At 37.3% G+C, this 1,153,433-nt stretch overlaps 5 protein-coding genes, 3 long non-coding RNA genes, 2 other non-coding genes and 6 pseudogenes across 26 annotated transcripts; 6 read left to right on the forward strand and 10 right to left on the reverse strand.

The window, feature by feature from the left end:
• Nucleotides 1-10,832: 10,832 nt before the first annotated feature.
• On the reverse strand, nucleotides 10,833-10,972 carry LOC120368362 (U8 small nucleolar RNA; annotated as a pseudogene).
• An 84,475-nt stretch (nucleotides 10,973-95,447) lies between these two features.
• Nucleotides 95,448-96,077, reverse strand: LOC120368342 (protein lin-28 homolog A pseudogene; annotated as a pseudogene).
• A 31,936-nt stretch (nucleotides 96,078-128,013) lies between these two features.
• ARHGEF26 (Rho guanine nucleotide exchange factor 26) lies at nucleotides 128,014-256,900 on the forward strand. 2 transcript variants are annotated; one of them, XM_010335753.3, is made up of 15 exons: nucleotides 128,014-128,172; nucleotides 128,558-129,682; nucleotides 130,974-131,013; nucleotides 136,265-136,410; nucleotides 156,785-156,841; nucleotides 160,166-160,326; nucleotides 199,830-199,982; nucleotides 203,063-203,192; nucleotides 206,812-206,886; nucleotides 215,953-216,042; nucleotides 223,607-223,761; nucleotides 237,251-237,460; nucleotides 251,825-251,892; nucleotides 253,529-253,633; nucleotides 254,394-256,900. In XM_010335753.3, exons 2-15 carry the CDS (start codon nucleotides 128,609-128,611, stop codon nucleotides 254,534-254,536), a joined length of 2,607 nt encoding a protein of 868 aa, XP_010334055.1. In that variant the 5' UTR covers nucleotides 128,014-128,172; nucleotides 128,558-128,608; the 3' UTR covers nucleotides 254,537-256,900. The 2 variants fall into 2 exon arrangements, with proteins under 2 accessions (XP_010334055.1, XP_003925066.1); XM_003925017.4 differs by having other exon boundaries at nucleotides 128,014-128,134.
• Nucleotides 256,901-261,056: 4,156 nt separating this feature from the next.
• DHX36 (DEAH-box helicase 36) lies at nucleotides 261,057-313,095 on the reverse strand. The gene is made up of 25 exons (XM_003925014.4): nucleotides 312,796-313,095; nucleotides 304,447-304,571; nucleotides 303,115-303,349; nucleotides 301,989-302,027; nucleotides 300,361-300,531; nucleotides 296,942-297,021; nucleotides 295,831-295,905; nucleotides 295,543-295,709; nucleotides 294,066-294,147; nucleotides 289,537-289,677; nucleotides 289,148-289,250; nucleotides 288,381-288,468; nucleotides 284,448-284,503; nucleotides 282,882-282,946; nucleotides 281,407-281,550; nucleotides 278,994-279,111; nucleotides 278,195-278,293; nucleotides 273,923-274,096; nucleotides 273,691-273,777; nucleotides 272,319-272,402; nucleotides 269,554-269,653; nucleotides 269,374-269,464; nucleotides 266,452-266,572; nucleotides 265,599-265,751; nucleotides 261,057-265,212 (listed from the first exon to the last, which is right to left on the reverse strand). The coding sequence occupies exons 1-25, from the start codon at nucleotides 313,045-313,047 to the stop codon at nucleotides 265,027-265,029; spliced, it is 3,036 nt and encodes a 1,011-aa protein (XP_003925063.2). The 5' UTR covers nucleotides 313,048-313,095; the 3' UTR covers nucleotides 261,057-265,026.
• On the forward strand, nucleotides 313,044-715,288 carry LOC141585592 (uncharacterized). Of its 4 annotated transcripts, none has more exons than XR_012519137.1 (5): nucleotides 313,044-313,280; nucleotides 328,613-328,730; nucleotides 380,817-380,896; nucleotides 450,929-450,980; nucleotides 451,990-452,281. It is a non-coding gene; the product is annotated as an uncharacterized LOC141585592 (long non-coding RNA). The 4 variants fall into 4 exon arrangements; XR_012519135.1 differs by lacking the exons at nucleotides 450,929-450,980; nucleotides 451,990-452,281 and adding exons at nucleotides 398,295-398,421; nucleotides 633,215-633,282 and having other exon boundaries at nucleotides 313,045-313,280; XR_012519134.1 differs by lacking the exons at nucleotides 450,929-450,980; nucleotides 451,990-452,281 and adding exons at nucleotides 398,295-398,421; nucleotides 697,252-715,288 and having other exon boundaries at nucleotides 313,046-313,280.
• LOC120368373 (small nucleolar RNA U13) lies at nucleotides 318,862-318,965 on the forward strand. The gene has a single exon (XR_005582528.1). It is a non-coding gene; the product is annotated as a small nucleolar RNA U13 (small nucleolar RNA).
• GPR149 (G protein-coupled receptor 149) lies at nucleotides 327,052-407,334 on the reverse strand. Its single transcript, XM_003925013.3, has 4 exons — nucleotides 405,802-407,334; nucleotides 404,717-404,909; nucleotides 398,316-398,764; nucleotides 327,052-327,648 (listed from the first exon to the last, which is right to left on the reverse strand). The coding sequence occupies exons 1-4, from the start codon at nucleotides 406,780-406,782 to the stop codon at nucleotides 327,076-327,078; spliced, it is 2,196 nt and encodes a 731-aa protein (XP_003925062.1). The 5' UTR covers nucleotides 406,783-407,334; the 3' UTR covers nucleotides 327,052-327,075.
• LOC104650893 (ATP-dependent RNA helicase DDX50-like) lies at nucleotides 342,957-346,611 on the reverse strand (annotated as a pseudogene).
• Nucleotides 583,698-584,571, reverse strand: LOC101047227 (uncharacterized; annotated as a pseudogene).
• Nucleotides 670,819-670,959, reverse strand: LOC120368394 (U4 spliceosomal RNA). Its single transcript, XR_005582542.1, has one exon. It is a non-coding gene; the product is annotated as a U4 spliceosomal RNA (small nuclear RNA).
• A 12,683-nt stretch (nucleotides 715,289-727,971) lies between the features above and the next one.
• Nucleotides 727,972-785,670, forward strand: LOC120368343 (uncharacterized). Of its 6 annotated transcripts, XR_012519143.1 has the most exons (7): nucleotides 727,972-744,450; nucleotides 750,492-751,760; nucleotides 754,479-754,617; nucleotides 758,419-758,464; nucleotides 775,078-775,315; nucleotides 776,689-776,753; nucleotides 778,652-785,670. It is a non-coding gene; the product is annotated as an uncharacterized LOC120368343 (long non-coding RNA). The 6 variants fall into 6 exon arrangements; XR_012519139.1 differs by having other exon boundaries at nucleotides 775,078-779,668; nucleotides 780,646-785,670; XR_012519141.1 differs by having other exon boundaries at nucleotides 775,078-776,753.
• On the reverse strand, nucleotides 785,334-795,377 carry LOC141585593 (uncharacterized). Its single transcript, XR_012519144.1, has 3 exons — nucleotides 795,147-795,377; nucleotides 788,879-788,934; nucleotides 785,334-787,065 (listed from the first exon to the last, which is right to left on the reverse strand). It is a non-coding gene; the product is annotated as an uncharacterized LOC141585593 (long non-coding RNA).
• A 21,476-nt stretch (nucleotides 795,378-816,853) lies between these two features.
• On the reverse strand, nucleotides 816,854-846,045 carry LOC141585595 (keratin, type II cytoskeletal 8 pseudogene; annotated as a pseudogene).
• MME (membrane metalloendopeptidase) lies at nucleotides 837,743-966,063 on the forward strand. 8 transcript variants are annotated; one of them, XM_074405524.1, is made up of 23 exons: nucleotides 837,743-837,759; nucleotides 882,564-882,733; nucleotides 883,781-883,816; nucleotides 912,727-912,888; nucleotides 914,200-914,280; nucleotides 914,379-914,474; nucleotides 914,582-914,700; nucleotides 916,458-916,523; nucleotides 928,812-928,946; nucleotides 930,954-931,055; nucleotides 933,132-933,268; nucleotides 933,378-933,471; nucleotides 934,564-934,692; nucleotides 935,486-935,584; nucleotides 938,561-938,641; nucleotides 939,951-940,054; nucleotides 947,011-947,069; nucleotides 953,566-953,685; nucleotides 955,180-955,313; nucleotides 955,418-955,483; nucleotides 959,102-959,197; nucleotides 959,527-959,603; nucleotides 964,842-966,063. In XM_074405524.1, exons 2-23 carry the CDS (start codon nucleotides 882,574-882,576, stop codon nucleotides 964,939-964,941), a joined length of 2,253 nt encoding a protein of 750 aa, XP_074261625.1. In that variant the 5' UTR covers nucleotides 837,743-837,759; nucleotides 882,564-882,573; the 3' UTR covers nucleotides 964,942-966,063. The 8 variants fall into 8 exon arrangements, with proteins under 8 accessions (XP_074261625.1, XP_003925058.1, XP_010334051.1 ...); XM_003925009.4 differs by lacking the exon at nucleotides 837,743-837,759 and adding an exon at nucleotides 877,730-877,932; XM_039480284.2 differs by lacking the exon at nucleotides 837,743-837,759 and adding an exon at nucleotides 878,062-878,148.
• A 10,709-nt stretch (nucleotides 966,064-976,772) lies between these two features.
• Nucleotides 976,773-1,024,618, forward strand: LOC120368313 (cystatin-B pseudogene; annotated as a pseudogene).
• An 11,039-nt stretch (nucleotides 1,024,619-1,035,657) lies between these two features.
• STRIT1 (small transmembrane regulator of ion transport 1) lies at nucleotides 1,035,658-1,039,433 on the reverse strand. The gene is made up of 3 exons (XM_039480307.2): nucleotides 1,039,337-1,039,433; nucleotides 1,036,342-1,036,440; nucleotides 1,035,658-1,036,248 (listed from the first exon to the last, which is right to left on the reverse strand). Exons 1-2 carry the CDS (start codon nucleotides 1,039,347-1,039,349, stop codon nucleotides 1,036,346-1,036,348), a joined length of 108 nt encoding a protein of 35 aa, XP_039336241.1. The 5' UTR covers nucleotides 1,039,350-1,039,433; the 3' UTR covers nucleotides 1,035,658-1,036,248; nucleotides 1,036,342-1,036,345.
• Between the last annotated feature and the right edge of the window lie 114,000 nt (nucleotides 1,039,434-1,153,433).

The following is a 1,153,433-nucleotide window of genomic DNA, read 5'->3' on the forward strand; positions in this document are numbered from 1 at the left end:
GTTGGGAAGGCATGATTGGTTTTAAAATATGAAGACATGAGATTTGGAGGGCCAGGGGCATAATAATATGATTTGGCTCTGTGTCTCCACCCAAATCTCATCCTGAATTGTACTTCCATAATTCTTGCACATTGTGGAAGGGACCTGGTGGGAGATAATTTGAATCATGGGGGCAGTTCCCCCATACTGTTCTCATGGTAGTGAATAAGTCTCACGAGAGCCAACAGTTTTATCGGTGGGTTCTGTTTTTGCGTCTTCCTCATTTTTTCTCTTGTCAACACCATGTAAAGAAGTGCCTTTTGCCTCCTGCCATGATTCAGAGGCCTCCCCAGTCATGTGGAACTGTAAATCCAATCAAACCTCTTTTTCTTCCCAATTTCAGTTATGTCTTTATCAGCAGCATGGAATAGACTAACACAGCCAACTAACAGATACAAAAATGCTCAGCATCACTAATGACTAGGGAAATGCAAATCAAAACCACAATGCAATACAACCTTACACCTGCAAGAATGACCATAATCAAAATACCAAAAAACAGTAGACATTGGTGTGGATGTAGTGATCAGGGAAAACTTCTACACTGCTGGTGGGAATGAAAGCTAGTACAGCTTATGTGGAAAAGAGCGTGGTGATTCCTTAAAGAATTAAAACTAGAACTACCATTTGATCTAGCAATCTCACTACTTGGTATCTACCCAGAGGAAAAGAAGTCATTTTATGAAAAAGATACTTGCACATACATGCTCATAGCAGTGCAATTCACAATTGCAAAATCGTAGAACCAATCCAAATGCCCACCAATCAATAAGTGAACAGAGAAATCGTGCTATATATATGTGATGGACTACTACTTAGCCATAAAAAGGAATGAATGAACAGCATTTGCAGCAATCTAGATGAGATTGGAGACTATTATTTTAAGTGAAGTAACTGATAAATAAAAACCAGACATTGTATGTTCTCACCGATATATGGGAGCTAAGCTATGAGGATTCAAAGGCATAAGAATGATACAATGGACTTTGGGGAGTTGGGGGCAAGAGAGGGAGGTGTGGAAGGGCTACAAGACTACAAATATAGTGCAGTGTATTCTGCTCAGGTAATAGCTGCACCATAATCTCACAAATCACCACTAAGGAACTTACTCATGTAACCAAACACCACCTGTACCCCAATAACTTAAGGAAAAAACGTAAAAATTAAAACAAATGAAAATTAAAATAAATAAATCTCCAATAGTCACAGCTTTTTATACCAGATTCATGTCTCATTATCAATCTGCATCTTTTGAGAACAATATTCCAGAAACTACAACTTCGGGTCTTTTTGTGATGTCATAAATCTGTACTTACTTTCTCTCTTACCCATGTGAGGTTTTTCGTGGTTTTTGTTTTGTTTTGTTTTTTCTTTGTATATTTGTTTTTAACTTGGTAGGTGTTACCCTGAAGTTGCTGGGCTACTATGGGGAGACCATATTCTCTTTCCTATCTTTTCCTTGAAACTTTTCAGGTACCTAAGAGGTTTTCAGGGTGTTTATTTATGAAGGCTTGCTTAAATATCTTTCATCTAGGATCTCAAAGCAGTTGGCTTCTCCAGCACTGCAAAGTCCTGGACTCCTTCTATTTACCACAATGCTTTATTCATTTCACCTCTTTTCTTATATCTTGCTGAAAGTCACCCATAGCACCCTGCACACATTGTTAATGTTCTGTTTTCCAACCACTTCCTTACCCTTGCTAACCTATATTACCAAATGTGGTAGTGTTAATATATTTTTACTCCATATAACATAGGTCACCATGTTCCCAGATTCCAATAAAGTCTCCCTGTCCCCTCTAGCTGACAGTGCAGCCAATGAAACACATTTCAGCTTTTGTTATTGCAGCATTCCTCTTCCTATGCCAAATTCTGTGTAATCAGAGTAGCAGTAAGTTTTGTTATCTTAAAAAAATTAACCTTGTGACCCTGAGAAAAGTGTATTTCTCACTTACACTATGTCCAATATGAATTTTTTCAATCCTCAAGAGCAGCTGTCTCAGATGTAGCTCCTTGTGCTCCACCATCTGAATGCAGGACTTGGTAACTGCTCTCACAGGTACAAAGATGGTGCTAGAAGTTATATTTTGACTCATCTATAGTTCGGTCTAGAAATAACGTAAGTATTTCTGCTCACAAGCCAGAGGTAGTGCTGGTTTTATGGCTCCAGCGAGCTGCATGGGGACTGGAGAATATGGAGAGCATGTAGCTATTTGTGAGTACTCCATGACTTGCCCAAACCTCGTTTGTGACAAATGTTTTGTGATACCCTCTTAACTTGCTTGAAAGAGATAATTACACACAATTTCGCCTGCCTGCAGATACAATACCTGTATTAGTTTGCAAGGCCTGTCATAACAAAATACCAAAAACTGATCGATTTAAAGAGCAGAAATTTATTTTCTCACAGTTCTGAAGGCTGGAAGTCCAAGATCAAGGTATCAGTTCACTTGGTTTCTCCTGAGGCCTTTCTTCCTGGCTTGCAGAAGGCCACCCTCCTACTGTGTCTTCACGTGGTCTTTTCTCTGTGTGTGCACATCCCTATTGCATCTTTTTCTTCTTAAGAGGCCATCAGTCATATTGGATTAGGGTCCTGCCCTAATGATGTCACCTAACCCCTTAATTACCTCCTTAAAGGCCCTATCACATTGGGGGTTGTGCTAGAGTTAGAATTTTAACATATGAATTTGAGAGGAAAACAAAATTCGGTCCACAAAAACATCAAACTAATCAGTATGAAGTCCTAACTATAGTACAAAAGGAAAATTTTTAAAAGTAAATTTATGACAAAATCGTATGTATTCTAATATGTAAATTATCAGACATCATTACAATAGAAGATATTTTGAAGTAGTCAGGTGATTGCATCTACTTATAATAAGAATATGTAGATTTCCGAAAAGAAAGATGATCAGAAGTCAACCATACAAAGTAGCTGGAAGAAGAAAAGAACAGCAACATGAGTAGCATTAGAATAAAACCTGACAAGATACGTATTAACGCACCAAAATTGTTTTTGTAAGATAAGGGAAAGAGGAAAATAACATGGAATAAAGTAAGGATAAATGCCAACATTAGTTACATGCTTTTGAAGTGGAAGAAGTAAGTGAAAGTAGGATATCCTCATGAATAAGCTAGGCTGTGTTTATAAGTCTAACGTTAAAAGCATCATTTTTTTATGACATGGGATAGAGCAAAAATATTATCATCTTTCCTGAGATTTCCCTACAGGTCGAAGCACACATTTAGTCTCAAAATTTACAAAGACTCCAGAAACCATAGCTTTTAATAGACAATGGAAAATAAAGGGTCATACTTTAAAAAAGGAATTTTAGTACAAAAGAGAATTAGTGTGCTAGGCCTTTGGAGACAGTATCAGAATAATGTTGAAAAGCAACAGGATCCCAAAAGCAATAACTAATTTCATTATGTAATTTCCAATATAGATATTTATTATTGTATCACTAAAAAAATGTGATGACTATAACACGATCAATAATTTTGTATTATCTCCTCAAACAGAAGCCTTATCTACCAGTTTCATAATATGAAACTCTCTTAAGAAACAATAAAATGTAGTGAAATCTTCATTCTTCATGTGATTTCATTAGGTAATATTCAATTTTAAGTTTATTCAAAAGAGTCTCTTATTTTCTCCATTGTGAATGAACATCACAGATAACAAAATACTCCAGATTTATTATCATGGTGATTTAATATCACGATCACTGTTGCTGTCAGTGAAACTATTTTCTGAAATGGTGAATAATTCGTGATAAAATTCCAAACAAAAAAAGTATAGTATTCACTGAATTAATATGGTAGTTTTCCTGAAAAATTCGGTATATAATAAACTCTTCTGAAAAATACTTAACATGTAAAATAGGTTTGTACTTAAATGATTTTAAATAGGTGCTTCACCCACATGAATGTCTGCCTGGGACATCTGAAAGTCATTCAGGACATACAAGATTGTTGAACAGGACTGTCCTGCACATTCCTGGAAATTAACCATGCCTGGACCCTACCTGCTAAATATCAGAAGCTTCTCACCATAACCGTGACAACCCAAAATACTACCATCAATTTCCAAAACACCCCCTTGGGGGCAGTGTAGCTCTGTTGAGAATCACTGTTCATCTCTAATTGGATACCGCTTTTGAAATCTCTGAATTTTTCTCTTTCTCCTCCATTATTCTTGCCACAAAACAGTGTATCTTTTTCAGGAAGGAACTCATGTCTCTCAGAAAGGAACTCATGTCTCAAGCCTCAATGCCCTCTAAGCTACTAAATACTTATTTCAAATATATTTATAAATACTATTTATAAATATAAATCTGAACTATTGCTTGAGATGGTATATGATTTTGCATAGAAGACCACCTTTCCACCTCTTGCCTCCACACCAAAATAGCAAAGATGTAATACAAGAAAATATGCAAATACATACTTATCTTCACACACAAATGACTCCAGAGGGAGAAAAAAAAATAGAAAAAGAAATACAGGGATATAAGCAGTAGCTCTGAAATCCAAAACAGGCAGACAGTTTTCACCTCTACTGTGACAAAAAGGATAGAAATCCTCAATCATCGTGGGGAAAGAGAGCAGACAGGCACACTGAGTCAAGCCAGATTGTCCTGCCATGAGGGTTTCCCCAACCCATTAACCAAAGTCAGTATATCAGCACTATTGGAGGCCTTCATAGCGCCATTGCCTAGAGTGGCCAAGAAAGAACAACAGGATCTGGACCAAATTTCTTATTACTAATCAGCATCAGCTCTGCAAACAAAAGTCTCGATCCACTAATATAAAACTGTTCTTGAATGGGGAACCCTGCTGAAACCAATGGAAGCATCAGGAACCAAGAGTCAGGAAGATGACTGAAAGACGAGGAAGGTATCGAGGGACACAGAATAAACTTCTGCATATGATGAACTTGCAAACTAAAATTCCAGAACACAGTCAAGCATAGTTCCTGACACCTGTAGTTGTAGCAAATTGGGAGGGCGAGGTGGGCAGATAGCTTGAGGCCAGGAGTTGGGACCAGCCTGGCCATAAGATGAAACCCTGTCTCTACTAAAAATACAAAAATTAGCTGAGTGTGGTGGCACACACCTGTAATCACAGCTACTCAGTGAGTTAAGTCATGAGAATCACCTGAACCCAGGAGGTGGAGATTGCAGCAAGCTAAGATCACACCACTGCACTCCAGCCTGGATGAGAGAGTGACACTTTTCTCAAAAACAAACAAACAAACAAATCAGAACACATAGAAGATTAAGATGAAAGATAGCCCCAATAATTGTAAAATATTCAACAAATGGGAAGACTCAATTCCAGGCAAATAAAAAATAATCTAAAAGTCTAGAAAAATGCTCTTAAAATTCTCAAAAGTTTCAAAAAAGGAATAACACCCAAAAAAGCCAAAATAAAAACTACGTAAAACAAGTAGCTATGCATCAAAGATAGGAGAGATCTTGAAAAAGCAGTAAGAAGAAAAAGAGAAGGAGAGGAATGATTAGGAGAAGCAGCTCTTAGTAATCCTATGAATTACAATTTTCATCATTATTATTAAAAAGTTTTAATTATATAAATCCTAGCCAAAGAGTATTAATGAATTGGAGGAGAATACAGAAAAATTAAATCAAAGCCAGCATAAAAATATCAAGTTTTTTTAAATATGAAAAGGATTTAAGAGTCCTGGAGGATAGACTAAAATGCTCCAACGTGATGCTAATCAGCATTCCCCACATGGAGATCAGGGAGGATGAATAAGAAGTGACAGCTGAAAATAAACTGCTGGTGATTTTTCTGAATTGCAGAAAAAGGTAATCTTCACAAATAAAGCTCATTCTTATTACTGAAAAGTTAAAAGTAAATACACACCTGGACATGCCTGGTATCAAGGCAAACAAGTAGAGCAGTGAAACAGATAGGAAGGATCCCCAAGTGACCCCATTTCTACATGGGCATTCAGTATGTAATACAGGGAATGGTACAGATTAGCCAGTTATTCTCAGCTTTGGTAGTTTAGTCACGTTGTTTGAGAAGAGGAACTCTCACTTCATATTTTAATACATTTAGGAATTTTTTGAGAATTAAAAGTTAAAATAAATTGCACCATCACTCTCCTACAGTTTCTCTGTAATCCTCACTATGTGAGTCTCTAAAATGCCTTATGAAACAGGCATTCTAAAATTTTTCACATCAATAAACCCTTGAGCCATTTGAGGAAAACCATCCCATTTTTAAAGTAGTGATAAAACAGAGAGCATGATGCCTGGATACAACTGAGAGAGTAACAGAAGAATAGTTTATGGCCAACATGATGAAACCCCGCCTCTATTAAAAATATTTTTAAAATAAAAATAAAATAATTAGCTGGGCATGGTAGCACGTGCCTGTAATCCCAGTTGCTAGGGAAGCTAAGGCAGGATAATCACTTGAATCCAGGAGGTGGAGGGTGAAGTGAGCCAAGATCATGCCATTGCACGCCAGCCCAGGTAGTGAAACTCCGTCTCAAGAAAATAAAAAAAAGAAGATAAAGCCCATTCTATATTTTGTGAAAAGTTACTATAATTACTACAAAAGGGAGATAAAGACAATCCATATAAGGGAACTTAAGTCGCAACTAAAATAAATAGTGCATAAAAAAATTAGAGGACCAATTTATGAAAGAGAAGACAGTATTATTATTATTTTTTTTACAAACTGTAAATGAAATCGAACTGAAATGTCTCAGGCAACTCTTAACAAAACTGTTTTTGAGTCTCTTATTTCTCTGAATTTTTTAACTTAAAATCAACTTTAAACATTACTATACAATGAAATAGAGCATCAGCATAGTCATGGCTTATTTGTGGTCTGATGAAAGGAATTTCAGCTAGACCCCTTCTTAGGGAAAATAGAAATATTCTTAGGAGCATAGAGACCACAGAAATTTCCATACCTGGAGATAGGTGGTTGGTTTAGGTACTGGAACATAGGGCATCAGACTTTCCACAGACCAAGAAAATATTTCACCTTAAAATATTTTTTGACATATTTCAAGATGACTATTCAGAGGGCTCAAAATACAAGAACCGCTGAAAATCTGTCTTTTGTGGGAAACTTGCATCTCTACAGAAAGTCTGCACTATTGCACCCAGGCTCTCTGACTGCCTCCCCTGTTTTGATTTAGGAAAGATTAACTGAGATCTTAAAGAAACATTCACTTTGTTTCAGGGCTGCTACTTCTGGGATTTTATCTGCATAACCAGACCATATTTGCTAGTCAGGCCTCCTTTCCTCTCCCTTCCATACCTGTTTTGCCGTGACCCAAACGCTATTTTTTTTAGGGTTTCAAGGTGATGTAAAGGTGTCAAAAATCTTCTTTTCTCTGAGATCTTATACTGAGATTTCATAAAGTCCTTCTGTACATGTTAATAAATTGGTATGCCTTTTCGCCTATTAAACTGCCTTTTGTGAGTTGATTTTCAGTTAACCTTCACAGAGTAAAGGAAAAGTTTTCCCTTGGTCCTGACACATTTTACAAGGAAGAGAAATTAGACAAGCTTCTAGAAGATAGTGTGGGCCAGCCAAACAGGAAGAAACCTGGAAGGAATGCAAACATACTCACACAAAAAACGTGTTTGTTCCACAAATTCACCTTCTTTTCCACAAGATAGCAACAGTGGAGGAGTCTGGAACCATAGTTCTGCATACTCTCACAGTGACTGGATTCCTGGAACATAGTTGGAGCGAATATCATGACAAAGTTTAAAAATCAAAAACTGCAGCTCAGCCCGTTCCCAGCTCAAACACAACTAAATCAAAAGAGGCAGCTGCACTAGATGTTGGAGGTTGGGCTAGTCACAGATGTACTCAATCTAGTTAAAGTGATGGCCCAATCTGGAACAACTCAACTGTGAAAGCAATCTGAGCAATCAGCTTCTCACCTTGTCTGAGAGATGAAACGCCTCTCTTGTTCTTCTTATCACAGTGTCTGGAACACAAACAGCCAATGAAAACAGAACTACAGATGACCCCATTACTTAAGGAGCAGGTAGAACTTAAAAACAATTATTGTTAATATATTAAAGAATAATATAGTAGGTAAAAAGTATTTGAGGAGAGAGAACCACATAGAATTCTACAACCACCCCCCAAAAAAAACCTGTACTGTATTTTACATTTCACAATGTACTGGATAAAATTAACAGCAAATTGCACACTGTAGATAAAACACTAAGTGAACTTGAAGACAGACCAATTGAAATTATATAAACAAAACAAAATAATTTGTAAGGAGAAAATTATCTGCATTCTGTAAGGTACATTTAAATAGTCTAACAGATGTATAATTAAGGGAAAGGGAATATAGCAGAAAAATATTTGGAAGAAATGGGACTATTTTGCACATTTGATGGGCAAAACCTCAAGTCACAGATGCATGAAGCCCAGCCAGTCCCAAGCACAATAAATATTTCGACAGAAACAACATCTACAAACATCATAGTCAAATTGCTAACTATGAAAGAAAATTTTTAAAATAGTTACTGAAGAAAGTCACAGTGCATATAGAAGGACAACAATATGAATAAGCAATGACTTTTCATTAGAAACAATGGCAGCCAGAAGACAATAAAATGACATCTGTAAAGTACTGGGGGGAAAAGCTATTTGCCTAAAATTCCACATCCATAAAAAATATATGTTAAAAAACAAGGTTAAATTGAAGTATTTACAGATAAAGGAAAGCTGAGATAATGTTTGCCAATGGTTTCATTTTACAAAAAGTACTTAACAAAGTTATTTAATTTGAAGGGATATTATGCTATATGAAAACTTGGAATTACACAGGGAAGTAAAAAGTAGAAATGGTAAATTTAAAGGCAAATAAAAAATACTCTTTTATTTAATTGTTTCGAAAATAATTGTTTACCTTAAAAACTACAGGACTGCATTATGGGGTTTATAATATAGATGGAAGTGTCATATAATAAAACAAAGGAGAGGAGGGGTAAATGTAGGTTCTTAAATTGCATGTGAAGTAGTATAATATTAATTCAGTGCAGAGTGTGTTAAAGATGCATATTGTAATACATCTTTATTGTAATGTAACCATTTATTAAAGGTTCCCAGAGCAAGCATTAATACATTTAAAAGAGGTATAGCAAAAAAGGAAATAAAATGGAACTTTAAAAAGCACTAGATTGAAAGTACTTTAAAAAGTATATAAAAGTACTTCTAAAGTATTGAAAGTACTTTTAAAAGAAATACATCTCCTTAGCATGGGGAGAAATGACAGATACAGGTGAGGGGACGGAAGGCAGCAAAGCACACTGCCATGTGTGTACCTATGCAACAATCTTGCATGTTCATCACATGTACCCCAAAACCTAAAATGCAATTAAAAAAAAAGAAAAAAAAAAAAAAAAAAAAAAAAAAAGAAATACATCTCTTAATGAGGATATAGTTTATAATTGGTTGGTAAAACTAATTATCAGTCTCCCATCACTGCTATAATGAATTACCTCAAAAACATAAATGTATTATCTTATACTCTATACATTGACACAATTCTCACTGGGCTAAAATCATGATATCAGCAGGACTACATTCCTCTCCGAAGGTTATGGGAGAATTCGTTTTATTTTTCTGGCTCGTTTCCTTTTTCCACTCATTTCTTGACTCATGAGCTCCTTCCTTCATTTTCAAAGACAGCAGCTCTCTGACTCTTTTTCTGGTCATCTCTGACTGATTACAGCTAGAAAATGTTCTCTGGTTTTAAAAATGTATGTGATTAAATTGGACCAAGTTGATAATCTCCTCATACCAAGTCCTTCACCTTAATCACATCTGCACAGTCTCTTTTGCCTTATAAGGTAGCATGTTCATAGGTTCTAAGGATTAGGATCACGATCTGGACATCTGTGGGAGCCATTATTCTGCTACCGCAATTGGCAAGGCAGTAGGACACAAACTCAGGCTCAAGTCTAGAAACAGAACTAAGCCAATAACTGGCTTGGTGTTTGAATCTGTAACATCACCAAAATTATATGAGTACAGAGGCACCAAAATACATTAAAACACTTGGTTCTTACTGGGGACCTGGAGCCTACCTGAAAACAGAAAAAAACTTATTAGAGAGGGCAAGCAGAAAAGGAGATAAAAGTGAGAAAGAAGCTACCATTCAAAATGAGGCTGCAAATCAAAATACTATGACCAAATTTAAAGCTCAGAAAGATAATCAGAAAAAATATATAACCAGAATGTTAATTTACTGAAGATAAAATTAATTTTATAAAAAAGACAAAGAATTTGTAATCAATCTATTACAGTATTTAACAAGTGAATCATATCCATAAAAGAAAGAATTAAAAAATAAGAAATTCAACTTGCAAAAATAAAAACATGGTATTATTTAAAAGAAGTAATTACATTTTTAAATGAACAGAGGTGAAAGTATGTCCAATGTAAATCTCATAGGAATATAAGAAAAGCATGAGAGAAACAAGCAGAAGTAATATTTAAAGAGATAATTATTCAAAAGAATAAAATAATAATAAAACCGTAATTGTCAAGGATGAAGAGTTAATCCTAAAAGCTTAATTAAATAACAAATTACCTTTAAAATGAACACAAATGAAACTCACAATGAGCACTGAAATTGCATTCCTAAATTAGATAAGGGCAATACAAGAAAATTATAAAACAATTACACTCATAAGCACAGATGCAAAAGTTCTTTTAAAATATAGCAAACAAAATTTAGCACTGTGTTTTTATTTGTTTATTTTTTAAGAAGTGTCAGATAGGAGCATTTGGGGCATTGCAAGTCCTGATTACATAGAAACGTTAATCACATTTCATGTGAACCCCAATCATCATGTTCTAATCTGCCCTGCAAAAGGAAGAACACATAAGTAACGATTCTCCCACCTGATGATCAGCGCAATGTTCTTAAAAGGACATCATAAACAAATAGAGTTTACTGAAGGACTGCAAAAATGGTGTGTCTTTAGGGAGTCTATTAATTTCAATATACCACATTGATAGAATAAAAGGGTAATATGTACAATTCTCAGTTGTTCATATATAGCAACTCAATAACAAAAATGACTTGGTAAAATGTAATCTCACTATATTAAAACAAAACAAAGCAGACAAACGATACCACTAGCAAACAAAGAAGGGACTGGTACTTTTCTAATCTGATGTATAATTGGGGTCCAGTCAATAAAATCCCACACCAAATTGTTCTGTAAGGAATTTAACATAGGGAACTAATTACAGAGGTGTGGAGAGAGCACAAAATCAGAAAAGGTGACCAACATTGATGAAGCAGGAAGCTATTATATTCCTAATGTGAGGTACAAAAGAAGGAGGTAGTGTAGGTAGAGGCCAAGACCTCAGGCCACCAGGCAAGGGCTGGATGTGTATAAACACTATCTGGTATGAACGAGAATCATGTAAAAATGAACTGTTTCTAGGAGGAGATGGAACTATTGACAGATCCTACCTGAAGAAACATCAAAAGTAGGAGAGAAAATTCCTGACTTTACTTTTTCTTCCACTCCAGTCTCCTAACAGTTCATTCTATTGACCAAACATAGCCAAAACCCAGTTGGGAGTGTTTGCAAAAGAAAGGCAGAGATCTAAGAACAAAGAGAGTAATGACCAACATAGTTGGATAAAGGATATCTATCAAGTAGCCAAACAAACTGAAGTCATTTCTTTAACATTAGAAACAAGACAAGAATATACTCATCACCACTTGTATTCAACAGCCTATTGGAAACAAATCCTAGAAATGTCTAGATAAACAAATGAAAAGATAGTAATAATTGGGAAAAAATATAAAAAACGGCCCTTATATTCTGACAATATCATTGTCCACACAGACAATCCAAGATAATTCTTAAACCTATTATTGAAATTGATGACCGAGTTTAGAAGGATTGCTGAATATATAATAAAGTCAATGAATAAAAATAGGCCTTCTGGGGATATAGTTAATGGGTACAAAAAAAACAAGAAAGACCTAGAATTTGCTAGCACAATAGGATGACTATGCTAAAAAGTAATTTAATTGCTCTTCTTAAAATAACTAAAAGGATATTAATATAAATGCTTGAGGTGATAGATACCCCATTTTCCCTGATATGATTCTTACACATTGCATGCCTGCATCAAAATATCTCATGTAACTCGTAAATATATACAACTACTATGTACCTATAAAAGTTAGAAATTTTTAAAAAAGCTCTCTATTACCATTAATAAGCAATTACACAACATAAAAGAAAAAGATACCATTCTCTATAGCAATACATCAAAGGGTACCTAAAAATAAAACTAACACAAACTATGCAAGACTTTTATGGAGAAATTTAGAAGACATTATTGAAGATCTGATTAAAACAATAGTGGTCTCTATTTATGAATCCCAGAGCTCCAGATCTTAAATTGTCAAATGTCCCCAAGTTAATATAAAAGTTTGATATAATTCCAGTTAAACTCCTAACAAGGTCTTTCATGCAATTTGATAAGTTTATCCTAAAATATGAAAGATCAAATAGGCAAAAACAATCAAGAAACAATTAATGAATAAGGACTAAAGATCAGATATGAAGACATTTATTTTAAAGTTTTGTCATTTAAGCTAGGAGAGCATTAGCAGAATAAACTAGCAGACCAGGAACAGAATAGAATCCAGCAAACAGACACGGGAATATATAGACTAGATACGTGATAGAAGTGGCATTGCCAATAATTCAGTAAATAGGGCTATGATAATTGGTTATCCAAAGGTAAAACATTAAATCATATGCTGTCCTATGCCATACTCCAAAATAAATCCCAAGGAATTAAAGCCAAAATGTTAAAAACAAAATTTTTAAATGTTTAAAAGAAAATATAGAATATGTTTATAACCTTGTTATAAAAAAGAACTTCTTAAACAATACAAATTACGTTGAGTCACAAAGGAAGATATTAATAAAGTGGACTTCAATACAACGAAAACTAAAGTCTGAAAGAAGGTATTTGTAGGATTTTACTGAACAAGAACTAGTGCCTAGAATAAATGTAAGAATTCCTAAAAATTAGTAAGAATAATATTAACAACTGAATTTTAAAATAGGTAAAGAATTGGAACATATTCAAGTCACAGAAGAGGAAATCTAAATGGCTAACAAACATATGAGAAGATAATCAAACTGACCAACAACCAGAAAAACACAAAATGAAAGAGTAACACTATTTCCCACCCATGAAATTAACAAAAATGTGGCGACCTGACAATACCAAGCTTTGGCAAATATGTTGAGAAGCAATCACAGAATTATAAAACTGGTGCAAATATCTTGAGAGCAACTTGTCAGTCGCTAATAAAATTGGATTACATACCCTGTATAACAAATTCTCCAACAGCTAGTGACATAAAGCAGTAATTATGCTCACAGCTTAGTTATAAAATGGATATATGTTAACATACATTCATTCAAAGGCCTACTATGTGACACTTCAAATGAACGAGCTAAAGCTATATGTGTCAACATAAATAAATCTCTAATATATATTTGGAGGGAAATAAGTTGCAAAAGAACATTTACTATAATACCATTTTTATTAAATATAAAACCATGAAAACAATGCACCAGGTTGCTGAAGACGAAATACTTACATGGTAAAAACTCACACATGAGAGAAATAAACACTAAATTCAGGATAATGGTTACCTTTGAAGAAGAAACGAGAAATAAAACTAAAGAAGGGCATACAGGGTATAGGGGATCTTAACTCTACAATGTTTAATTTCTTTATAATGTTTTTAAGGAAAGATAGCTGAAGAAAACATGCCAATATCTTAACATTTGTTGAAGCTTAGTTATATATGTACATCAGCTCATAATATTATTCTGCAAATGTGAAATATTTCTTAATTTTTAAAAAGAACTAAGATATGTAATTATACCCTATAACTAAAATGCTAAAAACTTATACATATTCAGGTAACAATAACTTTACAAGAATATGAGAAAATGTAAGCAGAGCTATTGAGAGAATATGTTGCCATTTTTATTTTCACTTCTATTGTTACAACAATCAATAACTACATAAAAGATCTATAGAACTTAGATGGATATACTGAAAAAAGTTAAAAGATCATTGGGGTTCCTGGTTGCTTTGGTTTTTATTCTCCCCTAAAAATGCTTAATCAAAATATAGTATATTTAGCTCAGTCTTAGACAATACTTTATCTGATCAATTAATTTAGGTAATCAACATAGATTAGTCTAAATAGAAGATAATCTTTTAAAAAAAATTTACATTATCCTTTTGACTGGACTACCCATAAATACTCTTTAGTCTATAAGCTACATACGCAGTCTTTTGTCTACAGAATATTAAATAAAATTTTAAATTTGAACCAAATGTGGCAAGAGCATTTTCATGGTCCTGTGTGTTTATTATAATAGACCATCAGACAAGCAAATTAGCTGACACAAAAACATCACTTCCAGGAAAGTTATTTCGGGAAAGCCCATGGATATTCCAATGGTTTCAAATTGCACAGTAGTCCCTCCAGACAGTTAATTGGCAACATATTTTATGTCACTCCTTCAGGCATCTGTGCTAGAACCTGTAGCAGCCAAAAGTCTATTTGCTTATATAAAAGCCTAAGTAATAGTTTGAGGTCATGCTGGGAAAACTCAGAGCCAATAAATTCAGTCCCACTGTACTTATGTCATGGCCTGCAGATGATTGTGCTGGCCCAAGGTGCCCATTTACGGTCCAACTGTACAACAGACTTATGAGAAAACACCGCAAAACTTAAAAATACCCATGCTATTATGTGTTTTCTTATGACACAGCCACCGCACTTGGAAGAGTCAACCATATTCCCAAGAGGAGACTGGCTTGGTTTGAGACAAGAACTGGGTGTGCCCAGCAGTGCCAGGCTGCCACCAGAAGGGAAGCCGTAGCTGACTTCAGAAAAATGTGTATCAGGAGTCAAGTAGAATCCCCGCCACAGAGTGAAGTTCAGGACACAGCGTAAAGCCCTAGTGATGTAGCAGACTGAGAAGAAAAAAGCCAGAACACAGGAGATAAATAAATTTAGCACCAACCCGTTTGTAAGGCAGGATCTCTGGGGCACAGAGATCAAGTCATTCAGGCATCGATTGTCAGTGTGCCAGGCTCTGTGCTGGGTGCTGGGCACAAGGACCTACTTTTGTTGTTCTTTTACCAGGGCCTAAGAATTACTATACCTTTAAGTGTAGGTAAAATTATTAAGAGTCTACAAGATACTGATAACAGATATTGTTACTGGTGAATTAAAGGTAACAATTAGGCAAGTGAAAAAACCTTTACAATCTTGAGTAATACTTGACTTTATTACTATGAGCTTATATTAGCTTAAGCATAATTTATAATTACATCGTTTCTTTAAAATAAATAAAATGCTTGCTCTACAATCACATCTTCAGATGTGTGAACTGAGGCCTAGAGACATGAAGTGACATAAATTTACATGTCGAATTAGTGCCAGAGCCAATGGTAGAACTTGGGGTCCCTTGTCCCAACCAGTGTTTTATGTTTTTGTGTTTGTTCTGTTTATGTTTACAGCTTTTGATCAAGATATATGCTGTAAATATAAACATATTCATCTGGATGTGAGCAGATTCCAGGAAACATTTTCTTAAATTTTGAGAATTCAGGGAGGAAACTATTTGATCTGTTTTATAAACTGCTTTTAAGGCATATTTTCATAATGTTCTATTTTAAAGACCAAAAAACTGTGTTGGTTTTAATAATCACATTTATATCTGAATTCTATAAATACTGCAAAGTAATAGGAACAGCATGCAGCCAATATTGCAGAAACATATGATTTAAAATTTGATAGAGAGCTTCAATTTTATAAGAACACAACAACATCAAAGCCTTGCTCAAGAAAAATGTTTTCAAGCTTCTTCAAAAATTGTCTCTAAAATGTCAGAAACAAGTCTAATTTACCAAATCATGCTGTCCAGCTGGGACTTTGCATCATTTTTTCCTGTCATATTGTTCCTGGGCCACATCAACCTTCACACTCTCCCACTGTTTGCCACTAGATTTCCTCAGCTGATTTCAGTCAATAATGACTGCATTCAAGGAGCCCTGCCCACATTCAGCTCTCGGGGATATTGATTTGAGATTCTCTTTTTTGCGTTTGCTTTAAATCCTCAGCCTTAATTTGTCTAAGCTTTTCTCTTCTATCTAATCTTATTTCTTGATGATTACATTTAGTCAGATAAAATTGTAAGTTGATAGGCTATATTTAAGATTCACAAAAATGTCATTACATTTTTTTTTCCATTTTTCTTTTACTTAATGTTCGTCAAAACTAAATGGGAGCTAGGTGCGGTGGCTCACACCTGTAATCCCAGCACTTTGGGAGGCTGAGGCAGGTGGATCACCTGAGGTCAAGAGTTAAAGACCAGCCTGCCCAACATGGTGAAACCCCGTCTCTGTTAAAAATATAAAAATTAGCTGGGTATGGTGACACACACCTGTAATCCCAGTTACTTGGGAGGCTGAGGCAGGAGAATTGCTTGAACCTGGGAGGCAGAGGTTGCAGTGAGCAGGGACAGTGCCACTGCACTCCAGCCTGGGAGACAAAGCAAGACACCGTCTCAAAAAAAAAAAAAAGAAAGAAAGAAAGAAAGAAAAATTAAGTGGGGATACTGATAATGTCTAAAATGTGTAGACTCCTAGACTCAATGCAGGCAATTAAGGGAACTCCTAGCAAAGGGCAAGAGATGACATCAAGGGAGCACGGCAGGAAGCACCAAGTGGGAAATCCAGCACGTGGTAAGGTTCAGTATTCAGAAGCAGGAAATAGAATAAGCAATGGTCAGCAAAGGAAGGCTGTCAGAGAGGTCCAGTAGCAACCACACTAAAGATATGAGTACCATATAGGAAATAATGATTATCAATGTTCACTGCCTACCTGATGTCTGTCTCCACTCCCTTTCTTTGCAAAAAGAAAAGAAAGAAAGAAAGTGGAGAAGAAAGAGGAGGAGGGGAAGAAAAAAGACTTAGAAGGAGAAAGAAAGAAGAAAAATGAAGGGGAAAATAAATAAGTGTTGTTTTAATATTGATGTCCCAGGTAAATGTTTTTATTTTTCAGCCTTTCCTATAGTGAGACATGGTTGTGTGGTACTGTCTGCCTGGAAAATTGTGTTAAAGGCCCTACTTCTTCACTCTTCCTGTGGCCATGTGGTTTGTCAAGGAAATTTGCTGTGCTCCCCAACTCTGACTCTGAGTTCATCCATGTAATTTGTTTTGGCCAATAGAATGATCCTTGCCAATTCTAAGCCTTGGCTTTTAAGAGGTTTCAAGAGGATTTGCATATATATACTTGCTTAATCTTGCACTTCTGTTCTGCTGGGATAGTCTCCCAGTTCCAGGAATAGGAAAAGAAAACAATGATGCAGAGCTGACACTTGAATAAAGGTGCCTCAACCAAGCCCAGCTTTATCCAGCCTAGGGCACAGTTTCCAGCTAATGTGCAAATACGTAAGTGAGCTCAGCAGAACTCAGCAGACCCACTTCCATTAGCACGGCCCCGATTAGCTGAATCCCAGATTATGATGTGTAAGTATTTATTGTTGTACGATATTGAGGTTTTGTAGTTGTTATGCATCAAAGACTAATATACTGATAAATAAGATGTGTAGATATCCAATAGCAGAGGAAGAAGAGATATTAAGAAACCTTTTGTTCCCTAAAACAAGAGTACTCCATCTACTCTTTCCCCATCTCTCTGCCTTAAATCAGACTTAATATCTGAAGGTGCAACAGTTATCTTGTGATCAAGTGTATATAAATAAAGATGTTGAAGATGGTGGGTCTGGTCTCTGATGAAGAAAAGGTCTGGTCTCTGATGCCATTGTGATGCAAAGTACAAGTCCTGGTTTATCTAATTTTGGATGAGGTATGAGACACGGAATATGAAACTCTGATTTGTTAAGCCACTGAAATTCAACATTTCTGTTATAGATAGCAAAAAGCATCCTTAACACAAGAATCAAAGCATGACTCCATTTCTGGATTGGGCACATTGTGGAAACAAGCAGAAATATACCAGCAAGTGGAAACAAATAGCAAAGATTAGAACAGGGAGCAGAGGAGATCCAACATGAGACCACAGTTTCTACTCTTTTAGAATTCATTGTTTCCAGTATGTGGTGATGGGACTGAGCCCAGAGAAAGAAAAGAGTGAAGCGCAAATGTAGAATCTAGCAGAAATAGGGACTCAAACAAATAATTACATTGACATCATCAGGTTTAATTTGACCAACTGGCCACACGTTTTAGGACCTCAGACTATTTGGAGCCTCAACGTTTTTCATTTCCTCTTTTAAAAGGATCTCATTACTCTTTTTTTTTCTAATACTTTTTCTTTCCCTTGTTCTTTTGATATCCGTATTCTTTTGAATTAGCATTGTTTTCATGACTTTCTTTTTTTATCTGTCAGTCCCATTATCTATTCAATACAACCCTTTTGCAATGAAATGTGGACTTTTACAAATAGAATTTAATTATTTAAAGTAGCACAGAAACGGCATAGCATGTTTTCATGTATTCACAAATTGTAAAAAGTGAATAGTAACTTAGAGTAACCAAAGATAATTTTTTTCTAAAATTAGTTGAAATTTCACATAAATCAATTTTAAGAAATCGTCACTGTGGTATGATTTCACTTCTGTGAACATACAAGTCAAATGTGGGCAAACATTTGAGAAATGACACAATGTCAAGCTTTTCCTGTCCCCTTTGCCAACATATTTTCCTGTAACTGGCTTGCCCTCAAGCTACTGGACAAATAGCCCTGACTTTCAAAAACTATGCTAGTTCTTCAACCTGCCAGACGGTTTAATAATGTTCTCTCCAAACATACTAATGTACAGAAAGACAAAGAGTTTATACTCAGATTCTTTTGTTGTTGTGGTTATTCAAAGCTAGTGTTTGGGATTTCATTAACACAAACAGAAAAATTTATTGAATATGTTCTACGTGTTTGCATTTGAGCCACGGCAGGAAAGAAAAACAGCAACATCCATGTGATTTTTTCTTGCTGCCTTGGGATCCTGGGGCCTTTGAGGATAATAACACAATAAATATAGGATAATTTAATGGATATAGACCTGAATTTATACACAGTTAAATAGATGTATTAATTAGGTTTCTTAGGCTGCAGGCAACAGAAAGTAACTCTTCGTAATTTGGTAGGGGAGAAAGTTACTAAAAAATCTATGAGGATAAGCCAGGAGTGGTGGCTCAGGCCTGTAATTCCAGCACTTTCGGAGGCCGAGGCCAAGAGTTTGCAACCCACCTGGCCAACATCGTGAAACCTCATCTCTACTAAAAATACAAAATTAGCCAGGTGCAGTGGCATGTGCCTGTAATCTGAGCTACTCAGGAGGCCAAGGCAGGAGAATCACTTGAACCTGGGTGGGGAAGGTTGCAGCGAGCCAAGACTGGGCCACTATACTCCTGCCTGCGAGACAGAGTGAGTGAGACTCCATCTCAAAAAAGAAAAAAATCTATAAGCATAGTTCAAAAACTTGAATAAAAAGCTACATAGAACAAGCCTTCAGGAAGGGCAGGAACTCAGGAAGCTCCAGGGATCTTAGTAGCAGTAATATGCTATTTCTTGAGAGCGTAAGTACCAAAAATAAATCAGTTCCAACTGGTTGTTCAGGAAAAGAGCATCCAATGCCTATGGAAGACTAAAGTACTACTGGTAAAGGGATTGATGGAGTTCCTCCAAAGGAAAGTTGAGGACTATTTCAAAAGTAGCAAGCCAAGAATGTTAAGCAAAATCAAGAATGTCACCATAACGATAAAATTACAAAGGCCCAGCTTCCATTTCCTAGAGGAGATGGAGGTACCAATAAGGAGAATAAAATGTTACAGAGAGATCTAAGAGCAAAGTGGAATTTGCATTCTTTTTTGTTTTGAGTCTCACTCTGCTGCCCAGGCTGGAGTGTAGTGGGCAATCTCAGCTCACTGCAATCTATGCCTCCCAGGTGCAAGTGATTCTCCTGCCTCAGCCTCCCAAGTAGCTGGATTACTGGCATGCGCCACTATGCCTGGCTAAGTTTTGTATTTTTAGTAGAGACAGGGTTTCATCATGATGGCCAAGCTGGTCTTGAACTCTTCACCTCAAATGATCTACCTGCCTCCTTGGTCTCCCAAAGTGCTGGAATTACAGGCATGGGCCACAGTGCCTGGCCAGGAATTTGCATTCTGTTCAAGGGATTCATTCACCTACTTTATTCCTCCTGATATAACGAACAGAAATTAGCATAAATCATCTCTAGACAGCAAAGGGGTACAGTGAAGCTTCTGTGATTGTTCTTCCTTGGAAGTACAATACTGGTATTTAAAACTCTTCTCCTTTAAACGCAGAATGCATGTAGCTTTCACATTAGAAATGGATGGTTTTGTTATATCATCTATATCATATGACTATTTCTAAACCTTTATTTTTATAAGTATAAACTAAAATGCAAAATGGGATGTGTTTTATAAATGCAAAGTTATTATTTCATTAAAATGGTGGGAGAAAATTAAATGCAGAGAATAGCACAATTAGAATAAATTAATAATTGTTTTAATATTCTTCTGGCTCCAAATCAGTATTTCCATATAATAACAGTGGAATGTACAATCAGGTATTAAATGCTAAGTCAATTAATCACATTAAAGGGGCTGATTTAAATGCCAAAAGGATTAACATGACCTTTCATTTATCAAGAATTGCTGGCATTTTGAAAAGAAAGGATTTAGAAAACCCTGTTTTGAACATACTTTAAGACTCTCAGGAATCATTTGAACTTGTTTCTTTTAAAGATAGTCTTCTCCTCCAATGCAATATTACAAAGAGAGCTAAATGCTTTTATGGAGAAACATTTAAGCATCCCTCAAAGTGAGAGAATCATGTGAACACTCAAAAGCTGTTTTGAAGGTGGACCGTGTGTGTGTGTGTGTGTGTGTGTGTGTGTGTGTGTGTCCCTAAGTGTCTCATTTAAATGTAACAGAATTTAAAATTCTTTTACGTTTGGACACAAACTTTGAGGGAGGGGAGAAGTTTCACCAGAAACCTGCTTTTTAGGAAATGTTTAAGAGTTAACTCATCCTAAAGGTGACAAAAGTGAAATGAGCCAGGGCCATGGCAGGCATGATTCCACGGCCGTCCTTGAAGACCATCTGCCCTGATTCTTGGACCTGTGAGTATGATCAGTTAACATGTCTGGATTATGTTCTTTTATTCAGCGAAGGGATTCTGTAGACTTAGTTAAAGTTACTAGTCAGTTCACTTTGAGTTAATCAAATGCAAAGTTATTTGAGTGGGCCTAATCTAATCACACAAACCCTTGAGAGGCAAAAAATTTTCTTTAGCTGGTAGCAGAAAAAGAAATCAGAGAGTCAAAGCACAAAAAGCAATCTATCCACTATTGGGGGCTGTAAGGATGGAGGGAGGGGACCATGGTCAAGAACTGGAGGGAGATCATGAGGAGTGACAGTGACCCAGTGGACGGTCAACAAGGGGATGTGGACTTCAGTTCTACAATCACAAGGATGCTAAATTCTGCCAACAATTTGAATGATCTTAGAAGCAGATTCTTCCTCAAAACTTGCAGATAAGAGCCCAGCCTGGCTTACCTTTGTTTTGACCTTGTGAGACCTTTGCAGAGAACCCAGTCTAGGGTGCCTACATCTACAGAACTATGAAATAATAAATGAGCATTGTTTTAAGTTGCTAAATTTGTGATTTGTTATACAACAATTGAAACTTCTACATGGGCATAAAATGAAAGTGTTCTTTATCAAGGAGGATGGCATGAGACTGTCATTTGAGTTTGTCTTCCAGTGCAAATGAGTCTCTGGATTCCTGTTTGAGTCCTATGGAGAAGAGGAGGATATTTGGGGTTAAATAGCTGCTGACCGTATTACATGATATAGATAGGACAAACATAAGCCAAAAAACTGAACTGCTTTGCACATAATGTGCCATGAAATAATTCAGAAAAAAAGTTGGAAGAGGGATGAAGCAAGATTACCAAATTTTTGGTAATAGTTTAATATATTTTTGAAGTTTCTGTATGATAACATATATTTCCATATAACATATTTCTATATGTTTCCATATGGCAAGATGTGTTTAAATATATATATGTATTATATAATAAACCTAATAGGCATTTAAAATTTCCAAAGAAACAACCGTGATAACCACTATAGGACCAAATATAGTAAGTTCCCAGAAGTCAGAGGGTAGATATAAATTAATTGAAAGAGAAAAGTACAACCGAAAGCAGGCTTTTGCCTATTTTACAAAAAAGACTTCCAGAAAAAAAAAAAAAAGTGGAGAAGCTTAAGAGTTTCTCCAAGCTTCGCAGCTGTGAGCTAGTTCTGGACAATGGTCACAGAGATTGACTGCAAGACTGCTGAGGCGCATCCAGTCAGTTTGCTGCATCCTACCCAGCCCTGATTCCTCCTCCCTGCTTGTACCATTCACAAGGCAATGGGCTACAGAACACAGGCAGAAGCAATGCCTGGAAGTGCTAGGGACAAAACAAAAGGAACCCAAGAGGCTACCAAGACCCAGGAAGAAGAAGGAAATCTTTATGGTCACTGGCATGTCGGGCCCCTCAATATGCCCTGCTCTACTTCATAAGCACTCAAAACAGGCTGCCATAAAGAGTATGACACTTAAATCCACAGAATAAAAGGAAATCTCAAATATAAAGATAAGCAATTTAAAACAACAAAACAAAACAAAACCAACACCATGAAAGTGAGGCACCAAAGAATAGTAGAATAAATAGCATCTGATGAAGACGAGTTAAAACAACAAAAGGATGAAAACTGTAAGTAAAGGGTAACATTCTATATTGAATCCAAGAGGATCCTTCTTCCATGAAAAAGCAACACATTTATTATAAAATACAATTATTCCAAAGAATGAAATGTACACATTTAATATTTATTTTTTAAATAATTATATACGTACAATAGGAAAAGCAAATAAGTTATGCTTATGTCATTAATAATTAAGATATTAGTGAAACAGAAAGTAAGCAAAAATTCTGTAGCACTCTAGAAAAAGTTTCACTAAACATCTCTTTTGAACTGGAAATACCAATATGCATATGTTTTTTAGCTGCATCTACTTAAAAGGCATAGGAGCAATGACAACCCAGTAGCAATGAAAATCCTGGAACCAGATTGAAGTCTTTGCTTTCTTTACTTTGTAAACATTTGTTTTTGCCCAGGATGGTCTCAAATTCCTGGGCTTAAGTGATCCTCTTGCCTCAGAGTCCCGAACAGCTGAGACTACAAGTGCATGCTCTGTGCCCATTGATGGAAACTGTCATCTTTAAATAACTTTTCCCACAAAAAGGATCCAGGTTTCTCTGAATAATGGACAGTTTTGTAAGTCTGGGGCAGAGACTGCACTAGATAGGCCTGGGACACATTGCTGTGCTAGAAAGCAAGAAAGCTATCAGACTACTAATATCATTTCAACAAAAACAATTCAGCTATCATTGACTAAAGAACATAAATTTGAACATCAAAAAAGAATTGTGACCATGATGGATAGAAAAACATCAAATATATAAAAATTCATAATTTCATAATAAAACTCCAAAATCCTATGCCTAAATTTTAGGAGTTGTTAGGACATGATTTTTTCTCCAGAAAACTGTGAAATCAATGAAATATCATTTACCTTATCTTTTACCTTAAAAACTATTCAGAAGGACCAAAACGTTGATAAGGGATGAGATCTCCTTTGCAGATTAGTATCTATTAGAAAAGAAACACTTTTACACTCCTAATAATTAATCTTATAGTATTCATTAATGGCTGCTAAAATTACTGATAAGGATCTTGATGATGACTGGATAGGCAGAAAATACCTGAATCCACCAGGGGATCCTAAGATCATAAAGACAGAAAGACGTACCTCTGTATTACAAACCTAGCCCCACTTATGTATAAATCTGGCCAAAATAAACTGGATCAGAATCCAATTAAGCAGCTAGATCAATATATTCACTTGCAGAAATTTCAAGTGATAGAAAAGCATGTTACATCATACCAGAAAAATGCAGTCAACAGAATCCACAGTATGGAAAAGTCTAAGGAGAAAAGTATTATTTCTGCAATAAACAAATAGTATTTTAAAAACAAGTGAGGACTGCAATAGAATAAAGGAATTTAAGAGGTAAATCAACCAAATCCAATGTGTTGACTTATTTGAAAAAAATCAACTGATACAGATACTCAAATTGTTCACGAACTAGGTGTTAAATATTGTCAAGGAATTATTAATTCTTTTGACTGATAATGGTGCTATAGTTAAATTTAAAAGAAAAATTCTTATCTATTAGAAATCTTTACATAATTAGCAAAAAAATGATTTGTCTGAATTTACTTTGAAAACTCCAACAAATATACACACACACACACACACACACACACACACACACATACACACACATATAGAGTGCATTTATGAGAATAGATATGTAGATCAGTCATGTATGGAAATAGTTAAAGTGAATAATAAAAGTCCTTGAGATTGGATAGTGTGTACATGGGGTTTCTTTATACACATCCAAAGACATATACACATGCACACACACAGAGATCTAATATTTCACTTAGAATGTAGCCCCAAAATGCCAAGAAAGAGGATAGATTGAAAAGTTTCAAAAATTTGAAAAGTTCCAAAGAAAATGGAAGGGAAAATAATAAAATTTTATTTTAATTTCAGAACATAAAAAGGCAAGAATATTTAAAGTTCTCATTAGAAAAAATAAAAATAATTCTTTCTGTGGGCCCATCATAGTGAAATTTCATGATGTCAGAAAAATCTGAAAATCCTCCAGAGAGGATAAAAGACCCAATAATGAGCAATAATTGGAGTGACATAGAACTTCTCATAGGTAAGAATGAATGCAAAGTAATGGAGAAATACCTTCAATAGTTAAAAGAGAAACAATTTTTGTTAGAATTTCAAATCATGAAAAAGCAAAATAAAGACATTTTCAGATACTAAAATGTAATTTTCACAAACTGTCTGAAAGATTAGCTAGAGAATTTAAGGAAAGAAAGAATTACAAAAGCCATGAGAAGTAATAATAATAATAATGTGTAACTAAAATACTAGATGATCTTTATATGGGCAGGAAAGAGAAGAAAAAATTGTACTTGGGTCCAATGGATAAGATCAACCCAACACAATTTGTAAAATTATGTTTCAACATGAGTTAAAGTTTTCATATTTAAAATATTAGTGCTAAAAAGAAAAGAACACATGATACTAAGTGTTGGTGAAGATGTGGAACAATTAGAACTTTCATACACTGCTGGTGAGAGTTCAGATTGGTACAATCACTTTGGGAAAGTGACCATGTCTACCACTATCGGATATATACATACCATATGACCCAATAATTTTATTTGTAGAAATATATCCAACATAAACTAGTACTAATATGCATTAAAGGACTTGTACTGCAGTATTCATGGCTGTATTATTTGTAATTGCCAAAACCTGAAAATTACCTGAAGGCCGTCAACAGTAGAATGCATAAATAAATTAGGGGGTAGTGATACAGCAGAGTACTATATAATAATGACAATGAATAAACTACAACTATGTGAAGCAATACAAATGTATTTCACCAACATAATGTCAGCAAGAAGAAAAGAGCTAAACAAAAATAAATACCGTAGGATTCCATTTATATAAAATTCAGAAACAGGAGAAACTAATCTTTTATGTTAGAAGTCAGGATAATGGTTATCTTGGGGAAAGGAGTTAGAACTGGAAGAGGTCTCAAGGAGGCCTCCAGGACACTACTAATATTCTGTTGTTTTGATTTAGGTGTGAAAAATCATCAAACTATATGTTTATGACTTCTTGCCTTGAAATCAAGAAAAATGTCAAATATTAAGGGAACTCCTGAAAATTAGAACTTACGAAAAATGTTCAACTTCCAAAGTGTGGATTCAGGTGAAAATAGAATGACTGGCCAACCCAATAAGAAGTAGAAAAGAAACCCCCAAGAAATTGAAATGATGATAAATTGAGAAAAAAAAAAAAAAGAAAGAAATGACAAAATAAGTCCAAACTTACCAATAATTCCCCCCAAAAGTGAAGGCTTTAAATTTAACTCATAAAAAAAACAGACATTCTCAGATACTGTACTGTTTACATGACATAAAGACCCATTTAAACAAAATAATGCAAAAGATTTAAGATTCCAAATGAGATAGAAACCAACAAGGAAATATTAGTTTTTTTAAAATCTGATATACTAGTATTTTTAAATAGCAAATAAAGCAGATTTCAAGACTTTGAAAAGGACAAAAAGGAGTATTTCAAATTTATGAAGGGAATAATTTCCCAAGAAGGAACAATAGTTAAGTGTAGTTTCAACATATATAAACAGAGAAATTGACAAATACAAAATCCTGTGAGGAAACTTCTTATGGGAATTCTCAAAGAGAAAATACACTTTTTTGTTTTTAAGAGACAGAGTCTGGCTCTGTTGCCCAGGCTGGAGTATAGTGACACAATATTACCTCACTGCAGCCTTGAAATCCTGGGATCAAGCAATCCTTCCACCTTAAGCCTCCTGAGTAGCTGCAACTATAGGTATGCACCATCATGCCCAGCTTATTTATTTTTATTTTTTGTAGAGATAAGATCTCACTTTGCTGTCAAGGCTGGTGTTAAACTCCTGGCCTCAAGCAATTCTCCCACCTTGGCTTCCCAAAGTGCTGGAATTAGCAGCATAAGCCACCACGCCCGGCTAAAAACATATATATTTTATTAAAATACGAGTAGAACATTTACAAAATATAATTACATACCACATAATTTTATTTCAAACCCTTAGAAAATAAAATTTAAAACTCTTTACCAAAGATAAGTGAAATCATCATATAATTATAGGTGTCTGTCTCAATCATGAATGAATAATTCATTACCATAATAAGTAGATTTTTTTTCTGTCGTAACTGCAGTCTTGTTTATTAAAGAAAAAAATTACATAAGACAATGATAATACTCTAATTATTGCTAAAAGCTGTCTGTATGAAAAAATTAAGTGAATGAAAAGAGATATGACCTAGGTCCCACAAATTTTCTTAATAAGTAGCCTTGTAAGAGAATCTTGGACTACATTGGTTTGCATATCAATCTTAGAAATCTCTAAATTCAATAATTTTTGACATATGAACTCTGGGGCAGAAGAGAGAAATTTCAGTATTATATTTTGAAAGCTATTTAGACATAAGAGATGCTAATGTTAGTTAATTCAGACACAGAACTAGTCAGGCAGCATATTAGTGCAACTCACAGTTCCACCACCAATATTGACTCTACTTTTCCTGTGTGTGTGTATACTGAGTACAATAAAGGCTCTTGTAACTGGTAACAATATAAGTAAGAGTATTTGGAGCAGCATGCCTTGAGGCTAATTCTATAGTGATAGAATACCACAGTTCTCTTGCTTTGCCACAAAGCATTGCCTAACATTAAACAGAACTTGAGTCTAAGTTTGGGCTCCTTTTTTGAGGCAAGAGGAATAATCTCGTAAAAAAATTTTCCCTAGGAAAAAAAAAAGACAGATGCTCAATTATAAATGGCGTCCTTATTTATTAAAATAAAAGAAGTATTCATTTTCACTGAACATGTTTTTGATTGTCGAGAAAATCTAGAATTGTATGTTCTGAAACCAATTCATACATTTTCTATAAGGCATTCATCTTTTATCCAGTTTTCATTTTTTTCTCCCAAGAATATAATACATTTGATTCACAACAACTTTACAAAAACATAATAGGCAATTTGATATTAGTCATTGAATTTCTTCCTCCTAATCATACATACTTTAGGAGCGAGCGACTGAACGAGAGAGAGAGAGAGAGAGAGAGAGAGAGAGAGAGAGAGAAACTATGTGTACATAGGTAGAGGTGTACTGGTTACTGTTTAACATCTGGCATCTCCCTGGAGGGATAAAAAGGTGCTGGTTTGTGACATTTGCTGGTTTCCATGGTGTAAATACTTCTTCTATGACTGATTTCAAGTTACCAACGTAATTCCTAAAAATCTAACACTCAGCTGTTATAAGCCAGTGCAGGCCAGTTTCAGCACACCAGTGGGGGAAATGCTTTAAAACCATCAAAATTGAATTGATGAAAGTGTCTGCATTTTGCTACTCTGATTATGCAGTTTAAGGTATATAATTTATGATAAATGTAATATTTTACATTCTGTTCAGTTTTTTTTTTAACTTAGGTAAAGTATTTGGCAACATAAATATCATCCTTTTATATCATCAGATCTCAAAGAGGGAAGGTTGACTATAATTACATATACACAAGTCAACAATATAAAAATTAGTAACTGCAGAATAAAAGCTATAAAACTACTCTGTTCAGCCAAAACCGTCATTTTCCAGTAATTCACCAAACAGGAGAGTCACCTGATAATTGTTCTCTTGGCCTTTTAGAAAATACAGAATCGGCCATGCGCGGTGGCTCAAGCCTGTAATCCCAGCACTTTGGGAGGCCGAGGCGGGTGGATCACAAGGTCAACATGGTGAAACCCCGTCTCTACTAAAAATACAAAAAAAAATTAGCTGGGCATGGTGGCACGTGCCTGTAATCCCAGCTACTCAGGAGGCTGAGGCAGGAGAATTGCCTGAGCCCAGGAGGCGGAGGTTGCGGTGAGCCGAGATAGCGCCATTGCACTCCAGCCTGGGTAACAAGAGCGAAACTCCGTCTCAAAAAAAAAAAAAGAAAAGAAAAAGAAAATACAGAATCGTTCATTTAGCCACATACATGGGGATCTATAAGAAAGGCGTTATTGTAGACATCAAGGGAATGGACACTTTTCAAAAAGGAAGCCCCACAAGTGCTACCATGGCAAACCTGGAAGAGTCTACAGTGTTACCCAGCATACTTTTGGTGGTGGTGTAAACAAACAAGGGCAGGATTCTTGCCAAGAGAATGCATGTGCATATTGAGCACATGAAGCACTCTGAGAGCTGAAAATAGCTTCCTGAAATGCGTGAAGAAAAATGATCAGAAAAAAAGCAAGCCAAAGTGAAAGGTACCTGGTGTCAGCCAGCTCCACCCAGAGAAGTACACTTTGTGGGAACTAACGGAGAGGAGTGTGAGCTGCTGGAAACTATTCCTTATGAATTCATGACATAATAGGTATAGAAAATTTTTTTAAAAAAACCTCTGAATTATAAAAAAGACATATATATATAATATATTTAAAACATATATATATATATAATACGTATGTATGTATTTATGTACACATACACACACAGAAAGGGCACTTGTAATTTTTTTTATTATACTTTAAGTTATGGAATACACGTGCAGAATGTGCAGGTTTGTTACATAGGCATACACGTGCCATAGTGGTTTGCTGCACCCATCAACTCAGTATCTGCATTAAGTACTTCTCCTAATGCTGTCCTTCCCCTAGCCTCCCATCCCCAATAGGCCCCAGTGCATGATGTTCTCCTCCCTGTGTCCATGTGTTCTCATTGTTCAACTCCTACTTATGAGTGAGAACATGTGGTGTTTGATTTTCTGTTTCTGTGCCAGTTTGCTGGGAATGATGGTTTCCAGCTTCATCCATGTCCCTGCAAAGGACATGAACTCATTTTTTATGGCTGCATAATATTCCATGGTGTATATGTGCCACATTTTCTTTATCCAGTCTATCACTGATGGGCATTTGGGTTGGTTCCAAGTCCTTGTTATTGTGAACAGTGCTGCAATAAACATACATGTGCATGTGTCTTTATAGTAGAATGATTTATAATTCTTTGCCCACCAACAGTGTAAAAGCATTCATAAAAAGCACTTTGGAAAGCAGAGCCTAAAGCCAATAAGTAGGTTTCTGTGGTGGTTTCTTTCTTTCTTTTTTTTTTTAAATGTGAGCAGATAATAACCATTATCTTCATGCTACTCAAATTTGAGAAGAGCTTTTCAAGCTGTATTCCAAAAACGCAACATTAAGTCATGCTGAGAGCTTTTCCTTTTAAACCAGGTAACAGCTTATTATACAGATGTGGGGAGATATCATTCAGCTATACTCCCAGCTACACTCCTGGCCTGAGTCACTCTGTCAAGCTTTGGATGATTTTCAAATATGAGCAATGATCTTACCGACATTTTCTTCCAACCTAGAATGGGCTCCTTTTAATTGGGAATCTAGAAGACATGAAATCTCATTTTCCCCCTAACTTATTGTACTATGTATCTGCTATTCAAATTTTTGAAAAAAGACATCATTTTCCACATGTTGAAAAATGTTGTTATATTCAATTTTATAAGTTATACAGCTTAAGCATCACTTATCAAAAATGCTTGGAACCAAAGGTATTTCAGATTTCAATTTTATTCAAATATTACAGTATTTGCATTCTATATTTACCCTGGTTAAACATCCCAAAAGCAAAAAACCCAAAATCTGAAATGCTCCAATGAGCATTTCCTTTGAATGTCATGTCAGTACTCAAAAGAGCTGAATTTTAGAACATTTCAGATTTTGAATTTTCAGATTTGAGATGCTCAGCCTGTACCAAAACACACACACATATAAAATATTAGAAGTTTTTCTATTCAAATTAATGTTCACCAAAAAAATGTGTTTTAAAAATAGAATTTTAAGAATAAAAGGAATTCAGATGCTGCCTCAAACATTAAGTAATACTGTCTGTTCATCTGACACTGCCATGGAATTATATAATTAGGTCGATATTCCATCTGTAGAAAGAACAAAGCAGACAAAGAGATAACAACTACAGTGATGATGACTAACACTTTTTGAAAACTTATATGTATCAATTCACATAAAGCTTTTAAATTGTATTTTTTAGGACTAATTAAGGTTATGTTTTACTAGTAGGACATACAAATGGTCAATTATAAAAATGAAATCAAAGAGTTTACAAACGATGGGTGTCAATCTTTTGCAATTATTAGGTTATTTTATTCAATTAGTTTCTCATATTTTATCATCTTTTCTGTAAATCTATGAAAATATTTACTTTTTAAAAAGTGATTGCTTCATTTTTCAGTACTCACAGCCATCATTTGGGGATACTTAATACTGGAGAATCTGTTTAATCAACTCAAGAAACATTAACAAAGTATCATTGTCAAACACTATGCCAAATCTCGAAGAGACCTCAGGCATCAAAAGTACTTGGGTTTGGTGTCATGAAATCTTTATATCTTTTTTTCCCCATGTAAGACTCAAAAGGGCCGGGCGTGGTGGTTCAAGCCTGTAATCCCAGCACTTTGGGAGGCCGAGGCGGGTGGATCACGAGGTCGAGAGATCGAGACCATCCTGGTCAACATGGTGAAACCCCGTCTCTACTAAAAATACAAAAAATTAGCTGGGCATGGTGGCGCGTGCCTGTAATCCCAGCTACTCAGGAGGCTGAGGCAGGAGAATTGCCTGAGCCCAGGAGGCGGAGGTTGCGGTGAGCCGAGATCGCGCCATTGCACTCCAGCCTGGGTAACAAGAGCGAAACTCCTCCTCCTCAAAAAAAAAAAAAAAAAAAAGACTCAAAAGAGGGTGTTGGATATTGCAGCAAATTAGTAATTTCAAAGCATAACTTACTTATGCTTTTAGCTATTAACTTAGGAGCAAAATAAATGATGTACATTGATTACTCAGTTGAGTTTCAAACATTAACTAGAAATACGTAAACACATGATTAAATTTCAAATGGACCATAAGAGTTAAAGTGCTCTAGTTATGTTGAAACATGTTTACCTAAACGTCAGTGACACTATTAATATCATTAAAATATCATAGTTTCCAAATAAGTGATCACCACCGACCGTTTTTTTATTTATGAGCTTAGTCATTTAACATATTTAATTTCTGCTATAATCAAAATGCTATCCATAAATAAATAACAAGAGGAAAATGTGTAAGCATATAGGCAGCAAGAAGGTTTACATCAGCAGTTTTCCAACTGAGATATAATCCTGAGGCTACTTAATACTTTCTATGGGATATAATGACAAAGACAGTTTTATGGAAATAATAGTTAAAATAATTCCCTTTCATAATTGCCCTTCTTCTCCTTCACAAAAGAAAGAAAACTACCTTAAAGGCATAAAAATCTCTGGGGCATCAGAACTATTTGAAATGTTGGTGTAGATATTTAAAAAATTAAGATTTGGTCCAGGAAATGCAGTACTTAAAAAAACAGAAGAAAATTAAGATTAGGTAACAAATCATTTTTTGCAGTTGAGGGAGTAATTAATTCATCAGTGATAGATCACTGAAAGTACTTTTGATATGAGACTACTAGTTAGTATTCTTCAGATAAACAGAACCAATAGGAGACAGAGATAAAGATAGAGACAGAGATAGATACAGAGACAGAGATAGAAATAAAGATAGAGATAGAGATAGATAGGGATAGAAAATTATCTTAAGGAATTGGGTCTTGCAATGGGACTGACAAGTCTGAAGTTTGTAAGGCTGACTGGCAGGCTGGAAATTCAGGTAAGAGTTAATATTGCAGTCTTGAAACAAAAATCTATAGAGCAGCCATCAGGCTGTAAACTTGGGCAGGGTTTCTATGCTGGCTGCAGTCTTGAAGTAGAATTGCTTCCTTTTTTGGAAGTCTTTGCTTAATAGTCTTTGCTGTTAAGGCCTGCAATAGAATAGATGAGGCTTAGCCACATTATTGTTGGCAACTTGCTTTACTCAAAGTGTAAGTGTTAATCACCTCTACAAATACCTTTACAGCAACATCTAGAGTAGTGTTTGACCAAATAACTGGGCACCGTAGCCTTGCCAAGGTGACACATAAAGTTAACCATAACAGAGATACATGTTTTTTGCATATATTGGCTTCAGTCAATAAAATTGCATGACATTACTGTAGCAAAACTTTCATTCTTACGTACTTACTTAAGTGAACACAAGGCTTCACCTCTAAGGAGCAGAAATAAAGCAAAGTTGACGCTCAACCCTTTCTAGCAATAAGTAATATTCATCCATGTCTATAATAAGTTAATTAGTTAAAACAATTATATCTGTCCTCCTAAGAAATGCATTTGCTTAATAATTATGTATCAAAATGTGTAATACATTAATGCCATTCAGGTCAATTTTATACTAATAACTATTATGAAAACTCCATCAAAAGAAACATTTAAACAGTTAGAACCTATGGACATGAATTTCAAAAATTAGTTCTAAATGAGTACTCCTATATTTATTGCTGAGTAATGTGATTAATAATGGATTTTAAGCTTAAAAATAAATTAGTTTACAATTCTAAGGCAGAAATACAAGTACAAAGAAAACTACAAGTGAAACAATAGAAAATTTTTAAGCATAAAAACATATTAAATTAAGAAACAATTCTGTGCGGGGGATGAAATGGAAATAAAAGAACAAATAAAACTACAAATGAAATTTCTGGTTTGAAAAGCGTGGTCTCGTAGTTTGAATGGGTTATAGCTAGTAACACATGCTATGATTTTTATGTTATATGGAGTGCTTTTAAAATGGCTTTATTCAAAAAGGTTAATATTTACATTTTACTGAAAATTACATTCCTTATTATTGTTTAAAGTTACGATAAGAAATTGTAATGTCCATTTAAATGTGCAGGAGGGTATATAGCTTTTAAAAATTATTTTAGCAGGTGTGTCAGAAAAAAATTAGAATACCACTGTCATTCACGATATGCCTTAAATATACAAAAGACCTTTCTGTCTAAAAATAACTCTGCTAAGTGGAGGAAATTTTTCAAATTATCAATTCTACAGAATATATTGCTACAACATAACTGAACCTTAGAGATCATCTCATGCAGGGTCATTATGAGAAAATTGGGCCAAGAAAAGGTGATAAAAGAGTCTCTTTGCCCACTCCAGTATCTTTGCCTACACTGTGATGTAGAGACCTCTTGCTGAGATGATTTGGCAAGGCATCCTGCTATGCAGACAAAAATGTAAGGGACAAATGGCCAGGCGTGGTGGCTGATGCCTGTTATCCCAGCACTTTGGGAGGCCGAGGCAGGTGGATCACGAGGTCAGGAGCTCAATACCAGCCTGGCCAACATGTTGAAATGTTTTTGCTAAAAATACAAAAATTAGCTGGGCATGGTGGTGCACATCTGTAATACCAGCTACTAAGGAAGCTGAGGCAGGATAATCGCTTAACCTGGGAGGTAGAGGTTGCAGTGAACCAAGATTGCACCACTGCACTACAGCCTGGGCAACAGAGCAAGACTCCATCTCAAAAAAAAAAAAAAAAAAAAAAAAAAAAGACAGTATCAGAATAGTATATGTGAACACTGTAATGGAATTTTATTAAGAAATTTTATTTACTTAGCATCTCCAAGTTTATCATTTTTTGCTAAGTATAGATTAAAAGTTTGTCCCTGAACGTTCAGAATTTAACAGATATTAATATGGACCCATTTGACAGTCTGATCCTGGCATATAAACTTCTGAAGCATAAAAAATGTCTGCTGAAGGTTATGCCCCTCAGATCCCAAATGCTGGAATTGAAGAAGCTGCTGATTGCTTTACCTAAGGTAAAGTGCTTAATATAATCATGACTAGGCTTTCTAAAAGAAAATATGGAGAAAAAAATCAAAATAGTATTGTATTTCTTTGTATCAGTTTAGTTTATACTGTGGTAGGTGATTATTTTATTTTCTGGGTTTTTTTTTTTCAAATTTTGTTTAACGGGATCATATTACTTTTACAATGGAAGATTGTTTTCAGAAATATTCAGAGTTTCTACGTTTCTACACATTTACAAAATTTGGGGAGTTTAGACTGAAAAGCAATGTCAGGGGAGGAGAAGATAATTTTTGAGCTTTAAATAGAGAACTACTAAGGGATATGAGGACTGACAAGAACTAAATATCAAGGCATTTATGCTTTTACATTTTCTATTTAATAGAATTATTTCATGTAATCAGTTGAAAAAGATATAAAGCCCCACCCTGTTGGGTTGTGACGCATTAGACTTAATCCCAGAGTAGTATCACTGTCAAAGAGGCACAATCCAAACCGACAAATAAGATTTGAATGGAATTTCATCCTTAGTAAAACCTCTGTAAAGACAGTAAAGGAGATCTATTTCTAAGCACTCAGCAAAATGTCACAGTTAGCGCATCTTGTTTTCCCTTCTCTTCTCCAGTGCTCTCAAATTCCACACCCACTAGAGCCTTTCATTTGCCAAAACCAAGGTAAGAGGCAAAAAAGAAAAGAAAAACAAATAAATAGATAAATAAATGTTTTCCCTTCAATCCCCAGTCTGAAATTATTTCTCTTTCCCAACTCATTGATTTGCTGAGATTCAACCACTTTGCTGGGTCCTCCTCACCTTTCCCTTTCTCGAGGTGGTGGTGGATATGGGTTAAATTGGGAGAATGGGAGTGGGCTGGGAGTTACAGGATTTCTGAATCATCTTGCTTCATCTTTACCTTTATAAAGAACATTTGCTCACAAAATCATAACAGCTGCACTGTATCATTTCCTACAACAACAACAAAAATCAAAACAACAACAAAAAATCAGTAGTAGTGAACGTTCACTTTCTTTAAAAAATGACGCTGACAAAAAAATCTCAGTCATCGAAACCCTATGAAGTGTATACTTCAGGGAAATGTGTGTTGATACGCACTCGCAACATGTCAGCATCACTCACGGCAGGGGTACAGATGCAGTCTGCAGAAGCATACAGAAGCCATATAGCCTGCTGGTAAAGATCCATCAGCGCCAGCCATTTGGTTTTTCTCATCTTTGCTTAGAAAATTTCTCTTTCAGCCACCACAACTGGGATATCTCTTGCTCAGTGGTAAATCACTTTTATTTCATAAAATGGCCTCTTAGAGCAGCTTTTAATCTATTTTACTACCAAGACAATCTGCCGGATCATGCTGATATCTTTAAGGTGACAGCACCCACTGCACAGTTCTCAGCCTCCTGGATCACACCACAGCCTCTCACTGCCTTCACTGCTGCAACATAGCAAATAGCAAATCATTCTTGCATTGCTGAAAAATAGTAATTTTTTAAAAACATTCAAAACAATTCAAAAAAAAGCATGAAAAAATTTTAAAATAATTTCAAGGCAATTTCATTGTTTGATATTTATTTTCTAGATAAATTATCTACGTAATTTAACCATTTATTCCTCCCCCTTTAAAAAAGCATAGAAAGAAAAAAAAGATATGAAAGGGAGGTAACTCTGAAGAAAGACACACAGTCAAGACACTCTATAGTGTGGCCTCTTGAAAATATATTCTCTCACTGCCTGAATTGTGTCATTGAAATAGCCAGACTACATAAAACTCCACTATTGGAGATACTTTGGGTTAATACATATTTTCTTTTAAAGCACAAACAATCTTGGAGTCTTATGTTTAAATCAGCTTATTTTCATGCTAAAAGGTAATTAGAAAGAGTTCATAAAAGATGGATTTTATTTGAGAGCTATGAAGGTTTTTGTAGGGAAGAAATAGGTAATATTGGAGCAAGGTAACCTTCCATGAGAAGGGCAATGTCAAAGATTATACTTATAAACCTAGGAAAGCATTGGAGAGAGAGTCGAAAGAGGTTGGAAAGTATGAGTAGGGAGATATGATACAAAAGATGCTCTGTGAGCATTATAATTTTACCCGGGGCAGTGTTTTGCCCTGGAAAAGAGAAGGCTATATCTTCTAGCACTGAATACTACCTGCAGACCCTCATCATGGACGAGTCCTCCTCCCTTTTTAGCTTCTATTCAATTATTCGCTTATACAACATTTATTCATAGTCCTCTGTTTATAAATTACAAGAAGAGTTAAATGGGGATTTTAGGGACTGGTTGATAAGCTAGCTATAGTCTACAGCTCTACTTCATGGGGAAATGTGCAACAAGTACCCCAATATATGAATCCAACTTATTGTGAGAAACGCATATAAGAAATAATTCAAAATATTTTTAGAAAGCAAACAGAAAAGGAAACAATATTATAAGTAGCTAAATAGAATGCATATTTTATTGTCCTATTGAAGCAATATATTCTTGCAGTCATTTATACAGTAATATAAATTAGTTTAATCTGACTGATTTTCTTCTAATTATTAGCTGATACTATTACCAGGAAGGGGAATTTTCATCTTGGTTTGAGATCCAGGCAGAAAACATAATTTTGTAACATGGATCACGTTTGGTGGTTTTACAGGCCAAGATACAGAGATGAAGAAAAACAAACAAAAATTTAGGGCAGTTTAAATCTAAAGATCTGCTGAAAACCCAGGAACTCAAAATGTTTTTGGACAAATAGACTATATATGATCCACTCAGGAGTGAAACATTAAATAGAGAGATATTCCTCCTTATTTTTATTTACTAGTGACTACTCCACAGAAAAAGAAGGGACGATTACTGGCTGGTGAATTTGAGGAAAAGTTGTCATAATCTATCATATCCTACCTGATACATTAACTCAGTCAGAACAAAAGAAGCAGAGGGAGAGGATTTTTATGGAGTTATAAAAAGTAATTCAATGCTAGCATTAAGTCTTTAAATAATTTTGTTGTTAAAAAGAATGAGAAACTGAGGCTTAAAATGACTTAACAAAATACATTTCACACCCTGAACTAGGCCCTCTATTTTAGACAAGTTGTATAATCTCTCAGTTAGTTTCCATTTAGAGACAGAAAAACACACTGGATTAGGTCATTAACAAGACACACACAGTGTAGTGCCTTCTCAGTATAAGCAACCATAAAAACTCATTATGGGGAAAAGTAAACCTGTCCTTCAACATTTCAGTTGCTGAATGTTGTGCTGAATTAGATTGCAAAGATTACATAATGTCTCTGAGGGTTGCAGGCCTTTCATCCTCTCAGCTGGCGTGGAAACTGCTAAGTACTCTCAAACAGCAAACTCGAATTAATATGTGCACATGTTCTATCACTTCATTTATACAACGCATCCTTGGCTTTAAGAAATAAACTTGATTACCTTTCTTTCAAATAATGTTTTGTCATTGTCCAAGACTAGGGGAAGTAAGTTCTGACTTAAAGAAATTTCAATTCCTGGAAAGACAAGTTCTCTTCAAAACGATCAGAAATGTAGAATATCAGAGTTCAAGAGATCTTAAGAGTATTTTTAGATGAAACCTCTTTTTTTTAGATGAAGCCAGTGAAGATCAGAAAATTATTTGTCCAGAATCACACACCTAGCTAATGAAAGAAGAGACACCAGGTCTTAGCCTTTTGAGTCTCAGGTTTACGTACTTACATACTAAAACTATGCTGTATAGTGTCCAGGGGACTTTTTAAAGTGAAATTCCCATATGACACTCCAGACAATTCATCAAAATCTCTAAGTGAGGAAACTTAGCTTCTGTATTTTTCTGAGTTTACCAGACAATCCTAATGTGGAACCAGTTTGGAAACCACTAGTCTAGAAAAAATCTATCATCTTTGGCAAGGACAAACAAATACCTGCCTTTCTCTAGCATGTCCTTGGTTCTTGGTATTCTTGGACCTATTGTCCTGGGTCTAACTGTTGATAGAAACCCCTTTCACTCTCAGAGGTGTTCCACTATGCATATCCCAAGCTACATCCTATCTTTAATCTATCTGACTTCTAAGCACTGAAATGACATCTCCAATGGCAAATGCAAAAGTCCCCCCTAAAGAGTTAAAAGGTTATAGCTGTGAGTCATGGTGCCAAAAAAGAATAAAATTTTTCAGCTACTCTGGAATTCTCCCCTTAAGAAAGAGATCTTTCTACGTCCATATTGAATTTTAGATTCCTAAGCTTAAGGTGACAATGTAGCCAAGTTTTGAAAGACTTTGGAAAGGCTAACTTTCTGAGATCTCCCTAAATTTAATGTTATAGGAGCTCCCTTAACAATGAATAGCAATTTATTAATATTAGATGCAGGAGTAATAGAGGAATTCTGACACAAAAGCAAGTTATTAACGAAAATGCCTATATTTGTGACACATCCAGAAAACTCATACGTACCATTCAAGGAATTGTTAACTTCCTGCTTGTTTTTTTAAAATCTCCATTTTTATATGTTGTTATTTATTTTAGTCAGAATATTTTCCATTCAAAATAACAGAAATGCAATTCAACTAGCATGTGGTAAAAATTAGTTTATTGACTATGTAAGTGGAAGGGAAAGAAATGGTCCCAGCATCAAACATTTTGTACCAACCTAACATATTCAGGACCAGATTACCAAGATCCTTTCCCCTTGAAACATCACAGTGTACTCCACACACACACATACACGCACAAACACACACACACACACACATACACACACACATATATATAATAATTGTGTATATATACATACAAAAATTTTGTTGACATGTAAATTTTGTATATATACATACAAAAATTTTTAAATGACATGTAATAATTGTGTGTATATATATACACACACAATTATTACATGTCAATTAAAAACAATAATTGCATATATATATACACAATTGTATATATATAAATTACTACATGTCAATTAAAAACAAAATTTTAATTGTGTATGTATGTATATACACAATTATTACATGTCAGTTAAAAGCAAAAATTTAAAAATTTGCCTTTTCCTCATGTTTCAGCTCTGCATCTGTCTAGGCGTGGACCTCATTCTCTCATATGGTTAGCAGACTGTACCCACATGATAAGCAGTTTCTACTGCTCTTAGATTCCTATCCTTCCAGTAAGGGGACCACAGAGGAAAGAGACAAATCCAACCTTGTTCCAATAGGAATATCCCAATGAGTTTGACTGATTGACCGATAACCAATGTATGCAGCCAGGAGAATAAGTGTTCCTCTTGGCCACGACTGAGTGTTATTTCCATCACCTGGGGTATATAATGAAAGGGCCTATTATATAAAGTAGGAAGATGCACATGGGAAAACTTATTGTGCACTTCAAAACAATAACTACCACATAATAATGCCACAATCTTCATAGAGCCTCAAAAAATACTTTAATAAATTAGTAGAGAAAATTTCAAAACATATTTAGGGATAAACTTGCTTGCTTCTAAATTCAAGGTAGGAGGTATGCTGGATGAAAAATGTAAAGCTTATTCTTCTAAATTCATTGTTCCAAATGCATTGAAATGGAGTGAGAGTGTGCTTTCTTCACATAAACACCTGAATCTCTATTAGGACGTTGCCATTAGAAACGCAGTTATATATGGGTGAAAAAGCAGCTGAAATCTCTCTTTTATTCTAATAGGATTCTGAGTCCAGATGGAGGAGCATTAAATTACACAGGAAGTCTAGAGAAGAATGAAATCCAGACCCAGGATGTCCTAACCCTTCGCTGACCCTTAAAAACAAAAACTGTGCAATTGGCACTTTAATGCTTTATATTCACTTATCAGGTGGTAGCAAGAATTTGTGGATTACTGAAATGGAGCCTGAAGAAAACAGGTCAAAAAAGGAAACATACTGTAGATATTTAATTCTTTCTCTGATAAATTTTAGAATATATTTCTTAGACCTTTGTCTCTGAGTTGGAACTACACTCAAATGTGAAAAGAAATATTGATTGAACACAGCTGGTGAGCATTTTAATATCACAGTCCAAGAGGACAAAGCAGGAGCCCGTGAACTCCTCTCCAGTATAATCTCTGTTTATCATCAGATGTTTTCATACATTCAGTTCTGCTCCAGGAATGCACTTTCAACACTTTGTAAATATGAAAAGTAAATGTAAATGAGTCCATAATTAATTTACAAAGAAGAAAACTGAGGGATGAAGAAGTTGGCCTCCTTCTGAGAATTTCAGTAAATTATTATGGAGCCTAAAAACCAGTTGCTAAAAGAGGATATGATCAGTGAATTTGCAATGTCAGAGAAGAAGGTATTTTTCCAAGCTCAGCTACTAACTACTGTACTCATTTCTATGCTTCAGGGAGCAACTTGTGATTATTTAGATCAATATTTCTCCAGGTTTCAAATGTTGGTATAAATGCACATTATTGGCTGTCACCCCATCTTTGCTGTTTTAGTATACCTGAAGGACTGCCCTAGAACCTTTATTTTAATAAGCATCCTCACGTATTTCTTTCTTTTTTTTTTTTTTTTTTTTGGAGACGGAGTTTCACTAGAGTGCAATGGTGCAACCTCGGCTCACCGCAACCTCTGCCTCCTGGGTTCAGGCAATTCTCCTGCCTCAGCCTCCTGAGTGGCTGGGATTACAGGCACGCACCACCATGCCCAGCTAATTTTTTTTGTATTTTTAGTAGAGACTGGGTTTCACCATGTTGACCAAACTGGTCTCGATCCCTTCGCCTTGTGATCCACCCGCCTCGGCCTCCCAAAGTGCTGGGATTACAGGCTTGAGCCACCGCTCCCAGCCACATATTTCTTAAGCAAGCTAAACTTTAAGAACTACTGCTTTCCTATTTATTATCAGTACACTATTTTTCAGCTCTAGTATGCGATTTATTTATCTCTTTATATTTAACAATTTTTGTTAGTATAGTAAATCTTCAATAAATTTTTTTCTCTTTTTTTTAAAATTTTACTTTAAGTTCTGGGGTACATGCACAGATCATGCAGCATTGTTACACAGGTATACACATGCCATGGTGGTTCACTGCTTCCATCCCTGTCACCTACATTTTTCCTAATGTTATCCCTCTACAATCTCCCCACCCATTGCTATCCCTCCCCAGCCTTCAAAGCCCCAAAAGACCCCAGTGTGTGATGTTCCCCTTCCTGTGTCCAAGTGTTCTCATTGCTCAATAGCCACTTATAAATGAGAACATGCAGTGTTTGGTTTTCTGTTCTTGTGTTAATTTGCTGAGAATGATGGTTTCCAGATTCATCCATGTCCCTGCAAAGGGCATGAACTCATCCCTTTTTATGGCTGCATAGTATTCCATGGTGTATACGTGCCATATTTTCTTTATCCAATCTATCTCTGATGGGCATTTGGGTTGGTTACAAGTCTTTGCTATTGTAAACAGTGCTGCAATGAACACACATGTGCATATGTCTTTATAAGAGAATGATTTATAATCCTTTGGGTATATGACCAGTAATGGGATTGCTGGGTCAAATGGTATTTCTATTTCTAAATCCTTGAGGAATCGTCACACTGTCTTCCACAATGGTTGAACTAATTTACACTCCCACCAACAGTGTAAAAGTGTTCCTATTTCTCCACATCCTCTCCAGCATTTGTGGTCTCCAGATTTTTTAATGATCGCCATTCTAACTGGTGTGAGATAGTATCTTAGTGTGCATTTCTCTAATGACCAGTGATGATGAGCACTTTTCATATGTTTTTTGGCCACATAAATGTCTTCTTTTGAAAAGTGTGTGTTCATATCTTTCACCTACTTTTTGATAGGGGGTGTTTGATGTGAATTCTTGTGAATTTGTTTTAGTTCTTTGTAGATTCTGGATATTAGCCCTTTGTCAGATGGGTAGCTTGCAAAAAAATTTTTCCCATTTTGTTGGTTGCTGATTCACTCTAATGATTGTTTCTTTTGCTGTGCAGAAGCTCTTAAGTTTAATTGGGTCCCATTTGTCTATTTTGGCTTTTGTTGCCATTGCTTTTGGTGTTTTTGTCATGAAGTCCTTGCCTATGCTTATGTCCTGAATGGTTTTGCCTAGGTTTTCTTCTAGGGTTTTTATGGTGTTAGGTCTTTGTTTAAATCTTCAATCCATCTGGAGGTAATTTTTCTATAAGGTGTAAGGAAGGAGTCCAGTTTAAGCTTTCTGCACTGGGCAAGCCAGTTTTCCCAACACCATTTATTAAACAGGGAATCCTTTCCCCATTGCTCGTTTTAGTCAGGTTTGTCAAAGGTCAGATCTTCATAGATGTGTGGCATTACTTCTGAGGCCTCTGTTCTGTTCCATTGGTCTATATATCTATTTTGGTACCAGTACAATGCTGTTTTGATTACTGTAGCCTTGTAGTATAGTTTGAAGCCAGGTAGTATGATGTCTCCAGCTTTGCTCTTTTTGCTTAGGATTGTCTTGGGTATGTGGGCTCTTTTTTGGTTCCATATGAAGTTTAAGGTGGTTTTTTCCAGTTATGTGAAGAAGTTCAATGGTAGTTTAATGGGGATAGCATTGAATCTATAAATTACTTTGGGTAGTATGGCCTTTTTCACGATATTGATTCTTCCTAACCATGAACATGGAATGTTTTTCCATCTTTACTGCTGGAATGTTTTTCCAGCAGTGGTTTGTAATTCTCCTTGAAGAGGTTCTTCACATCCTTTGTTAATTGTATTCCTAGGTATTTTATTCTCTTTGTGGCATTGTGATTGGGAGTTTGCTCATGATTTGGCTCTCTATTTGTCTGTTATTGGTGTATAGGAATGCTTGTAATTTTTGCACATTGATTTTGTATCCTGCGACTTCACTGAAGTTGCTTATCAGCTTAAGGAGATTTTGGGCTGAGACAATGGGGTCTTCTAAATGTACAATCATGTCGTCTGCAAATAGAGACAATTTGACTTTCTCTTTTCCTAATTGAATATGCTTTATTTCTTTTTCCTGCCTGATTGGTCTGACTTCCAATACTATGTTGAATAGAAATGATGAAAGAATGCACCCTTGTCTAGTGCCAGTTTTCAAAGGGAATTCTTCCAGTTTTTGCCCATTCAGTATGATATTGGCTGTGGGTTTGTCGTAAATAGCTTTTATTATTTTGAGATACGTTCCATCAATACCTAGTTTATTGAGAGTCTTTAGCATAAAGGGCTGTTAAATTTTGTCAAAGGCCTTCTCTGCATCTATTGTAAGAATCATGTGGTTTTTGTCTTTGGTTCTGTTTATGGGATGGATTACGTTTACAGATTTGCGTATCTTGAAACAGACTTTCATCCCTGGGATGAAGCCTACTTGTTCATGATGGATAAGGTTTTTGATGTGCTGTTGTATCCAGTTTGCCAGTATTATATTGAAGATTTTTGCATCAATGTTCATCATGGATATTAGCCTGAAATTTTCTTTAGTTGTATCTCTGCCAAGTTTTGGTATCAGGATGATGTTGGTCTCATAAAGTGAGTTAGGGAGTATTCCTTCTTTTTGTATTATTTAGAATAATTTCAGAAGGAATGGTACAAGCTCCTCTTTGTATGTCTGATAGAATTTGGCTGTGAACCTGTCTAGACCTGGACTTTTTTTTAGTTGGTAGGCTATTAATCACTGCCTCTAGTTCAGACCTTCTTATTGGTCTATTCAGGGATTCAACTTCTTTCTGGTTTAGTCTTCGGAGGGTGTATGTGTTCAGGAATGTATCCATTTCTTCTAGATTTACTGGTTTATGTGCATAGAGTTGTTTGTAGTAATCTCTGATAGTAGTTTGTATTTCTGTTGAATCAGTGGTGATATCCCCTTTATCGTTTTTTATTGCATCTATTTGATTCTTCTCTCTTTTCTTTTTTATTAGTCTGTCTAGTGGTCTATCTATTTTGTTGACCTTTAAAAAAAAACCAACTCCTGGATTTATTGATTTTTTGAAGGGTTCTTTGTGTCTCTGGCTCCTTCAGTTCTCCTCTAATCTTAGTTATTTCTTGTCTTCTGCTAGCTTTTGAAATTCTTTGATCTTGTTCCTCTAGCTCTTTTAGTTTGATGATAGGGTGTCAATTTTAGATCTTTCCACACTTTGTATATGGGCATTTAGTGCTATAAATTTCCCTCTAGACACTGCTTTAAATGGGTTCCACAGACTCTGGTACATTGTGTCTTCTTTCTCATTGGTTTTGAAGAACATCTTTATTTCTGCCTTCATTTCATTATTTATCCAGTAGTCATTCAGGAGCAGATTGTTCAGTTTCCATGTAGGTGTGCTGTTTTGAGTGAGTTTCTTAATCCTGAGTTCTACTTTGATTGCACTGTGGTCTGAGAGACTGGTTGCCATGATTTCTGTTCTTTTGCATTTGCTGAGGAGTAATTTACTTCCAATTATTGGTCAATTTTAGACTAAGTGTGATGTGGTGCTGAAAAGAATGTATAGTCTGTGGATTTGGGGTGAAGAATTCTGGTGACATCTATTAGGTCCACTTGGTCCAGATCTGAGTTCAAGTTCTGGATATCCTTGTTAATTTTCTGTCTTATTGATCTGTCTAATATTGACAGTGGAGTGTTAAAGTCTCCCACTATTATTGTGTGGGAGTCTAAATCTCTTTTAGGTCATTAAGAACTTGCTTTATGTATCTGGGTGCTCCTGTATTGGGTGTGCATATATTTAGGATCATTAGTTCTTCTTGTCGCATTGATCCTTTTACTATTATGTAATACCCTTCTTTGTCTCTTTGATCTTTGTTGGTTTAAAGTCCATTTTTATCAGAGATGAGTATTGCAACCCCTGATTTTTTTGCTCTCCATCTGCTTGGTAAATCTTCCTCCATCCCTTTATTTTGTGTCTATGTGTGTCTTTGCACGTGAGATGGGTTTCCTGAATACAGTACACTGATGGGTCTTCACATTTTATCCAATTTGCCAATCTGTGTCTTTTGATTGGGTCATTTAGCCCATTTACATTTAAGGTTAGTATTATTATGTATGAATTTGATCCTGCCATTTTGATGCTAGCTGGTTGTTTTGCCCATTAGTTGATGCAGTTTCTTCATTGCGTCAATGGTCTTTACCATTCGCTACATTTTTGCAGTGGCTGGTACTAATTGTTCCTTCCATGTTTCATGCTTCCTTCAGGAGCTCTAGCAAGGCAGGCATGGTGGTGATGAAATCTCTCAGCAATTGCTTGTCCATAAAGGATTTTATATCTCCTTCACTTATGAAGCTTAGCTTGGCTGGATATGAAATTCTGGTTTGAAAGTTCTTTTCTCTAAGCATGTTGACTATTGGCCCCAACTATCTTCTAGCCCATAGGGTTTCTGCTGAGAGATCCACTGTGAGTCTGATGGGCTTCCCATTGTGGGTAACCCAACCTTTCTCTCTGACTGCACTTAGCATTTTTTCCTTCATTTCAACCCTGGCGAATCTGATAATTATGTGCCTTGGAGTTGTTCTTCTTGAGGAATATCTTTGTGGTGTTCTCTGTATTTCCTGGATTTGAATATTGGCCTGCTTTTCTAGGTTGGGGAAGTCCTCCTGGATAATATCTTGAAGAGTGTTTTCCAGCTTGGATTTATTCTTCCTGTCACATGCAGATACACCGATCAAGCGTAGATTAGGTCTTTTCACATAGCCCCGTACTTCTTGGCAGCTTTGTTCATTTCTTTTCACTCTTTTTTCTCTAATCTTGCCTTCTCATTTTATTTCATTGAGTTGGTCTTCAATCTCTGATATCCTTTCTTCTGCTTAATTCATTCAGCTACTGAAACTTGTGTATGCTTCATGAAGTTCTCATGCTGTGTTTTTCAGTTCCATCAAGTTGTTTATGTTCTTTTCTAAGTTGGTTATTCTAGTTAGCATTTCGTCTAACCTTTTTTCAAGGTTCTTAGTTTCTTTGCATTGGATTGGTGCATGTTCTTTTAACTCAGAGAAGTTTGTTATTGCCCACCTTTTGAAGCATTCTTCTGTCATTTCATCAAACTCATCCTCCACCCAGTTTTGTTCTCTTGCTAGTGAGAAGCTGTGATCCCTTGGAGGAGGGGAAGCATTCTGGCTTTTGGTGATTTCATCCTTTTTGCACTGGTTTCTTCCCATCTTCATGGATTTATCTACCTTTGGTCTTTGAAGTTGGTGACTTTTTGGATGGGGTCTCTGAGTGGATGTCCCTTCTGTTGATGTTGAAGCTATTTCTTTCTGTTTCTTAGTTTTCCTTCTAACACTCAGGACTCTCTGCTGCAGGACTGCTGGAGGTCCATTCCAGACCCTGCTTGCCTGGGAATCACCCGCAGAAGCTGCAGAACAGTGAGGGTTGCTGCCTGTTCCTTCGTCTGGTATCTTCATCCCAGAAGGGCACCCAGCAGATGTCAGCCAGAGCTCTCCTCTGTGAGGTGTCTCTTTGGATATACAGGAGTCAGGGAGCCACTTGAGGAGGCAGTCTGTCCCTTATCAGAGGTCAAGTGCTGTCCTGGGAGCTCCTTTGTTCCATTCAGAGCTGCTGGGCAGGGGCATTTAAGTCTGCAGCAGTGGAACTCATAATCACCTCTTTTCCCAGGTGCTCTGTCCTGGGAAGGTGGGGCTTTATTTATAAGTCCCTGATGTGCTGCTGCTTTTTTTCAGAGAGTCCTGTCCAGCAAGGAGGGAGTCTAGTCACAGTCTGCCTGTGGAGGCATTGATGAGCTGCCATCGGCTCTTTCCTGCTGCTGTGTAAGCATCCTTGCAGTTTTGTTTACACAGGTAAGATTAGAACTGCCTCGGTGATGGCAGACTGCCTCAGTAATGGCAGACTGTCTCGGTAATGGCTGATTGCCTTGGTAATGGTGCACTGCCTTGGTAATGACAGACTGCCTCAGTAATGGTGGATGCCCTTTCCTCCACAGAGCTCAACCATCCCGGGTCAAGCTCAAACTGCTGGTGCTGGCTGTGAAACTCTCAAGCCAGTGCATTTCAGATTGCTGGTTTTTGTTGGGTTGGGAACTACCTAGCTGTATGACCTGGTTCCCTGCCTTCAGCCCCCTCTTTTTCGGAGTGATGTGTGGCTCTATCTTGCAGGCATTTCAGGTACTAGTTTAAATGACCATCCAGATTTCTGTGGCTTTTAGTGCTGGAAACCCACAGCACTTGTCAGCTGGTGGGAATCTCCTGGTCTGTGGGCCATAAAGACCATTGGGGAAGCACAGTATCTGAACCAGAGTGCTAAATGGCCAGAAAAGCCCCTGATGGCCTCTGGTGAGTGGGTGGGGGTTCCTTGGGTTTGCTGCACTTCCCAGGTGAGGCAGCACCCCACCCTGCCTCAGCTCACCCTCCCTGGGCTACACCCACTGTCCAACCAGTTCCATTGAGATGCACCTGGTACCTGAGTTGGAAATGCGGTGATCATTTGCCCTCTGTGTCACTCTTGCTAGGAACTGTGCTTCAGAGCTGATCTTATTCAGCCATCTTGGCAGAGCCCCAAAAGCAATAATAATCTATATTTAACTTTTAATGAAAACAACATTTGATCAGTTTTGCCTTTTGCTCCTTAAGAAACTTAGGAAAACATTCCTTAAGCATAATTCAAGGTATATCTAGCCTACCTGAGAAACATAAACAACAGTTCTCTATTTTTCATTCCACAAATATTGACTATTTTGTGATAAGTGCCACTCTCTGTAGTGAAGGTAGAACAATGACTGAATAGACAAAAATCACTGCTTCCATGGAATTTACATTTTAGTTGAAGAGAGGTTTCTAATAAGACTTAAAAGATGAAAGTATACAATATGTTAGATAATAATGTTTTATAAGGAATAAATAAAATAGAATATAGCAATAGGTAGCATATAGGTGCTGTGGTTTTAATGTAACCCATCTAAAACTTATGTGTTAGAAACTTGTTCCCCAGTGCAGCAGTGTTGAGAGAACAGGCTTAACGAGAGCCATTTAGATCATGAAGGTTCTGCCATGCCCCTATAAAAAGTATTCATGGGAGAGGGTTCTCTCTCTCTTGCTTTTCTGCAATGTGAGGACACAGCATTCCTCTCTGGAGGAAGCAGTGTGTGAGGTGCCATCTTGGAACCAGACAGACTAGGCTCTAACCTGGCAGCACCTTAATCTTAAACTTCCCAGCATACAGAACTGTGAGAGAATAAATTTCCATTCCTTATAAATTACCCAGTCTGTGGAATTCTGTCATAGCAACACAAAACAAACCAAGACAATAGGTGAGAAAAAAATAGTATTTGAAATTTTAGACAGGGCAATCAGGGAAGGTTCCACTAAAAAGGGAGCATTTAATTTCAGGCCTTAGAAGGTAAAGATGTGTGGATATTTGGGAAAGGAGAATTTCTGGCACAGAGACCAGCAAATGCAAAGATCCTGAAAGAGCAAAAGCATGCCTGATAAGGTAGAAGAAGACAGAAGAGATCAGCGTGGTTGGAGCAAAGTGATTGATAGAGCAGTGGAAAATACGGTCAGAGGGCTGGAGAAGGGCAGATCAAGTAGTATCTTACAGGTTCTTCTAAAGACTTTGGTTACATTATGAATGAGATGGGAATCTATTTGGACTCAAGATTTTGAACACTGTTCTTTTTATTCAGAAGGCAAAAGTAAGATACCATGGCTTAGAATGCAAACCCCTGACTCTGGAGGATTTTACTCCAGCAATACCTAGTTCACTGATTTGAGTCAAACCTGCTAAAGATAATGAAAACAACTAGCTAATATTTTTTAACTTCCTAAATGCATTAAAGAACTAAAAGTGCAATTAGGAATTATTAAATTTAGGAAAAAATTAGGAGAAAATAGGAATCTGAAGAGATGAGCCTAACATTCAAAACCACCCCACCAGTGGGCACTTGTAAATTTAAAAAAAAAAAAAAAAGATGATTAAAAGATTATGCAACACCTTTTACAACATCACTTGAATAGGAACATATAAGCAAAGCTGAGAAACCTAGAAAAGAATCCTCCATTTAATTTGGGATTCAGAAGGGCTGCAAACTGCATTCTATGAATAAGTGAACTGGAAATAATCAAAGAACTATATGGACTGCAAGATCTCTCTCTCTCTCTCTCTCTGCCATCAAATTTTCTGGGTAACACAGAATATCTCAAATCCTAAAATTAGATTTAGGAGATCCTAGATTAGTAATGCCACCAGGCACATAAAACAAACAAAAGTAAATCTTCCCTGGAGGAATTAACATCATCTTAGGCCTCAAATTATATTTATAAATAATTTTTTAAATACACTATGCAGCACCTAATCAAAGGTAATGAGAAACATGAGGAAACAAGATAACATAAACGAGATCTGGTACAAATAACAGTCAGCAGAAACATCCATAACATCTCCAGTTAGTAAAGTTGTTGGAAACGGCATATAAAACAATTACCATGTCTATGAAGTGAAGCTAAAAGGCCAACTTTTAAATTTCCAAAATGAACTGGAAACTATAAAAAGTAAGCATTGCTTATTTTAAAAAGAACAAATTTGATATTGAACATTCCCAATGCAAAGAATGATAAATGTTTGAGATTATGGAAATGATAATTACCCTAATCTGATCACTATACAGTATATGTATGGAAACATCACTAGTACCCCACAAATATGTACAATTATTACCTGTCAATTAATAAAAATAAAACAAACAAAAAGAAAATTCTATAACTAAAAATGCAAAGAAGCTAAATTAATAACTCAGTGAATGAGTTGAAGAATAGATTAAAGAAAGATAGAGGATAGATCAGGAAGAATTACTCACAATGATGCATAGAGAGATAACAATTTGAAAAATACAGTAAGGAGGGTTTGAGTCACAGAGAAAACAATGAAAGATCTAGCATACATTAAATTAGAGTTGTAATAAAAGATAAGAAGTTGGACAAAAATATTTACATAATATTGGCTAACAATTTTCCAAAATTGATAAAAGAAGCAGATAGAACTTTAAGAGACTACAGGGCAGATTAAAGAAAATTTATAAAGAGATACATCACAACAAAACATATAGTCAAATAAAAAAGAACAAAGCATCCAAAGGAGAAATAAAATATAAATTCTTTTCAAAAGAGCAACAGACTAACAGATGACTTTCCAAGAGCACCAGTGAATGAAAACTTAAACAGTAAAATGTCATTAACATACCAGTACAAACACAACTTTCCACTTAGATTTTTATACTTAGCAATATCATTCTTCAAAAATTAAAATGAAACACACACATTTTCAGATAATAAAAAATTGAGAATATTCAAAGTTAATTCAAAATCAACTTCCAGTAATAGTCAGAGATAAATGATCCTATAAACTTGCATCAGATAACAATTATAAAACTAAATTATAAAACATGAAAGATATTAAAAACCAAGCTGCCTAAAGTTACTAATTCTAAAAGCATAAATTAAAAAAAAATTGTGTGGAAGGGCTAAGAATTGTGAGCTCACTGTATAAAAAGCAAAGACACCCAAATGCAGAATCTGAACTACTTAAATGTCTGACTGATAACTAAATTATTCATAAATTTTGAGACTCCAGGAGACACCACAGAGAAGGCAGTAGGAAGAAAATGTATATTCTTGAGAAATATAGTGATACAGAGCAGAATCCATGAATTGGATGCTTTTCTTGAAAAAGCACATTCCTAACTGTGAAAAGTTCAAGTAGCAGAAAACCTAATGGTCAGAATACAGATCCCAAAGCAAACAAACCTGCAGGAAATTACTTGTATCTTAGAACCATTCCATGTTCTTTTTGCCCTATTCTAATGTCTTTGCACTGCTTTTAAAACCCAGTTCTCTGTGGGTTTTCTCTAAGCTGAAAAACTCAGTAGTTAGCCAAGTATTTTGGCACATGTGGAGCTCACTTCAGAGAGAGTTATGTCTATAAAAATATTCAAAAAATTGAAGAAAAATGTGGTATCAGTGAATAAATAGGCATTTTAAAGTGTTAACATTTGTACTTCTTCATCTTTAGAATTATTAACAATTTTTACTTCAATCAAGAGATATTTCTTAATATGAATAATAAAATATATAATATTATATTATAGAATATTCACATTATAATAAAAATTATTATGGTAATATTTATATTATTATAATATGAATATTATAAATATATATATTTCAACCAAGAAATAAATGTTGTTGTTAAATAATAACTGTAAAGCTGAAGAAGTACAAATGTTAAAACCATAAACTCTCCTAGATGGGCAAAACAACACATGAGAGATACCAAAAACCACAGAGAATTAGTCAACCGAATTTGTTGAACTAGTCAGTTAAATAAGAAAAAAGGAAAGAATAAAATGCCTAAAATTGATGAATTGAATTACATTAAAATGAAGAACTTCTATTCATCAAAAACACTGTTACTAAATATTCTCACTTATAAACAACTCTAAACAACAAGAACACATGGACACAAACGGGAAAAACAGACATTGGGGCCTACTTGGGAATGAAGGTGGGGAGGAGGGAGAGGATCAAAAACTACCTATGGGATATGATGCCTATCACCTGAGTGATGAAATAATCTGTACACAAAGCCTCTGTGACATGCAGTTTACCAATATATAGCAAACCTGCATGTGTGCCCCTAAACCTAAAATAAAAATTAAATTAAAGAAAAAACAAACCTGTTGAGGATGTAAAGAAAATTTCCCTCCATACTGTTGATGGAAAAAAAATGATGCAGCCAGTATGAAAAACTGTGGAGATTTGTCAAAAATTAAAAATGAGAATTACTATCCAGCAATCCCATTTCTGAAGACCTATCTAAAGTATGCAATGCAGGCCCTGGAAGAGATATTTGCACACCCATGTTTATTACTGCATTATTAATACAAGCCACAAGGTGGAAGCAACCCAAATGTCCCTTGACATGAGCAGCTAAAGAACATGTGGCATATATACAGAATGGAATATTATTCAATCTTAAAGAAGAAATCTTGTCACATTCTATGATAAAGATAAACCATGAGAATATTATATTAACTGAAAAATGTCAATAACAAAATAATAGATAATGTATGATTTTACTCATATGAAATAATCTTAAATAGCCAGTCTCATAGAAACAAAGTAGAATGATGTTTGTCAAGAACTAAGGATTGGGTAAAATGGGCAGTTGTTGCTTAAAGGGTATTAAGTTTTAGTTTTGCAAGATATAAAAGTTCTAGAGGTCTTTTGCATAACAATGTGAATATAGTTAACACTATTGAACTGTACACTTTAAAAGATTTAAAATGGTAAATTTTATGTTGCATGTGTTTACCAAAATTAAATGTAAAAACGTGTAACTAAAAAAAAAAAAAAACACCATAAAAGAATGAGAGAAAATATATAAATCAAACTGAGATCTCATATCAGGACTACATTAAAAACTTCTGCAAACTAATATGAAGGAGATACATCTATGTTAAAAAGCAAAAAGGAAACTTGAAAAGGAATTCGAAAGAGAGACATCCAAATGACTAGTAAGCAGAAAAATATTCTCAACCTCATTAGTAATCAAGAAAACATAAATTAAAGATAAAATATGTTCTCACTATATATTTATCAGACTGACTAAAATTAAAACAATGAAAATTCTCACTCTGCTGATGGAAATACAAGTTGGTAAAGAATTTGGAAAATTATTTGACATTAACTGCCAAAGTTGAACATGCACATATCCTGTCACTCAGCAATTCAACTTCTAATTATGTCCCCTGCATGTGCAACAGGAGACAGGTACCACGTGTTCAATAGTAACATATTTATAATAACCAAATACTGAAAACAACCTAAAAGTTCATTTAAAAAATGGAAGAATAAGTTGTAATATCCTCATTCCGTTGAATACCAAAAAACAATAAAAATGAAGAACTATAGAAACAATTAGGAGTAAATGAAATAAATTCCAAAGACAGAAGAGTCCTTCCTAGATGAGATGTTGATCCTGATCACCAGCTGTTTTCTTCTTTGTGGGTATTTGCTGGTTTCTCTTCTGCTGGTTTCTTTCTGCTTACATTTTGGCAGTTAAAATCTTTAGTTGAGACTTTGTTCTTAGCTCATATCAGGAATTGGCAGAGTTTTGGTGGCTTTGAGGAGCTCCTACAATAGATTAAAAAAATACAAAAGCCCAGCTTTTTGTAATTTTCTTTTCTTAAGAGACAAGATCTCCCTCTGTCACTCTGGCTGAAGCACAGTGGCACTATCATAGCTCACTGCAGCGTCCTCAAATTCCTGGGTTCGAGTAACCCCTCCACCTCATCCTCTTGAGTAGCTAGGACTACAGGCATGCCACCATACCCAGCTAAGCTTTTTTATTTTTTGTAGAGACAGGGTCTCTCTGTATTGGCGAGGATTATCCTAACTCCCAGTATTGCCCAGGATTACTCCTAACTTCCAGTGATCCTTCTATCTTGGCCTCCCAAAGTGCTGGGATCACAGGTATGAGCCACTGTGCCCAGCAATTATCTTTTTTCTATAATATCCTACTCTGATTTTAGTTTTAGCGTTTACTAGCCTGATAAGATGAGTTGAAGAATAGTCATTCTTTTTACATTCTACAGAAAAGTTTTAAAGCATTGGAATTAACTCCTTTATGAAGGCTTGATAGAACTCACTAGTAAAACTGTTGATGTCCAGTGTTTTCTTTCTGTGGGTATTTTTACTGCTTTAATTTATTTAATAGTCATATGAGTACTACATTTTTTATTCTTGAGTTTTGCTAAGTTATGCTTTTCCAGGAAATTATTCATTTTGTCTGTTTTTTTTAATATATTGGCATAAATTTGTTCAAAGAGATCTCTTACTCTCTTCTAAATACGTTAATTCTCCAGTGATAACATTTTTCTTTCATTTGCCATTTTATTATGGATATTTGCAAACATACTCAAAAGCAGAGATATTAGAGCAAACCAGGGTAGTAAGTCACTCTATAACTATTTCTATCTTTCCGTTTTGACTTTTTAGATCTTTTTGCACTTAAGATTTTTCTTGGAGATAACATACTAGATATTTTGTTTTTAATCCAACCTATCTTGGTCTTCTAATTGGAGATATTAGGCTTTTTTATTCTTCTTTTATAAGTTTAAGTTTCTAATTTAATTTTTTCTATAGTTCTGAAAATTACATACTCTATTTCTATTCGCTTTTTGGTTAACCTTAAGATTTTAATATGCAAACTCCTTTAATCTAAAATTTTTCAACATTTCAAACTTTCTCCCAAATACAAATATTTTACATTTAACCCTTTTTATACCCCTCATCATACATGTTAATTTTTCTAAATATTTATGTTCTATCATAATTTAACTACCCAAATCAAGTATGGCATTTATGTCATCCAATTTTTTTTCAGATTTACCCACATATTTCTCAGATATCTTTCTCACCAGTCCTTCTCGCATGCCTGAATTCCAACTCACGTTCTTCTTCAAGAATATCATATAAATGTTGAGATATAATTTATATACTATATTAGTTTCCTAGGACTGCTATAACAGATTATCACAAACATAGTGACTTCAAGCAGTAGAAATTTACTCTCTCACAGTTGCAGAGTCCAGAAGTTCAAAATCAAGTTGCTGTTAGGGCCAGCCTCCTTCCAAAGCCTCTTCAGGAGAATGAATCCTTGCTTGCCTCTTCTAGGGTTTCTGATAGCGTCCAGCATTCTTTGGCTTGTGGCAGCATAATTCCAAATTCTGCCTCCTTCTTCACAGTGGTCTTTTCTCTGTGTCTCTCTGTGTCCTTTCATTTTATAAAAACATCAGTCACTGAATTTGAGGTGCTAAATCCAGAATGATTTCTTGAGATCTTTATCTAATTGCATTTGCAAGGACCCCATTTCCAAATAAGATCAGATTCTGGGATTCTAGCTGGGCATGAATTCTGGGGGGACACTATTCGACCTCTACATGTACTGTACAATTCACCAACGTGTACACAATAAAATATAAAATTTAAAATTTTTTGTATATTTAGAATTCTATAACGATCTATACAATCAATTTCAGAATATTTTCATTGTCCCTAATAGCAACACTGTACTGTCAAATACATCTTTTAAATTTTTCTTTAGTGAGAAACTTAGGGGGTTGCAAATTTTTTCAGTTTTCCAAGTGTGAGAATATATTTATTTTGTACTCATTCTTAAAAATCAAGCAAAATTGGTCATCAGAGAAATGCAAATCAAAACCACATTGAGATACCATCTCACACCAGTTAGAATGGCGATCATTAAAAAATCGGGAAACAACAGATGCTGGAGAGGATGTGGAGAAATAGGAACACTTTTACACTGTTGGTGGGAATGTAAATTAATTCAACCATTGTGGAAGACAGTGTGGCGATTCCTCAAGGACCTAAAAATAGAAATCCCATTTGACCCAGCAATTCCATTACTGGGTATATATCCAAAGGATTATAAATCATTCTACTACAAGGACACGTGCACACGAATGTTCATTGCAGCACTGTTTACAATAGCAAAGACCTGGAACCAACCCAAATGCCCAACGATGATAGACTGGATAGGGAAAATGTGGTACATATACACCATGGAATATTATGCAGCCATCAAAAACGATGAGTTCACGTCCTTTATAGGGACATGGATGAACCTGGAAACCATCATTCTCAGCAAACTGACACAAGAGCAGAAAATCAAACACCGTATATTCTCGCTCATAGGCGGGTGTTGAACAATGAGAACACATGGACACAGGGAGGGGAGCACTACACACTGGGGTCTGTTGGGGGGAAATGGGGGAGGGGCGGGGGGTGGGGAGGTGGGAAGAGATATCATGGGGAGAAATGACAGATACAGGTGAGGGGACGGAAGGCAGCAAAGCACACTGCCATGTGTGTACCTATGCAACAATCTTGCATGTTCATCACATGTACCCCAAAACCTAAAATGCAATAAAAAAAAAAATCAAGCAAAATTTATAATTCTAGGTTGACATTTATTTTCTCTCAGCAGTTTAAATAAAATTCTACCATTTTCTGGATCTGTTATTGCTGTTGAGAAGTCTGCCATTGGTCTAATTGCCATTTCTTTGTAGCATCTGTCCTCTTTCTTTCGTTTTAAAATCTTTTCTTTATTTTTAGACTTCTGCAGTTTTACTACATGTTCAAGTATGATTAGAATTTGTTGTGATTATCAAATCTTTAGATTTGTATATTTCATCAAATTTTTTAAATTAGCCATTATATTTTTACAAATTGCTTCTTTTTATTTGTTTCTACTCTCCCCTTCTGGAGATAGACCCTGGTAGTGGGAAATCAGATTCCAATTAGCCCAACAGATTGTTCTGTTCTGGTCTCATTTTCAGCAGAGGGGTGGTACTGTACAATTCTGTGACTGACAGTCAAGCCAACTCAGAGATTCACCCTATTAGTCACAGAAGAACCTGTGGAGAAACATGAATGCCACAGTATAAAGCGATTTCCATGCCACCTGAGGAAAAGTTCAAAGCCCATGTTTTTCTGTAAATAGCAGGTATGTTAATACATCTGGAAAGAATACATCTTTCCAGATGTATTCTTTCCTGATGTATTAACATACCTGCTATTTACAGAAAGAACTGTGTTGCTATATTATGAATGAAGAGAAGTGTTTTTTGGAACTACTGCTTGGTCTTTAGATAAATATTTGAGTTTAGCAACTGATTTCTATTGGTTTTTTCCCTACATCTTCCAGAGTAAAAGTATTACAGAAATCCTGCCAATCACATTTTGCTGTTAAAGAAAAAACCCACAATATTACTTGAACAATTATTGTAGCCAATATCCCAGTATATAATTCTAGTTAATTACTGCCAGTTACTATGTTTTTTTCACAATATTTCTCTTTCAGGGAGCAAACCTCAGTCTTGGAATCAGACGTTTTCTTATTCATTATGCCAGAAATGAATTTTTAAAACACATTTTTAAAATAAACTATTACAAATCCAACTGTCTAAATGGAAGCTGTGTCTTTGTCATAAAACTTAGGATACTTGGAGACTATAATTTGAAAAACAGAAATCAAGTATGTCCCAGGGCTATGGTCCGTTTGTCAGAACATTTTCACATACATACTTTAATTTGATCTCTCTACATAATAAAAGATATTTACATATGTTTGGCAGAAGTTCTTGCTATATTAATGTGTGTTTTTCTTCTCTTTTTTCCAAGTATGGAGACAGTGTCTTTCTAATATCCTCTCCTAAGTGTGGTGGCCCCTGCCAGCTCTGCCCACAGAAAGCCCTTAAGTAGACTTAAATGGAAAACTCAGATAAGAAGAGACTGTTCCTGTGCTGGCAAAGCAATAATTTCATGGTCTGGAACCCAGATTTTTGGTCTGGTTCACATGCTTCCTAGAGAAGGTTATTACCTTTCAGGGCAATATGTTATTTCTGGGTGCTGATGTGGCTGGAAATACAAAGAACAACAAGCTCATCCCCAATCTGGAAGGAGATTCCCCTTTTCAGAGGCTGCCAAGACCCCTGAGACTGGCTGTGCCTCTGCCTGACAGTGAGGAGCTGTGCCTACATACTTGTGTCCCTGTCTTTTGTGTTTCTGCTCTGCTTTTGTGATGCTTCAGGAGTAAGCTGAGTCCAAGTTGTAGTTCTTACACATCCTCAAACCCAAATCAGATTCTACTGTCCAGTCCAGATGCTCGGGGATATTTGTAGGGCATGAAGCAAAAGCTGCTCCAAGGTAATTTTTTGTAAAAGTCTATCGCCACTAGAGATATTATGCTAGTTGTTCTAGGGTTTCTTTGAGGGCGAACGTGTGAGTCTGTGTTTTTGTTGGAGAGTGTGACATGGATGGTCTTGGACAACTGATGGAGAAGGCAGCCTGGAAGAGCTACATCTTGCTCCCTGGAAAGCCCAGGGTGGGTAGCAAGCCCACAGAGGAGTTTTACTCTACACATGGCACTGAAAACACAGAACTGCTGACTTTCAAGAGTCTGTGGGTGTGTGTGCTATGAACAGCAACCAAAAAGCGCTAGAAATTTGAGACCCTGCTTTCATTTCCTAAGCACCGCATATGCCTTCTGTATCATCCTAGGTTGGGGAAAGAGCCATGGTCAGGATTAATACCTTATTTCTCATCCACTTTTCAGAATGGAGAAACCAGGTCAGGATTCAAGTTAATTTAGAAAAAATAAAGTAGTGGATTTTTCCTGCAGATTAATATGGCTTATGATTAATACTATATAACATATATTTTTATAACTTATCTTTCAAACTGAGTAAAATTTCAAAACTATTATCTATAAATTACTCATGGTATACACATATATATACACACACAAATGCACACATAGGTATGTATGCACACAAAGGAATGTATTTTTCTTAATTCCATTTCTCTTTTGTGTGTTATTTATGTATTTTTCATTTTCCAAACTTTCAGACTTAGTATGGTCTTCACCCCCATGATCAAGATTCTCCTCTCTTTTTCTCATCTTTTGGAATATGATCATTACAAACTCTTTGGAGATGCATCTTTTCCACACTGTCCTTCATCTTCACATTCTTTACCTACCAAGAACCATTGATTACTGGCTCCACTCTCCTTATCTTTGGCTGTGGGATAGAGCTGCTATGCCTCCCCCTTCTGCATGATTTTCTTTTCTTTTAAACTGATACACTTTTCTTTCTTGCTTTGAAACTTTAAATATTTTACTGAAAAGATGTAGACTTCTTTTGTAAGAAGCTTAGTAGTGAAATGAAAGAAACGAGGTTCCAGTGAGCTGAGATCATGCCACTGCACTCCAGCCTGGGGGACAGAGCAAGACCATGTCTCAAAAAATAAATTATATATATATATATATATATATATATATGTATATATATATATGTATATGTATATATGTGTGTGTATATATAATTAAATAAATTAATAAGTTAGAGTTTACTGTAATAGCAAATTGATAAAAAAGATATGTTCAGCACAGGAGAGACATGAAAATGCTTCTCCTCCAAAGGAAATTAGTGAGTAGTGCAGGAGGCACTGATTATGAGAAAAAGGAATTGATAATTAAAGAGCCAACTCCTATGAGAGGCAAGAGGAAGTAATATCAAAGGTAACTTGAAAAAGAAGGGACATTTTAAAATTATAAGATGAGAATTATTAAAGATACAAAAAAAGTTAAATATATATTATTAAATATACAGAAATATTAAATATACAAAAATGTGATGTAAAATTGGAGGCAGTTAATGGGGTTCCTAGCACACTTGTTTCACTGTTCTCAACAGAGTAGGAGATATTGTCAGTGGCTAAGAATGAGCTCGGAGCTTAGCAAGTGGAAAAGGTTTGAAATAACTGTTCTGGGGAATTGTGAAGAAGTAACAATAATCGTAACAGTAACCACAACAATAAAGATAATAATGACATTGTAATATAATAATTGCAGTCTTCTCTTTTGTCTCTCCAGTTAACCTCAGCTTCTGTCATATCCTTCACTTCCTCCAGCTGTGTTCTTACGTCTAGGGTCTTTGTTCTGTCTGCTGCAAGCCTATTAGCCTCGTACTTTCCTCTTTTCATCCATTGGTTCTTCTATATTATTTTCCCTCTTTCTTTCCTCTTCTACTCACAAAGTCAAGTTCTACTGGTTCCTTTTATCTGCAAGTGCTTCCTTCTCCTTATGTTCTTGCTATACCTAACATTTAATTTCATCTTCACTTTTTCCCACATCCATTCCAACATCTATAACTTCCTTGTATAAATTTCTGAAGCCAAATCTACTGATTTTTCCTTCCTTTCAAGTCCCAAGGACTTTCTGTTTATTCATTTGGTAACCATTTTCATCTCAGTTATTTCACTTTACCTTCCCTTTTGTATTCTTAATGATAGGCCAGCTCTTCCTACCTCCTCTGCTCGTCCCAGGGTAATCTTGAGCATTGTCATAACTAGTCATCCTTTCTCAGACCCTACCACAGTCTCGTCTTCTAAAGAAGATACTGTCATGCTGTTTCCTCCATCCCAAAAGCTAATACTTGACAAGTAGGCAATTTCCCAAGCTCCACTAGAAGTACACTAACCTTAAACTTATTCTGCCCTTGCCACAATATTTTGATTCAAACTGGTTTCCCACCTTTTTTGAGATTAGTGATTTCTTTAAACGAGCCCTCGCAGCTCTTATAGTCAGGCTTTCCTTCTCAAAGATTAAGAACCATCTTCATACTTGGTTGGCTAAGTGAAGTGCTCCATAAATCCTCTAGCATACTGTAATTTCCTCACCCCTGAAACTGGAGGGGAAAAATATAAATCTAGCCTTTGATGCATTTGTGTTTGCTACCTGTGCTCTAATAGACTATTTTCTTAGCCAGATCTGTGGCAGAATACAGATGGCCTTAAATTCTCCAGTAGTCTTCTCATCAAGAGATGACTGGATCTATGTTCACGTCCCTAGAATGTGAATAGGTTATGTTCTTGCTTTGACCAATAGCATGTGGTAGAAATAACGCTGTTTCAGTTTCTGGACCCAGGCCTTAAAAGACTGACAGCTTCCACTTCTCTCTCAGAAGAGTCACTCCGGCCACCCTTAGCCACTGTAAAAATGTCAATCACCTGATAGAGACACCAAGTGGAAAAGTCTGAGGCCACCTGGAAAAGAAGGGCTCAACTGAGCATAGACTTCTAGCCTTACCTAAGAAGGTCTCAGACACGTTAGTAAAGCCTCCAGACCAGATCAGCACTCATAACACTGAATAACCCCAATAACCCCATAACACTGAGTAACCCCAGTCAATGCCATGTGGAGAAGAATCACCCAGCAACTTGCCTAAATTTCCAAACACAGGCATATGTTATGTGTAAAATTGCATATGTATGTGCATATATATATATAATACCTATATGCAAAATTATTACTGTCTGAAGCCACAGTTTGGGGATAATTTGTGATGTAATAATAGATGAAGGAGGGAAGTCTTACGGGCACACACAAAGGAATGCCACTCATGCACAAATAAAGTTCATTTGTTCCTCAATGACCTTAGTATAGAGTATATCCCCATTTTATAAATCAAGAAAATAGTAAGAGCACTGTAGAATCAGCATAGTATAAGGTTAAGAGAGTGAGGTTTAGAATTGAAGTACTATCTGGTATCAAAGACTGCCATTGTCACTTAACGGTTGCATAACTTTTTGAAACTGAATCGAGCTTCAGACAGTGTCCAAATGAGCATGTTGCATTGAGTTACATACCAAGTAGAAGGGATCTTATTCATTCTTTCTATTCAGTAGCACAAAAGGGTGACTATAGTCAATAATAGCTTAATAGTACATTTCAAAATAACTAAAAGAGTGTAATTAGATTGTTTATAACAGAAGGAATAAGTGCCTGAGAAGGCACATATCCCATTCTCTATAATGTGATTATTTCACATTGCATGCCATAGCAAAACATCTCAGGTACCCCATAAATATATATACCTACTATGTACCCACAAAAATTAAAAATTTTAAAAAATGTAAAAACTGGAAGGGATCTTGTGATCATCTAGTACAGTTTTTTCTTTTTTCTTTGTTGCCCAGGTTGGAGTGCAGTAGCACGATCTTGGTTCACTGCAACCTCCCCCTCCAGGGTTCAAGCAATTCTCCTGTCAGCCTCTCAAGTAGCTGGGATTACTGGTAAGGCACCTGCCACCATGCCCACTAATTTTTGTATTTTTAGTAGACATGGGGTTTCACCATGTTGGCCAGGCTGATCTCGAACTCCTGACCTCAGGTAATCCACCTGCCTCAGCCTCCCAAAATGCTGGGATTACAGGTGTGAGCCACTGCACCCAGCTAATCCAGTGGTTTTCAAACCATGCCCCTTCAGAAACTTTTGTGTGAAATACAAAACAGGATGCACAGCAGAGTCACCTGGAGCCAGATTCTAGAACAGTATGCTCCTTATAAAGAGTAGCAGGAAAGGAAGACCCCTTCTGTGATGCTCAAAAAAGTCGGGGGTGGGAGAGGTGGGAGGGAGACGGCAAGGAGAATTCTTCATGCCCTATCTCCTGACAAGCCCCAGTATGTGTTGTTCTCCCCCTCCGTGTGTCCACGTGTTCTCATCATTCAGCTAACATTTATAAGTGAGAACATATGGTGTATGGTTTTTGGTTCCTGCATTCATTTGCTGAGGATAATGGCTTCTAATTCCATCCATGTCCCTGCAAAGGACATGATCTTGTTCTGTTTTATGGTTGCAGTGTTCCATGGTGTATACATACCACATTTTCTTTATCCATTCTATCACTGATGGGCATTTGGTTGGTTCCAAGTCTTTGCTATTGTTGCAGCACTATTCACAAAAGAAATTTTCTTAAAAAGTATTGCTGCTCCATCAAAAACGATGAGTTTGCATCCTTTGTAGGGACATGGATCAACCTGGAAACCATCATTCTCAGCAAACTGACACAAGAGCAGAAAATCAAACACCGCATGTTCTCACTCATAGGCGGGTGTTGAGCAATGAGAACACATGGACACAGGAGGGGAGCACTACACGCTGGGGTCCATTGGGGGGAAATGCGGGAGGGATGGGGAGGTGGGGAGGTGGGAGGAGATAGCATGGGGAGAAATGACAGATACAGGTGAGGGGAAGGAAGGCAGCAAATCACACTGCCATGTGTGTACCTATGCAACAATCTTGCATGTTCTTCACATGTACCCCCAAATGTAAAATGCAATAAAAAAAATTATTGCTGCTAAAACAAAATAAACTAAAATACTAATGTTTACTATACCTATATTTTAAACTAGTACCCAAACCCCTAATTTCAAAGATGAAGAGCGCATCAGTGAAAGTGACTTTTGTCCAGAATACTCTTGCCCATTCTCTTCAGAAATTCCTGCTATATTCCTCAGTTCAGACAACGCTTCCTTCAAAAAGATTCCTTCCACTTTGTATGTTCACTTCTGTGACTGTTTCTGTGTCTTTCTCAACTTTTTAATCAAAGTGCTCACTGCTACATTTCACCAATTCTAAGATTCACATTTTTCATATTTTAATATTGCTAAAGTGAGGGTGCATGATTTAACTGATAACATCACCAACCAGTCATGACACAGTTGTGTAAAAACTTTCTACTGGGAGCTTCTGGTGACATCAAAAAAAGCATCAACGCATCAGAGATTCATTAAAATGCAGGTTCTTTGCAATGTAATGATGTGCTTAAATGTTTGTTTCTTCTGCTAGACTAGAAGCTGCAAAAATACAACCATATCTCTCTCATTCATTGGTAAACCTCCAATATCTGACACAAAATAAATTCTCAGTGAGCATATGCAGCATTAGCCAAGTAGATTTTACTTTCTATTCTCAGAATGAAGAAGTTGATAAAATATTTAAATATAAACAACAACAACAATTTTCTTTATAATTAAGACCTTTATTTTCAATGGGTAAAAGTCTCTTTATAAATTAGACACAATTACTTTAAGGGTAGTTTAGTATTTGACAGAGATAAACATACTGTAGCACAGAGAGACTGGCATCTTCAAACACTGCAAGTGGTTTTGTAGATTAGTGCCAAATTTTAGAAAGCAATTTTCCAATTTTATTAATAAGAACTGTTTGTATTATTTGTTAAAATCTGGTTCTGATTAACTTAAGCAAGAAGAAAGATTAAAAGGATAACTTTTTTTTTTTTTTTTTTTTGAAATGGAGTTTTGCTCTTGTTGCCCAGGCTGGAGTACAATGGCATGATCTCGGCTCACTGCAACCTCTGCCTCCCAGGTTCAAGTGAGTCTCCTACCTCAGCCTCCTGAGTAGCTGGGATTACAGGCATGCACTGCCACATCTGGCTAATTTTTTGTATTTTCAGCAGAAACGGGGTTTCTCCATGTTGTTCAGACTTGTCTCAAACTCTTGACCTCAGGTGATCCACCCACCTTGGCCTCCCAAAGTGCTGGGATTACAGTCATGAGCCACCACACCTGGCCAAGGGATCACTGTTGAAGAAATAATTGAACTACTGAAGGGCTATTCTGTGTAGAAATTAAGGACTAGGGATGCATACCAGAGTCACCTGGAACCAGATTTTGAAGCACAGTGCTGCTCACACAGAGCGTCAGGGGAGAAAGAGCCCTTCTGTGACACTCGAGACAGTGTGGAAGAAGTGGAGAATTCTTTAGTGAATGCCAGCTAATAGAGAAGGAATGATAAGACTTCGAAAATCACCATTTTATAAACCACAGTTTATAAATTGATTTAGTAACAATTTCTTGTGATCCTGTTGCAGAAGTCTATGTTCACAGATCTAGAGTGTCATCCCCGCAAACTTCTTACTAACTATAGAAAAAGAAAATACCTTTACAATGGGAAAGTATAGCAGTCAGCACCTTTAGCAGGTACTCTAACTTAGCTTCACCAGTAATGGGACACTTAATATTACTTACCTCTATATGTGATAGAATAAGAAATACAAAATATCACCCATGGAGTATTTGTTACAAAAATATCATCTTGCTTTTATACTAAAAAGTTGAAAAGAAACTAAAAATGCACAGTTCTCTTTACTTTAAAGTTACACTAGTGACTACTATATGAAGATTTTCAGTAATTTTACACATTTCCTCCCTGAAAATACATTAACATCTGAAAATATTTGTCTTCTTTGTATTTCTCCTCCAAATTGCTTTATTCATCATCATCTGCATATATGCTTTGGAAAAATGTTTGGAAAAAAATCCAATTGGCACTAAACTAGCCACTTTTACTTTAATAAATAGCAGATAACTAAATAATTTATTGATGTTAAATGCTCACCTCAAATTACAGTATTTATTTTAGAATGATGGGTGTGTGTATTGCTAATTCAATGTCTAAATAGTTTGATAAAATTGTTTCTTAAAATGCACCACGTAAAGCAATAACCAAGCTATTTTGCACCAATATACCCACTAATAAAAACTAAAAAATAACTAAATTAAATATAAAACATGTTTTATTGAGGCATCAAACAACTAACAAGCCAATAATAAATTGTAGGGACAAAACCTAGGATTGAAAGAAAGCTCAAAGAGGTAAGTCTGACATTTGAGACTCCTCTTTTCTTACAGGAGTCTGCTGACTTTAAAAGTGGCAACTAAGAGTCTGAGAAGCTGAGCATAGCCTTGAGCAGATTCCAGAGGCTGCTGAGACAGAAGCTAGGATTCTAGGATTTACCAAGAAAAGATAACTATGACAAAAATCAGGGTTTTGAATGGGACATGTAAGGGTTGCATCTAGGAATTAGGGTGAACAAAAATAGACCAGCACTAACAGACACTGAAGCCCAATTTTGAGTCATTACTGTACCTAACTGAATGTATGTTTAGCTAGGACTGCTAGTTCTGAATACTTGTGAGAAACAAAAGTAAATCTCTAGACGATAATATCTTCCACAATCTTAAAATAGCTCTACAAATTTTGAGATATACCATCTGGGACTCAATGAAAAATAACTGAACATATGAGAAGACAATAATCGATAATAAGAAACTGCAAGAAAAAAAGAAGACAGACTCCAGATTATAGATTTATTAGATGTAGTGAAAATAACTATGAGTAGTATTTTCAAGGAATTACAAGTTCAGGCTAAGAATTTTAGTAGATTTGAAAGCTATATAAAAAAAGAATCTAATGAATGGATTTAAGAACATATTAGACAAAGGTGAAAAGAGAATTAGTGAACTGAAAAGTAAGTAAAATGTTTCTTATTTTATATATAGAATATATGAAATACAGAGGCTCCCCAACCTACCATGGAGTTCCGTCCCAATAAACCTATCATAAGTTGAAATGACTGTAAGTCAAAAATGCATTTACTACACCTAACGTACTGAACATCATAGCTTAATTTAGTCTACTGTAAATGTGCTCAGAACACTTACATTAACCCTCCAATTAGGCAAAATCATCTAGCGCAAAACCTATTTTACAATAAAATAGTGTTGAATATTGTCCGCAGTGTATTAGTCAGTTCTTGTACTGCTATGAAAAAATACCTGAGACTGGGCAATTTATAAAGAAAAGAGATTTAATTGGTTCATGGTTCTTCGGGCTGTACAGGAAGTAAGGAAACATCTTCTTGGCTTCTGGGGAGGCCTTAGGAAACTTAAAATCATGGCTGAAGCCAAAGTGCAGGACCAGGACCACAAGAGAGTGGGGTGGTGCTACACATTTTTAAACAACTGGATCTCACAATAATTCACTCACTCACTATCACAAGAACAGCATTGAGGGGATGGTGCTAAACCATACCCATGATCCCATCGTCTCTCACCAGACCCTTCAATATTGAGGATTACAATTTGACATGAGATTTGGGCAGGGACACAGACCCAAAGCATATCACACAGTTAAGTATTTTGTAGATATGTTGGGATGCAAACACACAATAGTCAAAAAAAGCTGAGGATGTAGTGCACAGTTGTTCATGATCATATGGCTTACTGGAAGCCAAGCTTGTTCCCAATGCCCAGCAACACACATATTGCTAGTCCGGTATTGCTTTTATACCACTGTAAAGTCAAAAAACCGTTCAGTCAAACCATCCAGAGGATCTGTGTGTGTATCAGCAAGGCCTAATTATGATTCTTTATAATTTCATTAAAACGGGAATAGATAATCTAGCAGAAGCAGTATTTGAAGACATAATGATAAAAAATTGTCCAAAATTGACAAAACACATAAGGTCTTCAAAATAGAGCTTGGGAATACTCTAACTTCATTTACTTTAGTAAATGTATATGCTATTGTTTTCATGTATTTTAAATTCTGTATGTGTTTTCAACCCCAGAAAACATTATTTTCATTATAATTTTATTATTCAGTTTATATTTATTTAAATGTACGCACATTATTTCTACTCTCCACTACTCTTTATTTTTTTCCATATTTTCAAGTTTCCATCTGAACTCACTTTTTTCCAAAATAGGCTTTCTTAAGTATTTTCTTTTGATGCTTTGGTGGTGATTAATTCTAGTTTTTGTGTGTCTGAAAAGTTCTGCGTTCCTCCTTACTTATTGCCTTGTAAAGATTTAAGAATCCTTAAAATCCCAAGCAGGAAAATATATAAAAAGCTACACATAGCATGAAAATCTGAAAAGCAGTAAGAAAGAGTCAGATTACCATCAAAGAAGCAACAATGGGACTGGTAACTGATTTTTCCAGTGAAAACAATGAGAGCCTGGAATGAAATGATATCTCCAAAATGCTTTCTTAAAAATGTGGACAACTTAGATTCTATAACCAACAAGCATATTCTTCAAAAGTGGAGAGAGCTGGGCACAGTGGTATGTGCCTATAGTCCCATCTACTGGGGAGGCAGTGGTGGAAGAATTCCTTGAGCCCAGAAGTCTGAGGCTGAAGGGTACTATGATTATACTCGTAAATCATAGGGTGCCACTGCACCCTATTCTGGGCAGCATAGTAAGACTTTGTCTCAAAAGAAAAAAAAAAAGCAAAGTGGAAATAAGGACTTTTCAGACCCACAAACACTAGAATTAATTACTAGAAAACCACCTAAAAAGAAATACTAAAGAAAGTCTTTCTTCAAAAAAAGTGATTCCAGATGGAAACTTGAAAATATTGGAAGATACAGAGTAGTGAAGAGGAGAAATATGTGAATATATTTAGATGATAATTAACTGAATAAATAATAAAAATTAAAGTAAAAATAATGCTTTATGGGGTTCAAAATACATAGGGAATTAAAATACATAACACAATTGCATATAAATTATGAATGAAGTAAGTGAATTTAGAGTATTCCACATCTTGTGCATTATTTAGAAAGTGGCAAAAGAAGTAATTTATAATAGAAATTAATATTTAAAGATATATGTTTTGATCTCTAGGGTAACCACTAAAAGACTGATAAAAGAATTTATAACTATAAAGATGGCAAAGGGAGAAATGGAATAGAGAGTTTATCAGAGAGGAGGCAAAAAAATTGAAAAAGAAAGGAGAGATATGAAATGAGACAAAAACAAAGCAAATTGTAATATAGTGGACTTAACTTCAAATAAATCAGTAATTATATTAAATATAAACAAAGTAAATATTCTAATTAAAAGACAAAAATTGTCAGAGTGGATTAAGAAAGAAAAAACCTCTAAGCTACCTTCAAGAAACTAACCATATATAAAAATACACAGACATGTTAAAAGTAAAAGAATGGAACAACATATACCATGCAAACACTAACCAAAAAAAAAATTACTAGAGTAAAAGAGGAAGTTTAATAATGACTAAAGTTTCAATTCACTAAGAAGATACAATTCTATTTTGCACACACTTATAAAAAGGCCTCAAAATATATAAAACTATTAAATAATAAAAGATTTTAGAAAATGCAGTTTATTAAAATCAGTCAAAAACTAGTGCCTTCTAAATTTCCACTTTAGTAACAATGAGAAAAAATGGAAAAAAATCTTAATCTTTAAAAAAGAAGAAATTCAGCTTCTACATTTTGCATCTTAAATTCATATATTGAAAACCATTCTCATCACATTAGGTGACTTGAAAGGAAAAAAAATCCACAATCTGCCAAAATCTCCACAATGCTTCAAAAATTTTATTTGCTTAAACGTGATGACACATTTAAAGGCATAGCTACTCTCTTTTCTTAATTTTGAGAATAAACATATATTTGTGGTCCATGATGTTTAGAATGAGTCCATCTTCATGAACTAAAAGAAAGTATATCTTGAGTCTCCTACATGGTATTTTCTAAGCCATCACTGAACATCTCTATTATTTATTTGTGTATTTTGAGATGAGATCTTGCCATGTAGACCAGGCTGGTCTCAAACATCTGGCCTCAAGAAATCCTCCCATCTCAGCCTCCCAAAGTGCTGGGATTACAGGCGTGAACCACCATGCCCAGCCACTGAACATCTTCAGACAATAGTTTATGTTAATTTGTTTACAAGCTTTATACTTACTTAGGTTATCTACAAAAGTGAGGTTAATAGAACTATATGTCAACTATTATTATCAACAATCATATATATTGATTTGTTTTAGTGTCCCAGCGCACCTTATAATTTCTCCCCAAATTCAATGTCTTGCTAGTCCCATACAGGATGTGGCAAAGCCAAATTGGCTACAAAGAGCCCAGACAGAGATCTGAGATTAATTATGGTTTGGGGTAGGCAAGTAGTAGAATCCAGGGAGCTTCTGCTAATGCAAGGCAGTTGAGAAGCAGACACCTAGGCAGAGTCTAGAGTCTAGTCCATAGGGTGAGCAAGAATAGAATCGCTAAGCTGAAATGGTTATTGCTGATCCAAATCCACAGATGATTTTGTTCTCACTCTGTATAGGTAAATTTGGACCTATAGTCTTTCACCACTATAGGAAGCCCTGACAATATAATAACTACTTTATCTCCAAGAATGAAATATCTAGGAAATTGAATTGGTATTTGTTAGATTTTGAATTCTCAGTCCAGTTTTAAACTCCATTTCCGTAACCTTACTTGTCCAAACTCCTTTGTTATGTATCTAACTTTTGGCATCTACATAACCTGCATGATATTGGTTCTAAAGCAGTTAAATAAATTCCTGAGTTTTGCATATAGGAAAGGAAAGATGTTTAACAGACTTAGACAAGAATTACAGTAGCCTTACTGTTCCTACCCAGTGGGGGACCTTTTTTAGTTCAGACTCAAATTGCAAATTACTTTCCCACCACAAACATAAGTGAAATAAAGCCCCTCACATTGCAGCATGCATGTAGAATACAGAGGCAATAAACAGAGTATTGAAAAAGAAGCCAAAAGCTGCAATCCAGCAAATAAAAAGAGAATCCATTTCCAAGAGAATAAAATAGAATAAGCAGAAAGCATTAAACAGAAAGCACTGGATGGAAGCCACCTCCTTCAAAGACAATTGATAATGTCTCTATACTGAAAATAAACTCAGAGCAATGATAGATTTTTTAAAATCCTTCTGTAATTGGTCATTAAGACACAGACTTAAGGATATAACTTTCCTAGCACAAATAAACACGAGAGGAGACGTGCAGAACAACACAGACAACTCAAGAAAACAGGTCAGAGATAAATCTTTAGCTTTTCTTGGTTAAATGATTCGGCAATAATTTTAAAAAGAAGATGTGAACATTAATTTCTGGATTCATTCATTATTCATGCCTTATTATAAATACCACAGAATATATAGTTCTCATTTCAAAATATAGTTTAGCAATTTTCAATTAATTTCTCCTATTGCTGCCAAGATTTTTCACATTAAAAACTCTCCAACCTCAGTATAATTTATCAATACTAAATGGACACAAATATTTTGACCAAGATACCGCTGCCTAGAGAATCAAATGAGTTAAGAAACATACACATTGGGCTTTCATGGTGAGGAATCGAGACCAGTAATACATTTCATATTATTCAGGGGGATGAGCAAGGTTCTTCCAATTGCACACCAGACACTAGACCTATGGCAACCGAAAGAATTCCAATCTCCACCAAATGTTGATTCTGAAGCTTTTTTGAAAACTAATTTTTGAGCCTATATTCATCTCTAGCTACTTTTATTTGACTTTCTTTTCTTTTATGCAAAATGTTGGTAAGTTGCCAGATGGAATAAGTTGAAGAACATGTGAAAGATGCAGAAAAAGATAAAGAGAGAACAAACAAGTCTCACCAGTTATTTTGTATGAAGAAATCCATTAAGACCAATCTGCTATGTTACAATTTCATAGTGGCTGCATTCTTTTGCTTAAAGCCACACTCACTAAGTATCTCCTAAGACTTATCAATATACTTTCTTTTTTAATTTCTTGTGTTCTTCAACTACTTACTCTGATATAGAAACTGTAGACTTTGGAAAAATGAAGCTGCTGTCAAATCACAGCATAACAGAAAGAGAAGCAGGATCTTTCTCTTCTCTCATTGGCTTAACCCAATATCAAGCCAGAGGCCAGGGAGCCTGACTGATGTAATTCATAAAATTCTATTCTCAAGGCACAGAGTAGCATGGAGAAGCATGGACAGACAAACAGAGAATATCTATAATTCTCTCCCAGTTTTCTCTTTAAGTCTGACAACTTTCCTCAAATATAATTGTATTTTCTTCTGTCTGATCATTAAATGTTGGAATGTCATCGTCATTCTTAGGCCCTTCTGTCTTCTCACTTCACACTGTACACAGGAGAGATCCTTCATACTCATGGTTGCAATTACCACCTACACACCAATGATCCACAAATGTGCAATTCCAACCTCTCCCCCAAACATGAGACTGAAATATTCAAGTGCCTCTTGGACATCTCCTGTTTAGTGTTCCAAACTCAATATGTCCACAACCACCTTCATAATCTTCTCTAAATGGGACCCTCTTCCAGTACGTTTCCCCTTCCTACAAATAACTGCACTAGTCAGAACATTCAGCAATCCCAGAATCTTCTTCTTCACATTTGATATGCAATACATTACTATGCACAATGGTTCTGTCCTGAAAAACCTCTCAAATTGATCCACTACTGTTTATATTCACCACCCCCAAGGCCCAGGGACCTTTATCTGCACCAAGACTACTATTGGTCACCTTACTCCTACCTCCATGCTAATCTGTTTTCAACTTAGTAGCCAAAGTAATCTTTAAAAATACTCATAAGTCTGGCCATTTCACTGCCTTGCTCTAAAGCCTTTGATCATTTCTTAGTCCTCTGATCAGAACCTTATCATGGATCTACAAGGTTTCCTCTAGATTCTCTCCCTCCTTATGCTTTCTCACTCTCTGTGCTCTTGTCATACTGCCATTACTTCCTGAGAAAGGCTGAGCCTCTGCTTGCCGGAGGAGACTGTGTGTGGCTCCCTTTGAATGAAATGCTCTTTAATCCTTTGGTAACACAATTGCAACTCACCCTCCAGATCTTAGCTCAGACAAGTTGTAATTTTTCTAAGAGAAAGGTTTCTTGCCCCATCCCTCCAACCTAGTAGGCTCCCTTATAGCACTGTGTACCTTTCCTTCAAAGAACTTACCTCATTTCTTCATTTTAGTTTTTCTTGTTATTGTTGTTGTTTTGTAGACTGGGTCTTGCTCTGTTGCCCAGGCTGGAGTGCAGTGGTGTGATGAACACTTATTACAGCCTTGAACTCCTGGGATCAATTGATCTTCCCACCTCAACCTCCCAAGTAGCTAGGACTACAGGCTCATACCACCATGTCTGGCGAAATTTTTGTATGTTTTGTGGAGACAGGGTTTCACCACATTGCCCAGGCTGGTCTCAAATTCCTGGGCTCAAGTGAACCTCCCACCTTGGCCTCTCAAAGTGCTGGGATTACAGGTATGAGCCACTGCACCCAGCACTCATTTCTAATTTTAAATTTGTTTGGGGGTGAGTACTTGATTGGTATTCCCTGTCTTCAGTAGACTGTAAGACCCATGTGAACAGGATCGTTTCTACTTTGGCTTACAGTATTCATAGCACTTTGCCTAGCATACGGTACGTGATTGACAGATATAGCTGCTGAATAGAGGTGGAAATAGATGATTGGATGAGTGAATAAATGAATGAATGGAAATAGTCAACATTAATCCTGCAATTGGCAAGCACTGTCATTCCAGCTGGGAGGTCTTGGGTGGTGGCTAATACAAGAGACTGAGTCATGAAATGGAATGTAAAAACTGAATTTTTAATGATTTCAAGATTTGTATAAATAAGAAACTCTATTCAAGCGATCCCTGGGGTGGGCCCTGCCTCAGGCATGCTGGGACCTCAGCACCCCAGGCCAGAAGAAAAGACAAAGAGCCCAGGGCCTACAGCATACATCAGTTCAGGGCCTCCTTTGAGGTGAGGAGCTCAGGAAAACCGTCCAAGTTGCTTAGATTAACACTCAGATACTCAGAGCTGACAGAAAGTTTAACACAGAGTTCAGTTCCTGTTACAAAGAGCAGTCCTACAGGGGTTTGCCATACCTGTCAGTCAGCTGTAAAGACTTTCCAATCAGATAATACACACGAGAGCCTGGAGACAAAACAGAAAGGAAACTGGTCAAACTGGCTGTCTGATCAAATTGGCTCTCTTTACATGGCTGAGCGCTCTCATTTCAGGGAAACCATTTGTGCATCTCAATGTTCCTCACACCGATGCCAGCATTCTTTTTTATCACTTCCAAAATGTTTTCCAGCTCTCATGTAAATCCGGTCTATAATTCAGCAAAATTATTTTTAGGGGAAAAAAACACACTGTTTCATCTTTGAACCTAAAGTGAATAAAAATTTTAAAAACTTGTTTTGGAAATAGTACGATGACTTCTCTGTATCTGAATATACCAACTATGGGTGAAAATCAAAACCTGCAGCTAACAACTATAATTTGTAAGGTTGCATTGTTAGCCTGGGGAGCTGCCAAGGTTGTTTGGAACTAGGAATTTTTTTTAATGCATGACAACTGGTATTCTTTAACATCAGATAAATTGATTTTATCTATCTACAAAAAATTATCAAGTCTCAGACTCCCTAGCAAGTTGTGTTTTGTTTTTGTTTGTGAAACTTTTCGAGCTTTTATCCATTTTTTATGTCTATGATATTCCTACCTTGATGTGACCATTTTCAGTTATTAGCAGAGCCTGACTGGATGCACGCAGCATGCATACAGAGCGAAGGAAAGAAAGAAAGAACAGACCCAGGAAATGCCTTTCCTCGGAGGCATGATATTGCCAAGGCTCAGACTTGACTTTGCAGTTTTCCAAACTTGTCTCTGTTTCCATTAGCAACTGTGAAATACAACCAGCAGAGTGTTTCGCATTGAGACTGCTTTTGCCAGTAGGTTGTATAATTAGATTGAATGTGCTTAATCTCTCCTAGAGCTAAAACATGGAAAGATTTCATTTGATGAATGCAAAAAAATAAACAGTGGAAAGTATTTTAAACTGAAGCATTTGTGGGTTTCTAACATCAATACATAATGTCTTTTCCTGGTTTGGTTTCGGAAGTTACTCACTAGAACTGCTATGTCTAATGGTGAGGTTTGTAGAAAAATTTGTTGCGGTTGCTTCATACAATGGGGGCCAGAAGAAAAAGCGATTACATCATAATATCATTCATTAGAGAGTCCGGGGAAGGAAACAAAGCTGTCCCATTCAGTAAACGGCCCATGATGCTATGGCAATACGTTTGGCCTCATGGGGGAGAAGTGAACCAAAGTTGTCCCTCTATGATCCTGCAACTAATTAAGAAATATTTTGGCGTTCAAAATAATAAATAATGCAACAATGACTATTTTACATGTCTTAAAATTGTCAGACAAATTCTTTTGTGCTGACGAGGATCAGAGGAGATTTCTTGCAAGAAAATGTCAGTTGAGCTGAACCTTAAAAGAAATAAACAAATGCCCAAAGGCAAGAAGCACCAATGCCATCTAATTTTTGCGCTCGTCTAAAATTCCACTACAACAATCATCAAAGTATTTATTTTGAAAACAACAAGTAGATTTTGGGTGTTTTAGACTCGATTTTTTAAATTACGTTTAAATACCGGAAGTGATACTAACAGAACTCTAATTGCCTAAACTAATACAGAGTCCCATTTTTCAAGGTAAGTAAAGAGATTGGTTTTATTTTCCTTTAAATTTCACAGTCACATAGGTATGCCTTTTGGTGTTTGTTTGTTTGTTTTACCACAGGTAAGGATTAAATCAGTCTGAAATATGCTAGGTTTAAAAGCTTTACTTATCACATTTCATCTGAAGATGGCTTCACCATCCTAATACATCAAATACTTCATCTTCCATATATCTAATGTGTAGTTACTTCCCACTAGATACCATTTATGTCAAGAAGCTAAAAGTCTTTATTCAGACCTGTTCATCCCAAAACAGTCTTTCCTATACACACACACACACATTGTGGGAAAAGGAATAAAACTCTGCCCCCTGGTATCTCCTCATTGTCGTGCAGCTATTCCCTGAGAGCCCATGAAAAACTGCATCATCAAGAGTGACTGTGTGTTAACTTCACACAGTCTGATAAGCTCAGACTTACAAAATAACCCCCCATGACTGACTCCTCTGTGTGTGTGTGTGTGTGTGTGTGTATACGTATGCATAAATGAGGGATGGTGTTAGAGAAACTTCTCTTTCCCTTCGCTGGGCGGGGGCGCTCTTTGGGCACCTCCTCCACACCTCCACCTGGAGACCAGAGGGGTTTCAAACGCAATTCTGGCTGAGCTCTTTGAGCACCTCCTCCACTCAGGCCAGGTAAAATTCTTTGATCTTTCAGTGCAGGAAAGCCAGGTAGGGATCTTTTGTCCCAAACTTCCACATAAGCTCTGGGAGGCGGGAGCTCTGTAACTCAGGGATGTAAAACAAGTAGCCAATCAGCCATCAGAGTCAAAAATCAGTCAATCCAGAGGAAGTTTGAAATAACTCCCCTCATGGGACGAAAACATGATTGGGGAGGGAATAATTGAAGGGTTAAAACTTCAGCTGCTCCTACCTGGACGGATTCCTTCTCTGGGTCCCTTCCCACGACAGCATGGGAGCTGTCTTCTTTCTCTTTGTCCAAAAAATTGCTCTTCGGCAAAACTTTTTGGGTCCACGATTCGGACTGTAAGCTTCTGGGGCCCCTTTCCCCGTTCTTCTGGATTAGAGAGGCCAAGAGCCTACCAGCCGGCTACAGTCCTGTTTTCGTGGGGGTCTAGCTGTTAGGATTCCTGGTTTTCACCCAGGTAGCCCGGGATCAACTCAGCGTGGAAACCAGGCAATCCAGTTGAAGTTTTACTCTCCCGGTAACATAAATATATCTATACAGAGACAGTTATAGATATAGAGTAGTTGCCCAATCTCTCTTGACTGTCTCAGATGTAGAGAACACAACATGTTCCAAGTAAGCCTTTTTACAAGTACTAATTTCTTCAGTTAGCTGTCATTCAACAAACAACAGCACCTGCTGTGATTTCATACTTTTTAATTTTGAAATCAGATTATCTGGGGGTGGGACCTAAAGCATCAAGATTTTGACAGCTCTCAGGGAGAGGTAATATTCAACCAAGGAAGCTCCAAGAGAATGGGATTGTTGTGGGAGTTATTAAGAAATTATTTTAGGCAGACAGGAAGGAAAAGCGGTCCTTGGGAAGTTGTCATTTTTAAAACATCTCAGGAAAAGTTTCTTGTAAAGCCCTGGCTCTAAGAGCCAGCAAACTTTGATATGCAAATGCAGGCCATTAGAAACTGGGTCCACCCAGCATGGCTATTCCCGTGGCCTTCTTGCCCTTGCCTCACATGTGTCTGGTAGCATGGCCGCCCCACATATCCCCACATGTGTGGAACATCGTAGTGCTCTGTATTTGCATATTAAAAGGCTAGAGTGGGAGGGCCAGTTTTTTGCAGGCGACCTCAATGACAAGCCTGGTCAAACCAATCCCCTGAGCCCTATGCAAATCAGATACTGCCTCCTCCAGCCGTTGAATACAGCTGGCTGATATTACCTGAAAGCGGAGTTCCCTCCCTCGGCTTTGGAGCCCCCCTTCCCTCCGTCTCTGTACAAGGGAGCTTTATCTTTTTTTCTTCCCCCTTCTTTCTTGCCAATTAAACTCTCTGCTCCTTAAAACTACTCCACGGGTGTCCTTGTCATTTTTTTCTAATTCAACTGGAGATGAAGAACCTCGTGTTCCTCCACTCCTTGGAACCATATCAGGATCATGTCTGTCACTCTGTCTTGTTTGTTTAGTGGTAGATCACTAGCCCATGCACAGTGCCTAGGAATGGGAGGCTCTTTTAAAAATTAATTAATTAATCAATCAAATTGTGATTAATGAAAATAGCACATGGTTAATTAATAGAATTAATTGAGGTAACAGAAAAAGACTCAGTAGAATAGGAACCATCATTTGAAAAGTCTCATAATTTAATTCTGGTGACATAATCAACCTGCATTCCTCCACTGTCACAGCTGGGAATCACTAAATTGTTCTACACAATGTTAGAACTGGAAGGGCCTTAGAGATGAGTTGGTCATTGGCTTTCAGCTTGGGATCTGCCAAGCCCTCGAGTTTCCACTAAGAAACTAGGTTTCTTAGTGGAAACTCAAGGGTGGGCAAGGGGATGAGGGGAAGAGCAAGCAAGTGGGGACCCAGCCTCCATGTCATCTCTCCAACAGAGGAGCTTTGCTTTTATTCATTCATTCAGTAACTACTTGCTGAATATATACATTTCACCAGGTTTATGGTTATGCTAAGGAAACAGGAATGAGAAAAACAATTGCCATTCTTATAACTCAAAATTGCCATTGTTTTATTTGTTGAGTTCTACATTAAGATTTCTTCTGAAAAAGAGCTCTGCAGATAGATAGATGATAGATAGATAGATATGTAAACAAACTAAAGACCTACTTGTTCCTTTTATAAAGAAACTGAGATGAAGTGAATTACAGAATTAACTTGATAAAAAACATGTCAGAACCAAGAGTGAACACTACTTTCTCTATCACCAAGCCCAGCGTTCTATCCATATGACATGCCACATTATAGAAGTAGTGGTTTCATGGAAGAGCTGAGACTACACACAAGAACAGATTGCTACCAATCCCTTGTGGAACTTGGAGTCCTGTAAAAGTGGAACTGACAGTAGCTCAGTATATTGGTCAGCATAACTGGTTGCAAACCCCTGAAACACCAGCTCAGACTGGATTGAGCCATGCAGAGAACTTACTGATTTATGTAACTGAAAAGTCCAGAAGGAGGTGAGGAGGTACAGTTTCAGAAGATTGATCCGGTGATTTATACAAAGTGACTGGACTGTAGTTCCTGCCTCTTATTTCTCAGCAATATTTCCTTAGCAATGGCTCCATTCCCAACAGGCATTCTCTTTGAAGTCTTAAGAAGTTGTCCAGGCTACATGTTTTCAGCAGAAAAGAGAAAATCTGCTTCCCAAAACTGGAATCCCAGAACCTAATATTATGGATCCTAATTTATCTGTACCTATCGGGCTAATAAGCTGATGGGCTTAAGGTGACTGAGAGCTCTGAATTTGATTGTATCTGAATCTAACTGAGCAAACCAGTTAGCCAATGAGAATTCTAATGAGAAATATAAACTTTTAGAGTTTATTAAACATTCAGACGTAAACACTGAAACATAATAATGTTAGTGTTTCAGGATATGTTTTTCTTTGTTACAATATTAATGTATTGTTCAAATTTTTTATAATATTTAAATAACCAATGTAAAAAAGTTAGCAATATGCATTTGACTCTTATACATCCAAAGGTATTTTGTCTTGGTTATATGGTGGTTGATAAATAAAAACTGTAGACTTATTCACAACCTTTCCTCAAACTATGCACTTGCTCCTAAGTGCTAAATAGCCACAAACAAAACATACTGTTCTTGCTTATAAGTACAACTTCAGAAGTAAAAGATGGCACACTTGGTGTGAATGCTCAGTTGTTGCTTTTAATTATAAATACATTTAGAGTAACAGTTTTTTAATGTATTGACATGTAACAATATTTTGTTTTATTTTTTATGACACTTACATTAAGTTTACACTGACCCCATTGATAGTATCTGCCATCTCCTCTTCTGAAATTATAACATTTCTGAAATTGTACGAATTGGTAGAATTTATTTTATGTGTATATGTACAATCATAAGTTATTTTTAAATATTACTTTCTCCATTTTATTTCTTAGGCTTCTCTTAAGCTGACAGTTCAAATTTGAGGAAAAAAAATTAGTATCATTAGACATTCATAATATTTGTGAAGATATTTACAGTGTGGAAATCATAAAGAGGGTAACCTATCTTCATTGTCCTGTCTCCGAGTTAATCTTTTTTTTCATAATCTTTTTTGTTTGGCATTGCCACATAATGACTGAAAAGTGCCTCTTATGATCTTCACACCTGATAGATGAATGAGTGACTACATATACTGCAGAATGCAGGAGTGTTTGGGGAAGCCTAGCACAATCTATGGAAGATGTTTGTTCACTATTTGGTTGACTCTATGGTGAAGAGGTAATAATAGTTGACATTGCAAACACAATGTGCTTTGCATGTCTTTACACGTTCAAATCTTCACAATAACCTTATGAGGTATTATCTTAATTTCACAGATGAGGATTAGTTAACAAAAAGAGGCTAATGTTCTCACATGACTTTTCTAAATGTCCTTTATTCTTATCTGTCTAATCTGTCTAGTATTATTCTCTCAAATCATAGAAAATTGGTTCTCAACCCTACTCCTCATAAGGTAAACAGGATATATTTTAAAATAATGATTATCCTAAAATACAAAAGATCAATAATAGAAACTACAGGTGTAGATGTGAAGCAACTAGAATTTCCATTCTCAACAAGTAGGAATGTAAATAGGTACAATCACACTGGGAGAGTCAATTTGATCTAACAAGTTATTTGACATGTTGTAAGTAAATGGGTAGATTACCTCCATTGCTTTGATTTGCAATTATTTTAACTGTGAATAATGGCTGGTTCTGAATAGCTCTTGAGAACTACCAGACACTCCTGCTAGCACCCCAGAAAAGTAGGCCTTCCACCCTGTCACTGTTTACACAGCTGACACTCCCTTGATCCAACTTCTTTTCAAGATTCCCTGCTCTCAGACACCTTATTTTCTGTTTTCTGCCCTAAGCTCCTCCAGTAGCACTGACCTGATAATCAGTGCTACTATGACCTTTCCTTTTTATCTGTTACTTGTACCTTCCCTCCAGCTGACTGGCCTCAGCAGTTCTGGGTGAACTTTCTCCTGTGCCCCTACCTGGGTCCAAATCATTCATGGCCAGTGTTTCCCTGGGATCAACCCATGGTTCTAGGTCTCTTTGCTCAGAACAACCTAGAGACAGTTGAGTTTCACAGTAATTTTTTGGCAGAACTTCTCTAATAACAAGGATCATCTACCAGGCTTTATGTGAGACCTGGATATGCAGCCTGATAGTTGGTGCAAAAGTAATCACGGTTTCAGACCCTGAATTTTAAATTATTATAACTAGGCGCAAGCACATCTTTGTGAATCAAAATAGAAACCATTACAATTAACACATTTTTGCCAGTGAGAAGTAAGTTTTTTTATTCTTGTAACAAAAAAATCCATGCCCGGGGATTCAACGAACTCTTGGAAAGTATTCTTTGCATCCTGCTGGTTGTGGAAGCATTTTCCTTGAAAAATGTGTCGAGATGCTTGAAGAAGTGGTTAGAGAATGGTCAGGTGAATATAGCACGTGAGGCAAAACTTCATAGCCCAATTTATTCAACTTTTGAAGCACTGGTTGTGCCATGTACGATCAGGTGTTGTCCTGGCAGAAAAGTGGGACCTTTCTGTTGACCAATGCTGGCTGCAGGCTTTTCAGTCTTTGGTGCCTCTCAGCAATTTGCTGAGCTCATTTGCTGAGCATACTTCTCAGATGTAAAGGGTTCACCAGAATTCAGAGAGCTATAGTGAATCAGATCGGCAGCAGATCAACAAACAGTGACCATGACTTCTCTTTGGTAAAAGTTTGGGGTTGGGAAGTGCTTTGAAGTTCTTAGTCCAACCACTGAACTGGTCATCACATAAAATCTACTTTTCAGCACGTCACAATTGGATCGAGAAATGGTTCACTGTTGCTGTGTAGAATAAGAGAAGGCAACACTTCAAAATGACCATTTAAAAAAATTTTGGGTCAGCTCATGGGCACCCATTTAGCGAGCCTTTTTACCTTTCTAATTTGCTTCAAATGCCAAATGACAGTAGAACGGTCGACGTCAGAGTTCTTCAGGCACTTCTGTAGTTGTAAGAGGATCAGCTTCAATGATTGCTCTCAATTGATCATTGTCAACCTCCAGTGACAGGCCACTATACTCATCTTCAAGGCTCTCCTCTCTTTCATAACACTTCCTGAACCACCACTGTACTGAATGTTCCTTAGCAGTTCCTGGGCCAGATGTGTTGTTGATGTTGCAAGTTGTCTCTGCTGCTTTATGACTGACCCACTTTGAACTTGAATAAGAAAATCTGCTTTTTGTCTAACATCATTCTAATCATAAAATAAACGGCAAGTAATAAGTCATTAGCAAAAAAAAAATTCCCATTTATTTTAAAATGCTTTCCATTATCAAACAGCAAATTCCAACAATGCAAAAACCACAATTACTTTTGCACTCACCTAGTATTTTCGGTCTACCACAATCCTTGCTCAACATAAACTAGGCAAAATGTGTTTAATTGTGTTAAACACTGATCAGAAACATACACAAGTCAATTTGTAAACGTTTCTCAAAAATACTGATTTGCTATTATTAAATGAAAACACATCCTGGTTGATGTATGTAAATACAAATTACTCGAAGCTGGGTTTTTTTCCATTTGAATAAGTGTTGCAAAAGTGTCAAACAGAAAAGCTCTAAATAAACAGAGTTTTATATGAGCAAATTAAGAGAAGTATAAGAATTTCTGTTTAACAAAAGAAAAGAAAGAAAAAAATCCTTTTAAGGTAGATAATGATGTTATCAAGCTATTTACTTCTTAAACTTGTTTCTAGTAACTGATACCATAAAGAAGAGGAAAAGAGCTGAAGTATTTATTTTAAGATGTCATTATGAAGATTACTTAATAAAATAATAAATACATAGTAAAACAGCTTTAAAGATAGCCATTAGAAGAATACACAAAACCCAAGGACACATTGCTGATACAAAGCTTTCCTTGATGGACCCTTCCTGCCAAAATCCCTGTGTGTTTGTTGTCCAAAATAAAACTTGTGTATAAAATCCACCTTTCTATACACTAAACTCACTTAAGTTTCCATTCATGTGCATGAGGTAAGTGTAGTTCATTTTAGGATTCTCATCCTCCTAAAAAATAGTGGTTGCTGCATGTATTAGTCCATTCTCACACTACTATAAAGAAATACATGAAACTGGGTGATTTATAAAGAAAAGAGGTTTTAATTCACTCCTGGTTCCTCAAGCTGTACAGTAAGCATGGTAGCATTTGCTTCTGGGGAGGCCTTAGGGAGCTGCTACTTGTGGTGAAAGGCAAAGCAGGAGCGGGTGTCTTACAAGGCAGGAGCAGGACCAAGAGAGAGAGGGGAGAGGTACTACACACTTTAAACAACCAGATCTGACATTAACTCACTCCTAAGCCATTCATAAGAATTCCGCTCACATGATCCAATCACCTTTCACTAAGCCCCACCTCCAACACTGGGGGTTGCAATTTAATATGAGATTTGGTGGGGACACAGATTCAAACCATAACACTGAATGTCACAGTGTATCACATTGTGGAATGAATATATATATATATATATTTAATCAAGTGTATTAATTAATACTTTTTTAGTTGTGAGAGAATTCAATTTGGCATATGCAAAGAAAAAAATTAGGTGGGGGAGAGTAGAGTAAAAATTGATTTCCTCATGAGACTCAGTAGGTCAAGAGTACCTACCTGACAGGATTAGGTTGGCCATAGGGAATGACTGCATTTAAGAACCCAACCTTGTCTATGTGGTTCTCTCCATTCCTTGATTTTGCTTCTCTTTGTCTATATTGACTTTATTTTCTCCTACTATAGATGGCTTTCTCCTTGCCACATTGGAAGGAAAAGGATGACTGCAGACAGTGCCAGGTTTATATTATTCTAGTTAATTCACTAAAAGAGACATATTCTTTCTTCCAGTGTCCACATATAAAATTCTATGGCAGTGTGACAGAATCCAGCAGTTCTTGATTGACAGACATACCAGAAATGCATGGAGTGGAGGAATAACAGTTCACCAAATGAAAGGGAGATGCCATGACTCAAAGATGTGGGTGAGAAATAACGGCCAGAAAAAAACGACAGATGTTGGTTAAAAAAAAAAATCAGTGTGGCAGATTCCTAAGGTGCCAAGAGAATATGGATTCTCTTGATCCAGCTCTGAGTTTGCCTGTGGTAGATGGTTTCTGGCACACTGGTAGCTTCCCTTCTTGAGTTCCTGGTTTTACTCATTTATCTGCCTGACGGCCTTCTCTACACTGTGAAAACTTGCACCATCGCAGAGACTCATGACAAAGCATGCATGAGTTAACCACCAGGAATGGAGTCAATCCTCACTCAGAGAAGAGTGTGAATTGGTAGGTAAAATCCTAACCTTCTCAATGTCCAGTGGGAGAGTTCTGAGGTATGTTCAATATGCTTTCTTAGAATGTCTCTAGTGGAATTGAATTCCCGTTGCCTACAAAGATAGCTGGCTTATTTATACTTTTTATTGGTTCTTTTTCTTATTCTGTCTCCCTTCCTTGGCTGCCTGAATTTACATCCCAAATAAACCACCTCCACCCAAGTCCTTATGTCAAGGCTGGCTTTGTGGGGAGCCCAAAGAAACTTAACCACTCAATTTTCCAAATAATAACTACACTAGACACCAGGACTATAACACTAAACAATATAGGTATATTCTCTCTGGAAGATGATAGAAAAGAAATTTAACATTTTATTGTAATTACTATCATATTATTCTCATTGGCATTCTTGGCGTCAATTAAGATAAGGAGAATGATTGGTTACATAGGTTTACTTCACATAATATAGATATTGGCTAGAAAAGAAATTTAACTCTCAGACCACAGTGGAATAAAAATATAAATCAATACAAAGGAGATTTCTCAAAACCACTCAATTACCTGAAAATTAAACAACTTGCTCCTCAATGACTTTTGGGCAAATAACAAAATTAAGACAGAAATCAAAAAAGTATTTGAAATAACTGAAAACAGAGTAACAACATACCAAAATCTCTAGAATGCAGCAAAAGCAGTGCTAACAGGAAAGTTTATAGTGCTAAATACCAACATTAGAAAGTTAGGAAGGTCTCAAATTAATTATCTAATCACACCTAGAGGAAACTAGATAAACAATGATAAACTAACCCCAAAGCTAGCAGAAGAAAATAAATAACTAAAATTAGAGCAGAATTTAATGAAGTTGAGACCCATCCAAGAATCAATGGAATATCCACATAAAAGATCAATGTAACCAAAAGTTGGTTATTTGAAAAAATAAGCAAGGTTGATAGACTGCTAGCTAGATTAACAAAGAAAAAGAGGAGATTCAAATAAATATAATCAGAAAAGACAAGATCACATTACAACCAATCTCTTGAGAGACTACTATGAACATCTCTATTCACAGAAAATCTAAAGAAAATGGAAAACTTTCTGGAAATGCAAAACCTCCCAAGATTTAACCAGGAAGATATTAAAACCCTAAGCAGAACAATATTGAGTTCTGAAATTCAATCAGTAATAAAAAATTCTGCCAACCAAAAAAAGCCTCAGGCAAGATGGATACACAGCTGAATTCTACAAGATATAGAAAGAAGAGCTGGTACCAATATTACTGAAACTCTTTCAAAAAATCAAGGAAGAAGAAGTCCTTCATAATTCATTCTATGAATTCAGCATCACCCTGATACCAAAAACTGGCAAAGACCCAACAAATAAAGAAAATGAGAGACCAATATCCCTGATTAACATAGACACAAAAATCCTCAACAAAATACTAGCAAACCAAATCTAGCAGCGCATCAAAAAGTTAACTCACCATGATCAAGTAGACATCATTCCTGGGATGCTAGGTTAGTTCATCATACATAAATTAATAAATGCAATTCACCACATAAACAGAATTGAAGAAAAAATTACATATCATTTCAATAGACATGAAAAAAGCTTTTAATAAAATCTAACATCTCCTCATGATAAAAACCCTCAACATCTCCTCATGATAAAAACCCTCATCAAAGGAAAATACCTTAAAATAATGAGATCCATCTATGACAAAGCTACAGCCAACAACATACTAAATGGGCAAAAGCTGGAACCATTCCCTTTAAGAACTAGACTAAGACAAGAATGCCCAGTCTCACCACTCCTATTCAAAATAATTCCAAAAGTGCCAGCCAGAGCAATCAAGCAAGAGAAAGAAATAAAAGGCTTCCAAATAGGAAAAGAAGAATTCAAACTATCTCTCTTCATGGATGATATAATTCTATACCTACAGAACCTGAAAGACTCTGCCAAAAGGATCCTGGAATAAATGACTTCAGTATAGTTTCAGGATACAAAGTCAATGTACAAAAATCCATAACATTTCTATAAACCAATAACATTCAAGCTGAGAGCCAAATCAAGAACACAATCCCATTTACAGTAGCCACAGGCAAAAAAAAGTAAATATCCAAGAATACAGCTAACTAAGGAGGTGAAAAATCTCTACAAACAGAACCACAATACTGTTGAGAGGAATCATAGATAACATAAATAAATGGAAAAACATTTCATACTCATTGATTCAAATTATCAATATTATTTAAATGGCTGTACTGCCTAAAGAAATATACAGGTTCAAACTATTCCCATCAAACTACCAACATCATTTTTCACAGAATCAGAGAAAAAAAAAAAAAAAACTATTCTAAAACTCATATGGAACCAAAAAAGAGCCTGAAAAGCCAAAGCAATTCTAAACAAAAATAAAAAAAGCTGGAGGCATCTCATTACCCAACTTCAAACTACATTGTAAAACTACAGTAACGAAAACAGCATAGTACCAGTATAAAAATAGACACATAGATTAATGGAATAGAATAGAGAACCTGGAAATAAAGCCACACACCTACAGCCATCTAATCTTTGACAAAGGCAATAAAAACAAGCCCTGAGGAAAGGACTCCCTACTCAATAAATAGTGCTGTGGTAGCTGGCTAGCCATACGTAGAAGAGTTAAACTGGACTTCTGCCTTTTACCATACACAAAAATTAAATCAAGATGGATTAAAGATTTTATTTTAAGACCTCAAACTATAAGAATCCTAGAAGAAAACTTAGGGAACACCATTCTGGACATTGGCCTTGGTAAAGAATTTATGATTCAGTCCTCAAAAGCAATTTCAACAAAAACAAAAATTGACAAATTGGGGCCTAATTAACTGAAAGAGCTTCTGCACAGCAAAAGAAACTATCAACAGAGTGAACAAGCAGCCTATAGAATGGGAGAAAATATTTAAAACTATGCATCTGATAAAGGTCTAAAATCCAGAATCTATAAAGAACTTAAACAATTGAACACAAAAAACAAATAACACCACAATATCACCATTAAAAAGAGGGTGTGATGGTTACTATTAGGTGTCAATTTGATTGGATTGAAAAATGCCCAGATGGCTGGTAAAGAATTGTTTCTGGATGCGTCTGTGAGAGTGTTGCTAGAGGAGACTAACATTTCAGTCAGCAGAGTGGGAACAGAAGACCCACCCTCAATGAAGCTGAGCACTACCTAATCAGCTGCAAGCGCAGCTAGACCAAAGCAGGTGGAAGAATGTAGGTTGCCCTTGCTTGCTCAGACTTCTGGCTTGCTTCTTTATCCCGTGTGCTGGATGCTTATCCCATACTGGATCCTTCTGCTCTTCCTGCCCTTAAACATCAGACTCCAGGTTCTTCAGTCTTTGGACTCTGGGACTTGCATCATGACTTGCTGGGGGTGGCACTGTTGGCTTCCCTGATTTTGAGGCTTTCAGATTCAGACTGAGACACTATCAGCTTCTCTCTTCCCCAGCTTGCAGATGACCTGTCATGGGACTTCATCTTGCAATTGTGTCAGTCAATTATCCCTAATAAACTCCTATAGGATATATATATATACACACACACACACACACACACAGACACACACACACACACACACATACATCCTATTAGCTCTGTCCCTCTGGAGAACCCTGACTAGCACAGTGGGCAAAAGACATAAACAGACACTTCTTAAAATAAAACATACAAACAACCAACAAACATATGATGAAATGCTCCACATCACTAATCATCAGAGAACTGCAATTCAAAACCACAATGATATACCATCTCACACATGTCAGAATGGCTATTATTAACAAGTCAAAGACAACAGATGCTGGCAAGGCCTCAGAGTAAAGGGAACACTTGCATACTGTTGGTAATAGTGTAAATTATTTCAATCATTGTGGAAAGCAGTTTGGAGATTTCTCAGAGACCTTAAAACAGAACTACCATTTGATCCAACAATTCCATTACTGGGCATATATCCAAAAGAAAATAAACTGTTCTACCAAAAAGACATATGCACTCATATGTTCATCATAGCACTATTAATAATAGCAAAGGCGGCCAGGCATAGTGGCTTACGCCTGTAATCCCAGCACTATGGGAGGCCAAGGTGGGTGGATCACCTGAAATCAGGAGTTTGAGACCAACCTGACCTACATGGAGAAACCCTGTCTCTACTAAAAATACAAAATTAGCTAGTGTGGTGTCACAGGCCTGTAAGCTCAGCTACTTTGGAGGCTGAGGCAGGAGAATTGCTTGAACCCAGGAGGCGGAGGTTGCAGTGAGCCCAGGTTGCACCATTGCACTCCAGCCTGGGTGACAGAATGAGACTGTGTCTCAAATATAAAATAAAATAAAAACAAAATTAAAAAACAATAGCAAAGGCATAGAATCAATCTAGGTATCCATCAACAATGGATTAGATAAAGAAAATGTGGCACATATGCACCGTGGAATACCATGTAGCCATAAAAAAGAATGAAATCATGTCTCTCACAGCAACATGAATGCAGCTAGAGGCCAATATCCTAAGCTAAGTAATGCAGGAACAGAAAATTAAAAACCACATATTCTCATCTATAATTGGGAGCTAAACATTGGGTATTCCTGGAGATAAAGATGGCAAAAATAGACACTAGCAACTACTAGCGGGAAGATAGAAAGAGGGGGTCAAGGATTGAAAAACCAAGTAATGGGTACTATGATCACTACCTGGGAGATGGGATTGATATACCCCAAACCTCAGTATCATACAATATACCCATGTAAGAAATCTGTGCATGTACTCTCTGAATCTAAAATAAAAGTTAAAATTATTCTTTAAAAAAGAAGAAAGGGCAGACAGAATGAACTATGCCTTCAGGTTCATAAAAATAAATTTTCTTTTTTCAAACGTGGAAAAAATATTTTAACTATTTAATTTATTTATGTGTATTTATGTTTTCCTTGGGCATACATTATAGAATCAGAGTTTGGGTCCCACTCAAAACCTTTGTTCCCAATTCTAAGAATAAATCAACTCTGGCAGTGTTATAAATGAATTCAGGCCCAGCTTGTCTCTTAGCCCATCTTCTTCTCATCCAATTTGTTGTCCATCTGCAGATTCAATTTTCAGTGAAATTTGTGGCACAAATTCTAATCTTCAGCAAAAGAAATTTAAATAGCTCTTGCCGAGTACTTTGGGATTCAGAAGATTACCTCTGATCTTGGGTCTCACAAATCACAAGGCTTTGGTCTTAATCCTGAGACATGGGTGCCCACTGTGAATCATCTTCTAACAACCAAGCTTGTTCATCATCCCTGGCCAACAGCTAATGTATGCATTGTTTTCCAACCCAAATGGCTGCAACAAAAAGGAAGTGCATTTATCCAGGCAACTAAAGAGTCCAGAGGTAATGTTGTTCTTAGGTATCACACAATCCAAGGTTTACTATATCCTTAGAGTTTGTCTTCATTTCTCTGCAGGTTTCCAATTCTGCCCATCTTCTTCTGTTAGTCTTTTCCTTAAAATGGTTTCCTTCATGGTATCAAAACTGGCTACAATAGTGCCAAAGAAGGGACAGAGCATCTGCATTGCAGCCATCTTAGTAAAAGTCCTGACATTCACTATGGCCCTACCAGAGGGAGGGCAGAAGGAGGGGGTCAAGGATTGAAAAACCAAGTCATGGGTACTATGGTCACTACCTGGGAGACAGGATCAATCATACTCCAAACATCAGCTTAGGTTATGGACTATATGCAATTTCGCTTTGATTCTGTTTCTTTAGCTTTTTGTCTTAGTTATCTGCCTTCTTACCCCTGCTATTTAGCACTGGATCTTATCTTGTTCTTTCCAACTCTCTGCTCAGGATCTGGGTCCTGGGTCTACTGGTTAACTTTCCTAAAGGCAATTGTCTGGGTTTTTGACCATCAAACATCACTTGATTTCATCTTGACTCTGCCGCACAAATCTCCCAGGATGTCCTCTTGAAGCCCCAGTGCTTCCATTTTCTTTTACCATACTGTTTTGGCTACCCTGACTTGCTTGTTGGACTGATACCACTCAGCTCATGTGGCTAAGTCTGTTCACAGGCCAAGTGTCAGGTCTAGCTCCAGCTCCACTCTGTCTATTCTACCTGTCAGAGTTTGTCAAGTGCTGCTGGGCCAAACCTAAGGTACGTTAATTTTTTTTTTAATTCTCAAAACTATAGATTTAGAAAGAGGTAGAAATCTAATGAAAAGATAAAGAAAGCTACTCAAAATAATTTACAGATATTATTCTGAAAAATTTTAATTTAGATTTTTTTCTGGAAAGAACAATAGGAATTATAGAGTGATTTAAGAAAAGTAATTTTATTATTTACTAGTGACATTTTGAGCAAAGTATTTTCAAACAAATATGTTTAAGGTGGTAAAAGCAGAATGCTGCTGAATAACCTTTCAGATTCATAACAAATAGAACAGGGTTTAGAATAGGTTTAAATCATTTGCACATAGCTCATCTGTTTATTCAAGTCCATACTTCTAAAGCATTTGAAAACAGCTTGTTCTTTTTTTAACATCTTAAACATCTCATCTGCAGACTCATTTATTACATTAAGCTGCTTTAAAATATTTTTACCCCCTTTCAAATGGTTCAAAAATAAATTTTACCCCATGTCCCTTCTGGCTTACTATAAATTATAAATTGGCCAAAGCCAAAATGATAATATTTTATGGTACCAAGAACTAGCCTTTGGAAGCAGAATTGTGTGAGTGGCTGAAGTACACTAAGCAGTCAGTCTTCCAGTCCTGAGGATTGCGTCTTCCCACAGAGGTAAGTAGTTCCTCCTAAAATCTTGCTGTCTTATATATTTTATTAAAAGTAAAAAGGCCAAAAATAAAAGTTCCACCAGACTCAAAAATAATGTACTATAGTGATCGGCTCTTTCAAAACAGTGCAATCCTTTCCTTCCACGTTGCTCACATTGATTGATAAAGTGCTAATTAAACTAATTTGGCATCTGTGATTACACATTTGTTTAAGTTCCTTCTTAATCTGATATATCTGTACCAAGAACAAAACATGGTCTTTCTCAGAAAAAAATAAAGAGAAACAGAATTTTAGTTCCCCCTAAATCTTGAAGATTTTCAAATGCAACCATACATCTGAAAGATTTTCAAAGGTATTTCTAAAAATTATTTTACTGCTGAAATATGCATATAAACATCTTCTATTGGCTCCCAAGGATAAAAATATGTATCTTTTAAAAATAATGTACTAGGCTGCACATGGTGGCTCACGCCCGTAATGCCAGCACTTTAGGAGGCCAAGGCAGGTAGATCACTTGAGGCCAGGAGTTCAGGCACTCAGTCCCTAGTGCTCCTCATTATCTCCCTGACATAAACCAAGAATTCATTGCTATTTATATTAGCAGTGGTTTTCTTTTGGCATATAAATATTTTTCTATATTCATGGCTTTTGTGTGGTTTGTTTCACTTTGTTTTGTTTTGTTTTTAAGAGAAGGGTCTTACTCTGTTGCCCAAGCTGTAGTATAGTGGTACAATTATAGCTCACTGCAGTCTTGTACTCTAGACTCAAGTAATCCTCTTGCCTCAGCCTCCCAAGTAGCTGGGATTACAGGAATTCAAGACTAGCTTGGCCCAGACCCAGGAGTTGGAGACCAGCCTGGCCAGCGTGGTGAAACCCCATGTCTACTAAAAAAAAAAAAAATACAAAAATTAGCCAGGTCTGGTGACACACACCTATAATTCCAACTACTCCAGAGGCTGAGGCATGAGAATCACTTAAGCCTGGAAGCAGAGGTTTCAGTGAGCCAAGACCATGCCACTGCCCTCCCACCTGGGCAACAGAGCGAGACCCTATCTCAAATAAAATAAAATCAGCAGTCTTAACTGATGATAAAAGTCAGCCACATTTCCTAAGACTGAGAAGCAAGTAAGAGAATAAATGCAATGTCAATACTACTCAATGCTGGCTGAACAGACACTATGATAACTTCCAAATAATTTCTCCTGTCACATGACATGGCCATTTTCTTTCTTCCTTTCTTTCTTTTTTTTTTTTTTTTTTCTGAGACAGGGTCTTGCTCCATCACCCAGGCTAGAGTGCAGAGTGCAGTGGCACAGTCATGACTAACTGCTGTCTCGAACTCCTGGGCCCCAGTGATCTTCCCACCTCAGCCTTCTGAATAGCTAGGACTGCAGGTACATGCCAGCACAGTCAGCTAATTTTTGTAGAAATGGGATTTTGCCATGTTTCCCAAGCTGATCTTGAACTCCTGGGCTCAAGCAATCTGCCTACCTTGGCATCCCAAAGTGCTGGGATTACAGGTGTGAGCCACTGCACCAAGCAGACCTGGTTATTTTATAAGGAAATAAAATATTTAATTGGTAAACAAGCTTTTTATGCTTCCCCATTTTCACTTCTAAGAAAAAATATTAATATGATACAGGACAGGTGAGTCTGAAAATTGGCGCTTAGCCCAAGAGAGTTCTTGGCATACCCAGGAAAGGATTTAAGGATGAGGCAGTGGTGTGAGAGAGCAATCTTTTATTGAATGGTTCTGCTCCTTGCGGAGTAGGACTAACTCATAGTCAGGGTGCCCAGGGTTGGCAACGTATGGGCTGCTGGTGACTGCATTTATACCCACTTATACTCACTTTTAATTACATGCAAACTAAGGAGCAGGTTAGTGCAATTTGAGAGGTGGGTTATTTTGAACTTTTTTTTTTTTTGATAGTTTGAGTACCAATAAGTCTTTATTTATTCATTGTATTTTCCCAGGGAAAGGAGAAGGGAAGGGAAGAGTCAGCATGTGTTAATAAATGATTAGAAAATTGGAAAGGAAATACCCAGTACAGCAAAATCAACCATCAAATAAACACACCCCAGTGATGGGGTCACCAAAGCCCAAAGGGGCTCAATCTCCTGCAGTTTAGGAATGAGGGAAAGGGATCAGGAAAAGAACAGACAGGTACAGGCTTTCCTACCCTCCCTCCCATAAATTCAAGATTTTACACAAAGCTTTTGTTTCTAGCAGTAAACATGGAGTTACATTCGTTCGTCTCCTATTAAACAATCTTGTGGCCACTTTGACATAAGTTTCTAGCACCTGCATAAAAGTTCCTGAGTGACTTGGATATACATTCATATTCCCTTTCTTGGCCTCCTGACCCCACTTTCTACATGGAAGGCCCCCAATTGCATCTCTCTACTTTAGGATTAAAAATTAAGTAGGTTTGATCCATCTAAAATACAGCAGTGTCTTTTTTTTTTTTTTTTTTTTTTTTTTTTTTTTGAGACGGAGTCTTGCTCTGTCACCCAGGCTGAAGTGCAGTGGCGCGATCTCAACTTAACTGCAACCTCTACCTCCCAGTTTCAAGTGATTCCCCTGCCTCTGCCTCCCGAATAGCTGGAATTACAGGCACACACCATCATGCCTGGCTAATTTTTTGTATTTTAGTAGAGATGGGGTTTCACTGTGTTGGCCAGGATGGTCTTGAACTCCTGACCTCGTGATCCACCTACCTCGGCAGCCCAAAGTACTGGGACTACAGGCGTGAGGCACCACACCTGGCCTACAGCAGCGTCTTAAGTGTTTGTCATGAATACATCAAGAAATGGTTGGCCGGACATGGTGGCTCACCAAAACAAATGTATTGGTCTTGATTCAGGAGGTTGGAACAAGGAATGGAGGGTTTCTAGCTTCTTTCGGATTTTTGCATACATTGTTTAAAAGTTGTGGAGACACTCTAAGCATTAAATGTGTGAGCGTGGGTGTGTAGGTTTTCTTTTGGGGGTGAACAGAAAAGAGGGCAGGGTGGAAGACACGTTTTTGGGACAGAAGATCTGATCTGATAGGTAAAGAAGAATACAAAAGAAAGGATGGTTTGAGATCCCCACTTTAAGAAGAGGGCCCCCCAAACTAATGTTTCAGATCTTTTTGCCTGGAGCAGAACCTTCTGTCAAAGATGCTTTGGCTATTTTTCTCTCAATACAAAAAGAAGTTTGTAAACAAAACCCCAAAGAACAGGGAGAAAGACCAATACATTATATTTACACAAACTAGGCCACCTAGCAATCACCAAAGTAGTGAAGTCCTACAAAGCCCAGACAAATACAATAACTAGAGGGGGGCAGCATTTAGGGGAGACAAGAACCCAGGATCAGACACACACCACCCAATGTGTTCTATTGCATTTGTCCCGTTTCAACACAGTGAGGTAGGTTTGCGGTGATCTCACAGCATGTAAACGAAACCCCCTTTTCTCCTTTAGCTACCGTGACACTACTAATCACTACTGCAGCAGGGCAGGACACCGGCCCCAGGCACCACAAAGCCCTGCTCGTGTGTCTTCCTGGAACCCAAGAATTCTGACAGGTGAAGGATTTTAGACCTTTCTTCATGTAGCCATCCCTTGACAGCACAGGATTCAGTACAGGGGTACTGGTCTTAAAACTTATCCTTACCAACTCCGGTTTTATGAACACACACACCCTGTTGTGCATGGTAGTCCTCATCTAATGTGGTGAAGAATGGATCTGGGATGTAAAGCACGTCCTGTGCCCTAGGATTAGACAACCCTCACCTAATCTTGGCTTCCTCTCTGGGCCTTTCACCTGGCCCAGCCTCTCCTAGCCTCTGCACCGCCATTTCCTGTTTAGAGTAATTTCTAATCTTCCAGTAGGAGGCAATCAAGTCATGGGGCAACCCAGTTAAAACCTAGTCTCCCATAAAACATTTTCAAGGCAGAGGGGGTTTCAAGAGGACACGATGGCAGAAAAGCCAGCTCTCATTGGCAAAAATGAGGTAGTTCAATAGGCTGTGCACTCCAAATAGTTGCTCTCCACGGTGGCAAAAACAACAAAAAGTATTCCTGCTGTGCAGACCTGGAGCTGCTGCCGACTTATCCCTGAGATTGCTCATGTACCTGAGAATACAGTGCAGGAAATGAGGGCCTTAGATTAAAATATACAAAAATACAAAGCCAGAATATTTATATTAAGGAAAAAAAAGTTAAAATGCACAAGATACGTCATTCGCACACAGCTAGTGCAGTCGGCATCCTGGAGAAAGTGGGACCCAAGGTGCAGTATCCAAGGGAGCAAATAAATAAAATCACATTGACCCAGAATGGGGCGGAGTGAGTGTAGGAGCAGCAGGTCTGCAGCTATTCCCCCAAACACCCTTTTGGCCGTCATCACTACCCACTGCTTGGGACAGTTGCCAGCACCCTATCCCAAAAGTGGGTATGAGGATATAAGATGTGGGAAAAAAAAACTGCCTTATTCCTGAGAGATTCCCTTCCACAGAATGTAGTGGCTTGGCTCCATGAATCTGGTCTTATACTTAAATCATTTCACTCTGGCATGGGAATTATTATTATAAATCCTTCTTTAAAAGGAAAACAACTTCCCTAACCAGGCCACTTTCAAAAGCCAGAAATTCTGGGGATGGAGCCTCAGATAAAGCGTGCAGGTTGTAGGGTGATTCCCTCCTCCTGGTCGCCCCCAGAACCCTCAATTGCATTTGGACAGAGCATGGATGGAGTTTCTTTGACTCACCCTTTCCCCCAACCTAGAGGGAAGAAAGGGTGATGGTGTGAACCCCAGCCTGAGATATATAGCAGTGCCAACTAGCCCCAATGCACCCTATTCCCACTTTCTCCACTCTGCCTGCTCCTCGAAACTTCCTGATAGCAAAAGAATAGCCCCCACCCATTGGGGTTCAATTCTGGGCCTCCGGGAGCAGGGCAGGGCTGTGGATTTCTTCTTCTTCCTCCCGAAAGTATGTTGGCTTTCCCTGTGCGCTAGGGGCCTGCTGGGCCTTCAGTGGACATGAGGCTACCATATGGCTGATGCTCTGGCAGAAGTGGCACTTCTTGGGCTGGGGTGGCAGCTTGCATTCCTTGGCATGATGGTCTAGACCTCCACAGTTGTAGCACCTGTCTCCTTTTGATCTGTGCTTCTGCATGTTCTTCCCCTTTGGCCGCCTCTCACTCCCAATACAGAACACCCCACCAGGTCCAGTGACACGGATGGATTCCAGACCCTTGGCTGACTTCTTAAAGGTGAACTCCACAGCCTCACCCTCCTTCAAGCTCCGGAAGCCCTCCATGTGCAGCTTACTCTGGTGCACAAAGACGTCCACTGGGGGGTCGAGCGCGACCCCGGCGCGGGCGGTCATGGACAGGAAGCCGAACCCCATGCGCACGTTGAACCACTTACAGATGCCTGCACCGTGCAGCAGCTGAGGCTCGTCCGCCGCCCGGGCCACGTCCTCTGGCGCCTCCTCGGGCGCCTCTTCTGCCGCCTTGGCGCAGCCACCTGCAAACTGTTGGTTGGACACGGAGCCCATGGTAGTCGGCTGAGCCCGTGGCCCCGGGCCCCTGGTCGGGCGGCTGCTGGCCCCAGAGAAGTCTGGCCCCAGAGAAGTCCGAAGGCAAAGAGGTGGTTCGGAGAAGAGGCTGCTACATCTTCCCCCGCACCTATTTTGAACTTTCTAGGAAAGGGAAGTAACCTCCAGGTTGTTGCAATGGCATTTGCAAACTGTCATGGTGCTGGTCTTATGCTAATGAGCTATAAGGGCCACTAGGCATCATTTTTATCACCATCTGCTGGTTTCTTTACTTTATCCTGTCTGGACCAGATCCTGTTTTGGTCAGCAGGGTTGTGACCAGAATACAAGTCCTGCTGCTCTCCTACCTCTAATGCATTTATTGTTATCATCGCATGAAACTGAATAGGATACAGAATTATCACGTGTTTCTTTAACTTTCAATATATGTTTTAAGTGCTCACAATGACAGTTAAAGCAAATATTGAAAAATATGCATGTTGACCTTCTTAGGAGTTTTAAAGTTACTACTTAGCAATACAGTGTCACCTCCTCCAAGAAGGCCTGATGGACATAGGCTCTCTTAATCAGAGATGCTTTACTGCTTTACTGCTGCGCTTTCATCATACCTTGAACAGATCTGTCAGTGTATTTATCACACTATGTTATAATAATATGTTCATATGCCTATCTCCCAGCTAGGTTATAAGGGAAGGATTTTTACTGATGCCGATTAGGTACTATTCATACTGAATATACAAATCCTTAAGATAGGATTCTGTACTCTGGGACATCTCAGCCTTATGATCTGACTTGTAGGCATTCCCCACTACCCACAGAGATTACAAATCAACAAGCTTAGAATAGAAGAGGCTGGTACATACGTTGTCTTTGACTCACATTATATTTTAGAAAAATTTCAGCCAATATTTAAAATGTGAGTAATTTCAACAGATCTCAGGATTTCCGCTGCTCTTCAGAAATCTGAAGATCCGGCAGCACTTGGCCTGGTTTTTCATGTGGCATTTGTCAACTGCCACTGAGAAATAGTTGTTCCCTTGCACAGGGCATGTGCTTCTCAGCTTTTCTCAGTCCCTAGTGCTCCTCATTATCTCCCTGACATCAACAGCAAGAATCCATTGCTATTTATATTAGCAGTGATTTTCTTTTGGTATATAAATATTTTTCTATATTCATGGTTTTTGTTTGGTTTGTTTCACTTTGTTTTGTTTATAATGGAGTCTTACTCTGCTGCCCACGCTGCAGTACAGTGCTAAAGTTATAGCTCACTGCAGCCTCGAAATCCTGGGCTCAAGTAGTTCTCTTGTCTCAGCCTCCCAAGTAGCTGGGATTACAAGCACAGGCCTCCAGCCAGCTAATTTATTGTTTATTTATTTATTCTGTGTGTGTGGAGGCAGATTCTCACTTTGTTGCCCAGGCTGGTCTCAAACCCCTGGGTTCAACTGATCCTCCCTCCTTGGCTTCCCAAGGCGCTAGGATTACAGGCATGAGACACCATGCCAAGCCTATTCATGTTTTTTTCATCAAAAAAATAAAACCAAGAACAGACCAAGAGAGCCATGTGATTTTTAAAAATAAACAAACCTGCTTTATTTGTCTGCTTACCTGAACTTATTTCAATAACCTTCTGATCAACTCATGCAATACGTGGAGCAAGTGTGTGCTCCAGGATTTAACTGGTCTCCCCACCTCCATTTCTCCTCTATTCTAACCCATCACATATACCCTTATGGTGTCATCACTATTTTCTAACACCTATAATAGTAAAAGTGGTGGTAATAGTAGTAGGAGTAGTAATATCAACAGTAATAGCAACAGTAACAACAGCAGGAATAGTTAATATCTACTGAATGCTAATAATAACTAGTTGTTCTGCAGTGTCCTGTGTACATTACTTGCAGTAATATTTATTTATTTATTTATTTATTTATTTATTGAGATGAACTCTTACTCTATTGCCAGTCTGAAGTGCAGTGGCACGATCTCAGCTCACTGCAAACTCCGCCTCCTGGGTTCATGCAATTCCCCTGCCTTAGCCTCCTGAGTAGCTGGGACTACAGGCGTGCACCACCACACCCATGTAATTCTTTGTATTTTAGTAGAGATGAGGTTTCACCATGTTGGCCAGGATGATCTTGATCTCCTGACCTCATTATCTGCCCGCCTTGGCCTCCCAAAGTGCTGGGATTACAGGCATGAGCCATGGCACCTGGCCTAACATTTAATTCTTATGTCAACAGGCAAAGTCAAAGTAAGATTAATTATTACAGACTCTGAATGAACTCTGACCGATTCCATGCAGACACAACTCGATAGCCCCTTGCTTCATGCCTGCATCACATAGTTCACTTGTGCTCAGTGCTTCTCTGTTGTTGCTGATCATGCAGACCCCAACCAATTACGTTGTGCCACTCAGAAAAGCAGAGAATTCATGCCCCACCAGACAAAGCTTTGACCATCAAGTGATGGGAGTCAGTGGATAAATTCCTTCTCTCCGAATTGAGAGAAATCCTTCATAATTAAAATAAGTGGCAGCCAAGTGAATAACACACCCTCACATTGCACATCCTTCTCTTCCTGTCCCACTCCCCTCACCCCTGCTCCCAGGACTGCACTCCCTGTGATGTCCCAGCACCCGCATTTGCCTCAGGTTCTGCTTCCTGGGGAAATCCACACAGACCTTCTTCCACCCTTTTTTTGCTTACATTATTCATGTTGCCTTCAAAGACCACCTCATCATATTAGTCATTTTTTAATTGCAAGAGACAAAAAAAAAGAAAAAAAAAAAAAAAACCTTGAGTTAAGTTAGTCAAAGAAATTGAAAGGATTCTAGAATATTTTCCTTGGCAGGGGGAGGAGAGGGCTACAGTTGGGCCTCAGGAAAAGTGAAAACAGTGCTCTCTTGCACTCTCTCTCATTTTCATTTCCATTCTCATCTCTGCTCTTACAGACGTATTAGCTTCATTTTTTCTACAGTGGTCCAGTTTCTTCCCTGTGTTGTAGGAAATAGTAAACGAGAGTTCCCAGCACGTATTTCCCATGACTCCCATACATTGAGAGTTGACCACTTCTATTCCTTAGAATTCAAGTTGAAAACTCCCAACAGCCGATTTTAACTGATTTGGGTTCAGATGGGCCAGTGAGGAGTCAGGGAAGGAAAGTCACAGAGGATTGATATGGCCTTCAGGGCTCACCCCGTGGAATCTTTATGGGACAAGACTCTACCAGAACAAAGCCTGTCAATGCCCAGCCTGTGGTACTTCCTGCATGAACCTCCTCTGATCCTGAAAGTCATCATGTGGTAATTAAAACAGCATGGGCCACCACGTATTTAGCACAAAATGCCAACTCTGAATTCTTCCCAGGCAAATCATTCTGAGCCTCAGTTTCATTATCTGTGAGGCAGATAAAAAATGCCTATCATGTGAAAGAAGAAATGATTTTTAATGTGCCTAACATGTAATAGGTATTCAATAAATTCCATCAACCAAAATTAATATATATCTCTCCAGGTGCAATGGTTCATGCCTATAGTCTCAGCAACTCAGGAGGATTGTTTGACCCAGGAGTTGGAGGCTACAGTGAGCTATGATCACACCACTGCCCTCTAGCTTGAGCAACAAAGTGAGATCCTATCTCTTAAAAGAAAAAAAAAAAAAAGTAACATCTCCCTTGACCATTTACATAACATAACAAATATTTGCATCACTTTATGTCTTTGTCACCATTTCTTTGTGTATATTTTATCTCCCCTTTTTGATCAAATATTCCCTAAAGGCAATGAGTGTCTTATTTCTCTTCTTAGCTCTCTTAACCTTGCTATATTTTCCAACACATTGAAAGCGAAGAATAAATATTTATTAAAAGAGTAATTCAATCGTACTCTATAAAGTGATCTGGTTTTTATTTGTGGATTATTACCACTTTTTGAAAATGATTAATTCTTCCTCAGATTCAAGTAAATGTAAATCTTTTCTTAACTTTTAATGAGAAAAAACTCTCTTCCTCTCTCAAAACTTACTGAATACCTTCTATGTAGCAAGTACTGTTAGAGGTACTAATGATTGAAAAATGGATTCAATTCTCTCTGGCCTTAAAGAGTTGAATATTAACTTGTTGACACAGTTATTCAATTTTCAGATGTATTTTTCTATATAGTTAATTCCATATGTTCTTCATATACTGAAAAAATAAACATCTTCAGAATTGGCTTCCTTTCTATTCCACATTGCCTTCAGTTCCACACCCATGATGCAAGTGGAAACTGTTCATGTGTATTTGATTACATGAAGATGGCTTGTATATTTTCTTCTATTAATTACAGTGATTTTAAAATTTATAAACTATTTCCTTCTCCACCCCATTTGCCATATGCACACCATATTAGATACACATCTTTGGCTTAATACAACTAGAGCACAGAAATGTTTAATATATGCAAATAAAAAGTTTTAACCACATACATTTTCTGGGTTTTACATATAAAATTTGTTTCTCAAAATTTTAAAAGGTTTACTTATACAAACAATTTAAAGAACTCATTTTAAGTAAAGAATGACGAAGTCTTTAGTCAAACTAAGAAAGTCATTCTGTTACACCCTGTTTCACTCTTTAAGGCTGAAACCATGTTTTCTCTGACTCTTGTAATGCGTTCACCACAATTTTACCAGTCCTGTGTAATTGCAGGTTCTAGATGAAATAAAGAACCCCACCCACTCTGGACACCTTAAGCCAAATGAGCCTCACTTTGCCCATCCCAATGTGTGCTCCACGCTAGGAACTCCAAGCTGGTCTCCCTTTTCTCTCCTTTCTTTTATCAGGAAACCCCTTTATCATTTGTGATTAACACTACAAATCCCAACATCTGGTTCTAGACATCATTGGCATCCCTGGAGCTCACTCAACTGCAAAGGATTCCACAAAGAAATATGTACCTGTAGAGCCTCAAGAAGCCTTGGAGATTAAGAAGTCCTGGGCTTTCATTTTGCATGAGGAAAAAGCTCTAGCAAAATAAATACTGAATTGAATTTGGTTGACTTGCCAAAGTGAGCATACAAGTTAGTAAAGGAGCCTGCATGAATGACTACATAGCCTGTTTTAGGAGAAGGACCTACTGACCGCTAAACAGTAGCTATGCAGTCGGCCCTTCATATCCTGAAGGACTGGTTCCAAGACTCTTCCTTGAATGCCAAAGTCCACAGATGCTCACATCACTTATAAAAATGATGTAGCATTTGCATATAACCTATGCACATCCTCAAAACATATCTTGGGGTCTTGGTCCCACCCCACTCCAAGTGTTTCCATGGAGCTTCACACCCAAGCAGGCCTGCTTTTCCAGGCAGTATGCAAAGATTCATCTTCTTTCGTTTCCACCACCAGAACACCTGTATTTCCCAGTCTTCCCAGGCAAATTGGCTAAACCAATCCATCCTTCACTGTACATCATTGATTTAATCCTTGCAGGATGGATTGCTTGTTAAAAGAGGCGTTTTTCTTAGCCCTGATGACTGATTAATGATAGTACCAGTACCGGATTCGGTTGGGCCTTAGTAGCAGCTTTAAAGCTTCTGTTAAATAAATTCAGCTGGTGTATGCTTCAGAATTTTTATATAAGAAAGCTCAGCTGAGTCATCCCGCTTAGAAGAGGGTACTGTGGGGCTTTCAGTGAAGCTGCATTTGCCTAGCAAACTCGCTGTTTTTTTCATAGATTTTATAGGAAATTACTTGGAGTGGCTTTGGGGACAGTGAGAGAAACCAAGCTAAGTTGTCCCTTGACACATCAACAGATTATGCTACTTCTCGAAACTGAGTATCTGTTCTAAGGAGTATTTGGTCTAAAGAGCTGATCCAAAATATTTTTTCACTTTTTCACAAATTTCTGCCTTCCCAATCCTGGTCACAGTTGTCTTAACTTTTTCACGAAGTAAAAAACAATCGACATAACCCATGAGTGCTGCCCTGAAAACATTCTATACACGTCTAAAAGCAGTTTTAACAGAAGTAGAAAACAAAGCCAGTTTATGCAGAGCTGGCTCAACTTTTTTCCATTTTAAGAATGATGTGAAAAACAGAAAGTTAATATTATAAGACACACGTATTTTGCACACTTTGGAAGGAGGGAGTATGAAAAGCAGAGCTGAATGTATCAGACTGATAGCAGTCCGAGGCTCTGCCTGATTCCACCCTGACATACGGCCTGTAGCATCAGGTGGTAGGAGAAAAGATTTTGGGGGAGTGGGTCAATCCACATTTTAGCATAGAATCATTCACCTCAAAATAGCCAAATGGCCAGTCACTGTCACCGTTGCCAGGCCTCAGATAACTGGAGGAAGTTATAAATTTCTTGAAGCCTATGCTGAATCTTATTTGTAATATTGTTTTTCCCTTCTCTTCTCATTGAGAGCCAAGCATAAAATAATGTTTCCTAAATGGGAAAATAAAATACAGTTCTAAACTTAGTTTATTATCAATGCTTCCAAAAAACATATTATAGCAGGCAAGCCATTTCTCTAATCCATATAGTCTCAATTGGCCCAATTATTACAAAACACTATGCTTTCCATTAATATGTATATGCTCTTTTTGGCCTTTGTTAATTATGTGATTTTCACAATTTCCCATAATTATTTTTCACTAACATAAAAAGGAACAAAAATGATAGAATAAAAGAAGTGAAAATCAAAAAAAGTGCTTACATAAGCATTTTAGAAAAAATATGCCACTATATTTTCATATTTAAGCTTTTTTATATCATAAGTTTCTGAACTTATGTACATTTCCATATTTTATTAAAACATATTATATATGCTAAATTTTCATGATTAATAAACCAACAACATAAAATAGTTATTAAGCCCTCTCTGTAGCTCCATTGCCCAGAGACACCAGATAATCTTATAAAACCAGCTTGTTCACCATAGTTTGTAAGCCTGATCTGATGAATGTACAGCAATATTGTACCTGCCTGGCCTTGGGTCCAGATTTCAAGTTTGCACTCAAAGCTTCCTGGCAGAAGAAAAAAGCTAACACATGCCTGGCTTTACTATAACATACTCTTCCCACTTTGGGCTGCCATTCTGACTTCTGTTTCTCCCTTAATTTTTAAGCCCTTTTCAAGACCTTTTTCAGTGCATCTCTTAATGCTTCATTACTATAGGACTAGATTGGGCATATTCTTCCCATGGTTTAGCTGTTGGCATAGAGAATCATAGCAGTTGAGGATTCTCACTCTTCTACATAAGTAAGGTAGTATCTTGATCATCTTCATCTCCTTCATGGCCACAATAACGCCCTGCCCACCACCCTTCCATATACCTAGAAAAACTAGCTTTCTCCAAAATTCACTGACCTTTCTATAATTGCAAAGCTTAAGAGTTAGAAGCTTTAACTCTGGAGTTAGACTGTCAGGTTCAAACCCTGACTCTACCTCTTAACTGCTGTATGACCCTGGACAAATTAGCCTTCTAAGCCTTTGTTCCTCACTTGTATCATGGAGATGATGACTAAAAAAATATTGATGTTAAAAGGTTGTCACGAGGATTAGATGAGATAATATACGTAAAGCACCTAAACAACAGTGTACAATACAAGCTCTTAATAAATCGATGACTGCTACTATTCCCGTTTCACCTTGCATTTATTTAGGATATGTATTGCGTGTTACAGAGCCACAAGATTTACAAATGCAAGAAACTTGAAAATCAACTGGTCCAGGGTTAAACATACTCATATGCCTATAGAGCCAACACAGGCAATATAATTATGATTGAAACAAACTGGCAAGATGGAGGACAGTAGGGAGAACTGTGGTCACCTGGCTAGACAGCACTCTAGCTGCTACTCAGGGTGAAGCACATTGCTGTCACATGAGATCAGGAGCCCGGTATTACCAGATTTTCCAGTTTTTCAAGAGAAGCCAGAAATCCAGATTTGTATGTAATTCCAGTGTATAAATGTCTACAGTCAATTCAAACTCTTATAAAATGCTTTATTGGTTTTAAAAAAATGAAGCCTGGCAGCTTTTACACTACAGTCTCTAATCTAATTGCATCTCATATGGAAACTGAAAAAACAGAATTACAAAAAAAGAGGGTCATATGCCCAAGGATGTACACAACCAGCTAATGGCAAAACTGATAAAACTCATCTCCCAAGTCTAACTCCAGGGACCTCTTATGTCCTTCCCTATGGTGCTTTTTCCTTCGTTACATCTGTTTCTAATCTCACTAAATGCTGTTAATCTGTACTCTCCACTCCATTCTCATGGTGTTCATGCTCACTGGGTTGCAGTTGTATGATAAACTTTACACTGGAATTTCTGTCACTCCAATTCACCTTGGCTTGTTTGCTAAGATCAGACTGACCTTCTTAACATTAACCCTCACATTCCTGCTCTAAATTCTTCAAAAGTTCTTTATCACCACTGCATCAGTGCCAAGTACCCTGGCCTGTCATTCAATCATCTGGCCTCAAGTTGATTACCTTTTGCTTTCCTCAGGCCTCTGCACCTGGCCTGCATCCTGGCTGCTCCTTGAACAAGCTGTGTCACATTAACTCAGCATTTCCTAAAGTAAGATAAAAATAATGAGAGTGTATAATAAAACGAAAACAAAGAAACATACGTTGGATGTGTGTTCCACACCAATGCATTCTTCTTAAAGTATATAAAAGATACAGAGGAAAACTTCAAGAAAAACACAGAGGACCCTTTCAACAAGATGACGCCAAAAGCGAAGAAGGAAACTCCTGCCCCTCCTAAAGCCGAAGTTAAAGCAAAGGCTTTAAAGGCCAAGAAGGCAGTGTTGAAAGGTGTCCACAGCCACACACACAAAAAAAAGAAGATTCGCACGTCACCCACCTTCCAGTGGCCCAAGACACTGTGACTCCAGAGGCAGCCCAAATATCCTCGGAAGAGCACCCCCAGGAGAAAAAAACTTGACCACTACGCTATCATCAAGTTTCCACTGACCACTGAGTCTGCCATGAAGAAGATAGAAGACAACACACTTGTGTTCATTGTGGATGTTAAAGCCAACAAGCACCAGATCAAACAGGCTGTGAAGAAGCTCTGTGACACTCATGTGGCGAAGGCCAACACCCTGATTCGGCCTGATGGAGAGAAGAAGGCATATGTTTGACTGGCTCCTGATTACCATGCTTTGGATGTTGCCAACAAAATTGGGATCATCTAAACTGAGTCCAGCTGGCTAATTCTAAATATATGTATATCTTTTCACTATTAAAAAAAAAAAAAGAAGGAAAAACACATAGAGAAAAAACAGGTTACCTGCAAATTAATGATAATTAGACTCCTCACCCACAACAGAAGCTAAAAACCATGAGGTCATATTTCAAATGTTTGTGAAAAATTTACAATCTTATACAACAGCTGAAGTATTTCTTCCAGGTCTGAAAGAAAATACCTTTTTTTGTGAAAACGGAGCTTCACTCTGTCAACCAGGCTGCTGGGGTGTGGTGGCGGGATCTCAGCTCCCTGCAACTTCTGCCTCCCAGGTTCAAGCAATTCTTTTGCTTCAGCCTCCTGAGTAGCTGGGATTACAGGCACCTGCCACCATGCCCGGCTAATTTTTGTATTTTTAGTAGAGACGGAGTTTCACCATGTTGGCCGGGCTGGTCACGAACTCCTAACCTCAAGTGATCTATCTGCCTCAGCCTCCCTAGGTGCTGGGATTACAGGCATGAGCCTCTGCACCCAGCCAAGAAAATACTTTTTAGCCTTACAAAAGTTCAATGTGCCACTCATAGATCTCACCTAAAACAATTTTAAAATTATGTCTATATCTGTTAGTTTTCTATTACAGCATGACAAATTACCACAAATTTAACAGCTTAAAACAACATGTATTTATTACCTCACAGTTTCTTTTGGTCAGGAGTTCAGGTGTGTCTTAGCTGGGGTTTCTGCTTCAGGGTTTCTCACAGGCTATAATTAAGGTGATAGGCAAGGTGCATAATCATCCAAAGACTCAACTGGAAAATCAGGTCACCTAGGTGCTGGCAGGATTTGGTTTCTTCTGTGTTTTGAACCAAGAATCTTAGTTCCTTGTTGGCTGCCAGCCATAAGCTATCCTCAGTCCCTTATCACATGGACTTCTCCATGGAGTTGCTCACAGCATAGCAGCATCCTTTATAAAAGCCAGCAAGAGAGTCTGCTAGCTACCCAGAAGTTACCGTCTCTTGCAACCTAGTCGTAAAAATGGCAATCCATAACATTTGGTAAGTTCTATTGGTTAGAACTAGGCCAGCCCACACTCAAAGAAAGGGAATTATGCAAGGGCATAGGGACTGGAGGTAGCTTAAAGTCAGTCCACCACACTAGATCAAGAGAAAAAGAAAAAGACATGGATTATAAGAAAAATGGTTTTTATGTAATCTGCTTGATATTTGTTGTCATAGGTGGTTATACTTATTTTTTTAAGTCTCTCTGTACCTCCTAAGCTACTTTTTACTTGTTTTTTTCATTGTTATGTGAAAAATCACATTATTATTAGTGCATTCCAACATGGATAAGCAAAGCACAAAGAACTTAGGTATTGTGACTGGTGCTCCTTTCACAGTTCTTATACACTTGGATGGTACTTCAGTGTGTTTAAACAAGAAAGAAAGGGAGTTTATGGCTCAGGGTTATAAAAAGGTACTAAATTGAAATAAGCTTGATGCTCTTAAGGAAAAGTGCACAAGACATATGCACGACAATCAGCACAGGTAACTCCTTCTACCATGACAGCAGGGCAGGGAAGAAGGAATAGAAGATTTGCTTCCTGCCTGGTCCCACTGAAACCTCAGGAATGGAGGCGGTTTTTCCATTGGTGTTTGGCTGGAGTAGGGCAGGAATTGCCAAAAGGCTTTTCTGCTGTTAAGTCATTCTTTTCCCAGTCGTTCAGCAATGGAGATTTTTCTCTTTTGCCTACTGGCAGCTCCAGTGTGGAGACATCAGCCTCTCTGGATGATGTGAAAGCAATAACCTAAGAAACTCACCATCATGTCATCCTTCAAGTCTCAAGGTCCTAGACCATCTGCCTTATTCTTTCTACATTTTTTAGTCTCCCCATGACTGTTTGTTGTATTGTCTCTAGGGGTTTTTGGCTCTAGGATGGAGAACCGGGAAATAATGGGGCTACCCCATGTGGGCTCGAACATGATCCGTATTTTTAAATCAGTGTAACAAACACATTTTTAAAGGACACGTTTGAGATAATTCAAGGAATCTGAGTATCAACTGAAGATAAGGTGATAGAGGAATTATTTTTAATTTGATTGGATTTGGTTTGGTGTGATAATGGTATTGTGATTACATAAAGCCTTTAAATACAGATTTTTAAAAATCATTTTTCTTTATTCTTTGGATATGTCTTCTGAAGTATTTGAGGTGAAATTATTTGACATCAGGAAGTTCCTATAAACTACATCTACAATTAAAAAAAATTAGAACGAGAGAGAAAGAGGAAAAAAGAGGCTAGGGAGAGCAGCTCACACCTGTAATCCCAGCACTTTGGCAGGCTGTGGTGATAGAGTCATGTAAGCCCAAAAGTTTGAGACCAGCCTGGGCAGGATGGAGCAACCCTGTCTCTACAGAAATAAAAACTTACGAATTAGCTGGGAATGGCGGTGCATGCCTGCAGCCCTAGCTACTTGGGAGGCTGAAGTGGGAGAATCCCTTGAGCCCAGGCATTCAAAGCAGCAGTGAGCTACGATGGCACCAGTGCACTCCAACCTAGGACAAAGCAAAACTCTGTCTCAAAAAAGAAAAAAAGGAAAGATGGAAGAATAAAAAAAGGGAGAAGACAGATATCACAAGCAAGAAGCAAGCAAGTGTGTCAAGATGCTGGTAACTGTTGAATCTGACTGATGGGTAAATGGGAGTTATTATATGATTTCCTCTACTTTTAGTATGGCTAAACATTTTTATAATAAAAAGTTTTGTTTATTTAAAAAATCACACTGATAGTATTATGAAGAAAAGATTGGAAGGGGCAATCTAAAAACTGGGGATAGCAGTCAGAGGCAACTGCAGGTCATTTTGACTAGAGTGGTGGCAGTTGAAAAGGAAAAGAGATAAAAGAGTGAGCAAAAGATCTGGTAATTTGTGGCAATGGTTTGGAAAAAATATTTGAATGAGGATTAAGAATCAAGTATGATGGTCAGGTATCTGGTTTGTGTTATCTATGACAGAAAAGATGGGAGAAGGTACAATTTTGGTGCAAATAGGTGAGTAGGGGGAATTTGGTTTTGAATATGAGGAACAACCAAGTGGAGTGAGTTAGGCAGCATGCAATATAAAACCTTAGGCTTAGGAGCAAGGTCTAGATTGGAAGTAGTGCAGCACTGGAAATTGTTATATAAATGTTATATGAAACCATAAGAATGGGTAAGAGAGTTTAACATATAGAGGAAAAAATGGCTTAGGATAGAGCCCTAAGGGACTTGAGAATCTGCAAATCAGATAAAGGTCATTTTTCCTAAAAGTGGCCAAGCCACAGGAGTGCCTGGCATCCAGATCTTAGTTTCTAAATGCCATTCGTTCACTAGTTAATTAATTAGATGTGATAAGTTAATAAATAGGGTGGACCCGTAATCCAATATGACATACCTTTATAAGAAGAGAAAGGGACAGGCATGGTGAATCATACCTGTTATCCTAGCGCTTTGAAAGACTGAGGCAGGCAGATCACTTGAAGTCAGGGGTTTGAGATCAGCCTGACGAATATAGTGAAACACTGACTCTACTAAAATACAAAAATTAGCTTGGTGTGGCAGCACCCGCCTGTAATCCCAGCTACTAAGGAGAGTGAGGCAGAAGAACCATTCTAACCGAAGCAGCCAGAGGTTGCAGTGAGCCGAGATCATGCCACTGCATTCCAAACTGAGCGACAGAGCAAGACTGTCTCAAAAAAGAGAAAGGACACTGCCATTTGAGGCGGTAGCTTCAGTGGGAAGTCAGAGTGCCAACTGAGTGAAGAAAATATCCACCCATGGGAGAAATCCTGCATTGGTTCTCAGAGCTGAAGCAAGAGGGTGAACAGTAACATAAGCCACCAGACACAGAGTGTCGATGCCTGGGTGGAGTGGCAGGGAAAATGTTCATTGGCAACATTTAGGCAAGTTGATTAACTGAACATATTAAGGAATATAAGAACCAAGTTTCTCACTCAAAGAAAGGGAAATTAAAACAAAGGAAAAAAGACAACTAGAATTAATTCTGTGATGAACAGAAATTGGAGCTGTTGATAATAAACTTATGAATTTGAGTAATTATAGATAGATATAGAAGTATCTATATCTACATAAGCTCGTGTGTGTGCACATATGCATACATCTATATCTTAGCTTAGTTTTCTGAGAGACAGCAAGAGTACCTATTGCTAAGATCTTGTTTCTAAATACTACTCTCTATTAAAAGAAATCAAAAACTTCTTGGAAAAAATGGCAGATTCCAGGGCTGTAGAAGGAAAAGTACAAAATGATCAATTTTTGTGCTGAAAAAGTAATAGAAATGTATCAAAAGCACACAGACATCAACTTGCAGAAGTTATCATTGGCCAAACTGGGGAAACTTTCAATATTAAAATAATGATATTAACAAATTATAGTTCATTGAATAAAATAGAAACTACAAACCCTAAGAGATACAAGTAAATGAATACATTGAAAGTTTAATGAAGAGCAAGATATCTACATAGTTTTAAAGAACTCCCAACAAAACACTTATAAAATTATACCATGAAAAAGTAACTTTACAGTGAAGAAACCTGGCAGACAGCACCTTGATCAAGTAATAAAAGTGAAAAATATTATCAATGGGGCAAGTTAAAATCACGTGCACCTGAGAGGATGTAATGAGAACACAGCATCACTTCTGTGATATTCCTGCCAATGATATGTCACTTAAATATAATCCTGAGAAAACTTCAGACAAACCCATACTGAAGATTGTTCTACAAAATAACTGGCTAGTATCTTTGAAAGCATCAAGGTCATGAAAGTGGGAAAAAACTGAAAATTTTTTCTAGAGTGGAAGAAACTTGAGAGATATAACAATTAAGTGTAACACATGATCCTGAAATTGAGCCTTTTGAAAAAAAAAAAAAAGAACATTATTGGGACAACTGACAAAACGGGAATAAAGTCTGGAGTTTAGGTGATAGCAACCTATTAATGTTAGAAAACACATATTAAAATATCCAGGAAACACAGGGTGTTATATTGGTAACTTTCTTTTAAATGATCCATCAAAAAAGGTTTTTATACTTGCAACTTAAAGTCTGTTGATTGTTTTAAAATTTTTAAAACTTTTTGCATGTGAGGAACACTTCAAAACAGAGTACAGTGCAAAATACCAGGCTCTAGAAGATACAAGACCTCTGTACAAGGAATTTACAACTCAGCAAAGGGTTGAGACATGAACACCTGTGTACCTGGTAAATCAAATTGAGCCAAGGGTCAAATTTGACTGAAAATTCCTAGCAGAGTTCTTGCCATACAACATTTCACAATATGTATTAAGGAAGGTTAATATTCCTTAAAAAATATTGTCCTGACTTCATCCAACTGATTTGGAATACTGAATATATGAATTCTTTATATTTCAATCCAATTCCCTGGTAACTAGAGTGAAATTGAAGATATGGCCCAACAAAGTAAATTTATAAAGGAATTTTTAAGTGAAGAAAATAGAGCTCCAGAGAACAAAAATAAAGAACGCTTTGTTTTACACTAACTGTACCTGGTGCCAAAGTAGGATTTATTTTCCAAAATGGCAATCATCCCTCACAGAAAACTAATTTCTAAAATAGAAGAGGAACCTGAACCCAGAGTAAATTTGTTACAATGCTTTTCAAGACTCCTCATGGAACGACAGAAGAAACTGATCACTAGAGGGCACAGCTGTGTTGCTCTGAGGCATATACAAACAAGGAAATTTCTTCAATTTTATATCTAAATGAATTTATAACATCACTTCACCTTTGAAATACAGTAGATAGGTGAGTTCATTTCCGACAAGTTGGGCACAAGGCCTTTCCTGATACAGGTGATTTAGTGGCAGGGGAAAAATGCTGTCAGAAATTAAGACACTTTCTCATTTCTGGATTGTAATGTCATTTATATTTTTTTTCCGGTTCTCAGGTCATAGCTATTATGTTGTAGCATTTAAAATAGGGCGATGTGTCTACGTGTTTAAGTTCTATTTCATTATGAGGAAGGCATTTTGCTTTGTGTAACTGCTAGCCAGCACTGCAGACACCATTTCCTTGCTGGCAACTTTCCATTTATTTAAATCTTTGGACTTTCACTGGAAATTAAATTTGAAACTTTCTTCTTTTAAATAGCATCATCAGTTACTCAGAATGATCACTTCTATGCCACTCTTACTGCTGGATAGCGAAGCTGTGAAATCTTAGTGCCTAACAGGCTGTAGAGTTTTTTCTTAACTAGGATGTTTAGCAACCTGTGGTGTGTGGTATGTGGAAAGTGGTCTGAAAGCCATTCTGCTGTCAGTGCTACATACCCCACCTTCACCAGCCCAACACCTCTCTACACTCATACTTGCCCACTCCTCCACATACACCTTTCTCTGGTCCTTCTGAAAAATAACCCAACCGAAAACATTGGTAAAGCGTCTGAGCAATACAAGATGGAATAGAAAAAGGTAAAAATTTATGCACACATAAAAGGCTTATAAACTAGTTAGAAAGACAAAGCATGAAACTACAAAAAAGTTGCTAACACATGGCTATTTAATCAACAACTAAAATTATGTGTTTAGACGATGCAGTGGTTTATAATGTAATCCCAGCACTTTGGGATGCGAGCTGGGAGAATGGCAAGTCCAGGAGTTGGAGACCAACCTGGGCAACATGGCAGAAACCCATCTCTACAAAAAAAAAAAAAAAGAAAAGAAAAAAAATACAAACATTATCCGGGTGTAGTGCTGCACACCCGTGGTCTCAGCTACTCGGAAGGCTGAGACTTGTGGATCCATTGAGCCAGGGAGGACAAGTCTGCAGTGAGCATGATCGTGATACTGCAGTCCAGCCTGGGAGAAAGAGCGAAACCCTGTCTTAAAAAAAATGTTTTAACAGCCTATATTCTAAATTTCCAGTGCAGTATCAATATTCTGACTCATTGTCACTTCATGCGTTAAATAAATTTTAGCATAATATTTAGCTTTAGTATCTTTGCAGGCTCTGAATAACTGGATTAGAATACAAGTTTTGTCAACTATTGCATAAATTCAGATTTCTCATCTGTAAAATGGGAAAAGTAGTGCCTACCACTTAGAATTAACAGGAAGATTATGTTTTCTAGGATAACATACAGCAAGTATTTAGTGATAATGGACAATTACCTCATTGTTATATGTCAAAGTATATGTTCAAAACATTTTTTTGAGACACTCTAGCTCTGTCACCCAGCCTGGAGTGCAATGGCACAATCTTGACTCACTGCAACCTCCACCTCCCAGGTTCAAGAGATTCTCCTCCCTCAGCCTCCAAAGTAGCTGGGATTACAGGCACTGGCCACCACGCCCAGCTAATTTTTTTTTTTTTTTTTTTTTTTGTATTTTTAGTAGAGACAAAGTTTCATGTTCAAAAACTTTTATTGCAAAATTGTATTATTATGGCTACATATCAGGTACCCTGCAAAACTCTAGATAAAAATGAATTGCACAGTCATTGCCTTCAATGGGCTTACCATCTAATGTCAATACCAATATTAGTGTTATAAATATGCAATAGTATATTTATGTCATAAATGTATATAAGCATAAAAATACATATCCAAGAGGCTACTCCCAGATTTTTTTTAACCACTAGGGGTGCATAAGCAACAAACTTAGACTATTGACAGGTATATTAACAACTGATTATTGTACTGTGTTAAGAGATTCTGCAGTCACAGTGTGAATTAAGTATTATGGGAGCCCAGAGATGCATGATAAATCTGTACACTCTAATGTGTGGCTCAGAATTCACCATTCAGGAAAACACAAGAACAAAATTTCAAACAGGTGTAATAAGCATAAACTTTGGGTAAGACAAAGTTTTTGTGCTGAAATACTGACTCTACCACTTTTTAGCTGTGTGACCTCAGTTTACTTGTGTGTGTGTTTATGTGTGTGTAAACACTACTAACCATGCCAGGGCTGCCTGAGGATCTTTCGTTAAAAAAAAATCATAATAAAGATAATACTCATTAGCTGAGTGCAATTCTCTTGCTGTAGGTCTCTTTTCCCCTTCTCGTCTAAGGAGGATGCTCCTAACTAGATGTCTGCACACGCCAGGCTGACAAAGCACAGAAGGGTAACTGGAGTTTTGAATTCTTTTGTTATTACTGCTCCAAAGTCGTTTGTGGTTAATGCCTGGATTTTAGCCCCTTACGACCATTCACTTTACCTGAGTTTCTGAAACCTGCTGCTTACCTACATGGACTTCTGATCTCCTGTCTAGCTGAACTATTACTATCTATTGAAAACATTTCTTGGTTTTTGTACTCTCATCTCTCCCTAATCCTGCTTCTCCCTTCTTCTGGTAGCAGCACTATCGTTTCCTTTGGCAACTCATCTATTTCTCAGTCTGTGTGGCTCTGGAACTCTAGCCAATCACAGAAACTATCTTTCCCGCTAGAGAAACTGGGTCCAGGACGGAGTACAATGCAAGTCAAAGAGAGCTAGGTCCAAGACTTTTACTGGAACTTAGCAGGGCATACTGTCTCCTTCTTCTAGATTTTGAGCTGAAGTTGCCAGAGGTCACCATTAAGGAAGAACCTTACTGAGAGTGAAGCCAGTGGAGTAAACCAGAACCAAAAGACAGTAATTAAAAAAATACTGTCTGATATTTTTTGCTTTGTGAGGACTTTTTAAAGGGCCTGGATCCACCAAAATACCGATAGATTTTTCAGCATATGAGCCAATAATGCTTTTTCCATTAAGCCTGGTTCTGGGCTTTGATCACCTGCAACTGAAAGAGTCCTAATATTTCTGAAGCGTGTCAGCCAATGCAGTCTTCTAACTCACTTCATTTAATCCTGCCTGCCTTTCTAAACCAAAGTTCCAGCTTCGCTACCATCACTATTGACAACTTACTACAAAGTACAGAATAAACCCACCTGCTTTCTCAGATCTGTTACATCTATACTAATTTTGTCAATCTACACTGTGCTTACGGACTGCTTCTACACTCTGAAGCATACGGTAAAACCAAAGTAAGTTCAATCCATCAATTTCCTGCTATTTTTGAAAGGCACAGCCTTTAACTACCTCCTTGCACAATCTTAATGCTACTACTACTAATAATAATAACAGTAAGAATAATAGCTGCAAATTATCCAATATCTGCTGAGTAACAGGCACTACACCATTAGCGGGTTGTGTTTTGTGGGCTGCAATCATCATTGTTTAAAAATGGAGTAGGATGGAATAGAATCAAGTAGATTATAAAGAAATGGAATAAAAAAGAAAATATCAGAATGCATCCAATAGGCCAGGCGTGGTGGCTCACACCTGCAATCTCAGCACTCTGGAAGGCTAAGGCAGGCAGATTGCTTGAACTTAGGAGTTCTAGACCAGCTTGGGCAACATGGCAAAACCCAGTCTCTACAGAAAAATGCAAAATGAGTGAAGAAGCTTCTCTCCAAGTGGTTACTAAATGATGATTATGACGTGTGGTGCTTCTGGCACCTATCTTCCCCAGATGCCTAGAAAAAGTTGTCTGCTCCAGAAGTAGTCCACTACACCCAGAGGACGGAGATAAGCAGATCAAGAAATCTGAAGACATCATTGGCCCTGCATTCAGCAGTGCTTACATCAGCAACACACTTCTGAGTGACAAAAAAAAAAAAAAAAAAAAAAAAAAAAAAAAAAAGTTGTTGGTCAAGGACAGCTTGATTGGTTTTCTACTTCTATTGATTAGAAGAGTCCTGATTGCCACAGTTATAAAATGAGCAAAATTAACAGTATATATCTTGAGTTTGGAGTAGGGAGACATACAGTATGCCTCCCTACTGTGATCTACCCATCTGTGATCTACCAGATTTTGACAGTATGGAAATATTATATGGTAAATAGGGCAGGAATGGAGTTGAGTTGTAAAATAATATAAATAATAGTAGTTGTAAGAGAATGATGAATGCAAAATAACTCTAAGAAAGATATTCATTTTTAAAGGCAACATAATAAATTTAAATAAAGAGAGTGTGGAGACTCAGCTATGGTCTCAATTCTACTTCTAGAAGCTACATGTTCTTGGCCAATTCACATCACCTCTTAGGGACTTCATTTCCTCCTCTAAAAATCAGTACACTGAATAGTTTAATTCTGGAATCTCTTATACCTCTAAAATCTGTAAACCTAGCCTAGGAAAGTTATTGTGCTGTAACCTGTGTTTCAGGAAATGCTATTTCCTAATTAGGCCTGGGTTACTGTCTGTTGAAGCGAGCAAGGGTGATATTACACTGGATGTGGAAGTGTAATAAAGCATATTATGTTTGCTTTATTTTACCACTGATTTTTTTTCTACTCGTACTTAACAAGTCCAGGATTCAAATTTGCTAATTAAAAATATGATCTTATTAAATCTTTTAGGCCTTAATAAAGAGGAAAGAAGAATTTTCCATTGTTTGTAGTTTTATGTGCATATGGACTCCGAAGAGGAATTTCTGAAAAGTAGCTCTTGACCAAGCAGTTATTTCTTAGCCACAATTTACAACATTTTTGCCATATGGAGTCCAGGGTCAGTATTGGGTAAGCTCGATTGTTACCATATTGAGTGCATGTGTACAGTGGGTGGGCAAGTTCATAAGCAGGACCTTAGACAATGATTGCAGACTAACAAGTCTACAGAGACCAAAAGGTAACCTTTGCATGCAAAATACTCCAAAGAGGTCTGTAGAAGCCTGGAAAATGCATTCCTTGTCTGAAGTAGGCAACTGCTATTCAGCCCGTCTATTACTGCCATGAGGGAATGTGTGCTCAGCACTACCAAAGAGAGCATCTGATTCAAGAGAAGCCACAAATCTATATTTTTAATGCAAAATCTCCTGATTTTTAAAATATTGGCAACTTATTTAAAAATTTTAAAGTATTATGTGGACCAACAATGTGTGGTTCTAATAAAACTCATCTGTGATCTACCAGATTTTGACTTTTGTTCTAATAATTGTCCTAGAAGGCGTCAAACACTCAGAAGGAATGGTGGTTCCATATATCGTATGTGCTCAGATTTCCATCAAGATGACCAAATAGGAACAGCTCCCATGCACAGTTTCCAGCAAGAGCGACACAGAAGGCGGTGATCTCCGCATTTCTAACTGAGATGCATGGTCCATATATTGCACATGCATCGATTTAAGATGGATCATTACACTAAGGTGTTTTAAAAATAAATATTTTATATGGTTTTGTATTATTTATATGTTAGAGAGGTCTAGGGTCTGACTTTTAGTGTGCTTTCTGGAAAATCCACTGCTGAAATAGGAGAAAAATCAATAGTCACCCTTGACAAAAAGCTTTTGCTTATCTTTTAAAATATTTACTCTGAGTTCTGTGCCATGTTGTTTTTATATATAGGTATTTAAAGATGCAAAACGAAAGTTTGATAGAAACCAGAGTCTTTTTTTTTTTTTTTAATTACTAGGCTTTAAGTTCTGGGGTACATGTGCAGATCTTGCAGGATTGTTGCATAGGTACACACATGCCATCCACACATGCTGCCTCCATCCTCCCATCACCTACATCAGGCATTTCTCCCAATGTTATCCCTCCCCAATCTCCCCACCCACTGCTACCCCTCCCCTAACCCCTTAGTGAATCTGATGATTATGTGCCTTGGTGTTGCTCTTCTTGAGGAATATCTTTGTGGTGTTCTCTGTATTTCCTGAACTTGAATATTGGCCTGCCTTGCTAGGTTGAGGAAGTTCTTCTGAATAATATCTTGAAGAATGTTTTCTAGCTTGGATTCATTCTCTCTGTCACATTCAGGTACACCTATCAAATGTAGATTAGGTGTTTTCACATAATCCCATATTTCTTGGAGGCTTTGTTCATTTCTTTTCACTCTTTTTTCTCTAATCTTGTCTTCTTGTTTTAATTCATTGAGTTAATGTTCAATCTCTGATATCCTTTCTTCTGCTTGTTTGATTCAGCTATTGAAACTTGTGTATGCTTCGCAAAGTTCTTATATTTAATAAGTCAGATTCTGGGCTGAATTTGTCTATAGTCAATATATTTAAATTTTATTTTAAGTCAGTAATACATACACATGGCAAAATAAATAGATCAGCATGTGCAATTATGGACCATGCATCTCAGTTAGAAATGCGGAGATCACTGCCTTCTGTGTTGCTCTTGCTGGAAACTGTGCATGGGAGCTGTTCCTATTTGGTCATCTTGGTGGAAATCTGAGCACATACGATATATGGAACGTAATACCTTGCTTTCATTCAGGACCTACCTCCTCAAACCTGCTCCCCTTTACCACCACAGCCACAGTTAGCAGCTTGTTGTGTGTTCTTCAGAAGGTGTTGAATTATGCACAAACACATACGGATGATGTATGTGGTTCTATGTTTTAACTGTTCTGTGCTGCTAGGTTAATTTCATGAGCAGAGGCTACAAAGGAGGCTGTGATGACAAAATGACTGGCTCAGAACTAAGCCAGGTGAAGCTGAAAGGGGATCCCTGAAAAAGCCTCTGCAGTCCCAGGCTGGCTCCCTTGCTGGTGCAAGTAGCCTGAGAATTCCTGGGATGTTGCATGAAGGTGGCAATGCCCTCCAGTGGATCACAGGCTACACCCCTCCCACCTCAGCCCAGGCTTCAGAGTGAACATTTATGTAGAGGGCTTCACTGTGCACCTTCTCGCCCTCAAAAATAAAACGACTGCTGATGTCGAGCCACTTCTATTTCCTTCTAGATTTCTGGACACTTCCCTCTCCTCATCACCCACCATTTTGTCTATGGGATGTCACTGCCCTTCTGTGCTCAACTCCTTCTTTTGCCTGACCTACATTCAGCATAGCTTTCCTGGGTGCACACTTGAAGCAATTTCTTATCTCCTGTTAGCTCCTGCCCTACCACACCTGTGGTCTCCTATGGTTCAGGCTTCTTCACTGGCCCAACAGCCAGTACTCTGGGAAAGGTGTCCAGGTCCATAATGTCATCTGCTTGGGGGATCAAGTTAATATATACAGTGCATATTTTACAAATATGCCTCTATTCTGTACTAAAAGTCTCAAATAGGATTGCCAGTTTTAACAAATAAAAATACAGGATGCTTAGGTCAATTTCAATTTCAGACAAAGAGTGATTTTTTTTTTTTTTTTTTTTTTTTAGCATATAGCCGATGCAATCATCCTTCATCTGTATTTAATCTGCCAGTTCTATTTCCAAACCAGTTAAGCAGTTAAATTAAACAATCCTTCTAATCTGCATGTCTTTGGCCTAAAAACAAAGTTCTAATCCTCCTTTCAATGACTGTGGCCCATACACAGCAAAATGTCCCACCAATTTCAAAACTGGGCATTTTGAGTAGTCTTGGGTCAGTGCAGGAGGCATTTCAAAGCGGTTGCTAGGTGGCAGGTCTCAATTCTGGAAAGCATTTTTCACATTCTATTAGTACTGATGGGTGAGACGAGCTTGGTAGTCAGCCCAAATGTGTATGATTTAGAGAGCTTTACTTTGTTACTTTTTTTTTTTCTTCCAATTTAAAATCTATAGCAAATCCAGGTTCAAATAAAACCTAAAAAGTTTTGTCTTTTGAGCCAAATGCCAGAATGTCTAGGTAAACACAGAACCAAGTAATCACAGGCTTCATTTATTTCATCTATTTTTCTCTGCTGGACTTCTGAGGTAGATAAGACTAGGTTTCTTCCAAACAGATCTGGGCAGGAGAAAACTTGAAAGTATCGGCCAGTCTTAAGTATCCTCATGTGATTCCTGATATAAATTTACCTGAAAAATGGAGTGGACACAACAGATTTGTTTTTTAAATCTTGAGTTCTTTTGCAAACGTTAAACTGGTTGTACAAAAGGAACGGTGTGACATACCTTTGTTCAAATTACTTAACAAACTTTATGAAACAAGAGTCGTGATTCTATACGCTGTCTCGTTAATCCAGAGAAAGAGCAGGATCCAGGAAAGGATGGAAAAGAGGGAGTAATAGTGATGATAGCACCACAATCCAACTTCCCCAAAAAGTACCAGAACCCTGCTTAGAGCATGTTCATGCATGACTATTTCACCATTAAAATTGCATTAAGAGCAGACTCTAAATTAACCATAACAAAATTAAATCATATCTGCATCTTTGTTCAATAACGTGTTCTCTTTTACTATCCTTACCTCTACCAGGCATTGAGGGATGGGAACAAAGCAAAGAATCACACAAATTAAGAATTAGAAGGAATTTTACGTTTTTTTCATTGGTGCTCAGATTTTCCAAAGAAATAATTTAAATGTCTGTTAACAGGAAATTTGCTAATGGATTATGTAATATTAGGTGAAACCATATGAAATTCCTGATATTTGACTGCTTTTGACTTACAAAAATGGCAATTTTATTTGATCTATCTAATGCTCTGCAGCTATTAAAAATATATGGTAGTTTTATAAGTGTTGGCATGAAATGAATTATATTTAAGGTAACTTGTAAGGAACAGAGGATTATCAAAGGGTGCCAATGTGTAGTATGCATAGGGACATATATGCATACTTATGTCTATATACATCTGCAAATTTATAAAATACAATAAGCTGTTAACAATGGACAACTCTAGCAGGCCAATTTGGAAACTGGAGACAAGAGTGACAGAGATTTTTTACTTTTGTGCAGTCCCAATTTTTGCTACATGTACGTATTAAATATTTTAAAGCAAACACAAAACGAAAAACAAAGCAACAATGAAATCACTATTTAGAGAGGTAAAGCGTCTGTACAGGCCATACAGTGAGCTCATACTAGAGCATGTTGAACAAAGTGCGTGCTCGATTGCTTATTTCATTCCTACAATTCAAAGAACAAAAGCGAACAGCTTTTGGTGCCTGCCAGTTGTGGGAGCTGCTCTCCACTCTGACCTCATGGTTTACCTGGGATCTTAATGACTCTAGTTAAACAGAGACCTTCCCCCTCAAAACATGGTATCACTGCAGGTTCAATGCATCACCTTTGAATCATTCTCGCTGCTGTTGGGTTTCGGGTGAACATAGTGGATGCTGCAGGCAAGGACTGGGAGAATGAAGCTCTTCTCTGCTTGGTGAAGTCTTCTTCCCTTCCACCTGGCCGTGGAGAGTCCTCGGAGGCATTTTCAATGAGTCCAAACCCTTTTCTCATTATTATCTTTATTCTTTATCATGGAGTTAAAAATAACAGCCTTTTGTTCTACTTTTTTACTGTACAAGAGTGGAGGGAATAAATCAGAATTCAGTTTTTTGTGCACTTATCTGGCCAGGTCTCCCCTACTCTTTGCCTCCATCCCCATTTCCATGTCCCTACTTTCCTCCAACCATTAGATCAGCTATATCCAAATTATTCTAATCTATACTAGTGCTTCCAAACTGTGCTGGAGAGGAGGAACAACTTCATGTTGCAGCTGAAGAAACTGTGGTCTTAGAGATTAAATGATCTGTCTTCATTCCCACAGTTCAAAAGTGGTAAACACAAACTCAAACCCAGCTTCCTGATGTCCAGCCAAGTGTCCTCAGTCTTGAAACTAAAACTGTTTATTTCTCCCTTATCCTCCATCTACTGCCCTATTTTTCTCCTTCCTTTTAGTATCACAATTCTCACACCTGCAGGTAAGTTCCTAGGCTATTTTCTACTTGCCTTCTCCATAAGCCTTGACAGTTGGGTTCGGTACCCACCAAGAGTGATGGTGCAAGGGCACTAAGTGAGCAGCATCTTTAACATTCAATGCTATCTAAGGTTGGTCTTTCCTGATACGCCATGGCAAGGATCATGTATCTATTTTCTTCACCAATGTACCTATAGCTAGCCTAGGGCCAGATACCAACCAGGAGCTGAATAAATATTAGGTGACTGACAGGACTGCTGATCTGACTTTCCTTTTGGAAACTTCCTTTTTCAGGCTTTTGTGGTTTTCTTCCTACTTGGATGACACCCCTTGCTCCACCTCTTTTTCCTTATAACTTTGGGCATTTTCATCAATTGATCAACCTGTCCATTACTGAAACACTACTGAAGATAAAGAACCAGTCTGACTTGGGAGTGTTTATATTTGTGAAAAATATAAATACATAATGCAATCACAAACAATATAACAATATAGTGTAATAATTGTGAGCCAGGTTGTATGGCTTCTTAACCTCTCTGTGCTATATACTTAATTTTCCTGTGTATAAATGGATTATATATGAGGTAGTACTTCCTACCTCATAAGGTTGTTGTGAGGGTTAAATTATTATTATTATTATCTTTTTTTTTTTTTTTTTTTGAGATGAAGTTTTGCTCTTGTTGCCCAGGCTGGAAGGTAATGACGTGATCTCGGCTCACCACAACCTCTGCCTTCCAAGTTCAAGTGATTCTCCTGCCTCAGCTTCCCAAGTAGCTGGGATTACAGGCATGTGCCACCATGCCTAGCTAATTTTGTATTTTTAGTAGAGATGGAGGTTCTCCATGTTGATCAGGCTGGTCTCGAACTCCCAGCCTCAGGTGATCAGCCCGCTTTGGCCTCCCAAACTGCTGGGATTACAGGTGTGAGCCACCACGCCTGGCCAGGATTAAATTACATAAAATAGTTGAAGCACTTCAGAGAGGTTCTGTATAATGTAAGTGCTCATGAAGTGTTAACATATAATATATAAATGATTAATAACTGTTGTAGAAAGTCTCCTTTTAAGAAATTGTTTTTTCCCAAAGAGAGCTAGTCAGTTTTCAAAACCTCTTTTTCAGGTATGCTGTCCAGATTTTTCTTTTTCATTTTGACTTACCACTCCATTGTCTCAGGAATCACGGGGAGATTATCCTGTCCAGAACATTGAAGATCTGAGAAAGGGAGAACAGGAGCCTCAAATAACAGCCAGCATCAACCAGCTGTGAGGCATGTGAGTGAGGCTTTGTCCTCCTGACCCGGACAACCCCACAGCTGGCTGCCTTGCTGCCACATGAGAAGACCTAGGTAAGATCTAAGGAAGAACTGCCAAGCCAGCCCACAAAATGGTGAAAAATAACAAATAATAGAAGTTACTATTTTATGTCATTCAGTGTTGGGGTGGTGTGTTTCACAGCAAAATATAACCTAAGCAACACCTTTAATCCAGCTGTGCAGAGTGGATATGACAAAACCTGAGCATTACGTATATACACAAATATGTTTTATATATATCCAAATAGTTTTACAAATAGCGGTTTGCACTTTGCAAAACTTAAAGTAGTATATTTTGCATAATGTGTATAAAAACAGTTTTCTAAAAAAAATTTTTAATCACCTATTTTGAATTTTTTACAATTATATATCCATACCATTATTTTTGGTGGTTGCATTGCACATCATGGTTTATTAGCCAGTCCCTTGCTGATAGATATTTAGCCTGTTGCTAACTTTTGGACACTATAACAAAAGGTTTGGTTAAGTTAATCGACATTTTGGTTAAGTATCATCTAATTGCTCTCCAGAAAGATGTACCAGTTTACATTCTTACCATGAATGATTCAGAATTCTCTTTTGCCTGTGTTTTTACCAACAGTGGGTTTTGCCTTTTTAAAGGACAATCTTTGCTAATCTAATGGATGAAAAATTACCTCATTACTTCTTAAATTTTGTTTTTATTATTGAGGTTGAGTATATTTTGATGTATAGTGGGCACTCATGTCTTCTCCAAAATGCTTATTCTTATTCCATTCATTTTACAACTTTTGTTGTCCTATTCTTACAATTTGTGTATGATATAGTTATTTAACACTTTGTTATATATATGTTTAAACATTTATATATTTTTAATATATAATATATAAATATGTTTTTACTATATGATATATAAATATTTAAATATATATGCCAAAGTGTTAAATGGCTATATTATACACAAATCTATCTCTACGTATTTTGTATACATTTCAATATTTTTCTCTATTTCCTTCTAAGAGAAGATTTCCCTCAAAATTTGTGGGTGTATGTGGCTTTTCTTAACGCACAAATGTTAAAATTTTTAAATTGTTAAATCTGTCAATCTTATGTTTTTTAATTTCTAACACTGGTATCATGTTTATTTTTTAAAAGATGGCAAAGTTTAACTCTCTTCAAAGAGCATTATTAGTCCATTTTTACACTGCTATAAAGATACTACCCGAGATTAGGTAATCTATAAAGGAATGAGGTTCAATTGACTCTCAGTTCCATATGGCGGGGGAGGCCTCAGGAAACTTACACTCATGGCAGAAGGTGAAGAGGAAGCAAGAACTTTCTTCACATGGTGGCAAGAAAGAAGTGCAAGAAAGGGAAATGTCAGATGCTTACAAAACCATCAGATCTTTTGATAACTCATTCACTATCACAGGAACAACATGGAGGAAAGTGCCTCTATAATCCAATCACCTCCCTCCATGAACACATGGGGATTACACTTCGAGATGAGATCTGGGTGTGGACACAGAGCCAAACCACCAAATCATATCAGAGTAGACAGTTGCCATCTAGGTAAAATCTCAGTCTCTCAGTCTCTGTTGCATATCACATTCTATTCTTACCATATTCAGCCAAATTAATATCCCACAACTTCTAAATGCAAACTGTCTTTTGGTGAGCTTAGTTTCTTGTATGTCTTGATGCATGGGCTCTAGAGTAAAGAAAAAGTTGAGAATTCTGACTCAACCAATTATCAACAGTATGAGAAGAGCTTTTTGAGCTTTAGCTTCATATTTAAGCGGGCTCAGCACTAATGTGAAATTATGTGTACTAAACAATAAATGTTAACATATAGTTGGCACTTAATGAATACAGTTCTCCAGCCATCCCTTCATGTTTTTGCTTATCCTGGAACATCTTTCTATGACATCATTCCCCTCTTCTTCACCCTGCAATACTTTACCTACCCATCTGGGTGAGTTCTATAGAGACTCTTTCACAAAGGTTTCCATAGAACAGGGAGCTTACTATGCATCTTACGCAGTTTGTGTGTCCTATATTACCATTTTAATGTTTCAGTCATGTTTCATGAGCCAAACTGTAAGTTTCGGGAATATCTGTCCTAGTGCTTGGCATTTAAATGCACCCAATAAATATTTGCGGAATGCATAGACAAATTTTAAAAAGGTGCATGAGATGGGATATATTGGCAAATGTAATAAGACTCGCTAACAATTCGTGTTTAAAAATTAGCTTAATTAGGCTGGGCGCGGTGGCTCAAGCCTGTAATCCCAGCACTTTGGGAGGCCGAGGCAGGTGGATCACGAGGTCGAGAGATCGAGACCATCCTGTTCAACATGGTGAAACCCCGTCTCTACTAAAAATACAAAAAATTAGCTGGGCATGGTGGTGCATGCCTGTAATCCCAGCTACTCTGGAGGCTGAGGCAGGAGAATTGCCTGAACCCAGGAGGCGGAGGTTGTGGTGAGCCAAGATCGTGCCATTGCACTCCAGCCTGGGTAACAAGAGCGAAACTCCGTCTCAAAAAAAAAAAAAAAAATTTAGCCTAATTATTGTGCTTGGGACACAAAATTGGTGACTAATTTGGTTAATGTACCCATATGTATCTTGCATTATACCACTGAATATTCTAATAGTTCAATATACCACTGGAATATGCCACTGGTAAATATCATTTCTAATAGTTTATACTGTACTTCTTCAATTTTAAGAACAATTTGGTACCACGTTTTAATTTTTCTGAAACTCAGATGTGTCTTACTATCAAATAAACAGCTAGCGGCCAGGTGACAGTGATGATATAGTTGGCATTGCCTATTTGCGAACGTGGGCATAAATGGTCATCATTTCTACTAAATTCTATGAAATTTAGTCCTACATGTCTCAAAGCCATGTGCCAAGAAACACAATTGAAGGCAGGAGAAATTACCAGATGTGACAGTTTAGATGAAAGAAATTCTGAAGCAAAAAGAGGTTGATATAACTAATTCATGCATCATGCAGGACTATGGTAAAGGCATAAAACTACAATTTGTCAGAAACTCTCTCCTGGCCATTAACAGAGAAGCTGCATAGCTTGTAGTGACATACAACTCAGTTGAACAAGAAAATTATTTATTTAGTCAAATGGAATAGTGCCAGCATCACATCTGGAGAATGAGTGTCACTGTCTAGGAAGCAAATCCCAGAGACAAGACTGGAACATCCTTTAAAGAAATGGTGTACTATCAATGACATTGTGCAGAAAAACACACATATGAATGTTTCACATGAAAAGATATTCGGAAGAATTAGGCTCAATGTTTGGGACTTCAGTAAATTTATTTTGCTTATATTTTCCTTTCCCACATATGCACAGTACTGAACAACTCTATGTATAAGTGTCTAAGAGCACTCAGTAAATATAAAGTAAAAGTTCTATTTAATATCACATTTTGTCAGTTTAATTAGCAGCTCTTTTCCTTTCTTGGTGGCATATGTAATCGAAGATATCTTAAATTTGAATAGCTAATGATAAATTGAATAGGCACTAGGTCTGTCAGTTTGTAAATTTCCCTTAGTGAAGGACTAGAGTTGGTGTTTCGTTATTTTGGTAGGAATTTTGTTGTTTGTTAGAAATGAGGTAAGCAGATCCTATAAAGTCTTCACAAATATCAGTTACACTTGTTTGTAGAAGCAACAGAATTTCAAGAAAAGCCACCTTCTCATATCACCACTTATAGCTTCTTAATATAGGTCACAGGTTGCATCTGAATTAGGTAAACACTGCATTTGTCATTAGGCAACCACTTCTGAAATTAATTTATTTTTCCAATATAACAGCAATACATGTTTGTATAGAAAACACCCTATATTTAAAAAATGTCTATGTGTCTCTGTGTATGTAATTAGCCATATGTATTCCAACCAATTTGGAATATTTTTTAAAAAAAATTTCTTACACATTTTTGATGCCACTTCTACTCTTCTTCATCAAAATGTATCAGAGTAATATATCTTCATTGTACAGTACATTTTGTAAGCACAGAAAAATATAAAGAAGCATGAAACACATTATCCTTCATCTCACCACCCAGAGATCATGTCTTAATATTTTTGGCCATTGCATTCAATGTAGGGCAAAAACCGGCAGCACAACTTGCACACAGTGGATTCTCACTACATCCCTGCTGAATGCATGAATACTGAAAGAGAACTTGGAGAAGGGCCCATATGTCTTGCTAATAGAATCAATTATACAGCACTTATGGTCTAAAATTCTTTGTCTTCTCAAGTTTGCCTTCTTATTGTCACACAGCAGGAGCCTGGGCAAGACATAGCCATCTTTCTGCTATTTGGCAACCAAGCACGTTGGAAGGAATGGCCACTGTTTTCACTTCATTCCTGTCATTCATTCATTCTCATTGTTTAAATAAATATTAAGTGCCCACCATGTGCCTGAAATAAGGAGAAGAAAAAAAAAAAAACGACCTCTGCCCTCATGCAAATTACAAAGACAAAACAGACAATAAACATAAACACATAAATATATATATATGTATATATATATATATACAAAATTTGATAAGTGCAGAAATAGAAGGAACAAGTAGCTGGGAAAATAACCTGGGCGATGGTATAATTGAGGGGACAGAGAAGGCCTTTCTGAGGCAGTGACAAGTAAGAAGGTCAAGAAGGAACGAGAGAGAAGGTTCCTGAGGCTGTCAAACTTTGAATGTGGCCGAATATATCATCAGGGAGAAAGTGATGGCGGAGAGACCAGGCTGAAGAGGTAGGGCAGTAACTAGTCCAGTGTCTTGTAAGCCAAGGATTTTGATGTTTTTTTTTTTTTTTTTTTTTTTAGACAGAGTTTTGCTCTTGTTACCCAGGCTGGAGTGCAATGGCGCTATCTCGGCTCACCGCAACCTCCACCTCCTGGGTTCAGGCAATTCTCCTGCCTCAGCCTGCTGAGTAGCTGGGATTACAGGCACGCGCCACCACGCCCAGCTAGTTTTTTGTATTTTTAGTAGAGACGGGGTTTCACCATGTTGACCAGGATGGTCTCGATCTCTCGACCTCGTGATCCACCCGCCTCGGCCTCCCAAAATGCTGGGATTACAGGCTTGAGCCACCGCGCCCGGCGGATTTTGATTTTTATTCTATATACTGCTGGAAACCAATACTTTTCTTGTCGTGTAAATTGAGTTTACTTTTCATAGATAGCTTTCAAGATTCAAAGCATACTAGTACCAAAAATAATTATATGAAAACTCTCCCTCACTCCGGTTTCCTACCACCCAGTTTCCCTCTTCACAGCTGCTAGGCGTCTTTCCTACGGAAAGACTTTAGGCACAAACAAGCACATCAATCTGTTTATATTATAATGCATTTTCAGCAGCGGAACCAGCCCATCAGATAAGACCACCTGAATGCTGAAAGGGCATGACTCTGCATTTGAGCTCTGCACTGCTGCCCACGCATTTCACAAATTCTACGCCGCCGCGTTCTCGATTTTAACACGAGAACTCTAGGGTTCAGGGCTTCGTAAACTGCATTTCGGCAGGGCTCCATAGTTTGTTCTCACGCTGTGTCCCTCGGCAACGACCCCGCCCGCCTGCACTCCTGTGCCGCCGCCACCACCAGTCTGCAACTTCTAGCCGCAAACGCTGGAGCTCAGAACCCAGCTCAGGTGCGCTAGTCTGTTTCCCAGGGAGACTGGGGCCGACCGTAGGCACGCGGGGGCGGGAAGACAGCTTCTCGTGGCTGCCTCTGAGGCGGATCTGGGCGGAGCCGAAATGGGGGGGCGGGGCCAGGGGGGCGTAGTCAGGCGTGGGGGCGGGGCCGGCGCCGCCGTCGGCGGCCGCGCTCTCCTGAACTCTCGCGGCCGCGCTTAGGTCCCGGACCCGGGCCACCCACGGGGCAGTGGGTGCTCCTTGGCCCCGGACATTGCAAGCCCCAGAAGGTAAATTTGCCTGGGAGCCGAGCACCCGGAACACGAGGGTACGCACGATGAGGGCGGGCGACTGGATGGCGACAGAAGGGAGCGTCCCGCGGCGAGTTTCCCCGAGAAAGCCGAACTCGTCCCAAGTTTCTTGTGCCTCGGCTTGCACCCAGTGAATTGGTGGCGGGCTCGTTTGGTGCAGGTGGTCTTTTGGCGCGGGAGGGACGCGGAGGGGATTGGATTAATTCGCCTGGGCGGCAGCCCAGATTTCTGACCGGGAACGCGCACCGCTGTGGTGCAGTTTTTCCGGAGAAAGGGCGGGTAAAGTGCGGTGCAGTCGAGTCCTGCGCTCCAGCAGGGGGACCGCCGGACTCGAAGCGCGCGAGTCTGCCAGGCGTGCCGGGCTGTCGGGAGGCACAGTTCCATAACTTCTTTCCTCTTTAGGCAAGACTAACTTGGCGTTGCTCCTCCCGGGGCTGGCCTCGAGGCCGGGCTATGGACCGCGAGAGCGAGGTGGATTTTTCTAGCAACAGCATAACGCCTTTGTGGCGGAGGCGGTCGATCCCTCAGCCCCAGCTGCTGGGCCGGAGCAAGCCGAGGCCCCAGTCCTATCAGAGCCCCAACGGGTTGCTGATCACGGATTTCCCAGTGGAGGACCGAGGGACGCACCCTGCAGCGCAGATTCCCGCCCAGGTGCCCCCCGCTTCGGACAACAGGACGGTGCACAGGAGCCCCCTGCTTCTGGGCGCCCAGCAGAGAGCGGTGGCCAATGGTGGGATGGCTTCCCCGGAGTACAGGGCTGCCTCTCCTCGACTTCGACGACCCAAGTCACCCCAGGTCCCTAAAGCGGTGCCGGGCGGCTCCCCGAAGTCCCCAGCAAACGGCGTGGTGACCTCCCCTGCGCCGCCGCCGGTGCTGCGCCCCTCGCAGACTCCTAACGCGCCCGCCCCCTGCACCCCCGAGGAGGACCCAACGGGGTTGACTGCCAGCCCGGTGCCTTCTCCCACTGCAAATGGCCTTGCCGCTAATAACGACTCTCCTGGCTCGGGTTCTCAGTGTGGCCAGAAGGCTAAGGATCCCGAAAGGGGGCCCTCTCCTGCGCCCCAGAAAAGTTCTTCGGAACATAAACTCCCCCTCCAAAGGCTGCCCTCCCAGGAGAACGAGCTCCCCGAGAATCCTTCCGTGGTTTTGAGTACAAACAGTCCCGCCGCTCTCAAAGTGGGGAAGCAGCAGATCATTCCGAAGAGTCTGGCCTCAGAAATTAAACTTAGTAAATCCAGCAGTCAGAATGTGGAGCCCCACAAGAGGCTGCTTAAGGTGCGCAGCATGGTGGAGGGCCTAGGAGGACCCCTGGGTCACGCAGGGGAGGTGAGTGAGGTCGATAACGACGTGGATAGCCCAGGGTCTCTGCGGAGAGGCTTGCGGTCCACGTCTTATCGCAGGGCAGTGGTCAGTGGCTTTGATTTTGACAGTCCTACCAGCTCGAAGAAGAAGAACAGAATGTCCCAGCCTGTTCTGAAAGCAGTAATGGAAGACAAGGAGAGGTTTTCCAGTCTGGGAAGGATAAAGGTAAAAGTGGGCAGGAGTTGTGGGATGCCATTCACTAAACCAAAAGTAGATATGTTGGGGGTGGGGAGCGGGAGCATAGAGGAAACCAGAAGTCATTCCCTTATAATTCTGTGTTTTGCTGTTGATTACTAGTGTACATCCAGCTCTTGGCCAGTTTGATGCTGGCAGACACAGCAGAGTTTAATGCAACTCTGTGAGAAGAAGTGAAATTCATCACTTTTAACTTTCTAAGCTCCAGCAAAATTGGGGGGACAAAAAGGAAATATTTATGGCAGATTATTGGCTGAGTCTTGACCACTTTTAAATGAGATAGCTGAAAGGGGGAGGAGCATGCTTAGAATTGCACTCTTGACTGCTTCAAGCTGTCTGGTGTTTGCTTAGAGGTTTCAGTCAATGGTAGCTGTTATCACAGCTGATTCAGAAAAATACTGATTCCTGTTTGAGCCCGTTATTTTCTGCTTTTACTTACTGAATTGTTTTTTGAGTGGTTATTACACACCTGAAGTCATTCAGGTAAAATGTGAGTTTTAAAATCAATTGCCAGGATCATAAAAGACACATATTTTGTTATCCTTTTGCTTGCTTGTTTTTATCACCAGGCCTTTAGTTGTATGTTAGTCCCATTGTATGCTCATTCATCCTTGAGTGCATTTAACAAGTTGGTAGCTGAAGACGTCAGGTTAGGGTGACACTGTGTGGTACTGGTCACCTATATTGTCCCATTAGCTGCACTTACTAAAATATTACCAAGTATGACATAAAGAAATAGGAAAACTGAAGAGGGAAATTTTGGAGTGTGTGCTGCTTTCCGCAGAAACAAGACAGATTTCAGCAATAGGGCAGAGATTCTTTTTGGCAGCCACATTTTTTCTTGATTAATCAGAGCACTGGAACTAGTCTGTATAAATGTCACATGTAATACACAAGCAAGCCTGTTTTATTTTAGAGCCTATGGTCTTAAAGAAAATTACATAACATTTTATGTGTTTTTTCCAACTTTGCAAGTATAGCAAAGTTCAATTTAACAGTGATGGTTAATCACAAGTAAAATGAGCTGATCTGCTAGTCATTTGAGGATTCTCAATCTGTTTTGACAGGGTGTGGGGGATCTTGAACATTTTATTTCACTATTTCAGTGAATTATAGTAATCAACGGAGTGAACTGCTCTAGGGCTCAACTGCTGTGTGCTCTTGGAAATCTAATTAATGTAATGACAAAATAAAATAGCTGTATTTTCTATTTGGGTATTCATACAGTTTTCTTTTTCTTTTTGCTTTTCTTTTCTCTTAGAAAAAAATGCTGAAAGGACAAGGAACATTTGATGGGGAAGGTAAGCATTTAATTTTCCAAACTTTTATAGCTGTTTCAATGTGGAATACCAATTATAAGTGGAAATCTAGCTGCAGTAACAAAAATACTTAAGATGAGAATGTCCAACTTCTTCCCAAATTATACAGTCCAAACCTTCTCACCAAGCTAAATTTTTATCTAGCAGTACTAATGGTGAATATAGTTAATGGCATTTTTTATAGGCTGATAACTTTCTCAGTCAATGTCCTGGGATTTTTAATTCTTCTCTGCCTTGGCTCCAACCCCATGTCCCTCAAGGAAACAGAAAGAACAAGAACAAGCTCTAGCTTTTTAGTTAAAAATTCTGAGTTTGGCATTTAGATCTGAGGTCATATTTCTTTAGGTCACATTTCCTTTGACTTAATATTCTGCCCATATTTCCACAGTTTATTATCATTTCTGACTTCTTGTTTCTTTATCAAGTTTCAGTTTGGGGGAAATCTAGCTCTCCTGGCTGACAAAAACATTTTCTTAAGAATTTGTAACCCATATAGTATTTTTGTTAAGGATCTCAAAAATAACAGCAGCTTCAACCAGGTGTTCAAACCCTAATCAGATTATTGGACTTTCTGTAAATAGATGGGTCAAGTGTCAGCCAACTGGAAGAACATGAAGGGAGCAGTCCCAGCTGTAGCGCTTGTTGGGCTGGAGGGTCATGGTGGCAGTGAGGATAGTTAGTTTTTGCCTGTATTGAAGTGTGAAGATTTTCCAATCTTCAAAGAATAATGAAGAAAGGAATGCCCCTCTATAAGTCAAGCAAATATACAACCACCCAGAGTTATAAAATATGTAACCTTTGGTGATTGTCAAATAATTCCCTATATAATTTTTTACCAAGATGAGTTTCCCATTGGAGCATTTCAAAATGACTCATCTATAAAAATTCATTCACTGCACCAATCTTAGGAAACCCAGATATAGTATTTAGCTGGTTAGAATAAGTTCATCTCCCTAATTTTATAATTGAGGAAACCAGAAGATCTGAGAGGTTTGGTGACTTGTTTACTGTCACACCTAGTTACACAGCCAGTAGTAGGACATTGATCTAGTTCTTAGTCTAGTTTGCTGCCTCTTGTAGCACTCTGACTGTGAAGTGAACAGCATCTACCTAATATTTACCTAAGGAGATGCTGCTTTACATTCTCTGGAGTTTGGTATTATTTTTGTGAACTTTGCCTAAGAGAGTTTAAAATTTTTAGATTTTTTTAAAGTCAGAGAGTAGACTTCATTATAACTAGTTTTATTTTGTTTCCTTTTTATAGGAGTTGTTTCTGTTTATCCTCTCATTTCTTCTCAAATATAATGACCTAGAAATTTTTTTCACATATATGTACATGAGGAGTGCAGTATTCTTACAGTTAATGATTAACAAGAATATAACTCAGGAAACAATATGGCCAAATGGTGAGAATCTGTCCTATTGGAGCCAGGCAGACCTGGGTTCCTGTCCTGCTGCTCCTATTCATCAGTTGAGTGAAACTGAGAAAAACCCGTAATATCACTGGGCCGTCATTGAGCCACCTCATGTGTGAAATGAGGTTAATAATACTGTTGCCCACGTTGTTGTGCAAATGAATGAGAAATCTATCAACAATATTATGCATATACTTTGTGCCAACCACTGAGTAAAGACTACCGGGGACTCAGTTTTTACCCTCGTAATCTACTTTACATGGCATGACAATCAGAGATCAGTAAAGTCTTGCATAGACTCCAGTGTTACTTTAGTCGTAGTACATACAGAATAATCTATGGTTGATGAGAAAAGAGGGAGATGCTTGCTTGTTTTGGCAGATGGAAAAGGCAATTCAAACTCAAAATGTCCCAAACCAGACTCATAATCTTCCCCATCAAACCTGAATGTCTTCTGGTTTTCCCATTTCCTGCTTTCTGATTGTGAGACTTGCAGACCTAGGAAACATCCCTAACATCTCCATCTCTCTGCCCCCATATCCAGTCTTTCACCAGTCTGTTCTATGTTATATAATGCAAATCTCCACCACCTTTGATTGACTACCCCAATAGCATCTTAGTCTCCTAGGTAGTCAATGTTTTGCTCTCTAATCTACTCAAATATTTCCTTTTCTTGGAGTTCCATTGTGTTCAGGGAAGACATGCAATCATGACAGAAACTCAATCCTTTTGTACTTATGGTAAAATCCAGTTTTTAGCATTGCCTACAAATAATTCCTTGATTTGGATGGTCTGGTTGATCTCTCTAAACTCACCTGGTACACTGTGGCCACCAGATATACCCAAGCTTTAGCCACATTGACTTTTCCTAGTTCTTTTAAGATACATCCATGTATCACTTAATGATGAGGATACATTTTGAGAAATACATCCTTGGGCAAATTTTTTGTTGTGCAAACATCATAGAGCGTACTTACACAAACCAGATGGTATAGCCTAGGGTATTTGGTAGAGCCAATTGCTTCTAGGCAACAAACCTGTACAGCATGTTACTGTACTGAACAGGCATTTGTAACACAATGGTATTTGTATATCTAAACGTAGAAAAAGTACAGTAAAAATACAATATAAAAAATTAAAAATGGTACTTTCCTACCTAGACCTACTACCTTGAATGAAACTTTGGCTGTGAAAGTTGCTCTGGGTGAGTCAGTGAGTGAGTGGTGAGTGAATGCAAAAGCCTACCTAGAACATTACACTATTGTAGACTTTATAAATACTGTAGACTTAAGCTATGTTAAATTTATAAAACTTTTTTCTTCAATAATAAATTAAGTTTAGCTTACTGTAGCTTATTTTATAAAATTCTAAATTTTTAAAAACTTTTAAACTCTTTGGTTTTAACACTGCTTATAACACAAACACACTGTACAGCTATACAGAACTATTTTATTTCTTTACATACCTATTCCATAAGCTCTTTCCTATTGTAAAAAATTTTTATTTTTACTTTTTAAATTCTTTAGTTGAAACTAAACATATGCATTAGCCTAGGCCTGCACAGAGTCAGAATCATCAGTATCACTGTCTCCCATCTCAACATCTTGTCCCATAAGAAGGTCTTCGGGGACAATAACATGCATGAGCTGTCATCTCCCATGATAAGAATGTCTCCTGCTGGAAGACCTGCCTGAGGCTATTTTACAGTTAACTTTTTTTTAAAAAAAGTAGGAGTACATGCTAAAATAATGATAAAAAAGTATAGTAAATACATAAACCAGTAACAATTGATTATCAGGTATGAAATGTACATAATTCTCTGTGCTATTCTTTTATATGATTGGCAGTGTAATAGGTTTTTTACACCAGTATTACCATTTGAGTAATACTGGTACACTACAACTTTAAGATGGCTAGGTGATAGGAATTTTTTAGCTCCTTTATAATATATGGGACCACCATTGTGGATGCGATTTGGTTTGCCATTGATCAAAACAGTGTTATGCAGTGCATGACTGTATTATGTTTCCTCTTACGTACCCTTTAGAGCTTTTGTGTGTGCTTTTCCTATAGCTCCGTAGCTTCTCAGCTTTCAGATCTTAGAATTGCCTCATTGACCAAATACCCAACTGCCAGACTAGATCACACCCTACTGACAGTCTGTTTGCACCTGTATATAAATCCTTCAGTGTGTAGGCATGTATTCATGTAAGATCATTGTGTCCTCAAACCTATAGTGACTTGCCATCATATTTTGAGTAAAAATCAAAGTCCTTTCAGTGGCACTGAGGCAAGGCCCTACACGATTAGCCTTCTGCTCACCCTCAACTCCCATCTTTTTTTTTGAGACTGAGTCCAGTCTGGAGTGCAGTGGCATGATATTGGCTCACTGCAACCTCCGCCTCCCAGGTTTAAGCGATTCTCCTGCCTCAGCCTCCCGAGAACTGGGAGCACAGGGGCACACCACCACACCTGGCTAATTTACTGTATTTTTGACAGAGGCAGGGTTTCACTATGTTGCCCAGGCTGGTCTCAAACCCCTGACCTCAAGCAATCTGCCCACCTCAGCTTCCCAAAGTACTGAGATTACAGGTGTGAGCCACCACACCCAGCTTCAATTTCCATCATCTGTACCAGGCGTCCCCATACTATGGCCCGCGGGCTGCATGCGGCCCCCTGAGGCCATTTATCCGGCCCCCCGCCACACTTAAGGAAGGGGCACCTCTTTCATTGGTGGTCAGTGAGAGGAGCACTGTATGTGGTGGCCCTCCAATGGTCTGACGGACAGTGAACTGGCCCCCTGTGTAAAAAGTTTGGAGATGCCTGATCTGTACTTTCCACCCATTTTCTTGGTACTCCAGCCATGCAGTTGTTCTTGCTGCTCCTGGTATGTACAGACATACCAGGTAGACTCATACTCAGGGACTTTGGCTGTGACCCCTGATAAGATGCTCTTTGGGCACCAATTTTTCATCAGAGTCAATGTCAATGGCCTTTTCTTTATAGTTTTGATACAGGGGGCTCCCTTTCTCACCTCTTTTATGTCTTTAGTTGTCACCCAGTGAGGCCTTCCTAAACTATCTACATGCCCTCGTCCCAGCACTTTCCACCCCACTTCCCTGTTTTATTTTTCTTCATGATACTAACCGTCATCAAAAATACTATCAAAGTTACTTGCTTATTTATTGCAGTTCTCTCATGTTTAAAAACAGCTCATGTAGATTGAGATTTTTATTTCTTGTCTCTTATTGTATTCCAGGTGCTAAACTATTGCTGGTTCCCAGTAGGTGTTTTCTAAGTAACAGTGGAATGAATAAATGCATGAGTGAATTTGACAGCCTTTCTTATTAAACTGTTAGCTCATGAGAGGTGGATGAGGGCATGAGAGTTGTCTTTCTTTTGTTTTCCATTTTACTCTCCACCCCTGGCACATCATTGGTATACAATAAATGTTTGTTACATAGATAAATGAATGGTGATGGACCTTAAAGAAAAGGTAGGATCTAATTTAACCTGTATTACAGTGATTTAATAGGACTGACCGTCCTTCATGGGTCGTGGACAGAAACATGGAAACTTTGCTTTGTTGGCGTTCTCTGTATGGGTCCCTCCCTGTCTCCTATGGTGGAGTTTGAGATAGAGCTATGTGAATGAGAAAATCACTTTTCTATAATTATTCTTCAGGGACTAAATCTGTTTGTCTCTTTGTTGTTTATAAAATTGGAGGCCAAACATTGGGTACGTATGACATTTGTTTAGAACAAGTTGCATAATGATTGAGAACAATTTAGTGACACATAGGCCTTGTTTTCTTGCAGAAAATGCTGTCCTGTATCAGAACTACAAGGAAAAGGCCCTTGACATTGATTCTGATGAAGAGTCAGAGCCCAAAGAACAGAAGTCAGATGAAAAAATTGTGGTTCACCATAAGCCACTGAGATCCACATGGAGCCAGCTCTCTGCGGTGAGTGTTTACCTTTTTTTTCTATCTGTGGTAGGAAAAAAACAAGTTGTGGAAATTATGTGTGGATTTGGCTTTTGTTCTTTTCTGCCAGTGATCCTGTAACTCTAGATTGAAATGTTTCTCGAAACTCTGCCGGCATTAATGAGAACATGAACTTTGACATTTCTGATCAGGAAAATTAAGTTTGATAAAGTGCTTTGAGACTGATGTACTGTGAACTCTGGAAATTCTATGAGGTCTCTCTTTTTGTTAAATATAGTGTATTTATAGTGGTAATAATATAACCTGAACTTTGTCGTAATTATGGCTATATACATATATATGCATGTGCGTTTGTGTAGGTATGTATGTATATATACATGTATATAAGTACCTGTATGTGTATCTGTGCATAATAGAGAGCCAATTACAGTTCTTCCTTGGACATTTCTTTATTTGGTGGGCTATGGGGTCTTACTGTTGTGTAGGCTGGAGTACAGTGTCACGATCTTGGCTTACTGCCTTCTCCCAGGTTCACGTGATTCTCCTGCCTCAGCCTCCTGAGTAGCTGGGACTATAGTAGGCATGTGCCACCACATCTAGCTAATTTTTGTATTTTTAGAAGAGATTGGGTTTCACCAAGTTGGCCAGGCTGATCTCAAACTCCTGGTCTCAAGTGAGCCACCCGCCTCAGCCTCCCAAAGTGCTGGGATTAAAGGCATGAACCACCACATCTGGCCCTTCCTCTGGAAATTTAATTTGATATAGAAATGTTTGTATATTCTTAAAGCTGATTAATGAATGGTATTCTGTTCTATCTCCCTCTGTGCCTTTTTTGGGTGCCTGTTTCTGACACTTAATTTTGTGTTGATGAGTAATTTCTCCTCTCTGCCTCAAATGGCTTTTACTTTTTAACTGTGTATTTTTTTCCTACTGGCTTACAAAATGTCACAGTGTGATGCTAGGTTTACTTTTAAGAGTTTGGGCACAGCATTTCCAAGTATCTGATGAATTAGCAAGTAGAAAGGAATTCCCATGGCTGGCTTGGTTGGGGGGAACTTTGCATCAAAAACAAGCCAGTACACCTCCATGAGTCTTTAGGCAATATCAGGGCAGAGATGACAGAGGTGTTCGGAATCAGGAAATCTCATGTATTTAGAGAACCACCAGTGTAAGGAAAGGAGTTGTTGATGTTGGTGCTGTATAGCCAGGCCCATATGTGTGTATGTAAACGGTGGGAGGCAACTTCTGCTTCAAGCTCTACTTTGCCTCTTCTAACCTGTATTGGAATTCAAAATTCTATACACCAAACGCTTTCTCTCTGTCTTCTTCCCACCTCCTAATTTTGATCTCAGGGAATCAATTTATTTCCAGTGCCTCTGAGATATAGCATCCTTAGTATTATGCCAAAAATTAAAATACTCATAGTGGCAGGGCAAGTAGAATGAATATATGATGCTGGTATATGTAGGTGATAGAGAGTGGTGGGAGGTGTGGTCAACAGGCCTTACATAAATTGAGCAGCTACTACTTAGCTCAAACCAGGTGAGTGCAGGGGCTCAGTGTGACCAGATGTTCTAATAATTAGAAAAGAGAGTAACTTCTGTGATATTTTTAAAAGTTTTGCATGTGGTTAGGAGGTAAAAGCTAACCTCAGAATTGGTGTATTAGCAGCCTTATACCCTAATCTAATGATCTCATGATATGTGTATCCCAAAACAGATATGTGGAAAAGCTGGTAACAAGGTCCATTGAGACCATGTCAGCTTTAAATGGCTGTCATTCAGTTCCTTCAGTTGTTGGTAGGGACCATTTGGTAGAGGATCCAGAAGAAGAAAGAAGGCTGTGGATTTTTTGTTTTCTCTTTGTGGCAGCAACTGCGTTTGTTAGCACAGGCCTAAATCCTGCTGTTGGTCTCTGAAAGAATGGTAAAAAGAAATGTGGATTTTATGTCGGTTACACCCTGATCCCACTTAGCTTTAGCCCAAGAAACAGGCTGCCATATTTATGCCTCCTGGAGTTTGGCTTTTATATAGATGAACAAATGCACATACAATTAAATGATAGCGCATATCCTTCAGTTCAACTTTGTGGACATGGATTATTTTGGCAAAAAATAAATGATGTGTCTTTTGTAAACAATATTGATATCATACAACTATCTTGTAATAAAATGTAAAACTGTAAAGTGAGTTCTCACTTTAGTGTATGTTATCTTGGAGTTGAGTGTTCCCAGGAGGCTTGTGTGTATTTATTGTGTTGCTTGGCAATTACATTTAATGAAAGTAGCATGATTGGACTTCGCCACTTAGCATTGCTTAGGCGCCAGCTTGCACTTTCTTTGTGCCTTTTATGTATTCTTTTCATTTAAATTTTACTTTAATTTTTTTGTTATAAACTGCTTTAAACCTGTAGAAACATTAAAAAATAAAATAAAGGTAATCAATTTCTGTGTACATATCACTCAGATTGAACAAATGTTATTTAACATTATATGCTTCATTTTTTATTTTTTAAGACTGTATCAGAGAATCCCTCCTTCCTTTCCAGTTCTTTTCTCCTCCCTGCCTCTCCAGAGATAACCACTATCCCTGACCTTCTCTTCTTTCCTTCTCATGAGGATTTTCTGTCCACCAAAAAGATATAAACAGTTCTGGCTGTTAGGAAAGTAGGTATTTTAACACCAGAAAGCAACCATTACCTTTTTAGAAGTTTAACTGCTACTAAATTTTCAAGTTGCATTTAGGACCCTAAAGAGAAAAGGCTTCGTGAATTATTAATGATGTCAGGATGTTTCTCATAAGTGATCGGCGCCTTCATTTCTCTATCTGACCTCACTTGGTAGTGAAGCTGCAGCATTTAGGGTAGATCTCAGAAGACTTTCAACTTTAATATATATATTCAACTTAGAAATATTATATATGTGTGTGTATATATATGAAGTTGGAGGTCTATATATAAATATCTAGTATACTACATATTATATATTTTAATATCTAGTATAATATGTATGTATGTTAAACCTGGTATTATATGTATATTAAATACTAGGTTTAATATCTATATTATATTATGTATATTAAATGCTAGATTTAATATATATTATACTAGGTTTAAATATTAAACCTAATGTAATTAATATGTTAAACCTAGCATTTTATATATATATAAATATGTATATAAATCCTTCCATGCTTAACTTTTAATAATCAAAATAGTAGGGTAGCCCCTGTCTAATTTTGCATATAACATTTCAACACAAAACTCTTTTTAAAGTCAAGTCTTAATCCTAGAAAGAGAATAGGACAAAGGATTTTCTGGCAGTGGGTTAGGTCTCAATTTTGCATATACCTTCACTTTCTGCTAAGGAGCGGAGGGAGTGAGTACATATGTTCATTAGCACTGTTGATTGTCTTGTTTTCTAAAAAGTCTCTTATCTTTATTGCAAACACCTGCCTGCCTCCTGGGATGGTGAAACTGTCCTTATCAGTTGACTATAAAAAGCATTCAGTATGCTGAATACTTTTGAAGTACAGCAATTTGCAATAATTTATGGTTGTTATGTAAGACAGGTTTAACTGTAGTGTTGTCATTTTGGAGTAAAGGAGAATTAGAACTGCCTAAGAGGGATTTATTTAATTGGGCCTCAATAGAATAATGAATGATAGTCATTTACTTAACTGACCTGGGTTCTTGAATCTCAGGAAATGGGGATGAAGGCTTACTCTTCATTCACTTGATTTTCAAAGTATATCTGTTCTTAATTGAAGTACAGGATTTCTTCACTCTAGGGAATATAACTTTGTGTTGAGCATCAGGCCTTAGGGAACCTAAATGTATTTGAAATAATTTTTTTTTAACCTTATTTTAAGTTCAAGGGTACATATGCAGATTCGTTACATATGTAAACTTGTGTCATGGTAGTATGTTGTATAGATTATTTCATCGTGCAGGTATTAAGCCTAGTACCCATTAGTTGTTTTTCCTGATTCTCTCCCTACCACCTCCACCCTCCAGTAGGCCCCAGTGTGTATTCTTCCCCTCTTTGTGTTCATGTGTTCTCATCATTTAGCTTCCACTTAAAGGTTAGAACATGCAGCTTTTGGTTTTCTGTTCTTGCCTTAGTTTGCTGAGGATAATGGCCTCCAGCTTCATCCATGTCCCTGCAAAGGACATGATCTCATTCTTTTGTATAACTGCGTAGTATTCCATGGTGTATATGTACCACATTTTTAAAAAATCTAGTCAATCACTGATGGGCATTTAGGTTAATTCCATGTCTTTGCTATTGTGAATTGTGCTGCAATATGTATAAAGACACATATATGTGTATGTGTCTTTATAATAAAATGATGTACATTCCTTCGGCTGTATACCTAGTAATGAGATTGCTGGGTTGAACAATATTTCTGTCTTTAGGACTTTGAGGAATTATCACACTGTCTTCCACAATGGTTGAACTAATTTAGACTCCCACCAACAGTATATAAGCGTTCGTTTTTCTCAACAACCTCACAAGCATCTGTTATTTTTTATACTTTTTAGTAATAGCAATTCAGACTGGTGCGAGATGGTATCTCATTGTGGTTTTGATTTGCATTCCTTTAATGAGCTTTTTTTTTTCATAATTGTTGACTGCATGTATGTCTTCTTTTGAAAAGCGTCTGTTCACGTCCTTTGCCTACCTTTTAATGGGGTTGTTTTTTTCTTGTAAATTTGTTTAAGTTTCTTAAAGATACTGGATATTAGATCTTTCTCAGATGTATAGTTTGTAAACATTTTCTCCCATATTGTAGGTTGTCTGTATGTTGATAGTTTCTTTTGTTGTGCAGAAGCTCTTTATTTTAATTAGATCCCATTTGTCCATTTCTGATTTTGTTACCATTGCTTTTAGTGTCTTCATCATTAAATTTTTGCCTGTGCCTATGTCCTGAATGGTATTGCCTATGTTGTCTTCCAGGGTTTTTATAGTTTTGGGTTTTATATTTAAGTCTTTAATACAACTTGAGTTGGTTTTTGTATATGGGGTAAGGAAGGGGTCCAGTTGCAGTGTCCTGCATATGGCTAGCCAGTTACCCCAGCATCATTTATAGGGAATCCTTTCACCATTGCATGTTTTTGTCAGGTTTGTAGAACAACAGATAGTTGTAGGTGTGCAGCCTTATTTCTGGGCTCTCTATTCTGTTCCATTGGTCTGTGTCTGATTTTATACCAGTATCATGCTGTTTGGTTACTGTACCCCTGTAATACGTTTTAAAGTTGGGTAGGGTGATGCTTCCCACTTTGTTCTTTTTGTTTAGGGTTGTCTTGGCTATTTGGGCTCTTTTTTGGTTCCATACAGATTTTAAAATAGTTTTTCCAGTTTGTGAAGAGTCTCAATGGTAGTTTAATAGGAATAGCATTGAATGTATGAATTGCTTTGGACGGTATGGCCATTTTAATGATATTAATTCTTCCTATCCATGAACATGGAATATTTGTTTGTTTGTTTATGTCATCTCTATTTCTTTGTGCAGTGTTTTGTACTTCTTTTTGTAGAGATCTTTCACCTCCCTAATTAGCTATACTCCTAGGTATCTTATTTTTTTGTGGCAAAAAATGTGAATGACAGTTTGTTTCTGATTTGGCTCTTGGCTTGACTGTTGGTGTATAGGAATGCTAGTGATTTTGCAAACTAAATCACATTTTGATTTTTTATCCTGAGACTTTGCATAGAGGTGTTCATAATGTTTTCTGATGATTGTTTATATTTCTGTGGGGTCAGTGGTAATATTCCCCTTGTCCTGAAATAATAATGGTTATAGTTCCCAGTTTGGGTTGGTCATATGTGGAAGGGATTTGAGGTTTTGAAACCTCAGTGACTTTGAAAACTCAGTTTTGACCTCTGGAGATTTCTGGAACTCTGCTCAAAGACAAAAAACCTGCTGCACACAGGTAAATCACCCAGTGCCTCACCCAAAACAGTGGCACAAACATTAAACCAGCAGTTCTTGGATCTCTGGGAAAAGCATGTGGGTTTGAAGAAAAATATTGATTGTATTAGTCAGGGATGGAACACTATGTACTTGTTACAGTTAATGCCAGGTGTGTAATCAGATGAACTTCAGGTTTTCCCAAGTGTTCATTCATTAGTAGGACCTTGGAAGTATTTACTGTCTTTTCTTTTAAATAGTTTTTTTTTTTTTTTTTTTTTTGAGACGGAGTTTCGCTCTTGTTACCCAGGCTGGAGTGCAATGGCGCCATCTCGGTTCACCGCAACCTCCGCCTTCCGGGTTCAGGCAATTCTCCTGCCTCAGCCTCCTGAGTAGCTGGGATTACAGGCATGCGCCACCATGCCCAGCTAATTTTTTGTATTTTTAGTAGAGATGGGGCTTCACCCTGTTGAACAGGATGGTCTCGATCTCTTGACCTCGTGATCCACCCACCTCGGCCTCCCAAAGTGCTGGGATTACAGGCATGAGCCACCGTGCCCGGCCTTTAAATAGATTTTGATTGGAATTTTTGCTTTTCATCGTAACTACCCCTCCATGTCTCCAAGATCATGTACTGTGCATGTGCTAAGAAATGACTGTTGCAACACCAGTGTTTGTTAAGTTCAGTGATGGAACCAAAGCCATACTTGCCAGCTGTGCCATGACCCCATTTATTTGCTGTAGGGTGTGTTTGTGTAATTTCCATCACCTCAAAATGCCAGATTCCTTTGAAAAGGGTGTTCTCTGTTCAGCACCTAATAGAATGATCTTCTACTGCACTCTTCTTTTGTACTTGCTGACATGTGGCTTTATTAGTAATCTTAAGTCATTTGGAATGTTTGCTCAAAAATTTTGAACTTTGTAGTCAGAAATGGTTTGACTTTTTAATTAAAGTATTTTAATTAAATTATTTTAACTTAAAATAATTTAATTAAAATATTCGGCTGTGTGCTTAGTGTTGCTAACAGTGCAATTGGTGATCTAGAATTCAGACCTCAGTCTCTGGTTCTGGGCTCAGCTCTTAAGGCACACAGAATACCTGTGCAAGACTTTCTAGAATTGCAGGATGAGAAAGGAAGATTTGAAAAGCAGGGATTTTATTATAAATATCATTTCATTCCATTGAAAATACAGCAGACACTTAGTAGTTTGATGTGATGGAATTTATTATTTTAGAATTTTTACTGTGCTTATTGTGAAAGACATTCTATTTTCTAGTAAAAAATCAGAGCTCAACAAATGTAGTAAACCTGAATGTCATTCTGTTTGCAGAAATGCTTAATTTATTTAAACTTACTCTTTTCCCTAAATTTTCACATTTGTCTGAATTTTCAGTTTTTTTGTGACTTCTTGCATAAAATAGCAATTTCTGCAGTTATGTAATTTTTTTATTTACAGCTTGGCAACAGCAGTCTCATAAGATTATTTTTTACTTTAGATGGTGATTAAAGCCTTTTACCGTATCTTTTTTTCTGTGTATAAAATGTGGAAAATTATTTTCATTTTTTGTGGCTGGCTCACATTTAGCAATCATAGTATAAACAGAACTGCAGGCACACACTAGTCCACACTTTTAAGTTGGCCTGTGGGTCTTCTGGGATCCTTATGTCTTTGTAAACAGAAATAGAGGCCCATGTGCCTAGCCCTGAGACCCATGGTTTGGATATTTGTCCCCTCCACAACTCACATGGAAATTTAATTCCCGATGTAGCAATATTGAGAGGTGGAGCCTTTAAGAAGGGATTAGATCATGAGGGCTCTGCCTGCATGAATAGATTAACAGCCATAGATTAATGGGCTAACTTATTAGAGTTATCATGGGAGGGGAACTGGTGGCTTTATAGGAAGAGGAAGAGAGCCCTGAGCTAGCACATTAGTATGCTCAGACTCCTAGCCATATTATACCTTATACCACTTAGGGACTCTTCAGAGTGTCCCCACAGGCAAGAAGGCTCCCACCAAACGATGCCCCTCCGCCTGGAACTTCTTAGCCTCCATAACCGTAGGAAATAAATTCCTTTTTAAAATAAATTACCCAATTTCAGGTAGTCTGTTGTAAGCACCCAAAAGTGGACTAAGACCCTAATTAGAATTACTACTCTAGCTGAGAGGTAAAGATTGGGGACTACTTAGCTTGGGCCAGGGACTGGGCTCTGTGTTGTCTTGCTCTTTCTGTATAATTAGATTATGGCATTCTTATAACATTTCTGAAAGTTAACTTATGTAAACAATACATAATCTGTCCTTCATGTAGAGAATAATTCAAACATTTTGGACCAGGTGCAGTAGCTCCTACCTGTAATCCCAGAACTTTGCAAGGCTTAGGCACGAGGATCTCTTGAGCTCAGGAGTTTGAGACCATCCTGGGCAACACAGTGAGACACCCATCTCTAAAAAAAAGAATTGGGACATTTCAGATAAGACTGAAGTCTCTTGGTTATTTGTGCAATCCCAATCTGTCTTCCCTTCTCCATGGATAATGCTGCTCTCAATTTGGTAATACTCTTCTGAAAATCCACATATATACATTTAAGGAAACAATATAGATTACCCATATTTATGTAAATATACAGATTATTTAAATGTATGGCTTCTTTTCTGAACTATGTTGTGTTATAAATCATTTCATATCTACACATGATCTACAGTGTTTTAATTCTACATTAATATGTAGGATGGATATGCATTTAGCCATGTTTTTTGGGAGTGTTATACATGCTTTAAGAATCTAAAACAAATCATAAGACATAGGCTTTCTCTGTAGAAAAATGCATACATGTATACATGTAAAATTTTCATTTGGTTTTTTCAGTTTTAGTTGGAGGTATTTTTTTTTCTTGACTTTATTTCCAAATACTAGGAGCATTTGAGTGTAGCTTTTTATGTATTGAGTACAGTTTCCATGTTGTCAATATCAACTCAAAAAGTATTTCTTTATCTGAATTATTGCAGTGTTGGAACTTTCTGTAACCCCTAAAAATATAGACAGAGATTCAGGAAAAAACTACTCTAGTTGGAGCTGAGTAAAAAAAGGACAACCAAGTGGTAGATCTGCCAGTATTTATGTAAGTGATTCTTCTGAGAGAACAATGAAGTGTTGGGATGTGGGTGTATGTGCACCAGTTGCCCTAGGGTAGGTGGAGATCAGAAATAGCAGGTGCTCCAATAAAGTAGGAGGAGATGAAAACAGGGTTAGTTAATTTTTGTGGACATAACTACAAAAGCAGATGTTTCAACTACAAACATATAAGAGGGCCCAGACAGAGAAGATCTTCTTATTTTATTGAGAAGGAAATCAGTGAGAGAGATCAATGAATTCATTGTCTTCATCAAGGGCCTGTCTCCCATGAAGTTCTGTGGCAGGCCCTGGGGATAGAGCAAGAACAGACTCCACTTTGCATTCATGTCTTCATAGACACCCTGAATGGTGAGACAGATGTCAGATATCAAATCATCCCATAGATAAATGCATAATTACTACTGTGGTAAAGCTGTGAAGGACTTATTGGTGCTGCCGTAAGAACTGCTAGAGAAAAGCACCTGTCTGGGCAAGGGGCAGTCAGCAGAGAGGTGTCAGAGGAGGTGACATGAGCTGTCATCTGGAGGGTCCAGATAGGTGGTGGGACATGGTTAGGAAGTGGCAGGATAGAAGAGTCCTAGGCAGAGAAAATGTCATGTGCACAGACCCTTTGGGGTGATGGTGGGTAAGAGGAGTTTTGATAAGGCCAGTGTAGCTGGAATGTCTTGATCTCCTTTGTGGAATTTTCCTCATTCCTTTGTTCTCTAAATGTTGGAAGGTCCCTGGGCTCATCCTTGGGCCTCTTTTCTTACCTACGCTCGTGATGATTTTGTCAGTCTTGTACTTTGAAATGTATCATATACTCTGATGACTTCCAAGTTATTGCTTACTATGAAATCAAATTAAATTATGGACTTATTCTTAACTGGATAATTCTTTTGGGGAGATGGAAGGGATACATTCAAGAATAATATTCTTTAGGAATATAGTATAATTAGAAGAAAAGGCTCAGGGATGTTAAGGAGTTCTGAAGAATTGTGTGGAAAGGCTTTCTCTTTGGATTGTAGACTGATCTATGAGATTCTTGTATTTGCCCTGTTGACCTTAATTTATCCTCTTGTGAGGTCTCCTTCCTCAGTCCAAAGATGGAGCTATTTCTCAAGGTCACATCTACACAGTGGTTGGTCTCCATGATGATTAGAGGGTATTGTCACCTTCAGAATTGCTATTGAATCTTTAAATATGGAATCAATCCTTAAAGTTTGTACCCAAATTTTGTGGATTTATCTGGAGCACATGTAGTCTGTTGATTTTCTAGATTATTAATCTGTACCCTAATATCTTAAGATTATTAGGACGTTTATTATCTATATTTCTATTATTTTGGAGAGATAAGGACTATACAGTCAGTGGACAACTTCTGCAGAGGGAAATATTATTGACAGTAAAAAATATTGCAGATTATTTCCCTCTTTCTAGGAAATAAGCTTATCCAACTGTAATAACACAAAAATGGAGCAATTTCCACTTCTCATAGTTAGAAACCCTGCTTCTGGTAGTGGAGTACAAAGGAGTCTGATTGTTGTATGCCCAGCTAAGCAATGGGAAGCCCTTATACCCACATGGGTCCAAAGTCTCTGGATGAGCAGGCAGTGCAGTGATTTGCAGGATAGTTGTAGCTCTGGAAACTGCCATGGATCATCACAGTATTGATTTGTTTACATGTAGTTAAATTACTGACCAAATATTTTCAGGAGACTTATTGTATACCAGGATTGTGCTAGGTAATCTCAAATACAGTTTGTGTAGTCCTTATGACAATACCATGAGGGTAAGCACAAATTCTTTACTTTGTATCAAGTCAGCCAAGAGGCTAGGATGTTAAATATGGCTGCTAGTTAAGGTCTTGAGACTACTTGGAATAGCCTCTGAAGCGACCTAAAAAAACCTAAAGAAAAGGTTACATGTGCCTAGGACTCTGGAAGGGCAGGAACTATATTTTTCTCAGGTGCTCAGCCAATAATGTGACTGCAACTCTGCCTGTGGGCTCTCTTCTCTTCTCATGAATTGGCTTATTTTTCTTTTTACTATGCTTGCCTTTTTCCTGAATGCTCCTGCATACTCAGGATTTCTGAGTTCTTCCCTTTTTTTTTTTTTTTTTTTTTTTTGTTTTGTTTGTCTTTTGAGACAGAGTCTCATTCTGTTGCCCAGGCTGGAGTGCAGTAGCATGATTTTGGCTCACTGCAACCTCCACCTCCCAGGTTCAAGCGATTCTCCTGCCTCAGCCTCCTTAGGAGCTGGGATTACAGGCTCACACCACCATGCCTGGCTAATTTTTGTATTTTTAATAGAGACAGAGTTTTGTCATGTTGGTCAGGCTGGTCTTGAACTTCTGAGCTCAGGATTCACCTGCCTTGGCCTCCCAGAGTGGTGGGATGCCAGACATGAGCCACCACGCTCGGCCTCTGAGTTTTTGTAATTTACACTTGAGGCTACCTAACACAGCCCTGTCCTGCCCTCAGGTTACTCTTTCAGCTTCTATCGTGTGTTTGAAAGAATGTACACCAGAATGCCAAAGTGAGTGACATAGTTTAGCTGCCCAGTTTAATTCCTTGACAGAGAGGGATCATATTGGCTCAGCTACTTTTACCCTACTTAATAGGTCACTGGAACATGTATTGTCATTTGGCCAGTTGCTTAACTAACTCTGCTCCAGTCAGCTTTGGCCTCCGTGATCTATTATGGCATAAAATATAGTCCCTTGGGGCCGCTGCTTTTGCAGAAGCTGTGAGTAGAATGGCTTTTCTTGTAGAGAGGTCCTGGGAGTGTTACAGGACATGACTGACTTTTGTCTAGTGTAAATTTATACATCACAGAGTGGACATGGAAACCATGTCTTTATTAGCAACTTAACGTGATAAGTAATATGTTTTACCCAAGCAGTATGTGTGTCTGAACATATATATTTGTACATGCGTATGTGTGTATATATCTCAAACAAAGTTTATAAAACACTTCTGTTTGCAGTGTACTATAGTATTTTAAATTTTTTTCTGTTTTGTTACATTTAAATAGATAGCAATCACTTCACAATAAGACTTTTTTTTTTTTTTTTTTTTTTTTTTTGCATTCGCTACCAGTTTATAACTTGTAATTTGAACAGTGCTGATATCTGACTCCAGAATTCATTTGTTTTCCACTGCATTGTAGTGACGGGACAAACAAAACAAGGCTAAAACCCCACCTACCCTCCAGGAGCTTAGTTCCTAGAGCAGAAGACAATGGAAATGGCATGTCTAAATGATGTTTTGAAAGATTGTAGGACAGAATGCCAAAGTGAATTGACACAGTTGAAGTCACAGAAAGCAGTGAGGTGATGGTGAGAAAAGTTCTATGTATAGGATGTGACTTAAACTAGATGAGCTAGTTGGGCAGAAGCGTAGGAAATAAAAGTAATAAAGGTATAGATGGCTTGAATAAAGCTTTTCTTTTCTTTTCTTCTTTTTAAGTAGCAACAGGGTTTCACCATATTGGTCCAGGCTGGTCTGAAACTCCTGGCCTCAAGTGATCCACCTGCCTTGGCCTCCCATAGTGCTGGGATTTCAGGCGTGAGCCACCGCTGCTAACTAATAAAGCTTGATAGTAGGCAAAGGGAAGAAGAAAGACAGGAATTCTGTGTCTGTTTCTCACACCTCTGTACAATAAGATAATTCCTGTCCAAAGAAACCACTGCCTGCTTTGTATATCTAATGCAAAGCATCAGTTTACTCTATTACCCATTTTTCAGAATCAGGATTTGCTCAGGTTAGATTTTTATTGCAAAACCTCAGAAATTAACTTCAGTGTGCTGTTGTTCTGAGTAGCTTGTTATTTTGGAGTTTGTCATTCCTATACACTGGTCATTTTACAAAAATAGCAAACAAAAATAAAATAGCAACCAATATGTTGGCATCACCTTTAGAAACAGGTGTTCTCTTCTGCAAGAGAGGAACCTCAGACCTGTTCTCCGTTCCTTAACCCCTTGACTCATACCTTCACTATGTGTAAATAGCGACGTTCTCAGTTCCCCTGACTCTAACCGGCCTTTCTTCTTCCTTTATCTCTCATGCTTGCAGATCAGCCTGTCATCACTCATTTTCAGCACTGCCTCATAAGCCATTGTTCAGTTTGGACTTGATTAAAGTCTTTCTTTCTTATTGCCTCCCTTTACCTTAGCTTCTCATTTCTTTTATCTACAGGTGGTTATCTCTCATTTCTCTAGTTTTCCTTTGGGGCAGCAACAAAGAAATTGAGGTATTATTGGCATCCTTAAAAAGTTCTACGTGTCTTCTCTGCTTGTTTTGTTTCTTTTTTGGGAGAGGATGTTGAAGTATATTTTAGTTTTTGTAATTCAAAGTGTTGCTTTAATTAAAAAGCCACGACATGTTTATTACAGAAAAATCGGGAAGTATCAATAGATAAAAAGGAAAAAATTAATTGAAATCTCTCTTTCTATTCAATTACTATTAACACTTTGGTATATAACTTTTCAGATTTAAAAATATATATAGAGAGGGTTTGTCTTTTAAACAAAATCAATAATGTAGTAATAGTTTTGTCAATTTTTTCCCTTAATGATTTTTTTTTATTGCATTTTAGGTTTTGGGGTACATGTGAAGGACATGCAAGATTGTTGCATAGGTACACACATGGCAGTGTGGTTTGCTGCCTTCCTTCCCCTCACCTGTATCTGTCATTTCTCCCCATGCTACCTCTTCCCACCTCCCCACTCCCCGTCCCTCCCCCATTTCCCCCCAATGGACGCCAGTGTGTAGTGCTCCCCTCCCTGTGTCCATGTTTTAAATAACCTTTTCATGTTATTAAGCCTGCTGTTTTGTCACCTTTTTTTCTTACCAGTGTTGACTTTACATGTCATTCATGTCATTAAATATTCTTTTACAGTCACCTTTTTTTTTTTTTTGTGATAGAGTCTTGCTCTGTCACCCAGGCTGGAGTGCAGTGGTGTGATCTTGGCTCAGTGCAACCTCCACCTTCCTGGTTTAAGCAATTTTCCTGTTGCAGCCTCCCGAGTAGCTGGGACTACAGGCGTGCATCACCACGCCAGGCTAATTTTTTTTGTATTTTAGTAGACAGGGTTTCACCGTGTTGCCCAGGATGGTTGCGAACCCCTGAGTTCAGGCAATCCACCTGCATTGGCCTCCCAAAGTGCTGGGATTACAGGTGTGAGCCACCACAAGAGGCCTACAACAATCTTTTTAAAGCTCAAATACTAGTTCCTCAAATAAATGGATGTTTAGCTCTTTTAACCAGTTTCCTATTGTTTTTTTTTTGTTGTTGTTTTTTTTTTTTTTTTTTTTTTTTTTTTTGAGACGGAGTTTCGCTCTTGTTACCCAGGCTGGAGTGCAATGGCGCGATCTCGGCTCACCGCAATCTCCGCCTCCTGGGTTCAGGCAATTCTCCTGCCTCAGCCTCCTGAGTAGCTGGGATTACAGGCACGCACCACCATGCCCAGCTAATTTTTTGTATTTTTAGTAGAGACGGGGTTTCACCGTGTTGACCAGGATGGTCTCGATCTCTCGACCTCATGATCCACCCGCCTCGGCCTCCCAAAGTGCTGGGATTACAGGCTTGAGCCACCGCGCCCGGCCAGTTTCCTATTGTTAATCATGTGTTTGTTTCCAATTTTTCAATTTAAAATTCAAAATTTAAAGCTGATTAAGTTTTTTAAAATAATTATTTTTGAATTACTGAAGTAAAAGAAATACATTTTCTTGCTTAAAAAAATGAAACATAACAGTTAGGGTTGAGAGCTGCTTGACTTTACCACCATTCCCAACCCCTTAGCTATTAACCATTGCTATTAGTCTGGTCTGTTCCCCAGTATTTTATTCAATAGTGCACGTTTAAAAATTGTTAATCTTTTATTAAATTATAGAATTGCCCTTTACCCTGAATTTATTCCCTTTCATCCTTGCTACTTCTGTGTCATTAGCTTTTCATTTATATGTTAACCTCATTTTTGCTTCTTAATTTCTGATAGATGTATGAGAACTGCATCTCTTGCTCATTTGGGGGATAGAGAATAAATACATTTTGGTCCAGGCTCAGTAGCCCACAGCGGGGAATGCAAGTTCGAGAGAGCCACAAGTAAAAGAGAGGAATTTGTTTGGTGGTAGAAATGTCAGGATTAATCAACAAGTTAAATGACCAGGGAGTCCTGCTGACAGCTTCGCTTTCACTGCAGCAGAAGCCAGGAAGCCGATGGAGAGATGTTGTTTCTGGGCATTCAGGGCTAGGAACTTAATTTAGGGGAAGAGTCGCTTGCACAGCTCTTAAAAAACTCAGAAGTTTTAGAAGGCGGGGTACGACAGAGATTAAGAGCTCAGACTTTGGGGTAGACAGACAGGCCTGAGTTTGAATCTCAGCTTTCCACTTATTAGGATGAATGACTTAACTTTTCTCTGTCTCTGTTCTTTAATTGTAAACTAAGAATCGTAATCCCTTCCTCACAGAATTGTTATAGGGTTTAGATGCATGGAAGGAGCAGTAACTGGTTCATGGTAAACATTTGATATAATGGTAGTTTGAGAAATGAATTAACAACCAACCAGAACTGCGAGTCAGGAATTGACGAGACATGGGTAGCAAGCTAGTGAGTGCTGGCTGCAAATGAAGTAACACATGTTTATCTCCTAAATTGTACCAAGCACAACAGTTCATTCTTGTGCATTTAATTACCTGTCTGTGATTTGTATTCTCAGCCTCATGTCTGTATTGAAGTAAATTGGGTTCATTCAGGAATTCTGGCTCTGTCTGTAGATGGTGATGCAGGCCATAGAGGAGTAAATGTTCTAGCCTGCTTTATCTGAGTTTTACATCATTTTAGCAAACTTGACATTGCCTGCTTGAGGCAGAGCACTTGACATTTCTTGAGATCTGAACACTTTGTTGCAAATTACAGAATTAAGTTTAACAACAGGAGATCAGAGAGATCAGTTTTTTGAACAAATTAATTTGGAGGTCACTGACATATTACCTGATGCATTATAAAATTAAGTATATGGTTTTATTATATGTACCATTATCCTTCTACTTTTTGTTTTCTTAAAAAAAAGTATTCTCTCTTTCTGTTTACCCACCACTCCCCAGAAGGATGAGCCATCTTGACCTCGTATCTAGTGTTTAGTGATGCAGCTCTCTGGCCCTTTAAAATTTGTGTTTTGCGGTAGCTCATAACTAGGTAAGGTGATGTCTTAGAACCTTTCCTTGTGGATGTAGTGGGGCTAAAGAGAGCCTATTAGGTCCGGTTACAGAGGACACTCTTTCTGGACTCTGGCAGATTTTTCATTTTAAGGACTTCAAGCATACTCTCAAATTGCTGCTGTTCCCATGTTATTTAAAATGAAAGAACTCCAGCTCATTTGGAGCTAGTCGTCAGGGACGACTCAGGTTGCACTGAGTCTGTAGAAAGGATCTGAGAGTGATTGTGTCCTGTGGTATAATTTTACTTTGAAGTCCCTTCCCACTTGAGCTTTTGAGAAAAGAAGCTTGTAAGTAGAGAATCACCAAAAGACATGAAAAAGCTTATTTTCCGCAAGTGAGTAAACTCCATTGAGTCTTAGCTCAAATGGGTGTTCAGTATAAATTAGTGGTTTTTGGAGATAGGGTGATCTTGGGTTGTAAATCTAATGGAATTTTTAACTGGCTGCATTTCTGAGACTTTTTGGTTGGTGAGGCTTTCGGGGTCTTCCCATCTGTTTTCCCTAGCTGGTGGGCAAAAATAGAAGGAATGCACATTCATCTAGAAACAATATCAAGTCATGGAGGGCCTGAGAACATAACATAGAGGGCGTCAGAACATAAATATCCCAATTTGCTTCACAGAAAATGATTATCTGATAAGCCAAGAGACTGGTTCTAATGCAGGACTGGCTGTATCCATAGGTAAGTTCTGTATAAATGGCAATTTGAGGGCTCTATTTAGAGTTTAGAGAACTTGGCTCATAACCTATTCCAGTTAGTGGAGTCAAAGACCAAGAAATATTACATACACAAAGTTTATCATTCTTTTACACAGTTCTGCAAGGTAGAGATTCTTAATGTAACTGTGATGAGTGCAATAAGGGACTCATGGTCTAAAGCTTGTCTGTTCCTTTGTAGGGTATTTATCTGAGAAGCTCAGCTCTGCGAGGTACTTTTGTTTGGGCTGATAGCATAAATTGGGTAGCATATAAACAATAGAAATTTATTTCTCACAGTTTTGGAGGCTGGGAAGTCTGCAATCAAGAAAGATTTGATATTTGGCACGGGGCTGCTTTCTGACACGTAGTGCTTTCTTGTTAGGTTTTCACATGGTAGAAGGGTTAGGGGTTTCTCTGGAGCATATTTTAAAGGGTGTTAATCCCACTCATGGGGCAAAGCTTAATCCTTCCTGAAAGGCTCCACCTCCTAATACCGTCATCTTGGGGGTTAGGATTTCAGTATATGAATTTGGGAAGACACAGACGTTCAGACCATAGTACAAGGTATCAAAAGGGAAACCGGCATGATTTTAGATTGAGTGTCTAATAATTAACTTTTGGATCTATACTTTGGGAGTTTAGACGTTTACAAATTTAATAAACTATGTTTTGGGTCTAACTAGACAGTAACATATCCGTAGAGGAAGTATCTTGTCGTGTTCTGTATTAAGTTTAGCCAATTATTAATTTCCATCTCATTTTGGCATGTAAAATATATCAGTAGTAAAGATCACAGGTCAAGAATTTCAGCACCAATTATACAGTAAATTTGTAATTATGAATTTAAAACTATATTAGTGAGTTCTGTGCATTCACTATCTTAATAAGGCACAGATATATGCTCATATTTTTAACATGTCAAAACTGTAGTATTCTGTTGTTTAATTTTTATCCACTTAAAATGTTGATGATACTGACGTATGTTCATATATTCTCTTTAAAATTCAGAATCCACAGTTTTGAACAGTTTTGGGAATTGGCTGGATTATGTAAAATCAAGAACCTCACATTAAATTCAGTTCTTACTGCTTTGTTAAAAACTACTTTTGCAATTCTACTTGTTGATGACATATTTAAATAAGAAATTTCAACCAGTGAGGAATAAGAAAGTTCAAGTGAGGTTGCATTGGCCGTCTGAGTGTTTAAAGGAGTGTTGCTTTGGCTGTCTACGTGTTCCCATTTGTACCCAGCTGAAACTAGTATGAAATGTATATTTGTAAAATGAAGCCAGGCATGGTGGCTCAGGTCTGTAATCCCAGCACTTTGGGAGACTGAGGCAGGTAGATCATCTGAGGTCAGGAATTTGAGACCAGCAGGGCCAACTTGTTGAAACCCCCTCTTCACTAAAAATACAAATATTAGCTAGATGCATGGTGCATGCCTGTAATTCCAGGTACTCGGGAGGCTGAGGCAGGAAAATCAATTGAACCTGGAATGCAGAGGTTGCAGTGAGCCGAGATCATGCCACTACACTCCAGCCTGAGCAACAGAGAGACTGTCTCAAAAAATTAAAAGAATAAATAAAATAAATATGAAAAAGCATGTACAGTTTTGATTTCTGCCACTTTATGTACCAAGTAAGACTCACTGGGTTTAGAAGCTGGTAAATTATGTTTTCTTTCCCACAAATGGACACAATAGAAACCGTTGAAGAAATGTGATAAATTTGACAATACTTTAGATTCTCTTAGCAAAAATTGGTAAACTTCAAAAAGTGTGTAGATTTTAAGACTATAGGTTTAAATGTATGTTTGTCATGCTGAAAAAAGCCTGGAACTTCAAGTGATTTTTACTTAAGTTTATGGATAAGGTCACTGTTTCTGAATTTGGGAGTTTTCAGAGGCATTTCCTATTAAAAACTTCGTACACATTCTTTCCTCTTCTTTCCTTTCTTTTCCTTTTTTTTCTCCCTCCTTTCCTCTCTTCCTTTCTTCCTTCCTTGTTTCCACTTGATGTTATTCATCTACATTCTAATTCTCCCCTGAGTGTCTCTTCTCTGCCTTCTCCCAGTCTTCTTTGATGAAAAGGGGTCTCTTTTCAGTTCATTCTCTCCCCTCCTTGGTTTCATCTCTCCACCTTGCTCAGTCTCTGAAATCTTCTTGCCTGCTCATGACCTTCTACCCCCAAACACCTGCTCTAAGGTGCTACTTAATTTGGAGGTGACTGTGGAAGGAGGCCTCAGGTAGACAAAATGACTCCTTTGGGCCTTGGAGGAAGAACCTGGAGAGCCTATCCTGTTACAGAGCACGGAAGGATCGAGACAGGAGCACAGGCCCTGGTGCAGCAGCAGGGCAGCCAGCCATGAGGAACTGCTTTGTCATAACTTTAGAGCAAACTTTCAGGCTCCCCAAATGTGCAACACTTCAGATTTCTTAATCACCCTACAAGAATACGTCCCGGAATCTTTTTTCTATCACCAGAGTTTTGCTAGTTCCTTTCCGATGGCTTTTTTGTTAAAGGAATATTTTACTATCTGTCATGTTAATATTGGTGAAAGATTATAATTCTATATCTTAATACTTTTATCTTTTCCAAAACTACCTTCCCTTTCCCCTCAAAAGAGCAAGTACTTTAGTTGTGGGTTTGGCCTCTCTTTGGATAGGACAAAGTACTCTTAATTCCTCAGTAAACTAGCTGTCACCTATGTAGGCCGCTAAGCCCAGGTATTTCATTCTCCTCTCCTTAAGATTTTTGAGCCTGAACCCCATTTGGGTGGAGATGCCACTGGCATGAAAATTCTTGCTGGTGACTTCACCTGAAGAGATTGTGGGCATGGCATCAGTATATCCATCTGCCAGGACTTTAGGTCAGGCAGGAAATCCTGTGAAATTCCTGCTCAGGGTTAACCAAAGGGAGCAGCTCTGAAGGATTACTAAAGAATCCTTTTTAGCCATGAATTATTGCTGACAGGCTGACCCAGGGTCAGGATGGTGGGTAAAGCTAAGAACATTCCAAGATATGCTCGGATTAAAAAAAAAAAAAATTCCGAAAAAGAAACCCCACATGAAAACTGGTTCAGACTTGGTATTAGAAGGGGACTTAGTGATGCTAGCCCAACCCTAGAAACGGGGTGCCTTTTATAGAGAGCAGGGGGTCCCTAACCAATAATATTCACTAAAAGCATGAGCACTGGATTTGGACTGGCTTGGATGCAGGTCCTGGCCTTGTTAGACCTTTTAGCTATGTGCTCTTGGAGCCTAAGCCTCAGTTGTTACCCCCATTTGTGAAATGGGGAAAAGAACAGTACCAGCTTTCTAAAGTTTGTAAGAGGATTCAGTGGGAAGAAGGGTAGAAAATGCTTAGTATATTTTTTGGCACACTATAAATGTTTAGTAAATAAAGTATTAATAAATGCATCAAGTCTACTTTGCTTTTTCTCCTAGGTGAAAAGAAATGGATTATCTCAGACAGTAAGCCAGGAGGAAAGAAAGAGACAAGAGGTATGTTTCTACTGTGCAGCTGCTTTAGAGCTCTGAAGTTTGCATGTGGGTGTCTGCTCTTTTGTGTTTTCGTTTATTATGTGTACTTGTTCAGTGTTGTCCTTTGGAAATGTATTTGTTTAACAAAAGCATTAAGTGATAATTTTAAAGTAAGCCCCCAGAAAAGAAAAAAAATTTAAATATCTCAACATCACTCAGCATCATTTGATTTTAAACAGCAAAGCACCCGGTTCAGGTATTTAAACTGGGAGAAATATGATAAGAAATGAAACTAACATTAGCTCCTGGAACTGAAAACAGATGTTTATGGAAAAACTGGTATTCACATTAGTCTGTAGATAAATGTAGCCTATTTATGTTAGATACCATAGGTTAGGGAATGCTGGATGAAGGATATAAGGGACTCTGAACCCTCTTTGCAAGTAGTTTTCTATAAATCTCAAATTATACCAAATAAAAAGTTTATTTAGTAAAAGGTTAATAATGGAGTTTTACAACTTGAAGTTTAAATCAATGCAATTTGAGGAAATTGAATATTGGAATAATATTGTGAAGCTCTCAAAGCACTTTCCTCTTGCCTTATGTATATTAGTTTGTGTGTGTGTGTGTGTGTGTGTGTGTGTGTGTGTGTGTGTATATGTCAGGGCATATTTATAGATATAAATTGATTCCACAAAGGACACAAGGATGCCATTTTCTTTTTATATTGGCATGGAATAAAGCAAAATATAAGCGTGCAGTATAGCGCCATTTTTTCAAGTTTAAGAAAACACAGTAATACAGAACTTTGGTATACTCATCCACTGAGAATTAACAAATGTATAACAATTGTAATTTTCTCCATTTTTTTAAAGAAAATAAAACTGATAGTGTAGAAGGCCTACATTCTCTTTCTCAGTCTCATTCCCTTTCTTTCTTCCCCAGAGACAACTGTAACTATGAATTGGTACATATACTTCCAGCCTGTGTTTTAAAATTATGTATAACATAGACACACACATATTTGTGCATATATGTTAAAATGTATATATATGATATGATTCTGTGCATTTTTTTGGTTTTTACACTCAACATTGTTTTTGAGATTATTCATGTTAGTGCATATGAATCTAGATCATTCATTTCAATCATCATATAGTATTCTGTTCTATGGACATCACCTTTAAATATTTTTTATCTGTTTTTTCAATGCTGGACAGTAGGTGGGACTTTTTCCTTCATTGTTAACATTGTGACATAAACAAATTTTCCCTCTCCTTGTGGATAAATTTAAAAGCTCTTCCAAGATATTAATCCCATTTGAACATTTCTGTTCTTTTAAATCTTGTATATTTAAACCCTGCCTATTTCTATCATATTCTGAAAATATTTATTCAGACTTTCTATCCCTATATAGCTATTCCTACTTGCTATATATAACAGGTTTAACCTAATTTGCATTTAAATAGTTGATGGCATTATTGCAGGATATTTTAACAATTATTTTATTAAACTTATTATAATAAACTACCAGTTATTTACCATTTCCTGTGCCTTACTATAAATAGTTAATTATGTCTTTTTGCCCAGTTTGAGTATTTGGATTAGATGACCCACACTCTCCTTGATGTAATCAGAAGTAAAGAGTGAGCAGAGTAAGGGAAAAGAAAGAAAGGAGTGACTTTGGACAGCTGTCTGCTGTGACAATTCATTATGCACTGAGCATCTGTCTATCCACCAGACTTGAAACATACCTCAAAATTTATTTCAAGGAATTAATACAAAAGCCAACTGAATGAAACTTTATAACCCTAAGTGGCTTCTTTTGGAGATAGCAAAGGGTTTATTAGTTTGTGCCCTTCAAAAATGAATTAAAAGAAATTATTTAAAATGTTAAATTCAGCAATATTAATTTTTGGTTCTCAAAACCCTCAATTAACACTTAATCATATTAATTGAATTAGCATAGTTCAACATTGAAGAAGTGGAAAGTATCTTTGTTGTTGCAGATATTTTAAGTCATTCCAAGGCATCATATACATCAACACCTGAAATCCACTATTTATGATCCAGAAGGGAAATTTTTCTTTAATTTGCTTAGTGTGTAGTTTTTTGTGGGGGGTTTATTGTATTGATTGAAAAAAATCGCACAATATACAGGTTAAATAAGATTCTTAACATTCTTACTCTTTACTCTTCAGATAGTTACAACTAAGGCTAGATTAGTACATTTAACTAAGACCCAAGTCCCTAAACCTTAAAGAAGCTAAAAATGGAGGTGAACACTAAGATTAGCATTTCTAACCTGATTTATAAAATATGGAGCACCCATCAGCAGCTGGGTGTCCACCTGCTTGTGCCTTTCCTGCTCCCACCCAGCCACAGTAACCTCTGCTCTTTGGGGCAAGTACTTGAAGGGATAGAGCCCTGGAGATCAGGGTGATGAAGGCAGCGTTAACCAGGGAGCTTTCCAGGAAGGCTGTGGATCTCAGGCCTGCATTGTCCCTATATCCATTTTTAGAGGATCTGAATTTGATTTTGTTAAGGATCTAGATGAATTCCTTACACAGGGCGCTGGAGTCTTATCCACATATGTGGATTGGCGTTCTGTCATTAACACTTATCAGGAAAACCACTGTGTGCCTGTCACTGAGAGCCTCTGCAGAGAGTCCTTTGCTCCTTTTTGAGACACTGATGAAAGTAGAGTGTGACTTGTTGAACAGATGGAATTACTTTGAATTGTATGAGTTTATATAAGAGAATTCCTGTGGCTGATAAGAACCTTTTGAGGGTAGATACAGTCATACCAGAATATTTGCTGTTATTGACTGAAAATAAGTCAGTTTAAGCATAGGGAGAGTAAGAGCGTGACACACAAGAGGGAAGAGAAGGAAGGTGTGAGAAATTTTCTTTGCATCTCGAGAGATGTCATTAAATCCTTACTGTTCCTAAAGCAGTGTGCTTTGAAAGCAGGGCTGGAGGAGATGACTCCAAAGGTTAATTAATGTCACACTGAGATTTTATGACATGTCTTAGCTTCCTTCTGTAGATTCTACCCCGTGGCAAAGGCATGACCTCAGGATATGATGTCAAGGCATCCACATGCTTTCATTTTTTTCGTATTTACATTCCAGACAGTGAGTATTTTTGAGATTTGGGTAAATGTATACTATGTAAAGACAGTAGTTTGGTGATGTTGTTTCCTTACTGCTTCTCTTTTTGTACTTTCCAAGGTATTATACCTCAAAAATAGAGTATCTTGATATTCTTATAGCAAAATTATGAGCTATATTTAGTTCTCTAATTAAAACAATTAATAATACATTTCTTTTTCTTTATTACCAGGCTATCTTTGAAGTCATATCCTCTGAACATTCATATTTACTCAGCTTGGAGATCTTGATACGAATGTTTAAAAATTCTAAAGAACTGAGTGATACAATGACTAAAACTGAGAGGCACCATCTTTTCTCCAATATTACAGATGTCTGTGAGGCAAGCAAAAAGTAAGTGCACTGCAGTCTGCCTTTGGTCATGCCAGGAAGTTGCATACTAATAAACACTTTGTTATCTCTAAAGGAAGGCATTTAGGGTTATAAAGTTTCATTCAATTGGCTTTTGTCTTGATTCCTTGAAATAAATTTTGAAATATGTTTCAAGTTTGGTGGATAGACAGATGCTCAGTGTGCAATGAATTGTCACAGCAGACAGCTGTCCAAAATCACTTTATTCCTGCTCTTTCCTCCTTCTGCTTGCTCTTTACTTCTGATTACAACGAGGAGAAGATCTTGGTTTGGTGCTAGTCTGTGATATTTGTCCATTTCAGTAAAGAAAGAGTAAGCCTCAGGCTTAGGTCTTCTGTAGGCAATATCTGGCTATAATTTAATAATATATATTTCATCATATTTAAGGGTTTTTGCTTCACTTTTTGTCATGAAAAGTAGATAAAATCATAAACTTTTATGCATTCAAATTTATATTTAGCAATTGTTAAAATTTTGCCTATTTACTTAGCTATTATTTTTGCTTACATTTTTCCAAGTATATGCATAAGATGTTTTACTTAAAAATGCTTCAGTATTCAGTTCTTATGAATAAGGTCATTTTCTTACATAACTACATTGTTGTGGTCATACTTATGATCATGCTGCTTTTATGATTTTATTCCATTTAATTTTTCTGTGTGTAAGTAATAGATTCACATGTTTTAAAATTCCAAAAATACAAAAGACGCTATAGTAAAATGCCATTCATATACTGTTCCCTGGCCACCTGAAACACAACCAGAGTCAACATTTGCTTTCTCACATATTTTTTTTAGTAATACTTTTATGATTTTGTATTAAAATATATTTATATATTTTTTTTCTCATTTTTACTTGATTGTTACCATACTATAAATACTGTTCTCCTCGTTACTTTTTTTTAAACCACTGTCCTGGAGATTATAGCATGTCTGCACATTAAAAGTTTCCTCATTCTTTTTTATGTTTTTTTCCTTGCAATTATCGTTGAAGAAATCAGGTCATTTGTTATGTAGAATTTCCCAGGAGGCACATAATATATGGGTGGTGATCAATACCAGATCCATTAATTCATTAAGGATTGCAAAACAGTGTTACTCTAATTTATCATTCTTCATTCATTTATTAGCTGGAATATTTCTGTAAAGGAAAAGGTGCATCCATCTATTCATATACCCAGTGGTAAAGTTCACGTTATTCTATTTATTAATGCTCAAATTGTTCCATCTTTGATCTTAATAATTTTTTATTATTTCTATATGACATTTTAAGATGTTAAAGGACTATGTTTTACCATTCCGGCTCCAGGCCTGGAATCAGCCATTTCCCCAAAGATTTCTAGTGTCTTTTGAAATGAAGTGGTATTTTAAAACCTCGGTGAATACCAGGGATGCTCCTTGCTAACTGATTTTAGGCTCTTGCAGTAGATAGCCAGAAAAAAAGTTCAAATTTTTTCTCTACAAAACTAGATATATTCAAAGCCCATAGGCACTCCGAAGTAAAGTGTATATATTAAATATATACTTTATTGTATATCAATTATACCTCAATAAAGCTTAAAAAATAAAAAATTTCTATTCCTGTCCCCTCTACCCTGTTCCCTTTCCGTATACTCTCAAATACGTTATCATTGTTTTATAAAAGAAGCATATGCTATGTTTATGTATATGTATTCCTCTCGCTTTCTTTGATATGAAAGCATATTCCACTTATTTTTCTTAACCTCTTTATTCATGTAACAATATATATTAGAGGTTACTCCATAGTACTTTATAGAGATGTTTTACTCCTTTCTCCGGCTACAATAATTCTCCATCCAGCGACTTTAGTTTAGTAGTTTATTTATCCAGCCCCCATCTATGTGAGCATCAGGATTATTTTCAGTCTCACTGTTACAGAGAGTCTTGCTTTGTGCTTACACCCTGCTGTATTTTAGCCATTCTATCCTTGAGTTAGATTTCTAGAAATAGGATTGTTAGATCAAAGGGTAAATGCATATGCTATTTTGTAAGATACTGCCAAATTCTTCTTCAAAGCAATTGTGCCATTTTGCAGTACCACCAACAATAGATGAATGTTTGTTTCCCCAAAGCCTTTCTAGCAGAGTATGTGAGTAAACCTTTAGATTTTTGTCAATCTGGTAGGTAAGAAGGATTATCTGAGCATAGGTTCAGTTAGCATTTCTCTTACCAGCTTTTCCATATGAATGAGAGCCATCTGGAACATAGTATGTATCAGTAAGATATTATTAAACTAATATTCATGTATGATATTGATTCGATTTAAAATTTGCGATAAGCACTAACAGTACATCAACAAAAGTGAAGGAAGGAGGGAAGGAGGCTTTCTAATGCTCGCTGAAACAAGAATATTTGCTTTAACTAGATCAGCAGTGTTAACATGTAAGTTAGGCTTAACTAATCACAGAATTATCTGCTTAACAAGAAGGAGAGGGAAAAAGTATTAGCATTTTTTTCTGCTCATAGAGGCTGTTAGAGGCATCTTATCTGAAAAAGTTAATACAAGTAGAAATTATGAACATAACTGAATTTATCAAATACCAAAATATTAGTCCAGGGTATTCTCTGAAGCTTGAAGGCTGTGTAGGATAATTTATTTAGTTATTATTTTAGTTATCTTTTATGGAATACTTATCATTCATACCAAGCATCATGTTATAGCCTTTTCAATAGAGTATGTATGTACCACTAAATAGACTGCCCTCAGTGAACAAAGTCTTAGGATAAATAACAAAAGTATTAATGCAGTTCATGGTTAGTAGGCATGTAAAGATCATCACTAAGAGGTCAGGAAAATGGAAAGAAAATTCTAAAAGGTCTGTAATAGTAATATGGGTTTAGTTTAATGAGCTGTTTATACCTATATAATGTACAATTATGTAACCAATAAAATGCTTTAAAGGTATATTTAATAATATGTAGAAACTTTCCTAATATATTTTGATTGTAAAGCAAGTCTAAAAGTGGGATTTCATATGGTTTTGGATTTTTATTATTTGAAAGGTAATTTATCAAAACATAAAGGATAACTATCTTTAATGATAGAATTATGAGTTATTTTAATTTCTGTCTTTGTACTTTTCTGTAATTTCAGTTTTGACAATATACACAATGTTTATATAGTTAGAAAAGGAAACACAAGGAAAGGCCAAAAAAAACACAAAAAAACAAAAAAAACTAACAAACGTGAGTCCAGAATTAAAACAGGGGAAGTCACTGGACAAGCTTATGGTTAACCTTGAAATAAGTCATTTTATTTAAAGTATAGACTAAAATTTTACTTTGATTTCAATCATTTACAAAATTTAAATGATTTATGATTTTATGAAAAAGTTTTATTTCTGTCATAGCTTATAGTAAGGGTCTATTTTGAACATTTTTTTCTTTTTTTTAAAGAAAACTGAGATACTTTTCAGCTTCCACTAAAAAAAAAAACAAAGAAATATTCCTATTCTTTACATTTTTATTTTGTTTTCACTTCAGATGTAGTGCTTTAATTTGGATATCTGCTTTTGTGATAACTTGATCTCTGTTATATTTCAACTAGGAATGTTTAACTTTTACATGATAATCCTATATCTATCATAATAACTTACATTACAGAAGTGTATTTAATTTGGTTTGGAACACTCATTTCAGATACAGCCTTTTTGAAATTCACAGTACTTGGAAGATTTGCAAAGGCCATTTTATGATATAAGGCCTGCTTGTTGAACTTCAAGAGTAACTCCCAAGTATTGATAACTACTTAATATAATATTCATGAAAGAGTTTACAGTCCTAAGAAAATGCAAAATAAAATCTTTAATAAAATAAATGATCAGTATCTGAATTAGATACTACAGAGTAAGCATGGTATTGTTAAGTATGTCATAATCAGGGCTATCTTCATTGTTTTACTTTTACCTAATGAAAAATTATAGCTATAGGTGATAAGATAGTTGTGGTCAGAACATCCTTAACATCCAAATTAACAGTGTGGTGTCTCCCCCGCTTTATTGTGGCTTAGGTTGTTAACTGCCAATAAGTAACACTAAGAAGATTTATGTAAGTGGACACTATTTGAAAACAGACAAGCAGAGACAACAGTCATTCTGACTGTGTGTGTGTGTGTGTGTGTGTGTGTGTGTGTGTGTGTGTGTATCAGTAGTATGTCTCTGCAATTTTTTTTTCTTCTTTTAAAGAATTGTTCATTTCAGCTAACACCGAGGGCCTCCTATTCTTCAAGGCTCCGAAGTTCCAAAGCATTTCAGGTGGTGGCATCTACCCAGGGGCTGTTGGCCCTTAGGACCCATGGTGGTTAGTGAATACCTCAAATGTATTTGTAGAGGCATTTCAGGGCATTTTCCTTGAAATGGAAAGGTTCGGGTTTGGCTGGAGGTTATGAGCTTTTAAGTCCTTGGTTAGAAGGAGTGCAGGAGAGCAGATGGTAAAGGCCATTGTGTGCCCTGCTGAGGCATTTTCACCATTTCCTAAAGCCTATGTGGAAACATTTGCCAGTTAAGTAGGGGACTGATTTTGTGGCCTTGTGGAGAACAGTGTGGTGTTTGCATTAGCAGAGAGGTGAAAATGTTAAAAGATTTGTGGCAATCGAAGTAACACAGTTAGCTAGGGTGGAAACTGATAGGGGCTCAAAGAAATATTTGAAATATAGACTCTTGAGGACTTGCTGAAAAGGCAGGAAGGAATTTAGTTTGCCTCCCAGGTTTCTACCTAGTTTACTATGATTGTAGTTTGTATTAACTAGGATAGAAGACAAACAGGTTGGGGCTTAGTGAGGGAGACAAGGGATTCAGTTTGGGGCATGTTATATTTGAGTGACTGAAACATGAGGGTAAGGTATTTAGTTAAAAAAAGAAAAGCAGGTTAGAACTCCAGAAAAATCTTCAGTAGGGATGTTGATTTGAGTCATAGAGGTAGTTCTTGTCATTTTAAGTTTAAATGAGATAATTAGAGCTTGTAGTCATTGTAAGCAGTGGTGGTGGTATTTACCCCTGAAGGATACTTGGAAATGCATTTCTGATTGCCCCAGTAGACTTGGAGGGCTCTGTTGGTAGATGGGGGCCAGGGTGCCAGCCATTATAGCCATTATATACTTGGTAAAACAGTCCCAGATAAGCATGAATTATCCCACCCAAATGCCACTAAAGCCCCTTTGAGATACATAGATGGAGTAAAAAGAAGACTAAGGTCAGAATTTTGATATAGAAATATTTAAGGAGCCTGTATGTTGAGACAGAAATGAAGTAAAGAGGATAAGAAGAATTGCACAGTGTGCATGGACCTTTATCAAGTTATTTGGCTGTAAAGGGTTTGCCTCTCTTAATAACACCTTCCTGTTACCCTCTCTCTTCGTGCTGCAGCCTGACGATTGTTTTCTAACCCTCCTTAAAAGGAGAATGGGGGAGTTAGAATCCTACTGTTCTGTTTTTATCCCACCTAAGAAGGGTGACACACTTTCCTTTTGCATGGAATGATTAGAGCTAAATTCTTTAAATTTAGGTAGAACTTAGATGGCTTTGGGTCAATGTCAGGGAAAAAGCTGTTGACTTCCAAGTCTACTTCCTTCCTCTGTAACTGTACCAACTTTTTTCCCTGACTCAAATTTATGAACTATTCCTGGTTTCATGATCTCTTTGTCTTTTAAGGATCTCAGTTATCTTAAAAGCCTGATCATCTCTTGAAAAATGGAGTATTAGAGACCATCTTTCATTTAGAAATGAATCGGCTTAATTCATAACAAAACATCACACATAGTATATACTTTCCATATTTTCATATTTCCTTTGATTTCTTTTGGTTCTTTCTCCACAAATATATGGTTATGTAGGATAATTTATAGATGATTCCTGTGTTAATACAAAAAGACCTGTAAATGTGATTAACTTTCATTAATTTGCAGCAGAATATGATCTAATCCCAATTGTTTTTAAATTTAAGATACATCCCTATTAAGACTGATACTCAGGAAAAAAATTGTCTTTTGTACAAGACTGAATGTTAACCCTTCTCCCGTGTTTAGAAACTCTAAGGTCTAAATAAGTTCTTTTGTGTTAAAAGGTTTTCTGCAAAATGGAAATTAGATGAGTCTTTGCTTTGATGTTTCATAAAAAGATGTGTTTTTCCTCTCAATTCTGAGTTTCATTCTAAATATCTAGGTTTTGTTAACAATCCTGCATTTAATTTTTTTCAATAACAGAGTGTGCCGTTATTAGTACCCTATAAAAACATGCTGCCAAAGAACTTTGTAAGGTGCTTATTTCTCTTTTTCCAATTACAAAGTTAAAACATTGGTGTTTCTTTGGAAACCATTTAAAGCTAACACTGTGCTTGTCTTCAATTTCTGCAGAGTAGAGTAAAAATATCCATCAGTGTACTTTTGTGTCCTGAGGAACTGAATTTGTTCCCAACATATAATGAGCAGTGAATGCCAAATTCTCTGGTTTCTGCTTTGTGTAGCAGAGTAAATTACATTAATAGTAAACATACAAAATAGTACTTACCCAGCACTTGCTTCTCTAGAAGTTTTTTCCCTAATCTTAATCAGACTGTATTAAAATTGAAATATCCTATGACATTAAGAACTACTTCACATGCACGTTTTAATATTATTTTATGAAATTAGTTCATATTACCAAAAAATGACAATTTATTTAAATAATAGTACAGCATATCTACATTATGAAATATTTCTATTTGGTAATCAAAACTCTAAACTTTAATGCATGTGCAAATAACAGTAAACCTTCAAAAGTCTATAGTATTAATGTAAGCATTTCAACCTTCCTGACTAATTCTTAAAGCCAAATTTTAAAGGAAAAACACATTAAATTTAACTAGGTCAGAGAATATGGAACACTTTAAGTTGTAGAACCTGCTGAATTTTTGCCCTGAAGTAATGGCTGTTGCTATTTTGTGTTAGCAAACATTATTTTCTTACTCCATATATACTCAATGTAGGTTTACCACAGAATCTTTGGTAAATAAAGCCATTACCTTGTTTTCCTCAATATAGCAGAGAAACTTTATTCTTTCTAAAATCAATTTCTTCAACTGACAGTTAAAAGACAGTGACATTCAGAAGCCACTCTTTATAACACTTTTTGACTTTTTCTCTATCCTGAGGTGAATGATGAAGTTCATTTGAAATTCACCCAAAGTATTTTCACGGTATTTCAAAGTAAGTCTGTATGAGTATTCTAGTCCATGTTGTTCAGCTCTTATCAACAACCAGTGTCTGGACTAGTAGAAAAAGAAATAGGTAGTTACTTAGGTATTATTTCAAGTAAAGAAAGAAAGGCTAGCAATGTTTTTTAATAGATGCAGTCCTTTTGGGTAAGACTGCAGAAAAGCAGTGTGGGATTTGAAGTCTTTGAAAAACTGAACAGGAGGCCAGTTAAAGGTGACTGATTAGAGACATGCACTGTATTCATTCTCTTCTAAAATCCCAGTAAAAGTGATGGGAAGGTCAATACATAAGGATAAAGAAAATAAGAATAGAGGTCAGGTGCGGTGGCTAATGCCTGTAATCCCAGTACTTTGGGAGACCGAGGTGGGTGGATTATGAGGTCAGGAGTTTGAGACCAGTCTGGCCAACATGGTGAAATCCTGTCTCTACTAAAAATACCAATATTAGCCAGGTGTGGTGGTATGCACCTGCAATCCCAGCTACTCAGGAGGCTGAGGCAGGAGAATTGCTTGAACCCAGGAGGCGGAGGTTGCAGTGACCTGAGATTGTGCCAGCCTCGGCGACTGAGCAAGAGTCCATCTCAGAAAAAAAAAGAAAGAAAGAAAATAATAGAGACAACAGCAACAATATTTTAGAACCTGAAAAACCTGAGATGGATCCTGATTCAGGAAAGTGTAAATCTAGGCTGACGGTGAGGAAAACCAAAGATCAACTAGTTTTAACCTAGAATCTCTGAAAGGTGGTTTGCTCTTTTTTTTTTTTTGGTTCTTCCTTTACAAATCTATGGTTACTTGGAATAATTTATAGGTAATTGCTGTGTTAATAGAAAAAGACCTATAAATATTATTAACTTACATTAATTTGGTCTAGGACTAGGTTTAAGGTAATTCCTAGGTGCAGAAATTGATGATGAAGTTGGGTAAAGGTGTGACTAAAACTACAAGTTTCATGCAAGTCTATTTGAGAAGCAGCCAGACCCTAGATCCCCTATTTGGCTACCTAGCAAGATGATGACCATCTTTACCCCAGCAGCAGAGTAGCATAGGTGAACCCTGGACCAGGAGACCCAGATCCACATAAGGAGGGGAATGTTGTACAGGAAACAGATATAGTGGCAGTTGGCACCCACAGCCTTCTGCCCTACTCTCCTTTTGGAATGCTGGTAGCCAGGTGTGTGTGTATACTTTGCCCCTTTTTTGTCAAATGGTGATTGGCATAGTATAGGATAAATAATGTTTTATCATCTTTGTCAATGGTCTTTATGTTCAAATACGTTAGTATTAACATCATTTGCAGGAAACAATAAGTTGAGGATGACAGCAGAAATAAATAAAGCCTTGAACCTTAAAAAATACCCATTTTAGTAATAGGCAAGTACTTGTTGACTCTGAAGCTTAGTGTCTCTTTTTAATAAGGATGGTGGTATACTTAACCTTATAATGTTGTGAAGGTTAAATGATATACATAAAATGCTTAGCATAACACTAGGCAAGTTCTTTAATAGCAGTTATTTTGTTGATGTTATTACTATCATTTTTATCATCTATGTCTGGTATTCAGAAATGTCTCTGGATTTTGTATTTGTTGATATATATATATATATATATATATATATATATATATATATATATATATATACCTCTGCCAGCATTGGTCTAGGACTAAGTTAAAGAATAGGGCTTATTTTATGCAGCATTTATTGCAATGGTTTGCATGAGTTTATTTATTTTTATTTTTATTTTTTATTTTTGAGATGGAGTTTCGCTCTTGTTACGCAGGCTGGAGTACAATGGTGTGATCTAGGCTCACCGCAACCTCCGCCTCCTGGGTTCAAGCAGTTCTCCTGCCTCAGCCTCCCAAGTAGCTGGGATTACAGGCACGTGCCACCATGCCCAGCTGATTTTTCGTGTTTTTAGTAGAGACAGGGTTTCACCGTGTTGACCAGGATGGTCTCAATCTCTTTACCTCGTGATCCACCCGCCTCGGCCTCCCAAAGTGCTGGGATTACAGGCTTGAGCTACCACACCCGGCTGCATGAGTTTATTTTTAAAGATACTTGTGGCACAATATTACATTTTGGCATTGAGTGAATCCAAGTAAATAGATTCTTCCATAATCATAAAGCATTAATTGTGACCTAGATTAGGACTAAAACTTGAGCTATTTCTTCCAACCAGTTTGGTGTTTTATTTGTAAGTGGTAGATTCCTTGGATCAGTGCTTCTGAGCAGGCCCTGGCATGCTTCAGCTGCCAATTAGGCCATTCTCCTGGTCATTTTTTTGCAGGCATTTGGATCATTACATTTTATTTTGCCTTTTTGCATTTCCTTTGCAAGTTCTAAGTCTGTGGATTCTGAGTTGTCGCATGGAGATTTAAACTTGGATAATGAGCCTGGTTGAGACAGACTGAAGTGTTACCAACTTAGTCATTAGCTGTTATCAATCTTAAACTAGGGTAGAACTATATGGAAAAAGAAACAATGACTGGGGTTTAGCTGTAGTATTTCATCTGCATTGCATTTATAGCTGTGGATTTTGAATCGTTAGGTGGATTTTTGACTCTCTGCCAGTTGTGAGTAAAATAAGCAGGACCACACAGTTTTTCTGGCGGATGGAAAAGATTTTAATGTAAACTTTGTGTTCTAGCCAAGTTAAATCTAGCACTTGATTTAAGGGCAAGGGAGATGGTTGATGAATTAAGTTTCAAAAGCAAATATTTTAAAGCCTTCTAACTGCTTATCATGGGATGTTTTTTCTGATTGCTATGCATTAATTATTAGCATCTGGGCATCAGTTTTGTGCTTCTCCAAAACTTTTCTTATTTCATCTGATTTAATCCTTAATAGCATGCTGTGAAGTATGCCAAATCCTTGAGTAATGCTGTTTTGCTGTAATGTTGATGAAGAAAAAAAATGGATTCCCAGCCAGGGCCATTGCCTGTGTGGAGTTTGCATATTCTCCTGGTTTCTGCTTGGGTTTTCTCTAGGTACTCAGATTTCCTCCCACCTCCTGAAGATGTGCACATTAGGTGAATAGGCATGTCTGTGGTCCCAGTCTGAATGAATGTAGGTGTGTGAGAGTGCACTGTGATGAAAGGTGTCCTGTGCAGGGTTGGCTCTCACCTTGCTCCCTGAGCTGCCGAGATAGGCTCTGGCCTGATGTGACCCTGAACTGGAAGCAGGTGTTTGGGAAAGGAATGAATCAATGAATACAAATGATTGTGAAATACAGATTTGTATAATACATGATAATCATACCAATGCACTACAATAAATGATACTTTTAGAAAGTGCTCATTGAGCCACCTTGTTTGTGATTTTGAACTGCATAGTGGTAGGAGGTGCTCTTTCCAGTTTTCACTTTGCAAACATTTATCCTTTGATTTAACCCACCACCACTACAACTGCTGTCACTCACCGATTCACCAAAACTTGAGTAAATAATTATCTTGTTTTTTCCTTTCTTAAATGTATGTCTAGCTTATACTTATTTCAATGTTTAGAAGTGTTTTGGGTGTTAAATTTAGAAGTTTGGTGATGTTCTATTGACCAGAAATATCCTGTAAGAACTTTTGTTTATATAAATTAGCCTATGGTAAAATTAGTTTAGTTATACATTGTTTCACTTAAACAGTCGCAGCCCCCAAAACCTATCAACAACTTTGTGAGGGTTTACTGTGCTATCATTTCCCTTTTGCAGGTAAGGAGACTGAGGCTCAAATTAGTTATGTGGATTCGTTTAAAGTCATTCACCTGACTGGAATTGAACCTAGTTAGTTTTTTGATTCTTCACAATGTATTGGCATAGACTCTTGTTCAAAAATACATGTATATCTTGTGGCTGGGCGCGGTGGCTCACACTTGTAATCCCAGCATTTTGGGAGGCCAAGGCAGGCAGATTGCCTGAGCTCTGGAGTTTGAGACCAGTCTGACCAACATGACAAAACCTCTTCTCTACTAAAAATACAAAAAATTAGCCAGTATGGTTGTGCATGCCTGTAATCCCAGCTATTTGGGAGGCTGAGGCACGAGAATGACTTGAACCCAGGAGGCGGAGACTGTGGTGAGCCCAAAATATGCCAGTGTTCTCCAGCCTGGGGTGTGTGTGTGTGTGTGTGTGTGTGTGTAAATAAGTATTTTAACTGCATATATATATATATGTGCAGTTAAGCATTCCGTCTACAGAATTAATTTTTAATTTAAATTTTAATCTGCCAAGGGTTACACATCTGAAAATTATTTGAATTTGCTCATTTTGGTGTACCTCACCAATGGAGCTAGTCGAGGGAATGATTAGATTTTTATCTCATATTTGAATGACTTTGACCTCTTAGAATATGGAGACTTGAAAGCAAAGAGTATCTTGTTTTCTGTGACACAGCTGTGTGGCACATCATAAAGATCATTGTCTTATTTTCTTGTGAACAGTTCTTGAAGTGAAGAATATTGTCCACATCTTTAGCATAAGCAGTCTGTGCCTGTGTCCCAATGGTTGCAGTATTGCAGTATTCTCTAGAAATAACCTAATTAATTGTAAAAGTGTCCCATAATCTGAAGTATCTGGAGTTTGTATTGATTATCTTTTGCATGTATACTGTATATATATTTTCCTCAGATTAAAAAAATATCCAAATAACTTACACCAAACTCCTTAAGCTACTCTACAGTGATTTGAGGGAAAAAAGAAAATGTATGTTTGGAAAGTGCTAACTTAATTCTGATTATAATTTTGTGTTCTTTTGGTCTGAAAACTCTGTTTCCAAAGTAAACTTTTGTAGAAAATGATTTTGCAAATCTTTTTTAGGACTTAAAGGAAAGAGTTTATCTCTTAGGTGCTGATATAAATACTGAGCAATCTCACAGCAAAATATTTTAATTTTTTAGAGTGTCAACTTTGTGTAAAAGGCTATGAAAATATGATTTTCTTTAAAAATTCTGAAATCACCTTTTGTATGCTAAGAAGAAGGTGAATACTGTTTTAATATTAATTCAGTATATTACCGTTATCTAATTTTTTAAGAATGTGGATTAAATCATGTAAGCCTTGTTTTTTAATTTTATAAACATATTTATAAAAAAAATCACATTTCTGAGGAACATATGATGAATGGCATTTGTTAAAGAACTTAATAAATACTTTATCTATACAGTGTTTTCTCTGAATTTCAAAAAGTTTTCGGGAAATGACTTGGACTTTGAAAAAAATTTGATGGAAAGGTTCCATAGAAATGTCAAGATTGGCTGAGATTGACCTTGTCACTTGTGGGGGATTCAAACAAAGGTCCCTTTGTAACAAGAAAAATTGCCTCTGTATCGGGAGTTCATTGGAATTTCTTTTCTAACAGAGAAGAGTAGTATGAATAACCAGAACAGGACACAATAGGAATGTTTGTGTTCATCTGCTGAAGTTGTCCTGTGAGGTAGCTCCTACTTATTATTCTCTTGCATTTATGTTTGATACACATGACTTAGTTACAAATATTTAGGTATACGTTTGTGAATGTGTATAGACAGCTCTGAAAAAATCTGCTGTGAATAAGATGCTTTCCAAGGCATCCTCAACAAGCTTTCTTACAAGTTGAAATTTTGCTTAAAATTTCAAGTTGAATTCACTTGAAAAGACAGCAGGAGTGATTAAGCCACAAAATTATTCTCTTGGATTTATGTAAGTAGCATTAAGGATTTTTAGGAAGACTGGTTTAAAAAATCTATATTCCGCCGGGCGCGGTGGCTCAAGCCTGTAATCCCAGCACTTTCGGAGGCCGAGATGGGTAGATCACGAGGTCGAGAGATCAAGACCATCCTGGTCAACAAGGTGAAACCCCATCTCTACTAAAAATACAAAAAATTAGCTGGGCATGGTGGCGCGTGCCTGTAATCCCAGCTATTCAGGAGGCTGAGGCAGGAGAATTGCCTGAACCCAGGAGGCGGAGGTTGCGGTGAGCCGAGATCGCGCCATTGCACTCCAGCCTGGGTAACAAGAGCGAAACTCCGTCTCAAAAAAAAAAAAAAAAAAAAAAAAAACTATATTCCAGGTATAGATTTAATTACTTCATCTTTGATTTTTGGAGGATCTGATATAGTCATTTGAGAATCTATGTTTTTCAGGTTTTAAAAATATTAAATCTAGGGGTAGTTTGGTTTACCTCACTTATGTTTATGCCATTTTTAGGGATTAGTGTATGCCTCCTGTTTTGAACCTTTACTTATTTTTTTAACTCTTTTTCTTTTTCAGTCTTTTTTTTTTTTTTTTTTGGTCTTCCTGACCAATACCCACTTTACTTCCACAAAGCCGCTTTTGTGACCATAATATAATTTAATTTGTTTAGAATATCAGAATATTACTTTATCAGTTTACTAATAAATTTAGAAATTAGGATGTCATTTTATTAATAATTATGAGAAGGACACACTAAGTGATTTTCTGTTACTCATGAAGTACCTTTTCCAACGTAGAATGGGGAAAACAGTATAATTATTTAGAATTAAAACACTTTTTCTCTGCATACTGTTGAATAAAGCATATTTTTCTGGACTCTTTGAAGACCCCTGTATATAGAAACTCAGATGTTCAAACTGGAGAAACTTTTGCTTGCCTTTATTTTATTTCAGACTTTCCTGGCATGAACTAATTCCCAAATTTGAATACTAGTTTTTATTGATCACATTTCTTTTTCCTGAGACCTGCATAAGGAAGCTTAATCTCATTCTTAGGCAGGTGACTTTGTCCTGCATGACAGCTGCTAAGTGAGTTTTCCATCAGCATTGAACTCATGTTTATTGGAATAACTACATAATCTAAAGCCAGGGCCCTAAGGTCCTCACTTGCTGTGAGTCTGTTATCACCAGCTCACACTGGAGAATTCTTTTTCCTACCAGTGTTTTTTCTAGACAGTGAATTCTATCCATGGTATGTGGATTTGAAAGTTAATGTTTTAGAGAGTGAGCTTTGCAAACATTACCGTAGGCTCAGAATTCTGACTTACATCAGGGCCTGGATGCAGTGAAAGCCTACTGGGGATAGTTTGATAAAAATATAACATGTTGTACATGTTGCTACAGTATGTATGTATGTATGTATTGAGACAGAGCCTTTTTCTGTTGCCCAGGCTAGAGTGCAGTGGTGCAATCTCGGCTCACTGCAACCTCTGCATTTTGGGTTCCAGTGATTCTCCTGCCTCAGTCTCCTAAGTAGCTGAGACTACAGGTGTGTACCACCACCCTTGGCTATTTTTTTGTATTTTTAGTAGAAGCAGGGTTTCACCTTGTTAGCCAGGTTGGTCTTGATCTCCTGACTTTGTGATCCGCCTGCCTTGGCCTCCCAAAGTCGTGGGATTGATTATAGGCATGAACCACCGCATCCTGCCAGTATTTATTTTTAATGTGTGAAATAGTTGCTAGAGGTAGCAAACACGAATAACACCTGTGGATAGGAAGGTAATGCATGCAAATGGTTTTCTGTGAGTGAATGTCCACGCTCGGAAAAACAGATGGAGCAGAGAGCTTTATAAGGAGCTGCCTTTTCCTTTCCTCTGGAATTGTTGAACAACATCTTTGAGGAGAACATGACAGTATTTTGATAACTTTAGTGAGTATATTTATTTGAGTAAGGCTGGGGTTGTGTTGTAGGCTGTTTGGTGTGGTAAAAGTTTGAATTCTCCAGAGCTTCTTTCGATCCATTTGCAATGCCTGCGTTTTTTCTTGCACACTGTGAGCAGTGTGCATCCTCAGCAGGAGCTGCCTCAGTGCTTATCTATCTGGAGGAAGATACTCAGCTTTAATTAAAGAAACAGTAGTTGAGAGGGTCCACCTACAACCACTCAGAGTAATAAATGTACATGGTGGAAATTTGAAATACTGCCAAAAAGTATGCATTGAGCAACAAGTCCCCCATACGGCTGGTTTGAGGCATAGCTTCCAGAGATATTCTCTGCACATACAAGTATAATTTTTTAATGCAATGATTGTCTACCATACATACTGTTATGCACCAGTACCTATTTTAGTCCATCAAATAGCCAGAGTCTTAAATAAAGAGTAACACTGAGTATCTTTTTTTGATCTTTGTATGCTCCCCAAATAAGCCCAAGCTTTCTTTATGTAGTTTCTTCTGTGAAGGAACTTTAAATGAATAAGTCCACATGAGTTATAGACTTTATTTTATTGTGAAAATAGTCATTGCTCTGAATATGGGATTCTTACTGAGCATTACATCTTATTGTTTGATAAAATTTTTTAGGGTGAGAGCACCTGCTGTGTACCAGGCACTGTGTTAGGTATTGGAAATATAATAGTAAGCTTGACAAGCAAGGTCCTTGCCCTTGAGACCTGGGGGGATAAACCCACACAGAACAGGTGCCTGAGAAACAGAGTATTCCTCAAAGTAGGACCTTGGCCTGGATGGGGGAACTGAGAAGGTGACCTGTCCTTACCCCTCAATCTTCTTTCCTTCCCTCCCTCATCAAATTAATCTTAATTAGATTAATAGTCTTTAGTAGATGTTTTAATTCAAATATAATTCAATCTAGTCTCTAACTATATGTAGAAATACCATACTAGTCACATGTTAGTAATTATTTTATATTTGCAAGTAACTTCATTAAATGGGCACCTGGGATGTATGGAACAGCATAATAAACCAAGATTTCTGTACTGTAGTTAATTTGATTCTTTAGCTACGATATGAAAATTTTTATTTAAAGAAAAACAGAGCCTGGATTATGTCACAGCTCAAAATATGAAACATACTTCTAGTTTGAAGGCATAATTCTTGGATTTCCTTGCCTCTGAATGATTTCTAAATCTGAAAGATTTGAATCCTGTCAATTTATCTATCTTATGGAAAAGTCATCTGATCTATTCTTCAGGTTCACTAGAAACTGCTTTTACATCATGTCCCTATGTAACACTTTGTTTTGTGAAAATTTCTGTAACTCATGATTGCAGTTTTGCTTTTATAGTCTCCAGGTAATTTACTGAAAATAAGAAATAGAAATTGTAAAACCTATCAACTGTGTGATCATAGCTTGATTAAGATATAACTCACCTGCTGTTAATTAATTTATCTTCATAAGCCATGTGATACACCTGAGCTCATTTCACTCTTCTACTTTGTTCTATGATTAATCAACTACTTCTATGGAATTTTGGGATTGAGTTTAGAGGCCATATATCCCATTCTGTAATTTACAGACAGTACCCCAGATCTCACAGCTAATTAGGATTAGAACTAAGGCTAGAACCCAGGACTTCTAAGCCATTTTATAGGAAAGGGTGGTTCACTGTGTTTTTAATATGTCATATATTTACATGGCTTAAAAGTCCAAAAAGGCTGTGCACAGTGGCTCACGTCTATAATCCCAGCACTTCAGGAGATTGGGGTGGGTGGATTGCTTGAGCTCTGGAGTTTGAGACCAGCCTGGGCAACATGGTGAAACCCTGTCTCTACAAAATACACGAAAAATAGCCAGATATGGTGGCACATGCCTATAGTTCCAGCTACTCGGGAGGCTGAGGTGGGAGGATCATTTGAGCCCGGGAGGTGGAAGTTGCAGTGAACTGAGATCACTCCACTGCATGCAGTCCTGGATGACAGAGACTCTAGCTCAAAAAAAAAAAGAAAAAATGTCTAAAAATCGTCAAATGGCATCTATTTATACACTGAGAAGCCCACCCCCATTGACTCTGTTACCCTTCACCTTTGTTAATATGTTATATTAGATGTCTTGTTCATCCTTCTAGCATTTCCTTATGCAGAGATAGGCAAATAAAAATGGTTTCTTATTGTCCCACTTTTCTTTAAAAACGCAGCATGCTGACTGTATATGTTATTCTGCCTCTTTTTTTTTTCCTCTCAAGGAAGTTTACATTTAAGCTCCTGAGAAAAGTCAGTGTGCCTGCAGATCCCACTTCATTTTCTCTACTTAGATCAGAACCAGGTTGCTATATTTAGCCTAATTCTACCATATGAGAAATGTGGGATTGTTCTATGAAGACTGTAGTGAAAAACAAGATTAGAAATGGAAAGTAAAAGGTTGGAAATTATTGAAATTGCTATTAGAGAAGAAACCTAGAGAAGAAAAAGTTGTGCATTATTACTTTATAGACAAGAAAACGGGAGGCTCAGATGGAGGTGAAGTACTTTACCCACAGTCACCTGAGCACTCAGAGTCTCAATGGGGGCCTGCACTCAGATTAGCCTGCCAGTATTGAAGTCTCAATTCCCCATCTGCTGCAGGAGCCTGATACATTTGTGAGTGACAAATACAGTCGATATTTATTATTTGTAGATTCCATATTTGCAAATTTACCTATTTACTTAAATTTATTTGTAACCACAAATCAATACTTGCAGTAGTTTTGTGGTCATTCACGGTCATGCAAGCAGAGCAGCAAAAAATACGTTTCTTGAGATGTGTTTCCAGCTGAGGTTGAACAAGGCAGAGCTCTGTTTTTTCTCACACTGGAAACAAGAGTCCTTCTGATGGTCAATTTAGTGCCACGGTTTTTTTTATTTTTGTGCTTGTTATTGATCACTTTGCTGTTTAAAATGATCCCAAAGCATAGGCTAAACTGTATAGTGTTCCAAAGTACAAGAAGGCTGTAGTGTCTTACAGAGAAAATGTGTGTATTAGGCAAGCTTATAGTGCTATTATAAGTTAGAATTCTAGTGCTGTACTGCTGTTGGCATGAGTTCAATATTAACAAATCAATAATATGTCATAGTGATGTGACTGCAGTGCTAGTGCCATTGGCATGAGTTCATTGTTAATGAATCAACACCATATATATTAAATAAGGCATCTTTAAACAGAAACAGAAAACAAGGTTATGTATTGATCAGTTGGTGAAAATATCATGACCAGAGGCTTGTAGGAACCCATGCTGTTTCTACTAGTTCAGCATTCACTAATTCAGTGTTCACAGCAACTTCATGAAACATAACTTCTGAGAATAATGAGAATAGATAATAAATGCAAAACCAGAATTGACCAGCTTCCTGCTAGTTCTAGCTATGTTTCATTTCTTCTCATTCTACCCTAAGGTACAGCAGGAGTATTTAATTTAGATACAAGAAAAAAACACAACTGGCTGGGCATGGTGGCTCATGCCTGTAATCTCAGCACTTTACGAGGCCAAGGTGGGTGAATTGCTTGAGCCCAGGAGTTCAAGGCCAGCCTGGGCAACAGGGTGAAACCATATCTCTACTACAAAAAATAAAAAAATTGTGTGGGGTGTACTCCTGTAGTCCCAGCTACTCAGGAGCTGAGGTGGGAGTACTGCCTGAGCCCAAAAGAGGTCTAGGCTGCAGTGAGCTGTGATTGTGCCACTGCACTCCAGCCTAGGTAACAGAGTAAGACCCTGTCTCAAAAAGAAAAAGAAAAAGAACAAAGTACAACTTTCCATTAATGAGATAACTCGGGAATGTGAAATACAATATTTTAATTGCTTATTATAACACATTATAAAAATTGAGATTTTTTGAATGTTCCTAACAGTAGTGCTACCAATAGTATAGCATGGTGACTAAGATTGTCATCAGTCCACCTGAGTTCCAGTCCCTTCTTTACCATTTGTCCTGTGTGACCTTGAGCAAGATACCTAACATCTTTGTGTCTTAGCAGTCATGTGTCTAAAATGTAAATGATACTGCTAACTACTTCTTTGGGTTGTTATGGAAGTTAAATGAGTCAGTCTATGGAAAGCTGTTAGACTAGCTCCTGGTATACAGTTAGTGCTCTTTAAATGACTAGAGTAATTGCATCTCCTCATTTGCCTAGGATAATTTTAGTTGTTTAGGTGTGATTATTAGCTGCCCCTTTCATTATCAAAAGATACCCCAATTTGGAGGATAAGTTGTATGGTGACCCTCTAATGTGAGGATGATTCATAATTAACAGCTAATACTGAATTAGTGTCTATTTCTGTAAATTAGTGGCTACTTCTTGAAGAAGAAAAAGAAATCAGTGATCCCAACAGGATCATTTCAACATTTCTTCTTTAAGAAGTAAAAAGAAATCAATGATCCCAACAGGAATTTACTCCCTCTTCCTGGTTTTGGAGGGCTGCTTGGAGAAGAGAAATAGAAAAGGAACAGGTTGAGCATTCACATATGCATGATTGTGTGGCATTTCCTTATTTGTTTTTTTTGCTCAGTGAAAGAAAGTGGTCTAGAATCTGGTCCTGGCATAGAGATATTACACCTTTCCAACTAGTCAGCTCTTTCTCTAGTAGCCAGGAAAGACTTGTGGGAAATATATGTTATGTCTGAGAACAGTTTTAGGTTGTAGGAAAATTGAGCAGAAAGTACAAAGAGTTCACTTATACCCTCCGATGCTGCTCCTACCCCATATAGCATCTACCCTACTTACTATCAGCATCTCACACCAGAGTGGTACATTCGTTGTAATTGATGAAGCTATATTGACACATCACTATCACCTAAAGTGCATAATTTACATTATGGTTTGCTCTTGATGTTCTACACTCTGTGGAATGGATAAATGTGTAATGGCATGTATTCACCATTATAGTATCGTACAGAATCACTGCTCTAAATATCCTCTGTGTTCCACCTATTCATCCCCCCTCCCCTTAAGTGCCTGGCAACCAGTGATCTTTTCTATTATTTAAATAGTTTTGCCTTTTCTAATAGTATTGAGTTTTGCAGTAATTATTTGTCCCTTGTCCCACATGTACCTTTTGAGATGGCTGTGAGACTCAAGAGGCACTATTAAATAGGCAGGTAATAGTGTATTCAGCCAAGTAAGTAGGCTTGGACTTGGGCTGTTTGAAGGCTGGAGACGTATTTGGGAGTGGTTAGCATATAGATGGAATTTCACACAATGGTGCTGAATGAGATTATTGGAGAAAGACTGGAGATAGAGAAGAAAAAGCTGAGCACCAAGCCCTGGACCTTCCAACACTAAGATGTTAACAAGATGGCGATGGGAGAGGAGCTGGCCAAGAATGCTAAGACAGAGAAGCCAGTGGGAGTAGAAGAAAACCCAGGAGTATGGTGTGCTCTAGAAAGCAAGCAGGATATAATTTGTTTCTTCTTCTCGCATATTTATAAAGGAAGAAATCAACATGTCTCAAGAATGGTTTCAATCTCTTGTGGCGTTCTTTCGAAGATCAGTATTTTGCGCCATGTCGATGAGATACAGAGCTGTAAACAGAAAGGCTCTGCACAAGAAGCAGTTGCAATGGGCTCATTTTGGTTGTCATCAGTGTGAAAAGGATACACTTTTGGAACCCTAGAGTCTTGGCATGCTCTCTGTGCCTTCAGAAGATTATCAGAGTAATCAGCATCACTTTCAAAGAAGTGAAAAGTGAAGGGGAGGCAGAGCACTTCACTCTAAATGGCAGTAGATGCTGCCGAAGTTTCACAATAGCTGTGCAATATGAATGAGTCGTCTTCTTTCATTTGTTTTCAGAATGTAGAAAGCACAGGTTGTATTTAAAAATAGGCTAGCCTAGGAAGAGCCAGCTATGGCCGGACACTGTGGAACACACCTAAAATCCCAGTACTTTGGGAGGACAAGGCAGATGGATTGCTTGAGGCCAGTAGTTGAAGACCAATCTGGCCCACATGGCAAAACCCCATCTATACTAACAATACAACAATTAGCCAGGCTTGGTGGTGTGTGCCTGTAGTCCCAGTTACTCTGGAGGCTGAGGCATGAGAATCACTTGAACCCAGGAGGTAGGGGTTGCAGTGAGCGAAGATCACACCACTGTACTCCAGCCCGGGTAACAGAGCAAGACTCTGTCTCAAAAAACAAAACAACAACCACAACAACAAAACAAAACAAAACAGAGGAAGAGCCAGTCATATAGAACAGATAACATTTATTCTAAGGGGAACATGTTCATCCCTAAAATGTTTCTTCTTACAAAATGAACTGTCCCAGGGTTTTGTTTGGTCGTTTGTAGTTATTTGATTTATAAAAATAATTAGCTTTATAAACATAAATTGAATAAATAGTGTCCTCATTTTATAACTTCAAATTGTCATCATGTAAGGGATAGGCTGTGCAGTACCATTGTTGACTTTGAAGTAAAATGCTTGTTCAGGATCATAAGTACCAATTTTCACATATGCCGTAGCCAAAATCAACATTTAAGAAATGGTTAAGGTTTTACAGCAACGTTTACTTTATTATCAGAATATAGTGTATTCAGGCAAGTACTGTTAATACTTTTTCATAATCTTAATTATGCCATTTCAAGGGAATTTATTAGCAAGGTTTCCATGGATGATTCTTTGCATCACCCTTCATTCCCACGACCCCCCCCGCCGCCCCCATCTGCAACCGTCTACCTAAAAATTCGTTGTTACTGCCTTGGACTTTTGCCAGTATAGTATAAATAATTGGATTTAAATTCTGTTATAGTTTCTTCTGTCTCAGATTATGAATATGAGTTGATAAGATTTTTCTGCCAATTTTAATTCACCAAGATTGCATTAAAATTATGAAGAGATGATTGAATGTAATTTCTCTTCCCTTTACTCCTTCTGTAATTGAACTGTAAAAGTTCTCAATTAATTACAGTTCTTACAGAGATATCAATTATTGCAATTTGCAAACTCCAAAGCCTTTATAATGAAGGATAAACATTTTACAACCATACATTTGTCAACGTCTGCTGCTAATTGCAGCAATTAGTTAATTCTCATAGTTTTATGTTTTATAGATTAATGAAAGCTTGCTTTCTCCCCTCTCTTCATGTTAACATCAGAAACTTTTCAGGGGTAGGGAAGAGATTGATGGATACATGTATAAAACTATTTTTGATGAACAATCTGTTGCTTGTCTTAGCAACTAAACAAAAACCAGAGGTTGCAGAAGTTTGTTTATTCTTTTTTCTGCATATGTAGAGTGGAGGCTTGCAGGTTCCTGAAAAAAAAGAGCAAAAGTTTAATGAGTGCCTAAAAGCTCAGTTTGTTTCTCAATAAAACATAAATTTGGAGAGTTGAAATGAGTGATTTCAGAAACCTTTTTGGCTTGGATGAAAATTAGCATCTTCTCAAGTATTTCTTAGATGCCTTGTCATTTGATGATGATAATAATAGTACATACTACCATTTATTCAGCCCAGTGTACCAAGTACTGTGGTAAGTTCTTTTAGTACTTTGTTATTTAGTCCTTGCCACAATCTATGAGGGATATAGTATTATCTTTTTTAGCAGATGAGAAACAGAGGTTAAAGAAGTTGAATCCAAGTAAGTAAGTACTCAGATACTAAGTAGGAGCCAGAATTCAGATAAGATCTGACTCCAGAGCTCTTTCTACAGGGAGCTAAGTTCATATACCTGCCCTGGCAGCCAGGTTATGTAGCTGAGTAAAGCAAGATGGGTGTGAGATGGGTCTGAGCAGTGAGATCACCACAAACTGGGCTGTTAGTACGGCCCCAATCTTTCCAGCCATGGTGGAATGTGAGCTCAGCATTGCCAGATCTACTGATGTTTCAGAAAAAGTGGGAAATCTAGATGTATGGGTGCAGTTCCTTAATTTTTAAATGTTTGGAGTGAATTTAGGTTTTTAAAATACACGTGTAAGGCAGTTTCAACCCACAAGCCATCCATTTAAGAGCACTGTGTTGGCTTGATCTTTTGATCTGAATTAGCTTGATACAAAAGCTGGGGCTTGTGCCTATGCATGAAGTGGCACTCTTGAAGTTCCTTGGAGACCCTCTCAACAAATTCAGCAGGGTTTGTAGGGAAGAAGGGAAAATACATCTTAACAAATTATATTAAATATTAATATGCAATTTGAGGCATTGAGGAAATCCAGTTATATAACTCAATGATAAAACAGGCTTATCTTCATTTTCCTTCCTCTTAAAATTAATTGGGCAATCAGTTAAATAATATGCTTTTGTCAGACTTTTTATATCAGGGCACCTAAAGGATCAGGTAGATTTATCTTTTTTACAGTATTAACACAGAAGTAAAAACAAAGTAGCCTTTCTTTAAAAGAGTTAGGAAATATATACATACATATACATACTCATTTTTTTCTGACTTAAAAAAATAGTTAAGAACTTTGAGTTGGCTTGTCAAAGAAAACTGAGAAATTGCTTAAAATTAGAAAATATATAGATAAATATACTTTTTATAAGCATTGCAAAGAAAGATGATGAAGGAAACTTATTTTTATGTTCTGTCTCTAAAGGTTCTAGACATAGTGTAAGTGCCCTCAGCATGCAAGTCATGATTTACTAGGGTTGGGTCTCCTATATATAATGCTTTTAGCTTCTATGTTTTAGAAAAAATTGAACTTACCATTCTGTGTCATAAGAGTATAGGGTAAAGTTCAGATCTTGAAAGTCTAAGAAAATATGATGGCATCCCTTTCATCTTGTATTAAAGGTTCTATAAACCATAATGGTTAGATCTTTGACCTCTGTTCCTACAACTGCAGCTAGTCCTAAATCACAGTGTTTAAGCCCGACTTGGGCTGCACATGTAACTTAGTGTGGAAGCTGCGTATTGTAGACGATTTCCACTGTTGGAGAGGGAGGGCAGGCATTGTGGTAATTCTTTTTACCTTTTCATATGTTCATTAACATTTCAAGGAGATCAAATACTTCCCTCTTTTTCTACTGTTAAACTTCAAGCTAATATTAAAAGAGAAAAGAAAGTGCGAGGAATTAATGTACCACAACCTGGAGATTTGTAAAAGAAAAACCTTTAAAATTGTATTTTCAAAAATCTTGAGTCCTTTTAACATCCCTGTAGATAATTTGGTAAAGATAAACCGTATGTACTTTTTAATGAAGCTAATTTCCTCTGGTTTGTATCTCCTGAGAAATACTAATTTACAAATTAGAACCTACAAATGATTTTTGTTTTGTTTCAAAGACCACTTCCCAGGGAACAGTTCTCAATAACTGAAGGAGGGTGGTATAGTTCCCCCTTCAAAGGGAAGTATTGACACTGTATGTTTTGTTTTGTTTTAGAAAGAAGCCAGATGGTATTTATTTTGCATAGCTATAATAAGTTCTAAGGAAAGCACTTGGAAATGGTACTGATGTTTAACGGAAAGATGCATAAACCCACTTGGACACTATAAAGCATTATGCAACGTATAGTTAAGCTATTGAATGTAATGACAGGTAAGCATTCTGTGCTGGCTTTGTCATTAGCACAGGTGCCAAGGCATTTTGGGGCTCTGATGTTTTATAGAAACCAGAGTAGGTGCTGAAAACTCAGTCATGTGACCCTGGCAGGGCCAGGATCCCACAGGCGGCTATCCAGTGGTGCTTACCTTCTGTTCCTCAGGAGTATCTTTCTCCGTTCCCTTTAAACTGGAGACTATCACCCTGTGAACGGATCACAGTGCAGCCTTCCCCTGAGTAAAGGACAGATAGGCAGTTTCTTTAGTGTTTTTCACATTTCTGCACCTGACTGGGAGCCAGCTCTGCATTTGTGGCAGAAAGTGAAGATGGAGAGAATGTTTGGGAGCCACTCTTTGGTAGGGAAATGACAAAATGTCAGTGTATGTGTATATGGGCCAAAGTTAAGGTTAACTTTTTTTGGTAGTTTTAACTGCAGCTATTAAGAGGCAATTAAAAAAAAAAAAAAACAGGTAACGCTAGAAAAATGGCAAACTCCCTGAAAGTGTTTAAGTGATTACTTCTTTAAGAATCAGCTGCTCTGTGTCCTGGTGAGTGACATAGTCCTGGTGATTACTGTCAACATTCTTAGCAAGCAATGAAAGAAGATTTCACAATGACTCTGCTTCACAGGATGTAGGTGGGTCCAGGCATTTAGGCTGGCTGAGAGGCATAAAGTGGCTGAGAGGTGGTTGGGAAGAACTAAGGTGAGGCGTGCCTCTGTGTGCTTTACATGGAGGGTGTTGTATGGTTAGAAGCCAGTATTTAGAAATTTGGTTTGAAAAGCTGGGTCTGATTTTTCAGAGAAAAAGGGTAATGAGTCCAGAGACATTTTTAGGAGCAGATTTTGGTAGATTATTTTTACCCTTTTAAAAAAAATACTTTTTTTTTTTTTTTTTTTTTTTTTTAAATAAGATGAGGTTTTCCTATATTGCCCAGGCTAGTCTTGAACTCCTGGGCTCAAATAATCTTCTCACTTCAGCATCCTGAGTAGCTAAAATTATAGGCATACAAATCTGTGCCTGACTTGGTAGGTTCTTTAAAAGGAGATTGCTGCAAGAATAAAAGGGAGAAGAGTAAATACCATAAAAAGCCCGTTGCAGAAGATGTGTGCTTCAGAGCCAGGGTAGAGTAATAAGACAAGTGAGTGCCTGTATAAAACAGAACAGCACTGGTGAAATGTGACGGTTTATGGTTTATAAATTACTGACTGGCAGTAAGAAATGTAGATTTAAGAAGATACATACTATAGAAATTTCTCTAAAGAAATAACATGTTTTATCATTCTGTTAGCCGGGTGTAGTGGTACACGTCTGTAGTCCCAACTACTTGGAAGGCTGAGGCAGGGGAATCGCTTGAACCCGGGATGCGGGGGTTGCAGTGAGATGAGATCACGTCACTGTACTCCAGCCTGGGGGCAGAGACTCTGTTTAAAAAAAAAAAAAGAAACATATTTTATCATTCTAGACTTATTGTTATTAAACAAATTTAGAGGCTGCCAACACTTTGGTTATGGTCGAATACTAGGTAAGATTTTGGGATATGAAACATTTGACCATTCTGGACTAAGTTGACATGCATCGGACCTCTCCAAAAGCCTTGTAAGAGGGTATAAAATCAAACTTTCCTTAGCTTTATGTAAGTGAAACCATCATTTCCTCTTACTAGGATATCTTGCATGGTGATTAAGCAGAAGGATAACAGTTATGATGTGTTAAAGGTTGTGCAGGACTGGCTTTAGTGTGGACATAACTGTCTCTCACTGGTGTGACTAGGGTGGGGATATTCTGGCTAAATTCCCTCTCACTGACCCTGCAGAGATGCTTTACATTCCACATCTCTCAGCCATTTGGATCTATAGAGCGGTTTCAGATTGCCTTCCATCAGGCCTGGAATTCCCTGAAGGAACTTTAGGGTCTGCCAATTTGGGTGTCAGGGAAGCCAAACAACTGGGCTCTGGGCCTCCTGACCCCCAACTACAAGCAGAACAGCTCTCTTTTCTTGTGGAAGTCTTGGGACTTTTCATAAGATTCCCTTGAAAAGGGATGAAACTTACAAAATCTGCTATCTGGGGAAGCAGGAAAAGAGAATGCTCTGTTTGTGAACAGAACTAGCTGATGCCAGCCTTGGCCCTCCATCCATTTCCCTAGCTGCTGCACTTCTTATTAAAAGAGCTTTATTGAGATTACAATTCATCTGCCATACAGTTAACCCATTTAAATAGTATAATTCAATGATTTTTAGTATAGCCACAGAGCGTGCAACCATCACCACAATTTTAGGATTTTATCACCTCAAAAAGAAATGCCCTATCCATTAGCACTGACCCCTTATTTCCCCCCACACTTCCCCAGCTCTAGGCTGTTTCACCAGTCTACTTTCTGTTTCTATGGATTTCACTGTTCTGGATATTTCATACTAATATAAAATATAAAATATGATCTTTTATGACTGCTTTCTTTCACGTAGCATAAGGTTTTCAAGGTTTATCCGTATTGTAATGTGTAAGTAATTTCTTTTTGTTGCTGAATAATATGTTGTGTGGATATATTACATTTTATTTATCCACTAATTGATGGATATTGGGTTCTCTTTTTTATTTTGAATTACACTGCTATGAACATTTATGTTCAAATTTTTGTGTTTTAGATTTTCATTTTTCTTGGGTATATACTTGGGGTGGAATTGAAGGATCATATGGAAACTCTATGTTTAACATTTTGAGGAACTGCCAGCCTCTTCTCTTAAGTGGATATGTGCAGACTTGAAGCGGGCCTCCTTTGTACCTCCTTCTTTGTACCTCAGTTTAGCCTTTTCCAGCCCTGCATCCTGTCCTTCACCTTGCTCCCTCCAGGGTTACTTTTCTAATCACCCTAGTGATTCTGTTATTTTGAATCACCCCAGTGATTCTGTTACTTTGAAATGAATGGAAACTGCCTAATATGCCATTTCGAGTTCTGCACTGTCTAGACCCAGGCCCTGTTTCTAATTTCATTTAATAGTAATTTCTAAGTTCTTGTGTAGATGTTTTGTTATACAAACACTAGATATTTCATTATACAAGTCAGTGATTATTAAACTTATTTTTGTTACGGACCCCTTTAAAAATTTTCCAGTAGCCATACGTTTCTTGCTTCCTCAAAAAAAAAAAAACACAAAACACAAAAAACAAAAAACAAACGCAGGTATAATTGTGCTTACACAACAAACCTGGCATGCAAGTGCAGAGAGTTTATGATTGCCCTGACATCATTAGCAAACCATGAAGTTCACCACCCCATTGCCAGGGCACAGTCTGAGTTTTCTGTCTTTGTTCATACTACTCTCTCATCCCTCTCCCTTTTCTCCTGCCTGCTTCCTTCCTGCCGATTGCCTAATAAGAAACTTTCTTGCTTCTTAGAGTGTCTTTCAGAGAACCTGGAAAGGAAAGTGGTTTGGCTCCTTTTTCCACCATTGCTGCTCCATAGTTGTTTATGCAGGCCTGCAGCAGGGCCCTGAGGGAATTGAATAGAGAGGACTAGCCTCCTTGAGAACTAGACGGTGAGCACAGTGAAGACAGAGACTCTTGTTGGAATTGTCTTGAGCTGTGTGTTTTGTGTGTCTAGAATAGAGCCTGGTACATAGTAGGGATTCACTAAGTAGTCGCTGAAACAATGGGTAGGGAAGGGAACTGGGTCTGGAAACATCAGCTTTCTGGAATGGAAGAAGCTGTAGAGTAGGGCCCATGAGTAATGAGGGACACGTATGTAGATACTGGATGTTGGTTATTAGGAATGGAACAAGAGGTTAGAAGAGAGTTTCTGCAACAGATTAAGAGGATGTATTAGTTGTCTGTTGCTACTGTGACAAATTACCACAAACTTAGTGGTTTAAAACAATACGAATTTATTCTTTTGCAATTCTGAAGGTGGGAAATCTGAAATCAGTTTCACTGGGCTAAAGTCATGGAGTCACTAGGCTGTTTCCTTCTGGAGACTCTAGGGGAGAATCTGTTTTCTTGCTTTTTCCAACTTCTAGAAGTTATTTTCATATCTTGGCTTATGACTTTCTTCTGTCTTCAAAGCCTACTATGTACTGTCTTCTCTCTGACTTCTATTTTGCTTCTGACTCACCCTCCTACCTCCCTCTTATAAGGACGTCTGTGATTACTTTAAGCCCACCTGGATAATCCAGGATGACTTTCCCATCTCAGTATCATTATCACATCTGTAAAATCACCTTTACCATGTAAGATAACATATTCACAGGACATGGACATTTTTGAGATGATGGACATAAATAATGGACATGTACATGGCCATAATTTAGCCTGCCACAGAGGGCTCTAAAAATAAACATGGCACCCTTTGTGTTTTTGCCAAGTGTGCCTGTGCCTTGCTCAGGGCTTCTTAATTGCGACATGACTTCTTTCTCACAGTGATTACGCCAAGGCCAAGAACAGTGTTTGCATGTAAGGAAATGTTCCACCACTTCTCAGTTGCTGAGAACTGTTATTTGTCCCTGGTTCATTTCTCTCCCATGTGTAACACAGTGACTGGGGAGGTACCAACACAGAGGACTTAAAAAAGTCTGCACTGCATCCTCCTTTAATTTTGTCATTGATAAATACCTACTAAATTTTAAAAGTTGATGAGAAAGTGTTTACCTGTGATTCTGAGCAGATCTGGTGTATGGCAGGATTGTTACACCTGCCCACGAGACTTAATAGAAATACAGTATAGGAATGAGGCTTGCTGTCCTTGGACTGCATGAATTAGAATATGAAGAAAGCCTGCTGGCATTATTTAAAAGACCTGAAAATTCTATGAATTCATATAGAAGGGAAAGGCATTTTATTGCACTTTAAATGACAATTAATATTAATGAGTATGTACCGTGTGCCAAACATGTTCTAAGCACTTAACATGTTATAGTTCATTTAGTCAGCATGAGAACCTAATGAGATGATATCATTATTTTCCCATTTTGCAAATAAGGAAATAGACTTATGATGTAGGGACATAAAATTGCCTAAGGATACATGGCTAATAAAAGAGGGAGCCAGGATTTGAACCCAGGTGGTTTGGCTCCAGAGCTTGTACTTGCAACCAATAACCTGCTAACATTTTCCGAAGAGGTGATGTGCATAGTACATAATTAGCCTTGCTAGTGCTACAGTATGTATAGTGTGGCAGTCTGTGAAATGGACTTTGTCTGGAAGTGTATTCACTTATAGATATTATTATAGAGTTTACTCATGAGGTAACAGGTCCCATTTCTCCAGTACCAAAGGAAAAGGAAAACACAAAGGTTGGGAAAAAGAGAAGGTGGAAAGCCTGGTCTTTGGTGTTGAGGAGGTGATTTGGAAGCTTCATAAGCACACTTTCCTTCTTTTCATCTCACTATCTTTGATTTACAAGACCTTTTCTTCCTGGCATGCTTCCTTTTTCTCTTGGTTGCCAGTGGTCTTTCTTGGGCTGATTACTGTCTATAGTAGGACTGGATGGAGTTGACCCTGTCTTCTCCACTCGTTTGTTTTGTTTTAATAAATGAATAAATGGAAATTTATCATTTCCAAATCTACTTAAAATCAGGGCAAGGACTTGTTTACCCCATACATCTCTTATTATTCTGATGCTTGCTAATCTATGCTAATAACATTTAAAAAGAAAAGATTTTAAAGACTTTGATTAAAGTTGAAGGGGAGGATTGTGTGAAAGGGGTAAACTGTCAGCTGCTTCATAAGCTGGAGCAGGATTGGAAAATATCAGAGAGGAAATGAAATTCGATTTTCCTCATGTAGACAAGCATCATTTTTCTTAGGATATTATGGCTTAGGAAATTGACCTCTATAGAGTTTTTCAGAATTCTGTTTCCTGGTTCTTTTTTCTTTTCTTTTTTTTTTTTTTTTTTTAAATGAAACTGATGAAAGCCATAGAAAGCATGTCTTTTTTTCAGGAAGACAGCTTTTTTGGATGGGGTGGGATGGGGGTACATGTTTAGTAAAACAAAAGATACAAGGATTTGGGGCTCACTTTAAAGGTTATTTCTACCATTGGCTGAATTTGGAATTGAAATATGGGCACTGCCTAAAAAGGAATTGAAAATAGTGTCCAAAGAGAAATGTGTTCTTTCCTGTACTGATTTTTATCCCAGAATGACCAGTCCACAATAGGAAAGGGGGCTTTGGCATGTAGAGACTTTCCAAGCAGCAACTAAGAATCCACATTCTCCCAGTTTGTTTATAATTTATTATTTACACCCCAACTGCATCCATAAAAGGCTGAAGGAAGCTTACAATAAAATACATGTACTTAGTGAGGCTGTTTAAGTGGGACACAGAAAACAAGGCAGGGGTGAAGAGAGCAAGCATGTCTAACCACTTCTGGTAGTTACTATGAGTGAGGATTAAACAATACCCTTCCAGGCAGCCAAAATGAAAAGGTCACATAACTGGTTTTATAGCAACTGTATCCTAAAAAGAAATGTTCCTTAGAAGTCAGAAACCTTTCCTAGGGTTTGAGTTTTCAAGAATTTTTGCCAGGCAATGGATTAGCAAAACTGTTTTTGAAGATACAATCTCTGCATGGACGATGCTGTGTAAGGAGTGTGAACTTCCACGTGTGATATTTGCCAACCTGGTTCTGACAGCTAGGGAAGCTGGCCTCTCCACGGACCTCACCTCATCAGAGGTGATAATTTAACGTGGTTGTTAAATCATGCCTGGTAGATACTTGCTTTGTATTTTTTTCCTCATTGTTCTCCTTGGAAGAAGGCACTTTAATGGTGGGGCAAGGAGGAATAATAGGTACTTAGTATTGATTCATTCAACATATCTATTGAGTGTTTGCTCCTTGTTAGGCACTGGAGATCCCAGGGTGAACAGGCATACTTGTCTGTGTCTTCATGGTCATACATAAAATTAAAGGGCAGTTTTTATTAGATGGAAATTAAAAGTAAATTGAAAAATTCTCCATCGTAACCCAGAGCATCTCAGGCCCATGCATTCACAGACTCTTTTCTAAGAATGTTTTGATAGGAGTGCTGGCATATGTTTTCTGTCATTCATTATCCCTATTTCTGAGGAGTGTTATCCTCATGTCTGGGAGAAGTTAAAATATGGATGAATGCATTATTTGAATAGCACTGAAACAAAAGAATCAAATACTCAGGTTACCATGGGAACAAGTTTCTTTCTCTCCACATTATTTCTGTGAAGCAAGTTCAGACGATAAATACTTGAAATTGTCATTTTTAGGCAAAAACTCAGTCTTAATGGTATTAAAATTTCAAGGTCTTTTTTATACTGTTTTCCCATATTTGTATGGTCCTGTATATATTCCTTCTAGCAAATACATTATCAGTGAGAGGAAGGACTTAGTAAGTTGGAGCCTTAACTGATAGGGAAGTGTTGAAGGACACTTGGTTTTGTAGTCTCTCTTTGCCTCTTTCTCCCCTGGCCTCCAGCTCCCCTCTCCTTTGGGATTTGCCAGGTGCCTTGAACTGAAGGTGCCTGTGCAGAGCTGGATTTAAACGTAAGCAGGCTCTGTGTTGTGTGGTATTAAGGCTAAGAAAACCCTTTGATTCAAAGTCCTGAAAATACCCTTAGCTTTTGTCTTTTACCTCAGTCTCTTCTGCCACACATCCAGGCTGATCTTAAAGGTTTAACAGGATGATAGGAATTGTCTAACAAAAATCATTCTAGAGATTTTAAGGATCAAATAGTAGCTATCAGAATGGGAATGAGTGCTACCAGAGCATTTTTGTTTAGAATTTTTTTTCCCTCACATCTCAAACCACTTTTAATTTCTTATCCTCTTATCAATCCGGAGATACAATTTCAGAAGAAAAGGATAAAATAGAATGTGAGAAGACATACAGTCTACTGGAAAGGAAATCTCTTGAGACCTTTACCAGATCAGGGTACAGGTAGGATATTTTCTGATTGAGCAGCAACTGTCCTATAGTTTAGTGGAATTAATAGATTCCCTATCACTGTTAGTCTGGTGAAGGATTCATAGATGAGCTTCATCTTCTTCAGCATTGATTTTGATTGATTGTTAATGGCTGCCTGGAGTGCAAACTCTGCGTGTAGGCAGAGTGCCAGACAGTTACTGATGCCTGCCATGGGTTAGTGGTGGTGTGCTTGCCATGCTTTTACTTTCTCTGATCCAGTATATCAAAAGAAACTGAAATTGATCTTCAATGTCAATGTGACCACCAAAAAAAGTCCAAATGAAGCCCCAGATCTCACTTACCAGCAGCGGAATATAAATTCATCTCGGTAGAGTACAGAATGTTCTGTATTAGGAAAGTATTTCCAGCAGCACATACTTTGCTGCCACTTATCTGGAATATTTCTTTGTTTAGTGAAGATATTTTATTAAGTAACAGCAACTTAGACATGTGAAACCTGCCTGGTATGTTAGAAGTCTCCAGCCTAAGTGAATATGACCCTCTCTGGTGGGATACTGCAGCCATTTAGACTGACAGCTCGTTTAAGTGAGGGAGACGTCTAGGAATGAATTGAGTTTGCTTTAGGCAGATGGATATTAATGAAGTAAAAGTACCTTGAAAGGACGCCATTCTTAGGAGGGCACAGGACAGCGGCATTGATTATAACCAGACCTCCTTTTTTTCTGTGTTTCCAGAGCTAGAGCACTGAGTGTTGAGCTTGTTAGCCTCTCTGGCATCCTCCTAAATAGGATAAAGGAGGGGCTGGTCTGGCAGTTTTTTCAGAAAATGCAGCTGGCATTGAACAAATTCATACTGGACTGGGTCTCACATCAGTAATCTTAATTGAAGAATTGTAAAGGCTTGTGCTGAGAGTTCGTGTCTTCATTGGTGGTCCTTCCTGTACATACAGTTCTGGGAAGCCAACTTGTGGTCAATTAAATATATGTTGACTTATCAGTGAGAAAAGCAAGGTAGAGACTGACCCAATTTGTGGGTATTACTTTCCTAGCAAAATAACAATAGAACAACATTCTTTTACATGTTTCACCTTTATAATTTTCTATGTAAAACAATTAAATTTGATTTGTTTATATATTCACTTATTAAATATTTGACTATCTCCTATATTCCAGGTACTATGGCCAGGTCTGAGGTATATGTGTGTGTATGTATACCTGTATGTATAGTAGTGAACACAACAGACATGGCCCCATCCTCTAGACCTTACTAAGAGAGACAAAAGTAAAAAATTATAAAAGAATTAATTGCCATCATAGCAGGTACACTGAAGAAAAAGCATGGGGTTTTATGAATCATAGAACAAGACAGCTTAACCTATCCTGGTACGGTCAGGGAAAGCTTCCTAGAAGAGATGAAGTTTTATCTGATATATGAAGGATAAGTGGGGTTGATGAGGCAAAAAGGGCATCGAGAATAGGAGGGTCAAAATGAATAACCCCCAGAGAGCTTCACAGGGTACCCATAAGCCGATATTTGTTCACACTGTGTCAGCCAGGACCAGAGCACATTGCTGGCTGTGGTTCTCCTGATTATCTTTCTCGGAGGCTGCACCTAATATGGTTGCTGACCCTTCTGTTGTCTGCACATCTTGTCATGGCATAAATCTTACTGTGAATGTCTGCAGTTCGTTGATTTGTGTAATTTATTTACTGAGGCCATTCAACATTAGTCTTCTTGGAAAATGACCTTTTTCTTTTCAGTTCCAGCTGTTACTCTTCTTGCTGGATGTTTTGGTTGAGAGTTGGCCAATAGCAACAGGTGGGCAAGATCAGCTCACTGCTGAGACCTGAGGCAGCAGGTGTGTTGGGTCAAGCACAGGGTCTGGCTCTGGTTTCAAACTGAGTTGTGACATAAGCACTCTTTGCCTTGGTTTTCTTATCTGTAAAATGGGTATAATGACCATCTCATAAAGCAGGCTTGAGGATTAAATGAAATATGACAGTGTATGGGAAACACACAGCCGTGGGCCTGGCACTGTGATAGCGGCCATATTTATCAAGTGTTTGCTACTTGACATCCACCAAAGTCTATTGCTCTGTGCTAGACACATGAGAGAAGATTTTGTTGGTTGACTGATTAAAACAGGATTTTTTTTTTTTGGTCTGTATTAAATGAGTTTTAATCTCCTTTATGGATTGGTGAGCTCTACTGTACAGTCTTTTCAAGAGCTATCAGGAATGCTCATATTTGACATGCCAATTACATTACCAGTTGTACTTTGAGAAGGCTGTCAGTAATGGTATGAGGAGCATTGATACATCACCTCTGTAGGTCTTTTCTACCTACTACACAAGGGTGAAAGTGAACCTAACAAAAGTACATGGGCTGAGTGTATCAGAAACGGCTACCCCGCTGCTGGTTTTGTTTTTTCCTCAAAAATTCACTGCCACATTTAAGATCATCGCGTAATAAAGCAACCACAAAAAGCCTAAAGAATATTTAATCTCTGCAGTTTTTAAACACATTAGAAGAAAGGTTACCAGACCATAAGCAAGCTCCATATCAGGCTCTTTTTTCAAACATGGGTTTAGTTGAATCATCCTGAACTTCCTGGGATGTTGACCATTATCTGCACAGTTGAGAAGCTCACCTGGGCAGACTACAATCATTTAAAGAGTCCGTTTGAAGTATGGGTGTGATTTTGCTGGTGATGGTGAGTTAACAGTCAAACAGGTCTAACTCATGTTTCTGGTAAGGAGGGATGTTTCTAGGCAGCTTTTCCTGGTCCACAGAAGGTTTCTCTTTAGTGGTGAGATTGGAAAAGTTTTAGGGGAATAAAAAAGATAAAGGTTGTATAATGTGATTGATATAAAACATGAACATCTTGGTAATACTACAAAGAGGAAATAGTGAAAGTATTATCCTAGAAAAAAATTCATAAAACTGAAATATGTATTTCCATTAAAAAGTTGTCCTCTTAGTAAGCCAAATTATTTCATTCAAATTTCAACCAGGGAACCAGAATGCTTTTATTTTTGCTTCAGATTTGATTTGATTCACCACCATTCATGGTTCCCGAAATCATTCCTCATTTTTTAGTAATATTTTCTTGGTCTTTTTATAGCTACCTCACTTAGTAAAGTATGCAAATTTCCCAAAATAACCCATAGATTATTTAACATAGAAAGCTTTAAATTCTGTCTCAGTTATGTAAATTAAAAATAAAAGATGGGTGGTTTGGTTTATATTGAAGTGAGTAGCATAAACAGATATTTAATTGGTACCTTATTTTTAATATTGCACTTTGGCAAACCTTTTACAGTGATAAATGAAATTTTCCTTTTTCATTGAGAAAAGCCAAGTTACTGTTGTTTTTGGTTACATAGTTGCATTCCTTCAGGCTGGTAACAGTGTAAGCTAAAGACCAGAGATTGTAAGAGATATTTGTCTCAAGATAGTTATATCCTCGAATTATATGATAATGGCCTTATGAATGGTTTCTTCTTTTTTTCAATTTTCTTTGAACAATTTTCTTTACATTTGCATTACAAAACAGTTGGAATTAAATGACAGATATTCCATATTTATATGAAAACCAGCTAGAAATCAAGTAGTCTTAGCTATATAGTACCTAGAATTCCAGTTCCTCTGAAATTTCACAGATGTGTGTTTTTAGCTGTCCATTACACATCTCTAAGACAAAATTAAATGGTGCTCTTCCTGCTGCTTCTCCCTCTTCCTAAATCTCTGTCTTCGTTAAAGGTTTAAGAACACACTTTATTGCCAGGTGGAAACCTTGACCAGAAATCTCAGCATCTTCCTTGATTTCACATCTAATGACTTTCTTGAATCTATTAATTTTCTCTCCAGATTGTTTCCCTACTCTGTGTCCTCTCTTGATTTCCCACTGCCAGGCTTTATTGTCAGCTTGCCCGTATTAGCCACCTAACCGACCTGCTTGTCATCTGTCCCTCCCTAGTAGTAATCCATCCTTGCTCTGCTCTAGTTTTCTCAGATTTTCAGTGATTTATTGGCTTCTATATCTCCAGTGGTTTCTTCTTGTCTTCAGATTAATCCTAAACTTCCCAGCACACAGTATATAACCTTTGCAATGGAGCTCAAACCTGCTCTGCAGTCTTCTCCCTATGCCCTTGTTCCTCCTGGGGTCTATAGCTCAGCTCTACTAAACTTCCCAGTTTCCCCAACCAGACCCCACGTTGCTTCCTCTGCCTGTTGTGCCTCCTTTCCCTGCTCCTGTCATGTCATCCTTGGCACTGATGATCCAGCTTACACATTTCCTCACCTGTGTTGACCACGGAAGTGGTCACTCTGCCTTCTGAAGAGGCCTCTTTATCACCACTTTCTGACACCAAATGTGTGAGGTTTTTTTCTTTATACCAACCAATTATTCAACTCTCAAGACACCAATTGTGTGTCCTACAATTCCAGTCCTAAAATTTCAGTTCTGACATTAACCACCCTGAGTTCGCATCAGAATCCATAGCTTTAAGGTTTCAGTCCCGCAAGACTGCCTTCATTTAAGATGGCAGATGCAAGTATTGGGTCTACAGGTAACCCACACTTCTCTCCTACTTGGCTACAAAGTTGTGGGGGGGGTTCCCCTCTTTCAGGCCCTGATAATTTGCTAAAGTGGCTCACAGAACTCAGGCAGGTTTATTGTATAGGGTACAACTCAAGAACAGCCAAATACAAGAATTGTTATACGACAAGGCTGGAGTGGGTGCAGGTACTGCAGACCACCTCGTCCCTCTCAAGGGCCGGTTACCCTCCCAGCACCTCAAGGTGTTCATCATCTCTCCCTAACCCCATCAGTTAAGGGTTTTTGTGGAGGTTTCATTATATAGACTTAATTGATTAAATCATTGTTCCTTGGCAATTGAACTCAAACTCTTCTCTTCTGACTGGAGGTGGCCAGGAATGACTGAAAGTTCCAACCCTCCAGTCATGCCTTGGTCTTTCTGGTGATCAGAGCCATGCTGTAGCCAAGGATCCCCAGCTACCAGTCGTCTCACTGGCATACAAAAGACAATCCTATCACTCTAGAGATTCCAGGCATTTCAGGATCTGTGTTCCGAGAACCAGGGATGAAGAACAAATACTTATTTATTTTTATTATACCACACCTCTTCATAGATCCTGTATTGTAATTGGCAGCATGCCTCCCATCACACCACTGTGAGTGTTGGGAGGGAAGGGATCATTTCTTAACTAAATTTTGTTTAGTGAACTAATCTCTCCTTTACATAGAATTCAGTTTCTGTTTTGGTTCAGGTATTATGCTACTCTTTCTCTACATACACACACACACACACACACACACCCCTATACACACAGATACCCACACTGCCACAGCCACATACCCACACTGCCACACCCACACACATACTATTATTGGCACAGTGTGATTAAAATTCCACTGATAGATATATACCCAGAGACTTGAAAACAGACACACAAACAGATATTTGTATGCAGATGTTCATAGCAGCATTATTTCAGGTAGCCAAAAAGTGGAAACTACCCAAGTCTCCATCAGCAAATGAATGGGTAAACAATGGCTATCTATATGACATATGTAATTATTTATCAGGCGTCCCCAAACTTTTTACACAGGGGGCCAGTTCACTGTCCCTCAGAGCGTTGGAGGGCTGCCACATACCGTGCTCCTCTCACTGACCACCAATGAAAGAAGTGCCCCTTCCTGAAGTGTGGCGGGGGGCCGGATAAATGGCCTTAGGGGGCCACATGTGGCCCACGGGCCATAGTTTGGGGACGCCTGTTATATATCATATGTATGTGCATAGATATATATACTTGTATCTGTATACCTATCTTGGTGACCCTAAATTGCTATCTATTTGTATACTAAATCTGGTAACCCTGGCCGGCTGTGGTGGCTCACATCTGTAACCCCAACACTTTGGGAGGCCAAGGCAGGCAGATCACTTGAGGTAAGGAGTTTGAGACTAACCTGGCCAATATGGTGAAACCCCATCTCTGCTAAAAAAAAAAAAATACAAAAATTACCCAGGCATGGGGTACATGCCTGTAATCCCAGCTGCTCAGGAAGCTGAGGCAGGAGAATTGCCTAATTCCGGGAGGCAGAGGTTGCCTTGACCTGAGATCATGCAACTGTACTCTAGCCTGTGTAACAGAGTGAGGCTCTTTTGGAAATAAGGAAAGAAAAAAAGAGAGAGAGAGAAGAAAGAAGAGAGAGAGAGAAAGAGAAGAGAGAGAGAAAGAAGGAAAGAAGGAGAGGGGAGAGAGGAAGGGAAGGGAAGAAGGGAAGGGAGGGGAGGGGAGACCCTACATTGCAATCTGAATAAATTAGGGAGAAATTTAAATGCCATGCATATTATTGGATTTAAAATAATGTGATTGTTTTTATTTTGAGAGAAAAAAACATAGCATTAGATTTGTTTCAGACTTTTTTTTTTTTTTTTTTGAGATGGAGTCTCATTCTTTTGCCAGGCTGGAGTACAGTGGCACCATCTTGGCTCACTACAACCTCCACCTCCCGGATTCAAGCAATTCTTCTGCCTCAGCCTTCCAAATAGCCAGGACTACAGACACATGCCACCAGGCCAGCTAATTTTTGTATTTTTAGTGTACATGGGGTTTCACCATGTTGAGATCAAGAGATCAAGTCAGGGTGGTCTTGATCTCTTGACCTCGTGATCTGCCCTCCTGGGCCTCCCAAAGTGCTGGGATTACAGGCATGATCCACCTTACCCGGCCTCAGACTTATTTTTTAACCATTTATTTAGTTGTTTTGCTCATATACTTTTCAATATAATAAAATATGTAAGCATGAACTCACTCCCCTCCCCATATTTAAATAATTCTTAAAAAATAGTGAAATATATTTAGTCTAAAGTACCTGAATGGAGAGAAATGCCTCAGATTATCAATGTTTGAAGTCAAACACTCAAAGCAATAAATTGGGTTTTTTTGGTTTTGTCTTGTCTTGAACTCCTGGCCTCAAGTGATCTTCCTGCCTCAGCCTCCCAAAGTTCTGGGATATAGGTGTGAGCCACAATGCCCAGCCTCAAGGTGTATTAATACGATAGATTTAAACTTAGATAAAATTTTTATAGTTTTTAAACATATTTTTTAGTTGGTACTCTGTACTGTTGAATTTTCAAATCTCGTGTAATAGCATTACATGAGGATTATCTATTATCGCTGTTGCAGTGTATGAAAGAAGCATAAAATGTTTTTCCCCCCTTTGGTTTTTCAGGTTCTTTATAGAGTTGGAAGCAAGACATCAGAATAGTATCTTCATCGATGATATAAGTGACATTGTGGAAAAACACACAGCATCCACATTTGACCCATATGTGAAATACTGCACAAATGAAGTCTACCAACAACGAACGCTACAGAAATTGTTGTAAGCAAGCAATGCTGAATGCACAGTTTTAATAGTCTAACCGAGTTTTAATTAGGCTACATTGACAAATTAATTGATCTTTTGAAATATTTAGAAATGCCCCCTGATAGGCTATTTCCTGGAAGAGAAATGTTTAAGAGCATGACTTTCAGGGTGAGGGTGTTTAAGTAGAAAGATCTAGTGTGTAGAGAATTTTCTCTTTTAAAATGATAGTTTGTTATTGATGTTGTCTTTGTTTATTGTTTCTTTGTTTTTAATTGCTGCAAGACACAGAGGTGGTCCTCACTCCAAACCCACAGTCTTCTAAGCTTTTAACTGGCAAAAAGTGGTTTTCCTGAGACCTAGAGTGGATTCTTGAGTAGATTGAGCTAGAAGCTAAGATTCAGGGTTTTCTCTACCATTCTAATCTCTCTCCATTTAATTGTCAATGAGAATAAATTTTTTAAATAAAAATTGCTGATTATTCCCCACCCCCCTACCCAGGTAGTTAGATTTGAGGAGAAGGAAGTTCTGAAGGAAAGCAATAAAATAAAAAATAATAATGTTCTTGAAGATTTCAGTTGTGCAGGAAAAGACTCAAACATTAAATTTCCCGCCATATCTTTTCTTTTTGTCCTTTTTAGATTACTTAGAGTTTTGATGCGATACATATGTCCTCTGTGTCCTAAGAGAGTCAGCAATTGTTCAGTAATGCCTATATGTCTTTTGAAGGGTCCTGTTTATCACAAGTATCTGTTACAGCACAGTTGTGCACTGCTGTAAACCCGGTTTGGGAGCTTAATGGCTGTTACCTCCTGTGAGGTGTGGCATTTATGACCATAGTGTGAAGCTTTAGTCAACTTCTGTGCAAATATGTGAAACCTCTGTGGAGGAGAAGGGGTTGAGGGTGACTAACTTATGGCTGCTTGGAGAAATAGTCAAAGCCTCCAAGCTGGTAAGAGGGGCTGATGATGGCCCCCTTTCTCCTCCACATCTTCATGACATTTTCATATAGCCAGGGTGGAAAACACACAGCTGCCAAGCCCAAATGAGATTTTTAGTATAAAGCAGGGTTTGTTCGCAGAATTGACATTTTGGACTGGATAAGTCTTTGTGGTGGGCTGTCCTATGCATTGTACAATGCTTAAGGGCATCCCTGGCTTCTATCTGCCAGATGCCAAAAATGTCTCCAGACATTGCAACAGGTCCCCTGAGGGTAAAACCACACCCATCACTTCCCCTCTCCACAGAGGTTGCTCTGTAACTGTTAGAGAATGCAAATTCATATCTGAAAACAAAGTCTTGAATTAGAGATAAATTTGGGTTTCATTTTGTTTTGCAGGAGTTAAAAAAGATCAGTAGGTACTGCTGTATATCCTGTGACTCTTAAAGGTTCTTATCTTAATGATTGTAATGATAACATCATCTGCACTTTCACATGGGAATTAGTAGTTGTGTTTTCAGGGCCTTTGTTGCAGTTGATGTGGATCTGAGGTTAGAACAGTGCCTTTCAGTTCTAGCTGCAGGTAAGAAATGCCTTGGGCCTGGAAATGAGCAAATATACAGTTCCCGGAGTCCATCCCAGACTATTTAGTCAGCAGCTTTGGAAGATGAGGGAGGGGACTGGGACCTGAGAGATTTACATATGCAACTAGTTTAGAGTTTGTTTTTGTTTTCTTAACTTTCTAAAAATCTCAAAGCTTTCAGCAAAAGGAAACTTAAAACTTCTCAGCTTGAGAAAGTGGAAATGAAGTGTTTCTGTTTAATTTCATTTGCTATTCTGGTATTCTCCCCCTCCTGCTTTTAGTAGCAGCCTTGAACCAAATTATTTAATTTTCAAAATAACATTTAAAAAAATATGACTGCTATTGCCACTATCCTGCTTCCTCCTCCTCTCATAGGAGTATCGTATCCATCTAACTCCTGCCCTCCTTGCCTTGGAAAGTGGCAGTGGAACTCTCCACAGCTTCTCACAGGATGAAGTGAGAATAGAGTGAGAAGTGAGGGGACAAGAGTATCAGATTTAACATTAGAAAACTTAGGTTTGAGGTCTGGTGCGGTGGCTTACGCCTGTAATCCCAGCACTTTGGGAGGCCAAGTCAGGTGGATCACTTGTGGCCAAGAGTTTGAGACTAGTCTGGCCAACATGACGAAACCTCGTCTGTACTAATAATACCAAAAATTAGCTGAGCGTCATGGCGCACATCTGTAATCCCAGCTGCTTGTGAGCCTGAGGCAGAGAATTGCTTGAACCTGGGAGGCAGAGGCTGCAGTGAGCTGAGATCGCACCACTGCACTCCAGCCTAGGTGACAGTGAGACTCTATGTCAAAAAAAAAAAAAAAAAAAAAAAAAAAAAAGAAAACCTGGGTTTGACTTCTGTCTTTACCAGTTACTAAGTCATATTTACTCGGTGGGCTAGGCACCTTTCTGCGTTCCATTCTCTTACTGGAATCCCTATCTGGTCTTCTTAAAACTTATGTTGGTGGTTCCACATGAAAGAATATATGTCACAGTATCTCGCTAAGTTTCATCAAAATGTTACAGCAGCATTAATACTTTTCTTGCATTAACAGGAGAAAAAGAGGAATATTTTGACATGTCAGAAAGTTTCTGTCTCAGGAAGAGGATCTTTGTGGCCTAAAGCCTCTGAAGTCCAATCTAACTGATAGTTTCTTGTATCATTGTCTAGGGCTGGAGAAGTAGCTTAAAATATTATTTATGATCTTATTAATGCTATGTGTTTATTGATGATCAGATATAAGGCCTAGTCTGTATATTGATTTATGACCATATGCTCACCATTATGATACCATGACTTCTTCATTTGCTTACCTTCCACTTCTGTAAGTTTCTAACGCATACATGTTTTGCCTTATTGTTATTACTGTTAAGTGAAATCCACATCTTGTTATATTCAGCCTTGAAGGCAGACAAGCCATTGGTATTTGCCTGTGTGATTATGTGTTTAGGATGTTTTCATATATTTTTAAATAGTTGATACTATATGTATTTATCACAGTATTTTGTAGTACATTTTTATTTGCTCCTTAATTTGAGGAGGAAATATTTTGAAGTTTCTCTTTTCTTTGTTTTCCCTCAGAGCTACCAATCCATCCTTTAAGGAAGTATTGTCAAGGATTGAGTCCCATGAAGACTGTAGGAACTTACCCATGATCTCTTTTCTCATTCTCCCCATGCAGAGGGTGACCCGCCTTCCCCTGCTGATGGATGTAAGACATGACTGTGGCTTTTTTCTCTGTGGATAGCTGTGCTTCTATAAATCTGATTAAGAAAATTATTCTTATTCCACTTAAATTGATGCATATTTAAAGGTCTAAAAATCCCCCAATCAAGTGAGAAGGTGTTGTTTGTTTGGAAAGTCTCACCTGTATCTGACAGCTCTGGAAATTATCTTTCATTTAGGCTTCCGTGGTCATTCTAGAGAAATTGGATCTCATCACCCACTTACTCAACTTTTTTTGAAATAGAAAGAATTGTGGCTTCTTTAAGTCAAGAGGCCTGGATTCCAGTTCTAGCTAAGCCACGCATCCCCAAACTACGGCCCGTGGGCCGCATGTGGCCCCCCTGAGGCCATTTATCCGACCCCCTGCCGCACTTCAGGAAGGGGCACCTATTTCATTGGTGGTCAGTGGGAGGAGCACAATATGTGGCAACCTTCCAATGGTCTGAGGGACAGTGAGCTGGCCCCCTGTGTAAAAAGTTTGGGGACGCCTGAGCTAAGCCATTAGGCATGTGACCTTGAGCAACTCAGTTTCTTTGGGCCTAAGCTTCCTCAGACTGATCATTGAGATCCCTTCATCTATAATATTCCAAGGTACCCTGGGGCTTCCATTTCATACAGGAGTGAGAGTTTCTTCACCATGACAAAGCATAGTATTGCTTGGATCGTGCATTGTGCAAAGTGAGTGGGGAAAGCCCAGCATCCTTCTTGTGTTAGGCAGCACTCATGAAGGAAGCAAGTGTTTGACTTTGAATAATGACAACACATGACTGGGGCAAGCGAGTAGCCTGCTTAGTAGTACGTGCAGCTGGAAAGACAGGTAGGCCATGGGCAGGAGGACCTGCCACTGGCTACACTGGAGCTGCTGAGGCAGCAAAGAGAAAAACGGGGTGGCTTGACAGAGGTCCCATTCCAGCAGTGGACCACAGAGTGTCTTTTTGATCCAATTAGAAAATACTTTGTTAAAATCCTACTTTAAAATGGGATCACAATGTTGATATAAGGTCAACTTTTTACAAACCTGATTTTTACTAATCAAAACAAAGTAAAATATATATTAAAAATTATGATTAAGAATAAATTTCACATTCTGTATCCCATTGTAAATTCTAAAATATATTCTTTTAAAATTCTGAAATTTTGAAATGCGTAAAAGTGTGGGATCGTGAGCATTTGGTTGACTGCTGCAGTTTTGGAGAGGTTTTGTCAGATATTTCAGAACTCACAGCACCTTGTGCTCCTCAAGCTCACCTTGATCTACTGCCTTCACACCTTCTCCACCCATCACCTGTAATTCAGGAACATCCCTCCTTTGTACATATTGGGAAGCTTGCAGTTTTGAACATTTCACTTTCTGATTTTTTTGAGATCAGTATTTATCATGTCTAATGATAGAATGCAGCTGAGTTATCCAAATCAAATTTTGGCTTAAGAAGGAATCTTAGTCCATATAAGGAAATATTATTTCAAACGTTACTATTTTTTTAAACAAGAAGTGAGTTCCTTGTAAATATAACATTTATTGTAATGTCAGACTTTTGAATTTTCAGGTTGTCTTTTTCTTCTTCTGGAAATGCATTTTATTCCTCTTTGAGAAGTGGAATTAGAAAAACAAAAATAAATAAAATGCATTTTAAACATGTTTTCCACATTTTATATATACTGTGATCTTCAAGCCTTTTATATCCTCTTTAATTTTGAGAAAATTACTTGTATAGAATGGGACTCCACAATCTAACACATTATATTATACAGTGTTGGAGATTCATGCTGCGATTGCTCAGTAGGCTTTAGACATCTTTTGAGCCACAGACCCCTTTGAGATTCTGAGTAAAACGATATAGCATTTCTTCCCAGAGAATGTGTGTATGCACAGAATTTTATATAAAGTGTCAATATATGGACTCCAGCTAAGGATGCCTTCTCTCAGGGCTGTAAGCCAGTATTTTCATGCTGCTTTCATACCCATTAGTGGGTCATAAAACTGATTTTTGAATTATGAGCATACGTACATTGCTCATAAAGTGGTTAAACATTGTTTCACAAAATCCTGGTTCATTTATGTGTGCCTGTGTGCTTCTTGCAGTGTAAAAGTATTCTTATAGTGGGTCATAGTCAAAAAATATAAGAACCCCCACAGATGGTGCCCTCTGTGTTTCTCACATAGCTAAAAATCTACATGCCTAACTTTCAGATGTCTTGGCCTGGTGCTTCTCTACATTTAAGGGACCAGGACCTAGTGATTTGCTAATAGCCAGCTACTTTCTACCTCTGCCTGATTGCTATTGCCTTAATCTGTTTCTCGTGTGTGGAAATCTGGCCATTTAGGCAGAATATAAATGTACTTAAAATGATGTCTCTCCAATTTTACTTCATTGGAAATTTGGTTAAGCTTGTTAATTGAAATGAATGCTTTCAACAATTAAGTGGTTCCCTAGGCTTGGAATGTGTGTGTATAGCTTTAAAGTTATGTAATCAAATTTACCATGAATTGACCCTGTTTGAACCTGATTTTACTATCACAAATGAAATTTCTCAGTGTAAATATATCAACCGAAAACCTACCAGGCTTTTTTTTCCTTGCGGATTTTGTTTTTGTTGTTGTTATTTTTTCTTTGAGACTCTGTTGCCCAGGAGTGTAGTGGTGCAATCTCAACTCACTGCAGCCTCCACCTCCCAGGCTCAAGTGACCCTCCCACCTTAGCCTCCTGAGTAGCTGGGACCACAGGTGCACGCCACCATTCCTGACTAATTGTTTTGGGAGTCTTTCCATGTTGCCTGGCTGGTCTTGAACTCCTGGACTCAAGCAGTCTGCCCGCCTTGGCCTCCCAAAGTCCTGGGATTACAGATGTCATGAACAGCTGTGCCCAGCTGTTCTTTTTATTCATAATGTATCCTCTATAAATATAATTGCCTCTAATAATAATGATTATAATGGTGATAATTAAAGTAACTCTCATGTATTGAGGGCTTTCCATGTTACCCTGGCTGGTCTGAGTCTTTCCATGTTGCCCTGGTTGGTCTTGAACTCTTGGACTCAAGCAGTCTGCCCGCCTTGGCCTCCCAAAGTCCTGGGATTACAGATGTCATGTGTTCTTTTTATTCATAATGCATCCTCTATAAATTTAATTGCCTCTAATAATAATGATTATAATGGTGATAATTAAAGTAACTCTTATGTATTGAGGGCATACTGTATGCCAGGCACTCATAAAGAACTTTACATAAATTATCATTAAGGCTTGCAGCAACCTTGTGATATATTTGGCATCACCCCAGTTTTACAAATGAGGAAAGAGAGGCTTATATAGACAAAGTTGGTGACTTGCACAAGGTTGGATAATTAGTAAGGGGCAGACCTGAGATTTGAAACCAGGTTTGCCCATCTCTGAATTCTGTCTTCTTAACCATTCCCTGGATGGACTCGGATCCTGTGTTTAAAGATTATTTCCTGGTTTCTAAATAGGATTTTAATACTATCCTCATACGCATCCATAATACTGTGTTCGGCATTAACTGTGCTTGAGTAAGAGGATATGGCTGGACATTGGTTTAATTTACTTAATAAAATAAATCAATTAATTTTGTTCACTTTTACTTCATTACAGACTATCTGTCAAAAAACACCTAAGGACTCTCCGAAGTACGAAGTCTGCAAAAGGGCCTTGAAGGAAGTAAGCAAGGTAACTGTTGTGTGACAGTTTACTTATAAGACGGGAAACCATTCAATTACCTCAGAAGAAAGTATGTCTTGGCTTGATGCTGAAAACTGGTAGAGTCTCACTGCCATTTGCACAGCATTCTTTAGGTAGTTGGAAACCAAAACAATATTTGCTCTACTCAAGTGAAATTGGTATTTTTGCAGTTTCAGACAGTTTTGCTTTAAGGACCAATAGATTACCTTATTTTCTTTTGGTGGCTGAATAGCTGTTTGTTTATTTCTGATTCAGTAAATGTTTACTGAGTGTCAATCACTGAGCCAAATATGATGCCAGTTCTTGGAAATGCAGTGATGAGTGAGACACGTGTGGCCACTGCACTCGTGGAATGTGCAGTGGAAAGAGGAAGGCAGACGCTGAATAGAGTTACAATGAAGGATGGTGGATGATGTGATAGAGAAGGCCACAGTGGTGTCTAAACTGAGACCTAACACAGGAGTGGCTATGAGCCCAGGATTGGGGAAGAGAGTGTCCCAAGTATGTGTAGAGATCCAAAGGCAAGAAAATATTGGAGATTTTGAAAAACTGGAATGTTCTTTATGTGACCAGAATGCAATCTGAGAGACAGCACTAGGGAACCAGCTGTGTAGGCCCTTGTTATACATACTAGGCTGTTGGGTGCCTTATTCTAAGATGATGTAGAGGCCAAATTCATATGTTATGAAGATGATAGTGGGAATGGGACCAGTTCTGAGGCCAGTGGTATTTGATCAGGCAAGGGATGGTAGTGGCTTCTACCAATGTGATAGTAAGGTGGTGAGAAGTCTGCCTGTATGCTGGGGAGGTAGGCTTGGAGACTGATTGGGTAAGCACATTTCAGGACAGAAGTCAAGGAATATGTCTCTGGCTTGGGCAGCAAGGTGGATGCTCTTCTTCATCTGTAACATGAACATAGGGAAAAGTGGATAAGTTCCATTTGGGTCACGTTGTCATTGAGATTCCTGTAGAACACCGAAGTTGGCTAAATAAACAAGGCAGGAGCTCAGAGAGGAGACTGAACTGGAGACGCGGATTTGAGAATCATCAACATATGGACAATTGTTGAAGCTGGGAGAGTGGATGAGATTTCTTAGGGAGACTGTGTGGAATGAGAAGGGCAGTGAGCCTGAGCAATGACCATGAAGAATTCTGGCATTCATAATCTTATTTAGGAAAAAGGAGCCAGCAGAGTAAACTTAAAAAAAGAACAAAACAAAATAAAACATACCAGAGAAGAAGGAAAACCGTAATACTTTGGCAAATGGCAGATAGTTTGGTGGTCAACTCTGTGGTATGCTCCTGAAAGATAAAGTGAGGTAATGATTGAAGTTTTCCTTGGGTTTATTATCAGGTAGGTTATGTACTGGGGTTGGTGGTTGTGGGGAGGGTACCTGAGTTGAGTGTATTGAGAAGTGGGAGGGAGGTGTGAATATACAGCCAGCCAGCAGTGGTAGCTAAATGTCTAAGATTCATTCAGAGAGTGGAAAGAGAAAGAGCTGTAGTTGAAAGGAAAGTGAGAGAGGGTCTTTATTAGTTTATTTGTTTAAAGATTAGAAAAATGTAGGTAGGGTTAGCCACTGACAAAAATATCTAGCTGAGAGGAAGCAATAGAAAGCATAGGTGTCACTGAGGATACTGTATGAGGTTGGCACAGGAGCAGAGATAATGGTAGCATCAGAAGCTTCCTAAATGTCTTCAGTTACGTAGCCCTTTGTGAATTTGGCATGGCTTTGTACCACTTTTCTATGAAGTACTATTTCTTTTAGTCAGCTTTACATCAAGTCATCATTTTACTTATCCTCATCTTAAAATCATGGATTAAAACCATCCTCACTTAAAATCATGGCTTTTATAAGGTCATTTCTTTGAGACAGGGTCTCACTCTGTCACCCAGGCTGGAGTGCAGTGGCGTGATCTTGACTCATTGCAACTTCCACCTCCCAGGTTCAAGCAGTTCTCTGCCTCAGCCTCCTGAGTAGCTGGGATTACAGGTGCCCACCACCATGCCTGGCTAATTTTTGTATTTTTAATAGAGATGGGGTTTCACCATCTTGGCCAGGCTGGTCTTGAACTCCTGACCTCGTGATCCCTCAGCCTTGGCCCCCCAAAGTACTGGGATTACAGGTGTGAGCCAATGCGCCCAGCTACTAGTTGGTTATTTTTATAACATACATTTTTATATTAAGAGTAAGTGTATCTATGGCTGGGCATGGTGGCTCATGCCGGTAATCCCAGCATTTTGGAAGGCCAAGGCTGGTGGATCACCTGAGGTCAGGAGTTTGAGACCAGCCTGGCCAACATGGTGAAGCCCCATCTCTACGAAAAATACAAAAATTAGCTGGGCATGGTGGCAGGCACCTGTAATTCCAGCTACTCGGGAGGCTGAGGCATGAGAATTGCTTGAACCCAGGAGGTGGAGGTTGCAGTGAGCCAAGATTGCACCACTGCACTCCATGCACTCCACTCTGGGCAACAAGAGCAAAACTCCGTCTCCAAAACAAACAAACGAATAAGTTAAGTGTATCTGTGAGCCACTTAAATTCATCTCTTTCTCCCATTGGTGATCTGCACACCTATTTTGGGAACAGTAAATAAAGAAAGCCTGACAAGTGAGAAGTTATGTAAGGTACTACCGCCAATTGCTCTTCCTCCAAGACCTCAAGTCTTGTGCTGCCTTCCTAGAGGAGGAGTGGGGAGGTTAAGGGGGGAAAGTTTTTGGGAGAAACTACTAGAGAAGTTCTAGTCTTGGACATAAATGAGATTTTGACAAGTTTTGCCTGTTTGTTACCAAGAAATTGATGTAAAATAATTTGCAGAGAGAAAAAAATAGGAGGACACAAGTGGTTGATTGTTGAATTGAACCTGGAATCTTAATTTTTTTCGAGAATTTTACATCCAAGTTACAGTCGAATGCTACATTCCTTCAGGCATCTCTTGTTCACTTGATTGCATACTGGTTCTTTTCAGGAAAGACTGGCAAACATGTAATAGACTAGTGAATTGCCTTACCTTGATACTGTAAGTATGTAAAAGGCTATCATCTGAAGTGATACCAACCCAGTTACTTGCTTTCTCTGAAGGGCATCATTCCTTTCTCTCTATTGAGCATGACCTGTAAATATTTGAATTATTCCCTCAGTCTCCCAGTGTTACAGAGGAACTGAAATCATTAATATAGTCAGCTCAAGAATTAATCTTCTGTTTTATTTGTGAAGGTTACTGATGAGGTTGTATAGATTCTGGGAAAATAATATGATTATTTTCAGCAGAAAGAGTATGCATAGAGAGCGTTTATGATTCAGAATGAAAATGTAGAACTACATTTGTTTGCTTTACCTAAAATCAGAGAAATTGGGAGTTCCCAATATTTTATTTCAGAGAGTTAAATTTGATATGTCGAGGCCCAAGTTTTTAGAACCAGATACTGCCTTAATCTCTTGGGTAACTCTCTCTAAGTAGTTACTCATTCTTGGAAAAAAAAAAAAGTCAGACCTTTTTGGTAATTAAAATACTAATGCAGTTTATTTGCATGATGCAAATAATACTTCTTTGAAATTGCTCATGTATATTGCTGAAAAGACTGTGACAACTTCTTTAATTTAGGGCCTTGGAAAGACTTACTGACCTAGAAACAAGAGCTACAAGAAGTACATTTCTATAAAATGAAAAATGTGCTTTCCTCCTGATTTTCTGTTAACATGTTGGGGGGAGAGGATTTCTAGGGAATCTGATAATTTCCAGAGAATCCAATAATTCAGCTTATCTAGAGTGATGTGTACCATGTAAGGAATGGTGATCAAGAGATGGTCTTATGCCAAATGTATCTTCCCTGTTCTTTCCATCTGTTTACTCTCCCATGGAAAGAGAATGTCTGCTTTAACACTGACCTCATCAAAACTCTATTTAGAGTTGGAGATAGTGTTACATTATGAGCTTTTCTCCCAGAGGCAAAATAGTCAAGCTCTATTTAATCTTTTCCTATAACGTATTGCTTCGGCCATTTACAAAGAAGTACATGTGTGTGACAAATGGCCAACAAACATGAAAAAATGCTCGGCATCGCTAACTATAAATGCAAATTAAAACCACAATGAGGTACCACTTTACTCCTGCTAAAATGGCCCTAATTTAAATATCAAAAAGTAATAGATGTTGGTGTGGATGTGAAACATCTTTAGGTGAAGAAGAAAAGGAAACATCTTTAGGTAAAAAGGAAACACCTTTACCCTGATGGTGGGAATGTAAACTAGTACAACCAGTATGGAAAACAGTGTGGAGATTTCTTAAAGAACTAAAAGTAGAACTACCATTCAATCCAGCAGTCCCACTACTGGGCAAATACCCAAAGGAAAATAAGTCATTATATGAAAAAGACATTTGCATGCTCATGTTTATAGCAACACAATTTGCAGTTACAAAAATAAGGAACCAATCCAAATGTCCATCAGCCAATGAGTGGGTAAAGGAAATGTGTTATATATAGATATATACACCGTGAAATACTACTCAGCCATTTAAAAAAATAATAATGACATTTGCAGCAACTTGGATGGAGTTGGAGACCATTATTATAAGTGAAGTAACTCAGGAATGGAAAACCAAATATCATGTGTTCTAATTTATAAGTGGGAGCTAAACTATGAGGATGCAAAGGCGTGAGAATGATATAATGAATTTTTGGGGATTTGGGGGTAAGGGGGGAGGGTTGTGGGATAAAAGAGTACACATTGGGCACAGTATACAGTGCTCAGAGTACACCAGAATCTCATAAATCACCGCTAAGAACTTCTCCATGTGATCAAAAACCACCTGTTCCCTGAAAAGTATGGAAATAAATTTGTTTTATAAATAAGTAGATATGAAAGTATTTTAATTTTTTTAGTTAAAAATAATTCAATTATAATCTTTATTTTAAAATGCAGGGAGTTATTATTGACTGTAGTCACCCTGTTGTGCTATCATATAGAGCATATAGTAGGTCTTACTCATTTTATTTTTTGGTACCCATTAACAATACCCACCTCCTCCTCAGCTCCCCAATACCCTTCCTAGCCTCGGGTAAGCATTATTCTACTGCCTTATGTCCATGAGCTTATTTTTTTTTTAATTTTTAAATCCCACAAATGAGAACATACAATGCTTGTCTTTCTATTTCTGGCTTATTTCATTTTACATAATGATCTCCAGTTCCAGCCGTGTTGTTGCACATGACTAGATATCATTCTTTTTCATGGCTACATGGTACTCCATTGTATATGTGTACCACATTTTCTTTATTCATTCATCTATTGTTGGACACTTAGGTTTGCTTCTAGATCTTAGCTATTGTAAATAGTGCTGCAGCAAACATAAAAGTGCATCTCTTTGATATACTGATTTCCTTTCTTTGGGGTATATACCCAGTAGTAGGATTTCTGAATCATACAGTAATCAATTTTTAGTTTTTTAAGGAACCTCTAGACTGTACTCCACAGTGGTTGTACTAATTTACATTCCTACCATCAGTGTATGAGGGTTCCCTTTTCTCCACATCCTTGCCAGCGTTTGTTATTGCCTGTCTTTTGGATATAAGCCATTTTAACTGGAATAAGATGATATCTCGTAGTAGTTTTGATTTGAATTTCTTTAATTACCAGTGATGTTGAGCACCTTTTCATATGACTATTTGCCATTTGTATGTCTTCTTTTGAGAAAGGTCTGTTCAAATCTTTTGCCCATTTTTGATTGGATTATTAGATTTTTTTTCCTGTAGAGTTGTTTGAGCTGCTTATATTTTCTGATTATTAATCCCTTGTCAGATGGGTAGCTTCCTCCTATTCTAGGGGTTGTCTCTTCACTTTGTTGACTCTATCCTTTGCTCTGCAGAAGCCTTTTAACTTGATTTGATCCCATTTGTCCATTTTTGCTTTTGTTGCCTGTGGCTGTAGGGTATTTTTTAAGAAATTTTTGCCCAGACCAATGTCCTGGAGATTTTCTCTTATATTTTCTTGTAGTAGTTTCATAGTTTGAGGTCTTAGATTTAAGTCTTTAGTCCATTTTGATTTGATTTTTGTATATGGTAAGAAATAGGGGTGTGGTGTTATTATTCTGTGTATGGATATTCAGTTATCCCAGCACCATTTATTAAAGAGATTGTCTTTTCCTCAGTGTATGTTCTTGGCACCCTTGTCATAAATGAGTTCACTTTAGGTGTGTGGATTTGTTTCTAAGTTCTTTATTTCTGCTCCACTGGCCTATGTGTCTGTTTTTATGCCAGTTACCGTGCTGTTTTAGTTATTATAGCTCTGTAGTATAATTTGAAGTCAGGTAAAGTGACTCTTCCAATTTATTTACCTTTGCTTAGGACTGCTTTGGCTATTCTTGCTCTTTTGTGGTTCCATATAATTTCCAGATCATGTAGGGTCTTGCTAAGACTTGATTCTGAAAGCTTCAGGGAGCCTTTTAAGGATTTCTAGTGGAGTTGTTTTGTGATCAGATCTGAACTTAGAAAAACTGACATCTTATTTTTGGAGCCTGCATAATGTAGGACAGAAGTGAGGAAAAGAATTAAGAGGCCCCAAATCCAGGCAGCAAGAGGTCTGAGCCTGAGTTCAATGGCAAGGCAGGCAGAGAGAAGTGGGCAGCAGGACAGCATCATTAAGGAGACTTGGATTGTATGCAGAGGGCAAAGCAGAGGGAGGGGTCTGAGTGATGAGGGCTAAGTTTTCGGGGGAAGTGGATGATGCTAAGGTAAATCACTAATATAGACAGTGTGGAGCCTGGGGCAAGAGTGTGATGAAGGAGATGCTCAGGTTTGGTCATGCTGAATTTGAAATGGCTCTGGGACGTTCAAGAGGAGATTTCATATAGATAGTTGCATCCAGAGCCTAGGATATATATAGACAGAGTCTGGGAACATACATTTGGGAGCCATGAACGCATTCCCCAAGAGAAGTCAGAAAAATGTCCTAAGCAGCAAAAGCCTGATATGGTGCTTGGATTTCACTCTGGTATGCCCTGTTCCTTTCAGGGTATTACACTTTTAGGTTGCCTCTGCCTCACACCTGGATATTTCAGCTCTTAGCTTTGATCAGAGAGATAAAGCCATCAGTCCCCGCGTCAGTGAACTCACAGGCCAAAGCTAAAGATATGCTGTTATTGAAGACCGGTCTGCTCTCCAAATCTAAAAGCCAAGTGAGAATTAGAAATTGTTTAAGTGTCCATCAACAGGAAATAGAATAAATACATTGTGGAAAGTTCATCTAATTCTTGTAGCATAAATTGGATCATATCATTCCCCCACTGAAAACATGCTGGTGACTTCTTTTTGCACTTAGAATGCAATCCAGACACCTTAAGACCTTGCATGATCTGACCCTGGTCTATCTCTCTTGGCTTCCTCCCATGCCACCTTCCTTCATGCCAGGATCTTCTTTGACTTACTCAAACACTCACACGCTTTGCTTTCCCATCTCGTCCTTTGCTCATGGTGTTCCCTCTCCTTGAACCATCTTATCATTTAGTAGTAACTACTTCTCCTTCAGCTTTCTGCTTAAATGACCTCTCAGGAGAGGGTCTCTTAGATCCCTTCCAACTTCCTTCTCCCCTACTGCCCTTTTTTTTTAAAATCTATGATCTGAGTCTATGATTTATTTTCCTTTTGTCTGCCCTTCCATGAGGTTAGGGATTCTAAGTGTTACAGCCCTAGTACCTGAAACATAGTAGGTACTAAATAAAGATTTTTTTAATGAATGATACTTTAGAAGGGGAAATATTTTTGTCTTAGTTCAAGATCCTTTTAACAGAGTACCATAAACTGGGTGGTTTAAAGAACAGATATTTATCACTCACAGTTCTGGAGGCTGGGCAGTCCAAGATCAAGGTTTAGGCAGATCTGGTGTTGGCTGAAGGCTGGTTTCCTGGTTTGCAGATGGCCACCTTCTCCCTGTATCCTCCCATGGTGGAGAGGGAGCAGAGAGAATAAGAAAGCTATCCTGCCTCTTCTTACAATGGCACTAATCCCATTCATGAGGACTCCACTCTCATGACCTAATTACCTCCCGAAGCCTCTGCCTCCTAATATTATCACATTGGAGGTTAGGATTTCAACATGAATTTGGGGGAGACATATTTAGTCTGTAACAATTGATAAGTGAAAAAAGACACATAAGCATAGAATGATCATTTCCAAAAACAAAAAAATTTCTATACATATATGTATGTATGTATATGTTCCTATAAACATAGGGAAAAAAAGAGAAAGTATATAATCCAGTCTGTTTCCAACTACATCTGTGCAGTGGGAGTAAGTCAGGACCTTTTATGACCTATTTTATTTACTTCTGTATCATCATCATCATCATTTATTTATTTTTATAGTGGGCATCTATTACCTAACAAAGCAGAAATATTAAAAATAAATGAATTAAAATTTCCAATCCTTACTTTTAACAATCACATTTGTCTTTATGGCCAGTGACCCTTACATTATCTTTTTTTTTTTTTCAGGTTTTCCAGTTAATAAGAAATTGGAGATGCAAAATTCATTTTAATTTAGACCAGTGAATTAAGATTAGGTACTCGTTAAAGGACTGTGGAAGTCCTTTGTAGGACTTTGTAGATAATTTTGCTTTGTAGATAATTTAGCGCTTCCAGTGAAACTGAAATGTAACTGATGGCCTTAGCTTGGCGGTTGTTGAAGAATTGCTGACTGTTCTGCAACACTTTCCTCTTCAGCACTCAGTTTACTGGTCACATGCTTTACACAGCACTCTGCTTAGATTTTGCCTTTGAAGTTGACCATCTCCCTTCAGCTACTCTGATTTGGAAGAGGGAAGAAGGGTGTAGCTTTCCCTGAGATAGGGTGACCTTTTTTCCCCACTTTGTCTTCACATCCTAATCACACCACTTCTAACTGGGTATGAATGTGGTAACTGAAAAACTGTGAGTTCTGTGTTGGAAGTGAGTCTCTGGGGCTTCCCAAGTATTAGTTATTTCCTGTGAGAATTCTGCTTATGAAAGTGAGGTTTCTCTTCTTGACCTTTAACCCTCGTTACTCTTCTGTGTTCCCAGTTGGTTCGACTGTGCAATGAGGGCGCCCGCAAGATGGAAAGGACTGAGATGATGTACACAATTAACTCCCAGCTGGAATTTAAAATTAAGGTATTCTCCTACCTGTGTTTATCACTGTTCTTGTCTAAGTCTTCTCTAAATAGAGAGAGACAGTTGAGGGCAACAAAGTGGATAGGCATTTGCTTTTCAAAGCAGGACCATAAATTGATAAGAGAAAGCCTGGCAGAGGGAGTAGCAAATGCTTCAGGCAATTTTGCTTTTGTTTGTACCAGACACAGTGACCTTTCTCCAGGCCCTGAAGCCAGGCATTATCTAAGAAGCATTCTTTTTTCCTCAGGAAGACACCAAACTTAGGGGAATAGTTAATAGAATAAGGTAGCTAAAATAATAGAGTTTTATAATTGAAAGGAGATTTCTTCAGTATTCTCAAAACGTTCTAAAAAACAATGATATTCCATGAGCTGGACCAGTGTTCTCCTAAATTAAATAAGGATACTCCTCTTATTTACAAAGCAGATTGTTAATTGATAATTTTTTTCAAGTTTGTTTTTCTCCCATAACTTTTTTGATTGTGTGTGGCCTGTTATTCTTTGATACTACTCGTGAGCAGATGACAAGATGAAAAGAGAAAAAGAAAACGACAGTTAATGGCAAATCTAGGTCATGGCCATTCCTTTGTTGGCTCACGGCTGAGTTTTTAATGGGAAGTGAGTGCTCACGATTGTGATTCTATTTAGTTTTATAACATATAAATGTAATTAAACAATTTTAAATGACAGGTCATATTTTTCCCTAGTAAAAGTGTTTCTATTTAATGCAGTCAAATAATAGAGATCGGCATTTCATGGTATTCTGTAGAGAGCAGATTCTCTGCCATGTCATATAGTGTGAGGATTACTGCATGCTTCGGCAGCATGTATACTCAATTTGAAGATCACTGATATAGTACAGCTACACCATTTTATTTTATGAATGAGGAAAATAAACCCACAGAGTACTTGTCAACAGAGTCACTTGGCTAGTGGTGATAAAATCAGGACTAAGGTCCAGACATCCTGACTTGCAGGTCAGTGTAAACTCCTCTACTGTAACATCCTGACTGTAATGGTTTAGATGCAGAAACACAAACTGTAAAAGAGACGATGATATTTGCCAAAACAAGATACACACATGCATACAAATGCATGCACGCACACTTAAAATAGTTATAATGTTCTTGTACAGAAATTTACAGCAATTAAAAAACCCATTTTTTTGTTCTAATTTGTTTCTAAATATTTTGGAAAATATGTCTCACAACAGGTTTTTTTTGTTGTTGTTGTTGTTGTTGTTTTTTTAATTTCCTCCTTTTAAAAGATGCAAAACATTTCTATTTTTTCCCCCTTTTTCATTGAAAGTCAATTGGTATAAGATTACTTTAAGAAACTCTGGGCTGGGTGCAGTGGCTCATGCCTGTAATCCCAGCACTTTGGGAGGCTGAGGTGGGTGGATCACCTGGGGTCAGGAGTTCCAGACCACCTGGCCAACATAGCAAAACCCTGTCTCTACTAAAAATACAAAAATTAGCCAGGTGTGGTGGCAGGCACCTGTAATCCCAGCTATTTGGGAGGCTGAGACAGAAGAATCTCTTGAACCTGGGAGGCAGAGGTTGCAGTGAGCCAGGACCTAACACCACTGCACGCCAGCCCAGGCAACAGAGTGAGACTCCATCTCAAAAAAAAAAAAAAAAAGAAACTCTATCTGGAACCCAAAATTAATTTGTAATTGAAAAATGCTAATCCCAAGGATCATTAAAAGTAAGTGTTTAACATTAATTGAGTTCATGAGTTTTTGGTTGGTTGTTCTATTTTCATTCAATGATTAAAGTATTTGTGAGCCTAAAGTACAGATTTACAGTGGAGCCCCTAATTTAGAACTCTTAGAATTACTAATTAGTACTAATTAGAAATACTCTTAAAATCTTAGGACTTTATAACACAGTATGAATAACAATGGAAATTTCTACTTAATTCATTTTAATGATGAGAAAATAGAGGTTTAGTGAGGTTAAGTGATTTATCCAAGTACATGGCAAGTATTATAGAAATATAACAGATTTACGGAGCATCTTCCATGTGGAAGGCAATCGATAAACAAAAACATGATCCCTGCCCTCATAGTCTAGTAGAAAACTGCTGAAAATCAAAGGAGTCAGCAAAGTCGATAGCTGTCACAGTAGCTACAGGACTATGGAAAATACTGGAATGGAAGGGAAATGGACTAAGAGCAAGAGACAGAGAGATGGAGATGAAGGGCTTGGAGCAGTCTGATAAAGCTTCATGCCAGAGGTGTGTTTGATGTGAATCTTGAAAGGTGAGTTAGGAAGTGTCTTAGAGCAGAAACAAATGCACAATTTCTACTCCTGTGGCCCAGGAATTGTAAGTATTCAGTGTGGGTAGACTTGGGGTGTAAGAGGAGCAGGGTGGAGCTGCAGTAGCAGGCAAACACTTATGTGGACAGCCCTGTGTGCCAAGAGGAGGAGCTGAGTGAGATCATTTGGGAGCCACTGAAAAGTTCTAAGCAGGAAAGTGACACAATCAGATGTGTGTTTAGTAAAGACAGCTTCAACAATGGGGAAAGGTTTTCCAACTGATTCCAAATCCAGCAGTCATTAAAAGAAAAAAGTTCTAATTTATCTATCTATCTATCTATATATCTTTTTAAATTTCTCTCTAGAGGGAAAAAGACCATGAAAAAAGTGCAAAGGCAAATAGCAAACTGGTGTAAAAAATAGTTGCAACTCACATGTAGACAAAGGGTAAATATCCCCGGTGTATAAAATCAAAGTAATAAGAGAAGACCCACTAATCTATAAGCCAAGGAGCACGTAAGATTGCCAACAAACTACCAGAAGTTAGGGAAGAGGCCTAGAACAGATTCTTCTCTAGTACCTTCAGAAAGCCTGGCCGTGCTGACACTTTCATCTTGGCCTGTCCTCCAAAACTGTGAGACATAAATTTCTGTTGCATTAAAAAAAAAAAAAAAAAAAAAAAAAAAAAAAAAAAGCACCAGAAGACTTTTACCAGAAAAGGAAATCCAAATGATTATTAAAGTTTTGAAAAGATGCTTTATTTCACTCAGAAGAAAATTGCTAATTGATGATTAGCAGATAGTAAAATAAATGAACTTCACTTTTTAGGTTTATAAATAATTCAAAACTTTGATAATACATTTTGTTGGTGGAAATAGAACGTCATTTCTATATGTTGCTAGTGGGAAAGATTGTTACACTCCCAGTGGTGTGCAATTTGGCAATAACTATCAAAATTACAAGTGCAAGTTATTACAGCTCAGCAATTTTACTTCTAAGAATTTGTTCTACAGACATACTCATGAATGCATAAAATTATACACAGCTATTATAGTGGCGTTTATAATATTGAAAGATGAGGAAAAACATCTAAATATCAAAGGATTGATTAAATAAATTACAGTACACCCAAATAATGTGATACCACTCAGAATAAAGCAGAATTTGGGATAACTTTATGGAAAGTTTCTTATATATTATTCAATGGAAAAAGTAAGGCTTACATGTAAAAAATAATACAGTTTGCCTTTGCAGGTGAAATCTTTGGACAGATGCAGATGAAGCTAGTTATTAGTCATTACCTGTGGTGGGCAGTGGTCAGTTAGTGTGCCTTGTTGTGTCAACTGGATGGAGAGCCATCCACTCATTCAGAAAATTCAGGAGGAGGAACAAGTTTGGGGGTGATTAAGTTCTATTTTGGCCATATTTGGTTTATGGTATGGCCATAAGTGCTCCTATTATGAGAATATCGGTTGCAAATTTACTAAGTAGTGCCATTTTCACATTTGTCTGATTTAATTCTCACATGAACCCTATAAAGTATCCTATTATTAACTTCATTTTATGGATGAAGAACCTGAAGCTAGAGAGATTAAGTACTTTGCTCAAGGTTACATGCCAACATATCATAAAGTCTAGATTCAAATCTTTGGAGTCTACATTCTTAAAAATGACTATATAATAATGTGAATATTTTTCTAATTTGGAGGAAAATAAATTTTGTAGGGCATGTATATGTGTGTTTCATTTTCATTTCACACATGTTTTTCATTTTTAATTCTGTTTGTGAGTTTCTGAAAGACTGTCAAGTGCTAAACTGCAGTAATATGAGAGGAGTGGAAAGCATCCCTGGATTGGAACTTTGGAAGCTAGTATAAAGTTAGAGCACAGGCTCTGGAGCTGACCTGTCTGAGCTGCAGTAGCAGCTCTACCACTTACTAGCTGTACGACCTTGGCATCACTTGCCTTTTCATGTCTTGGTTTTCTGAAACCTAAAATGAAGCTGATTTAATACTTTCCCTCATGGAGTTATTTTGAAAATTAAATTATTTAAGAGATGTAAAGGATTGAAACAGACCTGATTTGTAGTAACAAGCAGCAAACATTATTGAGATGTTTATCAGAATAGTTAAATAGATGTTGCGGGTGCATTGAAGAATGAATGGGATATGAAGAAGTTGAAGCAGATTAGACTTTCATTCCAGAAACTGGACTATTAAGAGGATAAGGCAGTGATGAAATCTAGAGAATACACAAAGTCATGGGACCATGTTTAGTGAATAGTCTTCAGGGTAGTTTGCAGAAAAGGAGCCAGGAAGGAAGAGAATACTAATGACAGGGAAAGAAATCAAGGGAATAAGGCCTTAGAGCTGAAAGCAGAGTGTTGAAGACTGGAGAGCTTATCCTCTGAGATGAGAGGAAAGAAAATGATGGTTGTAGAGAAAAAGCTGGTCATTAAACCAAGAATATAAAAAACCCGAAATTAGTTTGTATCTCAAATCCAGTGTTTTTTTTTTCTCCATGAGAAAACAGCTTTCTTTAAAAGTTGCCTCTGTAGAATTGTAAAGAATTTTTATTTTTTTCTTGTGATGGGAAGTTTGACCTTATGAATAAGCCCATGGAGAAGTTGTGGGTTCTTAGGCTGCTTTATGAGACATACATTCAGTGTCACTGAATAGAGTGGTGGTGTATTAGTTTGCAGAAGGCTTTGCTGGTTGTCATATTGGGGTCTTGCTAATAATGGAAATCCAAGATATAACAGACAAAATGAAGAACTCTAAAGTGTTAAAAAGTCTTTATGCTATAGAGGACAGTTTGGTGGTTTCCCAAAAATCTAAACGTAAGAGCTACTATATGACCCAGCAGTTCCATTCCTGGGTATAGACCCAAGAGAACTGAAAAGAGATACTTCAAAATGTATACATGAATTTTCATGGTGGCATTATTCATAATAGCCAAGAAAGTGGAAATAACCCCAATCAATGGATGAACTGATAAACAAAATGTGGTATATGCAGACAGTCAAATATTTAGGCAGAGAAAGGAATAAAATTCTGATACATGCTATGTGGATGAACCTTGGAAATATTATGCTAGGTGAGAGAAAACAAATTCAAAGATCACATGTTGTATAATCCCATTTATATGACATGTCCAGTATAGACAAATCTGTGGAGTTAGAAAGTAGATTAGTAGTTGCCAGATGCTTAGGGGAGGAAGACTGGAGGATGACTGCTCAATGCATGTGGGATTTCTTTTTGAGGTAATGAAAATGTTCTAGAATTAGATAACGGTGATTATTAAACGCCATTGTGAACATACTACAAACCACCAAATTTTATGTAAATTTTATCTCAACATTAAAAAAAATTATTTCCTCTTCAGCAGCCCTTTTCTTTTCTTGCTGCCCTATAAAATTAGTTACATTTTATGCTGAGGCTAGATTTCTAGGATACTAGGTAAGAGAAAAAAGAATGAAGTCTTTGCTCCATAGGCATTATTTCAGTACTGTTCGGGATGTATCTTTGTTCATGATTTTTTTTTTTTTTTTTTTTTTTTTTTTCTAATTTCTAGTTCACACCTCAATTCTAGTCTCAGCACTTCCTTACTAGGGGAATTCACTCATGCTCACTTTGGGCTGTTCTGATTTCCTTTATTTTGATCATTTTAATATCTCTTCTTTAATAAAACCTGAGTTCAGTCTTCTAACAATAAATTTGAAACATACATTATATGTAATGTTGGACTTTGTTTTCAAAAGAAGCATAGATACATTGAAAGCCATTGTCAATTTTAGTGTTCAGAGGTAGAAATTTAGTTCTGCCCCTAGTGGAGTATGAGGACTGTGTAAAAACTAATCTGCTTTAAAAACAGTAAAACAATTAAAAAACCTTTCTTTCTCCATCCCCTAAATCAGAACAGTCACAGGGCAGCATGTAAACTAAAACTTAACCATAATACAGTCCTTGGTTCATCTTGTAGGGTTATACGCAATAGCAAGATAGTCCTGTGTTTCCTGTATTATGGCCCTTCAGCCAGACTTACCTTGACACAAGGTGACCTCTTGTATGTGCTGCCTAATCTGCTGGAGTTATCTAAGCAATCTGTTGACCTTTAAGGTCTCAGCCATCTCTATAGGGTAATTGTCTGATTTTGAGATTTAGGGGGTTGGAAACTCCATGAACTCCCTTAGTAGCCAGTTTCGAAAAGTTTGGGTTACCCATAATCTTTTATCTTCATTTTTGGACCTTCAGGAAAACAGTATATAAATGATAAGCAATCTTCGTCTAAAAGCTTTTTATAAAGTTTAAAGTAAATATGAAATCCTTTCTTAGACTTCTCATTTCCTCTCTAATATCCTCAATTTCCTTTAGCTATTTTTAATCATTATTTCCTGAAAAGGGTGATGTTTGATTACACCACATTTCTGCATTATGTTTTATGTGTCCAAGAACTTTTGCTTATTTTATGGATGTAGTCTTTTAAATCAGATCTTTGGCAGTAAACATTTCTGGTAACTTTAAAAAGAAAACTTTCTAGGGTAAAGATTGTTCTGTAGTTTTGAGAGTTTTCCAGTTGGCTTGCACAAGACTAAAGAAAATAAAAAATGCAGCATGTGATTTTTTTTAGATCCAGCCTTTTCTATGATACTCTGATGGATTATTTTGGAAGAACCTCATTTTCACAGCCATAAAGTGGTATGATGCTTTCAGGGACAAACTTCCATAAAGAAAGGTACCATGATCTTACAAACAGGTGCTCTCAAGAATATGGCTAGGTAGATAATTAGTAGACAAAAAAATAAATATGTGGGTTTTTTTTTTCTCTTGAAAAAAACCTTTTTAGTTCATAAAGTAAATGTAGACTTTTATATTTGTCTTATTAACCACGTTTTTTTCCCTGTATTTTTAGATTCTGATTTGAGATATTTAAAGTAACTAGTTGATTTTGATAGATTTTATTACTAGGTTTTTCAGTTTTATGTAACTCCTTACTTTTTCACTTGAGAGTTAATAGAAAGGTCATAATTTTTTATTGATCCAATAACATTTTCTCATTGAGTTTTAGTTTCATATTGGGAAGTTAATAGTTTTTTTTTTATATTGGACAATATATTGTTCATTTTTTTTTTTTGAAGAATGCACTGTACTTCTGTATTTTTATTTCAATTTTATATGTCTATAAAACAATGATACATACTGTGATAAGTATCATTTGTCTGAATGTCAGTTTTATATTTTACTTTCAGGAATCTTAAAAGGATTTTAATTTGGCTTTGGCCACTGAGTTTTTCTCTTTTTGTAGCCTTTTCCTTTAGTTTCCTCTTCCCGGTGGTTGGTAAAAAGAGGTGAATTGACAGCCTATGTAGAAGACACTGTGCTTTTCTCAAGAAGGACATCCAAGCAGCAAGTCTACTTCTTTCTCTTTAATGATGTGCTCATTATCACCAAGAAGAAGAGGTAAGTCTTTATCTGGTTGCTGACTAGACATCCAGTTTTAAAGTTCTCATCCAGATACCTGTTAGGGTGATCATCCTTTAAAAGCTAGAGGTGTTTTAACTACAGTTTCTACATACTGAATCATAATAGCATCTGTGGTTCATTCTTTAAATTGCTTATGTAGTTCAGATTTGAATCATTATCTGCATCATAATTCTTGCCAGTCTCTATTGAGCTTTTGCTGTGTGCAAGCCATTGTTCTAAGCATTTTGCACATTTATGTCATTCAATTCTTACAATATCCCTGGGAAGGCAGCATTGGTTTTCTTCTCATTCAGTGTTTTTCAGATTTCTTCTACCATAAAACCTTTGTGTAAAACAGAAAAAAAATTGGTCCAGTTGAGAACAGGCTGGGGAACAACTCTAGTGCTCCTCTTAGCTTAATTTAAAATGCACTTATTTTAATGATTCTTAGTCTAAGACATTCCCCTGTGACTGGGAAGGTGTCAGCCATACTCCCTTCTGAAGGGAGTAAAGTAAATCATTTGATTGGCAGAGTGTTTGTTCTTCTTACTTCAGATTTCTAGTTGTGTATTTTTGTCCAACTCTGGTGAGACGTCAATGAAGAATATTGTAAAAACCTTTTCTTTTTTTTTTTTTGAGACCGAGTTTTGCTCTTGTTACCCAGGCTGGAGTGCAGTGGCACGATCTCGGCTCACCGCAACCTCACCTCCTGGGTTCAGGCAATTCTCCTGCCTCAGCCTCCTGAGTAGCTGGGATTACAGGCACGCGCCACCATGCCCAGCTAATTTTTTGTGTTTTTAGTAGAGACGGGGTTTCACCATGTTGACCAGGATGGTCTCGATCTCTTGACCTCGTGATCCAGCCGCCTTGGCCTCCCAAAGTGCTGGGATTACAGGCGTGAGCCACCGCGCCCGGCGTAAAAACCTTTTCTTTGTAGTATTTCTTCTCTCAAACTGTTTCTCTTCTACACGCACACACCCTCAGCTCTGCCTTTCTCTGGGGGACATATTTTATTAAATGCACCCAATACCTGTGAGGTTCTACGTAAATATTCCACCTTTTCTAGAATACGAACTTAGAGTGGAAACATAAATCTGTGGTCTGTTATTTCCACATATGAGGGAAATAATGGTGGGCTGAATTGATGGCACGTGGTGAGAGCAGGGGTGGCCCTGGGGTGCAATTGAGGCAAGGTGAAGATAATTATAGAAACAGATCCCTATGAAACTACAAAATAAATGTCCAAATGTATCATGAAATATTTAATTAAATGCTGGTTCTGAGTTGCTGACTTTATAGCTTGAAAATTCAAACTAAATTGAAACAGATGAGCTTTTCTTTTTGTTCCTTTTAATCAGACCATATTATGAATTATTTCAGCCAAGTGGCTGTCTAGCTGAAATGAAAAGTTAGTATGGTCTTCCCTAAAAAGCCATAATATGAAATGATACATAAAATGCTGATAATTATTTTTCATACTTAGGAAAATACCGTTTCCATATCTCCAAGGAAAAATTATTTCTCTTACCTGGGGCAGTCTAAATAGTTCTAGTAGCTAAGTAAATTTTATAAACAAAGATTGGGGAAGAATTATAATTTTTATGTTTTTGTGTTTTGTTGGTTTCCTATGAGATAGCATTTTTCCTTGGCTTTCTCCAGAATGTTTTGTTTTTAGGGGAGAGTAATTATATATGTCTCTCCAAATGCCAGAACTCTTGACTTTTAACATCTTCCAGCTGTTGAAATATTTGTTCTGTCTCAGTGGACCGAGAGCTTTAACTAAACTTTTGATTTAAATGATAAAATGTACACTGACATTACCAAGCCAATGTTAAATATAAATGTAATATTAATTATGATGATTTTTGGTGACTTAATGAAAACACTAAAGGTATTTAAACCAGTAGAGTGCAACTTTTGTTCCTGAATTTGCACAGAACTAGTCAATAAATATAAACTATTGAAAGTTAGAATTAAGGTATATGCTATTCTATTTAGCGGCATACTTTGCCCTTCACAGATGGTTTTGCCATTATATTTAACATTGCTCTTCTACCTATCCCACATTTATTTGCTCAGGTAAATTTGAACTTGCATTATTAATAAAACAAAGATCAATGAATTTTTTTTTTTAAAGCAAGATACACAGCTTCAATGGAGAGGACAGCCTGAGTCCCTAACTTGGCCTTTACCAAAATGAATTTTCCTGCCTTGCCAGTTAGTTCATTATATTTCTAGGGTGCTCTTAGGGAATAGTATTGGAGACCTAAATTGTTTATGACCTGAGTATGTGGTGAGGTGACATGCAGACCACAGAAGCTTGATAAACAGACTTGGTTAAAAATGTACAGTATGCCTGACCATATTTACATGATAGCTTCAAGGAGGCGACTGCAAATGCTTTGCATGCCAGAGGCAACAGTAAAGGAGATACAACAACCCTGAGCAAGGCAGTAATTCAGGCTTGGCTACAAGTTACAGATAAAGGAAAATCACCTGTGCCAGTGCTTGAGGACTGATCTAGCCACCCACTGCCTAATTGTAATTCCAGGTTTCAGTCAAGGAACTTAGCTGCTGGGTTTCCAGTGGTTTTCATCTTCAGGGAGGTTTTTCAACTACTGGAAAGGGTTGCTCGGGAGGACAGTTACTCTTCCTCCTCTGATCCCGACTGGCAGATGGTTTATACTGAGCACATTCCATAGATTGCTGAGGTGTGTGGCCCCCTCCACTAGCTAGTGTATGTATCACTGCTAGTGCTTGTAAAGCTGGCTTGATGAGTGGCTGTGAGGATGTCTTTGTCAACAGGAATTTTCACTTTTTTTAGAACATTAAAAGAAAGTTTATTTTTATTTTTAATTATTTTTTGGAGACAGGACCTTGCTATGTTGCCCACACTACAGTGCAGTGGCTATTCACAGGCATGATCATAACACATTGCAGCCTCAGACTCCTGGGTTCAAGCAATCCTTCCACCTCAGCCTCCTAAGTAGCTGGGGCTATGGGTGCATACCTCACTCTTTAAAAGAAAATTTAATGTTTTCATTAACACTGAGCTGCTAATGAGTCACTATTAATAGTCTGGTTCTACCAAATTTCAAAAAGATACATGATTGACTACTCTGGATGAAAATATGAACACTTTGGTATTTGAAAGTTTGACGAAGTTATCTGGGTGCTACTGTAAGAGCAGACTTTTCAGCCTTGGCATGATGGATGTTTTGGGCATGAGGATTCTTTGTTGTAGGGGCTGTCCTGTGCAACGTAGGATGTTTTAGCAGCATTCCTAGTCCATGCCCACTGTTTGCTAGTAGCAGCCCCCTTCCCCGCTGGTTGTGACAACCAAAAATGTCTCTGGACATTTTTGCCTAATGTCTGCGTGAGGCAGATCACTGCTAATTGGAAACCACAATACTAGCATGGTAGTAAACCAAACCAGCTTTGCCTTTGGAGTAGTGAAGGTGTGTAAATCTATCAGACGGACACAGCAAGTATAGTAATATTGTATTATAAAAGTAATAGATTGTCAAGTTATACTCATAGATTAATGAATAACATTATAATATCCAATTTGTGCCTAATAATAACTTATAATATCTAAGACTTATGACAGACTATACCTTCATGTATAACCTTGTGCTCTAAGTACTGTTGTCCCTAGTTTTGAAATACAAAACTGAATCCAGACTTAACTAGATTCAAACTCCTAAAAGGTTTATTTGTAAGATATAGTCCCTTCTGTCTGTCTTTGGTCTTCTCTACCAATTTCACCTGAAGCTAAAAGCAAAATTTTCCTTCCTGTATTAGTTTCCTCATTGTGTTAGTTTCTTACAGCTGCTATATTGAAGTGCCACGAACAAAGTGAGTGGCTTAAGACAGACAGAATTTATTGTCTCACACTTCTGGAGGCCAGGATTATTTCCATTTCACAGATGAAGACACTGAGGAAAAGAGAGATGAAATATCTTTTTTAAGGTCTTTTAGCAGAGCCAGGATTCTAATCTGAGTCTTTGCTTCTAAAGGCTCAATTTCTTTATGTTCATTACTTCTTCGTTGTATTTTTCTAGAATAGTTCACTTTTCCCCTCATCCTATGAAGATATTGAGGGGAAAAGTATAGAAACGTACACCTTTTTTGTTTTGAGAAACATCTTTCCAAAGTAAGCTTTTGTTGAGTATTTTTATAGTTTTATGGGTTTTAGGAGAAAACTAGAACCAGTACCAAATCATATTTGTGAGTTTTACTCTACCATTTGCTAATCTAGCATCAGAAGCTGCAGAAGAGTTTCCCTTTCATAGAATTTCCTTCCTGCAGACTCAGATAGGAAATTTCTACTTCCTGATTTCTGGTGCCATAAATACTGTATATACTGACATAGCTTGAGCCCCATGACATGTTACAAGTTTTCAGGTTTCATAAAAACGTTTTCAAAGTTTTTAAATTTTTTTCAGGTTTTATAAAATTTTCTAAAATACGAACTACTGGGTTGTTATCATAAGGTCAAGGACTTAAGTTTGCATCTGTATTTTCCAAAGTAGTTTGAATACCCAGTGGCTTAAAGCTATGCAGGCTCCCTTGAAAGGTTCATGGCTTGGTTTGGTTCCATTTCTTGCTTTTTCCATGAGAAAGCTCTTCCCTATTATAGAAGGCGGAAATCATCTGACAACTCTCTTCATCTGCAGAATAAACTCCTTCCTAGGGAAATTAAGAGTATCTTGGTTAAAGGAAGGGCAGTAAGAATGATTGAAAGCTTTTTTATTCCTGGAACACATGAAACTTGGTTATTCCTGGCTGTTTTAGTATTGAGTTCTAAATTCAAGATGGCGAGATGGGGTGGAAAAGAAGAGAGCCCTGTTGCTTTTTTGCTCCTTTTTTTTTCCCGCTGTCCTGTGCACTCTTGATTCCTCTGATGTTACGAGGAATATTCCTCTGCATGTGTCAGGAGAGTTGGCTTTGCTGTTAAATGTTGAAAGTTGCCACTACTGAGAAGCACAATATCGATGCCTGGGGTCAGAAAGAACTGAGTTCAAATCCTGGGCAAGTTACTTCTCATCTCTCAGAGCCTCAGTGTTCTCTCTGTAATATGGGGATAATAACATCATCTTCATCATGGAGTTTCTGTGAGAATTAAATGGGATAATGCACATAAAGCTCTTACTACAGTGAATATGAATAGTCCTGCTAAGTAACTGATACGTGCTATCATTAAGATTATTTTTGATATTGTGTTTCTCTCTCTAAAGATTTTGCCATAAATCAAATTATTGCCCTTCTGCTTCTAGAATATTTTATTATTTAAAAAGATGATTTTAAACCTTTATATAATTGCTGCCTAGCTGAAGGTATGGTATACTCTGGGGCCAGACCTGAATTTATGGCCTCCAGAAAAAAAGCAGTTTGGGAATAAATGCCTTTAACTCTGTGCCTTTCCCTCTTCATGAAACCCATGTCAGGCAGCATGTGAGTGAGGAACAACTTTTGATCTACTTTTATTCTTTTATAAATTGGTGTAAATTGTGTACATGTTGTAGTAGCAGTTTTTTTTGCACTATTCCTCACAATGATTAGGAAACACTATAACATGGTGGTTGAAAAAAAGTAAAATAAATAGTAAATTTTTCCTTTCTGTTGGCATAAGTCAGTGGTGTGGTGTTCCTGAGTTGGAGTGTGGGGTTGCTCTATAATTTGGATAGCCTTGTTACCCACTTAAGAAGCTGCCTGCCTGCTCTTCAGGGCTTGCTTATTTCTGCTTATCCCAGGGAGAGAGCTTCAGTAAGGTGCTGACAGCCTCTCAGAACTGTTCATCTCCTCTTTGTCAAGGACTATGGGTTCAGAGCGTCCCTTGGGCAACCACAGAGGTGCTGGGCTGTGGCATCTGGTGGTCCATGGTAACAGGGATGGGGCTTCCTGGCCCTTTTCTGGGTCATTGGCTGTCTTTTTTGGTGGCAGTGAATCACAACAGATCCTTATCATATTGATGAATGGGGATCTCATCTCCACTATTTGTTATATTATTAACAATAAAATGGGATGTGTGTGGCATGTTTGTTAGACTTCAGAATTATCTTGAGGAACTGAGCAAGTAAGGCTATTTGAAATCAGTGTCTGGATAAATATTGTGCCTTGTTTTACTGGTCTGAGCACTTGCCAAATTGTAGATTTCTTGACATGAGTATTCAGCTCTAATTATGCTTGGTCCACCTGCAGATTTGCAAAACACATATAATTATCAGGCTTTTAACAAAATGCCACCAATTTAAATGGATGGCATTCTGTTGGGAAAATTGAAAAAAAAAACATTAGCTGACATTTTACTAAGTATTTACTGTAAGTCAGGCATGATTGTAAAAGCCTTAAATACACAATGAGGTAATAAATGTATTATCTCATTTAATCCTCTCAACAATCCAGTGAGTCTGATATCATTATTCCCATGCTACAGATGAGAAAACTAAAGCACAGAGCGGATCGGTAACTTCCTTGGGTTCACAAAGCCAGTGAGTGATAGAATTGGGTTTCTCAGACGTTCCAAATCGTGGCTGTACTTCTACCTGCTGTGCCATACTTCATTCCTTTAAAATTGTATAGTGTTCCACCAAAAACATGTTAGTAGTATAATTCCAAAACCAAGCTGTAAAATGGAAATCAACCTCAGTCATGTGAAAAAAATTTTTAATCTCTTGACTTAAAATAAATTTCAGCATAAATTCAATGTCCTTCATCTCAGCAAAGTTTGGCTAGTATTTAAGCACAAGATCAAGTATGAGGGTTTAGGAATCTTGTTTTTTAGAAGGGGACAAGTTGAAATCTACAGAACAGTTTTTCTCATACATATGGATGAATTTCCTTTGAGCTTATAAAACCCCAACTCCTGGGTATCCAGTTAAATTCCTCAGAGGGATTTAATGTAAGATAGTCTAGAAGAGGAGCTTGGAGATCGTTCCCAAAGAAGAATGACATAGAAAATTCACAAAAGGCATTAGAAGATGAGTTTTAGGATTCACAGTTGCCCAGTATCACTAGATTCTGTACACACACAAGGAGAAATAATGGCAAAATCCAGGTGTTTGCTCTGGTGGGGTGATGGACCGTGGTAGCCTTGGGAAGCCACTTCACTGACCTGTGAGCACAAGGATATGAAAAACGCAGGCAGTTGCTGACTAAGGAGACACTTGTCATGGCACCAGCACATTCTAGTAAAGATTTTTTTTTCAGGACAGAGAAGCTGTGTGAATGTTTTAAAGCCTATGGAAAGGCAAGTACTGAATAGGTAAAAATAAATGACATTATTTTGAGAATATATGTCAAAAATCATATAATATTGATGTTAGTGACAAATCTCAATAGCATCTTTCTTTTAAATTAAACGTTTCCACAACAGGAAAAACTGCAAGTGCTGCATGGGTTTCCATTTGTCAGATATGGACCATAAAAGGGAGTTCTAAAACAATGTGAGGGGGTGTGTGAGACTTGTACTTACAGCTGGGGCTAAGCGACATGGGTTGTGGGAAAACTGGCTTGTGCAGTCTCATCCTCTCCCTTGCCTCCCCATCACTGTCTTACCTTTCACCCTCCTGAGTTCATCTTGGTAAGTTAGCCTGTTTCCCATTCCTGTTCATCCGTGTTAAGTACCTAAAATGCTTGCTAATAAGGGTTAAGATGAGAACTTGCCCTAAGGTGGTATATACATGTTTAAACAGCACCTCTCTGACCACAAGGCAGGCCCTTGTAGGTCTGTATTTAGCAGAAAGACCTGTCTTGCCACTCACTTCTTCACAACTCTTACCCACCCAGAGCTTGAGTCCAAGGAAATACCCTGGTTTTAGGAGTGAGATTGGGATCCATTTTTAAAAATGATTTGATATGTTTCCTCAAACATCCTAATATTATTTATTGTTTAATCCATTATTATTTCAGAGATTTGAAATGTCACTTCTGTGATATGTCCTTGATTTCCAGACATGTCCGTGTCAACTCGTGAACCCACTATACTGCTTTACTAATCCATCAGTCAACTCATGCCTTTGTCCCAGTCTTCGAATTTCTGCAGCTTTATAGTATGTTTGAATACATCATAAGGCTAGTTTATTCTTTTTTTCCACAATCTTTCTGGCTATTTCTGCATGTTTATTTTTTTCTGTGGTTTATAATCAACTATTTCCATTCCCTGCCATCTCTCAAAAAATCCTGACTTGTGTTTTCATTGGATTGTGTTTAAATTATATATTAATTTAGGAAGAATTGATATCTATAATATCAAGCTATTCTATCCATTAATTTGGGTCTTCTTCTAAAGTTGTTTAAAATTGTCTATGTACAGAAGAAACCCGTTAAGTTTAATCCTAAATATATTACGGGTTTTGTGGCTGTCATAAAGTGATATCTTTATTTTATATTCTAACTGGGTGTTATTCATATATAGAAAAAGCCTTTTTTTTTTTTTTTTTTTGAGATGGAGTTTTGCTCTTGTTGCCCAGGCCAGAGTGCAATGGCACAATCTCAGCTCACCGCTACCTCCGCCTCCCAGGTACAAGCAATTGTCCTGCCTCAGCCTCCTGAGTAGCTAGGATTACAGGCATGCGCCACCATGCCCGGCTAATTTTGTATTTTTAGTAGAGACAGGGTTTCACCATGTTGGTCAGGCTGGTCTTGAACTCCCGATCTCAGGTGATCTGCCTGTTTTGGCTTCTCAAAGTGTGGGGATTACAGGTGTGAGCCACTGCACCCAGCAGAAAAAGCCATTTTTTAAAAACACCTAATCACTTTACTGAATTCAGTCTCACTTGATAGTATATTTTCAGTCAGTGATGTCATCTGCAAAGAATTAATTGTTAGAGGGCAGAAAAGGCCTTCCATTATCAGGACTTCAGCTGCTTCCTTAAGGAGCCACAGATACCTAGAGTGATGATAGCAGTCACATCTATGTATTTTTTATTAAATTATTTTTTTTAGTTGTAAAATGATTCAACCTTGTAAAAAATTATCAAACACGAACATACCTATCATCCATACTTAACAGATACTAACTTTTTGCCATATTAGAGTCAGATCCCTTTTTTAACAAAAAAATATATAAAACACTTCATATTGGCCAGGCGCAGTGGCTCAAGCCTATAATCCCAGCACTTTGGGAGACCAAGGTGGGTGGATTGCTTGAGGTCAGGAGTTCGAGACCAGCCTGGCCAACATGGTGAAACCCTGTCTTTAACAATAAAATAAAATAAAATAAAATAAAAAATAAAAAAAAATTAAAACACTTTAGATTACCTAAGTTTCTTCCACCATCAGCCCTTCTTCTTCCTCTTCCCCAGAGTACCTAGTCTGCTGATGTTGGCATCTCTTAATTCCTGTGCAAACTACTGTATATGCATATATGTAGCTTTGGTATTTAAAAAATGTCTGTAAGTTGTATGCAAATTTTAAATGCCTTCCTGATTTCAAGGTCATAAATATATGCTAAGTATGAAAATTCTAACCTTTATAGAAATTATGGGACAGAAACTTAAAGGGTTACATAGTAATCTCCTTAAGAAAGCCACTGCTCACAATAAGGTGTATCATTTTTCTGCCCTTGATGTTATGTTGCATATAGTAGAACCAAACACTGACCTGCTTAACAAAGAATGCCTTCCAGAGGAAGAACACAATTAGAATATGTGTTTATCATCATATCCTTTTCTCTACTAGTAGTTCTTTATTTTATTAAAAGCCAGAAAAGAAATCTCAACAAAGGTTACTAGGACCTTAAGTGGATTTCAACAGAGGAACCCATCCCTGTTTATACTCCAAGTAACAGATGTACATAGATTTGATTCAGTCGAAGCACCTGATAGGAGCCACTGCTTTCACAATGCAGACGCCTTGATGAGCAGCTGGTAAACTTGGAGCACATATAAGACAATCAAAGGAAGTCTCCATATAAACTTCTCCATGCAAGGAAAGATGGTTTTTCCATTTACCCTTTTCTGAGCACTTTAACTTCCTCGTTACATGTTCCAAATTGTTTCAGAGGCTATGTAAACCATATGTTTGTTAAATAATAGAGACAAATATGGGGAAGTCTGATTAGCATCAGCTTCCCTCAGGTCCACTTAGAAGTCCAGTGGACCAAAATCCTTGTTCAGGTGTATTTAATGACACACTTATGCAGATGTGTGGAAGTAAATACTTGAGGTGAAATCATATACCTATGATTAGAGCCGCCAGTTTATCATTCAAACTGGACATTTGAGAGGACTATAGGCATAAACTGAGCCCAGCAGCCACCCTGGCTCTTAATCAGTGACATTGTATTTGTCATTGCTTAAGAGAACAACCAATAAACGTTTAAAAACATCTACTTCTGTCTTTATCCCCAAAAGACAAAAATTTAAAGCGTTGATGGCTCTTGAATGAGAAAACAAAACTGGGTGGGCACAGTGGCTCATGCCTGTAATCCAAGCACTTTGGAAGGTCAATCACTTGAGGTTATGAGTTTCGGACCAGCCTGGCCAACATGGTGAAACCCTATCTCTACTAAAAATATAAAAATTAACCACGTGAGGTGGCACATGCCTGTAATCCCAGCTACATGGGAGGCTGAGGCAGGAGAATTGCTTAAACCTGGGTGGAGGTTGCATTGAGCTGAGTGCACCACTGCACTTCAGCCTGGTAACAGAGTGAGACTCCATCTCAAAAAACAAAACAAAAAAACCTTAAATAGTTTATTCATATTAGCTTATATTCATTTTCTGTAAACCCTTGGTTTTGAATTCTATTGGAATGACTTGATAGGTGAAACTACTTTATGTTGACAACTTTTTGGAACTTGAGTTATCTCAAATGATGACTTTTTAGCATATACATTTCTTTGATTTCTGTTTCTTTTGAAATACCTTGATACCTATGCACATGTCATTGTTTAGGGCCTTACCCCACGTTCACAATATTAGGTTGCTTCCATTTCTGTTTCTGAAGCAGTATTGTTTTTAAGTGGAAACAGGTGCCTTTGACTAACAGGTTATCTTTTTTAACTTGTAAATTGGACCAAAAGAGAATCAAGAGGCAGAGAGAAAATGGTAACAAGGAAGCCTCAGTTCATCCTTTTCTCTTGTTTTTGATGCTGTTGCTGTTGAAGTTTTGTTATGTTTGCTGCTTTACCTGGTTTTTGGGTTTTATCCTGAGTTCTGTACTGTTAAATGCATGTCTGATATAGTATCTATACAACATTATAAACTGTTCTATGCTGCTAAAAATTGACCGTTTTGTTTCTATAAACCTAGTCTTTTAAGAAATAACCATATTTGTTTGTAAAGCGTATTATTCAGCTTCCTCTTTGTAAACGTCACATCTGCTTTGATAAGTCTCATTTTGGATGTAACAAATATTTGACATATCCAAGTGTGGATATGCTGGTCTGTAGGCAATCTCAGGAGAGCTTTGGAGATAATCATGCCACACAAACTTTTAGTTAATACAGATTACTATCCTAGGAACAATTAGGCTTGATCAGAAGGCAGTATTTTGCTTTTATAGATAACTGCATTTACTGTTTTTTGAGGGGAGAGTCTATTAAACTAAATTTTAGAAAAGATTACAGTTTTTCAAGGAACGTTACAAGAGAGTGGTTGACAGATATCCACTGCTGAGTAAAATTACTTCCAAGAAATCTTGAGCAAAGTGTCCTGTTTTGAAATTCCTAGTGTACTTGATTAGGTACAAGGATTTTTATTTTCCCTAAGCTCCCCTGCCTTCATACATTTGCATTTCTTATTAAATGAGGTAATTATTTCATGTTCCTAGAGTATATTAGAATTTTATTGCATATTCATCCACTATGTGACAATTATTTATTGAGTGCTCCCATGTTTAGCTGCAAGGATGCGGGTGCAGAATGGAGGAAAAGCTGTATATAACCAGGTTTGGTATTTGCTAGGCAAGTACTATCAAGGAGATAAACATGTATGCAAGACATAACTAAGTGCCAAGAAATCCAAGCTAGGTAATTTAATATTGCAGGAACAAGAGGATATGAGGGAATTAAGGATGGTGGGGAAAGGTGGTAGAGTCAGTGGGTTGCAGGAACTGGTGGGTTAAATAATGGTTGGTGTTGAGGATTAGAGGAGGTGAGTTGTAAAGAAAGGCTGTGTTGGTTAGAGAGTGGTATGTTTGACACTGGCATTACAGAGAGGTGTAGTTGATTGTAATGACAAGGACTAAGGTACAACCATGGATTTGTGGCTGGAGTAGAAAACAAGATCATTGGAGGAGAGTAAGTCAGAGAACTGAGGGTACAGTGTAGTGGAAAGATCCTTTACATGGGAATTGAAGAAGGAAGTAGTGTTGGGGACTTGATGTAGATGACCAGAGAGAGAGAGAGAGAGGGAGAGCGAGAGAGAGACAGAGAGAGAGAGAGAGAGAGAGACAGAGAGAGAGAGAGAGAGAGAGAGAGAGAGAGTGTGTGTGTGTGTGTGTGTGTGTGTGAGAACAAGTATTGTGTACAGAGAGCCAGCAATGCAACTCAGGGGGGTGGATTGGGAATGATCCAGAGCTCTATAGATGACTGTGGTTATGAGTTAGAGACTGATGGCATGAGCTTCAAAGCTGATGATTTTTCGGGAGGAGGAAGTGATGATTGTATAGAAGCAAGAATAAAAACCAGGCAGGCAGAGAGCTCTCAGGAGATGCCTTGTCCTATAGGCAAAGCCAAGTTTCTTTTAAGGCAAGAATGTGAAGGGAAGGTTCAGGGATGGGGCCAAGTATTTAGAAGGCTTTACTGCATTCCCTAAATGAGGAAATTGCATTCCCAGAGGGCATAGTGGAAGGTGTTCAGGAACCAGCCCAGGAGTGGAAAAAGGTGGAGTGTAGGAGAATGAAGGATATTGTGGGGGGGAGGGGCGGGGCAGTCCTGAGCCTCAGTGGGAATAGAGGGTGTGATGGGATTAGTCCTGGTGGTTTCTGAAACAGGTAGTGAGGCTCTGGGTGTGGGACAGAAGAATGGGTTGGGTGTCTTGCCAGAAACAAGCAGACCTCTGGGGCTCTTCTCTCCAATGCATGGTAGTTGGAGATGGATGTTTTGGGGGTAAGGTCTTGTTACCCAGAGCATGAGTAGATTTGGGGCTTCTTTATTTTGCAAATGGAGATGTGGAAGCTGGGGAGGTATACCAGCTGCAGCATTACCAAGATGGATGCATGGATCACATAACAGTTCCAGGATGATGTCGAATGAAACTTAGAGGGTTTTATTTTTTATTTTTTTGTGTTGCTTTTATACTCGAAATGCAATTTAGTATTTACATACATAAAAATAGTAATTAGGTTTAATTGGAGGGGGTTACATTGAATCATAATCAGTAGATAGAATTCCAATTCATATTTTAAAATAAGTCATTCTCTCCATCTCCTTCCTGCCTACTCCTTGCCGTTTCCACCAAAATGTGCCTTGAAAACTGACAGTGTCACAGTCTTATCTGCTGAATAATTGTCATGTTCTTTTCCCTTTCCTTTATAGTGAAGAAAGTTACAACGTCAATGATTATTCCTTAAGAGATCAGCTATTGGTAGAATCTTGTGACAATGAAGAGCTTAATTCCTCTCCAGGGAAGAACAGCTCCACAATGCTTTATTCAAGACAGAGCTCTGCCAGTCACCTCTTTACTCTGACAGTTCTTAGTAACCATGCGAATGAGAAAGTGGAAATGCTGCTAGGAGCTGAGACCCAGTAAGTATATGTGGGAAAAGGATCCGGAATATCTGGTAGTATCTCCCTGACCTGATTTCCTTTGGTTTACAGACTCCCTAAAACAGCAGCTACTTTTCATGTTTTTGTTGAGCACCTACTGTTTGCTAAGCACTGCCACTGGGTGCTTTTTGCAGATGTTCTTTTCATTATAATCTTCTTACAGGAGATGAATGTTGTTATTTTTGTCCCTATAACTCCTGATAGGCTGGGCATGGTGGCTCACACCTATAATCCCAGCACTTTGGGAGGCTGAGGCAGATGGATCACCTGAGTTTGAGACCACATGACCAACATGGAGAAACCCTGATGTCTACTAAAAATAAATTAGCTGGGTGAGGTGGCACATACCTGTAATCCCAACTACTTGTGAGGCTGAGGTAGGAGAATCGATTGAATCTGGGAGGCGGAGGTTGCGGTGAGCCAAGACCTCGCCATTGCACTCTAGCCTAGGCAACAAGAGTGAAACTCTGTCTCAAAAATAATAAAAAAATAAAAAAATAAGTCCTGATAGATACACTGTGCTTTAGATGATGTTTTTATTTTTATAGAGTGGTTCAAGAATAATTTTACCTTTTTCATTGACAAAAAGATGACACACTATCCTTGGGGAATATGACTCAACTGGTAGTTTGAGTGTAGGCCATAAGCCTTCTTAGGTAATGGAATTGAGATCATTTCTCACTCACCTGCCTTCAACCAGAGAGCAGAAAGCCCAATGACTTCTGTCAAAAGAGCTACTCAGTTTACAAAAATATGCCAGTAAATCCTCTTTCTAATCCAGAGTTTATACAAGAGCAAAACAGGCATCCTGTTTGTGCCTGCAGTTTCTCTAGTGGTTAGGGTGTAGTTAGTTCTCATGTTGGATGAGCTGGGGTGGGTTTAACTTTCAAGTCCACCTCAGTGATTTTTTTGGGTCCACTTAGTGATTGTTGACCAATTTATTCGTTTGGAAATGAGAAACTTCCTTTTGCAATAATCATCAATATTCTGTTGGGTCAGAGAATGGAACAGTGGAAGGAAAGGAGAAATGCCCTAATTCTTTGTCCTCTCAGATTCCTGCCTTCTACTCCATCTCTGCCAAGGTTCCTAAATGGTGTGGTTAAAATGGATCAGCAGCTGGTGACTAACAACCCTAAAACTGTAGCAAGATCTTAGAGAAAGTGATCCCAAAGAGATATCTTTAAGAGTGATTATAGAGCTGGGCGTGGTGACCCGTGACTGTAATCCCAGTACTATGGGAGGCCGGGGCAGGTGGATCACCTGAGGTCAGGAGTTCGAGACCAGCCAGACCAGTATGGAGAAACCTCTACTAGAAATACAAAATTAGCCAGGTACATGCCTGTAATCCCAGCTACTTGGGAGGCTGAGGAAGGAGAATCACTTGAACCTTGGAAGTGGAGGTTGCCATGTAGCTGAGATCACACCATTGCGCTCCAGTCTGGGCAACAAGAGTGAAACTCTGCTTCAAAAAAAAAAAAAAAGAGTGATTTTAACAGTGTTCCTAGATGAATAAAGAGAATATCAAAGAAAAATTATTCAAAGACACTTGCTAAAGCACAGTAAGGCAGCTTTTATTCAAGACCATCCTAATAGGTTCAAGGACCATCGCAACAAGATCTTGCAGTGGGGGAGAGAGATTGGACTCAGCTCTGAATACAGCATGGTCAAGTGGGAATTTATAGCCATGGAGCAGGATGGAGATCCGTGGATGGAAAATTACTAAGAGGAAATATCAGGGTTAAGGGAGATTCTGGCTAAACTAACCGAACAGGATTCTTGCTGATGACAGGCCAGGATGATTAGACATCATAACCTGTGGGATGATGGAGAATAATGAATCTTATCAGATATTGAGGATGGGTTGAGAGATATTCTTGTGAAACTGACTTAGTAGAGTTCTTTGCTAAAACTGGATTTTATGAAGAACTGTACAGATGAGCCTGGGAGAAGGTACAGAAGTCTAACTAAAGTTTGGCCAAGCAAAGAATCTTTATCAAGAGACTTAAAAAAAAGTGAAAATTACAAGGCATCCACACAAAATGTCAAATTATTTAACATCTTTTGGCCCTAGAAGTAACATTTCACAGGCTGGAGAACACCAAGGACAGGTTGGTGAAAGCTATAGAATATTCCAAATGAACTGGAGAGTTTGGCAAGGTATTGAAAAAATAAATATATTTCATAAGGCTACAGCTACCGCAGATAGATTCCTCTGATGGATCTTGGCAAAGTAAATTAAAAGCCTTCTGGAAAAGATTCACCTTGTAGATTTCATCAAAAACATTCATAATTCATGGGAGGAGATCAACATACCAATATGAACAGGAGTTGGGAAAAGTCGATTCCAACTCTCATGGATAACTTTGAGGGGTTCAAGACCTCAGGAGGAAGCAACTACAGATGCAATGGAAATAGCGAGAGACTAGGTTTAGAAGAGAACCCTGAAGATGCAACTGAATTGCTGCAATCTCATAATAAAACTTGAACGAATGAGGAGTTGCTTCTTCAGGATGAGCAAAGAAAGTGAAGATGCCATGAACATCGTTGAAATGACAAGAAAGGATTTAGAATATTACATAAGCCGAACTGATAAAGCAGTGGCAAAGTTTGAGAGGATTGTCTCCAATGTTGCAAGAAGTTCTGCAGAGGGCAAAATACTATCAAACAGCATTGCATGCTATACAGAAACCTTTCAGGAATGAAAGAGTCAATCGATGTAGCAAACTTCATTGTCATCTTAATTTAAGAAACTACCACAGCAACCCAAACCTTCAGCAACCATCACCCTAGTTAGCAACCATCAAAAAAAAAAAAAAGAAAGCGAGCTTCATCCTCATCTGTTTGTTTACAAAGCAAAGAAATGCCTTTCTCTGAGTTCCTAGAGTTCTTCCACTGAAGGCGCTGAAAAGCGCTGATGGCATTCCAGGCGTGCCCCTCTATGTTTGTGGCTCAGGGGAGGTGAGCTTGGGTGGGAGTGTGCTTGCTGGTCTGTGAGGTGACCAACAAGTGATACACCCAAGACCAGGGCCAAGGGGAAGCATTGCTTGAACTCCAAAAGTGGTTTAAACCCCCTCACCAGTGAGGACAAACCTAGACTTCCTTTGTGTGGGGAAACATTTCTTAAAAACAGAATTTTTTGTATGCCTGTGCTTTGGATGTTATATGACCTTAAGGATGAGAACAGCTTAAACACTTGGGAGATTAGTACTTTCCAGTGTTACAGAGAATTCTCAGAAACTAGAGACTTCCCTTATCATTAGTAATGGTCAAAGTGTTGCTGGTTTTGCCTTGTGTTTTCCTTTTCTTCCAATTTACAAGGATTGTTTGTTTTCTTTATTCAGGCCTTGCCAACATCTCAACAGAGATTTTCCTGACTGTCTCATTCATAATTTTTGTAATCTCCACCACTCGTTTCTGAGATTATTCCAAGAGAGTAGGAGGTGAACTGACATGTTCAGTTTATTTCACGCCAAGGCTAGATCCTTTCCTGGGACATTCTGTAGTATTTGTTCCATCCTTTTGCCTTTCATTCTTGCCAAAGACTGAATAGTTGTTCATTTCCTCAATCAGACATGTTCTCAGAATATTTAGTCATGTCACTTGTAAACCCGTGGGTCTGACTCATATTTGCAGTTCTTTAATTAATAGCATGAGGACATTCCAGAAGGGGCATGGAACAGAGGTCTCCCTGGGTACAGAAGGAGTGACTCTCTCATTCTCTTTGCCCTCACCCTCAATTACAGTTGAGAAGTAAATAAATGGACTTTTTCTTTCTTTCTTTCTTTCTTTTTCTTTCTTTTTTTCTTTCTTTTTGTTTCTTTCTTTATTTCTCTCTCTCTGTCTTTCTCTCTCTCTGTCTCTCTCTCGCTCTCTCTTTTCTTTCTTTCTTTCTTTTTTTTGAGACGGGAGTTTAACTCTTGTTGCTCAGGCTGGAGTGCAATGGTGTGATCTTGGCTCACTTCAACCTCTGTCTCCCAGTTTAAAGTGATTCTCCTTCCTCAACCTCCTGAGTAGCTGGGATTACAGGCATGCACCACCATGCCCAGCTAATTTCTATTTTTAGTAGAGGCGGGTTTTCTCCACGTTGGTCAGGCTGGTCTTGAACTCCTGAACTCAGGTGATCGCTCACCTTGGCCTCCCAAAGTGCTGGGATTACAGATATGAGCCACTGCTCCCGGCCCCCAAACATGCTTTCCAGACATAAAATAGCATTGGTGTTGAAAAAATAGCAACCAAACACTCAACTTGCCTTAGGGGGAAAAAAAAAGACTATTTAAAAACTTGGCAAATTGTTACATGCCGTATTTGGAAATATAGCTCTGGGCTTCCTAGTTTTGAGCAGTTAGAGTTTTGATCTGCATAGAATGTGTTATTTGCTTCCAAGATTTGTGAAAGGCATCAATAAGTATATGTTGTTTAGGTTTTCTTTTATCTCTTATTTGATTAATATGGTTCATTGGCAATCTAGTTGAAAAAACAAGGTTTTCACTACTACTCTGGCCTGAAGTCATTGAAGAACTTAAGACCAGTCAGGTAAATCTTTTCACTACTTACTCTTTGACCTGTAGAATAATGAATTTTACACCTGAATATTTACCTCCTTTGAAAAACTAGAGGCCACCTGAGGATATTCAACATGTAAAACCAGCAGTAGGGGGCGTGCAGCTGTTTGGCACAAGAACAATTTAACTTCATAAGACAGTAAAATTGTGGAAGAAAAATCAGTGGCTTTGATTACATAAAGAATGCAGACATGCTCACCAAAAGGAGATGAGGCAAAGCGAGCATCTGGGATGTGCCAGCTACCAAGCCAGCTATAGAACATGACAAAGGGACCCATGGGTGTTTCTAGAGGAATATAGACTTTTGAGCTGAAGAAAGCATATAGATATAGGTGGTCAGACATTTTGGTTTTCCCAGAATCACTAGTTCAAGTTTAGGTCCATTTTCCTGGTGAAATTATGAATGATACTCTTTTTGACTCTCAGAAGGTTCTTGAAGAATGAAGTATATGGTGACCCTAATTACATATAATTATAATATTATAAAATAAAATAGAAATAAATTATAAACATATACACATATTTTTAATTAGATATATGGTTCAGCTCCCTCATTTTCTTCCCCTATGTGAAGTGAGACTCACAAAGGCCATACAGGGAGTGAGTTATTGCCAAAGCTGGAGATAGAATCTGGCCTTCTTGACAGTCTAGCACTGTTTCTAGTAATAAACTTTAATCTTTTTACAAAGAAGCTGCCAGCCAGTAGGCTACTCCACCCCTTCTTTGCTGCTCAGTGTGGCTTGTTCTAGATTTGGAAGGAAAACTCCAGGAAGTCAGTTACTATTAACTGTGAGAAACTACTAAAATACAGAACTTTTAAGTCCATAGACTTTATTATTTTTTATTTTATTTAATGATAAATATTTATTAAATATTTATTTAAGACAGAGTCTCACTTTGTCACTGGGGCTGGAGTGCAGTGGTACAATCTCGGCTCACTGCAACCTCCACCTCATGAGTTCAAGTGATTCTCCTGCTTCAGCCTCTCGAAGAGCTGGGATTCCAGGGCCCACCACCACACCTGGCTAATTTCTTTATTGTCAGTTGAAATGGGTTTTCACCATATTGGCCAGGCTGGTCTCAAACTCCTGACCCTCAAGTTATCTGCCCGCCTCAGCCTCCTAAAGTGCTGGGATTACAGGTGTAGCTGCTATGCCTGACCTAAATCCATAGGCTTTAAAAAGGAAAAAGTTTGTGGAAATCTAGATGTTAAATTGATGATCTTATGTGGGTAGGAAGATTTTATAATAAAATGCTAAATAGATATTGCATCCCCAAAATTATTTTCCATGTTAAACTTTCTTTTTTGTTCCTTTGCCTGTGTTTTTCATACTTCTTGGAATGCCCTCTTCAGGCCTCCTCAGATGGCCGGATACCTCCTCTTAGGGGCCATGTCAAGTATACCCTCTGCTGAGGAAGGCTGTCAGTACTGCGCACTGCAGTCTCATCCTGAGAATTCCCGGTGCTTGCTGTGTGTGCCAGTTTGTTCACTTTTCCCGTCATGTTTCCTGTCTCATCCATGGCCTCCGCTGCATGACTCCAAACTCCCAACCTGCTCCTACATCCTTCCTTCCCTTTACAGAACTTCTCAAGAGAATGGCCTTCATTTCTCCAGACTAATTAATTCAGTGGATTTCTTTTTTCAAGACAGTTTGGCTCTAATTGCCCAGGCTGGAGTGCCGTGGCACAGTCTTGGCTCACAGCAACCTCCGCCTCCTGGGTTCAAGCAATTCTCCTGCCTCAGCCTCCCAAGTAGCTGGGATTACAGGTGCCCACCACCACACCAGCTAATTTTTTGTATTTTTAGTAGAGATGGGATTTCATCATGTTGGCCAGGCTGGTCTCAAACTCCTGACCTCAGGTGATCTACCTGCCTCGGCCTCCCAAAGTGTTGGGAAGACAGGCGTGAGCCACCATACCCAGCCAATTCAGGAATTTGTTGGGCAGCTACTTTCTGTGAAGTGCTATTCTCAGTGCTGGGATGTAGCAGGGAACCATACAGAGATCAGATCCCCTTGGGCTTCCTGCTCTTAAGAAGGGTGACTTTGGATGGAAGCGAGCTTTTGCCAGTCTGCCTGGGCAAATGGCCTGCAATGAGCTGGGATGATAGGAAAGCATTTCTTCTTGATCCAATTAAAAATAAAGGATCATTTCAGGTAGTGGTAAGTGCAGTGAAGACTCCAAAGCTGGTGATGTGATCCGGAGTGAGTGCTAATTGGGGCGGGGGTGGGGATGTGCACTCTAACCTAGGTGGTACAGGAAGACTTCTCTTAAGAGGTGATGTTTGAGCTTTGAGTGAAAAGGAGGAGTCAACCCTTCTGCATTAGGAAAATGCAGAGCCAGAATGTTTCAGCCAAAGAGAATAGCAAATGGAAAACCTCTAAGGAAACAAGTTTAGTGTTCTCAAACTTGGCTTGAACGTGGAGAATGTGGCTGGAGCAGAATAAACCAGGGAGAGGGTAGTGGTCAATGGGCAACAAAAGCCAGTTCATCTAAGAGCAGAGCTACCCCAGTGCTGTCTGTGATCCATCAGTCCTCAGGCAGTTACCAGCCTGGTATGTGGGAAGCAGTTTGACGTTTTTGAAACATCAAAGCATGTGATGATTTTGACAATTAATTTATTTTTATTGTATTTCTAAAAACTCTTGGTCTGCAAGGGATTCAAGGGGTGGGGACTGGTTCTTTACCAGAGGTATTTCAAGAAGCACTGATTTAGAGCCACATAAACCATAGCAGGGAGTTGCAGGAACAACAAGGGCTCTGCGGCGGGGGACAGAAGTTTGTTTCAGTGGGACAGGCAATGAGAACCCTAACCCCAATCCTGTTGGAGTAGTCAAAGGGAGTCCCAGTGTTGGCTTGGACCATGGCTTATAAGAGGAGATAGAAATGTTATGTTTTGGAGATAAAAACAACAGGACCAATGAATGGATTGGATGAGTTGGGGTGGCAGTAAGTGGAAGAGAGGAATCGATGATATTTAGATTTTTGGCATGAGCTGCTGGCACCATATGTTGAGTTCCTTAATCAATCTTGGCATGGCCTCTTCCTCTGGCATCCTGCTGAGGCCTCTCCATCAGATTAACAGGCTTCCTACTTTCACACCCAGTAGTCCAGTCTTCCTCTTTGTTTACCTTTAGTATCCTTTAGTTTTATTGACCATCCAGCTCTTTCACGCTAACCCCTTTTTTTGAGGTTATTTTTTTCTCAGCCTCTTATCTTTGCTCTCTTAGTTTTCCTGTCACACCTATGACCATTTCTCTTCACTGTATGTTCAGAAATGCAGCCTGTCCAAAACCAAACATCAACACTGCCCGTGGTTTTCCCCAACACACACACACTTCTGTAAATGGTACTATCGGCACTGTTTTGCGTTATCCAGTCTGGAGACTGGGTGCTGTTTTTGATGCTTCTGTGTCAGAACAGATCCATCACTTGCCAGTTCTTCCTGTGTAAAGGTCTGTTTCATCTTTCCACGTGTTTCCATTCCACTGCCCGCTTCCTAGGTCAGTCACATCATATTGAACTACCCTGATAGCCTCCTAGCCATTCTCCTCTCCCATCAATACAGTACTGTTTTATCACTAATCCCTAAACTCAGCTCTAGTCTCGTCCTTTCCTTGCTTTATACACAGCGAGTGGGTTCCCAATAAATATTTTTGAGATTGACCCATAATTATTATAACTAGCTTTTCTCTATCCAAGACAAGGTGGAAGACTAACCAGGTGTGAAGAAAAGCTGCTTCCTATCTATTTACTGCCCTTTTTGTTAACTGCTGGAGCAAGTTTTTCCTGAATTTTATTTGTTTTTCAATGTTTGCTGTTAAGGATTCAGCCAAGTGTTTTTTAGAATATACATCTAAGTCATGTATACTGTGTTATAGCTGTTTATCCATTACAGGCCCTAAGTCATGGTATTATTAATGAGACAATAGTCTGTGAAAAATATAAAAGCCTACGCTGTATAAAAGGACAAAGAAAGAATGTTTTACTACTGTCATTCCTTTTCCCCTCTGGGCCTTTCAAGAGGAATGTGGGAGCCAGAGAGACCCCTTTGTCTGCCCTCATTAAAATGAAGCGCAGACAGCTGCAGCTGGCACACACAACAGGCTGTGGCAAGTGGAGTCCTTGGCTTCCTGCATTTGCAGTAACATTTAGATGTCATTTGGGTGTAGTGTGTACCATCAGAAAACATCTAGGGCGTGTTCATGATGAACGTAAACTGTCTTCACTCATTGTATTTCAGATATAGGATATAATTACCTTAGCCCATCATCAAATATCCGTCTCAAAACTTCTTCCCAGAGCTAGAAGCATAATGAATGTGGCTGGTGCTGTCAACCATCCAGACACCAATTCCTGGGCCTCCTGATAAAGGGGCATTGTTTGCAGGGAGTCTTTGAGCTTTTCCTGCTTCTGTTAATGATTTCATTAACAGGAAGTAAATGGAATGGAATAAAATTGTAAATAGTGTCTCTGACACAGTCATATACTTCATCCTTTAAGAAAAATCACAACATAAAAAGGACAGTTTGCATGGAAAAATTTTACTTATTGTAGGGCACAGGATTTTTTTCCTCATCAAATCTAAATTCTAAGCCCAATAATAATCTTACATTTATCTAGTGCCTGTCAAAGGACTTGATCTTATGTGATCCTCACACCAACCCCAATAGGACAAGAGGTCTTTTATCAGCAAGGAAACAGATCATTGACCCACTTCAGGTTAACTGAAGGATTCTGGACCAGACATTTTAGGTCCAAGCTAACATAATGTGATAAACGAGAAATAATTGATTTAACTATATAGCATGTGACAAAAATCTAAATTTTAGAAATCTTACTGGGCTAGGGATATTATTTTGCTTCAGGTAGATTTTTTAAAATTTAGCAAGTTGAGTTGGTATCTAGTTTTTTAAGGTCTTGTCTCATAGCATTTTTAATAACTTTTTTCATGCTATGGGTTTTCTTTTATGGATCAGTTTTCTGAACTAATCTAGTTGAATTGAATGTGTGAGGGAAAGAACAAAAACAACCATCTTCACAATCCTATTCTTTACAAAGGTTCGAAGGACTTTTTTCGAAGGCTGTGGTTATAGAAAATTCAGAAGGAACCACAGGTAGATGTGTAGGCTGTGAGAAGAAACACAAACGGTAACTGATCAAATGCCAGTTGGGAGGGATAAATGGAAGGTTAAAGAGCAACTAAGGGCTCTTTTTTTATGTTGCGAAATCAGGAAAACCCTGTTAGTGATGGAGTCCTCAGCCAGTGTTCTGTTCTGTGTAGTCTCACCTGCAGCCCTGCCTCTGTTACTTCAAAGCCTACTTCCTCCTTTTTCAGTCGGTATCTATCTTTTCTAGCTGATGCCTGGTGTTCCATAAGAAGTGAGACTTTGCGGTATCTTTAACTTTTGTGCAATTGAGTTTAAACCTACTACGCATAATTAATTATATGAGAGACAGGCCAAGGTGCTACCACAGCTGATAGGAAACCATAGAAACACCATTTCATGCCATGCAGAGAGAACTTGAGGGTTATGAAAAGACTGCATTTATGGATATATAAGTTAAAAGAGTCTCTTCTCAATTTAGTCTTTTTTCTCTGCCTAGGTGAAATGTTTTGGTAGAGTGCTGAATTTCAGCACACTGCTTGCTGTATTGGGTTTTGTGAGTGTTTTCTGTGTGTTCCTTTGTGTTGAGGGCTGTGAAGAGCAAGGGCCTCCAGTGTATTCACTGTGCACCCCCCACCCAACCCATGGCCTGTGCAGAGTTAATGTGGGTGAAGGAAGGAGTGGTCACGTTAGACTTGAAAGTTGATATGCTGGCCAGGCGTGGTGGCTCACGCCTGTAATGCCAATACTTTGTAAGGCCGAGGTGGGTAGATCATGAGGTCAGGAGTTTGAGACAAGCCTGGCCAAGATAGTGAAACTCCGTCTTTACTAAAAATACAAAAATTAGCCACGCATGGTGGTAATCCCAGCTACTTGGAGGCTGAGGCAGGAGAATTGCTTGAACGTGAGAAGTGGAGGTTGCAGTGAGCCGAGATCCCACCACTGCACTCTAGCCTGAGGGACAGAGCAAGACTCCGTCTCAAAAAAAAAAAAAAAAAAAAGATTAAAGAGAAAGTTGATATGCTGCATGCAGGTGGACTTTAGTGCAGCATTGTTTATTCTGTCATTTTGGGCAAAGGGAAAAGTCTATGAACTGGGTGTATAGTGGATTTTGAATTCATCTTGTTTCCTAATCGATATGACCCTGAAAAAACAGATGTCTGTGAGTGAGCCCTAGACTTGATACCTAAATTTAATAATGGTTAAGTCCATGCCCTGGTTTTTCCTGTCCTTTTGAATCCATCTTACAACAACTTAGTTCCTGCTTTAGAAATGTAGTGGTTTTTGCTTCATAGCTGGGGAAGATCCTTGGTAGGCTCTTGGAAGCCCCAAGGGAAGTCCCAAGGATTTGACAGCATCCAAGAATGGGGTGGGGACTGACTCAATTGAAGCAGTTTCAAGAAGCAGTGCCTTTCAGTGATGGCAACAAGAAGTGTCTTGTTCTGTCGTCTAGAGTCCCTGTGAGGGGCAGCCGTGTCTAAGGAATGCCATTAGCGTCCAGGCAGCATGCCACAGAAGTGAAAGATTTCATCTGGACTTCTGGAAACTGGCAGCAGGGCGAAGTCACTGCTGAGACTGGCCCCTCACTGCTAGCGATGGTGTCTCTGTACAGGAAGATCTGCCTCAATGGCTCCAAGTTGCTCTAAATTGCTCCAGGAAGACAGCAGTATGGGCTGTGTATAACTTGTTTGGTTATGGCATTGAGACACACAAATGGGTCATTTTAGATTTTTCTTGGTGAGCAACTCTTCCATTCATGAAGTATTAGTTTTTCAATTGGGTTTATACTTTGGAAATTCCATTTGAGCCTGAGTAAAAAATAGATCTTATTCCAAATAAAGAGATGATAGCAAAGATATAAGTGTTTGCCTGGGAATTATTTTACTTGAAGTTGTGCTTTGCTTATTTCTTACAGAACTATTGTACAGCCCTTTGTCCTGTGTTAGAGAGGTGTGTGTGTGTGTGTGTGTGTGTGTGTGCGCGTGCGTGTGTGTGTGTTTTGAGACAGTTTTACTCTGACTCAGGCTGGAGTACAGTGGCACAATCTTGGCTGACTGCAACCTCCACCTTCTGGGTTCAAGCAGTTCTCCTGCCTAAGCCTCCTGAGTAGCTGGAACTACAGGTGCCCACCACCATGCCTGGCTAATTTTGTTTGTATTTTTAGTAGAGGCAGGGTTTCACCATATTGGCTAGGCTGGTCTTGAACTCCTGACCTTGTGATCCACCTGCCAAGCGAGAGGTTTTAAAAGCAAGACAGACTCATTGGCTTCTATATACATTTTGCATATTACTACCTGACACAACAACTTGACCAAGGTCCAGCCTCATCTTAATCTTTGAAAAGTCTGTCTGGGCGTGGTGGCTCACGCCTGTATTCCTAGCACTTTGGGAGGCCGAGGGGGGGCGGATCATGAGGTAAGGAGTTTGAGATCAACCTGGCCAATATGGTGAAACCACATGTCTACTAAAAAAAAAAAAAAAATTAGCTGAGCATGGTGGCGGGTGCCTGTAATCCCACTACTCGGGAGGCTGAGGCAGGAGAATCATTTAAACCCGGGAAGTGGAGGTTGCAGTGAGCCAAGATCCTACCGTTGCACTCCAGCCTTGGCGACAGAGCGAGACTCTGTCTCAAAAAAAAAAAAAAAGAAAACGTCTATCTTTCAAGTTACCACAGTTTCCACCCTTCTTGCCTTCTATCATTATTTTGTAAACATCGGCTAGGTAACCCCACCTCTTTGATTTCAGACTGCCTGGGTTAGGTGCTTATCATACCAGACTTCTGTTGTCCTCTGAAAAAATAGAAATAATTTTGGTAATATTTTCTTTGCAAGATTGTTTTAAAAATTAGATGATACTTGGAATTGTTTAGTACCGTAGCTGACACATACATGCTTCAGAATATTATTTAGAACAAGGCCTAATTCCCGCCCTTCTGGAGTTTATAGCCTGGCAAGAGAAGCAGATGAGTCAGTAAATGATTGGACTCAATATGTGATGAGTTATAGGATTCATTAATTAGCAGATGTGTACTGAATCCCTGTTATGTGTCAGGCAGTGTTCTAGAGATAATGCAGTGAACCAAATGGATAAGCTGCCTGCTTTTCTGAGTCTTACTGTTGACCAGCAGTGTAATAGAATTGTGCAGAGGGGATGACAGGATTATCAGACTGGGTTGGGTATGGAAGGATGGCTTATGCATCAGAGGAGGCCCCTTGGAGGAAGTGAGCCTTGTGTTTTCAACATTGAGTGGGTATTTGCTGAGCAAAAGAAGCCAAATACAAAAGCGTACACACTAAAGGATTTCATCTGCAAAAAGTACAAAAGAGGCATGGTAATAGAAATTCCATGGTAAGGGAAAACAGAATAGCAGTTACCTTTGGACAGAGGTTATTGATTGGAAAGGGACAGAATGGAACTGTCCGGTGCATCCATGTCTTGGCAAGTAAACACTGTGCACACTTCAGTTTATGCTATGTGTTATTCCTCAATAAGAAATTTAAATTGCAATAATGAGTGGGCATATCTAGGTAAAAACAGAGGGAAGGAATAGGAAAGGCTGGGGCCAGGGTGCCGTGTTCCAGTGCGGTAAGTCCTCTCTGCCTGGATTAGAAGGATGCATGTGGGGATGAAGGTGGGGTGATAGCGACAAGCATCATTCAGGCTGCTATGAGAGATTAGACTTTTCGCCCCAAATGTTTGTCATGAAGGCATTTTTTCTTAAGAATATGGAGTGGCACAGTAGAAATTGACTTTGGTTTGAATCACTTGCCTCTGAACTTCTGTCTGATCTTTGCATCCTTCAAATGGGCTTTTGGGAGGATTATGTGACATAGTGGATGTCACGTATCCAAGACTGAGTAATCTATAAAGAAAAAAAGAGAAATAGTGGATGTCAAGTGTGGTGTCTGAATGTAGCATGTGTTTTATAAAAACAGAGATTTAAAAGCCTGTATATGGCGGGGACAGTATTCGTTGCAATTTTAATACTTGATTCTCAAAAAACTAGGGTAGCTGCATTAGGTAGAACAGTCCTTGCTTATCTGAAACTTTTGATACTTTAAATAATTTTTATGTAATTATAACTTAATATTATATTAAAAGTATTTGTCATTTTTTCTGTACTCATTAAACCATTTTAGGCATTTGGGAACAGTGTAAAAGTGGCCAAAGAATTTCTGTTTCAGTAAGGCTCATATTTGGCAAAGTTGTGTAAGGGATGACACAACTAAACATGTCAAGTTTCTCATCTTTTCTGAAAGGTTTGAGAGAGTGGGAAGGGAAGTAGGGAGGAAGTGGAGAAATTAGGATTTTTAAAAAATGAAACTTACTGCTTTTGAAATGTTAAACATCAAATTATGAGGATGCAAAATATCATTTGGGGATATAGTGTGTTTGTGTAATCAGCTCCTTATTAACGTTTACACTGTCATATGAGAATTTTCTTTTAATCAATAACAAGCCAAGTTCATTCAGAATCTTTTGACAATGATGACTAGTTTCTTGCTTATTTTAGATTTCCAGATTATCACTTTTAAACAACTCTCACCCTGTTTTACCGTACCTCTCTGGAGAAACTGTTTTCTGGAAATGGCTTTGCATTGACTGTCTAGAACACACTCCATTCTTTGTTTATACACCTTGAATCTTTCAGTTGGGTCTGCCTTCTGTTTTAGGAGTGAGCGAGCCCGCTGGATAACTGCCCTGGGACACAGCAGCGGAAAGCCGCCTGCAGACCGAACCTGTAAGTTCTCTCAAGGGGAAGCCCACTTGGGAACATGGATGGGCTCTGCCCCCTGCTGGACGCCGGATTACTAATGAGTTTACACCACCACAGTCCTTGCCTGTTTACTCCAAGGTTTCCTTCCTTCTGCTTTACACCAGAAGGGTATGATCCTTGCTTTGGAAGTCAAGGGGTCTGAATTCAAATCTAAGGTGCACTTCTTTGTTGTGGAAACATGGCAAATCATTGCTTAGCATTACAGAGCTATTTAACCATCTGCAAATCAGTTACACCATTATACACAACATGGGGTTATTGTGAAGATAAGTAATATATGTTAAAAGCCCTACATGAACTGTAAAGCTTTTAAATTTTTAGCTGTTATCAATGAGCAATATAGTTAATAATGTTTAAGCCTTCTCCATACTGAGAGTCTGAAAAGTATTTTTAATCTAAAAGAAAATTAACAATTCTTTTTGACCTTCTTAGAAAGTGTGTTTCATTAGAGAATTAAAAACTGGTGCAGTAAAGGGTGGTGGTGTGTGCTTATTAGCTTCCTAACTTTGATGCTGTGATTCCTTAGGTTATTACAGTTGGAAGGTCAAATCCAAAGAATTAGGACAAAACATTATCCTGGAATCCTCAAAAATTACAGCTTTAAGCTTAGATTAAAAGCTAAAATGGTCCTAAAGTTTCCTAAAATCAAGCTTTATATTAAAAAGCAAATTAAGAAGTCACATGTCAGCATTTCTGAGGAGGTCTAACATGTCTTTTAAGCTTTCGGTTGGAACTCCCTTTTTTTTGTTGGTGGTGTTTTTTTGAGATGGAGTCTCACTCTGTCTCCAGGCTGGAGTACGGTGGCGCAGTCTCAGCTCACTGCAACCTCCACATCCCAGGTTCAAGTGATTCTCTTGCCTCAGCCTCCTGAGTAGCTGGGACTACAGGTGTGTACCACCACACCCAGCTAATTTTTGTATTTTGTTTTTGTTTATTTATTTATTTATTTATTTATTTATTTATTTATTTTTGAGCTCCCACTGTGTGGGAAGGGATTCCAGAAAGTTGGAAATCCCGTATTTTGTTTTTAGTAGAGACAGGGTTTCACCATGTTGGCCAGGATGGTCTCAGTCTCTTGACCTTGTGATCCACTCGCCTCAGCCTCCCAAAGTGCTGGGCTTACAGGCATGGGCCACTGTGCACAGCCAGAACTCCTTTTATTTCTAAACTTTTTTGGAAGCAAGCCTTCATGTGCTGCTGCTGGGATGGGAAAACACTCTGATGAGATCCAGGAGAACTATGTCTATTGCAGATTTTTCATGGACTCAGCACATCAGCACCTCTCTCATGCCTCAGTTTTCCTAAGGCAAAATGGCTGTTTTCTGCTCCATTGTGTGACATGACTAATGACTCCTGATCAACCTGTTATTGAGGGGATTCATGCATCATAAAAGGTCTCTCAAATCTGAGGTTCTAAAATTCTAAAGCTTATAGCCAAGTAAGGGAATTGCTAGAAAAGATGTTCTGCTTGTTAGAAGCCCAACTTGTTTTCCTCAGTGTTGGTCCTGAGTTACAGAGAAAAATGAGTAAATGTGTACTGTTGGATTGCACGTGTTTTTTTCTCTGCTACTGGAAACTTAGTATGTCCTCTTTGCTGCAGCACTGACCCAGGTGGAAATCGTTAGGTCATTTACTGCCAAGCAGCCAGATGAACTCTCCCTGCAGGTGGCAGACGTTGTCCTCATCTATCAACGTGTCAGCGATGGTGAGTGGGAGCGTTCTTATGGGACACTCGTGGTCCAGGATTCAGAGTGCTATAGACCCGAGGAGTCTCATTTTGTCATCATTGCCTGTATTCCAAATCTTGATGCGTGAATGTTTGAGATTACATACATGTACTGCCTTCTCATCTCTAAGGCTAATTTTGTTGCTTCTCTGTTCTTACTCCTTTCCTCTTCCCAAGACTTTATTCCCCAAATCACTGGTTTACCAGAGGCCTCAAGATGACTTGGAAAGGTGTTTTGGGGACTCTGAAACATTTGCCTCTTCTCTTTTTGGGCTTTCCCTTCAGCTTTCTCATGTGCACCTGCCTCTCATCTATCTACACTTTATGATTCATCTAATTTGGTTTTGAGTGTAGATGCAGTCATCTGATTGGTTATTCAAAAGGAAACCGTGACGTTTTCTTTGTTCCCCAGTCCCCCGGTGACCTAGTTCTCATCTCCAAAGATTTGTCCTTTCAAAAAAATCATTTTTCCTGTTGTTCTTACCCAAAGCATCTCCTTTGCCAGCTCAGCCCCGGTTCAGATACTCAGCCTTCTCACTTCAGGGCCTCTGCTCAGGCTCTTTCCCTGGAATGTCATTCATTCCCCCTTGAAACCTTTCCCTGTTTCATTCTCCTTACCTTTCATCATCCATGGCACCTAGCCTGGAGAGCGATGCTGCCTCTCAGCTTTTTCATGTCCTCCTTGGCACCTGGCACACTCCAAATACTTGTTTGATGTGGGCTCTCTTCTTTTTCACAGGCTGGTATGAGGGGGAACGACTGCGAGATGGAGAAAGAGGCTGGTTTCCTATGGAATGTGCCAAGGAGATAACATGTCAAGCTATAATTGACAAGAATGTGGAGAGAATGGGACGCTTGCTAGGACTGGAGACCAACGTGTAGTCTCTCAGGTGGTCTTTTGTTACTGCAAGATTTGCACGACACATAGTGGGCTGGTTGGTTCTGGGCTAGTTTTCTTGTTAATTTTATCACAGCCTATTTAATTAAAAGAATGAAAACACTTGCCTTTAAGCTTGCCAGGTTGTTCTGCTCTCTCACGAGAAGAACTGTGGATACAGTTAGTTTGCACAGCTCAGTTTTTACCTATCCACACCCTTGCAGACCTCCTTAGAGGCTGAGCAGAATAGCTGAGCAATGCACTTCAGGGATCAGGTCATCTCTGCTCCTCCTAATTTCTCCGTGTTCTGGCATTAAAAAACACTATCATATCCTGGTTTTCTCTATCCTTGCCTTACTAAGGTTACTGTTTCTCTTTAAACACCCTTGTATGGTTTTCCCAGCATTAGCAAGATTTTATATCTGTCAGGAATGTCCAGTTTTGTAAATATTTTCCTTTTTTAAAAATCTGATTCTAATGCTTTGTTGACTTCAAAAGGAACTGGTAGAGTTCAGAAGGCGAGCTGTTGTATTTTTCTAAACCTATTCCCAGGAAAGGGACATTGACACTTGAAGTTTTGTCACTTTTCCTCATGAGAAGGAAAGTAGAAAGCCTTACTTTAAGGACTTTTTTTTTTTAAATCCATCTCACCCAACATTGGTTTTAGATAAGTATAGACTAATTAACCTAAACTACCTTTAACAACATAGAATTTAGATGGTTTCTCATATGTGAGAAAACCATGAATATAGGACAGGGGTCCTATTCCCCACCCTCTCGCCCCATGTCACCCAGGCTGGAGTGTGGTGGTGTGATCTTGGTTAACTGGGATCAAGTGATTCTTCTGCCTTGGCCTCCCAAGTAGCTGGGATTATAAGTATGCCAGCATGCCCAGCTAATTTTTGTATTTTTAGTAGAGACGGGGTTTTACCATGTTGGCCAGGCCGGTCTTGAACTCCTGACCTCGAGTGATTCGCCTGCCTCAGCCTCCCAAAGTGCTGAGATTACAGGTGTGAACCACCATGCCCAGCCTACTTTCTAATTAAAAAACTTCTCAAATGAGCTGATTAAAAAACCGACGTGAGGCTGCTTTGCCTTCAATAATACCTGGTTTTCAGCTGTTCCAGCTTGCTTCCAAGTAGAAATTAGCTGGAGCACACTATAGTAATCTCAAGAAAGGGAAAACTCGGCCTTAAAAGATACCAAGAAGTCAGCTTGACCTTAGTGGGAATCCATTCTAGTTGCACTAAAAGCCTTACTTGCTGTATTCAGAGTCTCTCTTAACTGTGAGTTTCTGTAGAACTTTACTTTTTCCACTAGTGCACAGAGGGAGAAAGATTATGTTAATAGTTGGTTTCATGGAGGTGATGAAGGTTGGGAGATTAAGATGGGGGAAATGATTTTTACTGGCAGCTATAGTCCCTCTCTGTTCTATTTTCTTTAACAAAGGGATAAAACCTAGCAAAGTGTACATTATTGGAAGACTCATGTACATATATATATATATATATATATATATATATATATATATATATGTGTGTGTGTGTGTGTGTGTGTGTATGTATGTATGTGTGTGTGTGTGTGTGACATATCCCAACTACTGTCTGCCAACTAGTTAAAATTGTAAAGTTACAGAAACCCAGTTGAGGGGTAAGTGTGCTTGGCTTACACACCCGGCACCCTGCCACCTTGGCAATGAGCCAGTGTGGGGCACTGGGGACTTTTAACCCTTGGATTGCTCTCTTTGACCTGTGCATACATTCTTAGTGTAAAAGACATTTCAGGTCTGAGTGACTTGAGGTCTGAGCAACTGTGTTAATAATAGCAATGGACCACAGTGGGATGTGTCTTGGGGTTTGCAAAACAAGAATTCTGTCTCTTCTTTAATAATGTCACAGATTTTTTATAGGAGAGGCTAACAGGTTGTAATTTAATGTCATGTTTTATTCAGGAAGGAAGGTAAATTTGTGCTTGCACGGGAATCATTTTGTATTATTTTTGCTAATACCCAGTTGAAGCTAAAAAGCAACTATATGAATTCTGTGAATTAATTTATAAAATGTTATACAGCTTTGGAAATATATGCATCTTATGAATCATAGTCTTATTTAGCAAGATCAATGCTGTGTATTAAAGTGTTGTTATATGGTAAGTATTTAACACATTCAGTTTTTGATTTCAACCGTGAATTGTTGTAACGTAACACAGTATTTTTATCAAACCTAGTTGTTTCTGTGAACACCTACCTGCTCCGAATTGTACATTGACTTCATTACTAAAGAACAACAATGTTCATTTTTGTCCCAGTAAATTGAGACTGCTTGTATACTTTCAGAAAAATATGTGAATTTATAAAGATTTTGTAGATACTTGTCCTTTTGTGCTGGTGTCATTTATTTTACTCCAGGTTGTTTTCAGTTAAGTATATAGTTTTCTGGATTTTTTGGCCAAATCAGTGTATTTTCTTTTTTAAAAGTTATTTTTTATTATACTTTTAAGTTCTGGGGTACATGTGCAGAACGTGTATGTTTGTTACACAGGTACATGTGCCATGGTGGTTTGCTGCTCCCATCAACCCCTCATCCACATTAGCTATTTCTCCTAATGCTATCCCTCCCCCTTCTCCCCACCCTCCAACAGGCCCCAGTCTATGATGTTCCCCTCCCTGTGTTCATGTGTTCTCATTGTTCGACTCCCGCCTATGAATGAGAAAATGCAGTGTTTGGTTTTCTGTTCTTGTGCTAGTTTGCTGAGAATGATGGTTTCCAATTTCATCATGTCCCTGCAAAGGACAACTCATCCTGCGTAGTATTCCATGGTGTATATATGCCACGTTTTCTTTATCCAGTCTATCACTGATGGGCATTTGGGATAGTTCCAAGTCTTTGCTATTGTGAACAGTGCCACAATAAACGTGTGAATGTGTGTTTATAGTAGAGTGATCTATAATCCTTTGGGTATATACCCAGTAATGGGATTGCTGGATCAAATGGTATTTCTATTTCTAGATCCTTAGGAATCGCCACACTGTTTTCCACAATGGTTAAACTAATTTACACTCCCAACAGTGTAAAAGCCATCCCTATTTCTCCACATCCTCTCCATCTGTTACGTCCTTTTTAATGAACTCCATTCTAACTGATGTGAGATGGTATCTCATTGTGGTTTTGATTTGCATTTCTCTAATGGCCAGTCATGACGAGCATTTTTTCGTATGTCTATTGGCTGCATAAATGTCTTCTTTTCAGAAGTGTCTGTTCGTATCCTTCACTCACTTTTTGATGGGGTTGTTTTCATAAATTTATTTGTAGATTCTGCATATTAGCAGTTTGTCAGATGGATAGCTTGCAAAATTTTTCTCCCATTCTGTAGGTTGCCTGTTTACTCTGATGATAGTTTCTTTTGCTGTGCAGCAGCTCTTTAATTAGATCCCATTTGTCAGTTTTGGCTTTTGTTGCCATTGATTTTCATGTTTTATTCATGAACTCTTGCCCATGACTGTGTCCTGGATGGTATTGCCTAGGTTTTCTTTCTAGGGTTGTTATGGTTTTAGGTCCTAGTTTAAGTCTTTAATCCATCTGGAGTTAGTTTTTGTGTAAGGTGTAAGGAAGGTGTTTCAGCTTTCTGCACATGGCTAGCCAGTTTTCCCAACACAATTTATTAAACAGGGAATCCTTTCCCCATTTGTTTTTGTCAGATTTGTCGAAGATCAGATGGTTGTAGACGTGTGGTGTTATTTCTGAGGCCTCTGTTCTGATCCAGTGGTCTATGTATCTATTTTGGTACCAGTACCATGATGTTTTGGTTACTGTAGTACAGTTTGTAGTATATTTTGAAGTCTGACTTCAAAGCCGAGGCCTCCAGCTTTATTCTTTTTGCTTAGGATTGTCTTGGCTATGCAGGCTCTTCTTTTGTTCCATATGAAATTTAAAGTTTTTTCCCATTCTATGAAGAAAGTCATTGGTAGCTTGATGGGGATAGCATTGAATCTATAAATTAATTTGGGCAGTATGGCCATTTTCACTATATTGATTATTCCTATCCATGAGCATGGAATGTTTTTCTATTTGTATGTGTCCTATTTCCTTGAGCAGTGGTTTGTAGTTCTCCTAGAAGAGGTCCTTCACATCTCTTGTAAGTTGTATTCCTAGGTATTTTATTCTGTTTGTAGCAGTTGTAAATGGGAGTTCACTCATGATTTGGCTCTGTTTGTCTGTTATTGGTGCATATGAATGCCTGTGATTTTTGTACATTGATTTTGTATCCTGAGACTTTGCTGAAGTTGTTTATCAGCTTAAGGAGATTTGGGGCTGAGATGATGGAGTCTTCTAAATATAAATCACGTCATGTGCAGGCAGAGATAATTTGACTTCTTTTCCTATTTTAATACCCTTTATTTATTCCTCTTGTCCAACTGCCCTGGCCAGAACTTCCAATACTATGTTGAACAGGAGTGTTGAGAGATGGTATCCTTGTCTTGTAACAGTTTTCAAAGAAAATGCTTCCAGTTTTTGCCCATTTAGTATGATACTGGCTATGGGTTTGTCATAAATGGCTATTATTTTGAGATACGTTTCATCAATACCCCTTGTGCTTCCTGGTTGAGGCGACGCCCTACCCTGGTTTGGCTCATCCTCTGTGGGCTGTCCTGCCCTGGTTTGGCTCATCCACTGTTCAGCTAGTCCCAGGGAGATGAACCGGGCACCTCAGCTGGAAATGCAGGACTCACCCACCATCTGCATTGATCTTGCTGGGAGCTGCAGATTGGAGCTGTTCCTATTTGGCCATGTTGCCAGCAATCTGAAAAATGTATTCTTTTTACAGATTACCCAGTTTTTGATATTGTTACAGCAAAAGAAAATGACTAAGACAGCAATTCACAATATTAACAAGCTAAAGAAAATAATCATATGGTTATTTTACCGATTGATGCAAAAAAATTTGGAAAAACAAACTATGGCTAAAAGTCATCTTCAATATTGTTTTATGCCATTTTAAATTTTGTAGTTACTGTGTATCTGTCAAAAGGAGCTTTTTGAGACAGTCTTGCTCTGTTGCCCAGGCTGGAGTGCTGTGGCTCACTGCAGCCCTGACCTCCCAGGTCAAGCAATCCTTCCACCTCAGTCTCCTGAGTAGCTGGGACTACAGGCACATGCTATCATACCTGGCTCATTTTTGTAAACTTTTAAAAAGACAGGGTTTCACCATGCTGCCCAGGCTGGTCTTGAACTCCTGGGCTCAAGTGAACCACCTGCCTTGGCCTTCCAAAGTGCTGAGATTATAGGCATGAGTCATCAGACCTGGCTAAAAGGATGTTTTATTTAATTTTGTTAAACTAAATTTAAAATTTTAAAATATTTAGAGATCTAGTATGTTGGCTTCCATTTTTATTCTTATCCAGACACCACAAAAACATTACGTCTGTTGTGCCTTTGCTTGAAAAACCAAGAAAAAAAAAATTGGCTTCTAGAACAAGTAAAAATAATGAAACTCTCTCATTTAACAAGAGAAACAGCCATTAAGAGAAAGTGAGGTGAATGGAAGCTATGGGAAAGATTAAGAATTGAAATATTTAACATAAATATACAGCTAGAAGGGCCAAAAAGATAAATGTCACCAAGGAATCACTTTTTCATTAATTTAAAGCTTTGTTAAAATTAATTTTATTCTCAACCACAATGTTCACTGTGTAAAGGTAATATAACACACAAGGACTCAGAAATAGAAAAATTCAACTCAAAAATTTATACCAGACCATTAAGATATGAATCAAATTTAAGAACCAGAAAAAAAGGTAGTAACAATTTAAAAGTTCCCTATCATCCACAGTAGACTGGCTCTACAGTGCTTCCATATCAGCTATTTTCCTTAGCTCTGACTTTTCCAATACCAGTAAATATTTTTTCTTATGTCCCATTCTTCACCTCATGACGAATATACAACCTCTTGCCTTCATAACTATGTAAAACTGGTGCTAGTCTCTCCTGGCACTTAATAACACTGGCTTAACTCTTACACTGTACCAACCAAGTCAAGAGCAGCAGCACATCTGGCCTTTATAAATGTCAAGGAATGTAAATAACTTTCTGGATCTCTAAAATTAATTAGTAATCCTCCTTATCCCTAGTCAGATACAGCCTTAAAACCTCAGTCATTTAACATATGAGATGAAAAATCAAAACCCACACAGAAATACTTAAGATAACTAAGGAAAACAGCAAACAACACAGGGAAAGATGCTCATCATTAATCACTTTAGGAATACAAATTAAACCCACAATGAGGTATGATTCCTCATTCACTAAAGGCTAAAACTAAAACAACAGCTAAAAATACCAGGTACTGGCAAGGATGTGGAACACTTTGATCCATCCCCCACAATGCTGTTGGGAATGTAAAATTTCAGCTAGTTCTGAAAACAGTTTAACAGCTTCTTATACAAACACACTTACCATATAATACCTTAAGCTTAGGTATTTACCGAAGAGAAAGGAAAACATATAACCACACAAAGACCTGTATACATATGTTCATAGCAGCTTTATTCGTAACAGCAAAAAAATGGAAAATGACTCAAATGTCCATCAATTGGTAAATGAATTAACAAACTGTGGTGTGATCATAAAATGCAAATACTAATAAATGATAAAACAAACTACTAATACATGTAACAATATCAGTATCTCTACAGTATTACGTTAAGTGAAAGAACATGAACACAAAAGACTATGTCTGACTCTGATTATCTGAAATTCTAGAAAAGGCAAAACAAATGTGACAAAAAGCAGTTCAATGGTTTGCCAGTGGGTAGAAGTGGGGGCAAGGGATAGACTACAAAGTGGAAAAAGGGAAATTTTTAGGTGAAAGAAATGTTCTGTACCAAGATTGTGGTGTTGGTAATTACATGACTATGTATTTGATAAAATTCGCTGAATTATATACTTAAATTGGTTAATTTTTATTATAAAGTAATACCTTAAAATTTATTATAAAATAATACCTAAAGTTTATATATATCAAAAGGGAACAATGGTAACATGATTTACTTTATATACTACATTTCCAACTATTCTCCAGTGAGGATGTACTGTTTTAAAATCAGAACAAAAATCCCATTAAAAACAATTAGCATATTATAAACATGAGTATACATGACCACAATGACTTATAAATAAATACAGACTCAGAGCTAAGAATAGAAAGAAATTTGCCACCACTTACATTGGGTAAAGAAGTACTAAAATTCCTCCTAAAGCTTTTGTATAATTCATAACTTTTAGGGGAAAACTTTGTTTTAAAAATGCAGTAAGGATAGAGAATGCCTTTCAATAATTGGTGTAAGTTCATCCAGAGCTTTTGCCCAAATTAATGAATTAGGAAGGTATCACATGTGCTCAATATTCAAAGATGCTTTTGAAAGATTATTCAGTAATTTATTTCTTTTGCTTTTCTCTGTTAAGTTTCTGTTTGAGGTTTCTTTTTTTCAAGAGTTATTCTCTGTATTGCTCAAAATGATGAAACAAACAGATTTTCCTTATTATCTTATTCTTTAAAACCACAAAAGAACAAACAGTTCTTAGACCTATTTTCTACTCAATAATGCCCTATTTTGTAAACAAAAGAAATAGAATTAAGTAGCACCTTGAATTAAAATTTCCATCCTGATCAGCTGTACAGAAGACAGAAATTGTAGGTAACAACTGCTTTAATCTCTGTGAACACCTCATTAATTAAATAATTCCTCCAGAATATTTTTCACATTCATATGAGAATTAAATATTGGTTTGCAAACACAGAACCAAATAACAATCTTTTTTACAGAATCTCTAAATCCTTTCTTCCAAGACCATTTTGGCCAATTTACTCAATTTAAACTGGATAATCAAAGCAAGGGGAAAAAAAGCACAAACATACACTTTCCTACAGAGCAAGAAAGACCAGATGGTCACCTCAACTTTAGAGGCAAAACCAGTATACTGTAATATTGTGACGTGACTCTAAGGCCAGAATTCAGTGAGAGACAGATCACTTTTAGATGACCAGCCAAGATAATGGACTTGGGACATAACATGTTATGTACATTCCCAGGATTGGGAGCAGTACCCAAACAAGTGCTGTTAACGTATCACTCTAGCATTATCAATACATCCCAGTCATTGTATGATCCTCTTAACTCCTTTGGTTTCCTTGCATTTATTGGAAGGCACATTAGAATTTGCATTTTTTAGAGTGCAGCCAAAATGCTTTTCCTTTTTCTTTCTGCAGCATGTCCAGCAGTTTTACACCTTCTGTCAGACATATAGGTTAAAACTCTTACACTGCAAAATCAATAGTATAATACCCAGTGATGGATAGGGTATGCTTCAGATTAGTATCCTTTTTAACAGGTTAAAAATACCCTACTAGGGGCTGGGCGCAGTGGCTCATCCCTGTAACGCCAGTACTTTGGGAAGCTGAGGTGGGTAGATCGCTTGAGCCCAGGAGTTCGAGACCAGCCTGGGCAACACGGTGAAATCCTGTCTCTACAAAAAATACAGAAATTATCTGGGTGTGGTGGTGCACACCTGTAGTCCCAGCTACTCAGGAAGCTGAGGCAGGAGGATCACTTGAACCCAGGAGGTGAAGGCTGCAGTGAACCAAGATCACACCACTGCACTACAGCCAGGGTGACAGGGCAAGACACCGTCTCCAAATATAAAACAACAACAACAACAAAACAAGCAAAAAACTAACAATATCCTTTTAAGTGGCTTAAACGATTGAAGGGTTATTATATCAAAATAAGTCCACATGTAGAACAGTTCTACAATGGGTTAATTCTGAAGCTTACCAGCATCATCAAAGACTCTGGTGACTTCTATCTTTCCACTGAGCCAACCTCAGTCTATGAGTCCATGTCCCCTTGTGATCATTAGTTGGCTGCAGCAGTTCCAACTATCAGAGTCAGACAAGACAATGTCCAGAGAGAGCAGGATTTTCTCCTCCAAGTCTATTAGTAAAACAATTCTCAGACAGCCCCTTGAAGATCACTAGGACATGTATGTACTCATGCTTTATCAATTATTCATAACGTGGATAAGACCACATGTGATTAGCTTAGAACAGCAAGATTCACTCTTGGGGAAAGGGTCCAACATATCTGGGCACAGAGCTGTGCAGACAGGAACACCTGAATAAAGCAAGAAGTGAGGGACAAAATGGTTGCTGGCCGGCAATCAACAGTATTTAACCCAATCTGATAGGGCTGAAAATATAAAGCATGTGTTGTCATACTACCTGCCTTGGCTAAGAAGGCAAGTAGTAATAACAAAAAAAAGGGTAGACATTACAAAATATTTCAGGGACAAATAACAACTAGATTCAGAGAGTACAGGCACTAACTAACCTATGTGCTTTACATGCATTAATGTATTTCATCCTCACAACTGTTACCTGTACAGTCGTCCCTCAGTATCTGTGGGAGACTGGTTTCCAACTCCTACCCCTCAAATACCAAAATCCATGGATGCTCAAGTCCTTTATATAAATGGCATAGTATTTGCATCTTAACTAGGAATATCCTCCCATATACTTCAAGTTGTCTCTAGATTATTTATAATAACTAATACAATGTAAATACATAAATAGCTGTTAAAACTGTATTGTTTAGGAATGGCAAGGAAAAAAGGTCTGCACATGTTCAGTACAGATATTACCATTCATTTCTTTTTTCCAAATACCTTCTATCCATGGTTGCTTGAATCCACAGACGTAGAATGCACGGATACGGAGGGTCAACTGTATATTACAGGTAAGGAAAAAGAGAAGCCAAGACACTGACTAAGTGACAGAGCTGAGACTGGAACTGCTCTCCATTGAGAGACTCACGCTCTCAACTGCTGTATTATGCTGCACAGGGTGATGCAAAAAGGGTACAAGTTTTAAAAATAGTAAAAATATCAAATCAACCAAGCCAAAGGTGGAAATATAGACACCAATCCAAGAAGTTGGCTGAGATTTAACATGCTACATTTTATTAAATACTGGGCTTTATTACAACAAATTCATTTACTTCTGATAGAAGTTTCATTTAAAAAAATGTGGCTGTGTTCAAATTCTTACTTGACACTGCTTTTTGGCTGAACATTCTATTTTTACTGGTGATATCATCAGTCATTATGAGCAAAAAGATTAATTTTGTGTAACAGAACAAAGGAATTTCTCAAGTGGTACAATACTAAATATATATAAAGGGAATATACTCCCAAAGAGTGGGCATGACCACAGCAGAATATATGATCAGAGAACATATTGCTTTTATAGTATATATATGTATATATATAAAATAGCTCCATATAACATCAAGTCATGCACATTAAGTCTTTACTACTTACTGAAGGTTTCTATCTTACACATGAAAACTGGTCATGTCCCAGGGTTTGGCGTCCAGCTAAAATTTAAACTATGATGGAGAATGGCTGTCAAACTGGCTTTTCAGACCACTCCTGAAAAGTTGTCAGCTGTAATATCCATCCTGGAATCGTGGTGGAAAGTTCCTGGGAGTTGCCTTTTCCTGTGTTTTGATCAAGTCTATAATAGCTGACAGCACTGCACAGTCTCTGGATTTAGTGTCATTCCAGTCTACAGGATGAGGACTTTCAATTTTCTCTTGCAGAAGAATATCTAGTTCCTTTCTTAATTCCTAAGGTTGGAAAAATTACACATGTTCAACAAAGGCAGCAGATATATTATCAAATAACATAATAAATGAAACTGATTTACCTGATACAAGGAGTTTCACAAGCAATGGCTCAAAAGCTAAAATATTTAGTGAGCAATCAATTAAAGTGTGGTTGTAAGTGAACAACTGAAGTGCAATTAAAATTCACACTGCAATCACACTGAGCCATTGAGAATGGCTGGTTTGTTACCCCGTCTAAAGACAATTAAGAAAAACCAGGAATCGTTTTTTTCAAAATTATTTGCCCAGCTGAAATAGAGCAAGAAATGTTAACATATGTAACATTTAAGCAAACCACATGACCACATGCTAACACTTAGATTAAAGATAATTCCATAGTCAGTCACCTTAACAAGATGGGCAATTCTTGCTGGAGACTGAAATATAATCCACTCATCTACAGCAATAGTTTCCTGATCATTATCCTTCTGGATGGAAATATCACCTCCAAAGAACAAGAGACAGTATGGGGAAATCTCTGTGCAGTCATACAAGTATATCTGTAATAAAAATTAAGTGAATTAATACTCTCTGGAGTCTGAAAAGATGACTACATAAATTCAACCATATTAATTAATGAGTACCTCCCTTCTAAAATATTTATTAACCTGCTATTGTAATTACAGAGATTAATTTGTAAGAAATATCATTTTAAATGAGCCATCTTTTAGGTTGGTATCTTATATTTTTGCTTCAAACATAGGTATCTTATATTTTTGCTTCAAACTAAGCACTACTCTTTGAACAAAGTATATTCTGAGTAACAAAACCAAAAGACTAATGTAGCCGGTTATTTTTACATGGTTTTTTATAAATCATCTCAAACTATTGTTCTAAAGAAAAAATATAAACAGAATCTCCATATGCTGAACAATACTTATAAGGTATACTGAGATGCTAACAATATTCGCTACACAATATAAACTACTGTACCTTATAAAATATGCCACTATTTCTTGAAAGCAAGTTCTGAAAGAAAATTATGCAAATCAAGTAACTGTTCTAATTAAAATACAAAGATCCATCATTACAGACCTGAAAATAAAAAGTATAAGTTGTCTGGGGAAAAAGTTACTCATGTCACAGGAATAAGAGGCAACAACAAAAAAAAATTTTGTATATAATTGTTAAAACTATACAATCATAAAAATACAATGAGACTGATCATCAGATCCTTAATTATTTTAAATGTTCACTTACACTGCTTGTTCTCATCTTTAGGTGATAGATAAGCCAGTTGTAGTGAAAGTCTGTTTGCTCCACATTAACAGATTTAGGATGAACAGAAACCAGTCCATCGGTTTTTGTGTAAACTTTTACCCTTTAAAAAAATTAAAATGCAGTTTGTTAAAAAGAAATCTTCTAGAGAATTTTTTTTTAAACTACTTAAAAAACTGATAGAAGGGCTTGGTAAAAACCAAAATACTCCAGAGAATAATTCAGCTTATTTTTGCAAAATAAAAATATTTATATTTGAGGACAGAGCATAATTTTCCTAAAAATATATAAAAAAATGCTATCAAGTATGAATATTTTACATCATGTAACTAATCTTCTTGCAGGTATAATCACTCAACATATGAGAAAACTGACAGAATATTATCTTCCTTAAGAATAAATAACAAAATATATAAAATAATTTAAGTGATTCATACCAAGAGAAGAGTCTATACATTTTACTGTGACAATCATGATATAGTTAAATAGCCCTTGATTTACAAAATAACTCTGTAAAATTCTGACTTAAAAATTTTACAGATGAATAAAAAATAAAAGTTAAGAATTCTCTTTAAATTCATGTTGACGGTTCTAATTCAATCTCACAAGTCCTAGGTCTTTTTTTTTTTTTTTTTTGGATAGTCATATACATTTTATCTCAATTCATGTCTTTAATATTATTCAACAGGGAGATGTTTAATAATTTATTTTAAATAGTTAATTACCTATATTAAATAAAAGCATAAAAGCTAATAATTCACTAATGTTTCCTATTTGTTTTTAGGAGGGTCTCTTTTGAAGTTTTTTTTTTGGGCGGAGTCTCCCTCTGTCACCCAGACTGCAGACTGGAGTGCAGTGGCCTCATCTCAGCTCACTACAGCCTCCACCTCTGAGGTTCCAGAGATTCTCTTACCTCAGCCTCCCAGGTAGCTGGGATTACAGATATGCATTACCACCATGCCCAGCTAATTCTTGCATTTTTAGTAGTAATGGGGTTTCACCAGGTTGGACAGGCTGGTCTTAAAGTCCTGATCTCAAGTGATCCACCCACCCCAGCCTCCCAAAGTGCTAGGATTACAGACAGGTGTGAGCCACCATGCCTGGTCTCTTTTGGAGTTCTAAGAATTCATAATACTTGTACCAAAATCATGAATCATAGTTATGAATACCTAGAATATGCATATGTAAATAAATAAACCAGAAATTATTTTTTCTCACTTCAAGTCAATTTACCAATACCATCCTGCAACCCTGCATATCTAGAGCAAAAGCTGGCATTTTCTTTCCTTTTTTTTTTCTTTTTTTGAGACAGGCTAGACTGTAGTAGCATGATCTCCTCTCACTATACAGTGGTGCAATCCTGACTCACTGCAACCTCTGCCTCCTGGGCTCAAGTGATCTGCCAGCCTCAGCTTCCTAAAGTGCTAGGATTACAGGAGTGAGCGACTGTCCTGGCCCAACAAATTTCCGTACAGGACCAGATAGTTTATATTTTAGGGTCTATATTAGGGGCTCTATAATTTCTGTCACTAACATTTAACTCTGCTCGTGTAGAAGGAAAGCAGAATAGACAACATGAAAAAAGAAATGGGCAGGGATGTGTTTCAACCAAAAAATGTACAAAAACAAGTTTTTGGCATATAGGTCAAAATTTGCTGACTCTTAGTCTGGACCAAAACAAAGCATCAGTCCAAAGAAAACATTTTTTCATAAAGCCCTCCCGGGATAGCAGGGAGGAAAATAAAATGAATTTCAGAGACTTTGTGTTAAGCTACCTGTAAAGTTAGGTAAACATTAAAAAAAAAAAAAATTGGCCAAGTATTGATTTTGAAAAAGTTACTTAAATCACTTGAAACGTTACAATCAAAATGATTACAATTAATCAGCTACCCATTACCTGTTATTTGGAATAGGGTTTCTTGACTTTAGTACTATTGACACACTATTATGACACCACAAGTATCTCCAGACACTGTCAAATGTCCCCTTTGGGGGCAAAATCACCCCAGTTGCCAACCATTGCCCAAGAACAATATCTGCACTTTGGCCTATCTTTAAAGTCTATTTTTTTTTTCCTGTTTATAATCACAGAATGCCAACTTTCATTTAACATCAGCTTAAATATTTTACATGTTACTACACAATAAATTTTAATGCCCACCTATGGAGATGCATTATAGCATTATAAAACCACAATTTCTCCATTGCTACTAAAAATCTATATTGTTTACAATATAGCTGTTAGGAAACATTTGAAATTACTTCCTTAAGACACATCTATTAAATTAAAAGCTCACTCATCCATGCACTGGGTCAGTGACTATTTTAATGACTCAATACATAATTCTAACCCAGAGTGCCTTCCAAAATAGTAGTAGCAATCATACTATTGGTCATTTGTGACTCTGAGTTTCTCTGTATCCTTTAGCTAGAATGAGCTCATTCTAGCTCATCTTCACTGTTGTCTCCATTTACTACTAAGGACTAACCTGTATATACATTATTATACTTTACTTCTCAAAATAGTGAAATTACAATTTTATTCAAAGAGCTAAGTTATCCATTTTATAAGAGGAAAAAATTTCTGAAACAAAATCTACTCTAAGTAATCTCTATCCAGGCACTGGTATTTATTAGCAGGCTGGCTTTTCTAATATCTACATTGGTATTATGTTGTAGCATTCTTTGTGAATAATAGGTGATCAGAGAAACAATTCCAGGATGTGTTGTGAGGGAAAATAATACCACTGCTGAACATAGTTCACCTTCTTTAAAATGATTAAATGAATAAGAATATAACCAACATATAAGAACACATTTATAATATAAGCCTGGTTACATAAGAGGATTTCAAAAGTTTAAGGAGAGAATTACAAGTAATTCATAACAATCTTCAATGCTTACATTTTTCTTTTTTTACCCAAATTAAGTCGAATTTTAGCAACTTTGGGATATAAACCAGCACAGATGACAGCTTTAATTATCTTCTCATTATCTATAGGGGGTGAGAAGGTAGAGGGAAAAAAGTAAAATACTGACACAACGGACAAAAGATACTTATTTACACTGCGTTTTCTGCTTTACCTGAATTTATATTAGATTCTGGATCTTTAGGATTTCTACTGCTTACAAATCCAGCTCCAAGAAGATGCTCAGCAAACTGTCCTTTCATATTATGCAGCATCTAGGAAGGAATGGCAGCAAATAGAACTAGAATACCTCTCACACAATGCAGATATCAAATATACATTAATACATAAATTGAGTTGTAAGCTATCCCTGCTTTATGAAAACACTTTTGCAAACATGTCTTAAAGTAAGGGTTGGCAAACTACAAAAGCTGTTTTTGTCAATAAAATTTTACTGGAACACAGCCATACCCATTCATCTACATGTGGCTCCTTTTGCACTGCAATGGCAGAGGTCAATGCTTGTAACTGAGATCATATGGCCTGTAAGCCTAAAATATTACCTACTGTTCACAGAAAAAGTTTGTATGCTGTAAGGAATAACCACTGATGTTTAAGGATTACTCCATTTTGCAAAAGATTAACACAATTTTAAAAATTATTCTCCACCTCCATTTAAAAAAATATAGAAAAGCATAAAAAAAACAACATCCATATTTCTATTACTGAGAATATGGTTAACAATGGCATGTAAGCTTAAGGTTTATTTTTTGCTTTTTTGAGGAAAAAAATGATACACGGCTTATTATAAAGCATTCGAATAATACAGAAAAGTACTTCCCTTGTCTAAATAGAATAAACAAGATTGCAGACACCCACTAAGCATATATACGGATAGAGGAAATGTATTCTAATAATGGAATCATAATACAGAAATAATTAATTTTATTAATAAAATAATACAACAATTAAAAAGAAAAGTTAAATAGAAATGAAAATGAATGACCAGAAGAATCTTAAATTTTCATAATCACAAGAAACATTTCCTAAGGAATTCCTATTAGATATTATGCAACATAAAGTTGGTTATATTTAAGTATATATCCCTTGTATGAAAGATGTGACTTTGGTTTCCCCACCTAATTTTCATTATACCTAACTTTCTTAGATATCTCCTGGTTTTTACTGCCATTATTTTATATTGTTTAGGATAATAATCTTTACATCCTATTTTGCACGTATAATTCCTACCACCATTTTATTAGCTCTATATTTAAATAATTCTAAAGTATACTACCAGCTGATTTAGTATGCACTTTCCATTCCTGAAATCTCCACTGTGGTTTCTCTTTTAATTAATAGGATCTCACCGTTGATGGGCTTTTCAAGAAGAGCTCAGGGGTATACTATTTCTTGAGCATGTTGTTGAATGCTTGTTTTTCTTTACACCTGAATTCATATCCTGACAGGTCATGACATTCTCAAACACTTGGATTCAGTTACCTTTTCATACTTCTGCTCATTTCATTTTTTCCATTTCAAAGAAATTTTCTTATATATGTCTTTAAATAAACATTCAATTACACAAGATTTCTATGCAGACACTAATATCTACTGTTCTCGTGATGGATCAGTCCCTATCTTGTTGTCTTTAAGATTTTACTTACTGCTTTAATTTTCTTCTTTTTTCAGGCACATCCATAAACTGATTACTTCAAGCTTTTTTCCTATGGCAATAACTTGTTTTTAAGGAAGGTCCATTCTATTCCTTGTGATTTTCTTTTGATCTTCAATTTGTTTTCTTAGCTCAGGAGTCTTTTCATTCATTCTATTGGTTTATTTTCTAACCTTTGTTTTGCTGAATTCACATTCTTATTAGCTATTCTGTATTATGAAACAGTTGTAAGGTGTTTTCTATTGAAACACAGTATTCCATTCTTTTTTTTTTCTTTTTTTCCAGAATTGTGGTTATCCTTTTTTTTCCCATTTTGCTAGTGACTGGGAACTTCTTTTTTTTTTTTTTTTTTTTTTTGAGACGGAGTTTCGCTCTTGTTGCCCAGGCTGGAGTGCAATGGCGCGATCTCGGCTCACCGCAACCTCCGCCTCCTGGGTTCAGGCAATTCTCCTGCCTCAGCCTCCCGAGTAGCTGGGATTACAGGCACGCGCCACCATGCCCAGCTGATTTTTTGTATTTTTAGTAGAGACGGGGTTTCACCATGTTGACCAGGATGGTCTCGATCTCTCGACCTCGTGATCCACCCACCTCGGCCTCCCAAAGTGCTGGGATTACAGGCTTGAGCCACCGCGCCCGGCCTGTGACTGGGAACTTCTGATTTGGTATGTTAGATTTTTTTGTTTACTACTTTGTAGATTTGTGAAAGGTCTAGTATCAAGGTTCATGTCACATAGCTGGAGTGTATGTGCACTAGGAAAAGATGAGGATATTTCTATTCCCATTGGCTTCAAATCTCTAGTTCAGTGTAGTCTAAAATGTGATGGCATGCCCTCTTTATTTTCTTCTGTTTTACAAATTCTTGCCTGCAGTGTTTCATTAAACCAGAAAACTTACAGATATCTATCCTACTGGATACTTTTCAACAGATTTTAGGAGTATTAGCAAAAATTCTCAGTTGAAATCATCAAAATGGCAACCAGAATGTGGGAATAGGAACAGAAATTGAATCTTACTATGCTTTGCTATTATACTCGAACTGGGGTTTCTTTTATCTGCCATTAGGTTTTTCTTATGTTGTTACACACCTTTACTTGTTCTGTTGCAGTTGACTTAAGAACGATCCCCCATTATTTTGTGTGGATATACAAATATACACAATTTCTATCTATTTGACTTTTTGCTATAGATCTAACTGTACAAAATGGATATATATATATTCTCTAATCTAGTATATATAATAGTTATTGCAAAACATTCACCATTACCTGCAGTGTGTTTGAAGACAGAAAATATTCCCAGCAATAGTCCTTTTCGTATCTGAAACCACGTCGCCTAGCTTCTTCCCAGCCCTATAGGGCAAAGAAATCCAGAATCTATATTGTTCCCCAAGGCCAAGATTACAGTTGGTTTCCCTCTTTTAGTGAAAGCTTAACCTTTTTCTAATATTTTTCTTTGTAAATAATTCTAAGAATTTTATAATTGAAAAACTAAAAACACATATGATCCCCATGATCCTAGTCCTTAAGGGATAACTGCCACTAAAGTTCCAAAGCTTTATACGATTAAGTATATATAGTAATATATATTATTTATGTAATTTTACACAAAATGGTATCCAAACTGTACATAATACACGAATCAAAAAGAGCACACTATCAAACTGACTTAAATGCTATTACAGATTTTCAAATTCACAAATTTTCTTTACAGTTTGCTTTTCTTTAGAGGAGGGAAATGGGGAAAAAGGAAAGACAAGGTGACTAAGCTCAAAGAAAAAAACATGAACTTTCCCATAATATACCATACGAAACAGAATGTAGAGCTAAAGAAAAAAGATACTACCTCTAAAAACCAAATTACATTTAAATTTTACCAAGACAGGTGATAAATGTACACCTATACACCTGGCTTTCGGGAGCAGAAAATGTCTCTCTAATCTTAATTATGTAGATGATTATGATCTTCTATTACATGCTAAATCTGAATACAGGATAGCTTATTAATAATAAAGAGACTGTCAGGAGTGTTAATAAGCCAAAGATACCAGGAAATTATTAAATACAAAATTTAAAAATAAACCATTTGTTCACTGTTACCAAAAACCACTATTTCCCCCAAAAGGGTAAAGGTAACGAGATATTACAAAATTGAAAATGAATTATAACTTTTTTCCAATGTTCACTAAATTTAAACATTCTCAGCAATTTATGCCTGATACTTATGATAATACAGATTTTGTTTCTCTGTTTCTTTTGAGATGGAGTCTCACTGTTACCCAGGCTGGAGTGCAGTGGCGTGATTTCAGCTCAATGCAACCTCCACACACCCAAGGTTCAAGCTATTCTCCTACCTCAGCCTCCTGAGTAGCTGGGATTACAGGCACCTGCCACCACGCCCAATAATTTTTCTATTTGTAGTAGAGACAGGGTTTTGCCATGTTACCCAGCCTGGTCTCAATCTCCTGACCTCAGGTGATCCACCTCCCTTAGCCTCCCAAAGTGCTAGAATTACAGGCATAAGCCACCATGCCTGGCCTTATGATAATACAGATTTCTAAAGGTTAAATATGCTCTTATTCAATTATTTGCATTTCACTTGTATAAACTGTCATAATCCAGAACAAGATATCTTTTTTACCTTAAATGCATTCACAACTGTTAAATGATCACTTCTAGTATCCTTTGCCAATTCCTTTCTTCTTGCATCTGCAATCTTTTCTTTTCCCTTAAAAAACAGTAGACATAGGCAATTTAAATTGTTCTGATGCTACAACAGAGAACAGCATTCTAATAAAATGTTAATAAAAAATATATCTAAGCAACTCCTGTTCATATCTAAAATAACTAGGTTTTATTTCCATTTTTCTTACCAATGGAATGACAAATGGATCTTTAAAACTGAGACTAGCAGCAATAGTGAGTACTGGGTCTAAGCAGCAGAACAGAGCTCCAAAAAGAATCATTTTTCCAATATGTGGCTCAACGGGTAATCGTGCCAAGTGGACTCCCAGAGGTGTCAATTCTTCCTGTTTATCCAAAGCATTCTGTAAAAAAAAAGAGTGTGGGTTTAAAACAGACCCTGTAGAGCATCACATTTAAAACAATTTTAGCTTGCTTTAAAAAGAATAACAACTCACTATTCTCTTTCCTAAGCCCAAATGACCAAATATTGTTCAGCTTTAGTTTTCTCTACATAAGTTGTGAGGTCAGCAAAGGTTACAAACTTATTTAAACAAAACCAAAATTAATGTACAACTTGGCTTTTCTGTGTTAAGAAATATCAGAAAGGACAAACTTTCAGTTAAATAAATAAAATCACCTAATAAAGTATACAAGTTGTAGGAAAAAACAACAAAAACAAAAGACATACTATTATACATTTAGAATGAATAACACATACTCCCTAGATTCCAGTAGTTTAGGTGACATGAGACAGAAAAACAAAAGAAAAAGGACACATTTAAAGCTCTGGAAAATGTGAGTGACTTCTGCTGATTTCCTAGGTCATCCGGTCCAACCAACCCACTATGGATAGCTAGAAAAGTAGCCCAAAGATACCATGGAGTTAACAAAGAATTATAAGTTAAGGGGTTAGGGAATGACAGACATCTAGGGAGGTGAGTGTAAAAGTTGGGGCCTCTTTTCCTGGCAGAAAGGAACATAAACCCTTGCTGATAAAAGCTACTCTCATGCCAAGCTTCAAATTTTTATCTACAAAGAATTTTGTAAACAGAATTTCCAGTGCACAATTAAAATAACTAGGCATACAGATGCAAACAAGAAAAAATAATAAAAGAAGCCATAAGCATCCCATCAGACACAGATTTTTCCTTTGAGATCTTTAAAAAAAATAATAATAATAAGGGTATTTTCTCCAAAAAATGTCTGATGGGACATTTTTGGAGAAAAAACCCTTATTATTATTATTTTTTAAAGACCTCTTTCAGTGAAAAGGAAAAAAACCATAAAACCCTCAATTTGTTTTCTGAACCTAGAAGATCTTGATGTCTAAATTTTACAAGGACATCTGAAAAAAACTAAATATGAAAATCAAAAAAACAAAATAATGGCAAATTGAATGCTATCAAGTTAGGTTTACTCCAAGAATAAATATTTATTTAATATTTGAAACATCAATGTAACTGAATACATGAACCAACTAAAGAAGTCATACTATAATCTCATCAGAAGCAGAAGACAGTTGATAAAACTGATTATCCATACAGGATAAAAATTTCTTAGTAAACAACATAATAAGAGCTCACACACACAACAACAAATCAACAAACATTATACTCTCAATGACTTGCTGATGGTTTTTCCTTTCAGAAGAACAAAACAAGAATACACACTATCATATCACTTCTGCTCAACACTGTATTAAGAATCCCAGAGACTTGAAAAGAATAAATAAAATTGTAATTATTTTAAAATGTGACTGTATATGCAGAAAAAAATCTACATAAAGTTATTCAAATAAGGGGACTTTACAGCATTAATGAATACAAGTCAGTATTCAAAAAGCAACTTTATTATCAGAAGCAAAAGATGAAATATTTAAAATCTAAATTATTTTAAATTTTAAAACATCTAAATAAAGACACATAAAACAAAGAAAACTCTAAAATACTGAGACTGAATGCCCAAATAAACAGAGGAATAGATGATGATCTTTTTGTTAAGACTCTATTAAAGATGTCAGCTCTCCTCAAACTGATTTATAAACTGAATTCAATCAAAAATGCATTTGGAAACATAAAGCACCAGAAAGGGCCAAGACACTCTGTTTTTAAAAAAATTTACTATTTTTATTATTATTTTTTAGAGATAGGGTCTTGTTCTGTCATCTGGGAAAGCAGTGGCACAGGAACAGCTTACTGCAACTCTCAAACTCCTGGGCTCACGCAATCCTCTAGAGTCAAGGTATTCTTAAAAAGAATGAAAGGGAGTGATTTGTTCTACCAGAGAGCAAGATTTATCATAAAGCTAGAGTAATAAGACAATGTGATACCAGCTGAGGAGAGAAAAACAGGCCAACAGATGAGAAATATGCCTAGAAACAGATACATAAATCCATAGACCTTGACCTACCAAAGACTACAGAACAAGAAAAAAGAGATGAACTTTTCTATAAATGGTGCTCAGTCAATGCTCTACATATGTAAAAACTTTTATTTTTACCTCAACCTCAACACACATCAACTGCAGATGCATTATAAACAAAAACAATAAATTTTTAAAAAACGTATATTTATGACCTCAGGAAAAGACTTATTAAAGGGCAAAAAGCAATCACCTTTGAGACTGATATATCTGACCACATTAAAATTAGGAATTTAGGCTAGGAGTGGTGGCTCACGCCTGCAATCCCAACACTTTGGGAGGTTGATGTGGGCAGATCACTTGAGGTCAGTAGTTCCAGACCAGCCTGGCCAACATGGTGAAACGCCATCTCTACTAAAAGTGCAAAAATTAGCCAGGCATGGTGGTAGACACCTGAAATCCTAGCCACTTGGGAGGCTGAGGTAGGAGAAAAGCTTGAACCTGGGAGGCGAAGGTTGCAGTGAGCTGAGATCACGCCACTGCACTCCAGCCTGCGTGACAGAGTGAGAGTCTCTCTCTTTGAACAACAACAACAATAAAAATTGTTTATCAAGGTATTAAAAAAAGGAAAGTTGAAAACAGATATGCAATATACAACCAATAAAAGGTTTAGATCAAGAGTACATAAGGAATGTGATGATCTAACAGAAAAACAGACACCAGCAATTTATAAGAGACTATACAATCGGATAATAAACATATAAAAGCTGCTGAAAAATTCAACAATAGTCATAGAAATGCAAATTAAAATCACTACACACCTACTGGCATGGTTAGAATAAAAGGCCGATTAATCCAAAGGATTGGTGAAGCCACAAAGCAATGGGAACTCTCACCCACCACTGGTAGGGGTTTAAGGGGTCTGCAACTTTGAAAAACTGTTGGGCATTATCTACCCAACTTATTCACAGATGTACCTTATAATCCAGTACACCGGGAAACACTGAATACTGAAGACTATTCATGCCAGCATGATACGTAATAGCCCAAAATTGTAAATAACAAAAGTGTCTTTGGTCAGTGGTCATAAAATAAAATAGGTTAAAATGAAAATAGGCCTGGTGCTGTGAGTCATGCCTATAATCCCAGCACTTTGGGAGGCTGAGGCGGGTGGATAACTTGAGGCCAAGAGTTCAAGACCAGCCTGGCAAACATGGCAAAACCCTACTAAAAATACCCAAAATTAGCTGGTTGTGGTGCTACACACCTGTAGTCCCAGCTACTCTGGAGGTTAGGGCAGGAGAATTGCTTGCACCCAGGAGGTGGAGGCTGCAGTGATTTGGGACGATGCCACTGCACTCCAGCCTGGGTGACAAAGTGAGACTCTCTCTCAAAAAAAGACAAATAAACCATAGCTAAAAGCAACAATACATTTGAATCTTATAATATTAAATAAAACAATCCAGAGCTCTGCTCCAAGAACAAAACAACAACCCACATTCTGTATGGGCTCATGTAAAGTTCATGTAAAGTTCGAAACAGGCAAAAGTGAACTCTTCATGAAGATGCATACTTGTATGTTAAAACCATCAATTAAAAAAAAGCAAGCCATTAGTCATGATAGAGGTTATCACTGAGATTAAAGGACAGTGGAGTAACTGAGAAAGGGTAGGAACGGGGCTTTTGGCATACTGGAAATGTTCTTCTTGATATAGGTAATTACTACACAGTCCTTTGTGATAAATCATTTAGCTGCACATTTTTGTTTTGTTCACCAGTAGTTAAAGACCAGTAACTTTAAAATGTCAAATTTTGTGTAACCTTAAATCAGGGCTACCGTGAAAAAAAAAAAATGTGCTGAAAGATCCTAGTGTTTTATGAATTATCACGACGGTATCATTTTATAACTTTCTAATGCCTATCTCATAAGCTGATAGTCCTAAACTGATAGTCAAATAGCAAATCAAATTTGGCACTGCATATTACTAATCTACTTTGCAGTAATGAGAGTAAACATATAATTAACTGGCTTACATGCTCTAGTATTCTAAATCTAAGTTAGAATTAAAAAAAACAAAAACACAAGAAGACAAATTTACCAGCTCCATCAGGTGTCTTATGGAGAGTAACACTGCCTCATTTGATGGGGGATCCATTAACCTACTCAGAAAATAAGCAATTCCACCTAGCCTTAAAATCTAGGGGGGAAGACAAATATAATTAAACACATATAATATTAATACATCAACATAACCACTTAGTCCTACCTGGGCTGACAACTCAAATAAAGCATCAAAATTTACACATGATTTTCAAGTTATTTTACATAAATGAATTAAAATTATACTTGTATTTCTATAAAAACATGTTGAAAGGCCTATATATATTACTACTTTGTATCAACTCTATTAATAGGAAAAGTAGCTGGCTAAAATCTCCATCAACAAGTTGATTACCCACTATCTTCAAAGTAAGGCTAACTATATCAAAAGACAGAAGATATTGAAAAAATTAAGTAGTTTATAATGAAGGATGACATTTTAACATGTAATAACCGTAGCTAATGTTTACTGAACACTTAATACATGCCAGGCATTGTTCTAAGAATTCTAGGAGGTTAATTTAATCAACCTGACCAATGTAACAGCACTAGCTTTTCTGGGGAGGAAGCAAGATCCAAACATAGGCAGCCTGCCTCCTCTAGAGCAGCATATAACTTAAAATTGTTTAATATACATTGGAAGGAAGTTTAAATACACAATTTACTAATGCACACACAACTAAATTGTGAGTTAATAATAATTATTTCCTGGAGATTAATACAATACTTTGTTCTATAAAAGATATTGAAAATGAGATCACTCCCATTCAGTTTCTTCATTCTCCCACCTAATTTACCTTTATTTGTAAACAAAGTTCCTCCAAAGGAGTTCTCAAAATTTCCGGCAGTTGATAGTCATCTAGAAGACTTGCTCTAAGACCATTATACAGATGATAACAATGACCAGGTTGAACTCTGAAGAAAAAAAAAAATATATAACAAAACACAACAAAGATGGACAGTTATCAATGACATTTTAGAACTCCAGAGAAAATAGCAGGTAGGGAAGTAGCCAATATCTATTTCTTATAAACCACATCATAGCTAATGTACATAATTATTTTTTCCTTTTTATGAATCATGTATTTCTTCTGTTTAGAAAAACTCTAAATTCTCTACCCTCTTGTCACAGTTTTAACAAAGATATACAGTAATTCCTCCCCATGCCAATAATTGGCTTCCCTATTTCTGACAGATTCCAGATTACTGTGCTCAGTAATAGCAGTCTAGATTAAGGCTAAGAACAGTAATCTCAAGTATGCTTGTGATCAATCATACTGCGTAATGAATCCTGGCATTATGCTAACCTGTCTATATTACTAAAAAACATTTTAAGTACTGCATATTCTATTTAATGAGCTCTCAGAGGGATGCTAAATGTTTTTGTTTTATGTTTGTAACTAGAGCCTTGAATGATATTTTTTGGACCATGGTAAAACTAGATGTGAAGAGGTGACCATATTCATGTATTCTCAGGCAGAATAAGTATTTTTATAGGCTCTTGCTGCTACAGGAATAAAAATGAATACTAAAAATCTTAGCTATTTCTGCCACAAGTCTATACAGACCCAATATCTACTATATAATATACCTGAACATCTCTCAATAAACACTAAAATAAGAGTACCTCTATTGAGAGCCATATGGCATAGCTTTTTCTGATCTCCAAAAATAATAAGGCTTTGCTAAAGAAATTTTTATCCATGGAGCCTAAAAGACTATTTTCTTTTTAAATTAAAACAGCAATTCCACAGTTAACCTCTCCCACAGTAATGAGGACGAAGGATTAGATAAAATGCGATACTCCATTAAATTAGTTCTATTATTGTTTCATGAAACATATCTAAGGTTTAGTATGTTTACTATAAATATATAAAGGTGTGCCAAAACCTGTTCACTATGGTGAATACTTTTTGATCAACATTTAGAGGTGATGGGTCTACATGGGACAACCTCAGTCTTTCTGGGTCCCTTATCAAGTTATTCCCTGATAACCGATTATTAGGAGGGTATACTTCTTTGACTAAACCATGCTTTTAGTTCAAAACCATCAACTATGTAATAAACTGTCTCGAAATCAAGTTATACTGAGATAATGTGCAAAGATTACAGCCAGTCAAAGCTTTATAGATATTGTACAAAGTTAAAACAAGGGGTTGATAAATGGTCTGTAAAGTTTTCTTTCAACTCTGCTTAAGTCTGTATCGAAAGATTAACGGGTATCTCTTGTTCTATCTGTAAGAGGCAAAAGAAAAAGCCATTTCTGCAAGTCCAGATGTGATTCTATCACTCATGTGAACAACAGCGTAGAAATACTGTGAAGTATACATTAAAGTCCAATTCTTCGCAAAAGTTCAAGACAAATCATTTTTTCTATCATTAAGAGATATTTTTAATTCTTAAGCTATTGTGACATGATGAGGAAAAATACTTTCCTTGTGCTTTGATAACTACTGATGAAAAATCAGTACTGCAATAAAACTCAGTGATTAGGGGCCTAGACTATGGAGTCAGAATGCCTAGATCAGGCGTCCCCAAACTGCGGCCCATGGGCCGCATGCGGCCCCCTGAGGCCATTTATCCGCCCCCCTGCCGCAGTTCAGGAAGGGGCGCCTCTTTCACTGGTGGTCAGTGAGAGGAGCACAGTATGTGGCGGCCCTCCAACGGTCTGAGGGACAGTGAACTGGCCCCCTGTGTAAAAAGTTTGGGGACGCCTGGCCTAGATTTAAATCCTGACTCTGTAATTCAGAAAGCTATGGGACTTCAGACAAGCCATGTAATTTCCTTGTACCTTAATTTCCTTATCCTTAAAATGGATATAATAACCTAACTCACAGTACTGTAGTGAGGGTTAAGAAAGTTAGTATGAACCAACAGTTTAGGAGATGACCTGACATTCATAAAGTATTAGTTGCTATTACTATTATGCAATATACACTTAAAAAAAAAAAGCCAACTATTAAAAGTAACATAACTTATTAACTAAACTTAGAAATTAAAGGCAAAAAATTCATAAAATAAAAAAACTGGGCAGATACTTTTCCAAAAAAAACTATGATTAAAACAACTTTATTTAAAAATGTTTTGCAGTAAGCTCAAAATAATATGAAAGGTAACTCTTCTAATACGTATCTTTAAATGCCAGCATCACATTTTGTTACCCCAAATTTTTGTGAGTACTAAAGGCTTTGGACAGAGTTCCCATCTTACCTTCCAGCTCGACCTTTCCTCTGTTTGGCATTAGCTTGACTAACCCACTCAGCGGACATAGTACTGATATTGTTCTGAGTATCAAAATGTGTCTCTTTTATTTTTCCTCCATCTATCACATAAACGACGTCATCTATGGTAATGCTGTTTGGAAAAGATATATAAAAGGTTAAAAAAAAAACACGTCAAAAGCACTATTAACCTATAAAGAACCTATAGATAGGGATTTCAGAGCATTTTTAAAATTGCATCAAATGATTTTAGCCATTCATGATTTTCACTATTCTTGACACTCACATATACCAATGTAACAGGGATCGAGTACCTAACAGTAGGCAGTGTCAGGCACTGTTTAAGTGACAGCGCAGTACTAGTTCTTCAGATTGTTATACTAAAGTCTTACTTTCCTACAGCCAAATATCACAGGTTGCCTCATACCTAGCTCTATGGGATCCCCAATGGCATGGTTTAATGTCAGCTTCCATAAAACAATCTATTTCAGACCGGATGCGGTGGCTCATGCCTATAATCCTAGGACTTTGGGAGGCTGAGGATGGTGCTTCATGAGGTCAGGAGTTTGAGACCAGCCTGGCCAAGACGGTGAAACCCTCTCTCTACGAAAAATACAAAAATTAGCCGGGTGCAGTGGCAGGTGCCTGTAATCCCAGCAACTTGGTAGGCTGAGACAAGAGAACTGCTTGAACTCAGAAGATGGAGGTTGTAGTGAGCCGAGATTGCACCACTGCATTCCAGCCTGGGTGACAGAGCAAGACTGGGTCTCAAAAAAACAAAACAAAACAATCTGTTTCAGTGATTAAACTATGTCTTAGTACCTCTAAGAGAATACAAGAAAATTTAAGGGCTGATGTACACTACCCCCAACCAGAATCAGGCAAAAGGATATTTACCTAAGTTCTCATGCTTCTTTAGGAAAACTTAAAACCCAACACTTAAAATGTTATTTCTGAGCTAGCATTACTATATGTTGCCAAAAAAAACCACCCACAAAACTGGCGATGCATGGTGACTCATGCCTGTAATCCCAGCACTTTGGGAGGCTGAGGCAGTAGGATTGTTTTGAGCCCAGGAGTTAGAGATCAGCCCGGGCAACAAAGTGAGATGCCACCTCTACAAAAAAAAAAAAAAAAAAAAAAAAAAAATCAGCCAGGTATGGTGGCACAAGCCTGCAGTCCAAGCTACATGGGAGGCTGAAGTGGAAGGATCACTTGAGCTGAGGAGGTCAAGGCTGCAATGAGTCATGATCACGCCACTGCACTCCAGCATGGGTGACAAAAATGAAACTTTGTCTCAAAAAAGCCCACAAAAAATAAAACTATGCTCACTGCCATAAAAAAGGCTTATTTTAAATAAATTACAAGGTATCTGACATGGAAAAAAGATTAAGGTATGTAAATACTTTGCAGTGTTTAAAACTTATATAATCATCAGTATTTGATATTTGAAACTATTTTTACCTAGTCTCTGCAATGTTGGTAGCAATTACTATTTTCCGAACACCAGGAGGGGTTCTTTTAAACACCTATAAAAATAAATACACCAGAATAAAAAAAATACACTAATTTCTAATACATTATTTCTGTAATTAGAGGAATTACTTCACTGTTCATTTTTAGCATTCTATGTTCATTCACTGACATATATACATCTAATGTTTATCAATGTATTTATAAAGTATAGATCACTTTCAATACTACAAAATACTCCTTTGGTAAACCAAACTAAATCTCCCACAGATGTCACAATCTTATTACAAATAACATTTCCAATGAGTTATCATTATTTAAATTTACAGTTTTTTAACAAAAGTTGGAGGTTATAAAGTAGAGGGAGGGATTATTTATGTTAAGAACAAGAATTATGAAATCAAACCTCCATGGGTAAAAATACTGAACAATCAGGCAGATGTCCAACCCACCAGAATAAATGTCAACTGTGCATCTGTACCAACCACTGTCTACTAGCTTGAGATCACACTGGAGTAAAAAAGAATTCTTTTTAAATGGGGAATTCTACAAATACTATCCTACAACCCCGACAATGTCACTAAAGTAGAAAGATAGGTAATCAAGGACCACTGGCAATAATGTAAAAAAAAAAAAAAAAGCATAAACTTTGTTTATAAAACTGGTAATCAACAGAGAAAATGTTTCACAGGCTATTCCCACACTCTCCAGCAAAAATAAACACACACACACACACACACACACACACACACACACACACACAATTTACTAGGTTATGGTGTCAAAGATGAATACTTTCACAGTGGATACTCTTTTAGTCTTTGGAATCAACAGTTTTCTTTCTTGCCCCCTCTTCTCTCAGGTATGTGCTCTGTATCTAATTCATGACTAAGGTACTAGCAACAAAAATATTAAAAGGGTCTCAAAGAAAAATAACACATTTTCTTATAAAAACAGAAAAGGTGAAACTTTTCAGGAAGAGGAGCAGGTTTTCTGATTAATATCATTTTGCAAGGGCCTACAAATACTATAGTTCATAACATTATCTTGCCTCTGAGAATGCAGTGTTCATTCTAATTAGGAAAATACCTGTATCTGACAGAACCAAAACATTCACAATACATGATTAAAACAAGAAATTTCATTACCTGTGAATATACTAATTTTGTTAAATTAAATCTCAAATTATCATCAAACTGTAATATGTCATAGATCATTAATTTCTAGGTTTGATTACTTTTAGTAGTACTCACATACCTTTTTCTCTTATTCAGGAAACCCAACCAAGTTACTGGTGAAACCAATTCTTTAAACTTTTCCCTAATGTAGACAAAACTAATCTCATTTTTGTGGGTTACCCACTGATATTCAAGTTTTTGAACAATCATCTCCTGAAGACTCATTTGCAAAGGTTGTCAAAGAAGTGTATCTTACATGAATTACTATTTGAAAATACTCCTTTAAAAAATAAAGGAAAATACGTGATGAGCAGTCCCTTAAAGCTTGCCTCAGTTTGAAAAACGGAATACATTTGTTAAATGGATCCATTTAACATACCTGCGTCTGGTTAACTGTAGGCATCAGTGAATGTAAAGGTATAATTAAAAATTTATCTGAAAATTAAAGAGAATTAAATTTCAAAATACTTGCAGAAAAGCTCCATCAAACACACGAGACAATGAATTCAGATGCTGAACCATATTAATTCTTTTTTTTGATAAGACATTGAACATTGTTTAATGAAAACAGCTAAACCATCTGAGTTACTGACAAATTACCTATGTGTTTAAGTGAACCACACAATTCTTAATTTATATTATTTCTACATACAAACAGACCAACTTAATTTCTTTATAGGCTTCTTTTCTGAGAGTTCCAACTTCGAGCTAACATCTTGTTAATTTATTTCACATTGATAAGCATTTTCCCCAAATTCTTAAAGAATCCTCAAAAGTTGGGAGTAATCTTTTCAAATTATACCAATAAAAGTTAAAGGAACAGCCAAAAATTCTGTTTAACATGAATATGTTTGTACACTTTGGGTGATCCTCACTATTTTTGTTTTGTTTTTTGAGACAGGGTCTCATTCTGTTGCTCAGGCTGGAGTGCAGTGGTGTAATCTTTGTTCACTACAACCTCTGCTCCTGGCCTCCACTGATCCTCCCATCTCAGCCTCCCAAGTAGCTCAGACTACAGGCATGCCCAACAATGGTTAGCTAAGTTTTGTATTTTGCCATGTTGTTCAGGCTGGTCTCCAACTCCTGAGCTCAAGCAATCCACCCACCTCAGCCTTCCGAAGTACTGGGATTATAGATTACAGGCATAGAGCCCTGTACCCGACAATTCTAACTATTTTAATCATACTGGGAACATCTAAATTTCTAGAGCAAATTGCTTATTAAATCCCCATGTCCTACTTAGAAAATAATAAAATAGTCCTCGTTAAAAATAATATAGTCCAAAAGTGACCCATAACAAAAATAAGAAATTCCTACTTTTTAAGTTTCCAAATGAAATAGCTCAAGCCCATTCATGATTATTAGCCAACAGAAAAAGTCTGGTGTAATACAGTGATGGGTGAAAGGAAGAGTATTAAGAAAGCAAGAGTTAACTGTGCATTTAACTATGGTTACAAAAATACAATCTGACTTAAATATCCCAATGATTCAAGTCAGCTATATTTCCCCAGAAAAGAACTGTTGTCATGTAAAAGAGATATGATGCTCCCCAAGGACTCTCTCTGATCGTGAAAAATTTTATGAATCTTAAAAAGTAGTAAATAGCTGCCAAGCAACTGATGTTGCTAAAAAAGAATGCTCTGAATTACTCGTCTCTGTGACAGCATGAAATAGTTCAACTATAATTATTCAAGCCAAAAACACTTCACTTGAATTGAATCAAGCCTTCAAATATAACTTCCAAGTTACAGGAAATACAGGTAAGAGGGTATCAAATGAAATGATAGCTAGCATAAAGAGTCAGACAAGTTCAAACAGTTGCACTTATTACAGTTGGCCTGGCCTCTTCCATGACCTGATTACCTACCATGAGGAAAACCAGGGAGTTGAGGGGAGCAATGTTCTAGAGCTAGATCAAAAGATAGATTGGTTTGACATTACCTGTAGTTTGAACAGGTTAGCTGTGAAAGATGCTTTTCAGAAAATGGGAAAATCTGATTATAGACTGGATTATAAAATGGTATTAAGGATTAGGTATGATAAAGACATTATGGTTATAGAGATAATTGCCTTTAGAGATTCTTGCTTATATATTTAAAAATAAAATGTGAAAGCTGCAATTGACTTAAAAAAAAAACTAGGACTGAAAAAATAATTGTTGGCACTGAAGTCATGGGTATATATAGGGTATTAATTAAGATTCTCTAGTTTTTTTATGTTTAAAAATGTTTCATTACAAAAAGCTAAAAAACTTCAAAGCCAGGGATAATAAAATTACAAACAATTTTGTTGAAGACATATAGTTGGGAAAAAAATTTTATATTGCTGACACCGTACAACTAAGAGAGTTAATGATAACAAAATCTACACTCTTATGAAAAGAAAAAAAACACGAAGTTGATAAGCATTCAATAAACTGAGTTTCGAAACTTAACTTCTCAGCTCAGAGTTAGGCCAATGTTCTCCTCTGTGACAGTGGCTAATACTTTCTTTCAACATAATTTGAGAAAAAACACTAAGTTTTGGAAAGATTTCCTTTAAAAGGAACTGAGCTGGTAGTGGAAGTATACATTTAACTCTTTCCTTGAGAATAATTCAAACTAGAAAGTCAATGAAGTCAATTACAATAATCTGTAATATCAAACCCTTTTCCCACTCCCCAGCACATACACTAAATGATAATGTCCTATCTTGGCATATGTCTTATCTTTATTGGTAAATATATGCACACATTTTTTAAAATTATAAGTACACTATACAATAATGTTTATGATGGAGGAAGGAAAGGCCAGAGTTAGAAGATTTAGCTAATAAAAAATCCCACTTGTTTGAAAAAAAAAAAAAAAATCCACTTGTCTAATCATGACTAATTTTTCTGTAGAGGAAAGTTATCACACAAAAAGAAAAAACAGTATTTCTTTTTTTTTTTTTTTTTTTTTTTGAGCCGGAGTTTCGCTCTTGTTACCCAGGCTGGAGTGCAATGGTACGATCTCGGCTCACCGCAACCTCCGCCTCCTGGGTTCAGGCAATTCTCCTGTCTCAGCCTCCTGAGTAGCTGGGATTACAGGCACGCACAACCATGCCCAGCTAATTTTTTGTATTTTTAGTAGAGACGGGGTTTCACTATGTTGACCAGGATGGTCTCGATCTCTTGACCTTGTGATCCACCCGCCTCGGCCTCCCAAAGTGCTGGGATTACAGGCTTGAGCCACCGCGCCCGGCTAAAACAGTATTTCTTTATAGAGAAATCAATTAGATCAAAATATTTTGCCAGCTAGATAGTAAATAACTGTAATTAGAGATGCTTTCAGAGCATGACAACAGGATTTAATAAATAAAAATATACTTTATTATTTCAGTCAATACAATTAGATCAAAATATTTTCTAGTACCTATAAAAATACATTTTGTCAAAAGCACTTCAACAGGGTGAGGTTAGAAATTATATTCAGAAGCCAAGCATGGTGGTTCAAGCCTGCAATCCCATCACTTTGGAAGGCTGAGGTGGGTGGATCACCTCTGGTCTGGAGTTCAAGACTAGCCTGGCCAACACAGTGAAACCCTGTCCCTACTAAAAACACAAAAAAATCACGAGGTATCGTGGCACATGCCTGTAATCCCAGCTACTCTGGAGGCTGAGGTAGGAGAACTGCTTGAACCCAGGAGACGGAGGTTGCAATGAGCTGAGATGATACCACTATACTCCAGCCTAGACAAAAGAGTGAGGCTTTGTCTCAAAATAAAAAACATTCAGAACTGTAAAAATTAGATAGAATTTGCTTTTTAGTTTTTATATTTGAAGTTAATGATTACTGAAAATACTACAAATTTTACAGAAAAAAACATTCTTATTCATTCCTCTAGAGTTTATATCTTTCAAAACATCCTGTTCACACAGGATCAAAATCACCTGAGGAATCTGTAAAAATTTCAGATGTTCAGGTCACCTTGTTAGATTCAGGGTGGGGGTCTAGGTATTTGAATCTTAAAGAAGCTCCATGAGTGATTCTGTTGTGTAGACAGAATTCAGAAAGACTGAGCTAATGGATTTCTTTTTTGCAGCAGTGTGTGAAAAAATGAAAAGCCCCACATACCTAAACTATTTTTTAAGAATAAATTTTATTAGGCAAATTGTGAAAAAGAAAGAAAATTAAATCATAACACTAAATAAAAAGCTTCACCTTCATCTGTGACCCAGAACTTGGTAGCTTCAGAAGCAACACTTCTTCAAATCAAAGGAAAAAATATACACATGCCACATATAATTCAAATACCATCCTTAGAATTACAGGAAAATACATTTACATAATACCTGATTTAAACATTACTTGTGACATCAAGAGATCATGTAAAGTGCTGATATTGTCCCAGCCTGGCAGAAAGACCAGTATCGCACCATCCTATATGAAGGGGAAATAACCATTACAAAGGATCACTTCGGCAAAATGCAGTAACAGTAAAATTGTGTGCACACTTAAGTCTCTATTAAAATTACACTAGCTCAGGATAATTTTTGTTAATTAAAAGTATATAACATTACTTTTACTATTTTTTAAAAATTATTGTTGTTTTTGAGACAGAGTCTTGCTTTGTTGCCCAGGCTGGAGTGCAATGGCACAATCCCAGATCACTGCAACATCTGCCTCCTGGGTTCTAGCGATTTTCATGCTCAGCCTCCGAAGTAGGGGATTTCAGGCCTACACCACCATGCCTGGCTAATTTTTGTATTTTTAGTAGAGACAGCGTTTTGCCACGTTGGCCAGGCTGGTCTCGAACTCCTGGCCTCAGATGATCCGCCTGCCTCCTAGAGTGCAGGGATTATTACACGTGTGAGCCACCACACCCAGCTAAACTCATTTTAAAAAAATGAGATTTATAATCCAGATATTTTATTTCTTTAATCTTTTCTTCCCACAGGTCAAATACCTAAATCTTTTGCTACTATGAGATGATTTCTAGTATCAAAAGTAATTTCTTCCGGTCTATTTATTAAACATTTAGGAAAATTGTAGTTTCATGCCCTTGATACATTGATAAAATTAAAATTATGTTAACTGAAGAAAGAAAAATAAAACTAACCTCTTCTTCCAAAACAATGTATCGGATAAGGGCAACAATCAAATTCAGATCAACTTTATCATCATCCATCATTTCTATAACATCTACAGTACTTGAAGAATACCTATCAAAGTTAAACACAGAGTCATGAAATAATCAATTTTTCTGTTAACTTGCTATAAAAACTTAAAATTAACTCAATCTGCAAATGGAGGAACATAATCTACAGATAGGAGAGAACTACCACGGTAATAGTGCTTAAAAGTCAAATCAGCACAGTATTTAGCTGCAATGAGAGAATCAAAATGCTCTCCTTCAAGTATGTACAGATTCAAGATGGCCTCAGCCCCCCACTTTCTGTTTTACTCATTTAGCCACTGATTTCTCACTTTCAAACAAAATAAACTTACCTTCTTCGCAGTTCCCTTACATAATCTGGCCAACGTTCTTTATATATTGCATCCTTTTCTTCTTTTTCTTGTCGATTTACATGCCCTTGCATGAAACCCCTCTTAAACTGGGATCTCTGTTCTTTTTGTTCTGGAACATATCTGAAATAAAAACATTCTTGGGTATCTTCACTTTTTAAAAACTTTAGCTTTAGTGAAAATCTGTGATATTTTACATTTAGGATTTTCAAAAAGGATTCTAAAGAACATTTTCATTATGCTTTTAAGTGAATGCTAGCTAAATTATCAGTCTGTTCATTAACATACAAAATCTGGTATTTTAGATAAAAATCATTCTCTATTGAAGTATATCAACCTATAGACCATTTTTAGTAGTCGAAATTTAAAAAAATACTAAAGTCACTTTTACCTTCAATTTTATGTTTGCTTTAGAACAAAAGTTAACATTAATGTAAGTCTGAAGTAACAGTTAATGTTTGCCTAATAGAAAGACTCAGATTTTAAAAACAAGCGTTTTTCTAAACGCGACCGCAAATGAGAATTGAATTCCTCAGGGAGCTTGTAAAATAGACTCCTAAATCCTATCCCTGATGATTTGGATTTGGTAGGTCTGCCTTGGGTCTGTTAATCTAAGAATTTTAATTAGTGCCCCCAAGAGATTCAGAAAGTATATCCTGATCTACAGACTCATGGTAGAGAACTATTTTATCCTGCTCAGTCACACAGTTATAGCTAATGGCAGATCCAGAATGATTCTACTACCATCCTACAGTGATTGCTAAAACGAGAGGGCACATTTGGACAATAATTCTACCTATCACTGTCAGTCCTGTAAGGCATAGGGGTATGAAAAGACAAAGAAAAATGAATCCATATTTTAACCCCAAGGCATCTCTGAGTTCAACTAGAGGACAGCATCTAGATGGAATTGGGGACGGGTTGCAATATGAACTCTGAAGTCAGAATTAAAATACTTGCTTGCTACTAACTAGCTGCATTAAACATCTGGCCTTTAATTGTCTTACTTGAGAGATTCAGAAAGGATCTGGATGTTTATAACTGTACTGGCATAAGATTTTTAAAAATGCGATAAAAGTAAAAAATAGTGATAAAGCCTCAGGTATAGCAGACACCCAGAAAGTGTTAATCCCCTTCCCTATTCAGTACCTGTGACCCAGGACTCCCCTAAGTCTTTGATACATACAGAGGAACCAACTTGAGGTAGGGCAACCTGAGACAGAGATTGGTCCTAGTCAGCAGGATGGACCCACAGTTTGCTCCCTTCCCAGAAATTGCAAAAGACGTAACCTTCAATCCTCCCAACCCCAATCACATATCATTGTGCCTTACTCTTGGTCTGGTCATTGTATTTTCTTTGCACCTCCCTGCTGTGCAGCACTCCTTCTGTGAAGAGGATAGTTGAGAGCTTCTGAGGAAAATCTCTAACCAAGGACTGTCCTCTTTCAACTCTGCTCTTAGAGCTGATCAGTAGATGGCACATGCACAAATATCATCTTTTTGCTTCAAGAGACTGCATGACTACAATTCCATATGCATTCCCTAACATCCTGGGAGCTTAAGAAAGCAAGTTACTTTCAGGTGACTTTAGATTACTGATTCTCAAAACTTTGTTTTCATTGTGGCCAAGTAGTTGCCCATTATTTTCCTGGCAAGCAATTGCTAAATGTCAATTGCTAAATGTGCCAGGATAGAAGTGGAACACACAGTAAAAGGTGGAAATGAAGAGGGAGTATACAGAAAATTTATGGCCGCTGATGACAATATCAGGACATGGAAGACCATTACATGCTGACTCCCAGAGGCTTTTGGTATGTTCTGTCTTCTTTGATGTATACATTTTCCTCTTCCTACTTTGACTTCCACTGTGTTCCAAACTAATATAATCTCATTTCCAATATACTCCTCACTTCCCTCAGACTTTACATATAATAGCTGTGTCTCCCTGCCTAAATTCTGAGAGTATACACCAAGCCTCTCCTTGCTTAATGCTCAGACCCTAGCACAGTGCAAGGCACAGAGTAAAGCTTAATAAACACTTATGAAATAAATGTCTGGTCAAAACTCAGCAGATTTTTCTTCACGTAAAAATGGTTGTAGGACTTTTGCTCTCACCTTCCACCCTCACTTCCTTGTTTTTGTAACAAGAGAACTTCAGAGTTTTGAAAAAATCTCATCCCAAGTGTTTCCAAATCTATCCCCCAATCCCCATTTTTTGAAACAGGGTCTCCCTCTGTCACCCAGGCTGGAGTGCAGTGGGGTGATCTCCACTTACTGCAACCTCCACCTCCCAGGCTCAAGAAATCCTCCCACTTAAGTGTCCCAAGTAGCTGGGACTATAAGCGCACGGCACCACACCCAGCTGATTTTTATATTTTTTGTAGAGGCGGTTTCGTCACGTTGCCCAGACTGGTCTTCAACTCCTGGGCTCAAGTGATCTGCCCCACCTCTGCCTAGCAAAGCAATGGGATTACAGAGATGAGCCACCATGCCTGGCTATCTTTTTTTCATTCAGATGTTTACAGTAGGTCAGCCACTGTGCTACATACTAGTTACTAAAATAAACAAGACAAAATCCTGGACGCTGCAAGTCTGAAATCTAGTTCAAGAGGCAAATATAGAGCGATACACTATACAACAAATAACATAAGGGTTATAAGAAATATGGCATATGTGTTGTAGGAATATAGATGAGAAAGAACTCAAGTCTGTGAGAAATATTAAGGCTTAATAAGCAATGAAGCTGGGATTTTTCTTATATAATCAATAGTTGACAAATGAAAGGTTGGAGAAGATGGCATATAAAGGTCTAAGAGGAAGAAAAACATTAACAGCTCAAATTTATAAATGAAAGGGCATGGCATGCCAAATATAACATTATGGAATGGTATACTTAGCACAGGTAGGCCATGAGATACATGACTGAGAAATGAGGCTACAAAAGAGGATGGGGACACACTGTAAAGGGCCTTGGAACGACCAGCTAAGGAATTTGAACCTAATCCTATGGAGCTGTGCTTCCCAGCCTTCTTCCCATCAAAGAATGCACATACAATTCTATACAAGCTCCTGGAGAAGTCTGCTAGCAGCAAAAGGCCAGTGGTCAGAATGCTGAGGGAATAAATAACTTGGGTATACCAGCTGAGATACTCTGTTACAGCCATGGCAAATCAAAAAAGGCTCTTAACAGTTTTTTAAAAAGATATCACATATGCAAGGAGCCTGCCCAGGAGACGAAAGCTCAGATGAACAAATTGTTTTCAGGAACATATATGGCAGCAATCCTGAGAGTGAAAACCACGGTACCAATAGAGGAACTATTAGCACAGGGAGGATAGTAAGGACCTTAGCAAAGAAATAAAAATGAGAAGGCTCAAGAAGAACGTTCCCAGAGTTTGTGTGTGTTTGAAGGCAAATACAAAATGATTTGGATTAACTTGGTTACTCAGTATGTAAAGCAGTTACCATACTCTGGTAGATAACTGCCTGATATATACTAGCTTTTTTGATTTATAGGTTAGAAAACTGAGTGGAGAATCATCATTAACCACTATAAAGCATACGAGGCAAGAAACATTATTTTATTTATTTTTTTGATAGGAGAATGGTAAGTACCAAATATAAGACAATGATTTAGGCTTGAGAAATGTTAGGTTCATGGCACCTGTGGTACGAGAATACTACTGAGTAGAAAGCCAGTTCAGAGATCAGAAGCTTCAGTTCTGAAGCTATATTGCTGAAAGCTATGAAAATATAGAATTACAGTCAGGGATATAAATAGGTTTGCACAGTGAAAACAAATGATTGAGAATCCTGGGGGAAATTATATTTAAAGGTTGGGCAATGGAAGCCAACAAAGGAAAGTGAAAGTCAGGTAGGAGAACCAGAAAAGGGGCTCAAACTCTAAGACAGAGGTTCCCAAACTTGCTGCCCAAGATCTTCAAAAAACACTGATGCCGGCCAGGCGTGGTGGCTCATGCCTATAATTTCAGCACTTTGGGAGGCCAAGGCAGGCAGATCAGTTGAGGTCAGGCGTTCAAGACCAGCCTGGTCAACATGGTGAAACCCCGTTTCTACTAAAAATACAGAAATTAGGCATGGTGGCACATGCCTATAATTCCAGTTATTTGGGAGGCTGAGGAAGAATAGCTTTAACCTGCAAGGCGGAGGTTGCAGTAAGTGGAGATCGCTCCACTTCACTCTAGGCTGGGTGACAGAGAATCTGTCTCAAAAAAAAAACCAAAAACAAAAACAAAAAATAAAAAACACTGATGCCTGACTATTGCCTCAGACATTGTAATGTAATTTAGGTAAGGAGTATAAACCAGACATTTGGATTTTAAAAAGCTCTGGGTAATTTTAATGTGCAGCCAAGTGTGTGAATACCTAATTCACAGAAAAATGTTTTACAAGGAAGTAGTCAACGGTGGATTTCTAAGACGAAAATTTGACATGAGAAAAGTGATATATTAGTACTTTTTTATTTTTTTTATTTCCTAATGTTTACTTACCTTATTTTTTCAATTATATCTTCCAAAAGATATTCCACAACCGGAAAGGTAAAACCAGGTATATGTATCATTGGACAGTTACCTATTATAGCAGACAAAATATAAGCACAAATTTGAACTCAAAGGTTAAAGAAATCAATATACTATAAATAGGACAATGACTCTATTACTTACTATTCTTAATTCCAGAAAAAGGTCCTGTAGCTTTTACAGTTCTACCCTATTTTTCCATGTCTACTTTAATTAAAAAGCAGCAGTCTAGTCTTCTCTCAATACCATTTTACTGCTACCAAACTGTACACACATCTCAGTTCTACAAAATAACACAGAATATCAAAGAATAGAGTTTTAAGTTGTACTCAAAATCCATTAGTTAGAAGTCTATTTTCTCTTCATCATTAACAAGATGGTACCATAAGAGAATATCCAGAATATCAAAGTTTTACGGAATTCTAGATAAGCATTACTACTTGCAGCACCCCGAATCAGTGGAGAAAAGTTATCAAAACAAGACCTAAACAAATACATTTTCACTATTTCAAAATTACTAATAAAAATATCACTTCAGCACTGTTATTTAAATGCTCTTTAAAAAAGCAGAACAAGCAGTACACACTGAAAACAAAAGCAAACATCACATCAGAGGTCAAAATATCTGAGCAGGTATCACTGGTCTGCCCAGGATGTGCATACATTTGAGCAAGGTATTCAATGCCAGTTCTTGAAGTTTCATTTAAAAATAACAATAATAACACCTACTCCAACTAATCTTACATGGTTTTGAGTATTAACTGGGATATATTTTAAATGACTTTTAAAGAGCTGATGACAAGAACATGTATTAAACACAACTATATTACGTTGTAATTCCCTCCTTTTCCCCTCCTTCTTTCACAATTATAAGCAGGAAAGACAGTCAGGATTAATTTTAAAAGAATGTGCTTTGCAGCTGGCCAAATCAAGAGTCAGCTTGTGAAAGCCTCTTAACTGCTCTAGGACTGCTTTCTCATCTGTAAAAATAGAAATAATAGTACCTACCTCATTAAGTATTATGAAGACTAAAGAAGACAAAGTGGCAACTATACTACCTGGAACACTGAAGGTGTTCCTTAAGTGGTCACTAGTAGTATTAGCAGCAAACTGCCACCCTAATCTGTGATAGTAGATAAAAGACACAGAAAAATTACAGAAAGAAGTTTATAAAATTATGCAAATCTGTGGTTTGACTTCAACGATGACATCTTAATTGCGTGGTGGTAGCAACAAGAAGCTACATGTCCTCACTATCAGAGATGACGCCACCATTTAAAAACAGACCGAATTGTCTAACCCATGACTGGAGGGTAGAATAATATTAAAATAAAATTAATTGCTAAACATTCATTTTGACTACTCTCTACCTAGTACCATATTAATTTTTTAAATTAAGTGGTTTTAGAGTACCTTTTCTGATGTAATAACTATACATTTTACTCACCAAAATATTCTGAAAACTTCTCCGCATTCAATGTTGCACTCATCAATATTACTTTCAAGTCAGATCGAAAATTGAGAAGATCTTTAACAACTGTCATTAAAACATCTGACTGCAGATTTCTTTCATGGATTTCATCAAGTATGATATGACTAACACTGGACAGATGCCTAAGGCAGAAGTGTGAAGTACAAAATTTTAAAACCATTTTTCTTTGACAACTAGTAAAATCCAATTTAACAATTACATCTTTTGATAATATTTATATTTCCTTAATTGAAACATACTCACGGGTCTGACTGGAGCCACTGAAGGATAATTCCTGTTGTACAGTATAAAATGGAACCCTGTTTCCTTGGCAACCGACTGTGAATGAAAGACATGAATAAGTAATTCATGGTTTTCTTTTCTAGTAATTAACTAGAGTACCACAAAGGTTTAAATCTTCAATTTTAGAAATGCTTTCAGTTTTAATGAAAATCTTCATACTTAATTAGTTATTCTAATTCTTCATACTTTTAGTTATAAGAACACCCACCACAATGGGGTAATATTATACATTATCTTGTTGTCACTGATACAATGTGAATTTCTTTTAAAAGACATGACCATTAACATTCAGACAACAACTGAATTATTTATGGGGCCTAAATATTTGGTTCGTAATTGGAAAGTTCACTCATTTGAAAAGGCAAATGGGTTAGACATGGTGGTTCAAACCTGTAATCCCAATACTTTGAGGCCGAGATGGGAGGGTTGCTTGAGCCCAAGAGCTCAAAACCAGCCTGGGCAACAAAGCAAGATTCAGTCTCAAAAAGTAAAAAGATTAGCCAGTCACGGTGGTGTGTGCTTGCAGTCCCAGCTACATGAGAGGCTGAAGTGGGAGGACTGCTAAGGCTGCAGAAAGTTGACTGAACCATTGAACTCCGGCCACAGCAAGAGTGACAACCTATCTCTAAAAAACATTAAGTAAATTAAAACATAAAAAGGCAAATGGAGTCCTAAGCTCCAGAAAAGGACGAAGTACGTACTGCACAGTGGAGTTGGATGGGGGTTAAGATAACAAAGTCAACAAATACAGTCAGTCAGAAGTGTGTGGAGGTGGTACAGAAAGGTTTAGAACACAATCTTTTCAGAGGGAGTAATGGTCTTTTAATATATGCCCAGGAAAAATGTTTATTTTTCTAATCATTCCAAATATAAAAGCACCATTTTAAAAACACAATCTAAGTCTGACTGGGGTTAAAAGATAAATTTGTGGCAGTAAGCCATCTCTGCTGCCATTATGTTAAATGTTAGTAATAGTAATAACCATCATAAAAATGGGGAATCTTTCTTCTGAATCTTCAGCTTCAGAATTTCACTAAAATCTACCTGTATATAAGAAGAGAACATTTCTTACCTCTGGAGACGAATTTGATATCCAGTGCTATTACCGTTGCCACAAGACTCTGCCCTTTCCGCAGCCACTCTTTCTGCAACCTTTAATTCAAACAAAATATAAAGAGAATATTAATTTTAGAACGAACATCCTAAATATCCATGAAAATCTAGGACTATTGAAAAATTTTTCTTCAGATTTTCAAATGAGTTTAAAAAAACAGCTATTAAAATCTAAGGTATCTAAAACAGTTGTGCCTTAAGAGCTGTTTATGTTTACTTCTCATTTCCTCTTACAAAGTCTTTTATGGCCAAGTTCTCTCATCACTATTTTCAAAGTGCCTTTCTATACATCCTCTCATTGATTTATACTTTTCTGGTCTTTTCTAAGAGTTGTAAATCAAGATTTAAACTTATAGAACTTGTGTGTAATTTGAAAAGAATTACATATTGATATTCTTCCCTTGTGTTTTTGTTTGTGGTAGGGACTGGCGTTGAATTTTTAGTTCTTGGTCATGTTTTCAAAGTTCTGACTGCCAAAAATAAGCTTTGGAAAAATTAAATGTTATAATCTAATATTGATTTGTATAACTAAAAGTAACTGACAGTTAGCTTGTGACAGAACAGTAATAAGAGGTTAGAAATAGAAAATGGCATAATTGCTAAGAAATAATACTTTAGAAGTAAAACTTTCCAATAAGTATATCTAGTATACACAGACAAACCACATTAATCTGTATACTTAAATTTCAACAGATCAGGGGAAAAAAGCAGCAAAAAAAATTACCTAGTTACCATTTCTTCCTACTGTCAGCATATATGGTAACTGCTATATATTAGTGAAAATATTTACATCCAGCTACATAATTGTGTTATGACAAAAGTGGTTTATTTTTCACCATTTTGTAATTTTATGCAATTTCCTGGAATATTGTCCCCCATAAAAGAGTGAAGACTACCTGAAACTAAACTAAAAATACCAGAAGAAAACCTAGGGAAAAACTCTTTTGGACACTGGTCTAGGCAAAGAATTTATGACTAAGACCTCAAAAGCACAGGCAACAAAAACAAAAATAGAAATAGGCAAATAAGAATTAAGAAGTTTCTATACAGCAAAAGAAATAATCAACAGAGTAAACAGATAATCTTCAGAATGGAAGAAAATATATGCAAACTACTCATCCAGCAGTGTAGAAGAATCCAGTATATACAAGAAACTCAAACAACAACAACAAAAGACAAATCATCCCATTAAAAGATGTGCAAAAGACAAGAACAGACATTTTTCCAAAGAAAATATATAAATGGCAAACAGGTATATGAAAAACACACATCATCACTAATCATTAGAGGCATTCAAATTAAAACCACAATGAGATATCATCTTATCCCAGTCAGAATGGCTACTATTAAAGAGTCAAAAAATACTAGATCTTGGCCAGGACATGGAGAAAAGAGAACTCTTATATACTGCTGGTGGGAACGTAAATTAGTATAACATCTACAGAAAACCATATGAAGATTTCTCAAAGAACTAAAAATGGAGCTATCATTTGATCCAGCAATCCCACTACTGGGTTTCTACCCAAAGGAAAAGAAACCAGTGTATCAAAAAAATACCTGCCTTGCATGTTTACCACAGTACTATTCACAATAGTAAAGATAAGGAATCAAACTAAGTACCCATAAATGGATGACTGGATAAGGAAAATGTGGTGTATATATATGTATACCACAATGGAATACTACTCAGTCATAAGAGTTAAACCATGTCAAAAAAGACATAGAAAGACAAATATCACATTTCTCATAAGTGGGTGCTAAAAACCAGGTATATATGGACATATTGTGTGGAATGACAAACAATGGAGACTCAGAAGAGAAGGCAGGAGAGGGACAGATGATGAGAGATTACTTAATAGGTACAATGTATATGATGTGGATGATAAATACCCTGGAAGCCCTCACTTAACCACTACATAATTTATGGATGTAACAAAATTGAACTTGTATCCCATAAATTTACACAATTTTTTTTAAAGGGGTGAAGACTACTGCTTTTTCTTTATAGTACTTCTTAGAAAGCAAAGCTTAAAACATTGTATTCACTGACAAACGCTTTCATAATTGGTAATACTTTTAATCACGGATTCTGTATTAAATGACTTAGATGTGATAAACAGCACTATCATTAAACCAAAGACAACCACAAATCTTTATAATTTATACACAGAATTATATAGCATAAATTCACCATGCAGGTGGAAATATGACAAGAAACCTCCAACACCTTTAAAAAATACATAATTCACATATTTAACTAGGTCATCTAACTAAAAACAACGGCTACAACAAAATCAATATACAGGTTGAGTATCCCTTAGCCAAAATGGTCAGGACCAGAAATGTTTTCGGTTTCAGATTTTGGAATATTTGCATTATACTTACCCTTGATAAGCATCCTAAATCTGAAAATAAAAATGTGAAATGCTCTATCTAATAAGCATTTCCATGTTGGTGCTCAAACAGTTCTGGATTTTCGAGTATTCTGGATTTCATATATTCAACCTGAAATAATAGTTACTTGTAACTGTTACTTATGCATACCTTCCCAAAATTTTGGACTTGACAAATCAGAAACAATACCTATTTTTCTCACAAAAAATTTCCTCTTACTGAGTAGCTGCATTCAAAAATGACTGACTATGGCTGGGCACAGTGGCCATAATCCCAGCACTTTGGGAGGCTAAAGTGGACAGATTACTTGAGCCCAGTAGTTCGGGATCAGCATGGGCAACATGGCAAAACCCCATCTCTACAAAAAACACAAATATTAGCTAAGTGTGGTGCCACGTGCGTATAGTACCACCTACTGGGGGGCTGAGGCAGGAGGATCACTTGAACCCAAGAGGCTGAGGCTGCACTGAGCCATGTAATCACCACTACACGCCAGCCTAAGTGACAAAGTAAGACCCTGTCTCAAAGACTAATAATAATAAATAAATCACTGACTATAGAAATGCAGCTTAAAAAAAAACAAGGTTTTCCCACTTTCACTACCATTCAGTATACTTACATACTGAAAAAATAAGAGAAGTTAAAAAAAAAATTAAATAACCAAAGAGTAAAATTTAAAGAATCAAATAATGGAGATTATTTGAACTTGTAATCAATTCTATAAACATTTAATCTACTTCATTCTTTCAAATACGTACTGAAATTTGCCTGGATATAAAGTTTATCTTGAATTCATAAACAATTTGTTAAGACAGAGATTACTCAATTTTTTGGCCTTTATTATTAAACATGACAAGCAAATATTTTCTTTCATAGTCACAAATCCTAAGCCTAATTAAGAATCACTCCACACCTTCAGAATCAGTAGGTTCTAGCAAGATTACTTTTAAAAAGACATTTTTAATAAGTTAAGAGATAACTTACCGAAATGGCACTAATTCTTCTTGGCTGAGTACAAACTATCCTGCAAGCAGATCCTTTTCCTCTTTCAATGTAGTTATCCAAAATGAACTGAGTCACTTGAGTGGTTTTGCCACAACCAGTTTCACCACTTATTACTGTTACTTGATGGTTATCAATTAAATTTACCAATTCCTATTTCAAAAGGGAAAATAAATAAAGATAATCACATGTTGACTAAGTCTGAAAAAAGATATTAAAAAAAAATCGACCAAACTGAAGATATTTATTTTTAACAAATGTATTAATGCTTTCTAAATGTTGCCATATGCAATACCGGCAGTTTGGGTATCCGGATCTACTACCCTACAAAAGATAAGCGCACCAAATTATAAAGAACAAAGCTAAAGCACTGTTAAAGAAAAACATACTGACATAAACAAGTTCCATGCAGAAGAATTAAAATAATGCTGATATGTGGGGCTACTGAGTACAGAAGCAAAATCCTTGCTTAAACAACTACTGAGGACATTATGAATTTATAGCATAATTCATAAATATGGCTTTGTCTGCAGAACAAGTTTTGAATGCCATTTTAGGAACAAGGAAAAGAATATCGTATTTTAAGATTAGTTCCTTTCAGTCATTAAATATCTAAACCAAAGCTATCTAGAAAACCTCGTATTTGGGGAAGACCTATTTTCTTAAAAATTGTATATATTAGTATTTCTAATAATAATATGCGCTGTATAAATAAAGTCATCTTACTACTTCAAAGGGATGATATGTGTTATTTTCATGTATAAAACAACTCAAAAACCTACCTTTTAAAAATTCCCCACTTAGGCCGGGCATGGTGGCCCACACCTGTAATCCCAGCACTTTGAGAGGCAGAGGCAGGCAGATCACGAGGTCAGGAGATGAGACCATCCTGGCCAACATGGTGAAACACAGTCTCTACTAAAAATATGAAACTTAGCTGGGCGTGGTAGTGTGCACCTATAATCCCGCTACTCAGGAAGCTGAGGCAGGAGTTGCAGGTTGCAGTGAGTCGAGATTGCGCGACTGTACTACAGCTTGGCAACAGAGTGAGAATCCCTCGCAAAAAAAAAAAAAAAAAAGTGCCCAATTATTAGAACATGTTATACGTATACATATATATGTATTTATCTATATATATATATATCAGAAAAAATTGTAAGTTTAAAACACTGAAATTATAGCTGGTAAATACTGAGAAATGAATGTGATTCATCCATTCAACAGATATGTATTTACCAGATGTCTTTAAAATGCCAGGTTATAGTGTAATAAATTACTGTATTTTTAGTAGTGCATTAATTTTAACTGAAGTGTTTGGTCTTGACATAAGTGTAAGGTATTTATCCAAAGTAACTTATAAGAGGAAATTTGACTTTTTACATTTCAAGGATTTCAGTTATGGACAAAAATAGGAGAAAACATCAGGAAAATTGTTTATGATCCTTTTTTTTTCTTTTTGTATTTAATGCAAAAGAATAAAATTAACTTCCAATACTATCTTGTAGAAGAAAATTCATTAATTCACATTTTTTGATATAGACCGTTTTTTAAAAAAAAAAATGTGTATTTAATTTGCAAATCAAATTAAATAGTGGAAAAAAGCACTTTACCTTTTGCATTCCATATGAAGGGAGCTTTTCTCTGAAATGCTGAAATTAAAAAAAAAGTTTTAAATTTTCACAAAACGTATGTAATCAAATTATAATCATGGTAACTAGGAAACATCACAGGGTAAATTTGCTAGAATCCAAATCTAAAACTATTTTTATTATCTTACGGCTTGTGTAAAAAAATCACAAAGAATAATTCACCAATTCCTTTTATGTATGAAACATTCAAAACCAGAACTCTAAAACATCCAGCAAAATGGAGACAATGCTTTAAAGTAAGTGGCAGTAAAGCACTAGGCCAGGCGCAGTATCTCTCACCTGCAGTCCCAGCACTTTGGGAGGTCGACGCAGGTGGATCACGAGGTTAGAAGCTCGAGATCAGCCTGGGCAATATGGTGAAACCCTATCTCTACTAAAAATATAACTTTCATCAGTGAGTCAACGGATCCTTTCTTTCCTATAGGAGGTGCAATATCCTTTCTTTATCAAAAACAGCAGTATGTATTTGCATATTAAAGATGTGGCCCTCAGAGTTTCCTCAGTAATTTCTCTTAATATATATACATACAGGCAACAACTTTATTACTCTATAGAACACCCACAAAGCATACAATTTTATGTTTTAACTGAAAGGGACCTTAAAATATCTTGCCTAGTGTAGAAAGAAAATATTAGAATTCAGAAGAATCTCGGGTCTTGTGATAGTCCTGTATTTGAAATGTTAGTGAACACAGTACATCACATAACTTTTGAAATATTTAATTTTATCATCTACAAAAGGAAAGAGATGTATTAAGTAATCTGGAACAAGTTCGACAATTTTAACTACCTTTACTGCCCAGGTAGAGCTGAAGAGTAACTTATTTTTCCACTTGCACTACCATTTCTCAACTATTTCTTGTCCTCACCCGATAAGGTTCTGTGGATGAGATAGAATACTGTAGTTTATGCATAACTTCCATCCCCACTGTTTTTCTCTACCATTTGAAAAGAAAATAATTCCCACAGAGGATGTCTTGTAGAGGATCTCACTAATCTATGCCATGCAGTTACCTCTAACTGTACATAGATTTTTATTAAGTGTAAGAAAAAAATGACAAAATATTTTTTGACATCTTTCCACTACCTGCATTTCAATATACCGAAGGTCATTTTTTTTCTTTTGTAAATCTTCCAATAATTGTTGGTCTAAAGTTCCATCGGGTTCATTTTCTTGCAAGAGATACTCAGAATCTCGATCAATATATGATTTGTTCCTGATTCTAAACACTTTTTTTTCTTGGTTTATCAACTTCGTTTCCTGGTTGTCAAGTTTCTTCTCTGAGCGTGGTGTGTTCTTAGTAGAAACTTCAGCACCGTATCTGTTTTAACAAAATGAGAATGGAAGAAAGGTCAGAAAAGAGCCACTCAAACCCTGGAACAAAACAAAACAAAACAAAACAAAACAAAAAGCTGTTTAAATATTTCAAAGTCATCCAAATCCAAAGCTTTTCTTTTCTCTTAGTACAGCAATTATGAAAATATACTTAGATTCTTATAACAAATTCAAATTTTTCTTCCCTTTAAACAGATACTACCAGATTAAGTTATTCCTTGTGGTAGTTAAAAATAAAAATCCGGCCGGGCGCGGTGGCTCAAGCCTGTAATCCCAGCACTTTGGGAGGCCGAGGCGGGCGGATCACGAGGTCAAGAGATCGAGACCATCCTGGTCAACATGGTGAAACCCCGTCTCTACTAAAAATACAAAAAATTAGCTGGGCATGGTGGCGCGTGCCTGTAATCCCAGCTACTCAGGAGGCTGAGGCAGGAGAATTGCCTGAACCCAGGAGGCGGAGGTGGCGGTGAGCCGAGATCGCGCCATTGCACTCCAGCCTGGGTAACAAGAGCGACACTCCGTCTCAAAAAAAATAAAAATTAAAAAAAAAAAAAAATAAAAATAAAAATCCATACAATAGTCATTCCTTTATTGTGGTTACTTACAGTGTTTTTCTTTTTCTGGTTTTCTTAAACTAGTTTAATATTGCAACATCTTTTTCCTTGCCGCCCTTTCTGAGCTATAACTAGGATGCTACATTATACAGTCCTTGAAACAGTCTACTAATTTTTCCTCTAAATGATACAGTTCTTATAACCTTTCTAAAACAGTAGCAATTACACTTCTTGCAGATCTCCCACACAGAATAATTTCATAAATACAAAGAGGACAGGTAGGAAGAACAATAAATAACAACTTAACATATCTCATATCCAGATTCACTATTACTCAAACCACTTAGCTTTCCTGTGGAAACATGCCATATAAATTTTTAAAAGTCATTTTCTAAAACTGTTTGATCTACATAAGAAAAAAGAAGTATGTCAAGGTTAAACTTCACTTAATGAAAAATATAAAGATGTTATTTTTACTGTTTAAGTGTTATTCTTTGCCTATTCTTTAAAAGAATACTTTTTGTCGTACCCATGATCCTCAGGAGCAAACCAGGATATCTGCGCTTCCGACTCTTTATCATTCTTCGCTTGAACGGAATTCAGTAGCTGCACAATTTGTTCTTCTCGTCGTTCATCCATGTGTACTACAGCTCTCTAGTTTGTGCAAAGAAAAAAGCATCTTTATCAACATAAGAAAGCATATGCAAAAATTATTTGATAAAGAAAATAAAGGCTAATACATGTTCAACAAATAAGTATAAAAGAAAGTTAACCACACTTGTCCTCTAGCCCAATCCCCATTCCCAGACCTAATTAATTAATGTTAAAATTTTGGTACACACCCCTCTACACCTTTTCTCACAAGCATCTATAAAATTAGCCCTAGTAAGATTCTCAAAGAAAGCTTATTTATGACTCTTCCTACAACTTTAGTTCCCTTACCCCTAACTCTCACAAACTAATTATTATGAATTTCTCCCTATCTTAAAATTTCAAAGTTACTAAAACTCAAATGGTTTAAGAAAAAAGTTGAAAACTGGAAATATTTTGGTTGCAATAAACATTTGAAAATTCTTACACTAAATAGAATAAATTGGTAAGGCTGAGCTCAGAAGGAGTAAATAAAATTGATCAGCATTCATAGGGTGATCCTACGCAGCAGGTGCTTCAAAGGATGAGAATAAAACACAACAGACTGGATAAAGATAAAGGTCCTTGGTGAATCATGAAAATTTTCAGAAACTTTAAATGCACACCTAAGAAATGTCCAAGGTGGAAAAAAAAAAAAAAAAAAAAAAAAGGCCAGTCGCAGTGGCTCATACCTGTAATCCCAGCACTTTGGGAGGCCAAGGTGGGCTGATCACAAGGTGAGGAGTTTGAGACCAGCCTGGCCAAGATGGTGAAACCCTGTCTCTACTAAAAACACAAAAACATTTGCTAGGCGTGGTGGCATGTGCCTGCAGTCCCAGCTACTCGGGAGGCTGAGGCAGTAGAATAGCCTAAAGCCAGGAGGCAGAGGTTGCAGTGTGCCGAGATCACGCCACTGTACTCCAGCCTGGGTGAGAGCGTGAGATTCCGTCTCCAAAAAAAAAAAAAAGCCACCAAAACCCAATTCTTTGGAGACTTTTGTATTTAGATATAATAAGTTGAAAACAGGATTCTTCAAAATCTACAGGCCTATAAACCTTATGTTCTAATGTGCACATAAATTCAAAGTCAAGAGGAAGTACACAAGGAGTGGTGAAAATCAGAGTTTATTAAGTTAAAGAACCAAAGGAGGAAGGTGAAAGTATAAATGAAAAGAAAATACTCAAAAAGCAAAAGAAAGAAACCATAGGACTTACTGACCATTTGGTGGAAGTAGGGGAGAGACAAAAGAGAAGGAAGAATCAAAGACAACTGTTTTCAAATTCAAGAGTGGATCCTGACACAACAGTTAAGATGAATCATTAGGAGGAGGCTGTTCTGTGATACCGTACATTTTTGTGAACATGTGGTGGGAATGGAGGTCAAAATAGGACACTAAGTTTGGATTTTATGCAATTAAGAACAATGATGAAATTTCCCAACTTGTAATAATGATTAGGCAGATGAATATATGGAACTGGATCTCTGGAGAGGCTTTGTTTTTAGAGTTATGATAGAAATTTTGCACTGTTCTGAAAGGTTGAAATCACAGAGACACAGGAGTTATCTCAATTTACAAATAATACCACCTCCAAAGATGAGGACACAAGGTTGACCAAGTCTGGCATTCATGGGGCCAAGGAAGGAAAGTAAGTCAGAAGAACAATCAAGAGAACAAGCAAAAGACTAGGAACACACAGTGACAAACCATCCCAACAATTGAAAAAAGGTGTTAAAAAAGGAGTCGGAAGTATAAAATTAACATAACTAAGGCAGACAACTGAAAAATTTACTACTGCATTCAACAACTAGGCAGTTGGAAATGATCTTCAAGGTATTTTTGGTTTTTGAGGGTTTTTTTTGTGGCAGGGAGAATAGGGGAAAGCAGGAGATAGGATAAGGAGACTGATGAAAGCATACGGCAATGTGTAAAATACTCTAAAATCTAGAGCAATAGATTTCAATTGTTTATTTTTTTCATAGCAATCCACAGTAAAACTAATGACCCAGTATACATATATATGAATAAGTTCAAAAATACTTTCCTTACCCTGTATAGTGTAACTATCTTCTCATTTTATCACAATTAAACAACACGAAAACAGCTGGTCATAACAAAGTTTAACATAGAGTTTGAAAACCCAGGGTGGGTGGAGGAGCATGCGTTCCAGGAGAACAAGACATAAGCATGTTTAAGACAAGAGAAAGGATTTTATCAGACATTCTAACTCTAATCAGTATTACATGCTTTGTGAAAGCTCAAATAAATTTACATGGATAGGAGGATAACCCAATTGGATAAAAATAAATCATTAGTGATAAAACAATAAACCTGAGGAAGCAAGGCAAATGAATTACACGTTATCTCCTTTTTTGAAGTGAAAATGAGTGGTTAATTACGGTTGTCAGGTTATAAAATGTCTCTACTAAAAGTCCTCTTAAGGTTTATTGATGTATCTGTTTAGAATATAACCTCTATCTGCTATTCTTACAGTTTTCAGTTTTCCATGTTAACTCACTACTCTGTTATTTTGATTAGTAAACAATTTCCTAGATTGACATTTCACAATAATACATTGCCTACCTCCTGCCCATAACACCACAAAAGATTATTCTAATGTTATGAGATTTCACGCTGGGAAAGGTGAATTACCAGGTAATGTAACATTCTAGAGAAAATAAACAGATCTACACAATCTTTCAGTCCAAACTATCACAACAAAATCAGTTTTCATTAAAAAGTCAACATCAGTTGGTAGTTTTTCAAGATTCCTTACACAATGCGTATGTACCAAGTAAGCATCTGCTAATCAATAAGGATTTAGTTGAATTGTAGTACACCAATTAAGAGTGGGTAGATCTTTCTGCAAGTGTACAAACAGGAAAGATGATGAAAGTATTAAATGAAAAAAGTCAGTTGTGTAGTTATTTTTATTACTATTAATTTAAAAATAGTTAATTCGCTCCCCATATCCCATACTTTTTGCAGTGTCTCTGCCAGATAGAATTCTGGCATATGGTATATGCCCAGAAAAGTCTGTCCATAGAATAAATGAATCTATCTTTTACAATGAATACATATTGAAAACATAATTTACACTCTAAATAAAAACATTTGTATTTTTAATGACTTTCTCCCCACAATGAGTTTTCGGACGTTGCAGACAGCAGAGAACGTATCTTAATTCCAAACTGGGATCTTGCCTTTTTGTAGGCTGCCTCCCTCCCACTCAACAACCTTCCGCGAGTTCTACCACATTTTACTTTATTTCTCTTTGCCCGGAGAATCTCAGAACACATTTTGTTTCACGACTATTTTCTTTTATCATTGAATTTTGATTATTTCCCGCTTTCTTGGACATTCTCAAATATCCTGCTTCTAGTTTTCAGTTCCTGGCAAGAGACCCTAAATGATGTCCACCAAATTTATCTTAACAGCTTTCTAATTATCTGCAACTACTTCAAACTGTCTCTGTAACAGGCCAATACCACCTTTCTGTTTGCCCTCAGCATTTCACACACAGTATTTCACAAAACAAAAGCCCTAAGAAGAAAAGGTCCTCAGTTGGTTATCATCAAACCTAAACACTCCTGTATCAGAATGTATCCTTTTTTCTTTCCTCAACCTGGGCTCTGCAGTCCAATTCCTTTCATGTCCTCAGGGACATCGCCTTCACTGAGATTTATCTTGCTTTCCTAAATTTCTAACGTTCCAGGAGACATTAGGCAGCTGACCGATATTTTCTGGTTTGCTTCTTTTAGTAATGAGGCTTCTTTTAGTAATCAAGCCTTCCTTGCTTGCTATAAACTGTTAAGATTTGGGGGCTAGTTATTATTTTAGCAAAATCTGGCCCACTCTGATTTCCTTTTCACTGGGTGTTTCCCATCAGGACATGACATGGTCAAATTTCTTCACCTTAGAAACAACAACAACAACAAAAATCCTCTCTTGAATTTGCCTACCCCCAACAACTACTGCCCTATTTTTCTTCCTCCTCTTGACAGCAAAACTGCTGGAAAATATTCCATTTCCTAATCTCTATTTCACTTGCCACCCTACTGCAATCTGGCTTTTACTTCCACAATGCCACAAAAAGGGCTTCCATTAAGATCATCAATGACCTTGTTGATAAATCCAATAGACATTCTCAGCTCTTAAGCCTTCCTGCATGCTTGCCCTTATCAATTACTTCCTCTTGAGATACTCTTCTCTCCTTCAAACACTACTCTTAGATTTCAAAACAACCCGCACCTTATTTTTCTCTTCTCTGGCTGATCTTTCCTAGATTCTTTTGCATCCTTCTTTTCCTCAGCCTGTCCCTTAAAATTTCATTTTCTGTATTGACAGCCTGAGTAATCTACAGACCAGCAACACTGGCATCATCTGGGATCCTGTAAGAAAAGCGGAATCTCTGGTCCCGCCAGCGTCCTACATTTTAACAAGATGCCAGGTGATTCGTGTGTACATTAAAGTCTGAGAAGCAATGGTCTACAGAATTCAGGCTGGGCCCACTCTGTTTCTCACGGTTCACTCCCACACTCCAACTACTATCCATGAGCCCATAACCTGTCAAACTTATTTCCAGTCTAGATTTCTAGGCATCACATCTACACAGCCCTCTCCTGCCTGCAAATCCTCATTTATATGCCCTATAACAATATCGAATCCATAGTGTCCGTGGCTGAGCCTATCATCTTCCTCCAACAAGCCTGATCCTTACATACAGGCATAAAGAGTCATCATGAACACTGTACTCGTCCTTTCAGATAAAATAAATCACAAAATTATTTTGGGTCTACCTCCTAAATCACTTTATCCACTTCCATTTCCACTGCCAACCTGCTAATTCCTGTCATTTCTCACCTTAGTTACTGCAAGGGCTACTTAACTGGTCTCCCTGAACCAGGACTGCCTCTCTTCAATCCATTCCTTTTACTGCTACCAGAGTGAATTAAAACATTTAAAATCCAGTCATTTCATTTTTTGTTTAAAATGTTTTAATGGCTTGCTACAGTATTTAGACAGAGTCAATATATCTCAAGGCCCTGCTTATTTTTCTAGCTCAGAGATTTTCAGATTGCTGTTTTTGAAATTATATTAAAGGATCATGACCAGGATTAATAGAGAGCAGATAAGTTCAAAAACAAACAAAAACCTTCAAAGCAATGTGCAGAGAATTAAATATTTCACAAAACTTTTCGTCTAGTTATACATATGTGTGTACTGAGTTGTAAATTCAAATATATTCGTTTCTTTTTGTGCAAAGTGGCCAACAAGTTTGAAATTGACTGCCTAACTTCATCTCATTACACTCACATCCATGTTCTTACGTTTTTCAGTTTCTTGAACTGAACATATGCTTCCTTGATCTCTATGTTGTGGCACATACTACTGCCTCTGCCTGGAATCTTTTGCCAAACTCCAAAACTTCAACCACACATGTTCATTCACTTTGCTATCTTTCAAGTTTCAGCTTAAGGGTTACTATACCTGAAAAATCTTCTAAATACCTTGATCTGAGTTATGTAATAACCCATATTCTCTAGCCCATGTCTCTAATAGAAGACAATGATATCGTCTTGCTCCTAACATAACACAATCTCTGTAGAACCTATATCTATTTTATTAATTAATAGGGTACTTAAGATACTGTTACAAAAATAATGTCCTCAATAAATATTTGTTGAAAGAACATTTGCTCAAGAATGCATCATTACAATGCATTCATTTTTGGCCAGGCACCAAGGCTCACGCCTGTAATCCCAGCACTTTGTGAGGCCAAAGCTTGTGGACCAACTGAGGTCAGGAGCTCAAGACCAGCCTGGCCAGCATGGCAAAACATTGTCTCTACTAAAAATACAAAAATTAGCCAGGTGTGGTGGCATGCACCTGTATTCCCAGCTACTCAGGAAACACAGGCTGCAGTGAGCTGAGATCACGCCACTGCACTCCAGTCTGGGCGACAAAGTGAGACTCCACCTTAAAAAAAAAAAGCATTCATTTTGAAAATACAGTACATGACTTGAAAAGCAAAAGCTACCGAAATTCTGACTGGGAAGCAATTACATCAGGCTAAAGGTGGTCAAAGGAAGAGCTGGGATGAGCCCACTGAAAAATACTCATATTTCAACAAGATGGAAAAGCACGTTTTAGATAGGAGAATGGTATGACACTGTAATAAAAAGTAAAAATAAAGTATGTTCACAAAAGCTATAATTACACCAGCCTGGGGACATGGGCTCAGAGAAATGTGCATAGTGGTAAACTTGTTATGTTGAAGCCATTATTACCAAGATTTCCAGAAATGTCAAGATGCAACTGAAATGTATTAAAATGAGACAGAAGTGACATGACTTCCAATCTCAAGTTCTGACTTAGGGAATGAAATGATCTAATTTTTCCTTTTAAAAGATCACCATAGGTGGCTCTGTGAAGCAAAGACAATGCAAAGCAGGAATGGAAGCTAGAAGACTAGTAAGAAGGCAAGAATAGAAAACAAACAGTGGTTTGATCTGTGTTAATTATTCTGGAGATAAGTGGTTAGATTTGGGATATATTAAGAAGGCAGAGCTTTGCTGAAATGAAGGGGAAGAAGCAAAGATAAATCCCATTTGGTCTGGCAAGTCAATAAACGGCCATGTCACCACTAAGAGGAGGATGGGAACGCAAGTAGGAATCAAAAGTTCCATTCATAACATCCACTGCACAATTGGCTATACCCTTCATGTGGAAACAATAATGAACAAATTTTCCTGTTATTTAACTTTTCCTCTGTTCAGGTATTATTTTCCAAGCTAGACTGTAAGCTCCTTGAATATCACATTTCTTCAAGTTCCTAGAGCAACATGCATAAAACCTTGTTTGAAGCAGAGCATAAATAAAAGTTGATAGTTACTTAGACATGCCTATTCTGATTTTCAAAAGCCAGTTTGCTCAATGAAAAATTTGGGGTGGTAAAAGAAATGGATTTGTTTATTAAAGTTTAAGTCATGAAAATAAATAGATAAGCACCCCCCCCACCCCCCGCCAAATACCTGAATGAAGATGACATGGTTAAAAGAAATAAAAGAAATGGAATGGTTTAAAAATAGTAGCCTAGGCCCGGCGCAGTGGCTCACGTTGGTTATCTCAGAACTACGGGAGGCCGCGGCGGGTGGATCATCTGAGATCAGGAGTTAAAGACCAGCCTGGCCAACATGGTGAAACCCGGTCACTACTAAAAGTAAAAAATTAGTCGGGGGTGGTGGGGGACACCTGTAATCTCAGCTACTTGGGAGGCTGAGGCAAGAGAATCATTTGAACCTGGGAAGCGGAGGTTGCAGTGAGCCGAAATGGCGCCATTGCACTCCAGCCTGGGTGAGATTTTGTCTCAGAAAAAAAAAAAAGCCTAAATGATGATTGAATTACACTCTATAATACATTTTATAAGGTGCTTTTAAAAAGGAAGTCAACAAAGGCCTATACTAAGAAAGCTCCCGCTTAACGGTAAAAATTTTTTATTAGAATGGGCCACTCGGAAAACTTTGTTTCCTTTACTACAGATTTTTAAAACTTTATTCTATTTTTTATTAGAATGGGCCACTCGGAAAACTTTGTTTTCTTTACTATAGATCTTTAAATCAACTTGACAATCACCTGAAGAGAGTAAGCCAAATCATCTCTGGAGATTCTTTTCACTTTCCTTTTCGAAGAGAACCTGACAATCAACAGAAATTTCCCCACCCAAACATAAAAAACAAAATCCTAGGTTTGTGGATAATTTTAACACTAATAATAAAAGCAATTTTTCTGAAAGATCCACATCCACAATAGTGTCTGCCTGCTGTTCCGCGCAAACCTATCTCTAAAATGTAGAAAGGTCGCTATTTGCTTCTTTACCAGGCAAAGACCTTAAAGTGACAATTATTCTTCTAAGGGAAAGGAAGGCCAAGAGAGACGACAACGACACTCCTAATAGTTAATTTCGGTTGGAACACGAATTTAACATTTGCTTTCTCACAGTTCTCAAGTCCTTTAAGCAAAGTGTATATTCAGCCTGCATAGATCCTGCCTGTTTTCGGTCAGATGCGCATGGTTAACATTAATTAGTACACCCGCTACAAGGAGCGCCAGCATAATATATTTGCGCCTCACTTACATTTCAGAAAGCACGTGCATCACTTAAGAAACAAAACCAGGAAAAAAGGGGCAGCGGGAGAGGGAAAAAAACCTGTCCTGCCTCATCCCTTCGACTGTCGAATTCGAGATTACCTCTTGCCTCTCCGCTTCCTTGTTCTTCTGTCCCTGTTTTCTTGCGTACCACAAGCCGATTTCGCGGCCTTTCAGGTGCCCGGGATGCCTGTCCCTGCCGCCTCGACCACCCCCACCTCCGCCGCCGCCGCCGCCACCTCCTCCGGAGCCTCGGCTCCCTCGGTGACCCCCTGTAGAACCGCCTCCATAGCCCCCACCGGCGCTGCGGGATCCCCCATCACGGCCCCAGTTCTGATGGTAGTCATAGCTCATTGTCCCGGCTACCGCTGGAAATGGCGTCCAGGTCCGGAAGCCACCGTACGTCCACTTCCGTTTTGCTTCCGTAGCGTAGCGTAAGAGGGCGGGCCATTTAGCGTCACAAACAGCGGTTTCTGGTGACGTCACGGGGGGGCGACTCCGGTGGTCTGAAGGGTGGCAGGGGTTAGGTTCTGTCAGAGTCCCGGAGTTGTTTACCTTTGTACCTCTGGAGCCGCAGCCAACCAAAGGTTCGTAGATTTTCTTTCCGTAGGCCCGGCAAGTGAGCCAATGGTTTTTGGCTTTACTTTGTTATTTCTCCTGATAAAATCCGCAGTTTTCTTCCACTTAGGTCCTAGGATAGTAAACGTTGACTGAAACAAAAGAACCCGGATGGGTGCGGTGGCTCACGCCTGTCATCCCAGCACTTTGGGAGGCGGAGTCGGGCGGCTTATAAATTCAGGAGTGAGGCGGGCAGCTCATAAGTTCAGGAGTGGGAGACCAGCCTGGCCAACGTGGTGAAACCCCGTCTCTACTGAAAATACAAAAATTAGCAGTGTGTGGTGGCGGGCGCCTGTAGTCCCAGTTGTTTGGGAGGCTGAGGCAGGAGAGTCGCTTGAACCCAGGAGGCGGAGGTTGTAGTGAGCCGAGATTTCGCCACTGTGAGCTCCAGCCTAGGCAACAGGCTGGAGACTCTCTGCCTCAAAAAACAAACAAAAACAAACAAAAAAGAACCTGTGGATAAATGCACCATCTTCTAAAAGTATCAAATGAGTTCTTAAGTCTTGAAAACAGCCTGACAATCTTTCAGATACATAATTGAAAATACCCCTACCTCCTTGAAAGTATTGTCACTATTTACTACGTTCATCCAATAGCATAAGATGAGTGTGTCTACCCAAATTCAGTGCAGAGCTCATAGGCAATGTAAATGAACTACTTTGAAGATTCATGTGTTCATTTGAAGCCATATACCGTTTATTAACCAGACCACTGAGTAAGTTTGTGCAAGCTGTTCTTGAATGATAAAGTAATTGGGCCACACAGGCTTGGATGTTCACCAGGAAATATCCACCTCATGTTACGGTTAACTGATGTAAAGGTGCTGGGAATACTCACTGAATAAAGCAAGTATGGCATGAGGTTTCATTTGCTTACAGTCTTAAGGGAAAGACAAAGGCTATCTTTATGCAGTGAATTAAGAAAAGGAAATGCTGTATACCAGGAAGAGGTCTATAATACACCATTGTGACCTAAAAATTATCTTGAACAAAGACATTTGAGTTTCTGAAATCTATCTGTCTAAACACAGAACCACCCAAAAGAATTCAAATCAATCTCCTTCCTGGGAGGGAAACCAGGGAAGACTGACTCTTATCACTGGAGGCTGGAAGTTGGCAACACACTTGAATTGACACTGTCACAAGGCTATCATATCTGGTATCTGTTTTAAGTTCCCATTTATTCTTACTAAAAGTCATTTGTTTTTTCCATAAGTGCTGTTTTCGCCTTCCCTTTTTAAGATGGTAGATAAGCCCCAAACTCTGCCTTCCTGAGTTACCTTCTTCTGTGAACTGTTTTATGTATATGGTTAAGTCTGTCTTTTCTTTTGCTAATCTGTTTTATCTCTTTAACTCTGGGGCCTGCAAACACTGACTCTGAGAGGACAAAGTATTTCCTCCCTAAGGGCCATGAGACATTACAGCAAAAGAATTTAATTTTGGAGTTAGGTGAGTTATGCAACAACTTTTTCGATAAGTAGACTTTTGCCAGACTAGCAGGTAGAAGAAAAGTATGACAGGTGAAAGGAACAATGTGTAAAGACAGATGATGATGTGAGACATTAGAGAGCTGAGACAACTACCCTGAAACTTAAAGACTCATGAAGAAGGCCAAAGAGGTAGATCTAGGGGTCTGATTATGGACAACCTTACATGCCACTTAAAGAATGGTGGTATGCTGTAAGCAGAGGAGTGATTATTTTGACTGCTTCAAGTGGAAATAGCAGAGACAAGAGTGGATACAGGGAAACTAATGTGCTGTGTGTTGTAGGGGAGGCAAAAATGGGATGACAGGGTATTATGAATGGAAAGAATTGGAATCAGGAGACATTGGAAGATAAAATTACTTAAATATGTTGATTCATTGAATGTAGAGAATTAGAAGGGCTAAATGGCTTGAAGTTTATGATTTGAAATATTAACACGTGGGGAGGTACATTATATCCTGAGATGAGAAATACAGGACAAGGAACATTTTGTGGGTGGGGAGCAGGAAGAGTTAATGTGCTTTATTTGTACATGTAGACTTTGAGGAGCCTATGAAACATACAAATGGAGTATCTGGAAAGCAGTTGGTTATGAGTTAAAAGCACAGAGGCTGGGTGTGGTGGCTTATACCTGTAATCCCAGTACTTTGGGAGGCTAAGGTGAGCAGATCACTGAGAGCCTGGCCAACATGGTGAGACCCTATCTCTACTAAAAATACAAAAATTAGCAAAGCATGATACACGCCTGTAATCCCAGCTACTCAGGAGGCTGAGGGAGGAGAATCACTTGAACCCAGGAAGTGGAGATTGCAGTGAGCCAAGATCATGCCACTACGTTCCAGCCTGGGCAACAGAGCTAGACTCTGTTTCAAAAAAAACAAAAGAGAGGGTAGGCTAAAATTTTGCATTTTGGGAGTTCTTGACAAATATGATTAAGGCCACAGGAATGAATAATTCCTATAAAAGCATTCCAGTTGGGTACTCCTGATATAAAAAGTATGTAAATTTTTTAATAGATGAGAGTGAGTAGGCATATTGAAGATGATAAGGGCAAAGTGGTAAGAAAATGGTGAGAGCGTTACGGGCTAAATCATTGTGTTCTTGCAAAATTCATTATGAAGCCCTAACTCCCAGTGTGGCTGTATTTAGAGATGAGAACTCTAAAAAATGTAATTAAAGCAAAATGAAATTGTAAAGGTGAGATCGTGATCCAATAGGTTTAGTGCCCTTTAAAAAGAGACATCGGCTGGGCGTGGTGGCTCATGCCTGCAATCCCAGCACTTTGGGAGGCCAAAGTAAGTGGATCACGAGATCAGGAGATCGAGACCATCAACTAAAAATACAAAAAATTAGCTGGGTGTGGTGGCAGGCATCTGTAATCCCAGTTACTGGGGGGAAGCTGAGACAGGAGTATCGCTTGAACCCAGGAGGCGGAGAGGTTGCAGTGAGCCGCCACTGCACTCCAGTTCAGGCAACGGTGGGAGACTCCGTCTCAGGAAAAAAAAAAAAAAATGCCATCGGAGAGCTTGTTCCTGCCTCTCAGAGGAAAGGCCATGTGAGGACAAAACAGCCTCTACACTCCAGAAATAGCTCTGTAAACCAAAAATAAAATTCTCTCTCTCTCTTTTTTTTTTTAGATGGATTCTTGCTCTGTTGCCCAGGCTGGAGTGCAGTGGCACAATCATAGCTCACTGCAGCCCCATCCTCCCTGGTTCAAGCAATCCTCTCACCTCAGCCCCCTAAAGTAGCTGGGACCATAGATGGGTACTGCCACATCCAGCTAATTTAAAAAAATTTTTGGTAGAGATGAGGTCTTCCTGATCTGTGTTGCCTGATCTGGTCTTGAACTCTTGGGCTCAAGCAGTCCTCTTGCTTCGGCTTCCTAAAGTGCTGGGATTACAGGTGTGAAACACCACACCTGGCCCCAAAATAAAATTGGAAGCCCTCCCAACCAACTGCATGGACCCGTCCTGTCAGCCAAGAGCATTCTAAAGTAAACTTGAAATACTAGTTCAGGCCATCATGGGAATGGGTGGTTGGATATGCCTCATTATAGCTTCCTTCCTTTGGAGTCAGGTATAGCTGACCAGCATTAACATTGAAGCAGAGACCTTAAGACTTACAGAACAGACTGTTTATGGCAGTCTGATATCAAATAACAGTAGGCCCTGAAAGAAAGCATTTTCCTCCAAAATATATTTCTTTGACATATTTTGATGGCCCTTCAAAGCTGTCTCTTATGGGGAAATCTACATTCTGTAGAGAATCTCTTTCCCTTTCCAAATCTCCCTGATCCATGAGAGAACTAAGAGTCTGGAACCTTTTTAAATTGGATAAGAAGTATTTACAATATCTGGAGACCTTATCCATGTAATAAGAACCTTGGTCTCCATGACTCCTTATCTTAACCCAGACAGTCCCTTCTGTTGATCCCAGTCTTTAGATAAACTCTTTAAATCAATCAGAAAATCTTTGAATTCACCTATGACCAGGAAACCCTCCCACTTTGAATTGTCCCACATTTCCATGTGGAACCAGTGTACCTCTTACATATATCAATTGATGTCTTATGTCTTCCTAAAATATATAGAACAAAGCTGTAGCCTGACCACCTTGAACACATGTTCTCAGTATCTCCTGGGACTGTGTCATGGGCCATGGTCATTGGTATTTGACGCAGAATAAATATCTTCAGATGTTTTAGTGTTTGACTCTTCATTGACAGCCCTCATTAGGAACTGAATTAGCTGGCACCTTGGTCTTGGACTTCCTTGTTTCCAGACTTTAAGAAACAAATGTTTGTTGTTTCAGCTGCCCAGGCTGTGGTATTTTGTTATGACAGCCCAAACAGACTAATATGGAGAGTAAGTGAGGAAGAGAATTAGTGTTTATTTGTCACTTAGCATTTGCATTTGCTAGGTATTGGACTAGGTGACAAGCATTTGTGGTTGGCAGAATAATGGCCCCAGATGTCTGTCTTTTTTTTTTTTTTTTTTTTTTAGGTGGGCTCTCACTCTGCTGCCCAGGATGGAATGCAGTGGCATGACCATGGCTTATTACAGCTTCCATCTCTCAGACTCAAGCAAACCTTTCACCTCAGCCTTCTAAGTAGCTAGGACTGCAGGTGTATACCACCATGCCTGGCTATTTTTTTTTTTTTATTATTTGTAGAGATGGGGTATTGCTATGTTGCCCAGGCTCGTCTTGAACTCCTGGGATCAAGTGATCCTCCCACCTCAACCTCCCAAAGTGCTGAGATTACGAGTGTGAGCCACTGTGCCTGGCTGAGATGTCCATGGAAACTCCCTGGAAACTGCGAATATATTACATGGCCAGGGGAAAGTAAGGTTGCTAATCAGCTGATGTGATAGTTAATTCTATTTGTCAAGTTAATTGGGCTAAGTGATACTCACAGAGATGGTAAAACATTATTTTAAACTGGGTCCGTGAGGGTGTTTCTGGAAAGGATTTGCATTTGAATTCATAGACTGAGTAAAGAAGATCACCCACATCAGTATAAGTGGGCTTCATCCAATCCATTGAGGGCTCAAGTAGAACAAAAATGTGGAAGGCGAATTTACTATCTCTTCTTGAGCTAGGGCATCCTTCCCGTTATTGGATATCAGCGCTCTTGGTTCTCAGGCCTTTAGGCTTGGGTTAGAACTATACCACCAGCTTTCCAAGGTCTCCAACTTATAGAAAGCATATTATAGGACTTCTCAGTCTCCGTAATCATGTGATCCAATCTCTCATGATATAGCTCATTTTCTGTGTATCTATGTCTGTCCTTTTAGTTTCTCTGAGAAACCCGATGAATGCAGCTGACTTTAAAATAGGGAGATATACTGAATTATTTGGGCGAGCCCTATGTAATTATAAGGGTCCTTAAAAGTGAAGGTGGCAGAACAGAAGGTCATAGTGATGTGACATAAGGGTTTGACTAGCTGTTGGTAGCTTTGAAGATGGAGGAAGGGGTCACAAGCAAATAATTCAGGCAGCTGCTAGAAACTGGAAAAGACAATAGATATTCCCTAGGGCTTCTGGAAAGAAACAGAACTATACTGATCCTTTCATAGTTCATGAGCATAATGATTGGGTATTCATGCGCATGTGTGAGATGTGCCACCCTCAAACCTTGTTACAGTATCAGCACATTGCTCATCCAACATGAAGAAAAATAAATAAAAAGAAATACAATTGTATCAACCCCTTGATTTTAGCCCAGTGAAGACTCTTGTCAAAACATTACGCTACAGAACTGTAAAATAGTAAATTTGTGTTAAGACTGTAGTAATTTTTTATGACAACTCTAGAAAAGTAGTACAATTTCTTATCTCATTTCACGCAATCCTCATGAGCGCCCCATAGAAAGTTTGCATTATCTCTATTTTCTGATAAATTGTTTTATTACCCTTCACCTCAAGTTTGCTGATCCTAGGTAGTTAGAAGTGTAAAATTACTATGTTTTCCATACTTCTTCAGCATGAAGTAGTACTTAAGGTATGCTTGAGATTGTTCTTTAGGCAAACACTTTGAACAAATGTCATTATAGTAAAAATCTGCACAAAAGGAAGATTTTCAATGAAAGACCTGAGAGATATTGATTGGAAGGAAAATGTCAATAGTTATCTCCTTTTTCTTAAACCCTCCCTTGATTGGAACCACAAAAATTTTTACATTACCTAATGCCAGAAAACAAATGGGATGGTTCATTGTAATTGCCGTTGTTCTTCTTACTGGTTCTCTGTTGTGTGCTGTTCTTTGAGCAGCCAACAAAAATGTATCTCTCAAATGTCGTCTTCACTAATGATGGGTTGGGCCAGAGAATGCATAGCTATTTTCAAAACCACAGCATTTGGTGTTGTGATTCTGCTCTCCCCCTCAACCCACTGTCTCCTCTGGAATGCAGCAAAAGTGAGCTGCACAGAACCACACCACCCTTGGAAGCTATCACAATTTCTTAATATTAGGGAATCTTTTATTCTACATCTTTTTTTTTTTTTTTTTGAGACGGAGTTTTGCTCTTGTTACCCAGGCTGGAGTGCAATGGCCCGATCTCGGCTCACCTAAACCTCCGCCTCCTGGGTTCAGGCAATTCTCCTGCCTCAGCCTCCTGAGTAGCTGGGATTACCGGCATGCGCCACCATGCCCAGCTAATTTTTTATATTTTTAGTAGAGACGGGGTTTCACCGTGTTGACCAGGATGGTCTCGATCTCTTGACCTCGTGATCCACCCGCCTCGGCCTCCCAAAGTGCTGGGATTACAGGCTTGAGCCACCGCGCCCAGCCTTATTCTACATCATTTTTTATTTGAATCCCGTGAAACAACTCTTATTTAATTTATTCATAGGTATAATATTCATGAAGGCATAGGGGTGATGGAGATTTTCTTCAGTGTTCTTGGAAAATGAAACCTTTAACCCCTAATTCCACTGGGAGGTGGGGATGCGGGACATGCTGATAAAGGTGCCCCTACCCTTCTGCAGAATGTAAAATTTGGCTATGGACTGGAACACCTACATATAGCGTCTCCATTTGGTTTCTCTGTGTGGCTTAGTTTGAGCCTCCTCACAGCATTGCAGCTATATTCAAAAGAAAGTGTCACCAAGCAAGGTGGAAGTACTTGACATTTGACATCTTTATGAACTAGCCTGAAATGGCATGTAACATCACTTCCACAGTGTTTTACTAGTTGGGACAGTTACAGATGTCTACCTAGGTTTAAGGACAGTTAGGGCCTTAGCATGCTGTGGGAGTAGAGCCAGAGTCCCATTAGCAGAGCAGGATGCAAGAATTAGAGACCCATCTGGGTAACATAGGGAGACCCTGTCTCTACAAAAAAATTAAAAAATTAGCCAGGCATGGTGGTGTGAAGCTTGTGGTCCCAGCTGTTTGGGAGGCTGAGGTGGGAGGATCACTGGAGACCAGGAGATCGAGGCTGCAGTGAGTGCTTTCATGCCACTTCACTCCAGCCTGAACAACAGAGTAAGACCCTGTCTTAGAAAAAATTAAAAAAAAAGAAGAAGGAGAACATGTAGTATGGAAGAAAAACAATTCTAAAATAGCACTATCCTAGGTGAACCAGATATCTCTGTGAACAAATGCCATGTCTGCCTACTAATTCCATCTGTTTCCCATAAAAAGGAAAACAGTGTGACTTTGTAAGGTCATAGGATTCCAAGATCCATATTAAATAACTTCTTGAGAGATTTCTGTAACATTTTCCTGTTAAAGCTACACAATCTCATTACATTGGTGGATTTTCCTCACCCAATTTAAGCATGCAGTCTTGGATCTTGGAAAAAAATATTGTGAAAGAGTGCTAAGAAATTATTTTTAATGAATAGAATTGTTTTTAATTTAAAAAAGATAATGAAAACACAGGGTCTTAAGCCTTCAATTATAAGTAGATATGTAACTCTACCACTCTTAACTAGATAACCAGGGCTTTGTCTAAACTCTAATAATTTTTTGACCCTGACATGAGAAAGTTTTCCGGGCTGGGCATGGTGGCTCATGCCTGCAATCCCAACACTTTGGGAGGCCGACGCAGGCGAATCACCTGAGGTCAAAAGTTTGAGACCAACCTGGCCAATGTGAAACCCCATCTCTACCAAAAATTAGCTGGGCGTGGTGGCAGGTGCCTGTAATCCCAGCTACTCGTAAGGCTGAAGCAGGAGAATTATTTGAACCTGGCAGGTGGAGGTTGCAGTGAGCCAAGATCATGCCACTGCATACTAGCCTGGGCGACAGAAAAAGAGTCTGTCTCAAAAAAAAAAAAAAAAAAGAAAGAAAGTTTTTGGAAGTTGTATTTCTACTAAGCGGTGGAGAATACAATTTACCTCTGAGGCATATTTTTTCCTTTATTCTTGAAAAATTACCCAGTGAGACTATGCATATGTGAAGGTAGAACAAAGGTCCTCTTCTCTAACAAAGTGTTTTAAAAGCAACGTGGCTCTGGGTATCTAAACTGCTCTATATCATATTGCAAAATACTGTGTTCAAAGTTGTTTTATATTTGGATCTTTGCTCAATTCTGGAAAGTGACTGCCTATTCTTGAGAGGAAGATATGTTTCTGTGTGTGTGTATGAATGTTTGTGTATGTGTATTCTCTTACGTATTTGAAATTAAGACTTCAAGACTGTAGCAAAGACTAGTGGATATGATCTTTTTTGTATATTAAGCTGTAGAAGAGATTTTATAAACTAACTTACATCTAGAGCAGTATAGTCAGAACTAGAGTGTTGACGTCACAGATTCAGGGTTAAGACCATACAGTTCAAAGTTGGGAAAATGTATCATTGTTCGATTAACTGTGTTCAGTGCCTCTGCCTCTGCAGCTTATAAAAATGGGCAGGGAGTGCTTTTTATGCCATTCTATTATGGCATAATTTGTGATTGTCTAGTTGGTATTAGGGCATGTAACAAAGACAGGCTAGCTAGCTCTTCACCATATTTTGGGTTCTTCTTCCTGTACACAGCTAGATGTATTTCCTAGTCTCCTTTGGAATCAACTGTGGCTCTGTATTTAGTTCTATCCAATAGCGTAAGCTGTAGTGACTGAGGTGCAGTTCTTTCAGGCCAGTCGTGCTAAGCACTCCAGTGCAGAATCCTTCATGTCCTTTTCCCATCTGTCAGCTGATGCAGATGAGCATAATGATTATAAGAACCATACATTAAAAATGTAAAACTCCATGAACCTAGACCCCTGAACCATATCTTAAAGAAGAAAGGCCCTACTCATAAAGGAACATTCATTTATTTGCTGCTGCTTCTCTTCAACTCTGCCTTCCAAATCTTGTACAAGTGTCCGTCATTGTTAGATGCTGAACTCAAAACTTTGCTGAAAAAAAGGGGCTTGGAAATAAAGTTTTCTGTCGTCTAGTCTCTGTGATACATAGAGGAGTTGAGAAACATTGAGATATTGCAGCATACTGACAGGAAATACATGTGATAATTGTTTTTCCCTCAAGCTACAGGCTTCATAGATAGGCTTTTAAGAAATGTGTAATTTTTTTCATGTTAACTAGGAAATCCTCTCCATTTATTGAATCATAATACAATTCTGATGCCATCTACTACTACCACCCTAAGCCAACATCATCTCTAGCCTAGACTACTAAAATAGCCTAACTGTTCTTTCTGCGGTGGTCTTTGTAACCTTATAGTTTTATAGACCCTTGCAATAGACAATCATTTTTGAAATGAGGTCATGTCACTTTTTTGCTCAGAACCCTCCAATAGCTTTTTACTTCATTTACAACAAGACTCAAAGTTCATAACTAGTCTGCAAGGCACTAATAATCTGTCTCCTCCTGCCATTATCTCCAACCACTTTCTCCCGTTTTCATTCAGCTGCATTGACGTAGACCTCCTTGATGGTTTCACAGAGCACAAAAGGCACACTCCTACTTCTGGATACTTGCTGTCCCCTTTGCTGAGACTGTGATTTCCCTAGATAATCACATAGCATGTTAACTCACTTTATTTGAGACTCTGATGAAATGTTACTTTATCAGTGAAGGCTTTTCTGACTAAATTATTGAAAAAAGCACTTTTCCCATCTTTTCCCCTTTGTTTTAATTTACTCTTTAGCCATTATTACCTTTGGTTCCTATTTTCCATCAATACACTTAAAACTATCATACGTATATGTTTACCACATACTTATCACTACCATATGTATATATGTAAATATGTAGAAAAGAACTTAACCTATCCAAAGAGAGGTTTGGCCTTTGTCCTCAGCTTCAGGGGAGGTAATTTCTAAGTCCTTGGAATGGTATGCCTGAAAAGAGTATCTTTGTCTGGGGGCCTTGGACCAGTAGATAGTAACAATGTGTTTTTGAGAGGGGACTGTGGGGACTAGAAAGAGACATCAGTTATGTGAGTAGTCAACCATGCTTACCCTTGCTCCTACAATGATGGAGCCCCAGTAAGGATTCTGGACACCAACGTTCAGTTGAGATTTTCTGCTTGGCAGTATTCTGTGCACGTTGTTACACATTGATGCCAAAGAAAGTAATGCTGTCCATGGCTCCATGGGGAGAATACCACAGAAGTCCCACATTTACAACTGTTCCTGGACTTGGCTCTATGACCTCTTCTTTAGGGTGATTTTAATCTGTATCCTTTCACTGTAATAAACCATAACTATGAGTATACAGTTTTCTGTGAATTCTGTGAGTCCTTCTAGTGAATTATTGAAACTAGCATTCGTTTTGGGAACTCCTTGAATTTGCGATTTGTGTCAGGAGTGAGGGCAGTCTTGTGTGGACTGTGTTCTCTGACTTCGTGGTTGTCTCAAACTCACAGTAAATATATATATATTTGTTTTGTTTGGGTTTTGTTCAAAAATTATAAAACCAAGTGCCTAGAGCAATTTTTAGTTATGTAATGGTCATTTATGAAATATTAGAATGAAGAAATGAATAAAAGTAGCTGAAAAGTATAAGAAATTAAGGAAAAGTTGATTTGTAAAATCCAGTATTACAGAACCACGTCAAGAAAAGCTTTAAAAATATACATAACTAAGTCTCTTTTTATTATATTTTAAGTAATACTGTGGCATTTGCTGTCTTCAAAATGATTTGCTTCTGTCAGTGACAACTCTCAGAAGTCTTAGGGATTATATATTAGGTGTTTCTACTATTAGGGCCTCTTGGGGATTACGTGTTGTGTTTGCAGTTTATAGGAGTCACCACCAGATGGTGATATTTTTATTAGGTAACAAGAAGTTTTGCCTTCAGATACACCAGTTTATAGAGAAAGATAGCTATACAAAACACAGTATTTATTAATAAGAAGAACAATATAACTATACAAGGGTAAGATATTTGGCTATATCACAAGATATCTATAAAGGTATTTCCTCTACTAGAAACACACTTTCATAATCAGGATCACTCTAATGAGTAAGAAGACTTAAGTAAACTTGTGTAGTTTCATCTTCCTCCTTTCCCTTAACAAGGATTTGGAATGCCATTCATGCTTCGGCACAGCTCTAGTAGATTTTTCTTGTATATTCAGCTATTTTTGGCTTGGAGTTGGAAGTGTTGCAGTTTAGTATATGATGCTGATTAGCTTTTCAAATTATAACTTTGGGTTTAAAATTCCTGGTGTTGTTTCAATGCAGCATAATTTTTATGTGTATCATTATACAGTTAATTTAGCAACGAAGGGCAATTAAATGGGAATATCCTGATTATTTTTCCAATTTCCCCAGTTTGAGCCCTTGTCCAGTTAAAATAAAATGAAAGGGAAAATGGGGATTATAGTCTTCTATCCAATTCTTATGCTCTTTAAACCTTAATTTCTGTTATAATCTGCATCCCATTCAAATTGCTGTGCAGTTATAAAGAATATGTTTGCCTTCAAATCTTTGGTATTGTCTTCAGTTTTATTGTAATCCTGTGTCTGATTTTCTTTTTCCCAGAAATTGCATTTTAAAGCAGCAATATCTTTCTTTCAGAAAATTGTGCATATAAGATTAAGATATCAAACCCTATCTTTTACAAAGCATTATTAGAATATTCCATTTTTCTTTTATGAGGATATTTAGTGCTATTGATTTATAATATCTGATTGATCTGTCCATTTGTCACTGTGTTAAAATAGCTGTTAATGTTGGTGATAGTCTTTTAAAATAAAATATATTTGTAATGAGAATACATTTGACTTTGAATTTATATGTTACACATTATTTGAGGTTTGCTTTACAGACATTAATGGTACTACATATGTTTCTCAAATTTAGATAGCTAGATATTGAGAAGTTAAAGATGGAGAAAGTCCATTGAGGTAATTATTTTGAAAATGACTTGTCTTTGGGGCAACAAAACATCCTCTGAAGATGAAACATTCTGAAACTCCATGTCAAGTAATTTTGAATTCTTATTCAACATAATGAAATAGAAACCAAAATAAACTATTCTAAAACACAATTTACTCAATCTGTAAATAAATAAATCAGTAAAATATGTGAGTAATGTGAGGGGCACAAAGTCTAAGACTATGTAAAATGCCAACTCAGTAACTTTGGAGAAGAAACTTTTAGGTGACACATTTCATATATGTTTACAGGAAGGTTTGAATAAAGCAATTTGAAGAAAAATCACTTTGTAAGTTTTGAAATACACATTACTGTTATTCTGACAAGGTGATTCCTGCATTTTTACAATCTAATGCATTTTAGAATGATCTTGAAATGTATACCTTACAGTCATTTAATAAAATAGGTTCAATTGTTTCTTTGAGATAACACGTCTTTAGAGAAGAAACAAAAAAAGCACCTAAACTTGTTGCAATATTTGAATATTTTCTATTTCAAGAATGACTAAGAAAGTTTGCCCAATCCACAGCTTTAAAGGCAAGACAATTTTGTTTAAGACTTAGGGGTTTTTCATCTGCTGTATCCAGAAGCCTACCATAGTTGGAAGCACCTCACAGAACCAAATCTGCCAGATTATTTTTTCCCAATTTCCACTCAAATTTTTTTTTTAAAAAGCAATTTTAGGGTAAAGTATACGATTACAAAGTTTTGAGTTAAAGATACTAATAATTCCACCTGTAAAATATAACATATTTGTTTTATGGGACAGTCTTGACATACTGAAAACATGAAAGGAAAACTGTTATAGGTAAGAAAGAAAGAAAAAAACACTCAGTAAACAATTTGTATTTGGTAGAAATGAAGGAAACAACTATTTATAGACTAGGAACATGCATGTTTCCCAGTTGGAAGCTAACTTCATTTTACAGAAGAATATAAAGCTAAAGCAGTTAAGTATAATAAGCTTGTTTTGCTAGCCACATTTAGGCAAGTTTCTTCAAATACAACTTGGAGTTTTGTTACATTTCTTCCATTCCCAGAATTTCCCTTTTTCCCCTTTGCATAAAAGGCCAACATTATGTGTAGAAACATATGCATGGAACAGTATATTCACTGAGTTTATACAATTTTCTGTTTACTCAGAGGTTGACAAACATGAGCAAAAACATTAGTAAACTAGGCCAAGATTTGATTTAGAAAAGATTTTTTAGAGATCAGGTAAGAAGCAAAATCTTTTAATTACCACAGTGTGTGATCATTAAGTAACACATCAAATGTACTTAAATGTTTACACTAGTTCCAGTTACTGCCACAAAAAAATTAACTATTAAATCAGGAAAGCTTATGTAAACCAACAAATAAAAGGAAATCGGTCTCATAACAAATATGTTAGTTTCACAGTTGATGTTGCAGATCCATTCTTGCTCCTGTTAGACCAAATAGCCACTAACTACCCTTGCTTTCTTCCTCTCTTTTTCTGTAAGCTTTATTTAACAATTGAATTTCCTCCTGGTAGCCATCCCTCTCTTGATGCTGTCTTTTACTGTTCTGCCTGTGTGCTTCCACGGTGTCTGGAATAGAGATGTTGATATCACCATCAGGATTACTTGTGGGTAAAAAGAGGGAGTATGAGGCTGTTTCCCCTAGATCACATGAAACAAATCTGTTTTCTTTCCTGGAGTAACGTAGGGATGGAGATCTGACTTGTGTGGAGGACTGGCTTATGTTACTAATGATTGATACTGTGTCCAAGGCCTCTTCATTATCGCAAATTTCAAGAACCTCCAAGTGTATTTTCACACTGGTGTCTGCAAATGCGGATGAAGAATCTTCTGAGTTTGGTTCATGGCCAACACTTTTGGATCGATAGACTTCTATTTTCTTAGAGGCTGGAGTTATTTTTTGCCCTTCTGCGCTTACTTCATAGGTAGAAAGAGATAGGGTTTTCCCTGTAGGTGCATGGAGAGACACAGTACCCTGGAATGCGCACAAGGGAATGGCAAGGGCACCACTGGAACGCTGGGAATAAAAACAAAAATTGTTAGTATTGAAAGCTCGTTTCTGAAATTGAGACATTTAGAAATTTACTTTGTTCATCAGAATGGTAAAGGTTTTCTATTTCAGATCAATTTTCCTAGAAACATTTTACAGATATGAGATTTAAATACTGTCACCAAAGCACCATAGCTGTTTCACCTAAGTCAAATCAGACATTTAATGAGAGTAGTTAGGAACCCTTATTTGAAGATGAGGGGCGTATTTCCCCATTTAAAGGCAAAGATACATACTGATGGGAAGCAATAGATGTTTTCAAAGGCAGAATCTGAACATACAATTGAATACATATTTACAATCTGAAATTGGTTTTACATTTTGGTTACATAGTTATATTAAAACATTTGCAAAAGTTGGAAGAAATGTAGACTGTTATCAATATGAACTTCTTTTTTCTGTTTAGTATGCCAAAGTAAATGATAATTGTGAAACTGTGACTTAAGGACAAAAAAATATTTCAACTGTTAAGTTTCAGCATACGTAAAAAGAACCAAATGTCACCAGAACTGTGCTACAGTGTGCTTACTTTTCCATAGAGAAATCAGTCATTAAAATAAACCCAATAATGAAGAACACTAGTCAACCTCTTTTAAAACTTGCCTGAAAGTGTAAACCTTTTCTAGTATGCTTTGTGTATTAAGATTTTTTTAAAAAAACTGTGCTTACCATTGAGAGGAGCTTCAGAAATGAAGAAAATAAGATGCTGTCTCTTAAAACCCCACAGGTGATTGGATGAGAAAGTTACGTAAAGAAGCAAAATAAAAATTGTAGTTCTAAATGTAGTAATGGAGAGATAGGGACCAAGTTCTATAAGGTCCAAGGAATGACTGTCGCAGGTAGGGAGATTTCATATGGGGAGGCACTTGAAATTGATCTTAAAAATCAAGAAAGGATTACAATTTTTTTTTTTTTTTTTTTTTTGAGACAGAGTCTTGCTCTGACATTGAGGGTAGAGTGCAATGGTGCTGTCGTGGCTCACTGCAACCTCCGCCTCCCAGGTTCAAGTGATTCTCCTGCCTCAGCCTCCCAAGTAGCTGCGACCACAGGTACGTGCCACCACACCTGGCTAATTTTTGTATTTTTAGTAGAGATGGAGTTTCACTGTGTTGGCCAGACTGGTCTCAAACTACTGACGTAGTGATCGTCCTGTCTTGGCCTCCCAAAGTGCTGGGATTACAGGTATCAGCCACTGTACCAGGCCAAGATTTACAATTTAAAAAGCCTTGCTTGCGAGTGATAAATCACCAGTTAAAAGGTTGTACTAAAAACTTTACATCCCGTGAAAACATTTTTGTCATCAAAGACTGAAACTTCTGTTTTTTTCCAAGTCAAAATTGACTGAAACATTATTCAGTCAGAAAATTTGACTGTCATTTAATAATATCATTCAATAATGTGACTTATAAATTTAAGAATATTATTTAATAATGTGAATTACAAATACAGCCTAAGAGATAGAGTTAATTTGAAAGCTGAACCTTCTGACATTTTACTTTATTACAGAATTAAAAATAAAAATAAAAAACCTCAAACTGGGTGCTTAAAAAATGTTTCTAAAACTTAATAATATAATGAAAAAACTGAGTTATTACACAGTACCCAGCAGTATAGGCATGGCTATCTTAAAGGAACTTTTGCTAGAGCTTTAACAGCATAATCACATCATTATATGTGCCAACTTGCATCACTGATAAATAGTTGATATAAAAGCAAAAGTAACAAAGAATTTTTCTGCACCTGATTTTATGCATCCACACAGTGCAGACTTCAATAACTCCCCCATGCTAACCTTACCTTAAAATGAACAAACAAGCTTTACTGAGTTATGAAATGACAGCTCATTAAAATTGGCATTTGAGAATTGCATAGTGCCAGAGTTTGGCTAAATATAAAGTCGTGACTTATCTGAAAGAGCACACAAAGTCTTGAGTTATTAAAATTATTTTGTGAAACATTCTTATTCAAACAAGTAGTCTTTATTTGAGAGTTACAGAGGTAAAACCGTAGACAACAACAATAAAAAATAAACAATGTGGTTAAAAAATGGTCAAGAAACTTGAATAGACATTTCTTGAAAGAAAATATGCAAATAGCTGAGAAGCACATAAAAAGATGCTCAGCGTCACTAATCATCAGACAAATGCAAGTCAAAACGATAATGAGATGCCACCTTACACCCATTAGTGTGGCTACTATTAAAAGAGAAAATAACAAATGTTGTTAAGGATGTGGAGAAATTGGAGCATGTGTGCACTTTCAGTGGGAATGTAAAATGATACAGTTGTTATAAAAAATAGTATGGCATTTTCTCAAAAGATTAAAAAATAAAATTACGAAGTGATTCAGGAATTGCACTTCTGGGCAGATGCTCAAAAGAATTGAAAATAGGATCTCAAAGAAATATTTGTTCATAGCAGCATTATTTATAATATGTAAAATATGAAAGCAACCCATATCCATTAATGAATAAATGGATAAGCAAAATATATATATGTATATATATACATATATGCATGTATATAATGGAATATTATTCGGTCTTGAAAGAAAATTTGGACATACGTTACAACATAGAACCTGAAAGGTATTAAGCTAAGTAAAATAAGCTAGTCACCGAAAGATATATACTGTATAAATAACTTCAGTTACATGAGGTCCTTAGAGTAGTCAAAATATGAAGACAAAAAGTATAATGATGGTTTCCAGGAGCTGTAGGGAAGAAGGAATGTAGAGTGATTGTTTGATGGGTAGAGTTTCCATTTTGAAAGCAGAAAAGAGTTCTGGAGATGAATGGTGGTGATAGTTACACAGCAATATAAATGTACTTAATACCCCAGACTGTACACTTAAAAATAGTTAATAAATTTTGTACATATTTTACCTCAATAAAAAACAAGGGAAAAACACAGAGTCATTATATAGAAATAGATCTAAGTGTACATCTTTATATTATGAATTCAAAATTGATAGGTTAGTTTTGGCAAAAAAGTAGTCACTTCAGTCATTGTAATTATGCTGGTTTTGAAAGAAGTAAATGTAAAAATTTGATTTGGTTTTAGATTTGTATAAGAACTGTAAGTGTTAAGAAGTTTACACCAATTTTATTTGTATATCTTTAAGCAAAATCACAGTAATTTGATTTAACAGTAAGGTTCATAAAGTTTTTTCCTTAACAAGGGACTTTTATGTTATTTAAGTTAGAGAAGCATTTCTCTAGGTAAAATAAAATAGGAGCTTACACTGAAAGAGTAGTAATAGGAATAGAGATACAAGGAGGAAGCTGACAGGATCCTCCACCTCTCTTCGGAATATGGAGCAAAGACTAATACAGAGTTAAAAGCTAAGAGAACAAACTAATTGAACCAGTATTACATACTAAGAAGCACTGGGTTAACTGGTAGGTCCGTAGCAATGGAATGATGGGACTTTCATACCTTAAGAGCCCATAGAATACAGAAATGCTCAAGCTCACAAGCAATTGCATGTCGATATGTTTGATGCTTCAATAGACCTAGGCCGGGTTATTATGAGACTATGGAATGGGGTGCCTAGGGGTGAGAAAAAAGATTTAAAAATCCTTCCCAGAGCATGGCTCAGTTTTTATGGATAATATCCATATTATTGTCTAACATTGCTCTAGAGGTCCTAGCTATGCAAAAATCAAGAAAAAAAGATATATATAGTGAGTAGGAAGAGACAGCATTATTATAATTTACAGATGAAACTATCTTTCTAGAAAATCCTAAAGAAGTAATTTAAAACTTAGGGAGTTAAGTAAGGCAGCTGAATTTTAGGTAAAAACCTTAAGAAATCAATAGCTGTTGCCAATCAAAAAATAATTTTAAAGAGGTATCATCTAAAATAGCAATAATACAAGTATGTGAGACTTTATGAAGAAAAAAACAATAATAAAAGAAATCTTGAATAAATAACAGAGAAAGAATAATGTTTCTACATAAAAAACTGTGTCGTGACTATGGCAGTTTTAATTTATTGATTTAATACAATATTAATAAAAGTTCAGTGAAATTTTATTTTGGAAGTTTCTCTTAAGATGTAATTGCAGGGATAAATGCTTGCAGATAACTAAGAAAACTTGGAAACAATAAGGTATATTCCTAAGTATAAATATTAATACAAATTGCTACAGCAGTTAATACGGGGTGTTAATCGCAAGATTTGCTAAATCCATGAAGGAAAACAGTCAAGAAAGTAGATAGAGTATACCCTGAAGATGGCATTTCAAAATAAGCAGGGTAATTATACTTTAAAAGCAAACAAAAAGCAGAATAAGTTATCCAAATAAACTTTTTACATATTATTGGTTATGCATTACAAAATTAAGTTAGTTACCTTTTTCATGTTACATGCAAAAAGTTTTTAAAAATTCTCAATAACACTTTTAAAGTGCTGAGTGAGTAAGATTTCATTCCAAATCTGGAATGAAAACTGGAAACCACAGAGTAAAAGATGGACAGATTTGATTGCAAAAAACTTTAAAATGTCTGTATATAAATATATACTGTAAACAAAAGTGAAAGACTAAAAGACAGCCTAGAAGAATATATTTGTAGTCTATATGGAGAATTCTTCTAAATCAGTAAGATAAACAATCTAGCAGAAAAGTGGAAAAGGGAAGTGGTGGGCAAAACAATTAAAGAAAAATAGAGAGTAAACAACATGAAAAGATGTGCAATTTTACCAATGTTTTATTTTATTATTATTATTTTTATTGAGTCAGAGTCTCGCTCTGTTACCCAGGCTGGAGTGCAGTGGTACATGTGATCTCGGATCACTGAAACCTTCACCTCCCAGGTTCAATTGATTCTCCTGCCTCAGCCTCTCCAGTAGCTGGGATTACAAGTGTACCCTACCACACCTGGCTAATTTTTATATTTTTAACAGAGATGGGGTTTTGCCATGTTAGCCAGGCTGTTCTTGAATTCCTGACTTCAGGTGATTCACCCTCCTTGGCCTCCCGAAGTGCTGGGATTACAGCTGTGGCCACCAAACCTGGCCTTACCAATAATTTTAATAGTGAGTAAAAACAATGGGTCTTTTTGGTTTTTCAGAATGCCCTCCATAAAAGATAAACAACAACAACAACAACAAACCCAGCAGAAATAAAAAGATCACTGCTTTTTTTAGAGTACATTTTGATCGTATTTGACTATAAAACAAAAACTACACATACTTACCATTTATCCTATGTCTGTGAGTTGGTTCCACCAAATATCAGAACATCGTAATAGTATGTTTATTTCAGTCCTGTTGTAAGCTCCAAATTAGAAACAGTCTAAAGGTCTACATTTAGAAAATAGCTGAGTAAATTGTGACACAGTTATGTATTGAAAAACTATCTTGAACAGGTGAGGTAAGGCTGTAAAGTTATGCCTTGGTAAAATAATTTCCATATATTTTAAGATATAAAAGCAAGCATATTGCAAAACAATGTGTACAGTATGATCTAGTTTTCTTGTTAAAAAGAATCACGAGAAATCAGCCTAGAAAATTAAGCATGTATAGGGATAAAAATAGATACACAGACATATAAGCATACCTATATATGACACGCATAGAAAAAAGTTTGAAAGGCTACACAACCAATTGTTTCCTCTGGGACTGAGTAGTGGCTGGGCATTTCACTTTCAGTATTTCTATAGTCCTAAATTATTTTCTTATTATCATTATTATTATTTTGATCAAGGAAGTTTAGTAGGTAGTGGGAGAGACAGAGATTACAAAATATTACTAGAAAGGCATCCAGGATGTAGGGGTAGGGTACTGAGTGTGTGTTGCAGATGCTGGTAGTCAGCCTCAGGGTTTCTCATGTGGAGTATGTGTTGCACTTGGGGTTTGTTCTATTTTTAGGTTAAGAGTCAGGAGACAAGCTGAGCTGGGGGTGCTATTTCAAAAATTTGTCCTAATGGTTTGGTTGACTAGAATCAGAGTCCCAATTGGGGTATAACTTATTTTCCATACACATTTTAAAAGAGTTGAGAGGCTGGGTGCAGTTGTTCATCCCTGTAATCCCAGCACTTTGGAGACTGAGGAAGTAGGTTTGCATAAGCCCAGAAATTTGAGATAAGCCTGGGCAATACAATGAGACCCTGTCTCCAAAACATTTTTTTAAATTAGGCAGGCATGGTCGTGTGTGTTTTTGTAGTATCAGCTACTGTGGAGCTTGAAGTGGGAGCATCACTTGAGCCCGGGAGATAAGAGACTGCAGTGAGCCAAGATCACGCCACTGCATTCCAGCCTGGGTGACAGAGTGAGACCTTGTCCCCCCTCCTCCCAAAAAAGAAAAAGAAAAAATATAGAGAATGGCACTTAGTAATAAAAATATTTTAAAATTATCTAAAAGGAAAAGTGATTAAAATAATCATATGGTTCTAGTAAGTCAAATATTTATAGCATTCTGAAAGTGTCCAGTGTCTGTAATAAGTCAGATTATCCTCACTAATTTTACTGGAAAACTGTTATAAATATTTGAGTAAATTTGAAATAAAGAGTCTCATCCCAGGAAACAATAACAAGAAACAAGGAAGTACTATACAACTTGAATGACAAACCACAATACAGCCAACAGATTTGAAAATCATTCAAAAAGTTTAAGAACAATTTCAAAGAGAGACTTAAAAGTAAAATGCAACAGAATCTTAACAGAAAATGAACATTAATTGAAAGAAGTAGAATATGATATGAAAACTGTTAATATTGGTTTAGTTTATCTTCATGTTTGTAATGAGTTGAACAGCATCCCCCTCCAAATTTGTGTCCCTGTGTAAACTGTGACTATGACCTTATTTGGAAATAAGGTTTTTGCACGTGTAAGCAAGTTACATGAGGTCATACTAATTAGGATGGGCCTTATCCAATGACTCTTATCCTTATAAGAAGTGGGAAATTTGGACACAGATGTACCTGGGGTAAGACAGTCATGTGAAGATGGAAGTAAGAATTGGAGTTATGCTGTTACCAGCTGAGGAACATCAAGGATTGCTGGGAGCCACGAGAAGCTAGGAAGAGACAAGAAAGGATTCTCCCCAAGAGCTTTCAGAGGGAGCATGGCCTTCCTTCCATCCTAATGTCAGGCTTCTGGTCTCTAGAAATGTGAGACAACACATTTTTGTTGTTTTCAACCATTTTAATTTGTGATAATTTGTTACAGCAGCCCTAGGAAACTAATTCAATCTTGTATGCAAACATGTACAAAAATACATTTGGAAAAAACTTCTTTTTAAAAATCCTACAATAGTCCATCTTTTTCTAGACACTGGGGCTATGTGGCCATTTCTGTCAAATCCACATGTAATGTAATCTCTTCAAAGGAAGTGAACATTCCCTTGTTGATCTTTATCTTCTCTGCTACCTACAACAGTGGCATATGACTGACCCTCAAAACTGTCTATTGAATGGATAAACAAAAGTGTGCATAAATTAGCAACACTGACCTTATGTCCTTTTCAGTTTCCATATTTTAACTTTTTGCACAAAAATAGGATCATCTTTTAAAATATTGCTGTTTAAAATTTATATTTAAACAGCCCTATATAATAAATGATGATAGTTACAAGTACATCAGAAGTTCATATTAGAACAGATTCTTTTTATAAAAATAAAATATGGCACAGGATTGTATGTGACAAAAGAATGATAGATTCAGAGAGCATAAAACGATTCATTTTGTAGTCTCTGCTTTCTTTTCATTTAAAAGTCTATGAATTAGCATATGCTGTCAGGAATAATGATAATCGATTATTGCTATATTCTTGAGTGTAGGTGGCAAGGAGCTTTTTTATTTGGTAACTAAAAGCAGTCTAAGCCACACAAATGCTCCAGGAGAAGAGAGCATGCCATGTAAACACATTAGCACACACAATCTGCTGTGATAATTGATTCAGACTTACTGACCTTGGGCACATTGAATGTTTTGATTTATTCACTATGAGGCTTCAGGTGAATTCAGGGTGAAATTATAATATAAAAAGAGTTGCTGCAAATTTTTCTCCTAAGAAGGTGAATTAGTCTGTTGATCATCTGAATCATTCAATTTTAGGAAGACATAATATAGCACCTAGGATCATGGCACTTATCAGAAACCAGGACATTTTAATTTCTTATTTTATAAAAAAGAAGAACTCATAGCCAGAGAGGTGACACACTTGCCCGAGGTCACATAGGCAGTATCAGGACTGGCATCAGGACTCAGGTTTCTTAACTGTCAGTTAAGAGCTCTTTCTGTTATTTGTATCATTTGTTATTTGTATTATTTGTGATTTGTATCATTTGTTATTTGTATTATTTGTTATTTAAAAGAAAAATGCTCTAGCTAAGAGTCAGTTGTAGGTTTTCTGCACTGGAAGCTAGAATTCTATCATTAACTCATGAGTAACCCAAATGACTGACAATTTTAATCTCAAACTCATATAGATAATCATTAGGCAGTTTAGGTGACTTTAGGCCTCTTAAAGTATAGACATTGAAGAATTTAAGTCCAGCAAGACCATCTAAGATGGTTAGTGGGGATAAGGACATTGAGAGGAGAAAAAATAGCAATAAGAACAAGAACTTTGTGAGAAAAACAAAAGTAGATTTTTTTTTTTTTTTTTTGAGACGGAGTTTCGCTCTTGTTGCCCAGGCTGGAGTGCAATGGCGCGATCTCGGCTCACCTAAACCTCCGCCTCCTGGGTTCAGGCAATTCTCCTGCCTCGGCCTCCTGAGTAGCTGGGATTACAGGCATGCGCCACCATGCCCAGCTGATTTTTTTGTATTTTTAGTAGAGACGGGGTTTCACCATGTTGACCAGGATGGTCTCGATCTCTTGACCTCGTGATCCACCCGCCTCAGCCTCCCAAAGTGCTGGGATTACAGGCTTGAGCCACCGTGCCCAGCCTAAAAGTAGATTTTTAATAATTTACTTTTTGGAATTTATTTTTTACTCAATATGAAAAACTATGTGGTTACTGTTTTTACATATTCAACTCCCAGGATATACCTTGTGTCATTCTGTCATTTTCATTTAAATGTTTAATGAAGCAAAATTAAAGAAAACACCTGTATTGCTCAAGGAAAGAGAACACAAAGGCCAGAAAATGAGGGCCTTCATCAAGGGTCTGTAAGAGGCAAGAAAAGTGCTAAGAATTTGAACACATTTCACATTTAATCCTCAAAGGCCTTCGAGCTACAAATTAAGGTTTTTCTTTTCTTTTTTCTTTTTTTTGAGATGGGGAGTCACTCTATCACCCAGGCTGGAGTCCACTGGCGCAATCTTGGCTGACTGCAATCTCTGCCTTCTGGGTTCAAGTGATTCTCATGCCTCAGCCTCCCGACTAGCTGGGATTATAGGTGTGTCCCACCATGCCTGGATAGTTTTTGTATTTTTAGTAGAGATGATGTTTTGGCATGTTGGCCAAGCTGATCTTGAATTCCTGATCTCAGGTAATCCGCCCACCTTGGCCTCCCAAAGTGTTGGGATTACAGGCATGAGCCACAACAGCCAGCCAGCTTGTTCTTTTTGATCATGAAAACTCTCACAGCTGAGTCACAGATTTAGGATTGATATCCATCCCCCCAAAATATTTACTGATCTTGCTGAACAAGAGCCATGTATTAACCTTCTTGCTAAGCACTTTCTAAGTACTTTCTTATTTAATATTCACAACAACCTTATAAAATAGAGATACTAATTATTCTGAATTCACAAATGATATAATTGAGTCATAGGGAGGTAATAAGGGAAATAAGTGAATATATATGAAGTGTCTAATATGTGCGTTTGGCATTTTACATGTTGTATTAGTCCATTCTCATGCTGCTAATAAAGACACATTCAAGACTAGGTAATTTATAAAGTAATGAGATTTAATTGACTCACAGTTCAGCATGGCTGGAGAGGCCTCAGGAAACTTACAGTAATGGGGGAAGGGGCACAAACACATCTCTTTTCACATGGTGGCAACAAGAAGTGCTGAGCAAAAGAGGGAAAAGCCCCTTATAAAACCATCAGATCTCAGGAGAATCCACTTACTATCATGAGAACAGCAGCATGGGGGTAACTGCCCCCATGATACAGGGTCCCTTCGATGACATATGGGGATTATGGGAACTATAAGATAAGATTTGGGTGGGGAGACTGCCAAATCATATTACATGTGAAATCTAATTGAATATAATCATGTGGATGGTAAACTTAGTTACATTTTTTCTATAAATTTTAAATGTGATTTTAGATCTTTCCTTGCTTCTCATGAGGGCATTTATTGCTGTAAATTTTCCTCTAGACACTGCTTTAAATGTGTCCCAGAGATTCTGGTACATTGTGTATTCGTTCTCATTAGTTTCAAAGAACATGTTTATTTCTGCCTTCATTTCATTGTTTATGCAGTCAACACTAAAGAGCCAGTTGTTCAGTTTCAATGAAGTTGTGTGGTTCTGAGTTACTGTCTTAATCCTGAGTTCTAATTTGATTGCACTGTGGTCTGAGAGACTGTTTGTTATGATTTCCATTCTTTTGCATTTACTGATGAGTGAGTTACTTCCAATTATGTGGTCAGTTTTAGAGTAGGTGCGATGTGGTGCTGATAAGAATGTATATTCTGTGGATTTGGGGTGGAGAGTTCTGTAGGTGTCTATTAGGTTTGCTTGGTCCAGATCTGAGTTCAAGTCCTGGATATGCTTGTTAATTTTCTGTCTCATTGATCTGTCTAATATTGACAGTGGAGTGTTAAAGTCTCCCACTCTTACTGTGTAGGAGTCTAAGTCTCTCTGTAGGTCATTAAGAACTTGCTTTATGTATCTCGGTGCTTCTGTAATGGGTGCATATATATTTAGGATAGTTAGCTCTTCTTGTTTTCTTGTTGCATTGATCCTTTTACCATTATGTAATGCCCTTCTTTGTCTCTTGTGACCTGTTTGTTTAAATCTATTTTATCAGAGACTAGTATTGCAATTCCTGCTTTTTATTTATTTTTTTTTTTGCTCTCCATTTGCTTGGTAAATCTTCCTCCATTCCTTTATTTTGAGCCTATGTGTGTCCTCGCACATGAGATGGGTTTCCTGAATGCTACATACCAATGAGTCTTGACTTTTAATACAATTTTCCAGTCCGTGTCTTTTGATTGGGGCATTTAGCCCATTTACATTTAAGTTTAATATTCTTATGTGTGAATTTGATCCTGCCATTTTGATGCTAGCTGGTTGTTTTGCCTCTTAGTTGATGCAGTTTCTTCATTATGTCTATAGTCTTTACCATTTGATACGTTTCTGGAGTGGCTGGTACTGGTTGTTCCTACACCGTATCATCGAAATTGAAAGAGCTAGAGGAGCAAGATAAAAAATACTCAAAAGCTAGCAGAAGACAAGAAATAACTAAGATCAGAGCAGAACTGAAGGAGATAGAGACACAAAAACCCTTCAAAAAAAAAATCAATAAATCCAGCAGCTGGTTTTTTGAAAAGATCAATAAAATAGGATGCTAGCCAGATTAATAAAAAAGAAAACAGAGAATCAAATAGATGCAATAAAAAATGATAAAGGGGATATCACCACCAATTCCACAGAAATACAAACTACCATCAGAGATTACTACAAACAACTCTATGCACATAAACCAGTAAATGTGAAAGAAATGGATAAATTCCTGGACACTTGCACCCTCCCAAGCCTAAACCAGGAAAAAGCTGAAACCCAGAATAGACCAATAACAAGGGCTAGATTGAGGCAGCAATTAATAGCCTGCCAACCAAAAAAAGCCCGGGTCCAGATGGATTCACAGCTGAATTCTACCAGACATACAAAGAGGATCTGGCACCACTCCTTCTGAAACTATTCCAAATTATCCAAAAAGAGAGATTCCTTCCCAAATCATTTTATGAGACCAACATCATCCTGATACCAAAACTTGGTAGAGACTCAACAAAAAAAGAAAACTCCAAGCCAATATCCATGATGAACATAAATGCAAAAATCTTCAATAAAATTCTGGCAAACCAGTATTTGATTGCAATAGCACTTCAAAAAGCTTATCCATCATCACCAAGTAGGCTTCATCCCAGGCATGCAAGGTTGGTTCAACATACGCAAGTCTGTAAACATGATCCACCACATAAATAGAACCAAAGACAAAAACCACATGATCATCTCAATAGATGCAGAGAAGTGCTTTGACAAAATTCAACAGCGCTTTATGCTAAAAACCCTCAATAAACTAGGTATAGATGGAACCTATATCAAAATAATAAAAGCTATTTACCACAAACCCACAGCCAATATCATACTGAATGGGCAAAAACTGGAAGCATTCCCTTTGAAACCTGGCACTAGACAAGGATGCCCTCTCTCACCACTCCCTATTCAATATAGTATTGAAAGTTCTAGCCTTTGAAAGTATCATAGGGGAGTACTACAAACACCTTTACACATTTAAATTTGACAACTTAAATGAAATAGGTTGATTCTTTGAAAAACACAAACTACTACAATGCACCTAATATGAAATAGATAATTTGAATAGCCATGTAATGATTAATGAATTCATAATTTCAAAACCCTCAAAAAGAAATCTCTCCAGGCTCACATGTTTTCTCTGGAGAAATCTAGCAAATATTTAAGTAAGGATTAATATAAATTCTGCACAATCTCTGACAGAAAATGTAAGGCAAGGGAATACTTCTAGATTCATTTCATAAACCTAGTTTTAACCTAATAATAAAACTCTACAGACAGTACAAAAATAAAACTATAGATTGTATCACTCATGAATATAGATGAAAGCATCCTTAACAAATATTAGCAAATAGAATTCAGTAATGTATAAAAAGAATTATGTACAATGATCAAGCGGGGTTTCTTTCAGAAATTCAAGGCTGCATCAATATTTATTTATTTATTCATTTATTTACTTACTATTTGAGATTGGGTCTTGCGCTGTCACCCAAGCTGAGTGCAGTGGCATGTTCACAGCTCACTGCAGCCTCCACCTCTATCTGTACAAAAAAATAAGAAAATTTAGCCAGGCATGGTGGTGCATGCCTGCTACTGAGTAAATCCCAGCTACTGAGGAGGCTGAGATGGGAGGATCATTTGAGCCTGGGGGTTTGAGGCTAACGTGAGCCATAATCATGGCTCTGCACTAAGCCTCAGTGACAGAGCTAAACCCTGTCTCAAAAATGAAAAGAAAAGGAAACAAAAATTGTATAGACCAGAAAGGAAGAAATGAAACTGTTGCAACTTGCAGATGACATAGTTGATTTATGTACAAAATAGCAGGGAATCGACAAAAGATCCTCAAGCTAATAATTGAGCTAAGCAAGGTCACAGGATATAACATACATGTAAAAATCATTTGTACTTCTGTGTACTAGCAATGAACACATGGACGTCAAAATTGAAAATGTAGTGTCATTTGCAATTGCTGAAACATTTAAATATTTAGGTGCAAATCTTATAAAACATATAGGACGAAAATATTGGAAACTACATGACACTTTAAAAAGTTGACAATCTAAATAAATGAAGAGACATGTTGTATTCATGGACTGGAAGATTTGACAATAAAGATACCAACTCTGTAGAAACTGATCTATACATTTAATATAATTCCTATCAAAATCCCAGCAAGATATTTTTGCAGATGTAGACAAGATTATTCTGAAATTGGAATGAAAAGGCACATGAACCAAAGTAGCTAAAATTATTTTGAAAAAATACATACAATTGATTTTTGGTATATGTGGGGAATTGGTTCCAGGACCTCCTGTGGATAGCAAAATCTTCAGATACTCAAGTCCCTTACGTAAAATGGCATAATATTTGTATATAATCCTCCCATATACTTTAAAATTATCTCTAGATGATTTATAATAGCTAATATCTCATAAATGCTCTGTCAATAGCTATTTACTATATTGTTTAGCGAATACTGACAAGAAGAAATTCTGTATATGTTTAGTACAGGCACAATTTTGTATTTGAATGTTTTTGATTCAAAGTTGGCTGAATTAATATATATAAACCCACAGATATGGAGAGTTGACTGTATAATTGGAGGAATTAGGCTAACTAGTTTCAATATAGCTAAAATTATCAAGATTGTATTGTTGGTAGAGGGACAGACACATATGAAAATGGAACAGAATAGAGAATCCAAATGTAGACTCACACAAATACACCCAATTGACTTTTTACAAAGGTACGAAAACAATTCAATGGAGGAAAGTTAGCCATTTCAACTAACAGTGCTAGGGCAATTAGACATCCACATGCAAAAACATTATAATAAGAAGCTAAAACTGTTTCACAGTTTATTCAAAAATTAACTTAAAATGAATCATAAACTTAAATGTAAAATGTAAAGCTAAACATTTTATTTGAAAAATATGGGAGAAAATATTTGAAATCTAAGGCTACAAAGGAGTTACTAGACTTGACACAAAAAGCATGATCCATAAAAGGATATTTGATAAACTGGACCTTATTAAATTAAAAACTTGTTTTGTAGAAATGCATATTTTGATTCAGGGGTCTATAGTTGAACCTGAGATTCTGTACTTACTAAAAGTTGCTAGATGATGCTAAAGCTGCTGGTGTAGGAACCATACTTTGAATAGCAAGAGATAGACAATCTGTTTGACGCCTTACAGACCTAAAAGTACAGGGATAATTTAATGGATGAATAAATGTTATTGTTTTATAGTGTTCACAATTTAGAAAAGTAGAGGAGATAATTTCAGTTGATGGAATAATAGAAACCCCTCAAAACCCAATTTTATAGCTGCATAAAATGAAAAACAAAATCTTATCTTTTCAAATGTCTTTAATTATCTAATATTTTAATGGCTTTTTCAAAGAGACAATAAAAGAAGGTTTTTTAATTCAAAGGTATAACTGGATAAGTAGATTTTTTTTACAACCATTCTTGTGAAATACTTTTTTTTTTTTTTTTTTTTTGAGACAGAGTCTTATTCTGTCGCCAGGCGCTAGGCTGGAGTATAGTGGCACACTCTTGGCTCACTGCAACCTCCACCTCCCGGGTTCAAGCAATTCTCCTGCCTCAGCCTCCCGAGTAGCTGGGACTACAGGTGCACACCACCATGCCCAGCTAATTTTTGTATTTTTAGTAGAGACGGGGTTTCACCATGTTGGTCAGGATGGTCACGATCTCTTGATTACAGGCTTGAGCCACCACGCCCGGCTGTGAAATACTTTTAAAAAAATACAACCAACTTCTTTGCTGCTTAGCAGACATATCCCTGAACTATGATGACCTAAATTTTGGTGGATAATGTACATGATTAGGCAGAAACAGGCAAGCTCACACTGGCACATTAACTATCAAATATTCAATCAAAACTCCATTTGTGGTCCCCACTTCTTGGTTGATTTCTATTCCCACTTCATCTTCTACCATCTTGTCGACTTCCTGAGTGATTCCCTGTCGACTCTTGTCTACCTGACTGGCCGCCAAATCGACCACCTGACTAGCCTGACCTGCCAACTCGCCCCTCCTCTGTCTGGAATTAGAAGATGTGTTACCATCTTCAATTTCAGATAATTTGGCTGGCACTGAGAGTATCCAGTCAGAATTCTACCAGTCTTTCTGTAACCTTTCTGACTCAATTGTAGGAACATCAGAGCAAACACCCATATTTCCTTTCAGGAGGCACATTCTGGTAATCTGAGACACTGTATTACTACTCAGCTTTCTATTAAGTTCTTTCCAAGCACAGCTGACATCCTGTATTTCCTCTAGGCTTTGCAGAGTCATGGTCACAAACCCCTTATGAGAGGTGATCAAAGATCATGGTTCAAAGCTTGATGCATCAGAAATGTGGGCTAAAGCTGCAGCCAGTGCATCTACTGCCCCTTTCTCTTCTGTCAGTCTCTGAGCTGATGGTTGGAAAAAATCAGCAGCATAAGAAATCAAAGCCAGAGACCTGATGGCATCCATGCTTTTAGATTTAACTAAATCCATTGTAGAAGGAACACTTACATGTTTAAAAGCAATTCTTGCTTTTTGTTCCACATGTCTTAGTTGACCTGTTTCTTTTCATTGATAAAACATACAAATCCCTGTCCATCCAGCTCTACCTGTTCATCCAGAGCAATGGATATAGGACCCAACATCCTGAGAAGGAGAACTTTGAATCACCAGGTCAACTTCAGGAATGTCCAAACCACAGGCAGTCACATTGGTTGCCACGAAGACTTTAAAACTACCTTCTCTGAAGCCTTTTAATGTAATTTCTCTTTGTGACTGCAATGTCCCCATGTAAACACTGGGCATTCTGTTTTATGTGTGGATTCATCGCCATTTCAGTTACATTCTTTTTGGTCTCACAAAAAACAATAGCCCACCTGCATATAAATTAGTTCAACCATTGCGGAAGGCAGTATGGTGATTCCTAAAGGACCTAGAAATAGAAATTCCATTTGACCCAGCAATCCCATTACTGGGTATATATCCAAGGGATTATAAATCGATTCTATTATATAGACACATGCACATGTATGTTAATTGCAGCACTGTTTACAATAGCAAAGACCTGGAACCAACCCAAATGCCCATCAATGATAGACTGGACAAGGAAAATGTGGCACATATACGCCATGGAATACTATGCAGCCATAAAAAACGATGAGTTCATGTCCTTTGTAGGGACATGGATGAATCTGGAAGCCATCATTCTTAGCAAACTGACACAAGAACAGAAAATCAAACACCACATGTTCTCACTCATAGGTGGGTGTTGAACCATGAGAACACATGGACACAGGGAGGAGAGCATCACATACTGGGGTCTTTTGGTGGGGGACTAGGGGAGGGACAGCGGTTGGTAGGGAGGTTGAGGAGGGATAACTTGGGGAGAAATGCCAGATATAGGTGTTGGGGGGATGGAGGCAGCAAACCACATTGCCATGTGTGTACCTATGCAACAATCCTTCATTAACTGCACATGTACCCCAGAACCTAAAGTACAGTAAAAAAATATTAAAAAAATAATAATAGCCCACGCTTCAGACCCACCGTAGACTTGAAGTACAAGTGACACTGGATGGCCAAATGTGCCACAGTAGTTTTAGCCTTTTCAGTCATTTTTCCAACAAGGTCAACCTGTTCATTTCTGGATTTCGTGTATTTTTTTTAGAACTTTTTTTTTTTTTTGAGACGGGGTTTCGCTCTTGTTACCCAGGCTGGAGTGCAATGGCACGATCTCGGCTCACCGCAACCTCTGCCCCCTGGGTTCAAGCAATTCTCCTGCCTCAGCCTCCCTAGTAGCTGGGACTACAGGCGTGCGCCACCATGCCCAGCTAATTTTTGTATTTTTAGTAGAGACGGGGTTTCACCATGTTGACCAGGATGGTCTCCATCTCTTGACCTCGTGATCCACCCGCCTCGGCCTCCCAAAGTGCTGGGATTACAGTAGAACTTTTTATACCCACTTGGGCACGTTGCAGAAAAAAGTATTCTGAGGATTGTCTTCAGAATCAGTTTTGTAGGATTCGTGAATAATATCTTCAGCTTGCTCAGCAAAACCTAAATCTAACATTTGATCCATTTCGTCAAGCACAACATGGCACAGTTTAGAGAGATCTGATCAACCACTCTCCAGGTGGTCTTTGATATGACCAGGGGTTTCCATCAAGATGTCAATACCATTTTAAATATGATTAATTTGGCTTTGATATGATGTTCCACCATCAAAACACACCATGCTGAGTTTCCTAGTTATATCTCTGAAGTCTTTGACTGCTTGGTCTGCCAGCTCCCTTGTTGGAGCCAAAACAAGTACCTTTGGTGAGTGGCTTTTTAAAATTGTTTCTTGATGTCTCTGGCATGCTTCAATCAAGGGACTAGCAAAAAAGAATATCTTTCCTGTTCCTGTCCATGCTTGAGCTGTTAAATCTTTTCCTTCATATACAGGAACAAAGGTCTTAACTTGAATAGGAAAGAGGTATATTACCCCTCGACCTTTCAGAAGCTGTATAGTCTCTTCAGAAATAGGAAAATTGGAGAAGGCTCCTTCTTTCTGTTCATGTGTTAAGGTCTTCTCTAGTTTATTATCACTTGGTTTATGAGTAGAACTATCTAAGGATGATACTCGCTTTGATTTTTTTTTCATATTCGTCAGTATCTCCATTTGGTAGATCTTTTCTTCTTGACTTATGAGATTTAGAGAATTATCTGAAAGTCTATTAAATCCTTCTTTAGGATTTAATCCTTCTGTCTCCATTTAGCTTTTCTTTCATTTTAGTTTTTTGGCCTTGGGAGCATCCAGGTCATCTGTAATGCTATTTTCTCTTGTTTCTGATTTTTCTTCTGAGTCATAATGGTGCCTTGACTTCCTGCTGTCACTCCAGCACTATGTAATGTGTTTTCAGCTTACCTTGTTTAAATCTTCATAACAGCCCTATAAGGGAAGTACAGGTCCATAATCCCTTATCCAAAACTGCAATATTCATAAAGCTCTTAGTGATAAGGTAAGAGGCGTAGATTCTGCTTTCTAAGGATATACAAAATAAGTCTCATTCTTTTGTTGAATGTCTGCCTTTGAATACTGCCACCTTAGCCACTTCAGCTGATTTCTTTTTTCCAGGTCAAATGTCTCCAGTAAAAATTTTACCTGTGCATTTTTTAGCATCTTGTGATCCTCTTGAGTGTTTCAGGATTTTTTTTTTTCCTTTTCCCTTTTCTTTTTGGAGGGCAATGGGGTGAGAGGAGGAAAGACTCTACAGCTCCTCTACAGGCTCCTTGAGAGCAGGGACCATTTCTCTACTTACTTAGTTTAAGCTTCTTGGTGTTCAGCAAAATGTGTGGTACAAATTAGGTTCAATAAATACATTTTGCCTCTCCTTTTGGCTCTCAGACTCCTCCAAGGGTGCTTGCAGCTCCATAATGTCCCCGCTCCAGAGGAGTTTCCCAGACATTACTAGCCACCACTGCCTCTCCAGGCACAATGGCCAGAACCACATATGGGCAGTGACAGCGTGAAAGGAAGTGGGTCTAATGCTTTATTCAAATGACACTGATATTGAAAATGATGAACCATTCTGATGAAAAACGATCAAATTTTTGCAAGAAACCTCATTTTACATTGCTTTTTGGCCAAACCATAAGATTCTGAAATGAATGCACCAAGAAGTCCTTAGGTTATAAAAAATTAAGGATGACTTCCATATGACTGTAATGTTAATAATTTTAACCCTTGTGAAAAAATCGTTTAAATTCATAGAGCCTTTATGGATAGCATGCATTATCTAAATCAATGGAATATTCTTCTCAGTTTTTTGTGTGTGCAAAATAAGAGTATAAGAAATTTTTGTGATACTTCTTATCTAGAAAGTAATTTGATAAGTTTAATATTTATCCCTTAAAAATATAAAATGTGGCATTATACTTTGGTAGTTTCTATTCTTGTCAGTGAAACTAAGCTGGGAATTAATTACATTTTCCATAAGTGTCTTACTTGTATCTTTCCAGATTAAAGTTGGCCAAGAAAGGAAGTTGCATGCTATTTTGAAAGTAGAAAAAGCAATGACTATAACCATTTGAAAATCTTTTCACAGGTAGAATCAGAGACAGGCAGAAGAAGGAGTACGAGACAGGGGCCAGCTTGTCATCCCTCCCTTCTGCTCCACATCTAGTTTTTCTTGACTCCTGGTATTGTTGACCAACAATGCCTCAGATCTACCCCAGATGTTTGGCTATGAGCCCACAGAGGTTGTGGTTACTCAGAGGCAACAGCCTTTCATAGATCACTCACAAATTTCCTCTTTGTGTTCCTAGTTTGTTGGCTAGACTTACTTGATTTCTCAAACTGACTGAGTGGTAACTCGTCTCTGCTTCTCAAACTTCTCTTCAAGTCCTCTCCTTTTCCAGCTTTATCCATGATTCTAAACTAAATCTCTTATTTGATAATACGCATAGCATTTTTGCTCCTCTGACTAAATTGTAATGGATATAAATTCCTAAGCAATGGAAGAGAAAACCTAACAAAATAATGAAGAAAAAAATATGATGATTTTAATTAATTCAAAAACCTAAACACATTTATGGATGAAGCTGGTGGAAGGTAGTCCAATCACAGAATCTTTCTCATCCAGTAAAATGAAGAAAGTGAACAGTCATAGATTCACTAGCAGCAACCAAATAAGGAGAGGGTCCAGTCTCATGCATAAGCTTCTAAGGGTGGTAGTCACCAGGCCGGGCATGGTGGCTCACACGTATAATTCTAGCACTTTTGGAGGCTGAGGCAGACAGATCACGAGGTCAAGAGATCAAGACCATCCTGGCCAACATGGTGAAACCCTGTCTCTACTAAAAATACAAAGTTTAGCTGGCGCGTGCCTGTAGTCCCAGCTACTCGGGAGGCTGAGGCAGAAGAATTGCTTGAATCCACTAGGCACAGGTTGCAGTGACCTGAGATAGCACCATTGCAACAGAGTGAGACTTCGTCTAAAAAAACAAAAAGAGTGGTGGTGGCCACCAAACGGAAACAAAATATTCATCCACTTCCATAAGCAGTTGCCCAGAAAGACGATTTGAAAAAATCCTGAGAATTCTTGCTCTGAGTGAATTCCATTTTGGCAAGAGGTGGCTTAAAGTAATGATTCTCAAAATGAGGGCTGCAGGCAGTTTCATGGAGTCTGTGGTTAAATCTGCTTTAATGAGTATACTAAGGCTTTATTTGCCATTTTCATTGTGTTAACATTTTCACCAATAGTACTAAAGCAATGATGGGTAAAACTGCTGGCAGTTTAACAAGAATCAAGGCAGTGGCACCACAATTTCTTAGTAGCCACTGTATATTTAATCTCTGCACATATAGATTAAAAAATAAACCAACAATTTCACTTAAGAATGTCCGTGATGAAGGTTTGTATTATGATTATCCCTGTTTTACAAATGAGGAAACTGAGATGCACAGATGTTAAGTATCTTTTTCAAGGTACTTACAGACAGTAAGTGGTAGAATTGGAATTCCAATCTGGGCAGTATGGCACCATAAAAGATAGATAGTACAATTCGATTCATTCATTCACTATATATGTATTTTTAAATAGATAGTACAATTCGATACCTTCATTCACTATATATATATTTTTAAATAGATAGTACAATTCGATTCATTCATTCACTATATATATATTTTTGAGTACCTAATATGAGCCAGATACTACTCCAGGGATTGGAGATACAAAATGATTTTCCATCTGTCCATCCAAACATCCATTCATTGTTCTTTCTGCGTATGTACATAGAGACCTATGTTAATTTCTGGGTAGTATAATTTTAGGTTAGATGCCTCTCTCTTTTTGGTAGTTTTCTGTACTGTGTGAATTTTACAAATAATGAGCATATGCTATTTTTACTAAAAATAATGAAATCACTATTTTTAAGACAAAACAGAATGTAACTAATTTATCTTTGGAAGAAAATACAAAGTAAAATTTCAAGTCTTAAGCTTAAAGCAGTATGAAAAGACTGCTCTGATCTTTATTCCACTTTTAAGTATTCTTTCTTCCCACTACTTACATAGCAACAGAATAGTATGTAGAAAATTGTTTTCTAAAACTGATTTAGAAGACAGTCTCCAAAATCTTCCCATCCCATACAGCAGATACTAAAGCAATTCTTTTTAAAATACATTATTACAAAGACTCCTTAGAAAAAATTAACTGAAAATTCTAGTGGTATTATTGGATCTCAAATAAAAAGAATACTAATGACAAGTTTATACATAGAACATCACTCATATGCACACTTTTCAGAAATTAGACACTTGCCTTCAGAGGAAATGAGATCTGTGAAAGTGAAAATGCTATATTCAACTAGTCTTCTTATTCCTGGGGAGAGAATAGCATACACATTTTAACAACATCGGGAATACATAAAAGTACTCATTCTAATAAAATCTACATGTTTCTGTGTAACCTGATTGATAGTGCTTTTTTAATTGATAGAATTACTAAGATATTTGCATTTAAATTTTTTCCCAGTTTTGGTTTTAATTCACATTCATTATTTATATAGTGGATAGGACAATCATATCCACTAATGCATATTTTAATTTTACAGAGTGAAAATTTGTGATGCTCTGAAGATTTTTTTTTTTTAATTGGGCCGGTACAGAGTGCTTTTTTTTCTTTTCTCTACAACAACTTGTTAGGGTTTCAGAATAAATTGGCTGTCCTAATGTGGAAGTCTAGGGCATCCACCTTCTTAGAACTAATGACTCTGTATTATAAAAAATTAGGGCCGGGCGCGGTGGCTCAAGCCTGTAATCCCAGCACTTTGGGAGGCCAAGGCGGGTGGATCACGAGGTCGAGAGATCGAGACCATCCTGGTCAACATGGTGAAACCCCGTCTCTACTAAAAATACAAAAAATTAGTTGGGCATGGTGGCACATGCCTGTAATCCCAGCTACTCAGGAGGCTGAGGCAGGAGAATTGCCTGAACCCAGGGGGCGGAGGTTGCGGTGAGCCGAGATCGCGCCATTGCACTCCAGCCTGGGTAACAAGAGCGAAACTCTGTCTCAAAAAAAAAAAAAAAAATTAAATACATTGATTGAGCCTAATTGTTCTTCAAGTGTCCAGACCTATAATCTTTATTCTTTAGAGCTGTTGTTTCCAAATGCCAGTCTCAGATTGGTGCTGAACTGACCACATAAAAATATAAGCAGAGCTTAGTAAAAAGATACATTTATAGTCTCACTTTGGGAGATTTTGACTTAGTAATTTAGAATTGGAAACCAAAATTTATATTTGTGAAGAGTTCTCCAGATGATTTTCATATATAGCCAGATTTGAGAGCCACTGACTTAGAATATCCTAAAAAATGATGACAGAGCTGTGATGTCAGATAGAGCAAACACTTTCTTGGTTGATTTACTGAACACATCAAGAAAGGACATGGGGGCCGGGCGCGGTGGCTCAAGCCTGTAATCCCAGCACTTTGGGAGGCCGAGGCGGGTGGATCACGAGGTCAAGAGATCGAGACCATCCTGGTCAACATGGTGAAACCCCATCTCTACTAAAAATATAAAACATTAGCTGGGCATGGTGGCACATGCCTGTAATCCTAACTACTCAGGAGGCTGAGGCAGGAGAATTGCCTGAACCCAGGAGGCGAGGTTGCGGTGAGCCGAGATCGCGCCATTGCACTCCAGCCTGGGTAACAAGAGTGAAACTCCGTCTCAAAAAAAAAGAAGAAAAATAAAGGACATGGAGAAATATCTTGCTAGATTTCCAATTTCTCCTGTTTCCCAAGTTGTGGTCAGAATTACAACTAAAGAAGCCAATAAACATTTGTGTTAGCTGAAACACTTAAAAACTATTAAAACTATTAAAAATATGAAAACTTCAGGGGGGAAAACATTTATCATGAAGCTAAAGAAGCTTAAGTTCCACAACCAATCATATGCGTGGACCACTCTGAATGCTGACTATCAATGAAAGTGGCAGTGCCTTGAGTGAGGAGTGGGATCCAGGTTGCAATCTAAATGCATTCTTTGTAAGTGTATTTGGGAAATGGTCTAAAGAGATTTCAGACAAAGTGTGTCTGAATCTCCAAGGCACCAATACACTTATTATGATTTTTTAAATTGTAAATATTCATTCTTTATATCTAATTTTGTATTCATGATTTGTGTACTTTTTCATACAGGTATCTTTCCTAAACATAGAATATTCAAGTCCTGTATAACCTGGATCCACTCCTGTGTCAACGGTCAATATTAAGGATTAAGTGCAGAAATATCAGGCCTATTTAGAGACAGTCCATTGGATAAAGATTACATGTGAGATCACTTGATAATACATATTACCAGATAATCCTTGAAGGATCTTCTAAGAAGGATTTGGGTAGAGAGTGCAGAGGTCTTGTAGAAAGAAAGAGCATAGCATATTCAAGGAAATAAAATTAATAGGTTTGAAAGTGAAGTACATAGTTAAGGGGGAGGTTGAGAAGAGATAAAGCCGTAGGAACCAATCACTTAAGCCACATTAATGAGTTTCAACCTAGTCTGTAAGGGGAAAGGAACTACCAAAGTGGCAACACACTTTTGGGTCCGCCTCTCACTGGGAGTTTTCTTTCTGTGGCTCAATAAGATTCTACTCAGCCTTACTCACTCTCCAGTGTTCATGTACCTTATTCCTCTTGGTCGTGGGACAAGAACCTGGAACTCACTGAACTGTAGGAGTGAAAGAGCTGTAATGCTCCTGTTGGCTAAACTGTGGGCAGCAGGAGTAAAAGAGCTGTAACTCTCCCTCCTGCTCGAGGAACAATGGGAGAGAAGAAACAAAACTGCTGGATGCCACTCCCTCCTGCTCACCAAGCTATGGGAGTGAAGAGGCAAAACCACTGGGTGCTACTGCCCCCTGCTTGCTGAACTATGAGAGTGAAAAAGCTGTAATAATCCCATTCGTGAGGGCAGAACCCTCAGATCTAATCACCTTTCAAAAGCCATATTTCTTAATACTATTATATTGAGGATTAAGTTACAACATCAGTTTTGGAGAAGACATGATTTAAACCATAACATTCCACTATTGTATCCTCAAAATTCATATTTTTCTCACATAAGAAATGCATCATTCCACCCCAGTAGCCCCCCAAAATCTGGTTTCAGAATCAACTTTAAAGTCTAAGTCCAAAGTCTTACCTAAATATCATCTAAAGCAGAAATGAGTGAGACTCAAGTTATGAGTGATCTCAGGCAAATTACTCTCCAGCTGTCAGCCTGTGAAATCAGATGATCTGCTTCCAAATGCAATGGTGGGATAGGAATGATACAGATATTTTGATCCCCAAAGGGAGAAATAGACAAGATAAAGAGGTAATAGGTTTTAAGTATGTCCAAAACCTAAAAGGGAAAGCAACATTTAATATTGAGTCTTGAGAATAATCTTCTTCAACTCTTATCTCCTGCCTTCTAGACACACTGAAATAGAAGTTGGGCTCCAAAGTCCCTGGGGGATCCTACTGCCATAGCTTTGCTGCGTGGTGCTCATGCAGCAGTTCTCATGAGTTGGAGTCAGGTGCCTGAAAGCTGAGATTGCACTCTGGCAGATCTAGAGTCCTGTAGTTTCAGGGTCAGCCTTACTCCCACAGCTTTAGGAGATGTTGCCTGAGTAGAGACTCTGTGGTGGCCCCACCTCCACTGCTCTGCTAGGCATTGCCCTGGTGGGGAGTTTTTGCAATGGCCCCACCCCATGACTCTGCTGGCATTGCTCTACTGGAGATTTTCTGCAGCCACCCTGCTCCTGTGGCATTTCTTTGCCTTGCCCCTGAGACTCTCTGAGTCATCCTTTGAAATCTAGGATGCCTAGATAACAATGCCTCCACAGCCTGTGCACTTTGCATGCTTGCAATATTAGCACCACTTCAATGATGAATGATGATGCCTTTTAACTCCACAGCTGGGGCAGCCAAGGAGCGGTTCACCAGAATATAGGGGAGCAGAGACTTCAGGTGTTCCTGGGTAGCAAGACCCACGATTCCACAGGTGTCCTGGGCCTCTGCTTGGAAACTTCTGCCTTGAAGGCTCTGGCATCCTTGGCCTGTGATTGGAGTGGTGGTTTCAAAGATCTCCAGAATGCCTTCAGAGTTATTCTTCCATTGTCTTGATCACTGGCATGTGGCTTTCCTCTATTCCTACTAATCTCCTTATCAAAGAGTAGCTTGGCCACATCCTGTTTTCCTTCCTCAACCAAACTTTTGTTCTTTATATAACCAAGCTGAAAGGTTTCTAGATCTTTACCTTCTGCTTTCCTTTTGATTATAAATTCTATCTTGAGCTAATTTCTCTCTTCTCACGCTTTACTATAAGCAGTTAAGAAAAGCCATGCACCACCCTGCATACTTTGCCTAGAGATTTCTTACATCAAATGACTTAGTTCATGGCCCTTAAATTTTGCCTTCCGCAAAGGATTAGGACATGATATAATTCAACAAGTTCTTTGCCACTTTGTAACAAAGATGACCTTTCCTTTAGTTTCCAATAAGTTATGCCTTATTTTCATCTGAGATGTCTTCAAAATGGTCTTTTCTCTCCATATTTCTACCCACAGTCTGTTCATGACCACTTAGATAATATCTAAGATGGAAGCTTTTATCCTGCTTTTCTCTTCTGATTCCTCACCAGAATTGCCCTTAATGCTCCATTCACAGCAATCTAGGCTTTTTCTAGCATGCACTTTAAAACTGGTCAAGCCTCTACCCATTTGCTACTTCCAAAGCTGTTTCCACATTTTCAGGTATTTGTTATAACACAATTTGTTATTACTTATGGTACTAATTTGTAAATCAAAAATAAAATCCTAAACCTTCAACCAAATGACTGGACCCTCTTTGGGCCAAAGTGATTCCCAGAGAAACTTGAAAAACTAAATTCTCAGCCTTGACAAAAATGGATGTCAGACATATCTTATTATACTCTCTTCTTATTGGAGTTTAGGCACATTGTCATTTAATGACCAGCATTGTTATTAAAATAGAGATCATAAGTCTGATCTCTTTGAGGCAAATTCCAACCTACTCTTGTACAGCATGGCATGATAGATAGCAGACCCTGAAGGAAATCAAAATGCTTTACTCCAAAATGTATTTCTTTGACATAATTTAAAATGCCCCTGCAAAGCTGCCTTTGGTGGGAGAAATTAGCATCTATAGATAATCTACATTAATGTAGTCAAGCCCTTCCCAGATTTAGGAAAGATTAAGAGTCTGGCACCTTTTAAGGTCCAAAAAGAGACATTTACATCTATTCTTTCTGAATGCTGTTACCTATAAGGCTTCATCTATATAACAAGAACTTTGGTCTCCGCAACTCCCCTTACCTTAACTCAGGAATTTCTTTCTACTCTCTTCGATTCTTTAGACAAAGCTTAATTCTTTTCAACCAATTGCCAGTCAAAAAAATCTTTGCATCTACCTCTGACCTGTAAGCCCTGGCTTTGAGATGTCCTGCCTTTCTGGGCCAAACCAATATATAGCTTACATGTATCGATTTATGTCTTTGTGACTTCCATCTCTCTAAAATCTATAAAAGCCAAACTTAACCACCTTGGGCACACTTTCTCAGGATTTCTTGAATCTCTTCCCCAGGACATGTTCACTTATATTGGCTCAGAATAAGTTTGGTTTTATTGTCAACAAATTGCCATCTTAGTTCATTTGTGCTGCTTTAACAGAATACCTGAGACTGGATAAAGAACAAATTTATTTGCTCACTCTTCTGGAGGCTGGGAAGTTCAAAATCAGAGCTCTGGCAGGATTGGTGTCTGGTGAATGCTGTGTTCTGCTTCCAAGATGGCACTTTGTTGCTACATCTTCCGGAGGAGTGAATGATATGATCTCACATGGCAGAAGGGAGGGAATGACAAGAGGATACTCCTTTAAACTCTTGAGTTGTTTTATTAAGTTGCATAAGGGCAAAGTCCTCATGACTTACCTTCCAAAGTTTACTACTATTATATTGGGGATTAAGTTTCAACATGAATTTTGAAGGGGACACCGTTATTTTCAAACCAGAGCAAGGGGTTCAAACCTAGAGACCAGAGAGCCAGTATGGAGGTCATGGAGAGAGAATGGTGATGAAGATAGATGTGAAACAGTGGCTATAGTGAGATATTGGTATATCAAGACATATTTAGGTTGTAGGATTTTGTCACTGCTTTGATGTGAGTTGTGACAGAGAAAGAGGAGTTAAGAACATAGACCAAGTATCTGACTTGGGCAACTGAATGATGATAGCATTATTTTCTGAGACAAGAAACATAAGAGAAAAGCAAGTTTGGGAGGATGGGATAGTGGATTCAGGAGAATATAATAAATTTAGTGTTGTAAGCTAAAATTGAGGTGAAATTTGATGCCCAATTGTAGAATTTCAGTGGCAGGAGATTAAGTTTGGGGCATGGGCTCAGGAGAGATTTTTTTCTGGAATATATATTTGAGTAAATATTTGGATATATATTTGAGATAAAATTGAATCAGGAGTTTGTATGAAATGAGAAGAGGGTACTAAGGAACATGGACATTTAAAGAATGGGAAGAGACAAGAGAGACAATAAAGGAGGCTGAGAAAAAGTGGGCCCAAGAGGCAGGAGGGTCATCAGGAATGTGTCATGTCATAGAAGTCAAGGACAGAGTAGAACAATGTCAAATGCTGCTTAGGCATCAGGTAGGATAAGAACTGAAAAGCTCATTGATCTCTGGAGGAGAGGGGAATACAAGATGAGCAATCAGTCTACTACAATGGAATCAATGCAAAGATGAACATACGCATTCTTTACTCCTGGGGGCCCATACTGGGACAGTGGCTGATGAAACCTACATTGAAAAGCACTTGAAGGTTTTAAAAGGAGCCCATGAGCTTTCATCACTGATTGCCAAGTACTTTAGTCAAATAGCCTGTGTTTTATCTGACAGTTCCAGTTTTATAAAATCTTCTCTTGTTATATTTGTTTATATTTGTCACAACCAATCATCAGATGCTTTTGTTCAAGGAAATATGGTGATCGTATATTTTAGGAATAGACATGATTAGAACAAGAGATACAACTTATCTTGTTTTCTACCTTCTTGTACTTAAAAAGCTTAGACAAGAACATACACGTATTTCATCTAAAATTGTCTGTCTTGTTCTACTTCTCTCAGGACACTCCTTTGTTCAGACATCTGTACTTCAAGTCTTCTGCACCAGTCTGATGTGTGAGATCTTAGATAAAGCTAATACACCATGAATAAAGTAGGTGATTGTTCATTGCTGTATTTATAGTGCCTGATACAGGCCTGACATATAGTAGGCACTTAATGTTTTTTCAGTTAATGGATGAAAGAAAAATAGAAAAAGCAATTTTGATTTTTGTGTCTAACAACAAACAAAACAACAAAAACAGCTATAGAAAATATCTTTTGGGTGCTTAGAGTTTGTTTGCCTGAGCAGTTTAAAAAATTTATAAGCTGTTTGAGAGTTCAATCATCTATCTAAATTAAACCACAAAAGCCAAGCCTTGCCTTTCCTTTCTCTTTCTTTCTCTCTCTTTCTTTTCTTTTTCCTTTCCTTCCTTTCTCTCTCTCTCTCTCTCTCTCTCTCTCTCTCTCTTTCTTCTCTTTTTCTTTCCTTTCTCAGAGTCTCTTTCTGTTGCCCAGGCTGCAGTGCAGTGGCACAGTCTTCACTGCAGCTTCTGTCTCAAGTTCAAGTGATTCTCGTGCCTCAGCCTCTTGATAGCTGGGATTACAGGTGTACTCCACAACGCCCAGATAATTTTTGTAGAGATGGGGTTTGCCATGTTGGCCAGGCTGGTATCGAACTCCTGGCCTCAAGTGATCTACCCACCTTGGCCTCCCAAAGTGCTGGGATTATAGGCATGAGTGACCACACCCAGTCCAAAAGTCTTAATATTCCCCAGGAATCCCCAAATGGCAGGTAGTTGGAGGTGAGGGCTCTTTAGTCCTCACAATACCTAGAAATAGAGGGATGTTTTAGACTGAAAATAAGGTTAGTCAAAATGCATGGAAATGTATATCCTGATTTTTTTTTAAAAGCAAAGAAGAGGAACATTGGCATGCCAAATTTATTTGGATTAGTATTTAGGTCCAAAGGGCATATATTAGAAGAAATCATTCTTGGCAAATCTTATAAAGCAAGGGAAGATTGAAAAGCAGCTGACTGCTGGCTTGCCTTGTGCTCTGATACCATCATTAATGAGGCAGCCTGTGGTCCTCAGAGAAACACTTGAAATGGGCTAAGCAAACCTACTGGCGTTTCCAGTAACCTACCCATCTATTCTAACAGACTGCTATTGCTGTTACTTAGCCTTGTTGCCTCTGCTAGTCTTCCAAGCTATATAACGTGGTACAGTTTGAGCAAAAATAAATATTTAGAATTAGTTATATGGCAGCTTTTGGCAGAGGTTTATTCCTGAAAATTCACATTTCATATGCTCCTTAAGAAATACTCAATATGTAATTCTAATAAAATGTTCATCCAAGAGCCACTTTTTAATATTACTTGCTTCCTTTTTTTTTATTTTTTCCTCTCCTTTTCTTTCAATAGTTTCATGCCAAAACATTAAATTTTGTACATGTATTATTTCAAATAACTGTAATCTTTTTATGAGAATTTTTCCCTCCCTGTTGAACTCTATTCAGTTTCATCATCATAGCCTACAATAGGGCATTTTTGTTGGTATTAACTCCATATAAATTCCTGTCCAAAGTACTTTCAGGCTATTTTGTCAAGCTGAAACTAAAACATTATTTTTACCAGAGGACCAGATGTTCCAGAATATAAATTTTAACATGCTGAATGAATCCTCATACTGAAATTTATAAGGAATCAAATTATGTTTTCTCATAACTCATATTCCCTAGTTGCTGTCAGTCTTATCAAACATTTTAACAGATGAATTATGTTGAAGATGGATTTTCATGCCCCTGATTATGGAAAGTATATAGTTAATTTTATATATCAACTTGGCTGGACTAAGAGATGTTCAGATAGCTGCTAACACATTATTTTTTTTTTGGTGGGGGCTGGTCATCTATGAGGGTATTTCTAGGAGGGTATTTCTAGAAGAGAGATGAGCATTTCAGTCAGTAGACCCAGCAAACAATGTTACTGTCACCAGTGCTGGTGGGCATCATCCAGTCCACTGAGGGCCTAATAGAATAAAAAGACATGGAAAACACAAATTTGTTCACTGTTTTAGCTGGGACATCCATCCTTCCCTGCTTTTAGGGCCTTTGGCCTCAAACTGAAACTTGTACCATCAGCTCCCCTGGTTCTCAGGCCTTCCGACTTGAACTGAATTATACTACTGGCTTTCCAACTTCTTCTGCTTCCAGATAGAAATTTGTGGGAGTTCTCAGCCTCCATAATCATGTGAGCCAAATCCTAAAATGAATCTATTAATCAGTCAACCTATCTGTCTATCTGTCATTTATCTACTTTTTCTCTAGGAAACCCTAGTTAATACAAAATATATACAAAATGTTCCTGTTTTTACTATGTATTTGTTAATTATTTAATTCAATCTTTAGAATTTTACCTTCCTAACAGTAGTGCATGTTTCATTTTTTAACCTCACCAACACTTATTACTGTACAATCTTTTTTATTGTAGCTATTTTTGTGGGTGTGTAGTGGTATCTCATTGTGGTTTTAATTTCTGTTTGTCTAATGATGTTGAGGATCTTTTTATGTGATTATTAGCCATTCTTATATCTTTGATAAAATATCCGTACAAATCTTTTCTCCATTTTAAAAACTGGCTAAATTAGATTGTCTTGTTTGTAAGAGTTCTTTATAAATTCTGGATATAAAAGTCCTTTATCAGATACACAATTTGCAAAGTTTTTTTTTTTTTTTTCCAGTTTATTTCTTATCTATTCACTTTTTTTTTTTTAATGGAGTTTCACTCTTGTTGATCAGGCTGGAGTGCAATGGCGCGATCTCGGTTCACTGCAACATCTGCCTCCCTAGTTCAAGCTATTCTCCTGCCTCTGCCTCTTGAGTAGTTGGGATTAAGGCATGCACCACCACGCCTAGCTAATTTTGTATTTTTAGTAGAGACAGAGTTTCTCCATGTTGGCCAGTCTGGTCTCAAACTCCTGTCCTCAGGTGATCCGCCCACCTTGGCCTCCAAAAGTGCTGGGATTACAGGTGTGAGCCACTGCGCCCGTCTCTATGCACTTTCTTAATGATGTCTTTGGGAGAACAAAGTTATTTGTCTACTTTCTTTTATAAATTAAATGTACTTATTTATTTTCTTTGATGTTAAACTTTACCAATTATTTTATGGATTGTGCTTTTGGTGTCATATCTAAGAACTCTTTCTAATACAGGGTCACAGAAATTTTTTACTAAATTTTCTTCTATATGTTTTGTATTTTAGTTCTTGAAGTTACATCTTTGATCCATTTTATTTTTTATGTATTGCATTTTTTTAACATATTGATATCCAAGTGTCCCAGCACCACTTGTTGAAAAGTCTGACCTTTACCTATTCAATTGTTTGGCATCTTTGTAAAAAACCGATTGCCCATAAATGTAAGAATTTATTTCTGCACTCTAATTCTGTTTCGTTAATAATATCTATATGTCTGTCTTTATGCCAGTCTTGAACTGATAATTATTATGTCTTTATAGTAAATTTTGAAGTCAAATAGTATGAGTCATATGACTCTATTTAATTTTTTCTTAAAATACAAGATTTAAACACAGGACAGATTTGGGGATATATATGTGTATGTGTGTTTCCTGTTCATCTTTTGGTAGAAACAAGCAGGCAAACCAACAAAAATAAACAACTCTCCCAACAAAACCCTTCTATTGTCTAGAGAATCAAAGAATTAGGCTCATATGATAAGTGAGTATATATTTGCTTTGGTACAGTTTACACTTGCTATTCATTAACACCTCTGACAAAATTCGTGTGTATGTGTGTGTGTGTGTAATGTGTGTGTGTGTGTGTGAGAGAGAGAGAGAGAGAGAGAGAGAGAGAGAGAGAGAGAGAGAAATTTCCCGTTGGCTAAACTTGCAAGTATCAGTGGTATCCAGTGAACTGGAACTAAGCTTTTATGTTGACAGTTTGCTTCCAGGAAGTTAATGGCATGCATTATATTGTACTGCAGAACACCTAAAATCGTAAAATTATTGTTTGGTGGAAAGGTTTCTATACTATTTGAATTGATCTCCATCTCTCCTAATCCGCATGGTTGTACCAGTTATTTAACAGAAATAAGAAAGAAAACAAAGTCAGCAAGAAAGGCACAAACAATATTTTGCAACAGAACTGCCTCTACACTATTCTTACATTTATGTGATTGCACTAAATTATTTATGAGGATTGTAAAAATAAAACAATATTATTTCACTTAAGGCATCATCTAGATTTTACAGGAAAAATGATAAAGAGATAATTATAATACTTCAATTGATTTCATTAAACTGTGCCCTCCTCTACCTCTCACTCAAAAGTTCCATCTATAATATGCCATGTTCAGCTTGTTGTTAAGAGATCATGCATAAGTATAGTATGGGCCATATAGAATGGAAATATTAAAGCATGAATAACCTGAACTTTAACTCATAAAGGTATTGATAGAACTATTTCATTAACTAGATACCTCCTTCATTATTAATACCAAGTGTCCAAGAAACCATGCCAAATCTGTTGCTGATCTTCTGAAAGCACTTTGTGATTCTCTTTGTACCTTAATTTAACTAAAATGCGTAGACAGTTGTTCATTATAGAATAAAAGCAAACATTTTTACTGATAACAATCATGTGGGCCCTGCTTTGGCTAAAAATAAATAGTCCTTCATCATGTGTTTCCTCAAATAAGATCTTTTATTCAGTAAAATCCCCTTTATTACCTTACCAGATCAATTTCTCCCTTATCAATTTTTCTTTTAGAAATGAATATTTCATATGTAATGTTCTGAAATAGTAACACATAATTTCTTTATCTCTCTCTCTCTCTCTCTCTCTCTCTCTCTCTCTCTCTCTTTCTCTTTCTCTTTTTCTTCTCCTCTCCTCTCATCTTTTCCTTCTTCCCTCCTTCCTCAGGTCTCACTATGTTGCCCAGGCTGGTCTCAAACTCCTGGGCTCAAGTGATCTTCCTGCCTCAGCCTCCCGAAGTGTTGGGATTACAGACATGAGCACTGCATCCAGCCCTATAAATTATTTCAAGGTCAAATTTTTTTTTTTTTTTTTTTCCATGAAAACCCACTAGCTTAACCACTTGCTATTAGGCCAGGTGACCAAATAAGTCCCACGCAAATTCAAGCTCAGTATCTTCTGAGACAAACCATTGTCAGCTATGGGGTTTTCTAAGGAGGAACATTAAAGCCAATGACCAGGCTCCATTAGCAGAAAGAGCCGAAGCAAAATTCTTATAGCTATTTTATTTTTTTGAATCCAGCAGATATTATGCTCAAAACCAGTATTTTCCAACTCAAGATATTCATCAGAATCTTTTTTTTTTTTTTTTTTTTTTTTTTTTTTTGAGACGGAGTTCCGCTCTTGTTACCCAGGCTGGAGTGCAATGGCGCGATCTCGGCTCACCGCAACCTCCGCCTCCTGGGTTCAGGCAATTCTCCTGCCTCAGCCTCCTGAGTAGCTGGGATTACAGGCACGCGCCACCATGCCCAGCTAATTTTTTGTATTTTTAGTAGAGATGGGGTTTCACCATGTTGACCAGGATGGTCTCGATCTCTCGACCTCGTGATCCACCCGCTTCGGCCTCCCAAAGTGCTGGGATTACAGGCTTGAGCCACCGCGCCCGGCCTCATCAGAATCTTTTAGAGAAAATTTTAAAAATACAATGATCAAGTTTCCACACTCAAAGTTTTTTTCATTTAATTGGACTATATGAACTGGACATCATTAAATAATTCTAACATGTAGTCAGTTTTAGAAAACCAGTATTATAAATAAATCCTCCAAAAGGCAGTTTAGAATGCTGTCATGATATATGCAATTGAAATATTTTTTTCCAGGTTAAAATACTTATACTGAATAAAAATGGATATGCTTGGAGAAGGTCACTGTAGACCATCATGGTGCAGTCACTGGACTCCAACACCTATTGCTATTCACATGATCTCCTCTGTTCCACCCATGTTGTCAATCTAATAGGAAATAACCCAAATAATTGATGCATTCTTTTTGCTCCTTATATACTTGTTTTTCTGATAACTATACCTTATACATGTGGCAGTTCAACAATTGCTACAATACTTTGATCTGAGAAATCAAGCTTTTTTAAACTAGCATTTTTCTTGAGTCCCAAGAAAAATAAGGTTTTACTATTTTAATGGCTATATTTACAAATTAATACAGCTCTGTTTTCAAGTTTATAGGGCCTAGTTTGTATTATAAATGGTAATTATTTTGAAGTGTTTCATACCATATCAGAAATCTCTAATTGCTTTAAGATATTTAATAGGGTTGTTATATCTGGTTGTGGTGGGGACGAGAATGTTCAAGGTAAAACAGACTTTAGGATTTATGGTGGAACCACCCTCACAACTTACCTAGGTCTATTTGAAGAAATAAAAGTAATGATTTAAAGTCCATTTATGAAAGACCAGGAAAGTCATGTTGTTAAGTCATAATGCTCAAAATTGAATTTGCTGATATACAGTATTTAAAAAAATATGTGATTACTTCCTAGCATAAATTGTTTAGGAATACATATTTGTCTTTATAAGGAAGGGAGAATATTATTCTTAACCCAGATGAATCAGTTAGATGTTAAAAATGATCTGCTTTCTTGCCCAACTACTTCTATCATACTCTAAATGATAAGGCTTTTTCTAATAGAGATAGTCTGCTAAAAGTCAGAGATTTGTTTCCACATAGTCTATCTTAGTATATATCCCTGGGAATTTTTAAGTTTTCTATCCCTTTTGCATGATTATGAAAGACTGGAAAACATTTAAAAATCTGGGTTTTGAAAGTAGAAGAGCATAGGCTGTTGGTTTTGACATAGCTTGAGATTCCCAAGTGATGTTGAGCAGGAGATTGGAAGAGAAGGAGTTGGGTCTTAGAGCTATGTGGCACATTTGGGTAGGGCAAGGTATCCAACAGTGGTGTTTCAGTCACATAAGTAAGACTCAGTTACTTCAGGGAATGGCATTTTCCATTCAACACCAGGTGCCAGATGTAGCAGAGCTCAACTAAGGTGGATGATGTGGGAAATGTTCAGAAATCCAGGAAGTCTGCTCATAAGTATAGAAGTATGAACACAGCACCCAGATGGCTTGAGAATACTTTGCAAAAGTCAATTTTCATAAAGCTAATTCATCAAAGGGTCAAATGTCAAATTACCACTTGATCGAATTTTTCAATTATCAAAATCTCATATTGAAAAATAGTCCTTTTGAATATCTTCAATAATATATTTTACTTAGCTGTATTTCAGATAATGTTCAAATTTATTAAATGCTGAAGTTCATAAGTCATTAAGTTTTCTTATGAATAAGTTCCTGAAGAATAGGTTTATGAGAACATTCGTATTTAATATACTCAAGAAAAATACATTCTTAATCATGTCTAACAAAATATGTCTTCAATGTAATCTGAACAAGAATATATCCAAATTCATTTAAAATACTCAAAATAAATGTTTTTAAAAACAAATTGTTGGCTTATTAGAAAATTTGTTACATTAAGTGAATTAGTCATTCAAAAAACTGCTCCTTCAGGGAACTGATTTTTGATGAACTGGTCTGTTTTCAATGTGAACTGAAATTAGTGGGGCAGGATTAGGGCTGGGATGAGGGTGGTGAGATCTGGAAAGAATACAGAATGGCTCTTTTTGAGAATGTAGTGAGGGCAGCCTAGGACATAGTGCCTGTGCCCATCACTGGGGCCAGCCTGGAGGAAAAGGGGTGCTATAATAAGCTCAGATAAATGGAGGCATTGGGCTTGAGGCTACTTATTTATATCCTGATAAAACCCAGATTGCTCAGAAAATAAATAGTGAGGCTGGATCTGTAGAAGATTAAATGAGCTGACCCAGCTGTGGGAGAACTGGGGAAGGCAGAAGCTGGGAAAACAGGAATAGGGCTGGGACAGTCCACTGAGCAGGCCAAATTTAAGCTACCTCAGACTTCAGATATCCTTTCTGCTTCTTTGAAGTCATGGTCAGTTCCATTATAGGAGGTTATTCAAGTAAGGTTTGGTTGAGATTGGGAGCACCTGATTCTATAGATTGCCTTTTTAGGAATTAACCAGTATTTCTAATTTTTACTTTGTGGCAGTACTTCACAGTGAATATGGGGCACACTGCTGGCCACATTGAAGTAGTTTAACAAAATGCTTGTTGACTTGATACAGTCATATGTGGATACTTGAAAACTCTTTTCAAGTCAATTATGGACATTTCCGTGACAAAGTTGTGATTTATACTTTGAATGGCAAATATCCCAGTGTTTAGAGTTCATGGGCATGTGCTTGAAAAACAGAGGTACTACAGTCATTCCTTGATATTTGAAGAGATGCTATGGTCTGGATGTTTGTGTCCCCCAAAACTTGTATGTTGATATTTTAACCCCCAAAGTTATGGTATTCGGGTGGGGCATTTTAAGAGGTGATTAGGTCATGAGGGTGGAGCCCTCATGAGTGGGATTAGTGCCCTCATAAAACAGCCCAAGGGATCTTGTTTGCCCTTCATGTGAAGACACTGAGAAGACGGCTGTCTCTGAACCAAAAGCAGGCTCTTACCAGACACTGACTTTACCAGTGCCATGATCTTGGACTTTTTAGCCTCCTGAACTGTGAGAAATAAATTTCTGTTGTTTATAAGCTATTAAGAGGGAATAAGCTATTTATAAGCTTATTTATGGTATTTGATTATAATAGCTGGATTCAACTAAGACAGGATGACAGAAATTTACATACAAGATATTGCATTGAAACAATGTCCTGTACACTTAGAGTGCTGAAAGTTAAAGGAGGTTTAGAAAACTGTGAAGATTAAAAAGCCCAGTCATTTTCATAAAGCCTCAGGTGAGATCTTATTTTCAGTAAACAAAATTCAAAAAGCAAAGTTATAAATAGCTATTACCAGTAAAGCAAAAGTATAGACATTTTCTCATAGCGTCTATATGTTCAGGCTCTTTAATTACATATAGCAGTAAGGAACACCTCAAACATGAGAAGAATTATTCAAGACCAGGGTTATTTGCCTCATCAATGACTATACCAATAATCAAGGTGCATATCTCTACAGCTGTTCTAAACAACAACAATGAGAAATACCAGCTGAGACAATTATATAGTAACCATGGAAGCCTAAACATTGTGTTGATGTGACTGGGATGGGGAAAACCCTAATTTTCTGGAGAGAGAAGCTTTTCGAAGTGGAATTTAGGAACTGTGCAATGTATGAAATAATTACAAAGTATAGCATTTTTGGGCTGAAAAAGACCTGAGGCTATTTAGTTCCAATCTTCCTGCTTTTCTCAAATGCCTCATTTTTCAGATGAGAAAACATGGGCAAAGATCCTGCTCACTGTTACACATATACAATTACTCAGTCCCACAGCCAGAGCTAGAGTCCAAAATCTACCCAGCAACAAGAAAGCCATCCAAAGTTCTGGGGTTTAAGTGCCCTTTTGTATAATTACTCTGTGCCAGGTTAGAGCTAATTTAGGGTTTGTGTTTGGAATTGTACCATCAGAATGGCCACTCTTTTTGGCTATGGAACAACTATAGAATAGTTACCCGTGCTTCTGGGCAGAAGGGGGCAAAATATGAATCAATGCTCTCTCTTCTTCATCTTAATTCTGGGCAAATTCTCCTATGGACTTTCTCCAAATGGATATATAAGTAAACTAAAGCCTTTGATAAATACCTTTTGTGTGTGATAGTGAGCATGACTGCTCTTCAGATACACTATATCTCAAAGGATATGAGTATGGTCCTTAAAGGATACAAGTGTGCAGTGAATATCTGAGCCTCTCTGTTGTGTTTGGATCTGTTTGTGCCTGGCGACTTGGTGTTTAGATATTTTTAGCTAGAGATGATTAGATTTTCAGCGAATTTGCTGAAAAGAAAGTTGTGCTATGTCTGCTCTATGACAGGGTGAAGGATGATGGAAGTGGAGATTATTTCACCTGGTTTTCTTCCCCAGTCCCTGGGAACCCTGTGAAGATAGGAAATCCAGAGTGGATTTTCATACTTTTTGTAATGGTTGTGAATGACACGAAGCTTAAAAATCAGAAGAGGCACTCTTACTTCAGGCACAACACTCTTGGGTACAAATGCTTTGTAAAATTTCAATAAACCAATCATTGCCCTTTTGTGAATTACTGCCTTGTCTTCTGGGGAGTGAGTAGGGCAAAAACAGAGTTGAAAGTGAATGCTGGAGTCTGACAATCTGGGCAGAATGTTGATTAGGCTTTTTACCAGCTGCGTGATTTTAAGGAAACTCCTTTTTGTTTGTTTGTTTTTATTATACAATCACATCTACACCTGAACTTCACTCTTAGGAGCTGTGTAAGAGACAATCACACACATCAAAAGATCAATGTGATAACTTCTACAATTTTCTATAACTCTCTGACTCTTCAAGTGTAGATAAGGGGAATGACTAATGGCTTGTGACAAATATTAGTTGAATGAATATATTATTAAATACACGTTTAACGAACAACAAGCATCTGATATTTGAAGGATATTTCATACTTTTAGCTTGTTTTACCTTAATATCTGGTGAAGTGAGTGTTTTTCATCCTCCTTTTAGTCAAGGAAATTGAGAGTCAAAAAGATGTCTAACAATAGTTGGGAATCAGGACTACCAATACCAGTTTTAACTAACTTATACAATTGCAAAGAGCTACACATCATTTCTAAAGACCCAAGGATGTGTCTACCTTTGTTTGCAACAGTACAGGCTCAGCCTGACAAGTTCTCAACAGAGATTCATGCCTGATCTCAAGAGCATACTCTATGGAGGAAGGTGGGTAGCACTGTCTCAGTGTGACTCTGTTGTCATAAGAAAGGGCTGTTTGTACAGACATTTAAAAAGAGAAGAGGTCCAAGGTTGAGCTTGTATTCATCTGCTTACCGAATAGGAAGCCCTTTGTAGTGCAAACCAATTTCTTCAGGCAACATGTGTCATCCCGTCAGGAGATACCACCTCCCACTCTGATTTCACCTAGGACCTGCCTTAGAGAGACTATGTGTTCTATGGACAAGTTATTACTATAAAAGACATTGCTGAAGAAAACACAAGATTAGGGACAAAAAAGAAGCAAAGCCACTATGGATTGAATTCTCACAGAGCCGAGGTTAAAATTTGGAAAGCTAAAAAATATTGTCATAATTTTTCTTGCAAAGCCATTCCCAATAATAAGACTTAAAGTATCTGAATAGAAGAGTCAATATTTTAAATATTTTATAATAATGTATGTATTTCCCTCCTTTTCATCTGGGATAAATTCAGCTTTTCTTTTTTGGAAGAAGGAGCTTAAGTACATTTTTCTTCTTTTTTCCCCCCATTAAGGGAAATAGCCAAGAGAATCTCAGGATTATGCTACAGTACATGTTAAAATTTAAAACCATTTACTGAATACGTATATAAAACAATGCCTATTCATGACAATTTTTAAACATATATTTTATACTGAAATGAAATGTGAAAAGTTCCTGGGCATTTCATGCTTTTGCGTGTTGAACATGTGCTTTTCCTCACCTTTTCTGCAGGATGAACTATTATTCCTTTCAAGGCTCGCAGTGAAAGCTGTAATGATTTCACTTCTCCTTTTGGCAAGATTACTTGTGCCTGTACACTTTACCACAAACTGTAGTACTCAATTTTCTTGAGATACTGTTACTATCTGTGCCCTCCTGTTTCTTCTGAGTTACTTGAGAGCAAGGGCCTTATTTGCCTCTGAATGTTTCAGACCCAGCCCTGGGCTCAATGAATATTTGTTAAGTGAATAATATAGTCCATGTCAGAAGTATACTCACGTTCTTCTCATGGCATCTGAGGTTGAAATGCAGTGACCTGACATAAGTTCAAACCTGTATAGGTTTGAGTATAGGTCAGATCCTGTCTCTTTCAGTTTTGGTAGAGTATGATTCAGTGAGCCTAAATTATTTCCCCAGTTCAATCATCTACTATCTCTGGATATCTTATTAAACTTCAAAAATCTGTGCCTTCTTCCATCTCATGGGAATGGTGAAAAATAAATGAGATCACATCTAAAGAACCAGGGCTTCTTATTAGAGTGTACATAATCATCATTATGTCATGCAAGCTCTGGGTACTCTCCAGAGTGCTAAAAAAATCTACCCTCAGGAAAAACAAAACAAATAAAAACTGGAAACATTTTTATTCTACCTCTGCTGTTTCTATTATTAAACAGTACATGTCTTGTGAACCTCTATGGCATGACCTTAAAAAACTGAAAAAAAAAGAATAAGACAAATAGCAGGAAAAACAAGCCTAAGCATAGCTTATTATTATTATTTTTTATGTGTGGGGACATTGATTTTTGTAACTTGCCTCAATGTGCAGAGATATTAAAAAAATAATTTTTGCCTATTTTGAATTGCAGGAAAGCAAACTCATATGTGAACTATACAGTTTCTAATAAAATACTTTATAAAAACACTGATTCTTCAGGTTATTTTAGAAAAGTATGCTTTAGTTATTGAGTTATTTAGAAAAATCCACTGATCTATGTTACCTTACATTTATAGTGTATTTACATTTGCTGTTTTGTCATCTGTAAAATTAGTTGTGAAAAATAAACTGTAAATTGATGAATAAACAGCATATATATCCTTATAAACTGTAGTTTGTGGGAAAAGTACCAATTTGGAATCCAGTTTTCCTTTTGCTTTTTTTAAGTGTGTCAGGAGAATTCAAACAATTTTTCTACATCTCTTTTCCCTTTGTCTGTCTCTCTTTTTCCCCAGCTTTCCACTGTTCTCTAAGCTACTATTTCTGCATTTTTTTTCTGAGTTTCTAAATACTTGAGCCTCCAATCGTGCCTTTACCTCCAATCATGAGGTCTAATTTAGGAGTAATTTTCTGGTGCCTTAGAAGCAGCATTCAGAAAGCATAGTCCTTGCCCTCTTCCTGGTAATGTCTGTAGAGCTGACAGGCAGGAACAGAAGCAGGCAGGCCATGATCCATTCCCTAACTCCATTCCAGCTGACTCGTAACTTGACTTCAGTCTGTCTGTATGTCCTGGAGGTTGACTATCCTAACACAGAACTTTATCATTCATGGCACAGGCACTGGAGAGCAGAATTCTTTCTGATAAATTGACCACTGTCAGAAAAACCAGGGTTATGGTAAACATTTCACAGATATTAAAAACACACACACACAAAGAATCACTTTGTCTGCATAAAAGCACTTCCTTCTGAATGGGAGTGGAAGTTAATCCAAGTGAGGAGGAAGAACAAATGGGTTTCCTCAAAGTTCCATAGAAAGATAATTACCTGTAGGAAAATATGCGAGAAAGTGGTTGAACCCCGGAGCATTCATTCATTCATTCTTATGGAGCAGGGGTCCCCAAACTTTTTACACAGGGGGCCAGTTCACTGTCCCTCAGACCGTTGGAGGGCCGGACTATGCAAGGTGTGACACCCTTCACAGCCAGCGCTGCTGCCTCCACTGTCCCAGACAGTGGTATACAGTGTCACAGGCCCAGCACCGCCTCCAGTGCTGTATACAGGGATGGCGGTGATCAGCCTGTGACACTGTGTATACAGCATCCTGGACATCTGCAGCAGCAGTGGGCCTCTTCTGTGGGAAGTCCACTGCTGCATGTTTCCCCTATTATAAGACACCACCTAAAAATAAGACAGCCCCCGTCTTTTGAGGGTAAAATTAATATAAGACAGAGTCTTATAATAGGGGAAACATGGTGTGTAGTAATGTTGGGGGAGACTTTTGGGCAAAGGGAGGTTATAGGGGCCATTATGTTGTTGTACATTTGTGGGAGTATGGGGGCCATTGTACTGTGTAGTAATGGTTATAGTGCTTTGCCTTTCTTCCTACTTCTGCTGTTATTTCACACTGCTTCCGGTGATGTGGGTTGCGACAGCCGCAGACTGGATGTGCGTCATATGACGCGCTTCCGGAGCCGTGACACGTGCATCCCGTGTCACCGGAAGTAGTACTGTACATGAGCGATGCCACGCTTTGTGGCACCACCACATACAGTGCTCCTCTCACTGACCACCAGTGAAAGAGGTGCCCCTTCCTGAAGTGCAGCAGGGGCTGGATAAATGGCCTCAGGGGGCCGTATGCAGCCCACAGGCCGTAGTTTGGGGACCCCTGTTACGGAGTATTAATTTCATACTAGGTACCATTACTAGCCTCTGCGAGAGACAAAGATTTGAAAATTCAGTCAGTAATGTCAGCAAGGTGGTAGCATAGAAGCCCTGGATCTTTCTTTCCTCCATGGAAACAATGTTCTACAATAAAATGCAGACTAATTTACTTTGTGAGAAATCCAGAAACTAGTCACAAGTCTCTTGCATCCTGGAGCAAGTGTAAAACTAACTACATGGAAACCAGTAAGAGAGAGGGGGACACCCTCTTGCCAAGGGCCCTACCCCTGGCATGGTACCATACAACTGGGGTAGATCCTAGCTTCCAGCTTCTCTCTGAGGAGGGAAGAAAAGGACAAGACAGTATATTCAGCATTTGAATTTTTTTGGAGGCCACCTGAGATACTGGCTTTTGTCTCACTTGCCTTGGAGGGCTGATGAAATCAGGCACACTATGGCCACCTGGGGCTACTGAGAATAATGACTGTGGTTTTGAAATGACAAGCTAACACATGAAGCAGCCCAGCTCAGCACAAGGGAAGCAAGCAGAAACAAACAAAATAGCTCCCAGTGTCTCTCTCGGAAGGGTGAGAAAAAAGAGGACACTGAATCCAATGCTCTAATATTTTTGGAGGGTTCCCAAAGCACTGAATTTTGTCTTGCCTGGCTTAGAGAATTAATGAAATCTGGCGTATTATAGTTACCTGGGAGCTACTGAGACCAGAGACTGTAGTTTGAAATAGTAAGTTAACATATACCACAGCCCCACTTCCTTGGTAAATGCCAAGTGAGTGGGTAGGAAAAAACCTTAGCTCCCAGCTTTTCCCTTGTGAGGGAAGAAAAGGATTGGATCATACTTCCAACAGTCTGATTGTGCTGAGGCCTCCCAGAGGCATTGACATCTGTCTTACCTGTCTTAGAACACTGATGAGATCTAGCATATTCTAGATGCCTGGTGGTCAGTGAGAACAAAGGCAGCAGTTTTATCTAGCATGAGGATTTGAGGGTCCCCTGGAATCTCTGGCTGGTCTGATTGATGATGGTTCTCTCCTGTACAAGGTCAGTCCATAAAGACTGGGAGTGGTGGTTGATTTGTCTAATGTGCAGACACAAACACAAAGAGTCAAGAATAAGGAAACAAGAAAGTATGTTCCAAACAAAGCAACGGGATAATCTTCCAGAAACCAACCCTAATGAAACAGAGATATGGTTTACCTGACAGAAAATTCATATAGAAAGGCCGGGCTCGGTGGCTCAAGCCTGTAATCCCAGCACTTTGGGAGGCCGAGACGGGTGGATCTTGAGGTCAAGAGATCGAGACCATCCTGGTCAACATGGTGAAACCCCATCTCTACTAAAAATACAAAAAATTAGCTGGGCGTGGTGGCGCATGCCTGTAATCCCAGCTACTCAGGAGGCTGAGGCAGGAGAATTGCCTGAACCCAGGAGGTGGAGGTTGTGGTGAGCCGAGATCGCACCATTGCACTCCAGCCTGGGTAACGAGAGCGAAACTCCGTCTCAAAAAGAAAAAAAAATGAAAATTCATATAGATGCTCATAAAGATGCTCAGTGAGTTCAGGAGACCAATGCATATAAACAAAAGGAGAATTTCAACAGAGATAGAAAATACAAGAAAATGCCAAACAAATCATAGAGATGAAGAATAAATAACTGAAATGAAAAATTAACTAGAGAAGTTCACCAGCAGACTAGATCAAACAGAAGACAGGATCAGTAAAATTCAAGACAGGTAACTGGCAATTATCCAGGTAGAAAAGCAGTAAGAAAAAATAATGAAAAAGAATGAAGAAAGCTTAAGGGACTCGTAGGATGCCATTGAGTGGACTAAAAACATTATGGGAGTGTAAGAAGAAGGATAAATAGAAATAAAGAGGCAGAAAGCTTATTCAAAGAAATAATAACTGAAAACTTCCCAAATCCAGGGAAGAAAATGAATACTCAGATCAAGGATGTTCCAAAAATTCAAATACAGTAAACTCAAAGAAATTCACAGGGAGATACATAATTAAACTGACTAAATTTGAAGACAAAGAATTTTGAAAGCAGCAAGAGAAAAGTCACTTATCCCATACAAGGAAATCTCTATGGGGTTATCAACAGATTTATCAGCAGAAACATTGCAGGCCAGAGGAGGTAGATGATAATAAATTCAAAGTGCTGAAAGAAAAGACCCCTGCTATGAATACCATACCTGATAAAAATGGTCCTTCAAAAATAAGGGAGAGAGAAAGACTTTCCTTCACAAATAAAATCTGAGGGAGTTCATCATTACTAGATCTGCCTACCAAGAAATGCTAAAGGAAGTTCTTCAAGTTAAAACAAAAGGAAGCTAAATAGCAATGATAAAATATATGAAAGTATAAAACTTGCTGGTAAGGGTAAATATAAAGACAAATACTATAATATAATACTGCAATGGTAGTGGGCAAACTTTCAATCATAGTATAAAAAAGTCAAAAGTACTAAAATAAGTATAACTATAAAATATTAATTGATACACATTGTAAAAAGATGTGAATCCTGACATCAAGAACATAACGTGTGGGGTAGGGGTAGGGGGAGAAGTAAAAATGTAGCTTTTGTATGCAGTTGAAGTTAAGTTGTTAAAAGCTTAGAACAAACTGTTATGACTATGACTTGTTTTATGCAAGCTTCATGGTACCCATGAAGAAAATACATGCAGAAGATGCACAAAAAGAAGAAAAAGAAATAAAAGTATAGCAATAAAAACAAAACAAAATACAAAAGAATACAGCAAGGAAAAAAAGATGAACAAAAGAACTACAAGGTAGTAAACAAACATGGCTATAGTAAGTAGTCCCTCATCAAAAGGAAGTACATTAATTACTTTAAAAAGATTAACTCCTCAATCAAAAGATATACTGTAGCTGAATGTATAAAAAAAACAAGATTCAACTTATGTTGGATCAGTTTATGTAAACTTAATACATTTGACAACTTATTAAGTTTACATACATTTACTTTAGGTTTAAGGATGCATCTAGGCTGAAAGTGAAGGGATGGAAAAAAATATGCTATGAATTTTAAACAAAAGAAAAACTGGCTATACTTATATTGGACAAAATAGACTTGAAGTCAAAACTGCCATGAGACAAAGAAAAACATTATACAAAGATAAAATGGTCAACTCACCAAAAAGATATAACAACTATAAATGTATATACATCCAACATCAGGGTACTTAAATATACAATGCAAAATTTAACAGAACTGATAAAGATATAAACAGTAATACGATAATTGTGAGAGACTTCAGTATCTCACTTACTGTAATACAGTGTTTGAAAAAAAATCAATAAGGAACAGGATCTGAACAACACTATAGACCAAATGAATCTAACAGATTTATACAAAACATTTCACCAAAGAGCAATAGAATATACATTTTCCTCATTGTACATGGAACAGCCTTCAGGATAAAGCACATGTTAGATCACAAGTAATGTCTTCACAGACTTAAAAAGACTGAAATCATACCAAGTATCTTTCCCAATCACAATAGAATAAAACTAGGTAATCAGCAGAAGAAACACTGGAAAATTTGCAAAATGTGGCAATTTAACACACCTTAAACAACCATTGGGTCAAAAAAGAAATCAAAAGGAAAATTACAAAGACAAATGAAAATAATAAAAAAATAATAATAACCTGAACTTAGGGGATGCAGCAAAAGAGGTACTAACAAAGAAGTTTATAGCAATCATTGTCTATATTTAAAAAGCAGGAAACTCTCAAATAAACAACGCAACTTCACATCTCAAGAAACTGAAAAAGAAAACCAAACTAAGATCAAAGTTAGCAGAAGGAAGGAAATAATAAATATTAAAACAAAAATAAATGAAATAGAGAATAAAAAAGTGACAGAAAAGTAGACAAAACTAAGAGTTTATTTTTTGAAGGAAGAAACAAAATAGACAAACCACTAGATAGATTAACTAAAAAGAGAAAAAAAAAGAGGGAAGATCCAAATAAAATTAAAAATAAAACAGGAGACATTACAACGGAGGGAACCAAACTATTAAGAAAAAGATTGTAGTAAACTACTATGAGCAGCTATATACCAATAAATTGGGTTACCTGGAAGAAATAGGTAAATTCTCAGAAACATACAAGATTGAGTCATAAAGAAACAGAAAATCTGAACAGACCTATACCCCGTGGAGGGATTGAAATTGTAATCAAAAACTTTCTACCAAAGAAAAGCCTAGAACCAAACGGCTTCAATAGTGAATTCTACCAAACATTCAAAAAAGAATTAATGCCAATTCTTCTTAATCTTTTCTAAAGAATTGAGGAAGATGGAACACTTTCAATCCCGTTTTATGAGGCCAGTACTATCCTGATATCAAAGCCAAACAAAAATATCAGAAGAAAACTACAGGCCAGTATCCTTGATGAACATAGATGCAAAAATCTTCAACAAAATACTGACAAACCAAATTCAGCAACTTACTAAGAAGATCAGTCACTCATGACAAACTGCAAGTTATCCCTGGAAGGCAAGTATAGTTCAACATATGAAAATCAATTAAGGTAATACACCACATTGACAGGATGAAAGATGAAAATCACATGATCTCAATAGATGCAAAAAAAAATTGTTAAAATTCAACATTCTTTCATGTTAAAAACCCTCAACAGACTAGAAATAGAGGGAAATTACCTTAACATGAAAAGGCCATTCATGAGATGACCATAGCTAACATTATACTCAATAGTGAAGAACTTTTAAAAGTGTTTTCTTTAAGATGAGGAACAAGGCAAGGATGCTCACTCTCACCACTTTTATTCAGCATAGTAGAGAAATCCTGGCCAGAGTAATTAGGCAAGAAAAAAAAAAAAAAAAGGCATGTAGGTGAGAAAGAAAAAAGCAAAGTTATCCATGCTTGCAGGTAGCATGATTTTATGTATAGAAAACCCTAAAGACTCTACCAAACTACTGTTATAATTAATAAATGACTCAGTAATGCAGGATATAAAATCAACATACAATAATTAGCTGTGTTTCTATACACTAACAGTGAGCTATCTGAAAAGGAAATTAGAAAAACAATCCTGTTTACAGTGCCATCAAAAATAATAAAATACACAGGAATAGCCTTACTAAGTAGATGAAAGACTAATATACTGAATCCTATAAACCACTGACAAAAATATTAAAGTATAGCCGGGCGCGGTGGCTCAAGCCTATAATCCCAGCACTTTGGGAGGCCGAGGCGGGTGGATCACGAGGTCGAGAGATCGAGACCATCCTGGTCATCATGGTGAAACCCCGTCTCTACTAAAAATACAAAAGCTGAGGCAGGAGAATTGCTTGAACCCAGGAGGCGGAGGTTGCGGTGAGCCGAGATCGCGCCATTGCACTCCAGCCTGGGTAACAAAAGCGAAACTCCGTCTCAAAAAAAAAAAAAAAAAAAAATTAAAGTATAAACAAATGAAAAGATATCCCAAGTTGATGTGTTGGAAGACAATATTGTTAAAATGTCTATATTACCTAAAGTAATGTGGAGATTCAATGCAATCCCTATCAAAATAACCCAGTTACACCTTTCACAGAAAGAGAAGAAATAGTTCTAAAATTTATATGGAATCACAAAAAACACAAAATAGCCAAAACAATTTCAAGAAGAGCAAAGCTGGAGGCATCACACTTCCTGATTTTCAAAATATATTACAAGGCTATTTGGTATATATTAATTTAATAATTAAATGAAATTTTAATATAGTAATTTAAACAGTATAGTACTGGCATAAAGAAGGACATACAGACCAATGGAACAGAATAGAGAGCCCAAAGTAAACCCACATGTATATAATCAACCAGTGTTTAAGAAGGGCACCAAGAATAAACAATGGGGAAAGCATCATTTTCTCAGTAATTGGTGCTGGGAAATTTGCACATCCACATGCAAAAGAATGAAAGTGGATCCTTGCTCAAAATGGTTTAAGTGCTAAACGTAAGTTCTGAAACTATAAAACTATTAGAAGAAAATAGAGGGAAAAAACTTTATGATGTTAGTATTGGCAGTGACTTCATGGATGTAACTCTAAAAGCATAGGCAACAAAATGAAAAACAGCCAAGTGGAAATACTTGAAACTAAAAAGCTTTTGTCCAGTAAGGAAAACAAATGGCATGCAATGGCTACCTACAGAATAGGAGAAAATATTTGTAAACCATGGTATCAGATAAGGGGTTAATTTGAAAATATATAAGGAACTCATACATCTCAATGCATAGAAAAAGCAACAATTAATAACCACCTTTTAAAAATATGCTCTGGGGTTGAATAGATGTTAGTCCAAGGAACACATACAAATGGCCCACAGATAGGTGATAAGATGCTCAACATCACTGATCATCAGAAAAATGCACATCAGAATTACAATGAGATACCACTTCACATATGTTAGGATGGCTATTGTAATGATTTTCTAATGGCATTCCAACCAGTAGTTTCCATCTACTATTTATCATTCTAGTTGACTCCTCCCTTCTTTATTTATAAAATAAATAATTGCCTTCTTACAGATTAGAAGGCAGAAATATATTGTCTTAGTTCAGCAGGTCTATAGTTCATATAAGTAAAAAGGTATAATGAGGAAATTTTTTTTTTTAATTGGAGTATTTTAGAATAGTTTGTGCTGGGATACTAACTTGCTAGAAAACCAGAAGAGATCTGAATATTGAGATACTGACCAAAAATAAAATAATAAAATAAAATAAAATAAATCAATTAATAATACCTCTAAGAAAAACTGACTTATTCTTAGAATGTGAGCAGAAAGTTAAGAAGGTAGATTTTGGGAAATATGTTTAAAATCAAATGTTACAGTAATTTCTACAGCAAAACTACAACCATGAATACCTTAAAAACACATACATTCTACCAAAGGTAATGTTTTCTAAACCTTTATATATATATATAATTTATATATGTAACATGTATAATTTATGTGTAACATATATGTAATTTATATATCCTGTAACCCTGGCACTTTGGGAGGTCAGGGCAGGAATATTGCTTGAGCCTAGGAGTTGAAGCCCAGCTGGGGCAACATAGTAAGACTCTATTTCTAAAAAATAAAATAAACATTAGCCACACATGGTGGTATGTGCCTGTAGTTTCAGCTGCTCAGGAGGCTGAGGTAGAAGGATCCTCAAGGCCAAAAGTTGGAGGCTTTGATGAGCTATGATTGTGCCACTGTACACCTGTACTCAAGCCTGGGTGAGAGAGAGAGACCGTGTCTCTCCTAAACAAACAAACAAAAAACAAAAGTGATTTCTTTATAGAAAAACACAGCCAGGGGATTCAAAATATTTAATATATGAAAGTGTATAATTTCTTGACCATCCAATATTTTTCCTGATTCCTTAGGCTCAGATAGAGGCAGCAGCAATCAAAAATTATAAATATACTAATGTGTGTCTAGTTTTGAACCTGTCTAAAAAGCACTGAGGTGGTCTGAATTCTGATTCTCATTGGAACCTTTTGTTTCAAGCAGATTTTTTTAATGTTGCCCAACTAAACTTTAACTTATATATCATATAAAATTATGTAAATTTTTTATTCAGGCCAACCCCCATTGTTTAAAGTAGAAAATGTTAGTTTAGTGTGGGATCAACATAACTATTCCCACTCTACAAGACAGGTAACAGACACTTCAGAAACAAATTCAAGCAGCTAATTAATTATTGAGGAATAGTAGAATTCACATGTTTTTTATTTCCATTATTAAGAAATTTTCATTTTTGTTTAAGACATTTCTAAAGCAATAGTATTCTTGAGTATAAATATATCTGATTAAACTACTTTTTTTTTGATTTATGACTTTTAACTTGTAGCAATGGGAGGTTTAAAATGCTTCTGTCTGTAGTTAGATGACTTTGTTACTCTTATTTTGCTTCAAAGTCTTCACAAATCTAAAATTTGATGTGACTTGGTATGAGAACATTATATAATTTGTTAGGGTGTCATTTTAAAAGAGTTTAACTTAAATATTATATAAATTGGTAGGGTATCATTTTTAGGGAGTTTAAATCTAAATTATATATAAAGGTAAACAAAATATGATTCTAAAAACACAATTAAAAGTAAAGCTTGATATCAACAAAATAATTTTAGGAATATAAATATTGCTTTTATTTATGTCTTTTTTTTGAGACGGAGTCTCTCTCTGTCACCCAGGCTGGAGTGCAGTAGTGCGATCTAGGCTCACTGAAACCTCCACCTCCCAGGTTCAAGCAGTTCTCTGCCTCAGCCTCCCAAGTCACTGTGATTACAGGCACCTGCCACCATGCCCTAAGAAATACAGTAATTTTTGTAGTTTTAGTAGAGACAAGGTTTCATCATCTTGGCCAGGCTGGTCTCGAACTCCTGACCTTGTGATCATCCCGCTGTGCTTCCCAAAGTGCTGGGATTACAGGCATGAACCACTGCACCCAGCCCCCAGGAGTATAAACGTTAAGATCAGACTTTATTATGTATGCAAGAACTTTGTAGGTGTGAGTTCCTTTTTCTCTTCCCTTTGTCTTTTTAACGTGTTAGCTCTTCATGAGTCATTTCTACTAGACTGGGGTAGTGAGGGATATAGAGGTTAAAAAAAAAAAGTAGATGGTCTTTTCTGTCAGTTATCTCCTTATTTTAAAAAATGGATTTTTTTTTGTCATTGTTGTTGTTTTAAGAGCAGTAACTATTGAGTCAGAAGACATGGCCTTGAGTTTAAAACTTATAATTCCAGCCTTGTAACTTGGGTGTTTGAGTCTTTCCCACTGATTTTTGTGTCTTTTGGATATGGTGAGAGGGAGGAGAGAAGTATGTATTGCTGAATTAGAGAATTTGAAATGGAAGCAAATCCAATCCCTATTACTTGGGAAAAGTTTAGAGTCAAACCAGGAAGACCAGGCAGCTAAACCAACCCTTCAGGTGAGGTGTCTGGTAAAGGACAGATTCATTAAGTGAAAAAAACAGAGCGAGAATCGGATTTTAAGAAGGATGGGAAAAGGTTATCCTAAGAGAGGGCAGAGAGGGAAAAAGCAGTCCAGGACAGCCAGCTTGGAGGGACTATGGCTTTTATGATCAGACTTTGGCCGTTTTTGCATGTATTTTATATTGTATTTTCTTAAAGAACGGAGTATGTCAGTAGTATGCTGGAGTCGGCTCAAACTGGCTCATGCAATTTTTAGAAATCTTGCAAGCTGATTATTAAAAATAAGTTATATAAACTTAAACTAAATTAAAAACAAAGGAAATAAATACTCAAAGCTCATCACTCCTAATTATTCTAATACATCTTGTTATTACTTATGTTCTTGAGATTATTTACATCTATTGTATCTGTATGTTGGTAATACTATATAAAATTGTATTGTTGTACATCACAAGTCCTAATATGTAGCATTTTCTGACTTGCATGGTATAAATACTCCCACCGTGGCTGATTTGAAACTCCCAATGTGACATCACTGAATGCAGACTTGGGAAGAGGTGCACAGGAAATTGTGTATTTGAAAATGATTACGTAATTCAATAAAGAAATCATATCATTGTTTAGCATATGCCTTAGTTATTTAATTTTTATCTTACTCATTAGTATATATAAATGTTAACCAACATTTATATTGTCAGTTGTAACTACAGTTTGGACATGGTTGTAAGATTTTTGTAAAAATCAACCAAAGCATTCTGTGAGAATCAGGTAGCTATAGGGAATTTACAATACAGAATATCTATGTTAATATTATTGGTAAATTATTTGCTACACATCCTTTATATTAGTAAAGGTTGTATAAGCTTATATATGTACACACACTTATATACATACACTTTTTCCCACAATGCGAGTTACAGTTGTTAAACATTTATCAACAGACCATTAGGATATTAATCTCAGTTCAACTGTCTATCAAAGCAGAAGAAAACATCTTCCCTGTCTATCTAGAAAGAGGATGAGATTAGGCAATATATATAAAAGTTTGTTATATACTGCTAAGTACTATACTAATAACAAGTAAGGTAATGATTAGGGGAAAACACCTTTCCTCTTCTGGTCCATTCAAGGTTTTAAAATGACACTATCTTGACTTTGTGAAACAAAAAAAGTTTCACTGGTGAAGAAAGTTGCTTGTAGTAAAATTGTGTCAATTTTCTCTATCTCTGATATTTTTCTTGCTTATTTTAATGGTCTTTTATCCTAAACTATAAAATAGTTCGTTCAGAATGGTTATTTCTATTTGCATCTGAATTGAAACCATTGTGTTTTTTTTCAATTTACACAGCTGAGAACAGGAAGCTTTGAGTACAATTTGAAAAGAAAGAAAGAAACAACGACAACCCTATAATATCATGGGGAAATGAGGTAAGCAGAATAATTACTAAAATTGAAATTTGGCTAAAATGACAAGTTCAGAAACCCAACTATTTCCATATGTGCTCTTGGATCTTAAATAATTAAAAATAGCCATGACTCATTTCATCAATGTAGGAATTGACTCAAAGAAACCAATATCATTTGTTCATGGGTGCTTATGATTATTACCACTTGATGACTTGGCAGACTGCAGGAAAATTGGATCAAGTCAAATCCGCTTAATTTTCATCATTTGCTCAAATTAAAGTACAAAATGATGTTTCATCCTATTCATAGAGCTGAATGTCACTCCAATAAACATAAGAGAAAGACCCTAATTACAACTGGAACACTTTTTTCCTCATTATGTTATAACTTTGATTTATAAAATGCAGACTAGTGTTATTCAATGTAAGAAGTTCATTAGAATCATTAATTTAAAAAAAAAAAAACTAAATGCTAGTACCAACCTGCTGGAATCCTCATTTGGTTATTTTGAATTTGGACTTGGTACTAGTATTTTCTTTTTAAGTGTTAATGTCTGGCTGGGTTTATGATATTTTCCTATAGTAAGTGCTTCTCCAGAGGTCAGGCTTATTAAAGGCTAGTCGGAGCTATTTATACCAGTAATGTGAATATCTTGTCAAAGATTCAGACTGCAATAATTTCTTCTTCATACTTTTGTAAAAAATGCTACAATTCTCATATAAAAGTTAAACTTAACTAATAGAAAATGAATTAGTACTGCTATAAATTAATATTTTTCACATAAAGAAGGTCAGTTACCACCTTTCTTCCCCCCAAAATGTTAAAAAAAAATTGTCAGTCATCACTTAGTGTAGTAAATATTATGTTTATCCTTAATCTAGGCTTGTAATCTTTCTAATCACTCTGTATTCTATTTGAACCTAAAATTCCAGATGAAACTCTAAGTTCAATATGGAATGTAAATCTTCTTATTGGAATCAGAATTCCCTCAGTGTTTTCAGGGCTGTTAGCAACTTTCCTCTGCTGTAGGGATCAATGGTCCAGTTAGTCACCTAAAACTCTTAGAAGTATTTGAAGGCATGGCCTAAGGTATCTTTGGTGCACTATTATTAGGAAGTCTTTGATATCCTTTGAGTTTCTTTATGAAAGAACAAGGAAACAACTTTATTACAAACATCTGAATCACCCCCACATTCCAGTTTGAAATACACAATTGCTTTCACTGAAATTTATTCAGTCATTCCACAGCATATTATAGAGCTCCTACTCTATGAAATACATGCGTATCTGAAGGTCACTAGTACTTCTGTACTATTCTCATATACGTGTGTTAATAATTGTATGTATTTGAAATTATTTACAAATGATCACAATATTAAATCCTCATAGTAGTTCTGTAAGCTTACTAAGGGTCAGAGATTATATTATTTGCCTTAAGTAATATTTCATATAATATGTAGTGGTTGTGTCAGTGGACAACAGAAGAGGATCTTGGTATCCTTTTCATTATTCTTCACTGGTGTTCTCAAAACCACTTCAATAAACATGCTCTCCAGTGAAAACCAGGGAGTTGCATAGGCAAAGCACTTTAAGTTAATTTCTCTAGACATCCCTTTCACAAGATTGTCATTCTGATGCTCTCTCTATATAGAAATCCTGGAGCCTCCCCTGGTAGCACTGTACTATGTTCTATTGAATTACATGACATCATCTCTGAGTAATTTCTGGTTCATTTTTATTGCAATGAATCAAAAGTTGTAAAACCACCTTCCTAAGATTACAGAATTAAGTTATATGCAGTTGATAAGAGTTATAGATAATGTTGAAATATTTGAAAGAAATTTAAGTCTCAGGCCTGCCTGTTTCCAAAGCCAATGCTCTAGCGGCAAAATTTCATGAGACTAGACACTACATCATAATTAGTGATTAAAACAAAGAATATTAAATATCATTTTATCAGAGTAATATTTGCTCCAAAATGAATGGACGCATGCTAGACTTTTACACTCAAATATTACAGAATGTTTTGTTGTTTCACAGAATGACAAATGTATTTGAGTCCTGGTTTTACCACTTAGTATTGTATGATTCATGAGAGAAAGAAGCTGGTTCAAGTTTTATCTTTATCCAAAAGGTAAAATTCAAAAAAACTATGAGCTTTTTTTCTGAGAAATTTTTCTCTTTTAATTCCTATGACTGCTTAAAATTGGTGAGTCTTATAAACTGCTAATAATTGTTACTAAGTGGTATTAATTTGCTTTTAGTGTTGATACTTTTCTAGCTTTACAGATAGTGCCACTGAACTAAATAAAGATTTCTAAATCACAGCTTAAGGTGTAGAAAAGGTGACTCTTTTTGAATAGAGATTATTTGTGAAGGTAGAGAGAGTCTGTGTTTGCCCAATGGCAAGGCAATGTTTTCCGGTGATTCTGCTGGGGTCTATTAAACTATAAAGCAAATCAGATGGCATATTTTTGCTTTTCTTTGCTGACAGTTTCATCTCACAGAGAGTACAGGAAGCAAGAGGGAACAGTTTTTTAGAATATAATTCTTATCAATATGGGATAAATAATTAGTGAAAGTAGAAGAGTTGGACACCTAAGGAGAAAAACAACTATGCATTCCTAGCGTATGTGATATCCAGAAGAAAAATGCTAAACATAGTAGGCTAGACACATTTAAACTTTTAGAAGGCAAATTTGGGGGGAGAAACAGAAAAAAAAAATTCCACATATGAGTGTCAAGACTGCAATTTTGGCTGTATAATCATAAGTGATCCAGTTAAGGAATAAAGGAAATTTTTATCTTTAAAATTAGTGCAGGTCAGGTCAGGCCTGAGGGAAACCTCTACAACAAATTATTCATTGCAAAAGATGGGAAGGTTAATATTAGGAAGTCTAAATGAATATAATAATCTGTGGCTTGCAAAAATACTAAAGTAACAATGTAGGTCTTTGGAAATTTATGTTTAGATCCAAAGGTCAAAAAAAGGAATAGGCCCACTGCTTATAGCTAATGCCGTCAAGTCAAGGGATGGCACAGAAGAAGCTGATACCCTCAGCTCCTAATTTGTTTTTATATTCTTTCTAAATGAATCTTAAAGCACTAAGAAAATATTTGTAAATATTAAGAAAGACAAATTTAAAATAAAAATAATGAGAGATCCTTGCTACTGTAGAAGTGCAAATTTCTGTCTGAAAGAATTATATGCAAAGTTAGTGTGAAAAGTCACTGTATGAATATGGTTGTTGCTGATATCCTTAAAACAAATGGGAACATTAAAACTGTGCAAATATTTTCAGTTTTTAAAATGGAAAGCAGTCCAGGCACCATGGCTCACACCTGTAATCTCAACACTTAGGAGGCTGAGGCAGGGGATCTTTTGAGCTCAGGAATTGGGGGCTATGATGAGCTATGATCACACCACTGTACTCCAAGCCTAGATGGCAGAGTGAGACACTGTCTCTAATAAAAAAAACAAATAAATAAAAATAAAATAGGAAGCAGTGAATTCAACAAAGTAGACAAGTGATATTTACATCAATTCCTGGAAAAAGTTTCTAAGATTCATGAAAATTTCTAAGATCTATCTTTCTAAGATGAAAAGACAGAGTTTGAGAGCCAAGAAAAAAAAAAAAAGCTGTAAGACCAGGACACAGTATGAATTATCTACAACTAAGTGTTTGTAGATTAATTCCTTTCTTCCTCAGTGTTGCTGTACATAACACTACGTAGACCTTCTGTGGTCTGTAAGTACATTGTACAATTTGGCTCTCACTGAAGTACAGCTAATTGTTTGAAAGTTTTCTTCACATATGTGCCTGTGAGGAACTTGAAAGTAGGAGGCTTATATCTTTATATCCACAGTGCGTCTATGAAAAATACTTACTGAATAAACTAACGGCAGATGAAAGGAATGCATTTGAAAATTTTATATTAGTGTTCTATTGAAGTGTCTTCTAATTTCCTAATAATATCCTTGTGAACAAAAGGGAGGAAAAATATATTGACTGCAAGAGCAACTAAGGAAATTAATAACTGTTGAAACCCAGAATATTAACCGTGTTTTTAAATAAATCAAAATGAATGAGAGGACTTGTTTCTAGTAGTGTATGTCAGGCTTCTGTCTTTGGCCCTGTCTTGATCCACAGTGAACAATTTTGATAGAAACATGAAGGATAACTTATTAAGTTCATGGTGACACAAACTTTAGAATGACAATATGGAAGTCAGATCTTAGGATCAGCATCTGAAAGCATTTTTTACAGCATTAGAAAAGATTATTGAAATTTAGGAAGAGTAGTCTAAAGGAAGTAGGATAAAATTTAACAGAGAGAAGACATATTTGGGTCCAAACAACAGATGACAAATGTACAACATGGGATGCTTTATGGCTAGGCAGTAGCATGGGCAAAAAGGGCTGGAGGGTGTTAGTGCTTCTTACGCTACACTTCGGTCATTAGGTTTGCAAAACTCATGCATGTTTTGTTAGCTTTAGTTTGTTTTGTTCTTTTTTAGTTAGAGGTAGAACCAGATTTCAGGGGTCTTGAAAGCTTATATAGCTTTGTTCTTTAAAAAGGTACAGAAATCTTCTTTTTGTTAATTTTATGAAAACATAATCCTACTTGGACACATTGATAGGGTTCCTCCCAGCCTTGGAAGAGACTAGTGCAAGCAAGAAGCCAAAAATTTAAGCTTCAGTGGCTTCATGGAAAATACAATTCTGTATGTAGTATTCTATTATAAAAATAATTTAAGGATATACTCTAATGTTGATGAACTTTTGGCATATGCCTAAATGCTAGTGCTATGAAAAAAAAGAGCTCCCAAAATGTAAATATGTTCTAGGTGGCACTCTCCAATAGAACTGCAATATGGTCATGTTCCATATGGATACTATTCAGTGTAGTAGTCACCAGCCACATCTGGTTACTGAGTACTTGAGCTGTGGTAGTGCACCTGAGGAACCAAGTTTTAAATTTAAAAAATGTTTAATTTATCTAGATATAAACAACCACATGTGACTAGTGGTTAGTGTATTGGACAGTATAATTCTAGGATGTGTAACCAAGAGTGTCATTGCTGAAGCATGAAGCATTAATATATTTAACTTTTGAAAATATTGCTAACCTATTTTACAAAGTGATTTTAACAATTTATCCTGCCAACAGTTTATATTTGTTTATGTTTTCCATATTCTCATTAACTCCTGAAATTTTCAGACTACATAATCTGAGCTAATGGTGTGAGTGTGCAGAGGTCACTCATTTATTTTAATTGAGATATCTTGATTATTAATGATATGGTATACCTTTACACAGGGCCGTAATTATGTGGATTTCCCTTTACACAAAGTACCAATTTAAATATTTTGCTCACATACTATTGGGTTGGCTGTCATTTCTTGTTGGGTTATTAGTGTTATTTATAAGTTATGTATTCTAAATATAAGTTCTGTGTTATATATTTTTCAGATATGCACACACAGAGTTTTAGAGAATAATACCCAAATCTCACTCAAGACAAATTAAACACTGTTCAACAATGTTTTAAGAGTGTTAGCCGATGTAATCAGACAAGGGAAATTAAACATAGGCATAAGAATTGATAAAGAAGTAGTAAAGCAATCTCTATTTGCAGATGATATGATACTATACCTAGAAATTTTTGATAATGATAAAATAAATTTAAACAATGAAAAGAATTCAGTAATGTGGCAGATATAAAATTAATGGGTATAAATCTATACCTTAAATATAGAAAAATAGTAGCCAGTAATAGGGCATAATAGTAGAGAAAAACCTCATTTATACTGAAGACAAAAAAGATTGAATACAGCCGGGCGTGGTGGCTCACACCTGTAATCCCAGCACTTTGGGAGGCTGAAGGGGGCAGATCATGAGGTCAGGAAATCAAGACCATTCCAGCTAACATGGTGAAACCCCGTCTCTACTAAAAATAAAAAATTAGCCAGGCATGGTGGCACACACCTGTAGTCCCAGCTACTCAGGAGGTAGAGGCAGGAGAGTCGTTGAACCCAGGAGGTGAAGGTTACAGTGAGCTGCACTCCAGCCTAGGCAACAGCACTAGACTCCGTCTCAAAAAAAAAAAAGATTGCATACATAGAAATAAACTTTAAAAAATACATAAAACTTACAGGAAGAAAACAAAATTTTTTACAGAAAAGATATGAGAATAGTCTAGAGCAAATGGAAAGACATCCCCTGTTCTTTGATAGGGCAACTTGACATTATAAAGATGTTAGTTCTCTCTGAGTTAATTTACACATCGAACACAATCCTGAGGAAGCTATTTTGTGGAGTTAGACAAGTTGAAATGAAACAACAAACAGGCAAGAATAGAAAAATACCAAAAATTATAGATGAATCATCCTGATCAGACATTAAAAGTCACTGTAATAGCCTCTAGTTAAAACAGTGAAGTGCCAGTTCAGGAGCAAATGGTTAGTGGAATAGAAAGCCCAGAGGCTGGGGGTGGTGGCTCATGCCTGTAATCCCCATACTTTGGGTGGATCACCTGAGGTCAGGAGTTTGAGACCAGCCTGACCAACATGATAAAACCCCATCTCTACTAAAAATACAAAAATTAGTCCAGCATTGTAGCACATGCCTGTAATCCCAGCTATTTGAGAGGCTGAGGGAGGAGAATTGCTTGAACTTGGGAGGCGGAGGTTGCAGTGAGCTAAGACTGCACCATTGCACTCCAGCTTGGGCATAACAGCCAACCTCTATCAAAAAAAGAAAGAAAGAAAAAAATAGAAATGTATAAGATAAACATTATAACTCACTGTGGATAATGATCTACCTTTAAATAAATAATATTTTTTAATAATGATAAGCAACCATTTGGAAAAAGTATATAATTATACCCATATCTTTCACCTAACACAAAACTAAATTCTGAATGCTTTTAGGATCAAAATAGAAATAATTAAGCCATACAAGTACTTAGAAGAAAGCATGGGTGAGTTCTATTTTAAATTGGATTTCTGGCTGGGTGCGGTGGCTCACACCTGTAATCCTAGCAATATGAGCGGCCAAGGTGGGTGGATTGTCTGAGCTCAGGTGTTCGAGACCCAGCCTGGACAACATGGTGAAATCCCATCTTTACTAAAATACAAAAAATTAGCTGGGTGTGGTGGTGTGCACCTGTAGTCTCAGCTCCTTGGGAAGCTGAGGCAGGAGAATCACTTGAACCCAGGAGGCAGAGGTTGCAGTGAGCCAAGATCGCGGCACTGCACTCCAGCCTTGGCGACAGAGTGAGACTTTGTCTCCAAAAATAAAAAATAAAATAAAATAAAATAAACTGGATTTCTAACTATTACTAAAAAAATCCAAATGCAATTAATAAAAAGATTGATAATTTTTATTATAAACAAATAAAAGATTGTGCATGGTAAAAATACCATAAAAATAAAAAGCCATCTGACAAATGATAAAAATATTTGTAACATAGTATATAATGGATGAAGAACTAATATTTCTAATATGTAAACAACTCTTAAAAATTAGAAGATGAAGAAAAGGAAATTCCTATAAAAATAGGAAAAATACAACAACAATTTATAAAAGAGAAAAAGATAGAAGTCCCTTAAATATATAAAAACTATTCAAGCTCTAGGAACACTTTGAGAGTGAGGCTGGAAATACAGACAAGAGCCTTATCTCAGGATACTTATTCTATGGGCAATGAAGAACCACTGACGGATTTTAAGCAAAAGACTGAGACAACATTTAGTCACTGATTTAACTTGGAACAATGCAAAAAAAAAAAAAAAAAAAAAAGAAAGAAAAAGAAAAAACAAAACAAAAAAATGGATGAGAGAGAAATGAGTTATTCTGCACTTTCTGGTTTGTGTAATCAGAAAAATGGATTCATTTAATGCATGAAATGAAATGAAGAGATGGTCTGACTTAAGAAACAAAATGCCAGTGATCTGCATGGGGAATCATGAAGAGGTACACATTAAGTTAGGGAAAAAAGTTCCGATTGGGACATCATAAGTTTCGAGATGCTCTTTTGCCTACTAGGTATGTCACTGTAAATAGGCTATTTTAACTCTCTAGTTTTCTCATTTACAAAATGGGATAATAAAGAGTTGATGTGAGGATTAAATAATTCAACACATTAAGAGTACTTGGAATAGTGCCTGGCATCTAGAAAGACCAAGAATGTTAACATGTATTGCTAGTATCATCAGCAGCACTGTATTTAACATAGTAGCAGTTAACATGTATTGCCAGTATCATCAGTTAGTATTGCTAGTTATTATTAACAGTTAATATTTATTGCTAATATAATCAGCAGAGCTGTATGGATACTAGTATTGCTAGTGTCATCAGCAGCAGTGTGTGGAGCTGCCTGTGGTAAACCCAACAAACTCATTTAATTTTCAGGGGATTATTTTCAGTGCTTTTCTTCCATGGCCTCCGGGTTGATCTTTGAACTCTCTTTTCTTTTGGCTTCCTAGAAAGGAGACATATGCCCTGTTCTTCTTGTATCTTCTCATTCTTTTTGATATTGATTCTTCCTGTACCCATCTTTCACATGTTAATGAGTCCAGCATTATGTATCTGGAGGTTGGACATTAAAAATTTTTGAATCCTTAAAATGGTATAAACGTGTTATGGGTTTTCTGTGACAGATCCACAGCCAACATAATACTGAATGGGGAAAAGTTGAAAGCATTCCCTCTGAGAACTGGAACAAGACAAGGATGCCCACTCTCACCACTCCTCTTCAACACAGTACTGGAAGTCCTAGCCAGAGCAGTCAGACAAGAGAAAGAAAGAAAGGGCATTCAAATTGGTAAAGAGCAAGTCAAACTGTCATTAGTTGCTGACAATATGATCATTTACTTTGAAAACCCTAAAGACTCCTCCAGAAAGCTCCTAGAACTGATAAAAGAATTCAGCAAAGTTTCTGGATACAAGATTAATGTACACAAATCAATAGCTCTGCTATACACCAATAGCAGCCAAGCTGAGAATCAAATCAAGAACTCAACCCCTTTCACCTTAGCTGCAAAACCAATAAACTACCTAGAAGTGACAGACTTCTATAAGGAAAACTACAGCACATTGCTGAAAGAGATCGTAGATGACACAAACAAATGGAAACACATCCTTTGCTCATGTATGGGTAGAATTAATATTGTGAAAATGACAGTACTTTCAAAATAAATCTACCAAGTCAATGCAATTCTCATTAAAATACCACCATCAGTCCTTCACAGAGCTAGAAAAAACAATCCTAAAATTAATGTGGAACCAAAAAAGAACCCACATACCCAAAGCAAGACTAAGCAAAAAGAACAAATTTGAAAGCATTATATCTCCCAACTTCAAACTACATTAAAAGGCCACACCCAAATAACATGGTACTAGTATAAAAATAGGCAGAGAGACCAACGGAACAGAATAGAGAACCCAGAAGTAAAACAACAGTCAACTGATCTTTAACAAAGCAAACAAAAACGAAGTGGGGAAAGGACACCCTATTCAACAAATGGTGCTGGGATAATTGGCAAGCCACATGTAGAAGAAAGAAACTGGATCCTCATCTTTCACCTTATATAAAACTCAACTCAAGATTGGTCAAGACTTTAATCTAGGACCTGAAGCCATAAAGATTCTATAGAATAAAATTGGAAAAAGCCTTGTAGATATTGACTTAGGCAAAGGCTTAATGACCAAGAACTCAAAAGCAAATGCAACAAAAATAAAAATAAATAAATGGGACTTAAGTAAACTAAAAAGTTTCTGCACTATGAAAGAAATAATAAGCAGAGTTAACAGACAAGTCACAGAGTGAGAAAAAAATGTTCACAATCTATACATCTGAAAAAGGACTAATATGTAGAATCTACAAAGAATTTAAACAAGTCATTAAGGAAAAAACAATCCTATCAAAAAGTGGGCTAAGGATATGAATAGACAATTCTCAAAAGAAGATACACACATGACCAGATGCACATAGAAAAATGCTCAACATCACTAATCATCAGGGAAATGCACATCAAAACCACAATGCCATACCGCCTCACTTTTTCAAAGAATGGCCATGCTCATAAAATAAAAAAATAATAGATGTTGTCAGGGATGTGGTAAAAAGGTAACACTTTTACACTGTTGGTTGTAATGTAAACTAGTACAATCACTATAGAAAACAGTATGGAGATTCCTTGAAGAACTAAAAGTGACCTACTATTTGATCCAGCGATCCCACTAGTAGGTATCTACCAAGAGGAAAAGAAGTCATTATACAAAAAAGATACTTACACATGCATGTTTACTGCAGCAGAATTTGCAGTTGCAAAAATATGGTACCAGCCCAAATGTCCATCAATCAGAGATGATAAAAAAAATTGTGATATATATATATATACATACATACATACATATATATACACCATGGAATACTGCATAATAAGGAACAAAATAATGGCATTCACTGCAACCTGCATGGAATTAGAGACTATTATTCTAAATGAAGCAACTCAGGAATGAAAAATCAAACATTGTATGTTCTCATGCATATGTGGGAGTTAAGTTATGGGGGGTGATTAGGGATTAAAAACTACACATTGGTTACAGTGTACACTACTGGGATGATGGGTGCACCAGAATCTCAGAAATCATCACTAAAGAACTTATTCATATCACCAAACAACACCTGTTTCCTAAAAACCTATTGCAATAAAAAGAAAAGAAAAATATGTGTTTACGTACATCAGGAATCACATATAAAATGTCTATCACAGCATTATTCATAATATGCAAAGACTGAAACAAAAAATGGTAGAAATAGAAAATTACCATCACGTAATAATTGTTGCAGGCAGTATTCATCACTGAATTCTAAAGTTAGTGGGTAAATTGTGATATGAAGCATAATATCTTCATAGTCTCAAAATGTCTCTCCACAAGATGCATGAAAATTACAAGGGAGAAAATAGAAACTTTACATGGAGAAATGTGGCAGACACCAATTTTATGAAGTTATCAAAGTTCACATCACTATCATAAGATGTATCAACATCATGTACCTTTTAATATGAAGCACTAGAAAAGACAAACATCACTTTTGTGATACTCATGCCTTTAAGTTTATCATTTGAAAACATAAGACCATTACAAATTGAGGGGTATTCCAAAAACAAAACAAAATTGGCCAGTAGTCTTCAAAAGAGTCAACATCATGCAAGACAAAGAAAGACTAAGAAGCTGTTACAAATTGGAGGTAAGGAGAGGTAGAAACAAGTACAATATATTATCAGGGATTAGATCCAGAACCACAAAGAGGACAATTGGTAAAACTGAAATAAAATTTAGAGATTAGTTAATAATTTCTTGATAATGGCATTGCATAGTATAACATGTTTACATTAGTGGAAACTGAATTAAAGATATATTGAAACTCTGTACTGTGTTTTGCAACTGTTTTGTAGGTCATATAGTCACAATAAAAAGTTTAAAAAATATAGTTAGTTCCTAGACACTTGAGTTCAAGTAGAGGGTAGCCTAGAAGAGATTCAAGCCATAGCTGGGTCATTTCAGTACACATCTTTTAGGTTTTCTTAAGCCAGGAGAGTTTTATGATAAGAATAACAGAATTCTTAGCTAACAGGTAAATCGTATGATTTCACACAAGCTTTAATCCAATGCCAATTCCCTTGAATTTGTAGATAGTGAGCAGTTAGAGCTATTTCACTTATTGCGGCAAATGATGCATGCTGTGAGGATCACAAAATGTACTATGAAGTATCTGAAGTAGTTTAGAATAAAATTCCCCTAGGTTCAACTTTGAAGACTTTATATACTTGAGAACAAATTTATATTCATGAATGAGTTTTCAGCCACACTTCAAATAGCCACTCTAAACTATTGACACAAAGGGCTGGAACAATTAAATTGAGGTTAAAGTTAGGCTGTTAAGTGGTGAAAAGCAGAACACATGTAGTACATGCAACAGGACCATTTTTTTTTTTTTTGGGTCAAACGTAAAAATATATGCATGGAAAAGAGCCTGACATTTTATACAACAAAATATAAACAGTGGCTAACTCTGGATAGGTGGAAGTGAGTTTTTACTTTGCTGATCAGCAATGTTTAGATTTTCTACAATAATTATATGTTAGTTAATAATCATAAAAACAATGAAGTTAATACTTTCTGAAAAGCTAGGCAGTGTAGCAAATTCTCAAGTTTTTGAACAGTGAGTGATAAACTAACCACTTCAAAATGGATGCAGTTAAAAATAAAGTACATTCCAGATAATCATTTTTGTTAAGATGACCGGGTTAATGCTATAAATAGAAGGTTTTAAGTGGATTTTTTCTACTATGGTCTTTTCAGTTAAAATGTCAAAAATTACACAGAGACAAGTTTAAGCATCTGCATTTTAAGCTAATAATATCATAGAAAACAGCAATATATGTGTCTAATTTTTAAATAGTTTATTTTTTTTAAGTGAAAAGAAAAGATGCACAGTTTTTAGGAAGAGGAAAGAGATATGCATATTGGGTACTTCCTTCTAGCCTTTTACTTTATGGGTCATATATTCAATGGAAAGAATTAATTTTGCCCTGCTCTTTAAACTCATGCCCATTCTCCAGCAATTAGAATCTAAAGCAGTGCTTTAAAATTGTAAATGTGCATATTAGCCAACTGAAGGATTTTGATTCTATAGGTCTGAGGTGGGACCTTAGTTTTACACCGAAATCATCTGGACGCTTATTGGGAATGCAGAATCGTGGATCCCATCTCATAACTAATCAATCAAAATCTACATTTTAATAAGATACTCATTTGACTTGTATGTACATTAAAATTTGAGAGCTGTTACGTAAAGAACTCAAAATAGTCTAGCTGGCTTTTGGTTTCTGTAGTTTCCTATGATAATTACTTAAATAATAATACTGTAAAAATACTACAGAAACCAGTGCTGCCACTAAACTCTGTTAACAGCTGATACAACATAACTTTAGAAAACTATTTTTAGACAGTTAAAACATTTGCCTTAAAATGAAAATTAAATTTCCTTGATTCTCAGGTGACTTTAAAATTAGTTCTTGTTGGTTTTATTTGTCCCTTAAACTAAGTGGTTATGTAGCAAATTTAAACACAATTCCCTTCCACCCCTACCCCCTGCTTTGTCTATCATTTGAGAAGGAATATTTCAGAATCTGTTTTTTTGTTTGTTTGTTTTGTTTGTTTGTTTTGTTTTGAGACAGAGTCTCACTCTGTCACCGGGCGCCAGGCTGGAGTGCAGTGGCACAATCTTGGCTCACTGCAATCTCTGCCTCCCGGGTTCAGGCAATTCTCCTGCCTCAGCCTCCTGAGTAACTGGGACTACAGGTGCACACCACCACGCCCAGCTAATTTTTGTATTTTTAGTTGAGATGGAGTTTCACCATGTTGGTCAGGATGATCTTGATCTCTTGACCTCATGATCCACCCACCTTGGCCTCCCAAAGTGCTGGGATTACAGGCTTGAGCCACCGCGCCCGGCCCAGAATCTGTTTTTAAAACATCCTACTGGCAAAATGGAGGAACTTACACCTTATAAATCCTATAATGATAGGATTGTAAATAGATTAAAAGTTACAGCATATCTACGTTTTTCATTCACAGAAATAAATGAGTCAGTTTCTGCAACTCTAAAACAAAACATTAAAAGGAAAGAAAATGGAATTCAGGGTAATTTTATGAACTTAGTATTAAAAGATAAAATAGAGTGATCACCCACAAGCCAGTCAATTATTTTATAAGTCAAATTTTTTTATTCTTAGATGACAAATTTTGGGGTTCTAGAACATCATCATTTCATTTCAGAAAGAGTCATACCAGTGGCTATCACATTAAGACTTTCTAACAAAAAAACTCTAACATTTCTGACTATTCTTTCTGAACTTTTAAAATGGTAAACTGCTTAGATTTCTACTTACTAGGGGTTCAAAAGAAGCAGTTGTATGGCTAGGTTAAAATTGAATTTCAGTCTTATGAATACCTTCAATTCTTGTAAATTTTATTGGACCACATTTAAATCTACTGAAGCCATTCTGTTACTATCATTTCTACACCTTAACCTTGATGTGATGATATTCTCACTCCTACCAGGACTTCCAAGAAAATATACTGAGAATTTGTTAACATAAACTCTAATTTAAAAAAGCAAAATGTGCAAATAAAGGAGAGCTCACTAAATATATTCAAAATCAAATCTGCTTTTTTATTGCATTTTATGTTTTGGGGTACATGTGAAGAACATGCAAGATCGTTGCATAGGTACACACATGGCAGTGTGATTTGCTGCCTTCCTCCCCTTCACCTATATCTGACATTTCTCCCCATGCTATCTCTCCCCACCTCCCCACCACCGTCCCTCCCCCATTTCCCCCCAACAGACCCCAGTGTGTAGTGCTCCCCTCCCTGTGTCCATGTGTTCTCATTGTTCAACACCCACCTGTGAGTGAGAATATGCGGTGTTTGATTTTCTGCTCTTGTGTCAGTTTGCTGAGAATGATGGTTTCCAGGTTCATTCATGTCCCTACAAAGGACACGAACTCACCGTTTTTGATGGCTGCGTAATATTCCATGGTGTTTAGGTACCACATTTTCCCTGTCCAGTCTATCATCGATGGGCATTTGGGTTGGTTCCAGGTCTTTGCTATTGTAAACAGTGCCACTATGAACATTGGTGTGTATGTGTCCTTACAGTAGAATGATTTATAATCCTTTGGGTATATACCCAGTAATGGGATTGCTGGGTCAAATGGAATTTCTATTTCTAGGTCCTTAAGGAATCGCTTTTAAAAAAAATCCCAAGAAAACATACTATCAAATGCAGTACCATTAGACACTAACTGATAAATTGAGCCTAAATGTTTGAAAGTACAACCATAAAACAATCAAAAGAAGTAGTGTTTTTTCCAGAGTAACTACAGTGTCTACCACACAGTTTAATGCATCACAACATAAGATACATATGTTAACATTGCTTTGAGAGAAGAAAAGGTCACTGGGAAGAAAAAGATAAAAATGAAAATATTTTCTAAGTCATCATCTACTTCCACATATTATTTGCTGCTGAAGGATAGGGCAAGAATTAAAAGCTGTCTTTGATCTTAGGGAAAGTTCTCATAAGGTATTCGATCTTAAATGAGTTTTTGCTAACATTTTAAATTACAGTGTCAACATTTTAAACTTTGTGATTTAAAATGTTTCATAGGATTTTGTAAAACTTTTTTAACTTAAAATTTTGTATTTGTATTCAAGGCTAAACTTAATGACCACAGGTACTTTTATTAAGGGAATACTAAAAATGTCTGTCTGTGGTTTAAGAATTTCTTTCCATTGTTTTAAAGTTTATGATAATATTTTATTAAATTTAATTCATCTCTGGAAATATGAAGTTTTACCTTTCCAGAATATTCTATTATCTATCTTACCACTAATCATTATTTTTTGTAGTGACCATTTCAGAGAAGTTTCCTGAACAACTTGATAATCATAGTTGTTTAAATATCTATATTTAACAAGTCAGTTTTTATAATTGAAAGATACCTGAATTGATCAAAGTTTTGTACTTTACATAAATCATTTTAATTTTTGATTTAAAGAATATTGTGGGTAAGTTGTGGTTCATCATTCTCCCAGGACAATGTACTTATGTGCAAGCATTGTCTGATTCTTTCACATTTCTAGTTATAGTTATTTGACTCTACCTTCCAAACTATAATCAAGATTTTTAAATGAGGGCATTAAGTTGTGGTATATTAGGTAATAAGTTTCACTGTTTTGATGAAATAAATAAGAAAATTGACCTACTTAGTAATGTTAAATGAATAAAAGCAGGGCCCAGAAGACTATATACAGCATGATACCATCTTTAGAAGGCTCAAAATTAGCAAAACTAAACAATATAGTATGTTAGAAGTACATACATTTGTGATAAAAGAATACAACAAAAAATATGACTAAGATTCTGGATGTTTGTAATCCATAATGAGTAATCACGAGTATGATATAGTTGACTAGCACAGAAGGTAGTTACAAGTTACTGGGATGGCCAAACACACGCGTGCTTGCACGCGCGCACACACACACACACATACACACACTTGCTTCATCATAAATATTACTTAACAATTTGTAAGTGCAAGAAAACTAAGAGGTTTAGATTATTCAGGAAAAAATTGGAGATGAAATTGTCAGAATTCCCCTCGTAGCTAGGGAAACACATTTTTCTAAACATATGGAGAATTGTGTTCTTTGACCTCTGCTTTTTACTGTATTATTTAATTTATGGCAAATATTTAGTGATATTTTCCTTTGATTCATAATCTCTCAACAATATGCACAATTGTCTCTTCTTGTATTTTGTACACCTTATTTTACTATTCAACTCTCTTTTTAAACAATGATATTAGGAGACTATTCATTTTACTTAATGAGGATGAAGAAAATCTCAAATTATTGCTTGTATTTATAGTTGGTGTTATGTGATGATACTTTTGATCAATGAACACATTATTCCTAGCAGTGTGTTTCTAAAATCATGCTTTTGATTCTAGAGATTTGGTGCATGTAGATTCTGATTTCCATTAACTCATGTAGAAAAAAGACTCTTTTTTCCTAGGAAATCAATAGTGTGGAAAGCAAGGGCAACTTAATTATCACATATGTGAGCTTGGGGAAAGAAAAATCTCATATCAGTATCACACTGCGATTTCAATAAATAAGAAGGATCCCTCACCATTTTAAGAAGGCTGAAATCTAGGAAAAAATGAGAAATTCAAGTGCAAATTCTTTTAGCTTTATAAAATATTATAAAACCATTTTTCCATATTTAATGAGATGGAACATTCATAGGGACTTGCAAATGCTCACCAGAATGTATTCTGGAATAATTTTTTTTTTCTGTTGGATACTGGAGGGATTAGTTCTAGTAAGACTGATAGACAAGCTGCCTAATATACTTTCAACAGGACAATACTTCTCACTGCTAGTTGTATAAATATTTGCCTTTACTTAAAAAATAAAACTTCCCTTAGAGTCTTATGAGATACCTTTGGAATGGAGAGGGGAAAAATAAAACCTACAAATTTAATTAATTTGAACCATGAGTTCTGAGGAATCAAGTCTGAATGTGTGCAGGTTGCTTGAGGTTAAAAAAGAGTGTCCTACCCTTCTTAAGGAGGCTGTTTAACCCTTCCTATTATAAAATGTATAGATTTTAAAAGAAAATGTATATACCTGATTAAAATAATTAAAAAGTCCTTGAATAGACAATTAGTTGAGGCAAGTGAAGTTAATGTTTGACTTGATTGAATGAAATAAGCAACTGAAAGCATTTTTCATGACTATCATGTTTAGTATCACTTTTAATTTAACAGGAAGAACAACCTTTACTGTACCTGACGAGGGGTTCTTTCGGATTTACTCCTACACCACTCCCAGTCTGAAAGATCTGGTTTCTGACTCTCTTCATGAGACAGTCTTCTTTCTGGCCCTTCAAAAAAGGTAGTTTCTTCATAGTTAATATCATCTCCTGTTTTGTCAGGAAACACACTCTTTTTGTTGTTGGAATCCTGTTGAGCTTCTGTAATATCAGTATTTGTGCATTTGTTGATGCCTCTTTGTGTGGAGCTGTCCAGAGAGGGTGTGGTGCTGATTTCTACTTTTATAGCATTGAAGATGTTACGGTCGTCTTCCTGAGGGTCGTTTGTATTTTCACACTCAGAGTTCATCAGGTTGTGATAGAATATGGAATTTTCATCATCATCATAGTAATCTTCATGTGCTATTTTATAAATCCCATAACTTTTTTGGAATGACAGATTGAATTCAAAGCCTTTTCTCTTGACTGAGTAAAAATAAAAACAACAGTCATGGCTAGTAAGGTAGATAAAAACAACATTGGATATATATAGCAAATAAAAATAGAAAGTGCATTCAACCTGATTATTATAATTTTAAAACTATCTACACTTACTTCTTGTCAATTAGGCAAAGAAATTATGCCTCATAAAATTATCCTATCGCCCTATGTCTAATTTTTCTCATTTACAGAATGAGGGTCTTGAAATACATACAATCTTAAAAACTCTTTCAACCTCTAAAGAAGTCTTAAATAACAAAAACTTAGCCATACGTTAGAAAATTCTCAAATACATTGTTTTAGCTTTCCTTAGTCTACCAATTATTTTGTACATTTCCTTATATTTTAGGATAAGATATATTATACATTTTATTTTTCTAGAAATTAATTATTAAGTAGCCTTAATATTATGTGAGTTACTTAGCTATGAATACCACCAATAAATATAACTGCTTTAAATATTTTGTTATATAATTTTTTGGCATTTATAGGTCTATAAATGCATACAATAAAAATTAGACCATGCCACAAAACAGCTTTTACATTCTAAAAAATAACAATGTAAAATGATTTTAAAAATGGTAAAAAAAATTAGATGGATTAATAATTTTTGTAAACTGAAGCACTTTACAATGTCTGTAAAGCTGATTATTACAAGAATAGTTTAGCAGGAATGCATCAAACTTTTTATGATTTAAATCAGATGAAATATGATATACTAGATATAGTACTATTAGTTGATGGAGTGATGAAAAGACAGAATAACAAGTAAGACAGAATGCAATTTTTAGAATAGCAAGCTGACAGAAAGTGATACCATTTTTATGTGTGAATGTCACTAAATACTAGATAATTTTTATATATTAAGAATAAAGTTGTATCAAGGTGGTAGACAAGATATAATTTAATGTTTTTGCTTTCATCTCTCAAAACATGGTTTGTTTCAAACAAATTTTCTACTTTGATAGCTCTGTGTTTTATAGGGAGACATTTAGCTGTCTCTGGTAGAATATATATATATATATATATATATATAACTGTAAGCTTTCTATGTAAAAAATAAGTAAAATTTGATTCATTTTGCAACACACCTTTGTGTCACTCATATGCTGATTCTATTACTGAAATGTTTCTCAGAATCCAAGATTTATAAACCAATTCTGCTGACTGAAAAATAAAAATTATCAGTATCATTCATTGTTGTTTGAGCCAGAACACAAACAAGAAAAATTTTGATTCAAAGAAAATATAAAAGTAGCAACAGATGTTCATATTTTTTATACTGTCTCACTTATATTTTTACTGACCTTTTCTAGTAACGTAGTCAAGTAAAGTTAAGTTATGCTGTTTAACTTGTTTTAACAGTGTGTAAGGTGAAGGAACTAAAACGATGTTTAAATTATTGATGGGTTTCTATGAAAAAATATATAAAGTGATAAATTGTCAATTCAAGGTTATTAAGAAAACAAATGCTATTATAAAATCCCAATTTTGTAATATAACATGATAAAATTGATATCTATGACTATAATTTTATTAGTTGCATATTATAATTTCAAACATATAAAGCAAAAATGAGTAATGTTTTTGAAGGAGTGTGCAGAATGTGTTAATGGAGACTTCACCTCCGTATCACAAGGGACAAGAGGCAGTCCGAGGTAGGCTATGAAAATAAAGGAGGATTATCATAGAGACCATGAAGTGATAGAACAGTCTGAGTCCGTTTTGTTCATCCATTATGTCGTTTAAAACACCAGCAACCTTACATAGTAAAAAACTTATTGATTCTACTTTGCACTGGAAAAAACAAGGGCTGACAGAGGAAACCTACTGAAGATTACTTACAGGTAAAATGATATGAATTTAAAGCTAACTGTTTTCAGAATTAGAGTTATTTACCTGTATGTGAAATTGCTTTATTGCTAATCAGGCACATGAAAGAAATATGTTAATGGCAGCAGAATTACACAATGTGCTGTTTTTAAGTCAGAGGAAATGCATTAATTTATGAAGTATAATTAATGAAAGCGTTTCTTGTTAGTGGCTCCTCACTTATGGCAAATTCTGACTGAGGTAACTAATGTACCTGAGACAATTTGAGATAATAGGTTATAACCATATCACAGATTTGACCACGTTAAGATGAGAAGCTGGTTGTAAGGAGTGAATCCCTATAAAAATACATTAAAACAACATGGTTAATAATCAAAACTATGTTGAAGAAAATATGAGAATCAGAGTCAAAACGAATCATCTTTAAGTTCCTTGAGGGTTAACTAGGTCTTTTTTTTTTAAATGAAGCAAGGACACAAAGAAAAGTGTCAATTAGGTAACATTAATTATTGACGAAGGCAAATGGAAAAGTTCTTCCTCCATCTAAAGCAGGATTCTCGTCTCTACCCACTTATGAGGAGATTAGGGATTGTGTTGTCAATAATTCTAATTTTTCAGACAAACCAGATTCATAGATTTGATATAAAATATCCTGATCTTAAAGTTTCGCTCCATAATTTAAATCAGTTAAAAGTAACTATAAAAATTGGTTAAAAAACAGATCTTAGAACCAAACTCACCTCATGGGTTATGGGTTGGGAATTTCTGTTTCTTATTGAGCATGCAGCACAGTGCTAGACACATAGTGACTTTTTTCCTAATAAATATTTATTTATTTATTGTGTGAATGAATGAATGAATGAATAAAGCAATCTGTAAGAATCATGCTTGGTGTTACGTGAATGGTTTGTTAGGTTAGCCTTGACTCAGTGATGCTAGCTGAATAAAATATGATTTCGAAGAAAAGATATCTCTAAAATACTGATTTATTTATAAGAGGAAGGCCTTGACAGTGTTACAGTTCCTGACTCTTACTTTTATGTCACTAAAAAAATCACAGTTGAGATTTTTTAAAACTTTTTTTTTTTTGTATTTTATGTGTGTGCCCATGAAAGTCAGAGATCTTTCATTGATTAATAACTTATAAGAAACTTAAAAGGCATCAGAATATTGTCCAGAATCTTTTGAACTCTATACTAAACATCTGAAAAATAAATATAATATTTTTGTTCTAGCAAACAAAATTGTCATTCTTCCAAAATCCTCATTAAAGGGTGAATTAGCTCTAGTCTTCTGCTTTTAATCACATCTTGCCAATTACAATTTTAGATGTAATTACATCAACTTATAAAAACAAAGAATTCTTCAGAGTAATGTTACTTATCATATACTATGATTTTGTGAAAAAAAAACAAGACCTAAAATCTGTTTTTAAAAAATATAATGTATTCGACATTTAACTGTTTAAAAACCATGTAAGGCAAGCAAAATGAGTCTGAAAGCCATATCCAACAAATATATCTACCGCCTGAGACCTCTATGTTAAAATCATTTGGAAAAAAAAAATCACTTTTGAAACACTAATAGTACAGATCCTTGTTGGAAACAGAAGAGGATGATTATTTCTGCAAATTATTTTCTACTATTCACATTCATTTTCTGGTTGCATGTCTCTTAGTTCCCATTTAGTGAAGTTGATATGTATAATTATATTTACATCTTCAGAATTAACCTATGGTAAATGTAAGTTAGGAAAAAAAAATTATTTCCCTCGCTTCTGAAGTTCACTGATAAAGGATGTAGAGAGGGACAAAAAGTTATAGACAAAAAGTTTAAACATAAAACTGGAACCATCGAAGAATTAAGATACTCTAGCTGATCAACCACCTGGCCCACCTAAGCACGTGCTACCTTTGGGGATTTCAAATTCTATTGTGTTATACTAGCAGTAGGAAAATTGATGGTGTCTTTCCAGATGGTAGAAACACATCATTGTTATTATTAGAATTTTCCGATATCACAGCCTGGGTCATAAAGGCGAATGGAGCCATTTGAACTATAAGCATCTTAAACTAAAGTTTCTCACAATGTTGTATTTGTGAAGCCATGTTTCTTTTTTTACAAGCCTTCTTATTTCAAGTCCTTCTTGGAATTTGAAAATAAACACAAATAAAAGCAATGGTAATTTTAGAAAAAAATATTATTTTGGTCTTGAAAGATACAATTTTCATTTCAAACCTGTGATAAGTGTGTGACTTGATTCTGCTAGCCTGCTGTAAGATTCTTCTGTCTGTGCAGTACAGAAAGTAGAATATTTCATAGGTCATTTATAAGAATAAGTCTGTTGTTTGCTTTGTTTTCAGCTTTGAGATGGGTGGTCCCCACTTCTTAAAAATGACTGCCTTCAACCAGTTCACTAAGACTTTTCATTTTCACTGGCACTAGACTCACCCTCTCACAATTTTATATGTTATAAGAAAGGGCTGGCTTACTAGTTTAGTGGCAAAATGTTAAGATTTGTTAGAATGTTAGAGTTTTGAGGCTTGTGAATTGTTTCCTTTATATGTTTTATAAGTGGCCCGTAAAGGTTTATTATTAATTTTCTCAGTTACTGTTGCTCTGGATATTAATCTTTAGAGACACATCATTATTATAAGTTCTAAGGTTATTTTAAAGACAAATGCATCTGCCATCTACTACTTAATGACATTCCTAACTATAAAAAATTTCCCGTCATTTTAAAATATGTAGACATTCTAAATTTTAAAAGCCATCACTATGACATATGAAAAATGGACAGTTCGTGGCTGATTATATAATATAACTTCGTTGTTGAATTGATTGCAGAGTATACTTTGATATTCTCTAGATATTATAACCCTAAAATAGTCTGAGATGGACTGTTTTTATTTAACCTTCTCTGTTAAAGAATAATATACTTGTGGCTGGGTGCCGTGGCTCATGCCTGTAATCCCAGCACTTTGGGAGGCCAAGGTGGGTTGGTCACCTGAGGTCAGGATTTTGAGAGCAGCCTGGCCAACAGGTGAAACCCTGTCTCTAAATAATAATAATAATAATAATAATAATAATAATAATATACTTGGATACTCTGAAAAAAGGACAATTAATAGAACAGTTAATGCAGCATACACTAATGGATTCTCAGATTTATTAAGTAATAGAACATCCTGTAGTCTGTCTGGAATAATAAAATGATATTCTTTGTCTTCCTGGTAGAGTCATAATATACAGCTCATTCTTCAACTTTTCCTGTCTTAGAATATGGAAACAATTATACTGTAGAGAGCTTTGGAATTGACCATGCCTTCCACTCTCTTTCTAGGTATACTCTTCGGAACACAGAATCTCTTTTAAGTAAATAACTTGGTTAGATTCATACATGAACACAACAGTAACAAGCTGTCACTTCTGTCTTTTTTTGAAACTGAGGGTTTTGTTTGTTTGGTCCATGTGTGTGTGGGGGGGGGAGGGTATGGGTGTGGGTGTGTGTGTGGCCTACACTTACAATTTGTTTTGAAACTGTTTTCAAGCACTCTGATTCCTTACTCTGAAAACTTTCCAAAACCTCGGAAGAATACAAGCAGTAAAACAACAAAAATGCCTTTCTTTACTGTTCCATTGCATAATAATGGGTTATAATGTAATGAGTTTTCAGCTCCTTTCAGAGGGTTAGTAATCCTTTGTCAAATGCAAGCTTCTTAACAGCAATACTACATCTCATTCTAGACTTGGGAGGGGAATTTATTTTCTATTCTGTGCTAACAACTATGTCACCATCCATATATCATCTAAGTGACTTCGTTGACATGGTGTGCTGAATGAATTCGTCTTTAACTTTTTTTACCTAAAATAATTATTCAGTGCTGTAAGCAATTCATGGGGTTTTTCAAAACCAGCATCATTTAAAATCTACCCCAAAAGATGGTAGTGATTATTTCATTTTATAATTTCTCCTCACTATTTACCATTTACATTTGTCCTTGGACTCTTCATTCTCTACTGAGGCAATTTTGTTAATAGACCTCTTTTCTAAATGTCACTAAATGCATATTGCTGCCAATCACGGTCATATTGAGGACTTACTTTTTTTTCCATCGGATGCCACTGCATATGCGTTCTGCCTGCAGTTGATGATGCAGCCACAGGGCAAGTGGGTCCAGCGTTTGGACAAGACAAACACTGGGGTTACAGTGGTGGCCAGCAGGGTAAGTAGAAAGCTGAGTGTCTCCAAGGGAAGGCTCTGAAACCCCATTACGTTCTGGACCGCCATGTGCATCTGCAAGGGCAAGAGAACTTTAGACCTAACCCAAAATCACACTATATACTTCTCAAGCCTTTTCCCCACGCACGCTGCCTCAGTTCCCTTTCCAGCGCCCTCTCCTGATTGAGAGCCGGAGCTCTGCTCCCGAGCTGGCGCCCTGTCCTTGGTGGTGGGCTCCTGGGAACGGCGGGACGCACCCCGCTGCTCCAGACAGCACAGGAATGGGAGGGGTTTCTGCTTTTGAGTGCGGGGTCTGCGCCCGCTGCCTATTCAAGATTCCACCAGAAAGGCACAGTCTACAACGTGGAGGACGCTAGCTAGGAAACAGGAGTCCGTGAAACCTGCATCTGATTCTCCAAATGGCCTTTGTCGCCTCCCTGGACCCTCACCTCTGCCCACGCGCTTGTCACAGCGGGGCGCCACTCTGCCATCTCTTATTTGGATTCGGCTTCCTCCTGGAGGGAGGAACAAAAGCCTGTTCTGTCTCCTCTGTTCGCCCTCCACAACTCATCTCTCTTCTATCCCGTCCTCACTAGGCGGGAATGGAACGGCAAGAAAGGGATTTAATTCCCTCTCCTTTTCTGAATACTGCCAGTTTTTGCTGTGTGAGTCAATATCCTTGGCCAGCACCGATCTGGAAAACTAAGTCGCCTGAGACAGAAAGCGCTCCCCACACCCCTGACTTTTGAAAGGAGGAGCATCTAGTAGTGAAGACTACACGGCCAACTAGCCCTGCCCCGAACTGCATTCCTCTAAGTGCGTCTCTAAAATCCAGCGAGATACACTTGGAAGCGGACTTCACTGTGCGTCTCTTGGTGACTCCCCAAACCAGCGACGCTGGTCCCAACACTAATTTACACTGTCTGGCACACACACACTCGCGCTTTGTGAGCAACTGCACTTTTACCATCATGGGCAGCCAAAGGACGACTTTGGTAAGCGCTAGGATCAAAGCGAAGCGCTTCTGCGCTATGCTCACGGTGTAGCTTCTGGTGCCATAGAGAGTCCCCCGGTTCTCACGCCTGCAGGCTCCAGCCCCTGCGGCAGCCGGTGCACCCGGTCGGAGCACCGGGTCCGAGCTCGAGGAGTATCCCCCAGAGCGCCGCAGACTAGGGGCCGGAGCATCCTCCGGGGATAGGGAAAGCACTCTCCCCATAGCAGGAGGGGTCCCAGGAGTGGAAACTCCACGGGAAATTTCCTGGTAGTTGGCGTGGAGTCTCGGCGGCTCCTCCGAACACAGCAACCGGTAAGTGAGTGGGACCGAGAAGCCCACGAGGATTCCGAGGGCCAAAGCGTACACGGTAGAGAGTAGCAGCACGTAGGAGCTGGAGCAGTCCACTAGGCAGCCCCAGGGCGTGTGCACGAAGGCGCCCCAGCCACACAGCGGGAGAGCGGAGAGCAGCAGACTGGCTGTCCATACCGTCAGCACCACGCTGACCACCTGGCCCGATCTTCTGGAGGCTGTCTGGCTCCCCACATCCCTGTGCATCGTGTAAAAGTTGTAAGAGACTAGGAGAGTAGCCTTCAAGTTGCTAGAGAGGCCCTGGCATAAATACAATAAGGCAGAGGTGGTGCACAGAAATTGGAAGTAACCGGGGACCTCGTTTGGCCACTGCAAAAACATGAAGATGGTCACCGATAAGACGCTCATGAGATCATCCACAGACCAGGAAGCCACAAGCATGGACACAACGGTTCTGTTCTGCATTTTCAGCAGGGAAATTAGTGAATAAATGCTGCCCACCAAGGCTGCAAAAGTCAGGAGACATGTCAAGCAAAAGAGATAGATATTCAGAGTTCCTGGCGGATTTAAAAGGTCCGTAGAATTATGATTCTCTTTCCACAGGCTAGAGTCATTTGTTGATAAGTTACTGAGAAATAAAGACATTGTCCTTGGTCAGTATTTAATTTTCCTTATCAACGAGTCTGGTAATTTTCTCAAAAGAAAGACCGGCTGCTGGAAATCAGATTTCATTTCTCCTACCAAGTTCCCCTCTAGAGAGTCTCCTGGTCAGTCCTGCAGGAAATGGTCGGGCATGTCTCCTTTAGATCTGACTCAAGCTATATTTAAAAATTAGGTTCCATTTCAAGCATCAAAAAAACTGAACAAACAACTTTTCAACATTCCAATTAAAAATAAAGCAAAAACTCCTTCCCACCATCAAGTTTCAGGCAAGAAAGCAAAAAGCTCTTCAGGTACATTGAAAGCCAATGGTGTCTGGATCCTTTGGGGTCCTTCTTATGGAGCAAAGCAGCTTGTAGCTTGAGATAATCAAACCCTGTTCACTTTTAAAAGCGATAAAATGATGCATTTGGTTCCAGAGCTGGATTCAAAAGCAGGAGATTGTCAGGTAGGTTTCAGCTTTGAAGGTAAAAAAAGAGAGAGAGGGCGAGCGCGAGCCAATGAGAGGGAGCTTGTGCACAGAATCCCATCTGAACCGCTGTTCTTCAATCAGCCTGTGATCCTCGGAGCTGCAGGAAGGAGGAGTCAGCTCCAAGCAGGAAAGAAGCAGGAAAAAGGAGGGGAGTTCAGTGTTGAACAAAATGATATACGTTTATCTTAGCCTGCCTCTTTCAAAGCAAGAAACAGCGTCCTTGCTAAGCTTCCCCTTTGGCTTTAACATGTAAACCTAGCCCAAATACTTGCTCAGGCTTGATGTGAACTACAAGTATCACCTGTGAGAGGTCTAAGCTATTCCAGTAACTCAGGGTCTGCTTTTATTCGTATATAGACTTCCTGCTTCATAATCCATTGGAGGAAGAATATCATCAATGCCATTTATAAGAATAAGATAGATCAGATTTCGTTTAAAAAATTAGTGTGCTTAAGATTGTCATTATAGTCCTCATTACTCTAAAAAGGATTGTACAGAATCTTTGGATAGAGTCACACTAGCTTTAGTTATTTATTTATAACTTTATTTTCTGTCGATGGCATCAAGTAAGCAGGCTGTCATTTGAATAAATGATATGTCTAACGATCTATAAAGTTGGATGATATCAAATAGGGTCTAAAAGGATCATCCGACAGCAAACATTTTTAACCAGAGTATTTGAGACATAGAATAGTTGTATCTCTGAATGGTCAGTTTTGCAAGATGAGTGATTTAGCAAAGAAGTAACTGACACAAGCACTTCTGGTTCAGCATTTCCCAGGATGCTTTAGGGTAGCATTCTCCTCAGCTCAGCCTCATGACCATATGGCTACATTCTCCCATATAGTGCTGGAGGTCTAAATAGAAACGGGAAGGAAAAGGAAAAAGTTGATATGATAATGATTTAGTAACTGGAAATAGTAATAGCACTTTGATCATTCTTATCATTTATTTCAATGATAACTGAAGTATCATTTTGAACCTGAATCTGTTCAAGTAGAAAATGATTACATTAGTCATTGCCAGCCACACCCTTCAATAAACACAGCAGGCATTTCACTTATCTTTATATGTTGATTGTTTGATTTTCCCCCTCATTCAGCAAATGGAAACAAAAACTACGTGTAACAGGTAGTTCAGCACTCTAGCTCTCCCTACTGAGAGTACAGACCGTGCATGGCTGTGTGAATAAGAAAGGTTGGGCATACATTCATTTTCAAATAATGTTGATTCAGAAAGCCTGATGAAAAACAAATCTTATTTTTGAAAATTTCAAAGTTCTGTGAAAAGCCATCCTGCTTCTTCTCACAAACCTTATTCTTTCTTGCCATAGCAAAAATATTATTCTTCAATATGGTATTGAGTCCTGAATTTTCAGTTAGGTTTAATAATAAGTCTCAGATTGTTAATATACAATAAATAGAAATTAATAATAGCTACCATAGTATGATTTCATGTCTGAGAACATTTCCCCTATTATTAATATCATTTTTGGGTTTTCCATTAAATATAAATTTGGAAAACAGATACTTAACTACCATGTTGTACTGTTCTCTGGGATATTACAGAAGAAGAAAGAATGTTTAGCACACTTCCAAAGATTGGTAGTAGAACTGCATCCGGGAGTGAGCTACTAGAAATACCTGAATTTGACTTCAGACTGTGCTATTGCTGGATAGGTAACCTAGGGCAAAAATTATTGTACTTTCTCTGGGTGTCTATTTCTGCTCTTTAAAACAAAGAGGTGTCTTAATCCATTTTGTGCTAAAATGGAATACACAGACTGTGAAATTTATAAAGAAAAAAAAATTCTCATAGTTCTGGAGGCTGGGAAATCCAATAGCAGGGTGCCAGAATCTCACCAAGTGCCTTATTGCTGCATCACCCCATGGTAGAAAGGAAAAGGAAAAGAGAGCATGAGAGAAAAAGATAGATAGATAGATAGATAGTTAGATAGACAGACAGACAAACAGATATATAGATTGCAAGAGGGGGCTGAACTCACTTTTTCTTTCCATTTTTTTTTTCAAGAGCCAGGATCTTGCTCTTTCACTCAGGTTGGAGTGCAGTGGTACCATCTGGCTCACCAAACCTCCAATTCCTGGGCTCAAGTAATTCTCCTGCCCCAGCTTCCCAAGTAGTTGTAACTACAGGTTTGAGATACCATGTCAAGTTATGTTTTATTTTATTTATTTTTTGTTTTTTTATTTTCGTATTTTTTAGAGGTGAGGTCTCACCTGGACTCAAGTGATCCACCCACTTCAGCCTCCTAAGGTGTTGGGATTATAGGTGTGAGTCTCTGCATATGGTCTCACTTTTATAACAAGCCCACTTTCTGTAACTAACACACTTCTGAGGTAATGGCATGAATTCACTTATGAGACCAGGAGCCTCATGATCAAATCATCTATTTTTAGGCTGTACTTTCCAAGGCTGTTGCACTTGTATTAAGTTTTCAACACATGAGCTTTGTGGAACACATTCAAAGCATAGTGAGGGGTTAAACTAGATTATTTTTAGAGACTTTTCCAGTTCTAAAATTAAATAATACAATTTTTAAAAGTTCAGGTTAACCTCATTTCTATTTTCTTTCCTGCATACTTCACAATAATCAACATTGTCATCTAATAAGAGTTGGAAGCCAGCAAGAGCTAATACTTGGCTTCTGCATGATTTTTCTTTCTCTGATAGCATAGAGGCTCTTGTCTATAGGATATAGTATAAGATTCAAGCAACCTGAAATCTCTGAGACAACTGAGAGATTAAGGCTTGTCCTGGAGGTCTATGTGAAGCTAAAGCAAGTTTCGTATGAATGAGAGGTAAAATATCTTGTGTAAATCACTGAATTTTGGGATTTGATTGTTACTGGATAATATCCTAGCTCATCCCAATATTGTTAGAGATATTATTGCTCCCCTTTCATAGGTGAGAAAACAGATCCATGAGAGATTAATTGATTTTCCCAAAGGCACACATTTATTAAATGGTAGAGTCAGATTTTAAAATTGTAGTTTAGTTCTGCATTCTCAATCATAACAGATACATATTTTCTTTATTTTAATTAATTAATTTATTTTTTAATTGTACTTTAGGTTCTGGGGTACATGCGCAGATCATGCAGGATTGTTGCATAGGTACACACATGGCAATGTGGTTTGCTGCCTCCATCCCTCCGTCACCTACATGTGGCATTTCTCCCCATGTTATTCCTCCCTGACCTTCCCACCCCACTGCTGTCCCTTCCTTGGCCCACTCAACAGACCCCAATGTGTGATGCTCCCCTCCCAGTGTCCCTGTGTTCTCACTGTTTACCACCCACCTTTGAGTAAGAACATATGGTGTTTGATTTTCTGTTCTTGTGTCAGTTTTCTGAGAATGATGGTTTCCAGATTCATCCATGCCCCTACAAAGGACATGAACTCATCATTTTTTATGGCTACATAGTATTTCATGGTGTGTATGTGCCACATTTTCCTTGTCTTGTCTATCGTCAATGGGCATTTGGGTTGGTTCCAGGTCTTTGCTATTGTAAACAGTGCCTCTATGAACATACGTGTGCATGTGTCTTTATAAAAGAACAATTTATAATCATTTGGGTGTATACTCAGTAATGGGATTGCTGCCTCAAATGTAATTTCTATTTCTAGGTCCTTGAGGAAGCCCTACACTGTCTTCCACAATGGTTGAACTACTTTACACTCCCACCAACAGTGTAAAAGTGTTCCTATTTCTCTACATCCTCTCCAGTATCTGTTGTCTCAAGATTTTTTTAATGATCGCCATTCTAACTGGGGTGAGATGATATCTCAGTGTGATTTTGATTTGTATTTCTCTGATAATCAGTGGTGATGAGCATTTATTCCTGTTTGTTGGTCTCATATATGTCTTCTTTTGAAAAATGTCTGTTCATATTCTTTGCCCACTTTTGGATGGGCTTGTTTGTTTTTTTCTTGTAAATCTGTTTTAGTTCTTTGTAGATTCTGGATATTAGCCCTTTGTCAGATGAGTATATTGCAAAAACATTTTCCCATTCTGTTGGTTGCCAGTTCACTCTAATGATTCTCTTGCTGAACAGAAGCTGTGTAGTTTAATTAGGTCTCATTTGTCTATTTTGGCTTTTGTTGCCAGTGCTTTTGGTGTTTTAGTCATGAAGTCCTTGCTATGCGTATGTCCTGAATGGTTTCACCTAGGTTTTCTTCTAGGTTTTTTATGGTGTGAGGTCTTATGTTTAAGTCTTTAATCCATCTGGAGTTAATTTTAGTGTAAGGTGTCAGGAAGTGGTCCAGTTTCTGCTTTGTGCATGTTGCTAGCCAGTTTTCCCAACACCATTTATTAAACAGGGAATCCTTTCCCCATTGCTTATTTTTGTCTGGTTTGTCAAAGATCAGATGGTTGTAGATGTGTGGCATTGCCTCCAAGGCCTCTGTTATGTTCCTTTGGTCTATATCTCTGTTTTGGTGCCAGTACCAAGCTGTTTTGATTACTGTAGCCTTGTAGTATAGTTTGAAGTCAGGTAGCATGATGCCTCTGGCTTTATTCTTTTTGCTTAGGATTGTCTTGGCTATGCGGGCTCTCTTTTGGTTATATATGAAGTTTAAGGTGTTTTTTTCCAGTTCTGTGAAGAAGGTCATTGGTAGCTTGATGAGAATAGCATTGAATCTATAAATTACTTTGGGCAGTATGGCTATTTTCACAATATCTATTCCTCCTAACCGTGAGCATGGAATGTTTTTCCATCTGTTTATGTCCCCTCTTATTTCGTTGAGCAGTGGTTTGTATTTCTCCTTGAAGAGGTCTTTTACATCCTTTGTTAGTTGTATTCCTAGGTATTTTATTCTCTTTGTAGCAATTGTGAATGGGAGTTTGCTCATGATTTGGCTCTTTGTTAGTCTGTTATTGGTGTATAGAAATGCTTGTGATTTCTGCACATTGATTTTTTATCCTGAGACTTTGCTGAAGTTGCTTATCAGTTTAAGATTTGGGGCTAAGATGATAGGGTCTTCTAAATATATAATCATGTCATCTGCAAATAGAGACAGTTTGACTTCCTCATTTCCTAACTGAATACCCTTTATTTTTTTTTCTTACCTAATTGTTTTGGCTAGAACTTCCAATACTTTATTGAATAGGAGTGGTGTGAGAGGGCATCCTTGTCTCGTGCCAGATTTCAATGGGAATGCTTCCAGTTTTTGTCCATTCAGTATGATACTGGCTGTAGGTTTGTAATAAATAGCTTTTATTATTTTGAGATATGTTTCTTCAATACCTAGTTTATTGAGAGTTTTTAGCATAACGAGCTGTTAAATTTTGTCGAAGGCCTTCTCTGCATCTATTGAGATGATCATGTGGTTTTTGTCTTTGGTTCTGTTTATGTGATGGATTACGTTTATAGGCTTGCTTATGTTGAACCAGCCTTGCATCCCCAGGATGAAGCCTAATTGTGATGGATAAGCTTTTTGATGTGCTGTTGCAGTTGGTTTGCCAGTATTTTATTGAAGATTTTTGCATCTATGTTCATCATGGATATTGGCCTGAAATTTTCTTTTTTTGTTGAGTCTCTGCTGGGTTTTGGTATCAGGATGATATTGATCTCATAAAATGTTTTGGAAAGGATTCCCTCTTTTTGTATTGTTTGGAATAGTTTCAGAGGAATGGTATCAACTCCTCTTTGTATGTATGGTAGAATTCAGCTGTAAACTCATCTGGACCTAGACTTTTTTGGTTGATAGACTATTAATTGCTGCCTCAACTACAGCCCTTGTTATAGGTCTGTTCAAGGTTTCAACTTCTTCTTGGTTTAGGTTTGGGAGGGTGCAAGTGTCCAGGAATTTACCCATTTCTTCTAGGTTTACCGGTTTATGTGCATAGAGTTGTTTGTAATAATCTCTGATAGTAGTTTGTATTTCTGTGGAACTGATGGTGATATCCTCTTTTTCATTTTTATTGCATCTATTTGATTCTTCTCCCTTTTCTTTTTTTATTAATCTGGCTAGCAGACTGTCTATTTTGTATATCTTTTCAAAAAACCAGCTCCTGGATTTATTGATTGTTTGAAGGGTTTTTTTTTTTTTTTTTTTTTTTTTTTTTGGTCTCTATCTCCTTCAGTTCTGCTCTGATCTTAGTTATTTTTTGTCTTCTGCTAGTTTTTGAGTTTTTTTTTTTTATCTTACTCGTCTAGGCCTTTCAATTTTGACAATAGCATGCTGATTTTAGATCTTTCCTCCATTCTCTGGTGGGCATTTATTGCTCTGAATTTCCCTCTAGACACTGCTTTAAATGTGTCTTAGAGATTCTCCTATGTTGTGTTTTTGTTCTTGTTGGTTTCAAAGAACATCTTTATTTCTGCCTTGATTTCATTGTTTATCCAGTCGACATTCAGGAGCAGGTTGTTCAGTTTCCATGAAGTTGTGGGGTTCTGAGTTGGTTTTTTAATTCTGAATTCTAATTTGACTGCACTGTGGTCTGAGAGACTGTTTGTTATGATTTCCATTCTTTTGCATTTGTTGAGGAGTGATTTAGTTCCAATTATGTGGTAATTTTAGAGTAGGTGCAATGCAGTGCTGAGAAGAATGTATGTTCTGTGGATTTGGGGTGGAGATTTCTGTAGACATCTAGTAGGTTCACTTGGTCCAGATCTATCAAGTTCTGGATATCCTTATTAATTTTCTGTCTCACTGACCTGTCTAATATTGACAGTGGAGTGTTAAAGTCTCCCAATATTATTGCATGGGAGTCTAAGTCTCTTTGTAGGTCATTAAGAACTTGCTTTATGTACCTGAGTGCTCCTGTATTGGGTGTGCATATATTTTGGGTAGTTAGCTCTTCTTGATGCATTGCTCCTTTTACCATTATGTAATACCCTTCTCTTTTGATCTTTGTTGATTTAAAGTCTATTTTATCAGATACTAGGATTGCAACTTTTGCTTTATTAGCTCTCCATTTGCTTGGTAGATCTTCCTCTATCCCTTTATTTTTAGCCTATGTGTGTTCTTGCACCTGAAATGGGCTTCCTGAATACAGTACACCAATGGGTCTTGACTTTTTATCCAGTTTGCCCATCTGTGTCTTTTGATTGGGGCATTTAGCCTATTTACATTTAGGTTAAGATTGTTATGTGTGAATTTGATCCTGCCATTTTGATGCTAGCTGGATGTTTTCCCTGTTAGTTGATGCATTTTCCTCATTGTGTTGATGGTCTTTACCATTTTTGGTACATTTTTGGAGTGGCTGGTACTGGTTGTTCCTTTCCTTGCTTATTGCTTCTTTCAGGACCTCTTGTAAGGCAGGCCTGATGGTGATGAAATCTCTCAGCAATTGCTTATCTGTAAAGGATTTTATTTCTCTTTCACTTATGAAGCTTAGTTTGGCTGGATATGAAATTCTGGGTTGAAAGTTCCATTCTTTAAGGATGTTGAATATTGGCCCCCACTCTCTTCTGGCTTGGAGGGTTTCTGAGGAGAGATCTGCTGTGAGTCTGATGGGCTTCCCTTTGTGGGTAATCTGATCTTTCTGGGTGCCCATAGCATTTTTTCCTTCATTCCAACCCTGGTGAATCTGAAGATTATGTGCCTTGGGGTTGATCTTCTTGAGGAATATCTTTGTGGTGTTGTTCTCTGTATTTCCTGGACTTCAATGGTGGCCTACCTTGCTAGGTTAGGGAGTTTTTCTTGTTTTATTGGACACCTAGTTTCTTCAGTATGTAAGCTTCTCTTAGAGCCACGTTTACCTCATTGTCTCAAGATGGCTGTCACGCATCCAGATGTCACAAGACAATGTCCAAATGCAGAAAAGTTCATTTGCCTTTGTAATGTCAAAGAACACCATTTACAAAATCTTACCACTAGATTTTCTGTCATGTATTATTGGCCAAAATTGCCTTGTAGGTCCATTCCCAAACCAGTCATGACAAGGCAAATGGGATTACTATGATTGGCTCTGTCTGACATCACATGATTCTAAGGTAGCCTCAGTGTTGTCTACTTTTTGTTGTTGTTGTTGTTGTTGGGAAAATACCCAAATTCAGCATACTGTGAAATAATTTCTTATTTTCATGTAGCTATATTCTAGTTTCTTCAGTTATGCTCATATAGGAGAGACAATCTAACCCAAGGTTAGGAACACAAACCGTTTCTTCATGTTCCTACTCTGTATCTGTTAGCAGTACCTCAGTTTTTCTAACTCTGTAGCAACTCCATAGGGCTATTGTGAGGACTAAGTGAGTTAATGTATGCAAAGTATTAGAATGGTGGCTGGTACATAGTAAGCTCTCAATACATGTCAACAAATTTTATTAGCTAAGGCAGAGACAAGGAGTGGAGAGAGGAGCTTCTGGCATAACTTCAGTTTACCAATTTCTAGGAAGATTCCAATTTGTATTTTCAGATGTACTCATTTTGGACTACATTAGTCAAACAGATAATAATAATAACCACTATTTATTGAACATCTTTGATGTGTAAGGAAATAGCTAGGAATTTTTTCTGTGTATTATTTATAACCTCATGTCTATTTTGTGAGGCAATGGTCATAGAAATATCATTTCCTTGTAATAACTTCTAATATGTTTTGAATTGTGATTCTAACCACAAAAATCAATCCAAATAAATGGCAACGAGGTCACAGTTAATGATTTTTAACAAAAGCAGTTTTTATTACGAAAAATACATACATTTGAAAGTGGAGGGAAGAGAATAATGAACTCCTATTACCCAACTTCAACGATGCTTAACTTATGGTCAGGCTTGTTTCATCTATGCTCCACCACTACTTTCTAGATTATTTTAAAGCAAATTCCAGATACCACGCCTTTTCATCAGGAAACATTTTAGAATGTATTGTATATTTCAAAGATAAACATTGCTTTTCAAAATCATACTATGACACAAAAATACTAAGTTTCTTATAATATCAGTTATCTAGACTGGATTTGTATTTCTTTAGTTGCTTCCTCTCTCTTTGATATGATAAGAAGTAATATTCTAGGTCCATTTTGCATGTTTGCTGCCCCCAAACTGGCAGAGAATTATTTTTTAGTGAAGGTAAGTTTCAGGGTCAGCTTATATTGATGGATAAAGTCATATAATCGATAATCTTGCAACGTAAGTGGTCAAAGAATATTTGGGGAAGAAATATGTTATTGGGGATTCTATTTTAAACCAGCGTTTGGGAAGTGAGCTATTGGGTGGTGATGAGCTCTACTGATTGTATGTTTTGGACTGAATGACGTTGAGTGGCTCCATTCAACTTCATAGATAATGTCACAGGTGGTCCCTGGCTCTGCTTACTGGAGGCTTTTCAGACTCATCTGTCCTCCTAACATGTTTAGTTCTATGCATAGACCTAGTGCCTTGGAACAACTTTTCATCTTTCTTCCTGACCCCTTTGAGTTTGATTCCATCTGCGAGTAGTTTATTTGGCATTGAACTGCCCTCCTTTGTAAATGTTATACTTCCCCTCTCCCTAGGCTTCTTACTGCACAGGGTAGGCTGGCCCCACCTCACTCCTCATCCAGAAAGGTCTGCCAGGACCCCAGCAAAGGCAGAACTTTGCCCTTTCTTATTCTTGAAGAGGATCTTGAAATTTTCTCAGTAGTATAATTCACAGTCAGTAATACATCTGAAAAGATGTTATCATGATGATTTCCCCCAGGTTTTTGTGAGAGGAGAAAGATACCACCTTTGGACTAATAGCATATCATTGGATTTTTTTTTTTTTTTTTTTTTTTTTTTTTTGAGACAGAGTGACAGTGTGTTGCTCAGGCTGGAGTGTAGTGACATGATCACAGCTCACTGCAGCCTTCATCTGCTGGGTTCAGGTGATTCTTCTACCTCAGCCTCCCAAGTAGTTGGGACTACAGGTGCATGCCACCATACTTGGCTAATTTTTTTTTTGAATATTTGTAGAAACAGGGTCTGACTATATTGCCTAGGTTGGCCTTGAACTCCTGGGCTCAAGTGATCCTCCTGCCTCAGACTCCCAGAGTGTTGGGATTACAGATGTGAGCCACTGAGTCTGGCTCCAGATATTTTTAAAGAATAACTTTCAACACATAAAAAAAGGAAATCTTTTAAATTAAAATCTTTCAACTTAGTTACTAGGTTTAAAGGAGAGGTGCTCAATCTGTCTAATTCTACTGTGGAAGACTTTTATCATACTCCAGTGTTTTGTTACTTTCCTATCCCCAAGAGGAACAGAAAATTTTATCATTGTCTTACATCACGTAAAAGTAAAACATGGGTCAAATATTTTCCTAACTATATAATTCTTCATTCATCATGAATAGCATATCTCTGAAGTGAGCTTGAGCTTAGTTTCCCAGAAAAATATTATGAGATCACATAATAATTATAGAGTCAATTAAGACAGATTTAAATAACATGATTTATTTGCCATAAGATAATCTGTAAGCAACAAGGCAAATTTCTCAAGAAATTGTAGCAGAGTCTGAGAAGACTGGCTGATAAAATAGGTGATTTTATGTCTAAGAAGACTCTCAAATCATACAAATGTCTTTTAAAACTTGACATTCTAAAGAAAGGTGGAAAAATAGCAACGTCAATCATGAAAAGATTATTTACTATCTGTCAGTTGCTATTAGATGTCTTAATCAGTTACTGAATTTAATCTTCACAATGGTCCAGAGGTATTCTCCTGTTATGCAGATCAGAGTAACATCTCAGAGAGGTTAATTATTACATGTTCTATCACTCAGTCTGTTAGTGGTGGAGCAGAAACTGAAAATCATATCTGTTTGAGTACAAAGTTCATAGTTCCATTAACACAACATTACCTCAAAATTGCCTTCAGAGCCCCAAAAAGTACTTATTTATTATGCCCTAACATCATTTCCTATTCCTATTGTACTCTACATTAAATAAAATCTCCTTTTTGATATTTATTTTAGTTGTTGAATACTAGTATAACATGACTAACCTTCAAAGTAATTATATTTTATATTTGCCATAATGTATGTGTTGCTAGCATTTGAAGAAAACATCAATTTTAATATTATCCGCACTTTATGTGAACCACTGTTAGATAAATTAATATATTCACATTTATTTCATAATGTTTTCAGATCAAAATACTTAATGAAATTTTCAAATACACTGTGGCAAGCTATAAAATAGAGCACAATTATATTGAGTTATAGTGTCTAAAAGCAGGATCTGTCAAAATGTCAAATAAGAAAAGGAAATGAAGCTGCATATACAATGCAAAAATCATTTATCCTTTATTAATCTGGGACACAAGTACTGTGAAGTACATAAAATACCTTTGGAGGAAAATTTGTATTGTCTTTGGGACCTCATTGATAAAATCATACATATTGATATTTAAAGATTGAAACTGAAATTTCTTTTTTTTTTATAGGCTAAAAACCTTGAATTTGATTCACAGAGAAAATACCAGTGGAGAATCACCACATAATACTTCTTAATTTGGATCCTAAATATGTTTTCCAGTAGTCAAACTAAAGTCAGTTTTATGTGATACCAGAATATCTCAATGTTGTTGAATACAGTAATATTTATTTATTTATTTATTTATTATACTTTATGTTCTGGGGTACATGTGCAGATTGTGCAGGTTTGTTAAATAGGTATACACGTTCCGTGGTAGTGGTTTGCTGCATCCATTTCCCTGTCATCTACATAAGGTATTTCTCCTAATACTATCTCTTCCCAATCTCCTCATCCCCTGTTATTCCCCCCTAGCCCCTCACCCTCCAGGACCCAGTATGTGATGTTCCCCTCCCTGTGTCCATGTGTTCTCATTGTTCAACACCCACTTATGAGTGAGAAGATGGGGGGTTTGGTTTTCTGTTCTTGTGTCAGTTTGCTGAGAATGATGGTTTCCAGTTTCATTCATGTCCCTGCAAAGGACATGAACTCATCTTTTTTATGGATGCATAGTATTCCATGGTGTATATGTGCCACACTTACTTTATCCATTCTATCATTAATGGGCATTTGGGTTGGTACCAAGTCTTTGCTATTGTGAACAGTGCCACAATAAACATACATGTACATGTGTCTTTATATTAGAATGATTTATAATCCTTTGGGTATATACCCAGTAATGGGATTGCTGGGTCAAATAGAATTTCTATTTCTAGATCCCTGAGGAATTTCCACACTGTCTTCCACAATGGTTGAATTAATTTACACTCCCACCAACAGTGTAAAAGTGTTATCATTTCTCTACACCCTCTCCAGCATCTGTTGTCTCCTGATTACTTAATGATCGCCATTCCAACTGGTGTGAGGTGGTATCTCAATGTGGTTTTGATTTGCATTTCTCTAATGATCAGTGATGATGAGATTCTTTTCATATGTTTGTTGGCTGCTTAAATGTCTTCTTTTGAAAAGTGTCTGTTCATATCCTGTTCCCACTTTTTGTTGGGGTAGTTTTTTTCTTGTAAATTTGTTTAAATTCTCTGTAGATTCTGGATATTAGCCTTTTGTCTGATGGATAGGTTGCAAGAATTTTTTTCCCATTCTGTTGATTGCCAGTTCACTCTATTGATAGTTTTCTTTGCTGTGCAGAAGCTCTTAAGTTTAATTTGATCCCACTTGTCTATTTTGGCTTTTGTTGCCATTGCTTTTAGTGCTTTAGTCATAAAATCTTTGCCCATGCCTATGTCCTGAATGGTATCGCCTAGGTTTTCTTCTAGAGTTTTTATGATGTTAGGCCTCATGTTTAAATATTTAATCCATCTAGAGTTAATTTTTGTATAAGGTGTAAGAAAGGGATCCAGTCTCAGCTTTCTGCTTATGGCTAACCAGTTTTCCCAACACCATTTATTAAATAAGGAATTCTTTCCCCATTGCTTGTTTTTGTCAGGTTTGCCAAAGATCAGATGGTTGTAGTTGTGTGGTGTTCCTTCTGAGGCCTCTGTTCTGTTCCTTTGGTCTACTTCTCTGTTTTGGTACCAGTACCATGCTGTTTTGATTATGGTAGCCTTGTAATATAGTTTGAAGTCAGGTAGTGTGATGCCTCAAGCTTTGTATTTTTTGCTTAGGTTTGTCTTGGCTGTGTGGGATCTTTTTTGGTTCTCATGAAGTTTAAAAGAGAGAGAGAAGATTCAAATAGATACAATAAAAAATGATAAAGGGGATATTGCCACTGATCCCATAGAAATACAAACTACCATGAGAGATTACTACAAACACCTCTATCCAGATAAACCAGTGAATATAGAAGAAATGGATAAATTCCTGGACACTTAATACCCTCCCAAGACTATACCAGAAAGAAGTCGAATCCCTGAATACACCAATAACAAGGTCTGAAGTAGAGGCAGCATTTAATAGCCTATCAACCCAAAAAAGTCTAGGACCAGATGGGTTCACAGCTGAATTCTACCTATGTACAAAGAGGAGCTGGTGCCACTCCTGAAACTATTCCAGACAATACAAAAAAGGTACTCATTTATGGGACCAACATCATCCTGATACCAAAATCTGGCAGAGACACAATTAAAAAAGAAAATTTCAGGCCAATAGCCATGATGAACACTGATGCAAAAATCTTCAATAAAATACTTGCAAACAGAATGCAACAGCACATCAAAAAGCTTATTCAACACAATCAAGTTGGCTTCATCCCAGGGATGCAAGGCCAGTTCAACATCTGCAAATCTATAAACATAATCCACCATGTAAACAGAACCAAAGACAAAAACCACACGATTATCTCAATAGATGCAGAGAATGCCTTTGACAAAATTTAACAGCCCTTTATGCTAACAACTCTCAATAAACTAGGTGTCGATGGAGTGTATCTCAAAATAATAAGAGTTATTTATGACAAACCCACAGCCAATATCATACTGAATGGGCAAAAGCTGGAATCATTCCCTTTGAAACCTGGCACAAGACAAGGATGCCGTCTCTCACCAGTCCTATTCAACATAGTATTGGAAGTTCTGTCTAGGGCCATCAGGCAAGAGAAGGAAATAAAAGGTATTCAAATAGGAAGAAAGGACATCAAATTGTCCCTGCTTGCAGATGACATGATTGTATATTTAGAAGACCCCATCGTCTCAGCCCAAAATCTTCTTAAGCTGATAAGCAACTTCAGCAAAGTCTCAGGATACAAAATCAATATGCAAAAATCACAAGCATTCCTATACAACAATAATAGACAGAGAGCCAAATCATGACAAACTTCCCTTCACAATTGCTAAAAAGAGAATAAAATACCTAGGAATACAACTAGCAAGGGATGTAAAGGACCTCTTCAAGGGAAACAACAAACCACTGCTCAAGGAAATAAGAGAGGACACAAAAAGATGGAAAAACATTCCATGTTCATGGTTAGGAAGACTCAATACAGTAAAAATGGCCAGACTGCCCCAAGTAATTAATACATTCAATGCTATCCCCATCAAGCTACCAATAACTTTCTTCACAGAATTGGAATACAGTAATTTTTTTTCTGGAAAATTCTTGATTAGATCTGCTAAAAAAGACACAGTTAATTACTAAGGGACTGAAATATTAGAAGAAAACATTCTGTTCTTTCAAAAGCATTTGTTGTAAGTTGTAATGAAAAGTTTTAATTGAATGCCATTGTTTTCATGGTTTATTATGAGATATTGCTACATCAGTGATGTTAAGTTCAAATAAAAAAGTACCTTTGATTCCCCAAAATATATGCATAGTAATAGTTCTTTAAATAATCAAGCAGTTTTTATTTAACAAATATTCATCTGAATAATTGACTTCCTTTTTCTTAGAATTATTTCTTTATCTAAAATATGATTGCAGGTTGTCAGCTAGGGGAAGCTTTATTATCTATATTTGTTTAGGGCAACCATACAAATTACCACAAACTTCGTGGTTTAAAATAACAGAAATGTATTCTCACAGTTCGGGGTGCTTAAAGTATGAAAGAAGGTGTAGTGCTGGCTGTATTCTCTCCAAAGTCTCCAGGGGAGAATTCTTCCTTGCCTTTTATAGCTTCTGATGGTGCCAAAGAATAGCTTGTTGCCGTATTACTCCAATCTCTACCTTTCCCTTCATATGACCTTCTCCCTTTCTCCCTGTGTCTATTGTCTGTGTGTTGCCTGTAAGTACAGTGGTCATTGGATTTAAGGCTCACCTGGATAATTCAGAGTGATCTCATCTTGAGATTCTTAATCACATCCGTAAAGACATTTTCTTTAATTAGGTCATATCCACAGATTCTGAGTTAGAATATAGAAATGTCTTCAATCCACTACACAAACTTAATGTTTATGAATGGGCTTTGGGGTCTGAAAGCTGTGGAATCAAATGCTTGTTCAACCACCCATTAGCTCTGTAATATTTGGCAAGTATATTGTGTATATTTGGAAATTATACTGATCATGAGTTGATGGACATAGGAATTTTGGTATTGATAATTGACCCTCTTACCTACTAAAATGAGTTTCTTTTGAAAATCCATATTCTACATGGTCACTGAATGATATCTCTGTGTAATTTGGCACTAATGACCACTCTCTTCTTCTTGAGCATCTTTATTGTGTTAGCTTCTTTCTAAAATAAAATTAATGATTATTATTGTTATTATTATTATTTTAGAGATGGGGTCTTGCTATGTTGGCCAGCCTGGCCTCAAACTCCTGGGCTCAAGTGATCCTCTGCCTCAGCCTTCTAAGCAGGTGGGACAACTGTCATGTGCTATTGTACCTATTTTTATGTGTCTCAGCTTCTAAAATGGTGTAGTTTCCTGATTATTCTACTACTATTCTGGCTGTTCTTTCCTCTTCTTGTGCTCCTATCCTGCCCCTTAAATATTAGTTTCTAAGGTTTCTAACATAGGCCTCTTTTTCAATTACCCTATATGCTTTCTCCAAGTGACTTAACCTATTTTGAGAACTTCAACTGACAACTGCCTGCTGATGATTGTGCAATCTACATCTTCAAATCAAATATTTCCCTTCAGCTAGAAACCTGTATGCATCTGCCTCCTAGGCTTTCATACCTAGATGTCCCACTTCTAACTAAGTCTTCATATACAAATTTAAAGCTAAACTATAACTTTTTTTTTTTTACATCTAGAAACCTATACCTTCTTTGTAGATGTACTATTATTCTTTAGTCATCTTGATTTACCAGTCGTTCCCCAAATATGTCCTGTTCTTTTGCCCATTCTTTATCCTTACACACACCTTTCTTTCATTTTGTAATTCTCTTTCTTATCTTGTGAACACCTGTTTATTTTTCAAGACTTAGCTTAAACATCATTTTATCCTTAAAGTGACCATTTCCTCTTTGCTCTATATCCTTACTGAATCTTATAACCTGCTTCTGTTACACCAAAAGGCATTTTTGAGGGCTGGTTTTTCTTCCGCATTCAACTATGAGCTCCATGAACGATAAGTAATCGTGCTCCGTTTATCTTTGTAACCTTTCTTTTCAGAATAGCATCTGACACATTGCCCTCAATAAGTGTTTGTTAAAATTATTTCTTAGGCCTACTAAAAGGACATCTTGCTGTCATTATTCTTATATTGTTCGTGGCTAGCTTATTCTTAAAAGCATTTAATGATAGTTATAATGGTTAACATTTATTGATAACATACTTATCACCAACATTCTGAAATTGCATATGTTTCTTTTGCATTTAGAGTTTATGGAAACAGCAAAACAGTCTGTGAGAGATGGATCGTAAAATTAAAGGGAGTTTAATTCGAAAGGAATTAGACAATGAGTCATTTTAAAGTAGTTTTTTTAAAATTCTGGCAACTAGATGTATAAATAAAAATTATATAAATAAATATAAATAAAAGTAGAGAATTTTATAGTTCCCACATTTCTGGAGGATAAATTAAATAGAAATAAAGACATACACATATACTCTTAAAATGGCCATGAATCACGTATTTTAGTGAACTGTTTTTTTCTGTAGATTTCTTAAAGCAGGCATAAAAATTTTCATTCTGAAGAGGCTCTTTAGTTTTCATTTACCATGTTTAAGTCAATTAATTGATGTATTTCAGAACATTCATCTTTATTTTTCATTGAGGTTTTGTCTTACTCCAGTCTGAAACATTCACATGGAAACTGTGTGGGCTAAAATGCTGAATTGTACTGTAAATCATTGTATGCTAATTAAATTCAGTATTATTGGAATCTTTTAGCTTCCTTTTTGCAGGAAGATATCTAAAGATAATTGGTGGACATGCTAGATTTGGGGAAACACTTAGGCCTCTGTGCATTATAAAAATAGAAAAATTTGGAGTACTAAGGCTGAATTTGTAGGAAAAAATGCCATCATTGATATTTGAAAAGTTTGTACATTTATTTTATCTTAGTAAAATTATTCGTAAAATGACAGTGTCTCAAACATTTTTGTACTGATAATGATGGTCTTTTATGTTAAGCAACTGATCACTTCCGAAGACAGGCGTCTATAGGCTGCTGACACACAGCATGGTGCAGTGCCATCTGTGTGGTGGTTAAAACAGAGGATCAATTTCAAACGGCAGCACCACCAAGTCCTTGACTGCCTTGTTGTTCTTGTCTGCCTGGGTCTTCTGCCACAGCATCTCCACAATGAGGTGGTCGGGGTTGATCTCCAGTTGCTTTTTGGCTGCCATGGTGGAGTTGTCCCGAAGTGCCTGGGCTTTCATGATCCTCTCCATATTGGCTGTCCTGCTGTAGGTGCTGGTCACAATGCAGTAGGGTGAAGACACAGGCTTATTGGAGATTGTCACCTTCTCAACCTTCTTATCAAAGATTTCTTTCATGAGCTTGCAGAGGTTATCAAATTTTGCCTTGCTCTCTTCCATTTTCTTCTCCTCCTCATCCTCGGGTAGCTCCAGACCATCCTTAGTAACTGAGACCAAGCTCTTTCCATCAAACTCTTTGAGCTGCTGCACACAGTATTTGTCTCAAGCTAGGTCTAGGTATTGATGAAGATGAAGTGGCAGCAGAGGAACCCAGTGCTGCAGTTCCTGATGAGATCCCCCCTCCCCTTGAGGGTGATGAGGATGTGTCTCACATGGAAGAAGTTGATTAGAAGTTCATAGTTGGAAAACTGCCCTTGTGTAGTGTCCCTATGGCTCCATTGCAGCCTCGCGTGCTCCTGCCCCAGCTGGCTCCTCTGCTGATGTCTGGTGTTCTCTCTTGTCCTTGTGTTGAAGGCAGGAAACAAGAGTGTCAAGCCTCGATTCCCTTCTTACTCTTGACAGCAGGAATGGCTGTTGTGTATTGTGGTTTTTACTATGTTTGTTCATTTTGTTCTGAATTAAAGTAGGCAAAATAAAGAATATACCATTTTTATACCAAAAAAAAAAAAAGCAACAAAGGGTCAGATTGCCATCTCAGTTTCCTCATCTGTAAAATGGAGAATGCATTGACAGTTGTCTTAAAAGATGTTTGTAAGAAAATAATGAAATCATCTTATATGAAGTCCCGAGGCCCTGTTATAAGTGCTCAAAGGTAACTTTTATTCCATTGCTATAATTCATGGCATTATTTTCATAGGTGATTTCTAGAAAGCTAACCCATTGCTTTCCTAATGCATCCTTAATGGCATTTCTTTTGAGAAAACCTAATAATATTTAGGCATTAAATTGAGCTGTGGCTGCCAGGCCTCAATTACGATGGGATTTCACTATGTTTTAGTGCCAATCCTCATTCTAGGTTAGCTTGGGGAAGGGTTTAGATGGCCAGGGAAGGCAATATTGAAGCAGTTTCCTTTTCAAAAGTAATGAATCTAAACTTTCCCAAAATAATTCATGCAAACATTTTAAAGCAATATTCTGATGTCTAGTGTGTAAAAGAAACTATCTAGTAAATAAGCCATTCTTTCAGTTTTCTGTATTGTGAAACTTTTTTGTGTGTATGTGTGGTTTTTTTATTTTGTTTTGTTTAATGATGGGGGTCTCACTATATAAACTGAGCAGTTTGAGGCCTACTCAGGCAGGTCTCAAACTCCTGGGCTCAAGCAATCCTCCTATCTCAGCCTCTTGAGTAACTGGGATTACAGGAATGTGCCACTGCACTTGGCTCTGTCCTAAGTAGAAAAATATATGAAACATGCAACAGATTCCTATTCTGCTTTTTAATATGTGAGATATTTTTAAGAACAAGATCTCTGGCACAGCATGAAGAGCTACAGTCACATTCTTTACACCTCTGGGAATCACTCCTGGGTTTGCCTTCCACGTTCCTTCCCTTTGTATGTACTTGCTCTGCTTTCAAGGTTATGGTTTCTCTCTTCTGTAACTATTCATATCATTTGTACCAGAGTCTTTCAGCTTAATTCTGGTTTCACCCTTAGACAGGCTCTCTTTCAATTTTTCCTTCTTTGGCCTTATGTTCCTCCAGACAGGGACCTTGGGATGTTCTGCCCCATCTTAAGGTCCCTGTTTGGAGACAGGACAATATAGTGAGACCCCATCTTTAAACAAAACAAGATAAAAAAGCCACACATACACAAAAGGAAGTTTTATAATACGGAAAACTGGAAGAATGGCAGTCTATTTACTAGATAGACTGTCTGTAGACAGGGAGTCAGTAAGTACTCCGAATCTTGGGTATTCCCAGGCTGGAGATTGTCCTGGAGAACTAAAAGCTCAAGTTCATTTTTCTGCAGATTAACCCAAGATTGTGTAAATAAAGCCTCCAGAGATAACTTAGACTGAACCAGGAGTAAAGTAGAGCTGACCCTGGGAGGCTGGATACCTTTTCTGGATAAGGTTACAAGAGTGTTACAAATACCACAGATGCTGCAGGTTGACCCAGCCTGAGTCTACACTTTTTAGACTTGGTTTGGAACTGTACAGCCCTCTTGATACGGTGAAACAAAGTATTGATGGCTATTTCTGAAGATCAGACTTGCAAGTATTGAGAAAATATTTAAAGAAGATGCCCTTACTGAGTGTTTTTGTTCCTCCAAACTTTTGATCAGTTTGCCCTGAGCCATCCAGTATTTCAGACTCAGTCCTCTTACAGCCAAAAATAAAATAAAATAAAATAACCCTCATAGCTTAGAGGTATACTTTTTTGAGGATTACCAAGCCCATCTGTAGTTGGCTTAATAAAAGATGCATGGGTCTCATTATGTTGCTAGTCTGAACTCTTAGGCTTAAGTGATTGTCCTGCCTCAGCCTCTGGAGTAGCTGGGACTATCGGCGCGTTCCACCACATCCGTCTTGTAATTGGCTTCTGTGGGACATAAAACTATGCTCTCCTAAGGCAATACCTATGTCACAATGAACAACTCTCTAGCCCCAGTCCAAATTACAATGGTCAATTACATAACTGGCAGAAACTTTTAGAATACACTATTTACTTCAAATATTGCATTGGTAGGTGGTAGGTTTTGAGTGAAATACAGAAAAATGTATAAATAATTCTTATGCTTGAACAGATGATTACCTATGAAAAGTCAAAGAAATAATTACATGACAAAACATGCATTCATGTTCCAAGAAATCAGAGAAGGAAGTAATTATTTCAGGTTGGTGGCAAATGGTTTCATGGGTGAATTAGATTCAACCTGAGGCTTAAATACTTCAGACAGTTTGTAGATATGTAAAACATTAGATGGGGAATATTCAGAAAAATTTACACTGTATATGGCACAAAGCTGTCTATGTTATCCCCGTGTTTAAAACCCTGTAATATTTTTTAGTTGTGCTTCTCAAACTTGAATGCATGCATGCAATTAAACTGATGACCTTGTTAACTGCAGATTCAGATTCAGTGGGTCTGCAGTGGAGTCTGATATTCCAAATTTCTAAGTTCACTACTGCTGCTGCTGCTGCACCTCAGATGAAACCTTGAAAGACAGAGAGCCAGACTAATAAAGAAAAGAAAGACGAATAGAATATATGCAATAAAAAACGATGAAGGGGTTATCACTACTGATTCCACAGAAATACAAACTACCATCAGAGATTACTACAAACAACTCTATGAACATAAACCAGTAAATCTAGACAAAATGGCCTAATTCCTGGACACTTACACCCTCCCAAGACTCACCCAGAAAGAAGTTTAATTCCTGAATAGACCAATAACAAGGTCAGAAGTTGAGGCAGCAATTAATAGCCTACCAACCAAAAAACATCCAGGTCCAGACGGGTTCACAGCCAAATTCTACAAAATGCACAAAGAGGAGCTGGTACCATTCCTTCTGAAACTATTCCAAATAAGAGAAAAAGAGGGAATACTCCCTAACTCATTTAATGGGACCAGTCTCATCCTGATACCAAAATCTGGCAGAGACACAATTAAAAAAGAAAATTTCAGGTCAATATCTATGATGAACATCTATGAAAAAATCTTCAACAAAATACTGGCAAACCAAATGCAACAACACATCAAAAAGCTTACCCATCATGATCAAGTAAACATCATCCCAGGGATGCAAGGCTTGTTCAACATATGCAAGTCTATAAACATAATCCACCATGTAAACAGAACCAAAGACAAAAACCACATTATCTCCATAGATGGAGAGAAAGTCTTCGACAACATTCAACAGCCTTTATGCTAAAAACTCTCAATAAATTAGGTATCGATGGAGTGTATCTCAAAATAATAAAAGCTGTTAATGACAAACCCACAGCCAATATCATACTGAATAAGCAAAAACTGGAAGCATTCCCTTTCAAAACTGGCACTAGACAAGGTTGCTGTCTCTCACCATTCCTATTCAGTATAGTATTGGAAGTTCTAGCCAGAGCAATCAGGCAAGAAAAAGAAGTAAATGATATTCAGTTAGGAAAAGAGGAAGTCAAATTGTCTCTGTTTGCTGACAACATAACTGTATATTTAGATGACCCCATTTTCACAGCCCAAAATCTCTTTAAGCTGATAAGCAACTTCAGCAAAATCTCAGGATACAAAATCAATGTGCAAAAATCGTAAGCATTCCTATACACACAGACAAACAGCGAAATCAATAGTGAATTCTCATTCACAATTGCTACAAAGAGAATAAAATACCTAGGAATACAACTAACAAGGGATGTGAAGGACCTCTTCAGGGAGAACTGCAAACCACTGCTCAAGGAAATAAGAAAGGACACAAACAGATGGAAAAACATTCCATGTTCATGGTTAGGAAGACTCAATACCGTGAAAATGGTCGTACTGCCCAAAGTAATTTATAGATTCAATTACTTTATAGCTATCCCCATCAAGCTACCATTGACCTTCTTCACAAAACTGGAAAAAACCACCTTAAACTTCATATGAAACCAAAAAAGAGCTCACATAGCCAAGACAAACCTAAGCAGAGAGAACAAAACTAGAGGCATCATGCTACCTGAGTTCAAACTATAGTATAAGGCTACAGTAATCAAAGCAGCATCGTACTGGTATCAATACAGAGATATAGACCAATGGAACAGAACAGAGGCCTCAGAAGTAATGCCACAGATCTACAACCATCTGATTTTCAACAAACTGGACAAAAACAAGCAATGAGGAAAGGATTGCCTGTTTAATAAATGGAGTTGGGAAAACTGGCTAGCCATGTGCAGAAAGCTGAAACTGGACCCCCTTTTTACACTTTACAAAAATTAACTCAAGATAGAGTAAAGATTTAAACATAAGACCTAACACCATAAAGACCCTAAAAGAAAACCTAGGCAATACCATTCAGGACGTAGGCATAGGCAAGGACTTTATGACTAAAACATCAAAAGCAATGACAACAAAAGCAAAAATAGACAAATGGGATCTAATTAAACTTAAGAGCTTCTACACAGCAAAAGAAACAATGACTAGAGTTAACTGGCAGCCAACAGAATGGGAAATAAAATCTGCAAGCTACTCATTTGACAAAGGGCCAATATCCAGAATCTACAAAGAAGTAAAACAAATTCACAAGAAAAACCAAACGACCCCATCAAAAAGCGGGCACAGGATATGAACAGACACTTTTCAAAAGAAGACATTTATGTGGCCAACAAACATGTAAAAAAAATGCTCCTTAATCACTGTCATTAGAGAAATGCAAATCAAAACCACATTGAGATACCATCTCATGCCAGCTAGAGTGGTGATCATTAAACTATCTAGAGACAACAGATGCTGGAGAGGATGTGGAGAAAAATGATCACTTTTACACTGTTGGTGGGAGGGTAAATTAATTCAACCATTGTGGAAGACAGTGTGACAATTCCTTAAGGATCTAGAAATAGAAATACCATTTGTTCCAGCAATCCCATTACTGGGTATATACCGAAAGGATTATAAATCATTCTATTATAAAGACACATGCACACATATGTTCATTGTGGCACTGTTTATGATAACAAAGACTTGGAACCAACCCAGACACCCATCAAATATAGACTGGTTAAAGAAAATATGGAACATATACAATGTGGAATACTATGCAGCCATAAAAAAGATGAGTTAATGTCCTTTGCAGGGACATTGATGAAACTGGAAACCATCATTCTCAGCAAACTGACACAAGAACAGAAAACCAAACACAGCATGTTATCACTCACAAGTAGGTGTTGAACAATGAGCACACATGGACACAGGGATGGGAACATCACATAGTGGGGTCTGTTGGGGGATAGGGGCCTAAGGGAAGGATAGCAGGGGTTGGGGAGATTGGGGAGGGATAACATTAGGAGAAATACCTAATGTAGGTGATGGGGGCATGGAGGCAGCAAACCACCTTGGCGTGTGTATACCTGTGTAACAATCCTGCAAGATCTGCCCATGTACCCCAGAAGTTAAAGTATAATAATAAAAAACAATGTACAGAGAACCACAAACGAAACAAAGAAAGAAAGACAAAGAGGACTAGTGCTGAGGAGTGGGGCAAACTACAGCCAATGAGCCAAATGGAGCCTGCCAAATGTTTTTGAAGTTTTATTGGAACAGAGGCACCTCTCTTTGTTTACCTATCATCTGTAACTACCTTTGCACTATGGTGGCAGCATTACATGCTGTGACAGAGACAGTATGGCCCAGAAAGCCTAAAATATTTGCTATCTTATTCTTTACAAAAAAGATTTGCCTACCTCTGGTATACACGGTAAGATAAAATACAAATACTCTAGGAGTGTATATGAGGACCAGCAAAAATTGTTTTCAGTCTATCTGCCCAAACTGTCTGCTCTGCCTCCTTATATACTTGACTGCCATATAATTAGCTTGCTGTTAACACACATCCTACATGTTTTTTTCTCATCTTTAAAAGCGTATACCACCTGAAAATATATTGAGCACATGATTTGGAAAGTAAACTAAAATTACTTAGTAAGTTTTTTCCATTTTTCCCAACTTTGCAGACATCCTCTAGAATATTACACATTCACAAACATACTGATGAATGAGAAGTGGATGACAGGAACAATAGCTGTGGGTAAAAAACAGTTGAAAATTTTCTGAAGCTTTTTTTTTTTTTTAATGGCAAGCTTGGAATTACACTCACATAGATGTGAATTATTATTCTGAATGATTATATCTGAATATTAGTTAAAAAATAGTGCTGTGTTTTCTGCAATTATGTTTCCCACAGGATTTAATGAAGTATTATGTAGCACACATATATTCACACACACACACACACACACACACACACACACACACACACAAACACACACACCCCTTGGAAAATTCTGGTTAAACAGATTTCTTTACTGTAGAAATTCTACAAGAAAGGGATTTAATATGCAGGCCTTCTTAAGATTATTCAGCTATAAAATCCTTTTGATGTGAGATATTATTTATTCTACAGTAGTATTGTGTGGGATACCAGTTGAACAATATTGTACTAGTATATAAATGTGCCACATATATATCACAGAATTATTACAATATTACCATAGAGGAAAGCTTTATATTCAGAGTTCTCTAAATGGTCGCCTGGCTTTACTGCTCAATAAATATGTGATCTTGGGTAAGTTTAATCTCTTGCAAATCAGTATTTCTTATATAAAATAATTCTGGCAGTCACTATATTAAAAGTTGTTAGAGGTAAATAAGATAGTGTAAGTTAAGTGCTTAGCCTGGCATCTGGCACATTATAACCAGTAGTAAATACTGTCTTTTTAATACTGCAATTATTAGCACAACTTGCATCTACTGTTCAGTTTCATCACTGCCAGTGTTTGCCATTACCTTTCTATTTTCCTGCTTTGAGCTGTGACCCGAAGTCATTGACTAGGATTTACCCCGACAAAAGCCTAGAAATTGCATACTGGCTTACTATATACTGATATAGATCTGTGTGGTAAAATCAGCTTTAATGTTAAACTGGAAACATTATACTTTGAAAATACTATGTTTCAGTACACTTTAGAAATACTTTTCACACAGTTATGGTGTATAGTAGCTAAACATATTACTATGGTCTTCTGAGATCCATGAGATAAAAAAGAATTTCTTATTTCATGAAAAGATGACAAGAATATTTCTTAACCTAGTACCTGAAATGTATCATTGTAAAATGACACAGAAAACCACACATTTCCAGAGAAGCTAGAAAAAACGTCTTGTTATTTATATAGTTGATATTGCTAGGATGCTAGGGAGTAAAGAAATCCTAAAAAAAAAATACAGACAGTCTTTCCTGTGGTATAGGCCTCTAGGAATTGGAAAAAAAACAAAAACAAAAAAACAAAAAAAACAGAGCAACTTATATTTATGTAGTTCTTAATACTATTATCAACAATAGAGCATAATAGTTTGTATTACATATTTCAAAACTCCTTTACTAATCTAATTGGATCATCAACTATATCTCTGTTCTGGGTAACCATAGATTTTCAAAATCGTACATAGATTTATTCTGGAAATTTGTAGATATGGGTAATATAGATGCTCCATTTTTTTTTCTAATATGCTCCATTTTTTAAAAGTAAGTTCTACTCTTTTAGCATTCACAAAATATTTATCTATTGTTGTTCAAATTTAGAGAGAAATGCAAGTCAAAAATCAGCATAAGAAGGTACTATAAACCCTCAAATCTAGGTGACCAAAACTGAAACTCTTAAATGAAAAATAGAGAGCAGTTAAAATCTATAGTTAAATAGTTGCAAATGAATTATTTATATCTTTTATAAATAACTGAAGCCTAAATATAATTCTTTTTTGTTTTCTATCCTGTGTATGATATTGATGTTTCTAGACTTGAGAATAGTCGTATTCTTTGGAATCACAATAACAACAAACTGGGTCAAGAAGGAATGACTGCCGAGGACCCATCTACAAATTCTGTCTTTGGCAAACCCTTTGACCTCTCTGAAGCCTAATTTCTCTAATATCAACTGTATGTTTACCACAATTTTATCGTGAGGATTAAAACAAATTAATGTATATGAAACAGAAATGAAAACCATAGATCACAAGATAAATCTTAAGCATGATGGTGGATCATAAACCATCTGAATTGTTTTTGATCCCCAATTTTTGCAACCCTGGCTTCTTCTCATTATTTAGGTTTTAACTTAAATATCTCCTCAGAAAGGGCTTCCCCAAAGAATTAATTGAAAGTAGAAATTCACTGTCTCTGCCAGTTACTCCTTGTCTGCTACCACTCATAACAATCTAAAATTAATACCAATTTTATACCACTCATAACAATCTAAAATTAATCCAAAATTAGCCTACTTTTCACTTATGTGTTAATTTTTTTTTTGTCCTGGTCCCCCGCCCCCATAATGTGAACTCCACGAGGCAGGGGGATTATTGTTAATTGCATTCACAGGGGGATTATTGTTAATTGCATTCATTGCTGACTTCCAGTGTCTGGGACATTGCAATGAGGACATGTGCCCTTCACAATCACTCTTGTTTCCATGAATGTCGATTCAAATGAATTTAGGTCTTGCAGCTGTGTCAAACTGAACATTTTCATATAACCTTCTATGTATTCAGTAACAAAAGGTCTTCAGACAGCAGCTCATTCCTGATGGCAAATCTTATCCAGAAGAGAATTGTTCTCTCTGTGGAGTCATTTTCATGTCAGATAGAGTCTCTACTCAAAATGCTGCACAGAATTCATCTATCTCCAGAGAACCAGAAGAGAGATTTATTTTTTGATTCTACCTGTAAAGTAGTTAAGATAATTTAGACCACTGTTTTGCTATTTCTCTCTCCAGAGTTATCCTGGAGTTAATAATTGTAAAAGCTAGGAGGTCAGTCTGGCACTCTCAGATGGCACAATTGTACTTCATAGGTTAAAAGGCTAGGTAGTTTATTCCTATTAAATAAAGGATCCTAAAGATTATGTGATTGGAGAGGTAAAATGTCCATGTCTTACAAAAGTAATGAATAAAACTCTGTCATTACAACCACTCATGAAGTCTCACACATCAAGCCTTCCATTGGCCTCTCTGGCTTTATGCCTAGTGCTCTTCCCGTCATTCCATCATCCCAGCCACGCTGGCCTCCTTGCTGTTCCTATAATCCTCAAAGAGATCCTAACATCAGGAAAACATAAGGCTTGCTCCCATGTACCTTCAGATTTTAGCTCAAATGTCGCCTTAGCAGAGACATCTTCCTGACCACCCTGTTTAAAATCACAAAACCCTGCTCAAAATCACAAAACCCTGCTCTGCACTCTACCTCCTTCCTTGCTTCTTTATTTTTTTCCCATAGCATTTATGACCATCTGACATACTTCATAATTTACTTGTTAATTTATTCATTTTGAACAAGGATTTTTGTATGTTCACTGCTAGGTACTTTTGGCACATGGTAGGTAAGTACATAATAAATATTTATTAAATTAATGAATAAATGAAAAAAGTAATATGCAAAAGAGTAGTATAATTTCAATACTTGAACTTCAAACAGTTCATTAAAATTGATTGTATATAGTTCTCCAGAACTTGAGGCTCGTTGTTAATTAGATTACTGCAAGGAACAAAAACCGTGGGTTTTTGTCCAGGATTTATTTTAAAAGACTGAGGGGGAAGTAAGGAAGAGGAAAAACAATCTGTGTAGGCATCCAGTAGTTGCTCATGGGAAGGGGATGTCATACAGACCACTGTCACTGACCTATTTCAGTAGGTCAGTAGGATGTTGTCACTGACCTGGTACAGTAGTTCTCAAACTGTGATGGTGTTTCAGAATCACCCAGGTGTTTATTAGAAACACAGTTTGCCTAGCCTCCTCCATCTTAAAGTCAGTAAGTCTCAATGGGCTCTGAGAATTTACATTTCTAATCAGTTCCCAGGTGATTCTCATGTTGCTAGATTAACCAGGGTCCACACTTTGAGTACCCTGACATAGTATAAAAGACACCCTATTGACCTTGGGGCACTCTAGGCCTATTGACTTAGTTCTTTCAGCCATGCCTCCATATTCCTGTTTGATCCCCTGATACCAGTTCTTATTTTTAATCTCAAGTCTTTGGCTCCTTATGAAATTTAGTGCATCGTGACTTCTGCTTTTTGCTTTTGCTCTCTGTGATTTCTGCCATTGTTCCACTTTGTGCCTGCTGACTTTGTCTGTGTCTCTCATTTGCATTTCCCTGGGGAGTTTAAGGGTTGGATTGAATATTCTAATCACTCTTCAGTAGAAAGTATCTCTGTAAGGTACAGCTCTCATAACAGATATCTCACATAGGCCCTCTGGGTCATATAAAGATGCTGCATTAGCAAGGTCACATGGAACAAAACATAATTACCTATGTGTAAGGCACCTCATGTATTTTTATTCAGATGGGATCTGTAAGAATGAAGGCATTTGAGGGTGTTCAGAAATGACCACTGTATGTGACAGACAACTGGCATGGAGTATCTGCTTCGAGGTGAACAGACAACTGGCATGGAGTATCTTTAATATTTTGAAATGGTGTAGAAAAGAGTGTCTGTATTTGACTGCCAAATTGGCAATAAATTAGACTAGTAATACTGGACAAATTTTTGTTTTTTTTCTGGCCTCCATTTCCCCGGTGACAACGTGAGAGAATTTGGCATGATGAACTTTAAGTTCCTTTCCATATGCGATGTGCTATGACTTGATGAATCTAATTTATTAGCATACATACATAGGTACATGACTAGGTCAGCCTCCATTTCCAGGTTGCTATGATGTAATTTATTACAGGTGAAAATTATATTCTACTTTCTTTAATTGCATGGATATAGAACCAACTTGCCTGGGTTTGAATTCTTGTTTTGCCATTTACTAGCCATATGACCTTGGGCAAATTATTTTGTCTGAGTGTCAATTTTCTTATCCATAAAATGAGGATTATAGCAATTTTCTTATAGTTTTATTGGATTAAATGAGTTATTACATATGAAAGTATAATAGAAATGAAAGTGTTTGAAAGGCTATCTGGCACATGGGAAAGATTACATAATTATCTTAAATTATTTTAATAAATTTCAATCAGTGCTATGTTTTGTCTAATTAATACACATGATTATAATATGCATAGGAATTTTACTTAGAATTGTGCTTAGACTATGAAGCCATCAGAAATTGTTTCATTAAAATGATACTGTAGTGAAGCCTCTGAAGTATTTTAGAAATACCTACATTCTTTTAAAATATATTTCTGAAAGCGAAGAGGCACATGACATTTTGTGAGAGACTAAACTGTAAGAACACTAAACAGCAAACTTTGCCAAAGGCTAGGGGTTGGTGGGGAGTGGGAAATTTTTCTACAAATGAGCATAGTGAAGCTTTTGTCAGTGATAGCAATATGCTGTATCTTGTGGTGATGGCTACATGATTAAATATGTTTGTAAAATTCATATACAAGAGAAAAGTAAATTTTTATTGTATCTGTATCATAGCTAAGTAAACCCCACTTTTACAAAGTGCTTCTCAGTGTGACATTTTGATAACGTGAGATTTTTAAACCACACGGCTGTATATAATTCTGACCTTGCACATTGATTTCCTCAACTTGCTTTTATTCTTATTTCAAGTGTTTGAAATATAACCTAAAATGTCAGTGGAAACCCTGCCACAGCTTCCTCCATCTTTGTGGGACCTCATATTTGGATTTTTCAGTATGTGGCCTCTTCTTATTAATACAACCTCTCTCGCTTCTGTAATTCAGCATGCCATTCTCTACTCGACCTTCATCTCTGCCTACTCTTTTCACCTGGGGCTCCTTAGGCTTTCACTCACTCAGAAAATGGAAGCAAAGAGACCTATGTGATATTTGCTGATGCTATTGTGAGTGGTACTGTTTTATAAATTGCTGCTACTGGTTTTCCGAAAAAGAAAAAAAAAAAGTTTTTGGAAGGCTGATGTCATACTCATTAACCTAACCAAACTTATTTAATATTTCACATATTATTTTTGATATTAAAAAAAATCTTATTCAAGGAACTTCTAGTTTGCTGAGCACTTTTTCATTGTTATAAATGGCTATCAAATTCTACAAAACTTTTTTTCTGTGTATTTGCTGAGATCACATGATTTTTCTTAATTTTGTTAATATACAAATTGATTTTCAAGTATTAAAGCAACCTTGCTTTCTTGCTATAAATCTATTCATTACATTTTATTAATTTTCTGTTTGTTGAATTTGACTTGTTACCATGTTGATTAGAATTTTTGTCTTTGTTCATGGATGAGGTTGGACTTGATTTTCTTTCCTTGTGGTTTTCTTGTTAGGTTTTAGTATCAAGATTATAATTGCCTTATAAAACAAGTGGGATGGTGCTGACCTTTTTTCCATATTCTAAAGGTTTTTGTAAGATTGGAGATAACTATTACTATTTCTTATATGTTTAGAAAAATTTACCAGGAAAGCCACCTTGGCCTAGAGTTTTAAGACAGGTTTTAAATTACGGATTTAATTTCTTTACTAGTCACAGGACTATTTATATTTTTGAAATTCTTCTTTATTTATATTGCTAGATAGTCTTTATTAGATTTTTTCATATTACATAAATTTTTAACATTTTATTAGCATAAAGTCATTTATAACATGCTCATACATTTTCAGTGTCTAAAGAATTTGTGGTAATATTTCCTTGGTTTTATGTGTTGTCTTTTCTGGGTTTTTTTGATTATTTATTCAACAGTTTTAACAACTTACTAGTTTTTTTTAAATAATCAAGCTGTGACTTTTTCAATTCCTTCTAATATTATTTAAAATTTTTTAAAGTATTTACTTCTTTTTTCTTGAGTTTATTTTTTTCTTTTATTCTCGAGATAGATGCTTAGTTCATTAATTTTCAAATTTTCTTTTCTAATTTGTGCATTTTCTTAAACACTTCTTTATCTGCATCACATAAATTTTGATAGTTAATCCATTATATAATTTTGTTATAATCAGATAAAAAGATTTTCTATTTTTTATACTTTAAATCATTATTTGATACATGGATAATTTAGTATTTCTTAATTTCTAAATATGTAGGCATTTTCTAGTTGTCTTTTTGTTATTGATTTCTAGCTTAACTTCACTGAAGCCAGATTTTAATTTTTTGAAGTTTGCCTTATGACCCAGCATAAGTTCAATTTTGATAAACAATATGCCTGAAAATAATGTTTTCTGCAGTTATTAGTTTTAGTGTCCCATATATATTTGTTTGTTCATATTTGTTTTTCATGTTTTCAAATCTTTTGTATCTTTTCTGATCCTGTCTCTTCTTGTATCATCAAATATTGAGGAAAATGTGTTAAATTTTTATGTTAATTGTGGATTTTAAAACATATTTGCAATTCTGGCAATAGTCATGGAAATTTTAAAATGTCACATCTTCTTGATGAACATTTTATTATAAAATGTCTTTATTTGTAGTAATTATTTTTGCCTTAAAGTATATTTGATCTAATACTTAAATACATATGTGTTTTCTTGATTAGTGTTTGCTGGCATATAATTTTTTATTTTGTTAATTTCATTTGTTACATATCTTTATATTTTACATTTGTTAAACAAGCTGTGTGTGCGCATGTGTATGTATGTATGTGCTATCCAGTCTGAAAAAGTTTTTAATGGAAAATTTCAACAGAGAATGTTAGCATTTTCACATATATATGCACCTATATTTTTTGCTAAATATATATTATTAATATTTTATTTCAGCCCATTTCAAAATAATGATTGTCAATATCATGCTACTTCATCCTTAAATATTTTATTCACATTCCAAGAATAAGGACATTTTCTTACTTAAGCACAGTACTATTATCACATCTAAAAAATGTAGCAAATTTTTCTGATAGTAGTATCTATATCTAGTCCATATTCAAATTTCTGCCAGTGTCCTAAAACTCTATTATAGCTTTCTTTTCAAATCAGAATTCAATAAATATTCATACTGTATTTGGCTATTATGTCTTTTTATTTTTTTGTATTTAAAATCTAGAACAACCTCTTCCAACCTAGCTTTTCTCTTATGATGCCAAGTTCTTTAAGAGATAAGGCTACTTATAGATTTGTCTGTGATATTATTTGACTTGTTTCTCTAACTCCTATATTTTGTGTTAATTTAAAGGGTTGGTTAGGTTCCTGTTAAGTATTCCATCATCTTCCAGATTTTATTTTTTCTGTGGAAAAGTCAAATGTCAGTTTACTATTGCTCTTTGTAGAAGAGTGGTTTTCAACCAGGTGTGATTTTTCCCCCCATTGAATATTTGATTGTCTGGAGACGTTTTCAGTTGCTTCAAGTTGGTGGGTGGGTATGTTGCTGACATTGGGTGCACAGAAGACAGGAATTCTGCTAAACATCTTGCAATCCCTCTACAACAAGGAATTATTCAATCTCAAATGTCAATCATGTTGAGGTTGAGAAACTCTGGCTTTAGAGTAACATTTACCTTTCTCTTTAGATTCTCTTAAGAGTATCTTTTTTCACTTAAAAAAAAATAGTTTCACTGCAGTGTAGCTATGTGTTTTGTTTTTGTCTATGTTTTTAATACTGCTCAGGGTTTGCTGGTCTTTTGGAATGTGTGGATTGGTGTCCACCATTAGTTTCGAAATATTCTCAGCCATTACCTCTTTAAGTATTGCTTTTGCTGAGGTATAGATCTAGGTTTTTTGGAATCTAAAACTTTTACAATTTTGTAACAACACTTAAATAAGAATACAAAGTTGATATGGTTTGGCTGTGTCCCCACGAAATCTCATCTTGAATTGTAGCTCCCAAAATCCCCGTAACTGAATTACTGGGACAGGTTTCTCCTGTGCTGTTCTCATAATAGTGTATAAGTCTCAGGAGATCTGACAACTTTATAAAGGGCAGTTCCCCTGCACATGCTTCTCTTGCCTGCTGCCATAACTGTGGGGCCTCCATACCTATGTGAAACTGTGAGTCCATTAAACCTCTTTTCCTTTGTAGATTACCCAGTGTCAGGTATCTCTTCATAACAGTATTAAAATGGACTAATACAAAAGTTAAGTACAAATTGTATTACTTATTTAATACAATAAAATAAATCTTAACAAATTTCAGAAATATTCAAAATATAACAAAGTCTTTTTAAAAATTCAAAAGATACTAATTGATTAACTGCCTGATTTTGGTATAATATTTTTCCTTTGTCCATTTTTGATTTTTTGGTTACCAATTTGGTAAGCCACTTTCTGTTTACATAACAATTATTTGGTAATAGCATTTCTGAATGAAGGAGTAAAAAAATAAATGTAGTCTTTCCTTCAGCATGATTAAACAAAGTTTTTAATTTATTATTTATATTTTGGAAAAATTTATTTTAGCTTCAATAAGAGAAATAGAGATGAGAAAGTGGAGCCAAAACCAAATATTCTAACAAGCTCCTCTGAGTAGTTTTACCATAAAAGTAAACAAATAAGTGAGGGACACAAAGTTACAGTAATTATTTTTGTTTGTTTGTTTGTTTGTTTGTTTGCTTCGAGGTGGAAGATATTAATAAACAGTTGTATGCCAATGGTAATAATTAAGTAGACAGGTGAGGAGATGGGAATTATTTCAAGAATGTAACCCTTACAGTTTTCTTATGAATATCTTACAGGAACTGGTATTTAATGCCCAAATGGTGGGGTTTGCCTTATCTGGCATGTTAAACATGGATCCACTGACTTCCAGGAAACCCATAGATAGGGTAAATAAAGTCTGTGAACTTGAATGGGCAAAATACAACATTTTTATTTTTACTAATCTCTAACTGAAATTTTAACATTTCCTTCAATATTAAATGTTGTCAACAAATCAGAATTAGCTACTAATACAGATTATTTTCAAATCACATAATAACTGTTGGAAATATCTTAAAATATCATTTTCTACACTCACTACATTAAAACAGGTAGCTATTAGACTGCCTGCTAAGTCATTTTATATTATACATTAATTAAAAAGAACATATATTACTAAATCACAATTTAAAAATAGATAACTGAATTTAAATAAAATCAGTTTCCTTTGTATTAATAGGCATTTCATTTTATGCATTGAGAACATTATTCTGAAAAAAGTCTGAAAGCTTCACCAGATTGCTAAAGGGTATCAGGGCACACAGAAAGGTTAAGAACACATGTGGTAACAGAAAGGAAGGCAATGAATATGAGCACAGAGGCAGGGACTTTAGCAGATTTGGTGCTGGAAATTGGAGATTTTTTTCCCTAATTGTTTCTAGTTTGCTCAGAGAAATAGAAGGCAAGGTCATTAGGAGGCAGTGAGAAAAATGGTGGGGGTCAAGAGAGATAATGAAAATTTGAGTATAAGAAAGAAGGTGTGAATTGGTTTTCTAAGAGAAGAAGAAAGCTAATTTACTAGGAGAATGAAGCAAGATTGCAGGACAGCACTGAGTGGCCACTTGTATTTTCAAAGTTGAATAGAGACCACAGTTGTGAGTCTTCCTTCTGCTCTGTTCAGCTGCTTGTATTCAGGTTCAGAGTAAGTAAAAAGTTGGTTTAACCAAGGTTAGGCCTTTACTAAATAGGAAGGTGGGCAGAGCATGGTGGCTCACCACTGTAATCCCAGCACATAGGGATGCCACAGCAGGTGTATCGCTTGAGCTCAGGAGTTCAAGACCAGCCTAGGCAACAAGGTGAAACCCCATCTCTTAAAAAATACAAAAATTAGCCAGGCACGATGGCACATACCTGTAGTCCCAGCTACTCAAAAGAGGCTAAGGTGGGAAGATTGAGCCCAGGAGGTCAGGGCTGCAGTAAGCTGAGATAGTGCTACTGCACTCCAGGATGGATGACAAAGTGAGACGCTCTCTTAAAAAGGAAAAAAAAAAAAAAAAAAAAAAAAGATGAAGGAAGAGAAGAGAGAGGAGTAAAGGAATTCATGATTTAAGTATGAGTATGATACTAAGATAAACTTTCAATATTCAGCTGGTTAATGAGAAAGATAAGAACGCAAAGGGTGTTATGGTCAGTGGTGGGGTCAAAGGATACTGTTTTCATAAAGTACATGAGATGTATAAAGTTAGGGATACTACAGGAAATAAAATAGAGAGGAGGTTAGAGAGAGTGAATGAAAAAAATTCTAATACAAATTGACACAAATTATGATTTCAGGGAGTGAAACACAAGTGAATATTTTGAGGAGGTTTATTAAGTTTAAACTCTAAAATTTTGACATTGTAATCAGCCCTGCTTTTCTTGACTCTCTCTTTTCTAAGTTTTCATACCGGACACTCCATATGGGCTCTGATCATTTCTCTGCCTCTGAGTTCTCCTGAAGTATGTAGTTGGCTTCCTTTTATATTTGAAAGGCCCATGCCCTTTAGTGTTATAGAATAGTAATAATGTCAATTAGTAAAACAGTGGCTGAGAATTAATATGTACTTTGTATTTGCTCTATTCTGTGAAATGTCTGGCACTTTTTGTCCCTTTTGCACACAATCCTGTGAAATATAGATGAACAAACTTATTTTGAAGAGGGAAATTAACAAGATTAGTGAGGTATAGGTAGCACCTGATGGCTATAAACACTTGATTTCTTCATGCTGTCACCTAGGCCAAGAGTCATAGTTAAACCATTTGTAGGATATATTTATATGGAAGCCTAAGTCTGGTCATTGATGGCTCCCTGGGGAAATCCACTCATGCTATTAAATACATGAAACATAAATCTTACTTAATTTTATTGTAGTTTATTAAATCAGCTGACACTTTTGTTTTTTTTCCTTTTATCCATCTTCCTCGAACCAGCAATTTCAATTTTAAGCAAATTTGAGACTATCCAAATTTTTTCCCCAAATCCTCCTGATCTGAATATCTGAAAGTTATTTTTGTCATTTTTTCTCTGCGATTGTTCTCAGTGTTATAATTTTTATAAGTTGTAACTTGTTTCCATATAGTGACAAAATGACCAGTTTATTATGAAATCCATGAAGGGAAAATATAATTTTCTGTTTAATCATGTGTATACCCAACATAAGATTTTTAAATGAACATTGGGTTGATTTTGGGCTTCCTGGATTCAACCTATGTATTATGAGGATAAAGCAGTCAATACAAAACATTTGGTTTGGCAGAACATACTAATTAATTCATCCCTGCATCAAACTACCCATTTATCCATTCATACATATATTCATTCAGAAACGTCTAAAGAATCCATGTCAGGGACTGTGCTAGTCACTGAAGATATAATGCAGGTCAAACTCAACTTTGTCTTCACAAAATATACTATATATGTCATGAGAGACAAAGAAAACAAAGACAACTAGAGTGGGAGGAGCTTTAGAGAGTGCTGCCGGACAGCATTCAGCTTGGAAAGCCTCATGCCTTCTCACAGCCTAAACTCTGATTCATATGTATGGAAAGGATGCTGTACAAGAAATAGCCCTGTTTCTAAAATTGCCCTAAGCCATTGAGAATCATTAGAGATCATCAGAGAACTTCAGAAAATGATGGGGCCCACTCCTACATATTTTCATTCAGTGGCTCTGAGGAGGATGTGAGATAGACCCAGTGCTGGTCTAAGCAGGACCTTTGTGGCTATTAGGGACTGGCATCTGTCTGATGAGTGTGACCACTTGGACAGTATGGCTTGACCATAAGGTGATAATGCTGAGATAGGCAGTCCCATGCCAGGGTGTGAGCTTGGCAAATGGAACACAGGATGGATTTTTTGCTCAGACACATTTGTGCAAGACCTAACACAGCAGAGCTGGGTCTAGACATCTGAAAACGCTCTCCATTTGTCATTGTTAAGTGTATCACTGTTCTAAATGTTCTCCTTAAGTGAATGTTGCCTGTAGGCCTCTGCCTCTCTAATCATTACATACATATGTGTCAGAGAACCAGAACTTCTGAGTGATTTTTTTCATTGGATATTTTCCATTGTTGTACAGAATTGAGCCCTCCCTGTCACCTTGTATCTATATGATGCCAAGTAATGAAATAAAATAAATGTTATCCACATATACACCATTCGCCTATTTCTAAGCTCCAGATTTCCCTAAAGTTTTCATGGTTGAATAAAATTAATAGCTTTAATTTAATGATACTAATTACAAAGTTAGTAAATTTGTTGCCTGTTCTGAAGTGATCACCATTTACTAAGTTCTGCCTGAGATGATTTGATAGTTGGTGATCACAAACACAAGGGTATGAAAAAATGAGTTCGTTGGCAAAATTAAGGACTAGCAAAGTTTTGATTATAAATTTCAGAGTATATTTATATTTTTTGAATTTTCCAGGTTATTTCTAGGTGGAATGGGGTAAATTTGTCAAATGTTAGTAACGAACAATACCAGAAAGAGCAACATAGAATTGATCAGGGAAATACTATATAGGTCCAACTAATGCATAGAATAAAAATGGCTTTGAATTCTCAGGGGAAAAAACATCAAGGATAATTACTTTTTAGACATTTGGGCTATTCCAGAGTTCTCTGTTCAAGACAAAGGTAATGATTTTGGAAAATAAATGTAACAGCTCAAAATAGCTCTCTTTTTAAAAAGACCTAAATGTAATAGTCATATTTTGAAAGCAGAGGTAGATTTTACACTTTAGAAAATGAAGCCAGAGTTCTAAAGAGGAAGAACAAAGGAGAAAAGAAATGTGCAGAAGGCAGTTAATAACCCTGATTAAAGTTATTGGAAAAATCTCAGGTCATAATTGAAAATGAATATATACCAGAAATAGGTCCTGCATTTCAAGCATCAAATAACTATAAGCTCGTATTCTTTTCCCCAAACTTTTGATATTGGTTTTTATTATTTTTTTCACTTTATAAAATATCGATGTATATTTTCTGGGGATAAATGAAATATTACTTTAATTTTGCTCTGTATTCTTCAACTAGAATTTAATTTTTTTACTGTCCAGTGTCATGGGCTTGATATTTATGAAAAAATACAAAGCTACCTATAATTACTTTCTTATTTATATTTTTAAAGAGATTAAAATATTAAAGTAAATAAAAGTTATTTCTCTAGAAAATTTTTATATAAAAAACTAGTATTTATTATTCAAACTATTAGAATATCTGTTTAACAAAATAGAATTATCCCCAGATTAATTGTGAGGTTACAAAGAATGGACTGGCTTCCCTATACCATAGTAGTTTTATAAAGGCTGGCAAATAAAGGGTGTCTAAAGTTAGTAATTTAAAATTCAAGACCAAATATGCCATCTGAAAAGCAGCCATTATTCTTCCAATGATTATTATTAGCTATTTACTGCATGCCAGGCTTTGTGAATATCAACATGAAGCAGGGGAATACTAGTGACTGCTCGTACAGTAGTTCTCAAATATCAGATGATTGATTAATTCAAAGCTAGAGTCACAGAGGTCTCTGTGGATCATATGAAACATGATCTCATTATAAAAATGTTTTAACAACCCCATTAAAAAGTGTACAAAGGACGTGAATAAACACTTCTCAAAAGAAGGCATAAATGAGGCCAATAAGCATATGAAAAAAACCACAACATCACTGATCATTAGAGAAATGTAAATGAAAACCAGAATGAGATATCATCTCACATCAATCAGAATGGTTATTATTAAAAAGTCAAAAATAACAGATGCTGGCGACGTTGCGAAGAAAAAGCAAGACTTAGATGCTATTGGTGGGAGCATAAATTTGTTCAACCATTGTGGAAGACAGTGTGGTGATTCCTAAAAGACCTTAAGGCAGAAATACCATTTGACCCAGTAATCCCATTACTGGATATATACTCAAATAAATAGAAATCATTTTATTCTAAAGACATATACATGCATATGTTCATTGCAGCAGTATTCACAATAGCCAAGACATGGAATCAATTTAAATGCCCATCAATGATACATTGGATTAAGAAAACGCAGTGCCTATGCACCATGGAATATTATGCAGCCATAAAAAGAATGAGATCATGTCCTTTGCAGGGACATGGATGGAGCTCAAGGCCATTATCCTTAGCAAACTAAGTGTGGGAATACTAACTAGGAGCAAAACGATGAGAACATAACGGATACAGAAAGGGGAACAACACACACTGGTATCTATCAGGGCTGGAGGGTAGGAGGAGGGAGAAGATCAGGAAAACCAATTAATGGGTTCTAGGCTTACTACCTGGGTGATGAAATAATCTGCACAATAACCCCCCATGGCACACATTTACCTATACAACACACCTGTACATATACCCCTGAACTTAAAAAGAAATCTTAAAAAAGAAAGTGTTTTAAATACAAATAGGTCCTTTCTCTTAGATCAATTGTGTATTATATTGGATTTAAAAACATGTTATTTTAAAATAGAAGAGAGATATAGAAAATCTTCACAAATAAATAGATAACTTTTTGAGTTATTAAAGTAAACACCCATACAGTCATCAGCAGGTTAAGAAACTTTGCCAGGATCTCCAGATGTCCATTCATGTCTGTAGGCCCCCAAAGGCTACCACTATCTCAACTTCTAAAGTAGTAACTTGGCTTTATTTATAGTGTTGTCACTGAGGTATTAATCTCTAGTTTAAAGTATAGTTTAGTCTTGTCATTAGAAATTTTATTTGCAGTGTTTTTTAAGTCTCTTTTAATTCATAGTTTCCCCTTTTATCCCTCTACCCCTCTAACCTTACATCTGCTGAAAGACTCAGGACCTTTGACATGCAGAGTTTCCCACTGTTAGATTTGGCTGACTGCATTTTCATGTCATACTTCACCAATGACCTCTGGTCCTTTGTAAATTAGTACCTGGAACCAGAGGCTCAATTAAATTCAAATTGGATCCCTTTGGCAAGACTCTAGGTGGTGGTGTGTTTCTTCAGATGACATGCAATATCTGCTCGTCTCTCACTTGTGATGTTAGGGATGGTAATGCCAGTGATCTTCAAGTGGTCTCTTGAGTCCTTTCAACAGGATCCTAGATACTTGTGAGAGCTTGCTCACTATACAATTTGACAAGATTTCCTAGTTCACCATATGCCCTTTCTGTCCCAAGCCTGGAATTAACCAGTTCTTCAAGAAGCTCTGGTTTCTTTTACTATGGAATGGCAATTGAAGACTACAGTCTGGGTGCAAGGAATATTCATTGCTACTGAGTAGGTCACTACTTCTGGGCATCTAGGTGGGCAGAAAACATTCATACATAGTTTTTAAAGAGAATACCTCATGACTTCATCCTGATATTTGCAATTTAAATTCGACTGCAGGATTTCCACGTAACTTCATTTATATTATACAAATAATCAGTTTCAAAATCACAGGGGATAGTAAAATTTCAAGCCCATTTATTTTATCTTACATCATATACACATCTGTCATAAAATAACAATGCTATACTATCATCCCCAACATAATAAACAAGGACAATTAAAATACCATTTGCAGCTGTGTGTGGTGGCTCATGGCGGTAATCTCAGCACTTTGGGAGGCCAAGGCGGGCAGATCACCCGAGGTCAGGAGTTTGAGACCAGCCTGACCAACATGGTGAAACCCCATCTCTACTAAAAATACAAAAATTAGCTAGGCATGGTGGCAGGCACCTGTAATCCCAAGTACTCAGGAAGCTGAGGCAGGAGAATCTCTTGAACCCAGGAGGCGGGGATTGCAGTGAGATTAGATTGCACCTTTGCACCCCAGCCTGGATGACGGGGAGACTCCACATCAAAAAAAAAATTATATGTATATAGACACACACATATACACATATATATGTCTATTGTATATGTATAATATTGTGTATATATTGTTTATATATATTATGTATATATAATACATACAATATACATATATATATATATATATGTATATATATATTGCTCATGGCCTTTTCATGCTCCACAATTTTTTAGAGTTACACTATATCTACATTGCCTGAACTTAATACCATTGCATACTGCAGTCTTTTTTTTTAACCCTCATTTAGTCTTAGTTCTAAAAGTAACTATATATTCTAGATGTTTAATTCTCTTTAGTCATTTTGTTGTCTGATGTTCATTCTCTACTACATTCCTTAGTAAGGGCTTATGGAAACAATATTCACTTCAGTCTTTCATGTTGGTAACTGTTTGTATCTAAAAGCCATGGTTCACATTTTCTTTCCTAGAATATCCTCCATTTTGTTGTGAAAAAAAGTGTGACTCTCGAAAAGTCTGCTAACAATGTAATATCTATGAGTCATGTGCTATTTTTGTTTCTTTTGCTTAGATGATCAATTTTTTTTCTTTTCTGTTAAAATCTAGTAGTTTTATTAGAATATGATTTCGTATTGGTTTTTCTATGTTGATAACCTCAAGTTTATAAACTGCTCTTTCAATATATAGATTCGAATTTATTTAAGGAAAGTCTTTTTTTTGAATTATATTTTTTTATTGATTCTGTTGTCTTTGTTTTTTTCTTCAGAGACTTATTTATACATATTTTAAAAACCTGTCTTAAATATTTACCACTTTCTCCTCAAATTTTAAAATATCTTCATCATGTTTATTTGATTTAAATTTTTTTTCTCCCTTTTCAGCAGGTATTTCTCGTAAGTTATTTTCTCATCATCTCAGTGTTTACTGACTTTTATGTTCCCTCTGATTTAATCTTCATTTTATATGTGTGTTTTTTTTTTTTAACCTTTTGAGCACTGCCATTTAATCTCTGAGGTTTTCTGATACTGATTTATATTTTTCTTTCACTGTTCTTTTACAGTTTTCTTTTAGCTCTGTATAAAACAGGATACTGTTTTGGGCATTGAGCATTATCTATAGGGATACCATCCTGATCCTTATTCTCTCTCTTTCTCTTTTTTTTCTTATAATAACTTCATATGATAACCTCTTCATGTAATAACCTCAATGCTTAATCTTTGCTCATGTTTAAGGGAAATTAGTTTTCCCAGCATTTTGGAAGAAAGTCCTGCTCAGATAGGTTTTCTACCTTCACAGCGCTCATTCTTTTCTTGTTTTTGTGTAGTGTTCAAAAATATGGCAACTTGCTTTCTGAGATTTCTTGACTCTCTTCCCCTTCCCCACTTTTATCTGTAGCTTCTATTTTCTTCATCTCCATTTCACATACCCTACTTGATTTTTATTCTGCTCCCAGTAGTTTATACTGAATGTGAGCAGTCTCTGAAGAGAAAGCCACGGCAAGTCCATTGCAAGGGTACACGTGGTATAGCGGCCAGACTTTTAATGAATCTTTTAAGCTCCCTTTATGGACTTCTTGTATTCATCCAGTGTTGAGTTAAGCAAAACCTCTCCAAATTTTAGTTATTTCCAAATCAGCCTACTGTGCTTTCCAGTGATGAGTTTTTGGCTCTTTTGGAATTTTGTTATTCTCAGGTCCATCAGATGCTTTGTTTTTTTCCTTCTCAAATGCAAATATCATCAAGTTTTGTGGCTGTATAGTCTGTCTTCACCTGCTTTTGTTTTTGACATTCCTGAGGATAGTCTGTTCCCTAATGTTGCCATGGTTGATTCTGTGTAGTTTTACTATCTATTTTTACATAGGGATTCAAAGCTTGTTGCTGCTACCATCCTCCCAGAATCCCTTTTACTAGATTTTGATATAATTTTTAGCCAATACTGAGTTATAATAAAAATGTGAAAGAAAACTATGACTGAAAAAATTGTATCCATTACTTATTATTATTTTACAAATCTGGGAAAATTAGATTTTACTTAATTTATATGAGCAAAGCCTCTTTTTTTACTCATCTCAGAAAACCTCTCTGGTGCTGAGACAGTAATATAGGGAAAATTGCTGCAGAAAATGGAATATATTAAAACTGTCCATGGTAAATGATTTACCTATAGTCAGAGAAATAGACTTCATGGTATTTTTGTCATGTAACTATCACAAAAATAAGAATTTAATTATCTGAAAAGAACCTACTTCTGAATGAGTTTTTTTTTTTAAGCAAACTATATTTCCAACTTCCTTGTGGAATACTTTGAAGGGAAAAGTAGAAAAGGTATTTCAAGGTTGTTATTTTTAAAACTAAAGATGCCAGTGAAGATAGCACGCTCTGGGGGGTTGAAATTGCCTTGCTGGATGAGTAAATTGAATAGCTTGGAAGGTAATATCATCCCTTTCAGGGCATGAGAATACATTCAGGAAATCAGTGATATTTCTACTAAAGATACTAAAGATATTATGCCTCATAAGAGTTAATGCAGTTTCTAGGGGAGGGAGGCAAAGCCCAATAAGCAAAAGTGTTCAACATATAATATCTCATCCCAGTCCTGGTGTTACCATTTATGGTCTGTGTCATCTTAGGCAACTTATTTAATGTTTTTAAGTCTTGAATTTATTACCTGTAAATATGCATTATATGAGACAATTTAAAACAATGGTAAATGTTATAATCTAAATACTAATTTTATTTACAGGGAATGGCTTAACACACCAAAACTGTACCTCTTTCTCAATTTCCAATCTGTGGTAAGTGGCATAGTACCTGTCCAATTGCCCAGACCAGAAGTTTTGAATATTTCTTCTCCTTCCTACTGGCAGCCAGCCAATCACTAGGGCCTACAAAATCTTCCTGGTCAATATTTCTCAACTACATATATTTATCACCACACCCACCATCACTAGTCTAGTTGAGGTCACCAATTGCTTTTCATCTAAATTGCTGCTAGAATTCAGCAATTTCCCTTCAGCATTTCCCTGTCTATAATTCTTACATTTTCTAAGAATAGTATCCATGGCATAGCCAGAGTGATCATTCAAATGTGCACAAGATTATGAAATCTTCCTCCTTTACCTCCCTTAAATAACAATTATTATATTCAGACAGATTTCCAGCTTTTTAACATGACTTGGAAGCTCTCCACCTGCCTATCCCATTTGTTACCATTTATAGTCCTTACTCACTACTCTGTAGCCCAGCAAACTAGTTTTGGTTTCCCAGAGGTGGTGTGTATTCCTCTGTCTCAGTGCCTTTGTCTGGAATATATAGGTCTTCCATGTCTCTCACGACCAACTGCTAGCCTTCCCTGAATCCCCAAATCTGAGTTGATCGTCTCTCTTATGTGTTCTCACTACAACCTAATTTATACTTATTTGCATTATTCTTGTCTGCTTAAATGCTTTCCTCATTTGAGGTCAATCTCCAATAAGTCAAAGGCTATAAAATAATCACCTTTGTATCTTTCGTTTCTCATGACAATATTTGTTGGATGCATGATTTACCCCATTGTGTAGTAAATTCATACTCTGTAAATGTAATGGTGAGCTGCCTTTTAGGCTTGATTAGGAGGTTATTCTGAACTAAACCACTTACACACAAAAAAAAGCTCCAACGTTTAAAGGTAGAAACACTCATTTCTGTCCCACTCTTACATAGATGATCAAATTAGTTTCTAATATTGTAGGAAAATCTCTGATAGACATCAGAATTATTGAGAAGATAATAATCTTCTCAATAACTCTTTTATTCCCTTTCTAGATATTAAGAAGAATTTATACACATTAATATGTGTGCCTTGGGGAGGAGGAGCCAAGATGGCTGAAAGAAGGGGCTCTGGTCTGCAACTCCCAGCAAGATCAGCCTAGAAGGCATATGATTTCTGCATTTTCAACTGAGGTACTCAGGTCACCTCATTGGGACTGGTTAGGCAGTGGGTGCAAACCCTGGAGGGTGAGCAGAAGCAGGGTGGGGAGTTGCTTCACTTGGGAAGTGCAAGGACCTGGGGGACTTCCCACCCCCAGCCAAGGGAAGCCATGAGGGACTGTGCTACCCGGCCCGGATACTATGCTTTTCCCATGGTTTTTGCAGTTTACAGATCAGAAGATTCTTTCATGTGCATAAACTACCAGGGGCCTGGGTTTCAAGCACAAAACTGGGAGGCTGTTTGGGCAGACACCGAGCTAGCTGCAGGAGGTTTTTTTGTACCCCAGTGGCACCTGGAACCCCAGTGAGACAAAGACATTCACTCCCCTGGAAAGGGCGCTGAAGCCAGGGAGCCAAGTAGATGCTGCTCAGTAGATGCGGCTCCCATGGAGCCCAGCAAGCTAAGAACCACTGGCTTGAAATTCTCGGGCCAGGTCTTGCTCAGTAGATGCTGCTCCCATGGAGCCCAGCAAGCTAAGAAACACTGGCTTGAAATTCTCACTGCCAGCTCAGTAGTCTGAAGTTGTCCTGGGACAATCCAGCTTGGTGGGGGGTGGGGCATCTGCCATTACTGAGGCTTGAGTAGTAGCTGGTTTTCCCCTGACAGTGCTAAGGAAGGCTGGGAGGTTTGGACTGGGCAGAATTCACCACAGTGTGGCAAAATGGCTGTGTCCAGACTGCTTCTCTAGATTCCTCCTCACTGGGCAGGGCGTCTCTGAAGGAAAGGCAGCTGCCTCAGTCAGAGGCTTACAGACAAAGCTCTCATCTCCCTGGGATGGAGCACCTGGGGGAAGGGGCAGCTGTGGATACAGCTCAAGTGGATTTAATTTTTTCTGCCTGCCAGCTCTGAAAAGAGCAGCTGATCCTGACAAGGATGAATCACCCAGCACAGGGCTCAAGCTCTGCTAAGGGACAGACTGCCTCTTGAAGTTGGTCCCTGACCTCCGTGCCTCCTGACTGGGAGACAACTCCCAACAGGGGTCGACAGATACCTCATACAAGATAGTGCTGGCTGGCATCAGGCTGGTGCCCCTCTGGGATGAAGCTTCCAGAAGAAGAAGCAGGCAGCAATATTTGCATTTTGCAGTATTGCACTGGCGATACCCAGGTGAAGAGAATCTGGAGTGGACTTCCAGCAAACTGCAGCAGACCTGCAGAAGAGGGGGACCTGACTGTTAGAGGGAAAACTAACAATCAGAAAGCAACAAACAACACCACCAAGTAAAAGGAGGACCCTCACACAAAAACTCCATCCAAAGGTCATTGGCCTCAAAGATCAAAAGTAGATAAATCCACAAAGATGACAAAAAACCAGCACAAAAAAAATACTGAAAATTCCCAAAACCAGAATGCCTCTTCTCCAAATGATCACAGCTCCTCTCCAGCAGGGGCACAAAACTAGACAGAGAATGAGATTGATGAATTGACAGAAGTGGGTTTCAGAAGGGAGGTAATAACAGACTCTTCTGAGCTAAAGGAGCATGTTCTAACCCAATGCAAGGAAGATAAGAACCTTGATAAAAGGTTACAAAAAATTCTTACTAGAATAACTAGTTTGGAGAGTAACATAAATGACATGATGGAGCTGAAAAACACAGCATTCATGATGCATACACAGGTATCAATCATTGAATCGATCAAGTGGAAGAAGGGATATGAGAGATTGAAGATCAACTTACTGAAATAAGGCATGAAGACAGGATTAGAGAAAAAGAATGAAAAGGAATGAACAAAGCCTCCAAGAAGTACAGGACTATGTGAAAAGACTAAACCTATGATTGATTGGTATACCTGAAAGTGATGAGGAGAATGGAACCATCTTGGAAAACACATGACAGGTTGGTATCCAGGAGAACTTCCCCACCCAAATCTCATCTTGAATAGTAGTCCCTATAATCACCATGTGTTATGGGAGGGACCTGGTGGAAGGCAAGTGAATCATGGGGTGGTTCCCCCTATGCTGCTGTTCTCATGATAGTAAATTCTCATGAGATCTGATGGTTTTATAAAAGGCTTTGCCCTGCTTCACGCTGCATTTCTCCTTGCTGCTGCCATGTGAAGAAAGCTGTGTTTGCTTCCCCTTCCACTATGATTGTAAGTTTCCTGAGGCCTCCCCAGCCATGCTGAACTTTGAGTCATTAAACCTCTTTCCTTTATAAATTATCCAGTCTCAGATATGTCTTTATTAGCAGCATGTGAACAGACTAATACAGGTTGGATATCCATAATGGGATTAGTGTATTTATAAGAAAAAGAAGAGAACAGAATGCGCTCTTCTCTCTCTCTCTCTCTCTCTCTCTCTCTCTCTCTCTCTCTCTGTCTCTCTCTCTCTCTCTCTCTCTTTCTCTCTGTGTCTCTCCTTCTCTCTCTCCCTCTCTCTCTCCCTCTGCCATGTGAGGACACAGTGAGAAGGCATCCAACTGGCAATTAGGAAAAGAAAGCCCTCACTGGGGAGCTGAATCAGTCAGCACCTTGATATTGAACTTCTCAGTCTTCAGAACTGTGTGAAATAAATTTCTGTTGTTTAAGCCTAAGCCCCCTGGTTTATGGTATTCTGCTATGCAGCTCCACTTGACTAATATACTTACTAAACAACCATTAATCATCATTGTATTAGTCTAAATGGAGGGCCAAATGAAATATATGTTTATAAGCAGAAAACCAGTGTGAACCTTTGGTACTTCTAAGGTGAGAAACTCCAAAATGTCAAAAACCAATTAAAGTAACCATTCATTTAAAAATATGTGTGCCAGCTCTCTACAAAAGGAGAAAAATAATGCTCCTTCTTATAGAGAAAACTTTTATTGACTATATTGTGCTCTGGGCCTTTCTCCCATTTCCCACATCTCCAAATTCCCCCTTTCAGGAATACAGCAATATATTTTATTAGATGAAGCCTACCTAGTGCAATTGTTCTTACTGTATGGCTCTCAGTACAGACAGTATTTTTCCACTAGTTTCATTACAACTTTTTTTCCCATTATTGGGATATCTGAGAGCACAGGAAATAAAAAGAACTTACTACCCTTTATATTACCGTAGAAAACTCTAAAGCCTATTCTAAAAATGTAATGTATCTTTTTGGTACTGAATATTTTGAAGAAATTTAAAAGACCATGCACTTAAAAATATAGATCCTCCACTTTATTCGTGTGTGTCTGACATTGTATGTGTTCTTGTTTCTGTAGAGATATCATCAAATGAACATCAGTTTGACAAGTAAATAAACATTGTCTTCAAAGCAATAGCAGTACTTTGGTGTTAGTATTGTGCTGATATCCATGGGCTCTGGGTAATTTTAAGAACTGAAAGTCAAGGAGGAACTCAGGAGGTTCATAAATGGAAAGAACACTGAGTTGAGAAGAGGACTGAATGTTAGGTCAAACTGTCACTGGCTGTGAATCTTTGAAAAATTTATGAATATATGAAGCAGTTTCCTCTCTTATTGAAGTGTCATTCCATATGAAATGCGAAGTCAAATAAAATAAGTCAACAGATATTGAGAACTAAAAGTTTTAAATTCATACAGTTTAAGCACTTCTAGAATATAGAAAAATCGAACTCCTGCTCAGTTACTGGATAACACCTTTAGTGGGACTCCAGTCAACCTGCCACCCTACGTGCTTCACACCATGGAGTCTTTCTCTTTTCTCTCTTGAAAATATCTGGTGAGGCAATTTTAAAAATTAATAATATGTACATTGTAACTGAGACCAAAAGGGATTATCCAGAATCATACTGTGTTTGTATGTGTTAACCTTGTACTTAAACTGATGTTCTATATGCAGTAGATAATATGCAACATAAAGTGTGAAGAACAGCTATCATTTACTGGCAAAATGATAATAAATATAGCAGATGCTTTTAGTGCTCTATTGATACCCTTGTCTTTGCCACTTTAGTGCAACCAAGCCCATTTTGTAACTTTCAGCACCTGTATGTCTTTGTCTGAGAGCCTTCTCTCTTGCTAGCATAGTCCAGTTTGTCATCACTATGTTACCTGAAGTAGGCTTGGAGTGCTGGCATACTAACACCCTTCTCTGTAGGCAGTCTTCAACATATTACTCACTGGAATTGATGTATACATGCTCCAGCTCCCTTGCACATAAGGGAACACTCTCAGATTTGTAATTTACGCTGACTCTGAATTTCTCCAAAGACATTAACCTCCAGTTGCCCACCCTTCTCTTTCTCATTTCTCCTCTCCCTTAATAATATTTCTTGTACCTCCTAAACAAATTAATTTTGCATTTGAGCTCTTCTCTCAGGTGTTTTTTTTATAGAAGAGCCTAAATGTTGGCCAGACTGGAGTGCAGTGGTATAATCTCGGCTCACTGCAATCTCCGCCTCCCTGGTTCAAGCGATTCTCCTGCCTCAGCCTCCCGGGTAGTTGGGATTATAGATGTGAGTCACCATGCCTGGCTAATTTTGTATTTTCAGTTGAGAAAGGGTTTCACCATGTTGGTCAGAGTGGTCTTGAACTCCTGACCTCAGTTGATCTCCTAGCTTTGGCCTTCCAAATTTAGAGATTACAGGCATGAGCCATTGCGCCCAGCCAAAATTGTACTTTATATTTTAAGTTATGTAAGTATTGATGCTCCTGGAGTCCTCTTCCTTTGCTTTGGGGAATAGAAGAAGCCACTCTTCATTCCTACCACTGTGGAGAGGGTAGGTGTGTGGTGATGGGAATAGTCTCTTTTTAAAAACCCTGAAGCACCCAAATGGGTAGTCTTCTTTCTCTTAGTCCTCCCCTTAAAATATCTTGGGATGTGGGTAGAGTCTTGCTTGTTAGGGTAGTCTTTGAACTGACATTTGTAAGTGGTTCTTGAAAGGAGATGGATGGCATAGGTTTGGTGGTTCTCTGAGCTCAGCATGTAGGACCTTTACCTAGGCTGCTGAAAAATCCCACTCAGCCTTCCAGAACAGGTCTATCTCTGGGTTAGACCATCTCCAGCACCAAGGTGAGAGGTTCTCAGAGAAATTCACAGGGATTTGGGAAAAACTTGTAGAGATAGGGACAATGGTCTTGGGACAAGGGTGAGCTAGGACAGTTGTGGAATAGGAACATGGGTAAGAGGTAAGGCAGCAGCATCATCGCGTGCCCTAGGGAGGTGTAGAACAGTTTCTGCCTGTTAGGCAGTAGAGAATTAGGTCCTAGGAAAGTTGTGGGAGGGGGGCTTGTTGGAGCCTGTGTCTTAAATGGTATTTCCTTGGCTAAGGAGATTGGAGGGTTGAAGGAGAGCATGGAGGACTCTCATAGACAGAATGGTATATGCAAAGGCATTGAGACTTAAAATACCTTATGCGTGCACTCTTGGAAAGCACTTCCACAGTCCTTGTTGAGTGGCACTACTGTTACCATTTATGGCATTGTGTATTTTAATTTTTAATTAGCAAATTGAAAAATAGTTCTAGATACCAACAATGACTAGAATTACGACCACTTCTTTAAAACTTGAGTAATAAAAGATCCTTCTTATAAGAAAAGAAAAAAACAAAAAATGACTGAACCTGAAAGCTGCCATGTGATGGCTGTTTAAGCCACAGCTTCTCTTCTAGCTTTTCTGACCTTTCCCCAAGATTCATGGTGATGCCAGTGCTTGTCATCTTCATTATCATTCATCTGTTCTCTCTGTAGGACATCCATGTCCGGATGTCAAGGCAGGGCAGCTGATTTGCAGTGTTAAGATGACTTTTATTCTGTTCTAGATGATGAGGATTGACTTTAGACAAAATGACTCATCACCTTCTACAGCCTTCCTGCTGTCATGGAAAACCTTAAATTTCATAAGCCTTTTGATTGGCATCATAGGAAAAGGATTGTTCAGCAGTAGGCCATCTTTTTAGTTATTTTTGCTTTTGTTTTCCAGCAAGACACCAGGAATTACATTTCCCAGCTATCTGGCACACTGAGTGTTAGTTCTTAACATGTTAGGTTTTACAACTCCATGGAACCCTGTTCTTGAAGCAAGTGTTCATCTGTCAAGAATCCTAAAGGAATGGTCACACCAGGCATAACCATCATTCTGTGAGAAGATTAATGTCACCTTGCCACCTGGATTTCTAAATCAGGATTGTGTTTTAATTTTTGCTTTATGTAGGGCCATCTCTCCTCTAAGTTGGAAATAAATATCCAACAAAAGAGAGAATGATTAAATTAGAATCTGTCACTCTATGTGTAACAAAAATGATTCTGAAAATTTCTTACAGAAAACTTGTTATTCTAATTACAATGTTAGCTGAAATCCTTATTCAAAATTGTATAATTGATTAATTAGAAATCAGTAGAAAAATGGATAAAATTGAAAAGCAAATAATCTTATTATTTCAAGTTAAAAATTATGAGAGTTAAAAACAGTTGCTTACGTAGGGCAAGAAATAGGTTAGCAAAGAGACAATATCAGGCAACACATATATCTGTCAGGCACAGGACTTGTATTCAGTATATATAAATAACTATACTGTTATTTATGTTCAGTGTTAAGAAGACACTCTATATCTCTTTCACACACACATATGTGTATAAACACACACACACACACACACAGAGCCTACTATGTGCTAGATGCTGTGCTAAGTTCTAGACATAAAGATTGAATAAGATGACACAATCCTCATTTTCATAAGTGATTCTTTCATATGATTCTGCTGGAGGCAAATACCTACTATGTGCTAGATGCTGTGCTAAGTTCTAGACATAAAGATTGAATAAGATGACACAATCCTCATTTTCATAAGTGATTCTTTCATATGATTCTGCTGAAAGCAAATATAAAACAGATAATTTTACAAATAAATAGCTGTTTAATTACAAAGCTAATAGACTGTCAAGGGAAAGCACATGTGTCAGGGAGACTAATTCTAATATGAAGGTTACAGAAGGGAAGTGGAAGCCAGATCATGCAGAGACTTGTAAGCCTTTAGTGGACTTTATTTTCAAATCAATAAGAAGTCATCAAATAAAGGCAGTGAAGAGATGAGCATTTCCAACAAGAGACTACTGAAGTCATTAGATGGTAGGGTCTTGCCTTAGTGTGTTGGTCTCTGAAAAAAATGAAGGAACATGTTAGAAAGTTGAGTATGCATCAGAGGGCCTGGTCATGATATCTTGGGATTTGAAATAACAGTTTTAATAAATAAAATATCACTTGTTGCCCTACATGTGCATTGCCTTTAAATCAATGATTCTTAATTTGAAATCTTTCTAAAGGAGTTTCATGTTTTGAGTATGAACATGTGGTGGACACTATTGCATTTTGTTTGAGGGAAGCAAGGCACCCCCACTAGATATTAATATATCTCAGCCTCTCTTGCAGCTAGGACTACCCATGTGACACATTCTGGCCAGTAGAATGTAGGCAGAAGTTACTGTGTAAGAGGAATGGACTCAACTGAAGAAAGCTTTTGCCCTTTGTACTTTCCTTTTTCCCTATCTGAAATACAGATTCATGTTGGAAGTGGAGCATATGTCTTGTGTAAGATGGCTGAGCAGAAAAGTGAAAGACCACAGGTCTGCTTGTATCGTGGAACTGCTATAACCGGTCCTATATTGCTTAACTCTGGGGGAAAAAATCTCCTACTTTGCTCAAGTAACTAGTCTGGTTTTCTTTTCTTCATTGTCAAGTTATATCTTAACTGGCAGAGTATATTTTCCCTCTGTGGAAAGGGTTCTCTTTTATCACATTTTTAAAGGGATTTATGATTCTTAAATAAAGAAAAACTTATTTTCTCACATGCATTAGTTAGAACATTATATTGGAATTCACAAAACAAATTAATCAGTGCATTGAAGCTTATATTTTCTAAAGAAATTTGTATCAGTCAGAATTTATTTATCTGAGAGGAGATAAATTGAGACTTCAGCATACATTTATTTCAACAACTGAAATATCCAAGTAAAGCAGTAATAGTTCTTCATAGAAAGTGACAAGAAACACTAATGATTTACTATATTTATATTATTCTTTTTATTTTTCAAGACACTTTAAAATGAAACGTGGACCTGTGCCTTGGTGACAATATTCAAAAGTGTATTGTGCCATCTAATAGCGTTTCCCACTTAAAATGTTTTCTTCTTTAATTTGCTAGTCAATATGTTCTACTAGAAGGAAAATCAAATTATTTCATAGTGCCAAGGTTAGAAGGAGCAGTAAAAGTCATCTATTGTCTAGACTACTGACTTGCTGTAAAATTTGGCTATAACTAAGCACACTGTTGGTCAAAAGTATCAAATGTGAAGATGAGGATTCATGAAAGGTGGAGTATTGCAGCGTGTCAGGGCAGGGTGAGGGGAGTGGAAGCAACTCATCTCAAGAAAACACAGCGGTCCCAGAGAGAATGAATAAAGAGAGGAAAAAGAAAGAACACATTTTCAGGTAGCAAAGCCCTGTCTCAGCAGGCTTGGTGAAGATGAAAGTGGAGGTACAGTATAGGAAGCTTTCTGTTTCAACTTGGAAATGCCTTGTCTTTTTTGTTTGTTTGTTCATTTATTGCTGCTTAGTTTCTGGGGGTCTTTGTCTCTCATTCTTAGAATAACCAGATGACTTAAAACTCTGGGTGGAGGCCATTGTCATCTGAGAGGGCTCTTATAGTAAGAAAGCTCCAACTCTGGCCATGAAAGCACTGATTCTGGCCATGCCGTTGGGCTGATTTTCTCACAGTTGTTTCCTCATTGATCACATAGGTGCTTAAGGGTTTAACATTTCAGAACGTCACAGCTAGAAGGGACCTTAGAAATTAGCCCAAAGTTTCCTAAACTCTATTATGTATATTACAAGACATTTTGTGAAGAAAAGGTTATGTTATCAACTGCGTTAGGTACTATTAGAGCTAAACAGATATTTTAGTGCAGACATCCAACAGTTTTCAATGTGTTTAATGTGCATTATGAATTTCTGATAGGGGAATATAGTATGCCAGGCTTCTCAAAATGTCTTTATCATGGATCACACTCTTTTTAGTCTAGAAATTTACTCACATGATTGGGGCACAGGATACACATTGAGAATGCTGATATAGTGGAAGCCACTTAATATTCTGTGGTTAGTATAGTAGTCATTTTGTCTTTGTACAAAATAATGTGTAAACTTTAGCTTTATAGCTCATACATGAATTTCTTTTAGGATGCATGTAAACTCCTTGGAGTTAGAAGATAAGGCCCTCAAGAACACTGGTGTAAGCAGGAAAATAAGGAACTGTTAAATAAAAATGCTTGTTGTTCTGCATGACAAAATATGGGGAATTGCCTTTTTTTCTTTTGAGAGATAAAGAGAATCTAGGGAAAAAGGAAACAGTGAGATGATACGAGGAAGGAAACCAGATGAGGTGAAGGGCTTGAGAAATGTCCCAGAATTAGGTTCTAAAGGACTGGAGGCTGCTTGCTATTTACTGTGAAGTTGCTCCTGTTGCTATAATTTAAACCTCCTCTGTCATTCTCAAGCTTTTAGGAAAGTCATTTTTGCCCACAAATGCAGTGTTTAAAAGAATATTTTCAGTGGAAATCCATGAAAGATCTGGGTTTCATATCTGTATCAAAGCACTGATAAATGGCAAAAGCATGTGTAAAAGCAGGAGTTGGGCAGGGATAACAGCATGAAAATATAAGACTGTGGGAATTTTCAGGATTTTTCTGGGGCATTAAATAAGGGATTTGAGTAGATTTTATTAGCAACTCAGTGATCAGAAGGACCCTACCTGACATTTAGGCATATATTACCAGCGTCATCAGATCTCAGTTGACATCTAGGGATATTGCACACATACATTATCATCACCCAGGCCAAGGGTAGGATGCATTGCTGCCAGAACTAATACAACAATAAATTGGGAGAAATAACTATAATAGAGGCTAGCTAACTTGTCACAAACCATTTCTTCTTTCTCCTTGGAACCAGCTAGACTATATTTCTTAGCTTGTCTTATAGTTAGGTGTGACCATATGACTGATTTCTAAGGAATGTAAGCAGAAATGATAGGTGCCACCTCCAGACCTTGCCCGTAGAAACCTTTCTCACAAAATTCTCTATACTCTTTCTCATTTGACCAATTTGATATAGCCAAGTGCTGTGACATTAAACACACTGCATGTAAATATGGAAAAACCACAAAGAAGAAAAAGCCAGGGCCTCCAATTTATCAGTTAGAAGAACACTGTGCATCAAAATAGCCATGTGAACTGGATTTGAGTAAGTGAAATGTTATTGATTTAATGCCTGTCAGCTTCAAGTTCAGTGTTTTTTGTTTTTTGTCTTTGTTTTTGTTTTTTTTAATATTACTCTGAAAATGGGTCTGGGCTCTTTAAATATTTTCCCACTGCTTTTGTTGCAATTGCTTTTGGTGTCTTTGTCATGAAATCTTTGCCCCTGCCTATGCTTTGGATAGTGTTGCCTAGATTTTCTTCTGGGGTTTTTATAGTTTTGGGTTTTATATTTAAGTCTTTAATTCATCTTGAGTTGATTTCTGTATATTGTGTAAGGAAGGAGTCTAGTTTCAATTTTCTCCATATGACTAACCAGTTCTCCCAGCACCATTTGTTAAATAGAGAAACCTTTACACATTGCTTGTTTTTGTCAGGTTTGTCAAAGATCAGATGGTTGTAGGTGTGCAGTCTTATTTCTGACTTCTCTGTTCTGTTCCATTGGTCTATGTGTGTGTTTTTGAACCAGTACCATGCTGTTTTGGTTACTATAGCCTTGTAGCATAGTTTGAAGTTGGGTAGTGTGATTCCTCCAGCTTTGTTGCTTTTGCTTAGGATTATTTTGGTTATTTGGATGCTTTTTGGTTTCATATGAATTTTAAAATGGTTTTTTTTTTTCAAATTCTGTGAAGACTGTCAATGGTAGTTTAATGGGAATAGCACTGAATTTATAAATTGCTTTGGGCAGTATGGCCATTTTCATGATATTAGTACTTCCTATCCATGAGCATGGAGTGTTTTTCCGTTTGTTTTTGTCATTTCTGATTTCTTTGAGAAGTGGTTTGTAGTTCTTCTTGAAGAGGCCCTTCACTTCCCTTTCTAGCTGTATTCCTATGTATTTTATTCTTTTTGTAGCAATTGTGAATGGGAGTATCCATGATTTGGCTCTTGGCTTGCCTACTGTTGTACACATTTTCTTTATCCATTTGTTTGTTGATGGACACTTCAGTAAATTCCCTATCATCACTATTGTAAATAATGCTGTGTGTTTATGGGCATGCACTTATCTTTTCAACATATTGACTTTATTTCCTTCGGTTAAACAACAAGGAGAGGAATTGCTGGATCATATGGTATTTGTTTTAAATTTTTTGAGGAAACTCTACACTGTTTTTTAGATAATGGTTGTACCAATTTATATTTCTACCAACAGTGTACAACAGTTTTCACTTCCATGCCAATGTTCTTTATTTTTTGCCTTTTTGCTAATGTTCATTCTACTTGGGATGAGGTGATGTTTCATTGCAGTATTTCCTTGATGATTGTGATGTCAAGCATATTCTCATGTACCTATTGGCCATCTATCTATATGTCTTCTTTATGAATATCTGTTCACGTCCTTTGGCCACTGAACAAAGAAATAAATACCTCTCTCTATATCTTCTTTATAAATACCTATTCAGGTCCTTTGGCTCCAGAAGCAAATAAATAAATAAATTTATTTACTTTTGATCACAAATCAATTTATTTGCTTTTTTGAGTTCGTTTATATTCTGGATATTAACTCCTTGCCAGATGCATAGTTTGAAAATATTTTCTCCCATTCTGTGGGTTGTCTCTTTACTCTGTTGATTATTTCCTTTGTGGTGCAGAAACTTTTTATTTAGATGTCATCCCATTTGTCTATATTTGCTTTTGTTGCCTGTGCTTTTGACTTCTAATCCAAAAATGCCCTTGCTCAGACCAATGCAGTGAAGGGTTTTTCTTTTTCTTTTTTTTTTCCTAGTAGTTTAATAGTATTGAGTCTTATATTTACACTTTTTATTTTTAGTTGGGTTTTGCATACAGTAAGATATAGGGACCCAGATTTTTCTACATGTAAATATCCAGCTTTCCCAGCACCATTTATTGAAGAATATACTTTCCCCAGTGTTCAGCATCTTTGTAAAATAATGTGGTTGTGAAGTGTGTGGATTTATTTCTGTGTTCTCATTTTGTTTTATGTGTCTATTTTTATGCCAGTACCATGCTGTTTTGGTTACTATAGTCTTGTAGAATGTTTTGAGGTCTGGCAGTACAATGCCCCAAGCTTTTTTTTTTTCCAAAATTACTTTAGCTGTTCAGAATCTTGTATATTTTCATATGAATTTTGAGATTATTTTCCTATTTCTATGAAGATATCATTGATATTTTGATAGAGATTACACTGAATATGTAAATCACATTGGAAAATATGAACATTTTTACAATATTAATTCTTCCAATTCATGAACGTAAGATATCTTTCCATTTATTTGTGTGATCTTCAATTTCTTTTATCAATGTTTTATAGTTTTATTGCCTAGACCTTTTATCTCCTTGGTTCAGTTTATTTCTAGGTATTTAATTTTTTGTAGCTATTATAAATGGGATCGTTTTATTAATTTTTTTCACATAGTTTTCTATTGGCATATAGAAACACTACTAATTTTTGTATTTTGATTTTATAGCCTGTAACTTTACTGAATTTATTTATTAGTTTTAATCATTTTTTCGTGAAGTTCTTAGGGTTTTCTATATACAACATAGGATCGTATCATCTACAAATGGACAATTTAACCTCCTCCTTTTCAATTTGGATGACCTTCATTTCTTTCTCTTGCTGAATTTCTCTGGAAATTGTCCAGTCTTTATGTATTTAATTTGATTGGAACTTCGAAGAGGTGGGAAATATTGAAACAGCATTTTTTTCCATAAAAAGTTTTTTTTTTTTTTTTTTTTTTTGAGACGGAGTTTCGCTCTTGTTACCCAAGCTGGAGTGCAATGGCGTGATCTCGGCTCACCGCAACCTCCGCTTCCTGGGCTCAGGCAATTCTCCTGCCTCAGCCTCCTGAGTAGCTGGGATTACAGGCACGTGCCACCACGCCCAGCTAGTTTTTTGTATTTTTAGTAGAGACGGGGCTTCACCATGTTGACCAGGATGATCTCGATCTCTCGACCTCGTGATCCACCCGCCTCGGCCTCCCAAAGTGCTGGGATTACAGGGTTGAGCCACCACGCCTGGCTCCATAAAAAGTTTTTAATTGTGGTAAAATATACATAGCATAAAATTTATCAAAAATAACTTTTTAAATGCATATTTTAGTGATGTAAGTATGTTTACATTGTTGTGCGACTATCATCACCACTCATCTCCAGAACTCTTTTTATCTTGTAAAACTGTACCCATTAAAAAATAACTCCACATGTTTCTTTTTCCTCAGCCCTTGGAAATCACCAATCTACTTTCTCTCTATATAAATTTGCCTACTCCAGGAAACATATGCACAGTATGAAAGGACAGTCTTCAATAAATGGTGCTGGGAAAATGGGCTATTCATATGCAGAAAAACGAAACTAGGCCTCTATATCTCACCATTTTGAGTTGCAAAAGCCAACTCAAAATGGATTAAAAGCTTAAATATAAGACCCAATCTACTCTCTATAAATTTGCCTACTCCAGGAAACTTACACACAGTTGTAGATGACATGACCAAACATACACACATACCACACACAAGTGTTTGTCATTTTGTGACTGGTTTATTTTATTTAGCATAATGTCCTCAAGGTTCATTCAAGTTGTATTATGTGCTAAAATTTTCTCCTTTTTTAAGTCTGACTAATGTTCCATTGTTTGTATTGCAAAAGCTGTCAGAATCAAAATAGAATAACTTGTGTTAAAACCCTGACAAATAGAGCCAGTGAAGGCCATGAAGAGAGCATTCTCATACATATATACCTGATGACAAGAATGATCAGAAAAGACTGCAAAAAACCACAACCTTGCAAAAAGGCCACGTATTCTTACAAAAAATTACTTGGGTGACAACATCTGCCCAAGTACTTTTTGTCCAACCTTGGACTGATGCCATCTTTGCTAATGATCATTGTGGTTAAGAATAATTATCTCAAAACAATTGTGTAGTCTTCATTTTGCCTTTTAAAACTTACCTCTTAACCTCTTTGAATATGCACAAAGTTTACCATGGCACACATATTGTCATTGCAATCCTCCTTCCAAGAAATATCTTTTTCCTTTAGAGAGCCTCTTGAACTATTAGTTAGTTTGACAGTATATACTGCATTTTGTTTATCCATTTAACAGTTGATATTTGGATTGCTTCCACCTTTTGGCTATGGTAACTAATGCTGGTATGAACATGGGTGTGAAAATATCTCTTGAGTTCCAGTTTTCAATTATTTTGGCTGTGTAGGCAGAAGTAAAATTGCTGGATAGTATGGTAATTTTATTTTTATTACTTTACTTAACAAACAGCATATTGTAACTCTTCTAGTTAATGTAAGGATCCTGAGTCAGTATATGATCACTAATACCTTCAGAAACAATGGAACGTTTTGAAGTAAGAAGCTACGCAATTGTGAAACTGACAGAAGAAAGGTATTTTTATGTACCTTCGCCAGAAGAGATTGTAATTAATTTCATACAACAACACTGCTTCTCTCAGGGCACCTGTCATTGAACTGCATTGTTAATTCATGAAGGTATAAACATGACAAGAATTAAAGTTTCCTACTGTTTATTAATGTCACTTTTCGAGCCCACTCTTGAACTCCTAAATCTGGGAGACTTAAACTCTGTCCATTCATCTTAATGCTCATCCCAAGACCATGGAGCCTATGCTATTACTAGTTAGGAGTACTTCAAGGAATATCCATTCAGTAGTTGGCTCTGCATCAAGTCAGCCATTTTATTCACAACCAAATTGTCTATGAGGCCACCAGTGTGAGTTTTAGTTTTATATTATTATTCAACCTAATAAAGCTGTATAGGCTCATTCAGCAAAATGTTATTAGCTTTAAGAAAGAATAAAGTATATGAGGCATACACATAAAAACAGTGCCATGGAGGCCACAAGCTCCCAGATGCTGCTTCATGGTCACTGTTTCCACATGGGATATGCTTCCATCATGCGGATTCAGAACTGGCAGATAGATATTTGAGTCCTATCAGCACAGGACAGCCCCAGGGGCTTGGATCTTTTCAATTTAAATACTTTGCCAGTCCCTTGTACCTGAAAAGATGTGGATTTAGTGCTCATTCTTTAATTTAGCTGTGGTCCATAATTTACCAGTTATATAATAGATAAACTGACAACCAGATACCATACGCTCAGGGACATTTATTTCCAATCAGACACGTTTTTTTTAAGTTGCTATTGCAAGAAGTTTGTCCAATGGTCAAGTTTTACAAAGTGTTCCTGTAACTAGAGGAGAGGGTTGAGAGTCTAGTGGTTAACCCATTCTTTCCAGTGTATTATCCAAAAGAGAAGGACTCACATCTTTTTTCTGTGACACAATTTTACATACTGTAATTTCAGTCACATCACTTTAACTTGTGTTCACAAATTTACAACCCAAAAGTCATCAACTTTTATTTAGAATCAGGGGGTACGTGTGCAGGTTTGTTACAAAGGTATATTGTGTAATGCTGAAGGTTGGAGTATGAATGAATCCATCACCCAAGAATTGATCATAATACCTAACAAGTAGATTTGCAACCCTTTCCCCACTTCCTCCTTCCTACTTCTTATATTCCCAAGTGTCTATTTTCCTATCTTTATGTCCATAGGTACTCAGTGTTTAGCTCCCAATTATAAGTGAGAACCTACAGTATTTGCTTTTCTGTTTCTGTGTTAATTAATTTAGGATAATGGCTTCCAGCTGCATCTACGTTGCTGGAAAAGACATGACTTCATTCTTTTTTTATGGTTACATAGTATTCCATCATGTATATGTACTACATTTTTTTAAAAAATCCAGTTCACTATTGATGAGCATTTAGGTGATTACAAGTCTTTGCTATTGTGAGTAGTGCTAATGATGAAAACATGTATGTGTCTTTTTGGTAGAACACTTTATTTTCTTTTGGGTATATACTAAGTAGTGGGATTGCTGGGTAGAATGGTAGTTCAACTCTTAGTTCTTTAAGAGATCTCCAAACTGTTCTTGATAGTAGCTAAACTAATTTACATTCCCACAAACAGTTGTTAAGTGTCCCTTTTTCTCCACAGCCTTGCCAACATCTGTTATTTTTTTACGTTAACAAAAGCCATTCTGACTGATGTGAGATAGTATCTCATGGTATTAATTTACATTTCTCTGATGATTAATGATAATGAGCATTTTTTCATGTTTGTTACCACTTATATGTCTTCTTTTGAGAAGTGTCTGTTCGCATTCTTTGCCCAGTTTTTCACTGGGTTGTTTTTTGCTTGTTAATTTCTTTAAGTTTTTTATAGAGTTTGGATATTAGACTTTTGTCAGATGCATAGATCTAACGTTTTCTCCCATTCTGTAGCTTGTTTGTTTACTTCCTTGATAGTTTCTTTTGCTGTGAAAAAACCCATTACTTTAATTAGAACCTGTGTGTCAACTTTTGTTTTTGTTACAATTGCTTTCGAGGATTTAGCCAAAAATTCTTTGCCAAAGCCATTATTGAGAAAATATTTCCTAAAATTTCTTCTAGGACTTTTATAGTTTGAGATTTTACATTTGAGTCTTTAATCCATCTAGAGTTAATTTTTGTATATGGTGATAGGTAAGTGTATTATCTCACCAGAACATGGTAATAGGGGTTACCCATCACCAGTTTTTATTCTTCTTCATATGGATAACCAGTTATCCCAGCACCATTTATTGAATAGGGAGTCTTCTCTATTGTTTATTTTTATCAACTTTGCTGAAGATCAGATGGTTGTAGGTATGGAACTTTATTTCTGGGTGTTCTATTCTGTTTCATTGGTCTATGTGTCTAGTTTTCCTGCCAGAGCCATGCTGTTTTGGTTACTGTAGACTTGTATAGTCTGAAGTCAGATAATGTAATGCCTCCAGCTTTGTTCTTTTTGCTTAGGATTGCTTTGGAATATTTTTTTGGGGGGACTCTTATTTGATTTCATATAAATTTTAGAGTAATTTTTTGAATTCTTTCAAAAATGATGTTGTTAGTTTAATAGGAATAGCATTGAATCTATAAATTACTTTAAAGCTATCTTAATTTCTATAAGGGTGGAACTGTGTTTTCACCAATTTTCCCAAGCCTTGTTACTGAATTTGAGACTTGTAGCAGGGGCTCTATGTCATCTGATCTTACAATTGTATCTACCTAACTGCCTGCCTACTTAAATAAACTCATGTTCGAGCAGATCTTTGGTCAAAGTATCCTTTCTCTAACCCTCACCATATGCCCATTTGATGAAAGTGTCATCACTGCTATGGCACACACAAATAGCGGCCTGCAACATCCATTCCTCTTTTCGGCCTTCCTGGTAAAGCCAGATTTATTTGTGTTTCTGCCCTTCCTCCCATGGATCAAAGTTAAAACCTGAATAATCTTCTTCCTCTTGATGATGATTGGTTTAACCCTTTCTAGAAAACGCTGCAAATATTTTTCTACTGAGATCTAAAGCAAAGGTAAGCTGATATGTGTAATCGCATTTAGCCCTCCCAATACCACCAACTAGATACTGTTAGCTACTTCTTTCATAGGCTAGAAAACTGAGATTGAAGATGCTGAATAATCATACCACTCAGTAACCGTTGAAATACATTGCACAAGTAATCTCATAGAGGATATAATATAGTAACATTATACCAAATCTGATATTGTTACATGGAGAAGCTTAAAGACATTTTTGATTCTTTTTCAAGTTAAATGAAGCTACACAATAAAATATATCAGATGCTGGGAATAGTATCAGATGGTGTTTCTTCCTTTGCAATTGCTGAACTCTGTACATCTCCATACATACCAAGTTCTCTCTCAGGACAGTATCCATGTTGTATCTCCAATTCTTAGCAAATAATTTGAATGCCTGCCCTTAATAAAATTGGTTAACTGACTAAAAGAGTAAATTTCAAAAATTTTGTTTTGCTTCTTCCTGAATGTATCAGACTGTAGTGCAGTTGAGTTCTTGAACCAAATGAAAAAAGCATAATAATACAAAACAAGATTTAATCATGAAATAAAACTGGCCTGCATTAAGGAAATGACTGGCCTTATCTAAATAGAACTATTTCAGTCTCCTAAGAGAAGCATCAGCTCAGTAAACAATGAGCTAATGATTAAAGATTACCATTTTACATGAAGATTGTCATTTACATAAGGATTATGATTTTAACTGATATTATCAAAGGTTTTATTTCTGTTACTTTTCCAATTGTCATCTTTTCTAAACAAATTTCCCAAGGCTAGGGAGAGGAAATATTAACATTTCTGTACAAAGGATTTCGTAAGTTTTAAAGTTAATTATATAAAGAACTCAAAAGTTATGTATTAGCTTTCATTTTATAGTCTTAAATGTTGATAAACCAAGCACAAATGTGTTCAAAATGTTGTTTCCTTTGTTGTTGTTGTTTGAGACGGAGTCTTGCTCTGACGCCCAGGGTGGAGTGCAGTGGTGCGATCTCGGTTCGCTGTAACCTCCGCCTCCTAGGTTCAAACAATTCTCGTGCCTCAGCCTCTGGAGGAGCTGGGATTACAGGTGCACGTGCCACTATGTCCAGCTAATTTTTGCATTTTTAATAGAGATGGGGTTTCATCATGTTGCTAGGCTGGTCTCAAACTCCTGGCCTCAAGTGATCCACCCTCCCCAGACTCCCAAAGTGCTGGTTTTACAGGAGTAAGCCACCTTGTCCAGCCTGTTGTTTCCTTTTCACTATTCCAGCAACCTCATAAAGTACAATACCAAGTAGTAATTTTGTATTAAAGTTTCTTATTATACTTGTAAAGACCTATCAAATTTACTAATTTCCTGTGACATTTGTAAAGATCTTAGACTTGAGGGTACGCTATACATCTTTCTTTTTAAAATTCTTTTTTCTAAACTTGGAAAAATTGAATCTTAATAAATAGCCATATTTATACCTAATCAATAATCTATTCATATATTTCATTTCAAAAATCAACATAATAAATTGTCATTTACCTGCCTTTACTACTACATTAACATAGAATATTTTCCTTAATTTCTAATTCATTTTGTAGTCAGCTTCTTCGTAATAGCTTTGGGAATGGCAAGCGGTGAGCTTCAATAAAGTATATTTTGCTACATTTTAAGAATGACAGGCATTGAATGTTCTGTTGTATTATTTAAGGTGATCATATCAAGTTTTCTTAAAAAGAATTTTTTTCTGTAGCCATATTGGCAGTGAGAACACTCATGAAGCAGTTTCCAAAATAATTTGCATCTGGGAGGGTTCCAGTGAATTTGCCAGTGGATAAACTGCTTATTACATTACAAAAATGTTTGTCTTCATTATAAGAATCTTGAATTATATGAAACGTTACTTAAGCTGAGATAAAAATCTAAATTCAGTCCAAATAGGGAAGTGATTAGACTTTTTGTTCCAGCCAATGGCAGTTTCCCTATATGCATAACAACCAACCATTTAGATCCTGCCCGGTAGCTTGCACAGCACACAGAGGTAGCCTGTAGCCTTTGTAACACTCTCTAAGTAAAGCGGGGATTTTTCATGTGTTTGCTCACCCTATTAATCTAGGGAACTGAGACATGCATTTATGAAGGTCTGTATGATGTCATGAATACCAGTATCTCTCTATCCAAGTTTCTCACATTAATTTAATACTAAAACAATACTCAAGTTAATTACTTTCCATTGAGCTGGCCTTGAATTGCACACAGGCATAGAAAATGTTGCTTAGCAGATGTGATTTCAGGAGCCTGGGGAAAAGCACTTTTTCAGAAAACAACACTGCAATTAAAAAGATGCAACCACCTGTTCTCTGATATTTGCAATGTTTTAAAAGTACACATGAATATAGATTCAAGGATTATATAGCTCTGAGAGTAATAAATTACTTTGATTTACACTAAATACCAATGGCAGATAGTGGATTGCTTTTGGAAAGCAATGGTGAGAAAGGACACCCCAATAGGCACCTCTGAGGAAAGTGGAACCACACAGGAGAAAAGGGCTGTGGAACAAGGCTGGGGGAGGCAATATCAATTACAAGTTTTGACACATAATTATACAAAATTCTGTATATTTCCAAATTTTAAAATATGTTGACATTTTGCCATATTTATTTCAGATCCTTTTTATTTTTTAATGATGAAAATAGAAGTTGAGGTCCCTGCCTTTCTTCCTCAGTGTCTGCCTCTTTGTCTGGAGCAATAATTGTGATGTTACTATAGAACTAGTTTGTATTTACTCTGCTTTTGTTGCCTACACATGTGTCCAAAACAAATGTGAAGTTGTTATTCTCTTTATTTTTTACAATTTATGTAACTGGTTTCAAATACTGACGTATTTTTCTACAACTTGCTTTTTTCACTCAGCATATTTTAAAGCCGTATCAACTGTACTGCAGCATTATATTCATTTGTTTTAATGCATCACAATGTACTATTCATCTCTTTCCCATGAACATTTAGATTATTTTCAAATTTTCAATATTTAGTAAATGTTGATGCAATAAACATTCGTGTCTCCTCTGCACTTGTGGAAAAGCCTATCTAGGAGTGCATATGCCCATTAGCTACTTTGCTAAATACTGACAAATTTCTCTTTGTGGCAGTTGTAATTGTTTTGTCGAATGGATAACAACTTGGACAGCTACAAACATTTTTTTTTTTTTCAAATCATGATTTGCAACTCTGTTCTTTTGAATCCTTTTTTCCACTAGGTAGTACATTTCTTAATGGTATTGTGGGTAGATCTTACAACTTTTTGGTTAATTTCAATAATTACAACTTATTTTATGCCAGTTAAGGCTTCAATATCACATCCTGTTCAGAATTATCCTACTCCCCATTAAAGTGAATAAATATGGCTTTAGGGACTTGTAGACAAGAGGGCAGCATGATCTGCTATTTCACTCTTAGCATCTTAGTGGCAAGGTGGAAGTGGTCAGGGCATGATCTACCTTCATAAAACTTCCTATCTCTGGCTCTATATCTCCATCTTTGAGGATAGGACAAATAGGATGGATGAAAGCAGAGATCTTACATAACTGATCTTCTTCAGGTGGTTGAGGAGTTTGTCTCACTGAGTTACTGTAATTCTACCTGCTGCTTGTTGCCTTCACTTGTGGGGTGTTAAGCACATAAAAAGTAAGCATGGTTTTTTTTTTTTTTTTGGATTGGTGTGCAGTTTACCCAGCCTCATTGTCATTGTCATCCAGAACCCTTTCAGAGAGGTAGCCATGACTACCTTCAATCCAGCTAGTTTTCCGTATTCTCAAATGCCTTTCCAAGAGAGCATCTTGCTTAGTTGGCCCTGTCTCCTTTCTCTAAGCTTTGTTCTGTAATGCACATTGCTGTTGGGACCACTGAGTTGCTTGTATGCAATTTGAGAGAAATATAAGTATAGGTTTGTCCTGATCCTTTTATTTTCAGGTATACTATATTATGGTGCCTACCCGCCCTTCTATTGCAGCCACTCTATCAAGCCTCCCTCCTTCAGAAATACTCAGGTGAGGAGCAGAGAACAGTCTCATTAATCATGTATGCCCTCAAACTCCAGGGAATATATATCAACAGAGCCCAAGAACTCCTTCACCATGCTTCACCCCCTTTCACTCCTACAATGATCCTAAGATTGAATGAGAATTCTGCAGCTTAGCAAGCCACCAGGTTGGGTGTGAGATGCCATTTTCCCCTTCTTGCTAGCACCCTGATATTATTATGTGATTTTCTTGGAATTTGCTTCCTTTATTTTGCGTTGGAGCAGGGAAGCTTTTCTTGCTTTTATGACAATAAGGGGGAAAATCAACAACATTGCATTTCCTGGAAGACCAAGGTTCATGATCTTTCTCTTCTCACTCTACTCCCCTGTCTTCTTAACCAAAGAATTGGAATAATTCCTGAAATAGAACCTTATTTATTAAATGTCAGAGAAGCTCTTCAGCTCCAGGTAGCTTTTCTTAGAATGTGGAACATGAGATCATTTTCTGTATTCTGTTCAGTGATTGGTCTATTCCTCTCCTGTCTGTCAAAGTGTTCCTGTTTCCCCACTGATTATCAGACTCTAAATTCTCGTCAATCTAATGGGTGTTTTGTTTTTCTTTTCTTGGTTAAAACACTTTTTCATTCTTATTTTCCATTCAGTTTTTTTCTTTGTGAATAATCTTTTTAATTTGTGTAAGCCTTTTCTTTTTGACTTGGTGTCTATAATCAAATGTGTAAGTTTTAAAAAGTATACTAATGTTTAAATGTTTCAAAATTTTCCCCCCAGTTTGTGTCTTGCCTTCTCTATACTATACTACAGTTTTATGTACATTTGAGCCCATGTTTAGGCCTCCTTTTCAGTTTTCTTGACCATCTTTTATATTCTTGTGCTGTAATATACTCTCTAGTTTTAAATAAACTAAAGCAGTATTGATATCTGGCATCTTCCTGTTTTTCAAATGCCTTGGTGGTTTTAGCCATTTATTCAGGCATATAAATGTTAGAATTAGTGTGTCAAGTTCCATAAAGAACACTAGTGAAACTTTTATTTAAATTACATTGATTTTCTAAATTAGTTTATAGAAAATTTTCTTCCTCAGAGTTTTCCCATCCATGCTCATTTATCTTCATTTCATGTCTTTTAGTGAACCTTCAATAATGTTTTATTTTCTTAGTAGAATTCCTACATATGTTATTATATCTATCCCTAGATACCTTTTAGCTTTTAAATCTTTATTTTCCTACACTTTCTCTGGGCATACCTGAGAGATCCTTCAGGTTCACTTCCAAACCACAACACAATAAAGCAAATAGCTCAATAAAGTGAGGTACACACAGTTTTTGGTTTCCCAATACATATGAAAGTGGTATTTACACTATACTGTAGCATGTTAAGTGTACCATAGCATTATATCTAAGTAAACAATGTAAATACCTTAATTAAAAGATAATTTATTGCTAAAAATTCTAAGAATCATCTGAGCCTTCAGGAAGTTGTAATTTTTTTTGTTGGTGGAGGGCCTTGCCTGGATGTTGATAGCTGCTGACTGATCTAGGTCGTAGTTGCTAAAAGTTTGGGGTGTGTGGAAATTTCTTAAAATTAGACAACAATGAAATTTGCTTTATCTATTGACACTTCCTTTCATAAAACATTTAACTAGCATGCATTGCTATTTGATAGCATTTTACCCACAGTCGAACTTATTTCAAATTGGAGTCAATTTTACCCACAATAGAAGTTATTTCAAATGAGAGTCAATCCTCTCGAGCCCTACTGCTGTTTTGTCAACTAAGTTTATGTAACATTCTAAGTTCCTTGTTGTCATATTAACCATGTTCACAGCATCTTCACCAGGAGTATATTCTATCCCAAAAAACTACTTTCTTTGCTCATCCATAAAAAGCAACTCTTCATCCACTGAAATGTTATTCAAGAGATTTCAGCAATTCAGTCACATCTTCAGGCTCCACTTCTAATTTTAGTTCTTTCACTATTTCCACCACATCTGCAGTTACTTTCTCCAGTAAAGTTTTGAACCTCTCAAAGTCATCCATAAGGGTTGGAATCAACTTATGCCAAACTCCTGTGAATGCTGATGTTCTGGCCTCCTCTCATGAATCACAAATGTTCTTAATGGCAGCTAGAATAGTCAATCCTTTCCAGAAGGTTTTGAAATTTACTTTGCCCAGACTCAATAGAGGAACCACTGCCTATGGCAGTTATAACCTTATGAAATGCATTTTTAAAATCATATGACTTGAAAGTAAAAATTACTTCTTGATCCACGGGCTGCAGAATGAATGTTGTGTTAGTAGGCACAAAAAACTAATCTCCCTGTACATCTGCATCGGAGCTGTTGAATGACTAAGTGCATTGTCAATGAGCAGTAATATTTTGAAAGAAATCTTTTTCTGAAAAGTAGATCTCACATTGGGCTTAAATATTTAGTAAGCTATGCTGTATAAATAGATGTGCTGTCACCCAGGCCTCGTTGTCCTTGTTGTTGCTTCTAGAGTGCAGGCACAGTAGATTTAGCATAATTTTTAAGGGCCTTAGGATTTGGGAATGGTAATGGCTTCAATTGGAAGTTGCCAGCTGCATTAGCCCGTAACAACAGGATCAACCGTCCTTTGAAGCTTTGAAGCCAAGCATTGACTTCTCTTCTCTAGCTATGAAAGTCATAGATTGCATTTTCTACCAATATAAGGCTGCTTCATGTAAACTGAAAATTTATTATTTAATGCAGCCACCTTCATCAATGATCTTAGAAGATCCTCTGATTAACTTGCTCCAGCTTCTACATCACCACTCGCTGCTTCGCCTTCCACTTTTATGTTATGAAAACAGCTTCTTAAATCTCATGAATCAACCTCTGCTTGCCTCCAGCTTTTCTTCTGCAGCTTTCTCACATCTCTCAGTTTTCATAAAATTGAAGAGTATTATGGCCTTGCTCAGGATTAAGATGAGGCTTTGGCTTCAGGGTGTATTGTGGCTGGTTTGATGTTTTATCTGGACCACTCAAACTTTCTTCATATCAGTAATAAGGCTGTTTTGCTTTCTTCTCATTCATGTGTTCACTGGAGTAGCACTTTTAATTTCCTTCAAGAACTTTTTTTTTTTTTTTTTTTTTTTTTTTTTGGCATTTACATCTGGCAGCCTGTTTGGTACAAGAAGCCTAGCTTTTGGCCTGTCACAGCTTTGAGTGTGCCTTTCTCACTAAACATAATCATTTCTAGTTTTTAATTTAAAGTGAAAGACATACAACTCTTCCTTCACTTGAACATTTAAGGCCATTAAGAGTTATTAATCAGTTTAATTTCAATATTGTGTTTCAGCAAAAGGGAGGCTCAAGGAGAGGAAGAGAGCTAGGGGAATGGCTGCTTAGTAGAGCAGTCAGAACACACACAGCATTCATCAATTAAGTTCATCATCTTATGTGGATGCGATTTGTGGTGCCCCAAGACAATTGCAGTAGTAACATCAAGGACCACTGATCTCTCAGGTACACCTTAATTGTTACTGACAATCTGAGGATCTCTCAGGCATGCATGCTTCTAATTGTTATTAACAGGGTGCAAGGCTAGTGATTTTCTATGTTGAGCTTATAGTTAATAACTCTGGTAAGTTCTTTTGTTACTTCTAATAATATGTCAATAAATGGGCCTTGCTCAGCAGCTCACACCTGTAATCCCAGCACTTTCGGAGGCCAAGGCAGGCGGATCACTTGAGGTTGGATGTTCAAAACCAACCTGGCCAACATGGTAAAACCCCATCTCTACTAAAAATACAAAAATTAGCCAGGCGTGGTAGCAGGCACCTGAAATCTCAGCTATTTGGGAGGCTGAGGCAGGAGAATTGCTTGAACCTGGAAGGCAGAAGTTGCAGGGAGCTGAGATCACACCACTGCACTCCAGCCTGGGTGACAGAGCAAGACTCCATCTCAAAAAAAGTCAATAAACTTTCTTAGATTTTCTATGTAGATAATGTTTGTCTTCAAATAATAGCATGATTCCTGTCTGGTTCCTGATTTGATAGAAACAGTTTCACCATAATATAAGAAATTTTCTTTGGGTTTTGCTTGGAAGTATGTCGAATCTGTGGATTGACTTATTGGTAATACATTTTATATTTTATTTCTCAAAGAACAAGAGAAATATCTGCCATATCCCCCTCTTTTTCTGCATTTATATTTATATTTAGGTCTTTTTAAAGTCATACATTGATCTTCTTTATGTCTACTAGTAAAGTTTTAAATTATCCCCCAAATGTTATGCATATTTTGATATGTGGCCAGAGGGAGACCCTTCAACTTGGTTTTTGAGTTCTTTTGACATGCTTTTAGTAGTCTCTGTTAACTGGTACATCACATGATACATGATCATTTTGTACATTTCTCATGTCAATTTGCCATCATCTTTTTCTCTAGGAAGTCCTAGTGTTTTTAGAATGAGAAGTTGTATTTCAAGGCCACTATCTGGATACTAATGGAATGCATTTAGTGTCTACTTTTATATTTGTAAAAGTTCTACTTAGTCCTTTTTTACGTCTGTTTATTTCATAAGCTTTGTATTGTTCTTAACATTTTTGTTTCTTGGTTCAGCTATCTAATCACTGAAAAGATACTCATTTTATATCTTTTCTAATTTAAAAAAAAATTTAAATGAAGTTATGGGTCTTTACTTCCACTATTTTTGCTGTATTTGCACTTTCACTCATGAATTATTATTCTATTGTGCTTTAACTTTTTTGTGTGTGTGAACTTATTTTTAATAAGGCTTAATTTTTTTTTTCCTGTGGAAATTCTTTGTAGCTTGAGTTGCAGTATTATCTCCATGGCTGGTTTTGCATTGTGTCTGTTATGCATTCCAAGGATATAACTGTTCTGGGGTGATTTTTTAAAACTATACTTTAAGTTCTCATGTGCAGAACATGCAGATTTGTTACATAGGTATACACATGCTGTGGTGGTGGTTTGCTTCATCCATTGCCCTGTCATCTATATTAGGTATTTCTCCTAATGCTATCCCTCCCCAATCCCCCAAACACCTGCAATTCCTCCCCTAGCCCCCCACCCCCCAGGCCCCAGTGTGTGATGTTTCCCTCTCTGTATTCATGTATTCTCATTGTTCAACACCTGCCTATGAGTGAGAACATGCAATGTTTGTTTTTCTGTTCTTGTGTCAGTTTGCTGAAAATGATGGTTTCCAGTTTCATCCATGTCCCTGCAAAGGACATGAACTCATCCTTTTTTATGGCTGCATAGTATTCCATGGTGTCTATGTGCCACATTTTTTTTATCCAGCCTATCACTGATGGGCATTTGGGTTGGTTCCAAGTCTTTGCAATTGTGAACAGTGCTACAGTAAGCATATGTGTGCATGTGTCTTTATAATAGAATGATTTATAATTTTTGGGATATTGACTCAATAGTGGGATTGCCGGGTCAAATGGCATTTCTATTTCTGGATCCTTGAGGAATCACCATACTGTCTTCCACAATGGTTGAATTAATTTACATTCCCACCAACAGAGTAAAAGCATTCCTATTTCTCCACATCCTGTCCAGCATCTGTTGTCTCCAGATTTTCTAATGATCACCATTCTAAGTGGTGTGAGGTGGTATCTCAATGTGGTTTGGATTTGCATTTCTCTAATGACCAGTGATGATGAGCTTTTTTAAAATGTTTGTTGGCTGCATAAATGTCTTCTTTGGAAAAGTGTCTGTTCATGTCCTTTGCCCACTTTTTGATGGGGTTGTTTTTTTCTTGTAAATTTGTTTAAGTTCTCTGTAGATTCTGGATAGTAGCCCTTTGTCAGATGGGTAGATTGTAAAAATTCTTTTCCCATTTTGTTGGTTGCCAGTTCACTCTGTTGATAGTTTCTTTTGCTGTGCCGAAGCTCTTAATCCCATTGTCTATTTTGGCTTTTGCTGCCATTGCTTTTGGTGTTTTAGTCATGAAGTCTTTGCCCATGCCTATGTCCTGAATTGCATTGCCTAGGTTTTCTTCTAGAGTTTTCATGGTGTTAGACCTCGTTAGGTGTTTAAATCTTTAATCCATCTGGTGTTAATTTTTGTATAAGGTATAAGGAAGGGGTCCAGTTTCAGCTTTCTGCACATGGCTAGTCAGTTTTCCCAACACCATTTATTAAATAAGGAATTCTTTCCCCATTGCTTGTTTCTGTCAGATTTGTCAAAAATCAGATGGTTGTAGTTGTGTGGTGTTTTTTCTGAGGCCTCTGTTCTGTTCCATTGGTCTCTATCTCTGTTTTGGTACCAGCACCATGCTGTTTTGATTACAGTAGCCTTATAATATAGTTTGAAGTCAGGTAGGGTGATGCCTTTAGCTTGGGTTTTTTTTGTTGTTTTTTTTTTTTCCCTTAGGATTGTCTTGACTATGTGGGCTCCTTTTTGGTTCCATATGAAGTTTAAGGTGGTTGTTTCCAATTCTGTGAAGGAAGTCATTGATGGGGATAGCACTGAATCTGTAAATTACTATGGGCAGTATGGCCATTTTCACGATATTGATTCTTCCTAACTGTGAGCACGGAATGTTTTTCCATCTGTTTGTGTCCTCTCTTATTTTCTTGAGCAGTGGCTGTAGTTCTCCTTGAAGAGATCCTTCACATCCCTTGTTAGTTGTATTCCTAGGTATTTTATTCTCTTTGTAGCAATTGTGAATGGGAGGTCACTCATGATTTGGCTCTGTTTGTCTATTATTGGTGTATAGGAATGCTTGCAATTTTTGCACATTGATTTTGTATCCTGAGACTTTGCTCAAGTTGCTTATCAGCTTAAGGAGATTTGGGGCTGAGAAAAGAGGGAAGATTCAAATAGATGCAATAAAAAATGATAAAGGGATATTGCCACTGATTCCACAGAAATACAGACTACCATCAGAGATTACTACAAACACTTCTTTGCAGATAAACCAGTAAATCTAGAAGAAATGAATAAATTCCTGGACACTTACACCCTCCCAAGACTAAACCAGGGAGAAGTTGAATTCCTGAATAGACCAATAACAAGGTCTGAAGTTGAGGCAGCAATTAATAGGCTACCAACCAAAAAATCCAGGGCCAGATGAGTTCATGGCCAAATTCTACCAGAGGCACAAAGAGGAGCTGGTACCATTCCTTCTGAAACTATTCCAAACAATACAAAAAAGAGGGAATCCTCCCTAACTCATTTTATGAGACCAACATCATCCTGTACCAAAACTTGGCAGAGACACAACTAAAAAAGAAAATTTCACGCCAATATCCATGATAAATATTGATGAAAAAGTTTTCAATAAAATACTGGCAAACCACATCCAAAAGCACATCAAAAAGCTTATTAATCATGATCAAGTCGGCTTCATCGCAGGGATGCAAGGCTAGTTCAACATTCGCAAATCTGTAAATGTAATCTATCACATAAACAGAACCAAAGACAAAACCCACATGATTATCTCAATAGATGCAGAGAATGCCTTTGACAAAATTAAACAGCCCTTTATGCTAAAAACTCTCAATAAACTAGGCATTGATGGATTGTATCTCAAAATAATAAGAGCTACTTGTGACAAACCTACAGCCAATATTACACTGAATGGGCAAAAGCTGGAATCATTCCCTTTGAAAACTGGCACAAGACAAGGATGCCTTCTCTCACCACTCTTATTCAACATAGTATTGGAATTTCTGGCTAGGATCATCAGGCAAAAGAAGGAAATAAAGTGTATTCGAATAGGAAGAGAAGATGTCAAATTGTTCCTGTTTGCAGATGACATGATTGTATATTTAGGGATGAATTTTATGTTAATCTTTTAGCTCAATGCAAAGCTAGGAGCTTGATGTTTAGCAGAAATTTTTTTTTCCTACCCAGAGTCCCAGCAGAGGTAGATGAGTTTTGCTGTATTTTCTCTTCTACAGTGAATGAATTTTTATGTGCCTATCCTTTTACTGAGTAGCTGAGACTTTATGGGGAATTCTCAGTTTTAATTTTCTACTTGGCAAAGGTCATAGACCTGGCTGACTGCCTCAGGTGGACTTTAAAACCAAGCCCCTAATTTTTTGGACTGATATGAGTCTGTCACCTTGAGAGAGGGAGCTACAACAACAGCACAAATCTTTTTTTTTAAATGACTTGAGAATGTGCATATTTCTTTTTTTATTTAAAAATTTTATTATTATTATTATACTTTAAGTTCTGAGATACATGTGACAATTTTGTCAACTTAATAGTTTATTGTGTTTAAGAGATGATTTTAGTCTCTTTGCATTATGGTTCATGCTGTATATTTTTTATGTCAATATTTATTATAATAAACTTATTCTTCCAGTAATAGCAGACTAGCTTGTTACAGACCAGATCTCTCACTGAAAGCAGCTAAAAAAGAAAGACTCATATATAGCGCATTTATCTGTTAGTATCAGAGAGCTATGAAGGGAATGAGGCTTGAGGGGCTAAGATTCTGGAGAGAATGAAAGCACAGAGAAGTGAGCATATGTTAAATGCTGGATTTTCTATACAACTATTTTCAACTCTAAAGCAGCAGCAGAGAAGTTAAACTGGTAAGAAATCAGTGGCCAAGAGGTTGAAAAGCTGGAGAGCTTGTGGCATTCCCAGATAGCTGCATAAAACAAATCAAAACAAAACTGGAGTTTAGGACCACCAAATAGATGAGGTGCTAATAACACACTAGGCTTTCAATCGTGGCCCTTAAGAAATAAAGTGAAGAAAAGAAGACCGAGCCTCAAAATGACTGAAGCCCAGACTGAAACAATGCAATATTTTAATGAATTAATGTGATCTGTTTCTAGTCAAATGCCTGCCAGAAGGAAAAGTAACACTCTGGTGGAAGATGACATCATTCAGGACTTAATCTTCATTTAATTATAGGCAACGTTAGTGAGTCAATTAAAAAAATAACCAAGCACGCACAAAGTAATTCATATATATACTGCATTTTTTGTTTTGTTATACATATGTGAATTATTATCTTATATGATGTATATGAGACATGATATATGCATTTAAATTTTTATCTTAAATATGAAAGTAGATTCACAGGAGATGTGAATATTGGAATTAATAGACACTGACTTTAAAATAGCTATTGTGAGTATATTCCAGAAAATATCAAGGGGGAAAAATTTAAGAAAGAATGGAACATGGTAAAAAATTAATTGAAAAATCTAGAACCAGTTTAAAAATACAATAATTGAAATTAAGAAATCAAGAAGTGGTCTTAACAGAAAATTAACTCACTTGAACAGAGAATTAGTATATTAGAAAATGGGTCAGAGGAAATACCTAGGCTAGATTACAGAGATATGAATAATATACAGGAGTGTATATCTGTAATAGATATGATAAGATTATGTTACATATGTAAATTAGGAATTCCAGAAAGTGAGTGGAGAAAGAATGTGACAAAAGCAGTATTTGAAAATTTAATATCCAGGAATTTTTTTCAAAATTGACTATAATGTCATAGATTCAAGAATTTCTGTGAGTTTTCAGCAGAGTAAATGCAGAAAACATCATGCCTCTATAGTAAAACTACTCAAAACCTTAAATAAAGGGAAACCTTACAAGCATTTCAAGAAGATGAATATATTACCTTCACAGGAGCAAAACTAAGGCTGACAGCTGATTTCTCAATAGAAATAAACGAGAGTAAGATGAAATCTTCCAAGTGCTGAGAAAAAATAACTGTCATCCTATAATTCTATAATAAGTAAAAATTTCCTTCAATAATGAAGGTAATGTAAAATATTTTTGGGAAAAAAAGACAGAGAGACTCTATCATCAGCAGACAGACATTAAAGGAAATATTAAAGGATGTTCTTTAGGCAGAAGAAAAATGATCCTGGTAGATGCAAGAAGGAATGTAAGTAAATATAAATAAATATTAATGGTTTAAAACATTTTTAAATGAATCATGATTATTCAAGAGACACACACACACACTTGCACATAGATGGCATTTAAATACATAAGAATTACCAAAGCAGGGGAGGTAAAAGGACGTGGAGTTAAAGTGTTCTATGATCTTTTCATTGTCTAGCAAGTTAAAAAACTATTAATTTTTATTAAAATTTTGTAAGGCAAGAAAGCATGTAATTTACATTTAGTGTTATTTTGATCCATTTACGTTTTTATCTATGATCTTTTTTACTTGTTTTATTATTGACCCATTAGTTTTTATGTTTCATTATGCCTCCTTTCTTGAATTTTTTAAGATTAATCAAATATATTTTACTACTTTCTTACCTTCTCTGTTAACTTGTCAGTCATACATTCCTTGCCTTTTTCTTTAGTTGTTAGCTTAAACCTTACTTCATGTATTCTTCTTGTCTTATATTTAGCGTAATAAAATTTATTATTTCTATCATTTTTCTGACAAGATTAAGAACTAAAGTCATTTATTGTACTGCCTCTTTTGGTGTTATAATGGTATACATTTTAATTCTATATACATTTTATAACCAGTAAACATTTATTATTATTAATTTTAATTTGCCCATATATTTGCCCTTTATGTCACTCTATATTTCTTTCTTCATTCCTTTGCTTCCATCTGGGATCATCTTTTAGTGCAGGTCTGCTGTTGACTAATTCTCTCATACTTGGCTTCACTGAAAATATCATTTCACTTAGGTTTAAGTTATTTGTCTTTCAGCAACTTAAATATCAAATCATTATCTTCTGGTTTCTATAATTTCCTTTAAAAATTCAACTGTCAGCTGGGCGTGGTGGCTCATGCCTGTAATCCCAGTGCCTTGGGAGTTCAAGATGAGTGGATCACCTTAAGGTCAGAAGTTCGAGACCAGTGTGGCCAACATGGTGAAACCATGTCTCTACTAAAAATAAAAAGTTAGCTGGCATGGTGGTACATGCTTGTAATCCCAGCTACTCAGGAGGCTGGGGCAGAAGAATTGCTTGAACCTGGGAGGTAGAGGTTGCAGTGAGCCAAGCTCATGCCACTGCACTTCAACCTCGGCAGCAGAGTGAGAATCTGTCTCAAAAACAAACAGACAAAACAAACAAACAAACAAAAAACAACTGTCAATCTTGTTTCTTCTTTGAAGGTAATGGATATGTTTTTCTTCCTTGGCCTGCTTCTAAAATATTTCTCTTTTTATTTAGCAGGTTTATTATGATGTATCTAGAAATGGTTTTCTTAGTATTTATCTTGCTTTAATTTTTCAGTGCTTATTACATTTATGGCTTGATGTTGTTCATCAATTTGAGAACATCCTTGGTCATTGTATCTTCAAATATGACCCCTGCCTTTTTCTCTCAATGCTGTTTCTGTGACCCCCATTATATTTATTGATGTTAAAATTTTCACTGTGTCCTAGATGTCCATAAGTCCTGTATCCTCTTTTTAAAATTTTCTCTTTTCTATTTCTCTTAAATAACTGAAATAACTCTCATGTCATTAATTGTATTTATTCACTCTTGTGTTCATTCTAATTTAGTCTATTTCTGAAGTAACTTTGCTTTTCTCCTAATTCTTCTTATATTATCTTTCTTTTGTATCTTCCATTTCTCTTAGCATCTTGTTTCTGTTTTTAAAATTCTTTTTTGTTGTTTTTTTATAACTGATACTTTTCTTAATATTTAAATTCTCATTTTGAAACAGTAGATTATGGTTTTACTTATACTTTTAATCTGTTACTTGAGTATGTGTATGTAGAAACATTATTCTGTTTGTTAATCTCTGTTTTTGTAACGACTTTTTTTTTTTTACCTTGATTAAAGAATTATACAACCTAGGTGACATAGCGAGACCCTGTAAAAAAATTAAAAATTAGCTGGGTGCAGGGGTGCACACCTGTAGTCCCAGTGACTTGAAAGGCTGAGAAAAGAGAATTTCTTGATCCCAGGAAGTCAAGTCTGCAGTGAGCTGTGATCTTGGCACTCCAACCTGGGCAACAGAGCAATAACCTGTTTCAGAAAAAAAATATGTTGCCTAGTTTTTTTTTTAATTTTTTTTTAAGATATGAGTTTTGCCTACTTTTGGGAGTGAAGGGTATCCAATATTGCATTTATGTCTCCATTTTGTTAGAGCAGAGGTTGGCAAACTTTTTATGTAAAGAGCCAGATAGTAAATACTTTATGCTTTGTTGGCTACATAAGGTTTCTGTCTCCTCTTCTTTCCCCTGTTTTTCTCCCACCTCTCCTTTCTTTTTTTTCTGTACCTTCCCTTCCTCCCCTTCTTTCTCTTTTATCTTCTTCTCCTTCTCTTCTTCGTCATAATCATCATCTTCTTCATCATCCTTTTTCCCTCCTCCCCTTTTCTTCCTTTCTTCCTTTTCTCCTCCTCTTCCACCTACTGCTTCTCCTTTCCTCTCCTCCCCAACTTCTTTTTGTCCTTTTCTTCTTTCCAGTCTTATTTTGTGGGGCCACAGGAAATGGACCACAGGCCACATTTGGCCATTGGGGGGTAGTTTGCTGACCCCTAACAACATTAAATAAATAAATCGAGATGGAATTATAACATCAAGGGTGTTAGAGCATTCCTTCCACTTTGCAAAGTGATTAAAATATGGTCTTATATTTTTAGATACTAAATTCTTCATTATTCTCCACCATTAAATGGATTTTCTCTTTCTTTATCTGTTCATATTTACCTGTGTTTTTAAATTTACATTCTACTACCAGCAATTTTCCTTCAAGTATAAAGCTTTGAAGTCAGATTTGTTAGTGCCAAGCATTTATGAGAATCAGAAAGCTCCAGTACCACTATAACATAGTCCATTATAATCTGCACTTGGCATGAATTTTAAAAGTTTCCACTGTAGTTTTTAGATTTGTGTGCTACACTTTCTGGAGGATACTTTTTTTCTGATTTTAGAATTTTCCTATTCTCAGAGCAAACAGAATACCACATGCCTTCTCTCCACTTCCTCCCACAGAAATGCGGACACCATGCACAATGCAGATTTCAGAGTTTTTACTATCTCCTTTTATTTTGATATCTGTGGGTGTATCTTGTCACCTAGTTTTGTTAGAGATGCTATTTATGGGTTTTTGTTTTGGCTTTTCTAGTTGCTCTGTTTCTATGAGGGTTTTTGGGAGATTCATAAATCAAGCCTTGGCTGTCAAAATAGTCCACACAACTTCCTCTCTGATTTGCTTTTTCAATAAAACAATCTGGCTTCTGTGTGGAGAAAAGACTATAGGAGACAAGTAACACTGACAGGAGAGAATGATGGCACAGAATATGGTACTTGTGTAGAAGTAGTGAGAAGTCATCAAATTTAGGAATCTCTTTTGATGCTTTCATTATTGTCTTACGCAGAGTTCTTTTCACCAGTCCAGCAATTCTATTTTACTGTAAATTTGTTCTGTGATTTTTGTTGGCTGATGGTCTCTCTTAGATGAGTGGTGTTTTTCTTTGTTGGCTCATTACAGCTCAGCTCTAGCTGTGGGTAGTCTTTTAAACCATGGGAGTTCCAGAGTTGGTGGAACGTAGAGAGGTTTCTATCCCCATAGCCCTCAGTTGCAAAGGCAAGAAGGATGTCTGCTGCCTGCTGAGAAACCTGGCAAAGCCTCTAGTTATTGTGTTCTTGTGCCTTCTAAACTTCAGGCACAGGAAAATTTATAGTAGTTCTCCCATGTACTCTTTCTAGGAACACTTGTCACATTCATAAGGGGCTGATGGCACATTTATTGCTGTAACTCTAAAGTGGCAAGATCTTTCCAGTTCCTGTTGCTTTCTATTCCTGACCTTGGCTTGACACTTGAATAAAGTTTTATAATAATTTTCTTTATAACAGGGTAAGCCCAAAGTCTCACTTCAATTAGAGATCGTGGGAGGCATTTGGCTATGGAAATCAAATAACTTAAAGTTGAGAGTGGAGGAGAAAGGTCACTATGCTACCATAATTTTCTCTTAAAAATCTTCTTTCTATCCTGAATAACTTCAACATCATCAGAACCTGATTAATCTTGTCTTAATGTGTATGTGGATTCAGCAGATTTGGTTAGTGGGTTGCCATTATGCTGTGTTTTCAAATTTGTTGATAATGGTATGGTGATTATGAAAATAACCATAGAAAATAGAACATTGTGTTTGAATCTGGATTTATCTATTAAAATTTATGGCTTGTTTGGAAATATAGGAAAACATGTCAGAATTGTTGTTCTCTAAGTGTTTATGGCCTCATTAAATGGATAGGATGCATGTGATTTTGAAAGAAAATTAAGAGAAGAAAGAAAAAAACCCTCCAGACAAAGCAGCACAAAGTTTTGTATGTGGTTTTATTCAAGTTCTGTAGAAATTGAGAGGACAGGCATGTAGCAAAACCTTAACTCATTACTTGGGATAGTCTTCATATTTTATATTGATATAGCTAGTCAATAGTTAAGTTTTTTTCTACAAACATGAATTTATTAAAACTGTGTGCTAGATACTGGTGATTCAGTAATAAGGGTAACACTGTCCCTCATTTCCAGAAATTCATGATTTGGAAGACTGCACTCAGGATTGCATCCATTTTGAATAGATTTTTTTCAGTCTTTGCCATAGTTTAGTTTGTGACCAACAGTACAATAGTATTGGTCATGTTTAAGAATGAGAGTTGTGATGGGGGAACAGAGCAAACAAACATAATAAGGAAAGAAAAAGCAGCAAAACTTTTGGTGTTTTAACAGCATTGCCCTTATTGTTGAATTGCCAGTGTCAGTTTCTGTTGAACAAAATCCCAGTGTTCATAATGGCTGCTGCTACCAAGGAAATCAGCAAATGTAGAAGTCCAGATTTGGTGGTGATTCTTTCAGTTGGATTTAGAAAGTTGCTATGAATGTGACAGTGTTGAAGTCTGTTTCTCAATATGTGGCAGTGCTAAGTATAGAGACAGAACTTCCATGCCATTCCTAGAGTTGACCTCGTTGTTAGAGTGTATATGGGAAATGGAAAACAATACTTTGACTTAGAAGTTATGATTCATGATTCACCAGTACATAGAGATTTTGTTTAGATGCAACTTCAATTATTTTTCAACTGAGTTATTTTGTAAACTTATTTTAAGCAATTGATTTTCCAGTAATAACACATTAATCTTTGTGATGTCAAAATCATTAATAATAAAATATTTGCATGTTGTTCTCTGAATAATATATAATTTCATTATGAGGCTAAATGACATGCATGCGTGTTAGCTGTTGACGATAATAACACTTATAAAGACAAATATGTGTTTTTATTTTCTTTCCTGTTTTTAAGGATCAATGAATTCTTCCTTTGTTTTTATTCTGCTTAACAATTCACTCTGATCCTCTATCAGATGTGGATAAATATGCCAAGAAAGGTCACTGAACTAAAAAGTATGGTGTTATATCCTAGAGAAAACTTGTACAGAAAGAAAATTTGTTTTTAGTTTCAGTTATGAAAGCATAATACTTAATTGTTCCTAAATATAATAGTGAATCCCCAAAAATGTATTTCACAGCTCATAGAGCTTTTTTGAGGTTTTTGGCCATGGTCTGTAAAAATCAATGGCTAACATGTTCAGATTTTTTTTTCTCACAAAGAAAAAAATCTATTTACTACCATAGTCATTTGTCTTACTCTTTCATGACTCATATCAAGGTATGGAATAAAATCAAGAACAATTCTTGACCTTTCTCAATGTGTTAATGCCTAATTTTTTTTTCAGAATACTACAAATACTTTCAAATTATAAGCATGTAAAAAATCTGCTTCAGCCTGAAATTATTCAGTGTCCCTGACAAAGGGGCCTTTGGCCACGTTAGAGTCATCATAATTTAAGTATAATCCTAAATATAATGCTGTATTTCCCTTTCCTACAATGGATAATATAAGAGTTCTTAAAGTACAAATTCATAACATAAAAAATTTTAAATGTTAAGAATTCAAAACATTGTATTTCTTCAATTGTTTCATGGTTGCCATGGCTTTAGAAGAAGCATTAAAGTATTCAAAAATCCTTTCAGTGATCCATGGCTTTTCTAAGAAGCCAACATTGCCGCTATAGTAGAACCAGAGGCTCTTAGTGGCTGTTGAAGCTTTGTTACTGCTGCCAGAACACAAAATAAAGGTCATAACTGAATTTCTTTAGAGAATCCTGTCTGCAACAGATCAACTATTGAATATTTATAATACACAGATAATGTTGGAAATTTGAAAAAAATATCTTTGAGACTGACTTTAGAGTTCATGTTTTTTTTCCTGATTTGCTCAATTTAAAAATCCTAAAGTAAAATTCCTGTCTATTTGTTTCAGGAAGATTATTCTGATCATCCTCTTTCTGAGGCCTCACTGTATCATAACCTCTGTGTCACTTGCATGCATATTCATCATCATTGACTTGTTTCTTAAGATAAGAAGCCATGCCATATTTATCCCGGTACTTTCATTGCCTGGTGAGTGCCTGCATCATAGTGAAGAAAGTAAATCTATGGAGTAAATCAACCTTAGGTTCAAATTCAGAAGGAACAACACATTGATAACAAAGAGAATAAGATACTCTTATGTAACTGTATATATTTCATCAGCTTACTTCCATGTGCGAATTATTTGTCATTCGTATGCTCTTAGAACTATCTTCATTCTCTCTGTTATGGATATATAGCTTCCTACCAAAGTCCTCCTACAAATAAAGAATTCCAATTTCCAGGGGCTGAAAGGTTAGTCTGAAGGGATTGTCATATTTGTAATATTTTTATGTTTGGTATTTTAAAAATAACATATAATTTCTCTTCTATTATATGTGTTTGTTTTATTATAGACATTATATAAAACATAATGTATAAAAATATAATTGCTTCATGTTTATTTGGTTATAAATTTTTTTTTCTAAATCTCTAAGTTTGATAATCTGGGCATATTCATTATACTTATCCTATGAACGCTTATACACTCTAACTCTGATAAACATGGCATTAGCATATATTTTTTTAAAGAGTCCATTTCCAGAACAAAGGTTATTTCTCAACAGTGTCTTGAATGATATTCTCACATAACAAATTGACAACCTTAGGCTTTTTCTGAGATTGAATTTCTTCTGAAATATTATATTAAAATTAAAATGAGAATTGATAAATTCAGATTTCTTGATTGATTAATCAGGATCTGAAATGTTATCCTATTTGGTGGACACGGAAACTATTAAAAAGATGATGGCAGTGAAAAAAAAAACAGAGTATGCTTTCAATTATCATTTATTAAATGGTTCATTTGTTCTTCACATCACTCATTCATCACATTGTCAAGCATCCAGGAAACTTATGACTCATTAGGAAAGACAGGCAAGAAGATGGCTCACTACAGTGTAAGACAGAATGTAAGTGCTATGACAAAGGGGTGAAAATCATGTTGTGGGAGTGCAGAGAGAATTGAGCATAGTGATGGATAATGGGGAAGGCTTTATGGAGCAAGGGGTATACACATGCTGGCAATTGGAGTGCTAGAATTTGGAGTTTGGGTAAGAAAATAACCACAAATCTTCTAGCAAGGGTCTGTCAAACTGTCTGTTGCAGCAAAAAAAAGGACATGAGATTAGGAAAAACATGTTTATTACATGTGGTTTGAATGTTATAGAAAATGGAGCACTTAAGTAGCCCTCAGTACAGTAGTCAAAGATATGGTAGTCTGGACACATTTTACAGCAGCAGTGTTACCATACCATATCTAAAATTCATGCATTTTGTCCTAAAAAGGGTAGGAGCTAGCTGGAAGAAAGTAGGAACTAAGAGATAACTATTTATTGGTGCAATCTATGATGTTTCATTAAGATTTTGAAGTTAACAGATTATTATTATCTAATAGACATCATTTCTTACTAATGCTGTAGCTATGTTCAATGTTACTGATGTGGCCATCTATCTATTCATGGTGTTTAGGGGCAACAATACTTGTGGGCTTTTCTGTATTGTTCAAAGGGAAGCTTTAGGGAAAGGAAGAACAGAGACTTACAGTAATAAGACATAAACAAAAGTGAGGTAGGTTGATGGGTAAAATACTAAAGAATGACCTAAATCATAATACCACATTTTCAGCATTTTTATATATTATAGTTTTCACATAAAGGTCTAGGTAAATGGGTGATGTGTTTATTTTCATTTGACAAATCATAATCAAGTGATTATTATATTGCATTCCAGTTAGTAGGCAACAGAGGCCTCACATGAACTAGATAGTGCTCCCTTGATCCTTTCATTAGAATTGTTCCTGCTGAGACTGAGTGACTGTCAGTCAGAGATGCCCTAATCTAGAGGGAATTTCTACTGCAGGTTGATTTAGATATTGTTTCACATCCTTGAAATTCTAAGAATCCCTGATTCTGTAACAAAAATTTCAACTTAGGCAGGAGCCTGTGAATTATGTAGAAAATGTTGGTGGATTTGGAAAATGTTCCGTCTGTAACAGGAGGAGAACTTAGACAGATGCTAGCTACACAAGGTAAAAGAGGAAAGAAAGTAGAACATAATTCAAAATTGTCCCTTGGTTAGTAGTATATTAAAGAAAATTCACATTTAAAAACTCAAGTAATGATTAAAATGGTGCCCAAAGTCTCATTTGGCAAGATACTAAATAATAGGAATTATTTTAATTTCTTAGTGATATCCCACTGTAACTATTTCTCTTCATTTCAAACCTTCAGAATAATTTTTGTCTATTTTCCTATATATATATACAAAAACACATTTTGATAACTGTGCAAAATTCATATTCTGTCCTTGACATATTGCAATTCTTTCAAATATAGAAAAAAAGCATAACTGTTGTGCTACAGTCACTTGGAAATACGTATTTCCATTAATTTTTCAGGGCTTGCCTTTGCAGGCTTCTGTTAACAGTGACTTCAAGGACAGCAACTCCAAGGACAGTTGCCAGCTGCAGTTTGAGTAAGTTTAGCACAGTCTTAACCCAATAAGCCTTGTGGATCTCAAGGGCTTCAGTCTTCTAAACCTCACAGTTTATATGGCAACCATTTTAAAGAGAAATGGTTGTAGAAAACACACACACACACACACACACACACACACACACACACACACACAGAGTAATTTAGAAACTACTAATTGTAAGCTGATTGTGACTGATTTTTCTTCTTGGTTCCTCATCACTTTTGCTGCAAGCCTTATACCTTTCTAATCCACTGCTATGTAATAACCTGTAATCATCAATTCTGGTAGCACCTAAGGAGGAAGTGATGAAAAAATGCTATTTATTTGTAGTTTTATATTTATTAAAAACAAGGCATTTCTGAAACTACTTTTAGGAAAAATTACATGTAGATAGATATAGATGTATGTATAGTCATTTATTTCTGAAGTTTCAAAAGAAAAACTCTCATTGGTAAAATCCATCTATGTTTTTGTGGTATTACTGATAAATCTCTTTAGTAAACCACTTGGCCCATAGCCAGAGTGCAAGCAGTCTAACCATAACCAAATAATAAGTCCCATGCCTCTCTTGTTTTTAGCCCCAACGTTGCTGCTGCTCTCGCAAATATCCCCAAGGTCTAAAAAAACGTAGATAATGGAGTCCTAGGTCTGAAAGCTTCCTCAGAAATTATCTGGAAAACCATTGTGCTGGAAAATGCATCTGTCTATGTCATTTCTAAAGAACTAAATCCAATTTTGGGACCTCCAAATGAAAATGTTCTATTTTTTGTTCTAGCTGAGTTGCTGATGAAAGCTTACTCTGCAGGGATATTATATTGAATGCTAGATAAAAATGCTTTTTTACCAGATAAAACTATTTTCCCAATCCATTCTACAAAAGTTTCTTTTAAAAATTAAGTTTTCTAGGCCATGGACAGAAAACTCTGTGATGCTTCATGATAATTAGAACAGTGCCTTTCAAGGGTTATTTCTTTCTATAAGGGTCTTTTTGAAAAGAAAACAAACAAACAAACAAAAAAAAAAACAACCCAGCATTAGTCAACTGAGTTTCTTTTATGCTGACATTGGAAAAGAGAAACATAGGTTAATCTGAAAGGGGGAACTAGAAGTGGCTAACGAAGTGATGTGTCCACTACAAAAGGATTTTGCTATGTTTTAGGCCTTTTCAGTATAGATTTTTTTTTCCCTAGATGATGGGATTGATGCAGCAAACCACCATGGCATGTCTATACATATGTAACAATTCTGCACGATCTGCACATGTACCCCAGAACTGAAGTATAAATAATAATAATAAAGAAGCTTAAAGTTTATAGGTCAATGCACAAGAAAAAAATGCAAATGAAAAGATGCCGTCTCTTTATTTTCCTGAGAAAAATATTTTTTACTCACAAAGCATGATTTCCAACCAAAAGAACTAGTATGCTCCATATTTCCTAAAGGAAATACCCAAAAAAGCTCATGTTTCCTTTTCATAATTTACCAACTTGAATAAAAAATCATTTCCTCCAAAATTTTAGTGTCTAAGATTACTGGCTATAAAAGAAGATTTTAAATAAGTTCAAAAAACTTTCTTAGTAGTTCTCAAGGTAAATAAAACCTATGTCAGGAAGAAATACCTGACATTACACAGTGGCAAAGTCAGCTGAGATATTTTATTATCCACCTAGAGGCTTGAGAAAATTTTATTTTCTTTAAAATGTTTGCTCAATAGAACATGCTGTAATACTTCTAAAGCTATTTGAAATGAATGGATCTAGAATCCCAGAAGAAGAAAAATGCATTTAACACATTGGAGATTGCATCCTGAAGACGGTCTTTTGTGTCAAAAGAGAATTGACCAGGAGAAGATTGAAACAGCTCACTCAGTTGAAGATGGGTAAAATAATTCCAATGGCTAGGAAAATAACCTGTCCCTTATCCTTTTTCCTATTATTCCTGATTACCCTGACTTATTACAGAAAATATTGAGATGTTTGACAGTGATCATAAAGCATGAGATCTCTAAGAAAAACACAGTCTAATTTTTTTCAAGAAATTTTGTATGAGGGTTATATCCATTGAAATCTCAGCAAGAGATAGCACACTCCAAAGGACAACTGAAAAGACTTCACTGAAGAGACTGTTCCCAAAGTATGGGCAGGGCTCAGGGAACCAATGGAATAGTGAAACACCCGGGAGTTGGCTAGAAATAGCAGGAAGCTATTACTATCCTTAGTCCAGAAAGGAGAAGGGAAGATGATAATTACATATTAGAATTCAGTGAGAGCTGTAGCCATGCGGAAAGGGTCTCAGCAGGAGCTGAGGCCTTAGGTATGGGGGAAAGCCACTGCTGAACCTTGGACCAGCAGGCAGAACACAGAAAATCAATACCTTAGCCTCTCTGTCTCTCCTTCTATCTTCTTTTCTCCTACTGGCTTCTCCCATTGACCAAACCCAACTAGAAATTGGAATGTAATAAAACTTGGCTGAAGCAACCTTTAGAGTTTACTTCTTCGGGCACAGAAGTCTGCTGAGTTGTTCTGGAAGGGCAAAGATTATCCAGCACAAGTATCTACTGTATGCCAGGCAATATATCAAATTTAGCATCATTGTTTTTTCTTGATCTTGTAACTAACTAGGGTGGTAGATTAGGAGGAAGTTATAGAAAGAATAGATTCCGATGTATAAAAAAATTTACAAATTTTCCTGTGATAGGTTTTTTTTTTTCCTATTGTTGTTGGGGCTTTTGTTGAGACAGGATCTTACTCTGTCACCCAGGATGGAGTGTAGTGGTGCAATCATAGCTCACAGCAGCCTTGACTTCCTGGGCTCAGTTGATCCTGCCATCTCAGCCTCCCAAGTAGCTGGGACTGCACTACAGGAACAAACCACCATGCCTGGTTAATTTTTGTATTTTTAGTGGAGCCGAGGTCTTGCCATGTTGCCAAGGCTGGTCTTGAACTACTGGGTTCAAGCAATCTCCTAGTTTCGGCCTTCCAAAGTCCTGAGATTACAGGTGGGAGCCACCACTCCTGACCTGTGACAGGGCCTAGCATTGAAGAGTATCTTTAAAACACTCTGGTAGAATGTTTTCCCACCCTCAGATGCAAGTTATTGAAGAACAATAACTTTCTTATTTGTCTTTGTTTTAGTGTCTGGTGTAGAGGATATATTCCCTAAGCAGATGTTGCACTTATGAAAGAACTTTAAAGACATTTAGTGTGAAAAAAAAGCCAAAGGGAAATACCCAGGATAGTTATTCTCAAGTATTTATGAGATTATGCCATTATATTGGAACAGTAGTACATTTTCTTTCTTTTAAGAAATGTCTAGAAATTACATGGAAGAAGAGGTTTTGCTCAATTTAAGAAAATTCTGAATATTAGAACTCTCCAGCTGAAATTAGAAAACTATGTGAAATAGGCTGACTCTGTTTCTTGAAGTACATAATAGAACAGGCTGGTTGTGTGCAAATATTCCTAAGGAAGGAGTCCCTGCATTGGACGTGACTGACATGTTTTGTCTTTTGAAATTATCGTTAGATTGCACATGACCTGTATTAACATTGAATTCTATGCTTTGATAAACTTTAAAGATTGATTTCAACTTTTTGAGTCTAGTATTATTTTAGTTTTCAAGTCTACTTCCTGTATACTCATATAGCAGCATTTTAAATCTCAATAGTTTTAAAGTTTTTCTTCTTGATTAGTTATATAATTTTTAGGTGCATGGTTTTATTTTCTGTTAAATTGATTCAATATTTGTTTATAGAGAAGCAGGATGAATAGCAGCTCAGCATAGTCTCCAGAACCAGCCTGCTTGAGTTCATATCTTGTCTTTATCACTCACCAGTTTTGTAAGCATGGGCAAATTATTTAATCTTGCTCTGCCTCAATGCATTTATCTGTAAAATGGGATAGCACCAGTACCTACCAAGAAGTTTGTTACCAGGATTAAAGGATTTGATACCTATAAGACGTTAGGTTAGTGGCAGACACTCAGCCAATACTGAATAAATATTTACTGCTACTGCTGCCATTATTACTACTACAGTAGCAGGACTTAAATTGCTTATGTTCATCAATTACATATGTTATCAAACTCTAAATATATTATTCACTTTATTCATTTTTATTTCATATGATTCTGCCTACTTAGTTAACTCAATTTAAGTTTGGTCTATACGTGGCAAGAGAAAGCTCTCATTAACAAGTTTCTATATTTCTCTCAAGATTTATTATTATGCACATACAACTAGGTAATGTATATTAACATGTCTATCATCTATCTATCTATCTATCTATCTATCTATCTATCAATCATCTATCTAAATATGAGGTGAAGGGATGAGACCATACATACTGTCTTCTTAATTTTCACTGGAAAATATGTTTTACTTCTCTTGTAAATAGGCAATGTCTGCTCTTTTTGCCTTAGGCCAAGCACTATGCCCAACTACTTTGTACTCAGTAAACATTCAATAATGTATTTGGAATAAACAAATATACTTTTGGGCTACCCTTTAATAATAGAGTAGCATTCCATTGTATGTATATACTACAATGTATTCATAATCTATTGTTGGAACATAAGCTGGTTTCAATTTTCATCATGATAAATGGTAAATATCCTTCTTTGAACATATTTGCATACTTTACCAATAATTTAACTAGATTTAAGTCCTAGATGTGAATTTCTGTGTTCAAAGTCATGCACTTTTCAAGGCAATATATATTTCATTTACTCTTTAGAAAGATTTCATAGTAACTAAAAGTAGTTTCATTTTCTATTTATCTAGTATCCTATTTGTATATTGAATTAATTTTCTCTTTCATGTCAGTTTCAGGATATGTTAATTTGATCCGAGAGACTTCAACCATTTCTCTAGTTTTCCATTATGTATATTTTATGTACATGATTCTTCCCTGATAATTACTTAGTGCATCTTTAATTTCTTTTAATATGTTGAAATGTTTAACACATTGCTTTTTATTTTCTAATCTACAAGGAATAATTAAGATTCTTACTATTTATCTGTAACATTTAATAAGGAAGACATGCATAATTTACTCTTCTGTGTTACACTTAATCGCTGTATGGAAATAGCTTTGAGCTATTCTGTATATCAAAGTATTTATATTAAGAATTATTTACTACAGAAGCATATTCATAATTATAAATTTTGTGCTTGTGGTGGCTATTTAGATCTCATCTGAAACATTAAAATCAATACACAAGGTAACATATTGGAAAATCAAACAATGAAATCCTTCCCATTTCCTGATTGGCCTTTTTACTTCACATAGCATTTTCAATTTGAGTTTCTAGGTAGGTTTGCTATCATATTCTCAAATCACTGTTGGATTTTGGAATCTTCAAGACAGAAAATATGATCTCTATTTTTAACCTGAAAGTGAGTTTCTACTTTAGATTTTTTTAAAGTTTCATGACATCCCTTGAGGTTACTCTAAGTACAGCTGAGATGATGTATGAAGGTAGCTGGGAGTCACAGCTTCAGACCTTTCTATTTGTTGATGCTTGTGGAAGGTGAAATGTAAATTATAAATGCTGTTTAAATTCAGATGCATGGTATTTCCTGTTCTCTCTTTGTCTGACTGGACCATTAAGCTATTGGAGGCAAATGTTGTTACATATAAATCTTTGAGAATCCACCTAATCTTTGCAAATCCAGAAGACCGTAAAATGGTTGCCAAATATAATAGGTTACATTTGTCCCTGTACTTGCTCTCAGTTTACCAAATTTTATATTCTTAACATTTTAAATTCAAATATAAAACCAAATATCACCTTCAGGAATAGACCAATAAAACATACTTAAAAACACTTTTAAATAAAATAAGTAAAATTGTTCTCAAAGAAAATTCATGATTTTGGCTTATTGTATCACCAGATATTTCTCCTTATTTTATTTTCACTTTGATCTTTTTATTATTCTTGAGTTGTTATTATTCAACTTCCGAGTCCATTTGAATTGGCAACAAAAGCCAAGTTTTCTTAAGCCACATTTTCCAATAAAGGATAGGCACTGATTATATTAATAGACTAAATTTTGATAATTTGACAGACAGTTACAATCAAACAAGTATTCAATGAAGACTTACCAAGCATTTATTATGTGCTAGGTATGGGGGGGTCCAGAAATTAAATGAATTTCTTCCTCCTAAGGAATTGCTTATGAGGAGAGAAAGATAGTTATGATAACATGTAACAACTCCTCTATTATAGTTATATTATGATTGCAAACACAAAGAATGAATATCTGTTCAGCATCAATTCTCAGACTGGCTTGAACTTGTGATTGCAACACAAACAATAAATGTCTGTTCAGCATCAAGGTTCAGACTGACTTGAGCCAGGGGCTGAATAGGGATTATGCAGATGAAGAATGAAAGATGAAATGGGTATCACCCAGGTGAAGAATGCAGACCAAGTGCAGGGTGGGTAGAAGAAAGAGCATGTGCAAAGTCATGAGAAAAAGAGGCATGCATGGCACTGGAAGTATTTCGAGTGGTAAAGTTGCACAAAAAGATAAGATTCTGTTTCTGGAAGATCTTGTATGATGTTGCATTTCTTGAAGTTGAAGGGTAGCTGTGAAAGATATTAAGCAGTGGAAGAGTGTGATCCATTTTGTGCATTTGGCTATCGCTCTGGCAGAAATGTAAAGAATCAGTGAAGGGGAAAGAAGGACACTGTGTAGCAATTCAGTCAAGAGCTGACAAGGGCTAAACTGGTACATTGGGAATAGAAATGGAACTTTGAGAGCAGGTTTGAGGGGTATGAAGGAAGTAGTAAAGTCAGGACTTAGTGACTAATTTCTTTCTTGGGCAACTGGATAAATGATGAGCTGTATTTTGAAATGGGGAACACAAAAATCAAGGCGATTATATGGATGATTAAATCCAGACTGAACACACTGAGTTTGTGATACCACTCATACATTCAATCATGGTGTTTTTAGGAAGTTGGGAATATGAATTTGGCAGGGAAGGAGAATAGATTCTGGAGATATTAAACAAAGTGAAACAGAAAACAATAACCTAATATTGGAATGAGAGCCCTTTCCCATAAGTTAGACTAGGACAGGATGAAATCACATTACTTCAGTTCCAGTACTGTGCTTTAGACAGAAAAGCTGTTCTTTAATTCCACATAGAAGATAATAAGGAAGTGCTCTCAGTGTGTCAAGGACACCAATACAGTTGACAGCACAAAAGATCCATGGTATGCTTCCTGGATGATTAAAACATGTTTTTATTCTTTGCTGTCTTTGTTTTGTGTTTTATCTAGAGAAGCAGAATGGCCTAAAATGTGACTTGGCTTTTTTATTTTTGCTTTACTGTTAAACAGGAGGCCCCATCTGTTAAAGCATAAATGTCAAGGCGAACATGTCAAATATGTGTGGTGTGTATAAAGAGGAGCCATCATCTATAAATTATAATGCTCTGGGGCTTCTGTCAAAACATAAGACTCTCAGATTTAGCAGCAAGCAGTTTTCAACTTATTAGCATTTCATTTCAAGAGGGAGGATAAAACCTCCATGAGATATACTAATAATCAAACCATGCATTCAGGTTGATGAAAATAACATAAAAAATAGGGAAGCAGCCAATCAATAACTTAAGAATGGGGGGGGGCATTTTAATAACTGAAGGTAGCCAACAAATGAATAAAGAAATGGCCATTTCAGTGGGACTCAATTGATAGGGTAGATAAGACTTCTCTGCTACATAAGACAGACCTGGCCAAATCTGGATTTGAATAAATATCTCCTCCTTTTTTTTTTCTTCGTAATTTTCTTTTTCAGTGTGAATAAAAACCCTGATTAGCTTTCTTTAATTTCATGTTCTGTTTATACAAGCTTTATTATACCTTGTTAAGCAACTCCAGGGCAAAGGGACCATTCATTAGTGGTTAAAAAAGTTTTATTTGTACACACACACATACACACACACACACACACACACACCCTGAAAGAAAATACACAGTAAATTGAGAGCCAAGCAATTAAAAATTAAAACAACTATGATATGTGATATTTTATTTGCTTATGTAGAAAATTGTAGAAATAACCTGATACTTAAAATTCTGTTTTTCTATAGTTCGTAAATTATGGATATTTATCCGTCTATTTCGGTTGGTTAAAATCAGGGCAAAAGCTAAGTATCCTGAAATAGTAATAGTAGTTGTTTCCAGTAAGTCTTGAATGGTTCAAGAGATGAGAAATTTTATAGTACAGCCTAAATTAGCGAAGAATTATAGGACTATAAAATCCATAATATTTAGAAATTAAAATAAGTAAGTTAGCAGTAAGCTGCTAAATTTATATGTAGCATGTGCATAGGGCATCTGCAGCCATCTATAAAATTGCTAGAGATGCAGAAGAAACTGAACAAAAACCTCTTAAGGAGACTAAATAGAAAACTCCAGTCAATATATTAAAGCTCATACACTGCTTCCAGTTAAAAGTGCTATTTTGGCTTATACGTGATTATGTGCCTTTTTCCCACCCAAAAGAAAAATTAGAAGTAGTAAATATGAAGTAAAGATGTCTATTGAGGAAGAATTACATTTTAGTAGAGAAGTAAAGAGCAGAGCATGGTTGAGATGGTAGGGGCCATGGAAAGGAATAATTCACACAAATCTAGTCAATAAGATTCTTAAAATTAAAATTTAAAAATTTTAGAAATAGAAATTTAAGAATTTTAGAAATAGAAATTTTAAGAATAATAGAAATAGAAATTGAAAATTAAGACAAAAGTTACACCCATTGAGTACCAGATGTGGAATCTGAAACACAGTGTTTTTTGTTTGTTTGTTTGTTTTTTAATGAGACCTATATTTGATTCCTTGCTTGATCACTTACTGGCAGCGTGACTTTATGTGCAATAAAATTTATGTACCCAAATGTCCTATTTATATAAAATTATGATACTAGTGCTACATTTCACTGATTCCAAGAAGCATATGTGTCTGCATTTTAATATTTAATAGAGATGTGTCATAATTTAACATTTAACATACTAATTTAATATTAGCATTTAATAGATATACATCTTACAGTTGATGGCATCTTGCCATTGCAGAGAAGTGGGCAGCTTTTGTGATGTTTGTGACTACCTGCCTAGGCACAAACTTGGTTTCTGCTATCATGACTGGACAGCCAAAGTCCATCAATGATGCAATCAGCCAACCAAATAAGGAAGAAATATGTCTCTTGGTTGTTGTCTTGAAGACTGTTATTGGCATCTTCTTGAAAGATCAAAAAAGCACCAGCATCAAAACTTGCGAAATAGGTGTCACTGGCTTGAAAGAAAATTTCTGAGACAGAAGGGGGCACTCTTCTGTGAAATGCACCACCCATGGTCCTAATGGTACAGAGATTACATTGGGTAGAAAAACAGGGACCTATTAGAGAAATGCAAATCAAAACCACATTGAGATGCCATCTCACACCAGTTAGAATGGCGATCATTAAAAAATCTGGAGACAACAGATGCTGGAGAGGATGTGGACAAATAGGAACAGTTTTACACTGTTGGTGGGAGTGTAAATTAATTCAACCATTGTGGAAGACAGTGTGGCGATTCCTCAATGACCTAAAAATAGAAATCTCATTTGACCCAGCAATCCTGTTACTGGATATATATCCAAAGGATTATAAATCATTCTACTATAAGGACACATGCACACGAATGTTCATTGCAGCACTGTTTACAATAGCAAAGACCTGGAACCAACCCAAATGCCCATCGACGATAGACTGTATAGGGAAAATGTGGTACATATACACCATGGAATATTACGCAGCATCAAAAACGATGAGTTTGCATCCTTTGTCGGGACATGGATGAACCTGGAAACCATCATTCTCAGCAAACTGACACGAGCAGAAAATCAAACACCGCATGTTCTCACTCATAGGCGGGTGTTGAACAATGAGAACATATGGACACAGGGAGGGGAGCACTACACGCTGGGGTCCGTTGGGGGGAAATGGGGGAGGGACGGGGAGGTGGGGAGGTGGGAAGAGGTAGCATGGGGAGAAATGACAGATACAGGTGAGGGGAAGGAAGGCAGCAAACCACACTGCCATGTGTGTACCTATGCAACAATCTTGCGTGTTCTTCACATGTACCCCAAAACCTAAAATGCAATAAAAATAAATAAATAAATAAAACTAAAATGAAAAAAAGAAAAAAGAAAAACAGGGACCTCTACAGGGCTGAGTTCAAAAGAGGGTCAGAAGAGGCAGGCCAATTATGAAGATAATTGAAAAAGTTCTTTAGCTAATTTACCCCACTTCTGTTATATCTTTTAAGTACACACAGAAGTGATATATAGTATACAAATTTATCCTTTAATATGTCTAAAAGAACCTTTTGAGTAAAAATTGTTGGCAATAAATCATTGTGTTTAATTGGTAGCTTTTATTTCTTTCTTAGTGCTACATTAAACAGTGGTGTCTTACAATCAATTGCATCTTATATTTAATGAGATATGGTATTTGAGAGAGTTGAAGAGTTTATAAGGAAAATGAAAGTGATTTGAAAGACTGGAAAACAATGACAAAATTTGGGGCAATTACAGTGAAAAGAGATGGTTGAAAGCTGGCTGAGGGAAAAGACATAGAAATGGACTCTAAATTTAGGTAATCCTGTTCAGAAATGCTCAAAGATCACCATTCTGTTCCAGCTTTTGTTTACATTTTCTGGAGCCTTGCCAGTTGCTACTGACGTAGAAAAAAGAAATAAAAATGTCAGCATTGGTATATGTATCTGCAGAGTCAATCGTGGAAAGCAGGTCACTTCAGTATGTTTGTTTGCAGGACTTCCTTATGAAAGAGAATGCAGATCACTGTATTTTACTTTAAGCATTTGTGATATACCTCTGAATATTAATATTAACTTATTTTATAAATGCAACTGAGTTCAACCTAGTAATAGAAATACCAGTTACATTTTGTTCAAAGTAAATACTACTGATACTACAAATTTAATAAATGATAATGTAGTATTTACATTTTGGAAATAGTATATATGAAGACCTTTAATTTTAAGTATAATTTTCTTGAAGTCTAGGATACATTTATAATTATCATTATAAAACGGTACATATGAAATATATACTATTTTGCAATCTAGGTTTTAAACATAATATAATATATAAGTATGTATAGCAGTATCTGTCTCTTTTAGGGACCGCTTTGTATTCCATTGCCTAGAAAAGCCATAATTTATTTAACTAATATTTATTAATGGATATAAAGATAGTCAACTGCTTGCTCTCATAAACAATGTTTCTATAAACAATTCTTGCAGCTTCATTTTTGTACACATTTGTTTACCTTTTCCTTAGGATAAATTTATACATAGGAGAAATTGATACATTAAAAGATATGTATGCTTATTTTGTATTCAGGATTACAGAATTTTTTTCTCCAAAAAGGCCATTTAAGATTTTGTTTGTCTAGCAGTATTTTGCAGAAGTGTAAATAATTTTACAGGACAGGTTAAAAATCTTATAAACTATAGTAGATTTACTACTGAAACCTTTTGGATTTAAACATGGAGTTGAAATTGTACCCTTCAGTTAGACAAGTAGGAGTTGGTTAGTTGTTTCTCATTGGGATGCTATTGGCATTTTGGCAGACACAAGTTGTAGGACTAGTCTGTGCCCTTCAGGAAATTACAATCCTGGCTCTAACCATTAAGTGCTCTGCAATGTCATTGTGATAAAGACAAACACTTTCAAATATTTCCAAATGCCTCCTGGGGCCAAGGAACCCAGTGGCATGAGGATGGTGTTCCAGGACTTGACAAGTTGGGGAAGGGTTTATTAAACTTAAATAGGACCTGTCTCTCTCTTGTAGTGCTTACAGAACAGATTCACTTTGGATATCTCATCCTGGGATATTCAGTGCTTAGTAACTACAACGCTTTTTGTAATCTAGGAATGCAGCCTTTTAGTCACCAAGTGGAGAATCCCAAAGCTTGTAAAATATTGTAGTACTCTTTTTAAATCATGATAATAAAAATATGTTATAAGAAATCTTTTTACCCCAGTAAAATAATTTGTTACCTTTGATCCATCACAATATAAATTGTAGAGGATGTGGTTATATGTGTTTGATATTTAGAAAATCCAAGATCATCTCCAGGTCTGAGTTTCACCTTTTTAGGCCCTGCTGAAAATACATATTGCTTCTGGCAAATTGAAATGCAAACTTGACTAACAGCCTCCTTCTACCATATGAAAATACTTTGTTCACATTTTTATCAGGTTGATAATAATGGTTGATAAATAATGAATTTGGGTTAACGTTATAGCTTTAAAATCAAACTGTCTCAGTTCAGATGTTGTTCAGTTTTTCTATATTTCACTCTCCGTATCTGAAAGATGCAAGAATCATTCCATTACTACTTCAAAGAATTACTTTTGAGACTGAGACCCATCTCTCACCTATAGAAAGCACTCAGTGGATGTTTGTTATCATCATTAATTGTTATTGTTACTGGTGGTGGCTTCGTGGTGTGTAGCTTAGCTGGAAATAATGCTTCCCAGAATCCCCTTTACTGCATGGCGTGGGTGTGGGCTGACCACAAGAGAAATCTGTATGCCCTTTGGAAGGGGAAAGTGAGGCAGCAGCCCTGTTTTGTTAGACACTGTTGCAGCTCACATTTGCTGTCTGGGCTCTGCTGTCATCCTCATAGGGCAGGGCACCATCAGCCTGACCCGTAGACCCTCTGACTCCTGCTTCTCTGACTGCAGGTGAATGTGTGTTAAGCTCTGTGAGGAAGTGTACCATTGTTCCTCCCAGAAAACCCGTCATCCAAACTGGAGGTTTGAAAACAATGAGAGACCAATGGAGGTTCTGGTTCTCCCAAGATAGCCATAGGTTCCTTGCTCATCCTCATAAATTCTAGCATTTTCTTATTTTCACATTCATCTTGCCTTTTGATTGCCAGCCATGTTGACTACAGGCAGACTCAGCAACAGGTTTTGGGCAATTCACTGAGGCTGCTTAACCAGCTTGCACAGTCACATCAAGTCCAATCTCTGTGATAAATTCCTTATAACTCTTACAGAGGCTCTGCTTTGCTAATCAAACCCAGTAACTTGTTCTTGTTATTTTGCTGCTGTGATGGGTAAACATCCTAGACCCAAGACTTATTTTGTTTTCATTTGTAATTCTGTATTATTAGAAGCTCTGAATATCTTTTGGAGTGTTCATTGGCCATTGGCATATAGTCTATGTTTGCCTATTTGTATTTTTCCAATTTTCCATTTATATTGTTATATAGGAGTACATTACAAGTTAAGGATATGAGAACTTTTGTAATATGAATTATATATGTTGTTTTTCTTTTTTTTAAACACTTAAGAAGTTTTATTGAAAATGATAAAAATACAGAAACACCAGATTCTCATTTTAAAGTAAAATTAACAGCATCTTCCAGAACAAAACTTTATTTTTTTATCATTGAGTTTTAGATTTTCTAAAAAAATTAAATCTGTCAAATCATACTACTTTATAAGTTCTAGTCTTGACTCTTGACTCTGTGCCTTCTTCAGCAAGATGATAGATAAATATTTATATATTTTTTTTAATTTGGAGGAAGTGTATCACCAAGTCCTTGATACATTATGGTAGGAACTTTTATTTATTCAGATAAAATGACTAAATATTTTGATTACTTTTGAATGGGCTTCCCTTATAATGAACATACACAGTTCTGTGAATGACAGCTGAAAACTACACAAACATTGCCAGTTTTACAAAATTAGAACAGCAGCTTTAGTAGTCAGCAAAACAAAATGAAAGAAACAAAAACTGAAAAACAAATGTATTCTTTGTATTTTGTGGAGCCAAGTTTGGAAAGAATATTAAAGACAATATAATCTAAACTCTCAGCCAAAAAAGAAAATTTCTGTTTTCCTTGCATAGTAGAGAAAAAGTAGTATCCTTTTCTCATCTCTCTCAAGATTCATAGCTGAGACACCTGTAATAAAAGACAGATTAACAAAACAAATACATGCAAATTTATTTAAGTTTTGTGTGACATGGAAACCTTCAGAAATGAACACCCAAAGAAACAGAATACAGAAAAGCCTATGTATTTTATTTTGTTTTATTTTTATTTATTTATTCATTTTTTTGACATGGAGTTTCACTCTTGTTGCCCAGGCTAAAGTACAATGGTATGATCTCAGCTCACCACAACCTCCCAGGTTCAAGCGATTCTCCTGCCTCAGCCTCCTGAGGAGCTGGGATTATGGGCATGTGCCACCCACACTCAGCTAATTTTGTATTTTTAGTTGAGATGGGGTTTCTCCATGTTGGTCAGGCTGGTCTTGAACTCCCAACCTCAGGTAATCTGCCTGCTTCCGCCTCCCAAAGTGCTGGAGTTACAGGCATAAGCCACTGTGCCTGGCCAAACATATTTATTTTATACTAAATTTAGTGAAAATGTTGTGAAATACAATTGGAAAAAAGCAGGTATGATATAATTGTAATAATCTGGGCCAGAGCCAGGCGGACTTAGCAAGGCCTGTTTGTTCGGATTCTTCTCTGCATCCCTGAGATAAGTATATTTCTTTCATCTGGGTATTGGGAGGGTACCTCTTGAATAAGGGTCTCAGGATCTACTTTGGAAGAAGGTGAGAGAATTCTTTTATGGCCTGCTTCAGGAGAGAAAGGTGAGAGAAGGTCAGAGAAACCATCTTGCTTTTTATGTTTTCTCAAATGCCAAGGTGTCATATAGTGGGGGCAGTGTGTCTTAAACGCCATCAGTTGATAGCTCATTCTAGTTTCAGTTACTAGAAATTCTTCCATAATTTCTATCTTGTTGGTTCTAGTTTTGTTATCTGAAGCCCTACAAGAGATGTCTACTATTTTCTATTCCACTCTATAGGTTTTAACTTTTTGAAGACAATTTTTGTAGTCTTAAGTTATATGTTTTCCAGTTCTTCAATCATATTCATTTGTTAATTTATTAAATAGATACTTACTGAACACATACTAGATGTTAAAGAATAGTCTAGATGTTGGATATATTACAGTGACTTAATACAGACCCCACTATAATGGAGCTTATGCTCAAGGAGTAAAGATCTCATATTACATAGTTTTTATACTCTTCAACACCTATTGACTCATTTTTGTTTTTTGTTTTTTGTTTTTTGTTTTTTGTTTTTTCAAGAGGCAGAGTCTCCCCCTGTTGCTCAGGCTGGTGCTCAGTGACACAAACATAGCTACTACAGCCTTGAACTCTTGAGCTCAAGTGATCTTCCATCCTCAGCCTCCTGAGTAGATGGGACTACAGGCACAGGCCACTACACTCACCAAATTTTTTAGTTTTGTAGAAATGGGGTCTCTCTGTTGACCAGGCTGGTTTAGAACTTCCTACCTCAAGTGAAACTCCTACCTCCACCTCCCAAAGTGCTGGGATTGATTATACATATGAGTCACCATGCCTAGCCCAATTTCTTCTTTAAATGCTTTTTCTGTAATAAACACAACATGATAGATACAAGATCTAACTAGTATAGCTATGGTGATGAACCATGTGTTCTTTGTTTACCTAGAAATACTTTTCTATTGAATGCAATTGCACTCCAACAAGTAAATCAACTTCAAATATAGTAGCAAGATGGGGTTAAATTTTAAACAGTAACATGAAGAAATGTTGTCTGATTACACTTCATAGTGTGTCAGAAGTTTACCAAAAAAAAAGAATTTGAGATCAGAAGTCAATAACACTATAGAGGTGGTGAGACTGCAGAACTTTTTAGTAAACCATCCTGTAACAGAACTAGATACTAAATTTTTAGTAAATACATAGAGACTAGAGCTATTACTGGAAGGGATCTGTCAATTTGATGTCTTTTTATTTTGCTTCAACTTTTATTTTAAGTTCCAGGGTACATGTGCAGGATGTGCAAGTTTGTTACGTAGGTAAGCATGTGCCACGTTGGTTTGCTTCACAGATCAGCCCATCGCCTTGATATTAAGACCAGCATCCATGAGCTATTCTTCCTGATGCTCTCCCTCCCCACCCCCGAGTATGCCCCAGTGTGTGTTGTTTCCTTCCTTGTGTCCATGTGTTCTCAAATTTGATGTCTTTTGACTTTATAATTGACCTGCTTCTTGTCTATGTTCTGCCCCACTTATATATGTCATGTAGTTTGAGGTTGTAGCCTTTGCATTATAATGATTCACACAAGTAGAATATGAGCCCATACTTTTACCGATTAAAGATTAAAGTGGTGATGATGAAGAAATTATTAAAGGGATCTGTGTCTTCAAGAATGAGTAAAAATGCTTATTGATAGAAAAATAGTGAGGCAGTTATAGGAGGAATAGAATTTCCCACTCCATATTCCTACTAGGGCAGCAATTACATATTAGGTACAGTTTTTCTCACTTTTTCCTTCACCACTTATGGTATTGAAACTCATTAGTTTAGAATGAGTTTAAATGAGAGAGGGTCGTTGGATAAGAATTTGGATTCCTGCTGCCTGTCTCTGAAGAGGAAAACAGAGAGCAGTTAACTGTAACTGGAAGTTCACTGACTTCGGCAGTAGCCTTTTGTACTAAGAAACTTCCCTAGGAAACAAATGAAAACACTTTCATACAGATTCCTGAAATGCTGATAGGTTCTGCTAATATTTCTATAGAAATGCCATATAAGAGGCCGGGTGCGGTGACCCAAGCCTGTAATCCTAGCACTTTGGGAGGCCGGGGAGGGTGGATCACGAGGTCAAGAGATCGAGACCATCCTGGTCAACATGGTGAAACCCCGTCTCTACTAAAAATACAAAAAAATTAGCTGGGCATGGTGGCGCGTGCCTGTAATCCCAGCTACTCAGGAGGCTGAGGCAGGAGAATTGCCTGAACCCAGGAGGCTGAGGTTGCGGTGAGCCAAGATCGCACCATTGCACTCCAGCCTGGGTAACAAGAGTGAAACTCTGTCTCAAAAAGAAAAAAAAAAAAAAAGAAAGAAAGAAATGCCATATAAGTAGAGGAGTCATTGCTTAGTATTCTCTCAAGAAACTGTTTTTCATCTCTTGAATAACTTCTTTAAGTTTCTCATGAAACAAGCACAAGAATTTTCCTCTATAAAACTGAATAGACAGATGGTTCGTTCAACTATGCAGTTATATAAATGTCCATGCCACACTATTTTGACACGTGGAACTCATAATAGGTTAAGTTATCCTGAAATTATTCAAGTTTCCATGGCAGGAAATAAAATTGTACGTTCTTTTAGTAAAGATTCAAAATAAAATATATCATTAACAAATATTTTAAAACCTATTCAAAAACGTGACGTTAAGATGATCATTTTAATGTTTCTTTTCCTTTTTTATTAATGTAGTATAGTATTCAATGATTAATATCTTTATATTTAAATTTAAATTTTAGTTAAATTTTATAATGGCTTGCCTTGTTTATAAAAATATTTTCAAACATTCATTTGTTCATTCATCATTTAACAGTTAGACTCACTAGCACTTAATGTTCCTAACCAATGTTAGGCACCATCGATGAAATGCAAAGTTCCAGTCATGGAGAAACTGGATAGGACAAAAATAATGCAAGACTGTGGAATGCACTGGTAACAGATGAATGGTTAATATCTGGGGCTGGAGAGCTAAGCAGAGATCATGAAGGTAACAAAGAGTTAGTGCTTCACCTCCAGGGTAGTGGGGAGGGAGCTCTTAAAGGGCTTAAGCAGGGATAACCTTGATTAGATTTATAATTGAGAAAGATTAGTTTGGGTGCCATGCAGAAAATGGATTGCCAGGAAACTGGAAGTGAAGACTAGTTAGAAAGCTGTTATAATTGTTTCAGCAATGATGACAGTGTCCACAGTAGGAAGAGGCAGCTGATAGACCAGTCTTCTCATCAGAGAATATGTGTAAGGTCAGGAGGGAATAGACATTGACATTGTTAGAAAAATAACCTTTAAGATGAGTTGAGGAGAAAGAACTCATAAAGAATACTAGAAAGGGTGGCCAGAGAAATGGGAGTAAAACCAGCAGATTGTTTTGGGGGTGTCTAAAACAAAATGTTATACTGCATTACTTACATACCTGAGAAGAAAAATGCTTTCATATATGTTAGATGAAAATAAAGTAGTGGCTCACTTTTAAAAATAAAGCAAAGCATCCAATAAGTTATCAGTATTATTTGGTTGATTGTGAATAAATTAGTAGTTTTTTGGGGAAAAGGAATTGGAGCAAACCTCCTTTATTGGAGACTCTGTCAGAGATTGTTTGGGGTTTGGTATCACTTTGCATGGGTAATGAGGCTAACATATCAGCATCATCATGTTATTCCAGTGATGCAATGATGATAAATGCAGAGTATGTGTGATAGTGCCAGAGTCTCTCTGTAATCAATCACTATCGTACAGTTATCTTCAGACATTTATTAACAACATTGAGACTTACTTTTAGCAGTCTATCATAGTCTATTTGAGTAAGAGGCTTCTAAATCCCAGCAGTTGTTTTCATTAGTTGATGGATTTTTGAGAAATAGACCATGTGCTCTATGCAAGTCAGAAGAGCCATTTACACTGTTATCCCAAGTGTTCACAGATCTGCAGGGAAAAGAAGCAGCAACAAAATTAATAAAGGACTACTTTTTAGTCAGACCTATATTTCAAATAACATTTTATGTATTATCTTTGTAGTTTTTATTAATAGTATCTACTATGTATGAACAAAATGTGATTTTTACAATTTCTGTCTTAATCAGTTTAGGTTGCTGTAACAGGACACCCTTGGCCAACTTGATTATACAACAATTTATTTCTTCAAATTCTGGAGGGTGAAAGTCTGTAATCAGGGTGTCAGCCGGGTTGGGTTCTTGATGAAGGCCCTCTTCCTGGTTTGCAGATGACCTCTTCTAGCAGTGTCCTTTCACAGAGAAAGATGAGAGCTCTTTCTTTTCTTATAAGGCACTAAGCACATCGTGGGGACCCCAACCTCATGATTTTATCTAAACCTACTGACCTCCCAAAGCCTTCACCTCCTAATACTATCCCATTGGGGGTTAGGATTTCAACATACCAATTCGGGAGGGATGCTAACATGCAGTCCATAAGAGTCACTATTCAGGAAATTCTTATAACAGTCCTGTGAAGTCAGTATTTGCAGTGTCTCCAGTTAACCAGCAAGGAACCAGAGGCCTACAAAGTGGTTCTCTTTATCCATATCGAGGTGGGAGAACGCGACTTCAAATGTGGGCCTTTTGACGCTCTAGTCCTTGGTCATTTGACTTTTTCAGTGTTTTTAAAACATTTTTGTGTTTGATTCCAGAACGCTGTCCATTAAAAAACTTAATCTGGAACAGTTCCTGCCCTGTTTCAAAGGTTCTGATGTACCTTTTCAGAATTTTTATGGCTCTTCAAAGCTAATTTTAAACTATGTGCAGGCCACTGAGCTTCCTCCTATTTAGATGAACTGGGGCTCTAGTGCAGAAAAATATGAAGAAAAGAAAAATCTAATTTAACATATTAATAATCTCTTAAAAGATTTATGTTTATTGAATACGATTCAGTATTATCCAGAAATTTTTAAAAAGTATATTTCTGTCATCACTTAATTTTTTAAATTTTTGAACAATTTTAAACTAGAAAAGTTGCAAAAATAGATCAGAAAGCTTTTTTATTTTCTTCATCCAGCTTTCCCTAATGTTAATATTATGCATAATCATAATTTATGTTTTTACATAGTACATTATTCGGAACCAGGGAATTAACATTGCTGCATTACTGTTAAGTAAACTATAGACTTTATTATTTTTCATCAGTTTTATCCATTAACATTCTTTTTCTGTTCCCTGATCCAATTCAGCATCCCACATTGCATTTAGTTATTATAGTTCTGCCCAGGGTCCTCCAATCGGTAACAATTCCTCATTCTTTCCTTGTCTTGACATTGTTTAAGAGTACTGATTGTTATTCTGTAGAATGTCCCTCAATTTGGGTATGACTGATGTTTTCTCCTGATTAGATTGATGTTATATGTTTTTGGCAAGGATGCTACAGAATTGATATTTTGCCCTTCTCAAGGAATTACACAAGGAGTGTATGAAGTCTTATTGTTGATGTTGTTGACCTTGATCACTAGGTAAGGCAGTATCTACCAGCTTTCTCCACTATAAGTTATTATTTTTCTTTTCCACTATGTTATTATTTTTCTTTCTCCACTCTAAGTTATTATTTTTCATTTCATTTCTATAGTCTCTTGGGGGAAAGATTTTGAGACTATGTAAATATCCTGTTTCTCCTGAAGCTTTCATTCATTAATTTTAGCATCAATAAGTAGATCTCGTTGGAAGCTATTACTGTGGCGTTGGCCTCATGATCATTTTCTATTTTCCTCATTCCTTTTACATTTATTAATTAGAATTCTAAATGGAAGAGGTTGCCCTTTCCCAGATTTATTCATTCAATTATTTGCATTTGTCAGAATGGACTCAAGGATATTTGTTTTATTCTATGGATGTAATCCAATGTCATTGTTGTTTATTTTATGGCTCCAATTATTCTGACTTTGATCATTGGGAGTTCCTTCAGCTCGCTCCTATGACATTTTTATATGCTACCCATCTGTCTTTCAGTATTTTTGTTGGAAAAACAAGATATTTGAGGCTCATCTTATAATTTCCCTGCCTCAGTCCTGGAATGAACTACTTTTCTAAGACGACTGTTTCTTTTTTTAGAGAATATATTCAGAAACCAAGATCCGTGTGTTAGGTGTGTGTCATTGCTTCTAGGCCCTTTCATTGGACAAAGTTAAGGAATACATGTATGTATACTAACCCAGGCATACATGCATTTTTATTTTTTTCTTTCTATATCTATCTGTTAAGCAAACAAACAAGTAGAAGTTTGTATTGAAACCTCAGCCAAGGGTCTATAGCTAAATTGATTGTATAAACTAATCTAAATGGAATCCTTAAATAATGAAATTTTCATGGTTGCTAACTCTAAGTGCACTAGGCTGTGAGTGAAAAATTTGTGCTTTCTTTTCAGATTTGCCAGAAATCAATTGTATCATCTTCATCTCTCCTTTTCTGCCACCTGAACTGTAAAAGCAGAATAACAATGCCTGCCCTATCTAAGTCATCGGAGTGACTTAGATTTAATAAAACCTGGATTCTGTCTACCCTTCTCTGTATTCCTTCATCCCTAGTCTTCTTCTATGCCTCCAGTCTTGTTCCCTTCAAAGCTGTCCTCTGCTCTGCAGTTAGAGTAATCTATCAGAAATTAAAATCAGGTTCCATTTCTATTCCTCTTTAAACTTTTCAATGGCTTTTTATCTGCTAAAAAAAAATAAGACCTAACTTGACAAGACAAACACGGCCCTCCATGGTCTGATTCTCTCCACTTCATGAGTATCATTGGTTATTTTCTACTTCCTATTTTAAGCTCTAATATTACAATGTTGCTTGAGATCATCTCTACCCCCTTACCAACAGCAGCCTTTCTTTCAGCTCTTTGCTTTTGTGATACTATTTGGCTACAGTCATATTGGAACACTTTTGACAGTATATTTTTAGTTAAATTTTACCTAAATTTAAAGGATCAATTAAATGTCATGCATATGTCTACTTTGTTATGTACTTGGTCAATTCAGTAAGTACTTTATGAGGTGGATGAGTTGTCAATTCTTTCTGTGACCACTTCCTCAGTACCTTGTCTGACACAGTAGTTTTTTCTAAAATTGCTCTTGATAAGGTCCTAATTGTCAAATCCATAGATACTTTTTGGTCCTTATTTAACTTCACTCTAAAAGTATTGGACACTAGAGGTAATTGGTGATTACCATGAATAACTACATGGTTTTCATGCAGAGGATCATAATAGTGCTGCATGATTATTGGGGATGCTTATTTGGGAGATGAGTAGTGCTGAGAGACAAGGGTGGAAGGGTAGACAAGGGCCATCTCTTATAGAAATCAGGAGGTCACAGTAAGGCGATCACATTTATCTTGAGAACCACAGATAACTGAGTAAAAGATTTAAATAAGGAAGCTGGTGTTTTAGGAACATAATTTATAGACATAAATGAATCTGACAAGAGTAGAAGGCAAGTGAAAATGGAAGAGGCAAAGACCAGAAGAAAGGAAAATTAGGTTGCTGCATAATCCTGGAGTAAGATCATGCTTTATATAAAGTAAGATACCAGAAGCATGGGGAAAAATTGATGTATTGGAGATAGTAAATAGAATCAACACAATCTGATGACGAATTGGAAGTGGACAATGAGAGATAGGAAAAAATAATAGTTTTTGTTTCTTATTAAGTGATAGAGGAATTTTCTGAGAATGGGAATATAAAAAGAGGAATGGCTTTGGGAGAATGAGATGGTGACTTTGTTTTTGGAAATGTTGTTTGAGATGCCTGTGGAACATCTAAATGAAGCCGTCCCATTGGCAACCTCATATATGTCTACAGCCGGAAACATATATGTGGGCAAGAGACACAGGTTTGGAAATCAAGGCATGTGGATGGTAGATGAATTCATGCCTGTTGATAAGATATCCTAGGATGTCTGTAGTGTGAAAAGGACTCTCCTTTTTATCTTACTGTGAATAGAAGCACCGTCTACCCATCTTACCCAGCTAGAAACCATGGAATAATGTTCAACTGTACTGTCATCATCTGTTCAACTCATTTTGATTCCATATCCTGCTTGAGTCCTCTTTATTCCAGTTGTTTTTGCTTAAGCTTGGGCTTATAGAATTTATTTCATGAACTACTTATTGTTCTTGCTGGTCTTCAAGCTGTCCACTTATATGCCTTATATCCTTGAAATATATACATTATTGATACTAAAAAGTTTAAGATATTTTTGAAAAGTATAAAGTGCTAAGGAAATATAAATTAATAAGTTTTACCTAAGGTTGAAATGTCCATTTTTGTTTTATAATGATTTATAGGTGAGACTAAACAAAAATATAGACATTTACTCCCTTTGTGAGCACCTAATGCCATCTATCATGAGTCTAAGCAAAACTGCCTCTCAGAGTAAGTTTTGGAGAAATATCTTCTTATCTGCAAGTGACATATGAAAGGTTATCTTATTAAGGGGATAAGAGCTGTTGTCCTGAGACAAGTGGGAACAGGAGTCAGAGAGGACTTATCAGAGTAATTGTGTATTTTGCACCAAATGTCTGATGTGATATTAGAGGCAGTAAGCCACAAAATTGCAATGGCCAGGAGCCAAATTGCATCCTCTAGTTGGTAGCCAGCTGCAAGATGGTGAGGAGCTTCTATATATGTCACCTCACCACCAGCCAGGACCTGATATGGCATATACAGTAGTTCTTTCACAAATGCTAAAATGGCTTGTAATTTAAGAGAATGGAGTAAGCAATAATTGTGGATATTGTAACAAACTTAACATTGTGCATAGAGAAAACCAAAAAACAGAAGATAAATTCCAAAGAGGAGTTTAATCCTTTTGTGAGTGTGTTGAAAGGCAGGACCTAGATAAAGGCAAGGATAGGGAAAATATTAAAACTAATTTTGACTTTAAAACAGTAGTCTTGCATAAAATTTCTTAGCCAATTGAGTAGATCTTCATTTTTTTCCTGCTACTTTAAATGCTCCTTTTCTTTGTATGAAATAGCTAGAGACAACTTGTTTTGTTTTTACACCATGAGACAGACAACACTGAAAAGCAGCAGAAAACAAAAATTTGCTTCAGACTCTAAATGGAAAACTTGCTTATGAATATGGTGGATTTTAGACTACTGAGATCACTGAACCACAACAGGAGAGTTGTGAATTTGGAGTAAAGTAACATAATGATATCCTTAACATTATTATTTGTTTATTCATTATCATATTTTTATTGTGAAATAAATATGCATCAGATACTGTAATTGATGGAGAGATACCATACTGTACAAAGCAAGGTCTCCTTCTTCAGAACACTTACATTCTAAAAAGGGAGATTGACCATAATTGGGTAAACAAATATATATTTTAATGTCAAGCAGTGATTGGTGCTCAAGTGAAAAGTGAAGCTACATATGGAAATAAAAAATAAAAGGGGAATTATTTTGCAAAAGAGACAAAATGCCCAACAGTACATCTAAGTTCATCAAAAAGTCTTCTAAGTATTTTACTTGTATATGTTGATTGAATATAATTTGTCCTTTGACACTGTATATTGCAATATGTGTAAAAATGAAATTCTTTCTCTTGTTCATTCTAAGGTTGTTGGCCTCTGATTTTTCTGAGCTGTAGTAGTGAAACATTTTAAACAAAAATAACATAAAAATATACAAACTGGCCAGCATGGTGGCTCACACGTGTAATCTCAGCATTTTGGGAGGCTGAGATGGACAGATCACTTGAGGTCAGCAGTTTGAGACCATCCTGGCCAACATGATGAAACCCCATTTCTACTAAAAACACAAATATTAGCCAGGCGTGGCGGTGCGTGCCTATTATCCCAGCTACTTGAGAAGCTGGGGCACAAGAATCACTTGAGCCTGGGAGGTAGATGTTGCAGTCAGCCAAGATTGTACCACTGCACTCCAGCCTGGGTGACAGAGCAAGACTCTGTCTCAAAAAAAAAAAAAAAAAGAAAAGAAAAGAAAAAGAAAAAGAAAAAGAAAAAAATATATATGTATATATATTTTTTGTATCTTGCAGAAGTCCTCATAAAAATATCATTGATGCCTATACAAATTACTGCATGGAATTATGTCCCTAGTTTTTATTTCCAGCAGCAGGAAGTACTTTAGTGCTTGGATTAAAATGTGAAGTGCACTCTCAGAGGGCTAAAGGCCTGAGTCAGGAAAGACAACTGTACTTTGGCTTCTGCAAGGTGAGGGGAGGCTGAGCAGAGTCCTGAATTCACTATGTATCCTCATCTTGGTTACATTTTGCAGTACTTTACACTTGTAATCACTTAATAGCTACGCCAGGGAAGTCTTTTAGGACTCAGTAAGAGCTGTCAATTTTTCCCTTAAAAAATGATGATTATACTTCCATGGAGTCTAGAGGTAGCACTGTTCAGTAGAAAGATAATGTGAGCCTTATATGTAGTCCAAAATTTCTAGCAGCCACATTAAAAAAGTAAAAAGAAACAGGTGAAATTAATCTTAGTAACATTTACTTTACCTCAACATATCTAAAAATTATCTTTTCAATATGAAATCAATATAAAAATTATTGTTTTTTTAATACTGTCTTTGAAGTCTAGTGTTTATATTACACTAAGACCATCCCAGTTTGAATTAGCCATATGTGAAGTGCTCAATAGACATGTATGACTAATGGCAACCATAATAGCACAGTTCCAGAAGCTTTTATGTTTTAAATCAACCTTCCTTTTAATTTACTTTATATTTTATTTATGAACATGTCGTAAGCCTCAGAAATTCTCTACATTTCTTCCATGTGTGTGCTCGTAACAGATCTATTTTGATCATAGAGGACATGGAGAGGTATACTAACTATGTTATTCCCTCCTCCTCAGCCCATCAGCTTTTGTCTGAAGCCAGAAGCAAATCAGGCTGGTGAATAATGGAACACTAACAATATTATTGATCAAAGGAATGTCCTTTGCACATCTAAGCCATTCAGGATCTCAAATACATGACATTCAGTCTGCAGTGGTTCTGTAATTACAAAAGTCAGTCGAATGCTATTGCTGAGAAAACAAGCAGCACGAAGGATTTTTGCTAGCTTAAATTATAAAATGTAGTTTTGTGAATAACATTAGGTGGTCTCTTGGAACTCAAAAACGAGATGGATAACAAAGAAATCAGGCAGGACATTACTCCATACCTTAGTCTGTTTGCTCATAAACTTTGCTGGACAATTGTCATTTCAAAGACTCAGCTCTAACAATGTCCTGCTTCTGAGTTCATTTGTTCTAAATATAATCATGAGAGAGAAAGAGGGAGAGTCTGCTTGGCCCAGGTGATGTCTGGAGTCCACTGCTGGACCATTCAGCTAAGAAAAGACTGCATGGTGATATATTAAAAATAATTATTGGAGGCCCAGCCTGGTAGATCAGAGATCATTCTCAGAAAAGGCAGAATCACTGGCGCTAACAATGTTTTGCTCCAAAGAATAGGCACTACAGGAGATGCTAACATTGAAATAATGTTTATGTTGCTAAATTCATGCCATAAATTTTGTTTACCATACTACTGACCTGTGCGTCTTTATCTGCATTGCCAAAGACATAGACAATGGTAGCATTCTTTGTATGAAAGCCTGACAGTACTGACTGTATTCTTTTTTTTTTTTTTTTTTTTTTTTGAGACAGAGTTTCGCTCTTGTTACCCAGGCTGGAGTGCAATGGCGCGATCTCGGCTCACCGCAACCTCCGCCTCCTGGGCTCAGGCAATTCTCCTGCCTCAGCCTCCTGAGTAGCTGGGATTACAGGCACGCACCACCATGCCCAGCTAATTTTCTGTATTTTTAGTAGAGACGGGGTTTCACCATGTTGACCAGGATGGTCTCGATCTCTTGACCTCGTGATCCACCCGCCTCGGCCTCCCAAAGTGCTGGGATTACAGGCTTGAGCCACCACGCCCGGCCAACTGTATTCTTATTTCTAAGAGTGTAGAGCTGGTTACATTTCAAAATAATGCAAGTGGCAACTTCATTTAAACATAGATTTAAGAAAGCAAGGAACTAGTATAACTGTAAAGAATAAATTAAAATTTCAGGATCTATCAAGTAAAAAGCATGAAAGACTACAGAAACAATATGGATTAAGAATGATTAATTCTAAAAAGAGATCCTTGAGTCATTTTAGAGGGGATTCTTGCTTCGTCTTTATTCTGCTAAATGTTTTTAGTAGCAATGATGCAACCTGTCATTATACTTATATTAATATGTATGTTTGTTTATTGTCTTCTCACCCCATTATCATTTAAACTCTATGACGGTAGAGCCTTCCACCTATTGCCATATTTCCTGCACGTAAAATAGTATTTGGCACGTAATGAGCACTAAATACATGATCGATAGATGAATTAACAGGTGAATAAAAATATTAAACTCTCTATTTTTGTTGTTGGTGTTGTTGTTAGGACCAAATAAAAATGTCATGTGGAGATTTAGAGCTGAAAGTTACCTTGGGAGTTATTTTAATTATCTTACTTTAAAACTTAAATAATTGAAGGCCTTGTAAATATGCCCTTGACCTAGGAGACTACAGGAAAAGATGAATCAAACACAGAAAGCCAGTAAATTAGTTCAACCATTGTGGAAGACAGTGTGACAATTCCTCAAGGATCTAGAGCCAGAAATACTGTTTGACCCAGTAATCCCATTAACTGGGTATATACCCAAAGGATTATAAATCATTCTACTATAAAAATACATGCACAGATATGTTTATGGCAGCACCATTTACAATAGCAAAGACTTGGAACCAATCCAAATCCTCATAAATGATAGACTAGATAAAGAAAATGTGGCACATACACACCATACAATACTATGCAGCCATAAAAAAGGATAAGTTCATGTCCTTTGCAAGGACATGGATGAAGCTGGAAGCCATCACTCTCAGCAAACTAACACAGACAACAGAAAACCAAATATGTTCTCACTCATAAGTGGAAGTGAACAATGAGAACACATGGATGCAGGGAGGGGAACATCACACATGGGGGCCTTTCGGGAGGTGTGGGGTAAGGGAAGGGAGAGCGTTAGGACAAATAGCTAAAATATGGGGGACTTAAAACCTAGATGCTGAGTCGATAGGTGCAGCAAACCACCATGGCACGTGTATACCTGTGTAACAAACCTGCACATTCTGCACATGTATCCCAGAACTTAAAGTAAAATAAAAAATAAAAAAGAATAAAAATGTACTATGCTAATGTCAAGTAAATTATAACTCATAAATAAGAAAATTGTTTAACCACTGCTTTTCTGGTTTCAACTCCTCACCAAGCACAGTTCTGCTCCAAACCCCTGAAGTACTGAATATGGACATGAATGTAAATAAAAAATGCGAATATAAAAAGGTAATTCAGAAATTAAAATTTGCGGCATCTGGGAAGCTCTCTCCAGAGGTTTCAAATATATGTTAAAATACATCAGTATTTTCTATGCCTAGGTTCTGTTCAAGCCAACATATGTGAAGTTACCAGAAGATCAAGGCATAATGTCATTAATTCTGTGCTTTAATGAGGCCCACCTGATAATCCAGGCTAATCTCACCATCTCAAGATGCTTAGTTTAGTCACTTCTGCAAAGTCTCTTTTACTATGTAAGGAAATATATTCCCAGATTCCAGAGATTATTAGGACATAGACATCTTTGGCTAGGGAATGGCATGGGGGCTGTCATTATAGTGTCTACCTCTCATCTCTAATAGAATAATATACAAATTAACCTCTTCCTCTTCAGATCTATAAATGGCTCATTCAATAGAAAGTTGTATTAGTCCATTCTCTTGCTGCTATAAGGATGTACTTGAGACTGGGTTATTTTTAAAGAAAAGGTTTAATTGACTCAGTTCTGTGGGGCTGAGGAGGCTTCAGGAAACTTACAATCATGGTGGAAGGGGAAGCAAACATATCCTTCTTCACATGGCAGCAGCAAGGAGAAGTGCAGAGTGAAGCAGGGAAAAGCCGCTTATAAAACTATCAGATCTCATGAGAACAGTATGGAGGTAACTGCTCCCATGATTCAGTTACCTCTCAGGAGTCCCTCCCATGAAATGTGGGGATTATGAGAACTACAGTTTAAGATGAGACTTGGGTGGGGACACAGCCAAACCATATCAAAAGTCAAACCCAATACTATGTTTAAAGAACAGCCAATAATCTCTTTTTATTTATTTTTGAGTTTCAGATATTTTTTTCTAACCATTCAAAATCTGGTTATGTTTTAGGGGAGTGTTATAAAGGCAAAAGTCACTAAGAACAACAGAAAAGAGATGCATTTTTAGAGAATAAGGTTATCACTTGGCAAAAAAAAATGCCCTGGCTTAAATTTGTTAAATAATTTTGTTGAACAGGTCTCATGGTTCTGTTGTGGTGATTATGTAGGTACTTCAAGAGACATGGAAAATATGACACAAGAGTGAGCAGTTCCCGTAAAACCCTATGTCCCACACTTTTGAAAAATTAGCACATCACAAAGAGAATACTCAGAATATCAGCTCAGTGTCTTAAGAAGAGTAACTCATAGCAGATGTTTTAAGAATGCTTTCTATTTTTGAAAGACTTCTTTCACAAACTAAAAAATGTTAAACAGTTGTGATATAAAGCTCTATGAACACGTTAATTAGTACTCAGTGTTGTAAGAAAATTTGGCAATTATATAGGAAAACAACTATTATGTTTCTAGCATGTGTAACTTCATTTGTGACCTGGCTTGGAGTGTCAACTTTGATTTATAATATTGTTTATTAATTAATTTTCAGAACATGAATTGTTAGATGGAAACTATTCTGTACTTGTATCACATAAATATTTTAAAATTAAAATTAAGTGAATATAAAAAATGAACATTTTGTAGTGAAGTTTTATGGATAACAATAAAAACCTCGTGAGGCAGCAATGTATCCTATTACATTTTATGTGTGTGGTTGGTTTACTGCACTCATAGTTAAAGCAATTCTTGTAGATCCTTCTACATGTCATATCTACTTATTTATTAGTAATTTTTAGCTGATGCTTGTGCTAGTGGTTACACGTTTGTGCCTTCCTGCTTTCTCTTCCTGTTGGAAATGAGAGGTAAACAACAGCATAGGATGGATCAGGACAGCACAAGTCTGTTTCTCTTACAATCTTCCACAATGCAAAAGGAAGGACTAAGTGGCTAGCCTACATAAATGCTGCTAGAATCTCCTTAATGGCTGCTGAATATTAGATACTTCAAATCCAACTTACATTTATGCAATAAGTAGCTTGTCATAAATGTAAACCTTCTAGGAGCCCATGAAGTGAGTACACAAAACACAGGGTTTGCAGGCATTTCTTAGGTTCAGCTGATAAATATTTGATCTTATTGAGCATGTAGAGAAAATGTAAAACCTTTGCTGAAAATCTAGTTCTAACAATTAGGGTTTCTTGTGCATTCTTATTCTAAATGTCTTTGAATTTATCATATTAAATGGCTAAGGAGGGAAAACAGGTTTTAAGTCTGTTACTGGAAATTACTTGGGATTTTTTTGGTGGGTGAACAATAAGTGTAATTGCCCTTGACAAGATGCTTTGATCTGCTGCTAGCAAATGGCAGAAAGCACTCTAATGTTCTTATTTTATTCCCAAGGCTCCGGTAATGATGGTAATGGACTTTGTAATAAACAGACTAAATGACATATCTTTTAATCATTACAATTCTCCTTCTAGCTCACAAGAATCTTACAAAATTATTAGTAAGAATTACTAGTAATTTTGTAAGATTCTTGTGAGCTAGAAGGAGAATTGGACGTATAATCATAAAGATATTTTATAAAGTGGAGGGAGAAGAGTGCTTTCACTTTCTCTGCAAAATATCCCTGAGCATTTACCTAATTCAACCATGTAAATGTGTGTGCATTAGTTTCCCCCTTCTCTCTTCTGCTTCTTATTCTTTACTCTGTCTCTGTACTCAAGTGATCATCATTACAAAATTTCCTGCATTTTTCAATGTTACCTTTAAAAATGTTATTCATTTAGTTCTCCATGTCATACTCTCTTCTCATTTTAAGAATAAGGAATATCAAAAATAAAGTAAGTGTTTTGCAATAGTTTTAAGAAATGGAAAGAGACTGAAAAAATTAAGGGAATAACAGTATAGCTTATTTAACATTTGTCTGTCACATGAAACATTAATCTGGGAATTATGTCCTTTCTTTTATTAAAAAAATGTCTGAAGAATTTGTGAGTAAATTAGAAACCACAGGGAATTGGAAAGAACTGGGCCTATCCATGATCTTCTTCTGAATTCATATTCTTGCATTTTGCAACTATTAAATATTTTCTCAAGATGCCCAAGAAATAGAAGAAAGGGCTAGGGATTCCAAAAGCGAGGACAGAAGGAAAGTTAAAACCTCTCTGGGTTTCAGTATTTATATATCTCTATTATTATTTTAAGCTGCATTTAACACTTCATTTTCACATTTAATAGATCTTTTCCCAGAAAAATTAATTACTGTGGAACAGGAGGCTTTCAATTTTGGACCAAATTTCCCAGAAGCCTTTGGAGTTTTCCAGGGAAAATTCAGTTAAAACAAGGGATATTCCTTGAAATCATACTTGGGACTAAGAAAGAAAAAAGTTTTAATCTGAGAAATCCATGTTCCCTTTAATTATCAGGTCCAGAGAGGATTGAAATGTGACAGCATGTGACAGCAGCCATCTAACTTCTCTCTTGAGGTAAATAATTACCTCTTGAAGTCACCTGCTATGTGGGCTCAAGACCAACTGATGCCAAGTAACTATAAAATACAATATGCTAGAACTATAACTTATGCCCAACAGTTCAACAATATATAGCCAGTCACAAATCAATGTTACCTCTGTAAACTAATGAGAATTCTTGTCAGACAACTTTGTATCAGCCCACTTCTTGTTTCCTTTAACCTCTAAAAACCCATTTGTACTAAAGACTGAACAGAGCATTCCCCAAGGCCACTTGGAAGCGTGTTCCAGGCAGCTGTCTTCAACTTTGACCCAAATAAACTATCCATGTTTAATGGAAACACAACATACTAAAACCTATGTGTATTGGGGTTTTCTAGAGAGACAGAACTAATAGGATAAATGTATATATAAAGGGAAGTTTATTGAGGAGTATTTACTCACATGATCACAAGGTAATCACTCACATGACCACAGTAGGCTGTCTGCAAGCTGAGGGGCAAGGAAGCTAGTCTGAGTTCCAAAACCTCAAAAGTAGGGAAGCTGACAGTGCAGCCTTCAGTCTGTGGTCAAAGGTTTAAGAGTCCCAAAGCTGAAGAACTTGGAGTCCAATATTTGAAGGAAGGATGTTGGAATTTACTCAGAGTGGCTTGCAAAATATTAGGGAAATATTAGGGGAAGTTAGATTATAGTCTCAAACTTTTTGGAAGGCTGAAAGGTTTTATTGGGACAGGCTGAGGGGAGCTGGTCCATTACATTAGGGAAAGGATAGGGATGATAAGATGCTTTCCCAGTTAAGTCTGTTTACCCCACATTTCTTTGTCTCTACTCTAACTGTTTACTCATGTAAACTTTGTACTGATGGTCCTCTCAGGGGGAGATCAAAGGGGAATTACTCATTAATGATGTTTACTCTGGGCCTCCAAACCTAAAGCTTTTATCATTCATAAAACCACTCTTTCAACCATGTTAATTATCCACAAGCATGTTGACTTAGAACCTGTTATGAAATCTTTACTGAATAAATGTGAGGATGTACAGGAGGTCTTTGTTGATTGGCTGTAGTCACCCTCTGAAAACAGCTGACAACTATCCCTAACCTACTTGAATCACTGAACCAGGTGTGAGAGGGCATTCATTCATCTGTCATCTGCCATTGAGTCAGTGTCTGCAGGACAGACCTACACAGGTGGTGATTGACATCTGAGCAGGAAGCATCCAGCACAGGAGAAAGATGTAGTCTGGAACACTAAGCTAGTCTAGTCCTTCCATATTCCTCTGCCTGTTTTTATCCTAGGTGCACTGGCAGCTGATTAGATCGTGCCCACTCAGATTGAGGGTGGGTCTACATCTCCCAGTTCACTGACTTAAATGTTAATCTCCTTTGTAACACTCTCAGAGAACACCCAGGAACAATACTGTGCATCCTTCAATCCAATGAAATTCAATATTCACTCAATATTAACCATCACACTATGGGATACAGCAAAAGTAGTACTCTGAGGGAAGTTTATAGCTATAAGTGGCTACATCAAAAAGAAAAAACTTCAAACAAACAATCTAGCAATGCATCTTAAAGAATTAGAAAAAGCAAGAGCAAACTGAACCCAAAATTAATAGAAGAAAATAAAGATCAGAGCAGAATTCAATGACATTAAAGTTAAAAAATATAAAAGATCAATGAAACAGAAAGTTGGTTTTTTGAAAAGTTAAGCAAAATTGACATACTTTTAGCCAGATTAAGAAAAAAGAGAGAATATCCAAAAAAATAAAATCAGATAAAAAAGGAGACATAACAATTCAGAAGATCATTAGCAGCAACTTTATATGAGCAATTATATGCCAATAAATTAGAAAACCTAGAGGAAATGGACAGTTTCCTAGATACGTAAACCTATGAAGATTGAATCAAGAAGAAATTCAAAACCTGAACAGACCAATAGCAAGTAATGAGATCAAAGCCCCAGTCCAAAGTCCCCTAGTAATGAAAAGCCTGGGACCTGATGGCTTCACTGCTGAATTCTACCATACATTTAAAGAAGTAATAACAATCCTACTCAAACTATTCCAAAAAGTAGAGGAGGATGTAAAACTTCCAAACTCATTCTAAGAGTCCAGTATTACCTGAATACCAAAACTATACAAAGACTCATAAAAAAGAGAAAGAAATAAAAACCAGAAAACAAGAAAGAAGGAAGGAAGGAAGGAAGGAAGGAAGGAGGGAAGGAAGGAAGGAAGGAAGGAAGGAAGGGAGGAAGGAAGGAAAGAAGGAAGGAAGGAAGAGAGGGAGGGAGGAAGGAAGGAAGGAAAAGAAAAAAGGAAAGAAAGAGAAAAAGAAAAAGGAAAGAAAGGAAAGAAAGAAAAGAGAAAGAAAGAGGAGGAAGGAAGGAAAGAAAGGTAACAAGAAAGAAAAGAAAAGAGAAAGAAAATTACAGACCAATATTTCTAATGAATATTGATGCAAAAATTCTCAACAAAATACTAGCAAACTGAATTCAAGGATATATTAAAACGATCATTTGTTATGACCAAGTGTGATTTTTCCCTGAGATACAAGGATGGCTCAACATATTCAATCAATGTGATATGTCATATTAACTGAATGAAAGATAAAAACCATATGGTCATTTCAATTGATAGTGAAAAAGCATTTGATAAAATCCAACATCCCTTCATAATTAAAACCCTCAACAAACCAAGGGAAAAGGAACATACCTCAACACAATAAAAGCCATGTACGGTAGACCCACAGCTTGTATTATACTGAATGGTAAAAACCTGAAGGTCTTTTCTTTAAGATGAGAAGACAAGGATGCCCACCATCACCACTGTTATTCGACATAGTATTGGAAGTCCTAGCTAGAGCAATTAGGCAAGAGAAAGATACAAAGGATACTCAAATTGGAAAAGAAGAAATCAAATTATCCTTGTTTGCAAATGATATGATCTTATATTTGGAAAAACTTAAAATTCTCCATAAGACAACTATTGGAATTGATGAACAAATTCAGTAAAGTTTCAGGATACAAAATCAACATAGAAAAATCAGTAGCATTTCTTTTTTTTAATTTTATTTTACTTTAAGTTCTGGGGTACATGTGCAGATCTTGCAGGATTGTTACATAGGTACACACATGCCATGGTGGTTTGCTGCCTCCATGCCCCATCACCTACATTAGGTATTTCTTTTAATATTATCTTTCTCCAATGTCCACAACCTCTGCTATCCCTCCCGTAGCCCTCCAACCCAAACAGTCCCCAATGTGTGATGTTCCCCTCCCTGCGTCCATGTGTTCTCATTGTTCAACAACCACTTATGAGTCAGAACATATGGTGTTTGGTTTTCAGTTCTCATGTCAGTTTGCTGAGAATGATGGTTTCCAGATTCATCTGTGTCCCTGAAAAGAACATGAACTCATTCTTTTTATGGCTGCATAGTATTCCATGGTGTATATGTGCCACATTTTCCTTGTCCAGTCTGTCATTAATGGGCATTTAGGTTGGTTCTAAGTCCTTGCTGTTGTAAACAGTGCTGCAATGAACATATGTGTGTATGTCTTTATAATAGAATTATTTATAATCCTTTGGATATATACATAGTAATGGGATTACTGCATCAAATAGTATTTCTATTTCTAGATCCTTGAGGAATTGCCACACTGTCTTCCACAATGGTTGAATTAATTTACCCTTGCACCAAAAGTGTAAAAGTGTTCCTATTTCTCTGCATCCTCTCTAGCATCTGTTGTCTCCAGGTGTTTTCATGGTTACCATTCTAACTGGCATGAGACGGTATCTCAATGTGGTTTTGATTTGCATTTCTCTAATGACCAGTGATGATGAGTATTTTTTCATATGTTCGTTGGCCATATAAATGTCTTCTTTTGAAAAGTGTCTGTTAATATGTGTCACCCACTTTTTGATGGGGCTGTCTGTTTTTTTTCTTGTGCATTTGTTTTAGTTCTTTGTAGATTCTGACATTAGCCCTTTGTCAGATGGATACCTTGCAAAAAAATTTTTCCCATTCTGTTTGTTGTCAGTTCACTCTAATAATTGTTTCTTTTTCTGTGCAGAAGCTCTTAAGTTTAATTAGATCCCATTTGTCTATTTTGGCTTTTGTTGCCATTGCTTTTGGTGTTTTAGTCATGAACTCCTTGCGTATGCCTATGTCCTGAATGGTATTGCCTAAGTTTTCTTCTAGGGTTTTTGTGGTATTAGGTCTTATGTTTAGCTCTTTAACCCATCTGGAGTTAATTTTAGTGTAAGGTGTAAGGAAGGGGTCCAGTTTCAGCTTTCTGCACATGGCTAGCCAGTTTTCCCAACACCATTTATTAAACAGGGAATCCTTTCCCCATTGCTTGTTTTTGTCAAGTTTGTCAAAGGTCAGATGGTTGTAGATCTGTGGCATTACTTCCAAGGTCTCTGTTCTGTTCCATTGGCCTATATCTCTGTTTTGGTACCAGTACCATACTGTTTTGATTACTGTAGCCTTGCAGTATAGTTTGAAGTCAGGTAGCACGATGCCTCCAGCTTTGTTTTATTTTATTTTATTTTTTCCTTAGGATTTTCTTACCTATGCAGGCTCTTTTTTGGTTCCCTATGGAGTTTAAGGTGTTTTTTTCCAGTTCTGTGAAGAGGGTCATAGGTAGCTTGATGGGGATAGTGTTGAATCTATAAATTACTTTGTGTAGTATGGCCATTTTATGATATTGATTCTTCTTAACCATGGGCATGGTATGTTTTTCCATCTGTTTTTTTTTCTCTCTTATTTCCTTGAGCAGTGGTTTGTAGTTCTCCTTGAAGAGATCCTTCATGTCCTTTGTTAATTGTATTCCTAGGTATTTTATTCTCTTTGTAGCAATTGTGAATGGGAGTTCACTCATTAACAGAATCAAAGACAAAAACCACATGATTATCTCAACAGATGAAGAGAAGCCCTTCGACAAAATTCAACAGCCCTTCTTGCCAAAAACTCAATAAACTAGTTATCGATGGAACACATCTCAAAATAATAAAAGCCATTTACCACACACCCACCACTAATGTACTAAATGGGCAAAAACTGGAAGCATTCCCTTTGAAAACTGGTGCTAGAGAAGGATGCCCTCTCTCACCATTCCTATTCTACATAGTATTGGAAGTTCTAGCCAGAGCAATCAGACAAGGAAAAGAAATAAAAGGGTATTCAATTAGGAAAAGAAGAAGTCAAGTTGTCTCTATTTGCAGATGACATGATTGTATATTTAGAAGACCCCATGATCTCAGCCCAAAATCTCCTTAAGATGATAAGCAACTTCAGCAATGTCTCAGGGTACAAAATCAATGCACGAAAATCACAAGCATTCCTATACACCAATAACAGACAGAGATCCAAATCGTGAGCAATTAGTAGCATTTCTATATGCCAACAGTGAACTATATGAAAAAGAAATTTTAAAAAGTAATAAATTTACAATGGCCACACATAAAATTAAATACCTAGGAATTGACTTAATCCAAAGTAGTCAAAGATCTCTATAATGCAAACTATAAGACACTGATGAAATAAATTGAATAGGACACTAAAAAAGGAAAAATATTCCATGTTTATAAATGGGAAGAGAAAAAATATTGTTAAAATGTCCATACTACCCAAAGCAATCTATAGATTCAATACAATCCCTATCAAAATACCAATGATATTCTTCACAGAAATAGAAAAAAGAATTCTAAAATTTATGTGAAACCACAAAAGACTCAGGATAACCAAAGGTATCCTAAGCAAAAAAAAAAAAATCTGGTGGAATCACATTATCTGATTTCAAATTATATTACAGAGTTAAAGTAACCAAAATCGCATTGTACTGGCATCAAAACAGATACGTAGATCAATGGAACAGAATGGAGAACTGAGAAACAAATCCATAAAAAGTGCAGTGAACTCACTTTTGACAAAGGTGGGGAGAGCATACACCACAGAAAAGACAGTCTCTTTAATAAATAGTGCTGGGAAAACTGGATATACACAGGAAGAAGAATGAAACTAGACCCCAATCTCTCACCTTGAACAAAAAATCAAATCAAAATGGATAAAAGACTTAAATTTAAGACCTCAAACTATGAAACTACTGCAGTAAAATATTGGGGAAAGTCTCCAGAACATTGGTCTGAGCAAAAAAATTTTGAAAAATACCCCACACAGGCAATCAAAGAAAACATAGACAAATGGAATCACATCAAGTTAAAAAGCTTCTGCACAGCAAAGGATACAGTCAACAAAGTGAAGAGACAACCCACAGAATGGGATTGTCTACTATCTATTTTAGTAGTTTACAAATATTAATAGCCAGGATATATAAGGGATCAATTGCTATTATTAATATAAAAGAAGTTCAAACAATTCTACAGGATGAAGTATAACAATCTGACCAGAAAAATGGGCAAAAGAACTGAATAGATATTTCTCAAAAAAAAATACATCTCATTAGTAAACAGGAATATGAAAAGGTGCTCAACATTACTGATCATCACAGAAATGCAAATCAAAACTACAATGAGATATCTCACCCCAGTTAAAATGACTTATATCCAAAAGACAGGCAATAGTAAATGCTGTTGAGGATGTGGAGAAAATGAAAGCCTTGTATACTGTTGATGGGAATGTAAATTAGTACAAGCACTATGGAGAACAGTTTGGAGGTTCCTCAAAAAATAAAAACTGAGCTACCATATCCAGCAATCCCACTGCTGCACATATACCCAAAAGAAAGGGAATCAGTATACTGAAGAGTTATCTGTACTTCTGTGTTTGTTGCAGCACTTTTAACTGTAGCTAAGATTTGGAAGCAACTTAAGTGTCCATGAGCAGATGAATGGATAAAGAAAATGTGGCACATATACACAATGGAATACTATTCAGCCATAAAAGAGAATGAGATCCAGTCATTTGCAACAGCATGAATAGAACTGGAGATCATTATGTTAAGGGAAATAAGCCAGGCATAGAAAAAAAAATGCCTGTTCTCATTTATTTGTGGAATCTAAAAATTAAAACACTTGAACTCATGGACTTAACTGTACATTTTTAAATAGTTTAATTGAACAAAATTTGTCTCAGTTACTTTTTTTAGGTTAACTGTAAATTATGCCAAGATAAAATAATCAGTTTTCTTATTTCTGTTTAAATTAGTGGTGTTCTTGCATATTAAGACAAAACTGCAATTTTTTTCTCATTGTTTTTGGCCACAACCTTCTTTAGCTTGACATACATCAAGAACTGTATAATAATGACAATAAAGCCAATACAGAGTGATCTAACAAGGTAATTTCTTTCAACATTTTTTTTTCCAAGCAGTTGTCAGTTGGTATTCATTAAAATAAACTTGCCACTTATTGAACCAGTTTTATGAGAAGAGAACAAGGATGAAAGCAAGAGAAATATGAATGATGCTTACAATTGGCAGTAACAGAAAATCTCACTCACAATAGCTTAAAGAACTACAAAAAAAAGAGAATCATCTAATTGACATAGAAAAAGTACTTTACAAAAAAATCAAACACCTGGTTATAATAAAAACGCTTAAAAAATAGCAGTAGAAAGGAACTTCCTCAACATGAAAAAAAGACATCAAAAACAACAACAGAAAAAACCACCCCAGCTGGGAGGCTGAGGCAGGAGAATTGCTTGAACCCAGGAGGCAGAGTTTGCAGTGTTCTGAGATTGGCCACTGCACTCCAGCCTGGGCGACAGAGGGAGATTCCACCTAAGAAAACAAGCCCTGCTAGCACGATATTCAATGCTGAAAGGCTGAGGGTTTTCCCCTTCAGATCAGGAACAAAACAAGGATGAACACATTTGCCACTGCTGTTTAGCACTAACTTGGAAGTCCTAACCAGAGTAATTAGGCAAGAAAAATAAATAAAAATTATATAACTTGGAAAGGAAGAAGTAAAATGATCTCTGTTCATATACAGCAGTATCCTAAATGTACATCTTGAAGAATGTAGACACATACACACACACACACACAATTAAAGCTAATAAATCTGGCAAAGTTGCAAAGCAAGATAAACATAAAAAACTCAGTTGTGTTTCTATACACTAACAAGAAACAACCTGCAAGGAAATTAAGGGAAAAAAAGTATAAGAACATCTAAAAGAATAAAATATCTAAGAATAAATCTCATTAAGAAGGTTGTATTAGTCCATTCAGGCTGTTACAGCAAAAATATAGACAGGGTGGCTTATCAACCACAGCAATTTATTTCACATAGTTCTAGTGGTTGAGAGGTCCAAAAGTTGGTGTCTGGTGAAGGACTGTGTGAAAGAAAAACATTTTTTTCTCCTTACTCTCACACTCAACAAAGAGAACTTCCATTATCAAATATTTGTTTATGTCTGTGGAGGGCAGTTTTCTCCACACATCAGGAAATTCTCCAGTGAACACCGACTGGTTGTACTATAGTTCAATTCAGTTCTGACACTAGCTATTAGAAAATAGCTAGTTGAGGCCTCAGTCCCACAAGACTGCCTCTACTTCAGACACCAATCAAAAGTAGTAGATTGTTACCTATACATCTGACTGGCCAGTTACAAACTGGCATTCTAGAGAACCCCCTCCTTAGGTTCAACTCAGTGAAACACTTCTTTACATTTATCAGTTTATTACAAAGGATATTACAGAAGATACAGATGAACAGCTGGATGAAGAGATAGATAAGGCAAGGTATAGAGGGTCTCGAAACTTCCATGCTCACTTTGAGCAAGCCACCCTCCCAGCACTTCAGTGTGTTCAGCAATTCAAAAGCTTTTCAAATTTTGTTATTCAAGAGTTTTTGTAAAGCACTCTCCAAGCCTTCTCACTTTCCCAGAGATTAGTGGGTAAGGTTGAAAGTTTCAACCTTCTACATTCTAACCACTTTGTCTTTCTGGTGGCTAACTCTATCCTGAGTCTGTCTAGGGATCTCACCTTTGTATGTAACTTTGTTAAAATAAACTCAGGAATTATCAGAAAGGCTCATTATGAACAATAAAAGATACTCCTATCACTCAGAAAATTTTAGGGATTTTAGGAGCTTTATGGCAGGAACAGGGGACAAAAACAAAATATATTTCATATTACACCACAGCCTGTTTGCTGTTCATAGATGGCATCTTCTCATTGTGCACATACATGGTTGAAGAGGCAAGACTGCTCTCTGGGGCTCCTTTATAAGGGCACTAATTCCATTCATGAGGGCTCAATCCTCATGACCTAATTACTTCCCATTGACCCCCTCTCCTAGTTCCATCACTCTGGAGACTTGGTTTGAGCATTTAAACTTTGGGAAGACACAAACATTCAGACCATAGCAGATGTGAACTACTTACAAACTGAAAACTAAAAACACTGCTGAAAGAAATTAAGGAAAGATCTAATTAAATAAAAAGATATCCCATATTCATGAATTGAAAGACAGTATAGTTAAGATGGCATTACTCCTCCAAATGATAGAGTCAATGTATAGATTCAATGTAATCTTTATCAAAATTCCAATGACCTTCTTAGTTGAAATGGAAAAGCCAATTCTCAAATTCATATTGGATTGCAGGGGTCTGAGAATAGCCAAAACAATATCAAAAAGAACAAAGAGGACACTTGCTTTCTTATTTTAAAATTTACTAAGAAAATACATAATCAAAATAGTGTGACATTGGCATAAGAACAGACATCTGGATCAGTGGAACAGAATTGAGAGTGCAGAAATAAACCCAAACAACTATGGCCAATTAATTTTCAACAAGGATGCCAAGACTATTCAATGGTGGAAAGAATGGTTTTTTCATCAAATAAAACTGAGACAACTGCATAACCACATGGAAAAGAACAAAGATGGATTGCTGCTTCACTCCATTTACAAGTGTCAACTCACAATGGAACAACAACCTAAATACAATAGCTCAATGTATGAAAATATTAGAAGAAAACATGGGGTAAATCTTCATGACCTCAGATTTGTAATAGATTTCTTGACATCAAAAGCATGAGCAACAAAAGAAAGAATGAATAAACTGGACTTCATAAATTTTTAAAACTTCTGTTTTTCAAAGGATGCAAGACAGTTTAAAGGAAAACCACAGAATGGGAGGAAATATTTGCAAATCATATATTTGGCAGGAGTTTAATATTCAGAATACATTTAAAAAATTCCTGTGAAAAAAGACAAATATCCCAATTTTAAAAATTAGCAGTGGACCTGATATTTCCCCAAAAAGATGTTTGAGTGGCCCACAAGTACATGAAATTTTTCAAGTTTTTTGGTTGTTAAGGAAATGCGAATCAAAACCACAATGAAATACTACTTTATAGCCTTAAGATGACTATAATTTTTTTAGAGGAGAAAATAACAAGCATTGGTGAGAATGTGGAGAATTAGAAAATCGTAATAGTATATTGCTGATGAGAATGTAAAATAGTGCAGCCTCTGTGGAATACAGTTTGGTGATTTTCCAAATGTTACACATATCATTACCACATGACCCAGAAATTACACTCTTATGTATATGACCAAGAGAAACAAAAATATGAACACACAGAAACTTGTACATGGATGCTAATATCAGAATTATTCATAAAAACCAAAAAGTGGAAACAATCCAAAAGTCCATTTGTAGATGAATAAACAAACTGTGGTATACATATGGAATAGAGTAATATTCCACCATAAAAAGCAGTGAAGAACTGATACATGCTTCAACTTGAACAAACCTTGAAACACTAAGTAAAAGAAGGCAGACACAAATGATCACACATAGTATGATTTCTTTTATATCAAATATTCAAGAGCAACAGTTTATAGAAACAGAAAGCAGATTAGTGATTGCCAGGGGATAGAGACGTGATTAGAATACATAGATTGTGATTAGAATAGAGATTGATTGTAAGGTGTGTAAATTTCACCTCAATTAAAAAAAAAAAAGTTATTACCTGAAAGCTTAGAGGTTGCGTTGGCTTTAGGTTCTGTTTGATCAGGGAGACTTGCCCTTCTGTGGTGCATCTGTTCCTGAAATTGACTTTCCACATGGGGGCAGTGACTTCCATTAAAAAACCCCAAACAGTCTTGCATGTTCTTCACATGTACCCCAAAACCTAAAATGCAATTAAAAAAAAAACCAGAAAAACAGAAAAAAAAACCCAAACATAATAAGGAAACAAATCAACAAAAATTTCAACACAGAACAAAGGACACTTTTCTTTATAGATTCTTAGTTAAATTCCTGAAATTCCCTTTGATCGGCTGAGCTTATGGAAATCTCTGGGCCAATCATTATGGCCAGGGTGATAGAATATCTTAATTGACTTAACCTTGGTCATGGGATCCATTTCTAGACCTGAGGTACAGCAGGTTTTCTTTCAACTTTTATTTTTTTAATAAAAATGAGAACTGTTAGAAAGGAAAAGGAAAAAAGGGTATTGTAATGCAACCAAGACATTATCAATATATGCATAACGGTAACATATATTCATTTAAAATGAAATTGTTTTTAGCTTCTTTAATCAGAAATAAATTCAGTATAACATTTTTAAAAGTGTGGGAAAGTTAGAAGTAACGTTTATAGAAATGTGGTTTATTTAGTAGGCTATGTCTGAATATTTTATTTGTACTCACAGTAACATGGTTGTTAATGTTTATAATAAACACCCTGAGATAATATAATATCTCAGAAAGCTGTCTGAATCAAATATCTTGTTCAGGACAAGATTTTTTTTCAAATTTTTTATTTCAAAATAATTTTAGATTAACAGGAGGTTGCAAAAAAATTGTACATGGAGCTTTTGTTTAAACTTCACCCAGTTTTATATAATATAATATCTCAGAAAGCTGTCTGAATCAAATATAATATCTCAGAAAGCTGTCTGAATCAAATATCTTGTTCAGGACAAGATTTTTTTTCAAATTTTTTATTTCAAAATAATTTTAGATTAACAGGAGGTTGCAAAAAAATTGTACATGGAGCTTTTGTTTAAACTTCACCCAGTTTTCTTGGATGGTAACATTTTGCAAAATTAGTAGTGCACTATTCAAATCAGGGAACTGACATTGGAACAATCTACAGAACTTATTCATATTTTACTAGTTTTACATGCACTCATTTTTGTGTATAACCTGATGCAATTTTTCTACATCTGGGTTCATGAAACTACCACAACAATCAAGATAAAGACCTGTTTCATCACGACAGTGGGATACTGTGAGATATGTATTTGACCTCTGCTCCTCATTCCTGAAATCTCCTAAAACCCTTGTAGATAGAGGAACTAGGAGAATCTTTATTCTAATATTTGGTCTTTCACCCTGGCTCCTGACACAGAGATCCTAAGTCTGAGTGAGAGGAGCATCTGATATAGAGCCCCTAAATGTCTTGAAATTCCCTAGATAAACAGAGGAACATCTTCTGTTCTAATGAGGTAACTCTGGGTAGGCTCCTGGATTGTCTCAGTTAGGGGCTGGTTGCCAGGGGAACCAAGCGTGTAATTAGAGAGCTGGAATTTTCAGGGGAGAGGAGAGATTGAAGTTGTTGAAAGCTGAGTTGATTATCAATACCCAGTCATGTATTCAATCATGCTTATGTATAGGAGAGACTGAAGTTGCTGAAAGTTGAGTTGATTATCAATACCCAGTCATGTATTCAATCATGCTTATGTATTAAAGTCTCCATAAAACCCCCAAAAGACAAGGTTTGAAGAGCTTCCAGTTTGTTGAACATGGGGAGGTACCTAGAGGGTGATGCACCCATAGAGGATGTGGAAGCTCTATGCTCCTTCCCACATAGTTTGTCCTACACATCTCTTCCACTTGGCCGTATATCTGTATCTTTTGTAATATCTGTTATAATAAATGAGCAAATGTAAGTAAACTGTTTCCCTGAGTTCTATGAGCCACTCTAGCAAATTAATCAAACCCAAGGAGGAGATCACAAGAACTCTGACTTAAAGCCAGAAAGAAGCACAGATCACAACTTGGGGCTTTGATTGGTATCTGAAGTGGGGGCACTTTTGTGGGACCGAGTCCCCACCGATGGGCTCTGTTGCTATCTCCAGGTAGATAGGGTCAGAGTTGAGTTAAATTTTAAAACACCCAGATGGTGTCCACTAGAGAATTGCTTGGTGTATGGGAAGATATTCCCACACATCTGGTGTGATGTGCTGTGTTGAGTGTTGTGTGAGGGCAGAGAAAAAATGTTATTTTTCCACCAACAAGACTCCCCTAGGTGATCCTTTTATAGCTACAATCACCCACGCCTTTAGCCCTCCTTAATCCTTGGCAACAACTATTCTGTTGTCATTTCTATAATCGTGTTATTTTAAGAATGTTTAAAAAGAATCATAGGGTATGTGACATTTTGAGATTAGCTTTTTCTGCTCAGAATAATTCTCTTAAGATCCATTAAAGTTGTTACGTGTATTAACAGTTTGACCTTTTTTATTTCATGATCTGGATGTCCCACAGTTCGTCTAACCATTCAGCATCAAAGGACATCTGGACGGTTTCCAGTTTTTATAAATAAAGGGACTATGAACAATTGTATACAAGTTTTTGTGTGAAAATACATGCTCATTTCTGTAGTATAAATGCCCAGAAGTTAATTCTCAAGGTCATATGGTAGTTGCATGTTTAGTTTTATTAAAAACTGCCAAACTGTTTTCTGGAGTGTCTGTATCATTTTACATTCCCAGCAGCAATGTATGATTGATCCAGTTTTCCCGCATCCTCATCAGTATTTAGTGTTACCATCATTGTTTAATTTAGCCATTCCGATAGGTATGTAGCAGTATCCCATTGTAGTTTTAATTTACATTTCCCTAATGGCTAATGTTATTTGCCATCTATGTAGCCTCTCTCCATGTCTTTTGTCCATTTTCTAATTGGACTCTTTTAACCATTGAGTTTTGAGAGTTCTTTATATATTCTAGATGCAAGGCCTTTGTTGAATATATGGTTTGAAAATATTTTCTTCAGTCTGTAGCTTATCTTTTCATTTGCTTCACTTGGCCTTTCAGAGAACAAAAGTTTTCATTTTGATGAGGTTCAAATTATCAAAATTTCCTTTCATCTATCATGTTTATACTGTCTTAAGGCACTTTTTAATAATTATATATTTTATACTTCTTTGAAAAATGGAAAATCTATGTGAAACATAGATGGACACTAAATGAATCCAAATTATGTAAAACGTATTATTCTTTCACTACCTAGAGTATTAAATATTCAATATTCAATATTGCATATTGAAGCAACATTTTAAATTACAGATGTTTAGTATGACATTGTGCTCCTTCTTAACCACATCTTTCAGGAGCACAAAGCAAAAATAATTTAGTTGTTCTTAAATAATATCTACAAAATACCTACTGCCAATTCACTGTGAAAAAATGACAAAAGACTATTTTTTAAAAGTATGATTTTTGTCTATTGAGGAATTATAAGCTGGTTGAAAATGAAAATTTAATTATAATAAACCCAATAAAATATAGGAGTATCAGTTAAACTTGAGTTTTAGATAAATAGCAGATATATTTTTAGAATAAGCATGTCCCAAATATTTCATGGGACACATTTAACTCAAAAGTTATTTGCTATTTTTCTAAAATTAAAATTCATCTGGGTATCCTGTATTTTTATTTGCAGCCTTAAATGTAGTATAAATTTTTTAATGTACAAGGTATAATAGGTTATTTATGAAGATCTCACAAATAATAGATGTTGAACAAATAACCTCTGTACATTTTAAACTCTATATTAAAATATTTTTTGTTCAGTGTAAGTGGCAATAGTAAAAGCATTTACATTAGAATAAAAAATCATAAAACTAGAATGAACCATCAAGATCACCCAGTTCAGTTCTCACAATTTACAGATGAGAAAACTGAGACTTAGAGTGCCACTGTAATTCTCTGGATAAAAGCAGGAATAGATACCCTCTTTCTAACTCAAATCAGTTTCAAAATTCCCCCACAATCTTAAAATGTATGACAAGTATAAGCATTTTATAGCCTATGGTACTTAGGGTCCCAGTAATTTGGAGCCATTGGATATTTCCCAAGACTTGACAGGACTCACTGCATCTTTATAGAAATCTAAATTAATATATCAAGTAAGTAGAGAAAAATAAAATACAAATGCTAGCTTCTATGAAGATAATATTTGCTTTGGGAGGGGACAGATATTAATTAAGATGTATTGATGAAATTATTGGAGTTTCCAAATGTGAGGGCAGAAAACAGAAGTCCCTTTAGTTTGTTTTCTATCGCTAAAATTACTATCACTAAATGAGAGCTAAAGTCATCAGAAATAAGAATCAAAAGAAGAATAATTTTAGTAAAGACATAATAATTTTAGTAAAGACATTTTCTATATCTAAGCATATTCTGCATGGCACCTATATGTCATGACTAGTTACGGGCTTGTAGGAGAATACTCTCTTCTATTCTCTCCTTTGGTCCAGTGTCTTTTCTTTCTTTTGTCTTCTTTCTAAAGTATTTTTAAAAATCTCTCCATTACTGTGAAAAAACATATTAGCAAAAGACTTTAGAGACATAATAAAAAATGTCTAACATGCACACACATTCTTTTAATATATGCTTTAGTTGTTAAGTCGGCCAAGACACAATTTATTAAATGTTCTTTATAAATATTCATAGGCTCACAGCTATAAACATAGAAAGGGTTAAAAATACGCAAGAAGAATTCAGTTTGGTGAAATGTAGAACTGTCAAATAAAGGCAGCCAGACACTGGAGAGCAAGAGATGATAGAAGAAGCAAAGCTGTAAAGGTCAGATCAGATTGTGAGATGAAGTAATGATGGGTTATTGAGCCTGTACAAATCTGTAGGGGAAAAACTCTGGCTGTGGAGTGTGGGAGGCAATGTTTTCTGCGTCCATCACTCGAAAGTTTACATCACCACAAATGCTAACCTCATTTGTATTTATTCACGTGATTTTCCTCTGTGTACTTCTGTTTTGCATACACATATTCCTTGGAAAGAAAACAAAGACTATGTTCTTTTTATGCTTTTCAGTTTATCCTTTTTTCCCTCTTCTTCAAAATTAGGAATTTATCTTTCCTAGCACTTTGCAAAATGTGTATCGTCCTTGCACAGGGAGACCTGGCTACTGAAGGAACAGTCAGTTTTTCGGCTTTTGTCTGATTAAGGGACAGTTGAGACACACAGCAATTGCACCTCTGTCTCTAGGGAGTTGCTGCTCATTCCAGTTGAACCACTTCTTACGTATTTTGATTTCTTTTATTGGGGTTCAGAAAGGACAGAGAAGCTATATTGTTAGGTTTCCCAAATCTATAGGGTTTAGGCTGTGTAGTCCTTCATCATCTGGACATTTAATTCAAAAAAAGAGCTTGGTAAGAATCCTAAAAACATCACTTTTCAAATTTGCCTGTCATGTTTTCTCATCTCTTTCTCAATTAATATAAATCTGTGGGAAAAGCCATATTTATCTTATGGAGGAATTTCTGTGGCAACAAAGAGCAGATCAAAACTGTTTATTTTATTTAACACTGTCATTTATTTTTCTGTCCCATGGGAAGCATTGTATATTTTAAAATATGAGTTCTGAATGTGATACAAAAAAGAAAAAAGTATATTCTTTTTTTTTTCCTTTTCCTTTAACTTTCAACATCATTTTGACTGCCCTCACCATTGCTAAACTGAGAGTTAAAGTGTCAGGGGACAAGGAAGGAGATTGTACGAGTAGTATTTATTTTTGCATTTTAATTTTTTTGTTGAACCTAAAACTAATAAAGCATAATTTAAAAATGGTTTAGCATTAGAAATCACGAGCCTACCTACATTTCTAGGATCTAAAATATGTATATATTTTAAATACAGTTGTACAAAATTATGGCAAATGCATGATATCTGGAAGTAGGGCATGATTAGACTGAAAAGTTAATAGATGCTGAAGATGAAAGATCACGAGTTCTCTCTTCTGTGAAATAGATTTTTGTACATGTAGCCACTTTAAAATGTTAGTTATATACCAGCTGATGTCATCAGAGTTACTAATATGCAAGTAAATGTACTACATGACTCAGCTGATGCTCAAAGCACTTGCAATGAAGCATTTTTCTTCTATTGACATATCTCTTTCTCTGTTATTTTCAAATAAATTAAAAGTTTAAAAGTAAGTGATTATTAGCATAGAAATGTGAAAAATTCCTAACTGGACACAAGAAGATAACTTTAATTTACTGAATGTAGAGTGGCTAGTAGGAGAGAAGATTCATCGAACAAAGTCTTTCTTAATTTTTACTGTGTATACAAATCACCAGAGAGAGATCTTGTTAAGATGAAGATTCTGAGTCAGCGATCTGGGGCAAAACCTGAGATTTTGCATTTCTGGCGTGTTCCCAGCATATGCCAATGCTGCTGGTCCTGGGATCATGATTTGAATATCAGGGATAACAAAACAAAGATGTTAATAAAATGCTAAACATGTAAGGAAGAACCATATTACAAATAGGCTAACACTAACATTTGTTTTACTTTATAATAATGAAGACAGCATAGTTTGGAAATTCTTGTTATGAAAACATTAAAAATTATTACATAGAGATTTTTTAATTTCCATCAATTTTATATTGATTGCTCTCTTTTAACAACTAGAATTTTTTTTTATTATTGCATTTTAGGTTTTGGGGTACATGTGAAGGACATGCAAAATTGTTGCATAGGTACACACATGGCAGTGTGGTTTGCTGTCTTCCGTCCCCTCACCTGTATCTGTCATTTCTCCCCATGCTATCTCTTCCCACCTCCCCACCCCCCCGTCCCTCCCCTATTTCCCCCCAACGGACCCCAGCTTGTAGTGCTCCCCTCCCTGTGTCCATGTGTTCTCATTGTTCAACACCCACCTATGAGTGAGAACATTCGGTGTTTGATTTTCTGCGCTTGTGTCAGTTTGCTGAGAATGATGGTTTCCAGGTTCATCCATGTCCCTACAAAGGATGCAAACTCATCGTTTTTGATGGCTGCATAATATTCCATGGTGTATATGTACCACATTTTCCCTATACAGTCTATCATTGATGGGCATTTGGGTTGGTTCCAGGTCTTTGCTATTGTAAACAGTGCTGCAATGAACATTCGTGTGCATGTGTCCTTATAGTAGAATGATTTATAATCCTTTGGATATATACCCAGTAATGGGATTGCTGCGTCAAATGGGATTTTTATTTTTAGGTCATTGAAGAATTGCCACACTGTCTTCCACAAAAACAAGCAATGGGGAAAGGACTCCCTGTTTAATAAATGGTGTTGGGAAAACTGGCTAGGCGTGGGCAGAAAGCAGAAACAGGACCCCTTCCTAACACGTTACACCAAAATTAACTCCAGATGGATTAAAGACTTAAACATCAGACCTAACACCATAAAAACCCTAGAAGAAAATCTAGGCAAAACCATTCAGGACATAGGCGTAGGCAAGGACTTTATGACCAAAACGCCAAAAGCAATGGCAACAAAAGCCAAAACAGACAAATGGGACCTAATCAAACTCCACAGCTTCTGCACGGCAAAAGAAACAGTCAGTAGAGTGAATCAGCAACCAACAGAATGGGAAAAAAATTTTTGCAGTCTACCCAACTGACAAGGGGCTGATATCCAGAATTTACGAAGAACTAAAACAGATCTACAAGAAAAAAACAAACAAGCCCATTTAAAAATGGGTGAAGGATATGAACAGACACTTTACAAAAGAAGACATACAGGAGACCAACAAACATATGAAAAAATGCTTATCATCACTGGTCATCAGAGAAATGCAAATCAAAACCATATTGAGATACCATCTCACACCAGTTAGAATGGCGATCATTAAAAAATCTGGAGACAACAGATGCTGGAGAGGATGTGGACAAATAGGAACAGTTTTACACTGTTGGTGGGAATGTAAATTAATTCAACCATTGTGGAAGACAGGGTGGTGATTCCTCAATGACCTAAAAATAGAAATCCCATTTGACCCAGCAATCCCATTACTGGGTATATATCCAAAGGATTATAAATCATTCTACTATAAGGACACATGCACACGAATGTTCATTGCAGCACTGTTCATGATAGCAAAGACCTGGAACCAACCCAAATGCCCAACGATGATAGACTGGATAGGGAAAATGTGGTACATATACACCATGGAATATTACGCAGCCATCAAAAACGATGAGTTTGCATCCTTTGTAGGGACATGGATGAACCTGGAAACCATCATTCTCAGCAAACTGACACAAGAGCAGAAAATCAAACACTGAATGTTCTCACTCATAGGCGGGTGTTGAACAATGAGAATACATGGACACAGGGAGGGGAGCACTACATGCTGGGGTCCGTTGGGGGGAAATGGGGGAGGGACGGGGGGGTGGGGAGGTGGGAAGAGATAGCATGGGGAGAAAGGACAGATACAGGCGAGGGGACAGAAGGCAGAAAACCACACTGCCATGTGTGTACCTATGCAACAGTCTTGCATGTTCTTCACATGTACCCCAAAACCTAAAATGCAATAAAAAAAAAAAACTATGTTTAGAAATCTTATGCTAAAAAAGCTCCTCCTAGACTTGGAGATATCTATAAGCACTAATGAAATAATCCTGTTCTAGCTGACCTGTAGTTTTTTAAAGAACTATTTTTCTCCCAAGTAATTACTTCTGAAAACATTCAAAGGGTTTAGAATTATTTCCTCAATATCCAAATTTAAAGAAGGTAGCATTATACAGAATACATCATTTTTGCTACCTCACAACTCAGCAATTCTGTCTGGTTTATTAATATTTCAACTCTCCTTTTTTATCTCTCGATTACATATTACAAATTATTCGTATCAGCATTTGGCTCACAATAGTTTAACAAGTCTCTAGGAAGTTCCAAATTTTCCCTCATCTTCTTGTCTTCTTTTGAGCCCTCCATGCTTTTTTATCCTCTGCCTGTTACATTCCAAAGTCACTTCCATATTTTCAGGTATCTTTATAGTACTCTACCTGGTCTCAGTACCAATTTTTTTGATTAGTCCATGCTTGCATTGCTATAAAGAAATGCCTACAACTGGGTAATTTATTAAGAAAAGAAGTTTAATTAGCTCACAGTTTCACAGGCTGTACAGGACACATGATTCTGGCATCTGCGCAGCTTCTGGGAGGCCTCAGGAAATGTACTATTATGGCAGATGGCAAAGGGGAAGCAGACACATCTTACATGGCTAGAACAGAAGGCAGAGGGAGATGGGGGAGGTCTTTCACACTATTAAATAACCAGATCACATGCAAACTCACTCACTTACTATCATGAAAACAGCACCAATTGGATGGTGGTAGCCCATTCAAGAGATCTCCACCCCACTGACCCAATCACCTCCCACCAGGCCCCACCTCCAAAACTGGGGATTACAATTCAACATGTGATTTGGTGGGGACACAGACCCAAAATCATACCATTGCATTAATCACTTTGCTATTCTTCAAACCTACCTTTGAGGATGTCAAACTTGCCATTCTTTTTGCTGCAAAGTTCTTGACCCAGTATTATTTTCTCCTTACTTCCTTTAAGTTTTGATTATATTACCTTTTCCAACAGACTATCCTGATAGAAAAGGCTATTGGGCTGTTATCTAAAGTTCCAGCTTGTACACCCAAACACACCCAATTTCCATATCCAACCTTATTTTTCTTATTTGCATTGCGCTTGCCGCCATTTAACATTCTTATTGTTTGCCTCTCCCTCCCTAAGGTCAGAGAGTGTTTTACTCACTAAGATATTGAATACATTTACAAAAGATCTTGTACATATTAAATGTTGAATTATTTGACAAAGGAAAAACTGACCATCGTTTTTGTTATAGTAAAGCCTTAGTTTTTACTAACTCAGAATTTGTAATTCTTCCTGAATTTATTTTATATTTATCCTTATATTTTCTATTAAAAATTGTAATTCCTTTGTAACTACATAACATTTCAAAAAGTTGGAATTGCAAAAAAAAACTAATCTCTTTAAGAGCTATTTAAAGCAATTTTTACTGAATTTTATATGTAGACAGTAAGTAAAAGGTTTATTTCTAGATGAAAACCCCTGCCTAAGATTTTGACAGTTATTAGTTGGTGTAATTATGTTTTACTGAAAGCAATAAAATTAGATTTGCTTTAAATTGGTGCATTCTTCAGCCTTGAACTAATTTTGGACTGGCCATCTCAGCTAATTGCTCTGCATTAAAGAGTGCTTACAATAATATTAAAGAAATCATATACAAATATAAAATGGAGTGTTGCAAGGATACATTCAGCTTTATACACCTCTGATATTCTAGGAGTCTGTGGTTCCTGATGAAAGACACTAATAACAGCCAGATTTCAGTGACCTTAAAAAAAGGAAATGGAACCAATGAACTAATAACAAAGCACTGTGACATTAAATGATGTCTGCAAAGCCTGAAAAACTTATAAATGCTATAAGGATTTAATAGTCATAGAAATCTGTCTCTTTAAGTCAATGTGCTGCCTCTACTGAGCAATGAAGCAGGTGGGAATTGTGAATAGACTTGAATTGTGTGTCCTGTGATGTCAGGGTTTACCCTGAACTCTTCATGCCTTGGGCAGTTCTCCATTGCATATGATGATATGTATTTTTCAATCAGTTGGGCAGGAGTATAGTGTATTTCTGGCCATGGGCCTATGATTCTGGGTTCATTACCATGGAATCAACACTGATAGTCAAGAGCACTCTAGTTTTTTCTATGTGGCACTTAAAGAAGTTAACTTTATTAAAAAAATAAATAAAAAGCTGGTAAGAATAAAGATCTCTCTATAATTTAAAAAGGCCCAGAGCTCCTCCCACTCTTCCTGAGAGAAATTACCTAACTGCTAATGTGCTATGCAAAGAAGCTTTCCAAACTGCCTACTGCCTAATTAGCTTTATTAAAAATACACATAAAACCCGTTTTGAGTGGTGGGTTTATTATCTAGAAAATGATACAAACACAGGATTACAGAATGAAAACAAGTAAACAAATACTCAACTTATCATAAAATTTGTTAGCATTAACCAAAAGAACATATTAGTATGTTGGTCTTACTTGTCAAATTGCCAAGCAGGTGGGAGGTTTCAATTGGTGTCTTTTATGAGCTCTTGGTTTGAAATGAAGAGTGTGTGAGCTTCCTTCCACCCCCGATCATTTTATGTTCATCTTAATTTTCACTTCTCAAAGATATTTCAGAGTGAGATGCTGTTTTTTTCCTTCCTCTTTCAAAGTTTCATCAATTAGTATTTGACATGTCTATGGAATGATAAGTCTTAGCATAATTAGAAAGCAAGAAAGCAATTTGCCTTTTACAGCCATATATTTGAAAAATTAATCGGTGCTTATAAGTCCTTCCTAATCTCCTGTTTTTCCCTAAAAAAATGAGTTTGTGTTCTAAAATTATGGAACTTAGAGAGTAATTGCAGTATGCATTGTAAATAGTAAATATGAGTTTAGCTGAATTAATTCTGTTCAGCATTTGGCCACCTGTTTCCACCATTGCTAACTACATGAACTCAGTCTAGATTGGATGTGAACTAATATATGCAATATTGTTATAAAACCTTCCAGATGCTACAAATTGAAGGTACTCTAACTGGTAAAAATACCCTCTCTGGAAGGACAGGGGATCAAATCCTGATTCTGTAGGAATGTGTCTTTCTGCATGGCATTCGGTAAATAAAACTTACCTTTGCTCTCTTAGTTTCTTCTTCTTAGCATAGATATAACAGTAGTACATTTAAAATAAATTGTAAGAATTATGGAGCATCCTGGCCGGGTGCGGTGGCTCATGCCTGTAATCCCAGCACTTTGGGAGGCCAAGGTGGATGGATCATGAGGTCAGAAGATTGAGAACATCCTGGCTAAAATGGTGAAACCCCCTCTTTACTAAAAATGCAAAAAATTAGCCAGGTGTGGTGGCATACGTCTGTAGTCACAGCTACTTGGGAGGCTGAGGCAGGAGAATCACTTGAACCTGGGAGGCGGAGGTTGCAGTAAGCCAAGATGGTACCACTACACTCCAGACTGGATGTCAGAGTGAGAGTTCATCTAAAAAAAAAAAAAAAAAAAAAAAAAAAAATTATGGAGCATCCTTGCATTGCACTCCACAAAGTTTGACCTTTATCATGATCTTCTCTTCTACTTCTGCTTTGGCCTTCAAAGGCTCTCCATTGACTTTTGATGCAGATACCAAGGACAGATTATAGCTATTTTCTGGTGTAATTGTCAGAAGAATAACATAAACCTTGGTAGCTGATAAGTATGGCAAAATATACCACTGATTTGTGGTTTTCTGGTTTTTTGAAATTTTCGGCCTTTTTGTGCTTTTTTTTTTTCCCTCATCTTCATGGATTTACCTACCTTTGGGCTTTGATATTGGTGACCTTCAGATGGGGTTTTGGTGTGGACCTCCTTTTTGTTGATGTCGATGCCTTTCCTTTCTGTTTGCTACTTTTCCTTCTAACAGGCCTCTCTGCTGCATGTCTGCTGGAGTTTGCTGGAGGTCAACTCCAGACCCTGTTTGCCTAGGTATCACCCACAGAGGCTGCAGAACAGCAAAGATTGCTGCCTGTTTCTTCTGCTGGAAGCTTTTTCCCAGAGGGTTACCCACCAGATGCCAACTGGAGCTCTCCTCTTTGAGGTGTTTGTTGACCCTTGCTGGGAGGTGTCTCCCAGTCAGGAGGCATGAAGGTCAGGGAACCACTTGAGTAGGCAGTCTGTCCCTTAGCAGAGCTCAAGCATGGTACTGGGAGATCCACTTCTCCCTTCAGAGCTGATAGACTGGCAAAATATTAAAGACATTAACTTCTACGAAAAGTTATAGATTAGTCTCAAACCTGGAAGGCCGAGAGGTTTTACTGGGGCAGGCCGAAGGCTGCCGGCTGGTCCATTAAGTTAGGGAGAAAATAGGGATGAGGCTTTCCCAATTAAGTCTGTTTACTCCACATCCCTTTGTCTGCACCTCAACTGTTTACTCCTGTAAACTTTGTGCTGAATCGCTCTCTCAGTGGCAGTTCAAAGAGGAATTACCTGTGTTTATCTGGGCCTGGAACCTAAAGCTTTTACAATTTGTATAACCATTCTTTTAACCATGTTAATTATCTGCAAGTGTGTTAACTTAGAACCTCTGTTATGAATAAAAGTGTGGACAAACAAAGGGGCTTGGTTGATTGGTTGCACTTTGCCCACTAAAAGCAGCCAGTAGCCAACCCTAGCCCACTTGAAACATTGTAATGGTGTGAGAGTGCATTCATTCATCCATTGTTAAGTCAGGATCTGCAGATCAGACTCCGCAGATGGTGAGCAATGTCTCAAATGATAGACTGGATATAGAAAATGTGGCACATTATGCACCATGGAATACTATGCAACCATAAAAAAGAATAAGTTCATGTCCTTTGCAGGGACATGGATGAAGCTGAAAACCCTCATTCTCATCAAACTAGCACAGGAAGGGAAAACCAAACACCACATGTTCTCTCTCATGAGTGGGAGTTGAACATTGAGACTACATGGACACAGGGCAGGGAATATCATACACCAGGGAATGTTGAGAGGTAGGGAGTTAGGGGAGGGATAATATTAGGAGAAATACCTAACGTAGATGACGATTAATGGGTGCAGCAAACCACCATGGCATGTGTACACCTATGTAACAAACCTGCATGTTTTCCAGAAGTTAAAGTATAATAATAATAATAAAAGCAGGCAGAGGAACATGGAAAGACTAAACTAGTTTGGTCTTCCGGCTTACAAAGAAAAAAAAGAAATGAAATGAAATGGGTTATATTACAACCAATACCAGATAAATACAAAAGATAATTCAAGGCTACTGTGAACACCTTTACATGCATAAACTAGAAAACCTTGGGAAGATAGATAAATTCCTGAAAATACACAACCCTCCTAGAGTAAAACAGGAAGAATTAGAAACTCTGAACAGATCAATAACAAGCAGAAGATTGAAATGATAATTTACAAATTGCCAACAAATAAAAGTTCAGGGACAGATGGATTCATAGCTGAATTCTATCAGATATTAAAAAAGAATTGGTACCAATCCTACTGACACTATTCCACAGGATAGAAAAAGAAGGAATACTCCCTAAATGGAGTAGTATCAGAGAAACTTTAATGTGTTCTTTCAATTCAACATTAAATAAACATGTCAAAGAGAAAGTATTATCCACCAGAATCCTATCTTCTCACAGTTGCTTTTCATTCTCCTTAAATGGCACCATCTCTTCTTCACTCTTGCCTGAAATTAATTTTTAACTTCTTTCCATCCAATGACGTCCCAACTCTTTTTTAAGAGTCTCCTGAAAGTCTCCTGTTGATGCACCTCCTTCATAAAACTGCCCAGATCAGCTCCTCTAGATTTCTGAAGCATAAGCACTTCAGAATTTGCTTCAGTTTCTTTCTCTTCCTATTTCATCTATGTCTTAACTTAGACTCGAGTGTATTGTATTGTCTTTCCACATCTAAACATCACTAGAGTAGCTTCTTTCTTGTCAATGGTCTTGAGCTTTACATGTGCTCTTAAAAAAAGTGTATTTTAGGATAAAAGACTACGCTATGGTTTAAAAAAAATTCATTTAATATCTGGGCAGACTTTGAAATAATAAAATTTAAACTTCGCCTGAAAAATTAAATATTTTCTTTCTTCAAGTTCATAAAAAAAGTTACTGAGATTCTAAACAAGTAAATGAATTAACAAATCATCTGCATGGCTCACATGCAGCTTTTAAAAAAATATAGCTTATATTAAAATGCTAATTTATACATTATTTATAACATCTATAATAACAGCTGTGGCAGACACTTAGACATATTTTATTTTATAGAAATCCAGGTGTTAGCTTTATTAAATCAAGTGAAAAACAGATGTTTAAAAGTGTTTTTAAGATTGCATAGCTTCACTTACATTTTATTAACCATAGATTATTCTAATCATAAAGAAAACTTAATTTACTTAAACTAATAAATATCCCATTTCCCGTTTAATCCCAGTTACACTGCATTTCATTTTTTACAATATATTGTAAACATTTTAGAATGTAAAACCAGTGTAAGTGGTATGCAAATTTACCCCCATCCTTTTTCATCTTTTTCTTTTTCCCATTCCTTGCTATAGTACCTTCCATTTTCTTGCTCAAAAAAAAAAAGACAAATAAAAAAAATAAAAATAAAAACCTTCAATGTTAACCAGAAAAAGCAGTGTTTTGCCTGTCTCTTAGGAAAATAAAAAAGTCTAACGTTTTCCCCCAGAAATGAGACTTGTAGTACTGCTGTTTTCATACATATTTCTTGGTTTCTGTGATTTTTTTGTTCCAAATAATTTTGCATTATTTATTAAGCATTTGAAAATTCATTTCTTTGCAAGCAGAGGGAATGATAAGCTTTTTAAATGTGCTACATTAGAGGCAGACGATCAAAGGCAATGGCTGGAAAGGCATATTGATGTTATCTCATTTAGCAGAAAAACAACAGATGGTTTCCCAAAAGATACACGGGGAGCTTAAAAAAACAGTTTTTACTGTGTTGGTAAAAGAATCAGGAAGTCTATAGCTACATGACAACATACTCTTATATCCTTGTATGTCTTTAAAATTGCTTCTTCTCTAGAAAACAGTAATCATGTTTGGCTATTTTATGAGAGCCATATGTGTCAGCATGATGTATGTGGGAAGAGAGTGAATGACAATGAGATATTCAAAATGCTCTCTAGGTAGCAGTTGTCTGAAGAAACAGGATGTTCCTTTTTTTAGTGAAATTCTTTCTAAGAAGTCATGAAGCTAATTGATTAATTTATTTTAGATTTTTTCCAACAACAGGAAGTTGAACATTTCATTCGTTTGCTACCATAGTCTTATATTCAGCAAATCCATTTGACTTTTGAAAAATCTACAACCAATTCTAAAATTCTCAGTTTTTTCAATATTGTGGTAGGCATTGAAATAGAGTAATTGTTCATATTCAAACATTCAAATTACCTGTCATAAAAATCTGCCAGTTTATTCTCTTTAATTGGCCTGTTCATGTACAGTAATGGAAAAATCCAGAGTAGGAAATCTTTAGACATATCCTGTGACTATGGTAGTGATGGTGGCAGAGGAGAATGTTTTATTTGAAATTTACTTGTAGTGAGGAGTTCCAAGAACTAGGAAGTTCAGTTTCTGATATGCAATTTTCTACAGGCAATACAACATAAATGTGGGTGGTTTTAACATGATTATGAATGAAGCATGTATGTATGAAATATTTCATTGGTAAGACATGACTTTATTAGACATGAACTATTGAAAGAGAATAAAGAATTATAGATGATGCTTCAATTAGTCCTGATCTGAATTTACATGTCATTACTCTCTCCTTGCTCACTCAACCTCAGCTATATTGACGTCCTTGCCATTACACAGAAACATCAGGCACACTCCTGTAGCAGTGCCCCTGAGCTTGGTATTCCTGCTTCTCTTCCTACAGACATTTCAAGAGAAGTCTTGCACTTTTTTTTTTCAGGCCTTTGCCTCAAGCTTATCTCCTCAGTAAGGATTTCTAGGACCTCTCTATTTAATGTTGTAACGTCTCTCATCTTCAACATGGTGTATGAATGGGAGCATGGGGAGCCTTTATAGATATGGGAGAATAAAGGAATGAGTTCTGTTTTGAACACATTAAAATAGAAATGTTCTAAAGGGAGATAGAAACACAAATCTGTATCTCTCTTTGCTGCACCTACTTCAAGAATAAAGCCTGTTCTTGGCAGATTGTCTATGTTCCAGGAAATGAAATCACCCTGAAGGATGTACAGTGATTGTGAAGGCCACAGAAGGGACCTGCAGAGAGACCTCAACTATACCAATGTAGCACTGAGTCTCCTTGGGAAGAGAAATAAGAGGCTCTGGGTTGATAAATGAAGGAGTACGAGAAAGGAGCTGGCTACCATTTGCACTATCTGTAGTCACGTATAGAACGTAACCAAGGGTGTCACACTGGGCTTTTGTTACAAAATGAAGTTTGCATGTGCTCACTTCCCCATCAAGGTTGTTATTCAGGAAAATGGTCTCTTGATGAAATCTGAAATTTCTTGGGTAAAAAAATATATCCACTTGTTTCAACTGGAGCCAGGCATTGCTTGTTCAATATTTCAAGCTCAGAACAGTGAGTTAATTCACAAAGAAAATGACAAGAATTTATATCAAATTCAGCTGCTTGGATTGAGCAAACCATAACAGATAAAAACAAGGATATCAGAAAAATTTTGGATGGTGTTAATGTCTCTGAAAAACAACAGTTGAGCATACTGATGAAAGATCTAAGAGTTGTCTTGAATAAAACAATAAGATGCTAGATGATTTTTAAGACCTATTAGTGATATTTTAAAGATGCACTAAAAGCTCTCTATTGGGAAAAAGAAATCTGTACCATAGGAAAGATATTAATTTTAATTGTACACTTTTAGCAGTTCTCAAAATAAAAGTAATATAGATATCAAAACTTATGCTTCAAGGCATAATAAAATGAGTATTTATGGCAACTAGAGAAGCCAAGTAAACTACAACAAAAAGTTTTAAGGTTTTTGGTTAGCTGCTGAAGCAAAACAGCATGGAGGAACTGGAATTCCAGGGGAAAAAATGGGGGTAATTTCAGAGGTAGACTGAGAAGCTATATACTTTCCTTTCTCTGGGGACATTTGCAGATTTTGGCTGAAGTGAATTGAAAGCTGAAATATGAGCTTGGTTAAGACAGAACTGCTGCTAAAGCACAGATAAATAATCACAGTTTTGGCAGCTATGTGGGTTAGAATAGCAAAATTGGGAGACCCGTGAGACCTCAAACATAGCCAATATTTGCCTCAAAAATTTACTATATTCTGAAGATATGTAGAACGAAAGTCTACAAGTCAATGCTGAAAAGCAGAATAGAAATTTCATTATTCTTAGTACTCAAGAGACAAAAGATTCACTAAAATCTCAATCAAAAGCCTATTGAAGGTCACACCATAGGAGCAGATATAAATCATAGGTAGACTGAGGCTTACCAAAACTGTATTCTAGTCTGAATGTAGTCTATGACTGGATGAAGGTGATCAGTTCTCCATTCTAGTTTCATAGCAGTTGAAAGACTAAATCCTTTCTGGTAAAAGATACCTTATGATAAAAATTTTGACTCTGCAGTTTCTTATTTATGCACAATATGTACATTCAATCAATTACTTGTCAATACATAGAGCAAACCAAGTAATAACCAAAGAAGGGAAAAAAATAGAAAACACAGACAGATTCATAAGTGATGTAGATATTGGAGTTAGCAGACAAGACCTTAAAATAGCTTTGATTAATATGTGCAAGAAATACCTAATGTAGATGATGGAGTGATGGATGCAGCAAGCCTCCATGGTACATGTATACCTATGTAACAAACCTGCACATTCTGCACATGTATCCCAGAACTTAAAGTATAATAATAATTTTAAAAGTACAAGAAAATATGATAAAATATGGACAAACCTAGTAAAATTATGAATAATACAAACAGAATTTGAAACTAAAAAAAGGAAAGTGACATTCTTAAACTAAAAATACACTATCTGGGGGAAAAAATGGAATGAATATATTTACCAGAATATCAGGCACAGATTAAGACAGGTTTGATAAACTCTAAGACAGGTCAATAGAAAATATCCAAACTGAAGTACTGAGAAAATAAATGAGGAAAGGACTTAGGAATATGTAAAAGACCAATAGTGTCAAAACATAACTAAAATTTCTAATACACATGCAGTTGGATTTTGAGAAGGAAAAGATTCGGGGATATGGCATCCTAAAAGCAAAGAACTGAGACTCCATCATAAATATTTTTAAGAGATAATGGCTCTACAATGATAAAAATTTATTAACCCACAGAGTTAAGAATAAGAGAATCAAAATCAGTATCAATACAAAGAAATGCTATCTGGCTATTATAGTATTTCTGTTAGAACCTACTTAGAAGAGAATTTTAAAAGCAGTTAAGAGGAAAATGACACATTAACTTTGAAAGTGGAGCAATTACACTTACAGCTGATTTCTCAAGAAAAGAAAGCCCAAAGACAATGAAATGATGTCTGAAATGTAGGAAGAAACAATGGTGCAAATGTAGAATGCCATACATAACAATCATATCCTTCAAAAATGAAGGTGATTGAGAGATTTTCAACAAAAACTGGGAAAGTTCATTCCCAGTAAGCCTGCTTTTAAAAAGATATTGAAAAAATTTCTTTGTTTGCCTTTAATTTTAATTTTACTTTAAGTTCTGGGATACATGTACAGAGTGTGCAGGTTTGTTAGATAGGTATACATGTGCCATGGTGGTATATATGTGCCATGGTGCTGCAGCTATCAACCCTTCATTTAGGTTTTAAGTCCTGCATGCATTAGGTATTTGTCCTAATGCTCTCTCTCTTCTTCCCCTGCCCCCCACTCCCAGAGAGGCTCTGGTGTGTGATGTTCCCCTCCCTGTCTCCATGTATTCTCATTGTTCAGCTCCCACTTATGAATGAGAACATGGGTCTTTGGTTTTCTGTTTCTGTGTTAGTTTGCTGAGAATGATGACTTCCAGCTTCATATATGTCCTTGCAAAGAATATGATCTCATTCTTTTTGATGACTGCATAGTATTCCATAGTGTATATGTGCCACATTTTCTTTATCTTGTCTATCATTAATAGGGGGTCCTTTTGGCAAAAGAAAATGAAACAGCAAAACATGGAAAAGAATGAAGAGTATCTGAAAGGATGAATCTGTGTATAAATATAAATAAATATTGATCGTATAAATAATACTAGTAATATCTTCTGCACATATATAGAAGTAATATCTTCTGCACATACATAGAAATATCTTCTGCACATATATAGAAATATAAATAAATGTTGATTATATAAAATAATACTAGTATATGTTCTGCACATATATAGAAGTAAAATTGACAATGATTACTTAAAAAGTGGGCAATGATATATGAAGTTAAAGTTTTCTAAGTTTCTAGCATTAATATGGAAGTGATAATTTGTATTAGAAAATTTTATGAAGAATATATGGTGTAATCCTAGAGAATAAAACATAAATAGAATAGTAAAACAATGTGTAACCAACAAATGTGGACTAAAAAATGGAAGAATAAAAATTTGCTTTGCCCAAGTGAAGACAAGAGAGTACAAAACCCAAAACATATCAAATTAAAAAAAGCAACAACAACACATTGTCTAATTGTAGACATGGACCTAACTCTGTCAGTAATGATATTAAATACAAATGGATTGAGTGTCACAAGGAAAATGCAAAGATTAAATTAAAAATACTTACATAATACAGAAAATACATGTTAAATATAAAAACACAGAAAAAGTATTTAAAACAGTAAAAAAGATAATTTCCCACAAACACTAATCAAAAGAAAACTCATATAGCTATACTAATATTCAAATAAAGCTGTCTTTAAGGGAGAAAGCATTACTAGAGATAAAGAGTGATACTTCACTAAGAGGTTAATATAACCAAAACATATCAAAATTTTAAATCTATGTGCCTCCAATAGCATGAATTCAAAATGGATAAAATATAATTAAACAGAAAAAGTAGATAAATTCATATAACAATGGAGACTTTAACACACCTCTTGCAGTATCTGATAGAAAGAAAATGTTTATAAATAAGTACACAGAAGATATAAACATAATTAAACCTTACCTAATTGGCACATATAGAATGCTACATCAAACAATGACAGATTTAACATTCTTTTTATGTACACGTTGTACAACATTGTTCTTATGCTCTGTATTGGTCATGGGTCTCTAGAGAAATAAAACCAATAGTACATGTATATAAAGAGATTCATTACAAAGAATTGGCTCACACAATTATATAAGCTGTCTAGTCTAAAATCTGTAAAGCTGAAGTCCCAGTTCAAGTACAAGCCTGGAAACTGCTGCAGAATCAGGAAGAGTTGATGTTACAGTTCAAAGGCTGTCAGACAGGAGAATTGTCTTCTACTCAAGGAAGGATCATTCTTTTGTTCTATTCAGGGCTTCAGCTGGGATGCAACCCACCACGTTGGGGAGGGCAATCTGGCCATTCAAAAGCACCCTCAGAGAAACACCAAGAATAATGTTTGACTAAGTATCTAGGTATCACATGGCCCAGTCAAATTGACATATAATATTAGCCATCATATGCCCAAGATAAAAATATGGTCCCTGTCTTCAGACCACCATGGTGCCAAGCTAGGAATCAGAAAGAGAAAGAGAACACAAATTATCAATAATACAAATGAAAATGCTACTTCACTGCAGATTCTAAAGACCTGAGAAAGATAAAAGTCCAGTTATTCTAATGAAATGGATTTCTAAAAATACACAACTTTCCAAAATTGACAACAAAGACACAGAAAATTTGAATAGTAGATATCTATTAAAGAAACTTAATTTGTTGTAAGTTTTTCTCACAAAGAAACTCCTCTACAGCTTAACTGGTGAATAATTTTCAAGTATGAAAAGAGAAATAAGAGTATTATTACACAAAATCTTCTAGATAACCAAAACAGAAAATTTCACAACCATTTTTATGAGGCCTACATAACCTTGATTCTAGAACCAGACAAAAATATTATAAGAATTACAACCCCGAAGAGCAGAAGTACTTAGAGGAATTAGGAATAAAAATGGAGGTGAGTAGGGCAGAAGGATAATAAGGAAAGAGAGCAACGGTAAGATTAGAGGGAAATAGGGGCCAGTCATGTAGGACCCTACAGGCCAGGGAAGGGGATTTGGAAATTAATTTAGAAGCAATAAGCATTGATTTATTCAAATTAATACGTTTGCACTCATTATCAGATTTCAGATCATAATTAATTTATCAAGGAGAAGGATTACCTAATATCACCATATGTGATATTGAAGATTGTTATTAAATCCTTTAAAATTTTTAAGAAACTATGCTTAAATAACTTTTTAATAAATAAAAATATAACTCAATATTGAATATTTTTATTTGTATATCATACTATGACAAATTTTAGTAATTAATATTTGTTTTGCTATATTTTTAAAGGTACTTGTAAGTTGGATTATTAAAAGGCACATTGCAGTCATCTCAATGTTGATCTAATGTTATTGACTGATTTCTCCCCTCTGGCACTATGAATTAAAAAGGTGTTCAGAAAAGTTTTCTTCTTTTCTGCTCTCATCTTGGTAACCCCTGTCTTTGTTCATCCCTACCTCTTTTCTTCCTTCTTTCATGGAATACAGCTTTGAGGTCAACACATAGCCACAAATATCAAAGGAAGCTCCCCTTACTTCTCAAGTATAATCCAACTAAGAATTTTAACAACTCACACAAGAAAAATTTATATCATCTGGCTCATTAATATAAAATATCCAAACATGACTCTAAGAATAATTCTGAAATTTTAAGCTATATTAGAAAACACTCTGGACAATTTTTTGTTCCACCTGACTGCAAAAGTATATTCCCTTTTATGAAATTGCTAAAATCAAAGCCATGATTGCCATCAATGTGATATATTCCGCATAGGTTGTGCTAAAGTTAACAAGTAAACCCTGAAATCTCTGCTTCTTAAATACAGTTAAGAGTTTACTTTCTGCCTTCACAATATATGGATCTTCTAGGTGACTCTTGGATCACTTTTAGGTGATCTTTCTGAGATGACCCAAAGATTTAGGCTTCTATCTGTGTCTAGTCTTTGCTCCTGACCATGTGGACAAATGAGAATGAGAAAGATCATGAGGACCTATCAGAACCTAGCACTATACATCTCTTCCACTAACACTACTTGCCCAGAGCTAATTATATGGTCCCATCTAAATGCACATGGTCTGGCAAACATCTTCCCATGTGCCCACAGAGGAAGAGGAATTAAAAAAAAATGACTTGGTGATCACATAGCATTATACTACCTTATGCTAAAAATGCACGTTTGATGAATAGCTCACAGGCATATAAGTTAATATTGAAGGCCACACAAATAAGATATCTGTTCTTATTTTTTCAAAAAATGAGTCATGCCATTGTGGTAGTGAGACAGGAGAGTTCCCTGGACACCTTTGTGGGACTTGGGACAGGGGTGTGGCTTACTTAAACACCTTGCAGGAGGGGGAGCATGCAGGCAAGTGGGTACTGGGACCAGGATGAATGCTTTTGGGCTCCAACTCCATGGTAGCATCTAGGGGTGTTTTACAATTAATGCCGTTTTAGAAGTTGCTATCCACAGATGGCTAAGTCTTAACCAGCACAGTGGAGAGTTAGGGTGACAGCTTTTCACACCCTGCCCTCTTGTCTGGCGTCCAGGAGGAATCAGATCACACTGACTTAAAGGATGGTGAATGCAGAGGATTTATTGAGTGATGGAGGTGGCTCTCAGCAGAATGGGGAGGTGGAAAGGGGATGGAGTGGACAGATAATATTTCAGCCTTCTGACCATCCTGTGGCCTCTTCAACATTCAGACACTTCTCTTCTCTCCTCTCCTGCACCATTTGGCTCCTTTGCCCATGGAGTTTGGGATTTTATGAACATAGGATGGGGGACATGATAGGCAAGGATGGTTTTGTGAAAAGCCACATTTGGGTGGGAAAACAGGAATGTAAAGTTTTCATTTAGGGCCATGGGCTTAAGCTTGTGGGTGGGGCCTTTGCCAGGGAACTGCCCTCTTCCACCCAGTATTTCCCTGCCTCTCGTCCATATCAGTAGGAGATAGAGTAAAGAAAGTTACAATAAAAAAACTATTCCTCATTATCATTGATAAATTGTTGGCCATTTATAACCACAGGTAAACTGAAATGAACAATAATCAGCATGATTTATTTTGCCTCTAGGCTAAACATACATCAAAACTCTAACTCTTAAAGACCTTTTTTAATCTCTGGGAGTATCCCAGGCTGCTTTGGAAAATAAGAGAAACCTCGAATAAATATACAAAGATCCACTGTCTTTTTCAGAAACAATGCCTGCATTGATTTTTTCTAGTAGTAAGTTATAGAGGCCTATACCTCAAAATAACCATTTCTTCCAGCTTCATATTAAGTAACAATGTAATACATTAAATATATATGCATAATATATAATAGATACTAAATATTAAGAGTTTACTTCCTGCCTTCCCAATATATGATGCATGTAAAGAGGATCTTCTAGGTGACTCCTAGGATCACTTCTAGGTGATCGTCCCGAGATGACCTAAAGAATTAAGCTTCTTCTGTGTCTACTGTCTTGGACCATGTGGACAAATGAGAATGAGAAAGATTATGAGAAAGATGATAATAATTAAATATCTGTTATGTATAATATAAATTTCTATTATATATAAACTATATATAATAGAATAATAAATATATATAAATTTAATTATATAGTATATATTTAAACATTTATGTATTTCTGGGAATTAAACAAAACTTTTATCTGCTATAGCACTAGAAGATAAAAAGTTGTAATAACTATGGCTGAAACAAACAAACAAAAACAACAACAACCAAACAATGAAACTAGAGCTAATGCCTGTCGAAACAATAACTTAATAGCAGGAAGTTAGCATGCAAAAAGTTCATTCTCTTATGAAAAGCTACTTTCTCTCTGCCTGCTGCAAGGGATGTCTGGGTAGAAACTCAAAGCACTAATTGCTTGAGTTTAGAAACTCCTGAGATTTATGTGTCAGAAGGTCAAAACACCAGTATAGGTAAATGAAGGCTCGTTAGCAAGAACTGGCAGTTGGGTTGTGGAGCTGCAGATATTTTGTATTAAATGAAAGGATTTAAAAAGAAAAACCCAAGGGAACAGTGAGTTAAAAGCTGGTGGCAAGAGGATGGCTTAGAACAAGGCAATCATTAAAATTCCTGTGGAATTAAGTTCATTAAAATAGTTAATAATGCTTTCTTACAACAGGCCTCAAAGTTGTATCCGATTTTTTTTTTTGGTTTGGATGCTCCTTCAGAGACAATAGTTTACTGCTGACTTTGCAGATATGTCTAATATGCAATTTTCCAAGTGTATACAGGGAAGGTTGTTGCAGACAAAGGCGGAAGACTGTAAACAGAGATCTTGCAGAATGTTTTCCTTTCTCTTCTTGACCCTTTATACATTTCTGCTGAAACTCAGAACTGGTTTTCTTACCTACCACTCTCCTTGTTGTTTTCTTTCTCTCCAGTGTGCTCTATTTCTGAACAAATAATGTAGAGCAAGTCGAGTAGCTGCCCTATCCTTCACAGCTTCCCAGTCCCAGAGGAAATAGTGCCAACTTACAGGCCCCCAGAAAAGAACATCTCCTTCAGAGTTAGGAGGCAGAAGGTCAATGTTAGTGCAGAGCACCTCTGTTTTAAAGTATTTGCAACCAGTGCCTTTTAAAATTCAAATTGTATTTTTAATTTATCTGTTATTGTAAGAGTGTTATGCTCACAAAAATTAAAACAAAAGCTGGGCCTGGTGGTTCATGCCTGTAATCCCATTACTTTAGGAGGCTGAGGCAGGTGGATCACTTGAGCTCAGGAGTTTGAGACCAGCCTGGGCAACATAGTGAGATGCCATGTCTACTAAAAATATAAAAATTAGCTGAGTGTGATGACATGTGCCTGTAGTCCTATTTACTCAGGAGGCTGAGGCACAAGAATCGCTTGCACTGAGGAAGTGAAGGTTGTAGTGAGCTAAGATCATGCCACTACACTGCAGCCTGGGCAGGAGTGAGACCTGGTCTTGAAAAATAAAATAAAATAAATATAGACCATAAACAACTATAATCTATCAAATGAAATTTATAACACAAATCTAGAAAGTATTAGTAATTCTTCCCTGCCTTTTCCTTTAATCTAAATAATTTGATATGAAGTCTGTTTCCAAAGGTAAGTGCTTACATATGTGTATTTGTAGCATCTATATGTACATTTATGCAATAATAAATTGAGCTGTAATTTATATACAATAAAATATACACATTTTAAGTGTGCAATTTAGTGACCTTTGACAAATGTATGTGATACAAATAGGAGATAGGGAAATACTGGGTAGAAGAGGGCAGTTCCCTGGCAAAGGACTCACCCTCAAGACTAGAAACCTGTGGCCCTAAATGAGAAAAGGCATTTCTGTTTCTGTGCCCAAAAGTTGCATTTTGGCCTGCCACACCCCTCCTATACTGTACCCATATAAACTCCAAGCCCCCAGCTCCGTAAGGAGATGAACAGAAGATCAGAAGATCAGAACAGCAGAACGGCATGGCAGAGAGAAGAGAAGGAGTGTTTGAACAATGAGCAGAGTTGAGCTGGCGGGGAGTTGGAAAGGAGATCAGCTGCTGGATGGCCAAACTCCAGAGAAAGATCATCTTCCTACTCCACGACTCAATAAAACCCACACATTCATCCTTCAAGTCCGTGTGTGGCCTGACTTTTCCTGGACGTTGGACAAGAACTTGGAATATAGAAAACTGTCACACTGGCCCTGTGCCCTTGGAAAAAGTAGAGGGTCTTCTGAGCTGTTTAATACTTAAGCTATATGTGGATGGCAAAGCTAAAAGAATACTCTGCTACATGCACCCACTTGGGCTTCAGGAGTTGCAGACACCCACCCCTGGATGCTACCATGGGGCCAGAGCCCAGGGGCACTCACCTTGGCTCCTGCACCTGCCTGTCTATGTGCTCTCCTTCCTGTAAGAGCTTTGAGTGCACAGCCAAGCTACACCCCTGTCACATGTCCTGCAAGGGGGATCAGGGAACTCTCCTGCTTCATATTTATCTGAATAATCATCACCTCAGTGAAGACATAAGTTCTATTACCCAAGGGCCCTTTCCAGCCAATTCTAACTGCTACTTCCCTCTACCCCAAGGTAATTACAACTCTAATTTCAAACATTATAAATTCGTTTTGCCTTGTCTTAAGTTTTATATACTTTTTTTATGATTTCCTTTGCTCAACATAATGCTTTTGGATTTTCTCTACATTGTCACATGTAGCAATATGTTGTTTCTTTTATTGGTCAAGTAATATTTCATTTTATATGAATACTACATTTTAAACCTCTTTTTCTCCAAGATGACAACTTTATTTGTTTATAATCACTTTTCTCTAATCCTTTAATTAGGTTGGATGCATTTTACAAATACACCAATGTCTATTGCTCCTAAAATAAATTACGAAATCCCCTTCCAAGGCCAGTGGGTTCCTGTAGGGCTGGCTCCTATTTCACTCCAACGTTATCTCTTTTCCTCTCTGGATTGTGATACTTCCTCCCTACTGGCCTTCATTTTTCTTATTGACTCTTCTAAGCTCCTGCTCTCTTCATGAAGGGTGACTTTGTGGTTTTCTCTGCCTGGAATCCTCTTTCCTCAGTTCTTTGCTTGCCTGAGTTTTTATCATCTGTATTAGTCTGTTCTCACACTGCTAATAAAAACATAACTGAGACTGGAGAATTTATAAAAGAAAGAGGTTTAATGAACTCATGCTTCCATATGACTTGGGAGCTTCACAATCATGGCAGGAGGCAAAGGAGAAGCAAAGGTATGTCTTACATGGTGGCAGGCAAGAGAGTGTGTGCAGAACTCCCATTTATAAAACTATCAGCTCTCATAAGACTGATTTACTACCACAAGAACAATATGGGGGAAACTGCCCCCATGATTCAGTTATCTCCACCTCGCCCAGTCCTTGACATGTGGGAATTATTAAAATTGAAGTTGAGATTTGGGTGGGGACACAGTCAAACCATATCATCATCCTTCAAGTTTCCACTCAAGTATCAGCTTCTCAGAAAAGATCACCCTAGCCTTCCAATTCAAAGTGGCCCCATCTTGACACACTGTTTGTTAATAGTACTTACTGGAATGCAGTCTGTGGTGAACATGCTCATCTTAGTTTACTTGATCACCATTCACTATCCCCTGGCACTTAGCGATATGCCTGGAGCAGAGCAGGCAGTGAAGAAGTTGGAATGATACAAGCACCACTGCCCAAATGACTAGTGTTTCCATCTAACATTGAAACATAATGACCAGCTCTCACACAAATTTAAATATTAATAGATAAGGAGAAAAGTAAATTCAGGAGAAATGACAGCAGAGGCATTTCACCTTTATTGAGATCTCATTTTTAGAAGAAAAAAATTCACACAATTTAAAAATCTATCCTTTTATGTATGACATTCAGCATTATGTTTCAAAATGAGAATACTTCACTGTAGCTGCATATTCATTGAGCATAAGCTCCACTTTTCTTTCCATATCTAAATGTACAGTTGTGTTTTAATTAAGGGTAATATCTTTCATTAGCGGCCTTTGGAAAATATTCCATTAATTAAAGGTGAGAAACAAATAGGTGACATTTACAAGGACACTACTATTCCAAAGCACATATGCCTGCTCTTATGAAAAGAGAACTATTTAAAGTCTCACAGTGTGGTGTTACTAATGGTCCTCAGCTGAGCAATCTTCTGAAAAGTACAATTTTGATTGGACTATAATTTACTTTTCTGTAGGTAATGGAGACAGGGTCAACTCATCAGAGAATACAGAAAAGGGGATGTGGGGGAGGGTAGTGGAGAGAGCAGCTGTTAGGTAAAGTGTAAGAAATGGGAAATAAAACCTCAAAAAAATTCTTCAGTTAACACACATAAGTGCAGCAAAAATACAGTCTTTGGATCCATAGTTTGAATTCACGGCTATTTGTAGGGGAAATTTTGCTAAGGCTAGTAGGTAAGCCAAATAATTTAATATCTAATATAGCCAGTGAACTTTGTATACTATGAAGCTAAAGTAGCTCCATAATATTATGGCAACATCTTTGGCAACTATTCCCAGACAAAAACAATTAAAGACTCCAAAGCTTCTCTTTTACATAGTCACTAATTAGTTCATGACATAATTTTTTTTCTAAATTTTTAAAATTTAATTTCTCATTCTAATGAATGACTTCAAGTATAGAGCTGATGTCATTTTGAAGATATTGCCCAGACACTTTATTTTTAAAGGTTACTAGAAACCTCACTTTAACTGAAGCAGTCGAGCAAGTTCCCTTTCCCTACTCCTGAAGGAAGCAGGAGATTTATTCTCAAGACAAATTGAACAAGAGAGGATGTAGATTAGGGCACACCAGGCTTGTCAGAGGGCAAGGGTGAGGAACCAGACAGAAAATAAGGAGGCAAATTGAATAGCTGCAAGTAGAACCATCAGTGCCCAAACCCAACCTCCTTTATTGCTGGTTCAAAGGAAATAGGCAGCTAAGCTTATCATCAACACACACACACACACACACACACACACACACACACACACACACACACTAGACTAGCAGCAGGAGCAGCACATCATCAGAATATTCATTTCTAGAGAAACTTCATGGTTCCAGATGAGAGACCAATTAATATATTACCCAAAGGTGAAAAAAATCTAGAAAAGAAACTCAAGAGGAGAGTAACACTTAAGAAACTAGCTGAAAAAAAAAAGAAACTCGAAAAAGAAAGAGGGAAAAAGAAGAAAGAAAAGAAGGAAGGAAAAGAGGAAAGAAGGAGGGAAGCAGGGAAAGAAGGAGGGAAGGGAAGGAAGGAAGGAAAGAAGGAGGGAAGGAAGGAAGGAAAGGAGAAAAGGGAGGAAGGGAAGGAAGGAAGGGGCAAGGAAGGGAGGAAGGAAGGAAAAAGAAAAGGGAGGAAGAAAGGAAGGAAGGAAGGAGGAAAGGGAGGAAGGAAAACCAAGCCAGAGAGTTAAGAGAAGCACCAAGAAAATAAACTATGGTGGTCAAGAAAAAAAATGACATTGCCCAGTGTCCAATGCTGAGGAAAGGATAAGCCAAATGAGAAAGGAAGCATGCCCACTAAATGTTGCCATCACCACCTGTATGTGTTTTGTTTTGTAACCTTTACAACAGCATTTTCTTTAGAGTAGTGTGTAGGGAAGTCAGAGTGCTGGTTGAGGAACAAGTGGCAAATTAGAATATTGAGGGAGGTAATGTAGACCATTCTTTCATTGTGTTTAGTTATAAAGCAGATGAGAGATTTGGCAAAGGGGCTGGAAGGAGTGGAGAGTTGGAATGAGTAAAGTTTAGTTGTTTTTTTGTTTGTATTTCGAATTTTGTTTTTAAGAAAGAGGTTTGTGGAGATCTAAGTTCTTATTAAAAGATGCAAGGAGAAAGAAGCAAGTTGACCAAAGTAAAGGAAGTTATTCATGAAGTTAGGTCATGGCACAGGTGGAACCAGAGCCCAGGTGGCAAGAAGAGTTGCAAGAGAGGCTTTACCCCTTTTCACTGAATAAGAGGAAAGGTTTGCAGACTTGGTAGCAGGAAGGCAAAGGAGATCCTTTTTCAAATTTCTGTTTTCTCTGTGAAGTGGCAAGATCACTTGTTAAGAATGAGAAACAGAACAAGGAATCAGAGGTTTCAGAGTAGTCAAGATAGAGAAGAGAAGCAAGAGTTGATAGGAAACTGACAACATTGCCAGTGTTAGCAGCTGACAGTGGAAGCTGAGTTTATGTACCCTGAATAAGCATTTCTGTGTAATGTTTCAATAGTCCAGTCAAAGGTTCATAAAAGGTGAGCAGTTTGGTGAATGTATTACCAGACAGTACAAGGGGAGGGCATTGAGGTGAAGAGTTTGAGATGTTAATAAGAACAGTAGAAATAATGCATCATTGATCCAAGTTTTTTAGGGAAGAAAATGAATGCAGGATAGAACTGATTAGGAAAATATTAAAAGAGTTCATGGATTAGTGATCAAAATGAGATAGAAAAATTGACATAGTGGAAGTAAACTGAACAGAAAATAAGGATCTTAGAAAATGGCACCTCCATAAACCCAGAGGTTGGCCTCAATTCCTTCACTATCCCTGAATCCACTCTATGATTGAGTCTCATTGGTTTCACAATCAAAGCGTTTTTCTAAACCTGTTTGCTTTTTACCTATCCTCTGCTAACACCCTTGTCTAAAGTACCATTAGACCACTGTGACATCCTGCTTACAGAGTCCTGCTCCCACTCTTGTCTCTCTGGTCTTCTCATAACTTCATCTCTAGTTAGTAGCCAGAGTGATCTTTTCTGAGTTTACTTTGTGCTCAATTGTTCCCAATCACACTTTTGATGAAATCTATATTCCTCACCGAGGCCTCCAAGACTCTAGAATACCTGCCCTGTAGACCTCTCTGATTTTTGTCTCCTACAACACTTACCACCAACAAGGAAGGCATGGAACTCAGAGGCTAGAATGTGGGATGGATGGTCCACATAACATTGAAGTAACAGAACGTGAAGGAAGTATGATGCAGTGAAAAGTTCCCCAGAGAGTTCACTTTTTGTTAAACCATTCATTTTAATAAAATTATAAAATGACTCAGGGAAAGCAATGGAAACATAACCACACTGCAAACCTTTTTGAAGGTATGGTCTACAACTTACTTATATTTATATTTCCAGCAATTAGCACATTGACTGGTAGCACAGGCACCCAATACGTTAAATAAATCAATGTGTAAATGAATACACAGAGGAGTTTTGCAGATGAGTGTGTTAGAATCCATTCTTCTTACCTGCCAAGCATCTATCTCTCTTTTCTGACTTTGCTTTGAGAAATAATCCAGTCTTCACTACATGTAGCTTCACTGGACTATTAGCCAAGGAGTCCTACTCACTCCTTGCAGGTAGCCCAGTTAAAGCCAGAGTTCTTTGGAGAATTTGAATCTTGACCAGAATGAGGTTGACATGGGAAAACTGTTGGAGCTGGTTCATGTCAATGGTAGCATCCTGAGATTTTCCTTAGTTCCTGCTCCCCAAATCCCTGGAACATCCTGCTTTTTGAGAGGTAGTTCTTCAACTTTTCCTTCACTATTGTGAATTGCATCATGGTATTCTAAGATATGCTTTCTTTTTGACTTCAGTTAAAAGGAGTTATTTTTTCTTGCTTGTAAGCAAAGAACCTTAACTGAAAATTGCAAATTTAAAGCACATTTATTTTAATAACTATTGAGTGCTGCTATGTGCCAAACATAATAGTACCAAAAACATTCAAAGGTTTATCGGAAAGAGTTCTTATCTTCAAACAACTTAAAAGTTTTTTTTTTTGTTTGTTTGTTTTTTGTTTTTGTTTTTGTTTTTTTAAGGGACATATGGAGTATGATCAAATAACTGTAAGACAAAATGGGTTTGTGGCATACAACATACAGGTGAAATGAAAAAGGAATTAAGGAAAGGGATCTGCTGAGTTAGGGCAATTATGGTAGAGCCAACACTTGGCTGAAGCTTTTAGGATTCCGGCATTCTAAGGAAAGGCATTGAGGATCCACAGAAGCATCACAGAGAGATGGGAAAGCATCAAGTAGAAGTGATGATCAGGAAGTAGATCAGTTTGCTACATTTATGAAGAAAATAATGAGCAATTAGTTTGCAAATAGTGGATTGAAGCTGAAAAGTCAAGCTAAGAAAAATCTAGTTTAGATTTTGTAGGCAATGGGGAACCAAAAGCATTATTTATGCAGAATTGTGCTGGGAAAAACAAGGCTTGCAAAGTCATATATGATGTACTGGAGCAAGAAAAAGATGAAAGTGAAGAGACAAATTCCAAGGTATTGCAATAGTCCAATCAAGGGATAATTAGCACCAGCATGAAGAAAATTTCAAATACTTTCTAATTGCTGATGGAAGTAAAGTTAGACTCAAAAAAGGCATTGAGACCCTGAGATGAATAAGATGCTGAAATTGATGTACAATATTCCACAGCTCTATATTTCAAATCATTTTTCTGCCTCCCACCCACCCTGAGTTTTCGTCGTCCGTCTCCAGCTACCCACACAACGTCCTCACTTGGAAAGACAAGTATTATCATAAACCAAAATGCCCAGAGACAAACTTAGTGCTCCTTTCATCCTCTACCCCCAAGTTGCTGCCTTTTATTTTTACCCTGCAAACTTAAAAAGTATCTCTGCCTCTTCTTGTCCTTTAGCTCTCATCAATCTCTACATCACATTAATTAGATAAAACCCTTATTCAATCATGACAGGTTCCCTGCAGCAGATTCCTAGTAAATCTCTCTGTTTCCATTTTCTCCCCACTAGATAGCAGAAGATCAATAAACTCTGTCTGAAGTTGATAAATTAATCTGGCAAGTATAACGCAGCTTTCACTGACATATAGATTTGCTAAAAACACCTTTTAAAAAATAATAACATTACTCCCATGTCAAGAAATTACAGTGGATCCTACTTGCCCCTGATTTTGGTGGGCAATAACTTTCTTCCTTTTGATTTCTTGAGGTCTACTAAGTTATCTGTGTCTGCCTGTGTGTTTGGGGATGGGGCTGTAGAGAGTGTGACTGTGGGCATGTGCACACACTGACAGGAGAGCCAAGGAAGAGCGAGAGTAAAGGAGCTGGGCTTCTTGAAGGTGAAGGCCACAGTCCCCAGCTAGACCGCATCTGATTAGACTTAAATATGGAGGGGAAAGAAGGAAACTAAAAAGGCATCCGCTGCACTTGTATCTACTAGGGTGAGCTCTGATGGGTTAAAATCCTCTGCTTATCTGTTTATTTATTTAACTACTTGGTTTTCAAAGATTTCTATGAATTGAACACATCTACACAATGTCCATACTTAATCCATATTACCCCAAAATGACTGACCCTATGTAACAGTAGGTGTTTTGAAAATACCTGTCCATGCACATATACACATGTCCCACCCCAGCTCTGCACACCTACACCCCAGCCCTGGCCCCGGCCTGGATCTGTTGTCTACAAGCCTTTTGTCAGTCAAAGAAGAAGCTCTGACTCTGCTTCTCCCCACTCCTGCCACCCACCCCCAACACCTGAAACCTGTAAGAAGACCACTTACCTTGGCCAATACAAGCGTGGGGCCTGGTCTCAGTCACACCCCTGCTGCCTCATGTCTGTGTACACTATCAATTAGAGTGTGTTTGTTTCTGTATTAGTCCTTTTCTGTGTTACTATAAAGAAATACCTGAGACTGAGTGTTTTATAAAGAAAAAAGGTTTAATTGGCTTAATTGGTTCATGACTCTGCAAGTTCTACTAGCATGGCACCAACATCTGCTCAGCTTCTGGCAAGGGCCTTAGGAAGCTTACGGTCATAGCAGAAGGTGAAGCAGGAGCAGGAGCATCAAATGGAGGGAGCAGGAGCAAGACATCAAGGAGAGAGTCCTGTACTCTTTTTTTTTTTTTTTTTTTTTTTTTTTTTTTGAGACGGAGTTTCACTCTTGTTACCCAGGCTGGAGTGCAATGGCACGATCTCGGCTCACCGCAACCTCCGCCTCCCAGGTTCAGGCAATTCTCCTGCCTCAGCCTCCTGAGTAGCTGGGATTACAGGCACGCGCCACCATGCCCAGCTAATTTTTTGTATTTTTAGTAGAGACGGGGTTTCACCATGTTGACCAGGATGGTCTCAATCTGTTGACCTCGTGATCCACCCGCCTCGGCCTCCCAAAGTGCTGGGATTACAGGCTTGAGCCACCGTGCCCGGCCGAGTCCTGTACTCTTAAACAATCAAATCTTGCATGAACTGAGCAAGAACTCACTTACACCAAGGAGACGGTAGTAATTCATTCGTGAGAGATCCACCCCCATGATCCAGTCATCTCCTACCAGGCTCCACTTACATCATGGGGAATCATTCACTCTAATGATAGTTTCTTTCGATTTTCAGAAGCTCCTTAGTTTAATTAGATCCCATTTGTCTATTTTGGCTTTTGTTGCCATTGCTTTTGGTGTTTTAGTCATGAAGTCCTTGCCCATGCCCATGTTTTGAATGGTATTGCCTAGGTTTTCTTCTAGGGTTTTTATGGTGTTAGGTCTCATGTTTAAATCTTTAATCCATCTGGAGTTAATTTTTGTATAAGGTATAAGAAAGGGATCCAGTTTCAGCTTTCTGCATATGGCTAGCCAGCTTTCCCAACACTATTAAGTAGGGAATCCTTTTTCCATTGCTTGTTTTTGTCAGGTTTGCCAAAGATCAGATGTGCAACCATCTGATTTCAACATGAGATTTGGAAGGGACAAATATCTAAACCATATCGGTTTCTTAACGAAAAATATATTCAGTCAAGTAACTGCAGGTTGCTTGACACCTAATCATCATCACCTGAAAATGAACTAGATCCATTCTGGTAGAAAAGAGATAGCCAAGAGTGATTTAATATGATTGTTAGTATAGTCTCTTAATGCTTACTCAGAGATTGATAATCTAAGATCAAAACAGTTTTGGCGTATTCAGTATCAGACAAATATTGATTTTAAAATGTTTTTAAAGTGATGTGTAATCATCTTTTGTGAATATATTTCAAAGACCATGTGATGGCAGTGCTCAGGTTTAGTCCTATCTGAAGTCAGGCTGACAGGACAGGAACACAGTGACAGTTTTCTTAACACTTAGCCCAGGTCCCTTGCATCTTACTGTAATTCTGTGCACTCTGGACCAGCTTAGGATGAAATGGTAATGTCCCCAAATTCAGTGAATTCAGAATTAACACAGATTCATAGGTATTTCAGATTGGCACTGTTTGCAGTGGGTGTAAGAATAGGATGATAGATGTGTTTGTTATAAGATAAAAAGTTTTAGTTGAATGCATGAATTTAGTAATTATAAGACTTTGAAGTATTCTTTTTAATTTAGAATAGATAGTCCATTTAGAAACACAGTTTTTAAAAAGCCTTGAAATAATTCTTAAGAAGCTCAGATTCAAGCCTCTGGTTCATGACTCAAATGTCTCCATGCTGGTGGTTTCTGACATCATCATTATTAAAACATGGCATTGCTTCTAACATCTGAGATGTCTTAAAGGGAAAATAAAAGACACAATGGAAACTATGACTGAAGCCACTCTTTAATGTTTAAACAAACCAACAAGCACACACATAGCAGGGTTTATACTGGGGCATCTGACTGTTATTTTTCATTCTATTCTTGCCTTGATTTTTTTCTTCTCTAATCACTGAACCATAATTCATCAGAACTACAAGGATGAACTTCACTGCAGTTACATTTCTTCCTGAGAAAAAAGAAATAGTTTACTGTGGCTATGACACACTTAATCTACAGTGCTTTAGCATATAAATGCAGGTTTTGTAAAAATAAAACTTCTAAATATCCATTTTTTACATCAGAATTCATTAAGGCTAATATTTATTCATTTATTCATTCCCCATAGATTTATTAGCTACCGAATGCCAGATGCCATATCAAGTACTGATATTCAGTGATTAGCATAAACATGTTCTAGCCCTCAAAATCATATGTAGCATTTACTATTGAAATTCTTGACTCAGTTATCAGCAAAGTTATTTATTCTTTTTCTCACATCTGCAACAGATTTATTTTTTTAAGGAATGGATTTTGAGAGTAAAAACATGAGCCAGAGAAGGTTGGAATAGAAAATAAATATGTATGTAAGCTGTTTTGCTAATTGTTTTATAACCACAATAAACTAGTACAGCGAATGCCCCATACAAAACACAATAAAGTTTCTAAAAAGAAGCCATTCTCTTAGCAAAACTGGAAATTCCAGTCTCTGGTATTTGGAATTTAGGCTGCAATCTCTTTTTTTTTTTTTTTTTTTTTTTTGATAGATCACCCGGTGTGTGGCGTAGGCCATGCTTTTAAGCATATTTGAACATAAAAATAGCCAACCAGGTAGAAGTAGATGGAGTGTTTGGTTTCATGTGTGACATAACTGCTTAAGATCCCCACCATGATGTAATACCAGATGGGATTGTACTTCCTGTCAAATACCTTCTGGATGTGGGCCACAATGTCCTTTTCTATGACATATGTTTCCAATGCCTGAGTAGCAGACTCCACTGAATTCTGCTGCATTTCTTCTAATGTGTCCACATTTTGCATTTTTAATCATGTGGTTTTCAAGGAGCAGGAGGTATCCCACTGCAAAAATTTCCTGGGGAAGATGCTAGATGTCCTGAAGAGGTGCTAGCATGGCTTAGGCCCAGTGGGAGCATCTCAGTTTATTCTTATGAATACACACACACACACACACACACACACACACAACATAGCTACATAGCTGGCTTTGGCTACTGGTGTCCTTTGTATTTCTGGGGGTTCTAAACTACAAATGTCAGTTGTAAGAGCAGGAGACAGACTTTTGTAAGTCACACAAATAAAGACAATACAATTTTAATGTAGATGAGTGCTACAGGGAATGGCATTTGAGTAGCCATAAGACCATATAAAAGAAAGAGAGAATGACTTGCCCCAGGAAGTGAGCAAGAAATTTGAGACTGAGAATACAGCACCTGCAAAAGTTTCATGTAGAGGGGAAAACAATGCCTTCCGAGACCTGACAGCAGTTTGGTATGGCCAAAGACGGAATGAGGAAATGATTTGAGAGAGTATCTGGGAAGTCAAAGAATAAAGCATGTTTTCTGCTTGCTCATTTTCCTCTTCACATGATTCCAGAGTTTGGAGTCATCTGCAGGGAAGAAGACAGTTACATAGTTTGTCAGCTGGGGTTTCTGGAGTGAGTTCTGCAAATATGTCTCTATCCAACTGGAGTATGGTCAGGCTCATAAAAAGTAACAACCATTGTCCTCAAACTTTCCTCCATTCCCCTAAGCCAAAATTGGAGAAACAGGGGATTTTGATTCCTTAAGAAAAGTAGAGTTCTTAATCACCGTTTGTTGTCCCCTGTCACACCACCATCTCACCCCCTGCGTACACATCAGGCCACCCATGATAGCAGAATAAGAGAAGTAAGCCTTACCCCAAGCTTCTCTGAGGTCAGCTGGGCTATTTACCATTGTCCACTGGGCTGAAAGAGCTAGTTGACCTCCAGGACATCAATACCACCAGTACCAAACAGCAAAGCTTTGAGGATAACAGCTATTGGACTCAGCTACAGGTGTGTGTGTGTGTGTGTGAATAAATTGACCTTTTTTTGTTTGCTCACAACAGAATGTCAAGAATATGTGCTATATATAATTGTGATTAAAGAAGGCTAGTAAATGTATTAATAAGTTGTTTAATATCTCCCCATCTATCTGCTGGAATGCAAACTCACCTAAAGATAGGGACCATGTCTTTCTCATTCATCACTGTAGTTCAGTAGAGTGCCTTGCATGTAGTAATCACTAAAACATTTTTTCTGTTATTAAAAGAATGTTGTCACTCCTCTGATGGGGAAAGTGAAGAAAGAGCATATGTGAAGGGAAAGATCAGAGACCTGGAGCTCCCGGACGAATATGAACCCTGGCTATGAAATAAAATTATTGAATTAAGGACTGCATTTTGAGGGACTAAGATTGCAGCGGAAGAAAAGACAGTGAGACAAGATAGACACAAACATAAAAACAATGTTTTGAGTCTAATATAGTAAATAAAAGCACAAAGAAATCTGGGACAATCAAGAGAAAAGGAATTTCCCTGGGGATATGTAGGATAGGTTAAAGTGGTTTAGGAAAGTCAAAGTGTGGCAAGTAGAACAAAGGCTATTGGGGAACACAAGGAGCGAGGAGGATGAAAAGAGTTGTGTGTGTGTGTGTGTGTGTCTGTGTGTGTGTGTGTGTGTGTGTGTGTGTGTGTGTGTGTATTAGTTCAGTGTTATGAGAAGCAAAAAGTCAAGCAGAGGATGAAACAACTAACAGGACCAAGAACGCCAAATAAGGTCTGTGATTTAGATGTATTATCAAGATGTAATACGGAGGCTGGATTTAAAGAATGACCAACAACAGGGAAGAAATTATACGATGAAAAGGGAGATGAAAATAAATGCTGGATAGGAGGAGAGACAAGATCCAGAATCTTGGGTAATTTTTATAATAACCCCTCTAGTGACTTGGGCAGTATTGATGGAGTGAATAAATGAATGAATCTATCAAACAACCAACTCATCAATGAATTAATGACAAAATTTACCTTTAGGAGCTTAGACAGCTAGAAGAAAAATGATAGGATTGCTAGTTGTTGAGGGTTAAAACAAAAACTTTAGATACCTTAAATGAAAGAAAAAAATACATATTTAAATTGTCATACATGCAACATATAAAGCACCTATAAGAACTTTCTTTTCTTTTCGTGTTTTCATCCATGGAGCACAGTGGCTAGAGAGTACTTTTGTGAATCTACAAAAGAGGGTATTCAAAAGCATTGAAATTATGTAGATCAAATTTGGTTTCCTTAGTAACTCTTTCACTTGAATTTGTGAAATTTTCAGTGTAATGGCTGTAAGACTATTGAATTTCAAATATAGTCTGATCCCTAAAGTTACATGTAATCTAAGTTTGTTATTCTAATTCTTATTTTCTAAAAAATAAAGTTGGCCATAACCCTATGTTGCTATAAATACCTGTCATTATAATGTATAGGACAACCCCAAGTTCAAGACAAGTTCCTTGGTTTTGGCTTAGAATCTTTGGTGTGTCAAATGGATATTTTGCAATTTTGCTTCCATTAATGTGTTCACCTTTATTCCTAATTTATAGCCAGAAAGTTAATCTTTATGTGTTCACCTTTATTCCTAATTTATAGCCAGAAAGTTAATCTTGCTCTAATGCCTGGAAAAGCTAAAAACATAAAGTCACGTAGCTAGTGAGTGAAGGAACCAAGACAAAAATTGCTTAGACTTGCTCTGGTTCTATTAGCATGCACTATCATTGTGCTCATAACATTAGAGTTTTGAATAAAATTAGATTAATTGAAAAATAGTTAATTTATCACTCTTCAAAGCTGCTCTCAAATCTGGCCTGATTATAATCATGAATACATTTGTGCTTTATTAATATTACATTATACAAATGAGCATTTATTATGCATAGCACTTCAGAACTTTGCTCTTTTGGAAATTTTTTAAACCGCCCTTAGAGTTATTTACCTAAGGCAGATGGCATTCTCTGCCCTTTTTTTAAGTGTAAGATTGTTTGATCTAAGGTAATGAGAAGCATCCCTTTGAGGTCTGAAGTCTATCTTCCACAATATAGAGGCATATATCAGAGGTAGGTTTCAAGATTTTAAATTGTTTATGGTCAAATAGCTTGTACATGGTAGACATTTATTAGTTGGCTGGTTTATTAGTAGATTTATCAACTGATTAAAATATAAATTGAATGCATTTATAATCTAGGTAAATCAATTAAATAAAATGTGTTTGGCCAAAAATAAACCAGAAATGATCAGTCATGGAATCTCAAGTTTTGTAATTTTCACTTTTAGGAATTGAAATCTTAAATGTTCAATTTGATTTATAGTGTGGAATAATGCTTGAAATGTCCCTTAAGAAAAGAAACACTAAATTAATTCATTTTTAAATAAATATTCATTGAATTAATGAATTGTATAAATATTTCTTTGCTATAGCTCTTTTAAATTCTAATTAGTTTTAATTCAAGTTTTATGATGAACTGTAGAATATAATGTCTATAAGATGTATAATAAATCATCTATTCAAAATATTTGCTTTTTTGGATTAAAAAAACTGGCCTCCAGAGTTAAAAATGGTCTGGGGGATGGGAGTCAAAATGATCCCTTCAATATTTATTTCAATCTAAGTTAGGCATGGTTATATAATTCATATTATATACATATATTAGTCAATATTAACTGTAGTGATTAATTTTGTGTGTCAACTTGGCTGAGTGATGTTGCTCAGATATTTGATCAAACAGTACTCTGGATGTTTTTGTGAGGATGTTTTTGGATGACATGTACATTTAAATTGGTAGGCTTTCAGTAAAGCAAATTGCCCTCTGTAATATAGGTAGGGCTTATCCAATCAATTTAAGGTCTGAGTCAAACAAAAGGGTGATATCCCCGAAGACAGAGGGAATTTTCCATCCGGGTACCTTCATTTAAAACATCAGCTTTTCCTGGCTCTACAGCTGACTCCCTTTAGATTTGAATTGCAACTCTCCTGACACTCCTACCTACCAACCTCTCCCATCTGATCTTGGACTCACGACGCCTCCTAATTAGGTGAGCCAATTCCTTAAAATAAATCTTTTTTATATAGATGCAAGTCCTATTGGTTCTGTTCCTCTTGGAGATTCCTGGCTAAAACACTAAAATTTTATTTAATAATTTTAGAAGCCATTTGTTTTTAAAGACTTCAATCATGTTATTCAGATAGAATCAAATGACAATCGATAGCAATTGAAAAGGAACAAATTGCTTCTTGAAATAGCGGTCAGGAAATTTGGGTGCTAAGCAGACACCTCTGTTTTTTCTTGGCTGAATGGTCTTGGATAAATCTTTTAATTACTTTGCACCTGTTTTCTCACCTACTACTCTATTTGCACAATTCAAGTTGTTTTCACACCTTTCATATTGTTAAGCAGCTTAGAGAGTGAGATGCTTGTATTTTTAGGTTAAAAATGAGGAAAATAGGGGTCTGTCCCCCAGAATGTCTCTCTTTCTGGCTATCCTGACTCACCTTCCTTCCGTTGAGGATGCCCACCTTCCAGATCAGCCTCAACCCTCTCAAAGAGCTGCTTGACTTTCATATTCTCTAATAGGTTGCTTCCATCTGTTTTTGCCACTTGTGGAGATCTTAAAGACAAAACTGATATTTGAATAATTTGTTCTCTTAAAATTACTGACATTAAAACGATTACAGCTATTTTTAATTTATCCATTCAGGTTGAATCAGGCATCATTTCAGTCATCTCCAGATGTAAATATGCATGATATAAATTAGAAAAAGCATGCCTTTATAGGAGGTTACTCTTCTTCTGCACAATTCCCTCTTATATTTGCAGTCTTTGTCTTCTTGTGCTGCATTTCTGCTCTTCTGCTTTATGTTGGTTACATGAACACATATGGGCATAGTCAAAAAACTTTCCATAACTGACTTTGTTGCCACTCTTTTTGCCACGTTTTGAGGTTAGTGAGCCTTTCTTTCAACCTGGGCTAAAGCTCTTACAAATACTGTCTGCCTTGCAAGCAGCCAAGAGTAACATGTTTCTTTGGCTCTATGACTAGCATGGGATCCCTAAATGGATCTGTGATCTTTGGTTTTGGGAAGGAAATGCTTCTTTTTTGTACAAAGAGAACAGCTTGTAGAGTCCATCAAATACTTCTGCTTCTTGTAGCCAAAGAGGTATTCTATCTCCTGCCGGAATATAAGTAAAGGAAGAAATACATTTATGAAGTATATGTTTGTGCTATGTCTTGTTGCCAACATCTTGGATTGTTTCTAATAGAAATAATGGCTTTTTAATAAGTTGGTGGATTTAAAGTTTTGCCTTTTTTTTTTTAAGTAAAGCTTGTGCCTTTCCTAGAAATTTAAGATATAAGTGTATTCTTACATGTTCATTTGAAATTTTAGTAGCCTATTATCAGATCATAAGTATTTTTAAACGAACAGTATTTCTTTTTTCTTTCCTTTTTTTTTTTTTTTTTTTTTTTTTTTTGAGACAGAGTTTCGCTCTTGTTACCCAGGCTGGAGTGCAATGGCGCGATCTCGGCTCACCGCAATCTCTGCCTCCCAGGTTCAGGCAATTCTCCTGCCTCAGCCTCCTGAGTAGCTGGAATTACAGGCACGCACCACCATGCCCAGCTAATTTTTTGTATTTTTAGTAGAGACAGGGTTTCACTATGTTGACCAGGATAGTCTCAATCTCTTGACCTCGTGATCCACCCGCCTCGGCCTCCCAAAGTGCTGAACAGTATTTCTTCACTACGCTTTTTGCCTTCCAAAGAGTTTACACCTTAGTCCTTACATATATCTTCACTCAGAAAACAATTATGTTGTCATATTATAATGGGAAAAATCTTTATTTGGAATATAAACTACTATAAAAGTTTATAGAGATTATATACCTGTTATCTGTCCTTCTTTAAGAAAGGCTTAATTACCCTAATTAAATTTAGGGGAAAACAGTTTCATTTCAAAATTTATATCTGAACAGTGTTCATACATTATAAAAAAGTTTAAATTGCAAAGACTAGATTTATATTTTATTTCTCTTTCTAAATGGTCTGTAGTACCTAATAAGTGTACTAACATTATTTTGAGGTCAAGAATTTTGAAATTCATAACAGATGGGTAGTTAATTTAGTAATTCTATCTCATGAAGTATAAGCTTGCATTGTGCTGGTTTTTTAATAGGCTTGCTATATAAGTAGAAAGAACATGGTTCAACTGGATACTCTGATATGTATGGGTATTATTCTTAGTGACATTTGTTTGCCATCCTTGTTGCTTGTGCTTCTTAAATGCAGGCTGAGGCGTAGTCTCTTTGCAAGTTTAGTAAAATGATCTACCTTTTTTTGCAGACTCTATTCAGAAGGTTAAAAAATTGATTATCTTTTACTTTTGTAACATTTTGAGTCAAGAAAGTTGCTGTTTTGAGATTAGCAATGATATTGTGAAAATAAATATTACTCAGATTTTATGTTTCTTAAAGTTCATTCTTATTTCACAAATGGATGTTTAAGAAATTCTGCATAATAAAGGCCACTAAGTGAGCTATATTATGGGCGCAATGTCTTTCACACCCAATTGAGTGTATTTTGAATACAGAGATTATTTTTATTTGCTTCTTAATCTTTTTCTTATACAGGGATCTAGAGTTCCTATTCTTAGAAGATGACTATAATGTGAAGCACATCTTTCTATTGCCTTATTTTTATTGCTTTTCTCCACAACAAGAATTGCTGATATGAGAATGAATATTTTTTATGCACTCAACTCAATAAAGAAGTTGAAAGGGGAAAAATGAGGAAAATGAGTTCTAAAAGACCTGAAAACAATTTGTTTAGAGTACCTGGAATACAAGGTCTTCCTGGATATTGAAACAAATGGGGTATAAAGTTTTGTTGGAAAGCAGCCAAGAGTAGGCATCAAAAGTCTTGAATTCTAGTCCTTATTTTGCCATCAAATGATGAACTTCTTGGAGATCTTTTAAAAATTATGGTGTGCAAAGGAATTCCCTACATCCTGGCACACACAAATATGTGAGGAAAATGAATGAATATTAATACTCCCTGTTTAATATTGAGAAATTTACTTAAACCTTCTAGGGTTCAATTTCTTCAAAGAAAATTAGGTGATTTAAAGCTTGGGAAATCTGTAATTGGATCTTTGCTAGAGTTCTTTCTTCCTCTAAAGTTTAGTGGCTCATCCTAAGTATTACTATGATGTTAAAACTATTATCTAACTTCAAATGTAAAACAGTCTGATTTTTAATACAGTTTGGCTATGATTTCTCCCATCCAAGTACTAACCAGGCCCGACCCTGCTTAGCTTCCGAGATCAGACGAGATCGGGCGCGTTCAGGGTGGTATGGCCGTAGACAGTTTGGCTATGATTTCTAAGTTTAGGGGCCACATTGCTTTTATCAATGTTAAATGCTTAATGACCCACTCATATATATTCATAGCTATACTTAAAATATGAATATACTCATGTATGAATTGAAGGAATAATGTTCCTTAGTTATTCAATGAAGTGCTGTTTCAAGATAGTTTTATTGAAGATTATAAAGATAACTTTTAAATAAATATATTCTAAAACTGTACTTATTTTTAATATTAGGAAACCCCAGTTTCAATTTCTGGACAACCAGAATCAAGACAATCAGATTGAATAACAGACTTATATCATACTTTTAAATATCCAGCATTCCTGGGTCAAGATACTCATTTTAATATCTTTTATAGATGACCTCTTCAAAATATTTTGACAGTAACATATTAAATCTAACTTGGAACGAAAGTTCTCCAAGGCCTTTTTCAGTTTTAAATTTTTATAAGGCTATGCTTATCTAAATTATAAAAATTTCAGTTGATTAATATTAATAGCAATTCTGTTCATCTTGAGTCTACATAGAAAAACATAGTGAAAATAAAAGTCTATACAGTTACAGTAATGGCTTGCTTATCTTGAAGTCATGTATTGATAACTTCAAGCATTCAGAAACTGTAAAATACATTTTAGAAGCAGGTAAAAATGGGAAATCAGATAAACTTATTTAAGGGCATGGAAAGCGGGAGTAAATAGACTTTGAATAAATACCTAGAACAACTTATTCTTATGTTTATTTCAGGTAATTATTCAGTTTACTTCTACTTTCTATTTACTTTACTTTCCATGCTCTTAAATAAGTTTATCCCATTTCAGAATAAATTAGAAGCAAAAAAGAAAAAATGGATGAAAAAAAGGACTGTTAGAGGTGAATGAGTACACTGAGCAGTAAAATGAGATATTTTGACGGTAAAAGAAGAAACCAAACATAATCCATTCAGTTGTCTCAAAGGCAGTATGTTATAGCACAGTTAACTAGTTGATGTTCATAGTTATGATGCATATAACATCGGGCCATTTCAGGCTAGCTTTGAAGGATTTTGTTTAGCACAGAATCCTACTGCTTAAAATAATTCAGAAGCAAATCCAAATAACAATAGCAGCTACAGATACAACACAGAACCTTGACAAAAATTTAAGTCTATTTCTAATGCCCTCCTCCAAACTTAGTCTTCTCTACTGAGCTCCTGCTAAGCATCCTGAGTGACTTTGACAGTTCCATAAATTAGCCATCCCTAAACTCTGAGTTCCCATGCTTCCTCATTCCTAGGAACTTCTCCTTTACCTTAGCTACCCCCTCAAGTAGTCATAACCTTTACTTTCTCATCAGCAAAAAACTGTTCACATTCATTATCACTTCCATATTACATTTTTATAATCACAATTTTCTTTCATTCCAACTTACATGCTCACATGCCCCCACTGCTACAGTTTTCTTTTTAATGTCAATGCAGTATCCAACCTATTAACAGCTCCAATTTCTTAATATCCATTAACCACTTCCTCTTTTCACTTTCCAACCCATTCATCTGCCTTCTATACACTTATACCCAGGTCAGCTCTGAAGGAGAAAATCCACCAACTGGACAGACTTAATAGCACTATTAATTTATAATCTCTAGCTTTAACTGAGAATTCAAATAGACGTAGCATTAAGTTTCTCTAAGAAGCTTACTTTCCCATTGTATGAGATAGCTATGAGGTAAATAACTTTTAAACAGAGAACTGCATATAGAAAACAATTTATCAAGGTTAGCTATTATTGTTATAATCATCATCATGCTTAGCATTTATAACAGTTTATAATTCTATATTTATGCATGGCATTGTTTGTTTAACATCTGGGTCTCCTACTAGACTTGAAGATTCATAATGGCAGTATTGTCTATTTAAGTTAATGCTGCATTGCTGGTATCTGGCAGAGAACTTATACACAATTCACATTGAACAATATTTGTAAAATAAGTGAATAAAAATAACCAGATTAGCAAATATTTTTATTTAATAATAGAAAAGTATGACATGTCTATAATGTTTCTTTCTCTTAACCTTCTATTTTTTACTCCATTGGGGTTGCTTGAAGTAGACTAATATTTCTGCTACAAACACTTAGAAAAGCTAGATATAAAACAAATAAGCTAAAAACCACAACTGTTTTAAAGAGAAAAGCCCTGAAGGCAACACACATGTGGGAGGCCAAGATCAGAGAGGAAAGGGAATCTTAGAGAGATGAACTGACATTCTCCATGCTACTTTTTCTCACAAGGCATTTTCCAATTCTTTTTAATGTCAATGCCTGTAAAGGCATAGGACAGAAGGCTGAGAGACCAAGCAGAAGAATACAGCTGAATCAGATAATTTAGTAGATATGTGGACCATCTCATGGTACTAAAGAGACATAGGAATTTAATTTGGAGCTCAACTTTCACCTCCAGATAGAGGAAGTAGATGCAGTTTTCCCCATTACCCCCACTCAGTGTAACTCCATATACATTATATCTAATGTATATATTATATACATGTATAAATATATATACATAATATATATTATACTTATTATAATATATAATGGAGAAATGAAAGCATGTGCCCATGTGAAGACTGACACACAAATATCACAGGAGCTTTATTTGTAACAGCCAAAAGCTAAAATCAACTCAATTTTTCTGAGAGTTTAGTGGATACACAAATGTGGTTTATCTGCACAGTGAAATACTCCTCAGGAATAAAAAGGAATACAAGAACATGCATAAATATCAAAAATAATTTTGCAGAGTAAAAGAAGCAAAAAAGATACCACATATTGTATGATTCCATTCATATAAAATGTTATTAAATACAAACATCATGACAGAAAACAATGGTTATTTAGGAATTGTAGATCAGGAAAGAATGGGAGGGAGGATTACAAAGTGGTAGGGGAAAACATGGATGATTTCACAGTTATATACATACTATATATCAAAATTTATCCAGTTATTTTGAATATATAGAGTTTATGTCAATTATATTTCAGTAAAGCTTCAAAAACTAATTTAGTATTTTTTTTTTTTTTTGAAACAGAGTCTTGCTCTTGCTGCCCAGGTTTGAGTACAGTGTCGTGAACTCAGCTCACTAGAACCTCCACCTCTGGGGTTCAAACCATTCTACTGCCTCAGCCTCCTGAGGAGCTAGTATTATTGGCACCTGCCACCATGCCTGGCTAATTTTTGTATTTTCAGTAGAGACGGGGTTTTGCCATGTTGTCCAGGATAGTCTCAAACTCCTGACCTCCAGTGAGCCACTCTCCTTGGCTTCCCAAAGTGTTGGGATTACAGGCATGAGCCGCTGTGCCCAGCCCCAATTCAACATTTTTACATATGCAAATTGTAATAAAGGGTCTACAAGCTTACACATTCAAATGATAACCATGTTGACCACTGGGAAAGAGACTGAAATTGGGGATAATAAAATAAATTTTTTCATTATTTTTAACATTTCAATGTATACAAGAGCATGCTCATTTTCACAAGTGAAATTAAAAGAAAATTATAAAATTTCTAAAATCAATTATATTATCTTCTCTGTGTGAGCCTGACTTAGAAAGTGACTAACTCTAAGAGGTGAAAGAGGAGAATGACATTCAGAAACAAGTTCACAGAAGAAATAATTCTTTATCTGAATCTTTTTTTTTTTTCCAGAAAAGTATATTTTTTATTCAAGTAACTGCAAATAGGAAACCAGAGGGGGAGGCCCAGGCTGGGACAAATCATGGCTACCCCTCCCTAAAAGAACAGGAAAAGGAGGTGGCTCCTACACCCTTTATGGTCGATTTGGGCCCCCTTGCTCACTCTGCTGCAGCATCCAAGGGGCAGGGCCCCACCTTCCCTGGGACTGGGGTAATCAGTTACCCAGCCTGCCATGCCCCAGCCCTTCTTCCCCACGAAGAGTATCTTGGGGCAGGGTATCGTGGGCAGAACAGGAGGCAATGAGGATGAACATTTGGGGCTGATAACAGCAGCAATGATGGATGTCAAAGAATGGAACATTGAACAAAAAACAACACAACTGTCCAGAGGTAGTTTGTGAACAGAGGAAAAATGGAACCAGACCTTGGGGGCAGGGAGGAGCAGGAGGGTTGGGAGTGGGCAGGGTGAGCTCCTTGTTATTGGTGCCCCATCTGAGGAGGGGGAAATGGCCAAGTGGCAGAAGCAAAGTAGCGTGGGGGGAACAGCCCTAGCCCACCTCAGGAGGTAGCCACAGGGCTCATGGACCTCAGCTGGACAATAAGTGACTGCATCTCCATCACGACAATATGTACTCAGATCCCAGGTGGAAGGCAAGGGGTCTGGGACCACAGTGAAGAGGGTGTAGGAGACTCATACCCCTCCTGCCTTCCTGTAGCCAAAGGGGGCTGTCCAACCTAGTGGAGGGACTAGGGAAGGTGGGGAAGGATGAAAGGTGTGAGCCCCATGTGGTGACAAAGACAGTTTGGCTGGGGGAATTCTGAGGGCCAGCACCCCCCTCCATTGGCCACATCTGCTGCTGCCAGGGCAGTGGAGTAGGGCATGCCAAGATGAGATGGGGATTGGGCCCCTTTTAAGGACAGGGGAACCCTCCCAGGCCCCACTATGGGAAGCCAGAGGGAACAGTAGAGGAGCAGAGAGGGTGCCCCCAAACCAAAAGCCCAGAGAGTAATGTCTCCGTCACCAAGGGAGTGGGGACGCAGCAGGTGCAGGGTGCGGCTAAGTGGAATGTTAGTATGTCCAGGAGGGCATGTGTGTATGCGTGGGTGGGCGGGGGAGTTGGGAACTGAGGCCAGGGTAAAACTGCTCCCCACTCAGCCCATGGAGGCCCTGCAGCACCTGGTGTGCTGTCTAGTGTGGTGAGGGCGCAGGTGGAAGATGGGGGTGGCGGCCGGAGGCTGTGGGGATGGTGGGCCTGGGGAAGGAGCGGGGGTGGTGGGGGCGGAGCAAAGCTGTCCAGTCCCAGAAGGAAGCTGCTCCTCCAACGAGGAGCAGGCAGCACACACGGTCACTGCTTCTCCTCCGAGGACTTCTGCGAAATGCCCTCCTCTTCCTCCTTCTCCCGGGTCTTGGCAGCGCCCTTGTTTTTGCTTCTCTTTGGTCGGCCCCGAGGTCTCAGGTGTTGGCACTTCAGTGGGCTCCTTCAGAGGATGCTTGATGGCCTGCCCCGGCCCCACTTCTCAGTGGCGTCCTTTTCCTGCTTGGAGGCCAAGGGCTGGCTGGACTTCGAGCTCGATTCGCTCATCTTCCCATCTCTAAGGAGCAGGTGGAAGAGTGATGGCTGGGATGGTCTTCTTGGAGCCGCGCCAGCGCCAGAAATAGCCCCCGCTCGGCGTCCCAATTAGAGGAGCCCTTTAACTGAATCTAAAGGATAAGTAGGATTCTCGGAGAAGGGAATGTTGAGATAAGAGGCAACACCAGGAAAGGTCTCCTGAGAGTCAGTGCAGGTGAGGCTGGAGCACCAGCTGAGAGGCGTGAGGGCTGTATAGTAAGGAGCCTGCAAGGTATGTGCGAACACTCACGGAAGGAAGGGTCAGCACTCTATGAGAAAGTCTAATGCTCTCAGGAAGTAATGGGCAGCTGCTGAAGAGCTGTAAGTAGAAACATCATACAATAAAATTTGTGTTTTTTAAACAATCTCTAGTGGCTCTGTGGAAGGAAGTTATGATCATTTGTATGGAGGAAAATGAGTTCTTTCAGTCAGTGAAATTCAGAAAAAGATGGATTCAAAAGATTATTAAAGTGTCATAAGGGCTCATGAGTGACTGGAAAGACAGCAGCTTAGAGATTGGGTGACTGGAGAAATTGCAGCCCAAACAGAGATAGAAGGAATCTTTCCATTGTGCTGTTATTTTTTGTTTTGTTTATTCCTTTAGGATTTAGTTTTGTGTGGTGGGAGTGATTTCTGAGGAAATGTTCTAGGCGGTTATAGGCACAGAGATTTGGGGGATTTTTGCAGTGTCTGTGGATGAACATAAGAGCCCAATATTTAGGAGAGACGTTGGGCTGCAAACCCACATCATGTGAGAATTAGCTGAAGGCAGGAGATTGGCTAGAAGCACCCAAGAAGAACACGCAGAAAGAATCTAGAAGCTAGCTAAGGGTAGAACCCTATAGGACAAAATGCTTAAAGTATAGGCAGAGAAAGAGAATTAAAAAGTGTGGTTGGGGCAGCTAAGATGAGATGAGGGAGCACTGAAGAGGTCAGGCATGTCTGCAGAGAGATAGGGCAAGGAGGGAGGGGATTCTTGGAACTGGCCAGTGGAAGTAGTTCGTGGGGCCTTGGAGAGGCTTTTTTTGGTAGCATGTGAGAATGGACGCCAGAGTAGAGACAGAAGAGCAGGGGACTGAGTTAAGCGAAGTCCTGGGGAGAAATGAGGGTGAATCAAGGGCATTGGCTCGGCTATTGAGCAGGAGGGTAGTGATTCAGGAAGCTGTAGCTCAGTGAGAAGGGGAAGTAAGGGGAATTGGGGAATTGCACAATGGATGGCTACCTTTGTTTGTTTGGTTTTGGTTTGTTATGGTTTTATTTTGAGATGGTAAGCTATTCTCCTAAGAGTGAAGACAGTAAATGTGAAGTAATACAATGTAAGATCTTAGAATAATGCTCAATAATATATGTGAGAGGGAGCTAAGAATAAATAAAAGTCGCACAGAAGCTTGAAAGGCCCAGCTGGCGTAGGAGACCTGTTTATAATGGCACCTGACTGACTCTTTGATGAGTTTAACCTGATCAGCTTTATTACTAAGCAGTGGTTCTTTGAACATTGAAATCACCTGGGGAGATTTAGCAAGAACTTTTGCCTAGATCACTTCCCCATACTCTGATTTAATAGGTATGGCCTGGGTAATTAGGAATTTTTAAAGCTCATTAGGTGATTATAATGTGCAGCCAAGATTGAGAGGCACAGCACTCAACACTCACTTCTTTAATTAGTTAAACCTGAACTGAACTCGAAGCATGGAACTTGGCTGGATTTAAACTAAAATGTGAAACTTGTATCTCAAAGATAAAAATAAATAAGTGTTGATGAAAGGGCTTCAGGAATTGTAAACATCCCAGTGCTGCAAACATTCAATTTTTAGTTTATATTTTTAGCATCCAGGCTTGCAGTCTTTGCATACCTGCCTCAGCAAAACTATTATAAATCTAAGGAAAATGTAAAACTACCTGTCAAATAATAAAACAGGATGAATGATGCTAAGTTTATATTTTCTATCTTTGAGTGATTGATGCAGATTCTGCATATATATTCAGCATTAGTACCCCCTTCTCATATTGTTTTTTTTAATAGAAAACAAATGCCGTATATAGTAATGGAATAAAAATGACAAAAGGTAATTTCAACATCATTATATAGTCTTGTAACTGAGGATTTTGACCTCAGTTTTGCAGGTTCACCTTGATATTCATCTTTCATTTTTACTCACCTTTGATACACCTGGTAAATTAACTCACTCTTACCAGTCTCAGGAAGAAGAGATTTGCAATACAAAATAATAGCTTATTAATTTACAATGAGAAATGGGATCCCCAATTGGCCACATTCTTGCTGGCCAATCAATCTATTTTCTTTCAATCAGAGAAAGTAATACTTCACTTACATGGAGGTCACATTATTCTATCTTAAGCATTTGAAAGAAAACCCAAGTTTTGTTTTGTTTTTAAATGTTCTTTAGAGCAGTTGGAATGGATTTTAGAAGGCACACACACTAAATCTTCAATAATTTTCTCATTGAATTGCCCCATGGTTCTTCATTCAAACATATTTTCAGATTTTGAACACTAATTCTAATTGTGATTACCTGGTTCTAATCAATCCACAGGTGGTTAGAAATAGAAAATTAAAAACAGAGGGGATTTCTAGAGAGAGTCACACCCCCAGGGGCAAAAAACAGCAGCTGACACTTAGGGAACAGGCACAAAAGACTACCAGCCCCACAAAGCCAGGCATAATCTCTCAATAAAGAGGTGTCATTTCATTCAAAGACCAGCAACCTAACATACTTCAAACTTCTCTGAGGCATAATGGAGACTCTAGACAATAAGGAAAAATAACTTCATATTACTTTCCTTACTTTTTCATTAATTTGGAGATGTTTTTGGGAGATCCTAAAAATTTTTACCCATCGATTTACCAATGTTCATATAGTAATGCTATTATCATGCCTGTGATGTCTAGAAACTTCAAAAAAACAAATGGTCAAAAAAGACTAGCATGGTATGTGCCCACAGAATATATTTATTGAGCACATTAGCATCCCCAAATGCACAGATTGCAGCAAGTTAAATATAAACGGGTTTGTAAACATAAGACAATCACAAGGAACAATTTGTCTTAATAACATTCAGAATTTTTTAAATATTTGAGAATCTTATGTGACAAATTAGAAGTTAGGGCCCAAATATGAAACACTACAGTATTTATTTTAAAAATACAAAGCAACAACATCAATTTCTGGAAATACAGGAAAGATAAAAGCACTGGATAAAATATAAACTTTTTAACTTTTATTTTCAGGGGTACATATACAGGTTTTTTTATATAGGTAAATTGTGTTTCATGGGGGTTTGGTGTACAGATTATTTTATTACTCAGGCAATAAGCATAGCACTCGATAGGTAATTTTTTCATCCTAAGCATCCTCCCACCCTCAACCCTGAAGTAGGCCCCAGTGTCTATTATTCCCTTTTTTGTCCATGTGTACTCAATGGTTAGCTTTCATTTGTAAGTGAGAACATTTGATATTTAGTTTTCTGTTCCTGCATTGGTTCACTTAGGATCATGACCTCCAGCTCTATCTATGTTGCTGTAAAGATCTTGTTCTTGTTTATGGCTACATAGTATTCTACAGTCTAGATGTACCACATTTTCACTATCCAGCCCACTGCTGATGGGCATCTAGGTTAATTCCATGTCTTTGCTATTGTAAATAGTGCTGCAGTGGACATAGGCAAGCATATGTCTTTACACAGAAGAATTTATAGTTCTTTGGGTATATACTCAGTAATGGGATTGCTGAGTCAACTGGGACTTCTGTTTTTAGCTTTTTGAGTAATTGCCACACTGTCTTCTACAATAGTTGAACTAATTTACACTCACACCAACAGTGTAAAAGCATTGCTTTTTCTTCACAACTTTGCCAGCATTTGTTGTTGCTGACTTTTTAATAATAGCCATTCTAACTGGTGTGAGATGGTATTTCACTGTGGCTTTGATTTGCATTTCTCTAATAATTAGTGATGTTGAACTGTTTTCATATGCTTTTTGGCCACATGTATGTCTTCTTTTGAGACACATCTGTTCATGTGCTTTGCCCACTTTTTAATAGGGTTGTTTTTTCTGGTAAATTTCTTTCAGTTCCTTATAGATGCTGGATATTGCACCTTGGTCAGATGCATAGTTTACGAATATTTTCTCCCAGTCTCTGGGTTGTCTGTTAACATTGTTGATAGTTTCTTTTGCTTTGCAGAAGCTCTTTCTCAAACATCAGAAATTCCCATATGAAATTCTATTTACCAGAATATATTGTTTCCTGAGTCTTACAAGTTGGCATTTCTTGTGCAAAGTTAATTTTATTCACTGAAATTTTTCTTTCCTTTATTTTATTTTTAAATTGACAAATAATTGTACATAGTCATTTGGTAATTAGTGATGTTTCAATACATATAACATATAGTGATCAAATCAGAGTAATTAGCATGTCTATTATCTCAAACATTTAACATTTATTTGTGTTAAGAACATTCAACATCCTCTTTCTAGCTATTTGAAACTATATTATTGTTAATAATGGTCATTTTGCAGTGATATAGAAGACTAGAACTCATTCATCTTATCTAGCTGTAATTTTGTGTTCTTTAAGAAGTCTCGTATCTCCCTCTTTCCTCTATCTTTCCTAATCTCTAGTATCCTCTGTTCTTCCTTTTACTTCTTTGAGATCAGCTTTCTTCAGCCTCCATATATGAGTGAGAACTTCAGTGTTCAACTTTTTTTTCACCCAACATAATGTCTTCCAGTTCCATTTATGTTGCCCTGAATGATGGGATTTCATTCTTTTTTTTTAATGGATAAATAATATTTCATGGTGTATATATACCACACTTTTTAAAAAATTCTGTTTATCTATTGCTGAACACACATTGGTTCTGTATTTTGACAATTGTTGATGCTGCTAAAATAAACATGAGGATACAGATATCTCTTCTACATAATTTCTCTCTCTCTGGATACATTTTCAATAGCCCAATAGTAGGATTGCTGGATCATAAGGTATTTTTATTTGTAGTTTATTTTATCAAGTAACTAATTATTTATTTTGAGACAAAATTTCACTCTGTTGCCCAGGTTGGAGTGCAGTGGCATGACTGCGGCTCATTGCAACCTCCGCTTCCTGGATTCCAGTGATTCTTCTGCTTCAGCCTTCTGAGTAGCTGGGATTACAGGTGTGTGCCACCATGCCTGAGTAATTTCTGTATTTTTTGTAGAGATTGGGTTTCACCACATTGGTCACACTGGTCTTGAACTCCTGACCTCAAGTAATCCACCTGCCTCAGCCTCCCAAAGTACTGGGATTCAAGGTGTGAGCCATTGCGCCCAGCCTCTATTTGTAGTTTTTTGAGAGACTCCCCCCAACACACATACTGTTCTTCATAGTAGCGGTACTAGCTTCCCACCAACAGTGTTTAAGAATTCCCTTTTCTCCACATCCTTCTCAGCATTTATTATTTTTGGTCTTTTTGATAATAGCCATAGTAACTAGGGTGCAATGATACCTCATTGTGATTTTTATTTGCATTCCCCTAATGATTAGTGATGTTAAAAATTTTTGTATTTGTTGGCTATCTGTATGTCTTCTTTTGAGAAATATATTTTCAGATAATTTGCCCATTTGTAATTGAATTGTTTGTTTTTCTGCTGTTAAGATGTGAGTTCTTTGTATATTGCTGATATTAATCTCCTGTCAGATGAGTAGTTGCAGATACTTTATTCTGTTCCATAGGTTGTCCTTTTTCTCTTTGCTTCGTTTGCTGTTCAGAAGGTTTTTAGTTTTATACAATCTCATGTGCATGTTATTGCTGTTGTTCCCTGTGCTTTTCAGGGCTTATTCATAAAATATTTTTTTTGGACCAATGTCCCGGAGCATTTTCCCTATCCTTTTAGTAGTTTTGGTATTACATTTATGTTCTTGATCCATTTTGAGTTGCTTTTTATATAGGGTAAGTGGTGGGGAGTTTAGCTTCATTCTTCTGCATATGGCTATCCTGTTTTCCCAGCATTATTTATTGAAGAGGCTGTCCTTTCCTCATTGAGGGTCTTTGGCACCTTTGTCAAAAACAAGTTGGCTGTAGATATGTGAATTAATTTCTGGGTTCTCTATTTTTTTCATTTGTCTATGTCTGTATGTTTATGCCAGTACCATGCTAATTTGGTGACAACAGCTTTGTAATATATTTTTAGGTCTAATAGTGTGATACCTACAGCTTTGTTAATTTTGCTCGGAGTCACTTTAAGCTATTTAGTGTCTTCTGTGGCTCCATATAAATTTTTAAATTGTTTTTTCTATTTCTGTGAAAAATGTCATTTGTATTTTGGCAGTGATTTCATTGCGTCTACAGAATGCTTTGGGTAGTATTGTCATTTTAACACTACTGGTTATTCCAATCTGTCACCATGAGATGTATTCCCATCTGTATCCCCTTCAATTTCTTTCACCAGTGTTTTGTAGTTTTACTTTTAGATGTTTTTCACCTCCTTGGTTAAATTTATTCCTAGTTATTTTGTTATTTATTTATTTATTTTTGGTAGCTATTTTAAATGGGATTGTCCTCTTGATTTTATTTTCAGCTAGTTTGTTGCTCATGTATAGAAATGCTAATGACTTTTGTATATTAATTTTGTATCCTGCAACTTTCTGAATTTGCTTAGCAGTTCTAAGAGTTTTCTGGTAGAGTCTTTCAGTTTTTCTCTGTATAAGATTATGTCATGTGAAAGCTGGGACAGTTTTGCTTCCTTATTTCCAATTTGGTTGTCCTTTATTTCTTTCTCTTGACTAATTTATCTGGGTACTATATTGTACCCAGATAAATTATAGTACTATAATTTTAGTACTATGTTGACTAAGTGGTGTGAGTGGTCATCTTTGTCTTGTTCCAGCTTTCAGAGGAAAAACATTCAGCTTTTCCTTGATCAGTAATATGTTAACGGTAGATTTGTCATATGTGGTCTTTATTATATTGATATATTTTCTTTCTATATGCAATTTATTAAGAGTTTTTATTATGAAATGTTGCTGAGTTTTATCAAATGCTTTTTCTGAATTTATTGAGACTGAAGGATGGTTTCTATCCTTCAGTCTGTTGATGTGATATTTGACTTTAATTGACTTGCATATGTTGAATTATTCTCACATTATTGGAATAAATCCCACTTGGAATTATTGGGATTTATGCAGTAAATACATTATTGGAATAGTGTATTTTCTTTTTGATGTATTCCTGTATTCATTTTGCTTATGTTTTGTTGAGAATATTTACAATTGTGTTCACCAGGGATCTTTCCTGTAGTTTTCTTTATATCTTTACTGCCTTTGTATCATTTCACAAGTGTCAGGGTTATGCTGACCCTTGTGAAATGAATTTTAAAGAACACCCTCTGATTCAGTTTTCTGGAATAGATTGAGACAAATTGATGTTACTTCTTCCTTCAGTGTTTGGCAGAATTCAGTAATGAAGTTATCCAGTTATAAACTTTTCTTTACTGGAAGATGTTTTGTTACTGATTCCATCTTGTTACTCGTTATGGGCCTGCTCAGATTTTCTATTTCTTCTTGATTCAATCTTTGTAGATTGTATGTATCCACTTATTTATTCATTTCCACTAGGTTTTTAAGTTTATTTGTGTATAGTTTTTCATAGTAGTCTCCAATTATCCTTTATATATCTGTGGTATCTAAGTAAAAAAGAAAGAGAACACCCAAATAAATAGTCAGAAATGAAAAAAATCCCAAATAAAGTCAGAAATGAAACTTTGAGTGTCCTCTTTCTTTTTCACATAGTCTAGCTGTTTGTCAATTTTCTTTAGTTTGTCAATGTTGTTTATCAGTTTTACAAAACCACAGCTTTTTGTTTTGTTGATCTTTAGTATTGTGTTTTAGTCTCAATTTCATTTATTTCTGCTCCAGTCTTTATTATTTCTTTCCTTCTACTACTTTGGGGTTTGTTTTATTCTGCTTTTCTAGTTCCTTGAGAGGTATTGTTAGGTTATTTATTTGAAATCTAGTTTTTTGATGTAGGTATTTATTGCCATAAAATTGCCTCTTAGTACTGCTTTTTCTGTGTGTCATAGGTTTTAATATGTTATGTTTCCATTTTTATTTGTTTCAAGATATCTCTTAACATTGTTCTTTTTTCTTCATTTGCTGATCATTTAGGAGCATATCATTTAATTTCCATATATTTATATAGTTTTGAAGGTTCTTGTTACTGATGTCTAGTTTTATTCGTTGTGGTCAGATAAGATACTTGATTTAATTTCCATTTTAAAAAATTTATTGAATATTGTTTAATATTCTAATGTATAGTCAATTCTGAAACATTGCTGATGTACTGATGAAAATTCTCATGTGCTGATGAAGAACATCTCTACTTTGTAGCTGTTGATTAAAATGCATTTGGTATAATGTACAATTTAAATCTGGTATTTCTTTGTTGATGTTCTACCTAAATGATCTGTCCAATGCAAATAGCGGGCTGTTGAATTCCCCAACTATTATTGTATTGGCAGTTATTTCTCCCTATAGATTCAATATTTGCTTTATATATCTGAGTGCTCTCATATTGGGTACATAGACATTTACAATTGTTATATTCTATTGCTGAATTTATTCCTTTATTACTTTATAATTTCCTTGTCTGTTTTTACTGCTTTTAACTTGCATTCTGTTTGGTCTGATATAACTGTTCTTATTTGTTTTTGGTTTCTATTTGCATGGAATATACTTTTCCATCCCTTATCTTTCAGTCTGTGTATCTTTTAAGGTGAGGTAAGTTTCCTGTAGGCAGCATGTAGTCAGGTCTGATTTTTATGTTCATTCAGACAGTCTTTATCTTTTAAATGGGAATTTAGCCTATTTAAATTCAGGGTTATTATTGATAGGTAATGACTTATTCCCATAATTTTATTGTTTTGGGTTGTTTTGTATATTATTTCTTTCCTATTTTCTCTGTTATTGCTTATTTTTGCAGCTGCGTGGTTTTCTGTAGTGAAAGAATTTATTTTTCTTTCTCTTTTGTGTAACAGCTCTACCAGTGCGTTTTATAGTTTTGCATGTTTTCATGTTTGGATTGAATCTATCTGGGGTTCTTGAAGCTTCCTGAACATGGATGTCATCTTTACCCCAAGACTTGAGAGGCTTTCTGCTATGATTTTATTAAATATGTTTTCATCACCAGTTTTCTTTTCTTCCCTTTCTGGAATGCATATAATGTGAGTTGATTTTTCTTTCTTTTTTTAGCTTAATGTGCTTAATGGTGTCCCATATATTCCGTAGGCTTTTAAAATTCTTCTGTATTATTTTTTCTTTTTTGTCTGTTTGTGTTATTTCAAAAGACTTGTATTCAAGTTCAAAAATTCTTTCTTCTGCTATATCTAGTTTGTTGTTGAAGCTCTTATTGTTATTTTCATTTCATTCATTAAATTATTTAGCCCTAGATTTCTGTTTGAGTCTTTTGTATAATAGCTATCTCTGTTGAATTTCTTATCCAAATCATAATTTTTTTTTGCCTGATTTCATTGAATTGTGTACATGTGTTCTCATGTGTCTCACTGATTTTTCTGACGGTTATTACTTTATATTATTTTTCTGGCTTTTTTATGATTAAGGTCTGTTGGAGAATTATTGTTTTTCTTTGCAGGTGACATTTTTTTTTTCATAGTTGATATGTCCCCCTATGTTCTTTTCTTTCTTTCTTTCTTTCTTTTTTCAACTTTGAAATTCTGAGATACATGTGATGGATATGCAGGTTTGTTATACAGGTAAACATGGGCCATGGTGGTTTGCTGCACAGATCAAGCCCAGCAACCATTAGCTCTTCTTCCCGATGCTCTCCCTCCCCCCCACACCCCGTGACAGGCTCCACTGTGTGTTGTTTCCTTCCATGTATCCATGCATCCTCATTATTCACCTCCCACTTATGAGTGAGAACATGCAGCATTTGGTTTTCTGTTCCTGCAGTAGTTTGCTTAGAATGACAGCTTCCAGTTCCATCCATGTCCCTGCAAAGGACATGATCTCATTTCCTTTTATGGCTGCATAGTATTTCATGGTGTATAGGTACCACATTTTCTTTACCCAGTCTATCATTGATGGGCTGACATGGAAGCAATGGGTTGATTCTATGTTGTAACTATTTCGAATAATGCTGCAATGAACACACACTTGCGTGTATCTCTATAATAGAATGATTTACATTCCTTTTGGTATATTCCCAGTAATGGGATTGCTGGGTCAAATGGTGTTTCTGCTTCTAGATCTTTGAGTAGTCATCACACCATATATTGTTATCTATGAATTCGGTGGGAAGGTGACTTCTTCCAATTTTATCGATCAGGTTTTTTTTTTGTTTTTTTTTTTTGTTTTTTTTTTTTTTTTCAAAACACTTATTTGTATGCATAGGTCTTAGGGTGTTGGTTTGGTGGGGTGCATTGGCCTACTACAGTAGTGTAGTCTCTGTAGTTTCTTCAGCTATAATTCACATTACTGGCATTTGTGAATTTCTCAGTGGCCTAGGATAAGAGAGTTTGTGGAAATAATAGTATGGCTTTGCCACAGGTATACTCACTGTGCCATTTTTAGGCCAGGGATGCATGTGGGCACATAGTGGCTAGGCTAATTTGGGGTCTGGCTTTCTGGGGTTTAAACCATTGGTCTGTTATTCTGACCATGAGCAAAATCACATGGTTGCTTTACTACCCTGGAGACATATTTGGTAGGAGCAACCTGCAGGGTTATTTGTCAGGCCCAGAATGTAGGCACATAGCTGCTGGCCAGCCTAGAAATATGTTTGTCAAGAGTGACCCACAGGCCTGTTCCTCAAGCCTGGACATGAGTTAAAGGCTGCTTGGTTAGACTCGGGGATAGGGGTATGAACATTGATTACAATCTGCTGGGCTGTTTTCAGGCCTGGTGTGCAGGTACAGGGATGCTCAGCTGGCCCAGGGGTATGTCTGCAAAAGGTGGCCCACGGGGCTACTATATAGGCCCAGGACATAGACACATGGCTGCTTGATTAGCTGGTGGTGGCCCACCAGAGGTGGCCTGTGAGTCTCTTTCTTGGGCTTGGAACTTGAGCACATAGCTGCTTGACCAGCCTGGTGGGATATGCCTGTTGGAGGGTGGCCCCGAAGGCTGTTTCTCAGGTCTGGGACATAGGTACGAGTCTGCTTTACTGCTTCAGGGTTACACACACTGGGGTTGGCCACAGGGATATTTTTCATGTCTGAAACATATGTGAAAGGTTACTTGGCCGGCTCAGGGATATGCTTATTGAGGGTAGACCACAGGACTGTTTCTCTGATCGAGGTCATGAACTCTTGGTTGCTTGGCTGTCCTAGGGGCATGCCTGCCACTGAAGGTCTATAGTACTGTTTCTCAGGACCTTACTTGGGGTGCAGAGCCATTGGGAAGGCCAGGGCATGTTTGCAGAGGGGCAGGGGATTATGGGGCTTTTTCTTAGGTCCTGAGCCCAGGTCCTTTGCTGGCTTAGTTGCATATCATCTGCTCAGAGACTCAGAGGCCTCTTAGGTGAAGGTGTACAGTGGTTTGGCCAGATCTAGGGTGAGTTTGCTTTGGGTGTGACTGCCATACCTTTCCTTTGGTTGGAAGTGAGGGTAGCAGAAGTTGGCTTTCCTGTTGTGTGAGACCAGAATCATAGCTGATCCCGGCCCCAGTCTCTGCACAGCTAGGGTTATGGTGTTCAGCCACTCACCTGGGCTTGGCATAATGAAGGTGGAGTCCCAGTGCTGGACAGTGGCTACTGCCCCAAGTAGGATGCACTCCTACTTGGTGTCTGTCTTAAGATGGTGCCACATTGCAGTGGCTTGGCTCACAACAGCTGGGGGCGGGAGGGTGGAAAATACGCACTTTGCGCTTCTCATCTAGGGCAGAGCAGCTCTGTGAATTCCTGGCAGCTCTCCAAACTGAGCTCTGGACTTGTGAGGACTGTGAGATTCTCCTGTAGGAAGGACTGTCAGTGTTTGTGGTAGTAATGGGGGCTGGTGGGAATCTCCTGCTTAACTTTTTCTCCAAAATGTGAAGTCCACCACCAGCCAGACATCATATCAGATTTCAGAGGTATGCAGGGTTGAAATCTGAAATTTAAAATTCATCCAGTGAACAGATCTTTTATTCCAGTGTTTACTTTGTAGGACAAAAAATAAATCATGAAGACTTCGTGCATTAAGGACATGACAGGCTGGACGTGGTGGGTCATGCCTGTAATCCTAGCACTTTGAGAGGCTGAGGCGGGCAGATCATATGAGCTCAGGAGTTCGAGACCAGCCTGGGCAACATGGCAAAACCCTGTCTCTACCAAAATGCAAAAATTAGCCAGGGGTTGCGTGCTCATCTATAGTCCCAATTTCTTGTGGGGTCTGAGGTGGGAGGATCGATTGAGCCTGGGAGGTGGAAGCTGCAGTGAGCTGACATTGTGTCACTGCACTTTAGCATGGGTGACAAAGTGAGACCTTGTCTCAAAAAAAAAGTTATGACAGATATTTTGACAGATATTTCCATATTTGAAACTATGTGAGAGAAAAGGATCAAAGATAGTTAATGAGTAAAAAGGCAAATGTTTGGATTTCCAGACATGGATGTCAATTTTACTTACTACGTTTTTATAAATTTTACAAACATTTACAGCACATTATTTGCTGGACACAGTTCTGGGTGACAAGGGAATCAACAGTAAGACATTGTCAGTGATCTTAGGAAACTCAGATAATCATGTAAGGAGAACACTGTGAAACTTTACTTCAGAAATAATTGTGATTAATTTTTCTCTTGGCTTCCCTCCAGTTTCTGCAAGAAGTGGGTTGCTTGGAAGAATACCTGTACTCTATGCTCTGTATCTTAGCAGTAGCTCTGACAAAAAGTGTTTTTACAAAATGTTGTTATTAAATGAAAGGTGGTCAAGATAACTTGTGCTCCATATTTTTAAGTCAGAAGAAAGTGAAAAATGATGGGTGAAAACTTCTGCAATAAGTCCCTGATGCAAAAATAACTATTTAATTTTTTACCAAAAAAGAAAATATATAATTCAACAGTCAGTTCACTGCAAGGCTGGGAGAATGGTTGGGGGAGTGGGGTAATATCAAGGCACTTACATTTCACACACTTCCCGTACTTCAGACTGTAGTTATAGAACCATGTCCTTATAACTGTGGACCAACCAAAAACCATAATGGTCCTACCTCCTTCTGAGCTCCTGCATTCTTCAGTCATCATCTACTCTCAGGCTCAACCAGAGTCACCCTATGTTATTCTCTAGTTAGCTATGGTTACCTCCATGAGAATAGGGAGTGTGTCTTTTTATACTCACCTGCACATATGAAGGCACTGAGAAAAAGTGGGTTCTCATTAATGTTAATTAAATTTAATTCTTCAACAGAATGTTAAAATTATAAATAGTAAAAATAAAAACTTTGAATTTTAGAAAAATGGTTCCTTTGGGTTATGCAACAATGCCTAAAAAGCAAGGACCTCTGATTCATTTTTTCTCCTAACCACCCAGCACTGTGCCTGACATAAAAAATTTAATAAAAGATTATTTGTTGGCTCAGTGATATATAAGTAACAAAATAAGATGCTATTAAAGATGTGTAGAAGAATATATGTCTAAAATCATTCTATGTTTTCAAGGAAATAGGTGATTTTAATTTGCTCAGCTAAGTAGATCTATACTTGAGTAATTATAACTCAGCATTAACTATAAAGAATAAATAATCAGAACTTTTGTTTATTTAGTACCATATTATCTTAAACATCATCACAGTATTTGCATGTAATGAACAATAACACACAGAATCAATATGCCACAATCTCTAGTAAGCCATAATAACAATAGAGAACTAAAAATTTGCTTAAGAGACTGGGATTATATGGGAAATGAATATTTCAGCACCAAATATTGGTGGTATTCATTCTTACAATACAAAATGAAAAGGTAAGGGCAAGGTTAAGCAGGAAAAAGGGATTCTGTTTTTGTCAGAAGTCTTTCAGAACAATTAGCTTTACCAATGAAATAATCAAGAGTTTTATTTACAGTGGCCAGTGATTGACTCTCTACTGAATTAACTTGAATCTTCTTTATCTATTGTAGCATTAATACTATAAAGTCACAGAAATGAAACAATAAGCCAATTAGGCATTTTAATTTTGCATATAAATTTGGTCACATCTCATGATCGTAGTCTTACAAAATCCATATTTAAATTGTAATTTTATTAATTTTTTATTTCTTCACTTTTCTGATAGAATTTGTCTCTAAAAGTTAGTGTACCTAGAATTCGTTCTCCCATCAGAAAAATTAAAGAAAAAAGTGGTAATTTATTTGGCTTGATATGTTATTACTGCATTTAAGAACATCAGAAAATTTTATTCCAAACCTTTTATACCCAGCATACTTTCCCTTTCAGGAAAAATATTATTCTTTATAAAGATGTTGATATAACATGTACTAATTTGAGAAGACATAGTACATTGTCACTTTAATACGTAGGTATTAACCCTTTTAAAAATTGTGCTTATTCTTAAAGAATATCTAAAATGACAATTCTTGCTTGCATTGAATTCTTCCCAGATTAAACCCTTGCCCAATTCCACCATTCACATTTTTCAGCCTATAGATTTCCCGTCTTTCAGTATGTCCAGTATTAGCCAGATGTGTTGTTTAAACTTGATACAGATAATAACATTTTTCTGCTCAAAACCCCACTAGCTTTCCATCTCACATAAAATAAAGATCAAAGCCTTTGTAATGTCCTACAAAGACCATGGTGTAGTGTACTCCTGTACCCTTTCTGATCTCATTTCCTACCTCTCTTCCTTTGCCGGCACCCTCCAGCATCCTGTTCTTTGAACATGCCTGTCCTACTCTCATCTCACAGTCACCACTATTACCTCTGCCTGGAATGCTTTACACTCATCTATCTGCATAGTTTCTCCCTTATTTTTCTCCAGGCTTCTGTTCAAATAAAGTTGTCTAATAAATTTTTCCCTGAACCAGCAATTCCCTCTATCAGAACTTTATTTCCCCTTCCTGCTTTACTTTTCTCCACAGCACTTATTACTAACTGACTCTGTAATATATTTTCCTGTTTATTGTCTGTTATGTGCCTCCTTCACTAGAACATAAGTTCCTCAAAGCAAGTACTTTTAAAATTTTTCTTTATTGCTATACCTTCAGTACATGTAAGAGCATCTAAATATAGGTGAAAATAAATATTTGTTGAATGAATGAATTTTTTATTGTAAATATAACTACTTATTAATACTTATAAAACACCACAATGTGGATATAGCATGGCATTTCTCTCTGAAATCAGTTTCTTATATATCTATGTTAAATAAACCCCAGTTATCTATCATTAATGAATTAAACTAATTACAGAGAAAATAATCTCAAATTTTGCATCTGACAAAGGTTTAATATATAGAATGTACAAGGAACTTAAACAATTAAACAAACAAATGACAAATATCCCCATTGACAGGTAGGCAAAGGACATGAACAGACACTTCTCAAAAAAAAAAAAAAAGACATACATGCAATCAACAAGCACATGAAAAAATGCTCAACATCATCACTAATCATGTTTTAGTCATGAAGTCTTGCCCATGCTATGTCCTGAATGGTATTGCCTAAGTTTTCTTCTAGGGTTTTTATAGTTTTATGTCTTACTTTTAAGTCTTTAATCCACCTTGAGTTAATTTTTGTATAAGGTGTAAGGAAGGAGTCCAGTTTCAGTTTTCTGCATATGACTAGCCAGTTTTCCCAGCACCATTTATTAAGTAGGGAATCCTTTCCTCATTGCTTGTTTTTGTCAGATTTGTCAAAGATCAGGTGGTTGTAGATGTTTGGCGTTATTTTTAGGCCTCTGTTCTGTTCCATTGGTCTATAGCTCTGTTTTGGTACCACTACCTTGCTGTTTTGGTTACTGTAGACTTCTAGTATATTTTGAAGTGAGGTAGCGTGCTGCCTCCAGCTTTATTCTTTTTGCTTACGATCATCTTGGCTATAAGGGCTCTTTTTTGGCTCCTGTGAAATTTAAAGTAGTTTTTTTCTAATTCTGTGAAGAAAGTCAATGGTAGCTTGATGGGGAAAGCATTGAATCTATAAATTACTTAGGGCAGTATGGCCGTTTTCACAATACTGATTCTTCCTATTCATAAGCATGAAATGTTTTTCTTTTGTTTGTGTCCTCTCTCATTTCCTTGCTCAGTGATTTGTAGTTCTCCTTAAAGAGGTCTTTCCCATTCCTTGTTAGTTGTATTCCTAGGTATTTTATTTTCTTTTTAGCAATTGTGAATAGGGGTTCAGTCATGGTTTGGTTCTTTGTCTGTTATTAATGTATAGGAATGCTTGTGATTTTTGCACATTGATTTTGTATCCTGAGACTTTCCTGAAGTTGCTTCTCAGCTTAAGGATAGTTTGGGCTGAGATGTTAAGGTTTTCTAAATATAGAATCATGTATTTGCAAACAGAGACAATCTGACTTTCTCTTTTCCTATTTGAATACCCTTTATTTCTTTCTCTTGTCTGACTGCCCTGGCCAGAACTTCCAATACTATGTTGAATAGGAGTGGTGACAGAGGCATCCTTGTCTTTTTCCAGTTTTCAAAGGAATGCTTCCAACTTTTGCCCATTCAGTGTGATATTGGCTGTGGGTTTGTCATAAGTAGCTCTTATTATTTTGAGATACATTCCATCAATACCAAGTTTTTAGAATGAAGGGTGTTGAATTTCCTTGAAGGCCTTTTCTGCATCTTTTGAGATAATCATGTGGTTTTTGTCATAGGTTCTGTTTATGTGATGGATTACATTTATTGATTTGCATATGTTGAACTAGCCTTGCATCCCATGGATGAAGCCATCTTGATCATCTTGGATAAGTTTTTAGATGTGCTGCTGGATTCACTTTGCCAGTATTTTGTTGAGGATTTTTGCATCAATGTTCATCAGGGATATTGGCCTGAAATTTTCTTTGTTGTTGTTGTTGTTGTTGTGTCTCTGCCAGGTTTTAGCATCAGGATGATGCTGGCCTCCTAAAATTAGTGAGTAGTTCCTTTTTTTCTCTCTTTTGTAATAGTTTCAGAAGGAATGGTACCAGCTCTTCTTTGTACCTCTGGTAGAATTTGTCTGTGAATCCATCTGGTCCTGGGCTTTTTTTGGTTGGTAGGCTATTAATTACTGCCTCAATTTCCAAACTTGTTATTGTTCTATTCAGGGATTCGACTTCTACCTGCTTTAATCTTGGAAGGGTGTATGTATCCAGGAATTTATCTATATCTTCTAGAGTTTCTAGTTTATTTGCATAGCGATGTTTATAGTATTCTTTGATAATAGTTTGTATTTCTGTGGGATCGGTGGTGATATCCCCTTTATCATTTTTATTGAGTGTATTTGATTCTTCTCTCTTTTCTTCTTTATTAGTCTGACTAGCTGTCTATCTATTTTGTTAATCTTTTCAAAAAACCAGCTTCTGAATTTATTGATGTTTTGAAGGGTTTTTCATGTCTCTGTCTCCTTCAGTTCTGCTTTGATCTTAGTTATTTCTTGCCTTCTGCTAGCTTTTCAATTTGTTTTCTCTTGCTTCACTAGTTCTTTCTATTGTGATGTTAGGGTGTCAATTTCAGAGCTTCTTGCTTTCTCCAGTGGACATTTAGTGCTATAAATTTCTCTCTAAACACTGCTTTAGCTGTGTCCCAGAGATTCTGGTACATTTTGTCTTTATTCTCATTGGTTTCAAATAACGTATTTATTTCTGCCTTAATTTTGCTATTTACCTAGTAGTCATTCAGGGATTTTCATGTAGTTAGGCGGGATTTTTTTCTTTCTTTCTTTTTTTTTTTTTTTTTTTTTTTTTGAGTTTCATGCTTGTTGCCCAGTCTGGAGTGCAATGGTGTGATCTTGGCTCACTGCAACCTCTGCCTCCTGGGTTCAAGCAATTTTCCTGCCTCAGCCTCCCAGGTATCTGGGATTACAGGCATGCACCACTATGCCCAGCTAATTTTGTATTTTTAGTAGAGATGGGGTTTCTCTATGTTGGTCAGGCTGGTCTCGAACTCCCAACATCAGGTGATCCACTCACCTTGGTCTCCCAAAGTGCTTGGATTACAGGTGTGAGCTGCCACGCCCAGCCAGTTGTGCAGTTTTGAGTTTCTTAATCCTGAGTTTAATTTAATTGCACTGTGCTCTGAGAGACTGTTATAATTTCTGTTATTTTGCATTTGCTGAGGAGTGTTTTGCTTCCAATTATGTGGTCAATTTTAGAATAAATGTGATGTGGTGCTGAGAAGAATATATATTCTGTTGACTTGGGGTGGAGAGTTTTGTAGGTGACTATTAGGTCCACTTGATCCAGAGCTGACTTCAAATCCTGAATATCTTTGTTAATTTTCTGTCTCATTGATCTGTCTAACATTGACAGTGGGGTGTTAAAGTCTCCCACAATTATTGTGGGGGAGTCAAAGTCTCTTTGTAGATCTCTAAGAACTTGCTTTATGAATCTGCATGCCTCTGTATTGGGTGCATATATATTTAGGATAGTTAGCTCTTCTTGTTGCCAACGGAATTATGTTCCCAGGAGGATTATGGCTGCCTCTGCTGTTTCATGCAGATCACCAGGGAACTAAGGGAAAGCCAGCAGTTACAGGCCTCACCCAGCTCTTATGCAACCCAAAGGCCCATCTCAGTCTCACAGTGCCCCCATCAATGGCACCAGGTTTGTTTCCACGCAGTGTGTGAGCAGGGCTGAGAATTTGTCCCATGCTACCAGCCCCCTGACTGAGGAAGTAAGCAGGACTTTTAGGTTTTATGCCTCCCAGGCTGCTGTGGCTTCTGTGCTGTGTCTGCACTCCAGATTCACCCCTGCCTCCAAGTTGTGACCAGGAAACCTTGTGTTAGGTTGAAATTGTTATAAAGTTTAGCTGGAAGTTTTCTTCTTCCTGTGGTCTTTTCCCAGTTCCTCTGGCAGCCCTCCCCAAGGATCTCTGCAAGGCAAAGTTAGAAATAGCTCCTCTGGGGACTGAGAGAACCCATGGGGCTCTTCCCACTGCTCCTTCTACCCCTGTATTTTATTCAGCTCTCTAAAATCATCTCACCTTCAGGTACAGTCAAATCCTTCTCTTGTGATGTGGACCTTCCAGTTCCTCAGTGAGGGTGTGTGTTCAGGGATAGACAATCCCCTTTTTACACTTTGGGCACTCACAGTTTTTGGGCTGTCTCCTGGATTCTGCAGGAGCAATCAACTTCCTTCAAAGGGTCTGTGAATTTTCTCAGCTTTTCTGGTATATTCCTGCAGTAGTTCTTGGAGCAAAAGTTCATAATGTGAGTCTCCACACACTACTCTCTCTGTCTGAATAGGAGCTGAAATTTAATTCTGCCTCCTATCTGCCATTTTTCTTTGCATTTCAAGAAGGTGTTTCTAGATGTATTACTGAGGATAAATGGAGGGTTCAGAAATTTGGAGTAGGGGAGTTGTCATAGTAAGAGAGAAGCACTGATGGCTGAACTGAAGTGATTTGTGAGAACAAAGCAGAGAGGGATAGGGAAATAGGGAATGATGTGGAGGGTAGAGATTCACCTGTGTATAGAGTATTGGTAGTTTAAAATCATTCATGGTGGAAACAGCCACACCACAGAAATTAGCAAACACAAAAATTGACTTTTTTTTTTTTTTTTTTTTTTGGAGATCTCTTGGTTAAGGATTTACCAAAACATATTACTGAGAATATATTTGGAATAGAAACAAATTTATTTTCTATATTTCTTTAGCTTGTAAATATAGTCATATGTTATGTTAATGGCACTCAAAGCAAACTACCTATTAAATTATTTTCATTATTAGAAGTCTTTTACAAAGACCATCCCTTCTCTCTGTTTTGCAAGAAAAAAAAGATAAAGGAGAAGAATTGTGGTTGGGGGTTATCACATGACTAGAAAAAGTGTTGAAAAGTCTTCTGCAGGTCTCTGCAGCTTCAGGCAGCTTCTGAGTTGTCAAATATGTTCATTTATATTGGCTCAGAGGGAGTTTATAATTGAAATTGTATACCATGTGAATTTTTTAGTTTTATAATATGAACAAGAAAAAAGAAATACATTCTAAAGAATGGGGTTATATTTAAGAATGTTGCCTGAAATACTAATCCCTGTAATAAAAAATAAAGGATAATACTATAATTTGAATGGATTTTGGGGGATGTATATGTTACAATTATTGATGTATGGGTCTATAGAAAGCCATTCATAAATAGATGTATTTACAATGTTGACCTGGTCTTTACATTATAAATACAGATAACTGCTTTTAGTGGCTATTTCTAATCATAAGTGCATTCATAATAGATTAGCTGAGGTTGCGATAAGCTGAGATCACGCCATTGCACTCCAGCCTGGGTAACAAGGGCAAAACTCCATCTCAAAAAACAAACAAACAAAAAACATGTTGTCCACAAGTAATACACATTATTATCAAATAATCAAATATCAATATAAAGAGAATAATTTTAGATGAAATTTATAGGTATGAAGTAGAGAAGGGTAGAAATTTACCTTTTTCCTGCCTGTCCCTGCTATTCCATTTTCTTTTTTTTTCTTTTTTTTTTTCTTTTTTTTTTTTTGAGACAGAGTTTCACTTTTGTTACCCAGGCTGGAGTGCAATGGCGAGATCTCGGCTCACCGCAACCTCCGCCTCCTGGGTTCAGGCAAGTCTCCTGCCTCAGCCTCCTGAGTAGCTGGGATTACAGGCACGCGCCACCATGCCCAGTTAATTTTTTGTATTTTTAGTAGAGACAGGGTTTCACCATGTTGACCAGGATGGTCTCGATCTCTTGACCTCGTGATCCACCCGCCTCGGCCTCCCAAAGTGCTGGGATTACAGGCTTGAGCCACTGCGCCTGGCCCCTGTGGACAACATTTTGAGAACCAGTGCTCTAAATTGAGATTCACCCATTGGGGATAGAGTTGAACTAAGTCCCCTGGAAGCATATTAACCTATCACTTGTGCAAGCCTATAGTTCTGTTAACAGGAACTATGGCATGATTGATGAGCAAGCAACTATTAACAACATGGTATATGATGGTTTTTTGTTTTTTGTTTTTGAGACAGAGTCTTGCTCTGTCACCAGGTGCCAGGCTGGAGTGCAGTGGCACAATCTTGGCTCACTGCAGCCTCCACTTCCTGGGTTCAAGCAAGTCTCATGCCTCAGCCTCCCAAGTAGCTGGGACTACAGGCACATGTCACCATGCCCAGCTAATTTTTGTACTTCCATGTTGGCCAGGATGGTCTCAATCTCTTGACCTCGTGATCTGCCAGCCTCCTACCCAAAGTGCCAGGATTATAGGCATGAGCCACCACGCCCAGCACCATGGTTTATGCATTTAAGATAAGCTTAGTTTATCAAGTAAAACTATTTTCTGTCTGGTGAAATAAGCCCTATGCCTGTCTGTAAAGTGAAATTTGAGAGGGGAAAATATACGTAGTATAAAATGTCTCACCTATTGCTATGAATTCAGTAATTTACAGCCTTATTCCCTTACTGGTTAGATCTATTTTAGTAGTATTCCCAGTTTTATTACTTACTATCTGTGGATTTAGGTAAGTTGCTTTGTCACTTTAGGTCTTAATTTTGTACCTTTAAAGTGGATACCTTGTAGCATGTTCTATTACATGGTTATGGATAAGTATACTCTGTTTCTAGCTAGAAAATAACTTAGTGCTCAGAATGCTTATGCTGAAGCCAAAAAATTGAAAGAAATATTTATTTAATCTTGATAAGAAGCCTAATAGGGCCACCATTAGTTGCTGTTAACATATAATTTAACAAACCTTGACTTCTATTATATGCTACCTTTGTACTTACCTGCTGTGGATGTAAGGATACGTTCAACTTCTGAGAGATTTGTGTAATAATTTCCTTTAGAAGTTAGCAACATATTGAAGGAAAGACTTTTGTCTCTATTTTTTTTTGAAATATGTGTTTCCAATTTGGTTTTTACTGAGAAAAAAATAGTGTCTCTTCAAGAGAACAACAGGTGACCTTTAAAAATAAAATGACTGAAGAACTATGTGTACTCAATGAAATTTGGATAATTTAACATTCAAAAATTAATTCAAGGGAGAACTCTTAAGTCTTCAAACAACCTTAGTGTGCTTTGAGAGCCCAGAGGTGAAGCATTGGAAAATATATTTCAACTAAAATAAGAAAAGGAATTTTTGTATTTTTTTTTAAATTAACCTTTATAGAATCCAGTAAAGTGCCCAAGCTCTTCTCTATTTCGTTTATCTGTTCAAATTTGTTTTATTCTTTGAAATGCCAATTTGAATCCTTCCTGTTTTATGCAGTTTCTCCTACCTTCTCCAAGCCTCGGGAGTTTAATTGTCCTCTGGATACCTACATTCTGTAGCAAGTATTTTAACATTTTATTCCATTGCGTATTGTTGCTTCATGACTTTTAATCTTGCTATATCTGGATTACAAATTTTTTTTGTTGAGAAATTATAAAGTATAGGTCTTTTACTGTTCTACATTGCTTAACACAGTGATGAGTACATAGTGGGTGCTTAGTAAATATGTGCTGCTTGTTTTTCAACTCTTTGTTATGGAAAACTTGAAAATAACATAATGAATCCAGAAATCCATCACTAGTTTCAACAATTACCAACTTATGACTAATTTTATCATCTCATCTTCATCCCTACATAGTTCCTGTCCCTGGATTGTTCTGAAGCACATGCCTAATATCATTTTATCTGTATTTCAGTATATTTATCCAAATATGAGAATTATTCTAAAGAATAGATCAATATTCAATTATACTTAAAAATAAGTATAATTACATGACAATATATAATATTTTGTCATTGTTCAAACGTTCCTTATCACATTTTGTTTTACAGTTTGTTGGAAGCAGGATCTATGTAAGATTCATATTACAATGAATATATGCCTCTTAACTCTCTAATCATCTCTAGGTTACCCTCTTTTTGAGGGACTGTGTTAGAGAAACTTCCAGGGTCAGCTAGGGGCTTTGTTCCCATTGCAGGGATTTTCCCGCCTCTGGCTCCTGAAGGTCAGGGTTCAGTGACTTAGCATTTTAAAAGAGTAACCAATCCAGGATTCAAAGATCAACAGATCCAGAGAAAGTTTGAAAAAAAAAAAAACCCTCTCAATGGATGAGAACAAGAAGGAGGAGGGAATAACTCAGGGGTATAAGCTCCAGCCGTCCAAGCTTGCAGCAGCACCCGCTCTGGGTCCCCTTTGATGGCATGGAAGCTGTCCTTTCTCTCTGCCTAATAAACTGCAGTACTGCACACTCGCATCAGTCCATGAATTCTATTTGAGCTGTAATACCCACCACAAAACTGAGGCTCCCTTCCCCATTTGTCGGGGTTGGAGAGGCCAAGAACCTGAGTTCCAGAAAATCTGGTGGCATCTAATACAGTTACATTATCATCCATTTTTTCCTGAGATTTATTTGTTGAAGAAAGAGAAAGTTTGTCCTATGGAGTTGCCAACATTCAGATTTTATTGAAAGTATCTCTGTTATGTTATCTAATAAATTTATCTGTTCTCTGCTTCTCAAACCATTGTAGTTAGATCTAAAGGCTTGATAGAATTCCAATTTTTTTCTTTTTCAAAACCACTTCATGGATGAAAAGTGTGTAATTCCATCTGGAGACACAGAATAACTGGTTGTCTCTTTATGATTTTAGCTGCCTTTGATGTTGATTGCATAAATTCATTCATTCATTAGAGTGGTGAAATTCAACATCTACTATTTGTTAGTTGGAATATTTTTTTAGAGGGAACATCCTCTAATCAAATTTGAGGGACATTTTATTACCATGACAAACAGTTCTTTTTTAAAAAAAAAATGCCCATCAATGATAGACTGGACAAAGAAAATGTGACACATATGTACCATAAAATACTATGTGGCCATAAAAAACTATGAGTTCGTGTCCTTTGTAGAGACATGGATGAATCTCGAAACCATCATTCTTAGCAAACTGACACAAGAACAGAAAACCAAACACTGCATGTTTTCACTCAGATGGGTGACAAGCAATGGAAACATTTGGGCACAGGGAAGGGAACAACACTCACTGGGGTAGATGTTGGGGTGTAGGGGAGTAGAGGGGAGGGACAGCGGGTGGAGGATCGAGGAGGATGGGGAGGGATAGCACAGGAAAAACGCCTGATGTAGGCCATGGGGGGATGGAGACAGCAAACCACAATGGCATGTATATACCTATGCAACAATCCTGCAGAATGTAGGAAGTGCACATGTACCCCAGAGCCCAAAGTACCAAAAAAAAAGGAAAATGATTTGTTCTTTAACTCTATTTACTCCCTTAATTGGTTCCCTAGCAGTCTCCAAAGGTGGTCAGTGAATTATTTTGAATCATTAGGATTTAAAGAACTTTCACATTGGCATCAAATTATCTCAACTGGCCAGTGAAGATCTCTTTGAGTTGACTTTAGAATATTTTTGACATAACCCCAGGAGTTTTTTATAGCCTCCTATTTATCTGATATGACAAGATACTCCAAAATCATCTTATACATTTCTTGAGATAAAATGTATAAGATGATTATACATTTTTTTTTTCTACTTATTAAACTTACTCTTATAAATTTATTTTTTTTTTCTTTTTTTATTGCATTTTAGGTTTGGGGGTACATGTGATGAACATGCAAGATTGTTGCATAGGTACACACATGGCAGTGTGCTTTGCTGCCTTTGATCTGGGAGCATTTCCATAAGGAGCTCTTTTTTTTTTTTTTTCCTTAGTAAGAAATGGTATTTATAGACCCAAGTCTGGTTGCTGGAATACTCATTGCTATTTGCTATTTGGTGAACAGAAGTAAGAGGATATATCATGCTGATGTTTTCAATTCAAATTCAGTTCCATAGGATTATTTTTCTAACTTCATCTCTCTTGCACCTGTATCTATCCTTTTTCTCCCAACCTGAAAACCCCGGTTCTCAATAATACCAACGTAAGTTCTAATTATCATTATCCCACTATACACAGACAGCTGTCTCAGAATTAGAGTACCAACAGTACTGTTGATTATTAAAAATAGGTTAAGCTTTTTCAGTTTTTCTTAACCTTATAATGTACCCAATTAGTGTTGTACAGTCAGAATCCTGTGTTTTAAAGTCAGTTAAAATTGTTTCTCACTAGTTATGCCACTGACTTGTTATGCAGTTAAGTGCATTTGCTTCATATTATCTTTTATGTTAAGGATTACTATATTTAGAAAATGTTTATAACTAGGTAAACATGTACAAGCTTTCATATTTCATAAATATGTACAAGCTTTCATATTTACATCTACAAAGCAAAACATATTTAGAAAAATCTAATTGATATTCTAATCCACTCTCCTATAGGATAAAGATAATTATAATTTATTCTCCCATTAAGTATATAATATAAATAATATGAATGTATTTAACATACATGTGTATATAATATATATAGATATATAAATACACAATAATTATATTTAATATCCCCCTTCTTGGACAAACAGTTGCATTATCTAAACACTTTTTTCTATTTTTCTTTTTCACTTAACATATCCTGGAGAACATCTCATAGTAAAATAAAGAAATACCCACACTGCTTTTGCAGCTGCTTAGTACCTTATTGTGTGTGTGTACCATATTTTTTTCAATCAACTTTCTATTGCTAGGAATTTAGTGTTATAATTGATAGACTTGGCTATACTCCTTTTCACACTTTACGAATGTATATTTGAGTTAAATTTCTACAAGAGGAATTGCTGTGTCACAAGGAAGATACATATGTAAGCAATAAGTACTGTAAATTTTCTTCCTTCCGAAATGAATAAATGGTGTCTCAGAATGGGATAATCTGCATTTTTTAAATTATAGTGGAGTCTGGGTATTTTTTTCATGTTGTCAAAGGCCATTTGCATTATATTTGCAAATTTTTTGTTTATGTTTCTAGTCCTTTTTTGTTTTATGTATTAGGTTGTTAACTTACTTGTGTGTGATGAATGTTGAGTTTTTTGCTCAATTTTTTGTTGTTTGTCTTTATGATGTTTTTGGTATACAAAGAGATTTTGAAGTTGTGTAATCAAACATTATTTTGCCTTATTGCTTTTGAATTCTGATCATAGTTGAGAAAATATTCTTCAAAGTTTCTACAGAAGAATGTTACAGTAGGTAGCTAGTTGGACATAAGCAGAACAGGAGAGGGCTCCTCCCTGCACGCCCACCAGGAATGTCAGGTGACCATTAAGTGATGATTAGGCAGTTGTTAACTGTCTCCCCAAAATAATAATTGGTCACAGCCAGTGCCAGGGAAAGGCAGTCTCTCAATGGATGGAAGACACCTGAAACTAGTGATCAGCAGCTTCCTGGAAAGATGTCAGGGTTTGGGGGAGTGGGATAAAGTATGTGTATTAAGATGCAAAATGGCAGAGTTTAACTGGTATATAACTTATTAGGGACATTTGACAGGTGAGGGAAAAATATCTCAAGGGAGCATGTGCACAACTTCTGTAAGCACACTGTGCATGCTTCTTCCCAAGTGCTAGCAGGACCCTGCACATGCAGACTGCCCACCCCAAGGGAGAAATCAGGGGAGAAGGGATGCAAGACCCTGAAGTATGCCAGTACATAAAATCCCAAGTGAAAAGGTCAAACTGCGCACTTGATCACTCAAGTCGCACACTTAGCCCTCTTTCAAATGTACTTTACTTCCTTTTCATTTCATTCTGAAGCAGGCGTCCCCAAACTACGGCCCGCGAGCCGCATGCGGCCCCCTGAGGTTATTTATCCAGCCCCCCGCCGCACTTCAGGAAGGGGCACCTCTTTCATTGGTGGTCAGTGAGAGAAGCACAGTATGTGGCGGCCCTCCAACGGTCTGAGAGACAGCGAACTGGCCCCCTGAGTAAAAAGTTTGGGGACGCCTGTTCTAAAGCTTTTTAATAAACTTTCACTCTTACTCTAAAATTTACCTTGTTCTCTCCTTCTGCCTTATGCCCTTCAGTTGAATTCTTTCTTCTGAGGAGGCAAGAACTGAGGTTGCTACAGACATGTAGGAATTTGCTGTCGGGGTAACACATTTTGTTGCCCGGAAGCTTGGATACATTCTGCTGCTAACAAGAATCAACTGGCATTTATTCTAGTCTTTATCCCTGTTCTATTTGAAATGCATCCTTTTGTACAGTATGAGGAATGGAACCAACTTAATCTTTTTCTGTATGTCTATCTTCTTACTTCAATAACAATATATTAAAAAGTTTACATTTTCCACACTGGATTTAGAAGCCATTTTGAATATGTGTTAAATTTGGAGAGCATTGCAATAGCAGGGCAAGGAGCTCAGAGAAACCTCCTTAGGGTCATATCTATTAAAAATAATTAAGAAAGTCAATAATTTTAAATCTCTAGAGATTGACCAAAGAGCTTACAACAAATTAAGAAGCATTTAGAAAAAAAAAAAGGAAAGTTGTTAAGAACAACTTTCAGGTAAGAAACTGTATTCTTACTTAATAGTCAAAATGTACAAAGACACAGCTTTGCCTTGGCTAACTGTATCCACTACCACTCCACCCAACTCCAGCTTGTTTCATTGGGCACAGATTGTTCCAGGTTGGGAGAAGAGGTATCTGAAAACCTCAAAGCTAGCAACAACCTGGTCTGACGAGAAGCTGAGTATCAACTGGCATGGAGTGTGAAGAAATTTATTTAACAATATTTGAAAACAATAGGGCAATCAGCTGGCAATTAGTTGAGGTTAAGAATAGCATGTGAAATCAATAATGACAAACCAGCGAAAAACTTAATGGGAAGATCGGGAAAAGACACAGTCAAGAGGGCAGACTAAAATCACAGTCATCCCTGGTGCTCAGGAACTGTTCATGCCCAAGGTTTTGCCTTCTGAAGAATGATGTCAGAACTGCATAGTAGGAGGGAAATAGTCTTCACTAAATCAGTTCAGCAAGTAAAATAAAATCTACAACAACAAATAAGGAAACAACATCAAGCATAGGAACAAGAATCAGCAGCAGAATTGCTACAATATGTTATAAAAACAATCCAGTTTTTAGGAAAAGATTCTGAGACATAAACAAAAAGGTGCAACCCACATTGAGGAAAAAAGCCAATAGAAAACTACTTATGAGAAAGTCTAAAGATTGGCCTTCTCCAAGATTTTAAAGCAGTCATATGAAAATACCAAAAACTAAGGAAAAATATGTTTAAACAATTCAAGAAAGATATGACAATGTCACATCAAATAGTAGAAATTATAGTACTAAAGGACCAGATGAAAATTCTAGAGTTCAAACTAGAGAGCTCAACAATAAGTTAGAGCTTGTAAAGAACAAACCCATGAACTTGAAGATAGAGTAATAGAGATTATACAATTTGAAAAAGAAAAAAATGAAGAAAAATAAAAATGAAGGGAGTCTCAAAGAAATGTGAAGTTATTAAGTGCATCAACATATGTGTAATGGAAGTACCAGAAAGGGGAAGAAAGAAGAAACAATTCTTTTAAAGAAATAATGACTGAAAACTTTCCATTGTCAGGTAAAACAGCAATCTGCACATTAATGAGGCTCAATAAGCTCCATGTAAAATAAAGAAGATCCATATCAAGACACATCAGAGGCTGGGTGTGGTGGCTTACGCCTGTAATCCCAGCAATTTGAGAGACCACGGCAGGCATATCACCTGAGGTCAGGAGTTCAAGTCCAGCCTAGCCAACATGGTGAAATCCCGTCTCTACAAAAATACAAAAATTAGCTGGGCATAATGGTGGGTACCTGTAATCCTAGCTACTCGGGAGGCTGAGTTGGGAAATTCTCTTGAACCTGGGAGGCAGAGTTTGCAGTGAGCCAAGATTGCACCATTGCACTCTAGCCTGGCAACAGAGACTCCATCTCAAAAAAAAAAAAAAAAAAAAAAAAGAGACACATCATAGTCAAAATGTACAAAGACAGATAGATCTTAAAAACTTCTAGAGAAGAATGACTTAGCAGATAAAAATGAATGCAGATAAGATTAATGCTGACTTCTCATCAGAAACAACGTGCTGAACATGAAAATATGACCATTAAGAATCATATTCGGCAAAACTGTCTTTGAGAAACAAAGGCAAAATAGAGACATTTTCAGATAAATAAATCTGAGAGAATTCATTGATAACAAATCTACCTTATAAGAAATACGAAAGGAAATTATTTAGGCTAAAGCAAGTGATCCCAGACAGTAATCCAACCTACAGAAGAAAAACAGAGAGTGCCTGTAAGGGTAATTACGTAGGTAATTATAAAAAGGCACTATCATTTCATACTTCTCCTTTCTTCTCTTTAAAAACAATTGCATTAAACTGTACATATATTGTTTGACCTATAACATACAGATATGTGACATATTTGACAATAACAGCATGAAGAAGGTAAGTGGGAACAAAGCTGTATTAGAGTAAGGAATCTCTTCAAATTCATAAGAACAAATGAAAAGCATCATAAATGATATATTAGAAGGCTAATATAAAAAACTGTAAATATAGTTGTTTTCCATTCTTTTAGTATCTTGAAAAGACATAAAATTATATAATATCACTTTGACAATATATTATTGAATTTGTCACAAATGTATGTATAACGTGTTTAATAAAAATAACACATAAAAATGGAAGACAGCTACATAGAAGTAAATTTTATATAACCTCAATAGAATTAATTAATCTAAATCTGAGGTAGATTTTGATAAGATGACTATTATAAGCCACAAAGCAATTACTAAAAATATAATTAAAAATATATTATTTGAACCATATTTAAAGAAATTAACACATTATATTAGAAAATATTTCCCAAGTACAAAAGAGAAAAAGAAGAAACAGAAACACAAACAAGATATGAGACAAATAGAAAACAAAAGGCAAAGAGGCAAACTTAAATCCAACCATATCAATAATAACATTAAATGTAAATTTATTAATTCAATCAAAAGGCAGAGATTATCAGTTTGGATTAAAAAATGAAGATTCAACTATAACCATATGCTGTCTACAGAAGACACAGTTTAAACTCAAAGATACAAATAGGCTCAAAGTAGGAAAACAGAAAAAAATATATAAACTGGAGAAACATGTACTAGAAAATAGAATAACAAAATCTCAAAAGTGAGTTCTTTTTATTTTTTTAAGACAGGGTCTCACTCTGCCCCCCAGGTTAGAGCCTACTGGTGCAATCACGGCTCACTGTAGCCTTAATATCCTGGTCTCAGGTGATTCTCCCACCTCTGCTTCCCGTGCAACTGGGACTACAGGCATCCATCACTATGCTCAGCTAATTTTGTGTATCTTTTGAAGAGGCGGGGTTTTACCATATTACCCAGAGTGGTCTTGAATTCCTAGGCTTAAGTGATCCACCCATCTTGGCCTCCCAAAGTACTGGGATTACAGGCATGAGTCATGGTGCCCAGCCAAAAGTCAGTTCTTTCAAAAGATCAGTAAAATTGACAAATAGAGAACACTCAAAATTTCTAAAATCAGGAATGAGGAAGTGAACCTCAGTACTTAGAAAGAAATTGCATAGGAATACTATGAACCACAGTATGCCTACAAATTAGATTACTTAGATTAAAGTGGATGAATTCTTAGAAATATGCAAACTATAAAACTGATTCAAGAATAAATAATCCAAATAGACAGTGTGTAGTGAGGTTGAACTAGTATTTTAAAAAATTTCCACAAAGAAAGACTAGGGCAGAAAACTTTATTGGTGAATTCTACCTAACATTTGAAGCAGAATTAATACCAACTCTACACAAACTCTTTCAAACAATACAAAAGAATACTAACTCATTCTCCAAGGCCGCTATTATTATCCTGACACCAAACCAGACAAAAACAGCACAGGAAATCTATAAAAAAAAATCTCTTAATGCAGAAATCTTTAAGATTATACTAGCAAACCAAATCTAGTAAAATACAAGGATTATATATCAAGGACAAGTAGTATTTATACTCTACAAGATTAGATTAACATAGAAAAATCAGTTAATGTTATATACCATATTAATAGAATAAAGAACAAAACTACATTATTATATCAATAGATGCAGGAAAGGCATTTTACAAAATACAATGCCCATTTATAATAAAAGCACTGAACAAACTAGGAATGGAAGGGAACTTCATCAACCTAAGAAAAGGCCTCTACAAAAAAAATAGCTAACCTCACACTTAATGTTGAATGTCAGAAGACAACAGTCTGTAACAAGGCAAAAATGTGTCCTCTTAACACTTCTCTTCAACATTGTCCTGGACATTGTAACCTGTTCAATTAGGTAAGAAAGAGAAACAAAAGTTATCCAGACTGGAAAGAAAGAAGTAAAGCTGTCTCTGTAGATGATATTCTTGTATACAGAAAATCCTAAGGAATCTACAAAGAAATTTTATCTTAATGATTACATTATTTCAGTAAGGTTGTGAGATACAAAATCAATACACAAAAATCAACTGTATTTCTATATACTAAAAATAAACAATCTGAAAATGAATTTAAGAAAATTCAATTTATAATAACATCAAAAATAATAAAGTACTTAGAAGTAAACATAAAGAAGTGCAAGTCTTACATACTAAAAACTATAAAACATGGCTGATTAAAATTAAAGAGTACCTAAATAAATGGGAAGACATCTCATAGTTATAAATTGGAACACTTAATGTTAATATGGCAATTCTTTTCAAATATTGATCTACAGCTTTAATGCAATTTTTAAAGTCACAGCTGACTTTTTTTGTGCAGAAATGGAGAATCTGAGTCAAAAATCTGTATGAAAATGCAAGGGATCCAGAAGAGTCAAAATAATTTCAAACAAAGCATAAAATTAGGATACATAGTTCAGGATTTCGAACTTTACTAAAATTCAAGGGAGTATGATACTAGCATGAGAATAGGTATGTATATCAATGAATATAATTGAAAGTACAGAAATAAGCCATTCCATTTTCTCTTAATCAATTTTCGATAAGGGTGCTAAGACCATTCAATGAGGAAAAATAATCTCTTCAGTAAATGGTGCTGAGACAACTAGATATCCACAGGCAAAAGATTGAAGTTAGACCCCTTCTTCTCACTAACAAAAAATTAACTCAAACTAGTACATAGACCTAATCATAAAAGGTAGTATCTATGCTTTTTAATTTACAGTGGGGTTGGATTTTAATAAATCCATCATAAGTTGAAAATATCACAAGTTTAAAAAGCAGTAAATATATCTAACCTATCAAACGTCATAGCTTAGCCTAGCCCACCCCACCTTGAATGTGCTCAGAACATTTACATTAGCCTACAATTGGACAAAATCATATCACACAAAGCTTATTTTATAATGTATTGAATGTCACATGCGCGTAATGTATTAAATACAGTACTAAAAGTGAAAAACAGAATAATAATATGAGCACTCTCCATTTATGATTTTTACTGAATGCATATGTGTCAAAAAATGTTAAACCATTTTAAGCTAGAGACAGTCTGCACTATAAAACTCAGGAGAAAACAAGAGGAGTAAATCTTCACTATTGTGAGTTAATACTTCTTACATATGATATCAAAAGCAAAGCAACAAATTTTAAAAAATACATAAATTAGATGTCATCAAAAGTAAAACTTCTGTGCTGCAAATGATACCATAAGGAAAGTGAAAGAACATTCCATAGAATGAGATAAAATATTCGTAAATTCTATATCTACCTGATAAGGAAATTTTACCCAGAATGTATTTTTAAAATTCTTACAACCCAATAATAGAAAATAATCCAGTTAAAAATTCAGCAAAGGATCCAAATAGACATTTCTCCAAAAAGATATAAAAATGCCCAATAAGTACATGAAAATATTCTCAACATCATTAGTTATTGGGGAAATGCAAATTTAAACCGTAGCAAGATACCATATCACATTTTGTGACATGTCTATAACAAAAACAATGGACAATAACAAACACTGGTGAGGATGTAGAAAAATTGGAGCAATTATTCATTCATGGGAATGTAAAGTGATGCAGCCACTTTCAAAAACAGTTTGTCAGTTCCTCAAAATGTTGAATATAGAGCTACGTGTGAACCAGCAATTCTACTAAATCCATACCCAAGAGAAATACAAAAATGTATTCTCAAAATCCTGTACATGAGATTTCATAGAAGCTTTCTTCACTGTATCCCCAAAATGAATAACATCCAAATATTCAGCAAGTGATGAATGGATAAATGAATGTGGTATACATCCATAATATAAGACTATTCTGCAATTAAAAAGAATGAAGTACTGATACATGCTATAGCATGGATGAACCTTCAAAACATTATGCTAAATGAAAAAAGCCAGTCACAAAATAGCACATGTAGTATGATTTCATTTTATATGAAATGTCTAAATATACAGAGACAGAAAAGTGGATTACTCATTGTCTAGGGTTGGGGCAGGATGTAAAGTAGTGACAAGTGACTGCTAATGGGTACAGGGCTTCCTTTTGTGGTGATAAAATGTTATAAAATTAGGATGTAGTGATGGTTGCACAAGTGTGAACATACCATAAATCATACAATTGTATACTTTAAATGGGAAAATTTTATGTTATATAAGTCATATATGTAATTATATAACCATAAACTGTTAATGAATTTTATATGTAAATTCATATGCAATTAGATCCATTTTTGAATTTTCTATCCTTTTCCATTGATGTATTTAATCAGAAATACCATACTGTTTCAACTGCAGAACTTGATAATATGTCTTAGAGTCTGCTATGCTTAGTTAGTCCTCATTGCATTTGTTACTTACAAATTTTTTCTGGCTATTCCTGCTTGTTTACATTTCCATTTGAGTTTTATAATCAATTTATCGTACTCCAGAACAAACCCCAAAAAATCTCACTAATTTTATTTTTACTAGTATTTTATTAAATTTTTGGTTTGTCTTGGGGAGTAAAAAAGCAGATCTATAAAACTTTTGTTGATTTTAGGCAGTTGGCACATACTTAATAGCATGTTTTAGCACAATAGAAGAAGGGCGAATTTTGTATATATGTAGTTTCAGGTTTCAGTTTGCTCCCTCATTAAACATGCAAACTTGAATAAATTGATTATTTTCTCTATACTAGAGTTTTCTCATTTAGAAAGTAAAAATAATAATATTGAAGATACTGGTTGTTTGGAGAATTAAACCCTCACAAGTGTGTATGTCTTTTGCTGTTCTTTTTTCTCTGATACATTTCCAGTGCTAGAATAGTGTCTGCTCCATAGTAGAAGCTGAATAAATGAATGAAATATCTATTAAAGTTCTCATCACATATTGGGTAATCAAATGTTAGTGCCTTTTAAAAATCTTTATTTTACAAACAATGCCAGCATCAAATTTACAATTGTATGTTAAGCAATTTTCTTTAGCTTTTCATATTATTGAAATATTTTAGACAAAAGCTAAGACTGAATGTTTTTCTCTGTTGTATCTATTTTATTTATTTTTATGTATGTGTTTATTTCTTTATATTTATTTTTGAGATGGGGGCCTTGCTATGTTTCCCAGGCTGATCTAGATCTCCTAGACTCAAGCGACCCTCCTGCCTCAGCCTCCCAAATTGCTGGGAGTTCAGACATAAGCTCAGACTCTCTGTGATGTTTGCAATGAAATTTTGATGTGGTTGAGTATGATTTTCTAAAGTTTATGTTTTAATTTTATATTTTCTTTAGTTTTATATAAGTAATAGCACTAAGTAGTTTCATTCTAAAAGCAACTCATGTAAATAATACATTAAGAGTGGCCTCAGAGAATAATGAAAAGAAAAGGCAGTAAATCTTATCTGTATCATCCATATGCATGACGCAAGTTAACACTGTGTGGGATTTGTAGCTGGAAGAAAATGCTCTCAACAGACATTTTAATTACTTGGACTTGTTCATGACTGAGGTCATGTTTGTTATTAAATAGTAAAATTTACACAGCAAATGATTGCCAAAAACAAAACAAAACAAAAATCCAGCCCTGAAAAACATCAGTACTCCATGAATTGGTAGCAAGAGTAGAATGACAAAATGACCAATACACCTGTGAATAAGATTCTCAGTAGTGGTAAAATTAATTTTTAATTGCTGTCTCTCTCTCTCAATAAATATTCTCTCTCTCTCTCTGTAAATGAAAATAACATATATTTAGAACATTCTATATAAAGAGAAAATATAGAATATTTTAAATATATAGACAGTAAAATATGTATTTAGAATAATTTAACATACTTAGAATATTCTAAATAAAGAGGGCAAATATAGATTATATATGTGTGTATATATATAGTGTGTGAAAGAGAGACAGATTGCTAAATTACAGTAAACACAGTTAATCTTTGTACAGATAAGAGTGCGGTAGAAAAATTCATGTTGATTTATTGATAGAAGCTCTAGCTTCTGACAATAATTGCTAGAACATCTGGCATCCTTAATAATCCTTAATACTGTGTATATTTATAAGAACAAGAATCTCTTCCTTTAATTAACTGTAACAATTCTCCTAATGGTGTCATGGAGGAATACCTAAACTAGTTATAAATATAACTACTTTTTTTTCTCAAAATGTCAAGGTTGTTTGTATAGCAGCCAACACTAATTGGCTTGAAGATAGGCTTCCTTCCTGGCCTTTGCCCTTCTGGTATAAAATTTTTCCTCCAAAATTCCTTTTTTTCATCCTCTTTTGGAAGGATTATTGTTATAATGGCACATACTTATGATGAGGTGCAAATCTCTATATAATTGTGATGTAGCAGAATGTGTAGACTTTGAAACCAAGGAAAAAAATTAAATTTGGATATTATTATATATTAACGGAATGACTGGGGCCAATCATTTAACTTTTCTAAACTTGAATTTCTTACTAAACTAACCAGCTGGTAATTTCTTCACCTATAAAGTCAAGGGTAATAACCTCTATGTCAACAAAGTTAATATCTTCTTAAATGCCTAACATCCTGCCTGACACAGAGTACATATTCAACTGGAGTTATTTTCATTAGCAGTGTTGCATCTGTATTTGTCAGGATCTGAAAGTGGCTTCCCCTGAATGGGCACTCTAGCTGCTATGTACGTTTCTTGAAAGTTGTTCGGGAGAAAGAAAACAAGGAAGTCAATGACTTCCTCATTGATAAATACACTGTTTAATTTTCAGACCTCACCTTAGCATTTGACACTGTTGGTGTCTCTTCAGAAACATGTTTGACCCATGTCTTCCAGAATGCTGGTTTTGCTCTTTCAGAATACTCCTTCTCCACCTCCTTTCCCTGTTGCTTCTCTTCTCAGCAACTTGATACCTATAGTTTGTAATGTCCCGAAAGTTTTTTTCTTTGATTTCCTTTTTTTTTCCTATACTCATTCCTTTGAAATCATACTCAGTTTCATATTTTCATGCTGATTATATCCTAGATTATAGCTCAGCTGAGCCCTTACACCTGAGCCTCAGGCTCAACTATCCAAATGCTGACTTATCTCAGTTTTGTCATTTATAAAGTGAGTTTGGTGATACTGTTCTGTGTTTTTCTAAATTCATTTTTTGACTATGAAAATGAATTTGTGAGTATTAGAAAACTCCAAAGATAATTCAAATATAAAGTCATGTTTATTCTTGTAGTACTTTTTATTTAACTTATGAATGTATTATTTTAACACCGTAGTACCTATGTTTTATAGTCAAAATAAGACAACTAATCTACTTCCTTCTATATTTTTCTACTACTTTTTGTTTAGATGTGCTGTTGTCACTAAATTGTTTGGAAACTTTTTAGTCATAATTTGCAGACTTCTACAAAGATTTTATTGTCCATATAGTTTTATGCAACTTATTGTAGCATGTTTCTTGTCACATATATTTACTTACTTTATTTTCTTTTAGTGATTCACCATAATGTGAATTTAAAGTTATTATTAATATTTTTCCCCCCAGAGGGCAGATTGGAGGCATTGTTAGCATGTCTTTCCCACTTGGAAAGGCAAAATAGTATGTAGAGATTCACAATGTGAATTTTTTTTCCAAACAACAACATAGGGACTTAACAGGAAAATGGAAAGAAACCACAGACCCTTTGAAAGAAGCAGCAGGCTGTAGCCTACACCATAAGCCAGACAGAAAACTGTAAGCCCCCAGAGTGTAAGGGGAGATAAAAATGCCTCCAGGATACACACTCGCACTGGGAAATCTGGCAATCCAGGCTATGAGGGAAGGCCTTAACACTACCCATTGCTCGAGCTGAGTTAATGAGCAGTGGGGAGTATGTAAGAAGGAGTGGCATTGAGACATGCCTTGTGCGTACTCCCAGTCTCCAGCACAGATGGAGGGAAGCCATTCTGATCCCACCTCACAGGGTACCTCACAGAAACCAGCCAGCTAACTCAGGCAGTAGTCAAAAGTCCCAAATGAGATTTGTGATATAATCTCAATTGGGAATGAACCCCCTTGGCCAGAACTGAGAGATGAATGGGAAGTGTGCTGTTACCACAGGTGCAAGAATTGAGCATCTCTGCTTCATGGACAAACTGGGAGGTATGTGGCCTGAGAGCCGTAGTTTCTGTCTCTGCAGGGAAGACTTACAACCTAGGGCAGTTTTGAGTTCTGAGTGCAGACTGCTTGGAGCCTAGCTAGCTGTTGCTAGTGGAACACTGGTATGTGAGATCAGCCTTGCCAAGCACATGGGGGCTGGGTGGGACTTACTATTGCCTGCTACTCCTCACTTTCTGTGAGGACTCTTCTGTGCAGCAGAGGCAGCTGTGCTCCTCCCTGGAACATTACCCCAGTGGCCAGAGAACTGCTCTCCAGTCCCTACTGGGTCTGCTGTTTGTGCCCACATGTGGGGAGCCAGAGCATGGAATTGCCTGACCCAGTCCCCACCTGGCTTTGCTCCTCCACTGACCATGGTAGCTTAACATAAAGGACAGCTCTATGGCCCCATTTATTGCCTAAGACACTATAGCACCTCCCAGGGGTAAGATAGGGCTAGCACAAATCCCACGCTACCACTGCCATTGGTGTTTTTTTGCAAGTCCCACCCCCTGGCTGGAGGCCAATTGACAAATCAATTACAGCATCTATAGGCACGATTACCAGTGTATTGGATGAAGCAAACTTGTGCTTGATCTCAGCTATTATCATTGCCTGAATCATCCTGGCTAACCAGAAGGTCCTGAGTCTCTCCATGTGACCAGTTCATCACTATTACAACTGGCATTTGCGAAAGCCAGTGCATTAAAGGTACTGGTAACCAAGGAATCCCACAGCATCAATGTCACTCTGCTGCTACTACCATCAGAGTTGGTGCTGGTGCCCACTGCTGAGAGACTTCAGGGAAGGTCACATCACTGGACCCCTCCCAGCATCAGCCTAGAGTGAGGCAGCCCCACTGGGTGACTAGACCCAGAAGAGCATCAGTATTCACAGTAATCTGACCCTAAGGTACTCCTACTCTGAGGGATAGGGAGAGTGCACCAAACCGAGGCAGCACCCTTTGGGACAAAAGAATTCAGATGGCAGGCCCTGAGCAACAGAACTTTCCACTTAGGAGAATTTTCTTTCACCAGAGGCACAAGTGCAGTGCTGGGCTCAACAGGAAAACTCGTCTTCTTCTCTTGAACAAGCAGACGGCCTCAGCGCTCATGAAAGGTCTTGGATAAGGGGCCTTCTCGTCTTTATCCACCACTGGAGACAGAGTTGGGCTTTTCCCAGTGGGACCACCATAATTCTTTACAGAACAAGAAAAACAATCCTGAAATGCATATGAAATTTAGAAAGAGCTTGCATAGCCAAACTAAGCAAAAGATTAAGCAAAAAGAACAAATCCAGAGGCATTACATTACTTGACTTCAAACTATACTATAAGGCCATAGTCACCAAAACAGCATGATACTGGTATAAAAACAAGCATATTAGACAAATGGAACAGAATAGCGAACCCAGAGATAAATTCAAATAATTTTAAGTTAATTTTGAAAAAATTAATAAAATGCATAGATCACTAGCTAGATAAATAAGAAAAGAGAGAAGAATCAAATAGACACAATAAAAAATGACAAAGGGGATATCAACACTGACCCCACAGAAATATATACAATTATCAGGCAATACTATAAACACCTCTATGCAAGTAAACTAGAAAATCCAAAAGAAATGGATAAATTTCTGAACACATACACCTTCCAAAGACTGAACCAGGAAGAAGTTGAATCCCTGAATAGAGCAATAACAAGTTCTGAAACTGAGGCAGTAATAAACAGCCTACTAACCAAAAAAGCCTGGGACCAGACGGAAGTACAACTGAATTCTACCAGATGTATAAACAGGAGCTGGTACCATTTCTTCTGAAACTATTCCAAACAATTGAAAAGGAAGGGCTCCTCCCTAACCTACTTTATGAGACCAGCATCATTCTGATATCAAAACTTGACAGAGATACAACAAAAAAACTTTGGGTCAGTATTCCTGATGAACACCAATCTAAAAATCCACAATGAAATTCTGGCAAACCAAATTTAGCAGCATATCAAACAGCTTATCCTCCACAATCAAGTCAGCTTCATCCCCAGGATGCAAGGCTGGTTCAATGTATGCAAATCAATTAATGTAATTCATCACTCAAACAACAGTAAAAACAAAAACCACATCATTATCTCAATAGAGGTAGAAAAGGCCTTCAAAAAAATTCAGCATCCCTTCATGTTAAAATCTCTCAATAAACTAGGTATTGGAAGAACATACCTAAAAATAGTAAAGGCCATTTATGACAAACACACAGCCAATATCAAACTGAATTGGAAAAAGCCGGAAGCATTCCCTTTGAAAACTAGCACAAGAAAAGGATACCCTCTCTCACCACTCCTATTCAACATAGTATTGAAATTTCTGGCCATGATAATCAGACAAGAGAAAGAAATAAAGTGTATTTAAATAGGAAGAGAGGAAATTAAACTGTCTCTATTTGCAGACAACAGGATCCTATATACAGAAAACCCCATCATTTTAACCTGAAAGCTTCTTAAACTAAGAAACTTTAGCAAAGTCTCAGGATACAAAATCAATGCTCAAATCACAAGCATTCCTATACACCAAAACCAGACAAACAGATAGTTAAATCACAAATGAAATGTCATTCACAGTTGTTACAAAGAGTATAAATCTCTAGGAAAACAGTTAACAAGGGACACGAAGGACCTTTTCAAGGAGAACTATAAACCACTGCTCAAGGAAATCAGAGAGGACACAAACAGATGGATAAACATTTCATGCTCATGAATAGAAAGAATCAATGTCATGAAAATTATATATTCATACTGTTCAAAGTTATTTATAGATTCAATGCTATTTTCATCAAACTACAATTGATATTCTTCAAACAATTTTTAAAAAATTATTTTAAAATTGATATAGAGCCAAGAAAGAGCCAGTATAACCAAGACAATCTTAAGCAAAAATAACAAAGCTGGAGGCATCATGCTACCCAACTTCAAACTATACTACAGTGCTACATGATATGGTTTGGCTGTGTCCCTACCCAAATCTCACCTTGAATTTTAATAATCCCCACGTGTCAAGGGCAAAGCCAGATGGAGATAATTGAATCATGGGGGAAGTTTTACCCATACTGTTCTTATGATAGTGAATAAGTCTCATGAGATCTGATGGTTTTATAAATGGGAGGTCCCCTGCACAAGCTCTCTTGCCTGCTGCCATGTGAGGCATGACTTTGCTCCTCATTCACCTTCCACCATGATTGTGAGGCCTCCCCAGCCATGTGGAACTGTGAGTCAATTAAACCTCTTTCATTCTTTCATTTATAAATTACTCACTTTTGGGTATGTCTTTATTAGCAGTGTGAGAACAGACTAATACACTACAGTAACCAAAACAGTATGGTACTGTTGCAAAAACAGATAAATAGACCAATGGAACAGAATAGAGAACTCAGAAATAAGACTCCCCATCTACAACCATCTGATCTTCAACAAACCTGACAAACACAAGCAATGGTGTATTATGCCGTTCTCACACTGCTGTGAAGAAATATCTGAGACCAGATAATTTATAAAGAGTTTCAATTGACTCATGGTTCCACTTGGTTGGGGAGGCCTCAGAAAACCAACAATCATGTCAGAAGGCACCTCTTCATAGGGCAGGAGGAGAGAGAATGAATGCCCAGTGAAGAGGAAAGCCCCTTATAAAACTATCAGATCTCATGAGAACTAACTTACTATCATGAGAACAGAATGGGGGAAACCATCCCATCATTCAGTTATCTCCATCTGATCCCACCCATAGCACATAGGAATTACATGGGAACTATAATTCAATATGAGATGTGGGTGTGGACACAGCCAAATTATATCAAATTGGGAAAGGATTACCTATTTAATAAATGGTGCTGGGAGAACTAGCTAGTCATATGTAGAAAATTGAAACTGGAGCCCTTCCAACCAACTGACCTTTGAGAAAGGATACAAAAACATAAACTGAGGAAAGGATACCCTATTCAATAAATGGCACTGGGAAAACTGGATAGCCTCATGTAGAAGAATAAATCTCAATCCCTGTACCTCAACATATTAAAAAATCAGCTTAGGATAGATGAAAAACTTAAATCTAAAACGTAGACTATAAAAGCCCTAGAAGAAAACCTAGGAAAACACCTCTAGACATTGGCAAAGACTTCATAACCAAGAACCTCAAAGCAAATGCAAGAAAAACAAAAATAAATAAATAGAACCTAATTAAACTGAAACACTTCTGCACAGCAAGAAAAAAATAATAATCAGTAGAATAAACAGAAAACCTGCAGAATGGGAAAAAATATTCATAATCTATATATGTACAAAGTACCAATTTTCAGAATCAACAAATAGGCCGGTCATCACACTAAAAATAAATAATCCCATCAAAAACTGGGCAAATGATATGAATAGGCATTCCTCAAAAGAAAATATACAAATGGCCAACAAACATATGAAAAAATACTAACTATCACTAACTATCAGGGAGATGCAAGTTAAAACCACAATTAGATATTTATACAATTTATTAATATATCCCAAAACTACTTGTACCCCTAAAGCTATCAAAATAATCAAATAAATAAACAAGGAATGATGGTTTGGATCATAAAGAGCCATGTTCATCTGTGGGGCTGGCAAAAAAGAAAACAGCATGAGGACAGTACTAAAGAAGTTACAATTAGCAACTGCAACCTTATACTCAAATGCAAAAATGAGGGTTAGAGTAGCTATGCATATATTTTCCTTGCTTTATTATGATATTTGTACATATTAACGAATCTTCCCATCTCCCTTTTCCTACTATTTAATGTAAAGTGTATTGGTACATGTGAATCTTATAATCAACCTTTAATAATATCAACCTTATCCACTTTAAGTAGCAAAATATCAAAAGGCGATTGTAATATTACTGGAAGATCAATAAACATTACTTCAAGATGAAAACAGTGACTTAAAGGATTTGGGATCTTCCTTTCTTTGGGAAATAATGAATGTATCTTACATAAGGGATAGTTACATTAGGTAGGTGGAAACATGTTGTTTCTGTTTCAGTTTGTCAGCTTAAATGTGGTTGGAGGATGTGTCAACACAGTGGCCGTCAAGGCACTGAGACTCATTCTGAGCCTTCTTTTTCCTGTTTGTTTGTTTATCATAAGGGGTACTACTGACCTGTGAAATGGAAGAAAGTCAGGTCTCAGAGACGATGACAAAGTCATCGCATCTTATTTTGTTTTCTATCTACCTAGCTGGAGAAAGCCCTACATGCTCATGTGTTTTCCAAAGACATGAATGCAGCACATCTAAGCTTTCTCCAGTACCTGAAGTCCAGCCTTCCAGCTATTTTCTCTGCTTCACCACTTGGCAGCGTTTGGAACCACATATGCCTTGGCCAACCCATGGCTGAGTGGGGCTGTGGCCATTCAGGGTGAAAGCCCTGAGGTTTTTAGGTTAAATGAGACTAGTTACGAAAGGGTTTTCAGATAGCTTTATCCGTTTAGGGAATTAAGTTCAGTGTGTTCTTTAGCTACCAGTGACTTGGTCCCTGATTCCTTAACTGTCTGCCTTTGGGGAGCACAGATTTGGTTGAACCACTGGCAAAAAGAAGTCTGGTACAATTAACAAGCAGCTGGCGTACAGCAGGCAGCTGTAATACAAAAATACAGGAAGATAAGGGCCACCATTGTTTTCTCTCTTCATTTTTACCCTGTAATCCTCCTCATCAGAGCCCACGGATGGGAGCTTTTATCACTTCAAGGAGTGCAAAATCAGAAATGGAAGGAAAAATTAATGATTATTTAAAAAGCTAATAACATAAAAATTAATAGTCCAGAAAAGATTTGAGAGGAGGTGGTATCCAGCAAAACCCATTTTTTTCTTTGTCCTTCAAATACATAAAAGTCCTCTTAGATGGGATTAGAAGAAAATTTGAGGAAACAGATAGATGCTGGCACATGTATGCATTTTGGGGTAGAGGATGGGAGCTTTGCCATCCTCTTCCTCAGATCTGACATAAAGAATAATAAAATAATGTGTGGATCTGAGAGTGAAAAGGACAAGTGCCCTGCTTCTGTCTTGTTTGCCTTGAAAGAGCCAGTTTCAGGGAATGTTTCCTTTTCCACAGTGGTAGAATAAGGCCAGCTGCATAGGGGCTTAGGTGTGGGACCAAGTGAAGCCTCAGAGAGCTTACATCCCCACCTGGCCAGAACACTTTTCTTGTGACGCTATTTGGATATGGCATTGCTTACTGAAAGATGGAAAGAATTCTATAAAGTGGCCGATTGGGTGGCGTGGATGCTGAGCTGGCAGCCAGGTGGTGGGTGCTGCCTCCTTGTGGATTACTGGGAGGGGAAATTCAAGACTGAGAAGTGGGCAGCACCCCCCATTCATTTCCCACCACTGAATACAGCTGAGATTCAGCTTCAGGGGAAAAAATCCCTGTGACTGAGTTTCAAACTTAAATGATGAGAAAATACTTTGAGTAGTCTACCTTTGAGTGACTATATTAGATGGAAATTCAAAACAGAAACCAAGTCCCTGTATAGGAAAACAAAATTAAATATCTGCATACCTAATATGTCAGCAAATATGTGGTGTGGTTATGATAATTGCATTCTGTTTCAATTATTATAATGAACCTACTTTTGCTTTAGTGAGAGATGGGGACATCCTTTTGTTTTAGTGAGAGATGGGAGAAAGTACTATTTTTATTTTTAGCAAATGCAAGTGTTATCTCAGCACTGGTGGGATTGAAGGGGGTGGGCGTTAAGTTTCTTGAACAGAGTTTCTCAAAATATTAGTATAGCATGCAATTCTAATAAGTAATACAACTATTTTGAAAGGTGTTTTTAAATTGGTGTTTAATAATTGTTTCATATATTTTAAAACACATATTATTCAACAGATTATTTACTTCACAATTGACTTCTTCAATTTGTCTAGTAAGTTCATAAAAATGCTAACATTAATCATATAGCTACTATATATTACATGTGTTCATTCACTTTTAAACAAGAAAGTTACTTTTTGTAAAATAATATATATAAATCATATATGTATTATTATTATTATCCTTACTATTCCCATTAGCAATATTCTCCTGATCTTCTTTTTCAATCCAGATGATTTCAAAGTACAAATTCTTTCTTTGAAAATAACTGTTTATTAGAAAACATATAGAAAATTTAATAAAATTAAACTAGCATTTTCCTAAGGGATTTGTAGAGCAGAAGTTTCATTTCAAATGCTGTTTTCACAAATGTCTGAAAAGTAGTTGGTTTTCATCAGCTTCTATTTTATCTTAAACAAAGTTAGACAAATGTCTTATATTATTTTTACTTGTTTTCTCACTGTAAGAATATCTTATTAAAGTTTCTTCTTATAACGAATATGTGATTCTAGAATGGCTAAGGAGACTCAGAATCCCTCATTATTATTTGTCTGTAAACTGTTAACTGAAAAGACTTTCTTGAAGAGAATATCACATAGCAACTGCCTGGAGAGAGGAAAGTTTGCCCAGAAAGCAGCTTGTGGTTTTTAGAAACCACATCTGTATCTACAATGTAGATTCAACCTGTCATTCCAAAATTGCAGTCCCTTGAGACCGTAATTTACTTTACAAGAGAAAATGTTTTGCTTTAACTCACATTAAAGCCTCCTTCTATGACAGAAAGACAATTATAATAATGAACAACATCCCATATCTGCCCTTCAGTCATTTTAGCAGACTATGTAAGCATATGTGCTACACTAGCTCTTGATCAGTCTGCCTACGGATGAGGTTCTTTTCCATTTTTCAATCATTTAGAGACATAAATTGCACATAATTCTTGGTACAGATGAAGATAAGCTGTGTTAGATCCATTTTTAATCACAAAGGATGGTTATTTATAAAATGTTGGTTCATGAGGGAGAATAAATGATCTTTATTAAAATGAAGGCAATTGCATGCTTCTAAAAATCTTAAAATAAATAATTCCAACATTACAGGAAGCAATATCACCCCTTGGCAAATCTTGATAGATTATTTATGCTTTTGGAATAGAGTCATCCAGGCATATGACAGTCCTTGATTAATAATGAATGTATATTCTGGATGATCATAGCACAGTATTATGTTACATAGCCAGCACTAATCGTTTGGAGTAGAAGAAGCAAATGTAGCTACTACTCTGTAATCAGAATAGATCAGCAAATGATGGCTCATCAGAGGAATGTGTACAATATAATCGTGATTCTTTATATTGATCTTATATAATGAAACAGAATAAAACCCATCTAGATTCTGCTGATTGGTTTGAAGACAATCTTATTGTAATCCCCTTAAAGAGATGGCCATGTTGGGTGGGCTTAAAAGGGGGACATGAACAAAAGAAAATGAGGAGGTGAACTCAACAAAATCGGGGTAAGCATGAGTGGGTATTTCAGACTTGTTCAGACTGCATTCCTCTCCTTTTTGTTCTTTTCAAGAATGTTGCCCAGGCTCTGTGATACCTTACATCTTTTTTTATCAATGGTTACTGCAGAGGGCATATTAAACTGACCTCAAAGTTTGGGTTTGCATTCATATCTATTCTGTTCACCATAGATATTTCATATCTAATAGACAAAATCATCTGTAATATCTTGTATTCTCTGAAGGTTTTTTGTGGCTGAGGTATGTTGATATGCAGAGCTGAAATTTTTGACATTCCCTGTGTTTACTCTGCATGATCGCTATAACCTTGGTGTATCCCTATCTATGAATGTAGCTCAAGTGCAGAGGAATGCAAGCACCAATCCTGGTATACCTAATGCCACGAATTCAGTTGCACATTGATGTGAAAGAAAAAGTTCACATAAGCCAGGCCCGATGGCCCATGCCTGTAGTTCCAGTGGTAAAGAGGTTGAGGGGAAAGGACTCCTTGAGTCCAGGAGTTTGAAGCCAGCCTGGGAAACCTAGTGAAAAATTCTGTCTGTTAAAAAACAGAAAGAGAGAAAGAGAGAAAGAGAGAGAGAGAGAGAGAGAGAGAAGAGAGAGGAGAGAGAGAAGTTATTTGTGCATTGGTAATGTTAAAACAAGTTTTGTAGAGAGATGAGAAAAAACACTACTGAACTTTAGGAAAATGTTGAATCTTTAGGTTCCTTCTTCCTATACTCACAATGCCCCTACAACAATTATAAGTGGATTTTGTTATTGTGATGGAATAAAATGGAAGTAACAGGAGGTTGTGAAAGTTGTTTCTATATGAATGAGGCTAAATACATATTAACCATCACAAAATTTATTCGTTAGAGCTAATCATGAGATATGACATGACTTTATAATGGTTTTGTGTCCAAAACCTATAAAGTTAGAATCGTTTCTGCTTTTACCAACTTAACCTGCCAATTAGGTGACATATCTGACTCAATTTGAGAAATTCTTATAAGGAAGTTGAAATAAAAAATTTGATAAGAAGTGAAAAGTATAACTTTCTTCTTGATTCCCCAAATAAGTTTTGGAGAAGCAATAGAAAGTAAGAAAAGAGCCCAGTCCAAGAGCCACTGAAGGCTTAGTCTCTCCCTCAAGCCTTCATTTTCTCTCTGTGTTGTCTTCCATTCACAGGAGTATATGGGAGGATCTATGCATTCATCCACACCCTCCTGATTCATTGAGTGCCTATATCCTCTTAGAAAAATGTGTCTCAATCATCTGTTAATCCCCATGGACTTCTCTTCAAACACCGTTTCAGTCAATAATGACACTTTATAAAGGCTTTTTGATGATAATGTTTTATAAGTGGTATAATGGATTAGGAGTAAAGAGAGATGATTTCTAATATTTTTCTCTTACTCATTTCTTTTGGAAATAGGATTTTCATATGTCAATTTCATGTTAAGAGGTGAAGGGTAAAACTTTATTTTAATGCAATTGCATGTGTTTGTGTATGTGTGTGTGTGTGGTTGTGCATGTTGAAAAAGTGCTTCATATTTTTAATGCCAAAATGTCCAAGCATTATCTACTTTGATGGTGTGATTTTAAGGTGATTGATGTTACATGTGAAAAGAAGATATTTTCATTTTATCCTATCTTCATTTTATTTCTTTTAAAGTTTCATTTTTTCATACATAGAGCTCCTATAATTTTCCAGTTTAAAATGTATCTTCTGTTATAGAAAATTTGCAAAGTATAGAAAAAACTGGCCTTACCACCAATTTACAAATAAAGTTGGACTTAATTTTTTGATTCTTAAAAGAGAGCATGGGGTCTATGGATAAGTGAGGTTTGCTTACAGCTTCAGACTCATGGTTGGTCTAGCCATTTTCTGTGGAAGTGCAGTCTTGACAGGATCAAGAAAGGCTGACTGACTACTAGAGACATTGCCATGACAGAGGCAATAACCTCTCTATGCCTCTGTTTTCTCCTCTGTAAAATAAAGATAATGTTTATTTCTAAAATGTATTGTGAAGATGAATTGAGCTAATATAGTAAGCAATTGTGCTTGATATTATTAAACATTCATTAATATTGAATGTAGATGCTACACTCATCATTCCAGTTGTGTTCTGAACATTCTTCTTTTAGCAACCAATTTCAATACTTTCATCTATGAATCCATATAAACCTTTTGGAATGGTATCTCTTTTCTCTCTGTATCACTGGTAAAGGAATGAGTGCCTCAGTTTTATGACTTTCTGTTGTTTATTTGCAGGACTTTTCAAAAACCAAGTATCTCCCCTTGTTCTTACTACTCTAGAATATGGTAAACTACTTAGTTTGACATTTGCTAAGTATCCGTCCAGTGAGCCTAGTGTTACAGTCATCTCTTTGCATGTCCTCAGATAAAAAGTTTCTTACAGCCTGCTTACAGGTTTTCCCTCTCCCATGCCTGTCTTTTGCCATTCCAACAACCATGAAATGCACTATCAGCAAATAGCATATAATGAATGGACCACGCACGACTTGGGGGAATTGATTTTAAGTTTTGTCAAAAGGCAAAAAAGATCTCAATGAGCAACTTTTGAAAAACATAGCTAGTAAGACCTAGCTGTAACCTCAACAGACTAGAATTTAATGTTACTGCTTTTTCTTACAGAATACCCAGAGATCTTTCAAAGCCACACAATAAATGTCTAGGAAGGTCGGTACATTAAAAAGCCTAGTAAGTGAGTTTTTTCTCTCTTCTTCCTTTGATGTACAGCTAAGGTGCTTTGCCAGTTGATTAAATCACTAGTGTCTGCTGCCCTTAGTACCACCCAGAGAGAACATTGTGAACATTTTCCTGAAAATTTCCCAGGCTTGAGACTGGCTTTATTTCCAGTGTTTTCTCAAATGCACAAATGAAAGTTTTATGTATTTTTTTCCTTTTTGAATATAAATCAGTAGTGGTTTTTTTTTTGACTATACAAAAGACATCTGTGTCATATAGAACTACAACAAATCAAAGGATATGCTATCTGCAACCAGGTAATTGATGAGAAAATGGATCCTTATGAACATTCGTCAGTGTTCAACATATCTAATACCTCCATTCCATAAGAACAGTTTCTTTGAAAAATCAGTAAAAGCAGTACATTTAACTAATTCTGTCTGCAATGCACTGTTTTTGATAGGCTCATTTCTTATCAGTAGGCCATTTTGTTTTCAAGTAGAACCAGATATTTCAAAATATTTAATTTTTATTTATATTAATGAAAATGTTAATTTTCTTTATAACAGACTTAAAATTTACATTGCTTTAGTCTGACCAAATAATTCTGCAATAGAGTTTATTTGCTTCTTAAATATTGGCTAGTGTACTTTAAATTACATGCTCTTGTAATAAATTATGAGACCATGCTGTGTGAGTATGTTGCATGAGCATGTGTGCTTTTAAAATCAAGGTCCCTTCATGTTTTGTTTCTACGTGATACCTCAATTAAATGGGATAAGTTTATTAAAACTATTGAAAATCAGAGAGGTATTTTTAAACAGATAAGACATTGAAACTTGTAAGTGATTTAAGTGTATAGATTATCCAGTGCAAATATGAACATCTATGTATTTTTCTGTTTTATAAGAAATAATTTCCACATTGGAAAGTCCCCTTTAAAAGAGACTTTCAAAATTTAAAAAAAAATCAAGAAATTTCGGCACTTAGCAAAATAGAGAAATGCTTCCTGAAATTCAAGGAAATAATCAGAAACATTTTGTTAGACTTTGTACACAGTACTGGTTACCATGGTCATATCAATTCAAGGTTGTTTAATGGCAAACAACATGAAAAACTGGCACAATGCAATAAAAAATAGAAACAATTCCAGGGATACTCTGGCATCCTTTAGTGAAGTCCTATTATAATCTGTTTGACTTTGTTTTAACCTTCTTCAGAATAACTATAAGCATGTGTGTCCCTGTGTCTGAGAGTAGGTTTTTAAATGCTCTAAAGACTGCTGATATTAATGAAAGATTATTAAAACTCCTAAACTCTCCGATTATAAAAATGCTCCTCAACTGTGTTTAGATTGAATGAGGAAAAGTTAAAGGGCCAGTGCAATCATAATTATGGCATGATGGCAATAAGTTTTAATGTTAATTAATTAATTCATTTAATTAGTACATCAATTTATTTATTTAATGTTGAGTATCTAGCGGGTAGTAAGTACCTCCTAAATACTAAATCTTTAAATATTAATGTGGCATTTTGTATAATCTTCAGAGGCTGGTCTAGTGGAAGAAAAGAATGTATGAAAAGTAACATAGATGACAAATGCAAAAAAAGAGATCTGTACAAGGAGCCACACAAACACAAAGAGTGAATGGAGTTTGGCATGAGAGGAATAGATAAGGGGAGGACATGGCAGGATTTCCAGAGGAGGTGTCATTTAAATAAGCCTTCCTTATTCTGTGTAATGAAAGGATAAAGGGCACTTAGAGAGAGAAGCTAATCTGAACAAAGTCATGATTTTTAGGTACAGCAGATATTCTGATGTGACTGGAAAAGACCAGATTAAGAAACATCAAGAAAAATAAGTTGTTTAGGGCTGGACTATAAGGTGACATATTTTGTGCTGCACTGAGGAATATGTTTTTGCTCATATAGGAAATCAGAAGCTATTAAATATTTAAAACAGAAAATAAACATTGGCACATATGTATTTTAGAAAAGTAAAGAGAGTATATGTGTAGATTGAAAGTGTAAGAACCTGGAAGTCTGGAGTTAGTCATGATGAGAGCCCAAGTTAGACACTGTTGTGTTAATAGAAAGAAGGGGAAGTTGTAGGGATTTCTTGGTGAACATGGGTGGGAAGAAGAGAGGTAGTCATAGACAACTGCAGTTTCTAATACCACAGGGATATAAAGGTTTTCTTAAGTAGAATCTGTCATTCTTGTCTAAGAAAGTTATATGAGTAATTGAAAACAAAATTAACTAGAATTTTTGGTATGAAAGTAGTTCAAGAAAAGCAGATGTTATTTATATTTTCATTTTAACCAATATTTTATTAGGCCAAATCCTTTTTTAAAGAACTGAAACACAAAAGTCCATCCTTGTTTAAAGAGTTCCAGCTTTCAGAGTAATGTAGAGGCTGAGTCTAGGATGGTGATGATGTTGTTGATGTTGGAGACAGTCATTTTAATATTATTGTAGCAGCTCAAATAAAAGGCCAAATATACTGCCAAATAACAAAGTTTTGAAACAATGAGGGCCTAAGAGAATAAAATTGAAAATATAGCTGGTAACATTAAGAACTAGAAACTAGGAAGAATGAATGTGGTGAAACCCCGCCATTACACTATGTAATACACAAGGTGATGAATATTGGAGTGTTTGATGACTGCCATAATATGAGCAAACTTAAAACCAAATTTTTAGGGACAGTGATCTCACTGTTACCCAGCTCACTGCAGCCTCAAACTTGGGGACACAAGCAATCCTCTAGCCTTAGCCTCTTAAGTATCTGGGACTACAGCTGCATGCCACTGTGCCCAATTAAGTTTTTAATTTTTTTTTAGAGATGGGGGTCTCCCTATAGTGCCCAGGCTGGTCTAGAACGTCTGGTCTCAAGTGATCCTCTATTTCAGCCTCCCAGAGCACTGAGAGAGGAGGTGGCTTTTAATAAGTTTAAGCATGTAATCTACTCTTCTTAATCCCACCCCGCAGAACTAGGCCTGCAGTAACAGATTGCCAGGGCACCCTCCTCTGACAAAATTGACCTTTTTTCATAGTCCAAGATGCAGTGGAATTATAGGGCTGTGCATGGAGCTTTTGTGAGCCTGAATGCTGCTCTCACTAAATGTGACAGGAAACACTGGCCTTTCATCCCTGGCAAGGTGAGGCATGTGAGCAGCAGTCGCTCCATAAAAATGTACTGGGAAACTACCTTCTAAATATAATCTTGATTTTGCTTCATGAGGAACAGGTCCTTTCCATTCTAGTTACGCATCTTTGAATGTTATTCAGGCCAAGTATGGAGAAAGAGCAACGTGGAAGCTGGTGGTGAGGACAGATGAAGCCCACTTATCTCTCAAATAAGGAGACAAGGACTTGATAGCTCAAAATTATATACTTAGTTTGCAAAAAGATGGTGCATATAGGCTTGATCTTCTCTTACATATATAAAGATAAGTTGGAATCCTTAGCATTTTGCATTTTTCTGCCTTCTTCAATTAACAGATAAATGCATGTGACCAGTCTGCTAACAGAATGTTCTCTTAATCTTTATCTAAACAAGAAAAATTATAACTATCAACAAAGCCAAAGGTCCCATTCATTGCTTCTAAATTACCTTTGAGTTATGTGATAAAACATGAATATATTATCTATGTAAAAAATTAAAACATTATAGATAAGACTAAAGTGCTATTTGATCATCTCTATCCTATTGAATTTTGAAACTGTGAACTTTTTTTTTTCGAATTTTTAAATTTTTTTGAGAAAGAGTCTTGCTCTGTTGCCCAAGCTGGAGTGCAGTGGCATGATCTTGGCTCACTGCAGCCTCTGCCTCCTGGGTTCCAGTGATTCTCCTGCCTCAGCCTCCTGGGTAGCTGGGATTACAGGCATCTGCCACCACACCTGGCTAATTTTGGTATTTTTAGTAGAGACAGGGTTTCACCATGTTGACCAGGCTGGTATCAAACTCTTGACCTCAGGTTATCCGCTCACCTTGGCCTCCCAAGTGCTGGTTTTACAACTGTGAGCCATTAAACTTATTTTTTGAGGTTAATTGTGTTTCCTCTTTACAATTATTGCATAGTGTATTCGTTTGGTATTTTACACAAAGTGTTTTTTTTTAATTTATATATTTTATTGCATTTTAGGTTTTGGGGTACATGTGAAGAACACGCAAGATTCTTGCATAGGTACATATTAGGCAATGTGGTTTGCTGCCTTCCTCCCCATCACCTATATCTGGCATTTCTCCCCATGTTATCCCCCACCAACTCCCCACACCTTGCTGTCCCTCCCCTAGTTCCCCCCAACAGAACCCAGTGTGTGATGCTTCCTTCCCTGTGTCCATGTGTTCTCGTTGTTCAACACCCACCTATGAGTGAGAACATACAATGTTTTATTTTCTGTTCTTGTGTCAGTTTGCTGAGAATGATGGTTTCCAGATTCATCCATGTCCCTAAAAATGACACGAACTCATCATTTTTTATGGCTGCATAGTATTCCATGATGTATATGTGCCACATTTTCCCTGTCCAGTCTATCATCGATGGGCATTTGGGTTGGTTCTAAGTCTTTTCTATTGTAAACAGTGCTGCACTGAACATTCGTGTGCATGTGTTCTTGTAACAGAACAATTTATAAGCCTTTGAATACATACCCAGCAATGGGATTGCTGGGTCAAATGGAATTTCAATTTCTAAGTCCTTGAGGAATCGCCACACTGTCTTCCACAATGTTGGACTAATTTACACTCCCACCAACAGTGTAACAGTGTTCCTATTTCTCTACATCCTCTCCAGCATCTGTTGTCTCCAGATTTTTTAATGATTGCTATTCTAACTGGCATGAGAGAGTCTCTCAGTGTAATTTTGATTAGCATTTCTCTAATGACCAGTGATGATGAGCATGTTTTCATATGTTTGTTGGCCTCATAGATGTCTTCTTTTGTAAAGTGTCTATTCATATCCTTCACCCACTTTTGAATGGGCTCGTTTGTTTTTTTCTTATAAATCTGTTTTAGTTCTTTGTAGATTCTGGATATTAGCCCTTCATCAGATGGGTAGATTGCAAAATTTTTTTCCCATTCTGTTGGTTGCCTATCATTCTAATGATTGTTTCTTTTGCTGTGCAGAAGCTCTGGAGTTTAATTAGGTCCCATTTGTCTATGTTGGCTTTCGTTGCCAATGCTTTTGGTGTTTAAGTCATGAAGTCCTTTTCTATGCCTATGTCCTGAATGGTTTTGCCTAGATTTTCTTCTAGGGTTTTTTAAGACCTCTGGAAAATTAAATATCTTTCATAATTTTAAGTTTGCTATAAGTAACTCAGTTTTGTTTGTTTTGTGATCCTGATAACTTCCTTATATGTAGCTCCATGGGGAAAATGTCAGAAAGTCAGAGAAAGAGGAGGTGACAGCTCACAGTTGGATACTGTGTTTGGGTTTTTCTCCAGAAGCAAAGGAATTCGTGGAGGTAGTACCTTTGCTAAGAAAAGTACATAGACATTCAGTAGACAAAAAATCTTAGGTTGACTACTGGATTCATTTTCTAGGGCTGCCTTAACAAAATACCACTAACTGGGTGGCTTAAAATAACAGAAATATAATCTACTGTCTGGAGGCTAGAAGTCCAAAATCAAGGTGTTGGCAGAACTGTTCTCCCTCTGAAACCTGGCGGGGAATGTTTTCTAGTCTCTTTCTAGCTTCCGGTGTTTGTTGGTATCTTTGGTGTTCCTTGGCTTGTTGTATTACTCTAATCCCCCATCTTCACATGAGATTCTCCCTGTGTCTCTTCACATTGCTTTCTCTCTGGGCATGTTTGTGTTTGTGTCCAAATTTCCTCTTTGGACAAGGATATTAGTTATATTGAATCCTAATGACCCCATCTTAGCTGGATCATACTTCCAATAACCCTTTTTCAAATAAGGCCACATTCTGAAGTACTTGGGATTAGAACTTATCTTTTTGGGGGTACACAATGTAGCACATACCAACTAGAAAAACGAAACCAGATAAATCCGTAGGCTATAAAAATAAAGTGTTCTTATCTAATAAGAGAACCTTAGAGAAAGTGGGTCTTTAATTAATAACAAAGGATTCTTTTCCAGAGGAGGGAAGCAATTCTGTTAAGTCTGCATGAAATGAATTAGGATTTTAATACGATTCTGATCTCTTGAAAGCCATATTTAGCATTAAGTGATTGATACCTCAAAAGATTTAATGTTATGGAAAATGAAAAACCATTAAACTACATTATACTATAAAATCATTGTGAAGAGTTATTATTCCTGTACTCAGGTAAGAGTAACTTGTGAAGAGCTTAAGTATGTCTTTGCTATAATGAATATTCATTTATTTTCTTCTGAAAAACTAAATCAACTTAAAGTATGCTATTTTTATTTCAGAATTTTGTAGTAAATTATGAAATATGTAATTTAGTCTGTGAATTTGTTTGTTTTTTGTTTTTTGTGTTTTTTTTGAAACGGAGTTTCACTCTTGTTACCCAGGCTGGAGTGCAATGGCGCGATCTCGGCTCACTGCAACCTCCACCTCCTGGGTTCAGGCAATTCTCCTGCCTCAGCCTCCTGAATAGCTGGGATTATAGGCATGCGCCACCATGCCCAGCTAATTTTTTGTATTTTTAGTAGAGACAGGGTTTCAACATGTTGACCAGGTTGGTCTCGATCTCTCGACCTTGTGATCCACCCGCCTCAGCCTCCCAAAGTGCTGGGATTACAGGCTTGAGCCACCGTTCCCGGCGTGAGTTTGTTTTTGAAAAATCTGTGTTTTAGCATTAACTAGACAACAAGATGAATGAACTGATATAAGCCTGACAGCTGTGAATGATTAATTCTGTGCATTGTCAATAAGTCCGTTCCATCCTCTAGAGATACGGCACAGTACTCAAGTGTAAATGGCTGACTTCCACATTACATGTCAGTGTTGAGTTTACTATGAAGAAATTCTAACTGGCATACCAACATTTGTTCTGTGCCCCATCAGTTTCACAAGTTGGTTTTTTGTTTGTTTGTTTTTATTTTGTTTTGTTTTTAGCAATGTTTCTAAGAAGCCCAGTCACCTTGAACACACTGATACTATACTGGCCTCTAGTTCACAAAAAAAGTTTTCAAATATGTTCTCTGTTCACAAGATGTGGGGTTTTCACACTGCCATAGATACAGTTCTATCCTACCTGTCCTGTAGGATATGTAGCTTTCATTATGTGAAGTCATCCTTACTGGCCAAATCTGGAATTGTGTCTCACCTTTCTTAAATTCTTGCTCTCTTATACCTCTTGTATTTCTTTTTAGTCACCTGGCCCATGCCCTTAATCCTTCTTTTAAACCCTCAACGCTCACTGTATGTTGAATCAGAGCATTTTAGGGGTTAATTTGTCTTATATACCATTTCTGTGGGAAGATATCTGCTGCATTCAGTCAATTTATAGGCTTAAGAATCACAGTCTTTCACTATGTCTTACATTTTTGAGGCTTTGGTTGAAAAGTCATTCAGTGAGAACAGATGGATACTTGAGTAGGTAAAGAGTATGATATGGCAACCAAATAAACTTAAAATTGATCCATCAGACTCATTTTAATTATATTTTGTTCTATAGTAATTGGAAATAAATGTCAAATGTCTGATTAAAATGACTGAAAGTCTTTTACTTTGAAAAAATCATTTGTTCACTTAATCTTGTGGGAAAAAAAACAGAACCAAACCTAAGGGAGACTATTCTGATGTGTCTCTGAAGATTTCTGAATGCCCTTTCCCTTTCAAAATTTTTTTTTTCTTTGAGCTAGGATACCACCTATGATATTTCACTTAAGTAAGGCCTTTCTGGAAGGGGATAGAGGGGCAAAAAATCATGGCTTGCAGATACCTTCTTCTGGCTAAGTGGAGAAGCTAAATGGTGGGAGATTCTGCAGAACAGTTATTTTGATGCCCAAAGGCAATGTCTTGGATATTTAGCCTGAAGCAAACCACTTGCATACTCCCACTTTTCCTCCACAGAGAACCCCCATTTCCTGAAATACTAACAATAAATTCCTTTTGTTTACCAGTATCCTCAGGAATCATTCTCATAGTATGTATTTATTTTTCTTTGTTTCTAGAGTTAGATACAATGCTCTGGAATTTTGGTTATATGTGGGATGCCAGCCAAGTCGGGAAGTGATTAAGGATAAGTAAAAAATAGTTTTAGAACATTGACCATTTTAGAAGCAGTCAGAGTAGGTTGGGGTCCTCAGTAGCAAAAGCTGAAGGCATGCCAGTGGGCCACATGAGGTACTGGGTCCAAGAGAGGGAGCAAAAGCCAGTTTAAACATTTTGCTGTTCAATCTGATCTGCACCTTCTCAAGCGAGAATTCTGTGCAATTGCCCTTTGAGGAGAAGCAGATGGAGGTGTGTCCAGTTTGAGAAAGGGAGTTTCCTGTCCTTTCCTTCACAGTGGAACTAGAAGAGCTATTCTCATGCCCATGCCTTCCAGATCTATTTCTTGATTTCCAGGATCTCTTACTAGACTCCCCTGTCACCTTGACATTACTTTCTCATGAAGAAACAGATAAGGGATAATTTTGCAGGAAAGGATTTCTGGGTGCTGAAAGAATGAATATAGGATTGCTTTTCTTCCAGAGCCCTACAAGCTGCTTGTACCTTTTGTGAATGATGGTAGGGGCTGCCACGTTCAGTCAACTACAGAGGTAAACAGAGAAATACGAAAGGAAGGGGTGAGGTGTTAGCTGAAAAACTACCTATTGAATACTGTGCTCACTACCTTGGTGACAGCATCATCTGTATCCCAAACCTCAGCATCATGCAATATACTCATATAACAACTGTGCACATGTACTGACTGAATCCAAATTTTTTTTAAAAACCAGATTTTTAAAAGAAAATAATATAATTTAAGTAATTCTTTTTAAGAGAAAGGGAAGTTAAACCTGCTGCAAAAGAACTGTAGGTATGCAAGTAAAAATTGAAAAAAATAGCTTAAAGTCTACAAATCTAATTTTGAGCCCCTATCTCCGTGAGTTGGTAGAAAGTTCAATTTGAAACTCTGTATTCCCTGGATTCTCATGAAGGGCCAAAACATTAAGGAGGCCCTATTGGGCACTGATACACTCTCTACCGGTTTTTTCATGAAGATAACTTCTGTACCAGCCTGCATTTTCTTTTCATGTCTCATATTCCAATGCTTCTTGATTATGCTTGGGGCATAAAAATTGGCAGTTCAATGAATAATTCTTCCATATTGTTAAAAATGTTTTGGCCGGGCGCGGTGGCTCAAGCCTGTAATCCCAGCACTTTGGGAGGCCGAGGCGGGTGGATCACGAGGTCAAGAGATCGAGACCATTCTGGTCAACATGGTGAAACCCCGTCTCTACTAAAAATACAAAAATTAGCTGGGCATGGTGGCGTGTGCCTGTAATCCCAGCTACTCAGGAGGCTGAGGCAGGAGAATTGCCTGAACCCAGGAGGCGGAGGTTGCGGTGAGCTGAGATGGCGCCATTGCACTCCAGCCTGGGTAACAAGAGCGAAACTCAGTCTCAAAAAAAATAAATAAATAAATAAATAAATAAAATAAAGTTTGTACTTTGTTTTTTTTTAAAAAAATCATTTTTAAAAAAAGTTTTTAAAACAAAAAAATTCAAGCTATTATATTTTGTTAAGAAAGTGGGGAGAAAAAAACCAAGAGGCCACTGTGCCTTTGTAAAGAAACAAAATAAAGTTTGTACTTTGTTTAAAAAAAAAGAAAAGAAAGAAACAAAATAAAGTTTGTACTTTGTTTTTTTTTTTTTTTTTTTTTTTTAAAAAAAACCCTTATAATTGAAGATCTTGTTCTTGGGCCTGTAACTGACTCCCCTGAAATTCCATTTAAAGTGCTGTGTTTATTTGCATTTCCTTGGGGAATTTGTCAATAGCTTTCCTTCATATTTCAAAACTCCTGTAAGAGCCCTATATAATTGCAACATTCTTCCAAGGGTTCCCCATTCTTAGTGGATTATCATGGCTGATTATGTTACTCAGCACTTTTAAGTATGAATTTATTCTCAGACAATGATCCTTATAAAACTGATGATTAAATTGGATGAAGCAGTTATTTTCAATAGCAGAATATAGAGGTCTAAAAATGTGTTTGCAGTTCTTGTAGTTACTGACATGAATTCTTTTGGATTCTGAGGTGATTTCGTGCATTTGTCTAGAAAACAAGAATCATAAATCGTTTATCTTTCTAAGTCATAAAAACGAATTGTGATGCATAATGATATTAAAATTCTATGAAAGAATGATATGACTGCAAAGTATTTCTATTACCAAGGACTCAGAGTCACACCTCTGTTACTTCACTTTTATGTCAAGAAGAACAAGGTCATTAAATGCAGTCCAGGTCACATGTTGCATTATCACTGGCTCAAGAGGATGCTACCTGTAAAGAACGCAGAACAATTTAGTACAACTGTTAAGAGCTAGCTGAAAGAGGATTTTAAAATGCAGAGGGTAATTTGACAAAATTGAAATCTTTTATAATAGCACTGCAAAGATTAAAATAATTATAGCACAAGATAATTCTGTCAGACTTTATCATTCCATTATTAACATCTGGAGATGTCATGAAGTAGATGTGGTATTCTACTGTAATTTCTACCAGCATGTGCTGTTGTTTCTTTCAATCAACCCAGCAAGGCAAAACTCACCCAAGTGCATTAGGTCCTCTTCTGACACATGATTTCTTTCAGTTATTTTAGAGCAGGAAATTTAATGGTGCTCTAGCACTCCCCTGTGACCAGCTGAGCATAACACCTCCAGGCACTCTATGCTTTCTTCTCATAAGTAAGTTTAATGACATTAATTTGGCAAAGCAATTTAAATTTCTCTATAATCTGTCTCTCTCTTCTTTACTCATGCTTACATAGGCATATACACCCACATCTGACTTAGTTATAAAATGCTTTCTAGTTGAAAGCAAAATATTTTCCTTTCATATGACACTAGAATGATAATTACTGCATTGTTGGTCATTGAACCAACAATTCTATAGCGAAATACCATGATAAATGAACAAAATCCTTCTAAGGCTTTTAATCAAAATATCTTCAATGAATATGAGGGTGTATCATAGTAAAGTTGTTATTGAATTGCATATGTATATTAAAGATATTTATTATAATGTGGCTGGCCTATTTTCAAATGATGACAAAATCAAGATACAGAAAATGATGATTCATTATTCTGGCAAAGTTTTAGAGTGTTGAAATATGCAGCCTTAGATTTAAAAAAGTAATATTCTCCAGCATTCCATAAATACTCAGGAAGCTGAAATTGGACCCAATTCTTCCATACTTCCAATAATCTGTTATCTTACCTAGATTTTATATTACCAAAAAAAAAAAAAAAGTTGGGAGAACACTGTGTAAAGCAGTTTGGAGATTTCTCAAAGAACTTAAAATACTACCATTTGACCCAGTAATCTTATTACTGGGTATATATCCAAAAGAAAACAAATTATTCTACCAAAACACACACACACACACACACACACACACGCATGCACACACACACGCACTCACATGTTCATCACAGCACTATTCACAGTAATAAGGACATGGAATCAACCTAGGTGCCCATCAACAGTGGACTGGAAAAAGAAAGGATAGTATACATATAGCATGGAATACTATCACAGCCATAAAAAAGAATGAAATCATGTTTTGAAACAATATGGAAGTAGCTGAAGGCCACATCTTAAGTGAACTAACACAGAAACAGAAAACCATATACTACATGTTCTCACTTAGCTTATAGGTAGCAGTGAACACAGAGAATGAAGTACTCAGACAATGCCAGATGAGCCTGGCAGGGAGAAACTCTTCTGAGAGAGTGCTGCTCCAAGATCCATCCGCCAAATGGGCTTGTTAAACCACAAACATCCACTAGATGGCTTTTTGAGGTCTGATACTGAGGCACATAGGACCTCGTAAAAGCACGTAAACTGCATTCTCAGGAGGCTGTTTTCAGCGTTTCTTATCACACATTCCAGTCCTGTTTTCAGGGTCAAGGAGTTACATTCTCATGCACAAATAACTTACACATAGTGCCTCAGTATTTTTTTCATGTCCCAACCTCAAATGCCTGCACCAGTTGCCCTGCACCTGGATATTTTTGCCAGGTGCCATGTAAGATATGCCTTTCACCTTTTGCCATGATTGTGAGGCTTCCCCAGTTACATGGAACTGTGAGTCCATCAAACCTCTTTTTCTTTGTAATTTACCCAGTCTTGAGTATGTCTTTATCAGCAACATGAAAATGGACATACAGAGGGGATGGAGGGAAATGTGGTGATGAGGGAACTCCGTTGATAGAGAGGAGAGCTGCCATGAAAGTGAAATACTAGAGAGAATCTAAACTATCAGAAGATGTTTAGAAAATTGTGTTGAAAAAAGCACTATGTTATCTAATCTTCTATGCTATTTCTAGAAGAAAGACTACTAAACAAAGAGTATTATTTTTCAGTTACCAAAATGAAATATAAGGGGCTTTTTTGAATACACTGAGACTAGACACAGTAGATGTAGATTTATAAATAAGACATAAGATTTATCAATAACTTTTGAATTTTTTATTTGAAGAAATATTTAAATATTTTAATGAGTTTATGATGTCATTTTTATTTACACTCGAGAGTAGAAAATATATATGTTTTTATCTTAAAATATGTAGTCTAGAGAATAGGACTAATATAAGTTTTTCTTGACTACTTCTGTGGAGAGTCCAGAAAACTTTTTTGAATAAAAGAATTCTCAATGTCACAGTTACTTTAGAAATAGTTTTGTTATGCGATTTTTAAAATATACTTAATGACTCAAGGAGTGTCAACCTACCATTTTTAAGCGTGTGTGTGTGTGTGTGTGCACACGCATGCACGTTTTCCCAGCCTTAAAAGCTTAAGGGACAATTTAGTTAAAATATCCAGAAAAATATTAAATTCATGACAAAGAAAGAATTAGGAAGCATATAATCTGCTCCTTTAAAAGAAGAGTAAGAATAAAGAGAGGCGGTAGTTGATAACATGAATTTTGAGTTACTTATGATATTTTTATTATAATTTCCTTATTGAAATATCAGTGCTGCTAGAGTCCATTCTGTACACATTTGGCCTAGGATGAAAGAACGTTCCCTAAAATTGCAACTAGAGCATCAAGATCCATTTTTATGTCTGAAAGCCAGATGGTGGAGTACAGTGGATAGTTTCCTATGGTGGGTAATTTTGTATAAGAAAAGTTAAAATTTTTCCATCTTCTTTTGTTAATGAAACTGTGAGTCATTGTCTTGGAGCCTGAGGAATAGAAGGAAGTGGGAAGAGCCACAATCTATGCCTGGACCCACCCGTGACTCATGGAGTATATTTGGACAAATCTGTAAATACTTCTCTGTTTTAGCATCATTAAAACATTGATTTATTAATTCACTCATTCATACATGAAACATTAGCAACTGTGAGTTGCCCACATATGAAGATGAAAAGCCATAGTTCTTCTGAAATCCACAGTCTGAGAAGAAAGTCAGATATGTAAACAAGTCATTGTAGTTCCTTGTGACAAGAATCTAATACATGTACTCAGTGTTGACTAGGACATGCTAGGGTAGGGTTCAGAGAAGAAGAAATACCCAGGTTGGTCTTGAAAAGTTTATTATAAGGGATTGGGAATAGAAGATTCCAAGTATAAGGCACAATATGTGCAAATACATGAAAACATGAAAGGGCATGGGGGAGGTACTGTAAATAGTTTAATATGAAAGCATAAGGTGGGTGGATGGGAGGCAATGAGGATGAAATTGGGGAGAGAAAACAGTGCCAAAGGTTGGAGGACATTATATGGTATGCAAAGAGTTTGGTTGAATGCTTTAATCAGGATAATAATGTAATCTTATTTCTGTTTTTCAAGATGATTACTTTGCTGGCCTTATGACAGATAGATGGCAAGGTGTAGAGAGAGTTAGACAACCCGTTTAGAAGTGAATTGCAATAATACAGGCAGAGGATGTTGTGACCCTGCACCAGAACAAGGGAAATGAAGAGACTGAAGCAGATATTAATGATGTTAAGGAAGTAAAATGTAAAGAAAACATGTAGAACCATTATAAATGGAAGGAATAAGGGGAATCTGGTAAAATACCTCCCAGATTTCTTGCTCACTTGACAGGTTACTTGCTCATGTCATTAACTTACTACTTGGAGAAAGGCAATGGATAATATTTATATGTGTTGAACTTTAGGTGGTAATAAAAAAATGGGAAATTTCATTTTTGTTTTTTCATGGAATTTTCTAAAGATTAACCAGTACCTTTTCTAGAGTCTGGAGTGAGTCCAATTAATATTATATTTACACACTTTTCTCTCATAGAAGATTTACCAATGGTCTTTTTCTAAAACTTCCTTTCTGTCCACTTTTTTTCCTTTATTTTAATTTTGGTCTTACAGGAGATGAATGTATGGCAGGCCAGAATTATTACTGAAAAATTTGGAGGATGACACCTACAAATAACTTTATAAGAAACCACTGTGGACTTTCACACTGCCACTAATTGTTGTCAGGTTTTTTTTTAAAGGAGTTTCTTTTGGTTGTTGTTACTATACTAAAAGGAAAAAGTCCTATTTGCCCATAGTTACACAATTCTTCTAAATGAATGGGTTTATCATGTTCAAAATGAGTTGATGTGTGATACTGACTTAGGTTTCTCCATAATTAAAAAAATTAATCCTCGTTTAAGGTTATTATTTTCATCCAGAGTAGAAAAGAAGAAAGGGAGGAGAGAGGGAAAGCTAAATAGTGAAAGAGATAAATAACAAAAACCTCCCCAAATCATATATGAAAATTGAATGAGAGGTTTATACTCTAATATTATTTTTTCTGGGTATTTTTCTATTTCTTGTTTACCCTCTGGAAAAAGAGCTCTGATTTAAGATTTTCTCTTTGAACATCTTTTGTCAGTAATCAAGCTGCCTTGAGTTGATTGCTCCAAATAAAATATTTCTGTCAATTTGGAATTAATTGTGAAAAGACATGAGATGCCATAAAACAATTCCATCCTTTAATATGACCACAAGAAAGAAATCAAATCATGGTTAATTCAATCCATAATAAGCTGACCACATTTTCTAAAGGGCAATATATTTATATACTCTAGTGTGTATTACATATGCTAAATTTTCAAAAATACCATCAGAAATACTTGGGTTTTTAGTCAAAAATTAAGCTAAAAATAAATATCTATTTTAAGAATCACCAGACAAAATATCTCTTTATATTTTCCAATTCAATATTCTTAAAGCATCAGCTTTCCTTTTTCTGCATCATTGCATCAGTTTTTAAATGCAATCAAGCTTCCATTATCTGAGACCTGATTAGCAAATTCTAATATTCCTGTTCTCTGTTCACCTCCTTCATCACGCCTCTCAAGAACATCACTATGATTTGATGAAAAAGTAGAAAAATTTGAAGTCAAATATTAATCAGTCTAATCTGCAATTTTAAGGGTACTACAAAAATATTTGGTATGGAGGACTTTGAAACTAAATACCAAGGCTAAGAAAAAAAAAGGGAGGGTGGTAAAAAAGAAAAAAGAAACAAACAAACAAAAAGCCCTAAAACCAAAATTTAAAACCACCACACCTGCCTTAATATAAGAACTTGAGTTATTGTTTGCTCACCATATGATATCAGCATAAATAGAGTTGGCTTTACCTAGTATGAGTGAAAAAGTATGTTTTTAGTATGGGACTTTCTATTCAATAGAAGTTATTGTCCTCTAGCTTCTCTGCTTTTTAACATATCACATAAATGTAAATTCATTATGGAAAGTATACATTGACAAAATAATGCAATTATTACAAAAACTGGTAGGTTACTTATTTAATATTTACTTATTCTCTCTCCTATACCTTTCTCTTGATTTTTTTTCTTCCTTTCTTAACATCATATTAATGATGTTAAGGAAGTAAAATGTAAAGTTTTTTTCTTCCTTCCTTTCTGTCCACCAACCTGCTTTACTTCTTTAAAAATGTAAAGGATAATATTTTTCAAATATTTATTTACTTCCAGTAGATACGGTTTAATTCATTTTAAGAAAACATGGACACAGGGAGGGGGATATCACACACTGGAGCCTGTCAGGGGGTGGGGGGCAAAGAGAGGGAGAGCATTAGGACAAATACCTAATGCATATGGGTCTTAACACCTAGATGATGGATTGATGGGCACAGCAAACCATCATGGCACATGTATACCTATGTAACAAACCTGCACATTCTGCACATGTAACCTAGAACTTAAAGTAAAATTTTAAAATTTGTTTCAAAATTTATAAAAAGGAACACAGTAAAATGCTATTAAATGTTGTGAGCAACAGAAGTCAATTCTGGTGGTGAAAGAATTTCCAGTGATAACTAATATAGACCTATAATATTTTGGTAGGTTTAATTGAATATAAAAGTATTGAGACTTCAAGTTTTATAGTAATAGATACTATTGTATTCTTAACAGATTGTAATACCAGAAGTTGTAACATATAATTTAATTTTATAACTTATTTTTTATTCAATCCAGTCGAAAAGATTTTTTTTAATTGGCTTTTTACAGAGCTTCTTTTGAGCCTCTCTTAAGTAGAATATCCCTGAAGATTTTATAGTGCATTATAGTTTACTACAATATGTGTTCTATGTTATATGTCTACAGTATATTATTTAAAATAATTTGTTTTCTATTCTAAAGTTAAAAGAATCAATTCAAATTATATATAACCAAATGGCTTTATCACTAAGTGATAAAGAGCATATGGTGTTAGCTAGTTCACCATTATCAAGTGAAGAAAAGGGTGATAAAAATAATAGCTTTACTCAGAAAAGATTAATGAGAAAATGAGGTTACCCTGACAAAAGGATTTGGATTTTCTCACACCTTTTAAAAAACCATGCATTTAATCATTTTTATCTGAGTCTATGTAATTTATAAAAAGAAACTAATTAGAATTGCTCTCCAAAATAACATTGTTAATGCCTCAGTGCCTTTTTCATATAATCGAAGTTGTACAAACATGTTTATGACAGAATTGTCTATTTCCAAATGTTTAAATGTTGTAATGATAAAACTGTTTAGACTTGAAATTTGGTAAGCTAATTCAAGTTAAGAAAAAGAGAATTTATAAGAAAACTTAAAAGAAAAATATGATTTTTTTCTCACAAAGCTGATGACAAAAAATATTCAGTTCCAGCAGGAAAAGCCCACCATTGCAGTGGGACTTAAACCGACACTGTATTTGTTGAAAAGAATACTGAATCAGGTGGCTAAAGACATAGGTACATCCTGAGTCAAGTTACTTTCCTTCCCATTGCTTCAGTTTTTTCATTATAAAATGAGAGTTTGTAAGAAATGATCCCAAATTCCAATTCATAACATCTGAATTCTTTTTTTAAAAAAATCATTTCCATGGGTTATTGGAGAACGGGTGGTGGTTGGTTACGTGCGTAAGTTCTTTAGTGGTGATTTGTGAGATTTTGGTGCACTCGTCACCTGAGCAGCATATACCGCACCCTATTTGTAGTCTTTTTTCCCTCGCCCACTCCCACTTTTCCCCCAAGTCCCCAAAGTCCATTGTATCATTCTCAGGCCTTTCCATCATATCTTTGCTCCCACATGTCAGGGAAAACATATGATGTTTGCTTTTCCACTCCTGAGTAACTTCACTTAAAATAATAGTTTCCAGTCTTATCCAGGTTGCCATGAATGCCATTCATTCACTCCTTTTTATGGGTGAGTAGTATTCCATCATATATATACTACAGTTTCTTCACTCACTCATTGACTAATGGGCATTTGGGCTGGTTCCACATTTTTGCAATTGCTAATTGTGCTGCTATAAACATGTGTGGAAGTATCTTTTTTGTAATATGACTCTTCCTCTGGGTAGATACCTAGTAGTAGGATTGCTACATCAAATAATAGTTCTACTTTTCGTTCTTTAAGGAATCTCCACCCTGTTTTCCATATTGGTTGTACTAGTTTATATTCCCACCAGCAGTGTAAAAGTGATCACCACATCCACGCCAAAATCTACTGTTTTTAATTTTTTGATTATGGCCATTCTTGGACTAGTAAGGTGGCATTGCATTGTGGTTTTGATTTGAATTTTCCTGATCATTAGGGATGGTGAGCATTTTAAAATATATTTGTTGGCCATTTGTATATATTATTTTGAAAATTGTCTATTCATGTCCTTAGCTCACTTTTTGATGGGATTGTTTTTTTGTAATTGTTGATTTGTTTAAGTTTGTTGTCAATTTTTGATATTAGGCCTTTGTCCAATGTATGATGGTAACATTTTTCTCTCATTCTGTAGGTTGTTTATTCTATGTATCTTTTTTGTTGTTGTTCCATTTGCTTTGGGTTCTTGATCATGAAATCTTTGCCTAAGCCAGTGTCTAGAAGGGCTTTTCCAATGTTATCTTCTAGAATTTTTGTAGTTTCAGATCTTAGATTTAAGTCCTTGATCCATCTGGAATTGATTTTTGTGTGAGGTGAGAGATGACGATCCAGTTTCATTCTCCTGTGGCTTGCCATTTATCTCAGCACCATTTGTGAAAAGGGTGTCCTTTTCCTGACTTTATGGTTTTGTTTGCTTTGTCAAAGCTCAGTTGACTGTAAGTATTTGGGTTTATGTCTGGGTTCTCTATTCTGTTCCATTGGTTTATGTTCCTATTTTTATACCAGTACTATGCTGTTTTAGTGAATATGGCCTTATAGTATAGTTTGAAATAGGTAATGTGATGTCTCCAGATTTGTTATTTTTGCTTAGTCTTGCTTTGGCTATGTAGGCTCTTTGTGATGAGTGATGGTGGTATTTTGATGGAAAATGTGTTGAATTCGTAGATTGCTTTTAGCAGTATGGTTATTTCTACAATACTGATTCTACCCATCCATAAGCATAGGATGTGTTCCCATTTGTTTGTGTTATCTGTGATTTCTTTCAGGAGCGTTTTGTAGTTTTTCTTGTAGAGGTCTTTTACCTGCTTAGGTAGGTATAATCCGAAGTTGTGGTTTTTTTTTTTGTTTTTTTTTTTTGGAGCTTTATGAAAAGAGTTGAGTTCTTGATCTGATTTGCATCTCGGTCCCTGTTGCTGTATAGCAGAGCTACTGATTTGTGTACATTAATTTTGTATCTGGGAACCTTGCTGAATTTCTTTGTCAGCTCTGGGAGCTTTCTGGAAGAGTCTTTAGGATTTTCTTATATATAAAATTGCATTTTAGGTTTTGGGGTATACGTGAAGAACATACAAGATTCTTGCATAGGTACATACTAGGCAATGTGGTTTGCTGCCTTCCTCCCCATCACCTATATCTGGCATTTCATCCAATGTTATCCCTCCCCAACTCCCCACCCCCTGCTGTCCCTCCTCTAGCTCCCCCCAACAGACCCCAGTGTGTGATGCTCCCCTCCCTGCGTCCATGTGTTCTCATTGTTCAACACCCACCTATGAGTGAGAACATGCGGTGTTTGATTTTCTGTTCTTTTGTCAGTTTGCTGAGAATTATGGTTTCCAGATTCATCCATGTCCCTACAAAGGACACAAACTCATCGTTTTTGATGACTGCATAATATTCCATGATGTATATGTGCCACATTTTCCCTGTCCAGTCTATCATTGATGGGTTGATTTCAAGTCTTTGCTATTGTAAACAGTGGTGCAATGAACATTGATGTGCATGTGTCCTTATAATAGAACAATTTATAATTGTTTGGATATATACCCCATAAGAGGATTGCTGGGTCAAATGGAATTTCAATTTCGAGGTCCTTGAGGAATCACCACACTGTCTTCCACAATGATTGAACTAATTTACACTCCCACCAACAGGGTAACAGTGTTCCTATTTCTCTACATCCTCTCCAGCATCTGTTGTCTACAGATTTTTTAATGATCACTGTTCTAACTGGTGTGAGATGGTATCTCAGTGTAGTTTTGATTTGCATTTCTCTAATGACCAGTGATGATGAGCATTTTTTCATACGTTTGTTGGCCTCATAGATGTCTTCTTTTGTAAAGTGTCTATTCATATCCTTCACCCACTTTTGAATGGGCTCATTTGTTTTTTCTTGTAAATCTGTTTTAGTTCTTTGTAGATTCTGGATATTAGCCCTTTGTCAGATGGGTAGATGGCACAATTTTTTTTCCTATTCTCTTGGTTGCCTATCACTCTAATGATTATTTCTTTTGCTGTGCAGAAGCTCTGGAGTTTAATTAGGTCCCATTTGTCTATGTTGGCTTTTGTTGCCAGTGCTTTTGGTGTTTTAATCATGAAGTCCTTTTCTATGCCTATGTCCTGAATGGTTTTGCTCAGATTTTCTTCTAACTCCAGATGGATTAAAGACTTAAACATAAGACCTAACACCATAAAAACCCTAGAAGAAAATGTCGTCTTTAGGATTTTCAAGGTGCATGATCATATCATCAGCAAAAAGTAACAGTTTGACTTCCTTTTTACTGAGGAAATAAAGGGCATTCAGATGCCTTTGTTTCTTTCTCTTGCGTGGTTGCTGTGGCTACGACTTCCAGTACTGTGTTGAAGATGAGTGGTGAGAGTGGGCATCCTTGTCTTGTTCCAGTTCTCAGAGAGAATGCTTTCAACTTTTCCCCATTCAGTATTATATTGACTGTGGGTGTATTATCGGTGGCTTTTATTACATTGAGCTATGTCCTTTGTATGCCAGTTTTGATGATATCTCTCATAAAGGGATGCTGGATTTTGTTGAAAGCTTTTTGTGCATCTGTTGAGATCATCATGTGATTTTTGTTTTTAATTTTGTTTATGTGGTGTATCACATTTATTGACTTGAGTATGTTAAACCCTCCCTGCACCCCTGTTGTAAACCCACTTGATCATGGTGAATTATCTTTTTGATATGTTGTTGGGTTTTGTTAGCTGGTATTTTGTTAAAGATTTTAGTAGCTATGTTCATCAAGGATATTGGTTTATGGTTTCCTTTTTTAGTTATGTCCTTTCCTGGGTTTTGGTAATAGGCTGATACTGGCTTCATAGAATGATCTAGGGTGGGTTTCCTCTTTCTCTATCTTGTGGAATAGTGTCAAAAGAATTGTTGCCAATTTTTCTTTGACTTTCTGATAGAATTCGCCTGTGAATCCATCTGGTCCTGGACCTTTTTTTGTTTGTTTGTTTGTCACTTTTTAATTGCCATTTCAATCTTGCATAAAATTAGAGAACGATAGAGCTTACAAGAAAGATTTCCCACACTTTGGGGAAATGTCCTAGCTCACCTTGATCTCTCCTCAAATAGAATCAGAAAATTAATGTGCTAGAACTAGCTTGTACTGGCTTCAAAGAGCCAGTTGTTAGCTTTTTAGGAATAATGCAAGCCTGTTTTTGTCATGTCAACAGTTTGAAACCAGCCATTATGGAGTTGCAAAGTACAATAATAATGGAAATGAAAAACTCTCTACAGAGGCTCAAGAGTACATTTGAGCAGGCAGAAGAATCATCAATGTTGAAGATAGATTAAAAAAAAAAAAAGATTAGGCAATCTGAAAACCAGAAAAAGAAAATGAAGAAAAATGAGAAGAGATTCTCAGATGAATCTGAGACACCATTGAGTGTACCAACATATGAGTAATGGAAGTACAAAAGGAGAGGAAAGAGGGAAAGGGCAACACAACAACAACAAAAATACTTGAAGAAGTAATGCCATTTACAATTTTTTTAAAGAATTAAGTACATAATAAACAAGGAAAAAAGTACATAGCTTTTATACTAAAAATTACAAAACTTTGTTGAATGAAATTAAATAGCTAAATTAATGGAAACACATCCTATGTTTGCGGATCAGAATACATTACTATTGCTAAAATGGCAGTACTCCCCAAATTAATCTGCAGATTTAATATAATCCCTATTAAAATTTCCAGAAATTGAGAAGTTGATTATAAAATATATTAAAAACCAAAGGATCCAAGGTAGCCAAAATTATCTAGAAAGAACAAAGTTGATGGACTCACACTTCCCAATTCCCAAACTTACTACAAAGCTAAAGTAATCAAGACAGTGTGGCTGGGTGCAGTGGCTCACATCCATAATTCCAGCATTTTGGGAGGCCAAGGAAGGTCCATCACTTGATTCCAAGAGTTTGAAACAGTCCTGGCCAACATAGTGAAACCCCATCTCTACTAAAATACAAAACTTAGCTGAACATGGTGGCACATACATGTAATTCCAGCTACTCAGGTGGCTTACATGGAGAGTCACCTGAGCCTGAAAAGTTGAGGCTGCAATGATCTGAGATTCTACCACTGTACTCCAGCCTGGGTGACAGAGAGAGACACTGTCTCAAAAATAAATACATACATAAATAAAAAGGAGAATGTGGCTCTGGTGTTCATGTGGACACATAGGTCAATGAAATAGAACCAATACTTTAGGAATGAACCTTTATATTTGTCATCAATTGCTTTTTGACAAGAGTGCCAAGATAGCTGAATTGGCACAAATAGGCCTTTTAACAAATGGTTTTGGGACAACCAGATAACTACATGCAAAATAATCAGATTGGGTCCCCTACTTTATTCACACCATATGCAAAAATTAACTCAACATGGATTATAGAACTAAATGTAAGAGCTAAAAATAGAAAACTCTGAGGAGAAAATTTCATAAGAGTAAATCTTAGGACCTTGGATTAAGTAACTTTTCTTAGGCATGACACCTAAAATACAAATAACAAAAATAAATAAATAAATTGAACTTTATCAAAATTAAGAACTTTTGTGCCTCAAGAGACACTATCAAGAATATGAAAAGACAGCCCACACAATGAGAAAAAATAATTGCAAATCATATATCTAATAAGAGGCTTGTATTCACAACATACATAAAGAACTCTACAATTCAATAGAAAACTCTACAATTCAATTTTAAAAATTGACAGTTGTACACTTTACATGATGAATTTTATGGTATGTGAAGCATATCTCAGTAAAGATTTTTTTAAAAAAGAAGAAGAAAGAACATCTTTCTGAAGACATTTTAGTGGTGATATTAAAGATATAACAACTGATGTTACAGGCACTGGTTATTGAAAGAGAAGATGGCCTCAGATCTGAGCTGGACTCCGGAGGCCCCCTGCTGGCATAGCCATTAACTATTTTGGAACAGGTAGACTTTCCAGGGGTTAGGGGCAGAAGCAATTTGCCAGTACACACAAGTATAGGCCCACAATCCTTAGGCTAAGCTTTTTAGAGCCCATTGTGTTTCAGAATTCAGAAATTGTTCAGATCTTATAAAGATACAGCTACTATATTCAACTACCAAGTTATAGAAAATAGATGGGCCCACAGCTTAAATTTTACCATGAATATTCAATCAGCAAACTTTAGTCTGTGGGACAATCTATAGGATGAATGCCTGGATGTCTTTAATAAATACCTTACAAAGTTAAAACAAAAACAAATGAAGAGGAAACTATTGTTTTTGAAAGACTTGAGATAAATTAACTAATGACAATAAAGTGAACCCACAGACTCCCAACCTCCCAGGGACCTTTCTCAATAAGCCATCCTCTACCTCTATCTTAATTTCAGGTTCTCTCCCCAATTAGATCCTTTCCATCAGCAATTTAAATGCTCAAAGCTTTTCAATCTTTAAAAAGCACTCTTCGATGCATCTCATTCTGAAATCTTACTAGTTGCTAGGTTTCTTAGTCTGTTTTCTGTCCCTTTTAGCAGACTATCTAAAACTAGATAATTTGCAAAGAAATGGAATTTATTTCTTACAGTTCTGAAGACCTGGGGATCCGATGTTAACTTGTGAAGGTCTTCTGCTGGTAAAGACTCTCTGTGTGTCCTGAAGTAGCACAGAGCATCACATGGTGAGAGGGTGGAGCGTTATAACATGCTCACTCAGGTCTTTTTCTCTTATTACAAAGCCACCAGTTCCCCTCCCATAATAACCCATTCGTCTATCAACCCATTAATCCATAAATGGATTAATCCATTCGTGATCCAATACCTCTTAAAGGTCCCACTTCTCAGTACTGCCACATTAGAGATTAAGTTTCAACATGAGCTTTGGAGGGGACATTTGAACCATAGCACTACATCTCAGCGTCTCTTTCCTCTGAATGTCTCTTTATCTGCATCTTTACTGCATTTCACTTAGTTTGGACTGCTGTGGTTTTTACCTGAATATATAGTTTCTATACAGATTTTCTGTCTTTTGTTCTTGCTCCCTGCCATGAACTGAAGTGCATCCCCTCAAAATGTGTATGTTGAAACCCTAACTACTAAAGAGATGATATTTAAAGGTAGGGCCTTTGAGAGGTAATTAGGTTTATATGAGGTCATGGGATGAGTACCCTTATAAGAAGAGGTAGAGAGACCAGCATACTTTCTTTCTCTCATCATGCAAGGACACAGCAAGAAGGCCACCATCTGTAATCCAGGAAGAAAGCCCTTACTGGGAACTGAATCAGTAGGCATCATGATCTTTAACTCAGCCTTCAGAACTATGAGAAATAAATGTCTGTTGATCATTGTCTTTCCTACAGTAAATAGATCACTAATTTTCCATTCTCACACACAAAAAAATTATTTTGCCTAGCATACTCCTACTGTGGCATAGATGAGCTTTCCAACCACTGGCACTCCTGCCAGTTGCCTTCCTAATACTTCATGTTCAGTCTCACCTCCTGACCTTTACATCTACTGATTACCCAAGACTCCCAACTTTAACTCGTTCTTCAGCTCTCAATTTAAATGTCACCTCCTCTGCAAGATTTTTCTGCCTCCACCACTTGACTGTCCTCCCAAAACACTTTGTGTTTACTAATTCAAGGCAAATTCGCAGTCTATTAAAATAGACTATTGCAAAGGAGAATCGTGCAGTGTTAATTTAAATGAATTAAACACATTGTTGTTTTGTAAAACAAGCAAGCTAATAAGCAAACAGTCTCTATCCCTCCCTCAACAAAACCAGAAATTCAAAAAAGTAAATTATTATTTGTATAACCTGCCCTTTAATTGGAAGAGAACTGTTTGATCTGGTGGGTAGTTGATATTTTTCAATGCTAAGAAAAGACAAAACAAACTAAATTAGGTTCACTGATAGTTGATACAGAATAAACATAATAATGACTGCAGTAATGACTACTACACTTTTAAAAATGAATTAAGAAGTCTTCAAAGAGATCTATTCAACACTAACTATTATCCCACATCTTTCTTGCTAATGGAATTCTGGTATTAGGAAATCATGAGTTTCACATTGAACTCCCGAGGTTTAGACATCAACTCTTAAACATCTAACCCAATTATAATTCTTTTCCCTTTGGAAGAGACCAGTTTGGGTATGAATGTGATAACAACACTTACCAATAATATGTAAAAAAAAAAAAAGTCTATTAGGAACATTGTGGAACTTACTAGCTCTTGAGAGCAAGTGATAACTCAAATTTTGGTTCAACACAAAAGCTTTATTCTAGCTTTCCCACTTTCTCCTTCTTCTCATGTATAGCTTGTAGGTAACCAATCTCAATAGTTTACTGACTGTACTTTCTATGTTTCTTTCTGGCCAAATTAGCTGATGCATGTGTATTCTCTTACTTAGTCTTTCTCACAAAAATGTAGCAATCATACATACTCTTTTACACTTTGCATGGTCTCATTTAATATTTGTAGCAATCCCCTAAGTCAGTTCAGTGAAGATCTTCCCTTTCTTTATAGCTATATGGTATCCCATTGTATACTATGTATATTATATCATAGTTTATTCAACCACTCTTTTATTTATGTTCATTAGATCCTTTCTAATATTTTACAGTGCAAATAATACTGCAACAGATAATTTTATACATATATATTTTATGGCTGGAGGGTGTGTCCTCCACATAATGGGTCAAAACATAATGTTTATGGCCGGGCGCAGTGGCTCAAGCCTGTAATCCCAGCACTTTGGGAGGCCAAGGCGGGTGGATCACAAGATCAAGAGATCAAGACCATCCTGGTCAACATGGTGAAACCCCGTCTCTAATAAAAATACAAAACATTAGCTGGGCATGGCGGCGCGTGCCTGTAATCCCAGCTACTCAGGAGGCTGAGGCAGGAGAATTGCCTGAACCCAGGAGGCGGAAGTTGCGGTGAGCGAAGATCTCGCCATTGCACTCCAGCCTGGGTAACAAGAGTGAAACGCTATCTCAAAAAAAACACAAAAAACATAATGTTTATTTAATTTGGTTAAACATGTTAAATTTCCTTCCAAAAAGTTAGTATGTGATTAATTTCTGTCAGCGATAAATTAGCATACCTATAGTCTTACAAATAGAATGCACTGTCCTACTTTTTTTTTGTTTTTGCCATTGTGATGGGTAGAAGATGGAAGGTAAAAAACATTATAGAGATGGAGACAGAGCAAGATAACCAAATAGAAGCCTCCATTCATTGTACTCCTGACAGGAACACCAAATTTAACAACATCTACACATAAAAGCACCTTCATAAGAACCAAAAATCAGGTGAGTGATCACAGTGCTTAGTACTAATTTTATATCACCGAAAGAGGCACAGAAGAGATGAAAAGACAGCCTTAAATCATTGACATCACTGCTCCTTCATTCCTTAGCAGTGGCTGAGTGGCACACAGAATTTCAGTTCTTAAGGGAAGGAGAATGCAATGATTGTGGGAATTTGCGTTGTAACTCAATGCTGCCCTTCACTGCAGAAAGGAACCCAGGTAAAATGCAGCATGCGTGCACACAGACAGACAGACAGACACACACACACACACACACACACACACACACACACACAAACACACACACACACGAGTATTTAAACTAGCCCTAGCCAGAAAAGAATTGTCCATCCCAGTGGTTGGAATTTGAGTTCCCACAAGCCTCACCACTATAGACTAAAGTGCTCTGAGACCCTAAATAAACTTCAAAGGCAGTCCAAGCAGCAAGGACTGCACTCCTAGGTAAGACCTGGTACTAGGCTTGGGAAGGAACATGACTTAGGAAGATGACAGCCAGTGGGGCCAAGGGAATGCTTATGCCACCCCTCCCCCAACCCCAGGCAGCACAGCTCCCAGCTCCAAAAGGGGCTCCTTCCTTCTGCTTGAAAAGAGGAGGAGGGAGAGTAAAGAGGACTTTGCCATGCAACTTGAGTACAAGCTCAGCCAGAGTAGGACAGGGCACCGGACACAGCCATGAGGCCCTAGCTCCTGGATGACATTTCTAGACATACTCTGGGCTAGAAGGGAAGAACTAGTCTTGGCAAGATGCATTGCCTGCTGACTAAAGAACACTTGGGCCCTGATAATCAGCAGCAGTAGTGAGGTAGTTCATACCATGGTTTTTGGGTGAGATTCTGAAATGTGCTGGCTACAGGTATGACCCAGAACATTCCCAGCTGTGGTGGCTGTGAGGACAGACTCCTTCTGCTTGAGGAAAGCAGAGGAAAATATAAAGAGGACTTGGTCTTGTGGCTTAGGTGCCAGTTCAGCCACTGTAGGGTAGAGCACCAAGCAGGCTCTTCGGGTTCCTGATTCCAGGCTTTGGCTCTTAGATGGCATTTCTGGACCTGCCATACCTGAGGGGAGCCCACTTCCCTGAAGGGTGAGTCTCAGTCCTGGCAGAACTTACCACCACCTGACTTAAGAGCTCTTGGGCCTTAAATGAACATAAACTGTAGCCTGGCAGTATTCCCATGGGCCTGTGGTAGTGGTGGCCATGAGGAGGGACTCCTCTGCCTGGAGAAAGAGAAGGGGATAGTAGAAAGAACTTTGTCCTGTGGTTTTGCTGCCAGTTCAGCCACAGCAGAATAGAGCACCAGGTAGATTTCTAATTTCCTAACTTTGGGCCCCGGCTCCCCAGTGGCATCTCCGGATCAGCCTGGGTCTGGGGTAACTTGCTGCCATTAAGGGAAAGACACAAGACTGGCTGGATTTTCCACCTGCTGATTGCAGAGCATTGGAGCCCTGAGTAAACATAGACAGTAGCCAGGTAGGGGTTACAGCAGGTCTTGTCTGAGCCCCAGTGTTGTTCTGGCTTCAGGTCTGACCCAGCAGTCCTTGCGGTGGTGACCATGGGGGTGCTTGTGTTACCTCTACCCCAGCTCCAGGCTGCTCAGCACACAGAGAGAAACGTTTTCTTTGGGGGAAAGTAAGGAAAGAGAACAAGAGTCTCTGCCAGAGAATTTTTCCAGATCTTACTGAAGACCACCAAAGCAATACCTCTACAAGACTGAAAGAGTCATATCACTACTGGGTTCAGAGTGCCCTCTAATGCAGATCTGGCTGTAGTGACCAAAAACTTAGATCACAACACCCAAGTCCCTTCATATACCTAAAAAGTTTCCCACAAAGGATGAGTAAAAGAAGTCCAGACTGTGAAGACAGTGGATATCTAACTCTTCAATGCCCAGACACCAATTAAATCCACAAACATCAAGACCATCCAGGGAAACATGGTCTCACCAAACTAATTAAATAAGGCACGAGAGACCAATGTCAGTATCCCAGAATATGTCATCTTACAGAGAATTCAAAATCGTTGTTTTAAGGAAGCTCAATGAAATTCAAGATAATACAGAGAAAGAATTCAAAATTCTATCACATAAATTTAACACAGAGAATAAAATAATTAAAAAATAATCAAGCAGAGAAATGCAATTCCCATATTGAATAATGCATTAGAGTGTCTTAATAGCAGAATGAATCAAGCAGAGGAAAGAATTAGTAAGCCTAGAGATAGGCTATTTGAAAATACAGGATTCAGTGTATGTTTTATCCTTGTAAATGTTCTGTGTGCCCCTGCGAAGTATACATTCTGCTCTGTTTGGGTAGATTCTTTTAAGTGGAATTAAGTCAAGTTATTTGATTATTTACTTTTCTGTATCCTTACTGATTTTCTATCTAGTTTCATATCCAGTGTAGTTTTGTTGACATCCTATCCCTTCCTGGGAAAAACGTTTTGCTTTAATTTGCAATTCAGTTCCTTTACACAATATAAATTTGTACTTGTTGACTTTTTCTTTGAGTCATTTATAGCAGCATTTGCCTGTTCCCTCATATGAGTAAAACAAAATACTTAACACATGTTTTATTTCTGTATAAGAGTGATGAGCTTATCTTTTTCTGAAAATTACCTTTTAAGAGAATACAGACATTCTCACTTATATACGTACTACCTATATCTGCTTTCATGTTACAACAGTGAAACTGAATTTTTGCAACAGAGACCACATGGCCTGTAAGGCCTAAGATATTTGCTAACTAGTATTTTCCAGAAAAATTTATCAACTACTCTTCTACATCATACCAACCATAGCCAAACTTCAGGAGTTCCAGTGAGGACTTCATTCTCCAACAGCTGTCTGATGTTTTACATTGCTAAAGTTACACAATTCAGGTTTAATCTTCAGTGATATCAAAGAAAGCAATTGGATATTTAACATACCAATTTAAATAATGACATTTGTGTCTGTATACAAAAATTAGCATTTAAAAATTCGTATCTTTCCATTGAATCATAAACTTCTTTATTGGATTTTTTTAAAAGAAACCATAGACTGATTTATTGAACGTACAAGAGTGAATTTTTATTTCTGGGCCTGGCTTTCCCAGTGAGCAAAGAGAACAAACATGTTGAACACCAAGGTTTCCCCCCATATTGCCATGTTTTAAAGGAGCATTAAGCTAAGAAAGACCATTAACAAGTGACTTGGAAGGTTAGTAGAATTTTTATCCTTGGTAATAAAAGTCGATCTTCTCAAGTGTTTATTTTGAGATTCAATTTTAAAGGGTTTTATATGAATAATCTAGAAAGCCTGTTGGTTTCTTGGTGAAAACATTATTGTTATCACTAGAGGGAGCTGGTTTTACATAAAATTAATGTATGTAGGCCTGTATCTAGGAAAAGACAAAAACACTTTGTGGTTCATGTTAAGAAAAAGAACAAAATTCTTTTCAAAATATTCTTTTTCTGGTAATGAATTGCACTTGTCAAAAAATTATAAACTGAAAGTTTTCCTCAAAGTACTGTAATCTCTGTTCCCATGAGAATTTTTGATACTCTGTGAAATGGAATAAACATTCTACGAGGTATCACTTAATTTTCACATAGTAGTAGTGATGTTTGTAGTCTTTTCATTGTTCTTTAAATTTATCCTACTTTAATTTACTTTAAAATAAAATTTCTTTACTTTAGTTTGAACAATATTCTAAGCAAAGTTTCAGAATAAGATTTTGGCTAAATTGTCTAGTTATTTAATATAAAAGATATTGACATTCCTGTGTTATTTTGAAATGCCTGATTTTCAGTGAGTGAAAAAATGAAAAGAATCATTAAGTATTTGCTTTAACTTAAGTACTTTCTTACAGGTAAGTATTACTGTATTGGTAGCTGTCTCAAGCTTGTGTAGGTAAATTTACGTAAATGTACATAGGTCACATTCAGAGTAGACTTACATGAGAACCAGATAAAATATTGGATCTCACAATGCATTACAATGCAAAGTCTAAGTAGGTTGCAATCAGGGTTCTCTAGAGTTTCCTGTACTTTCTTTACAACCAGTAATTCTTGCTAGAAGAACTGAATCCTCTATTTCTTCCAAGGAGATTGTGAATGTGTTGACCAGAAGTTACACATTATAAATAATTTTTCAGTATATGCAGAGCCTAAGCATCTATTTATTGGAAGTAGGAGTTGCCACTATGGCTTACAGGCAATTTGCCATTGCTTTTGTAAAATTTTATTGAAACACAGCCATGCCCAATCGTTTAAGCATTGTCTATGGCTGCTTTCAGGCTACAATTATAGAATTGAGTATTTGTGATGGGCACCTTAGACTCTGTAGAGTCTAAAATATTTATTATCTGTTCCTTTTTTAAAAAAAGTTTTCATATTTCCATAAAGTATTATAGTTAATAAATACATGTTGAGTGAGTAAATGGATGGATGGATGAATGAATGAACAAACAAGTTGAGTTGACCTGAATGTGTAGCAGAGGAAAAGCACTAATATATTAAAGAATCTGAGGCATACTTTGAGCTAAGCAAATTTACTCTTTTATAACTGTTCCTATTATTTTAATGTACATGATAAAATACCTATTTTTAAATAAATATCAAATCATACTCAATAACCAGTGGTTAACAATGAGGTTTGTTGTTGTGTCTGCTAAGAAGAACATGAACAGCTATTGCAGCCACAGTAGATTGTTCAGTGGGTTTTCTCTACAGAACTTGTTCACTTGAATCACAGTGGGTTTTCATGTAACTTGATAAATCTTTGTCAAGATTTTTAAGTGGAATAAAAAAAATGGTAAAATGTACAACTGGTAGAAATGGTTTTTTCTAATGTGGTCCCGAATGATGCCATCCTTTCACTCTCCTAGTGTGCTTTGATGAAGAAGGGACATAGAGGTCATTGAGGTCAATGGCAAATCAGCAAGAGCTGACAAGATGTGATTCGTGGCACTAAGAATGGCTAAGTACCACCAACCCCTCCAGACTATTTTCCAAATATTTTGGATTTTACAAAGACCAAAGACTTTGACCAAACTGTTTCTCTATCCACTCCATTTTTAGCTCTAAATTTATACTTCCAAAGCAACTTCAAACCAGGACTTCAGAATAACATATAGTTAAGCAATTTGAAGTGGTAGGAACCTATCCTTAAATTATATGTAGGCCTCTCAGCCCTTAGAACTGGAAGCTGGGAAGCTGATCACTGTTTTCACTGTCAGATTTCTAGTTGGAAGAGAGTGAGATTAAGGAAACCCAACCAAGTTAAATTCAGGCTTTTTTTTTTAACTTGATGTCCATGAGTGGAGTTTTGGAGGTCTTTGAAGTCTTAGAAATGGTATGTAAATTTTTATGTTATGTATATCTGTGTATATTGCTGGTATATAATGTTCATGATTTTACCAGAGTCTCAAAGGGTCCACAAAAACTTAATATGTAGAAAGCAATTTTTTTAAAAAGCTATTAAACAAATTATCTTCTGGAAAATGTAAGCTGTTCCACTTAATCTTCACAGCACTTCTGTAGATTGGCTAAGTGCCACAACCAATGGTTAACACAGATTCTAGAAACAGACTGCCAGAGTTCCAATATCAGTTCTGCCACTTATTAGCTATATGAACTGACTTTCTGTACTTCGTTACCTCATCTACAAAATGCAATAATAATAGCACCTATTCCATAGGGTTATTATGAGGAGTAAATGAGGTAGTATTTGTAAAGTACCTAGTCCTTGCTATAAGATAAATGCTGTGTGGGGGTGTGTGTCTGTGTGTGTGTGTGTGTGTGTGTGTGTGTGTGTGTGTGTGTGTGTGAAAAACACTGCATATTAATCCCTAGGGTTTAGATGATGAAACTGTAATAAGAGTTTTACCTAAAATCACATTGCTTGTAAGAGGAAGAAACAGGTCTAAAATTCAGAGGGTTTGTTTTGTTTTCTTTTGCTTCCATGTAAACCCTGCTAATCATTGGCCCTGATGAGTTCTGTGTATGCAGTGTCTTAGCTTCCATTTCCACTCTATCTCACCCTGTCCAGTGTTGTACTTCTAAAATCACTTTGTATGCATCTTCCACCATACTTTGCTCTCAAAACTTCAAAATTTCCCAGTTGTCTGATTTGAATCAAATTTTAATTTCCTGACAAGAGTTGATTAAGAATAAAACAAGGAATTGTTGGAACAATAATCCATAAGAGGTGGTAGATTACTAATGTAGTATTAAAGTAAAATTTATTTATTCAAACTTCTCTCCTAGAGAGTAATTTAAAATGAGATAGAGAGAAGTTCACCCACTCCTTCCCTCCTGCTGCATGTGCAGACACACACACATACACACATGCACATTCACAGACACACACACAAACACGCACATACCCCTCAGACAAACTCAGACTAAATTGCTCTGGCAAATTTTAGTGCTTTGCTTTTGCTAAAAGGAGTATCTAAATTTGTGGCAAATTCAATTTTTTCTGGACAAGAGAGGAGAGAGTGATCCCTATCACCTAATGATAAGGGGTTTCTTTATTTCTTCTCTACACAGCTGTTAAGCTGCAAGACCCTGAAATTATTAATCAAATACTTAAAGAATAAATGTTTGAAGGGATACCAATTATTAACTTACACAAGGTGACAAGCTTAGCATCCTTCCTGATTGCCCTCAAAGTCTTCATCTAGCCCCAAATCTGATCACAGGTTATAAAACCTTTGCTATACAATTCTGTCTCACCTGGACTACCTCATTGCCTGGAATAGAAGTCATGTCATCATTCCAATCCATTAGGTTCTTTCTGTCTCCTAGTTCTCATTCTTTCTCATCCAAGTTATCACAAATGAGGAGAATGGTTTTCTTTTCTATGACTACCAAATGCATTATGTAAAGTCCATTGGTAAAATCATTACCAAGAAATGTAGTTTTGAGTTCTGTTTTCCCACTTGTTTGTCACATTATCAAGAGAAATTTAAATAGATTTCTCTGAGCTTCATTGTCTTTTTTATCTATCAAACTAAAAAATAGCATCTATTTCAAGGGTTGATACAGAGTAAAATAATAGCATACAAAATATATCTTAGCATAGAGAAGCTGTTCAATAAATGCCAATTTGTTTCATGAAATTGTAGCTGAAGATTTATTGTATAAATATATTTTGTTATATTCTTGAGTATTTTACAGTTTTCACAGAGAACTTTTACATACATCATTGGATTTGCTCCTCATGATGATTCTGTGAAAAGAACTATGATCTTTATCCTACTGATACAGAAACTGTGAATGATAATGATTAAATGGTTTGCCCTCAACTACACACTTTCAGATCTGTGAGTGAAATATATGTCATTTTGAAAATTTTGTTAATATTTAAATTTATTTTTCATTCATTATAAGTGCCTATTTTTTGTTTGTTTACTTTTAAAATATTTTTAAATTGGCTTTAATTAGAAGTATTAATATAATCTATTTTCATAGTTAAGCAAAAAACTGAAAAGTGAATACATATAGGTCATTCCCCTTTCTAAGACTCTCCAAAGGGGCTTCTTTTATTTTTATTTTTTAAATAATTTCAACTTTTAGTTTCAGGAGATACATGTGCAAGTTTGTTACGTGGGAATATTGCATGATGCTGAGGTTTGGGATACAGAGGATCCTGTCACCAGATATGAGACATAGTACCTAATACATGGTTTTTCCGGCTTTGCCCTCCTCCCTCTCTACCACCTCTAGTAGTCCCCAATCTTTATTGCTGCCATGTTTATGTCCACGTGGGTTCAATGTTTAGCTTCCACTTAAAGGTGAGAACATGTGGTATTTGGTTGTCTGTTCCTGCATTAATTCACTTAGAATAATGGCTGCCAGCTGTATCCATGTTGCCACAAAGGATATGATTTCATTGTTTTTATGGCTGTGTAGTATTCTATGGTGTATACGTTTCACCCTTTCTTTATCCAGTCCACCATTGATGGGCACCTAGGTTGATTTCTGCTAGGGCATGTGTCTTTCTAGTAGTATAATTTATTATCTTTTAAATATATATACATATATTTGGTATTGTGTATATATATATATATATATATATATATATACACATATATATGTGTGTGTGTGTATATATATATATATATATAGAGAGAGAGAGAGAGAGAGAGAGAGAGAGAGAGATTGCTAGGTCAAATGGTAGTTCTCAGTTCTTTGAGTAATTTCCAAATTGCTTTCTACAGGGGTCAAACTAATTTACATTCCCAACAACCATGTATAAACATTCCCTTTTTTTCTGCAACCCAGCCAGCATCTGTTATTTTTTGACTTTTTAATATAGCCATTCTAGCTAGTATGAGGCAATGTCTCACTGAGGCTTTTATTTGCATTTCTCTAATGATTAGTGATGAGCATTTTTTATACATTTGTTGGTTGCTTGTATGTCTTCTTTTGAGAAATGTCCATTCATGTTCTTTGCCCATATTTTAATGCTGTTATTTGTTTTCTGTTTGTTGATTTAAGTTTCTTATAGATTACAGCTATCAGACCTTTCTCAGATGCATAGTTTGCAAGTATTTTCTCCCATTCTGTGTGTTGTCTGTTTACTCTGTTGATAGTTTCTTTTGCCATGAAAGAGCTTTTTAGTTTAATCAGATTCCATTTATCAGTTTGTGGTTTTGTTGTAATTACTTTTGAGGACTTGATTTAAAATAGTTTCCTATTCAAGTATACTATTTTAACACTTGAGAAAGTGTCACTGAATTAAATAGTGGTTGTTTGTTTCTTTACTTGTTCTTGAGACAGACTCATTCTGTTGTCTAGGCTGGTGTGCACTGGCACACCGTGGCTCACTGCAACCTCCGCCTTCTAGGTTCAAGTGATTCTCCTTCCTCGGCCTCCTGAGTAGCTGGGACCACAGGCACGTGCCACCATGCCCAGCTATTTTTTTTTTTTTATTTCCTAAGTAACCTGTTTAGGAAATAGGTTATTTCCTAAATTGTGTTTCCTTAAATATAACTGAGTGAATCTCAAATAATAGTGTGAGAATGTGTAACAGTGTGATATGATATCAAAAAAGCCTTGAAGTTTTCCCAAATGTTTTGCTTTCCATTCCCATAAATTTTTTTTGTTTCAATTAAAAATGGAGGACTGCAAATTGGAACTGCCAGAATCTAATGTCATAAGTTATTGTATATACAGTCACTCATAAAACTTTTATGCTTAGTACATTCTCTCCAACTGATAATTGCTTCCTGCTGTTTCCAAGAATTAATGTGAATAAAACATAAAGTATTGCCTTTTTCACATGATGGCTTTGGCTTCTCTCTTTCCATACATCCTTCTAAAAGAAAGGTTATTGAACATGTTATAAAACAAACGCTAAACTATGAGTGTCCTCTTTCCTTCCTTGGATAATGGCATCATTATTTATTGGCAGGTTATGTTGCAGGATCTTTGGCGTGTCACTTTTCTGGCCTGAAACCTCTGGCTGGTGGTGCCTTTGCTGAGTTTTGCTGGGGCCGACTGGGCTCATTCTGCCCACTCGGCCTGGCAGGCTATGCTCAGCTCACACTACCGACCTGGATCCCACACCTTCCAAGGGCAAGTCATATGTAGAAGAGCAAAGAGTATGTGAGTGAGTGTGGGGTTAGGCCACTCCACAGTCAGGCACACAGGCTGTTGCAGCAAAGCAGGAAGATCCAGGTGCCAGTAGGGGTGTCAGGTCTCTGCAAGGCTTCAGCTGGATTAGGTGCTCCACAAGCAGCTTCCTCAGCTGGCACCTGGGAATGCATTGACACCCAGAATCTTGGAGATGCCAGGCACTGCAGGACCCCAAAGAAGGAGTCACAGCCCTGGCTTGGGGAGCTCTTAAGTGTGGGCTCCCTAAAGGGTTGCAGGTCTTCTCTCTTCTCTTTCTCTGCAATGTGCCAAGCAAGGGACATGTTTCAGCCACTTGTGTTATACTCTTTTAGCTCTGCCTTTCATCGAGTTCCTAGTTCTTGTCCTGCAACCAAGAATAATGAGGTATATAGATAAGTAGAGAGTGAGCAAGATGAAGAGGAGCTTTATTGAGCAATAGAACAGCTCACAGGAGAGACCCCCAGTGGATAACTCCTTTCAACAGCCAGGGTGTCCCAGCTAGGAGTGTTCAGCTCCTAGCAGAGAGGAGGCCCTGGAGTGATTGCTCCTCTCTGCTGATGGCCATCCCAGTGTCTCCTGCTATCAGCAGATAGGGTAGCTCCTCTCTGCAGCTGGTCGTCTGTCATCTGCTTAACTATGGCCAAGCCCGGGCTTTTATGGCCTTCAGAGGGGAGGAAATGTATGCCAGTTGGTCCATGGGTAGCATTTCCCTTGCTTGCACTCATTCTCTCTCCTGCCACCCTGTGAAGAGGTATCTTCTGCCATGATTGTAAGTTTCCTGAGGCCTCCCCAGCCATGCAAAACTGAGTCAGTTAAATCTCTTTCCATTATAAATTACCCAGTCTCTGTTATTTCTTCCTAGTAGCATGAGAATTGACTAATACAGTAAATTGGTACTGAGAGTGGGGTGCTGCTATGAGGATACCTCAAAGTGTGGAAGTGACTTTGGAATTGGGTAACAGGCCGAGGATGGAAAAGGTTGGAGGGCTCAGAAGAAGACAGAAAAAATGTGGGAAAGTTTGGAACTTCCTAGAGACATGGAAGGCTCAGAAGACAGAAAGCTATGGGAAAATTTGGAACTTCTAGAGACTTATTGAATGGCTTTGACCAAAATGCCTACAGTGATATGGACAATGAAGTCCAGGCTGAGGTGGTCTCAGATGAATATGAGGAACTTGTTGAGAATTGGAATGTAGGTAACTTCTGCTGTGCTTTAGCAAACAGAGTCGTGGCATTTTATCCCTGCCCTAGAGATCTTCAGAACTTTGAACTTGAGAGAGGTGATTTAGGGCATCTAGCAGTAGAAATTTCATATATATATATATATATATATATATATATATATATATATATATATATTCAGTCTCCATAGAGACTGTCAAAAATTGCAAATACCGACTATATTTCAAGTCGTCATGGCGGGGTATTGGGAAAAGTTATCAATTAGCAATAATTGCACCTCAGATAAACCTCATTGGCTATGATACTGCCACTGCACAAAGCTAGCAGTAGAAATTTCTAAGCAGCGAAGCATTCAAAAGAAAGCAGAGCTTAAAAGTTTGAAAAATTAGAAGCCTAAAGATGCAACAGAAAAGAAAAATCCATTTTGGGGGGGAAAATTCAAGCTGGCTGCAGAAATTTGCTTAAGTAACAAGAGCCAAATATTAATCACAAAGACCATGGGGGAAAATATCTCCAGGGCATATCTCCATCATTTCATGGGCTGGGTCCAGGGCCGCCCTGCTGTGTGCAGCCTCAGGACTTGGTGTCCTGCATCCCAGCTGTTCCAGCCATGGCTAAAAAGGGTTAAGATACAGCTCAGGCCATTATTTCAGAGGGTACAAGCTCCAAGCCTTGGCAGCTTCAACATGATGTTGGTCCTACAGGTGCACAGAAGTCAAGAATTGAGGTTTGGGAACCTCCACCTAGGGTTCAGAGGATGTATAGAAATGACTGGATATTCAGGCAGAGTTTGCAGCAGGGGCAGAGCCCTCATGGAGAACCTCTGCTAGGGGAGTACAGAAAGGAAATGTGGAATTGAAACCCACACATAGAGTCCCCACTGGGCCACTTGTCTAGTGAATCTGTGAGAAGAGCGCCACTGTCCTCCAGGCTCCAGAATGGCAGAGCCACACCATGTGCCTGGAAAAGCCGCAGACATTCAACACCTGCCTGTACAAGCAGCTGGGAGGGGAAGTATACCCTGCAAAGCCATAGGTACAGAGCTGCCCAAGGCCATTGGAATCCTCTCTTGTATCAGTGTGTCCTGGATGTGATACATGAGGTCAAAGGAGATTGTTTTTTAACTTTAAGTTTTAATCACTGCTTTATTGGATTTTGAACTTGTATGGGACCTGTAGCCCCTTTGTTTTGACAATTTCTCCCATTTGAACAGGTGCATTTACCCAAGGCCTGTACCCCCATTGTAGATACAAAGTAACTGACTTGCTTTTGATTTTACAGGTTCCTAGGCAGAAGGGACTTGCCTTGTCTCATATTAGACTTTGGACTTTGACTTTTGGGTTAATGCTGGAATGAGTTAAGACTTTGCGGGACTGTTGGAATGGTATGATTATATTTTGAACTGTGAGGACATGAGATTTGGGAGGGGCCAGGGACAGAACGATATGGTTCGGCTCTGTGGCTCTACCCAAATTTCATCTTGAATTGTAATAATCTTCACGTGTCAAGGGCTGGAGCAGGTGTAGGTAATTGAATCAAGGGGGTGATTTCCCCCATGCCGCTCTTGTGTTAGTGAGAGTTCTCACTAGATCTGATGGTTTTATAAGCATCTGACCTTTCCCCTGCCTACATTCTCTCTCCTGCCACCCTGTGAAGAGATACCTTCTGCCATGACTATAAGTTTCTTGAGGTTTTCCCAGACATATGGAACCGTGAGTAAATGAAACCTTTTTCCCTTGTAAAGTACCCAGTCTCAGGTATTTTTTCATAGCAATGTGAGAACATATTAATACACTGGGACAACAGGAGGCACCACTTGCCAGCTGAATTCACACAGAAGTGTGACTGCTGGGCCAAAAGCTCTAGCAGGCATTGCCTGCCTGGCTACTCGTGGCAGGGTCGGGTAAGGTAAAACACTCTGCTCTCTAGGTGTTTCCTGGGACAACAGGAGACTGCACCCCCACCTGCTAAGCTGCATTCACACAGATCTGGAACCACTGAGCTGGAAGCTCTAGCAAGTGTTCCTCCTGGCTATCAGTGGCAGGTGGGTGGAGTCACATGCTTTGCCATTGGTGGTGTTTCTTGGGGCATCAGGAGACTGGGCCCTCCAACTGAGTTCACACAAAAGGGAAACTGCTTAGCTGGGAGCTCAGCTGCCAGTGAGGGAAGGGGTAAGGTGGCCGGCTGAGTTCAGGATGAAGCAGGACACTGGGTCATAAGCTGGCACCAAGCCCTGTCGAACAAGGGTGGGGGTGGTGGAACAGTCTTACAACTCCCAGACACCACAACTGTGGCCTCTACTGGGGCTATGGTGCTGGAGTTGGTCTGCTCTGGAGCCCAAGATTTGTAGTTCCCCTTGGACTCAAGAGTTGCCCTCGAAAAACATTCAGATTGCTCTCTGTCTCAGTCTAGAAGCATTGTGGGAGTGCGTGGAGTGGGAGCAGGGGGGTATAACATGTCGATATAAATGAGCCTGGCCCTTGATCCACTCAATTTCTTTTAGTTGGTACATTTAAGCCATTGGCATTCAAAGTAATTATTGACATAATTGTATTAATATCTACCATATTTCTTACCATGTTCTATTTGTTACCCCTAGTTTATTGCTCCTATGTTTTGTCTTCCATTTTTTTTCTACATTGGTGGTTTTAGTTGAGCATTTTATATAATTTGATCTTTCCTTTATATCAGTTATACTTCTCTTTTTCAGTTAGAACACAGTTTATTCTTTTTTAAATTTATATTTTATTCAATAGGTTTTGGGAAACAGGTGGTGTCTGGTACATACATAAGTTCTTAAGCGGTGATTTCTGATATTTTGGTGAAACCATCACCTGAGCAGTGTACACTGTACCCAATATGTAGTCTTTTATCCCTCACATCCCTCCCAGGCTTTCCCGAGTCTCCAAAGTCCACTGTATTATTCTTATGGCTTTGTGTTCTCATAGCTTAGTTCCTAACAATGAGTGAGAACACATGATGTATGGTTTTTTATTCTTTTCACGTGGAATAACAGCATCCAATTCCATTTGGGTTGTTGTGAATTCCATTATTTTGTTCCTTTTTATGGCTGAGTAGTATCTCATGGCATATGTATGTATGTGTGTGTGTGTATATATATATATATTTGTGTGTGCATATATGCATATGTATATACATATATGTATGTATATGTATATACATATATATACACACAAAAAAAAAACACACACACATACACACACACACACACACACATATAATTTGCTATAAACATGCATGTGCAAGTTTTTTTTTTATATTATGACTTCCTTTCCTCTGGGTAGATACCTAGTAGTGGAATAGCTGAATCAAATGGTAGGCCTACTTTTAGTTCTTCAAGGAATATCCACACTGTTTTCCATAGTTTACTTTCCTACCCAAAGTGTTCCCTTATTACTACATCCCTGTCAACATTTATTATTTTTTAATTTTTTGATTAACATTCTTGCAGCATTGTGGTTCTGATTTGCATTTTCCTGATCATTAGTGATGTTGAGCATTTTTCAAGTGCTTGTTGGCCGTTAGTATGTCTTCTCTTAAGAATTGTCTATTCGTGTGCTTATTGCAATTTTGGACGGCATTGCTTGTTTTTTTCCTGTGATTTGTTTGAATTCTTTGTAGATTCTGGACATTAGTCCTTTGTCAGATGTATAGATTGTGAAGATTTTCTCCCATTCTGTTGCTGTGCAGAAGCATTTTAGTTTAATTAACTCCCATCTGTTTATCTTTGTTTTTGTTACACTTGCTTTGGGGCTCTTGGTCACGACGTCTTTGCCTAAGCCAAAGTCTAGAAGGGTTTCTCTGATGTTATCTCCTAGAATTTGTATGGTTTCACGTCTGAGCTTTAAGTCTTTGATTGATCTTGAGTTGATTTTTGCCGTTATACCTCTTTTTAAAGAACTCTTTTAATCGTTGCCCTAGAGTTTGCAATAACATTTATAAATAATCCGAATCCACTCTTAAATAAAGACTACACAGGTAGTATGAGTACCTTATAATAAAACAATTCTAATTTCTCCCTCTTGTACCATATATCATTGCTGTCATTCATTTCACTTGTATGTAACATGCATAATCTATATAAAACCATACATAACAAAATACAGTGTTGCTATTATATTTTGAACAAATTTTTATCTATTAAATCAATTAAGAATAAGAAAATAAAAACTTACAGTGTAAACTTCATGTATTCCCTCTTTGCTCTTCTTTTCTTTATAAAAATCTGAGTTTCTAACCCAGATTATTTCTCTTCTTTCTAAAGAACTTCTTTTAACATTTCTTGAATGGCAGATAATTGACAACAGTTTTCAAATTTCATCATTTTTTGTTCGTGATAGTTTTTATTTTTCTTAACTTTTAAAGAATAACTTCACAAGATACAGAATTCTAGCTGGGTGTTCTGTGTGTTTTCTCTCTGTCCCCTCTCTCTCTCTCTCAATGTCCAATGCCAATACTTGCTTTGTTTCTTCAAATTGTGTTTTTTGCCTTTGGGTATGCTTCACAATTTTTTATTGATAGGTGGACATGATACACTGGTAAAAGAAACTGCTGTTAATAGGCCTTTAGTAATGTAGTGGTATGGTGGTGGGAAGGTGGTGTTTGGTACATAAATAAGTCCTGTGATTAGGCTTCAGTCTTTTGGTGACTCTGGACAGTGGACTTCATAAGTGCTCCTCAATTCTTCCACCCCCTCAGAGGGAACAGATAGTTACAGTAGGCTGAAGTTGGATATTTTCTTTTCCCCAAGTCAGTTAGGCTCTGATAAAACTGAAGCAGGTTAGCTCCGGATAAATAGTTCTCTTGAGGGCAGTACTTGTTAATAAGAGTGGTGTGCTCTGGCATATTTTGAAATTGTATAATTGTTTTTTTTCACCTCTGTCCTGCATAAGTAAAAGGAAATTTTTCTCCAATATTAACTATGAGAACCTGGTTGAGCTCTAGAAGTAAAACTCACAAAAACATACAGACCCTTCTATGGTTGCATCTCCCTGGAGTTATTTTTAATTTTCAGTCTTGTCCACACTTCACCTGCAGCGATTCATCAGTTACAGTTCAGATTTTCCTACTCTGGCACTAGTTCCTGTGACAGTTTCTGCTTGTGAATCTGTGTTCTCATAAGGAATGGTTCCTTGTATTCACCTGTCTCTCTCTCCAGTCTTAATGTTTGTGGTTTGCCCTGTGTCCTCACCTCTCTTGTGGGTCCAAAAAAGAGTTGTTAATTTTTCAGTCTGTTTAGCCTTTTACTTGTTGTTAGAAAGAAGTGGCAACATCCAATCTCCTCACGTGTGTGTATATTACTTTTAATCCCTACAAAAACTTCATATATTGTCCCATATTTTTTAACCCATGATGTGTGGCATTCAGGGAAGTTAAGTTACTTGCTTTCACTTAGAACCTGATTTATTTTATCTATGACTGCATTCTTATCTTACTCTCTGTGTTTCGGATTGATAAATTTCTCAGGACCAACAGAAACATAAAAACAATAACAAAATAATCAAAACAATACTATAAATATGAGACCATCTTCTAGAACTTTTAATATCACTGGAATATAGAATAAGATTTGGCCAGACTTCTTACTGTTATTTGTTTTTAGGTTAACCCCTCAAAGACCTAGTTATTTTTCACCTTCTGGTCACTCCCAATGCAGCTCATTCTACTACTCAACAAGTATATTTTTTGAAAGATGCCTTTATAAAACAAAGGAAGCCAAACAGGGCAGCCAATTCATAGAGGTTAACAATTTTTATTATTCAATGTGAATCATCAATGTAGTTTCCAGTCAGAAATGCTCATTCCAGAGTTGAAAATGTGAAACAGAAGTTCAGAAAACAGACCAAGGACACAAAACATAGCCTTTAATCTAGAGGGTTTGCTGAAAGGATGGGAGCCAATGGAAGCTTCAAGGAACTGAAAAGGACAGGATAAACCAGAGCTGTATGTATCACTGGAGGCAGCCTAGAAAGAGAAGTCATCAAAGGAACAGCAGCAGGAGAGGAAAGTGGTGCAGAAACTACAAAAGTCTTCAATAATGAGGAAATCAAGAGGGTCAATTTTTATAAAAAAGACAAGGAGGGTAAGAATTGAGAAAGTTCGAATTAACTTGTCAATTAGGAAGTAAGAAGTTATCTTTGAGAACGTGACTTTTGCAAAGTGCCTAAGCTTTGCATCATAATCATCCACTATTTAGTTCATTGGATTAAATAGAAAAATATTTGTAGACTTAAACTATAAACTGGAAAAGAATAAGCACAGTATAAACCAACATTTTTTTTGCCAGTATAAACCAACATTTGTCCAAAGGAAAAATGTAAAACAACTGTTTACCTTTAGTCTTTTTTATGCCAATTCCTTTCTGAAAGGTGCACTTCTTTCTCCGTAACTCTCAATGTAGAAACCTGTGTCCATTTCTAAAACTGTGTATCTGCTTCTTTCTTCATTATTTTTATTCATCCATCCATTCCTTTATTCATGAAGTAAAGAGTTATGTCATTTCTGCTTGTTACTTTCAATAATTCAATGAAAATATTTATGTTATTGAAGTTAAATATCTTTTATTTCTGCCAAAAGAAGTAGGAGCCAAATGGCAAAACTTTCTTTGAAGAGTCATAACAACATTATGTTTTATTTCCTATAATGTAGATTAAAAATAATAGAGTGAAAACAAAACTTAGAAAACCCCAACCAAAAAAGTTCTTTTCTAATAAAGAGGTTTGTTTTAGAGAACATTTATGGCTTTATCCTCGGGTTTAGTCAGAAGTTGTGTTGGCTAGATTTATGATGTTGACTTTTGTCATGGAATCAACAACCTCGTTATTCTAATATTTAATCTACTGGTTGAGCCAAAATGCTTCCCTATTCTTTTGTCACCTACCAAAATCTATTCAGAAAATGGTCACATTAGTCATCTATACTTTATTTTAGCTGGAAGTCAGAAAGAATATTTTCATTTTTAGTCTTCATTCCAACTTTTGAATAAAGAAGTCTTGTATCTTTAAGGAGTGTTAAGTATCATTAAGGAGGTAAGAAACAAACCCCACTATTTTCAAATAAGCCTTCCAGAGCCCCCATTATTATGCCATCAGAAAGTCAGATATCCCAACTACCTACTCCTTCCCTCTACAATGTGATAGTAGTGTTTATACAGCTGCTCTTTGCTCAGAAAAATAGCATAACGTAAAGAGGATACTTTCAGGAAAGCTTTAAAAATAATATAATCCTTTAGTTGGTCCTTTGAGAGCTCACTTGCTTTTAATTACTCATTTTGAATTGTGCACAATGATCTTAGTATACTAACCTGTTTTCTCTCAGTCTTTACATCTGAGAATTGTTTCTTTTCAAGATGATGCTATAACCAAAGATTTTTTAAGATTACCTCATAATTTTTTATTTAATGACCAAAATATGGCCATTTTCATTGGTATTCTAAAATGCCCTTTCTGTGGAAGTGATCAAAGCCTGTTTTGGGCAAGGTCAAATCTTAAATATGTGCTGTTATAAGTTTTAATTATTCATAAATTTTTAGCACTAGACCCTGGATATATCATCTATTGATATTAAAAATGTATTCTACTGTTCTTCATTTGACCCAAAACTGATTGTTTATTTAGCTACAACACACCATTTAACAAATACATACAACTCCTTTGAACTACTATCCTTAGTTTACAGTGCTTAAAGTTTCATTCATTTTGCCATATATTATTCTAGGAGATAACTGAGGTCCAATATGAAGTGTTTCAAAATCAACTTTCATGCAATCTTCCATATCGATTTTGCTTTCTATTTTATTTTCTGTATACTGCCAAAATGAAGTATATAAACACATGAATGAAATCTTACAAATTAAGTTGTTTTCATTTATTTAACAAACATTTACTGAGTAGGTTCTTTGGTATAATGCTATGATGGATGTTAGATGATGGTATGCCTGTCCTCATAAAGCCTGAAGCTATTAGAGCTACAACAAAACAAGACAAAAAGTTAAAATTTCTTGAGCACTTAGTATGTGGAAGCCATTTTTATAAGGGTCCTACATGTCATCTCCTTTACACATTTAATCCTCACAACTCTTTGTGGTAGGAACTATCATCAATCTCATTTTACAGATGAGGGAACTGCAGTACAGAGCTATTAAGTTGCTTTGTCACCCAGGTAGTAAGTGGTAGAGTCAAAATTTTAACTTACGCAGTCTGGCTTCACAACCTGAGCTCTTAAATAAAACAATCACATAAACAACCGTAAATCACCAGTATGCTAAGTGTTTTAAAGTAGAGCAATCTGCTGCAGCAAGAACATACAACACTTGATCTGGATGATTGGGAAACTGGTCAGTGACTGCTGAAATCTTAAAGGTAATTTGGAGTTGATGAGGCTCTTCTCTTTACTAATTGAGTATTCATGAGTAAAAGCCATTTCTTATTATTTTCCCCAATTCAGAGAGTAAAAGGCAATGGAAGGTAGTATTTAAATTGCCTAAAAGTGCTCAAGATATTCTTCTTAAAGCACAAACCACTTCTGAGTGGGAAGGCTTTCTCTTCTAAAGCCCAGTCCTGCTTTTCCTTTTCAGAGACCCTTATTGCAGTGATTCTATGGGAAATCAGTTTTTTAAAAATGATTCAAAATGGTGTAGAGTTTCTGGCTGCCTTCTAAGAGACTCTTGTCCCCTTGAGGATTAAGTGTGCACCTCAGCAAGAAGGATGCATATGGTTCAGTAGAAGGTGTCAACACCAAGCCATGAAGCTATGCTGTTTAGCATCTTGTATTATTGAAGCAAACATATCTAGTGATGTAGATGTAGATTATGTAATCTCTTTTTAAGGAAACATTGGCAGTAAACTTCAGTTATTTATTTAAAATAATTAATTCAAGTGATTTTAGGTTTTTGTAAGATCTTAAGAATTACTGGGAAGCTAAATTCTATTAACGACCTTAGAGATAAGAGACCACTTTGTGTATTTACTAAGAATGTGTTCTCTATCAGCCTCTTAAGATATTAAACAAAGATGAAACATATTCACATGTGAAAAGAGGGTTTGGATTTGAGCACTTTTCTGATACAAAAAAGTTTGAGTTTTGGAAATCTCTTTCTTGAAATGAAGAGTGTTGACATCTCAGACTCACTCTAATCAGACAGTCAATCCTTGCTTTCTGTGTTTGCTCCCCAAAGAGGCTCTTGGCAGAAAAAATGGGCACATCACTTTATAGTTTAGAGAATAGTTGCACAATCTTTATTATCTCAGTGCTCACAACAACTACATCACAAAGGAAAAGCAAGCATGTTGTGTTGATTGAGGTTATTTGCTCCTCCTCCTCTTCTTCTTGTTCTTGTTGTTCTTGTTCTTCTATTATTATTATTATCTTCATTGTACAAATTGGGAAACTCAGACACAGTGAAATGATCTGACCAAGATTATGATTCAAAGTAGAGAAGTATGCCTTATACTTAGGTCTTCTGCCTGTAAATACTATAAAATCCTCACTATTAATTAAATAATAAACAGTCACAGCACACTGGGTCAAGTAGGAGGTCAGCTTGTATTCAGCCTCTGCCCAATTAACAGCTCACCAAAATAGATACCAGTGGAGTCCATAGCTTGCCGAGCAACAGGTTTTAAACCCTTGGATTTCCTAAAGACCTTGTGTGGTGATGATAATGTTGGGTTTATATATTGCTTTCTAATAATTTAATAATGCAAAACAATTCAGAAATCTTACATGTTTCTTAAACTTAGTTTATAAGCAGATTTAGAGTGAAAAAGAATAGCATCCTTATTTTAATTAAATTCTCATTTTTCTATTAATTATTTTTTATTTTACTTAAGTAATATTAAATATGTAGTGGTATAGGGGAGGAAAAATAAGTTCTTAGCTAGGACTTTCTGTAACAAAAGACAGATCAACATGAGGAAAATAAGCAAGTTTAATAACATGTATCCCTTTTATGTACATGGAACATAATCCAGAAGAATGAGTAAATCTCTAGAGTTGATCTCAAAGAAGTGGCTTTGACTTCAAGTTTAAATATTATCATTCTTTACAACAAAAAAAGAAGGGTGTAGGGAAAGGCCTGGTTAAGATAGTTAAGATGAAATTGCCAAGAAAAGCATTGTAAAACAAAGGTAAGATTTGTTTTGCCATCTCCATTTATTATTTATTAAAAAGTCTCTAGTAGTTTAGTCATCCTTCTTTTCCTGGTGCAGAGAGAGAGAGGCATCCTTACAAATGGAGAGTTTCTTTGTACAAGTACATTTCTATTACAAAAAGATAACTTCTCAAAGCTTCTCTTGTGTTTGCCATTTTTTTACAATAACTAGCTCAAAATAATCCTTGTGCCAAAGAGACATATTTTTGAAGTGCCATATTCTGGTCTCCTACAGTTTTATTTTGGGGTGACATGTCCTGAATCCATTAGCACCCAGCATGTTTAATAGGCCAGGGTCCTTGGGGCTCACAGCCTAGTGGGGAGAGGGACAGGAAAATCAGTGAGGATAGTCCAGTGTGATGAGTGCTGTGATGGAGGTATCCAGGGCAGGAAAAGGAAGGTCATTTATGTCAGCTGGAAGTTGGTTAGGGAAAGCTTTACAGAATATGTGATCACAATATATTGCACCTGATTGTTTTTTAAAACGTTGTAAAAAATATTGTTTTAAAAAGAAAATAGTAGCTCTAACCTAGTCAGTTACTAGAGTACCTTGAATAAACCCTGTGTTTGGCAGGTCGTCACAGCAGGACAAGGGGACATCATGAGATTGGAGGGCAAAGCAGAGCTTAGCCATTGATGATTATCCCTGCTATCTCAAAATCCATCCCTCAAAGTCTTTTTATTTAGAATAAAGAAACAGGAAATACCTGGAAAGAGACAGAGAGAGGCCAATAGCATGGCAGAATAATAAATAGGATCCACGACTTTGAAGTGGACCAGGTACAGTCCCCTCACCTACCCCTCTTTAGGAGAGAAAGGAAAGAGAAGGAAATCCAGTGGATTGGACTGACACATTTGCTTCAGAACCTCTTTCAGTTTTTTAACTCTGCCTCCTTGCAGATTCTTCTCCTGCCTGCTTCTAGCATTTCAAAAGCTGTGCTATTTAAGTCAAACCTAATCCTCTGACTCCACCCAAAGCCACACAATCCTCATTACCATGGTAGTAAACTAAGGAAAACCATTTAGAAATGCTTCTGTTGCATTTCTGGATGGCAGCTCTTCTACTCTGTCTTCTTGATGTCTTCACATTTTATACCCAGTATGGAGTCACAAAAGACAAGCCACTTAGTAACTCCTGGACTCTATTGACTGAGCTCTTAATCTGTGCTTTTGGACCAACCAATGGAACTGATATTTGATGTTCATATTTGGGAACACTGTTAGCAAGTATATAAATCCTCAAATGCTTCCTTGAAGTATGTTACCACATAAAGACTCTAATAAGTTTTCTAAAAATTGTTAAAATGGGGCTATGATAGCAGAGTTTTCTCTGGTTTCTGGGAGCCACCGCTGGATTGCTCATTCAGCCTACACTTGCAGAACACTTGTATGTGACAGACACTGTGGGTACAAGGGTGACCCTCAAGGAGCTTACAGCTTAGTGAAGATGCAGACAAGTAGACACACTCCTTCAGCACATCCACCTCATTTTATAGGTAATGCCAGAAGGACAAATTGATGTGGATTATTAAACACAGAAATGGGGAAGCACATTTTTTTCTTCTTGGCCACAAAACTAGCATGTGAGCATTATTGAAGACAATTTACTGAGGCTTTACATGGGATGTCAAAAGAGGAGTGAAGTATTTTAATAATATCTATAGTTGGTATTTCTACTTGTATTTACATAGAATTACAAATAATCATATAAGCAAGAAAATTTTGAACAGAGTCTTTTGTTGTGAGGAAAGGAAGAAAAATGTACAAAAAGACCAAAGGCATATTAATCCTCATTAAGCATATAGAGGATTAAGTAAATTTATGTAACTCCTAGGTTTGTGTCTTTCTCCCTGTCACAGACAATCTCTAAAATGTCCCCCAATATCCCTGTCTCATGGTCCTCACACCCTTGCAAGTGGTACTCATACCTCTTCTTGAGTGTAGGCTGGGCTTGAATCTGTCTCTGCTTTCTTGCTTTGAGGGAAGCCAGTTGCTATGCTGTCAGCTGCCCTATGGAAAGACCCATGTGATAAGGAACTGAGAGAGTCCCTAGCCAACAGCCAGCAAAACACTGAGGCCCTGAGTCCAACAACCCATAAGAAATTGAATTTTAGCAACAAACGTGAGTGAGCTGGGAAGCACATCCTCCCTTAGCTGAGCCTTGAGGTGACTGCAGTCCCGAATGACATGAATGACACCTTGATTGCATCTTCATTAAAGGCCCTGAGCCAGCAGATCCAGCTAAACTGTACTGAAATTGCTGCTCCATGGAAACTGATTATAAATATTTATGGTCTCAAATCACTATGATTTGGGGGCAATTCGTTGTGGAACAATATATATGTAAGGCTACCCCCACTTCAACCTTTAATTGGACCTTGAAAGAAATAAAAAGTTGGTTTTTCAAGTCTCTGAGCATGTGAAGATAATTTATCTTTTCATAATCTTCCTTGCTTCTTCGGTTTTCCTTCTGTATACTTTACTACCAACTCTCCTAGTTCCTTCTTTCCACCAGGCATAGGGAGATACGTATGGAGTAGTACATAGTGCAAGGTATGCATGGGAGCGTTGGAAGCTTTGAGATCTGCACAAATTCTTCAGGACAAGACCCAGAAGTGTGCAAGATCTGGGGTGGAGGCATGGGCCAAGCCTGAAAAAGTCTCTTTCTGTCCACTTCCTCCAAAGCAATTCCATTTTTATTAATTTTACAAACAGATTCTGCATAAAATTTAATTTGAAAACAACATCTCAACTAAAAAGTTTGAAATGCTTGAAAAGCACCTGTCTAGCACTTATTCTTTCTAGACAAAGGACTAGGAGACAGCATGATCGCACAGTTCTCTGAGTTTCAGTTTCCTCATCTGTCTTCTGGAGATCATATGACCCATCTATGCCCATCACAGCATTATGGGAGGCTTCTATGTGAAGACTGAGAATGCCCTCTGTCCTTGTGCCCTGGATACTCTAGCTCAGATACCCCTTAGGGTTCCTTCTCCTATTCCATGCTGAAACTCTGGGTCTCCCTGACCTTCTGAATATCACTTTACCCTCCATCACTTTTTGTGTTCTATAACTCTGCTGTTGTTAATTCATCTCACTTATTACAGCCTGATATAGTTTGTATTTGTTTGAGATTTTTAAATTTGTTTTTCTTTCCTACCTTGCACTGCAATACAGGCTTCAAGAGGTCAAGGACTTTGTATATTTGGTTATATGCTATATACATTCTATATCATCAAGAGTTAGAACACTGCCTGACACCTAACATACTCAATAAATATTTTTTGAATGAAATGAATGAATGAATAAATGAAATGAAACAATGATCTGTGCCCTTAATGTGATATTCTAAAATAGGCTATTCTTCTTATCTAACTTTTCTTGGGTAACTGTATCTTTGGATACAAGTACAATAGTAACAGATTTACTCCACACCTCCGGAATAAGTTAATGCCTTTTCCCAATTTCAAATTAATTCAGGGTTTTCAAACCAACTAATCAGGATGTGCATTCTCTTTTGAATTTGATTTAAAAAAACACCTACATAGGATTAAGGAACAGCTGCCACTCTCTCCCCTTTCCCCCATATTTCAGCACACTGACATTATTACTTTGACGTATCCCTGAAGAATTTGTGGTGAGGTTCGCATGCCAACCCCATTTTACAACTCCCCCACCCTGTTGGTGTCTGGAGAGCTTCCAGACCCATGGCTGAGGAAAACAGAACTGAGGGGCAAAGAAGAAACAAAGTCACCCCATTATGTTTCCAAGACAGCATAATGTGAAGCTTTGTTTTATTACACAGTTTGAATTCCAAGATTAGGTTTGAGAAGTGGTTTGTGAGTAATTTTATATGAAATAAAACTAAAGAATGACAGCGTTGGTTAATTGTTTTTCCTGTTATAAAAAAAAAAGATTCAGAAAGATGATTTTAGATAAAAATTGCCAAACTTTTGAAAATGGGTTGAAATAATTTAAGATCAAATCATGCATTTTCTGAGTGTTTCTGTGTATATGAGTAGTGTAAATTACTAACTCAAAGTTTTAAAGTAGAAGTTTGTAAGAAACATTTTTAGAGTTGAAAACCATACTATATATTTTTCTCTCTGATGATTTCTTCCTTCATAGAGAATGAGAAATCTGATAGCTGCCTTTTCGTCTCTTTCTACATACTTTGTTTTCAAGGTGAAGCTCATTAGCACATAGCACAAGCTGAATTCTGATTTTCTACCTGCAGAGGATGAGCTGAAAGATGATGAGGATTAGCTCATTCTTGCGTAGGTGTGATCGGTGGATCCCTGAGAACTGACTCCTCAGCAAACCATTGTTACATTCATCCTTCCCCTCCTAATAGGACTGAGACTCAGCTAGTAGCACCAATTTAGGAATACTGGTTGTTTATAGTCAGTGTCCATTCTACTTGGGCTGGTATATGTTCACATTGGTGTTGCTCGTGTCATACTGGTTGTTAATTTTGTTTGTTTTAGACAGAATCTTGCTCTGTCAACCAAGCAGCAGTACAATGGCACGATGCTGACTCACTGCAACCTCTGCCTCCCAGGTTCAAGCAATTCTCCTGCCTCAGCCTCCCGAGTAGCTGGGACTACTACAGGCACCTACCACCGCACCTGGATCATTTGTGTATTTTTAGTAGAGATGGGGTTTCACCATGTTGGCCAGGCTAGTCTCAAACTTCTGACCTAAGGTGATCCACCAGCCTTGGCCTCCCAAAGTGCTGGGACTACAGGTGTGAGCCACTGCACCTGGCCTTGTTAAATATTTACAAGGCCCTGAATTTCCTTTGGAGTACAAGTGGTTTAGGAGACACTTAAGACTGATGACGTAACCTCAGCTGCAGGAATTGGTTTAGTGATGGGCAAGTAGCCTTAGCCAGTCCAGCCAGAGGGTATCTCAGACTCTGGTTGGGAATTCCAGGACACAAATGTTCCTTCTTTTTCTGGATGGTGTGTTGCGTGGTTGTGAAGTCTGCAGTCATTTCGTCACCATGAGGAAAACTAGTCTGAAGGGGAGGCTATTACATAGAGAATGATAGAATTGAGAGTATAATAGAAAATTATAAGCAGTCCTGTACAAATAGTACCTAAAGCTTACTATACCTCTAGACTTTTTGAGCTACATGAGCTAATATATTCCTTTTTGTAATTAAGGGCTTTCTGTAACTTGAAACAAAAATAATCCAAATGATAATGTAGGGATTTATCACTAAAGAGGATGAGGTACTATGAGGGAACTGTTTTCACAAATAGTATCTTTTGATGTCTAAGGACTTAATAATGGTGAAGAATTATTGGCAATAATTTGCTGAGTGCTAATTATTTCTCAATCACTTTACATTGTTATTAAGTTTAATACCCAAAATGGTCCTATGAGAATAAAAACATTATCCCATTTACTAGACAGGCCAAATAAAGCTCAGAGAAAATGCATTTTCAACATTAGGTAATCAAAGCAGAACTGACACCCAGCACTGCCTGACTCTACAATTTTACAATGGCTTCAGCCTCACATGCTACTACATCTTTCATTACGCTATTCTACTGCAGTTAACTGGATTGGGAAGGGTCTTGCCTGTCACACAGATGAGTTTTAAAGGCTTTTATTTTGGGAGGAGGAAGAGAGGACATGACACAGTATTGAAATCTATGACACTCTTCTCATGAAAAAAACATACTCGGCCAGGCATGGTGGCTCACACCTGTAATCCCAGCACTTTGGGAGGCTGAGGCAGATGGATCACCTGAGGTCAGGAATTCAAGACCAGCCTGGCCAATATGGTGAAAACCTATCTCTACTAAAAATACAAAAATTAGCTGGGTGTGGTGGCGGGCGCCTGTAATCTCAGCTGCACAGGAGGCTGAGGCAGGAGAAGTGCTAGAACCTGGGAGGCAGAGGTTGCAGTGAGCCAAGATTGGGCCACTGCACTGCATCCTGGGCAACAACAGCAAGACTTCATCTCAAAAATAAAAAAATACCTAATGCTCATTAGACAACCTGTTTGGTATAATTCCAGAGGATTCACAGAGGTCCATAAAGGCCATCCATGTCTGTCTTTATTGTTCCCACCCCCAGTTTCAGAACGCTAGGGTATGTTATTTGTAGACCCCTAGATTTTAAGTTAAATAATTACATAATCTGATTTGCACTCTGCAAACATAATTCTGGTGGCTATCAGAGAATAGGCTAGAAGGTGAGTGGCTCTAGGCAGGTATATGCATTAGCATTTTAGGACATAATTGTATCTGGGTGGCACTGAGAACATGAGAGTGGACTAAATCTCAGCAAGAGAGCCAAGGACACATGAAATGTGTGGAATGTGAAGCAAAAGGAAGAGTCCTGGCTGACTCCAAAATCCTTATATCTGGTATCTTAGCAGAGGCAGGGAATTAACAGGGAGAAGAAACAAAAATTGGTGTTCACAGAAAAAGAAATGAATTTAAACTATCAACATTGTGTTAGAGGACGTGATTTAGAATTAAGTGTTACATGACAACTATGCCTTGACTGATGTGAATAAACAGGGAGCAGAAAAGCACAGAGATGTTTCTGATATAAGAAACATTAACTAAGACGATGAAAAATTACCAAAAACACTGGGCCAAGGAAAGTTGAAAAGTGTGTTTGCTTTTTCTCAAGAGAATATTTCAATTTTTGTGCAATCTGCATTTCCCAGGTCACATTGATCTGGAAGTAAAAATAGAAACAGAGAAGCAGAAACAAACAATAATTTTCTCATTTGACTTTTTCTGCCATGTACCACACACTACACATGTGTATGGAAGCAGTGTCTTGACTGTTTCTGCCCTGGTTGTTGAGGTCATGCCTGAGTGCTGAAGTGCTCTGTTCAAGAGGCACATGGTGTTATGTTCTGCTCAGACTCCCATGTTCTGCTTTGTTGCATAATGTCAGCTCTTCTCCAGGACCACAAATGGTAAAGGATCCTCCTTTGCATCTTCCAAATCAATCCGTAGGTGATTAATTTTAGCACGAAAAAGGAGACAACTTCTTTAAAATTATGTTTTATTATATGACTGGCAGTCCTTTTCACTAACTGTCTTCATCCTTTCTTCCCCATCTCCCACCCACCCTACTCCAGATAAAAACTAGACAGATACTCCCTGGAATGCAAAATTGCTACACCCTCTCTAACTCTGATCTAGAAATTACTTTTCCTTCAGATGCTCTCTGGTATATCCTGCAAGTTGGCTGGTGAAACACCATACCAATGGGTATCTAGAAACCATCAGGAGTAAACTCCAGGGAGTTTATATCATGCTACATCTTGAGATGACACAATGATACAAATATGATATTGAAAGATACTGTTCGATGTTGTTACATAGTTACTGGTACAGAATTGGATTTCTGAAAATGTCAATGTACAACTTTTCTCTCCCAGCATTAACCACACAACAGCAACAATAACTACAATCACAGAAAAATTGCATTGATTTAATATCTGGATGTTTGTTATATAAATGTTTCAATCACCTCAGGGATCAGAATTATACACTGAAAACAGAAACCCAAGTCATCTTGGCCCTTTATTTATTCTGCCTCGTGAAACCATAGTGAGAGTGGGTGGCTTTGTTGACCTTTTAAAGCCAGATCTCACACGCATATTGCTAACAGTGTCCCGGGCTTCTCTGGTTTCACCTGCCATATTTGATGTCACTGGAGTACATGTTCATGGGGAGTTTCCTTGTGGACAACATCACCACATCACTAATTTTCTCTGAGTAAAGAAGTAAATTAAAATATAAAGCTGAAAAAATGTAAGTTTCAAGAAAAGAAAGCAAAATGTCTTATTATATAATTAGAAGCCAATTCAAAATTCACATTTGGAAGTATCCCAGTTATATGCCAGTTTAATCTCTGCCATAAGCTTCCTCAAGACTACAGATACCAAACATTTTAGATTTCACAACAGATTCTGAGTATCCTGTACCAAAAACAAGAAAGGAGTGTCAGAAAACATTTCAGCAAATCTGAAGCAGCTTGACAAAACAAGCAGAAAAAATTAGGAAGCAACAGCATTACATAGACAGCCAAGTATACTGGGAATCAGTCAGCAACAGAGATATACTTTCTGGAACAAATGCTTAAAACCAACTGTGAATGTGAAAGACAGGGATTCAAACACATGTGACAACTAGTGGTACAACTACAAATGTTCAAATGATACACTCTCCAGCAGGACTTTCACTACTTCTCAGACATTTCCAATCCACTGGGCACATACGTCCATCATTGTGGGGAAGGACATCTCCAATAAGCAATATTTCAGCAGCTATTGGTACAGATACATTGACAAATTCATGATTTCATCATTCGGTGTAGCAAAGGCTGCGTTTGTAGATTCAGGGACAGATACAGCTATTTCAAATATTTGAAAGAAAAATCTTAAAAACACATTCAAAGTGAGTCTGAGAAACAGAAGCCCAATTATCTGAGATCCAGGAAACTAGTGTTCTATGTTGCCTCTTTTTTTCTTTTTCAAATACGTCATGGTTCTTTGCATTTCTATTTGTTTTAAAGTCAGCTTATCAGTTTACACACACACACCCTATTGGGATTGCATCACATCTATAAATCACTATGGGGAGAAACTATATCTCTTTACAATTTTGAATCTTCCAATTCATTAACACTGATTAGCTCTCATTTATTTAGTTCTCCCTCCCTTATTTATTTAGATCTGTGTAAGTTTATTTCAGTGACAATTATATTTTCCTGTATATAGATCTTACACATCATTTGTGAAATTCATTTCTGAGCATTCATGTTTTTATGCACTTGCAAAAGAATTGTTTTTAAATTTTAACTATGTATTTGCTGCTGGTGTCAGAAATATAGTTAATTTCTGCCAATATTAACTTTGTATCCAGCAAGCTTCTTAACCTACCTATCAATTTTAATAATTTAATTGCAGATTATTTTTGATTTTTATAGATAAAATCATACTATGTGAAAGTCCAAATATTATATCTTTATTTATTTTTACTTCATCATACTGATGACTTCCAACGCAATATTGAATGACTCCATGGTAATTTTTGTGAAATTTCATTCACTGGACTTAAAACTTAGCCCATTTGAGAAAGGTGATGCTTTAAAATTATCGTCCTCCAAAAAATTATGATTGGGCTGTCATGGTTCTGTCACTCAAGAAATCAGTCAATATATAGGTGTCTGTGGATTCCTTATAGCAACTAACTTATGACTCAGTCATAAACTGTACTACAAGATAGAAGAATCATGTGAGCAACTTTTATTTCTAGAAATATATAGAAAATAAAACATGTTTTAATCATGGCACTGCTGGACTTACATTACATTTCTTTCCTCTTAAGAATTCACAGATTTTGAACACTAGATTTATCTTTAACATAGCCTTTAAGTGCTAAAGTATAAATTGATATTATGATCCCCCGTTTGGTTATAAACAAAATTAAGGTCAGCAACATGACTTCTTAAAATTTCAGAATACATGTGCAGGTTGGCTATATAGATAAATTGTGTGTTGTGGGGATTTGGTGTGCATATTATGTATTCACCCAGATAACAAGCATAGTACCCAATAGGTAGTTTTTCTATCCTCCTCCTCCTCCCACCTTCTACCCTCAAGTAGGCCCTGGTGTCTATTATTCTCTTCTTTTTGTCCATGTGTAGTCAGTATTTAGCTCCTACTTTTAAGTGAGAACATGCAGTGTTTGGTTTTCTGTTTCTGTGTTAGTTCACTTGGTATAACAGCCTCCAGCTCCATCCATGTTGCTGCAAAAGATATTATCTTGTTTTTTTATGGTAATGCAGTATTCCATTGTGTATATGTACCACATTTTCGTTACTCAGTCCACTGTTAATAGGCATGTAAGTTGAGTCTATATCTTTGATATTGTGAATAGTGCTGCAATGAACATCGGCATGCATGTGTCTTTATGGTAGATTCAGTTATATTCCATTTGGTACATATCCAATAATGGGACTGCTGGGTCAAATGGTAGTTCTAAGTTCTTTAAGAAATCACCAAGCTGCTTTCCAAAATGGCTGAATTAACTTACATTTTCATCAGCACCTTGGCTTCACAACCTCTGTTATTTTTTACTTTTTAATAATAGTCAATCTTATTGATGTAAGATGGTATTCCATTGTGGTTTTGACATGTATTTCTCTAACTATTTGTGAAGTTGAGTATTTTTTAATATACTTGTTAGCCACATAAATGTCTTCTTTTGAAAAGTGTCTGTTCATGTCCTTTGCTCACTTTTTAATGAGGTTATTTGGTTTTTGCTTGATAATTTAGGTTCCTTATACATTCTGGATATTAGACCTTTGAATGATAATTTTTTTCAGCTAACGACAGAGGCAGGATAGAACAGAATTCCTGAATCTCAGAAAGTTAGACTTCCCTTATCCAAATTCTCTTTCCATGTGGCTTTATGAACTTTCCCCTTAAATATTTGAAGTAATTACCTCTGTAAATCTGCAAAATCAACACCTCATTCTCTTAATTAATGTTGCTTTTTAGTAAGTCTTGATGCATAATGCTGTATGTCTAGAGAGGGTTTAGAAAGCAGATTCTCTCTGTTCTAGGATTTAGATCCTGCTTTGAGACTGTCCTGGTTTGTGTGTGTTTGGATGAATGGGAGAGAGGAAGACAAGCGATCTTTCTCAGGGACCAATCAGTATCTCAGTTTTCTTTGCTTCTTCTCTAAGTCATTTTCTTTCCCAGCGAAAATAGTCTCCAGAATGGAAAAAATCTGTGCTCTTTGAATAATCAATTCTTTCAAATCCATTTTTATGTTCTGAGTTTTCTCCTGTACTGTCTTGAGAGAGGCTTGTGAAATCCAAAGCTCTAAGATTTACTTCTGCTTTCTGTTGCATTAGTCCTCCCTTAAGATAATAAATTCTGATGACAGAATTGATGAAAAAGCAAAAATTATAAGGAAATGTTGAGGAGAAAACGAAATCATATCTCAAAATACTATCTTACCCAATTTGTCCAGAGTTCAAAAGGTAAACATAGGTCAAAGATAAACATCAGGAAGTCATAAGCAAACTGATGATAGATTAAATTAAAATGTATGAAAAGGTTTCTTGTAAATGTTATAGACTAAAATTAATTAAGTCCCCTTATCAGAAAGCTCATTTACTGTAATTTGCTCAACACTGGCCCAAAAAAGTTTTCAATCAGGAAAGTTAAAAAAGCTATGGCAGGGCATATCATTATCTCTCCAAGTCATTTTTTAATTAACTGCTTATATGTAATTATTATGGAACCTGTTTGGACCTAAATTCATGGAGATGACAAGTGGTTTTTAAATAAATACTTAGTGACTTCCTTTTTAGAATTCCTGCTTTAATGAAATCATCTAAAATTAACAGTATGCATGGTTTTAAAATGTTATGTTTAAATAAATGAAAACAAAAAAAGTAATATGAAAAATGGTGTTTTTATATGATTTGTATTACCATTTAGGATAGACACATAATCGGCTTAATCGTTTTTATAATTTTCTCCTTTTTTTTTTTTTTGAGAAGGAGTCTCTCACCCAGACTGGGGTTCAGTAGCACAATCTTGGCTCACTGCAATATCCACCTCCCGGGTTCAGGATATTCTCCTGCCTCAGCCTCCCGAGTAGCTGGGATTACAGGTGCACACCACCATGTCTGGCTAATTATTTTGTATTTTTAATGGAGACAGTGTTTCACCACCTTGGCCAAGATGGTCTCAAACTCCTGGCCTCAAGTGATCTACCTGCCTCAGCCTCCCAAAGTGCTGAGATTACAGGCATGGGCCTCAACACCTGGCTTAGTTTTCATAACTTAAAAATTATTTTTAAATAACTTATATTTAAATAAACTTGTATAAATAAATTCTTTTATGAGGAATTTTGTTGGAAACCAACAAAAGTGAAAAGTTTTCTAGTTTGTAAGTGGACTTCATAAAGTTCATGGAAAATGTGTACTAAGAAAAAAACTATACATGATTTCAAAATTTGTTGGCACCAGAATAAACTTGTACTAAATTGCTATAACATGTCTGAACAGGGTCTAGTTTAAGATACTAAGAAGGAATAGACATTAATTTGAAAAGAGCCCCTATCAGAACAACATGAATTCTGCTGAAATTAAAGTAAGAACAAACATCAAATTTACAGTGAAGCTTCTGGGGAAGAGTGGTAAAATCAATGATGCTTTACAAAAAGTTTATGGGGAAAATGCCCTAAAGAAGTCAGCAGTTTATAAATGGATAACTAATTTTCAATAGGCCTGAGATGATGTTGAATATGAAGCCCCTAGTGGCAGACCATCCACATTAATTTTTACGGAAAAAATTCGTCTTATTTGTATCCTAATTAAAGTGGATTGATGATTAACAGCAGAAACAAACACTATCAACATCTCAGTTGATTTAGCTTACACACTTATTAATGAAATAGTAAAGTTAAGCCAACTTTCCACTGAATGGGTGCCCATACCATTGCACTTAGATCAGCTGCAAACAATAGCAGAGCTTGCAATGGAAATTTTAAACAAGTAGAATCAAGATCCTGAAGCAATTTTTAAAAATGTGTAATAGGAGATGAACCATGCCTTTACCAGTATGATCCTGAAGATAAAGCACAATCAATGCATTGGCTACCAATAGGTAGAAGTGGTCCAGTCAAAGCAAAAGCAGACGAGTCAAGAGCAAAGGTCATGGAAACAGTTTTCTGGGGATGCTCAAGGCATCTTGCTTGTTGACTTTCTGGAAGACCAAACAACATTTGCTTATTATGAGATGTTTTGAGAAAGTTAGCCAAAGCTTTAACAAAAAAAAAGTCCAAGAAAGCTTTACCAGAGTCCTTCTCTACCACAACAATGCTTCTGCTTATTCCTTTCATCAAACAAGAGCAATTTTGTGATAGTCTCAATGGAAAATCATTAGGCATCCACCTTAAAGTCCTAATCTGGCTTCTTCTGTCTTCATTTTGTTTTCTAATCTTAAAAAAATCTGTAAAGGGTATCCATTTTTCTTCAGATAATAATATTTAAAAGACTGTATTGACATGGTTAAAGTCCCAGCATCCTCAGTTCTTTAGGGATAAGCTAAATGGCTGGTATCATCATGTACAAAAGTGTCTTGACCTTGATGAAGCTTATGTTGCCAAAAATGTTTATATTTGTCATTTTTATCTTTTAGTTCTCTTTTTTTTTCCACAAACTTTTTCAAGTCCCCTTGTGTTAAATTCTTTCATAGGCATAACTATGTAACCACATATCTGTGATGGCTACTCTATTATCTGTATTTTTGCTGTAGATTACAGATCCAGCTCTTTACTGATAAACCATCTACTCAAATGCCCAATATTTGAATAACCTTCTTATACACTCTCTTTTCCTCACCTCTCACACCTAACAAATTACTGAAGCTTCTTGATTTATTTCTAATTTATTCTTGATTTATAATAATAAATCAAGAAATTTATTTCTTGATTTATTCTTGAATCTCTTCATTTCTCTCCCTGTCTACTGTCAATATTCTAAATTGTTACCATAAAAAGTCTGAAAAACTACAAAAGATATCTCTAATTGCCCTCTTGTCACCCTCTGTTCTGTTATCCACATTGCAACCAACAACGGCTTTTTAAATTAAAAATGTAACCACTCCATTCTCTTGCTTAAAACACTTTCATTGTATCTTATTGCTCCCCATGTTAAAACACCACTTTGGGAGTCAGTCATCCAGAGCAGAATTAGGTATTCTTCATCAATCTAGATATTCTTAAATTCAATTGTAATTTTATTTTATTTCTTCCTCTTTATAAGAAAATAAACTGTGTTTTTCTTGTTTATTATTATATCCCCAATGCCTTTGCATAAGTGCAAATAAATTTTTGTTAACAACAGACTGAACAAATAAATTGGGTTTTGCACAGCCAATGCCTAGGGAGTTGGATGGTGACTCACCCCCGCTACCCGCTGTATAGTAATCACAATTAAAGTATGCTGCTCCCAAGTAGAGCATGACCTCCAATGACTAAGAAACTGAATTACGACTTAAACTCGATGACTTATATGTTAAAATATAGATCACAGAAATTTCTTTAAAGTCATAAATATTTTTCTATTATCAATGAAATAGTATAGAATGACCCAATTGTTGAGTATAGCTACATAACTATAGGTCTTCCTGAAGCTTGTCCACCTTATTGATTCCAGAACTCTTTATTTACTATGAGCTTTAGCTCCCTTAACCAGAGTTTCCTCAACAAAGGCTTTCTCACCTAACCAGCTTTATTAACATTTACTGCGTAGTCTCTCTCTAAGTCTTTTGCAAAGAGAAGCCACATTTTGGGTTGGGTGCAGTGGTTCACGCCTATAATCCCAGAACTTTGGGAGTCCAAGGTGTGCAGATCTCTTGAGGTCAGGAGTTCAAGACCAGCATGGCCAACATGGTGAGTTACTTGAACCCAGGAGGCAGAGGTAGCACTGACCTGAGATCATACCACTGCACTCCATCCTGGGCAACACAGCAAGACCCTGTCTCAAAACAAACAAACAAACAAACAAACAAACAAACAACAACAACAAAAACAAAAACAGAAGCCTTATTTTTTACCCATGAGACTGACAAGAAATCTTAGCTATGTTGTACATCTGCTCATCAGCAATACAAATATTTATTTGTAGGATATGCATCTTTTAATAAAAGCATCATTAATCTCCACAAGGACACCTCTCTGTTCTTTAGTTTTTGAAGAAAACTGCTTTAAGTTTTCCCTTCTATTTTCAAAGCAATGGCTTAGCTGAGAGTCATATGAAGTAGCTTTATATTTTTCTGTTTCCTCAGTAACCATAATGAGTAGGATTATGTGCTTCTCTTTCTTTTGATATAAATCTTCTTTGAGGACTGGAAAATACATGTCCAAGATATACCAGAGCATAATTTTCAAAACATATTGAAAGAGTAAAAAAATCTACATACAAGCAATTTCTTCATAAGTAGTCATTTCAGAATCTCAGCTCTCAGCAAGATGAATTTTCACCCTCAAAAATGTACTATCAGCTCTGCTTTAGATACAAATAAAGTGAGCCTCAGAAAAGATTTCTGAACATAAGATGTGGTGAGCAACTGTGACCTCTATTTCCATGGAAATCCTGCCATGACCATCATGGCCACAGGGGGCTCACAGTAATAGGCCCTCCTAATAAATAAGTCTTGGCTGACTAAAATGTTGTCAGTGTAAATACCACTATTCAGAAATAAATAATTAGATTTTTAAAATATACTCGTAAATATATTTTAGTGTTTGGATTTTTTTGTGTGTGTGTGGTTGTTGTTGCTGTTAATTTTAGAGACATGGCACTCGTCCTCCAGGAAAAAAAAAAAAAGAATAAAGAAGAGTGGCAAGTAGCAAAGAAGCAAGAAAATCTAAATGAGTTTGCATGGAGATGCTTCAGTTAAATATGTAAAAGCAGAGATCAGAGGTGAGGGCACTTCCGTTTGGAAGCAAGGAGGCTACAAAGTGGACAGATCCAAGAGACTCTAAGAGGAGGGAACAGAGGCAGAACTACAGGTGGTTCATGAGAGCAGGTGCCGGCTGCTAGGCCCACTGCCTTTCTTCTCTTTTAGCCCTTTTCCTGGTCTGCATTCTGCCCTCTGGTTTCCATCTAAATTCAGCTACATCCTCCATTTGCAGTTTTCATTCTGTTTCTCTGTTATCAGCATCTGTGTTGCTTCAGATGGTGCTTTCTCATGTCCTTGAAGCGTTTCCTGAGGTACAATTCCAACTGTTTGGATTCCAGGTGTCATTAATGCCAACCATTAATCAGACATGTATATCCTTGTCTCCCACAGAGTAATAGACTGTTTGTTTATGGTTCTGTCTAAAAGGACTCTCTGTAATGATGAAGCAGAGCTTTAATTGCTCCCAAAATGTATAATCATACCTTACACATTCCAGCCACAGAAAGTAATTTTCAAATAAGAGAATCATAAAATTCTATCACAAATTCCTTATCTATGTAAATAACTTGTACAGAAGCACAAGAGAACTAGCGTATCTTTAAAGAGATTGATTTACTTTAGAAATTTGACATGTTTGCAAAGCACTACTAATTTTCCATTTAATTGGCTTCAGAATTGCGTGCCTATCTGTTTATAGTGTACGACTTTCCTGCTTTGTATATATCTGTGTGCCTGTCTTTCCTTCATATCTAAGCTGCTAATTTTAAGAACAAGCTTTCTTATCTTCATATATATAACAAGAAAGCTATGAAGGGTACATTTAGATGACAGCTGCTTAATCACTGTACAATAAGACAAAGATATCCAGTGAATAACCAGGATAAAAACAGTTTTTTAGTAATATTTCAAATGATAGGTTTATTTATGGTTCTTACTTGAACTGAGTACTTTTTATTATTTTTTATTTTTAGACATCGGGATGTCACCATCTCTAAGTGTTGCCCAGATTGGCCTCCAGCTCCTGGACTCAAGTGATCCTCCTGCCTCCGCCTCCTGAGTAGCCCTACAGCTAAGTATTTTTAGGAACAGAGTCATCCCTGATCCATCTTGGTATTCCATAATTTACCTGGTACAATATAGGGCATTACATCCAGTGGCAAATAATTAAAATTTGTTGAACAAAAATATAATTTACCAAGTAAAAGAAAACCAGAAAATTAATGAGACTGACACCTTCTTACCTTTCCATATTAAATGCTTGCTTCAGTATTTGGCCAAGAGTAATCTTTCACAAATAGAGCAATTCATAAGTTGAGATGAAATATTGAAAGCATTATGTAAAAGTTTCCTTTAGAAAATATAATATGCAATTGATTTTTCTCTACTTGCTAAAAACACAAGTCTGCACCAAAAGGCTTTTGAGATGAGTAAATCAGGTTTCCATAGAAGCACATAAAGGTAATAGAAATGTTCTGTTCAGGAGTTTGCAAATGATATCATGCAGTTCCCACTTTGGAATGTGTATTTGTTACTTATATTGACTCTGCACTCAGATTACCTATAAATTCTTTACTTTTGTTGTAGGTGAAAAAAAAGTAAAACAAAATAGTGAACCATGTACACAAATGATTGATGAGGCTCTCCAATGCCAAATGGTTTGAAAGATTCAGTGATAAATGTCACTTAGCCTTACTCATACTAAACAGAAAAATCATAGTTCATCCTCCTATGAACATTCTGCTAATCTAAAAAGACCTTATGACTTAGAATTAAGAGGTAAACCATTTTTTTTCAGTCTCAGAATTACTAAATCGTTTACCTCAACACCACGATATGCGGAGGTAGAATTTCAGAAAAGGCGATGTTGGCAACTTAAAGGGGATCACTCGCCAATTGATCGATCACCTGTGTTAGTTTATGTACGATTTACAAAAAGTGTATATTCTTCTTATTCAGAATTATGAATTAATTGAACATAATGTTAAAGTTGGCCATAAATCAAGCTTTCTGCTAGGTTAGGTCATATCCAATGAATACTTGGGCTCTACCAAGTAATCATGGAGTTTCTGAAGGCATCTGTTGTTTTCTCTTCCCTACCGAAAAATACTTTGATAACAACAAAGGGAATACCCTTTTACAGTATCTGATGCTCAGTTACTTTCCATCAGTATTTTCAGCATGGATTTGATACATGCTAGTTGTTTCTTATGCATAGAATGGCATTTTAAGAAACTGCTTTTTGTTGAAAGAGATGTTTACGGTAAGATAGTGTAGGTATGAACACAACAATGAGTTTTAAGTAAAAAGTAAGCTGAGTTACATTGAAAGTTACAATTTTTACATTGTAATTCAACACTCCTAGTTTTCTGGAATGTGTCCAGATAGAAATATGTTTAAAATAAGTTTTTTTCCATTTCTTATACATTCTTCTTATATATTATTCTTTATATATATTCTTATAATGAGGACAAAAATCAAAGCTTTGTTAACTGTAACTGTATTTTTCCTATCATATTAGCTTGGGATATATTTTTAATTTTGTTGATATTTTGAATTCTAGTCCATTTTAGTGAGAATATTCTTGTCTAGGGGAGCAAATTCGTGAAGTTGTATGTACAACAGTTTTCTTGATGTTTGGGATCTAAACAGAAGTTGGCAAACTTTGTATGGCACATGTCCTAAGAATGTTTTCTCCATTTTTAAAGATTTGTTAATAATAAAATGAAGAATTATGTGATGAAAATTTCATATGTAGCCACAAAGCCTAAAATATTTACTATCTAGCCCTTTACATAAAAAATGTTTGCCAACTCCTGATCTTCCCTGCCTTTGGGATAATAATAGAAATATATCTCCAAATTTATCCAAAAGCCATTGTATCACACTGGTAGAAAATGCCTTAGGTGTAATTGATTCTTGTCTCAGATACATCCTCCTACACAAGTGGTCAGGTTATATTCGAATTGCTAGTTTCGTTATCTATGTTAGTGAAACAATACTTATTCCAGGATGTATCATCACTAAAATCTTCTATTTGCCAAAAAGTAGGCCTTCTGTATTACAAAGGAAGATGAATAATGAAAATGGTATCTTACATTGCATAACATTTCACTGTTTGTGAGGCACCTGGACTAGACTATATCAGAGAGCAGCCCTTGGGCAGGGCAGAGCAGGCTGAGTGCAAATGTGCACCTTCTCTTCATTCTACCTGACCATACCCTCAGCAAACTTAAAACTGTTGGCTTTACAACTCCTACCTGATGATCCTGGACACAGCCTCTACGGCCTTCTCCACACACTTCTCCTGACAGTTGGTCATTATTAATCAGTCACAGCTGTCAGCTAACAAGTGAGAGCTCTTTGCCACGTTGGCAACTAAGACTAAGTTGGGGGTTGGGGGAGGGCTGGGAAAGCTGGAACGGGGGTTCCGCAAGTGGTTGAGTTGGAGAAAGGGAAACCAGAAGGTAGACATATTCAAGCGGAGCAAGAGAAGAATGGAGATAGTAACTTTAAAGTGCAATAAATTAAGTTCCCTTTTGGGGCATGAACTGGCAAGTATTTTAGAGTTACATGTTAAAAATAGAATAGACATCTTAGCAAATGACAACACGACTTTAAGTTTCTGAAAGGCAGAAAACGAACTAGAAAAAGTTTTAAGACTCAAAGGTGGGGCCAAGAATGAGATAAAGAAGGAATAGGAACTAAAGAGATTGATCTGGAGGGATTTATGTGTGTATGCATGTACTTATGTTCCCTAGGCATTATCCTTAATGAAAGTGTAAGCAATACCCGCAATATGCATCCAATATTCAGTTTAGATCCTTAGGGGGGTAGAAATACAGGGTGTTCTTAAGAATCTCAGGAATGTTAGGGTACAGTAAAGTCAGAATAGGAAATTAAAAGGACCAAAAATGTCAACTGTCTATACAGGAAACTATCATAAACCTTTGTAGATGAGTTCAATGGTTTAGAAAGGCTGTATCACTTCACCAGAGAATACTCAATGTGTGGAACAGGTATGTAGTAATGAATACCTGGACTGCCCAGTAATTTTTTTCATTAATTAAATATTTTAATATGGAGCACTTCTCACAACTTAAAACTCTCCCCTACTGAAAAAGTATTTTGTATTTGAAAATACAAAAGTGTTTCTGAGTTATACCCCAGGAACTGTGGATGAAAATTGTCATACTATGATAAATTAAATGAAAACTGAGTTCTTGTAACAGCTTTGAAACAGTCCCAAGTGCTTCTAAATAACACTGATATTATAAAATAGGTCTAATGGGATATTAAAAAGACTGGTTGTTTCTGACACTACGATTAATAAGTAAAAACAGAACTGAAACAGTGATTGGCACCTAAATACAAATACTCCGGTCAGGTTTTTAAAAAAGAATTCATATAAATGATACAACCACACCTTTGAAAATGTGCAATATGTAGTATCCAAGTATTAGCCTTTCAGCTACTATGGAGTAATTACTTTGTCTTTCTTATGATTTCCAAAATGTAGATAAGGGAGCTTCACTGCATTTTCTAGAAGCCAAGCCTGGGTTTTGCCATCGTGACATGAATTCTGCCACAAATCAGAAATTTGCATTATTGGCAAAGCTACTCAAATATGGCAAGCTAATTAATACATTATATTGCAGCAAAGAGGCTTAGACAAATGATTACAATTACTTTCTAAAATGTAAAATTAATCATAATTTATCCTTACAATTGCTTGAATTGAACTGAGAAATAAAATAAATTATTCATCCTTGTAAGGCTGGTGGCAACAGACTCACTTCTTCAGATTTTTATGGCTCACTAGTTTTTCTGTTTCTGTTCCTGACTTTAATCTAGGTTACCACAGAGATTTGTGGTAAGCTAAGTTATCACAAATATGGGTTTGTTTATATGTCCGGAGATAATTGAAGTGGCTCTATAAGAATCATAAATTTGAAAATGTATGGCTTCAAGTTGCTTTGCAAGACCCATGCTGGTCATTAAAAGAAAAAATTAAACCATGTGTCTTCAATGAGTGAAAGAAATACTATATTCTAGATCAATGTCAGCCACTCGGAGAAAAATCAAGAAATTATATTTTTAACCCAAATACTCTAAAAATCTATTGCAAACTACACAATTTTATATAAAGTAAAACTACTAATGATACAAATCAGGGTAAGATTAAAGGTTTGAAAATTGATGTGTGCTATTCAAAATCCCCTGACAAGTTGAAGACTTTGACAAAACAATACAGGTCAAGCACAATACTGGCCACGACACCTGGGTAGTTGTTTGTATTTTTAGTAGAGACAGGGTTTCACTATGTTGGCCAGACTGGTCTCCAACTCCCAACCTCGTGATCCGTCTGCCTCAGCCTCCCAAAGTGCTGTGATTACAGGGCTGAGCCACTGCACCCAGCCAATCATTTTTTTTAAGTACAAATAATCTGAGTATACGAGATTCCTTATTTATACTTCAGATGAAGAAAACAGAACAAATTATGTGTCTTAAAATAAGTATTGATTGAAAGTCACCCTTATTTCTTGAGTGTGAAGTAATTGCATATGTATAGTGTATTGCTAATATGATTCAGAGAGAGAAGTGCTACAAATATTTCTGTAATGAGCATGGAGAATGAAAAATAGAGAAAAGGTCATGAAAGAGATTACTATGTTCATAAAAATCCATTTTTTTCCTCCTGGGCAATTAGCTATCATATGGTTAATCAACCTCTCTTATAGTTGCATGAGATTATGTGAGTTCTCACCATTGAAAGGTGGGCAAAATGATACATGTCATATCTAAGCCTGGTTACTATTAAAAGAAGACTCCTGATGATGATCTCTGCTTTCTCTTTTCCCTAATCTGCAAATAAGATGTAGACAAAATAGTAGAGGACTCTAAGGTCCTAAGGCAGGCACTGCTTCCTTCATTGAGAAAGTCTGGCTATGAATAATACATCAACAAAACTAAGCAGTATGCTTAGTTATACAGTTGATTTATATTCTGCCACAAGCTCCTTTTCTTTGCTGCAGACAGGCAATTTGTAGATTGTCCCACTTTGAACAGTACTGCCCTAGGAAGGCAAAAGCAAGTTGGATCCCTGAGTCACTTCTTAGAACAGACCACCAGACCAATCACAGCCATATTAGACTGTTACAAAAATAAGAAATAGACTGCTATTATTTCAGTGTAGTTACTAACATTATTGATTTTTTAAAAGCACTTATATTTTTCTTTTATTTTCTTTCTCCTTCCTTCCTTCCTTCCTTCCTTCCTTCCTTCCTTCCTTCCTTCCGTCCGTCCGTCCGTCCTTTTTCTTTTTTTGAAACGGAGTCTTACACCGTCGCCCGGACAGGAATGCAATGGCTCAATCTCAGCTCACTGCAACTTCCACCTCCTGGGTTCACAAGATTCTCCTGCCTCAGCCTCTTAAGTAGCTGGGATTACAGACACACACCACCACGGCCAGCTAAGTTTTTGTATTTTTGGTAGAGACAGGGTTTCACTATGTTGGCCAGACTGGTCTCAAACTCCTGACCTTGCGATTCCCCCACCTTGGCCTTCCAAAGTGCTGGGATTACAGGCTGAGCCATAGTGCCCAGCCAATGTGTATATTAAAAAGAAAAAAGATTCTATCATACAAATAAAATACATAGAACTTTCAGGTGATCTTAAAATGTTGACAAAAGTTTTTTGAATTCCACAAAGTGAAAATTAAGTCAAACGCATATTCTGACCATAAAAAATGAACTAGTATTTAATAAAAAGATTTGGTAAAGCTTAAGTAAATAAAAAGTAAAAACAAAATATTATCTTTAATAACTCTTTACTGAATTTGTTTATTTTAGTAATTTTTTGGTGGAGTCCTTAGTTGTTCCCAGATATGAAATCATATTATCTGCAAATGAGGATAATTTGGCTTCAATCTCCCTTTCCAATTTGGATGCCTTGTATTTGTTTCTCTTGGTGAGATTACTCTAGCTAGGAGTTTAGGTACTATGCTGAGTAACAGTGGTCAAAATTGGCATCTGTGTGTTCCAGATCTTAGAGGAAAGGTGTTCAGTTTTTTCCATTCAGTATGATACTAGCTATGAATCTGTCATATACAGCATTTATTATGCTAAGGTATGTTCCTTCTATACACCGTTTTTTTGTGAGCTTTTATAAAATGAAGGGATGTTGAATTTTGTCAAATGCTTTTTCAACATCAATTGAAATGATCATATGGGTTTTTGCCCTTTATTCTATTGATAAGATGTATCATATTGATACATTTGTGTATGTTGAACCATCTTTGCATTCCCTGGGATAAAATCCCACTTGGTCATGATGAATGACTTTTTTTAATGTGTTGTTGAATTAGGTTTGCAACTATTTTATTAAAGGTTTTTTTCATTCATGTTCATCAGAGATTTTGGCCTGTAGTTTTCTTCTTTTGACATGTCTTTGTCTATTTTTGGTATCAGGGTAATACTGAACTCATAGAATGAATTTGGAAGTATTCCTTTCTCCTCTATTTTTTTAGAATAATTTGAGTAGGATTGGTATAAGTTATTTAAATGTTTGGCAAAATTCAGCAGTTAAACTATAGGGTTCTGGGTATTCTTTACTGGGAAACTTTATTATAGCTTCAGTCTCATTACTTGTTATTGCAGTCTTCAGGTTCAGGATTTCTTTATGATATATTAGATTTCTTCAATTAAACAATGGTTCAATCTTGTTATGTTGTATGTGTCTAGGAATTTATTTTTTCTAATTTTTCCAGTTGGTTGGCATATAGTGGCTCGTAGTGGCCACTAACAATTCTTTGAATTTCTGTGGTCAATTGTAATGCCTTCTTTCACATTTCCTTTTTTATTTACTTGGATCTTGTCTTTCTTTATCTTGGCTAGTCTGGCTAAATATATGTCACTCTTTTTTAAAAAAAAACTTTTTATTTCATTGATTTTTGTATTGTTTTTTCATTTTAATTTCACTTATTTCTGCTCTGAATTTTATTACTTTTTCCTTTTACTAATTTTGGGTTTGTTTCACACTTGCTTTTCTATTTCTTTAAGATATATTAGGTTGTTTATGTGAAGTTCTTCTACTTTTTTTTGTATAGGTGCTTATTGTTATAAATGTTCCTCTTAGTGCTGCTCTCTCTGTATCCAACAGGTTGTGGCATGTTGTGTTTCCATGACCATTTCAATAACATTTTCAAGTTTCCTCTTAATTTATTCATTGATCCCCTGGTCATTCAGGAGCATACTTTTTAACTTCCATGTGTTTGGATACTTTCCAAAATTCCTCCTGTTATTTATTTCTAGTTTTGTTCCATTATGTTCAGATAAGATACTTGGCATAATTTCAATTTTTTTCATTTTTAAAGACTTGTTTTGTGGTCCAACATATGGTCTATTCTTGAGAATAATCCATGTGCTGAGAAGAACAATGTGTATTCTGTAGCTATTGGGTAAAATATTCTGTATGTGTGTATTAGATCCATTTGGTCTATAGTGCAGATTAAGTCTGATGTTTCTGTGTTGATTTTTCTGTCTGGATAATTTTTCCAATGCTGAAAATGGGGTGTTAAAGTATCCAGGTATTTCTGTGTTGAGGCCCGTCTTTCTCTTTAGGTCTAGTAATATTTGCATTATATATCTGAGTACTCCAGTGTTACTTGCATATATAATTACAATTATGATACCTTCTTGGTGAATTGACCCCTTTATCATTATATAGTGACCTATGTTGTCTCTTTTTGTAGTTTTTGCTGGTATCTACTTTGTCTGATATAGGCATAGCTACTCCCGTTCATTTTTTATTTTCATTTGCCTCATTATCTCTTCTCATGCCTTTATTTTCACTCTATGTGTGCCTGCCTTCTTTCTTCTCTTTCTTTCTTCTATTTCTTTTCTTTCCTCCCTTTCTCCTTCCCTCCTTCCTTCCTTCCTTTCTTCTTTTTTTCTTTCTCTATTTCTCTCTTTCTTTTCTTTCTTTCTCTTTCTCCCTTCTGATGTAGTGTCACTCTGTCACCCAGCCTGCAGTGGTGCAATCTGGGCTCACTGCAACTTCCACTGCCTGGGTTTCAGCAGTTATTGTGCCTCAGCTTCCTAAGTCGCTGCAACTACAGGCATGCACCACTACACACAGCTAATTTTCGTATTTTTAGTAGAGAAAGAGTTTCATCATGTTGACCAGGTGATCTTGAGCTCCTGACTCTCAAGTGATCCACACAGCTTGGCCTCTCAGAGTGCTGGGATTACAGGCATGAGACACTGCGCCTGGCCTATGTGTGTCTTTATAGGTTATGTGTGTTTCTCATAGGTAATAGATCAGTGGGTCTTTTTTTTTTTTAATCTATTCAGCCACTCTTTTCATTGGAGAGTTCCATTCATTTGCATTTAATGTTATTATTGATAAGAAAGGACTTACTCTTGCCATTTTGTTGTTTTCTGGTTTCTTTTTGTGTGTGTGGCCTTTCTTCCCTCCCTCTCTCCCTTTCTTCATTTCTTTCTTCATTTCTCCCTGTCTTTATTTTTGTGAAAGTTATTTTTCTCTGGTATTATGTTTTAATTTCTTGCTTTTCATTTTTTATGTATCTCTTGAAGGTTTTTGGATTTGAGGTTACCATGACGCTTGCAAATAACTTCTTATAACCCATTATTTTAAACTGATGACAACACTGGTGGCAAAAACAATGTAATTAACAAATAAAGAGAGAAACAAATTTTAAAAACTAAAGTTTAACTTCATTCTCCTCACTTTTTAAGTTTTTGTTTCTTGTATTTATATTTTGTTATTTTATGTTGAAAAGTTGTTGTGGTTATTATTTTTGATAGGTTTATTTTTTAGTCTTTCTACTCAAGATATGAGTAGTTTACACACCATAAATAGTGTTACAATATTCTGTACTTGGCTGTGTACTTACTACTACCAATGTGTTTTGTACCTTCAAATGAATTCTTATTTCTCATAACATCTCTTTCTTTAAGATTAAAGAACTCCTTTAACATTTCTTATAGGACAGGTCTGGTGTTGGTGAACTCTCTCAGCTTTTGTTTGTCTGGGAGTGTCTTTGTTTTTTTCTTCATGTTTATAGAATATTCTCACTGGCTATACCGTTCTAAGATAAAAGTCTTTCTTCAGCACTTTGAATACGTCATGCTACTTTCCCGTGGCCAATAAGGTTTCCACTGAGAAGCCCGCTGAGATGTATTGGAGCTTCATTGTAGGTTATTTGTTTCTTTTCTCTTGCTGCTATTAGAAAAATACTTTTTTTTCTTCTTAACCAAGCAGATTCTTTTTTCTTCTGCTTCTTTTTAATATTGATATTTTTCTCTAGGTTTGGAAAGTTCTCTGTTATTGTCCCTTTGAATAGACTTTCTACCCCTCTCTCTTTTTACCTCCTCTTTAACATAAATAACTGTTTTGTATGCCCTTTTGAGACTTTCTAGATCTTATAAACATGCTTCATTGTTTTTTATTCTTTTTTCTTTTATCTCTTTTTACTTTATATATTTAAATAGGCTGTCTTCAAGTTTACTACTTCTTTTTTCTGTTTGATCAATTATGCCGTTGACTCTAATACATTTTTCAGTATGGCATTGAATTTTTCAGCTTTGCAATTTCTGCTGGAGTTTTAAAACATCAGCAACCTAACACAGGAACAGAAAACCAAACACAGAATGTTCTCACTGATAGTGGGAGTTGAACAATGAAAACACATGGACACAGGTTGGGGGAGGACCATCACACATGCTGGGGGTTGCAAGGAAAGGGGAGAGAGAGCATTAGGACAAATACCTATTGTATGCCGGGCTTGAAACCTAAATGATGGGTTGATGAGTGCAGTAAACCACCATGACACATGTATACCTATGTAACAAATTTGCAATTCAGTACATGTATCCCAGAACTGAAAGTAAAATAAAACTTTAATTTTAATTTTAAAAATCTAAAAATATAGTATCTCAATTCCTTTATCTGATGTGATTCTGAATTCCTTCTCTGTGTTATGTAGAATTTCATTAAGTATTCTCAAAATGGCTATTTTGAATTTGTAGTCTGAAATTTCACAAATCTCTGTCACTCTAGGATTTATCACTGGTAGCTTCTTTAGTTCATTGTGCGAAGTTATGTTTTCCCGGATGGTGTTGAGTCTTGTGGATATTGGTTGATGTCTGGGCATTGAGGAACTAAATATTTATTGACATCTTCACAGTCTGGGCTAGTTGTACCCATGCTTCCCAGGAAGGCTTTCCAGGTATTCAAAGAAACTTGAGTGCTGTCATTTAAGTCTTTGGTCACTGCAGTCATATCTACATTAAGAGGCACCTCAAGGCTAGTCACACTGTGACTCTTGCTGACTCATAGGGGTACAATTTGGTGATCTTGAATAAGATCTGGAATAATTCTCTGGACTACCAGGCAGAGTTCTTGTTCTCTACCCTTACTTTCCCCAAAACAAATGGAATCTCTTTATGCTGAGCTGCCTAAAGCCAGGGAAGGGGTGATACAGCACCCCTGTGGTCACCCAGTAAAGATTGCTGGGTCAAACCTAAAGCCAGAATAGCACCTGATCCCACCCAAAGTGACCACTGCCTGTGTACCCCCAGTGTTCACTCAAGGCTCAAGACTCTTTGGTCAGCAGGTAGTGAAACCAGCCAGGTTTATGTCCTACCCTTCAGGGAAGCGAGCTCCTTCCTTGAGCAGGTTTGGTCCAGAAATGTTATCCAGGAGCCTGGACCTGGAGTTGGAAACCTTAGGAATCTACTTAGTGCTCTAAGCACAGATTCTGCTGTGGTTCATCTGGCACCCAATCCATAAGCCAGAGTCCTTCTGCTCTTCCTTCTTCGCCCCTGAAGCAGAAGACAGCTCTCCCCATGCACCACTGCCTCTGGCCCATGGAGAATACTGCTTGACTACCGCCAATGTTCACTCCAGACCCAAGGTGTCTTCATTTACCTTATGACAATGCTGCCAGGCCTGGGTCTCCTCCTTCAGGGAAGTGGGTTTCCCTCTGGCTTAGGATGAGTCCAAAATGCTATCCAAGTCCTGAAACTGAGGACCTCAAGAGCCCTCTTGGTGCTCTACCCTATTGTGGCTAAGGTGCAAGACAAAGCTCCCTTTACTCTTTCCCCTCCTTTCCTCAAACAGGAGTCTCTCCCCATAACCACCACAGCTGGGAATGTGCTGAGTCACAACTGAAGCCAGCATGGCAGTGGGTCTCATTCAAGGTTCACAGCATGTACTGCATGGCTACCACTTCTGATTATTCAAAGCCCATGGGCTCTTTAGTCAGCAAGTGATAAATATTTCCAATACTGTGTTCTTCCCTTCAAAGCAGCTGGTTCCCTTCTGGCCCAGGGTATATCTAGAAACATCATCCAGGAGCTAGGGCCTGTAATGGGAACTTCAAAACTCTGTCAAGTGTCCTAATCTACTGTAGCTGAGCTGGTATCCAAGTTGCAAGACAAAATCCTCTTTACTCTTCCCTCCTCCTCTTTTCAAGCAGAGGGAAGGAGTTTCTCCTAAAGCTGTGACCTGCACTGCCTAGGGTTGCGGGAGTGGTGACACAAGCACTTCCTTGGCTATCCTGGCTGGTGTCACTGAGTCACACAAACCCCATGTTCACTGACTCTAAGCCCAATAGAGCACCAGGACTTGCCCAGGTATTATAGTCTTTGTGGCCTAGATTGCCTTTCAAGTTTTTTTTAGAACCCCAGAGTGCTTTAGCTTGAGGTAGTAGGGCTAAAGAGAGAACTCAGCATCTGACTGCTAGGATGGATGATTCCCCTCTGGCTATGGCTGGTCCCAATGCTTTCTTTGTGAGTGCCAGCTGAATTCTGCACTGAGTCGCTTTCCACTGTGACAGGCAGCACTTAATTCAAATGTAATGCTGGCATTCACAAAGCCAGCATTATCTGGTTTTAATATTATATCAAGGATAGAGGCAGTGAAGAGGGTAGAAAAGACAGTCTTAAATTGTGAATACCACTCCTCCTCCCACCACCAGCAGCAGCCACATGGTTTGGAGAGAGAGTTGTGTGTCTTATCCAAGACCACCAAAGTTGTACCCCTGTGAATCAGCAAGAGTCACAGATACTGTGATCACTCATCTGAATTTTTGTTTCTATGGAGGTGCTTTCTTCCTTGGATAGTTGTTCCATTTGGTTTTCTTGTGGTGTCAGACAATTGCTACAGCGTTCTATTTGGCCATCTTGTTCCACCTCCCTCTCATAACTTTTTTATTTAGAAAAAAAAATCCTAAGGATTACAATCATTAAAAAAAAATAATAAAGGAAAAGGACTATGGTAGAGTTCAGGAATCTAGCACATATAACTAATGCTTATTAGCTGTATGTTCTAGGTTCCGAGATTTGATCCTCTTATGCTTTAATTTTCTCACTTGGAAATAATATATTACATAACAAAAATGGCATTGGTATGAAAAACATGAAATACACAGTTGGCAAAGAGTAGTGTTCAAAAAGTGTCAGATGTTAAGAAATAATTTGCCGGGCGCGGTGGCTCAAGCCTGTAATCCCAGCACTTTGGGAGGCCGAGGCGGGTGGATCACGAGGTCAAGAGATCGAGACCATCCTGGTCAACATGGTGAAACCCCGTCTCTACTAAAAATACAAAAAAAATTAGCTGGGCGTGGTGGCGCACGCCTGTAATCCCAGCTACTCAGGAGGCTGAGGCAGGAGAATTGCCTGAACCCAGGAGGCGGAGGTTGCGGTGAGCCGAGATCGCGCCATTGCACTCCAGCCTGGGTAACAAGAGTGAAACTCCGTCTCAAAAAAAAAAAAAAAAAAGAAATAATTTACAACATTCTTAAACTTTTCAGGCTAGTATAAATAAAAGTAAATTTTTCTTTGATATTTTACATCAATCTTGAATATTTCTGCTTTGGGTAATACTCATCTTGGAAAAATCAGAAGCAAGTTAAAACTAACTTTCTAAAACCAACTTCTACCTTCTGTGAAAATGGTAATTAATGGGCATTTATAAACATGAGAATAATCTAATCACACTTAGGAAGATTATCTAATGACAGAATAAACAGACTGGCAGGTGCAAAGACCTGGGTGAAGGAGTGATCAGGTAAAACTAGTAGGCGTTGCTGGAGGAGAAAGACAGGAGTCTTAGCTAGATGATAATGGAGAGGGCGAGTTCTTGAGTTGTTGTCTTCATAGATACCCCAATTTCCTCTATTGATTAGCCTACATGTTAAAAATGTGAAACCAAACTTTGTTCCATTTTGTTTACTCTTCAACATTTATAGGAATGAGTTGCAATACAGCTTTCCTCATTCATGCATAACATAGAAATCCTTATATGGAAAAGAAAGTAGATTTTTTAAAATTCATGGATAGAGAATGGTGCAATGACGTTTGAGCTGTAAGGGTATGTTGATAAGGAACTTGATGGTGTACACACTGCTTTGAAAAACATTACATTATTCTTGAGCCCTCATTTATCTCACATGGTAGGTAGGATCACAATGTGTTCTATTTTCAATACGAGTAATCTCAGGTTTAGAAAGTTTTAAATTAGTTACTCGAGATTATTTTATTAGTTAATGACACATCTAAGAGTTAAAATTACATATTTTGATTCCGTGTTCAATTTGCTACACTGTAGATTAAACACACCCCCATAAAGTAAATCATCAATCACAAGGGAGGATGGAAAAAGCATACACTCCACCTCACAATAAACACCAATTTTTTTAATTTTCGTGAATGAATGGATTGCTTGCATTGATTAAATTCACTTTTAAACATTTAAACTCTTTTTCATCATCTATATGGAGAATATCAATTTGTTAAAACACAGCTCATTCTGTGAAATGTCAGTTATTCACCCAAGACTATAAATAGCCTTCATGACAAACACTGAGTGACTTCTACTTCTTTCTTCAGACTTGATAAAAGAGTCCCTGTAATATATTAACAGTTAAATAGCATCATCAATAATCCTTAGGGGTCAGGGGAACCTATAATGTTTTATACTGCTTTTAACATTTTTCTCTGTAGAACAGATCTTAGTCTTTGAAGTTAGACATTTGTGAACAAAAAGCAACTTCAAATTATCATTATTTTATATTTTTATAATTCCCACTGCATATTTGTAAGAAAAGTTGACAACAAAGAACATTAATGTAGAAAATATGTGTTATTTTGAAACATTTCTACCATGTAGTCACAATAATAAAACAGGTTGATTTGATTTTCCTTGAACATTTTTTCTCTCCTAGAGAGAAGATATATATATAGAGAGAGATATAGATATAGATATAGATATAGATATATGTTTTCACTTTATTTTCCCCTCTCAAAAATGTTTCAGTTGGTTTCTTATTTAAAATATGTTTTTCAATCAGTAGAAAATACATATTTAATCAGTGGGTTATCAGATAGGTACTATTTAGTGCACAGAAGCACAAAATTTTTCTAAGCTGGAAAAATTAAGCTGTCAACCCCATAAAAGTTTGTTATCTCTTTTCTTCATAATGAGTATTGCCTTAAAGAGTATTTTCAAACCTTACTGAAGTTGAATATGGTTTTCTCTTTTTAAAACTCTTGTTTATATACTTCTTTGCTGAGTAGACAGAATGTGATGAATATAACTTATTTATTTCTCACTGGATTAAAGTTCATCAAAACAAATAATACAATTCCCACTAACAGTGTTGGAATCTGTGCAAAACCCCAAACACAAAAGAGACAGGCCCCTGACATCAGACAGGCAGCCCTGTTTTCTTCTATGACAGTAGTTTTAGACTCTTCCTCAAACTAGTTCTATGTATTTCTAAGTTTATAATTATCTAGATGATTTCATATTTTTAATATTGTAGCTTATATATTTACTTTTATTTCTAGTAAGTTATCTTTTATTTAAAAAGCTATATTTGTGTATGTTCATTTTGTTACTTTTCAAGAAAGCATATTTAACATTTTATCTAGAAAAGCGATCACTTCCTTTTGTTTAATAGTGAGGTATTTATTTTATTTTCTAATCCAATTGTCATGGCAATGATGCTCTTTAATGAAACTTTTCTGGTACAGAGTTTTAATACTAAACAATGACAGAACAGTCTTTCACAGTATGTAATAGATGTGCTGAGAAAAATGGTCTCAGATTTTTTTAGTTTTTACATTAAATTGAACAAGTTTCTTTTATACAGTGTCTCAGAGCTTTCATTGTGTTTTTTATATTTTATCAGTTTTAAGAAGGTCATTTAAAGTAGATAATTTCTCAAGTTTATTTGACCACCTTTCCTGTAATTAACCTTCTTAGATACACAGTTAAGTCCAACACAGACTATTAGTTTTACATATAGAATATATACCACATGTGTGTGTGTCAGGCACCAATCCATATAATCCATGTAGTTTTTTCCTACTAAACTTTTTTTTAAATCTTGACTTTTTAATGAGAGTGTTTTAAATTGAGTGTTACCAAATACTTCTAAGGAAATATGTGGGCGTGATTGTTGTCTTAGTTTGTTCCTGCTACTATAACAAAATATCTTTGACTGGGTAATTTATAAATAATGAAAATGTATTTCTCACAGTTCTGGAGGCTGGGGTGTTCAAGATCAATGCAGGAGCCAATTCAGTGGCCAGTAAGGGCTTATTCTCTATCTCACATGGCAGGAAAGAGAGCAAGGATGTGCCCTTTAACCTCTTTTATAATGGCACTAATTGAGCTCTCACTGGTTTGTTAACAAAACAAAACAAATGAAACTGTAAAATATTTTAAAGAGGTTTATTCTGAGCCAATAATAGTGATCGTAGCCTGGAGTAAACACAGATCTAAGAACCCTTGAGTAAGTCGTGCCGAGGTAGGTTAGTTGGATTTTATACATTTTGAGGAGACAGGAGTTACAGCCAAAACATAAATCAATACATGGAAGATATACATGGGTTCAGCCTGAAAAGCCAGGACATATCAAAATGGGGGCTTACAAGTCACAGGTGGATTTTAGGGATTCTTTTGTTCACAACTGGTTGAGAGTGGCTATTGTCTAAAGACCTGATGTCAGTAGAAAGGAATGCTTGAGTTAAGACAAGGGGATTTCAGGGGCCAAGGCCCTCACTATGCAGATGAAGCCTCATAGGTAATAGCCTTCAGAGAGAATAAGTAGAAAATGTCTCTCTTCAGACTTGTAAATGTGTCAGACTCTCAGTTAATGTTTTCTAGATCTCTGAAAGGCCTGGAAAGGAAATGCCTGGTCATATTAATAGAGATTCTCTTTAGATGCAAATTACCCCCACAAGATGGCTTTGTAGGGTCATTTAAAAATATATCAAATAAATATATTTTGGGGTAAAGTATTGCATTTCCTTCAAGGTCTGCTATCTATCATGTGATGCGATAACAGAGTCAGGTTGGAAAGTAAACTTTACATTATAGCAGGTTAATTTAAAACAAACAAAAAACACAGTTTTACGGTTTGTAGGGTGTGATTTTTAACCCTCACCTTGCATGGCCTTTGGTCTGTTTTATAATTTGCTAACTTGTTCCCACAAAGAGTCTGTTTTGTTAGTTTTCATATGCTCTCCATTTTAACCTTAATGCTAAACTCCAAAAGGCAGAGGATGTAACAAGACATGTCTGACTTCCCTTCTCACCAGCATGGCTGGAAATTCAGTTTTTCAGGTTTCCTTGGGGTCCCTTTGGCCAAGAAGGAGTCCCTTCAGCTGGCTGGGGGCTTAGTATTCTATTTTTGGTTTACAACTTAACCACTTCTTTTAAAAGTGATTAAATTGCCCCACCTTTTAATTCTATCACACTGGATATTAGGTGCCAACGTATGAATTCTAGAGGGACACCAATATTCAGACCTTAGCAATCGTATTTCCTTCACTCATCATAATAATAGTCATTTGTAGTGACAGATTGCCTAATAATAAATAAACTAGCATCCTTGGAATGAGGTTTTGTTGACTATGGATTTGTAAGGTTTTTCATGTATTCCTGAATTCTAATTGCTAATATTTTAGTTAGATACTTACATCGATATATATAAGCAGTACTGCACTAAAATTTTGCCCCTTTCTATTCTTATTGTAAAATATTGTTTGTAGGTTTTGGTGGACTTTGTTCAAAATATTGTGAAGACTGTTCCCTTTCTTCATGGTATCGAACAGTTAAAATCACTTAGAGGTTATTGTGGCTTGGAGCTGTAACAAATTAGAGGATGGACGTTAGATGGTTATTATTAGATAATTTTCTCATTTGTTTCCTTTTTCTTCATGACTTGTTTGTAATTTATGTTTTCCTAGAAATTTGTAGGTTTAGACCAGTTATTTTTCATTTACTATAAGATATGTGAAGCATATTTTCATCTCTTTTATGTCTTTTCTAATATGGTATAACTTTGTTATTTTTGTTTCAGCTCATGCTTTGTGTATGTGTTGGCATTTCCAATAAACTATTCTTAGATTTCTCATTTTGTCCTATTTGTTTTTTTGAGTTGGAGTCTTGCTCTGTCTCTCAGGCTAGAGTACAGTGGTGCGATCTCAACTCACTGCAACCTCTGCCTCCTGAGCGATTCTCCTGCCTCAGTCTCCCAAGTAGCTGGGATTACAGGTGCGAAACACCATGCCCAGCTAATTTTTGGATTTTAATAGAGTTGGGGTTTCACCATGTTGGCCAGGCTGATCTTGAACTACTGACCTCAGGTGATCCGCCTGACTCAGCCTCCCAAAGTGCTGGGATTACAGATGTGAATTAAGACACCCAGCCATTTTGTTCTTTTTTAGCCACCTCCAACCCTTTCTTTTTTTTTGCCATGATTTCTTCCTTATGGTGTTTTTCTAGTATTTATTTGATTGATCATTTCTATTTTTTCAGTTAAGTAATTGATATACTTTTCTTCTTATTTTGTAGTAAACATATTCAAAGCTATGGGTATTTCTGAGTACATCTATGAATTCCCCATAGGTGGATGATGATTTTTAATAATATTTTTCTATTTCGTTTTGTATTACAATCATGAGATCATTTTTGACCCAATGTTTATTTAGAAAATACTTTTAAAACTTTCAAGTGTTTGATATTAATTTTAATTTAATTTTCTAATTTATTTTTATTTTATTATGCTATAATTTTTAAAATCTCATTTTACTAGTTTTATATATTCCGATTTTTTGAGGTTTCCTTTCAGGTCTGATATACAGTAAATTTACATGAATGTTATAAGATAAGCCTTTGGAAAAAAAAGTTTATTCTCTTTTGAAGTAGTATAGATTTAAGTAAATATTAAATTAAGTTAAATTAGCTATAATTTGATCTTCTTTATATTTTCATTTATTTTTTTCTTGGTCAATAAAATATGGAGATAAATCTTTTAAAGTTCTTCATTTACTGTGTCTATATTTCTCATTGTATTTAACGTTATTCTTTGTTTGATATCTCTCAAACAGACTTTTCTCTCATTCCTTTCTATTCTATTTCTACGTTCTATTCCATTTCAATGAATGGTAAGACCATGAACCTAGTTCCTCAAACCAAAAATCAAAAGTTTTACCATCCAATCCAACACTAAGTCTTGATAACCGTCTCTCCACACAAATTCCAAATCTATCTACTTCCCACTCTTTCTACTTACACCATACTAATCTAAGCCCACTATCTCTTCTTGCCTAGGTTACTAAAATCAACTCTCAAGTGATCTTCTTGATTCTACTCCTGCTTCTCACATAAAACTCAGAATAATTTGTAGAAAATAAATAAGCTCATTAAACTCTCCTGCCCTCTTTGTTAAAACCTCCCAACAGATTTCTGTCCCAGCCTCAATTAGCTTAAGTCCTCACTTTAACTCTGCCTACAAAGTATGTAGATGTGACTTATGCCTTTGGCAGCAGTGACCATCTTCCCCTTCCCCTGCACACTTAACTACACTGGTCATCTCTTTCTTCCTCAGACAGTACAAGCTCATTCACATATTAGAGCATATCTGCTAGATAGTCCCACGTTCTGGAACGTACTTCTTCCTGTTTTGTGCATGGTTAATAATAGCATCCCAGAAATCCCTTGTCTGATAAATGATTGTATTATATCATCCTACGTTACATCTTCCTACAGCATTCTTTATTGCTAATTTCATACGTCTTTCTGCATCTCCACCAGAAGCTTTTTGACAGCAGGAATATTGACTCACTTTTCAAATTGTCCAGTAACAGAAAAATGCCTGACACATGGTAGACATTCAATATTTGTGTAATAAATAAAAGCTATAAAGTGCAAATAAAAGGAAACTTATGTTTTCTTATAAATTTGAATAATAAAAAGTAACTTTTTTCTCCAATTTAATGCTTTTGGCCTTAAATACAAGTTTGTCTGATATTAACATGAGAATTGCTTTTGTACATGATAAAATAACATAGATGGAGATTTATCTCCCACATTAAACAACTAGAACACCAGACAAAATACATAAAACAATGGTTTTCAAACACTGAACCACAGACAACTTAAGACAGTAATTCCTGAGAGAAGAAAAACGTGTGAGTTTAGATCTTTAAATACCCCAACATCAAGCAAGTTTCTGAGCAGTATTAGAAGGGGAACCTCAATAGAACTTGGCAATGTTGTTGAGTTGAAGAAATAGCATTTGATGTTCAAGAAAGTAAAGATGGATAGAATTTGTAAGGCAAACAAGCAGAGAGCAGAGAGCTGTGTAAGAGAGCCCTGATGTTGGCTCAAGGGTCCTCTCAAGTCTTTGGCTCAATGTTAATCTGCACCTGTGTAGAAGAAAACAGCCACAGGCTGGACAAAAAAACTGCTGGAAAGGAATAAACAGAATAATCCCCAGAGCTCACAAAAGGCCAAGCATAGTTTTGTGCTCCCAAAGGCCAGAGTGTAAAGTTTTTGTAATAAATGGGGCATCAATCAAGAGTCCTCAAAAAATCATTACCTCAGTAGTAGCCTTAGACTAGAGGTTCACCAGGACCTGCTCTAACAAACCTTAAAGGCAAGACTTGAAAAGATCAAATCGTTTTCATGTAATTTCCTGGTTCGAAAACAAGGACCAAAAATATTTAAAGGAATGCAGAAACTCCAACACCAAGTTTTATTACAAAGAAACAACAACCATACACACAAAAAATGAGATCCAGCACAAGAAACAGAAAGGGAAAAATATGCAGCATCCAGTCAAAACTTACCAGGCATGCAAAGAGGTCGGAAAATATGCCCATTGCCAGAAAGACAAAAGTGAATAGAAGCAGACCTCAAAATTACATAGATGACAAAATTAAGCAAGAATATTTGAAGAGTTATTGCAAAGATATAGTCAAGAAGGTAAAGAAAAGCATGAACATGATATGAAATGAAAGAAAAAGACAAATTAAAACTCTAAAGATGAAAAATAAAATACCTAAAATAAATAGTACACTGCATAAGACTGGAAAACTTGAAGACATAACAATAAAAACTACTAAAATAACATATAGAAGAAAGACTAAACAAAAATGAGTATGCCAGTGAACTATGGGTCAGTATCACACAGCCATATGTGTATTTTCAGTCCTGGGAAAGAAAAGAGCAGAATGAAATATTTAATGAACTAATGACCAGAATTTTTTTAAATTTGATGAAAACTGCAAACCCAAGATTTAAGAAGTTTGATGAACAAGCTGAAGAAATGTGAGCACTACATTGAAGCATATCATAATCAAATTGTTGAATAAAGCATGATTCTTACTGGTTTTTCATTTGATTTTGTTTGGAGCATTCTTTTATTTCTGAAATATTTACTTCTGGTTTCTTCCTTTAAAAATGCATATAATTAAGTTTCATTTTTTGAATGAGAATAATTATTTTAAAGGTGACTTTCATTTTCAGTTCTTATTAAAGAGGCATATTTCATTTGACACCTTCGTTTTGTATTTCCTTTGTTTTTGATAGTTTTCTATATAAACTATATTTTATTTTTTTCTCTACCCTGTGTGTACCTCATTGACACCCTCAACTGCTAGCCCATATCTCTAATCCCTACACATTCATATAAGTAATCTACAAGATACAAACTCTTTAACATTTTCCATTGGTGGTTACCTATTCAATATAGCTCTCTGTGAACTTGAGAGCTATATTTCCTGTGGGCACCTTAAACTCACCAGTATTTACATGTTTAGTTCCTTAGCTTGCCTATTTGTGAATTCCTTATTTTGATGCATGTTTTTCTGTCTGGAGTACATCTTTAAATAATTTCTTTTTTACAAGACTCATATGAGCTTTTAAAATCATGCATTGGAGCTTATTTTCAAAGTTTTCACAGGCAAAACACTTGATTTAATATTTAATTACTTGGATGTAATTTTATATTCAATACTTTTTAATAATATTGTTCTGTTGCTTTTTTTTTTTAACCCAAAATTGCTGAAAAGAAGTCTAATATAAACTCATTTGCTTACCTTTTAGGAATCTGCTTCTTCTACTGGGGAATGTATGATTTTTTAAATCATTGAGTATCAAATTCACCAGTGTAATCTCCTTCTTCTTCCAGCTATGGGCAGTGAGACCTCTAAATTATAGGGTCATTTTAATTAATTGAAGTATTTTTATCCTAGTATTTCATTGAATAGTTTTTTTCTCTTTTGTTTTTCAGATCATCAGTTATCCATATGTTGAATTCTTACGTCTATTTTACAATTCTTATTTTTAAAACATCCTTAGTATTTTAAAAGTTATATTCTGAAGTACATAACTAATTTTATTTTTTAAATTGTCAGTATGTGTTCTGGTTTTAAAAGTTCTTGTATATTGTAGTAATATTATTTCCATTATTTCTTGTCACTACTATTTTTAATTAATTCATCAACTAATCATTTTGTATCCAAAACTTTAAATTTTAGTATTCAGAAATTTTTTTCTTTAGTTTTCTTGATAATGCTGTACTGTTATAGTCTAAAGTTGCCTCTTATGGAATGCTGTATTCATTTTAAGCACTCTGGCTGTAGCAGTTTTTCTTTTGTATTTTGAGTATTTCTCCTCATAGCATCAGTAAAAGTAGTTGTCACTCTTCTTATTGCAACTCTTACCACTGCTTTTATGACTCCTGCAAATACAACGACACCCACCAACACCACCAAAAATTAATCCCTTTTGACTATTACTCCTTTATAGACCCGGTATCACTCAAGATCCTAACACAAAACAAAATTTGACAAATAAGATTCAAGAAACATTAACGTAGGAACTTAAGAGTTGTGGTCACGATTAAGGGAACCAGTAGAGGATATTGAGGGACCCAGAGATCAGCAACAACAGGGTGCTTTTACCACTCCATAGGCAGGAAGAGGTTCTTACTGAAGAACCAAGCTGGGGGCCAAACAGGAAATAAATTGCAGAGTCATGCATCGGACACCTTAATATATATTTTTTAATCTCCATAAAGAGATAAATGTTACCATTACCTTAATTTTACATATGAAGATACAAAGTATTATAAAATGTATACAAGAACACAGAGCTAAAAGCTTACAGATCTGGGCCTCTTTACAAGTCACTCTGACTTAAGTAAGTCCATATATGTCCTCACCTTCCCCAACAGCAACTAGTTTGTCAGATATTTACCGAGCTGCTTCTATGCCAGGCACTGCCAGAGGTATTAGACTTAACAATAAAGAGCAAAACCAGTATCATGGTTGCTTCACGCAACTTCTTTACCTTTGACCGAAGACAAATACATGTTCTGCTGTTTTCCCAAAGTTAATATGGATGACACCTCTGATTCTACTTAGAACTTTCTCATCAAAAGCAAAGTGATTTGTCTGCTGTTGGCATATGTTCTTATTTTCCTGCGTACCAAAGAATGGAAGACAGAGACTGGGCAGTGTAGTTGAAAAGATTTCTCCTGCTATTTCTCTTAAAATACGTTGGAAGTTCTGTCCCTAGAGCCAGCAAACCTGGATGAGGGCCCAATTGGCAGCATAACAGCACATATGGTGTTGCTGGAAACAGGTTTGTTCTCCTGCTTCAGTGTGTTAGCCCTTGGATGAGAAAGTCAACCAGACTTACATACTGTACTTTTGTTTTTAGGCCCTTGAGTGTGTGGTCACCTCTAGTCTAAAGTTTGTTTCACATTAGCCCTGATTCCAGATCTTACCCCTCCCAAGTAAGAAGCTGCTTAGCTTAGAGCTATCTCTCCTAGTCTGGCTGAGCAGCAGTTGGGAAATTGCCTTACAACAGACTCATGCCTAATGCCCATGTCTCTCTACCTGGTGGATATTCTTGGGGACCTTCATATTTATTTGTTTTCTCTGTAATGTCTCTATTTCCTTCTCTTATTTGCGATACTTCTGCTGTGTTGCAAAACTGGTGTCCTATATACATTCAATTGAAGTTGTGTCTTGTTGAAAATTATTGGATTTGTAGCATGAGGTTAAAACCTTTCTAAAGTTCAGCATAGATAGTTTTGGTCACTCTTATTTAGTTATTTTGGTTAAGTTTATTGCTATCAGGAAGGAAACTCTTATAAACATGACTTAATGTCTTGACATTTTCCACGTGTTTGAAAGAATAATTGATTTGGCTATAGCAAGCAAAGAATGGGACCACATGTCCAACCAGGTATCTAAATAAAGAGGAAAATAAGGATGTTAGGTGTAAGAGTTAAGATGAATAAATTCAGATTTTCTGTTCTTGGGTTTCAGATGAAAATAGGAAGTTAAAACAGAAATTTCCTGCATATAGCTGCAAATATGGGCTTGCACTCAAATTCTGTAACTGGCTTCAATGAGAAATGGGATAAAAAGAACAAACAGTAAATAATGAATATCTTGGGAGACAGTTACAGAGAGGGAACAAGAGCAGGATTCAGCAGAGGAGACAGAAAGGAAACTGATAAAATGTTGCACAGTAGTGTTTCATTTGATGTATTTTTAATTGAGTTTAATATCAAGAAATTATTTGAGTTACAGGTCTTTCCTGCTATCACTAACGTTTCTTCATTGAGTTACAGGTCTTTCCTGCTATCACTAACGTTTCTTCATTTTACACTTTGTATGTGTTTTATCTTTCCCAGTTCATTTAGGCATACTTCCATTAGTAAGGTAACATTTCTATAAGGTGACAATTCCAACTAGAAATCCCTATCAGAACAAACTTCAAGTATTGTGCAATGTAAAACCTCCATCATGGAATGAATGTTAATCATTTTCACAGGAAATATTTTTCTATTATAGACAAATTTATGTTTAGTGATTAGCACAGGAGCCTCTCCTTAATTAAAAGGCATTGCCAGACTATTTCTCTCTTAATGACTAGATAATTTTCATGCTGTTAATTCTCCATTGACAGCAATAGTTACAGCCAAGGTCTGTTGGTCACAAACGTCCTATCTATCAGACCTTTACCCTTTTATTCAATATACCTTAATTAAGCCTCTATAGCAGACCTTTATCTTTTTATTCAATATATCTTAATTAAGCCTCTATATTATGCCAGATGTTGAGAGCAATTCAAAGATAATGTGAGTGTCTCTATCTTCAAGGAGATTAGTATTCAGGGATTATTGATAGTCATTAGATTCCATTTTTGTCATTGTTTTATTTTACTAAAATCTTTCATTATCTCTGGAATCTATGTAGCAATATAGAAATAATCATTCTCATATGAGAAAATTTAATTAATTTACTCAAGGGAGAAAAGAAATGTGAAGTTAATGATAAGGGAAACTAACTCACATTTCATATTTGACTTGTCTCTCAGAAGCTGTATCTGGCTTTAACAGAATCATCTTTGATGAACATTAGCCTTGAGTAGAGTATGCTCTCCAATTAATTATATTTCTCAAAAGTTATAATTAATGGTTTCTTATTAAGTGAGCCAACACATAGAACTTCCTCTTGTCCAGCACAGTGCTAAACAAGAGAAAGAAATTTTTAAATAATTATGCCATAAATTGAGAACCAGAAGTAATATATAAAATAACTTAAATACACAGAGCATAGTCCTGATCATAACCTTGATTATGCACTGTTCTATTTTGAACTGGCTCAAATGTAATAGAGCAAACAATAAGGACAAATACAGGTGGGGCAGATTAAAATGTCGCGGAGAACAAAGAAGGGTGAAACCAATGTGGCCTGGAGTCGTGGAGAAAGTTTCCTTAAATTGCAACATATTGTTTTCTATTTAGTTTATCTTTATAAATTCTATTTTTCCCAGCTAGGTCCTTTAGATGCTTCAGTACTCATTATTTGACTCCTTTATAGTGTAGATTGAGTGCATAATTAATAGGTGAGAAGGCATTATTAAAGGCAGGTGGATAGGAAACCAAATAAGATCCCTATGAAAACACTGTGGAAAAGACTAAATGAAGAGGTGAATACATGACTTCCTTTTTAGAGCCACTTCCTCATTTTCACTAAACCCACTACCTGGATTCTTTCCAGCACTGAGCCTGCTGTGGGCCAGGGCTAATTTATCACGGTTATGTTCTGGTCATAATTCCAGAAATCTCAGGAAGTGTTATTCAGATGAACCCAGAAAACAATTATGTACTCTGTGCACATGTGTAACTAGACAATGATCAGAAATGACATTTTGTTGCAAAATGGCAAATTTGGATAGGATAAGTGAAATGTTTTTGATTCCTGAATCCTCTTTGGGCTAAACAAAATGACCAAATGCACATGCATGCAGGGCTAAAATGCTTTTAAATGCCCCTGACTTTAAGTTTGTTTTTTTCTTTTCTGTTTCTTTTTTTTTTTTTTTTGAGACGGAGTTTCGCTCTTGTTTCTAAAGCAGTTGGAACAAACTACTGCATTTTAATAGTCATAGTGGTGGCCACTAAGACATGAAGGTGCCTGTGCTCAACAAAGTCCTCTCCCAAGTCCTTCTCTATCCTTCTCCTGTCTCTGCCTTTCTGTGTTGCAGTCACACGTTTAAGTCAAAGGAGACCACCATGAGGAAATAAGAACAAGATAAAGGGAATCTTATCATTTCTCAGCTCTTGTGTGTAGAAACACTTTATATTTCTTCAGCGAAGTGAGTATATGGGTCAGGCTGCCCTCTTAGTTGAAATTGATGCTGACAGGTGATTCAGACAAAATAGGATATGAAATTTATTTTGGTAGATACATGTTATTTTTTTTCCAAAATGCATATAAACAATGTCAGTACATTTAAAACTTAAAGTCAGTATATAAAGTAGGTGTAGTAGTACCCCATTATAACTAGCTAGAAAAAAAAAAAAGACCCAACATAGAAGAGCCAGAGAATAAATGTAAAATTGTATGTTAATAACTATTAAATTATTAGTTAAAACAACTAATTAATAACCTTTTTTCTCTTATGTAAATGCATTCTTAAAAAATAATTTTTTAATAATTAATAATTCCAATTATTTCTATTGGAATAATAGTCTATTAGATTTATTACTATCTTCCAAAATGAAAACCATCCAGTTTCAACCTGTGGAATTCAGTTGCAGCAGCTGTACCATTAAAAGAAATAGGAAATTCAAACCCATGATGTTCATTGCTGGTTTCTGGTGGTTGTTATTTTAGCTGATTTGATTTGGACAATTGACACTGAACATCTTAAAACTCCTAAATCCCTTTCAGACTCTCTGAGTGAAAAATAGAAAAAGTAAGGGATAATTCAAAAATCCAACTAAAGAAAGTCAAGAAATTTTATGGGGCAAATAAAACATTTTGGTAAACCAAGAAGAGGCAAAAAGCAAGAGGGCATAAGAAAACCAGCAAGAAAAATTTTAAGTGGAGAGAAAAGATAGTAAAAACTAATGTTCTCACCAAGAGAAATAAAATCCATGGCACAAGGGAGTTGAAGTAAAAGAGAGGCTTCCAAGAAAAGGTAGGTATTCTCTGAAGTTAAAAGGAAGTTGCATGGAAGTCACACAGGTCTAGTCTCACTTGTTTACCACTAGTTATGTGACTTTCTGTAGGTTAATGATTCTATCTGGGTATCACTTTCACCTCTGTAAGATCACTTTCACCTCTGTAAGATCCCTTTTGCTTCAGAAATGTAAGCCCACTTCAAGTTCTCAAATTATTTCAGAGAAGACCTTGTCTATCTCTTTGTTTCTATGTTGCTAGAGTTAACCACTGAAAATTTAACAATAATGAACCAATGAAAAACAGCAAAGTACTATTTGAATACCACCAGTTTTAGAAGGTTAAAATAGTCAAGTAGGATGAATTGAGACCTTGTTTCTAGAGGTATATTTTCCCATATCTACTGACAATTCCCCTGTGTGTATGTGGCACCCTAATACTTTAAGAATGACTGATATGGACTGATATACCAGAAAAACTGAATATTTCCTTAATGTTCTTTGAATAAAATGAAAGCCAAAAAAAGAGAGAGATTAATGTGTTTATGATAAAGAAGGATTAAATGCAGATCATGCTTATGTAAAGAAATTATTCAAGGAGTTTATTTTATAAGTGTCATACTTCCACTTTGTTTTTAAGTATTTTATTTAGTGTTTCCATTTTGATTACTAGTCACATTGAAAAAGACATAATTCATGTGACATGCTTGCTAGAGGGTCTGGTACATGGGACGTGTTCAGTGAACATTAGCTTGTTAACCTAAAAGTGTGCTTATATTTCACAGCTTTTACCTTTCAGGTAAAAAGATGATCTAGCATGGGCACATTTATGCATTTAGCATAGGCATATTTATGCATTAGCAGTAAATAATAAGGAAATGGGATTGGGAAGAGGAAAAAGACATGGACATAGATACTATTAAAAGATTTTTTTGCCATAATTTGTTCTAGTTCTGTCTCTGCCAGTAATTAGTTTTTACAAACACTTCAGAATCCCATGTTCACAGCAGATAGGAATAATTGTTTAAATGTATGAATTAGAGTTTGATTTATCACAAAAGGAACTATCTTTTGGGATTATATTCTTTACCAGAATATGTAAAAAAAAAAAAAGGTTGCTTTATTATTTCATTTAGAAGAATATTTTCCCCTCATGTTAAGTTCAAAAGAAAATGGTAATGCTTTGTGAACAGAAAGCAGGTATCTGACAAGGTCTGGCTTTAAAAATAATAATGAAACTGGATACATGAAGCTCCTTCAGCATAAATGAATCCTCTATCATGAGGGAGAAGTTGGTGGAGGAATAAACAAAATTGCAAGGAAAATCTTGTTGTGGCTGGAAAAAAGATTATAACAGTTTAGGAAGATCTGAGAAAAATTGTGTCCTGATCTTTAGGTATGAATTTTAAGCACAAAAAACTGAAGCTGTGGAAACCCCAAGGCAGGTGAATGTGATTCAGAGTTATTTCTTAGATTAACAGAAAGTTAAAGTAACTTCTTCCTTTAAAATGATCTGGACAAGAATTGAATAGTTAGAGCACATCAAAGGGAGGAGCACTGAAAAGACACCTAATACTCACTGAGGTGCCTGATTTAGAAAAAGAGATCCTAGCCAGGTGCAGTGGCTCATGCCTGTAATCCCAGCACTTTGGGAGGCTGAGGCAAGCAGATCACCTGAGGTCAAGAGTTCAAGATCAGCCTGACCAACATGGTGAAACATCATCTCTACTAAAAATAAAAATATTAGCCAGGTGTGGTTGTGGGTGCCTGTAGTCCCAGCTACTCAGCAGCTGAGGCAGGAGAATCACTTGAACCCAGGAGGCGGAGGTTGCAGTAAGCCAAGATCACACCACTGTACTCAGCCTGGGCGACAGAGCTAGATGAAAGAAAGAAAGAAGGAAAGTAAGAAAGAAATTAAGAAAAGAAAGAAAAAGAAACACTAGTAAATAGGTAAGTGCTTAAAATATCAAGACACTAAACCACCAGAAAACTAGAAACATATCAAGTTCCAATGCTTTGCCATGCTAAAATCCAATAGGTGAAAGATAAACATCAGCATTAAAGTAGAATAAGGAAGCCCAAAGCTTGATTAATCAATGATTGACACAGTTGAATATGGGTGTAAGAAAAGATCCACATAGTGTTTTTTTGATATTAAAGAAATTGCTATAAAGTTTATTCAGCTGGTTCACAATTGTAGATGACAGGCACTATTTTGGGTCATAGGAGAATGCTGGATGACTCAAAGGTTTCTATTCCAAAGGAACTCAAAGTTTTGTGAGTTAAAACACAAAATGCTACAGCACTGAGTGATGGAGCTCCACATAGCCAAGGAAAGGAAAAAGTGCAGTGAATTCTCCTGCCTCCAGTGGCTCACGCCTATAATCCCAGCACTTTGGGAGGCCAAGTGGGTGGATCACAAGATCAGGAGTTTGACACCAGCCTGGTGAACATGGTGAAGCCCCATCTCTACTAAAAACACAAAAATTAGCTGGGTGTGGTGGCAGCACCTGTAATCCCAGCTACTCTGGAGGCTGAGGCAGGAAGGAGAATCAATTAAACCTGGGAGGCAGAGGCTGCAGTGAGCTGAGACCACACCACTGCACTCAGGGCAAGAGAGCAAGACTTTGTCTCAAAAAAAAAAAAAAAAAGATACTTCTCTGAGGGCTTAAATGATTGGACTCCATGGGAATGGTAAAGGAAAGAGAACATTAAGCATGACTTTGGTTTCTTTTTAGAGGGGTAAATGTTGCATCATGAAAGGGCTGATGAGAAGGAGAAAGTGACAGGTTTCTATTAAGACAGGCAGGGCTTGCAGCACCCGTGAGAAATCCTGGTAATTTTTTAGGAAGTCAGAAAGATCCAGACTGGAGATACAAATACTTCAAAGTGTCATAAAGGTAAACCTGAGAGTTTTATGTAAAGTATACCTAGAAATCTGTCTTGATTGGTGGAGTGAATGGCATTTCCTCGTGTACCATGGCTGAAGCATGGGCCCCCTTGCCAACTGAGCTCTTTTAACTGAAAACATTGACTCTTTGTTATCTTCTCTGCTGGAGGACAGTACTTCTCTGCACTGTCAAATAAACACAAACAACCACATTCCCCCACTTAATATGGTTAGGTTTAGTCATTTCCCAGGTATGTTATGTATGGCTGTGCTATGCTTTTCTTCCCCTCTTTAGGATGACAGCCCCTATTGCTTATAAGTTCAGTCTAATAGATTTATTATTTACATTATGCCAGGTACTGAGGTTGAAAAATGACTTATTCAATGACTTATGGGAGTTAGTTAAAAATCATGACAGTTAATGAAATGACCAAGTAAGTGTGTGTAGGAAAAAGATAAATAGAAGAAGACCAAGGATAGAATCCTGGGGAACACTGAGACATTGGAAACACCAGAACAGAGTTCCTTATAGTTTTCACAAAACAATACATGAGTGAATAAAGAACTAGGTAATCCAAAAATACATAATTAAATTTCCCTTAAAATAAGCATTCATTCAGTGCCTTTGTTTTTAATTAGAGGAGAAACATTTTCTAAACGTTGAGCTAGTTACTTTGAAATTTTAAGAATAGGATGGAATGCTTCATGACAAAATTAAGACATTTAGCCAAAAGTGATTCCTGTTGAAGATGGATTATGATTTGTCTTCAGGATTTACCTACAGAGAAAGGTAACAGAGTTTATTCACATAATAGGTTCATTTATTCCTTGAGAGCATGTAAGCAACTCAACTTAAAATTATTGTTCCCATACAGAGACACAGAAGAGGAGGCTATGTGAAGAGGGTGACAGAGAGATTGAAGTTATAAGATTATATATATATATATATATATATATATATATATATATATAGTGCAATTTTTTGTGAAACTTACTTGTTTTTATACTATTATTAACAAAGTAAGCTTCCCAAATGTTTACTCTTCTTTGTGTTCTGCAAAAATGCCTTCAGACATGGAGATTAAGCTGCAGACAGGTAGTTCAGAAAACAAATTTATTAGAGTACTGAAGTTTTTTTGCATGTTTTTAAGCCACTGATAACAAGTACAAAATTAAAGTTGTTTTGTTAAAGAAATATATTAAATGGAAAGGGCAATATATTCTTAAATGGCCAGCTCTAGCTCTATTCTGCATAAATAAAATTACTTTAACTTTTAATCATTTCTGTCATGAAAGGTTCTAGATTTCTTCACATAAACTCTATAGATCCACAGGACTAGAGGCATCCACTGCACACAAACCTTAGTCTGCTTTCCAGTTCTTACACTGAATAACCTTCTTATTTACTGGAACTTAAAGGTATTCTCCCAAAAATGTAACCTTTATAGTTCTGTTTAACAAAATATTCTAGGAAATAAAATACACTCAGATACATTTCATTTTATCTTGCTGTCTATGAAATATGTTCATCATTTAATTGTCTTAAAAATCTTTGAGTGAATCTCTTTAACACTTTTTCAGGTTTTCCAGCACAAATGCCAAATCATTTATTGCTTTAACTGAATTTATCTCACTTTAATCGGCATATTTCTATTTTTTATTTTTTATTTTTGTGGATACATAATAGATGCATATATTTATGGAGTACATCGGATGTTTTGATACAGGCATGTAGTGTGAAATAAGCACGTCAAGGAGAACGGAGTATCCATCCACTCAAGCACTTATACTTTGAGTTACAAACAATCCATTACAATGTCGATTGCAATGGACAATTAACTTATTATTGACTATAGTCACCCTGTTGCTCTATCAAATAGTAGATCTTATGCATCCTTTCTAACCGTTTTTTATACCCAGTAATCATCTCCACCACTATCACAAGCCTCAGCCTCTGGAAACCATCCTACTACTCTCTATGTCCTTGAGTTCAATTGTTTTGATTTCTAGATTCCCACAGGTAAGTGAGAGCATGCAAAGTTGCCTTTCTGTGCCTGGCTTATTTCACTTAATGATCTCCAGTTCTATCCATGTTGCTGCAAATGACTAGATCTCATTCTTTTTTTTTTAATGACTGAATAGTACTCCATTGTGTATATGTACCACCTTTTCTCTATCCATTCATCTGCTGATGGACACTTAGGTTGCTTCCAAATCTTAGAGATTGTACACAGTGCTGCAACAAACATAGAAGTGCAGATATCTCTTTGATACACTGATTTCCTTTCTTTTGAGCATATACCCAGCAATGGGGTTGCTGGATCATACAGTAGCTCTATTTTTAGTTTCTTGAGGAACATCCAAACTGTACATCATAGTGAGTATGAATTTACGTTCCTACTGACAGTGTTCAAGAATGCCCTTTTTTCCACTTCCTTGCCAGCATTTGTTATTGCCTATCTTTTGGCTATAAGCCCTTTTAATTGAGGTAAGATGATATCTCATTGTAGTTTTGACTTACATTTATCTGATGATCAATGATGTTGATAGGCCTGTTTGTCATTTCTATGCCTTCTTTTAAGAAAATGTCTATTCAGCCGGGCAAGGTGGCTCACACTTGTAATCCCAGCACTTTGGGAGGCTGAGGTGGGTGAATCATTTGAGGTCAGGAGTTCAAGATCAGCCTAGCCAACATGGTGAACCCTGTCTCTACTAAAAATACAAAAATTAGCTGGGCATTGTGGTGGGTGCCTGTAATCCCAGCTACTTATAAGGCTAATGCAGGTGAATCACTTGAACCCGGGAGGTGGAGGCTGTAGTGAGCTGAGATCATGGTACTACACTCCAGCCTGGACAACAGAGTAAGAATTTGTGTAAAAAAAAAGAAAGAAAGAAAAAAGAAAAGAAAGAAAAATAAATATCTGTTTAACTATTTTGCTCATTTTTTCATTGAACTGTCAGATTTTTTTCCTATAGACATAGTTGAACTCCTTATCTATTCTGGTTATTAATCCCTTGTCAGATGGATAGTTTGCAAATACTTTCTCCCATTCTCCGAATTGTCTCTTCACTTTATTGTTTCCTTTGCTGTGCAGAAATTTTTAACTTGATGTAATGTGTAAACAAAAATGTGTCTATTTTTGCTTTGATTGCCTGTGCTTGTGCAAGAAATTTTTGCCCAGATGCACAAGAAATTTTTGCCCAGATCTACAGCCTAGAGATTTTTTCCAATGTTTTCTTATAGTAGTTTTATAATTTGAGGTCTTAGATTTAAGTTTTTAATACATTTTGATTTGGCTTTTGTGTATGGCGAGAGATAGGTGTCTAGTTTCATTCTTCTGCATATAGATACCCAGTTTACCCAGCACCATTTATTGAAGAAACTGTCTTTTCCCAAGTGCATGTTCTTGGCAGCTTTTTTGAAAATGAGTTCACTGTAGATGTGTGGATTTGTTCTTGGGTTCTCTATTCTGTTTCATTGGTCTGTGTGTCTGTTTTTATGGCAGTACCATGCTGTTTCATTTACTATAGCCCTGTATTATAAGGTAATGTGATTCCTCTAGCTTTGTTTCTTTTGCTTAGGATAGCTTTGGCTACGCTGGGTCTTTTGTGGTTCCATATAAATATCAGGATTGTTTTTTCTATTTCCGATGGTATTTCTTTTTTTTTTTTTCTATCTGAGAAGAATGTCATTTGTCTGTTGATAGTGATTGCATTGTATCTGTATAGGCATATTTCTACACATAAAGAATCTGTCATTACAAAAATACTGTTTTCTAACCATGGGAGTTTTTATTCCATCAGTCTGTTACTCAGTGGTGATCTGTTGCTCCACGTACAGAGCTAGACAAGGCTGACATTTCTAAGGTACCAATGCCAACCTCCTTTTTAATGTGCTTTAGATTTAACTTGAACTAGCATTTGTTAAGTGTCTACTATATGTGAGTTATCCTGCTTTCTGTTTGCACACACACACAAGTATACGAATAGTCCTGAATGAGATTATATTACATAATAAGACTATTTACTACAATTTTATGAATGACACCAAAGTACAACAAAGGAAAGTGTAAGCTTATGTAAAAATTTGGCATGTTTCCAAATACCCTTCTGACTTTGGGTTTTAAAATATCCTTTATCCCAAGTATTAATCAATACAAATGATATAAAAACTACAATATTAGTTAATGCTCACCAAAAAGGCATTTTCAGAGCAGCTTCCAAAAGTCTCCAATAAAGAAGTCAGGTAGAGGTTTAATGAGTAAGCCTGAACGCCAGCATACAAAATATCTAAATATGCTTGAATATGACCAAAACACAGAAGACAGGAGGAGGCCATTTTTAAAAATGTCCTTTGATTGTTCAGACTTTTCCAATTGAAGAAATAAAGATTGAAAGGGGATACGTTAATTGTATATAGGCCGTGGCATCAAGCTTATATGTTAGAAATCAACCACACCTTTCCACATATAATACTAAATTTAAAATCACCAAAAACCTTAATATAAACATCCTCATGTTACTAAACCATATAAATGAAAAGTGATAATTTAAGTAGCTTTTTGGGTAGTTGAGGAATATAAAATATCCGTCACTTTTCTAATGTCCTAGTACTTATATCAAACATTTTGACCATCTTCTCCTTTTTCCTCTTTTCTCTCAGCATATACTCTCTTAACAATCACTAGGCTTCTATTACCACTATAGAACTCCTTGATCTATGATTCTATCCTGATGTCAGCCCAGCACTAATAAAAACCCTGCTCTACCTTTCCACTTTGATAGTCTACCTACACTTTAAGGTCAATATGCATCAAATTAATATATTCTCATCCCTTGAACATATACTCCTTCACATGTACATACAAATTTGGTTTATGGCACCATGAAAATCATCAATACTTATATTCAAATTGAATGTCAAGTGACATTGATTCTACAGTTAGCAGGTCTAAAATACATACCCTTTCGTAACTTCATTCTCATGATATTAATTCAAACCTTAATTATCATCCCTTGCCTTCACTAGTGCAAACTTCCTGTTTCCTTTTCTTTGCCTACTGTTAATCCCTGATTTAACATTTACAGCTCAAGCTACCTTTACAGCCTTACATCTCAGACTATTGTTTAATGGATACCAATTTTAGGAAGCAATCCCTTCTCACATTCTGGGGCAAGTGTCCCACTCCTTCTCCCTTTCCAGTCTAAACAAAAATATTCCTACCATATTCCAAGATATGATTTGAATGGGAACCCTCATGTTCTAATGGATTGTAATCTCCCTTCTCTCCAATATCTTCATTTAAGTCTTGTATTTTCTGCATTTTTACAATAAAAGTTTCTCTGTTATGTAGCCTAACCTCCAGCTAGAATGAAAATATTCACTTTAAAGCTCAACTCAATGTCATGTTTTCCAGAAGGCATTCCTGAATCTCCCACCTATGTATAAGTAATCTGCTTAGGCATAAGAGTTTATTTACATCTCTTTTGTGACACTCTAATATCTTTATAACTTCCATAACAATTATAGTATACATGCATAACTTTCTCCCCTTTTAAACTCTAAGCTCTTTGTTGATAAGGCCATATGTATTATAAATAACCAGTAAATGTTGAATAAATGAATGATTGAATAGATGAAGAGAAAAAAATTTCACAAAGGATTTTCTGTGCCTTTTATTTTTCACTCAGATGTTTGGCATCACAGAGGCACTTCCAAAAAGGAAATAAATTAATTGGTCATAAACAATGTTTTCTCTTAGCGTCCATTCAAATCATTGTGAGCCACAATGTTCTAACTGCATGTTTATGCTTCCTCAACTTTCATAGCCAAACACCTGCAGTTAACCAACCACACATACCGAAGTATTTTTAACATGACTCAAACTGATCTGGGGAATTGACAACTTCTCAACCTCCAGCTGAATACCAAGCTAAATGTCAGTAGTTTCACAGAGACTCTTTTAACGACGTGGGAAAGCCCGAGATTTCTCTTTTCTCATGAAGCAACACACTGGCCTGAGAAAGCTCTATCATATCTCTTCCACTGGATTAACAGTGCAGACATCTCTATTGTGGATAAACCAAAAAAATCTAGAAGTTCTGGAAGGTTTTACTTTCAAATGCTGTGTACCTATTATTGTACCAGACAACTAGGCTGAAAGAAAATGCAAGTGATCTTAGCTATTATCGTCACTCTCACAGACTCTCCTTCCATTTCAATCAATGTATTTCAAGCAAAAAATACTACTAAAATTCTTTTCCCCTTTAGAGCAGCAGTAATACCAACTATGCCACTATATATCACCTTTAAACAAGGCTCCATGACTTTCAAAATCCAAGTCAACACATCAGACATATTTCCTCTAATAACTTTATGTTTTAAGACACTCTAAGCTAGCTAAATACTTAGCTATATAGTCCAAGATTACTTCTCTAAAGCATTAATTCAAGCCAAATTTTTGTCCTATATAATACTGTTTTATAAGGTTTATAGTTACTTATTTTTGGGGGTGAGCAAATGGAATAGTACTTTATCACAGGCTTCGAATACCTTAAAACACCCGTGAGTAATTTATTATTTATAGCTCATATATTAATGAATGCATTTTATATGTGTGGGGTTATTAATAACCATGTAATAAAAAGAAAAAATATCAGTTATTTTGATCTGGAAAAATGCATATACATTTCTATACTGAGTAACAAGTTCAAAACAACATGTTTTTTAAGAGATTTGTATATAAGCATAACCAATATCAAAATTTAACTTCAAAAGTACTGAATATTTAGCATGCACATAATATCCCACTAAGTTTTGGGCAACAAAATATGTTGGACTTTTGCTTCTCCAGAGGCTCGCTGCACACTTTTGGGGTTTGTGTAAAAATAACTATTGTGTATTCTCAACCAGTTCCTTTAGTCACTTCTCCATGGCCCTTAGAACAAAAAAACAGATGCTCTCTATGAAAATTTCCTACCTTACCTGATCTAGGTTTTATTTCCTGACTTGTTTCTAAGGCCTCACATGCTTGAGATTGTTACTTTTGTGGTATCTTGAAGGACAGCAGAAATATTTCATCCCAAATCTGTGGTCTACCTGATACAAGATAGAAAATTTCTTCCATTTTTGTTTTATTGGGACTTTTTTTTTTAATGTCATGGGCACATTTGACAAACTGAAGGAAAAAGAAATACCAAAAACTCAGAATTCATTTGTAGGAGGATCTTCTTGCCACCTGGATGAAAGATTTCTCTCTAATCTTCCACTCATAGAAACTGCATTACAGTTTGATGCCACCTTCCACTTCTGAGTTTCTGTAATATATGAATCTCTATTTTTCTCTAATTTTGATATTGAATTGCAGGAAAAAGATTTTCATAAGCTGTAGGAGAGGGATTCAGGTAACTTTGAACCCATCTAGGCAGTCAACAAGGTTGTTTTGCCTAGAAATCTTTCTGAACTTCTCCCTGGGATCCCATACAACATGGTACAAGTTGAGTTTCCTGGGGACTTGGCTTTCTCCGGGTACTTTTGATCATCTGCACATGAAGCATTGTGCTGCTTCAGTCTCAAATTAGCCAAACACATGAAGGCCACCATTCCTTGAAACATAGATTAAAATAAAACAAAAACTGGTAGGCTATTGCCACAATTTAGATTCACAGCATTTAATTCAAAATGCATTTACTAAAGAGTTATGAAGTTCAAGACATTGAAGCTGACCTCAAAAAGTTTCACACATCAAGATAAGGTAGAGTATCAAAGAAACCTAGATGCCTCGTCCTTTTTGTCTATAGAGTAGAGAAGTTGGAACATATATTCTTAATTTTGTGTTTTGAGAGCTGGAAGCAAGATATTCATAGCCTTGAAAATAAATATAGGAGACTAGAAATAATATTGATTTTTAAGTCAGTGTAATAATTTAAAGACAAATATTCTTAGTAAATTTGAATTATTATTTATTACTACTATTACTTTCTACTTTACAACTAAAATAACTTTTTATCCCACCTGTGGGAATTTCAGAGCTCAAAGAGCAAACATGTATTGGGCAATTAATCCATGTCAGGGATTACACTAGGAATTAAACATACATCTTTTTGCTTAGCACAGTGCTCAGATTGATCTTGGCCTTGTAAAATGTTGATAGAGAAACTAGAAAGTTTTAATTCCTTTAGGTTTCCACAAAGTAACTTCTAGCTCTGTATAAAAGAAATTCCCAGAACATGAACCACATCCATCTTGAAACCAAAAAGCAAATGCTGATGAATTCTGAATTTCCAGCTGCCTAGGACTCACTTACCGAACTCCATTATCAGTGTTAATTGAAACCATGTAGGAGCCTGAGATAAAAGCAAAAAATAAAAGTGTGGATCTACATAAACCTAACAAAATATCCTCCTATATTTTGAACCAAGTGGGAAAGTTAACAAAAGTTCCACGATTAAAACAGTTTATACACAATTGTCAACCTTCGTAGACCCTCCTGGCAGAAGCCAAGATGATTGCACTGGCTGAGAACTGTGAGCTGATTGGAAACAACTGTTCCTGTTGCATAATAATGCAAGGTTGTCAGGCAGACAAACAAGATGTCTTTATTTACAATTTTGTTATTTTTGTCCTGAATTTTTGCATTAATTTTGATTTTTTAAATATTATATTAAAATACTATTTTCGAGCAGTATGGCCATTTTCAAGATATTGATTGTTCCTAACCATGAGCATGGAATGTTTTTCCATCTGTTTGTGTCCTCTTTTATTTTCTTGAGTAGTGGTTTGTAGTTCTCCTTGAAGATGTCCTTCACATCCCTAGGAATGTTTGTATTCATAGGAATTTTATTCTCTTTGTGGCAATTGTGAATGGGAGTTCACTCATGATTTGGCTCTCTGTTTGTCTATTATTGGTGTAAGGAATGCTTGTGATTTTTGCACATCGATTTTGTATGCTGAGACTTTGCTGAAGTTGCTTATCAGCTTCAGGAGATTTTGGGCTGAGACGATGGGGTTTTCTAAATACACAATCATGTCATCTGCAAACGGACAACCTGAAGTCCTCTCTTCCTATTTGAGGACCCTTTATTTCTCTCTTGCCTGATGGCCCTAGCCAGAACTTCCAATACTATGTTGAACAGGAGTGGTGAGAGAGGGCATCCTTGTCTTGTGCCAGTTTTCTAAGGGAATGCTTCCAGTTTTTGCTCATTCAGTATGATATTGACTGTGGGTTTGTCATACGTAGCTCTTATTATTTTGAGATATGATCCATCAATACCTAGTTTATGGAGAGTTTTTAGCATTAAGGGCTGTTGAATTTTATCAAAGGCCTTCTCTGCATCTACTGAGATAATCAAGTGGTTTTTGTCTTTGGTTCTGTTTATGTGATGGATTATATTTATAGATTTGTGTATGTTGAACCAGCCTTGCATCCCTGGGATGAAGCCTACTTGATCGTGATGGATACGCTTTTTGGCGTGCTTGCAATCAGTTTGCCAGTATTTGACTGAAGATTTTTGCATCGATGTTCATCATGGATATTGGCCTGAAATTTTCTTTTTTAGTTGCATTCCTGCCAGGTTTTAGTATCAGGATGATGTTGATCTCATAAAATGAGTTAGGGAGGATTCCCTCTTTTTGTATTGTTTGGAATAGTTTCAGAAGGAATGGTACCAACTCCTCTTTGTATCTCTGGTAGATTTTGGCTGTGAACCCGTCTGATCCTGGACTTTTTTTGATTGATAAGCTATTAATTGCTGCCTCAACTTCAGACCTTGCTGTTGGTCTATTCAGGAATTCAACTTCTTCCTGGTTTAGTCTTGGGAGGATATAAGTGTCCAGGAATTTATCCATTTCTTCTAGATTTACTTGTTTATTTGCATAGAGGTGTTTATAGTAATCTCTGATGGTAGTCTGTGTTTCTGTAGGATTGGTGGTGATATCCCCTTTATCATTTTTTATTGCATCTATTTGAATCTTCTCTCTTTGCTTTTTTATTAGTCTGGCTATTGGTCTGTTTTGTCGATCTTTTCAAAAAAACAGCTCCTGGATTTACTGATTTTTTGAAGGGTTTTTTTTTGTGTGTGTGTCTCTATCTCCTTCATTTCTGACTCAATCTTAGTTACTTCTTTCCTACTGCTAGCTTTTGAATTTGTTTGATCTTGCTCCTCTAGTTCTTTTAATTGTGACTTTAGGATGTCAATTTTTTATCTTTCCTCACTTCTCTTATGGGCATTTAGTGCTATAAATTTCCCTCTTAGAGGTATGTTTCCCAGAGATTCTGGTACATTGTGTCTTTGTTCTCATTGGTTTCAAAGGACATATTTATTTCTGCCTTCATTTCATTATTTATCCAGTAGTCATTCAGGAGCAGGTTGGCACATATACACCATGAAATACTATGCAGCCATAAAAAAGATGAGTTCATGTCCTTTGAAGGGACATGGATGAAACTGGAAACCATCATTCTCAGCAAACTGACACAAGAACAGAAAACCAAACACCGCTTGTTCTCACACGTAAGTGGGTGTTGAACAATGAGAACACAAGGTCACAGGGAGGTGAACATCACACACTAGGGCCTGGGGGTTGGGGGACTATGGGAGGAAGAGCAGAGAGTGGGGGGATTGGGAAGGGATAGCATTAGGAGAAACACCTAATGTAGGTGACGGAGATGACAGGGCGATGGATGCAGCAAACCACTTCCATGGCACATGTATACCTATGTAACATGCATGATCTGCATATGTGCCCCAGAACTTAAAGTATAATAAATAAATTAATTTTAAAAATACTATTTTCATTTCTGAGTGTTTTGATGCCTCCTTAAATTTGCTCTGAGGTAGCGATGCTAATCTCAGCTCAGCCCTGTTCATTATTGTAGTTTATCTAATGTTGGCTTCAGTTTCAAAACTGCTTTCTCATCCAGCCTGTTCATTGAACCAAGACTAGTTCTTGAGGCACAGTCGGGTGATTAAAAAGTCAGACAATGAATGGAAAATAAGCTTAAAAATGAACACTGTACTGCCTGTAATCCCTGCACTTTGGGATGCCAAGGTGGGAGGATCATCTGAAGTCAGGAGTTTCAGACCGGCCTGGCCAACATGGTGAAACCCCGTCTCTACTAAAAATACAAAAATTAGCCAAGCATGGTGGTGGGTGCCTGTATTCCTAGATACTTGGGAAACTGAGGCAGGAGAATCGCTCAAACCCAGGAGGCAGAGGTTGCAGTGAGCCGAGATCGTGCCACTGCACTTCAGCCTGGGTGACGAGAGAAAACTCCATCTCAAAAAAAAAAAAAAGAGATGAACACTGATAATGCAAAAAACTGAAAAAAAAAAAAACCCACAATATACTAAATATTTGAGAGTTAACTATATTTTCTTTACAATTATTTATTGGTGGCATTTTGAATTGTTTAATCTTATTTTAAGAGGTTGCTATTTAGTGATACTGTAACTCTTTCATATTTTCAGAAAGATTGTTATAACCATTGTTTTGTTTAAAGCCTTGTTGAGTATATTAAATCCCTACTGTAGATCTAAAGGAAATAATGTTTTTTAATTGAGTCATTAAAAATGACAAAAGTAATAGATTTTTAAATAAATTTTGTGCGTTATACTGTCAGAGTCCACTGAGTGATACAGAGGCCCTGGTTAACCTCACTTCTAGATTGTGCCAAGTGGAACATAATCACATCTAAAGCGACTGACTGAATACATTTTACTCAACTAAGTGGCCTGGATCAACTACAAAGATATATAGTGAAAGTTTGCTTTTCAATGAATGTTTTCTTCTTTTAAAAAAGTTCAGTGCTTATTATATATACATACTAGTCTCACTCAAAGACAGAAAAACATCTTTCAGTGCTTATTATATATACATACTAGTCTCACTCAAAGACAGAAAAACATCTTTCTCAGCATATTTGGTTTAATTCTGAGTGAAGGAACTACCCGTAGTAAACCAGCTGACAATGAATTCATCTGTTCTCAAGTTTCTAAATGTCCTTTTGTTTGCCAAGTTTCATTGCATTTATATAGCGCATCTTGCTATTATTTATGAAGAAGAAAATTACTGCTTTATTTTGTCCTGGGCATATGGCTTGTATACAGTTAACTCTGTCCTTCATTGTATAATGAATTTTTATTTTAATACTTTACATTATTAATAGCTTTTCCCCATTTTCTCCCTTTCTCTTTCCAAGGAGAGTAGACCCCTCTCTACCTTAACAATCTTGGTGAAACATTTTTAATTTCAGCCATCCAAAAAACAAAACATTTCAGGAATGTCTTTATAACTTTTTGTTTGCTGATAAATTAACTCATCACTAGCTTTAGAGTCAGATCTTGTTTGAACCCAACACCAACACTGACAAGCCAACTGACCCTATTCTAAGCAAATAACATTACCTCCCTGACCTCTTTTCTCGTCAGCTTTATGTGAATGTTATCTATCTCAAAGCCGAATTGTGGAAATTAAAGCAATAACCTATCTAATGTGCCTAGTACTTCTTACCAGCAATTTCAAATGGTTCAACTCAATGGCAAGGGTTCAACCGATTCTGGCTTCTGTGTTTTCCCTGGGAAGAGTCTGACTGGGCAAGAACTTCCAGGGTAGTTGGCTTGCCTGAGATTAAATGCAGCTTATCTCATGCAAAGTTCATAGAAAATAAGGTGAGCACCTAAGTATAAGGTATTTACCTTGATGGCCAACTAAGATGGTTAATTCTTTTTGCCTTTACTACAGGTTTTCATTAATTTTGACAGATATTCCACTAAAAGCTGGCCCTGCCTTATATTTTAGAGAACTTTCTAGAGGAAAAGAAAATTCTTTTCATTTCTTTAGTTGTTCTCCAGTTCTCCATGGGTCATATTGCTGAAGTACACAGGAACGTTTTTTCCTCTTTTTCTCTTTAGGAAAGCCCAAGATGGAATCTTAATTTCTTAAACACTGTTTTGTTAAATTCCTATCATAAATTTTCATGACCCATGATAAGAAAAGACTGGAGACCACAGGATGCTACTGCATACAGATAGCATTGTTGCTGAAAAGCAAATAAATAAAGTTAAATTGCTAACTTCAACATAGCCTTGGTTTGTATCTCAAACAACAAAGATATCTGAAAACTTTTTTTTTTAATTCCAACTTCTAGAGAGACTTTTTTTGCTTTCTTTAACAAAAGTAAACTTCCTTTCCTTTTACACATTGCCAGTAGGACAAATCCTCATCTTGTTACTACAACCTTTCAGTTCCCCGCCTTAGGGCAAAGCTGTTTGACATTATTGGAAGCTCCAAGTCTGGCCCAGAAATGTGGGGACAAGATGCAGGGATGAGATCGTGAATGAGGACATGAAATTTAATATTCATAAACTCAAATGTACTTTCCATGATGTTCAAATAGAGAAATAAAAATATATCAGCATTTCAGCAAAACATTTGTTATTCTTGCGAGCTTTATTATTTATTTATGCAGAAAGACAGTTGGCAGAGATACAAGGAAAAAGACTAGAAACTTGAACTGGGATTACAGATCCATTCCTGTTTTTCTCTCCAGGACTTAGTCTAACACTCTCACATGTTTTGTTTTCACAAATTTTTCAGTCCTTCTTCATCAGGTTTCACCACTGTGCATATCATATTTTTGTCAACCCAAAACATTATTGTGACACTCTGAAAACACTTTTTGAATCAAAGAGAAACTGGCACAGACTACTAACGAAACTAGTTAAGTTACATCAGCTTTTATAAATATCTTTTAATCACAAGTAATCTTTTGGTTAAATCCTTGTTCTTATAACTCAGGAATGATAGTTAATATTTTAATTATTGAAGTTTTGTGCTCACATTGATTACATTTAATTTAAATCTCAAATGGAATAGATTTGGGGGAATTATTATGATTCCTCTTCAACATCTCAAATAAAAATTTTTTGGCTGGCTGTGGTGGCTCATGCCTGTGATCCCAGCACTTTGGGAGGCCAAAGCAGGCAGATCACTTGAGGTCAGGAGTTCAAGAGCAGCCTGGCCAACATGGTGAAACCCTGTCTCTACTAAAAATACCAAAAAAAAAAAAAAAAAAAAATTAGCCAGTCATGTTGGAGTGCACCTGTAATCCCAGCTACTCTGGAGGTTGAAACAGGAGAATCACAAGCATGGGAGATGGAGGTTGCAGTGTGCCAAAGATTGCTCCTCTGCACTCCATCCAGCCTGGTCAACAGAGCAAGACTTTAGCTCAAAATATATATATATTTTTTTTTCTTCAGCCTTTGGAGGCAATTTCAACCTACCTAAAAATGTTAACAGGAATAGCTACCACTAGAATGACGTGGATTACTTTTTCTTTCTTTCTTTCTTTATACTATATTTCATTTTTTCCTCTGCACTTTTCAAACTTTCTACAAAATTGGCAATAAGTTTAAACTATTTTAATCAAATAAGATATAAACTAACTGTGTGTGTGTGTGTGACGGAATCTCGCTCTGTCACCTTGGCTGGAGTAGAGTGGCCTGATCTCAGCTCACTGCAACCTCCATCTGCAGGTTCAAGCAATTCTCCTGCCTCAGCTTCCTGAGTAGCTGGGATTACAGGTGTCCACCACCATAGCCAGATAAATTTTGTGTTTTTAGTAGAGATGGAGTTTCGCCATGTTGGCCAGGCCTGTCTCAAACTCCTGACTTCAGGTGATCCACCTGCCTGACCTCCCAAAGTGCTGGGATTACAAGCATGAGCCACTGTGCCTGGCCTAAACTAAGTTTCTTTTGGGACAAAATTTATCACAGTTCTGTGGAAAAAGTATGTTTTGTACAAGATTCTGAATGGAGATAGTGCTGTGAGTTGGCAGAGATGAGAAGAGAGAAGCAATGCTAAGAGAACAATGACAGATAAGGGTTACTTCACAGGAAGCATAATTTTGTGGACAACTTTGAAGCACATTGGAAAGAGCTCAGAACTTATGGAGAATAATATTCACTGTAATTTTCACAGCACAGGATATTGCAAGGTCCAAACTTGTGTATTATAATGATTCTTCCTATAGCAATATTTGCATAAGCTAGATATTCTGCTAATATATTTTCTTTGATTGATTGCTAGTTACTACTCTGTCTAGTTCATTGGATTTTGAACATTTCTGTTGAAAACTCACATATGAAATATATTTTATATATGGCAACCCAGCATACATAAGCATGCACACAAACACATTCACGTCGTATACCTAGATCTATATTAATATTTATATCCATATCAATACCCATATTTTTTGGTATATAAAATTGTTGTGCTGCAATATTTACACTTGCAACATGAAAACACTCCTGTTCTATTCCATTCTATTCTGTCCTTCTCTATTCTATCTTGCTCTATTCAATTATTTCCATTCCATTGTACTCCATTGTGACCTACTAAGGCCCATAGCTTGAAAAAAAAATGCTGGTTTAGTAAATGCTTAGGTGACAAAGTCCTTTTGCTTGAAAACGGAAGCATGGTAAATATTATAATATTTTGTTACTATAATATATTGTTGCAGCAGTCCCAACTTAATACAAAAAATAACCAGGCCTGTGGAAGTATAAAAATAAAATAATATTCTATAATTAGAACCATCATGGCTTGTCTTGGGACCTTTTGATGGGAACAAGAGAGAACTGAAAATTACTCATGTTATGTATCTAAAGGAACCGAAGCCAGTGACTTTGTGGGGAGTATTGGAAGTATCAGAAAAGGGTAATAATTTGAGGGTATGATGTGGCCCTTTACTCTTTATTTCAGACAGAAATTTTTGTACATTTATGTAGTTAAAAATGATCAAACTCTCAATGTGTCTTTTTCCCTATCTTAAAAAAAAAAGTTTATTTTCTATCAATTCATAAGTATTACACAGGGAGTTATTTTAATTTCCATGTCTTTCTTTGCCACAGTACTGAATATGATGTTCTATAAAAACATAGATGACAGACATGTTTAGAAAAAACAGCTTGTCTACTGAAACATTCTTCTTAAGAAGTTGCATGTGTACAGTTCTCTCCTCTTTATTCGCCAGCACTTAGTACAATTGAGAAGTCTCTTCTATTTGCAAGAAGAGGAGTTTGGTCTAAGACAGAACTTGGTTTAAATTCCAGCTCCTGACGCTTAACAGCCTTGGAATCTTGAGAAAGAGTGTAGTGTCTCAATTAGTCAGAATGTTTTCAGTGGTAAGTAACAGCATCTCAGATCAACCAGGTTTGGGCAAAAAGTGAAATCTAAGTCTAACATGACTGTGTCATTATCTTGCAAATAATGATTCCAGGCATCTATGACTCCTGCTTTCAGAGCTCTTTGTCTCTATTAGCTTTATTCTCAGTCTTACTATAAATCTCTGTGTTCGCAAAAAAAGGGCTCTAACTGCTCCAAACTTGTATTCTTCAGTTTAACAACTCCTAGAGAAAGAGAACTGCATTTCTAATTGTTTCAGAAAAATGCCCTGGGGCTAATGTTGATAGGTTCTAATTCATCTGAGTTGAGTCATATGCCCAAATCGGAACCAACTGCTGTAACAAAGGGGATGCAGTGCCTTCATTTGCTAAGCATGAACCACGAAACCACCCCTAGAACCTGGAGCGGATCCATCTATCTGAACCACAGGGGTGGAGATTAAGAATTCTCCAAAGGAGCCTGGGCGCAGTGGCTCAGGCCTGTAATCCCAGCACTTTGGGAGGCTGAGGTGGGCGGATCACAAGGCCAAGAGATCGAGACCATCCTGGCCAACATGGTGAAACCCCGTCTCTACTAGAAATACTGTACAAAAATTAGCCGGGCTTGGTGGCACCCGCCTGTGGTCCCAGCTACTCGTGAGGCTGAAGCAGAAGAATCGCTTGAACCCAGGAGGCGGAGGTTGCACTGAGCCGCGATTGCGCCACTGCACTCCAACCTGGCGACAGAGCAAGACTCCGTCTCAAAAAAAAAAAAAAAAAAAAAAAAAAAAAAAAAAAAATTCTCCAAAGGAAAATTAGAAAACCCTTGGAGAACAAGAGGCAAAAAATAATAGACTTCCACTTCATCTCATAAAGCTTTAGTTTCTTTATATCTAAAATGTGGATGAATTTTGAATAAGGCTGGTCTGAAGATTAGAAATAAGGAGAACATAAAAAACCTGGCAAAAGAGTAGTCAATGAGAGAGAAAATGAAAATAATAAAGCAAACAGAGCAAAATGGTAACAACAGGAGAATCTAGGTAAAAGGATACATTAGTTTTCCTTTTACTATTTTTATTTTTAAATGTTTGAAATTATTTCCATATAAAATATATTTTTCCATGTAAAAGAGTATGTCTAACCTCTGGTTTCCTTTTCCACATGTGAAGACCTTGGAAGTAGTGGCTGTGTCCTAACAACAAGTAAAAAAAAAAAACTGAACAAACTGAAAAAGCAACAACTCTTCTTGAATCTCAACCAAAGAGGAGGACGTGGAGCAGACCGCTGCCCTGAGAAGTGGAGAGACAGGTGGCTACAGAGAGTGCCAGAGCAGATGTGCAAGCTGAGACCTGAGGAAGCAGCGTGGGGGGAGGAAAACACAAAGGGCAGTGGGCAAATTTTGGGAGGTTCACGGTGGACACTTGTGAGAGAGAAAAACTCCAGGAGAACCCAGTCATAGGGAGGCCTCGACAATATTGTGAGGTTTATGTTCAGGAGATCAAGCAAAGTACCACAGTAAATGCCGGGGGGTGGGGGGGGGGGCTTGGTGGAGAGGGAGCGAGGGAATCTCCTCACACTTTTAGCAGAAAATGAACCATTTTGAAATTTATCAGAGTATTTTGTTCTTTTCTTTTTTTAAAAAAGACGGATTCTTGCTCTGTCACCCAGGCTGGAGTACAGTGGTACAGTCTCAGCTCACTGCAACCTCCATCTCCAGGGGTTCAAGTGATTCCCCTGCCTCAGCCTCCTGATTAGCTGGGACTACCGGTGCAGGCCACCACGCCCGGCTAATTTTTTGTATTTTAGTAGAGATGGGGTTTGGCCATGTCCAGGATGGTCTCAATCTCCTGACCTCATGATCCGCCTGCCTCGACCTCCCTAAGTGCTGGGATTACCAGCATGAGTCACCGTGCTTCTTAACAAGATCCTCAGGAGAAACTAGTTAACAAAAGTCTAACCTTCTGGGGCATGATCAGAGCCTAACTAACCTGGGGAAGGGAAATATCCAAATCCACTGAGCTCTAGGCTTTCACATAGAAGAAGGGAAATATCCAACTGTGCATCATCTAGCTTTCCATGTTGGGGAAAGGAAGATGCCCAACTCCAGCCTCCTCTATCCATAATGTTCCATTTAAATGAGGGGACTGGAAGGCACTTTGAAGCCACAGCCCAGAGGCACAGCCTCACTAAAAGACTTGAGACTTAATCAAAGGACTACAGAACACCTCTCCCCTCACACCTTATCACCACATAACTAAGGCCTACTTAACCAAATTATTTTTTACCCAGTAAATCATGTCTTCCTCTAAACAAAAAAATTGCAAGTTACAGTGTAAGGCAGTAAAGCAGTTTGGAGAGGCAGAATAAGTATCTGAACCAACCATATATGATGGCAATGTTGGAATTAAACCAATTATTTTTTAAAACTACAATACTACTTTTTAATATGATAATGGCTTTAATGCAAAAAGTAGACAGCATACAAAAAGGAATAGATAATATAAGCAGAGAGATGAAAATTCTAAGAAAGAATCAAAACAGAAATGCTAGATATCAAAAATGCATCTGCAAAAATAAAGCATGCCTTTAATGGTTTCATCAGTAAACTGGACAAGGCTGAGGAAAAACCCTTTTAGCCTGAGGATATGACCATAGAAACTTCCAAAACTGAAAAGCAAAGTGAAAAAAAAAAAAAAAAAAAAAAGAACAGACTATCCAAGCCCTATGGGACAACCATAAAACATGTAATCCATTCATAGCGAAAAAAGCCTGAAGGAGAAGAAAGAAACAGAACAAATATTTGAAAAAAGAATGACTAAAATTTTCCCAAGATTAATGTCAGACACCAAGTTATAAACTTAGGATGCTCAGAGAACATTAAACAGGATAAATGCCTCAAAAAACAACAGCTAGGCCTACTATATTCAAATTATAGAAAACGGAAGATAAAAACTTCTGAAAGAAGCCGGGGCAGGGAAAGTGGGAGTGGGGAATCTTATCTATAAAGCAGGGGTCCCCAGCCCTGGGCCAGAGACCTGTACTGGTCTGTGGCCTGGTAGGAACCGAGCTGCGCAGCAGCGGGTGAACGACAACAATCCAGCATTCCCGCCTGAGCTCCGCCTCCTGTCAGATCAGCCGCATTCGATTCTTGTAAGAGTGTGAACACTATTGTGAATTGCATATGCAAGGGATCTAGGTTGCACGCTGTTTATGAGAATCTAATTAATGCCTGATGATCTGAGGTGGAAGAGTTTGACCCCATCTGTGAAAAAATTATCTTCCATGAAACTGGTCCCTGATGTCAAAAGGTTGGGGGCTGCTTAGAGGAGCAAATTATATTTGACTTCTCAGAAACCATGCAAGCAAGAATAAAGTGGAATCAAATCTATGACATATTGAGAGGGAAAAAAAAAACCCACTAATCTAGAACCTCGTACCCTGTGAAATTATTCTTCAAAAATGAAGAAGAAATAAAGATTTTCTTAAACAAATAAAAATTGAGAGAATTTGTTGCCAGTAGGCCTGCCTTGCAAGAAATGTTAAAGGAAGGTCATCAGAAAGGAGGAAACTGACCTAGGTCAGAAACTTATATCTACATGAAGAAAATAAGACCAATAAAGAGAAGATAAGTCAAAGTAAGGAAAAAACTTTTCTGATTGTTGATTGATCTGATAATAATTTATTCAAAATAACAATGTTTTTGATTGTATATGCTTATGTATGATTATATATGAGTGAAATGAATTGACAGGAATGATACAAAGAATGTGATGAAGAAATTCAAATTATTTTTTAAGTTATTCACACTATCTCTGAAATGTTATCGTGTTATTTAAAAGTGGATTTGGACTAGATGTAGATGTTCATTGCAAGCACTAGAAAAATCTTTTTTAAAAATCAAAGAGAAAAATAACAAGCTAAAAAGGGAAAGAAAATGGATCTGTAAAATAATCAATTAAAACCACAAAAAGCCGAAGTAACAGGTGATAAAAACAGAAATAAAGAACAGAGGGGCCAGGCATGGTGGCTCATGCTTATAATACCAGTGCTTCGGGCAGCCAAGGCAGGAGTATTGCTTGAGGCCAGGAGTTTGAGACCAGCTTGGGCAGTATAGTGAGACACCATCTCTACAAAAAATTTAAAAATTAGCTCAGCATGGTGGCACATGCCTATAGTCTTAGCTACTCAAAAGGCTGAGGCAGGAGGATCACTTGAGCAGCGGAGTTTGAGGCCACATTGAGCTGTGATCATACTACTGCAGTTCACACTCAGTGACAGAGACCTCTGAAGAAGAAAAGAAAAAAAGAAAGAAAGCCTTGAAGAGAAAACAGTACAAATATGGTAGATATTAATACAACCATCACTTTGAACATCAATAGTTTAAATGTACTATATGTAAGACAAATTGAGTAGATTTTTTAAAATACCAAAATATATATTGTCTGCAAGAAGCCTCCTTTAAATATAAAGGCACATATAATTTAGAAGTAAATTAATAGAGAAAAATATGGCATATTAACACTAATTAGAAGAAAATGAAATAGGTGTATTAATTTCAGACAGACAAAGATGACTTCAAAGCAAGGAAAGTTATCTTGATAAAGAATAGCATTTCATAATGATAAAGGAATCAATTCTAATGATATCTAAGAATTCTTCATGTATAGTCACCTAATAACAGAGTGTCAAAACAGCTGAGGCAAACACTGATAGCACTGCAAAGGAGAAATAGGTGAATTCATTATAGCTGGAGACTTCAACATCCCTTTGTCAGAAATGGACAGATCTAGCAGGCATAAAATTAATAACAACCTAGTTGACCTAAACGACACCATCAGTCAACTGTACATAACTGACATCTATAGGTTATTTTATCAGGGAACAGCTACTTACAAAGTATTCTCAAACTTACATGAAACATTCATGAATATAGATCTTATTCTGGGCCATATGACACATCTTAACAAATTCAAAAGAATATAAATTAGGCAGTGTCTACTTTCAGACAAAATGAAATTAAACTAGAAATCAATAATAAAAAGATAACTGAAAATCCCACATCCCAAAATGCACACAAATTAAGCCACATGCTTTTTTTTTTTTTTTTTTTTTTAATACAAGGGTTTATTCAGTCACCCAAACTGAAGTTCAGTGGCATAATCATAGCTCACTGCATCCTCGAACTCCAGGGCTCAAGCAATCCTGCTTCAGCTTCCGAGTAGCTAGGAGTACAGGCACACACCACCATTCTGGGCTAATTTTTAAAATAATTTTTGTAGAGACAAGGTCTTGCCATGTTGCCCAGGCTGGTCAGCAACATGCTTTTAAATAACATGTGGGTCAAAAAAGAAATCTCAAAAGAAAATTTAAAATATGAAATTTATAAAATGGAGCAAAAACAGTGCTTAGAGGAAACTTTATGGTATTAAAATGCACGTTAGTTAAAAAAAAAAGCCCTAAAATCAATATTCTAAGTTCCTATCTCAGAAAACTAGAAAAAGAGCAGCAAATTAAATTCAAAGTAACCTATAAGAAAAAAAAAATAAGAATTAGAGCAAAACTCAAGTCAATGAAATTGAAAATAGGACATTAATAGAGAAAAAAACAAAATCAAAACCTGGTTCTTTGAAAAGAACCAGAAAAAAAAGTAAACACAAACTACTAATATCAGAAAAGAAAGATGTGACATCATTATAGAGCCTATAAACATTAAAAGGATCATAAAGGAATACTGTGAGCAACACATACACAAATGTGGTAACCTAGATAAAATGGAGCAATTTCTTGAAGAACACAATTTGCCAAAACTCACAGGAAAATAAATAGACAATTTGAATAGCCCTATATTAAGGAAATTGAATCAATAATAACATTCCCAAACAGAAAGCACCAGGACCAAATAGTTTGCTGATGAATTCTACAAAATATTTAGGAAGAAATGATACCAATTCTCTACAATTTCTTTCAGAGCAGAGAAGCAGAGGGAATACTTCCTAACTCATTTTATGAGGCCAATATTACCCTAATACCAAAACTGGACAAAGACATTAGAATAAAAACTACAAATCAATAAATTTTATGAAAACAGCTATAAAAATCCTCATTAAATCATATCAAACAATGTATATAAAATCATACATCATGACCAAGTGGGATTTATCCTAGCTATACAAGGCTGGTTCAACATTTGAAAATCAATTTTTGTATTCCATCACATCAACAAGCTAATAAATAAAAATATAATAAATAAATACATGAAAGGAACTTTCATTCATTGCTGGTGGGAGTGCAAAATGATATAGATACTGTTGAAGAGAGTTTGAGAGTTTCTACAAAATTGAACTTATACAATCTAGCAAATACATTTCTTGACATTTACATAAAGGAGTTGGAAAGTTATGTCCACACACATATACACACATGAATGCACATGCATGTTTATAACAGCCTTATTCATAGTTGCCAAAACTTGGAAACAACCAAGATATTTTTTAGTGGATGAAGAAATTAATAAACTGTGGTACACTCAGACATTAAAATATTATTCAGTGCTAAAAAGAAATGAAACAAAGATATGCAGGAATGCATATTATGCATAGTATATTAAGTGCATATTGTTAAGTGGAAGATGCCAATCTGAAAAATCTGTATGCTATACAATTTCAAGATTATCTTCTGGAAAAGCAAAACTATGTAGACTAAAAGATCAGTAGTTGCCAGGGGTTGCAGGAAGGAAGAAATGAATACATGGAACACAAATGATGTTAAGGGCAGTGAAAATAATCCATGTGGTACTGTAATTATGCATATGGATCTTCATATTTATATTTGTCTAAACCCATAGAATGTACAACACCAAGAACAAACTGTAATGTAAAGTACAGACTTTAGGTGATTATGATGTGTCAATGGGGGTTCATCAATTGCAACAATATGTGCTACTCTGGTGAAGGATGTTGATAAGGGAAGCCATGCATGTGTAGGGGCATGGAGTGTGGGAAATCTATGTTCTTCTCCTTAATTTTGCTATCAACTTAAAATACTCTAAATAAATAAGTAAACAAAAAGAGTAGGTTCTTGATAACTATTAATATTTCCTCCAAACCTGGCTCAGAAATATGTATCATTATGAAGATGGCTTTGTTTTGATCTTCCTGCATGTGTAGAACTTTACATTATTTTCAAAGGCAAATTAATAAAGATGTTGGTGCCAGGGCATTTAAACAAGTAATTTTAAAAAATTCTATGAAGCTAAGTAAAGCTAGAGATTCTGTCACATTCATAATATGTTATGACTTATCAAAAATATTATGAAATGTCAATCTCAGGAAATTCTATTTCTTTTCCAGAAAATTTCCAGAGCTCACTTGGAAAAATAATTTTTTTCTATCTATGAAGCTCCTGATATTAAATGAAGAAACCTAATCAGTCACTTAAGTGATAGAAGAGAAGAGGAGAAACAGGACCTGAAGGATATTCTAAGGATAAAGGAACAAGGGTTTTCCATTTTTTCTCAAAAGAGAAAGACAAGGAATTATAAAATATCTAGGAACAACGAGACCCATTTAGGAATTTTTTTTTTAATCACTCATATTTGAATTTACAAGAACAGAGTTCCCATGAGTCATAAAAAATGAGTGTAATACTGTGTGGAATCCTGATTTGTCTATGGATTTAAGTGAATTCCTGATGTTTCACATAATCAAATGTGGTTTGTACTGCATGATATAAAAAGCTCTAGAATCCCCCTTCTTGCTGAGAACTTAATGACTGTTGAATCCTCAAAGCTGAGAAGATGCAGGCTACACAAATCTTGAAATCACCAGATTCACCAGACCATGTTTAGGAAGCCATTTCTTATAGCTGGAAGCCAGCCAGCCATCCTGGGCTGTGGAAAACTTGACGACATTTACAGTGAGATTTGAGCAACTTGTGTAAAAGTGGATCTTGGGACACAATGTCAGTACGCTCAAGACTTACTATCACCAAGCACCATTTAGGTCACTTTTTACACTAATTATCTTACTCTGGGAAATGTGGGAAAAGGGCATTAAAAAAACAAGAGAAAAACCAAACAGAACGGTGAACAGAAAGCCCTAGAATCAGACTTGACTTGTCTTCATCTTTTTACCTGGGCCAACCTGACTGAAAGTTGACATTTCTCAAGGAAAAGAAAAGACAACTATGTCTGAATATCATAAATATTTGGACAAGCATTAAATATGGCAGCATTAATAATGATTCTACCTAGGTCCTGTTTTGTAAGTGGAAAAATTGAGACAAAACTGTTAAGTAATGTGGCTTTCATAGTACCTTAAAAAAAAAATGAGGACTCTAAGGTGAAGGAATTCAATTCTCTGAATTAGGAGGAAAAATAAATAAGTTTATACTTAGCAAAAATACAAAATACAGCCCAGATAAAAAGCAAATCGCCTTTAGATAACTGCGGAATCAAAAGTGTTAATAGTTGTTTCCAAATTCTGTGACTTATTGATTCTTAGTCTACCTCATTTGGTAGGACATCTCAGCAATGCATTTGTGGGCATTTATCTCCACATTCCTCCTGAATGAAGGCCAGAGGCAAATGAGAGGAATCAGAAAGCAGGAGAAAACATAAAGTAAGTATTTCCATTTTAAATTCCAGAATTTGGACATAAAAGGTTTTTGTGTAGTTTTGCCACATACAAGGTATATTTGTTGTGTTTTATATGTGTCTGTTCCTCTTTGATTTGGAAACACATTCTTAATCCCTGGAGTAAATTTGCACTCCACTGCTGTGTGTGCTGCCTTCACGGGATTATTTGTCCAGGTGCCGCTATTCAAGTCGTGGGCCTGTGACTCAAGTCAGGCTAATTATATTCTCCCTTGAAGGATTTGGACTATTGAATAAAGATGCAAAGACCTAAAACCCTGACAGGTGTTTAATTTTAAGACAGCAGAAACTCAGGCCAGGTGTGGCGGCTCATATCTGTAATCCCAGTGCTTTGAGAAGCCAAGGTGAGTGGATCACCTGAGGTCAGGAGTTTGAGACCAGCCTGGCCAACATGGCAAAACACTATCTCTACTGAAAATACAAAAATTAGCCAGGGATGGTGGTACATGCCTATAATCCCAGCTGCTTAGGGGGCTGAGGCAAAAGAGTAACTTGAACCCGTGAGGTGGAGGTTGCAGTGAGCCGTGATGGTTTCACCCCACTCCAGCCTGGGTGACACAGCAAGACTCTGTCTCAAAACAAAAACAAAAAACATGGAAGAAACTACCCACCATTTCCTGCCACTTCAATTTGTAGTGCCTATCTCTTGCTGGGTCTACAATTTACCCTTTTGTTCTAGAGAGTTAGCCAGCATCATTTCAATTAATGTATTAATATTTTTCATTTAAATCTCAGTCTTCAGGTTGCTCACAGCTTAGTAGGAAAGATGTTGGCTCTCAAGATTTTAGCACATTGTATGACACTTAGAAGACCTTCAGTAAATACTTTTTGAATGATTGTTATGATCAAGGTAAATGTTGGCTACATTGAAGTGTATAGATTATTATCTTACATTGTCTTGGAGTAGGTGTAGAGAAGGCTTACCAGAGGAGTGTCGTTGAAAAAGTCATGTTTTTAACCTCCCACAGAACCTTATAGAGAATAGGTATTCAATAAATATTTGAATCAAAAACATAAAATCCTACAAAAATCTGTTTCAGTAAATCTCAAATTGATACAGTTTTACTAATTTTTGTTACAACTGCTATGATCTGAATGTTTGTGTATCCCAAAAATTCATATGTTGGAAGCTAATCCCCATTGTGGTAGAATTAAGAAATGAGGCTTTGTGGGGTTGATTGAGTTATAAGAGCTCAATCCTAATGAATGGGATTAGTTCCTTTATGAAAGAAGCCTGAGGGAACTTGTCTCTCCTGCCACGTGAGGACATGGCAAAAAGGCACCATCTCCCTCACCAGACACTGAATTTGGTGGTTCCTTGATCTTGGACTTTCCAGCCTTAAGAACTGTAAGCAATAAATTTGTGCTACCTAGCCCAAGATATTTTGTTCTAGCAGCCCTAACAAAAACAATAACCCTTCTAAGATTTGTTATATTATACTGAATGAGATACCATAGATGGAGAAAAAAATTAAATCCTCCCAAAGTCAGGAGTTTTCATAACTTTTTTACTTCTGCCATCAAGTAAATATTACCATCCCCTGAAAGCAACAGAGCTGAGTTCTTTCTCATCTAGGTCTAAGGAATAACAAACATCCCTGCTTTCTTTGAATGCCAGAGCCAGTAACAGAAAAAACTGGTGCAAATTCTCAAGAGGAAATGCTAATTTGACCCCTTTCGACAAATGTTGACACTTGACAGCTCTGTGTTTTTAGAATCTGACACCAAGGGTGTTATCAGGGTATAGGAGGTCTTTTTGAGTTAAAAACAGGGCTCAAAGTTCTTTGATGAGAGCCAAAAGGCAGTCGGGGAACTGGAAATGTTTACTGGACCTATGTTAAGATTTGGAGAACTGTGCACAATATATATATCTATTTTTTGCCCATAACCTTCATAGTCTTTGCTTCTGAGCCTAAAATAACATTTTTTTTTTCTCTTTTGCTACCAAAGTAGAAGCATTTTGGGAAACTGTATATTTATGGAAAATATATCAAGAAAGACTTCAGAGCAGAATATTGCCAAGACTGTCACTTTAGGATAGTGCAAATAAATTAAAATATTCTTAAGAAAAAAAAAAAAAAAAAGGTAGAATTCTTTCTATTCTACTTAGACTTTTCTGAGTTTTATAAGCATTGAGTACTAGACTAACAAAGTATCCAAAGGAAGATTTAGATAATTTGGGACATGCCCTAACTGGAATACAGTCAGTCTCAGGATTTTGTCATTTGGGACAATTGACATGATAGTGTATGTCAGTTCTAGGACCAAACAGATGAACAACAGTCAAAGGATATGAGTTTGACCTTTTTTACATGAGAAAAATCATGTAATTTCTAAGTTTTGATTTCTTCAACTGTAAAAAGCTAGTAATAACTTGACATAGGGTTCTTATAAGAATTAAATAAAATAATATATGAAAGTATTTTGTTCAGTGTAAGCCACTATACAATGATAATAATGATGGTGTTACTCATCATAATGATAAACTGAAAGCAGCAAAACAAAATCACTTTAGAAGCAAGGATGCCTTTACAAATAGGGGAAGGAATTCAGTCCACATTAAAATCTTCAGGTTTATCTAGAGAGTCTGTACGATCTTTGTTGAGAATCTCTATTGTTGTGCCCTTTCCTGCAAAATCGAAGTTTTCTTCTGCCATTCTTTATGTTTTCTCATACCTTCTAGATGGAAGATTGAAGCCTAAACACAAGAAAAGAGAACAGTGTATGAGAGAACACAGAGACAGTGCTGTGGACATACATCAGAATTGGGATGGTCCCAGTTCTGCCCTTTGAAGATGACAGTATCAATTCCTGGAAGAAAGGTAAGCGAGAGGACAAGGGCTCTGGAATCCTGAGGAAGTTAAAGCTAGCAGTGGTTTTGCAGCTTCCTGACTATCTTCTGACTCCACTTATTCTTCCTGTTCCAGAACCTAAATGTGTCACCTTGGATCTTGTCAGGAAGTGACAACAAAGCTGATAAGTATATTCTTGAGATGCTGCAGTAGATGCAGGCCAAGTAACCTTTACGTCCCCTTCTAGGTCCAAGAGCAGAAATCTAGTATCTTTCACTCTCCAAGGAAACTTTCAGTGGTCTTGGAAATTGCACAGAACCCAAATGTCCTGGATGCTACCAATTACCAGTGTCAGATGTTTTACTATGACCTCTGATGGCCTCACCCTCACATTTGTCTCCCTCAGTACTTTAAGGTTTCTCTCTTGTTCCCACTACCTCTGCTACTAACTTTGTAAAAATACACAATATATAGCGCACTGATTTTTATTAGACCCAGTAGTCTTATTTATAAAAAATAAAAATAAGGAACCAGAAAAAAGGCCTCAGATGTATAATTAAGAGCTCTTAATTTTTCTATTTGCTCTGCTTGACGGACTAAAATTTAGATGTCTGAAGATTTAGCTAACCATTCTCTAGGTATGTCAACATCTCAAAATAACTGTTCACAGAGTACAAACCATTTTATTAAGTGAAAATTATTAAAAACAGGCAACTCCCTCCTTCAAATATTTTGGGATTCCCTTTGTGACCTAACATAATTAAAATTCCAACTGGTCAAATGCCATTTTATAAAATGGGTTTATCCAAGTTAACTTGTAAAAATATTTTTTCATTTATGTTATAAATTAATAAATTAGTTTGTTTTTGAGACAGAGTCTTGCCCTGTTGCCCAGGCTGGAGTGCAGCGGCATGACTGCAGCTCATAGCAACCTCTGCTTCCCGGGCTCAAGTTACTCTTCTGCCTCAACCTGCTGAGTAGCTGGGATTACAGGTGTATGCCACTATATTTGCCTAATTTTTGTATTTTTTGTAGAGACAGGGTTTCACCGTGTTGGTCAGGCTGGTCTCAAACTCCTGAGTTCAGGTGATCCGCCTGCCTTGATCCCAAAGTCCTGGGATTACAGGCGTTAGCCACCATGCCTAGCCTAGCACAGTTCACTTTTTGTTCAGCAATCATTTATTGAGGCGTTTCTATGTGCCAGGCAGTGTGTTGGTGTTGAGGGTATAATAACTAAAAAGACATGACCTCTGTCATAGGGGCACTCCCAGGTCAGTGGATGAACTTTTCCTGCGTAACTAACTCTTATTTTCTGGTTCCCACACTCCCTCCAAACTAAACCTTTCTTTCTTTTGCCACTTACATTCAGTTATCCCTTGCTCAGCTCAGAGACATTAGCTGAGAGCAATGTCTGAATACTTTGGAGTTTCTTGGAAACGGGGTGATATGGTTTGGCCCTCTGTACCCACTCAAATCTCATGTTGAATTTCCAGTATTGGATGAGGGACCTGGTGGGAGGTGATTGCATCATGGGGGTGGAGTTCCCCCTTGCTGTTCTTGTGATAGTGCGTTCTCAGGAGATCTGATTGTTTAAAAGTGTGGCACTTTCTTCTTCTTCTTCTCCTGTCTCTCCTGCTCCACCACCATAACACATGCTTGCTTCCCCTTCACCTTCTGCCATGATTGGAAGTTTCCTGAGGCCATGCTTGCTGTACAGTCTGTAATGCAGTTTTAAATGCCTGCTCTTCATAGAGTTTACATAAACATTTGGGAAGTTGGGGAGCAATATTAATTGATGGTTAAGAATATAGTCTTTAAGACCTGGGGTTAAGAATACAGTCTTTAAGACCTGGATTCCAGTCCCAGCTCGGCCACTTACTAGCTGTGTGATATTGAGGTAAAGAGAATTGAGCTGTAGGGTTCTCATTACAAAATGGGGATAATACTATCTACTTGATAGGATTGTCATCAGACATGGATGGCATGATATATGTGAAGTGCTTAACACCGTGTCTGGTATTTATTGGGCAACAAATAGTAGTTGCTGCTGACCCTAATTCAACTCTGCAGAGTTTGTAAAGTGGACCATAACTGTTACAAGAACAGGATTCCTCATGAGACTCACATAACTTCCTGAATATGGGTAGGCCAGAAATTCTCCGGGAACTGTTGAAATGTTTCCTTCCAGATCTGATGAATTCCAGGACTTGCAGAAAATGCAGAAGTGAAAATCATTAACTAACATCTGCAAAAATCATTATATATGAATGGGTGAATTTTGCGTTCATTCTCATTGAATCCCAACTATGTTTCAGTTCTTGGTAGGTAGTTTCCACATTTATTTTGTACGTTTGCCTTGGGCTTTGTTCAGATCTTTTTTCTATTGACATCAAGTTCCCCTGTGGCCTCACAAACTTGTTCTCCTATGTGGCATATGGAAGTTGAAGACTTGATTATGAAAAGACAAAGACAACTGATTGGAAGTAACTGTTATTTGACTTTACAGTTGGAAGAAAATGTGTGATTTGCTAGTGAATTTTCTTTTTCCTCTTTGTTTATTGAAGACTGAAGAGGATACTTTCTTCATTTTTCCTCTTGATCTTGTGCATTACTCCTTTCCACTCTAAAATAAGTGAAAGTAAAATTCATATTTATAAAACATGTTCAAACAAGCCTTCAGTACGGGGCAATAAAAGTGCACAAAGCCACTGAGCAGAATGTATAAGAAAATTTCACTACCAGTAATATAGAAAGCAAGGCCTTAATTTACATATGTGTGATAATTTGAATCCTAAAATTGAGTTGAATACTTTTATAAGTGAGGCTCACAGTTTTATTATTTAACTGACTTGCAAACCTTTTTTTCCCAATTTAAACTGAGTTGAAGGTCAGTCATGTTTAAAAGGCCAGAAAGACATAGACAAAAATCATTAGTCTCCCTTTCTGGGGCACAAATTAACTTTATAGCATCCACTTTATAGCATAGACCATGATTACTGCCTATGATTTAAAAATCTAGGAGAGTAATGATATTTTAAATAGGAGGGAGATATAATACATTCACTTGTAATTTTTAAAAATGAAGTAAGCTGAGAAAAGATACCAACATGTAAAAAAGCAAATAAGAAACCAGAATAACAATAGACAAGATGAAGCAAAATCAAATTTATAAAAGAGAATTGACTAGACTGCATAAAAAGGCAAAAATAAATCAAAATAATTGTATAAATTAGTAGGAAAAGACAAAATAGATTTTGATCAATACTTTAATAGAACAGAGATTAGGAGAATATATAAACCAAATAGGGGTGCGTGTGTGTGTGTGTGTGTGTGTGTGTGTGTGTGTGTGTTGTGTTCACTATATTAAGATGATGACACAAATTCAAAAGAATTAGAGTTATATCAAGCCAAATATAGTTCTCAAAATTAAAAAGCTGTGAAGTTCAGCATTCTATCCCTTTTTTACCTTTCTGGGCATGAAGTTGCTTCATGGGTCCTGTAGACTGATAGCTAGGTAGAGCTGGGTAGCAGACAGAGAATCCAGGTTTTTCCCTGTGACTCCAGGAAAAGTCTCCTGTCACTGTCTCAGCCTGTGAGAGACACCTATATCAGTAGACGTACCCTGCTCAGGGAACATGTGCCGAGTCTGTCCTGCAGACTCTGGCTGAGCAACAGATGAAAGGAGTTCACAGACACAGGTATTTTGCCTGTGAATGTGCTAGGGGACCTCAATAAGCGGGAGATGCTCGCATTTATTTAGTACAGATTTCATGACTAAGGCCAGGAGCAAACACCATTTGTGGGTAATTAACATTGTTGTTCCCTTTTCAGGGAGGAGTCATGCGTGTAGATGAGCAAAGTTCCATTTTAGGACAACGTGAGTAAACAAGCCATTTAGATAAACTCCCCTACATTCCCTTGTACTTAATCCTCTCCCTTTGCCTTATGGTAAGAACAGCCCTTTCAGCTCATTCTCCCCCAAGTATATGCAAAAATTTCAGCCTTCCAAGTAGTTGTGTCTTTTCTATCATTTTTCCTATCACCCTGACCGATTTCCTACAAATATGGGACCAAGAATCTATTGCTTCAGCCACACCCAGCAAGGGTGTGAGATGTGACCAATTTTACATCATTTTGGCAACAGCAGAAACCAGTCATTATGGTAATAAAGAAATTCATTTTTCAGATTCCATTTCACCTAATTTGAACAAACTTCATATTTTCTGCCTGTTCATAGTCAAGGCTGTATTTTTTCCCTCAAATACCAAAAAAAAAAAAATCCTTTTTTTGCATCCAAAAAAGGATGCAAAGCCTTTTGAAAATGTTTAGTTGTCATTAATTTTTTTTTAATGTTCAAATGCTTCAAATGTTCAAAGCTGAGTTAGATAGGGTTCTTTCAAGTGCACTGGGGGAAATGGAAATTAATATCAAGTAGTTCAATTTTATGATAAATAGAAAAATATAAATGTCATTGATAATAGCTCTAATGCACAATCTTGTGTTAATTTTTAATTTTATTGTAAAATTAACTGCATTTTTATATTCTTCATCTAATATCTTATTACATTGTGACTCTAATCCTAGATTATTGTTTTGATTTAATCTTTTTGTTCTGTTATCATTTTGAATGTTTTTTATTTCTAAGTAAATGAACACAAGGAGGACATTGATTTTTAAAGTACTAATTACATATCAGTGTCTTAATGTGTTTTCTTTATCAGACACCTCAACATTCCTTGCACATCTGAGACATCTCACCTTAAACTGCCTGTCTAGATAGCTCTCAATCTTCCACAGTGTCTGGAGTGTCATCAGTCACTAAGGAGGATGGATCTCTACCTTCTCATTTTCTTCTAGATGTTGCAAAGTTACCAAGCCTTCCTTTAAAAAATATTGCAGAGTTTGGTTTGGAAGAAAGTTGTGTCACTTTTGGCTGTTACTGGAAAAGTTTGTCATCACTTCAGTAATATTCTTCCTGGTTATTTCATATCTTGGCGTCCGTATGCCCTTCAAAAAACATAGTTAAGTAACAGAATTGAACTCTCCCAAGAATTCCTTAAGAATGCATTTTTGTTCTGAAAACTTTCTCCTTTAGATTTTATCCTCAGTTCAAAGCCTATTCTTGCAAATACTCTGTCAGAGAATGCACAGAAAATGTTTTTCAAGGCACAAATGTGTTTAAGGAAATTCACTGGTGGGACAAACATACTTAAGAGTCTCACAGAGATCCTAATAGGATGACCCAGTAGAAATCACTGGAGTACACAGTGTTGGAGAAAATTGCAGTCAGTCTATCAACAAAATTAATTGGATGTCTGGCCATGAACTAAGTGTTGACCTTATTCAGACACGAGAGAAGGTAGAATCACGTAACAGTCACTCACAAGGAATAGTTTGAGAGAAAACACAAATTCTTTGTATGGGAGTCAGATTTCTATAACTTGAATTTTTTTCTGAACTTGTAAGATAAAATAAGTTCTATGATATTTAAAGGGTCTTTCCAGCAACTCCTGACATTGCAAGATTCTAAAATGTTTTCTAGTACTTCTACAGAAACCACTCTTTCTTTTTTTTTATTGCATTTTATTTTAGGTTTTGAGGTACATGTGAAGAACATGCAAGATTGTTGCATAGGTACACACATAGCAGTGTGATTTGCTGCCTTCCTCCCCTTCACCTATATCTGGCATTTCTCCCCATGCTATCTCTCCCCAACTCCCCACCCCCCGCTGTCCCTCCCCTATCTCCCCCCAACAGACCCCGGTGTGCAGTGCTCCCCTCCCTGCATCCATGTGTTCTCATTGTTCAACACCCGCCTATGAGTGAGAACATGCGGTGTTTGATTTTCTGCTCTTGTGTCAGATTGCTGAGAATGATGAGAAACCACTCTTTCTTAACAAAACTATAATATTTTAACTAAATGTCTTGGCACAGAAAATGACTATGCAAGATACAAGTTAAATTAGAAGGAAAGAAAAAGTACATTAAGGAAAACAAAATTAAATTTGAAGTTGTATAATAATAATCATTTACATAGCATTTACTATGGGTTAGACACTTTTCTCAGCACTTCATATATTTTAACATGTTTCTTCCAAGAAGTTAATGAGCTGGATTTTAATACAAATCTCATTTTTATATGCAGAAAGCTGAACACACCTACCAGCTTAAGTTACAAAGAATAATGATTCAAACTTTGAGAGTCTGGTTCCAGAGCTTTGAATATCAGCATTATATTATACTGTCGCTTAATGCCCCTGATGGTGTTTCTACAGGTTTAAGAGCACAACTTTCTGGTCTGATATTTCCAAGTATAACTAAAACAAGTTATTTGTTGAATCAACATTGATTGACTAGACATATCAATGAGAATAGAAAAATTAATAAACAGTAGTGGGATGAGGAAAACCACAAGACAGCAAGCAAGCATGATGTACTATCAAAACAAAAATAGCAAGTAAATTCAAAATGCAATTAAAACTTATTATTAAAAACTAAACACGTAAACAGTGCCAGAAAAAAATACCCAAGCAAAATGTTAAAATATAATTCTTAGAGGAATAATATCAGGGGTGGAATAAAACTGGCTTTAGCTTTCTGGTGAAGGCCTTGGAGGTCAGAGTCATTATGCTGCATGGAAAAATAATTACTGAAGATGCCAACCAATTTGACTTAGGTCTATAGCACATAGACTCAGCATCAGCCAATCATTGCAAAGATATGTCTGTTCTAGCAAAGGTATAATTTTGTAGCAGATAAAATGCATATTAATAATAAGCTTTATTGTATTAAATTAGCAATGATACCAATATAATAATTCTTATGTTACTCACTGCATCACTAAGACTTACAATCACTGCTGTCAGTTTCAACTGCAAAGCTGTCCTAAAAACTTGCTTTTATTCATATAGAATGAGGTATTTCACTAGGCATTGGCTTAATCTGAATGTAGAAATCATATATTTTTAAAAATTAACACATGGGCCAGTTACAGTGGCTCATGCCTGTAATCTCAGCACTTTGGGAGGCTGAGATGAGCGCATCATAAAGTCACAAGTTCGAGACCATCCTGGCCAATATGGTGAAACCCCATCTCTACTAAAAATACAAAAAAATTAGCCAGGTGTGGTGGCACAAGCCTGTAATCCCAGCTACTCTGGAGGCTGAGGCAGAAGAATTGCTTGAATCTGGGAGGAAGAGGTTGCAATGAGCCGAGATTGTGCCACTGCACTCCAGCCTGGGCGACAGAGTGAGACTCTGTCTCAAACAACAATGACAAAAAAATTAACACATGAATAAGCTATTTCACTATGTTTGGATTAACCCTCTTATGATCAATATAGAAGGAAGTTGCTTTGACATGACTCCATAGTTCCTAGAAAAATGCTTAGCATATGCGGTAGGTGCTCAACCCATATTTCTTGCTTGAATGAATAAATAAAAGCATCTGACCAATAAGCAGAAAAGCTGACAGAATATGTTTCCCTTAAATATGATAACATAGAAACTTGAGTTACTCTACCTCTTATTAAAGTGAAATAAAAATAGAAGAGAATTCTGGTTTCTGGTGCAGCATATAAGGAACTTAGAAGTCATCACTCTGTCTTACAAACAAGTAAAAACCTAGGCAAACTGATAAATGAACAACTCTTCTTAGATCTGTCAGAGAAGTGAGATCACAAAGCAAGCCACTCCTCCCAAATTGAAGATATAGGTAAATTCAGAAAATCACAATTTACTGAAGCAAAAGCCTCTTCAGAAACCAGAACTGAAGTAAGAACCATAACTAACAAATTACTGAAGACTCAATGTGGGTAAAGCTGAGAGTTAAAAACTCTAGAGATACCTAGTTGTAGGAAACCCCTCAAGCTTCTGAGAGTTTCACCTCCAGGAGCTCTATCAGGTCGGCACCATAAATATTTGAGAAAAAAGCTTCTTGTTTCCAGCAGTGGGAGATAAAAGGTAACCACTCTGACATACCTCAAGCATTCTGCTTTTCTCAGAGCCTAACCCACTAGAATGTAATCAGAGCCTAACAAGCCCAGGAGAAGGCAATACTTAACTCGAGGTGTTTCTAGCCTTCCATGTGGGAAAAGGAAATACTCAGCTCCAGCTCCCTCTGCATCTCCTCCTTAATATTAACGTGGGAGGAAACCTGAGGAGCACTTCTGAAGCTCATGGCTCAGAGGCACAGATTTTCTAAAAGATGGAGATCTGCTGATAAGACTCTAAAAGGCCTTTTCTGCCCCCACACCTTACACCATAATACTAAAGGCCAATTTAATGCAGTTTATTTTACTCGATATATTATGTCCACCTCTCAACAAAAATTTACAAGGCATACTAAAAGAGAAAAATCACAGTGTGAAGAAATCAAATAAGCATCAGAAGCAGAGTCCAATGTAACAGGAATGCTAGACTTCTAACTTCAGGAATTATAAAAATCTATGATCCAAATACTAAGGGCTTTAATAAAGTAAGTAGATAACATGCAAGAAGGGATACATAATGTAAGCAGAAACAGAAATTCTAGGGCACGGTGATCCCAGTGCTTTGGGAGGCAGAGATCACAAGGTCAGGAGATCGAGACCATCCTGGATAACACGGTGAAACACCGTCTCTACTAAAAATACAAAAAATTAGCTGGGCATGATGGCATGCATCTGTAGTCCCAGCTACTCTAGAGGCTGAGGCAGGAGAATCACTTGAACCTGGGAGGCAGATGTTGTAGTGAGCTGAGATTGCACCACTGTACTCCAGCCTGGGCGATGGAGTGAGACTCCATCTAAAAAGAAAAAAGAAAGAGGGCCGGGTGCGGTGGCTCAAGCCTGTAATCCCAGCACTTTGGGAGGCCGAGGCGGGTGGATCACGAGGTCTAGAGATCGAGATCATCCTGGTCAACATGGTGAAACCCCGTCTCTACTAAAAATACAAAAAACTAGCTGGGCGTGGTGGCGCGTGCCTGTAATCCCAGCTACTTAGGAGGCTGAGGCAGGAGAATTGCCTGAGCCCAGGAGGCGGAGGTTGCGGTGAGCCGAGATCGCGCCATTGTACTCCAGCCTGGGCAACAAGAGCGAAACTCCATCTCAAAAAAAAAAAAAAAGAAAAAAGAAAAAAGAAAGAAAATAAATTCTATTCTAAGAGAGACACAATAGAGGCAATAGAAATTTTGACAAACTGAAAACAAAGAGAATAAAAAGACTGACTTAAAAAACTAGAAAAGAATGTTTAAGCACAGTGGGACAAATGCAAGAGACACAAATAGGAATAACTGGAATATTAGAGAAGAAGAAACAAAGGAACAGGATAAACATTTAAAGCAATAATGATTGTGAATTTCAAATTACTGTCAAATTATAGAAATGGGAAGCTTACAGAACACCAAGAAAGACAAATGCCCCACCACCCAAAATATTCCTAGTCCTATCGTATTCAAACTTCAGAAAATTAAAGATAGAGAAAGAAGATAGAGGGAAAATAAAACACTTTACCTATACAGGAGCAAAGAACCAGATGAAAATTCTCCCCAAGAACCATGCAAGTAAGCAGAGTATAGGACAATATTTAAAGTGTTGAGAAAAAAAAATACAAACCTAGAATTTTGTGCCCTGTGAAAATATCCTTGACAGGAAGGAGAAATAAAGACTTTCTCAGTCAAACAAAAATTGAGAGAATTGGTTGCCAGAACTGCCTTGCAAGGAATAAAAAAAGAAATTCATCAGAGGAAGGAAAATGATACAGTTTCAGAAACTACATAAAGGAAGAATGTCAGAGAATGAATAATTAAAGGTAAAACTTTTATTTTTCTGATTCTTAATTGATTTAACAGATAAGAGTTTATTCAAAATAATAACAAAGTATTTAATAATGCATACTTAAGTGCATATATATGCATAAGCCTATATATATGTAAATATGTGTAAGCTTATGAATAAGTGAAAACGAATGATAGCAATGACACATAAGACAAGAGGAAAGAATTATGATTATTTTGTTTTTATACAGTACTCACACTACTCCTTAAGTGATATTGTGTCATTTGAAAGTAGACTTAGATTAGTTGTAAATGTGTTACAAACTCTACAACACACACTAAAGAAATAAAATTTTTAAAAAGAGCTATACTTGATAACTAAGAAAATATAAAAAGTAGAATTATTTAAAATGCTTAATTAAAAGCAAAGGAAGCAAAGAAAAGTACAGTAGACAAATACGGGAAGATACAACAATGACAACAAATAGAAAACACTAATAACTAGGATATATATGAACCCAACTATATCAATTATCACTTTAAATGTCAATTGTCAATGGTCAAAATACACCAATTAAAAGACAATGATTGGCTAGGCACAGAGGCTTATGCCTGTAATGCCAATACTTTGAGAGGCTGAGGAGGGCACATTACTTGAGGTTAGGAGTTTAAGACCAGCCTGGCCAACATGGCGAAACTCCATCTCTACTGAAATAAAAAAAATTAGCCAGGTGTGGTGGCATGCACCTGTAATCACAGCTATGCTGGAAGCTGAGGCACAGGGAGTTACTTGAGCCAAGATTGTGTCACTGCACTCCAGCCTGGGCAACAGTGTGAGACTTCGTCTCAAAAAAAAAAAAAAAAAATTATTGTCAGAGTGAATCGAAAAACAAGATCCAACTGTGTGTTATCTACAACTTTAAGTATTAAAACACTTGCAAATTAAAAGTAAATGGAAGGTAGAAAACATACCATGCTACTACTAATCAACAGAAAACACAGCTATCATGTTTTAATTTATTAAATATGTTTTACTAATTTTAGACAGCACAGACTTCAAGCGAAGTTACAAGGGATGAAATGAGTATTACATAATGATTAAAAGGTCACTGCTTCTAGAAGATATAACAATCCATAAGGTATATACATCTAACTAAAGAATTTCAAACTATGTGAAGCAAAACTGATAGAACTAAAAGAATACACAAATGTATTATTATACTTGGAGACTATAATATTCTTTATTAATTTAACTTAATAACATTATTAATTTAATTGACAGATCTAGTAGGCAGAAAATCGGTAAAGACATATTTGAACTCAACAGCATCATCAATCAATCGACATCTGTAGATTAACATCATCCAACAATAGCAGATTATATGTTTTTCTAAAGTTCACATGGAACATTCAATAAAATACACCACAGTCTGTGTCATTAGAAACACCTCAAGAAATTTTAAACAATACAACTACAAATTGGAGTCTGCCCTGGGACCACAGTAGAATTAAAGTAGAAAACAATAACAGAAAGATAGCTGGGAAATACATGCAGAATCCCATGTATTTACCAAAATACATGCAGATTTTAAAAACCTTCCAAATTAAACATCAATCAAAGAAGAAATTTAAAGAGAAGTAAAAAAATATTTTGAACTAAATTAAAATGATAATACAGCTTACAAAAAATTTAGTTTTGAGCTAAATTAAAATGATAATACGGCTTACCAAAATTTGTGGGATATAGTGAAAACTGTGCTTGCAGGGAAATTTACAGCACCGAATGCATGTAATAGAAAAGAAGAAACATCTAAAAGTCAATAATCTAAAAAAGACAAAAGAGGACATTATATAACGATAATGGGGTCAGTTTGGCAAGATAATATAAGTATTGTAAATACATATACACCCCACAGTGCAGCATGCAGATATATAAAGCAAATATTATTAGAACTAAACAGAGAGATTGGCCCCAATAAAATAATGGCTGGGAGCTCCAACACACTACATACAGCATTTAAAAAATAAGACAGAAAACCAATAAGAAACATTGGACTTATTCTGCATTATAGACCAAATGGACCTAAACAGATATTTAGAAAATATTTCATTCAATGAAATAAGTATATTAAAATATGCTCTGCATCATATGTCATCAGAGAAAAGCAAATTGAAACAACAGTGAGATACCATTACTTGTATATTAGAATGTCCATAGTCCAAAATATTAACAACAACAAACACTGGTGAGGATGTGGAGCAACAGAAACTTTTATTCATTGTTGGTAGAAATGCAAAATGGTACAGTTAATTGCAAGACCGTTTGGCAGTTTCTTACAAAACTAAACATATTCATACCATGTATTTCACCAGTTGCACACTTGGTATTTATCCAAATGAGTTGAAAACACATCCAAACAAAAACACATACATATATGTTTATAGAAACTTTATTTATAATTATCAAAACTTGAAAGCAACCAAGATGTCCTTCAGGAGATGAATGGATTAATAAACTGTAGTACTTCCAGACAACAGAATATTATTCAGTGTTAAAAAGAAATAAAGTATCAAGCCATGAAAAGGCATGGAGGAAACTTAAACACATATTACTAAGTAAAAGACATCAGTCTGAAAAGAAGGTAACATTAAAGAGAAGGAAGAAAACAACAGGACTAGGAAGGAGACCAGTATGCCTGCATTTGAAAATTAATTTTAAAGCCATGAGACAATCAATTAAAATGATAGGATGAGCCTCAAAATTTACAAATCAGAGATTAGATTTACTGTGGTAAGAATTAAGGAGATGCTATCAACTATGGTGTTGATATGACATTTTTAAAAACTTACCAATCTAGCATTCTTTACCAAGGAAAAATATTTATTAAAACAAAGGTAAAATAAAGGCTTATTCAGACATACAAAATCTGAATTCATCACTAGCAGACTGCTTATTGCAAAAGAAAAAAAATTAAAGTTTATCAGCAGAAAAAAATGATACCAGATGAAAATGTGAATCTATATAAAGGAATAAAAGGCACTAGAAATGGTAAGTACATAAGTAATTAGAAAAACTTTTGTATTAGTCTGTTCTCACATTGCTGTAAAGAAATACCTGAGACTAGGCAATTTATAAAGAAAAGAGATTTAATCAGCTCATGGTTCTGCAGGCTGTATAGGAAGCATGACTGGGGAGGCCTCAGGAAACTTCCAATCATGGTAGAAAGTGAAGGGGAAGCAGACAAGTCTTCACATTGCCAGAGCAGGAGGAAGAGGGCAAGGGAGGAGGTGCCATTTTCCAGTGTCTTTATAGCAATGTCCCACTTCTTGGTGCCAACTTTCCGTATTAGTTTGTTCTTGCACTGCTATAAAGAAATATCTGCAACTGGGTAATTTATAAAGAAAAAAGATTTAATTGGCTTACGATTCTTCAGGCTGTACAGGAAGCATAGCTTAGGAGGCCTCAGGAAGCTTGCAATCATGGAAGAAAGTGAAGAGGAAGCAGGCATGTCTTCACATGGCCAGAGCCAAAGGAAGCTAGCAAGCAGGGAGGTGCCACACACTTTTAAAAAACCAAATCTAGGCCGGGCGTGGTGGCTCATGCCTGTAATCCCAGCACTTTGGGAGGCCGAGGCGGGTGGATTACGAGGTCAAGAGATCGAGACCACCCTGGTCAACATGGTGAAACCCCGTCTCTACTAAAAATACAAAAAAATAGCTGGGCATGGTGGCGCGTGCCTGTAATCCCAGCTACTCAGGAGGCTGAGGCAGGAGAATTGCCTGAACCCAGGAGGCGGAGGTTGCGGTGAGCCGAGATTGCGCCATTGCACTCCAGCCTTGGTAACAAGAGCAAAACTCCGTCTCACAAACAAACAAACAAACAAACAAACAAAAACAAATCTAACACTCACTCATTGTCACAAGAGCAGAACCGAGGGAGAAATATGATTTCATGATGCAAACACTTCCCATCAGGCCCAACATCCAACACTGAGGATTACGACTGGATGTGAGATTTGGTTAGGGACATAGAAACCCAAACTATATCAACTTTCTCATTTTTTTGAATGTCTTTTAAAAACTGTTAAAAGACAAAAAAAACGTGTATCACAGGATCTTAGGATCTACAATATATGTAGAAGTAAAATATATGACAATAATCTCACAAAGGCCAGGAGGGGACATATGAAAGTATACTGACCTGAGGTTCTTATTTTATATATATGTATATATGTGCAGTGGTATATATGGAAAGCTGTGATAAGTTAAAAATGTATACTCCAAAGTATGCATAACACATGCAGATAACACATAAACACATACACACAACAGTTAAAATTAATAAACCAAAAAAGTAAATAAAATAAAATAATTTTTTTAAAAATCCAAAAGAAGCCAGAAAATGTGGTAAAAGGTAATTAAAAGCATATGGAAAAACTGAAAACAAATAAGAATATGATAGACTTATATTCACCTATATCAGTAATTTCATTAATTATTAATGATCTATGCACTCCAATTAAAAGACAGAAGTTGTATTGAAAACAAACAAACAAAAAATGCTACCAAAAAGAAACTCTATATCACGCTACTGAGGGACTGTGTTAAAGAAACTTCTCTTTCTGGGTCTGTGAGGGGCGTGGTTTCAAAGGTAGGAATTTCCTGGCTCCACGCCTCCATCCAGAGACCAGAGGGTTTCAAATGTAAAGTTATTTGTCTGGGTTTCCCGCTGGGCAGGTAGGGTAAGCCAGGTGGGGCTCCTTTGTCCCAAAATCCCACTGAAAGTGGGGCTCCTTTGTCCCAAAATTCCACCAAAAGCTCTGGGAGGAGGGGGCTCTGTAACTCAAGGCTGTGGACCAAGTAGCCAATCTGATATCAGAGTCAAAGATCAATCACTCCAGTGGAAGTTTGAAAGAACTCTCATTAGACAAGAACATAAATGGAGAGGGAATAACTCAAGGGTTAAAACTTCAGCTGCTCCTTGCCTTCTCTGGGCTCTCCTCCGACAACAGCCTGGGAGCTGTCTCTCTCTGTCTCTCTCTGTCTCTCTCTGTCTCTGTCTCTCTCTGTCTCTGTATCTCTCTCTCTCTCTCTCTCTCTCTCTCTCTCTCTCTCTCTCTCTCTCTCTCTCTTTCTCTCTCTTTCTCTGTCTGATAAATCGCCCTTCCACAAAACTATTTGGGTCCACCATACTTATTTGAACAGCAAATTCACCATGCCTCCGGGGACCCTTTTTTTCAGATGGATTTTCAGATAGTTACAATTTTATAACAGATTTCATAACAGATTTCTCACATGTAATTGAATCGTGATTTTTTTTCTTGAAATGTAGTTATGATGTTCTTGAGAATTATTTGTGCTGAATATTAACATAATCTCAACTTGAGTTTTTCATATGAGAGAATCTTTAGACCACTTGTCTCTTTCATGAGGATGGATGTAGTTAGAAACTGATTAATATTTTCTGTAAATCTATCTAGCTAAGCACACATAAATGGCTATACATCCAGATTTATAAGGGACATCAAATAAGTGATAGCTTCACTCTCAGTCCTTCATGGGGGTATATTAGTCAGGGTTCTCAGAGAAATAGAACCAATACTATACATATATATATATATATATATATATATATATATATATATGGAGAGAGAGACAGAGGTATTTTTTAAAAATTGGCTCACACAATTCTGGGGCTTGATAAATTCAAAATCCGCAAGGTGGAGATTCTGTCAGGCTAAAGACCAGGGGAGAGTTGCAGCTTGAATCTGAAGGCAATCTGCTGGCAGAATTTATTCTTCCTTCAGGGAAGGTCAGTCTCTGTTCTATTAAGGCCTTTGACTGGTTGGATGAGGCCTATCCACACTATGAAAGGTAATCTGCTTTACATGAAATCCACCAATTTAAGTGTTAATCTCATACAAAACACACCCTCACCAAACATACAGAATAATGTTTGATGGATTGTCTGGTGCCTTAGCTCAGCCAAGTTTACATATAAAATTACCCATTGTAGTTTGGAGCTCATCCTTCTGATAAGATGGCCTCTACATCCTCACACATTGACCAAATGAGGGCTCCTAGGCCAATCCATGTCTCAAAAAGTAACAAACTAAAACATTTTATGTTTAAGATTAAACATGTTAGGCCTAGCCTGGTGGTTCATGCCTGTAATCCCAGCACTTTGGGAGGCCAAGGTGGGAGGATCGCCTGAGGTTGGGAATTCAAGACCATCTTGACCAACATGGAGAAACCCCATCACTACTAAAAATAAAAAATTAGCTGGGCATGGTGGTGCATGCTTGTAATCCCAGCTAACTCGGGAGGCTGAGGCAGGAGAATTGCTTGAACCTGGGAGGTGGAGGTTGCGGTGAGCCCAGATCGCCCCATTGCACTCAAGCCTGGACAACAAGAGTGAAACTCCCATCTCAAAAAAAAAAAAAAAAAGTTTAAACATGACACATAATGAGAATATGAAAATAATAGTCTAAATATTTTTAAATGCAAATAAAAGATATAATATTGTCTTCTAGCTACAATGGATTGTCTTTCAATATCTTCCAGTGTTTTCCTTCTAAATGATGCAGGGATTTTTTAAAAGCGCTACTGGTGTAAATGAATAAGGTTTGTCTTAGTTTATATAATTTGGTAAAATAAAATATTTGGTATTGATTATATTATAATTTAAAATACTGTTTTTCTAGTCAATTATTTTATTCATCTTAACTTGGCCGTTACCTAAGCTTTACTTTCAACTTTCTTAGAACCGAAGAGCTTAATTACACAATGATCTGGAAATTCATTTAATGCATGGGAAATTAAATTGTCTATGAAATATAAATGTATCCTTTTATAACATATAAAATACCCCATTGTTAAGTATTTCATGTGTTGTATTTCTTTTTTTTTTTTTTTTTTTTTAGATGGAGTTTCGCTCTTGTTACCCAGGCTGGAGTGCAATGGCGCGATCTCGGCTCACCGCAACCTCCGCCTCCTGGGTTCAGGCAATTCTCCTGCCCCAGCCTCCCGAGTAGCTGGGATTACAGGCACGTGCCACCATGCCCAGCTCATTTTTTTGTATTTTTAGTAGAGACGGGGTTTCACCATGTTGACCAGGACGGTCTCGATCTCTTGACCTCGTGATCCGCCCGCCTCGGCCTCCCAAAGTGCTGGGATTACAGGCGTGAGCCACTGCGCCCGGCCCGTGTTGTATTTCTTAAATAAAGTTTATATTTGGCAAATGGACATTTTAGGGGTCTGTATTTTAGGTAAGCAAGAATCTGCTGTTTAAATAACAAAAGGAAATGCATCTACCTTAGTCAACTGAAGTTTTAACAAACTCAGTTGCATTTCTATTAGGATTTTATTGTGAGAAATAGCTGATATCGTTATTTGCTTTTTCCTCTTTGGTGATTCAGTTTCACCTTTGTATATTCAGCAGTGGAGAAATGCTGTTGGCTGGACCACAGTTTTGATTTACATTTGGTCTCCTAGAATTTCATTATAATAGTCTTGTTTGGCATCCAAAGTCTATGTAAGTTCCAGTTTATATTCCTCCTCAGCTGAATAATTATACAAGTCACCACATTTCCATAATCTTTGCCAACATTTTCTTTCCTTTCAGTGGTAGTGGAAAGTAGTTTTTGTTCTGATTGTGTTTGTTTGCCAAGGGCATTATTACCAAGACTTGGTAAAGGCTCTGATTGGGCCACATATTCTTCAGCTGATTCCACTCATGCTCCTGGCCTTGACCAGTGCAGCTGGTTTGTTTGTTTAAACTCAGGAGTTATTTTTTCTCCCATTATGTGCTTTCATGAGCTGGAAAGTTTTAGAAAATAATTTTCTAATTAACCATAAGATCTTCTGAAAACTCGAAATGTAGCCAAAATAATTTCACTTGTTGAAAAACAAAATAGCATATGTTACAAGCTCAGTCTCTGGACCCTTGGGGTAGTCATATGGTTTTGAGTCCTGGTCCCACAACTTATTAACCTCTCTGTGCCCTTGTTACCTGGTCTTACAAATGGGGGAACTAATAGTACTCTAATTTAAAAGGTTGCTGTGAATAATACCTTCCACATTGTAAGTGCTGTTTGTTATAATGTGTTAGACATTATAATTTGTTATAATACTCTGTCTTTGGAGTAGGTAGTTCAATAAATTAAACCACTTGTCTATTTACTAAGCTCTCTAGTAGGCTAGTTAGTTGATTTAGTTAATGGAATGTTGCAATTTCCATACAGTTAGATAATTCCTTTACATTGAATGAATTAAAATTTAGAAGCATTAAGTAAGTTTAGTGATTCTCCTGGGAATAAATATTAATCATAAACCTAGATATCTTTAAGTTATATGCAAAATAATAGCTCACTCTTGAAAGTCATTAATTCAAGGTGGGCTGTAGTGGCAATTGCCTATGGTCCTAGCTATTTGGGAGTCTCACTTGAGACCAGGAGTTTGAGGCCGCAGTGCACTATGATTATTGTACCTGTGAATAACCACTGCATCCCAGCCTGGACAACATAGTAAGACCCCCATCTCCAAAAATAAATAAATGAAAGATTGTAAAGACAGCTCATGTTATTAGGATACAGTTTATAATATATGATTGCAATTACAGTCAGCCAGACCTTGCCTAGGCATTCTCAAGCTCAGTCACAGTTTTCATATTTTCATCACATCTATGGAATTAAATGCCTTGTTAATAATATATGTGTTGAGTTTAATTGTCTTTTAAAACTATTTTAAAAGATTACAATATAACTGAGCATTAACCAAAAAAATTATTGTATTTGTAATAAAGGATGGAAACAGAACATTGAGTATACGTTTGATACTGGAGAAGCAGAAATTTGTTCTTGAAAATATAGTCACAATTTTATTTTTTCTTGCAAAGCAATAATCCAGTGCTCTATAGAACCTAAGAAAGGATAGTACTTACAGGCATGAAAAGTTATGATATGGTTTGCTCCTAGAATACATGTAACTGCCCATAGACACTTTTTAGTAAGGCCAGTAATTTAGGGAGAAAAATCTACAGCTAATGTTGAAGAAATATTTAAAGAAATGCCATCTTCTCAGCTCTGGGGCAATACTGTGTTGAAAACACAGATGTTAACAACTCTAAGTTGAAAAGTGAGTCAGAAGTATTGGACTCAAATTGTAAAGAAGTTTAGGGAATATATTCTTCATTAATTTTTTTTTCAGAAAGAGAAAAAGAATAATAAGAAAAAGAATAAAGAAGAGGAAGAAAGAGAAAGAGGAAGAGGGAGAGAGAATAGGGGTATTGCTTTGTTGCCCGGGCTAGAATGCAGTCTAAATATGGGTATACCTATAATTGTCCTTAATAATGGAGACATGAAAGAAAATGAGGGAAGAGAGTAACAAACAAGGAGCCAACCTACATTTCGTTTAAACTTCTAAGTTGATATGATGTGGTACTGACAAGAGTGTATATTTTGTGTAAAATGGAGAGTTCTATAAATGTTATTTACATTTATTTGTTCCAGATCTGAGTTCAAGTCCTGGATACCGTTGTTAATTTTCTGTCTCATTGATCTGTCTAATATTAATGTTGAAGTCTCCCACTATTATTAGGTGGGAGTCTAAGTCTCTTTATAAGTCTTGTATGTCTGGGTATTCCTGTATTGGATGCGTAATTTTTTTTTTTAAGATGGAGTCTTGCTCTGTCACCAGTCTGGAGTGCAGTGGCGTGATCTCAGCTCACTACAACCTCCGCCTCCCAGGTTCAAGCAATTCTTCTGCCTCAGCCTCCCCAATAGCTGGGATTACAGGTGCCCACCACCAAGTATGGTTAATTTTTGTATTTTTTTTTTTTAGTAGAGACAGGGTTTCACCATGTTGGCCAGGCTGGTCTCAATCTCGTGACCTTGTGATCCACCCACCTCAGCCTCCCAAAGTGCTGGGATTACAGGTGTGAGCCACCACCCCTGGCCCTTCTTCATTAACGTTTTCCTTTTATACCCACATAGGAGTGATATGCACTTCTTTAAAATCGTGTTAAATCTAAAATAGCTCTTTCAATAAATATAAAAATTTAAAAACTAAGTGAGGCCAGGCGTGATGGCCCATGTCTCTAATCCCGGTACTTTGAGAGGCCAAGACAGGCAGATTATGAGGTCAGGAGTTCAAGACCAGCCTGACTAACATGGTGAAGCCCTGTCTCTACTAAAAATACAAAAAATTAGCTCGGCGTGGTGTTGCGCACCTGTAGTCCCAGCTACTTGGGAAGCTGAGGCAGGAGAATTGCTTGACCCTGAGAGGTGGAGGCTGCAGTGAGGTGAAATCACACCACTGTACTCCAGCCTGGGTGACAGAGTGAGACTCCACCTCAAAACAAAACAAAACAAAACAACAACAAAAAAAACCAAGTGATATAGAGACCTTATGGATAGCTTAATTGGTAGCATTATTTTCTTCTTTTGTATTAATATATAAAGATAATGGCACATGTTAAAGTGATGGAATCATATTTGATTAAATATAATAAGCATAAGTAACAGTAAAAACCTATCTATGGTAAAGGGCCTAGTTTCAATTTTCAATTCATCACAGGTATTTTATAAAGTACAAGAAAAATGAAATTTAAAAGATATGAAAGTATAATAAGCTAATTCTTTGAATTATTAGATATAACAAATGTAAAATTACCTTGTCAAATTGCCCTAAAATTTTCTAAGTGCTCACTCTCACTTTTTTAACTTATCTTGCCCCAGACCAGTAACAATCCATGGACCAGCAGTTTGTGGGCCACACTGAGTCGCTGATCTTTGGTGCTATTGAAGTGAAAACACTGAACATCAAATATTCTCAGGAATGGCTGGTGAAGTTCAGAAAAAGATAAACTTTAGGTTTTCTTTCTTATACACATCAACATGGTGTTTGATCTTTGTATGGAACTTTACAGTTTATGAAATACTTTCACCAGTGAAACCTTCCAGCTAAGTTGTCTGGGTAAGTTCAGGCTTTGATGCATACTCTCTACTATAAACACATATACAGGTTGGTAACAGAGAGACTAAAAAGACATAGGCCATCTCAAAAGCAAGTTCATCATTTTTATTGGGCAGAAACACAAAGCAAAAGCAGGTGCAGAACTCAAGGTAGACAATAGCAGTCAGGAGCTTAGCCCTTGTCAGTTAAAGAGCAGACAGCGTTCCATGCAAGAAGGCAACAGAAATACTCATTTCCCAAAGCTGGAGACTGCAGTGAGACTCCTGCCCTCATGAAAGGAAAAGACCAAAACCACTTCCGATTCAAGTCTGTAAGGAGCTGTGAGCCAGGAGGCCAGAGTGCAAAGACACCATTTTATGATTAGGTACTGGGTCATAAGCATACTTCCTGCAGGTTCCGGATTGGAACACCAATATCTTCAGTTGTCAAAAGGCTTATTTTTTGGCCATTGGCTCCGGTGTTTCCCCTCAACTACCTTGAGGGAAAGTGGGTGTGTAGAATGACTCCTATCACACAAATCAGAAAATTAAAGCTCAGAGAAGTTACCTCGGAGCACCCAGGACTAATGCCCAGCTTGCTGTGCTATTTCAAAAACGCAATCTGAGTTGTATAGTCGGAGTTAATGGAATCAGCAGTAGAAAACTTGTTCTTTCCTTAAAAATTGATGTTGTTGTTGTTTGTTTGAGACAGAGTCTTACCCTGTTGTCCAAGCTGGAGTGCAATGGCATGATCTCGGCTCACTGCAACTTCTACCTCCTGGTTTCAAGCGGTTCTTGTGCCTCAGCCTCCCAAGTAGCTGGGATTACAGGCACATGCCACCATGCCTGGCTAATTTTGTATTTTTAGTAGAGGCAGTGGCGGGTATGGGGAGTGGCATTGTTCACCATTTTGGATAGGCTGGACTCGAATTCCTGACCTCAAGTGATCCACCTGCCTCAGCCTCCCAAAGTGCTGGGATTATAGGCAAAGCCACTGTGACTGGCTGAAAATTCAGATATTTTTAAATTAAAACTGAATAGGTATTATAATTTGTGGCTTTTATAATTGTTTTCCCAAAGAATATCAGTTTTTATGATAAAATTTCAACAGTAGGTGGAGTAAATAAACTTTTGTCTCTTACAATTTAGTATATTGGTTTCTACATGGTATTATCAAATTCCAAGGTACAAGCAGTTTCCACCAAAAGGTCGATAGGATCTTCATATTTTATTAGATGGGGTGAAACCACTGACAAGGTGATCTACAGCCTCAACAGGAATTTTCAAACAGTTGAAAAAACAATTGAGAAATATATGCCAACATACATCCTGGAATTTTCAAAATAGTCCCAATTTCATATAACTTTATTTCTTCCTCTTACCTTTTCTTAACAGATTATGGATATGTGATTTAATTCCAATGGCTTTGTAAGATGCGCTATATAAATCAAGACAAACAGGTAAAAACTTTCATCAGATGTCTTAACTTTATTTATTTATTTATTTTGATTCAGAAGCTCTCGGCTACATTTAAGAGAGACCTCTGCAATCAAAGTACCAATCAACAGGTGTGTGGATTCAGCTTGAACAGATATGGAAATCAGTACAGGAAGCACAGTCATAATAGCAAGCATGGATAATCTTGTAAACTAAAGCCACCCTCACCAGTTACTTTTAAAAAAAATCCCTCTGAATTTACTTACTCCTCAACTTACTCCTAGCATCTGCCCATTTGTCTGTTGACAAATAATAAACATTTTCTTCTCTGGGCTCATCCTTCTTTATCCCCATCAACTGCTGTCTTCATCCAAGTAGCACAGTACCATAAAGGATATCATACTATTGTATTTCTTGAAATTATGTGTAGGATTTTGTTAGAACTTAGAGAAGATGTGGTTATGCTTTTTAATTTAAGAAGTATAGGGTCTGGCACAGTGGTTCACGGCTATAGTCCTAGCACTTTGGGAGGCTGAGGCGGGGAGATTGCCTGAGCTCAGGAGTTTGGGACCAGCCAGGGCAACACAGTGAAACCCCATCTCTACTAAATACAAAAAAATTAGCCAGGCATGGCAGCGTGCACCTGTAGTACCAGCTACTCAGGAGATTGAGGCAGGAGAATTGCTTGAATCCAGGAGGCGGAAGTTGCAGTGAGCTGAGATCGCACCACTGCACTCCAGCCCAGGCGACAGAATGAGACTCCATCTCAAAAAAAAAAAAAAGTCAATATAGGATTTTTCTTTATTCTTGTTCAATGCTTTCTTCTTCTCATTCTGACATTAAAAGTGATATTATATAGTCAAACTTTAGGAGTGTTTAGATGTACACATGTCTTACATACATGTATGTTTGACATAGTCTTATGTATCACTTGACACACAGTTCCTAGTTTGCACTTTGAGGATAAGTCGTCATCATTTTCATGCATACAGTGGAAGGGTAGGAAATGAGCACATCTTGATTTCTTGCACAGTGGATCAGACATGCCCTTAACCCTGAAATCCATTAGGGAAAGGATTCCACAGATATTAGCTCACTTAAAAATAGCTCATGCTTTAGGACAGTTTGTTTCTTTCAAGGTTGTAAGACTGGATAAATAATGTAGAGACTCTTAAAATGTCGAGTTTATGTCTTAGCAATTAAGAGTATTCAAAAATAAACCATAAATGCCTGTGATTTATATGTTTGGCAAAGCACTTATAAATTGAGGTTTGCTTTTTTCTTTCTTTAAATTCCAAAATGGGAATTCCTTGTCTCATTTAAGAAGTAGGAAAATGACTTGTTTGTTTGTTTTTCTTTTTCTCCATTATCTGTGTAGCTTTCCACAGAATTTTGGTGCATGGAGCCCATTTTCAAATAACATCTGCCAACTGTTCTTATAGATCAGATTATTTTAAGAAAAAGAAAGAAAGAAAATGGATTAGGTCGGTTATGACACCAGCTTATAACCAAAAATAATGGCTGAAATTAATGTGTTTCTAACTGTTTAAGCACCTAAGTGATGTTTAAACATCTCTCTGGATGTTTAAGAGAAACTTGCCAGAATTTGCTCAGTGCTAGTTCATTCCTGATTTAAAATACTCCATGCTTGCAGAAATCATCCAGCTCCAAATAAGCTATTAATTGCAACACAGATATTTATTTGTAGTTTTGTGGTTGGCATATATGTCTGGGTTCAGAACTCCCACTGCTTTGAAAAACACTTTACAATGTCTGCCAACTGACATTCATAGGTATATCATTATCTCTTATTTCCTAGGTTTGAAAGAGAAACTAAAAAAAACTTTTGTCAGATCTTTGCCTGTTTTTTGTTTTGTTTTGTTTTGTTTTGTTTTGTTTTGTTTTGTTTTTTTTAATTCAGAAGCTCTAGGTTACATCTGAGGAAGAGCCCCTGATTCATATATAGGAGTTAATAAATTAAGGCATCTATTCGATAAGCACTGTTAAATACCTCATATGTCATACAGTATTTTGGGTCCTGGTGATAAGACTGATAAGACATGACTCATACCCCCAAAGAGTATAAACAATTTAAATGGAAGAGAAGACTGCATAAACAAGTAAGTGGAATGAAGCTGACAGATCACTATTTTCACCATGTCCTCGCAGCTACTCCATTGCCCCACCAGGCACTATGGCTGATCACCATAGTCACATTCTGCTGGAAATTTCCTTTGGCACCCCAACAAGGGTCTAGGGCAGGAATTCTCAATGCCTGCTGTACACTAACTTCTCCTGGGAGGATTATTTAAATTATCAATGCCTAGATCCTGCTTGCAGCAGACTAATGGAAACCAAATCCTGAGGTTAGAGCCTGGGCATCAGTATTTTTGAAAACATACAAATGCTTCTGATGCACACTGAGTAATGAGAGCCACCCTGTGGGATGAAGTACCTGTCTCTCCCCTGTCATGTGTCCTCTGGTAAAGGGGCCACAGAAACTGTGCTGTGTGTGCCCCCTGGCTTAAAGAGGTTCTCTGGAGCCTTGAAAAAATTGCAGAGTAGAAGAAATATCTACATGAAATTTTTCTTAATATTCAAATTTGTAGTGATAGTACACAATTGGCCCTTGTACACATGGGTCTCTTAGGCCTAAATGCAATCAACCTCAGATAAAAAATATTTGGAAAAAATACAATAAAAAGTAATATAAATTTTTAAAATACAATATTAGAAATACTTAATAGTGCTTACATTGTATTACTTATTTTAAGTTATCTGGAGATGAATTAAAGTATACGGAGGATATTCCTGGGTTATTTGAAAATAATATACTATTTTATGTAAGGGATTTGAGCATTCATGGATTTCAGTATCTGCTGGGTTCCTGGAACCAGTCCCCGACAAATACCAAAGGAATGACTGTATACTCCTTCAGGTATGAGAAAATGCTGTTTCATTGTTATACTCTTATGTTATTTTAAGTGTGTGTTTTATAATGTGGTACATAAATAAGTGAAGTGTATATAATGGTGCATGCTCAAAACATTTTACTTATAGGGATGTGGGGTCAAAATTTTATAGAAGACTGTTTTCTTTTTAGCATTAATGACATTCTATAGTTTCTTACTTAAAATTGGCAATTTTTTTCTCATCTAAAAAAAAACTCTACAACCTATTCACTAAATGATTTCATATATAGACTATTAAAAACCAAAAAGTGGTTGATTTTTTTTTTGGCAAGTTGGTCTCCTGCTTCCCAGCGGTTGTTTTTTTTTTTTTTCAAATACTTAAATATTATATGTTTAAATACTAAATATTAGTATACATAGATAGAAAACAAAGAAAATTTTGTCTGTGAAATAACAATAACACAGTACACTTTAAAGTGACAGAAGGAGACTTTCCCAGATGTTTCTAATCTAACAGTGAAATAGCAATATGCATTTTAGCCAGGTGGAAGGCCTTAACTGAAACGTTTTTCTTCTTTAAGGATAATTTTGTAAACAGCATGCTCCTTAATTAAGCAACATCAAAATGCACATCTAAGTGACTCATTTCTACTATATTTGTGAGGGATTGAAAAAGGACTATAATTACTAATATCAGTTCCCTGCAAATAGTTTTATACACACACATACACACACACACATACACACACACCTTTTTCATTCTACACTGTGAATTATTTACCTCATTATACAACATAAGTTATTAAAACAAAGCAATTATACAAAGACTGAGTGGTCATGTTACAAAAACTTTGAATTTTATTGGAAAGTGGAAAAAAACATTTCCTGTGATTCTCAGATCAAAACTCCCTTGGGCCTCATCACAAGGCCTTTCAAAAGCAGCCCTTGACATTGAGGTAAGGAAATTTTGCCTACATAAGAAACTCTGCTCTGCTTTGTTTAGGAAGTGTTGACTGAAAAACTTCAGTTGGATCACATGGCCCGGAAATGCTGTGCCAGCTTGGACCTACTTTGAGTTTCCTTAAGAAACCTGGTATGTTTTAGTTCAAAGATGTGGAGACCTGTTGGCAACTCTTTGGAAGCATTTAACAAACTATATTAAGGCTACCTTCAGGCACTTCATTTATAAGCTGTAAGAGTTCTGGCTGTTTTCCCTTGAGTCTATTTTTCTAGAGAATACTTTTCTTCCATTAAATTCCATGTCACAGATAAAATAATTTTTTGTAAAACATACTCATTAATTTGCTTTTATCTAAATATCTATGCAAAGAAAGTTGTCTAAACTCTTCAAGCAGCTACTTGCATTAGAATGTCAATTTCTTTTCTAGATTTAGCTAATAGGTTGGGAATGTAAACTTGATTTTGGTTGCTAAAATTACTCTTTTTAGATCTTTCTAATCTCATAATTTTATTCTAAGCTAAGTTTTCTCTTCTCCTTCTCATCCTGTTTTCCTTGATCATCTTAGAAGGTGGACTTTCTGTTAAATTCTTTCTGCTTATGCATTACATATAAGAGGCATTTTTTTTAACATTGTAATCGCCATGGCCAACAAAGTCACTCCAGATCTTCCTTATGTATGTGCTGCCCCTTAGTAACAAAAGAAGAGCATCAAAGATTGTGCTTTTAGTAAACAATGAATTTAGAGTCAAATAATCTCTTAATGAAGAAATATAAGTAACTTTAAATTTATTTACAGTGAATTCTTTCAGTCTGTTACCGTTTTTTTAATGAATTTTTTAAGAGTTAGTCCTATGAAAATCACTCTATGGTAACTATACGAACAAATATGAATGAATTATTTTAAGGTCAGTCTAGGAACTGTTCACTTCCTTCATTAAATCCATTTTCCAAATTTGTTAGCACTTAATAACATTAGGGAGATGAGCCTACAGAAAGGCAGAGTATAAATATGGAGTCAAACAAATACTGCAAAGATATAATGAAGTTCAATATTAAATAACCTGCAATAGGCAAGGACTATGACAAAAGTTTCAAGAATAGGCCAAGATCAAAGAAGAAAAGATGAAAGAAGAAAAATCACCTTACAACATTTCAGTCAAAGGTATAGAGAAAAAAACAAAGCAACAGACTTTGCAAATAGCAGCCTATTACTCATAAGGCTGGTTTTGCATAGAGAAAAGTAACTTAAGCTATAATTTTCTGTTTTCACTGATCCTTTTTTTACATCAAAAACATATGCATACATGACATAACAATGTGTAACTTTGGAAACTTATGGAAATAATGTATATATTAAACTTTCTAAGAAAATCATATATGAAGGATGATGTAGTTTGAATGTTTGTTCCCTCAAAAATCTCATGTTAAAAGATAGACATTTCTTAAAAGAAAACAAATGGTCAACAAATATATTTTAAAAGGCTTAACATCACCAGTCATCAGGGAAATGCAAATCAAAACCTCAGTAAGGTATTATTTCACCCCAGTTAGAATGGCTGTTACCAAAACAACAAAAAATTTTAAAATGTTGGTGAGGATGCAGAGAATAGGGAACTCTTAAATACTGTTTGTGGGAATATAAGCTACTACAACCACTATGGTGAACAGCATGAAAGATCCTCAAAAATGACAAAAACAGCCACCATATGATCCAGCGATCCCAGTGCTGGGCACTTAACCAAAGGAAAGGAAATAATTATCACATGATGTTGGGGATCCACCGGCTCATCTTGCAACTGCCAAAAATATGATTTATATTTATAACTCCCTATTAAACATTTGTCTCTGAGAGAAAAATAATTATATCAGAGAGATATCTAAACCTCCATATTATGCCAACATTATTCATAATAGCCAAGATTAGAAATCAACATAAATGTCTAATAACAGATGAATGGATAAAAAAATGTGATATATGTATGTGTGTATGTATATATATGTATATGTACACACATACTGTAATACTATTCAGCAGTAGAAATTAATGAAATTCTGTTATTCATTACAACATGCATAAAGTGGGAGGAAATTATGTTAAATGAAATGTATTGAAATATTACTATGTACCCCATGAATAGGTACAGTTACAATTTGTCAATTTGAAACAGAATTTTTAAAACTTGTGAGAAACGAGAATGTCCAATGTCCAGAGAACTCTTTCTCTGAAGATTTTAAAGTAAAAAAGATTATATTTTGAGAAAAAAAGTATAGTCCCTTTTCTTCCTTAAAGTATAAGAATGTAAGAGATTATTACTCAAATACTTCCTAGAACAAAGATGACAAATTTAAAGCTCCTAAGCCCTACACCATCATGGCTATTCCATCACCACTGAGCCAAAATGGAGCACCATGATGTTTTTCAACTGAGCATTCCCAGCCATTTAACCTGTCAATAAGAGATATAGGAACTATTTCATTTTATTTATACACCACCCTTTTCCAGAACTAAAAAAAAAAAAAAAAAAAAAAAAATTAAGAAGGCTTGTGCTTCATAAAAAGGAATTATTGAAATAAAACAAAACAAAACTCTAACCATAAAGGAATGAATAACATATCCTGAAGAAATTTCCTCTTTCTCAAATTAAAAAGGCTTCAACCTTGAATTTTCAAAATAAACCCATCTCAGAGCTGCCACTCGGTTAGTGAAAACTATTAAGCTACAGACTTCGCATTGATGTTACTTATTCTCTATTGTGACCCATATAGCCCTACCCTATTTCTCTTCTGTTCTCTGTTTTTATTGGTCTTTGTTGGGTCACTTAGCTCAAGCTAAATGGAAAGAGTAGAAAAAGAGGCTTTCTTTTGCCTTCCTGTCAGCATGCAGGTATATAACCCCTCTGGAATCACAAAACCTACAGGTTGTTACACTCCAACCACCATAAATGACATCAGAACTGAGTTCATGTGAATACCAATTCTAACAGTATCTTTTAAAAATCAGGGCATGGTTTGTGCTTTGAGTAGAAAATGTTAGAAAAAGTACGTGTTGTGCCCCCCAATCTCTATCCCCATCCTACTTTCACCTTTTCTAGGTGAAAGGATATGTCAGGCATTAAGGTCAAATTCACACTGAAAGAGAGCTAACAGAAATAAAAAGACTGAAGGAGGGAGAAAGGGTGTTTATTAAACTTGGGGTCAAAAAAGGAGACAAATACTATTTATTATCTCCCCTTCTGTTGCAAGAAGAGGTCAAAGAGGCTGAAATGTTAGAAACTTTTGCTAGGTAAAAGGAAAGTATTTTGAAAACTGAAAAAAATAAATAAATAAAAAATAAAGGGGATGGTGGGAGAATAATTTCTCCATTGTGCTTTTTTAAGTATAGAGTTTTAGATGATGGGCATTTGTCTAAGACATTTTCAAGATTTCAAGAGACTTTATAAACCTGTGGAAGTGGATAAAAAGGTAGGCAGGCAGGTTAGGTGTGCTTTCAAATATACCAAAGAAGACCAAGATGGAGACTCTAGACTACGGGCAAAAGAATCACTGGGGGACTTCAGATGATCTCCTTACTTGTCCAGACAAATTTACCATTGGGAGAAAAGGCAGATTTCTGAAGAATTACTTTGCAGAAATAAAGATATTATCAGGCAGGAAAAGTCATGTTATGCTACAATGAAAAAACCTTGTTGACTTAAAATAATCAAGTTTTGTTTCTTGTTCAATCTATACATTCATCTACTCTGCTCATAATATTCATTCAGGCAACACCATGTCAAACATTAAGATGAGAGAAAAGAGAATTCTGAAGCTTCTCACTTTAGTTAACAAATGATTACCCTGGAAATATCATGTGCTACTTTTGCTCACAACTTATTATTCAGAACCAATCACAGGGCCCCACTCAGCCACAGTGAGGATGAAAGTTATGATCTCCTGTACCTGGAATAGAAGACGCGAAGCATTTAGGAATACAGCACTAATAACTACCTCAAGAGGGCATCCTCTTGTTTCTCAAGAACCTAAACAAGTATAATGGAGTCTCAGAGTCAAAAGAAGAAAATTTATAACATGCCTTCTGCTCGTAAGTATGGATATAAAACAGAAGTGGCATAGAGCATAAATAACCTCTAAGCTACCTGATTCCCCCACTTCTGGCATGCAAGATAAGGTTTATAAATACTTGGAGCATCTAGGAAATGGATTCCCTGGTATATGATTGATAGCTAGCTAGCTAGTTAGAAATGAAGGAGGCTAGACTAAGGGTTGAGAAAAAATTATTTTTTCTTCTCCTACAGATAGATAGAGCAAAGACATAATAGTATTTCATTAATATGGGCTGGATTGGGAGAAATACACACTGATTTTAGTCAAAGGTATATATTATTAAATATATCAAAATTAATGATTATTTTCAGAAAATATTGTCAATATTGCAAAATAATTAAGAGGAAATATTACATACAAAACCTCAATCAGATTTAGTTCGTATATATTGACTTAAATAAAAAGGAATGCAATACTTCCAAGAATTTGTCATATGTAGCCACAGACTTATAGACTCATTCATTGATGTCTCTTCACTACCAAACCATTGGTTTCACAGCCATCCAACTTTTCTTCAGACTGAAAAAGGAGTCAGTTAGCTTGCTGCGACATTTTATGATAAATTTATGGTTAGTCTATACTTTTAAATGATAAAAACTAATTTTAATTTGAAAAATAATGCATACTTTATCTAAGGTCATAAAAAACACATTGGTCATTGTCATTTATTCTCGCTTTACTCATGTTTTAGTTGTTTTCTATTGTGAGAATGATCAATTAAGACAGCAGAACTCTGAATAACATAATGAGAAAGGGAATCTATTGAGAGGATCACAGCCAGAACAGGAGGAGAAGCCTACAATGGGCTTTAAAGAAATAACACAAACTAGGACATCAAGAACCAGACCATTATACAGGAGTGAATTGGCTAGCATAGAATAAGGACACACCAATCATTGTTCAAGGTTTTGCATTGTTCTCCTCAAGAACATCTTAAAGCAAATGCTATTTAGCCTACTCAAAGTTATGTTTCCATCCCTTTGGTTAGAAAAGGTCAAGATACTCTGACTGACAGGCTTCTTAATCTTGCACACATTGAAGAAGAGATAATTTCTCAAAAAGGATGTGGGGTTTTTTTCCCCCAAGTCAAGGGAAAACAGCATAAGGAATACCAAATAAAATAGAAAATATCTACTATACTAGAGTCTGCTCCTAAGAACTCTAAAATTCAACAACATTCTTTTTAGGGGCATATATAAACTTCCTCATAAGGCTCATAGTGAAGCTAGATGATAAAGGACCTTGTATGTCAGGAGTTTGGAATTTTGCCAAGCAGGTTATGAGGTGCTACTGATTTGTGTTTGTGTGTTTATCTGCTTAACCACTAGCTGAAATGTCTGAAGTGGGTTATAGGAGTAAACCATAGGAAGTATTAAGAGAAAGACTAGATAGGCAGCTGGCAAAAATTGAGTCAAAGAAAAGTTGTAGGAACCTAATGTATGACAATATCAGTAGAACTAGGAAAGAGGAATCTGTATTAATTAGCATTTTCCATACAAAAAAAAACCACCCCAAAACTTATCGATTTAAAGCGACTACCACTTATTTATTTGACTGGTCCTCAACCACTGAGGTGGGGAAGTGAGTGAGATATCTGGCAATGTCTAAAAACATTTTTTGTTGTCACAACTGGGAATGAGGATACTGTAGTCATCTAGTTATTAGAAATCAGGTATGCTGCTAAACATTTTACAGTGCAAGGAAAGTACCTCTCCTCCCCAAGAATTATTCAGTCCAAAATGTCAATATTACCAAGGTTGAAAAACCTTGATTTAGCTTAAGACTCTACAGGTCATCAGAGTGGTTTGGGCTTCATTGGAATTCTGCTGATTTGGGCCATGCTCACCTGAACTCAACTTGCTGATTCATACATCTGTGGTCACCTATTAACAGTTGGTCAAGTGGGAGCTGGCTAAGCTGAAGGACTTAGCTCTAACAGCTCCATTTTGATCCCTGTGGTTTCTCATCCTCTGGAAGGATGATCAGGGATTGTTCACACAGTGAAGGCTACAAGAGATCAAGAAGAAATACGCAAGGCCTCTTGAGACCCAGCCTCAGAATGCACACTGTTGTGTGTGTCAGTCTCGTTCTATGAGCCAAAGCAAGTCACAAGGCCAGCCCAGAATTAAAGAGTGGAGAAATAGACTATATCTCTTGATGAAAGGGATGCCAACAAAATAATAATTGTTAATATTTTTATAATCTACCAAAGAGAGAATCTTGAAATAGCTAGAATATAGAATTAAAAATAGTTGGCAGCAGCTGGTAAAAGGAGAAAGATAGTGAAATTAAAATTACTAACCAGAGATCCATGATCAATTGAATCCTGTTTTTGCCACTCACCTCTCCACATGGTTCCTAGGGAAAAAAAAAAAATAGACACATAAAACAAAGCAAAGTAAAATTGACCCATTTTATTTCTCTCTGAAGAATTTGGCTCAAAAACCAATAGAGATGCATATTGGTCCATTCCCACACTGTTATAAATAACTATCGGAGACTGGGTAATTTATGAATAAAAGAAGTTTAATTGACTCAATGTTCCACAGCTTGTGCAGGAGGCATGGCTAGGGAGGCCTCAGGAAACTCAAGATTATGGTGGAAGGTGAAGGGAAAGCAAGCATGTCTTACATGACCAGGGCAGGAGAGAGAGAGTGAAGAGGGAAGTGCTACACACTTTTAAGCAACCAGATCTTGTGAGAACTCATTATCACAAGAACAGCAAGGGGGAAGTTCACCCCCATGATCTAGTAACTTTCCACCAGGTCCTTCCGCCAACATTGGGAATTACAATTCAACTACATGAGATTTGGGTGGAGATATAGAGCCAGACCTGGACTCTCCCAAATCTCATGGCCTCTTCACATTTCAAAACACAATCATGCTTTCTCAACAGTCCCCCAAAGTCATAACTCATTCCAGCATTAACTCAAAAGTACAAGTCCAAAGTCTCATCTGAGACAAGGCAAGTCCCTTCTGCCTATGAGCCTGTAAAATAAAAAACAAGTTAGTTACTTTCAAGATACAATGTGCATGCACGCATTGGGCAAATGCCCCCATTGCAAAAGGGAGAAATTGGCCAAAACAAAGGTGCTATAGGTTCCATCCAAGTCCAAAACCCAGCAGGGCAGTCATTAAATCTTAAAGCTCCAAAATTATCTCCTTTGACTCACTGTCTCACATACAGGCCACAGTGGTGCAAAGGGTGGGCTCCCAAGGCCTTGTGCAGCTCTGTCCATTGGCTCTGCAGGGTACAGGCCTTGTGGCTGCTTTCATGGACTGGCATTGAGTACCTAAAGTTCTCCCAGGTGCACAGTGCAAGCTGTGCACCATGCAAGCTATCCTGGGATCTGGAGAATGGTAGTATTCTCAAAGCTCCACTAGGCAATGCCCCACTGGGGACTCTCTGTGGGAGCTCCAACCCCACATATCCCCTCTGCACTGCCCTAGAAGAGGTTCTCCATGAGGGCTCCGCCCCTGCAGCAGATTTCTGCCTGGTCATCCAGGCATTTTCATACATCTTCTGAAATCTAGGCAGAGGCTCCCAAGACTCAACTTTTGTCTTCTGCACAGCCACAGGCCCAACACCACACAAAAACTGCCAAAGCTTGGGATTTGCACCCTCTGAAGCAACAGTCCAAGCTGTACCTTCGCCTCTTTTAGCTATGGCTGGAGCTGAAGCAGCCACAATGCAGGACACCACATCCAGAGGCTGCCTAGAGCAGCGACACCCTGGGCCTGGCCCGTGAAATCATTTTTTCCTTCCTAGGCCTCTAGGGCTTTGATGGGAGGGGCTGCCATGAAGGTCTCTGAAATGTCTTGAGGCATTTTTCCCATTTTCTTGGCTATCAATATTCGGCTCTTCTTTACTTAAGCAAATTGCTGAAGCCTTGAATTCCTCCCCTGAAAATGGGTTTTCCTTCCTACCACATGGTCAGGCTGCAAATTGTTCAAACTTTCCCTTATCTTCCTGTCTTATTCTAAACCTTCCAAAGTGTTCCATCCTCTGCCCATTACCCAGTTCCAAAATTTCTCCCACATTTTCAGGTATCTTTAGAGTAATGCCCCGCTTCTCTGATACCAGTTTTCTGTATTCATCTGTTCTCACAGTGCTATAAAGAACTACTTGAGACTGGGTAATTTATGAAGAAAAGAGGTTTAATTGACTCACAGTTCTGCAGGCTGGAAGAGGCTGAGGCTGCAGTGATCACACCAGTGCACTCCAGCCTAGGTGACAGAACAAGACCCTGTCTCAATAAATACATAAATAAATAAATGAGTCTCAGGCTCTACCAACTAAGCTTTCCAGGCAGTTAAATAATATTTGTATCCCTTTAAAGCTCTCCCACTCCTCATACACATTGAGTAAGAAAATTGGAGCAAGAAAATCAGGGCTTTTCCCTTCTCCACTATCTTGTAAACATTTGATAATGTTATTCCCCATCTGTAAGTTCTTGCTAGGTCATCTGATAAACACATATACCCAGAAGAGTCATAGTTTAGTCATTGCTTTGCATTTAACCCCTTAAACAGGCATTTGCATCTGCCCTCATACTTCTAGACACAAAGCGTTTCTAAGAAAGTTTAGACCCCGAGGAGGAAGAAAAGGGAAGTAAATGGAAAAGAGTGTCTCTCAGCATTTCTTCTCAAATCATATGTCACATCATTTACTCTGCTTATACTTTAATGCTGGTCCTGAATAACTGAAAAGGCTGCATTGTGTCTTGAATTTTAAAAAGTAACATAATATACAATCCATTCACCACATTAATTCAGGTGCAACCTTGGACAAATTGCTTTGAACAATTTCAGCCACTAGGCAAGTTTAACTGCAAAATGCTCCATTCTCCATGAGGGAAACCTCTGGGAAATACAGTGAATTTGAAACTTTAAGAGTAATTCAAATGTGTACAAAAAAGATAGAACAAAAATATGGTTTCTACAAAATTGGTTTAAAAATGCTATTCAAATTCCATTTAAAGTATCATTATTGTAATCTTTCTATTAAAAGATAAAACATGAGTGAAAATATTACATACTTTTCTAACCTTTGCTGATGCATAGGAATGCAATCTATTTTTTAAAGAACACAATCACTACTGTAATTCTTGAAAATACCAAGCTTTGAAATCCTCTTAGTTAAAAATAAAGTTTTGGGAGGGGACTGCCGAAGCATGCAAAGAAGAGTATAGAATTTTGCATTTTGTAAGTAATTTTAACATCTATTTTATAACGCCCTCACTTGTCAGAGCTAGCAGCAGACAACACTAGCTTTGTCCTTGGTTCTGCTTATAAAGGTGAAGGGACAGATGCATGCAGTATTTTAAAACCTAGAATCATGTTTTTCTCAGAATATGAAGGGAAAGTTTGACAATATTACACAGTTTCCAGTGACACTAAATGCATACCATTGCATTTTGTTTTTCACTCATAAAGCCCCAGGTATTCTGAGGGTCTAAAAATAGGAACAATAAGATTCATGGGACAACCCACGGTACACCTGGATCATTTGTTCACTTCAAAAACCACATTCTTTCTACATCTCTGTCTCAGTTTCTCTCTCCCTCTTGCACACACATGCACGCATGTTCTCTCTCTACACACACACACACATACACACACACACACACACACACACACACACACACACAGACGCAGAATTTCATAACTTCTCCCTGCTTTTTCCTCCCAAAGGAAAGCTGAAGAGCAGCCCCTTGTGCACTCCCTTGTAGGAGCAATATTGCCAAAAACTGATCAGGTTCAGGAGCGCATATTCGGCATTGCCCTTGTGAGGCCAGTTTACATGGGTAAAGTCTTTCAAGGATGCATTCTTCCCTCAGTACTGTAGGCTTCCTGGGAGTTCACCCATATATCATTCATTTGTCTCATCTTCTCTCCTCTCCTCTGCACTCCCATACCTTTCCTCTTTCTTCCCTGCCCTCTTTTCCTCCATGCTCCCATCCCCATAGGTGCAAATTTTTTCTACATTTGGAGAAAGTTTTTTCAGAGGAGAAAAAGCCAGAAGATTCTTCTCAACTCTGAGATTCTGGGATTCTGTGATTCAAGTCTTCGGAGCCTAATGATCCCAATTTGAACTGATGTACACTGGTAGGTGAAGTGATAGGACAGAGGAATAGATGCTGGAAACTGACAATGGATGTCTAAAGTCCTTCTATGACACTTGGCCTCATGAAACTGAAAAGTCTGTGCTGGAGAAGTCAGCTACTGTGTATGGGTAATTGTCCCCACTCTGGACGTTCAACCTCTACCTAGGCCACACCCTATTTCTAGAAAACTGTTATCATCACCCGATCATCAAGGTTATCTCCTTCCTTCCCTTACACAGTCTTTAGAATCCACCCCCCTCATGTTGCCTCTCCTATGTAACAAGAGAGCAAATAGCATACCTGCCCTGGGTTCTGTGTCCAATGTAAATTACTTATCTACTACTCTGCATATACATGGTCTCAATGAGCAAAGATGTGTTGTGCCCAGTTTCTATTTCTGAGCATGTAATTGAAAACCTATCAAACTGGGCCTCAGCAAAATTGGGAGGTAGAAAGTATGGGTCAAAGTGATCACATTTCCTGGGTGAGAAGACCATGAGCCAAGTTACATTAAAAGGCCTGGCAATCAGTTTCAAGGTGTTTAACATTCAATAGAGAAACTGCAAGAAAGTAGGAAAAGTTATACACATTTTAAAAGTTAACCCCTAAGTCGTCAGCCAGCTAAAATGCACTCTACATTGAAGCACACTTGAAACTCAAAAGTGTGCCCCGTGGACCAACAGCATCTCTTAGGAGCTTTTCAAAATGCAGAATCTTCCCTTGACTCCAGGAGTTCAAGGTGCCAGTGAGCCATGATCATGTCACTGCACTCCAGCCTGGGCAACAGAGCAAGACTCTGTCTCAAAAAAAAAAAAAAAAAGAAAGAAAGAAAGAAAAGAAAAAGAAAAAGTATAATCTTGAGCACCACCTAGGACTACTGGATCTAAATCTGTATTTTCAAAAGCTATCTAAGTGATTGGTATGTGACTTAAATCTTGTAAAAGACTTTCCAAGAACAGCAATCCTCAAAGTGTACTCTCCAGACCAGAAGCATCAATCATCATCAATGGAAACTTATTAAAAATGCAAAACCATATGTCACTCCAGACCTACTCAGTCTAAAATTTTGGAGTAAGGTCCAATAATCTGTGTTTTAACACACTGCAATGATTCTGATATATCCTCAGTCTGGAGAATTTCTGCCTATGGCCTTTTTCAATTTATATTAAAGAAGAGCCATCTTTTGACAAAAGTTAATTTAATTCTTTTTTTTTTTTTTTTTTTTTTTTTTTATCAAGTCTTGCTCTGTAACTAGGCTGGAATGCAGTGGTACAGTCTCAGCTCACTGCAACCTCTGACTCTCGGGGTCAAGTAATTCTCCTGCCTCAGCCTCCTCCCAAGTAGCTGGAATTACAAGCATGCACCACCACACCCAGGTAATTTTTGTATTTTTAGTAGAGACGGGGTTTCATCATGTTGGCCAGGCTGGTCTTGATCTCCTGAGCTGCTTTGGCCTCCCAAAGTGCTGGGATTACAGGCGTAAGCCACCACGCCCAGCCTAATTCTAAATGCTTTAAGTAACTAAGAGAACAATATACCTATCTGGACACTTTTTAAAATATTGTCAATGCCCACTAGTATTTTCCAAAGATATATCCATATGATTTTATTTAAGCACTAGTCAGAATCGATGAATGTGTTATGTTGAATACCATTTGCTAATTCATCTGGCATTTGGCAAAACCATATCACATTAATATGATGGATGATCCTGCTTCTTTGGAATGAGAAAACTTCCACATGGAGGCACAGTAATTATTCCTGAAGGAATGAACATAATGTAAACTGTCATTATGGATAAGTTTTGTGGGCAAAGGATGCCCAGGAGAAAGGCATTATGTTAAGCCTTTATTCCCAGCAGTGGAGCTCTGCAGCCTTGCTCTCACTTAAAGTCATTGACAGAGCTGCCTAGACCTTTCTGCCCTTTGTGGCTTAAGTCAACCGGTCAACCCACCTAGCAATTTTATTTCTAGAAATGTATATTCAACTATATCCCCAGATGAATATACAGACATATGTACAAGAACATTCATTACAGCATAGATTGTTGAAAACAAGCAAAATACCTACAGTCACATGGAGTAACTAATCAGAGCTAGTTCCCATGGGGAGGCCTCTGGTGTGCACCAGGAATCAGCTCTTTGTTTCCAGATTATGACAGAAACAAGTGTATCAGTCTCCTAGGGCTGCCATAATAAAATACTGCAGACTGGGTGGCTTAAACAACAGAAATTCGTTTTCTCACTGTTGTGGAGGTTAGAAGTCCAAGATCAAGGTGTCAATAGGTTTGATTTCCCCTCAGAATCCCTCCTTGGCTTGCAGACAACTGCCTTCTGACTGTGCCCTCACATGACCCTTCCTCCGTTGGTACACATCCCTGGTGTCTCTTCCTCTTCTTATAAGGATATCAGTTATATTGGATTAGGATACGTCCCTAACACCCTCATTTTAACCTCTTTAAAGACCTATCTCCAAATACATTCACATTCCAAGGTCCTGGGAAATGGAATTTTAACATACAAAATTTGGGGATACCATTCAGTCCGTGACAAACAGTCAGTCTTAGAGAGTAGCTGGGCCACAGAGGGTTATTTACTAAATGGTTTAGAAGTAGTTTAATATTTTTCAAAACTGGCACAGTTACCTTAGTAGGTAGTGGCTGACTATTAACCCTGGCATGGGCTCTGTGACAGTTGTAAAACCATGTTGTGAAAAACTCTAAAGGTTGCAGGAGCCCCTTCAGGGATCCCCAGGATTGAAGATTGAGGCTAAGTAGGTAGGCTCTGAGACTGTTTCTGGAATTTAGTTATTTTACATCTAGTAGACAAAATAATGTGCTATGGTTATAAACACAGAAGCTGGAATCAGAAAGAGTTTGCATTTATGTTTCTCACCTGTAAAATAAAAATGTTATAATAGTACCTATCCCTAAGATTACAAGCAATAAGATAATGATATAAAATGTTGATGATCTGCCAGACTCAAAGTAGATAGTCAATAAACAAGACATTATTGTACCTTTATATAAGCTTATTTTTCTAAATAGTCTTACACACACAAACACACACACACAGTGTTCCTTCTAACGGTTTTACTTGACCTCTAAAGACACTTTTAGCTCTAGCACTCTTATTCTAATTGATAGTCAGGCACGAGTAATTCACAATAAAGGATTGAGACTTTTAAACACATTTATTGTTTTAAATATAAAAATAAATAAGAAATAAATTGTACTTTCCTACTTTATGAGAATTCTTTTAGCAGTCATATTGCTTGATTTAACTGGTAAGTATTAAAATAACAGTGTAGTACTCACCTGATAAAACATTGCAACTTCTGTTAGATTGCTTTTTCTATGGTTATCATATTATTAAACTGCCATTTTGCAAATTGAATTAAGTAATATGTAATCATTAAAATAATGAAATATGTATTTTATGTACCAATATGGAATAATCTTAAAGATATATTAGTGACAAAAGCAAAGTACACAGAAATACTCACAGTATATGTTTTTTAAAAACATATTTTTATATTGTTTACTTTTTTTTACCATGTGTATAAATCACCTTTTGAAAAAAAAATAGATTTCCTTTCAGAGTAAAGTATAAAAGGAGAGAACAGATGCTCAAGGTTTCATTTTCAAACAGAAATCACAATCAACAGCAGCAGTAGCAGCTGCTATTTATCTGTATTTGATAAGAGCAAAGCAACAGATAGAAATGAAAAATAAACTAAATGAAAGGCATCTACAGAGATCAAATTCCAGGTAATTCCTTTCCCAGTTGCCTTTGTTGTACGTTCCAGAATAGTTTCTTAGTACTAAGAAATTCTGTGATTTAGTGGACACAACAAAAGATGTGGTATCAGACTGAACTGGATTCCAATTCTACTCTTCTGACTTTCTAGCTCTGCAAACACAGAAAAATGCTTTTACCTTCTGAACCTCATTTTTGTCAGCACACAAGCATCAAAATGCCCATCCTTTCACCACTCATACTGGTTTTGAGGCTTAACTGAAATTATATGTATACAAGTGCAAGGCAACCAATATAGAACAAATATGCTCACTTATCTCTTTCATAAATTCCTCTTTAGCTTGTAGGATACAGCTATACATTCATTAATTTATTCAATAATAACAAATAGACCCTTCTAAATACTGGAACTAAAATAGAAAGCAGAACACACTCCTTCTCTGCCCTCTTGAAGTATAGAGTTTTGCAGGAAGATAGAAGACAGAACACACATCCACCACATTAAATCGTGACAAATGCTATGATACAGATAGACAGGATACCCTAGAAATGCATATCAGGCACATCTACTCACCAAAGATGTCAGGGAAGGAATCTGGAGGAAGTTGTGTTCAAGTGAAGCCTAAGGAAAGATAGGAGTTCACTAAGTGACTCAGGAGAATGTCGTAGGCTTCCCACTGGCTTGGCTGACCCCTGGAAGATAAAGCCTAACCAGTGAACAGTGCAAGTTGAGAGCTCACAAAGCAGTTCCCCTTGCATTTAGCTTGTCACAGCCATTTTTTTCCATTCCTCTCATAAAAGTAGTTGTTGGACACAATCGAGACATGTGAAAACATCAGCTCAGAGAAAGGAAGTCGAAGGTCACATAGCTACTGAGTGATAAAGCCAAGATTTTGATTGGCTCTCACATTTCTGAAACACTCAATTGATGGAATTTTTATTTTTAATTATTTATTATTATTATATACTGATCAGTGGAGTGTGTCTTATGACATTAAAATTCTGACTCAGTACTGGGTAGGTCTAGGATTTCAGCCACACTGCAATACCTAGAAGAGCGCTTGGTGCATAATAAGTATTCAGTAAATATCTCCTGAGTGAATTAATAAGTCCCATGTTTGAAGGATCACTTAGAGGCATCCTTTGTCTTTTGAATAATTGAATTAATTCATGTTCCCATCCTTGAATTGAAATTAAAGCATTTTAAAGGTCTTAGAGAACTTCAGAATCCTCCCAAACCAGGGTGTTTTGAAACTGGATCGGGTCTTATTTCTTTCTACAAAATGCTAAAAAGGCATCATGGTATCTAAAGCCAACTCCATCAGGAAGTCCACCTGGGCTCTGAGATGTGTGAGAAGTGACACTGCACAACAGTCCAACTGAATCACTCAGGAAATAGGCCAAAGGTTAAAAATATATATATCATGTAAGAATTAGGAATTTACCTTAAGACATGGGTCCCTAGTATGATGTCAACATGACTCATTCATTTTGAGTTGGCTGAAGAAATTTTAGATGCATTTTGAAAGGTCATCTGGTTTTCCTCTTACAACATAGATTTGATCCTTGCACCATCCAAACCAAAGACTCCACTGCACTGAAAAATGTTCTAGCGATTAGAAAACAGAATCATCATGAGTTTTTTCTTTTCCTTTTACCTGAAACCTAGGTGTGAGGTGCTTGAAAAATTAGTTTTAATACATTAACCAAACACTAGTCCTTTCTGGAAAACTTTGCTCTTCTGGCATTGCACTGAGTGTACTTTGCCCTGTTTTAAGTCTGAGTAATCTAATCCTGGGAGGTAAATTAGGTCCTTTTAGTGGTCTATTGACTTTCTCCTACCCCTAAGGAAAAATTTATTTAATTATCTTTATGTGTTCCAAGAAAGCAAACTTCGAAACTGGCCAGTAAGCTCGTAAGAACCTAATGATGATCACGGCATGAGTTTCCATCAGCTTTTGGTGTTATTTTAACACATTCCAAATGTAGACTTAAGCTATTAGTGTGTGCTTGTGTTCTCTCCCTCTCTCTTTTTCTCTCTCTCCCCACCCATCTCTTTCTCTTCCTTAACATACAAACACATGCACACACAGCCACTTTCTCTTTCTCAATACACACAAACTTGAATATTCTATTTATTTTTCAGTTCTCCTTTCCTCTCAGAATTCCTTTCCTGACCCCCAAATCTAGATTCAGGTGTTCAGCTAATGCACACTTACTGCCGCTGCTAACTTGACTATCTCCACCCTAGTCTCAGACAATATGACGGACTGTTTTTGTAATTGGCCACTGTATCCCCTGCGTCTTGGCAAAGTACCTGGTATGTGAAAAGCACTAAATACATTTTTGTTAAATAAGGAAATGAATGAGTACAATTATCTAGCCCTCGTATGCTCAGATCTGTCAAAAGAAAAAGTTACAACAAATTTATCTTAAAGATCTCAATTGGCTTTACTGCAACTTTAGAATTGGGCAACACTTCATTCCATAAAATAGAATAAGTGTGCCAATAAGCTGAACAGAAGAGGTTGGTTTTATAGACAGAGAAGAACTGAAGAAAGCAGAAGTAAAGAACTAAAAGTGGTCATTTCAAAGCTATTTGCCTTGTAAGGCAAGAACGGGGAAACAATAGAGAAATATGGTTGCTTAACGTCAGGTTACTTCAGGTTACCTTTCCTATAAAGATTAAAGGCAGAGGAAACTTCTTTATCCTGTAGATTGAATCCAGTCTGTTTGAGAAATTAAGCTGTTATCGGTCCTATTGGGCTTCTACAAAGGTTAGATAACAACTCAGTTTTGGTTTGGTAACATAAAACCACAGCATGTGCGACTCCATTTTGATTTTTAGTCTGATTTGCTGAGGTCTAGTGTAGGAGCTTAGCTCAAAAAAATGGCCTCCTATAATTTTTTATTTACCTGAGATAAAAGGAAATATACAAATTCAATCAGTTCCTTGATGATTCTCTGTCAAGTCATTAATTTCCCCAGTAAAAAAAATAAATCCATCTGTTGCAATATGAAAATTTTCTTCCTAGAATCTCTGGAATGAACAGTCTTAGACCCAAATCCAAAAAATATATACAGTCAAGCTAACTCTATTTAATTAAATGTTTTCCATAAGTATTGAAAAATAACTTTTGAGCAATATGAATAGCTATTGTGTGCAAAAGTTAGGTAGAAGATAAATTCCTTATTTTTCAGTAATTCTGTATTTATAATATATACTTGTTTCACAAAACAAGAGAGAAACATACAGATTTTTTTTTACACCTGGTTTAATGGCTCTTCAGTATATGCCACTAACAAAAAGTTATTAGAAAGAAACAAAAGAAAATTCAAAATTCAGAATTGGCACAAAAAGATGGTCTTTGTTGCAAATGAGAAAATAACAGAAGTCAATTTCTACAGGTATGCACTAAAACATAGAGAAAATACAGTATATCATGATTTAGTCCCTAGTACCAGTTTTGAAAATCAAAACTTTATTTTATACCCCTGAATTTCACAAGATCACATACCAAGGAACACATGAGGTCCTCAGTTCTTGGAAACTAAGTCTGTGGTTTACCTCCCAAGGTCTCTCCCTGGTTTTTGTTATGACTGGCAACAGAAGCAGTGTTGGAAGCCCACTGCAGAATTAAGAATTTACACAATCTGAAACTGCTTATGTCAGGCCTTTCTTTGGGGTGAAAATAATATTCAAGAACTTTCAGCATGTGCTTACCACATCTGCACCCATTTTGGGTCAATCAGAAAAAAAAAAAAAAAAAAAACTGCTGGAAAGAAATAAGCCACCCATTCAAAAGTAAAAGCAGGGAAAGCCAGCTGCATACAAACCCTGCAGATTGTGCTGATGAGATCCATGGATGGGCAGAAAGAGCTGCTTCAGGAAAAGAAAATCTAACTTCTGAGCAAAAAGGCTCAGAACATAGATAGGACAAAAATGATCTCCATTAAAAGCAATTCCTAAGAATTCAGGGAAGGTGATTCATTCTATCCCCAAAGTAATCACAAAATAGTCTTTCTTTCTCATATGTATTGATTGATTCATTGATTGATGTCCCCCCTCATCATATTTTTTTGTTGAAAGGATTATGGAGAAGCACAAAGAAGCAAAGATTTAAAAAATCACTCACAATCTCATCACTTAGTAATACCTCTGTTGTATTTCCACGGATGGCTAAAATCTCACCCACAATTCCTCATGGCCATCAATAAATTAGAACAAGAACTTTTTCTATTAAACTTTATTCCAAGAGTTTATATCAGTTCTTTCTACAATCAAACCTCTTTCAGTATGAGTTTTTAATCAGCAAGACAAAACTCAGGATAGAATCTAGTGTATTCCATAGTTCAAATTGTTTAACAGCTTAAGTTTCTCTGCTGTACTAAGTGAGTGAATTGAGACACAATTATGCTGAAATTGGAATAGATCTGAATGTTTAGAGGAGTCCAAGAACACGCTGCTGTCTCAGAGATAAGAGGGAGACAGTTGAGTCCCAAGACACACCACTAGGGGCTAAATGATGAACCACCCTATGTCTGCAATTGATTTGCCTTCTTTGCGGTTTGCTCCTTAGGTTAGAGTTCCATGTTTAATTTTGGCATGATCCAGTTACTTTTCTCTTTCCCAAAGGCCACAGAGATCATCATTAACTAGTTATCTCTCAAAAGGTGTCATTCATTAATTAGGAGGTTGGGAAAGATCATCTAGATGCATTTGTACAAAATAACCCTGGTAAGAAATGGACTCTTCTGATGGTTATTCCATCTCAGGCACGTTATCTACATTATGTAATATACTCCTAAGAGTAGGTTAATTGTTACTATTAGGTGAAAAAATAAGACACAGGGAGAACAGTAACTAACACAAGACCATACTGTTAGTATGACCATACTGTTAATTTGACAGAAACAGGATCTAAAACTCCACATCCATGCTTTCCCCACTCTATAACCTTGCCTGGCTGGGGAGAACAAATCTCAGATATGCCTCTTTGATGATAAATGTCTGAGAATATATATATAAATAGATATATACGCAAACATATATATACACATGTATATAATGTGTATATACGTACACATGTATATAATGTGTGTGTGTGTGTGTGTGTGTATATATATATATATATATATATATATATATATATATATATGTATATCTCACAGTGACTCCAAATTTTTGTGTGTGTCAGGGTGGGGAGACAGGCTTGCTCTTTCTTCCAGGCTTGAGTACAGTGGTGCAATCTCGGCTCACTGCAATCTCTGCCTCCTGAGTTTAAGTGATTTTCCTGCCTCAGCCACCCAAGTAGCTGGGATTATAGGTGCACACCACCACACTGGCTATTTTTTGTATTTTTAGTAGAGATGGGGTTTCATCATGTTGGCCAGTCTCGTCTCAAATTCTTGACCTCAAGTGATCCACCTGCCTCAGCCTCCCAAAGTGCTAGGATTATAAGGCATGAACCACCATGCCCAGCTGACTCCAAAATTCTTGAGGTCCTATAACACCAAAGTCAAAATTCCCAGGAAATTTTTAGTAAAACACATCAATCTCATATCTGTATGTTATTTATGTAAGAATGACACCTCTATTTGTATGGTTTTCATGATACTTACACAAGAAAGTGAGGATGTGAACCATAAACACCATGAATACATAACATATTATTGTTTGAAGGGTCCTCAGGGCATTAGTTGACCAAAAAAGAAAAAAAAAAAAACACATACTCTGCAAACAATTAATTAATCAATATTGACAGTGAAGTTCAAAAATGTTTGTATTTCTTCTAAACTATCTAGTGAACACGCCTTTTAAATCTCACTAAATCCTTAACAATTTATAGAATTATTTTGTATCTTGACCACAAGTCTGTACACATACAAAACCCTGTTTTCTTTTTGTGAGATTTCCATAAGTCATCTTTCCCTAAACCTATCTAGGAATAGTATCCAGCAGCTCAAGTTATCATTAGTCAGTGCTGTGTGACATGGGATAATGCCTACTCCAGTCTCTCTACAAGCTAAAAAGAAAATCATTTGCTATATTCTCTTTGCTAGACCTCTGTATGCGCAGAGGGAGAGCAGATATGACTGGCCTGGTCAATAGAACTATTTACTTAGCTGATGGCATGAGTCGCCAAATGAGCTAAAATTGGACACATTAACTGATTTCTATCAATAATACCAATATACTTCCTGGATCAAAATCTTTACTAAGGTCTGAACTTTATAAGGGCTAACTGACATCTTCTTAAAAATTGTTCAACATGACATGTACTGGTTGATCCTGGGAAAATTACAGAAAATAAAGTTTAGGGTAATTGGGAAAATGGCTTTGGGGAAATGATTTATTATTTCCAATAAGGAAAGAGGAGGTGAAGAATGAAGTTTAAAAAGACAAGGAGAAGAACAAGAAAGGAAAATGGGAAAGAAGAAAGAGAGAGAAAGAGAGAATGAATCCCATGACAATTTAATTTGACCATCCACTATTGTATGCAAAGGCCCAAATAAGGTACTTGGGAGTCTACAAAGAAAAATAAAATAATTCCATGCAACAAATTCAACAATTATTTATGGAGCTAGAAAAGGAGCAACTATCTAATATACCTCAGCAACTGGAAATATATCTAAGATTACCTAAATGAAAAGTAAATCAGAAGTGTACTTGAAAAGTAATCTGCTAATTTAAACAAGTGTTAAAAGATTATGTTTTCTTAAGGAGCAATCTTGGTCTTTTCCTAAAACAGAACTGGGTGATGGCTGTTACCTGTGGCTAATCAGATTGGTTCAGAACCACCATGTACAAAGAACATTCCATCATCTGTTAGAAGGCCAACATCAAATAGACAATTTACTAAGGAGAGTAACTTTCCAGGGGTTTTCTGATTTTAGCATAATGAGGCACAAGAATAAATGAGCTGTAGTTTCCCACACTTAAGTTCTAAATTCACCTATGTTACTAATTGCCCTTGAGATAATTAGAGTCGAGGACCCAGCATTTATTTTTTATCTTAACAAGATTTTGATTCAATACATAATATTTTAAAATATTATTTTGAAAAAATTCTCTGAAATAATTATACAATGAACATGTAATTCTTAGATCTTTCTAGTTTGAATAAGTAAACATAAGTGTATTTCTGTTAAAAGGCTTAATACTGGGATGAGTCAAGAATGACTATAGTCATGAATCACTTAAGGACAAGGACATATTTGGAGAAATATATTATTAAGTGATTTTGATTTTGTTGTTGTATAAACATCATAGCATATAGTTACACAAACTTAGATGGTATAGCCTACTACACACCTAGGCTATGTGGTGAAGCCTATTGCCCCTTAGCTATAAACCTATACAGCATATTAGGGTACTGAATACTGCAGGCAATTATAACACAATGATAATTATTTGTCTACCTATATGTATCTACATATGAAATGTACAGTAAAAATTCCATAATATAATCTTATGGGACCATAGTTGTATATGTGGTTCATTGTTTACCAAAATGGCATTAGTGGCACCCGACTGTTTTGTAAACATCAAAGAGTAACTGGCTTATTAAAACTTCATTAAATTGCTCCTCTATCTTCTTGAGCATGTCCAAATATCTGCCAGCTAAGCTTCAAATTTATTTATTATTTTAAAGAATCACTACTATAAAACCACAGGAGTAATATCAAAAAAATGAAGCTACTGTTATGCACTGGTTTCCAAGTGAAGCATACAGCTATGTTTGGCTGAACAAAGTTCAAATATTTCTGCCCAGATTTATTCAAAACATGTTTCTAGTGCCACTGGGAAAGAAACTGTAACTGGAAAAGACAATAACTGGCATTATAAATAATGAATAAATGAGTACAAATTCCCAGGAAACACCTCATATTATTCTCTGTAAATCAAAAAGACATGTGGGTGAATTCATAACGTATATGAATTGATATATAAAGAAGATACATAGAGTTGATACATAAAGAAGAAAGAGAAAGGAGTCAAGCCTTTTTACTACAGCAAAGTACCACACAGCAAATATAAACAATAAGAGAATATAAGAGACAAAGAATATACAGAACAACCCAAAGACAATCAATGTAATAACAGGAATAAATCCTCACCGAATAGAAATAACCTTGAATGTAAAAGAATGAAATTCCCCATATAAAAGATACAGACTGGCTGAATGGATACAAAACAAAACTCAACTATACAAAAAAACATCAAATTTCAACCATACCATAGACCAAAAGGACCTAAAAGACATCTACTGGATATTTCACCTACGGCTGTGAATACACGTTTTATTTAGCACATGGAACATTCTCTAGGATTGACTATATGTTAGGACACAAAATGAGTCTCAAAAAATTAAAAATATTTAAAGTCATATTAAGTACCTTATCTTACCACAATAGAATAACAAGATAAATACTTTAAACTACAAATACGTGGAAATTAAATTTTCTTGGAAAAGTAATAGGTGAAGAAAAAATAAGAATAAAATTTTTAAATTCCTTGACACAAATGTAAATGGAAATACAGCATACCAACACCTATGGGACATACCAAAAGGAGTAGTAAGAGGAAAGTGTTAGCATAAAATGCCTACATCAAAAAAGCAGGAAGAATTTAAAAAAACAACCTAATAATGCACTTCAAGAAACTAGAAAAGTAAGAACAAGCCAAACTCAAAATTAGTAGAAGAAATAAGAAATAAATATATGAAAGGGCAGAAATAAAATTGAGACTAAAAAAATACAAAAGATCAATAAAATAAAGATTTTGGTTTTTGCAAAGGTAAACAAAATTGACAATTAGTTAAACTAAGAAGTAATTAGAGATGATCCAAATAAATAAAACCTGAAATAAAAAAGGAGACAACACAACAGATAGTTTCCCAACAAAGAAAAGTCCAAGAATGATGCTTTCACTGCTGAATTCTATCGAACCTTTAAAGAATTAATACCAACTATTCTCAAACTATTGCAAAAAATTGAAGCAGAGGGAATTCTTCCTAACCCATTTTATGAAGCCACCTGATATCAAAACAAGACTAGGGCACAACAACGAAAGAGAAAACCACAGGCCAATATCCCTAATGAACATAGAAATCAAAACCCTCAACAAAATTCTAGCACAACACATCAAAATAATAATACACTGTGATCAAGTGGTATTTATCCAGGAACACAAGCCTGATTCAACATATGCAAATCAATACACATCAAACATCTCACCAGTAGAATGAAGGACAAACACTATAAAATCACCCTAATAGATGCAGGAAAAAGCCTTTGATAACATTCAACAATACTTTTTAATAAAAACTCTAATAGGTAGAGAAGGAAAGCAGCTCCACATGATAAAGGCTATATATGACAAATCCACAGCTTAACATCTTACTGAACAGAGAAAAGTTAAAAGCTTTTCCTCTAAGAACTGGAAAAAAAAAAGGATTTCTATTCTCACCACTCTTACTTAACGTAGTACTGGAAGTCTTAGCCAGAGCAATTAGGCAAAAGAAATAAAGGGCATCCAAACTGGAAAGGAGGAAGTCAAGTTGTTGCTATTTGTAGATGACATAATCTTATATAGAGAAAATCCTAAAGACTACTATAAAATCATTAGAACTGATAAATGAATTTAGTAAAGTTGCAGGATACAAAATTAATATATAAAAATCAGCAGTGGGCCAGGCATGGTGGCTCATGCCTGTAATCTCAGCCCTATGGGAGGCTGAGGTGAGAGGATCACTAGAGGTCAGGGGTTCAAGACCAGCCTGGCCAAAATGACAAAACTCCATCTTTACTAAAAATATAAAAATTAACTGGGTGTGGTGGTAGGCACCTGTAATCCCAGCTACTCAAGAGGCTGAGTCAGGAGAATTGCTTGAACCCAGGAGGTGGAGGTTGCAGTGAACTGAGATTGCACCACTGCATTCCAGCTTGGGCAACAGAGTGAGACTCCATCTCAAAAAACAAAGCAAAACAAAAATCAGTAGTGTTTCTATACATGAACAAGAAAATAGCTGAAAAAGTAATCAAGAGGTAATTTCATTTATAGTAGCTACAATTTAAAAAAATAGAATACTTGCAAATAAATATTACCAAGGAGATGAAAGACCTCTGCAAGAAAAACTAAAAAAATGAAAGAAATTTAAAAGGATACAAACAAATGAAAAGACAGCTCATGCTCATAGATCAGAAGAATTAATATTGTTAAAATGACAATACTACTCAAAGAAATCTACAGATTCAATGAAATTGCTATGAAAATACCAATGACAGGCCAGGCGCAGTGGCTTATGCCTGTAGTCCCAGGACTTTGGGAGGCCAAGGTGGGTGAATCCACAGGTCAGGAGTTCAAGATCAGCCTGGCCAAGATGGTGAAACCCCATCTCTACTAAAAATACAAAAATTAGCCAGGCGTGATGGCAGTCACATGTAATCCCAGCAACTCAGGAAGCTGAGGCAGATAATTGCTTGAACCAGGAGGCGGAGGTTGCAGTGAGCTGAGATCGTTCAACTGCACTCCAGCCTGGGCGACAGAGTGAAAATATCTCAAAAACAAAAAACAAAACAAACACACACACACACACACACACACACACACACACACACACACACACAGAGAAAATATCAATGACATTTTTCACAGAAAGAGGAAAAAAATCCTAAAATACATATGGAAGCAAAAAAGACCCTAAAGAGCAACCCTGAGGAAAGAAAACAAAGCTGAAGGTATCATCCTCCCAAACCTCAAAATATACTACAAAGCTATAGCAACCAAACCAACATTCTACTGACACAAAAATAGATACACAGACCAAAAGAACAGAGTAGAAAACTCAGAGATTAAATCAGTACTTACAGCCAACTGGTATTTGAAAAAGGTGCTGAAAGCCCTCACTCGGGAAAGGATAGTCTGCACTATTTGATGCTGGGAAAACTGAGTATCTATATACGGAAGAATGAAACTAGACCTTCACATTTTACCCTACACAAAAGTCAACTCAAATTGGATAAAAACTTAAATGTGAGACCCAAAATGATAAAATTACTGGAAGAATACATAGGAGAAATGCTTCAGAACATTGGTCATAGGAAAGATTTAATGAAAAAGACTTTAAAAGCACAGGCAACAAAAGCATAAATAAACAAATGAGATTATATCAAACTGAAAACCTTCTGCACGGCAAAGGAAGCCATCAAAAGAGTGAAAAGACAACCTACAGAATCAGACAAATATTTGAAAACTAGTCATCTGACAGGGGATTGATGTTCAGAATATTCAAAGAACACATCTCACCAAGAAAAAAAAAAAAAACCCACAACAATCCAGTTAACAAGTGGGCAAATGATCTGAATAGACATTTCTCAAAAGAAGACAAATGGCTCACAAATATATGAAAAATACTTAACATTACAAATCATCAAGGAAATGCAAATCAAAACTGTACTGCAGTATAATCTCACTCCAGTTGATATGGCTATTATCAAAAAGACAAAAAGAATGCTGATGATGGTGCAAAGAAAAGGAAATTCATAGAAGCTGTCGGTGGGAATGTAAGCTAGTACAGCCACCGTGAGAACAGTGTGGAGGTCCCTCAAGAAACTACCAATAGAATTACCATATCATCCAGCAATTCCACTGCTAGGCATTTATCCAAAAGAGAAAAAAAATGTTGTATCAGAGACATCTGCACCTCCATGTTTATTGCAGCACTATTCACAATAGCCAAAATAATGGAATCAACCTAGGTGTACAACCACAGCTAAATAAATAAATAAATAATACATGATATGTGCACAATGAAATAGTATTCTGCCATAAAAAAAAAACAACAATGAAATCCTGTCATTTGCAGAAGTATAAATGGACCGGAAGGTATTATATTAATTGAAATAAGCCAGGAAGAGACAGTGAGACATCACGTATTCTCAACTCATATGTGGAAGCTGAAAAGTTGATTTTATAGAAGTGAAAAAAGTAGAACAGAGGACATCAGAGGCTGGCAAGTAAGGAAAGGAAGGAATAGAAAAGAGTTGTTAAAGGATAGAAAATTGCAACTAGATAGGAGGAATACATTCTAGTGTTCTGTAGCACTATAGAATGACTACAGTTAACAACAGCATATTACATAGTTTCAAATTGCTAGGAGGAGGATATTCAGTGCTCCCAGCATAAAGAAATAATAAATATTTGAGATTATGAATATGCTAATTACCCTGATCTGATCACTATACATTGCTTGTATCGAAATATTGCTATGTACTCCATAAATATGTGGAGATATATATATATATATAAATATAATTTTTTTTGTCCATTAAAAAATACAATGTCTTTAACAGAGTTAAAGAAATTAAAAGACCTTTAAATAAACATAATTGTATTTATAAAACAAAAAAAAAAGAAAAATATTATACTTTATCTCCATTTAACTGGCCAAAGTGCTTGGTTTTTGTTGTTGTTGTTTATTTTTTTGTTGTTTATTTACAACCCTGAAGTGGCAGTTTATGTTGACTTGAGAGTAATTATTTCCTTTGTCAATTTACTGTTTTCCTTGATATTGTTTATGATTAGGTCTGAGAAAATACCTAAATGCAGCTATGAGGCTCAGGGGATATAAACGTTATTAATATAGTGTGTTTGTGGGTAGGAGTTTCTCCACTTCCATAAGAAGCCTTTTAAAGTGTAAAGAATGTATAGCATTCCACTTAGTTTCCATATTCTTTTTAACAACTTACTTTCGATGAAATGAAATCAACGTGGATGTTTTCTTTCTGGATAATCAGGAGAAAGGCCATGCTCTCTCTTGTTAGATAATACTATCAGGACAGGAAAAATAAATCTTGGCAGAGCTATGGAGATAAATCCTCAAATGAAACTCAGATAAAGACACATGTAAACTTAGTAACTTTATATCATTTGCAGGGGATAAAAAGAAAAACAAATTTAAAAGGATCCAGTGAAAAATTTAAGACCAACCATTAAAGACAATTTTTTAAAAAGAAAATTCAGAAACACTGCCTTCCTGAGTGTGATTTCTGAAGAAAACATAATTTAAACATAAATATCTTTTGATAAATGGGTAAGTTATCACACTCAACATTGAAGGGATGTTTTTGTTTGTTTGTTTCTTTGAGATGGAGTTTCACTCTTGTTGCCCAGGCTGGAGTGCAATGGCACCATCTCAGCTCACTGCATCCTCTGCCTCCGGGTTCAAGTGATTCTCTTGCCTCAGCCTATAGAGTAGCTAGAATTACAGGCACATGCCACCATGCCCAGCTAATTTTGTATTTTTTAGTAGAGGGAGGGTTTCTCCAAGTTGATCAGGCTGGTCTCGAATTCCTGACCTCGGGTGATCTGCCCACCTTGGCCTTCCAAAAGTGCTAGGATTACAGGTGTGAGCCACTGCATCTGGCCAGCATTGGAGTTTTAAAATATTTTTCCACCTGTCCTCTGATAAAACAGTTAAGCCTGAAAAGGACCCTACAAAATTTCTTATTGTCAGGTTTATTTACTTTGCTTTGTAGCTCCAACACTTATCAAATGTTTTTAATATAATTAATTTATAATTATAATTTTTTTAGAATTTTCATCTAGAAAGAGAAAAGAAACATTGACCACTAAATATCTGTATTAGTCCCTAGGCTAGGCTGCACACAGCGGCAGTGGGAGTGGGATGATTCTGGCCCATGAAACCATTTTCCCTTCTAGAAGTCTGGGTCTGTGGTGGCAGGGGCTGCCATGAAAGTCTCTGATATGACTTGGAGACATCTTCCCTACTGTCTTGGTGAGCAACATTTGGCTCCTTGCTACTTAGGCAAATTTCTGCAGCAGGCTTGAATTTCTTTCCAGAAAATGGGTTGTTCTTTTCTATCACATTGTCAGGCTACAAATTTTCAAAATGTTTGTGTTCTGCTTCCACTTGAATGCTTTGCCTCTGAGAAATTTCTTCTGCAAGATGCCCTAAATCATCCCTCTCAAGTTCAAAGTTCCACAGATCTCTAGAAGAGGAGCAAAATGCTACCCATCTCTTTGCTAGAGCATAACAAGAATCATCTTTGCTCCAGTTCCCAAGAAGTTGCTCATCCTCATCTGAGACCACCTCAGCCTGGACTTCATTGTCCATTTCAAACTGTCAGCATTTTGGTCAAAGCCATTCAACAAGTCTCTAGGAAGTTCCAAACTTTCCCACATTTTTCTAATAAGCCCTCCAAATCATTCCAACCTCTGCCTGTTATGCTGTTCCAAAGTCACTTTCACATTTTGGGGTATTTTTACAGCAGTTCCCCACTCTCTATGGTACCAATTTACTGTGTTAGTCTGTGCTCATACTGCTAATGAAAACATACCCAAGACTGGGTAATTTATAAAGAAAAGAGGTTTACTTGACTCACAGTTCCACACACTTGGGGACGCCTCAAGAAACTTAGTCATAGCAGGAGAGGCAAACATGTCTTTCTTTATGTGGCGGCAGCAAGGAGAAGTAGAGAAGTGGGGAAAAAGTTTATCTCCAACCAGCTCCCTCCCATGACATGTGGTGATTATGGGAACAACAATTCAAGATAAGATTTGGGTGGGGACACAGCCAAACCATATAAATATTTTAATTATCCAAATATATCGAAAATACTCAGCTTAAGTCATGAAACGGAGAATTAGTAGGTAATATGCCAAATGTTGCCACCTTATTTGAAGAAGAAGGATTAGATCACCAGTATATTTCTCATTTCTGCATGTTTTTGAAAAACAAGTGTTGCAGTGGCTCAGACCTCAGACTTCAAGTCAGACAGGTGTGGATGTAAGTCCTAGCTCTGCCACTGAGTACTGTGACATTAGATGAATGTCTACACATCTCTAAGCCTCATCTGCAAATGGAATGCTAGTTATAACTCACTTATCAGCTTCTTGTAAAAATTTTACAAACAGAAACATGTAAAATATTTGACTGAAGTTCTGACGTATAGTACATATTTAACAAATGTCACTACTAAAGAGATTTCACATTTATAAATGCTTTACATGAAGTATAGTTTGAATTGGCTGGGTATGTTCCAAGATGCTAGGTTTCATTCATTCAACAAATACTTAGCCTGTCTACTATATATACTAAATATATATCTATGCTATATATATATATATATATATATATATATATATATATGCTAGATATATATCTGTGCTTCTATACATCTTTTGTCTAAGTCACTATATATCAAGAATAAAACTTTTACTAGCTTCCCGTTTCTCTTCTCCTCTTTCTTTCACTAGCTTTTGCTTTCCTTTTCTTTTTTTCTTGGGATAGCAGTTCTGAAAATGCAACGCTTGTTACTGTTGAAGGAAAATCTGTAGAGAAAAGCAGTCTAAATAAAATAACTGTTAGATTCTACCCATCAATGTTTTCAAAAATAAAAGATTGCTGCCCACCCTACCCACCATACCTGACCATCACTCCAGAAAAATAAACTAATACAAACTGTTATTACCAGTCTGGACCCTTATATTAGTCTGCTAGGGCTGCCATAACAAAATACCAAAGACTGAGCAGATTGTACAACAGAAAGTTATTTTCTCATAGCTGTGAAGGCTGGAAGTCCAAGATTAAAGTGCTATCAGTATTGGTTCCCGATGAGGACTCTCTTCTTGGCTTATAAACAGCTGCCTCTCACTGTGTTTTCCCATGGCCTTTCTTTGTGAGTGTGTGGTGAAAGAGACCTTTGGTGTCTCTTTTGCTTTCTTTTGTTTTTTTTTTGTTTGTTTGTTTGTTTGTTTTGTTTTGTTTTTGTTTTTTTTTTTGAGATGGAGTCTCTCTGTGTTGCCCGGGCTGAAGTGCAATGAATGGCATGATCACTGCAACCTCCATCTCCCAGGTTCAAGTGATTCTTCTGCCTCAGCCACCCTAGCAGCAAGGATCAGGCTCAGGCCACCACACCTGGCTAATTTTGGTATTTTTAGTAGAGACAGGTTTTGCCATGTTGACCATGCTGGTCTTGAACTACTGACCTCAGGTGATCCACCCACCCTGGCCTCCCAAAATGCTGAGATTACAAGCATGAGCCACGATGCTGGGCCTTCTCTTTCACTTTTTATGAGGACATTAGTTCTATCAGATTAATACCACCCTTACCACCTCACTTAACTTTACCTCTTTAAAGGCCTCATCTCCCAAGTATGGTCACATTGAGAGTTAGGGCTTCAACATATGAATTTGACGGGAACACAGTTCAGTTCATAACAGCTTGCTTTTTCCCATTACCAAGAGACCATATAAGCCCTTTCTCCCCCTGTATGCAAGCATCTTTTTGGGAAAAGGTGCAGAGAGGGAAAAGGCTCATTCAGGGGAAGAAAGCGATGGTAGATATCTGAAGTGGTTCAAATAATAAATTTATTTGTTGCACATTTTTAAACAAAAGATCAGGATATTTTTGGAAACTAAAGTATAACACTGATTTCTTAACTGCTTTCTTTCCCTCCATCTTAGTCAGTTTGGGCTGCCCTAACAAATATATCATAGATTGTGTGTGTGACTTAAATAATAAACATTTATTTTTCATGGGTCTGGGGGCTGGAAGTCCAAGATCAGGATGATGAGTTCTGGGTTGCAGACCGCTGACTTTTCCATGGATATTTGCATGGCAAACACAGGGAGTTAGCTAGCTTTCTGGCCTCTTCTTAGTATTGCCTCTAATGGCTCCACTTTCACGCCTACTTATCTCCTGAAAGCCTCACCTCCAAACACCATTACCTTGGGATTAGTCAACATAGGACTTTTGAGGAGACACAAACATTCAGTCCATTGCACTCTCTAATGAACTCTTATAGCATCTTCCTGTTTCATAACACCTGTGGTCTCCTACTTTGCAATATTTAGCTGTTTACATGTTTCATTTTTTTTTCTAAATATGCAGGTGTCTTGAAAATGAAATCTGTATCCAGTTATTTTATTCCTCATAGTAATTAACAGTGTTTCCAGAAAACAGTCTTTCACTGATTCAATGTATTTTGAGTCAATGCCTACCATATGCTAGCCTACTGCAGTTATGATGAGAATTTCCTAATAAATACATAAATGAACTTATAAATGAATTATAAAACATTTAAGAATAGTTGAAAAGCTGGAAATAACATATTCTTATCTACCTTTTAGATAGTTGTAAAGTATATTTAAATTCATCATCACTCCTGCCGAATATATGAGCAAACATATGGCTCAAAAATATTTTCTTTTTGGTTCTACATTACACAGAAGTTTTGCATGTAAAAATTCTAAATATGCTTTTTTACAATGAGGGAAGAATTAAATTTAAATTGCACAGCACGTCAGGATATGCCTGACGCATATCCATTGCATGGTAAATATAGTAATTCTACGTACCACTGGATAGCAGATTCCTTGAGGGTAGGAACTGGTTTCTTTTTTTCAATATAATCAATCTTTGTGATGGTTAATTTAATGTGTCAACTTGACTGGACTGAGGGATGGGATAAGCAGATAGCTGGTAAAACATTATATTTGGGTAGATATGTGAGGGTATTTCTGGAAGAAATTAGGATTTGAATAAGTAGTTTAAGTAAGAAAATTCACCCTCACCAGTGTGGGTGGGCATCTCTTAAGGGCCCATATAAAAGAAAAGGACAAATGAAGAGTGAATTTTCTCTCTCTTTGGAAGCTGGGGCACTCTCCTTCTTCTTCCCTTGAATGTCAGTGCTCCTGGTTCTCAGGCCTTCAGACTGACTTGAACTTACACTTATGGCTCTCCTGGTTCTTAGGTCTTTGGGCTTGGACCAGAACTATTTCCTGTTTTTCAATTTGCAGATGACAAATTATGGGACTTAGCTTTCATATCCCTTGAGCCAGTCTCATAACAAATTTCTTTCTCTATGTCTAGGCATGTCCTATTGGTCCTGTTTCTCTGTAGAACCCAAATATAATCCTCATAATCCCAGAAGTTTGTGTCTAATTTATCAGTTGTTCAAGAAATATTTATGGAATAGAATAAAACAGAACTGCCATCTGCCTGATTTCTCCTTTTAGAGTGGGAAAATACCACCTGAGTAGAAGATAAGTGTGACTATAAAATGAAACAATTTAAAGAAGCAATTAGGATCAGTTGAGCCCATGAGTTTGAGAACAGTCTGAGCAACATAATGAGACCCCATCTCAACAAAAATATTTTTTTAAATCAGCTAGGTGTGGTGCTGCACACCTGTAGTTCCTGCTACTCAGGAGGCTGAGATGGAAGGATTGCTTGCTTGAGGGGGGAGGCTTGCTTGAATCTGGGAGTTCAAGGCTGCAGTGAGCCATGATTGTGCCACTGCACTCCAGCCTCGGTGACAGAGCAAGATCCTGTCTCAAAAAGAAAAAAAAAAAAGCAATTATTCCTTCTTTGGGTGAGAACTGAGTGTTCTATACTGGATCTTACATGTTATTTTGTCTGTCATTTTAGCAATCATCCCAAGGAAAGATTCGTTTCCTCTTTCAGAGCAGGAGTTAGTTCTCAAAATTAGGAGCTAGGTTCCTCAGTGGATCTTCTGGATTTGAGGATAAAGTTTGGACGAGCTTGGGACTATAGGTACAGGTCTGACTTGAGCACAGTAAACCAAGTCAGGATAGCAGCAACTGCTGTGGGGCAGGGAGAGGGGAGGAAAACCGGATGTAGGAAAAGCAAGCATAAACCACGAGCGCAGAGTCAGCAATTTAGCAGGATCCAAAGTTTATAATGAGGAGGTTTTCCTGGTTTTGGTTTTGGAGAGATTATGTAGGGCTTTGGGGATGCTTAATTAACTGTATGGTTCCATTTCCTTTTCGTGGTCTCACTTTCTTCAAAAGAGTGTTTTGTGTGTGTCTTTAGAATTGGTGAATGAATGAATCTTATTTAATACCTGAGATTGTCAGTGAAGCACTGTCACACAATTTAGGCTTTAAAATCTGACAATGAATTGATTCTAGGTAAGGTGCTGGGCTTTTGTCGTTTAGAAAGCATCAATCGGCTGGGTGTGGTAGCTCACGCCTATAATCCCAGTACTTTGGAAGCCGAGGTGGGCAGATCACGAGGTCAGGAGTTCTAGACAAGCCTGGCTAGCATGGTGAAATCCCGTCTCTATTAAAGATACAAAAAATTAGCTAGGTGTGGTGGCACGCACCTGTAATCCCAGCTACTTGGCAGGTTGAGGCAGAAGAATTGCCTGAACCGGAGCGGCAGAGGTTGCAGTGAGCTGAGATCGAGCCATTGCACTCCAGTCTGGATGATAGGGTGAGACTCCCTCTTGGAAAAAAATAAAATAAAAAAATAAAAATAAATTTTAAGAAAAGAAAGCATCAATCAAGAAAACACCCAGGAGTCACTGGACACAACACTCTCCTGGAATCAGGGGGTGTAGGATGATGCTGAGGCCCAGCATGGTCTCAGTAGCACACATTCTGCAAGACGCCAAAGATTTTTTACTTGGCAAAACTTCAGTCCAGTTTCTTAATCTTCTGCTAGATCCTTCAGGTCACTTCATTGTAAAACCCATTTTTAGAAGAAAAAAAAAAAAAAAAACCCTGCTAAGTCTGTTTAGCAAGAACCTCTCATCCACCATATCTGATCAGGTTTACCCTCCATCATCTCTCAGGTGACGTCACCCAGGCTTGTCTTACGCAAGAATCCTGTTAGACTGGAATCCCCTTTACTTCTGATGTTTCCTCTTAGTCATTTTCTATCCAGGGACTCCCACACAGTTCCTTGGCTATAAATCCCTACTAGTTCCTGATGTATTCAGAGTTGAACATAATTGCTCCTCCAGACTGCAAGCCCTCATTGCAGTGACCCTTACACCTATGGCAATAGTCTTAAATAAATTCTTCCTTACCGTGCTGATAAAAAAGAGAGAGAGAAGAAAACAGAACTGAATATACTGAGAATATTGCTTAATATACGGCGACCTCTGTGTAACTGTTCTCACTTCCTTTTAACAGATTTCCTCACTATTAGCATAACCTTGGGGTGATCAAAACAGTAGCCACATGTAGCTATTTAATCCTTGAAGTATGACCAGCCCAAATCGAGAAGTGCCATAAATATAAAATACATACAAAATTTCAAAGATTTAGTTCAAAAAATAAAATCTTAATAATTTTAATATTGATTGCATGTTGAAATGACAATATTTTGTATATATTGGGTTAGAGAAAATGTACTTTAATTTCATGTTTCTATTTTTTAATGTGGGTTACTAGAAGATTTTATATATCTTAAGTAGCTAACACAATATTTACACTGTACAGTGCTAGTTTGACCTCTTCACTGATGTAGAATATTTTGCCTAAAATTATACTATATTATCATAGCATGGTAACAATTATTGTAACCTGATAAAATTTTTTAAACTTTATTTATATAAAATTCTTGGCCTCTTAAAAGCTTATTCACAGGTATAGAATGGGAATACCTGGTGCAGTTCAAACAACATATTATTTTAGCACCTATTTAAACAAATTGTTGAATATTTTGGAAATTCACAGTGTGACATAAAATAGTCCAATTATTATAATGTGGTTCCTTAACAATTACTTCCTTAAAGAGCACACAGTTGTGGGCCAGAAAAATTATAAATTCTGGCTCAGTGGCCTTTATACAGTATGCATGAATTAGAAACTAGATATTTTACAATAACTATCACTAAGAAAAGTGAAATTTGGGTTTCTGTAACAGCAAATTTTTGAGGAATTAAAGAAATAATGTTGAAATAATAAATCTTTAATAAGCTTTCAGATATTGTCTTAGTAAATTGGTATCTACATAAATGGCATTTCAAGGTTGCTGTAAGCACTTGGGTGAAGAAAAAATTAGCATCTTGTATATTTTTTCATTAGAGATAGTGATATGGTTAGGCCTCGTGTCCTCAAATCTAGTCTTGAATTTTAATTCCCATAATTTTCATGTGTCAAGGAAGAGACCAGGTAGAGTTCATTGAATAATGAGAACAGTTTCAATGCTGTTCTCACGATATTGAGTTCTCACGAGATCTGATGGTTTTAAAAGGGGCTCTTCATCCTTCACTCAGCACTTCTCCTTCCTGTTGCCTTGTGAAGAAGATGCCTTGCTTCACCTCCATCTTCCACCATGATTCTAAGTTTCCTGAGGCCTCACCAGCCATGCTGAACTGTAAGTCAGTATTTTAAACTTCTTTCCCTTATAAATTAAACAGTGTCAGGCAGTTCTTTATAGCCGTATTAAAACAGAATAATACAATAAATTGGTACCAAGAAAGTGGAGCACAGCTTTAAAGACATTTGAAAATGTGGAAGTGACTTTGGAACTAGGTGAGAGTTAGAGGTTGGAACAGTTTGGAGGGCTCAGAAGAAGACAGGAAGATGTGCGACAATTTGGAACTTCCTAGAGACTTGTTGAAGGGCTTTGACCAAAATGCTGATAGTAATATGGACAGTGAAGTCCAGGCTGAAGTGGTCTCATGGAGACGAGGAACTTGTTGGGAACTGGAGCAAAAGCGACTCTTGCTGTGCTTTAGCAAAGAGACTGGCAACATTTTCCCCTGCCCTATAAATCTGTGAAATTTTGAACTTGGCAGAGATGACTTAAGGTATCTGGCAGAAGAAATTTTTAAGCAACAAAGCATTCAAGAGGTGACTTGGGTCCCCCCACCACCCGCCTTATTTTGATTTTTATTTTTTGGAGTTTTACTCTGTCGCCAAGGCTGGAGTGCAGTGGTGCCATCTTGCCTCACTGCAACCTCTGTCTCCCAGGTTCAAGCAATTCTCCTGCCTCAGCCTCCTGAGTAGCTGGGATTATAGGCACCCACCACCATGCCCAGCTAATTGTTGCATTTTTACCAGAGACAAGGTTTCACCATGTTGGCCAGGCTGATCTTGAACTCCTGGCCTCAAGCAATCCACCCACCTCAGCCTCCCAAAGTGCTGCAATTACAGGGATTAGCCACTGTGCCCAGCTGACTTGGGTGTTTTTAAAAGTGTTTGGTTTTAGGCCAGGTGCGGTGGCTCATGCCTTAATCCCAGCACTTTGGGAGGCTGAGGCGGGTGGATCACGAGGTCAAGAGATCGAGACCATCCTGGTCAACATGGTGAAACCCCGTCTCTACTAAAAATACAAAAATTAGCTGGGCATGGTGGCGCATGCCTGTAGTCCCAGCTACTTGGGAGGCTGAAGCAGGAGAATTGCTTGAACACAGGAGGCGGAGGTTGCCGTGAGCCGAGATCGCACCATTGCACTCCAGCCTGGGTAACAAGAGCGAAACTCCGTCTCAAAAAAAAAAAATGTTTGGTTTTATTCATTCACAAAGACACGGTTTGAACTGGAACTTATGTTTAAAGGGGAAGCAGAGCATAAACGTTTGTGAAATTTGCAGCATTTTTTTTTTCCCCGAGCTAGCTGAGATTTTATTTTGGACCAAAAAAAAAGCCAATTGAATTGTTTTGCAGCTGGAGGCATGGGCAAGGCGGGGTCCCCAGGCAGTAAACTCCCCGCGGGTGGGCTGAGGGCTAGGGCTGAGCGTCGAGTGCGTCTCCTGTTTCCTGTGCTCCCCTGCACAGCGGCCTCCCTCCCAGACTCTGGGGCAGCCTCAGAAGGGGCAGGACGTCAGAGGACTCGGACACCAGCCTCCTATCGCGGATCTCAATCTTCTTCACAACCACAGCCTTGGTGGAGCTGGTGCGGCTGAAGGTGGAGCCCCCGCCAGAGCCAAAGCTGGAGCCCAGGCTGTAGCTGAGGCCGGGGCTTGTGAGGCCCCCATAGGCAGAGCTCAGACCACCTGCATAGCTGCTAGTGGTCTTCGTGTGGATGCTCATGTTCTGCATCCCGGGCTCCAGCCGGCTCTCCTCGCCCTCCAGTAGCTTGCAGTAGGTGGCGATCTCGTTGTCCAGGGCCAGTTTGACATTCATCAGCTCCTGGTAGTCACACAGCTGCCGTGCCATGTCCTGCCATGTCCTTTCCTTCCAGGAGGCCTAGAAGGAAAAAATGATTTCATGGACCAGTTCCAGGGCCTTGCTGCTTTGTGCAGTCTTGAGACTTGGTTCCCTATGTTCCGGCTGTGACTAAATGAGGCCAGCATATAGCTCAGGCCATTGCCTCAGAGGGTGCAAGCCCCAATCCTTGGCAGCTTACAAATGGGGTGAAGCCCTCATAGAGAACCTCTGCTAAGTGAGTGTGGAAGGGAAATGTGTGAGTCTCCACACAGAGTCCCCACTGGGGCACTGCTTAGTGGAGTGGTGAGAAGAGGGATACCATCCTCCAGAACCCAGAATGGTAGATCCACTGACAGCTTGCACCATGCCTGAAAAAGCCACAGACACTCAACACCAGCAATGAAAACAGCTGAGGCTGGGGCTTGTAACCTGCCACAGGGGCAGAGCGGAGCTGTCCAAGGCCATGGGAGCCCACTTCTCGCATCAGTGCGACCAGGATGTGAGACATGGAGTCAAACAAGATTATTCTGGAGCTTTAAGATTTGACTGCCCCACTGGATTTCAGACTTGCATGGGGCCTGCAGCCCCTTTGTTTTGGCTGATTTCTCCCATTTAAATAAGTGTGTTTATCCAATGGCTGTGCCCCCAGTGTACTAGGGAGTAACTAACTTGCTTCGTATTTTACAGGCTCATAGGCAGAAGGGACTTGCCTTGTCTCAGATAAGACTTTGGACTTGGACTTTTGGGTTAATGCTAGAATGAGTTAAGACTTTGGAGGACTGTTGGGAAGGCATGATTTGGTTTTGAAATGTGAAAAGGACATGAAATTTGGGAGGAGCCGGGGCTGAAATATATGGTCAGGCTTTGCATCCCCAACCAAATCTCATCTTTTATTGTTATCTCCATAATCTCCACGTGTCAAGGGAGAGACCAGGTGGAGGTAATTGAATCTTGGGGGCAGTTTTCCCCATGCTATTCTGGTAATAGTGAGTTCTCACAAGATCTGATGGCTTTATAAGGGGCTGTTTCTCCTTCACTAGACACCTCCTTCCTGCTTCCTTGTGAAGAATGTGCCTTGCTTCACTTTTGCCTTCTGCCATGATAGTAAGTTTCCTGATGCCTCCTCAGCCATGCTGAGCCATGAATCAATTAAACCTCTTGCCTTTATAAATTACCCAGTCTCAGGCAGTTCTTTATAAGAGTATGAAAATTGACTAATACAGAGAGTGACCTCCAAAACTCCCTTTATTTACTAAATATATTTCCATATATGTGGTAGCTTTCTTTCAATTTCTGCTATCAACAACTCCAAAAACCACTGACATCAGTTAACCTCAATCAAGAGGTAAGTAATCTGCATTAAGCATTTCATAATATATTTTCATATTAAATGCAGGAGTCATTTTCTTACTCCATCAGTATTAATAGGTACCCACTCCAATTAAATGCAATAATCAGGAAGTATTTCTATGTGCTAGTGTATCTCTCTTTGAGAGATATAATGATATCTCTTCCTGTGTCATCTGAAAAGGCTTAGATGCAATGAGAAGCTATTCTGCCACAGTTAAAAATGGAATTAAATCTGAGAGGAGTGTAAGAGTGAAGATACTAGTGAGAAAAAATAACAAGTGCAAAGACCATTTCAAAGTAGAGCAATCATTAGAAGTATAGAATAAAAGAAGGTACACTTGTCTTTTTAAAAAGGGAATGAAAAAGTGTCAGTTCTCAGAGATGAGTTCTTTAACCCCAGACAACTGTGAGCAGTTTGTCAACCACTCTGAAGTGTGGTGTGGAGTCAACTCCAGGGTCTCAGCCAGGTGCTTTGGGTACTGGTTTCCATGAGGCTAAAAGCGCAAGAGGGTATTCTGTCTCAAGGGCATCCTACCTGTCATTGCAGTCCAAATAATATCAAAACAGCTGAAAAGTAATTTTTACAAATTAAAAATGCTGCATTAATAGGCACCTTGGGTGGATAGGAAAAAAACAGATCAGCAAAAGCTATCAAATAAAAGTGTCCACATAGCATGTGGACAAAATGGTGCAAAAATCACCACTTTTTGCCATTGCTTTGAATCCTGGCTCCACAGTTTACCTTACCACCTTGGGCAATTCTTTTCACCTCTATGAAGCTCGGTTTCATGTTCTATAAAACAAAAGTAACACACAGTTTGTCCTCCATATTTGTGGATTTGTCATCTGTGGTTTCAACCAACCACAGATTGACAATATTTGGAGAAAAAGAATTCCACAAAGTTCCAGAAAGCAAAATTTGAGTTTACCTCACACCAAGTACTACAATGAATCCAGGGGAATGAAGTGATGTATAGGCATTGTATTAGGTGTTATAAATAATCTAGAGATGATTTAAAGTAGGAGAGAATATGTGTAGGTTATATGCAAATATTGTGTCATTTCGTATAAGAGACTTGAGCATCTGCAGATTTTGGTATCCGAAAGAGGTCCTGGAACAAATCCTCCATGAATACCAAGAGATGATGGTATCTAGGGTTTAAAGAAATCATGCTACTTAAAGTTTCTAGACTAGAATAGTTTTTTTTTGTTTGTTTGTTTTTGTTTGTTTTTTTTTTTTTTTTTTTTTTTTTTTTTTTTTTTAGAGAAAGTCTTGCTCTGTCACCCAGGCTGGATTGCAGTGGTGCAATCTCGGCTTTCTGCAACCTATAGGTTCAAGTGATTTTCCTGCCTCAGCCTCCTGAGAAGCTGGGCTACAGGCGCATGCCATCACACCCAGCTAATACTTGTATTTTTAGTAGAGATGAGTTTTCACCATGTTGGCCAGGCTGGTTTCAAACTCCTGACCTCAAGTAATCTACCCGCCTCAGTTTTTCAAAGTTCTGGAATTACAGGCATGAGCCACCATGCCTGGCCAGTAGACTATAATGTTCTTAATGTATATATTAGTATCTTGCTACAAAAGGAAACCATATCAATAAATATATTGATTAAAAACTTAAGGGATTGCTTTGCATTCACTCTTAACAATCTTTGTGATTTGGTATGGGAGAAATGTAATCATTTAGAAACTTCCTGGGCTCCTTCTTTGCACCTCATGTTTCCTTAAATGCCAGTCAGACAAGGACCTGGAACTGTCAGAGCTAGCCAGGAAGGTCAACTTGATCCATCAGCTGCAGTCTTCCTCACTACCCATCTTGACCAGTCAGACTTGTCTTCTGCTGTGGTTCCTACTCTGGAATTATTCTAATCTGGAGCTCTGGTTTCAGATCGTACTCTCACCCACAGTGAGAAGAGCTACTGCCCCAATTTCCTTGCCAGTCCTTCTTGTGAATCATCCTTTTTTTTTTTTTCCAGACAGAGTTTCACTCTTATTGCCCAGGCTAGAGTGCAATGGTGCAATCTTGGCTCACTTCATCCTCTGCCTCCCAGGTTCAAGTGACTCTTCTGCCTCAGCCTGCCGAATAGTTGGGATTATAGGCATGCACCACCACACCCAGCTAATTTTGCATTTTTAGTAGAGGCAGGGTTTCTCCATAATGATCAGGCTGGTCTTGAACTCCCGACCTCAGTTGATCTGCCCACCTCGGCCTCCCAAAGTGCTGGGATTACAGGCATGAGCCACTGCGCCTGGCTGTGAATTATCCTTTTGTCCGGCATATTCACAGTTACACATGACTGGCCCCCTAGTTACTTAGTAACATGCTCTGTTATCAGATCAACGGTCATGGTATTCCAGTGCTTGCATTCCAGTAATCCTTATTTTACATACTAATGGCCCCAAACCACAAGAGTAGTCATGCCAGCAATTTGAATTTTTTAAGAGAAGCTAGAAAGTGCTTTCTGTGAGTCTTGATTAATAAAAAAAAGTTTCATGTTCCAAGATTGCTAAAATGTATGGTAAGAACAAATCTTCTATCCATTAAACTGTGAAGAACAAAAAATAAATTTGTGCTATTGTACTTCAAACTGCAAAAGTTCTAGCCACAGTAAATGGTAAGTGTTTGGTTAAGATGGAAAAGGCATTAAATTTGTGATTGGAAGACATTAACAGAAATGTGTTCTGATTTACAGCAACAGGGTTTGGTACCGTATGAGATTTCAGGCATCCACTGGGGTTATCAGAATCCCTTGTGATATGGGGGAACTACTATATTAGCAAAAACCCAAAGTACACACTGGACTCCAAGCTCCTGGTGGAAACCTGTATTAGTCCATTTTCATACTGGTTTAAAGAACTGTGCAAGACTGGGTAATTTGTAAAGGAAAGAGGTTTAGTTGATTCACCGTTCAGCACGGCTAAGGAAGCCTCAGGAAACTTAGAATCATGGCAGAAGGCACAGGGGAAGCAAGGCACCTTCTTCACAGGGTGGCAGGAAGGAGAAGTGCCTAGCAAAGGAGAAAGAGCCTCTTATAAAACCACCACATCTCATGAGAACTCACTCACTATCACAAGAACACTGCGGGAGAAACTGTCCTCATGATTCAGTTACCTTCATCCCATCTTAAAAGTCGGGGGAGGTGGTTTAAGAATAGCAGTGAAAAAAAATGACTTCCTTCATAACTCTGAATTACATGTCTAAAAATTCACTAGCAGTGAGGAATTAGTCTGTGAGAAAGTAACAAAGACATACACCTAATGGAATCTAGTGACATATCACAAAAGCATAATTGTTACTAATTTATGGGTTTGAGGTCCTTTCTCTTTTCAGCCAGGAAAAGCAGTCTCACCAATTTCTGACCCCCTCCCATCCCAATGTGATTCTTCCACATCTCCTTTGAAAATGTCAGTAAAATGCTATAAACTCTTTGTTACATGGAATTGTGTGGAAACTGGATGTGCTGATTAATCTAAAAAATAATAAGCATTTTCTATATGTATATGTGACAAAATGATGACAAAACCACCTTGGAGTACCTTACATTTTCTCTAACAGCCCTGCAAAAGCTCCAAAGCTCCACAGTTGGTATTGAATGTCTCATCATTACTGTGCTATTGGTAGGCACATGTATCAGTTTATCAAGAGTTCTCAGGGCCTGGCACAGTGGCTCCTGCCTGTAATCCCAACACTTTGGGAGGCTAAGGCAGGCAGACCACCTGAGGTCAGGATTTCTAGACCAGCTTGACAACACAGCAAAACCCTGTCTCTACTAAAAATACAAAAAGAAAATTAGCGGGGTGTGGTGGTGTGCGCCTGTAATTCCAGTTTCTAGGCTAAGGTAGGAGAATCACTTAAATCCAGGAGGCAGAGGTTACAGTGAGCCTAGATCAGGCCATTGCATTCCAGCCTGGGAAATAAAAATGCAACTCCTTCTCAAAAAACAACAACAAAAAAAAGAGTTCTCACTGCTAGAATGTCAAGAAACAACAGCTATATTGTAGTTTTGCTTGTGCTACTTTTTTTAAATGTCACCATCTTTACAAGGCATATGGTAACGTTCCTCAAGTTATCCAAAGAGAGCAAAGCCTGATACTGATTAAATACTAAAGTTCCTTATAATGAATGTTCATGAAGCATGTGGATAAATGATACACATAGTGTGTTCTATGAAAACAAAATTAAAAAGAGAGATTTTCCTTTTTTAAAAATTTTGAGTTTTGTTTTGCTTTATTGTCTCTATAGGTTAAATTCTTCCCCTCCGTGATTTTTATCATAGTTATTCATAAATAACTATGGGTGGAAACTGGCTTAGTGGAGGAGGGGAGTAATCAAAGGAAATGGAGTAAGCTATATTGACTTATTACATTTCAGACTTCTTATCTGAAACCTCTAGTGAGTAATCAATAAGACCCTAAAATTTCTTCCAGGTTTCTGTAGAATGTTGTCTCCTAAACTCCCAAGAAAAGCCTTTTAGACCTTCTCTCTCTTATTAAACCTTCCTCAACCTTCCTTCACTGTCAGCCCCTGAGCATAATTCACACATCACTCACAGAATCCCTCCTCTGGGAAAATTTCCACACCTGACCTTCAGACTCCATGCAGGGACTCCCAGCTTCTCCTCCTTCCCACTTACCTTGTGAAAGGCCGACCCCTCCTCGTGTGCCTGGATTCCATTCCTTCTCACCCTCACAGGAATGCTGTTTCTTCATGCCTGTCCTCACAAGCCTCTCCCTTTCTACCATCTTATTTTCGTCAGCATAAAAACTTGTCCTAGTGACTGTGCTAAAAAACAATCTTTTCCCCCAAACATCTTCCTTTTCTCTGATCTCTGTCTTCAAATCCTCTCCATTCCTGAGCTTCTCTCCTCTCAGTTGCTGATGAGAAATTAGAAGGTAATAACAGGATGATAAGCGTCATCATATTTTGCTGCTCTCCTTCATAGCTAAATGTTCTTCTCTTTCTCGCCTTCTTCCACCTGCTTGTACACTCACTATCTTACTGAACTTGGCCAATTATTATAAATCTCCTTATTGACAAAACAAAAATGGCCATGGCAAAATATACGACTTCTGTTGATGAAAAGAGTCAAACTCTGTAAAATATTTGAAGAGATTTATTCTGAGCCAAATAGGGGTGACTGTAACAGACCTCGGGAGATCCCGAGAACATGTGCCCAAAGTTATTGGGGCACAGCCTAGTTTTATACATTAGGGAGACATGAGACATCAATCAAATACATGTAAGATACACATTGGATTGTTCTGGAAAGGTAGGACAAATCAAAAAGGGAAGAAGTGGCTTCAAGGATATAGGTAAATTTTTAAAATTTCTGATTAGCAATTAGTTGAAAGAGTTATTAACAATAAAAAGGAATGTTGGCTGGGTGCAGTGGCTCATGCCGGTAATCCCAGCACTTTGGGAGCCTGAAGCAGGTGGATCACAAGGTCAGGAGTTCAAGACTAGATAGTGAAAACCCACCTCCTCTAAAAATACAAAAATTAGCTGGGGGTGGTGGTGGGTGCCTATAATCCCAATTACTCAGGAGACTGAGGCAGAGAATCACTTCAACCCGGGAGGCAGAGGTTGCAGTAGGCCGAGATCACCTCCACTGCACTCCAGCCTGGGTGACAGAGTGAGCGTCCATCTCAAAAGAAAAAAGAAAGGAATGTCCAGGTTATGATAAAGGGTTGTAGTAACCAAAGTTTTATCATGCAGATGAAGTGTCCAGGTAGCAGACTTCAGAGAATAGATTGTAAATGTTTCTTATCCGACTTAAGGTCTGTGCTGATGTTAAATGCTGGTTGTATATAGCTCACTACCTTACTGAACCTGGCCAATTATTGTAAGTCTCCTTATTGCCAAAACAAATAATGGCCATGGTGTTTCATGAATTACAAAAGGGAGTAGGGTAAAATGAAGCACGTCTGACCCTCCCTTCCTGTCTTGGCTGAACCAGTTGTTCAGGTTTGGAATGCCCTCACTGAAAGAAAGTGTTCATTCAGGTGGTTGGGGGCCGTGGAATTTTATTTTTGGTTTACACTTCCGTTTGGTTTACATTTCCTCACCTCCCTACCTAGGCCACTCTAGCACAAGGCTCCCCTGTCCTTTGTGGGGTTTTTTTATTTTGATGCTTAGTAGCTTAAAACTATCACGCATGTCGCTCAGGTAAAGAGACCACCAGATAGGCTTTGTGTGGGCAACAAGGCCATTTAGTTCACGTTTGGGTGCAAGCGGGCCAAGTCTGAGAAAGGAGGTAGGCAAAGGGTGTAGGAGAGGGGATTGGTTATATAGGTTGGGACAAATGGTCAGCTAAAGGTGGTAATTTATCTTGGGGAGGGAAGGGCATCACAGGATGCATGATTACAAGGGTCGGGGTCATTTATTACAAACAGGCATGATCATAAGGGTGGAGGGTATCTGTTGCAGAGTGGAGGGTGCCGTAGATTACATAGGTACAGGGGTGGGGGTCTTGAGAAACCCAATGTCTGGGGGGGAAATTTTTGCAAGGCTGAACTGGAACAATGGGTGCAGCTTACAGAGCAATTAGTTGAGGCAGGAACAAGGTGTTTCACTTCTTTCTGTAGCCACCTGGTTATTTATGGTTACTTCAGACTTTTCTGGCTCCTGGGGACCATCCAGAGGTGTACGTGCAGGTCACCAAGGCTAAGATGGCCAGGCTTGGACTTAAAGGCGTAACAAAAACAACAATTTATTACTTTCTTTTACCGTTCTGGGGCTAATGGGCTCAACCAGGCACTCCTTGTTCGCCACACTTGGTAAAGTTGTAGACAAATCATGACTGTGGCTGGAGTCGCCTGAAGGCTTCTTTACTCATATTTTGGTGCCTGGGATAGGATGGCAGGGACAGTTAGGGGTTGGTGGGACATCTCTCTCCATTCCCCTTGCCATCTCCTTCTCTAATACTCTCCTTTCCAGTGTCCCGCAGGTGCCTTCTCCACATGGCTAGCTTAGGCTTCCTCAAAGCCCCAGCAGTCTCGGGATAGCTAGACTTCTTACATGGCAGCTGAATTCCAAGTTGCCTGAAAGGAAAATAAATTCTGGACACTCAAATTACTTAACCAAAGAGAAAAGTCAAGCTGAGAACTGCTTAGAGCAGACCTGCCTCCCAGGTTATCCATTCCTGAAATAGACAGCGACTAAGATCTTAAAAAAAAAAAAATGGTACAGACATCCCTTCCAAGAAATTTCCTTCTCGACAAAGGACAGACAGAACTCCAGATCATCCCACTCTTCACTGGGATAAATGCATAGTTGTCTCCTTTGGGAAGACTAATTTGAAACTCAAAAGATGGGTACAGGGTACACAGTTCGGGTGAAGGGTGAACCAAAATCTCAGAGATCACCACTAGAGAACTTATCCATGGAATCAAAAACCACCTGCACCCCCAAAACTATTGAAATAAAAATAAAATTAATTATTAAAAGAAAAAAAAAAGAAAGAAACTCAAAGCATGCAACTGTCTGTCTCTTACTTACCTATGACCTGGAAGCTCCAGCCTGACTTCAAGTTGCCCTGCCTTTCCAGATGGAACCAACATACACCTTGCATATACTGACTGGTGTGTCATGTCTTCCTAAAACGTGTAAAACCAAGCTGTGCCCAGACCACCTTGAGTCAGGACCTCCTGAGGCTCTGTCACAGGTATCTGTCCTCAACATTTTGCAAAAATAAACATCCTAAATTGACTGAGACCTGTCTCAAATATTTGGGGTTCACACTGGATACTTTATGTAAATCCATCCACACAGGCAGTAGTATAAGTAATATTATCCTTGACCAGAAAGACAATGTCAGTTGCTTTTTATTTGTCATATTGGATTCGGTAAGTATGGTTCGGTCCCTCACAAAACAGTGAACTCTTGTTTCTAGGTTGTACCCCAATGTCTTTGAGGCTCAATAAGTTTACATTGCTTTCTTTCATTTTTCAAAACCACATTATAAAGTAGAACAGTACTTCCTTTTGTTATCTGTAGTGGTGATTTCTTTCAAGAGTTATACATCACTGGGTCTGTCTGGATGGATGTACAATGATTACAGTCTGAAATTCTCTGAGAAGTAGACATTATTTCCATATTGTGGTCTACAGTGGATTCCAATTGTTAGTTTTTATTTGCTTGCAAGTTATTTCTCTTGACAAAGGCTATATTTAGCTGAACTATGTGATATGATTTGCAAATCCTCCTCCCTCGCACACACATATTTAAGTAATTGTTTCAAACAAAGGTTCATATTCATCCACTTTGTAAGGCAGGCTGAAGGTATAAGTAAAGTGGGAGTAGCTGTGTTTCTTTCTGCAAGTTAAGAAGTCCTTTAATATGAATAGTTAAGCAAATTCCTATAGGTGAAAATTATTCCTATCATCTGGCTTATGTGTTTGATTTCCTTACCATGCAAAGAGACAAACCCCTTCAGAAAGCCACCCACACAGAATAAAACTGCTATGAGAGGGTTCACTGCTTGTTTTGCTGTTGTTTCAGTGAAAATGATTCCAAATGATGGGTGTAAGCTAAATACAACTCCCCAGTAAATGAAAGTGTGTTGTCATGCTAATTGGAATAAACCTGTAGCACAATTTAGACCAGCAGAAAAACTTCAGTGAAACAGCCCTGAACCTAAAGTCAAAAGATGAGAGGGTCTAGCCTGAGTTCTGCCCGTTGCTTGCTGAATGACATTGCTTAAATAGCTTAACTTCTTGGCCTGGCATGGTGGCTCACGCCTGTAATCCTAGCACTTTGGGAGGCCGAGGTGGGCAGATCACAAGGTCAGGAGTTCAAGACCAGCCTGACAACATAGTAAAACCCGGTCTCTACTAAAAATACAAAAATTAGTGTGGTGGCATGTACCTGTAGTCCCAGCTACTCAGGAGGCTGAGGCAGGAGGATCACTAATCACTTGAACCTGGGAGGTGAAGGTTGCAGTGAGCCACACCATTGCACTGAGTGACAGAGTTAGACTGTCTCAAAAAAAAAAAAAAAAAAAAAAAAAAAAAAAAAGCTTAACTTCTCTGAGTCTCCTTTGTGAAACTGGGTTAAACTTAATGACTTTTGTTGTCCTATGTAGCTATTTTTTAAATACAATAATCAAAACTTTTTTTTTTTTGAGACAGAGTCTCTGTCACCAGGCTAGAGTGCTGCAATGGCGAGATCTTGGCTCACTGCAACCTCCATCTCTACAGTTCAAATGATTCTCCTGCCTCGGCTTCCAGAGTAGCTGGAACTACAGGTGGGTGCCACCACATCCAGCTAATCTTTGTATTTTTGGTAGAGACGGGGTTTCCCCATGTTGGCCAGGATGATCTCAATCTCTTGAACCCGTGATCCGCCCTCCTTGGCCTCCCAAAGTGCTGGGATTACAGGTGCCAGCCAATCAAAACGTTTTAATTATATTACCCAGCCAATCAAAACATTTTAATCACATTGTCTCTTTATGTATTGATATGTTCTTGGGTACTGGGTTTCAAGATGTGTATGCTTTTTAGTGATCAGAATAAGCATCAATATATCTAGGCTTTTTTTCCCCTTAATCACATTCCATTTGTTACACTCAATGCCTTAATTTTTTTGTCATCAAGTGGTTGCTTTTTCTTGCTATATTGTGTTAGTTTGCTAGGACTGCTATAACAAAATACCACAGACTGAGGGCTCTAACAATTGAAATTTATTTTCTCACAGTTCTGAAGTCCGAGGTCAAGGTGCCAGCAAGGCTGGTTTCTCCTGACACCTCCGTCCTGGGTCCCTCTCTTGCTACTTCTTCATATGGCCATCCCTCAGGGCACCCACGACCCTGGTATTTTCCTGTGTGTCTAAATTTTCTCTTCTTAAAAGGACACTAGTCATTGCATTAGGGGCCAGCCTTATTACCTTATTTTACCTCTTCAAAGTCCCTATCTTCAAATACAGTCACGCTCTGAGTTACTGGGCGTTAGGGCTTCAACACATGAGTTTTAGGGAGATGGAATCAGTCCATAACATATGTAATCTTTTTAAAATGTATTATTTCTTATCTTATTTAGTTTTAAAATGTTATTTATTTAAAAATTTTATTTTTGTAAAGATGGAGTCTCGTTATGTTGACCAGGCTGATCCTGAACTCTTGGCCTCAAGAGATCCTGCTGCCTCAGCCTCCCAAAGTGCTGAGATTATAGGTATGAGCCACTGCACCAGGCTCATGGCATATATATTCTAAGTCTTCTTTATATTAATATAGACTTTTCCAATAACATTTTAGTATCATTTTAAAATTATGGTGACTATTTAAAGTCTATTTAGAAGAAGAATAAAATATATACTTCTTCTAAATAGACTTTAAATAGTCACAATAATTTTAATTACATGAATCGATGCTTATAGGTCTTTATGAATACTCCTAGCAGATATATTCATTTTTTTCATGAAATTATATACTGCAATATTTTCATAATTTATTCTTCCTTCCTTATGATATCTGACAAAGAAATTTATTAATAGCTAGTCACTTTTAAACCAGCATCCTAGAATTCCTGGTATCACCTCTGGTATGATATAATCATATGCTCCCAATGGGTGCCTAATAAACACTTGGTAGATTAATTAATTTGATTCTATTGACTTATAGGAGACTAAAGGCCAGGAAAAATAGAGATCAGTATCTAGGATCACTGTATCTAGGATTCACCAGATCAGTATCTAGGATTCACTGCATAGCACAAAGTAACAATTCTCAAAATTTTACAGCAACAAATGCGGAGGATAATGCTCTCTGGTACATGTCCCTCTTGTTAGATGCACAGTTAAAGACCTCACTCTTGACTGGGCATGATGGCAGTAATCCCAGCACCTTGGGAGGCCAAGGTGGGTGGCTCACCTGAGGTTAGGAGTTTGAGGCCAGCCTGGTCAACATGGTAAAATTCATCCCTACTAAAAATACAAAAATTAGCCAGGCATGGTGGCTGGCACCTGTAGTCCCAGCTACTTGAAAAGCTGAAGCAGGAAAATCACATGAACCCAGGAGGCAGAGGTTGCAGTGAGTGGAGACTGCACCATTGCATTCCAGCCTGTGAGACAGAGCAAGACATTGTCAAAAGAAAAAAGAAAAAAAAAAAAAAAAACTCACTCTCGTGATGTGGCCTTGTCTCCTGCACATATAAATCATGTTACCATTAGGGAAAATTATGGGCATATGAATAGAATTGTGAGCCGGGCGTGGTGGCTCAAGCCTGTAATCCCAGCACTTTGGGAGGCTGAGGCGGGCGGATCACGAGGTCAAGAGATCAAGACCATCCTGGTCAACATGGTGAAACCCTGTCTCTACTAAAAATACAAAAAATTAGCTGGGCATGGTGGCGCGTACCTGTAATCCCAGCTACTCAGGAGGCTGAGGCAGGAGAATTGCCTGAACCCAGGAGGCAGAGGTTGCGGTGAGCCGAGATCGTGCCATTGCACTCCAGCCTGGGTAACAAGAGTGAAACTCCGTCTCAAAAAAAAAAAAAAAAAAAAGAATTGTGAAGGCAGTTTTTAGGCTCTCCACAGAATTTGTTGACAGTGTTAGGGTCTTTCTCCAGGGTTTTCCTGACCTTTAGAGGTTTGAGGAGCTTGGCTAGAATAGCCTGGCCTATCCCTGCAACCACTCAACCTCATCACTAGACAGGAGTGAAAACCAGTCAGTATTCTTTTTTTTTTTTTTTTTTTTTTTTTTTTGAGACCGAGTTTTGCCCTGTTGTCCAGGCTGGAGTGCAGTGGCATGATCTTGGGGCTCACTGCAGCCTCCACCTCCCAGGTTCAAGTGATTCTCCTGCCTCAGCCTCTCAAGTAGCTGGGATTACAGGTGCGTGCCACCATGTCTGGCTAATTTTTTGTATTTTTAGTAGAGACAGGTTTTCAACATGGATGGTCTCAATCTCCTAACCTTGTGATCTGCCTGCCTCGGCCTCCCAAAGTGCAGAGTCAGTACTCTTACTGGTGTCAGGATCATACTGGGAAGAGATTCTAGAGTACTATATGTAAGAAGAAGACATTTGGCTGGGTACGGTGGCTCACTCCTGTAATCCCAGCACTTTGGGAGGTTGAGGCGGGTGAATCACGAGGTCAGGAGTTCTAAACCAGCCTGACCAACATGGTGAGACCCCTTTTCTACTAAAAATATAAAAATTAGTCAGGCATGGTGGTGGGTACCTGTCATCCCAGCTACTGGAGAGGCTGAGGCAGAAGAATGGCCTGAACCTGGGAGGCGGAGGAAAAAAAGAAGACATTTAAGAAAACCTAAACACAGAACAGTCAATAAGTTGGGATACCCAAGAATGATTGCACTCACTTTGGTGGTGTTTGGCAAAGAATGCCAGTCATCTTGCACTGAGTACTTTTACAGAGCACAGACTCACACTGTTTCAGCTCACTTCCTCTCCACAGCTTCTTGAGAGAAGAGGGCAAGAGATCTTACCATGTCCATTTGACAGAGGATGAAGCTAAGGCTCAAAGAAGGTAAGGATTCCACATTGTAAATTCAAAGTTACAATGAGTAGTTGAGTAATTGAGAAGGCTGCAAACCTAAGTCTAACGACTTCCTGTTTTGCAATGTTTTCGCTAAGTTAAGGATTCAGAAGGAGAGTAAGTAGGAGTAATTGATGAGAAAGAAAAATATTGTCCTCTAGGAGGGGATATTGGTGTGTTTGCTGCCTTTTTAGCTGTTTTATTGGCAAAAGTGTTTCCTTGGGCAATGGGATTTAAAGTTTTTTGCTGTTCTTTACGGTGGACTCTTTATTAAGGGGGCATTGATAATAGAGGACCCCTGTGTGGTGAAAAATCCTCTTTCTATCCCTATGACAGCATGGTGATGTAGGATGTGGAAGGCGTATTTAGGGTCAGTATAGGTATTTACATGCAGTCCCTTAGAAAGAGTGAGAGCATGGGTTAAAGCAAGTAGTTCAGCTTGCTAAGAAGTAGTAGAGGGACGGAGTGTAGTAGCCTTAATGATAGATGAGTGAAATACAACCACATAACCAGCTTTAGCCGGTGCCAACTGACTGGGCTTTGAAGAACTGCCATAAACAAACCATGTGTGGTCTGGGTCTGCAATGGGAAAGAGAGAAATATGTGGAAATGGGGAGGATGCTATATGAATTAGGAAGATACAGTCATTGGGTTTAAGGCTTGTGTTTATGTTTGGTATTAGATGAGAGGCTGGATTAAAAATGGGACTGTGTGCAATAGTCACAGTGGGAGTTGCAATAAAGAGTGACTAGAGTTGGATAGGATGTGGGGCAGATAACAGATGTGGAAGATGCAAAGAGGAAGATGTGGAAGATGCAAAAGCCTGAAGACTGTGAGAGCTGTATAGAGTGAGTGAGGCAGAGCCTGTGATTTTGAAGGCCTTAAGAAGGAGTGGAGCAGAGACAGCTGCTGCACGTAGGCATGAGGGCCAACCCAGGACAGTGAGGTCGAGTTGTTTAGAGAGGAAGGCAGCAGGACATGGACCCGCTCTTGTGTAAGAACTCCAACAGCAGAACTCTGAATTTCAGCAGTGTACAAGGAAAAGGGTTGGGGCAAGTTGGTATAACAAAGAATGGGTTAAGTTAAGGGTTTTGTACAGGTAGTTGGAAATAATAGTTGTGATTACATGGAGCAGCCAAGGGAGCAGGAGGAATAGGCAGAGAAGTTACATGGGGTACCTTGAAAAATGAGGTTATTTATTTACTTTAGAAGAAGTTTGTTGGCAGCCGGGGGTGAAACCAGAAACAGAATGGAGGAAGAGGATAAAGCAGCAAGATAGACAGGAGCAGGGCCTTTAAGTTTCCTCAGGAATTCGGGTGAGTTTTAGAGAAGCTGGGGAGAGTACAGGGATTTGGCACCACAGGATGGATGGGAGGTGGTGTCCCGTACCCTAGGGTTAAGGTAGGGGGACACAGGGGGAGCTATTAAGGGAGGTATGGGTTCAGGGAGGAGGGCGGAAATGAGGTGTGGCTGTAGCCCAGGAATAGTTAAGGAGGCAGACAATTTTGTTAGGCAGACAATTTTCTTAGCCTAACAGGGGAACTGGATAAGTGGGGATGATTAGGAAAGAGTGTGGAAAGGAGTGCTGGCCTAATTGACACCAGATGTGGGGAGTTTGAGAGGTGTGGAGGCCTTGCCATTAATTCCCACAACAGTTATGGAGGCCAAGGAGACAGGTTAGTGTGGAGTGGGTGGCCCCCATATTGATTAAGAACTCTTACCCTCTTAACTCTCACCCTCCACGGTAACAATTACCCAAAGCTCGGCATTTGTGATGGTCCAGGGGGCCTCCAAGATGTTCAGACAGCGTCAGTCTTTAGCCGCCAAGCAGACGAGCAGTGACAGGAGTCGGACAGTCTGACTTTCCGTGGGGACTCACCACAGACAGGGCATGGCTTAGGAGGAATCCCACTGTGGGCATTCTTTAGCCCAGTGGCCAGGTTTCTAATACTTGAAGCAAGGTCCAGGAGGGGTCGCTGGACACTGCAGTCTGGGCGCTTTGAAGTCTTTGTGAACCGGTGTTGTGGCTGGGAATTGTCTTATGGCGGAGGCAAGCATTTGCAGTTCTGATATGCATTGCCACTTGGCTGCTTTCTCTCTATTGCTAAACACCTTGAAAGCGAGGTTAATTCAATCCTGTTGTGGAATTTGAGGGCCCGATTTTTTATTTCTGTAGCATTTTTAATGTTAGGGGCTGATTGGGTGATAAAATGGCTATTAAGCGTTCTTTAGAGGGGAGAGTAGAAGTAAGGATGACATTTAAGTTACTCCAGGTGAGATTATAGGACTGGGTGAAGTATTGGAGGATTTGGTGAAAAGGAGTCTAACTGTTGGCCAGTTTCGGAAAGGTTGGATAAAGAAAAAGGAGCATGCACCCTAACTATGCCTTAGGCTCCAGGCACCTTTCAAAGGCGAAATTTTGGGGCTGGGGTTGAGGAGTTAGCCACAGAACTAAACTGCAAGCCCAACCGCATATGAAGTGGGGCGGTGACAGGAGGGGCATAAAGAGGTGGGTTGTGGGCAGAGGAGGAGGAGGGAGGCTCTGAGGGGTTTAGGGCCTAGATTTGGGTCTGGTTTGGCCAGGCAGGGAGGAGAAAGGTAGGAAGGACTGATGGACAAGGAGAATTCTGAATCACTGGTGGAGGCAGGAGGAGCGGATGGAAGGGAGAGAAGGAAAATTTGGGATCGGTTACATTGAGAGCAGAGGTTAGGGAGGGATTGAAATGTAAAAAAGATGCCTGGATGTAGGGAATTTCAGACCATTTGCCCATTTGTTGGCAAAAATTGTCTAGGTCTTGCAGAATAGAAAAATTGAAAGTGCCATTTTTCTGTCCATTTAGAGCGATTGTCCAATTTATATTGTGGCCAAATGATATTGCAGAAGAAAATAAGATGCTTAGGTTTTAGGTCAGGTGATAGCTTGGAGAGGTTTGAGGTTTTTTAGAACACAAGCTAAGGGAGAGAAGGGAGGAATGGAGGGTGGGAGTTTGCCTATAGTTTAAAGCAGGTGTACCTAAACTACGGCCTGTGGGCCGCATGCAGCCCCCTGAGGCCATTTATCCCCCACCCCCCCCCGCCGCACTTCAGGAAGGGGCACCTCTTTCATTGGTGGTCAGTGAGAGGAGCACAGTATGTGGCGGCCCTCCAACAGTCTGAGGGACAGTGAACTGGCCCCCTGTGTAAAAAGTCTGGGGACGCCTGGTTTAAAGAGTGGTGGAGACAAGGAAAGTGAGTGCGTGACCAAGCAGTTTAGCAGGTGTCACAGACTAAACCTTGGCCTGTACCTGGAGTGAATCAGTCAAAGGGGGCATCCCACATGTTGATCCATCACCTATGAGTGAGTGCAAGTGAGTAACCAGAGCAGAGGTCTCCGCAAGATCAGTCACCGAGGGAAAACTGACTTTCTGGTTCCATGACCCACATGAGATTTTTTTCCAGTCATAACCTTCATGTAAAGTCCTATCTTTCTTGTCTCCGCTGAAAGGGAGAGGAAAATGAAACTGAGAGGAGGAAGAAACTGACAGGTAGTGAGAAGGGCTAAAGGAGAGACTGAGGCAAACGACTTACCTGATACGAGGATGGTGAGTGGATGTGTGGGCTGCTCTGATGAACCTACGTCATAGGTAGGTCTCTTCACAGAGGGACAGGGTTTTGGTCTCCTGAAGGAGTTCCCCCGCCCCAGGTTTTGGCACCAAATGTTAGGCGTGTCGCTCACTTAAAGAGACCACCACGCAGGCTTTGTGTGAGCAACATGGCTGTTTATTCACCCAGATGCTGAAAGGCTGAGTACAAAAAGAGAGTCAGCAGAGGGCAGTGGAAAAAGAGTTGATTTTATAGGTTGGGGAAAATGGTCAGTTAAAGGTGGCAATCTATCTTAGGGAGGGGAAGGGCATCACAGGATGCATGGTCTCAAGGGTAGGGGTCATCTATTACAAACAAGCATGATCATAAGGGTGGAGGGTATCAGTTGTGAGAAGAGGGGAGGGTGAGGTAAATTACATACTAACAGGGGTTGGGGTCCTGAGAAACCCAATGTACAGGAGGAAATTCTGCAAGGCTGAGCAGGAACAATTGTTGCAGGTTGCAGGTTGCAGGGGGAGAGCAATTAGTTGAGGGAGGAACAAGTTGTTTCAATTCTTTCTGTGGCCACCTGGTTACTTGTGGTTACTTCAGACTTTCTGGCTCCTGGGGACCATACAGAGGTGTACATGTGGGTCACCAAGGCTATAATGGCCAGTCTTGAACTTGGAGGCCTGACAAATATTTTTAGTTTCTGGGTAAGATTTTATTCTTTTACAAAATGATGGCTGGGTGTGGTGGCTTACACCTGTAATTCCAGCACCTTGGGAGGCTGAGGCAGGTGGATCACAAGGTCAAGAGTTCGAGACCAGCCTGGCCAAGATGGTAAAATCCCACTGCACTCCAGTCTGGTGACAGAGTGAGACTCTATCTCAAAAAAAAAAAATGCCTTAGATTAAAAATGATCATAAAAGAGTGAAACTACTATCATAAAGTATGTTATGCTGGGAAGTTCCTGAGAGAGATTTGCTGAAGACTGCCAATAGAAAAGGATAGGATCACAGAAAGTGGACTATTCTCTGCCCTCTCTCAGCATCCAGGCTTCAAGTTCTAATGAAGCTTGGGAAAGAGAATAGAGCTAAGGCAAAGAAAATGAACATGTTCTTTAGGGAAATGCGTAACTGAACTTAGAGTTGAGGTGGTCTGGATGACAGGCAAGGGTTGGAAGTAGCAACAAGAAAAACTCTCTTCCAAAGACCGTTCAAACTTGTTTGTGGAAGTGAGTGTCCGGTGCAGTGAGTTTACAACTTCAGAGGACAGCAAGATAAGAACACAAAGGCCTTCTTGGAAATAACTCAGAAACAAAAGCTGGGGATATGTGGAATGCGGTGGGAATACAAAAAGCCTTGTAGTTTTTAGTGTTGGGAACTGAGTGATATTATACATGCTTTTATCCACAGTTCCTGTCTCATAACTCTCATAGCCCTTGTTATAATGTTGAGGTGCCTCAGGCCTCAGAAAACAGGATCTCTCTCTCTCTCTCTCTCTCTCTCTCTCTCTCACCTTCCTCTCACCTCCTTTTATGTGACCGAGGCAGGGCTACAATCTGATTTTGGGTTATAAGACCCTCATTCCGGAGAGCATTCTGCCCCATACCCTGGAAGAAGGAATGCTGCACAGAAAGGTCAAGAAGAATCTGAGCAGACAGCCCTTGCTGGGTTTTCCCACTCGGCCTACTGGTACTAAATTATACCATTTTGTCCAATCGCATTTCTATGTGATTGTCAGTCATGCCTATCCAATGACGTCTTCATAAAAGGTCCAAAAAGACAGGGTTTGGAGGCTTCTGGATAGCTGAAAATGTGGAAGTTTACAAGAGTGGACAAGAATTGATCCACGCTGGGAGGGTGGCACACCCCAGTTTTGATCCACAAGGACAAAAGCTTCTGTGTCCAGGATCCTTCCAGACCTCACCCTTGCATCTCTTCTTCTGGGTATTTATTTGTATCCTTTAAAATATCTTTGTAATAAACTGGTAAATATAAGTTTCCCTGAGTTCTGTAAGCCACTCTGGAAAACTAAATCTCAAGAGAGGGCTGTTGGAACCCCAGTGGAAGCTGGTTGGTCATAACTTCTGGAGATTGGGTTTGTGACTGGTGTCTGAAGTGGGTGGGGGAAGTCTTGAGGACTGAGCCCTCAACCTGGGGATCCAAAGCTTTCTCCAGGTAGATAGTGTCAGAATTAAATTAGAGGAAACGCAGCTGGTGTCCTCTGCTTCGTGTGTGGGAAAAATCCCAAATACATTTTGTGAAAGAAGTCTGTGTCAAGGCCAGTCACGGTGCCTCACGCCTGTACTCCCAGCCCTTCGGGAGGCTGAGGCGGGTAGATCACTTGAGGTCAGGAATTCAAGATCAGCCTGGCCAACATGATGAAACCCTGTCTCTACTCAAAATAGCCAGGCATAGTGGCACATGCCTCTCATTTCAGCTACTTGGGAGGCTGAGGCAGGAGAATCACTTCAACCTGGGATGTCAGGGAGGTGGAGGTTGCAGTGAGCCAAGATTGTGCCATTGCCCAGCCTAGGCAACAAGAGCGAAACTTTGTCTCAGAAAAGAAAAAAAAAAAAAAGAAGAAGAAGAAGTCTGTGTCAATTGTTGTGGTGAGAGGAGAAAAAAACACACACACTGAATGTCGTTTTTTCCACATTCCCACTGAGTATGAAGAATGGTTGTTGATGGTTATCACTGGAGATTGAAAACTGGATTCCTTTTTCACCAGGAATTGGTGGTTGCCATGGTTGGGGATACAGCGTGATGGATCTGTGACTTGTTCCTCTGAAAGCTGGCCCAAGGTTGTACGTGTGTGAATCCGGGGGAATTTACACAGGCTCTTGGCTGTAAGTAGTTCAGTTTCATTTTTTAAATTTATTACTAACTGCTTAACTATAGTTGAAGCCTGAGAATCTTATCTGCATTGATACAACTTATGCTGTTAGCATTTCACTTTATGCAGCTCTTGCTCTTAATCCACTCCCCATGCCCTAACTTGAGGCTTAATTTGGTATATGCAATGATTTATGTTGTTTTCACAAGAATAATAAATAGGGCTGGCAGTTCGAAGACAGGACAATAAAGCTGTAAATAAAAAAGGGGAGTAGTGCCATTTAACCTTAGTTTTACTGATATCATTTTACATTTCCTGTTACATTATAATGGATATTATCAACATGTGTCTGTTTTGTTGATACTTTTTGCACTGATATTGCCCTGATTTGGTCATTTTTGGTGAACAACTTTAGAAATATGAGCATAAAATAGAAAAAAAAAACAAGTGTCATAGAGATACATTTCCTATAAAGGTGCATACTTATATGCACATAAAATTATATATGAATGCAGAACATGTTATATAATGAAAAATAAAAATGGTCCTGCCTATGGTAGAATTACTGCTGTAGGAAGTAGAGGGGAATTGCAGTGATATCTTTGGAAGCATAGGAAAGACCATTAAGCAACTCAAAACCATGCCACATAAAAAACAGCTGAAAAAGTGTGATTTTTCAACTTGAAGAAAATAGACCCACTGAACTTGATATCTGCCTCCAAATATGTGAAGTCTGTCTTACAGAATGAACAGGTTTGTTAGGTAGGGCCCCAGGGGCAGACAATGAGGGATGTATCTTCCAGAAAAATAGAGCAGAGTATCTGCAACACTCAAATCTCCGTCCCTGGCTCTGAGAGGAAAAACACCACCCGGGGTACAGCCCAGCCTTCTTCACTATATGCCTGCTAACAGAGAGGACAAAAGCATCTACTCAGCCAACTGTGCCAGCAACCAAAGATAAGCCCTGATGGGTTTGTGCTTTATTCTTCTAAAACTGGTGTCAGGGTGCACAGTAAGTGCATTCTGGAGAATTAGGGGAAATTTATAGGCAAAAGTAGAGACAAAGTAGATACTAACTAGTTTCAGATTTTGTTTTTCTTTTTCTTTCTTTTTTTTTTTTTTTTGAGACAGAATTTTGCTCTGTTGCTCAGGCTAGAGTGCAATGGCGCCATCTTGGCTCATTGCAACCTCTGCCTCCCGGGTTCAAGCAATTCTTCTGCCTCAGCCTCCCAAGTAGTTGGGATTACAGGTGTCCACCAACACTCGGATAATTTTTGTATTTTTAGTAGAGACAGGGTTTCACTATATTGGCCAGGCTGGTCTTGCACTCCTGATCTCAAGTGATCTGCCTGGTATCAGATTTTTGCAGAGACTAATAGATATCAAGTATCAGTTTTAGCAAACCATAAAAATATTAACAATCCCAAAGAAAAGCCAAGCATGGAAAGAAAGTACAGATTCTGCCCCTCTTTTGCTGGTGTAGCCATGGACATTTTAACAGCAGTTACATTGATCTGTTTTGCTCTAGGCACACTCCATGCATTTCCCTGGGGAAACTGCAGCAACCAGGATTGAATGCTTAGGGTTGGTTTGTTTGCTGGGGTGGTGATGGGGGTGTGGGTGGAGTTGTTTTAAGGAACACTCCCAGTTCAGTGTCTATTTTTCCATTCACTGAGGTCCTCACAGCTTGTCAGTCAGGAAACTCAAATGGGTTAAAATAGTGAACTCTGGAGCCAAGGTACTAGGGTTTAAATTTCACTTCTACACAATGATTGGTTTTTTAATTGTTATTATCACTAGTCCCTCAAGGTCAAAGGCAGAGTCAGACCATTATTTCCCTGTAAGAAAAATAAGCCTTAGCCAGGTGCAGTGGCTCATGCCTGTAATCCCAGCATGTTGGGAGGCCAAGGTGGGTGGATCACCTGAGATCAAGAATTCAAGACCAGTTTGGACAACATGGTGAAACCCCATCTCCACTAAATATGCAAAAATTAGCCAGGCATTGTGCTGCATGCCTGTAATCCAAACTACTTGGGAGACTAAGGGCAGGAGAATTGCTTGAACCTGGGAGGTGGAGGTTGCAGTGAGCCAAGATTGCGCCATTGCACTCCAGCCTGGGCAACAAGAGTAAAACTCTGTCTCAAAAAAAAAAAAAGGAAAGAAAAGAAAGAAAGCAAAAAAGAAAGAGAAAGAAGCCTCATAAGTAATACCCTAATCCAGCTATTTTGCTATCTGGGTGTGATTCTTGGTGAATAAAGCTATAGAAACACAGACATCCAGAAGCATGTTGATGATGGTTCCTAACCTCTCTTTCCTTTATGTCTTTAAACAGAACAAGAGTTTATGACAGATTTGCTACTTTATTCTGTCTATCTGACTACTCAGATAGTAACCATAATTTTAACAAGCATTGATTCAAATATTAAACTACCCAATAGATCTATCAGCCTGGATATCTTGCAAGCACCTCAATTTCAGCATCCCAGAAAGTATAGTCTCAGTCTTCTCTTTGCATTTCTAATATTTGTCAACATGCTTAGCCATTTCCAAAATCATTTTTAGTTTGGCAATGCTACCCTGCTAAATTTTTCTCAAATATATCTCTTCCTTTGACTCATTTTGGAACTGCCCTGATTCAGGGCTTCTTGACTTACTGTCTGGATTCCTGCTCTAATCTCTCAACGTTTCCTCTCAAGGTGGGTGGATCACCTAAGGTCAGGAGTTGGAGACCAGCCTGACCTTCTCTTCTGTATAACACTTCCCTCATCTATACAACCATAAAGAGGAGCTTTCTAAAATGTAGATATGATCTTAGACTCCTATTTCCTATAAAGTCTAAAGCCCTGGACGTGGTTTTTATGGTTCTTCATGGTTCCAATTAATCTTTCTAGTCCTGCCATTCCTTGCTGTTCTTGTTCAGCCTTGAAGGCTATTAGCAGATTTCTCCCAACCGCCTTCCCTGCCGTCAGCACACAGAGGACCAGGACCCTTCTGGGCCTTTGCTCATGCTACTTTCTTTACCTGAATGCTCTTTCTCCTGTCCCTGATCTGAAAACCTCTATTCAGTCTTAAAGGCCCAGCTCAAATATCACTGTTGTTAATTTTCTTTGTGTTAGGATTCTTCTATAGAACCCCTTAGCACTGGGCTTAGACAGCATTTTAGCATTTTAATAGCATTGAAGATAGAGCTGGCTTAAAGGCAACAGATTAAACACACAAATGATTTACTCTGACAATTAGATTAGGTGCTTTTTAAATTATATTATTTAGTTTTATGCATTTTAACCTTCGCAGCTAGCCCAATCCTAAGCACATGGTAGGTACTCAAAAATGTTTGTTGAGTGAATAAATAAAATAGATATTTTACCTCAAATATATTAATATTTTTACTTTTCATCATCACAATTGAGATGTACTTTTTGCCTGCTTTAAATAACCTGCTTACTAATTTATAGCAATCTATTAATGCATGGGTGAATATCACCCTAAAAAGATAATTCTGCCTTCTTTTTGAAGTGGCAATGGACTCAGCAAAAGGAAAGGGGTGAGGACCATCATTTATTCATTCATTTGATGCCTATTATCATGCACTGCTGTAGGTTCTGGAGATTCAGTGAAACAGACAACATTCCTATTCTCCAGGATCTTCTCTTCCATAAAGACACAACAGAAAAGAAACAAGTAAACAGACAAACAAGGTAGTTGTATTTAGTGATAAGTACTAAGAGAACCATAAAATGGAATAATGTGCACAACCTAATTAGGGGTGGGGAATACATGAGATTGGGTGGTACCTTGCTGCTGAAGTGAGACCTGAATGTTGAAAGGAGCCAGCCATGTAATGATCTGGTGATAGAGAGGACAGTTAGGGTAAAGCCTAAGGACAGGAATGAGAAAAAGGCAGGAGGCAATGTGGCTGCCCATATTTAGCAAGGGGATCACATGGTGTAGCGGATGCTTTCCATGGTTCTACATTTATGCCTGAGTATATCTTCAGAAGGCTGTGCACACTTGCTAGATGGGGAACAGATCCTCAGAGCAAGATAGCAGACTTCTCCAGGTCGTGTATCTTGGAAATGAAAGGTGTAATTATTCTAAAGGATTCTGACTTTCTCAAAGTTTAGGATCAAATGTCAGGCTAAAGTAAAATGATTTTAGATAGCATTACATCTTTATTGTCTATTGAAATGTTAACCTGAAGTAATCAAAAGGGTCAGAATCTATTTTTAAAGAGAATTCATTCAAGTCTAAATGTGCCTCTCTTGTACTTCTAGGGGTTTCTGTTTGTTACTTACAAGTTAGTTTGGGTTACAAAGACTTAATTTTAGTATTTTAAATTTGATTTGGGGAAGTATGGCAATATCAAAAGTTTAAAACACTTCGTATCAAAATAGGATCACAAGTTACAGTAAAATAAGTCAGTCATTTTGTAAAAGTGATCATTTAAAGGTTTCACAAAAAGCAAAATCTTTTAATCTTTGATAGAGAGGAGACCAAAGTTTTTAAACAAAGGCCTAATAAACACAACATGAGACCAAGAGAATCTGTCTCTTCCTCTGTCCAATTTTTTTACAGTTTATGCAAAAGGTAAGCACAATTTTTCTTAATATTTTTTGTTAATACTATATGAAAATCCTGTTCAAAGGAGGAAACCAACTTTTACTTTTGTATTAGTGTATTATCAATACTTAAGCCAATTTTAATAAAAACCCCCCTTTTTTTTGAGACAGAATCTCACTCTGTCATCAGACTGGAGTTCAGTGGCATGATCTCAGCTCACTACAACCTCTGCCTCCTGGATTCAAGCAATTCTCCTGCCTCAGCCTCCCAAGTAGCTGAGACTGCAGACATACACCACCACACCCAGCTAATTTTTGTATTTTTAGTAGAGGTGAGGTTTCACCATGTTGGCCAGGATGGGCACGATCTCTTTACCTCGTGATCTGCCTGCCTCAGCCTCCCAAAGTGCTGGGATTACAGTTGGGAGCCACTGTACCCATACCCAGCCAATAAAACCTTTAGAACAAATCCATTCAAAACCTTATATTACTTATATATTTTTTTCCATTTATTTATTTCCCCAACATTTTAGAACTTTTTAGTTTTATTCATTTCATACTCCTTTAATTTAAAATAATTTTTAAACAACCTCTTAAGTAGACAAATCACTTTTTTACTAAAAAACCACATTTTTATGTTTTAGTTTTTTCTAAAAATACATCATTTTTATATTTTCATACAAGATTCTTTTTCTTGTATCTAGTATTTAATTACATATATAATTAATTTGACTTACAGCCAAGTCAAGCAAGTATCAAAAATATAACAAAAGGAACAATCTATGACCTTAAATATCTATTAGAAACAGTGTAACCCTGTCTAACCAGTAGATCCTGGCAAAATGTCTGAATTATATTTAATACTAACAATTCTGAAAACATTTTTATGTTATTTTGGTAACAATTTTAAAACTAGTCCTACTTGCTAAGGATTACTAAAATCATGTGAACTAAAAGGCATTTGAGTTAGTTTCTATTTTTCTGATAAAATATTTAAGTACTTACTTTTTCTTTAAGCCAATTAATTATAGTTCTTTTCCATATTTTGATAGTGAAATATCACATACTCATGACATATATAAATATATAGATATATAGACATACAGACAGAAGTAGATGTTATAGCTTTAGAATATTCTTCATTCGCCAATTTTTAAATAACTGTTTTCTCTAGACTATCAAGGCCTAAGCAATTGTTAGTTAGGCAATCTTCAATTTGCATGCCCAAAGACATGACTTTTGGATGAACATTTACATACCAAAGGCACAGAAAGTAGATCTAAACACATTATTTGTTCAGATAAAGAAGGGAATAAGTAAAGATTCAATCAAGACAAAATTGCCGAAAAGAGTGTCTTAAGAAAGGTAAATTACCTAAACTTTAAGCCAATGTCTTCCCCATCGTAAAAGGTTCTACTGGTTTAGGTACAAGAGGGAGATGCCCTAACAAGTGGAGGTTTCCTTTGTAAGTGTGATTTTTTTCTTTTATATAGAATTTCAAAATAGCTCACTAAATACCAGAAACTCATATTTTAGAGACCAATCTACATATAGGTGGTCTTTTCAACTTTGCTTGTTTTTTTTTTTTTTTTTTTCATTAGATTATTGACTTCAGGGGTAGCCCTTTAATGAGTGGGGCAAGAAAAGCATTTTTTTTTCTTTTTCTCTCTCTTTTCTTTTTGAAATGAAGTTTCACTCTTGCTTCCCAAACTAGAATGCAATGGTGTGATCTCGGCTCACCGCAACCTCTACCTCCTAGGTGGGTTCAAGGGATTCTCCTGCCTCAGCCTCCCTATTAGCTGGGATTACAGGTATGCACCACCATGCCCTGCTAATTTTGTATTTTTAGTAGAGACGGAGTTTCACCATTTTGGTCAGGCTGGTCATGAACTTCTGACCTCAGGTTATCTGCCTGCCTTGGCTTCTCGAAGTGCTGGGATTACAGGTGTGAGCCACCATGCCCAGCAGAAAGCATTTTCTATACCTGGACTCAGTATAGATAGCTCTGAAAAGAAACAAGAATACTTTTCCTGAAAATTTCCTGAATCTTTTATAAACATTTTATCCAGCTTTTTTTCCTAGTTTAAACCAAGAGTATCTTTTCAAATGCCATACAAACCAATAAGTCTTAATAAAGGTTATGACTTAACTGATAATAAACTAGGCATCACCAAAAAGGTGCAAAGCAATCCTCACAAGATATAGAACCACACCAAAGACAGCTCGAAGAAAAAAAAGTTTTGCTAGCTGCAAATGGAGTACACCTCACGTTTCTGTCTGGCTATATTTCTACCATCTCAGCTTGTCAGCTAAGTGCCTATGCATGAAGGTCCAAAAGCCTTATATGCCCCAGAAATGGAAGGACCGGATATCAAAATCTGTCCATGGAAGAGAAAAATATCAATAACCAATAGGTACTCCAAAAGAATGAAAGTCATATAAGTAATTTAAAACACATGAAACTGGTTCCCTGACAGGGAATTGATCCTGGGCCACAGCCACAGCAGTACAGAATCTTAGCCACAGACTGCTGTGTGGAAAGCTTTCCTTTAAGTCCTACAGGGGACCCAAAAAGGACATTTTGAGATATAAGGGATTTTAACTTGTTTCAGATCTGAGTTCAGCTGTAATGTTGCTTAGCTAATCCCCTGGATGTTAACATTTTACAGACATGGTAAGCTTTTATCTTTAAGGGACTGCAAAGTTCAGCAGGGCATTTAAAGGGTATTATCTGATATTGGGTCAATAAATCATCAGTGCCATTTATTAATTCCAGTGTAGAAAAAGAAGTTGGATCTGTATTTTATAATTTCAGTAGTTTCATTTTCATTCTGTAGCAACTCTGTTTCTGCCCTCTGGTCCAAATTTAAATACATTTTTCCCTTTTGAGAGAAAGAAATGTGTGCAATATGGAATTCCAAAAATTTGCCTAAGAGATGTGTAGGAGTTGAGGGAACAAGCAAAAAGAGATAAGTTCAGATCATAGAGATAGAAGAAGGAGCAGTTGGAAGTAAAAGGGAGAAAGCTTTCATGTCTTTTTAAATTTAGAAATAGTTTTAGGCAATCTCTTGTAAAGAAATGACTTTATCAGAACGTCTTTTAGAAGCTTCTAAGTACCATTGAAAAATAGCTCTCTCAATTATTTTGTTTTTATTTTATAGCCAGCTTTTGTTTTTAATGAAACATGCATATAAACTAATGTAGGTATTTCAAAGGTACCCGATTTTTGCTACGGCTTAAGTAAAACCATTCTTCTAGATAATGATGGGCGATAACACCATGAATATTATATATAAATCTAACTGTCGTTTTTAAAGATAGATCTCTCCTTTAGAAGTATGATTGTCCATAATTTAGATTTTTCCTTTTGAATGACCAAAAAGACCTTGTAGGAGAAAGTTTGGTCATTCAAGGAGAAGTGTAGATTCATCAATAATATGACCAGTTTTAAAGATTACAAATTTTCCCTTAAGCCACAATTATTTCACTTTTTGTTTATAAAAAGAAGTTGTTTCTCCTTAACCAAGTTTCATCCAATAGAAAAGGTTGCAAACTCTAACAAGAAAGACATTCAAAACCTTAACCTCAGTAAAAAGTGAAAATTCCAAGTCTGCAGTTAGCAAAATCTCTAGATAATAGCCAGTGAAACTCCTACCTTAAAAGCAGAGATTCAATTCCAGCTCCACTGATTGTGAATTAGTTTGCTTGAAAACAGTCTGAATCTCAAACCCAAATCAGGGAGATATGAAATCTGAAAGGAGCCTCAACAGATGCCTACTGGCTCTGACAAGGTCAGATGAACAAAAACCATTCATGCTGGCACCAAGTCTCTAATTGTAGGCAAAATGACAGGGATCACTGGAGGGTTGCTTCTGGTCCCCCTGGGTCACAAAAATGTCAACCTGAAATAATCAAAAGGGTCAGAATCTAGTTTAAAGAGAATTTATTCAAACACAAAGTTTGAGGATAGACCATACAAGAAGAACAGATTGCAAAAAATTGAAGTCAATGTTTTGAAGCACAGCAGTTTGGAATCAGTTACATAGACACAGCTAGAGAAGCTTAACAGAATTTCAGCATCTTTCTGTGTAAGGCTTAATGCATAGTTACGATAATCTAATTAGCGGAGGTGGTCTTTTTCTTTTGGGAAAGGCATATTTAACATTCCACACTGAAGATGTAGCTGTCATGGAATCTTGTGTGGCATCTGGTCTGAGTTAGGTACAGGACAATAAAGGAGAAAGTTAATCTATAAGAAAGATCCATGATTGGAAGAGGGGAGATCTGGTTTCTGTCTCTTTTAGTCATTTACAGAACAAGAACATTAAAGAAGAGAGTTAAGCTATATTCTAAGAAGCAGAATTGCAAACATGTTATGTGACTCAGGCTCCAGGGCTTAACTTCCTCTTTGGCACAATAAATTTAGGGTGTCCTGAAATTTTATTTTATTTCACAATAAAACACTGTGAACATGATAAGAAGCAAATACAGTAAAATCCCTTAATATATTGCTGATATTAGAATAGACAATATTGCCCTGTTCAAGTTTAAATCCATTATATTAAGCTTTTCTTTATTTGCAAGTTATATGTTTCAAAAATTGTTTTCTATCATTCAAAACTATGGTAGAAACTATACAACAACAAGCTTCATTATAATGGAATTTTGATAGATCAAATGAAAATACTTATTGGTAAATTAAATTTAATAAAATTAAAACTTGGTTAACTGAGAGTATAAACTACTTGAATTTTTTTTACAGTTTAAAGATAAAATAAGAGGCTTCAATGTTAAAAGGCAACATTTGCTGGGTAAACATTGTTTTCTACTTGATGTTAGAACTTTCTATCAATTCTTCAAGGCTGAACCAGCAGATTAAACAAATAAGAAAATGCAGTCACCAAGCAATTGAGGGAATGTCAAAAGAGCAGGCAGTCTATAGTGAATACAATGAACAGATACACCTTTGTTTTATTTAAAAAGATTTAGCCCATCAGGGGTCAGTAACCACCAAAAGCCTAATTAAAATGTTAATGAAAATCCTATGTAACTTTCTTCCCTTGGACCAGAATAAACTTGAGGCAATATGGAATTTAATCACACCTACACTGGGAGACATTCCTTTAACCTAAGATATCAGTAGATTCAAAATTAGAGTATTATCTCAATTAATATATGCAGCACACTAGGCCAATTGCCTTAAAGAATTAGACCACAGATTTTTTAAATGTACAAAAGAAAAAAGACTACCTCCAAAGTCCTTTCTAAGAAGCATGACTTTCTTCTCAACTTAACAATAAGATGTAAGTTTTAAGGTCCGATTTTTTGACAAGTTTAAAATAGAAACCCTTTACCTATATAGCAAGTACCAGAGCACTGTAGCAACAGTTCATAAAGAGGATTTGGGTGAGTGTGTTCTCTGACCATCTAAGAAACTTATCACCAGTAAATTTCTGAGTCCCAGAATGTGCTTTGGTTGTTTTCTGACATTTATTTTCTGTCCAAGTATGCTTTTCCTGCTCAAGTGGAGATTCCCTGGCAATTATAAATAATTTACTTTATGCCCAAAAACCTCATTAGAAATACAGACCATGGTTATCAACTTGATTTTAGGAGCAAGAGATTGGAAGTGATGTTTTCCTGGCCTTGTGCAATCTGTCTCACTTTAGAAGAGGTATAGAGCCTTATTATTAACAAGGAAAAAAACAGTTTATAGAGTTTTTTGAATATGCCTTCGAGACCTGTGATTGTTTAGACTTCAGAAGGTTAAGAAGGAATATGATACAATTTGAGATTTGTATAAAGGACAAATGAAAAAGAACTGGGAGTTTTATTTTAAAATAACCCCCCTAGGGTCTTAATAAAATACGCAGCAGTCATTACTTGATATACTCACTGCCTCTTCTGCCCCTTCCTAACAAAACTGGAAGAACTTTAAAGAATCTTAACTTTATTTTACCCCATGGGTCCATGTCTGTTGGTCAGTTTGAAAATAAAGCTGAAAACAATAACCAAAGAAAGTTTGAATTTACATCCAGGATAATAAACGGGTTTCATATTCCTGACAAATTCAATTAGTGGTGGTGCCTGGAGTTCTGTGTTGAGCAGAATGGCAAAGTACGTTGGTTCAGTGAGAAAGAAGCCATGATGGATTTTATCATAGACTCAGGAAGGGAACGTAGCAGCACTCACACTATGCTTTTGCTAACTCTGATAAAGACATTCAAAGAAATCATGGAGATCGAATGTTTGTTTTAGAGAATCGTGATGGAGAAAAAATAAAACTTTCATACCAAAAAGGGAGAAAAGGTAAAATGTGTGTGTGTGTGTGTGTGTGTGTGTGTGTGTGTGTGTGTCTGTGTTTTCCATGTAATGCTTCCTTAGTAAAGTCATTCATATATTCATTAATTACATATGTATTTAGTGCTTATTTAATATTAATACTGTAATATCTATAACATATAATGTAAATATAAAATATTTCATATTTAATGTACTTGCCTACAAGGCACATTAAATATAAAATAATATAAACTATAAATTATATATAAATAATAATATAATAAATATTTATTGAGTGCATCATTCCAAGGTGATAGAGATATGATAGGAAACAAACTTCCCACACTATTATAATCCATGTGAGGAAAAATCAAGAAGGCAGTTGAACAAGTTAACATATTCTGGGAGTTACAATGGCTGGGAATTTTTTTTAAAAAGCAAAGAAAGGAAACAGATTATGGAGGGAGTGATTTCATATGAAGTGGTCAGGGAAGACTTCTCTAAGAAGGTGGCATTTGAGGAGATCATGAAAGAAGTGAGTGGCAGAGCTGAGTAGATATATGGTGGCAGGTACCCAGTTCAGGAAGGAGTGATGGGGGAGTATCCTTGATATGTTTAAGTTCGGTGTAGCTGGCCTGTAAAGAGTATTAAGGAGGGTGGAGGAGATAAGGTGAGAGAAGTGGAGGGGAGGGGCTACAGCTGGGAGCAGATGATGAGGGGCCTAGCTTCATTGTCTACTGTAAGAGAGGTGTCCCTTATTCTGAAACAGAAAGTTACCAGTGGAGAATTCTGAGCAGAGCAGTGACATGGATGACTTGGCTGCTGTTGAGAAAAACTGTGGCATGGAAGGAAAAGGGACAAAAATAGAAGAAAATACGCCATTTAGGAGGCTGCTGCAATAATCCAGGCAAAAATGATGGTGCCTTGAACCAGTATGGTTGTGTTGGAGGTGATGAGAAGGGATCGCATTGAGAATATATTTTGAATGTTAAGCAGATGGAATGTGCTAATGAATTGGAGGTGAGATGTGAGAGAAAGAGAAGAGTCCAGGAAGACTTCAGTATTTATGGCTGAGCAGCTAGTAAACTAGATGTGTCATATGCTAAGATAAGCAGAATTGTGAGAGTGGCATTTTTAGGAAGATCTCTGCTTAATCTTGGAATCGGTTAGATTTTTTAAATGTTTTAAATCAACTTCATTAGATATAATTTACAAACAATAAAATATACCAATTTAAGATGTTTAGTTTGATAAGTTTTGACAGTTGTGTGTTTTTATGTAACCATCGCTGCAATCAAGATTTAGAATTTTTTTTTCTTAACCTCAAACTTTGTCTTGAGTCCTATCCCAGTCAATTCCCAACCATCACAGGACCCAGGCAACAATTGATCTGATTTTTGTCCCTATACCTTAAATTGGTCTCTTCTAGCATTTCATATACATGTGATCATATAGTATGTAATTCCTTGGGTTGACTTCTTTCACTCAGAGTTATATTTTTATGATTTTATATATGTCATGTGTATCAGTGGTTCATTTCTTTTGTTGTTTGTTTTTTTATCATTGAGTTCTAAGAGTTCTTTCTATATCCTGGATATTACTCTCTTGTCAAATACATGCATAACAAATATTTTCTCCTAGTCTGTGGCTTGTCTTTCCTTTTGAATAGAACTTTTAATTTTGTTAAAGTTTAATTCATCAAATTTCTTCTATAGTTTGCATATCTTGTTTCCAAAAATCTTTTTACCTGTCCTAAGGTTGCAAAAACTTTCCCCTATGCCTTCTTCTAGAAGTTTTACAGTTTTAGTTTTCAGTTTAGGTCTATGATTCATTTCGAGTTAGTTTTTGTATACAGTGTGAAGCTTATTTTTTTCCAAATGGGTATCTTCTCCAGCACAATTTGTTGAAAATAGTTTACTTTCCCCATTGAATTACCTTGGTACCTTTAAAAAAATTCCATTGACCATAGATGTCAAAGTCTATTATTGGACTCTATTCTGCTGAATTTATCTATATGTGTAGTTGTCATGAAGCACTACACTGTCCTGAAGACTATAGTTTTATAGCAAGACTTGCTTTGACCCTCCAGGAAGTGGCTAATATCTGGATTTCCTCACTATCTGTTGATTGTCTTCTCAGTTCTACAATTTAAATGCATTAAGTTCTCTTTGTTCTAAATACTTGAAGTGGGTTATGTTTCTTAGGTTAAATCTGATCAATAGAAATTCTCACGAAATTGCTAGGTAAGTACTAGCCATTTTAATTATCCTCACTTTAGAGGAGGAAGTTGAAGTACAAAAATATTAAGTAATTTGCCCCTGTTGAAAGAGGCACAAAATGGTGGAGGCAAGATTCAAAGCCAGGCAGTCTTGCTCCAGAGCTTGTGCCTCTAACTTCTGCTCTGCTGCTGGAGGCATCATAGTACAGATGATATTCAAACTGAGTGAAATCACAGAGAATGGGTGTAGGAAGAGGGCAGTAGACTGAGTCCAGGGGAACTCAGTTATTTAAGTCTCAGAAAGATGAGGAAGAACTAACGAAGGAGGCTGTAAAGAAGCAATGAGTGAAGGCAGACAACCATGAGAAGGAATTGTCCTGGAAATCAGCGAGGAAAGTGTTTCAAGAGAAAAGGCAAAATCAGCTATGCCAAATGTTGCTAGAAGGTCAAGTTTTGTGAACCTTGGGAAAAGGTCATTGGCCACATGGGTTATTGATGCTCTTGATAGGACCAGTTTGGGTAGAATTGTGGGGGAAGAGTTAGCCCAATTAGAATGGGTTCGAGAGTGAATAAGAGGAGAGAAAATGAAGACAATTATACACCACTCTTTAGCTGTGTGGGTGTTGGGGAATGGGTGAGAGCTGTGGGTAGGGAGGGGAGAGATGCAGTCAGGTATGTGCAATGAAACAGATGATCTCATGAAAGAGAGAATATTGATAATGTAAACGCCGGAGATAGAAACCACACACGTTGAAGTGTTTCCAAACACCTAACTTTCTACATAGTGCCGTATGTTTTTCAATGATAAGAACATGAAGTGTAATTCCCCTCCCCACAAGAGTGTTACATCACACCATATCAGATCTACACATGTGAGTTATTGGCCTCAAGTACTGGACCCTAAAACGCTTATAAATCCAAGGTTTTGGACAAAAATATTGAGAACTTAGGTCCTGGCAGAGCTACACTCTGTCAGCTGCCTCTCTGAAGACCAAGAGCCCAATCTGTGGCAGGGCTACTCTCTGTCAGCCTCAGGCTACTCTCGGAAGCCTTGCCCACCAACCCTGGCACTGCTCACTAGTGTCTAGGACCTTGCTGGTCATTATGGAGGCACACCGTGTTTGTCAAACTGTTTCTTCCAAGAACCTCTCATAGAAAGGTCCACCTCGAACCTCTATTTGACTTTAGATCTACAGATGCTTGCTTCTATCCTGATTGAGCAACTAAAATTAATAATTGAATTCTAAATGAAATTAGAACTCACTCATGATGTGGTTAATATACAGTAGTCTCCCTTTACCTTTGGGGAATATGCTCCAAGACTCCCAGTGGATACCTAAAACAACAGATGGTACTGAACCCTATATACACTATGCACAAACTTTCTTATTTCTTCTTTATAATTTTCTAGGTAGAAGATTCATGTTTACCATAGATCTTAGCAATCTCAGCATACTTTTTTTTTCTTTCCTTATTAAGTTGACAACTTTCTCCTTTTCACTTAAAGGTAGCACTTTATGACCTCTCTTTTGAATATCTGGGTTGCCTATATCACTACTCTGGTGCTTTGGGGCATTATTAAGTAAAATACAGGCACCTCATTTATTGAGTGTATTCCCTGTGATATTTGTTCTCATTATTCTCCCCTACTTTGAGCATTGTGTGGAAGAAAAAGAAGAACCTCATTGTATGGCAATAAACCATGTGATTCATAAAACCACACTGTGATCTTCTTATTTTAACCACACAAAACATCTCAAGTTGGGCAGTACCCAAATTCATGCAGTGACAAATGAGGAAGGGGGCCAGACCCAATGCCAAGAGGAAGAATGAAGTGCAAGAGGAGGAAAAATAGCCCATTCCTAATGTCAGAATAAGGCAGAGGATATGGGAGCAAGGTGGTTTGACAGACGTTGTGGTGGGAAGGTGTGAAAGTCCTCCTCTAGTGGCTTCTATTTTCTTGGGAAAATAAGGAGTTAGATCATCAGTTGAGAGCGAAAAGAAGGAAGAAAGTTGTGGAGGCTTAACTAAAGTGGAAAAGGTATGAATTAGGAGACTGGAAAGTAAACTGACCAGGGATATACTGTAGAATTCCCCAGTGGCAGCACTAGAGACCTGTTCGAAGTTAATAATTGCAACTTTAAACTGAAATTCAGTCAGTTGATACTAAGTACCTTTCATTTTCTGACTGGCCACTTTTTTTTCTAATAATATAGTTGGAAAAGGATAATAAGACAGATCTCTGAATTTTAAAAACTGATCAAAGGAATCTCCATAAAATTTGCCAACGTAAAGCATAGTAGTCTATCAAGGATAATTTTATGATTTTATTAATTCACTTCAATTATGTAAAAGAACTCCTGGATTTTAGAAAATAAACAATTAGGTATTTAGGGGAATAAGAGATAATCATGTGAGCAGCTTACTCTTAAATGATTTAGAAAAAAAATGTAAGTATAAAATGAAATATATGTGTATTTTTTCCTTCCTGGTTTTATTAAGATATAATTAACAAATGAAAATTGTATCTACTTATGGTATACAAAATAATGTTTTGATATACGTATACATTTTGAAATGACTAAATCAAACTGATGAACATAATTTTGAAATGAAGATTTCTTTTTAACAAAATGCACATATAAAAAATAAAAGTCAGGGGAATATGTAACTTATGGCATTGGATACTTTAAACCCTACTATAGGCAGAGAAACAAAGTAACACCACTCATACTAAAAACAAAGTAGATGAACAAAGTGGGTTTTTTCCAAGGCCACTTGGATAAATTCTTGTACAGAGTAATCAGTCTATATAGGGCGTTGTGGAAGGGGAGGTTGATTGGCTTAATGCAGGATTTCTCACCTTAAGCACTCTTGACATTTTATGACCAGGTAATTCTCTGTTGTGAAGGTTGTCTGTGCATTATAGGTCAGATGGTTAGCGTTATCTCTGGTCACTACCTGCTACACACGAGTAGCAAACCTTCTCAAGTTGTGACAACCAAACATGTGCCCAGATATTTTCAAACATTCCTTGAAACAATATCACCCCTGATGAGAACTGATGCCTGAACAGACAGTTGTTTATTTGGAATATTAGAAGCTAGAATTAAATATATGTTTACATATACATATATACATAAATACATATATACAACACACAAACATATGTATTTATGTATACATAATATTGCATTTATGTGTATGTGTGTATATTTATGTATGTAGAAAGAGAGAGAAAGACTAAGAGAGAGAGTGAAACTGGACACAGTAGATTTAATAATTGTTAATATTTGGGAAAATATGGGTTGAAAGTAGGATTCGTTGAACTATTTTTGAAAATTTTCCATAAATTCAAAATAACGTCAAAAAAAAAAGACTAGCCTGTATTTAAAATGAAATGCATTTAGAAAGCTACTACAGTCTTATATTGCATTACCTTGATTCTCCCATAAAGTCTTATAATGTCATGATTCAGAAATTTTAGGAAACTATTACTCAGAATTTATATTTGAGAACAAAGTTAAGGCAAGACTGATGCTAGTTTGTTTTTAATTTGAGGTTTAAAGCGTCAAGGGAAATCTGTTATTGAGATACAAATTTCTATTACAAAGGAAGAACATAGTTATACTGGTTGTTATATGGACTCTATATATGCATTTTCCTCAGGACTCTGCACACAATGAAGAACATCTTACTCAACACAAAATTCTAGGACCCATCATTGATTCTTCTCCCTTACTCTCCACATCTAGTCTGTCAGGAAGTGCTGTTGATTTGATCCCTCAAATCTCTACTGAACCCTGAACCCTTCCCTTCTCTTTGTCTCTGTAATCATCAGTCTGGTCCGTGTCACTATGTTACTCCCCTGGAGACCTGTTTTCACTATTGCTCCTTCCCCTAATCCATCTACATAGCAACTAAGGTCATCTATTTAATATCACTCTGTTTAAATGCTTAAAATGTTCAGATGTGCTAGAATTTTGCAACATTGTATCTATAGTCAACAATAATGTATGGTTCACTTAAAAATTTGTTAAAAGAGTGGATTTCATGTTAAGTGTTATTACAACAATAAAATAAACAAAGAAAAATGTGGCATTTATTATAACACAAAGCTGGTTTACATCTTTCAAAAAATCTATTAAAATAAATTTTTAAAGAAAAATATTTTTTCATAAGGTTAATAAAGCTAATAAGAAAGAACAGTCAGGACAGGCAGTTGCCACTTTAATCTTGAAGATGGTGGTTCATATTGTCTTGCAGGGTATTTAAAGCACAGCGTCTTACCCAAATCCCTTCTGGAAATTGTCATAAAATCCTAGGGTCTCCATTTAAATAGAAGTGCACACAGTACAATAGCTTAGAGAAATTAATGAAAACAATAAGGAGTTCAATTTTAATAGAAGACAAAGAGCTACAGTGGAGAGAAAGGGAAAAGATAAAAACTTGAAATTCTTATGTACTATACCTTAAATATCAAATACCCAAGATGTGCAAATGAGCCTAAGTTACTGAAAGGTATGGTCATTTAGAGACAGAAAAGGAGATTGTCAATAACATGGTAGTGTCTCAAATCTGGGATGAAAATTCTAAATATTGCTAAGCTTTTATTGAATCACAAAGAAAGTTTCTTGAGATTGGACTTTGTCATTTTATAAGAACTCTAGCCTTTAAAAATTATTTTAACAAAAGAATATTTCGATTTAGGGTTTTAGAGAAATTAGGCAAATATAGTTGACTGTCTTAATGACCACGTTTTCTTCCATTTGCACTGAGATAATGTGGATAAACACTCAGGAATTGAGAGTTTTCCCCAATGCATCTTTCAAATTTTCCCATTGTGTAGAGTCTGAAAAATTGATGCAAACCAGTTCCTGATAATTTTTATAATGGAATTTCTTCCATCAGCTGGGCCAACTGTTTCTGTGTGTCTAGCTGATTACCTTTTAAGTGATATGAACCTACAGTTTCAAAAAAATTAGTAAGCCATAATGAAAAGAAACTGTCTTTCCCTATGTCATGCCCAGTCTTTTTCCTGAAAGGTAAGCAATTGAGAAGTTTCTTACAGCTCCATCAGGGAGTAGTGGAAAGATAGGTGCATTCGTGTATACACACATTTATACATATGTGCATAAATAAAAATAAATAAATAAATAATAATAACATATAATCTTTTTGTTATATGTTGTAACAAACATAGAAGTTTGGAAAACTAAAGTTGATTCCTATCTAATATTAACATTAAAATAATATCTACCTGTATCAAAAATTTTTAAATAACTATAAAATTACTGTAGGAAAAGTTGGGTAAACTCGTATATAATTTTAGTTATAGGGAAAACATTCTAAGCAGGGCAGGAAACACCAAAGCCATAAAGAAAAAGGTATAAAATGTTGAAAATTATACCATAAAAAGACTTTAAGTATTATTTTGTAAAAAATGAAATAAGAAAACAAAAAATGTGAGTATCCTGGAAAAGTGTTCATAATCTACAAATGGTGATTCTTCTATATTTACCAATGTGATATAGCCATCCTGGCTAACACAGTGAAACCTTGTCTCTGCTAAAAATACAAAAAAATTAGCCAGGCATCGAGGCATGTACCTGTCGTCCCAGCTGCTCGGGAGGCTGAGGCAGGAGAATCACTTGAACCCGAGAGGCAGAGGTTGCAGTGAGCAGAGATTGCGCCACTGTACTCCAGCCTGGGTGACAAAGCGGAACTGTCTCAAAAAATAAAAATAAATAAAAAATAAAACTACACACAATAAGATACAGTAATAAGTGGACAAACGAAAACTACTAACAACAAAATGCTAAATCTCACAAACATAATATTGAGCAAAAAAGAGATGTAAAAAATCTATTGTATTGGCTGGTGCTGTGGCTCATGCCTGTAATCCCAGCACTTTGGGAGGCCAAGGTGGGTGGATCACCTGAGGTGAGGAGTTCGAGACCAGCCTGGCCTACTTGGTGATATCCCACCTCTACAGAAATACAAAAATTAGCCAGGCATGGTTGTGTGTGCCCGTAATCCCAGCTACTCAGGAGGCTGATGCAGAAGAATTGCTTCAACCCAGGAGACGGAGGCTGCAGTGAGCCAAGATCATACCACTGCACTCCAGCCTGGAAGACAGAGGGAGACTCTGTCTCTCTGTCTATGTCTCTCTCTCTGTGTCTCTCTCTCTCTCTCTCTCTCTCTCGTTATACAAATTAAACAACTTGTATAAGCCCCTGTAAATAATGATAATAATAATAATAATTTCTCCATTTACATAAATTTAAAAAACAGGCAAAATTAGTCTGTGAAATTAAAAGTTAGGATAATTGTTACTCTTGGGAGAGGTAGATAATGACTAGAGAGGAGCCCAAAGAGTTCCCTGAGATACTAGCCATGTTCTGTTTCTTGATATCATTGCTAGTTATGTGAATGTTTAAACTTTGTGAAAATTAATTGAGAAGTACACTTATGACTTATTCATTTTTCTAATTGTATGCTGTGATTCAACATTGTAGGGTTGAATTTTAGGGATTTTGTATTTTTTTAAATTCAGTGCCTTAATTTACTCCTTCTGGTCAGGCCATTGCTTGTTTGTTTGTTTCTACTTTAACTGTTCTTAGAATGCAGTTCATCAATTCACTTATCATCATTCACCAACTGCCACTCTCAACCCCATCCCACCCAGTTTTTCTTTTCTGTTTTTAACTACAAATCATTGGTTCATAGAAAGGGAAATTGAATTCCACCTGCAGTATTCCAAATGCCTCTTCCCTCAGATAATGTTGTTTTATTTTCTCTTCTAGCATTCTTTATACTAGATCTCTAAACAGTTTTAAAGATCAGTTGATTTAGATGATTGCCGTAATTTTTCAGACTTCGTTACTCAGCTTGCCCCACTGTGGTGAGCCCTGATAGACTTGCCGGCCTCTGGTGCATTAAGGAAGTGACTTACAATTTATACTCTCAAAGTGTTTGATGTGTTTTCCCCAAGCTGACCAGGCACTTCTGGCATTCATTTTTCTTTCTTTCTTTTTTTTAAATTGTGGTGACTTTGTTGGGGAGGGAAGAGAGGAGTGACAGGAATAGAGATCAATGATATTTTTTAGGATCTAATTCATCTCCTCTCCCCATATTGCTTACAGGATGCGTGAAGAAGGAAATCTTCACTCTGCCTGTCATATTTTGCCTCGTTTTCCTTGTCTTGCTTATATATCTATATATTTGATTCTTCCTGCCATACTAACTTATTCTTTTGTACATATCTATAGTTGATGTTTTAAACTTATTATTTATTTATTTTGGAAGAGAAAGGTCTATGATACAACTTTTTTCCACCATCTTTCCCCAGAAAGCATAGGACAAGTTACATATTCTAAGGCACACTAGTAGAGAGTCCATATAAATAAATAAATAAACAACTTGTATAAACCCCTCTAAATAATGATAATAACAATAAATTCATACAGAAAGTAAAAAATGTTAATGAAGACTCACACAATATTTGACCCAAGGTGTTATGTAGTAGAATTCAATCAGTTTGGATGCAGAAGTAAAATGAACATCTCCCTCTCCTCAAAAGACATTTAAGCACCGAGTGTTTTCTCCTTGAAGGCATGCTAGTATCTTTCTTACTCTTCACTGCCCTACCCCTACCACTAGGACTCTGGACAAAGTCCAGTTCTAAATAAATATTTGTGACTGAATAAATGAATGGATGAAAGAGAATGTAATCTTAACAAATAAAATATAAACATGGTAGGTTAATGTTAGAAAAAAGAGAAAAACAGAAGAAACATCTCTTTACTATTCCTTTATACTTTTCAAAGCAACTTGCTGGCATCGTGCCAAAAAACAAATAAGCAACAAAGAACTTAATAATTTAGAAAAAGAAAAACCTAAGGAAAAAATATTAAAAATGCAACATTGGAATTGAATGAACAAATAAATAAGTTGAGAAAACCATAAAGGGACTCTTAAAATGAACAAAGAAATAAATTTTAAGCCTTACCAGGAAAGGATTGAAAACTAAAGCTCTACATTGATACATTTGAAAAATCTTAATATTTTGCCGATAGTAAATGTAATTTCCTAGTAAAACACCCATTTCCAAAACTATTCCATGAAGAAGAAGAATATGTGAACTTGTCAAAGTATTCTCTCAAAAAAGGCACAGGTTCCAAATAATTTCATAACTGAGTTATTTTAAATTCTTAAGGAATAAAAAATTCTTCTTCCTCTTAACTATTTCCAGATTATAGAAAAAGAAGGATTGGCCAGGTGTGGTGGCTCACACCTATAATCTCAGCACTTTGGGAGGCCAAGGTGAGCAGATCACTTGAGGTCAGGAGTTTGAGACCAGCCAGGCCAACATGGCAAAACCCCCTCTCTACTAGAAATACAAAAAATTATTCAGGCATGGTGGTGTGTACCTGTAATCCCAGCTACTCAGGAGGCTGAGGCTGGAGAATCACTTGAATCTGGAGGTCAGAGGTTGCAGTGAGCCAAGATCACACCACTGTACTCCAGCCTAGGCTACAGAGCAAAACTCTGTCTCAAAAAAAAAGGACTAAAAAAGAAAGGATCACTTCCAAATATACTTTATAAGATTAACAAATTGATACCAAAACCTGCCCAGAATGACATCAAAATAGCTGATATTTATAAAGAGCCTCTGTATACCAAGAACATTGTAAGTGTTCTAGAAATATAACTAATTATTCTGCAAAATACTTATGAGATTGAGCATTTCTCTCGTCTTATAGATGAGAAAATTTAGGGAAGTTAAATAACTTCTCCAGGATTCCACAGTTAGTAAACGGGGGGACAGAGATGGAATCTAGGTAACCTACATTGAGGAGACAAGCTATTAACCACTATACTGCATGTTTCCCATAGAAAATAGAAACTACAGGTCTATTTCATTTATGAATGATGATGCCACCATCTGAGATAATTTGCTAGCAAGTTTATTTCAAAAGGATATTAAATGGAAAAAAAATAAAATACATCTAAATCATGATGAAAGTAGGGTTTATTTAAGAAAATTAATAATAGTCTAATAGTGTAAGAATTATGTAATTCTTAAATTCCTGGTAAATTTGAATTTTATGTAGTCTAATCAATCACAAAACACACACACACACACACACACAGAACAGAAATTATCACTATTCACAAACAGCATAATAAACACAAAAATGAAAAAGTATTTTAAACAACACAAGTATTTGGTACAGGGGTTGCTGAGTAGATTTTGTTAGGCAGGCAACTAAACCCAGAGTTTCAAAGTAGGAGTTGTTATTCGGTTGATTACTCTTTTGAACAATAGCAATAAAAGTAGAGAGTAACCACAAATACTTTACTTGCCACTTAAAATTACTTTGGCCTACTAAGTCATAGATTACTGACTCTAGGAATAGATCTTCATACCTGCCCTTTGGGAGACTGGGGACAAGAATGACATGCCGAGAGGTTGCTGCAAAATTATGATTTCACAGCTGTGAGACAGCCTCTTTGATCTGCAAATGTCCTCCCTTTGAGCTTGCTGAAAGCTGAAACCCCATTATTAAAGATCCTTCTTGCTGGCTGGAAGTTTTCATACGGTGTTAAATGAAATACTTATGGTTAAGATGGTTTGGTTTATTAATTTTCAAATGGCATTTCTACCTTAGGACAGGTAATTAAGGGTAAATATATTGGTTTCTGTGGTCCTTAGTTTACTCATTTGTAAAATGAAGCAGTTTGGACAACATAATTTAAATCGTCTTCCAACTCTTACACTTCATGATCCTAGAGTCCTTGCAGTCTTCCTATGAAGCAGGTGCTTACTGTTGTGATGGAGCACAAGTCCTGAGCCCGTGATGATATCAAGAAGGAGCAAAATGCTGAGAATGGGGAAGTACAAGGGCAAGATTCAAGGAGAGTGGGTCACTTTAAGCTGCAATAACAGAATACCATTTCTCACCACAAAGAATTGCCGTAATAATTATTTTGCGGCTTAAACAATGAACACTTATTCCTCACAGTTCTGGAGGCTGAAAGTCTACAATCATAATTTCAGCATGGTTAGGTTCTTGGTGAGGGCCCTTTTTTCCTGGTTATGTTCTCACCTGGATTTCCTTGGTGAGTACATGCAGACGGGGGGCGGGGGGGGGGGGCTTTTGTTTTATTCCCTTTCTCTTCCTATAAGGATACTAATCCTATCATGGCGACTCCACCCTCACAACCTCATCTAATTACTTTCCTAAGACCCACCTCCTAACAATATCCCTTTGGAGTTTTTGTTTCACTGTATTAATTATGGGTGGACACAAGCATCAGTTAGAGGGCTAAAGAGAAATTCTGAATCTTTCAGAACTTTGAAGTATATGCATTATCGAATGATCATTTGCATGTAACATTTTTAAAAAGTGTATCAAGTTAAAAGGAGCTGTATAAATAAAAAGTATCAAGCATTCTTTATACAGCTTTATTCTGGGACAAGAAGTCACAGAGGGAATTCTAACACTGTAACAAACACATTACAAACTTGTATTTGTTAAAAATGAATTTTTATAGTGACTTTATATATCTCAACCTTACTAGACTTACTTCATAATTCTAACAATTTATCTGTAGGGTTTTTTTTTTTTTTTCTTGAGATGAAGTCTTGCTCTAATAATTTATCTGTAGGTTTTTTTTTGTTTTGTTTCGTTTTGTTTCCTGGAGATAGAGTCTTGCTCTGTCGCCACGCTGGAGTGTAGTGTCGTGATCTCGGCTCACTGCAACCTCTGACTCGCTGGTTCAAGCGATGCTCCTGGCTCAGCCTTACGAGTAGCTGGGATTACAGGAACGCGCCACCACACCCTGGTCTTTTTGTGTTTTTAGTAGAGACAGGGTTTCACCATATTGGCCAGGATGGTCTCGATCTTCTGACTTCGTGATCCCACTCAACCTCCCAAGTGCTGGGTTTACAGATGTGAGGCACTGCGCTTAGCCAGGTTTTGGTTTTTTTGTTTTGTTTTTGTTTTTTGTTTTTTTGTTTGTTTATTTTATTGTTTGAGACAGACTCTCTCTCTGTTGCCCAGGCTGGAGTGCAAGGACACTGTTTAACCCAGTAGAGTATCCTTTGGCAATTTCCTTAAAGACAGTCTCATTCGTGAAGTATGTGTGTGTGTTTCTGTTAAACCGCCACTTTGGACATTCTTTCATCAAGACACATAGAGCTGTAGCTAGTGTTTCTCTTGTTCTCTCCTTTTCTAGACTAAGACTTAATAGAAGGGAACATTCTATTTATCTCTATGTGTTAAGGACCTACTAGAATGGCTAGCATAGGTGTGTACTTAGTAAATATTTATGAAATAAAATGAATGAATTACCCTTCTTTTAAGTCCTAAAGACCCTACAGATATAAAGACAAATGGAGACACCTCCCCCAGCACCATCTATGGGAAAAGTGGAACAGGATATAGTCACACTCAGCCTTCAACAAAGAGCAGAGTATAGTTATCTTTAACTTTTCTTGGAATCTATATAAATAAAGTGAAATTTTGTCTCTTTATCTGTTAATATATAACAACAAAGAAAAAGTGGCATAATAGAGTCTTACCAACCACAAAGGTTAAGTTTCGGATTGCCTAACTTCAAACATGAGTTAGATGACTTAAGCTCATGTGGAGCCCTGGGAGGTGCCTTAAATAGACAGACAGTCAGTCACCCTCCAGAGCAGGCCATCGTGAAGTAAAGTGAGAGGGTGGGCGACTCATTAGGAGAAGCATTTCATACATCATATGACACTGTGGCCATGAAAGACAGTGGTTTCAAATACAGGCTCAAGTTGTAGAGATACACAGTAATGTTCTAAGTTGTTTGTAGTTGCTGTGCAGTGGAGCTTCTTCTCACACAGGGAATTCCATGAACTGTCTTTCAGGGTGAATAAGACAGGGATTTAATTACTTAAGTAAGTCAGGAGTGTTTAGCTATTCACTTAACAGAGCAAAGGACTGTTAGACAAAGAAGCTAATCTAGATGTTGTCTAGTCCAACTTTCATTTTATATGGAAGTGAAATTAATACAGTTTAAATAAATATTCTACAGCCCCAAAATTAATTTTTAAAGAGCATTTAATGACAGAAAATTAGCATTTTACAGTATTAGTTTTTTAAAGTATGTAACATTATGACAATCTAATTTTAAAAATAATGTGTATGAGCTTAGAAAAAGATTGAAAGAATATACAATAAAAGGAAATAATATGATGTGAATATGCATGATTATTGCCCTCTTTGTATTTTTTTTTGAAGTTTCCTGTTTTCTACAAATAAGTAATATGAGTTGCTCTGGTTGATTCCAGGGCTGGTTTCCTGAAACTTATTTGCTCACTCTCTCCTTGCCTACTCATTGCCCTCTCCTCAACCCAATAGTTGAGGCATCTCCCTGTAAATCCTAGTTTTCCATGGAATGAGTATAATGTGAAAGTAATTGGGCTAGCTGAGCATGGTGGCTCATGCTTATAATCCCAGGATTTTGGGAGGCTGAGGCAGGTTAATCAACAGAGGCCAGGAATTTGAGACCAGCCTGGCCAACATAGTAATATCCCATCTCTATTAAAAATACAAACAATTGGCCAGGCGCGGTGGCTCACGCCTGTAATCCCAGCACTTTGGGAGGCTGAGGCAGGTGGATCATGAGGTCAAGAGATCGAGACCATCCTGGTCAACATGGTGAAACCCCATCTCTACTAAAAATACAAAAATTAGCTGGGTGTGGTGGCGCCTGCCTGTAATCCCAGCTTGGGAGGCTGAGGCAGGAGAATTGCCTGAACCCAGGAGGCAGAGGTTGTGGTGAGCCAAGATTGCACCATTGCACTCCAGCCTGGGTAACAAGAGCGAAACTCCATCCCCCCACCCAAAAAAAATACAATTAGCTGGGTGTGGTGGCAGATGCCCATAATCCGAGCTACCAGGGAGGCTGAGGCAGGAGAGTTGCTAGAACCCGTGAGGCGGAGGTTGTGGTGAGCTGAGTTTATGCCATTGCATTTCAGCCTGGGCAACAAGAGCAAAACTCCATCTTAAAAAAAAAAAGTAATTGGGCTAAACATTAAATACTTTTTGTCCAAATTCAGCCATTTGCGTATATTGTAACAACTTTGATGAATCTGAATATCAATTGAATATTACTTATGTAATGTGTTTTCTATCAATTAATTCATTTTCTTTAACTAAGATACATGTTGTAATGACATTGTATTGCTGTCACTGATTGAATATCTAAGTCACTTACTATAAAAGTAAATACAATGAAAAAATAGAAAAAATTCTAGTTTGGTACTCTCATCTGCTGAAGGTCTAAGACTAAGGACTGCTCTCTCGAGAAATGTGATCAGCTATTGCTACAGAGGTGTTACACAAACATAATTTCTAAGTTGAGACTTTTTTTCTTGATATAAGTAAATGAATCTAGGAGAAGTCAAAATAGAATACCATTCTGATAGTGAGATTTATCCTTATATAATAACTCTGTATACCCCTACAACCATCTCATCTACCACCAGTAGAACTCGTAGCATGTTTTAGAAGTCACTGATTTAGAGACAATAGAGGAACCATGAGTAATAAGGCAGAATATTTAGGTTGGACTCATATAATGCATTTTCTGGATCTATATAATGTTGAAGAAAGTTATGCTTTTCTTGTGCTTCCAAAAGATTCTTCCAGAATTTAGTTATTTGGAAGAAAACACAGATAATTTTAAAATACCTCTCATTCGTAGATAAAATAGAGAGATTTTTGTAAGTTTTAAAAATTTATATAACAGATTTAACCTTTGCCATTTATTTTTATTTTAAAATACTTTTTGAACACTTCACCAAACGAGATATATGGATAACAAACAGAGACATGAAAAGATGCTTAACATCATTAGTCATTAAGGAAATGCAAATTAAAAACCATGAGACACTATCATAACACCAATTATAATGGCTAAAACTAAAAATTTTGGCCATACCAAATATTAACAAGAATGTGGGACAAATGGAATGCTTATACAATGTTGGTGAGAAAAATGCTACAACCACTTTGGAAAATAGTTTGGTACTTTGTTAAACAGTTAAACATTAATGCCATATGATTCAGCCATAGCACTTCTAGATATTTACCTAGGAAAAATGAAAGCATATGTCCATTTAGATACTTAAAAATGAATTTTCATAGCAGCTTTATTTGTAACAGCCCCAAGCTATAAATGATACAAATTTCTAACAAGTGAATTGATAAACAAACTAAGGTATATCAATTCAATGGAATACTATTTAATAATAAAAAAGAATGAACTAAAGCTACTATGTGGGTGAATATCAGCACAATTGTGCTGAGTGTAAAAAGGCAAAGAAAAAGAATATATACTGTGTAATTATATCTATTTAAAATTCTAGGAAATGCAAACTAGTATACAAACAATTTAGTAACAGAGAGGCAATCAATGGTTGGCTGAGATAAGAGATATGTGGGGAAGGGCAGCAGGGAGAGAGTACCAAGGTACAAAAGGTACTTTTGGAAGGTGATGGATAAATTTATTATCTTGATTGGATGACTCTTTCATGGGCATATACAAATAAATGTCACATTTTATTAAATTATATACTTAAATATGTGCAGTTTATTATTATATCAATTATGCCTTAATAAAGCTGCTGAAGCCAAAATCATTCCCCCCAAAACTTGAATATTTTAGGCTAGTCTGACAGGGCCTCGCTGTTGTCATGGTATCAGCTACATTTTTTTGTTTCTCTACTTTTCCCATTCTAACAGGCCTAGCACGTGTTAAAGGAGCACAAGTTTTATTAAGTTAGACTTAGCAAGCATAAAATCTAAAAATACAGAATTTTGCACACCTAGAGAGTTATTGAAAGTTTTTGAACATCTGAGTGAATAAAATATTCTGAGTTTCTATTTAATCAACCATGAAATAATGTGAACAATGAATTGAGATAAGGAAAAAATGAAATAGTGTCTTTTTAAGGGTAATGCTCAAAACAGTAGTATAATAATGCAGGAAAAATAAGAGAATAGAATTTCTGCTGGCTAATGTTGGCTTTGGAAATAAAACATAGGGAAAAGGATTCAAGGGATCCTGTGGAGATAAAAACGTTAAGATTTGGAAATTCATTGTTTGTTGGGGAGTAATAAAGGAGTCATCAAAGGCCACTGGGATGTGTCAAGCCTAGATGAACTGGAGCAACACTGAGCCTATAAAGTATATGGGTTCACAAGAGCAAGGGTTTGTGAAACTTTCTACAAATGAAAGGAAAAGTGGGAAATATGTTAGACTAATTGTTGTGGGTTTGGGAGTTGTCTGCCATGAGATTAAAGCTGAAATAATGAGTATGGATAAAAGCAGTCAAGCAAGAAATGGTAGAAAGAGAGAGATGAAAGGAGAAGAAAAGATGCTTTATTTAGTAAGCAAATGGAGGACGAAGAGGAAGGAGAGATCAGCACAATGTTGTAGAAGCTAAGAGAACTGAAAATTAAAGAAATAGATGTATTAAAGATTAAGAAAGGTCACGCGGCTAGAAATAAAGGAGAAAATTAAAGATGCTTTCAGTAAGAGGGATGAAAGAATTGATCAGCTTGGGGCAACTTGGAGTTAGGAGAGGTTTGTTAAGGACCCAGATGACTGAGCTCACTAGTGACTGGCTTGGAAGGAAAATGAACATCTTGTTAATTGAAGAGCACTAACCTGGTCCTTTTTCTTTGAGACACCTTCAAATAATAATTAGTATCATTCTTTGCTATAATGTGAGATTCTGCCTTAGCAAGTTATTGGTGATATTATAGGAAGAGAAACATTGTACTTTATGGAGAACCCTTCTTTCTTTTAATACCTACTTAAATAGTGACTGAAGAAATTAATATCATCCTGAATTCCTTAGCAGAAAGAAACGCACTGGGTTTTAAATGAATAGAAAGCAAAATCATCAGATTAATGGACTATGAATAGGCTCCATAACCTTCAGCTATTTTAATATCCTAGTACTCAACAAGAATGTGACTCCCCCGCCTTTGTCCATGTGATATCGGTCAACATCAACAGAAGGACCTTATTGAGAACTGCCTCCCTACCCAGCTCCAGAAGCAACAGGAAATTGGCATAACCACAGGGAACAGGAAGAGATTGTTTTCCCTTGGGAATGTAACTGCCGCCTCTACCAATAACCACTAGATAAGACAGGTGGACGAGGCAAACAGACAACTCTCCTATAACAATATAGTTAGCGTGATAGAGACAAAAGTAAGACAGACTGCATTGTTTAATGTTTTTGGAGCTATTTTTCAACTGTATACAATATCGCACTTGTCAAATGGGCCCTCTTAACACTTTTATTTCTTTTTGTGGCCTATTTTTTAAAATTTGCAGTCCATTAATGTGCATTGAATAAGCTTTTGTGAAATAACATCCCAAATCACTATACTTGAAAAGATTTCTTACATTAATAGCATCTTGTAACAAGGAGCAGTTCATTTCTTTAGGACTTGGCATTGAGATATTTTAAACGTTATAATGAAAGTATACACCAGAAGCCACTACGTACATACATCTGCATGAACAGACCAGAATGAGTTTTTTAAAGGGTTCTTTTTGCTTGGACTTACAGAATATAGGTAAATGCAATAATCTGAATTGGTAAGAATGCCAGTGGTAAGAATGACCACCTAATGAAAAGGATTAAGAATGATGGGGTTCAAGATAAGCTTTATCTTTGCAAAAGGATTGCTATGGTATAAAGCATAAATAAATAAAGCATGGAACATTAAAGTCTAAATTTTAGATATTTCTATTTCACCTGGCACTTTCCCTGGAAACATTATGGATCCAAGAGGAGTTGGGGATTGATTACATGTGGAATATGATCATTTCAAGACACAAACTTTCCCACTCAGGAGTTGCTTAGAAGCTACATTTCTTCATGTCTTGCTTGTCCTAGTTTTGACTATTTGAAATCAGCACCTCTGCCCTCAACATCAGAGTTAGAAAGAACCAGAGATTTAAAGGTATATCATGCCAAAACTGAATAGCTGAGAAAAAATCTGGGGTGTTTGAGTTTTTTTCCTGTGGCTGCTGCTGTGTAGTATTCAATACCCTGCTGTCGCCCCCACAGTCAGGGCCACAGCTGTCCACAGGAAATGCATCAGAGAGGTCTAATGTGAGTGAATCAGATGCACATGTTCCTTGGTATGTGGTGATGGGTATACCAAGGGCTCAAAATCAGCCCTCCCTCCAGGCCAGAATTGGTTCCAGGCTTATGAAAAGGGTCCACACAAGTTGTGCTGTGAAGCTACTCTCCTTTCCCCTTTCTCTATGTAGTGCCAGTAAAGGAATTTTAGTGTGTTGCTGGGATGAAACACACAATCATCTTGGGGACATGAGGGGAGGAGTGTATCTCTGTAACTGAGCTTAGCCACATCCTCATACAAGTGGCATATCCAGTGTGTCTGGGAGGGACTTTCCTGCTCCACAGTATCAGCACATGGAACAGTTTAGCCAAGGAATAGCCCCAATTCCGTGTTTTGAAATTTAATTTTCAGTCACTCTGCTATAGTCAATTGAAAAACTGCTTAGTGAGTGATTGTTTTCAAAATAATCATTTGGTAATTAGACGGTATTTTTTTCTGGAATGAAATTTGAAGGTATACTATTTCTGAGTCTTATTTATCCCATCATCACAGTTAATTATTGTATTTGGCATGTAACAAATAGATGTTTTACCAAATCGTCAGGAGCAGCAAACACCCCATTGTTATGATAGTAATGCGACAATTTCAACAAGACATCCATCATCCCATCCACAGCTCACCACCACCACTATCAAATGTTCCCTTTCTCAGTGAAGTAACAGATCTATTCAGTTGCCCAATACTGCAGGAGTCATTCTAGATCCTTTCTTCTTTACTTTTAATATGAAAAAGTCCCAAGTCCTACGGATTTGACCTCAAAAATCTCTCCAATTGCCTTAAATTACTTATTTATTTTTAAAACGTCTCTCATAAGAATCACCATCCCAGCGTTTAACAGATCTCCCTGCCTCTATCCTTTCCCATCCTCCTTATTCCCATCAATGCAACATAAGCATCGTAAAGGACACTCTGACCTTATTGTTCCATTGCACAAAATCCCACCATGCATAAAAGAGTAAACACTTTTCCATCACATGCAAATCTATTGTAAATACTTGTTTGCATTTTTCTTACCCACTAAACTGTGGATTGCCTGATTACATAATCATTACATCTTCTGTTTTCTTCTTATCTATAATGTTCTTCACAGAATTTGCTTGCTTTTTCATTCAACATTACTTTTCTCATTTGTTTAGCTACAACTGGTTATTTTGTATTCTGTGCAGTTCAGCTGCAGTTGATTTGTTTAGTTGGTTGGTTTGTTGATTTGTTTAGGGCAGTCGGTTATTTTGTATTCTGTGTGGTATTCTATTTTATGAATGTATTACAATTATCTATCCATTATCCTATCAATGAACTTTTGTGTTGTTTCTACTTTTTTGAAAATTATGACAGACTGTGCTAGTTCAGAATCTTGTGCATATCTGTAGGTTTTTTTCTAAGATTGTGTAGCTAAAGGTAAATTTGTTGGGTCATATGCTTCTTTAACAATTCTGGATAATATAAATGTTTTCCAAAATGGTTTACCTAAGTTTAGTTTTTTAAAAACTATGTTGGCCTATCAAAACTTTTATCAGCCTATAAAATGTAATGTTTAGAGTTACCATCTCCATGGAAATCAATAGGATCTCTGCTGGAAAAAGTTTATTTGCATGGTTTTAAGCAAGAATCATTTGTATTGTTATGTCTCCTACAAATTCACAAATTCCTAAATTAGTCAATTTTCATCACAACCAGTTTCCAACAAGGGCAACTTTTTCTGAGTTGTGGAATAGCTTGGTCAAAGAAAAGTCAACCAAAGGCACATATCCCAGTAGAATCACATAATCTCTGGAGGATCTACTAGCCAGGGATCTGCACACTACAGCCAGTCAGCCAGATCCAATAGTGGTCGGTGGCCCATTTCAGAGCCTGCAAACTAAAAAATGATTTCACATTTTAAAGAACAAACAGGCATTAAAATGAAGAATAAATGGAAATGACCACAGCACAGTAGATGCACAATCTCATTAATTAATAAGTAAATGCCAGTTAAAACTCCAATATAAAACCAAGTCTTACTCATCTGACTTCTTATATACCACTAATGAGAATATCAATTTAGGCATTAGCCAGTGGGTGAAGTCTATTAAGCCTTGTACATCACATTAATTTGCTGGAAATAGAATGTTTTAAACAATAGTAGTGGGTAATGATAAAACACAATGGCATAAATTTTTTTAAAAGTATCAATTTGCACAATCTGCCAGAAAAGAGAGAGAGAGAGAGAGAGAGAAAGAGAGAGAAAAAAACAGCATCCTTGTAAAGAGCAAAACTAATTATTGGCTGTCTTTTCAGTAGAAGTATGGGCATTGCCTAGCACAAGGGTAGCAAAACTTGCTCTGTATCAAGCCAGATAATAAATGTTTTAGGCTTTAGGCCGGGCGCGGTGGCTCAAGCCTGTAATCCCAGCACTTTGGGAGGCCGAGGAGGGTGGATCACGAGGTCGAGAGATCGAGACCATCCTGGTCAACATGGTGAAACCCCGTCTCTACTAAAAATACAAAAAATTAGCTGGGCATGGTGGCACGTGCCTGTAATCCCAGCTACTCAGGAGGCTGAGGCAGGAGAATTGCCTGAACCCAGGAGGCGGAGGTTGCGGTGAGCCGAGATCGCGCCATTGCACTCCAGCCTGGGTAACAAGAGTGAAACTCCGTCTCAAAAAATAAATAAATAAATAAATAAATAAATAAATAAATGTTTTAGGCTTTAAGGATGATTTAAGTATCTGTTACATATTCGTTTCTTCCCTTTCTTTTTTGTACAACCCCATTTTTAGGATATATCTAATATATTTATATTTATATCAATGACTATCTATCTGTGTATCTATCAGACTGTAGATGGGTCTTTTAAGGTTACATTTTCTCATTTTTTTCTCTTACAAAAATGCAATTAATTTTTTAATATTGAGCGTATATCAATCATATTACTCATAAATAGGAGTAATATTTTGCAGATTATGTTGGTTTTTCAGTATTGATGGTCATACGAGGTAATTTGTCATTATTTAATTAGTTCTTTCTTCTTTTCTATTCACTTCCCTTCATCTCTCTTTCCCTTTCCTCTCTTTTTTCTTTTTTCTTTTGAGATGGGATCTTGCTCTTGTTGCCCAGGCTGGAGTGTAATGGCATGGTCTCAGCCCGCAACAGCCTCCACCTCTTGGGTTCAAGTGATTCTCCTGCTTCAGCCTCCCAAATAGTTGGGATTGTAGGCATGAGCTACCATGCCCAGCTAAGTTTGTATTTTTAGTAGAGACAGGGTTTCTCCATGTTGGTCAGGCTGGTCTGGAACTCTCAACCTCAGGTGATCGACCAGCCTCGACCTCCCAAAGTACTAGGATTACAGGTGTGAGCCACCACTCCTGGACCTCTCTCTCTTTTCTAACTACACTGTCCAGACTTTCTAACATAATAATTACTATTGAACTCATATTTAATTTTAATAGGGTAAAAGAAAACTTTTTAGTTGTTTTTATGTACTACTTCAGTTTACTGTCTTAGGATTTGTTGTTTTCTTTTTCTAACTTCCTAAGTTATATGCTCACCTCATTAACTTTTAGCTATTTTTCCCTAAAATAAAATTATTTAAGGCTACAAATTTCCTTCTATTGATAGATACCTCAATTGACATGTATTGATGTCAATTGACATGATAGACAAGAAATATTTTTATTGTCACTCAGTTTTAGGTTTTTTCACTTCAATTATGATTTGCTCTTTATCTGTTTTGTTTTTGTTTTTGCTTGAGACAGAGTCTCACTCTGTTGCCGAGGCTGGAGTGCAGTGGTATGATCTCGGCTCACTGCAACCTCCACTTCTCGGGTTCAAGCAATTCTTCTGCCTCTGCCTCTTGAGTAGCTGGGATTACAGGCATGCACCACCATATCCGTCAAATTTTTGTCTTTTTAGTAGGGTGGTGGGTTTCTCCATGTTGGCCAGGCGGATCTTGAACTCCTGACCTCAGGTGATTCACCCACCTTGGCCTCCCAAAGAACTGGGATTACAGGCATGAGCCACCATGCCTGGCCAATTTACATGTTATTTTAAGGTGTTTGTGTACATTGTCTAACAATTTCTAGATGTATATGTGGTTTTAATTTATTTTTATTTAATCATATTAAGTTCCAAAAAATGTGTTATGAAAAGTCTTTGAGATTCACTGAGGCTTATTTTATAGTTTGGCTTATAGTCAATGTTTGTAAATGTTCCATTATTTGTTTGTATAGTCTCCAATTCTTGGGTGAAATGTTCTATATAATTCTATTAGATTATCTTTTAATATTGTTATCCACTTGATTTATCAAATATTGTGAAAGGTGTATTAAAATCACCCATTAATATGGTGAAATATCAGTTAACCCTTTTAATTCTTATTTTTTCTAGTATATACTTAAAATTTATGCTACTATATGTAATCAAGCTTATAATTTTATCATGCTGCTGAATTGATTACTTTCTTTTTTTTTTGGTAAAATTTTAGTCTTATTACAACCTTGCTATAACAGCAATCCTTGTTATATTCATTTGATATATTTTTTCCATTATTTTACTTTCAACTATTCTATAGTCTTATGTTTTAGGTGTGTCTCTTTTATACAGAAGACAGCTGGATTTTGTTTATTTGTTTGTTTTATGCCAATCTGTGTCTTCTAACTGGAGAATTTAGTCCAATTATATTTATTGCAATTAATATATTTTGATTTATTGCTAACATTTTATGTTATACTTCCTATGTTTTCTCCTCTAATACTTTTTCCTTTTTGTCATCCTTTAGATTGACTTGTGTTTATTTTTTTTTTCTTTCTGCAAAACTTGACCTTATGCTCTCTATTTTTATCTTTTCAGTGGTTTTAGTAATACTTTTTACATGCATAATTAACCTAATAAAGTCTAAAGTATACAATTAATCACTATCATTTTCCTCTCCAACAACATAAGGAAGGACTTCATTTTATTTATTTAGCCAGGGTCTCACTATGTTACTCAGGCCGGTCTCCAATTCTTGGGCTCAAGTGATTTTCCTGCCTCAGCTTCTTGAGTAGCTGGGGCTATAGGTGCACACCACCAGGCCTGATTGAGTCAAGACTTTTGATTGCTTTAATTCTAATTAAACTTTCCTGACTTACACTTGTCTGTTGTCTGGTTTTTTAGTTGATATTTTTTATCACTATAATTTTATTTTTGTTAATGTTTGCTTAGATTTATTCATATTATTACTATATTATTAGCTTATCATTATTTCTTGCATAGTAGATTTTCCATAAACTTATTTTGCTTCATAAATTCATTCTCAAGCAGTTCCTTTGGTTAGAGTCAGTGGTGGTTTTTCAATTTTTATTTGGGATAGTCTAACTGTGACTACTTTACCATAAATCTTTAACTTGGAAATACTCAGGCTACGCAATTAGTATAAATGCTAGCCCTACATCCATCTAAAGTCTGACCCAATCATGAATTCTTACAGAACGATTTTGTTGTAAATTTACCAAACTGAGTCATGACTGAAGAAAGCAAATATATTTATGTTTCTTGGGGGAGAGTGGGGGTGAGGAGTGGGAGTTGGGGCTGTGTTTCATTTTTTGTTAGCCCATCTTTTCACTTTGCTCTGGACTAGGCTTTGTATGAAGTCCCTTGGCACTTGCAAGTCCTGTTAAAGTGAAAGCTCTAGTCACTTAAGTCTGGTGAGGCCTCTTGAAATGGATAGATACCCCCAGGGCAGCTACTGTTTTTGGTACTCACATTTCTTTCTTGATTTTTTTTTTTTTGGTCGTGTTACAGGAAACGAGATCCTAATCCAGACCCCAAGAGAGAATTCTTCAACCTCTTGCAAGAAAGAATTCAGGATGAATCCATAAAGTGAAAGCAAGTTTATTAGGAAAGTAAAGGAATAAAGAATGGCTACTCTACAGGCAAAGTAGGAGCATAGGCGGTTTCACTGAGTATCCTTACAATTATTTCTTGATTATATGCCAAACAAGGGGTAGATTATGCATGAGTTTTCAGGGAAAGGGGCAGAGATTTCCTTGAACTGAGGGTCCCTCCCCTTTTTAGACTATATAGGGTAACTTTTGGATGTTGCTAAGACATTTGTAAACTGTCATGGCACTGGTGGTAGTGTCTTTTAGCATGCTAATATATTATAATTCACAAATAATGAGCAGTGAGGACCACCAGTGGTCATATTCATTGGTTTTGGTGGGTTTTGGCTGGCTTCTTTACATTGTCCACCTATTTGTGACCTAATTATCATGTGCAAACCAACCTCCTGTCTCATCCTATAATTAAGAATGTCTTACCTCCTAGGAATTCAGCCCAGCAAGTCTCAGCCTTATTTTACCTATCCCCTACTCAAGATGGAGTTGCTCTGGTCCAAATGCCTCTGACAGCTGTCCTTGTTTTTGGCTTCTAAGGTTTTCCTTTACTTGCCTACTGGCTCAGTGGTGCATATAAAAATGCACTATTACATTTATAAAGGACTTAAAAAATAATTTATCAAGCATTTGTGTCATATAAAGTGGCAGTTTTTAAGGATCTATTCTGCATATTGCTAGAACCAATGTATTCCACTCTTAATAAATTATGTATAATCACCAGGAGGATACTTTCTCTTCCATTCCTATAAGTAGCCAAACTGAGTGATCTCGGACCACCTCAGTCAGCCTCCCTTTTCTAGATTTAATTACTGTAAGTACTTGGGGCTCTTAATTAGATCCCTTAAAAAATTATTTCAAGCTTGCATAACTTTCTGGGAGGAGATTTAGTGTTCTTGATTAAAAAAAAAAAAGCCTAAGTTTCTAATGAACTTGGAGGAAATCAAGATATTGTAAGGCAGGTGTACAAGCCTGTAATTCAAGCTATCAGGAAGCTGAAGCGGGAGGATTGCTTGAGCCCAGAGTTAGAGACCAGTCTGGGCAACACAGTGAGACCTTCATCTAAAAAAACCAGAAAGAAAGAAAAGAAAAAAGAAAACAAAAAAAGAGTTGTTCTGGGAAACTAGTTACTAACCTATATTGTCAACTATCAGCTCAAAGTCAGAGTCTAAAAATAACTTTAAGTAGGCATTTGTCTCTTTCGGTACATTGTAAGTAAATCCCTTTTTTTCCTTTAAAATGCCCTCACCACCAGGCACGGTGGCCCACACCTGTATTCCCAGCACGTTGAGAGGCCAAAGCGGGTGGATCACAAGGTCAGGAGTTCAAGACTAGCCTGGCCAACATGGTGAAACTAAAATACAAAAATTAGCTGGGCATGGTGGCACATTCCTGTAATCCCAGCTACTTGGGAGGCTGAGGCAGGAGAATCACTTGAACTGGGACCCGGAGGTTTTAGCAGTGAACCGAGATTGCACCACTTCACTCCAGACTGGGCGACAGGTGAGACTCTGTTTCAAAAAAAAAAAAGAAAGCCCTCACCAAGAGTGAATCTTTGAATGGCTTCCTATGAGACTTTTTTTTTCCCATTTGCAACAAGATTGAAATAAATCGGTGACGTATGTTCATAACTGAAAAGTTTGAAAAGTTTTCATTAACAGCTCTTTAATTAAGAAAATTAAATCAATTATATTTTCAGTTTTCAGCTCTATGTTTAAAGGCACTATAAATAAATCAAACTGTCCTATTTCTACTAATATGAAGATATTCCTGAGCTGCAAAGGTATAACTATCACCTGGCAAAGCAAACTTTCCTATTACACTTAAAATTTTTGTGCAAATTGAAAAACATAACCTAGCTTGAAAAGTTTAAATGAAAAGGTTAAGATTAGGCATGTAAACTTAATTTGCATATTCTGTTGATATGTAAATTTTAACTGCCTTTGTCCCAGACACATCCCCAACAACAATTGTGTTAATCAGAAGAAATTGTATTAAACTGTAAATGGACATGACTCCATATGAAGAAACTGATAACAGACTACAGTAAAAAAGAGGAAAGATTTTTTTAAACTCAATTTTATTTATTGATGATCTTGTAAGGCTGAAATAACATTTTACTAATTTAGCTGGAGTAATAAAAACTAAGCAGTAAAGTATTAGAAGATCTAGATTTCTCACCAAATGAATGTGAGTAAATTCCCTTTCTAGACATCAATCATCTCTGTGAGATGAGGATAATGGTATCTCAGCATTTGAGTAAAATGAACTGGATTCAAATTCCAGTGGAGGTCGGGCGCACTTTGGGAGGCCGAGGCAGGTTGGTCACTGGAGCTCAGGAGTTCAAGAGCAGCCTGGCCAACATGGTGAAACTCTGTCTCTACTAAAAATACAAAAATTAGCCTGTCATGTTGGTGCGTGCCTGTAGTTTTAGCTCCTCGGGAGGCTGAGGCGAGAGAATCGCTTGAACCTGGGAGGCAGAGGCTGCAGTGAGCCGAGATCACTGCACTCTGACCTGGGTGACAGAGAGAGACTGTTGAGAAAAAAAAAAAAAAAGAAAGAAAGAAAAATTCCAGTTGACATGCTTTCCAGGGTGCTAGTCAAGCTCCGTATGCTCATTTGTGGGAGTAAAAACACCAATATTTTGGGATTGTTTTGAGGACTAAGTAGTGTCTGTACGATGCACAGATAAAGAGGAAATTATACAGACGTGAATAGCACTTGTTAAGTCTACACACTACATTTTTCTCCATATTAACCTAATTATTTAAAGATTGGTTCGCTTTTGAGGGAAATGTCTCTCCATTGTATTCCACTTATCTTATTAGCGTGAACTACCTACCTTTTCTCCTTGCTTTCCAGCTTTCTCTGCTATGAAAAAGATGTAAATTTTTTTAGTGCAAGGGGACTCCCCTCAAGCAGTAAATCATTTTGATATTTAAAACAGATTATTGCAAACCCATTTTTATTTCAGTATGAATTCCGCAGGGGAGTGTGAGTGTGTAGGGGTGTGTGTGTGTGTGTGTGTGTGTGTGTGTGTAATTACATGTGATTCAAAAGAGAAAAGGGATCAGTGTTAAAGATACTTGTATACTGGAAGCAAAAAAAAAAAAAAGTTCCTCTGAGCTCCTTGGCAATTATAGCTGCTAAAGGTAGCTTTTACAAAGAAACTGCCTTTGTGCCAGAAGTATTTCCTAGTTTGTATTTGCCCCTCTGAGGAGGTAATCGCTGTGTCTTGAGTGAAAGTGGTGTGCTGCCTGGCTGCATGAAACTGCTGAGGGCCTGGGCGCGTTACAGCTGATTTCGGTAGGTAGAGCAGGCACACTTTAGTTTATTTCTCTCTTTCTCACTCCCCACCCTCAACCTCCCAGATACACACGTTATAGGATTCCCTGGAGTCAGGAGGTGGGAGCGGAGAGTTTCAGTACACATCTTGACATCAGAGTGCTACGACCAAGAAAAAGAAAGGAAAGAAAGAGGGAAGAGGGTTGAAGAAAGCAGGAGCAAGGAAGGAAAGAAGGAAAAGGGGAGAGAGAGTAAGAAAAAAGAAAATGAGGCGGGGAGGGAGAGAGGAAATTTAAATGAAGAAGGAAGGATGCTTGGATTCCGGGAGGAAAGGGAGCAAGAAAGAGTGAAAGTAGAGGCACGCATTACAGTCTCGGGTCCGCAGGGGAGAGATGGAGCCCTCCCCAGCACAGAGAATCCCAGTGTATTGTTTTCTTGAAAGCCCCGAAGCTAAGCAATTCCAAGAATGTGTAGCAAAGCCCTTTTGGGAATGGAGCGGTGGGGTGTGGGGAGGATAGGACATTCTCCTTGCCACCGCCCGCCCCCCGTCGCCCCGGCCCCCTCACGCGAAGTGACTGGATTTGGGAGACCTAGCGGAAGCCTTCAGGTCACCCAGGGAACTGCTCCTCTCGCTGGTCCTGCAGCGGCGAGGCGGGCGGGGTGGTGAGAGCGCCGAGACGCGCGGGACGCGGAGATGAGCAAGTGGCGAAGCTGGACCGAGCGCCGGCTGGAGCGGCCGCCCAAGTCCTGGTGCGGGATCTGCTGAGAGGTCACGGTGAGTCTCTGCTGGTGCGGGTCGGAGGGATGCCCGGGCGGAGGCGGGTCCGGAACCTCCCCCAAGTCCGGCCTCAGCCCGGAGCCCGCGCCGACCGGGGCTCCCCGGCCGCCCGCTCGCCCGCCCGCCTGCCCGCCGCGGCCACCCGGCCCCGCGCGCTCATTGGTCGGGATGTGTCGGCTCCGCAGCCTCCAACTTCTCCCTCGAATCCCTCTGGTGAGTCCCGGGAGAGCGAGCAGAGGGAGAAGGGTCCAAAGGGCGCGAGCGCCCAGGGCGCTGGGAGCCCGTGGGACGGGCACGGGGAGGGCAGAGCCGGCCGAGGGGAGCGGCCGCCGCGAGGTGCGCGGAGCAGGGTCCGCCGCTGAGGTCCGGCGCCAGCCGAGCGCCCCAGACCCCGCGGGCCGCGGGCGGAGGAGGCGTGCCCTGGGAAAGAGCCGCTGCTGGGACCTGAGGAGTGAGGGGAGGGAGGGGGGCCGGGGGTGACCTGAGGAGGGCTCTGGGAGTCACGTCAGGTTGGCTCTTAAGGTTCATTTTCATAGTTCCCTGCGGCCTCTGCCTCGGGGAGTTTTGTTTTGTTACCGAGATCCGCGCTACCAGATTGCACCGGGGCTGATTTGGGGGCTGGGAATTTGCCGTTCTGCTGTACAGACACTGATTTTTTTTTTTCTTTTTAAAAAGCAAGGTTTGTTTTCATTTGGTTTATGTAGGATTTTCTCATTTGTAACTCACTTTTCTATTTTTACTTTTCTTAACTGGAAGATCTTTTCATTATCCCACCTCTTCATCTTGCTTTAAACCTGATTTCCTATTATATAATTTATGCTTAAATCGCACAAGGGTTGGTCGGTGCGGGTGGAGGTGTTCTTTTGTAGATGAAAGTTTAAGACTTCTTACTTAGTACTGTTTGAAAATAAGAGTAATTGCAACCAAATATCCTTCTTTAGCCTCTTGATCAAGTCGATTCCTCCCCCATGTATGATTCAAATGGCAATTTTATTAAACTGAAAACTAGTACCTGATTTGCAGCGTCAGCGTTTGGAAGCTGCTCATCGGCAAATCGACTGTCTGAAGGCGGGTAGCTTCATTCCCCGGCATTTTTGTGGGTTCCAGCACTTTCAAATATTGTCTGGTAGTTTCTTGGACTTAAAGCTGTGTCTTCGGTTGTAGAGCAGCACTACCCAGGGGAGTGATGTGGTTTGCACTTTGTAACCAGAACTCGGTATTTGAGGCCGGGAAACACCTAATTAATGTCTAGGAAACAAGAAGATGATTGATCCTGAGTACTTCTGTCCTCAGCTTCTGCAGACACAGTCTAAATATGGAAACTGTTTCTCCGTCTTCTCTTGCCTCAGTTTCCATAATGCAAACTGTAATTGCAAAGCACAGCTTCAGGGACCTACAGTCATAAGTTAATAATGTGCTATGAAGATGAAAATTGCTTAGCTAAGACTAAGTCTGTAAGTCTGTAAGTACAATTCCTTTTTAACACATCGGTTATCCAGGTTTTCTGCTTTGACTATCTGATATAGTTATGCGTATGCTCAACTGGTGTAAGAATTGCTGCTTTACATTGCTTTGAATTCAGTTTATACTTAAACAAAATAGTAATTTAATCTGTTGATAATGTTGTCAAGCTGAAGTTTGCAGGGTTCTTGTTATCTTAGACCTCCTAATTCTCTATTCTCTTCTGTGGTAGTGTCCACCTTTCCTTTTAAACTTTTTAACACATCTTCAGCTGAGGCGAAATATTTTAAGAATACAGGTATGTTTTTGCATACCCTGCTTTATATGGGATTACGAGTATCAACTTTTTATTTGTATTCTTTTGTATACTTATCCCCTTACTCCTCTCTTAAATGGGACTGGGTGTGGTTAAGTTGGATATTCAGATATCTGGGGGTTAGTGATATGTTCCACAGTGAGATTCCAGATACTGTCCCCTGATTTCTTAAAGAAAAATACTGAACCTTCCAGAATTAACTGGAAATGAATGACAAAGTTAATTTGGAGGTTAAACTTGCATCTTTTCTGCTTTTCTCCAATGCTTTTGAAAAAATGCTACTTAGGAGCAAAAGACTTCCTTGACGAATTTACAGAGTATTTACAAGAGGGGGAGATGGAGGAAGACTTTGCAGGTGATTCAAAGATTATATTGTTTTAATGCAGCTCATGTCACTGTCTTCATTTCTCTGGAACTGATTCTGCAGACTTAGGTGCTGAACCATTAAGAGCCCAGCTATTTCAGTACCCCAGTCTCAAGGGTAAGAAGGAGAAGCCAAGGGAAGATAAACTCAAAAGAGAGAAGGAAATGCCTACTCACTAGCTTTACTATGCAACAAGGCATGGAGTTGCCACAAAGCACCTGTAATTTAACCCTGAGGCTGCTTGGTTCACCTCTTCGCTTTACTTTACAGAGACACTGACTGCCATTTCTAAGGAAGAACTTTAAAAAAAAAAGGGGCATTTTTTACCGATAAACATTTCTCTACATTGTCTTCTGAAATATTACTAAAGCAGGGGGGAAGAATATTCAGGAAAGGGAAATACTTGAGCAAATGTGTTTAACATTCAGATGTTCTTTAGGACAATCAAGAAACATGGGGAGACTGAGAGAATTATTATTGTTTATCTCTCTGTAAGGTGTCCAGAGTATTATTTAATTTGTTCCCATCTTTTCTTTGCCCAACCAATAAACTATTAAAATAGGACTACAATCAATGCAATTCCATATCATAACCCCAGGGGTGGTGAGACTAAGCCAGCATGGCTTACATAACCATTAAGCAAGACATTTTAACATTCAGGTACATTACATTCCGCTTTTATTGAGCAGACAGCGTTTTCATTGTCTAATAAAATATTTTTATTTGATAGTCTGTCCTTGCTTATAGCCTCATGTAATCAAGCAGACAGTATGTTTCAGACTTTGTATCCAGAACTTTAAGGTCTAATTGTGGTGCACTTATTAATAATTCACTGGGAAGGTTAATTTTCTAGTTTTCTGCTGGGTCTCCCAGACCACACTTCAACTGTAAAATGTTTCTTCTTTCTCCTATGCCTCAGTTTCCATAAAACACACCCTTAGGGAATTGTGTGTATTCAATAAAGATCTTTAACTATAAGAGCATTTCTGAGCCATCACTTCATCCAAGAACCAAATTCTAAGAGTAATTTGTATTGAGCTATAAACAGCTAATCTGTTAATTTAAGGTGTTCTTTTATACAGTCATGCAGAAAAATAGAAATTCTGTGCTCTAATCCTTGGGGACTGATTGATAAAATATCACTAGGCCCCTGATGAAATTTAATATTTAGGCTTATATCTCCTTAATTTTCCCCCTAAATTTCTACAATAAGATCTAAATTAGCCTTTACTGCATGATGATACAGCTTTATTTTGAACAGTGACCAAATGTGTTCTTTACAAAGAATATTGACTAGTTGTATAGTCTTGAGCACTTGCCTGACTTCTCTGTGCCCTAGTTTCCTAATTATGCTATTCTGTGTCAGTTTCCACTTTTAGGCTAAAACTTTTTAACACATCTCTAGTTGAGATGAAAGATTTTTAAGAATCCAGGTATGTTGCTTGGTGCAGTGGCTCATGCCTGTAATCCCAGCTCTTTAGGAGGCCTATGCGGGCCGATCACAAGGTCAGGAGATAGAGACGATCCTGGTCAACACCCTGTCACTCCTGAAAATACAAAAAATAGCCAGGCATGGTAGTGCCTGTAGTCCCAGCTACTTGGGAGGCTGAGGCAGGAGAATCACTTGAACCTGGGAGGCGGAGGCTGCAGTGAGCCAAGATTGTGTGCCACTGTACTCCAGCCTGGGTGACAGGGCGAGACTCCATCTAAAAAAAAAAAAAAAAAAAAAAAAAAAGAATACAGGTATGTTTTGCACACCCTGCTTTATACAGGACGACAAGTATCAACTTTGTAATATTTTGCATTCTTTTGTTTACTTGTCTCCCTTACTCCCCTCTTAAATGGGATTGGGTGTGGTTAAGTTGGATATTCAGGATGTGTGACCATTTTCAGCGTGTTATCTAACCAGTTAATAGATACTTATATCAGTAATTTTGAACTGTAAAAATAAAAGTTGTTTTTATGACTAAAATAAACTACCTCATGTTTTCATTCCTTTTGCTGTTTATCTATATTAGTATTTCAAATGATTACTTAGTCAAAACCTCAAGGTATTAGTCATTGATTTTTGAGCTCATAAAAAAAAGCCACTGGAGCAAGATATAAAATTAACCATTGTTGTTAGTCCAGAGTTCAAAAGGGTGAGGTTAAAACTTTCTTAATGATGGTAGAGCAATTATTTGCTTATAAACTGCTGAAGCAATCCTACTTGAGTGTTCAACCAAGTCTCACTGTCTAATTTTGCTGAGATTTCCAGTGATATACCAAAAAAAAAAAAAATCCAAAAGATTGTGACTGAGACCTGTCAAATTCATTTGGCTCTATATTCTTCGCTTTCAGCAACACAATTTTGACTTCTCAACAGCAAAAATGTATTTCTAATTTAAAATAACTGAATCTTTTACTTTTATCCAGCCATATTAGGCATTTGAACGTTTTCTTTTTTATCTATGTGTTTTTAATTATCAGTATTTTCATTTTTTGCAGATTTTAGGTGATGGGCAGATCAGAAAGTCAGATGGATATAACTGATATCAACACTCCAAAGCCAAAGAAGAAACAGCGATGGACCCCACTAGAGATCAGCCTCTCGGTCCTTGTCTTGCTCCTCACCATCATAGCTGTGACAATGATCGCGCTCTATGCAACCTACGATGGTAAGTTACTCCCACACCTGTGCATCCATAAATGCAAAAGAGAAGGAAATCTTCCTCCATGCTTTTACCATCTATCTAATACATGAATGCATGTGTTAAGGATAGAGGCATTTAAAGACTGACAAAGAGATTCATTCATAGAATGTAACATGAGTATGTCAAACCAATTAACTCTGAAGTACAATACCTTTTATGTTGAGCTAAGTTATTAGTTGCAAGTATATTTAGGGCACTCATGCTTACTTATGAGGAATCTGATGTATAGTTTTTATTTGATTAAAATATACACAATTTTGTGGCCAGCTTTAGTAATAGTCATTAGTCAATTTTTGTTGTGTCATTGAAATTCTAAAGGTCTTCAAAGGAATTTAACAAATTTAATTCGAGTCTTGAAAGTTTTTTACAACAAAGATTAAAAAAGATTGGTTGTTTAATGGCAAAAAAAAAAAAAAAAAAGGCCGGGCTTGGTGGCTCAAGCCTGTAATCCCAGCACTTTGAGAGGCCGAGGCGGGTGGATCACAAGGTCAAGAGATCGAGACCAACGTGGTCAACATGGTGAAACCCCGTCTCTACTAAAAATACAAAAAATTAGCTGGGCATGGTGGCGCGTGCCTATAATCCCAGCTACTCAGGAGGCTGAGGCAGGAGAATTGCCTGAACCCAGGAGGCGGAGGTTGCGGTGAGCCGAGATCACACCATTGTACTCCAGCCTGTGTAACAAGAGCGAAACTCCGTCTCAAAAAAAAAAAAAAAAAAAAATTACCAAGCAAAAACAACTGATTATTTCAATTTAATATGCCTAGGACTTAGTTAGTAGAGAAGATATAATAACACATTTTTCTTCATAATCAAAGTTTTAAATTTAGATTTTACCTACTTTATTTTCTATATTTTCTCTAACCACTGATAATGACATATAATATTCAGTTTTTAGTTTTTGCTTTAAGGACTGCTTATTTAATTGGCAGTTTTTGAAAGAACAAAAGATAAGTAGAAAGTTAAAAATATGTGTTGCCAATGTTTATGCATATTTCCTCCTTTTCCTAGATGGTATTTGCAAGTCATCAGACTGCATAAAATCAGGTAAGAAATGGTTTTTACATGTAATAGTTATGCAGCTGATGTATAACATTTAAAATTAAGTGCTCATCTTCATTTGCTTTGTTTATACTTTTATTCATTTTATTTATGTGTCTGGCTCTTTTATTTATGTGTCTGGCTCTATAATCAAGGAAAATAAAAATGTATTTAAGTAGTAGATTAATTAACTTGTCTACTCTGAAAAATATATCACTGTTTTCAGCCCTGGGCTGTATGGCAGGGTAATAGAAAATTGTATCTCTATTTGTATGGAGCTTGCCATGTAGTTGGAGAAAGAAAATGAACACATATGAAACGGTAAGCATCATATATTGTGTTAAATTTCTCAGCGCACATCACTGGGTGAGTGAGAAGAAGGGAGTCAGATGTAGGCCTGTAAATATAGGCATAGAAATTAACATTTGGGGGGAACCTTGAAATGGGGCTAGAATTGAGATGTGGAGGTGCAGAAGAAGGAATTCCAAACACAACAGAAATAAAACTATGTTGTTGAGAAGTAGTAAGAATGCCTGCTTGTTGGAAGAGTGCATTATGGAGAACCTTGAAACTCCATGTTTATCCTTGATATTGTAATACAGGAGAAACAGATGTTTTTGAACAGGGGAGTGATCAGGTCAAAGGTGAAAGGTGATTCTGGGAATGTGAAGTTGGATGGATTGAGTGAAAAGGAGGACAGGCAGGTGAGGGCTGCTGCTGAACTCTAGGGGTTAGCAAAAAAGGTTGGCCTGTGGTGAGATAAGAGTGCTATTGAAATAATGGAAGGGAGAATTGGGTGACTCAATAGAACTGACTTGCTAAATAAAATGAATGAGTCGAGAATGATGCCAAGTTTTAAAACCCAAGGGAACTAAAAAGAATGGTGGCAGCCCACACAGAAATAGAGAGGTTATGAGGTGGATGTGGATATGTTTGGTCTAAGCCGTGGGTAACAGCCACATGAGGATAGACAGCAGGGAGGTAGCGATGAGGTTTAAAAAGCTGGAATTTGGATTTGGGATCTGTCAGTTTAGGAGTGATAGTGGAAGCCTTGGGAGTATTTGAGTTCTCAAAAGAAGAGAAGTTTAAGGGCTGAACTTAAGACATCAGTGATTAGAAGGGAAAAAAAAAATAAGAGCAGAAAACAGGAAAGTGTATGGAGCTATAGAAATCCTATCAATTAGAGTGCATTGAAAATGGGAGTATTTGTTCTTTCTTCAAGAAGAAGAAAGGTGGTAGCTAAGGGCAGCACCCTGGGATATGAACACAATGCTTCTGCCCTTTAACAAGAGATTCTAAACCTCCTTTCTAACGTCTGTGTGTCTTATAAGAAATAAACTGTCCCAAATAATTTTAAGCATTTTCTGCTGGATATTCTTTTTTTTGGCAGAGTCTTGCTCTCTCACCCAGGTTGGAATATAATGTTGTCATCACAGCTCACCGTAACCTTGATCTCCTGATCTCCTAGGCTCAAGGCATCCTCCTGCCTGAGCCTCCTGGGTAGCTGGGACTATAGGCACCTGCCACTACTTCTGGCTAGGCTTTTAACAATTTTTTTGTAGAGGAGGGGTGTCACTATGTTTCCCAGGCTTGGTCTTGAACTGCTGAGATCAAGCAATCCTCCAAAAGTGCTGAGATTTACAGGAATGAGCCACTGCACCCAGCCTTGGATATTCTTTACGTGGATTTTTGTTATTCACTGAACTTTGCAAAAGAATGATGGGAAAATATCTGGCAATTCTAAGTTGTAGTCTAATGTTCTGTGTCTGTGCCCTTTGCTTTTTTTGTATTGCTTTTTGATGGTTTTTTTGTTTTTTTTTTTTTTGGGGGGGGGTGCTCTGGGTCACAAGTGCAATGGCCAGACATCTTGAGATGTGATGTGGGGAACTTGAGGGAGACTTGATTTAGATGTTAGCCATTTGCTGCTCAATGTAAGATGCACTTTCTCCTTCCAAGTTTGTCTCAAAAACAGCTTCTTTATTCCCAGGGAAATGGCTGCACAGGTTGGTACCTTGGCTGGAAGATGTCCATGGTCATGTGCAAAAGTCAGCATGTGCTCAAGTTGTCAAAGTTAACATTTACTTCCTCCCCAAATCCTCCTATGCTTTCTCTCTCTACCAGCTACCCTATTAAATGCTCAGGCTGTCCTGCTTTGAGCAACTTCCACTTACGTATTGACTACTAAGGGTTAATTCCTCTGTCTCTAATGCACTTGACATGACTCTTCAGTATGTTAATCTATAGATTCTCTCTTCTCTCACTGTTTTTTCCTTTTTGTCTTCTTTTCCTTGAATTTTATTTTCAAAGGAGCTGGATTTTTTGACTAGGTAGGTGCATTTTTATAAACGACAAGTGATTTTGCCTCTGAGATCTAAGCAGGTTTCTCCTCCCAAGGAGCAATGTGACATTCAGAATCTGGAATCTTAAATGTGATTTACTGTTTAGAGATACGGTTTTTAAATAATGTTTGGCAAGTCTCAACTCTCTAAAATGTATTTAACCTGTATCCTTTAATTGTAGCTTAGAAATCAAACCAAATGTAAAACACCTTGCAGAACTGTATCTTGGCAGAGGAATGTATACAATAGAAATAACTTCTGTGGTAAACAAGGTTGCTATATAGCTGTGTATTTTTCTTCATTCTGTTGGTTCACAAGCCATTAGAATACTTATTCACATTGGTAGTTACTATTCTTCCTAGGAGAATAAATAAGATGACACACACTCTCATGGATAAACTCTTCATACTCACGCATGCGTACACACACACACACACACACACACACACACACACACACAGTCTTTTGCTGGTTAGGAGATCTTTTCTGCCACAGAAAATACAACTATTTATTTTAGAAGTTGTTGCAAACTAGGAAAACCCTAGAGGAAATCTTAGACAAAAGCAAGTATTAAAGTAGAATGACAAGAGTAAGAAAGGGAAATATGAAAGCTGAGCATGGTGGTTCACACCTGCAATCCCAGCACTTTGGGAGGCTGAGGTGGGTGGCTCACTTGAGGTCAGGAGTTGGAGACCAGCCCGGCCAGCATGGTGAAACCTGGTCTCTACTAAAAATACAAAAATTAGCTGGATTTGGTGGCACACGTCTATAATCCCAGTTACTAGGGAGGCTGAGGCAGGAGAATTGCTTGAGCCTGAGAGGCAGAGATTGCTGTGAGCTGAGATCATGCCACTCACTCCAGCCTAGGCAACAGACCGAGAATCCATCCCCCCCACCAAAAAAAAAGAAAAAAGAAAGAAAGAAAGAAAAAGGAAAGAAAGAAAGAAAAGAAAAATATGAATAGAAAGATGTTGAAAAAATCTATAATATCTTACCAGCAAGTCTATAGGGCACTTTAAGAGACTGAGTGGGTTCAATCCTGAGCTCAAAAATTCTTGAGAATGGGAAAAGTAAGTATTGATACTCATGGTGCTTCCATAAGTGAAAGATGGCCCCAATGCGAACTTTTCTCCCAGTAGAAGGGAATGTCACAGCAAATGTAGTTTTCTTTTTGATCCTTTGAAGTCAAGGAATAGAAGTCAAGCCATACCAAGACAGAAGTGAAATGTTGCAGAAGGCTGTTTCAAATCTGTTTGGTGTTACATATTTTAAATCTGAGCATCTAGGATTTAAATATTTATGATGTACATAAACTGATGTTTATGTATACTTTAAATTAACTTGCCCATATGTGTAATGTGTCAGTATGAAAGATTACACCAGACCTAAAATAAAACAAATACCACTTAAGAAATAACAACTTAAGGAGGGGATCAAAATGCTACAAAGTATTATTCATCACTTATTTACCCTATAAGATTGTCAAAAACTTAGAGTAATGGAGCTTGTATGTGATTTTGCAGACTTTTCTATGTAAGTCTAAATTCTAAAACTGACTTCCATTGCATTGTAACCTTCCTGTCTTAGATTTCAAGGAATCTTATGCTTTAAATCCAGGTTTCTTGAGTCAATCACTGTTGATATTTTTGTGCTATATAATTTTTTGTTGTGGGTGCTATTCTGTGTATTATAGGATATTTAGCAGAATCCCTGGCCTCTACCAACTAGATGTCCAGTTCTCTCCTGATTATGACAACTAGCAGTCCTCTCCTAGTTATGACAACCAAAAAATGTCTCTAGCCACTACCAAATGTACCCCAGGGGCAGCAAAGTCACTTGTGACTGGATACAACTGGTTTAAATGGTCTCAAGATGTTATCAGTGGTTCCTTCTTAATGGTAGGCAGAATAATGGACTTTCAAAGATATTCACATCCAATTCCCAGAGCCTCTGAGTATGTTACCTTACATGGCAACATGCCTGTAATCCCAGCACTTTAGAAGGCCCAGGTGGGCAGATCACTTGAGGTCAGGAGTTCAAGACCAGCCTGGTCAACATGGTGAAATTTGTCTACAAAAAAATACAAAAATTAGCCAGCATGGTGGCATGCACCTATAATCCAAGTTACTCAGGAGGCTGAGGCAGGAGAATTGCTTGAACCTGGGAGGCAGAGGTTGCAGTGAGCCAAGATGGCACCACTGCACTCCAGCCTGGGTGACAGAGCAAGACTCTATATCAAAAAAAAAAAAAAAAAAAAAAAAAAAAAAAAAAAAAAAGACAACAGAGAATTGAGGGGTCTGTAGAAGCATATGTTAGAAGTTAGAAGTGTGGCCCTTAATTATCCAGATGCCAGAGAGACCAAGTTAAGACATAATCAATAGAGTTTACAAGAGAGAGTGGACCACCTGTATAGTCATGCAGGTTGGACACTGCACATTTGTCGACGGCAGCCCTGAGAGACAGGCTTGTGGAACATTAAGACCTGGATGAAACACCTCTCTGAACTATCCACTCCTTTTATTTTAATTCTGCACATACCAAGGAAACTTTTTATGATTATTTAATTATTAATACAAGGAGAGGTGGTGTTCTGTTACTTGAAAGATATTTTCAGCATGGTGAGATAATGCACAGCAGTCCCCTCTTGTCCTCTGAGGATTCCCCCAAGACCCCAGTGGGTGCCTGATACTGGACTGAACCAATACTGAACCCTATATGTGCTGTATTTTTTCCTATATATAATACCTACCATAAAATTTAATTTATAAATTAGACACAGTAAGAGAGTAATAACAATAACTAATAAGAAAATAGAACAATTATAACAATATTCCAGCATTGCTACTCTTGTGCTTTGGGGCTATCATTAAGTAAAATAAGGGTTACTTGAACACAAACACTGTCATCCTGAATCAGTAGATACGATGATAATGGAGAAGATTTCTCAGTGACTTTCATCATGCTACTCAGAATGGTGCATGACTTAAGACATATGAGTTGTCTGTTTCTGGAATTTTCTATTTAATATATTGGACGGTAGTTGATCATGGGTAACTGAAACCATGGAAAGTGAAACCACAGCTAAGAGGAGACTACTGTATGCACATGCTGATTTAATTGTCAGTTTTATGTGCCTTGAGCTATGACCCTTGAACTGAAACGAAGTTTGCAAATGTCTGCAAGGGCTCGATCATGGTGATACCCTTGGTGACGTCTCTTGGCAACAGCTGACATTTGCCTGGCTACAACAAGGCATCTCTGCCTTATTGTGAACCATGGTCTCTACCTTCTTGTCTGTTATCACCTTGAAACCTCCATGAAGAAAAATAGCACAATTAGGTAAATACAGGAAGGACTGATGGCTAACTCGTAGGGGCTGCTGGCCCTGTAGCAGCCTTTCAGTGTAGGAAATGAGGCTATTTCATTATGTAATTAAGTTTAGAAAAAATACTTCATGGAATGAGAATGCAGCGGATATGTTAGTGGGAAGATTATAGAAGTACACCTTTGTTATTTTGACTGTGGCATGTGGCAATTCGCTTTGGGTGGCATCCCTGGCACAATTCTCATGAAAATTGCGTAGAGATATTACCTTACATTTCTGTAGTCAAAATTAGCATCTATCAATCAAATCCTTTCCAAGAAAGGGAATCAATTATGTGACAAATACACAAATATATAATGTGTTTTTTATCCTCCAGGGAAATTTTAAGCAAGTAGCACACCATCATTTTTTAATGAATGATCAAGAAATTGAAAACATAAAACACTGAATTAAGCAGTTAAAGGGAAAGAAAATTAGCAATGCCTGGTAAGCTAAGTAGTACTCCAAAGGTTTATTTTATAGCTACAGAAATTATCTACATATAGGGGGGTGGATACAAACTTACTTAGGTTGGAGTGAAGATCCTGGTTTGATATTTAACATTTTAGAATAAGAGATGTAGAAAGATTCCTCTTTAGTTTAAGGATTCCATTTTGTCCTACTCATAAGCAAATCCACAAGGTAGCAAGGTGCTTTCTGGTAAGCCTTTGATATGATATGAGGCTCAAGTTGATAAAATAGATAGATTACTTGAAGGAAATTGAAAAATACAGAATTTAAAAACCCATAAGAAGAACGTTGCACAAGCTTTTCAATCCTGTAGATTTTCATTCTTTTAAGACCATTTAGAAAAGGAGATTTTGTCAGGGGCTGGTGGTGGCTTGTTTTGATCCTATTTCTGAACTGACTGAAAATTAGCATACATTCTTTCTGTTCAAAACATCCTGGAAGGGCCACATATTAGTCAAGCCTTCTCCAGAGAATAGAACCAATGGTATATGCATATAAAGTCTCAGTTACTAAAGGCCCAAGGACCTGGAGTTCTGATGTCTGCCAACAGGAGAAGGGGGATTTCCCAATTCCAGAAGAAGGAGAGAATTTCCTCTCCCTCTGCCTTTTGTTTTATCTGGGTCCTCAACAGATTAAATGATGCTCAGCCACAATGCTGAGTGTGGATCTTCTCTATCTAATCCACTGATTCAAATGCCACTCTTTTCCATAAACACCCTCATGGAAACACCCAGAAATAATGCTTTAGAAATAATGCTTTATCAGCTATCTGGCTATCTCTTAACCTGGTCAAGCTGACACCTAAAATTAACCACTATAGGCTACAGTGAAAAGGATAGTCTCAACTGTGAGTGAGGATGTGGAGAAATTGAACCATCATACATTAATGGTGGGAATGTAAATTTTAGTACAACTGGATCAAAATGTTAGAAACATTTTGGAAAACAGTTTGGCAGTTTTTACAATATGTTAAATATATACCTTCCCTACAACCCAGCAATTCTACTCCTAGATATTACTTAAAAGAAATGAAAACACGTATCCTCGCAAGAGCTTTTTTGTGATTGTTCATTACAGCATTATATATAAAAGCCAAAACATGGAAAACATCCCAAATGCATATCAACAGGTGAATCAACAAAATGTCATATAACTATGAACTACAAATCACACAGCAATAAAATGGAGCAAACTACTGTTATGTCCAACAGTATAGATGAATGTCAAAAATATTATGCTAAGTGAAACAAGCCAGACAAACAAAAAAACCTGCATGTTGTAAAATTCAATTTATATGAAACTTCTGGAAGAGGCAAAACTATCGGGGTAGAAGAGAGAATATTGATTGCCTGAGGCTGGAGATGAAGCAGGGATTGGCTGCAAATGGGCATAAGGGAACTTCTTGGGATAATAAAAGTGTTCTAAAATTGGACTGTGACAGATTCTCAGCCTTTTGGCTAAAGATCAAGTGTAAATTGGATTGTGGTGATGGTTGAACAACTGTATAAATTTACCAAATATTATTGGGTGAATTTTATGGTGTTCAAATTAATAACCCAAAGATGCTAAAAAAAAAAAAAAAAAAAAAGAAAGAAAGAAAGAAAAAGAAAAATCACCCGCATCCTTTCCTCCATCTTTCCAATGTCTATTTTTACATAATTATCTTATGCTTTGATCTTAGGCTTGCTATTGTGTGTTGAGTCTATTGAGTTCCATTTTTGCAATTTAAGTGATTATTTGTAGTTTTCAACATCTATGAAATCTTCCCTAAATAAACACAAGCTTTTTAGTTTGAGTGAGCCTCTATTATTTAATTGTATTAGCATTATATTGATGAAAAGTCTCTGGAAATAGTAAATCAACTGGGAAGTTAAAATTATTTCAGGATTAGGTGTTGGAAGCCCTGTTTTTGACTCCCTGGGGTCTCACTTGCAGAGGAAGTGAAAGACATATGTGCCCAGGTGTACCAGCCATCTGGATCAAAGCCAGTGGTCTACCACAGAGCAATTAGCAGTTACTGCTTCTGGAAAAGTGTGTTGGTTTTTCACACGAGTGCTGTGAGATGTTTCCTTTTTCACCTTGACTGGTAGAAAGTCAAGAGCCAAATTTGAATTTAACTTGAAATTATAGGACCTCTTTGTATAAATTTGCTTCATCAGCTTTATTCCTGTTCCTCTTTTCTTTCTCATACAATGTATATTACTTTATTTTATGTAGCCCTTTAAGGCCACTTTGAATTCTTTTAGGAAGAATGTAGGTTAATAATTAGATGAACAGAATATAAATTCCAGCAAGAAATACATGTAGGAGAAGGGCTCTTAAATTATAAAGTTTGTTTCAAAGAGATGCGAGTGTTATGGGTAACAGAGGCACAATTTTTGGAAGCTTACTGCTTCTTTTTCCACTAAGCCAACTTTTAGCATGGGAGATCTAGGATGTAAGTTTTGGCCACATCCTGTGTTATTGGTATGTGTTCCTAATTCAGTCAGTTCAACTTTCTGCATTTCATTTTCCTTATCTACAAAATTGGAATTAAAAGTGTCTCATTTTACAGAGAAACAACAAAGACTAATGACAGCCTATTTCACGTCACACATCCTTCAGAAAGGTGCACTATAGGTGTAATGTACAGCTCTGATTCATTTAACATCTTATTTCATGAAAATCACAAATGCATTATTCATTTATTTATTTTTATGACAGAGTCTAGCCCTGTCACCCAGACTGGAATGCAGTGGCACAATCTCGGCTCACTGCAACCTCCGTCTCCCTCCCAGGTTCAAGCTATTCTCCTGCCTCAGCCTCCTGAGTAGCTGGGATTACAGGTGTGTGTCACCAGGCCCGGCTAATTTTTTGTATCTTTAGTAGAGACCGTGTTTCACTGTGTTGGCCACGCTGGTCTCAAACTCCTGACCTTGTGATCTGCCCGCCTCAGCCTCCCAAAGTGCTGGGATTACAGGTGTGAGCCAACACATCCGGCCTTCAAATGCAGTATTTAACCTTTTTTTCTTTTTTGAGAATCAAATAAAAATTAAATCAAAAGGCAAACTACGTGTGTGTGTGTGTGTGTGTGTGTGTGTGTGTGTATACATATATAGTCCAAAATGTGTTTATTTGGGTGGTTTCCCACTCATCTTGATTCAAAGTGCTTTTAGTGCTGCTTCCTCCTGAAAGAACATCCTTCTGTAAGCCTGGCTTTTCCTCTTGTAGGCTGGCAGAGGACAGTGGAGCAGCCAACGCACAAAACTATCATTTGTGCATGGCTAAAGACCGTGGTGATTTTATAGCATCCTGGGCATTTCACACCCAGGAAGTTGGAATTGGGCCTGTACACCAGGCATTTCTTCTTGTGTTTCCTCTTCTCTTCTGGAGAGGGATGAAGGAGAGCAAACAATATATTTTTAAAGAGGAAGTTATAGCCAGAGAGAGAGAAAAAAAAAAAAAGAAAGAAAGAAAAAGAGGCAGAATGTGGTGTATTTTAGGTATTCTCAGATAAAAATGTATCATTCTTTATTAACATTTTCTTTGATTGCTGTGCTCTTAGCATGGGGGTGATAGTTCAGGCTTTGCATCAATTAGAATGAGCACAATCAGAAATGAACACTTGAATCTGTGTTTCCTGTGAAGAAAAACCAACAGGCACACCTTAGTTTACAAACATAGTTACTCTGTGCTCACCCTTGCAGACCTTTGCCATTATCCCTTTTCTCACCACTGATTAATCCCTAAAAGTAAATAAGTTAGAGGCCTGCTTCAGGAGAATGACTAGATCCTTGGTATTCAATGTGCGGTCCATGGACCAGCAACAGCAGCAGCAGCAGCAGCAGCAGCAGCAGCAGCAGCAGCAGCAGTAGCAGCTGAGAACATGCAAAAATGCAGTGTTGGGCCCCACCTCAGACCTACTGCATCTGCAGCTGCACTTTCAGTAGCCCTTTCAGGTGATCTGTCTGCACAGTAAGGTTGAAAAGCACTAAATAATAGTAATTTTCAAATATGGTTGCTTATTACAATGGTTTGGGAAGCTTTTGAAATATACCCATGCTACTAAACTTTCTATTCTTCCTGGCACACAGAATTTCCATTTCTTCAGTAGAGTAGTTTCTGTCATATGTTAGGAGGAAAAGCAATTTAAGTAAATGAATAGATGTTAAGCAGTACAGGAATTGCCCGGACATTTGCATTTTTAAGGGAAGGTGCATATTGACCAACTGATTGCTTTAACAGGTTCAATTTCAGACTGTGTGCCCAGTGAAGACTTTAAGTTAGAGAGGAGAGATACTGAGCCTGATTTTCTGCTAATCATGGAGAAGCTGAACCTGGAATGTCTTCCTAAATTTCCCCAGTGTAATGCAGGCATGATGTTTCTGTAGAGACTTTAGAACAACTTTTTCCCTCATCCATTCATTCATTTATTCATTTATCTATTCATTAGTTAACTAATTTTATCTTTTACATTTTATTTTTTACTTTTTTAGAGGCAGGGTCTCCCTATGTTGCTCAGGCTGCCCTCAAGCTTCTGCGCTCAAGCAATTCACACGCCTCAACCTCCCAAGCAGCTGGGACTACAGGCACATCCCTCCATACCTGGCATTCATTTTTTTTTTCTTCACAAAAGCATTAATCAAGCACCTTCTAAACACTGAACATTAGACATTGGAATTATGAACTAAAATACCTCCTGCCCTCGGGAAAATGATAATCTGGTCAGTGTGAGAGACGTAAACAACATGGTTTGGTAAGTGCTATGATAGTGACAAGAAGATTGTATATGCTACAGATGCTCTGAGAGAGGAGCAGCTAAACCAGAGTGGGTCTGGGAGTGGGCAGCCAAAGTGATGGCAACGAGACCAGGAAGCCAGTCCCACCTCACCCGCTAAGTTCTGAAGGGTAGTTGGAGTGCCCAACCCATGGGAGCGGAGGACAGCATACGCATAGGCTGTATGCAAGATGGAGGCGAGAGCTCGGTGAGTGGTTCATGATGGCTGGGGTGTAGAGGCTAGCAAGATGTGATGCTGGAGAAGTAACCAGGGCCCAGGTCACAAAGGGTCTTATATGCCATGATAAACGGGCTGCAATATCTCCTGAAGTCTACAGAAAATGAGTAAAATTAAAATGCCACAGGGAGCATGTAAGGGATTTTAAACAGTGTGTGGCATTGTCGAGATTGGCTGCTGTCTAACTCAGGCCTGGTAAAGTGGAGGCAAAGATGTACCCAAATGAGGGAATAACATTTCAGTGCTCCTTGTATGTGAGAGAGCTTGGCAAGATTGGGAAACTGAAAGAATTTCTGTAAGGCTGTCATAGAGGGTGTGTCTGAAGATAGGAGAGGGGAGAAGAAGGAGAATTATTCACTACTGGCAAAAGAAATAAGCAGGAGTTGGATTTTGTAGTCTTTGTTCAAGTGAATGCAGTTCCTTCTAGTGGCACTGCGAAGTCACAGAAGGAAGGGTTTTAAAGGACGCATGACTTTGTCATAATTACTAAGAAAGATCACTGACTAGAACTAAGGAATGGCTGTGGGCAGGAAGCTGGGCTACTGCACTTATCTGGATGAGTGTTGTGGTTGCCTGGATTTGAATAGCAACAGTTTTTGTTGTTGCTGCTGTTGTTAGTTTGTTTGGAGATGGAGTCTCACACTGTCTCCCAGGCTGGAGTTCAGTGGTGCAATCATGGCTCACTACAGCCTCGACTTCCCCAGACTCAAGCAATCCTCCCACTTCAGCCTCCTGAGTAGCTGGGACTACGGGCACGTGCCACCATACTCCATTAAGTTTTGTAATTTTCTTTAGAGATGGGGTTTCCTCATGTTGCCCAGGCTGAGAAATTGATATATTTGTGAAATATTTACTGGGAAGTAGAATTCATAAGACCTAATGTTTGTGTAAATATGTGAGGTTGTGAAAAAAAATAGGTGAGCTTGTGAAAAAGAAGTGAGGGAAAGGTAACTCAAGTTTCTGGCTTGGTAAATTGGGTGGTAAGTTTGGCCGTTCACCAAGCTAGGGAACACTGAAGCACAGCTTATTGGGTAATAGGCTGGGACCAATGCAGTGAAGAGTTCACTTTGAGACACTGGTACATATTTGATGTGTTAGACTTCAGGGAAGATGGCGTTGGAAATAAAGATTCAAGGGTCATCAGCATGTGGATGATATGGTTGAGATTTCCTAGGGAAATGGAGAAGGGAATCCAGAATGGCATCACATAAAGCAACATTTAAAAATGAAAAGAGGAAGAAACTCCAAAAGAAACCGAGAAGTAGTATTCAGAGAGGTAGGAGGAAAATCAGCATTGGTAAAGAAAATAATGCGGATAATGTATATCGCTGTGAGGGAGATGTAAAGGAGAGTATGAAGACTAGAAAGGGTCCATGTGAGGAGTGGGCCATGCACACAGAATTGATGTGGAAGTGGAGGGCTGTAACTTGAAATGGCATTAAACCAGGCAGTTGTGGGGTTTCTCCAGTAATAGCTTCAACAGATATTGTTGGGCACTGTTTTAGATGCTAAAGTTACCCAGCACCTAAACACAAGAAACTCTTAAGCTAGAGTATACCAGAGGTTGTCCACAGGGTCTCTGATATTGCATAGCAAGATGGTAGAACTTACCCGTGGAAGGGAAGACTGCAAAAGGTGCCAGAGTCTTTTTTTTTTTTTTTTTTTTCACTCTTGTTGCCCAGGCTTCAGTGCAATGGCACAATCTCAGCTCACCGCAACCTCTGCCTCCCAGGTTCAAGCGATTCTCCTGCCTCAGCCTCCTGGGTAGCTGGGATTACAGGCATGTGCCACCACGCCCAGCTAAGTTTTTGTATTTTTAGTAATGATAGGGTTTCTCCATGTTGGTCAGGCTGGTCTTGAACTCCTCACTTCAGGTGATCTGTATACCTCGGCCTCTCAAAGTGCTGGGATTACAGGCGTGAGCCACCGTGTCATATCAAAGTCTTAAAGAAGTGGAGATTTATGCTTTTGGAGTCAGTAGAAGACAGAGATAAAGTAGGTGATGCTGGGATGGTCGACTGACAGAAACTTAAATAAGCTGAGTGGAGAGTATAGATTTGGCTACTGCAGAGTGATAACAGAAAATTAGTTTGGCTTTTCCATGTTGGGGCAAAGTGGAGGGATATGCCACCTGATGAGATTAGTTCATATGGGTTAGGATTTTCAGTACATGTGTTGTCATGTGTAATTATCACACAAAAGGGTAAGCAGCAACTAATAAGAAGAGGTGCTAGAGGGCCACCTGTCTGGCATATAGTGTGGAATTCCATTTGATAGAATTATTAATGAATTCCTTTCTACTCATTTTTATCTTTCTACTCTCCTAGATAAAAACTCAAAATGAAAATCAATGAGTTTTTATCTTAAAATGTTTTGTTTAAACTGTTCTCAGAGGTATAATCTTCCTTTAATCTTCCATTTCTTCAATCCAGAGGAGTCCAACTGTAGTGCCTTAACTGTGAAGCTAATGAAATGGGAGTTGGTCCACCTCGTAGACTAGACTAGGTGATTTTGAAGTTAAATTGAAGTCACCGAGCAAGTATCCAGTAGCCAGCAGTGAATTTGTTTCTCTGTGTTTGATGCTTAAGCAAAAACAAGCAAGCCAAGTATAAAAGGATGGATATGTCCCAGGCCTTAACTTCTAAGCAATTTTTTTTTTTGTTAATCAAGGCTTTTCTGAACTTCAAGGAAATTGTTATTTAAAGAATTCCCAAATCATTAAAGACTTCTAACAAGATATGCTTGAAGATTTGGTAATTACTTAAAAATACTTCCAGAGGCCGGGCGTGGTGGCTCAAGCCTGTAATCCCAGCACTTTGGGAGGCCGAGGCGGGTGGATCACAAGGTCAAGAGATCGAGACCAACCTGGTCAACATGGTGAAACCCCGTCTCTACTAAAAATACAAAAAAATTAGCTGGGCATGGTGGCGCGTGCCTATAATCCCAGCTACTCAGGAGGCTGAGGCAGGAGAATTGCCTGAACCCAGGAGGCAGAGGTTGTGGTGAGCCGAGATCGCGCCATTGCACTCCAGCCTGGGTAACAAGAGCGAAACTCCGTCTCACAAAAAAAAAAAAAAAAAAATACTTCCAGAAAAGAAAGCTTTTGTTACATTCTTTGGCTTTGTTTTCCAGAATAATGAAATTAGCTGAATGAAGTTAGGATGTTTCTGATACTTCTGCCAGTTTGACACTAAATGAATTATTTTCAAAACACATGTATATAGTAATTAATGCTATTACTTAGAAGCCAAGAAGCAAAATAGTAATAATTGTGTTTGTGACAGAGAAATAAATTTTAATCATGTTTGAGTGAATCAGATATACAAATAATATTATGATGCAAAATACACACAATCATTGACTCAACTATAAATTACTCAAAGCACTGTACATAATACTCTAGCAAGGATCTGACAATATGTTGAGAAGAAATGATTCAAGTGAAACCTTGAAAGTCACCTTAAAGAAACTCGCATAATGCAACTATGAATCTTTTAACAGCTCCTGTAAAACAGTAGAGCTGAATGCTATGGCACACACATGTAGTCTTAGCTACTCAGGAGACTGAGGCAGCAGGATCACTTGAGCCCAGGAGTTGGAGATTCGCCTGCACAATGTTGCAAGACCCCATCTCCAACAAACAAATCAATAAGTTCATAGCAAGAGGTGCTATGAAACTGTGTGATGTAGTTTGGATATTTGTCCTCGCCCAGATCTCATGTTGAATTAATCCTCAATGTTGGAGGTGGGGCCTGGTGGGAGCTATTTGGATCATGGAGGCAGATCCCTAATGACTTGGTGCTGTTTTGCAATAGAGAATGAGTTTTCATGAGATCTGGTTGCTTACAGTTGTGTGGCACCTCCCCACCCACTCTCTTTCTTCCTTTCTTGTCATGTGAGATGTCTGCTCCTCCTTTACCTTTGTCATAAGTAAAAGCTCCCTGAGGCCTCCTGAAAAGTAGATGCTGGGGTTATGCTTCCTGTAAAACCTGCAGAGCCATGACCCAATGCAACCTCTTCTCTTTATAAATTACTCAGTTTCAGGTTATTTCTTTATAACATTGCAAGAACAGCCTAATACACTTTGTATAGTGCATATCAACTATGGTAACAAAATGAAAACAAAGAAATGGGAAGCTCTGGAAAGTTGACAGATTGGTTGAGTTCCATATGGGACTCCAAGGGTCAGTTCCATTACAGGGCCAGGTACTCACTGGGGCCAAGGTCAGTAGCTCAAATGTCCCACATCCAGTCAGCCCCCCGCTCCTGGTGATCTGTCTCTGACACCAGCTCTAGTAAATAGGTTTCTGCCTTCTCCCTTGGGGATCTCACTCCTGGCTCATTCTCCAGTTCTGGAAAATGAGTTTCTTTTTTTTTTTTTTTTTTTTTCTGTCTTCTGGGACTGAAATCTAGCTTAGCTCCTAACCTCATGACCTTTTGCCAGACAGTGAAGAACTGAAGTTTCTTGGGTCAACGCACACCATCTGCTGGTTATAGCTCCCTCCTCACGCTGCCTGTGGGTGCCCTCCCTGTGTGGCTTCTTTCTGTTGCTTGTAGCTAGATACGTCTTCTGTTGATGGTCCTTTATAGTCTGACTAAACCAGGATTCAGTCTCACTGGTCTTGTCTAACCACTTCTACCAGAGTCCAGTTTATGTGAATGATGAATGTTTTATATCAAAAAGAAGATTTCGGCCGGGCGTGGTGGCTCAAGCCTGTAATCCCAGCACTTTGGGAGGCCGAGGCGGGTGGATCACGAGGTCGAGAGATCGAGAGCATCCTGGTCAACATGGTGAAACCCCGTTTCTACTAAAAATACAAAAAACTAGCTGGGCGTGGTGGCGCGTGCCTGTAATCCCAGCTACTTAGGAGGTTGAGGCAGGAGAATTGCCTGAGCCCAGGAGGCGGAGGTTGCGGTGAGCCGAGATCGCACCATTGCACTCCAGCCTGGGTAACAAGAGCGAAACTCCGTCTCAAAAAAAAAAAAAAGAAGAAGATTTCTTCATTTACTGAGGAGGGAACAGCTTCACTGATTTTGTATGCCAACACAGACAGCCAAGGAGCCTGCTTGCCCTTTACCTATCAGCCATCACACCTATTCATTTTCAAAACCTAGGAGGGGGAAATTGGTTTATTGTTTTGTTTATTTAGCAAAAGAACATCTAATTATATGAAGTTCAAAAAATTTTAGATCCTGCCTATCTGACTTTAAAATGAGCATTAAAAGTCATTTTTTATTTAGGGATAGAAACAATAAAAAGAAGCTAGTATCAGAATATTTTAAGATTCTGATACAGTGCATGTGTGGGTTTTAGTTTACAAATAGCAGATGGTGATGATTTACTACAAGAAGATGTAATTAATTGAGAATGAAGGATCCTTTTGGAGTGTCCATTATGGGCTAGTCATTGTGCTAGAGGTAGGAATTAGAATTCTTCCCCTGGGTGGAGGTATACTTAAAATTATTGCTTTTGTATTCTATGGATTACCTTGAAATATACTTTGAGTCATTTCTCAAAAATTGTGCATACCATACCGATCTGATAACTCATCGCATTGCTGATCTGAGGCTCTATCCCCTCACCTAACCATATGGCTATACATATTTGCAGTTCACAAGAACCCTGTCTGGATTCATGGAAAGAATTTGCTCGCACTTGGGCTTGAGAAAGCATAAGTCAACTTGGCAGGGCATGTGTTAACAAGATGATTTAGAGCTCTGCAACCAGCCATAACCATAAAGACAGCTTGGAATAAAAGGAAAGCTCTTCCCATGAGGGCTTCTAGGGCAAGGCTGCTGTTTCTTGCAACCTCAGCAAGAGCGAGGTCTCTTTCCCATGATCATATCCCTCCTGTTCATTGGGCAGGGTGACAAAGACCAGGCCTCTGCTTCTACCAGTCAACAACAGGCAGGGCTCCTGGCATGTCGAAACCTTGAGACCTATCTCTTCCTCCTTTATCCCTTCTTCAGAGGGTGGCCTACCTGTCCACACCTGCAGAGAGTCACTCTGCATACCAGGCTTCTTTTGGTTGCCTCTTTTGTCAAAAAATGTCACCTACTTTCTCCGTCTGGGATACAGCTCAGAACCTGACTCAAATATTTGTTGAATGGCCAAAGGAATGGATGAATTGCTCCTCTCTCCTCTGCCTTCGACTGGTAGCTCCTTCTTCATTCCCAGAGCATCCTATACACTTTACCTATAACCCATACCTCATTTGGTTTTAGTTGCTCAATGTCTGGGCTTTGTCCACTAAAATATAAGTTTTGACTGTTTCTATCTTATTCATTATTCTATTTCTAGCACCCAGCAATGTGTAAGTTATCAATAAATATTGATTGAATAAATATACTCTCAGGATCCCTATCTTGAAGTCACAAAATTATTGATGCCTATGCAAGATGATTTATAAGCACACCTGATACACAAATATAGCAGCAGCAAAGAAACATTTTCAGTCTAGCTGGGTCCTGCTTATGCAAGTTCAGACTTCTCAGTTCAGTATTTCTCTATCAAGCCTCCTCGGTTTAGCCCCTTTCTGTCTGATCCATCTTCTTTGCTAGCAATAAAGCCAATTACTCTCTTCTCAGTTGTCTAATTCACCCTGCTAATTCTACCCTCCTAAGCAAGAACTAGGTTAACGAGGAAACAGTTTTGGGATGTGTTTCTCTTTCCCACTATTTTCCTGTTTAAGGGAGAATTTCAACTAATTTTCTACTTGGGTAAGCATTTCCAGCTCTCTAAAGGCAAAGTCTCTATCAGAATGGTTTTACTTTTCCAACTCCAGTTGGTTCTGAATTCCTCCCTTTTCAATAATTTATTTCTTCTCTCCTTTAACCCTCTCTGCTCTCCTTCTCTTGAACACCATTGTTTAGCTAAGTGTTGCTGTTCTTCAACAACCACCATCCTGTAAGACTCCTCTAGCTCTGCTTACTTCATTCCTAACACACCAATTCAAATTCCTAGCCAGCTCACACATGCATGCATAAACTCATTTATGGAAGGACATCACAAGTGACTCCTTACCTCAGCTGAATAAAGTATGAGCTTTAGTTGTCAACTGAACACTGAGTAAGTTTGAGAATTGAAAATAAGACCCGAGCATCGCAAAACAATCTTTCATATCTGTATATAGTTACAATATAGGAGTTCACGTGCGTTAGAAAATAAACAGTCTTGTTTAAGGTGAAACCCTGCAAACTCTGTGAGAGCAGAGATTGCATCTGTTTATCACACCATGGTATGTTCAGTTCCTAACAGTGTTGGATATATAGAGGCCCTCAATATTTGTTGAAATTAAATGAAAAGTTTCACTCTTTTCATGCTTCACAAGAAGAAAATTCTTTGGAGAAAGCAAACAATTTAACATAATATTCTGAATCTTCTATGATAGAAAATAGCCATTCACTCAGTAAAAAACATAAACATATGGAGCCAAGCACTGCCTTGTGCCAATCAAATGTTTGGTTTATTAATCATTACTAAATTTATTAGTGCTCTCTAGAGAAGAGCCTTTTTAGAACTTGACATCATTTTAGGCAGCATTCAGGAAGCACCGTTGGCTCAGCTTCTCCTCTCGCTGTTGTCTTTTTGTACCACTCCCTAACCAAAATTGATGCAAAGGCAGGATGCTTTGTGTTACTCTCAGTAATTACATATTATTGAAGTTGGCTGGTTATTCTTGACCAACAACATGATCCAAAATAACACAATGTTTAAACCGGAGGAACATGGGTGTGGATCCTCCTTGCTCCCTCCTCAGAGTTGTCTGCCAGGGTCCAGGGAACTTGAGATCTACCTGAAGAGTGTTACCAAGGGAACAATGTAGCCTTTTCATGACCTTCTATAGCTTTAGTTTAAAAAAGGAACATTATCATCATTTGCTAACATTATAATCAACAGCAGATCTGATAATTCATTTTAAGTGATATACTGTATTTAAATTACGGTATAATCCCTAATAGCTTTTTGCCAGCAGAGTCTTTCAGGATTCAAAATGCAAATTGCACCTGAAGAAGAAACATTATTTTTAGACTTATGGCACTTTAACTTAACTGTAACACAGAGTACTTTTTTGTATTATTACAAAATAGAATATGTTTCTGCTGCAAATTCTGGAGGAATCCCTACTGGAAAATAATTGCCAGTCCTCCCTTGGCTCTGAGCCATTCATTGAAATGGGCTATGAGATAAGACTGAAGAATTTCACTAATTTCGGGAGTGCCAACTAAAGATTATTATTGTGAATCTATTAGCCATGAGATTTCTGTTATTATCTCAACAAGTTCTAAAATCCAAGGCCAAATGAGGTGAAAAAATTTATATGACTATATACATGTTATAGAGAAATTAAAATTTTAATTGGGTGTCAAGAAAAACAGTGGTTGCTCTATAACTTAATTTGGGTTCTCTCTCCCTCTCTGTAGACTTTCTGAAATTTTTTCAATGTTATTTAGAGTTAAGGCAAAATGATACTGTGGAAAAAGCATCAGCTTAAAATTAGACCTAGGATCAGCTTTAGATGAACTCCTTAAATTTGTGTTGGTGACCTTGAGTTTGTAACCACCTCATATCTAGATTTCCTTAAAATAGGAGTAATATGTCCTACTTTATAAAGCACTTCTAAGGAAGAAAAATGATCAAAACCCAAGGCAGTTTCACATAGTTTAAGAGCCCAGACACAGGCCATTGGGCTACTTGAATTAAAACCACAGCAATATCCTTTGCCAACTATGTGAACTTGGGCACAAATTGCTTACCCTCAATTTCTGTACTTGTAAAATGGGGGAAAATATAGTTACCATATAGGGTTAAAAGAAAACAAATATTAAAGAAAGGATTTTAAAAATTACTAGCATGAAGTAGGCACTTGGTGTTTGATGTATGTCAAGTGTTGGCTTCTATTGTTATTATTATTATATTTAAGCATCTTTGGCTAAACCCAAATGAAAATCCTATAATTTACCTTGTATATTTAAATATGATAGTGAATTTATCTGATAAAAAATGGATCCAGGTTGATCATTCATATGCTTGTGCCTATGTGTGTATATGCATATTTGTGTTGTATGTATAAGACCTATGCATTTAAGGTAAATTAGTCACATGTATATATGACATATTGTTATAAACTAATTACTCCTCAAACTAGAACAGCAAAAATAGGTCTCCTTACTTGAGATTGCAGCTGTACAGAGAAAATTCACTACGCTTGGAAACTTCCTTTACATCTACTTATGTAAGTCTGAACAGGATGGTTTCTTGGTACTCACCAATTAGACAAGTATAAGTCGTGACCTTGACTTTCTTGGAACATAACCACTGGTTGACAGGGAGTGTTTGAGTTAAATGATAAACTAGCAGTCCAGATTACACTCAGCATCTGGTATCCCCCACTCTCCATCTTTCTTCAACCAAGGCATCACAAAAGCAATTTGGGGGCAGGGATTTTCATTTAAAAATGGAAGAGTAGATTGTGGAAGTATCCTGAGTGTTGGTAATGAAAGCCATTTGGTTTTTATTAGCATTAGAGTCTATGTGCTTGCTAGTTTTCAGTCATTTTCTCTTCAAGAATGGTCCCCCTGATTCCAGTTTTCACATTGCTGCCTTTTGAATTGAATCCTTTGTGACCCATTGTGATTACATTGCATTTTCCTTGTGTTCTTTTAGAAAGTTCTGACTTTGTCTGAATTTTGGTTGGGGGGATGGTGGGAGGAGGGTGGCAGCAGGGGAATGGGGTCAGCTGTACTTGAAGAATGTTGTCAAAAGAGATTTTTAAATTGTAAAAAATTGCCTAAAAGTAATATCAAGTTTAGTGTCTGTTAATAAGCAAGCATTTACAACAGAAGTTTGGGTCAGAATGGGTGTCCTAAGGTCTTTACAAAGAGCATTTGCTTCTGGGTGCCCCAACATTTCTCTGACCTCTTTTGGACACTTCTAGAACAATTATAAGTCAGGCTAATTCTAATGATGTTACAATACTGGTGGTGTGTGTTTGGGGTTAGGAAGCTAAGAACTTAGGCAATTTGCAGACCTCAACAAGCTGAAAACAGTTTTGTTGATATACCATTTCCTAAACCTTAATTCAATGCAGATTAAGAATAGTCAATGTAGGAATTTTGTTATGGCACTGGGGTATATATGTAGTATATATGTTGTAAATAGATGCCTAAACTACTTAAAACATGGTTAATTTATAGTGACTAACAGTTTTTAAAATAGAGTAGTAATTGAGAAAGAAATTATTTGTACCATATTCCCACTTAATTTTCTTTCCTGTTTTGTACATTTTTCTAGATGTTTCAAAAAGCCCTAAAGAGAAAAGGAATATAAGCATGCTCATTACTCATTATTTCTGGATTCTGTGTTTTCTAATTCACCTGCTCCCTAAAATGTACTTATTACCCCCAAATCACTACTTGCAGCTCTTTCACAGTCATTTACAGAGGTGCACAGACTGGTGAAAAATCTTTGAGTCTTTCTACACACATGTACTCAGCTGAGGTTGAACAAGGGAGCCATAGACAAGGATGCTTTTTGTAGTCTATTTACTCAGCATTTTTTGCATTTTTATGCTTTTTGCTGATTATTTTACTGTTAAAATGCTTCCGCAACCATAATGTGGAAATGCTATCTAGTGTCTTGAGGCACAAGAAGGCTGTGATACGCCTTACAGAGAAATACATGCAATAGATAAACATCGTTCAGGCATCAGTTACAGTGCTGTTGGTGTGAGTTAAATGTTACTGAATCAACAAATATATTAAATAAGGTGTCTTTAAACAGAAACACACATAAAAAAGGCTATGTGTTAATCATCTGTGACCAGAAGCTCACGGGAACCTAACCTTGTATTTCCCCTAGGGTCAATAATTCAGTATTCACTAATTCAGTATAGTAGAGACTTTATATAGAACAAAACTCATACAAATAACAAGAATAAACCATACTTGTTTTGTAATTCCTGTGAAATCATTCATCCAGGAAACCCTCAATGACCTGCTAAGTAATGACTAACATTAAAAAATTAAACCCATAAAAGTGTACTACAGCACAAAACTTCATGCTATCTAGAGTATTCATTTGCTGTTTGTGACTATCATATTTATTTCAACTGTCTCCCGTTTATTGACTATTTCCCCAGGAGCACTGGACAATGCAGAAATTTCTTTAAGCCCTCCCTCACCCCCTCACCAGAAAACAAGCTTCCAGGGATTGTGCATATGTAAATATCAAAATAGTTGTTGTGTATAGTGCCAAAGTCTTATTTCCAGTAGGCAAACTGTTGGTAATGTTGGAAAGCAAGGGATGCAGATAAGAAAGGGGAGATCTTGTGGCTTGGAGGTCATTCAAAGGCAGACTTAAGGTTGCTTCTTTTTAAGGGAGACGTAGTGGGATCCCATGTAACTGGAATTTCATCATGTCTAATAGTGTCTAACAGAAAGATGGAATGCTATGCCTCAAGTTTCTCCTGAGATATCAACAAAAATGTTCCTTGGCCATCAGAGGAGAGAAGTGATTTTGAATATAGTACAGTTTTTGCTATTATAATTTCTCCAGAACCAGGCCTGTTGGTGCTTGTGGTTCTTGAGAAAGGAGGCCATGTAGGTAAAATTCAAGAGACCTATTTATCTGTAGGCACAAGAGCCCTGCTCAAGACTGGAGACAGTGAAAGATGAAGAAGGGAGGCATTTTCCCTGCACTATCCAGCTTCAGCACCCAGCGGGGACTGGATCATGGACAGGGTTTGGGTAGGAGGCTGTGGAGGCTAACGTCAGTGGAGCAGAGTGGAAGGAAGCCCTGGGGTCGTGGGCTTGTGCATGAGACACATGTGAGGTTCCCTGCAACACTTTGCCAGCTAATTAGGCTGAAGTCACTGCAAAACATAGGTTGCCATGATGTGAGCCCATTTGCATTTGCAGCCTGAAAAGGCAAAAGGAAATATTCCTACTTCACCTAAGTATGGGACTATACTTTTCTGATACTGGATCTGTTGGTCCTCATTTACATCTTTCTCTATTGTCTAATGCGGTAGTTCCCCCTGACTGCACATTAGACCCACTCTAGAAAGCCTTAAAAAATGTCTATACCCACCCCAAAGATTCTGAATGAATTGATCAAGAGTAGATCCTGGGCATCTGTGTGTCTAAAAGGCTTCTTAAGATGATTCACATGTTTAGCCAGGGTTGACAAGTACTGCCCTAAAACATATTGCTGAGATTTTTCACGCTCCATTTTCCAGTGTGCTCCAAAGACAACTTAGGCAAGATCCTGCTACATGTTCACTTCAAAAAGATGCACCCCTGCATGGGCCTTTGAGTGCACTCACCTGGAGTGGCCTCCATGCCGCTTCCTGTCTGCTTGCTCCGCTGTGAAGAATTTATCTGTGGACTCTCCAAGTCTTGATGCTGTATTTTGTCCTGCCTTTGTCCCAGCACAAATTGCTGGTAATAACTCTGACAGTAGGGAAGAAAGGCAGCTGTGGCTTCAGAGGGGCAGGAAGGAGAGGAAGTGAAGAAGGCAAGGCAAAGGAAGACTAAAAGGGTACTTGGGAAGGAGTAGAGAGGAGGGCTGTGCAAGGCGCTGCTTCTCTCATGCCCCTCACCAGCCTTCTGCATCCAAAGCAGGGAGGGAAGGGTGTGGGCTCAGAGCCAAATATGCTTAAGTACAAGTCCTGGGGCCCCATAATTAACTAGCTGCGTGACTTGGGAAAATTACTTAATCTTGTACAACTAAAAAGTGGTGGAACTCTGGGATTCAAAACAGGTCTGTCTGGCTTAAGAGCCCCAAACATTTTCCCAGTATGTATACAACATCTTCCAATCCATATGCACACAATACACCTTTCAGTGAGGAATACAGTAATTAATAATTTCCCAGATGGTAGTTGAACTTGTTTTTAAATTCCTATAGTCAAATAAGTTGGGAGAATGTTGCAAGAAGATTAGTTAGAAAGAAAATAGTGTCATTTATTATCAGCTCGAAACATTCAGAGTTGTCATTTGTAAGAAATAAGCTCATTATTAATAGAAAATTACTTTTCTTGACTTTGTGTGACCATTTTCTTAAATTAAAAATAAACGTTTTTCCCTCATTGCAAAAGCGATGCATGTACATCTAATACAAATTGGAAAATAAAGATAAGCAAATAATACAAAATTAAACACACTCATAATCCCTCCTCCCGGATCTAACTGCTATGAATATGTTAGTATATATTCTTCTAGATTTTCTGTTCTTTTATGCAGATTTTTAATCTGTATAAAATCTTTCACTTTACAACATCTGGTCAACAACATTCCATGTCAATACATTTGACTTTACTACATTTTCTTTTATATTTACTTATTAAGGTGAACAATTTTGTCTGATTTTAAACCACATTTGTTTACTCAGATGTCAGAGACCCACAGATATGGAAACATCTGAAGAGCCCAGGTTGGCTATGTGGAGAGGTTGAGTAATTCAAAACAAAGTACAAAACCTAAAAACAATTACAACCAGCTTGACAGTTGCACGTCTGTTTCCTATGGCCTTCTACCCACAAGTCTACACTGACTTCAAAGAAAAATCAGCACAGAGGAGGTCCGGAGGATAAGGTGCTAAAAGAGAATCAAACCCACAATAAGAGATTAAAGGAAGGTTGATCAAAGACCCAGCATAAAAGTACTAGCCTATGACTTGCCTTGGCCCATGGCCCCAAAATATTCATCAGAACAGAGAGCTCTCTTTGAAGTGATTGGATGTATCCATGCTCAGACAAGCTCTTTGGTCAAAGAGAAATTTAAAGAGTGGCCCTGGAAGGAGTTAGCAAAGTTGCCTCTTCCTTTCTTTTCTCTGCACAACCCTCACAGACTGAATACTGTTCCTTTGATTTGTTGTGCAGATGCAAGCCGTTTAACTGTACTGGGTATTCGGTGAGGAAATTCAACCTAGAAGAGGGAAAGGCTAAACTTTTTGCCTCCTGGAAGATGTGGGAAGTACAGTTGCATTTGCAGGACAGAGAATTTGTACCCCTGATCAGAGAACTGCAACCACTAGCCATCCTTTGTGTTCAGTGTTTAAGGAAAAGTGGCATTTCCAAATAGGCAGTAGGACTTGTTCATGACTATTGTTGTTCATTCTGCTTGTTCATACTTGTGCATTACTTTTATGAGTCGAGTTTATTGCTCTGTGGTGTTGTGACAGAAGCCATTCATCTCTCCAGAAAGGGGAAGAAAACAGAGGTCCCCCTCCAAATGGCACAGCCTTCACAACATTCAGTTTAAATGTTTTTAAGTATCTTAGAAGAGTTATGTGCTGCTGGGTGTGTTCTTAGAATGTCTGTAGTTAGCACTTCTTTCAGGCTCTAGTTTTCTGGTTTTTTACTTTACATAATAATCCTATGTATTTAGGATCTTTGTTTTTACCTTTCCCATTACCATATGGGTAAAACCCCATCTCTACTAAAAATACAAAAAGTTAGCTGGGCATGGTGGTGTGGGCTTGTAGCCTCAGCTACTCAGGAGGCTAAGGCATGAGAATTGCTTGAACCCAGCAGGTAGAGGTTGCATCGAGCTGAGATTGTGCCACCGCACTCCAGCCTGGGCAACAGAGCAAGACTCTGTCTCAAAAAAATAAAAAATAAAAAAAAAGTTCAAGGGAATTGCTTTTTTCCTATACCTTTTTAAGATCAGTTTTCTAGTCTTTAACTGAGGTGTTAAAGTTGGAGTTTTTACTGGCAAGTCTTGAGTGAGCACAGTGTTAGGCTCTGTGAGAGAGAAAATGCATTTTCTATTTTCACAGAGCCACAGTCCAGGTGAGGAGATAATGAGTTTGCATGCAAAAACTGAATATGTTGCCAACTGATACAGACTTTTGTCAGGCCAGTCTTTTATAAAGAAGGAGTATTTGGATTGGGCTTTGAAAATGCCTGAAATTTCAAAACATGAAATAATATGAAAGAATATTTATGAGTACGTGTTGGGGCCGGGTAACATGGTCAAAGTTACAGAGGCAGAAAACCATAAGGTGTCTCCTAGAAACTGAATATACTCACTTAACTGTGGCAGGTGGCTCATGTGAGAAAGTAGCAAAGGAGAAGCTTCATTAGTTCTATTAGTGTTCAAATGTGCTATGGAATCTGCATTTTAGTATGAATGCAAAAGGATGGTATTGAAAACTTTGGAGTGGAAAGTGATATTCTGAAGTATTTTGAGAACATTATTGTGCCTGTGGAGTGCAGAATGGACCTGGGTAAAAAGAGGCCTGGAGCCACAACTTGGTCAAAAGGGCACAAACAGAGTCTGAGAGAAAGAGGACTTGAGGCAGAATGGAAACAATGGGAAGGATAGAATGAATTCTGGAAGCAATGAACTGAGAATTGATTTGACCTCTGTGGAGAGGAGAGGGGAGGAGAGTGATGGGCTGTAAGAGAAGGTGATAAGAAGACTCATAGATGATTCAGTCACACATAAACATAATTGCACCCCTACTACCTAGGTGCTAGATGATGGGAATACAGAGAGATTAATCACATCAACAAAATAGCCAGATAGACAGGGTAGGTATTCACAGTGAAAAACTCAAAGTAGTCTCATCTAAACATTGAACATAGTGAGGCAATGAGCTCTCAGGAGTTGGGAGAATGAAATATTCCTTGAAGTTTGGAGTCACAGAAGCATCAGGGAAGAGATGGAGCATGAGCTGAATATTGAATGATGGGTAGAATTTGTAAAGAATGCAGGGAAGGAAGGCAGCAAACCACACTGCCATGTGTGTACCTATGCAACAATCTTGCATGTTCTTCACATGTACCCCAAAACCTAAAATGCAATTAAAAAAAAAGATTTAAATTAAAAAAAAAAAAGAATGGCAGGAGTAATCAAAGCTGTGGAATGAGGAGGATTAAAGTGAAGGCACAGGACTAAGAAAGCACAAGGAATGTTTGTGACATATTGAAGAGGCCCATCTGGTTGGAATAGAGTTTGCATAAAACACCAAAAGGGGAAAAGGGGAAGGTAGAGACATACATTTAATCTGGTAATGGTTTAGCAACCAAGTTAAAGATTTTGTTTTTATTTTTATTTTTGAGACAGATTCTTTCTCTGTCACCCAGGCTGGAGTGCAGTGGTGCGATCTTGTCTTGCTACAACCTTTGCCTCCTGAGTTCAAGTGATTCTCCCGCTACAGCCTCTAAGTAGCTGGGACAACAGGTGCCTGCCACTATGGCCAGCTAATTTTTGTATTTTTAGTAGAGTTGAGGTTTCACCACATGTTGGCCAGGCTGGTCTCGGACTCCCAAAGTGCTGGAATTGCAGGCGTGAGCCACTGTGCCTGGCCAAGAGTTTGTAATTTAACCTGGGAAATGTCAAGCCACTGACATTTTTCAGCAAGGTTGTGGCCAGTGTCAAAGAGTCTTTTTCGAAGTTTGGTCTGTGAAAGATGTGTAGGCTATATCAGGACGAAGAACTGGGTAACTTCTAGTCAAAAAGGAATGAAGATGTAAACCAGGTACCGATCAGAATAAGAGGTATGGAAAAGAGGCAACGGAATTACCAGTAAACCAAAGGAAAGAGAAATACCGTTTTGTCCAAGGTTTCAAACCCAGGAGGCTATGATAACAATTGTGCTGTATACTAAAGCATAAAAATCATGAGAAGACTGGTCTGGAAACAATCCTGAGAGTTTTGTATTAAAGAGCTGGGTCCTGAGGTGGCAGACAAGCAAACATGCCCAAAAGGTGGTTGAAAGTAGGGGCTTGAGGCTCAGCTGGAAAACATATTTATCGTACCAAGTTTAAAAAATCCATACAGCTCAGCAATTGTTTGAAGTTTTTAATTAATTAATTCAGAAAGTGAGGTGTTTTCAGAAGCTCATCTGAGAACTTATATTCTCTTGATACAGACAAATTCTCAATTGCTCTTTATTTTTATTGCAAAACAGTTCAACTTATATGAGATGGAAAGTGGAGAGGGCAGTAGCAGAATTTTCTTGGTTCCAGGTGTAGACGTTATGGGCATTGGGCCATATTCTCCTCTTCACTGGAAATAGTTCCTATTTTATACATCTTTCTATCAATTGCAGCTCTTAGCAGAGTCAGTGTCTTGATTATAAATACTCAGTCTTGGTTGATTTGCATTTTCATCATAGTCCTTAAAGAAAAAAGTGGACTTGAGAAAAACTAATAAGCTTACAGCCAGTTTTATAATGACAGACTCTATATAAACAAATGCAAATTGGATGTCAAATTTGAATTACAAAATTTATTTGAGCAAAGTCCAGGAAGTAATAACTGTGGCTTCAGATCCTTTCTAAAATGATAAAAATTCATTAACAATCTTCCATGGCTTGGAGTCTCAGAGACATTCAAAAGTCACAGCACTTTGAAGAGCAGAGTTGGCAACTAATGTTATCAGAGTGAAGAATGACATGCTAACCAAGATGGCCAACTCAAAGTAGACCTCTATTCTTTGTTCTTCTGAAATAGGAACTAGCCAGAAACTTATTCAGTGGTGGGGTCGGAAGGCTGTGGACCCAGGGTGGAGGGATGCATACAGTTCAAAATAAAATGAAGCAGCTATAGTAAAGGAAAAGAGAACTATACACAGACAGTATTCCTCATCCATCTGAATTGACTGTTACATAAAAAAGAAAACGGAGCTTCTGACAAATTGATAACAATCAAAAGGGCGCAACATGCCTTTTTCTCCTTTTAAGCTACATAAGAAATACACCCATCATTTTATCTAGTCTTTTCTCTGTTCTTGCAGCTGCTCGACTGATCCAAAACATGGATGCCACCGCTGAGCCTTGTACAGACTTTTTCAAATATGCCTGCGGAGGCTGGTTGAAACGCAATGTCATTCCCGAGACCAGCTCCCGTTATGGCAACTTTGACATTTTAAGAGATGAACTAGAAGTCGTTTTGAAAGGTTAGTAGAGATTGTATCTGTGCATCAAAGATTTCTCTCTTAATATATTCATTTTTTTAATATACAATTTTTAGCCATTACAGGGAATGTCACAAAAGATTAAAACATTAATAATCCTTCCAGGATTTGTGTACTGCTACCGAGTCACCCTGATAATGGCAGACACCAAAATTAATATGTTGACATCTCTTAGCATTCCTGCTTTCATTTGTAGGTATGCAAATGATAAAGCTGTATCATCCCTAGAAATGGCAGGTTTTTGTTTTTGTTTTGTTTTGTTTTGAGATGGAGTTTTGCTCTCATCACCCAGGCTGGGGTGCAATGGTGCTTTCTTGGCTCACTGCAACCTCTGCCTCCCAGGTTCAAGTGATTCTCCTGCCTCGGCCTCTCAAGTAGCTGGGACTATAGCACCCACTACCATACCCAGCTAATTTTTCATTTTTAGTAGAGATGGTGTTTCACCCTGTTGGCCAGGCTGGTCTCGAACTCCTGATCTCAGGTGATCCACCTGCCTCAGCCTCTCGAAGTGTGGAGTTACAGGCGTGAGCCATCATGCCCAACCAAGATGATAGTTTTGTGCCATTTTACAGAAGAAAAAAGTTTAAATGATTGCCACAAAAACCTACTTCTGTAGTCTCCCTACCCAAGCCCTATGTTAAAGTCACTGTAAGATGTTACTAAGATTTACCTTCCCAGCGTAAGCATATTCTAACCTGGCTACGATGCACTCCCTGGGAAGTTAGCAAAGTCTAGACAAGTCGCTACTATCCTCTCTTCCCTGTTCTCCCCTCTTCTAGAAGTTGCTTTGTAGAAAACCAATTTTTACTACTTTTTAACATCCAAACAAGTAAGACAATTCAATTCATTCATTTGGAGCATTAAAAGTACAATCACACAGATAATTATTTTCCAGCTATCAACAGGACTATTCATATTAAATTCCAAATTTCCTGTATTATTGTGTTTTTTTAAATCTCAATTTCAAGAAAAGTAACTGTTACCTATGGTAGAGCAGTATGCATCACTATTCATTTAAAAAAAAAAAAGATAATCTAGTCAAAAGGACTTTCATCTAAGTTGGCTGATTAAACTGACTCCCAGCTCTGTGCTAGGAATGATAATCTGGTAAAGGGTTTGGTTTTTCCTGTAAGGTTTCGGAACTAGGAGGAGGGAATGAATGTACCTCCAGAAAAGCAAAGTATTTTTACTGAACTCACCTTGCAAATGTTAATTACTGCAAATGAGCAATTACGTGTGCATAGTGCAAATGAGCAATTATGTTGATGTATTTTATTAAATGTCGTATTTCAGATGTCCTTCAAGAACCCAAAACTGAAGATATAGTAGCAGTGCAGAAAGCAAAAACATTGTATAGGTCTTGTATAAATGAATGTAAGTGCTCTTCATTTAATTTCGTTAGGAGTATGCATATATTGGTGCCAAACTATGCCTAGACTTCTAATTGAATTTATGTTTATTGTTTTCAAAAGCTGCTATTGATAGCAGAGGCGGAGAACCTCTACTCACACTGTTACCAGACATATATGGGTGGCCAGTAGCAACAGAAAACTGGGAGCAAAAATATGGTAAGGCAATTTTCCTACTTAAAAAAAAAATCCATGTGAAATTTGTGTTATAATAGCATTAATAAACTACAGCTTCTAAAGATATATTTTATCTTTTATTGCTTTAGGTGCTTCTTGGACAGCTGAAAAAGCTATTGCACAACTGAATTCTAAATATGGGAAAAAAGTCCTTTTTAATTTGTTTGTTGGCACTGACGATAAGAATTCTGTGAATCATGTAATTCATGTAAGTTTGTGTGGCAAATAACTAAAGTTATCTTTAAATTGTAATAAAACTTCCACACACATTGTTGTTATTGATACTTAGAAATAATGCTGTTTGCAATTGAATCGAGTAAGCAAGGAGGTGGTATATTCATGCTCTGCCCCAATACCTGGAGTCCCAATTTTGAAAGTATTTTCTTAATGCTGTGTTTTAGACATTCTCCTCTTGCTTCTGCTACCTCTATTGTACATGTCTCTCCCTTCACGAAACAAATGTTAAGAAGAGCTGCAGGCCCCTCCTATTCAGAAAAAGTCCCTGATTTCTTTGTATATTACTCGAAAGGAGTATACTTTGGTTTATAGAAGTAATGCAGGTCTGGAAACCAAAAAACAATAATTGCTTTTGAAAATAACATAGAAAAGGGATTTTTAAATGTATTTTTTTCTCACTAAAGAATGTCTGTACTTTTTTTCTCAATTCAGGAGAAACAAAATGCCTTTCTTTTAAAAAGGATTTATTTTATTTTTAAAAATGTAAACAATTTGATTTAGATGTCACCTAAGACTAGATTAACAAATATGTTTGGAATGTACTGAAAATTTTAATGAGTCTCTTTCTTTCTTTCTTTCTCTTTTTCTTTCTTTCTCTCTTTCTCCCTTTACCTCCCTCTCTTTTTCTCTCTCTTTCTCCCTCTCTCTCTTTCTTTCTCTCCTTCTCTCTTTTTTCTTTCTTTCTTCTTTCCTGTAAAAGAAATTATACCAAAAGTTGCAGGTTACCAAATTATACCTGTGTCCCTATAGCATAATCTTTATGGTCATTTTTATAGAAAATTTTTAAAGAAATTGAACCAAAATCTCCTTCAGTGGACTCTCTCTCTTCTGAAACTTTCTCTTTGCAGGATCACCTTGAGAGTCAGCGGGTAGGGAAGGATCGGGGCTCTTCATAATGGAGATATCTTCTGGCTCTTTCCATCCAGTTCTTTGGATTATGTTTCTTTTGTATTGACTTAGGCTCTCCACTGCTGCTAGGATTCTGTCTTTAACCCAGAAATGCTCTGTTTGGCCTCCACACTCATGTTGCCATGCAATGAGTAGGAAACAATCTCACAAAGCTGCAAGTATGCCCAGGCAGCTCTCACTTGGGTATTAAAGATGGACCAGACACATTAGCGCAGAACTGAGTTTCATCTTTTACATACTTAACTGATATCTGGGTCTGCTGAAGTTCTTCTGAGCAGAGCAACTTTGGGGAGAACCAAGAAGAAGGTGCCTCCATTCCCTTAAGGTAGAGAATCTTAAACATTTTCTGGCAAAAGTTGCATTAGTGGAAAGATTCTGGAGTTACCATAGAGGTTTTCCGCTTCTTCGCCCCTTCTCCCCATCCATCCAAATCAACTTGAGCACATTAGAATCTCAGGAAGCTGGGAAGTCCTGTGAATATGTAATTTAGAAATTCCCACTTCCTAGAATCTAACATGTTTTTGTTTACTTGCGCCTTCTGCTCTGCATTAAAAATCTCTCCCAGTAAATCGTTCGTTCATTTTCTTTGGTTTTCCTTAAATATCTGTAGCACGGTCCTCCAGATTATCTAACCTCCCATTAGTATAACACTTATAAGTAGTGTAGAAACCATTTCCTAATTTTGTATTAACTCAGTGTCTGATAGTTACCCCTATAAACAGCAGACTAGGATCTTTCACATACGTAAATAGGCAAGTTTGTATCTTTCTAACTTTTCTATATTTGCTGAATGATTTATTTTCTTTAAATTTTTTATAGGTTGACCAGCCTCGACTTGGCCTCCCTTCTAGAGATTACTATGAATGCACTGGAATCTATAAAGAGGTAAAAAGAAAAAAGAAAAAGACAATAACCAAAACCAAACGACAGACCAATCTGGTGTAAACTTACAAGTAATGAAAAAGATGAAGCCAAATTCAAATTTAGACCTCTTATGTTCTTCATTCAGGACAGGCACTTAAAGTCACACATAATAGTGAGTGGTCTTTGATAGAATGAACATTCTCAGTAGAATGAATGAAGGTATTTTACGAAACTAGGAAACTTGAAATTCCTTATTTGTATCTTGGTTTTTAGTATTTAAAACATATGACCTATTTTGAAAAGTTAATTTAAAATATTTTAATCCACCTGTAAACCAGATTATTTTAAAAATGAACAGATTTATCATGGGCTAGGGTGGTGCCAGTGAGAACCAGAGTAGGTCAGTGAGAGATACGGTCTACAGCATCCTTCTGGAACCTTCTGATTTGACTTTCAGAGAACAATGCAGATAGAGATAGTGAACTCAGACAAATCTTTGCAGTTAACTTGTGACTCTAACATTGGCCAGGTTGCCAGTGGGCATCATACCCTATAGTGGACGTTTGGATGTTCTGGAATGCTTTCTTATTGTCTCACAACCTTGCTTTTCTTGGGCTGATGTTCTCGTGCTCTTCTTACAGAAGTAAGGAACAACAGGAGACAAAACTAGTAATCTTACACATTGTTAGATGTTGGGGAAAGGTGTTGGTTCTACAAAGGTTTTTCTTGTAATTATTTTGTAGCTGAAAAGTAAGTTATCTTTGATGATCCTAATGGCTCACAGTGTAGTGACATAACTAAAATTACATTTTAGTTAAAATTAGTAGATAAGTATGTTTATGATTGGCATTTATTTTACCTAATTATGAAGTTCAAATAACATGGAATGAATTCACTGTAAGGTATCTTTTTGAGTGACTGCATAACCCCAAAATGAAGAAAAAGATATATTATCAAAGGCCACAATTAATAGCACAGCTAATTAGATTGGTGTGGGATATTTGAATTCAGTGCAATCTAGTTACTGTGTGGGGTCCAGCTATTGGCTTTAAGAGCTATGCAGCTGCTTTCTGTTACAGATTTGAAAGTAATTGAGGTATTTGGTTCACTACTATACATTTTTATCACTTATCAACTGGGATGCTTTTCATATTTAGGATTGTGTTCTTATATTGTATTTTTCAAATCCTAGGATACATAATTTTTTTTACATTTTAATGTTTCTGATATCAAGGTTTGCCTGGCAGTCAGTGTAGATATTTAAGGCAGTAAAAGGTTTTTTTTTTTTTTTAAGTTGTTAAGATGCTGTATTTGTGCATTTTATACTCAGTGCTGTACCATAATCTAGGACAGGTCACAAACTGGCAGTCTTTGGTTCAAATCTGATATAGAAGCACTTTTGTTTAACCTGTAGGTTTTTTTTAAATTTTGAATTAGTTGCCAATATTTTACAAAATTGAAAGATTTCACTCGAGAATCCAGATTTCTTAGTAAATCAGTAGAGTTTGAGCCCCTGGCTTGCATTCTTATATGGCAGCAATTGAGCAGAGTGGTGTTACGGTTGCTCCTTTTAAAAAGGGCATTTGTTCTCCAAGTTTGAACAGCCCTCTTCGACATGATTCATTGATTTATATTGACTTCTTGGCTCCTGTAGGCACTTGATTTTGCATATTAGTCTGGTCTTAGCTAAGCCACAGCAATAAAAACACTCACAAATATAGTAGCTCAAACAAGAGAGAAGTTCACTTCTGTCTCTCATGTCTGGAAGTAGGGAAGCTGTCCAGGTGAGGCAGGAAGCTCTGCTCCAGGGGAGTGTCTGGCAGCCAGCTTCCTTTTATGTCATTGCCCTAATATCAACCTCCTCTGGTGTTTCTCTTAGTCTCTTTGGTCAAAGTTGGTTCACCACTGCCCTGTTCACATGCCAGGCACAGGAAAAATAAAAGAGGAAAAGTGGTAGACAGATAGTTAACTTTTATGCAAATAGTGCAGAACTTGCTTACATTCCATTGATTAAAATGTTGTCATGTGGTCACAACTAAATATAAAGGAGGCAGAAAGTGTAGCCTTGAGCAGAATGGCCATGTCTGTGCCTTGTTAGAACTTGATTGGCAGAGAGGAAGGTTGTATCTTTTAAAAGAGGAGCACATATACTAATGTCATTTAGCAGGCTCTGCCACAGTTTACATTCCCTGATCTAGGGAATACTATATTTGTGATCAAGTAACACAGTGGTGATCAAATCTAGAATTAGTAATATGTTTATAGAGTTTATGGGTGGGAAATCTGAGGCTCAGAAGTTTGCCCTCAACATTCAGCAGAACAGTAGTATAGTGGCAAACTTTGGTCCTTGTCTCTTTTCCATTCTATTACATTATTACATCTTCCTCTTCTTCTCCTCCTCCTCCTCCTCCTCCTCCTCCCCCCCCCTCCTCCTTCTTCTTCTTCTTCCTTCTTCTTCTCCTTCTTCTTCTTCTTCTTGTTCTTGTTCTTCTTCTTCTTCTTTCTTCTTCTTCTTTCTTGCCCTTCTTCTTCTTCTCCTCCTCCTTCTCCTTCTCCTTCTCCTTCTCCTCCTCCTCCTTCTTCTTCTTCTTTTTCTTCTTCTTCTTCTTTCTTGCTTTGTCACCCAGGCTGGAGTGCAGTGGCATGATCTCGGCTCACTGCAGCCTCCACCTTTTGGGTTCAAGCAAGTTTCCTGCCTCAGCCTCCTGAGTAGCTGGGATTATAGGCATGCGCCACCACACCCAGGTAATTTTTTGTATTTTTAGTAGAGACGGGGTTTCATCATGTTGCTTGGGCTAGTCTTGAACCCCGAACCTCGTAATTTTCCCACCTTGGACTTCTAAAGTGCTGGGATTACAGGCGTGAGCCACCTCACCCAGCTACAACTTCTTAAGAGCTGGTACTTAGTAGAGTTCTTTAAATGAGCAAATGATAGAGAAAACTCACTTGCCCTAGCACTCACAGCCTGGAAGTTATTCTCAGCTTAAATTAGGTGCTCTTCAGCTGTCTGAATCAGACTAGCAAACACACAGCATGCTTCCTGCCTTGCTCCCCCTTCCATAGCTATGTACTTTGGGTGACATCCTTCTTTCCTGCTAACCTGAGATCTCAGAATCCTTCTCAAGGCAGTGCTCCAAACTGTAAACAACCTCTTTTCAGTGGAAGGGAGTTGCATATAAAATAAAATCTATGTGTCATCCCAGAAATGGGTAATTATCTGAATATTTCTTCACCCCCTCCCTCTTTTTGAATCCATTCTTTTGGGCATGGGGGTGAGTGTGTATAGTTACAGTAAGAATTCCAATGTTATCCTTATTCTTCCTATGATATTTGCTATTCTCTCCTAATCACTACCACTTGCAATCCTTTGGTTTCCCCTGCATCTCTAGCAAGCTATCAAATAAAAGTTAATTCTAGTTTTTCCACTACTCTGCCATCTTTGAAAAATGTCAGCCACCTTAAATATTTCTGTCATGTGTCTTAATGCTTCATGAACAAAAAATGATGAGAAGTGTGGAATAAAAAGATAACCTTCAGTAGAGGAGTAACGCATCTGGAAGAAGTCTTAGTATCAATGTGTCATTGACCTTCAATGATTTCCTCTCTTATAGGCTTTTATATGTTTTTTCCTTTGCCTAAAACTTGCCCCCACACATACCACCTGCCCACACTCGTTCCTCTATTATGGTTTACCTAGCATCCAGATTTCTATATACTTTTTATCTAATGTTGTTTTTTTCTACAAAACTATAAATTAAATGGAAACAATGCTTCCACTTCTTATCAACTATGAAAATAACCCCTACAATTACTAATTGTCCTTTTCCTTTTTTTCTGATACTTACCTCAGTTTCTGGCCCTTAAATGCTACATAATCAGTGAATGAATGATTGATGGGGAAGATGGCAGGGACAAGAGGAAAGAAAAGAAAGGACTCAATTTTTGGAAGCCCTTCTAGTTTCCTTCCCTTGATGTTGGGAAATAGGAGCTCTAGATCATCAACAGCTAATAGCATGCATTTCTTGAGCATTTTACGAACTGTATGTTCTCTTGTCTCTTTTCAATTCCCAGTTATTTCTTTGCTAAATTCAGTTTGCCTGAGGTATATTTATACATTCAATGGGTATCATACATTTGCAATTTATATTATTTCATGGAAAATAACCAAGAGAAGTTTTGAGAACTGGCATAGGGTCGCCAATGCTGTTGTCAAAGAAAAATGTCCTTAGACCATGGAAGGCTGGCTTCCTTGCCTTTCGTGTTAGCCTATAATTTTTAAACTTTAGCGTGGGGTCTGCCTTCTGCATATATGCCTCAGAGGCTGAGGATCAGAGAGGGTCACACCTCCTCCTCAGTCAGAAGTACCCTAATCATAGACCTCCTTGATAAAGTTATTAACTCAGCCCATTTCCCCAGGTGTTTGATCCTTCCTTCTGGGATACCCAGGTCATCCAGAGGAATCCTATTCCATAATCTTACAACCAAACTTCTTATCAACGATAAAAATAGCTCCTACAATGACTAAGAAAGATCATTTATTTACAGAAGTCCTTTTTTTTATTTTGATACCCTCATAATAGAATTTTTGTGTTGTAATATTTTATTATTACAATCTAGAAAGGAAAAGTGATACAGAACAGCTCCGTCTTATCAGTAAGGGGCCCACATTCACCATGTCTGCTCTTCCTAACAAACTGTTCTCAAACTGTTCTCATCAGGGGGCCTCTGTGCTGTATCTTTTGTTAAAGAAATGGAACCTGAGTTCTGAGGTATTCTGATTATCTGAAGAGATTACTTAATGACACACTGCTACCTCAAAGTACAGAAGTAGTGAGATTCAAAACAATTCTATTCCTTACAGGGATACAAATTTCTATGCTAGGAAAACAATACGAAAGATGTACATGGCCCAAAAACATAACCATTCCCATTCACAAAATGTTTAAATGAAAACATCCAGCCATTTTATGTGAAAAAGTTTTTATATATTGAGTCACTGAGAAGACTGAGGTCCTTAATTTTCTTAAGAAATCGCCCATCATCAGAAGAGTCTGAGCTCTCTATTGGGGGTGAGTTGGAATTGGTCTCAGAGCTTCCCTTTCTCTACTTCTTAGCTTATCAAGGGTAATTGTTATCTTACTTTGTTCTCCTTTATAGCGAAGTCTGAAGGTTAGGAATCTCCTTTATAGGGAAGTCTGAAGGTTGAGCATAATTAGATAATAGATATGTTTATGCTCTGCACTGATGTTCGTCTGAGAAGAAGGAATAAGCTAGGCTAGTGGTTTCCAACCCTAAGGATTACTTTGTTTTGTGCCAATAACCGGGTTCTGTGCAGAAACACCTCACATATACACACACTTCAAAAGCCATTGTGATTTATTTTACTTGTGGGTTTATATATCAGCAAAATATTTCTTTGAGTAGAACATTTCAGGGCTAAAAGAAAAGGGAGAAAACCACTGGGGCTAGAGTTTGAGAGCGTAGAAGCCACAGGGTATACTGCTGCAGGGCATGGCAAGAGAGGAGGCCAGAGTTATGAAGACGTTTAGAGCCTTCGCAAAATCTGGGGGTTCATAAAAATGGAGACATTTTAGGGATGAGGATAGAGGGCTTGGAACATTGGCACAATGGACTGAAGCCAGAACGCGATGACCCAGAGTCTGTGTGCCTCGATCAGATCAGAAAAGCCAGGAGAAGTCTCTACACTGTATGTACCCGGGAAAGAGCATAAGCTGAGATTTGCCGTCCTGTAGATGAGCAGGTACAAGCCAGAAATGAAATTTTAAAAGAGGGGATATTCTTTGTCCACTTACTCAGTGTATAAGCTGAGAGAATCTGTTCAGAACTTGAGCTACGGAAAGAAGTTCCGAGGAAATATAAAGTATAAAGTAAGAGAAACTTAATATATTTAAAATTTAACTTCATTTAAAAAAATCAACAGATCTTCATTGAGCTTATGCTATATGACAGATACTTTTCTAGGCAATAAAGATTCCAAGGAAACAAGGTGCTTGTTCTCATGAAATTCATGTTCTAATGGAAAGAGACAGACAATAAATAACCAGGTAAATAAGGAAATAAGACAAATTGTGAGTGTTATAAAGAAAATAAATCAAGGTGTTAGAATAATGAGTGACTGGGGTAAGGCATGGGTGATTCAGTTTGGCTTGTTTAAAGCATCTCTGGCTGCTGTTTGTAGAATGTGTTGTAATGGAACCAGAGAGATCAGAGAGGGCCATGTGGTAATTCAAGTGAAAGATAATGATGATAGCAATTCAGATAGAGAAATTTCAGCAGACCTAAGATAATGTTGTGTAGGTAGGTCTATCATTATAGGGAAACAGTTTGTGTACTTTAAACTGCTCGGCCTATATGTGCCAGGGTGATACGTGGCAGAGCTAGTCTCACTGCATAACACAGCTATGACATGATAAGATAGACCCTGCGAGGGAAACTGCTGACCTTGCTTTGTCCTTTTTGGACACCAGGTGACTAATAGTCAGAAGCTTTCACTCAGTCCAGTTATCTGTGCTTACGAAAACGAAAGGGAGCTTTTAAATATGAGACTTAGTGAATATGATGAGAATTTTTGATATCAACTGAACTTAGTTTGTGAAAAGAACTAGATGCAGTCCCACAAGCATGGAATAAACCTTATAATTTATAAAAGAAGTTGTACAAATCTTCAGGTTCTTTTTGATAACCTGATGAAAACCCCAAGCAGTCTCTATGCTAGTCCGAGTTTGGGTCCTCTTGGGTCTCATGGTTCTCCTGCTCTAGCGTCCTATTCGGCTGGAGGCTGTTTTTTATTTCCAGTGCCCAGGAATGGCTGTGTGACTGTATGTTTGCAGTCTGTTGGAGGGAACCAGGTATCTCTCTGTCGGCAACTGCACACCAGCTGACATGCTGCTTAAATTGAGAAATGTTTCTAAGCTTTTTTGATAGGAAATATGTCTTTCCTGCTTGGTCTCCCTGTGTTTTACCTTAACTTCTTGTGTAGCACTATTAAATATTCCCCAACATCAGTGGCCAAGAGTGCCACAGTTCTGTGATTACTCAGTCACTTCCTGCTCCACATTATGTAGGAAGATAGAACATTGATAAGAGCTGGGTATCTCAGAATCTTTTGAAATAAAATCCCTGATCCATAGATAGTTGGCTCGCTATGTTATCCAGATATCAATCTGACAGGAGAACTTTCTGTTCCTCCCTGGGTCTTGATTGTCATTCATTAGGAATGATATTAAAGTTTGAAGAACAGTAGTCAGATGGCATTCATTGCTCTCTTCTTCTTCAACGAATCTGACAAACATCAGGTTTTTTTCCAGGCAGGAAGAGCCTCATTTCTAAACAGGTAATTATAAATATCATTACCTGATTCAACAAAATGAAGGTAGTCCTAATTAGAGTAACTACCCATGATCTTGGGTGTTAGTAAATATCATCTCATTGGTAGCATGTGATTTTAAAATCCACAAAACTGCTATTAAATGGATTTTTACCCAGCTGTTTAAAATGGATCATCACCTTTGAAACTACTGTTACAAGTACTAGGATTTACAATTTTTGTGTTTTAAAGAAAAAGGCTACATAAATGTTTTAGTGGATTCTTTTTCACATAAGGAATCATAGATTTGCTATATCAAAGCTTCAAGAAAGCTACCTTATGACTATAAAAAATGAGAGCTGACTCTGGCCTCTGTTGTAATAACTAATTGCTCTTTCAGTCCCCCACACACAAAATTGAATTTCAATTTAAAAAGTATCTTGGCCATCTATATATGTTGACTAATTTCTTCCCAAATCATGACAATTATAATCATTTGGCATTTTCCGTATCTGGAAGTGTCATAAGAAAGAAAATTAAAATCTTAAGGTAGAATCACGTCTCGTACAAGGGATTTAGCACAGCAGTAACCTTAGAGTCTGACACTAGGGAAATCTGGAGTCAGGAAATATAGTCATGATACTAAGACATATGTTTTAATCCGTTATATTGGAGTAGCTATCAGGTAATGGAATTCATTAAAGGAAGTAGTATATTCCATGTAGCTATATTATTAAATACTCGAGCATCCCAGAAGCTAGTGATACTGTATGCTTCCAGTTTCCTAAGAAATTTGACCAGTTTAGCAAACTAGAAGCATCATCCAAAGTTCTGTGCTTGCCTTACACCAAAGTTCTATAGTCTTTAAATACATTGGGAATGATAAAGAGACTGGAGCAGAACCAGTTGGTTGAATCAGCAAAGTGCCCAAGATGATTACTGTTACTGTTTTTTCACCTCCTTAACAGAAAAGCATCCCGTATACAGAAAAATCTCAGTAGATTGATATTGAAAAATTGAAACTACCATTTTGATTATAGTCAGTAGTAATTCCCTGCTGAAGGTCAATTGATTTATACTCTTTGGGAATATAGTTAATTCAAAACACTGTATGCTTATGCTTTGAAATAGTTGGTCCCATGAGGTATGAACTCAGACCATTTATTTACTTCAAAGTGAAACAAAGATTCTGATTACCTTTAAAAAGAAAAAAAATTGGGTTGCTGAGAATATATGTAAAATTATCTTTTGATTTCTGTTATCTTAGTGATTAGGGTTTTATAAAAATATAATTTCAAGTTTTATTTTAGATTCAGAGGGTAAATTTGTAGGCTTTTTACATGGATATATTGCATGTACTGAGGTTTAGAATATGAATGACCCTATCACTGAGATAATGAGCATAGTACCCAATAGTTAGTTTTTCAGCCCTTGCTCCACTCTTTCCCTCTACCCTCTGGTAATCTTCAGCATCTCTTATTGCCATCTCTATGTCCATACTTACCCAACATTTAGCTCCTACTTATAAATTACAACATGTGGTATTTGGTTTTCTCTTCCTGCATTAATTCACTTAGGATAATGACCTCTAGCTGCATCCATATTGCTGCAACGGACATGATTTCATTCTTTTTTATGGCTGCATAGTATTCCAGGGTATATATGTACCACATTTTCTTTATCTAGTCTACCATTGATAGTTATCTAGGTTGATTCCATGTTGTTGCTATTGTGAATAGTACTGTGATTAACATATCAGTGCATATGTCTTTGGCAGAATGATTTATTTTCTTTCGGGTATATATCTAATAATGAGATTTCTGGTTCAAATGGTAGTTCTATTTTAAGTTCTTTGAGCAATCTCCAAAACTGCTTTCTGTAGTAGCGAAACTAGTTTGTATTCTTACCAATAGTGTGTAAGTGTTCCCTTTTCTCTGAAGCCTTGCCAGCATCTGTTCTTTTTGACTTTTGATAATGGCCATTCTGACCAGTGTGAGATGGTATCTCATTGTGGTTTAGATTTGTATTTCTCTGATGATTAGCTTTGTTTAACATTTTCTCATAATGTTTCTTGGCCATATGTATATCTTCCTTTAAGAAGTGTTTGTTCGTGTCTTTTCCTGCTTTTTAATGGGGCTGTTTGTTTTTTGCTTGTTGAATTGTTTAAGTTTCTTATAGATTCTGGATATTAGACTTTTCTTGGATGCCTAGTTTGAAAATGTTTTCTCCCATTCTGTAGGTTGTCTGTTGACTATGTTCATAGTTTCTTTTGCTGTGGCAGAAGCTGTATAGTTTAATTAGGTCCCACTTGTCAATATTTGTTTTTGTTGCAGTTGCTTTTGAGGACTTAGTGATAAATTCTTTCCCAAGGCTGGCATCCAGAAAGGTATTTCCTCTTTTGTTCTTGGACACTTAGAGTTTGAAGTCTTACATTTAAATCTTTAATCCATCTTGAGGTAATTTTTGTATAGGGTGAAAGATAGGGGTCCAGTTTTATTCTTCTGCATATGACTAGTCAGTTACCCTAACACCATTTCTGAATAAGGAGTCCTTTCCCTGTTGCTTATTTTTGTCAACTTTGCCAAAGATTACATGGCTGTAGGTGTGCTGCTTTACTTCCGTGTTTGTTCTCTATCCCATTCCATTGGTCTATGTGTCTATTTGTGTAGACAATGCTGTTTTGACTACTGTAGCATTATAATATAGTTTGAAGTCAGGTAATGTGATACCTCCAGTCCTGTTCTTGTTGCTTAGGATTACTTTGGCTATTTGGGTTCTTTTTGGTTGTATATGAATTTTAGAATTGTTTTTTCTAACTCTGGGGAAAATGACATTGGTAGTTTGATAAAAAGAGTGTTGAATCTGTTAAAACAAAAAGAGTGTTGAATCTGTATATTACTTTGGGCAGTATAGCCATTTTGACAATATTGATTCTTCCAATCCATGAGCATGAAATATTTTGCTATTTGTTTACTTCCTCTATGATTTCTTTCAGCACCGTTTTGTAGTCCTCCTTGTAGAAATATTTCATCTCATTAGTCACATATACTCTTAATTATTTTTGTAATGTGTATGTGTGTGCCTATTGCAAATGAGATTATGTTTTTGATTTGGCTCTCAGCTTGAACATTATTGGTAAATAGATATGCTGCCGATTTTTGTACACTGATTTTGAATCCTGAAATTTTTCTGAAGTTGTTTATGAGTTCCAGGAGCCCTTTGGCAGAGTCTTTAGGATTTTCTAGGTATTGAATCATATCATCAGTGCAAAGAGATAGTTTGACTTCTTTTTCTATTTGCATGATACCTATTTCTTTCTTTTGCCCAACTGCTCTGGCTAGGACTTCCAGTATGTGTTGAATAGGAGTGGAGAGAATGAACATCTTTGTCTTGTTTCAGTTCTCAAGGGGAATGCTTCCAGATTTTGCCTATTGTGTATGATGTTGGCTGTGGGTTTGTTAGAGATGATTCTTATTATTTTGAGGTATGTTTCTGCAATACCTAGGTTCTTAAGGGCTTTTATCATGAAAGGAAATTAGATTTCATTGAAGGCATTTCCCACATCTATTGAGATAATCCTGTGGTTTTTGTTTTTAATTCTGTTGATGTGGTGAAATCGATTAGGTTCTTAATGCAGATTCACAGATGAAAAATTGTTTGTTCTACTGAGTAGGAAATTCATGGATAGAGATCCTAGATAGATAGTCACAGCATTGTAGAATAGCCACGAAAAAACTGTTTACTTAGCATTTAGTGAAAGTCATGGAATACCAGTATGTAAACCTCTGGACTTACAAATTGATAATAATTTTGTACATTTCCCTTAAGTTCTTGCTTGATTGAATATTTCTATTTTCCTATTAGTTTTAGATTTGATTAATGGGTCATTGTAAATTCAGATGTATCTTTACACTCAAAATGAATATAAGGATGTCTCTTTCACTTCTAATTGATCAGTAAGGATGTAAAATACTCTTAGAACTGTGAAAATGTTAAAGCACATTATTGCACACTTTATAGCCATTCTTTGTATTTATCCTGCAAACAAGTCTTTGAAGCGTAGAAATCTCACCTATTCTTAATCACAATTGACTGCTGTACTAAATTTTAACGTGAGGTGTAATTGTAATGTGTTTTAATTGCCAATAGGTAATAATGGCTAATTAATAGCAATTGGTTCAGACCTAACAAAAGTGGTACTCTATTTCCTAGTGTTCTTACCATTCTGAACTTGAATAAACCATTTATATATTCTGTAAAATGTTAGTAATACAACTATTCTATAGTTTACTTTTGCAAATTAAGATGTATGTGAAGGTAAAATAAAAAGAATTTGAGTTCCTAGAAGAAAGCTAATATCTAAATCTATGGTATCTTATAGTGAAATCTTACAGTAACAGGAGCCATTTATGAAATTAACTAAAACCTACAGATGTGTGTTGGTGGAGCTCCTGACAACACAGCCTCATAGAAAAGAAACTGCTTGACTCGAGGAGACAGATAAAAAGGTGTCTGATTATATTATATGAGTTTTTGGTCACCTTTTCTGTGAATAGTTGAGAAAATAATCGTATATGAGCCCAGAAAACCTGAGAAAAAGAGATATGGTAAAGAAATGTATATTATTGATGGAAAAAAATAGTATGTTATTGCTTATCAAGTGTTTTGCTACTCCATTCTAATTACGGCAAAATAACTTGATGGAAAATTGAAAATTAGGAAGTCACCATAACCAAGTGGTTATACATTACTTAGTACTTTCACAGTGATACTTTATTGCTCTCCTTTAAGCTGTAATTCAAAGATGTATTGACTGTCTAAGAATCTGTGCAGGTCATTTCTTTAAGTATTTAGAAAAGGATTTTTATTTTACTAAGGATTAACTATTACCAAAAATTAATATTGAATTGAAAATAGATTTTAAATACTATGATGAATGTTTAGAAGGTTCTTCAACAGTTTATGCTATTTATTTCTTCCAGGCTTGTACAGCATATGTGGATTTTATGATTTCTGTGGCCAGATTGATTCGTCAGGAAGAAAAATTGCCCATCGATGAAAACCAGCTTGCTTTAGAAATGAATAAAGTTATGGAATTGGAAAAAGAAATTGCCAATGTAAAACACATTTTTTTTTCTGATACACTGAATAATGTCAACTGCTTTTTTTCCCCCTATCATATTTTAAGAGTAAAAGGTATAGCACTTTAACCAAGTAATAAAAATACATGGCTTGGTAATAGATCATTGAAAAGGAACTTTGAAACTAAAGAATTTTATAGTAAACTGGTTTCCTGACATTTAAAAGACACACTCAATTGGACAAATATTAAACTAGGAACACTTAATTGCCTATTATAAGTGGATTCCATCTGAATTCTACTATTTACAATCCAACTATTGTTGCATGCCCTTCAGACTAAGGGCAAATGCAAAGCTGTTTTAGTGTTTGTGTGTGTATGTGTATTTGTGTGTGTGTGTGTGTGTGTGTGTGTGTGTGTGTATAATATTACTTTATTTCAAAGTTTAAGTCACAGAGATTGTCTCTATTTCTTTGCTAAGAACTATTAACCCCTGAACATAACCATGTGGCACTGTGATACTACTGAGTTCAAACTGTCAGGCTGCTGAGCTGACAGAGGATAAAACAATAATTTCACAACAAAGCCCAAGATGTGTATTCCTGAATTTCTTCTGGCTCTAGATGAACCCTTGGAGTCTGAGTTGGCTTTTTCTTCCCTCATTATTCTTTGATACAGCATTGCAGTTTCAAGCGAGTGAACTCTGAGTCTAAGCAGCATCCAGGTTATTGATTAAATCCACGGTCAGAGTCAGTCTAGGACCCACAGAACTCTCTTTGTCATTGCAAACCACAACATGCATCCTTGACTCCTTGTGTGCTTGGCTCTGCCATCTAATCTCATCAGAATCTTGAAGAGTCAATATCTTGAAGGGCAATTTTAGCTTTCCTGGGGCTACATGAAACCAGAAATCTCCTATCAGAGCCAGGCTGTTTTTGGAGCTGCCGCTGGATGAATGGCATTTGGATGGGTTACATGTGGTTCTGTTCTGGAAACAGACTTGCTAGAGAACTATTTTCTGCTCTGGGTTTTGCCACTTGCACCTTCCCAGACCGTGCTCTTCTTTGACCAGCACTGGCTCTGGAGTAGTTGTCTTACCCCAGCATTACGTGTCTGTATTTACAGTCTTGTATTAGACCCTTGTATTAGATTGGCATGAAGTCTTAGTTATCTTTTAATCATTTATGCATCTCTAACAAAATCCAGCATAATATTTCACACAGCACATGCCCAATAAATAATTGTCTTCAACAAATAAATAGGTAAGTGACCTACAGGGGAAACTGGAGCTATTGTCACTGAGAAATAATTCCAATTTTAAGCCTTTACCTTTTGTCTCTTCTCACTTAAAATTGGTTTTAACTCATTTCAGCCACTAGTTGGGAAGTTGTATTGTAATTTTCTTTAAATTCAGTGAAAGAAATAAAATTGAATGCTGCTGCATGTAGAGCACTGAGCTGGTCAGGCAAGATGGGAAGACAGTTACGAAGGTCCATTATGTTCCCATTCTCAGATAACTTACAACCCAATTGCACTCTGTACTAGGAATTTTCTGTGTTACTTGCCATAAATTCTTGTAGAAACTGTTGCACTTTTTTTTTCCTGGCTGAATTTTATCTAGGACACTGAATGGTAATGGCGAAGATGGGAGAGAGAATATTTAAGAGGGAAATTGGAGATGACTATATCAAAGAAAGTTAGAATATGAAACAGCCACAGACACGACTGAACTGGCCATTAGCCATAGCCCATAAATATTAACCTATATGGCTTGGCAGTTGTCAAAATATAAAAGGTTTTTTGAAAAATTTTTAACTTGACACCACAGTCAAATCTCAATAATTGTTACTTCATAGAATTACTTCAAAAATCTCTTATATTTCCCTTTTTTTTTTTTTTGAAATGACAAAACAAATTACAAAAACAAGTACAGACTAGGACTTAACTCATGTTATACCTATTCTATATTTTTACCCCCATATATAGTTCTGTTTTTCTAAAGAATTCTTAATTCTAAAATTCTGATCAAAAATTAAATCCATAGGCTACAGCTAAACCTGAAGATCGCAATGATCCAATGTTGCTTTATAACAAGATGACACTGGCCCAGCTCCAAAACAACTTTTCACTAGAGATCAATGGGAAGGTAAGTGGTAAGTTTTATGTGCTCTCTTACTGTGCCGTGTTCTAAATTATAACATTGAAACACTGTTTCTAAAATTTGTCAAGTTTTTATTTATTGAAATAAATGGGACTTCAATAAGAATTTAGAAGACACGAGCCATTTGACTTCATGACAAGCCCTAAAAAAACTATTTGAAATTATTACATATACATCAGAGTAAATTCAGTGGTAAAATTTCTTTTCTTTCCCCTCTCCCCTCCACTCCCCTCTCCTTTCTTTTTGACAGAGTCTCACTCTGTTGCCCAGGCTGGAGTGCACTGACGCAATCTCAGCTCACTTCAACTTCTGCCTCACAGGCTCAAGCGATTCTCCTGCCTCCACCTCCCAAATAGCTGGGACTACAGGCATGCACCACCACATCTGGCTAATATTTGTATTTTTAGTAGAGATGAGGTTTGGCCAGTCTGGTCTCGAACTCCTGAGCTCAAGTGATCCGCCCACCTCAGCCTCCCAGTGTTAGGATTACAGGTGTGAGCCACCGTTCCCAGCTGGTAAAATTCCTTTTAAGGCAACTATAGCATAATACTAGAAACTCCCATAGAAAAGGGTTTGGAAAATACTAAAACTGAAAATCTTTCTGAGAGGCCATTATATAGTCATTAAACTTGGACAGTCACACAAAAAAAGCACTAGATTTCCTTTTAACTCCTAAAAAGGATGACTTATTCATAGAACTTCCCATGTTCTCATCAAGGCCATCTATAGAGGTGTTCAGAACAATAATTCAGAAATAGAACACAAATAAAATCTATCTCATAGATTCCATTTATAAACAGAAACTGACTTCTTTTTTCTTACCTAGTATCCAATAATCTCTTTTTGTGGCTATGCATTTATTCTTGTATATTACTTGATGCATACAGCCAGGAAATTAAGCAACATCCATGGGAAAATCTGCAAACTACCACATTCAGCAATGACATTATCTTTGGCACTAATTCTAGTTAACAAGGAATTTTCCAAAGGCATTAATTATTGGAGTAGGCGTCTTACACACAACTTTTTAATATAGTAAATGTTTAATAAATACGTTTTGAAAGAATGACCTAAACCATCAAAGGAAATGAGGAAAGGTGTATAGCATGGCACCCCATACTCAATAAATGATGTGTAATTGTGTTTGTGTGTGTATATATTGCATGTGTAAAATACAACCTAAGATATTGATGGTCTTAAACATTCTCAATTCCCATTTAGAAAGATAAGATTTCATCTTTTGGTAACTCCAAACTTAGCTTCTGAAGTATAAAAATGGCATGCCTGTAGACTCAAGGGTTGATAATTGAAAAGACGCGTTGTTCTTTGACTTCATAACATCACTGTACCACTACTATAACAATATGTTTTCATCTATAGTAGGATTTCCATTGATATGTGTTACTGTGTTTGAATGAATTATTTATTAATATCCACTTTTAAAAGATAAATACTTTTGATGAAACCTCATCTTTACTAAAAATACCAAAAAAAAAAATTAGCTGGGCATGGTGGCATGCACCTGTAATCCCACCTACTCAGGAGTTTGAGGCAGGGGAATTGCTTGAATCAAGGAGGTGAAGGTTGCAGTGAGCCTAGATCGTACCACTGCACTCTAGCCTGGGTGACAGAATGAGACTTCATCTCACACACACACACAAAAGATAAACACTTTATACACATGTCCACTTTTGCATAAACTGAAAAAGCTTTATTTTGAAATGTTTCTATTTTTATTTTCTATATTGGTTAGAGCAAGAAGATGACAGTAAGCCTAATTTCTAGTTATATGTTCGCTAAGCTTAGAGGCTTTGTTTTTGCTCTCAAATGGTTGGTTTAATTAAGCTACGTAAATAATCACGTTGCAGAACTAGGTTTTATTTTAAAACTGATTGAAACAATTGAGGAAGAATCCCAAGTGAATATCAAACTGATCATTGTGATAATTATGTGATGCAACTGACACCCTTTAACGTCCAACCCTGTAACTGTAACTGAATCTCTTGGTACCAGGAAGAGAAATCCCTAGTTTCTGAATCTTTCATGCCTGCTTTTTTCCAGCCATTCAGCTGGTCAAATTTCACAAATGAAATCATGTCAACTGTGAATATTAATATTCCAAATGAAGAAGATGTGGTTGTTTATGCTCCAGAATATTTAACCAAACTTCAGCCCATTCTTACCAAATATTCTGCCAGGTAGGTATGTCATAGTGCCCATGTCCTCAAAGTTTGCATTTCATATCACTCTTCAGAAACTTTGCAGCCTCATCTTTTCTGTTGCTGGGTGGTGGGTTTTTTTATACAGAGATCTTCAAAATTTAATGTCCTGGAGATTCATAATGGATCTTGTAAGCAGCCTCAGCCGAACCTACAAGGAGTCCAGAAATGCTTTCCGCAAGGTGAAGAAAAAATCTCTCTTTTCTTAAGACTTAAAGCATAAAGGGATACATGGTAATAAAAGCTTGCCATGTACGCTGCTAGGATGTGGTGAACTTTGTGAAGGGACAAAATTGGTTATCTTTCACATATTTAGGATATGTTGCCAAGAAAGATAAGTCTTCTTGGGCTTTGCCATCTTATAATAGTCTACATGGCACCGTGATTGCATTGTCCTGTGAGGATTTGCATTTGGTTATCTAAACAGTTCATGAAAGAATACTGTCTTGATTTTTTAAATAAAAATAATTTCAGCGTTATCTATCTCAATTAACTTGATTTTCAGGTGCTTATTGCACCCTGGACATATTCACAGATGGACTATATTGATGCGGGCAGTCTATTCAAAGGACACCTACCTGGAGTTTAAGACAAGACCTTTTCTTAGCCTATACTATGTTATGTAAACAGTCACTATTTTGGTACTATGGTGAGGGGAGTAGACAGTAGGGATTGAGGAAGGAGAGACTCTAGCAAACATATTAATTGGTGTCTTGGAAAGAAAATAACTGATTTATTGAAATTTTCAGGTTTTATCCTTGAAAAGAAACTGTAGACATATTTTTAAAACTGAAGAATGTAAAAATGCTACTGTGTTAAAGCTCCCTTACTTAGGTTATCCCATTATTCTTAAATTTATACACATACAGGTTTTCTGAGTACTCAGAGTTCAACTAAAACCTTGAAAAGCAGGAATGTGTTTTCTTGTATACCATATTTCCCCCATTGCATTTATTGAATATGACTTCACATTTAAGTTTGTGTAGTGGTTACAATGTTGTATTTTTTTTCTAATGCTTTCTACAATGATATTAACTTGTAATAGCCAAAAGTTCTACTGGGGCATCTACTGAAAATACGCCAGTTTTCAGAGCATATATAAGTAAACAGTCCATTTGGATCACATTTCATTATAGGCTAGGGACATGTGCCTTGTAAGGAGAAGTGATGAATATTTTAAGAACTTAGATGAGACATTTTTGAAATGTGTGCTGTTAATATGCTCCAGACCTGTCCTTCTGGTCAAACACCATTTCCTTTTTTCTCTTCTGTAGGCCCTTTATGGTACAACCTCAGAAACAGCAACTTGGAGACGTTGTGCAAACTATGTCAATGGGAATATGGAAAATGCCGTGGGGAGGCTTTATGTGGAAGCAGCATTTGCTGGAGAGAGTAAACACGTGGTAATGTTTTCAGAATAATACACTGTCAGTTATACATGACACTGTCAGTTTGTTCATGCTGATGGGTAATTACAGTTCTCCATCATTTGGCTAAAATTTTATTATTTTAGGCAGAGGACTTCTGAATCATAATATGCCATTGTTTCTCAATAAATCTTCCCTTGCCTTCCTCAAGAGTCTAGTTATGTTTCTGCTCCTAATAGTCCAAAACCAACTCACCATTTTCCAGAAGCAGTATATTCAGAGTGCCCAGTCACATGTTCGCATTATATAGTCATTTACAAACTCTTCTATTATCAAAATTTTCCCAAAATTATTAGCATTTTCTTGAAAACATAGAAAGGAACACAGGATTTATTTGGAGTATAAGAAATGTGCCTTATTTTTTGTTGTTATAGAAATGAAGATAATGGAATTTAATAGTATGGAATTTAATGAAAGAATTTATTGAAATGTCAATTTATCCTTAGCTAAACCACTAATAAAAATGACAGCACTAATATTTTATGTTAGTTCTTCCAGTATGATAGTGAAACTGTTACATTCTGAAAATGATTTTTACATTAATCCATATATTAAGACCTATTTAATCAAGAGTGTTGATAGCAGCAATGTTTCTTTAAAAATATAATGATCCCTTCTATCTATTAGCTTAGGTCACAGTTTGTCTATAAATTTACACTTGTTAACATATTATTAAGTCATACAAAGACAGCATGTTGCTCTATTTTAAAAAATCTATGTTACAAAGAATGAATTAATGGCCTATATTTGTCTTTTGTTCTGATTCAAGGTTGAGGACCTGATTGCACAGATCCGAGAAGTTTTTATTCAAACTTTAGATGACCTCACTTGGATGGATGCCGAGACAAAAAAGAGAGCTGAAGAAAAGGTAAAGAGCAGGCAGCTAACTAGAAAAGATTAACTTTAAAAACATTTAGAAAAAAATATAATCAAAGATTGCATAAAATCGTTTAAGCTCCTTCAAGATGCAGTGTTTCCAGGAAGAGTTTTTTTGAATAAAGATGTATTTCTATGATTTTAATCTTTTATCTCTGCAACCGATACTCTAGCAAGGTGAAAATATTAAGTTTCTGGGCTGGGTGCGGTGGCTCACGCCTGTAATCCCAGCACTTTGGGAGGCCGAGGCGGGTGGATCACGAGGTCGAGAGATCGAGACCATCCTGGTCAACATGGTGAAACCCCGTCTCTACTAAAAATACAAAAAATTAGCTGGGCGTGGTGGCACGTGCCTGTAATCCCAGCTACTCAGGAGGCTGAGGCAGGAGAATTGCCTGAACCCAGGAGGCGGAGGTTGCGGTGAGCCGAGATCGTGCCATTGTACTCCAGTCTGGGTAACAAGAGCGAAACTCCGTCTCAAAAAAAAAAAAAAAAGAAAAGAAAATATTAAGTTTCTGTTCAAGCAAATGTGCATTATTGGTGCATCATAAGATCATTAATTAAGGAGATGTTGAAGAAGCTTTTTATAGCTATTCCTGCCTACCCATAATGTGCAGCTATTATTGAGACTTTTACTGTCTTGCTTAAGAATAAGTCTAAGATATCCCAGGAAATCTTAGGTTTAAATTTACCCTGATCATTTGTCTTTAGAACATGTCCTGTGAGAACTCTGAACCTGCTTTATGAGCAGCATGCACATGCATCCTGACTAATCTCTGTAGTTAGGATGGCAGAAAAAGCAGACTATTTGGATTGATAGAGGAGACCATAATAAATTTATTTTAATAAGATAATCAGCCTCTGGTCTAGTTTTATTTTAGAATTAAATCACATGGAAGAACAATCTTTTTTCAGCTCTCAAAGAGCCCTGAGTGGGTTAGGCCTAAAATCTAGGCCCCCAGTATTGCTATCTTTTCAACACTCTGGCCAGCTCTTCAGATACTCAGGTTGGATTTGCTCCTTTCATGTCGCAGCTGTGCATGACATGGTTCTGCTTGGTGAAGCCAGTTGGATTGTTCTAGATCAGCATTTCCAGAGTTGTGTCACAAAATACTGGACATGCAAGTTGTTCCACAAGAGGCTCATGGTCAAAAGAGTTTGGTGAATACTTCCTGTAGGATGTCTTCCCTCATCTCACCCTAGGCTAGGCTACAGGCTGCTAGGGTGCGATTTTCTCATCATACTTCGGAGTTAATGTTTATTTCACTGCTTATCATTGCTGTTTACAATAAGCTATTTATTGGCAGGGGAGGGCAGAAAATACCATTTAGCATTATATCCTCAGCCCTTTAAAACATACCTGGCTCTTGGTAGACCACTGAAATATGTCGAATGAATAAATTGATAAATTAATTTCCCATCTTGGACATTTATAACAACCTACCTTTCTAACCTTAGAATCTAACCTATTTTTAATTGTAAGAAGTCCTGCAATAAAGAAATTTGCTTAATGTTTTTGCTACAGTGTTTTTACCCAAAGCAATTGACAATAAATTTTTTTGTATGTACTACCTTATACTTACTGTAAAATTTGTGTCCTTTAGGACACTCTCTAGGGAAATGTCTTACAGGAAATAAAGTTTCATTGAGTAGGGGCTGGTTTGTAATGACTGATGGTATAGAAACTTACAAGAAAATGTGCTTGGCCTTAGTGACTTCAGTAATACATATGAGGCCTGATCCACTGACTGGAGAAACCCTGGGGTCATGTAAAAGATTTGTAATAAAACCACATCCATTTGATGGCAAACCATGTAACTCAGAGATAGAGGTTAAACTCCCCATGAAAAATTTAAATTAATTAAATTATTTAAGAGTGATATGAAGTGGTAGAATCAGAAGTCAGATGTCATTGATAAAATCAAGAGAGAAATAAAATAAAAATATAAATAGCAAGTAGTAACCAAGTGATAATGAAATAATAAAATAAGTAAAATAAACCATTTTAAAATAATTAAAAATGAACATTAGAAATAGTGGTAAATAGGCCAGGTGCAATGACTCACTGGTGTAATCCCAGCACTTTGGGAGGCTGAGGCAGGCAGATTGCTTGAGCCCAAGAGTTTGTGACTAGCCTGGGCAACATGGCAAAATGCTGTCTCTATAAAAAATACAAAAATTATCTGGGTGTGGTGGTGCATGCCTGTAGTCCCAGCTGTTTGGGAGGCTGAGATGGGAAGATTACTTGAGCCTGGGAGGCGGAGAGTAAATTGCTCTACTGCACTTCAGCCTGGGCACCAGAGCAACACCTTGTCTCAAAAGAAAAAGAAAAAAAGAAACAAGATAGTAGTAAATACATAGTAAATATGAGCTGGAATAACAAGGAAAATTCTGTTTTCCACTTTTCTAATTAATGCCATTTATTGAACTTGAGAAGATAGGTACACTGACTTTAGAGAATAAAGGAGAACATTAAAACTCTAGGAACCAATATTTAGGAATAATATTAGCAGTAAACCTGTAGGCCCATATCTGTTTTCTCAGCCAAATCAACAAAGTGGAAAGATAATTATAACCTGCTAGAATGGAAGCTATTTTACTATATTACTCCTTCTTAGAAATTGAAAAAAAAAAGAAAAAGAAAAAGAAACCCTTTGAGAGAAAAAGTTTATAAAAGTACAAAATATGTAGAATAATGAGTTTTGTCAGTTTTCATGTTGGTTTTCTTGAGAAAGCTGCAGCCTATAAGGATAAGGCATTAGAAACTAAATTTCAAACCCATTTTTCATTTATTCTTAAACCTCCCCACAAAAAAAAGCCATTGCTATGATATCTGTTTAAGTATGTCAGACACTCATTTTATGAACAGTATGAATCAAGTTATTCAATTGCTAGTTATGGGCAGATTACAAGTTTGTATCTGAAAGTTGTATAATTATCTTCACATTCAATATTTTAATTTCCATAGGCCTTAGCAATTAAAGAAAGAATCGGCTATCCTGATGACATTATTTCAGATGATAACAAACTGAATAACGAGTACCTGGAGGTAAGTCTCTATAAAGAGTCTGGGCCACTGATACCTGAGGCTGGTGGTAGTGTCATTTTTAGCTATGGGGTGCCTGAAATTATGTGAAGTAGCCTAAAACCCCAGGTCTTATTATATAAAACCTTCAGTGTTAGCGCCAGAATTATATTTGTTTTAGCCTTTTTGTTTTCATTAGCCAGGATTATATTTGGTTATTGTTCATTTTGTTTCCATATATTCCATTTTAAGAACAGTAAGTAAAATCTGGTGTCCTTTAAAGAGTATCAAGGGATAGACATCAAGGTGGTGAACAAGAGGCAGATGCTCCTTATCATGTTTTACACAGGCTTCGAGTTTCCCTCCAGCTTCTAAGTTTTCTGTACTGGATAAACCAGTTCATGCTTACTCTATTTTAAAAGCAAACTAAACAAAACAAACCCTGATTTTGAGAACTAAAAACTATTTTGTTCTGCCCTGGTCATGTAACAGTTAAAAGAGCAGAGAGTTGCTTGAAGTCACGACAGTGCTGATTTCAGACTCAACCGAAAGTCCTGTTGCTAACTTTGTGGTCACCACACTACATGATACCCTGGTGACAGCAGGTGATCCTTGCCCAGTTCCCGGGATGACAATGATTTCTCATTCATTGATCACTAGTTTAGCATGGGGATTTGCAAGCCATACTGCCTTCTTCTCTTTCCATTTGCAGAAGAAACTTGACTTTCTCTTTTAAATGAGCTGGTTACAGCTTGTAAGCCCCAAGGGTCCTTACAGCAGGAGTGTAGTGGCTAGGAACAATTCAGAACCAAGCTCCTTCGTTCCAGATCCCAGTTCCAGCACTTATTTAAACTTGGGAAAGTGACTAAATTGTATCTCAGGTTCCTCGACTTTAAAAGGGGATAGGAACCCTTAGTTCATCTGTACTAAATGAGCATAATGTTAGATTCTATTAGTATAACAGAATTAAATGAGTATAATATATAATTTCAAGTACTTAGAACAGTACTTGGCACATGGTAAGTACTAAATAAGAATGTCCTATTGTCCGCCTGTGTTATGTGAGGATTAATGTCAATGTGAGGTTTGTCTGACACTGGTTTCCTTTGATTATTATAAAATAATAGACTGAATTCATGATTTGGTTAGAGTACTGACCTGTGATATACTAACAGAACTAGGTTAATTGGAACTACATCCTTTATTGGTAAGTTTTTTAATGCTCTCTGTTAACTTTATTGACTAATTTAAGAAAATATCCCCTATGTTTAAAGTAAAAATTTAGAAGACAATTGGTTTTAATATTTCCCCTGAAATCTTTTATGTAATCTAGTTGAACTACAAAGAAGATGAATACTTCGAGAACATAATTCAAAATTTGAAATTCAGCCAAAGTAAACAACTAAAGAAGCTCCGAGAAAAGGTGGACAAAGACGAGTGCGTATATTCCGGTTTCTAATCTGCTCATTTAGAAGCAGGCCTTTCCCTCCCTTTTTTGTTAGATTAAGTGAAAGAGCCTCAGTTAGAAAAATATTAAAAAGTACAACATACTCTTTTTATTAAGAACTTCTAAAAGCAACTAATTATGGTATACTAAAGATATGGATCAAGAATTTAACCAAATTAAAATATCTTTTTCATTAAGACATCATAAAATTTACCTCATTTCTTTAGTTCCTTCTTATATTATTGTCTGTCAGCTCAATTTATTTGTCAACAACATTCTCAAAAACACCTTAGCTGAAGTAAGCCAATCCATAGCTCCTTTAAGCCTTCTCTTAGGCCTTACTCTGTATCCAGAATTTTCTTCTGCTAACAGCCCCACCTTTTTTCTATCAGTCAATTCCACAACTCCATCCCCTTCAGAGATAGTTAATGTAAGACTTTTCTAAACCCTGTGGTAGTTAAATAGGAAATACCAAGAACGATTCTTATTCATAGTCTCCATATACTCTTAATCTCTGCTTATTAGTGACATCAGTACTTCATAAATAACTATTAGTTTAGAGTTTTTAACTATTTATTTTTTCTATTGAATAGATATATCTAACATATGTATTAGCATATGTGTTTATGCACTTAAATTTCTAGAACCACTTATATTGACTTTTTCTCCTTAGGCCCTTAGCCCCTAGAGAACAGGCCATAAAGTCTCAGCATCTAGCTGAGAATATCAGTTAAAACTAAATTAATGAGTGAGTGAGCAAGTGAAAAATAAACATACTAACTTAATTTGTGTGGTAACTAACACAATAACATGCCAAAGAGGTGCTTGGTTCATTCATGCATTCATTTATTCTTTCATGCATTTATTTATTTAATATTTTGAAACACGAAGTCCAGGTGTCATTGGGTACTGGGAGAATCAAAGGTGAACCTTGATTACATGACAAGAGCAGCAGGTAGACAGGACATGATGTAATAAACTGCACCACCAGGAGGGAAATGTCATGCCAAGAAAAGTACAAAGTGCTGTGGGCTTATTTGATGATAAGACTGTTCTGTTCTCAGCGAACCACGTACAGGTTGGACAAAACTGCTAATGGAAATGCCAGTACGTTTCAATCCTTACTCAACATGTTGAACTCTGGTAACACTGACGTGTCCTGACAGAGAGAGCAACTCTTTTGCTGACTTCTCAGTTTATGTTGGAACAAATCGTGTGTTGTCTGATGCTAAAAATGGGATTGCAAATATTATACAATGTTCAGTGTCCCATCTGGGAAAGAAAGAGTGTGGATACACATGCCTGGCGTTATAATCAAGTGACCATATCCTGTCACTCAGAACACACAAAAAGTTATGCAAAATAATTACCTGGGTGAATATGTAATCTGAGAGATTTCTTAGAAGTCTGTATATTTGTATTTCCTTAAAAATAGACATACTCAGATTTAGTAATTTTTAGCACTATAAAATATCTACAAATACTGTCAAATAGTATTTCTGAAATGGCCAAATTAATCAGTACCCATAGGACATCAGGAAATTTCTCCATACTTCTAAAAATAGTTGTTGAATTATTGCTTCATTTTTGCCATTTATGCTTCCATTAAGCCAACAAAGTCTGCAGATTTTCAATGTGTTTTGGGGTTGTAAGCAAAATATGTTTTATTGGCAAAAAGATTTCTGCTTTTTAGTTAGCATTTGATGAGGGACTCTATTTACTTTAGTTTAGCTTTATTTTCCAGAGGGGGAAGGGGAATTAGAAAAGGAAGCTGAACAGTTTAAAGATTGAAGTTTCAGGTAGTTCTTTTTAAAAACAAAATGAAACAAAAAGTATATCTTCAAACAACACAATTAAAAGGTCCTAAACTTCCATTTAAACTGAAACTGAACGAACTTTCCAAAAGAATTCTGATACGTTTATTTCAGTATAATCTCTTGAAAGGACAACATATAGTGGTGCACAGCTTCTGCTGCAATGTGCATTGCAATGGTGACCTCTGACTTCTTAGGGTCACCGGATAAAATGGGTCAGCCCTCTGGGAGCTTGGAGGACCCAATGATATACCAAGGCCCAAAGAGCTGAGTGCCTACTATGCTCCCACCACTGGTCTTAGCCCTAGGGATTCATTTGAGAACAAAACATGGAATATTCCTGCCTTCATGGAGTTACCTTCTCATGAGCTAGGTAGACAATAGTCTTATGTCAAGTTATGTAAGTACTGTTATATAGTATGGAATTGGTTTCAGTTCCTGGAAGTTCTCAGAATTACTTTAAATCAGGAGAAACGTCACCAAAGAAAATTCTGACAGAAGCAATCCACCCACTCATATGTCTCTGAAATTGGGAATTTCTCTGAATCTAGCGTACCAAGAGTGTGTGCACACATATGTGCATGTACACATATATGAGGCTAGCGAAGACAAAAAACATTATGCCTTACTGCCAAACAGAACTATACAGGAACAACTGGTAACATCTAAGAAAGAAGTAGTAATTTTCCATTACCTTTTGTTGAAAAAGAAGTGGCTTCTCCCAGGTTAGTGTCAGAATGAGAGTCTTAGCCTCAGACAGATTCAGGTAAGTCACTGGGAGTACTTCAGTTATGTTAACAACCATTATACAACAATAGAAGTTGTTTGATCCTACTATGCTTTTGTCTTTGTGTAAAAAGTTACACTTACAGGTCACTGGGAAGAGCCTGTGCTGTGGAGTCAGGGAATGAGGGGAGTAGACCTGAGTCAGAATTCCTGCTTTGCCTCCTAACCTCTGAACCTAGATTTTCTCTTTATAATCTGGTGATAATCACTTCGCTTTTGTCTTGCATGGTTGTGTTGTATGTTGTGTCATACACCTGGCACATAACTTAGGTGCTAGTTAAATAGTAACCCAGTGTGACATAGTAGCAAGAAATGATCATCTTCATTTTTAAAGAGGATGGCAAGAAAATGGCATTAATCCCTGTAATGAAATTTTGTGTATGATGCAGATCCACAGCTTAGGAGTAGATTTGAATGGAAGGTGAGCAGGTTCCTATTTTTCTTAGTTTAAATATTATTTTCCCAATTACATAACTTAGTTTGCATGTATATTAGGAAAGAGTTTAATAATCACATTGTGCCTCAGTTTCTGTACCTGCAAACATATTATATGGATGGTTTGAAAGATGAATGAAAGTATATGGAAAACTTTGAAGTCTTGATGAGAGAATACTGATAAACATAAAGAATTGCAGTGACGTTGTGATTCTAAGATAAGAATTCTTTCCACCCAGGGGACTGGAGGAAGACAGAGAAAAACTATCATATTGCACTGCTGATTTCAAATGAGTTGCTTTGAGACTACTAAATGCTGAGAAATTGAACACTTGCAGTAAAGGCGCATTAACAATTTCGTTGTTTTAAATTTTTAAGTTACACAAGAGTAGGTGAAAAAAAAATTTATTCTAGGTGCTTTTGCAATCTAGTGTGTTTATTATATCCAAAAGGCTATAGCATCAGTATGTTGTCTTCTGCTTTTCTTCCCAGCTATAAAAATGATTTCTGCACACTACTATGTGTGTGTGAAATTCATCAACACTAAGCTTCTTCAAGGTAATAAGAGTTAGAAAAGAAACACCTGGCTCCTCTGTCAAGCATATTTCAGTTCTATTCCCCACCCACATTGTTAGCTCAGCTTTGAGGAGCCATGCTGCTTCTAGTGGCCCCTCTTTGCTTTATTGCCGAATGCCCCCAAACAAGAATAAACTTACCTGATAAAATTATATCTCAGAAATTAAAAATACAGTTTCTTTCTTCCTGCTTCCCCACTCTTCGCTTCATACCACATACACCCCACGTTCATATACATACAGACCACTGGAGAAAGGATGAGACATGGAAGAACACAGTGCTTCATCTCTCAAGTCTGATAGTGCTCTGTGGAGGCTGTTAGTGTTTGGCCTGTACACTTCAAAGAGATCTTCAGGTAACCTACACCATCTATTATTTTAGGGCAAGAATCACCACCATTTCACTTTCTCTTCTGTGTGAATTTTCTCTTCTCTCTGTTGCCAGTCAGGGTCAAATTTGGACTGCATTCAAATCAAAAGAACTTACAGTTTTTGTTACATCACTGTTTAGTTGGCCCTGTTAATTTAGCTTTTACATCAACATTGTGAGATATTTCATGATTGACCACAAATATTAGACATTCAGTCTATAGCTGTTATCATCACCCTATTTAAGATGTAATGGTCTAATCATGATACTTCTAGTTCTGATCATTACCAGGGACAAAATGTCCTGTGCTTTTGGTAATTCCTCAGAGTGGTTTGAGGACACATCAAGAAAGATCTCAAAGAAGAAGAGGCAAATACCTATACACTCATGCTGTGTAAGCCCAACTGCCATAATTCTAATTTTATTTGAATGTTTGGTGGTCATAAATAGCTACCTATTTTCTTGAAGGTATAATTCACAGTGGACATTTTAATATGCAAAACTCTCCCTGCTGGAAAGTTACAAACATAAATGAAAATGCAGTCTTAAAGCCCTCAAAGTAATGTAACAGAAGAGCAGAAAAACACTAAAACAAAAGGTATAACATTTGTTTTTACAAAAGCAATAGACACAAGATGGATAATATATAAACCTCATTCATTTGTGTCCTACTTTTCTAATCTACTGTTACCTGAAACATTAGTTTCATATATCTAGTTCTTCCCCTCTGTAATAACAATTTAAACAATTTGGATTGGCACCTTTTCTATTTCAATATTCAGATTTTTGACTAGTCCAGACTCAAACAATCTGCAACTATTATTTGTAAGGACCTGTAAAAGCCCATGTAGAATTTACTGTCACTAAACCAGAAGTTCACAACTAAGAAACTGAACCCTAAAACCACTGGGATCTAGGTACCTTTTAAATTAACTTTTATAGCAATTAAAAACTATAAGCTATTTACATGTAAAATTTGCTGTCATGTTTGCTATGAAAATATCAAGGACACATCAGAATTACCTTTTTCAAATTATGCAAGGAACAACGTTTCCCCCTAGGAGTACTAAGAGCACATTTTCCATTTTGAACTTTTTGCCAGGCAGCTTGGTACCATATCTGAACCTGAATTATAGTAACTGTTTGAATATATATAAACATAGTCATAATATATTTTCTAATCATGATTTTTGTTTATATAAATATTTTCTTTTATAATATTTCTTAGTCACATAAATGAAATCTACTTGTTCTACATAGTTTCTGATCTCTCAGTGCTAGTCTAATATCCCTGGGTTTACATGTTTTTCTTGTGAGTTACCACAAATTATGTGGGAAGCAAATAGAGTTTAATTAAAATAAATAAAATTATATTGTTATAATCATCAACCTGCAAGAAATATTAAAATACTGCTGATGACTCAGCTTTGAGGAAATTAAGGAGGACTGATATATCAGTCCCCCCATCCTGTTTAAAAATGCTTTCTCAATTTAAAACAACAGCAGTCACAAACTAAGGAAGAAACACGTTGATCAATCATTCCTCCCCATCTCCAAGCTTATTTTCTTCCTTAAGAAAATTTCACAGAAATGTTAACTAGATTGTTTTTTAAAAGTCCCACATCCTTTATATAAAAAGTCTTATCAAGTTGTTGGAGAGAAACCCCATTCTTAGAATTTATCCATCAGTTGTTATTTATTGCCCTTTGCTAGTTATTTTTAAGAGATCAAAATAAAATTTACCTCTAACATCCCACAATAGTTACTGACATTGTAACTAAAGTGCTGATTTGGGCAGCTGACTTTGTACAGCTCACCTGCAAAGCAGGGTCTAGAAACAGTTCTGATATAACCTCATTGTACTAATTACTGTACATTTATTCTGTGAGTAGGGTAATAATAGTCTTACTAACAGTTGCCATGAAAGTAGAACAACTGCAGTGAAGCCATTAGTGGATGATATATGATTATCTTAAGTGCATTCATGTGAGCTGACATTTAAGAGGTTATTTGAAGTCAAGCAGTGTCCATTTTTCCAGTGAGTAAATAATGATATATGTAATAGTCTTATGAGAACTTTAATGCTGTTGCACAAAATTTTTAACACATGATTATTAATATGCAGTCTTCATAACATCTGAGCAGAAAGCCATGGGAACTTTGATTCCTAGCCTCATCACTCAAATTATCATGCAGGAGCCATTTTTTTCCATTTTCTCATTCATCCTATAGTTATTTATGCATTTTCCCATCTCCTCAACTGAACTATCATTTCCTGAAGTCAGGAACTGTATTTTATAACATCTCTAGATTTTATACAGAGCCTAAGACATGGTATAGACAGACAGACAGATAACTTTATTTAAGAATGACCTGGGTTTCGTTTTAAAGGCATACAAAAATATTTCTTGGCTCAATTAGCTGGAATGTGTTTTTTGAAAATACTTTTAAGTGGCAATAATCAGAGACATATTACTCTGAGACAACTACTTGAGATATCTTAGTTCCCAAAAAGTTTCTTTGTAAACCAGGAATTAATTACAGTATTTTTAATATACTTGAATCTGAAGTTTTGATGATCCACACTTCAGTATTCTGTCAACTGCTCCAGAATCGTTGTCATAGTTACCTAGTATCAGGAACATAAAGCTAAATAAATTTTAATGCAGTCTTAACCCATTGCAATTTCTAAAGTGATACATTTTAATAGGTTTTGCAACATCAGATGCCACCATAAAAATTCATGCAAATAAAAGATTACAGACTTGAATATATGCTGATGTTTTTCAAGAAATAGAAATACTTTCAAAAGAGCTCTCACTTCATGAGCCAATTTTTATTTGTTGATCATGTTTCAAACAGATAGGTAAGATTAATCCAGGAATAGTAATAATGCTTTAATTGTATGAGTGGATTGAATCAGATAATGCAGTATCATTTGTAATGAGTTCTTATGCTTTCTGCAGGTGGATAAGTGGAGCAGCTGTAGTCAATGCATTTTACTCTTCAGGAAGAAATCAGATAGGTAAGATGTATTCTTAAATAATTATTTAATATTTCTCTATTGTTCCCAACCTGTAGCACATTGTTTGACCAATTACAATACCTCTAAACAAGCATTGCTCAGGCTGAATTATTGATCTATTGAATACATTTCTTGAAAATAAATGCATCCATTAACTTTTTTCACTATAATAAAATTCAAATTAGTATAAATCACATTAAGTAGTTTTGTTTCTTTTTCAATATTCCTACTTATATCTAAAATAATTTATCATGTTTCTGAATACTTTTATTTTTAAGTATTTTTTAAGTCCCTTAAATATATCTATATAAAGTTATATTTATTTTAAGACTCACTAAGCATTAGCTTCTTAAAGTGGTTTAAGGTTTCAGGAGTCAACTTTTCACAGATCCAATCTTGGCAATTCTGTATGCTGGCTCTGTGAGAGATGGTCCTATTCTATGTCATCTTCCTTCAGGAAGGCTCCAATGGGTTGAGAAAGTTGGAAGCTCAGTTAAATTAGATTGAACTATTTGAAATTGTGTTTACCTAACCACATTGGATAAAAAAAGAAAAAAATAATAATATGGTCACTAGTAGTATTATTAAATACATATGCATAAATTAATACATGAGTAAATTATCATATATGATGAATAACTGAATGACATAATATGACAAAAATAGTTTTCTTTTCCTGGGAAGGCCTGAACATCTTTGAAATTTATATCACTTATCACATACCTTGGCCATTCTTTTTTCCAAGGGGATTTTAGCATTAGAAAGTACTCAGCTGATTCAGTACTGCCAAAAATATTCTAAACAAATAGTAGAGTAGACTTCTACCGGTGCCCTCAGGTTCTTCAGGTGCACTAGAATTAAGAGAGACGATAACCTCAGCATTATTCTAAACCATTCTTCTTATATCTCAGAGTCTGTTGTAAGCCTCATTTTTATTCAATTCTATTACCAATTAGATTAGAAATTATAAAAAAATCTTACAAGATATTTATCATTGGTTAAAAAAAACTAACCTTTAAATAAATTATATATTTTTATGTTAAAGTTTGATTATACCTTTCCCTACTGCTTTCAAGTCAAGAGTTAGATTAAGAAGTTATCTACATTTTCTTTTAGTATTTTTATTATTTCTATTTTTGGAGTAAAACCTTAATCCATTTGGAATTTACTTTGGGTATGTGACCTGAAAATGAATTATCTAAAGTACCCAGAAAAGATTGTTTTATATAACATATAAATAATAAGTAAGATATGTTTACTCGGGTTAAAATTACTTAGCTCAAAGTCTAAGCTAATGTTTTCTGCTAGGGCAATGATTGCTAAAACCCAGACCAGAATCTGCTTAATGATCAACTCTTCAGAACCTGTGCAGTCAGTCCTTTATAATATAGTCTTTGAAACCATTCAGATCTTCTTTTTAAATGCCTTTATCTCTAGAGGGTCTTCACTTTGAAGCCCTTTTTTAATATTCAGTAGTTAAATCAGTGTAAGATCTAATTCATTTGATACTGAGACAAATGGAATAATTAACTTTCAATGGAATTTCGAGTCAAAGTGAGGTAACTTAGACCCCTTAGCTCTGCATTAGGGCAGACTAAGGGATGCAGCTTCATTTCAGTCCAGCCCAGGGAGGACCCTGGATCCTATCAGACCTGGTGCTGATGCATCCTCAGTAGGACCACTCTGGCATGTTCAGTCCTTCAGCCCTTCTCTAGAGCAGGCTCAGGCATTTATGCCAAGACAGGAGCTTGTTGGATTATGAATTACTCCAAGTCCCTGGAGGTGGCTCAAAATGGGCCCAATTCAGAGATTCCCCAATCAGAGAAGAGATGAAAATATTTTCATTTTGAGTTTAATGTCCTGAAACCAAAGAAGCACACAGAAAAAGGAAAAAGAAGGTAAAAGTGGCCCAACATTTCACAAAATAAACATACTCCTCTGGCAAATCAAGAATGAACTATAATAACAATTCTGACTATTTAAAAAAGATGTTTTCAAAGATCCTTAAAGATCCAGTGGAAACATAAAATAAGAAAAATTGTCAAGCTCTTTTTATGTGCTTGTCGGCTTCTTGAACAGTAAAGAGGGGAGATCCTGGAAATGCACACTTTTTCTCTTTGAAAATTTAAATCTTCAAAGTGAGGATTGTCTTAACTAAAAATAGTTGAAGAGTCAAATCTCCATCTTTTTTCTTGATAGAAATGTGTATGTGGGCTGGGCGCGGTGACTCATGCTGTGATCCTAGCACTTTGGGAGGCTAAGGTGGGTGGATCAACTGAAGTCAGGAGTTCGAGACCAGCCTGATCCAACATGGTGAAATCCCATCTCTACTAAAAATACAAAAATTAGCCTGGCATGGTGGTGGTGCCTGTAATCCCAGCTACTCGGGAGGCTGAGGCAGGAGAATTGCTTGAACCCATGAGGCAGGGGTTGCAATGAGCTGAGATCATGCCACTGCACTCCAGTCTGAGTGACAGAGTGAGACTCTGTCTCAAAAAAAATGTTTATGTGTATACGAATACACACAGACATACCTATATACGTGTCTTCTTGCCACACTGTCTTAATGAATTTGGGATAATGTCCATTACAAAATTAGGGTTGGTATAGAATAGCATGTGCCACATAAATAACCCCCTCCCCACTACGCACACACATAGACATATAAATACTCCAGATTTGATTGCATATAATTTCTCTTGGGAATGATCATTTTATGTTATGTTAAAAAAATTGTTTTGTTATATAGAGACTTACTCATATCAGTAATTTCTACTTCTCAATTCAGTTTTCACCATTTCGTTAGAACTCACATATGTAGGCGACATTCCAATTTGTATGCATTCCTACCTCTTCATAGCAACAAAAAAGTCAATTTCCAAGAAAGAAGGCAAACTAAAAGTGCTTAATCCACTGTTCCTCTTCCTTGCATGTTTATTTCATGGCGCTCTAGAAGGCCTCCATGCTATAACATTAGGAAAGCTGCACTTGAATGTTTTGTCACATGGTTCTCTGTAAGTTCTAGGCACTCTTCTGTCATCATATTAAACCTTAAAATCTCAGTCAAGGAAATAATTAAATGTATCCTCCTTTTTCGTTAAAATTGCAGAAAGAATTTTTTAATTTTTTTTTTTTTCAGTTTCTCAAATGTATAAGTTCTTTAGTGTGTTCAGCCTGTGTGGAATATAAATACCTTGATATAGTTAAATTTTCTAAATTGTCTTATTCATTCTTAGGAGTTTTATTTTCAGACTTGAAAATTAAGACTATTTCCAAACACATTGTTACTCCATTTAATATAAAAAGAATGTTTAGGCTGTGCATGGTGGCTCATGCCTGTAATCCCAGTACTTTGGAAAGCTGAGGTGGGCTGACTACTTGAGCTCAGGAGTTGATACCAGCCTGGGCAACATGGTAAAACCCTGTCTCTACCAAAAACTTCAAAAAATTAACTGGGCATGTTGGTGTGCACCTGTGGTCCCAGCTACTTGAGAGGCTGAGGTGGGAGGATTTCTTGAGCCTGGAAGGTAAAGGTTGCAGTGAGCTGAGCCCATGCCACTGCACTCCAGCCTGGGTGACAGAGTAAGACCCTGTCCCCCGCCACCCACCAAAAAAGGATGTTTAATTATTTTCCACTAAAAAAAATTGCTTAATTGCTACCTTAGGCTTTATATGAAATATTCTAAAATTGAATTGCTAGCAGCCTTCAAAAAACAAACCACACAAGTTGTGATGGGGAAGGGAAAAAGGGAGAAGAGGAAACGCAATCTGTTGCTTCATAGACCAATGACTTATTTAATTAATGAACTTGTTGACAATCATGAACATAAAAAACGCACAACTAAGCAGCTGGTATAAACAACAGTTGTGATACCTACTAGTAACAGCAATAAGGCTAATGGGGAAAATCCTCCTTACAAAGATTTAGCTGACAAAGGAAAAGGGGAGGTCATATTTAGCAAAGCTGAACTTGAAGACTAATATTTAATAAGAACCATAAAAGTCTTATCACTTGCCTGAAGAATGGCATATCGGGGTGTAATTAAAGCAGCAAGATCTTTATAGTTAATATTTAGTCTTGATAGCATGTTTCATAACAGCATTTTATATAATGTATAATGGGTGGATTTTAGTCAAAGTACATAGTGTGGGAGATAGTATTCACTTTAAGTTAATAAAGTGCTGCACATAATTTTTATACTTTAAGCTAAAAATAATATCCTGGCTCTATTTAGCTCAGGCTGCTACACATGAGGTATAACTTTCATCAAAATTTCCTAAGAACAAAAGTACTTTTTTGTTGTGTCATTTGAATGTTATGGCAACTTTCCAAATTTTTGGAGAGGTCTGGAGAGCAATTAAATTGCTCAGCTAACTTTTAAAATATTCTCTGTAAATATCTAATATTTATCCCTGAAGCCCATGCTAGGTTATATTGTATTCAGGCCAACTGAAAGACCAAGAAATAACATTTGCTACTCTGTGTTGCCTAAAGCTTAAATTTCTTAAGGTCAGGGCCCTTCTTTTGCATTCTTAATGTCCTGCATAGGGGCTTTGCACTTAATATGTGTTGATACTGAAGGTTTTTTTTTTTTTAATTACAGAAAATAATGTTTCAGTTATTCAGGGGATACTAGAGTTTTAAGCCATTAAAGATAGAATTACTAAACAATGAACATTTAATTAATTTTAATTTCTTTCTAAGATCAAAGATTAATGATCTCTAAATAACATGACTGAAAATTTTACTAAACAGGGGAGGTAAATACTAATACAAGATGTAGATTATCTTTCCTTGGAATATATTTATATATGAGACACATTATTAGCGTATTTCAGAAATAATGAAATATATTTGGTCAGAGTATATATTACAGGAGAATACTGGAATGGGGTGGGGAGGGGAGGTATGACGGAGATGGAGACGTGGGTGAGGACCCTGGAGCCACAGGCCAGAAAGATGTGTTTACCTAGAGAGCAATGGTAAGTCTTCCAAAGATTTTTAGCAGGAGAGTGATGATACCCAGAGTTGTCTTTAATCTGGCTGCAGGATAGTGGAGACAGGAGAGAGGACCCTGGAGCCACAGGCCAGAAAGATGTGTTTAGCTAGAAAGCAATGGTAAGTCTTCCAAGGAGAGTGATGATGCCCGGAGTTGTCTTTAATCTGGCTGCAGGATAGATTCAGAGAGTAGATGAGATTTAGAATAGATTATAGTTGGGTGAGACAGGAAGTAGGAGACTGATTAGGAAATTAAGTCATTCTTGAGACAAGGAATGAGAGGATGTGTGAACAGAACAGTGACAGGAGGAGATAAACCAAAGATGCTTCTGAAAGCTACCTTACACGGCTTCTGCCTAAGCAGACTTGTAAAAGACTGTAAAAGAAAGGAGGCATCTAAGATAAATGGAAACATTTATTTCTGCTGATAGAGACCCTTCAAGTGCCATTAGCAGACATAATACAAAGACTGAGAGCGTAGAGGGGAAAATGAATTTGGTGTTTGATGCATTAAATGTAACAAGTTTGTGAGACATCTAAATGAAGGAAGTTAGCAAGTTAATGCAGATGTCAGGAAGACATATTGAAAACTACAATTCATTTATTTACTAAATACTTTAGGACACATTAGTAAGTTACAGTGAGCGTTCATTTGTTTATCATTGATTATTCATGGATGCACAATACATTTCCTGAGCACTGATTTTGTTCCAGGTGCTGTTCTAGTTTTACGTATTGTTCAATTTTAGACATTTAGATAATAAACTAGAAAAAAGTATGAAATAAAAAATAAACACATGTATATACAGACACACAAATCTGCTCTCAAAGGGCTAATATTTGAGGAGGTGGAAGAGATTGGGGCAGACAGGAAAAGGAAGGACTCTGGTCATAAAAAAAGAAATACATAGAATAAGAGGTAGTCATAAATGCCTTGATGAAAATAAGGTAAAGTTATGTGATTGAGGTATACCTTCAATTGAGTGGCAGTGTTTATTTAAGATATTCTTGTAGATGGATACAATTTCTGCAATAACATTAAAAATAATACTTGTGCTATTAAGTAACTATTTCTTCCAAATATTTATAAAGGGGAAAGGACCTTCTGAATGAAGGTTATAACTTCCCTTTGCTCCAAACTCCTTACAGCACAAAACAATCTTAAAAGCCATTGTAAAGTGAATGGTGATAATAAATCCTAGATTATTGCACCACTCCAGGATGAACTCTGTTGTCATCCATAAGAAAATGTCTGCATTGGCTGCATTGGTTTCTATTACAGAAGGTTTTTTTATATAACTAAGTGAAACTGACATAGTGAGCGGCAGTTTAGCAAGCACAAAGCCAACCCCAAGCCTGCTGTCACTGAATAACGCCATAGTGGCATGTGCCTGTAGTCCTGGCTACTGAGGAGGCTGAGGAGGGAGGAGTGTCTCTAAGAAAATAAAAATTAAAAAAAAATAGGCCACAAATAATCCCTATGTTCTCTCCTTGTAGTCTTCCCAGCTGGCATTCTGCAGCCCCCCTTCTTCAGTGCCCAGCAGTCCAACTCACTGAACTATGGGGGCATTGGCATGGTCATAGGGCATGAAATCACCCATGGCTTCGATGACAATGGTAGGTGCGGTTGATATTTTCCTTTGGCTGAGGCATATGCTCATAAATTGCATTAAGAGTTATTATAATTTATCAATACAAAACCGCATTTATTCAAACAGGAATGATTTCTTTATTTTTCACCACACTTTCAATTTTTCCTTCAAATTGTTGCTTAAGAAGATAAAAAATCTTATAGTGAGTGAAGTAATGTATGCTTTACACTCTGACAGAATGAAGCAAATATTCCTATTGAGAAAATACTATGGTATTTGTCAGCAGCAGCGAAAATGCTTGGTCTTAGTTTCCGGATTGTGTATGACTTATCTTGTCATACTCTTAAAGGACAGGCTGCCTGACTATGTCTTAAAATCAGATGTAAAATTAGAAAATATTGCCTCTCCAAGTACTCATAAGACTGTTAAGCTGCTTTGGGTCAAGGACTTTTTTGTTTTTTTGTTGTTGCTTTTTCCTATCTTGTATCTACTATCTAGTTCAAGTCTTTGCAAACAGTTAGGCACTTAAATGCTACCCTAAATGGCAAAATCAATTTAGAGTTTCAATCAAAGCTGAATTCCTGAGAAGAATAAAGACATGAAATATGTAAAAAGGTGGCAGTTGAATTTATGACAAGGTTCGTTCACAAACGGAAAGAAAGTAGAAAGAGAAAATAGGGAATAATCATCCCCATTTTAGAGAACCAGAGAAAGAAAAAGAGGCAGAAATGTTAGAATTCTTGAAAAGACATTACTAAGTGTCTATTAACTCAAACTATGTAACAGTCTTAACAGGTAGGTTCTAATACTGTTTCTGTTTTTCAAGTGGAAAAAGATAAAACCTCATGATAGATTTGCCCAAAGATACAAAACTAGGAACTGGTGAAGCAGGAGGTGAGTTCAAGTAGGATGGCTACATAGCCCTTTTCTTAATCACTACATCATAGATAAACATAAAAACAATGGTAATACTAGGTGTCAAAACACACGATAAATACAACTGGAGCTTAAAAGGGGGAAAGATCCATGTAGTTTATGGTTGGCAGGGAAGCTACAGGAGAGAAAGACTTTTTGTGTGTGTGCTTGAAGTTGAGGGAAACTGTGAGACCACAGCGTCCAATGAAGGAGTCAGGAATATGAAATTCATGCCAGAATAAAAATGTTGACTGTTTAAAATCTCGAAATATCAAACTGAACATACTTGGCTCAGGTAAAAACCATTCAACAGAACAAGGCATAATTTCAGGAATATTTTGGCTGGTGGCCTCATCTGAGGTATCAAGAGCCAAATGAGTGAAATGTCTGGGTCAATACTGAGGCACATCTACAAAGAGAGCTCTGGCAGTCCAGGCTTTGCCAGCTCTGTGAGGAGGAGGGATGACAGTTTTTCTCATCATCTGTCTTAATTTATTGTTCTGTCACACAGCAGTATTTCAGTCCTTGCACTTTGAATTAAAGATATCTTATGATAATTCTTGTTGTAATGAGTTCCCATTTCACTTAAATAAATCTATTACAGGCAGAAACTTCAACAAAGATGGAGACCTCGTTGACTGGTGGACTCAACAGTCTGCAAGTAACTTTAAAGAGCAATCCCAGTGCATGGTGTATCAGTATGGAAACTTTTCCTGGGACCTGGCAGGTGGACAGCACGTATGTCATTAGCATTCTCTTGAAAAGTTTTAGACATGTTCAATCTTAAATGTATTATTGGTGTTTTTTAAAAAACAATCTGAATAAAGTGTCTTTTTTAACAGCTCAATGGAATTAATACACTGGGAGAAAATATTGCCGATAATGGAGGTATTGGTCAAGCATACAGAGTAAGTTAAAAGATTTTCTTTCCATGTTAGTGATTTGGAGCATTTTTCATATTTAATAATTCATTTAAAACCTTTTGCAAAAAAAGAAACTCATATAAAGTAAGTAGTAAATGATGAATAGAAAATGGAAAAAATGTGAGGAGAAAGAGTTGTGAATATGCCAGCCATAAGGGTCAATACGTTGATGTGACAGAGCTGAACACTTAAGTTGGCAAAGAGCTAAAAAGAAGAGAAAACATGGAATATTATATCAGCCAAAATGAGAAGATATGCAAGTTCACAAAGGAGGCAACATTTTTCTAAGACATAATCTCTGAAATAATTTTTTTTTAGAAAAGATATTCCATAAGAAGGATTATTTCAGGGTCATTGACCAATAGAAGAAATGGGACCTTCCATTTTGTAGCAGGTGAAGTAGCATTTGGGAACAAAAATCAATGTAAACCACGGGCCTATTAAACCATAGTTCATATATGACACATTAAGGGACTAAAAGGATATGGTTCCAGCACATGGCCTTGTAGTCAACCACACTTTTATACACAGAGGAGTATTATCATTGGAGCATCCCTTAGAATCCCATTTAGCCTTCCATTTATTCTTGCATTCAACACATATTTATTGAGGCTTAATAGGTTTGGCATTATTCTAAGAACTAGAAATAAATCAATGAATGCTTTATAAAAGGTCGTTATTTGAGAATCTGAGCAATGGTTAAAAAATAGTCTAGTGGATGCCATGTACATATAAAAAAGCAGGGAATTTCATAAAAGGATGGAGGATTGATGGTCTAAGAAGCCACAGAGAGGAGTAAGGATGATTTTGAGTGTTTCTCTCAACTGTGAAGTAGCCCATATGTAGGAGAACAAGCAGAGTTTACTTGAGATGTCACACGGGACAAGTTGTCCCTAGGCTGGAATTAGGCTTCGCTAAGGCAAGGATGTATGGAATGATCAGTGGAGTGAATGAGGATGTAGAATCATTTGTTCATTATAGAAATGTTTGGTGTAGAGTGGAGGAGGAGAACATCGATGGTTGGGCCAGGGAAGAGGAAGCATCAGAGAAGTGTAGGAAGAGGTGACTGATGGGGCCTGCAATTTGTCAGTGACCAAGGATGATCAGAGTGTGAAGCTTGGGAGATTAAGTCTGCTACAAGATTTCCAAAAGAATGAGTCCCAGCCAGTTCCAGGGTTTGGAACTGATTGGGACTCTTTGAATGCTTAGTGATTTTTTACTTTTTCTTTTTTCTTTTTTGAGATTGAGTCTCAATCTTTTTGAGACTTTTTGCCCAGGCTGGAATACAGTGGCATGATCTTGGCTTACTGCAACCTCCACCTCCCAGGTTCAAGTGATTCTCCAGCCTCAGCCTCCTGAGAAATTGGAATTATAGGCACACACCACCACACCTGGCTAATTTTTGTATTTTTAGTAGAGATGGGATTTTGCCAGGCTGGTCTTGAACTCATGACAATCAAGCAATCAGCCTGCCTTGGCCTCCTAAAGTGCTGGGAATACAGGCGTGAGCAACCGCACCCAGCTGCATTTTACCTCTTTGGGTGCTGGATGTTCTTTGTTCCTATAAATATTCTTGAACTTCATTCTAGGATACAGTTAAATTCCTTGAAAATGGTTTGATTCTTTTGGGTCTTTCTCTTGTAACTTTGTTAGTTGGGAGGGGGTGAGGGTTCAGTCTAGGGACATTATTCCTGACTGCTGCGATAAGAATCTACTCTGAGAATCTTGGGGGTTTCCATTTCTTGTCTTGTGTAAGTACCAGACATTGTTCTGTCTAATCCTTTTGGGTGTGTTTTGCTCACACACATCTTTAGATCAAGACTAAGCTAAATGCTTGAGGGTGACCATCTGTAATCTCGGAGGTTCTCTATTTGTGTAGCTTTCTCCTCTTTAGTACCCTGTTCTTGGTGTCCCTGGACTCTCAGCTCCTTCTCCTCAACTGAAGGAGTCCGCCCGGCTCTGACTGGTTTTCTCCTATGATGTAGCCTGAAAACTCTCAGGACAAAAAGCTCAGCAGTCATAGGACTCACTTTATTTTTTCACCATCTCTCAGGGGTCATTCTCCTTTTTGTCTGATGTTCAACGTTATGGAAACCATTGTTTAAAATATTTTGCTCATCATTTGGTTATTTCAGCAAGAAGTTAAATCTAGTCCCTATCACTCCATCTTGGCTGGAAATAGAAGGCATTGGCACTCAATATTTCCATGTTGATTCTAACATGGGAATGATTGAGAATCACTGCTATAAAATCCAGCCAAAGTTGGGATTGATAGTACTTCCATGGAGATCCTCACCTAGACCAAGTACAGAATTGTAATGATGATGCCAATTACAATTGTGCAAATATTTTATTATGCTTTAAAAATATGTAAATTCTTAACATGTAATGCCTGCTCCCCGCCCCACCACCCCACTAGATTGCGAGCTCTCTAAGAGGGAGTAGGTGCAAGCCTTTCCCATATCCCCAGCATCTTTATGTAGTAGAGGTTCAGGCAGTGCGTAATGGCTCATGCCTGTAATCCCAGCACTTTGGGATGCCAAGGCAGGTGGTTCACCTGAGGTAAGGAGTTTGAGATCAGCCTGGCCAACATGGTGAAACTCCGTCTCTGCTAAAAATGCAAAAATTAGCTGGGTGTGGTGGTAAGTGCCTGTAATCCCAGCTACTCAGGAGGCTGAGACAGCAAAATCACTTTAATTCAGGAGGAGGAGGTCACAGTGAGCCAAGATTGTGCCATTGCACTCCAGCCTGGGCAACAAGAGAAAGACTCCATCTCAAAAAAAAAAAAAAACAAAAACAAAAAAAAAAAAACCATAGTAGAGGTTCAATAAACCTATGTTGATGGTAAGTAGGAAGAAATGAAATATATCTTCTATTCATCCAGTTGGTCACCTTCTAAAGGTGTATTAAATTGGAAATGACACATCTCAGAAAGTTTATTATCAATTCCTTCTGAAAGTGTATTTAGTAGAGGAAAACTCAGTTTTTTCAGTAGTACACATAAATCCTTAAGAACTAAGAGTACTTTCTGACATTCAGATTACCTAAATATTTTCCTCTGAATGTAACTGAGGCTCAGTCCATTTTGTCCTGTTTTCAAAAGACCAGAATAGTTGCATTTTATTATCCTCAGACTCATAGGAGACTGGGCCTCTAAGGGATCTCAAGAGAATCCTTTGACTTGGCAAGAATCACTCTAAGTCTGGTGAGTCTATTTTGGTAAGAGAGTAGTAACTAAGCTAATTGTAGGCTTCCTTGGCAATTCATTTGTCCTGACTAGCCTTATTTGTCAATTTATAAAACAACATTTAGATAAGCTTTTCATTACTTAAGTCATCCATTCATTCCATTGACATTTATTGATCATCTGACATGTGCCAGGCTCTTGTCATCTACTAATTATATCTTGTTCTTTTCAGAGCATTTGTAAATAAATTTGATTTGTCTTTCTAATTCATGAAATAGTTGTAAGTAACCATATCTAAATGTATTATTAGGGTGATTTTAATATAAAAAATTACTTGGTAACATAATCTTTTACATAGGTTTATATGTAACCTTAGGAATTATAATTATTGTTTTTCTATTTTATCCACTGCCTAGGCCTATCAGAATTATGTTAAAAAGAATGGTGAAGAAAAATTACTTCCTGGACTTGACCTAAATCACAAACAACTGTTCTTCTTGAATTTTGCACAGGTATTGTGTCTTTCTTGATTGATAGATATGAAAACCATTTTGAGTTATAATTTCACAGTAAGTTAGATATCACATGCTGAGTTCTCTTGTTTTAATCATTTGTGGCAGAGCATTTGACTTGATTCACTTTCATTGTTTATAATAGACTGTTGGATCATATTAATAATAAATAACTATGTTCCTGGTTGCCTTTCATTGAACATTAAGAGCTAATGGTTGAGGAATACAGAATTCCAGTTTAATTTTTCTCCCTCCCCTCAACCTGCTCAAACAAATAATCCTGGATTGAACCTGAGTGCATTCTTTGCTTTTTCTATTCCTATCTCTAGGTGTGGTGTGGAACTTATAGGCCAGAGTATGCGGTCAACTCCATTAAAACAGATGTGCACAGTCCAGGCAATTTCAGGTGCGTGGGTATGAACAGCAATATTGGGTCCATTGCTTCCACATTTGGAATTTAGCCTTTTCTAACTCCAATAGAATCAACAAAACACATCAGAGCATTTTACATAAGCATACCCTTGGCCACTCTTTTCCTTAGAACTTACATGTCTGAGTCTCAAGGCTTGATCAATTCCAATAAATATGTCAGCTCAGAACAGTGGCTCAATTTAAAGCTAGCACGAAGACATTTCTAAGAGGCTGTGAATGGTTTAGGCCCAGACCAAGGACCTCCAAACTGCAAAGAACAATTCCAACATAAAGGAAACTTTCTACTAATTAGAGATTCTTCAATATGGAATAACATTATTCCCAAAGCTTCAGGAAAAAGTACATTGAAGCAGAGGTCAGAGAACAGCCCATCAAGGACGCTAGAGAAAAATGCTCTATGGAGTGGAATATTGAGCTAGAAGAAGTTAAAGTCCCTCCCAAATTAAAAAAATCTAAGAAAGCAATGTTGAAGAGAGTCATTCTAACCAACATTTGAATGTTAATTGTAGATCCCATGTATTTGTTTTAGAACAGAATTCCTAATGCTCTCCTTTCCCATGTACTAGGACACCCAATCACTCATTTGTTGATCAACAACAGCTCTCAGGCCAGAAAGTTTGAAAAGGGGAAAAAAAAAAAAAAAACCTAAAACTTTTATAGGATGGTTGGAAAATGAAATTTGAGAACAAAAGAGAACTAATAGGCTAAATTTCAAAAGCCGTACATAAAATGAATGTGAACATACTTCCCAGATCATTTAATCCTGGAGAAAAAAACATATTCAATTATGGAGAAAAACATATCCAATTATGAAGCAATAAACTAGCACATTTAAAAATTAAAGAATTTACTCAGCTTGTTCTAGTATCATCATCATCATCATCATCATCCATCATCATCATCATCATCTAGTATTTGCCTGAACATTTCTTTCAACATTCATTCACTCAATAACTGCTTATGGTATGTTTATTATCTCTGTAATCCAAGCTAAATTTAGTTCTGCTAAATTTAGTTATTCAAATTAACTACTTGACAGATAATGAGTAACAAAAGTCACTGGATTAATTCCCATTGTGGTTTATTCAAGAAACTTTTAGTTTTAATTTTTTACACGTGGTCTTTTTCCTTACTAAAGTGAACTTAAACTTTGAAGTAAGAAACACTTGAGTTGCAACCATGGCTTTACCACTTACTGGCTGTTACTGTAACCTCTGTGCCTCAGTTTCTTGATATGTAAAATGAGGATTAAATTATCATAAGAGTTGCTAGAGGATTAATGTTAATATAAATGAATAGCCGTGTGTGTGTGTGTGTGTGTGTGTGTGTGTGTGTGTGTGTGTTAGAAAGTTCATACTAGGCTTATTTGTAGATAAGAGGTATGAACAGAATAAGAATTCTTATATAAGGCTGGGTACAGTGGCTCAAGCCTGTAATCATAGCACTTTGGGAGACCGAGGCAGGTGGATCATGAGGTCAAGAGATCGAGACCATCCTGGTCAACATGGTGAAACCCCGTCTCTTCGAAAAATACAAAACATTAGCTGGGCATGGTGGCATGTGCCTGTAATCCCAGCTACTCAGGAGGCTGAGGCAGAAGAATTGCCTGAACCCAGGAGGCGGAGGTTGCGGTGAGCCGAGATCGCGCCATTGCACTCCAGCCTGGGTAACAAAAGTGAAACTCCATCTCAAAAATAAAGAAGAATTCTTATATATTTTGCAATAGTCCCCTATCAGTCAAGGCCTTTTTCTTATGTTCTGCACAGTTCAGAATGTTAGTAACTGATCGGCGATTAAGTAAAATGTGGATAAGTATGTAACTTTTGTAGCTTCAATTTTAAACTGCAAACAGTATTTTGCTATAAACAAGTTAAATTATTTGTATCTTTAAGTTTTTGTTGTTGTTTCGGTTCCAAAGATCCCTCACTATTTTTCATTCATAATAAGAGAAGGGAGAGAGAGACAGAGAGAGTGAGAGAGAGAGAGAGAAAGAATGTGTGTGTGTGTGTGTGTGTGTGTGTGTGTGTGTGTGTGTGTGTTTGTGTGTGTTTTAAGGGTAAACGGAATGGCAACCTTTTGTCAAGGAAATTATTATTTTCTCTGGAGGTAAGGAGATTTTCTTGGCAAAAATTTGAGCTTACATTTAGTTTTGGAAACAGGCCACTTCCTGGCTGTACAAAGTAAAACAAATTTTTGAAGAACTTTAAAAACTAGTAGATATCAAGTTGCTATTTAAGAATTGTCCTTGGTGATTATATAGAAATTTTTCTGAATTAGAGAGAGATCTGTAACCTTATGCTTACATAGCCATAGTATTATAACAAAAGGCAAGATACACTTATACAAAACTGAATCCACAAAACCATATTTGCTATGTCTAACCTATCGTTGTTTTATTCTTCCTAACTAAAGCCTTATTTATGTACTTTAAAATAAATTTTAGAAGTTAAGGTAAGGCCGGGCGCGGTGGCTCAAGCCTGTAATCCCAGCACTTTGGGAGGCCGAGGCGGGTGGATCACAAGGTCGAGAGATCGAGACCATCCTGGTCAACATGGTGAAACCCCGTCTCTACTAAAAATACAAAAAATTAGCTGGGCATGGTGGCACGTGCCTGTAATCCCAGCTACTCAGGAGGCTGAGGCAGGAGAATTGCCTGAACCCAGGAGGTGGAGGTTGCAGTGAGCCGAGATCGCGCCATTGCACTCCAGCCTGGGTAACAAGAGCGAAACTCCGTCTCAAAAAAAAAAAAAAAAAAAAAAAAAAGCAGTTAAGGTAAAAGAATTTAATTCTGAGGATAGCAGCTAGCATTTATAAGCTTATAATTACCACCATACAACCTAATTTGTCAAGGGTTTGCCCTGCATATCTCCATGAACTAAAACATATGTCCATAAAAACCTAGGTGAATTTCAGTAATATTATTGTAATACCTAGTATATCTACCATCCTCAGAGAATGAGAGGCTGCAAATTAAATTTTAATTGGTAAAATTTATCTCTTTTAAGTATTAACAGTTTTATCTTAACCACTGGATTAAAAGTTCTCTGTTAAAAATACATTTCTACCTTCCTGCCCTAAAACAATATCCTGAAAAAAAAATCTAACCTTTTTAAAAATTTTAATGACATAGACTACTTTATGATCATTAGTTATGGTTCTACTGTTTATTAATGTATGAAGCTACATTCTTATACCAATTGTGATGCTATTTGACTTATTTTGGCTTTTTATTAGAGTTTTTCTGTGTGTTTGTTCCTTTCCTAGTTTTCTTTGCTATTATTGTATTGCCTGCCTTTAGTTTCCTAGTTCCTCAACTATTATTAGCTCAGAAAACATGTTGTTAAACTTAACAATATTATGCAGATATCTCTACAGGTAATCACTGTGACCAACCAGGTCACAGGTTCATTCATTCAATATGTACCGAGTCCTGTGCTGGGCAAGGGGGTGCAGCAGAGAGCAAGACTTACACAGCACAGTCTTCTCTCAGCATCTGTGGGGAATTGGTTCCAGGCTCCCTGCAGATACCAAAATTTGTAGATACTCAAGTCCTTGATATAAATGGTGTAGTATTTGCATATAACCTATACACCTTCTCCCTCCTGTACTTTGTCACCTCTATATTACTTATAATACCTAATACAATGTAAATACTACATAAATAGTTGTTATACTATATTGTTTAGAGATTAATGATAAGAAAAATAAGTCCTTTACATGTTCTGTACAGACACAATATTTCCCCCACATACGTTCAGCTGCATTTGGTTGAATCCACAGATGTGGAACGCAAGGATACAAAGGCTGTATTTTGCCCTTATAGACATTCATCTCGTGGGTGTATCTGGCAGTAAAAAGGGAGAACAAATCATTGTAAATGTGGTAAGTGCTTTGATAGGGATAGTCCCAGTGAGAGGGGTTAGTTTAGATGATATTCTAAGATGGCCAAGGAGGGGATATTTAAGCAAAGGCATGAGTTAGCCATGTACTGACTGGTGAGTACTTTCAGGGAGTGGGGTCTGCAGGTAGCAGCAGGCCCTGAAGAGGGACAGAGTTTGGCTAGTTTGAGAAACTGAAGGTAGGTCAGCGTAGTTTGAGCCTAAGGAGGAACAGGAAGAGAAATGTGCCACGAGGATAGAGAGGTAGACTGGGGCCGTCAGGAGGACACTGCAGGGCATGGGCAGGAGTTTACATTTCTTTCAAGTCCATGGAAGGTTTTAAATAAGAGATTATGGAACCTGATTTAAATTTTGAAGATCATTCTGACTGTGGTGTGGAGAATGGTTGGAGGGGAGAGAAGGGCTAAGATGTACACACAGTAGGACGCCTGCCATGTAGGGAGAGTTCCGTAAATCAAAATGGACTCACCTGTCACTTGCGCCTCGTATTTCCACCACTTCAGTCTCCCCTTGTCACTGGGCCCCTCCTCCCAACCTAAGCAAGCGTGATGGGCTGGCCTTCACAGCAAGAGAAGGAAAGGAGCTGCTTCAGGATACAGGGTGGGTGTGAAAACATCACCTCTGCATCAGCGCACTGACCCATGTCTCCCCTCAAATGCTGCTAGGTGCAGATAGTGAGGTGGACTGTGTTGTTTTTGCCCACTGGGATCAGAGATAAGAGGAAAGTGGCATTTTGCCAGCCCTTTCCAGTTATTTGAGCTGAATCCAGCTTCTGATATTTAAGGAGTCCTTTTTGAAAAATGGAAAATAATCCTCTGTCAAATCAACAAAGAATATCTATTTAAAGCCTATTATATGTAAGTTGTTATGTGAGCCCTTTCAAGACATTGTGAGAAATCATGATTATATTCTTTGACCAAACTGTTATTATAATACAACTCCAAATAACTGCATTTTCAAATGTGAATTATTCATTTGTTTTACAAACACATATAATGCTTACAAATTATGAACTCTCCACGACAACCTTAAGATGCATGTTCTATTGTGCAGAAACCGAGGCACAAAGAGGCAGGATTCAGCCGTGTGGTCTGTCTCCCACATCCGTGCTGTTAACTCCTGTACTTGATTACCTCTCCATTTAAAAATTCTGCTAATGAGAAGGAACTGACTCGTTGTACCAGGTTATTTTAAGTTTAACTTTAAATTCCAAATTCATTCACTTGACCTGCAGAGGGAAAGGCTACAGGGCTCCAGTGTGGTATGGACATGAGTATCACATAATGATGGTGACTTTTTTGTTTGCTTCAAAGGATTATTGGGACTTTGCAGAACTCTGCAGAGTTTTCAGAAGCTTTTCACTGCCGCAAGAATTCATACATGAATCCAGAAAAGAAATGCCGGGTTTGGTGATCTACAAAAGAAGCAGTGCTGTCCTTGGCTAGACTTGCCAACACCACAGAAATGGGAAACTCTCCTATCGAGAGAAAATGGGCCCTAGCAGTCACTGTAATGATGTGGGGGTAACTATCAGAGAGGAGAGCATCACAATACACATAATATTAGGTTGTTTTAGAAAAGGTGTGGAGGGAGGAAGGGGGTCTAAGGCCTATCAAGTCAATCACTTCTCACTGTGTAAATAATGCTTAATTTCTAAAGATAATATTACTGTTTATTTTGTTTCTCATATGATCTACCAGTTGCTGATGTCCCTAGAAAGCAATGCTAAACCTTTGAGGTAGGCTAGGATTTCTAATCAAAAGGGAAAAGAAGATGTTGAAGAACACAGTTAGGCACCAGAAGAACAGTGGTGACACTATAGTTTAAAACACATTGCCTAACTACCAGTTTTTACTTTTATTTGCAACATTTACAGCCCTTCAAAACCCTTCCAAAGAATTCTTACACACATTGGGGCCTTGGAGCTTATGTAGTTTTAAACTCATTTTGCCATACATCAGTTATTCATTCTGTGATCATTTATTTTAAGCATTCTTAGAGCAAAAAATGAATGTCTAAAATTGTTTTTTGTTGTATCTGCTTCGACTGATAATGAGATTCTTAAGGCTTCCTGCAATTTTCTAAGCAATTTCTTGCTCTGTCTCTCAAAACTTGGTCTTTTTAAGAGATTTATATAAATGTATAAATAATTTTTATATTTAATTATTAACTACATTTATGAGTAACTATTATTATAGGTAAACAATGCATATTGAAGTTTCAGCCCAAAATAAACAGTTGTGAACCAAGATCTGTAAAGTGATATACAGATGAAAATTTGAGACTTTTTAAACTTATAAATCATATTGATGAAAAACTTTAAGCACCAACTTTGGAGTAAAAATTGCCATTGAACAGTTGTCTAGAGATACATATACTTGTGGTTTTCTCATTGGACTTTGAAAGTTAAATCTGTCCCTGAGAGTGTCTCTGATAAAAGGACAAATCTGCATCTATGTAGCTCTGCATCTCCCGTCTTTTCAGGTTTATCATCAGATGGAAATATTTTGATAATAAATTGAAATTGTGAACTCATTACTCCCTAAGGCTTTGTGACAGCTGTCTAACTTTAGAAAGTACATTTCTGAATAGAAATGGGAGGCCTCTGATGGACCTCCTAGAATTCTAAATCACGAAGAGTTCTGGAAAAGCACTTGATAGGATTGATCTTTTGAGGCTTCTATTTTCTCTTTTCCTGTGTATTGACTATTTTAGTTCATTGCCTGATTAAGAGTTTACACAAGAGGTGGACTCCCGAAAGTCTTATTTTTCCTAAAGAAGATGAAAGCAAGGGAATTTCTATTTAAATGCTGAGTATTAGTTTCTTGTCTCTTGAAAATGCCCATTTGCCTTTTAAAAAATAGTTACAGAAATATCATAACATCTGTACATAAATTTCATAAAGTGTAAGTATACAGTTCAATCAACTTACTTTAAGTGGCCCTGTAGCCAGCACCTGTGAGAAACAGAGCAGTACTAGCACTCTAGGAGCACCTCCCTTGTCACTTGATTTCTCCCAGGACAACGACTATCCTGACTCCTAATATCATCCACTAACTTTGCCTGGTTTTGTCTTTTATATAGATAGAATCAATCAGTATATATTCTTTTGTGTCTGGTTTCTTTCTCTCAGCCTTACATTTGTGAGATTCCTCTGTATTGTTGTGCTGATTGTGGATCTTTTATTCTCACTGCAGAATAATATTCTCTTGTGGGACTTACTACAATTCATTCATCCTATCGTTCATGGGCACTGGAGAACTTTCCAGTGTGGCACTATTGCAAATAGTGCAACTATGAATGTACTGCATGTTTTCATCTTACTGAGCCTTTAATGTACATCTTTCCTCAAGTCCTTCCAAAAACTGTCATAAGTGTTGAAATTATAGTTTCAGGCCAACTATGGATAGCCTTACCTTTTCCTCCTTTATCACAACTAACAGGCAATTTCAGGTATACTTTTATCTATATTTCTTAAATAAATTTAAAACCTACCTAAGTGATATTTTTAGCTGGAGTAGTAGGAACTTCCAACTCTAATAAAATAGCTCTCTCTAGCTTATTTATTTTCATCATGTCAGAGCAGGTGAAGAGCCAGAAGTGATGAGTGACTAGTATGAGTTATAAAAAGCCACTAGACCCCTCACTGCTAGCTTTTTGACACATTAGGCTCCCATCCCAATGTTGGAACAACTCTCTGGTGCCTGGATTCCTTCTGCCTATAAATATAAGGTTTTCTGGGTCTAAATGATAAATAAGACAAAATAGCAATGCCTCCCTATCCCTCACACATCCAGATGTCATGAATTTTACATGGTACTCTTTTTGAGTTATATAGAGCCTTCGGATATCTCTAAAACACTACCAATTCTTTGGAGTTGTCACATCAGATAAGACATTAGCTGTAATCCTGCACATAAATCCAGTTCTCCCATGGCTGAGTTTTGGTTAAAGAAAGTCTAGAAGCTGAGACACAAAGTTGGGGGCTAATGAAACTCAGGAATGAGGTAGGAAGAAGCTCTTGGCACTACGTGTTGGCAAGGAGCCTCCATGCTACAGTGTTCGAGTGGATGCCAGATGCAGAGTGGAAAGGATGCTGTCCAAGGAGAAGAGTCCTTGTTCTGGTCCTTTTCTGCCACTCTTGCCAGGGTGACCTTGGGTATTTGCTATATTCTTTTCAGCCTCTGCTTTTCTCACCTAAATAAAAGAGAATTCGATTATATCCGTGGTTCTCAGCAAGAGAAGGAGTATGTGTCCAATGCTGCCTTACCGTGAATCTGTCTCCTAGTTACGAATCAGTGGGCAGGATAATCTGAAAACTCCCATTTAATTGTCTGAGTCAAATTAAACAAAATTTTAATCCAAATAACAAGTACCAAAGTTTTATCAAGTTTGGGTCTGTGCTGCTGTTACTAGTAAGCATTTAAGTGGGTCAAAAGCTTGCTAACTTTCTCAAAAGCATTTATCATTCCTGTTGCCACAGATGGAGCTCTCAACATACAAGATGTTTGTTATTTTGGAAAGAAGAAAGACTCTCTTCTCAAATTTTGCTAATCAGAAATTTTTATCGGTTTCCAGTCTCAAAAAGACAAAATAAAAACAACATTTTTAATACTGTTACTTTTATGCCTAGTCAACTCTGTTCCAAACTGCCAACTCCTGTGTAAATCTCTACCCCATTTACGTCTTGAAAAATGTGAAGACTAAATGGAGCTTTTATCTCTGTAATCTTGCACTTCCCACTAGCTTAAAGTTGAATTTTTAAAAAATGAATGATATAAACTTTGTATCTAATATGTCCTTGTTTTTCCCACCCTTTTTCAAAGATCATCGTGATTTTCTGATTGGATTTGTTTTCATGGCTGCCAAATGTTACAGAGAGTCACAGATGACCTAGGCAAAAGCCAAAAGTACGTGTCTTTGTCCATAGTCTCTAGGCTGAAGAACCTGACCATTTGGTTGGTCAGGTGGAGACAGGAGTCACATCTGACTGGTGTCAAAGTGGCACATGTTTATTGCATTATGATCTTACCTAACAATGTTTTCTTAATTTCAGCTTTGTATTTTGCATTTCCTCTAAAACAGTGAGAAACACTACTTTTATTTTCAACCTCATATACAAAATGTTGTGCTTCTATTTTGCTTGACAAAACATATCTTCTCAGTTGTACAAGGGATACCTGGCAGAAAAATAATTATTGGTTCTTGCCAGAAATAATGATGAGTTTCCAGCTTGGGAAGTATAGAAAGACGGGAAAGCCTAATGTATATGATAAATTTTTATACTCTGGATTTTCCTTCTACCCAGAAACTAACACTTTTTCAGGTATTAGGCATATTAGCATCTCAATTCACTCTTATAAATACACTTGATAGAATCTCCAATCTGACGTCTATTCTATATCCAGGAAGACACAAATGGAGTCAAGTATCTGGGTTATCATTTTACCTTGGTGTAAGTCCTTCATATGTGCCATGAATGCTCTATGTCCTCTGACATACAGCATCAAAGATGTAATGCTAAGATGTATGGCAGCTTTACAATGCCAAATAAATAGGAACTAACACACTAACTAACGCTGGGTACAATGGCTCATGCCTGCAATCCTAGCACTTTGGGAGTCTGATGCAGGAAGATTGTTTGAGCCCAGGAGTTCAAGACCAGCCTGGGCAATACAAGGAGACCCCATCTCTACAAAAAGTAAAATACAAAATTAGCCAGGCTTAGTGGCACATGCCTGTAGCCCCAGCTACTCCAGAGGCTGAGGTGAGAGGATCGCTTAATTAAGCTGGGGAGGTCAACACTGCAATGAGCTGTGATTACCCCACTGCATTCCAGCCTAGGCAAGAGAGCAATACGGTCTCAAAAAAAAACAGAAAACCTAACCAGCAGAAAATATTTAGATTTACTAAATGAAAATACAAAAAGGACACAATGTTCAATATACAACATCATACCAACTACGTTAAAATATTGTTCCATTAAAAAAAAAAGAGTTGGAAGAAAATATGCCAAAAATTAACCTGGGCTCTCTGAGATGGTAGTATTATAAGTGGCTCTAATTTTCCTTTTTTGGTTTTCTACATTTTAAGTTTTTCTGCAATAGGAAAATATTCCTCTTAAAAAGTCCCTTTTAAAATGTTACTTGGAAGGAAAAAGAAAAGGAATGTAAGAAGGGGAGTGAGGGAAAATTGACCCAAAAAGAGAAAATATAATCTCCCTGAATAAAAGGGTCGTTAATTCTTTTCAGGATCTATTCAATTTGATGTCTCAGGCCACTTAGATTCAAGGAAGTAGCTTTTGGTCCAGAGCTTGCCCCTGCCCAGGACAGGCCAGATCTGTTTATAGAGCGACTTTGACACACACTGCATAATAGAATAGAGGAAGTTGCTGGACCTAAGTGCTTCTGTGAGAACAAAGCATGTAATCTAGAGGAGGTTTGGGGCTTTTTCCTGAAAATGCTAAAAGGTTGACTGATCCAGCCACACTCTCCCACCTCCACTTAGTCCTCCGCACCTCCCCGACCCGCCCACAAAACTCAGCATTTGCCAAACCCTGACCCAGGTTGAGGATATAGTCTATGGCTGTAAAACACAAGCTAGTAGATTATGCAGTGATTCGGTCTGAATGCATCACCTGGTAGGCACCACAATTTACCTGGTGGTCAGATGCTAACATTTAGAGGTTGAATAGGAAGAAAACAGTAGGATACAGCCTCACTGCTTATATGTTTAAATCTGATAAGACTTTAGTTGCAAATGTGAAAGCCAAACTCGGGCTATGTGAGGCAAAACAGGAGATTTTGTTGACCTGCCTTACCAAATTATGGGGTAAGTGTGAGTACCTGGGCCTTCTTTCCCTGTGTCTGGTTTATTGTTGCAGACTTGCTCTCTCTAAAGTAAAGCCATGATGGTCGGCCACACTCAGGCTCAGAGATTCTCTATTTCCTCTCCCAGAGAAGGACCGATTTCTTATCACAGTACACATTTGACGAATCCTAGAGAAAAACCGATTGGCTTATTTTGGAAACTTGCCCACCCCTGTGGATAATGCATGGGGAATTGGGGAGGTGGTAGAAATTATGGTCTTTTATCTCCTATGGAGCCAAAGAAGGACGATTTCTCGAAAGAAGAAAAGCACCATTCCTAGAAGAAGGAAAAGAAAAAGACATTCAAAACACTAGTAATGACCAGATAATTCTGGAAAGCTTCACAAGCATTTCAAGTTGGATTATATTGTGCATATTACACTCAGAATAAACGTTGTCTTAACTTTCATTTTGTTTGTTCAAAAATAGGACATTTTACAGTTTAGTTAGATTTAATATTTAAGAAAATGAAGTCATTAATAGGGTGGGAAGGAAGAGCAGTGACATTTTATTGTGAGCTGGGCACACAATTTAGGTTGTTTGTATAAAGTGTTTATTTAAATAGCTAACCTGTGAGGTTAATGTTAAAACCTCTGTTTCATGAACGGTAAATTTAAGTTTGAGAGAGTTTAACTGATTTATCCAGATTCAGACAGTAAATGAGAAGACCAGGGACTAAACCAAGTTATTGAAGTGCAAAGCCTATGTAAATTTAATATCGAATCTGTACCTCACTATAAAATGCACTTAGTCTCACCAAATCAATTCATTACTTATAGCTAATTATTCTCAAAAGGTATATCTTTCTTAAGAAAAATGAATGAAAATTTGTTTTGTTTTGTTTTTGTTTTTTCTTTTTTTGAGACAGAGTCTTGCTCTGTCACCAGGCTGGAGTGCAGTGGCACGATCTTGGCTCACTGCCACCTCCACCTCCCAGGTTCAGGCAATCTTCCTGCCTCAGCCTTCCGAGTAGCTAAAACTACAGATGTGTGCCACCACACCAAGCTAATTTTTGTATTTTCCGTAAAGATGGGGTTTCACCATGTTGGCCAGGATGATCTCAATCTCTTGACTTCATGATCTGCCCACCTTGGCCTCCCAAAGTGCTGCAATTAACAGGCATGAGCCACTGCTCCCAGACAAAAGTAGTATGTTTTAAAATTCCTTTATTACTTATATTTTCCTATTTTAAAAGAAATATGTATTATTAAGTATTTTAAATAATTCTACCAATAAACATTTATTAAACATCTGTATGTTCAAGATACTATATTGGAAACACAAATAAAAGTAGAAAAGAAAAGGAAGATAAAGCAATATTGATTAGCCAACACTGTGCTTCTGTACGACATGTGTTCACTTATTCATTGATGAAACATTGAATACTATGTGTGGTTCACTATACCGTAGTCATTAGAAGATAAATGAAAACAGCTGTCCCTTTAATATAGTAGAGACACTAAAAATGTACATGAACATATGACACAGTTAAATACATAATATGCCAGGAGATAGAGAAAACAAAATTTTTAAATGGAGAATTTTCTTTCCTGCCATGGCGAAGACATCCTGGATGGGATAGAACATAACTTGCATTTGACAGTATGGCTGGGATTTTAGCAATCGAAGCAGGAGGTAAGGAAATATTCTGGTCTAAGTCTATCTCACATGCAAAATTAGAAAACAAAATAGGGAGAACCCCACAATTACTCTGTAGCAATGCTAACTCGAGAAGAATATAGCAAAGGGAAGTATAGGAAGTATACACTCTTGACACAGTTATTCATTATTTACAGTTGCCTTTTTGATGCCTATACCAAGAAAAGCCTTCCTTATGTATCTGAACATCATATGCTGCTCTCAGAGTTTATTCATGATCATTCTACTGCAAAAGATGTATTGAGGATTTCTTAGCATTTTGCTAGAAGTGTGATACAATAACATTTCATCCTTTTCCCAAGAATGTAGAGCTCTGCTTTTATTTTAGCCCTGTTGCTAATTCGTTGCACGGAGCAAATAACAAACCTCTCTGCATTTCTATTGTCTCATAATTAAAATCATAGTTAGGATCAAAGCCTTGTCAAAAATAGGAAGGCAGGCAGGTAGATTTTTGCAAACCGCACTCCTTGAGAGCGGCGAGAGATAGCAGAGTGCACAAGAACTAGTGTTGTGAAACAATCTGAATCCAGAGAGAGTCAGATAGACTTAAGGACACAGAGGGTCAAAGCAAAGACCCTCCATTTGGCTCCTCTAAGCCTCAATTTACTCCTCTGCAAAATGGTCATAATTACCTTCACCTCTCTGGGAAGGATACTGTACCTGTTGCCAACAAATTATATTTGGAACTGCATTAAAATTTAAGACCTTAACTCTTACCTATGACTTTTCCCTGGCATTAATTAAGCCCTATGGATCTTTGAAAATCAGGGCTTTTGGCTAAAAGACCAGAATTTTATTTTTTGTCTTTTTACCATATTAACTTTCAAATTGCTCGCAGTGAATCACTTGCTTGATCCCTTTTGAATCATTTTTCTCACTAGACACTCATGAAACAGAAAAGGCACAAAAAGTTCAATCCTTTAAATAGTAAGAGATTTCTTCAAAAGTTGAACAAAAGCAGGAACATACTCAAAACAAAATTGAAGTTTGTCTGTTTGTTTTGTTTTTGTTTTTGAGACGGAGTCTTGCTCTGTCACCCAGGCCGGAATGCAGTGTTACAATTTGGGCTCACTGCAACCTACACCTCCCAGGTTCAAGCGATTCTTCTGCCTCACCCTCAGCTGGGATTACAGGTGTGCACCATCATGCCTGGCTAATTTTTGCATTTTTGGTAGAGACAGGGTTTCGCCACGTTGGCCAGGCTGTTCTCAAACTCCTGACCTCAAGTGATCTGCTCGCCTTGGCCTCCCGAAGTGCTGGGATTACAGGTGTAAGCCAAGTGCCCAGCCCAAAAAAGTTTTGAGCAAGATGATAATTTGGGAGAAAACAGTCTATAGCATTATGAGATATCTTCACTTTGCTCAAAAAATGTCATTGGCCCAGAGATCTTGGGAAAACTGTATAACTCCTTTGAAACTTAGTTTGCTCAGAAAGGAACTCTGAAAATGTTAAATACATTTTTGCCGTTTAGGCATGTAGTAGGCAGAATAATGGTCCTCCAAAGATGTTCATGTGCTAACTCCCAAAAGCTATGAATATGTCAGAGTATACTGCATGTGGAACTAAAGGATGCAGGTGGAATAAAGGTTGCCAATCAGTTGGCATTAAGAAGATGAGAGTAGCCTGGATGATGCAGGTAGATAATAACCCAATGTAATAAGGGTTCTTAAAAGTGGAAGAGGTAGGCAGAAGAGAAAGTCAGAGTGATGTGATGTGAAGAGAGCTTGACCTGCTCTTGCTGACTTTGAGGATGGAGGAGAAGGGCCACAGGTCAAGGAATAAAGACAGCTTCTAGAGGCTGGAAAAGGCAATGAAATGGATTCTTTTCTGGAGCCCACAGAAAGAACCACAGTCCTTCTGGTACCGTTGTTTTGGCTCAGTAAGACCATGACAGATTTCTGACCTGTGGAACTGTTAAGATAAGTTTGCATGGTTTGGGGTCCACTCATATAGCAGCTACAGAAAACACATAGTATATCTTTCAGCAAATAATACTTTGTAATTACTTAAACCTTTTGAAAAGAATTCTAATCCAGAAATGATCTTCTAATGGTGAAGTATATGCAACGATAAAAACTGCATCTCAAATTGCTTACTGTTCTTCACTTACCTGTTTTTAAATGGTGACTATAGGAATACAATATTAATTTGAGATAATTAGAAATGAGTTGATATTATTTTAAGCTAAAATTAGTAGTCATAATTGATTCACTCATGTAAAGACTAAAACATTGGCCTTTTTTGTTTGTTTGTTTTTTGTTTTGTTTTTTGTTTGTTTGTTTGAGATGGAGTTTCGCTCTTATTACCCAGGCTGGAGTGCAATGGCGCAATCTCGGCTCACCGCAACCTCCACCTCCTGGGTTCAGGCAATTCTCCTGCCTAAGCCTCCTGAGTAGCTGGAATTACAGGCACGCACCACCATGCCCAGCTAAGTTTTGGTAATTTTAGTAGAGACGGGGTTTCACCAAGTTGACCAGGATGGTCTTGATCTCTTGACCTCGTGATCCACCCGCCTCAGCCTCCCAAAGTGCTGGGATTACAGGCTTGAGCCACCGCGCCCGGCAAACATTGGCCTTTATACAATAAACATAATTCGTCATACAGAGGTTAGATGTTTGGCAGTTAACAAGCCTTGCCTGTCACCTACCTTTCATCCCAGCATGCAAACTAGTTAACCACTGGGAGGAGCTTCCCTGTATAAGCACTAATATGTCAGGAAAATATTTATGGCTTTATCCACTAAAGTACATTAAATATAAATTGTTTAGGCAAAGCTTTGAGAAAATAGAAACCCAGGACCATAGAAATACTAATCATAAGGCACCCTTCAGATTTTACTGCACTTGGCACACTGCATTTTCCTGAAAGTTATTTATGTGTATTATTTTTACCTTAGGCAAGATAATAATGAATTGCTCTGTTCTAAGGAACTTCAGCACTTCAGCTTTAAACAGAATGTCATTAAAAAGATATATTCCAAATGCTTAAACATTATGAATAAAGAAGGATGGTCACACTGGCAAGTGTGTGCTGTCCTTAGTAACAACATAAAGAATGTTGCTGGTTTTTAGGTGTACAGCATCTATAAGTTCTTTATTTACATTGCTCAGGGTTTCCTCAACATTTGAGTTCTGTAGATAGCAAAATAAATGTATAAATCCCAGCTCATGGTCTGCTGGAGCCAGCCTCAACAGTTCATGAGAGCTGATTTGTTAGATTTTCAGGAATCCTGTGAGCTAGTTGATGTCGTACTGGTAGCTTGAATCAGCCAACACTATAAGTCAAGCTCAGTTGGCTTATTTTTCCCAGAGAATCAGCTGTTCAGCATTTTCTGGCACTTTACAAAGGCAATTTACAGTCCAGGAAATGAAACCGGGGTCATCATCTAATGCATGTACAATCTAGCACACTTCTTATCTTAGAGTAGGCTTGCATATTTGTGACAGACGGCTATAATTTTCTTATTCTTACAGAACTGGTATGCTAAAAATACTTTCCAACAGATGAAAGTCAAGTATCTTGAGGAAGAGGTGCCTTTTTCTACTTCACACAATGGCAATATGTGAGCTAATGCTAACCTGAGGGGTTAACCTAAGTCAGTGTTAGAGACTAAATGTTTATGTCCCCTATATTGATGTGAAACCTAATTCCTAATGAGGCAATATTATAGGGTGGAACCTTTGGGGGTGATTAGATCAAGAGAGTGGAACCTCCATGTTTGAGATTAGTGCCCTTATAAAAAAGACCCCAGAGAGATCCTTGGCTCTCTCTGCCATGTGAAGAAGCAATGAAAAGACAACCATCCATGAATCAAGATGAAGGCCCTCACCAGACACTGAATCTACTGGTGCTGTGATCTTGGACTTTCCAGCCTCCAGAACTATAAAAAAATTCTCTTATTTGTATGCCACTTAATCTACAATTTTCTGTAGTAGTAGCCTGTACTGACTTAAGATTATCAAAATAACTAGAATATGATACAGGATTCAGTAATGATGAAAGTGATGGAGGAATCAAATGAAGAAATTACATTTACCTGTGAATATTTGCAAAGGCTTTAGTGAAATGTGTCATTGAGGTAGGTTTTAAACATGGAAAGATTTTTTTCCCAAGAGTAAATGGTAGGATGGGAATTCCAAGAGAATAATACAACCTGAATCAACATTTGTAATTGGGACAGTACTTCAAGTCAGTTGAGTTATCTCAAACTAACCAGACAAAAAAAAATTTTTTTTTCAAGGTAATTCAGAGCCAAATGAGGGACATCTAGAATTTCAAACTAAGAAGTTTTAGTTTTGGAAGTGCGTTTGAAATTTTAAAGCCATATTTTCTGCCAAAAAAGAGGATTGTGCTCACATGAAAATAGAGACATGGTAGACAACACAAGAGCAGAGTTCATGTCTGTTTTCTTCACCATTGAACTTCAGGGCTTGTTACAGCACCAAGCACATTTTAGCACTCAGTTTCTTTTCTGTTTGGGAACTAGAAGCTGAGTTTATGCCATTGTCCTTAATTATGCTACCACAAAACACGCCTGTTGAAATATCTTCAGCACACACAACTAAGCCAATGCCTAACCATCTCTTGAGTCATTTTATTTAAAAAAATTTTGTATCCTTTCCTCTGGTAAAACATCTTACCAGATTAAAAGGCTAAGAAACAAGATTAGTGATGAGAAGAACATAATTAGAAAAATTGTTGACAGAAGGCTAGAACATGAGAAACTTGCTTAATAGTGTGGTTCTCATTCTGTCACAAAACTGCGAATCAGAAGCAGAAAATGGTACTCAAAGTGAGAACAAGTCAGAAAGGAAACTGAAGTTGGATGAAATGAGATATTTTAGTGAAGAGGCTAATAAAAATTAGTGAATATTTTATTTCAGCCTCAAGATTGCATGTCCCTGAATAGAAAGGGTGCTCACTCACTGGAGCCCTTCCCTCTTCTGGGAATCCTGGCAAATCAATGAGAGGACAAGTGTGGTGGGGCAGCAAGGATAACTGGCTTGAATCTCTACCTGATGAGGACGCGAGCACTAGATGAAACAGATCAAGAGCACTAACTGTGAGGTCTCTATTTATAAAACGATCAACAGAGACAGATGGCAGAGAAAGTGTCACAGTAAATGTCAAACAATCTGTCTTACATCATCATGTAGAGACAAATTCCAGGCCCTCGTAAGCTCCTCTTAAATATTTCTGAGAGTCCTACATGGCCCACACATAAGTCCCATATCAAACCAAGTTTAGGATCCTTGACCACTAAAGAATTCCTTGCTTTCCAACTCCAGTCTTCTGCAAAGATTTCCTCTGTTGATGCCAATTCCTGATGCAGCAGCTATGCTCCAGTGACCACAAAGGCAGCTACTGCTGCCAATCAACACCAAAGGGACAGCCACAGCTACCTGTCCCTAGTAATATATCTCTGAGCACGCTGATGCCAGACATTGATGGCATTGTCATCTGACCCAAGGACACAATCTCCTGTTACTGCCAACGATTCCAGCATAGAATCTTTCCATTGCATCAACTATGAGATTATTGAAATCTCATGTTCCTACATCTGACAGATTTTTATGGGGGGAGGGGAACATATCTCTGCCTATCATATTTATTTGCCTTTTTGCTGACTTTTTCACATAGGACTCAAATTTGAACTTATAATGGCATCCCAAGTGACAGACAATGCAGTGAGTTTAGAATCTTTTCCTTCCCAAACCAAACTTTTGAATTTCAACTCACTTCCCTTAGGTTGAATTATCTCCTATGAGGCTCCTCACTTCAGTCTGAAATTCCTATTGAGATGCCTCATCCCCTAGACAGGGCTGATACTCAGCTGGTATGTGCCTAGGTAGATGTGCCATCGTCCACAGCTGGCACCCATTCTGATTGATTGGTGTTAAATATTCTGGCTAACCCCCGATCTCCAGGTCTCCCTCAACCCTAGGGTAGACAGTGGAGGCTTACAGAATGCTACTTTAAAAAATATCAAAGGAAAGTGTTTTCCATGCCTTCATTTCTTAATAGTGGGGAAAATACAAGATTGCTACATCATATTAAATGTATTGACTGTTATTTGAGGAGATGTCAGTGCTTGTCACTTACAGATAAATACGCTGCAGTATAGTTCAGAATATGACAAAACTGATTCTGTCTGATACTGAAGCATGACTTAAAGGTTTGGAAGTGGTTTGTCAGGTAAAAACTACTAATTGTGTGTCTCAGCATCCACTCCCATCATTTTTTTTTTTTTTTTTTTTTTTGGTCACAGAATTCCTGAATTTTATCTGAGCACATAGCCAACCTGGCTAGAGACTACATTTTCCAGCCAGGAGTGGTCATGTAATTAGAATAGAATGTGAGATGAAGCTATATATACCACCTGGGTCACATCATTCAGGAATGAGGTTGCTTGTACTCCAAGGTGCAGCCTGGGCTTGACAAATGTGGTGCTAATGAGCCAGCCTCAAGCTGGGATGGTAAAGTAACAAGACAGAAAAAACCTGGGTCACTGGTCACCCTCACTGTGAACCTATTCTGGATTGCTGAAAGAGAAATAAACTCCCATCTTGTATGAGTTTGACTTGTTAACTTTGGGTTTTTTTGTTTTTGGTTTTGGTTTATTTAATTTTTGGTGGAAGAGGGCTGTCTCTTCGTTACAGCCACTTAGTCTGTGTGCTGACAAATACAAGAAGCTATCAGTCTCTGGAAGAAAGAAACGAATGTTTAAATATGTGTATATGAATGACCAGAGAAATGCCTGATAGAACTCCAGGGACTGTGTAGTCAACATGGAAATAATGTCTGTTTGGAGGAAAAACTGCAGGCTGAAACTTTAGATGTTAGCCATTAAAAGCTACACGGCAGTCTGGAAATCTATCCCATTCAGGATTTAAAAGACAAAAGATAATTATGTTAAAGACGTTTTCTAATCATGTCCTCTGTAGCTACTTCTCTCATATGACCTCCCAGCCAATCATAGTAAAATGAATGAATGAGTTAAATTTTTAAAGTAGTTGAATTTGTTGGGGGTGATTAATACTGGCTACTAAAACACATACTCCCAAAATTTAAAAACAAGATAAAAGTTTTGTTCTCCCTCACACAAAGTCCTATGCAACTGGTCAGGTTTCTTGGAAGGCTCTTCTCTAACCTGTGACTCCACTATCTGAACTCCTTCTAGTTATGATAGGCCATGATCATGACACTGCACATGATCCAGGGCTCAAGCAATCCTCCCACCTCCGCCCCCAAATAGCTGGGACTACAGGCGTGTGCCACCACACCTGGCTAATTTTTAATTTTTGTAAAGACAGTTTTCCCTATGTTACCCAGGCTGGTCTCAAACTCCCAAGCTCAAACAATTCTCCTGCCTTGGCCTCCCAGAGTGCTGGGATTACAGGCATGAGCCACTGTGCCCACCTTCTAGTACTTTTACTCACCATCTTGAAATTATTTTCTTCCCAACATGTCAATGGAGGAGGGTGATAGAGAGGGATCCTGGAGAAGACACAGAGCACCTTGAGCCTGGACCTAGAAGCAAGGACCCAAATTTTCACGTGCATTTTATTGATCAGAACTTATGACGTGCAAGACTGGGAAATGTGGGGAGTTCATGAATATTTGTAAGTGCTCAGCCTCTTCCACAGCAGTTATTTTGACTGCTCTAAAAAGCAACATCCTTAAACATTGGCTGTAATTTATTGTCCTTTTAACTGCTGCTCTCTGCACTTCTGTACTTCAGTTTTATAACGCTGCTTGCTGCAGTTAGGTACACCCTTAGGCGTAGTGCCTAACATATGCCAGTTAGGAAGGATCCAGAATAGTCCTCATTTTGCAATGTTGGTCTTAATTTTAAGGGAATTAAAATATTAAAATTTATTTTCTCATTTGATTTGAGATCTTTGGTTAAATGCTGAAATTGCATTCTTAGTTCCAACCCAGAGTATAGTTGGCCTTTTCAAGATACAGCTATGAACTGTTGTGTGATGGGCCAGGAGATACACATGTGCACTCACTCAGGCTATGTCCTTAACTGACTGAGCAAATTTGGGAGATTCACCCTCTTTGGACCCTATGTCCTCATCTGGGAGTCAATAAGCAAGCAAAACTCTGAAACTAGAAAGGATAGAGTGGAACTAGATGATTTCTGAGGTGTCTATCCCACCTAATTCAACGTATCTCTAATTTTAAATTTTATGTCTTAGAAACTAGGGCTTTTTAGGAGCTTCCTAGACCTTGTTCATTTTTACTTTTAGACACTCCATCCTATTTCATATTAACTATCAAAATGTACACAGATCCCACATAAAATATGGTTTATGTATAACTATACAAAAGTTTGCCTATGTTGGAGCCAATAACCTTTTCAAGTCTGAACTTTTTTTTTACTGATCTTAACACTGTGCCCATAGATCCTACTGATACATTGATCCTCCAGAGAAACACTCTACAGATTCTCACAAAATGGATTTCAGTACAGCTCAGTGGGTTCCACAATGCAGAATTCCTACAAAATAGAACAGATGTTAAAATACTTTATCCCTAAGAAACAGTGACCACACAAGTCACTACCCTCACTTCTGAAAACAAAAGAGCTGGAACGAGGATTGGCAGAAAGGGGACCCGCATGTGACAAGGAGGCCCAAAGGTATTTGAGCAATGCGGGCTCACAGCCTGATGGCTCATACACACTCTCAGAACATAACTGTGGAGAAAGCTGGGTGTATTTAAAACAGTTTAAAGATTTGAAAGGGAATTTTATATTGTGCGGAAACATTATTTACAGTAAGTAGTTAAGCCACAAGAAAATGGGAAGCAGATACCATAAAAATTAAAAATTATATGGGTTATTAGCCTAAACGGTCTCTGATCTGAACAAATTCAGCTGGTTGAACCCATCCTACCAAAGGTTAGACAGCTTGCTCAATCAATATGCCACACTGCCCTTCCCAGAGAGAGCTGTTGGTGACATGTAGATTGGCTGTATTACCCAGGAGGGCAATCCAGCTGCAGACATTACTGAGAGACTTGTGAAAACAGCAACACTTCTTCAAAAGAACTTTCTCTCCAGGGACCTTCCGTGTTTGAGCAGAAAGCAGGAAAATCATGGCCTGTAAACCTGCCTCAGCCTAGCCAGACAAGTATCCACTTACACTGTTCCTTTCCTAGGATTGTAACTCTTCCCTGATGAGTTATCTTGGAGGCAGTGCAGATAATCTGAACTGAGGAAGACTGTGGCAATCCAATAAATTCTTGTTAATAGGCTTACTGACATGCAGTGTCAAAATAAGATCACATTTGTGGCCATAAAGACTTCCAAAATTTCTGTCACCACTGGTTAACCTGGCGGCTAATAGGCTTAAGTATCACTTAGGTCTTCAGAAGGAAGATGGAGGCTGCTTCTTTCTTGACACTAATAAAACTGGGTATTTGTGCAATAAATGCCTGCAAGATACCAGCTTTAAGAAATATAAAACTAACATAATAATCTTTTGGTTTGTTTGAATGCCTGTAGCTTATGAACCTTGAAGAACAAACTTCGAATTACTTGGCATTCCCAGCTTTGAACATTATAAAATGACTTTGTTTTTTTTAATTCTAAGATCACAAAGTTGTCATGTAAGGCTAGTATTAAAAATTAGTGAAAAATATTTAAAAACCATGGCTCTTTCTGAAATCAACAGAATTTGGCAAGCATCTCACTAATTACAAACCTTTTGTAATTTGGAGTTAGGCCAAGCCATTAAAATAGTCTATATGAAACAGTCCAGGCTAATAAAAGAATAACCCAAAAATTAAGATGAACCCAAAATGAGGATACCAGCTGCCTAACACCTGGTAGTTAATAAAAACTGAAATCAAATGGTAAGAATAGCCAGAGGAATGGTTGAAGCATGTCAAGATAACTACAGACAAAGAAGGAACCCTGCAAAAAGAGAGAGTTCAAGTTTCCCCAGCTAATGAAGTCTATTGCAAACAATTCAAGTATAAATCACAGAAAATCTCAGCACCAACATTTAACTTAAATTTGATGGAAGTGGGTAAAAGCAGAAAGTCTATGCCCCATTTGTAAGTACATATGGAAAAATTGACGATTAAAAAATGTAAATGACCTTATTGTTATTTTTTTACTAACAACTTTAAAGGGAAAGAAAACAGAAATGGAAGTAAGGAAGAAAACCATGACCTTGAGCAAGTTATTCGTCTTCGCATGCTTCAGTTTTTCATCCAAATTGAAGAACTTGGACTAGGTGATGTCTAAAATCTGTTCCAGCTCCAACATTGCTTTTCATGAAAACACGTTTGAAGTCGCAGCATGACTAAATAAAGGGAATAATGTGTTACTGTGAACAATCAGAACCAGAGCCTGAGGGGAGCACATGCTTGCTTTATTTCTTATCATTAAATTAGGTCCATCATGCCTAAATTCAATGTTCTCTCCTTATTTCCATAACAGGACATTGTTACTCGTGCCTAGTAAACAACATGGCTGCCTTTAGGATATTGTACAAACGTATCTACTCATTTTTCAATGTGCTTTGCTTTGAAGTGTATTTTTCATGGGATAACCACAGCAAAAACATTTACCTTTGCCTTATCACAGTAATCACGTTTTAAGGAGCAAAATTTATTTATTTTTCTCCACTGGGACCAGTTGTAAGGCATTAAGTGAAGTGGGTCCTTAGAGCCCTACCCTCTTCGCCCATAGCTTTGAGAGCATCGTTTCCTCAAGTTCCCTACCTTTGGCTTCCCCAGTCCTCACATCCAGGAACCTGCCTTCCCCACACACAGAAGCACAAGCTTCCCATGGGAGGAAAAGACAAGTTTTTCAAAGGCAGACACCCATGCAGATCACAATGCCTGGCACAGAGTAAGAACTTAATAAATAGTTAGTAAATGACTCAAAGCGTTTTAGACCTAACAATTCTGACCTTATATTTTCTCAAGACTGCTGACTTACCTAATAAACAGTCCCACCCCTCAAGAGCCATTGGATGCCCATATGTTCAGGTGACAATCTCCTAGGTCACAGGAAAGCATTTGAAAAAGAACTGCTGAGACCAAATGCCTTTACCCTAAATTCCAGGATTCAGAATAGGAAGCAGAAGAGCAGTTCGGAATTCTTCAGGTTTTGCAATATACATTTTCCATAGTGCAGGCTCATCCTTCAGTGACTTATCTTTAAAAATTACAGTATGGGCCCTGTGCAGTGGCTCACGCCTGCAATCCCAGCACTTTGGAATGTGGAGGTAGGCCGATCACAAGGTCGGAAAATTGAGACCATCCTGCTTACATGGTGAAACTCCGTATCTACAAAAATAAAAATAAAAATAAAAAAATTTAAAAAATCAACCAAGCGTGGTGGCACAGGCCTATAGTCCCATCTACTCAGGAGGCTGAGGCAGGAGAATTGCTTGAACCTGCAAGGTGGGGGCTGCAGTGAGCCAAGATTGCACCACTGCACTCCAGCCTGAGTAACAGAGAGAGATTCCATCTCAAAAAAAAAAAAAAAAAAAAAAAAAAATACAGTATGAAACTATAAAATGTTCACTTATTTAAAGTCACTAGAATGGGCAATTTTAGGACTTACGGGACAGAATAAAGAAGAATGGAAAAAGAAGCAGGAGAAAAGGGAAGTCTTATGTTTGAGCTCTGCTAAATCACAGGTAAATTTCTGGGTACTTTACATAGATTGTCTCGTTTAAGCCTCAAGATATGAGATCTTCCCTTTACAAAGAAAACGAGGTTTGCAGAAGTTGGTTTGCTTAAGATTACTTAGCTGGAAAAACAGTAGAGCTAGGACTGAAATCAAGCTCTTTTGTTGTTGTTGTTGTTGTTGCTGCTGCTGCTGTTTATCTCTTTCAAAAAAGCTTTTCCGTTTGTGCTTAACTCAGGTATAACATAGCAGTCAAAGGAATCACAGTAAATCTGTATTCCCACAGCTCATGAAGCATTCAGTTTCTCTGCACTAGACATTGTAGTACTCTGTCCCTTCCGGGCCTAACTCAACATTTCCAAGAAATTTCTATTTCTTATTCACCTTACTTTACACTATTCCTTGACAATAACATGCAACTGTTATGATTTAAATTGCATCCTTCCAAAAGATGTTGAAGTCTTAACCCACAGTACCTGTGAATGTGACCATGTTTGGAAATAAGATCTTTGCAGATAAGGCAAGGTCATTAGGTAGCCCCTAATCCAGTATAACTCATGTCCTTATAAGAAGGGGAAATTTGGATGCTAAGACAGACATGCACACAGGGAGAATTCCCATGTGAAGGTGAAGGCAGAGATTGGGAAACCAAGTCAGGAAACACCAGAGACTGTCTACAAACCACCAGAAGAAGCCAGGTGAGAAGTATGGAACAAATGCTTCCTCACACCCTTGCTGACACCTTGATCTTGAACTTCTAGCCTCCAAAAGCCTGAGATAATTTTCTGTTGTTTGAGCCACCATGTTGGTTGGACAGCAGCACCAGGAAACAGACAGCCACCATTTAGTAAGCGCTAAGACACAGGGCAAAAGCAAATAGCTGCAAATTACATAACACAAAGTTATTAAGAAAAATTAAAACTTCAGAAGGCAAAAGGAATGCAATATTTGATCAATATTTATTCTACTGTGGTCACTATTTAGCAAATTAGGCAATCAGACATAACCAAGTATTTTAATTACATTAATTGCTTACAATATAAAAGCTTTTAGTCTGGTAAGTAATTTTAATGCTTCCTAGAACTGTATTTTCCGAGATTCATGCATGTGATATTGGCAAATGTATTTTTAATTCACGGAGAAAACTGATATTGCTCAGAAACTGAAAGATGTTTAACTAATAAAACTCAGTCATAAATTTCAGCTCAGTGCAGGCGGGTCATGATTCTGATGATCCAGGGAGTGAACAGTGACAGGCTTCACAGATACCTTTTCCTAGAGCCTTTGGGGCTAGCCCAACAGCCCAATCCTGGTCATACTTTCATATGCATTTATAGTTTGCTTTAAAAAGCGCAAAGGGAATAGAACTCAAACAGTGTGGAACGTAAGATTGTGTTTTAGTCAACCCAATTCAATTCGTTGGCAAATATTGAACTTCATTTGTGAATTACATGGAAATTGCCAGAGAGTTGAGATAACCATGCTTCCACTGTGCATCACATGATGTTAGCTGGCACCAAGAAAAGAAAAAGAGAACACAATCATAGGTCATATAGATCAGAACATTCTGTATTTTTCTGTAGGTATTTTTCATCAGTCATCAAACACCACATCTCTTCTGGCTCCCACTCATTGGAATACATTATTCAAGAAACTATTTAAAAATTAACTGAGCGACTATTACATTTTTACTTGTTCAACAAATACTTATTTTACTTCTAGTGTGGGCCAGGCACTGTGCTAGGACACCATGGTAAACAGAACTGATGTAATTTCTGCCCTCATAAAAACCACCCTTGAGCTCATGTGTAAATTTGTGTTTGGTACAAAGGGAGGGCTTAGAAATGTGATGTTCCCACAGAGGTTTATCATGTATTTTAACAGCCAGCCCTACATAGATCTCTCAATTGGCAGTACAACATAAAACACAGGATTAATGGCCCAATAGTGATATTAATAATTATACCTGAGTTAAGTAGAGAAGATTGTTGTTTGAAACAGACTCCCATTGATTTCCTGCCTGGAACCTCCTTCTTCTAGGAGGTGGCCCGTTCCCCATTCAACATCCATGACTAAAGCTGAGGCAGCTGTGTTTCAATGTGACCCTGCCCTCAAGATTATGCATATCACCCACAGTCATTGCTGATCTAACATGGATTGTGATAACTGCTATGACTGAGGTGAAACTCGGAAGCAGATAAACTTTTCCTGTTCCTTGAAATCTAGAGAAGATTGACATAAATCCCCATTTTTTTTTCCTGACTCATGAGTACCTGCAGCCTTGACTTTCTGCTCTGACAACTTCTTATTTTTGACTCTATGCCTTTTTAGTGTATATTTATTTCCACCACTTTTAAACCAAATATGCCTCTCCAAAATAAATAAAATAACATTTTCATGAGGCTTTCGAATGTGTGGCATACTTCACTGAAAGCTTTAGAAATACAGATGGGATGAACACTATAAGGATACAAATGCCCTGAAATTAGGTATTGATATCCCTGTTGTAAGTCTTTAAGCTGCTCTGCCATGTTCCTCAAGTATTTTCGCCCAGTCCCCTCTACTCAGTAATTCCTATTCATTTCTCATTCACAGACATTGGACCATTTATTTTATTGCCAGATCTTTTGCTAACATGTTACCTATTTTGAAGATTATGAAGACCTTTTCCTAAACAAAGGTGATTTCTTCCCTAAGAATAAAATTCTGTTACCTGATAATGAGCTTTTCTTTCTGTTTTTACTTCACTACAGATTATTTGTCAAGTACTTTAGGAAAATGTGAAAAGGAAAGTCTCCTCAACATGACTAACTAACAGTCATGTTGAGGAGACTTCAGTGAGGCGGCAACAGTTAGTTGGGTTTTCAAGGACTAACAAACTTCCTCAGGCTCATTTAAAAATGAGAAGAAGGGTGCCCTGAGTGGAAGGCATCACATAAGAAAGCATAGAGCAATGTGAGAATACACAGCAGGGCCAGGAGCCTTAAGTGATAGTCCAGGCATCTCCCAAGTAGAACTCCAAGTCAAAATGAAAAGGTACTTTATGGTAAGAGAGGGAGAGCTCTATAAAAGGGTCTTGAAAAAGCATAGATGAATGCATAGAAGTAAGGCTTTATTATGGATCCCCAAAACTTTTTGCTCATCATAAAGTGAAGAATCATTGTTTCAAGATATCAGCTTTAGAACTTTGTATCGATTCAGTGACACACATTAGGTACTTAGTATGTAATAGGCACACTGTTAAGAATTGACTATACAAGATAAATAAATGCTCTGAAAGCTAACGTACTAGGAAGAATCTAGTGCAGAACTTCCAACCCAGGGTGCTGGAAGGACATAACACCTGTACCTGTAAATCCATCAAGATATTGATCTCTTCAGTCTTTACCACAAGTAGGAGGAAACTGGAGTAGCCAGAATCGCTATCTGCTTCCAGCTACAAGCACAAATTTTCATTGACATGAGTCTGCAATGCAAATGTCTCATGCTGTGGATGCCTTTAAGAAGCACTGGCAGAGAATTATGATGCCATTGCACAAGTCTGGATGAGCTGGATCAAGCTGCTGCTGTGGTGATGGTAAAGAGCATATGGACTTGGGAGCTACATATGCGGCATAATCAACAGATGTTGCTAATTGAGTTCTTGTGGGAGGCAAGGATGAAGGAGGGGACAATGGATTCAGCTCGAGGTGTTTAGAAGGAGGGGCTTTTACAATGGGCCATCCATCAGGGAGGAGTAGAGCAAAGTTTGGAGAATTTAAAAAGGTTAAACCTGGTTCTTGGGGGAGAGATTTTATAGCCAAGAACTGGTGAGAAGTTCTGAATTGCAATGGTGTGTATTCTGTAAACTTTTCCTTTGAACCTCCCTAAAATATGAACATAGTCTTAACAGTGTCTCAGAAGGGGGCATCAGAATTGGGATTGTTATAGGACTTTCAGTTCAAAGCTCAAGTCGTTTAAGGTGAGAGTGGGGCTTTCAAAGTGAAGAATGAATTGGGATTCAGCAAAGTCTGTGACACAATAGTTTAAGATTGATAGATCCAGCAAGGCAAGGGCCTTAAAGCCAATCTTGATATGTATACAGTCTGATAAGCAAGATTTTGCCCAAATGAGCAGACTGCTGTCTTCAATTAGTTGATCTGTAGGGATTGGAGACAATAACAAAAAAATAGAAAAATTATTTATTGGATAGAGTATTTCTTCCCACCAATACAAAATTTTCCTGAAACGAATAACAAAATCATGTTGACTTAGATTATCTACAGTTTTGTTGTCATAAACAGTCTCAGTTATCACTCTCAACTTTCCAAAAAAAAGTTTTTTTATGTCTACGTCCAAGTAGGATGAACCTTAACTACTATGACGAGTTACTAGAATCTCCCCATCCATCTAAGACAAGAAATTCCTCAACAATATCCTGAGTAGCCACACCTACCTCTCCTCCATTCCTGGCTGCAAACATGGATTTTTGCAGCAAGGTAATGACTAGGAATAAGTGTTTTGTAAGTGATGTTGTGGATTGAGAACACAAGGAAATTAAAGACTGCAGGTATTTTTGTTTTGTTTTGTTTGAGGTGGAGTTTCGCTCTTGTCACCCAAGGAGTGCAATGGTATGATCTCGGCTCACTGCAACCTCTGCCTCCCAGATTCAAGCAATTCTTCTGCCTCAGCTTCCCAAGTAGCTGGGATTACAGGTGCCTGCCACCACACCCAGCTAATTTTTGTATTGTTAGCAGAGACAGAGTTCGCCATGTTAGTCAGGCTAGTCTCGAACTCCTGACCTCAGATGATCCACCCGCCTCAGCCTCCCAAAGTGATGGGCTTAACAGGCATGAGCCACTGTGCCTGCCAAAGGCAGCAGGTTTTCAGGGTTGGTCATTTTAACAGGCTGCAAGGCTGCTAGAGAAAATTATATAACACAGACTGCATGGTTCCCAACATCATGTGAGCTCTCGAAGCTATCTGGAATTTTTCTATATTCTCCTAATAGGTTTATTTCTCATTTTACGTGAAATGAATTTCATGCATTCTCCAGTTTCCTCATAACTCTAAACCAACTTTCCCTTTTACTCTCAGCATATGACCTTAGATAAAAGAGAATCAAGTGGATTTAGACTCAAGTTGAGTTACTGCCATCTAAGTTAAAACTTAGATGCAATGGCGTGATCTCGGCTCACCGCAACCTCTGCCTCCTGGGTTCAGGCAATTCTCCTGCCTCAGCCTCCTGAGTAGCTGGGATTACAGGCACAAGCCACTATGCCCAGCTAATTTTTTGTATTTTTAGTAGAGACGGGGTTTCACCATGTTGACCAGGATGGTCTCAATCTCTTGACCTCGGGATCCGCCCGCCTTGGCTTTCCAAAGTGCTGGAATTACAGGCGCGAGCCACCGTGCCCGGCCCCATTTTTTTTCTTTTATTATAGAGACAGGGCCTTACTATGTTGTCCAGGCTGGTCTCAAAGTACTGGTTTCAAGACATCCTTCCACCTTGGCCTCCCCAAGTGCTGAGATTACAGGGGTGAGCACCACATCAAGCCTGTAACATTTTTTTCTACCATTCAAAATCTTCCTTATCCTTTAACACAAGCTGAGATGTTTCTTATTCTGTGACACCTTCTGTAGTCCTCCATGGCAGAATTCAACTCTGTCTTCTCCGGCCCCCCAAGTTTCACATCCCCATTTAGAGTCCTCACCACAGTCTTCCTCATTCTGAGAGATATTTGATGTGTGTGTGGGACACTCCATAAGACTATGCATATTGTCTCCTGTGGAGCAAGGACTCTTTCAGGCATGTTATTGTCTCATACAGTAGATTTGGTAAATGCTCAATAAAAGATTTCTTGAAACTCGTCATGCTCAGTTGGGCAGGGGTTGAAGGAAGGAAAAGACAGGGGAGCATAATTTGATCTTCTTTCTAGAACTCAAGTATTTGAGTGTTTGATTATTAAAATCAGGAACTATAGTTTTCTCCACCAAATTAAGCAGCATGCCAGGCCAAATGACAATATGGCTTTAATATATTTTCAGATGATCACATAGAATATAATCTGTTTCATGTGATAGAACATTTCTCATGTCCTATGAGAAGAACAGAAAGAAGGAAAAACAAGACTGCAACATATCTGCATCAAAAAAGAAATATTTCTGCATTTGAAGAGGCAATTTTTCCTCATTTGTGATTATCTGCTCTTTCAGAACTCAAAGCAGCTACAGCATAAATCTTGGCACATCTGCCAGGATATTTATGACAATAAATCATAGTTTGTGCTAAATGTTTTGAAAGCAGTTTTCAGGTATCTGAGGCCTTCACATTTCTGCTACTTTTGTTTCACCCTGGCCTTAATTGTAAAATATCCTTCATGCTCCTAAGAAGCATGAATTTTTGCCATGTATTGCATCCATTTCCATTTAAAGCTCCAGGACACGATCCTCATTCTCCCATCCGTGACTGAACTAGGCTTTTTTCTTTTTTATTCAACTACTCATGCTGGTCCAATTAAGCAAGATTAGCTAACTCTTTGTTCCTGTTAATCTTTCTCTCCCAGGATGATTTGAACATTGTGGTTTTTTTAATTATTGAGAAAGCCCTGGGAGTTACCAAAAATAGACTCATTCATGTGAACAGTAAACAAAGTATGTTTGGATTCACACACAAATTTATGACTCTGGAAAGATCTTGAAGACCCAGATGGATTTTAAGAACTGTGTCTCCCAGTACTACTCTTAAACTAGATATGGTGATTAAGGGCAGACTGTGGTAGAGGTGGCCTGGATTCCGATCTAGCCACTGCTGCTTACAACTGGGTGGCCTTGGTAATTATTTAGCCTCTCTATAAGCCCCAGACACCATCAGTGAAATGGACAAAATAATTGCATCTACTTCAGAAGATTTTTGTGAAGATCAAACAGAATAATATGCTTGGCACACCCTCTGCAAATATTAGTTGCAATTTTTTTTTTTATTAATGAGAGCAACAAGGCTGAAACAGGGTAACACACAAATTAACTGAGAGAATACTTTTCCATAGTTTTAGAAATTTGTTAGACTTCTATACCTGCCAAATGCAAAGCTAAAATAAATGTGTGGAATTAAATGAAAATATTCAGAATTTTATGTTTAAACAGATAATTTTTAATACAATATCTGGGAACAAGAGTTATAAAGGAATTGGAAGCAGATGACTTCTAATTCTTTTATTTTTATAAAGACAACCTTAGAAGTAAAGCAATAAACAGCCAGGTCAAAACCAGTTTTTCAAGAATCTTTTGTTTTCATTAGAAACCTAAATTTAATAGGTTGAAAATTCAAATGTCTCCTGCCTCCCAACAGTGTATGTCATGGCTCAACACAGAGGTCACCCCACTCAGAGTAAGAGGCCCAGCTGAAAATAACAAAGGCCACTGAAAACCCAAACTGGACAAAGCAATAAACCTTTGCCTAAGAAAGAATTCACTTGGGAAGAGTGAGTAGGGGTCAGGATAAAAAGAAAAAGAAAAGAAAAGAAATATTTTTAAGGTGGGCGTACTTTACACAATGTACTTTGCTTTCTGTGTGTTCATTTTGTTTGGTCAAAGTTGGTGATGAATTTACATATATCACATGCAATAACCTGTGTTGGTTTTCTGAAGTATTGGGATAAACTATTAAATTAAATTTGAATGAGTTTTTCCTTAACTGTCATCCACAGAACTTGTTCTTAGACTATGAATAAATGTGCTAGGAGAAAGTGTAATAGCAGAAATAAGTTTAAAGTAGAGGTGTTCGTTATATGTATTAATCAGTACATCCAATGTTTTATTGTAGCACACAAAAATCTCTAAGATAGTCTGTAGTAAAGAAGTCTATTTTGGTTTCCTTAATCCAAGAATTATTTGAGCCCAGAATCCATTTTTCCCAGCACATCTTTTAGCATTTTAGGAAACAGTTTGCAGAATTCCAATATGGGGACACATTGTTTACATTTGGGCAGGGCCCAGCTTGCAATTCATTGAAAAGCTGTCAGGCCAAAACCTGAGAGGGTTCTATATATTAATGATAATGATAATAGATATCACTTACTGAGCACTTAGTAAATATTAGGGAAGATGCTTCTTCCTCACTCCCTACCTTTTATCCAGGAGGAGGATTTCTCTTAATACCTCTGGTCTCTTGTTCCACTCTTGACTCCTCCCTTGGGGGAGAGCTTTTATTAGGGAACAGCCATTGGCCAACCTTTCTCAGTAGAGTAGAAGTAACGTATCAAAAATGAAAGCAACCAAAGACATCAAGCCTCCTCTCTTTCCTCTGCATCTGAACCAAGGGTAATTAGTAACCTGGGTTAAGTAGTCCTTTAAAGCAAAATTTCCCTTAGGTGAACTGTTCCAAGTCTGAGAATGGGGATAGGCAGTTAGTAAGCCCATTCTGTTAGTCAAACTAAGTTGTGTCTTGCAACCTAGCCCTTATCATTGATAATGGTGATATTTTAGTTCTTCATGGAATAATTCTATTTTAACTCGTTCAGAACTTAGGCAACAAAGAGAGGTGTTATTTTGGGCCTCCTTTCAAAACCTCAATAGCATGTATCCTTTATTCTGCATGATCCTTTTAATGCATTATCTCATTTAATCCTCACAACAACCTTTAAAGGTAGATACTAATATATCCTTATTTTACAAATGAGAAAATTGAAAGAAAAATTCAGTAACTGATCAGAAGTGACTTACCAGAGATGACTGATTTTTGTCATTCATATGACATTATGCAAATACATAATTGTTGAGAAGACCACCACCTGCAGAGGTCTGTCCTGCAGATTCTGACTCAACGATGGATTTTAAAAATGCATTCTCACACCCATTGCAGTGATTCAAGTGGGCTAGGGATGGTCGTCGGCCGCTTTCAGAGGGCAAATGCAGCCAACCAATCTGTCCATCCTCACATTTATTCAACATGAATTTCATAACAGAGGTTCTAAGTCAACATTCTTGTGGATACCAAACATGGTTAAAAGAGTGGTTTTACGACTGATAAAAGTTTTAGGTTCTGGGGCCCAGAGTAAACACTATTAATGGGTAATTCCTTTTTGATCTTACCCGGAGAGGGCCATCCAGCACAAAGTTTACATGAGGAAACAGAGTAGAGACAAAGGGATGTGGGGTAAACAGACTTAATTGGGAAAGCCTCTTATCATCTCTATCTTTTTCCTTTCCTAATGTAATGAACTGGCTGCTTTCAGCCTGTCCCAATAAAACCTTTCAGCCTTCCAAAAGGTTTGAGACTAATCTATAACTTCATTAATATTTCCCTAGTATTTTGCCAGCCACCCCGAGCGAACCCCGACAAATTGTACTGTAACTAGTGCATCTGATAGGATTTTTTTTTTTAACCTCTCAATTCTTCCTCTATTGTATATATTGATCTGTAAGGCTAATCTTAGTTATATGGAATGATGAAGACAGAAAACGTACCCTTGGTAAATGAGTAACATATTCTGGTAAGGTCTAAATCAGAAATTCCAAATATACAGGAGCCCACAGATATGTTTCGTTTGGCTCCCAACCTGTTAAAGATTTGTATTAGTTATTAAAATATAGATTTAGAGCTTCTCTCAAAAAATGTAAAGATCTGGGCAACAATGAGCTGGAGCTAAAGAGCTGTTGTCCTCTTTGGATGGGTCATGTATAGCACAGTCACCTTGGGCCCCACTGTGTCACTTGGTTTATCTACTTTGCCCCCATTTGCTCTTGTAAACATTCAATTTGCAATCCTGGTGCCAGCTGGGTGGCCTTCTGCTCCCACCCATTCACTCCTGTGGAACATCAGGGCCATTGTAAGAATTCTGGAGGCTGGATGTCAATGTCTGTGACCAGGCCACTAACTGAATAGCAGGTGTCTTGATATGCAACAGCTGAACTATGAGTGACAGCTCTTCAGACTGGTGCACCGTTCAGTGTGGGTGCTCATTCCAATCCCTTAAGCAAAAATGTTCAAGTTGCACCCTGTGGAGACTTCAGGCAGTGAGAAGAGCAGTTGGACTCTCAGGGATCTGTGTCCACTACACCCTTGGTCTGGTTCTGCTTTAGGTATGCTATATCTGTGTAAATGTTCTTAAATTACGAGCTTCTGGCCAGGCACAGTGGCTCATGCCTATAATCCTAGCACTTTGGGAGGCCGAGGTAGATCACATAAGGTCAGGAGTTCAAGACCAGCCTGGCCAACATAACAAAACCCTGTCTCTACTAAAAATACAAAAATTAGCCAGGAATGGTGGTACATGCCTGCAATCTCAGCTACTCAGGAGGCTGAGGCAGGAGAATTGCTTGAACCCAGGAGGCAGAGGTTACAGGAGCTAAATACTCACTTTCTCCACCCACCTCACCTTGCATTTAGGAAAGGCCAAGTGATGCAGTTTAGATCAATGATGCAACAGAAAGTGTTGTCTAGGATTTGGGCAAAGGGATTTTTTTTAACCTTTTTCTTATGAAAGCAATAATTGCAACCGTTTTCTCCTTTTCATTCCCCTTGAACACATATGCTTGTGCCTGGGGCTTTGGAAGCAATTTTGTGAGACTGACTCTCCTAAGCGATGCCAGAGGCGTCTTCCTCCTGGTTACAGCACTGTGAAAATGTTTACTTGCAGCCAAAATACATAGTTGAAAAATAGTAACACCTTTTCTTTGTGGTTTTTAGCCTATTTGAAATAACATTTCAGTAGATGGATTTCTCTCTCTCAGAGAAAAAAAGTAAAGTCTTTAAACACACTGCTTGAGAAAGCATGGCTTGTCCCACTCTCACTCTGGAAAAATGCATCTAAAGGTCCCTGCATTTCATACATTACACCATTTTCTTCGAGAGTTTTCCTCTTTGTGGTTAGTGCGCTGTTTTCTATAGTTCCCTTCACTTTTCATCTGAACAAAATGTTATTTTGATATATGACACTATTCATCTGAGATCTGCCCATTCTTGCTTTTTCGCAGAGCCTTTATAATATTTTTTATATCTTGGATAGAAAACATAGTCATCTGGTTCATAAAATGAAACAGTACAGAAATTAATACAGTAAAAAGTCTTCTTCTCATTGTTCGATCCAAGTATTAAAAACGATTTTCAGATATCCCTTTTTCCAGTAAAACTATTAGCCATATGGTAATTGCAAAACAATGAAAAAGATGTCTCAAACCTACCAATCCCTGAATCCAATTTTCTCCCCTTATTCTCAACCGTTTTATTAGTTTCTTATTTATCACAGAGATTTCTTTTTAATTTCAAGATGTTTATTTTGAAAACCACACTTGTTTATATGTATACATCTTTGTATCTAGTAGCTAGTCAGTATTAATTCTTTATTGTCAACTTTTGTATGTTGAGAGTACTTAGTTGATATCAGTTCTCTTTTAGACCTCAGGCCCAACACTTCCTTTCTTTTTTTTTTTTTTTTCCTCTAATTTCCAATTGATATCTTAAGTTCATGGGTACATGTGCAGGTTTGTTACATAGGTAAACGTATCACAAAGATTTCTAATTCAAATACAAGGTAATGCGAATGTGCACTCTTCTCTCTTTTCTACACAAAGGTTAGCCTGCACATGTTGCTCTGAATCTTGCTTTATTTGGGTAACCATATATCTTGGAACCATTCCATATCCATGTATATGGTGTCCACATGTTTCTAGTGACAAAGTAGTATTCCATTTTGTGAGCTATTTAACCTGTCTTCTTTTGCTGGATACTTGGACCGTTTCCAACAAACAATGCTATAACAAATAACCTCGTTCATACGTCATCTTGCACAAGGGAAGGAATATCTGTAGGATAAATACCAGAAGTGACCTTGCTAAGCTAAAGGGTAAATGCAGTTGTGTTACCAGAAGGGGGTCCTGATCCAGACCCCAAGGGGGTCTTGGATCTTGTACAAGAAAGAATTCAAGGAAAATTCAGAGTAAAGTGAAAGCAAGTTTATTAAGAAAATAAAGGAATAAAAGAATGGCTATTCCACAGGCAGAGCAGCCCCGAGGGCTGCTAGTTGCCCACTTTTATGGTTATTTCTTGATTATAAGCTAAATGAGGGGTGGGTTATTTATGCCCCCCCTTTTCAGACCACATAAGGCAACTTCCTTACGTCGCCATGGCATTTCTAAACTATCATGTCGCTGGTGGGAGTGTAGCAGTGAGGACCACCAGAGGTCTCTTTTGTTGCCATCTTGATTTTGGTGGGTTTAGCCGGCCTCTTTACTGCAACCTGTTTTATCGGCAAGGTCTTTGTGACCTGTATCTTGTGTTGACTTCCTATGTCATCCTGTGACTTAGAATGCCTAACTGTCTGGGAATGCAGCTCTGCCGGTCTTAGCCCAATTTTACCTACCCCGTATTCAGGATGGAGTTGCCCTGGTTCAAACACCTCTGACAGCTGTAATTTTGATCGTTGGTATCAAATTGATCTCTACAGAACTTGTACCAATTTACGCTCCCACTCACAACAAAGGAATGTACCTGAAGAGAAACTTAGATTTTACCAGTTCACTATGTGAGAAATGATATCTTGATAAAATTTTAATTTAGATTTTTTTGTTATACAGAATAAATATTTTTTAATGTAGTTTCATTCCATTTTGCCTTCTGGGATACATGTGCAGGACATGCAAGTTAATAACCTGGGTAAAGGTGTGCCATGGTGGTTTGCTGCTCCTATCAACCCATCATCTAGGAATTAAGCCCCACAATCATTAGCTATTTATCCTGATGCTTTCCCTCACTCTTCTCCCCCACAACAGGTCCTAGTGTGTGTTGTTCCCCTCCCTGGCCACTGAGAATCCACACAGCTCTGTGCTTGGGACCCAAAGCCCTGATGGCATGGGTTCACGAAGGGGATCTCCCGATCTGTGGGTTGCGCAGATCTGTGGAAAAAGTGTGGTTTCCTGGGCAGGGTAGCATGATCACTCACCACCTCCCTTGGCTGGGAGTGGGAGCTCCCCTTGTCCTGTGTGGCTCCTAGATGGACTGTCGCACCACCTGGCTTTGCCTCACTCTTCATGGGTTGTGCCAACTGCCTAGTCAGTCGCAATGAGAGAACCCGGATACCCCAGTTCTCAGGACAAGATTCACTCTGTTATCTCCTTCTTCTCAGTGGGCGCTTCCAACCACAGCTGTTTCTAGTTGGCCATCTAGGCCTCTCCCTGAATAAACATCTTTTCATATGCTTTAGGGGCCATTTATATTTATCTTTTCTATATCCATTCATTTGTTTTGTTGATTTTTAAAAATTATATATACTTTTTAATTTAAAGAAACTCTATACAAATTAGGGATATTACTTTTCATTTATAAATAAACTGAGGATTTTTTCCCCAGTTCTTTGTTTTTTTAAACACTTTTCTGGTGAGGGTTTTGATGGGGGGGATCAAACAGAGATTTTTGGTTTTTACTTAGCTAATCTTTTATGGCATCTGAAATCTGAGTCATGGAAAGACCTTTCTTGTTCAAATATTATAACTCATTTAATGTTCTTTCAGTAATTGTATGGTTTTATTTTTTATACCTAAATTTTTGATACATTTAAAATTTATACCAGTAGACAATGTGAGCGATTAAACTTATTTTTTCCAGTTAGTTAAACAATTGTATCGACACCTATTACTGAGAAGTCCATATTTATAGAGTCTTAAAATATGAACTTTAAATGTCTGGCGAAATGTAGTGGAGTTTCATTACTTTCTAAGTTAAAATTCATAAAACAAAGGAGTTAGGTACCTACTGGTTTGTACACAATCTACTTGAAGATGAGAATGAAAAATTTAATTTTGCTCTGGAGATTCTGTCTTTAAATAAATAGACCGGAATTGGTATAGAAAGTTATGCAAGAAAAAATTAGTTTATGTTCAAGGAATATTGCTGTGATTTTTTATTATTTTCCATTTGCAGATTTAAGGCAAGATATTAGCAAAGATTATATATAAGACTCAAAGGAAAATAATGTACTTATATTATAAGTTAATAAACAACCTAAAATGGAATTTGATACAATTATGGCTCAGAAACATTTCTAGACCCCACCTTTAATCCAATGAATCAAAATATTAGGAGCTGGAAATACAGTATCTATTTTTATAATAAATTCCCAGATGATTATAATAAAGGCAGCTCGCATATCTAGGAACCTCTGACTTCTAGCCTGAAAAAAGGAAGGTCAGAAGCCAATTTTAGAACCACAAAGCTAGAAGGAATGGAAGACATGATCCAGCCCAACCCATTGTCTTTATTCCAGTTAAAGGATACTGGAATACTGGAAAACTATACATTGCATATGTTTGTATTCATTTAAGTAGTAAACTGCAAGATGTGGATTCTGGCCAGGTGCAGTGGCTCATACCTATAATCCCAGCACTTTGGGAGGTCAAGGAGGGTGGACCACCTGAGGTCAGGAGTTTGAGACCAGCCTGACCAATATGGTGAAACCCTGTCTCTACTAAAAATACAAAACGTAGCTGGATGTGGTGGTGTACACCTGTAGTCCCAGCTACTTGGGAGGCTGAGACAGGAGAATTGCTTGAACCCAGGAGGCGGAGGATGCAGTGAACTGAGATCGCACCGCTGCACTCCAGCCTGGGCAACAAAGTGAAACTCCATCTCAAAAAAAAAAAAAAAGCAGATTCTGCATTCCAGAAGAATTTGTGAAGAATTAGATCAGTGTCCTCTGGGATAGTCTGAGACAATGGAGATGCTGAGGTTCAAAGCAACTCTTTTAAGGAAGGGTGAATATTACATGGCCTAGTCTAGTATCCAAAAGTCTCAGTTATCCACAAATGCCATCACAAGCTCAGTTTCAAAGTCATCAGCCCAACAAGCTTAAAATACAAGTGATTATTTGCTCAGAATTCTTCAATTTGGGCAGAACTTGGTAGGAAGGGCTCATTTTTTTCCACATGATATTGACTGGGAACATTCATGCAACTCCTACCAGGATTAGAAAGCCCAAGCTGGCTTCTCTCTAGGTGGTCTCATTATTTGACAGTACAGCCCAATCTTCTTCCATGGTGGCTGGATACCAACAATGAGTACTCCAAGGAGGAGTGAAGAAAAGCTGATGGTCCTCTCAAGAGCCTGGACTGGAGCTGGCAAGGCATTACTTCCATCACATTCTATTAGTTAAAACAAATCATAAGCCCAGCCCAGATTCAAGAGAAGGAGAAAGAACTTCATCTCTTCAAAAACTCTGTGGGCATCATAATTTATGAATGGCCTTCCTTTAAAGTTGGGCCACTCTCCTCTTCTTTAAACACCAGCCTCCATATACTATATTCTCTCAGGATAAGCCTACGATAATTTATATGGACCTAAATTTGCAAAACAAAGATTTCCAGGCCTTCAAAGACAAAAAACTGCTAATACAATCTACCTGCCTTCCTCTAAGCAAAGGAGCCTGCAATTCTGGACAGAGATTTCTTATGAGAGAGAAATGCCCTTTCGGAAATGAGAAAACAGCAGCAAAAAAGTCAAGAAATTTATTATTTCAATAACTTCCCCAGTTATGGTCACATTCATTTTTAAATATAGTCTCTTTCTAATCTTCTTTTGTAATTTGGTATAGGTACAGGAAAACAAAACGTAATAATGTTTACAAAGTCGTATTTTGATAGTTTCAACTTCATTTATATTCAGACAGACTCTATCATACCTTTTAAAAGTAGCATAAAAACAATCCCCTTCTTAGTGTTTAAAAAAAAAAATGTATGGGTAGTCATTAGTACAGAAATTTAGCTCAAAATAGCTAAAGCAAAAAGGAAACTTCTTTGTTTCCTAAGTCTGGCAAATCAGTTAGGTCTGATTTCAAGTGTATACAGGTGTTCAAACATTGTCGTCACAACCCTTCATTTCCATTCTCTTGGCTACAGTTGTCCATCCGCTGGCTTTATTCCCTCCTGCTTGAAGGGAGCTTCCTCTGTATAACTGGAAAGATAGTTGCCAGCAGCCTAACATCATTTTCTTCAGGCTTAGCTACTCCCAGAAAAAAATAACTTCTCTCCCCACCCTAATAACAATCCTAGGGAAGTCTTTAATTTTACTATTCAGGTGACATGCTCACCTTTGGATGAATTACTTTCCCAGAAGGGTAGTGTAGTAGAGAGAATAGCAACTCCCCAAAGATGTCCACATTCTAATCTCTACAACCTATGAATTTGTTAGTTTACACAGCAAAAAGGACTTTGCAGATGTGATTAAGTTAAAGACTTTGAGATGGGAAGTTTATCTCGAATTATCCAGGTGTGTCCAATATAATCGTAGGAGAAAAATGCAGGAGATGTCAAAAAGAGGAGGTATTGTGATAATGGAAGCAGAGGCAGAGATTGTAGTGATGCACTTTGAAGATGAAAGAAGGAGCCCCAAGCCAAGGATATAGATGGTCTGTAGAAGCAGGAAAAGCCAAGGAAACAGATTCTCCGCTACAGCCTCCAGAAGGGACTAGCCCTGCTGACACCTAGAGTTCAGCCCAGTGAAGCTGATTTTAGACTCTGGCCTCCTGAACTATAAAAGAGCAAATTTGTATTTTCTTAAGTCACTAAGTTTGTGGTGATTTGTTACAACAACATGAAAAGTCATCAGGGGTTTCCTGGTTTGGCTCAGTTTAGTTTTCAAGCATTGATCTCTAGTCAAGGAAGGGGATAGAATTGGCCAGGGATGGTGGAAGTGGAAGTACATAATTGATAGTATAGCCAAGACCACAGAAATTCAGGCTACATGAAATCTCCCCATAGTGAAATTGTTTTGTCACAAGAGGAAGTAGATAGGAAAGAAGGCTTAATAAATAAAGTTAACAAGGAAACAATTCCACAAACAGTAATTTTAACTCAAAAGTTAAAATGCCGAATCAGGTGGAAGACAGGAAGTAAGCAAGGAAACAACATTAGGGCTTACAACTGGGCGGAACAGTCAAAAATCCACAGCTGCAGCAGCAAAGGTTTCCCTGCTCTAATGTCCTGAAAGACAGAAAATTGTAAAGATCAGCCCATGTCTTAGAAACAGTCATACCTAAATTCAAACCTACTACTAAGAGCTGGTACTTTTATCTTGGTTTTCAACAATAAAGTGAAAGGGCTGGTTCTTCATAAACTCTTCCACAATGAATACCTACTGTCACAGAAGAGAAGTGAATGAACGGATACAAAGAATCTGCGAGCTTCGCAAGGAACCCTAGACTCATGAAAATTTTCTTGAATATTATCTTCATCATTTAAAATTCAGACCATTTGCTTTCATATAAAAATAATATGTTAAAAGTCCTGCAAGTTAAATTACTCTTTTTCTGTTCTAAAATATTTCAGTTATTTGATGCTCCAGAAAGGTTTACCAGTTTTATTCTAGCTTCAGATACTCTAATTTATATGACTTACGTGGCATGTGTACCCCAATTATGGTACCAGGATCAAGACTCTGCTAGATTTCCAATTCTAAGACAATCACCACAGGTCTGCTGTCCCCATTGTCACTCACCAGGCCCCTGAGATGGGAGAAGTATTATCAGCAACAGTAAGAGTTGAATTGTGTTGATGAAGAAGCTGCTGCCAGGCTTCCATCAGAAAACAGTTCAGGGCAGCACAAAGGGAGGGTTGAAGGTTTTGTGGTTTAAAATATGTCTGCAGTTTCTTTGACATTCCACCCACGAAATTCTGGTGTTCTATATCACCAGAAGATAACTACAGTTAACATATATTTTATAAAGTTTCAAATAGATAGATGGAGTGTATTGAATGTTACCAACAAAAAGAAATGATAAATGTTTGAGAGGATAGAAATGCTAATTACCCTGATATGAACACTGCACGTTGTATGTATCAAAACATTTCTATGTACCCCACAAATATGTATGATGATTATGTATCAATTCTAAAAACTGGAAAAAAAAGTAGATTCTATGTCTTCTTCCACTGAAATAAGGCAAGTCTTTACAAGAAACCATGGAACTTCTGAAGCAAAGTTAGAAAGGGCAACACAGCTTCCACCTGGCTCTCTCCTTCTTGGGATGCTTGCCCTTGGTACCCAGCTGCCACTGTGTGAGGAAATCCAAGGCACATGGAGAGGTAGCATATAACACCCCCCAGTAAGATTTCTGCTATAGCCAGCATTCACTGCCAGACATGTAAGTGAGGAAGCCTTTGAGAGGATTCCAGCAGTAGCAATTGTTGAGAGAGCCTTTGAGCTGACTCCAGACCGAGTCGCTGCCTGATTGCGCCCACAGAGAGACCTTGAGCAAGAACGGCCTAACTATTCAGCTCACAGAGCCAAGAGAGGTAATAATAAATTACTGTTGTTTTACACCACTAAGTTTATGCAGCAACAGATATCCAAACATATCTGTAGAACTGAATTCCTGGATAGGAACAAGGGTACAATATGCAGCTCAGGTAACATAACCTTCACATGTCCGAGGCCCAGATTTTACCACTGCACCTCTGATGCAGTGTTCCATGTTGGATTGGAATGTGGCTGTTTACGTCTCCACTCCCTGTCCGGAATATGGTAGACATTTCATAAATGTATAGGGGAAAGGGAGTGAGAGGATGGCAGAGGCTATGATCTGACCCCAGATCATGAGAACAATAATCCCAGGAATCTACTAAAATCTTTTATAGTTGAATTTGATGAATAGCTCCAAGTAGTGCAATGTGGCCGAAGGTGCTAGTGGTGACGCCAACACCATCACTTACCAATGGAATGGCCATGTACTTCATATTCCAGAGAACATTTCTTACATTAGGATACAGGAAGCAATCAGCAGGGCATATATATCTTCTAAGAGTACCAATTTCACTTTAATTGTTCTCTGTACACATTTTAATTGAAGATCTATCATATTCTAGACATAAACATAAGCAATTTAAAATAAAATTTTATATTAAGTGCAAATGCATAATGGAGAAGGCAAATTACTATGAATTTTTTAAGAAACAGAGGGCAAGGCAGGTGAATCACAAGGTCAAGAGATGGAGACCATCCTGGCCAACATGATGAAACCCCGTTTCTACTAAAAATACAAAAAATTAGCTGTGCGTGGTGGCGTGCGGCTGTAGCCCCAGCTACTCGAGAGGCTGAGGCAGGAGAATTACTTGAACCTAGGAGGCAGAGGTTGCAGTGAGCCAAAATTGCGCCACTGCACTCCAGCCTGGCGCCTGGTGATGGTGCAAGACTCTTGTCTCAAAAGAAAGAAAGAAAGAAAGAAAGAAACAGACAAAAAAATATTCATCCTTGCAGTGGCATCATACTAAATCCCTGGCATCTCAAAGGTAGGTGTTCACTCTCCTCAGTGGTTAGGAGTGCAGAGTATAAGAAATCCTCATTTAAAATATAAACAAAAATGTTTTTGTTATAATGTCTTCCTGTACCAAAAGTCAAAAATTGGTAGCCAAAGGCCTTAATCTGCAGGTGTGCCTTGTACGAACCACAGAGTAATTTGTTTTATTACAGCTTGAATTGACAGCCAATATTTAAGACTCAGTGATTTCATTTGCTATGCTGACTTTCTGGCTTATTATGAAAAAAAAAAAAAAAAAAAAAAAAAAAAAAAAAAAAAAAAAAAAAAAAACCTGGAAGAGCTAGCATCCTTGAGACCACATCCTCATATGGCCACAACAGCTGATGCTGGGCTTCTGCTCCCCCATTCAGATTAGTTAAAGACCTGGTCCCAGTAGCCCTTTCCACACCACCAACCAGACCCATGGGCCTCCTTTTCTTGCCCATGTTACCTGCCTGGTCCTAGGAAGTATTGAATGTGCGCCCTTGTTCCCGACTGACACTGAATCACTTGGGTCATTTTCCAGTATTTAACACTGTCTTCTCTCACTTCAATGTTTCTAATTTTCAAGACTCTAGTCTTCATAGTCAGATTCAGAAATTGAGCCCTCTCTGCTCAAGTCACAAATCAGAGAACCACAGAGCTAGAATGGACCTACTTTTCTGATCATGTTTTAGGATTCTGAAGGCAGCCGCATAATCACAGGGATCAGAAAGAGCCCCAGGTTCACCTGACTTACACTTGAGGAAAGAATCAGGATTAAAATATACATCTTCCCCAAGCGCAGGTCCCGAGAAAATCAGGCAAAGAGAGAATAAAAGAAGGTTAGACCAGGTTATTTCAGAGCATACACTCTTATCACAGGGCACAGACTCCATCCCACAGTCGGGAAAGGAGAAGACAGGATCCCAACTGTCTTTAGATTCTGGCAAGAATGAGTAGGCGTGGCCTCTTCGGCAGGACAAACTGAAAAATGGATCCCAAGTTTCCATAGCACTCTCTGTGCGTGGTTGTCATTGTATCCACCTTCAGGACAGTGAACATTCACCATGAGTCATGGTTTTGCTTTCTGGGCCCATTAGCCTGTGGTCTGGCAGGAATCGAGGTTTTGCTTTCTGGGACCATTAGCCTGTGGTCTGGCAGGAATCGAGGTCTGTGATTTTGCAACAGCTGTTCATGTCACCTGGAAAGGCAACTGAGCATGCAATGGGATAATTTTTATCAACTCATGAGCCCTGGCTTTGCCTGCCAAAAGGCCATGTTTCTCAGCTAGGAAAATTGTATTCATATCTGGAACGAGTATAGAGTCTTAAATGCCTTAAATGCCAGGATCAAATTCTTACTTTATGCTACATAGTCCTAAATTATTCTCATAGTCTCTAATTCAAATTTAAGGCATACTAACTCCTAAAGGGCACAGCTATAACATCTTTTCAAATACTACTGTAACTTAGAGCGAATCTTCAGCAAACAGGGTGGAGATGAAGACTCATTCTATCTCTTTAACTTAAAATTACTTTCTTAAAATGACTTTCTGATGGCATCACGGAGCAGCCACCCTGTTCTCTATTTAGGACTTTAATACATACACTTCTCTTGAGCAACTGTTCCAAGCTCGTCCATGTCACCTTTTAGCTCTGGTCTCTTCAAATCTCATTTTTGACCCATCTTCTGGACACATCTCCCTAGCCCATGATGTTACATTTGCCTTTCTCTGGGACCCTTCCAGCTTCTCCACAGAGAGAGACACAGTGTCCTTTGGACTGCAGCCATGGGAGAAACACTGACTCCATGATGACCACAGGCACTGCCTGTTCCCTGAAAACAGCACTCAGCAGTGACAGAAGGATGCCACGGGGGACTGCTCACTCCCTTCTTGCTGTGGGAAACCCTATGAGCATGTGTGGGATAATAAAACCAGCCAATTTCATCAGCAGGTGCTGCATGAAAACTTAACAACATACTTAGATAGCAGGTCAAAGATCTGAGCCATAGTCAAGTTCTGAAAGATAATTAAGTGAAAATCTAACAAATTTGTCAGTAACAACTAACTGGGAACTCATCAAGAGCTTCTCATGTAAATACCTTCAAAATAACATGCTTATTTTGAAAGCGGAGGTTTCAAGGCAAAAAGTATTTACGTGTGTGGAATATGAGAAGAGTGGAGTGAAATATTTTATTTGGGTCATTATCTAGTAAGATTATCTGCTGTTTTCAGATTCAAAAATAGTGTTAACAGAAAATTCTAGATACAATTAATTGTGGTAAATGTGTGTGGTTGTCAGTTTTTGATATGCAGTGATCTACTTTTAATACTGCTTCTTGGTCTCATCCACTCTGAGCCTGTTATCGCAAAGTACTGCTCCAACACTAATAATTCTTTTCTAATTACTGTCTCTATTTTTTTAACTTTTATTTTAGGTTCAGGGGCCCATGGGCAGGTTTGTTGTATAGGTAAATTGTGTGTTGCAGGGATTTGGTGTACAGATTATTTCATCACCCAGGTAATCAGCATAGTACCCGATGGGTTTTCTGATCCTCGCCCTCCTCCCACTCTCTACCCTCAAGTAGGCCTCGATGTCTGTTGTTCCCTTTTTTGTGTCCACATGTACTCAATGGTTAGCTCCCACTTACAAATAAGAATGTACAATATTTGGTTTTCTGTTCCCATGTTAGTTTGCTTAGCATAATAGCCTCTAGCTCCAGCCATATTGCTGTGTAGGACATGCTCTCATTCTTTTCATGGTTGCATAGTATTCCATGGTATGTAAGTACCACATTTTCTTTATTCAGTTTACCATTGATGGGCATTCCAGTTGATTCCATGTCTTTGCTGTTGTAAATAGTGCTGTGATGAACATACACATGCATGTGTCTTTATGGCAGAAAAATTTACATTCTTTTGGGTATAAAACCAATAATGGGATAGATGAGTCAAATGGTAGTTCCCTTTTTTCGTGCTTTGAGAAATTACCTCACTGGTTTCTACGATAGCTGTACTAGTTTGCATTCCCACCAGCAATGTATTTGCATTCCCTTTTCTCCATAAACTCACCAACATCTGTTCTTCTTTGACTTTTTATAGTAGCTATTCTGACTGGCATGAGATGGTGTATCATTGTGGTTTGATGTGCATTACTGTAATGATTAATGATGCTGATAATTTTTTCATGTTTTTTGGCCACATGTATGGTCTTCTTCTGAAAAGTGTCTGTTCATGCCCTTTGCCCACTTTTAATGGAGTTGTTTGTTTTCTGCTTGTAAATTTGTTTAAGTTCTTTATAGATTCTGTATATTAGACCTTTGTTGGATGTATAGTTTGCAAGTATTTTCTCCCATTCTGTAGGTTGTCTGCTTATTCTGTTGATAGCTTCTTTTGCTGTTCAGAAGCTCTTTGTCAATTTTCATTTTTATTGCAATTGCTCTTGGTATATTCATCATGCAATCTTTGCCAGGTTCTGTGTCCAAAATGGTATTTTTTAGGTTATCTTTCAGGGTTTTTATAGTTTTACATTTTACATTTAAATCTGCAATCAATTTGAATTGCTTTTTGTATATGGTGAAAAAGAAGGGTCCAGTTTCAAACATCTGCATATGGCTAGCTCGTTATCTCAGCACCATTTATTGACTAGGTAGTCCCCATTGGTTTTGTTTTCAATTTTGTCAAAGATCAGATGGTTGTAGGTGTGACATTGTTTCTGGGCTCTCTATTCCATTCTATTAGACTATGTTATCTGTTTTTGTACTGGTACCATGCTGTTTTGGTTACTGTAAACTTGTAGTATAGTATGAAGTTGGATAATGTGATATCTCCAGCTTTGTTCTTTTTTGTAGGATTACCTTGGCTATTTGGACTCTTTTGGAATCCAATATGAATTTTTAATTTTTTTCTAATAATGTGAAGAATATCACTTGTAGTTTGATAGAAATAGCCTTGAATCTGTAAATTGCTTGGGTAGTATGGCCATTTTAATGATATTAATTCTTCCTATCCATGGAATATTTTTTCATTTGTTTGTGTCATCTCTGATTTCTTTGACCTGTGTTTTATAATTCTCATTGTAGAGATGTTTCACTTCCCTACATAGCTGTATTCCTAGGTATTTTACTCTTTTTGTGTCTATTGTAAATAGGATTGCATTTTTGATTTGGCTCTCAGCTTGGATGTTGTTGGTGTAGGAATCTACTGACTTATGTACACTGATTTTGTATACTGAAGTTGCTTATCAGATGAATGATCTTTTGGGAAAAGACTGAGGTTTTCCAGTTATAGAATCACATTATTTGCAAACAGAAGTTGTTTGTATTCCTCTCCTTCTGTCTTATTTCTTTCTCTTGCCTCATTGCTCTGGCTAAGATTTCCAGTACTATATTAAATAGTAGTAGTGAAAGAAGGCAATCTTGTCTTGTTCCAGTTTTCAAGGAGAATGCTTCCACCTTTTGCCCATTCAGTATAATGTTGGCTGTAGGTTTGTCATAGATGGCTTCTACCATTTTCAAGCATGTTCCATCAATGTCTAATTTGTTGAGGGGTTTTAATGTGAAGGGATGCTGAATTTTATCAAAAGCCTTTTTTGCATCTATTGAGATGGCCACGTGATTTTGTTTTTAGTTCTGTTTATGTAATGAATCACATTTATTCATTTGCATATGTTGAACCAACCTTGCATACCAGGAATAAAGCCTACATGACCGTGGTGGGATAGCTTTTTGATCGTTTACTATTAATTTGTTTAAATAATTTTAAATCATATTATTTTGTTTATAACAAAATAATCATTTATGTTTTAGTATTTCAATATTTTTGCATCTATGCAAAAAATATTATTTTTGCATCTATGTTCACCAGGGATATTGGCCTGAAGTTTTTGTTGTTGTTGCTGTGTCTCTGCCAGGTGTAGGTATCAGGATGATGCTGGCCTCATAGAATTAATTGGGGGGGATTCCTATCTGCACAATTTTTTGGAATAGTTTTAGTAGGAATGGTACCAGATCTTCTTTATACATCTGGTAGCATTTAGCTGTGAATCCATCTGGTCCTAGGCATTTTCTCATTAGTGCACTTTTTGTTCAATTTCAGAACTCATTATTAATCTGTTCAAGGATTTGATTTGTTTCTGGTTCAGTCTGGGGAGGTTGTATGTTTCCTAAAATTTATTAGTTTTTTCTAAGTTTTCTAGCTTGTGTGCATAGAGGTGTCCGAAGTAGTCTCTGAGGGTTTTCCCTATTTCTGCGGGGTCAGTGGTAATGTCACTTTTGTCATTTCTCACTGTTCATTTAGATCTCTCTTTTTTTCTTTATTAGTCTAGCTAGAGGTCTACCTGTATTACTAATTATTAAAAAACCAACTTCCAGATTTATTGATCTTTTGTATGGTTTTTTGTGTCTCAAATTTTCGTCAGTTCAGCTCTTATTTAGGTTATGTCTTGCCTTATGCTAGCTTTGGGGCTGGTTACCTCTTGTTTCTCTAGCTGTGATGTTAGGTTGTTAATTTGAGATCTTTCTGACTTGTTGATGTATGCTGTAAACTTCCCTCTTAACATTGTTCTGTCTGTGTCCCGGAAATTCTGTTACATTGTAACTTTTGTTCTCATTAGTTTCAAAGAATTTGATTTCTGCTTTAATTTCATTATTTACCAAGAAGTCATTCAGGAACACTTTCATGTAATTGTATGGTTTGGAGCAATTTTCTTAGCAATGACTTCTATTTTTATTGTGCTGTGCTCTGAAGGTCTGGTTGGTATGATTTGGTTTTTTTTTTAATTTGCTGAGGATTGTTTTATGCTGGATTGTGTGGTTGATTTTAGAGTGTGTGCCATGTGCATATGAGAAGAATTCTGTTGTTTTGGGGTGGAGAGTTCTGTAAATGTCTATTAGTTCCATTTGGTCAAATGCCAAGTCAAGTCCCAATTATCTTTGTTAGTTTTCTGCCTCAGTGATATGTCTGATACTGTAAGTGGGGTGTTAAAGTTCCTCACTGTTGTTGTGTGGTTATCTAAGTCTCCTCGTAGGTCTCTAAGAAGTTGCTTTATAAATCTGAGTGCTCCTATGTTGGGTGTGTATATATTTAGAATAGCTAGGTCTTCTTACTGAATTGAGCCCTTTATCATTAGGTAATCTCCTTCTTTGTCTTTTTTGCTCTTTGTTGGTTTAAAGTCTGCTTTGTCTGAAACTAGGATAGTAACCTCTGCTTTTTTCTGCTTTCCATTTGCTTGGTAGATTTTTCTCCAACCTTTATTTTGAGTATATTGACTTGATTGCATGTGAGATGGGTATCTTGAAGATGGCATATTGTTGAGCTTTGCTTCTTTATCCAACTTGTCCCTCTGTGTCTTTTAATTGGGGCATTTAGCTTGTTTACATTCAAGGTTAGTATGGATATGTGCAGATTTGATCCTGTCATTGTGTTGCTAACTGGTTATTAGGCAGATTTATTGGTGTGATTGCTTTATAGTGTCACTGGTCTACCTATTTAAGTGCGTTTTTGTAATGACGAGTAATGGTCTTTCTTTCCATATTTAGTACCTTCTCTTGTAAGTCAGATCTGATGGCAAAGAATTCCCTTAGCGTTTTCTTCTCTGAAAAAGATCTTATTTCTCCTTAGCTTATGAAGCTTAGTTTGGCTAAATATGAAATTCTCTGTTGGAAATTCTTTTTTTAAGAATGCTGAATATAGGCCTCCAATCTTTTCTGGTTTGTAGGGTTTCTGCAGAAAGATCTTTTGTTAGCCTGATTGGATTCCCTTTGTAGGTGACCTGCTCCTTTTCTCTAGCTACCTTCAACGTTTTTTCTTTCATTTTGACCTTGGAAAATCTGAGAATTGTGTCTTGGGGATGGTCTTCTTGTGTAGTATTTCACAGGTGTTCACTGCATTTTCTGAATTTGAATGTTGACCTCTCTTGCAAAGTTGGGGAAATATTCATGAATGATATCGTGAAATACGTTTTCCAATTTGCTTGCTTTCTCTTCCACCCTTTCAGGGATGTCAATGAGTCACAGATTAGTGTACTTCCAAGCTCACCTTGGCTGGGCTGTCTGCTCCTCATTTCAGTGCTGGGTGCCACAGGCTTAGGGCCTCTTGGGCTCTGGGACGAGGTGCAGTGGAAGACAAGGCCGTTATGAGGTCACTCCAGAGTTGCCTAGCACTGTTGCCACCTCATGGTCTCCAGCATCCAAGGAGAGTGTGGGCAGCTGGTGCCAGGTCCTCCTCCTCGTCCTCCTTTTCTTCCTCCTCTTTATTCTTTTCTTCCTTTCCTCCTCCTCCTGTCTATTGCAGAGCAGCAGAGAGCAAAGGAGCTAGAAAAGGGTGAAATCAGTTCTTTTTCTGTGACTTTTTTGCTTTGCTTTTAAGTTCTTTAAGGCTTTTGGTCTTGAGTCCTAGAAAAGATGCAAATAATTCTGAAAGGATCAAAACTTTTAATATTTTCAGTGGATATTTCAGGCAAAAAAAACCTATAGGATGGATTGACTGAAGTAGAGAATAAAAAGAAGATTCAGGAGTGGCCATGGGGAGGCAAAGAGAGAGAAAGGAGTGGAGAGTGTGTGTGAGTGTGTGTGTGAATGTGTGTGTGTGAGTGTGTGTATGTGTGTGTGAGAGGGCGAGAAAGCAGGGGAGGGAGAGAAAGAGTGGAAATTCTAGAAAGGAATTACCTCTTCTTCCATTCAACTACTTCACTGTTTTGTCAAAATCTAGCACTGCCTCCAAGGTCTCCTGCAACTCACCCACCTACCCCTCTTATTCCATCCTATTCAACTTCTAAACTAAGAGGAAAGCCTGAGCTAGATGCCTATGCATCAATCAGAGAAGCCATACTGAGAAGAGTAAACAGGGAAACTGTATGTAGCTGAACACTACATAGTGGCAAAGAATAATTGCTTGGTTCCAAGAAGGGCCTGTCCTGTACAAATCAGGCCAGAATTAGCCTGTTTCCAGGACACTTGGGGGTCATTAGTCCCAGAAAAGGAATCATTGCATTTGATCCTATGAAAAGCCAAGCATGCTCTCCTGATGAAACAGCATGCCAGCAGATTCGAATATTGTTCTAAGACAAAGGGGAACATATGGGAACTATTCTGAGGAGGATATAAAGTCATAATTATCCCACAGATTGACCCAGGCAATTTAATCATTGCAAGGGCAATGTAGAAGAAGAGCATCTTATTAATATAATTTTCCTTTTTCTTTAACACAACTGGTCATTCTTTTCAAATTATGCTGTGTGGGTCCAACAAAGAGCAGCAGAGGAAATGCTTGCTTTTGATTAAATGCATTATTGGTTTCTTTGAAAAGGAAATTATCCTCAAAAACATAATATATTTTGTTTACAGAAATAACCTCAAAAGTAAAGCTCAGAAGAATTTCACACCAGGAATCTCAACGTTTCAAAGAAGAAAGAATAGGCGAGAGTTGAAAATTCTTTTCCATAATATTGTATGTCTGGAAAAACTTAACACTTTTAAGAAAAAATGGCATGAGTAAAACAATGGTGTAAAAACTCCTTTTTTTCAAAAACATATACACATGTATGATTTGGAGAGAACATTTGCTTTTGTCAAATGTGTCAGAGCCCTCCACTGGGTGCACTGATACTACTCATCTCAGCCTTCATGGCAGAATGAGTTCTAGTAGAATCATGCATATGCTAACCAACATTAAGGAGTCATCTGTGTTCCCTTAATATTAGCATATTTCTCTCCCCTAGGAAAGGGTATAGATGAGAGTGAAAGTTAAAAAGAAGGAACTGTAAGACCTAAACAAGACCATATTCTTGGCTCTCACTTAGAATGAATCAAAATAGTTGAAGCAATAGCACAGGCATTTGCTAAGTACCCATGCTCAACAGTCTACCAAAAAAGATTTATTAACATCTCATGAAACTAAATCATGAAACGTCTGCATCAAAACCATATTTGTATTCGTAATTATTCTATTTGGTCCACTACCAAATCATACATGTGTATGTGTTTTTCAAAAAAAAAAAAAAAAGAGGACTAATACCATTGTTTTATTCATGCCATTTTAAAATAAAATGTTAAGTTTCACCAGACGTACAATATTGAGAAGAATATTTTTCAACTCTTGTCTACCCTTTCTTTTTTAAAAAGTTGAGATTCCTGGTGTAAAATTCTTCTGAACTTTATTTTTGAGGTTATTTATGTAAATAAACTAAAATGTATTATGTTTTGCAGATATTTTTTCTCTCAACTAAAACAACTATTTTAATCAGTATTTAGCAAGAAAATATCTACCTGTTTCATCTTCACTGGTTATTTCCACAAAATGGAAAGAATGACTGTCTAAATGGTAGTTATATCTCATGAGATGTTTAAGCAAAGGGGAAAAATATATGAAAAAGAATATTATATTTTGCCTGGACCACCAGAATGACAATAAAAATTTATTATGCTGGAATGTAATGCCATGGTATCCAAACAGGAGCTGCTGAGATATTGGTCCATACTGAGAGGACCACAGCCCCTGGCTCCATGAATTCAGATGCCATCTTGTCCTGGGATTTTAAGCCAAATGATATTGTTTAGACTGTACCTTAGAACCAGATATCCCTAAGAAGGCAAATTATTAAGAGAGACCTACCAAGGATTCTAATCTACTTTGGTCAGTGTCACTCAGTTTGACATCGACTGTTGCTGGGAGCTAAACAGAACGTACTTCAAGATGACTAACAAAAGTCCAGGGAACTCAAGTATTTGAATTCAGAAAAGCCACTTTATTGTGGCAGCCAAAAACAATGTAGATTTCTTGATGTAGACTTACCCCAAATCCAACAAAATAAGAATTAGGAAACACCAGTTAAAGTATATGAATGGCTTTGATGTAGATAGCAGAAGAAGTAAATCCAGTAAGCATTTGTTATTTTGAAATGCTGAGTCACAGGCTAAAGAAGGGCTTAGATAAAATCATGGTTTGTGGATCCATAATATTAAGAAGAGATGGTGACATTTGGTATGCATTTTGTGGTTGATATCAATAAGGTTAATAACATCCTTCTATAAAACAGGACTTGTTTCTTAGAGTTTCAAAAGGACTGAAAGGTCATATGGTTCAGTCTCCTAATTTTAGAGAAAAAAAAATAAGGCCTTTAGAGGCTAAGACTTGAATAAGATCCCACAGTGAGCTAATGACTCAAACTAGGTGCCAGACCAAGGCACTGATTCTCAGTGGTGATACTTTTCTCCAGAGCGGTATTTCCCAAATTGTGCACCTCAAATTTCTTGGTGTGATTAAACATACACACACAAACACACACACACACACACACACACACACACACACACACACACACACCTTATCTATCTATATCTTTTCTTAGTGATTCACAATGTCACATGCACCCTTTATCTATCTATCTATCTATCTATCTATCTATCTATCTATATCTTTTCCTAGTGATTCACAATGTACATTATCTTATTTAAAAATCTGAGTAATCTTTTAGTAAAGATATCTGTTTAAGGTTACTAAGCTCAACTCTTCCCAAACTTATTTGATCATGAAGCCATTTTTGCCACTCAATAATTTGTTAACATCTCATGAAACTAAATCATGAAACGTCTGCATCAAAACCTCATTCGTATTCATAATTATTCTATTTGGTCCACTGGTTCATTTTTTTTCAACCTGGTTAATTCAAGCTAGAAAGATTAGCAGCAAATAAAAATAGATACTTAAATAAAACCCCAACAGTTTCATTCATTCAACCAACTCATCACAGTAACAATGAAATCCCAAGGTTACATGTACACAGACCAGCTGCATGGCACAGAGCCAATGGTGATCTCTATATTTTTATACAATTGCAAATCAGTTCAGCATTGCCCCACTTTTTTCAAAGGCAGATGGTCATAACATTAAATGTATACCAACTGATTTAAAGAAAATTGTCTTTGACATTACAGACTTTTTTTTTGTATAAAACAGAAAATGAGTATCCTATACAACAGAGTTATGTCTGTAGGTTTTTGTTGTATCAAGTGTACACTTAGCTTTAACGGTGAATCTTTATCTCTAAATAAAATGAAAGGAAATTCAAGTCAATATCTTATAGAGATTTATAAAAGCTTCATTCTATTTTAAAACATATTCATCAGTTCCTGTGGCATTGTCATTTCACCTTTGCAAAATGAGAATATTAGGCTGTCAAACTGGTATGGAAATTCTAAAATTCTTAAGTGTTTATATAATCTTCTGGCTTAAGAGAACAGATCTGGAAAGACATCATTTGCGTTTGTCAAATGTGGCAGAGCCTTCTCATGCTACTCACCTCATTCCTCATGGCAGAATGATTTATAGTAGAATCATGCATATGTCAACCGACATTGAAGAGTCATCTGAGTTCCCTTGAGATTAGTACATTTCTCCCTCTCTCTCTCTCTCTCTCTCTCTCTCTCTCTCACACACACACACACACACACACACACACACACACACACATACACAAATGCTTGGAAGGTACTTGACAGACTCTAATGATTAATTTTATGTATCAACTTAACTAGATCGAGGGGTGCCCAGAGAGCTGGCAAAACATTATTTTGGGGTATGTCTGTGAAGGTGTTTCTGGAAGACATTAGCAGTTGAATAAGTAAACTGAGTAAAGAAGATCCATCCTCTTTGGATGGATGTGGCAGCCATCATCTAATCCATTAAGAGTCTGGATATAACAGAAAAGTAGAGAAAGAACTAATTTTCTCTCTACCCTGAACCCTGTCCCCTGATCTGGTACATCCATCTTCTCTTGCCCTCAGACATCAGTGCTACTGGTTCTTGGGTCTTTGGACTCCAAGATTTATACCAGTGCCTCCTTTCTTAATGTTCAGTCCTTTGCCTACTCCTCATTCTCAGTCCTTCAACCTTGAACTGGGAGTTGAACTGTCAGCTCCCCTGGCTCTCAAGCCTTCAGACTTGAAGTACATTATATCATCGGCTTTCCTCCTTCTCCAGCTTGATGATGGCATATCATGGGACTTCTTAGCCTCCATAATCTTGTGAACACATTTCCATAATGTGTGTGTGTGTGTGTGTGTGTGTGTGTGTGTGTGTGTGTGTGTATGTATGTATACACATATCCTATTGATTCTGTTCTCTAGAGAATCCTGACTGACTGATACAGACTTTGGTACTGACAATGGTTCTTAAAAAAAAAAAAAATAGAATTTTAAGTATGACTCTTCTGAGTTGATTTTGGGTTTTCCAGGATTAGCTCTCTAATTAGATTTTAAAATGTTAATGACTTTAATTTCTAGTAGTGAAAAAAGGCACTGACTTTCTATGGCATGATCTGGTTATAGAGATATGCAAAATATCTGCACTGGATATTCCTAATCAAACACTTATACGAAGTAAGGAACTGGGTACTCTGTTAACCTTCTCAGATGGAGGCGCAAGACCTTATTTTATGACTGAGTGAATTACAACACAAGCTAAACTCCCAGCTTCACAGCTTGTCTACTATTATAGTGAAGATATTCATTGGGAATAAATAGGATCCTGTAAGTTGAGATGGGGACATATGGAAAGACACAATGAGGTTGGGGACATTGAGACCTAAATTTCGGTAAATCTTCTTTGCCAGTGGAAGAGGTCTCTTTACCCCTAGCAAAAGCAGTCCCCAGTGGTGTCAGCCTCTCTGCCTCCATCTGAGCAGATTGAGCCTGCATTGCCTGAGGAAATGGTAATGGCCTCCCATAAGGCAGTTGCCATTCAAGACAGTATCAGTTCTCCTCAGAACCCACCCCTACCCCTTTTTGCTTCTAGACCTATAACTAGACTCAAGTCCCAGCAGACTCATGAGGAGGTACATTACACTCCAAAAGAACTACTTATGTTTTTAATTTATACAAGCAGAAATCAAGGGAACCCATATGGGAATGGATATTAATGGTGTAAAATAATGGTAGAAGGAGCAGAAAATTGGATGAGGCTGAGTTGATTGATATAGGCCCACGAAGCAGAGATTCTGCATTTACTGACATAGCTCAGAGAGTAAGAAAAGGCTCTATCTGTCTGGTGGTTGGTTGGCTGAAACATGGTTCAAAAGACAGCCTACCTGCCTAATCTCCTTTGCTTTAATATAGATGAAGGGATTCAAAAGCTTAGAGAAATTGGAATGTCAGAGTGAATTTCTCATTTAAGACCTACATTTTACTAAATTTATTTTGAGAAATACATTTATGAGATCCCTAGCATCATTGAAGACATCCGTGATTGTTCTTCTTTGTAGGCCAGACCTTGGAGTGTGAACTACAGTCACTCAATTGGAAAACCTAAATGCAATGGAAGTAATCGAATCCCAAGCCAGTACTTAACTGCCAGAGGCAAGGTGACTGTAGTTACCATAAAGGACAACAGCAATCAGAATAGTCTGATTCTCAGGGAACTATGAGGATGGCTAGTTAATAATGTGTTCCTAGAAGTGAAATAGGAAGAATACTAAATTCTTACTTGATTCTGTAGAAGCAGATAGCGAATAAAAGTCCATCTCATACAGACAGAGAGTCACAGACCTTCAGTTAACTCCCAGACTTGAGCCACTTTGCAGACCCAGAACTCCTTGAATGAGGAGAGACTGGGTGCCCTCTAAGGAAGAACCCTGGTACACTACCAAAATTTTATACTGTTAATTTTTCTCTCTGCTTTCCCTAAGGGGACCTATGGCCTCTTAAAAGAGTAACTGTGCATTGAAGAAAAAGAAATAATCAGATCTTTGAATAACTGTTGGACAATGGTTCTCAACTAAAGTTGTGAAAGTTTACTTTTGAATGATGTGGGGTTTGGGGTGCTAATCCCTGCACAATTGAAAATCAGCACAAAACTTTTGACTCCCAAAAAACTTAACTACTAGTAGACTACTGTTAACCAGAAGCCTTACCAATAACATAATCAATTAACACATATTTTGTATGTTATATGTATCATATACTGTATTCTCACAATAAAGCTAGAAAATACGTTATTAAGAAAGATCACAAGGAAGAGAAAATATATTTACTATTCATTTAAGCAGGAGTGGCTCATCATAAAGACCTTCATCCTCATCTTTATGTCAAGTAGGCTGAGCAGGAGGAGATAGAGGAGCCAGTTGGTATTGCTGACTTAGAGGCAGAGGCAGAAGAGGTGGAGGAGGTAGAAGGAAGGCAGGAGAGGCTGTCATATTCGGTGTAACTTTGAGAAAATACACTGTAATTTCTGATATTTTTCCTTTTTCAACTCTAAAAATGTTTCTTTATGGTACCAAACCTTCTTTCACTGTTCGCTTTAGGTTCAATGACCATAAAAGTCCATATCATAAAAGAAGTCAAAAAGTAATCTTAAATAATCAGAATATTGCTGCCAGATTGTCTCATGTACATTTGTTTCTTGGCATTACTTCTTCTATGTCTCTTCCTCATCATCTGGCACTGATCAAGTCATCTTTTGTTAATTCCTCTAGTGTGTCTATTCATGATTGAATTTCTTCAAAATCTGTATTTGGAAATCCTTCTTTATGCCTCATCTTTTTGCCTTATCCACAATCTCTTTCATGAGTTCCTTGATTGGCTCTGTTGTAAATCCTATAAAGTCATCCACACTTTGACAGTTTTCTCCAGCAGGAATTTATTTCAGGCTTAATGGCTTTTGTGGTTTTTTCTCTAACAATGATGGCATCTTTAATAGAGTGATACTTCCAGACTTTAATGATGTTCTCTTTAAGTTATCTTTTATAGTGTTGACAATTCTTTCCATAGAGCAGCATGTGTGATGAAGCTTAAAATTCTTTATGACATTATGATCGAGAGGCTGACTTACAGATGTTGTCTTTGGGGGAAAGTAGATCACTTTGAGAACTTCATTGCTGAACTCATTGGATTTTGGGTGGCCAAGGGCATTGTCTCATATCAAAAGAACTTTCAGACCTCAAGGACAAATTATCAGTGGAACTAAACCAGAGAAAAGAGTTCTTGTTGTCTAGGTCTTCTTGTTGTACAATCAAAGGCTGGCAGCTGGTGTTTAATTATTCTCTTTAAGGCTTAGAGTTAGAGGCTTTATAGATAAGGGTAGTCTTGATTATAAACTTGATTTCATTTACACAAAACAGTAGTGTTAGCCTATTCCTTCTTGCCTTAAATCCTGGTTATCACTTATCTTTCTTACAAATACGTGTCCTTTGTGGCTTTTTTTTTTTTCTACAATGGGACTTTTTGTCTGCATCTAAAGCCTATTCAGGCAGATATCCTTTCTCTTCAGTGACTTTCTTAATGACTCTTAGAAACTTGTCTGCTCCCTCTTGGTTGGGAGAAGCTGCTTCTCCTGTTATCTTGATTTTTTTTTTTTAAGCCAAACTGCTTTCTAAAATTATCAAACAATCCTTCGCTAGCTAATTTCTTCAGATCCTTCACCTTTGCTTTAAGTTGTCATGTAATGACTTTGCTTTTTCTCAAATCATATCAGACTTTATAGGTATGCCTTTCTTGTAGCAATCCTGCACTCACATAAAAACTACATTTTCAGTACAAAATAAAAGGATATTTTACAAAAAATGCAAAATTTTTAGCATGCTGAAGTAGCTGCAGCAAGGGCTTTATGAATTCTCTCTCCCTCTCTTTCTTCCTTTCTCTGTCTTTTTACTATGATTCTTACACTGGATTCATTTATCTTGAAATGATGGACAACAGCTGCAGAACTCAATCTATGGTGCATATCAAATAATTAAATTTTTCTTGTAATGTTATAACTTTTCTCTGTGTCCTAGAAGCACTTGTAGCATCACTAGTGGCAGTTTTTATGGGTCCTGTGGTGTTATTCAAGGTTTACAGTATTGCACTAAACACAATGAATAACAAGAGAAAACTGTGAGACATCACTTTTTACTGTAATATGCAATTTACTAGAGAGATTAACTGCTTATGTAGTGAGAATTAGTATCGCATGGTGTTTTAATAAGATACAATACTTGTGCTCACCACAACAGCAACAAGAGATGGCTACAAAATTATTACAGCAGTATAGTGTATACTATAGTTAATTTATGCAGCTATAATGTAATACTGATCTTTTTATTTATTTACATTTCTCTCAACTGCTAGTGGTGCCATGTAGTGTAAGTTTGTGCATAAATTTAACTTTTTATAACAGATTTGTATATATTTTATGGTAATAAATGATAAAGTATACTAGCATCTATATATATTTTATGAATTCATCACATACTTAAGTTTTTCTTAATTATTTTTTTTTCCTTTTGAGATGGATTCTTGCTCTGTTGCCTAGGCTGGAGTGTAGTGGCAAGATCTTGACTCACTGCAGCCTCCACCTCCTGGTTTCAAGTGATTTTCCTGCCTCAGCCTCCCAAGGAGCTGGGATTACAGACATGTGCCAGCATGCCCAGTGGTATTTTTTGTATTTTCAGTACAGATGGGGTTTCACCATGTTAGCCAGGCTGGTCTCAAATTCCTGACCTCATATGACCCACCCACCTCAGGCACCCAAAGTGCTGGGATTAGAGACTTGAGCCACCATACCCAGCCTTTTTCTTAATTTTTATTTTTATATTTCCATTCTATGCAGTTAATCTTCAGGTTTTTTTTTGAATTGTTGCATATCTTCAAACATTTTTAATGCATTTGTTGAAAAAAATCCACATATGCCGGGCGCGGTGGCTCAAGCCTGTAATCCCAGCACTTTGGGAGGCCGAAGCGGGTGGATCACGAGGTCGAGAGATCGAGACCATCCTGGTCAACATGGTGAAACCCCGTCTCTACTAAAAGTGCAAAAAATTAGCTGGGCATGGTGGCACGTGCCTGTAATCCCAGCTACTCAGGAGGCTGAGGCAGGAGAATTGCCTGACCCCAGGAGGCAGAGGTTGCGGTGAGCCGAGATCGCGCCATTGCACTCCAGCCTGGGTAACAAGGGCGAAACTCCGTCTCAAAAAAAAAAAAAAAAAAAAAAAAAAAGAATCCACATATAAGTGGACTTGTGTAGTTCAAACTCATATTGTTCAAGGGTCAGCTGTATATTAATTCTGGGAGACCCATAACGTCACTCCAGTCAGAATAGGTAGAGGCTTACAGAGGTCAGGTGATCAATGTAGTTTTAGCTTAAATCTGTCTCACAGTGGATTTGGTGAGTTCCAGAACCCATCCTGTGGTTATTTCTTCAAATCCAGACTGCATAATTGGAACAAACATACTTAGCAGCTAGAGTTTCCAAATTGGTTCTCTTGCCTATTATGGGGAGAAAGGCCAAATGAAAGCCATATAACTGCTTCTACCTAGGAAAATGGTAAATATATATATATATATATATATATATATATATATATATATATATATAAAATTCTTGGAGGATTGAAATGGTTAGTGTCACTATTAAGGACATGAAATATGCAGGAGTAGTGATCCCACAACATCCTCATAATCCTCCATTTGACCTGTACTGAAGACAGTTGACAGATCTTGGAGAATTATTGTCAGCTTAACCAAGTGGTGATTCCAATTGCAGTTAGTATGCCAGATGTGGTTTCATTGCTAGAGCAAAATAACACATCTCCCTTGGTATCTGGTATGCAGCTATTAACATGGCAAATGACTTTTTACCTATACCTGTCCATAAAGCTCAGAAGTAGTTTGGTTTCAGCTGGCAAGGTCAGTAATCCACCTTCTCTTTTCTACTTTGGGAGCTTGGGAGCATATCAACTCTCCAGCCATATGTCGTAATACAGTTTGCAGGGATCTTGATTGTCTTTCCCTTCCACAAGCTATCACTCTGGTCCACTACACTGATGACATTCTGCTGATTGGACCTAGTGCCTGGGAGGCAGCAACTACTCTAGACTTATTGTTAAGGCATTTGCATGTCAGAGGGTAGAAAATAAATCTGACTAAAATTCAGCAGCCTTTATCTCAGCTGAATATCTAGGGGGTCCAGTGGTATGGGCCATATGAAGATATCTCTTCTAAGATGGATAAGTTGTTGTGCCTGGCCTCATCTACAACAAAAAATAAAGAGGCACGATGCTTAGTGGGCCTACTAGGACTTTGGAGGCAACATATTCCCCATTTTAGTGTGTTACTCTGGTGTATTTACCAAGTGACCTATGAAGCTGCTAGTTTTTAGTGGGATCTTGACCAAAAAGAAGGCTCTGAAAGGTCCAGTCTGCCATGCAAGCAGCTCTGCCCCTTGGGCCATATGCATCCTTATCTTTAAGCACCATTGGTGCTTAAAGTGTCAGTAGCAGATAAGGATGCTGTTTGGAGCCTTTGGCAAGCCTCCATAGGTAAATTGCAGTTCCGGCCTTTAGGTTTTTGGAACAAGGCCCTCCTATCACGTGCAGATAACTATTCTGTTTTGAGTAACAGCTCTTTTCCTGTTACTGGGCCTTAATAGAAACTGAATGCTGAACCATGGGCCATCATGAGTCCAAGGAACCTGACCTACCTTTGATGAACTGGGTGTTAGATGACCCTCTAAGTTATAAAGTTAAGTATGCACAGCAAAACTGCATTATGAAATGGAAGGGGAGTATATCTGATTAGGCCCAAGTAGGCTCTGAAGTCACAAGTAAGTTACATGAGGAAGTGATACAGGTAGGTAGTCATGGTCCCCACTCCTGCTTCACTGCCTGCACCTGTGCCCTGTACCTATGATCTTATGGGGATTTCCCTACAATAAGTTAACAGACGAAGAGAAAACTTGGGCCTAGTTTATCGATGTCTCTGCATGATACACAGGTACTATCTGAAAGTGGATGGCTTCAGCATTACAGCCTGGTTTTGGGACATCCCTGAAACACACTGGTGAAGGAAAATGTCCCCTATCCCTGTGGGCAGAACTTCTGGCATTGCATCTGGTTGTGTACTTTGCTTGGAAGGAGAAATGGCCACATGTGTGATTATATACTGATTCGTGGGCTGTAACCACTGGTTGGCCTGGATGAAACTTGGAAGGAACATAATTGGAAAATTGATGATAACAAAATTGAGGGTGGCCGGGTGCTGTGGTTCATGCCTGTAATTCCAGCACTTTGGGAGCCTGAGGTAAGGAGATCACAAGGTCAGGAGTTCGAAATCAGCCTGGCCAACATGGTGTAACCCAGTATCTACTAAAAAAACAAAAATTAGATAACTTCGGTGGTGCGTTCCTATAGTTCCAGCTACTCAGGAGGCTGAGGCAGGAGAATCGCTTGAACCCAGGAGGTAGAGGTTGCCATGAGCTGAGATCATGCCATTGCACTCCAGCCTGGGTGAAAGAGCAACACTCTGTCTCAAAAAAAAAAAAAAAATTGGGGCAGAGGTATATGAATAGACCTCTTCTGGGGAAGGGATTAATGCATTTTTAACTATACACAGGATAGTTGTATTATGTTAGGTAGAATTATAACCTCATTATTGTGTTTATTTTGAGATCAAATATGGTTTAAGGGATTGACAAGGAATAGACTTGTGACAAGGAATGGACTTGTGATGTTTAATTTTATGTGTCAGCTTGACTGGGCTAAGGGATGTCCATATAGCTAGCAAAATATGATTTCTAGGCGTATCTGCAAGGGTGTCTCCAGAAGACATTAGCATTTAATTCACTGGACTGAATAAAGAAGATTCATCCTCATCAATGTGGGTAGGCATCCTCCAATCATTGCAGGCCTAGATAAAATAAAAAGATGGAGAAAAGGTGAACTGTCTCTTTCCCTGAGCTAGGACATGCATCTTCTCCTACTCTCAGACATCAGAGTTCCTGATTCTCAGACCTTCTTCCACCCTCTCAGTTCTTGGGCCTTTAACCTCAGACTGGAATTTATGTCACCAGCTACTCTAGAGTCAGGCTTTTGCACTCAGACAGAATTACACTACTGACTTTCCTGTTCTCCAGTCTGCAAATGCCATATCATGGGATTTCTCAGCCTCCACAATCTCATGAGCCAAATCCCATAATAAATCTACTCATATATATCTCTATATAGTCTATTTGTTGTTTCCCTAACTAATACACAGGCCTCTGGGCTTAAACTGTATTAGGACATTTTAATGAACTAGTATGTTAACATTTACAAGTAAATTAGTACATTTAGTAATTTTAGGAGCTTTAAACATCAGCCTAGACCAAATTCTGTCCAAGCTTCATCTGTTAGCAATCTGTATTCATTTCGGTTCCCCATAGTTCATTCTTCTTGAGAGAACTGCTAAGTTAAATAGAAAAGCACCTAAACTCATGTAATTATCACAGTCTAATATTGCTAAATTGCACCCCATGGGACAATTTAAGAGGAAATTACATTTTTATCTCCAATGAATGGACCAATGTTATGGCTTATTTTATAGCAACAATTCTTTTGCCTTTGCTTATCTCTGCCCCTGAGTTGATATTTTTAGACTGAGGTGAAAAAGATTAATTGCTATAATCTTATCCTTAATATTGCTTTTTTGTATATTTCCTTACATATAATTTGTGCTGTAAGAATTAGAGGATAATAAGTTTGTTAATAAGCACTAATTTTCTCTACAGTTTCATAGGAAATGTTCTGAGTTTCAAATAATTTACAAAACTTACAGCAATTGTCTTTGAGGAGTGATTTCCCTCTATCTGCCTCATAGAATAGCTGAGATCAACCTTGATTGCCTTTTAAGTCAAGTAAACTGGAGGACAGGCTGCCCAGTATCTTAGTTCTTCTAAGACTGCTTGCAATCCAGAAAGTCTGAACAGTGTGATGATGAAGGCTGTTAAGATCAGGTAAAAATGAAGTTCTTCAAACTAATTTATTCTTTTGAAACTAACCAATTAGAATATTTCTCAATAGAAGTATTGAGTTTAACCATGTCTAAATAATGAATACAAGTTTGGTGATATTTTTACTGTTTTCTGCTATAAAAGACAATTATAGAAGTACCAATTTCTATTGAGACTGTTAGAGAGATATTATTTGATTCAATAGTTTTGAGATGATGTTCCTACATTTTTAAATACCTGATGTTCTTCCTACTTGTATTCAGTATCCATTTTAAAATTATGCCTCCGTTTTAAAGCATGATCTTTCCAAGTCAGAGCTATTCTGTTTCACTCTTACTAAGCAGCTAAAATCTACTCTTTTTCACTTGCACTCTGCTTCATGTCCCTCTTCTCTACAATTTCTTAATGTTGGATAATGCCAGGACTCATTGTGGAACATTATGAGCTACTTTTCTGTCTACACTTACTACTTTGGTTATCTCATCGGGGCATCAAATGCTATCTATGTGCTAGTAGCTCCCAAATTTATAGTTTCAGTTCAGTCTTCATTCCGAAATTCCAAACTCTTATATCCAAATTCCTAGTCAACAGTCTACCTGTATTTATAATAAAAATCTAAAACTGAGTCCCCTCGCCGAGCCCCTCCGCCGCGCAGCCGGCCACCGCCGAGACCCAGAATATCGCCGACTAGGTGAGGTCCCAGCTTGAAGAAAAAGAACACAAGTTCCCCGTGTTTAAGGCTGTGTCCTTCAGGAGCCAGGTGGTTGTGGGGACGAACTACTTCATCAAGGTGCATGTCGGTGACGAGGAATTTGTCCACTTGCGAGTATTCCAGAGTCTCCCTCACGAAAACAAGCCCTTGACCTTGTCTAACTTCCAGACCAACAAAGCCAAGCAGGATGAGCTGTCCTATTTCTGACCCTGACTTTGGACAGGGTCCCTCTGCCAGAAGGCTGGTAATTAAGGGATTCTGCGTCGACTGGAGCGTGCACTTGGGATCAAAAATGAGCATCTCCTGGCTGCGCCCCTGGGGTGGAAGAGGCCGGATGCAACAGCTGCTCTGGCATTTCTGTTCCTAAATTTCACTGGGTTGATTTTTTTCCCCCTTCCAATCAGGAATCTTAATTACTTTCAAAATATTTTCAAAAAATATATATTTTTAAAATAAAAAAATCTAAAACCATGTACAAGCTGAATTAATACTTTTGAGATGATGTTCCTACATCTTAAAATACCTGCTATTCTTCCCACTGGTATTTCATAGCCATTTTTAAATTACATCTCCATTTTTAAAAAAGTCCTCACTCTGAAATTCCAAACTCTTAGTCTAGAGTTCCACTTACATTTCCATAATAATAAAAATCTAACATTTACCATGTCAAAGACTGAATTCTTGCAAAAGCTACTTAACCTAAAGCCTTTCTCTTCTCAGTTGGTGTCAGCTTTGTTCTTTCAATTGTCTAAACCGTAAGTCAATCTGGACTTCTCTTTTTCTCACACCTCATACCCAATCTAACTGGATATTGAGTTGGTTCTATCATCAAAATTGATCCAAATAACAGTATGAACTCAGGTTTATTTTAGTATATATACAGACAGGTGAATACATAAATAAACATAGTTGCATATATACATGAAGTGGTAAGTGAAAGAATACCCCCTCTTCAAATATATTTACATTCTGATCTTGGGAAAATGTGAATTTATTACTTTATGTGACAAAAGGGACTTTGCAGATGTGATTAAGTCAAGAGCCTTGAGATAGGGAGATTAACCTGCATTATCTGGATTATCTGGGTGGCTCCAACGTAATTTTTTTTTTTTTTTTTGAGACGAAGTTTCTTTGTCACCCAGGCTGAAGGGCAATGCCACGATCTCAGCTCACTGCAAATTCCCCTCCTGGGTTCAAGTGATTCTCCTGCCTCAGCCTTCTGAGTATCTGAGACTATAGGCACCCACCACCACGCCTGGCTAATTTTTGTATATTTAGTAGAGACAGGGTTTCACCATGTTGACAAAGCTGGTCTTGAACTCCTGATGTCAGATGATCTGCCCGCCTTGGCCTCCCAAAGTGCTGGGATTACAGACCTGAGCCACCACGCCCCGCCCTTCTGGGTTATTTCAATCGTCCTTGCAGGTCTCTGCTCAGTGCCCCTCACCCACCACCTGTAAGTCTTAAATCTACTCACAACAAATCAAGCAGAGTTACTCCTTTAAAATGTAAATAAATTATGTAACTCTTTTGTTCAAAACCCTCAGCTGGCTCCCTATTTCCCTCAAAGCAAAAGCCCAACGTCCTTACGGTGACACACCAGTCCCTAATGATTATTTTGCCCCCGTGCTTGCTCTAACCTCATTTCCTACCACTGCAGACCGCATTCTCTAGGTTCCCACATGCTGGCCTCCTCCCTATTCCTGGAAAATACAGACACATAGGCCTTGGATCTATTTGCTCCCATGGCCTGAAGCACATTTTCAGGTATCTTCCTTCCTGGTCCACTCCCTTACCTCCTTTCCTGGACAAAGATTTTTATATTGCGAAGATACCCAAATCTCTGCAATCTGTATCTCCCAACCGTTTGCTAACTTTTCTCCTTCCCAAAGCATGTTTAGTGTTTTCTGTAAATCGGGGTTTTTCCTTTCATATTATTGTTTGCTGTTTGTTTCTCCTGATTAGAATGTAAATTTCCCTCCATGGATAAAGGAATCTTTGTCTTTTTTTATCCACTGATAATCCCAAGTACCTAGGAACAGTATCTGGCACATAGCAAATGCATAACAAATTGTTAAATTGAGTTTAAACTGACACATTAAGGTCCCTGGGGCTGTGAAACAACCTTCAAGTAGTGTCAGAACACCTAAAAACTTTTATATAATTTTTTTCTTTTTAAGTCCATGTTCATTTAAATATAGCCAATGCCTCAGGTTGAGATAGGGTGACCAACGATCCTGGTTCACCCCAAAATGAGGCATTTCCATGAACTATTTAAGTTCAGTCTTTGCAAGGGATGCCACACCAGCCAGTAGGGTATTTAGACACTAACCCCAAAGAAGGATGGCTCAGGAATCTGCCCATGGCTCAATACTTAGGAAAACGCTCCATCTTGCACCCACCATCGCTATAGCCACCAGAGAAAGGGGTAATTAAATGCCAGCTCAGAGGACATAGCCGGAAAATTATACCTCACCCACATCTTGTTTATTTTTAAAAATTAATATATACCATTTTAAAAACAGGAATTTCACATTAAAGATAAGATTTTTTCAGCTTCTCTTGAAAAATGGCAAGATCTGGTAACACTGGTCTCAAGTTCTCCCATGCTAAAAATTGTTACCAAATCTTCAGTCTCTGGCCACGCGTGGTGGCTCATGCCTGTAATCCCACCAACACTTTGGGAGGCCGAGGTGGGCAGATCATGAGGTCAGGAGTTTGAGACTAGCCTGACCAACATGGTAAAACACCATGTCTCTACTAAAAATACAAAAATTAGCCAGGCATGGTGGAGTGCTCCTGTAATCCCGGCTACTCAGGAAGATGAGGCAGGAGAATCGCTTGAACCCGGGAGGCAAAGGTTGCAGTGGGCTGAGATCACTGCACTCCAGCCTGGCGACAGAACGAGACTCCGTCTCAAAAAAAAAGAAGAAAAAAAAATCTTCAATCTCCACCTAGTCAGTTTTACTCTCTCCCTCACCTGAGCCCTGCAGGGATTTGAATTCATAACGCAAGCTTTAGCCGAAAGGCAGAACAGAAGAAAAAATGCTTTAGGAATGAATGATTCACATTTCAGCTCCAAAAATAGTAAATTGTTTAGATAAATGTTTAGAGTTTTATCTACTTGGTGTTTGACAATACCACAGAATTTCAGTGGTATTACAATATAAAAATATAAGTTTTAAAACATATAGATGATGTTGTTTAAAGGAAATCAATAAAAGAGAACCTATGCCTAAATCTTTAATTTTACAGTTACAGTTTTTAGAAGCCCCAAATAAATAATGTTCACTAAGCTAGAAAGAAAGAAATGTCTATTTCTTTATTATGTCTGTTTTTGAGGAAAAGGAATGGGGGAATTTATGCAAACCAGAAAGTTATTATCTTCTCTTGGAAGGGGAAAAAAACACATAGAAATGTCATTTTCTTTTCTATGCATCAGATGAAAGGAAATCAGTAACACTTGCTTTACTTATATTGACTTTTTATCCAAATACCCAAGAGTCCTGCAAAATAGTACTCTTAGATCAAAAAAGTATATATTACATTAGTTTCTCTGGTTTTTTATGCTTTAATTTCTTTTCAATCGGCAGCTGTCTTGGATTTGCTCTTGCATATATTTCTTAGCTTAATGCTAAGTGAAATCAGATAAGGAAATAAAATCAAGCCATTGTAAAAAGATCTCAAAACCTACCTAAATCTAAACGGTGTTAGAAACCCTACTTTGATTTTCTAAAGTCTGACTCAAAGCAAATAACTTTATCATACTGTACACTTTTATTTTCTTTTATCTACTCTGAAGTTCATATTTATCTAGAAATATATGCAATTCCAGCAGTCAGAATTAAATAATATTCCTATTTATTTAATACATATCATTTTCTTGAGATAGGCTTTAAATATATTTCCTTAGTGTAATAGACAATAGCATAAACTGAAAGCTGCAGTGTAAACATGTCTGTTTTGTTTCACCAGACAATATTCTTTGAAATGTGAGTTTCAATGGATCACAGCAGGAAGGAATACACTCTTCGTTTGTTGGCACAGTTGTCACTATTCCCTATTTTCTTACACTGATTTTATACTACCTATGCCACTTTGCTGCCCCAAAGACATGTGAATTTATGACTCATGAATTATCAGTGAATGTGACTACAAAGGAAATCCAACTGGATGCGGTGGTTCATGCTGTAATCCTAGCACTTTGGGAGGCCAAGGTGGGTGGATCAGCTGAGGTCAGGAGTTCGAGACCAGCCTGATCAAATGATGAAACCCCATCTCTACTAAAAAATACAAAAAATTAGTCAGGCATGGTGTCACATGCCAGTCATCTCAACTACTTGAGAGACTGAGGCAGGAGAATCGCTTGACCCAGGAGGTGGAGGTTGCAGTGAGCCGAGATCGCACCATTGCACTCCAGCTTGGGCAACAAAAATGAAACTCCGTCTCAAAATACATATATACATAAAAAGAAACCCACGGATTTCAAGGAACAGATTTTGTCAGTTTTTCATAGACACATGGCAGGCTCCCTGAGACACCAAAAAATTGTAATTCAGCTTGCTTTCTCAATAGGGAGGCTTGTGGTCTGGGGCAAGTTCTCAGCCCTGGTCACAGGCTGCCTGGAAATGGACTTGGGCTGTTGGTGGGGCATGGTGGGAGTGAGACCAGCCTTTAAGACTGTTACTGTGTGGGAGTGCAGTGAGGCCTGTGACTGCCAGTTTCCCCCCACTTCCCTGGCAACCTGTATGACCCAGCAGAGGTAGCCCTACTCCCCCTGGAAATATAACTCCATTGGACTGGAAACCAAACCCCATCCCTGGCAGCAGCCACAGCAAATCCCACCCAAGGAGAGGCTGAGCTCAGGCACATCTATCCCTGCCCCAACCTGGTGGTCTTTCTCTACCTGGCCTGGTAGCCAAAAACAATGGTCATAATCATGTGGGAGTTCTATGGCCCTGCCCCACCACCTGAGAAACCTGAAGACCTAATCAGGCATCCATAGGGCAAGTTTGCATCCTCCCTATAGGAGTGCAGCTAATGCACTCTTCAAAGTGCCACCTTCTGGCTGGAAGCCAACCAACACAAAACCAGCACACTCAACAAAATCACACCTGAGAATCCCCACAGAGTCCACTTCACTCCCCTGCTACCTCCACCTGAGCAGGCGCTGGTATCCACAGCTGCAAAACCTGAAAATTGATCACATTACAGGATTCTTTGCAGACACTCCTAGTACCAGTCCAGAGCCTGGTAGCTCGGTAGCTCACTGGGGGCTAAACCTGGAAGAGCAAAAATAATCACTACAGTTTGGCTCTCAGGAAGCCCCCATTCCTAGGGGAAGGGGGAGAACACCACATCAAAGCAGCACTCCATAAGACAAATACTCTGAACAGCAGCCCTTGAATCTCAGATCTTCCCTCTGGCAAGTCTACCTAAATGAGAAGGAACAAGGAAAACAATTCTGGTAATACAACAAAGCAAGGTTCTTTAGTACTCTCAAAAGATCATACCAGATCACCAGCAATGGATCCAAACCAAGACAAAATCTCTTAATTTTCAGTAAAAGAGTTCAGAAGGTCGATTGCTGAGCTAATCAAGGAGGCACCAGAGAAAGGTAAAGTCCAACTTAAAGAAATCAAAAACATGATATAGGATATGAAAGGAAAATTCTTCAGTGAAATAGATAGCATAAATATAAAAACAATCACAACTTCTGGAAATCAAAGACACACTTAGAGAAATACAAAATGCACTAGAAATTCTCGGAAATCGAATTGAACACGCAGAAGAAAGAATTTCAGAGCTCAAAGACAAGGCTTTCAAATTAACCCAATCCATCAAAGACAAAGAAAAAATAATTTTAAAAAATGAATAAAGCCTCCAAGAAGTTTGGGACTATGTTAAACATCCAAACCCAAGGATAATTGATATTTCTGAGGCAGAAGAGAAATCTATGTTTGGAAAGCATATTTGAAGGAATAATCGAGGAAAATTTCCCCAGCCTTGCTAGAGATCGAACCATCCAAATATAAGAAGCTCAAAGAACACCTGGGAAATTCATTGCAAAAAATCATTACCTAGGCAGAGTGTCATCAGGTTATCCAAAGTCAAGATGAATGAAAGAATCTTACGAGCTGTGAGGCAAAAGTATAGGTAACTTATGAAGGAAAACCTATCAAATTAACAGCAGATTTCTCAGCAGAAACCCTACAAGCTAAAAGAGATTGGAGTTCTATCTCTAGCCTCCTTAAACAAAACAATTATCAGGCAAGAATTTTGTGTCTAGCAAAACTAAGCTTCATAAACAAAGGAAAGATACCGTCTTTTCCAGACAAACAAATGCTGAGAGAATTCACTACTACCAAGCCAGCGCTGCAAGAGCTGCTAAAAGGAGCTCTAAATCTTGAAACAAATCCTCAAAATACACCAAAACAAACCCTCCTTAAAGCATAAATCACAGGATCTATATAACAATAACACAATGTTTAAAAAAAAAAAAGAGAGACTCAGGCAACAAATAGCAAGATTAATAGAATGGTACCTCACATCTCAATACTAACATTGAATGTAAATGATCTAAATGCTCCACTTAAAAGATACAAAATTGCAAAATGAATAAGAATTCATCAACCAAGTTTCTGCTGTCTTCAGGAGACTCACTTAACACATACAAACTCACATAAAAAGGTAAAGGGGTGGAAAAGATATTCCATGCAAATGGACACCAAAAGCAAGCAGGAGTAGCTATTCTTATATCAGACAAAACAAATTTTAAAGCAACAGCAATTAAAAAAGACAAAGAGCCGGGTGTGGTGGCTCATGCCTGTAATCCCAGCCCTTTGAGAGGCCAAGGCAGGTGGATCACCTGAGGTCAGGTGAAACCCAGTTTCTACTAAAAATACAAAAATTAGCCAGGTGTGGTGGCAGGTGCCTGTAATCTCAGCTACTCAGGAAGCTGAGGCACAAGAATTGCTTGAACCCCGGAGGAGGAGGTTGCAGTAAGCTGAGATCACGTGGTTGCACTCCAGCCTTAGCTTCAGAAAGTAGGAAACACTTAAGGAGCTACTTAACCCAAGGTATCTTTTCTATAGATTTCAGGGGGTTCATAAACATCTTGAAGTAGTATCTGCAATGTTTTATGAATATTTGGTTTCTGGGAGAGCTTATAGCTTTCACAGATTTCTCATTAAAGTGCTCAAGAAAATAAAGAGATTATTATTAAAGAGCTCAAGAAAATAAAGAGATTATCTAATTTACTCAAAACGATTTTTTTTTTTAAAGTGGCTGGTTTTTAATACCTGACAAACCTGTATAAGCATCAGATAAAAGGGTTCAAGGCAGTGGTGTGCTGTTAAAGGTTTAGGAGCTGGCTATTCAGCAAAAAGAAGTCCTAACATAGAGCATTTACTGATTTCTGTGATGTACATACTCCACCATGACCAGTTTCAAGCTACAGATGAGACATTGACTAATACAAAATTCCTGAAGATATTAACGATCAGCTTCTAGAAGCCTGTAGGAGTCAACTCCAGCAAGACCTCTGATTGAAGGTGAATTGGTCTTTCTCAGGTCTGCAGAAAACTTAAATTAGGGCAATTCGTTAATGAAATTGGTCGAGCCTAATTTTGTGTACATTTTCTGCTTAAATTTTGTAAATATTTCTCTAAATGTAATATATTTAAGAAGCAATTTTGAAGTGTTTAGCAAGTTTAAAAATCAGAATCAATGAATACAGCGAAAGCTTTTTCTAACTTTTTGATAAGAGGATTATTTACATAGAGAAATTAATCGAATGGAAGATAGTGTAAAAGTTCTGAGGAAGAAATCAACTCCCTTCTAGAACAGTGGTTCTCAAAATACAGATCTCAGGGCAGCAGCAGCAGCATCACCTGAAAACTTGTTAGAAATTAAATTCACAAGCTCCCACCCCAGATCTGAATCAGAAACTCTGAGAATGATATCCAGCTATCTGTGTTTTAACAAATTCTCCCACAGATGCCAATGCGCACTAAAGTCTGAGCACCATTTCTCTAAAACAATGGTTCTTAAATTTTAGTGTGTCCAAGTGTCCCTGAAGGAATTTGTTAAAATGCAGATTTCTGGTCCCAGTGCACACCTGCTGAATCAGAATCTCTCGGGATGAGGTTCAGGAACAGCACTGTGTTTTATTTTATGTAATTTTGCTCTATTTTATTTCTTGTATAAGCTATAGTTTGCAACACAGAGTCATCGAGAAGAAAAAAGAAACTTCTTATAAAAATTTTTAAATATTCACAGAAGTAGAATAAGGAGTATAATAAATCCTTATGAGATCAGCACTCATCTTAAGAAAATGTCAGCATTTTGCCTCTTATTAATGTTCCCCATTTCATTTTTCAGTCTGTTTTCTACATGATTTTTTTTTTTTTTTTTGGAGATGGAGTCTCACTCTATCACCCAGGCTGGAGTACAGTGGCACAATCTTGGCTCACTGCAACCTCCGCCTCCTGGTTTCAAGCAATTCCCTGACTCAGCCTCTGGAGTAGCTGGGATAAAATGCACCCAGCACCATGCCTGGCTAATTTTTGTATTTTTGGTAGAGACAGGTTTCACCATCTTGGCCAGGCTGGTCTTGAACTCCTGACCTCATGATCCACCTGCCTCAGCCTCCCAAAGTGCTGGGATTACAAGTGTGAGCCACCACGCCCAGCCTCTACAGGAATATTTTAAGGTAAAGACATCCTAATATCTAATCAAACATTATTTTAGTATTATCTCTAACAGATAAGAGTCTTTTCTATTGCCAAGTCAATATTATAGTGTCTTAGTACATTTTATATTGCTAAAAGGAATACCTGAGGCTGGGTGATTTATAAAGAAAAGAGTTATAATAAGCTCATTCCACAGCCATATAAGAAGCATGGTGTTGACATCTTGCTCAGCTTATGGTGAGGACTTTTATGCTGAGTCAAAACATGGCAGAGGTCAAAGGGTAAGCAGCCATGTGTGAAGAGGGACCAAGCCCAAGGGGCATTCTGGCTTTATAACAACCCGCTTTCTAAGGAGCCACTCTAGTCTCTAGAGAGTGAGAACTCACTCATTACCAAGAGAAAGGCACTAAGCCATTCATGAGGGAACCATCCCTGTGACCCAAACACTTCTCACTCACTAGGCCCCACCTTCCAGAATTGCCACACTGGGAATGAAATTTCAATATGAGATTTGGTGCAGAAAAACAAATCATGTTCAAATCCTAACATGCAATGTATAGAATTAATAACAATTTCCTAATATCTTTATCACAGACATGCAAAAATGTGTCTTTTGTAGTTGATTCATGTACTGCATTTGTTGGCTATCCTTTTAAGCCTTTTTTATTCTGTAATAGTTTCTCCTTTCCCACCATCCCCCCCCTCCCCCAGCCTTTTTTTGTGAGATGGAGTTTCACTCTTGTTGCCCATGTGCAATCTCAGCTCACTGCAACTTCCACCTCACAGGTTCAAGCAATTCTCCTGCCTCAGCCTCCCAAGTAGCTGGGATTACAGGCATGTGCCACCATGCCCAGCTAATTTTGTATTTTTATACAGGGTTTTACCATGTTGGTCAGGCTGGTCTCAGAACTCCTGGCCTCAAGTCATCCACCCGCCTCAGCCTCCCAAAGTGCTGGGATTACAGGCCTGAGCCTCCTTGCCCGGCCCCACCTCACTTCTTAATGCTAGTTATTTGTTGGAAAAACCAGATCATGTGTCCTTTATAATTTTCCACACTTTGGACTTGGCAGAATATATCCTCATGATTTGTTTAGAGTAGCCTTTTAGATTGATCCAGAAACTTGTTCTGCTTCAGGTTTACTTCTTTTGGTAAGAATACTTCATAGGTGGCACTCTGTACATTCCACCATATTCTGTCAGGAGGCACACAATGTTAAGTTGTAATATTTTTGGTGATGTTAAATTGATGAGTGGGTACAGCTATAATCATACTAATCCATTTACTATGAAATTGCAAATTACATTGTACATTTTCTGCCCCAGACTAGGGCAGGGATCTCTGCCTCCTTTGAGTGGAGACTGGACTCAGAGACTGGACTCATTCCTCCTAGGCTTTTCCAATGGATGGAGTTTGGATAGACTTTCTTTTAGTTTATACAGATATTTGCAATTCAAATTTAATATCACCAATTATTTACTTGACATTTATGTTGATGATATGAATTTCAAACCAACACTATCAATATTATCACAAACAAAAAGACTACTGAATATGTTAAGATTTTTATCCCATAAGAAGTGTACAGTCAAATATACTATGTTTTTTGTTTTTGTTTTTGTTTTTGTTTTTAAGATGGGGTTTCACCATGTTGGTCAGGCTGTTCTTGAACTCCCAACCTCAGATGATCCGCCCACCTTGGCCTCCAAAGTGCTTGGATTACAGGCGTGAGCCACCACGCCCAGCCCAAATATACTATGTTTTAAGAATACTTGAAAGGTGTCTTTTCTCTGTGTGGCTATGCTACAACTTGACACATTGGTATAGCCCCTTTTTCTCTCATATAAAAGGCAGCATACATTGTCCTATACCTGGCTTCTTCACTTAACACTTTGTCCTAGAAAGCTCATCATAGCAGTATCTAGAAATCCTTTTCATTTCTTTTTACAACTGCAGAAGTACTACATAGACATACCATAGTTTATTCAATTAGTCCCTTATTAATAGATATTTGGCTTATTTCCATGTTTTTTTGTGTTTTTTTTTTTAAGACAGAGTTTCACTCTTGTTGCCCAGGCTGGAGTACAATAGTGCAATCTTGGCTCACCTGCCTCCCACATTCAAGCAATTCTCCTGCCTCAGCCTTCTGAGTAGCTGGGATTACAGGCATGAGCCACTCTACCTGGCTGATTTTGTATTTTTAGTAGAGACGGGATTTTCCCATGTTGGTCAGGCTGGTCTCAAATTTCTGACTTTAGGTGATGTGCCTACCTGGCCTCCCAAAGTGCTGGGATTATAGGTGTGAGCCACTGTGCCTGGCCTTATTTCCAGGTTTTTGCTAAACAAATTATTCCAGAATAAATAGCCTTGCATATAAGCCATTTTGTAGTTTTGCTCACGTATCTGTGGAAATTACCATATTCCAAGAAGAGGGATCGCTGAGTCAAAAATTAAATATATATGTAATTTTAATAGATAAGTACTGCCAAACACCCCCCAAAATGTACCATTATGAATTCCCAAAGACAATGCATGAGAATTCCACACAGCCTACCAACACATATGTTGTCAAACATCTTTATTTTTTTCCCATCTGGTAAGTGAGTGATGGTTCCTCAGTGTAGTTTTAGTTACACGTCTCTTTTTGCAAACAAGAGGATAAGGGCCAAGTGTACTTTTACATTATATGTTCTGTGAATTGTCTGTTTTTATCTCTAGCCCCGTTTTTTGCAGAGACGGGGTCTTTCTCTGTCATCTACGCAGGTCTCCAGTTTCTGGGCTCAAGAGATCCTCCCAAAGTACTGGAATTACAGGCATGAGCCACCGTGCACAGCCTTAGCCCATTTTCTCTATAGTTTTTTTCCAGAAGGCAGGGGGTAGAATTTTTTGTAATGTGATTAAATTTATCAAACTTTTTTGATGATACATGCATTTTTCATTATAAACATTTTTCTCACTCAGAATATAGAGAAAATCACTCATAATTTCTTTTTGTCCTGAAAAAATTCTTATGCACGCCAAAGTGCCAGTTTATAATACAAGTTTGTAAAGTGATGTCAAATATTGCATTATGTAACATGAGACATTTAATAATCAGTCATGTTCATGGCCTCTTAACTCTTCCAAATGATGTCAGTCTGCTATCTTCTTGCCTGAATGACAAAACATTCCATTAGTAAAATAGAAAAGATTGTTTCTGGAATAATTTGTACTATAAATAAACACTCAATTATCAAAACCTTTACCTTTCTAGGAGAAGACAACATAAATCATTATGATGCAGCCCACAATCCAGCCTATCAGAAGAAGAATAGGAACCAGAAGGTGTGAAAATGTAGACTCTGCTTTAAAATAAGAGAAAACAGGTTAAGTTGGCCACTTTGGAATTAAATTTTCTGAGTCAAGAGAATAAAAGGAATCTGGTAATGTCAAGAAAAAAGTATACACTCCCTAGTCATACTCATACATAAATATTTTTTCTTTCCTACAGAGAATATGTATGACTGTCATAAACCCTGGGTATTCTAAATCAAACCATGGGTCTTCTACTGTTTTGTGACCTTGGACGATTCTGACCTTGAACTGGGAAAATATCGATAATAAAACTTGTGCTATCTGCCTCCTGGAATAGTTTTGAAGGTCGAATGACGTAACATATGTGCAAAGTTTGTAAACTCTAACCCCCATGTGTGTTTAATGTATACAGAACACATTCATACATTTGTGCAATAACACATAGAGCAGCTATTTATAGAAAAAACAATCTAATACAACTCTGAGACATTCCCACTAAAGTAAATAATTATAACACAAGAAAAGGTGTTGAGAACTGTTCTTGGCCTCAATAGCTGGATGTAATTTTAAATATCACAGGGAAAGGAAAGCTTCATACATTATATAACCATTCTTGACTACAGAAAAGAATTTCTATTTTTAAAAATTGTTAATATAACAACCAGCACTGAACCTGAATCAATGGGCAGTAATAATCCAACACACACATAAATGGCTTTGATTATATATGATTCCTCCCGTCCCTCCTATTTATACTCTTACCTATAAAAAGCAGTTTATACAAGTATCTCTTTAAGTATTCACTGCATTTCAATCTTGTTCTTTCAAGCAAACACACACACGCACACACACAGAAATCCACACATACGTCACACAAAAAGATTTAGAAAGAGCACAGAAAAACATTCCATAGAATTAATGTCCCTGTTAAGGACTCAGATACATTCTTTTTTTTTTTTTTTTTTTTTTTTTTTTGAGACACACAGTCTCACTCTGTCACCAGGTGCCAGGCTGGAGTGCAGTGCCACAATCTTGGCTCACTGCAACCTCTGCCTCCTGGGTTCAAGCAATTCTGCCCCCTCAGCCTCCCGAGTAGCTGGGACTACAGGCGCACACCACCACGACCAGCTAATTTTTGTATTTTTTAGTAGAGATGGGGTTTCACCATGTTGGCCAGGATGGTCTGGATCTCTTGACCTCCTGATCCACCCACCTCGGCCTCTCAAAGTGCTGGGATTACAGGCGTAAGCCACCATGCCCGGCCCTCAGATACATTCTTAATTGCAAAACACAATTAGAGCTTATGCCATTGGTTAACAAAGAGAATGTATATTCTTAGCAATTGTACTCCTGTTACAATTTCCATCACTTTAAAATGTGAAAGCTTAAAAAATGCTATTAAAATAAAATCTTCAGAAGATGAGACACTTTTAAAATTAGAAGAAACTCTTATAAAAGCAAACTTTCTGAAGTGGAACTGAATTTTAATAGTTTAAATCTATTTTTCCAAAAATGCTAGAGTCTCTCTTAACTGACAAAACTCAACATGCTCTTCTTGCTTCTCCATCTCGCTGTGACCTTGCATAAGGCATTAAGCACTAAATGGAAAACACTTCTCTTTACTTGACATGTGGTTTGCTTAAGGATAAAGCAAACAACATGAGATGCCCTTTACTCTCATTTGGACGAAAGCCTTTTTATGAATTAAGGTACCACTACAATGAACTACATAGCAGTAATTTTTTTGAAAGTCCACGTATGCGGCTTTGTGCTTTTCTCAAAGAACTTGAAAATTAATATTAATTGTGCATTTATATTGTGCATTTATATTTTATGAATGCATATTTAATAAAATTTAACATAAGGATATCTTAATAAAATTTACATATCACAAAACCCTAAAAGTAAATATCTCATTATTTACTTTCCTTGTAAAACAGTACCAGTAGCATTGACTGGAAATTTTAACACTCCATGTATATATTCCATTAGTGTTTTTTTAACTAATATTTTCAACTTTACTAACACCTGTAGAATTGTTTGAAAATTGGAATACGTAAGAGCACAACATACTTTGCATATGTCACTTATATTACTAGTAGAAATAATAAGAAAACATCTCTTTAAACAAGAAGTGCAATTGCAAAATGCTTCTCTCTTGTCCAGTTCTGAGCACATCAAAGTAGTTATAGCTGGAAGTGTTCTTGAGGACACTGTGCTCCAGAAAAGACTGTCCAGGTTAAACACCTGGTGCCACCACTCTTTAGTGATCATGGATAAGTTACTAAACTGCTATGTCTCAGTTTTCTTATCTATAAAATGGGGATGATGATGCTATGCATATTTCACAAGTTCACTGTCAAGATTAAAAGCAAAAATTCCTGTAAATATTTTAAAACTATTTAATAGATAAAATATATATTCAACCTATTTTGACAAATTAGAATCAATTATTTTATATAATTATACAACATAAATACAAAAAAGTGTTTAAAAAACAGAAAAAGTTAGATGTGGAACAGATGACTCAGCCCAATATTCTCATTCTACTGTCAGAAAACAGACTCAGAGAGATAGAGAGACTTCTCCAAACTCACATAGCCATTTGCTAGCAGATCTGACACAGAACTTAACTGTCTTCAATTCTGGTTCAGAATTGAAATCAGAACTGACTTCTAACTCACCTTTCAAAATAAGCATAAACAAAATTAAGCTGTTTTGCTTTGTTGAGCATTTTTAAATTATGCATAACCTATAGGTCTGATCCATAAATTGTATATTTAATGCATTTTTTGCATATAATATACATGTAGTATTATACATGGTTAATCGTCGTTTAGAATAGATACCACATTTTTTAGAATGACTGGGAAACACCAAGAGACATAAATAAACCAAAGTCAATAAGCCTTTTTTGCCAGGAGAATCCAGTGCCTTAAATCTTACCTTTTTCAGCCATTATTCTTGTTGGTGAGTGGCTTGCTCAGGCCTCACTTACCTCTTTGTTTTTGTTATCCAGCGTCTCTTTGAACTTTAAATAGAGGGAAATCTGAAGAGTGTGGCAGCTGCCCGTCTCCTGGCTGCCAATTGTCTGCAGAGTGATGTAAGTCATTGGAAAGAAGAACACCTCTGGCTCTTCCTTATCCTGTTATTATGGAGAAAACAAGGGGCTACGTGACCCAAGCAATTAGGTAAGCTGAATTATCCTAATGCAGAGATTCACAGGTTTTTAATTTGCACAGTGCCTTCAGATAATGTGAAGAAAATGTTCTGTAAAGGGGGTGTGCAGAGAAAAAACAAACTTCCACCTAGACGAGTGCTATCAGGGAGAAGGGTGATACATAGAAATAAATGATTTTGATGTTGGAGAGACTTAGGTTCAAATTCCAGCTTTTTCTGTAATGAAAGCCAAGTTCCTTAACCTGAGAATCAGCTTCTTTAATTTTAAAATGAGGATAATAATACCTACCCATGGGACTTGCATAAAGTTGAAATGAAAGTCTGTATGAAATCTAGACAGTTCTTTATCACATTACAGATGGAAATGTTAAATGAAATAGTGCCCCTTTCTTTGAACTATTCTAAAATCAAAAAATGTTAATATAAATGTACTAGAAACTAAAACAATACAGAAGTTGTGGCATTGCCTAGAATTTTTAGAAAGCAGTCGTAAGCTTGTTGTTTTTATTAGCAATGTATAAATATGTATAGGATATTTCATTTTTCAAAGTCCAAACTGGTTTATGCAACTGACCTAGATTATTCTCTATATTCCTATTGGAATAACTTTAATTTGTGACTCTGGATGGAAAAGTTTTACAGAGTGACCCTGTGGCCATCTCCCAAAAAACCTGACCATCTCCCAAAAAAATCTGACAAAAAATTTGATCAGGTCTTGCCTGATCAAATTTCTCTCCACAGAGTTTTAAGAGTGATATTTCCCTGCATATGACCATATTCCATCACTTCTCAAAATCCACTGTTGATTCTTCATCTCCTAGACAATAAAAATCTGAACTCCTTGTTTAGACACCTAGAAAGCCTTATTTCTCTGCTCTTCCATTTGCAGTGATAACTTCAGTGACCCTGAACTCAAATGCTGTTCTTCAGTGACCCTGAAAGAACAGCATTCTTTGAATTCAGAATCCTCCTACTCCCACAGGCAAGAACATTGACTTCCTACCTCAAATAATGTACCTATAGATTAGAATGTGCAGCCAAAACTCTGGCACATTTATTATCATTTATGCCAAGTTGTCATCTCTCGCCTCAGTCTGTCTCTCAATGTATTACATAATATTGAAAAAAAATGCCTGGCTATATCAGGTAAGAAGAAGAACTAGTATTGTTTATGCAACAAAACCCCTTGCTTACCTGCTAAATTTGAGTATTTTTTCAATATTAAATAATAATACATTAAACAAAGGTTAATTGAGGGCAAAAGAGAGAGAAGAAATAAAAATGTTCATTGATCTAATTTAAATATAAAAAATTTTAATTTAATGAGTTCAAATGAACACTAATTATCTTAAGAAAAAAATGACATTCAAAACAAACAGTGTTGTACCCACAAAGAGCGAAAACATACATACCAAAATAAAATAATTTGCCTAAAACATATGAAAAGGTTTTTATATTTTAAACACTCATTTCCATTTCAATTATATTAAGCTTTCTTCTTGACATGAAATCGACTATTATTAACATTATTGCTGTCAATTTGGATTTGAGGAGGGATTAGATTATAATTCATCATTTATTTTCTTCACTTTTCTATAGAAAGAAGGGAAAAAACTAATTCAATGAATGTAAATATCTCAGACTTCAGAAAAGAATTCAATCTAGAATCTCATTTCCTTGGTTATACCATCAGTAAATTTTTTTTAAATAAATGTTTTATAATAGTTAATCAGGAAAGGAAGTTTCATTCATTAATAGACAGATTTTACTTTGAGCTCATAAACCCAAGGGTCTATATTTGACCACTTTCTAACCTTTCTCTTAGGACATACTAATTAGGTACATTTTCTACTTCTACTTTAACATGTTCTCTTAAACATTTTGCTCTCTAAACCCTTATTCTCAAGGTGACATTAGATTCTTCTGAGATATGTGAGCTAAAAAACTTGAATATTTGGTTCCTTCTTTAAAATACTTAAGAATTCTTCACTTTTTAAATATTTTTAACTACCAGTGTCTGGAATTATAGTATATAGACCAGACCATGGTAGATGGTCAATGAATCTTTACTTCATGGCTGGCTGACTGGATGGGTGGATGTAATAATAAATGCTATATAAGGTAGCTTAGTTTGCACTCTAAACAAAGGTTTACTTATGGCAATACCTAAAAGAGTAATAAGTAATTAAATGGTCTTAACTATATTCTAGTCTTATAATATGTGCATGTATAGACAATACAGTGTATTTAATTACTGGTAACATTAGAATAATCTATATATAAGAATATAAACAAATAAAAGAGAGTGACATCTGTAAAAATAGAGAAATGGGGGCCTCCAAAATATCTCTCCTACGTAAGAGCACCAAGAAAGCTGTCTAAATTTTTTGAATCAATTTTTCAGAATTCTGGAAATTAACCAAAGACTTACAGCAACTGGGGGAGCCAGCATTTCAGTAGGAACAGCAAGTTTTGTGATGTTTGAATTTAGTCTATTCTGACCCTCCTCTCTCCAGCTTTGAAGTAGCCTTGAAAATCAATATCCAATAATCTCCATGAAAACTAGCAGCCTAGCAGCCACCAGAGGAGACAGAGTAGAACAGAACTCTTTCAAAGTCTCAGTTTTAGAAGACAGTAACTATTTGACCTGTCTGGTGGTTCTCTCAAAGATCTCACCTGCAAGGCTATCTTTACTTAATCAGACTCAGAAAAAGTACCCACTCCCAGGGCATTTGTTGAAAACAATTCAAGGCAATTGTCTAACATCACAGTTCGCTAGATAACAGAGTGAACTGTAGGCTAATTAAAAAGCTTAAAAGGAGAATCTAGGGAATGAGATGTCAATAGTGGTTTGGAAAGTTTCACATATCTTTGAGAATCTAGAAGACTACATGCATATGTTCAGCCATGGGCATGACCTCATGGCTGTGGGTATGCTTAGGAGAGGCCCGAAGAGGCCCTTACCTTTCACCTCTGGCAAACTTTGAGGCTCAAAATGGAAAACAAAGGGTAAAGCAAAGGGTAAAGCAGTTGTCAACTACATGGCTGAGTGTTAAAGGCATGACTCAACATGTACAAAGAGCCCATCATCAAAGTCTGGGAGACATATTAGTTACAGGCATTTAAAGAAATATTTGCCCAATCATTAGTGGATAACAAAACTAATTGAGTGAAAACTTTAGTGGTCATATACAGCAAAGAATACAAATTGTACAAAATCAGTTCAGAAAGTCCCTAAGCAAATGAACAATAATAACAACAACAAAGACCAATGACAACAAACTCTTAGGAGGAGGAAGAATCTGATTTTAAGAGTTGACATTATTTAAAATGACCAATTTTCAACAAAAAAGTTATGAGATATGCAAAGGAACAGATAACTATGGCCCATACACAGAGGTTAAAAAAAAATCCATCAAAAGAAACTGTTTCTGTGAAAGTCTATAAATTAGACTGACTAATAAAGACTTTACATCAGGTATTTTAACTATTTTCAAATAACTTTTAAAAAAAAGCAAGAGAATGCCATCTCAGCAAAAAGAATCCAAGTAGAGAGAAAAATGAAATGAAAATTTTACTAGAAGCTCAATAGCAGATTTGAGCAGGCAGATGTAAGAATCAGTTAACCTGAAGACAGTTTGAGATTATTCAGTACAAGAAACCAAAAGAAAAAATAATAGTAAACAGAACCTTAGAGCTCTGTGAGACACCACCAAGCATATCAACATATGCTTAGAGAATATGAGAACCCTAAAAGAAGAAAAAGAGTAAGAGCAGAAAAAAATATTTGAATAAATCATGGCCAAAATCTTCCCAAATTTGTGAAAAGTGTTAACGTACATATTCAAGAAACTCAATTAATTCTAGGTAGAATAAACCCAAATTCTAGGTAGAATAAAACCAATACTTAAACACAAAATCTCTGTCAAGAACCAAAGACAGGTCGGGTGCAGTGACTCATGCCTGTAATCCTAGCACTTTGGGAGGTTGAGGCAGGTGGATCACTTGAGGTCACGGGTCAAGACCAGCCTTGCCAACATGGTGAAACCCCATGTCTACTAAAAATACAAAAATTAGCCAGGTGTGGTGTGGCACACATCTGTAATTCCGGCTACTCAGGAGGTTGAGGCACAAGAATCACTTGAACCTGGGAGGTGGACATTGCAGTGAGCCAAGTTTATGCCACTGCACTTCAGCCTGGGTGACAGAGTGAGACTCTGTCAAAAAAAAAAAAAAAAAAAAAAAAAAAGGAAGGAAGGAAGGGAGGGAGGGAGGAAGAAAATAAAAGAAAAGAAACAAACACAAAGAGAAAATCTTGAAAGCATCAAAAGAAAACTGACTCATTTGTAAGGGATACTCAACAACATTTACAGCTGATTTCTCAATAAAAGCCATGAAGCTTAGAAGTCAGTGTAATGACATTAAAAGAAAATTATTGTCAAACAAAAGTTCTATAACAAGCAAGACAATCTTCAAAAAGTAAATTAAAAATTATGACATTCCCAGATAAACCAAAACTGAGATAATTTGTTGCTAGCAAAGCTGCCCTGCAAGAAATACAAAAAGGAAAAGGAATCCTTTCAGAATTAAATAAGAGGTCACTAGACAGTAACTCAAATCCACATAAAAAAATAAAGAACAACTCTACAGGTAACTACATAGAAAAATAGGATAAATGTATTTTTTTTGTTTATAACTTTTTTTTCTTCTAACTAATTTAAAAGACAACTACAATAATTATAAATCTGTACTGGTGGCATGCAATATATAATAATGTAATTTAAATTAAAATGACAACACAAAAAAGGGAATGGAGTTCTACAGAAGCAAAGATGTTGTGAACTAAGTTGGTGTTAATCCAAATCAGATTGTAATCCCTAGTGCAACTGCTAAGAAAATAACTCCAAGAAAATATAGCAAAAGAAATTACAAAATAATTAAAATGATACACTATAAAATATCAATTAACACAAAACAAGACAGTAATGAAGGAACAGAGAAACAAAAAGATGACATACATAAAACAAACAGTAGTTGTAAATCCTTCTTTATATGTAATTGCATTTAAATGGATTAACCACTCCAAATACAAGATAAGAATGGCAGAATGGATTTTTAAAAGTGATCCAATTATAAGCTATCTATAAGAGAGGGTTTAGATTCAAAGACACAAATAGGTTGAGAGCAAAAAGGTGTAAAAATACATATCTTGCAAATTATAATCAAAAGAGATCTGAACAACTGTACTAATATTAAATGGAATAGATTTTAAGAAAAAAATTACTAGAAACAAAGAAATATATTTTCTAATGATAAAAGAATCAATTATAAACATACATGTACCTAAAAACAGAGCCCCAAAATACATGAAGAAAGACTGACAAAATTGAAGCAAATAGGCAATTCAACAATAACAGCTGAAATAATATTCTGCTTCCAATAATGGACCGAAAAACTAGACAGAATATCAGCAATAGGGAACTTGAACAATGCTATAAACCAACAGAAACTAATACATATTTATTGCATATGATAATAAACAGTAACAGAATACACATTCTTCAGAAGAAAATTTGGCAAATTCACAATTATATAAAAAATAAATAACACTTTCATCAAGAAGGGGAACCAGGGATGAGCCAGAGCAAGTTGTGTGTTTACGACGGATCTAGCTAACTAATGTGGTTTTGATAGGCTGAATGAAACTTTTCCATATTATCAACTTTTGTTGACTGAGTTGTATGAAGGAATTTATGTTCAAAGTCCCATAAAATTCAGCAAATTGCAATCGAATGTATTGAGAAATGTATTAATACGTTCTTGCCTTGTATAAAAAAACTACCTGAGACTGGGTAATTTATGAATAAAAGAGGTTTAATCAACTCACAGTTCTGCAAGCTGTACAGGAATCATGGCTAAGGAAGCCTCGGGAAACTTACAATCATGATGGAAGGTGAAGGGAAAGCAGGCACATCTTCACATGGTGTAGCAGGAGAGAGAAAACAAAGGGAGAAGAGTGGCACACTTTTAAATAACTCACAAGAATAGCAAGAAGGAAGTCCAGCCCTATGATACAGTCACCTCTCACCAAGCCCTCTTCCAACATTGAGGATTAGAATTCAACATGAGATTTGGATGGGGACACAGAGCCAAACCATATCAAGCAAGTTTATTTGTTCTGAGATAACCAAATGTAAAATGTATTGGGATTAACGAATAAGAGACAACAAAATACCAAGGACTACGGCCAGACACAGTGTGTTACACCTGTAATCCCAGCATTTTTAGAGGCTGAGGAGGGTGGATGGCTTGAGCTCAGGAGTTTGAGACCAGCCTGGGCAACATGGCAAAACCCCATCTCTGCAAAAAGTTAAAAAATTAACTGGGTGTGGTGGTATGTGCACCTATAGCCCCAGCCACTGGGAGGCTAAAGTGGCAGGATGGCAGGATCACTTGCAACCAGGAGGTCGACCAGCCCAGACAACAGAGTGAAACCCTGTCTCAAAAAAAAAAAAAAAAAAAAAAAAAAAAAAAAAAAAAAAGTCGCAGGCTACCTGATCTCCCTCCTCGGAGAGTCCTCTTTGCATTTCACAGAGAAGAAAGAGTGGCTGGAAACAAAAGGCTAAGAGTGGCTGGAAACAAAAGGCAGCACTATGTTAGTGACAAGAACAGGGATTTGGGATCAAGTTTGTATCTCTGGTAATAGCTGTATGAACTTTAACAGTCACATGGGCTCTCTGATTCTACTTCCTCATTTGGAAAATGATAAGTGTAGCATGCAGTATTAGAGATAAACATATACAAAATTCTCAGCACCAGCCTAACACAGAGTAGATTCCCAATGCATGGTAGTTGTTATCATTAAGCCAAGATAAACAGGGGCAAAGAGGAAGGAGAAGCGGTATCTACAAAGAACCAGATATCCCCCTGTGCATGCTTCCAAGATCATTTTGAGGGTCATCTAAGAGGAATCATATCTACTGATCATTAGGCCAGGACATAAAGGGGATTGTAGGAGTCCATTTTTCAACTCCCTGCTCATTCTTCAAGCTGCTTTTGATTGATTGCAGACTGCATTTCTCTCTGAAACAACTCATTTCTAAATCACTAAGACATTTCTAAGATCATTAAGACAAGATCCTGTGACTTCTGTGTTATTAAGCCAACAAACATTTCTTAGTCCTGATATTATTTGACCTCTTGGCATTGCTTGATTCCGTTGGTTACTTTCTCCTTCTTGAAATTATCCCTTCTCTTGGCTTCTGTGGCATCAGAATCTTCTGACCCTTTCCATTTTTGACTGTGCATTCTTAGTCTTACAGGTTTATCCTCATCCAATTGTCAAAACATGTTGTGTTTTGTTATGGACAGAGGGAGGGGAACAAGACAGTCCAAGGTCTGTCAGGTGGTGGGGGGGAAAGGGGAGGCAGAACATTAGGACAAATATCTAAAGCAAAAGGGACTTAAAACCCAGATGACGAGTTGATAGGTGCAGCAAACCACCATGGCACATACATACCTATGTAACAAACCTGCACGTTCTGCACATGTATCCCGGAACTTAAAGTAAAATAAAAAAATAAAATAACATATTGTGTTTTGTAAGTTAAGTTCAATAGGATACCGGAACACGCAAATAACAGAGGCAATATACTGGTATGTGTGTATGTTGTAGGGGTCCAGCAGCGGCCTGCACATGTGCAGCTCAGGCTTCAGGCTCAGCAAACAGCATACACAAAGCTGCCGGCTCTACATGTATGCCAGTGGCTGGGACAGTCCAGAGGTGAGGAGAAGCAAGGGAGTGGAGCCAGGCTGGGACCTGGGTACAGAATGATGGTAGTGATGGCAGTAATAGCAGCAGCAGCAGCAGCAGAAATACCAGGACAGGAACTGCTGGTGCTTAGGTAGTAAATTTCAACAGTATATTATAGAATCTTCAGTTTAAAAAGCTGTTCAATCTTGCAAGACAAACATCCGCAAGCTTAAAAATAGAAGTTAAATTCTAAAATTATCACGTTTGATGGAAAATAACACTATTATCATATTAAGCATTGGATAAACCAAGTATAAATGAGGTAAACTATTTTTAAATTAATTTTTTGTAACTGAAGATATAGCAATAGAATGCATAACAGATATTTTGAAATATATACAAATTAGAAACTTTCTTGTACACCCTCCACAAGTTATGGAAAACATCAGAGGAAATAATGAAATGTCATTGTATAAACTTACATTTAAAATTAAATTCAGACTTACACAAAATTTGTACAAAGAATTACATCTTTTTCTAGAAAAAACAAGTCATCAGCTCTAGATGTACTGAAAATTATATTTTGACCTAATTTATCAGAAATTTATCCTAATTTGTTGCAACCTATAAAATACTCTTAACAGCTCCAGTAATCATTGCATTAGCAGAAAGATCTTCTTAAATTAAAATTGTCAAAAATGATTTGTGATGTTGAAATTGCCAAAATCAATTAATGCTGTGTTCAATTATATCGACTGAAAATCAGGGAGGGATGGTGAAAGGAGGGAGAGCATCAGGAAAAACAGTTAATGGATGCTGGGCCTAATACCTAGGCAACAGGATGATCTGTGCAGCAAACCCGCATGTTACAAACCTACACATCCTGCATGTGTACCACTGAACTTAAAATAAAAGTTGAAGAAAAAAAGAAGGAAGCTGGGCGTGGTGGTTAATGCCTGTAATCCCAGCACTTTGGGAGGCCAAGGCAAGAGGATCATGGGGTTAGGAGTTTAAGGCCTTTCTGACCAACATGGTAAAACCTCATCTCTACTAAAGATACAAAAAATTAGCTGGGCATGGTGGCACTTGCTTATAATCCCAGCTACTCAGGAAGCTGTGGTAGGAAAATCACTTGAACCTGGGAGGCAGAGGTTGCAGTGAGCCGAGATCACACTGCTGTACTCCAGCCTGGGCGGCAGGGTGAGACTCTCTCTCAAACAAAAATAAAAAGGAAAGAGAAAAAGGAAATAATGTCGCTAAAAATTTAAATTTGCATGAACACCTCTATGTGAATTTGCAAAAATGTGAGCCAGAAATCTTACGACAATCATGATATCATATTATTAAGAATTATGGCTGGGTGCAGTGGCTCATGCCTGTAATCCCAGCGCTTCAGGAGGCCGAGGCAGGTGGATCACGAGGTCAAGAGATTGAGATCATCCTGGCCAACATAGTGAAACCCCATCTCTACTAAAATATAAAAATTATCTGGGCGTGGTGGTGCCCACCTGTAGTTCCAGCTACTCGGGAGGCTGAAGCAGGAGAATTGCTTCAACCCTGGAGGCGGAGCTTGCAGTGAGCCAAAATCGTGCCACTGCACTCCAGCCTGGCACCTGGCAACAGAGTGAGACTCTGTCTCAAAAAAGAAAAAAAAAAAGGATTATATATTGTACTACATAAAATATGACAGCAAAAATATTATTTTTGCAATGTGTACATTTATGTTACTCATTTATATTGGCTATACCTATTGCATTTTGAAACTCACTGAATATTTTTAAAGGAAAAAGTTTTATATTTTAATTTTTTGTTGGTTTTTTTTTTTTTTTTGAGATGGAGTCTTATTCTGTCACCAGGCTGGAGTGCTGTGACACGATTTCATCTCACTGCAGCCTCCACTTTCCAGATGCAACCACCTCCCAAGTAGCTGGGACTACAGGCACGCACCACCATGCCCAGCTAATTTTTTGTGTTTTTGGTAGAGATTAGGATTCACCATGTTGGCCAGGATGGTCTCAATCTCCTGACCTCATGATCCACCTACCTTGGTCTCCCAAAGTGCTGGGATTACAGGCATGAGCCACCAAGCCCTGCCATATTTTAGTATATTTAATATATTTTTAGGTGGTGTTGTTTTTTTAACAAAGAGCCCCAAATTTTTATTTTCCACTCAGCCCTGCAAATTTTGTAGGCAACCTTGATTCCTTCCATAAAGGAAGGAGAGAGTAGGGTGGTAAGAATCTGGGCCATCCACATCCCTTTCTCCCTCGATTCCTTTAACCACAGCCTCTCTCTGTCACATGTAACCCCTGAACATGTCATGTATCATATATAACTCCTGAACACATCGTGCCATCATGTATGATATATAATCCCTGAGCATACCATGTCATGTGTCATATGTAACCCCTGAACACACTAAGCCATGTATGATATGGCCTCATATTTTGGGGTTGTGGTTCTAAAAAGTTTAGAAACCTCTCCTCTAGTCCAACCACACACATAGGAAAAACAAACTAATGCATAGGAAGGTGAGTTGATTTTTCTAACCTAGGGTTTGTCTGAAAATAACCTCCCCCACCATTCTGCTTTCTTGGTATCCATGACTCCATCATGGTGATATGATATGTTCAGGAATTGAATATACACATAGCATGGTGTATTGGAGGTTAAGATACATGATGTGAGGCGTTCAGGCATTGTATACGAAACCCCTTTCTCTGGAACCCATTTTGAAGACCCCTATTATTATCCTACTTTAAAGCATAAAAGTTGAAAAAGGTTGGCTGGGGTATGCCCAAAAGTGAGCATTTATCTATCTATTTCTTATTCTAAAAGATATGACCTAATCTTAAAGCGATTTGCAAAGCAGCTAATAAAATATGCTTTCAACCTAAATTTTCTATTTTCCTAATGTTTTAATATTGATAAAGACAGACATAACATAGAATGTTGTCTTAGTGTCATTCTTATCATAGTGCTCATGTTCTTGGAGTCTGGTATCAGCAAGCTTCCTCTAAAGCAGAAGTAAAAAGGGTTACTACTTCAGATAGATGTTTATTGACTGAGTTGGATGGTTTCATCCTCCAGAGAAACCCTGTGCTTCAGAGAAGTGTTGGCTGTGAAAAAGAATTATTTGCAAAGACCTGATAGATTCCAACATTCTTAAAAATACAAACTAACGCCGGGCGCGGTGGCTCAAGCCTGTAATTCGAGCACTTTGGGAGGCCGAGGCGGGTGGATCACGAGGTCGAGAGAGCAAGACCATCCTGGTCAACATGGTGAAACCCCGTCTCTACTAAAAATACAAAAAAATTAGCTGGGCATGGTGGCACGTGCCTGTAATTCCAGCTACTCAGGAGGCTGAGGCAGGAGAATTGCCTGAACCCAGGAGGCGGAGGTTTCGGTGAGCCGAGATCGCGCCATTGCACTCCAGCCTGGGTAACAAGAGCGAAACTCCGTTTCAAAAAAAAAAAAAAAAAAATACAAACTAACTCATTTCTGGGTTATAACAAAGGGTACAAGGTCTGTGGAGTTACAGAGACTGGAGTTCAAAATGCTGCTCCACTAGCTAATATTTGTGGGACCAGGTTACTGTCAAAAAAAATTCTCCAAACTGGGAAAAAAGGTGGAACAGATCTTTTCAGTATCATATGGGGGCAAACGTCTCCTAGGATTGTCTAGACCGGTAATTAGTTTATCTCATTTTTACTGTTGATTAAAGGTCTCATATTAGGGAATTTACTGATTAATTTTCAGGGTTTTGTCCAGTAGAAATGCAAACAATTTCCAACCAGTGGAACAGACAACCTAAAATATTGATGGCTTGTTGGACAGTAACCAGTTTTACACCTGGCTCAGCAATTTTATCTTAACATTTCTTTGTTAAGTTGCTAATAACTGCCATCACTTCTTAAATGCTCTTTGAACTGGTTATGACATCTTACCTGTTCTCTCATTAATTAATTAGTTCAATAAAATATTTGACATATGTCCTTTTTATATTTACCTGGGAGTCATGATTTTATCCTTTTGAAAATCATACTCTAACATGCCTTAACTCTTTTTGCCTCAGTTTCTCTATCTATAAAATGGAAAAGACCTACTTTATAAGGTTTTTGTGATAATTAAGAGACAGGATTTGTAAGGCACTGAGCATAGAACCTGTTGCTAAGTAAATGCACATGAGGCCTTACACTGTCAATGTGAATCTAAAGAGAGTATTTAAGGCAGCTGGAATCAGGGTCAGGGTTATCACTGTTCACCTTCAGCTTCTTTCCTAAACACTCACATACACTGGATTTTATAAACTTGCCTGAAACAACTTCTCCTCTTTTTTTTTTTTTTTTTTAAATTTTACTGGGAAACTTCTCTTTTATAATCACATTCTTTAAAATCTTATTTGCTGACCCTTTGCTAATTATATACCTCACACCTCATGGAAATAATGTTCAATGGGAACTACATGTAAGTGGCAGAGCTAGGTGACCTTCGTCACTGGAAGCTTTCCAGTGCTAGTTTCCAGGAGGACTCAGGCAGGCATAGGGTTCAAAAACCCGTAACTGTCAATCAAGTAAATGTAAAGATAGAGAATGTTTTCCTCAGGAACTACACAACAGCATTTCCATACTCAAATGGTAAAATTATTCAAGATGTAAAAGAGTGACATTAAAGATGACATTTTCTTTACTTTACTTTTTTTTTTTTTTTTTTTTGAGACAGAGTCTCACTCTGTTGCCCAGGCTGGAGTGTAGTGGCGCCATCTTGGCTCACTGCAACCTCTGCCTCCCAGGTTCAAGCGATTCTCCTGCGTCAGCCTCCTGAGTAGCTGGGATTACAGGTGTGTGCCACCATGTCTGGCTAATTTTTGTATATTTTTAGTAGAAACAGGGTTTCACCAGGTTGGTCAGGCTGGTCTCAAACTCCTAACCTCATGATCCTCCCACCTTGGTCTCCCAAAGTGCTTAAATTATAGGCGTGAGCCACCATGCCTGGCCTAAGGATGACATTTTCAATGAAAGATGTGCTAAAGAAATAAATTTAGTTGTGAACACATTCCATAAACTGTTTTCTTTAATTTGTGCCTCTCCCTGAGAGCTCTCAAAACTAGAGAGTCCTCATATACTTGAATTTCTAGTGTTTCCCTTTTGCTGCTAAAATATATGCTCTCTTTCCCACCCTCTTTCCCCAAATAAAAGGAGCCTCAAATTTACCTGTCAGAGTCCAAGTACACCTTAAAGGTTGAGGAAGCCTGGCTAATTCTCTCCACATGCTGACAAAGTTTCTACTGTTTGGAGCTCAGGTGAGTTCCCAGGAACCCCAGTTTTTTGAAACTCTGTACACAGAGTAGCAGAATTACTCTTCTCCCCAACACCCATTCTGTGAAATCTGTGAGAAATATATAGGGTCAAATAGCAAAAACAAAAAACAAAAAACAAAACAAAAAAAACACCACAGAAGACAAATAGCTAAGTAACAGCACTTTACTACTCAGAACTCCCAAATAAACTGTTGTAAATCCTAAAGTTGCTAGCTATAAAAGAGCAATTTAACCAATGAAAGTCAAAGCAGCGAAGAATCACCATGCTTGTAAGAACAGAACTGACCTTGGCCAGCACAACACGCGCTTTGTTACAAGGACTGTTTTGTTTTCTTAGCCCTTTGGACGTGTGTGTAGTTCCTGGACCTGTCCTCACCTCGTAGCCAACATGGCCCCTGATAGTAGGAAAGCAGTGGCCCAGCACAGTGCTCTCAGGGACTGGGATGCCAGAGTTCCCCCTTAGCCTCATGAGTCAGAACAGCAGGAGACACCACAGAATCTGGAAGAGTCATTCTATGGACAACTCCATCTCCTACACCCAGTCCTTGTCATCTGCATCCTGGTTCCTAAAACTGTTGTAATAGGAGACAAAATCTCTCATTCTATAGATAATGTTATAACTTATAAATTTGCAGTTTTATCTTTATTGTATACTAAATTTCTCTACATATTAGAGTCTATTTTCCAACACTTTATTATGAAATTTTTAAGCATACAGCAATGTTGAGATAATTTTATATAATTACATAATTTTTCATATATGTAACCTTCTAGCCATCTTGTTTTCTGGTTTTCTTATTTGTTTCAAAATGAATTGCAGATAGCAGCATACTTCCCTCCAAATACTTTAGTATATATATCATTAGATTCTAGTCCAATATTTTTTTTTGTTTTTTTCTTTCAAGAGAAACTATATACAATGAAATGTACAAATCTTAACTGTACATTCAATGGATTTTCACAAAGGCATACATCTTTATAACCCAAACTCCTATCAAGATATAAAACTGCTGGAAATCATCATTCTCAGCAAATTGACACAGAAACAGAAAACCAAACACTACACTTTCTCACTGGTAAGTGGGACTTGAATAATGAGAACACATGGACACAGGGAGGGGAACATCACACACAAATTGCAAAATATAAAATACATTTTAAAAAGAAAAGGAAACTTTTAACCTTATGTGCCGAGCAAATTCCGGGTCTAGAAAACATAATGCTAGTCCTAGATTACTTATAGATTAAAAAAAAAAAAAGCACCCGCAAAAATAGTAGAATATAAAAACAAATTAATGTTTTAAAGTACCCTGGGAAAAAGAATTTTCAGCAAAGTACAAAAATTTAAAGCATTCCTCTCTTTAATTTTGTAATTCTTTACTGTAGAACAGCTTAAAATGTCAGGTATGTTTTAAGTAAAAGAACTGATAACTGAGCAAGGAAACATAATTTGGATCATAAAATTCTGGCTTTAATAAAAATTCCTTAAACAGTGAAGATAAATTCACCTATGGGCATTGTCTCTCTTAATGACACCTATGACCATAGTACAAGAGAACATTAAAACTAAAATTCATTTATCTGAACCTTTGAGAATGGTTAGTTTTGATGAATTGGTAGATTCAATAGCGCAGTCCTTGCTAAAATCATTTTCTGACATTGATAGAGCAAAGACCTTTGGGCCAGACTACCTGTGTTAGAATTCCAAATCTTTCTTGTACCTCCCTGGTGACTTTTACCAGATAATTTAACCTCTTTTGCCTCCATTTTCTTATCTGTAAAATTGGTTTCAGAAATCTTATGTGGCAGGATGTTGTGAGAATTAAGTTAATGTTTGTCATGTACCTAAAACAACACCTGGCATCTAGTAAAGCTCTTGATTATTGTTATCTCTTATTAATATTTGTTTGTGATGCATTACAGAATTAATTTATCCTTCCAACTAATTCTCTTAGCATTGATGATTCTTTCTTACAGTAACTCAGTTGCAATAAACCCTTCCATCTTTTTGTTCTGCCATTATTATGTTATTAGGTTTCTGCCATTATCATATGAGCTCCAGAAATGCCCATCACTCAGGAATCATTCTAGAGTTCTAATATGAGAAAAGTTTTTGATAACTTATCTTTCTTTTCTTTTTTTTTAATAAAATACATACTCTGCTATTTTAGACCCTAGGTATTCATTTCAATTCTTTTCTATGCTACCTAATAAGCTATTTTTTTTAAGTAAGAATACATGCACTTTATATAAAAACACTGCTCACCCCTCAAATTTCTGTATTTACATGCATTTCTCATAATTTTCTTGAACATAGGCAGTTTTGATTTTTCTCAGCACCTTTAGTGTGAGATATGGACAGCGAATACCCAAAACCCTATTACCTAGGTTAAAATGCCTTGGGAGACATGAACAGACTCATAGGCACCATACATCAGTCATACTGCAACTTTTACTATCTCACTATGCAATAGCCCGTTAACGTTCAATACAATTTTAAAAAGATGTGGGTAATATAAACATTATCTTTCTCTCCAGGCATAAAAATAACCACATTTAAAGAAAATATTTGGAAAAAAAAAAAAAAGATGAGACTTAGGAATTAGGATTATGTATCCCAGAGACAAGATTACGATGGAAGGCTTCACGTTTATGAGGGGTTATTATGTAGAAAATAGAAACCAGCTTTTCTCTATCTCTAAAGAATCCCAAAGAGAGGGCTAAACCTCAGCATGAAGTAATAGGTTAAGTATGAAGAAGAATTTCCTGATGGTGAGAGTGAAATATTGGAAGAAAGCTCTTAGGGGAATACCTGGAAATCTGAAAAAATGTTAAAAAGTAGAATGATGATTTTCCTGGCCTATTCTCTGTATTTGAAACCTACAAAAGCCTTGTGCTTATATGAAATACAAAGTAACATATCTATATTTCTCATTATGCATCTCAAACATGCTAAAGCATTACCTGTTTATGGAACTGTGTGCTGTATCTATTTTCTATATATGGTATACAATTCATATTTTGTTTTCTTCCATGGTTCTAGTGATGCAATTTGGGAAGAGCATAGGCCTCAGAATCAGCCATATTTTGGCAGCTATCCTAGCACTACTATTTGAATTCAGAGATCTTGCATAATCTTTCTGAGATTTGGTCTTCTATTATAATGGACAATAATTAAGGAATAAACTAGTCAATGTATTAGTGTCACAAATACAAGGTTAGGGCATAGTAGTTAATACATATTACTTAAAATGTATTTTAAAACATGTGCATATACACATATGCATGCATTAAATAGGAATACTTTATAAACAAAACTCCAACACAGTGAGCCATGGTCATGCCAAAAAGAAAAGCTCCAACATATAAGAAACAAAAGCCCCTGAATAGATTCATAAATACATAATATCTTACATTAAAATCTTTGTTCTGTGAAACATTTTACTGCATGATTTACTTTATTTTATTTTTGAGACAGTCTTGCCCTGTCACCTAGGCTAGAGAGCAGTGACGCAATCATGACGCACTGCAGCCTCAACCTCCTGGGTTCAAGCAGTCCTCCTACCTTAGTTTCCTATGTAGCTCAGACCACAGGCATGTGCCACCATGCCCAGCTAATTTAAAAAAATGTTTTGTAGAAATGGGGTCTTACTATGTTGCTCATGATGGTCTCAAACTCCTGGGCTCAAGCAATATGGCCCCCTTAGCTGGAATTACAGGTGTGAGCCACTATGTTGGTGGAATCCTCTTAAAAAGCAAAATGCCACCTGGAAATTTATTTATTTTTTGAAACGGAGTTTTGCTCTTGTTGCTCAGGCTGGAGTGTAATGGCTTGATCTTGGCTCACTGCAACCTCTGCCTCCCGGATTCAAGTGATTCTCTTGCCTTAGCTTCCCAAGTAGCTGGGATTACAGGTATCCGCCATACGCCTGGCTAATTTTTTGTGTTTTCAGTAGAGACAGGATTTCACCATATTGGCCAGGCTGGTCCTGAACTCCTGGCCTCAGGTGATCTGCCTGCCTCAGCCTCCGAAAGTGCTGGGATTACCGGTATGAGCCACTGTGCCTGGCATCACTTAGATATTTTTTAAATTTTCTGAAACAATTACTTGGTTAAAGAGAAAATCAAACTTTGAAGGTCAGAATATCTAGAAAATATAATTAATTAAAAGCATTACATGTTAGAACTCAAGGGATACAGTTAATGCTGTGTTCAGAGAAAAAATATATAACCCTAAATGTTTTCACAGTAAACAAGAACAAATGAGAACAAATAAATGAAGCATCACATTTTTAAAATTAGACAAAGAACAAGAAATTAAACCTAGGAAAAATTAAAGAACAAATAAAAATAAAAGGAAACATTAAGGAAATGTAAACAGAAAAAACAAGAAATGAAGAAATACATTCAAGAGCTAGTTTTGAAAAACTAGTTAAAGCAAACAACCCACAGAGTGGGAGAAAATCTTCACAATTTATACACCTGACAAAAGACTAATATCCAGAATCTACAAGGAACTCAAACAAATCAGCAAGAAAAACAAACAAACAAAAAATCCCACCAAAAAGTGGGCTAAGGACATGAATAGACAGTTTTCAAAAGAAGATCTACAAATGGCCAACATCAAAATGCAGATATACAAAATGCTCAACATCACTAATTATCGGGGAAATGCAAATCAAATCTACAATGTCATACCACCTCACTCCTGCAAGAATGACCATAATCAAAAAATATTAGGTGTTGGTGTGGATGTGGTGAAAACAGAACATTTTTACACTGCTGATGAGAATATAAACTAGTACAACCACTGTGGAAAAGAGTGAGGATATTCCTTAAAGAACTAAAAGTAGATCTACCATTTGATCCAGCAATCCCACTATTAAGTATCTACTCAGAGGAAAAAGTCATTATATGTAAAAGATACTTCACGCACATCTTTATAACAGCACAATTTACAATTACAAAAATATGGAACCAGCCCAAATGCCCAACAATCAATGAGTGGATAAAGAAAATGTGATATATACACATACTCAGCCATAAAAAGGAATGAAATAATGGCATTCACAGCAACCTGGATGGAATTGGAGACTATTATTCTAAGTGAAGTAACTCAGGAATGGAAAAGCAAACACTGTATGTTCTCACTCATATGTGGAAGCTAAGCTCTGAGGACTCAAAGGCCTAAGAATGATACATTAGACTTCGGGAACTTGGGAGAAAAAGTGGGTGTTGGAGAGAAATAAAAGACTGCTCACTGGGTACAGTGTACACAGCTTGGGTGATGGATGCACCAAGCTCAGAAATCACCACTGAAGTACTTATCCATGTAACCAGACCACCTGTTCCCCACAAACCTATTGAAATTTAAAAAGAAAAAGAAAAACTAGTTTAAAAAAAGCAAAGCACAATACACAAAATAAGAAATGAGGATAGAGAAATTAGTACGAATACAGAGGAAATGGGAATAATTGACTCTTCAACTAAAATGAAGTGAAGTGAAATAATTTTACAAAAAGGTAAATTGATGAAACCATCTCAGAAGAGGAAGGTCATTTAGTATATTTAGAGATCATTGACTAAAAAGAGACAGATAAAAGTTGTTAAAAGCACTAATGCTGGCTGGGCGTGGTGGCTTACGCCTGCAATCCCAGCACTGTGGCAGGCTGAGACGGGCGGATCACGAGGTCAGGCGTTTGAGACCAGACTGACCAACATGGTGAAACCCCGTCTTTACTAAAAATATAAAAATTGGCTGGGCATGGTAGCGTGCACCTGCAGTCCCACTACTCAGGAGGCTGAGGCAGGAGAATTGCTTGAATCCGGGAGGTGGAGGCTGCAGTTAGCTGAGATCACGCCACTGCACTCCAGCCTGGGTAAAAAAGCAAGACTCTTGTCTCAAAAACAAAAAATTTGCTGCAACAACATCTTCAAAATGTCTACTAAATGCAATGGCAACTAAATAATTTTTTTAGTTCACTTGTATTACAAATCTTATGTAAATGTGTTGTTCAGATTTCAGACATTTGACTTTCAAACAGATTTTTCAGAAGCTAATTATATTAAAAAGTGGGAGACTCTCTGGTATAAAACTTTTAAAAATACTAAATATTACTGTATATGTTAAGCTAGTGGTCTTTAAATAGTGGCAATTTTGCACCAAATGGCATATTTGAAATGTCTGGAGACATTTTTGATTGCCATGCTGGGGAAGGTGGTGAAACTGGCATCTGTTGAATACAGGCCAGGGAAGCTGCTCAACATCCTACAAAGCACAGGACAGCCCCCACAACAAGGATCTACCTAGTCCAATATGTCAATAGCGCTGAGGTTGAGAAACCCCGATGTAGGTAAAATACAAGCTGTAAAATACAAACAACCATACCATCACTGCAGCTTAACACATCAAAAGTTTATTGCCCCTGTAATAATCCCATGTGGGTTGGCAGTGGGAGTCTCTGCTCCTTATATACATACAGGAATCTAGGTTTGTTTTGTTTTGTTTTGTTTTTTTGAGACAGAGTTTCGCTCTTGTTACCCAGGCTGGAGTGCAATGGTGCGATCTCGGCTCACCACAACCTCCGCCTCCTGGGTTCAGGTAATTCTCCTGCCTCAGCCTCCTGAGAAGCTGGGATTACAGGCATGTGCCACCATGCCCAGCTACTGTTTTGTATTTTTAGTAGAGACGGGGTTTCACCATGTTGACCAGGATGGTCTCGATCTCTTGACCTCGTGATCCACCCGCCTCGGCCTCCCAAAGTGCTGGGATTACAGGCTTGAGCCACCGCGCCCGGCCAATAGGAATCTAGGTTTTATCTATCCAGTGACCCCTCCAAACCGTAAGGCTTCGGAATCTTCCACCAGATCTTTCTGGAAAGCCAAGAAAGAAAAGGGGCCTGTAGAGAAATGCATGGGAGACCTTTTGGGCTTTCCCTGGAGGTGGTGTGTATATCAATTCTACCCACATTCCATTGTCCAGAAGTCAGTCACATGCCTCTATCTAATGCCAAGGGAGGCACGGAAATGTAGTCTAGCTGTGTGTCGAAGAAGGGGAAACAAGTTTGATGAGTATCTACCCAGTCTCTACCACCACATCTTAGTTATCTTTGTGTCTAACAAAACGCTTGGCTCACAAGTGCTTAATAATCATAAATTAACAAAATTAACACAAAAAAAATCATCAATACAAAGCAATATTGTCTTTTTTAAAAAATAGGAACTAGAATCTGAAACTAACATTTAATATGAGGTCATCTGCAAAATTTATTTTAAATAATACATGTCTTACCATAATGAAATATAATAGGATAACCAGATTTTTGAGCACTATGTTTAAAATCCAAATGTGTGTGTATGTATATATATATATATATATATATATGTGTGTGTGCGTGTGTGTGTGTGTGTCATTTGATGTTTATTTTATATTTTCAAACTCTTATTACCTATATTAGCTAGCATAACCTGTATTTCTTATCTAATTTATTTTAAATATTTCTTCTTTGTGAATTTTTAATTGCTCAAATTTTTAAACATAAAGCATGCAGCATTTTATATGAACAGCAAAATTTTTGTAAAATTAATGTACAATTAGATATTGGCTTTCCACATACTATTCCTACAAGCAAGAGAGACAAAACAGCAACCATAACCAACAGAATAATGTTGTAAGTGTTTTGACCTTTTGACATCTTTAGAGTTTTTTGTTGTTGTTGTTGTTGTTGTTTTTGAGACGGAGTTTCGCTCTTGTTACCCAGGCTGGAGTGCAATGGCGCGATCTCGGCTCACCGCAACCTCCGCCTCCTGGGTTCAGGCAATTCTCCTGCCTCAGCCTCCTGAGTAGCTGGGATTACAGGCACGCACAACCATGCCCAGCTAATTTTTTGTATTTTTAGTAGAGACAGGGTTTCACCTTGTTGGATGGTCTCGATCTCTCGACCTCGTGATCCACCCGCTTCGGCCTCCCAAAGTGCTGGGATTACAGGCTTGAGCCACCGCGCCCGGCCTAGAGTTATTTTTAAAGCAGTTAATTCCACGTGCCTCCTTCTTTAAAAAAAGGAAAAAGAAAAGAAAAGAAAAGAAAAAAGGCAAATGTATAAATTGTGAGTCTTGCGTCATATCCCTAATGTCAACAATCTGGCATTTCCAGGTCCAAATGAATGTTTATTTCTAGAAGGAAGAAAAATAAATTTTTAATACTATCAGAGGATAAATCAAATTACTAGGCAACCACCTTTTTAACCAACTACATAGACATTGTTCTGAAATTAACAGTTGGATTTAGTTTAGCAATGAATAGTGATGAATAGATCAAATACAACCAGATTCAACAACTTCTATTCTGTATTTCTCTCTTGATTCCTTTCTAAATTCCCAAGTTCCTCTCACTAATGGATTGCTTATGATATGCTAAGGAGTTAATCAACAGTATAGAGTAAGGGTAGAAATAGAATGTGATCATGATGAAATTGCGGCATTCCATTGCAGAGGTGATAAAAATGTAGGGTACCTCATAAATATTTCTGATCCATTTGCTTAGAAGGATGGAAGTATTTATGGTTAGGAAATCTCTGGCTATAAAAAAGCATTCCAGTTTATTCTATGCTATCAAGTAGCCTTTTGTTAAAGTAGAGTTTTATGGATAAGTTATTTCTGGAAAACCTGCCTTTGGAACATTAGTAATGCAATAAATTCCATCCAGCCCATCTAGGCTATTTGGGGAATAACTATGTCTAAATGAGCCAAAAGCATTTCACCAAAGATATTGTATTATATTCAGAGGCCTATATATGGTCTTCTTGGTCCTTATCTTTTTGAAATTAGTAATGGTAGATAAACTCATGATAGGAGTTTTCTTTATTTAAAGAATTGTAATCAAAATATCACACAACAAAATTACCTGAACAAAGATTTGTAGTTGAATCAAGGAACTGAACTGATCTTAATTAGCTATAAAATCACAATGCAGCTCATGAAAATAGCATGTGGGATTCATGAAAATATGTTCCTATCTTGAATCCTTTGGTATGAAGTTTATGTCATATGTTTTCAAAATTGTATGGGCATTCTGGAATCTATAAATACATGGTGCATTTCTGGTTTGCTTTCAAATTAGGCTATAAACTCACTGGCATAGAGATTGAGTACAAGAGGCAGTTCGTCTTTGAAGTCAGATGTCTTGAGTTTCAGTAATGGCTCTTCCACCTAATAGCTGTGTGGCCTTGGGCAAATTACATAGCAATCCTGGCATTATAAAAGAACGACAATAAAATGCCTATTTTAGAAGATTAAGTTATTGCAAATAATGTTCTTAGAATAATATCTGGAACATAGTAAGACCCCAATACATGTTTGCTACTATTATGGTTATTTTCTTTCTATATGTTCCCACACACAGCGTTGAGCAGATTATTGGCCCACAGGAGGCACTTGGTATATATTTACTGAATAAATCAGTGATAGCGTGTCTTACATGGTTATCTTATGACCATGGGACACATGGTACTATCCTAGTGTGGGAAGTGAAAGGGACTGGAAATCAGAGAGAACCAATAACCCAGTTTATTAGAAATACATGACTACAAAGCATCCAAAAAAATTAGACATATAAACTTTTCTAAGTTTTGGCTTTTTTCTTCTGTTAAATGAAGACAAGAATATTCTTATAAGAGCATTGTAAAAATTAGGAACAATATATGGTGAGCATTGGCAAAAATGTTTGGCACTCAATAAATAATAGTTACTACTAACCTGTGCAGGCTGGCACTAAAAAGAACGACAACGCTGTCTACAAATATGATTCCCTTCACTCCACTACATTTGTAAATGTCTACCCAGTACAAGGCAAGGTGCTGGTGACTGGGGATGGAAAGATAAAATGACATGATTTCTGTGTCTCATACTACGTTGAGAAGTAAGTTTTTTTTTAAGTTGATAAAATAGATAATTTTATGCAGAAGCATAAATTTTCTTTTTATCTTTTTTTTTTTACTTTTTTTTTTTTTAATTGTAGAGATGGAGTTTTGCCATGTTGCCCAGACCAGTCTCGAACTCCTGAGCTCAAGTTATCTGCCTGCCTTAGCATCCCAAAGTGCTGGGATTACAGGCATGAGCCACTGTGCCTGGCCCAGAAGCATAAATTTTTGAAAGTGACCCAAAAATAAGTAGAAAGGCAGAAACATAGATCAACCATATTACATACTACAACATACTACAACCATATTGTAGTAGACCATGGCCAGGCCTGACTCATTAAAACCTTGAGTAAGTACAAGGATACAGTGAAAAATTTTAAACTGGGTTATATTATAAGATGCTATGTAGATGCTAGGTGCCTCGATGGTAATAGATTGAAAATTTTTAGTGGTACTAAAAAATTTGTAAATCTTATACGAAGAAGATGGATAGCATGGTCCAAATTGAAATGTGTCCTTTTTTAGTATAGGCCTCTATATGCTGATATGTACCCACCTACATTCCCCCAGCACATAAGGTGTTATCAGGCAGTCAGCTCCCAGAGACAGCTTCTTCAACCTAGTAGACCCTTTCCTACATGTGGACTACTGAGGCCACCAGACAGCAGCATACTTGCATGAGAAACAAGGACAGTGCCAGAAAGCCCAATTCATGCACATCACCACGAATCCTTGAATCCATGAATCTTTGCATCCTCTCAACTGCTTGTTTGCTGGTTAAAAAGTCAAACACAGAAAAATGCATTTTGCTTAAGAAAGTTGTATTGCTCAAGATACAATTCTTATCAATCCTCAAATGCTGGCCAGCTTATGTTGTCTGGCTCATCTTATCATAGAAGAAACTGAAAGAAGTACAAATTATTTGCACATTATAGCAATTTTCAATGCACTGGAAAAAAATATCTAAAGTTTTGGATTTCATTTACAAAGCTAGAAAGCTTCAAAAATATCATACTCAAAAAACAAAGCTATAGGTCAGCATTTTCAAAACTGATCCATAAACCTCTTTTTGATAGATATTAATAAATGGTGACACCAAAAAAAGATTTTGTGATCAAATAATTTAGATCAATGCTACACACAATATCCCTTTCTTAAAGACTCATAATACATTTTTATATAAAATATTTTGAGAAGTCCTACAGTAAAGAATCAATTTAAGAATTTCTCAAACTTATTTGACTGTAAGCTCTCACTCTCTTTTTTATGACCCATAATTTTCTACAACCAAAGAAAACACAGCAAAACAGTAATAACCAAATCAATTTGGAAACATATCAGATTTCATCAGGACAACAGACATAGGCCATATTTCTTGCCTCTAAATATTAATAATGAATATGTAACACTTCATACGTCTGACGAATACTTAGGTGATTCTTTCATTTATTCATTTGTATATTAGATTATCATTTAGATTTTTCAAGGGGTATATTATTCCCTTAAATATCAGCATTAATGCAATTTATATTTACGTTTGGTTTTTCTTCATTGGCTCTGAGAGACACAAGTAAAATGTGGAGGAGCTGGAATTAGAGAAAAACATTGATCAAACTAGGTTAGAGAGGATAAGAAATAGAAATTATTTTCTGAAACTCCTAACCAGAGTCCCCTTATATTTAATGTCCAAGTGGAAGCATTGATTAAATAGAATGGCTTCCAAGAAAGATTATGGGAACCTAGTAAAATTCTTTTACAAGGCCACTCTCTGAACTCTATAAATAGCATATGTGTCTCACATGCTATTTGAACACTTAGCTTTTTTCCCCCATGCCATAGACATGGTGCCTTTTTGCTAGGTTCATGATGGCAGGGCAGACTTTAACTGCAACTGTTTTCGTAGAGCCTTCATAGTGGGTGTTAATGACACAGTATTCTTTGCCCCAGTCTGAACATTATGACTCTAATACTATGAATTCATACAGATGGCTGGCATTTGATAAAGGAAACCATCTATTATACAAACTATATTGAGCTATGAACATCTTGAGTTTTGAGAAATCCAAATTAAAGGTATCAAAAATTACATTCTATGTACAAAAATTTTGGGAGCTTCAGTTTAAAATAAATTTTAAGATGCATCTTTATTTCAATTCTGCCTAGCCATGATTTTGGTTCATAAGACAAAGTTGTTCATTCCTTCATTTACTAGAGAAATAGAATTGCTATTTAATTGGTATATGTACATACCAATTGAAATTTCTGGCTGTCATTTTGATGAAAAGTCCATTTTGTTTGCTAATTTCTAAATCTTGTAAGAGATCATAATACTAAAACCCCAACATTTTCTTTAAAAGGCAGATGTCAAAAATCTAAGTTGAATATCTTTTTTGGCTTGGTTAAAAGGTGGACAAAAGTTACCAAGTTCAATTATGACCTAAAACAACCCCTAACATAAAGAAAATAGAAAAATCAACATTTCATACTAAGTTTGTGGCATGGACACATGAGCTAGTACTAATTAACACCAGCTTAGGCTGTCTCTTTCGATGTTTCATTTTTTTTATAGTTGTCATTTGAATCACAACAATGAAGAAATAAATAATTAATCATAAGACAAAAATCCAGTTACGTATGTGTTCAGCTACATTAATTGTTTCTATGAAACCAAGGTCAAGCATTTTAAAATTTCATTCTCATGAAGATAAGAAAGACAAGCGAGCTAAATCATACATAGAAACGATTTAAAAAGTCAAGGATTATTAAATTGAGCAGTATCTTGTAATTGTTGAAAGACTGATCCAATATGTCAAAAGAGGGAATGAGGCTTTAAAGATACTTGTAGTAAGTAAAAGAAGTCATTTTACCCAGAATTATAAAATTATGCCTATTTATTCTTTTTTTTAGGTGTTAGACACAGAGTAAAAAATACAAACATATAATGTGTAGGGAACATGGGGTGCCAGAACGCAGGGAACCAGCCCCACATCACACCTATGCATACCCTTAGTTTGGTGGTGACAAAGGAATGAGAAAAAGACAGATTAAGAGAGAAAGTGGGACCAAGAGGCCATCACTCATTACTGGAGGAGACAGTGAAGGCCCTGAGTCCTGATCATCCACACTATTTATTGTTTACAATAACTTTGATCTGTAGGGTAGGGGTGGAGGGATGGTGGGGAGAGGGTGAGGTGATGGTGGAGTGAATCAATGAGCTGAAACTGGTATGTCATTCTAAAGATTAATAACAGGGGAGGTTTGGGAGTTTCACAAAACAAGAACATGTGGTTATCTTTACCTTATAATCTATGTATAACTGGTGGAACGTGGGCCTTACAAGGAACCTACAAGTCTGGCTATGTCATAGTGCTATGGAGGGGTTTCATGTCCGTGAGCACAATGTTTATGGTAACAGAGCCTAAATCACCCCATACGGGAACATGAGGCATGGAGAGGCCTTCCTCCTCAGAGGCCTCCTGTGGCCTTCTGCAGTTTGTTGTTCCTTGTTTATATGTTAATCATAACCAGTTTATGTAGGCACTCTGTAAGTCCTTTCTCCTTTGCTGCTTTTCCCAACATTAGTGTATTGGATTAAGATTCTGGGCAGCCAACACCCACCTTTTCAGAAGAGTTCATCTTGCTAGGGATCCAGTGTAGACACTAGAGAAGATGGTACACCATTAAATGGGAGAAGGGTCCTGCTTTGGTCTGTCCCTGAAAAACAGAGGCTTAGGCTGAGATTAGCCTGCAAGGAGGCTTACTGGGAAGGACTCTGGGGAACAATACCTGTAAGGAAGAAGTGAAAGCAGGACTGAGTAGAGGAAAAGGTGACTGATGATGTGGCAGTGATGAAGGTCTTGGCTGAACTTCCATGAATTGTATGGGAAGCCATAGAAGCAGGACAGCCCTTCAGAGTCGTTGAAACTTGAGGCAAGGGAATCAGGCCTTCATACCTCCATGTTGACCAGTCATGTGGATCATACTGAGGAGGGGACAGAAACTGAACCGAGACCACCCCTTTTGGCCAAAAGCAGTGCCTGAGGAAGAACTCAGCTATGAACAGTCAGCATACAGCACTCAGGGCAGCTGGTGGAACAAAGGGATCCTGGTGGTGTACAGAGCACCTCCTGCCACTCCCTAGAGTGGGGACTGTTACTAATAAGTGATATTGAGCTGCAAGAATTCCTGACATTAGTAAAATGCAATGAGAAATTGATTTTATGCTTGTCTACTCAGGTAAAATCCAAACAAGAGAACTCATCAGGACAAAAAAATAAAAGCTGGAGTATAAGTTTCAGAAAAACAAAAATAGATGTAAAGCAATTCTAGGATAACTGAATCCGCAGAAGTCTCACATTAGGTGTGTATTTAGCTTCTCTCCCTCCCACACATGCACATGCACTATAGACCTTGTGATCCTTAAGCCAAGAAAATTTAGTCCAGCAATACTGCTGGTCAGAGAAATACAACATCATACTCATAAACAAACATCAAATGAAGAACTCTCCATGCCCTCTCTTATTCAGGCCAGAATGAAAACCACACACTTGTAGATAAGTAGTATGAATGTGTAGGGGCTTTGGCTTAGTGACAGCATTTTATTTCCCCTATTATTGTGTTGGCTGCTGAAATGGTCCCAAACACCTAATTCAAATAAAATGTAAAATGGTTCTGATTTCTCATTGTCTGCACTGCATTTCAACTGGAATATTCTGCCACCGACTCAAACTTAAAATGGCCCATGCCAGCCTCCTCACCAAATTTACTCAGAGTTTTTTTCAAATTAATAACCTAGTACAGACAAGATAGGTGCCTGATGCTTAGGTTGCGTTTCTGCTAAAACAAACCTGAAAAGCAGAAAATAATTGCTTTTAAGTCAAAGGTATAAAATGTTAGTTTTATTGAGGTATACTTGACACATAAAGATTGTATATATTTAAGGTGTGCAATGTGACTTTCTGAAATATGTACACATGTATACATTGTAAAATGATTACCACAATCAAGCTAATTAATATACTCATTACCACACAATTATCATTTTGTGTATGTACGGTGAGAAAATGCAAGATGAACTCTCTTAGCAAATTTCAAGTATACAACAGAGTATTATTCATTATGGTCACCATACTGTATATTAGATTGCCAGAATTTCTTCATCCCATGTAACCGAAACTTTGTACATTTTTATCATTATTTCCTTATCTCCCCACCAACACCCCCAGCTCCCAGCAACCACCATTCCACTCTCTGAGTTTAGCATTTTTAGATTCCATATAAAAGTACAATCATGCAATATTTGTCTTTCTTTCTCTAGCTTATTTCACTTTTCATAAAGTCCTCTCAGGTTAATTCATGTTGTCAAAAATGGTAGCATTTCCATTTGTTTGTTTGTTTGTTTGTTTAGGCTGAATACACACATACACACACGTCACATTTTTAATCCATTCATCTGTTGATGAACACTTAGGTTGTTTCTATATCTTGGCTATTGTGAAAAATGCTGCAATAAACATGGGTGTACAGATATGTCTTTGAGATACCGATTTTATTTCCTTTGGGTATACCACCCAGAAGTAGAATTGCTGGCTTATATGCTAATTCTGTTTTTAATTTTTTTTTTTTTCGAGACATAGTTTTACTCTGTCACCCTGGCTAGAGTGCAGTGGTATAAACACCATTCACTGCAGCCTCGACCTCCCAGGCTCAAAGGATCCTCCCATCTCAGCCTGTCAAGTAGCTGGGAGAACAGGCTCACACCACCACATCCAGCTAATTTTGTTTTTCTTGGTAGAGATGGGGTCTTGCCATGTTGCCCAGGCTGACCTGGAACTCCTGGACTCAAGTGATCCTATTCAGGTTCTCAGTTCATTTTTAAATCTAGTTATTTTGTTTTTTGCAATTGAGTAGTTTTCATTCCTTTCCTTATCAGATAAACAATTTGCAGATATTCTCTCCTGTTCTGTAAGCTGTCTTTCAATTGATTTTTAGTGACACACAAATTTTGAGTAAAAGCATAGGTGAAAAATAAATTGCGCATTTTTCTCAACCAGAAACTTTTTCTTTTTTCAAGGCTAATATACACAGATAGTTTCAGAATCATTCATACCCAAAATATATTCAACAAGCTGTTATGCATAAAGCACAGTTTCACAGCAAGAAAGAATTTTAGATAATCTATTTCAACCTACCCATTTTACAGATAAGGAAAGGGAAATGGAAGTCACTCAACAATGGACCTAGAGTTAATTAGTAGCCACTGCCACACAGAACCCAACTCTCAAAACGCTGTTTTTGTACAATAAGCTCCATTCACATTTCAGGAAGCTTCAGTGTGTCCTTCTTTTCTATCATCACTGCAATTAATGAATATTTAATCTGATAGAAGATTGTGGTTCCTAATGTCCCGTTCAATACTAATGTTAAATGTTTAGCTGCTTTAGCTTTCGGAAAAGAATACAGAAAACTGTGGTCAGATTTTATATCTTTAGTAAACCTGGTTCCATATTTTGTATAGGTCATAAAGCTAGGAAATGTGGTTACCTGGTCACAAAAGTTAAATCCATTGAATATAGCCTCTTTACCTAGGCCCCAGACCCATGGAAAAGAGCTGATCCCATGAGACTCCAGTGCTGAGTGAAGCGGCAGCTCTAATAACCTCCAGCAATGTTCTGCCTGGAAAGAGTTTGCAACTTTTAAAAGAATGCATGGCCTAAAGCCAGCACTTGATCATATAGCATGAAAAAATTAAAACCAGAATATAGTTTCAAATTCTGTAAGGCATTTTAAATGACTGGCTGACCCTGCATTATAATTTTCATTATTGTTTTCCTACTTTATTCAGAACAGAATTTTGTGTTGGGATTCTAAAAGAAATACAAGTAGAAAAAAATCCATAACCGTACATCTTCCAGCCTCTAAAAGTTGTCTTTATTTATCACTTTTTGCTTTTATTCTGTATCTTACCAAAAATCACACATATGTACACACACATATATATACATATATATGTTAGACGCTGCTGGCTAACATACTTAATATACTATCTACAGTAGATTAGCTAATTCCCTGCCCATGAAGGGCAAGTTAAAAGTTCAACTGCAGTAAGAGTCAGTTCACCTTTCACTCTGATCTGTGACCCTAGACAGTATTCCAGAACCTAACTATCCCTCTAATAAAAACCAATAGGAAAACCCCATGCAAGAGTGAATGACCTCCTAACACTACCGGAAAATATCTCCAATGACACATCTTCATCTAGAGACCAGCAGCACCTTCTTTTTTGTTTTTTTCACATGGATAATGCTATATATGCATTTTTTTTTTCACATGGATAATGCTATATATGCATTTTTTTTAATTTTCACATGGATAAAACTACATATGCATTGTTTTTTGTTGTTGTTTTTCTGGTTTGTTTTTTTAACAGCAGCTTCTTTACATATAACAGGTAGTAACACTGACATTTCTTTAAAACCAGCTGCATTCCATGCCTTACCCTGGACCCTGGGAATGCAGCAATGAGAAAGTCAGACCCAGTCCCTGCCTTTTTAGAACTGCATTCTAATTTCTGCTTCTTCCAGAAAGTCTGTTGAAAATTTCAGATAATCTTGATTTCTTTCTTCTCTGAGCTTCCATAGCACTTAGTATCTATTACTGAATATCAGACCACTTTATACTGGTATTTTATGTGTTTCACTTTCGTTCATTCCTGCAACACTAATCTCCTTTCCCCAGTGAGATTACAAATGCCTAGAAATCAAGGAACTTTTACATTTTCTGTTAAACATAATGCTTAACACAAGAGTAGTCACTCCAGTTCAGCGGTTGCCTTTTTACTGCTGTTATTTAGCTAAAAGAAAATTACAGGTAAAAAAGACTAAGCAGTTTTAATACAATTTTGAGGACTTTAAATGACATGAACTAGTAAGTAATATATTCATACATAAATATTTAATTCAAAATCTCTCTATAGCATTAAATGAAAAAGCAAATTCTTATCGCCATATATGCATAGAAAAAAGAGGTAGATATCAAAATAGTATGTTAAATCATATGAAATTATGGATTTTGTTGTTTGATCAGTCCATACGGTTAAGCCCAATATAAATTCAGCTTGGTTATAGTAGAATTCAATTTTCTTCGTATTTTAGGGTACTTTATTTTCCTATGGTAAACATTTATTTTAAATGAGAAAAACAATTTAAAATTACTCTGATTTGTGAAATACTCTAATAAGGAATTCCTTTTTGAAATCTGTGAAAAGATGGCCACAGGAAGTCTGACATCTGGCATCCTAAAGACTTGGGATTTGCTGCATTAGATCTACCTCAATGGCCCTTGAAAAGGTGGCTCTTTGGTGTCTAACCCCCTCTAGTGAGCAGATGGAGAATACTCCATTTATTCTTGTAATTACACTTGAACACAGAGGATCTCTGCAACTGATACCAGCACAGCTACTAATAGTTTTTAATTGCAAAAAATTATGATTGTTAGTGTGAATTTCTATAGAAGCTCGGTTTTCATTTTTTGTGAGTCAAATGAGTACACTGTTTCTATTATTGATAGGTACAGCCTTTACCTTCAATTCAATTTGAATGGCAAAGACTCAACATAAAGAATGATATAACATTTAAGGACATCAGGGGTTAACTGGATTATCTATCACCTTTATAACTTCAATGCAGCCAGTCTGTATTACCTATGGCACATGCCACAGGAATAATGCTGACATGACTGACAGGAAGAACCAAATACATAGCCTAGAACAGGAGGGCTCAGGGTGATCATTAAATGCTACACAACGGAGCTGGGGCCTGTGCCACATGGTTTTCAATGTTAATATTTATTCAGAAATTGGATAAATGTCATTCGTTTATATAAATTCAATATAGCCAGTTGGTTCTTTGCATTTTAATTGTTACTATTCCTTTGAACTTATGCTGTGAGTTTAGATTTACTGTGCAAATTTCAATTTGATGAATTAAATAAACGAACACCTAAAGATATGTATTCATTTATAATTTGTACCTCACTCCCTCCTAAATTTACTATCCATTACTTTCTAAGGTTGAATTTCTTCTGGTGAAGATCTTTTTCTAACGCCATTCCCTAGATAACTCCCCTTCCCCGCAGAAAGGTCCTAAGCAGCAACTCTTCCCATCACTCGCTTCCTTTACACTGAGAGGGCTCTTTGTGAGATATAAGCCACAGGATGAAAACATCTCACCTTATCTATTTGTGTTGGTTCAACACATATTTACTATAGTCCTATTGTAAAAATCTGGATCAATATTCTAGTTCTGAGCAATTATCCTGCAGAGCCTAGCAGGTGATGAGAATAAATATACCCAATCACCCAGAGGTTTCCTTCTGGGGAAAGTAAGACTGGGGGAGCTAACCAAAGCCAAGCACCATGCACCCAAATCTTAGCAAGCATAACTATAGCCACCAGTTATCTGGGTGTGTCACAAGACATTCTTTTCTCTCCCTTGTTGGAGGAGAACTTAATTCCGCAGCTTCCCCTTAGCATTAGGCTTATGATAAGGAGTCTATGCAACCCAGTAAGACACATTTTTGTCCCAAACTCAATTCCAAGCTTCGAGTTAAAGCCTTAGGAAAGAAAACTGGATCTAATGGATCTACAGGTAGATGATAACAGAAGTTACAAGGCACAGCACAGGTGAGCATGGCTAATTCCTATCGATTAAGTTTCCCATTTCATGGATAAAGGTCATGCTAGTATCCATGGTATAAATGACATCTAGGGAACTCCAAGGCTACTGGCAGTAGAGGGGGACAGAGATATAGGTGGGAGTGGATAATCCCTATTCTCTCTTTTAAAAAAAAAAAAATTTTTAAGATGGGGTTTCACCATGTTGGTCAGGCTGGTCTTGAACTCCCGACCTCAGGTGATCCACCCGCCTTGGCCTCCAAAGTGCTTGGATTACAGGTGTGAGCCACTACGCCTGGCCGATAATCCCTATTCTCTAGGCTCTACCTGCTTCATGGGTGCAAGCCTCTTTGGCACCCATGGGTGGTACCTGCCAAGGTCACCAGGACTCAGGGATGCAAGAAACAAAGAGTGAAGGAGGGTGCTCTTCCTTTTCTCCTTGACATACCCCAGGTATTTGCTACGAAGGGAAGGGAACCAGGAATATCTGCCTTCCTTTTTCTAGATGGGTAGCCATTCATCTTCAGTCTGTACACCTTTTAAATGCATCCCAAATCCCTGGGACTCCTTTGAAATAACACCTCCTTTTTTCCCTTCTCCTCCTCTGTCCTCTCCCAGCCGTTAGGCAACTGTGGCTCCATACTATGGGACACTCACCTCAGATGCTTCCTCCAAACTGGAAAGAGTTAATTTCCCAAACCTTAAGTTGGTGGATTTAAGATTGGGCTCAGGAGAAAGGAACCCAGAAGCCCAATGTGCTGGCAAAAAGATAAAGGGGTTTTTGTTTTTGTTTTTGTTTTTTGAGACAGAGTCTTGCTGTGTCGCCAGGCTGGAATGCAGTGGCGCCATCTCAGCTCACTGCAACCTCCGTCTCCTGGGTTCCAGCGATTCTCCTGCCTCAGTTTCCCACTGGGACTATAGGCATGCACCACTATGCCCAACTAATTTTTGTATTTTTAGTAGAGATGGGATTTCACTGTGTTGGCCAGGATGCTCTCAATCTCTTGACCTCATGATCTGCCCGCCGTGATGGGAAGGGGAATGGTACATGCCTCATTATTTTCTCCTCCCTTGGAATTCAGACAGAACCCACCAGCATTAACAGCAAAACAGAGATCTTAAGACTGACATCACAGACTCTTTGTAGAATAAGACAGCAAATTCCAACCTAACTCTAGTATAACATCACATGACAAGTAGCAGGCCCTGAAAGTCTCAAAGTATTTTACCCCAAAATATATTTATTTGACATATTTTGAAATAGCCCTGCAAAGCCGTCCCTTGTGGGGAAAGTCTACATTCTGTAGAAAATCCCCTTCCCTCCCTAGGTCTTTTCCTAATCCAGGAGAGGTTTAACTAAGAGTCTGGCACCTTTAGATTCTGGTGAAAGACTTTTACCATCTATTCCCTCTGAAGCCTGCTACCTGGAAGCTTCATTTATATAACACGAACATAGGTCTCCACAATCCCTTATCTTAACCCAGACACTCCTTTCTATTGATTCCACATTTTTAGACAATAACTTAAGTCTTTCAACCACTTACCAATGAGAAAGTATTTGACACCACTTATGACCTGTAAACCCTATCCCTATCCCCACTTCAAGTTGTGCCATCTTTCCAGACCAAATCACTGTACATCTCACATGTATTGTTACATGTATTGATTGATGCCTGCCGATGACTTCTGTCCCCCTAAAATGTATAAAATCAAATGTAACCCAGCAACCTAGGGTCCATGTTCTCAGTACCTCTTGAGAGTGCCTCAAGCCACGGTCACTCACATTTGGCTCAGAATAAGACTCTTCAAATATTGTACAGAGTTTGGCTTTTTTCATCAATACAGGTGTCATTTAATCTCTATTTTTTGGTTTCCTTACCTGTAGAATATATACCTTAAAGAAATGTCAAGAGGAATACATGAGATAATGTTTATAAGTTCAGTGGGAGACTGTACTGTTTGTCGACGATTTTTAGTGAGGCGCCCTCTATACATTTAGGAAATGTCTAGCACACAACAGTTCTTTAGTCCCATCTTCACCATCACCTTAGAGTTGCTGTGCTTTGTGCTATTATGTAAGTGAAGCATTATCATGGGTAAAAGTGATTTATAAACTATAAAAACTTATGCAAATGTTATATTGCTAATAGTTTACTTACTCTGAGGTGTTACTCTTCCCAAGGTATATTTACATTTTATTTGAAGACAATTTTTTTTTTTTTGAGGCAGTCTCTCTCTCTTGCCCAGGCTGGAGTGCAATGGTGTGATCTCAGCTCACTGCAACCTCCACCTCCTGGGTTCAAGTATTCTCTGCCTCAACCTCTAGAGTAGCTGGGATTGCAGGCATGCACCACCACACTCAGCTGATTTTTATATTTTTAGTAGAGATGGGGTTTCACCATCTTGCCCAGGCTGGTCTTGAACTCCTGATCTCATGATCCACCTGCCTCAGTCTCCCAAAGTACTGGGATTACAAGCGTGAGCCACCAAGCCTGGCCAAAATCTTAAGCTAAAACTGACGGAAATTTGGAATGTTGGAAATTTACATGCCAGTCCAATATGTCGGGGAGAGAAAACGAAAAGTGGATGATCTCCTCAGTGTCCCCTCAGAACATTCTAGGTAGGAAGAATAAATCGACTTTATAACTCTCTCTATATAACAGCAACATAGAGTGACAACACAGGCCCTGGAGGTCTGCAGCAGGGCTATGCTTTATGCAATGAAGAATTAGACACCTTCTGAAAAACAACTTGTGTTTTGCACTAAATCTCCAGGAGGGAAGGAATGCCTGGCCATGAAGCACCAAGAACCATGAATCCAGAGCTTATCACCATGAGCTTGGTCCTATCTGACCTACCAAATCAGAAACAGAGTTAGTTTCTAGAAAAGGAACTCTGGGGCCGGGCGCGGTGGCTCATGCCTGTAATCCAAGTGCTTTGGAGGCCAAGGCAGGCGGATCACCTGAAGTCAGGAGTTCAAGACCAGCCTGACCAACATGGTGAAACCCATCTTAAAAAAAAAAAAGAAAGAAAGAAAGTTAGTTGCAGAGGTAGATGGGTCCAAACAATTTCTTACAAAAAACAAGATGCTACACTTGATTTTAGTCAAAAGACCAAGAGGTAGTTATGTATGTCAATGTAGTTCATAAGTTGTAACAAATGTACCACTTTGTGGAGGTGTGGATAGTCGGGGAGGCTGTGCATTTGCAGGGGCTGATGTTGTATGGGAACTCTCTGTACCTTCTGCTCAATTTTGCTTTGAACCTTACCTGTTCTAAAAAATAGACTTTTTTGTTACATGTACATATTAGTCTTTGAGCATCTCAGGCCCCCTTGTATCTCCAGCATCACACCTGTAGGCACACATGTACAGGCACCCTCATGATCTCAATCACAGGGTGCTGAGCCTGCTTCCCTCTCAGATGTGCTCTCCCGTCAGACAATTGGGAAAGGATCATGCACTTTAAGGATAAGAATCATTCACTATCAAAGCAACCAAATTTTATACCAGAAGTGTAATTTGGGGAGGCCAGAGAAGAGATGCAGCTGAAAATAAGTCACATGGCTGGAGAGAGGCAGATCCAGCTGAAATTCATGCCTCCTTATTGCTGCCACCCCACACACCACACTGCAGCCTGGTGGCAGCTAGCATTTAGTCTTGGGTCTAGGGCAAATACGAGTCCCAGGAGAATTAGCCACATACGCTGTTTGAAGATGAGAAGCTTCAGTAAATTTCGCCTATTTGGAGTTCATGCAATACTGATTCCAGCAGATAGCAATGAAGGACTTTCTAATTTCTACACCTGGGTGAGAAACCCAGTTTATGCTCTTAAATCATTAAAGCAGTTTTTGTTTTGATCTAATATAAACAGTTTTGTTCTGATCTAACTTTTTACAGTACTGAGGGACTGTGTTAAGGAAAACCGAGCCCACAAGGGGTGTGGTTTCAAAGGAAGGAATTTTCCAGCGCCACGCCTCCATCAACGTTTCCATCAGGGAACCTAAACGCTTTGTCTGACTTTGCCGGGCACAGACTAGGTAGAAATTCCAGGTGTGCTTCTTTGTTCACAAAGCCCAGCTCCAGGAGGAAGGGCCTCTGTTGCGTACCTAACAGCCAAGGCAGTCAAAGATCAATCACTCCTTCTAGCGGAAGTTTGAAAGAACTCTCATTGAACAAGAACATGAATGGGGCGGAAATAACTCCAAGGTTTAAAACCCACTGCTCCTTACCTATACGGATTCCTCCCTTGGATCTCCTCCCACTGCAGAATGGGAGCTCTCTCTCTCCTTCTCTCTCTCTCTCTCTCTCTCTCTCTCTCTCTCTCTCTCTGCCTAATAAATCACTCTTTGCAAAACTGTTTGGGTCCACAATATTTATTCAAACGGTAAGCTCAGGGTACCTCCAGGGCCCCTTCCCCCATTCTTGGGGCAAGAGAGGTCAAGAAACATCAGATCAGGAAACTGGAAGCCTCTTTGGGAGGCCCCACAGCTCTGCTCCGATCACATCTTTGGTGAGCGCAGAGAGGGAGCTGAGCCCTTGCACCCTGCCCCAGTTACAGTACCATTGTTCAGGTACAAGAAAAAAAATAAGGCCTTGATCCTTCTCTTCTGAATGACATTTTTTCCTTTTTTGACAATAAAAGATCTGAAACCCAAGTTTATTAATAATTTGATAAAAATGTGTTCTACTCTTGCTCTGAGCAGGCTCAGAGGAGGCCGCCATGGGAGGATATTGAGGACAACAGTACATGATATCCCATCAGATAAAAACTGAAGAGTCTGGTCTATCCATGCAGATACATTCAAAAAAAGTTCAACAACTAGATTTTCAAGATACTGGGTTTTTAACAATACTTGCTTACTTTTGACTGTAAATCTGAACATTTAACAAAATCATGAAGGTGATTGGACCATGCAATTCCCAGATCTGGCTGAGGCTTTTCAAAACCCTCATCCAGATATTTTGAGTTACTAGAACAAAATAGGGGCTAAGATATGTGAATCTGATCAACGTGCTGTCAGGTTTGGGATCTTCTGATGACCTTTGATGTCTCTTCCAACACCAAAGCCCCTTGTTACTGTGAAAGACCATCCAGGGCAACAGAGCCAACTCCTATTGGGCCACTTATCTGCTCAGCCAAAGCCAGAGCTTAGAGTCCTGAGAGTCCTGAGAGTCCTGAGAGTCATGAAAGCAGACTATTTGAAAATAGACATGAGTTTTTTATTCTGCACATGGATCTTGAAATGTATAATGTATACACATATGTATATAAACAGTAAGATGTATCAACCAAAGGTGGTAATCAATACTAAGATTAGAAAATGCTATTGATACCATCTTCAAAAGTGATCCACTATTTCAGTCTTTCAGAAACCAACATATGGAGCGAATTGATTTTTGAAGAAACACCAACATTTATCATTATCAAACAGAAACCAACATGATGCATAATATTGTTCATCTGTTTCACTTGCAAGTCATAAGAGCAATGAGAATTAGCATATATTCAATTTTCAGGGAACCAATTTAAGCCCCAAACAAACAGCACAAAGCTCTGTAACTTAGATGGAAATATTTATTAAAACTGTCAAGGGTAACACACTTAAGGATGAAAGTAAACTACAGAGGATGCCTTCTTCTCATCTGCTCATAGCCATATTTCCCCTGGTTCTGTGCTTGTCAATTCAAGATTGCTAAGTTCCAATGAGTTATTTGTTTGTTTTGATGGAAATACCTTGGATTCTTTTGATGGGGAGTTGGGGCTGTTTGTTTCGGAAATAAAAATAACAACGTAATACTACTAATTATTAGCAGATTTCTTTTTACATGTAAACTCCTAAAGAATCCACTTGAGGAATATACTGTATTTATGTACATTTTAGGGTAATGGTCTTCAGCTCTGATGTTCTCCTTCCATTTCCTGCAGCCATCTCTATCTCTTGGTATTTGCGGTGTATTCCTGATTTGTGATAACTTAATTTGCCTTTGTTTTGTTGTTTTGTGTGAGGCATATCCTGGTAGACAACTGTTCACAGGCTGTGTCCTCTCCCCAGATTAAACAAAAGGGACTGTTAGATACAAGATCTTAGTTAACATTGATGCTTAAAGATCTGAGGTGCCATCCTGCCTCTCTTCCTTAGAGGAAGGGGATATGAGAAATAGACGGGGTCCATTTGGCCTGGGAACCCACCAACTGAGCATTTACCTGGCTCCTGAATTTATAATTGAGATTGTAATATTTAGTCAATTTCATTGTCAGTGGTTATAATGTCAACATTGAGTCCTTGGCATGTGGAATAAGGGATGTCACGGTGGAGAAGGTCAGATTAAAGCCTCTGAAACTGTCCCCCTCAAATTACAAAAAAAGTTACATTATACACTAAGGGCAAAGGAATGGCGTAAGTCAACGCCACCCTTAAGGATCTGAAAGATTCAGGAGTGGTTGTCTTCATGTTATCTTCATTTAATTTTCCAGCATGGCCCCTGAAGAAATCAGATAGATTCTAGAATAAACTATTGAAAACATAGCCATACAGTAGCCCCAATTGCATCTGCTGTGCCCGGTGTGGTGTTTTTCTAGAGCAGGTTAACACAGCCTAAGGTGCGCAGGTATGCAGCCATTGACTTGTCAAATATGGGTTTGTTTTTTTTTTTTCTATTCCAGTCAGAAAAGTATGTCAAAAATAGTTTGCAGTCACATGAAACAGGCAGCACTGTGTTTTTACAATTTGCTCCAGAGCTGTGTTAACTCCCCTGTTGCTGGTTGGAATATATCACAGAGACATCTGGAGTACCTGCACATCCAACAGAGAATCACAGTGATGCATTACACATGTGACGTTACGCTAATTTGTCTGGACGAGTAAGAAGTCAAGCAGACTGGAGGCCCTAGTAAGACTCATGCACTAAGGAGAGTTGAAGATAAGACTTACAAAGATTCAAGGGGCTACATCAGAAAACATTTGGGGGTTGAGTGTTGGGCATGCCAGTAGATCTTCAAAGTGAAAGACACATTATTGCATCTTACACCTATCCTGAAGTAAAGAGCTCAATGACCTAAGGTTCTGAATGTGGAATATTACACACCTGAAAATACTCCTCCAGCCTGTCTACCAGGTGACACAAAAGGCTGCTGAACTTGAGTGAGGCCTGGGGAAGAAGAAAGCTCTGCAGGAGGTCCAGGTTATAGCAGTACAAATTAGCATAATGTCATATATGTAATGTATCACTGTGATTCTCTGTTGGATGTCCGTTCTCTTATGGATGTCCCTGATACTTGGGCCTTGAGCCAGAAAGCCTTACAGTGTTAAAGATTCTGGTAGTGAGAAAGATGCTATGTGGAATGTATGGTAGGCTCCAATGAAGGATGGCAACAAGGCTCTGAGGGTCTGGAGCAGGGCCATGCCATATGCAGTGAATTATTAGACACCTTTTGAAAAACAACTCCTGCTTTGTTCTTGAACTCCAGAAAAGAAGTAATTCTTGGCCACGGGGACACCAAGCACCCATGCATCCAAAACTTATCAGCATAAACTTGATCCTATCAGACCTACCAAATCCTAATGTCAAGCGGGCCCAGCAGCAATTCATCACAAGATGAAAATAAGCAAGATCAGAGGGCCACTAAAAATGAACAAGGCCGGGTATGGTGGTTCATGCCTGTAATCCCAACACTTTGGGAGTTGGAGGCAGACAGATCGCTTGAGGTCAGAAGTTCAAGACCAGCTTGGCCAATATGGTGAAACTCCATCTCTATTAAAAATACAAAAATTACCACATTGAGATACCATCTCACACCAGTTAGAATGGCGATCATTAAAAAATCGGGAAACAACAGATGCTGGAGAGGATGTGGAGAAGTAGGAACAATTTTACACTGTTGGTGGGAATGTAAATTAATTCAACCATTGTGGAAGACAGTGTGGCGATTCCTCAAGGACCTAAAAATAGAAATCCCATTTGACCCAGCAATCCCATTACTGGGTATATATCCAAAGGATTATAAATCATTCTACTACAAGGACACGTGCACACGAATGTTCATTGCAGCACTGTTTACAATAGCAAAGACCTGGAACCAACCCAAATGCCCAAAGATGATAGACTGGATAGGGAAAATGTGGTACATATACACCATGGAATATTATGCAGCCATCAAAAACGATGAGTTCACGTCCTTTATAGGGACATGGATGAACCTGGAAACCATCATTCTCAGCAAACTGACACAAGAGCAGAAAATCAAACACCGTATATTCTCGCTCATAGGCGGGTGTTGAACAATGAGAACACATGGACACAGGGAGGGGAGCACTACACACTGGGGTCCGTTGGGGGGAAATGGGGGAGGGGCGGGGGGTGGGGAGGTGGGAAGAGATAGCATGGGGAGAAATGACAGATACAGGTGAGGGGACGGAAGGCAGCAAAGCACACTGCCATGTGTGTACCTATGCAACAATCTTGCATGTTCATCACATGTACCCCAAAACCTAAAATGCAATAAAAAAAAAAAAAAATACAAAAATTAGCTGAGTGTGATGGCACACGCATGTCATCTCAGCTACTTAGGAAGCTGAGGCAGGAGAATCACTTGAACCCGGTAGATGGATGTTGTAGTGAGCCAAGATTGTGCCACTGCACTCCAGCCTAGGTGAGGAGACTCCAACTCAAAACAAAAAACAAAAAACAAACAAACAAACAAAAAACAAGATCAGAAGGCCTAAGCAAGCTCTTAAACAGGTAGTTCAGGCACCCTTGTCAACCACCATGCCATTTCAGCCCAAACCTACAGCCATGTGGGGAATCACTTAGGTGCAGCTGACAATAGACTGGTTCAGTAGGTGGCACAAGATGAAAGTGAATAGTAGCTCCGTTGTAGCCTCACTCATATAAGTCCTTCAAAGAACAGTTTCAGGTGCCCTGGATGTCATCAGAACCAGAAAATAATCTGGCCCATGGAAGCTCAACACTGGCCATGTAACCAGGTTTTGGGGGTGTGGGGGAGGCACAGCTCCCCCGAGAGAATGCTGTAGGTTCTTGGTCTCCATCCTCTCAAGAATGAAAGAGGGAACCACAGCAAGTGCGTGGTAAGCTTGTAAATGCCAGACCCAAGAACTGTTGCAGAAAAGTTATTTATTTTAGGTAGAAAAAGAGAAAAAAGGACAAGAGAGAAATACTTCCACACAAGAGAGTGAGTGTATGTGGAAGGGGATCCATATATGGAGTCCAAAGGGATGTGGGAAAAGGGGACTTTTAACCTAGAAGGAACCCCCACCTTCTCTAAGACCCCAGGCCAATGAAAGGAGTTCCTTAGAACTTCCGCTGGAGTGATTGACTTTTGACCCTTTCTCGTGCCCACAAAAATTAAAACAGAGACCATTAAATCTCCCGGATGGAGAGAGATGAGAGTGGGCATGGTGCTGGGAAGTTCTTGCCCTTAAAACTACACCCCCTTGTGGACCCAGAAAGAGAACACATTCCCACAGCCACACCAGACCCACACTGAAAGAATTTATTTTTCAATTGACTGAGACCCACAATCATTGTCACAGGTGTTCATTATCCAGCAGATGGTATCTTTTTTATATTAACCGGCAACCTGAAAGTCGGGCAGCCAAGCTGCCCTCAAGCTGATAGCAATTGATGTTTTTCAGAATCCCAAATCTCTTCAGTTTCTAATATCATCATCTTTATCTGCTGAGAGTGTAAAGCTTTTATGTTGGGTTTTAAATGAGTTTTTTCCAGAAGCCCACAAGCAGCCTAGGATGCACACACATCCCTAGCAATTCACGGAACAAATACAAAGCCTCTTCCCATGTTAATTACATTAAGATGAAGGAGATCTAGCTGGAAGAAACTCAAAAAGAAGCCTGAAAAGTGGTAAACAAAGAGACTCTATTCCTTTTGTAAAATTGATTCAGAAAAGGCATTACATTTTTACATAGAAGAAGATAAATGAGTAGTCATTTCAATTACACCATTTTTAGGAACCCAGTCCCACACCTACTTTTATACCATCTAACCAACTTCATTAGCTTTCTGGTTATAACGTTCTTTTGCTGCCACCTTTTTGGAATAATCACTTTTCAAACAGAATCATACTGACATGTAACACCCATCTTTGTGACATGGCCGTTGCCCTGCTGCAGCACTTTGTGCGAAGTCTGACATGTGCTGCCTCTTCTGGCTAATTCATCTTAACCGAACCTGACAGGAAAGGAACAAAACCTTTCTGTTTCCTGTCCAGGAAGTAGTGCACACCGCCAAGGCCAAATCATTCTGCTTTCTTAATCCTGTCTTCACTTAGCATGTGGTAAGAAACAAGATAGCTTTACTGAACTGACTCTGGGCAAAATTGTCAACCAGTTCAAGAGAAATTTGTAGCTGAATAGAATCATGGAATTCACCCAGAATAATCCTTGTATTTTGCAAATTGATAGCCTGATTCCTAAGTAATGGATGAGACTTCTGCAAGGCTACTCAGCTACAGAGCAGACAATACCAGAAGGAGTGTCATTACAGCAATACATTCAGCCAAAACAAAGTCATCAGCTGAATAAGCTAGATTGACCTAGAAATCCACCCTCCCAATTACTGCCTCCCACGCAGCCTTACTTTTTTTTTCCTCTTGTTACTGACTCTCTGCTCTATCTTTGCCTCCCCCTAGCTGGTTCCAGTTGTTTCTTCTGGCGTGTGGTATCAGTTAGGATCTGCTTAAGAGAAAAGCGATCATGCTAGTATTTTTAAAAGAGGGTATTTAGGCCGGGCGCGGTGGCTCAAGCCTATAATCCCAGCACTTTGGGAGGCCAAGGCGGGTGGATCACGAGGTCAAGAGATCGAGACCATCCCGGTCAACATAGTGAAACCCCGTCTCTACTAAAAATACAAAAAATTAGCTGGGCATGGTGGCACGTGCCTGTAATCCCAGCTACTCAGGAGGCTGAGGCAGGAGAATTGCCTGAACCCAGGGGGCGGAGGTTGCAGTGCGCCGAGATCGCGCCATTGCACTCCAGCCTGGGTAACAAGAGCGAAACTCCGTCTCAAAAAAAAAAAAAAAAAAAAAAAAAAAAGAGGGTATTTAATTCAGCAGTGTGGTTAGATTGTTGGTGGAACGCTGAAACAGCAAAAAATAGCACACCAAAATAACCCAGAGATTAGTAAGTGCAGGAAGCAGCTACAACCCCAAGTGGGGGAATGACAGGAAAAAAATGATGTCACCAGAGTCTCAGAGAAGAGCTCCTCATGAGGCAGGAGCACCAGCAGCCATGGCTCTAGCTTTCAGCTGGCACCTCATGGCTGGTGCCTGCATCTATGAAGAAACTGCCATGTTGGTTGTTGCTGGACAAATTATTCCAATAGGAGTTATATACTACTGTTAAAGAAAACAGATTGTGAAAAGAAACCATTTTATAGTATGTATGGGGGAAAGAGAACTGTTTTCGCCTTCTGTGCTCTTAATACTCAACACAGATCATTTCTGGTCATCAAAATGTGTGGGTTTTTCCCAAACCAAGCAATTCTCCAGCAACTGCTGAGTGCCCTACAATTCAATTCCATTCTGACACTAACCAGAATTAGTGCGGACCCTGCAGCTAAAAGGCTCAGTTGTGTAAGACTGCACCCCAAGGTCAGATGCAAATTGTACGTAGTGGGCTCTCAGATTACCATAATTTCTGTCCAATTTGCCGAAAAATCAGAGGTGGCCCTGCTGACACCTTGATTTCACACTTCTGGCCTCCCGAACTGTGAGATAATAAATTTTTGTGGTTTTTAAGCCACCCATTTTGTGGTACTTTGGTGCAACAGCCCCAGGAAATGAATATACCTGGCCATTTAGGTTGGATGTTGCATACTGTAAATTTTATGTTTGGGGTTGCTGGATTTTGTCATATTCCATTAAGGAGTATTGGATTTTTTTCTAGTATGCAGAACGTGTTACATAGAATTGTTACGTAGAAACAATTTATCCTTTCGAAAGTAGCTTTTAAATTTCATCAGGATGGGTCACAAGAACTATCTAGGGCAAGTTTAGCCCTGCTACTAAGGCAACATCTTTTCTTTGAATCAATGACCAGGTCTTAGAAATTCCCCCCACTTTGGCTAACAGGAATATGAACTATTTCCAGCCCAGAGTGAGCTCCAGAAATCTTTTGCTTTTTCAGGGTCTTTTTCTGGCCTTGTGTAGTTTCTTCTCACCCCTGCATAGATCAGAACTCAGCCAAAGACTAGAGAAGATGGTGTGCACTTCTTGGGAACTCTCCATATAACTCCTTCTTCTCTGGTATTCTGTCCAGCAAATTCTAGGCACCTATTCTCCCAGAATTCCAATTTTCATCTCTTCAACTCCACAAGACTTCCAAACTCTGTAGGGGTCTCCCTCTCAGCACTATAGCCTGAAATAGCCTTTACACAATAAGCTGGGTCAGTTGTAAGACTCATCTTGACTGTTTTTTTGTCATAAATCACGTCCTCCACTGCCTCTTGGCCAATGCCTGGAAACCTTTGTTTCATGTATATTCTGCAGGGCTTTTCTTTCTTTTTTTTTTTAATTGTTGGAAAATAAATGAATCCAGTTCCTGTTACATCATCAAAGCTAGAAGTAAAGTATGTTGTTTATTTTTTAAGTAAACAAGAATACTATGTTTTGAAAAGTTACAATTTTTTTCCTTCTTAGTAACTGGAGGGCACACCCTTCTACTTTACAGTAATGTGTGATATATCATGTGTCTTTTTGGCACCAATAGATTTTCTGTCAAGTCTCTAAGAAAGAGAAATCTAAAAATTTAAACAGAGCTTGGCAGATCAGACCCAGGAACCCCAATCTCAATAAACACCTTGTGTCTTTGATGACTGTTAGATGCAAACTGGTTACAGAAACCACATTCTGCTTTTTAAGTGATTTCATCAGCCAAGCAGAATGACAGGCTTTCAAACTAGTCAAGAAGTACAAACCTTGTGATTCCCATCTTTGAAACAATCTTAGCTTTCTCAGTGCCATGGTGGGCCCTGGGGCAGGATTTGGGGGAGTGAAGCCAGAGAGTATTCAGATGACAGTTGAAAGCAGATTTCTTGTATGGTGTGGTATGTGGTGCAATAATTAGAAAGCAGGAAATTCACTTAAGAGTAAGCTGGGGAAAAGCACCACTCTCTTCTAAACATATGCTAAATTACATGGACTTTATATAAACATCCCAATCTCTAAAAGCTGAGATTTTTATAGCAATTTATAAATTACAAAACATTACCACATGTATTTATTTCCTTCAAACCATCCACAGTCTTCTATTTCTCAGCTGATGGCAATTCCATTTTCCGTACACTCAAGCCAAAAGCCCTGAGCTCATTGGTTCCTCTTTCTCCCTTACACACCTTCCTATCCAGTCCATCAGCAAGTCAAGTAAAGTCTAACTATAAAATAGAACTAGATGCAATCTAGTCTAGCACGAAAGCAGCATTGTTCGGTAAGATGTTGATATACATTCTCTCAATTAATGCATGTGGCAAGAACAAGTATACCCACGGGTGCTAACTAACCTTTGCCTATATGGTCATGTGCAACTCTTGTTTTTGGTGGATAGCAATAATCTATGGAGCAATTTGAGGTTAGTCAGGGTGAGCTACTGCCCCACACTCTTATAACAAAAGCAATGCTGACATGCATAATGATATGTATTGACCAAACATTAGTAGGCAGCCCAAAACAGCTCTCATAAAATGTGTATAAACCTCCAAAGAGTTCCAACCGCCTGGATCTCTTTTAGGTTTCCTGAGAAGTTCACCTGAGGTGGACAAAACAACATTCCAGAGGCAAGATTCTGTTAGCCTTGTAAACAGCATCAAGCAGCCAGAATCCTCTTAAACCAATGGGACAAGGGACCATTTAGAGATTAAACGTAGAGTGTCTTCCCTAAGGACATAGGCTACAGGATTCCCCAGGTTTTTTACCTTGTTCATGCAAGGGAAAGGGTACAGCCCATCTTTGTATCTGGACTATTTAAACTTCACAAAGGAGAAGCCATTTCTGACATTCATTATTAGGCAACAGGTCCCCATTTTAATCAATAATAACACAGTTCTGACATTCAGTTTCCTAATTACCATAGCCTTGGTTTGATTAAGATACGATGACAAAGCTTATGGTAACATCTGGCATGGGACTACTATATTCTAGTAACTGATTACCCCTGTGGTGTGAATTCTTTACTAGGGCAAATCTATGCCCCTAGATTTAAAGTTTGAAGTAACCAGCACACACCAATTTAACAATATCCGCAGGGAATATACTAGATTAGAGATCTTGCAGCACATAGCTGTGAGTTAACTGACACCTTAACAAAAAGTATAGTGCCTCCTGTGTTCAGTAGACAAGCATCAAGGCAGAGTAATTCTTAAAAGAATTTTCTTTTTCTGTTTCTTTTTCTTTTTACAGCCACACTATTGATCAATTCCTGGCATCACCTAACATGCATATGGTAGACACCAAAAATCCAATCATAAAGAATTGGAAGGCCGGGCGCAGTGGCTCACGCCTGTAATCCCAACACTTTGGGAGGCCGAGGTGGGTGGATCACGAGGTCGAGAGATCGAGACCATCCTGGTCAACGTGGTGAAACCCCGTCTCTACTAAAAATACAAAAAATTAGCTGGGCATGGTGGCTCGTGCCTGTAATCACAGCTACTCAGGAGGCTGAGGCAGGAGAATTGCCTGAACCCAGGAGGCGGAGGTTGCGGTGAGCCGAGATCGCGCCATTGCACTCCAGCCTAGGTAACAAGAGCGAAACTCCGTCTCAAAAAAAAAAAATTGGAAGGGCTGGAATGTCATCTTAAAATTTCATAAATATGAGTAACTGCCCTTCTCCCCACCAAAAACTTTTTATGTCTGTGGGCAGAAGTGAAGAAAAATAAAATGGCCTTTTTACAAAATTGGAAAATTTCTAATCTAGAACATATAGAATAGGAGCAATCAGAATCCCAAATGTCAATTATCATTATACTTTTTAAATTCTTTTTTTTTTTTTTTTTTTTTGGTGTTTTATAACTTCAGTGAATCTGTTGTAAATGTAGAATAATTAACTTTTCTATTTAAAAGGTAGGCTGGGGGCAGTGGCTCACACCTGTAATCCCAGCACTTTGGGAGTCTGAGGCTGGCAGATCACCTAAGGTCAGAAGTTCGAAAATAGCGTGGCCAACATGGCAAAACCCTATCTCTAGTAAAAATACCAAAATTAGCCAGGTGTAGTGGTATGTGCCTTTAGTCCCAGTGACTGGGAAGGCTGAGGCAGGAGAATCACTTGAACCTGGGAGGCGGAGATTGCAGTAAGCTGAGATTGTGCCACTGCACTCCAGCCTGGGTGAAAGAGCAAGATTCCATCTCAAAAAATTAAATTAAATTAAAATTAAAATTAAAAAGTAATAATATGTGCCTCATAAATATATACACCTATATACCCAAGAAAAATAAAAATAAAAAATTTAAAAGAAAAAAGCAATATGTTTGTGGTCAAACTAGATTAAAAATATTCTTTTCACCAGGCATGGTGGCTCACACCTGTAATCCCAGCACTTTGGGAGGCCAAGGAGGGCAGATCACAAGATCAGGAGATCAAGACCACCGTGGCCAACATAATGAAACCCCGTATCTACTAAAAATACAAAAATTAGCTGAGTGTGGTGACACACACCTGTAGTCCCAGCTACTCCAGAGACTGAGGCAGGAGAATCGCTTGAACCCAGGAGGTGGAGGCTGCCATGAGCCGAGATCGCACCACTGCACTCCAGCCTGGCAACAGAGACTCTGTCTCGGGGAAAAAAAAAAAAAAAAATTCTTTTCATGTTTTTTATTGTTCATTTTTATGTTTTTATTATTTTTTATTTTTGCATTTGCTAAAATGTCTGAGCAAATAGAAGCATCAGATAAGTCAGATGTGTATTTCAATGCAAAAATTATTCATTATACTTGAGTCAATGATATTCCCCACAGAAAATTCTGCCTATCACTATCAATCTAAAAAACATTGCTCTATCAAGCCATGTTATCCAGGGAGAGTTGAAAAAAAAAAATCTTTCTTGATTTGGGCCTCTTTGATAAAGGTACTAACCCCATTCATGAAAGCTCTGCCCTGATGACCTAATCACTTCCCAAATACCCCACCTCCTAATGCTATCACCTTGGGGTTTAGGATTTCAACATATAAATTGGATTCCAACATTTAAATTGGGGGAACACATTTAGATCATATAGACTATTTAAAAATAATGCTGTAGTAAATATTCATGCACAAGTTTTTCTGTGGACATATGTTTCCATTTCTCTTGGCTATATACCTAGGAGTAGAATTTCTGGGTCATATAGTAACCCTGTGTTTAATCATTTAAGAAAGTACCAGACTGTTTTCCAAAATGGCTGCACCATTCTACATTTCCACCAACCGTATATGCATGTTTTGATCTCTCCACATCCTCACCAATGCCTGCTATTATTTAACTTTTCAATTTTAGCTAGCCGTAGTTATGAAGTACTGACTCTTGGTTTTTATTTGCATTTCCCTAATGGCTAATTATATCAAGCATCTTTTCATGTGCTTGTTCACCATTTATGTACCTTCCTTGGAGAAATGTCTATTCAGATTCTTTGTCCATTTTTAATCAGATTATTCAATTTTTCATTATTGAGTTTTACAAGTTCTTTATATATTGTGGATACTACATATCAGATATATGACTTGCAAGCTTGCAAATATTTTCTGTCATTCTGTGGGTTGTCATTTCATTTTCTTGATGGTGTCCTTTGAAGCATAAAAGTTTTAAATTTTGATGAAGTTCTATTTATCTATTTTTTCTTTGATTGTCTGTGTTTTTGCTGTCAGATTTAGGAATCTTTTGTCAAATCCAAAGTCATAAAGGGCTTCTTCTAAGAATATTATAGTTATAACACTTACCTGTTGGTCTTTTATTCATTGTGAGTTAATTTTTGTATATGGTATGAGGTAGGGTTCAATTTCCGTATCTTGCACGTGGCTCTCTGATTGTCCCAACTTCTTTCATTGAAATGAATTTTTTTCCCCATTGAATGGTCTTGGTATCTTTCTCAAAAATTAGTTAGATGTATGGTTTATTTCTGGATTCTCAATTTTATTTCAGTAATCTGTAGATCTATCCTTGTGTCAGTACCACACCGTCTTGATTACCACTGTTTTGTAGTAAGCTTGTACTCAGGAAATATGAGTCTTCCAACTTTGTTTTTTTAAAGATTGTTTTGTATATTAGAATTATCTTGCCTATTTCTACAGAGAATTTGACTTCTTTTTTCTTTTCTTTTCTTTTCTTTTTTTCTTTTTTTTAACAGAGTTTCACTTTGTCACACAGGCTGGAGTGCAGTTGCACAATCTTGGCTCAATGCAACTTCCACCTTTCAGGTTCAAGAGGTTCTCATGCTTCGGTCTTCAAGTAGCTAGGACTACAGGCACATGCCACAACATCCAGCTAATTTTTGTCTTTTTTTAGTAGAGATAGGATTTTGCCATCTACTGGTCTCGTTGGCCAGGCTGGTCTCGAACTCTTGACCTCAAGTGATCCTCCTGCTTCAGCCTCCCAAAATGCTGGGATTATAGGAGTCAGTCACTGTTCCCAGCCAGAATTTGACTTCTTCCCTGAAATAAATATGTAGCTAATAAAATGCATTCCATCTTAATACTTGAAAGGTATTTTAGGCCAGGTATGGTGGCCCACACTTATAATCTCAGCACTTTCGGAGGCCAAGGTGGGAGAATTGTTTGAGTTATGGAGTTTGAGACCAGCCCAGACAATATAATGAGACCTCATCTACAAAACAAAATTACTGGGCATGGTAGTGTGCACCTGTGGTCCTAGCTACTTAGGAGGCTGAGGTGGGAGGATTGCTTGAGCCAGGAGTTCAAGGCTACAACTGAGCTATGATCATCCCACTCCACTCCAGCCTGGTCAACAGAGCAAGACACTGTCTCCAAAAAAAAGGCAAAAAAAAAAAAAAAAAAAAAAAAAAAAGATATTTTAAAGTCAGACAAACCAATTAGGCAGAGCAGATACTTTATATTTTTGGCAAGAGCATGTAAGAAAATGAAAAACATTTTTATAATCTGTCAGCCAGGCAGTATTATCAGAAAATTCAACGTTGTCTTCCTGGAAAGGGAATTAACTCTTAAACAATCAAAGAGGCCGGGCGTGGTGGCTCACGCTTATAATCCCAGCACTTTGGGAGGCTGAGACAGGTGGATCATGAGATCAGGAGATTGACACCATCCTGGTCAACATGGTGAAACCCCGTCTCTACTAAAAGTACAAAAAATTAGCTGGGCATGGTGACACGTGCCTGTAATCCCAGCTACTCAGGAGGCTGAGGCAGGAGAATTGCCTGAATCCAGGAGGCGGAGGTTGCGGTGAGCCGAGATCGCACCATTGCACTCCAGCCTGGGCAACAAGAGCGAAACTCCGTCTAAAAAAAAAAAATCAAAGAAGCATATCCAGGTTTCTACTATGTTAATGAGGAGATAACTCATCACTTACTCCAATGCCCTAAATCCAGTCTTCCTACATAGGTCTAATACATATGGAGCAGACACCTCATTTAGAAATGTTTGCTCTCCTTGCTGCTGGGTGGAAGAGGATCTTAGAATAATAACTGAGCTGATTTTGTTTGGATTTTAAAACTTTAGTGTAGTAAATTTACATTCCAAAAGGAAAACATTACGTTTTGAGGAGGCTGATAGCTTTAGAAAATTAATGTTTTCACCAGAGCATGGTGGCTCACGCCTGTAATCCCAGCACTTTGGGAGGCCAAGGTGGGCAGATCACAAGGTCAGGAGTTTGAGACCAGCCTGGCCAGCATAGCAAAACCCCATCTCTACCAAAAATACAAAAATTAGCCGGGCATGGTGGCAGGTGCCTGTAATCCCTGCTACTCAGGAGGCTGAGGTAGGAGAATCACTTGAACCCAGAAGGCAGAGGTTGTAGGGAGCCAAGATCATGCCATTGCACTCCAGCCTGGGCAACAAGAGCAAGACTCCATCTCAAAAAAATAAAAAAGAAAATTAATGTTTTCTTGGCTTCTGACTGAGCTGGTTTATATCAATTTTGTATAAATACGTATTATTGTTGAGTAAATTATTAATTTGTCCTGAAAGGAAGAGCTCTAAATACTAAAGGAGTTTTTTCTAGCTCATTTTACTCCAAAATTTCCAGAAACACTAAATTCTGAAATATTTCAATGATACACCTTGTTGTTGTTGTTTTTTTAATCAATGAAAACATTCAACTATAGTCCAACCCATCTCTCTATTCCACAAGGTGTACCCAAAGAATAATTCTTCAGAGGATGAAAGTAATCCATGTACATATAAACCAACGAGAATAGAAGAAGTTAATGTCATCTATTCAATAAAAAAAATCACAAATGTAAATGGTTATTTGCATTATTTCTGTTCTTTTCCTCTAAATTCCTATTCTAGGAATGTATTTATTTCAATGTAGAAAGTGGACTTTTATTCTTGCAATCTTAGAATCACTTTTAATTTTTCTCAAGGAAAGTAAAACTGCAAGTGATCTCTGTTTTTTGCAAGAGCTGTTTTCTGACAATAAGCATAAAACACATTTGGCTTTTTATTTTATGCTCCTCACCAGGACTGGACATTTATGACCAAGACATGCTACAACGCTACAGTGACAACTCATCCTATAGCTACTTTAATCAGCAGAATTATGTGTCAAGTTCAGTGGCTACAAAAGAGTTGAACAGTATTGGGATCCATTTTGGTGATATTATTCTTTAGCTATGTGATTTAGAGCAGGTTAATCTGATTCCATGTTTTCATCTTTACAAACAGGATAAAAATATCCATCTTACAGCATTTCTCTGGAAAGAAAAAAGAGAAAAGGAAGGAAGGAAGAAGGAAGAAAGGAAGTAGGGAGGGAGAGAAGTAGAGAGGGAGGGAAGTGGGAAAGGGAGAAGGGTGATGGAAGTGGGGAGGGGGAGGAGAGAGAGGAGGAAGGAGAGGGAGGAGGGGCTGGAGGGAGGGAGGATTGAAGGAAGGAAGGAAGGAAGGCAGGAAGGAAAGAAGGAAGGAGGGGAGGGAGGGAGGGAGTAACTGCATACTCTTCAACCTACAACAAGATCATAAAATATTCCAACCAGAATCGTATCTTGATGCAAGCTACCTCTATACTCTTAATTGTAGATATAATGCAAAAAAAAAAAAAAAAAAAAAAGCTCAGTTCTTTCTTATGACTTAAAGTTAATGCTTTAATTTTACTTTTTAAAACAGACATAACGTTGAGAAATGATTCTAATCATTCCAAGTCACTAACACAGATATTAACACAAATAAATATTTAGGGAAGATTCTATTGCAGATTTTTCTGATATTCTTCAAGGAGCAGGCAGAGACTACTCAAATCATTCATTTCTAAAAATAACCGGCATTTCTCATTTTAAGCCACTAGATGGCGAACTATACCTAAGTAAACCAAAGAATGTGCCTAAAGTAGAAAATTGAATCGGGTTAAAATAAGCCTTGTCAAGTTGACACATCCATGACATCTGAAACGGAGAAAGCTGGAGCGTGCTGGAAACCATCATCTTTTTGACTGTTAAAAAATGATTTGGGCAATTATTTTGAACCACATAGTACAGTGTATTCATTTCCTAGGGTTGTTACATTACTGCAGAGTGGCTTAAAACTGCAAAAATTCATTATCCCACCGTTTTGGAGGCTAGAAGCCAGAAACCAAGGTGATGTTTTTTGTTTTTTTGGTTTTTTTGCTTCTTGAGGCTCTACAAAAGAATCGGTTTCATGCTCCTAATTGGGTGTAGGACACGGTACTTCCAAATACGGCACCTTGGCATTTGAGAAAATAGCAGAAGCAGGAAAGTCACTCTCACATTCCCACTTTCTCCCTGAGGCAGGTCATAAACCCCAGTTTGAGAGATGCCCTCCCTATACTCACAAGAAAGAAAAATCCTTATCTCTGAAGACACAGGGACACAGAGAAGAATCTGAAAAGGTTTTGCTAAGTTTTCCCAAATTTATAATCCTTAGGTGGTACATTTTTATCAAACCTTACTTCTCCACAACTGTCTACTTCTCCATCAACCTAGTATTAAAATACCCTGTTTCTTTGGACCTTTATTTCTTAATGCTCCTGTGTCACATAAAGCTCGTATCAAATAAATGTGTATGCTCTTCTCTTGTTCATCTATCTTTTGTTATAGGGGCTTCAGCCGTGAAGCAAGCAATTGGCAAAGAAAAGAAATATTTTTTCCCTTTTTCTAGCTTCTAGTCATTGCCGGCAATCCCTGGCATTCCTTAGCTTGTAGACCCATCACTCCAATCTGCCTGTCTTCATATGCTGTTCTTCTTCATGTGTCTTTATGTCACCACATAGCCTTCTTATAAGGACACCAGCCATTGGGTTTAGAGCCTAGTCTAATCTAGTATGACTTCATGTTAACTAATGATATTTGCAATGACCTTATTTCCAAAAAAGGTCACATTCTGAAGTTCCAGTTAGACACAAGTTTAGGGGAACAGCATCCTCAGTGCAACACCCAAGCTGTGTAGGCAGGTTTGGAGCCTACATGAAAGCCTACAGCTGTGAGACTCACAGACAAGTTATGTAACCTGCCTAAGCACTATGTCTTCATCTTAAAAAATAAATATTAATAGAAAAATAATAATAGTAACAACATTTGCCTTGTAGCACTGTTGTGAGAATTAGATGAGGTAATGCATGCAATGAATTTAGTGTCAGACACATAGTAAGTGCTCAATGAATATTAGTTATTATTATTATTATTGTTGTTGTTATTGCAATTCAAAAACAAGTCTTCTTACCTTATGCTTCACACCAGAGCCCGAAACAGAAAGCTCTCTGGTAGTACACCCAAATTTTGACTAAATGATGAAGAGGGCAAAAGGCATCTCCTGAAAGACCAGTCTTCTGTTTCTGTACACTTTCTCCTCCAGGAAAGGACACTAGAGCCCCTGTGTCTTCATTTTCTTTTAATCATATATTTCTTAATTTTACTGGGTCTACTTTCCAAAAAGGATTTGCAATAGTAATGTCCTTGCATTCTCTCCCTGCTTTCTCTGAATGTGCCATAGGAAAGGTCTTTACCTGGAAGAGCTGAGGACCAATGCTCAGCAGTGTTTCACGAAGCAGGCGACAAGGGAAGGACAAAGTGCAGCTGGCTGTCCAGCCTGCTGCAGAATCAGCTCGGGATAGGCAAGCCAAGTCCTGCCCAAGGACATGGAAGGGCAGGAATGGGCTGAGGCTTGAGCAGGACAGGATAGGTTATAACAAAACAACCACCCTTGGGGGCTGAAACCAGAAGTGGATCTGGTGGACAAAAATGATGCTTCAGGGGAAGGAGCCCTCCAAGGCCCTCAGGAAGGATGGAGGCTAGGGATAGCCTGAGAATCAGCCAGTTGGAAGAAGCATGGTTTCCAGAAAGAAGTAGGTACTAAAGAAGCAGTAAGTGATGACTAAAAGTCTCTTTCCAGAGCCCCTTGGATCAGTGGAGACCCAGACTCTGAGAATTTCCATGCAGATGTCCCATGGGCACCTCTACTTTCATACCCTAAAAGCAAACCTATCAGCTCTGCCAGAGACCTGCTCAGCTTCTGCTTCCCTTTCTCAGAGAGGGTTCCACCATGTCCCCAGGCTCATCAGCCAGAAGCCAGCAGTCATCTAGGACCCATCCCTTGCCCTCATGTCCCATGTTCTGTGGGTTTGACACCTTCAGAGTTGCTTGAATCCATCACCTTTGCCTCTGCCTCTTCCCATTGCCTGCAGAATACAGTCTTCATTATAGAACACAAGGCTTCCATGCTCTGAGCCCTGTCTCCCTTTCCAATTCCACCTTCCTGTTTCTCCACAGCCCCATTAGACTGTGATTAACAGAAGTGACTGCTGAGTGAATATATGAAAGAATAAATGCATCACCACAAACAGGAAGAGGTTTGAAGTTTCCTAAGGGATAAGATATATGTTCACAAATATTTTGCTGTCAAATTCTACCTTTTAATAAAACACTCTGGAGTTTTCTTATTAGACGGACAGTTCATTGTGAATTTAAAAGGGTCCTATTCACTGTGAGAATACAGATTGTCTTTTCCAGCCATCACACAATAATATTTTCAATATTACTTATTGAATGGCAGGATCTAAACTCTCAGGCCCTAGGGACTTCAAGTTTTCCTCCAAGGCTGGGTCTTTGGCATGGGTACTGACAACCGTCTTATATGTGATAGAAGCAGAGATGACTAATATGGATTAACACTCCCTGTGCCTTCAGGAAGATACCCAAGATCAGGGAATTCCAATCTAGGAGCAGGAACTAGGAGAAGGAACTGAGGGCCAGAGCAGAAACAACATGTGAAGGAAGGAGACAGGCAGGGAGCAGGTGGGGAGTAGGGGAGCTAAAGTTGATGCATGGATAGATAGAGCCTGTTGCAAAAGCCCAAGAGGCCAAGCTCAGACAGGTTAAGTCAGGTAAGATATTAAGACATCAGAGACTAGGTGCAGTGGCTCTTGCCTGTAATACCAGCACTTTGGGAGGTTGAGGCAGGCAGACTGCTTGAGCCCAGGAGTTTGAGACCAGCCTGGGCAACATGGCAAAACACCATCTCTACAAAAAAATACAAAAAAATTAGCAAGGGCCAGGAGCGGTGGCTCAAGCCTGTAATCCCAGCACTTTGGGAGGCCGAGGCGGGTGGATCACGACGTCAAGAGACCGTCCTGGTCAATATGGTGAAACCCCGTCTCTACTAAAAATACAAAAAAATTAGCTGGGCATGGTGGCACATACCTGTAATCCCAGCTACTCAGGAGGCTGAGGCAGGAGAATTGCCTGAACCCAGGAGGCGGAGGTTGCGGTGAGCCGAGATCGCGCCACTGCACTCCAGCCTGGGTAACAAGAGCGAAACTCTGTCTTAAAAAAAAAAAAAAAAAAAATTAGCAAGGTGTGGTGACACATGCCTGTAGTCCCAGTTACTCATTGCGATTGGAGAATTGCTTGAGCCCAAAAGGTCGAGGCTGCAGGGAGTCATGATTGCACCACTACATTCCAGCCTGCATGATAGGGTGAGACTCTGTCTCTGGTGGGGTGTGGGAGGTGGAAAGACTTCAGAAAGAGGTTAAAGTGCTGAACTCCACAAGGCAGAGGCAGACAATTCCCACAGTGCTCTGTATGGGTCTTGTTAGGGACAGGATTGTGCCTGCCCACCCCAAATTCATATGCTGAAGCCCTAGTCCCAGTGCAATGATGATGCAGGATGTTTCCTTGACCCCTTTGTGGAACTTCTGACAGGGGTGTCCCATTTACTCAGCCCACTGTGCTCAACCAGAGAGAGCATGTGAGCAAATGAGTATGGGACCTGGCTGGCTGCTTGAGTGCTGGCAGGAGCAAACTTTGGACAGGTCCTCCCTGCTGCAGCATCCACGTGGGGCTGCCTGCAACTCCAAAACCCAAGAGTATATATTACAATGCTCTCTAAGCACTGTCGTCCACGGACAGCAGTGTGTTATCCGCTTAGTGGGCCCTTTGCCTGGTCATGTGGGGCAGGTGCCCTTCCCCAGCGAGAGCAAAAGGCCAGTGTAACAGACTTTTCAGTTACCCAGAAATGTAACCAAACTCATTAACCACCTCATGGTGTGTCCCAAACTCTTGTCCAATGCCCAAAAATAATAAGGTCATGTGGGTGAATTGAAGGATGGTGCATGAGAAGAATTTTACTGAGTGGTGGAAGCAGATCTCAGTGGAGAGGGGAGCTGAAAACGGGCAGAAAGGCCAGGTCACTTTCCCCTGAAGTCGAGTTGCCTCTCTGCCTCTCTCTTTCAAAGTCAAGCTGCCTCTCCCCAATATCCAGCCACTTCTCCTCTCTACCAGCGGATTCTGGGGTATTTATAGGCACAGGATGGGGAGGGCGGGGTGAGCTGCAAGTAGTTTTGGAAAAAGCAGTATTTGTTTGGTAAAAAGACATTATTCAGAAAGAACCAATCAGGAGAGAGCAGGTGAATAGGAATGGAAGTTCTCACTTTGGGCCACGAGTTTCAGGCTACTTTTGGCTTGAAGGTGGTGTTTCCACTTAGGATAGGGCCTTTAGGCAGGTAATTAAACTTAAATGAGATCACATGATGGAGACATCATGTGACAGGACTGGTATTTTATAAGAAGAGGAAAAATGCCAGAGATCTCTCTCTCTTTCTCTATACCAGGTGCACAAAGGAAAGGCTATGTGAGGACACAGTGAGAAGGCGGCTGTGATATAGTAAGAAATATATATTTGGTTTTTGTCCCTGGTTTTTAGCACACAGTTTCTAAAACCCTTGGAATTTCCTAAGTGACTAGGGTAAGAGGAGTATCTTTTGTTATTCAGAATAAGCCTCTTTTAACCATGTCTGAGTTTATGCTAAGGAGGTGACCCTGGGAGGATGAGAGCTGGTTGGCAGGAGAACCAATTACACAGTTAGAGAGTTAGAACATTCAGCTGTATCCCCAAACCTCCAGGAAAGAAAGAGGGGCTCCTGGTATAGTCATGTGTCACAAAACAACATTTTGGTCAATATCAGTCCACAGGATTATAATGCCATATTTTTACTGTACCTTTTCTATGTTTAGGTATACAAATACTCATTCTGTTATAGCTGCCTACAGTGTAGCAACATGCTACATAGGTTTGTAGCCTAGAAGCAATAGGCAATACGATATAGCCTAGGTTTGCGGTAGGCTATACCACCTAGATTTTCCTAAGTACACTCTATCATGTTTGCTCAAACACCAAATTGTCTGACATTTCTCAAAATGTATCCACAATGCCTGACTGTAATTTAATCAGTTATGCCTACTTAATGAAGCCTCCACAAGAACCCTAAACAATGGAGATTGCAGAGCTTCAGGATTGATGAATGCATCCATGTGCTGAGAGGGTGATACACCCCAACTCAAAGAGACAGAAGTGCCTAGGCTCAGGACCCTTGCAGATCTTAGAGAACTCTTCACTTGGTTGTTAAGCTGTATGTTTTGTAATATCGTTTGTAGTAAACCAGTAAACATGAATGTTTTCTGAATTATGTGAGCTCTTCTAGCAAATTATCAAGTCCAAGAGGAGGGTCAAGGGAATGCCTGATTTGTAGCCAAGTTGGACAGAAGTGTGGGTTACCTGGAGACCCACTATGCGTGATGGAATCTGAAGCGAGGAGCAGGCTTGTGGAACTGAACCCCTTGACCTACCAGATCTGCTCCTAGCAGAGCAGAATCAACTCCTGGTATTAATGTCAGAATTGACTTAAATTTTAGGACACCTAGCTGACTAGAGAACTGCTGGAGTGGAAAACCATACATTTGGTGTCAAAAGAAGTGTTGTGTGACTAGAAAACTTTATTTTTCTTTTATAAGCCTTCTGAAATTTAATTGAGTTAAATTGTAGGACAAACAGAAAATTGGAGAATTGCTTAGTGTGGAAACCCACACATTTAGTGTCAAAAGAAATATTGTCTATGTAGATAAACAAATTTTTTCTTTTAGCAGCCATTTGCAAGTCAACAGACAGTCCTCACAGAAAACCAAATTTGCTGGCACCTTGATCTTGGACTTACAGCCTCCAGAACTGTGAGGAAAAATAGATTTCTGTTGTTTAAGCCATTTGTAATGGCAGCCTGAGCAGAGTAATATAGATCTCTTTTGAAGGACCATGTTCTGCCCCCTTCCTCCCTGGGTAAGTAGCACTCTTATCTTCCTGTAGTAGATGCACAATGTGGTTCCTGCAGAAGACAGCCACACACACACACACACACACACACACACACACACACACACACACACACGTGATCAAAGAATGAATCTATATCTACAAGCATGGATTTCTGAGCATCAATCAAGCACATTGAGGGAAAGTATCCTGGAATTATGCCTATGTGTGCCAACAATAAGGCCACATCACTCTGTGGAAGAATTATTTAGGGACCTCAAAAGACAGAGCATGAATCTAGTGACTTATCTAGTTCTAGAACTCAGAGACATCAAGATGGTCATATTTTGCCAAACGACTGATTTCTGAGTGTTAGTCTGGGTTCTTACTTGTTCTTCACCAATTTTCTGTCTGATCTATACTGGGCTGCTTCTACTTTAAGACAAACAGTCTAAGCTCCATGAATATAAGGCTTCTTGGTTCCATTTATGCTTCATTTTAAGGATTTGGAAAATTAGGACCACAATGAAACCGGACATCGCTTGATCGCTGGCATGTCTGATAAATGCATAGCCCCTTCCATCTTTTTTCTTTTTACAACAAATGGTCTTTAACGGAATTATTGATTATACTCCATAAAGATCCAATTAGGAACATTATTTCCTCCAGTCAATCATTTTTGTTTTCTCCCCATAACCTGAAAACATTTATTTCTCTTTCTGCTGAAAGTTAATGAAGCCTGTCTTACTCCCTTCAGGCTGCCACAAAAAAAATGCCATAAACTCGGTGGTTCATAAACAATAGAAATTTATTTCTCACAGTTCCAGAGGCTGAGAAGTCCAAGATCGAGGCACTGGCAGATTGAGTGTCTGGTGAGGACCTTCTTCCTCATAAATGGCACCTTGCTGTGTCCTCATGTGGTGAAAGAGTGAATGAGATCCCTCTGGCTTCTTCTATAATGGCACTATCCCATTCTTGAGAGCTCTGCCCTTATGACCTAATCACCTCCTAGTTCCATCATATTGGGGTTAAAATTTTAACAGATGAATGCGAGAACATAAACACTCAGTTCATTGTAAAACCAGACACCAAAACATTTTTTAAAACTGTTTTATCAGTAAACATACAAGCTAATGTCTGCCCCAACAAACATCCTAACAATGCACATATAAAACGATCCTGCAGTTAAACCTCATGCATGTAGAAGACTGGATACAGTTTTCCCTCTGCTTGTGAGCAGTGACAGTGCTTTGATTTTTGGCCACTACTAAAAGTAATTATGTTTTCTGTTTAATGATCCTGTATTATTGCAGAAATTTTGCATCGTTAATAAAGAATGCTTCGACAATTGGCTTTTGTGTTCAAGGTAGAGACTTGTAAAGAAAACCAAAAATATTTTACCTAAGAATACGCTTATTTAAAATATTTTGAGAAGGCTATTCAGAGGGCCTGCAGACAGGAATAGCCCTAACAAGCTGCCTTTTGTGGAGAAGATTTGCATCCATAGAGAAAAATCTACATTAATTAAAAGAAAACTTGGCTTTCTCTGAATCTCTCCCCCTTATCTGGATCTAGGAAAAATTAACTCAATCACAGACTACCATCTATTCTTTCTGAGAAGTGGGTTTTCATCTACGTAATAATACAACCTTTGCCCCATGCCTTTCTTTCTTTCTCCCTCCCATAACCTGTCTTGCCATTTTCCAAATGCCTATTATTTCCATAACCTCAAAATGATATAAAAATGTCAGCCATCTGGCCCTTTTTTTGAGTTTTTATATTTTGCACAACTCTTGTGCATATTAATAAATTTTGCATGCATTTCCTCCTATTTATCTGCCTTCTGTCAATTGATTTTCAGCAAACCTTCAGAGGGTGAAGGGGATAATTTCCCTTGGACCCTATAGTTTTGGTGACCATGGCAGGACAGCCAGAGTAAGAGAAAATCATTTACAGACTAGTCTCAGGTGTAGTGACTCTGATGTATTTTTTGGTATGAATGCTCATATTGTTTGACTTTTTCCTCCCAGAAATCATCTTTATTTTTTCCTTTGTTTCCATCCTCTGTGTCACTTGTCATAAAGTACCTTTTGCCTTGTTTTATGTCCTTGAGGCCTTAACCTGTGACCAAATGGAACTGCTCTCTTTTGGTGTCCACCATCTGAGGGTGTAACTTTTGATTCACATCTAGTGGTCATTGTGAAAGTAAAACAGGAAATGTTCCCTTATCCCCCTAGCAGGGTGTGTGATGAGGGTGTGGCTCACTTCTTCCATGCCCCTCTGCTCAAACTTCTATGGGGAGTACGCAGATTGGCAAGTCATGGGGATCTGACCCCACAGCAGTGGCTCGGGGTAAATGTTTACAGCTGAAGCCCCACCGGGCGTGTGTTACAGGATGCTCTTTCAGTTTAGCCATCCACAAGTGGCTTGTGTCAGTCAGCTCAATTATACCGCTGCCTTATTGCAAGGACAGAGGGCTTTCCATATCCTAGGATTTCTTGCCTTGGTGTACTGGAAGAATTGGATCACACGTGGGCTTGGAGAATGAATGCAAGGTTTTATTGAGTCGAAGTAGCTCTCAGCAGTTAGGGGAGCTGGAAGGGAGATGGAGTGGGAAGGTGGTTTTCCCCTGGAGTTGGGCTGCTCAGCAGCCAAGCTCCCCTCCAACCATCTGGTCCAAACTGGGGCATTCCATCGGTGGATGGCCTGTCAGCCAGACGGCATCTGTTGGTGTGTTCTTACACCAGTGCGTTCCTCTTGATATCCAGCCACCTGTGTCTTCTACTGGTGTGTTCCTCTTGACGTCTAGCTGCTTGTGTGTGTGCCCATTAGGATCTCAGGAGTTGTATAGGCACAGGATGGGGATGTGGCAGGCCAGGATGGTCTTGGGAAATGCAACATTTAAGCACGAAAACAGAAATGCCTGTCCTTATCTAGGCCCATGGTCACAGACTGGAGGTGGAGCCCTGGCCAGGGACCTGCCCTTCTCTACCCAGCACTTCCCTGCCTGCCCCCCGTCCCCATCCCATATCAAAAGGACTAGGAATCCCTAGACAGACAAGATATTAAGAAGCACACTCTTTGTTCAGAATGTGCCAAGCTCGCCGGGCGTGGTGGCTCAAGCCTGTAATCCCAGCACTTTGGGAGGCCGAGGCAGGTGGATCACAAGGTCGAGAGATCGAGACCAACCTGGTCAACATGGTGAAACCCTGTCTCTACTAAAAATACAAAAAATTAGCTGGGCATGGTGGCGCGTGCCTGTAATCCCAGCTACTCAGGAGGCTGAGGCAGGAGAACTGCCTGAACCCAGGAGGCAGAGGTTGCGGTGAGCCGAGATCGCGCCATTGCACTCCAGCCTGGGTAACAAGAGCGAAACTCCGTCTCAAAAAAAAAAAAAAGAATGTGCCAAGCTCTCAGGGGAGTTTGCCTTAATAAGAATGCGGTGGCTCACACCTGTAATCTCAGCACTTTGGGAGGCCAAAGTGGGTGGATCACCTTAGGTAAGGAGTTAATACCAGCCTGACCAACATGGCAAAACCCCATCTCTATTAAAAACACAAAAATTAGCCAGGTGTGGTGGCATACACCTGTAATCCCAGCTACTTGGAAGGCTGAGGCAGGAGAATTGCTTGAGCCCGGGAGGGGGATATTGCAGTGAGCTGAGATTGTGCCACTATACTCCAGCCTAGGTGACAGAGGGAGACTCCGTCTGGAAAAAAAAAAAGAAGAAGAAGAATTCCCATTCATAAGGGGCTTTTGTTGTGTCAATTCTTGTTGCCTGAATAGGCCTGAGAAAGTCCAATCCCAATCCCAGGGGGTATACCCAGTGGCACAGATTAAGCAGTCTGTGACTGGCAAGCCCCCAGAAATTTGTGGGATACTAGAGACACCATGTGCACAAACAACATCCTTAACCACGTGCGACAACAAGAGTCGTTTGTTATCTTAGCTTATTCCTGGGAGTAAATTTTTGAGGATCTCATAGGGTACTGTATCTTCTGCACCCATTTTTAAAACACCACTTAAGTCCATGGTGTTCGAACTTTGAAGAGTTACCTCTGGGACCTCCCATAAAAAATGTTTATTGGCTTGAGTAACTTATGAAATAAATTAATGGACTATATTTAAAAGAAAACTCTTTAGAGAGCTCTTATCTTAAATAGCCATCCTATTGGCATCTATAGAAAAATACAAAAGAAATATAGCCTTTAAAACTCTATTGTCAAGATTCCAAAAAGGCAGAAATCAGATTTAAAACAAAGTTAAAACCCTATGTATGCACAAACTGCCTGCTCTGGATTCCCTGTGGGATTTGCAAAAAGGACTCTCCAGCCTGTATTCTAGTGGCAAGGATTCCACGCTTTCACTGACGCTGCCCAGGTTTGATTCCCAGACCGGAAACCAGTCCCTTAGAGATTTAAGTCCTTTAACCCAGGAGGAAAAAAGAAACATTGATAAGTGAGGAGAGAAAGATCACCTAGCGACCATCAAGCAGGCCACCGACAGACCAAAAAAAAAAATCCTTATTTGTGGAATTTAGAAGTAATTAGACTTCCCTATTATCTAAAGTCAGCACCTGGTTCCAGGCTTCTTTTCAACTTACAATTTACAAGAAACTAGAATTTCTACGCACCTCCAAAATGCATGCATGCCAAACTCATTGTGCAACCCTTGCCGACATTAAGGCATCAAAGTGCCTACAAATGTAATCATTTATCATGCAAATTACCCTTCAGCTTCCGCTTGAAGGTCTCTAAACACCCCTAAAGAAAAAGCCACCATGCTGTGCTCAGTCTTCTCTTGCTGAGGCGCCCCACTGCACTCTTCTGCAGCGTTCCTTCTTTCTAATAAAATTTTCTTTTTTCAAACTCATACCGTTGTCAGTAAATTCTTCTTGTCAACTCGCAAGTCAACCACTTTCCAATGCCAGGGCTCCGACACTTCTCCCAGCAATAAGAATTAGTTTGGATTACTTATTTTGAATTTATATTTGTGTGTCTCTTGACTTTCTGATGTTCTCATTTCTTATTGATTATTTTCCCTTCCATGGACAGCTGTTGTTTTCCTGTTTGTCTCTAAGTCTCTCTCTGTCTTTTTTTTCATCGAGTAGCTGTGTGGGTAACTCTGCATCTTGTGAGGACCGCTTTTTTATACAGTTTTTAGATGCCTCATGCATCCTTGGTTAAGGTTTTGGTTTCTAGTCACTGGGAAATTACCTTTGGTTTAAAAGAAAAGAGACAAAGTTCAAAAGCCAGAAATATTGGCTTCGTTCTGGCTAAAAACTGCTAATGAGAGATTCAAAAGATTTTTTGAATTCTATGAGCAAAAGTCAGCTTAATTAAAGCTAATACCCAGACTATATATATTTTTAGACATTTCTATTCTCCTTTGGATCCTATTTCTCCCATGGGAATTTTTTTAATTCAACTGAAACCCCTTTTTAATTGTATGTTCGGCTCCTCTGCTTGTTTTCTTTCTTGGCAAGATTTTTGCTTAAAGAATGTAAAATTTGCCGGGCGCGGTGACTCACGCCTGTAATCCCAGCACTTTGGGAGGCCAAGGCGGGTGGATCACGAGGTCAAGAGATCGAGACCATCCTGGTCAACATGGTGAAATCCCATCTCTCCTAAAAATACAAAAAAAAAAAAAAAATTAGCTGGGCATGGTGGCACGTGCCTGTAATCCCAGCTACTCAGGAGGCTGAGGCAGGAGAATTGCCTGAACCCAGGAGGTGGAGGTTGCGGTGAGCCGAGATCGCACCATTGCACTCCAGCCTGGGTAACAAGAGCAAAACTCTGTCTCAAAAAAAAAAAAAAAAAAAAAAAAAAAATGTCAAATTTCATTGGCCTTTTTTTGAGAATTTGAGGTCTCCCCAGACTGGCTCCTCTAAGACTCATTCTTCCATTTGCTCGTATCCCTCTTTTTGCTGTGATCTTCCATTCATTTCCCTTTAATCATTGATATGTTCTCCTTCAAGACCCTATTTTCTTCATTTGGTGGTAAATGGATGAAAAATTGCTAAAAAGAAATATGAGAATTTTAGTTATCACATAAAAGAATCTGTAAGAAATGTTTAGTAACTCTGATATGTCTTTGAGAAACAGCTAAGGTATCATTGGCCCCTTTATAGGTCCTCTGTCTTCCTCACAAAACCCAGAGTCATGAGTGGTCTGGTCCTGTTTGTTAATGGACTCTGTCCTGAACAATAATTGAGTTAAGAAACAGAAACTAAGTTTAAAAGCCACCTATCAAACTAAATATCCAAAGTACAACCTTGCGGCCTTCAGCTGGCTATTTTTTAACTCCTGGTAGAAGTTATGTTCATTTATAAAGAAAACCTCAATTTATAAGGGTCTCTTTCTCTCTCTCTCTGCACCTAAATCACTAGCAACTTTTACAATGGGAAAGGCATTGGCTTAAAAGTTTACATAACAAATTTTACCTTTGTCTAAAGTAGTTTTTCTGACTATCTTGCCTTAACTGAGCCTTACCTATGTCATTCTTTGTCTTGGCAAATAATGTTTAGATCTAAGTTCTGTGTCTTTGAGATATAAATTTTCCACCTTATTTCGCCTAAGAGTCATTCCTTTAGAAGTACAAATTTAGGATCGCCTACCTAACAATTGCTTAGGGCAATGAAACAGGTAATCAGAACGTTGATGGTATGAATAGGGGAAAGAAACTAGAAGCTGGCTAATGAAATCTATAAGATCTGCTTCTGTCTATGTGTCCATGTCTGTCCATGTGTCTTACATGTATGTAATATGTCTATGTGATCTGAGATGTTATCTGGTAAATAAAGCTAGTTTCAAAATTGTTTAAAATAACTACTATTATTTCCACAGTGACCTGTGATCCTATTTTTATAAGATGTTTTAAACTTTTTATGTATGACAGGCTTTCCAAAAATCAAATTTTAAATTCCAGATTAAGTTGGGTTTTTTTGTTGGTTTTGGTTTTGGTTTTTTTTTTTTTTTTTTTTTTTGAGATGGAGTCTTGCTCTGTCACCAGGCTGGAGTGCAGTGGTACAATCTTGGCTCACTGCAACCTCTGCCTCCTGGGTTCAAGCGATTCTTCTGCCTCAGCCTCCTGAGTAGTTGGAACCACAGGCATGCCCCACCATGCCCCGCTAAATTTTTCTGTATTCTTAGTAGAGGCGAGGTTTCACCATGTTGGCCAGGATGGTCTCAATCTCTTGACCTCGTGATCCGCCCACCTCGGCCTCCCAGAGTGCTGTAATTACAGGTGTGAGCCACCATGCCTGGCCCCAGGTTTCTTTCTTTCTTTTTTTTTTTTTTGAGACAGAGTTTCGCTCTTGTTGCCCAGGCTGGAGTGCAATGGTGCATTCTCGGCTCACCGCAATCTCCACCTCCTGGGTTCAAGCAATTCTCCTGTCTCAGCCTCCCAAGTAGCTGGGATTACAGGCATGTGCCACCACGTCCGGCTAATGTTTTGCATTTTCAGTAGAGACGGGGTTTCACCATGTTGGCCAAGATGGTCTCAATCTCTTCACCTCGTGATCAACCCTCCTCGGCCTCCCAAAGTGCTGGGATTACAGGCGTGAGCCACCGTGTCTGGACCCCAGATTTCTTTCTTAATTAAATGTTTAACTATGGCCATTATAAGTTTTGAGGTCCACAGTAAATTGTATTCTGATACATTTTTTCTAAAATCTCTTTGCAAATCTTAAAATTTTGTGTTTTCAAGGAGGTTCAGAAAAAAGACTGCAATGAGTTCTTTTTTTTTTTTTTTTTGAGACAGAGTTTCGCTTTTGTCACCCAGGATGGAGTGCAATGGCACAATCTCAGCTCACTGCAACCTCAGCTTCCCAGGTCCAGGAGATTCTGCTTCAGCCTCCTGAGTAGCTGGGATTACAGGTGTTTGCTACCATGCCCAGCCAATTTTTTGTATTTTTAGTAGAGACAGCCTTCACCATGTTGGCCAGGCTGGTCTTGAACTCCTGATCTCAGGTGATCCAGCTGCCTCAGCCTCCCAAAGTTCTGGGATTACAGATGTTAGCCATCGCGCCCAGTCTGAGTACTCTTAAACACAGGTTTCTGACAACTTTGAGATCACACCATTGGACAGAGTATCAATTTCAAAAACTCTAATTTAAAAAAACCTGGATTCATAAAATTACTGACCTGACAGCAAGCAGAAAAGAATTAATTACATGTGACTAAACTAATGAAGAACTAAAGTAATTGCTTTTGTTGTTGTTGTTGTTGAAACGTTGCCCATTCTTGTTTTCCAGAGTCAAGAAAACTTTTTTTCTTTTAAGCTATTTATAACTTGCATAAATTAGGTAAAGTATACTTTCGTGAGCAAAATTGAAACATTTACCTTTCTCTCTACCTGATCCCCCCAGAATTTAAAAACTATTCTTGAATATTCTCATTTTACACAATATGACTATCTTCATAAGTTCAGTAAGAATCTGTTTCTTTTGTAACAAGAAACACAGTTAGACACACTGATTATTTTAACCAATGCTTTGACCTAAAAATTCTATTTTCAGTTGTGACCAGATGGCTTTGAGGACTTGATTTCACTTTATGAAGCCAATAGACTTTTAAAAAGACTAGCCTAGTACCTTGTCTTCAAAGTTCCCTTATAAGATTCCTGACTTTGCAGTAAGTAAAGAATAGCACTTTTTGACAGGCTCAGGAAATTCAAGATATTGGGGCCATCAAGAAGAAAGGAATTCTCTCAATTCTTGCAGAAATTACGGACACAGTATCTGGCTTGGCTTCTTAGCCTCAAGAAAATGTTTAAAGTCTAGTCTGAAGTTCCTTATGAGAAAGTTTCATCAAAGCCAACTTAAAAAGAACCTATATGAGGCCAGGCCCGGTGGCTAACGTTTGTAATCCCAGCACTTTGGGAGGCTGAGGCAGGCAGATCACCTGAAGTCAGGAGTTCAAGACCAGCCTGGTCAACATGGTAAAACTCCGTCTACTAAAAGTACGAAAACAAGCCAGGCGTGGTAGCAAGTGCCTGTAATCCCAGCTACTTGGGAGGTGGACACAGGAGAATTGCTTGAACCTGGGAGGCAGAGACTGTAGTGAGTAGAAATCACACCACTGCACTCCAGCCTGGGCAACAGAGCGAGATTATGTCTCAAAAAAAAAAAAAAAAAAAAGAGCCTATATGGCTAATTGATATTCTTGCTACACTTTATGCAAATAATCAGGACAATTATAAGACTAAAACTTATTTTGCAAATAAACTGCTCTTATTTTCATTTATCCTTGGTAGAATGGGGACTGGAGAGAGAACAATTATGTTTCAAAAAAACTGATAGTATATTTGTTATTAAAGTCTAGCTCATTGGGTTTTTTGTTTGTTTTCTTTTTGAGACAGAGTCTTGCTCTGTCATCCAGGCTGGGCTCAAGAGATCTTCCCACTTCAGCCTCTCAAGCCGCTAAAAGAACAGGCACATGCCACCATGCCTGGCTGACTGATTGTTTTTTGCAGAGATGCAGTCTCACTACATTGTCCAGATAGGGCTTGAACACCTAGGCTCAAGCGATCCTTTTGCCTCAGCTTCTCAAAGTGTTGGGGTTACAGGTGTGAGCCACCATGCCCAGCCACATTGAGTTTTTTGAGGTTTCATTATTGACCTGCAATCTGGACTAAGTCCTAAGTTTTTAATGCTCTCCAATATCTGATTGTGACTCTCTGGACACATTTTCAATTTTTCTCCTGCTCTTCTGACTTAAAATTATTAGAAATCAGAAGTTTGTTCTTCTTAAGCCCCACAAACTGACGCTAAACAACTTGATTTAAAGTTTGGGAGAAGGCCAGGCGTGGTGGCTCAAGCCTGTAATCCCAGCACTTTGGGAGGCCGAGGCGGGTGGATCACGAGGTCAAGAGATCGAGACCATCCTGGTCAACATGGTGAAACCCCGTCTCTACTAAAAATACAAAAAAATTAGCTGGGCATGGTGGCACATGCCTGTAATCCCAGCTACTCAGGAAGCTAAGGCAGGAGAATTGCCTGAACCCAGGAGGAGGAGGTTACGTTGAGCCAAGATCACGCCATTGCACTCCAGCCTGGGTAACAAGAGTGAAACTCCGTCTCAAAAAAAATAAATAAATAAAAATAAAAAATAAAGTTTGGGAGAAATTGGGGCAGTGCAGTGGCTCACATCTGTAATCCCAGCCATTTGGGAGGCCAAGGCGAATGGATCACCTGAGGTCAGAAGTTTGAGACCAGCCTGACCAACATGGTGAAACCCTGTCCCTTTAAAAAAATAAAAAATAAAAAATTTGGAGAAATCATCACAGTAACTTATATACAGTCTTTATGCCTGTTGATATATGGACTACTCAAAAAGTTCATGGGAATACCTGATTTAAAATACAATGCAGGAAAATCTGTCAGATGGCCACTGCCTGTCCATTCCAACTGAAGGTCTGTTTGCCTGCATCATATACAGAGGCCTAGCTTTGACAGCCCCTCTGGAAAACCACCTCCTAAAACAAGACACAGCTGTAAAGGAACTAATCTGTTCTCAGGACTAATAGACTGATTCAAGAAGATGTGGGCTGCTTGTTCCAATCTGTCTTTATCCTTCTCCTTTGCTAATTTTTATCTCACAACCTTTAATCCAAATCTCTCCATAATTACCAATCCTACTTTTGATATGTGAATATTTCACCCCAAAATATACTTCTTTGACACATTTCAAGAGGACTATTTAGAAGGCTTGCAGGCAGGAAAAGCCCTGAAAAGTTGCCTTTTGTGGAGGAGATTTGCATTTGCAGAGAAAAATCTACATTACTGAAATAAATAGCCAGGCTTTCTCTGAGGTTCTCTGTCTTCGCCAGGTCTAGGAAAAATTAACTCAACCATAGGCTACTATCTATTCTTTCTGAGAGCTGCTGTCTGTGAGGGTTCATCTACATAACATGCCTTTCCTCTCTCTTCCTCCCATAGCCTGTCTTATCATACTTCAAGACTCTGTTCTTTCTGTAACCTCAAGATGGTATAAAAGCATCAATCATTTGGCCCTTTCTTGGAGTTTGCATATTTCTTATGGCTACTGTGCGCACATGTTCATGTTGATACATTTTATACATCTTTTCTTCTATTAATCTGCTTTTTGTCAGTTAATTTTCAGCAAACCTTCAGAGGGTGAAGGGAGTGTTTTCCATTGGCCCCTACACCTGAGCCAAAATGATTAACCTACCATTTCACAAACTTTAAAAGATGCCACTTGGTGCCTGTAGTTAACATGGAGGTCTGTCACTCTCAAGCACAGTTTGGGGTACATTACCATAGAATTAAACCGCTAAATTTGGGGGGGTGGAGTGTCAAGATAATTTCTATAGGCTAAAGGATTAGAATATGGGACCTGTGGGCCCCAGTTTATAGACTCCAGTGTGAGGATCGGCAGCCTCAGAATTTGGCCATAGCCCAGCCACTGACTGACCTTGCTACATGACCTTGGGCAAACCTCCATTTTCCTAACTACAGAGTTTTTTAATAGTTAATTAACATAATCAAATAAATGTTGAGTCTCTAGTTTACTATTTATAGCAAATTAGTAAAAATTATGCTCAAAAAATAAAAACACTACTTTCTGGACATTTATCTTTGGGTTTAAAAAAAACACTAACAAATTTTATCTTTTTATCCAGTCATGGAAAGTTGAGAAAACTGGACATATCTGTTCATTTGAACTAAAATATACTACATAAGCTTCTAAACTGTGTGTTAGCGATATGTGGGATTCTGGAGTGCACACTTGCCTCAAACCACCGGGGATCATTATTTGATCTGTTTGGCAAAGACTAGAACAAGCTGGCTCTAATGCAGAATGTCAAGTAGCAATTTGCTTGGTATCCCAAAATTGTGCCAAAGGCCCAAAGCCAAGAACAAAGGCACTAAGGAGTCTTTCTTAGAACAGAGAACTGACAATATCTGTCTGCAGCTGGATCCAAGAGGCGGCGCTTAAGGCTGACTGAATCAATCTGACATCCAACTGCATGCCACCCTGGACTCAAGATAATACAGGAAGAGGGAAGGGAGGCTGTAATTGGGAGGAGTGCAGCCTTCATGCTGATAGGCTAGTCCTTCCCTGTTGGAGACAGCAAGTGCTTACTTTCCCCAAAGTCAAATGAAGGAGGGCAGGGCATACACTGATCAGTAGTTTGTGGAACTAGTTCAACAAACTTTCTTTTCTTTTTTTTGAGACAGAGTTTCACTCTTGCTGCCCAGGTTTGAGTGCAATGGCCCGATCTCGGCTCACTGCAACCTCCGCCTCCCAGTTCAAGTGATTCTCCTGCCTCAGCCTCCTGAGTAGCTGGGACTACAGGCACACACCACCACACCCAGCTAATTTTTTTATTTTTAAAATTTTTTTTAGTAGAGATGGAGTTTCACCATGTTGGCCAGGATGGTCTTGATCTCTCGACCTTGTGATCTGCCCGCCTCAGCCTCCCACCTCGGCCTCCCAAAGTGCTGGGCTTACAGGTGTGAGCCACCATGCCCAGCCCCCAAATTTTCAATATATAAGAAAACTCATAGTCTTTCTGATAAAACTCATAGTCTTTTTGATAAGTCTTTTATCCATAAAGTTGAATTCCCATAAAGACATGCTAATTGTAGACTATACAGGCATTCCCAGTGCGTGTGGAGAAAAGGTGAAGGACATACCAGCGCTGGCAGGGGTGGGGCAAACAGGAGATAGTCATTTCCAGCCCACTTTCTTACCTATAAAATGCAGAACTTTGACTGAGTAGTCTCTAGAATCCCTTTCAGCTTTCTGACTTCATAATTGGATATAAAAGTAGCCTGCTCAGTGGTGAAGTTTGTGGTGTCTAGAGAGGAAGGCAGCCTCCTACTCTGCAGATGGGTTGCCTCTTGCCGCCCACCTCCAACTTCCCGACGGCCCAAGCATCAGAAGGTGTTTACCAGAAAGTTGCTCGGAACATGGCGCCCCAGAAAAGTGTGGTGATTTACTAGTGTAGCATGGCTAGTTAATGAAGTTTTGCAATAAACTGGTTTTCCTAAGTGCCTGTCCAGAGCTGAACCTTAATCAGATGCAGAGTCATGATGACACTGTCTCCCAAGAGACATGCCCTCTGCCATAATCTCATCCAGCTGCTATGAGATAGAGGGCTGCAATTTCAGTGGCCACTGCCCCTCCTGGGCTATTTAATTTGCTATTTGTTGATACTGTGGTCCTGGTCTTGCTCTCCTTCCTCTACCATTATGCTTTCCTCCCATCCTTCTCCAACTTTCCCCAGCCCCAGCCCCTCTCAAATTTTTTGTTGTTGTTGTTAAAAGGAGTCTCGCTCTATCGCCAGGCTGGAGTGCAGGGGCACGATCTCGGCTCACTGCAACCTCCACCTCCTGGGTTCAAGCAATTCTCCCGCCTCCGCCTCCCTACCTGAGACTACAGGCACAGGCCACCATGCCCAGTTAATTTTTGTATTTTTAGTAGACACAGGGTTTCACCATGCTGGCCAGGATAGTCTTGATCTATTGACTTCATGATCGGCCTGCCTTTGCCTCCCAAAGTGCTGGGATTACCAGCATGAGCAACGGTGCCCAGCCTCTAATGTTTGATAATAACGTTCTCTGTAACATTTTACAGTTGACCACATGCTAATGCCTAAGACCATGTTATTTAAATTCCACCATAGATCCATCTTGTGGTTATGGACAGCTGTACTAACTCCTTTTTAAAAAGGAGGGCACTGAGAAGGAAAAAGGCACCCGCCCAAAGGGCAAAGCTAGGAAATGGCAGAAGTGGGCACGCATTCCCAGTGTTTGCCCTCCCACCTACATTCTTATCTACTGTTTAAGACTATGATGTTTTTGAAATAAGAAACTATGCTTTGTTACAAAAAAATACAGTTTTTGTGCTTAAAATGCAAGCTATGTTGGTGTTGGATCTTTGACCTTCCCATCCACCGAATAATGATTTGCACTCTGACTACAACCTCACTGCTCTTGTCCTCATTCACTTACATCTGCTGGCGTGGTGGGTGTTCCTGTTGTGTGTGTGTGTTTGTTCTCATTGTCTCAGGCAGTTTCTAATACTTAGGAGAGGTTCAAGAAATATCGTTTGGAATCCAACCAGCATAAAAAACCAGTATACACTCTTTTAGAGTTGAAAACATAGCTGAAGGCATGCCTCCTTGTGAAGTTATTTTTAGCTAAAATAGAATCATTCTAACTGATTAACTTAAACCTAATAGAGAGTTGTGATTTTTGTTAAGAAGATGTTTGACTTTTTTGTTTTCCCTCTCTCCCAAATCGCTGCTAGAAATTCACAAAAAGAACCCTTCTCAGTACCAGTCTGCAGTTGAACTGAGAATGTAGGAATTTGTGAATACTTGAGTGTGGCTGCGTGTCTGTGCGCAAGCACATACAGGCACACTTTATAAAGGAAAGAGAGAAGGGGAGGTGATAGACAAGCAAGAATAGGAAGGAAAAACTCCAAGAAGCAGCCTTCCAGCATTTTGCCACTTAAAGAAGTTGATATAAAGCAAGTAAATTCAGGAAAGCTTTGGTTCTAGTGCCAATGGGACAGATTCCAGGCTGACAAGGAAGAGTCTCAGAAGGCTGAACTACTAGATGCCATTTGGTCGATGATCTGGATGCTTACATTTCTCACAAAGCTCTCATCTGGAACTGTTTCAAGTGTCTTTCTCTGCATATCATGTAAGCAATTATTCTAACTTTGTTGCATAAATTGATTCAGGGCAAAACTTCTCAGAGCATTGCATTGCTGATTCTTCATGAAGCCTGAACAAAAGTCTCTTGGCCTAAGAGATCTTTACAAAAATACAAAAAGCATTTCAATAGCATGGGGTTCAGTCAACTGAAAATGAATAAATCCAACTGAATTTTAAAATTGTTTGATAAAAATTGAATATAAACATACCTGTCTCATCTCATTCTTTCATTTGTTTGGTAAGATCCTACTTGGTACTGGGTCATTTATTTTTCATCCTCTTCTCCCCGCCCACCCCACTCCTTTCCCAGACTGAAGGACAGTGATATGCAAATGAAGAGAGCTGCCTAGCTCCTGCCACCCTCTGATGAAGGACACACTGGGCCTGTCATTGGGAGCACAGAAGACTCTAGGAGCTAAATACCTCCACCTAATCACTGCAGAGTCTGCCTTCCAGCCAAGGTCACCTTGGAGAGTTTGCCTGAGCTTCAGAAGAATGAGATAAGACTCCCATTTTTGGATTATTGAACAGCGCAGTTATTCTTTTAGAGCTTTGCTTAGGATATGTTGATGTGACATATCATAACATCTAATATATACACGTAGCACTTTCCTAGATTTATGAACTGTTGATCAAAATACTAACTCTGGCGTCAGGCTTTCATTGAGCCCATCCAGTACATTTTAAATTAAATTAGTTGCCATCATTTAAGATTTGGGCAACTTTGCATAAAAATCTGGATTTCCAGTTTCTCTTAAGAAACGGTAAGACTGTCTCATAATAGGCCCATGTTTCTTCATTAAACAAAATCTCTGGATTTGAGTGTCAGCGGCCCTTTTTACACAAGGCATGGCAAATCTAGTTCACCACAGTCCCCGCCACTCTCTGTCATCTTACACAAACCCATTACAACTCATTTGTATTGTCTTCCTGCATCACTTGAATCTGTAACTTCTGCTTTTCACTCAACATACTATTTCTGAAAATGTTATTTTTATGTCTAATTGGGAATCCATAGATATTTGTTATTAATTTTTGAAACATTATGCATCTTCGAACAATTTATCAATTAAAAAATTCCCAATTAGTGTCTTTAATTTGTACCTTCAGCCTCTAGGTCTATAATTAGGATTTTGAACGGTACTTCTTGTCTCAGATTTTTTTAATTTAAATACCAGTGCTAAAGACAATCAGTGATAATGTTCTCCTTCTGAAAGAGCAGTTGCTTGACACATTCTGTGGGAATTCCTAAAAGATACATAAGGTATCCCCTAAGCCTTCACTTACTTTCTCGTCTTATGTAAGGAAAGAGCAGAATCCAGAGGGAAATCATCAAAATAAAAAGGGCTGTGGAGGAAGATTTTGCACCTGCCCACCCAAACCAAGGAAAGGGAAACTTAAAGAGCATCTCTTAGAAAGCTTAGGGATGCCTGCAGAGAGGAGAGCCTGGCATCAATCTCCCTGTCTGGAGGTGGCCAAGTGGCAGACTGTTGGGCCCACTCCTCCAAAAAAGAAGCATAGGCAGGGAGCATGGAAATTGCCATTTGTCATTTGTCTTTTTGAGTTTGGGAGCATGCATGAACACAGAGAATGGGGCCCATCTCTCACCTGGAGACTTCTTCAGGCAGGAAGCAGTGGCAGTTTGAGCAGAGAGGGCAGTAGTGGGGCCAACTGCACTCCCAAGGCCCCAGTGGATGCTGCATATGTGGAACCATCTTCAAGCTCATTGGTATAAGAGAACCCCAGCAGTAAGACAATGTGAGGTGTATTTCTCAATGAAGGAACCAGGAGATGGGGGCTTCTCAAGAAGTCAACCAAAGAATGAATCACATATGAGAAGAAACAGCAATATGGAGATCCCTGCACCAATCCTACAAAGTATGCACTGCAAAAAAGAGAGAAAGAGAAAGAAAGAAAGAAAGAAAGAAAGAAAGAAAGAAAGAAAGAAAGAAAGAAAGACAGACAGAAAGAAAGGCCTGAATTTGGATGCCTCTCACACAGAGGGTCCTGCTGCTCAGGTGACAAATCATACAAGACACTGGCTTCCCATTTCCCAGCAAAGTGACTGCACCCACAGTCACTTTTACACCGATGTAGTAGCTTTGACCCCTCAGCAGGGACAATAGAACATACCACAGGCCTGGAATTCCCAAATAACTCCTATAAAGATCTCATGGTTGATGCTAAGAAGCCTGAACATTCTTCTGCCACCGAGTCAGCTTTCTCCACTTGGTAAACGGTGGCACCACAAGGCTGAAACGCAGACTCATGTTGCAGGCTCAGCAGCAGCCAGGTCCTGGCCAACTCTGTGTGATGGTAGAAGACTCTAGGTACCCGGACTTTCTCTTCCCACACACTAGCTTAAGTAAGTTTCCCCTTTCTATGGTTCTTAGTTCCTGCCATGTCACATTGTAGAATTTATCCGACTCCTGGGGTATAACCAGTGAAGATCTAAGAGATATGTGTCACAAAGCCTATCTTCAAAAACTGCAGAGCATAAGACACTTTTTTCTTTCTTTTTTGTAAATTAAGAGATTGAAGACTGTTGTAGAGTTTATTTGTGAAGATGCTAAAAAGATCAAACAATTGGCCAGGCGCGGTGGCTCAAGCCTGTAATCCCAGCACTTTGGGAGGCCGAGGCGGGTGGATCACAAGGTCAAGAGATCGAGACCATCCCGGTCAACATAGTGAAACCCCGTCTCTACTAAAAATACAAAAAATTAGCTGGGCATGGTGGCGCATGCCTGTAATCCCAGCTACTCAGGAGGCTGAGGCAGGAGAATTGCCTGAACCCAGGAGGCGGAGGTTGCGGTGAGCCGAGATCACGCCATTGCACTCCAGCCTGGGTAACAAGAGTGAATCTCAGTCTCAAAAAAAAAAAAAAAAAAAAATCAAACAATCATTTTATGATTGACAATTGATATTTGAGCCTTGCTTTTCTCTCTGTGTTTCTCTTCAGGTGCTACCCAAACACTCCCAGGTGTACCGCTCTAGGACCCATTGTCGAGGATGCTTTTCTTCTCTGGTACGTCTGGAAAATTGCTCCTATCCTTCAAAACTCAGCTCAGACATTGCCTCCTCCATAACACTTTCCTGCCCCCACCCCTGCCATCCCACACAGAAGTGCTCCATCTGAGATTCATTTGTGCCTTGGTCAATGTATTTCTTCCTTTTTCTTTCTTTCTTTCTTTTTTAGACAGGGTCTCACTCTATTGCCCAGGTTAGAGTGCAGTGATGTGATCATAGCTCACTGCAGCCTTGATCTCCCAGGCTCAAGTGATCCTCCCACCTCAGCCTCCTTAGTAGCTGGGAGTACAAGCATGTGTCACCACGCCTGGCTAATATTTTTGATTTCAAGTAGAGACAAGGTCTCGCTATGTTGCCCAAGCTAGTCTCAAACTCCTGAGCTCAAGCAATCGATCTGCCTCAGCCTCCCAAAGCATTGAAATTACAGGTGAGAGCCACCACACACAGACGCTTGCAGTATTACTAGTGCTGCTTCTATCAGTTTGTATTACATTTATTAGGTAATCTATCTCCCCTACTAGACTGTACTTCTTGAAGTCAATATTTTGTCTTTATGTCCCCAGTCTAGTAACTAGAATAAATTACATTAATGAATGAAAAATCCTAATATTTTTGGCTGATTCTCCTATATATATTTTTGTCTCATCTGAGCCCTATGGCTTCCACCAGAATTATGGTGAAATAAGGGAATTCAAGGCAGTCTATGCTGGTGCCCATAGAAATGAACTTAGAGAGTAAAGTCTGCTTCTCACTTGGATGTCTCTTAAGGTGGGAGACTTACCACAGAACAAGGAGAGTAGCCTGGTTCCTGACAGCCTTCTGAAGGTGCAGAAGAGCACCTCCTAACTCTCCACATGAAGAGTCACCTAGAGAGACATAAGAGGTATGTCTCTTTCACCATCTTGGCCAGGTTGGTCTTGAACTCCTGACCTCATGATACACCCACCTTGGCCTCCCAAAATGTTGGGATTACAGAAGTGAGCCACCATGCCCAGCTCTGCTTATGACTTTTCTAATTCAAAAATAACAAATATTCATTGGTTCCCATGTGGTGTTTGTTCAAGTTGTTTGAGGTTACAAGGTAACCTCTGAGGTATTTAAGTGCAGAGGTATTGGAGGTATGCATCTTTAGTAGAGTCCAGTGGGAGATACATGAGTGAGAGATGGAACAGATACAGCTGAGCACTGCCCCTTCACCCAATCAGACACACCAACCATATGGAGGCAATCACAGCAAAAGAATTGAGTTTAGGGAGATCAGACAGTCCTCCTCACATTTCTTTTCTTTTCTTTCTTCTTTCTTTCTTCCTTCCTTCCTTTCTTTCCTTCCTTTTTTTTTTTTTTTTTTGAGACAGAGTCTCGCTCTGTCACCTGCAATCTCTGCCTTTCAGGTTCAAGGAATTCTCCCTACCTCAGCCTCCTGAGTAGCTGGGATTACAGGTGTCTGCCACTATGCCTGGCTAATTTTTGTAGTTTTAGTAGAGATGGGATTTCACCATGTTGTCCAGGCTAGTCTCAAACTCCTGACCTCAGGTGATCTGCCTGCCTCAACCTCCCAAAGTGCTGGATTATAGGCGTGAGCCACCATGCCTGGTCCCTCATTCATATTTCTCATGCCAGGAGAGGGAGGAGAAGGAGGAAAGAACAAGCAAACCGTGACTCTACCCCTGCAGGCTTCTCAGAGGTCAAGCATGAACAGGAGGTGGGGTTGCAAGTGAAGTTTAAACTGAACTAATTTAGACCTTTTTTTTCTTTAACAAAATAACTAGAAGTGACTGCTATTATTTGAATATTTGTATGCCCCCCAAAATTCCTGCAGAAACTTAATTCCCATTGTGGTCATATTAAGAGGCAGGGCCTTTGAGAGTAGATTATTGCTTCATGAAAGGACTGGAGGGAACTAGAATTCCCCTTTTTGCTTTCTATTTCTTCTGCCATGTGAGGACATAGTGTCAGTCCTCTCCAGAGGATGCAGCAACATGGCGCCGTCTTTTTTTTTTTTTTTTTTTTTTGAGACGGAGTTTCGCTCTTGTTACCCAGGCTAGAGTGCAATGGCACGATCTTGGCTCACCGCAACCTCCGCCTCCTGGGTTCAGGCAATTCTCCTGCCTCAGCCTCCTGAGTAGCTGGGACTACAGGCATGCACCACCATGCCCAGCTAATTTTTTGTATTTTTAGTAGAGATGGGGTTTCACCATGTTGACCAGGATGGTCTTGATCTCTTGACCTCGTGATCCACCCGCCTCGGCCTCCCAAAGTGCTGGGATTATAGGCGTGAGCCACAGCGTCCAGCCCTATGGCGCTGTCTTGAAGCAGAGAGAGCAGCCGTCTCCTGACACCAAACCTGCTGGTGTCTTGATCTTGGACATTCCAGCCTCCAGAACCGTGAGAAATAAAATTCTGTTTATTAATTACTCAATTTGTAGTATTTTGTCAGAGCAGCACAAAAAGACTAAATCAGCGACCAAATAGCAATGGGATACACTCAAGGGGTAGGTGAGACAGGAGAGGGAGAGTTGAGGTACCTCAGCATAATTGAGGAAGGCAGTAAGCAGGGAACAAATAAAATGATTTTTTATTTATACCCCACAGGCTTAAGGCTGTTTAATAATTTAGCTACATATATAAGAATAGCTGCATGGGCCAGGTGCAGTGGCTCACTCCTGTAATCCCAACACTTTGGGAGGCTGAGGCTGGTGGATCACGAGGTCAAGAGTTGGAGACCAGCCTGGCCAACATGGCAAAACACCTTCTCTACTAAAAACACAAAAAGTTAGCCAGCATAGGGGCATACACCTGTAATCCCTGCTCCTCGGGAGGCTGAGGCAGGAGAATTGCTTGAACCTGGGAGGTGGAGGTTGCAGTGAGCCAAGATCATGTGGCTGCACTCCAGCCTGGTGACAGAGCAAGACTCAGTCTCAATAAATAAATAAATAATAAATTAGCAACATATGTAAGAATAGCTGCATCACAAATGCTAAAGGAACAGTATGAGCAAGATGCTGTAAGATCATTTGATTATCACCACAAGAGAGGAGCAGTGCTCAGTGGTCTGCTAAAGGTGCACAGAAAGGCTTCCTAGAAGAGGTAACATTTAAACTGAGTGCTGCAGAGGATATCAAGGTAAACAAGTGAAATAAGAGGATGTAGGCAGTGGGACAGCCATAGGTAATTTCACCTACTCAGGAGGCTGAGGCAGGAGAACTGCTTGAACCCAAGTGGCGGAGATTGCAGTGAGCCGAGATTGCACCACTGCATTCCAGCCTGGGCGACAGTGAGACTCTGTCTCAAAAAAAAAAAAAAAAAAAAAAAAAAAAAAGTCTTATGTTTAGGTGAATTTTCAGGCCCCTTATTACACTAGCAGTCTCCCAGAGGGCTAAGGCTGACAGAATTTCAACTGCTGCTACAGATAATGAGAATTCTTTATCAGTTAGGGCATGTTACGTTGCAAATAACAGAAAACTCAATTGGCTTAAATTATAAGGGATTTATTGATATACTTGATTAGAAAGTCCCGGAGGAGGTGAGCTCCCAGACTGTTTTTATCCGGTAGCTCACTAAGAACTCTGATTCTTTGCTTTCTGAAGGATCAGCTTCCTGCCAAGGCCAGACCCCCTCCTGACTACAAGATGCCAACATTTTTGAGTGTTAATATCTTCCTCAGCTACATCCTGAAAGAAAGAGGGTCTCAGTCCCAGCATTTCAAGAAAAACCTGAGATTTAGTCCTACTGAACTAACTAAGGCACACTCCAGCCCTGGGGACACCGACTGTGGAGAGAGGAGTGGAGAGATACAGGCAGCAATGGCCCCAGTCAATCAGGGTCGTCATGGAGCTGAAGCATTGAGCCTTGAGGGCAGGGATGTACAACTGAATATAAATAAATTTGAAAGAGGATGTGAATTGAGTAGGTAATCAATATTTATTTTATATAGAAGCAATTAAAGATGTTTAAGTAGGAGTGGCATGATTGGATTTGTGTCTTTGAAAAGTCCTTTTGGCTGCAGTGTGAAGTTTGTTTGTTTTTTTTAGACGGAGTTTCGCTCTTATTACCCAGGCTGGAGTGCAATGGCGCGATCTCGGCTCACCACAACCTCCACCTCCCAGGCTCAGGCAATTCTCCTGCCTCAGCCTCCTGTATAGCTGGGATTACAGGCACGCGCCGCCATACCCAGCTAATTTTTTGTATTTTTTTTTAGTAGAGATGGGGTTTCACCATGTTGACCAGGATGGTCTCGATCTCTTGACCTCGTGATCCACCCGCCTCGGCCTCCCAAAGTGCTGGGATTACAGGCTTGAGCCACCGCGCCCGGCCAGTGTGAAGTTTTAAATGGAAGAAGACAAATCTGGAATGGGTATCTTTTCTATAAATGAAGTCTTTGCTATATTTGAAAGTAAAATATTGGTGTTTAATATATGCCAAGTCCTTATACACAGGTAAAAACTTGAATCAATTAAAAAATGAAAGCAAATATTTTTCTGACATTGTCAAACATCTCTAAATACAGTTGATGTGCCTTCAACCTATTAAAACCACTGTTCTGAAAATTATACTGTCAACATGAATGCAATTTCCCAACTGAAGAACACTGAGAATAGGTTTGGGTCAAAACTGTATCTACAAAATTTGACCTGTTTTCAAAAGAAATAAATTTCTCAGCTTCTATTTGCACCTAAGTACATACACATTCACACACCCTCACATACACACTCACACACTCACAGGTACTAAGACACACACAGTCACACAGTCACACTCTCATGCACACACATACACTCCCTTTTATTCTTTTCTTTTTTTTTGAGACGGAGTTTCGCTCTTGTTACCCAGGCTGGAGTGCAATGGCATGATCTCGGCTCACCGCAACCTCCGCCTCCTGGATTCAAGCAATTCTCCTGCCTCAGCCTCCTGAGTAGCTGGGATTACAGGCATGCGCCACCATGCCCAGCTAATTTTTTGTATTTTTAGTAGAGACGGGGTTCCACCATGTTGACCAGGATGGTCTTGATCTCTTGACCTCGTGATCCACCCACCTTGGCCTCCCAAAGTGCTGGGATTACAGGCTTGAGCCACCGTGCCCGGCCTTATTCTTTTCTTTTTAAATTTTTATTTTAGATTTAGAGGGTACACGTGCACGTTTGTTACACGAGTATGTTTCATAACTGCAGTGATTGGGCTTCTAGTGTAACTGTTACCCAAATATTGAACATTGTATCCAACAGGTAAATTTTCCAACCCTCATTTCCCTCCCAATATTCCACCTCTTGGAGTCTTCAGTGTCTATTATTTCCACCTTTGTGTCCATGTGTATCCGTTGTTTAGCTCCCACTTATGAATGAGAACATGCAATATTTGATTTTCTGTTTCTGAATTAGTTCACTTAAAATAATGACCCCCAGTTCCATTCATGTTGCTGTAAAGGACATGATTTCATTCTTTTTTATGGCTTCATAGTATTCCATGGTGTATTTATATACACTTTTTTTTATCCAATCAACCATTGATAGACCCTTGGGTTGGTTCCATGACTTTGCTATTGTGAATAATGCTGCCATAAACCTATGAGTGCTGGTGTCTTTTTATATAGTGATTTCTTTTCCTTTTGGTAGCTACCCAGTAGAATACACACTCTTTTATATACACACATCAGGGCATTTTAATATGCTAAACTCAGGGCAAAGAGCACCGTTCATTACTCTGTAGGACTCAGAATGGAAGAAATAAAATGATGAATATTTATTTGGGTTCAGTTTTTTAAATCTTGCCAGCTTATTTTTGTATTCAAGAAGAGAAGAGAGATCAGTCTGGGTTTGGGGATTCAGATCTTGGAAATTTCCATCTTCATTACACATTCTAACTGTCTGGGGAAAGGCACTTTTCACATTTCTGTTTTAGCCTGCTCAGTCGGCCTGCAAAAGCTAGAGTCTATAAAAGAGAAGGATCATCAGCTTTCTTGGAATCCAAACTGGAAAAAAAATTTAAACCTATATTTATTTTATTATATTAAAACAGGAAAGGTAAGAATAATACCATGTTAGAAATAATGGAAAAACAGGTGAAGTAAGATGTGGCAGCATCTCAAGTTTAGTCTGGGGCAACTTGCACAACTTAAGCTTTAGCCCCAGCTCTGCCACTATCAGATGAGATGAGGTGCATTCAGGGTGGTATGGACATAGATACTGCCACTAACCAAAAGTCTTTGGTTGAGTCCCTTGAACTTTTTTAGCCCAATTTCTAAATTCCATGATAACAGAAGTCCTTTTCAGATTCAAAGTCTCACAAATGCAATTAGGTAATAGTGAGGTAGGTTGATTTTCTTTGACGAGTTTGACCATATCCAGTTCCTAGCAATCGCATGCCCTAGGTCCTGGGAAGACTAGTTGCTGGAATATCTGAAGCCCAAATTTAGACCCCTTTCTCTCTGCTATGCTTTTCTTTCTGAGAAGCCTGTGCTGACACACTGAGGGGCGGTTAGAAGCAAGGAAATGTGGTAGGGCATCTGTATAACTGGTCCTTTCCTGGGGATCAAAGTGAGAAAGAGCCACAGTGGTATCTGTCCTTCGAGACTGACTGCATCCTGCCCAGTGCCAGGTAAAACGATGTTTTGTGTAAACAAATAAGGCACAGTCTTCTTTCTTTCTTTCTTTATTATTATTATTTTTTTGAGATGGAGTTTTGCTGCTGTTACCCAGACTGGAGTGCAATGGCACGATCTCGGCTCACCGCAACCTCTGCCTCCTGGGTACAAGCAATTCTCCTGCCTCAACCTCCCGAGTAGCTGGGACTACAGGCACGCACCACCATGCCCAGCTAATTTTTTTATTTTTAGTAGAGACGAGGTTTCACTTTGTTGACCAGGATGGTCTCAATCTCTTGACCTCGTAATCCACCTGACTCAGCTTCCCAAAGTGCTGGGATCATAGGCATGAGCCACCACGCCCGGCCTCTTTCTTTTTTTTGAGACAGAGTTTTGCTATTGTTGCCCAGGCTGGAGTGCAGTGGCACAATGTTGGCTCACTGCAACCTCCACTTCCCAGGTTCCAGTGATTCTCCTGCCTCAGCCTCCCAAGTAGCTGGGATTACAGGTGCCTGCCACCAAGCCCGGCTAAATTTTGTATTTTTAATAGAGACAGGGTTTCACCATGTTGGCCAGGCTAGTCTTGAACTCCTGGCCTCAGGTGATCCACCCGCCTCAGCCTCCCAAAGTGTTGGGATTACAGGCATGAGCCACTGTTCTAGCCTAAGGCACATTCTTATTACTGTTGGAATTTTGATTTTTATTTGACTTTGTCACTCTTGATTTTTTTTTTTTTTGCACTGACTTGAATAAAATTTAGCAGGTTAGACCTGATGATATCAAATAGGAATATAGCTCAGTTTTAAGTTCAAACCCTAGAGAAACCTGAGAAATAGGTAACACGTGTGGGTAAGTGTAGGGTCCCTCCATCTTTACTCCAACACCAAGAATGCTCAGTGACCCCAGATTCTAAGGGTTTTCCACAATAGCTCTCCATAATGGCAAAAACCTCAGAAGCCTTTGCCCTTTTAACCCTTTCAAAACCCAGGTGTCCCATGTTTCCATTTGCCAGAAAAGCCATTGTAACATGGATGTTCCCATATTTAACTTGGGCAAATTGAATTATACACAGTTAAAAATAGAAAATACGTATTTCCATAATCACAAGCTAAGTATCTCTCCTAATGTTCAATAGAAGTGGCAGTCATCTTTTGCAACTCTGGAGGAAAACCTTCGGTGTGAGGCTTAGAAACAGGCAACAGGATCCACAGAAAAACCAATTCAATGTATTTATGGACCCAGCACCATGCAACTCATGTGTAACTCAATGTAAAAATGTAACATGTAACAAAAGCTTTATATCCTACCCATTAGAAGTCATTTTCTATTGCAACAGGCTCTATAGTACAAAACTGGAGTTAATATAATTTTTATTACCTACACAGTAAGTGACCATAATTTTTATTATATTAGCTACAGGATAAACCATAGCAATACGGCCCCAGTTGCCTCATCTCCCTCCCTATAAGCCTCGACTCCAGCCCCTCTGCTCTTTTTCATTCTGAAACCTACCCTATACTCCCTTTAATTTTAACTTTCTCTATTAAAATAATACAAACTCATACAACTCTGAATTTAAAATTATGAAGCAGCAAAATCCAAGTATATAAATATTCATTTTCTGGATTTTTCTGTATATAAGACATGAGATCATTCCATATAAACAATTATACTTATTCCTTTATTTTCCCTTCATACTATAGCATAAGCACTTCCCCATTACATTACATTCTCTTTGTAAAATCATTTAAATGGGCTGTGTGACAGTCCATTGTATGACTATTTGGCATGGTACTTAGGTGTTCCCTTATGGTGTCGAGCATTTAAGTTGTTTTCCATTTTCCACTGTAGTAACTTGCACTGAGCGTATGCACTTTATGCTTCTCTGCTGTCTAGTTGCTGACTGCCTGTCACATCTCTCCCTCTGTTCTCTGCCTGGCAAACTCCCACTTACACATCAAATCCCAACTCAAGTGTCACCTGTTCTGTGTACTAACCTATTCCGTAACTAAGATCCCCAGGGTTAGTTCTTTCTATTTTGGGTTTTCACATCACTTTGAGTAAATCTCCACTATAGTACCTTTGACAATGTGTAACATTAACACGTTTGAGCAATTCTTCCACCAAAGTGTGAGTTTTCTGACTGTAGAATCATGTCTTTTTCATCTTTCTAACCATGTCATCTAGCATAGTGCCTAACACGTAGTGAGTGGTCAATAAATATTTGCTGAATTAAAGCATTTCAGGCATTTCAGCAGGATCTTTGTGTCCCAGTGGTAACTTTTCCAGAACTCTTCAACTGTAGCATTTATAAATTATTTCCATTCATTTTTTCTTCTATCCATGCTACAGGCCTGGTCGGTAAGATTCATTTGTTAGATGATAGAAAGGCAAATTGTTGTATTACAGAGAAAGAAATCTAGTTTGTAATAAAGCACCAAACCAGTAATCAAAATTTGTACTAATTCCTTCTTAGGTGAAATCAAATGAAGACAATTGGTTTGGTAGCGTAATAGGGTTATCAATTCATTTTTTCCCTTTACAAATTTGTATTGATATTATTACAATAAATATTCTAAACATATATTTCAATAGACTTTAAACAGTGTCATACACTGGTTGAGGGGAAAGCACAAAACACCATGCATATATTTATGTTATGAATAGAAAGGGGCCCCCAGTAGCAGGGACGTTCCGGATGTTCAGTGGCTAGGAAACCATCATGTTTTCATTTATCAGCAAATTTTAGAGTCTCCTGACTCCCTCCTTTTCCATGGCAGAGTGTCAGGGAAAATCACTACCTTACAAACACTCTGTCCTTGTGCACTGCCATTGTGCATCTCCTTTTGCCATTCACCTGACTGTGCCACAATCTCTGATTTTAATGTAGTCCTTTGTCAAACTCAAACAGCTTCCTCTGCTTCCAGTGCTTCAGCCAAACTGTGTGGTAGCAAGTTCCTTTCATGTCCTTCCTTTTGTAAAATTCCTTTGGCAAAATCCAAAGCGTACCTCCTGGCCCTGAATGTCAAGTTTGTTGTTTCTTACTAACTTAAATAGACCCTGTCCTTCTCTGAAAATATCTTGACATAAAAATGAAGAAGAATAATTCAATTAATCTCCTCCTAGGTTTTATGGTAATAGCATGAACTCTGGGAGAATGGTCATTCAGCCAGGACCATCATTGCCTTGGAGCATTTGCTAATATTAAAATTAATAGAATGCATGCTAGTTATTCATTAAATAAATATTCATTGAGGCCTGCCATGGGAACTGAGTAGCGACAGAGCTGGGACCAGGATTCAAGTCTCCTTGCTCAATAGATCCTGACTTTACCCCAAGGTGCCCTGTGTGAGTACTGACTCTGGGTAAAGCTTTCTTCTAAGTCTGGAAGAAAAGGAAGGTTTGCACTCTGCACACTTATTGTCAATTTAGCAGCATAAAATTCCCTGTTATTCTTCAAAAAGGCAGTTTCACAACTCTCCCTGGGGTCTGTACTTCCCATACATGTACCCATACCTCTATTTGCTTTTTATTTCCATATATTTAGCTACAACTAAAAAGCTCTCCTTTTGAGGGAACATTTTCAGCAATTGTGCTGCCTTCTTTGAACTTGTTTCTCCTAAGCCAGCAGCCTGTCTCTCTTCCCCACTGTGAAATTGACTAAAAACAGCAAGAAGCTGACAGGTTTTGTATAGAGACTGGACATAGCATTAAATAATGTCTGAGATTTCCCCCCCCTTTTAATACAAGACAATGTCCAGTGCATCTTTATTATTTTCATTATCATTATTCATCTAAAGTTTTTTTTATCCAAAAAGATAATTTAGATCTAGAAACTTTGTTCAACCAATTGTTCTCAGGTGGTGCTCTCCTGGTGATATATCTATATCCTAAATATAACAATACAGCATTTTGTTGAAGAATAGAGTAAGTAAAAATATATTCTTCTGATTTTCTTTGCTCAGTTGAGTTTATTCAACTCATAGCATATTTTTTGGTAAGAAGTGGCAGGCTATTTATCCTGTTTAGCTCAATGAGAAAGAGAATACAGGAAGGGACACAGACCATTAAAAATAGCATCAATGGCAGAAGTAAACACAAACCCATGGAGTTGTCTTACTCAACTCTATATTCACCATTAAATATAAAATTATTCATGATACTAGTGAAAGATCATAAGGCAGACTTTATTCAGGACCATTGTGATAGACATAGGAACCACTGCAATGGGTTACTGAAATAGGAAAGAGAGATTGGGCTCAACCCTGAAGGCAGCAAACAAAAAGTGGGAGTGTCTAGCTAAAGTCAGGGGAAGGTGGTCAGTGGGTGAAAAATTACTAAGAAGAAACAAGAGGAGTAAAGAGGTGAACCTAACTGGGTTCTTGCTGAAGGCAGGCGAGGGCGATCAGACATCACCCAGGAGGACAGTGGAAGATGGGGACCCTGGTCAGATAGCAAGGGTGATCAGATATTAAACTTAAACTGACTCAACAAGATTCTTGGTAAAATTAGACAATGCAGAGATTAGCATGGAAGCCCAAAAGTCAGGACCTAATTAAGAAGACAGTTCAGAGGAGCCTGATTAGAGTTTGGCCAAGGAGTGAATCTTCTACCATCAAGCCAAGCACAATGCCCAGTGTACAGCAGGTGCTCAATAAGTGTTTCTCAAATAAAGAATCTTCTACCATCAAGCCAAGCACAATGCCCAGGGTACAGCAGGTGCTCAATAAGTGTTTCTCAAATAAAGAAAAGAGTGAGTGGATCCTGTGCCCCAAAACCAGCTCTTTCCTTGAAGCATGTCTGGGCAAAGGCTCTTAGTCAATAGACTTGCTGCACTGTGGCCTTGGCCAGCTGAGGAGAACAGAGGGTGTTGTATTTTAAAAAGCATTTTGGCCGGGTGCGGTGGCTCATACCTGTAATCCTAGCACTTGGGGAGGCCAAGGTGGGCAGATCATGAGGTCAAGAGATTGAGACCATCCTGGCCAACATGGTGAAACCCCATCTTTACTAAAAATATGAAAAAATAACTGGGTGTGGTGGCCCATGCCTGTAATCCCAGCTACTCGGGAAGCTGAGGCAGGAGAATCACTTAAACCTGGGAGGTGGAGGTTGCAGTGAGCTGAGATCATACCACTGCACTCCAGCCTGGTGACACAGCAAGGCTCCATCTCAGAAAATAAAATAAAATAAAAATAAAAAGCATCTCACCCCATAACTTATACCCATTTCAGAGTCAACCCTCAGAGAACTCTGGACATGAGATAAGAGTCCTCTAAATGCTATGTCCAAAGAAGCTTCCCAGGGCCCCTCTGGAGTTTTAGAGGCCAGGAGTTCACAGCACTATCACTGGGCTCTGGGATGGAGAATCTTATGAAAACCCCAAAGTCAAGCCATTGACTTCCCCCTGAAACAGGCTCTACCTTTTGTGTTCCCCAATATCAGACACTTACTTATACATCCTATGGGTACCCCTTCCATCAACACTGAAATTCCCACTGTTCCATGAACACCTCCATACTTTTGTGAGTGCTATTTCCTGGGGCTAGACTCTTCTTGCACCAATATATTACATGGAAAACTACTCATCCTTCAAGAAACTGCTTACAAGTCACCTGCTCTGGTAAACATTCCCCACTTACTAGAGTTGGGTGAGTGTCCAGAGAACTTTGTTCAGGAGTTCAAATAGCACTTGCAATTTATCTGCTAGCTTTTCTGTCACCTTCTGACTGTTACTGCCTCCCTTCAAGTGGTTCTCAATCCCACAGGAACATCAAAATCACCTGGGAGATTGGGTGTGATGGTTCACACCTATAATCGCAGCATTTTGTGAGGCCAATGCAAGGGGATCCCTTTAGCTCAGGAGTTTGACACCAGCCTGGATAAATGGTGAGACCCCCATCTCTACAGAAAATTTAAAAATTATCTAGGTGTGGTGGCATGTACCTGTAGTCCCAGCTACTCTGGAGGCTGAGGCAAGAGGATTGCTTGAGCCCAGGAGAATGAGGCTGCAATAAGCCGTGATCACACCTGCACTCCAGCCTGAGTGACAGAGTACACCCTATCTCTACAAAAAAAAGAAAAAAGAAGAACAAAATCTTGGATAGCTCTTAAAGTATGAAGATACCCGGGCTTCACAACTGGAGTTTCTGATGCAATAAGCCTAGAGTGGAACTAGGGATTCTGAATTTCTAATAGCTCCCAAGATGTTTTTGGAAATCAGCCATGTGTGACAGTCCCATCTAGAAAGTAGAGACTGTGCTTTCTTCAGGTTTTTCATCCAGCATGTGGCACAGCATGGGCATGTAGTAGGATATCTATTTTTGCTTGTTAGGTAGTAGAAGTAAGTGGATGGACAGATGTCTGGCAGACGTTGAGGGAAAGGGCTGCATTCTGAATCACTATGATACTGAGAGGAGCATGAAAGAGAGATTCTAAATTTAGTTCTGATCCTCTGGGAGTGGGCAGCAGAAGTAAACCCCATCCTCTGCTCCAAAGAACCTTGGCTAGTCTAAGGAGCAAACTGTCTGCATTTAATTTCTGGCAGATTCTCTCTTTTCCCTCTGCATTTTTCCCCATCTCTTCCTGCCTCCTCAAAAGCACTTATAAATAGCTCCCCAGTCTTAGCCAAGTCCCAGATCAGGCATCATCAAGTCCTGAGGTATTGTAGGACACAAGCCACAGACTTGAATAACGTGGCTAAACACCCAGACAAGGGCCTGGAATGTGTCTCATTAATGGAAGTCCAGCTCTCCAAAAGGCCTAATGAGATCTCTGAGCCAATCCGGGTGGGGAATCCAACCAAACACAAAAAACAGTTTCAGAAAGGTGAGAAAAACCTTGAGTTCGAGATGCATGTGGCTGACTTCCCACTGCACAGAAAAGAGAATCGACCCTCAACCCTGGAGGCGTTATCTCAGCTGGAGGGAGCAGTGCTTTGCTGGTTCCCCTGCTTGCTCCCCTGCTGTCTGACAGCATTTGGAGCTCCTCTGGTGCTCTCCTTAAGGGCCATTAGAATCCATAATTTAAACTCAAGAGCGTTTTTGATAGAAAAAGGGGTAATGCTTGATTTAATTGGGAAAAGAGAAGTGGGGAGGGGAGGGGAGGCTGCACTTCTTCCCCACAAGCAATGACATCTGCTGTTGGTGGGGAAAATGCCCAGAACCGTGCCTTTCCATGCAATTACTCCTGGGCATGAAAATAAAAACAACCCTCTTTTCCTCCCTAATCTGCCAGCCTCTTCCGAATCTCTGGAAACAAGCTCTCTGCAATTGGGCAACTTGACAGGCTGTCCTGTTACAAACATCAGCTGTCACAGGCATAATGCAACAAGAAGGGAAGGCTCTAGAGCCAAGCAGAAGTGCTCAGGACAGGTCAAATGTGACCAGCAAAGGCACTCCTCAGGTGAGCATGACAGAGTGCCTCAGATGGGTCTCAAGAGTCTGCCTATATTTCAATGTCTGTTTTCACATAGAGAGTTCATGGGCTATTTCTACACACAAATCTCATCTCCTTGAAAAAATAAGAAGAAGGGAACAAAAATAGATGGATGCATCTAAACCAATGTCATTGAAATTCTTAATCAAATAAAGTCATAGAAATCACTGTACCCTCCAAAGGTCCCCAGCTGGTACCATCCGTGACACTCTCACAATTTAGCCACAAGGAGGGTATAGGTCTCCTGTAGGGAGACAGCCAGGTAGCTTCTCTCACTCCCTTGCCAAACTGCAGACCCTACAGTGGTCTGATCAGGGCCACATAGCCCACTGGAAAGTTAACTTGGACTTCACTGAGTACATCATACTCCAAAGTAAAAGAATGAATTGTGGTACGGCATGGGACAGTGAGCAAGCCCTTCAGCGGTTTGTGCAGATGTATGTACTGAAGGCCACACAAGCTGTCTGCCAGACCCACTGCCCTCTCTGGGATTCCAGCCACACTCACCCGGTTAACAGTTTGATAGCAAATAATCCTGCTACAGCTGCTTAGACCAGGGAGGCATGTCTGATTGAAGAACAGCCTAGGAAGAGGCTTGCCTCGAGGATCCACCAAACAGGCACAATTATGATCTAATTGAGCTTATTAGATTTCATTGCTTAGACAATTTGAGAGCCCAGCGTTATATACATACATACATATATATATTTAGAGAGAGAGTTCTTTACCAACAGGAGACGAAGTTCCTATCTCATCTCCAGAATACCAAAAACATTATTATTATTATTATTATTATTATTATTAGAGACGGACTTTCACTCTTGTTACCCAGGCTGGAGTGCAATGGTGTGATCTCAGCTCACTGCAACCTCTGCCTCCTAGGTTCAGGCAATTCTCCTGTCTCAGCCTCCTGAGTAGCTGGGATTACAGGCACGTGCCACCATGCCCACCTAATTTTTTGTATTTTTAGTAGAGACGGGGTTTCACCATGTTGACCAGGATGGTCTCGATCTCCTGACCTTATGATCCACCCGCCTCGGCCTCCCAAAGTGCTGGGCTTACAGGCTTGAGCCACCGCGCCCGGCCCTGACTAGCTTTCTATATCTCTTCTAGAGGAGTCTCATCTCCTATTGACCTAATAAGCTGAGAGGTTAACTATTAACTTAGAAAATTGACTTGAAATTTCTGCTCTGAAGAAAGATATAAAAAAGAATCAGACCACCTCTCTGCAACTACAGTTCCTGCAGAAACAGCCACTTCATTTCTGCCAAAGATTTGAGGATTACAAGCAAAACTTTTCTACTCTATTCCATCAATAAGCAAGTTCTGCCACCTTGGATTGCAGGACTATTCAGATCTTCTTAAAGTCTTACTTTTGGCAGAAAGCTGGAAGCAAAGTAGATAATATAAGAATATTTCTTAGGATTGTATTTGAGAGTGAAGAAAAGCAAAACACAATTTTTTGACTTAGAGTCCTAAAATGTTCATCTCATTGCAAGGAAAAAAATATCAATAGCTTCTAACACTGGTGTCAGGGACATCCCTCATTTTGGAAAAGTCTGATGATACTTTATTTGATAGGAGACTGGACTAACAATTGCTGTTTTCTTGCATCTCCAAAGCATTACACATGTGCTTATGTAGCTAACTTTATATGTAACAGCTGAAATAATATTTCATGCAAATGTTCTAAGTATAGGAAAGAAAATGCAAGGAGAACAACTTCAGCATTTCCAAAGGGAAAACTGATTTTTAGCACTTGATGTGCAATCAAACACTGAAATCATTTTTTTCACTTGTTAACTTTGCATCAGGAATCCTGACTTAATATTTAAGAGCCTCCGCTGTTGTTGATTTTTAACCTTCCTCAAAAAATATGCATGGAACTTTGTTTGCTAATTCAAACCTGAAAATAATTTGAAAGGTATTTCATTTGTTTATATGCTCTAGAGTTTTAAGTACATTCAAATGAAGTAAACAGAAAAAAAAGAATGCAACTAACTTGTTGGCTTTATTCAGCCATACCCATTATGGTCAAAAACTCTTCAGGAAATTGGCCAGGCACAGTGGCTCTTCCTGTAATCCCAGCACTTTGGGAGGCCGAGGCGGGCAGACCACTTGAGGTCAGGAGTTCAGGATCAGCCTGGCCAACATGGTGAAACCCCAACTCTACTAAAAATACAAAAATTAGCCCCTGGCATGGTGGCGCATGACTGTAGTTCGAGCTAATTGGGAGGCTGAGGCAGGAGAATAGCATGAACCAGGGAGATGGAGGCAGTAGTGAGCCAAGATTGCACCACTGCACTCCAGCCTGGCGACAGAGCAAGACTCTACCTAAAAAAAAAAAAAAAAAAAAAAAAAAAAAAAAAAAAAAAACCTTAAGGCAAATAATACAAAAAGAAAAACCAGTTTGAAACTAATGTTACAGGGAAGAATCATCTTTAATCCTAAATAAGTTGAGTTCCAAAAGGAAAATAATGAAACCACTAGCTTAAAAGCAAAACAAGATTTAAGAGATAGAAATGCAGTGGGTACTACTCTGCATTTAAAATAACTAAACTACTTCATTTAATGCAAGCCAGATGCGATGCTTATGCAAACCATTATAAGTTGCCTGGAATATTTGAAATTCTAAGAATAATACATGCTGTGTGATGCATTGTGCAAAACTGAAAATAGCAAAGACAGAACAAATTTGAGTTTTGAAATAAAAGAAAAATGAGATGTGACATCTTTGACAGAAGTGCTTTTAATAATGGCACTTTGAAGACTGTATTAAAAAGGACATAAACAAATCCATATTCTTTTGGAATCTATACATCCATCTAAGAAATCCTAACAAGCTCACTGTATCCAATGGCACAGAAATGGTGTCTGTCCCAAAGCCAGACTGGAGATAAACACAGTGTTTATGACTTCCTATCTCCCAGCCCCAAGGAGTTACCTTGGTGACTTCCCTCTTATACTGGCCTGCTCTCCCAAAATACAACAAGCCAGATGCCTGTGGGTTTGGGTGTGTCTAATTGAGCCACACTGAGCACCAAATGACCTGGAAATGTTTAATCCTGCTTTTGTCAGAACGAATTACTGGGATATGCTCATGTTCCTCTGGGGACTAATTTATGATTCAGTACCAAGTCCTGTGCAAAGCTTTGGGCCAAGGCTGCTGCCTACTTCACTCCCACATCCAGTCTGAAATGGTGGGACTAATAAGAGAACCATCAAATGAAACACTGCAAGAATCCTGGAGTGAGGTGTGCATTCTGTGCCTTTTGCTCCTCAAAAGTTCTTTTTTGGAAAGAGAGCCCTGGTATGCTCTCTACAAATTACCCTCTGCAATACTGCTACTGAGTCCACATTCCATGTCATGGTGGTGAGCACTAACCTCACAACTCTAATATTTTTAGTATCAAATTATGGGTAGAGGGCTCACAGAAAGAAACTTGAAAATCACGTTCAAGCTGAGGATATATTGGTGTCTGGTAGAACAAGCTCAGCCCCTCTAAGCTCCTTCTCAACTTGCCATCTTGCCACAGGGCTGTGAAAGGGTACAGGATGCTGGTTCTCAGCACTCACAGAATTTCTCTAGACTGCACTATCAGCTGCATTCAAACAGTCTGGAGAATATCATACTCACCACCCTTCATCTGAAGTCCAAAAGGAAAATAACTACCTAACAATCAGAGGCAACTGACTCCAAATATCATACTCACCACCCTTCATCTGAAGTCCAAAAGGAAAGTAACTACCTAACAATCAGAGGCAACCGACTCCAAAAGTATGGTAAATTCAATTGTATCCAAATTAAGGATGGCTCACACTTTTAATTCCAGCACTTTGGGAGGCCCAGGTGGATGGATCGCTTGAGTCGAGGAGCTCCGTACCAGCCTGGCCATCATGGCGAAACCCCGTCTCTATTAAAAATACAATAATTAGCCAGGGTGGTGGCATCCAGCTACTCAGAAGGCTGAGGGAGGGGAATCGCTTGAACTCGAGAGGCGGAGGAAACAGTGAGCCGAGATCATGCCACTGTACTTCAGCCTAGGCGACAGAGTGAGACTCTGTCAAAAAAAAAAAAAAAAAAAGAAAAGAAAAGAAAGAAAAGAAACAGAAAGAAAGATTAAGAATTTATACTTAATAAAGAAAAAAAGAAAGAAAAGAAAGAATGTCCCATAGGCATCAATTTTAATATGATAAATATATGTATATAAATATATTATTTTGGATTTTATTTATATGTCCTAAAAAAGATATGTGAAAGCAATTTCAATTTATATAAATAGTATTGAGCTATATACATCCTTTAGTTTCCTCCTATTTTACTCAAAACTACATATAATGATATATCTCAATATATAGATACATATATCTCACTGCATCTGCATAGATAAAATATCATGGCCTCTGACTGCTATCTAGTGTTCCATGATGTGCATCCAGCACTTACTAATAAGTACAGCCATATTGCTCTTTAGTGATTGTTCCTTTACATTCCCAGGAGTGATGCATGAGAATTCCTGTTTGCTCACACTTGGTTTTATCCAACCTTCTAACTTGCCAATTGATTGTTGTATAGTGGCGTCTTGTTATTCTTTTCATTTGCATTTCTCCAATTAAATTGGACATATCTTCACATATGTGTTACCCATTTATATTTCTTCTTCTGTAGATAGCTTATTCATTTCTTGTGATCATTGTCTTTCATTTATTGATTTCTTCATTGTATATATTCAGTAATATCTAAGATTAATATCACTTGTTAATATGTAGTATATATCTTCCCAAGTCCAATTTGATTCTGTTAAATTTACCTATGGTGTCCTTTATTAAATAGAAATCCTTAATTTTGTGGTAGTTAAATCTACCATAGTTTTCACATTATTTTTGCACTTTTTGCATTATGCTTAAGATAACCTCGACTACAACATCACAAGAATTTTTTTATTAGAATTAAATTAAATTGCTAGGTTAACTCGGGTATAATTTGTATCTTTGCAACATTCATCTTGTCATAAATATGTTACAGCTCTCCATTTATTCAGGTCTTCTTTTATGTCTTTTATAGAGTTTAAATTTTTCTTATCATAACAGTTTTCCATATTATTTGTAGGTTATTCCTAACTACTTTATAATTTTATTGTGATTATGAATAATGTACTTTTCAAAGTTTAATTTAACTAGAAAACTTCTAACTCTCTTATTGTACTAAGAGTTTGTCTATGTATTGTGTTTTTTATGAAGATGATTGTCTTATCTATATATAATGGCATGTTTGCTTTTCCTATGCATCCTTCTATCTTCTATTGTAAATAGGGCAGCAATGAACATATGTGTGCATGTGTCTTTATAGTAGAATATTTATATTCCTTTGGGTATGTACCCAGTAATAGGATTGCTAGGTCAAATGGCATTTCTGGTTCTAGATCCTGGCAGAATCACTATGCTGTCTTCCACAATGGTTGAGCTAATTTACATTCCCACAAACAGTGTAAAAGTCTTCCTATTTCTCCACATCCTCCCAGCAACTATTGTTTCTTGACTTTTTAATAATCTCCATTCTGACTAGAATGAAATGATATCTCAATGTGGTTTTGATTTGCATTTCTCTAATGATCAGTGATGTTGATCTTTTTTCATATGCTTGTTGGCCATGTAAATGTCTTCCTTTGAGAAGTGTCTGTTCATGTCCTTTGTCTACTTCTTGATGGGTTTGTTTTTTTTCTTGTAAAAATTGTTTAAGTTCTTTATAAATTTTGGATATTATACCTCTATCAATGGGTAGATTGCAAAAATTTTCTCCCATTCTGTAGGTTGCCTGTTCACTCAGATTCTTTTGCTGTGCTTCTGCTGTGCAGAAGTTCTTTAGTTTAATTAGATCCCGTTTGTCAGTTTTGGCTTTTGTTGCAATGGCTTTGGCATTTTCATCATAAAGTCTTTGCCCATACCTGATCATAGTATATTTCTATAATACAGTTGATCCTTGAACAATGTGGGGTTTAGGAGTGCTGACCCTTGTGCAATTGAAAATCTGCATATAGCTTTTGACTGCCCAAAAATGTTAACTACTAACACCTTACTGTTGACCAAAAGCCTTACAAATAACATAAAAAATTGATTAACACATATTGTATGTTATATGTATTACATACTGCATTCTTACAATAAAGTAATCTAGAGAAAAGAAAATGTTATTAAGAAAGTCATAAGGAAGAAAAAATATTTATTCATTAAATGAAAGTGGATCATCATAAAGGTTATCATCTTTGTTGTCTTCATGCTCAGTAGACTGAGAAGGAGGAAGAGAAGGGATTAGTCTTGCTGTCTCAAGGGTGGCAGAGGCAGAAGAAAATCTACATTATCAATGGACCCACTAGATTCAAATGTGTTGTTCAAGGGTCAACTGTATATTGGTTGGCTCTCATTATCTAATATTTTACATAAGAATCTTCTATCTCTGTCATAAATAAACTTAAAATTTTATTTTGTTGTACTGACTTTGTTTTACAAATCAATGACTAGAATTGCTTTTATTCTTTTGTATTTTTCTGAAACAATTTACTTAGATAAAAATTATTTGCTTCCTGAAATTCTATTAGAACCCAACGTCTAAGACCATCTAGATTGAAACTTTTTCTATGATATTAGAATAATTTCTATTTCAATCTTTTTAGTATTAATAGCTATTTGTCCATTTGGAGTTTCTATGTGTAAATCTGAGAGTAATGGTTGCTTATAATTTTGCTCTTTCAGGCCAGGCATGGTAGTTTATGGCTGTAATCCCAACACTTTGGGAGGCTGAGGCGGGTGGTCACCTGAGGTCAGGAGTTCAAGACCAGCCTGGCCAACATGGCAAAACCCTGTCTCTACTAAAAATACAAAAAAAAAAAAATTAGCCAGGCATGGTGGTGCATGCCTATAATCCCAGCTACTCGGGAGGCTGAGGCAGGAGAATTGCTTGAACCTAGGATGCAGAGGTTGCAGTGAGCCGAGCTTAAGCCACTGCACCTTAACTTGGGCGATAGAGTGAGATTCTGCCTCAAAAAAAAAAAAAATTGCTATTTTAAAATTTCTTTTACCTTTGATCACTTCCCCTTTCATTAAATGTTTTATTTGCATATTCTCTTTTATCTTTGATTAATCTTGTCAAAGATTTGTCTAATATTAATAATTATTTTTAAAATCATTATTTTGGAAGTTTTCAATTTGTTCTTTATTTTTGCTCTAATATACATTATTTATTTTCTTCATTATTCTTTCTTACTTGGTGTTCTTTTTCTATCCTTTAAAATGGAATATTTTCTATTCTACAGATCAAAGCCATAAATTTTTTTCTGCATATTGGTTTAGCTCTGCCCAATAAATCTTGACCTTTACTACCTTCATCTATTTTTAGTTTTCTTTCTGCATAGTTTGGTTTTAAATATTTCTCTCATAGAAACATATTTCTCTAATCTGAAAGTTTCTTTTAATTGGTGCAGCCTAGTTACATTTATTGTAATTTCTATTACATCAGAATTTATTTAATCCTATTTTAAAATTTATTTAATCTTATTTTATGTTTTCAATTTATCATATATTTTTGGAGGTGTTCTACACCATCGCTGATTTATATCAAAAATATGTTAATATAAATCAATATATTTTTCTGATGGTTTGAAAGTTACACATTCCAGGCTGGGTGTGGGGCTCACGTGTGTAATCCCACCACTTTCAGAGACTGAGGCAGGTGGATTGCTCGAGCTTAGGAGGCTAAGGCTGCATTGAGCCATGATCACTCCACAGCACTCCAGCCTGAGTGTCAGAGTGAGACCCTGTCTCAAAAAAAAAAAAAAAAAAAAAAAAAAGTAAAAGGAAAAAGAAAAAAAGAAAGAAAAGGAAAGAAAGTGATATATTCTGGAGCTAACAGCTGTACTGGTGGCTCTTTGATTTAGCTATTTTCTGACTGTAGTAGAAGCTGGTTCCCAGCTAACTCAGCTCTGCCATGTAGTTCTAGGAAGTTTTTCCTGAAAGTTCAACTTTGAAGCTGTTTCAGCAAGCTTCCCAATAACTGAGCAATCTATAGCCCTTAAAAATCTCTTTTTGTTTAAACTAGCTTGAGTGGACTCTGTTACGCAACTAAAGGCTTTACTTGGTCAGAAAAATAGTTTTTCATCTCAATTCCTTTAATGACTATTCATTTGGGATTTCTATGTTTAAATACAAGTGATACTTGCTTATAATTTTATTCTTTTAAAATCTCTACTATTTATAATTATTTATTCTCTTCATGGCATATTTTATTTACATGTTCTCTCTTATCTTTGGTAAGTCTTGTCAAAGACTTGTCTAATCAGCATCCTAACAAATATCTTAGCATGTTCTCATATCCTTCTGATATCTTTCTTACTATCTTGTAAATATATAGTATCATCAGCTTTAGTTCTATTTTTTTTTTTTTCCTGAGATGGAGTCTCACTTTGTTGCCCAGGCTGGAGTGCAGTGGCACAATCTCAACTCACTGCAACCTCTGCCTCCTGGATTCAAGTGATTCTCCCACCTCAGCCTCCCAAATAGCTGAGATTACAAGCACCCACCACCATGCCAAGCTAATTTTTGTATTTTTAGTAGAGACGGAGTTTCACAATGTTGGCCAGGATGGTCTCCAATTCCTGACCACAGGTAATCCACCCACCTTGGCCTCCCAAAATGCTGGGATTACAGACATGAGCCACCATGCCCAGCCTAGTTCAAATTTGTAATGGATTTTTTTTTCTTTCCTTATGTGTTATTTATATGCTACCACAACAATGTGTGTAATAAACACACACAAAATCTCAGTGGCATACAAAAATACAAATTCAGTTTTGCTCACAAGTCTATAAAGTTAGCTAAGCATATCTACTGATCTGAGCTGGGATGAGTAAGGCACACTCATTCAGCTATGATTAGCTACAGATCAGCCAGAAGTCTTCCAATACTTTGACTGGATTCCTTTACATGTTTAGAGCTTATTCTGGGACAACTGAGCAGACTCGGTTCTGCCTGACATGGTCTATAGTCTTCCAATATGCTAGTGTGGATTTATTTTTATGGTGGTAGAGAGAGTACAGAGGTATTCAGGCCTCCTGAAGCTTTGGCTCAGAACTGGCATACATCACTTTTTGCCACATTCTGATGGACAAAGCAAGTCACAAAGCCCACCCAGATTCAAAGGATGAGAAAATAGACCCTACTTCTTGATTAGAGGAACTGCAAAGTTACATTGCAAAAGGCACAGACACAGAGAGGGGTGGGAAGTCAGGGTTATCCTTGCAATCACTCCACTGTTTCAGTTATTTGCTGTTTTGTAACAAAGCACCCCAAAATATAGCAGCTTAGGATAAAAACTTATTATTACCTCTTATGATTCTATATTATGGCCAGATTTAGATAAGCAGTTCTCTCTTGGGTCTTTAATTCAATTGCAGCCAGATGATGGTTGGGGCTGAAGTCATCTGAAGGCTCAATGGAACCAGGCATCCATGACGGTTCCCTTAGCCACAGATCTGGTGGCCTCTGCTCAGATGAATGAAAGAGCTGGAGACTTGCTTCCATGTGGCCTGTCCATGTTGCTAGTTTGGACAGTTTCATCATAACAGTCTCAGGATATTCAAAATTTTTACATGGTTACTTGTTTTCACTACAGTAAGCATTCCAAGATCCCAGCCTCAAAAGTTACACAGTGTCTCTTCTACTACAGTCTCCTGCTTACACAGTGCCAGCACTGATTCAATAGACAAGACTGCATGAAGCTTTGGCTACTGGAAGGTATTTGTGGGTACCATATACATGTATGTGTGTATGATATCTTCCGCTTAGGTCCTGAATTTGTAGTTAATTTTTATTCTTTCCTATGTAAATAAATATATGTGTACATGATGCTGTTTTATAGACAGTAAATTTTACTACTTTGTTTCCTAAATCTACTAAAGTATTGAGTTCACTTTCCTTCCTGTCAGACTATGTAATTCTTTCAAAAGCGTTCTCAAAGTGTATGTTTTTGAGGCCTTGCATGACTAAGAACATTGTTATTTCATGCTCACATTTAATTTTTGAAGTTTCCTCTCTTCAATACTTTGCATCCACTATTGCTATTGAAACACTTCTCTAAGTGATTAGACTGTTTTCTTTATTATATACTTTACCCACTGCCTTCTAATGCACACCCTCAAGTGATGTTGCCCCTCAAGGAACCTATATTTCCTGCCCAGGCTCTCCTCTTTTCCAACAGCTGCCTCAGTGATAACCCAGTTCTTGAAGTGGAGAATGGAGGAAGGAGGCAGCATCCAGGCTCCAGCTCAAGGCCGTGCCTGCTTTCATCCACTCCTACTCACAGCCAGACCACAGGCTTGATAATACCCTGCAGTCTCCAGTCGAGAGTTGGCCCTGCCACTGTTCTCTTCACAGTGGCTGTGGAGAAGGCAATATCTCACTCAGGGAAAGATGGAGCACAAAAACAATCCCCAGCCTGCTTCCATTCTAGGCTACCTTCAGCAATAACTTCCATCATTTACCTCCTCCCTACAACCATAAAGCATCTCCATCACCTCCACTTCCTCAGGCAGTTCTCACAATGTTGGTTCTGAGATATGACATCACTCCTCTTGGCTCCAGGTCATCCTTGGAGCAGAGATCATGTTATTTTGCCATCTGGTCAGAAACTATATGTCCCATGCCCCAGATCCTTCAATTCATTTTAAGATGACACAATATTGTATTAAAATATAGGGTTGAGATTAGAATATGCCAAACTTAAGATAATATTTGAAATGAGTTTGTTTCAGTAAAGTCTAGTTTAAAATTTTTCATTAGATGTTGTATTTTATATAATTACCTAGTTTTAAAAACTGAGGTAAAATAAATAAAGCAGTATATGTTATATATATGATAATTTTCTAAGATTGTTTAATCAACAAAGAATTTTTAAAAGCACTATTACAAATGTATTGATCTTGTAAAACAAAAGGACACAAATGACTTTTTATAACTTGGTGGATACTTTCCTTGTTTCCCTTATTCCAGAACATTTGGCATTCTTTATCAACTAGAATATAAAAGAATAGAAAAGCAAACATCTCTCATATTTCCTTTGTATTACTATATTAATAAATCAGAAAGATAGTCCACTGGAAAGAATCAATGGCTTCAATTATAAGCCATATATAAAGTAATGGATCTGACCATGTATGAGAAAACAGTTTTTTCTTTTATACTCATGCCATTCTCAATATTTCACTTCTAACAACAGATCTATGGTGTTTTTCCCACTTGATCTATTATCCAACACCAGAGGGGTGTTCTACAATTCAATTCCATTCTGACACTGTCTCAACTTAGTGCAGAACCCACTGGTTAAGGGCCTCCCACAAAACTCCACTGCCACTACTGATGCCAGTCATAAGTAGCAGGCTTCCTAGTTACTCAGAACTCCTGTACAACTTGGCTACAAATGGGAAGTTCTGAGTCCTCCTTGGGTTCAATAGTTTGCTAGAGCAACTCACAGAACACAGGAAAACATTTGTGTTTACTGCCTTATTATATAATAAAGGGTAAGATTTAAAAAAATACGGATACACAGCCAGATGAAGGTACATGGGGCAAGGTCTGATGGATCCCAAGCACAGCTGCTTCTATTCCTATGGAATAGGGGTATGCCACCTTCTGGCATATGGATGTGCTCACCATTCTAGGAGTTTTTCAAACTCTGTCATTTAGGGATTTTGAAGGATCATGTAGATGTGATCAATTATTAACTAAATCTCCAGCTCCTCTTCACTCTTCAGAGTAGGGGGGTTGGAGTTGAAAGTTCCAAGCTTCTAATTATGGCTTGGTCTTTCTGGTACCAGCCCTCATGCAGAAGCCCAGGAAAAGTGGCTCTGATCACCCAGAAAATTCCAAGGGGTTTAGGAGCTCTGTGTCAGGAATTGGGTAAAAGGTAAAATATCAGAACAAAAAAAATGCACCTAACATCCCTATCACTCAGGAAATAACAAAAGTTTAGGAGCTCTGGCCAGGAGCAGAGAACAAGACCAATATACACATATGTCTTATCATATCAAAAAATCACAGCTAAAAGCGAGGTTTTCTTGTTTTGTTCAACCTATATCAATCTTTGAAGTCATTTTTAATTGTCTTGTTTCAAGTGCCATCTATAAATATAATTGTTTTCGGTATTGAATCTTTCTACTTGCTAAATTCACTCAAATCACAGCCCTCTTGCTGTTCATGGTTTTTTGGTTTTGCTTTGTCATTGTTTTTGATTTTCATGTAATAAATGGTTTGTCAGGGTCATCGTTTTAGCTTGTGACTTTATTCTGAAACCTTTTATGAAGATGAAAATACATATTTATTTGCTGATATTGAATTGGGAGCAGGCAAACCGAGCACAATATTATGGTCTTTTTCTTCATATTCCTAAATATAAAAATTCATATAAATATTTACATCTTTATATTCTAAGAGTTTGACATGTATAGTTTGACATAATTAGAGTTTGACATGTATAACAGATGTACTTTTGCCATCTGTTTATTTTGGATGTTATTGATGTGAATCTACAGTAAAAATTTCACAACTGGAATCTCTTCTATTAGTAAATTTTTCAACTGAAATATAATAAATATACTTGAAGAATATTCTTGAGCCACCACATTGGAAATACTTTCTTTCCTGCTTATCTGAACTTTCAGAAGAAAAAAATTTTTTTTTTTTTTTTGAGACAGAGTCTCACTGTGTCACCCAGGCTGGAGTGCAGTGGTGCAACTGCAGCTTACCGCAACATCCGCCTCCCAGGGTCAAGCGATTCTCCTGCCTCAGCCTTCCGAGTAACTGGGATTATAGGCACCCATCACCACGCCTGGCTAATTTTTTTGTATTTTTAGTAGAGACAGGCCTGGCCAACATGACCATGGTTTCACCATGTTGATCAGGCTGGTCTCTAACTCCTGACCTCAGGTAATCTACCCGCCTTAGCCTCTCAAAGTGCTGGGATTACAGACATGAGCCACTGCATCCCGCCTAAGAATTTCTTAAGCATGGGCTTTGAACAAGACCTTCAAAAGTAAAAGCAATACGGTAGTTCAAAAGCAAAAGCAATAGGGTAGTTCATGACTATTGTAGGCCTTCAATTTTTTTTTTTTTTTTCTTTTTGAGACAGGGTCTCTCTCTGTTCTCAGACTGGAGCGCACTGGCATAATCTTGGCTTACTGCAACTTCTTCCTCCTGGGTTCAAGCAATTCTCCTACCTCAGCCTCCTGAGTAGCTGGGACTACAGGCATTTCCCCCAACGCCCAGCTATATTTTGTATTTTTAGTAGAGATGAGGTTTCATTACGTAGGCCAGGCTGGTCTAGAACTCCTGGCCTCAAGTGATCCACCTACCTTGGCTTCCTAAAATGCTGGGGTTACAGCCATGAGCCACCATGCCCAGCCTGTATTCCTTCAATTTTTGAATTATTTTCTTGCTTAACTTGAAAAATAAAAATATGGTTTTTGTTCAAACCAAAATATAACACTTCTAAAACACAGCAGCATTGGCACACTGGGGTTCATTCAGAGGCTGATCCTAAGTTGTAGTTACTGTAGGTTAAACAGCAATTTCATTATCAAATTCTGCAGAATTGACACTTTTTCTTGGGTAGGTCTTCCTGGGCACTGAAAATATTAAAAACAACGGTAGAAGTTGCTTTTGAAATTTTGTTTGTCTTATTTTGTTTTTTTAAAACATTTGAAAGTTATTTTTATCAAAGGGTCCCAGATGTCTCCTAAAAACATAATTCCTCTAGCAGGGGCCTGACTCTGCTGAATGATAATAGCCCTTTGCCCATTCATCATACAGACCTGAAATAAGCAGTCTGCTCCTCACTTGGGCAAACGAGAGGAGTCTACCCCTCGCCAGAGCTCCAGCCAGGCCCTCTGGTGCTAAGAAAGGCAGGAGGCAGAGAACAAGAAGGAAGAAAGTGGGCCCAGCCCCTGCACTCTGAGCCTGCCCAGCCCTTGCGGTATTTGTTGCTTTATTTGAATGGCTTTTGTTTCCAGAGCCTCCTTTTACTCTTAGCTTTCTGCTTGCTACCTTTCTGGCTTCGGTCATGCCCACTCCATTTTCATATTCCATTTTAGTATCTTGAAAAAGTCAGCCATGTTCAACACCCCAGGCCTGTGCCCTGCCCTAGAGGGAAGGAGACACTTAATAAACTGTGAAGTATAGCCATCATGCTCTCATGAACCTTTTTTTGGTAGCTGAGCATCAAAATGCCTCACCACTTGGCGGAAAGACTGAAGAGAGGCAAATTCATTCCTGCAAAGAATATGACCTGGCTAAAGTCCAAGAGGCTATGGCTAAATGAGAGGTGGGGAGTAACCATCTGTTAACTGGGCAAAGTAAATAAAAAGCAGACATCTGGGGAGACGGGTGATGGGGTGGAAATAAAGTTGAACTGAAATGCAGGAGGCTTATGTCATAACCCCAGCTTTGCTGACCATGGTATCAGTGTGACTTTGGGGAAGGTCACTAAACCTCAGAGGACCTTAGTTTCCTCACCAGCACATCAAGAGTATGGAACTAGATGACAATCAAGGTAGTTGCAAATCCAAAAGATATTTCTTGACCCCAATCGACCTGTCCAGCTAATGTGGACACATATCAAGTACAGCCTTTGCTCATAATAGAGATTCGATATGCTAAATTGAATGCCCAAGGGCAATCTAATTAAGCAGACAGTGGAGCTGTGGCTATTTCTGATGTCTACAATGCCCTTGAAAGCTGTCCTTTGATCTACACAGCCTTGCCCTCAGCTATCAGTGTGTTAGCAACCTTTGCTGACTTCGAGATAACAATAGCTATACAAGTGTTAAAATTCCTTGTCACCCTTGCCAAATACTATTCTTACTGAGGAGTCAATACATTTTGTTCTATGTACAGAAAGTTTTTTTGTTTCAGTTGGTATATTTGTAAGCCAAAATGAAGTCCCTTTTCTCAAAACCATTTCTTTTTTTTTTTTTTTTTTTTTTTGAGACAGAGTTTCGCTCTTGTTACCCAGGCTGGAGTGCAATGGCGTGATCTCGGCTCACCGCAACCTCCGCCTCCTGGGCTCAGGCAATTCTCCTGCCTCAGCCTCCTGAGTAGCTGGGATTACAGGCACGTGCCACCATGCCCAGCTAATTTTTTTGTATTTTTAGTAGAGACGGGGTTTCACCATGTAGACCAGGATGGTCTCGATCTCTCGACCTTGTGATCCACCCGCCTCGGCCTCCCAAAGTGCTGGGATTACAGGCTTGAGCCACCGCGCCCGGCCTCTCAAAACCATTTCTTATAAATTTTGGTAATGAATTGAGATGGTGGCCAAGAGGCAAAGAAGAGTCATATCTTAAAACTGAATGGTGATAAGCACCTCAATCCCCACCTCAGATGAAAAGGTCAAAAGGTTTATCACAACATTTCCTGCAGTCCTTTCATTAGTGTGGACATATACGCAAACAAAAATTATTTTCTCTCAAATAGAAGGGTATTTAAGTATCATAAATTCATGTCTCTTAATAAGTTATTCACTGAGGATTGATGCACCGAAAAAGAAAACTGCTATTAATTTATAGGGCAAGGAATATGACTTTGACCCAACTTATGGGTTCAGAAACTGAATAAACATCACAAATGTGAAAATAAGTAATTGAAAATCTAAGCTGTTGGAATCCTAAATTATTTTGAGGCATAAAGGAGTGTGATTATGGGACCTAGGTCATGTGAAAAGCAGCTGTAACCTAGGCAGCTATAATCAAAGATGAAAGATAACACAGAGTATGTGAAGAAAAGAGAAACCTTATACACAGTTCATATTGCTCATTAGTACAGCTATTTTAGAAAATAATATGAAGGTTTCTCAAAAATTAAAAATAGAAGTACTGTATGATCCAGCCATCCCATGAATAGCATTGCTTTTCCCTAACCTTTTTCTTTGCCTTCTCTCTGGTTATTGAATGTTCAGTTTAACTGAGAGTTTTCCAATATGAATGAATTAGCACCAGTTCATGTGCTATTTAAAATACACCAGAATAATGGCATGCACTGCTAGGTGCACTATAGCAGACAATATTTGGTTAAATAAGAGTCAATCAGCTTTGATATTTATAGAGGAATTTTGACAGTCATACTAATAATATATAAATAATGAAAAAAATACTAAAAGTGAAAAAATAAGAAATGAAATCAACATTGATTTAGGCTTTGTGGCTGGTGTTGTACTAGGCCTTTTTATAGGTAATGACTTCAATTTAGACTTATAAGAGCCCTGTGAGGTAGTAGGTATGCTATTGTAAAGCTTTTAGAGATGAAGAAATGGACACTCAGAAAGGCCAAGTCACTTGCCTAAAGTTGCACGTTTCATAAGTAACAGAATCGGATTCTCAATCCAAGCTCCATTAACTCCAGAGGCCAAACTGTAAAGAATAAGTAACTGAATAGACAAATTAGAAAATTCTTTTGAAGGCATGGGCATTTAAAGAATTTCAATAAGATTGAAACCACAAATTGATTATAATATATTTTATGTTATTCTGACATATCTGTGCAGTAAATAACTGGAGACAATAAACAGAATTTTAGATTTTAGTTAAAATTAGAAGAATGTCCCCAGATTTCCTACAGGCCCAGCTGAAACCTCCTCCCCTTAGTCAACCAATGAGTAGAGACCTGGTAGTCTATTCAGAGAAGTTACTCAACCCTGTCTGAATTGAATAATGAGGATTGAGGTAAATGGATTACAAGAGCACACAGCTAAGTTATCATTAAAACAGGTGTACTTTATGATTTTAAGAAATATACTAAACATTTGGGCTGTTAAAGGCCTACTCCTCTTTCATTGTGCTTCTACGTAAGTCAGAAATACTGGTCCTAGAGTGTCTCTTTCCCAGAGGATTCCTTGGGTTGAAGACCAGGTGTATTCACCTGCTTGAGCTGCTATTACAAAATGTCATAGACTAGGGTGACTTAAATCACAGACATTCATTTCTCACAATGTGGTAGCTAGGAAGTCCAAGATGAAGGTGCTTGTCGATTCAGTTCCTGGTAAGAGCTCCCTTCCTCACTTGCAGATGACCACCTTCTCACTCTGTCCACGCAGGGCAGAGAGCTATATTTCTCTTTTTCTCTTCTTACAAAGTGACTAATCTCATCATGACAGCTCCACTCTCATGACTTCATCTAACCCTAATTACCTCCCAAAGGCCTCGTTTCTAAATATCAACACACTGGGGGTTAGGGCTTCAAGATATGAATTTAGGGGAGGACACCATTAAGTCCATTGTACCAGGCGATGCTAAAAACTTGGAGGACTTACAAATCTTTCCTTTCTCTAATTATCCTATCTCATGATTCTTGCTTGTTTTCCCCTTTTCTTTCAATGTAAATGAGGCACTGCATTTACTAGGCTTCAGTAAGAGGCAGGATTTCATAACTTCTCAAATCAGGTACCTCAATCAATTCAGAGAGCACGGAAAATACCAGTGTCCCAGAACAGGTAATTTATCATACTCCATATAACTGAGATTTAAGTTGTCTGTCTGCCAAGGGGTGTGTGTAATCCCTGTGAGAAGTTTAGGTTTATGAGAAACCTTGCTTTTAAATAATAAAGTGGATGTAAGAACTGACTCTTTACATCTCATGGCTGGAGCCAATGATGAGTGTAGTGGAGCAGCTCAGGACCTGCTGCTGCTCTGCAATGCAGTGCAGTGGACAACACCCGAGTTCCAGCAGTACATACTAGCTGTGTGACTTCAGGCAAGTCACTTCACTCTCCTGAGTCTGCTTCCTTTGCAAACAGCAATGATGATAAAAGACACCAATACAAATACCGCGGGTGTGCAACAGATAACACCTAATCATTTTCAGATGCTGATACTGCAATGCTCACACCTGAAACTCACTATCTGGAAATAGTTTAAGGCCTCGGTTTCCCAGATACTATAAAATTGGCATTCCAGAGCTCTGTAGTTGGAGCAATCAATATTTTCCCCGTGCTTTTTTCCTGTGGCCTGAGACTTCTTTAAGATCCTAAGTATGATGACCTAAGATAAGAATGTCCCTATAACAGAGCACTCCTCTAAACTCAGTCATTGCTTGACCGTCACTTTGCAGACTGTTATCAGGGGACTTCATTTAGCCTTTTATCTTCAAAGCAAAAGGTTGTTAAAGGGTTTACTTTTTAATGGTAGCAAAACAAACCACTCTTCAGACTCTTGTAAATGGTGAGGGTATCTGGTCAGGTGTAAAGAGAGGTAAAGGGTCATTTAAAGAGAACCCTTTCCATCTGACTCTAGCTGCCTTGTGTCTTAATCGAGGTCACTAGAGCAACAGTCCACAAACACTGGAATGATCGGTCCTAGAAAATTTGTTTTTAACAGAGAGGCAGCTACTACCAGTTTAGAGAAAGTGGCTGAAGTGAGAGATAAACTCTGTAAATATACAGGATAGAAAAGCTTTGAAGTGAAATCTAAGATGTTGGGCAAATCTGCAGACAACTTGCCTGTGCTCAGAGGACACTGCACTGCAGGTAGGACAGGCCTAGAGGAAGGGTCCATAGGAAGTGGAGAGGCACTGCTGAGGGGAAGGGAGATGTGACATTTCAGGATGTGGAAAAGGGAAGGGAAGGCAAATTCCCACTATGAATAAGCAGAGCATCTGGTTCAGAAACAAAATATACAAACAAATCATAAGAATGATCTGAGGAAGTGATTGAGCAGTTTAGAGCTCCAGAGATAGATTCCACTAAACAGCTAAGATTATTCCAGGACTTCAGAGTCAGCCTCTAGCCCACCTCAGTGGCCTAGCCAGGAGAAAAAAATGGCATATTGTCATGGATTGAATTGTGTCTCTCCCAAATTCCTGTGTTGAAGTTTTAACCCCTAGTACCTTAGGATGTGATTATTTTTGGAGATAGGGCCTTTAAAGAGGTAATTAAGGTTAAGTGAGGTCCTAAGTGTGGGAACCTAATCCAATATGACTGGTGTGTTTTATAAGCAGAGGAAGACACCAGTGATTTGTACATGCAGAAAAAACACCACGAGAGAACACAGTGAGAAGGCAGGTATCTGCAAACCAAGGAGAAACCTCAGGAGAATCCAAACCTGTTGACATCCTGATCTTGGACTTCTAGCCTCCGGAACTGTGAAAAATACATTTCTATTGTTTGAGCCACCCGGACTGTGGGATTTTGCTACAGCAGCCCTAGCAGACTAATAAATATATGCAGTGGGAACTAATCCCAATCCAAAAAAGATCATGCATACAAGGAATAGTTAATATTTTATTTTTCCACAGCTCTACTACAAGTAATTTCAGAATCTCAAACCCCTACTTTTCCTGCCACAGACAGAGTTCAATTTAATCTCAATCTACCCTCAGTGCCTTGGCATGGGGAAGGCAGAGCTCCCTATTTGCCTCTTGGGCATTATGGGACGACATCTGTTCTTCAGATGGGTCCTTCAGTTTGGGAATCTCTGTGGGGCTGCAATAGTCTATTGGCCTAGATGTACCATTACATGGTCTTTCTTTTCTAGGGTCATGTTGGGGCTCAGAAACCAATACTCCACAACATAAGGTGCAGTGACATGCTACACTGAAGAAGAAGCCCCAAGGTCTCTGTGAATTCCCCACAACTACCGCTATCTCCTCTTCCTAAGAATTTGAAGTTCTTTTATAGACCTAATGTCCAGACCCACCAAGGAGAACAATTGTTTTTTCTTCCCTTCCCTGTAAGACCAAGAATGTAACCACACCTGAATAGATCCTTTCCCTGTCAAAGAGAACTACTGCAAGTTAATCTGTTCCCAGATCCACTCATTTTCCCTAGTAATCCCCTCAGCAGAATTCTTCTTTCTCCCCTTCTATAGCCTGTTTTGCCAGGATGGTATATAAGCTTTTGTCCCTCACTGGGAGGTCGTATTCTTCCTGAAGGATCCTATGTATACACATTAAATAAATTTGTATGCCTTTTTGCCTATTAATCTGTATCTTGTCAGTGATTTTTCAGCAAACTTGCAGATGGCCAAGGGGAAACTACCCCTTTACTCCTACAGTCACACCATCTTCTCTTAACAATGCAGGAGACAAGGCCTGGGTCCCTACTGCTTGCATAGGATTTGGGGGTACTCTCCCTAGTATAGTAGGAAACTCGACATGGGCTTATTATCCTTTCATACCCTAATTATAACGGCAGGCTGGATGGTCAAGCATGGCTACTTAAAATAAGGACAATGACTGACTATACTGCCATTGTCCAATGGGTTCTTCCTGCCCACTGCACAGACAAAATCAATCCACCGAGACCATAGCATTGCAGAAGAGAAAGAGATTAATTGACAGGAGAACTGAAGCTATTACTCAGATCAGTCACCCCAAGGCCATCTGACTCCAGTTTTTGTGGGCAATTTGGTAGGCAGAGAGCTAGGGAATGGGTGCTGCTGATTGGTTGGAGATGAAATCATAAGGGCGTGGAGAATAATCCTCATGCTCTTGGTCCACCTCTGGTTGGGGTCACAGGACTGGTTGAGTCAGGAGTCCAAGTGTTGTCTGAGAAATATCTCAAAAAAACAATCTTAGGTTTTATAATAGGGATGTTATCTATAGGAGCAACTGGGAAGGTCACAAATCTTGTGACCTCTGGCCACATGACCCCTGAACAGTAAAGGAATTATAGAAACTATGCCTACATCTTAGCAGAGTTTAGGCCCTTCTCATAATCCTATTCTTCTGGTCCTTCATTAGTTTAACGAAGGTAGTTTTTGGTCCCTGGGCAAGGAGGGGTTTAGTTTGAGAGAGTGACTGTTATCATCCTTGCTTTTACATTAACCTATAAACTAAATTCCTCCTAAAGCTAGCTTGGCCTATCCCCAGGAATGACCAAGGACAGCTTAGAAGTCAGAAGCAAGATGGAATCAACTAAGTCAAATTTCTCTTACTGTCATAATTTTGCAAAGGCAGTTTCTATACATACACATACACACACACACACACACACACACACACACACACACATACAAAATTGTAACTATACAGAGAAAGTGGACATGTTAATTTAGCTTGACTGTGTATGTTAAAACACCAAGTTGTACCTCTTAAATGCATATAATGTTTACATGTCAATTGATAAATAAAAATAAAATGGTAAGCCCCCCCAGCTAACAAAATGAACCCCCTCTTAGCCAAGGGGGACTCCAGAGAAACCTTGAAAACTGAGTTCTCAGCAATGACAGGATGGGAGGTTAGATGTGCCTTGGTAGACCCCCTCCCTCACCAACTACCATGGGACCTTCTTCCCTAAGGGCTAAACAAAAATCAGCCCTTTCGAAAGTCTCCACCACTGATATCAATCAACTGTCTGACACGGCCCCTCTGTTTTATGGTTTCAACAGCACAACTGACCAGCATTTCTTTCTGATAAGAGACTACCATTGGTAGATGGTAATCTCAAAGATTGGTCAACTCTTATTTTATTTGCATATCCTCTGCTTTGCCTTTTGACTGAGAGGGCTGAAAACTCCACACCCAGGTGAAGCTAATCCTGCTATTATTTGTACATGGGACCCAAGATATTCATGACTCCTCCTGCAGCTTATTAAATACATGTATTTAGCCACCCCACTCAGCATAAATTTCTGTTCCCTTTGCCTCTCCTTTGAAGTGCATGTTTCCAGCTTCAGGTTAGACACTGTGCTTCTCAGCCTATCAGAATGTCCACCCTGTACCCTGCAATCCTTTATGAGAAATAAAGCTCTCCTTTCCCAGTTTATGAACTCATAATTCTTCAGTTGACACAGTGATATTTCCATTTGAAAAAATAAGGAAGTGACTTATTGTCTTTGAATCCTACAATGGCATCACCTGGAAGCTCATTAGAATTGTAAAATCTCAGACCCTAACCCACAATCAGAAACTGCATTTTAGCCATATTCCCAGGAGATTTTTAAAATTGCATATTAAACTTTAAGAAGGCAGTGGGCTAGAGCAATGACTCTCAATCAAACTGTAGCAGGCATCAGAATCATCTGGAGAGCTTGCTGAAGTAGAAGGACTTGGCCCAACACCCCTATACTCTGATTCAGTAGGTCTGGGGTAGGGCCTGAGTGATTGTCATACTGTCAGTCTGGGGACCACAATTTGAGTGGAATTGGTATGCAGTATATAAAAATATATTCATGTTTTATAAGTTAAGATATCCAGGTAACTTTTCCAGATTATCTTATTATGACTTGAGGCAGTTCTGTCACAACATTTGTGGAGCAAGAGCATAAAAGGAGACCCACACACCATTTGTATAAATACTTAAAAGTTATGAATCAGGATAAAAAAATGGAGGGTTTAAAATTTTTTTATTTTTTATTTTTTATTTTTATTTTTATTTTTTTTAAGGTAGGGTCTCACTCTGTTGCACAGGCTGGAGTGCAGCAGCTCAGTCTTGGCTCACTGCAGCCCTGACCTCCTGAGCTCAAGCAATCCTCCCACCTCAGCCTCCCAAATAGCTGGGACCACAGTGTGTGCCACATGACCAGCTAGGTTTTGTATTTTTTGTAGAGAAGGGATTTGCCTGTTGTCCAGGCTGGTCTCCAATTCCTGGCTCAAGCCATCTGCCCACGTGAGCCTCCCAAAGTACTGGGATTACAGGCATGAGCCACTGTGCTCAGCCTTAAAATGTTTTACTCTCTGTCTTGGCAAGTGTACCTCCAGGTTGATGTGAAAGATCATG

This window comes from Saimiri boliviensis, chromosome 9 (assembly GCF_048565385.1).
Source record: "Saimiri boliviensis isolate mSaiBol1 chromosome 9, mSaiBol1.pri, whole genome shotgun sequence".
NCBI classification, from domain to species: Eukaryota; Metazoa; Chordata; class Mammalia; order Primates; family Cebidae; genus Saimiri; species Saimiri boliviensis.

Bases quoted from the DNA above. Each gene is read 5' to 3' on its own strand.
- ARHGEF26 (XM_010335753.3), top strand. From the start codon at position 128,609: ATGGACCGCGAGAGCGAGGTGGATTTTTCTAGCAACAGCATAACGCCT. The intron at 223,762-237,250 runs GTAAGTCTTTAT...TTTCCTTTATAG, and splicing joins ATTATCACCAAGAAGAAGAG to TGAAGAAAGTTACAACGTCA. The intron at 237,461-251,824 runs GTAAGTATATGT...CTTCTGTTTTAG, and splicing joins CTGCTAGGAGCTGAGACCCA to GAGTGAGCGAGCCCGCTGGA.
- DHX36 (XM_003925014.4), bottom strand. From the start codon at position 313,047: ATGAGCTATGACTACCATCAGAACTGGGGCCGTGATGGGGGATCCCGC. The intron at 304,572-312,795 runs GTAATCTCGAAT...TGCACAAACTAG, and splicing joins AGGAAGCGGAGAGGCAAGAG to AGAGCTGTAGTACACATGGA. The intron at 284,504-288,380 runs GTATTATGTAAA...TTTAATTTTCAG, and splicing joins ACAAGTAATGTTTAAATCAG to ATAAATTTTTAATTATACCT.
- GPR149 (XM_003925013.3), bottom strand. From the start codon at position 406,782: ATGTCTTTATTTCTCAGTAACTTATCAACAAATGACTCTAGCCTGTGG. The intron at 398,765-404,716 runs GTAAGTCCTCAA...ATTTTTACTCAG, and splicing joins GGCATCCGATGGAAAAAAAA to TCAAGAGAAAAGGCTTTGAA. The intron at 327,649-398,315 runs GTACAGTAAAGG...TTTTATTCCCAG, and splicing joins CCGAAAGAACCCCTCGTCAG to CGTTCCAGTGGTGCCCTTGC.
- MME (XM_074405524.1), top strand. From the start codon at position 882,574: ATGGGCAGATCAGAAAGTCAGATGGATATAACTGATATCAACACTCCA. The intron at 916,524-928,811 runs GTAAAAAGAAAA...TATTTCTTCCAG, and splicing joins GCACTGGAATCTATAAAGAG to GCTTGTACAGCATATGTGGA. The intron at 935,585-938,560 runs GTAAAGAGCAGG...TAATTTCCATAG, and splicing joins AAAAGAGAGCTGAAGAAAAG to GCCTTAGCAATTAAAGAAAG.